Source organism: Papio anubis, chromosome 3 (genome assembly GCF_008728515.1).
Source record: "Papio anubis isolate 15944 chromosome 3, Panubis1.0, whole genome shotgun sequence".
Lineage (NCBI taxonomy): Eukaryota > Metazoa > Chordata > Mammalia > Primates > Cercopithecidae > Papio > Papio anubis.
In genome coordinates this window covers 25056749-26210181 of record NC_044978.1, presented here as the reverse complement: position 1 = coordinate 26210181, position 1153433 = coordinate 25056749, and the positions used below count along the sequence as shown (strand labels likewise).

General features: G+C 35.8%; 6 protein-coding genes, 1 long non-coding RNA gene and 3 pseudogenes across 15 annotated transcripts; 5 read left to right on the top strand and 5 right to left on the bottom strand.

Moving 5' to 3' along the window:
• Positions 1-39043: 39043 nt before the first annotated feature.
• Positions 39044-41173, bottom strand: LOC101008503 (annotated as a pseudogene).
• Positions 41174-98581: 57408 nt separating this feature from the next.
• On the bottom strand, positions 98582-119889 carry NPY1R (neuropeptide Y receptor Y1). 2 transcript variants are annotated; one of them, XM_003899329.5, is made up of 3 exons: positions 107389-108897; positions 100473-101322; positions 98582-100371 (listed from the first exon to the last, which is right to left on the bottom strand). In XM_003899329.5, the coding sequence occupies exons 2-3, from the start codon at positions 101169-101171 to the stop codon at positions 99919-99921; spliced, it is 1152 nt and encodes a 383-aa protein (XP_003899378.1). In that variant the 5' UTR covers positions 101172-101322; positions 107389-108897; the 3' UTR covers positions 98582-99918. The 2 variants fall into 2 exon arrangements, with proteins under 2 accessions (XP_003899378.1, XP_009206053.1); XM_009207789.4 differs by lacking the exon at positions 107389-108897 and adding an exon at positions 119294-119889 and having other exon boundaries at positions 99639-100371.
• Positions 118874-127231, top strand: NPY5R (neuropeptide Y receptor Y5). Of its 4 annotated transcripts, none has more exons than XM_031664188.1 (5): positions 118874-118987; positions 120725-120764; positions 122271-122398; positions 122490-122562; positions 124966-127231. In XM_031664188.1, exon 5 carries the CDS (start codon positions 124978-124980, stop codon positions 126313-126315), a length of 1338 nt encoding a protein of 445 aa, XP_031520048.1. In that variant the 5' UTR covers positions 118874-118987; positions 120725-120764; positions 122271-122398; positions 122490-122562; positions 124966-124977; the 3' UTR covers positions 126316-127231. The 4 variants fall into 4 exon arrangements, with proteins under 4 accessions (XP_031520048.1, XP_031520047.1, XP_031520046.1 ...); XM_031664187.1 differs by having other exon boundaries at positions 122271-122402; XM_031664186.1 differs by having other exon boundaries at positions 118876-118987; positions 124969-127231.
• Positions 123645-152372, top strand: LOC108586142. Its single transcript, XR_002522287.2, has 4 exons — positions 123645-124573; positions 147442-147496; positions 149501-149591; positions 152156-152372. It is a non-coding gene; the product is annotated as an uncharacterized LOC108586142 (long non-coding RNA).
• Positions 152373-246805: 94433 nt separating this feature from the next.
• Positions 246806-249675, bottom strand: TKTL2 (transketolase like 2). Its single transcript, XM_003899331.4, has one exon. It carries the CDS (start codon positions 249444-249446, stop codon positions 247569-247571), a length of 1878 nt encoding a protein of 625 aa, XP_003899380.2. The 5' UTR covers positions 249447-249675; the 3' UTR covers positions 246806-247568.
• Positions 249676-269155: 19480 nt separating this feature from the next.
• TMA16 (translation machinery associated 16 homolog) lies at positions 269156-295357 on the top strand. Of its 2 annotated transcripts, XM_017959166.3 has the most exons (8): positions 269156-269569; positions 277175-277272; positions 281464-281576; positions 287584-287621; positions 288831-288915; positions 290075-290223; positions 292228-292270; positions 294138-295357. In XM_017959166.3, exons 2-8 carry the CDS (start codon positions 277240-277242, stop codon positions 294316-294318), a joined length of 642 nt encoding a protein of 213 aa, XP_017814655.2. In that variant the 5' UTR covers positions 269156-269569; positions 277175-277239; the 3' UTR covers positions 294319-295357. The 2 variants fall into 2 exon arrangements, with proteins under 2 accessions (XP_017814655.2, XP_003899381.2); XM_003899332.4 differs by lacking the exon at positions 277175-277272 and having other exon boundaries at positions 269168-269569.
• Positions 295358-299538: 4181 nt separating this feature from the next.
• On the bottom strand, positions 299539-1120258 carry MARCHF1 (membrane associated ring-CH-type finger 1). 3 transcript variants are annotated; one of them, XM_017959171.3, is made up of 8 exons: positions 1120174-1120258; positions 859610-859684; positions 611660-611808; positions 466867-466917; positions 388999-389078; positions 360216-360396; positions 321332-321479; positions 299539-303804 (listed from the first exon to the last, which is right to left on the bottom strand). In XM_017959171.3, the coding sequence occupies exons 3-8, from the start codon at positions 611768-611770 to the stop codon at positions 303506-303508; spliced, it is 870 nt and encodes a 289-aa protein (XP_017814660.1). In that variant the 5' UTR covers positions 611771-611808; positions 859610-859684; positions 1120174-1120258; the 3' UTR covers positions 299539-303505. The 3 variants fall into 3 exon arrangements, with proteins under 3 accessions (XP_017814660.1, XP_021793821.1, XP_021793822.1); XM_021938129.2 differs by lacking the exons at positions 859610-859684; positions 1120174-1120258 and adding exons at positions 387955-388722; positions 618769-618789; XM_021938130.2 differs by lacking the exons at positions 466867-466917; positions 611660-611808; positions 859610-859684; positions 1120174-1120258 and adding exons at positions 387955-388722; positions 389265-390174.
• On the top strand, positions 683345-688546 carry LOC101009857 (annotated as a pseudogene).
• LOC101010220 lies at positions 931723-935284 on the top strand (annotated as a pseudogene). The gene is made up of 2 exons (XR_004182584.1): positions 931723-931770; positions 933201-935284. The product of XR_004182584.1 is annotated as an endoplasmic reticulum chaperone BiP pseudogene (transcript).
• LOC101010583 (acidic leucine-rich nuclear phosphoprotein 32 family member A) lies at positions 942302-948013 on the bottom strand. The gene is given in 2 exon segments (XM_021938131.2): positions 942302-942707; positions 942710-948013. Coding segments are annotated over 2 exon segments (939 nt in total). The 5' UTR covers positions 943404-948013; the 3' UTR covers positions 942302-942462.
• Positions 1120259-1153433: the final 33175 nt, after the last annotated feature.

Sequence of the window (1153433 nt, the reverse complement as noted above, 5' to 3'; positions counted from 1 at the left end):
CTACAGGCACCTGCCACCACGCCTGGCTAATTTTTTGTATTTTTAGTTGAGACGGAGTTTCACTATGTTAGCCAGGATGGTCTCAATCTCCTGACTTCAGGCTCTCCACCCGCCTTGGCCTTCCAAAGTCGTGGGATTACAGGCATGAGCCACCATGCCCAACCGTCAGGCTTTTTTTATATCTAGAAGCTGCAGATACACAAGTGAGTAAAAAATCTTGGCTCTTACTAAAAAAATCAATTAAATTAGCAAAAAATTGAATGCCTAATTACAAACTGAATGATATGGTTTGTCTCTGTGTCCCCACCCAAATCTCATGTTGAATTGTAATTCCCAGTGTTGGAGGAGTGGCCTAATGGGAGGTGATTGGATCATGAGGTCAGATTTCCCCCTTGCTGTTCTCATGATAGTGAGTTCTTATGAGATCTGATTGTTTGAAAGTGTGTAGCACTTCCTCCTTCACTCTCTGTCTTTCTGGTCCAGTCACGTAAGATGTGCAAGCTTTGCCTTCAACTTCCACTATGATTGTAAGTTTTCTGAGGCCTCCCCAGCTATGCTTCCTGTATAGCTGGTGGAACTGGGAGTCAATTAAACCTCTTTTCTTTGTAAATTACCCAGTCTCAGGTAGTTCTTTACAGCAGTGTGAGAAGAGACTAATACACTGAACTAAATGCTAAGAAGCAAGAGAAGCTGAAACAGAGTTTGCAAAGGGACCTGATTGATTCTGGGAATGAGATTAAGAAAATTTACCTGAGGGGGAGAAACTTGAGTTGAAACCCGCTTGAATAAGAATGAATAAAGGAGAGAATGGAGAGGATGGAAAGGAAAGACAGGGAAGGGAAAAGAAGAGAAAGGAAGTTTAGGTTAAAAAAAAAAAAAGTAAGGGAGATAGTAAAGAATAAAAATAAGAGATTTATTTATTTATTTATTTATTTATTTATTTATTTATTTATTTATTTATCTAGAGCCAGAGTCTCACTCTGTTGCCCAGGCTGGAGTGCAGTGGTGTGATCACAGCTCACTGCAGCCTCAACCTCCCAGGCTCAGGCAATCCGCCTGCCTCAGCCTCCAGACTATCTGGAACTACAGGGAAATGCCACTGGCAAGAAGCCCCAGCAGGATTGAAGCTGCTCCTCTGAATTTGCTGCTCCTTTGAATTTGAAGCTGCTCCTTTGAATTTCATGAAATTCATCATGAAAATATCACCTCAGGGCTGATAACAAGTGGCTTCAACCTCTGTCTTTAAATTTACAGTTTAACCACACCTGGCTAATTTTTTTGCATTTTGTAGAGACAGGGTTTTGCCATGTTGCCCAGGCTGGTCTCTAACTCCTGAGTTCAAATTATCCACCTGCCTCAGCCTCCCAAAGTGCTAGGATTACATTACAGATGTCAGCCACCATGCCCAGCCCAAACGGAGAGTTTTAGGTAGTAAAGAAAGGCTTTCCAGGTGGAACCAATAACACCTGAAAGATATGAGTTCAGGAAAATACATGTTGTGTTTGTGAGATTGAAAAAAAAGTACCATTTCTGAAGTGTGGTAAACTTTCAGAAGAGGAAAAATGGGGCTAAAACCTGGGAGTTTATCAAAAAAAGTAGTGGGAAACTACTAAAAAGAGTTAGGGAATGGAGTGATATAATTAAATGCTTATTTTTGCTACATTATGTATGGGTGGGTCTTATAAAACAGACTCTGATGTCCATCAGAGTATTATCACAAAGATTAATTCCGTTCCTGAGCAAGGACTCATAGAAATGACTAAAACTGTATCTTAAACTAAAATTGGATTGCCCATAAATCTTTGAATTCATTTTAGTAGTACATTTGTTCCAGTTTCTATAAAATAAGCATGTATATGATACACAATGATCAAGGTATTACAAATTACATTAAAGAATAGATTTTTAGTCCAGGTGCTGGAGCTCACACCTTTCATCCCAGAAGTTTCGGAGGCCAAGGCAGGCAGATCACCTAAGGTCAGGAATTCGAGACCAGCCTGGCCAACATGGCGCAACCCCATCTCTACTAAAAATACAATTAGCCTGGCATGGTGGCACATGCCTGTAGTCCCAGCTACTTGGGAGGCTGAGGGCAGGAGAATCACTTGAACCTGGGAGGTGGAGGTTGCAGTGAGCTGAGATCGTGCCGCTGCTCTCTCACCTGGGTGACAGAGAGAGATTCCGAGAAAGAAAGAGAGAAAGGGAGAAAGAGAGAAAGGGAGGGAAGGAAGGAAGGAAGGAAGGAAGGGAGGGAGGGAGGGACGGACGGAGGGAGGGACGGAGGGAGGAGAAAGAAAGAGAAAGAAGAAAAAAATAGATTTTTTAAAAGATAAAATTATGACTCTCATACAAATGTAACACATGTCAAATATTTTAACCCATTAACTAATGTTGAAATTAGTAAGATGCTACAATCAGTTTTAAACATATGTAGGCAAAGAGAAAATGCTGAAATACATTTACAAATAGAGGAGGAATGGGTCTGTTCGCAAGCTATAATCAGTTCCATTTTACCTATCACAGTTAACTTATGTTTCTGTGGGGAAGAATCTTTGCATTGTTATTAGTTACCCACATGTATATGGTTGTAAAATACCAAAAGCACATTGAAAGCATGAGAAAACCTAAAATGCTATGCTAGGGAGAAATATTTTTTGTCAATTTCAAAGTCTTTCAGAACTTTTTTCCTCCAGCTATATATACACACACACACACACATAATTAATGTACAGAGTACACATATAAAATATGTATATATATATAATTTATATATATATACACACACACACATTTTATGGTCTATAAAAAGGTTATTCTAATACTGTTCTAAAAAAATGCTGCTCTACCTTATGATAGATTTGACCTAAAATGAATGCCCTTATTTCTGGCAAAGCTCTATGGAGAAGTTCTTTAATCTTGACGGAGGTCATCATCAGAACCTGTGATTCTAGACAGATTTTAGTCTTTTGAGACCCTGGGCAGGGAATCCAGTCATGCCACACAGGCCTTCTGACCGATGGTAAATGTAAAATAAAAAAGCTGCTAAGTTTGTGGTAGATTTCTACACAGAATAATAAACCAATAATACATGTTGTGTGATTTCATTTGTATAGAGGTCTAATCCAGGCAAAATTGAGCTATGTTGTTAGATGTTAAGTTAGTGACTACATCTGGCAAGTAGGAAGAGAGTAAAAATTGGGTAGGGCTATGAGGAGGTTTCTAAAATCTGACAATGCTTTATTTGTTGATCTAGGCAGGTGTGCTCACTTTGTGGAAATTCATTAAGCTCTTAGGATTTGGGTATTTACCTGCATGTATAGTTCAATAAAATATTGTTGATAAAAGATAGTTTTGCTCTCATATGAGTTTATATTTCTGATTCCACTGTCAAAAATACATCTAATAATATCAACAGATGTTGAGTCTTTATTATTTGTCAGGCATGGTTCTGAGGGCTTCATGTGAATTAACATGCTTTTATATTTTAATTTTTGATTTTAGCACTTTTTTATTATAGAACGTTGTTAATTTGATATAGTCAAATGTAAAAATATTTGCCCTTTGGGGTATACTGTACCTTGCCTAAGAAATCTTTCTCTACCTTGTTACGCTTTTATTATTGTTTTTAATGTTCCCTCCAATATCTTATTTTTATTTTTTATTTCCATAAGTTTCTGGGGAACAGGTGGTGTTTGGTTACATAAGTAAGTTCTTTAGTGGTGATGTATGAGATTTGGTACACCTATCACCCAAGCAGTATACACTGTACCCAATTTGTAGTCTTTTATCTATCCCTCTCCCGTGTGCTTCCGCCATCAAAGTCCCCAAAGTCCATTGTATCATTCTTATGCCTTTGTGTCCTCATAGCTTAGCTCCCACTTATGTGTGAGAACATACAATCTTTGGTTTTCCATTCCTGAGTTACTTAGAATAATGATCTGTGATTCCATCCAGGTTGCTGCAAATGCCATTATTTCATTCCTTTTTACGGCTGAGTAGTATTCCATGGTAATTTTTTTTATCTACTTCTTGATTGATGGGCACTTGGGCTGGTTCCATAGTTTTTCAATTTTGAACTGTGCTGCTATAAACATGTGTGTGCAAGTATCTTTTTCATATAGTGACTTCTTTTCCTCTGGGTAGATACCCAGTTGTTACTGCATCATGCTTTTAAAGTTAAATCAACACCAAATTGATTAAACTGCTTTCAGGTACAAGTAAAGTGTTTCCTACACATAATGATTAATTTAATATACTCTATTTTTAATAGATTAGTGCAGTCTTTGAAGTGTGTGAAAAACAGTTTCTTCTTTCAGAAAGAAACTCATAAGCAAAGAACGTTTTATTAATTATACTGAGCCTGTTTTCTCCATTCATTTTTGATAAGCGACACCACTTCTCAGTCCTAACATATAAGGATTCCACTTTAAGACTAATGTTGGCTATAAGAAAAATGGAACATTTTCTTATTAGAATTTTAAAACTCTAGGCTATATAGAGAAATTGTATTCACAGTTCTCTAACAAGCCTCACGTATAAACTCATGATTCCTTAGGCCAACCATTCATGCTATGTGGCTCCAACTTATACTAAAATAAAAACAAAAACTGACTTATACTTTAAAAATTATTCAGTAATATAGTCCTGAAATTATCTTTAAACAATCACTTGTAAGTGCATAGTGCATAATAAACAAAACATAAAGTGGTGATTTCTGAATGAACTCTGACGTTGAGCTCTATAATAATTTATTTCTTATTCATAAATACCTTAAAATCAAGTCATTCTTAATTATATGGTACAGAAAGAATGGAGATGTTTAAGAAAAAACTCTTACGCATAGACAATGTGCGTCAACTTTCACTAATAAAATGTTAATGTCGTTTAAATATAACAATAAACTATTTAAGAATTGTATAGTAATAATGAAGTATATGACCATTCCCAAAGATGTTTTGAAGACTGTTCCTACTGTAGAACAAGGAAGAGAAAATAAATCTATAAACATAAAAGGAAGAAATGCTTTTATTTATTATAGTTTCCATGTAAACATGTTAAAAGTTTTTATTTTCCTGTGAGACCATTTTACAATCTGTAAGTCTTTCTTTGCATGAATGACAAATATTTGTTCTAGGTAGTTGTTATTGTTTACCTAAAAGGAAGAAGCCAAGGCAAAATTAATAGGTATAGCATTTATTTGGGCCAAGGCTGAGGATCACAACCTGGAAGCACAGATTTAAGTTGCCCTTAATATACACTCTGGTTAATAGCAGTTACAAGTAGATTTTTAAAAGGAAACAAAAGGAGGGGATGAGTAGTGGGCTGATACAAAATTCTTTGTCAAAAATTATCATTGGTTTATAGAAATAGCATTGATGACTGATTGGCTATCCATTGTTAAATTGCAGGGTATGGGTTATAGTATCCCAGTATGGCATTATTAGGTTACTTTATAGGTACTTGTAGCAATAGCAAGACTCTTGGGGAGATGAATGCATAGCTCAAAATGGGGAGTATGGTGTGATAACTGTCTCATTTTAATGAGTCTCTGGGTCTAATAACTTGAAAGGGCTCACATTCCTCAGATGAAAGTTATTTTCTTTCCTCATTATTTTCTTGTTATGGTCTTAGTTTAAATCTCTCTCCTTTGCTATTTCAAAAATATTTAGTTATGTTTACTTATGTTTTGAGTCAATAATATATATTTTCCAAAATTCAAATACTATAAAAGTGAATACAAGAAAAATATAGCTATAAGAAGTAGAATATTACTTCTGTGTCTTAGACCTCAATTCTCTTCCCTGCAAACAATAGAGTTTCATTTTCTTGTCTATCTTTACAGAAATATTTTATGCATATACAAGTAAATATATACAAATTATATTTACAGATATGTATGTGCATATACATATGTGTATGCCTGTATATAGATATGTGTGTGTGTATTTATACTTTTACTCAGAAATGATCAGGCCATTTTTAACACTTACAGACAAGTTCCTTAAGATGAGAGTGCCTGTCTGATTCATCTGTGTGATCTCCCAACATGTATATACATACACACACACACACACACTTGTATAAATACATATATATATACACACTTGTATAAATATATATGTACATATTCTGTACTATATTTTGTTTTAGGGTTTTGGTTTTACTTTTTACATAACAGCATTTCTTGTAGTAAATTTCACATCAGTACATAAAACACTTTCTTATCTTCTTTTATGGTGCTTTAAAATTTCTTCATGTATATATGGCATAGTTTTTTCAACCAATCTTCTCTAGATGCATATTTAAGTTGTTTTCAATAGCTTGCTATTATAATGTACAGGTGACTATCAAAAATATTTCATAATCTTTCGTTCATTTATTAATAACTAACTTCAAATGAGTACTTAGTATAATTTCAGCCCCATGTTGAGAGCTTTATATACATTATCTCATTCAATTTTCAAACTAAACGTGAGAGTTTTTTTTTAAATTTTAGTGTTGTTTTTTATTTAGTGCTTTTTTAATTCCCTTTTTACAGATGAAGAAAATCTATTTGCCTAAACAGAAAAAATAAATATGTGGAAGATTCAGAATCTGATTTCTGATCTGTATGTCTCTAAAACTCTTATAACAGAAACTAATTACATAAGTATTTATTGACAATCTATATAGGTGTAATGTGCTGGTGAGATCACAGATGAGTCACACACAGACACTCACCTTAAGGAGCTTATTGTCTGTAAGTGTTAAAAGCTTACTCTTTTCTGAGTAAGTCAATTAATTATAGCAGATTTCAATAAAGTGACTGACAGGTCAGTAACAAAGATATATTCTATGTATACAAAAATAATAGTTTAAAACCATATTCTCAAGTTCAAGTTTTATAATTTAACTAAAGAGTACCAGATTTACAAAGAAGTAATTACCACACTTAATAAAACTCCAAATCTGCTTCTGAATGTGACCACAGTAGGGTATAATTTTGAGAGTTAAATTTCAAAGATGACCACTTTTTAGAAATGAGCTAGGAAACCTTTCTATATTATTAATTACAGCTAGAAATAAATCTTTCAACAGAGGAGAATTTGCAATAAATGTTGATAAATAAAATCAATGGCTTAGGAAGAATTCTGAAAATTGCTAGCCTGTTCCTAAGACAGTAGTTAAATTTGATTACTGGATTTTGAAAATTTCCATGTTTTTTCACTGCCAATTTCCATCAGGGACAAAAATGAAAAGTATCAAAAATAACATGAAACAGACATTTCTTCCAAATGTTGGGGTTTGAGTAGGGATGAAAAATGTTATGAAGAAAACTGCTTTCAAATTTTTAGCCTAGTTTGGAATATTAAAAAAGAAAAAAACTACAGTTGTAGTAAGAAAAGAAAACACAGTTTGTAGGGAGCCATTTATATCCAAAATGTAGTCTTAGAAGTTAAATTACTCCTCTCACTCTAGTTCTGAAGTTGCCCTTGAATTTACTCAAGACTTCACAGTTTGGCCATCATATTTCTCATCTAATACTCCTATAATTTGCCTACATTAAATAAAAAACTAAGAATTAGCACACAGAAGTATTTTTAATTTTTGACTTTGAACTGGCAACTGAATCAACAGATATGACTATTAAAATACAGAGTTCTTAGCCTCAATCCTGATATTTTGAAGCAAAGAACCCCCAAATCTACATTTTAGTAATTCTTATATACTCAAGTTTAGAACCACTGCAATGACAGGAAGGAAGGTATGGGGATTATATTATGACTTCTCTCTTTCTTCACAAGCTCAGAGACAAAAAAAAATGTGATAGAAGGTACACTACTTTAAGGCTGCAAAAGTGTGTTCTACACCTGGGCTTGCAAATTCCTAGCAGACTAACTGTATTAGTCCATTTTCACGCTGCTGATAAAGACATATCTGAAACTGAGAGAAAAAAAAGAGATTTAATTGGACTTACAGTTCCACATGGCTGAGGAGGCCTCAAAATTATGGCAGGAGGTGAAAGGCATTTCTTACGTGGAGGCAGCAAGAGAAAATGAGGAAGAAGCAAAAGGAGAAACCCCTAATAAACCCATCAAATCTCATGAGACTTATTCACTGTCATGAGAATAGCATAGGAAAAACCGCCCCCATAATTCAATTACCTCCCCCTGGGTCCCTCCCACAACATGTTGAAATTCTGGGAAATACAATTCAGTTTGAGATTTGGTGGGGACACAGCCAGACCATATCATTCCACTCCTGGCCCCTCCAAATCTCATGTCCTCACATTTCAAAACCTACCATGCCTTTCTAATAGTCCCCCAAAATCTTAACTAATTTCAGCATTAACCCAAAAGTTCACAGTACAAAGTTTCACCTAAGGCAAGTCAAGTCCTTTCTGCCTATGCAAAAATCAAAAGCAAGCTAGTTATTTCCTAGATAAAATGAGGGTACAGCTTTTGGGTATTTGGTAAATACAGTCATTCCAAATGGGAGAAATTGGCAAAAACAGAAAGATTACAAGGTCCATGTAAGTCTGATATCCAGTGGAGCAGTCAAACTTTAAAGCTCCAAAATGATCTCCTTTGACTCCAGGCCTTACACCCAGGTCATGCTGATGCAAGAGGTGGGTTCCCATGATCTTGGGCAGCTCTGCCTCTGTGGCTTTGCAGGGTACAGCCTCCCTCCTGGCTGTTTTCATAGGCTGTCGTTGAGTGTCTGCAGCTTTTCCAGGTACAAGGTTCAACCTGTCAGCAGATCTACCATTCTGGGATCTGGAGGATGGTAGTCCGCTTCTCACAACTCTACTAGTCAGTGCCCGAGGACTCTGTGTGGGGGCTCAGACCCCACATTTCCCTTCTGCACTACCCTAGCAGAGGTTCTCCATGAGCACCCCACCCTTGCAGCAAACTTTTTCTTTGGCATTTAGGTGTTTCCATACATCTTCTGCAATCTAGACAGAGGTTCCCAAACCTCAGTTCTTGACTTCTGTGCACCTGAAGATTCAACACCACATGGAAGCTGCCAAGGCTTGGGGTTTCTGCCATCTGAAGCCACAGCCTGAACTCTACATTGGCCCCTTTCAGCCACAGCTGGAGTGGTTGGGACACAGAGCACCAAGTCCCTAGGCTGTACAAACCACAGGGACCCTGGGTCTGGCAAATGAAGCCACTTTTTCCTCCTAGGCTTCCAAGCCTGTGATGGGAGAGGCTGCCATGAAGGTCTCTGACATGGCCTGGAAATTTTTCCCCATGGTCTTGGGAATTAATATTAGACTCCTTGCTACTTCTGCAAATTTCTGCAGCCTGTTTGAATTTCTCCCCAGAAAATTGGTTTTTCTTTTCTATCATGTAATTGGGCACCATATTTTCTGAACTTTTATACTGTTTCCCTTTTAAAACTGAATGCCTTTAACAGTACCCAAGTCACCTCCCAAATGCTCTGCTGCTTAGAAATTGTTTCTGCCAGATACCATAAATCATCTCTCTCAAGTTCAGATTTCTACAAATCTCTAGGGCAGGGGCAAAATGCCACCAGTCTCTTTGCTAAAACATAACAAGAGTCACGTTTGCTCCAGTTCCCAACAAGTTCCTCATCTCCATCTGCGACCACCTCAGCCTGGATTTTATTGTTCATATCGGTATCAGCATTTTGGATAAAGCCATTCAACAAGCCTCTAGGAAGTTCCAAACTTTCTCACATTTTCCTGTATTCTTATGAGTCCTTCAAACTGTTCCAGTCTCTGCCTGTTACCCAGTTCCAAAGTTGCTTCCACATTTTCAGGTATCTTTTCAGCAACACCCCACTCCTGGTACCAGTTTATTGTATTAGTCCGTTTTCATGCTGCTAATAAAGACATACCTGAAGGAAAAGAGGTTTAATTGGGCTTACAGTTCCACATGGCTGGGGAGGCCTCAGAATCATGGAGGGAGGAAAAAGGCACTTCTTACATGGTGGCAGCAAGAGAAAATGAGGAAGAAGCAAAAGTGGAAACCCCTGATAAACCCATCAGATCTCATGAGACGTATTCACTATCATGAGAATAACATGAGAAAGACTGGCCCCCATGATTCAATTATCTCCCCCTGGGTCCCTTCCACAACACTTGGGAATTCTGGGAAATATAATTCAAGTTGAGATCTGGTGAGTACACAGCAATACCATGTCACTGATCTTATGTAAGTCATTGACAGTCCTTGAATCCTGGGTTCTGCCTGTGCCATCAGGTTATTGCGGGGTTAAGATAACACATGCAGATTATTTATCGCCTGCCATAAAGATCCATGGCATTAATAGTATTGATCTCAAACTCTCAGAGTAGGTTAAAGAGTATTGTATTTTTAAAAAAATATATCAATTTCTATTTCCAACAGAAAGAGGATTGAATAAAACCAAGGAAGGGAACAATTACTATTTATAAATTTATGGCAGTATTAAATACCAATTTTTTCATATTATTGTGATTCTTAATTTAATAGTTATTGTGTTACTTTTTAAAGTAGAAACAAAAAATCCAAAAAACCTTATTCAGCTTTGCTTTCATTGATTAAAAAACGCACAAGTTTCATGATACAAAACATTGACTACTTTTTGGTATAATTGAATTGCCACCAAGTCCCTGAAAATTTTTTTTTGTTATTGAAGCATGTATGCCTTGGAGATTATAGTAGCTCTTGCTTTTTGTTCTAGAAAAAAAGCAGAACTTAATTTGAAATGTGTGACTAATATAATTAGGGAATTAATATAATTCCCAACCCCTGGGGAATTAAGTGGTTTTCTAGAGACATCCCTAAAGGATACTCACTGAAACAACTCCTGTCTGACATACAAATTGCTCTATAAACCAAGACTACAAACTGTCAGAGTGAACAAATAATAAGATGATTATCTTTAGCTAGTTGCTTAAACTCGTCAAATCATTGAATTTGACAAGTCTGCAGATTGCATAAGCTTCTTACCATTTTGGGACCTCAAAGATCCTCATGAAATACTAAGAAACAGGATCAGATGATAAAGGCACCATCTAGATAGAATCAGAGTTCTGTGACGTGTCTGATATCAACATGACCTAAAAATAGGGATGCTTCAACCAACAATCAAAGGTTGAGAGGAAAAATAGAAAACTCTAAAACGATAAAGAAATGAAAGAAAATTATATAGCCAAAGTACTGCATATTGCTAAAACTGGAGGGAGGGAGAGAGAGAGAGAGAGAGAAATGTAGCATGCAGTGGGTATAGTTTAAGGGCAGAAGAGTCTAGTGCTGATAAACCTGATGGCTTCAGTGTCAGATTGCCTCTATTAGAGTCCAACTTTCATTCCTAGCCTTTTGGCCTGAGGCAAGTGACTTAACCACTCTGTGTTTCAGTTTTATTATCTGTAAAATGGTAATAGCTCCAGACACCACTTGCCACATAAAAGCACTCAAATGTTAATTATTGTTAATATTATTAAATGGATCATACAGTTGATGTTCAAAGTGATCCCTGAACAGTATCCAACATAATGGGTACTTGACAAATAATCATTGAAATTAATTAGTGAGTGATTGAATGAATCAATGTATCTACTACAAACTTTGAAAATAAATTTATAGGCCTGGCGCGGTGGCTCAAGCCTGTAATCCCAGCACTTTGGGAGGCCGAGACGGGTGGATCACGAGGTCAGGAGATTGAGACCATCCTGGCTAACATGGTGAAACCTCGTCTCTACTAAAAAATACAAAAAACTAGCCGGTCGAGGTGGCGGGCGCCTGTAGTCCCAGCTACTCGGGAGGCTGAGGCAGGAGAATGGCCTAAACCTGGGAGGCAGAGTTTGCAGTGAGCTGAGATCTGGCCACTGCACTCCAGCCTGGGCGACAGAGCGAGACTCTGTCTCAAAAAAAAAAAAAAAAGAAAGAAAGAAAAAGAAAATAAATTTATATTTGAATTTTTAACACATCTATAATAAGACAAAAGACAAAATGTATTTTGTATTTCTTTTGTTGATCTATTTTACTCTTAGAATTAAATTATGCATCTATTTCAATATAATTGCTCTTTACCTTATTCTAGGATTGTGTAAATAAAAATTAAAAGATATCAAATAAGTATTTTAAAATTTTGATGGGTTGATTTTTATTTGGGTTTTTATTTTATTTGGCTTTTTAAGGTTAAGCTCATAACTCAAAGACCTTTTGGTGAATCTATGACATTTAAAAAGTAGCTAATCAATCAATGTAGAGTGGTTACCACAGACTGAGGAGATGGAAAGGAGAGGTGGGGAGGGAGTCAATAAGTACGAAGGTACAGTCAGATAGGAGATATAAGTTCTGGTGTTCATTTGCCCAGTAGGGTGCCTATGGGTACCAGTAAAGTATTATACATTGCAGAATAGCCGGAAAGAGGATTTTGAATGTTCTCACCATAAGAAATGATGAGGTCATGAGCTGATGGATTAGCTAACTCTCCTAATTTGATCATGATATAACATACACATGTCAAAATATCACATGGTACCCCATAAATTTGTACAATTACAATGTCAATTAAAACATGTTAAAAAGAAAATGAAGAAATTAATTAGTCAATGGCGGGTATGTAGACTCATGATTAACCAGGGAGGTTTAAATAATAAATAAATGAGACTAAGTTTCATTTTACTTTTGAGACAGGGTCTCCCTCTGTCATTAGGCTGAAATGCAACACAAACATAGCTCAAGCTTCTGGGTTCAAACAGTCTTCCTGCCTCAGTCTCCAGAGCAACTGGTGCTACTGGTGCGCACCACCGTACCTGGTTAATTAAAAAAAATTTTTTTTTTGTAGAAATGGGGTCTTACTTTTTTGCCCTGGGTGATCTCAAGCTCCTGTGCTCAAGCGATCCTCCTGCCTTGGCCTCCCAAAGTGTTGGGATTACAGGTGTGAGCCACTGTGCCTAACCTGAGACTTTAAGTCTTACATTTCAGTCTAGATAATTTTGCAACTGAAATACATTGGTATTGAAGTATATAATCAATCTGATTCATTTTGGGACATTTTAATGGAACCCCAGGAGAGGGTTGACTATAACCATGTTGCTGCTTGTGGTTTCATTGTATAGATATCTGTGCAATTCAGAAGAGAAGCAAGGAAAAATAGAGCTTGCTGCCATCACATTTTTAGTAGCCTGGCCACCATTGTGTGAACACTGCAGTAACTCTATCATTATATGTCGCAGTATTATTTAATGAGTATGGACTGAATACATTTAGTATTAAGGGATAAGACTGACAAGGATTCAAAATATGATCTATTTGGCATTAACAGAATACCAAAAGAACATTGGCATGGCACCTACTACTCCTTTCCAAGGACATAATCAAGAGATAGTTGGAGAACCCACACCACCCACAGTTCCCAGGTGGCTGAAAAAATAAATGGATCATTATAGCCTAGCAGAGTTTTATGATGTTTGAAACAAACTGTCCATGACTATTTTTTTCAAGTACAGAAACATCTAGGAAATCATTTTTTGACATTTAAAAAAGAGATTTGGTAAGTTATTTTCAAAGGAAGAAAGTAATACAATGGGAAATAGAGGCAAAACAATTTCTATTGTTTTTTGCTGCTGCTTCTGCTATTATTATTATTATTATTTTTTTTTTTTTTTTGAGACGGAGTCTCGCTCTGTCGCCCAGGCTGGAGTGCTGTGGCCGGATCTCAGCTCACTGCAAGCTCCGCCTCCCGGGTTCCCGCCATTCTCCTGCCTCAGCCTCCTGAGTAGCTGGGACTACAGGCGCCTGCCACCTCACCCGGCTAGTTTTTTGTATTTTTTAGTAGAGACGAGGTTTCACCGTGTTAGCCAGGATGGTCTTGATCTCCTGACCTTGTGATCCGCCCGTCTCGGCCTCCCAAAGTGCTGGGATTACAGGCTTGAGCCACCGCGCCCGGCCTGCTATTATTTTTTACTTTGACTAGACAAAGCAAATGCTTTTACTTGGAAATTTAGTTACAGTACCCTTACTTTATGTCAGAAGTTATGTAATTTGGTTACTATACATCTATGTTTAGCAAAATAGTGGTTCCAATAATTAATAGAAACTTGTTGCACTCTTTGTTAATGTATTTTAGTCAGTTTGCATATATATTTCATCATGGTTTGACAATTTTGACGGGCATAACTGATTTTGATATAACCAAAGTAAGAGAATGAATATATTTATTTATTTTGAAATCACTTTGGCATAATTACATGGGCGAACATGTTTGAAATAATCTGCAATGGATAAACGTGTGGCAGTTTAAAAGTGAAAAAGCATACAGTTTTCAGCAAAAAAAACCCATTTTCTGCATAGATATAAAAGTTTCCTTTTCTCTTTAGATCTATTCTATATTCTAGAGTTTAATTATTTTTCAAATAATAGATTTATTAAAATGTCATTCACATTCCATAACATTTATTAGATTTTTGAACAGGCATGTGTTTCCATTCTCTTGGCATATATCTAGGAGTGGGTGTTGCTGGATCTTATCAAATGTTAAACACTATGTTTATAAGATTTGAAGTGATTGATGAATTGAGAGATAAAGTGATTGATTGATTGATTGATATTTAAGAATTTGTGGATTGTTGTTAATTCTTTCAATGTTTGGTAGAATTCACTTGTGAAGTCATCTAGTCCTGGGCTTTTCTTTGTGGAAAATTTTGTATTATTAATTCAATTTCTTTCCATAAGGCTATTAAGATTTACATTTCTTTTTGATTTAGTTGTGTTAGTTTTTGTCTTCCTAGGAAGTCGTCCATTTCACTTAAGATATCTAATTTTTCCCATAATATTGTTCATACTATTCCACTTTTTATTTCTGCAAGGTTGGTAGTGATGTTTTGCCTTTTATTCCTAATTTTAGCAATTTGAGAGCTTTTTTTTGGCAGGCTAGCAAGAGGTTTGTCAAATTTGTTGATCTTTTCAAGGAACCAAATTTTAGTTCTGTTAATTTTCTTTATTGTTTTTCTTGTCTCTATTTTATTTTCTTTACCTTGAATCTTTATCATTTTCTCTTGGCTTTCTTTTGGTTTAGATTTCTCTACTTTCTTTAGTTATTTAAAGTACAAAGTTAAGTTATTGATTTAACATTTTTTTCTTCTTTTTTTTTTTTTAACAGAGTCACTTACAGCTATACATTTATTTCTAAGCACTGTTTGAGCTGTGTCCCACAAGTGTTGTGTTTTGTTTATGTTTATTTTAGAGGGTTTTCTAGCTTCTTATGTGAGTTCTTTTTTCACATGTTGATTATTTAAGACTATTGTTTAATTTTACATATTTATGAATTTTGAAAATTTCCTCTGTTACTGACTTTGTCTGTTTGTTTGAGACACAGTCTTGCTCTGTCATTCAGGATAGAGTGCAGTGTGATCATGGCTCACTGCAACCTCAAACTCCTGGGCTCAAGAGATCCTTCACTTCAGCCTCCTGAATAGCTAGGACTATAAGTGCACACCACCATCCCCAGCTAATTAAAAAACATTTATTTTTGTTTGTAGACACAAATTATTGCTGTTTCCCAGGCTCGTCTTAAACTCCTGTCATCATGTGGTCCTCGTGCCTCAGCCTCCCAATACATTGGGATTACAGGTGGGAGCCACTGTTCCTGGTTTCTGATTTTTAGTTTCATTATATTATGTTTATAAAGCATACTTTCTCTGATTTTGATCCTTTTAAATATATTTAACCTTTTTTTCTGTCCTAACATAGATTATTTCATGGAGAATAACCCATAGCCCTTCGTAAAAGTGCATTATCCTGTTGTGTGCAGTAGTGTATGCATGTCTGTTAGGTCTAGTTTGTTTATACTGTTTTTCAAGTCTCATATTTTCTTCTATGTTAGCTATCATGTGCTAAATGTAAAAAAAAAAAAGACACAAGACTCACTCTATAGATATAGTGACTATTACTAAAGATGATTTAAAATAAGATTCTTCTAAAACAAAAAAGATACTATATTCAGCAGCAGCTTGGGCAGTCCCTATAAATAACTTGGTTGTGAATTTGTTCACATTATCAAGCTAAAGAGTTTGGGTGGCAATTCAGAGGACAGGTTAAAAAAAAAAAAAAAAAGAGGCAAAGTCCACTATAAGCTTGGACTTTCTTACCATTTGATCCTGGTCTCTCCTTAAATCTCCTTAAATCCACTGAGTTAAGTTTCCTATACCCAATGATAACCGATTTTACATATTCTTCCCCAAATAACCTGTTTCACCTATCTTTTCTCCCAGAGATAAGCAAACATCTTTCACTTCACTCTTTTCTATTACTTTTCCTACTTTTTATCCCTTTTCCCTGTTGTGCATTCTGATTGAAACTGTGATAGATTGCCTCTTCCCTCTATTTTGATGACTCTTCTTATAGAAAAATAGATTTCTTACCAACAATTACTTCTTGAACTTATTAGAGAAGATAATGGAAAGATTCATTTCTTATTTGACCCTAACTCTGTTTTTACAAGAAGTCTCTGTCAGAAACGTGCTACCATATGGAGAGATCTACATGGCAAGGAACTGAAAGAGTGAAAGAGGACCGCTTCTAATAGCTAGCAAGAGGCTGATTCCCTCAGCCTAATAACCTGTAAGGAACTAAATCCTGTCAACAACCATGTGTCTTGAAAATGGATCCTTCCACAGTCTAGCCTCAGATAAGAGTGTACCCCGAACAATAGCTTGGTTGCAACCTTGTGAAGACACTGAAGCAGAGAACCCAGTTAAGTCATACCCAGATTTCTGACCCAGAGAAATTGTGAGATAATGAACATACCTGTTTTAAGCTGCTAATTTTGCGGGAATTAGTTACACAGCAATAGAGAACTAAAAAAATTGCTCAAGGTAATGGAAATAATAAGTTGATGAGTAAGAATGTGAAACTTGACAGTCTGACTCTGATTTAGGAAGTTTATGCTAACAGCTGCAATTTTACATTTTTACATTGGGACATTTTTATTTTTTATGTTTCAGTAGTAATTGTTCTAGTACCAGTTTTAGTTATGAAAGGTAGCATGATAAAAATCAAAATTAATTGGTTACTTGAGAGTAAGATGTTTCTATCTAATAGAGTTCTTGGGTATCTACTTGCGTCTGTTGAGAAATAAAGATTTGGAAAGTATTCCGAGTGAGGGCAAGATTTGAACTTTGCCCATAACGGGCATTCAGATAAAGACAAGTTTGATAAAGACCCTAGCAGTGGTCATACACATGGGAGATAATGGGGTTTCTGATATTGAATTTCTGTGAGAGAGGATTGCATCTAGCACAATCATCTCCACTTCAAATGAGGCTCTAGAGTCAAAGAAAAATGATTGCTCAGAGCACAGCTTGGCGGCAGTTACCAGTTCTAATGACATCTCAGTGCTCTGTTCAGAAGAGGACTGTGTGGGAATTGAAAGAGATGTTTCTTTTGACTCTGAAACTCTGACACTGAAGCAAAGTCACTGTGGGACCCAATTAATTGAGTGTAAGACAGAGGATAACATTTCTGTCACTTGGCAAGTATGGTGAGAGAGCCCCAGCTCAACAATTCCAAGGCGCAAATAATTTTGTCACCAGTGACATCTTTATTGGGCAGCGGGAACAGAGGTCCATTTGTCTGTGGACCTGTCTGTTCTTGAGGCATGGGAGCCCAGCCCAGTGAGTTGTGGGAAGGACAGCAAGCAGGACTCATATATATTTGGGTGGAGATAAGGATAGGGAACTCTGCAGTCAAGCAGAGGAGGGTTTACACATAGAGTGTTAATGTAGGTGTCATGATATTTCATGTGTAGGCTGATGATGCCAGAACATTAAGTTATATAAAGATTAAAGAAAATAAATAAGCTATGAAATTCCACAGCCCAATCACTCACATGTCTGTGCAAAATATCTCTTGTGTAAAATTGGTGATTACATTCTGAAGAAACTTGTTTCTGAATATTTTATGCTGCCATAGTTATTTGAAACTTGGCAGTCTGAACATTTATGCTGCCATAGAGTTATTTGAAAATACAAAGTAAAATTATTTAAATCATTCTTGAAAATGAATGTGTTCATTAAGTCAATGTACAGCCACTACTAATTAGGTGCCTCTTTGTAGGGGAGAGAGAGAGAGATATACTACTGAAGCCTGAATAGATATGAAAATATCTCCATTAAGAAGTTTCAAACCCACTGAACCAGACTGAAACTGATGACTTGATCGTGATATTTGTCAAGTTAATATCTAAAGACTTTCGTCTGGTAAAGATAGTGAAACAGATATGCAAATTTATGCATAAAAATAAAAATCCCATATGTGCCTAGAGGGAGAGGTTTCCAGCCAAAATGCTAATGATATGACATAATAATACTTAACATTTCTATAGATTTTAATTCAAAGAGCTCAAAATGTACTACAAATAGCTGCTAAATGAAAATAAACCATATTGTCTTCCTGTGTTATACATTTCAAGAGTGACTACATTTTAATTGAACAAAAATATATGCATAATAACAAAATCTTCAAAGTGAAAACACCAGGAAATGGCTAAATAAACTGTTTAAGATTTTAAAACATGTCACTGATCCCATTGAATGAAATGTATGATCAAAACTGCATGCAAATTTGGACATCTGAAACACTTTAAAGATGATTCTATTCCACAGGCATTTATGTTTTTACTATATGAGCTATCATAAAATGTTTTGAACTAGTGTGAATTCCAGGTTATATGAACAAAACATGACTGCTGTCTAAAGGAGTTTACAAACTAATGGGGGAAATAAAACAAATGAGTGGATCTAATGTTAATTGGATGTTATGTGCTAAGGAGCTTTAAAGAAGGCTCTATGAGGAAACAGAAGGAGTAAGTGTCTGTGATTGGCACTGGAGAGGGCAATTGAGACAGATATTGGAGTAACATAGGACTTCCCACACTTGTATTGGAGGAAGTAAATTTGAGGCATAATAAAATAATGTTCACGGAAGCCAAAACTAATGAAAGGGATCAGGATATGCCACTCCAAAACATGCCACGTTGACATAAGCATTATTTGGAGCTGAAGGCGTTTGAATTCCTGAAGTCCCTTATCTGCCTAAAAGCAGAGGCTCTCAAAAGAAGTCAGAAGAACTCAATTATCATAAATCCCCTCCCTGGGAGCAACTCTAATCTCTTCTCAGAGTCAAAATGTTGAGAAATTGGCACCACAACCAAATAGACTATTGTCACAATGTCATATATCATAGACATTGTCACATTATCATTTCTCCTATTTATTCTCCTAAGAGCCCATTGACCTTTCCAAAAAGTCATTTGCTTTTCTGTAAGTGCCCTTCTCCCCACTCTATTGTGCTAAGTTAGGTGTATAGATGCCAAATTCTAACCGCCCTTTTGAGTTACTCATCACTGAGCACTTTCCTGTGTGTGCACTGTGCACACATTCATAAACATCTGTTTGTTTGTGATCTGTCTTTTGTCAATCTCATTTACAGCCTCCCCAGCCAATAAATCCAAGATGGTCAGAGGAAATAAAAAAATGTTCTCCCCTACACTGACAAACTGATAGAGTGTGATGTGCAGTTAAAGGGAATGATGGAGAGTAGCCTGAAAAGGCAAGTGATGCCAGACTGAGGAAGAATTATTTTCTTCAGATAATGAGAAACAACTGAAGTGCTTTGAACATGACAGTGACAAAATTATGTTTGATTTTTGAATCTGTTCTCATAGCTCTAATGTTATAAGTCTGAGATAGAAAAGACAGAAATAGAAACAGTTTGGAGAGGGAAAATGGTAATTTTAGTTTTAGACATGGAATCATAAACTGTTAGTACAAAGTCTTAGAAGCTATTTCCTTAACCTACAGCCCCTAATTGCCCAACCCTGCTTTTTTTTTGTTTTTTTGTTTTGTTTTTTGTTTTTGTTTTTTTTTAAACACAAGAAACAGAGAACCCCAGATATAACTTATTTAACATGCTTAAATCCATGCAGTAACTCAGTGGTGCTTTAAGGCGCTGATGGTATATTTCAATGGAGACATCTAGTAGGAGATTGGAAATGTAAATATAGATTTCATAAAAGAGTTGCAAGTTAGACCTGTAGATTTGGGATTCTTTCTTATAAAATTTAAAAGAGCATTCAGCTGGGGGTGGGTGGACAGGCAAGAATAAGGAATAAGAATGAAGGATAAATTATTCAATGAAAGGTAGACATAAGAAAGCATGCTTCTAATCATTTGAAAGCTACTTTGGCATAAAAGACCTGAGGCTAGATTGGAGAGCCCAACTTTGAACTCAAATGCTTAATTTTTCCTGCAGTTTATTGCCTGGGAGTGTTGAGACGAATAAGTTTTAATTTAGGGTTTTTCTAAGAGCATTACATGCATTTTCTCCTTTAATTATCACAAAGTCCATGAGGCAGGTAGTTTTATTATTCCCATTTTATAGATGAGTAAACAGAGGGAGAGAAAGTTTACAGAGCTTGCCTAAAACATTAAAGTCAGTGAATGGAATATCTGGGATTGCAGTCCATTTATTCTTATTCTTAGGATCTATCCTCTTAAATACAAGTATGCCTTCCCGTCACTGCCTTTGTTCTTCCGTTTTTCTTCTGGTATTCACTATATTTATGCTTATACCAAGACACAGGAATGTGAAAGGTAGACGAAAACAATGTCACTGAATAAAACATATTTTGTTATCTTTTTCCTATGGAGAAAAAGAAAACATTCAGTGGATCTGTTTTTCTTTTATGTAAAGAACAAAATCCACAAAACATTGATTATATTTTAAAAATTAATAAAGTTTTATTTTTGTATCATGAGTAGAAAACTGAATAGGAATACAACAAAGAAAAGCAGCATGAAGAAAAAGCATGAAGAGAATTAGAAAAATAAAAGCAAAAAAACCAATTGAGAGAGAGAAAAAACCAGACATAAGAGGAAATCTGGAAAATAAAATTGATTAAGTGGGCTATGTATCACTGCTCATGGTGGCAGTGTTGATTGGTTTCCCACTTAGACCAACCCCTGTGTTCCCTGCTCTCATGGCTCATCCCCTAGGATAGAGATAAAAATTGCCAGATACTAACCTTTGTAGATACCCTGGCAGTTAGGGCATGGGCATATGCACCAATATTGGCTGGAAAGTCAAGACATACAGAGATATCTGAGATAAACTCAGTCTTCCTGCTTGGCAGCAATGATGTGGAAGATTGAACCTAGCATTTTGGCAGTCATCTTGCGTGACTGTTCAAGTCTAAGGATGAAACAATCTGAAAAGAACTATGAAAAAGCCTCACTTCCTCATGACACTCTGTAGCCACTAAATTAACCAACCTTATAGTTATCCAACCTTTGGTTTCTTGCATACACACACACACACACACACACACACACACACACACACACATTCATTGCTTTAGCCTTTTTTTTTTTTTTTTTTTTTTTTTTTTTTTTTTTTTGCCTTGCTCTGTCACCCAGGCTGGAGTGCAGTGGTTTGATCTCCACTCACTGCAACCTCCTCCTCCTGGGTTCAAGCAATTCTCCTGCCTCAGCCTCTCAAATAGCTGGGATTACAGGTACCCACCACCATGCCCAGCTAACTTTTATATTTTTAGTAGAGGCGGGGTTTCACCATGTTGGCCAGGCTGGTCTCGAACTCCTGACCTCAGGTGATCCCCCCACCTCGGCCTCCCAAACTGCTGGAATTACAGGCATGAGCCTCCACACCCAACCTGCTTTAACCTCTTTTAATTAAGTATTCTGTTAGTTGCAATGGAACAACTCATTTTCCCTGTTTTTTTTTGTTGTTGTTGTTTTGTTTTGTTTTGTTTTGTTTTAATTTTTTTTATTTTTATTTTTTGGGATGCAGTATTGCTCTGTCACTCAGGCTGGAGTACAGTGGCACGATCTGGATTCACTGCAGCCTCCACCTCCCAGGTCCAAACGATCCTCCCACCTCAGCCTCTTGGGTAGCTGGAACTACAGGTGTGCACTACCACGCCCAACTAATTTTTTTGTATTTCTTGTAGAGACAGGGTTTTCCCATGTCACCTAGGCTGGTCTTGAACTCCTGGGCTCGAATGATTCGCCTACCTCAACCTCCCAAAGTGCTGAGATTACAGGCATGAGCCACCACACCCAGACGGAAAGAAATTTTAATGAATACACATATTCACAGCAAATCTACAAGGTAGATATCATCATCACATTTTATATTTAAGAAAATTCAGGCTCAGCAAGGTTAAATTTCCAAAGGTATACAATTAGTAAATGGCTAAATATGGCTATGAGCCTCTAACTCAATATCTGCAGAATTTATGTTCATCTTATACCGGGCTGTCGTATTAAAAGCAACAAAGACATTGAGAGACAGAGAAATGGAAAGAGGCTCAATGGATTTGAAATGAGGATAGTTCAAGATGATATGGTTAGGTTGTATGCTTCAGAACCTTAACAGTTATTATTAAATATTGTTTAGCCATTATTCAAAGCTCTGTACATTAATAATTTTCTAATGCTTACTTAAAATAATGCAACAAGTGCAGTTTAGCAGCAGACATTATTCTCTGAGCTTCCTGTTAGTTAGAGGAGTATTACCCAGTCTGTACAAAATCAGATGAAGGGAAAGGCCAGAACTTTCTGTAGCAAGTTCTCCACCACTGCTGTTAAAATATTTTCAATAATGTCTTTGACTTCAGCAGCACTTATAATGTCTAAAATGCTTTCACCTAAATTACCTGTCTTAATGATCACTGAATAATAAGAGTGAAAAAAAATAAGGCACCAAGAGGTTAAACCCCAGGGCTGTGAAGCAAAGTCAGTGCATACAGGGACTCCCAGTGGCCTTTCCATGTGACAAGTATTTTAGAGTTGTACCAAATGTCATGTCCAAAATGGAAAATGTTTTGAATCATAATAATCAGTTGAATAAAGGATGGCAAAAAGGAGGAGGAGGAAAAGAAAGAAGTTCAAGACTGATGAAATATAAAAGACGATAAAGAGGAAATAGGCATCAGGTAGTCATTGGCACAGAAATGTGGTCGAAGTTGGTGGTAGGGAAAGGCACTCTAGAAAGATCGTTAAGGTCAGGAGGAGTTGATGAGAGACAAATCTGGATAGGCTTGGAAGCATATTTCCTTTCCTCTTTTGGTAGTTTAGCCAAGACTTGGTTCAGCTGCCATGTATAAAGAGATGAGGCTTGGGATGATGTCAGCATCCCTGGCAGGCAAGGTTGTTCCCAGAGCTTTTGGTGGGCAGACCTTGGCCCTTGGTATACATATTGCTTTGTGCTATTTCTGGACATCCCTTGATATCTTTCTTGTTGCTTAGAGAAACTAGATGTTCCCAAGTCCTACTTAGGTAATCTATAAATAGGCAACACAGTGTTTGAGGTGGACTCATTCTCACTGGTGAAAGTGCTCCCCATGGTGTGTTCAGCTTTCTGTCAAGCCTGCTGATCACAGCAAGCGCCTCTCTGCTTGCACCTTGTCCATGGTACATGCAATATATCTAACCCCAGTCTATACTATGGAACAGAAGGGGTTGTTCCATAGCATAGAGGGGGTTGCATGCACTCTGCTACTTCCCTGCTTGTAAGTTTTGGCCCAATAAACCCTATGGTATCCCTGCAACATGTGATCCTAGTGTGCATGTCTGTGATCCCCTTGCATGATAGAAATAGTGACAAATAATAGATGACACCCTTAATATAACATGACAGAAAAACAGAAAAATCTGAAAGCTAGCAAAATGGTCCACATGAGCCTATTGCCTACACTGACAAGTGAAGATTGATAATTGAGAGAAAGTTGACAGAGGATATTGTATTAGTCCATTTTCATGCTGCTGATAAAGACATACCTGATACTGGGCAATTTACAAAAGAGAGAGGTTTAATGGACTTACCGTTTCACAGGGCTGGAGAGGCTTCACAATCATGGCAGAAGGCAAGGAGGAGTAAGTCACATCTTATGTGGATGGCAGCAGGCAAAGAGAGAGAGAGCTTGTGCAGGGAAACTCTGCCTTATAAAGTCATCAGATCTCATGAGACTTATTCACTGTCACAAGAACAGAATGGGAAAGACCTGCCCCCATAATTTAATTGCCTCCCACCAGGTCTGTCTCACAACATGTGGGAATTCAAGATGATATTTAGGTGGGGACACAGCCAAACCATATCAGATATATGTGTATATATATACACACACACACATATACACACACATATACATACACATATACATATACATACACATACATATATACACACACACATTGTGTGTGTGTGTATATATATATCTGATACTGGGAATAGAAACGTTTAGGGGGTTGCATGCACTCTGCATGCATATGTGTATATATATATATATAGATCTATCTATCTATTTATATCTGTGTGTGTGTGTGTATATATATATATATCTTATATAACTTTAAAAAACCAATCCATCACATGTAACTTCAATTATGTAGTCTATGGTAAAATTAATGTCTCTCTATTTTTATCATAAATTTGAGGAGCTTTACCCTGGTCATTGATAACCCCCATGAATGAAGAAAAGAAATATTACTTTAATAGATATCTCACTATTTCTGTGATCTACAAAAATTCACATGTCAAATTTTTTGTCATCTTTTTGAATACAAGTTTGTTGACAATCTCTAAAGCCCTAATCAGGCCTGTCCTGGTGCAAGAGTGAGATTCTGCTTAAATAAATTAAGATCAGAGTAACTCTTTCTTTCTTTCCTCAGAGTGACACAGTCACTGTCCTCAGGAGGCACATATCCTGGTAGAGAAGACAGACATTAAAAATCAAAACCATCTCTAAAGGCCAGAAGTACAAACCATTACCACAAAATTATGCCAATAGAACATTTCCTTAATTTGGAACTCAGAGAATGGTGCAGGGTGGTATTTTATTTTCCTCATAGTTTATTCGACATCACAAAATCCACCTTAGATGTGTATTGAGGAGTCTTTTCTTGTTAATTTACTTAATCTTCTTCCTGGGTCTTTAAGCTCTTCGATCTCCCTCAGGATCTTGGATTGTAGTCAATTATTTCTATACTTTTCCCCTCTAGTTGATCTTTGGGAAGAGTAGGTGGATCTTTGGGAAGAGTAGGTCCTTCAAGTCTCTCAGGAGGAAATATCTGAAAGAAAAAAATTCTTTCTAATGTGAACTGCCTCTTGTTGCATAACTCTCTTATATCTGTTAACACAACCTTTGTCTTTTTGCTTTTGTATCAGAGGAAGGAATTTATGGTAGGAGAGGAGATCACTTACCCAATATAAGCAAATATTTCATTAAAAATGAAATAAATGTCATGAGGGCAAATACTGCAGAGACCTGACCTAGTGTAGTGGATACTGTAGTGTGGTATCCAGTTACTCTTTCAGGATGGAAGCCCTGGTTCTCCCAGTGCTGAGAATGCTGCTTCATTTGAAGTTGCTATGAGCGCTTTGCTACTTCTCCACAGGGGGAGCAAGAGAGGAATATGATTGGCATTGAGGCAACTCACTTAAGACCGTCTTGCTAATCTTTGACCCAATTTTGATAAACAGTGAAACAGTCACAGCCTGAGAAGGACACAGACCCCACAAGGATGAGTATATGTGTCACAATAGATGCCTCACCGTGAGATAGCCTGGGGTGAGGGAATGTCAAATAAATTGTAGAGGAGGGAGACAATGAATATCAGATGCAATCCTGAGACCTGCTGCAGCAGTAGGGACTGTAGTTTGTCACTCTTATCAATTTACTCCAGGAAAAGAGGCCCAACAGAACCTGTATATTAACAAGTGGATGAGATTGACCCAAGAAGTGGTCTGCAGTGAATGCTTCAGTGAGCTGCATTCTTACAGCTCAGTGTTTCCTTTTGCCCAATTCTGCTTCGTTACCTTCTCTTATTGTTGGTGAATAAGAATAAACCAAGGCGCTAGAGAAGAAGGGACTAGAATAGTTCAGTGTAAGGCAATGGTTCTGAAGAGAAGTAATCCTCTCATTCCCCCATGGGGACATTTGGCAGTTTTTGGTTGTTAAAACTGATTGCTATTGGCATTTAGTTGAGTGGAGGCCAGTATTGCTGCTAAACATCTTATGGTGCACCGAACAGCCATCCACAAAAAAGAACTACAGGCCAAAATATCAATAATGCTGAAGTCAAGAAAACTTGGCCTAAGGGAATGATTTATGGAGAGGGCTCTGAAGTGGGAAGGAGCCTGGAACATTTGAGGAATTAGAAGCAGCCAAGTGTATCCGGAATAGAGTATTCCATGAGAATGGAGGGCTGGAAAAAAAAGGTGCAAACTAGGTAGTGTAAAAGGAAGTTGATTTTTATGTTACTGGAAAGCTGTTGAAAGTTTCTACTCTAGTAAGCAATATAATCAGATTTATGTTTTTAAGAAATAACTGGTAATGAGTGATGGACTAGAGAGAGGAGAAGAGAGTGTGAAAATATCATGTGAAACATGGTGGTTTGGTTAGCCTGATGGCAGGGGAGATGGAGAAAAGCAAAAGGATTTGAATGATTTATGAGGAACAAGTAACAAACTTAATTATAGATTGGCGAGGTAGCATGTTATCACATTTAAGTGAACAGGCTCTGGAGCCAGAGAACATGGGTTCAAATTCCAACTTTGCCATTTACTAGTTCTTCAACTTTGAACAGTTATATTTGTTGTCTTCGTGTCCTGGATTTTGACCTGTTGCTATGACTATGACATGAGTTAATTTTTGTAAAGTGCCTATGAGTACCTAGAGCATGGTTTGTGCTATATAAGTCTCTCAAATTAATCGAATAAATCAGGATGAGAGATGAGACTCTTGTTTTTGTTTTTTTCTTGGGGCCCAGAGGGACGAGCAGGGTCATAAGAGAGGCCTCTGTTACAGAAACATTAGGAAAATTTAGTTGTTAACATGGTCAAAGCTGCTGAGATGTCAAGAAAGATGAGAACAGAATTAGACAATAGTTTTTATAAGTAAATCTTGACTATATTCTTAAAAATTGAGGTCTGTACTAACAAATTGAGTTACTTTACTATAAACCAGGAACTACTAGTAAATATCGCTCCCTAACCTTATGTTGCAGTGACTAAGATGTTCTAGGCTTGATTTGTCTTCTTCCCAAGAGGTAATTAAGTGGTGAGCTAATATTAATTCAATTATCTTTTGCCACTTTGTGACATTAATTATTACTTGTCTGTGTCATCAAACAATCTAAAGAAATTCTACCAATAACATTTTAAGAATTCTATGAATCTGAAGACAGTTTTAAGTCTCTATGTTAATTATCTTTTTCTTACTAATAAACAATTGTTTTAATTTTTCCTTTCCTTCAGATGTATAACCACCTTATGTCACAGGATCCTTGGGGTGTTGCTTTTCCAGCCAGAAGCCTCTGTGGCCAGTGGTATCTTTGCCCAAGTTTTGCTCAGGCCCACTGGGCTTATTCTGCTTACTTGGCCTGGTAGGCTGCACTTGGCTTTTGCTACTGACCTGGATCCCATGTCTTCCAAGGATGAGGCACAGAGTAATGAGGGGTGTCTGAGAGAGCAAGAGCAGGGTCCAACCACTGCACATAGCCAGACATGCCAGCTGCTATGGCTGGACCGGCAGCTCCAGGAACTGGCTTCATGCAAGCATGCAGGTGGATCTGATGCTTTGCAAGCAGCTTCCACTATGGGCACCCACGTCTGGACAAGGGGAATGTGGAGGCACCTGGAAGCTTGGAGATGCCAAAAACTGCAAAGCCCCAAATAGAATGTCAAAACCCTGGCTTGGGAAGCCCCTATGTCTGGGCTTCTGGAAGAGACATAGCTCTTCTCTCCTTCTAGTCACCCGCAATGTAGCGAGCAAGGGGGGTGTATTTCAGCCCTGTTTGTATTATAGCTCTTTTAGTCCCCCCATTCAGCAGGTCCCAAGTTCTTGTTCCACTTCCAAGAAGAATGAGGTATGCAGACAACTGGAGGGTGAGCAAGGTGAAGAGGTGCTTTATTGAGCAACAACACAGCTCTCTGGAGACCCAAAGTGGGTAGTTCCTTTCTGCAGGCAGGTTGTCTCAACAAGAGCATCCCTCAGTGGAGAGGAGACATGGAATGGGTAGTGCCTATCTGCAGGCAGGTTGTCCCAACATCTCTGTGAGTCTGGCTGGGGCTGGGGTTTTTGTGGGCTTCAGAAGGGAAGAAGTACATGGTGATTGGTCCATGGGCAACCATGGGTGGGCCTGTAAAAAGCAACATAAATTCTCACTCTGGGCAGTGGACTCCACCCAGAACTGGCAGCCCCAGCCGCTATCCTTCAGGCTGTCCCTGGATTAAAAGAAGGGTTTCACCAAGGACCCACTCCTTTCCACTCAGAAACCTGTCTGCCTCCTGCTGCTAATCAACATGTAGTCTCCAGAACTTCAGCTGTCCATGCTGAGAGGCACTGCAGGCCCACACCCAGCCACCCTCGGAGCCCCCTTGGCCTCCCTCCCATGCTCATTGGTGCCCAAAGTTCAGAAGGGGTTGAGGCAGCAGGGAACTAGAATGTCAGTGCCATGCTGAGCACATGCACACCTGGCCAGGTCAAGATAGCACCCGGGCTCAGCCACAACTTTGCTCTGAAATCAGAGTGGGCAGGTGCCAGGAGCAGGGAGAGGCCAGGGAGCAGGAGCAGGCACTTCCGAACCTGAGGGAAAGGGGGACTTTCTGATCCCTCAAGAGTGCAGGGATGCCAGGGTCCGCAGCCTGGGAGGGTGGGGCTCCTGCACTTCCAACTCAGAAAGGGGCAGGCTCCCTCCTGTTCCCAGCTCCTGCATGTTTCCAGCTCCAGTCAGCTCCATGGAGTGTGCAGCCCCATCCATACCTCCCCAGCTGCAGCTGGCATCTTCACAGTGGCCACTCCACAGGGTTTGCAGTGGCCATCACTTATACTCTGCAAAACCAGAGTATAATTGTAACCAGTGTATAATAATTGAGTTATACTTATATATAAGATATACTTATATATTATAGTTCTGTTTTAGTCCATTTTCACACTGCTCTAAGGAACTGCCTGAGACTGGGTAATGTATAAAGTAAAAAGGTTTAATTGACTCACAGTTCTGCATGGCTGGGGGGGCCTCAGGAAACTCACAATCATGGCAGAAGGGGAAATAGGCATGTCTTACATGGTGGCAGGTGAGAGAGAGTGTGTGAAAGAGGAACTGTCAAACAATTCTAATACCATCAGATCTCATGATAACTCACTATGATGAGAACATCGTGGGGAAAACCGCCCCCATGATCCAATCACCATGAACCAGGCCTTTTCCTTGACTTATAGGGATTATGGGGATTACAGTTCCAGATGAGATTTGGGTGGGGACACAAAGCCAATTCATATCAACTTCTAATATATTTTTTGAAGTATAATTATATTAAGTTATACACATATTATGTATAAGTTATATATAACATATACATGATACAAAAATATTAAGTTATACATGTATTATGAATAAGTTATATATAACATATCATATGTGATACAAAAGTATTTATTGCATTATTTTAGCACAGTACGTTTTAAAAAATTGTGAATCTTTCACCCGGGTGCTTGGAAGCAAATCTAAATGTGCAAAGGTGTCTATCTATGGAGACATAAAACAAAGATAAATTCGAGGAGCAATTATCAAAAATTATAATGCTAAGAACTACTTAAGTAGCCTAATTTCACTTGAAATTTCTTAGCACAAAGAGTTAATAATCCTTATGATTTCCAACTGTTTATTTGGAACATGGTTTTTCAAAGCAAGGTAAAAGATTTATAGGAGCATTGTCTCTAGCTATTTCTTTACTTCAACAAACGCATTTGGTTGATTGCATGAACCATGGAAGTTTTTGTTTGTTTGTTTGTTTTGTTTGTTTGTTTTTAAAGAAAGCCATCAAGGGCTTGGAAAGCTTGTTTTATGTACCACAGCCCTAGAATAGAAAGAAAGAAAGCCCAATGATAAATTTGAAGTGTTAATTGGGTAGAGAAAAATAGAAATTGTTTTGCTTGTATCAGGAATGTAATTCTGGAATTTTGTAAATTTGCACTAGTGAGAAAAAGAAAATCACTTTTAATATCCCCTGAGTCTAAAGAGGTTCATCATAGCACAGGCTACTCATATGTTGATTTTGCATAGATTTTATAGCTTAACAAATGTTTTCATAAATATTATCTTAGTTCTCAAAAGAAACCAATGTTGCACATACAAGTCATTATAGCTACTTTACAGATGTAGTAACCAAGAATCACATGTGAAAGTCACATAGTTTAGTACATATTTGAATTCATTTTAATTTTAGTCCCTTGACTCCAGGGCCAGAGTTACTTCACTCCATTCTGATTCTCATTGTTTGTGTTTTCTTCATTTGATTCAAAAAGCTTGAACCTTCTAAATGAAGCCCAGTGACCTGATTAGGTCACCATCACCAATTCTCCTTATGTTTTTGGAAACATCTCAGAACTAAATGTACTAATCCAAGGCCAGTTTAAATTCATGTCCTTGTGATTCTATTTTCAGATAATTTTTGTTTTCCCAAGTGGCAAAGATACTGTTTACATTTTAATTCATCTTCCAGAAAGAGATATCTACATTGTATATGGGCAACATTTAGCCTGTGATGCAGTACATGAGACATGGTGGCAAAATGTTTCCTTACCAATTGCATGGATTGAAAAACCTATGTCTCAGTCGTGGGCAGGTGACAGACTTGCCACTTATACACAAAAGTCCCGGGAGTGAGATAATGATTATGCAAGACTAAAGTGACTCTTATTTTTAGGGTCATTTGAAAACCTGCCTACAGAGGACAGGGCCATATCTCCTTTAACATTGCATATCTAAGCTAATACAGTGCCTGGGACAAAATGCATGCTTAGTAAATTCTTGTTGAACAATTGAATAAATGGTTTTAATCAGTCTCAGCAGGCCTCCAGCACTCATAAAAGACTACATAGCCTTTAACATCCAATTCAGCAATCATTCATTCAGCCAGTCAACAAATATGTAATGAGTACCTTTATGTTCCATACTGATACAGGAAGGCTGGGCTCCTGGCCAAATCCCACCCTTAAGCCTGGAACTGTGGTCCTATGTGAAAATAGCTGATCCTGCTTTTCTGCCCAAATGTTGCTTTTTTGGCCTACCATGCCCCAATGCTGTGCCCATAAAAAGACTTCAATTTGCATCCATGACTGCACGCATCAGCGACTTGTGTTGCTCTGTCCGCTGAAGTTTTTTTATGGGCACAGGATGGATGAAAAAGGATTGTTCCCTTGAACTTGACCCCTTCATGGGCAGGAACTGGAGTAGCTCATTTCACTCAGCCTGCCGGTGGCCACACCTCACAAGAGGGATTGTGCAAACAAGAGAGTGCAAGAACCAGAGGGAAGGAATGCTGAAAGTGGCTGGTCACTCTTTTCTGGTGGAAGCAGGGTCTATGTGAGCCCTGCCGCAGCATCCAAGCCCCTACCCTCTGGGAACCTGGGTTCTTGTCTGGCATCCAAGAAGAATCGGGTCACATGAACGGATTGAAGGGTAGTGTATGTGAAGGATTTTACTGGGCAACGGATGTGACTCTCAGCCGAATGGAGAGTCGGAAAGGCGTTGGTGTGGGAAACAGGTAACCTTTCCCTGAAACTGCACCATCTGAAGTTAGCCATGTCTATCCATAGTCTCCGGTGCACAGCTGCTTATTTCCCCAATGTTCACCAGCTTGTATCCTCGATGTTAAGCAGCTTGCATCCCCAACCACTTGCATCAGCCACTTGTGGGGCTCTGTCAGCTGCAGTCTTTTTATGGGGACAGGACAGGGGTGGCAGTCCAAAAGAGTGGCGTTTGGGTGGAAAAACAATGTCAACTGTTTCACTTAGGGTCATAGTTCCAGGCTGAAGGGTGGGATTTAGCCAGAAGCCCAGCCATTCTGTATTAATAGTACTTTAGGTGTGGAATAAATACATGAAAAATAACTCATTGAATTTATATTGTAGTGGCAAGAGGCAGAAATGAATAAGACAAAAACAAAATATTTAAAATATTAGATGATGAAACAAGATAAGGACAAAATAAGTCAAAAGATGGAGATAAAAGGGTTGGTTTACAAGTGATGGGCAGAGTAGCCAAGAGCATCTTTAATTTGTGAAAACTATTATTATCTTCATTTCATATTTTTAACTACCAAACAGGGTATCTTAAAATTCACATATATTTCTATTCCATTTTATAGGCTTATAATTGAATGCTGATTTTTAATAGTACCATATACATACATAAATGTCATAGGATTTGTCATCTACGAACTTCCATTTCAAGGGCTACCCTCTAACAACAGTGAAGGATTTGTAGGACACACATGATACACATTAGACAGACTCTTGATGTTGGGATGGTGTTCAGATTAAAGCTTCAGAAGCTCACAGACCCAAAGAGACAAACCAAACCCTCTGAAAATAAATAAAAGTGGTTTACAGACTTTACAGAAAGTGTTTCAAACATAGAAAATCAAGTCATATAAATGTATCAGATAAAATTTATTTTCTAATTGAAAATCTTGAGCTTCCAAACAACTGCAAAAATAAAATAAAATGAGGTTTTACCTAGTAGTTATTTAGAGCATAGCAATGATTTGGCTGAATATTTCTACAACACCAGCAATCAAACTGTATGAATCTACTTGTTGAATCATTGTAACCAGCAAAAATTGGTTTTGTAAGGCAAGTTTAGAAAATAGGACTTGAAAGAGAAACTTACACAATACAGAAAGAACTATATGAAAATATCAATTAGAATAATCAATAAAACAATACTTCTGAGAAGTAGATTTTAAGATATAATATAGCCAGGATCAAAAGGGAGGAAAAACAGATGCCTTTTTTCTTTAAGCATTTCTTACTTTCATTTTTTGGTAGGCAAGCAGAGTTGAAGACATTTACTTTACAAATTGGCGAGACAAAGGTTCTTCAAAGTTCTCAACACCTTTATTTATTGACTTAAAAGATTTAAGTGTTTATCTCTCTGTACAAACATTTACTGAATCTTTTCATATACATTAGGTTGAATCATATGAAATAGCTGATATGCAAAAAAGGCTATTTTATACAGGCCTATCCCATACTTTTGTAACATGAACATTATAGATTTTTTTAAAAGAACGTGGTAAAAAATGAATATAATGGGCAGTTGTTTGTGCATTCCAATGAATAGTCTTTCGAACTGTATGGGTTCCTTTAGAGTTCAGTGTACTGGACTACAAAGCTTCAAACACAGTATAGGGTAGCAAAAACAAATAGTCCAGGTAAGTGAAGTCAAGTGAACTTCCTGGGTTTTTACTCATCCTTTTTTATGTCTACACATCCTTTGCTATTCACTTCACATATATTGCCTATTGAAAAACTTCTTTGCTAATTAAAGAATCCTTCCTAGGTTAGATACATCTGCACTTTCCTCTCTACCCTCACATTTTGTTTTGAGAGAGAGGGGAAAGATCGTGTTCTGTCCGTTACAGCTTTCACCTTTATATCACACTTTTGAAAATAACTTAGATTTGGTCGGGCACGATGGCTCATGTCTGTAATCCTAGCACTTTGGGAGGCTGAGGCGGGTGGATCACGAGGTCAGGAGATCGAGACCATCCTGGCTAACATGGTGAAACCCTGTCTCTACTAAAAATACAAAATATTAGCCGGGTGTGGTGGCAAACACCTGCCGTCCCAGCTACTCAGGAGGCTGAGGCAGGAGAATGGCATGAATCCGGGGGGAGGAGCTTGCAGTAAGCTGAGATTGCAACACTGCACTCCAGCCTGGGCCACACAGCGAGTTTCTCTCTCTCAAAAAAAAAAAAAAAAAAAGAAAGAAAGAAAATAACTTAGAGTTTAATTTTGAACAATTTGTTTAATCATTTTGAGGAATTAAAAGTCTTGTAAAAGAATCCAGAACTTGGACCGGCACAGTGGCTTCACACCTGTAATCCCAGCACTTTGGGAAGCTGAGGCGGGTGGATTGCTTGAGCCCAGGAGTTTGAGATCAGCCTGGGCAACATGACAAAACTCCATCATTATAAAAAAATCCAAAAAAACCCACGAAAGTTGTGCATCGTGGCATGTGCCTGTGGTCCCAGCTGCTTTGGAGGCTGAGGTGGGAGGACTGCTTGAGTCTGGGAGGTAAAAGCTGTAGTGAGCTGTGATCACACCACTGCACTCCAGCCTGGGAAACAGAGCCAGACCCTGCCTCAATTAAAAAAAAAAAAAAAAAAAAAAAAGGATTCAGAATTTAAATTTTAAAGTTCTGTCTTCACTATTCTGTTCATGGTTATTATTTACTTTATTGTTTCCCTTAATAAACTCACTTTGATTAGCATTCGTGGTCATAATATATAAAATATACAAGAAATTTCAAATGTGTAGGGAAAATTTTGATCATATTATTTTTACAAAGAATGCATACAAATATTATTCTAGGCCAAATATTATTCTAAGCACTTGGGTTATATGTCTAAACAAAGCAGAAGTTTCTTATGGGATTTCCAGGCCCTCATGGAATGTACATTTCAGCAGGTAATATTTTCAAATAGATTTTAGTAATCCAAATATTTAATGCCAGATGATATTTTCGTTTATTGTATTGGAGACCTGCTTGATAACAATTTTTAAAATACAGCAAAAAAGAAAAATCACCTTGCAAAAAGTCAGGTTTTACTAAAAATACCATGCAAGATATAATGGCAAGATAAAGGAAAATCTACTAAATATCAAAAATCATGTCAATAGGGTTTCAACACAATAAACTAGGTTTATGGAGCTACAAGTATAAAAAAGAAAAAGTATTCTTTAGTGTAGAGGCTCTTCCCAAAAGGCACAAAGAGGATTACAGATTTGGTAGAGATATGAAACAAGCAGGAATTAAATATTACCTTTAAAAATCACTGGACAATTCTAAGAATAACAATGAAGTAGCAAGGGAACCTTTAAAATACAATTTATCAGGGATTAGAAACATTCAAAATGCTTATTTTATTATGTCGCAATGATTAAAACTAAGGCATTCAATCTGAGGGGAGCAAAATTAGAAAGAATAAATTTTTTAAGAAAAGAAAACTTTCCTTAAACTCACGTTGTGTCACTAATAATTACATAGCATTTAACAAATAATAATTGGTAAAAACATATAGTAAATGCCATAACGTTGTACCAATTTAATTTCTAAACATGGCTGATTAAATAAGAGGGAAATGACCACTTTTGTCAAATGTGTCCTTTGATAGTAATGTGATATAAAATTTAGGAGTTCACCAGAGAAACAGCCCTATCTCTCTACTGGAAGATCCCTTTCCTGGAAGATCTTATCCTAAATGTCTGAAAATCTAACTGCTCTGAAGACCCATAGCATCCGGATCAACCGCTTCCGCCAGCAGACGGACAGACGGGTTGGACGGGTGGACGGGCGGACGGGCGGGCGGGCCAGACCGTTGAACAGACGGACGGGCCAGTTGGACGGGCCAGACCGGAATGGGCGAACGCAGAAAGAAAGAAAGAAAGAAAGAAAGAAAGAAAGAAGAAAGAAAGAGAAAGAAAGAAAGAAAGAAAGGGCATACAGCATCCTTTAAGTAACTTTTCTGAGACTTGCCCTGCAGCCCCAAAATCTCCCTCTGCTTCAATACTATCAATACTATCCAAATATATCTAACACAGACACTCCTTTGATAAACCTATGGTAAGTTGGAAATATCATAAGTTGAAAATGCATTTATTTTATTTTCATTTTTATATATTTCTGAGATAGGATCTCACTCTTTCACCCAGACTGGAGTGCAGTGGTGTCATCTTGCCTCACTGCAGCCTCTGCCTCCCTTGCTCAATCGATCCTCCTGCCTCAGCCTCCCGAGTAGCCACTGCACCTGGCTAATTTTTGTAGAGACTGAGTTTCATCATGCTGCACAGGCTGGTCTCAATCCCCTAGGCTCAAGTCATCCTCCCACCTTGGCCCCGCAAAGTGCTGGGATTATAGGCGTGAGCCACCACATCCTGCTGAAAATGCATTTAATACATCTAACCTATTAAACATCATAGCTTAGCCTAGCCTGCTTCAAAGGTGCTCACAACACTTACATTAGCCTATAGTTGGACAAAATCATCCAACACAAGGGCTATTTTATTATGAAGTGTTTAATATCTCATGTAATTTATTGAATACCATACTGAAAATGAAATACAGAATGGGTGTGTGGGTATCCGTAGTATAGTTTCCACTAACTGTGCATTCCTTTTGCACTATTGTAAAGTTCAAAAATCATAAGTTGAACAATTTTTAAGTCGGGACCATCTGTACTTGACCAGCAGTATTGCAAACTGTGAAGCACATGTTTTCATGTTTTACTGTTTTCACATTAAAGAGAACTGTAGGGATGGTGGTATTTATCTCCTACAATTCCAGCTTGTACCAAATGATTGTCTTATTTTATTTGCAGGTTATTAATCTGCCCTTTTTTTCAACTCAGAGCATTTTGTACTTAGAGTAAATATTATAGGGCCTATAACTTTTCATTCTTGAGGGAATTTTTAAAAAATGTTTCATTTCATTGCCTCAATATCTTTTAAATCTTCAAACATCACTCACAGTGCTTACAGTTCATATTCTGAATAGGATTTTTTTTAAAAGCAAAACTTAGAGCCTGCCATATTTATTTGGTATTTTTTCAATTACATATTTTAAAATAAAATTTAAATTTCAAATGTGGAATGATTGGAACTTATTGTCAAATGGAATTTATTTACCTCTGAAACCATTTCTTTTCTTTCTAAAAAAAGTTTGTATATGTTTATTGAATTTATAGATGGAGTCCCACTCTGTTGCCCAGATGGGAGTACAGTGGCACTATCATAGCTCACTACAGTCTTGAACTCCTGAATTCAAGGGATCCTTTACTTTAGCCTCCTGAGTATCTGGGATTACAGGCACATGACACTATACTCAGCTATTTATTTATTTATTGAGAAGAGGTGTCTCTATATCACCAAGGCTGGTCTTGAACTTCTGGCCTCAAGTGATCCTCCTGTCTCAGCCTCACGAGTCACTGGTATTACAGGCATGAGCCACTATGCCCACCCCACTTCTTTAGCATCAGTTTATTTTAAAAATAAGAATTCAAATATAAAAATTATGTTGCACAAAGGTTAATTCAACTCTATCTTTTAAAAAGTTCCCTTGGAAATTAGCGAAAAGGAAAGTCATAGCTTCTAATTTATCTATTAGTCAATTGCAGTATATTTTCTAGTGAACACATATTTCAATCTCAGATCATGATGAACAGACAGAGAATTATGAATGAATTAATGAAAAGAATGCACTAAAGAAAAAGTTGTACTTATTGAACACTGAATTTTATACGAAAACTTCAGCCAGGATGGTACCCAGATTGCTTTTAACATATTAGAGGACATTTGGCTCTGTTAGAAGTGATGTATCCTCTGGTGGTGTTAGAACTACATCCAATAATGACTTGTTTGTTATGGTTCAAAAGAAACAGTAGAGTGCTTTTGATTGTGCTTTCATAAATTTATTTTGGGTTTACTTCTAGTAGCACTGCCTTAAATTTTATTTAGATCATCACAGACCTTATATATCTTAAATTAAATTATTTTACTTCTAAATATCACCCATGCCTTTTTACTCTGTAAGGTGTTACTAAAACTGCAAACTAGTCACTTAGGAGGAGTAGGATGACTTCATTTAATTCTATTGAGATCCATGCTTTCTAAACTCCTTTTACATTTTTTTTCCCCTCAAATTTTGTTGGTTTATGTTTACAAAGAATTCCTCTCGATTCTCATTTCTAAAACTAATAAAGCTAATTCACAAACACTAGAAATACTTGGGTGACTGATGGAGTTTAATTATACCAAAGGAGCAAAAAAAAAAACCACCTGAAGCAACAGTGGTTGATAACTGGTGAAGAACAGTGCTAGCTGGAGCAGGCAGAGTCTGGGACTTGCTGATTCAGCCATGTGAGGAACAGCAGGCATGCTAAGCAGGGAGAAGGAGCACAGCTGCAAAGAGCAATGGTGCTGACAACGGATGATTTCAGGGTCTGTGCTGTGTAGAGGAAAAGTTGCTGGCGGTCCAGGAAACCCTTGTTCCCACACGGCAGCAATTCCAATCTTCAGGATTATTTCTTGATTAAAATATAAAGCAGTGAAAAGGTAAAAGACATGCAAATTTATTTTTATTTACTCTCTAGTCAATAATAGCTTTTTACCCTGGAGAAAATAAATGTTGACTTTTTTTCTTTGTTTTTAAAGAAAATGGGGAGACAGCACCTTCTACACTGATCACTTTTAGATCCGTATTTTGTGATATTCATCAATGTACCCTCATGAGAGCATCTGCTACTCTGTGGAAAGTTATAAATAGAGTAGTCAATTTCCAGTACAAATATTGCAGGCCATTCTAAGGCGATTTTTTTTTTTTTTTCAGATGGAGTCTCACTCTGTCGCCCAGGCTGGAGTGCAGTGGTATGATCTCGGCTCACTGCAGCCTCCACCTCCTGGGTTCAAGCAATTCTCCTGTCTCAGCCTCCCAAGAAGCTGGAATAACAGGTGCCTGCCACCATGCCTGGCTAATGTTTGTATTTTTAGTAGAGATAGGGTTTCACCATGTTGGCCAGGCTGGTCTTGAACTCCTGACCACAGGCTATCCACCTGCCTTGGCCTCCCAAAGTGCTGAGATTACAGGCATGAGCCACCTCGCCCGGCCTCTAAGGTGATCTTATCCTATAAACTAATCTCCAGCATTTAACAAAATAGAACAATACTGCTGTATTACTTCATTCTCATGTTGCTATAAAGAACTGCATGAGACTGGATAATTTATAAAGAAAAAGGTTTAATTGACTCAGTTCAGTAGGGCTGGGAGGCCTCGGGAAACTTACAATCATGGCGGAAGAGGAAGCAAACATACTTCACATGGCAGCAGGAAGGAGAAAAATGAGAGCTGAGCCAAGGGGGAAGCCCCTTATAAAACCATCAGATCTCAGGAGAACTTACTCATTATCACAAGAATAGTATGGAGAAACTGCCCTCATGATTCAATTACCTCCCATGAGGTCCCTCTCCCAACACGTGGGGATTACAATTCAGATTACAATTCAAGATGAGATTTGGGTGGGGGCACAGAGCCAGATTATATCAACCGGCAAAGTATGGCCTCCAAAATAAAATTCCTAAACTTTAACCATGTCCCATTATTTCCATTTTCTTATATTTTCATATTCTTATTTAAACATCAACTCAAATGGTTCTTCCTCCTTGTAGTCCTCTCTAAACTCCCAAGTCAGCATTATTGCTATCCCCGAAGTGTTCCTGAAGCTTAGTTTGCATTTCTATTATAATATTTATTTAATTCTGTCTGTATTATATTATGAAAAATCGACTCTTACAAAGGAACAAATTACTGGTCTTTGTCAATACCTAAGGTCATTTTCACGCTTGTCTAACTCAAGGATGTTTTCTCAGGATCTGATTTTATTTATCACCTTTGCTCTATATCTGTACTCAACAAAGGCATGTTGGTAATAAATTGTTTTAGCAACCATTATGTGGTAGTAAAATAAAGGATTGATTTCTTTAAAGCCATAATTATTTATTTATAAACAGTTTAGAGGTTAAACTTTACTCAAACAAACAAAAAACCAGGTGACATTCTGGGGTGTGAGGGGCTGAGTCTCTCCTAGGTGCTGGGTAACACCAGGCACTGGCTGCACAAGGCCAGAGAGGTTACATGGCGGCTCTCTAGAAACCCGACCGCACAGAGCTGCTACAATCCCTGTAGAGCATTCACTTCTTCCAAGTCCAGTTTTATATGTGGAACCTCATCACCTGGTTCCTTTTTCAAGGTCCCCCTGGGAAGGCAACCATGATAGGCAGAGGGCCACATTCCTCTGGGAATTCCACAATGTGGAAGCCCTTCTTACCTGCCAGCTGTTGATGGGTTTCCTAAGAACCCATGGAAGAGGCCCCAGGTGAGGGGGAGCATACTGATGGACCCAGAGACCTTGGCATACATGTCTTTGATGCCAGCGAGCTGGCATATGGTGATGATGGCCCTGTGGCAGCAGACATCATAACATCTGGGTTGTTTCTTCATCTTGATATGTCTCCTTTTAAATCTTAATGAAATATCATGGAATACTGTATGGTCTTCATATCGTTCTATATAACACAAATAGTGAATTGCTCTATTCTTTGCTTTTCTGAAAGCATCTATCCATTTAGTGGCTTTCCCAACAGCAAAACTTGAAGCTCCTTGTCCATTCCCCACAGCATCCAGGACACTTACCAATCTCTTTCTTCCCTCTTTTGCTGTCCTATTGAAAACATTTCCTACCTCAAGTATCCTGGCATCATAATTATCATATTTTTCTGTGTTGGGACCAGGGTCGGGGGGCTAAGACTGATGCCTCCGCACAAGTTTCCACTGCATCCTTGCTCTCATTTAATCTTCATCTTCCTCTTCCAGTCACATTCTTCTCTCTGCTGGGTCATGTTGGCCTCCTCCTTCTGTTCTTCCTTACTTTTTTGGGCAATGATCTGTACTGCTCCATTTTTAATAAGAGGGACATTCAGACCAGGCCACAGAAACCATAAAGCCCTTCACTAATGATCTGACCCCTGTTCACATCCTTTCTTCTCTTCTTTTTAGTTCTGTTGCCTCTTCCTTTTCTTGCTCCAGCACCAGTCTCTGCTAAAACACCTTTCCACAGCTCATGTGCAGTGGAATTTCCTAGACAGTCACCTAAAAAGTGCAGCAACTACAATATCAATATCAAATTCCTGAGGAACTGAATTGAAAACTCAAATAAAACTGGTCAGCAAACAATTATCTGCTCTGTTACGAACAAAAGAAAGAAAGAAAAAAGACTGTGATAAAAGACAGCACTTCCAAATCTTCTCATCAGTGTATAATGTTAGTAAAACCACGAAAGCTGATTGTTCATGTTGGAAGTAAGTCTCTAATCCTTGGAGGCAGCACTGACCCAGAAAGACATTTTTGAGAAGATAGCGAGAGAATAAGAAGAAAGAAAAACTTTTGATATTGTTCCAATTGGTGCAGATATTGACTAAAAGGAAGGTTCTTATTTGTTTTGAAAATACATTTCTAATGCATATCACCATGAATATTATAGATAATAGTTTTATATTTTGGCAACAATGGCGTCATCTGGAAATGATGGCGCTCCATAGTCAAGTAATCTGTATGTGATTACAACTAAGTGATTTGCAGAAGTACCATCGTGACAGCTATCACATCCCTATGCATCTTATTATTCTTTCTTCAAATGTTTATTGGTTCCCTTGTATCTAAAAACTGAGGGCACAGGGTGCAAACAGACTGATAAATATATATGCTCCTAGGAGAAGTTGCAGATGTAATCGATTTTGCTTCTAGAGATAGAGGAAAGGCTGGGAAAAGTAGGAGCAGCCTAATCTAGTTTCACGAAAGATTACAGTTTAATGAGTAGGTGGAGATGGGTGGGGAATGAGAGATTTTCCAGACAGAAGAATGAGTGCAAAGGACTGAGGAATGTAAACATCGGTAAGGTCAGACCTACTGAATTTGCTGAAGATCAATGGTGGGAATTGCAGCTCGGATAAGTATGAAGATGTATCCAAATGTGGAGGGCCTTGTATTTGAAGCTAAGCAATGGGACTTTAACCTGCTGGCTGGTGTATCTCTTTAGTGGGTATAAGAATGAACTAAAGCTTGTTAAAATGCCCAATTCTGAAAAATTCTCATTCAGTAGGTCTAGGATGAGGTTCAGAAAATCATTTTTAGCAAAAATGCTGGGTGACATTTTTTAAGATAGTCTTTGTTCAAAAATTAGCTGGGCGTGGTGGCCGGCGCCTGCAGTTCCAGCTACTCAGGAGACTGAGGCAGGAGAATGGCATGAATCTGGGAGGCGGAGCTTGCAGTGAGCCGAGATCGCTCCACTGCACTCCAGCCTGGGCGCAAAACAAAAACAAACAAGCAAACAAACACACAAAAAGACAGTCTGTTCGTACCTTAAGGAAACAGCAATTGTGGGATGTTGAGGCATTCTAACCAGAAGCACAACACTCTGCAAGATCATTTGGGGTGAGGAAAAGAAGGAAATTGGAAACACTTGTTTTGATTTGAAAGAACAGTTTTTTTGTAAAACCCACGGTCTGGGATGAAGGAGACCTGGATTCCTGCTTTGCCTCCTTCACTGATGAGTTCTGTTTCTTAAGAGCTGTTGTCCAACTTATTTGACTCTCATTTGCACTTTCTTTCTAAGTAGATAAGTATTAAGGGTAAAGATGCTTTAAAAATATTTATGCTACTCAAATGGAGGCTTTATAAACAATGCAAATGTTACAGGCTGACCAGATCTAGGATGTGACCCAAATTAGAAAATACAAAGTATTAGTGGATGCCATGATTTGTGAGACAGCCACTGGAGTGTCCTTCATAGCAGAGCTTGATGTTTGGAATTTGAATATAGGTTCTCAGACCAAAAGAAGAAAGATATGGTTAGAACTTACCCTTGGTGTTCTCTCAATGACTTACTTACTATTACAAATGAAAAGAGTTAACGTGTACGTAAGAGCTCTTTGCCAGGAACTGTTAAAGCATTTTACATAAATTATCTCGTTTAATTATCCCATAGCCCTGTACATATAAATATATCTTAATTTTTTAGTTGAAAGTACCGGCATGAGAGATGCCAGTACTATCCCAAGGAAGCATTAGTAGTTAGAAACTAGAGCTGGGATTCAAACTGATGCTGTCCGACTCTAAAAGCAGCACTTTTAACAACACCTCGCTAAACTAGATGAGTCTACCTTAATTTGGACATACACAAAAAATAGATTTGTCATAGATCACAGACAGTCACTTAGATTTTGGTCTAATGTGTAATTCTCAGTTTCAATGATCTCTGCAAAGGTAATATTAGTAATTTGTAAGTTATGCAAATTGAAAATATAATCTATCTCTTGTACAAAAATAAAAGCTTTGTCAAATTTATATTCACACATGTTGAAACAATGCATTCAGAGAACAATGCATTCATTTTATGTGGGAATTTAAATAGGTCCATGTGGAATAAAGATTAGACCGGTGTTCTCATGCACAAATTACTAGAGTAACTGGACTAAAGTCAAGACACCTGATTTCTCACACTAGCTCTGCCACTAAACACCTGTTGTTGTTCTGAGGTAGCAAGTTATCCTTTCTTTTATTTTGCTTTTTTTTTTTTTTAACTCCCTTGTAATATCACAGGACTAGACTAGGGAGCCTCCAATATCCCTTTCAGTTCTAAAATTTTATGCTTCGATAATTATGAATAAACATGTTGCCCATCCCTTGAGTTAAACATGAATGATGAATCATCTCAAGTCTGAAAAATATGGCTTTAATCTTATGTGACACCTCTGGCTCACGGTATCTCAGGAAAGCCCTACCAATCACATTTGGCTGCTTTGCTTATGTAGTTTATGACCAGAATTGGTTTGCTTTAGATAACACACTCTTGTGCTGTGCCACTGTTGCTAAGATACAGTTTTGTAAATAAATGTTATTTTAAACATACATCCTGGTGTAGGGAGAAAGAAATGTGGAAAGCAGTTGGCCAAAGATGTAAGCTAACTTTCGAGAGGACTGAGACAATGCTTTAGATAAACCTTTACAGGATCCACTTTTCACCTCATCCTAAAATTATTTTGCTTTACCCTGAAACTAGGTGAAGGGAGGTTAAACATTTGGGGGAAAGAGTGACCAAGTCTAAGGTTACTAACAACGATGAGTTGTTTTGTAACCCTAGTGATCTGTCCAGTTTGAAACGACACTGTTACTGTTGCTGCAGGGCTCTGTGAGCATATATTTTTTTTTTTCCTCAACATTTCTGTCACAACCTGTCCATTGAAAATAAATAAATGAGAGAAACAGAAAGAAAGAGAGAGAATTTGATTGTTATCACTTACAATAGATTTTAAAAGTCCCCATTTTAGGAACCAGTATTGAAGGCTGAAGGGATTCCAACCGGGCGCCCCTGCTCCAAAGAACAGTTGGCATGCAGGCTGCCTAATAAAGACAACAAAGTAAGTCGTTCCCCATGTGCTGAGCTCTAAGGGGGGCAGAAAAGCCTGTCACTCCCTGATAACTCCTCCACCACTCCCTGAAAACCCACCATTAGACACCCACGTCTTAAAGCCCCCATGACTCCTTGCTTAGGAGCCACTGCTGAAATGTGAGCACCTCCAGAGGAAAGAGGAAGGCATAACCAAGCTCCAGCTGACGTTTCAGACGGGGGTTTTCTGGGCAACTAGCTGTCAATAGAAGAGAAGGGTGGTGAGAGAAGAGAGGTCTGGAGGGTAGCTTGCTCGCCAGGCAAGGGAGAAAAAGAGCTGGAAGTGTACCGTGGGGTTCCAAAGTCATGTTTTGTCTGCCTCGACCATTTTGTCAAGGCCAGCCTAGCTGGCTTAATTCGTATTTGGTTTTGTAAATGAAGCCAGATCCATTTGCCTGTTTCATGTCGCTTTTATGACTCTAGACAAGATTCTTATTAGCCACATTCAATGACTGTACCTCTTTGGTTCATTTCCCAAAACCGAGCCAACTGTCCTATCTCTCAGCCTATGTATACTCAGGAAATAGAACTTAATTTTATGGTTATTAATTATAAGTCCTTAAGCATCTGATAAGCTTCTGTGAGGACACTTAAAGTGTTGCCCTTACTGCAAAAGCCTTGATATGTCTTTGTAACTCTGACTAATTCAGAAGGGCCACACTGAGAAAATGTTCATCATCCGCTCACTCACTGACAGCAGCTCACTCTTCAGGAACTCTTCCACAAACAGCTCTTCTCCTTGCGCTCCTGGGGGTCACTGCCTTCTATTCCATGTCCAACTTCTTCACCAGGCTTTAGGTGTCTGAGTCACAGGCTGGACTTCAACGTTTTAGTGTCACCTCCCCACCTTCCCCGTCCCAGACATCCCCTGGTTTGGTCCCAGTCTGTCCCTTTTCTTCTTGCCCTTTCCACTGACTCAGGATCACTTTGTTTTCCTGTTTGTCTCCCTTCTCCAGGTTAGCAAAAGAGAACAGTAAAGAAATTACCCTGCTGGCAGATAAAAATTTAACTTGGAAATTACTGACATCTGGACTGCCTGGTTACTATAAGGACACACAAACCATGTACTTTGCCTGTATGTGTCCTGGGGAAAATGCTGAAAGAGAGTATTGGGTTTGATTGAGATTGTTTTAGAGAAATGGAAGTAAAAACAAAACAAATGACCAGACTATGAGGAATAGAAAGCTTGCCAAAAAGAGACACTAAAAAAACAGGTGAACATAATAATGACAACAAACTCAGGAGTTCAAGGTGTACTGTCTTCAAATAGTCCTATAATTCTGAAGATTAGAGTACGTTATGTGTAGCCATTTCTTAGAATTTTCAATAATCCATATTTTATGGCTATGCAAATTTTAAAGACAATGGTTTGATGTCAGACAAATCTATGGTGGAAATGTTGCTCCATAATTTACTAGTTTTTGTGATTTGGGGATTTTGAGCTCTCTGAACCTTATTTTCCTTATCAAGAAAATCAAAATCAACTTCAAATAGTTATTACGAAGAATGAAAGAAATGAGAATGCAGAGATTAGCACATGCCTGGCACCTAATGAGTAGGCAATAAAGGATAGCTGTTTTACGTGCAATGTAATTAAATGCATATTGAGCCCTTTAAGTGCCAGGCACCATCCTAGTCATTACATATGTATTGCCTCATTTAATATTCATATTACCTTATGAGGTAGAGACAATCATTTGTACATTTCTTTTTCAGATGAGATGGTGGAGAAATATAAAGTTAAGTCATTCACCCAAGGTTACACAGATGGTAAGTGGGAGAACTGGGATCTAAGCCCAGGCAATGGGCTCAAGAACCCACACTCTTAACTACTATTCTTTAAATAAATATGATTGCAAAATCTTAGAAATGAAAGACACTGGAAATAGTTCAGTACAACCGATCATTTACAGATGAGGGACATGGGCTTCAGAGAGTGAGTCTGAGTCATTAGTGAGTGGCAGACCCAGGAGGAGCCACTCTCCTGTCTCTTGTGTCCTTGCCTGTGGCCTCCCTCTGCACTGAGAGAGCTTTCCCCACACATGATAGACACTCATTGGGTTGTCCAAGCATTTTCAAGAGTGCGAACAAAAGAGTATTTATTTTAAGAAAAGGTTTTCATATGATTTAGATAGTTTATATAAACTGATGAAATAAACCTGACCTGTGGGAATTTCATCTGTAGCATTAGGAAAAAAAAAAAAAAAAGAATCAACAAAACAGAAGGAAATGGAGAAGAGAGGAAGTTAACAGAATTCAAGCTAATTTTGATTTTTCACCATGTCTCCAAATATGGGAAGGTATGGCCATTGGATTTTCATCCTCAGTCTATCACTTACTAGGACTTCATCTATATAAAGACAAAAGAGAGGGTACAGGAATGTTTACATTTTGGGACTCATTTTACCTACATGTAATTTGGGGGATGTGTGTTCAGTTCCCTTAGTTAGTCTCCAGTTGGCTATGTAATAAGACTGCAAGGGGTCTTTTATAAGAGTAGCTCTGAACCGTTCACATTGTGTAATTTATTCTTGATAACCATCCTGTGAAAGATGCAGTGGAGATTAAATTATCTCCTTTTGTTGGAGAGGAAAGTGAGGCTCAGAAAGGGTAAGTGGTATACATGCCAAGTCCCTAAATTGACATTTTCATCTCATACTTTTGGAGGATAGTTTCACTGATCACAACCGCTTTCTCTTTCTCTCAAGCATAGTGGCCTATGCCCCAGGAATGTAGCATAATATCTATTTACATCTATCTCTACATAGGCAGGTGTAGATTAAATTGCTATACAATTGTCACAGCATTTGTCTCCATCTTAATTATAATAAAGATGGAAAACTAATAAAGATGAGAGATTTTTTTCTTCTAAAAAAGACTTTTAAAGTTATGGAATTAGAACATATAGTTACTGTAGACCCAATCACCACAAGTGCTAGCAATTGTCCATGTATATACAGAGACTTAAAGGCAAATTGAGAGGCAAGCAGTTAATTATTTAAATGCTGTAGAGCTATGTAGCAGCCCAGAGACAAAGGTTAAAAGGAAAGTTTTCAATCACAACTTTATTATGTATGTATACACCATAAGCTACACTTAGACATAATCCACCTTCAGACCTCTGAGCAGCAAGTTATATGGGGAAAGAAGGAAGACACAAGTTTGAATGATATCAGCCCAGCAAGCTAGACAGATTCTCTTGGTAAAGTATCATAGATTCAAATTTCAGATCAGTCTTTCTTTTCCTCCAGAGTTCTGAACAATTTTTGACAGAATTGCCCTATTTACTAGTTGCTTAGTTACAGGTAAATAGTTGCTATCTGAGACATCGAGTAACATTCAAGATTGTTTGGGACCCTTAAAATAGTCTTGTTTTAGTATGACAAATTATTTACTTATTATTATTATTATAATTATTAAAATTATATAGTATGTATTATTATTATATCATTATATATAATTAATAATTATTTAATTTTTATGGCATTTGCATTAGTTAGGTTACAGGCTACATTGTTTTACTATGAATACCTTAAAATGCTTAAAACATTTTCTTATGTCACAGATACTATGGGTCAGGAATTCAGGTGGGAGACAGAGGGGATGACTTACCTTGTTTCAAGATCTCTGGGGCCTCAGTTGAGAAAGCTTGTATGTCTGAGGGTGAGTCCAATGTTGTGGGGCAACCTGGAGGTTTCTCTACTGACATAGTTGTACAGTCTGAGAGGACCGAGGCTTGGTTCAGTTGGAATTGTCAACCAAGCATCTTTATGTGGCCTTGGACATAACACAACAGGGCAGCTGAGTTCCAGTGGGGAGCATCGTGGGGATGAGCATTCTGAGAAAACCAAGTAGAAGTCACAAGGCCTCTTCCGGCCAAGCTATGAAAGTCACATAGCATCACTCTGCTATCCTCCGTTGTATAAGAAGTCACAAAGCTTTTGAAAAAAGAAGACATAGACTACATAGACTTCACCTTTTGATTCCATGTTTTCAAACTTTCACAGGGTCGTTAAACAAATAAACACTTCAGTGGTGAGCATTCCAGGCCTGTGAGTGGTCTTCTATCTTCATCCTATGGTTTCTTCCACTGTCAGTATTTTTCAGGCATCAGAAAGCGGAGAGTGCAGAGTAAGCATCCATAAAGAGATGACCAGGAAACTGCATACTTCAGATTCTTTCATACTTCATCAGCTTTAGTCCACATGGGCTCACATCACTAGAAAAGTGCCTAGGAGAATAGTATGTAGCCTGCGGGGAGTAAAGGTGTACATGTTCCCTTCTGTTACTAAAAGTAAGAAGGAGAGAAGAAATACTGGAAGCAGGAAGCCTCCATCTGCCCCTCTGACTTCTCTCTTCTCCCGAATTCCACACACACACACACCATTTTTTTCTATGTATACAACACACTCTCCCTTTCCCACCAGTAGAGACAACTCAAAATTTCATCCTGTTTCTCCATGCAGCACAAAGTCAGAATTTCTGAGTGATATTCCATCGTCTTCATCAGATCTGGCTCTGGCTTCTTTTATCTGGCAGACTACAAACAAAAACCAAGCAAAATGTGCTGATGGCAGAGCCTCATATTTGGCTCTAAGCAACTCACTTGTGGCTTTTATAGACCCTTACATGACTCCAGGTAGGTTTAGGGAAAGGGTCACTGGAATTAGGTTTTATATGGGAACTCTTGATTCACGAATACATTTCTAAATATTTTTTCAGTGTTGTTTCAATTTTTGAAATGACAACCACTTCTGGCTATTACACAATAGAGAAATAAACTACATTTTAAAAATCCAATACTGTTGTATGGGTGTTTTAGTTTTTTCTTTTTCTTTTGGTTTCTGTTACAGCAGCTTAGCTTTTACCCAAATCAATACAGTATGTATCACAAAATTACTTGAATTTTCTACATGTATTTTAGTTTTAAATTTGAAGATGACTTCTTAAACAAGAATATATATTTGAGCAATTTAGGATTCAGTGAAGCAGAGTCTATTTTGCTTATTCTCACTTATCTTGTTCAATGATCTCAACAGACGCTACAATACAAGCACAAAGAGAAGAGCAGATGGCCTGGAAAAAGAATCAAAGCAAATTTGGCATTCATTGTTACTGTAATTGCCACTTCTTTTTCTTTAAAATGAGAAAGATTATTATAGTTAAGTTTTGGAAATTTTCCTACAGACCCAGTGAAATCCAGGGGTGTTCCAAGACAGAGATTAGAAGAAAATCCTCTCGTCCTTGCCCACTCTTTGTCCCACTAACTAATGAAGCCACCTGAAATTGCCTGTGGAATAATTAGGTGAGGACTTTGTATTCATGAACTAGCTTCTACAGCCTTTAATCCACCCCTGACTCTCTAGGAACAATCCAGACATTGGCAACATGTGACTGGCTTAGGTTTATTTTTTGAAAGTATTTAAGAATTTTTTTTTTTTTTTTGATTCTTTCTTTCTAAAGTCTTCTTAGGTTTATTTTAAATTCTAGGATCAGAATGATATAGTAATACCTCAGTTAGCCGTATTATCTGGGTAAAGGATAGTCCTGTTAACTGGAGGTGTTTTTGTTTTGTTTGTTTTTTTGTTTGTTTCTTTTTGAGGCAGAGTCTCGCTCTGTCACTCAGACTGGAGTGCAGTGGGATGATCTCAGCTCCCTGCAACCTCCGCCTCCCAGGTTTAGGCAATTCTCCTGCCTCAGCCTCCTGAGTAGCTGGGATTACAGGCGTGTCCCTCATCGCCCAGCTGATTTTTTTATTTTTAGTAGAGATGGAGTTTCAACATGTTGGCCAGGCTGGTCTCAAACTCCTGACCTCAAGTGATCTGTCCACCTCAGCCTCCCAAAGTGCTGAGATTACAGGTGTGAGCCACCACACCCAGCCTGGAGTTTAATAAAATGAAACAGGTTATTTTCATTTCAAAAAGTGTCACTGAAAAAATGTTTAGAAATTCATTAGTGAATCAAGGGTTCCCGTATGAAACCTAATTTCAGTAGCTTGCCGTGGGTAAGCTTTCTGTCTCTACTGATGCCTTTTGGTGGCATAGGCATCTTTGTTCTGAGCAAGATGCTATTAATGCTGAGAGTACTAATGCTCAATTTTCCCCACTTCTACAGGACTGTCATTAAAACCAACCTAGAGTAGCCTTACCCTAAACCTACCTAGAGTAGTATATGGGTCTGTCGCTAGCGTGGTTACGTAAAGCGCCAAGGTTTCTCATGATAAGCAATTTATTCTAAGAAAAAAAAAAGGGTATCAAGAAGCATAGTTCAAGTTCTGAAAAGAAGGGTGTTTCTAAACACAGTTCTCAGATTGTCCTTTAATTTGGTCTCCATGAACACACACATGAGTCCACAACAAGGCGATTGCAATAAAAATAGGAGAAGAAAGAAAGAAAGAAGACCTGGACAGTGTGGAGCACGTGTTTGGATTTCAAACATGAGACGATGCCAACACCACAGACATTAGCACCCTTCACACTGGCCACCTGCAGCTGCTGCCTGGGCATCAGTGGACATTAGTGTCAGGTTTAGAGGATTTGTGACTAAAAATATTAGGAGCATTTTCTCACATGGAAATTTAAAAAATAGTAATTCCAAACTGCTAAATACATGTAAGTAAATTTAAATAGAAATTCTGATTTTTGCCATAAAAACTATAATCATATTTTTAAAATAATTAGCATCAAATTATTTACAGAAATTTTTCTGATGCCTATTTTTTTTAGTTTCCTAAGCATGTGTTTTCCTTCCTATTTGCTAGTCTAGGTTGGCTTTAATGGTAGTCCTGTAGAAGCAGGGAAAGTTGAGCATTAGTACTCACAGCATTAATAGCATCTTGCTCAGAACAAAGATGCCTATACCACCAAAAGGCATCAATAGAGACAGAAAGCTTAGACAGGGCAAGCTACAGCAGGAGAAGAGAAGCTTAGCAGGCACCACAGGTCGTCAGGAGTACTAGTTTATCTAGCATGCTTGGGAACCTCTCTGCAGTCTATAAGAACTATTCAGGAGGATTTTGTGAGGAGTCTAGAGTTTCTGTAGAGCAGTTGAGAAAAGAGAGAAAAATGGATTTTTAAATAAGAATTGTGAGTATTTTTACTTTCAGGTTGCTGTGATTGGGGGGCATCTATATAAATCTGCATAAGATATGTGTGTGCAATAGAAGATAAAGTATGTATTGCAAATAATTGAGTCCTGGTGATTGAAAATCTTGAGATATCGTAATCAGAAACCGTTGAACATTGCTTGTATTATAAATTAGCCTCAATGTATAAAAAGAATGCAGAGGTGATTGTATTTAATGTGCAACCTGCCATAATGTTCTGAAAGCTATTTTCTCTTATATTCAATTTTCCATCATTGTGTTTTTGTCCTTGTTGTTTAAGGCTGCCAAGAATATTTCTGGTTAACATTTCAATTCAGTTCAATAAGCATGTATTAAGCACGTACAATGTGTCAGTCAAAATTCAAGGTTTTGGTATGTAGATATGAATAACAAATAGTCTTTATGTTCTAAAGCCTCACAATGAAAATATACACATAAAAAAATGACTAGAGACAGTATAACTAAGTTTAGCATATATAAACTGAACAAGTTGAAGTAGCCACAATAAAGTAGCAGCAAATAGAAAGAATACTTACTTTACTTGAGAGATGTGGGGTTTCAATGAGAAACTATTTCTAAATGTAGGTATTGATTGATCTGTCCTGGGTGAAGAATAGAAGTCAGCCAGGCAATTAAGTAGGGGGTGGGATCCATGAGATTGTGAACAAAGTGATAAGGGTGTAAGAACATTTGGCCAATTGAGAAACTCAGTGTGCCTAGGTGTCATTGATGCGCAGGATGTGTGGACATTTTGGGAGGTAAGCTTGAAAGGGTAAGCAGAGAGTTTAAAATAATCCTGAACATATGAGAAGCTGCTCATATTAGTAGCATATTAGGATTTGTATGTGAGGTATTCCACCTTGCAGTTGTTTGGAAGGTAGATTTTAAATGATAACGAAGACACCATCACAGAAGTCTAATCAAGAAATGACAGGCAGGGCGCAGTGGCTCACGCCTGTAATCCCAGCATTTTGGGAGGCCGAGGCAGGTGGATCACGAGGTCAGGAGATCGAGAGCATCCTGGCTAACACAGTGAAACCCTGTCTCTACTAAAAATACAAAAAATTAGCCAGGCGTGGTGGCGGTGCCTGTAGTTCCAGCTACTCCGGAGGCTGAGTCAGGAGAATGGCGTGAACCCGGGAGGCGGAGCTTGCAGTGAGCCGAGATCGCACCACTGTACTCCAGCCTGGGCGACTGAGCGAGACTCCGTCTCAAAACAAACAAGCAAACAAACAAAAAGAAATGACAAACCATTGCAAGTATGGCCTTGGCACTAAGGTAGAAAGAAAAGAAAGAATTAAAGTATTTCAGAGGTAATGCTTGGGGAAAAGGAGAAAGAAAAGTAATTCTCATTTTTTTTCCTGGCAAGTGATGGTTCTACCAAGGGAAAATAGAAAAGCTAAGTGGAAAAGCAGATTTGGGTTTGTATGCAGGGAAAGGCTGGTGGTGGCTGACATGGAAGGCAGATTTGCAAAGCTTGTGAGAAGTCTATGTGGAGATGTCAGAGTCATCAAGGAATGAGCATTTAAAGAGAAGTCTAGGAAGGAGAGCGATGTGTTATTATTGATCTTATTGCATTTCATGTGGATCATCTTACATACTATGGTCTTCTGTTATCAAAATGTAAAATTTCCTTACTCCATGGTCTATTGAGTATGAAACACTATATCATGCTTTTGTAATATGCGTGAGAACTAAGTAAATGGTATCATAATGAAAAAGTTTGTTTTGGAAGTCAAAAATGAAAAGACAATGGCTGCTAATGGATTCTCCAATAGCCATATTTAAACGTACTATTTCCTTAAAAGTGATATTTTCAATTATTCTATGCAGTCTTTTCATTGCTGAAAAGCAATGTTGGATTGCGATTAAGGATATGTTTTCTAGAATGAGCTGTATGTTTTATTCTTAGTTCAGCCTCTTTCTAGTTGTGTGATCTTGAGCAATTCATGTAAGCTCTTTGTGGGTCAGCGACCTCGTATGCAAAATGATGTTAATTAGTGGATACACACAGGATTTTTGTAAGAATTAAATGAGATATTTCAGGTTAAACATTTAAAAGAGGTGTTGGCTTGTTCAAAGTGTTCAATAAGCATTATCTTAAATGATCAGTGGTTTTTGTTGTTATTCTGACGTGAACTCCCAGAATGATCTCAGAATTTTTTCTATCTACAGCAAGTGAACCGAAAGTTGGTACATGACCTAAGTAGAAACTGCATTCATTTCAAGAGAAGCTTATGGAAGATGAATATGTACATTTTTTTTCTTCTGGATAAATACAGATCTTTTCCAGTGTTAAGAAAAGTAAAAAAGTATATTCAATATTTTTTAAAGTATATTAAGTTAGGGGGAAATTTAACTGTTTGGTATTACGTTGTACGTAATGCCAGCCTGTGATCTGAGTTTTTTCCTGCAATGTTGATGCAATTCTAGTCTCACCACACCACTTATGTGAAGGATAAAAGGGAGAGATCAGAAAATCTGAAAAAAGAAACATTTCTAACTTCAATGCAACTAATAAGCCTTAATTGCAAGAAACTGAGGAAGGCATTTGTTCTTTGGACTTTCTTGTGATGCATTCCTAAGCAGAGCAAATTAGCCTGGAGAGTCAGCTCACCATACGCAGGAGAGGATATGGGCAGAAACCTGCAGAGTAGAGGAAGGGAAGGGGAAATTCAGAAAATAAGAGGATTACATAACAAAAAACATGAAATCAAAAGTTTCAAGTCAAAAACAGAGAAATAAGGCCAGGCACAGTAGTGCATGCTGGAATCCCAGCACTTTGGGAGGCCGAGGCAGGAAGATCACTTGAGCCCAGGAGTTCAAGACCAGCCTGAGCAACATGGTGAAACCCCGTCTCTACAAAAAAAAATTTTAAAAATCTAACAGGGCATGATGGCACTTGCCTGTAGTCCCAGCTGCTTGGGAGGCTGAGTTGGGAGGATCACTTGAGCATAGAAGTGCAAGGCTTCAGAGAGCCGTGATCATGCCACTGCACTCCACCGTGGCTGACAGAGCAAGACCCATTCTCAAACAAACAAACAAATAAACAAAGAAAAAGAGAAGAATAGTATCCCAACCCTTTCCCTCTCTTCACTTTCCAAAAATCCCTATTAGTGTATCTTGTGTTAAAAGAAAGAAATGAGAATTGTGAGAAAATAATTTAAGAGAAGTATCACCCCTGCTGTGTGATTCTCAGTGCAGCTTCTGGACAGTAAAAAAGACCCACTCCCTCTTAATATTTTTAGATATTTATGTGCCTTCTTCTGAATAGTCAACAATTCTTTCTTAAAGCTTTGTTTATGTCTTATAATTGTGTTAAAATAAGCACTGTTTAATATTACATATATATGTGTATATATACATACATATATATATATATAAAATACAACAAAGCAGCCACTCACATCATTTTCCTTTCTACATACACATATAGTATGTGTTCAATAGATTTATACCTGATTGAAACTTTACTAGAAAGATATGAAAGATAAAAGTGACAAGGTACAATGTGAAAGGGCAAAAATATAAGAGGACTCTAAAGGCCCATTTCAATCTCTTTAATATAACTTTCTACATAATACAGAACAATCAGATACATATTTTAGAGAAAACAGCATACAAAGCAAGGAAAAGAAAACACCATATTGCACATTTTGCTCCCGGGAAACCACCCACACTCTTAGAATTAAAAATACGCCCTTAGGGCATTTTTGCCAAAAATAATTTATCTTTCTCCATGTTTACATGTTGAAAGAAATATTTCTACTATTTCCCTCTACTTTTGACTTTTGACACAAATTTATTATGCAACCTAACCTAATCTAGCCTCTGTTCTAATGCATTTTTTTTTTTTTTTTGGGTTGGCAAAATACAAACTTAATATTTATTGTCTGTGGTCTCACAGAAAATTGGTCTAAGTGGAGTCAGGGTGTGTTGGCTAAAGATAACATCCACACAGTGACAGCTTTGGCTGCCAGGTAGTTATGTCCTCAGGTTGACTAACATGTCCTTATTCTGATTCCACACTCCTCGGAGAGACCGTAGGATGGGAAGAGCTAAGGTCACGCTTTGGATCCATCCACTTACAGTCAGGGTTGGAGTTGGAGTGGGAAGCATAAGGGGACACACTCAGGACTTGGCAGCCTTCAGAAAGTGTGGCTATGAGCTGAGCCACACCTCCAGATTATCTACTACAAGCTCTAGCCAGGGTTTATTTATCAACAAGACAAAAAAGGATTCAGGGAAGGAAACTGTTTAAAGAGATATTGTTGGGATGTTATTTTTTAAAAGAGTCGTGGCATTGCTTTACAGGTTCAAGGACATGGTATTGGGACAGTGACAAAACAGAAAATCCAAAGGTATCTTATCGCAGCTACAGGCTAGATTATACTTTATCACAGGTCAAGGAAAGCCAGGCTTAGCTTGGATGATGTTAGTCCTCTCACAAGACTCCTGCAATATAAAACAGAAAACAATAGTTTTGAATAACTAGGTTCTTCTATCACATTTCACTGTGCTTTTCTGAGCATGACGTAGGCAAATGTGGCCAAAACAAGATACCATGATTACTCTTTTCTGTATCCAATCTTTCTCAAATAAGCAGCACTGGATAGAAGATGCTACCAAAATTTTACATGCCTCCAAATGCTTCATTCTTACTAGCAGATCAATAGTAATGGTAGCACAAATTTAGTTTTTAATAAAAGTAATTACTGTAGTCTTAGTTGCAGTATTGTATTCTATTGAGTGATGATAACTATAGAAGAGAAGAAATGGAGTATTTTATGCTTAACTATTACTTTTAAATAAACATTCCCAGCATATAAAAATCTATAATAGTGCGAACAAGCTTACTCTAAAATTTATATAGAAAATTATAGGCCTAGAATAGATCATTCAATCTTGAAAAAGAAGAATAAAGTGGAGGAATCACTCTACTTTATATTAAACTTTAGCATATTACTACAACTTATTTTATGAATAGATTCATAAGCAATTCAGTAGAGGAAGGACAGTCTTTGAAAAAATGAGTGCTGGAACTATTGAACCTCCATAAGTAAAACAAAAACAAAACAAACATTGACCAAACCTCACACTTTAAACAAAACTAACTCCAAAATAGATCACAGAAATAAATGTAATACATGAAACTATAATTTTTTTAAAAGTTAGAAGAAATTCTTCAACTTGTTTTTTATCATTTAACAATTTTATTTTCTAACTGTGAAAATATATGGACATACAATTGGTATTGTATGACTCTGGCATATTGACCTAGCAATATTTATCAATTTACTTATTAATTCTCCATGTAGATTCTTTGGAAATGTCTGTACGTAGCAATCATATGGTCTGTGAATAATGACAGTTTATTTATTTCAAATTTTCATGCCTTTTATTTCTTTTTGTTTTATCATCCTGGCTAAGATATTCAGTACATTGTTGAATGGAAGGGATGTTAGCTGACATCCTTATCTTATTTAAGATCTCAAAGTGCAAGATTTTAATATGTATTATTATTTTTTATTTATTTCAACAGATTTTTTGGGAACTAGTGATGTTTGGTTACATGAATAAGTTCTTTACTGGTGATTTCTGACATTTTTGTGTACTCATCACCTAAGCAGTGTACACTGTATCCAATGTTAGTCTTTTATCACTTATCCCCCTCTCACCCTTTCCCCTAAGTCCTCAAAGTCCGTGGTATCATTCTTATGCCTTTGCATCCTCATAGCTTAGCTCCCACTGATGAAGAGATGATGTTTGGTTTTCCATTCCTGAGTTACTTCACTTAGAATAATGATCTCCAATTCCATTCAGGTTGCTGAAAATGCCGTTATTTCGTTCCTTTTTATGGCTGAGTAGTATTCCATACCACTCATTGATTGATGGGCATTTGAGCTGGTTTCATATTTTTTCAGTTGCAAATTGTGCTGCTATAAACATGCATGTGCAAGTTATCTATTTCGTATAATGACTTCTTTTCCTCTGGGCAAAAGGAGTAGGATCTAAAGATCTACTTTTAGCTCTTTAAGAAATCTCCACACTGTTTTCCATCGTGGTTCTACTAGTTTACATTCCCACCAACAGTGTAAAAGTGTTTCCTTTTCACCAAATCCACACCAACATCTATTAATTTTTGATTTTTTTATTAGGGCCATTTTTTCAGGAGTGAGGTGGTATCCCACTGTGATTCTGATTTGCATTTCCCTGATCATTAGTGATGTTGGGTGTTTTTTGATATGTTTACAGGCCATTTGTATATCTTCTTTGAAGATTGTCTATTCATGTTCTTAGCCCACTTTTTGATGGGATTGTTTGACGGGATTGTTTGATTTGTTTGAGTTCCTTGTGGATTCTGGATATCAATCCTTTGTCAGGTGTATAGATTGAGAAGATTTTCTCCCTCTCTGTGGACCGTCTGTTGACTCTGCTGATTATTTCTTTTGCTGTGCAGAAGCTTTTTAGTTGAATTGAGTTCCATCTATTTATCTTCGTTTTTGTTTCATTTGCTTTTGGGTTCTTGGTCATGAAGTCTTTGCTAAGCCAATGTCTAGAAGGGTTTTTCCAAAGTTATCTTCTAGAATTTTTATGGTTTCAGCTCTTAGATTTAAGTTTCTGATCCATCTTAAACCAATTTTTGTATAAGGTGACAGATGAGGATCCAGTTTCATTCTTCTACATGTGGCTTGCCAATTGTCCCAGTGTCATTTGTTGAATAGGATGTCCTTTCCCCACTTTATATTTTTGTTTGCTTTATTGAAGATCAGTTGGCTGTAAGTGTTTGGCTTTATGTCTGGGTTCTCTGTTCTGTTCCATTGGTCTATATGCCTTTTTTTATACCAGTGCCATGCTGTTTTGCTGACTATGGCCTTAGAGTATAGTTTGAAGTCAGGTAATGTGATGCCTCCAGATTTGTTCTTTTTGCTTAATCTTGCTTTGAGGGCTCTTTTTTGGTTCCATATGAATTTTAGGATTTCTTTTTTCTTGTTCTGTGAAGAATGATGGTTGTATTTCGATGGGAATTGCATTGAAATTTGTAGATTGCTTTTGGCAGTATGATCATTTTTACAATACTGATTTTACCCATCCATGAGCATGGGATGTGTTTCCATTTGTTTGTATCATCTATGATTTCTTTCAGCAGTGTTTTGTAGTTTTCCTTGTGTAGGTCTTTCACCTCTTTGGTTAAGTATAGTCCTAATTTTTTTTTTTTTTTTTTTGCAGCTACTGTAAAAGGAGTTGAATTCATGATTTGATTCTCAGCTTTGTTGCTATTCATGTATAGCAGGGCTACTTATTTGTGTACATTAATTTTTTATCCTTAAACTTTGCTGAATTCATTTACCAGTTCTAGGAACTTTTGGTTGAGTCTTTAGGGTTTTCTAGGTATACGATCATATCATCAGCAAACAGTGGTGGTTTGACTTCTTCTTTACTGATTTGGATGCCCTTTATTTCTTTCTCTTGTGTGACTGCTCTGGCTAGGACTTCCAATACCATGTTGAAGAGGAGTGATGAGCGTAGGCACCCTTATCTTGTTCTAGTTCACCGGGGAAATGCTTTCAACTTTTTCTCATTCAGTATAATGTTGTTGGCTGTGGGTTTGTCACAGATGGTTTTTATTACCTTAAGGCATATCCCTTCTATGTGGATTTTGCTGAGGATTTTAATCATGAAGGGATGCTGGATTTTGTCAAATACTTTTTATGTGTTTTGAGATGATCATGTGATTTTTATTTTTAATTCTGTTTATGTTGTATATCACATTTATTGACTTGTGTATGTTAAAGCATCCCTGCATCCCTGATATGAAACCCACTTGATCATGGTAGATTATCTTTTTAACATGTGGTTGGATTCGGTTAGCTAGTATTTTATTGAGGATTTTTGCATCTAGGTTAATCAGTGATATTGGTCTCTAGTTTTCTTTTTTTGTTATTTCCTTTCCTGGTTTTGACATTACGGTGATACTGGCTTCATTGAATGATTTAGGGAGTATTTTCTCTTTCTCTGTCTTTTGCAATAGTGTAACTAGGATTGGTACCAATTCTTCTTTGAATGTCTGATAGAATTCAGCTGTGAATCCGTCTGGTCCTGGACTTATTTTTGTTTGGTAACATTTTAATTACTATTTCAGTCTCACTACTTGTTATTGGTCGGTTCACAGTTTATTTCTTCCTGGTTTAATCTAGGAGGGTTGTATCTTTCCAGGAATTTACACATCTCCTCTACGTTTTCTAGTTTATGTGCATAAAGATGTTGATAGTAGCCTTGAGTGATCTTTTGTATTTCTGTGGTAACAGTTGTAATATCTCCCATTTCATTTCCAATTGAGCTTATTTGGATCTTCTCTTTTTTTCTTGGTTAATCTTGCTAATGGTCTATCAATATTGTTAATCTTTTCAAATAACCAGCTTTTTGTTTTATTTATCTTTTTCATATTTTTTGTTTCAGTTTCATTGAGTTCTGCTCTGATCTTGGCTATTTCTTTTTTTCTGCTGGGCTTGGGTTTGGTTTATTCTTGTTTCTTTAGCTTCTTGGGGTGTGACCTTAGATTGTCTATTTGTGCTCTTTCAGACTTTTAGATGTAGGTATTTAATGCTATGAAGTTGCTATTTATATAGGTATTTAATGCTATGAGATTCTATTCTGCTGTATTTCGAGGATTTGTTTCAAAATTTAGAGCTTCTTGTAGCAGTTCTTGTAGTGCTCAGTATTTGTCTGAAAAAGACTATCTTTCCTTCATTTACGAACCTTAGTTTCACTGGATACAAAATTCTTGGCTGATATTTGTTTGACTTAAAGGCTACAGATAGGACCCCAATCCCTTTGTCTTTGCTGTGTCTCAGAGGTTTTGATAGGTTGTGTCACTATTATTGCTCAGTTGAAAGAATTTTAAAATTTCTATTCTGATTTCATTGTTCATCCAATGATTTTTTCAGGAGCAGTTTGTTTAATTTTGATGTATTTGCATGGTTTTGAAGGTTTCTTTTGGGGTTGATTTCCAATCTTATTCCACTGTGATCTGAGATAGTAGTTGATATAATTTTGATTTTCTTAAATTTGTTGAGACTTGTTCTGTGGCCTGTTATATATGTTCTGTATTGGAGAATGTTCCATGTGCTGATGAATAGAATGTATGTTTTGCATTTGCTGGATAGAATGTTTTCCACATATCTATAAAGGGTGTAGTTTAAGTACATTGTTTCTTTGTTGACTTTCTGTCTTGATGATCTGTCTAGTGCTGTCAGTGGAGTACTGAAGTCCCCCACTATTGCTGTGTTGCCTATCTCATTTCTTGGGTGTTGCAGTAATTGTTATATAAATTTGGGAGCTCCAGTATTAGGCACTTATATGTTGAGGATTGTGATAGTTTCCTATTGGACTAGTCCTTTTATCATTATATAATGTCCCTCTTTGTGTTTTTTAACAACTGTTGCTTTAAAGTTTGTTTTGTCTGATACAAGAATAGTTATTCCTGTTTGCTTTTGGTGTCCATTTGCATGGGATATATTTTTCTACCCCTTTACCTTAAGTTTATGTGAGTCCTTATGTATTAGGTGAATCTGTTGAAGACAGTGGATACTTGGTTAGTGAATTCTTATCCATTCTGCCATTCTGTATCTTTTAAGTGGAGCATTTAGGCCATTTACAGTCAGTGTTAGTATTCACATACTAACACTAACACTGATGTGAGGTACTATTCTATTTATCATGATATTTGTTGTCTGAATACCTTGGTTTTTTTAAATCATTGCATTTTAGATTAAAATGTTGTTTTATAGATCCTGTGAGATTTATACTTTAAGGAGATTCTATTCTGGTATATTTCGAGGATTTGTTTCAAGATTTAGAGCTCCTTTTAGCAGTTCTTGTAGTGCAGGCTTGGTAGTAGTGAATTTTCTCAGTATTTGTCTGAAAAAGACTGTATCTTTCCTTCATTTATGAAGCTTAGTTTCACTGGATACAAAATTCTTGGCTGAGATTTGTTTGGTTTAAAGGCTACAGACAGGACCCCAATCCCTTCTAGCTTGTGAGGTTTCTGCTGAGAAATATGTTGTTAAGCTGATAAGTTTTCCTTTATTGGTTACCTGATGCTTTTGCCTCACAGCTCTTAAGATTCTTTCCTTCATCTTGACTTTACATAACCTGATGGCTATGTGCCTAGATAATGATCTTTTTGCAATGTATTTCCCAGGTGTTCTTTGGGCTTCTTGCATTTGGATGTCTAGATTTCTAGCAAAGCTGAGGAAATTTTCCTTGTTATTTCCTCAAATATGTTTCCCAAACTTTTAGATTTCTCTTCTTCCTTGGAAACATCGATTATTCTTAGGTTTGATTGTTTAACATAATCCCAAACTGCTTGTAGGCTTTGTTAATTTTTTTAAATTCTATTTTCTTTGTCTTTGTCAAATTGGGTTAATTCAAAAGCCTTGTCTTCAAGTTCTGAAGTTCTTTCTTCTGCTTGTTTGATTCTATTGCTGAGACTTTCCAGTGCATTTTGCAATTCACTAAGAGTGTCCTTCATTTCCAGAAATTGTGATTATTTTTTATATGTGCTATCTATTTCACTGGAGATTTTTTCATTCATATACTGCATCACTTTTTTTATTTCTTTAAGTTGGACTTCACCTTTCTCTGGTGCCACCTTGATTGGCTTAATAGTTAACCTTCTGAATTGTTTTTCTGGAAATTCAGAAATTTAATCTTGGTTTGAATCCATTGCTTATGAGCTAGTGTGATCTTTTGGGGATGTTAAAGAACCTTGTTTTGTCATATTACCACAATTGTTTTTCTGGTTCCTTCTCATTTGGGTAGACAGGCAAAATTCTTCAAGCTTTAGGCAAAGGTTTCTTAGACTTCACACCAAAAAGCACAATCCATAAAAGGAAAAACTGATACATTCGACCTCATCAAAATGGAAAATTTGTACTCTGTCTGCAAAGGCATTCTTAAGAAGATGAAAAAACAGGTTACAGATTGGGAGAAAATATTTGCAGATCTGACAAAGGACTAGATTTCAGAATATATAAGGAACACTCAAAACTCAACAGTAAATAAACCAAGTAATCTAATTAGAAAGTGAGCAAAAGAGATGAACAGACATTTCACTTAAGAAGATATACACATGGCAAATAAGCCAACTTATGTGAAATGATTTTTAATTTCATTAGCCATTAAAGAAATGTAAACTAAATGTAAACATTAAGGAAATGTAAACTAAAACCACAATGGGTTATCTCTGCAAGTCTATCAGAATGACTAAAATAAAAAATAATGCCAACACCAAATGGTAGTAAGGTGAAAATGAATCATTTTACAGAGAAATAATCATATGTTTGGTCATACAAATGATCAATACAGGGAAAATGGGATCATTCATACAATGTTGGTGTGAATGTAACATGGTACAACCAAAATGACAGTTTGGCAGTTTCTTATAAAACTAAATATGCAATTACTGTACTACTCACTAATTGCACTCTTGAGCATTTGCTCCAGAAAAAATATAATTTATGTTCACATGAAAAACTTATACACAAATGTTCATAGCAGCTTCGTCTATACTAACCCAAAGTAGGATACAATGCAGATATCCTAAAATAGGTGAACGGTTAAACAAACTGTGGCACATCCATATCAGAAAATGTTGCTTGATAATAAAAAAGAATGAAATATCAATACACACAACTCCCTGAATGAATCTCCAGGAAATTATGCCGAGTGAAAAAAAAGTCCAAACAGTTATATATTATATGCTTTCATTTCTATAATATTCTAGGAAATAAAAAAAATAGAAATGAAGACTAGGTTAGTGGTTGTCAGTGGCTAGGGATGGGGTAAGGGAGAGTGGGAGGGACATGGCTGAAGTTATAAAAAGGCTACATAAGATATGATTGTGTCATGGAACTGTCCTGTATCTTGACAGTGGCAATGGTCACAAGAATCTACACATGTGTTAAAATACACACACTGGTGAAGTGTGAATATGATTGATGGATTTTCAATGTCAATTTCCTGGTTGTGGTATTGTACTATAGTTATGGTAGATGTTACCGTAGGGGAAATTAGACAAAGGTTATGTGGGATATCTCTGTATCATTTCTTATAACTGCATATGAATCTCAATTATCTCAAAAAATCTTTTAAAAAAGAATAAAACACATTTCCTCAGGGGAACATCTATAGCAATGTTCTACCAAAAGAACACAGAAAGTACTTAAATTGCAGTTATACAATATAAGGTACATTTATATAATAACCAGTATACTTTGATAAACTGGGTGCCTTGTATCTAAAGTAAAAGAAAACTCTATTTTTGAAGATATGTAAGTTTTATTTTAATTAGTAATCTTCCTGGTCAAATAGTGAATTCTGTCTCCATCAGTCATTACCGCTTGTTCTTTCCACAATAAGTGGACAGAAAGTTTGGATACTAGTAGTCACTCAGAGATTCAGAACCTCACACCAAATAAGAGAGTTGGCAATGGAATTATTTGTTCATCGATGGACCTGCCTCTTCATGTGCCCAGGTTCTAACTGGTGATGGGCCAGATGGTTTGTAATTTTTACTTTTCTTTCAGATCCTGGAGCATTTTATTAAAAGTCTCCAAAGTTGGTGCATCTCACAAAGCTCATTCCTAATTATTAGAAAATTATTTTCATCTAGGATGGGGCAGGAGGGAGGAAACTGTCTTAAAACTTACAACTCTTTGTTTGAAAAGTGAATCAAGAATAATAAATGGAGATTTCAAAGCTCAAGGCAGATATTAATTTATTTAAGTATTCTGTATTAGAAACTGAGGAAACTATAGGAATGAACACTCAAGGAATTGAAGTATTCCAGTGCGTGTTTGTGTCGGGAGAGCAGAGGAGACAGTGAAAGGAGTGACCAGATCATGTTGAGCATGAATTTATTCCAGAGCAATGCAATTATATTGCAGGGCTTTGATCAGGGATTTGCACTATTAAATTTGTATTTTAGTTGTACATATTTTTAAAAGATCACTTTGTCCAAAGTTTGGATAATGAATGGAAGAAAGCCAAGAGTGGATGTGGAGGTTTTTGCTGTAATCCTAGGAACAAAATGATGACAGAAATAAAGTGAGCTAGGCTTCTCTACAGTGCTTAAGAACTTAGAGGCATTAAACAATAATATAACTGAACTTCAGTGTTAATACTCAGATAAAAACAAACTCTTTTACTTCTTTTAAGATTTTTGCAGACTAATGTGGTGATCCTTTTGTTTGTCCCTGCTTTATAGAATTGTGCTTACACGGTGCATCTGGCTTTATTTTAAAGGCACTTAAAATAAGCAGTATTTCGCTTTTTATTTTTTACTTTGTAGAGATAGGGTCTCATGTTGCCCAGGCAGGTCTGGAGCTCCTGGCCTCAAGCAATCCTCCCACCTTGGCTTCTCACAATACTGGGATTACAGGCATAAACCACTGCACCCAGCCTGGGCAGTATTTTAGAACATTATGCTAAAAAACAGTGTTTGTGAAATACTTTTGAAGCATGCAGATTTCATTTGTTACTGTAGGTAATCTTTATTTTATCCCTGACACCTGACCAAAAAAGAAATGTATGCCTGAACCGTAAGATTAAAAGCATTTGTAAAACTGTCCTCATTTACTTATGCTTTTGCTAATGTTCTATATTGAGGAACATGGTAAGAAACAATTTTATGAAGCTCATTGATGAACTTATTTTAAAGATGTTCCTGGAATTGTTGTTTCTTAAAATATGCAGCATCCTTCTTGAGGAGGATGTATTAGTCTGTTCTCACACTGCTATAAAGATACTACCCGAGACTGGGTAATTTATAAATAAACGAGGTTTAATTGACTCACAGTTCTACATGGCTGGTTAGGCTTCAGGAAACTTACAATCATGGCGGAAGGGGAAGAGACGCATCTTACATAGCAGCAGACTAGAGGGAGTCGTGCGTGACAGCTCCGGAAAAACTACCATTTACAAACCATCAGATCTCATGAGAATTCACTCGCTATCACAAGAACAGCATGAAGGAAACCACCCCCCATAATCCAATCACTTCCTTCCCTCCACACGTGGGAATTATAATTAGAGATGAGATTTTGGTGGGGACACAGCGTCAAGCCATATCAGAGGACCTTGAGAGAAATTGTTCACTTTTCTTAGTACGATAAATGAATTTCTCCTAAAAAGTGGTTGCTTTTATTTTATAAACTCTAAATCATAATCTATTTTTACTGCTGGAGATTTTCATGTCTCTTCTATCAAATATACAGAAACTTAAGGAACAATTACAATAATTATACTACTTTCTACTAAGGAAGTGAGCTTGAGTCTGTTTGGGCAGGGATTCCTGAGTCCTGTGTGCCCAGAAAGTAGTACAAAAGAAGGGGCATGAGCAGGGTGTGGTGGCTCATGCCTGTAATCCCAGCACTTTGGGAGGCCAAGGTGGGAGGATTGCTTGAGCCCAGGAGTTCCAGACAAGCCTGGGTAACATAGAGACACCTCTTTTCTACAAAAAAATAAAAAAATAGTTGGATGTGGTGGTGCATGCCTGTAGTCCCAGTTATGTGGGAGGCTGAGGCAGGAGAATTGCTGGGGCTTGGGAATTCAAGGCTGCAGTGACCTATGATTGTGCCCTGCACTCCAGCCTGGGTGACAGAGGGAGACCTGATCTGTTAAAATAAAGAAAGGAATGAAAAGAAAGAAAAGAAGGGAAGGGGAGGGGAGGGGAGGGGAAGAGAGGGGAGGGGAGGAGAAGAGAAAGGAGGAGGAGAAGGAAGAGGAAAAGAAAGATAGAAAAGAAAGGCAGGCTTGGACTCCATGTGGGCATATTATTTCAGCCTTTGGACTCCTTGCAGCACGAGAGGAGCATGGCTAAAAGAGTTTCCTTTATCCAGGGAAAGGCCTGTTAGCAGCAATGTTCCAGCAGCTAAACGGAATGAGTGCTCCAGTCTTGTAGGAGAGACCGTCTGACTGGCATACCAGAGCATGCACTACAGAAACAGATCAACACCAAAATTTCCAAAACATGTCGTCAGTGACAGAGAAAACAGACTTTCTGGACTAATATCCACACCTATGAAAACCATGGCAAGATAACATTACTGGTTCAAATCCTTAGTGGAAAATAAACAATGCCTGAAAATCTACGGGACTTTGACAGACTTCCTAATAGAAATCTGAAGCACTTCACTTCTTTGTTTAGAAACCTATTACTTGGATCCATTGGTCTAGGTATTAGGAAAGTAATCTGGATGTAAGGTTAAAAGGCATGCCCTTTAAGAGGTCATTCGTGTTAGAAGTTTGGAACACAATTTATAAATCTCATAATAAGCCCAAGTGGATGCTGGTTTAAAAGGATGAGTGGGTGTATTTAATCCACTTAATGTGAAGGCTTAGCCTTAGGTGCATAAGGTAAGTTCGGTGAGAAGGAGAAAAATAGTCCCTCATGCGTGAAAAAGAATAATATAGGCCAGGCATAGTGGCTTATGACTGGAGGCTGAGGCAGGAGAATCGCTTGAACACAGGAGGCGGAGGTTGCAGTGAGCCGAAATCGTGCCATTGCACTCCAGCCTGGGCATAAAGAGGAAGACTCCATCTTAAAATAAAAGAAGAATGAATATAAATGATGTGCAGTAGGTCTGTGTTCTGGAGGTGTTCTTTAGAAATGTAAACTAATTTGGGTAATGTCCTACTCCACCATATAATTCAGACAAAGCAGGAAAAGCTAAGGCCATGGATATTTCTACGTAGCCCCAGAAAAGAAAACTAGGGTCAAACAAACCAGCCTCCTTAAAATTTTGAAATAAGGCTGGGCGCGGTGGCTCACACTTGTAATTCCAGCACTTTGGGAGGCTGAGACGGGTGGATCATGCAGTCAGGAGATCAAGACCATCCTGGCTAACACAGTGAAACCCCATCTCTACTAAAAATACAAAAATAAAAATACAAAAGTAACTGGGCGTGGTGGTGGGCGCCTGTAGTCCCAGCTACTTGGGAGTCTGAGGCAGGAGAATCTCTGGAACCCGGGAGGCGGAGGTTGCAGTGAGACAAGATCGCGCCACTGCATTCCAGCCTGGGCCATAGAGTGAGACTCCCTCTCAAGGGGGAAAAAAAAAATTGAAATTAGAGGCGCCCTTGAGATTTCTCATAAAAACCCAGGATTCTCCCTTGAAAAATACACAAGATGTTTATATACACATTCAGGGACTGCTACCTCCCTGGAGCTATTTCCAGGAACTCTAGCATTCCAAGGAGTCCAGTTTGGAGCCTCTGATCATCCATTATCTTTCATTTCGAGTATTACCATCATAATTCAAGCCAATCTTAAAACTCTCCTCATCAATATTATCCTCTCCTAATCTCTTCTGTTGTGTTTATACTTCCTGATGAACATGCCAGTATCCAGCTTAACGTTTTAAACACTTTTCCCTTTCCTACTTACTTAACAAAGTGCAAACTCCTTAGCCCATTGTCTTATCTCCCTATAAAGCCCACTTTCCTATCTGCTTTATATCTTGGATATACATAATAGAACTTCTCCATCTCCATGCTTGTACTTAAGTTGTTTCTGCTTTCAAACCCTTCCTTTCCATTTCTGCCTATTGAGCTGAAGGCTCAATTCAAACACCCACTACTCTTTAAATTTGCCTTCATATCTTTTTCATCACTCTCTCTATGCTTCATGGATTGAGTTTATGTTTTTCACATAGTTTGTGGTATATATTTATTTATACTGTAGTCATTAATACACATGATTTATATCCTTTTAAGACAGGCCAGGCGTGGTGGTTCACACTTGTAATCCCAGCACTTTGGGAGGCCAAGGCAGGTGGATCACGAGGTCAACAGATCGGTACCATCCTGGCCAGTTTGGTGAAGCCCTGTCTCTAGTAAAAATACAAAAATTAGCTGGGCGTGGTGGTGCATGCCTATAACCCCAGCTATTTGGGAGGCTGAGGCAGGAGAATCGCTTGAACCTAGGAGGCAGAGGTTGCAGTGAGCCAAGATCGCACCACTGCACTCCAGCCTGGTGACAGAGCAAGATTCCATTAAAAAAAAAGAAGAAGAAGAAGAAAAGGAAGGAAGGAAGGAAGGAAGGAAGGAAGGAAGAAGGAAGGAAGGAAGGAAGGAAGAAGGAAGGAAGGAAGGAAGAAAGGAGGGAGGGAGGGAGGGAGGAGGAAAAAAAAGATAGTCAATGCATTGTGTTTGGAATGTATTCTTACCATTTATTTAATTAATAAAATTTGATTGATACCAATCATGTTCATGGTATAAAGTTATTAGCAAACTGTACATGGTCCTTGCTATCATAGAATGTACAGCTCAACAGACAATAAATTAGCAAATAAATAAATACAAAATGTAAAATGTCATGAAATAAAGAAACAGGTTAGTTAAAAAAATAACAGAAGAAGAACCCACTTAGAATGATCAAGAAATATATCCCTAAGTAAGAGACGTTGAACCAAGAGCTGCAGGATGAGAGGAAAGCTGCTATACAGAGCTTAGAGAAGAACATTCCATACAGGAGGAACTGCATCAGCAGAAACCCTGAAATAAGTAAAGAAAACTCTCAAAATGTTCTAGGAATGTAATTAGGACCCAAGTGGCTAAAGCGTAGCCAGTGAGAGGATAAATTGTACCAGATATTGCAGAGATAAACAAGGGCCAGATTACTTAAGGTTTTACAGTCCATGAGAGGAATTTTTAATTTTATGCTACCTGTGGGGAGCCCAGGGAGACATAATTCAATTTGTAGGTAAAAGCTCAAGGAGGCTCCTATGTGGAGAATGAACTGAAGATGCCATATACAACAGAGAACCAGGAGAACTAGTTATAAAGCTAATGCTCCATGAAGTAGTAGAGATACAGCGGCAGCAATGAAGAAAGTGCAGAGTTTTCAGTGGAGGTAAAATTCACAGGGCATGGGAATGGATTTGAAGTGGGGAAGGAGAGAAAGAGGAGAACCCATTATGATTTCTAGAAGCTAGATGATTAGTGATTAACTCCACCTCTGGAAGATAAATGGGCTTGAGGAATTAATAATTCTGTTCTTGGCTTTTAAAAAAGTCACCAGAAGTTTCTAAGAAGATTATGGCTTTAAGATGACTGTCGATGTACTCTGCCTACCTGGGTTCAGCTGCTAAGTGACAGCCTCACAGGGGCAGCTGCTAGAACCTTAGGACAGGAAGGCTGGAGAGTGAGAGTCTGTCCAGGCCCTGCTAAGATCCCAGTTGAGAGTGTTGGTACAGACTTGTTCCCCTCCAGATAGGACAAAATCCTTGTGTCTGGAAATTCTTGGAGAAGATCAAAATGCTGGGATAAAACTATGAACCAAAGCAAGGGGAAGATTTTTTTCTGAGGGTACCTGTGAGTCTCCCTGGCATCTGGGGAGAGAAGAAGAATGTTGGGCAGAGTCCCGTCTACCTGCGAGCGTGGAAGAAGAGGAGTGGATGTGAGATACACAAACTGTAGTGTCTACTATGGCAATGAATCTTGCAATACACATATTCAATTTTTAAGTAAGAATGTTATATGATAAATAATGGTTTTTAAAATAGAAAAGGCATGTAAGGGGAAAGATTGACAAAATCAAGACTATGTAGAATTACAAGTATAAAATCACCTCAATTAAAATCTAGGTCATCTAGAATTAAAAGTATCCAACCACCTTAGCAAGACCTCAGCAACTGCACTACTAGTATCTCCATGTTACAGATACAGAAGCTGAGGGGTAGAGAGAGTAGATAACTCGCCTAAAGACACATAGCTACTGCATGATGAAGCTGGTTCTTAAATTCAAGCAGACAAAACTTGGGTACAAATTGTTTGCAGTGATAAAGATGCCCCAGGTTTTTCCGTTATAACTGGTAGCTTTAGAAGGGAAGTCATTTGATCTTGCGAAGCCTCAGGTACATCACCTAGAAAGTGTGGCATGGAGATTAGATGATCCTTTGGTCTCTTCCTACTTCAACATTTATTTCATGGGAAGCACTTATTTATGTCCTTATGTAAATCAACACTTTGTTAAGAATCATGATCCATTTAGGGTAGATTCAATAAAATTCGCATTTCTTAAATTGGGCTTTTTGCCTTCGAATTAAAAACAAAAATTTAGTCACAATCTATAGCATTGAAAAGGATTTGATCAACATTGACAATCTTTAAATGAACCATAACATGTAGAAGTTTTTCTTTTGTGGCTTGAGACTAATGTACTTTTTAAAAAATAAATATCAGGCAAAGTAAAATGTGAACCACTATAAAGGTATAGGTACCTAAATTCATTAAACTGATACCTACATGTACGAATAATGGCCTAAATCAATGGAAAAATATACTTAGTATTTAGTGAAATTCTTGTGATGCTGATAGTGGAAATGAATGTACCTTGGCTTTCTGATAGTACTTTACTTAGGCTAAAAAATAGCACATAAAACAGAAGAAAAACACCAGCTGCACACTAATAGGAACAATTGATCATGATATTAGGCCATAAAATAACCTGCAATGTATGTGCATTATTTTTACTTAATTAACTTCTTCAAGTGTTAGCTTTTAAAAACTATTTGGAAATAATTATAGTTTCATAGGATGTTGCCTTTTAACAAGTCTTCTCCAGTGTTTACATCATGTATAATTATTATACTATATCAAAATTAGGAATTTGACATTGGTATAATGTGTGTGTATTATTCTATGTCTTACGAGTTTGTCTTAAACCTTAGAAAAATACACCATCGATTCTTTATAAGATGCCTTTCCACATATGCTTTTGGCTGAAATTTTCACTTTGAGCTAAAATTTTATAAAGATAAAGCCTGTGCTTGAATAATGGGCTTACTTCATGCTCTTGTTGCCATATTTAGGACTTGCTTGAGATATTTTGAGGATTAGCTAAATTATATCCTCATTTGTTCAACAGCCAGAAATTTATTCTATTTTTATAGATAAAGTTGCTACAAAGAAAAGAAGTATTTGACAAGTCCATTAAAACATTAGAAAAAAATAGTACTTGAGAATGCACCTACTAAAATCAGAACAAGTGTTTCAGGCCGGGCATGGTGGCTCACACCTGTAATCCCAGCACTTTGAGAGTCCAGGTGGGCATATCAGCTGAGGTCAGGAGTTCAACATTAGCCTGGCCAACATGATGAAACCCCATCTCTACTAAACATACAAAAAATTAGCCAAGCAAGCATGGTGGCACGTGACTGTAGTCCCAGCTACTTGGGAGGCTGAGGCAGGGGAACAACTTTAACCTGGGAGGCAGAGGTTTCAGCGAGCCGAGATCGCGCCACTGTACTCCAGCCTGGGCAACAGAGCAAGACCCTGTCTAAAAAATAAATAAAAAAAAAAATAGGTGTTTCAAATGCTAAATACTCTGATTTTAATTTTTTCCCCTCTAGCTGCTCTTTGATGTTGTCTGCTTTACCATTGTTTTAAACACTTCCTCTGGACACCCTAGTTTCATGACAAGTTGATTAAGCTTATTTTATTATGTTTAGTCTCTCGCTCTGGTAGAAGAGACAATGTCTGAGTTCTCTTCAACATGCAGAGAGGATTGCTGACCTTAAGGTCCCTCCATGGTGTGGTTTGGAAGGACCACAGGCATACTTCAGATCTATCACAGGTTCCTTTCCAGACCACCACAATAAAGTAAACATGACGATAAAATAAGTTGCACAAATTTTTTTAGTTTCCAAGTGCACATAAAAATTATAACACACGGCCGGTGCGGTGACTTATGCCTGTATTCCCAACACTTTGGGAGGCTGAGGCAGGTGAATCACCTGAGGTCGGGAGTTCGAGACCAGCCTGACCAACACGGAGAAACCCCGTCTCTACTAAAAATACAGAGTTAGCCCGGCGTGGTGGTACACGCCTGTGATCCCAGCTACTCGGGAGGCTGAGGCGGAAGAATCGCTTGAACCTGGGAGGTGGAGGTTGCAGTGAGCCAAGATCGCGTCACTGCACTCCAGCCTAGATGACAGAGTGATACTTTGTCTCAAAAAAAATTTATAATACACTGCATTAAGTGTGCAGTAGCTGGCCGGGCGCGGTGGCTCAAGCCTGTAATCCCAGCACTTTGGGAGGCCGAGACGGGCGGATCACGAGGTCAGGAGATCGAGACCATCCTGGCTAACACGGTGAAACCCCGTCTCTACTAAAAATACAAAAAACTAGCCGGGCGAGGTGGCGGGCGCTTGTAGTCCCAGCTACTCGGGAGGCTGAGGCGGGAGAATGGCACAAACCCGGGAGGCGGAGCTTGCAGTGAGCTGAGATCCGGCCACTGCACTCCAGCCCGGGCTACAGAGCAAAGACTCCGTCTCAAAAAAAAAAAAAAAAAAAAAAAAAAAAAAAAAAGTGTGCAGTAGCTAAAAAACAATGTATATACCCTAATTTAAAAATACGGTATTGCTAAAAAATGCTGACAATCAACTTAGCCTTCAGCAAGTTGTCAGCTTTTCCACTGGTGGAGGGTCTTGCCTTGATGTTGATGGCTGCTGACTGATTAGAGTGCTGGCTGCTAAAAGTGGGAGTGGCAGTGGCAATTTCTTAAAATAACACAACAATGAAATTTGACACCTTCATTGAATCTCTTTTTCATGAAATATTTCTCTGTAGCATGTGACGCTGTAAGTTGCATTTTACCCTCAACAGAACTTTCAAAATTGGAGCTAATCCTCTCAAATCCTGCCACTTCTTTATTAACTAAGTTTATGTAATATTCTAAATTTTTTGATATCAATTAAACAATGTTCACATCTTCACCAAGAGTAGATTCCATCTCAAATAACCATTTTCTTTGCTCATCCATTCAAGTTTTGTTTGTTTGTTTGTTTTTTGAGATGGAGTCTCGCTCTGTCCTGGTGCAATCTTGGCCCGCTGCAACCTCTGCCTCCTGGGCTCAAGCAATTCTCCTTCCGCAGCCTCCTAAGTAGCTGGGATTACAGACGTTCACCACTATGCTCGTCTGATTTTTGTATATTTAGTAGAGACAGGGTTTCACCATGTTGGCCAGGCCGGTCTCAAACTCCTGACCTCAGGTGATCCATCTGCCTCTGCCTCCCAAAGTGCTGGGATTACAGGCATGAGCCACCACACCCAGCCCTCGTTCAAATTTTCTCATGAACTTGTAGCAATTCAGTCACATCATCAGGCTCCACTTCTAATTCTAGTTCTCTTCTTATTTCCAACACATCTGCAGTTACTTCCTTCACTAAAGTCTTGAATCCTCAAAATATTCTGTTTACATGCTGTAAACAGAGGTGCTGTCATCCAAGCTTTCTTGTTTTATTTATAGAGCACAGGCAGAATAGATTTAGGATGATTCTGAAGAGGCCTAAAATTTTTGGAATTGTAAATGAACAGTGACTTTAAGTTAAGGTCACCAGTGCATTAGCCCCTAATGAGTGAGTCAGCCTGACCTTTAAAGCTTTGAAGCCAGGTATTGACTTCTCCTCTGTAGCTATGAAAGTCCTAGCTGGCCTTTTTTTTCAATAGAAGATTGTTTGCCTCCACTGAAAATGATTTTTAGTGTTGCCATGTTTATCAATTGTCTTAGCTAGATCTTCTGGATCACTTGCTGCAGCTTCTACATCTGCACTTGCTACAGCACCTTGCACTTTTATGTAATGGAGATGCCTCCCTTCCTTAAACTTCATGAACCAACCTCTGCTAGCTTTCAACTTTTCTTCAGCAGCTTCCTCACCTCTCTGTCATCATACAGGAGATAGAGGGTCTTGCTCTGGATTAGCCTTTGACTTAAGGGAATGTTGTGGCTGGTGTGATCTTTTATCCAGACCATGCAAACTTACTTCATATTGGCAAAAAGACTGTTTTGCTTTCTTCTCATTTATGTGTTCACTGGAGTAGCACTTTTAATTTCCTTCAAGAACTTTTCCTTTCCATTCCCAGCTTGACTGTTTGGCACAAGAGGACTAGCCTTCAGCCTATCTCAGCTGTTGACATATCTTCCTAAGTTTAATCATATCTAGCTTTTGATTTAAAGTGACAGAAGTGCAACTCTTCCTTTCACTCGAACACTTAGTGGCCACTTAGTGGAAATTAATTGGCTTAATTTCAATACTGCTGCATGCCAGAGAACAGGGAGGCCCAAGGAAAGGGAGAGAGACAGGGGAATAGCCAGTTAGTGGAGCAGTCAGAACATGTACAAAATTAAGTGGTTTAGTTTGCCATCTTATGTGAGAGTGATTTCTAGTGCCTGAAAACAATTACAATGGTGACATCAAAGATCACTGACCACAGATCATCATGAAGGATATAATAAGAATAAAGTTTAAAATATTATAAGAATTACATGACAGACACCAAGTGTTCACATGCTGTTGAAAAAAATGGTGCTGATAGACTTGTATGAGGCAAGGTTGCAACAAACCTTCAACTTGCAAAACATGCATTGTCTGTGAAGTCCAATAAAGCAAAGCATGATAAAATAATCTATCCCTTTATATTGGAGAAAAGGCTCAGACTGAAGCTCTAATTCCAACATTAGTATCAGTTCATACTGTGCTACTTGGGCTTTGCTGAGCCTCCATTTCCCATCTTTAAAAATGTAACTTATACATTCAAGGGTTTCTAAGATATGTTCTACTTTCAATTCAATAATTCTGTGATTCTCCAATTTAGCTGGGACATGAAAATTTAATCCTGTAGCCAACAATCCCTAGTGTAGGATGTTATCAGCAGAAGCACAGTTTCATTTATTTGAAAGGATTCAACTGATATGCTCCAGGCATCAATGCTAGCCTGGATGATTGGCAAGAGAATCTTTTCAGCTATGACCATCTGGCTTAGCCATGTCCCTGACCTTTGCACACTCCAGGCTAAGCAGTCTTTGCTAGGCTATGAGCTATGTCAGGACATGAACAACAACAAATTATAATTCCACTGCTCAGTTGTGAAAAATCTAGGATAATGGATGATGTGACATGCAATGGGAACATGAGACTTGGAGTCAGACGTTGGTTTAAATCCTGACCCACCTCTTACTAGCTTATGTTTATAAATAGATAAGTGGATCTGGACAGAAGGAGAACCAGGGTAGATGAACTCTGAACAGAGTTCTAAGAACAGACACAGAGATGGTTTTACTCTCTGCTCCATTTTAAACTTCCTGGACAGAGGTGCTCCTGGACCAAGAGGGGTGATTTCCAGCCAACAAGAAGCCAGAGGCCTGAGAGCAAATCCTACCCTTAAAAAGTGAAGTCAAGAGAGGATAGGATGACCTCACAGAAGCTGAGTACAAGCAATTAGCACAAATGAGCGTCAGAATCATAGACCTTCAGATTTGGTAGAAAACTAACAGATGTAATTCTCAATATCCTACAATATCCTGACCAGTGATGGTCTATTCTCTGCTTCAGTATGCCCAGTGGTGGATAATTCATCCTCTCCCAGGAAAAAAACAAACAAACAAACAAAAAAACCTTTGATTTTTTTTTGCCTTCTGAAATGCATTATTTTCTGAGGACTGTTTAACTTTCATATATTTTTCTTGTGCCAGGGTTTGAGTAGGAAGTATAAGAAAGAACAGAAGAAAAAAAACAATAGCATCTCTTGCTGAAACTTGGCCTGACGGCTTAATAGTATCACAGTTTCCTGTGTTTTATTTTCAGGAATAATTTAACCTTAGAATGCATGAATTGCTATGGAGAAGCGAATCTTTGCGAACATTTTCTTTGAACTTATTTTGAATTTCATCACTTTAGAGAGAACTATTTTATATTGCTTAAAAATTCACATTATTGTGACCAAGTTTTGGAAAAATGCCAGAAAAAATGGTTTCTTTTTTGTATCTATTTCAAATACATAGTTCAATGTTTTCTCTAAGCTCCTGCTTAAAGTGTGAAATTGTTCCCGCAGCTCTGGTAATGCTTCTTAAATGTCTTATTAAAAACAAAATGCAGAAATATATTGTATGGAAAAAAAACTACCTTTAATAAAAATAGCTAATCTTAGATAGAATCAGACCTACAGTGTCTATATAATATTTGCAACTTTCCAGAATAGTTAATGGGAATCATTTTCATTTTTCCTCAAACTGGAGTGCTCTTTAGTATTATTTTCTCTTTTCTTAAACACATAGGACTTATATTTGAGGGCAATTAGAACTATTAGAAATGCAGTAACTGTATTTCATAGGAATAATTTGTGCTCTCTACAACCTGATTGCCACTATATTTTAATATCTAACATACAGTCAATAGAAACTTGCTTTCACTATTCAATTATTCAGTTTTATATCCCAGAAAGAGGAAACACTATTAATTCTCCATGTATGCAGTTACAAAACAGGGTTATAATGAGGTTGAAGGGTCTTACTCTTTTTTTTTTTTTTTTTTAAGTTGAAGCCTCACTCTGTTGCCCAGGCTGTAGTGCAGTGGCACAATCTTGGCTCACTGCAACCTCCGCCTCCCGGCTTCAAGATATTCTTCTGCCTCAGCCTCCCAAGTAGCTGGGACTACGGTGCATGCCACCATGCCTGGCTAATTTTTGTAGTTTTAGTAGAGACAGGGTTTCACCATATCAGCCAGGCTGGTCTCGAACTCCTGACCTCGTGATCTGCCCACCTCAGCCTCCCAAAGTGCTGGGATTACAGGTGTGAGCCACTGTGCCCAGCCAGTTCTGACTCTTAAGGAATCAGCCATCCAGGAAATTAAAAATATTTCAAGAGGAATATTTATGGATACCAGTCTAAACAGTGCTGTTTATCATCGAGTCACACAAAAACCTACCATTTGAATCTGACTAATTTTTTCTAACAAAAGTGATGAATGTTAAGACAGGAAAACAGAGCAGTGTAGTGTTTGAGAGGGCAGACTCTGGAGCCAGATGGCTCTGAATTTGGATTTTGTCTTCATTACAACTACCTACGTGACTATGAGCAAGCTATTTGGATTTAAACCTAAGCATTTAATTATACACTTAAAGATAAGCCTAGTAACAGTTTTTAACCTCATTAAGTTCTTGTGAAGAATAAATAAGATAATAGACACAAAATATCTTCTACGACACCTAACACAGAGTAGATGCAATAAATATTAAGTGCTGCATTTGTCTATTCTTATGCTGCTAATAAAGATACACATAAGACTGGGTAATTTATAAAGGAAAGAGGTTTAATTGACTCTGTTCTGCAGCACTGGAGAGGCCTCAGGAAACTTACAATCATGGATGAAGGGGAAGCAAACACGTCCTTCTTCAAGGGGCGGCAGGACAAAGAAGTGCCGAGAAAAAGGGGGAAAGCCCCTTATAAAACCATCAGATCTCAGATCTCATGAGAACTCACTCACTGTCATGAGAACAGCATGAAGGTAACTGCCTCCAGGATTAAATTACCTCTCACCGGGTTCTTCTCATGACCCTTGGGGATTATGGGAACTATTATACAATACAAGATGAGATTTGGGTGGGGACACAGCCAAATCATACCAGTGCTATTATGTGATTGTTTAATACTGCATTCTAGAACTATATATTGTGATTGCTATATTCCAGGCCTTGTGAAAGTACTGGGGATATGAATATTCAAAATTCCTGGTTTTATTGGTTCTCAAAATCTAGAAGAGATGAAAGAAACATAAACAAACAGCAGTATAATGGGAAAAATGCAATGGCAAAGGGACATGAGTACACTGCCTTGGGGAACCGAGAGAGACATCACACATAAGACAGTGTTAAGATGCAGAATTTTATAAACATTTCTGATCCTTTTCTAGCTACGACAGAGGCTCTATGGATAAGATTTCTGGGAATAAATCATATGCTTCTAAAATCTACTGTAATTTCTTCAGGCTTTTAAGGATGCTGTCCAGGCATTATTCCAGTGATTATCATCAAAGCAGATGATTCACAGCAATTCCAGAAGTGTCAGGAAATTCTATAGAATCTCTTGAGTCCCTTAGCTGATGGGAAGATATATGTCATCTCACATGATGTAGTGGGTTAAGTGTGGTCTCTGGAATCAGGCTCCTGGAGTTGAATTTTGACTCTTCCACAAGTACCAGTTTGCTGTATGCAAAATACTGAGCTTCTCTACACCTCAGTTTCTTCCTCTGTAAAATGGGGAAGCAGAATAACAATTTTATAAAATTTTGTGAGGATTGAAGAATACAGGTAAGTCACTTTCAGATGTTAAGTGATAAATGGATGCTAGCTTTTATTGCATATGATTAAAGAGCTAAAAACTACTCTCATTTCAGAAAAGTTTTCATTTTTTGTTTGGTTTGGTTGGACCATGACCCACTAATCAGAATAAAAAGATGCAACTCCTGGTGAAAAGGAAAAATCTAGAGGTGCTAGAAGGAACATCTCTATTTGTTATTCTGTTCTTTCCTATTTCCCTAGATGGTGAAGGGTGAAGGGTTCTGTAAGTGTCAAACAAGATAAGGGGCTAGTTTCCATTTACATTGTTGTGATAGCTCTATTTTCTGTGTGCTCGTTCATAATGTTCTTATTTAATGTGTCAATATGTTTTAGTCCTGACATAGTGTGCTCTTGGTTTTATGACCAAATCTGTAGCCATGCTGTCCATAGTTTTATTTTTCATATTTTAATAAGGATCCACTGGTTTATCCTTTCATTAGGCTCTTCTTGTGAAAAGATTTATGTAAGAATCAGTCAGAGCTAAACAAACAACCCCCTAGCTACCCAAGTCAATTAAAAAACAAAGGAGCAAGGTCTTAGAAAGGAAGATATGTCATCCATAGAAATATTAATAATAAACTCTGAACACAGGAAGTGGTGGGAGTGTAATTCATACTAAAATAAACATGCTGATTAATTAAAATCTCAGTCACCATGCCCTGCCTGCAGGCACTTCATTGTTAGTGTTACCAGGAGCAAAGCTGTATTGTTATTCTCTGATTTCTAGAGATTATTGTAAGGGATGTCTTACTATAATTGGAAAAGCAGCTCCAGAATCACCAACTGCTCCACACCACATGACAATGAACACACACACAAACATAGTTGATGCGTACTAACAATTTTATATAAATATAAATTATATATAATAGATATAAATTATATATATTAATTATATTATATAATAATTATAATATAATTATTATATTATATGATATAATAACATAATAATAATATAATATATATTTATATACAAATTATATATAATATTAATTTCATATATATTATAATATGGTATATATTATATATAAATATATATGTAAATATATATAATATATTATATATACCATTTTATATTTATATACCAATTTTATGTATATATACCATTTCAGCAGTAGACCAAACATATTTCATTTATCCTTTTTATTTCTTAACCCTAAATATTTACTATACTCAAATTTGATAGCAATAAACATTTCACAGGAGGTTTTCTGCTCAAGCAGGCTTTTTAAAACCTGTTCAATATTTTGAGATATAACACAAATACAAAAAAAGTATAAAGCATGGTTGAAGAATGTCATGAAAATTATAAACAGAACATCCAATATGAGAAATAAAATATTGCTACATTCATAGAGGTTTTCTATATCACTGTGTGTCTCTTCCCAGATTCGATTCTTCCTTTCTTTCCCACTTGAGACAATTGGCTTGATTTTACAGCAACCATTTTCTCTATAGTTTCCCAACTATGTGCACATCCCTAGTAATGTAGTTTAATTTTGCATTAAAAAAAATTAATTTGGGCCGTGCGCGGTGGCTCACACCTGGTATCCCAGCACTTTGGGAGGCTGAGGCGGGCGGATCACGAGGTCAGGAGATCGAGACCATCCTAGCTAACACGGTGAAACCCCGTCTCTACTAAAAAAACAAGAAATTAGCTGGGCGTGATGATGGGCGTCTGTAGTCCCAGCTACTCGGGAGACTGAGGCAGGAGAATGGCGTGAACCCAGGAGGCAGAGCTTGCCTTGAGCTGAGATAGCGCCACTGCACTCCAGCCTGGGCGACAGAGCAAGACTCCATCTCAAAACAAACAAACAAACAAAAAACAAACAAAAATATTAATTTGAGTGGATACATACAAAATATATTCTTATATGTTCTGGTTTCGTTTATTCAATATCATCTTGGAAGATTTTAGAATACGGCCAGGGTTTATTTTATTTTATTGCTATAAAAGTTCCAATCTATGAATATATAATATTATTTAATGATTCTACTGTCTTTGGACATTTGGATTGTTTCCAGTTCAGGATAATTAGAAGAAATGATGCTATAGACATTCTTTTACATGTCATATATTCTGGTCCACATAGGAGGAGACTGTATGAGTTTTATTCCAGGGTTTGAAATTGTAGGATGATAAGATATGCATATCTTCAGTTTCACTAGCTAATTCCAAACTAAGATACAGGATAGATGTGTATTTTGAGAACGCTGCATAGGTGATTCCAATCATTATTCTTGTTGATAATTACTCCAAAGAGTAACTTTCTGACAATGTTAATTTTAAGTGCCAAATCTACCACACATTAGTTTATGACTTTGAAGATGTTATAGAAACGTTTAGTTTTCTCAACTCAGCTGGTTTATACCTTAAATGTCAGTTGAATGAACCTGAACTGATACCTGAACAGGAATGAATGACACCTACCTAAAAGGGTTTATGAAGACTGGTAGGCATCACTAAATCTCTCATCCTCCTTTAATCTGGGTTTTCTGGTCTGTAAAATTGAGCTAATAATTACTTAGTACAAAGAGTGGCCGAAAATATCTAAATAAAGCAAACCATATGGAAGCAGTTAAAGAATTGCAACATATTATTTAAATATAAGTTATTTTCCTCTAAAGAGCTATCAGGTCAAGGAAAAGCTGGGAGCAAGAGATAGTGAATTATTTAGTACAAGGAGTGAATGCAAACTTTGAGGGACTTAGTGTTAGTTTCTATGAGAAACTGAAAATGGCATCCAGTGCACCTTCTGAGGCACCATCTTCTTGTCAATGTAGCCATTTGTCAGGTAATATAAATAGCAGCAGGAGACATGGGCATGTTATTTTCTTTTCTTTTCTCTTTTCTTTTCTTTCCTTTTCTTTTCTATTCTGAGATACGATGTCACTCTGTCATCCAGGCTAGAGTGCAGTGGCATGATCTGTCCTCACTGCAACCTTCACCTCCCAGGTTCAAGAGATCCTCCCACCTCAGCCTCCTGAGTAGCTAAGACTACATACAGGTAGGTGCATGCTACCGTGCCCAGCCAATTTCTTTTTCTTCTTCTTATTTTTATTTTTGTAAAGATAGGGTTTCACCATGTTGCCCAGGCTGGTCTCGAACTCCTGGGCTCAAGTGATCTGCCTGTCTTGGCCTCCCAAAGTGCTGAGATTACAGGTGTGAGCCACTGAGCCAGGCCATGATATTCCTTTAGCCCTAACACCAAGTCAACCATTCTATTGGTCTCCCCAGTGCAACTAACTTATAGTGTCTGCCCACTTGAACTTCATCTAGTTTACTTGGTTATTATTTAGCAAACAAAGTGTCTTGGACAGCAAATTGGAATGGAAAAAACTTGTTGAGCAAAGTTAGGTGCAAGTCAAGATTGTTAGAAAAAATAACCAGCTTCTTACTGACCCAAGAGAGCCTCTTCATTCTGACTAATAAACTGGCATCTGTTTTCAAGGATGATTGTTTGCATAAAAAAGAATTTCTGCTTGAAGAAAATGAAAGCGTACTTGGGTATGACATGTACCTCACCTTCAAATATCTAACTTACACAATAGACACCCGTAATAATACATCTTCCTCAATCAACCTAAATGTATGTAACTGGAGTTTCCAGCACTGTCCTAGGTGTTATTCATGTGCCAATAGCTGTATTGAAAGAAGAAACAGTCCTTAAATAATTGAACTTAGAACCAAAAAGCTAAAAAAAACATGATTCTTAAATGTGGTAATTATTTTTCTAGCACTATGAATATTAGCCAACATTTTGTTTACACTTATCTTTGATTAATGTTAGTTCCTTCCTTAGCTAAAATGTTTCTAGTTTTATTGTGTTTAAAAATAACTTTTGATGTGAATGCATAAACTATGTATAACATAGGCAAAGAAAAAACAAGCAAAAGACTAATAATTTTGTTGTATGTTATATGAACTGGACAGATTAAGGTTCTCTATAATTTTTTCTGTCAGGTAGTTGTAATTCTACCTCGTTTTTGAGGTTTGGTTCAGGTGTTTTCAAGAAGCTTCCTTCAGTCCTGTCTGAGCTAAGTACCTCTGAGAACACCATGAATATACATTTAGGGTTATGTTCAACATATGCTACATGAGAAATGATATATTTCTGTAAATTTCCCCCATTGAATTTAGTGTCTGTCCAAAGTAAGGACAGTCTCATTTCACTGCCATCATCTTCCACAGAACTTGGCACCAGCTGGTTTATACCTTAAATGTTAGTTGAATGAACCTGAACTGATACTACCTCTTGCTGTAATCCATTTTTCTGCTTCAGAAAAACTGAGAGTGAGATGAACATATTCTACTAAATAAAGATGGGATGAGAATTCTTAACTTCATACTTTGCTGTTTTTCCCTTACCGACCCTCCAGCCAAGAATACTGTGTTAAACTGTTCAGAAACCCAGCAAAGCTGGCTGGAAAGAGAACATTATGTCCAAACCTCAGGAAGCATGAAAAGGAAATAAAAGAATTTCTCTAGAAGTATAAAGTTGGAAGTGTTAAGATGCCTTGGAAGCCAGGAACAATTGAAATATTTTCAAAGCACAAAGTTTCTGATTTCCTCAAAAGGAAAATATTTGAGTAAGACTTAACTATATTCTAACTTCTAATATATTAGCTTACTTTATTTTCACCCTGTATTTGGCTGACTTAGTTGCAGACATTCTAGTAATAATGAGATATTGAGAGTATTATCATGGCTATTTAATTATACTTTGTATTTTCTCTCAAGATGTGACTTTTTAAAGTTTTTATACAGTGCTTAGTCATATTTAGGCACACGTTTTCCCCTAAAGAAATACTCACATAAAAATTTTTCAGAAAAACTTGCACTTTTTTCCAAAATTATTTTGTGTTCTTTATTTAGTGTTAAATATAGGCTAACCACAGTATCTTGAGATTGAATATTTAAAAAATAGACTAGCATTATGGATGTGCTCAAGCGGAAAGCTACGTATGCAACTTCAAAACTTTCATTTGGCTGTCATTGGAAAGGGTAATATTTTAGTTTTCAAGTAGACATGCTTTGGAGTCACCCAGATGTGGGACTAAATTCAACTTCTGCAGATTAATAACTGAGACTTTAGGGATTCTATGTACTCTCTTTGAGATGTACCTTTCTCACCTGTAAAATAATAACACTGTATACATATGGCTTGTTTTGATGTTTTAAATTCTCAGTTGGTAGCTATTCATATACCCTCTATGAAATTGTTTTTGTTTTTGTTTTACTATTCACTTGATGTTAAGGGATTTATTTGTCCATAGGATTTCTTTGTCTGCTTTCAAATTGGATATTTTCTAATTTCCAACCTATTATAGGAAAGAGAGATCACTGTCTTCATTTCACTAACTGTCTTACTAACTGCCATGTTTTCAGTTTCCTTCCACCTCACCACAAACTCCTGGCCTCTGTGATTCCATGCATAGTATAATCATTGAATGTGAATTTCACCTTGCGTATAGAGTCTGTTTGGGTAATTTGCTTTCCTCTCCTCTACTTCATTCATATCCATATACATTTATGAACATCATGTTCTCTTTCCAATTGCAAAATGTCCTTTATATGGCCTTTAAATGCATTGTCCATTTTGAAAATTAGGTGCACTTTCCTAGGCAGCTCCTCCATACTCTCCACTCCTTCCAGCCTGACTCAGTCTTACATATGTTCAGCTGGACTTGGTTCTCTTTGGCCACAATTTCACCTTCTCCATTTTCCCCAGTCTGTCCTTGTATATGTCACAGAGTTCTTCTTACTTTGCTATAACATGCCTTTATATGTTTATTATTTATTTATTTTTGAGACAGTGTCTCACTCTGTGACCCAGGCTGGAATGCAGTGGTGCAATCTAGGCTCACTGCAACCTCCACCTCCTGTGTTCAAGTGAGTATTGTGCCTTAGCCACCCGAGTAGCTGGAATGACAGGCGTATGTCACCATGCCTGGCTAATTTTTGTATTTTTAGTAGAGACGGGCTTTCACCATGTTGTCCAGGCTGGTCTCAAACTCCAGACCTCAAGTGATCCGCCTGCCTCGGCCTTCCAAAGTGCAAGCATTATAGCTGTGAGCCACTGCACCCCGGCCTTTGTCTTTATTTTTCAGGACACTTTCTCATATACGATTTGTTGTAGGTAGAACATTTTATCTGCATAGAGTCCCTGACCAGGTCTCCCCTTTCTGTTAACCCAAGAGTCTTACAAATTATAAAATTTTGGAGCTGATGTCTATCTTAGATGTCATTTAGTTTAATTTCCTCATTTTGCAAATGAGGATGCTGAAGCCTAGAGATGTGCATAACAAACATTGTCTATCCTTTCTTTCTAATTACAATCACTCCTTGAAGGCAAAGACTACATTTTATGCATATCCCCATGTGTCTGCAAAATCTAAATATGCTTTGGTGTTGAGAAAATAATAACTACTATGAAAGGTTTTGATATCATTGTAGAGTCAAAATACCAAAACACTGTGTCTGTAATGCTTAAAACCAACAGCAGAGAGGACGTAGAACTTTTGCCTCTACCATATTTCTGTTTGTGCCCTGCCATCTGTTAGGCCCTTGGATAAACTCAGTCCCCGTAAAGGACAGTGTGTGTTGTATGTGGCAAAGAGACCCTGGGCTCTGAGGCTGGACAGATCTGGATTGAATTCTACCACTTTGCCAGCTTGTGGCCTTGGTTAACTAACTTAACCTCTCTGGGCTTTAACAAGGACCATAAGGCAAATTTGAAGTGAGAATCAGATACAAATTAGAAAGGCATCTACCACATATGTGCTGCATAACAGTCAGCTATTATTATTAAAGTCTATTTGATATAACTAGGGGAAATACATGCATAGGATAGATACAACAATCTCCAAACTTGTCTTCCTAAGGGAAATAAGCAGTACAACAAAATGAATGGAACTAGAGAAACTTACTTATTTCATTAATCTTTTGAAGAGCCATAAAATATTAGGGCTCAAGATAAAAATAAAATAAAGGAGGTGGGGTTGGGGGCCCAAAGGTGATGCTATGCCAAAACAACAGAAAAGTTCAGTTATAGAAAGCACTTTTCTTCTTTTTTATTTTGCTATTTGGACAAAGCAAAAATATTTTGCATGATTGCCTTTACTCATTTTTTTTCACTAGTAGTTTTGTTTATGTGGAGCATAGACAAAAATAAATCAACTATATGATGTCATTCAATTGCTCACTGATGTAGAGGTATAGAAGAGAAATCCATGGAATTTGCAGTCACATGGACCTAGGTTCCAATCATCACTTCTTATTTGGAATATTATGAGATAGTGTAGAAATAAAAGCATCTGGCAAAAGAACTTAAGTCAGATACATATTTTACTGCAATTTTCAAAAGATACTTAAATCAACAAAGGCTTCTCTTCTGTTTCCTTTAGGAGTGTAAGATGCAAATGCAAAATCTAACATGGATACAAGTCTGTAGATCTGTGACATTTTCTCCAGGGGGTATTTAGTGCATGCCCAGTAAATGCATGAGGCATTAATACAGCAGCTTTCACTGGAAGCATGGAAGCATTGCACAGAATTTCTTATTAATTTTCTTTTGATCAAGTTTAGGGAAGTTTAGAAAATAAGAGAGGAAATCTGGTACACTAGAAGTGGCACAAGACTTAGAGTCAAACACATGCAATTCAATTCCTGCTTTGCTTTTTATGAACTCAGTGAGTTTGGAATGCTGTTTAATCTATCCAAAACTGTTCCCTTATCTTTGAAATTAAGATAGTGACTTTACAGATGTTTCATAAGGATCAAATGAGATGACATACATGAAATTTTCGGCACATAGTAGGTGCTCAAATTTTAGTAGTTTTCTGGCCTTCTGTATCTTTTTCTCCCCTGTAGAAATAATTGTGAAAATAAAGTTCATTTTTATGATAATTAAAATACCTCTTACATAAGTTTCCCTCCATGAAACTTATATTTTAAAATTAAATAATAAGAGGCAACCCAAAGAACAAGAGAAAATATGTGCAAAGCACATGTCTAATGAAAGACTAGTATCCAAAATATACAAAGAACCCTAGAACACAAAAGTATCAAGAAAAATAACCCTATTAAAAAATGGGCAAAGGACTTTAATAGATGTTTCTCCAAAGAAGATATATAAATGTTCATTAAGCATGTGAAACTACGCTCGATGACATTAGTCACTAGGGAGATGAAAATTAACATCATGCTGAGGTGATAACCACTTCACACCCACAGGGATGAGCATAATCAAAATGACAGACAATAGTGGAGAAATTGGAACCCTCATGCATTGCTGGTAGGAATGTAAAATGTGCAGCTGCTTTGTAAAACGGTTTGGCAGTTCTTCAAAAATCTAAACATAGAGTTAGCAGACAACCTGGCAATTTCACTTCTAGGTATATATCCAAGAGAAGGGAAAACATATGTCCACAAAAAAAAGTATGTAAGAAGGTTCATAGCACCCTTATTCATAATAGCTGAAAAAGTGGCAACAATCCAAATGTCCATCAACGTACGAATGGTTAAACAAAATATGGTGTATCTATACATAGAAATACTATTTGTAATAAAAAAAGGAATGAAATATTGATATGTGTTACCACATGGATGAACCTTGTGAATATTATGCTAAGCAAAGTGAGGTAAGTTACAAAAGATCACATATTATATTATTTCATTTAAAAGGAAATGTTTAGAATAGGCAAATGCATAGAGACGGAAATAGGACTACTGGTTGCCAGGGAGTGGAGGGGAAAAGGAACCAGAAGCCATTGCTAGTGGATATATTATTGTTTGTTGGTTTTTTAAATAGATTTTTTTTCTTTTTTACTTATTTTACTGTTTTTGATTTTTTTGTTTTTTATAGACAGGATCTCACTGTATTGCCCTGGCTGTTCTGAACTCCTGGCTTCAAGCAATCCTCCTGTCCCAGCCTCCCAAAGTGCTGGGATTACAGGCATGAGCCACCACACTTGGCCTAGACTATTTTTTAGTGCAGGTTTAAGTTCACAGCAAAATGGAGTACAAAGTACAGAAATTTCCCATTTACCCCTTGCTGCCCCATACGCACAGTTTTCCCACTATCAAAATCCCACACCAGAGTGAAACATTTGTTACAATTGATGAAACTACATTAACATATCATTATCACCCAAAGTCCATAGTGTACATCACAGTTCACTCTTTTGGTGCACATTCTATGAGTCTTGACAAATGTATAGTGACTTGTATCCACCATCGTAGTATCTTACAGAGTAGTTTCATTGCCCTAAAAATACTCTGCACTCTGCCTATTTGTCCCTCATTCCCTTTACCACTGGAAAACACTGAATTTTTTCCAGTCTCCATTATTTTGCTTTCTTTACAGTGTCATATAGTTGGAATCATACAGTATAAAGCTTTTTCAGATTGGCTTTTTTCAATTAGGAAAATGAATTTAAGGTTTCTTCACATCTTTTCATGGTTTGATAGCTCATTTCTTTTTAGCACTAAATAATATTCTATTGTCTAGCTATATCACCATTTATTCATTCACCTTCTGAAGGGCATCTGGTTGCTTCCAAGTTTTGGCAAGGAGGAGTAAAGCTGCTATAAACATCCATGTGCAAGCTTTGTGTAGACATAAGTTTTTAACTCTTTTGGGTAAATACCAAGGAGTGTGATTGTTGGATCATATGGTAAGAATATGTTCAGTATTATAAGAACTTCCAAACTATCTTCCAGTGTGACTGTACCCTTTTGAATTCCCACTAGAAATGAATGAGAGTTCCTGTTGCTCCCCATCCTTGCCAGCATTTGGTGTTGTTAGTCTTTTGGCCATTCTAATGGTATATGGTAGTATCTCTTTGTTATTTTAATTTTCAATTCTCTAATGACATATGATATTGAGCGACTTTTCATATGCTTATTTAACTTCTGTGTAACTTTTTTTGGTGAAATATCTGTTCAAGTATTATACATTTTTACATTGAGCTATTACTTTTCTTGTTGAGTTTTCAAAGTTCTTTGTATGTTTTTGATTACAGCCTCTTATCAGATATGTCTTTTTTTTAAATTTTATTTTAAGTCCTGGGATCCATGTGCAGGATGTGCAGGTTTGTTACATAGGTAAACATGTGCCAAGGTGGTTTGCTGCACCTATCAACCCATCACCTAGGTATTAAGCCCAACATGCATTAGCTATTTATCCTGATTCTCTCCCTCCCCTGACTCCCTGCCAACAGGCCCCAGTGTGTGTTGTTCCCCTCCCTGTGTCCATGTGTTCTCATTGTTCAACTCCCACTTGTGAGTGAGAAGATATAGCGTTTGGGTTTTTGTTCCTGTATTAGTTTGCTGAGGATAATGGCTTCCAGCTCCATCCATGTCCCTGCAAAAGACATGATCTCATTCCTTTTTATGGCTGCATAGTATTCCATGGCATACATGCACCACATATTCTTAATTCAGGCTATCATTGATGGGCATTTGCATTGATTCCATGTCTATGCTATTGTGAAGAGTGTTGCAATAAACATACATGTGCATGTATCTTTATAATAGAATGATTTATATTCCTTGGCTGTATACCCAGTAATGGGATTGCTGGGTCAAATGGTATTTCAAAGTGGGCAAAGAACATGAACAGGCACTTCTCAAAAGAAGACATTTATGCAGCCAACAAACATATGAAAAAATGCTCAACATCACTGATCATTAGAGAAATGCAAATCAAAACCACAATGAGATACCATCTCATGCCAGTCAGAATGGTGATTATTAAAAAGTCAAGAATCAAGAGAAACTGGTGAGACTGTAGAGAAATAGGAACACTTTTACACGTTGGTGGGAATGTAAATTAGTTCAATGATTATAGAAAACAGTATGGCGATTCCTCAAGGATCTAGAACCAGATAAGTCTTTTGAAAATATTTTCTCCTAGGTCTGTGGCTTCTCTTCTCATTCTCTCTTTGCTTTTGCTACTTTTATTTTAGGTTCAGGGAGTACATGTGCAGGTTTGTTACATGGGCAAATTGCATGTTGCTGAGGCTTGGTGTATGAATGATCCCATCACCCAGGTAGCAAATGTAGTATAAGTAGCCTTCCAACCCATGCCTCCTTCCCATCCTCCCCCATGAAGCAGTCCCCAGTGTTTGTTGTTCCTATCTTTTTGTCTATATGTATTCAATATTTAGCCTCCACTTCTAAGTGAGAACATGTGGTATTTGATATTGTGTTCCTCTATTAGTCGGCTTTGCTGAGAGTTTTTATTATAAATGGATGCTAGATTTTTTCAAATGTTTTTTCTGCATCCATTAACATGATCATGTGATTTTTTAGCCTGTTGATGTGATAAATTACGTTAATTGATATTCAGTTGATATTCAATTATACCCAGTTAATTGATGGTGCTGTTGAGTTCAACTATGCCCTTACTGATTTTCTGACTGCTGTATCTGTCCATTTCTAATTGAGGGATGTTGAAATCTTCAACTATAATAGTGGATTCATTTCTTTCTCCTTGTAGTTAAATCAGTTTTTACCTCACATACTATGCTACTCTTTTGTTAGTCATATAAATGTTAATGTTTTTTATGTCTTCTTGGAGAACTGACATTTATCATTATATAATGGCCCATTTTATGTGCAATAACTTTCCTTCCTTTGAATGCTGTTCTGTCTGAAATTAACATAGCTACTCCTGCTTTACTTTGATTAATATTAGCATTGTATATCATTCTCTATCCATGTACTTTTCATCTATGTATCTTTATATTTAAAATGGGTTTCTTATAGACAACAAATAGTTGGATCTTGTTTTTTGCCCACTCTAACAATCTCCATACTTAACTGGTGCATTTAGATCATTGATGTTCAAAGTGATTCTTGATATTGTTGGATTAATGTTTGTCATAGTTGCTATTATTTTCAGCTTGTTGCCCTTATACTTTGTCCCAATTTTTCCACTTTTTTTTTTTTTTTTGCCTTTGTGGTTTTAATTGTTTATTTTATATACCATTTTATCCTCTCTCAGTATGTCAGTTATGATATTTTAATTGTTTTAGTGGGTTTTTAAAACTATTTTTAGTACTGTAGTCTTTTTTTACTATTACAATATTTTTTCTAGAATTTATAGTACACATTTACAACTAATCTAAGCCCACTTTCAGAAACACTATACCACTTGTATTAGTCCATTCTTGCACTGCTATAAAGAAGTACCCAAGGCTAGGTAATTTATAAAGAGAAGAGTTTTAATTGGGCCACAATTTTACATACTGTACAGGAAGCATAATGACTTCTGCTTCTGGGGAAGCCTCAGGAAGCTTTATACATGGCAGGAGGCAAAAGGGGAGTGATGCACTTCTTACACAGCAAGAGCAGGACTTGTGGGGGAAAAGTGTTCCACACTTTTAAACAATCAAATCTTCGAATAACTCACTTACTATCACAAGAAGAGCACCAAGATGATGGTGCTAAACCATTAATGAGAACTACACCCACATAATCCAATCACTTCCTCCCAGTGCCCACCTCCAACACTGGGGATTACAATTCAACATGAGATTTGAGTAGAGACACAGATTAAAACCAGGTGATTCCACCCCAGCACCTCCCAAATCTCATGTCCTCCTCACATTGCAAAATACAGTCATGCCTTCCCAACAGTCCCTCAAAATCTTAACTTATTCTAGCATTAACTCAAAAGTTCAAAGTCCAAAGTCTTGTCTAAGACAAGGTTAGTTCCTTCCACCTATGAGCCTGTAAAATCAAAAACAAGTTAGCTACATTCAACATACAATGGGGGTATAGGCATTGGGTATACATTGCCATTCCAAAAGGGAGATATCAGCCGAAAGAAAGGGACTATAGGACCCAAGCAAGTCCAAAACCCAGCAGAACACTTATTGAATCTTAAAGCTCCAAAATAATCCCTTTTGACTCTATGTCTCACATCTAGGGCATACTAATGCAAACAGGGGGCTCCCAAAGCCTTAAGCAGCTCTGCCCCTGTGGCTTTGCAGGATCCAGTCCCAGTGGCTGCTCTCAAAGACTGAAGTTGAGTGTCTGCAACTTTTCCAGGCACAGAGTGCAAGCTGCTAGGGGACCTACTATTCTGGGATCTGAAGAATAGTGGCCTCTTTCTCACAGCTCCACTAGGGAGTGCCCCAGTGGGGACTCTGTGCAGGGGCTCCAACCCCACGTTTCCCCTCTGCACTGCACTAGTAGAGGTTCTCCATGAGGACTCTGTCCCTGCAGCAGGCTTCTGCTTGGACATCCAGGTATTTCCATCCATCCTCTGAAATCTAGGAGAGGCTTCCAAGCCTCAACTCTTCTTACATTCTGCACACCTACAGGCTTAATGCCACATGGAAGCAGCCAAGGCTTATGGCTTACATCTTCTGAAGAAGTGGTCTGAGATGTACGTGGGCCCCTTTGAGCCACAGCTGGAGCTGAAGCAGGTGGAATGCAGAAAGCAGTGTCTAGAGGTGGCGCAGGGCAGTGGGGTCCTGGTTCTGGCCCACAAAACCACTGTCTTCCTAAGCCTCTGGGTCTGTGATGGGAAGGGCTACTGTGAAAATCTCTGAAATGTCTTAGAGGCCTTTTCCCTATTGTCTTGCATATTAGCACTTGCCTTCCTTTTAGTTATGCAAATTTATGCAGCTTGCTTGAATTCCTCTTCTGTAAATGGGCTTTCCTTTTCTACCACATGACTAAGCTGCAAATTTTCCAAACTTTTAGGCAGTGCTTCCCCTTTAAATATAAGTTCCAGTTTCAGGTTATTTCTTTGCTCATGCATATGAGCTTAGCTGTCCAAAGCAGCCAGGTCACATCTTAAATACTTTGCTACTTAGAAATTTCTTGTGCCAGATACCCTAAATCATTATTCTTAAGTTTAAAGTTCCACAGATCCCTAGAACCGAAGCACAAGTTCTTTGCTAAAGCATAACCAAAGTGACCTTTGTTCCACTTCCCAATAAGTTCCTCATTTCCATCTGAGACCTCATCAGCCTGGACTTCATTGTCTATATCACTATCAGCATTTTGATCACAATTTAACAAGTCTCTAGGAAGTTTCAAATTTCTCTTCATCTTCCTTTCTTCTTCTGAGCCCTCCACAGTCTTACAACCTCTGCCTGTTACCCAATTCCAAAGCTGCTTTCACATTTTCAGGTATCTTTATAGCAATGCTCCACTTCTCAGTACCAATTTTCTGTATTAGTTAATTATTGCACTGCCATAAAGAAATATCTGAGACTACATAACTTACAAAGAAAATAGGTTTAATTGGCTCACAGTTTTGCACACTGTACAGGAAGCATATTGGCTTCTGCCTCTCGGGAGGCCTTGGGAAGCTGTTACTCATAGAAGAAGGCAAAGGGGGAGTGAGGTACTTCTTACATGGCAGGAGCAGAACTCTAGGGGGGTGGGGGGAAGTGCTACAGACTTTTAAACAACCAGATCTTGCAATAACTCACTCACTCACTATCACAAGAAGAGCACCAAGAGGATGGTGCTAAACCATGAATGAGAACTACACCCACATAATCCAATCACCTCCCACCAAGCCCCACCTCCAATGCTGGGGATTACAATTCGACATGGGATTTGGGCGAGAACAGAGATTTAACCATATTACCACTTCACAGGTAATGTATCTTGTAATAACAAAATAATTTGAATTATTTCCTCCCATCCCTCGTATCATGGCTGTCATTCATTTTACTTGTATATAAGCATACATAAGCATATATATTATATATATATACAGAAATTATATATATATAAAATCAAATAAATTTTTGCTATTACTATTTTGAGCAAACTGTTATCTGTTAGTCAATTGGGAATACAAAAAAATAAAATTTTACTTTACCCTAACTTATTCTTTCTTTGATGTTCTTCCTGTCTTTATGTAGATTTGAGTTTCTGACTTGTAATATTTTCCTTCTCTCTAAAGAATTCCTTTTAACATTTTTTGTTTAAGGCCTATTTTGATTTCTGATGATTTCTCTGTTTGCCTGAGAAAGTATTTATTTCTCATTCACTTTTAAAGGATAATTTTAAAGGATACAGAATTCTAGCTTGGTAGGTAATTTTTTCTTCTCAAGATTTTAAATATTTTGCTCCACTCTATTCCTGCTTATATGGTTTCTGAGAAGTCAGATATAATTCTTATCTTTGCTCCTCTATAGGTAACATGTTTTTCCTCTGGTTTCTTTCAGAATGTTTTGCTTATCTTTGATTTTCTAAAATGTGAAATGATATGTCTATATATAGCTTTTTAAATATTTATCTTGTGTTCTCTGAGTTTCTGGGTCTATGGTTTGGTATCTGTTATTAATTTGAGAAATTCCTTATTGTTATTGCTTCAAATATTTCTTCTGTTCTTTACTCTCTTTTCCTTCTCATATTCCCATTTTGCTTATGTTATACTTTTTATAGGTGAACTGCAGTTCTTAGATATTTGTTCTTTTCACAATTTTCTTTCTCTTTGCTTTCCTTTTAGGTATTTCCATGCCATATGTCCAAGCTCAGATACTCTTTCTCAGCCATGTCCATTCCACCAATGAGCATGAAAAGAATTCTTCATGTCTGTTTGTGTTTTTGCTCTCTAGTATTTCTTTTTTATTCTTAGAATTTTCATCTGTCTGCTTGCATTGTCCATCTGTTCTTGCATGCTATCCACTTTATCCATCTGAGCCCTTAGCATGTGAATTATAGTTGTTTCAAAGTATTGGTCTGACAGTTCCAATATCCCTACCATATCTTAGTCTGGTTCTGATGCTTGCTGTCTCCTCAAACTGTGCTTTTCTGTCTTTTAGTATGCCTTGTAATTTTTCCTTGATGGCTGGATATGAGGTGCTGGGGAATAGACTTGCTACAGAAAGGCTTTTAGTAATGTAGTGGGAAGGTATTGAGGATGGGAAAGCATTCTATAGAACTAAGATTTGTCCTCAGTCTTTTAGTAAGCCTTTGAACTGAGAATTTCAGAAGCGCTTCTCAGTTTTCTCTCTCACAAAGTGAAACAGGATGACTACAGGAGGCAGGAATTGAATATTTCTCTTCTGCCAGGTCACTTAAGTGCTAATAAAACTGTAACAGCTTACACTATAGTAAAATAGTGTCTCTAGAGGGCAGACCTGTTAGGAAGAGCAGAATGCTTTGGTCTATTTCAGAGAATTGGTTTCTTTTCTCCTCTCCCTGCCAGAAGCCCATGGAATTTTTCTCCAATATCCATTGTGATAATGTAGTTGAACTCCTAGGGGTAAAACTCACAAAAGTGGGGGGATCTCCCTATGACTGATTTCCCTGGGAGTTTTTAATGCTCACACTTGTCCTATTGTAGGAACCACTCAGGTCTCCTACTCAGGCACTGGTTGGTTCCAATGGAGGTTTCTTCTTAGGGATTTCTGCTACAGTGAATTGTGATTTTTTTTTTTTTTTTATATTGGTCTGTCTCTCTAATTTTGGGGGCAGCAGATTTTCCTTCTGACCTCACTTTTCTGAAAGATCTAAGAAGGGTTGTTGATTTTTCAGTTTGTTCAGGTTTTTGCTTGTTAGGATAAAGTGACAACTTCCAAGCCCCTTACATATGAGACCAGAAATCAAAACTTGGAATTTTTTTTTGGAGTAGTGAAAATTCTCTGGAGCTAGATAGGGATGATGATTTAACAACTCTGTTAATATTCTAAAAACTACTGAATTATATACTTTTAAAAAGTAAATGTATGTCACTTTTTAGTATGCCAATTGAATCTCAATAATAAAATCATAGAACAGATTAGCCAGAAATACAAATAACATTCACAATTTTCACTCCCGATGACAAAATAAAAAGATGCTTGAGAAATGCTATTTAGGACAAAAGTAGTCCTATAATAAAATGTATTTAAATGCTATGTCAAAGAGCATTTAAATAATGCTGTTAGGTGACAGGGCCATAGTGTCATTTCATCAATTACTTTGCTTCAGTATGTTTTTTGACCATTAGTCAACAATTTCAACTGATAGCCCTTTATGTTATCTCCCAGCTAATATTCAATATTTAGAAGTCAGATAGGCAGCAATGTTTATTCTAAAACTGAATTCATAGATGTTTTTCTAGTCTGTGGGCTAGAATATGGGCCCATGTAAAGTGATACTCTAGACTCCAAAGGAGAGAAAGTTGATCAAAACTAGTCAGGTTTCAAAGCCCCAGCCATTTACTGGGAAAATGCTCCCAGAAGATGACTCTGGCATTGACTTGGAAACTAGAAGAATAAGGATGTGTAAACCAAAATGACAGAGAAAATAAAGACCTGCAGCTTTGCAGTGATAATTTTTGGATGGAACAGATTTGTGTCTCAATTCTGCAACTATGTCTAAACAACCATGATTAGAAGTTTGTCTTAGATCTCAGAGGGTGACCTTAAAAACATCTCTTATTTTTTTGAAATTATTAAGGCTCAGAACAAACCTGGCCTGCAGATGGGGTCATATGTGGATCCAGTAATGGAAAGATATGAGACGCAGAGGTTGAGGAATTCAGGCAGAGGCTGGCGTGTGGGGAAGAGTTTTAGTGTGTGCTGGTTAAAAACTTATTGTTATATTAAGACTCAGGAACCAAACTGCCTGGATTTGAATCCTAGTCCTATCATTTACTAGCTGAGTGACACTGGGCAAGTTATATAATCTCTCATGCCTGAATTTCCTTATCTGTGAAATGAGAAAAACAAAAGTACTACTTCGTAGGGTAGTTTGTGATAAGCACTACAGATATAATAACTTTGATAAGAGATCAAGAAATGAAGAGCAATGAAAACAAACTCACTGTAGAATTATATAGGCCATATATCTATATATACAAATATATATATTCTTAGCCACATAATGTGCGGCCTGTGCACACACATGTACACAAAAATATATTAATAAACGAATCATGGAATAAACACAATTTGAGAAATCTTGCCCTGGTAAGTCATGTTCTCATTCTCACCAGCTGCTCTCACCTGCTCAGACACTTAAGTCCAACATGTTGTTTGATGGACCATGGCAATAAGTAGACAAAGAAAATATGGAGACTATCAAAGAATTCAAGACTCATTGAGAAACTACCTTAATTCCAGCACAATCCTTAATTGCTGAGGAAAGCAACCCTGGTGTGATCAAACACTTAGCAGTGCCCATAAACTCTGAATTGCAGTAACGACACAAGGCCAGACATTCCTGAAGCCCCAGCTTAAACTGCCTCTTTCCACCACTATTATTGTGTAGATATTTAAATTGTCAAAGTCTCTATTTGACTGTCAACATTTGAAATTACAGTATGTATTTATATTTCCTTGAGAATTTGTGGGATAAATTTCAGTATAATATGTACTTACACTTTCTTGGAATATGTAAAACGAAATAAGAGAATAAAGTTAACAGTACAGAAATAAAATTAATGCGAATAACGAAATTCTATTTTTAAGCAGGATTGTTTAATTCAGAAAGGGAGATAATGGGTACATATAATCAAAATGACCATTTTCTCTCAACTCTTCTACTTCACTCCATTCCTTCTGCAGCTAAAATCAGAAAGAAGGTAGATGGCAGTGTTACGCCCTAAGATTGTAACTTGTAAAGAGAGAAGAAAATTATTTTCTAAACTGTTGCAGGTATAGTTCAGTCATTAGTTTAGTAGCATTGGACAGACCTGGGTTTGATTCCTGCTCTACCTATTATTCAATGTGTGTCTCATACAGATATTTCAACTGGAGCTTCAGTCTCTTCTTATGTGAAGTGGCAATAACATTAGTCCTCACAGGTACTTAAGTACCTGACACAGTACTTGGCACATAATAGTTTAAATATTCTAGCTATTATCAATTTACTTAAAATTCATATAAGCCATGTTATAATTATACTCTTCTACTAACTTAATTTTTTTTGTTCTTGGGTTTAAGAAAACCTAGTGGTTCGTTCCACAGTTCATGTTTAATATGGCCTTTTTTTTTTTCTTCTTGAACTGCAATGCATCTGTTGCTGACCCTTGACTTTACTAGTAGCTCATCAATATATTTGGACAAAAGAAGAATTTGATGTTTGGTTCATTATTTATGTGAACTCAAGGAGTCGGCAGCATACACAGCTGACTGAGAATTCTAGAAATGGCCTTTTCAGCAAATGTATGACAAAGAAGCATTTACTTATTAAGATTCTTCCCAAGTAACAACTTGTTCCCATATTACCTAGAGAGAGAAAGAAATAAATTCCCATTTGTCCCCAAAAGCAGAAAAAATCATCAAGTCGTTCAAAAATTCAGGCTTGGGTAAGGAAAAATTATATTTTCTAATAAGTATTAAAAGGTAATTTTATAATTTTATTTTCTTGAGATGGAGTCTCACTCTGTTGCCCAAGCTGGAGTGTAGTGGCATGATCTCAGCTCACTGCAACCTCTGCCTCCTGGGTTCAAGTGATTCTCCTGCCTCAGCCTCCCTAGTAGCTGGGACTACAGGCATACGCCACTACACCCGGCCAAATTTTGTATTTTTAGTAGAGACATGTTTTCACCATATTGGACAGGGTGGTCTTGAACTCCTGACTTCTTGATCCACCCGTCTCAGCCTCCCAAAGTGCTGGGATTACAGGTGTGAGCCACTGTGCCCAGCCGAATTTTTTTTTTTTTTAATTTGGTTAACTAAAGGACATTCTTAGGCTATAATTTGATTTCATATTACCATTCAATACAAAAAGTGTGATATTTGTTTGAGTTAAAGGACTGATAATGCAAATTTCTAAAATCTAAAATGCCCTTTTGCTCAGTTTAGAAATGAAAATAATACAATAAAGAGAAAACATCTTCTTGGTAAAGATTAACTTAGGAGGAAGGATCCAAGAACACTGCAGGACGTGAGTTCAATATGATTATCAACAAGAAGGAAGAAAATTTGGTCATTAATCATTTGTTTTGGAAATATATTTTGAAAATGCTTCTAAGTCTTTGCACTGTGCTACATGCACTGGGGACAGTCACGTTAAACAACTCTTGCTTTAAAGAAGCTTACGATCTAGCAAGAGAGGGAGACTAAGCCATTAATGGCTATACTACATCAATGGTTATAACCATCGATGGCTATACCACAGCCATCGATGGTTATATCACATCAGTGGTTACGTTTCATTAGCAAGCAGATACAGGATGCTTTGGGAACATCATGGGAGGGAAGTCATGGGATGAGAAAAAATGAAACTGAAAGAGACTCCTCAGAAAAAGCAAAAACAATATTGATTTTAATAAAATGTCCGCCCTTTTAAAATCAAACACATTTAATACTTTATCTGTATAATACATTGAAGTATGTCTTGTTCTTTAAAATATAGTTTCTCCAAATGATTCTGAGGCTCAATCATGATTACAAGATACATGAAATTAGGCACATTAACATAACACAACTATCAGTAATCTTTACAGTGCATTATTTATAAGACGCCACAAGTCACACAGTTTATACATGTTAAAATGGGCTATATGAAGTATTCTCAGTTTTTGTGTATTTTTTCCCTGCTAGGTGAAGTGAATATTCTTTTAACATTGTACTTGGTGTTATCTCCTTTGAAAGATGGACATTGAAAGTTAAAAATCAATCACTATATAGGCACTGCTGTAAGGAAAACACCTTTTGTGTTTCTATATATTGTAAGTGGAAATGCCTTTTGAGTACATATTTATGCCAGAAAGCTTGACAAACACTGAACAGTCTGTTAAAAAAAAGGAAAATCTCTTGACCATCAATTCAAATGAATATAATTTAACTATTTGCAGTAATACTAATTTACTTTATTAATTACTCTGAAATGCTCTTGTTGTCAGGTACCAAAATAGTTTTGAAGTTAGGGAGCTGCTTTCTCTCTTCATTCTTGTGGGTGCCCCAATTCCCTGTAATATTTGCAGCCGAGAAGTATGTATTTTTATTCATTTTTAAATTTTCATTTAAGTGACAATCAATTGGGAGCAAATTAAATCCTCCCTTAAGGTGAAAAAAAAAAAAAAAACCACAAAAAACAAAAAAAACACCAAAAATCAGAAACCTCAAACCACTTCTGACTGACTTCAGACCCTCCTTTGGCTCCTGAATGCTGCTTTTGCATACTGTTCCTACTGTAACACACTAAAATGATGCCTATCTTAAAATAAGGACGGCCCAATCTATTGACAGTCTAATCTAATCTAATCAAGATGACCCAATCTAATGACAGTATTGGATGGCAAGTACTTCTGAAGTCGGTTAATAGTAATACTTTAAAGAAATTTCATTCCAATAAGTACAATATAAAAGTCTTTATAATATATGCATAAATTCACAAAAAGCACTTCAAAGATGTCTAGTCAAAACTATTTCCAGAAGACCCCAAAGCCCACACCTTTTGTTCCAAATGTAATTATGACAACTACAACAAAAGCAGTAAAAAGCAAGACAAGAAAATCTTAGTCATTTTCAAATGATTTCAACCCCATTCCTTGGGAGAACAGGTAGTCAAAGTATGTTGCAGGTTGTGCTTGTTTTTAAACAGACGTCATCTGGGACCATAGGCTATACGTAGTTTCAGATTCTTTCATTATCATCATTGTTGATTTTTTTAAATGCGACTGGGCTTGCTTGCTTCAAAGAAGTCTTGGAAACATCCGTGTGCATGGTGGACATGGCTATTGTTTCATAATCATCATCCCGAGACCGGAAATCACAAAAGTTAAAGAAGAACTGCAAGTCTCTCTGGAAGTTTTTGTTCAGGAATCCATAAAATATGGGGTTGACACAAGTGGATATCATTGCTGTAAGGTGGCAGAGCAGGAATAACAGATTGTGGTTGCAGGTAGCAATGATCTGATGATTCCAATCAAACACAGTGTTAAAGATGGTAAGAGGTAGCCAGCAGACTGCAAATGCTACCACAATGGAGAGCAGCATGATATTGATTCTTTTGGTTTCACTGGACCTGTACTTATTGTCTCTCATCTTGTCCATCATGTTGTTTCTCCTTTTTAAGCGTATATATATCTACGGAAGAAAAACAAATTTAAATAGAAACACTCATTTGATGAGGAATTCTGTGTAAAGAAGGTAAAAAATGAAAATGATAGAAAAAAAAGTTTTCTTACCTTGAAGTAGCAAATAAATATAAAACAAAGTGGACCAAAATACTGCAGCACCAAGAGGAGAGTGGTATAAGACAACCTATGAGAGTCCGATGGAAATTGATCAAAGCACACGTATTTGTCTTTGTACGCATCAAGTGTTACATTTTGGAACGGCTCATCAGTCATTACTTGGTAGATCAGGAAAGGCAGAGAAGAAGCCACAGCAAGGACCCAAATCACAGCAATACCTACATAAGCATGTCTATTATTTGGTCTCCACCCTCGAGGGTTGATTATCAGCTGATGTCGTTCCACAGCAATGAGAACCAGAGAGAAAATGGACACAGTGATTGAAACACATTGCACAAAAGGATTCAACTTACACATTGCCTCACCAAAGACCCAGTGGTCCATTAATGTGTAGACAAATGTAAAGGGGAGACACATGATGGCGACAAGCAAGTCTGAGAAGGAAAGGTTCACAATCAGGATGTTGGTAACGTTTCTCATCTCCTTTTGTTTCAGGATGATTATGATCAAGGCCAGGTTTCCAGAGACACCAAGAATGATCACAGCTCCATAAGCAAGAGCTAAGGTAAATATCATGGCCAAGGGCAGATGACAATCATCATTTTCAAAAGCCAAAAGCTGGGCATTCTTCTCTGAGAAATTAGAGTGGACTGAATGGTTTTCAACCTGGGAAAATAATGTTGAATTCATTTTGATTGGTTTGGTTGTTATGGATTATTTTAGACAAATGGACAGTATGTTTCTTCAAAGCAGGTCAACTGTTCAGCTTATTCTTATTCCCCATATTGGAATCCATTTACCAAAATTATTCTGAATTCTTCATTCCCTTGAACTGAACAATCTGTAAAGAGAAAATGACCAATTGCATTACTAATTTTATTGAGGGCAGTCAAAATGAATTCTGACTCACAGAACTCTTTAAAGTGAAAACACTGAAATAAACAAAATGTAATCTTGTAAACATCTTTCTAAAATAGCAGAAATAGTGAAAACACACTGAATAAAGAAAAAATAAAATTTTTAATTGGACTTGCTTACAGAACAAGTCTTAGTAAAACATAGTGGTCTATAAGTCAGTGAGGAATATATAAATCTTATGCCCCAAGTCTTACATAAACAGTAATAACAGCACATTCCTAAACATTGTAAGAATATGAATGTATAAAAACCACTTAATGCACAGATTAAAACATAAGAAAAATAAACAAAGCAAAACAAAATAAATTACCTAATTCTTCCACATGCTATAGAAATGGAAAAATTAGTGTCAAGGTCAAGTTGTAGCAATAGCTCCACCATACATACACTGGACTGCTTTTTAGGGCAGATGCTATTCAGCACAAGTATATTCAACAAAAGATGATCAATACAGTGAAACATCAAAAAACTTTGCAATGAATGACTATTGAGAGACTACACAATGTTTAATCTGGAAAATACTTAGTAGGAATGGTATAGATGTCTTCTCGTATTTTAATGGGTACCACGTAGAACACAGCGTTGAGCTTAGAATGTTACATCTAATTATATGTACAAGTTAAAATTAGGGCCAAGAGGTGTACATTATTTTTTTAAATCACATCATTATGAGGAACAAAAGTTTAATAAAATGGAATTACATGCCTGGATATCTAGCAAGTGTTCCATATACAAAAGTTTATAACCACCATATGAAAGACCATTTCAGACAGTTCCTGTACTGTGTAGGAGATTCTAACTTTAAGAGTCTGTTATTTTATTAATACGTTAGAAGCTTTCAAGGATTTCTAAGGTATTATTTATGTAAGTATCTTTCCTACCCACCAGACTATATGTGTGTCCAGTGCAAAGACCTAGGTTTTAGTTGTAATTTTGATTTTTCACAGTATTTTGTGATATATTTTTCTCTTATTAACACAAATCACAGACTTGCAGAGTTTTAAAAAGTTTGACATTATTTTAAAAACTCCTTTCAAAAATAAGTCTGATGTTCCCTAGATTACTAATATGTGAGACAGGGTTTCTTATGTTAATTAACAGGCCATCATGCTGGCCGGGCGCGGTGGCTCAAGCCTGTAATCCCAGCACTTTGGGAGGCCGAGATGGGCGGATCACGAGGTCAGGAGATCAAGACCATCCTGGCTAACACGGTGAAACCCCGTCTCTACTAAGAAATACAAAAAATAGCCGGGCGAGGTGGCAGCGCCTGTAGTCCCAGCTACTCGGGAGGCTGAGGCCGGAGAATGGCGTGAACCCGGGAGGCGGAGCTTGCAGTGAGCTGAGATCCAGCCACTGCACTCCAGCCTGGGTGACAGCGCGAGACTCCATCTCAAAAAAAAAAAAAAAAAAAAAAGAAACTGAATTTCATTCTTTTCTTTCTCAAATAAGACCAATAAAGAAAATCGTGCAGAGTTACTTCCATTGAAAGAAAGAAAATAAACCTAATAAGCCAGAAATGCATTTGCCTTTTACTTAATGCCTCTAATGAACCTTTCCTTTAATTTTTTTGCTTTCTAGAACATGTTTGTTTTTTTTTTTAAATATTATGAAACCATGATTTGGCCTTATAAAACTTAAGAAGAATAAAGTAAGGGTTGCTATAATGAAATCAGAATGAAAATATTAAAGAATGGTAATGGAATGATTTCAGGTATGAATGTGATTAGAAACGTGGCTCTCTCTTCCTCTATGCATCAACCTGTAATGACTCCCTAATACTTATGTGATAACCACACTTTTTCTTTCAAGAATTCCAAAGGCAGAGAGAATGATCAGTGATTGTCAGAGTTTGAAAACAATCTCAAAGGAGCAGTAATAACTTCAAATTATTTGGAAATCTCTTATTTTAAAAATTCAAGAAAATTTAGCATCATATTTCCTATTTAAGTTACTAAAGAGATATTAAACATGACTTATGAATTAATTATAAGTTTCCCTTCATTATTTAAAGTAAAACTAGCAGAGCAGGGAAAAGCTTTTTATCCTTGTCACCAAGTACCAACAGGTGAATGAGGACCCTGGTTTGAGACACATGAGAGAGAGAATACTAAGTACATTCCGCAGCCTGACACATTAAGACCTCTGCATTATACCTTTTCCACACTTTACTCTAATAACCCCAATGTGAATGTGAATACACTGTTCTAGGCAGGTGAGTCTGTTCACAGTCTACCAAATATAGCTCTGCATCTTGCCATTTTTATTGCTGGGTGTTATCTCTCTCCCACCATCAATACAAACTCTACCCATCTTTCAAAGCACCATTTAGTTCCTAGAATCCTTAATTGGCTCCTCTCATTTTTAATATAACATCTTTGATGTAGGCATTGTGCATACTTCATAGCACCTTGCATGTATAAGATTTAAAATAAAACTGTGTTGACTGATATAACTGATGCATGGTTGGAATAGTAGGTTCTTGGGTAAATTAATCCTAACATCAATAGCTCAATTCCATCATAGTCCTTGAACATGCAAAATGTATGCTAATCACAACAGCCGTGCTCCTAGGTCATGTATATAGGGGAAAATATTACCCTTTATGTAAAAAAATTATTTCTGAAAGAAAATTTATTCATTCAACAAATATTAATTAAACATTTATTTCATGTTAGGCATGGTTTTACTGGAGAGAATGTAACCTTTTCACTGAGTTTCTAGTCTTATGGGCAGAGAAAGACAAGAAGAAAATTAGTAAAAAATATAGTATGCTAGATGATAATAAGTATTATGAAGTAAAACAAAGCAAGAAAGAGAGACTGGGGCTGGGTGAGGTGGTTAACACCTGTAATCCCAGCATTTTAGGAGGCCGAGGCGGATCGCCTAAAGTCAAGAGTTTGAGATCAGCCTGGCCAACATGGTGAAACTTCGTCTCTACTAAAAATACAAAAATTAGCCAGGCGGGGTGGAGCACAGCTGTAGTCCCAGCTACTCCGGAGGCTGTGGCAGGAGAATTGCTTGAACCTAGGAGGCAGAGGTTGCACTGAGCCAAGATCAGGCCACTGCACTCCAGCCTGGGCGACAGAGCAAGACTCCATCTCAAAAAAAAAAAAAAAAAAAAAGAGAAACTGGGATTTGGGGGAGCTGCAATTTATTACTTGACTGTAAAAGATGGCCTCTGACTGTCTGAGAAGAAGGCATGTAAGTTAAGACCTGAGAGGAGTGGTGAGTAGGGAAGCCACACAAGTATCTCGGGGATTGCATCCCATATGGAAAGAAGAAACATCCCTAAGGCCTGTGTGTAACTGGTGTGCTAAGTAGCAAGGAGAAGTGGGATAAATAAGGGAGGGACCCTTAGGAAATTAATTGGGAAGGCTAAAGAGGCGGGTACAGACTGCAGGGCCTTTTTTTTTTTTTTAATGATCTTTGCCTATAATCCTGGGAGAGCTGGGGAGCCTCTGGTGAGTCTTTGGCAAAGGTGTGAAGTTATATGACTTTGGATTTAAAATTATTATTCTAGCTGCTGTTTTCAACACATTTAAGGAAAGAGAAGAAAAGAGGAGATTCATTAGAAAGTTAGTGCAATAATTTGGCAAGAAATAATAGAGACAGAGACCAAGATGTATACCATGGAGAGAAAGAAACAGAAATATTCTACCCACTGACTGATTTGGGCAAAAATGAATACATATAAGAATTCACACAGACATTAAATTATTGCAAAGTACAGGCTACAAACATAGCTTTCTTACAGATGAGTTCAGGTAAATGTACTGAAGCTCTAGTCTGACACTTTTGAAACGGTATTTAATAGGCATGCCCAATGAGGAAGCATTTTTCTTACTAGGTAGAAGTTAATTTAGCTATAGAGAAAATGAAAACTTCATTTTTTTTAAGGTGTTTTCAAGCCTGTTTTACTAATTGTACATTTAGTAGTTATTCCAGTGTGTAAACCAATTCTGCATTGGATAAAATGTGTATTTTCAGTGTACCTTAGTATAATTTCAAGAAAGAATAACTGTCAGAAAATAACAATACTAAGAGATAATTTACATACCTTATCTTTGCAAAATAAAATAATTTGGTATTTACTATTGTAATATAATTTGTAAAATAAGCTATGCAGCTACAGAAACTGCAAAAATTAAAGACTGTTAAGTCTCACTGAAGCTGCCATGTGCATATAGAGACAAAACAGAGACATTACATACATCACCAATTGGCAAATTAGCCCCCTGCAGAGGGAAATTTCCTCTTCTTTCTTTCCAATTAGAATGCTGGCCTTTCATTGCTTGCTCTTCGCAGGGCTGTTACTACTTGAAAATACAGCTCCCTGATCATAACCTGCTGCAGACAAATTTTTTGAAATACTCAGGATTGGCTGTTCACCTCACTTGTGTTGGAAAAGAAATGTCAGCCTTGTGACATACAGCCTCCCAAAGTTACTGGTAGCTTATCTAAATGAGTTACATAATTCTCTGCTCCTTCCTTGCTGGGGAGGGCTTGTTCAACAGACTGCTGCCTGAAGACAATAAAGACTAATAAAGTAGTAGTCACCCAAGAGCACTCAGTTTTTAGTCCTAGGTGGGGAACCGGGTCGGGTTAGCTTCCCGCTGCCTCGCTTGCTTCGCCAGAGAGCCTGCCCAGGGTCGAGGACTAACAGCGACTGCTTTTCTGTTGCAGACCTGACAGACAAGCTCCACATGTCCCCTGCCTGTGCCATCCCGCCAGTCATGCCCTCTTATAGGATGGGGAGTGTGGGAAGCAATGCGTGCTCTAATATGTGTGTGTGTGTGTGTGTGTTAGTGTGTGTACATGGAAACACTCTCTTCTGCTCCTCTCCTCTAGGTTTTTCCTGTGCTCCAGAAGTTATCAAACAACGAAATGGGAAATGGGACATGTTCAGTCAAAATTCCTGTTGGCACGCTTACCCACCCACCTTTTTCATATTGTGTAACTAGGTGAATCGCCCGAAATTTACTCCATTCCTGACTCCCTACTACTCTCTCTCTCTCTTTCTCTCTCTCTCATCAGGAAACCTTTCTACTAGTGATAAGAGCCTGGCAAAAGAGAAAAGATACAAACAACCAAAAACAAGCAGATCCCAAACCCTACTCAATTCTGTCTTTGGCCCAGTATCAGACCTTAAAACATTCGCATCTCTCCAGTCTACCTGAGAACCAACGGCACACCCTGTCAAGTCACCTCCACCTCCTGTGCATTCCCAATCTCCTAACCCAGCCATGTTCCATCATTACTTTTCTAAAAGAAAGAGCTAAAGAGTTCCCCGATTAGAACTCCGATGATTAAAATCTTCGGGTGTCCACCCGGGCGCAGCTCCACACTCGAAGCGCTCAGTATTGGGGAGCGCGGCTCCACTGCAGCCCAGACGCGCGGAATCCGCAAGTGGGGGTGGGCTTGCGCTCTGGGGTCCGCGCCGAGGGCTCCTCCCACCTCCGTCCGCTCCCAGCCCGACGCCTGCCGCGGGACCCGGGCGACGGCGGGCGACGGCGGGCGACGCACCAAGCCCACCCTTCTCCGGCTCATCCCAGCCAGTTACTCCGCGAAAACTCCGGTGCGGCTAGAGCCAGCGCCTCCAGTCAGTTCAAGACACATACGGAAGATGAGCGGGTGCGGGATAGACGAACTCGGGCACCTCCCCAGTGCCTTGACCTTTTAAAGAGAACCTGGGTAGAGGAAAACTTGGATCCCCATCCAGAAATTCCCCGGGAGCCGGTGGTGGGAAAGCCCGAACTCCGCGTAGGGGACCCTCTCCTTTCACCCGCGTCGACCCCATACCCTTCGGCAGGAGCCCGCGAACGGTCCGGTGATTTGGAGCAACCTGCGACCTGCTTGCACTGGAGACCACACCTCGGTCCCCCAGAGCCAGTTTCGGACCCTGGCGTCGTTTTTCTTCCCCGCTCATCCTTCACCTTGTCAATGAAAGATTTCGCAAAAGTCTCTGGAAAGGCATAAACTCGCAACTTACCCTCTTTGGAATTTGTCTTGTTCGCTCCTGCTTATTGAAGAAGGAAGGGTGGGAATGGAAGGGAGCAGAGAGGGGAAGATCCGCTGGTATCTCTCCTGCTCAGATCCTAAAGATTGATGAAGCTAGGAAGAGACGCCCCCTTAAAGCCGAACTCCACCTCATCCCGGATCACATGACGGCGTCCCGCGAGTAGCGCCTGAAGCTCCCCCCGCCCCACAAACACCTCACAAAGGTGCACACCTTGGGGAAGCGCTGCCTAGGAATTTTGGAAAGAAAAGCAATCCAACAGAAGCCACACATTATTCGACACAGACGCCCCGCGCAGGGGAAAGGAAACCCTAATCCCCACAGTCCTTGACTCCGGGGAAGGGGGAAGGCAGGGCAGTTTCCCAAGGCTTGAAAAAGTCGGTGCCACTGTGGTTTTCTTTGTTTGCAGGTCAGTGCCATCTTGTGGCCGAAGTCATACCCGGTTGGAGAGCTCGAGCGCCAGCCCAAACCAGGAATCAAAAGGCTCGCTGGGAAACATGAAATTCGCCACAATAATGGCACTAATATTTTATTTTGTGACGCTCAAATAACTCTCACGCCAGTGCCGAGAATTTGTTTTCCTCAGTTTATACGTGAATAAAGAGAAGAGCTTTAAAAAATCAAGGCAGACAATCGGCCCTCCTTTCTTTGGCCCACTGAGAAAATGCATTAAGTCAGATTTGTTCCCAGCGCTTAGTAGCTTTTTAGTTTTTTTAGGGGAGAACCATGAACTGAATATTTCCCTGGTGGTCGAAAAGAGTCAATGCAATTTTCTCGGTGATTAGTACTACAGTACTGAACATTATGTAGAAAAAAATAGAATGTACACCGAGTACGTTGAAGGCGGCCAACCCCATCATGGTGCCCGATGATTCAGGCCAGTTACTGACACACTGATCTGAGATGTTTTACCTGATTCTATTCTAGTTTCAAAAGTCAACGTTGTAAAACGCACACACACACACACACACACACACACACACACACACACACACATTATGTAGACGATGGACTACTGCAAATGAGTAGAACTTCTTCCAAATAAAAGTGTTAAAAATAAGAAGTCTTTCTAATAGAGGGCACTGCCCAGAGAATTTATAAAGATTTCATTACAAAACAGTAATGAAATGGCAGTCTTTCTTCTAATTAAAATCAAAATAAAATGCCAAGACAAATGGACTCACCTGAACTTTATACTGTTAAAAAAAATTTTCTTTTTCTGATTGTTATGCTGAATAAACATATTTAAGGTTCAGTATAAGCTCATTTATATAGATAGTGATGAACACAATCTCTGGATGTTTTTCCAAGAAAACTTTCTAAAATATGTGTCACTAGACATATTTTTATATAGTTGGAAAGGGATTGTAATCAAGAATTAAAATATCATGATTATGTAATGACTGTACTATTAGTGTATAACAACAGATAGAAGCATACATATAAAAATCTCTAATAGTTAAGCAGAGTAAAATGACAACAGATTCATTTATACACACACACACGCAAATATATATATATATATATATATATATAAAAACACATACACACATACTTTTTTTTTTTTTTTAACCAAGGATGAAAACATAAGGCCCAATTTAGGAATTTCAACTCTTTCAGGGAACAATATTCATTCAGGTTTCTATGCATCCTCTGTCTACTCTATTGCCTGAAGTCACATTCTGTTCTCAGAAGGAAGTTTTCCCCATGGTTTTGATCACCAAATCGGCTATCTTTAGCCTGCTGTAAGAATTACAAATGACGTAATTTAATTCTCTACTAAGAATATATTTTTATGTAGAAACTTTTATTATGTCAGCAAATATTTTGGACTTGAGAATATAATTTGGACTCAGGTGCTATGCTTTCTCTATTTCCCAAGAATACTAATGAAGGCATGTCTGTAAGAGGTCTAAACTATTATGGCCATTGTATTTTATCATTTTATTAACTCAATTTTTATGAAGTGTTCTCCCTAAGGAAAATCTGTGAAACTGCATTCTTGAGTTATTAATATCAAATACCAATCTTTGAAAGATCACTGATCTCAAAGATTCTTTTCTATGACAACTTTATGGTACAAAGAGAAGTTCTGAAATGCTCAACAGCAGCCGGGGGCAGTGTCTCATGCCTGTAATCCAAGCACTTTGGGAGGCCAATGCAGGCAGGCAGATCATGAGGTCAGGAGTTCGAGACCAGCCTGGCCAACAAAGTGAAACCCCATCTCTATTAAAAATACAAAAATTAGCTGGGTGTGGTGGTGCGCATCTGTTATCCCAGCTACTTAGGAGGCTGAGGCAGGAGAATTGCTTGAACCCGAGAGGCAGAAGTTGCAATAAGCTGAGATCGTGCCACTGCACTCCAGCCCAGGCAACAGAGCAAGACTCTGTTTTGGGAAAAAAAAAAAAAAAGAAATGCTCAATGGCAAAATTATATAATTCTTTAGAGATATCATGTACTAGGATTCTTTCCAATGTGAAAAATAGAGAAATTAGGCATAGTCCAATGGCCAAATGCAACATAAAATTCTCCAATAATGTGGTCTTATAGAAGATTCAAAATATGCAAAGTAGTTTGAATTTCTTAGAAAATATTTTTTAAAGACTTTCCTCATTCCAATTTTAAGATCATTTATTTTTCTACTCTTAAGTGAATAATCAGCTGCATACTTTCCTATCTGGGATTCAAATTAGATAAAACTTCATCTTTGCTAGGGAGAATTTTTTCTTCAATCCTGTATATTTCTTTCTGTAGTTTCATAACAGCCTGACCTATAAACCAAGGGGAATGATATTAATGACCTATTCTCATGTTCTCTTGGACAACAGTCTGGCTCTGTCATATAAACTGAGGGATAGGATCTACTCATTAAATTTCTGTAAATCTGAGTTTTATATTCGAAATAGTGGAACAATATTATGGCCTGGCTCAGCCTTTAAATTCCATGATTCAGTAACTGTTTAAATAAAAGTATGACAATATGCTTGCTACTGGAATTGAAACACACTAATTACTTTATTTGTCTTCTGAGGAATTTCTGCTACAAGGGTTAAAGTTTCTGAAATGCTATCAGGCCTTGATACAGGTAAATTATCATGAATTGTCACTCAGAAGAAGCTTAATAGGCATAAATACTACACATGAAAACTAAAATGTAGATGACATTGATAAGGGGGAAATTCCATGGGGGTAGAACTATGATGAAGCATGTCAGTGAATCAGTTCATGTTCTATGAATTGATTGTATGTCTGGATTTTCCTTCTTTCTGTGACTTACCTGCTGCATTTCTTTGGATCTTTGATGCCCAAGAATGTAAGGAGCAATTTTATTGTATGGACCACCAAGAAAAAAAAATGTTTTCAGTAAAGCAATGGCATACTATTAATAGCAAATGAATATTAAAATGCTTTTTAAGCCCACATCTTAAAGCCAATGAAATACAGTTGGTAAAGAGTTTTGACTTAATCAGCACAATCAAATAGTCAGTACAATCATTTTATTCATCCGACTTTTGGAGAGCATAAACTAGCAGGAAAAAAAATGATGATTGATTTAGTTAAAAATGTTAGTATATAAGTGCACAGACAATTCAATGATCTCCTTTGTGCAGAAAACACGCAATACTCTTTGTGGATTTTCTCTTGATCTTGATTTGAAATGCGAATGCCTTTCAGTAAAGTTCTCATTTCATTACCTGGGCTGCATATTTCGGGGCATTTTTAAAAACTCTGTCACAATGAGGCTCTAGACAAGTAGGATCTTAAAATTTAGTAAATAGCCAAATCTTTTTCTGCATGCCTCATATGGTCTGATACCCTTTAGACATTCAAAAAAATGTGTAATGTTATATTACAAAACCATAACATTATGTTTTTACTATATGAGATAATGAAAGGAGCTTTGCCACTGTTACTATTACGGTTTTTAGTAATTATTATTAATATTCGTTTCATATCTTTTTTTGAAGAGACAAAATAAAAATAGCTGGTAAAAAGAATAAGTATGAATGCCACCACCACAGCTCTCATCATCTGTGACAAACATCTCTAACTGTTCCTCCTGCCCCTGACTCCCACTCCCCAAAATCTCAAGCTTGGTATTAGGCTTTCTCACAGCACAACATTTCAGATGGCCAATATCAATAGATCAGACTTGGCCTATGAAGAAAAGCTATGAAGGTATAATTTTTTCTAAAGAAAGGAGAAAATTAGGCTGGGTGCAGTGGCTCACGCCTGTAATCCCAGCACTTTGGGAGGCCAAGGCGGGCAGATCACCTGAGATCAGGATTTTGAGACCAACCTGGCCAACATGGTGAAACCCCATCTCTATTAAAACTATAAAAATTAGCCAGGCGTGGTGGCAGGCACCTGTAATTCCAGCTACTTGGGAGGCTGAGGCAGGAGAATCACTTGAACCCGGGAGGCGAAGGCTGCAGTGAGCTGAGATTGTGCCACTGCATTCCAGCTTGGGCGACAGAGTGATACTCCATCTCTAAATAAATAAATAAATAAATAAGGGAAAGTATTTGTTTGTTTTTTGGTACACCTACATAATAGCACAAGCAGGTGCATGCAAAAGTGGTATGAAATGTTCTGAGGCATCATTTTGCTAAGGTAAGTATCCTCCTTTCATTCCTTTGTTTAAGGTCTAGCTATTGCTTCCTTTGCCAAGACACAAATACATCTAGTAAGAGTACACATATCTAAGGATGGTCAGTGGTATAATATGACCCATCTGATCTTATGAGATTGTTTAGCTGCCACTGTCCACTAGCATAGCATGTAGGTTAAATCTCAACTGTGCAGATTATTGCAACTGCAAATTCAAAACCTCATTAAGCCTTAAATATTACCTGGAAATGTGTTGGCTTGGGTGATTACCAATCTCTCTCCTCTTAGAAGCTATTTTGAAATTCCAACCCTCTCCTAGGCTCCTACTTCATACCTTCAGTCTCAATGGATTCCTTCTTTTTGGGATAATTTAAAGGCCATAGGGTATTTACCCCCTAACTTTCAAGTCCCTCCTTTTGGCAATAGATTCTCCAACCCAGCTGTTTCAACCCCAGACTTTGAGTCAACCTATCCCACTGAGGTTTCTTAGTTGAGACCCTAAGCACCATGTGACAGACAAGCTATCTCACTGCGCCCTTCTGAGCTGCTGTCCCACCAACGCAGTCCATGAGCATAAAATCCATGAGTTGTATTCCATTAAGTTTGAGGAAGGTTTGTTAAACAGCAATAAAATAACTATAATACCTGTTTAGTCAGTAATTCACTTTTCTTAGCTTAGGATTAAAAGAAAGACCAAAACAAAATCGCTCATCTCTTTCTCATAGTAACTCCCTCACTGGAGTCACATCTTCCCTAGCTGCTTCTCTTTCCTGGCAAGCTTCTTTGAGGATAAGGTACATATACTGTCACCTCATTTTTTCCTCAAATATGACGCACCTGAAACTGCTTCTGCCCAGGACACTAATAATCAAAGCCAGTGAACACGATTCAGATTTTCTTATATTTATTCTTTATGTAGCAGTGGACTCAACTGAGCATCCACTGTTTCTGGAATCTTTTTTTCCTTTGACTTCATCAACTCCACACTTCAGGCTTTTCTTCATTGGCTATTGCTCAATCATCTCTCTCAAGATCTACTATTTCCGTCTACTTCTTAGGCGTTTTTCTCCCTAGGATCCTGTTATGTAGATGGGCCAGAGATGACCCGTGGGTGATAACCTAACACGGTCCGCATACTGTTTGATTCTTCACAGCAGGTTAAGGCCCTTAGTCCAAAGTCTGCCAGCACCACTTCAAAATCTCACACATCTAATGGTTCTAAATATAGTCAAAAATAAATTAATTTTAGCCCATTTAGAGCCTACCTTCTTAAATGCCCCCATGAAACTCCACCCAACATCTGCTAATGATAGATAAGACAAATCTTGTAGCTGTGAAAGACACCAAACCACAGCTCCCTTCAGAGGCCTCTGACTCAGAGACTCCCCACCTTGTGGCTGAGTGACATCACCCAGACCTGTAAGTCTCCTCTCTACTTCCCCCTTCTGCCCCTTCTAGGTGGTAGCCCCACATCATTGTCTCTAGAAGTTCTCTTGCTAGGAGGGGCTACTCCTGTCATGCAACCTCCTGCAAGTGCCACCCAAATAAACCTGTGTTTTTAGCGGTCCTGTTTCTTCCTTCACCAACCCCCAAATTACCAGAATTCACCAGAGATCTCTATTTGAATCTACTCCTTTTTTCATTCTTACCACACAGATATACCCTCTGCCATCAATGACATGCTTGCATGTACATAACCCTCAATCTTCACCAAAAGTACAGCTCCCTCTCAGGTTTCCTTGGACAGTATGCTTCTCTTGTGCTTCTCTGCTCATGGATCTGATCAGCAGTGTCATTCTTCTCCCTCAAGCCAGAACCTAAGAATCGTCCCACGATTCCCCCTCTCTCTCACTCTCACTCACACTCACAAATCCAGCTGGTCTCAGGTTGCCGGTGATTTTATCTCCTAAATCTCTCTCACGTGTGTTCTTTCACCTCTATCAAGCTCTACTTATTTCTCTGTTAAATGGTCTAAATCTATCAGCTTCTTTCACAGCCCTCCAGTCATATCAACTTCCCATCTTAAATCTTTTAGCTGCTTTCCATCCAGATGTCTCAAGTGAAGGACCAAAGACATCCTTTTTAATCAACATTTTCAGTATCATCCTCCACCCTATACACTGCAGTCATACGAAACCATTTGCATGATTCTGAATGCCACACACTCTCTCACCTTCATGCTGTTACAACATTTCTCGCTTCTCCATCCCCTCCATCTGCCTATTTAGCTCTTACCAACCCTTCACATTTTAGTTCAAGTGTCTTCTCAGCTATAAAACCCTCTGTCACATCCCCTGTTTACTTTTAAGAACGAATTACCTAGGAATATAAATAAGAAATCAACCTAGAGTTTATTTCAGTTGCAGAACTTATCACATTGTATTGCCATTAATTATGTAGTTGCACATATCTATGACTATACTCTGATCTCTTACTGACAGTAACTGTTCTTGTTTTTTTTTTTTTTTTTTCCATCTCTTAAACTTAGGAGACTGGAAGGGTATCTAACACATCATAGGATACTGAAGAAGTTTTGTTGAAAGATTGAAAAACTAGGAATAGGGTAGGACTACAAAAATTTTGAATATCACAAATCAAGCCCATTTGTTCATCTCAAGCATTAAAAAAGTGTCTTCAGCATTTGCAGCTATGATGGGTGATTGCTACTTTATGCATATACATTTTATGCATAGTTTGCTTACTAATACACTCCTTCTGATGATCTGCCTCATATTTTTGGATATTCTTATGTGTTAGCTCTGCATCATCTATTAGGTATAAACTTGAATATGGACTCTACTTCCTTTGAAACTGCTTATAATGTCTACTTGAGGAACGGTCTCATATTTTTTCTACCTGTTCAATAACATATTTTAATAGCTGTATTACCTGTGAGAATGGTAAGACTAAGAATGTGGTAACATACATTTTGAAGAGCATATAATTCAACTTTTGATCCTGGGCTTATGCTTTGAACAGTTCTGTAAACATTCTTTTTAAAGACTAAAACAAACCAACATACCAAAAATAAATAAATAAACTTTTTCCCTTTCATTTCCACTTAAATATAGTAAAGCTATATTTAGACTTATAACTAGATTTAAAATATTAACTACAAAAAATAGATAGGAAATGGAAACATTTTTAAAAATATTACAGGATACTTATCTTTTCTCAGAGGAGTTTTGAACTACAAAAAGAAATAATCGTATGGCCTATATATGGATTTACATAATAAAATGTTATATTGTCAAAGGAATCCATGCTGTCTTCTTCTTGTATATATATTTGTGCTGCAAAACTGAAAAACAATATAATTAAAGAATGAAGTACTGATATGTAAGACAGCCATAACTTTTTGAAATGAATAAATAAAATATAGTTAATAGTAGCTGCAGGGAAGAGAATGTGCCAATAATAATGGAAAACTTTAACATCAGTATTTTCTTTGTAAATTTTAATGTAAAGGGAAAATAAACAATGTCTGTGGCTATCAAATATTTCTGAAGATCTAAAAAGATGGTTTTTCTACACATATGTTTGTAATGCATGCTCATTAATGGCATACAGTCGTAAGTAGTCAGGTCTCAATGGGGACTCCAGATCTTCGATTCAAAATATTTCATTTACAGACAAAGAAAATGAAGACTGAAAAATCAAGTGCCTGTCTAAAGCCACACCACTGATTTGAGATCAAGCCTGGCTACAACTCAGTTATTCTGATAAGTGTCTATTGTAAAAATATGTATGTGACATATGAACATATAAAATACATTTGTATCACATCTATGTGTGTATGTATTTTTAACATGGATATTTGCTAGTAAAAAGAATTATACATTCTTTCTGCAAATCAGTCACTGCTTTAAGGTCAAATCATTAGAGCATCAAAAGGATAAATAAAGTGTTGCTTAAGGAGCACAGTATTTATCAGAAGTCAATAAAATGTTAATGATGCCCCTGTAGGACCTCAAAATTGTCGTTAAGTTTTCTGGGAAATGGACTCAATGTACACAATACTTTGGGCAAAACTTTTTTTCAATAGTTTTTGTTCCCTGAAAATAATAATAAAAAAATCATGTATTTTAAGTTCTAAATATTGATTTGTATGACAAATCATTACTATTTCAAAGAAATCAATGCAGCATAGAGCATCATAAAATATTTTGATAACACATCTTTTAAGCATTAAGGATTTAAATTTACCATGATAGGAAAAGTGGATGAAGAAACATTTACTCTTAAGGAGTACAACGAAATCCTCAGAGAAATAAATGCATGAAGTAAAATAATACTGTTTTCTCTAGTTTATTTACCCATACTTCTTCTATAACTAATATATCAAAATCAAATATCATTGGAGATTATACCAAAGCACTTTAGTCATTGCTTTCCACAAATGGTAGCTGTTATTAAAATGCAACAGTAGCTTTGACAAAAACCACAGTCATGTTCCTCAGCAAAATGTTACCCCAGGAATTGTTGGGCGACTGTTTTATTGTTCAATAATTTGTCTTAGGAGTCCCAAGTGACCTTTAACTTTTACCTTTCTTTCGTAACTGATAATTAACTGTAATAACAGGGCAATAGCCAGTTTAATTTTGTAACATGCACAAAATCCAACTTAATTTCCCAAATGAGCATTTTATAAATAGTGAGTAGGAAAAATACATAAAATAGAGGTGGACATTACTATTTCTGTTCTGATATTCCCCTCCGCTTAAATGTTACTCCATAAAATAAAAACAAAATTATTATGTTCTACAAAGAGTAACGATGATCAGTCTCGAATCCCTCCTGGGAAATTTAAAGGTAAAAGCACCCTCATCTTCATATCTTTCTCTTTATGTAGCATATTGCCTAAATTTATACATTGATAATGTCCTCAAAACAAAAATCTCTTCATAACTTGTCCACTCCAGATGTCCTTACTACTGTGTATTGTCACATGTATTTAAAGAAGAAATGCCAGCTCCCTTTTTGAGACTTGTTTGTGGGTGCAGTGGGAAGGGAAAGTGGTCAGGTTAATTACAATCTTTGTGTCAATGGCACGTGGCCTTTTATTTTCAATACTCTAATAACAGTGGCTTCACCCTAAAGGTTCATATCATCAAAATAGAAAACAAAGTTGTGGAAAAGAAAAAATAAGATTTGTTTTATACTTTTAATATGCAAAAGCCTGTAGCATAGACTAGTGTTTTGAAAGACAGTCACAATGGGGTTCACTTGGAAGTTGTTTTAAAGACAATGTGTATTTGAAGTGTACATGTTATGACTGTGCAAGAGATGGAAGGATAGAAATTTATGTGGCAATTTGTACTGCATTAACCGCAGAGACGGTGGAATTAAGAAAGTCTAAAAAACAAGCCTTATTTTCTCAAGGTTATTCCTTCTTGACACTTTCATCCCCTGCTCCCTACTGCAGAATCCCAGGTGCCTGCTCAGAAGGCCTATTCTGTTAAGCTTTTGGGGAGAATATATTAATATTTCAGAAATAACACACAGAAGAATAAAACAGGAACTGTGTTTACTTGAGTTCTTTAAAAGCTCTTGGATGGCTCTTTGACTGATGAAATGGCAATCTATATAGATCCCCTGAGTATTGAATGCTAAAATTCAGCAGAAAGGGCGCACAAAACATTTTCTTTGACCTCTGGTATAACACTGATGGCTGCCCCAGATGTGAGAATTACAAGTCACAGTGCTCCCAAGGGGTACAGTTCTCTTCGGTTTATAAAGAGGTAGTCCCACAGGACTCTCTACTCAGCAGGAGATGCTGTCTGTTACATAATAGTTCTCAGTATTAAAGGGTACAATAACTACACCCTTTCTCATGGTAAAGCTATGTCCAAAGACACACGGACCTCTACCCAATCTCTCTTTTCTCCTTTCTCTCTCTTTCTCTCTCTCTCTCTCTCTCTCTCACACACACACACACACACACAGAGAGAGAGAGAGAGAGAGAGAGAGGGAGAGAGAGAGAGACGCGCGCGCGCGCACCTAAAGTACCTGCCAACTAATGATTAGCTAAAAATAAAGCAAACCTGCGCAATACAGATTTGGAAACATTAGAGATGGAAATCATGTTGAGAAGGAACAGAAGGATAGGGTTTTTTCTTCTTCTTTTGTGTGGGCTTTTTTTCCCGTCTTTTTTTTTTTTTCTTTTAACCTATGACAATTCATTTTTAGCCCTTCGTCTTCTCTTTGCTATTGAATATAGTCTTGAGCAGCGTTGATTTCATTTCAGCTTCACTCCCCTGCTCTTGCCACTTGCCCACACCCACAGCTGCCACTCCTTGGAGTGGGGAAACTTCCCTTGTATTCTGCTGGGCGCATCCCCGCAGACTCCCTTGCCTCTCCTGGACATTGGATGAGCCTCCCCACCGCCACTCTTCCTTACTTCAAAAAGGTGCAAAGGAAGAGCAGTGTTCTGTTTTTCTTTTTTTCTTTCTTTCTCCCCACCCCGCCCCCGACAATGATAAAACCTGAGACTCGAAGCTTGTTCTCAGGCATACTAAGCACTTAGGGGCACAGCCATCCTCACACCAGTTCAAGACTTCTCAGAGTTCACTACACAGAGCTGGGGGCTGGACTGGCAAAACTCAATTTGCCCATCAAGTTAACTTGGTCGGCCTGGGACCCGAGGCCAGGGTGAAAGGGCGACATCCCGGGGCCCTGTGGCTTCTCCCTAGAGCGCCCAAACAGCGGCGTAGGTCTGGGATGCCCCCGGCCCCCGGATTTGGAAGAGGCTGGCGCGGAGCAGGCGCCCTGGAGCAGGGTCTCGGGGGGTCCCCGGAACAGTCACGTGTTCTCGAGACGCCGTTAAACCCCCGCCCCCTCTTCCCCACCGCCGCCTCCAGGTCCTGCTCCTGCTGTTGCCGCCGCCGCTGGGGTACAGGAGCGATCGCGCTGGGCCGCGCTCCCGGGAGCCCAGGGCCTGCAGCGGCCGGGGCGCCCCGAGGTACGGGCTCCCGCCCCTCCCTGCCATCCCCTTTCGCGCCGGGTAGGCCTGCACCCAGGGACCGTGGCGGGTCCCCGCGCGGGCTGCGAGTCTGCGCTGGTCCCTGGGAGCCCGCACCCCTGTCTCTGGTGCCAGGGCGTTGTCGGGGGTCCTAAGAGGGCGGGGTGGAGAAGGTGAAGGGAGTGCGGCTGGAAAAATGGGGATTAGGGTGTCGGAACAGACACTTGTCAGGAGTGAAGAGACAGCGCAGAGGGTACTGGGCTGAATTCTTTCCTACCGAGCAGGTCCCTCCAGTTCCCAACTCACCCGAGTGGAGCAGGCGCGGGCCGAACCCGGGAAGAGAGTGTCGGGGATCTGCGAAGGAGCCTCCTGGGGAAGGGGAGGGGAATGGACAAAGCGCTGCCCCAGGCTAGACGCACTCTTGCTGCAGCCCGGCTGGTCTGGAGCTGGGAACGGCAGCCCGCGGGGTGCCCGGGTCAGGGCTCAGCTCTAGCGGGTCTCTGGCGAGGCCAGGGGCGCAGCCCGCGAGGCGCCACTCAAGCCGTCCAGCTGCCGCGCAGTCCAGCGCTGACCTGAGCCCGGGAGGCAGCTGCGCTCCAAGGTTTGCGCTCCTATTTGCGAGGTGTCTTCCTATGACAAATGCGAGAATAGCAAACATCCATAGAACTCGAATTCCAGAAACGGGAATTCTTTTTTCCAAGTTCACAGCCCTTTAGTTAATCTTTTAAAGGAACTGAGGCGTTGTGTTGGACCAAAGCCAAAACGGTTTTACCATAGACCATGGAAAATAGCCTAAGGCTCTTTCAGAAGAATCTTGCAGTTCGAATGCAATTTTAGATTTCAGATTTCTCAAGGGAAGAGAAACTCTGCTGTTAGAATTTGGAAGGGAGGGTGGTGCATGCCTGTGTGTTTGTCAGCTGAGCAGAGCTGTATTTATCTTTCCAATTCAAATTGTGCCAGATTCTGGCTTTAAGAACAAACCATGGGAATATTTGAGAACATGGAATCATGCTGCTGTTCCATGAGCACAGCAAAATAGACAATAGTTGATATTGTATCATTGCAGGAGGAAAAGAATTACATATATTTTATTCTTTTGTGTGATTGTCATCCTTTGTGAGAGTGATGTATATTTTCATAAGGCAAGAAATTATTCAAACAAATAAACCTTATTTAAATGTACAAGTCAGATTTTTAATATCCTTTGAATTCCCTGAAGTTCCTCCTATTATTCTTAAGAACACTTTCTTAAAATACTTTCTTAAAATACTTAAAATCTATTCAGAAGGTTTCATTTGTCTAGGTGTCAGATATAGAAGAGTTTATAAGAAAATGCCAGTAAACCTCTGAAAAGACATTATTTTTTATAAGTTGCCATAGTTTAATAAAGAACTTTTATTTTTCACACTTTTTACTCAGAAATTAAAGTTCTGTGTTTCAGCCTGGAAATTCTGATGGTGGGAGATACAACTATTATAAAAGAGAATGAGTAAATATAGTAATTAGGTATGACAAAAATTTCATGCTGTCGATATCAGATTTCTTGTCAAATAATATTCCATGTTAAAATATTCTTTCTCTGGCTACATTTCATAATTTCTGTAGCAATCTGAGAAGATTCACACATATCATTACTTTTGTAATGGATAAAATATATTGCATAAGAATGTACAGCACTCATAATAACACTTGTTGAGAAGTAGAGGGTTGTTAAACATATTTGCATTTCCATTGTAGGTCTGCTGACTGTGTTTTTCAGGAAAAAGGAAGGGAAAAGGTAAGTTTAAGGAGAGAAATCTTGCTTTTTTGTTTGTTTGTGTTTTCATTTTAAGAGCGTTCCTGTACCTTAGATTTTCGACTTAAATCTGATAGGACAAAATTTTCCTAATGTTTAAATTATCCCCTGGCTACCAGGAGGCACTTAAAAAAAACTACATATCCACCACCACCCCTCCCCCACCCCTCCTCCGCGCCTCCAGCGTTTGCAGTATTCATCATTTAGTTGTAAGAAAAAATTCTTCCTTCTTTGGAACAAAGATTCACAAACATGCTCATTTTGTGCAGACTATATATTAGGTATTGTATGTGTGTATGTTTATGTGGTAGATGGTGTGGGGTGGGGCTAGAGGGAGAGCAGGAGAAAGTTGACTACAGTCGCACCAAAATAAAATGAATAAATGAATGTGGAATGAATGAATGAATGCTAAAAGAGAATTTTTTTTTTTAATTTGCTAATCAGTCTATCAGTAGCTACATAAAGTATTCATTATATTCGGCAATAATACAAGTGTCCATGCTATAGTGAAATAATATACTACTGTCAGTCAGGAGAATGCCATTCATTTATTAATTCATTCATCATCCAATTTGAGGCCTTTTACATCTTAGCAATCTACAGTTACTCAGGGTGTGAGCTTGAATTAATCCATCATAGAATATTCTTGGCATAGCACCTTGCATTACTCATCTTTATGCTTAGAGCAGAGCAGAGCACCTAGCAAAATATATGTTCAGTAAATACTTCTTGAATGAATAAAAGAAGGAACAACTAATCATTCTTAGCTATTCATTAATAGAAGGAGTCTACCCTTTAAAATTATATACAAATTATGTACTTTCTTAAAATACTCAAATATTTTAGGGAATGAAAGAAGCATCCTCAGTTTTTTCTCCAGTGTTCAATGAATACTCAAGATGGCATTTATTTCATCTTCCTACTAAGGAGATGTGGTTTTATAATTTAATGCATTCAATATTTTATGTGCATGTATTTAAAATAAAAGTTTTAATAGCAGACTGCACAGTCGTGGAAGCAGATATACTTCTTTTTTCGTTTACATTGTTTAAATGTTTTGTCAATATATCTTGCAGTTTTAGTTTCATGTTGCTTGTGTGATAGCCTTTATCGATGAAGATATCCAAATGAAAATTTAAAGTGCTAAACTCTCTTTGTTGTCTATCTAGGTATCTCCTCCTCATTACATTTTGGGGCCATTTAAAACATCTATAATTTCAATGGTTCTCTATAAATGTATATATAAAGATACATATACACACATATGTATGTACACACAAATTTATAGTCATACTCTATCCTGAATTTTCCCACATTGCCAGGATGATTCATTTCTGTTATTTTAAAGCAAGGGAAGTTAAATTGCTTTTCTAAAATGATTGGTAATGAATATTTACTTTAGCATCCACTATGTGTAACATGCTTTATTAAACATTATTTCTAGAATGAAAAATAATTAAGACTTTTATCTCCATTCGAATATAATAGAGAGATCTAACCACATGGATTGGAGAAAAATCTGAATTTTACACTCAAAACTATGTTGTTTCTATTACCACAAATTGTGCTGCATCTTCTCTTTCTTCAAAAAATTTTGGACAGCAATTTTACACTAAGTAAGTAAGTATCATCCACAGTTCCATGATCCAAAAAGGCACAAAGCCACTGTAGAAGGGGCCATCTAATTTCTCTCTTGTTCTTGCTTAGGAAGTACAAGGAAAGGCTATCAGTAACAACTGACCTACCATAAAGTTAGAAGAAAAGGATTGATTCAAGAAAGGTAAGTCAAGGGAAGAACAACTAAGCAAGATTGCAGTTACAAGCAGCCTGTACACATTATAAATATAAATAGGATCATGAATAAGCTGAATTGAGCCAGGGGGTCATCAGAACTCAGGAAATTAGGCAAAAGCACCAGTCAAAGCTGTTTTGATTATAAGCTTGCTGACCTATCCAGAGTAGGTGCTGAGAGGCTATTGACTGGGAATATGATGAATAATATGATTCAGTAGGTCATGCGAGTCACTTTTGTACCAGGTGTTCTTTTTCACTAAGGCAATATCAATGTAAATTGTTGGCTAGGGTCTAAGAATGAATGAATACAATCCTCAGTCTTTGAATTAACTTATCCTTTAAAAGGATGTAGTTAGCTTCCAGAAAATAATTTGGTCAACATAGAATCACTTGTAGAAGTTGTGAAAAACTTATAACTTTTCTCATAGCACAAGGATGACTCTGTCATCCTGTTTGAAACTTGCTATATATAGAACTGAAGTTAAACTTGTAATGAATGTATGTACACAGTAGTATTTGCCATTTGGAAATTTATTGAACTAAGACCTATAGGTCCCTCATAAATTAAAGATAACAGTTTTTACTATTAATTTAAATAAATGTATTTTTATAGTTTTAGTATAATTATTCAATTATAGATCTAGAAATAAGTAGATCAACATATATTAATAGGTAACAAAAGTGTTTTTTAAACTATGTGTATATCACAATCTCTATGACAGTGTATTTATTGGAATTAATTTGCTTGCTGGTTTGTGTTTTCTGTAGGAAATTCTTGTTTAAAAAAAAAAAACTTAAAGTGGCCAGGCACACAGTGACTCATGCCTATAATCCCAACACTTTGGGAGGCCAAGGTGGGAGGATTACTTGAGGCCAGGAGTTTGACACCAGCCTGGGCAACATAGGCAGACCCCATCTCCACAAAAAAAATAGAAAGATTAGCCATATGTAGTGGCATGTACCTGTAGTCCTAGCTGCTTGGGAGGCTGAGATGAGAGGATTGCTTGAGTCCAGGTGTTCAAGGTTACAATGAGCTGTGATCACACTACTGCACTCCAGCCTGGGCAACAGAATGAGACCCTATTTCTAAGAAAAAAAAAAAGTGTTTTTTTTTTTTTAAATGAGAGGAAGGGGTCCTTTTGCCTCTTACTGGTAAGTTATGGGCAATTTAGTGCTTCATCAGGCAGTAGCATCAAAAGTCTAATATGTAGAGGTAAACATGTAATGCCATTGAGGTATGACATTAATTTAATTTGAAATGAAAAAACTTATTACTGGAAGTTATATTAATATCACTTCTACATTTACGTTTAAGGTATAATGTTTTCCTTGAACAATGAATTCATTGACTCATTCATAAGGCAAAATCTATACACAGTTTTTAAATTAATAAGCAAGTGAAATTTGTTTGTTTGTTTGTTTAAAAAAAAAAACACCAACAGCACTGCTAGTCCATCAGTGGTTGTCCTAATCAGAGATAATCTGGCATGTCCCAAACGATTGAGGATTGGTCACAGAAAGATGTCATCATTCAGCATTGTATCTACACAGTCAACAGTACAGCTTGACAAACAGATTTAATGAGTGCCTACTATATGCACCTAGGTCATGAGATAGTAATCCTATTCTCAAGGCGCTTAAATTTGAACGTTGTATGAGCTAGGTGATATTTGTTACTAGAGTTTTGTTTGAATATTTTATTCTCTCATAAACATTTACTTAATACCTGCAGTGGTAAAATTACTCTGCCATGTATTGGGATGGATTCCAAAGTGAGTAAGAGAGAGTTTCTGCTTTCCCATTGCTTGTAAATAAACAAGGTAGACGGCTAGGCATTATAATGCAATGAGAGCAGATAATGATATGTAGCATCAGACAACTGTAAACAGAATGTTAACAGGAGTTCTGAAGAGGAGATCATGTCCAGCTGAGTTGACCAGGACAGGTGACTTTTAAGTTTGGCCTAGACTGAGATAGGAATGAATAGAATTTTTATGGTAAGATTATGTGACTATACTATGTACCAGGTATATTGACTTGGAGAATAATATTAATCAGTGATTGTAAAGCATATATCTTGAAGTTCTTGTCTACATTTGCTTTTTCTTTCCTTATGTTATTTACTACACAAATTTTAAAAATACAATCTATTATCTCAACATAAGTTAATACATCTTGGAAGTAATGATAAAATTAAACTTAACTATAATCATTATTGGCTGATATTTGCACTGCACTTGGAACGAGTTAAAGATTTCATAAACTTTCTTAGGAGATTAATAAGGTCATGGGAGCCAATTGTAAAATTTAGTTTCCGTCTGAATAGATTAATTTAAAGTAGTCATGTATTTTTTTTTTAGGTTGATGACAAATGTCTTTTTATTCTAAGCAGGACTATAATATGGATTTAGAGCTCGATGAATATTATAACAAGACACTTGCCACAGAGAATAATACTGCTGCCACTCGGAATTCTGATTTCCCAGTCTGGGATGACTATAAAAGCAGTGTAGATGACTTACAGTATTTTCTGATTGGGCTCTATACATTTGTAAGTCTTCTTGGCTTTATGGGGAATTTACTTATTTTAATGGCTCTCATGAAAAAGCGTAATCAGAAGACTACGGTAAACTTCCTTATAGGAAATCTGGCCTTTTCTGATATCTTGGTTGTGCTGTTTTGCTCACCTTTCACACTGACATCTGTCTTGCTGGATCAGTGGATGTTTGGCAAAGTCATGTGCCATATTATGCCTTTTCTGCAATGTGTGTCAGTTTTGGTTTCAACTTTAATTTTAATATCAATTGCCATTGTCAGGTATCATATGATAAAACATCCCATCTCTAATAATTTAACAGCAAACCATGGCTACTTTCTGATAGCTACTGTCTGGACACTAGGTTTTGCCATCTGTTCTCCCCTTCCAGTGTTTCACAGTCTTGTGGAACTTCAAGAAACATTTGGTTCAGCGTTGCTGAGCAGCAGGTATTTATGTGTTGAGTCATGGCCATCTGATTCATACAGAATTGCCTTTACTATCTCTTTATTGCTAGTTCAGTATATTCTGCCCTTAGTTTGTCTTACTGTAAGTCATACAAGTGTCTGCAGAAGCATAAGTTGTGGATTGTCCAACAAAGAAAACAGACTTGAAGAAAATGAGATGATCAACTTAACTCTTCATCCATCCAGAAAGACTGGGCCTCAGGTGAAACTCTCTGGCAGCCATAAATGGAATTATTCATTCATCAAAAAACACAGAAGGAGATATAGCAAGAAGACAGCATGTGTGTTACCTGCTCCAGAAAGACCTTCTCAAGAGAACCACTCCAGAATACTTCCAGAAAACTTTGGCTCTGTAAGAAGTCAGCTCTCTTCATCCAGTAAGTTCATACCAGGGGTCCCCACTTGCTTTGAAATAAAACCTGAAGAAAATTCAGATGTTCATGAATTGAGAGTAAAACGTTCTGTTACAAGAATAAAAAAGAGATCTCGAAGTGTTTTCTACAGGCTGACCATACTGATATTAGTATTTGCTGTTAGTTGGATGCCACTACACCTTTTCCATGTGGTAACTGATTTTAATGACAATCTTATTTCAAATAGGCATTTCAAGTTAGTGTATTGCATTTGTCATTTGTTGGGCATGATGTCCTGTTGTCTTAATCCAATTCTGTATGGATTTCTTAATAATGGGATTAAAGCTGATTTAATGTCCCTTATACACTGTCTTCATATGTAATAATTCTCACTGTTTACCAAGGAAAGATCAAATGTGGGGTCATATAAAATATATTTATGATAACTATTTATGTATAATAAATAGAAATTTTGTTAACATGAAATTTAATTTATGTGAAAGATTTCTGGATTTGAATGTCAGTTCATAATATATGGAAGATAATTTTATGTGTTATAGTAGGATTAATTTATTTAGTTGTGTAGTCAGTGTCAATCCAATCTGTAATTTCATTTTAGAAAGTTGTATTATCTTCCACTTCCATGTTGTCTTATAAACAAATGAATTGTATTTTTTGTTGAAACTAAAAGTTATGTGTAACCAACTCAGTACTTTTGTCCAAAAATATAATAAGAAAAAATTTTTCTTGAGGAACTTTTAATTTCAAACTTGAAGAATATCTACCAGCTATCTATATTGATTTCTACTCTACAGGCTTCTTAATGTTCAGTTTGTGAAGTACAGAAAAAATTTAATATGCCTAGAAAATCATAACTAAATGACAACTCTATGCCCAAATTATGATTATAATCTTCAACATTAAGTACGGTTTTGAAAGTCCTGTAGGAAAATGCTATTGCCTATTGAGAATTGGTCAAATTGTCAATTTAACACCACTGTCCTAGTAATACACGAGTAATTTACCACATAAAGAATTTTAAATCCTTTCCAGACTCATTATACAACATTAAACACTACCAATAAAGTTGTTTTCATATACATCTTTTCTATTCTAAAATGTGAAGTCTAAATGGTAACTGTATTTCCAATTATTAAATAATTTTAAAGAATATTTTAAATGTGCACAGATAATTAATTTTTTGGCCAACATATAGAATGATTAACATCCTTTATACTATTTCAATACTGTAGTTTCATATGCTGTCTTATTAAATTGAGGTCAGTCTTTTCAATCGTTGAAACTTTGTGTTAGCCTAGTCTTTTAAAGAACCAAGTCTCTGAAAAACAATAGCATATTTGCATATATGATTCAGATGTGCATAATAACATTGATGTCTTCAGTTCCTATAACTGATTTAAACCTTTTCCGTATTGATTCCTGTTCATAATAAGGGAAAACAATGAAAGAAAACAAATACAAAAGCTCTAAGTTTGTAAGTAATAAGCCATGCTGGTAAGTATTTAATTAATTAAAAATCCAAAATGTCTATGGGGCATTCTTTATGCCCTCCTTCTTCCCTGGATGATATGTACATATGGGAAATTGATGTGATTTCTTGCCATGCGGGAAATAGTGCTGGTCCACAAAATATCCTCTACTGGTTCCTGTTGAACTCCAGTTGAGGCACAATAATCTTGCCTTGTCTCTGTGTTACATCAGGCTCTGATGTACCATGTATGCTCTGTTCTCAACAAGGTTAAGGCCTGAGAGTCCAGCTCCAGAATCCCCAACCCCGGCTGACATGGTAGGATTGCTACTCTCATTGACTTAAACTGTCATTACTTGAGTGTCAGCCACATCCTCTGTTTTGTTCAAAGGTTAGGCTGTCTACTCTGTGGAGTCTTGCTATGCAGTCAATGACATTGCCCCTTGCCAAACGTGGAAACTATTGGAGAACTTTACATTCATCACTGGAACTCTGCAGGAACTTATGAAACACTGCTCCTCACACAGATAACAAAGAACGGAGGCAACTTGGGCTTACTGAGGCCTTCTCTCTACTCAGATGTGATAAGCTGCCCTATCAGCTCTCTTGTGTCCACTCCACGTTGGTACAATAGCACTCTGCTTCTCAGTCCTTCTTTAGACTTTCAGATATAGATCTGGTCACAAGCCCCCTCTGCTTTTAGCTTCCCTCGAATCTTTCTGGTGCTATGTGAGTGCCTTTCCCAGGTTTTTATATTATAGCAGATGGAAAAGATGAAAAAACTTGGTTCACCTTTGCTTTTCTCTGTTTTCCTCTTTACTTTTTATTCTAAGGGATTCTCCTTTTTTCTGCCTAGTAAGAATGTTCCTCACTAATATCATCCCTTTTCTCTGCACTGTGACATAGTAGAGCTATGTTAATCAAAGTTTGCTTTTGGAAGGGAAGATTTTATGATTAAAACTTTTTTCTTCTCTCAGTCTCACCATGGACAAAAGAAGAAGGGGAAGGGGAGTAATCTGGAGACTAATCTCATTTAAAAGCAATTGGTATTTGCACTTTCACTAGCACAATTAATTTCAAGATTTGATGTTAGTGGCCGAAGGGAGAAAAATCTCACTGATAAGGGCTAATATAAATGCATAGGGAGGTGTTTTATCCTGTTAGAAAAACTTACATTAGCAAGTACACAATAACTGTCAAACTTCCCAGGTTTTATGGCTGTTGATAGATGAGTTTAGTTAAGCTGGATAAACTAATTTGGGGCTCTTAAACTATTGAACTCGAAGCAAGAAATTTTTCTTTCCTAAACAGAAATAACTGAATGTTCTTAATAATTGAAAGTTGAGAACTGTGGATGGGTTGGTGGACAGAAGTCATTAAGATTTGGATTAATGGTTTTAGAAGATTATTATGAATAATGATTTATTTCATAGACACTTGCTTAGTGAGTTAAACAATTTATGTTCACTCAAGTCTCCATTGCTCAAAGGCTGATTATCTTTTTCCTGTTCTCTCCTGGTGTCTGACTTGATTACTTGTTCAATAGCTTCTTCACAAAAGCATGGCTAGGGGAAATGAGATGAAATTATAAACAGTTACCCTCTTTACTTTTTTGCAATTATTTAGTAATATTTAATTCAGGAAGAGATATTAAATTGGGCATTAGTGGTTATTTAAATTATTCCTGACCAGACATGGTGGCTCACACCTATAATCCCAGCATTTTAGGAGGCCAGCGTGGGAGAATTGCTTGAGCCCAGGAGTTCAAGACTAGCCTGGGCAACATTGGGAATCTTGTCTCTACAAACATTTTAAAAGTTAACTGGGTGTGGTGGCTCATGCCTGTAGTCCTAGCTGCTCAGGAGGCTTAGTTGGAAAGATCGCTTGAGCCCAGGAGTTGGAGGCTGCAGTGAGCCATCATCATGCCACCGTACTCCAACTTGGGGAGCAAAACAAGACCCTGTCTCCAATAATATATATACGTGTGTGTGTGTGTGTGTGTGTGTGTGTATATCCCTGCCAGCTATGTTGCCCATTACTGTGAATAATAAAACACTAGATTAAAAAAATAAAAAGCTGGCAAAAGCACAAAAAGCAATTCAATTAAATGATGAAGAAATATATATGAGGATTATTTTAACCAACAGATATCTATTGAGTATCTAGTGTGTACTAGGGATTCTTTTACATAACAGACCAAAAAGATCCCTACTCATTTGATGTTGGCCTTCTGGAAGGCGGGGAGTCAGTGGCAGGAGGTGAACAAGCAATAGCAGTAAGAACAATAAAATGAGATATATAGTAATGATACACTATATAGATACATGTATTGTTTGCAAAGGCTACCAAAACAAAGCACAGCAACATGGGTGACTTAAAACAACAGATGTTTATTGTCTCACAGTTTTAGAGACTAGAAGCCTGAAATCAGTGTGTCTGTGGGACCATGCTCCATCCGAAACCTGAAGGAGAACCCTTCCTTGCCCCTTTCTGGCTTCTGTGGCTAGCTGGCAATCTTTGGTGTTCCTTGCAGCTGCATAACTCCAACCTCTGCCTTGTCATATGATGTTCTCCCTGTGTCTCTGTGTTCCAGTCTCTCTCTTCTTATGAAGACACCAGTCATATTGGATTGCCCCCCAACCCATCCACACTTTAGTAGAACATCATCTTAGTTGAAATACTTACATCTACCATGTCTTTATTTTCAAATAAGGTCCCATTCTGAGATATTGGAGACTACTATTTCAGTATGTTTTTAGGCAGGAGGACAATTCAACCCAATGACAGTGTATTAGTAGTAATGATTAGAACCTTAATACAATACAGAGAAGGGTCAGAAGTCATGTGCTTGTGGCATGAGGGAAAAAAGAGATGGATGCAATTTCAAATGGGATGGTTGCATACTTTCATTGAGAAGATGACTTTTGTGCAAAGACGTGAAAGGGGTGAGGAAGTGAGCTGTATGACTATTGGGGAAAAGAGGACTGCAGGCAGGAGGTAAAGCCAGCGCAAAGACTTTGAAGCAGGAGCACACTTTGAGTGTCAAATGAACAGGAAGGATTCACTGTAGCAGAAGTGCAACAGACAGAAATGAAACAAGGAGCCGATTCAAGGACAGATGTTACAGGTCCTTGTAGGTATTTGTAAGGATGCTGAATTTCACTTTTGGTGAAATGAGGAGTTATTGTGGATATTGATCAGAGAGAAGACATAATCTGACTTACACTAAAAAGATAGCTCTAGTTATGGAAATAGACTGTGTTCCTCTGACTTCATTTGTGATATTCACCACCATGGATGCTTAATGCTGGTTAGTTCACGGGGGGTTGCTAAAATGGTGACGTTTTAATTCTATTATTTCTTTCACGTTTATTAGATTAAATACATGAATGAAAAGATACATTCTTGTATCTATTATTTGGTTATGCAATGGTACAGTTCTTTTAGGAAAGACGGAATAAAAGTTTGATACTATCTCTTTATTTACTAATTGTTAGAAAGTGATCAACTCATGGGTGTAAACACATTTCATTGGCTTTAATGCATTGCCTTTATTAGCATTATTGAAGCTCAAATAGTTCCAACTTTGGCTGGTAGGAGCCCCTTCAAGTTACCTCCAGGTCATTACATTTTTTTGGTTCAGTATTTATAATGTTTACCTGTGGAACAGTCGGATACAGTAGAAGCTACTTAATCATGACAGAAGAAGGAGTCCATTATGTGCATTCTAAACCATAAATGATAATGGGAAAATTTGAAAGAACGAGAGTTTCTCAACTATGGGATTTTAGGTTTCTCTCTTTTTCTCTCAATAGGTTTCCTAAAGGGGTTGAACAGAGCTAGTCAGCATAATATTGAACCTGGATAATCCTGAACACTTTTAGTAATTTTATTATACTCCATATAATTTGCTTTAAAGTCAGGCTAATGCAACAGATGCAGTTCAATGTAAATTAGACACGTTCTCAAAAGTGTTAAAAGCTAGGACTGTTTAGTAGTGGATAATAACTTTTACAGGTGAGATGGTGGCCAGTCTGGCACTAGCTACTCTCAAATTCACTGTAGAAGTGTTTGTGAGGATGGTGATAGAAAGGATGACAAGATCGATATTACAATTATATTCTTTTACATTTTCCATGAAAATTCTTGTTCCTAGTATTACATCCTAAATACAGGTTTATAATCCTTTATAAATCATTACTGATCTCGCCTGAACTCATAAGAAGCTAATTATGGTCTTTATTTATCCCACTTGGCAGGTATTGTCATGCATTTTGCTATAGAAACATTAATATTTTTGATTACTGACAGCTACCCCAGACCATGCCGGGGGTAGTAAATAATATGTAGCATATGTATCCATATTATATTTATATCCAATATGAAGTTATATTAGTATTTTTCTAAATATGCCTCATCTCAGAATTTTAGATACAGGGTTATGGATATACAATCTATATATCTACTGCTTACTTAATCCCCATCAACTACACTTTAGTAATTACTTTCTTTGGACTTTTTTATTCCTTATGTATGTAGGTAGGTATGTATTTTTAAAAAGTGTCAGTAGATCTGTCATATAAGTCTAAATTTTCTAGTTCCAAAGTTCATACCATTTTCTTAGATGCTAGCTTGGAAAACCTTCCATCTAAATTCCCTAATCCTTGAGATAAGAGGTCTAGAAGAGCAACAATTTTTGGCAGGCATGGCAACTCTGATTAGTCTTGGGTGCTTGGATACCAGGTAGCAGGGACTGTAGAGGCCTCTGTGGTCTCTGCAGGTGGAGGTGATATGAATGATGTTCAGTGCCTCCCTGAAATGATGTTCTTTGCCTCTCTGGAGGCAAAGAAGCAAAATCAGAGCAGCACTGGTGTGGACCTTGCTTCAGCCCATATTCCCATCTAATCCAGGAACAGTATCTAGTCTTCCTCTTTTCAGCAAGTGAATTGAAGCCTAACAATTAGAAAACATTATAATGATTATTGGTATGATACAAATATGAAGTGTTATTTTATCATCATCGCTGTTGTTGTCATCACTGTCATCATCAACAATGGAAGCTTATTATTTGCCAGACACACTGAAGGCACTTTATGTGAGTGATCTCATTTGCACCCCTGCCTTCAAGGGCAGTGTCATTGGTGCTGATATGGGTCAGTGTTTCCTTAGTGTGTTCTTCAGAACTTCGGGTAGCCCATGGAAGTATTTTGGGCCATTAAAGTCACTAAAGGCACCAATAGGTGCTATTTAAATATCCACTAAAATAATATTTATTTAATCTCCCTTCTTTTAACAGAACAGTTTTGAGAGTTCCCATGTGCACATTGAGTGGAAGTTAGGATGGTTAATATAGCCTAGAGAGCCTGCTGGTGACACAGTAACTCAGCTGATAAAGCACTTGGCAGAATGCTGTAAACCACAGTGGTACTTTTGACCATTATACAGTTGGTAATTATTTTAAGACTTAGGCTTAGGTTGTTTAACCTGGACCTCTGTTGAATAGGAAACACCGGGAACTTATTATGAAACTATATTAACTTATTAAACTATAAGTTAATAAAGAGGATGATTGTGTTGACAAATCTGCAAATCTGTCTCAAGATGCTGTACAACAGCTTTAGAAATTCCATTATCTAATTTAAATGTTTATATAGCATATTAAGATACTTCTATACCTAAAAAAAATCATTAAATGAGAAAATAATTGGGCCTATTTGGTATTTGATTTATTGGGAAAAAAAGATTATCCAAATCCACAGTAAAACTTTGAAGAGAAGCACTAAACTGCTAAAATATTGAATCATTTAGAATCGAAATGCAAAAATATTATAAAGTTGAATTTATGAAGTACAAAATGAAACAACCACAAACGTCAGATTGTGAAAGTAGGTTTTTGAGGGTGTTTTTTTTGGTATATTATTAACTTCATCAATACTTAGGTTCATCAGAATCTATAGTTTAAAATACATCTACCATCAAAAGATACTATTTTTATTTGGGAATTTGTGAAGTTATTTCAATTTATTTTAAAGTAAGTTAAGTATCATGTGTATGTGCAAAAAAAAATAAAAATAAAAATCTCTCTCTCTCCCTACAGATATAGTGAATATTGTTAAAGGTAAATGAAAATAAGATCTTTCCCCCTAAAATTAAAAAAAAAAGAGAATAAAGAGAATATATGAAACAGCAGCTTGGGCAGTCTCTATAGACACCTTTGTTGTATGTTTGTACATAGTGTAGAGCCAAGAGTTTGGTGGCAATTCAGGAGAGAGAAAAGAAATAGGCAAAAGGGGTTCACTCTGATCTCGGACTTTATAATTATTTGTTCTTGGTCTTTGTTCAAGTCTGCTGACAGCCTTCCCACACTCAATGCTAACCAATTTGCAGTCCTCTTCTCCAATTAGCCGGTCTCACCTCTCTTTTTTCCTAGAGTTAACCAAGCATCTTTCACTGAATTTGTTTTTCTATCACTTTTTGTGCACATTTTCCTTTTTTTCTATTGTGTATCCTGATTAAAATGGTGACAGATTATCTCCTACCCTAACTTTAATGATTTTTTTTTTAAAGGACAGTTTGGTTCTTATTAGAGTTTTCTTTTTTGACTTATTAGAACATGATGGTGGAAAGATTTGTTTCTTGTTTGAACCTAACTCTGTTATCATAACAGGTCTCTGTCAGAAGCTTTGCCACTTTTCAGATCACTGTATTTGTCTTCCCGGGGTGTAGCCAGCAGATGCCTAAATTTAGATTCTTCTTTCAATTCCTGAGTCCTTTAAGTTATATATGTCCACTTTTTCTGCCTCTGTTTTACCAAAACCCAAGTTTTTTTGTTTCTTGTCCTCCCACAAGACAGACAATTTCAGATGCTTATATGTAGCTGTAATTTTCTAATCCTGACATGTAATCAAAAGAAATAGAAATGGGAGAGGGAGGGATGTCACAGGTAATTCAACAAAAATATTTAGCTGACTTTGCTATGCCTTTTTCACTTTGGAAAATTTACTTTTTTTGTTATCATATTCACTTAAGTTCTTGATAAAACAGGTGTTTACTACCCTGAATACACACTATTCCAGGATTATAGTGATAAGTGGCAAAGAAATGGTTTCCTAATCACTTAGGTGGGTGATGAAGGGTTTATGGTGGTCAATAAAATAAACTGGTATTTTCACCGTATCAATTTCAGGTGGCCACAGAAAGCTTTGAAGTGCCTGATTTTTAAAAAAGTCATTTCCATTATTCTCATTGTACTCTTATTCCAGCAACCAGGTGAAGATCTATTTTTTATAACAGCTTTATTGAGACATAAGTAATATACTGTAAAATTCACACTTTTAAAGTGGTTAATATATAGTCACAGAGTTTTGCAATTAATACCCCTCTCTGACTTCAGGTCATTTTCATCACCCCAAATGTCCCTGTGTCCATTGGCAGCCACTCCTCATTTTCTCCCTCTCCCTTCCCCTGGCAACCACTAATCTAGTTGCTATTTCTATGAATTTTTATTTTGTGGACATTTTATATAAATGGAGTCATATAATATGTAGATTTTTATGATTGGTTTCATTCAATAGTATATATTCAAGTTTAATTCATGTGGTAAAATGAATAGTACTTCATTCATTTTTATTGTCACTTACTATTTTATTGCATTGATGCACCACATTTTATCCATTTTCTGCTGATGGACATTTGGGTCATTGGCATGAAGTGGTACCGTCTGTAGTTTTGATTTGCATTAAAACTTTTTTTTTTTTTTTTTTTTTTTGAGACAAGGTCTCACTCTGTCACCCAGGCTGGAGTGCAGTGGTGCAATCTCAACTCACTGCAACCTCCGCCTCCCAGGTTCAAATGACTCTCATGCCTCAGTCTCCTGAGTAGCTTGGATTACAGGTGTGTGCCACCAGGCCAGGTTCTATTTTTTTGTTTTTTGTTTTTTTTTGTATTTTTAGTAGAGATGGGGTTTCACCATGTTGGCCAGGCTGGTCTTGAACTCCTGACTTCAAATGATCCCTTACGCCTCAGCCTCCCAAAATGCTGAGATTACAGGCATGAGCCACCACACCCGGACTGATTTTCATTTCTCTAATGACCTGTGATGTTGAACATCTCTTCATATGCCTATCAGACATTTGCATATCTGCTTTAGAGAAATGTCCATTTACCTTTCCATCGTTGAGTTGTAAGAGTTCTTTCCATATTCTGGATAAAAGTCCTCATCAGACAGAGGATTTGCCAGTGCTCTCTCTCATCCTGTAGGTTGTCCTCACTTTCTCAACGGTATTCTTCAAAGCTCAAAATTTTCTAATTTTGATGAAGTACAGTTTAGCTAGTTTCTTTAGCTAGTTTCTCTTTTCACTTGGGCTTTGGGTATCATGTCTAAGATGCCATTGCCTAACCCAAAGTCACAAATTTATTTCTAAGTTTTTTTCTAGAATTTTAGTAGTTTTAGGTCTTACATTTCTATCTATGATTCAATTTGAGATACTTTTTGTGTATTGTTTGGCAGAGGTCCAGCTTCATTATCTTGCATGTTGCTATACAGTTGTCTCAACAACATTTTTAAAAAAGACTTCTTTCCCTATGGAATTCTCTTGGTACTGCTGTCAAATATTAATTAATTATCAATGTAAGGATTTATTTCTGGACTTGGAATTCTACTCCATTGATCAGCATTTCTACCCTATGTCAGTACCACACCATCTTGATTACTGTAGCTTTGTAGTTAAATTTTGAAACCAGGAAATAAGTCATACAACTTTGTGCTGTTTCAAGATTGTTTTGGGTACTTCTATTTGCATATCAATTTCTTGCTCTCTTCTCTCATTCTGGAACTCCTATTATGCCTATATTGATCTCATAGTAAAATGAGTTTGTTTTTGAAAATTCTCTATATTTTAATATATTTGTTATTTTCCCAAGGTCATTTTTATCTTACTATGAAACGATAATATTCTTTAATTCTAATGCTTTTAAGTATTGTCACTTTTAAAGTCTTTTGAATATTTCCTTTGATTTGTGTGTTAGATAAGCTAGGTGTTACAGAAGCATATCATTTTCTCTTTTCTGGTAATCACAAATAATTGTCATAATCATTTCCTGCTCAAGCCCAACTTGCTGGTATGATGACAACAACAAAAGTAGCAAACTAAATAATAGGCTCTCAACTGTGGGTAACTTGTGTAGAATTCTTTTCTTTTACTAGGAAAATTAGCCTCTGCTTTTCCCGTACCACAGGAAGCTGTGGTATGGGTAAACACCAGCAACTACTACATCATAAAACAGATGAAGTAACAGGAACTTCCCTGAACTGACCGGAGAACCCGTGAAAATTCTCCAGGACCCAGAAATACATGTTTAGATTTATTTTTTTGTTGTTGTTATTGTTGTTCCTGTTTTACCTCCAACTTTCTTTTATGTTTTTTCTACTACCCATGGTAGAAATAGTGCTTCCTATTTCAATGCTAAAATGTACATGTATAGATCCACTATTTTAAGGTGATGCCATTAAATATAGGGAGTAGCAGAAATCACCAAAGCCAGTTTACTTCCTTCTAAGTATGAACAAACCATATATTCAAAGAGATGGATGTATATTTTCAGTATTCTGTAGAAACCAGTTGGAACTGTTACACTGACACCACTTATTCTTTACTCTCCTTGTAATTTTTTTAGTGCTAATCTTTTCCTCTAAGATCAGGTTAATATTTGTAAAATGCTATTTGAACATACTTATATATTATATATTATAGTGTCAGTTTTCATTCATGTCACTTTACTCCCTAATATTAGGAATTTCTGATTTCACAGTCTTTCCTTACAAAAGAGTTTGTTTCAAGTGATTTTTACATTCGTTTAGGTGTTTTGATTATTTAGACATAAGTATGTAATTCTAACAAAAATCAATTTTCATTTCAACAGAAGGTTTAAAGAAAACTTTTCTTCTTATAGTAATCTGTGGATATAAAGGAAAATATGTAAAGTCTAACCATATAAAACTGCCATTAATCAATCATTTTAACCTACAAAAAATGATCATAAGCTTCAACCTATAAATAAAAGCCTGGAAGGTGTCCAACACTGGTAAGTTGTAGAGGCTTAAGACTATTCTGGGAAGGAGATTTATTTTCTTCTACTTCTTTATATTTGTATAATGTTTCATTTATGTTTATTGGTTATAAAAAAAACTTAAGCTATATTAAAATACTATAGCATTCACTTTAAGAATATGTGTGACAAGAGAGAGCTATGGAATCTCTTGAGAGCATTCCACTAAAATGTAATCCCCATGAAGGCAGAGACTTGTCTAAATTATTCATCAGTATATCCTCAGTGTCTATTCTGGTGCTTGGCTAAGCGAGTGATAAATAATTAAGTGTTGTAAGATCAAATCTACGAAGAGACATATAACAAGCTTTCTCAAGAATTAAGTACATTTTTAGAATCAAGAGGTTTCATGAAGCACTGGGGTCTCAGTCATAAGACATTATGAATCTTCAATGTTGGGTTCTGCCACTGAGGTGATTTAATTATTGTCCATGTATCTGCTTTTCTTCTGAGTAACTATCAGCTCTTTATTAATTCGGTTTTCTCTATATATTATTCTCTCCTGTTTCCCTATTTTCTCCACTTGCTATGACACTCCTCCCTTCTCAACATCAATTTTATCTCAGGATCCTAAATTTAATATCTGGCATTTCTTAATTGCACCCCCTTTACTTTGTTTATATTGCTAACTGCTTCATTTTGTCACAATTGGGACTAAGCATAGTACCTGCCTAGATAAATGGTATTTTTAGACGCTGTGGGAAGTAAAAATGGTCACACACAAGAATGATGTATCAGACAGTTTTTATGGCCATTGGTCTAGAGATAGGAAGTCCAAAGTGTAAATCCAGGGATGAAGAGAGAAAAAGCTGCCTAGTGGAAAAGTCCCTGTGGCAAGGAAGAAACTTTGGAATAATGATTACACTGCATGGTATTTAGTTTTCTACTGGTAACTATGCTGTGCTATAATGTTGCACTCCTCCTCAATATCACCTATCCCATTTTCTCCAGAAAATCTACAATACTTAATAGTCTTGCTTAAGTGGCTGTTTTAGGGGATGAATGAAGTGGGATGGAGAAGGGGTAGCAACTAGAGGAGCCCAGAAAAACGGTGAGAAGACAGACAAACCTGGGAAGCAATCCTCAGCACATCTTCACTTAGGAGCAGACGTGATGTGCGGGAGAAACACTTCCCCCGACCTGTGAGATGAGAGTGGGCCTTGAAAGAGTTACACTTAGGATTTAGTGCTCCCTGTGTTTATTATCTCTGAAGGTGACACAATTGTACTCACTCCTATGTCCTATTTTGCTTCCACTTGCCCAATTCCTTCTCATTCCTGATGTTCTCATTGGGGAAAATAAAAATAAAATTTTCTGCCAGTCCACTGAATTCTCTCCACAAAGGTAGAAAATAAGCAATTTCATTATTAGATAAACATTAAACCACATTGTAACGCACATCACAGGCAATTTGCTAAAGCAATTGTAAGAACAGAAAGAAGTCACCATTTATAAAAATAGGCAGATGCTGCCGGGCGCAGGGGCTCACGCCTGTAATCCCAGCACTTTGGAATGCCGAGGCGGGCAGATCACGAGGTCAGGAGATCGAGAGCATCCTGGCTAACACGGTGAAACCCCGTCTCTACTAAAAATACAAAAAATTAGCCTGGTGTGGTGGTAGGCGCCTGTAGTCCAAGCTACATGGGAGGCTGAGGCAGAAGAATGGCATGAACCCGGGAGGCGGAGCTTGCAGTGAGCCAAGATCGCTGCCACTGCACTCCAGCCTGGGCAACAGAGTGAGACGAACAAAAAAAAAGGGCAGATGCAACCCATTGCATGTATGTTCTCAAGACAAAGGACAACTTGCCCACTGGTAAGAGGACTTGACAGAACCATTTGCTCTACATAGTTTATCCTAAATTTGCTTGGTACTGTGTGGACATCTGTGTTGGCTGATTGTCTTTGTCCAAAATGTCTTATTCTGCTATGCTATGCTATGCTATGCTATGCTATGCTATGCTATGCTATTACGACTGAGAGCCAGGAACCTAGTTAAACTCCTATAGACAGAAATATAGGGGTACCATCTTCCCTATGTGTACAATTCAAAGACAGGGGTCCAAGTTTCTTCAGGAAAAACACTGGAGTAATAAAACTGTTAGGATGCTTTTAGCTTTTTGGAAGATTTACATCCAAATAAAAAAGACAGAGAAAGAATTTGCAATTACTTGTTTTTAAAGAAAATGATGTAAGAGAAAAGAAGGGATATCTTTCTTTTTGGCACCAAAAAAATCATGTTTGTTGTGTTTTTGTTTTTAGATTTGTTTTCTCCCTTACACTGTACAACATTGGTTTACAGAAGGAAGCAATTTTGCTCCCTAGGGGTGACTCGACAGTGTTGGGAGATATTTTTGGTTGTCATAACTGGGAGACGGGAGGCTACCAGCATCTAGTGTGTAGAGGTCAGGGATGCTGTTAACACATCTTACAGTGCCTAGGACAGTCCCTTGCAACAAAGAAATATCCAATCCAATATGTCAACAGTGCTAGGATATACTTATATAACTCTTTCAAGGGCCACTAGCATCTCATATGTGAGAGGAACTATTTCTCCCCCACATCACATCTGCTCCTAAGTGAATATGTGCTGAGGATTGCCTCCCAACATGGTCTGTTTTCTGACCATTGTTCTGGGCTCCCCCAGCCGCTACACTCTCTCCATTCCACTTCATTCATCCCCCAAAACAGCAAATACACTTATATTTTTGTTCCAGTCTAATTATTAACAGCACCCACTTTATATATATTTATATATGTTTGCTGTATAAAATATATATATATTTGCTGTCCCAATGTAATTATTTTATATATATGTACTATATATATAATATAGTATAGTCATCTTGTCTATAAGCCAATTGCCAATAATTTTACTGTCAAGAATTATCCTCAGAACACTTATGCCATTAACAGAGCCTCTCAGAATGTTCTGGTGAACATTTAAAAAGTTACTTTCTGCAGGAGGGTGGGAATGCCCTGACTTGGAGTGCTCGTGATTTATGTAATATACATACTTCCAACATGGTCAATTTCAGGCTGTCATTTAAAGTTCAGAGGATTTGAAAACAGGGCTAGTGGTGGCTCTGTTTAAAGATCTCAGAGACCCATTTTCTGCTTTGTTGTTCTGCCATCTCGAGGTGTGGCATTGAGCCTTCGTCTCATGAGCAAAGATGACAACTAGAACTATAGTCATCACTGGGGCAAAGAGCATGAGCCAGATAGCTTTTAAAGAAGACTGACCCATAAGACTTTTACTTAGGTTTTGTGGTAGGTTAGATTGTTGGGCAGCAAATATTCATTACCCATCTCTCTTCATGGGAGGAGTTTATTCCCTTTTCTATTGATGTTGTGCTTGGCCATGTGATATGGTTTGGCTGTGTCCCCACCCAAATCTCGTCTTGAATTGTAATCTCCATAGTCTCCACGTGTCAAGGGAGGCACACAGTGGAAGGTGATCGGATCATAGTGTGGTTTCCCCCATGCTGTTCTCATGATAGTGAGTGAGGTCTCACGAGATCTGGTGGTTTTATAAAGCAGTTTTCCCTGCTCCGGCATGCTTCTCCTCTCTCCTGCCGCCTTGTGAAGAGGTGCCTTCTGCCATGATTATAAGTTTCTTGAGGCCTCCCCAGGCATGCAGAATTGTGAGTCAGTTAAACCTCTTTTCTTTATAAATTACCCAGTCTTGGGCAGTTCTTTACTGCAGTGCTGAAATGTACTAATACACCATGTAACTTGCTTTGGCTTCATAGCAGACAGAAAATATTTCTCTCCTCCTTGACTTTAGATTTGACCATATGACTTGCTTTGGCCAGTGAAATATTAGTGAATGTAATATGAACAGAAGCTTGAACAGTGCCTGTGTAATTGGGTTTGTTCTCTGTCTTTTGTCATGAGAAGAACATGCCTTAGAGAACTGCTGGTTCAGGATAAGAGACACAGGCAGCTGACCTGAACCCTATCCATAGCTTATAGCCAGGCCCGGAAGTTCTAAATCAGTTCTATATTAGTTGAATTCCAGGTGACTTCACAGATATGTGAGTAAGAAATGTATGCTTATACTTGTAACCATGGAATTTTAGAGGAGCTTGTTACACAACACTGTTTTGGCAATACCTGACTAATCCTGTTTGCCACATTCAGTCTAATGATTACTCCTATCTACTAGAGAGGCTGTTAAGTGGAAACTTTTCTCTGTCATACACTCTTAACAAAAAAATCCGAGTTTTAAAAAATTACTAAAGGAGGAGGGTAATGGATATTTAGGGCAACTAACGATGTCTATTACAATTTTAGACTTTGCCTTTTTAGTAAGCATCTATCCTCCTCATTATTGAGATTCGCAAAGTGGTCAGAACAGTCTTTTATAGGAGCAAGTGTGTCTGTCTTCCTTGGTATTTTTAATTCCTGAGTAATCTGTTTATTGTCACAATCATGTCTGAAACATCTCTTTAAACTGCTAGTTCCTGGGTTATTCATTTAGTCAAATGATAGAAATAAAATCATTGGATTTAACATTGTTTCCAAAGGGACCTATTAAATCTGCCAGCTTAGAGACAGGAAGAGGCTGCAAACAAGAATGACACACAAGCTGGCATTTGACTCATGGTGCTTGGTTTAATTGTAAGTGTGTATGTGGCAACTGGAGAACACAATAAAGTCATTATACTTTTTTATTGCAGCTCTCTACCAAAGCAGGGAACTGGGGAAATCTGGTTTAGAGTAGACAAAATAAATACAAACTGTACAACCTACCTCCTTGCTCCAGCAGATCCCCAGGTCACCTGCAATAAGCTGTATACTTTCACAACCCACCTTGGATGGACTTCCCTAATGCTAATCCCGTTGAAGAATGGACTGAGAAGAAAACAGTGAAATGGAAAATGTGGAATTCAGAAGTGGAGTTGGAGTAAGAGGAGAAGATTGGGGTCAGTAGTCTGATTATGACAACTAGAAAGCTGAACTCCTGATTAGACAAAGGGCATAAAATAGATTAAAGATTGCAGCTAGTTTGGCAAAAAAATGAGACTATATCTTACAAAAAAAAATTTAAAAACTAGTCATGCACAGTGGAGCTTACCTGTAGTCCTAGCTACTTGGAGGCTGAGACAGGAGGCTCACTTAAGTCCAGGAATTCAAGGCTGCAGTAAGCTCTGATCACCCCACTGCACTCTAGGCTAAACAAAAGAGAGAGATCTCATCTGTAAAAAATAGATAAATAAGCAAATAAATTTTAAAAATTAAAAAAAATGTCAGCTGCCCAAAGAAGCTAAGCTTTCTTACTCTAAGAGACCTGAAATATGCCAGCACCAAAATCACTTAGTTTATCTAGTTACATAATCCATTTTTAAATTTAGTACACTATGTTTTCCTAATTATCCTTTATTATCAAGAATTTTCTATGGGAAAATCCTCAATAAAACACTGCTAAACTGAATCCAGCAGCACATCAAAAAGCTTATCCACCACGATCAAGTCAACTTCATCCCTGGGATGCAAGCCTGGTTCAACATATGCAAATCAATAAACGTAATCCATCACGTAAACAGAACCAATGACAAAACCCACATGATTATCTCAATAGATGCAGAAAAGACCTTTGACAAAATTCAACATCCCTTCTTGCTAAAAATTTTCAATAAACTAGGCATTGATGGAATGTATCTCAAAATAATAAGAGCCATTTATGACATACTGAATGGGCAAAAACTGGAAGCATTTCCTCTGAAAACCAGTACAAGGCAAGGATGCCCTCTCTCACCACTCGTATTCAACATAGTATTGGAAGTTCTTGCCAGGGCAATCAAGCAAGAGAAAGAAATAAAGGGTATTCAGTTAGGAAAAGAGGAAGTCAAATTGTCTCTGTTTGCAGATGACATTATTGTATATTTAGAAAACCCCATAATCTCAGCCCAAAATCTTCTTAAGCTGATAAGCAACTTCAGCAGTCTCAGCATACAAAATCAATGTACAAAAATCACAAGCATTCCTATACACCAATAACAGAAACACAGAGCCAAATCATGAGTGAACTCCCATTCACAATTGTTACAAAGAGAATAAAATACCTAGGAATACAACTTACAAAGGATGTGAAGGACCTCTTCAAGGAGAACTACAAACCATTGCTCAAGGAAATCAGAGAGGACACAAACAAATGGAAAAACATTCCATGCTCATGGATGGGAAGAATCAATATTGTGAAAATGGCCATATTGCCCAAAGTAATGTATAGATTCAATGCTATCTCCATCAAGCTACCATTGACTTTCTTCACAGAATTGGAAAAAACTACTTTAAATTTCATATGGAACCAAAAAAGAGCCCTCATAGCCAAGACAATCCTAAGAACAAAGCTGGAGGCATCATGCTACCTGACTTCAAACTATACTACAAGGCTACAGTAACCAAAACAGCATGGTACTGGTACCAAAACAGACATGTAGTCCAATGGAACAGAACACAGACCTCAGAAATACCACTACACATCTACAACCGTCTGATCTTTGACAAATCTGACAAAAACAAACAATGGGGAAAAGATTCCCTCTTTAATAAATGGTGCTGGGAAAACTGGCTAGCCACATGCAGAAAGCTGAAATTGGATGCCTTCCCTACACCTTATACAAAAATTACCTCAAGATGGGTTAAAGACTTAAATGTAAGATCTGAAACCATGAAAACCCTAGAAGAAAACCTAGGCAATACCATTCAGGACATAGGCTTAGGCAAAGACTTCATGACTAAAACACAAAAAGCAATGGCAATAAAAGCCAAAATAGACAAATGGGATCTGATTAAAATAAAGAGCTTCTGCACAGCAAAAGAAACTATCATCAGAGTGAACAGGCAACCTACAGAATGGGAGAAAAATTTTGCAATCTATCCATAAGACAAAGACAGGAGGTCAGACACACCTCATAATAACTCCCCTCCCTTTTATGGTTCAGATGCAACAACTGACCAGCATTAATGTTAAAACAGAGATCATAAGATTCACAGAGTAGACTCTTTATGGCAATGAAAAACAAGTTATAAATAGGACCTAATGCCATGCCAAGCAAGGGTTAAGTCACACACTCCTACACTTAAATAATAAACTATGTTCTGACTGCCGCAAGATTTTTCTTTTTCTCTAGAAGTTAAACATGCACTGGCCTCGTGATCAGCAACATTAAAACAATTACAACTCATCCAGTCACAGACACTGACAAACTGTAACCCCTGTTTCATCAGTCATAACTATAGCTTACTTTGGACAGGAGACTGACTTCAGTCACTTTCTCCTGACCATGGATTGTTTTTTATAAGAAATAAAGTCTTCTTTTCCAAATGTATAAATTGTGGGTGTTTTTTTTTTGTTTTTTTTTTTTTGTTTTTTTTGTAAGTTGACATACATCAGCGCAGCTTGGTGATTTCACAACTAATATGACTGTCTTATGGATGTTAGAGATTTAACTAACACTTATTTCAACATGACAGTAGGTGTCTGTATACTTGTTTGGAAAAAACACAAGCCACTTTTTTGCTTCGCTTTCACACCACCACCACAACAATCATCAACACCGAAGACTTCTGTGACCCATTGTGTGGGGTTCTCTGCAACACCAAGTAAGCAACCAATTCTGCAGCAGAAATCAGCTGGGTGGGCCGGGCGCGGTGGCTCAAGCCTGTAATCCCAGTACTTTGGGAGGCCGAGACGGGCGGATCATGAGGTCAGGAGATCGAGACCATCCTGGCGAACACCGTGAAACCCTGTCTCTACTAAAAAAATACAAAAAACTAGCCAGGCGAGGTGGCTGGCGCCTGTGGTCCCAGCTACTCGGGAGGATGAGACAGGAGAATGGCGTAAACCCGGGAGGCGGAGCTTGCAGTGAGCTGAGATCCAGCCACTGCACTCCAGCCTGGGCGACAGAGCGAGACTCCGTCTCAAAAAAAAAAAAAAAAAAAAAAAAAGAAATCAGCTGGGTGTCCTCCAATTCAATTCTGATTCTATCTACCTGGTGATAGCATCAGATCTGGCAAGTGAGGGCTCAGTCCTTGAGACTGCATCCCACCCCTTCAGACACCAGTCACAAGTCTGGGCTTCCAGAACTTCTGACCCACCAGCTTCCAAGATGGGGTTCCCATAACTCCCTCTTTAGGTTTGATTAATTTGCTAGAATGGCTCACCAAACTCAGGGAAACACTCGCTTACACTTACTAGTTTATTATAAGGAGTATTATAAAGGACACAGTGCATAGCCGGAAGGGCTGAGAGCTTCCATGCCCTCCCTGGGTGCGCCACCCTCCAGGAACCTCCATGTGTTCAGCTGTCTGGAAACTCTCTTAGCACTGCCCTCTTGAGTTTTTATGGTAGCTTTTTCACTTAGGCATGATTGAAACATACAACCATAGGGAAATATGATTGGATAAAAGGGTACCAACTAAACCCAGTAATGCCTGTCGGTGCAGATTCTTTTTGGCCTCTCTGTGCAGCATTTTTTTCTTCTGGGATATGGGGCAGGACACTGTCTGGCAGGTGAAAGGAGGATAGGAGAGCATCTTTCTATTGTAATAAGGGTTATGAGAATTAATAAGTGTCTAGTATAATGTCTGATATGAGCAGGCCCCAAATAAAAATTAACTACTATTAATGGCATCAGCAATAATAAGACATGTCTAAATCATGTAATAGCAAATAATGATGAAAACCTGGCTCAGGCTGTATAATCATCTAGATGTGTATTTAAATCTTAGCTACACCAATTACAAACTATGTAAACACATAGAATATATTCACACCTATGGCAAGTTACTTAACACCTCTGAAAATAAGTTCCCACATCCATGTTGTAGAAAATAATACAAACTTTATCAAGTTAAGATGAAAGTTAAATAAGATTCTGTGTATAAGGAATTTAGCCCAGTTTCTAGCATATGAAAAGCCCACAATTGATGATAACAACTATTGTATTATGACTGTTGTTAGACATTGTAAAGGCTAAGTAAGCTAGGGTATAGAAAGCTCTTAAAAGGATACCTTAGGTAGTAAGTGCTAACATTGCAGCAATCGACACTTATCACCACAAATATAATTACCATCACTACCACCTCTACTACCAATATTATTAAAGATTGACTTAGCAATTCCAAACTTCTAAACATCAGCATTGAACAGATGATTACAATGAGTGGTGGATATGTATAACACAAAAGTATTCCCCAAAATTTCTAGTCTCTGCACACTCACCTTCATCCTGTAGACTAACTTCTCATTGACAAATGAATCTTCCCTAAATGCTATTTGTTTTAAGTCCAGATACAGAAACAAGATTTCATATGTTGATCATCTAAAAAATAGTACTTGGACTTTTCTACAAAAAGTTCAAACCTAGCTAAGCAGGTGTTCTTCCCCAAACCCAGCAAGACTGTGATGATTACTATTCAGAAATTCGAAAGCCCACACATCTTTTTTTTTCTTCTTCTTCTTCTTTTCAGTATCTTTAACCTGATGGTGGTCATATTCTCTGGACTTCAGTAAGCTTCCCTGCCTCTTATTGAATAATCTAGGACCTTCACTTCCTGAATAGTAGTAGAAACACATCCATTAACTTCACTCATCAAGAAACACTGAATTATTTTCCTTAGAAGCAGCTAGATTCAGTATCTGAGAGAAATACAGAAGACTTTTTCCTTTTTCATGCTGTGAAACTAAATTCAGTCTTCATGACCAGGAAGTTAGAAAAGGACTCACTCTTGCGAGTGACTGAAGGGGAATATAGCATCCTTTGAAAGAAATAACATATCCCAGAGGACACAGAAATAGTTTGAGAGGTGGGAGATGTAGTTTATTTTTCTGGATCCTACATGATCATCTGTATAATCTGATTTAAATTCTGCACTGTTGATATATGTCATATTATTTTCTTACCAGTGTACTGGGATTAATCAGAAACATGAAGAAAGAGACAAAGGTGAAGATGAACTAGGTAATTTAACATTTGTTTGCTGTAGTTAATTGCCATAACAACTTAATGAAGAGTTATCTTCATTTTAGAGATAGGGAAACAGTGGCTTATAGGACTAAATTACTCACATATATCAACATCTGGATAGCAGCAGAGACATAATTTGAGACTCTGTTGTCTGAGGTCAAGGTCACTATTCTTTTTGTTCCATGCTATACTGTCTTAAAACAACAACAATAAAATAACAAAAACAACAAAAGACCTTTGTTCCTCTTGCTCTAAATAAAATAACTGACTTTATCCACCTTTGCCTCTATATACACAAATATTCTTTAGTGACTCTTGCTACTGTTTTTTTTTTAAACTTTTATTGTAGGTTCAGGGGTACAAGCACAGGTTTGTTAGATAGGTAAACTCATGTTACAGGGGTTTGTTGTACAGATTATTTTGTCACCCAGGTACTAAGCCTAGTACTCAATAGTTATTATTTCTGATCCTCTCCCTCCTTCCACCCTCTATTCTCAAAACTTGATAAATGGTATCTAACTAAACTAAGAACTTCTGCACTGCAAAAGAAACTATCAATATAGTAAACAGACAACCTACAAAATGGGAGAAAATATTTGCAATCTATGCATCTGACAAAGGTCGAATATCCAGCATCTATAAGGAACTTAGACAAATTTACAAGAGAAAAAGAAATAACCCCATTAAAAAGTGGGCAAATGACATGAAGAGACACTTTTCACAAGAAGACATATAAATATAATTCATTTCCTTAAGGTTTACAAACAGGTGGTAAATAATCCAAGACCACCCTACCCCACTCAACCCCACCACACATGCCAGGGTTACACTATTGGAGAAAAACCCATTGAAACAAATGTAACATCCAGGCCAAAGAGGCCCAACTCAAGCTCCATTTTGTAAGGGCTGTAGTTTAGCTGAGTTGCTAATTCCTGGGCATGAGAATCTTTATTGTTATTATCACTTGAAGCCTGTGTCTGTTTGTAATACCTGGAGGGGTTCCTTATTTTGCAATTTTATGCTATCAACAGAAAAGATTTATTGAGAGAAGCTGTGTGAACCAGACTATAAATTCAGATCCTATTGCTCTACTTTTATTTGATACTCACACAGACAGAAGGCCCTTTCTTAAGCTGAAAACCTATAACGGAAGTTTATTACCCTGTGGGCCAGATAAAATGCACAAGAATACGTCTGGTTTAGACATCATCTTTTATATACCTATCTTTTATATATGAGGACATTCTTTTTAAAAATCCTTTTATTATTAATGAAACATAGTTAAATGTATTACATAGAAAGAATGGTGTTCTCCCTAGGGTGTTCAATTATAATGTTATCTAGGAAATGGTTTTTAATATTTGTATCAGTTAGTAGGTAATAAGACTTGTGGTAATTTTTTTACTTCTTTTTTTATATTATTTGAATTCTTTAGAATGAGCATGTATTATATATTATTTTCACACAATCCATACGAAGTATTCTATTATAACAATATATATGGGGCACACAAAATTCTGTCTCTTAAAATGTGTTATGCTATTAAAACAGTAAGTAGAAATATTATTATCAATTAGATTGCCATGTTATAACTGTATAATAGTAAAATTTATAGGGTACTTGAATGACCTTACATTGAACTGAGAAAGTCCCATTCCAAAAAAATAACGAAGCAGTTGCTTCCAAACAACCCCTCATACATTAGTTTCCTCCCATTTGGGCATGGCTGCTGGATAAATGATGCATGCCTACTGACAGTCACATAGCATCCAAACTCACGTTACAGCAAAGCATGATATTAAAGTGTTTGACTGTATTTATCATGTTAAAATAATAATTTTGTTCAAATGGTTGAGGAGTAATGATGTGTATTAATTTATCTGACAGACTGCCTCCTCCACCCCATACCTCTAGCTCAGGTCTTTATTAACTCACATATGTGCCCCAATCCCTACATCAAGTAGTAGTATTTATTTACCTACTTTTTGTATGAAGCAGAACCCGTACAATGAAGAGAGCTGAGAGGCCGAGTTTATCTACACAATAAAGGGTTGACATGGAGGGAGAAGAAAGACAGAAAACCATACAGGTGGGTTTAAATGAATATTTGGAGAGCATCTGAAAGACGCTGTCTTCATATACATATTACATGTATATGATATATATTTACATATGTAATAATATATATAAATATTACAAAGTACCTGTAAAACATATCTAAACTCAGAGTGGAAACGAATGAGTTTTGGAAGTATTGTTAACTATCAATTTGTTGCCTTTTTTTTAATATCAAGCTTTTATCAAATAAGTGTTAATATTTGTTTCTAATTATTTTTGGCTTTCTGGCCTGTGCCTTTTCGAATACTATTCTATGTAAAGACTGAGTCATATGGACTCCAAACATATCTAGCTTCAAATTCAATATAAACGAAAAAGTTTTGTGGTATCAGTAATAGATCTATTTAAAAAGAGAAAGGGGGCTGGGCATGGTGGCTCACACCTGTAATCCCAGCACTCTGTGAGGCCAAGGCGGGCAAATCAGCTGAGGTCAGGAGTTCGAGACTAGCCTGGCCAACATGGTGAAACCCTGCCTCTACTAAAAATACAAAAATTAGCCGGGCGTGGTGGCACGTGCCTATAATCCCAGCTACTTGGGAGGCTGAGACGGGAGAATGGCTTGAACCCGGGAGGCGGAAGTTGCAGTGAGTAGGGATCATGCCACTGCACTCTACCCTGGATGACAGAGCAAGACTCTGTCTAAAAAAAAAAAAAAAAAAAAAAAAAAAAGAGAGAGAGAGAAAGGGTAACATGATTAGTAGTGCATAATACCTTTATTTTGGTGCCCTTTAGTCCCTCTTCTTCATTCATCTACTTTGCTAATATTCTATGATGACTACAATACTCCATGAGAACAGTCACCTTGATTTTTGGCTAATTTCAGAGGCTCTAAAATTTCTCTGTTTATCTCTTATAGTAGAAAATATTCACAAGCCGTTCTTCTGTAGTTCAAAATATTGTTCATAATTTTCTGCTACAATGCTCAGTTTAAGACCAAGAAGGCCAAAAACCTTGTGATTGACAATAATAGTCATTACCAGCCTGGACTAAGAAAGTACTGCGTTTTCAAAGCACAAGGACTAGCGCTTATATCAGCACAGAGGTACCATGACAGGGCTTCCCTAACAGTTTACATTGAAAAGAGAAATAAATTATTTGCTTCTTGTTCTTTTTTAAAAAGTTCTCTCAATGCTGTTTATAGTCATGAACTTTTTTCTCCAATTAATTTCTGCATGGTACCATGCGGAAATCTGTTGATAGTACTCATAGCTAACAACACTTCCAAAACTCATTCGTTTCCATACTGAGTTTAGATGCGCTTTACAGGAACTCTGTAGCTGAAAATCTGTGTTTGGGTTTGGACTTTATCAATTTTTGAAAAGAAAAGAGTATACATAGCCATTTCAATAGCTGTTTCTTTCTGTAAGAAATACATAATATAAAGATGTATTGAATTCTGCTGTTTTCTTAAAACCTTGACTTGGAGAATAGGTACTTTTCACAGAAAAAAGGAAAAATACATTTCTCCCTTCCTTTACTATTGTTTTCAGGTGATTTTCTCCAGCGATAAACTTTAAGGTTTCATAAAATAAATATTAAATCATACTAATTGCATTATTTTCATTATTTTTCTTTTGAGGCAAATGAATTACCAATAGGGTTTTCAAAGTGCATTCCACAGATGAGTAATATGTCTAACATTTCAATTAAACATATTATGGTTGAAAAATTAAGTATCTAGTTCAAAAGTTCAACAGAACATAGATAAATCAGTTGCTTACCATGAGACTTGTTGCTAAGTGAGGATGTTTTGTCAATTTGGAAAAAGAGAGCATCAACTATTACTCTATTAGAGTTTTCTTGGTTTTCTTGAACCTTTCATCTCAAATTATTCTTGTGCTTTCACTCTTTTAAAAACAGTCCTGCTGGCTTTAGTTCACTTTTTTGGCTTCACAGCTTCAAGGAAGATTTTAAAGACAGAGGTCACATATCACCCTAGCAACCTGGTTGGAGAGAAGCGATGTTTCCTAAAATATTATAAAGCAAATCAAGCATCTGGCTGATTTATTAGATAGAGCTAGCCACTTGTTCTTAGCTGGTCATGTTGTCCTGGTGAAAAGTGAACAATGCCAGGTCTTAAAGGTGTTAAATGTGTTTCCTAAAAGCATTATGTGCAATGGCAAGATCAGCTCTTTATTCTCAAAAGAGTACATTAGCAAATAACTATTAACTTAATATGAACTATTTGTGTGTGTGTGTGTGTGTGTAAGCAGCGTTTGGCAAAAATCAAGTAACTGGCAAAATACTCAGGCCGAATGTGAATTGGCACTGTTTGAGAATACGTAAAACATGTAACCTGGTAAAAAGTTGCAAATTGAATAATTATGTTGCAGTCTCAATATGGACACATACTTTCTTTTTTCATTATTAAAGAAAACAAACAGTCACCTAAGGTGGCTACATACAGGCATACTCACTACTAATAAAGAGATACCATGTTTTCCTCTCTCCTGCCATGTGTGGGTTTTCCTGTCAGTGAGGGCTTCCAATCCTGGATTAATACTTTTCTTTTCATCTTTCTTCCGCAATTTCTAGATCAACACTGGAACCAAAAATTTTGCACACTTCTATACCAACTTACCAGAAAATGAGAAACACTAAGCACAGTTATTGAAAAGTAAGCACATTTCCCAATGTTGTATATTGTTCTTACTCCTATCTTTTTTTCTCTTTATTATAAAATTTCGGCTTGGTCCAAGAGAAAGAAGTAAATAAACAAAATTCCAAGGCCAGGCTCGGAGGCTCATACCTGTAATCCCGGCACTTTGGGAGGCCTAGGCGGATAGATCACGAGGTCAGGAGTTCAAGACCAGCCTGACTAATATGGTGAAACCCCGTCTTTACTAAAAATACAAAAATTAGCTGGGCATAGTGGTGAGCACCTGTAGTACCAGCTGCTCAGGATGCTGAAGCAGGAGAATCACTTGAACCCGGGAGATGGAGGCTGCAGTGAGCTGAGATCTCACTATTGCACTCCAACCTGGATGACAGAGCAAGAGTCTGTCTCAAAAAAAAAAAAAAAAGAAGAAGAAAAGAAAATAAAATTCCAGATAGATGACAGAGGGGTTTGGGGCTTGTGACAGCCATATTATTGCAAAGCTATCCGACACCAGCTCTCTGGTAGCTCTCTGTGCAAATCATTCCAAAGTGATAATTGTCAAAATTTTCCCCCACTCTAAGGGAAGCATTATGTTAGAGCATAATCTCCACTGAATTCCAACAGCAACTCACTTTTGCCCAAAAGCCAAATGGACTCTTAACCACCATCTTATCTAAATAGCTTCATTACTGATAGAACATGTTAGAAAAGAGGACAATGAGAGACCCACAGAATTTAGCTTATTAATAGTAAAATTTAAGAACGAGTGCCCATGCCCTTGCTTTGTAACTGAATGCAGGTTCAGCCGCTCACTGCTTGAGAAGTCAAATAACAAGGACGAGATTCCACAGAAAGGAAGTGACTTTATTTGCCAAAGCTAGCAATGGGTAACTGGTTCAGGCTCCTGCCTTAATGGAATTGCTTCAAACTTGGGGCAGAAAGGAAGAGCTTAAAAAGGGAAGTTTGGCATGAGGGAGATGCAGAAGGGGGCGAGGCAGTACAGGTCTATGTGACTGGTTCTGATGACGTATCTTGAGTTATCGCCCCATCCGCTGAATGGGTTGGTGCCATGGCGGGCACAGCCAGGTTGTAAATTAACCACAACCTTGAAGTGATCTCCTGATGGGGGAGAATTTCATAGGCACCTGGGTTGTTTTAAGATCTCCTCTCTGAAACTTTGAAGGAAACATATAGTTACATAAGCTAGGGGTGTAAGGAGTGCCTGGTGCACAAGGAGCAAAGGTTATAATCACATTCCTGAGAGCTAAGGTGTGAGTACGCGTGAAAAACAAGAAAAGGAGAAAAAGGAAACAACTATTTTTAAGAAAAAAGGGTACTTGGTTATATTTCTTGGTAATTACAATGTGATTGTTATGATGTTGCTGGTGAGAATGTTAGAAGAAAGATTTTAACAAGAATTCAAGAACATAATAAAATTGTAAACAGCATATAGAGCCTATTTTCTCTGTAATCTAAAGACCAATTGCATGATCTGTTGGACTAAGGCTCCAGTACTCATTTTCTGTCCCTACCCACCTCCCACAACTCAATTTTTTTTTCTCCCATATGTTGGTGTTTTTTTCTGTGACTGATTCTACAAACCCATAAAAATATTAAGTGATGGTTTAAATATTGTCTGATAACTCTCATGCACTTCTCAAAGGACTGTAATACCACAGCCTTGTAGTAGTATAATTTGGCACTATGTTTCAAAAGACTTTAAAAAATTCATTCTCTTTGACCTAGAAATTTTACTTCAAGGAATTTTCTAGTAGGGAAACAATCAGGAATGTGCACAAAATCAGCTATAGGATATCAACTGTACATGATTTTAAAAGTGTAAATGATCAAAATGTCCATCAATAAGAGATTGCTAAAATTAACTCTGATATATTAATACAGTGAAATAATATGCAGACAATAAAAATATATTGTAACAATATAAGGTTATCTCATATTATTGCATGAACAAAACGAGTCATAGAAAAAATACAAAGTATGATTTTTTAGAAATAATTTTTAAAAATCTGCTCTCCCTGCCATCTTGGAACCTGTGGCAGTCTGCTGGAAACAGGACTTTTAAAACATTTCTGGAAAGCTATAGTCCAATGCCAAGGCCAGTTTTCTTGACTATAAATAGGGGTTCCAAAACCAAAGGGAGAACACAGCTCTTCTTAAAACTGCAGGTGGTTGTGCCTGAGATGAAACTGAATTCTACTTGGGCAAGAGATGTGCTTATGTATACAGAGCGAATCACAACACAGTGACGTCGGTGGTAAACCAAACCAAACAAAAGTAATCTGGGAAAAGGTAACTTGTGTCCATGGAAACAGTGGCATGATTTGTGCCAAATTCTGAAGCAATCTGCCTATTAAGGGCACTGGACACAGAATTCACGTGAAGCTGTACCCCTAAAGGTTTTAAACTGGTGAAAAGTAAATCAAAATCCATAAAGGGGGGATTTGTGCTCTGGTATTTTTGTTAGGTGGCTTTTAAAAAGTATTGCTCTGAATTGAGTTGTTGTATGCTTAAAATGGTGAAGATTGTTCAGCATTTTCAGAGTATAAGGAAGTCAGAGCTATATGAACTATATGAATGATGATTCAAGGGTGATTACAGAGATTTAGACAATAACGAGGGTTTTAATGTACCTTAGTATAAGGCCTTATTACATGGATTTGGGGGGATAAGTAAGCTTTGCGGAAAGTGCAAAGGGGAGCATCTTCCTCATTATAATGAGAGTTAGTGAAAGAAGCTTAAAAGTATCTCTTAAATTACCTTGTAAGAGTATGTACTTGTTCAATATAGTTTGATTGGGAAACTGAAAAGCAAAAATGGAAATTAGAAATAATTTTAATGGAGATTATGTTGATGGTTTTGGCAGCTCATTTGGATAGGCTAGGGCAAGATATCCTTGGAATTTGTGACTGGACAAAGAATTCCAGTATATAACACTTGACTTGGAATAAGTAATGCATAAACTGAAATATCAAAATAAAACCATATAATTTCATCTCAAAAAATGTACGCACATAAATGCAAATCAAAGCAGCAATAACTAGAAGAATACACATTCAAAGGCCAATAGCAAGCAAAGATTTGGTGAGATTATGGTTGAGATAGATAGCTAGATATGTCATATGCTGTTCTTTAATTTTCCTGACTGAAAAAGCGTTACTTAAGTAATCAAATAGGACATTCAGTTGCTTGAGATTTTATGAGATGGGGTCTCACTTTGTCACCCAGGCTGGAGTGCAGTAGTATGATCTTGGCTCACTGCAATCTCCACCTTCCAGACTCCAGTGATCCTCCAACCTCAGCCTCCCAGCCCTAGTTGGGACCACAGGCAATGCCACCATGTCTGGCTAATTTTTTTGTAGAGATGGGGTTTTGCCATATTGGCCAGGTTGGTCTCGAACTCCTGAGCTCAAGTGATCCATCTGCCTCAGCTTCCCAAAGTGCTGAGAGTACAGGTGTGAGCCACTGTACCCGACCACTAACTTGCTGTTTTTAAATTAGCTAATAAACATAAGTTATACTTCTCGTAGGTATTTACATTTGAAAAGTTTTGTCACCAACACATTACTAGTCCTTGACTAAAAAAGAAAGCAATTATCAAAAGAGGTCAAATTCCATCCTATTCACCCTTTGCCTCAGGAAATAAAAAATGAGAAATATGACCTACCAGACTAGTTCAGAAAAGTTGCCAAATCTTGTTATGGGACATATAGATGAAATATACTGTATGCTAAGCTAAGGATAAGATTTGTTCCATCCTTGTCAATATACTAGTGTCAGAAAATGTAGTTACCTATCTTTTTATTTACTTATGTTCAGGCTAAGATAGTTATATTTGAAGAGAGAGGGGAAAAAAAGGCTCAAATAGAGAGAGAAAAAAAAAGAAAGCTCAAACCTGGGTAATCAAACTTTGTCTATTCCTAAGAGGCAAATGCAGAATGCCAGGGAAACAAATTATAGAAATATAGGAAGTGATACCACTAAACACTATTAGAATGACCAAAATCTAGAACACTGACAACAGCAAATGTTGGCAAGGATATGGAGTAACAGGAACATTTGTTCACTGTTGGTGAGAACGTGAAATGATACAGCAACTTTGAAAGACAGTTTGACATTTTCCTACAAAACTAAACATATTATTATTATATGATTCAGCAATTGTACTCCTTAGCATTTATTCAAATTAGTTGAAAACTTATGGCACATAAAGACCTGCATACTGATGTACCTAGATGTCCTTCAGTAGGTGAATGCATAAATAAATTGTGGTGTATTCAGACAATAAATCATTATTTGGCACTAAAAAGATATAGTGCCAAATATACGTTATCATCATGAAAAAACTTGGGGGAACCTTAAATGCATGTGACTAAGTAAAAGAAAGCAATCTGAAAGGGCTACAGACTATATGAATCCAACTATATGACACTGGAAAAGGCATGGAGACAGTGAAAATACGGTGACAGAAAAAAGATAAGTGGTTGCCAAGGGTTAGAGAGGAGGGAGGGATGAACAGGTGGAGCAGAGAGGATTTTTAGGGAAGTGAAACTATTCTATATGATGTTATAACAATGAACACATATCATTATACATTTGTCAACACACATCGAATGTATAACACCAAGAATAAACGTCGATATGAACCACGGACTTTGGGTGATAATGATGTCTTAAATGTAGTCCTGTGATTGTAACAAATGTACCACTGTGGTATGGGATTTTGATAGCAGAGAAACTATGTATATGTGAGTAAAAGGAGTATATAAGGAATTGCTGTACCTTGCATTCAATTTCGCTGTCAGTCTAAAACTGTTCTGAAAAAAATCTATTGTATTTTAAAAATACGTATATATAAGGAATATTTTACAATGCTGACAGCACGATTTTAATTCTTCAAGTATAAAATAAACAACATAATAAAAAAGAGAAAAGAGATGAGAAAAAATTGAGTTGGAATTTTTCTCCTAAGGATAGATGGTTTCATAACTGATTGTTATCAAATATTTATTTGTTCTCCGAGGCCATGCGTATGTTTGTCTTTGGTGGATTTTATGTTGCCAGATTGCTTCTTACTCATTGACTCATCTTCTTTCATGTTCTTTTGTAGTTTTCCATGTATTCATGCTGCTTTTAGCTTGGCTTGTCTGATTTCTATGTACTTTCATTACCGCTATTCTTCAATATAAAACAAATTGTAAACACAAACTCTGAGACCCGAAGACTTGGGGCATGTGGCTTCCTGGAATAAATGTCTCATTATAAAGCGCTCATAAAAAATCTTCCGTCCAAAATCAACTATAGCTTTAGGTTTTCCAGCACATAGAAAAATACAGAAAACCAACATTACACTCAAACTAAAAACGACAGTAGTAGTAGTTCCGGCATAAAAATATTTGCTGATGCCTACTGTATTTGTCTCAATGGAAAGTTCAATTCATTTAGCAGGCTATTCTTTTTTAGAAAGCACTAACATGTCAGCTAAACAGAGACTATGATAGTATCAGAGGTGTTTGGCAGAGCGACTCCATCTTGAATATGAGCTGCGTAAAATAAGGCTGAGACCTGCTGGGCTGCATTCCCAGGAGGTTAGGCATTCTTAGTCACAGGATGAGATAGGAGGTTGGCACAAAGTAAGGTCACAAAGACCTTGCTGATAAGAGGATGTGCTAAAGAAGTTGGCCAAAACTTACCAAAACCAAGGTGTTGACAAAAGTGACCTCTGGTCATCCTCACTGCTCATTATCTGCTAATTATAATGCATTAGTATGCTAAAAGATGCTCCCCCCTCCCCACTCCCTACCGTGCCATAACAGTTCAGAAATGTCGTAGCAACATCAGCAAGTTACCCTGTATGGTCAAAAAGAGGAGGAACCCTCAGTTCCAGGAATTGCTCACCCCTTTCCCAGAAAACTCATGAATAATTCACCCCTTGTTTGGCATATAATCAAGAAGTAACTATAAGTATACTTTGTTGAGCAGTCCATGCCACTGCTCTGCCTCTCGAGTTGCCATTCTCATGTTCCTTTACTTTCTTAATAAACTTGTTTTCACTTTACTCTATGGACTCACCCCAAATTCTTTCTTGCACGAGGTCCAAAAACCCTCTCTTGGGGTCTGCATCCATATCCCTTTCAGGTAGCAATATGATGCTATTTATTATACATATAGGAATAACTGACTTATTTCCTCTTTGTCTAAAAAGATTTTTAAAAAACCCCAAAGATTTGACATTCTAGACTATTTCACAAAAATTGTCAAATCCTATTATAAGATACATAGATGGGATATAATAACAACTTGGCTATGGATGATAGTTGTTATATCCTTGCCAGTGTGCTCCCATACGTTTGGTATTTGTAGAATATTCAGTGTAATGGTGCACACTCCATCTTTCTGGCTCCCTCTGCCTGTCTTGTGACAGCATCTGCAGAAAGTAAGTAGGCACGTTAAAACGAAGGAATGATCATCAGCACTGAGTGGAGTGAGAGTTGCTATGGACCTTCCTAATACTTTAGAGACCGGCAGAATAACTCAATAAACCCCATGCCAGCCAGTTAACTGTAGACCAAGGGAAGAATCGGAAACAGTCAAAACAGGCAGTATAAACCACTTTATTGAGAAGCTTTAATCTAAAGGACAGTGGAGAGATGAGGCATGCCAAAGGATTATATGGGACCAGAAGAGAATTTTTTCAAAGACGAGAAAAATTACAGCAAATTGGCATGATGATGGGTATAATTCAGTCAGAGAGGGGAAATCACGTAGAAGAAAGTTGAAAGAATTGTTGAAGCAATGTCTTTGAGCAGATTAGAGTAAATGGAATATAGTGCCTAAGTGGTGAGGTTAGCCTTAGATAAAGACTCATCTGTAGAAACAACAGATAAATGACAGAGCCTATACAGGACAGACTGAGGCTGGCTACATACTTTGTGATCCAAATACAAAATGAAAATGTAGGGCCCTGGCTAAGGGAAGTCAATCTATTTTCCTCAGGAGCTGGCTGTCCCAACTACAGTGGATGGGCATATTAGTTAAGGTTCTCCAGAGAAGCAGAACCAGTAAATGTACGTGTATGTGTGTGTGTGTGTGTGTGTGTGTGTGTGTGTGTGTGTGTGTGAAATTATGGAGCATAGACAGTCCAAAATCTTCCTTCCCAGGCTGGAAACCTGGAAAGAACTGATTCTGCAGTTCAAGTCCAAAGGTAATCTGCTGGCAGAATCCCCTCTCACTTGTGGTGAGTCAGTCTTTTGTGGTATCGAAGCCTTCAACTGATTGGAAGAGATACACACATGCACATTATGGCAGGCAACCTGCTTTAAAAATCTACCAATTTAAATGCTAACTGCATCAAAAACACTCTTATAGAAACGTTCAGAATGATGTTTGACCACATATCTGGGCATTTTGGTCCCACCAAGTTGACATATAAAATTAACCTTCAGAATGGGTAACCCCTGAAGAGACCACATCTTTTCCCCAAGATGTGCTCAGGACTTGGATTAGGAGTGGGCGAGAGGCCCCTGCCTAGGTGACTGTTGCATGAACTGTCCAGTTGCCATACCAGCTTTTCCTTTGCCCCAAGATGCCCACAGGGATGTGCCTGACCCTGACCCACCCTGCACTAGGGCCCAGGTCTTCTTCCTGGCATGGAGGGTGACAGCAGAATTCAGACCATCAGTCCAACCGAACCTGCAGCCCTATGTGGAGGTTGTCAGGGGACGGGAAGGCTGGGGCAGAGATTGAGTGAACAAGAACCCATTTGGGCGAGGCAGAGCAGCAGTACGAGGCAGGACCTGTGAGCTGTTTCCAAGTCCCTCAAGGGTGCTCTGTTGTCATATTGGACTTCACACAAAACACAAATTCAAAGGCAAAAGTATTAAGAATTGTTATTTTAAGATGGGATCCACAGAAGATTAAACCCTGAACATAGTGCCTTCTGAGTCTGGGTCCCTATCAGATTGCACTGGTCCCACAGCCATAAAGTGAGTGCAGTCCCTTCTGATTATTGGTCCATAGGTGATTGTGCTGGTCCCACAGTCATAAAGTGTAACCCAGGCCAGATGGAGATAGGTAGTGTCTTAGGGAAGCTTGTGGAATTTTTGATTACTTTTATTTTCTCAATAAAAAGAGATGATCAACTAAAGAAAGAATTGGTGGTGGTGCTCTTAGAAGACAAAAAGAAATTAAATTATTTAGGAATAGTAGAAGAGAGAGGAAATGAACTAGAGAGAACAGTTCAAGGGCCCTATGTGTATTTAAGTCATGAATTTAAAAAAAGACCAAGCCACAAGATGGTGTGATTTTCTCCAGCTACATTCAGATGTGTAGGTGCAGCAGAGAGGGGTATGTAAAGAGTTGGATTTAACTGGAATTGGAATTTTTTTCCCAGGAAAACATGATGAAGGAAAAGAGAGCTAAAGAGTTGAGCTTGTATATAAAGAAGTGATTACAATGTCAGAACATGGCCAAAAATAACCCAAAACCAAAACAAAAAAAAGAAACAAAATCATAGATTTCTTAGTAAATTTCAGACACTTTGTTCCAGATAGATTATCTTCTATCATTATATCATTGATATCATTCATTATATCATTAATCTTCAAAACATTATTTGATATTGTATTCATTCATTTCACTGAACAAATATTTGTTGAGTACCTATTAGGTGGCAAGGACTTCAGCTTCAGCTGTTGCTCATTCACAGAGGTTTGGACTTTAATGGGGCAGGAAAATCACAATAACCACAAATAAATAAGTAGGAAAATTTCAGGAAGTCCTTCAAGGACAATGTAACTGAGTAAGAAATTACAGACTGAATGAGGTTGGAAAGGATACTAAATCAAGTGTTTAGAAAAAGTCTTTCTGAGATGACAACTGAGCTGAAACAAGGATGAGAAAATACACACTCTCCAACACATACAAAGTTAATTTGAGCAGAGGATGATGAGATAAGGCTTACATTCATAACAGCAGCTGAAATACAGTGAAGCAGATGGGGGTCATTCACTATACAGTCTGTGCCTAGCACAGTCTATGTGAATGGCGCCCTTCAGAGATTTGCAGTGCACAACCTGCACATAGGATCCTAAATTAAGGGAACTTAATGTTCAAGTGGGTGTTATATAGCAAATCCTCTGCTGAATTATCTCATCCAATTGCAAACACATAATTAATGTACACGTAGGAATCGCTACTCTCAGCCGGGTGCGGTGGCTCACGCCTGTAACCCAGCACTTTGGGAGGCAGAGGCGGGCGGATCACGAGGTCAGGAGATCGAGACCAGGGTAAAACCCCGTCTCTACCAAAAATACAAAACATTAGCCAGGCCTGGTGGTGGTCACCTGTAGTCCCAGCTACTCGGGAGGCTGAGGCAGGAGAATAGCGAGAACCCAGGAGGCGGAGCTTGCAGTGAGCCAAGATTGCACCACTGCACTCCTGCGCTCCAGCCTGTGCAACAGAGGGAGACTCCGTCACACACACACACACACACACACACACACACACACACACAAACACACACACACACAAAAGAAATCACTGCTTTCTCTGTATACGTAATATATATGATATATATGATATGCTAAATGTAAGTATATACTGAATATCATATATATTTAAATTACCAACAGATGTGGATTTCCATTCTTCAGGAATTGGAGAACTTCTTAACCCCGTGAGGTTAACCTGTTTGTTTCTGTTTCTATCTGGTGCCTATTTTTCTCTTCTTTTGTTGCTGCTGCTGATTTGTGTACGTGTTCTCCACTGTTCTGTCACACATGTCTGTGCTTGAATGCCATTTACTTTTAGCAGAAAGCTTATTTAACACTCTGTAAAAAATACCTGGTTTCTACTTCTACAATTACACAAGGTTCATTTTAAAAGAGAGTCTGTGGGGCTCTGATTTTCTTCCCTGTGCTCTGCAAAATACCTGTCACCAGTTTTATGTACGAACACTCTGCTTGGTGGTCTCTACTCTGAGTGATGTCTGTTCTTTCACCAGATGCCCCAGTGTTCTCTGGTCTTTCAGCACTGCTTCCCTGGGAAGAAATTTTATCCTCTGTTTCATGATGACAAAGTATAATTTTCTGATTGGATATCGACTGAAAAGGAATCTCCATTGGGCAAAAACATGAATATCATAACAGTTATAATACAATGTAATTATTCATATTCTAAATCATATATTCTCATGGATTTGCCTGTTTAGTTCCTTAATGACCATCGTATCACAAAATGAAAAGAACCATAGACTAGGAATCGGAAGGTCTGTGTTCTAGAATTGTTGCTGATGCTTATTACTAAGCTACTAAACATTGTTGATTATTATTTTTTCTCTTTAAACAGGTGTGACGATCCAGATGTAGCCTACCGTGTTCTTCTGAAGACCAAAGAGATAATGTGGGTACAGATGGTTTGTACACCAAAAATAAATAAATAAACAAAACCACTTTGTAGACCTAAGGCATCATTATACAGGTAATTTTTCTGATAGTGTCTCTGTAATACATTTATTTTAAGATCATAATTAAGAAAAGTTATAAAAGGATACAAGTGAAATGATAGCTCTGGCCAAAGATAATTATATGGAATATTCAAACATAACACTATCACACAAAAGCAAAAGATTTTGCCACGGAAAACCTTGCCCTTGCTGTCCAGGAGATGGGGTTAAAGATATTAACAGTAATTGATCTTTTTGTGAATATGAGTCATGAGAAATTGAACTGTCCTAATGTACTAATGACTTAAAAGCTTATGAACTGACCAAAATACATTCTTACACATAGACAGAACATTGTGGCCTTACAAAGTACTGAGGTTATGTAGCTACCTTAAAAGACACCCAAGCGGAAGAAGCCTTACTGTCTTGTTTAACCCTTGTTTATTGAAGAAAGGAAGTTTCATTAACAAATTGTTACTAAAATAAAAAAACTTCAATAAAAAATTAATATGGAGAAAGGGATTTGGAAGGATCACGGAGATGACAGGAATTCAAAAGGTAAATAAATGAGTAAGAATAGCTCATTTTAGAAGTGAAGTGATCCCATTAAATAAAATGAATCTAAGAACTTCCATCAGTTGGCATTGATTGGAGAATCAGCAGATAGAAAGGGGTTGCTGTATTCATTGTTACCAATTCTGTCTCCTTGGTTTTTACTTCTATCTAGGATTCTCTATTTTTCCTACTGCCATTAATATGCTGGTCCCCAAGGCTTCCCCTTAGTATACAAACAGCCCTGTCTTGATTCCTTTAGCCTAAATCCGAGTCTATGAAGCCTTAGTCTAAACTGAAACCAGTGTTAAATTTGGACTCTCAGAAATGTCACTCCCACCAGATTTCGTGTTCTTGACACCGTAGGTCACAATCCAAGCACAAGCTCCTAATTTCTCCTCTGACCCATCTGTCATTTCCACTCTGCCTAACAGATCATTCATTTACATGCTAACCCTCTTCACAGGATACTACCTTTACTATCTAGATTTCGTAGGAAACATCTCTCTCCAAAAACACCACATTCCCTGTAGCCATCTAAGCAGAAAATGTCCTTCCTCCCAATCTACCAAATCTACCAAAATATCAAAATGTGGAGAATTTTTAGTCTGAATAAATTAGAAGCCAGAGGGTTTTTAACAGAGAAGTGATATGGTCTATTAAACGTTTTGAAAGAGCCACTCTGAGTGACATAAGTGAGTAAACACAAAAAGGAATATATTTCAATAATCCAAGTGATTGATAATGGTCAGTTGGACTAGCATGTTAGTGATTAGAGGTGCTTAAAACATGGTGAGGCCCTGAATATTTTTAAAGGTAGAACTGTCAACATTTGATGTTGAATTGGAAGGGGATGTAAGAAAAGAAGAGGCAAATATATTTTGTGTGTATGCACACGTGAGTGTGTGTTTATTTCCTAATCAGGAGGGTGAAAGAGGGTGTCATATTAGGCTGGAGAAGACGAGGGAGGGAAGAGGATTATTTAGTAGGAGTGGTGGTAAAGAAGTTCAAAAGTTCTGCTTTGGACATGTGAGTTTAAAATGCTGATTTGATATTTATGAAGATGTTAAAAGGAAAGAGAGAGACTGAATTGTCAAATCTGGGATTAAGGGAAGAGTTTGGAGCTGGATACATAAATTTAGAAGTTTTCTGAACAGAGGTGGTATTTAAAGGCTTGAGACTGGAGATTATTCAGAGAATAAATACACCTAGAGAAGATTAGCAACGCAAATACTGTACACACAAATGTAGAGAGGATGTGGTAGAATGACAAAGGATACCAAGAAGGAGCAACAAAGGAAGCAGAGAGAATCAAGAGAGAAAGGCATTTTGAGAACAAGTGAAAAAAAGCTTCTCAAGCAGGAGGAAACCATCAGTTGATGCTGACAAGTCCAAATGAAGATAAAAGGACAAATATTTCCAGGAAATAGTTCTTTGGATTTAGGAGTTCTTGGGGTGGGCAGTTCATTTCCTGCATTTAATTGAGGATCTTTAGAAAGCCCTGTCACCAGAGAAAATCAATGTTTTCCAAATTTCCAAAGAACCCATGTTAGATGAAAATCTGAATATGAACAATAGTCAGCCATAACAACGACAGCAAAGATAGATAACATAATTAGGAATAAACAAAATAAGAAAAGTATAGGATCTGAATGAAAATAAAAGCTTTACTGTGGGAAGAATAAGGGCCCTCCAAAGATGTCTATGTTATAATTCCTGAAACCTGTGAACAAATTACCTTGCTTGGCAAAGAGGACTTTGCAGATCATATTTAAGGATCTTGAGATAAAGAGATTATTCTACATTATCTGGGTAGTCCCAAAGTAATCACTACAGTCTTTAAAAGAGGAAGGCAGGAGGATCAGAGTCAGAGGACATGTGACTCCTCTGAAAGAGGGCAGAGGGATATGGGGCTACTCAGAAGGAATGCAGTCAGCCTCTAGAAGCTGAAAAAGATAAAGAAATTTTTCTCCTAGAAAGCTCTGCCAACTCATTTTAGACCTCTGACTTCAAGAACTTCATGGTAATACATTTGTTTATTCTTTAAGCCACTGTACTTGTAATTTCTTGCAATCAACAACAGGAAATTGATACAGATTTTGAAAGACTTGAACCAATAGTAAGAAATCCCTTATCATTCATAGAGAGATATCTGTATATGCCTGGAAAGGTTTTTGGAAAGACTCCCAATTGGGTAGTAAGATTTGGAACAGCCTTAGGGAAGAACATTTTACTTCATCTTTCATCCTCCTGTGCTGTTAGAATCTTTTTTTAAAAAATTAGCCATCTGTATGTATCACTTTTTATACATTTTTTGAACATGCCTCCAATGGGATGAAACTTAAACCAATTCATTTCTAGTCACTGCACTAGGTAGTTTCACTCACCATTAGTGAATCAGAATGCTTCTGCCACTGTGAAGGACAAGAAGGTTTTGAGAAAGAAATGTGTGAACAGTTGGTTTGTCCTGCTGCCCTTAAATGTAAGCAGTCATGTTTTATACCTTAGTATAGAAACATACAAAACCTAGAATCATAGAAAAAATGTAGCTACTCTGCCATCCAAATAATAACCAATCATCAAATGATAGTATTTTCTTATATTTAGAAATTATAATAGCTTTGAGGCAAATTTTTTATATCTACCTGTTATTATTCATTTCCTCCTAGAAAAATGATTTAAATCAGGGAGGAGAAAAGAATGATAGACCAGCTCATGAATAATAGCTCAAGGTTTAGATAAATTAGGATTTTGGTAGAGAACTGCTGTTATTCAGTATATGGTATTTTACTTGAATAATAACTGGGTAATGTGTGAAAAGGCATAAATGTGACTGTTTAGCAAGCAGCATGTTTTACTTAATGCAAATCACTAAGTTGCAAATCCCTTTTGCAAACCCTCAGCATGTCTGCTTCATTATAAAATGATGCCACCGACGATGATCAAAGCAATAACTGTGTGTATGACTGAGAAGAACAAGATGCAATCAACAGGGCTTTCCTATTTGGGGACATTTACAAAACTAATATTTGCTTATTGTGGTAGACAGTTGTTTCTTGCTTTTTCAACCACAAACTATTCGGATTGCTGCACATTCACTATTAGGCTACATATTGCTGTTCTTTCTCAGAAGGCCACACATGATATCATTTGCTGTCATACTTTCATGTTTCCTCAGGTTACCACACTTTGGTTCTATATAACAAATTACATAGGATGGTACAAGACTTCAGTCTTATTCAAGAATATCATAAATTTAACCAATTCACCTACTATTATCTATATTCCCTAATAACTGTTTTTAAAATTCCAGAGCCTAACAAATTATTTCTAATAAATACAGTTTTGGCATTCTATCCTTACACACTAAAATGAACATTTTCTTTCTACATAAAGAAGCTTTATAATATTTTATAAAATTGGCCTAAAATAATAGACATGCTCATTTTTAAAAATGAGAATTTCACTTGAATAGAAAGTACCATGTGCTTCACTACTCTTTCAGAGAATTTAAACACAAAAATGTAAGCTCCTTGGAAACTTAGCAACTATTGCAACCAAAGAATGTCTTAACTTTTTCCTGTTAATATTAATATTTTTCATGTTCCCATAAGTATTCATTTCTAGCTAAGAAATTCAAATGCTGTAAAGTAGGATTTAAAGGTTATTAGATAATAATGGAACCTGAAATGTGAATTCAGAAGATAACTACTACATAAAGGTAGTGATTTGGCCCTTAAGTGATTGTAGTTTCTTCTTCTTTTTTTTTTTTTTTTTTACACTTTAATTCTGAGAGAGTAAATAAAGAAACTGGTGCCATGTTCACTCGACAGGGATTTTCAATGATGTTCATTTGACTTTATGAATTTGGGTTTGCAAAACAAGCACTTAGTACTTTACCTGTAATTAACAGGTATTGTCATCAGGAAAATCAAGGCTGTGCCACTGATAGCATTTACTATAAAAATTCTACAACTTTATGACCTTAGTTAATAGTAGTGTATAGTAGTCCTCTCTTATTTGTGGGGAATACATTCCAAGACCCCCAATGGATTTCTGAAATTGCAGAGAGTACCAAACCCTGTATATGCTATGTATTTTTTCTTATGCATACACACCTATGATAAGGTTTAATTTAAACATTAGGCAGAGTAAGAGATTAGCAATTATTAATATTAACAAAACAATAATAATACATATGCTGTAATAAAAGTTATGTGAATGTGGTCTCTCTCTTTTTCTAAAAATATCTTAGTGTTCTGAACACATGCTTTTTCTTGTAATGACGTGAGATGATACAATGCTCTACGTGATATCATGAAGTGAGGTGAATGATATAGGCATGGTGACCTAGCATTAGACTACTATTGAGCTTCTGATCATTCTTCAGGAACAAAATCATCTGCTTTGGATGATTCTGGATCATGAAGCCATGATGATGTTGATGGTTGAATGTCAGATGCAGATGATGTTGGTGGCTAACTAGAGGGTAGTGTATATAGGAAGGATTCACTTCCTGGGCAGGACGGAATGGGATGGCACAAAATTTCATCACACTGCTCAGAACAAAACAGAATTTAAAACTCATGAATTGTTTATTTCTGGAATTTTCCACTTAATATTTTCAGACTGCAGCTGACCCTGGGAAACTGAAACCATGGGAAAGTGAAACCATAGATAAGGGATGACTACTGAATTTTATTTGCAATTTTTGCTAAATGAGTAGATTACAGCTGTTCCTGCCATAAAAAAACTATGTAACTATGTAAGATAAAGATAAGGAATCATCATGATGTTATGAAATACAAAGAGACAAGAAAAAGATGCAAACTAGTATGCATCACTAACCTTTTTCCTATCTGTTTGTATTCCATAACATCATGTTTTGTATCTTAAGTATATACAATAAAATTTATTTTAGAGAAGAATTTATATGTTCTCCATTCACCAGTATTAATGAAAACAGGACATTTAACAATTGCCAAATATATCATTTGTCACAAAATGATACTGAAATGTGGAAGGTTTTAAACAAACATGGTTTCAAATGTAATTTTTTCTTAACATTATTATTGCTAATGTGATAGTTAATTATTGTTAATGCAACATTCTATGAAGGTGTTACTTTCTTTCTCTGCTCACTTGAAACAACAAAATATTGATGACAACAGCCATTTAGGCTTCTCGTCATCAAGGTATTTATGAAATGTGAGCCCTATGCTATGCATAGTATAATTCACTAAGCATAATTGAATAGTGAATGATATAGAGAGGGGCTGACAGTTTAGAGTCCTCCATGTTAAGGAAACGGTGAAAACTCCACTGGATGTCATGGCTTCCACTCTCACCTTTCATTTCTGTTTGTCTTCAATTTTCCCGGCCTCCAGTGTTGGAGGATGCGATGAGGTATTATCTGCTCTTTTTGCTTAAAAGTCATTTGGCAACTCCCAGTCTAAAGAGACAGCAGGTGTTACAGTGTCCAAGGCCTACTCAGTCAGTTTTCTGGGATGGTGAGCTGTCTTTCAAAGTGAAAAAGAGAGAAAAATAAGTCTTGTGATAAAGCTCCAAATATGTAATCCTGAATGAAGCATGTTGTATTTCTAATCAGAGGGAAACTTTGAAGCTACTTGGCCATTCGTTTAAACTTTAGATCTTTGTCTTTGAAGCTTAAAAGGAAGGTAGTTTCTAATCTATGATGTATTATCCACTTTATTAAACACAAAATTTTACTATATTTCAGTCTTTTAATCAAAATTTTAATCATGTTGATATTTATCAATGTATTCATTCATGCATCCTATCAACAGACATTTATTTAATGTCTGCCACATGGAAAATATTGTAATAGGCACTAAGGATACAGAGTATAACACAGACCTGGGTCCTACTCTTATTAAGCTTTTCATTTTACTCAATTATAGATATTAAACAATTCTGTTTTGCTAGACATAATATTTCTCTTTGCTAGAATCTGCCTTGAACTCTTGAGATGCTGAATCTTTATGACTAGAGGGCAAAACACTTGTTTTCGTTTTTTACTTTTGTTTATTGTAGATGTAGGATCTTGCTCTGTCGCTCAGGATGAAGTGCTGCTATGTGACCTTAGTTAACTGCAGCCTCAGACTCCTAGGCTCAAACTATCCTCCTGCCTCAGCCTCCCAAGTAGCTGGGATTATAGGTGCACACCACTATGCCTGGCTTTTTTCTTTTCTTTTTGTGTGTGTGTGTGTGAGACGAGGGCTCACTATGTTGGCCAGGCTGGTCTCAAATTCCTGGGCTCAAAGTGATCCTTCTGCCTCAGCCTTCCAAAGTGTTAGGATTATGTCAGCCACTGTGACTGACCATAGTTTTCTTTATTAAAAGGGTCCCAAAGTAGGGTTGCTTGGGCCATGATGTGTTATAAAATTTAGCTAAGCAGATATTTCAGTACAGACAATCTGTTTGATGGTTCTGAATGCATACATTTCAGTTATTATGGTTTAGTTAAACATTACTAATTTCTATCAACACAGTTCATATTTCAGTTACCATGGGATATTAACTGTAATTGCATAAAGCACCAGCTTCACCGCTAGCTCTTTAGTCTACATATCTCTACCGAAATAACAGATGTACATCATGATCAGTGGCAAAACACACCACTCTCAAAGTCTGTTGGTGATTGGTTATGGCACATCTGTTATTTGGTTCGTGTTCAGATAGCGAGGCAAGTAGTTTCATTCCTTCCTTATTTTTCAGTGATAAACACACATGATATTTTACAAAAAAAAAAAAAAAAAAAGAATGATTGAAAAAGGGAATGGGCCAATAAAGACACAGGTGCAGCAAAGAAACAAAAAGTGATAATACTGGGAATGAAATTCAAATCAAACATAAGTGCAGTCATAGAAGAATTAGCTAATTATAGAAATATTGGCACTGATGCAGTTTGAAAGACTCTAGCTATGTAGCCAGAGGAACTTAGTAAGGTAAATGTATCAACATAAATGAGGAAGGTGGTATGGTGACATGTCCCAGTGGATGGGACACTTGCAACAAACTTTTCATTAAAGAATCTTCCAGAGATAGAAAGCATAAAGAATAGAACGTTGGAAGTTGATTCAAATTTAGAAGGAAGTATGACAATTTGCAAAGGCATAGAAAAGATGCTGGCTTTCTGTCATTATACAAAAAGAAGGCAAGCACATTTCAAACTGCTCTTGCTAAGTTTTTTACAAAGAACTAAAACCCATTACTTCCCAACATTTCTAATGTTTTAAATTATAGTGTATTAAAAAATAATAAATATTAGTTTTACTGTGTTTTTCTTACATATCTGTAACTGACAGTAAAAAAGCATCTTTTAAATGTTTTGATAAAAAGCTTTCAAGAGCAAGGCTTCTGCTTGAAGTTATTTTCACGCTCCTGCATGACTCTGTAAAGCAGAGATTGCCGGTACGGTACATACTATATCGCACTATCTTCACAAAATCTATACTGCATGCAGGGGTTGGTCCAAGAATGGTTTAATTACTGGCAACCAAACTCAGAACCCATTTTCCTCTTCAATGACTAAGCACCAATTATGCTTCTCAGTCCTTCTGCAAAGACAGGCAACTTCACCATTTTAGTAGGCATGACAAAATATGTCTGAACCATAGAAATGAATACAGTTTAATTGGTTTTCCAGGCAATTCCTCAGCTCCTGTGTACAGATAATTAAACAATCTCAGCCGGTCTCTCAACATTTCCAGTCACAGGTAATAGGAAAAGGACACTGCCCCAGCTGAGATCCTTGGTTTTTAAGAAAAGCTAGCAGAAAGAAGAAAGTTTTCAAATAACACAAAAGTGTGATAGATTGCCAGCTATCATTGCAGAAAAGTTCTAATAATATTTAGAGAACAGCAGAAAAATATATTTATTTCTAGGTCCTAAGGCAAAACTATCTTGATTTTTTTAATGTAGTGTAATTAAATAAAAGGAAAACCTAGGCAATACTATTGAAGACTTAGGCATTAGCAAAGACTTCATGATTAAAACACCAAAAGCAATTGCAACAAAAGCCAAAATTGACAAATGGGATCTAATTAAACTAAAGAGCCTCTGCACAGCGAAAGAAACTAACATCAGAGTCAACAGGCAACCTACAGAATGGGAGAAAAATTTTGCAATCTATCCATCTGACCAAGGGCTAATATACAGAATCTACAAGGAACTTAAACAAATTTACAAGAAAAAACAACCCCATCAAAGGATATGAACAGACAATTCTCAAAAGAAGACATTTATGCAGCCAATAAACATATTTTTAAAAAGCTCAGTATCACTGGTCATTAGAGAAATGCAAATAAAAACCACAATAAGATACCATCTCACACCAGCCAGAATGGCAATTGTTAAAAAGTGAGAAAACAATAGATGCTGGTGAGGCTGTGGAGAAATAGGAACACGTTTACACTGTTGGTAAGACCGTAAATTAGTTCAACCATTGTGGAAGATAGTGTGGTGATTCCTCAAGGATCTAGAACCAGATATACTATTTGACCCAGCAATCCCATTATTGGGTATATACCCAAAGGATTATAAATCATTCTACTATAAAGATACATGCACATGTATGTTTATTGCAGCACTATTCACAATAGCGAGGACTTGGAACCAACCCAAATGCCCATCGATGATAGACTGGATAAAGAAAATGTGGCACATATACACTATGAAATACTATGCAGCCATAAAAAAGAATGAAATCATGTTCTTTGCAGGGACATGGATGAAGCTGGAAGCCATCAGTCTTGGCAATCTAATACAGGAATAGAAAACCAAACACCACATGTTCTCACTCATAAGTGAGAGTTGAACAATGAGAACACACAGGGAGAGGAACAACGCAAGGGTTGGGGGGCAATGGGAAGGACAGCATTAGGACTAATACCTAATGCATGAGGTGCTTAAAACCTAGATGATGAGTTGATAGGTGCAGCAAACCACCATGGCACATGTATACCTATGTAACAAACCTGTACATTCTGCACATGTATCACAGAACTTAAAATTTTTCTAAAAAAAGAAAGTCAGCTAAAAAAAAGTCTCTTAGAAGACATACTCTATTCATAATTTATCATGACTTGAATGCATATTTTGGGGCTCAGAAAATGATATCCCAAAGTATGGTGCTTTGACATGCTGAGTATTTGAACAAAAGGATATCAGAAGACCCCTGAAGCAGCTTCAGAGTCAAGGCTTCTCTGAACATCTGCCGTCTCTCACCCTTCATTCTCCCATAAAGTGAGTCAGAGAAATAAGACTTTCTCTTCCTCAAGGCAGGTCATAGAAACTAGAACCCTTTTTCCCCAAAACAAGCCATAAAACCTAGAAACATTACTCTAAGTTTTCCCTGCCTTTCTGTTTAGGAGCTAGCCATAAAGGAATTCTCTGACTTACCCTTGTCTGATAGTTGTTAATAAGACCCTCATTCCGGGGGTCCTGCCCCATACCCAGGAGGGAGGAATGCTACAATAGAGAGGCTAAGAAAAATCTGAACAGACAGGCCTTGTTGAGTTTCCCTCCTTAGTCTGTTAGCATTAGGTCATACCCATTTGTCCAAACACATTTCTACATGGTTGTCCATGTTTCATGGAACCAAATCATAAAAATAGACAGTTTTCCCTGAGTCTTTGTGCCTTCATTTCCAAAACCTCCATGTTATGTAAAACTGTGATTAAATAAATCTGTTATGCTTTCCTTTTGTTATTTAGTCTTTTGTTCTACAAATGTCAGTTGTGATCCTTATGATAAATAAACCCGGAATATGAAAGTAGAAAACACTAATATCTTTTAATTTACATTTCTTTTGGTTAATTCTTCATAAAATGGAGTAAAAGCAATATATTTCTATTCTCTATCTAAAAGACATTCACACAATTCAACTTCTGACATTTCCAAAGATATATCACTTAAAATGGTAGTAAAAACACCATTTTATTGAAACAGTTGCATTTATTTGCCTGATTTTGAATGTGCATTTGGATGTGCAGCCTTGAAAAAGATTATATACAAAACAATTTCCAATAGTGATTTGATGGTGGAGGTCACATATTTTAACTTATGAGGCATGTGGCTCATTGCTATACTTTGAGAGGCCTGGAAATGAGTTGTACTAGATGATGGTTGCATACGTAAATAAACAAGGCCAGAGCAGTTCAGCACAGCATCAAATCACCAGTGAACGGATACTAAAAACCTTTAATCACGCAGCTCCAATTTTTCAAAAGCAGCAGCTGGAACGAGCACAAGGCCTCAGGTTTGCTCTCATTTAATATGGAGTAAAGAAGTCTTTTTTTTTTAATAGTAAGTATTCTTACACTGCATCTTAGGTAATAAAATACAAATCCAAGTAAGTGAGCTATACTTTTGAAACTCCTTTTAATGCTAGTATTCTTTCAGAACTGAAGAGTAAAGAAGCATTTGGGATTAAATTATTAAACATCAGCGCAAGTGCAAAAATGTTTTTCAGAATATAACATTTATAGGCTATACGTATTAAACAAATTCTTGTTTTTATAAATAAAAATTAAGTTAAAATATGTCAAAGTCCTTGTTTATACTAGCCAAATTCATTACAATTTGAAACTCCCTTTGTTAACAACAGTAGGTAGCTTAAATAAGAAGGACTGTAGGAAACAGGAGCAACAAGAAGACCCAAACTACCTTTGCCACTAATTCAATTTCTTGAAAAAACAAACAAACAGGAATATTTTTCACTAAGGACTTACTTTATGTCAAGCACTGTCAGGCCCTTTGTCCGTACATTCATCTGGTCCTCACAATAATCCTGTGAGACAGCATCTTTTTCTATATATGACAACTAACAATCAGCATCTCAGGGCTTCCCAAAGCATGCAGACAGGGAGTAAGCAGGTACCCAATATTACAATCAAGATGTGTCGTACCAAAGCAAAACCAGACCTGAGCAGCAGATAAGTAGTAAAAACAGATATTATTTAAGACTATTACAATAGGGGGAAAGAGACTTCAGTATGAAACTGGGCTCAACTCTGACTACAGCATGGGCATGTGGGAATATATAGTCAAGGAGCAGGGTGGAGGTGACTGGATGAAAAATTACTAGGAGGTAACATCAAGAATAAGGAGAATTCTGTCTAAAACAATCTAACAGGATTCTTGGTAAAGATTAGCTTGGGTATTCAGGATATCACCCAGGGAATGATGAAGGATGAAGACCCTGATCAGATATTGAGGATGATCAGCTATCAAGGGCGGGAGGTTCTTGCTAAACTGACAAAGAAAGGTTCTTGCTAAAACTGGATTTTGTAAGGAAGTATACAGATGGGCCTAGGGGAAGGCTCAGAAGCCTAGCTACAGTTGGTTCAGGCAAAGAAGCTTTGTCAATGGCACTCTAAATACTGTGGCCTTCCCCATATGCTAAACTTTGTTCCTACTCCAATAATCCAAAACACAATGGTTTTTTTCCCTATCAAATCAATTGTAAATACAAAGCCACAATTTCCCTTTTGTCACTGAAAAAGCTCTCATTTCTCACCCATGTTCTTTCTAACACTTCATGCTACTATCACTATTTTATGATATTAGTTAAACATCTATATCATTGCCTTTTGTATTTCTAGGTTACCCTAAGGGTATTTTGTTATCATTTTCTGAGTATTAATAAGGCCAATTGAGATAATCAGGATACAAGTGTTTTGAAAATTTAAAGGTAGTAGATGAGCTGGGGTCATAATTATGCTTCCAGTACAGAAAAACAATTTCCTTAACAAATTTTGAAACTACTTTAGAAGAGTGTGTAGCCATGTCCTTCATTCTGTATCAAGAAAATCTATTGTAAAGAAACTATCTGTACACTAATCATCAGGAGATCATCTGCTAAGAGCGTAAGGGCAAATGCAAATGAAAAATAAGAGCCTTAATTCCTCCAGGTTGAAAATAAGAAAAGACATGATTTTTCTCACTTTTCTTAAAGCATTTACTTTAGAAAACTTATCATTGAAACTATATGTAAATTGTTTTAAAGCTAATTAAGCCTCTTGTCAGGTTTATTACTCAGAAATATCTACCTCCAAGACCTGGAAATCATCTCTTTAACATACAATCATCAAGAAAGATTGTGGCCCTATCTCCCTGTTTCTGGGATGGGTGGGAGCTTTATACTTCTACAGGCACTACAGTCTGAGTTGCAAAACTCCCTTGCCATAAAGATATGAGACTTTTACTTTTTTCTTTGCATAAAGCCAATTAGCTAACACAGATGATCACCCCAATTAACAAGTAAATATAGGATTAACTGTGTGTGACAAATGGTGCTGTCAAGTCCTCTTGCTTGAGGAATAGTTATGTTTATTTTGAGAACACGTATGTATGGGTTGTATCTGCTTGGCTATATACGAGTGAGATTTCTTTCTATCTTGGCAATCTCTTTGATGATTGCCTAGGATATGCATCGCACTCTGGTTTAATGTTTATTCAATATTACAATTGTATTCTTTCTCTTTCACCATTATGTAGAGGTTTCCAGAGTTAGAAAGAGATTTTGTTTTCAATTATATTTTTCCAATAAGAGAAAATATATCCTTCTAAAACTTGAGTTTTGAGCACACAGAATGAAGACCATAAAGACAATGAACATTTCACCAATGGAAATTTTAAAAGATGGGTGTAACTTACTTGTTACAGGAATTCATGGTGAATTATTCTTTTTGGTATGAAAGAGGTGTGCTTTGTGCCTTTTCAGAAGAATATCAGTTCAATTTTTCCATAAAGCATTTAAATTGCATGAATGGATGTATTGGTGTGGGGTTATGAAGGGTTACATGTTTAAATACAAAATAGTGGAAAAAAAACTGGTGATTGACAGGATATAATAAACTAGGGCAGTGTTCATGAATGTTCATTTTCTAGACTCCTAACCCATAGGGTGTTCTGTTAAAACACATGGGGGAGAGGAGGCAAAGAAGTTTTGGAGACTGCATGTCATACCCTATTTTAAAGGTTCACATTATTAACATATTTCTTGCAGTGGAGGTATTTGTCTCACTTTGTTTGATCTAATTTTCTCTAAATTTATTTTACCTTTGAGAATATTTTTATAAACTATTTCTTAATACCCCCTGATGCTAATGTTATTCCATAGAACATAGCCCTACGCTGTGAGGAGTCACTGAAGGTTTTTTTAAATATTAAAACCCATTACATCATTGGAACATATTTTGGGAAATGCCGATGTAAGGCCAAAACTGAAAGTTCAGATTTTCCCAATCCCATTTAAGAGTATGGAGAAAAAAGGAACATTTGATCAGTTTGCTTCAGAGTTTAGTGTATGGCAACAGAGCAATTCAAGGTTTTTGGTTAATGAGGATTAACAAACACAGCTGGAAAGCCTCTGTTAATCATTAAGAAAAAGTAATCTGTAAAAACAGTTTTAAAAGTGCTTTTCTTTCCCTGAATTTTTGAATTGTGACTATTCTAAGGAAAATGAATTTAACATTAATCCTTGGTGAGTAAAATTGCCATAATCCTTTTCTATAATTAAGTGAATTATTTTTAAACACATCTACAGCTTATGCAAGCATTTTCCCAAGCTAAATAGTAAAACATAAAATCCCTTTATGCCAAGGTAAGTTGTTTCCCTGAAAGTTTATAGTCTTCAGAATGAGAGCCGAAGCCCTCTACCCCTATATTCAACCTGGACACTAAGAACTGGATCTACGACCTTATGAACACTTACAATAACATGAGTTTGCTATTTCCTTGTTTTTGTTGGCGTTACTTTATTTTTCCTGGAGTCTCTTGCTTAAGCAAAAGATTTTGTTCATGACAGGAAGTTCCAGTGCAACAATCAATTTCTGTTTAAGCTTCCCAGTTTGTGGTATTTTGCTACAGCGGCAGCCCTATCAGAAAAAATATGCCTTCCCCACTCCGCAATACTGCCAGCGTTCTGTGGCATTGGTGCTCTTTCCTGCAGTAAGCAATAAACTCAGCCTTTTCTTAATGATAACTCATGCAACTTATATTGGAGATGCCAGCATTCAGCAGGAGCCCACTGGATTTGCCACTCTTTAAAAATTGTCAAGAAGAACTTTTGAATAAGATACTATGCCGTGATTTTTTAGTAACGAGAGAAATGTGCATGATTCTTGGAAATGCCCACCAGTTACCAGAAACATCCAGAAATGAGGCCCAAGAAATGGTTGGCAGCCAAATATCTGATAGGCTTGAGCCATACTGTGCAGTCTGAAATTTACCCTGAAAGCAATGAGAAATAATTAAAGGATTTAAACCAGAAAAGCAAACAAACAAACTAAAAAAATCCTTCAATTCTATTATAGCTGCCATTAATTTCATTTGGAAACTTTTTATAGTATACCATATGCCTACATATATGAAAAAAAAAGTTTGCCTAAACTCTTTTCTCAGAAAAATTAAATTGTCATATCTATCTATGTCTCTATCTATCATCTTACAACTCAGGCAAAGTAAAAATGAGTCCCAGGTATATTAGATGATTCAAAATACAGCTCTAGTGAAAATGAGGACACTAAAGTCAGAGATGCATGCGAACAATATGAAAAAATTGCTTTGTAAGATGTGAGACTGAAAAAAAGAATTTAGAAATTTATATTACATTATATAAAAATGTGTTCAAACATATATGAATAAATTAATAAATTATATCAAATAGTAATATATTTGAGTATTTTAAGTATTTTATCTATATCTGGACAATAGATATAGATAAAATTTACCTATCAATTTTCAACGTTTCTGGTCAACACTTAAGGCTGGCCAAAAATTTACTTGGAGGGATCTTATCTTTGGGAACATAGGGGATCAGAGTATCACCTTAATTACAGGCTTATGCTATTGGTGGGTAGATACATAGAGAGATAGACAGATATTAATCACAAATTCTAGCAGATTCACAAATGTACTTACTCTATAGGTCGGGTCCTTTATTTCTTTATATCACAAGTGATTCTTCTCTTCCAAATACTGAGTACCAGGAAAATAAGTGAAATTTAATCCAATCTACCTGAAGATCAGTCTATTTAGATTTAACTTCCTTTCTTCAGAGTAACTGCCAAACCTTCCTCATTTTCTACCCTCACCCTCTTGCTCCTCCCCAAAATGGAGTCTCATGTTTCTTTCCGCAGGAATGCACATTGACACTACGCCACTGAGGGAGAGGAAGACCTCAGCTTTCTGCTAATCTTCCAGGGCACACTGGCTGGTATCTCTAGAAGCACAAGTGGCTCAATCCTCTCCCTGAGTGTTCTGCTAGAATCTATTAATCATACAATTAATGGTCTACACTTCCTCAGGTTGGTTATTTCCCTCTGACCCTTCTTTAATATTTGGCCTCACTTTCAATGTTTCTAACATTGAAGATATATGGTGAACATAAGTGCCCTGGGATATCATTGAACCAAGAGTTAAGAAATCTTTTTTATCTAATAAACAATGAAATAGCCAAAAGATGGGCACAAAGAGAAAGAGCCTGGGTTTAAAAATAAAACATATTTAATTATACTTTACATTTCATAATAATAAAACATTCCCTCTCAATATATTTTTTAAAGCATACTTTTAGTAAGTGGAATAATAGTATGGAATAACCAAAGTGGATCTTTTCATAAAGGAAAATTCACATTACCAAAAGCCCAATGAGAATCATACTATGGAAAGAGGGCAGCGTTAGAAAACTAGTAGGTAATATCTCATGAACTGTGATGAATATATTTCAAATAAAATTAGCTTTCAAAATTCTGCTGAAGTGCTACTTCCCAGAATATGGAGTGACTGTAATCTTGTTTATTACTATGTGGTTTACTCAGGAATATACGTAGGACTGCATCACCTTGACCACTGATAACTACATGGTTGTTTATATGGTTGCTTGAGACTCTTGCAGAGTTGTGCCTTTTAAAACTAAAGAGTTGTTAGTTTCATTTAAAAGAAAAAAAAGAAATTATGTGCAACTCAAAAAGATTTGGAGCAAATATCAAGTAAAATATAATGAGGGTCTTTCCTCCATTCCAGGAAATTTAAGAACATTTTTATATTCTGTGGTGAGGTCTTCTGAAACTGGAGCCTATAAAGCATTATTTCTAAAGTAGTATATTTCAATAGATGACTTTCTTAGATAATCTGTTTTTGTTTCCTTAATTTTCTCAGTGTTTCAGTACATAAAATACTACTAAATTTATATTCTGGGAAGCTTTCAAAAGTATTTCAAAACATCTTTGACAATTTTTAATGTGAACGATGTTATTTCCTAATGATATAGAAAGTCCTGTTGACCTTGTGATGTGAAAGCACATTATTAGGTTCCAAATTAGTGATCTGTTTAAACTTGATACTCTTGAAGTAGATGAGAGTCTGGTTTTAGCAGGGGCTCAAACTGAGGGATAAAACTTTACAAATGAGGCTCAACATTAGACTATCCTGGTCTACATAATCCAGTTTAAACTTCTTTAAATTATGGCTTTTCTACATTTCCCCCAAAATCCCTAGGCATATTTCTTCACTTTTAGGTAATGTAAGCATAAAGTAAGGAGAAAATGATATCTTTGGTGAATGTAATTAGGAGGTGAAAAGTCCACCAATGTGTTAAGATTTGAAACAACCTTTATCCAATACATATTTTCCACATTTTGATATTTTAGAACCTAAAATTCACAAGTAGACACTTGGCAAGAAGAAAGTGACAACATACACTTCCTACCCTAATACTTGGGTATGTAATACATCTTTTGTGCCTTGTACATAATAGGTGCACAATAGATGTTTCTTGAATGAATGAATGAATAAATGAATGAAAACATTGTCTATGTAGGTTTATCCTAACTTGTAGAAAGCATACACTAATGAATTCTACCCTTTCTAGGCATAGTTATATCTCTTACTATGATCTTAGGATCATATCCTTTAAGTGAAATTGCTTTTCTAAATCTAACACAGTTATGATATCAAGTGATCAACAATGAGATCTTTTGTTTTTAATTCCATGACAAAATAATACTTATTTGATAAGGAAATAATTACTGATCCTTAATCAAAAAGAAAGAGAATTCTGATTTGGTGAGTTTTCAATAAAACTTATTAAGTCTACAAGGAAACATGAAGTTGGTGAAAGCTAGAAATTGGAATCTACAGTCAGTTGCCAAAGAGCTTATTTTATCTCTTCATTTCAGTAAAAGAAATGAAGCTGGCAAAGCCAATATTAAACTTGTTATTGAGTCCAAAAATTACTATACAGTGTTCATGAGGAGACTACAGCAATGCTTCCAGACTCAAACTGCTCTTACATCAAATTTCACTGAAGACAGATTCAACCTAATTCACGAGTATATTGAATTAGCATGACTACATGCTTTATTCAGGTCCCTGAGGAGACTGAATTTATCTGCTTAGTGGGAAGGTCAACTGGATGGGAATTAATTAAGGAGTACTGGAAATGAATTACATTGTAAGCTTCCATATAGAATATAGAAGAAAATTAAGACCCAAAAGGTAAACATCAATAGGTAAGAGAAAAGGTTCACCAGGTTCGCATGGATTAAAGGTAAATTTTAGTGAAAGAGAACAAATACATTTTCTGAGGAAAAAAGGAAATGGAAGTAAATTAAAGTACTTATGAACTTTAGCTAGTCATAAGAAAGATAGGCTCTTGTCTAACGTTTAACCCCATCAGTCTTAGCAACTGCCTGAACACATGAAACTTTACAAAAAAACTTCCATTTCCTAATTTTGGGAACTTGGCTATTATACGTTTTGGCGAATATGATTTGAGACTAGTATTTTAAAATTATTCTTTTTCTAATCTTTATGCCTCTAAGACCAACTATTAATAAACAAATATTACAAACTTAAACAGCTAGTCAAGCCTCTAAAAGCACATATAATATTATTCAAAATAAAAGTATTGAAGAATGAAGCCTGAGCAACAAGGCATAAGGAGCTAATTTAAAATTAAGATTTGGCATCTATGTATAACTTTTGACAGTTTTGTTGTTGTTCTTATTTTTTCTATTAAATACAGTACTCTCTTCCTTCTTTTTTTTTTTTTTTAGACGGCGTCGTGCTCTGTCACCCAGGCTGGTGTACAGTGGCGTGATCTCGGTTCACTGCAAGCTCCACCTCCCGAGTTCTCACCATTCTCCTGCCTCAGCCTCCCGAGTAGCTGGGACTACAGCTGCCCACCACCACACCTGTCTAATATTTTTGTTTTTTTAGTAGAGATAGGGTTTCACAGTGTTAGCCAGGATGGTCTCTATCTCCTTGACCTCATGATCTACCCGCCTCGGCCCCCCAAAGTGCTGGGATCTCTTCCTTCTTTTTAATAAAAAATGGAAATTAGTAAAAAGGGGTAGATTTAGAAATAATCCAAATTTATGAAGAAGCTGAATGTTTGAAATATTTTGGAGTTAATTTCGCAGTTAGAAAGGAAATTCAAAGAATAGTTTATAAAACTCAAACCACATTATAGCATAGACTTTAGAATCAAACAGAAATAGCTTTACATTCTCGCTTCATTACTTAATGACTGGGAAAATTTGTACAATTTACATATTCTCAGTGAGCCCCGGTTTTAAATGGGATATCTTATTGTGTTGTTGGGTAAATTAATATGGGGAAAGTGTATTTAATATCATCATATAAAAGTAGCCCCTAGTAAGTATTATATTATATGGGGCATCTTGTTTCTGTATTTAATAGAAAGAAAGCTTTAGTTATTTTTAAAACAACTGAACTCCAACAAATTTACAAAAATAACCAAAGGAGGAAAGAATATTGCATACCTTAAATCATAAAATTATTTTAGAGCCCTGTTTTACAATTTTTATGTGTATTAATAGTCTTTTGTGAAATATTAAAATCTCCAAAAAGAATTTTCCATTTTTAAAACAACACTTATTAACATCTTATGGAACTTCAGAATGCCCAAAAATGCAGTTTAAGTAAAGCGAATTTTGAACATTTGGAATTCTGCTTGCCAAATGTTACAAAAATACTTAATTTTTAAAATACATATTTAAATTATATAACTATTCCATTGGTGCTTCAGTCACACCCCTGGGAGGAAAAAGATTATGGATAAAAGCAAGGTACTTGAGGATGTTTGAGACTATTAGAGTTAGAGTACATTCAAATGAGTCCAATGAGTGGACTTTTTTACAAAGACATGAGGAAGCTTTAGAGAAATCAGTTAGAGAGGAGTCAGTACCCCACGGCTAGCAATAGCAAAGAGCTATTACCACACCCAGGCTTGAAAGTGCAAGGAGAGGAAGTAGACCCTTATGAACAGAACTAACCTAAGATTACTGAAGGGGAGCCTTTGGTGGAGGAACAAAACCAACCTACAGCAGTCTTAAAGGGAAAGAACCACAGCAATAAGTACCTAAACTGTAATAGCTTCGAACCTGACAGTATCATTCATTGTGTGTTATTGGTTTAACCCGACTAGAAGCCAGACAGTGAAAGACTCCACTGATGCAATCCTTAAGAGTCAATGTCCTAGATGCTAAGCAAGGTGCAAATAATAATAATAATAATAATAATAATGTAGAATGGATCTATAAAGGCATGAACAACATCACCTCTAATTGTAACATTTCTGTTTTATAGGATATAAAGTTTTGTTTGATGGCAGGGCACAACCCAAATGAACTTGAATAGATGAAAGCCAGAATTTTTTGTTATAGCCCTAAGTGAGAGAAGACTGCCTGGCAAGGCCACATGGGAGTTTGCACCTGGAGAAAGATAACAGCAAGTTGGAGTCGTAGGGTGCAATTTATGTAGGGTAAGTAGGGTGGCATTAGCTAAGCTCCTGTGGATTGTTTAATTTGAATTATTCCATGGGCTTCAGGGTAGAGGGGTTGTCCATAGTCATGTGGTAATTTTCAAAAATATTTTGAATAATTTGTTATTTATATACTCATCTACTCTGTAAAAATAGATCGAAATGACTAAAATGCAATATAGCGGATCATGAATAAAAATCCATATTTTTCTAGCACTTATAAGTTTATATTTGGAATTTTTAAAGCACTTCAATCACTATAGAATTGATTTGTAGACTTTTTAACTTGTAAATTATAAACATTTATCTGTAGCATTAAAATGCTTCCAGAAATATTTAATAGTTGTACATATTATTTTATATGACTTCCTTCTAATTTATTTAATAAATCACCTTATTAAAACATTTAATTTAAGTTATTCCTACTTCCTTTGTTTAAAAATATATATATAATGCCATGGTGATGCTCTTTATATGTGAATCTATTTGAATATCTTTGATTTTTTATAATACATTTCTATAAGTTACCATTTTGGGTGCTCTTTATTCATTTCAGTATGTCTGTATTTCCACCTTCCATCATTTTCTTTTTGCCTTAAGAATTTCCCTTGACATTTTTTATAGTGTAGGTCTGCTAGTGATGAAGTCTTTTAACTTTTGTATGTCTGAGAAGGACTTTATTTCACCTTCATTGTGGCTGGGTATAGTATTCTAGGTTAACAGGATTTTTTTTTCTTTCAGTTTTTAGGAAATGTCATCTCACTAGTAGCATTTCTGACAAGAAATCTGCTGTAACCTCTATCTTTGTTTCTTCATACACAGCATGTTGTTTTTTGTCTGGCTGTTTTTATTATTTTCTCTTTGTCATTATTTTCTAACAATTTAAAATGAGTCCTGATGAAATTTTCTTTGTATTTCTTGTAAACAGGTTTCATTGTTCTTGAATTTGTAGATTCACAGTTTTTATTAGATTTAGAAAAATTTTGGGCCGGGCACGGTGGCTCAAGCCTGTAATCCCAGCACTTTGGGAGGCCTAGACGGGCGGATCACGAGGTCAAGAGATCGAGACCATCCTGGCTAACACGGTGAAACCCCGTCTCTACTAAAAAATACAAAAAACTAGCTGGGCGAGGTGGCGGGCGCCTCTAGTCCCAGCTACACAGGAGGCTGAGGCAAGAGAATGGCATGAACCCGGGAGGCGGAGCTTGCAGTGAGCTGAGATCCGGCCACTGTACTCCAGCCCGGGCGACAGAGCAAGACTCCGTCTCAAAAAAAAAAAAAGAAAAAGAAAAATTTTGGTCATTACTTTCTCCATTTGTTTTTCTTTCTCTTGCTTGTACTCTTTCTTTTCTCCTTCAGGCACTTTGATTACATGTGTATATTCAGTTGCTTATTTTCTATAGCAATGTAGTTTTTCTTTAGATCATATTATATTGGGGGCAAATGATTCATTTTTAACTTAGAACTATCATGTGGAATCATTCTGCTTCAGTTATAAATTCTGCTTTGGGATGCTTACGTCTTGAATACACTCTCTGAGTGAATAGCAACACTGCAAACTAGGAACACAGGAGAGTTTATAGAATCAAAGCACATTTCCTCCTAGTCACTCAAATTTGATTCTGCTGATGGAGCCCCCAGTCATCTTTGTGTTAATCAAGCCAATAAACTAGAGTCAAGAGTATGTCAGTCTTACCATTTGCAAGAAGCTGGAGAACCAGTATCAAAGAGGAAAAAATAAAATCACTTCTTTAATGCTCTGAAAATAGAATTCTCACTGTGAAATTTCCACCAACTTAAGGCACAGTCTGAAGGTGAGGCTGAGGAGTAATGTATCTAGTTATTTTTGTGGGGAAAGGGGGTGGGCAGTGATTATTAATAAATATTTGTGAATTATGTTTTCAAAGAAAGAATTTCCTATTCAGAAAAATGTTAATCCTATTTTGTAGCAACCAGAAAACCGGATTTGTAAAGTGTTAGTGATTGATATTTAAGTTAATTCTAAAGCATACCTTTAAGATTCCAGCTAGGTATTTTACCTAAACTTCAAGCTTTCTTGATTTCAACTCTAAGCAGCTGATGGTTATTTATAGTTAATGATTAGTTTGCAAAACTGAGAACAACATTCTTTTGACAGTATTCCTTTATTTACAATTGCCTTCTTCAGGATCATTAAGAAATAATGATTTTAAAATGATATGTTCCTGGGTCTCAATCCATATCATGGCAGTGGGGAGGGGAGGTGGAGGAGGACTAAAATCTTTATTGTTTTAAAAAGAACCACAAATTATTTTTATTCACCTTAAGTTTTGAGAATTTATTCCTGAGTTTTTGAGATTGCACATATATTAATTTTCTTAGAGAAACATACATTTTAAATCATTTTAAAAGCCAAATAAGAACTATTTCTTACAGTAAATTAGATAACAATAAATTCAACACTGTTTACTCAATTCAGATAAAGACATAACTGTTTCCAATTTTGAAATCTTTTCTCAGAAAGTAAATTACTGAGTTTCTAAAGCTCAAAAATCAACATTGAATATATTCACTAATAAGAATTTGTTTCTCCAGTCTATCCCTAATTAAATAGATTAACTTAGCCATTCTCTAAATTTATCTATCTCTCTTCTTTCTTTTAGAAAACATCACTGTCAGCCTGAGGCTCTCTCGGTAACATTCATCATACTCATCCACTTTGGCTAATAAAATAGGCTTAAATAAAGATCCTCTCAAAAGCCTATGAATACATATTTTTTTTTCAATTACACAGTTTAATAATTATCAGTAGCACAGCTTTTCATTTGAAAAATAAAATAAATTTGTTCTGTCAAGCATGAATCATTTTCTTAGGAGTGAAAAAAGTGATTTTAAAGTTAACTTGATGAATTTTCATTATACTAATTTGAAAACTTCTCATAACTTAAAATAAGTTTCTTCTTACCAAACCTTTTAAAGATGAGCTCCACTCCCATCTTTATAACAAGTAAAATTTGTGTTTCTAGGCAACCTGCTCGAGCTGTCTGGCTCACTTTGTTCACTTCCATTTGGGGACAAAAGAATTTTCCATTTTAGTGGACTCTGTGTTATACATTCCCACTTTCCTTCAAGATGTCCCCTCTTCATGTCCAAGGCATTCATTCCTGAGCCACTGGGGACATTGACTGCTGAGGGTTCATAGTTCAGTCTTTTTTAAGAAATCATTCTTAACCATCCTATGTTACACTCCTACCCAAGGTCAGCACTCATTCAATGACTGGGTCATGTGAAGTACAAAGTCCCCACTCCCCTTTCTTGACCGAGGACAAAACTGAAGGGCAACCAGTGTCCATGTCATGTGGACTGCACTGCCGCTTAATTTTTCTCTTATCTGCCCCACCGTCTGTCATCATTCACATTCAGGTATTGTTTCTGAGAGCACATCCCCATAAACCTACGGCACACAATTTTTTTTCCTCTGTTTTCTGGCAAATCTAACCTAAAAACAGATATCTTGTGATATGTGTAAAGATTTTCAAAATAATTATGCCATTTGTTAGTTGATAATTTTAAACACTAAAATGTCATATTTATAACTGAAAATGGATCATAGACCTAAATTTAAAATCTAAAATTTTTAAAGTGTTAGAAGAAAATCTTTGTAATCATGAGTTTTACAAATATTTCTTAGATACAACACCAAAAATATAATGCATAAAAGAACAAATTAATAAATTAGTCTTCATCACATTTTAAAACTTCTGCTCTTCAAAAGAAACCGTTAAGAAAATGAAAAGATAAGCTCCAGACTGGAAAATAATCTTTTGCAAGGCAAACATCTGATAAAACTCTTGTACCCAGAATACATGAAGAACTCTGAAAACTCAATAAAAAGAAAATAAAGAATTGTATTAAAAAGTGGACAGAAGATTTGGACAGACATTTCACCAAAGAAGGTATACTACAAATGGCAAATAAGCACTCAAGAGGATATTTAACATCATTACCACTAAGGAAACAAAAATTAAATATTTAATGAGATATCACTGCACATTTATTAAAATGGCTAAAATTAAAATGACTGGCCATAACAAGTGTTGGTGAGAATTTAGAGGAACTGGAACTCTCATACACTACTGGTAGGAATATAAAACGGTACAAACACTTTGTAAAACAATTAGGCAGTTTCTTGATAAGTTAAACATATGCCTACCATATCATTTAGCAATTCTACTCTAGGTGCCTACTTAAAAGACAAAGAAAATATGTCTGCATAAATACTTCTGCATTTGTATTTACAGCATTTTTATTTGTAATGGCCAAAAGCTGGAAACAACTCAAATGTTCATCAACAGATAACTGGCTAAACAAATTGTGATATATCCATAAAGTAAATCCATATTACTCAGCAATAAAAGCAATCAGTTATTGATACATACAACATGGATGAATATCAAATTAAATAAGCTGAGTGAAAGAAGGCAGTCAAAATATGTATATTTTAGGATTCTATTTATATAAAATTCTGTAAAATGCAAACAAATCTATAGTGACAGAAAACAAATCAGTTTTTTTACTGGCACTTGGGGGGCAGCTGCAGGAGAGGAATTGCAAAGGGACACAAATACTTTTTTTGTCTAATGAATATCTTTATTCTTTTGGTTAGGCTGATAGTTTCATGGGTATATACAAAGCTTATCAAATTATACAATTTAAATATGTACAGCTTATTCTATGTAAATTTTACTTCAGTAAAGCTGTTTTTTTAAAGACCATATTTAGCCCTGTGGTCTGCTCCCTGAAGTGTATAATGAATGCTGAAAAAACGTGAGGGAAAAATTCTGCAGTTCTGTGTACTGTTATACTGGAAGAAGTTGAGAGATGCAATTTGCAGTGACAGGTTCAACAAATATTAGAACAGCATGAAATGAGAAATTATGTGGTGAGCAAAAATTGTGTTTAATAACATAGTGCATTAAGAATGGTGAAAATGTTTTAGCCTAGAAAAATATTGACAGATAAAATAAGTTATGGAATCAAAATGTTCCTTCAAAATGTGATCTCAACCCTTTGATAAAGGATTACTGAAACTTGTAACACATTAATTTAGAGTGTCTTACATAAAAGAAATCAAACACTATTACTTTTAAGGTTTAAAAGTAATAAAGGATACATATAATCTATGATTCCCTTCCCAGAACAACATGGCTAGAAGTGAATATAGTGGACTTGGCCTCAAAGCTTGATTCTGGCCATTGGTAGCTGTATAAATACGAGCCAGTCAGACTCACTATAAACCACAGTTTTCTCATCTATATAAAATATGAGATTAATAAAACCTAACTCAAGGTTGTTGTAAATGTGTGTCTTTCTGTATATAGACGTTTTGTTTCATAGTAGGCATAAACAAATGAAATAATCCCAGTGCACCCTTTTAGCTGGAAAAGTAAATATGTGGTGTGATTTTTATAGAGTGTTAATTTTTTCCTAAATATGTGTTCGTCAATGTAATTAATGTTTAGCTTTGCTACAGTCAGCCAATAAGTCTTGGATCTTGGTAACTTAAAGGAAGCAACATTTATTTTACAAAGTCTTATGCAAACACTTTGAGGGATCCAGGCTGCATCCATCTTGTGATGACTAATATAATTTAAAAAAAAATTTTTTTTAATTTTTAAAATTGGTCTCATGGAGGTGGTGAATAGAATATCTTAACATCTGTCCTCTAAGGCCTCTCCAGCTGGGAAGAAGGAAGGTAAAGGTAGAGAGTACATTAAAATGTTCAGCTTGAAAGGAATTTGTATTCGTTTCTCTCACATTTTATTGGTCAGAATTAGTCACATGTCCTGACTAACTGTAGGAGGCTGGCAAATGGTTTCCTTGCATGTGTTCAAGAAGGAAAGAACTGGGTTAGCTGGGTACTAATAGTTTTGATCACAGTATAACACTGGGTTTATTTTTAAATGCCTGGAATGCCATTTCTAAAAACCATGCTTATTGGTGTAATGGTAATATGTACACGTCCTGATGCATACAGCAATACGCCAAGACACCAAGTTGCAGCAGAGAAAGAGTGACAATCACAGGACCACCTAACTAGGAGATGGGACGTGATATGGTTTTGTTCTGTGTCCCCACCCAATCTCATCTTGAATTCCACTCCCATAATCCCCATGTGTTGTGAGAGGGAACCAGTGGGAGATAACTTGAATCATGGGGGTGGTTTACCCCATACTGTTCTCCGGGTAGTGAATAAGTCTCATGAGATCTTATTCACTACCATGAGGTGGTTTTATCAGGAGTTTCCACTTTTGCATTTTCCTCATTTTCTCTTGCCACCACCATGTAAGAAGTGCTTTTCATCTCCTGCCATGATTTTGAGGCCTCCCCAGCCATGTGGAACTGTAAGTCCAATTAAACCTCTTTTTCTTCCCTGTATGAAGTATGTCTTTATCAGCAGCGTAAAAACAGACTAATACAGTAAATTGGCACCAGTAGAGTAGGGTGTTGCTGAAAAGATACCCGAAAATGTGGAAGCAACTTTGGAACTGGGTAACAGGCAGAGGTTGGAACAGTTTGGAGGGCTCAGAAGAAGACAGGAAAATGTGGGAAAGTTTGGAACCTCCTAGAGACTTGTTGAATGGCTTTGACAAAAATGCTGATAGTGATATGAACAATAAGGTCCAGGTTGAGGGAGTCTCAGATGGAGATGAGAACTTGTTGGGAACTGAAACAAAGGTGACTCTTGTTATGTTTTAGCAAAAAGACTGGTGATCTGTGGAACTTTGAACTTGAGAGAGATGATTTAGGGTATCTTGGTGGAAGAAATTTCTAAGCAGCAAAGCATTCAAAAGGTGACTTGGGTGCTGTTAAAAGTTTTCCATTTTAAAAGGGAAACAGCATAAAAGTTCAGAAAGTTTGCAGCCTGACAATGCAATAGAAAAGAAAACCCCATTTTCTGAGGAGAAATTCAAGCTGGCTACAGAAATTTGCATAAGTAAGGAGGAGCTGAATGTTAATTCCCAAGACAATGGGGAAAATGTCTCCAGGGCATGTCAGAGGTCTTCAAGGCAGCCCCTCCCAGCACAGGCCCAGAGGCCTATGAGAAAATGGTTTCACTGGCCAGGCCCAGGGTCCCCATTCTGTGTGCAGCCTAGGGAATTGGTCCACTACATCCCAGCCACTACAGACATGGCTGAAATGTGCCAATGCAGAGCTCAGGCCATGCCTTCAGAGGGTATAAAAGCCTCAAGCCTTGACAGCTTCCATGTGGTGTTGAGCCTGTGAGTGCACAGAAGTCAAGAATTGGGGTTCGAGAACCTCTGCCTAGATTTTGGAAGATGCATGGAAACTCCTGAATGCCCAGTCAGAAGTTCCCTGCAGGGGCAGGGCACTTATGCAGAACCTTTGCTAGGGCAGTGCAGAAGGGAAATGTAGGGTCGGAGGCCCCACACAGAGTCCCTACTGAGGCACAGCCTACTGGAGCTATGAGAAGAGGGCCACTGTCTTCCAGACCTCAGAATGGTAGATCCACTAACAGCTTGCACCGTTTGCCCAGAAAAGCCACAGACACTCAACGCCAGCCCGTGAAAGCAGGCAGGGGGGAGTCTGTACCCTGCCAAACCACAGAGACAGAGCTGCCCAAGACCATGGGAACCCACCTCTTGCATCAGCGAGATCTGGACGTGAGACCTGGAGTCAAAGGAGATCATTTTGGTGCTCTAAAATTTGACAACCCTCCTGGATTTTGGACTCGCATGGGACCTGTAACCTCTTCGTTTTGTCCAATTTCTCCCATTTGGAATGGCTATATTTACCCAATGGCTGTACCCCCATTGTATTTAGGAAGTAACTAGTTTGCTTTCAATTTTACGAGCTCATAGGTGGAAGGGACTTGCCTTGTCTCAGATGAGACCTTGGGCTGTGGACTTTTGGGTTAATGCTGAAATGAGTTAAGATTCTCGGGGACTGTTGGGAAGGCATGATTGGTTTTGAAATGTGAGGACATGAGATTTGGAGGGGCCAGAGGCAGAATGATATAGTTTGGTTCTGTGTCCCCACCCAAATTTCATCTTGACTTGTACACCCATAATTCCCACGTGTTGTGAGAGGGACCTGGTGGGAGAGAATTTGAATCATGGGAGCGATTTCCCCCATACTGATCTCGTGATAATGAAAAAGTCTCACGATATCTGATAGTTTCATCAGGGGTTTCCGTTTTTGCATCTTCCTCATCTTCTCTTGTGGCTGCCATGTAAGAAGTGCGTTTTGCCTCCCACCATAGTTCTGAGACTTCCCCAGCCATGTGGAATTGTAAGTCCAATTAAACCTCTTTTTCTTCCCAGTCTTGGGTATGTCTTTATCAGCTGTGTGAAAACGGGTTGATACAGGAGGTAACCTCAAATGTGTCTCCCCAGGGAGTTTGGGGCTAGGGTTTAAAGGATTTTGGAGGGGATTGAAATGTGGAGATTGTTAATTGGTCAAAGAATGCAGAGTGAAGTCATGGGACAGGAAGATGAAGAAGTTATATTCTCGTGCTGATTCCGTACCTCTGTAAGTCTTTAAACTGGTTGGCATCAGCTATTTTGCTGAAATTTGGGATCCACAAAAACACCTTCAGCAACCCATAAACAAAATCTTATGATTCTAATGTCAAAGATCCTGTCTATAAGTACAATGTGAATGCAAATCAATTCTTAAACGGTTTTATGATCCTATTGCCAGCAATCCTACCTATGGGAACAATCAGTATCTAGTGCTACGTGACTTCAGCAAGAAGGAAGTGGGCGAAAGTGCAGTCTGATTAATGTTTCATTATACCTATATTTCTGTCCAGAACCTGGTGTGCAACTCCTGTCAACCCTGTAAGGATTAATTGGCATGAAACAAAGTGTACATGGCTTACGTTCTCTAACTCCTAATAAATCATTGCATTTTTTAAAAAAATTGTTGCTTGCTTAAAATATGAATTTAATCTGTGTCTGGCAGAAAGAGATGCTGCTTTACTTTGCCATTACTGTATTTGCTTGAGTATATCCGGCTATCTTTCAGGGAACACATGGATATATCTACTTCTTACTGTCTCCATGGCTAATACTTAAGTCCATGAAATCTCCATTATGTCTCATTAGGAAGTCGGTAAATGTAACCGAACTAACTATCCCACTTTAACTTTTGTCCCCCAAAGTGCATATGCACAGCAGCCATGGTGACCTTTTATAAACCTAAATTGGGTCATGTCACTTCTCTGCTCAAAACTCTCCAGTTCCATCATACTCAGATTAAAATTCAAACTATTTACTTCAGCCTATAGAATCCTACATATATTTCAACCACATCATTGTGTAAACCTGCCAAGTCCTCTTGCAACTTTCTACCTGATACATGTGTGCTTATATTTGCATACATGAATTCATACATAAATACACACATACTCCTCAAAAATCAGTTATTAGTCACAGTTCAAGATACAGAAATTAGAAAATAAATGATTAGATATCTAAAATGGTTTTGTGGTCTTAGAAACTTTAGCAAGAGAGAATTCTCAAATAATAACATTTTATTGTAACTGTGTATTTAGTTTGTCTCTCCCAATAGACTGAAAGCTTCCAGAAGTCAAGAACTATGTCTTAGTTGGGCGCGGTGGCTCACGCCTGTAATCCCAGCACTTTGGGAGGCCAAGGCAGGCGGATCACAAGGTCAGGAGATTGAGACCATCCTGTTTAACATGGTGAAGCCCCGTCTCTACTAAAAATACAAAAACTTAGCCAGGAGTGGTGGCACGTGCCTATAGTCCCAGCTACTCAGGAGACTGAGGCAGGAGAATAGCTTGAACCTGGGAGGCGGAGGTTGCAATGAGCTGAGATCGTGCAACTGCACTCCAGCCTGGGCGACAGAGGGAGACTCCGTCTCAAAAAGAAAAGAAAAAGAACTATGTCTTATTAGAGGTTGTATAGTGCTTAGCTGAATACTTAAACATGATGGGTGACTAAGGTGAATGATTTAACAAGTAACAAGATATACATTAAAAAACAAGATATACATAATAAAACAAGATATACATTGAAAAACTGGAATTCTACATGCCATTGGCAATGGTAACATAAAGACTATAAGGTCTATATCTTTTCTATGACAGGTCTCAACAACCTTTCCTTCCTTCAACATCTGATGAGCAACTTCTGTCTATTCACTTAGTGATTTATTTTTAATTAACTCTTTGTGGTCTAGAGTCCTTAATAGACTGTAAATTTGGGGGAAGAGGAATCTTACATTGTCTTTGTTTGTATCTTGTAAAGCAACCTCCTCTAATGAACATTATATATAATTGCATTTCAATATCAATAAATATCAGGTAATTGCTAGGTTGAATGGGCACTAACCATGCAAACCTGATTCAGGACAAAGTGTAGTCTCAGATAGAGTTTAGAGAGTAGCAAGAAAGCAAATGGGCAGCTATTACAGCTTTTACTAGAAACATCTCCTGAAAATAGAGAACTAAGGCCATTTTCAACAGCATTCAAGGTTCAAACCCCATGGCCAGTGAATTAGCTAGAAAATTTCAGCCTAAATTCAGATGCTCCTTTAATGTATTGATTTATTTTATTTGCAGGCTTAGATTTATTGAGGAAAAAATATGGGTGTGTAAACAGTGAAATGACTTGATCTGTTATTTATTGCATATAATTGCATACCATTCACTAAAAACACAATACCAAAAGTGCAGTAAAGGAGTTAAAGTCAGGAAAACATTTGTTTTTAAAAATGAACATGAAAACCTAAGAAAATTATTACTGGTATGAGTCACGTTTTTGAAGTACAGATTTTTGTCCCATGAAAAGCTGATTCATTTCCATTACCATGATGAGCTAAAGGGAACATGAAATTGCCATGGGTTGATGGTTTCATTTAGGGGTCAATTTTGAAACTAATAGACGTAATGTTCCTTTGTCCTTACTCTTGTTAACATTTACCAGTGAACTTACATCAAGTTTTGGGATATATTGCCTCATATTTTATCAGGAAATGACATGTCCATGAAACTGAAACAGAACAAATTGTATGCCTTTGACATATTTCCCAAAAGTAACTAGTGAATAAAGAGACCATTTCAACTAAACAGGCTTGCCTTCCTATTGAAAAATGTGGCAGAGGCTGCTGGAAGTTTGTTAAAATCCATTGTCTTCTTTCTTGGCACCAAACAAGATTATTTCACTGCACTCGGATTTGGCTGTGTGAATTGGGTTCTACCCAATGCAATGTCATCAAAGGTTAATTAGTCACATTCATTGAAGGCTCATAAAGTCTCCTACATTTGCCCCTTCATATTCTCTTCCCCTTCCAGCTAATAGGATGGCAATACCCTGGGTGACCTTGGATGCAACATGTCAGTGATGGCGGAGAAGCTGCCAGCCTTGTCAGTGAATAATTTCGTGAAGGAAAGGCTCTGACTTTGATACCTGCCTTGTACTGGTATAGGAGAAAGAAATAATCTTCTTGTTCTTGAAATTACTAACTTTTGGAGGTCTATTTTTATTGCAGCTTAGCCTACCCTAACTAATATTAACCTTGGACTTGGTATACAGATAAATGTATGCATGTGTGTGTGCACACACACGGGCCTATCTTGTATCAGTTACAATTATGAATTGAGAAGAAATGTAATTATTAAGAACTTGAATTGTGAGATCCAAAGAAGAAAATGATGCATCTTCACAAATGACTTCAACTTCTCAAGGGATAGCATCAAGAATAATTTTTTAAAAATGTGTTTTATGCATATATCTTTTGGTTGGCATAAACTAATATAACTTACTTCTAAATATAAGGACTTTAGGAATTTAATGATAAATACTTTAGTAAACTGTATCTATACATTTTCTTGAAATTAAGGGTTCCTTTCTCATTAAGTTCTCTATTTTCTTACTAATGTGGATCCATTAAATTGTGGCAACCCATAAATATTTGATTACCACAAGTGTCAAGGCTCAAATAACACCACTTTGATATACTAACAATCCCAAAAGAATAACCTTGCTATTACATAATAATAACAGTAATAGCGATATGTTAAAAGTAGGTGTCATAGCACTTGCTACTTACACAAGATATAAATTTACTTTAATCTTCATACTAAGTTGAAGCTTGATATTTTTATTCACATTTTTCAGATGAAAAACAAAGGCTCAGACAGAGTTAAGTAACTTGTCCAAAGCCATACAAAAAGTAAGTGGTGGAACTGGGATTTGGAACCAGACTTTGACTCCGAAGTTTATGCTTTTAGTTCCCCACTATACCATCTCAGAAAGTGAAGTACTCAGAACAATCACTTTGTCAATTTTCCTTGGATGTTATGTTTTATAGATGATTCCATGTTCTATCATGGCACTAATACAACTTTGTATTGCTATGCCATAACTGGACCCTTAAATTCCTAGCTTTATATAAATCTCTTTTAAATCAAGAAAAGAATAGAATAATATAATTGCTTAATGATGGAGAAAAATTGCCTTTAAAGCTAAGATAATTACACCTTTCAAAATGTTAGAACTGTAAGCTGAAATTCTTGGTTCTTCTACATCTACCATGGAAACCCCATGTAATATTATATCCATTTATATTTCTACAACAATAATCTGAATCTTTATCTTCAACTCCTACTTTTAACCTTGGTTTCATAACATAATTCTCAATATTTTCATGAGTTCCCTCTCGAATTTATATTAAAATATTTAACTCAACAGCTCTTTTATTATTTAACTTTTACTTTAAATTCAAAAGTACATGTGCAGGTTTGTTATACAACTAAACTTGTGTCATGGGGGTTTGTTGTACAGATTATTTCATGATCCAGGTATTAAGCCTAGTACCCATTAGTTATTTTTCATGATCCTCTCTCTCCTCCCATCCTCTGATAGGCCCCAGTATGTGTTGTTTCCCTCTATGTGTCCATGTGTTCTCATCATTTAGCTCCCACTTATAAATGAGAACATGTGGTATTTGGCTTTCTGATCCTGCATTAGTTTCCTAAGGATAATGGCCTCCAGCTTCATCCATGTTCCTGAAAAGGACATAATCTCATTCTTTTATGGTTGCAAAGTATTCCATGGTGTATGTGCACCACATTTTCTTTATCTAGTCCACCACTGATAGGCATTTAGGTTAATCCCATGTCTTTGCTATTGTGAATAGTGCGGCAATGAACATAGATGAACTCAACAGCTCTTAAAACACACAATTCCTCTAAGAAAATGATTACCCATCCTGACATTTATGTCTCCAATGAAGGTATTGATTTATTTGTTCCTTCTTGTTACTTAGTTTGTATTTTACATATACTAGTTATCAAAATTTGTAAATTCTAACTTATTTTTATGCATGATCCACCTCTCCTAGTCACATAAACTATTTTATGGGTGTATTATTTGTTTAGGAGGAATTAATTTTAAAAATTCAAAATTCAGTGATTTGTTTATTAAACCACAAATATACTTTAAGAGATAACATTCTCTCAGCTAGGTAGGAACCATAGCTCCATATTCATTTTTTATGCTTCCAAAAAGATCTGGTGCAATGACCCAAATTTAACTGGGTCATGACAAATATCTGTCAAGTAATAAATTGCACATAAATCCATTAATAAAGAACGCTAGTACTAATAGAAAAGATAAATTCTGAAACAAGAAAGGGCAATTATGTGAAAAACCCGAAGTGTGCATTAATCAAACCCAGTGGCAAGAAGTAGGTAAAATCCATCTTAAATTATGATTTGGAGAAAATTTTACTGATAATGTTAAGGTGATGAATAATCATCTACCAAAAATATAGCTAATGCACCAAATGATGCACTCTTGGGAACTCTAACATTTTGCAAACATGAGATTGTATGATAACAGGAGTTTCGGAGACAAATAAAGAATAGCGAAAATGAAAAGCATTGAATAAGTATTTGTCAGTGTTTATCCAGAAGGATGCAGATGACAGACACTCTTTACTTATTTGACAGACAAGAGTATTAAAGTCATTTTTAGAAAAATGTTCTCAGTGAAGAGCAAAGGCAGTTCTCTAGGCTTAATCAGGTAAGATTATTCATCCTCCCATGCTCAACTTTCTGATATCTTCTTTCATTTATCAGGTACCTTAATGCTGACAATTAGGTACTGTAACTATTGGATTTGAATATTGGGATCACTGGAAGAATTATAGGTATCACCTTCTGTTGTAATACGTTTATTAGTATACAAACAGGTAGTTTAGTGTGGCATGTGCTGTGGAGTCCATTTATGTGAAATTCTGATTTTATTATTAAGAAACTATGAAATCTTAAACAACTTACTTAATCTCTCTGATTTCCACTTTCTTCATTTACAAAATGAAGAAATGGGATTGATGTCTTAAATTTACAGGCTTCCAATAATTGTTTTTATAGAAAGGACTGCATTATTAAGCAGGACTGTCACCCTGACCGGTCAAGATCTTCTCTGACAGGCCACATCTTTACTGTGATGTGGCTATTCAAAGGGAAAACTAAACATTTCTTAGGAGGAATATGTTTTTAAATGGTTTAAACTCATTTATTTCTTGTTTACAAGTATTTAATTTGATGCTTATAGTTAAGGAACACATTTCTTAAAATTAAGTTTTTATTCGAAATAGTAACCTGGACTGGCACGATGGCTCATGCCTGCAATTCCAGCACTTTGGGAGGCCGAGGCAGGGGGATCACCTGAAGTCAGGAGTTTGAGACCAGCCTGACCAACATGGAGAAACCCCGTCTCTACTATTAGCCTGGCGTGGTAGTGCATGCCTGTAATCCCAGCTACTCGGGAGGCTGAGGCAGGAGAATTGCTTGAACCCAGCAGGCGGAGGTTGTAGTGAGCCGAGATCGCGCCATTGTAATCCAGCCTGGGCAACAAGAGTCAAACTCCGTCTCGAAAAAAAAAAAAGAAATAGTAACCTGTAGGGAAAAGAAAGAGAGATCATACTGTTACTGTGCCTGTGTAGAAAGGGAAGACATAAGAAATTCCATTTTGACCTGTACCGTGAACAATTGCTTTGCTGAGATGCTGTTAATTTGTAACTTTGCCCCACCACTTTACCCCAGCCACTTTGCCCCAACTTTGAGCTCACAAAAACATGTGCTGTATGGAATCAAGGTTTAAAGGATCTAGGTCTGTGCGGGACATGCCTTGTTAACAAAATGTTTACAAACAGTATGCTTGATAGAAGTCATCGCCATTCTCTAGTCTCAATAAACCAGGGGCACAATGTACTGCCAAAAACCGCAGGGACCTCTGCCTTGTAAAGCCAGGTATTGTCCAAGGTTTCTCCCCATGTGATAGTCTGAAATATGGCCTCGTGGGATGAGAAAGACCTGACCATCCCCCAGCCCGACACCTGTAAGGGGTCTGTGCTGAGGTGGATTAGTAAAAGAGGAAAGTCTCTTGCAGTTGAGATAGACGAAGGTCACAGTCTCCTGCCTGCCCCTGGGAACTGAATGTCTTGGTATAAAACCTGATTGTACATTTGTTCAGTTCTGAGATAGGAGAAAAACCGCCCTATGGTGGGAGGCGAGACATGCTGGCAGCAATGCTGCTTTGTTATTCTTTACTCCACTGACATGTTTGGGCTGAGAGAAACATAAATCTGGCCTACGTGCACATCCAGGCATAATACCTTCCCTTGAACTTAATTATGACATAGATTCTTTTGCTCACATGTTTTCTTGCTGACCTTCTCCTTATTATCACCCTGCTCTCCTACCACATTCCTCTTGCTGAGATAATGAAAATAATAATCAATAAAAACTGAGGGAACTCAGAGACTGGTGCTGGGGCAGGTCCTTGCTATGCTGAGTGCTGGTCTCCTGGATCCACTGCTATTTCTCTATACTATGTCTCTGTGTCTTATTTCTTTTCTAAGTCTCTCATCCCACCTGACGAGATATACCCACAGGTGTGGAGGGGCAGGCCACCCCTTCAGTTATCTATCCTGCGGTTACTAGATTGATACGTCTTCTAATAATAGCAAATGTCCACCTCATTTTCAAGCACAAATGATCATTGTAAGAAACTGTGACAGCTGCCACAATTGTGCTATTGTCTTCCTTTCATAACTTCTTTTGAAAACAAATAAGAAGGATCTCATTCGTTTTGAACAGAAAAAAGAAATTTGGTTCTGGATTTGACTTAGCTGAAACCCAGCTCTATTCCAGTATTTTCCTTGAGTTTAGGTGAACTCTAGGGTCAATATTACAAGCTTTGACTCTATCATGCTCTAGAATAAACCTAAATTTTTAGGGATTTTCAAACTAAGAACCAAATGAAATTAAGTACATTGCATAAATTTTCTCCTTCCCAACAAGATGTGGATGAAATAGATGTTATATCTGAATAGTTCATTTCACTAGGCTATAAAATCAATTATCAGGATAAAACAAGAAACAGAAGAAGATAGGAAACTGAAATATAAACAAAGGGTAAGTTCAAGACATGTATAAACAACCTCCCAAAAGTTCTTTAAAGAGGAGACTTCCTAATAAATGGTTTATTTTTGCTTATTTATTTATTTTATTTTGAGATGGAGTCTTGCTCTGTCTCCCAGGCTGGAGTGCAGTGGCGCGATATGAGTTCACTGCAATCTCCGCCTCCCAGCTCAAGCAATTCTCCTGCCTCAGTCTCCTGAGTAACTTGGATTACAGGCTCCCACCACCAAACCCAGCTAATTTTGTATTTTTAGTAGAGACAGGGTTTCACTATGTGGGCCAGGCTTCTCTCAAACTCCTGACCTCAAGTGATTCGCCCGCCTCAGCCTAAAGGGCTGACATTACAGGCATGAGCCATTGTGCCCGGCCCAAATAGTTTATTTTTGATGGGCAAAGTCAATTTGACTACATTCGTAACGATTATAACTAACAAGCAGACTCCTGCTTCGTCTATTTTTGGCTGAGATCCACATTATTTTTCATGCTAGTTTACCCCCGAATATAATACATTATACATTTCACCACTTTAGGCCAGGCATGGTGGCTCACACCTGTAATCCCAGCAGTTTGAGAGACTGAGAATCGCTTGAGCTCAGAAGTTTGAGACCAGCCTGGGCAATATAGTGAAACCCCATCTCTGTTTTTTCTTTTTTTTTTTTTAATGAAAAAATTGTTATTATTTTTGAGACGGAGTCTCGCTGTGTCGCACAGGCTGGAGTGCAGTGGCCGGATCTCAGCTCACTGCAAGCTCTGCCTCCCAGGTTCATGCCATTCTCCTGTCTCAGCCTTCCAAGTAGCTGGGACTACAGGCGCCCACCACCACGCCCGGCTAATTTTTTGTATTTTTTTAAGTAGAGACGGGGTTTCACCATGTTAGCCCGGAAGGTCTGGATCTCCAGACCTCATGATCCGCCTGCCTCGGCCCCCAAAGTGCTGGGATTCCAGGCGTTAGCCATCACACCCAGTCGAAAAAACTATTAAAGAAAAATAAATTTAAATAAATTTAAAAATTAAAAACACAACATTGTATAATTTTAAACAATGCTATTGTTTAAACAGTTTTAAACTTCCACTGTAGTGGCAGTAGACACTCTCCTATTCTATAGCATCTCAATAATTAGCTAGAGGGTTGCTTTTGTGACTTCTATATATTTTGTTTAAATTTTCGAAAAACGTTTGCCCATCCCTGTGATTGCATCCCTTATTTCTTTACATATTTCCAACAAAACTATTCTGTATTCCTGTATTCTATGCCAGACTATCTCAAATCTGTATTCTATCTCTGAAAATTTCCACATCATTAGTTTATATCCATTGTTTCTGGCTTTGTTGACTTTAACTCTGATAAGCTTGTCTTACCCTCTGTCTAGTAATGATTTATTTTAACCTGAAGCAGTCCAACTGGCCATTGTTCCTTCAAAAGTGAACTTAATCCCTCTTTTGCCTCTGGGGAGACTGTAATATGACTTTTCTCAGTGACCATAATTTTGTCTCCTTTTTGTAGAATTTTTTCAATAAATATACATATATCTCAAATCAATCTCATTTATGCGGCCTTTCTCTCATTATTGTCCCCCTTGCTTGTCTCAGAAAATATCACCTTACAAGTCCCATCTATGTACACTTTCTGTATTCATATCTCATCACAGCAACTCAAAAGCAGAGAATCAGAATCTGGTCCCTGAAGGACTGGAGCCCCTCTGAATATGTTTGGCCCCTAATGAGATTGTTGCTTATATATTACTTTTCTTTTCCAGTTTCACCTAAGATCTTCAGTTTCCCAAAACATTCAATATCCGCAATCTAAACATTTAACAAGTAATACAGATTATATAAATAAAATCTATAAAGAACTAATGCTATTAAGATTAACTTAGATGATTCTAGGGTAAGGAGAGCAGAGAGCTGACTGTCTTGTACAGCGCCTCATTAAGATTGGCCTCCCAATCAAGAGAAAATGTAGGCCTGAAAGGTGTTTTTCAAATGTGCAAAATTTCTGGGTATCAAAAAAGATTTGCAAACTTTATTTGTTCCATTCCCATCTCCAGCATAGTGGAGTTTCATTTAAAATTGCTTACATATGGGCTAAGCATGGTGGCTCACACCTGTAATCCCAGCACTTTAGGGGGCTGAGGCAGGTAGATCAGGAGGTCAAGAGATCAAGACAATTCTGGTCAATCAACATGGTGAAACCCCATCTCCACTAAAAATACAAAAATTAGCTGGGCATAGTGGCACACGCCTGTAGTTCCAGCTACTTGGGAGGCTGAGGCAGGAGAATTGCTTGAACCCGGGAGGCAGTTGCAATGAGCCGAGATTGCACGACTGCACTCCAGCCCAGGTGACAGAGTGAGACTCCATCTCAAAAAAGTAATAAATAAATAAATAAATAAATAAATAAATATTACTTATATATGTCAAACTTGTGTTTAATATCAGAAACATTATGATCATATAATTCCAAACAATATAGAAATTAAGGTTATAATGGTCTTTAGTTTAACCCCTACTATTAAACATGTTGAAGTGTACATGTATACTTCATTGTTAATATATTTTTATTAATGTGTTTTTGAACAGCATAAACCCTACACTTGAAAAGAAATTTGGAAATTATAATAGCAGAGATGCCTTGGGATAAAGGGTCTTGACTATGCTGCTCATCCAGGGGAATATAACTTGCTTTTGAGAAACAAGGTGCCCCCTCGTCCATGTCCACTATGCTGAGGCAATCACTGGAAGGCACACTGCCCTAGAGGACAAAGTTTCTCTGGGCCAGAAGCTCCCAACCAGATGATCCATCAACAGGACCGAGGGTGCCCAGGGCAGGCACCAGCTCATGTCATCACCCTCACTGAGTCCCAGGTACATTTAACCATTGAGGGCCAGGAAATTGACTTCCTTCTGGACGCTGGCACGACTTTCTCAGTGTTAATCTCCTGTCCCGGACAGCTGTCCTCAAGGTCCGTTACCATCCGAGGAATCCTGGGATGGCCTGTAACCAGGTATTTCTCCCACCTCCTCAGTTGTAATTGGGAGACTTTCCTCTTTTCACATACCTTTCTTGTTATGCCTGAAAGTTCCACACCCTTATTAGGGAGGGACATATTAGCCAAAGCTGGAGCTATTATCTACATGAACATGGGGAGCAAGTTACCCATTTGTTGTCCCCTACTTGAGAAGGGAATCAACTCTGAATTCTGGGCATTGGAAGGAACAAACTCAAGCTCCAGCCTTAAGACTTCCCACAGGACAAAACTTCTCTTTATACGTCACAGAGAGAGCAGGGATAGCTCTTGGAGTCCTTACTCAGACTCGTGGGACAACCCCACAACCAGCGGCATACCTAAGTAAGGAAATTGATGTAGTAGCTAAAGGCTGGCCTCACTGTTTATGGGCAGTTGTGGCAGTGGCCATCTTAGTGTCAGAGGCTATCAAAATAATACAAGGAAAGGATCTCACTGTCTGGACTACTCATGAGGTAAATGGCACACTAGGTGCCAAAGGAAGTTTATGGCTATTAGACAATCACCTGCTTAGACACCGGGCATTACTCCTTGAGGGACCAGTGCTTCAAATACACACGTGTGCAGCCCTCAACCCTTCTTCCACTTTTCTCCCAGAAGGTGGTGAACCAGTCCAGCATGACTGCCACCAAATTATGGTCCAGACTTAGGCCGCCCAAGAGGATCTCTTAGAAGTCCCCTTAGTTAATCCTGACCTTAACCTATATACTGATGAAAGTTCATTGGAGAATCTGATACAAAGGGCAGGTTATGCCATAGTTAGTAACAGTACTTGCAAGTAAGCCTCTTCCCCCAGGGACCAGCACCCAGTTAGCAGAACTAGTGACACTTACCTGAGTCTTAGAACTGGGAAAGGGAAGAAAAATAAATGTGTATACAGATAGTAAGTATGCTTATCTAATCCTACATATCCATGCTGCAATATGGAAAGAAAGGGAGTTCCTAACCTCTGGGGGAACCCCCATTAAATACCACAAGGAAATCATGGAGTTACTCCACGAAGTGCAAAAACCCAAGGAGGTGGCAGTCTTACACTGCCGAAACCATCAAAACGGGGAAGGAGAGAGAACAGCAGCATAAGCAGCTGGCAGAGGCAGGGAAAGACCAGCAGAAAGGAAAGAGAGAAAGAGGCAGAAAGTCAGAGAGAGACTGAGAGAGAAAGAGACATACAGAAAGTCAAAGAGAGAAGGAAAGAGATGAAGAGACAAAGAAGGAATCAAAGAGAGAGAAAGAGATAGAAATAGTAAAGAAAAAGCAGTGTAGCCTATTCCTTTAAAAGCCAGGGTAAATTTCTGTCTACCCAGCCAAGGCATATTCTTCTTATGTGGAACTTCGACCTATATCTGCCTCTCAGACAGTTTGCAAGAAATAACGAGCTCTATCCTTACTCTACAATCCCAAATAGACTCTTTGGCAGCAGTGATTCTCTAAAACTACCAAGGCCTAGACCTCCTCACTGTTGAGAACGGAGGACTCTGCACCTTCTTAGGGGAAGAGTGTTGTTTTTACACTAACCAGTCAGGGATAGTACAAGATGCCACCCAGCATTTACAGAAAAAGGCTTCTGAAATCAGATAATGCCTTTCAAACTTTTATACCAACCTCTGTGGTTGGGTAACATGGCTTCTCCCCCTTTCTAGGCCCCATGACAGCCATCTTACTATTACTCGTCTTCAGGCCCTGTATTTTTAACTTCCTTGTCAAATTTGTTTCCTCTAGGATGGAGGCCTTCAACCTACAGATGGTCTTTTAAATGGAACCCCAAATGAGCCCAACTAACAACTTCTACCAAGGACCCCCTGGACTGACCCACTGGCCCTTTCACTGGCCTAAAGAATTCCCCTCTGGAGGACACTACAACTGCATGGCCCCTTCTTCGCCCCTATCCCCAGCAGGAAGTAGCTACAGTGGTCATAGGTCAAATTCCCAACAGCAGTTGGGGTGTCCTGTTTAGAGGAGGGATTGAGAGGTGAAGCCAGCTGGACTTCTGGGTCAGGTGGGGACTTGGAGAACTTTTCTGTCTAGCCAAAGGATTGTAAATGCACCAGCCAGCAATCTGTAAAAACGTACCAATCAGCACTCTGTGTCTAGCTAGAGGATTGTAAAACACCAATCAGTGCTCAATGTCTAGCTAAAGGATTGTAAATGCACCAATCAGCACTATATAAAAATGCACCAATCAGAACTGTGTCTAGCTAAAGTATTGTAAATGCACAAATCATCGCTCTGTAAAATGGACCAATCAGTGCTCTGTAAAATGGACCAATCAGCACTCTGTAAAACGGACCAATCAGCAGGATGTGGGTGGGGCCAAATAAGAGAACAAAAGCTGGCCACTCGAGCCAGCAGTGGCAACCTGCTGGGTTCCTGTTCTACGCTGTGGAATCTTTTTTCTTTTGCTCTTCACAATAAATGTTGCTGCTGCTCACTCTTTGGGTCTGCACTGCCTTTACGAGGTGTAACACACACCAGGAGGTCTGCAGCTTCATTCCTGAAGTCAGCGAGACCACAAACCCACTGGGAGGAACAAACAACTCCAGATGCACCACCTTTAAGAGCTGTAACACTCACTGTGAAGGTCTGTGGCTTCACTGCTGAAGTCAGCGAGACCACGAACCCACCGAAAGGAAGAAACTCTGGACACATGTGAACATCTGAAGGAACAAACTCTGGACACACCACCTTTAAGAGCTGTAACACTCACAACGAGGGTCCGCGTCTTCATTCTTGAAGTCAGCAAGACCAAGAACCCACCGGAAGGAATAAATTCCGGATGCACTTTGACTCACAGTCCTTTAAAGAATCTGAAAAGATGGACCTATTCTTCTCCTTAATGAGTATCACTTGCAAACAATCCACACATATTTTCAAATGAGCTTTAACTAACATAAAGGCTTTAAAAATTAGAGTGTAAATGAAGTGCCAGGTAATCTTACACTGCCCCATGGTCTTCAGAGGCTGCAGCAAGACTTCCTCCCACTAAGTCATGATTACCAGCAAGAGAGTTGCGTGGCTCAGGAAGCACCCTTCAAAAATCTGGCCTGGTTTCCACCCCTAATTCCCATCTGGCTCTGGATACTTCCTGACTCTTCACTGTTTACAAAGAGACTTTGAAGTGTTTTCTTTTAGTAGTGCTTTCTCTTCCAGAGTACACTTAAATCAGTGGCTCTCAGCCTTTATTGTGCATAGAGATCACCCTAGGAAGGTTTTCCCTAGTACATTTTTTTAAAAAAGGAGACAAGCAAACAAACACTTCAAAAAGGAAAGGTAAAATATTACTGCACTTGTGTTCTCCACTCTTACATCTGTTTTCCTTCAAAAACAAACCCACACACTCTCCTTCCTTACTCTGCTACCTGATTCCCAGACATTCCTGATGACATTGATAGTTGCTTTAAGGCTTACAAACTGCACACTTTTAGGACTCTTGTGTTATTCTGTTTTTGCATTGCTACAAAGAAATACACAAGACTGGGTAATTTACAAAGAAAAGAGGTTTAATTGGCTCATGGTTATGCAGGCTATACAGGAATCATGGTGCCAGCATCTGCTCAGCTTCTGGGGAGGCCTCATGGAGCTTTTACTCATGGCCGAAGGTGAAGCGGGAGCAGGCATATCACATGGTGACAGCAGAAGCAAGAGACAGAGAAGCAAGAGAGAGATGCCACACACATTTGAAAACCAGATCTCAGGAGAACTCACACACTATCAAGGAAGGCACTAGGCCATTCATGAATGATTCACCTCTATGAGCCAAACACCTTGGGTGCTCTTACCAGGCCCCCCTCCAACACTGGGGATTATATTATGTTTGGATATGGTGGGGACACATATCTAAATTACATCAACTCTGCTTCACATTCTGCTCACAAATGGAAGGGACATAAAGATGCGCATGAATTTTCCTTTAGAGTCACACCATTTTGCAGGTCACACATGATAAACACACTCAAAACCCACTCTTTGCTGCTCACTTCTTTAATGTGGACCTAAGCTCTGGTGTAAAGATGAACGTAGGGCCTACTTCAGATAGGACCACTGTGGGTCAGGTCTGGTTCTCATGCTATCATTTTCCAAAAAATTAGTTTATCCCCTACTATTTTCCAAAAAAATGATACCAGGAGGACCAAACCTGACCCACAGTGGTCCTAAGTGAGTACTTAAGTACTCACCCACTCCAAGTTTCAGTAATATTACTGAACTGATACTCTGACCACAGCATGATTTACCTGCATTCCAATTTATTTATTTTGAATGGAGAAGTTAACATTATCTTGGTCTAATAATTGGAGCCAATTATCTGAAGAGGCTAACCCTTTCCTGATGATTCTGGAAAACTTACAGAAAAATGTTGCTTATTGAGCTAAGTATTATAACCCACAAGGTGAGATATTACAAAGGAGCATCTCTCAAGCTCTAATACTCTCATAAATTGATTTTCTTTATATTAGAGATAGTTATATCTAAGCAAACGGGACCAACAGTTTTGAATCAGAACACCTCTCCATCACCACAGACCAATTTCCATTCTTCACACTGCCTTTTTGATATTTCTTATCAGTTGATAAGTCAGTGTAATACTATCTCATGAACAGATTAGAGTTCCCAAGATTTTATTTTATATACCTTAGTTTTCAGGATCTGTGTTTTCCTGACTTGTAATTTAATCAATCAATTAGCTCACAAGCATGATCCAAGATGAGTTATTTCTGAAAAGTTTCCTAAAAGTAATTCAACCTATTTGTAGTTTGTTGGCTCTGGTACATTTTATTGAGAGCACAACTTATTTTTGAAAATTTTATTCATTTAATGCTGCCTCCATCTACGTGTTTAGCCAATCCTTTGGACTTTTTCAACAGAATACAAAAGTAGATAAGTTCATAAGTATGATTGTATAGAATGAAATAACAATGTGATTATCCACCATTAGGGATTTTTGACATTAGAATCTGATATAAGAAAATACAAAGCTTTTTCTACAGTACTAGCAAAATAATTATTTTTAGGAGTAAAATAATATTTGCAGGTCAGTATTATTTGAATGAAAGACAAACCTGGTTTTCTTTGAAAGTTTCTATATTACATTCTTTCTTACATAGCTCAGTTTTTCCCAAATTGAAAATATTATCAAAATATTCTTGATAATAATTGAATGGCTATTATTTCTATATAATAAACAGTATAGAAAATACAGGAAAAGAAGCAAATGTATTAACCTGAGGTACCAATGTCCTCCATACTACATTGGGAAAAAGTACTTCTTGACTGTATCATACTGTCTAATACAGTTTTTTAAGTTGGATAATATTAAGAATAAGGAACTCTGGTATCTAGAACTGATCAGAGGCTTTGAAATCAGAATATGCTGTCTTCCAATAATTATGTATTGGATAGACTTGAGCAATTTATTGTATCTCTTTGATTCACAATTTCTGTATCTATTAGAAGTAGCTGTTTTGGTTGTGATAAGTTGTTTAGAGATGGTAGAACATGTTTGTAAAATGATGAAATAATTCTCATGTCTTTGGCGTTTTATGAGATTTTTATGACATTTTGTAATAATGTCTACTGTCTTATGGGTATTTAATCGGTAGTGTGGGTCATTATTACGAGATAATGTTGAGACTTACACTGTCCAGGGGAAAAAAAATATCTTTCAGAAGTTAAAGGCTTTTCATGTCTGTGTTATTCTCAAATTTAAAAAATCAAAATATAGATAGATTCAGCAGCAGTCACGGAATGATTCTTTTATTTAAATAACTCTACTAAGAGATATGCAGAATAAATAAATACAAAACCGGCATGATTTCCACCTTAGGAAACTTGAGCCATAGAAGACAGAACTCATCAACAGAAATAACTGTTATGAGGTAGAACATTAAATGTCATAAAAGAATATATAAAGGACTACTTAAGATGAAAAAGTTTTTTGGGGCCAAGATCAGCAAATCAAAAGTTTCTTATAAGTAGACCCTGAAGTTTGGATAGAATTGCAACAGGTACATATTATTGGAAGAAGCATAGCCAGAAGTTAATACCACATTGCAAAGTCATCATTAGAAAGATGATGTTAACATAGGTATCATGCATTGTCCAGATTGGTGATCAACTCAACCAATACCTGGTGAGTTAGGAGAGCTACGAGTCATGAAACAAGGTGGGAAAGGTAAATTAGAGTCAGATTTTGCCAGACATTGTTAGTGAGCTGAGTTAGAAATATTTCCTAAACACAATTGGTCTTTATTCCCACCGAATAGAGAAAAACCTAAATGATATTATGGTAAGTACTCTCCTTCTGCCTTACCTGAATTGCACCTACTCTGTAGTGAAGAAATAGATTATAAGTAGAAGTTCTCTATCCTGCCCATAGCTGAGCCACACTCACAATTGTTAATGCTTTCAGGCATTCACTGTCAGTAGGCTCTCTGGAAACTTCCTCATTTCTATAGCACATTGCTCTGGACAGAGTATTAGAGATTTATGTCAAATCTTGAAATCATCTTTTAATTTGGTCCTAATTATTTTCTATGGCACAGACATTATTTAGGATATTCATATGAAATTATAGTTGTTCCCTAACTTCAATGTAGAAGAAGTTTCTCTTCCAGTTTTTTATTTTGGGAATTTTTTTTGTTTTATTTGATTAGTCTTAGTTTTATTTATTTACTTCCATATGGACTTTTTTCTTCCACTTAAAGTTTTGGTAGTGAGGTTGAACAAATGCACTACTTTGCCATTTTAAATGGAAGTCAAATTTCTTCCTCTTTAAATCTATAGGAGATTTGGAAACATGCTTAGTAAGCTTATGGCTGAGTTTTTATTTTATCAACTCCAAAGCATAAAAGAGAATTTTTCTTTCAGTGTGTTACTTTTTATGAAATGAAGCATTCTCAGAGTTTCTAAGTTAAATTAAGTCAAACTTTCTTTTCTCCCTCTGCATCGGGTCAAAGGTTTTTAATAGATTGCTTAATTAGTCTGGGAAGGAATTATTCCAACAGTTACAAAGATCAGTCCAATATCCGAAGTGATCTAGCTTTTACCATATCCCAACTTACCTGTGGAACACCCTAATTTCCATAGGAAGTACAGGTCTCAACACATCTCACTTCAGGATAGCACTCTCTCCTCTAAAGAAAAAGAAGTTCTGTTTTATTAAACCTGATAACATTTTCCGTGGTTTTTAGGATTTTCCCAGTGTGCAAACCTCTTGGTAGCAACTTTGGTAACTGGGTAAAGAGAAAATATTATGATTAATCTAAGACTCTTCAAGTAAACCTCTCCTTGGGGTAGACTCCTGGCACCATTGCTAAAACTGTATGGAGCTATATGGGAAACCCTAAAGTGCTATAGCTTAGAGGGGTTTTACATATAACCAACCAGTTACAGTTTGTGTGTGTGTGTGTGTGTAACTTAAATCAGGGAAATTAAATCACCTGGTCAAGATGGGCAATGGCTAATTATTGAAGTGACAAGACTAAAATCCAGGCTTCTGTGCCTGTTTTCATTTCATCACTCACCACTCATAAGAGTAAAATATTGCACCCACCATTTTAGCTATCTTTTCCCTGGTGAATTCCCACAAAGAGATTAAACATCCTTTTTTTTTTTTAAGCCAGACATTTTTAAATGTTTGAAATATCTCTAAAAACCATGTGAGCAATTTGGAGCTGGTAACACTGGTTGCTTCTAAAGAAGGGACCTGGTTGACTGGAACAGGAAGAGATAGGTGGAAAATTTACTTTTGCTGTATATCATCAGCCTTCCATATCCATGGGTTCTGCATCCATGAATTCAACCAACCACAGATCAAAAATGTTTGAAAGTAAAACAATAAAATAATAGCAATACCAGTCCAGATGCGGTGGCTCATACCTTTGATCTCAGTGCTTTGGGAAGCCAAGGTGGGAGGATCACTTGAGACCATGAGTTCAAGACCAGCCTGGATAATGTAGTGAGATTCAGTCTCTACAAAAATAAAAAAAACAGAAAATATAACAATTAAAAAAAAAAAACATAGTATAAGAATGATTTTCACAGCATTTAGATTGTATTAGGTATTATAAGTTATCTAGAGATGATTTAAAGTATATGGGAGGATGCATGGAAGTCATATGTCAGTATTACACCATTTTACATAAGAGACTTAAGCATCTTTGAAATTTGGTATTGGGGGTGGGTGTTTGGGTACCAATCCCTCAAGGATACTAAAGAACAACTGTACTCATTTCATATTTTTTGAATTTTGTGAAGTAGTTCTTCACTAACGGGCCGGTCGCGGTGGCTCACGCCTGTAATCCCAGCACTTTGGGAGGCCAAGGTGGGCGGATCACGAGGTCAGGAGATTGAGACCATTCTGGCTAACACTGTGAAACTCCTTCTCTACTGAAAATACAAAAAAAATTAGCCGGGCGTAGTGGCGGGCGCCTGTAGACCCAGCTACTCCGGAGGCTGAGGCAGGAGAAAGGCGTGAACGCGGGAGGCGGAGCTTGTAGTGCGCAGAGATTGCGCCACTGCACTCCAGCCTGGGCCACAGAGGGAGACTCCATCTCAAAAAAAAAGTAGTTCTTCACCAACATAGACACGTTAAAACTGATACAGAATATGTGTTTATGTGTGTGTGTATATACATATGTATATAAATAAATATATATAAAAATAATAAATCTATCTATATATATATGTATACACACACACACATAAATGGAGAGAAAGGGAGAGTAAAATCCGATCTTGCTTAGCAATGTGCCGGGTACGTTGTATGCATTACCTCCTTTGATCCCCGCAGTGACACTGGAAGATTTGCATGTGTTGTGATGTGGAAGAGGTTAGGGCACTGGTCTGTGATCCTTTCCTCTTTTGCCCTAATTGACTGGGGGACACCCCTGGGGAAATGAAAAAGGGCAGCTGACCCTGTATAATCTCCTTGTCAACACGTTAACAGAACCTCTGAGTAAAAAAATTCTGAGTTAATAGTATTGGCCAGGAGGAGGATGTTTATCTATGGAATGTTTTTAACAGGATGTTTCTGGTTAAGTAAAACATGGTAAATAAACCCCAAATCTATAGGCCTGGTCTATGGAAAATGTCACATAAACTGGAATATAAAAATGGAGATGTGCTGTTTGTGGTAAACCCACAGTACTCTACTTTGAATTCTCATATATTATTAGGCATCAGAGAATATGTGTCTGATGCAGGAAGCAAAAACTTGGGGAGTCAATGTGAATATCACAGAATTCTCCCTGTGTTGACTTAAATCTTTCTGCCTACAGGCCCCTTCTCGCTTCAGGGTCTCTCAAGGAAACTTATTAACCACTAGACAGCTCTCGTATGAGGATTTGCAAGTAGATATTAGAGAGAACCATCTGGAATGGGCACTCCTCTAATTTTTAGTGAAAAAGAACAACAAAAAGGGTAGTACAAATGGGTGAGAAATGACAGAAACTACATAAATAAGCACCTAGTGAAAGCTGACCATTCACATCATATGACAAAGGATACTATTTGGTATTTCAAAATATAAAAAGACAATATTTATTTGTGCATGGCTTGTGAAATCCAAATGTTGAATTAAGATGGATATATCATCATCATTATTGCTGCAGCTTATTAAATTCTTGCTTGAGAGGTTGTAGAACATAACAAATATGAGCTTAGCCCCTGGAGCCAGACTGACTGAATTGGAAAACCTACTCTGCTACTGATTAGCTGTAAACTTGGTCAGGCTACTTAGCTTTTCTGTGCCTCATTTTTCTCATTAGAAATGTGGAAACAGTATCAGTAGTACTTAGTTCAAAGGGTTGCTGTAAAGATTAAATGAGATAATATATGTGAAGGACTTTGAAACAATGCCTGGTACATAGTGCTTTATAGGCATCAGCTATCATTATTCTAAGTGTTACAGCTGAGGTTCAAGAAGAGAAACATCTTGTAAGAACTTGGTCAGTGAGAGTCAGAATTCCAATCCTGCTTTTTTTCCAAAATAATATGTTGCTATAAAATATAATTGTATATTGAAAGATTTAGGAAATATTTTAAAATTAGAACTATGCTTTACTCTCTGATCCCAGAGAGAATTTTACATGTATCTTTATTCCACTTTTGGAATATACTGTGGCTTGGTTTTGTTTTATTTTTCTTTTTTTTTTCTTTTTTTTTTTTTTTTTGAGACTGAGTCTGGCTCTGTCGCCCAGGCTGGAGTGCAGTGGCCGGATCTCAGCTCACTGCAAGCTCCGCCTCCCGGGTTTACGCCATTCTCCTGCCTCAGCCTCCCGAGTAGCTGGGACCACAGGCGCCCGCCACTTCGCCCGGCTAGTTTTTTGTATTTTTTAGTAGAGACGGGGTTTCACCGTGTTAGCCAGGATGGTCTCGATCTCCTGACCTCGTGATCCACCCGTCTCGGCCTCCCAAAGTGCTGGGATTACAGGCTTGAGCCACCGCGCCCGGCCCTTGTTTTATTTTTCAATTTTCTCTACCCAAACTGTGATTTCAGAGAAGAATTGTAGTACATTCATCTTTGTGTTACCAATGCCTAGCATAGTGAATGTTAAGAAGTGGTTCTAAATAAACTGCTAAATAAACACTAAGGGTGGCAAATAATAATAAAAATGTACTGTTAAGTCTATAATTTTTCTAATGCTTCAAATCATATTACTCGAATTTTTATATTTTAATATGTGTGTCACACTTTAGCATGTCTTTGATAGAACATTGCCAAACATTTTAATGATATTTAGTGGCAAATACAAAAGACATTTCTTGAGTTGTACTTCCTTCAATCTAACCATAACATTCCTCTTAGCAAATGTCACTTATGACTCCTAAGACACTTACTCAGATTTATCTCTTTGATTGATCAAAGAAACATGTTATCTAATGTCTAATAAGCATATCTTCCCAGCAACTGAGATTTTGAATTCCTCAGCTCTATTATGGTAATTTAACCAAGGCTGCAACTCTCCTCAAAAATAAAGAAATGAAAATAAACATGGAGATTCCTTTCTTTACAGAAAATGTTCTCATGAAAAGAAAAAAATAGAATATTAATATAGCAGGTTTTATTCGTGTTATTCAAATCTCAAACTAGTCATGGCAGCTTTCTGTTTTATGTAAATTGTATAGGCACATATACAAGACAGATATCCCTGAAAATGTATAGCATTTCAAACTACTAAAAATGGGAGAGTACTGACTCCCTGGTGAAAACAGGAAAACATGGAGGAATTAGATGGCAACTATGTTGGTAAGGACAAGCTAATATGAAATGCTTCGGCATCACAGTTCAACATTCCTCTTACTATTGCAGAGCACTTTAATTCCACAAATCACTTACCTTTTCCACAAATCCAGTAAAGCTCTAATAGTGTTTAGGGGCCTTGATGTACAAAATCCACTCTTATTTGACTCTTATGCCTATAAATCGACTTTCCTGGTTAAACAATTTCCCATAACCTACAATTTCCCATTAACCAGAAAGATGTGCTTATTGGATAATCAAAATATAAGCAAAATCTCTGATTAGAAAGTGTAAGCAGACTCCATGACTAAGTGGAACACACTGATTATTTTAAAGTGAGACAAAAAAAGAACTTTTAAAAGCTCTACAAATCCAATCCTCAAATGTCCCCATATTAAGCCCAACTTGGGCATCAAAGTATTATATTTTGGCCTTAATTTCTGTGTTTTCAGGTGTTAGAAGTATTAAAACATAGTTCAATCTTTCTCTAGTTAGTCATATATATTTAGTGTATGTATCTAGCTATATAAAATTAATCATGTTATACCTGCTTATCAGGGCTTATTGAAGATGGGCTATTCAGGAATAAAGTCAAGTAAAAAATAAAGAACTTCTACTTTACTGGGTCAACACTTTGGGTATGAAAATATTTTTGAAAGGTAAACTTTCAGCCACCTATAAGCCTTTATAGCATATAAGCTATTTATTTTGTTTTGGATTGCAAAGACATAAGCTTGCTTACTGTATATAAATGTAAAGAAAATTTCAGCAAATAAAAACAACAAATGATTAAGCCACTATTTCTCCAAAATGCTTTTAGATAGTTTTTGTGCAATAGAATATGTACATCTTATTACTTTAAATCAAATGGAAGCTCCTAGACAAATGTTATATTATGAATCTATAGAAAGCCTAACGTTCAGTAAGTATTAAAATTAATCAGACAGGACAATATATTTTAATTTAAAAACAGGCAGAAAGACTTGTCACATGTTTAAGAATATCTTACCATCTAATGCTGAGCAGAATGAGTATCTCGTAAAACATGTATACTTTTCTGATAAACAATGTCCACAATCTAGTTTATTTTACTTTTCAGTTAGCTGAATGATAGGAAAAAGTGAATGCAATGAAGAGTTATAGAATAATAACAGGTTCCTTGGCTCATACTGATCAATTGGAATTACAATCAAAACAAAACACCACACCATTAGCAGTACAATTGAAAGCAGATATTTTCATATCACATAACAGGTATGGCAAATATTATTTATGCCCTTAACTGCCTTGACATTATTATGGCTACTATTAGCCATTGCAATGATTATTTAATGCAGTACTTTGAAAAGCATACATTTATTTTAAAATATTTTTATTACTATATTTCAATATTTTAGGTTTTAAACATGATTCTGAGAAGAAAACCACAGGTTTCACCAGACTGCAAAGGGTTCCATGAGTGAAAGAAAAATAGCCCTTCAAAAATATCCATGTCTTAATTCCTGGAACCTGTGGATCTGTTACCTTATATGGCAAAAGGAACTTTGCACATATGATTAAGTTAAGGATATTGAGATGGGAGGAGTGTCCTGGATTAGTTATCCCAGTGAGCCCAATGTAATCACAAGACCTTAAGAGAGGCAAAAGTGTAAAAGTCAGAAAAATAGATATAATAATGGAAGCTGAGGTTGGGGTGATGGACTTTGAAGATGAAGTAAAGGGCCATAAGCCAGGGACTTGGGGCAGGTCTAAGAGCTGGAAAAGGCAAGGAAACACACACTTTTTTAGAGTATGCAGAAGGAATGCAGCACCTTGATTTTGGCTCAATGAAACCCATTTTCAACTTCTGACCTTAAGAACTGTAAGATAATATACTTGTGTTGTCTTGACCACTTAGTTTTTGGTAATTTGTAATAGCTGCAGTAGGAAACTAATATATCATGGTGTCAAAGAGTCAAGAACACCCAAGTGATTTTGCTCGATGCTGAAGGGTAATATCAATTCTCCCATAACTTAGAAGAAGCAATTCAATATTTTCATGCAGGAAGATAGCCTTGGTTAAATAGAATAATACTAAGAACAAATGCTTTGTTTTCTTGGAACCATTTTAGTACCAAAACATCTTTAAGGTTTTAGTAGTTTATATAGACCTCACACCAAAAATAAAAGAGTAGATATATTTTCTAATATTTGGGAAAAAAGATCACCATTTAGATCTCAAACTGGATAGATCTAATACCTAGCATTTACACAAATGACATTCTTTACTCAAATGCAATTGTTTTTCCTAGAAAACAATTTTAAAACCTTGATAATCATTTGAATATAATTACAACGATTTTTGGCAGCTGGAAAAATTCTACAGTGATTTGATGCTTTATCTATGCTCATTCGGAATTAAAATAATAACTTATGAAATGCAAAGTCTATGACCTGAACTGCCCTTGTCACTCTTTCAAGTACATTGACTAATACATATATAGCTACTTACTTAATACAAACCTGCAGGCACCACTTTGGAATAACATATTACTTGCCCTCACTATGGTAATGTACACATTATAAATCTATATTGGTTGATAAAATTGACATATTGCTAAGAATATTATTTGTATTTTAGATTACTTTGCATAAAAGTATACTGTCATTTTATCCAGTTGGTAATATAAAATAAAATCATCAATTGCTTTTACAAAAGCAGCTTGAAGAAATAGTGTAATTTTGATAATGGAAAAGTCCTTGTTTTATAAGCTAGTGTAGCTCTTTATGGAAACAATTCAAAAGTAACTCAATTCTTTGTAAACATCTTCATAAGGCTAGAGCTACTGTTGCAATTTAAATCACTTCAAATCACACTGTTTTGATAACTGGTTCCTGGTAGCCAAATATTTTTTTTTAGTTCAAAATCTAGAAAGGGAATTACTCTTTAATGACACGGGTTAACAGTATGTGTGTAGACTTTGAAGTCATTCCAATTAATCACAGGATCCAATTGGCCTAGTCATGTAAGCCTTTTTGTATTCAAGGTAATTCAATAGACCCCAAGTGCACTGTATGGATTCTACTTAGATAAAAGTTTAATTACACCCTTGCGTGGTTTTGTGTCAATGTGAGAAATCTGGTGGCTTTGGAAAATGTTTGTATTCATAGCCAGACTTCTTAGTTAGCCATTAGTGCTTGAGCAAAAGCCTTATTATCAATTTTTATATGATTGTATTTGATCCTCGGTGCCCAGGAATGCATCAGCGCTCTTTATGCAAATTATGAAAACTCTATTAGCAAGGTCAAGCATGGGACACATCAGTCTGAATCATGGAGTATTGATATCAAAAGTAATGTCAGCGATCAACTGATGTTTTCATTCTTACAGATTAGGAAACAAATGCACAGAGGTTAAGAGGCTTCTGTATATGAAACTAGTTAACACAGGCAAAGTTAGAAAGCAGAGTTTGGCCGGGGGTGGTGGTGGCTCTCACCTATAATCCTAACACTTTGGAAGGGGGACTGAGGTGGGCAGATCTCTTGAGCCTAAGAGTCTGAGACCATCCTGGGAAACAAGGTAAACCATGTCTCTATAAAAACTAGCTGGGTGTGGTGGCGTGCACCTGTAGTCCCAGCTACTTGAGAGGCTGAGTTGGGAGGATCACCTAAACCCACGGAGATGGAGGCTGCAGCAAGCCATGGTCATGCCACTGAACTCCAGCCTGGGAGACAGAGTGAGACCTCATCTCAAAAAACAAACAAAAAACACAAAAAGCAGAGTTTTCTGCTTGTGATCACATATTCATTCCATTAGATAACATTAGCTTATCTATAAATCAACTCAGTACAATTTATTTGGTTCAGTATAATCACACACTATTAATATTACTGTATTCATCATTACTCAAACACTGAATGATGGAAACAAAAGAATAAAAGATATTACAAACTCTAAGGAGAAAGAAATATGTACATAAATAAATTGTATTTATTTGAGATCAGTGCCATGATAAAAGTATTGAGGGTTCAAAGAGGAAGCAATCAGCTCAATTCAGGCAGGTCAGTGATAGCATCACAGAAAAGTCAATTCCTGAATGGAGTTTGAGGAGAGATCTGTTATTTGTCAAACCCAATGGGAGAGTATTTCTATCAGAGAGAAAAAAGAAAGAGCATCCACTTCAAATTGTTTTTCTCCCTTAATGAGAATATTTTAACAATTCATCACTAAATATGATGTTTGCTGTCATTTTTTCATACATACCTTTAAGAAAATTAAGAAAAATTATTTCTATGTTACTAGTAATTTTTCTTACAAATAGCCATTATTTGATTAACCTGTCAATATGCCAAGGTTGAGAACCCCTGACCTAGCATAAGATCTAAAAGCGAAAAAGCAAAAAAGAACATATCCTTTTCTGTGAACTTCTCCTGGCTCCCGTACCTCCAATAGCAGAAATTAAAGAGGAAAGCCAGGAACATCTTATACACCAGGTAAATCATCCCTTCTCCTGGCCTCCATGACATAATTGGCAGGAATCAAGTGGGTGTCGCAGAGCCTCTTATAGAAGGGAGACCCAAAGATACAAGACTTTTGAGAAGACTGGCTTCTACCTCACTGATAGAGGCTGTGGAAAAGGGGGCCCATGCTCAGCATGCTCCTAGTAAAAGGGACCCATCCCCAAATCTCATAACCCCAGTACCGCATTCTACTTGAGACAGAGTTGATCATTTCATAAATGTTATGTGACTACCTAAGTCACTACAAGAAGCCCAAGACTTCTGAACCAATCCTCATCCCTTAGGTTCTCATCCTCATGGAGTTCTTTACATCCCCCTCTGGAGCTCATTATGAGCTCACAGAAAAGCCTTTATCAAATGTACCATAGCTAAGTTACACTATGCTGCCGTACAGCTTTTGAAAGATACTTCTGTCTCCAGTGTGAGAGTGCCAAGTCAAGACCCACAGGTTGAGTAGTGGGGTCTAGGTTGGATTTCAGCCTCCCAGTGCCCTCTTGCATAACACCTTTGGGCAGAGCACAACCCCTCAAACGTATGTGAGGCTTGCATCCTCAGTCATTGTATTAGTCCATTGTCATGCTGCTCTGAAGAAATACCTGAGACTGAGTAATTTTAGAAAGAAAAGAGCGTATTTTAAAAAAGGTTTTATTAATTTTTTGAGATAGTCTCACTCTGTCTCCCAGGCTGGAGTGCAGTGGCACAATCTCAGCTCACTGCAACTTCTGCCTCCTGGCTTCAAGCGATTCTTGTGCCTCAGCCTCTCAAGTAGCTGGGACTACAGGAGCTCATGACGATGCCTGGCTAATTTTTGTATTTTTAGTAGAGACGGGGTTTTCCCTTGTTGGCCAGGCTGGTCTCAAACTCCTGGCCTCAGGTGTTCTGCCTACCTCGACCTCCCAGAGTGCTAGGATTAGAGGTGTGAGACACTATGCCCAGCCAGGAAAGAAGTTTAATTGGTTCGCAGTTCTTCGGGGCTGGAGAGGCCTCAGAAAACTTACAATCACGGCAGAAGGGGAAGCAAACATGTTCTTCTTCATATGGCAGCAGGAAGAAAAAGAATGAAAGAAGTGCAGAGCAAAGTGGGGAAAAACTCACAAAACCATCAGGTCTAGTGAGAACCCACTCACTATCAGGAGAACAGCCTGGGGAAACTGCTCCCGTGATTCAGTCACCTCCTAGGAGGTCCCTCCCTTAACACGTGGGGATTACAATTTGGATTATAATTCAAGATGAGATTTGGGTGTGGACACAGAGCCAGACCATATCAGTCATTTTTCTGAATCTTACCTCACCTTCTCACTTTAAGTGACACCTACTGAGGATATTGCTTCTCCTGCAGTTTTTTGAGTGCCTGATTTCCTCTCCCTTACTTTTTGAATAATGCTTAATATTTGCAATAAAGTAGTGTAGATGCTCACCAACTGAAGACCACAAAATCACAAGAATCAAACAAATTGGGTTTATTACTTGTTGCAACAGGAGAGACCATAAAATTTGGGGAAACAATGGGATGTGTCATTAAAAGGATATTAGGAGGAGATTGTTATAACATTTGGGCTAGAGTGGGACCAAGCAGGTTTACCTCTGAAACGGGTATTATAAGAAAATGGAGGTTATTGTACAATTGTGTATCTTAATATTTATCTAGGAAGTAAGTGAAATGAAATTAGGCTAAGGCTGTAATTTTTTTAAAAAAATTAGCAGTTGCTCATTTAGCATGCAGCGGGGCATGCTTAGTTATTTTTGTGGTTTGCTCAGTGTTCTTATTTTTTCTGTGCTCAGACATGATTAAGAAATAGTCTTGTTTTTCTCCCTCAATCACAGTCATTCACAGTGACCTTGTCTGATATGAGTATTCCATGCAATTGTTTATGTTAATGAAGAAACACCATAGCCTTGCTGTGAGTGTCAGATCATCAACCTAATAGTTGTCAGAATTGCTTATTTTCTTTCTCAATAGGCATCCTTGTCAGTTTTTTCTCCCTTAATGAGACTATTTTAACAATTCATCACTACGTATAATGTTTGCTATCCTTTTTTTTATAGATACCTTTAACAAAATTAAGAAAATTTGTTTATATCTTACAAATATTTTTTATTACAAATGTCTATTATTTGATTCAACCTGTCAATATGCCAAGGTTGAGAACCCCTGACCTTATATTTCACATAAGATGTAAAATATCTCTACCCAAAAATACCTGTAAGACTGAACAGAGAAAAACTTGAACAGACCGAAATATGTGGAAAGCTCTACCAGTTCATGGACTGTTGTGATGCATATTCTCTCTAAATTGACTTATAGATTCAACAAAATCCCTGTTAAAACTGTCATTAAAAACATTTTAAAGAAATAGACAAGTTCATCATAAAAATGTTATAGAATCATAAAAGATCTACAGTAGCTAAAACAATTTTGAAAAAGGAGAGCTCTTATAGTGCCAGATATCCAGATTCAAGACTTACCATAAAGCTGTAGGATAGGGTAATGCCAGGCAAATAAGCGTTCGATCATTTGAGCAGAATGGAGAGGTCAATGAACAAAGAAACCCCTTTTTAGGATATGTTACTTTGTTGCAGCTGGAAATCTGTATGGGGAAAGTAAAACAAAGCAAAACAAAACAGAAAACACTAGAAAAGACCCCACTCATCTACTTTTTCATATTAAACATAAAAATTACTTTGATATGGATAATAGACCTAAAGATTCAACCCAGAACCATACATCTTCTAGAAGAAAACAGATTATCTTGGAAACTTAGATTTGGCAAAAATTTCTTGGGCAGGACACAATCAGCATTAAACAAATAATTTAAATTAATTAATTAAATTCCTTAAAAAACTAAAACGTCTGCTCTGCAAAGCACACCATTATAAAAATGAATGGACAAGCCACAGACTAAGGAAAAAGTTTTGTAACACATATGACAAAGAACTTGCACATAAAGAACACCTACAAATCAACAGTAAAAGGATGACCATCCCAGTTTTTAAAAGAAGTTGAAGATTTGCACACTTTACCATAGAAGAGGTATTAATGCTCTATAAACACATGAAAGGTTAGATATTCAATATATTAAGGTGCTATATTTGGGGATAGCATGTCCTCAACCTCATCTGGTACTTGACATCTTTAGTCATAGGAATCTGTAAGTTAAAACCACAATAAGGTACCATTTCATACTCAGTAGATTAGCTAAAGTCAAAAGGAGTGACTCCACTGCCTATTGGTAAAAATATGGAACAATTAGTAATGGCATCTCAGATTTCCTTGGAAACTATTTCCCTGTACTCTCAGACCATGTGTATCTGGTAGAGTGGAATCTAACGGAAGACTTCTGCAATAGAGTGAAGACTTGGGCCTGACCTATTAGAATAACAGTAACAGATTAAGAAATATTACTTAATGCAAGCTGGCTCAAAGTCAGTACAATCAGCTCTGAGCCTTTGTAATACTTGGGAAAGAAATGCAGGGATTTTTTGTTTGTTTTTTGTTTTTTTTTTTGTATTGGCACCTAAACTGGTAAATGTAAACCTAGAGCAATTGGTGGTTATTGTGATCACCACCCTGGAAAAGTACTTATAAAAAGAAACTTAGCCAGGTACAGCAGCTCATGCAGCATTTTGGGAGGCTGAGGTGGGAAGATCACTTGAGCCAGAAGTTGGAGACCAGCCTGGGCAACATAGGAATACCCCAGTCTCTACAATACTAAAAAAAATTAGCTGGGCTTGGGGTCATGCACCTGTGGTCCCAGCTACTTGGGAGGCTGAGGTGGGAAGATTGCTTGAGCCCAGGAGGTAGAGGCTACAACGAGCCATGATTAAGCCACTGCACTCCAGCCTGGGTGACAGAGTGAAACCCTGTCTTAAAAAAAGGAAGGAAAGAAGGAAGGAAGGAAGGAAGGGAGGGAGGGAGGAAGGGAGGGAGAGAGAAAGAAAGCTATCTCAGAGTTACATGGCACCAAAAGATGGAAAGACACAGAAAATTTTGGCCCTGAATCCAGCAGTACATTAGCTTGCTATACCCATGTACTCATCAGTTAGGAAAGTCAAAAATTCCCCTTTTCTTCAAGCCAGTTTGAATTTCAGTTTTATTTAGAACTAAAAGAATCTTAGTTAAAACAGAAGTAACCAGATTCTATTTTTACTTTGCCAGTAAATGACAACAAAAAGTCTAGGATTATGTTGGAACCAATCTGTATACTATATTCTTTTTTTGATGCAAGACTTGAGGGGGCAGGTATTAATTGCTTTCTGCTTTATAAGTTAAATATTTCAAAAGTTTCTTCCTAAAAGATATGAGCTAAACAATTATATTTTAACATTCAGTATATCAAATTAAAATAGTCAAATACAACTTTCAGAGCTAAAGTATGATGTTATCCTTGGAGTAAACTAAAAGAACTAAAGTATAATAAATAATAAATAATCAATGATGTTGTCTTTGTAGTAAATTAAAAGAACACATTGGGCTGAATTTTTAATATTAGAACACAATAGTCTTTTAGTTCATTATACATATCCTTTAATAATCTGATACTTCTTTTAAGTTCTAAATCAGGCATACAGGCCCATCTCAGATAAGAAAATATCTTTTAATAGACTATAACAATAATAGCTGCATTTGTTGAAAGTTTATTATTTTTAAACATTTATTCTCTTTAAATGCATTATTACGTTTAATCCTTACAATAATCCCATGTTATAGATTCATTTCATTGAGGTCATTGTAAATATGAGGAAACTAAGAATTACGAAAGTTGTATAAATTCCTTGTCACATGCTAAATACCATACATACATGGACTTTGGCTTATCTGACTTCAGATTTTGAGCTCCTAATCATTTCCCATATATAAGTCAAACTTGCAAAAAGAAAAAAAAGAAAAAAAAATGAAATAAATCTAGGCCCTAAGAGTAAAGTAAAAGATTCCTAAATTTAGGAACTACAGAAATAAAGATACACTGGATGAAAGAAAGCCCAGTTCCCAATTTCTGTAGCTGGCTTTGTTCAGTTTTAACAGATATCTCTCTTAGAGCACATAATATGCAAACATAAAATCTTTTAAAATATCAAGTGATTATATTTTTTGTAAACTCATTGGAAGAAGCAAAGTTCAATTCTCACTTTAAACAATAATTTTAAAAATCTAAATTAAGGTTTGTTATAAAAAACATCTAACTATTGAAGAGAGTTTTGGAAAATATTTGTACGGTCTTCGATTTAGCAAAACGTGGGGAAAGGTAGACTTTCTAAAACAAAACAGCCCACCCAGAAGTCATACAGTACAAAATAGACATATTTGATTATATTAAAATGTTCAACCACATTTATTATTTCTTTTCCTTTTTTTTTTTTTTGAGATGGAGTCTCACTCTGATGCCATGCAGTAGTGCAGTGGCGCGATCTTGGCTTACCTCAACCTCTGCCTCCCAGGTTCAAGCGATTCTCCCGGGTCAGCCTCCTGAGTAGCTGGGACTACAGGCACGCACCACCAAACTTGGCTAATTTTTTGTATTTTTAGTAGACACGGGGTTTCACCCTGTTAGCCAGGATTGTCTGCATCTCCTGACCTCGTGATCTGCCCGCCTCGGCCTCCCGAGCAGCTGGGATTATAGGCATGGGCCACAGTGCCCAGCCAGCATTTGTTTTTTCTGATTACGCATCGCTGCTAATGCTTTTACTATCATCTGCACTATAAATGTTTTCCAGCTCTATTGTTTGTCTTTTAAATGTGTTTCAATATTTTTAATATACAGAGAGCCTATAAATTAATAATACAAATAGAAAAAGAGAAGCAAAGGATTCACAAAATACTTCAACAGACAAGTCAAGGAAGATAAAATCCAAACATCAACACACATAAAATGTTTTTCAATTCTCTGGTAGTAAGAAAAACACAAAATAAACTGTAATGACATAATATTTTTAACTTATCAGATTGGCAAAAATTAGAAAATGGAAAACATTTTCTTCTGGCAATGGGTCAGAAAACAAGCACTGGGAGAGGGAGTTGCTAAAATCATTTTGGAAAGTAATCTGCCAGCAACTGTTAATATATGAAAAGACAAGCAGCTTTTGATTCAGTAGCCCCATTTTTCCTAATTTCAGTTACAGAAATACAAAACACCTTTATATGAATATATTCATTTTATATATATATACATATTTTGTATATGTATAAATATATTTATATATAAGTATATGTGTATATGTATATACACACAAAGGTTTTTTTTTTTTTTTGGAGATGGAGTCTTGCTCTGTCACCCAGGCTGGAGTGCAGTGGTGTGACCTTGGCTCACTGCAACCTCCGCCTCCCAGGTTCAAGCAATTCTCCTGCCTCAGCCTCCCGAGTAGTTGGGACTACAGGCACACCCCACCATGCCTGGCTAATTTTTTGTATTTTAGTAGAGATGGCATTTCACCGTGTTCCCAGGCTGGTCTTCAACTCCTGAGCTGGTCTTCAATCTGCCCGCCTAGGCAAAGATGTTTTTTGTAGCATGAAAGCACTTGAAAGTTTACCAGTTGGAAAATGCTAAATAGATTATGTTATACCCATGCCTTGGAATATCTTGAAACTATGATAAAAAAGCACAAGTTATACTGTATCCATAGCCACTGACTTCAAGAGATGTTTGTAGTATATTGTTTTAAAACAAAACCAAATTAAATTTCATGTATTATATACTAAATAAGAATATCTTGTGAAAAGGCCATTTGTCTGACTATGGAGAAGAACTTGAAAGGAGTAAAAGGCAGTTAACATTGGTTATTACAGAGGGATGAGCTAAAGAAAGGTTGTGATGTGTAAGATCATGAATCTTTTACTAATAAAATTCTGTATGATTTTTGTCATTTTAAAATCTAATATAGAAAGGCAAAAAAAAAAAAAAAAGCTGTAGTAGTGACATAAGGTCGATTTTAATGCTGAAAATGTCAACCTGACATGTAGCTACTGCATAGTGAGTACAGTGTTGTATGTGACTACAGAATGAGTCATACAAGTGGCTCCAGGGACCCTGCCGATTTTGCACTGTGAGTGGGCCTGTGGCAACTGCAAAGCATTCAGATTCGAAAATTGTGGAACACTGTGTCAGCTCACCTCCAGCTTTCACTCTGAGACCTCCTCGTAAGGAAATGAGTGTTGATATCTTTAGGGACAGAGAATGAATGGGGAAGAGGGAAAACTGATGAAGCAAAGATGTAGCAAGTAAGTCAGGAGATGATTTGATCAGATGAGGCAGTTCCTAAGGGAAGAGTCTTTAAAAGGGGGAGGGCTGGCTCTTCTTCAGCAATGCAAGTTAGGATGAGGCTCTTCGGTCTACCTTTCAACAACAATAACTGACACATGCTGCTTACTTTTTGGCAGACACAGTTCTGAGAGCTTTATACATGTGACTCATTTAATCCTCCAACAAGCATATTAAATTGGTCTTATCACCTCTGTTTTACAGATAAAGTAACAGTGAGACAGATGAGAGAGAGAACTTAACAGTTTTATAGTCTCAAAGCTGAATATTCTTAATATAGTCTTAATTACATAAAAGTATACCTCAAATATATTGCAGGTTTAGTTCCGTACCACCACAATAAAGTGAGTATCACAATGAAGCAAGTCACATAAATGTTTGGTTTCCCAATACATATAAAAGTTATGTTTACACTATAGTGTAGTCTTTTAAGAGTGAAATAGCATTATGTTTAAAAATACTATGTAAATACCCTAATTAAAAAATACTGTATTGCTAAAATACACTAATCATCATCTGTGCCTTCATCTTTTTTCCTGATGGATGGTCTTGCCTCAATGTTGACTGCTGCTGATTGATCAGGGTGGTGGTTGCTGTAGGCTGAGGTGGCTGTGGAAATTTTTTAAAATAAGACAGCAATGAAGTTTGCCACATTAATTAATTATTCCTTCTATGGAAGATTCCTCCGTGGCATGTGATGCTGTTGATAGCATCATACCCACAGTGGAACTTCTTTCAAAATTGGGGTCAATCTCCTTAATTCCTGCTTCTGCTGCTTTGTTAACTAAGTTTATGGAATATTTTAAATTCTCTCTTGTCGTTTCAACAATATTCACAGCACCTTACACAGGAACAGATTCCATCTCAATAAACCACTTTATTTGCTCATTCATACGAAGCAACTTCTTATTCATCCAAGTTTTATTATGAGATTACAGCAACTCAGTCACATCTTCAGGCTCCACTTCTAATTCTGATTTTCTTATTTTCACCACATCTGCAGTTACTTCCTCCCATGAAGTCTTAAACCTCTCAAAGTCATCCCGGATGGTTGGAATCAACTTCTTTCAACTCTGTTAATGTTGATATTTTGTCCTTGTCTCATAAATCACTAACATTCTTAATGGCATCTAGAATGGTGAATCCTTTCCAGAAGGTTTATAATGTATATTGTCCAGACCCAACAGAGGAATCACTGTCTATGCCAGCTATAGTTTTACAAAATGTATTTCTTTTTTCTTTTTTCTTTTTTTTTTTTTTTTTTTGAGACAGAGTCTCACTCTGTCGCCCAGGCTGGAGTGCAGTGGAGCCATGTCTGCTCACTGCAAGCTCCGCCTCCCGGGTTCACGCCATCCTCCTGGCCTCAGCCTCCAGAGTAGCTGAGATTACAGGTGTTCGCCACCATGCCGGGCTAATTTTTGGTATTTTTAGTAAAGACGGGGTTTCACCGTGTTAGCCAGGATGGTCTCCATCTCCTGACCTTATGATCTGCCTGCCTTGGCCTCCCAAAGTGCTGGGATTACAGGCGTGAGCCACCGCGCCTGGCATACAAAATGTATTTCTTAAATGATTTGACTTAAAGTCCAAACGACCCCTTGATTCATGGGCTGCAGAATGGATGTTGTGTCAACAGGCATGAAAACATCGTGAATCTCCCTGTGCATGTCCATCAGAGTTTCCTGATGACCAGGTATGTTGTCAGTGAGCAGTAATATTTTGAAAGAAATATTTTTTTCTGAGCAATTGGTCTTAATAATGGACTTAAAATATTCAGTAAACCATGCTATCAATACATGTGCTGTCATCCAGGCTTTGTTGTTCCATTTCTAGAGCTGAACAATAATAATGACACAATCTATCAAAACATCTGGGATATAGCAAAGGCACTGCTATGAGAAAAGTTCATGCCTACATCAAAAAGTCTGAGAGAGCACAAATAGACAACCTAAGGTCACACCTCGAGGAACTAGAGAAACAAGAACAAACCAGACCGGAACCCAGCAGAAGAAAAGAAATAACCAAGATCAGAGCAGAAGTAAGTGAAATTGAAACAAACAGGAAGAGATAAATGAAACAAAAAGCTGGTTCTTTGAAAAGATAAACAAAATTGATATGCTGTTAGCAAGATTAACCAAGAAAAGAAGAGAGGATCTAATTAAGCTCAGCTGGAAATGAAATGGGAGATATTGTAACTGACACCACAGAAATACAAAAGATTACTCAGGGCTACTGCTACGAACACCTTTACGTGTCCAAACTAGGAAACCTAGAGGAGATGGATAAATTCCTGGAAATATGCAACCTCCTAGATTAAACCAGGAAGAAATAGAAACTCTGAACAGATCAATAACAAGCAGTGAGATTGAAACGGTAATTTTAAAAGTCCAGGACCAGATGGATTCACAGCTGAATTCTATGAAACATTCAGAGAAGAATTGGTACCGATCCTATTGAAACTATTCCAAAAGATAAAGAGGGAATCATTTTATGAAGTCAGTGTCACTCTAATACTAAAACCAGGAAATGACATAATAAAGAAAGAAAACTACAAACCAATGTCCCTGACGAACATAGATGCAAAAACCCTCAACAAAATACTAACTGAATACAACAGCATATCAAAAATAGAATAATAATCCACCATGATCAAGTGGGTTTCTTCCAGGGATGCAGGGATGGTTTAATATATGCAAGTCAATAAATGTGATCCACCACATAAACAGAATTTAAAACAAAAATCATATGGTCATCTCAATAGATGCAAGAAAACCAATTGACAAAATCCAGCATGGCTTTATGTGTAAAACCCTCGGCAAAACTGGCATAGACTGTACATACCTTAAGCTAATCAATGCCACCTATGACAAACTTACAGCCGACATTATACTGAACCAGGAAATGTTGAAAGCATTCCCTCTGAGAACTAGAACAAGAGAAAAATGCCCATTTTCCCCACTTCTATTCGACATAGTTCTGGAAGTCATAGCCAGAGCAATCAGGCAAGAGAAAGAAATAAAAGACATCCAGATTGGTAAAGAGGAAGCCAAACTGTCACTGTTCACTGATTATATGATCATATACCTAGAAAACCCTAAAGACTCCTCCAAAAAGCTCTGAGATCTTATAAATGAATTCAATAGAGTTTCAGGATACAAAATCAACTTACACAAATCAGTAAGACTGCTATACACCAACAGTAACCAAGCTGAGAATCAAATCAAAAGCTCAACCCCTTTTATAATAGCTGCAAAAAATTAAAATAAAACAAAATACTTAGAAATATAACTAACCAAGGAGGTGAAAGACCTCTACAAAGAAAACTACAAAATGCTGCCAGGAGAAATCACAGACAGTATTAGCTAGATTTTCCGAATGATCTGCTGCAGCTTCTATATTAGCACTTGTTGTTTCACCTTGCATATTTTTTTTATTATTATTATACTTTAAGTTCTAGGGTACATGTGCATAACGTGCAGGTTTGTTACATATGTATACTTGTGCCATGTTGCTGTGCTGCACCCATCAACTCGTCAGCACCCATCAACTCGTCATTTACATCAGGTATAACTCCCATTGCAATCCCTCCCCCCTCCCCCCTCCCCATGATAGGCCCCGGTGTGTGATGTTCCCCTTCCCGAGTCCAAGTGATCTCATTGTTCAGTTCCCACCTATGAGTGAGAACATGCGGTGTTTGGTTTTCTGTTCTTGTGATAGTTTGCTAAGAATGATGGTTTCCAGCTGCATCCATGTCCCTACAAAGGACACAAACTCATCCTTTTTTATGGCTGCATAGTATTCCATGGTGTATATGTGCCACATTTTCTTAATCCAGTCTGTCACTGATGGACATTTGGGTTGATTCCAAGTCTTTGCTATTGTGAATAATGCCACAATAAACATACGTGTGCATGTGTCTTTATAGCAGCATGATTTATAATCCTTTGGGTATATACCCAGTAATGGGATGGCTGGGTCATATGGTACATCTAGTTCTAGATCCTTGAGGAATCGCCATACTGTTTTCCATAATGGTTGAACTAGTTTGCAGTCCCACCAACAGTGTAAAATTGTTCCTATTTCTCCACATCCTCTCCAGCACCTGTTGTTTCCTGACTTTTTAATGATCGCCATTCTAACTGGTGTGAGATGGTATCTCATTGTGGTTTCGATTTGCATTTTTTTTTTGAGATGAGTGTCACTTTATGGCCAGGCTGTAGTGCAGTGGCACGATCTCAGCTCACTGCAATATCCGTCTCCTGGGTTTGAGCAATTTTCCTGCCTCAGCCTCCCAAGCAGCTGGGACTACAGGCGTGTTTCACCCCACCCAGCTAACTTTTGTAGTTTTAGTAGAGACAGGGTTTCACCATGTTGGCCAGGATGGTCTTGATTTCTTGACCAGGTGATCCGCCTGACTCGGCCTCCCAAAGTTACCTTGCACTTTTATATCATAGAGATGGCTCCCTTCCTTGAACCTCATGAATCAATCTCTGCTAGCTTCACAGTTTTTTTCTGCAGCTTCCTCACCTCTTTCAGCCTTCGTAGAATTGAAGAGCATTAGGGCCTTGCTCTGGATTGGATTTTGGCTTACAGAATTGTTGTGGTTGGTTTAATCTTCTATCCAAACCACCCAAAGTCTTTCCATATCAGCAATAAGGCTGTTTCACTTTCTTATGAACCCTGTGTCCACTGGAGTAGCACTTTTAATCTCCTTCAAGAGCTTTTCCTTTGCATTCCCAACTTGACTGCTTGGTGTAAGAAGCCTAACCTTTGGCTTATTTTGGCTTTTGAAGTCCCTTCCTCACTAAGCTTAATTATTCCTTGTGTTTTATTTAAAGTGAGAGATGTGAAACTCTTCCTTTTACTTGAACACTTGGAGGCCTTTGTAGGATTACTTATTGGCCTAATTTCAATATTTTTGTGTCTCGGGATAGAGGCCCAAGGAGAGGGAGAGAGATAGAGAAATGGTTGGTATGTGGAGCAATCTGAACCCATAAAACATTAATTGATTAAGTTCACCATCTTATATGGGCATGGTTTGTGGTGCCCCCAAACAATTACAATAGTAACATCAAAGATCACTGATCACAGATCACTATAATAGATATAATAATAATAAAGTTTAAAATACTGTGATAATTACCAAAATGTGACACAGAGGCACAAAGTGGGCACATGCTGTTGGAAAAATTGCACCAACAGTCTTGCTCAATACAGAGTTGCCACAAACCTTCAATTTGAAAAACAAAAAACAACAACAAAGTATCTGTGAAGTGCAGTGAAGCAAAGTGCAATAAAATGATGTATGCCTGTATATATATATATATACACATATATATATATGACGTAATATAATATGATAAATTATATATAGCCTTAATTATAGTCTTAGTCTTATAGCTCATAAGCAGTAGAGTAAATTTTACACCCAGATTGTCTGGCTAGCTCTCTCAACAGCTACATGCTTCTTATACTTCCTAGAATATGTTACTTTATGCCTCCGAATCTAAAAGATTTTTGCTTTGTATAGAATATACTTTTTCCCTCATCTAAAATTATCATATTCTTTCTCAATCTTTTTACTGCCTGATTAACATTCATTTCCTGACATTTTTCACAATACCTTAAGCAAAGCTTCCAATATACTACAGCATGTTATAGTCTTAGGCTAAACCACAATAATATGCAATATTTGACTAATTTTGGCCAACAAAAATGGAAATTTTATGTTTTGATTTAATATTTCTTTGTGTTTTACAGATGTTACCATAAATGTATGGTTCCTCCTGAAGTGAGTTCTACCTCAGTGCCCAAATCTTTTTTTTTTTTTAATCTCTCTATCTCTAAAGCCAACAGGGTATTTTGTACATAGTACATGTATTCATCAGATGATTGCAGAGTGTAAAAGTAAATGAATATATGGAGAAATTCTGAAGTCAAGAGGCAGATAAGGTGATAAAAAGGAGGTGTTAAAACACTTTATTTGAGGGTATAAAAATTAAAGGTACAGCTATAAGTGTATAATTTAGCTAAATCCCAAAAAACAGGTGTCAACATTGGTCATAAAGCATATTTTGCTATTGCTCTCTTATGATTAATGGTAAACCCATCTGTTGATTGCTAAGGGATATATTTTCTATTTCTATTCCAAAATAGCCATGCTGAAGGACACAAATCCAGAAGGAACAGCAATTCTAAATGGTTAGGAAATATGTTATACAATCTAATTCAAGTCATTATTTGAAAATGGAAAATGATACGAGTCTTAGTCTTATGGATGCTTAGAAAGTGCACTTAAGATCAAAGCGAGGACAGTGAAAGGAAAGCTTTTAGGAGAAGGCTTTAAGATTGAAGACAATACTGTAGAGCTGTGTTCCATCTTCCACTGAATACATGTATGGCTGAGAAATAGTCTTTAAAAATATTGGATGTGGCTTACCTAAGAAGGAGTTTTAAAGATAAACGTAAGCCAGCACCAACAGCTATATTCCCTTTATTTTATGAGGGAAGAAATAGATTTTTAAGATATAAGTGCAAAGTTGGAAAGGGTCAAGAATGAAGATGACTGATATAATGGGCATAAGTGACATTTGGAGATCTTAGATTGTGATTTGTAAACTCTACAGTTTATGAACAAATCTGTAGAGTATGTCACCGCTGCTTCGTGGATAACCTGGAGTCTTACACATTTCCTTATCAATACTTCCTCAGTATCCTTTCTATACCTTCCTATTCAACTTTCCTCTGTAAATTTAAATATCATTATTATTTATCTTGTCGCTATCTCAAAGCTTCTATGATGTTAATCCTTTTCTTTCTTAACTCAAAGCCACTCCTTCTTTCAATGCCTTCATCTCTAGAAATTTTATAGCATTCTCTCACCATTGATTTCTAAGCCTGTACCATGCCTCTGCCTCCGCTAATCTTAAAAAGCCATTTTCATAAGCCTATTACTTTTTACGGGATCTTCTTAGTAGAAAAAATTCTCAAAAGTCTTGTCATATGTTATTGGCTTAATTTTCTCTTCACTTCCTTCATCCTTAGCTATTGTATCTGAATTCTACCTTCCTTTTGCTATTGGATCTGTTCTCTTGAAGGTTCTAGAAAAAGGAAGGGATAGTTAATGGAGTAAGGTCCCAAGAACATAAAAAGTAATAGAAGCACACACACATACACAAAAATTAGATAGAAGTAAGCCTTGAAAAGGAGAAAGGGAGAAAGTACTGCTGAAATTATGGGATGTCCCTCAGAGAACAGAATGAAGATAAGATGTTGGCCAAGCTATGTCCAGATCAGAATATTGCCAGTCAATATGCAATGATGCCATATTGGGCAGTAGTACCACAGTATCTGATCTCTGTGGACCCAGCAAAAAGAAGCCCAAACAGCAAATGTCTTGACTGGAAATTCATGAACTTTATATTACACAACAAAGAGAAGCTATTATCGCTGCAACTGAATTTTTTTTTTTTTTGAGACGGAGTCCAGCTCTGTTACTAGGCTGGAGTGGAATGGCGTGATCTCAGCTTACTGCAACCTCCACCTCCCAGGTTCAAGCAATTCTCCTGCCTCAGCCTCCTGAGTACCTTGGACTACAGATGCATATGCTACCAAGCCCGGCTAATTTTTTTTTTTTTTTTTTGACCTCCCAAAGTGCTGGAATTACCCGGCCAGGAGTGGTATGTTGTATACATATGATACAGGACATGTCTTTACGGTATTAATTTCAAGTATTCTGATTGTGTAGAGTGTGGAAGAAAGAATAAAAGAAAGGATAAGAAATGCATGCAGTGTTTAAATTGTAGATGAGAGATATTAGACTGAAGGCTCCCAGTGTGTGAAAGCCTCTATTATTTGCTGTCCTGAAGCTAGGAACACAAGTCCAAAATCTCTTTCTGCCAGTTTTCACCATAGTAGCTAAGAACAGGGATGGATATTTTTTTTCTTAAGGACTGTAAATTTATTAAGGTTTCTTGCCTTTCTTTCCACCTGTACCAAGCCAGTTTGCCTGGGAGGACTCCATAGGCATTGGTCCCACAGGAACATTGATCTTTGTTCTTTAAAATATCTGTACTTTAACATACCTGACTTGATAATCACCATTCTCAGATATGATACTCCATATTGGAGTGGATGCATAACTGATTTGTCCAATTATTACTTGGTAAGAAGGAGGACAGTTTCTTACCAAATATATGCAACTAATCACCATAAGGTAACTTACCACAAAAAAATGAGATCTACTTCAATTTTCCAATTCTAGCAGGAGAGGGTGTCATGAGAATCAGATATTATTTCTAAAATGTTTCACTGGAATTTGTAAAATCAGTGTTGATTAGATAGCTTAAGAAGAAACAGAAGTAGCTTCCTTATATATCTAAAAAAAAATTGTAAAAACAAAATAAACAATACTCCAAACAGATAACCATAATACATTTTCCCCCATTAGTTCATTTAGTCATTAATTGTTGTCCTGAGGGATCATGAATTAGCAGTTACATTATATCATCTACTTCTTGTCTAGAATTGAGTTCTGAGTATCCTGATTCAGTCCACTGATATGTTTGAAAGTTGTCTAAACAATATCTACTCAGAAGTCTGTCTTCAAGAGTCTGTTATCTGGATAGTCAGTAGTTTAAGTACCTAATAGAGTCCCTTACTTAAGTCTCTAAAAGTATTTTTCTTGTTGAAGAAAATATCTCTGACTTTTAGGTTTTGGAGGAGACTTCAGGCAAGCATCAGGTTCAAATGAAAACTGTCTGTGGATGATGGATATTTAAAATGGCTGTAGTTAATTTATTCCTAATAACAGTTAAATTTGAGAGGTCGAATGAGGGTTCAAAACAAGAATAATGCAAGTGACAAAAAAATTGTTTCCGAGACGTACAAAACAAACAACAGCACTCTCCCAAGATCATAGTTAGACAAAAATATTCCTAAGGTCGATAATTAAGCCTATTTTCAAGCCATCGAATATCTCATCCGCTTTACACAAATGTATGAACATGATTTTTATTAAGAGAAAAATTCAAGATATGTGATAGAGTGATTCCAAGACTTAATTTTATAGATCAAGGATGTAAAGCAAAAAAGATTCAATAAGTCCAGAGTAGGGCCTAGACATCTGTATTTCTCTCTAACTCCAAGGGTAAGTCTGATATGTATGCTCAATGGAGAAAATTGAGAACTACTGTCTAGAAGATGTTATATTTGAATTAAAAAAAATTACCATCAATTGACATTTTAAATAATAACTGAAATTATGACTACTATTTATTATCAAATATCGGGCAAAACAGGAAACTGTAAGCTATACAAAGACTGGACAAATATTCCAAAGAGTTTTGATAACTGTTTCTCTTGAGGTTGAAACATATTGTGGACAGTGAGGACATTAACAACTCTCTCTAACCTTCCAGAAAGCATGCAATTTCTTAAATATTGATATTAATAATATTTCACCTATACAAAGTTAGGTCAATGAAGGCTGAGAATCAGTAACTATTCCCATGCAACTGTTACCATAGTAACATATCAAACAAACCAAATGCTTTCCAGTACTTCTATTTATAAGGTGAAAAAAAAATTATTTTCCAGGTGCTCTTTGGGCTATCTCAAAATATTTTCAGGTATAAAAGATATCCTGACAATTGCATTTATTTTTTATGTATTTAGAATCTGATTTGAGGAATGCAGGAAAGAAAATAGAAGAGGAGATTTAGACACTTGATTAAGATATGGTCTGATAAACAATACTTGGTTACATATTTAATAAAAGTTATAATAAAATGCTTTTTAAAAAATGGGCTCCACAATTAAAAAGAATATTAGTTCTTTTATAATTGAAAATATTTTCATACTGTGGACAAAGGTGTTAATCTATAGCCCAAGGAAGAAGCAAGGCTATAAAAATTGAGCAAACTTTGTAAAATTTTAACACATTTTACAGACTTTTATTCAGTCTCAGGTATGATAAATCAAGGGGAATAAAATTTACTTTCCAAGTTTTCTTATTATGTTTTGCTATCATTGTTTTATTTAAAAAATATATATCTAATGATTATGTATTAATTAACACAACTTTATATCAATGAGGTTTTAAGTTACCTAAAGGTCTTAGAAATTATTTTTACACTGACATATGACAAAATATGATTAGTCTTGAAACAATGTTTATCAGAATAATAATACAATTAAGGTGCATAAAAACTTACATTTTCATAATCAAGTAAGCCTATTTAAGTTTATGAAAAACAAACTCAAAGGTAATAAAATATAAGTTGGTCTTAAACTTAACATCGATTAACCAGAAGACAGTTTTTTAGTTAAATCAAAATTGTTAGACTGGGCTTATTTGCTTACAGATTAATCTTAAGTTAACTTAGCTTGAATCCTTAAAACATTTCTAAGATAGTTTTTGTAAGAAAATAAATTTTAGACCTAAAATTTTTTATAAGTTTAATATCTTTGTTTTCTTGAAACTTTAGGAATATTTGATTTATATAAGCACTGATTTATCTCTATAAGCCCATTGAAATACAATTCCTTTAGTTAAAGTTACTTATAATCTAAGTTATTAATATTCTCATACATAGGAGAATTTTGGCCATAGGTCAAGAGACACAAGAGACAGAGAAACAATGGGATTCACTGATTCAGATATCAAAAAGCTGTTATTTTTCCTGTTGAAGCCCAATTTCTTAATTTATTTGAGATTAAACTAGGCAAACAAAAAGCACACAAAAGAATTGTGAACTAGTCATCATAGTCTCTAACAAAACAGTGAACATATCTCTATATGTCCATTAATCCATTTGTAGATCTCACCGAATGGTCATATCCATGACCAGCTTCATCCGCGTGCAACCTGTGCAGTAGTGCAGACTTCTACACTAGGTGTAATTCTCTGCTCTTGCTGACTTGAAATTCTTAATATATTTAACAAAGGGTTTTGTATTTTTATTTTGCATTAGGCCCCTCAAATTATGTAGTTAGTACTATTATTTTTCTTTTTCAAAATGTCTTGGCAATGTTCAGGCATTTATTTTATTACAAAAACTTTAGAACCAATCTATTTTCTCCTCATCCTTACCACCCTAATACACCTTACCCACTCCCCACACATCCTTTTGGTATTTTATCTGACTCATTCATTTGAGAAGAATTGGCATTTTTATTATTTTGAGACTTTCCATCCTAGAAGTAGTTTATTTTGACATCTACTCAGATCTTGTTTTCTGTGTGCTTCAGTAAAATATTATACTTTCTTACAAATAGAGTTTGTACTTTGTTAAAGAAGCTATTTACTCTTTTTTTTCATTATACTTTAAGTTCTGGGATACAAGTGCAGAACGTGCAGGTTTGTTACATAGCTATACATGTGCCATGGAGGTTTGCTGCATCCACTAACCCATAATCTACATTCGGTATTCCTCCTAATGCTACCTCTCCCCTTGCCCCCAATCCCCTGACAGGTCCCAGTGTGTGATGTTCCCCTGCCTGTGCCCCTATGTTCTCATTGTTCAACTCCCACTTATGAGTGAGACAGATGCTGGAGAGGATGTGGAGAAATAGGAACGCTTTTACACTGCTGGTGGGAGTGTAAATTAGTTTAACCATTGTGGAAGACAGTGTGGTGATTCCTCAAGGATCTGGAACCAGAAATACCATTTGACTCAGCAATCCCATTACTGGGTATATACCCAAAGGATTATAAATCATTCTTCTATAAAGACACATGCACATGTGTGTTTATTGCAGCACTATTCACAATAGCAAAGACTTGGAACCAACCCAAATGCCCATCAATGCTATTTACTCATTATCCATACAATCTCCTTACAAATTGACACTTGAATAGAAAAATAAATGCTTGATTCAGGAGCCGGGCACAAAAAAGTTTGTGAAACAGATTTAAGAAAGTAGGGAGGGAGAATGGAGAGGAAGCAAAGGAAATCAATTTTCTATAGTTGTTTCAGTACAAATTCAATGTTCGAAAAAATAAAGAAAAGCCTTGTTGCTGAAATAGGATGACTTTTATGGGCTGGATTCATTTCCCAAGCCAGCAATTTGTCATCTCTACTGGTACAAATGAGCCCCAATAAACTAAACCTGTGGAATTAAAATTTTTCTCCTCACATACTCCCAGAAACTTTAAGGTTACATTTAATTTTTAATTATTATTTTAAGGATGTAGCTTTGGTCATATTACTAATGTTTCCTTTTATGATTCAGTTGTTAAACGTATTTTATTACATCCAATAAAATTAAAATGGCATATCACATCTGAAAGGGATAAATTAATTCTGACTAAAAGAAGTAGGTTTTCTAAAGTCCAGGGCACTCTGCCCTAGACTGTCCTAGATTGCAATAGCAGTACATTTTGTCCAGTACATGCACTTAAGATTTCTACTATTAAGAGAGCAGTTTTTTACCTAATTTATGGAAATTAACATTAAAAAATAGGAGGGGATATTGGACTGAAAGTAAATATAAGAATTAAAACAAGTATATTGATTGTTATCTTTTAAATGCTCTATACAGTATAATCCACAATATACGGAAGTTAGGTTAATGTAAATCTAGTAAGTTCATGGAACAAATGCACACCATGAGAGATAACCAGGAATGTTACTGATAAATAAACAAAGCTGTGGTGTATCAGTGACAAGTGGGAATCTTATACCCACATGAAAAAATGTACATAGCTGTACATTATCCAGGAATTTTGTCACAAATCAAGAAACAGATGTCTCCTGTGAATCTAAATAAATAGTAGGCAAAAAAGAAAACAATCTACTGGTCTTTCAGACATACATAGCAAATTTTAACTTCCTCTGTCTTATCATATAAAGTAAAATTTCATACCATAGACACAAATGAATGAGAGTCTTTTTTTTGAGACGGAGTCTTGCTGTCACCCAGGCTGGAGTGCAGTGGCAGGATCTTGACCCACTGCATCTTTCACCTCCCGAGTTCAAGCGATTCTCCTGCCTCAGCCTCCTGAGTAGCTGGGGTTACAGGCGCCCGCCACCATGCCCGGCTAATTTTTGTATTTTTAGTACAGACGGTGTCTCACCATGTTGGTCAGGATGGTCTCGAACTCCTGACCTCATGATCTGCCCGCCTCGGCCTCCCAAAGTGCTAGGATTACAGGCGTGAACCACCAAGCCCGGCCGAAGGAGAGTCTTTACCAGATTTCTTCTCCTTAGTAAGACTGAAAATGCCTTTCCTAAGTCTTGAATATTCCGTTTCTACAATTCATAGACAGATAAAGCATAGAGACTTGTCAGAACTTGTAGACTGCATGAATCAGGTGCTACCATCTTCAGTATTCCTTGCTGTTGTTCCTGGCTTTGCTCCCCTGAGATACTCAGCAACAATGGTTTGACAATAGTTGAGTGACGGGAGAACAGACTTTACTAAACAAAAATTGTGATCATTGCCACCATTCCAATCTGTATGTAGAATTCATAATATGTTTTTATGGGTTAAAGTAACTTAATAATTACAGGATTCATTTTTAACCAATATTAGGAGTAAAACAAGGAAAAACACTATGATTTACTGCTGGTTCATAGCGACTTCATTTAAGGAGATTTTGCCAGAACCAATATTTTGAAGTATTGGTTGGCACTGTGACAATTTCACAACTGGCAGTGAATGATAACATTAAGAATGGTAAGAAGTATGCCTTTATTTTGAAAAGTAGAAAGGGGGTAATTATGAAAGACAATATTGGGAATGATGACAGGGGTATTCGCAAACAGATCAATTTTAGAAACGAAAACATAGACTTCAGGACCTGGAAAGAGATGCACTTAAAATCTTCCATGCCAACATACCAAGATTCTTCCAAAGTAGACCTACCTCAGTTTGAAGACAGTGAACTTCACTTACTAGAAGCCCTTTAATGAGATCTCTTTAGTTTAACTTCCTATAGGACTTTTAATAATATGATCTCTTTAAATGGAAGATTAAAAAGAACTATAATCCAGATGTAACAGCATCAAGATGCAACTGAATTTTTGTGGAAATTGTCAGTCTGGTTTTAACATTTATATGAAAATTAAAAGACCAGCAATAGCCAAGGCAATCTTGAAAAAGAAGAACAAAAAGTAAAGGAAATGGAGAGCTTAACTGCTGAGTATTAAAACTTATTATAAAGCAATGATAACTAAAACAGTATAATATGGGCATCAGAATAGGCAAATAGACCAATAGGACGGAAAGAGATCTACACATGCACAGTCCTTGATTTGTGAGAAAAATAACACTGTGGTGCACTGAGTGAAGGGATGGTATTTTCTTTAAATAGTGCTATGCAGTTGTGTCAATATGAAAAAAAAATTGCGTCTTGACCCCAACTTCACACCCCACACAATGATCAATTCCAGATGAATTGTAGATTTGTATGTAAAAGATAAAAATATAACATTTGCAGAGGAAAACATAAGAAAATATATTCAATAACCTTGGAGAAGGCAAAGATGTTTTAAACAGAATACAAACAGTGCAAACCAAAGAGAGAAAAATGATAAATAGGACATCAAAATTAACTCTTCTGTTCATCAGAAGAAGCTCTTAACAGAGTAAAATGGAGATACGCATAGTGAGAGAAGATATTTGAAATACCTATATTCCAATAAAGGGTGTATATCCAACATATATATTCATAAAAATTAACAATATACAAACAACCTATAGGGAAAAGACAAAAACCAAATGTTGTGGAGACTGAGTTGTCACCTGAGCTTTTCTTTTCTTATTTTTTGTTATTTATTTATTTATTTATTTATTTATTTATTTTTGAGACAGAGCCTTGCTCTGTCACCCAGGCTAGAGTGTAGTAGTGCAATCTCGGCTCACTGCAAGCTCCGCCTCCCAGGTTCACGCCATTCTCCTGCCTCAGCGTGCTGAGTAGCTGGAACTACAGGCGCCCACCACCATGCCCAGCTAATTTTTTTGTATTCTTGGTAGAGACAGGGTTTCACCGTGTGAGCCAGGATGGTCTCTATCTGACCTCATGATCCGCCCACCTTGGCCTCCCAAAGTGCTGGGATTACAGGCGTAAGCCACCGCTTTTCTTTCTTTGTTTTTTTTTCTTTTTTTTTTTTTTTTGAAATGGAGTCTCCACCTGTCATCCAGGCTGGAGTGTAGTGGCAAGATCTCGGCTCACTGCAACCTCCGCCTCCCAGGTTCAAGAGATTCTCCTGTCTCAGACTCCTGAGTAGCTGAGATTACAGGAACGTGCCACCACACCGAGCTAATTTTTGTATTTTTAGTAGAGACAGGGTTGCACCATGTTGGTCAGGCTGGTCTCGAACCCCTGACCTCAGTTGATCCACCCGCCTCGGCATCCCAAAGTGCTGAGATTACAGATGTGAGCCACTGCACCCAGCCTATTTTCTGACATGAGAGTATAAATTAGCATAATGACTATGGAGAAGTTTGAAAGAGTAGCAAATAAAAATAGAGTACCCATTTATGTAAAAACATTTGGCAGTATATCCTAAAGATGAATATATGTATAGCCAATGAAAGTAATTCTCCTTGATTTATATAACCAATAAAAATAAGTTAATGTGTTCCCCAAAATACTGGTACAATAATGTTCATAGTAGCACTACCTGTAATAGCCCCCAAATAAATATACCCACATGTTCATCAACAATTTAAATAAATACACCGTGGCATATTCATCATCTGAAATACTATACAGAAGAGAATGTAATGAACATCAAATATAGGTTACAATATGGAAAATTCCATAAACACTATATTGAGCAAATGAAGCCAGACATAAAATAGCATACACTGCATTATTCCACTTACATAAAGTTCAAAGCCAGGCAAAGATAGTCTATAGAGTTAGAAGTTTAAATAATGGTTATCTTTGAGGAGGAAGGAGGAGGTAATCCACGGAAGGGGGCAAGAAAGTGACTTCCAGAGTGCTGTAATGTCATAATTCTTCAGGCAGGTATGAGCTAGATAAATGTATTCACTTGTTGAAAATTCACTGAGCTGTGCACAAATGATTTGTGTATTTTATTGTTTGAATGCTAGACATCAAAACAGTTTATTAGTTTTTTAAATTCAAAAATACATGAAAAGATTTAATGTATATGAAAACAACACCATTTCTGTGAGGGCGGTTCGGTCAAAGTTAAAGGATTCCAGCATCTTTGCATTTGTCCAGAAAGAAGGTAAAAGTACCAATTAACCAAATCAGCAAACTTCCAATAAATACATTTTAGTTCTAATAAATAAAATTCACTTGTAGCTGGTTGAATTAGATTTGTAATATAATGAACACCTAACACATATTTGACATTAATTCCTTACCTAGAGAGTAGTTGCAGAGGTTGGGTATGTGTGCATAGACTTGACCCATGCCAAGGCACTAGAATAAATTTGCATTTGTTCCCTTCCTTTTCCTGTTCTTCCAGAAACTGGTCGCACTGGTAAAGCTGGAGCCACACTGTTGCTATTTTGTAACAGTTTGTCTTTATAAAATTAGTATTTATACTGCATAAAAAATCTACTTAAATAGAAAACACAATTCAGGGGGAAAATCAAATATGTGGAGGCAAAGAGGTATAGTGGAATTGAAAAATAAATTTTAGGAACAAATAGACAAGTAACATTTTCTTTCTGAGAGTAAGTTTTCTCATATGTGATGATGGGGATGATAATGAAATACATATTTCAAAATTATCGTTACAAATATATGAGATACATAACTTTAAATTCAGGCTCTACAACTTGCCAGCTATGTGACCTTGGGGAAGTTTTGAATACATAATTTATCTGCACTTTGGCTTCCTCATCTCTAAAATGACAGTACAGTACCATTTACTATTCATTTAGTTATTTTCTTTGAAACACTTAAGTATAAGAAGTGTGATAGGCCAGGCTCAGTGGCTCACGCCTGTAATCCCAGCACTTTGGGAGGCCAAGGCGAGCAGATCACTTGAGGTCAGGAGTTCGAGACCAGCCAGGCCAACGTGGCAAAACCCCATCTCTACTAAAATTATAAAAATTAACAGGATTAACACATATGTGAATGAATGTCTGTGTGTATGCTAGTTTTCATACACATGCTTACGATACTTAGTTTACTTTTGAAATTACTAATCTGTAATTCATAATATAGATTTTTGTTAATCAGCATATTAAAATAATTTTTAATTGGGAAAATACATTGTGTCCATGATATTGGTTTGACCTGAAATTGTATGCATATCACTCGCCATTTGAAGCCATGAGATATAAGAATCTGGACATCTAAAATAAAGCAGTCTTATTTTAGAGAATCCATACTCCAAGTCTAGAGCTCTGTGTGGTCATGCGTCTTCAGGGAAGGAAAACATCCTTTCAGGCCGGGAGATTTCCCATTAGGTCCGCACCCATTCTAATGGTAGGTTCCCATGCCATAGTGGCTGCTGCATAATTTCGAATTTTACAAAATCGACTCATGCCCCTCTTGGAGCAAAGATTTATCCAGGGTGTTGTGCCCCTCTTGGAGCAAACATTTATCCAGGGTGTTGGTCAAAGTGCCTCACCATAGAGAGTGGCAACTTACCTGAGCTTACAATGCATTGCATGGCTGCTTTCCTGTCTTCTTGCAAATAAATATTTGTATATCTGTCAGATTTGCTTCTAACCATTTGCATTCATTCTAATGTATGACATAGTGATGAGGTTCTCTAAATTTCAGAAATACTTGCATATGCAAAATACAGATATAAGTACAATGATGCACCAGCTTTAACCATGTTCAAAACTCAAGGAACATATAGTCTTCCAGCCAAATGAGAGTGATTTCTCCTCTTTCCTCTGCCCCTACCAACCCTTTTCTGGTCTACAACTACAGCTAGCAAGTTGTAGCGGTTTGGAGAAAGGAAGGGAATAGGAAACTGAAGGCTACAACACATCCTTTCCTGAGGTTCAGCAGCTGCTAACCATAGCTCTTTACTCAGGTGAAGTAAAGCAAAAGTCTTAATATTAGTCAGGACAAGCATTGCTTAATATGTTAAGCTGGACACATTGTAATCACTGAATCCAGATTGGATTTTTGTGACGTAAAGTAGCTATAGCACTTTCTACTACCTAAGAGCAAATGGGAAAGTCACAGGATCTCTCCAACTTTCCATTCAGAACCACAGTAAGTTTACCCACGTTAAATTCCCTTTAAAGGGATAGAGGGAAACAAAAATAAAGTTTTGTTTTAATCTTATCATAAATCATTTTTATGAACTTATTACAAAAATATTTCAATATTACAAATATTAAATTTATAATAGGTAAATATATTGTGCAAAGAATTATGTTTCTTCTTAGGATAACCAGTTTGATTGCAGTTACTCAACTCTGGTATACACAATCACAAAATAGTTTTATTTTTACATTAACCTCTATCATCTGTATTCTGTTGAAACTTCCCATATCCCACCCATTATATATAAATTACCTTTAATGTTGTCTATAATTTCATAACAGTTTCAGTCATTTTCAGTAATTAAAACAGCTTTATTGTATTAAAATTTAACTATACACCTTTTAAATCTACAATCTCAGTTTTCCCTCTCTCCCCCGTTGTTATGACAGTGAGAGTTGAAGAGAGTTTTCTCACAACTTTTCTCCATCTTTCTTTCCAATAGTTTCTATAGTTTCTCCAAATAGATTACTGCCCACTCTCTGTTAAACAACCCTGTGAATCTATGTAAAAACTCAGGAAGGTTTAAAGCCAGCTGATCCCAACTGAAGGGTTTAAGAGTAAGTAGATACTCTTTAACAGTTGGTGGTCCTTTTCTGGGGGACCCTTTTCTATTGTTCCCAAATTGCAGGCATCACACAGAATTTCTAAGGCATGTACCTCTCTACTCTTAGTGTGGTGATCTCTGACAAGCCTGCAACGTCCAATTTTATTAACACTCTCTAGTCAAATATAGAGGTGGCCTTGAGGCCTGGGCCTCAAGGGATGAGCCCTTATCCCCTCCACATGTCTATACTGTCACCCTCATCTCTCCCCAGTGCTCTCCCCCAGGGTTTGCAAACCTTTACTCTAAAAAGTCAGGTTGTAAATATTTTAGGCTATGCAGACTATATGGTGACTATTATTACTACTCAACTCTGTCACTGTAGCTCCAAAGCAGCCACAGACAATACTCAATTGGATGAGCATGACTATGTTTCAATAAAACTTTATTCATGGACACTGAAATCTGAATTTCATATGTCATGAAATAGTACTTCTCTTCTAATTGTTTCTACCATTTCAAATGTAAAAACCATTCTTACCTTACAGTTATATAAAAACAGGTGGTGACAGATTTTTCCTACGGTCAGTGTTTGCTAGCCTGTTCTGCTCTAACCCAGTAGTTCTATCTATTGTCAGGAAACCAAACCCATGTCTAAATCAACATCCAACCTTGCAACGAAATACCTATCTCCCCTTCTTGGTGTTAATGCCAAACCTCGTGAGCAATTCTTTTATAGAAACTCTCCCCTACCAATGTCAGTAAAGGGAATTGGTTCAGTGCCTCCTCCCCTCTCTTATGGGAGGATGGAGAAGATAGTTTTCCTCTAAGAACAGTACACTCTTCCATTCTACCACAAAAATGTGGCAGGACCTTTCTTCCACATCATGATAGTAAAGGCCACCAAAACAGTTCAATACTTCTCAACTTCTCAAATCAACCCCTTTCTGATTGGACTTTGGAGAATTTGGTGATTCCTGTAAAGTCCAACAAACTGAGATAACTAAGACTCAGTGAGTATTTCACATTACTCTTACATAATTTTAAAATCAGAAATATTGTGTCTCACTTTTTAAAAAATTATATTTTTTCCCAAATAGGGCTCTCCATTGAATTTCCATGTAGCTTAAGATCCATTGATATATTTAAATAAGGTAACATAAAATGAAAGTTCAGTGTACTGATTCCTTCTTTTGCTATCTCTGAGGGTCATAGATATCAGGAAATGACCAGGGAGCCATTCACCATGTAAATGATCAGTGTCACTCTCAGATAACTGCAGCCTTTAGAACTGTAAACACAAGCAAGGCAGCTGCCGGTGTCAACAGCTGTCCCTGGAATATCACCAGGTTATTGATAATTTAATAGACCTTCACAGCAAAAACAATGAATACAAGGCCAGAGTTAAACCAGTGATCATGTTGTTCATCAAAACTACATCTTCATAAACTTTAGCAGTCAAGGGTTAGCATCTGTCAGGATGATTCTCTCCTAAGATTCCCATGGACACTTAAAAAGATTTCAGGACAGATTCAAAGCTAGAGAACATTCAATATAACAAAACCGGATATGATTCTTACTTGAAGAATTGTGGACATAAGACTCACCTGCTATTTCTTCTCTCTGGAGCTCATAGCCTATGGTTGATAACCCGTGAAACAGAGTCTTTTCAGGAGAGATTGCTAAGGGCTTCCCCACCCTGCTACAAAAAGTATATATAATTTCTGGTGGTGTCTGAGATTCCATTAGACATAAAGAACCTGATACACTGTCATTATTAAAGGTGTGCTTATGCATGTTTGGTTGCAAACAGATCATTTTACATGCCCACTTTCATAGCATGTACAGAACACATGCCAGTAAATACAATTAAATGGATTTTTTGTGTGTGAAATGTGGGGTAAACATATTTTACTTATTTGCATTTTCTAAATTTCTATAATGATTTTATATCAACTTTTTATTTCTACAAAGTAATTTTTAAATCTTATGAAAAACAGAGCAATTTTCACAATCATTTTACAAAAGAGGAAATCAGCTTAGAGAAAACAGGTAGTAGTAGATGAGGAGAGCCTGGTTTCTCTAATTCCCAGGTTAGTATTAATATTTTTGACTCTATTATTCCTCCTAAGAGAATGATTGCTGAGACAAATTTGTTATGCCCCCAAAGAACTTAATGAGGGTAATAAAAATAAGGAAATAATTACTTGCAATAGACACAGAGTAATTTTAATTTAGTGAGGAAACTTGGGTCCATCTGTGATTTGCCTGGACTGATACTTTCTTGTACTCCAAGCATATATTTACACACTCACAGCCAACAGTCAGAAGTCTGCTTAAGGGATGGCTTTTTAGTCCATACAATCTTCTCTAGTGACTTATCTCCAGCTTCAACCTTTTTCCAGGTTTGCTTCTGGGGGACATGACTCTCTCTGCTTCTCATTTAGACACAAGTTCTCCCTTATTTAGGATTTCATCAGGAAGAAATCAAATCTCACATACACAGCACAGACTAAGTATCTGATTTTTTAAATGCTTTATTACATTGACTTTAGTATCATTAGTAGATGAATATAATCAGATTAATAATCTGGTTTGGCCAGAAGGAAAAAACAAAACATTTCTGAAGCTTCACAAAACTATGTGTGTAGTGTGCAAACTAGAACCAGTTATACTTTCATCTCTTCACAGAACACCACAAGCAGTGTGGTGCATCATAAGAGCTTTCACTGCTGCACCATCACCTCCAAACTGTAGAGGGGAGATGAAGGCAAACTTTGGAGGAATTTCCAAGGCAACTGCAGTCAAATATTATTTGTAAAACTGCAGGTATAGGATGGCATTATACAAAAGCTCAAACAGCCTTCAAAACTTTTGACTATTGAAGTCTAAAATTAAATTTCAATTTTTTTAACTTACAAGGAAATCACACTCATTTAAGATATAGTTACCTCTACCTTAATCCTCAACTCAATCAGATATTTGTAGTCTTATCAGAAATATTTGTATTAGATAGTTGTTTTATTTCCTATTCTATTGCTTACAATTTTAAAATCCACATTAATAACTCAGAGTAACATTTATACATAGATTAACAGAAAGGTAAACTTTAATTTCCAAATTAGGAATGAAGAAAGATATTAAATGGCTTTGCTTTAAAAGAAACAGTACAACTGTATAGGTATAAATAATGGTTTTGTAACAATAAGCATGAATTTAATACAAAGATACCAGTGCTTTTGGACCAAAGCCAATAGACTTGACTTTTTAGAAATAAGCTTAGTTTACTTCATTAAAATAAGTGTTACGGCTGCTATAATGTGTCTGGTACTGATTCCAAACATATCCAGCAATTCACTAGTTTTCCCATGTTGAGGCACTCCTGACACTGCCAGCTGATGAACAAGGACATCAGGCTCCCTGGAGACAGCTGCACAAACAGCTTCTCCAATGCCACCTTCCCTGTAGTGATCCTCCACTGTGATAACTCGGCCGCCTGTGGCTTTTGCACTGGAGATGATGGTGGCGGCATCCAGGGGTTTAATGGTAAATGGGTCGATGACACGGACAGAAATACCTTGTTGAGAAAGATGGTCAGCAGCTGCTAAGGCTTCATGGAGAGTAACTCCAGCTCCAATTACTGTGACTTTATCATTGACACTGTGGCGGACCACCTTGGCCTGGCCAATCTCAAAATTTTCTTGTGGGGTATAAATAACTGCAGTTTCTGGTTGGCTGGTTCGAATGAAGCACATTCCTTTGGTATTGGCGGCTAGATAAACAGCATGCTCTGTTGAGATGGCATCACTTGGATAGAAAACAGTGCAATTAGGAATGCTTCGGAACATGGCTAGATCCTCCAGGGCCATTTGGGAGGGTCCATCTTCTCCAGAGGATACCCCACAGTGGGAACCAATAAGGTTGATATTGGCTTGAGAAATGGCTCCCATTCGGAGCTGATCAAATGCTCTAGTAAAAAAGGCAGCAAAAGCACTAGCAAAAGCAATGGTTCGACCACGTGTGGCACAGCCTAGTGCCACACTTACCATGTTTTGCTCAGCAATAACACACTCTATGAAACGCTCAGGGTGTTCCTTCCTGAATATCTCAGAAAAGGTGGAGTTCATTGTGTCACCACTCAGAACAATAACTCTTTCATTTGCACGGCCCAGTTTAGCCAGAGCCAAACCATATGTTTTCTGAGTAGCTATCTTGTCACCAACTTTGTAAGCAGGTGGGGAGGTCATTTTTATATCTGTGATGATGATTTGAGGTGAGTCTTCCACAGGCGGTTTTGGTCTGGGATTCTCATTGGTCTGTATCTGACTCTCAATTAATTTGACAATTGCATCTGCTCTTTCTTTTGGCACTGGCTTTCCATGCCAATTTTCTGCATCCTCAATATTTGGAATACCCCGACCTTTGAAGGTCTTGGCAACTATAGCAGTAGGTTTGTTCTTCACTTGACTTGCTTGCCAAAATACTTGGCACAAGGCTTCCACATCATGGCCATCCACTAAGTAAGTATTCCATCCAAAGGCTTCACAGCAATTCTGGTAGATGTCTGCGCCATGTTCAAGGGGTGCAGGGCCACTTTGTCCCAAGCGGTTCACGTCGAAGACCGCCACGAGATTGTCCAAGTTGTAGTGGGAGGCAAAAGCGAAAGCCTCCCACACAGAGCCTTCTGAGGATTCGCCATCTCCCATAAGGCAGAACACCCGGTAACTGGCCTTGTCAAGGTACTTGCCAGTATAAGCCATTCCACATGCAGCACCTAATCCCTGCCCTAGGGACCCTGTTGCCATGTCAACAAACGGCAGTCGGGGAGTAGGGTGTCCCTCCAAGTCACTGTGAAGTTTCCTCAGGTTCAGCAAGTCAGATTCACCGATGTCACCCACCTCCACCCAAGCAGCATAGAGGATGGGAGTAGCATGTCCCTTGGAGAGGATGAACCGGTCATTGTCCGGATGTTCTGGGTCTGTCTGTTTATACTTCATCGTGTGGAAGAAGAGGACAGACACGACCTCTGCTGCACTGCAGCATGACGTGAGGTGGCCAGAACCAGAGGCACACGTGGCCCTGATGGAATGGATCCGCAGGCGGTTGGCGGCGTCCCGCAGCACCTGCACAGTCTTCACGTCGGGCTTGGCGTCGTTGGCCATGATCTCTCTTTTGTCGGTTTGGCAAAGCAAATGGCGCCGCAGCACTCCCACAACCCACCGGAGCAGTGCTGTCACGTGACCGCCCCGCCCTCGCCTCGCCTCTGCCTCTGCCTCTGCCTGGAGGCCTGAGCTCAGTCACCAGCGGGGGCGCCCGCAACGCAGCTTCCCGCGAGACCCAGGAAGCGGAAACGTCGCGGTCGTCTGCCCCCTCTGATGTGCACCGTTCCCCCTCTCTGTCCAAGCCCAGCTGAATGGATTTTTAGTATTTACTTTGTCACTTGCATGTTCAACATTAGTAAGCATAATTAAATTTCTTTTTACCTTTCCCTGTGTTATAAATTCAAAACTGGACATTTTTCTGTGTATTATAGGAAGCTATTTGTGAGGCTGTACTTTTTTAATGCATTAACACTATATCTGAGACATCACTCTTTTACATCAGAACATTAACAGAAAGAATCCAAAGTCACTTTCAGTCTGACCAGCATGGCAATGCTGTCTCAACAGAGACTTTCTCAGAGAAACTAAGTATCTGAATCTCAGACTTATGGAAAGAAATACAATGACTAATTTGACCAAAATGTACAGGAAGAACAAATCTGAAACCACCCAATGGCAGAATAGAATTGCAACTCCAGTGTGCCCTAAAGTACTATTTCTGTGTTGAAATAATTAGAAGGCCAGTAGGCTGAGGTAGCTTCAACTCACTGAATTCTTACCTAAGAAAAGGAAACCCAAATCAGTGTAAATGATAAAAAGGAAATTTAAGCTTAATCAATCAGAAACTGCCAGCTAACTTCTAACTAGGGACTTTCCACTGGGATGACCTAAATAAGGCTAGTAACTCCGCTTTAACCAATTAAATATCTTTCCCTTGTTTCCAAATTCACCCTATAAAAGCCTTCTCCTTGGCTTCTTCATCAGGAGCTACCAGATTCGTGAATCACTGAATGGTTAAATAAATGCTTTAAAATTTTAATGTGCCTCTGTTTATCTTTTAACGACTGTTACTACAAATCATTTTTAAAACAAAGTTGCTTTAAAAAACTAAATTTGTGGGCCAGGCACTGTGGCTTACGCCTGTAATCCCTGCACTTTCGGAGGCCAAGGTGGGTGGATCACAAGGTCAGGAAATTGAGACCATCCTGGCACAGACAAGGCCAGTAGCTGGCCTTGTCAAAGTCCTTGCCAGTACAAGCCATTCCACATGCAGCACCCCTACAGACCCTGTTGCCATGTCAACAAATGGCAGTCGGGGGGTAGGGTGTCCCTCCAAGTTGCTGTGAAGTTTCCTCAGGTTCAGCAAGTCAGATTCACTGATGTCACCCACCTCCACCCAAACAGCATAGAGGATGGGAGTAGTAACAAATCATGTAGTAACAAATCATAGAGGATGGGGTTTAGTGAAACTCCGTGTCTACTAAAAACACAAAAAAAATAGCTGGACGTGGTGATGGGTGCCTGTAGTCCCAGCTACTCCGGAGGCTGAGGCAGGAGAATGGCGTGAACCTGGGAGTTGGAGCTTGCAGTGAGCTCAGATTGTGCCACTGCACTCCAGGCTGGGCGACATAGCAAGACTCCGTCTAAAAAAAAATAAATGAGTAAAAAACTGAATTTGTGCCATTGAACTCTTCTAGCAGGCCAAGGTTATGGTTTGTCATCAAAAAAACAACAATTAAAAAAAAAAAAACCACAATGATAATATATCATACCTTCCCATATTGTGATGTTAAACCTCTTGGTTTCTTGAGCAATAATTCTTACCTTAACTTCACATTAAAATCAGGGCACACAAGAAAAACAATGCCTGGTTCCATCCCAGAAAAAAAGAATTTGAATTTCTGGACCTGGAGTCTGGGAAGCTATGTTTCTAAAATACACCCATTGATTCTAATGTGTAGTCAAGGTTAATAACATAATCTGGATATAGTCTGAGACCAGTGGTTCTCAACATTAGTTGTAGTTTAGATTATCTGGGGAGTTTTAAAAACATCTCACGTCCATGCTGCACTCCAGACCAATTATATCAGAATTTCAAGGCAATAGATCTAGGCATCAGTAATTTCAAAATCTTCCCCAGGCAATTTCAATGTTCAGTCAGGGTTGTAAACAACTAACTCAGGGGGTGTTGTTATCTTTATACTTATTATCCCTTGCATTATATCTCAGAAAAATATTTCAAATGTTATTTGCTATTTCAACTAGTTCTATCATTTTAACTGTTAAGGACACATATTAGAATAAATGGTAATAATATGAAACTAACAAGATTTTAAGATTTGTTGCAGGAATGTTGGCATTGGACAAGTTCTTAAGAGGTCATCGTGTATTCATAGCTCCCCACGCGCTTTGCAAATTAAAGCTTGTTTATCTTTTTAGACAAATAAAGGAGGAGAAAATACAAGCAGACTAGAACTAGTAGTAAAGAAGATGAGAATTAGAGAAAGAATAATAACCACAGTAACATAATAGCAAACTACTACAGGCTGACAGGAAAGTAGTTATTATAAACATGGGTAGCTCACTATTATTCTGGCCAAAAAGAACTCGAATAAATCCACACAATTAGTAAACACGATAGCATAAAATGATTTATGAGGCAATGTTCACATGAATAAAAACGTGGGAATGCTTAACATTTCTTTCCAAGTTCCCACAATCTTTCATTCATTTAAAACATTGCACAGTTATTTCCTAAAGTATCAAATAAAAAAATTTTAACATTAGCAAAGGTCAATTTTATTAAGAGGAGAATGTAGTCTTGGGGATTTAATACCCTAGATAGTATGTGTAAATTTCCTTCTATCATTCTGTGAGACTGTGTGAATTTTTTATACTATATAGAAAATAATATTTTATAAATTATGTGTAAAATACTTATATTCTGAGGTTTTATAAAAGCAATTCTGGAAAGATATAGATATACATATGCTTTTATATATGTATATATATAAAACATATCAATATATGTAACATATATTAATTTTATATAAAATTAATTTTATATTAATATATAAATAACATATATAAGCTGTTAAAATTATTTTCTTTAAGCCTTTTAGTCTTTTAAATTTAAAATATATTTTAAAATATACAATTGAAAATAACTATATAAATACAGGTAGAGCATCCCAAATTTGAAAATCTGATGTTTGAAATGCTCCAAAATCTGAAACATTTTGAGCACCGACATGTTACTCAGGGGAATTGCTCACAGAACATTTTGGATTTGGGATTTTTCTGATTTGGAATGTTCAGCTGCTAAGTATAATGCATATATTCCAATTTTTTTAATTGAAATCCAAAACAGTTCTGGTCTTAAGCAAATAATTTAAAATAAAGAATACTCAACTTATTTGAAGTATGCACAGTTTCATAATGCAAAATTACCCAATATGGCTGGGAATACAACTTCATCAAATAAATCAAAGACCTGATACCACCTTCTCCCCTATTTAGAAGAGGCTTTCACCGACAAAAGGTCAGCCAAAAACTTTTAAACCAGCATGCCAAAAATGTAGTTGTCTTGGAGAAAAGTTCATTATTCATTTTAGAGATCATTTTGGAAGCCAGTCGAAAATGTTCTGCAAATAGGAAAACATTATTCATTTATTATTAATCTTGGTTTATCCAGACAAAGCAGAGATTGGCAAATTCAAGTGCCTACTGAGATAACGAGTTACCATGAGTGCTTGGATGTCAGCTACAAGAGGGTTAGAGGGGCCTGCGTCAAACTGAAGAATACAAGACCATCTAAAGGGATTTAAAATTGAAAAACATGTAAACATTTTGTTGAAAAAATAAAATACACCTTCAGGCTGCTACTTTTTACCCCAACTTAAAGTCTGTTTAAACGCAACAATTATTTTTGTTTTATCTTTGTTTAAATTTTTCACTTAATTTTCTTCTCATAGTATCTAAAAGTATTCATTATAGTGTGTACTTCACATGAAAACAAAACCTAGCAGGATTACCAATACAAGTGGCTATGAAGGAAAAACATAAATAGTAGCAATTGATAAGTGTAATTTCTACTGGGCTGCAGCAGAGAAAACAGAGCACATAATTACTGATTACTGTGTAGGTCTACACCTATTTGTGAAAATATACGTTTTGCCATGTGAGGGTGAGTAATATTTAGGAGTTGGGAAAGCTGAAATTTTACTTAAATCTTATTTAAACTGTTAAGTTTTGTTAAAATGGAATTATATAAAATACATAAATGCTGAATTCATCTTTTGTTTCTACTGTTTAAATCTGGTTGGCTTTGGAAGCTAAAGTATGGAGCAAATGAGAATAAGATTCTTGTGTAAGGCAGTAAGTTCCCTGGAAAGAAAAATGTGCTTTATCTTCCTGGATTATTGCTTTGAAAATTTTAACAGATGCTATTATGATGCATCTGTAGAATGCTATCCCACTTTTTCCATAGTTACAAGTCCTTATTTTGGGGCGGGGAGAGAAGGGGCGGAAGAGAGAGGTGGCAACAAATTTAAGAAACTTGGCCCACCTCCCAGTCCCAGGAGAAAATCATAATTAATCTAGGACCAGCATCACAATGCCATTCCCTTTGGCTAGTAATGGGGGTCAGCACGTGTCCCAGTTCTGGCCAATAAGATGTAGGCAGAAGTCTGCTTTGGGTGTAATAATTCTTGTTTCTTTCATTTAGAGATGGGTTCTTGCTATGCTGCTCAGGCTGGTTTTGAACTCCTGGCCTCAAGTGATCCTCCTGCCTTGGCCTCCCAGCTGGGAATATTTTCTATTAAAGATTTTCTTCCTGGTAAACAGGAGAGAGTACAAGAAGAACTGTGATCTATTCTTTTTTTTTTTTTTTTTTTTTTGAGATGGAATTTTGCTCTTGTTGCTCTGTCGTTTAGTAGACAGTGTTTCTCCATGTTGACTAGGCTGGTCTTGACTCCTGACCTCAGGTGATCCGCCCACCTCCGCCTCCCAAAGCGCTGGGATTACAGGCATGAGACACCATGCCCAGCGATTCTTTTCAACCCCTCTACCACCACCACCAGAGGATGTGTTGGAGCTACAGCAGCCAAAAGCCTAAGGATAAGGCCGGGTGCTGTGGCTCACGCCTGTAGATCAATTGTTAACCATTTTTCCTGTAAACCTAAAAGAAATTAAAATAAATAGTGCAGGCCAGGCACAGTGGCTCATGCCCAGCGCTTTGGGAGACTGAGGCGGGCGGATTGCCTGAAGGCAGGAATTTGAGACCAGCCTGGCCAACATAGTGAAACCCTGTCTCTACTAAGAATACAAAAATTAGCTGGGCAACATGGTGCACACAAGTAATCCCAGCTACTTGGGAGGCTGAGGCACGAGAATCGCTTAAATGTGGGAGGTGGAGGTTGCAGAGAGCTGAGGCCATGCCATTGCACTCCAGCCTGGGTGATAGAGCAAGACTTCATGATTAAAAAAAAAAGAAAGAAAAGAAAAAGCCTACAGATAAAAGTTAATATGTTTGGTGTGGTAGACTGGAAAAATAAATGTATGAGTTCTTCATAACTTTGTGGATCCACAAGCCTTGGGACTATCTTCTTCTAGACTCCTTGTTAAGAAAAAAATTAAATATTCCCACTTTATGAATGAGTTTCTATTGTCTTCAACTGAAAACATTTCTGAGAGATACAAAAATAGATCTAAACAAGCTCCTAAAGTCTAGTAATCAGGGGGAAAAAACAATCAAGAGGGCTCACAGTAGAAGAGAAGGGGCTCTAGAAAATGTAGTTTACTTAGTATTTTTATTCTCGGTGCCTGGTCCCACCCACACACCTACAACTTTGGTCTTTTTTGTATAATTACTATTGCTATGTTGTTGTTGTTATTACATTGACTATCTCTTCAAAAACTAGGATTTTTAAACTTGGTACATGGGCTTTATGTATAGAAAACACTCAAATGCTTTATCATATTCATTTGCTAGGTGGTTGGGTATGATGGAAATGTGAAAGTGATATAGCTGGATTTATTCTCATATAGACTAGCTATATTTTGTGGAGAAAATGCTTTTGCTTCCATCCAGATAATAACCTTGAAGTCGATTACAACCAAATCTCTTACTTTTGAAAACTAAAATATAATAACAAATGATAGCAATAGTAATTTTTTAAAATCCAAGGTATTAGACTTATATTTCTGATTGTAAATCAGCATGATCAACTTTAAATATATGAGAGGAATTTAATTCATTCTATAAACCATTTTTATTAGATACCACTATTGTATGCATTAAATAGTGGATTAGTACTTGTGCCATGTCCCACCTAACTCCTTCCCATCCTCAGGTCAAATTTAGCCCTTTGTTGAGATTTTATTTTGTCTAGAATATTTTAGCAAATGTATTGAGCCACAAGTAACAAACAATAACATTAATAACATTAATCCATTTAACCAACAAATTAATGAATTTTGGCAAATATTTATTTCTATTTAGCTATCATAACAATCAAAATATAACCTCAATATTTCTATCATCCCCCAAACATTCCCATATTCTTTTGCATTCAGTTATTCTTCACCCTAGGCCCCACCGATTTGCTTTCTGTCTCTGAGGTCCTGTTCCTTTTTGTTTTTTATTCCTTCCCCTTCTGAACTTCAGTTTGGATAGTTTCTATTGCAGTGTCTTAAAGTTCACTGAATTTTTCTTCGGCAGTGTCTAATCTGCTCTGAAACCCATCCATTGAATTTTTTATTTCAAATATTATACTTTTTATCATTAGAAGTTCCATTTGGTTCTTCTTTATATCTTGCTCTCCTCATAATGTTAATCTCCTTTTAATTCTTCTAGCATATATATATATATATATTTCTTTTCTTTTCTTTTTTTTCTTTTTTTGAGAGAGTTTCACTCATGTCACCCAGGCTGGAGTGCAATGGAGCAATCTTGGCTCACTGCAACCTCCGCCTCTCGGGTTCAGATGATTCTCCTGCCTCAGCCTCCCCAGTTGCTGGGACTACAGGCGTGCATCACTACACACGACTAATTTTTTGTATTTTTAGTAGAAACAGGTTTCGCCATGTTGGCCAGACAGGTCTCGAACTCCTGATCTCAGGTGATCTGCCTGCCTCTGACTCCCAAAGTTGCTGGTATTACATGCGTGAGCCACTATGCCTGGCCCTTCTAGCATATTTTAAAAAGATTTTTTTAAGTCCTTGCTTACTAAGCTTATTATTTTGTCTCTCTGTTTCCATTAACTAATTTTTCTTCTGATAATGTGTTACACTGTCCAGTTTTATGACATATCTAGTTTTTTAATTAAATGCTTGACATTATTTGGGGAGGTTGGATTTTATCTTGTATATTTTTAGAGTGTTGGACTTTGTTCTGACAAGCCACTTGTTCCTTTTGAATATTTTAAGTCTGTTAAGGCAAATGTAGGGTATACTTTGCTCTAGTGTTAGTTTAGCTCCCCTACAAAAGCGTAATCTCTCCAGGGTTTCCACCGAATGCCCCAGTGTGTTCAATCCGGCTCCTCCACTCTGACTGGCTAGGACTCAAATGTGGCTTAGCCCTCTGTGAGTTCTGGGAACTGTTTGGTTATTACCTTTCCCAAGTTGTCATTTTCCTGGCCATGTAAGATGTAAGCTTTATGCAAAGGTACTCTAAAGATTTCTGGAGATCTTTGTGCAGTTTTCTCCTTATAATCATTCTGCTTTCAAAATGCTAGCCAACATAGGCTTCCTGAGCTCTAATCTCTGTTCCCTTATTTGCCATGCTGTGTGTCAGATGCCCTTCCCTGTAGCACTGTCTGGAAAGGGCTTCTAGGAAGAAAGCCGGAAAGATAGTGTTTTGTCTCTTTCATAGACCACGATCCTGTGCTGCCTGTTTTCCAATATATGAAACTTTGTCTACTTATAAACTTTATCTAGTTTTCTAGTTGTTTATGGCTGGAGGGTAGATCTATTGCAGTTACTTCATCATAGCCTCAGAACAGCATTTAAAATGTTTTGAATGTTAATACTTTATACTGGGCATATATTCTCCAGAAAACGATATCCCAACTCGCGCTACTCCTTATGTCTAGCACCCCTCTGATTCACACATTTATATTACTTCTTGACCCCAGAAGACTTCGGAATTTCCAATTACACCAATTATTACTAACCTTTATGGAGTAATTTTAAAAAGATGTCCCTCAAAGCATGGTCTAATGAAATTTTAATTGTTAAGAACTATCAAAAAAATTTCACTGTTATGGTTAGTTAAATTTTCCAGAGAGATTTAGTACTGCTCTGATAAACCCCAAAACCCTTTGCATTTGATTGATTTTAAATTAAATTATCTAAAACATATCAAATAACTGTCCTTCTTCTTATAAAGGGAATATGGAGCATTAACCTTTTCTTTGATGACTAATGGTCATCATTATGAACACTGGCTATTAAACTTTACTGAAATTCAATCAGATAAATCAAAATTACTATTGAGGATGGTGCTTAAGGAAGGTTATTCAAGCATCTTTGTTCAGAATAAATGTTCAATTTTTATTACTCTACTGTAGTGTATTTTTCAGGGTATGTAGCTGTGGTAACAAAATAACAAAAAAAAAGGAAGTAGCTCAACCAAGGTTTAAGTTTATTTTTCCTTCACATAAACGCTCAGAGTATGCTTGGAAGTCAGGCAGCTCTGCTCAAGTGGGTTTTACAGGGTCCTAGATTGTTTTCATTGCTGCCTAGTCATTGATTCACGTGTTGGCGTCATCTGCAAAACTGAAGCCAGAAACCACTTGGGCCACCACAGAATAGAACAAAAAGATAAAACAAGGGGACAATCTATTTCTTTTTCAGGAAGCAACCCAGAAATTGTAAATTTCACTTCTCATTCTCTGTTGGTGAGAACTTACTTGCCTAGCCACACCCAACATAAAGGGAGTTTGTGAAATGAAGCAATCTGGCCACTGCTCTGCTGAAACTTAGGAGGTTATAATACTAAGACAAAAGGAAGAACCAATACTGTTGGACAAGTTATAATCTCCACCACTTATTATTTTAACTTTTAACTTTTGGTTGTGCTTTGTAGACAAATAACCACGTAACATTGTTTATTTATAGCATTTACAAGTTAAAACAGTTTATCTTCAAGGCAATGCTCTAAAGTAGAGCTCTAAAGCTCTACATGCTTTAGAACCACAGCAGATTTTTTCACTGAATAGTGAAAATTTATTCATTTCTTTATTGCATACTTGATAGATAATAACCTTATGTAATGCTCTACGGAGGAGTTGAAGATGGTTCTTGCTCTCCAGATACTGGACTTTAATAGGGAAGACAAGGTAGGCACAACACATGATTACAGTAGATGCCAATAGGTGCTAAATGTTATACCAGGGCAGAGAAACAAGTGCTTACTCTCAGATAGTGACCTGGAAAATGTCATTGAAAAGGTAATACTTCCACTGAAGATGAGTACAGTTGTAGAATGAGTACAATTTTTGTTAAATATGAGAAGTCAATGCAAAGTTATGAGAATAAAAATAATTTCTAATCTGAAAGGAAGGAAACATTCATCCTGAGAACAGTAGAGAAAGCAGGAAGATCAATTTTGAAAAGGCCTTGAAACACAGCCAAGTAAGTTGTTTTGCTATGTTCTCTTGCTTTTGGGGTGAGGGTGAAGTACCATGGAAATGTTTTTATCATTTGAGTGTCTTGATCATAGTAGTGTTTTTTAAAATTGTTTTGGTAGTGTTAGGAAAGATAGGTCTAGTTGAGAAAAAAAAGGGAAGATAATTTTATTGCAAAAACACATAAGTCAGATAATAAAAGACTAAAGTAGGGGGTTCTTTGTCTTGTAAGTTCCATAAGATTTTTTAAATGATAGTACTGAACATCAAATTTAATGCAAGCAAGTGGAATTACTTGACAAGACTGAGAAGAAGGAGTGAGGAAGGTAGTGGATGTGCTCTGATGAATGTATTGGTTTGCTAGGTCTGCTACAACAAAGTGTCACAAGTTGGATGACTTAAATAACAGAAACTTACTGTCTCACAGATCTGGAGGCCAGAAGTCAAAATTCAGTGTATCAACTGGGTTGGTTCTTTCTGAGGGCTGAGAGACAGAGATCTGTTCTTGATCCCTCTTCCTGACTTTGGATGGCTACCTTCTCCCTATGTCTTCACATCATCTTCCCTCTATGCATATCTCTGTGTCTAAATTTCCCCTTTTCATAAGAACATCAGCCATATTGGATTAGGGTACACCCTAATACCCTCATTTTTACCTTGATAACCTCTGTAAAGACCCTAAAAAGACCTCTGTAAAGACCTCCAGATAGAGTCACATTGTAAGATACTAGTGGTTAGGACTTCAACATATCTTTTGCGGGGATGCAATTCAATCCATAACACTTGGCTTGTAGCGGCATAACTGCGACGTTTACATGGGGTTCTCCCTGTGTACATGTGTGAGTCCAAATTTCTTTTCATAAGGACACCAGTCATATTGGATTAGTGGCCTACACTTCTGCATTATGACTTCAACTAATTATATCTGCAATGACCCTGTAAGGCTCTTTGTGACCCAAATAATGTCATATTCTGAGGTACTGTGGGTTAAGACTTCAATATATTAATTTAGTGGGAGAGGTGGGGGAGGCACAATTCAACCTACAACAATGAAGATTCACCTAAAGTATTCATTACTCTAAAAAACTCAATACATTTTAGGAAAATATATCACTTATTCATGTACTCATAATGATATGTGACTTATAACTCCTTTTAAATATGACAATGAGAGAACAAAAAATTATCAAACTCAATTTTTATTGATTCTGCTACTATGTATATGTGGTTAAGACAAGCTATCCTAAAACAAAATTTAATAAAAAGGTCTTAACAAGAATAACCAAAATTTCCTTCTTTCTACTTCAAAGCTTCCTTTCATTAACATCGCTCTTAAAAGAGAAATAACACTTGCAGCCTGATCTCAATGATCAACCCGTATATTTTGGTTTGCATCAACACATCTCTAATACACCACTTTATTGGTGCATTATTGTCACTGTACTCATTAAATTCAGCTTTTCTCAGTCCTCCTCCTTTTAATTGGAAAAAAGCTAAAAAATATATTGTTTTGAAAAATTCAAACACTGTAGAAGAATACAATGAAAGGTCCTTTCCCGAGCTCCCTACCTCAATCCTAATCTCGTAAACTGCAAACAGCATGTTGTAACTCCATCCAGATGTTTTCTGTGCATGAATGGGCATATATATTTCTTCATTCCACATTTTATTGTAAATGGGATTTTGCACATTGTTTCATGACTCATTTTTTTCTACCCAACAATTCTAGAGCATTTTTCCACACAGGTACATATCAATCTAACTTACTTCTTTAAAACAGCAGCAGATAATTCTTTGTAACATATTTAACTTGTGTAAGGAGTTAAACATGTTGCCAAGGGGATTTGATAGCTGAGCAAGGAAAAAGATACGACCACCAGATGGCACTAGCACACAGTTTATTTGAGCAGAGACTGACAGATTTGACTGGGGGTGAGGGTGGGAGTTGGGGTGAGGACAGGGCCATTTTCTCAGTGATAGCATGATACCTTCCAAAAGAAAGGGTGCAAAGGCGACTTTCCAGAAGGGACATAGAGGAAGGTCTGAGGGGAAGTGTTTAGAGGGGGTTATGTGTCTAGGTGATGTCACTCAGCAGCATGGTGGGAGTCCCTGGGCAAAGAACTCTGAGAGAAGCCGTGGCCCCAGCGTGTATCTAATCTATGGGACCTATGGCTAGCAGATGTTGGGTGCAGTTTCTCAGGATGTGCAAAGCAGGCAGGCTCTGAATGGCTAACAATCTGCTTTTGGGGGCTATATTTTAAAACGACTGGATGTGTAGAAATGTAAGTTTGGCAGTAGCAGGCTTTTGAGTTAACAAGTCCCTGCCTGCTGTGAAGAAGTAAACAACACAGAGCCAGGGGCCATCTTTAACTCATTTTTGCAACAACTAGCTCCCTATTGAGAGGCACTTTACGATTTTTCCCCAGCCAAAATAAAAAAGAAAAGAAAATAAGAGTCACAAACAGGTCAAAAGAAAAATTACGAATTTATTTATGACAAAAGTCTAATTTTATAAGTATAATCAGGACTCATAGAAATAAGAAAAATGATAAATTAGCACAGCTGTCTCCAAAATCAACCTTGAAAACTACAGAAACAGGAAGAAATTGGCTGCTGGAAGTAAAATGAAGATTGCGAAAAACCCCTGGGAAGAAGGGAACTAGTGACTAGAAGGGTGGGAGGCAGCCAAAGACCACAGCAGTCGCATGGGGAGGAGGATGTCCCTGGAAGCTTGGGAGGCTCTAGAGAGGTTGTGTATAATTTTAGCTCTTGTCTCCTGTACTTCACCTGAGAAATGGGAACCTTTGCTGGCCTCCCAGTGTTGTGAAGCACTACCAGAGGAGCACAAGGCCAGGCTAATAAGAAGCTGATAGAAACAGGACTAGGATGAATTGTACCCTGGAATGTTCAGGCCTCCAACTCCTGTCAGCAGAGGTTACTGCTCCCTGGAGCTCTCTCCTCTGAAACTTAACCCTTCTGCTTTCCTCAAATTCTCAAAAAAGGATTCAGTTGAGAATGTGTCTTTGAGCACTTCCCTAATACACAACACAGAGCAGTATAGCTGATTTCATCAGTAAATTAATGTGGTGCTACAGGTCCAAAGAAACTAGGTACCTATATTAGTCCATTTTCACACTGCTATAAAGATACTACCTGAAACTGGGTAATTTATAAACAAAAGTTTAATTGACTCACAGTTCTGCATGGCTGAAGGAGCCTCAGGAAATTTATGATCATGGCAGAAGGTGAAGGGAAGCAAGGCACATCTTACATGGTGGCAGGAGAGAGAGAGAGAGCGCAAGCACAGAAAATGCCAGACACTTATCAAACAACCATGTCTCATGAGAACTCCTTCACTATCACAAGAACAACATAGGGGAAACTGCCCCCATGATCCAATTTCCTCCCAACAGGTCCCTCCCTCAACATGTGGGGATTACAATTTGAGATTAGATTTGGGTGGGGACACAGAGCCAAATGATAACATTCCACCCCAGCCCCTCCCAAATCTCATGTTATTTTCACATTTCAAAACCAATTATGCTTTCCAAACATTTCCCTGAAAACTTAACTTATTCCAGCATAATCTCAAAAATCCAAGTCCAAAGTCTCATCTGAGACTAAGCAAGTCCTTTCTGCCTATGAGCCTGTAAAATCAAAAGCAAGTTAGTTACTTCCAATATAAAATGGGGCTACAGGCATTGGGTAAATCTTCTCATTCCAAATGGGAGAAATTGGCCAAAATAGAGAGGCTACAGGCCCCTTGCAAGTCTGATACTCTGATACCCAGCTGGGCAGTCATTAAATCTTAAAGCTCCAAAATCTCCTTTGAATAAAGAGATGGAAAATACAAAACAAAAATACAAAATATAAAACATGATGCAAGGCAGTGTACAGCTTCTGTGGCTGTTTTCACGAGCTAGTGTTGAGTGCCTGCAGCTTTTCCAGGAGCACAGTGCAAGCTGTCAGTGGTAGCAGGAGCACAGTGCAAGCTGTCAGTGGATCTACCTCTCTGGGATCTGGAGGATGGTGACCCTCTTCTCACAGCTCCACTAAGCAGTGCCCCAGTGTGGAAACTGTGTGGAGGCTCCAATTCCACATTTCCCTTCTGCATTGCTCTAGCAGAGGTTCTCCATGAGGGTTCTACACCCACAGCAGACTTCTGCCTGGACATCTAGGCATTTCCACACATCCTCTGAAATCTAGGCGGAGGTTCCCAAACCTCAACTCTTGTCTTCTGAGTACCCACAGACCCAACACCACATGGAAGCTACCAAAGCTAAGGGCTTGCACCCTCTAAAGCAATGGTCCAAGCTCTACCTTGGCCCCTTTTAGCCGTGGCTACAACTGAAGCAGCTGAGATGCAGGGCACCATGTCCTGAAGCTGCACAGAGCAGAGGAGTCCTGGGCCAGGCCCACAAAGCCATTTTCCCCTTCTCACCTTCTGGGCCTGTGACACAGAGCCAAACTATATCTGTACCTGAGGAGAATAGTTACAATGAAAGAAACTTAAAACAAATTGAATAACACATACCACATGAAGCAGATTTATTGAAAGAGATGGACCAATAAGCAAGTACCATATATATCTGCAAGAGTAAGGAAGGATATTGATGATAGAATAAAGAAATAAGAAATTACTTTTAAAAATTATAAGTATTTATTTTAAAAATGAGATAGTTAAAATGTAGATGACAATAAGTGGGATATACAGCAAGATGATTACATCAAATAAGAAAATAGTAAATCAGAAGATCAATAGAAAGTCTCCCTAGGGCAGCAGAAATAAATAGATGGAAAATACAAAACATAAAAATGAAAAGGGGGCACTAAAAGTTAGGGAGGATAGTATTATCAATGCCCAGATAGTATAAATTGCAAAAGCAAATTGAAAGAGCCACAGATTACTAAAGATGTAACAAAATACCAATACCTAGAAATATAAAGTAAAACTGAAGAAGAGCAAAGACAGAAGGTATTATTAAACAATTCCACAAAGCTAAATCACTCACAAAGGAATGAAATTTAAAATGCAACTTCACAATAGGAGTATTGAACTCATATTCTCCAAGAGAATATGAACTAATATATTTGTGGTTAAAAAAATTTAACATATTGTATTGTGAAGTATGGCATATAGACATAAAAGTGCACAAAATGGAAATGTGTAAAACAGGAATTATAAAGCAAACACCAAGGTAACTACCACAGAGGTGAAGAAATATTGCTGGCCACCTATAAAAGTATCTGTAAAAAATGTAATGTAATCCATTTTGCCTGATTTTAAATTTTATATAAATGAGACTATACTGTGCATATTTTTGTGCACTGCTTCCTTTACATTATGATAAAAATTTATCCAATCTGTTCAGTGTACTTGTACTTTGGGCATTTCATTGCTATCTAAAATTTACCACACAACACTGTTATTATAAATAACACTACTGCTATTCTTGTATATGTACCCTGAGAGAAGTGTGCCAGAGTTAGTCTAGGGTATGTACCCAGGAATGACATTGTTGCCTTAGAAAATGTACACATTTTAACTTTTAGATAATGCCTAACTGGTTTCTAAAATTGTTAAACAAAAGTTTGCTCTTTGAAGTCAGGAATAAGACAATGTTGCCTGCCCTCCCTCCCTTCCGTTTCTTCTCTGTCTCCTTCCTTCCTTCCTTCCTTCCTTCCTTCCTTCCTTCCTTCCTTCCTTCCTTCCTTCCTTCCTTCCTTCCTTCCTTCCTTCCTTCCTCCCTCCCTCCCTCCCTCTCTCTCTTTCTCTCTCTCTCCTTCTCTCTCTCTCTTTCTTTCTCTTTCTTCTCTCTCTCTCTCTCTCTCTCTTTTCTTTCTTTTGAGATGGAGTCACTCTCTTACCCAGGCTGGAGTTCAGTGGCAGGATCTTGGCTCACTGCAACCTCTGCCTCCCAGTTCAAGCAAATCCTCCCACCTCAACCTCCCAAGTAGCTGGGATTACAAGCATGCAGCACCATGCCTATCTGATTCTTGTATTTTTAGGAGAGACAGGGTTTCACCATGATGGCCAGGCTGGTCTCACACTCTGAACTCCTGACCTCAAGTGATCCGCCTACCCTGGCCTCCCAAAGTGCTAGGATTACAGGCGTGAGCTACTGCACCCGGTGTATTTCACAAATCTAAAAAAAACTAGGCTTGTAATTTTAACATAGGAAAATATTTTATAATTTTCAAAAAATTAAAAAAAATAAAAAAAAAACACCACACCTTTGGCTCTCCTGGTCCTCAATTATGTAGGTTTTTGTTCTTGTTTCAATAGTTTATGCTTTTTATTCTATTCTACCTTCTTTTTTGACCTTATTTTGTTTTCTTTTCCCCTAACCCCTTGACATAAGGATGGCTATGTCAGGGGTTTTCAGCTTTTCTTCTTTTCTAATATTTATACTGAAGTCTTGAATATTTATAAGAATGGAGCTAATTATTACTTTAGGTGCATCCCACTAGTTTGGGTATTTATTACTTTTGTTATTATTCAGCCCAAACTATTTTCTAATTCCCATTATGATTTCTTTTTTAGTTCCTGACTTATTTCGAAGTATAATTTTTAAATTTCTCAATATATGACAATTCTCTAGTTGTCTCCTTGTTATTGGTTTCTAGTTTAATTATGAAGTGGTCAGAGAACATATTCTATAGATTTAAATCCTTTCAGATTTGTTTAGACTTGCTTTCTGACCCAATGTATGATCAATGTTGTTAACTATACCACACATATTTAAGAACACATGTATTCTTGTAAGAACTGGAAGCACTATTCTGTGTAGATTTGTTGGGTCAAATTTTGTTGCGGTCAAGTCTTTTCAGTCACTGGTGATTGTTTATCTGCTTGTTCTATTATTTACTGAAAAATGGCACGCTAAGATTTCCACCAAGGCTGTTGGTTTTTCAACTTGAAACTACATCGGATTTTCCATTATATATTTCTGGGCTATATTACTAGATGCACACGAATTTAAAATGGAAACTTTTTATCATTATTAAGTGATATTTTATATCCACCATATTACTTTTTGACCTAAAGTCTATTTCGTATAACATTGATATATGTATACCAGAATTCTTTCAGTTAGCATTCACCTAGCATAGCTCTTTCTAATTATTTTTCTATTTTCGTGTATCTTAGATGTGTCTTATAAACAGCATACAGTTGGATGTTTTCAATACAATCTGATTTTTTTTTTAGTTGGGGCAGTTATTTCATAATTACTACTTTATGGATTTAAATCTACTGCCATTTTTAAAAATCTTCCTTACTGTCTTTTATTTCATTTTTTCTCCTTTATTTTCTTAGTTCGAATTACCTGAGTATATTTTAATCATTCCATTTATTTTATTTTCTCTACTTGTGTGTAACCTGTACAAAGTACCCTATTTCTTTTAGTGGTTACCCTAGAATTATGCATTTGTACTTATTGTATCAACACCTAATGTTAATCAATACTTAATCCTTACACATACATACAGCACATACATACACACACACCTCAGTATATTTGTTAAAGTACAGGAAAATACCTCTAAAGATGTCTCCAAATCATCTACAGTGGTTATTGCATGGGGCAAGGGGGAAGTTGGAGGGGAAAAGTGGGAGGATTCATTTTGCTTATCACAGTGGTACATATACATATTAAATAACAAAAAATTAGCCATCATTTTTATCTTTATTCTTACTCTGTATAATTCATGTTTGCATTTGCTACAGTGTATTTTGAACATATACAGTATATTTTTAACATGTCTACAATCAATGTTATTTAGGGGTTGAATCTGAATGAGGAAAATAATGAAGATTTATTTTCAAAACCCAACTAAAAATAAAAAATAAAAGTTTCAAATATATGGCTTATTGAGTTGTTGGCATTTTGAAGTTTAGGAATGGGATAGGAGTAGGTAGGAATTTTATGATCACTAGAGCAATCAGTTACAGCTAAAATAGCCAGAAGGAACATTTAATATTTAAAAGATTTGCAGTAACATAGAACTTAGGAGGGTGATCGCCACAGGGCCAGACTAAGGGAATGGGGTAGGGTGGGTGAAAGATGGCTTCACAGGAAGTGGCTAAAGTATGGAGCTAGGGTGTAAATATTCTAGATTAATTGGAGTCTTTCACAGAGTACAGTCATGTGCATGTAACAATGTTTTGGTCATGGACTGCATTACAATGGTGATCCCATGAAATTATATCCTATTTTTACTGTACATTTCTTATGTTTAGATACACAAGTACTTACCATGGTGTTACAATTGCCTACAGTATTCACTAGAGTAACATGCTGCACAGGTTTGTAGTCTAGGAGCAATAGGCTATACCATATAGCTTAGGTGTGTAGTAAGCTATACCATGCAGGCTTGTGTAAGTGTGCTCTATGATATTCACATGACAAAAAACAAACAGCAAAACCCCCATTGAAACATTTCTCAGAAAGTATCCCTGACCTTAAGTGATGCATGAATGTGCTGCCTCTACAGTATATATTCAAAGGTGACCTTCATTGTGTAGATTCACATGAATGGACTTTCACCCACTTAAAAAAGTCGTGTGAAAATATCTTGCCCCTAGATTCAGGTATCTTCTGGACACACTCTTGTTTACAATTTAAACTATTTCAAAACATTGATACATCTGTTGATTAAATACAAGTATTTGTGCGGCAGGAGAATAGGGTCTGTAAGCAGGGAACCTAGGACTGATTTGTGCTGACGGGATATGCATAACGGGGTATCAGTTGAAAGGCTACTCCTCTGTCAACCCCTCCCTTTTCTGCGTGGCAGTTGCTGCCTGGCAGTTCCAACTCTTCCTTTTCTGTGTGGCAGTTGAAAAATGAAAGTGCTTCAGACTGGTCCTCTCCCTCAACCAATCACACTTGTGGCAGACCAATGGGAAACCTCTAGAAGGTATTTAAACCCCAGAAAATTCTGTAACCCGTGCTTTTGAGCAGCTTGCTACAGCCCGCTCCCACCCAGTGGAGTGTACTTTCATTTAAAATAAATCTCTGCTTTCGCTGCCCTGCTTTATTTGTGCGTTTTGTTCAATTATTTGTTCAAAACTCTAAGTACCCAGACAACTACCCTCAACAGGTAACAGCTGCACACACGTATCAAGGCACACCAGCTTCACCCTGCCTGGAGCTTCTTCCCATGTCTAGTTTTCTCTTACCATTCCGGTCTCTGCTAAATTATCACTTCTAAAAGAGGACTTTATAGAGACCACCATGTGTAAAACAGCTTTTCTACGTGCCCCACCAGCTAATTTTTATTAGAGTATTTATATTATTTGAAATAATATTATTTTTACATGCCCCCCTCCCCTGGAAAATGAGCTGAGTGAGGAATACTGTTGGAGTATCCCCAATACCAGGCACACAGTAGGCATTCAATAAATAGTTTTTGAATGATTGCATTGTCTACGGAATTCTAACATGTATGAGTGAAACAAAGACTCTCAAAGAAAACAAAAACTGGGTTGGCAGAGGCCTTGAATATGAGGAAGTGGCCTTTCCGGATAAAGAAACTAAGACCTGGCAGGGCGTGGTGTCTCACGCCTGTAATCCCAGCACTTTGGGAGGCCAAGGCGGGCAGATCATCTGAGGTATGGAGTTCGAGACCAGCCTGGCCAACATGGCCAAACCCCGTCTCTACGAAAAATACAAAAAAAAAAAAAAAAAAAAAGAAAAAGAAAATAATAATTAAAAAAATTAGCCAGGTGTGGTGGCGGACGCCTGTAATCCCAGCTACTCGGGAGGCTGAGGCGGGAGAATCGCTTGACCCCGGGAAGAAGGAAGGAAGAAAGAAAGGAGGAGAGAAGGAAGGAAGGAAAGAAGCAAAGAAGGAAAGAAAGAAGAAAAGAAAAGAAAAAAGAAACGAAGAGAAAAGACAAAACAAGAAGAGGGGCAGGGCAGGGCAGGGCAGGGCAGGGCAAAGAAAGACTCAATGGGGGAAAGGACTTGCCCAAGGTAATCTAGTACCTGGAAAAGCGGAAGGCAGGAGCCTGTGCCGCACAAGAGCAAGGGGGAGCCAACACCCAGCAGCCCTTTTGAGAGGGTCCCAGCCCCTAAGATGCGGGACGCCGCAAGAAGGAACCTCTTGTCTGAAGAGGCAGCTGCGCTCTGGAGTCCTGCTCTGGGACAGATGGGCGAGCTCCGCTCTTGGGGCCGGAATGCGATGGGCCGGAAGCCTGGAGCGTCTGCCACCCGGGTTCCAAGCCCCAGGCTCGCAGTCAGCTGCAGGCCGAGTTCAGCCTACCGCCGCAAGCTCCCTCCCGCCGTTCCCCACGAGCACGCAGGTGCCGCTGGCCTTTGGGCTAGGGCTTAAAAGCCCAACACGGGCGAAAAAGATGCGGTCTCAGTTGACGGGGACGCTTTAGAGAAACGGACTCGCCTCTCCTGTTCCGGTTGGATCTGCGCCGGCTTCTCAGGCCCCACGTGGGATTCGACCCGGGTGCTCTTGTGAGCTGCTGCTCCTGCGGTCGGTGAGATTACCTGGGTCTAGAGTACGGAGCTGCTCCGTGGCCACGAGGACGTCACCATGGTGGGCCCCCTCCTGCTCCCCCGAACCGCTCGGTTGGTTCCCCGGAAGGATCTTGTTGAGCAGGCACAGAGGGAGGGTGCAGTTTCGAGAACCTAGGAGAGAGGAGGATTCAAAGTGTTTATTTGAGAGAGTGTGCGGGGTAGGGGCGAAGCCTCTGTGAGACGAGTCCCAGGCCCAACGCCTGGACCTTAGAGTTCCGCGTCCGAGTGCTGAAGTGCCCAGATGTCGCCTTGCTCCTCTTTGCCTCGTGCTTAACTTCTCGCTAGTCATTGCCTCCTCGGGGGAAACCCGGCACCTTTCCACTGAAACGCATCGGGGAGTTTGGCGAAACTCCGGAGGTCACTGGCCCCACACCCCTCTGCCCCTCTGGCCTAGGTAGACTCAGTGTGGGCTTAGTCGCCTCTTCCTCGGCGTCCTTTCACCTCCCGTTAGTGACCCATTCCTGCCCTTAATTCCGCCTTTACGCCCGCATTCCCTCCAGAGCTCTGAAGCAGTTTTGTTGTTTTCGTTAAAAATTGAGTAGATACAAAAGAGTGTTTCTAAGACACATTTCAAGTGTAAAGATTAGTAGTTTCAGGAAGTCTCGTTTACCCATTATGTAGTTTTAAGAAATAAAACATAGCCTTTGAAAGCCCTGTGTTACCTTCTTTGAACCTGTAACTTTCAGAACCTTAAGAAGCAAACATTATCTAAGTTTTGTAATTATAATTTCACTGCTTTTCTTTATATTTGTATTCTGAAACAGTATGTTGTTTCTTCTTGCCTGTATTTTACTTAATCGTTGTGTTCTTGAGAATAATTCTTGCATAGAAACAGGCTTTATAAATATTTTTAAATTAATTTGTAATAAAAGCAAAATTTAAAACGTTTATAATCTGGTCAAAGGTTATGATACTGTGCCCACAATGTGACCTCTTTCTTTTCATTTTTTCTCTTTTCATTGTATGCCAGTCATTTTTGTCTTACAGTTTGGGTCTTTCGTTGTTTGTTTCGCGAGTTTTTTGTGCTTTATCTATTTATTTTGATGCACCACTGAGGCATATTTTGTATTTTATTTAGATTGTACACATTTGTGTAAATTCAGTGTTTGCTTGTCACTTTGCTTGTGGAATTTCCAACTCTTTATAGTGTTAGTTTTTTTCCCCTTTTCAGAGTGGAATGTGAAAGCAATTACATCTCATTGTGTTTGAGGGGCTGGGGAGGTTGATTGGTATTTGTAGTTGTCCTTGACTATCAGAGCTTCACCTTTTTATCAGGCTGTATAGTAGAAGTATGTTGCTTTGGCATAGAAGTCAAAAGAGTGGCATATAAACCTGTTTTCATTGGCTCATTTCTGGCTCTGTCATTTTTTTTTGATACAACCTCATTAGTGGTTCTGCTGCATCCTCTTTAAGTACAGCTCAGAATGTGGTCCCAGAGGACAGAGATGGGCACCTGGTTTTCCCTGAGTTGCCATCTTGGCAAAATTACTTAACCTCCCGTCTGTCTAATTGGGATAACAGTAGTACCTACCTCACAGAATTGTTGTGGAAATTAAATGTAAAGTGCTTAGTCTAGTGCCTGGCACTTAGTAAATGTTATTGTTGTTAACTTTAGTTATGTAAATATATAGTAACAGTACAGCTTATAGTTTTCCACCCTTGTTACTTTGCTCATTAATGTTCTCTTATTGTAAATCTTTGCTGGAGCTCAGCAAGTTCATATCTTTTTTATATCAAAATTTACTTTATTATACTTAAAGAATCTTTTCAAATTAATCCATCCCACTCAACACTTCTTTATGCTGCATTAAAAAGGTTTTTAGTGTTTATTATTATTATTATTTTTGAGATGGAGTTTCACTCTTGTTGCCCAGGCTGGATTGCAGTGGCACAATCTCTGCTCATTGCAACTTCTGCCTCATTGCAACTTGCGCCTCCTGGATTCAAGTGATTCTCCTGCCTCAGCCTCCCGAGTAGCTAGGGTTACAGGCGCCAGCCACCACACCCAGCTAATTTTTGTATGTTTAGTAGAGACAGGGTTTCACCACATTGGCCAGGCTGGCCTCGATCTCCTGACCTCAAATGATCTGCCCGCGTTGGCCTCCCAAAGTGCTGGGATTACAGGTGTGGGCCACTGCGCCCAGCCAGGATTTTAGTATTTTTAAGTATGGCTCATACTATACTTAACTAGGCCCTGATTGGTATACTCCTTTTTGTATAAACCTGTCATACAGCTTGTGTGTGCTGCTTTTCCTCCCTAGCTAGACTATATACCGTTGAAAAGTGTGCCATCATCCTCCCAGCATTTATCCATGCACATTACTGTGGGGCATTAACTGTTACTGACTACCTTAATGGTAGAGATTGTGTGTTTTGGAGCCTACATCTATAAATATGAGCTACAACAATAAATCAGCTTAATAAATCTCATAGAGATTATCTGTTAGTGAAAACTTGCTCCTGAAAGTTAGTAAAACTAAAGAAAAACATTAATGGAAATCTACCTAGTATACCAAACTTGTTGAGACAATATTGCTTGTACATGGTTTAAAAAACTAAGAAATGATTGCTCATTAAAATTTTATTAGTTTCATATTAACTGCTATAGTAAAGTGATATGTATTTAGTGGCTTAAAGCAACACATTCATTTCCTGAAACCTCTGGAGGTCAGAAGTCCAAAGATGAGTCTTCACTGAGATAAAATTAAGGTGTTTTTCAGGGCTGTCTTTCTTTAAGGGGCTCTAATGAATTTTTTCCATTTCTTGAGGTCATCTACATTCTTTGGCTCCTTCCCTCCTCAAATCCAGCAGCATAGCATCTTTAAATTTTCCTCTAGAGGGGGTTACATTTTCTCTGACAGTGATCCTCCTGCCTTCCTCTTACACGGACCTTTAGGATTATATTGGGCCCACCTGGATGATTTTCCCCATCTCAAGATCTTAATCAGATCTGCAAGTCCTTTTTGTCATATACGGTAATATATTCCCAGGTTCTGGGGAAATCAGGGCATGGATATCTTTTGGTCGGGGGAGGGCAGAGCATTATTTCATCTGCCACAAAAAGACTTTCTCCAACTCTCTTGCCTAATGCCCTGGTTCTGTTGAGAAACAGCCACTATTAACAGTTTCTTAGCTATTGATTCAGATATTTTATATGTATGTACCAGCATATATGTATGTTCCCTAACCTCTCTTTTTACATAAATGGTATACTAGACACCTTAGTCCCTTGCTTTTTTGTCTTACCTGATCTTACAGATCTATGTAAGTACATATAGATCTACTTCTTGCTTTTTAAATAGTGAACATTCCATTGTTTGCTTCTGTAACTTATTTAACCCGATCTGTGATGGACCTTTAAATTGTGTACACTATTTTGCTGCCACAGACATTGCAGTACTGCTGCATTGATTATTTGTCCTCCCTTTGGTACATGTGTAAGTATGTCTATAGAATAAATTAATAGAATAAATTAATAGAAATAGAATTTCTTGGTCAAAGTTGACCAAGAAATTGACCAAGAAATTCTATTTTTGTCTTGATGGGTACTCTCTTTATTTTTATTTTATGTTATTAAGAAACTGTTTTTAGAGATGGAGTCTCACTCTGTCACCTAGCCTGGCATGTAGTGGCATATTCATAGCTAGCTCACTGCAGCCTCAAACTCTTGGGCTCACACCTCAGTCTCCCCAGTGGCCAAGATTACAGAGGTACACTGCCTCACTTGGCTAATTTTCTAGATTTTTTTGTAGAGACGGTGTCTCACTATGTTGTCCAGGCTGGTCTCAAACTTCTGGCTTCAAATGAGCCACCCATCTTTGCCTCCCAAAAGTGTTGAGATAAGGGCTATGAGCCACTGTGTTTAGCCCTGATGGGTACTATGAAATTGCCTTCCAGAAGACTGTGCTGGCTTGCACCCCCTTGAACTATGAGATTACAAATACACTGACACCTCCACTCATGCAATGTGAATTATTTTTTATCTTTGTTAGTATTACACACTAGTAATTCTATTTCATTGAAGTTTTCATTTTTAAAGTTTTTCCAGCTTTTAAATAACACTTGTTTTTACTCTTCTTGTAAAGAGTGATATACCAAATTTTTTAAAGATTACTATGCTTTTTACAGTTGTCCCTTGGTATCAAGGGATATTAGTTCAGGACACACTCGAATACCCAAATCCATGGATGCTCAGGTCCCTTGTATAAAATGGTGTACTTTTTGCATGTAGTATACTTTAAGTCACACTTAACCATACCTATTACAGTGTAAATGCTGTATAGTGATTATATTGTTTTTTAAATTTGTATTATTTTTATTGTTATATTGTTATTTTTTATTTATTTTTCTGAACATTTCTGTCCTCAGTTGAATACCCAGATGTGAAACCTGGAGGGCCAACTGAATTTATTTACATTTTTTGAGTGCTTGAAATAGTTAATGCTAATCTGAAACTTGAACACAGCAAATGTTACAAATAAATAAGGAGCTCAGTTAAGCTTTTGTGACCTAAAGGATAAATTACTACCAAATGTTATTTTTTGTCTTACTTTGTTACATAATATACACTTTAAGAAATTTTCTTTTTTTGTGTGTGTGACATCTGCTTTATGTTCAGCACTTGGAACCTAGGCTTGCTAAGAAGTCACTATTTTCTAAATCACTACTAAATCTAATCCAAAAGTACATTTGGAGATCACAAAACTGACTTATGAAGGCTTATGAATGAAACATCCTAATTTAAATACTTAAGAAATGTATATAATTTATTTATCCATTCTTTCTCTCTGGTTTTTTTTTTTTTTTTTTTTGAGTGGGAGTCTTGCTCTGTTGCCCAGGCTGGAGTATGGTGGTGCTATCTCAACTCACTGAAACCTCTGCCTGCAACGTTCAAGAGATTCTCCAGCCTCAGCCTCCCGAATAACTGGGATTACAGGCATGCACCACGCCTGGCTAATTTTTGTATTTTTAGTAGAGATGGGATTTCACCATGTTGGCCAGGCTGGTCTTGAACTCTTGACCGCAAGCAATCCGCCTGCCTCAGCTTCCCAAAGTACTGGGATGACAGGCTGGAGCCACCGTGCCCGGCCCCATTATTTATTACTTGATAAGGGTTTTTGAAAGCTGTAGGTCTGTTGGGGTGGTCATGGTGGTTGGTGAATTGACTCAAACAAGACAGTGCCTTCTTTCTTGCTGTATAACTTTGTCAGTGAAAAGAGTGCCTCTGACAGGGACTGGCACAGAGTTTGTGTTCATCTCAGTGTGTAGGTAGTCTACTCGCCTGTTCCTGTTCAGAGCCAGGCCAACAAGAGAGTCTGTTTCTCCCAGGAGCAATTAATTTAGGTAGAAATACAGTAAACCTGTCAAACTGATTTGAGCTACGATCTTGTTTTTCACTTCTTACAAAAGACCCAGAAGGATAAACATGAATATGTGCTAGAATTCCAGTGGCTGTATGCCTGTACCTTGTTATAGAAAAGATAGAAGGCAAATACTATTGCATTTAAGTTGGAAAAACTGATGTATTTTCTGTGTGACCTAGCAAAAGTTTTTCAAAGTGCTTTTGTTTCAAAGTTTTCTTCAGTCAGAAGGAAATTTTAAATGAGGTAAACATTTTTATTTTTATTGTAGAATTGTATCACTAAAATGGATCAGGCCAATCACCTTTATTTCTTTATTGCCTCCCATCTGAATATCCTTGGGAGACTCTACACTTACCTTTATCTCTGGAAAGAACTTGTCCTTCCTTGATAGTTACATCTTTGTTTCATTATGATCCCAAATATGATATTCTGGTCTTTGATAGAAGTCTCACTTAGTGACATATTAATTTCCTATGTTATTATTCCAGGTAGACCTAAATGGGGTTGCATGTGAGAGGAGTTTAAACCACACTACTTCTTCCTTCTTACTACGTTTATTGTCTGCTTTTACAGGAGTAAAACAATTATAATGTGTGACATCGTCTCTTTAAACTCTTCTTTCAAACTTTGGTTGGGCCATTCTTAGTGAAGTTAAAGATAATTAAAACCAGTCTATGTGTCTCTTTCTACAGCTTATTTTAATGCTTCTTTTTTCATATGTTATTTAGGTTTGCTAGTTCTCACCATTTTGCCATTAAAAAATACCAGTATGCAAGGCAATCATTTTTCAACTTGTTGATTTTAGATGTTCATTGTTTTGTTGCGAAAAGTGTTTGATTATCTGTATCCAGAGATATACAGTGATGCAAGTATTTGTTGATATTGGATCAAAATCTGTACTGAACGGTATTATTTCATATTGTCTCTTTTGTTCTGGGAACAAGGAAGATATTTTGATTTGATTTTGTGATTTAAACATTAACTTCCATATTAATTAGGTGGTAGATTTATTTTGTAGCCGGGAAATTGAGAAACGTTTAATAAATTTCTTGATTTTTAAGTTACTTTCTCAGGGAGGCCTTTCCTGACTTCCCAGAGTGAGTCAGGACCCTGTGCTTTCGATCCATTTTCTAGCCAGCACTTACTAAGTTAGCTATTCCTGAGAAAACTACATTGTAAACCCCATGAAGGCAAATTCATGTCAGTTTTTGATCTGGAAGCCTCAGTGCTTTTCCTAGTACATGGTATATTTAGTGTGTGCTCAGTAATTAAAAAAATATATACATAACAAATACTATTGTGAGGTTGAGGTGTAAAGAGTGGCAGTAGAGAATGTGGGAGAAGTAGTTTATTCTGACTAGATGTTAGTAGGTAAGTTTGGAATAACATAAGTTGAGCTAGATGTTAGAATCTAAAATGAAGATAAAATTGAAGTCTGCATTAGATAATTATTAACATATTCTTTTAATGTTAAGGAAAGCACTATCATGAGAAATTTTATAAATTACTTTTATATTTTATACCTCACACTATTTTAAAGAACATACTTCATATTTTTAGTTCATAGTAGCCCATTGTACAGTACAAAGTGGATGCCCAGTAAATGCTCACTGAAGGCAGCATCCCACTTTCTTTTACTCTCAAACTGTGGTTTGCAATCTCAGGACATATTTGCAGTCTCAAATGAGCTGCTATTAAGGAAATAACACAGAAATGTACAGTTAATGCTGGGCAGTGCAGTACGTTATTAGGTGCTGAATAGTAAATGCTACCAAGAGGGAAGGACTACTGAGATATGAAATTATTCTTGGAACCCTTCAAGGAACAGTTGAACTTGACCTTTAAGTGGTCTTTGAAGATTGGGTGGGGTTTAGAAAGACTTATATATGGAACCATTAAAGTCTTCTTGGAAGCACTAATTATTTGTCATTGACACCTGTCATTGCATCATATCTATCTGTTAAAGAAGGAAAATGCTCACTAGTGCATTTCACTACTATCTTTGCAGTGAAGATTCACTGCAAACAAAATGTGTAGATTTGCTTAGTCCATCCCATTTCCATCATGTCACTGGTGTAAAATTGGTACATCATTTACTGTAATTTACAGTCATTCACGGCATAATGACATTTTGGTCATCAGTGGGCCACATATATGATGGTGGTCCCATAAGATTATAATACCGTATTTTCACTTTACCTTTTCTGTTTAGACATGTTTAGATACACAAATACTAACCTTTGTGTTATACTCGCCTACAGTCTCAGTACAGTAACATTCCGGACAGGTTTATAGCCTGGGAGCAATAAGCTGTGCCATAGAGCCTATGTGTGTAGTAGGCTACACCATCTCGGTTTGTGTAAGTACACTTTCTATTTGCATAAAAAGAAAATCACCTACTGACTCATTTCCCAGAAAGTATCCCTGTTAAGTGAGGCATGCCTGTATTTGTATGTTTAAGGGTATATGGTGTTTACAGTATTGCACTATAAGCTTTCTCAGTTGTAGGCATGGGTTTGGTCTTACACTTTAAAAAAAATGTATCTATGTACACTTTGTGTCCCTCAAGTGTGTTTTGTGAAATGATCACTCTTTTATGTCTCTCCTTTCACTGAGTAGTCTAAATGGCATTTCTGTCTCTGGTTGAGCCTAGACTATTGCTCAACTTGATGGTCTTTTAGGCAAAGTTCTTTTTTGCTACTTATTATTTTAACAGGAATATTTAAAGTATATTGCCCCTAAAATGACTCTGCTATATTGTTTTGAATAAACTATTTATGTGTTTTTTTGTTACTTCTAGTTATGAATCCAAAGAACAGACTTTCAGACTAAAATTTTTTAAGCAGTCACTAAAGATTATAGGGAAGAGATACTTTTAATGCAGGTTTTCCGACTGGACTATTTCTGTGGTGCCAGAGCCTTTTTATAGGCGTAGGTATTCAAAGCAGTCTGTTAATTATTTTATGATAGAGTTTTACTTTAGTTTTTCCCTGTTGAAACATTTTTTTCCAAATTTTAATGTATTGAAAAATATGAAAGTGTTTTGAAATATAGTAAATTTTATTGTATATATTTGTGTCTCATTATATATTCATATCCTGCCTTGAGGCAACCTTTTCCTCAAGGTTCCTCAAGAATGCATTATTATAAGGAATCATAACTTACAGTTGAGTCAAAAATAAGTTCATTTCTTTATACCTTCTTTTTTTTTTTTTTTTCTGAGACGAAGTCTCCCTGTGTCGCCCCCGCCCCGGCTGGAGTGCAGTAGCAGGATCTCTGCTCACTGCAAGCTCCGCCTCCCGGGTTCACGCCATTCTCCTGCCTCAGCCTCCGGAGTAGCTGAGACTACAGGCGCCCGCCACCACGCCCGGCTAATTTTTTATATTTTTAGTAGAGATGGGGTTTCACCATGTCAGCCAGGATGGTCTCGATGTCCTGACCTCGTGATCCACCCGCCTCGGCCTCTCAAAGTGCTGGGATTACAGGTGTGAGCCACCGCGCCCGATCCTATACCTTCTTTGTACTAAGTCTTGAAGGTTCTTTAGTCAAGATCATCTAAAGCTATGAGGGCATTTTTCTATTCAAGGGATATCAAACTTTTTTTCCCTAAAGGAAGTTTTTGAGTTTTTAAAGGAAATTTTTTGCAGTTTTGAACATATTGCTGGAACTTCATGGCTATGTATTTTCAGTTTTAGCAGCTTCAGAGAGTTTCTATTTTCTTCCTCGGGATTTTCGTGAATTTTTTTCATATTTTTAAGCATTTTTAAAAAATGATATGTGGGATCAGATCTCTTTTACAGGATGCATCTTTGCTTTCGATTTTTGGTTGTGCATTAGTTATTTATTCCTTTGTAAAAAGTTACCCTAAAATTTAATGGCTTAAACCAGTATTTATGATCTCACTGTTTCTTTGAGTCAGGAATCAGGCATGGCTTACTGGGCTCCTCTCCCTCAAAGTTTCTCACAAGGTTGCAGGTGAAAGTATCAGTTGGGAGTGTGGTTTCAAGGCACAGCTGGGGAGAGTCTACTTCTTTTTGTTGTTTTTGTTTTGTTTTGAGGTAGGGTCTGACCCTGTTGCCCAGACTAGAGTGCAGGGGTGCCATCTACACTCACTGCAGTCTCCACCTCCTGAGTTCAAGCTATCCTCCCACCTCAGCCTCTCGAATAGATGGGATTACAGGCACATGTCACCACACTCAGCTAAGTTTTATATTTTTAGTAGAGATGGGGTCTTGCTATGTTGGCCAGGCTGGTCTTTAACAGGTGATCCCACCTGGCTCGGCCTTCCAAAGTGCTGGGATTATAGGCATGAGCCACCACGCTTGGCTGAGGATCTACCTCTAAGCTTGCTCTTGGTAGGATTGGTAAGATTGTTCTTGGTAGGATTCAGCTCCTCGTGGACTGTTGAACTGCAGGCCTCACTTCTTCACTAGCTGTTGTCTGGAGGCCTCCCTCAGTTATTTGTCATGTGGCCCCTCCATATGGCAGGTCACTACATGACAGCTGGTTTCCATGAGAGGGAGAAAGATGGAAGCCAGAGTTACTTGATAACCTAATCTCAGAATTGACATTTCATTGCTTTTGCTAAATTCTCTTCATTAAAAGTGAGTCAGTAGGTCCAGCCCACATTCAAAGGGAGGGGATTCCGTTAACGGAGGCGTGAGAATCAGGAGGTGGGGTTTATTGGGTCCATCTTAGAGGCAGCCTGCCAAATGTCCTGAAAGGTTTTACTTGATTCATGTTTGCTAGGTTCTTTAATCTCAAAAATTTCTCATTACACCTCCCTTTCTCCTCTGCACCTTCCATGTGAGCAGAGAAATACATAAGAGTACATATACTCTGTTACATGATGGTTCTACTTATTTTCCTATACCTGTAACCAACTTCCAGTGATAACCCTAAGATTCAGATGTGGATATATCTTCTTTTATCAGAAAGTGAGCAGAGCACTCAATGAATGTTGAAAGAATGAATACATTTGTGAATGAGGAATTTGCGGTTATTTTAAATAGTTCTGCCTAGAAAGTTATACAAAGGAAGTAATTTTGAGCTGCATCTTATCAAAGGGCAAGTAAAGTATTTTGCAGGCAGATGTAATAACAAACTCAGTCTCAAGAAGTTATGAAACAGCTTGGTATGTTCCAGAATGGTGAGAAGTTCAGTAAGAATGGGATGAAGAATCTTTTATAGAGGAGCATAGGAAATAGTGGTGGAGAAGCAGGTTGGGGCTAGATTGTTTCTGTGCTAAAGACTTGGGACCTAACTGTGAGCTAGTGGAGCACTTTAAGCAGGGGAGAGGGACTTTACTATGTTAGTGTTTTATGAAGACAGACTCTGTAGCTTTGCTGAAAAAAGGACTAGTGGGGAGAATCTAAAGACCATCCTGATTATGAAAGATTCTGAGGACTGAATTAAGCAATTGGCAGTAGTTTTGAAGAAGATTGTAGAGCCACTTGGCCTTTTTCTGGACTAGGTATGTTGGAGACTGCCAGCTGTCCCCTAATGTATTCTTTCTGTTTTTCTATATGAATGGTTCTTTTTCTCACAGAATAAGGATTATATTACTACTCTCCCTTATGTAACACTGTGAATAAATTTTGGTCAGTGGGATGTGAGCAAAAGGATCTGTGACTTCCCAGGTCACATGCTTAAAAAAAGGGGATGTACCTTCAGATTTTTCTTTTCCTACTTCATACTGGCTTGAGTGTAGACCTGGTATTAGGCTGTAGGTATAGCCTGAGGCTAGTAGACAAAAAAATGGAAGGATCCTGAATCCCTAAGGGCTTTGTGGAACAGAACCTTCAGCTCCTACTTTTAACAATAAAGAACCAAACTTGATCTGGGTTATGCCATTATTTGGGGTTTTTTATTACAGAGAGCCAAATCTGATTCCCAAATCATTATAGGTGGGGTAAGATACAGGATTATGTAGGAATAAAAAAAACCTGAGATGTCTAGTTTGGAGGACCTAATGAATTGTGATCTGATTAACTGGCATAGAGCTTCAGCGGGAAAATGATACGTTTTCCCTTTTGGATATACTAATTCTGAGATGGCTTCTATTATTTTCTGTATTCCTAATTTGTACAGGCAATGAGCCCAACTTTGATTTTACATGATTCATTGCCCGCTTTGTTCCATGTAAAACATCTACAGTCAAATCTCTACTAGTAATCCAAGTCCCTTCTACCCCCTTAATTTTCTTAACTGTAACATTTCTGGCTGTGAGTCTCCTCACTATATGTATTCCCTGTATCTTCTTTGAAGATGGAATATGTTGTTGAAGAGCTGAGTTTATTGACTCCTTCTGTGCCTTTCTTCTGTCATTGGAGAGCACCTCTGAATATATCATTTCTGTCATTACCATGGCAACAGATTATTAGAATTACTTAATCAATCTGGCTTATCTCCTGATTTTTCTTGTAATGTTTTTGGCTTACTGTATTTCTGTCATATTACTGTTTTTGAAATTTATTTGTAAAGAAGATTTTTGTGACTGGAGGCACTTACATATCTGACTATATGTGTCATGTGTTTTCTTACATTTTAGCCTAAAGCACCAAAGGGAAAAAGTGCAGGACGGGAAAAAAAAGTCATCCATCCATATAGTAGAAAAGCAGCTCAAATTACGAGAGAGGCCCACAAACAAGAAAAAAAGGAAAAGTAAGTATCTTTTCATCATTTGTATTACTCATTGTTAAAAAGCCCCTTTATACATTTATCTTTCTTTTTTTTTTTTTTTTTTTTTTTTTGAGAGGGAGTTTCCTTTTTTTCCCCAGGCTGGAGTGCAGTGGCGCGATCTCGGCTCACTGCAAGCTCCGCCCCCCGGGTTCACGCCATTCTCCCGCCTCAGCCTCCCAAGTAGCTGGGACTACAGGCGCCCGCTACCGCGCCCGGCTAGTTTTTTGTATTTTTAGTAGAGACGGGGTTTCACCATGTTAGCCAGGATAGTCTCGATCTCCTGACCTTGTGATCCACCCGCCTCGGCCTCCCAAAGTGCTGGGATTACAGGCTTGAGCCACCGCGCCCGGCCACATTTATCTTTCAAACGTGTCCTTTCGCAATATTGTCTCCCTTTCATAAGTATTTATTGAATGTGTTCTGTATGCAGAGGGTAAAACTGAACGAGGACTCTACTCTTTTAGAGCTTACCTAAAACAGAGAAGTAATTTACGTAGCAGTAGGTGATGAGTGCCATGTAAAATTTAAAAAGTTATGAGATGGAGAGTGAGGGAGAAGTTCTGTTTTACATGGGATAGTCATGGAAGCCTTCTCTGAAGAAGTTATGTTTGAACAGAGTTGAAAAATGTGAGGTCTATATATAAGGCATATAGGTTAAAGTGTCCATGAGACATATAAGAGGAGGTATGGAATGGATAGTTAGATATATTTAGTCTAGTATTCAGAGAATAGGTTAGGGGTATTGACACAAATGTGGTAGCGATCAGCATCCATGTGGGATTTCAAGCCATGAGATTGGATAAGATCAGTTCACCTAAGGAGTAACTGTTGACAGGGAAGAGAAGTGAGCCAATTACTGAGTCCAGTGGCACTCTACCGTTTAGGGGTTAGGAAAAGAAGGAGCATTCCACAAGTGAGACTGAGAAGGAAGAAAAGAAGGCTGTTTCTGAGATTCCTTAAAATGAAGTGAAGTTCAAATAAAAATCATCATTTTGACTATTTTAGAATAGCCTTGCCATTTTCATGAATGTTAGATACATTTGCATACTAGATAATGGAAACCAGTATATTTTTAAATGTTGATTCTTTGCTTAAGATAAGCCTTATATAGTAAAGGTTAGCTGTTTCACAGTGATTTGACTAGAAGGAATTAAGTGTTATGATAGCAGAGTCAAATTTTCTTTATTTTCTGGGGGGGTAGTTTTTTGTTTGTTTGTTTGTTTAACAAATATTTACTATGATGATAGCAGTTTTGCTTTAGCACAGTAGTTTTCAAACTTCAGCTATTTGTGCATCACTTTTATGATTTTTACTGTATCTTTTTAACATGATTTATTAGTACTGTGATTTTACAGTTTCTGCAATCATATATATCAGTATTTTGCAAACTTAAGTACATGAAATACATCTGTAGAGCGTATTAAAACTGTTTGTTCCAATCCCTAGAACTTTCTATTCTGAAGGTTTGAGTTTCTGGCTTAAGGGTTTCCATTTCCAACAAGTCTCCAGGTAATGCTGGTGCTGTTGCTGCTGGTTTAGGGACCACACTGTGAGAATCACTAACCTATACTATTATTTATTTTCCCTTAAATACCATTTTTTTAAAAAGGAGATTTTTTTCTCTCTTAAAGTCAAGTAGGTACTATTACCTGCTGTAAATGGTCTGAGTCTGAGACATGACTTTTGTATATGTTTGGTGAAAAGATCTGGTGAAGGTTGGAAGACTGGTAAAATAAACCCATACTTTTGTCCTTAATGTAAAGTGAAAGGATCAAAATAAAATGGAGAGGGGGGAAGTAACTTGCTTACCATTTTATTAAAGATTGTTTAATTCTGTGTCTATGAACTGCTTACCTTACATACAGTACCAGTGATATAATGTGCAATATTTTAGCAAGTAACTGCTTTAGAATATGATTAAGTACTTGGTTCACTGTCATTGTGACCGTGAGCCTAGAATGTTTGTATGTTGTCAAGTATATTCAGCATGTTGTGTATTGATTTACAGAATTAGCATTATAGAAAAATTGTGGAAGAATAAAACAGAACAACATGCTCATCTCATATATATATTGTCCTAAGAAAATTCTGTTTATTGGCCAAGATTTTTCTTTTAGTAATGCAAAGTAGAAAAACATCAGTTAATTTTTCTGCTTGGACAGTGTTCTAAACAGATCGGATTTTTTCCCTTTTTAAAATTTATTTTCAAAAAGTCACTCTCTTAATAGTGAGTGGCTCTAGAACCAAATACACAATTTTAATAGTACTTAACATTATTTATGTTATGAAATCATAGGCTTAGGCCACCATAAATGTCAGTTTTTTGAGTAGCAGCATCAGTAACCACGAGTGGGAATGTGGTCACAAAAGGCATGTTGAAATGCTGTTGATTCCCTGTCCCATTTCAAAAGATGATTGGTGACAGGATACCCAGATGGTCGGGACAACTTTAAGCAAGGTGATTGAAGAAGGTACCAACAAGACAACTTGAAGTTGGGTACCTGTGGCTTCTTAGAAATGAATAGCAGTTACCAGATGTTGTTTTAGTAACTGTGCTGCGTAAGAAATTCTGCTACAATTTTGCAGCTTAAAACAAACACAGTTTCTGGATTAGGTAGGAATCCCATTGCCACTTAACTGGATGTTTCTGACTCAGCGTCTTTCACAAGGCTGCAGCTAAGCTGTTGTCTGGGACTGCATTCATCTCAGAGCCTGCTAGGGAGAAGTTCTGCTTCCAAGCTTCCTCACATGGCTGTTGGCAGACCTCAGAAAAGATACTGTAGGAGTGGATAACAATGCTAGAGTAAAAGTTCAAGCATATTCTTTATCTTCAACATTTGAAAAGCTCTGATTTAGGACTGTATGACAGGAGCTAGGATGGTTTGAAGACTAGCACATTCTGAACAATAAACAATTTACAAGCAGCAAGTGGCTCTTTGATATGATGTGATTTTTGTTTTATGATTTTTCAGTATAGCAACATTTTGGCAAATAATTCTAGATAGCAAATGAAAATGACTCCTAATGAAAGATTAACAAAGGAAACTAAGCATGATGGGTAAGAATCTCAGAAACAACTACCTTTGAGAATTAATCTTACTGAGTCTTGAAAAATCATGTTTACACATTGTCTTAAGAATTTTTTCATATTTACATGCAAGTATCATTTTAAATCTCAAATCTCTACTTTTCTTCATTGCAACTGATACCACTGTAAGTTCAGGTTCCCACTGAGTCCATTCAGAATTATTGCAACTTGACTTCTAACTAGATTCTTCCCTCCAGCCTTATTTAAAAGCAGCAAATTCCTCTCAGAAGCATTCTCCAACTTTTTATGAAGTGTTCTTTGTTTTTTAAAATCGACTTTGAGGTATAATTCATATATAATAAAGCAAACACATTTTAAGTGTAGTTTTTGGGTTTTGACAATTGTATACATTGGCGTAGCCACCCTGATCAGTATATAGTACAATTTCATCTTCCTAGAAAATTCCCTTGTGCATCTTCCCAGTCAGTCCTCACCCTCTACCCCTAGCCTCAGACAGCCACTAATTTGCTCTTTATTTTGATAGGTGAGATTTATCTTTCTAATGTTTAGTATAAATGGAATCACGCTGTATGTGGTCTTTTGTGCCAGTGTCTTTCACATAGCATAATGTTTGTGATACTTATCCATGTCATTGTATGTATTAGTTGTTCTTTCCTTTTATTGGGAATATTATTCCATCCTCAGGCAATTTATTTATATCCATTCACTGGATATGCAACTTGTTCATCCATTCACTGTCTATGTTCGTTTGGATATATTTTAGATTTCGGCTATTATCAGGGGTCTGCAAGCTAAGGCATTAGCCACCTGTTACTATGAAAAGTTTTGTTGGAAAAATCAATGCTGGTTCTTTCTGTGTTTTCTATAGCTGCGTTCATGCTGTGGTGGCAGAGCTGAGTAATTGTGACAGGTACACGGCCCCCAAAGCCTAAAATGTGACTACTTGACCGTTGAAGAAAATATTTGTCAACCTCTGCTATTAGGAATAAAGTTCATTCCTGTAGAACATTCATGTACAGGTGTTTGTCTGGACATATGTTTTCATTTTTCTTTTACTTCCTAGAACTGTAGTTGTTGGGTAGATGTTTGAGTTTATAAGAAATTCAGTTTATAAAACGTTTGGTTAACATACTTAAGATGTTTGCTTAAGTATATGAGAAATTGGGTTTATAAGAATTGCTGGATCATATAATGTATTTTTAAGTATATACGAAATTACTTTTCTCAAAGTGATAGTACCATTTTACATTTTCACCACTGGAGTATGAGTTCTATTTGCTATATATCCTCTCTAACATGTTATATTGCAGGGTTTTTTTTGTTGTTGTTGTTATTGTTGTTCTCTCTTTAATTTTAAGCAATCTAGTAGGTGTGCAGTGGTATTTCAGTGTGGTTTTAATTTTCATTTCTTGATAACTAATGATGGTGAGCATCATTTTAGGTTCTTTTTGGTCATTTGTGTTTTCTTGATGGAGAATCTGTCCAAATCTTTTGCCTTTTTGGTACTGGGTTATCTGTTAAGTAGTAAGGACTGTTTATATATTCTAGATACAAGTCCTTTGTTATTTGTGTTATGGATATTTTCTCCTATTCTGTAACTTACAAATTTTATATAGAAAAGGTTTTGGCCTGGTATTGTGGCTTATCCTTGTAATCCCAGTGATTTGAGAGGCCAAGGTGGGAGGATTGCTTGAGGCCAGGAATTTGAGACGAGCCTGGGTGACATAGTGAGACTCTGTCTCTACAAAATAAAAGTAAAAAAAAGAAGAAATTAGCCAGGCATGGTGGTGTATAACAATAGTCCTAACTACTTGGGAGGCTGAGGCAGGATGATTGCTTGAGCCCAGGAGTTTGAGGCTGCGGTGAACAATGATAGTGCTACTGCCCGAGCTACACAGTGAGGCCCTGTCTCTAAAAATAAGAAGAAGAACAAAAGATTTCATTTTATTTCTCCAGTTTTCTAGTTGAGTAAAATGGGAGGATAAATCTGGTTTGCTTACTTCTTTGTGGATAAAAGCCATGTATACTTCCTGCTTTATACTAAGCCTTCTCTCATGGCTAACATTTTTCTTTTACCATTCCTGTAGTCCCTATCCTTTTTATTTATTTTTATTTTTATTTATTTGTTTATTTTTTAATCCTGAAAAACTTCTCTGCATGTTCAGGTCTCAGCTTAAAGTTTACTTCTCTGGAAAACCTTCCCAAATCCTAAAACATGTGGTAGGTGCTTTTTAAATATGCTTTTATAGCTCTGTATGCTTCTCTGTGTTTTTATTGCCCTTAGATTGTAAGGTTTTTTAGGACAGGGACAGTGGATTTTTTGTTCATGGCTGTATCCCTTGGGGCTATCAGAAACTAAAGTCTGGCAAAGACTTGGTATCCAGAGGTCTGCTGAATGAATAAGTCTTTAGAATATCAGTAATAGGAGGCATATATTACCTATACACTCACTTTCTGAGAATAAATGAAATTTTCGTTTGTTGTAATTCTTTTCAAATACATTGAAAGTAACCATTCTGTTTTGTTCTTATTGAAGTTTAAAAGATGATAGTAGGGCCTTTTAGTCTTAGTGGCAGCACTCAGTCTTCCAGAAGGTTCACATTACTCTTGTGCTCAAGTATTCTGCATATTACAGAACCCATCTGAACGTTCATAATTCAGAAAAGCTTTCAGTTGTGTTTTCAAAACCAGCTTGTTCTATAGGCTTCCTTTAGACATTGAGGTGCTTAAAAAACATTTCTGATAAAAATTTTATTCTGGTGATTCAAAAGAGAAGCATGGTATTTAATGTTTCTATTAACAAAATTATTTTCAAATTTGTAAAGAATGATCTTTTAATTAGAGTTCTTTAGGCAGTTTTTCTTTTTGTTGTTATTGTCAGAGTTTTAAAACTTGCTTTGGAAATTTTCTAACACATATTTATATACCTTTCCTTCAAAGATTGAAGAATGAAAAGGCCTTGCGTCTCAACCTTATTGGTAAGTGGGTTTACTTATTTGAAACTCTGGCTAGAGTATAGGGCATTTCTGCCCTATACTTATTTTTGTTTTTACTCTTTTAGTGAAATACTGTTTTTATCGGAGTGAATTTGATCAGACTTGATCTAAACAAAGCAAATCAGTCATTAAACTTTTGGAATAAACAGTGTTAATGATTTCTAGCTCAGTTTTCCAGAAACTGTTAGTTTATATTTATCTACCTACCTATCTGTCTACACATACATTCATATCCATCTGTCCATCTATCTGAAGTTTAACTCTACCTCCCTAACCATTAGAATTATGAAGGATTATGGCCTAGGTAGAAACAACAATTCTTGTTTATTTAATGATGTAGACGTACACATCTTCAGTTTGTATCTCAGTGTCATGTCACTGTTTTTTTGGTCAGATTGATTGCTAATCATTTGTTACTCACAAGTCTGAGATTTAAATACTGACTGTTAGGCTTTTTGTATTAAAATGAAAGGTATTTGAACCCCCATCAGTGCTTCATCAGGTAACAGAATAGTATTTTTAAATGGGATCTCAGTATACTGGGCAAAGTGATTTTTTTTGATCTGTAATCTTGAGAAATCTCACTGAAAGTGACCCTGATGGTCAGGTTTACTCATAAGGATGAATTTTGTTGGCTCTTTGGTAATATATATCAATTACTCTACACAATACCTGGTAGCTCTTGTGTGCTTAATGTAGGTGCTAGCTTTGGGGCCCTGGACAGGTCATTTAACATCTCTCATCCACAAATGGGGGTAATAATAGTACTAATTCTCATGTGATTATAAAGCTGTTTACATAGTGCCTACAGCTTATTAAATACTCAGGAAATATCATTCTCATCATTAATGGAGTTCTCATTATTTATGACAAGCTATCCTTTGCTTTTAAATACTTAGAAGTTCAGGCTTGAGTAAATAATTACTTTCCTTTTTTGCATCCATATTGGATAAGAAATCTATACAGAAGAGCATCCATCTCACTCCTCTCTCTTCTCTAAATTGAAATCTGACAGTTTAATTTGTGACAGATTGGTTTAATTAGCTTTGAGCCCAAACAAGGGTTTATGTTTAACATTGACATAAATTTTGGTTCTGTTTTAAACACATTAATATTGAGAATGATAATGAATATTTACTTGCTTAAATGATGACTTGTGGGGTAAACTGTCTTGGTACTTATTGTTTATAGGTGAAAAACTGCAATGGTTTCAAAACCATCTTGATCCCCAAAAGAACAGATATTCAAAGAAAGATGCTTGTCAACTAATTGAAAGGTAAACACTGGGCATATTATGAGCAAAGGGTCAGAAAAGGCAATTCTCCAGCCTGTTTCTTTAAGACACAGAGCTCTGTTATGGATTTTCAGGAGAGCAAATGGGCTTTGTTATCAGGAAGACTTTGGATTCATTTCCTGTCTTAGTCACTATAGGAGGTTCGTAACCTATTTGGGTCTCAGAGTGGTAGTTAGGCCACTTTCTTGGGATCAGGATGGGCTTCCTGAAGAAGTGTCATCTAAACTGGCAACTGAAAAGTGGGGTTAGCAGATCGAGGCAAGGTAGTTTGAAGAACCCCTAGCCAGAAAGAAGAGTAAAATGCCCAGAAGTGAGAATAAAGATAACATATTTAGTGATCTGCCAGACATTTAATATGACTAAAATAAATTCAAGGAGGGAAGTGTGGCAGGTACAATAAGTGATAACTAGCTCATGAAAGACCTCAGATGTCAGTCTAAAAGTTGGGACCTTATCCAAGGACATTAGGAACCATAGGAGGCTTTTACAGCAAGCAGCTGAAATAATCCTACTTAACATTAGAAAGGGCACTTTGAGAATGAAGAAAACAGACTGAGAGGTTCATGACTCTGGCCAGGAAACCGTTGAAAGGTTGATGTAACAATCTAGGCAAGAAATGATGGTGGCCTTGACTTGGCTCATAGCATGATAAAGAGAAGTAAAAGATTCCAAAGATATTAAGAAGGTAGAAGTGTCAGTGTTTAGTGAAAACTTAGGATGTGTAATAAAAGGGATAGAGAGCAGTCAAGGAAGTAATCAGATTCCTTGTCTGGAGAACTATTTCCTTGGATAGGGAACCCAGGAGATGAAGGGGGTTTAGTGGGGGGTAGGTGGGGACAGGGTGATGGCAAGTTCAGTTTTGATGTGCTAACGGTGAAGCCACTAGGGGACATCCAGATGGAGATGGTGGTTGAATGTGAGGGTCTGCAGTTTGATAGAAGGCTGCGATTTGGTCACTGAAGTTAAAGAAATGGTCGTGTTATCCAGGGAATGGGTAAAAGAGGTTTGAGGACCTGAGGAACTTAGAGAAACATAAACATTTAAAGGCCACACGAAGGCTGGATACTTAGTTTTCCGTTAAGTCATATAAGCCCAATACATAGACTTTGTATGTAACACAAATCATTTTCTTATTTTTCAGGTACTTGAATCGATTCAGCAGTGAGCTGGAGCAGATTGAGTTACATAACAGTATCAGGGACAGGCAGGGGAGGCGGCACTGTTCCCGGGAGACCGTCATCAAGCAGACCATGGAGCGGGAGCGACAGCAGTATGAAGGATATGGCCTTGGTGTGCTCACTGATTTTTTAGTTTGCTTTTACATGACATAGCAGTATCAATTTGTGATTGATTTCAAAGGTTTATTTTAGCTCTTGTTTATTTCGTTTGATTTTCTTTCTTTGATGTCTTTTTCTTTGTGAGGGTTTAGAAAAAATTTGGATTCTTTTTTTTTTTCCTCTACATTCCCAACAAAACTACCAAGTTTGTGACAGTGACATCATGTCTTTTTACTGTGATAGTAATATTGATTACTTTCACATTTATCTTATCAACCCTAACTTGTCTCCAGAACTCCAGATTTGCAGTATCACATATGGATTTCTCAAGCTCTCTACTTGCATATCTTTTGGGCATCTCAGACTTGACATGTCATGAAACAAAGGCCAGCTTTTCTCCTAAAACTTGCAGGTTTCTTATTCCTGTCAGTGGCATCACCACCTGCCCAGTTACTCAGATCAGAAACACTTTCATAGTCCACATCCAGCCCTTCAGCAAAGTGTTTAGAATCTGATGACTTTGATGACTACTACCACCTCCCACTTCCTTGGTTCAGGCCATTATCATCTCACCTGTACCATGGTAATAGCCTCCCAGTTGCTCTCCGTGCCTCCACTCTTCCCCGCTAAAGTCTGTTCAACATGTAGCAGCCAGATGAGTTGGCAGTATTTATCAGAGCACATCCAAAGTAAACCATTTGTTGGTGATACAGCTAGAACTGAAACTCAGATCTGCTATGCTGCTGTGCTTTTCCCAGAATCAGGGGATGGGTCTGGTGAACAGACTCTGATGAGTTTGCAGGTGTCAATTTCCCTGTAGGGAAATTGTCACCAAATTCTGTTTTGATAAGATTTTGAGAAGACTAGATATAACCATCCCCTCTCCCCTCCTCATGTGATGTAACTATTTCTGATTCATTAAGGTTCCTTTAAAAACTTTTTTTGTGCTTATTTATACCTTTTAACACCTAGCCTCTCATACCGTTATTCTCTGAAACTATTGTAAAAGTCAATATACAGTTGTAGCAAACATGCTTATTTTATCTTCTTTATTACTTGATACTGCATTTCATTTAACATTGTATTGAATTGGCCAGATATTTGCGGCAGCCTTCCAATTTTTGTTGTTCATGCCTCTTGTATTTCACCAATTTAAGTGTGATCATGCATATTGGGTTATGATGAACTTTTGAAATATGGTAAGGAACTACCATATACCTGGTTTTTATTAAAAATGGGTTTAATGGCTCACGCCTGTAATCCCAGCACTTTGGGAGGCCGAGGCGGGCGGATCACAAGGTCAGGAGATCGAGACCACGGTGAAACTCCGTCTCTACTAAAAATACAAAAAATTAGCTGGGCGTGGTGACGGGCACCTGTAGTCCCAGCTACTCAGGAGGCTGAGGCAGGAGAATAGCGTGAACTCGGGAGGCGGAGCTTGCAGTGAGCCGAGATCACGCCACTGCACTCCAGCCTAGGCGACAGAGCGAGACTCTGTCTCAAAAAGAAAAAAAATGGGTTTAAGTTTTATTGAACTTCTTTAAGCAAAATTTCTTTTTTTAATTTAAAACAGTATTTTTTTCACATTTGGAAAAGTGTGATTTTTTTTAAACATTAATTCTTGCATTCCTGAGATAAATTCTACCTTGTGAAGGTAGATTATATGTTTGAAAACATGGTACTTTTCACCAAGAAAAAATATACAACCTGTCATATTATTTTAGTGAATTGATAGTTATACTTTGCCAGGTACCTTTTATTGTTAAAAAAGGACAGGGTTTATTTTGTTAATAGCTTTGTTTTATTTCATGGATTTTATGCTAGAATTTATCATTTAATAGGATTTTTCTTAAGTCATCTTCAACTAACCCCGTTTGCAAATTTTTCATGTTAATTGCAGCAATACTTTGAAATTTTGTTTTCTTTTGGATATTCTTGCTAAAAATTATTATTTGTTGTATATAAAATTATGTGATTTAGAAAACATTGCCTCATGGAGATAAATTATCTTTTCCAGAGATTCCTGACATCCTAAATGCAAGTAATCTGAAAACGTTCAGGTGAGTCTGTCTTGTATTGTTCCCTTGAAGCTGTGTGTAAAGTACTTGACAGTTGAACTTTCTTCCTAGGAGTCTAGACGGTAAAACTAAAAGAAAATCAGGAGTTTCTTTTAACCTTTTCTTTTTTATCAGACCAAGTAAGAATTTTCTGAAGTTGGGCTTACAAACAGTTGATCTGCACCGACCAGATAGTGACCTGGTGTGCTTTTTGTTTTACGAAAATGGTTTAAGATACATTGTTATAGTACCTCAAAGTATGTGATCTCACTATTCCTCCCCAGTTCTTATTTTCTTAGAAAAAGAAATAGCAGCAACAGATGTGATGGCTCAGAGTCACATCCCAAGGCTGTTCTGTAGCAGCCTCTTTTGCAGAGAAGATGGTTATAGGAATGACTCCAGGGAACTGGTTAAGTCATCAAGACCCGCTTTGTCCAGTGGTTTCTAGTTGTACTCTTTTGTAAACTGGGAAACTACTGAGTAGGATTTCAGTTTTGTAGGTTTTTTTTTTTCTTTTTTCAACTTTGATTTTAAATTCAGAGGTACATGTGCAAGTTTGTTACAAAGGCATATTGTATAATGTTGAGGATTGGAGTAAGAATGAATCCATTACCCAGGTAGTGAGCATAGCACCCAGTACGTGGTGTTTTTACCTCTTACCCCTTTCGCTCCCTTCGTTTGTATTCCCCAGTGTCTATTGTTCCCTTGTTTATGACCTTGTGTACCCAGTATTTAGCTCCTACTTATAAGTGAGAACATGTAGTATTTGGTTTTGTGTTTCTGTGTTAGTTCACTTAGGATAATCTGTAAAAATCCTAGAAGAAAACCTAGTAAATACCCTTCTTGATAGCACCCTGGACAAAGAATTTATGGCTAAGTCCTCAAGCAATTGCAATAAAAACAAAGATTGACAAATGGGACCTAATTTCTGCATAGCAGGAGAAACTGTCAAGGGAATAAACAACCTATAGAATGGGAGAAAATATTCTCAAATTGTTTGCATTCAACAAAGTTCTAATATCTGAAATCTATAAGAAGCAAATGAATCAACAAGGAGTTTTTTAGTTTGTAAACATAGATTCTGTTTTATTAATCATTTTGGTCTTAACTAGACCATGTCAAAGGGTCTTATATTTAATGCTAATTGAAATTAGGTAAATTTAAATCCAGTCATTGTCTATACTTTTGAATTCGTTGAAACTAAATTAGCTTTAATAGAATTCATCTATCATGTTTAAGGTGCAGTTCACTTTTGAGCCTATGTATAGCATGTATTTACAATTTAAGTATATGGAGTTTAAGATTCTTTTTATACATTAATTTTATTTTGAGTGTAATCTTAAATATATAAATATGCTCTTTATTTCTAAAACAACATATCTTCTACCTCCTCCAAAGAGAGAAACAAGAAAAGAGATGAGTATAGCCTTCTAGTTAGAGTTCAGTTCCCAAAACAATATTCACATTACTTCTAAAGTAATTAATAAAATACTGAGGTTGAAAAACTGAAAATTCTCCATTATAAGAGTAACAGTTGATTACTGAAACTTAACTGGGATGTACTTGTGTGTGTGAAAAGGACCTCTTCTGACTGTATTTTGGAGATTTGTCAGGTATGATACAGTTCCTACTTTTGATTGCAATTCTTGATCTGGGTAGCCTGAGAGAAGGAGATACTCAGGTTAGAGAGGATGAAAGAATAGAAGAGCTTTCTAGTAATTTGCGCCTAATATTTTCCTTTAATGCTTTTGAAGTTTTGAATATGTAGGATCCTTAGAGTTTCGAAAATTTATTATCTCCTGTTTTTCCACATTAACTCTTACCAACACTCTGTACCCCCCCCCCTCTTTTTTTTTCACTTTTTGTCTAGGGAATGGGACTTTGATCTGAAGAAATTACCGAACATTAAAATGAGAAAAATTGGCGCTAATGATGCAATTCCCAAGAAGTGCAAGAGGAAAACTATTATAACTGTAGACCAAGATTTAGGGGAATTGGAACTAAACGATGAATCAAGTGATTCAGATGAGGAAATGACTGCAGTGGCCTAATTGTCTTCACTTGAATTGAAAATAAATAATTTGAGAGCTTCAAATTATATTCATTGATTATGGTACCTAATTGTCAAGATACAAGATTTTGATACTGACATTCTCTTATATAATGAGAGTTTCATTTGCAGTTTCAAAAATGGTGTTACGATATTTATTTTAAAATGAAGACTGCTTTTCATTTACATTAAGTTGTTAAAATAGATAGATGTGATCTGCAGAAGTTGTTTAATCTTTTTCATCTGAATTTCGGGCCGGGAGGGAGCAATATAACTAAGGACAAAAAATGTTTTGTTTTTCTTGTGTATTTATGACCACCTACTTTTATGTTTTGTGAAATGGACAGTAACCTGTTTCCTAAAAGATTCCTGTGGGTACTTTTTGAGTTGTGATAATAGCAAAATTGCCTTTCAGTAATAATATCACACTAATGCTTCTTTTAAACATTAAACGTATTTTCCTTTTTTACAAAATAAGGGAAAGTGTGATAAGAAGTTTGTCTACACTGCCGGATTATAGATTATTATTTTTCTTTTGAACCAGAGTTAAATGGTAAAAGAAAAAAAAATCAGTGATGATTGTTGTGTTGATCTCCCACAATTAATTTATCTTTTGACAAAGGGGATAAAGAGTTTCAGTTTACCTCCTTTTAATTGTATATTATTTTTTGCTTTTTTATTGTGAAAAGTGATAGGTTTTATTTGTGGAGAGAGAATTAAAGATTAGAGAGCCAGTGATTTTAATTATGCTACTTTTTCTTAGAGATAAGTTGACATATAATTCAGTATTTTCAGTGTCATGAAAAACATGAATGTTGTACAATTTTCTTCCTCAAAAAACTTGTTAAATGCAAGTATCCTTGGTATGTTTTTAAAAGAGCACAATGCAGGTGTATTTGAGTATTTTCAAGAGAAGAATAAAAACATTAATGCTGTATTAGGTTAACCAGATATCAACTAAGCCTTGTTAACAGTTAAAGTATTATAACTACTTTTTTTACTTCTGAAAATTAAAAATAAAATTTATTTCTGCAATTTCACTTCTTACAGTCCTAATTATTTTTTTTAGTGATGTAACTTATGTTGATTAGTTAGTAATCTGTGTAAAAGTATGTTTTTAGGATTACATGAGTAGTTAATGTCTCTTTAATCATTGAAAAGTTTCCTCCTCTCTTGCTTTTGGCTCATAGTCTTAAAATGGTTGTAAAAACTGAGTCATAAGTTGCATTAAAGAGAATAAGAACTGCTTTATCTGGACTGACACTTAAAAGTCCCTACTGTTAGATGAATAACTTGTGAAAAATGACAGATTGTCCTCCTCCTTAAACATTTGTTTCTAGTTTCCCCTGTGTTGTCAAAGCAAAGATTACAATTAACAAGCTACACTGCTGGGAAACTAGGATAGGTAAGTATTCGTTGAATGAATACATTTACCATTTAGGACCATAATAATCATGTCACTCCTAGTTGGATCAAAGCAGCCTCAGAGATAACTTGTCTTTAGAGTGATGCTTAAGATGTCCTTACTCCTTGCCTGTTGAACATGTTCTTTCTGGGGTGATAACTTATGCTCCTTTCATCTAGACCACTTTTAAGTCAGTGGCATCTTTCTGTAAGACAACGTCTACAGTTCATGGCCATGGAACAAAGTAAAGGTAACTTATTTTTGTAAACTAGGGACTGGCAAACTTTTTCTTTATAAAAGACCAGAAAGTAAATATTTAATATATTAGGCATTATAGGCCAAATGTAGTTTCTGTTGCATTTTCGTGTACATATGCGTGTTGTTTGCTGCCTTTTAAAAATATAAAAACCGGCTGGGTGCGGTGGCTCATGCCTGCAATCCCAGCACTTTGGGAGGCCGAGGTAGGTGGATCACTTGAGGTCAGGAATTTGAGACCAGCCTGGCCAACATGGTGAAACCCCATCTCTACTAAAACTATAAAAATTTGCCGGGTGTGGTAGCACACTGTTATCCCAGCTACTGGGGAGGCTGAGGCGGGAGAATTGCTTGAAGCCGGGAGTCAGAGGCTGCAGTGAGCTGAGATTGTGCCACTGCACTCCAACCTGGGTGACAGAGTGAGACCCTGTCTCAAAAAATAAATAAGTAAATAAGTAAAATAATAATAATATAAAAACCATTCTTAGTTAATGGCCATACAAAATAGGCCGGGGGATTGACTTGCTTGTCATAATTAGCTGACCCCTTGTCTAAACCAATGAACTGAACTTCCATGGACATAAGTTAGTGATACATTTCCAAGTTCAGAGCAGCTGACTCACATCTGTGGTCTTTTCCCCTAATATCCTAGTTGCTTCCTTGCCATGATTACTGACAGAGGTGTCCCTTTAGGACCTTGCTTACCTCAAATAGAAGCTTTTTCTATTCTTATTTTCCGTGTGCTTCAGGGGCAGGAGATTGGGTAGGTGTCCTTTTTGCTCTACTGCCACTTCAGAATAATTTCTCCCTTAAGTTTTTGAAGTTCTATTCTTGCCTCCTTTCCTTACTATCTTACCTCCCAGAAGAACCTTCTGCCCATTCATAGAATGCTTTAGCTCGTGACCAAGTTTTCTTCTCCCCTGTAGCAATCATTTTAGTGATTCCTTGTGGATAACAAATAGTGGCTGGCAAATATAACAACACTGTGAGTTTTAAGTTTTCCGGTCTTTTTCTCCATCCCATCAGAGGCCTCTCAATGGTCACACCTGGATCCTTATCAGCACCTCCACTCTGTAGACCTGATTTTGAGTATTCCACTCTTCATTCACTGTCACCACCCGTCTTCATTGCTGAAGTTCTGCACTTTGACCTCACTCTCATGCATCATCTATCTTGTTGAGCTCAGCTTCAAGTTCATAGTTGCTTCCCTGCATATACCCTCAATTCCTTTGCCCCTGACTCTGTAACAGAGTTATTTCTCTTTCAGAACCCAAACCAAGTAATAGCTACGTTTCCTTCATGCCTGTTCTCAAGCAGCTCAACATCGCTGAAGAATATCAAACAGACCATTTTCATACTGATGTTTGCAAATCTCAAGTGAATTCTCAGTACTGCTTAGTGATCTTATTATGTTCCCCAACTAAGTTCATTTTCTAACTTTGAGATAATTATTTTACTACTTTCTTTAATTTTTTTTCTAGCTTGACTTGAATACTAGCCTTCTCAATGTTCGACCTTTTTATACATCTTTGAGAAAATACGAATTACCACTTTCTTTTGATTTAATGGATATATCTTTTTTTTCCTTTCACAGGCAAATACTCCTACTTACGTTCTGTTTCCCACTCCTTATTTTCTCAGAAACCTGTTTTTTCTAAGTTTTTTCACACAATTTCTCAAGCCAGAAATCTGCCTGTAAAATCATCCTTGATGCCTTCCCGCAATATAATTTAATTAGCGAGTATTTGTGATTCCACTTCCAAAATGAAAATCAAATTGGCCCTTGTCAGGCAGCCTCTACTTTTCATCCTTACCAAAGTCACCATGTCTTGCCTGTCCTATGTGCAGTAGCTTCTTAACTGGCCTTCTTGCCACTGTTCTTGCTCCTGTCGCCAGCACCCGGATGGCCTTGTGTATGTTCACTTGATCCAAGCTGGGCAGGGTTTTGCCGCGGATGACCTGACTGAGCCTTGGAAGACTGTCCTGTATCTTCCCAGAACACGGAGATATGGAGGATATCATTTGCCTCCCGATCTGGGAAGAAGATAGTGAGACAATTTGTCATCACCTGAGTTCTGATGACCTCTGAGACTCCACCTCGAGACACTGTAGCATAGAGCTGCAGCCTATAAAACTAATGACTCAAGATTGGTGCAAAAGTAATTGCCGTTTTTGTCTTTTTTTTTTTTTTTTAAGTAATTTTAATGGCAAAACTGCAATTACTTTTGCACCAGTCTAATATAATACTTAGCTGCAAAATGGACTCAGCATCTCAGCAACAGAGTGCCCTTCCCCTTATGTACCATTATCAGGTCATCTGGCCCCTTTTCTGTTTGTGTCTTTCTGTAGGACAAGACATATGGGAAGGCCACACCTTTGCATTTTACTGCCTCTGTAAGTACAGTTGACCCTTCCTATCTAAGGGTTCCTCATCCTTGGATCCAACCAACCACAGATGAAAAATAGTCTGAAAAAAAAAGTATGTACTGAACATGCAGACTTGTTTCATGTCGTTATTCTTTAAACAATACATTGTAACAACTATTTCCATGGTATTAGGTATTATAAGTAATCCGGAAATGATTTTAAGTATACAAGAGGATATACATAGGTTATATGCAAATACTACACCATTTTTATATCAGGGATTTGAGCATCCATGAATTCTGGTATTCAAAGGAGGTCCTGGGACCAGTCCTCCACACATACTGAGGGATGACTGTAATAGAGTCTTACAAGGGCTTGTTTCCCTACTGGCCGAATCCATCAGCCTTGCTTGACATTTCCCATTCAGGATTTTGGTACTTATCATTCCCTCTGCCTGTGTTGCCATTCTCTGAGCTTTCGCAAGGCCAACAATAAATGATTGTTCTCTCTTCCTTTAGGTCTGAGCTTAAAAGTGTCCTCTCTATCTAAAGCATCTCTACTCCCACACACTTGCTACGCTTGGTAATCTCTATCACAGCACCCAGTTTAGGATCATTGAACACATAATGGCAGTGGTTAATGATCTAGGAATGTTTGCTATAATTTCTGGTGGTGAGGGAGGGTGTTAAGTTCAGATTTCCAGTTTGGGTGGAAGAGTTGGCTCGTATAGTTAGCAGACTGGTAGAAAGCCCTGTAGGTCCTTATAAGTTGGACATTTGGAGAGTGCTTTGTGTTTTGCTATCACCAAGCCTCTTAGATTGTAATATCTTGCTTTTAATGTTTATTATCCATGCAATTATCTGAATCCACTATTAGCTCTTAATAGAAAAATGCTGTTATATTCTTATTTGTCTATATCCAAGACTTATTCTTGAGAAAATCCCTCTAGATTACACTGTGATTTCTCTTAAACCTTTTTTTAAAGCAGGTTTGAAAGTCCACATTGTTTATTTTCATTGGTTTCCCTCTGTGTATTTATTTCTTTGTACCATGTCATGAGTTAGTCAATGTAGGTTTGCTTTAAAATAATATATGTTCAGACCCTTGTAAAATCTTAAATCAAAAACATGTGTGTTTGGACGTTGCAAATACAAATAGTCTGTTAGGCAAAAAGTGTGGAAACCACAACCAAGGTTTGCATCACTTGTTTAATATACAAAGTCTTTCACAGATAGTTATTTTCTTTTTCTTAATTTGCTTTAGTACACATGATTCACAAAACAGTAAATTGTTAATGCAAGAGAATTATGTAAAACCAAAATAGTACAAATGCCTAATTTCAAAAACTGCACACAGTTAAAATAATTTTTCCTTCTTTGTTTTAATGCAGTATCCAATTTCAAAATGGGCTTTCTTTAGATGTGGAGGAAACACTGCAGCCCAAAATAACAGTACTTCCTTTCAACTGTGTTGATATGTAAAATAGCACCATTGGGCTGACTTAGGAAAGAAAAAAGGTTTTCATCTTTCTTAATTAAAGTATTATGTAACAACTATAATAATAATGATATTAGTAACTTTTAAGAGCTGTACTCTGTTCCAAAAGATTCATTTTCAAGGCAAGGAAGGGTAAACTATATGGGGCAGATGGAAGAATCTTCCCACCTCAGCCCCAGGGCCCTTATAATTTCCCTTAATGCTGTCATTGCTCTAATGAGCTAATTTTCCTGCCAAAGAATAGATGTTTTAAAGAGTACCCAAGGACCTTTTGTAAAACAAGATAAAATATAACTATGAGGTCGTCTCTCTGGGACTATAATCGCGTGTAGAAGCAGCGCAGAGTGAGATTGACTGCTGGGGTGTTTTGAAAGACTCCTTCAGTCTGTACCTATCTTCCTGCAGGTTACACATTGCTGTATCAGGTTGTTGGGCTCACTTTAGTTTAGATTGTGTTCATTTTTATTTTGGTTTTGTACTTAAGCTTGCCTTTTGGGCTTTACTTTTAAAAAAATTGGAATTTCTTTCTTTTACAGTGTAATCTTTGCTCCTGTACGATAAGAGTGATCGTTCTTTAAAAAACTAACAGCATCAGTGTCTGCTTTATGGTATTGATAATACTGAAGATTCATGATTATAAAGAGCCAAGGTTTTTAACACAATGGTAATTTCATTCTTCAATTTTAGTCCTGTTTTTTCAGTTCCATTTTATTTCTTCCATGAGCAGGTAAACATGCCTCAAAATTGGCATTCTGTAGAGCAGTTTTCCTTTTTGAAGGGTATAGTCAGTCCACAAAAAAAGCACTGCCACGAAGCTAAATCGTTTTATTGTTTGAAAGGGCAAATGTTCCATTGCCACACAGAATGTAAAAATAAAATAATCAACATTAGATTTTAAATGCAGGTAGTTATTTCAGATGTTTGAACCATAAACAACCATTGCTGAAAAGCTTCTTAAAAGCTTGAAATTCAGAACTTCAGGGTTTCAAAAAGTCAGAAGAAGAGCAAAATCAAGTGTTGACTTTTAACCTGCCAGGAAGCTATATTATTTTCTCATTTCAACAATGTCCAAGCCCATAAAAGTTAATTTCAAGAATTTAGATATAGTTTTAAAATCCCATGTCCTCTTTTACTATTAATACAATAATGCTTATCTTTGCTTTTCATTCTAGAAATGTTTTCTTAGTGTTAAGTGTAGCCCTTAATAGATGAGGCTTTATTTTAGCCAATCATCCTCCACTGTGAAATCAACCCTGCAACCTATCTTGTTTAGGTTCGTACAGAATTTAAACAATATTTTCCATATTAATTAAGGTAAATGACTATTTTACTTTCAGAGCAAACAAAAGAGAAATCAACATTTCTTTGTTTGCTGATATCTAGATGTTTTTCTGTAGATAACATATCTGTAAACAGCATGTTGCCATTACTAACCCACAGGGAAAATGGATTAGTAAGAAGCTTGGGACAATTAACATGAAAATTGCATTAAGGTTAATCCCTTGGATGTGGTGCCGTGGTTAAATCACCCACAGATTTGTTATTCATAAATATATTTATCTTAAATATTTAAAATGGGAATTTAAGAGGAATTTAATATACAGTTTAATTTGTTTAAGGTCCACATGTTTTTTAAAACATTACTTATATCCTTATTTATACAGAATTTTTGGTTAAGTTACCTCGACTTTGTTTTCCCTATGCTTATAACAAGTTTTAAGAAAGATGAGTTTTAAATCTTGTGTTTCCTGACTGAATACCTTAACGTTTTCCCCGCATATATACATGAATACACACACGCCATACACACACACAAAATTGACATTGTTTACCTTTTGTTTATTTCTAGGAATCAAGACTATTTGGACTCAATGTCAGCCACTACTAATATTCATACCATCTTTCTCCTCATTTAAAGGTTTGTTTTTTTTTTCCTTTTTCCTATGATCTGTGAAGAACAAGCACACTGATAATTACAAAGTGCATCCATGTGATACCCAGATTTGTGCAATGTAATACTCATGCTTTGGTTCTTATGGCCATCATTGCCTTTTCATGTTAATAAATAATGACAGCTAACATAATATGACACCTTTTTTAATGTAGGACGTCTTTCTTTGACAGGCTACTATATCTATAATCATTAACTCACTGTAATGCCATTCACACATCAGTTTTACATGAATATGCAAAGAACACAATAATCAACTGTCAAACCTAAACAATTAATTACTTATCACAGAATCTGTTGACTATTTTTGCTTTCTAACTGAGCAAGGGAAATCCTGTCAGCTTTTATAAGTAAGGTCTAGATTCTTAGTCATAATTACTCATCTGTCAAGTTGACACCTCATATGGATGAAATAAGCCTTACACATTTGATTCAATAACAAAAATAGGTAATTTTATTCCCCTATCGTAAGTACTTCATAGTAACAAACAAATTAATTTCACAACTTTGCTACAGGCAGTTTATTTTATCTTTCTATACTTTTGGATTTTTACCCTTTAGAGATGTGAACTTCATCTGACTTTAAAATGAGGATACTTAACTTAATTTAGTGCTTTTAAAAATCATAACTTTTATGAGACTTTGAAATAAAAGAAAGAATGAAACTTTTTTGAAATATTCAACTGTTAAATAAAACAGAAGCTTAGTCTCTAATTTTACGGCTGTGCTATCCAATATAGTTAATTCAAGTTGAAGTGTGCTTTTAAATTACAAACTGGATTTTGAAAACTTGATTCAAGAAACGGATGTAAACTATCTCAATTTTTTATATTGATGACATGTTGAAATAACATATATAGTGTTAAATTTTAAAAAAATCAAAATTCACTTTTACATTTATTTTTACTTTTTAAAATGGGGCTACTGGGAAATTAAAAATTCACATATGTGGCCTGCATTTGTGGTTATTGTGTTTCCATTGGACAGCACTGTATTAGAGGAATCAGAAAAAAATATAAGACCTGATAACTGAGTTCTGTGGGTATTTAACAGAGGTAATTATATCTGAACATTTTCCGAAAATCTTTTGTTCATGACTTAAACATAATTCCAAATATCAATGTCTTCAAGTGTATATTGCATCTATTTTAAAAACATGCATCTGTCAAAATAACCGGACTCCACTATAACCATAAAAATCTGTTAGCTGTCAAAACATATCAAAATACGCATCCTCCAAGTTCGCTTCCAATGTGACTTAGGGATAATGCAGACAATTTCAGGCTTAAAACCAAATATGTTTGTTATTTCCAGATGAGACAGTTAACATTACAAGGCCCTAGAAATAATACACATTGCAATTCAAGTCTGTATTCTTGAACTTTTCCCCTGTTACTTTGAAGAGTATCATGGGTCCATTTAATCTTTGATTACTGCCTAAAAGCATTCATTGCCCCAGTAGTTCTTAATTGTCTTAGAAATCATTCTCTGGCAAACTTCACATTTCCATATCATACTTCACGCTATACTTCATGGGATCCTGGGCATTTGGTGTGTTTTCCTCCTTTCCTCTTTGAACAAAGTCAGGAAAAATGTGTCAGTAGGAGAAAGGAGGAGCTGAAGAGAGTAAATAATTCAAGATCACTTCTGTCATTTGTAGTGGCTGAGGGCTAGAAAGATATTCTTCGGTGAAGGAACTCCCAACAGGTTCCATCAAACTGATACAACTTCAGGGGGGCCACCCTCTGCAGATGGCAGTGAATTTGTACCTGTTTGTGATACAGGCACTACCACAGCATCCTTGATGTCTGTGTTTACATTGCATGAGAAGTTCTTCTCCAGTTTTTTGGCAGTGTCTGGGCAATTTTGTACAAAGATCACACGGTTGTAGGCCTTCAGCCTGCGCCACAACTGAACGTAGACTTTACACTGGACGTACATGAAGACAAGACCTCCTGTGAAGCCAATGGCTACCACAACCAGTTTTGTCCAAAATGGCCATTCAAGGACACCTTTGAAATAAAAAAGAGAGAATGTTATCACCAAGTTTTCCTCAGTGGATTTGGTCATTTTTTTTCTATGCCCCTTCAAAAGCCCATGCCTGCCTGCTAGATTATGTTAACAAGGAATATATTGTTAATAACTAGAAAGAATTATAACGTGAATTGCCTTAATTCCTTTTGAGTATCCTACATGTACTGTCAAAATTGTATATCAGGAAATTTTCTCACTGTCAAATCTCTTATTTCTCCTAGCATCAAGTACCTATCATAATTATGAGATAATATGTTAGATTTTGGACATTTGGACACTGACATTTATTCCTTATAGCTAAACCTTTAAGGAAGACTGGTGAACATAATGGAAGAATCAGAGTTTAAAATCCTTTTAAGAAGATGAGGGATGGGTACATGCATGGGTTTGTATGTATAGGTCTTTCCACTCTCATTTCTTTTAAAATTTAAAAGGAAGGAATGGAAGAAGGGAGATGGGGAGGAGTGAAAGGGAGGGAAAGGAAAAAGCTGCCACATTTCATCAGAGAGAGAATTCCTGAGTACAAACGTGCAAAATATTTAGGATTTTAGCCATTTGTTTCATAAATCATATTTTATCATTGAGAACCATCACACTTTTATAGATGCTATATTTTCTCTTAATTTCCATCATCATTACTAGAAATAGGCTTTCTTTTGTAAATATACAGTTTTTAAAATTATTTCACAGGTGTTTCAATGACTACAACAGTGAGTATTTAGGCAACACATAATTATGAATGTTAAATATATGAGGGTCAAGAGTGTTAAATATATGAGGGACAAGTGGTCTTCTTGCCCACACTACGATAGTGTGGGGGACAATAGCTGTCTTCCCGTAAGTGAAAAGTTGTGAAGGAGAAAAATATAGCTCAGTATGGCTCAATACGGTGCACTAGGAATGGATGGTAGAAATGTGTAAAAACCACGGTAATTGAGAGTCTATGATTTGACTTTGGATTTTTATGTACTTATAACAGTGAATAGAGTTATAAGAAATATCGTATCTATATTTTGTAGTAGTGACATTGCTTTATGCTTCTAGAAGCAAAGCAGAAGTCATGCCCTGTTTCTGTCATGATGAAGCACTTTGTACCCTAAGATTAACCAAAAAGAACAGGGTTACCTTGTCAATTTCTGGTCCCAAAATAATGAAACATTGAGTATTTCTTATATCCCCAGACCCCGACAAAGACCATTTTATTCTTGACTTTTATTTAGCTCATGTTGCAAGATCTTTCTGGATATGATCATCATGTGATAAGATTTTGTTTTTTCTCCATGAACAAATTAATGCAAACTTAGTAATCATGGTAATCTTCTTTATATTTTTCTTTAAATACCTGTTATGTTTTTCACTTCCTTATCCAGCTTTTCTGAAGTCTGACTCTCTTGAACCTTTGCAAGTAAACTCTCTTTCTTTTCAAAATGCTTTGGCTCTGACTCTTCCTTTGAAATTTTTTGGGAAAAAAATGTTCTCTGATCTTAAAAGGGATTGTAAGAAAACATGAAAAGCCTCTCACTGTTGTTGATGTTTCATTAATTTGTTGCTCTGTTTGGCATTGTCAGTTTAAAATAAATTTCTATGCCTCTTTGAGTAATCAAATCTGAACTTAGTTTTCCAGTAGATTAAATATATGCAATCAAATGTATTAGAACCTTTACCGGTAGCAAAGGTAATTTTTTTTCTAACTCCTAATATGCAAGGACTTCTTTATGACTTGAATAATTCATAATAGTCATCATCTTGAATATTTACTTAATCCTAATGGAAATAATACTTCAAAATATCATTGGCCAAAGCTCACACAGGAGAAATAAGAGATCATTACAGTGGCAGGTGTAATTAATAGTCAGATAATCTAAATATCCCTAGATCTATTAAAGAAATTAAATCAACAATAACCTGTCAGAGCAGAAAGCACCAAGCTCAGATAATTTTACTAGTGTATTCTACCAAACATTTAAAGAAGAAATGACATCAATGTTCTATAGTCTTTTCCAGAAAATAGAAGAGATAATACTTCCTAACTAATCAGGTGAGACCAGCATTAACCAATACTAAATTCAGCAAAGACAATTACTATGAAGAAAAGTTATAGGCCAGTATCTCTCATGAACAGATACAAAAATTCTCAACAAAATGTTAACAAATTGAATTCAACAATGTATAAAAACAATTATACACTACAGCCAATAGAGATTTATTCTAGGTATGCAAAGTTGGTTCAACATTCAGAAATCAATGTAAACACATCAATTAGCTAAAGAAAAATGTGAATATATCAATAAATGCAGAAAACACATTTGACAAAATCCAACACTCAATCATGATAAAAACTAGGAATGGAATGGAATTTCCTTAATGGGATAAAGAACATAGAAAACCTATAGCTGACATCATAATGGTGAGAAACTAGATGCTTTTCCCCTAAGATCAGGAACAAGACAAGGATGTTCCTTCTTACCATGCCTATTCAGCATCGCACTGGAAGTCCTAGCTAATGCAATAAAACAAGAATAATAAAAGATGATTGGGAAAGAATGAATAAAACTATGTTCACAAATGATATGATTGTCTACGTATAAAATCTGAAAGAATTGATAAAGTTTTGTTTTTTTAAATAGGTGATTATGACAACATTGCAGGATACAAAGTTTTACAAAAGTCAATTGCTTTCCTATATATAGCAACAAACAACCAGAATCTGAAATTAAAAACACAAGCTAATTTACATTTGTGCCAACAAAACAATGACAACAACAAAAACCTTAGGTGTAAACCTAACAAAATATGTACAAGATTTATGTGAGGAAAACTATAAAGCTACGATGAAGGAAATAAAAGAATATCTGAATGAAATAAGATGTTCCACATTTATGGGTAGGGAGACTTAATATTATTAAGATAACTATTCTTCCCAATTTGATCTACAGATTCAATACTATCCCATTCAAAATTCCAGCAAGGTATTTTATGGATATTGACAAACTGATTGTAAAGTGTATATGGAGAGCAAAAGACCAGAATAGCCAACACAATGTCGAAGTAGAAGAACAGGGTTTTTGAAAACTGACACTATCCTTGATTACTACCACTACGGTGATCAAGACAGTGTGGTATCAATGAAAGAATAAAGAAATAAATCAGTGAAACAGAATAGCCCAGAAATAGACTGATACAAATATAGAAAACTGATCTTTAACAGAGGAGCAAAGGCAATTCAGTGGAGAAGGGATAGTCTTTTTAACAAATGGGTGCTAGTATAACTAAATATCTGCATGCAAATAAATGAGTCTGTAAACAGACCTTACCTTTTTCACAAAAATTAACTCAAAATGGATTATAGACCTAAATGTAAATTGTGAAACTATACAACTTCTAAAAGATAAGAAAATTTAGGTGACCAAAGTATGATCTATGAAAAGAAAAATTGATCAATTGGACTTTATTAAAACTAAAACCTTTTGCTCTGAGGAAGTCACTGTTAAGAGAATGAAAAGCCACAGGAAAAAATATTTGCAAAACACATTCTGAAAAAAGGATTTGTATCCAAAATATACAAATAACTGTTAACATTCAATAAGAAAATAACCTAATTACAAAATGAACAAAAGATCTGAAGAGGTATGTCATCAATGAAGATAAACAGATGGTAAGATTATCGATATATGTGATCAGAGAATTGCAAATTAAAACAAGATATCATTATATACCTATTAGAATGGCTAAAGTTTAAAAACAGAACACTGAAAACAATGTTGGAAAGGATGTGGAACGACAAGCAGGAATTCTCATTCGTTGCTGATAGGCATGCAAAATGGTACAGTCACTTTGGAAGATAGTCTGGCCGTTTTTTACAATGGTAACCACAAGCTTTTCAAATGATACAACATTATACTTACTCAAATGAACGAAAACTTATGTCCACACAAAAACCTGCACACAAATGTTTGTAGCAGCTTTATACATATTTGTTCAAAGCTGGATAAAGCAAGTTGTCTTTCAATCTGTGAATGAATAAACTGTGATACATCCATACAATGGAGTATTTCTTAGTGATTCAAAAGAAATGAGCTATCAAGCTACAAAAGGATACAAAGGAACCTTAAATGCATACTGCTAAATGAAAGAGGTCAGTCTGCAAAAGCTACATACTGTGTGATACCAACTATATGACATTCTAGAAAAGGCAAAACTGGAGATAGCAGAATCGGTGTTTGCCAACAGTTTAGGGGCAGAAAGGAAGGGATGAATAGGTGGAACACAGGGACTTTTTAAGGCAGGGACACCATTCTGTATGATTCTGTAATGGTGGACACAGGACATTATGCGTTTGTCAAAACTCATAGGACTGTGCACCAAAAGAGTGAACCCCAGTGTAACTGGACTTTAATAATAATGTATGAATATTGGCTCCTCACTGGTAACAAATGTACCATGTTGAGGCAAGATGTTAATAACAGGAGAAACCTTGTGTATGTGCAGGGTGGTATGTGGGAACTCTCTCTTTATCTTCTTTGTAATTTTTCTGTAAGCCTAAATCTGCTCTAAAAATAGTATTTTATATGTAATATATTTATATATATATTTTTATATATTAGCTCCTTACTTGAGATTAGTTCCATGAATTCATCTCTGTGTCTAGGTCAGATGATAGGATTTCTTCGAGTAAGAGATGGGTTTGTGAGCATTTAAATATTTGGAAATTGGTAATGTATGCATGATATATTTATGGAAACTTTATTGCACAAAAACATTCCATTTCTTTTTAACCATGCCCAAGGGAGTTTATTGTGCCTAAAATTTGCTGCAGCCCTGCACAATAAATGCTCATGACCTATACCTCTATTTATTTTATCGTCATCCTCAGCTTCCTGATTTCTCTCATCCAGTGCCTTGCTTAGTACACTTTTTCCAAAGTCCTATCTGGGTAGCTGTTTTCCAAACACTGCACGCCCTAATACAGGTTCAAGCTTTAGCACATGCTATTTCCTCTGTCTAGAGTGCCGCCCTCTTTACAATAAACTTCTACTAATCTTTGAGAACCCACTCCAGGGAGAAAAGGGTGCAGTCTGTCATGAGGTTGGCAAACACAGCATTCGTGCCCTAATTACTGCCAACGCTCTTTCCTGCTAATCCCTATGACAGATTTACGGTTCCTAACACCACAATCTAGGTCAACTTCTGGAGTTGGCATGAGAAAAAATCTTTTTGCCATCTGGCCCAGAGGAAGAAGATGCTTTTTTACAATATTGCAAATTCCCTACATCGTAGTCCAGGAGAAACCTTATTAATGTTAACTAATTAAATACTGTTGTTTGGAGTAAAATAGAGTAACTCTGAACTTAGTAAAACTAGGAGAAAGACTGATGGTTTCATGTCTCTCCCTACCCTAGTCACTATTTAAAAAAATTAATTAGTGTACCATGGAGTTAACGTCTTTGAAGGAACAGATTCAATTATCAATAAACACTTAAGAGAAGATGTTAAAAGATGTTAGAAAACAAATCGTCAAGAAAACAGACCTTTGATTTTAGAAACTTTAGAGTACAAAAATGGACTATACCAGGCATTTATCATTAATCAGTGTCTGTTAGTTATATACAAATGTTTCCGTGGTCCCTTTCTCCTATAGACTTCTTTGATCTGAAGGATAGGAATTTAAAAAATAAAAGTATGCTACCTGGATTTGATTTATTTATACAGATGTATTTGCAACCAACACATGTTCGATAACTGTTGTTATCTAGTGATAATAGTGGTTTTTGTATTATGTATTATAATACTCTCCAGAAACATGTTCACTTTAGGATAAAAAATACAGAAATAATTACATAGAATTATGAGATGAATTGCTTTATACTTATTATAAATTTCCCAAGTAACTTATAGACAATCAAATATAATACTTTAAGGTAGTAATTTTTGACCATTAGTGCAAGTTTTAAAAAATGTTGTTTTACTTTGGCAGCACTAGTTCCTCATCTAAAAATTTGACAGTGTTGTTCATAATGAAACATATATTCCATACTTTTAACATATTCTGCGTATTCCTACATATATTATTCATTTTTGGAAAAAAGTTGAGGGGCAGTATATAAAAGAATCATTTTTCTTATAAAAAAGTTTTTAAAGAAAATATCAGGCTGATAGAATAAAAATTGTTTTATTCTTGATTTTTCTGGTGTTCCAGCAAAATAACTGAACTAAAAATTCAGAGTTCAAAGACCTTTAAAGACCATCTATTTCGATTCTCCCTTCTTCTCCCCATTTTGCTATTTCATGCCAAAGGTGAGATTATTACCCAATGATCTTGACCTAGTAATCTCTGATAGTGTTGAAATTTGATTTGTGTATTGCATGGAAATAGCAGTTACCTTGCTATTTTTGTTTAAAAATACTCCAAGGCAAAGTCTTTATAAGTGATTTAAGGAGTTCTGAAGAATAATCAGGAATATGTGATGATTCTAATAGTCCCAGATAAGTGGCAGCACCTATTTATACATGGCTGGACTCCTGTGTCCATTTTTCCTGTATGCTAAGTAAAACAGCAGTATCGAATGGTAGTTAGAAATAAAAAGAGCTAAATTATTCTCTACACAGAGAGTCCATGCATTTGAAATATAGAAGGGCTTTTTTTTTTTTTCTTCTTCCTACTTAGCTGTCTTCATCTACGCAAGAACAATCATCTGAAACACTGACTCAGTGTAGACCACAGGTTCACCACTGGGGACAATTTTGTTCTCTGGGGGACTTTTAGCAGTGTCTAGAGACATTGTTGATTGTTGTACCTGGAGTTGGGTGCTGCTGACTTTTATTAGAGGCCAGGGATGCTGCTAGACATCCTACAATGCACAGGACAGCACCTTCCAACAAAGAATTATTCAGTCCATAATGTCCATAGTGCTCAGGCTGAGAATCCCTGCTGTGGAAGACAATAACTTACGTCTCTTTATTGGGAAATTTGCAGAAAGGATTTGGAATATGAGCAAGATATCTTGCAGTTCTCCAAATTCAAAAAGGATTTCTGCTGTAAGCTATTATATTAAGCAGTAATTTCAATGTGTTTAGAAAGCTTTAACCACAGACAGGCTGGAGATGAAATGTGCTGTATTTCCCATTTTTAGGGAAATTCTCATGGACTACATCCAGCTTTCTCCTCTGCTTAACCAAACTAGCAGCTGTTCCTCATACAAGCCTGGAGGTTTCTCATTTCTGAGCCTTTGTCTACGATCTTCTTTCTTTCTGTGTTTTGCTTCCCTACTTCTCTGTGTCTACCTGTCCGACAAAACCCATCTTAGAGGTCATTTCCAGCTGGAAATAAATTTTCCCACTGTTCCAATTCATGTTATTTCTCCACGTGCAGTATGAGCTCACTTTCTAACATAAGCATTTTTACTTTGTCATGCTATAATCTTGACGAGCACAGAATCTGTCTGAGCTGGACTTTGTTTTCCATAGTTCCTTGCTCAGTAGATATTTCAAGGACTAATGAAAGCTCTTACAACCCCTCTTCACTGTCAGTAAAACTATGCTTTAGATGGTGGACAATCTAAAGTCAAGTCCACTCACGTTTCACCTCTCTTTCCAGAAACAGTGACCAAAGCACATAATATACCTGGGAATCTGGGCCAGGGGGAAACAGTTGCCATTTTCTCTGCCCTTTTTGGGAGACTCAGCCTGATCCCTCCACTTTCCTTCACAAGGTATCTCTGAATCAGTTTCCCCTGCCCACGCCATCCTTTACTATGTTCCTGGGAAGTCAAATCTCCCACAAAACCCCTCCATTAAGTTTAGAGTGCAGAGCACCCCAACCCCCACATACAAAAGCCATTTTGAGTACAAACTCACTGTCCAAATGACCATCTCTAACAGACAGCCTGCTCTTCCTCTTGCCTTCAACTAAGTGGACACAATTTTTGTTTTCTATGAAATAAATTACTGTTGAGTGGTTATAAGGATTGTATCTTGGAAAACTCACTTTAAGGACATCTTGAGAGGAGATGCTAAAATGGGGCTAAATGGATTTTTCAAGAATGTTTTCATCAGGAAATGTACTTGCCTCCTTTTATTGAGACACAGCCAATTGTCTTCTGACATTCTGTTAGACTAATCAGTTTCTATGCTGTCGTTAGCAAAGACAAAAGAATGTACACTACAAAAAAGGACAATGGTAGAGAAAGGAAGGCACTAAATCTTTTCCCTGGGCATCCTATGTGCAATTCAAGGTATCTTTCTTCTCAGTCATATATAAAGCTGTATCTTGCACTTCAAAATGCCAGGAGCACAAAGTTGTTTCTATTTGCCGATTTTGCAAAGGAATTTGGAAAATCTAACTTAGGCAATTCAAGCATCTGCTCATTTCTCTCGGGCCCAAGAACCCATCTCTACTGCTCTTTGTGTCTGGAATCCTTCTGCAGGAGTTTCTGTAGGTTTAGTAATAAACTCTCTGCCCATCTTTACCTCTCAAGCATTAAGGGGAAACATTTCTTGGAAATTCTTGGACAGCAATTAAAAGAGCAGGCATTCTCTCTACCACCATTTTCTGAGGAAATTTTAGAAAGCTACTCTAGTCTCTCATATTAACTTTGATTCATTCACATTCTATATTATCATGTTAATCCCACAAGGATGAGCAGTAAGTTCTCAGTCTCAATATTGTTGTTGATTTAATGATTATTAAAGTAAATTCTTCCAGGGCTCCTTTTTACAGTTGCATCTATGTGATCTGGTACTTGCAGGCTGCAGCATCCTCCAGGCCATTCCAAAACAATCAACATGTGAATAGGTTTTCCAGGAAAGGCTTAAGATAGTTTGTAGTCTTGCCCTTCAATGTGATATTGAAAAGTTCACAAATTAGAGTTAAAGGGATCAAAATGCTGCAGCCTTAAAGTCTGATGCCACCAGAACCAGAAATTTCAGTCCACAGTTTGTAGGGAAATTTATATTTAAAGAGTGAGTGAAAACACTTTAGACAAAGAAAAGCAGATGGATTTCACAACTCATTCTAGACTCTTGGGAGTCTGACTCTGGACAAGATTATTTTTAGCAAGGCAGAGAAGGATACTGGGATCTCCAGGTTAAAAGTGACAGTATGTAAAAAACTTGAATGAAAAGGCAAAAATAAATAAAAAAGTAAAATTTATAATTTTTTTTTTCACACACACACAAAAATTCCTCACATCTTCTTAATCTTGTACTCTATTGGAGTCGGGTCAGGAGACACGGATTGGGTTATCCAAGAACATTTCCCCACCAGGAACCTGAGAATTAAGTATTAGTTATAAACAGGACCTCTGCAATGGACTGACTTGTTCATCTCTTTCCTGGCTAAGGAATAGCCAAATCCCCAAATGATTCAGACTTCTGGTTAATTTCTTTGCAGCCCATGCCCTAAGAGGATTTCCCTTATTATGGTTAATGACTTCTCAAGAGTGGTTTTCCTGTGCAAAATCTCCAATTGTTTTTGAGGGTTATGGATTTTATTCTGAAGAACCCTATTCCTAAGAATCTGCTTCAGTCTTTACATCTTTATCCACCTAAACTCAGATAGCTGTTTCATTTCCTTGAGGTATTAGGCCTGCTCTGTTATTTTCTTTGGTCTCAATTTCTTTATCTTTGATAGCTTGTTTCAATAATAGCCCCTGATTGGCTCATGCCTCCCTGTAATCCTGTCCTGGGGTATCCCATTCCCTATTGACGCTGGTCTTGGTTATATGAACTGCTTTAGCCAATAGGACAATAGGAAACACAACTCAATCGGAAACTTTAAATGTGTTTGCAGATGGTGGTTTCATGCTCTCCTGATGCTTTCTTTGTTGAGACAGTCTCACTTTGTCACCCAAGCTGGAGTGCAGTGGTGCGATCTCAGCTCACTGCAACCTTTGCCTCCTGGGTTCAAGAGATTTCCTGGCCTCAGACTCCTGAGCAGCTGGGACTACAGGTGTGCACCACCATGCCCAGCTAAATTTTGCATTTTTAGTAGAGGCAGGGTTTCATCATGTTGGCCAGGCTTGTCTTGCACTCCTGATCTTAAGTGATCTGCCCTCCTCAACCTCCCAGAGTGCTGGGATTACAGGTTTCAACCAACAAACCCAGCCTGGGATGGTTTGTTATATAGCTAAAGCCAACTGATACATTACTTAAAATTGGAGGTAATAGTATCTACCAATTTCATAGGGCTGTTAGTGTGGATTAAACAAATTAACAGTGCCTGACACATAGAAGGTGTAAATGTAAGTTTTCGTTATTGTTATTATCTGTGTGATTTGAAGGCTACACACCTTCGGCTGATTCAGCTGTAGGTTAAGAGCGGAGCTTTCACAGGTGTCTACCAGTGAGATCTTTCTAACTTCACTGTGTTGTGAGTTTAGGGTGTCCCAGCTTGACTGAAGGTAAGCTTCCCTCCAGAATCACAGAGGGAAGAAGTCTAGTTAGTTGTCAGCCAGGCCACTGGCGTTTAGTAATAGTGTGTCTCTGGGCATCTCTTGCAGTTACAATTCCCTTCGTCAGGAGAAATGCTCAGAAATCCCATCAAAAAATAAACTAAAACATCCTTAAATGCTTAAGGAGCAATTATGTATACTGCATTTGTTAGGAAATATTTCTGCCAACCTTGCAGACCACAGTGACAATGGCTTATCAGCAGGGTTTTATCTACCAGACCCTTTTAGACTCATTGACTTTCCAGAAATACTGTTGCTCTGAAAATATATTTCCTTTTGGTAATGGGTTCCCATTCCTCTCCCCTGAAGGCACAGGAGCATACCGGTAACATCTCACTTTTCTATTTTCTCTTTAAGTCAAATTGGGTAAAGCAGAAGCTCCCGGGTGGGCATTCACAATACAGCTGGAGATCAGGCAAATCGCTTATTTCCTCATCTATAAACAGTGATCTCTAAGGTCTCTTCCAGCTTTGAAATTTGATTTCTCACAGTATTCTGCATATGTTATATAGGAGATCATGCGACTGGAGACACCTGGAGAATGTCTAAAAGCTTTTTTAAATCACCAAGCAGCAGAAGAGAACCTGGTTCACTTAATAGCGACAGTGGCAGTGTGTGTTTGCAGAAAGCATCTCACCGTAAGTTGGACTATTTTGGCTGGGTGCTTAGGGTATGCAGAACTACAAAGTGTGTGTATAAGGAAGGGTGTGTGTGAGTGGCTGTTGGGGCCTTGGGGTCTGCAGCGGGGAACTGGTTTTCTTCTTCACTTTTATCCTGGTTGCTTCTCTCCAGTTGGGTAGATTATTAAACAACAACAACAAAATTGTTTCCCATATTTATAACCTTTTTCTTAACTTGTTTTAATGACAATATTCACCGTGAGTAATTATGTGTCATATATGTACATTATTTATATAGACACGTTTCAATCTGTTTGATGCAAGGTAAAGTTCATGTTGTCTGAATAATAAATCATAGAAAGAACTTTTAGCAGCTACTCACTCTAACCTTGGTAGTTTTGCAAATGAAAAAAACTGAGCTTCAGAGTGATTAATCATTTAATTGAAGATAACTAGGCTGGGCACGGTGGCTCATGCCTATAATCCCAGCACTTTGGGAGGCTGAGGCGGGCAAATCGCTTGAGCCCAGGTGTTCAGGACCAGCCTGGGCAACATGATGAAACCTTGTCTCTACAAAAAATACAAAAATTAGCTGGGCGCAGTGATGCCCACCTGTAGTCCCAGCAACTTGGGAGGCTAAGGCAGGAGAATCGCTTGAGCCCAGGGAGGGGGACTGAGGGGAGGATGTTACAGTGAGCCAAGATCGCACCACTGCACTCCAGCCTGGGTGGGAGGAGTGAAATCCTGTCTCAAAGGAAAAAAAAAAATAAAATAAATAACTAGTCAATGACCAAGGGAGAGCTAGAACCCTGGCCTTCTGACAACTAAGTCAATCCAGCCTCTATTCTTTTTGGGTTGTTCTCGTCTGCAGGAGTCAGTCACAGCCAGTGAACATTTTTTGAGCCTCTACTAACACCAAGTATTTTCTAAATAAGGAGGCAAGGTCTCTGCCCTGGAGGAACTTGGAGGCCTGGAAGTGAGTCAGCCATGAAAACAAAGTCAATTTGTTATGCTAGTCCCTTACGTATACATGGAAACACTTCTGGGGCAACTTTACTATCTACATCTACAGTCTCTTTAATATTGTAAATTGTTGTAGCTGTTTTTAGTTTGTATTTTTGTTGTTTATACACGGATAATATACTGAAGAATTCTTCTAGACTATGCAAAGATAAGGCAAGAATAACAACTGTTGCCCAAATTAAACTTAGTGATAGGCTTATTTAGGGTGTTAAAGCTCCAAGTACCATATATTTGCTATTGTTTCTTTTCCTGTCATCACAGGAGAAAGAGAGGTGAGGGCTCTCTGTGGCATCATGCCTATTTAATCTACAAGAACAACCATTTATAGACATATGAGGAATTTTTTTTCTTTCCAGGATCGTCATTACAGTTCAAAAGATTTTGCTGTTTTATATTCAACCTCAATTCTGGCTGAAAAAGGACAATTTGTTTCTTTTCAAATATTGTAAATGTTTTTCAAGATGGATTTAAAATATGTCGACTTAAATTATGCAGTTTTTCCCTACAACTTTACAAGTAAATTCAGGATCAGCACTCACAGTCCAATGCCACAGGAAGATTAAAGAAATAACAATTTATACAGATGCCCACACTCCCCTTCAATATGCACATTGGAAAGCAGGTTTAAATATAATTTGACAGGACATAGGCATGGGCAAGGACTTCATGTCTAAAACACCAAAAGCAACGGCAACAGAAGCCAAAATTGACAAATGGGATCTAATTAAACTAAAGAGTTTCTGCACAGTAAGAGAAACTACCATCAGAGTGAACAGGCAACCTACAGAATGGGAGAAAATTTTTGCAATCTACTCATCTGACAAAGGGCTAATATCCAGAACCTACAAAGAACTCAAACAAATTTACAAGAAAAAAACAACCCCATCAAAAAGTGGGCAAAGGATATGAACAGACACTTCTCAAAAGAAGACATTCATATAGGCAACAGACATATGAAAAAATGCTCATCATCACTGGCCATCAGAGAAATGCAGATCAAAACCACAATGAAATACCATCTCACACCAGTTAGAATGGCAATCACTAAAAAGTCAGGAAACAACAGGTGCTGGAGAGGATGCGGAGAAACAGGAACAGTTTTACACTGTTGATGGGAGTGTAAACTAGTTCAACCATTGTGGAAAACAGTGTGGCAATTCCTCAAGGATCCAGAACTAGAAATACCATTTGACCCAGCCATCCCATTACTGGATATATACCCAAAGGATTATAAATAATGCTGCTATAAAGACACATGCACATGTATGTTTATTGCGGCACTATTCACAATAGCAAAGACTTGGAATCAACCCAAATGTCCATCAGTGACAGACTGGATTAAGAAAATGTGGCACATATATACCATGGAATACTATGCAGCCATAAAAAAGGATGAGTTCGCGTCTTTTGTAGGGACATGGATGCAGCTGGAAACCGTCATTCTCAGCAAACTATCACAAGAACAGAAAACCAAACACCATATGTTCTCACTCATAGGTGGGAACTGAACAATGAGACCACTTGGACACAGGAAGGGGAACATCACACACCGGGGCCTATTGTGGGGAGGGGGGAGTGGGGACGGAGAGCATTAGGAGATATACCTAATGTAAATGATGAGTTAATGGGTGCAGCACACCAACATAGCACATGTATACATATGTAACAAACCTGTACATTGTGCACATGTACCCTAGAACTTAAAGTATAATAAAACAAACAATAAATAAATAAATATAACTTAAACATAAATACAAATGATTCCCTTTATGAAAGTCACTATGGTTTCCATTTGAAATTACCCAAGTTTTAGAGCTGTACCGCTGGCAAGCGGCTCTACAGGAATTACCACGGACACTGCTGCTTGATAAATATCTTGCTTTCTATTTTGCTTTGGCTCTAAATGCCAAATATAAAGATCATGTCATTTGCAGTTTCCTTTAAGAAATGGACCCTTGATTGTCGTTAAGAGTCCACTGGAGGTTACTGTCCGGAATCCCGCACCCACCCACAGCTGAGAAAGAAAAAAATATTTTGAAAACAATTCTAAAAGAAAAATAAGAGGCGGAAAAGCTTATGTACTAGACATTCACACTTCATCATTCCTAGTACAACGTTGACCGGACTACCTGCCTGGTCCCAGACACAGTGTTCAGCACCGGGGAGATGGCTTGGTGAGCCCCCACCTGCTTTGAGCAGGTGAAGGAAGACAGACAATTAAATGAGCAATTGCAATGGCATGTGGTAAGTTTCACTGTCAGGCAGAGCTTCCCTAGCTGCATGATAGAATCATCTAAGGGGTGACTAAGTATAAACCTCTGGGGATAAAGTGCAGCTTTGCAGCATTAGGAACATGACACAGGTAATCTACCATGCAGTAAATGTGGAGAAGCCCTGGGGAGGGTAAATGCAGGATGCTATGTGACCATATGGTAGGGCAGTGACTCTCCATCCTTAGCCGGCATCAGAATAACCTGTCGGCTTCTTCAGTACAAACTGCCGTCCTCCACCATCAGGGTTTCATAGGTCTAGGGAGGTAGGAGGTAAAAATATGCATTTCTAGCTAATGCCCGGGGGATACTGATGTTGCTGGTCCCAGGACCATACTCTGAGAACCACTGTGGTAGGAATAGTGATCCCACTTCAGGGAACTGAAGTGAGTTTCCCAGAGGAAGTGATGTTCAAGGTAAACTGCAAAGGCTGAGTTGGGATTAGGAAGGTATGTGAGAATATATGAGTGTTTAAGAGTGTGTGTGGTGGCGGTGGACAAGAGAAGCTGGAAGCAAATGTTTTACACAGACAGGAAAGCTGAGCAAGGGCCTGGAAGTAGATTTGAGGAGCTGAACAAATGTTCGGCCTAGTTGGCTTCAGCTAGGTCACGGGGGCAGCATAGTCCCACTGAGGAATTTGGGTTACTTTTTAATGGTTAAGTGGGAATAGGATGTGATTAGATTTGTGTTTCTGTAAATCTGCTGGGATTACATTATTGAGAATGGGTTGGGTTGAAGTTGGGCAAAACTGGAGAAAGTCTAGTCAAGAAGCTTCTGCAGTTTTCATGTTAAAAATACGATAGTTTCCACATGGATGGTAGCCATAGGGAAGGAAAGAAATGGACAGATTCCAGAGGTATGCGAGACAGAGTAAACAGGATTTGGTGGTTGATTTAAGGTAGAAGAAGGAGGAAATCAGAGTGAAAGCTGGATATCTGGGTTTGGCTACTGGGTGTTCGTGGTGCCTTTTCCACAGGTGTTAGTGAGAAGTGGTAGGGGATTACGCATTGCGATACGCTAAGACTTTCAAACAGAATCGTTCAGAAGATCAGTGGATGTATGGGACTGGAGTACAGTGGGAGCTGGAGATGAATTTGGGAACTTACAGCATTGACATGGCAGCTGAAGATAAAATCCAGGGGGCCTACAGAATGAGCAAAGAGACAGAGAAAAATGGAAGAAAGCATAGAGCCATGAGTTTCGGAGATATTTTTATGGCTGAAGTTGAGACCATCATGTTCATTGTAGGGTAAATGATTGCTATTCAGTCACATGCCTTAGAAATGTGGTTGGATAAAATAAATGTAAGAGAGGGGTTTTCTTATGAGTGTCTATGAGGGTCTATGTATAGATGACATGAGATTGCTTCCTCTTCTTACATCTACAAGAGGGGCTCTTAATTTTCTTTCCTTCCATGTGGCTCGAGAAGAGTCTGCAGTTTACTACAAAGAGACCAAGTGAGGGTGACCACTGGGAGAGCGGAGAGACTACATTACCTGGAAGAAATTTGTGGTTCTCAAATGCTGAGCTCTAAATGTGTCATCTAATCTAAGGGTATCGTGTCTGCCCTTGATTGCTAGGAAAACACTAGAGTTCTAGGGTAAGACACTGGGTGAAGCGAGGTGGGGATGCCTCTTTGTTTTTCCATCCATATGTGATTGCAGTATTTACATTTACAGCACACTGTTTTTTACTTGGCTTGGACCAATATCTATATCAAGAGAGGACATAGGATTTAAAAAAGAAAAACAAAGTTCTACCCTCAGGGAACTTATTTAATAAGGATGTAATGTAACATTTTAAAATCAAGACTCTCTGAAACAGTACATTATGTAGTTGCAAACAATGTAGTTTGATATTAATGGTATGTAAATGAGTTAATATGGAATACATAAACACATAAAAACAAGCCACAAAACCCCACCCTACCTGTTTTTCTAGCATTTAGACTCGATACGGTAGTGCTTTCATTTTCTTCCAGAAAAGGACAGTGGCACCTGAAACGCTGTCACCATCCCCTCTCTGACACACATAAACCCCATGCACAATTCCTATCGTGGCTCCTGGCCTTCCCTTTATCCCCCGCAGCCGCATTCAGCTTTTTGCAATGCTCAGAACGGTGCACACTGGCGTGTGCTGCTGCCACCTAGAGGGCGAATGTGAGAATGGAGCCTCCCCTTCTGTGTTTATGAATCCACACACAGAAATACAGAAGTAATCAACCTTTCTGTGTTTTAATCTCTTTCTTATTTTTTTTTCTTACCTCTTCTCATTTTTTTGTTCTTTCATTTTCTTCCATTTTTTTTTTTTTGCGGGGTGGAGGGATGTGCAAACATTTTTCACAACATTACGAACTCAAAATGTTACCATCTGAACAATGTCCTTTCTAGAGGCATCAGTGGTTTAATACTGTTTCCTGCCGGGGTGTGGGGATGGTTCTCACTGTTTTACCACTATGATTTGGGCTGGATAAGGTATGAAAACTTACAGGCGCAGTGAGAAACAGAACTGGGTCCTTTCACACATGAAAATAATATTTTATAGACATTGTGCTTTCTCTTTTAAGTGGCCTATCCATTATGAGAATATGCCTTACTGATTTTGAAACATTTTTCTTTGCAGACTTGACACCATCCTTCACAATCAAACTTTGCATGGCTAAAATGTCAAAACATGGTGCTAACCCACTCTATCAAACTATATAGTACTAACTAAAGAGCTATAAAACATTCTCTACTAGCATGCCATCTCCTTCATGCTTTAAAGGAGAGATGACTAGAGTGAATTAAATAAAATGAGAAACCCTTCATTTTCACAGCCATTTGCCTTTTCAGATCTGGCAGAACTTGATCCTTATTCAGCTCCCAAAAAGCCCGAAGTGGTGTTTGCCATTTGTATGTAACTGCCACTAAGTTTTATATGGATTTGATGAATTTCACATCTCAGCTTGGGACTACATATAGTTAATGCTTTTTAATCAGAGTATTAATCAATAACATGATTAGGGAAGGATCAATGGCAAATACCAGCTTTTCTAGTGTATCATACATGTTGAAGGCCTAACCCGGGGAACGACTGCCTATCCACCTCTGAGAATTGCCTTTAGGATCCAAGAGAGTAAGAAAGAAGAAGATGTGCTCTTACCATTGTCATTGCCTTGCTTGATTTCCTCTGCTGTTCGATCTATCAATACATACAAAGACCAAACCACACAGGTGATCGCGATTACGTGGAATGTGACAGAGCAGAATATTTTCCTCCTTTCACTTGTGGTCATCTGTAGTTTCTCCCACTGCAATCAGAAACCAAGGACACAAAACTGAATTGCAAACTGAAATTTGCTCTACTTTATTTCCCCTGAACGCAGATCATGGAAACCCGGAAGAAAAGTAGTAATTATCACGGTTTTCGGTTGGCATATAATATTCAAATGGAGTCTTCCAGGTTTGAGATGTAATTATAACCTAGAGGTTACATAAGCTTACATTCATGCATGTATTGTGTGGCCGCTGTGTGGCGTGGCCCATATATATGTGTGTGTATACATGTATATATGTATATATATATATATATATATATATATTCTTTTTGAGACAGGGTCTCACTCTGTTGTCCAGGCTAGGGTGCGGTGGCACAATCTCGGTTCACTGCAACCTCTGTCTCCTAGGCTCAAGAGAACCTCCTGCCTCAGCCCCCAGAGTAGCTGGGACTATGGGTATGTAACACCATGCCTGGCTAATTTTTGTACGTGTTTGTAGATATGGAAGTCTCACCATGTAGCCTAGGCTAGTCTCAAACTCCTGGGCTCAAGTGATCTGCCCACCTTGTCCTCCCAAAGTGCTGGGATTATAGGCATGAGTCACTGTGCCCGGCCTAACTTAAATACATATTAATTTACAAACAAAAATAATTTTCTATTCTCCAAATGAATTAAATCAAGTCATTTCTGTTTTGCAAGCCTATAGTTTCCTCCTCTGTACCAAGAATGAGATAGCTTTAATACTGAACAATTAAAAAATTTCTTTTCAGGATTCTGCCTATCACTTCCTTGTGGTACTAGGTAATACGTAGTAATAAGTAACACTGTCTTCTTGGATTATCACACAACTGGACATAGTGTTACATTCTTGAATGTATAAATTTAATAAGTATTTGAATGGCTGAATGATATCTGCAAGAGAAAGTCAACATTTTCTGTTCACAACTAGTCTAGAAAAACAAATATTATCACTTAGGTGATACAAGAAAATCTGCTGCAGCCTCTTTTAGAGCCACCTTACTTGCTGCTACCGTAAGTGTTGTAACTACTGTGGTGACCGCTGTCCTTTAATCACACTCCTGAGAAAGCTGAGGGCTGCCCCCTCAGTCTGGGAGAGGAAGAAGGCCACAAGGTTTATTGAAGTTATGGTCTATATAAGGGAATATCTCTCATATTTACTTTGAAGAAATAGCCTCTCAAAATATATTTTAATGTCTTTGTAGCAACAATATTACTTCATTATTATGTTAGGAATTGTATTTTTATTTTTCTTTGCATTCTTTCCATAAAAAATTACAGTAATGTTATTAGAAGTGAGCTAACATGCCAAGCTTTTAATAATCTAGGATTCTTTATGTTATTATGCCCTCACTAAAGCAAAATCTTTAGAACTTCAGAAGACCCCATTCCTTTCCCACCCGACCATCACATATGTAGAATTCAATGCGCAACTCAAAAGCAAGATGGTGTACATTGTGGTACATAAAATGCTACCCCTGCCACCAGCTTTGAGATGTGGATAAAATCACACACTCTCTCTGGGCCTCACTGCCTCATCTTCATGAGGAGCAGATTTTGACAGAGGCTGTGACACAGAGGTGGAGAAGAGTTATTCTTCACTTCTTTTGTTAACAAACTAATTTCATTAGGGTTGTCATCATGCCCAGCTTAAAGCTGCCTTTCCAACCTTTCTTGGCACAGGTGGACATTGATTATTTTCCAGCAATGAGATGTAAGCCGATATCTAGTGGGACAGTAAGTTTTTGCCTTTTTAATGTAGGTATTGTCCTTTGATCTTTTCTTTCATTTTCTGTTCTTTGCTAACTGGAATTCATAATTAAGTGGGAGAGTGTCAACAGTCATCTTGCAATCTTGAGGAAAAGTCTTGAGAATTAGAGATTTCTCAGCCCAATCAGCAGCTTGCCTTTGGACATCCTGTTGTCTTCCTGATTAAGCCATTATTTCCCAGGTCTCTGCCACTTGCCGTCAAATGCAATTATTGCTAAAAGAATTAAATAGATACTTCCTAGCTTCTCTTCCAGTCTAAGGAGTAAGAGCCTATAATTTCATTTGTAAGAGAGCACAATACTTGAATTCTGACCTTGATGCTCTAGAGCAGTTTAAACATTTTAGAGAAAGATATATTTTATTTACAAACACTATCCCTTCCTCTCCTCCTACTGGCCAGTCATCACATAATTTTCCTTGCAGGAGTTTGCCAATTACAAATTCATACTTTATCTTGTACTTTGTTTTTTATCAAACTATATTTATATATTATTCCAAGCATAACAATGGGTAAATATTAATGTGATTAGGGAATAAACAGATGTTTCAATTTAGACTGTATTTTGAATTAATCAATCTTGAACTGAGGAGATTTTAATGTTAATTGAGTTTTATCAAAACCTCATATCTGTGCAAAACTGATTTTTTAAAAATCCTGTTTTAGCTTTGGTTTATTGTAATATTAATCTGAATAACACATATAATCATAGAATATTATTATTAGGCAATAGCATTTTGCAATTTAATAAATATTCCTTGAATTACTTCAGTATTTAATACAGACAGATAAAAAGTGGAAGATGGTGCAGAAAAACAGCTTCACATTTTTAAAGTTTCTGCGTTCCAAGTGGATAGAAAACTTGCAGTAACAAAATATTCATATCAAATCAACCCTCAACTATAAAGTTGACTTAAAATACTCTTAAAATTGGGACTTCTTCTATCTATGGAGCAATTTAATTAAATGGCTGGAACACATTATTAAAAAGTAAGGCTCCTCAAATAGAAAAATGTCAGTGGAGCTGACAAGAATGGACCAAATCATTCGTAAAGATTCTTCTAGTTCCAGACAATAGAAGCTCTGAAGTCGTCACTTCTAAATCTCCGTACCATTCTAAGGAGAAGTGAAGTGTAAGGGAACCATCCACATTTTCCACTTTATAAATCCTTACAGGAACCATTTAGAGATTCGCTAGACAGCACACAAGTAAATGTAATGCCACAGCGCCCTCTTCCTAATGACTACATTACTGCATACAATATTCAGTAAACAGGGCTGGCAGAAATCAGTGTACATTATAAACCTTTCCCTTCATATTGTCTTTTCAGGTTTGTTTACAAAATTTCAGTATATTTTGCAAGCCTTACTAAGAATGAGAAATGGAGAAGATAAGGATAGAAATCTTAACAAAGCTGTCATGAAAGTGCCTTCGTTTAATATTTGTGATGCTGAAATTCAGTAGCAGTTCACAAGATTTCCTGATAGGCAAGTGATAACCTGTGAAACTTTCCATAGCATTTCTACTCCCCTGTCCTGCTTTAGCAAATAACGTGTGACTTATGACCCCGTTACCAGGAGTATATTGTTACCAGGAGTTATACTGTTACCATGGTTACACCTCTAGAGAAGGTTGTTCCTGAGAAGATCTTCTTCAGGTCTCCAAAGTGTGGTCCCTGGTCAGCCTCAGCAGTGCCAGCCTCACTCAGGCACACTGCAGGAGCCCGCCACCACGCCCGGCTAATTTTTTGTAAATTCTTGAGCTCCACCTTGGCGATGACTCTATGTTAGGTTTTCCCACAGGACCCTCAGAAAATACAAACTATTGGCTTGTCAGTGATGAAGTAAAGTTTCTTTTGCTTATGGCTTGGGCCTGAGTCGAATATTTTATCCTCAAGTCTCTCGGTGTTGAGAAGACGTGTCTCTCCAAGTGGTCTCGAGAAGGCTGGTGGAAATGGTAAGACGGCAGCTCCCTTTCCCGTTTCCCAAAGGTCAGGGAGAGGGAATGCACGACAACACACACACCATCATACTTTTCACAAATGTTTACACTGCCGACTCCGATCTGCCCTTCCTTAGTCTTCAAGTTCTGCTTTATACCTTGAAGATGGAGGATGAGCTAAGATTGGACAAAAGTAGTTTCACAACATCTTAGCACCTCCCGCATAGGTAGTCCTGAACCTCGCTTTGGACCTTACAGCCCCTGGGTCTTTGGTATTTGTTTTACTGTTCTTGCTTTTGATTTTTTTTTTTTTTTTTTCGGAAGCGCCTAAACAATAGAAATCCAACAGAACTCTAGTATTCACTTAGTAAAATATGACTATGTGTTTTTTCTGAATTGTAGTATAACTTGATGCAAACATTGTTTCTGTGAAATTGTCTATGTGATGAGCTAAATCAAACTGCATGACAGGGGCAGGTTTTCTAAATCAAATTACCTGCATTATATTCTGTCCTAAAATATACATTTACAAGTACTGCCCAAAGAAAAGTGTCGTTTAAATCTTTGTACCAGTGAAGAATAAAGGCAGTTTATCTGTAACATAAAATGCAGGCCGGGCGCAGTGGCTCACGCCTGTAATCCCAGCACTTTGGGAGACCGAGGCTTGCGGATTGCCTGAGCTCAAGAGTTCGCCACCAACCTGGGCAACACGGTGAAACCCCGTCTCTGTTAGAATACAATAAATTAGCCAGGCGTGGTGGCAGAGAGAGAGAGAGAGAGAGAGAGAGAGAGAGAGAGAGAGAGAGACAGGCAGGAAAGACACTTTGCCAAATCCATTTCGTCTTTTTTTTTTTTTTTGACAGTTCAGCTAGGGGTTCCGCTTCGGTAACAGTCACGTGACCTAGAGTGCTTCCCTCTATAGAGTGACTGACCAAAAAATCACCACCAGGTGGCGCAAAGCTAGTACAGTAGCTTTTTCTTTTTCTTTTTTTTTGCTTTTTTTGGTACCGCCAGACCCAGGAGCTCCCAGCCGGCCTAGTGTGCAGGTTCTTCCTGTCATTTTGCATAAATGCCAAGCAACATTTTAATTGTTTACATTTTTCTGGCCCTGCCTGTCATATTGGATTTTGCTGCAGACGAGCGAAAATAATACCTGGAACCGCAAGTGTAAAGGTTATCACATTATTCACACGCCTTAGTAAGATATGCTGTGCTAGAGGATAATAAGTAAACCTTTTACAAGTCCTTGGACTTGCTATGCTGGAGAAATTTCTAGAGGACCCAATCATATGAAGCAGTGGTTCTCAGTGTTTCCAGTAGCAGATGCAGCACAGCAGATGCAGCAGCAATCAGGAAACTTGTTAGAAATCCAGTATTTTGAGCCCCACACCAAACTAACTAAATCAGAAACTCTGGCGATGGGGACCCTGTAATGTGCTTTAACAAGCCCTCAGGTGATTCCGATGCAAGCTAAAGTTAGAGAACCACCTGCCTAAAGAATGACACTTAGCAGAGTTGCACAGTGACCTCAGTGGAGTTTCTATTAGAAGTAGTACTTGTCACTCCCTGTCATGAACTAATTAGCAGTCCAGGAAAGGGTAGTCAACAAATGAATTTGGTTTTCTGGCTGTGATTTAAATATTTCAGGTTGACTGAAACCAAATTACATAATCAATTCATTTATTTGAACTGAAACGATTCAGAGTTAGCTCATTAATCACTAAAGCAAACTTTCATTTTTTGTTTTACTTTTCAAATTAGTGTTTAGGTAACATAAAAGCCTATTAAAATCTAATTATATTAGTAACAATTCCAAATACTCTGGGAGAGAACTAAACAACAGACTCTTAATTATGAGGAGTAACTCTTGAACCTTAATAAATCTTTAAGTTCAGAAGTATGCCTATGGTAAACAATTTCCTTCTTAAAAATGTACTTTAAAAGACCAGCAGAAAAATTTGACCTCTGTAGACCTTTAGTGAAATTTGCTACAAAACTGATGATAGGGAGGAAACAACAAAGCCAGGTAGGTGGTAGGCAGCTGGTAAAGTTCACTAGTTAAGGCACTCAGTATTGGACACAAATCAGGAAGTGTACCCAGGTGCAAACTTGTTCCTTCCTCAGAACTACAGTGATATAGTGGCCGTGTCCCCACCTAAATCTCATGTTGAATTGTAGCTCCCATAATTCCCAAATGTTATGAGAAGGACCTGGTGGGAGATAATTGAATCAGGGGGATGGCTTCCCCCATACTGTTCTTGTGGTAGTGAATAAGTCTCACGACATCTGATGGTTTTAGATCCTGAGGTCTCTCTCTTGCTTCCTGCCATGTAAGACATGCCTTTGACCATCTGCCATGATTGTGAGGCCTCCCCAGGCATGTGGAACTATGAGTCCATTAAACCCCTCTTTCTTTACAAATTACCCAGTCTTGGGTGTGTCTTTATGAGCAGTGCGGAAAGGACTAATACATACAGATAAGCATGTACATGGAGGCTTTCTTACTAAGGGTCAAAACCTCAGATATAATAACCATACATTCTCTATGAGTCTATCATTTCCTTAAAAAATATATTTTCCCCCTAGTTCTCTTCCATGATAGGTCCACCAGTGATAATCATTTGACAGCTTTTGTACATGGCCCAATGTGAGGGGACACTCTATTTTCTGGTAAAGTGCAGCTCCTCTGTCTCTCCTGATAATAGTACAAGAGGAAAGGTCTTGTACTGCACCGAAGATTAGGGTCTGCAATCCAAAGGAACTGCAAGTAGAAACAGTGAGGAATGGGCCATGTGTCCAGATGAACCTGGGAGATCAACAACCCAAATATAAACAGCAAATTAACAGCTACCGTCTTGGGACAGTGTGTGCACATTCTGGTTTAGAATTGGGGGAAGTAGTTACTGAGACTCAGGTTTGGGTAAAGATACCACTGCAAGCAAGTGGCAGTCTTACTGAAAACTTGTAATAAACAGTTCCACAAAGAGGCATATCTAAGACCCTGAAATCAACGGCTTCATTTTGCTGCCACTCAGTTTGAGTCTCCTTTTGCTTTCTGAACTGACGGGTAGTGGGAATCTTTTCTAACTAGAAGTGGTTTTCAGTGTTAGCTGTCTCACAGAATCATTAGGGGCATCAAGTTCTCAATAGACACACTCAGGCCTGGTTGAATCCATCACTGAGGAGTGAACCGTGCAGATGTGCGGTGTATTCTGTCTGTGATTCCACAAGTGATTCAGAACGAGGGCTCTGGGGGCCGGGCGCGGTGGCTCACGCCTGTAATCCCAGCACTTTGGGAGGCTGAGGCGGGTGGATCTCGAGGTCAGGAGATGGAGGTCATCCTGGCTAACACGGTGAAACCCCGTCTCTACTAAAAATGCAAAAAATTAGCCGGGCGTGGTGGCGGGCACCTGTAGTTGCAGCTACTTGGGAGGCTGAGGCAGGAGAATGGCGTGAGCCCCGGAGGCGGACCTTGCAGTGATGGGAGATTGTGCCACTGCACTCCAGCCTGGGCGACAGAGCCAGACTCCGTCTCAAAAAAGAAAGAAAGAAAGAAAAAGAATGAGGGCTCTGGGTTCAAATTCTAGCTCTGCTACTAAGTACTATGTGGCCTTGGGTGAGTTATTTTAATTCTCTGTGCCTCCATTTCTTTATCTGTAAAATGGTGATTAGAATAGCACCTACTTTGCAGGGTAAAGTCTAAGCAACTTAATACATGTAAATGCAGAACACTATCAGGCACTTAAAATGAATTCAATAAATGTTAGCAGTTATCACAACCTGGAGCTTGCAGCACCACATCCAATTAGACTTCAGTTGTCCTTACTGTCTACATTAATGCATCATGTTGATAACATCTCTGAGGAATGAAGATGAGATTTGTTCAGGCAGAATTAAGTCAGCGAAAGCACCCGTTCCCCACATCTATTTTCTAATTACAAATATATTTTTTGGAATATTGAGTCTCATATCAGGAAAATACAATCTGTTTTTATTAACTATGTGAACAAAGATAAGAAGGGTTATTACAAAAGTTACTTTGCATATACTAGGTAGAAACAGCTAAAAGACGGCATAATGATAGCTTCATTTCTGTAAGAAATGGAACAAATATCATTATAGGTTTTAATATATGACCCAGTAACTTATCATTCTTTTTGTCAAATTTAAAATGATATCTTAAGGTTTCATGTTTCCCAAAGACATACTGCTCTGGGTGACAGATTTCACAAAAGGTTAAAGGAACTCAAACATTCCAAATAAACTGAAAGCATGAATATGGGTGTGCGGCTTGGAATTATGTCTTCCATGGGTATTGCAGGACATGAGAAGCAATCTGACTAGAAACGTCCTGAGACTGCCCCAGGGATGCTATTCTGACAACCTTAGTGACTGCAAAATCCAAGAAGCTACCCAAGAATGGATACATGAAAAAAATTGCTCTTTTCCTCAAAAGCGAATTTACTTGGATCTCTACACATGAAGACTCTTACTTTTCAAAAACATTTTTGAGGTTAGCTGATATAGTATTTTATCAAGAAGAGCTCACATTGCTTTGCAGTATTTAGACTAGTACTTGAGACACACCAGTTGAGTAAAAAATAGAGGTGTGATAGTAGGGAAAATGCAACTTATAACATAAATCCAAGCATTGTTGAAATATCATTTTTAAGACTTTAGAAAAAGGTGCATTTACTTAAAGTAACAGTAAGAGATATATATTGTACTGATATGCTTGTCACGTTAGTTTACAATGTGAGGAATATGCTAAGAATTGTGACTCAGTGGTGCTGCTGGATGCATGAGAGAGGTGTTAACAACTGCCAGATGAGAAATTGTCCAAATGCAAAGGTATTAGTAGAGTCAGAGGCCAAGGGAGCATAGAAGATGTTGGAAAGAGCAATGGAGAGCAGAGAGAACTGGGGTAGGAGCAGGAGGCCTGGGATGGTGGGGAGGGAAAGGAGTGCAATGTGGTAGTTAGGTCAAACAGGCTAGAAGCCGCATGGGCAGAGAGGCATTGGAGCGAAGCGACTAAGAACTCAGACTCCTGGGTTAGGGAGACTTGGATCAAAGACCCCCGTCTGACTTGGGTCAAGTAACCTAATCTCCTAATGCCTGTTTTCTCATTGGTAAAATTAGGGATGACAATAGTGTCTCTTGTATAGAGTTTGCTGGAATTATATGGGATAATCTAGATAGTACATAGTAAGCAGACAAGTAAACCAGGCATAAATATTCTAAAAATAGTGTGGTCAGTAAATTCAAAGCTACCAAATTATTTTTATAAAACAGGTAAGCCATTTTATATTCAGTCAACTAAATTATGATTAAGAATTTCTCTACAAAATATATGTGTATTACATGTTACATGCATATATAAATATATATGAGCCTGACGTTAGATTACCAAAATAATTTTTCTTATAAACCTTGTCTTGATCTCTCACTGGTTTCTTTCAAGATTTTCACCACGGATGGGATTTCCTAAAAGTTTCAAGCAAGGTATTTGTAATATAGAAAAAAAGGTGCTGAGTAAAATCGTCCACTAGAGGGAGTAATGATATCACACATAACGATGATTTGAATGGAAAAAAGAGAAATGGAAAAATGTTTATTTTATATATCTGTCCTGAGGGTAGATATAATATGTGGGATTTAGGCACGTTTGCAGTGAAACTGTTGGGATAAAAGTTAAAATTGCAAATTCCTAAGCTTTGTCCCAGATCTATATCTGGGGGTGTGGCCTACGAATCTGCATTCCTGGCAGGCACTCCGAGAGATGTTTATGTATGCTGAAGTTTGACAATTACTTCCCTAAGGAAGGAAAAGTTCAGGGACATATTTTAGAGTGGCATTCTAATATCTGACGGTTTTTCACAGAGTGAATATACTTTCACCTCCTTCCATATCCCCCCCAAAACTCACCTAAATCTGAGTTGATTAATATTGCCATGTAAGAACACAAATTACTTGAAAATTTAATTAATAGATGCATTTAAACAAAGTTCCTTTAAAAATATTGAATCAATACTTGGTTGTCTGCTTTCTCTTGGAGGTTATGGTGAAAGATATTTTATCACACACTCTGAAAGAGAAGTCAATATATTACTGCTTCAGGCATGTTGAACCAGCAGAAAATCTACTGAGCTTTGTCCACGAGGATACTTAATTATGGATTGTGGCTTCATAAAGAAAACAAAAGGAGTAATTGGGTTATATTTCACAGTGGCATAGTCCCTCCTCCCTAGAGATTGAAACCCTTGCCAAGCGGACTCTTGGATGACACTGCCGTTCATGATGCTCTCCCTGGAAGCCCATTTCTGTTGTGGGCTCTTCCCCTCTTTCCTCTTCAGTGAACAGCTGTCGCACATGTGGAATCTGCACAGGTCTGTGGTCACTCTCTGTGCCTAAACGGATCATAGCCTTGCCGTTTAGGAGACAGTGCTCATGTACTAAACAGAAGCACAGACGCTGGGAAGATTAAAAGAGAAAAGCTTTCTAAAAGACGAAATTTTACCCCGTCATTTTCTAGTTGAAGAAACTGAGACCCAGAGCACTGAGCTGATTTACCCAGTGAAATACACGAAATTATTAGATTTTTTTTCCATTCAGGAGCTAATTATTAAAGCATCACAATGTATCGGACATTGTTGTAGGATGCTGGGGAAGAAGATAGCCAAGATTTCTGCTTTGATGAAGCTTATATTAGGGTCACAATTGTGGAATTTTGTGTAGTTGTTAAGATAGGGAACTGCGTAATTTTCCATCAGTAAGAGATAATAGGTTTTGATTTCATAAGTGCTTCTGTCCCTTTCTCAATTCTCTGTTGTGTGTGTTTAGAAATGTCTTTCTAGAATATTCCTTTGGGTGGCAGCAAATAAAAAGAGGATCTTTTTGGAACCCTCTATTTGTATCTACCCACAGTAAGCTCATCTACTGACAATCCATTGTCGATGCTTATTCTCATGGGTCAAAAAAATTCTTACACCCTATTTCCACCCTTTAATAGCAGTGTCACATCTGAACACTGTATTTAATGTAACTGGGTTGATTTTTTTTTTTTTTTTACTCTTGAGAGTCTCTTAGTCACATATACACTCGAAATAAATCATATACATATGATTTATATATAAATAAAACAGAGAATATGTATTTTTATATATATATATATATTCTACTCCAGTTTAAATGAGAGCCAGTGAAACTTTAAGTATTGGTTCCAGTTTTGGATATAATAGTCCTTTAAAAAATAGTGTTTTAGTTACTATATCTAAAAATCCATTTTATCAGTACTTTGATATCAAGCATGATTAATTGGCTCAATATATTACATTTGAATTTGTTTTTGGCATCATATTGACTCAGTGTTTGTTAAGAATTTTGTCCTAAAACTGAAGATTTTTTTTAAAAGAGAAGATTTTTTGGGGTATATAAATTCCTTAAATTGGTTACAAAATATTGTGTGCATTTTTTTTTTTTCCTGGGGAAAGATCCATGATTTTCAATGGATTCTCAAAGAAATCGGAGACATCCAAGTTAAAATCCTTGCTTTAAACTGCTCTCCCTTGAATTGATTGAATAGTGATAGCGCTGGGTCAGGGAAGGGTTGGAGGTATACATAATCTCCACAGGCAGGAAATGAAACTTGTGGTGCAGGGACTTGATATGTTTGGAAATCAAAAAATGACTTTGCAACCACAACTGGCCAAATTTCCTTATTTACAGCATTTAGGATGAAATCCCAAATGTTGATTCTCATCCTCCTGGGTGATGGGAGAAAGTGTAAACTGCTTATTCGTGTTTACATGGCAATGTTCAATTTTGTTTCATTATTTTGCTGTATAAGCTGTCCTATCCTATCATCTCCAAATACAGTTTTCCTCTAATTAGAGAGCAGTTGGTTTGAACCAAAGAAAGCTTCAGGGGGACTAAGCATCTCATTTAGTTCCAAGGATACCAGAATAATTTGTCTGGGTCTTTGGGAGCCCATGCCAAGCGGGTCCGTTTGTTGTAATGATTCCTGAGGCCCTTATGCTCTCTACGTGAAATTTCTTGAGACATAGGTGATAATTTTTCACATTCTAGAACAGATCCCATTTTTCTTCCTAAAGCTTAAGAGTGAGAACAGAACATGAAAGGAACTCATTTAAAAGTTCTTTAATAGCCTGTCGGTTTTCTTCCTCTCTCTTTGGAAACCTAATAAAAATGGGTTAGCCTTACTTTTTTTTTTTTTCCCTACATCCTTCATTCCCACTTATTTACTATTATGATTATTATTTATAAATCTTTATGTTGAATACTCTTTCACTGCAGATTTCTCTGGTATTATTGGATCACAGCAAGGGGTAGAAATTAAATGTTAAACCAATCTAATATTATTCTAGTAATTTGTTCTTACAAAAAGCAAGGAGGTAAGGTTCAGCATCCACACTGAAAATGGAATAGGAAGGTTTAATATTCCCATTTAAACATCTCCTTTCTATTGAAGAACATAAAATTCTTCTGATACTTGAGCTGACCATGACAAAGAGGGGTAAAAAGGAAAAATTTGGGTTCTGTGAAAATACATGGAGTTGCACTGAATAGAGATTTGTCTGAGGAAACTGAGATGACTGTCTGAGCATGAGGTGGAAGGGCACAGGTGAGGGGGGAAGAGTGGGTGGGACCAGATGATGAGGACCCCTGATTACCATCCGGAGCAGGGAAACATGGGGTGTGGAGCAGGCGTGAATGGTTCAATGTGCAGGCAGAAGGAGAAACTGTTCTTCCCAGATTTCCTTCATGAAATTCTTTCAAAAGGAATAATTTCTTTATGACTATTTGGGGTAGAAAGCATGATTACAAGGGACACAAATGTAAGCTGAACTCTTTGGTGTGAGGCAATAGGAAGAGTTTTTCTGTTCTGAGGAGATGCTTGAGCAAGTGGAAGAGATGCTTCAGAGAAGATAGAAGGTTCTCTGGCTTCAGGATGGGTCTTCTGCTACTCAACTTGGTCAATGCTGAAGTGAGTAGATTTAGGGACAAAAATCTATGAAGTAACTGATCTTTGAACTCAGGTTTACATGAACAACTGAAGGACAGCCTGTATAGACAGAGTCTGCAGAAACAGGACGATGAGCTGCAGGCACTTGCAGAGAGCACGTGACGGGTGTGGATTGGCTCAGGCCATGGTTTTGAAATGTAGGCTACGTTTAAGCAGATCTCTAAGGAGTAAGGTAAACAGGCTATTCAGTTGCCAGGGTTTCAAGAAAGGCTGTTCTTGCGCTGTGTGGAGAGTGCACGAGACAGAGGGTGAGCAGCTAGGGTCTACAGACCAGAGAATAAAAAAACTGCTATCTTGACAGTCAGTCTTATTAAACATGACTTCTACTTCAGAGAACATTGATCCTCTCACAGATAAACTCCCTTAACTTCCTGTCCTCAGAATAGATGCATTTATAACTGCATCACACCCTTTTCACTTCCTCCTCTCTTATTTATGAGGACAAAATGTCCCTGTACAGTCCAAATTCATCATTCTCCATGACCCGTGATCCTTTGATTATATTTTTTCATTTATATTTAATTTCTTTCTAGCCCTATAGCCCCCTTCTCTTCAGCATTAAAACCTATTTCTATGTCTTTTTCCACTTTTACAATAGCTTATTTTTTATTAATTGCATGTTCACTGTAGAAAATTTCTAAAACATAGAAAACTAAAACAGAAATAAAATTATTCATAATCTCATTTGCAATGTATGTCCTCAATCTTTTAGTCTTTAAGTATACATACAAATGTATTGGAATGTAAATAGTCAAACCTTTTTAAAATGAAACTTTAGTTTTTGTATATTTTCATTTCTTTGGGGCACTAGCAGAATGCAATGCAGAAATACAGGGAGTGGTTGGTGATTCGGAAAGTAGAAAGGAAGGTTCATTTTGAACTAAGAAGAAGTCAAAGGATGGAGGAAGAAGAAAAAACCACATCCATGCTGGGAGCCTGGATGATGACAATGAGAAGCTGCCCTAGCAGACTGAGGTCACATTGCTCAGGAAGAACTCGGAGAAGAGATCTAACAAAGAACCACTTTGAGAAACATAGTTTAAATGACAGGAACCACCACTGGATTTGAGTCACCTCTTAAAGACTGTCCTTTATTTCAGAACCTCTGATTATCTGCACTTGTGTCCTATGTCTATTATTCCTCACATCAGTGGGGTCCAAGAGGACTTGAATTTATCTCCATCTGTCACTTCAGTCTCTGGCTGCCAAGCCGGGGAGTGTCCCCTTCCTTGCCATAGTGTCTCTCTCAGTATTAATCTGAATAACCAGTGTGGACAATGCCTTCTACAATGCCCCATGACATTTGTACAGATAGGAAGAGTGTCAACCCTGGAAATCTAGTGACATGTCTGTTAAAATATCTTGCCCATTTTTCTTTGTTACATAGTGTTTTCTTATTGTTGAGTTCTCAGATTTCTTTATTTATATGGAATATAAATTCTTTATCAGACATATGATATGAAAATATTATTTTCCAATATGTGGCTTGTCAATTTATTATCTTAAAAGTAACTTTTGAAAAGGAGATGTTTTTAATTATGACATAATTTAATATATCAATTTGTTCTCTTATGTTTCTTGCTTTTGGTGTCATATCCAAATATCTTTACCTCACCCAAAGTCATAAAAGTTTTCTCCTTTGTTTTCTTGTAGAAGTGTTTCTGTTCTAGGTTTTATATTTATAGGATACCTTTTGAGTTAATTTTTGTATATGGTGTGAGATATAGATAATTTTTTTTACATTTATTAAAAAGACCTTCCTTTCCCTACTGAATTGCTTTATCAAAAATCAGTTGACTGTGTATGTGTGGCTCTATTGCTGGATTGTCTATTATGGCCCATCAATTTACTTGTCAGTCTTAACAACTATACTACCCTGCCTTGACTTTGGTAGCTGTATGGTATGTCTTTAAATCAGGTATTATTCCTTCAATTTTGTCCTTTTTCAAAGTTGACTTGGCTATTCTAGTTCTTTTGCATTCCATTTGAATTTTATAATTAGCTTGGCAATTTATGTTAAAAATTCATGCTGTGAATTTTATTGGTATGGTAGATGGGGTAGAGAAATCCTGTCTCTACTAAAAATACAAAAATCAGCCAGGCATGGTGGTGCATGCTTGTAATCCCAGCTACTCCAGAGGCTGAGGTAGGAGAATCACTGGAACCCAGGAAGTGGAGGTTGCAGTGAGCAGAGATCCCGTCACTGCACTCCAGCCTTGCATCAAAGCCAGACACTGTCTCAAAAACAAAACAAAACAAAACCCAACACTCCACTGTAACTGCTCTTGCCAAAATTACCAATGACATCCTAAATGTATATTTACTGTCAGTCCTGTCTGCAGCACCTGACACTATTGCCTATTCCCGTGTTTTTTATATTTTGATTCAAGAGTGTTAGTCTCTATTTGTTCTTTGCACCTCTCTGACGGCTGCTGCTTCTCATTCTCTTTTGCTCCTCTTGTCTACTTGCCCCTGCCTCTCAGTTCCCAGGCCTTCACCTTCATCCCTAGTCTCATCATACTCTCCCACTCTTTCTCATTGCTCTCTTGCTGAATCTTCTGAGCCTGAGGCTTCCAGAGACATCCTGATGACTTCTTTTCTCACACTTCTCAGTCCAGACTCAACCTTTCTCAGATTTACCACTCATCTGGTTGGCTCACAGTCATCCCAAACCCATGTGTCCTGATGGGACTTTTTATGTTATTTCTCCAGATTTGCACACTTCTATGTTCTTCCCCAGTTAATAATTAAACCCTTCACCCCATCACTCAGGTCAGAAAGCTGAATATCATAAACCACTTCCTCCAGCACATCCTTCATCTTCGGCCCTGGCAGTAACTAAACTTTAGCTCAGAAACTAAACCCTGCCAAGGGCTTTTACTCTGTCATCTCAGCTGCTACTTAATTGAGTCCATCTCCTTTTCTAGCTTGCATGTTGTGCCTGGCTCACTCACCTGGACACTCCGTTCTCCACACATTGCTGTGGAGTGATGTTTGAAAACTACAAATACATTAATTCCTTATCTAACACCTGTAACTGTCTTTCCATTTCCTTCTGGATAAAGTTGAAATTCTTTAGCAAAGCTTCCTATATAATCTGATCCTTGCTTTCTATTTAACCTTTAATGTTATCTGTCTTAATAATATTAATGTTAATGGTTTTATATTGTTTACTTAATTCTCACAACCTTTCTGTGACGGACATCCTATTATTACCTCCGTTTAGATAAGAAAAGGGTAGCTAAGAAACTTGCCTGCGGTCATCCTTCTCTCTGGCAAAGCCAGCTATTTTGAATTTGTGAATGGTTTATCCTCTGCGTGTTTAAATGTACTATTTTCTTTCCTAGGATGGCTTCAACTCTCTCTATATCACTGGGAAACATCTAGTCACCATCCAAAACCAGTTTCAACTCCTCCTCCCCGGGAAGCATTTTCTAATACACCCAGGTAGAAATTACCCCTCCCTACCCTGAACTACAATGGCAGCATAGGATCGTGTTTACAACTGTAGACTTGGACATCACATTGATTTGAAACTCATTCAGCTCCACCAGGTGAAAGCTGAGACCTCAGAAGATTTATTTGGTCTGTCTAAGCCTCAGTTTTCTCATTTGTGACACTATGATAAGAATACCTATTTCATGTTTCCCGGCAGGATTAAATGGGGCTACGTATGTAACAATGCACATACCACAATGCTTGGCACTAGTAAGCCATGTGTGAATTCTGGCCGAATACTGTAGTCATTAACATAGTGGATCTTAGAATATAGTTGTCACAGTAAATCTGTGCCTTTATCAAATTTACTTAATCATAACCCAGAAGGCAAATTTCCCTAGGCTCTCAGTGACCTGATATCCTCTGTATTTGCCAAAACATTTCTATGGATATACTATAAATCATTTAATTGACCAAGTTTCTGTCTTTGCTTTGACTGTGAAATGTTTTAGAAGCAAATTATCTTCCCACCTAACTATATACAGGACCTGTAGTACACATTGTCCTTATGTTTGCCTTATGAGTTCACTTCACTCTTTTTACCACAACCTCCTTAACCATTCACCTTACTGTTTGGTATGTATTTCTTTTTTTTTTTTGAAACGGAGTCTGGCTCTGTTGCCCAGGCTGGAGTGCAGTGGCCGGATCTCAGCTCACTGCAAGCCCCGCCTCCCGGGTTCACGCCATTCTCCTGCCTCAGCCTCCCGAGTAGCTGGGAGTACAGGCGCTCGCCACCTCGCCCGGCTAATTTTTTTTGTATTTTAGTAGAGACGGGGTTTCACCGTGTTAGCCAGGATGGTCTCGATCTCCTGAACTCGTGATCCGCCCGTCTCGGCCTCCCAAAGTGCTGGGATTACAGGCTTGAGCCACCGCGCCCGGCCTGGTATGTATTTCTATAAACATGCTGAAATCTTTTGTGCGTTGTGATGGAGTGCTAGTAATTTTTGGAGGTTATGACAAGAGAGTGCTGAACTCGGCAACCTAAAAGCCTTTGTTGACTGACTGACGTTTGAATGCCTGATCTGTCAAATCACAATAATGGAAAGAAAATAATGCCAATTCCTCAATAATGGATATGATAATTTGTACTATTTTATATGGATAAAATTCTTTGATTTATTGAAATAAGAAAAGCAGCTGAAAGGAGCTGGAGTATGTTTTATCTAAACATATAGAAAGACCCATAAAGAAACTTCATTTAAGGCCACGTACTTGTGTTCTCAAATCTTTAGGAATCATGAAATGAAACGCGGCTACCTTTTATGTGATCAGTTTCTGAACAAAAAGTTAAAAGAAAAAAAAGTCTTGTAAATATTTTAAAAACTATCTGAAAACCCAGACCAATGGGTGAGTGACTAAGAATTACTTCAAATTACCATGTAAGTTAAATGTAGCCCGCAAGGTGCATTGCCAGCATTAGGTTTTAAAAAGCTCTTTCAATCTTCAAACTTCAATAAGGATCTTAAGGAAGCCCAGTTTTCTTGCTAATAGTGAGCCAGCAAAAAAGAGTCTGATGTTTGTTACTATCCTGTCATTGGGATTTTCCTTTAAATCAACCACTCAGCAGTACAGATCTCTGGGGAAAAACTTTTTTTTTTCATGATATCTATTTCTGAATTCAAGTGTGATACTGTCATAGAGTCTCACAGAATTTTGAAGTGACCCCACTTCCATGGAAAGAACTCCCAAAACTGGGCCTTGACTCTTAAAAAGAAGAAAAATATACAAGTGGGTGATATTAATCTCAGAAAATACTTTGTCTTTCCAGTGATTTAATTCCTCAAACCATGAGAAAGCTGTTGATTGCAATCAATTTACATAGAAATTTGTCAAACTATGCCAACATTACGACTGCAGCTTCAAAATATATAGCTACCTGGAGTAAGCAGCCCCAAATCTCCTGCGAATGCAGAGGCGGGCCATCAATGCTATGGGGTTCTTTTAACTTTAATGTTTTAATATACACATCCCTCATGCCAAATTCTTTCACTGTAATGACATGATATCTTACAAAAAAGTAACAGGTTTGTGCATACAGGAGACATATTTCACCCCGTGTGTTTTAAAAGATGATTGTGACTTAAGGTTTGCAAAAGTGGAAATGGTTTTCTAGCGGGGAGACATCAGCGAGGTGGGTTGCCTTGACAACGTGGGTTAGCTGCATCAAGAAATCCATGGCAATACAGGACCTTCTTCTGTTATGTCAGGATTGCAAACAATCTACCACATTAGGTTAAAAGAAAAGGAATTCCACAGCAAGGCAGTATTATCTGACCTATGAAATATTAGTTCTCACTTTTTATCAGGAACCTTGTTAGAAAAGATGAAAAAATCTAGGTGGGCAAGACAGTCAGGAGAGCAGGAGTAAAGTGGGTTTCACTCAAAAGTCTGCTCTCCTCTCCTCTAAACCGCTTCATCCCCAAAAGAATTCCAGGAGTTCTTGCATATTCTCCGAAAGTCGATCCTGCTAAGAAAAAATGTATCTTACCCCGATTCTGTTGATTTCCCCAGCAGTCGACACAAAGCTTCTCTCTGGGGATTATCCCTTGGTCCTATTGCATATTCTTAAATAATGAGCATAACTAAGGATTGCCACAACAAAGCTAGTTATTAGTTAAATAGAAAACAAAACCTGTTAACATATGAGCCCTGTAGTCCAATTATCCTGGCGGGGCTGAGGAAAGATTTATCTATAAAGCATCAAGCCTCAGAGATGAAGCCTGTTATTGAAAACCTACATTATTGAACATGCTTGTTTCCTTCCCCCAGCAAGCACCCCTTTGTGGCACTGTTCAAAGTTCACAATTTTGATACTCTGCTTCTAAACATCACCATAAAGCAATTTTGAATGAGAGCTTAGATTTTTCTTTTATAAAGGATTCTTTTAAGGAAATCAGAGCAATGCTTTTCTTTGGCTTAAACTGCAGTATGAGTTTCATTTTCAACACTGTCACATGCTGTGATCCATCAGATATTATCAGAGGTGGTCCCCAGTGCAGGAGACATACTGTGTGTCTGGGCTGCCCTTCGCTTTTGTCTTTCCCGGCTTGAAGATTGTGGAAGTGAATTGGGACTGGAGGGACACATATTAGGAGCAAAGGAACTGCCTCTGTAACAACCAAGTTGAGAAGCACCAGGGCAAAGTCCCATGAGTTCAGATAGTATGAATCTGCACACGATGATGGCTCCAACCTGTGCAGGGCCAAGGTAACCTAACTGACTGTGGTGTTGACTATGAAAGCTAAGAACAAAGAGAGTCTTTGTTCTAACTGGCATTTATTTTCTTTCTCCTGGGTGATAGGATGTCTAATAGATGGACCCACCATCTATAATAAAGGCCAGTGTTACTCATCAGATTTTATCTCTAGTGGAAGCACAAACCATCACTCTAAGCCTATGAATACTTTAAAGGGTACCAGTGGTTGAATGAAAGCCTTGTTTGCTAGAAGTATCTTTAGAAATGATGAGTGAACACACATAGCATCAACAATGGCTCACTGACTATATACCAGGCAGAAAAATAAGCTTATTTGGGAAATTTGCCAAAGAAATAATCATGTACAGCTTTTGGTTCAGTCCTAAATATTAGCATTTCCCATTAAATCAATAAGAATGCAGAAAATCAACACAAGTATAAAGCCATAATTTGTGCTTTACTACATTCTTTTACCTTACAAGTTAATAGGTTCACAACACACCTTGCATACAAACACTCTTAGGGACAACATGAACCAGGAATTTAATCTAAGAAAATAGAACCCATCTTGATGGGTGCAGCAAACCACCATGGCACATGTATATGCATGTAACAAATCTGTATTTTCTGCACATGTATCTCAGAACTTAAAGTATAATAGTAAAAAATTCTAGCTACAGCATATTCAGTGAAGAATAAAATCTCTTCCACAAATAAATAATAGGGAAGTAAGAAATGAAGTGTGGCAGCATAATTCCATATAAAAACAAAGAACCATTTTTATGCCAATGACGTCTAGCATCTAACTGAGACTTTCTTCTTGATATTTTCAGAATGACTGAAAAATGTATTATTAATCATTCTCTCCCTGAGTCAATGCTACAAAACACGGTCCTGTGCTGGCACCACTGGGAACACGGTAGAAATGCAGAATCTTGTGCCCCACCTTATGCGTACTGAACCAAGATGATATGGTTTGCCTGTGTCCTCACCCAAATCTCATCTTGAATTGTAGCTCCCATAATTCCCGCATGTTTTGGGAGGTACCCAGTGGGAGGTAATTGAATCATGGGGGTGGGTATTTCCTGTGCTATTCTTGTGATAGTGAATAAGTCTCATGAGATCTAATGGTTTTATAAAGGGGAGTTTCCCTGCACAAGTTCTCTTGCCTGCCACCATGTGAGATGTGCCTTTCACCTTACACAATGATTGTGAGACCTTCCCAGTCGTGTAGAACTGTGAGTCCATTAAGCCTCTTTCTTTTGTAAATTGCCCAGTCTTTATCAGCAGCATATAAACAGACTAATACACAAGACACACAAGACTTGATTCTTTTTTTATTTCTATTTTTTGAGATGTATGCCATGTACCTAGAGGAAAAGTATCATTTTAACAACCACATAGAATTTCACTGTATGACAATCTCTTGCTCTATTCCTCTGCACGCTTCTTTTCCATTATCTCAAGATAATCATTTTCAAGTATGTTAAACAATGCTCCCAATATTTACCTCCATCTTTTTATATAATGGTCTTCTATTGCTATTGACAGCTCACTAATATTACAGCTTTTCTCTTGATCTCATTATTGTTGATGACTTAATGCTTAGCCATACCATTTCTCACTCCCATTTCCCATAACATCCCAATATAAGTGTATGGCTACACTGGTTATATCAATATAAGAAATTATAACTATATAAAATGGCATTCATTAAGTAAATTAACTGTTACTCTAGAGCAGTGCTTTTGAAAGTGTCATCTAGGGACCCTGAGACCCTTTCAAGGGATCTATGCAGTCAAAACTAATAATAATTCTTTGATTTTTATTTTAACAAAATTTGGTTAAATTTGGTTGGAGTGTTTCATTGAAATCAACTTAAGCTGGGGTCTTAGTTTCTACTATTTCTCCAAGGTCACCTGATAAGGCCTGTGATTCAGAAATGTGGATGAGGAGGCACTCTACGGAAGACTGAAAATATAGGCTATGTGGAAACGAGGAGATTATTTTTCTTACAGAAATAAATTCCTGAGCTTAGACTTCTTCAAAAGACTCGAGCCTACCCATTAAAGGTGTCTGGAAATATTTTTATGACAATGAGTCTTTGGAGCACACACCTTCTTCAGGAGCTGAGTGGCTGAAGTCATACTGAAAATCAGGGGCAGCCAGCCCTTTTAGGCCAGCGTACCTTGGGAAAGGAATACTTATCTAGCTGCAGGGATTATCTTCCACATTTAAGGCATACAGTTGCACAAATTGGTCTGTGGCTGTCACAGGGAGCTGTGATCCAAGGAGGACCAGAGACTCCTAGACATTTCTTTTGGGCCTGAAGCTAAGAATCCCACAGTGAACTCCAAACAGAAGCTGCAGTTGTTCAAGGTTGCTCAGTGCCGGAAAACTAAGGTGAATCAGGTGCATCGGGCATCTAAATTTCAGGACTGAAAAGGCAGTGTCTCTAGCAGTTGGGGCCAAGTAGGTTTCTCCTCCTTCACTGAAATGGTATGCTTTGGTGCTCCTGGTGTCAGTCACTGCTGAGTTTTTCACTTCTGCTTCTTCCATTTCACGGTTCTTGAACCAAATAGTTATCAGTGGATCATCAAGGTGGAGGGTTGATACTGCATAGCAATCTGTGTACATGGTCTTTTGGAACACACATTTAAACACTCTAAGCTCTTCCAGGGTAAAAACTGGATGACCTCAATGTGCACAGCTTGGTTTTGCTGACATGAGGTTGTTTGGGAATGCTATAGTTCAATCAGCCGGGTCACGATAGCCACACTGTAGTGTCTCTGTCTACTCTGTGTCCTTTTAGTTTTTTATATATTTGAATTCTAAATAAGATTATATTTTGAAGTGGGAGGGGGATTCTACTACCTTAAACAGCTTTGAAAACCACTTGTAATCTCAAAGACACGAACAAAAATTCTAGAACTATCAAAAATGCTAAAAAGCTGAAATTAACTTATAGTTTAGACATACTGATAGTTAATATTTATTCTCACCATGTTCCAGATATGATGCTAAGTGTTTTGCATGCATTATCTTATTTAGCTCTTCTATGAACCATCTAAGGGGGTACATATTCTTATTATCCCCATTTACACATGAGGAAATAGAAGCATGGAGAAATTAAATAGCTTATCTAAGGTTATAAAGCTACAATGACTACTTTTAAGAACCCAAACCTTAGCCGCTGACTCTAGAGCTCAAGATTTAATCATTACATTGGTCATGCAGTAGATTAAAATTATGGGCTATTGGATTACTTTGTAAGATAAGTCTTTAAGGTAAATATTTTAATGCATATATACAATGATTTGTTAGTTTATCAGGTACACTTACACAAATGACTGCCTGGAACAATTAGTACAGCCCTTTAGAAAGTAAGCATAAGATAAATATTGTTCAAATATGTCAGACAAGGCTACCTGTTTTTATTAACTTTTAAAAATGAACTCCTGAAGAGGTTTTGGTTTAACTATTTTTCTATCTTAATCGTGCTCACTTTATTAATTTGCTCAGCAAATTCTTTATAGATAATCTAGATTGTAAACTTAAGCCAGCATAACCCTTATCTGGATGGCCATACATTCTGATGACTGATATGCAAATTAATCAATGCATTGAACACCCACAATCATCTAGTGCTTGAGAAATAGCTCTTTTAAAATGTGCATGCTACCTTCTTGTTGGCCTTAAAGTGGATTCAATGCTAAATATTGATTTTGTAAGAATAAAAGAATGAATCCGCTACAGTGTTGATGATGGAGGGATGGGAGAGACAATAATACCATTATTTTCTAGGACTCTACAAAGTACTTTTACTGACATCATTTTATTTGACAGAATCCCCCAAAGTTGAAAAACTAGGTATTATTGCCAACCCTCTACCTCCTTTCCCTGTCTTGAAATAAAACTGTCTTAAGTCACAGGACTCACCGAAAGCTAGCAAACAACTACATGGTGGGGAAGGTGAATCCAGTTCTTCCACACGCTAAATCTAGATTCTTTCCACTGTATTTTACTGTATTCCAATAGGAAAATATTTGCAGAGTTATACGAACATTTCTACCTCACAGAGATTATACATTCTTGGCCTGGGGACTGAATCTAGCCTTCAGACCTCTTTTCTTTTGCTGAAGAGTTTTTGAATTTGAATTACTTACTATTATTTTAAAAATGGTAAGAGATTAAATCTGGGACTTTCACTTCATTTGCAAAAGAGTTTTGGTAACAGTCAACTAGAATTTAGTAGGGACATCCCCCGTGAGAGTAGGCACATCTATTTCAGAATGCTACAGACCTCACCACTCCTTACCGTATCCCTCAGTTCTGTTATCTGCTATTTTTCATCATAAAACCAGATCTCTTCATTCATTTTTATTACCTGTCTGGTTCCTGATATAAAGTAAATTGCCTGTGGACTAAGCAGATCTCTACAGACACTGTTAGTAATTTTCCTCATCCAACTTGGGCAGGGTAATCTTTATGCATCTTTCTAGCCCTGGTTCCCTACAGTCAACAACCTTTTTATCTTAATTTTCTTCATTAAATTGTTTCCCTAATGGAACAGAGAGGCAGCTTTGAAATTGAAGATTTCTTCAGCTAAAAATTCCCACAAATTTCCCTTGTGTCATACTTTAATAGTTGGAATTAGCCCTGTCTGGAATTACTAGAATCATTCCCCATACCATTTTCAAGTCTGTTTCAAATTATTTTGACTAACTCATTTTCCAACTCCCACCCTCCATCTCTGTCCTGCCAGAATGTAAATTATCTGAGGTCAGAAGATTCTTATCTTGCCCATCACTAAAATCTTAGGGCCAGGTACAATGACTGGCCACATGGCAGGTGCTCAGTAAATATTTGTTTACTGAATGAAGAAGGTAAAAATGATGAATCACAAGTGGATGATACTGGAGCCCTCTCAGTGTGGTCTTTCAGACCTAGTTGCCTGTTGTGTGGTCTTCTATATGAACAGAGTCCTCTCTGCTCAGCAATCTTTTAGGAAATAATTCATTTCCTAGATGCAGAAAAGGATCTAGCTCCTAAATTTCTTAACTTTTTTTATTGATAAAAATACTCCTTCAAAATATCAGTTTTTGTATTGAACTAACATTTACAGAAAACGTAGCCTTTAAGAAAACAGAGTTATCTTTCTTAGGTTAACTAAACTGATTTGCTTAGATTTTAAATCTATACTGGGTTTAGTCTGTTTGTTTGTTTTTTCACTGTGCCAAGTTGAAAATTGCTTTCAGCCCATCCAGCCTCTTTTCTTGGGGTCAAAAATCTTTCATGTATGTCTCAGGGCTGCAGAAGAGCTTTGCTGTCACTTGGTTTTGCTTTATTGTGACCTTTACTCACTAGCCAACAACTTAAAAGGAAAAAAGAAAGTGTAGCGAAGGTACTTACACCTGGCTTGTAGTCACTTTTCGGGATGCCTCCTAAATGCTAATGGCCTCAAACATTTTCCTTCTCTCTCTTCTCTTCTTTCTTCTTCCTTGTTTTAACTCGACTATTTTAATTCTACCTTTTAAATTTTAAAAAATAGAGAGATAGTTTTTCTTGCTTTTCTCACCATGGTTTGCTTTAAAGGGTAATGAGAGATTAAGACACAGGCTGTTTCTTTGTCACTCAGATCTTGGACTCCCCTCTTACACAGCATCCTATCCTGCACCACTAAGCTACTGTAGACATGAAGCATTTTCTCTATATCTTTTACAAATTCTTCTGAACATTTAAAATGCATTTGAATGTGAGGTCTCTTTCTTCCTTTTTTTTTTTAAAAAAATAAATTGATTCTTCACTTTGCTTTTCACAAAATCACAGGATTTTAAGTTGGAAGAAACTTTAAAGATACCCTACCAGTCTCCTTGTTTTACAGATGAAGAAACTGAGACAAGACTCAAAGCAGTTAAGTGCAGAACCAGAATTAAAACCCAACCTTCTGACTCCTAGTCAGAAGTACTCTTTCCTTTAGTGTTGAAATTATTTCTTCTTTTTATTAAGCTATGCTCCTTATATTTTAGTTAAAAGATGATTTAAAACTATTTATCATTCCCTAAGTGTAGGGCTGTTTGCGCCATGGGAAGGGAGTACAAAGTCCTTGGGAGGAAATTCCCTATAGTAGAAGCACTGTTGTGTTCTAGGTAAACCTATTTTTACTTTGTTTCATATTTCCATGTGGAGGGATCTCTGTCAGAATGACAAAGTTAGCCCATCACTCACTTCTTCACCATCAAGAATGAGGAAAAAATACTGGGTATGCATTCCTCAGCATCTGTCTACCTCCTGCCCTGCTTTTCCCACATATTTTATAATCTCTCATGCTATATATTTCACAGTTCTCCTCTGTGGCTGTCTAGTTTGAAACACTCATGTGAAAGATAACAACATTGGAATAATTAGGCTATGAGTAGTATGTTCATGTGGGAAACAACAGAAGTGAAGCCACTGATGGTGCCATTCAGAGAAAAATACGGACCAGAAGGAGGCTTACTTGGGAGAGATTAATTATCTTTTAGCATGAAATCTTTCAGCCATCTGCCTCATTTTAATGTTGATAATCTCACACTTGCATGTTGATGCATGTACAAAGAAGCTAGGCACCATCCGTCCAGACAGATACTATCAAAGTATTTCTTATTTCTCACATACTTATCAATCCAATAGGAATTTGGTTCAATCTAAAATATTATCTTCAGAAAAGCCATGTTGATTTCCACCATCTTACATTTCAAAAAATTAAACTAAGAAGTTAGAGAAAATGTCTTTTGGTATTTGATGTTAAGACTTGAGAAATTAGAAATGTTACTTATTTTGGTACACTGATTTTGTATCCTGAAACTTTACTGAAGTTGTTTATCAGTTCCAGGAGGCCTTTTGAAAGTCATTAGAGTTTTCTAGGTCTAGAATCATTTTGACAGCAAAGAGAGATAGTTTGACTTCTTCCTCTCCTATTTGGATGCCTTTTATTTCTTTATCTTGCCTGGTTGCTGTGGCTAGCACTTCCAGTACTATGTTGCATAGGAGTGGTGAGACTAAGCAGCCTTTTCTTGTTCCAGTTCTCAAATGAACTGCGTCTAGCTTTTGTCCATTCAGTATGATGTTGGTTGTGGGTTTGCAGGGCTCTTTAGATGTAGATGGCTCTTATTATTTTGAGATATGTCCCTTTTAAGACTAGTTTGTTGAGGGTTTTTGTCATGAAGGGATGTTGGACTTCACTGAAAGCTTTTTATGCATCTATTGAGATGATGGTTTTGGTTTTGGTTTTTAACTTTGTCTATGTGGTGAATCAAATTTACTGATTTGCATATGTTGAACCAACCTTGCATCCTAGAAATAAAGTCTCCTTGATAATAGTGAATTAGGTTTTTGATATGCTGTTGCATTTCGTTTGCTAATGTTTTTGAGGATTTTTGCATCTATGTTCATCAAGGATGCTGGGCTATCGTTTTCTTTTTTGTTGCGTCTTAGCCAGGGTTTTTATCAGAGTGATAATATTATCATAGAATGAGTTAGAGAGGAGTTCCTCCTCGATTTTCGGGAATATTTTCAGTTGAATTGGGATCAGCTCTTCTTTGTATAGCTGGTATTATTTGGCTGTAAATCCATCTGGTTTGGGGCTTTTAAATTTATTTTTATTTTTTTATTACTGATTCAATTTCATAACTTGATATTGATCTGTTCAGGGTTTCCATTTCTTTCTGATTCAGTCTTTGGAGATTGCAGGTTTCCAGAAATTTATCTTTTACCTCTAGATTTTATAGTTTGTGTGCACAGAGGTGTTCATAATAGTCTTTGGACATCTTTTGTATTTCTGTGGGATTGGTTGTAATGTCACCTTTGTTGTTTCTGATTGTGCTTATTTGGATCTCTGTTTTCCTTTGTTAATCTAGTTAGCGACCTGTTGATCTTGTTTATCTTTTGAAAGAACAAACTTTCAGTTGCACTGATTTTTTTGTATGCTCTTTTGGTTCTTAATTTCATTTAGCTCTGCTCTGATTTTAGTTCTTTTTTTTCTTCTTCTAGCTTTAAGGTTAGTTTGTTGTTGTTTTTCTATTTTCTCTATGTGTGATGTTAGATTGTTAATTTGAGATTTTCCTAATTTTTTGAAGTAGGTGTTTAGCACTATAAACTTTCCTTTTAACACTGCCTTCACTGCATCCCAGAGATTAAGATATGTTGTGTCTCTGTTTTCATTTATTTCAAAGAACTTTTGATTTCTACCTTAATGTAATTGTTTACACAAAAGTCATTTAGGATTAGGTTGTTTAATTTCCATGTAATTGTTTGGTTTTGAGACATCTTCTTGATATAGATTTCTATTTTTATTTTACCATGGTTCAAGAGTAGGCTTGGTATGATTTAGATTTTTTTTTTTTTTAAGTTTATTGAGACTTCTGCTTTATGGGTCAGCATGTAGTTGATCTTGGAGTATGTTCTGTGTGTACATGACAAGAAGTGTGTATTCTGTAGTTGATGGACAGAGTGCTCTGTAGATGTCTATTTGGTCCAATTGGTCAAGTGTCAAATGTAAGTCCAGAATTTGTTAATCTTCTGCCTCAATTAACTGTCAGTGGGGTGTTGAAGTTCCCTACTATTACTGTGTGGCTAAGTTTTTGTCTTGGATCTATAAGTACTTGTCTTATGAATCTGGGTACTTCAATGTTGGGAGTGTTTATATTTAGGATAGTTAAATCTTGTTGTTGAATTGAACTCTTTATTATTATGTAATATCTGTCTTTGTCTATTTGTACTGTTTTTTAAAAACTATTGGTTTAAAATCTGCTTTATCTGATATAAAAATAGTGACCCATAATCTTTTCTGTTTTCCATTTGCATGGTAGATAATTTTCCAGCCATTTATTTTGAGCCTATGTGTGTCGTTACATGTGAGATGGGTCTGTTGAAGAAAGCAGACAAATGAGTGTGTTTTCTTTTTTCTTGTTTTAAATACAACTTGCCTTCTAAATTGGGCATTTAGACCATTTACATTCAGGGTTAATGTTGATTTGTGAGGTTTTGATCCTATCATGAGATGGTTAGCTGGTTGCTTTGTAGTTTCTATTGTGTGGTTGCTTTATAGGGTCTGTTTTATAGGGCTGCTTTGTAGGACTATGGACTTAGGTGTGGCTTTGTGGTATCAGGTATTGTTCTTCTGTTTCCATGTTTAAAAGAAACTACCATCAGAGTGAACAGGCAACCTACAGAATGGGAGAACATTTTTGCGATCTACTCATCTGACAAAGGGCTAATATCCAGAACCTACAAAGAACTCAAACAAATTTACAAGAAAAAAAACAAACAACCCCATCAAAAAGTGGGCAAAGGATATGAACAGACATTTCTCAAAAGAAGACATGCATGCAGCCAATAGACACATGAAAAAATGCTCGTCATCACTGGCCATCAGAGAAATGCAAATCAAAACCACAATGAGATACCATCTCACACCAGTTAGAATGGCAATCATTAAAAAGTCAGGAAACAACAGGTGCTAGAGAGGATGTGGAGAAACAGGAACACTTTTATACTGTTGGTGGGATTGTAAACTAGTTCAACCATTGTGGAAAACAGTATGGCGATTCCTCAAGGATCTAGAAGTGGAAATACCATATGACCCAGCCATCCCATTACTGGATATATACCCAAAGGATTATAAATCATGCTGCTATAAAGACATATGCACACATATGTTTATTGCGGCACTATTCACAATAGCGAAGACTTGGAATCAACCCAAATGTCCATCAGTTACAGACTGGATTAAGAAAATATGTCATATATACACCATGGAATACTATGCAGCCATAAAAAGGGATGAGTTTGTATCCTTTGTAGGGACATGGATGCAGCTGGAAACCATCATTCTCAGCAAACTATTGCAAGAACAGAAAACCAAACACCACATGTTCCCACTCATAGGTGGAAATCGAACAATGAGAACACTTGGACTTGGGAAGGGGAACATCACACACCGGGGCCTATTATGGGGAGGGGGGAGGGGGAAAGGATGGCATTGGGAGTTATATCTGATGTAAATGACGAGTTGATGGGTGCTGACGAGTTGATGGGTGCAGCACACCAACATGGCACAAGTATATATATGTAACAAACCTGCACGTTGTGTGTTTAAATAAATTAAAAAAAAAAATAGAACTCCCTTAAGGATCACTTATAAGACTGGTCTAGTGGTAACAAATTCTCTTAGTGCTTGCTTGTTTGGAAAATATTTTATTTGTCCTTTGCTTGTGAAGTTAATATGGTGGGATATAAACTTCTTGACTGAAATTTCTTTTCTTTAAGAATGCTGAAAATAGGCCTCTGATACCCCCTTGCTTGTAGGATTCCTTCTGAGAAGTCCATTGTTAGCCTTATGGAGTTATCTTTTGTATGTAATATGACCTTTTTCTCTGTTTGCCTTTAAGATTTTTAATTTCATGTTGACTTTGGACAGTCTGGTGACTACATGCCTTGGTGATATTCATTTTATATAGTATCTTGCAGATGTTCTCTGGATTTCTTGTATCTGGATGTCTACCCCTCTAGCAAGATTAGGGAAATTTTCTTGAATTATTCCCTAAATTATGTTGTCTAGGTTGTTTACGTCCCTCCTTCTCTCTCAGGAATGCCACCAATTTGTAGGTTTGGTTGCTTTATATAATTTTATATTTCATGAACACTTTGTTCATTTTTACAAATTTTTTTCTCTATTTTCATCTAACTGGGTGAGTTCAAAAGACCAGTATTCAAGCTCTGAAATTCTTTCTTCTGCTTGGTTATTAATATAGCTTTCAATTGCATTTTGAACTTCCTCAAATTAAGAAAAACATCTCCACAGCTGAGAGAGAAATATATTTAACTTAATAAAAATTTAAATGTAAAATTAATTTAAAACTCAATCATAAGATGATGCTTTGGGGAAATCTTTAGTTGTAATTGTGTGTGTGTGTGTGTGTGTGTGTGTGTGTCTGTGTCTGTGTATGCTTCTGACTTCTGCACACTCTAACTTGATGCTTTTTGTGCTTTCCATATAGATCATTGGAATATTGACTTCATCATTTTAAACATAGTTTATGTTTCAAAAACCAGAATAAAAGAAGCTCCATTTTGTGTATTGTTAGTTCTTGTGTATTCTTAGTTCTCGTTAAAATAAAAAACGAATTTTTCTCAGAAGTGGATCTGTATCCTTTATTCTTAGCAAACTATCACAAGAACAGAAAACCAAACACCGTATGTTCTCACTCATAGGTGGGAACTGAACAATGAGATCACTTGGACTCAGGAAGGGGAACATCACACACCGGGGCCTATCATGGGGAGGGGGGAGGGGGGAGGGATTGCATTGGGAGTTATACCTGATGTAAATGACGAGTTGAGGGGTGCAGCACACCAACAAGGCACAAGTATACATATGTAACAAACCTGCACATTATGCACATGTACCCTACAACTTACAGTATAATAATAATAAATAAATTAAAATAAATAAATAAATAAATAAATAAATAAAAAAGAATTTACTTTCATATCTGTAATAGTAACACAGAGTGACATTCTTACTAAGCAAGTGAGGTTGTGTTTTCCCAGCAATAGTTTTCAAAGAAAGAAACAATTAACAGAATTAAAGTAGTGTATCAATCTACTAATAAGGAAGTACTAAAAATAAGTTCCATTTAATCTATCCAGTCAACAATTATTATTCAGCAGTTGTTTATTTAAGGCTACTTTGTGACAGCCTGTATCAAATCCTGCTCTGTATTCCCAATTCTCTCCCCAGTAGTGTCCTGGATATTTAACTGCTAAATAACACTTTTTGATTAGTCCTGGTTTTGTGAAGCACAGAGAAGAAAAGAGAGAGACATTAAATTTTCTATGTGTTTATAACATTTTTGGCTTTATTTTTGCTTTGCATATCTTTCGCTATGAATTGTCTTACAAAGACCAAGCATATGATTGTGTACAACTCTCTCTTTGAATTGCCTGTACCATTTCCTACACAGTTACAGAAAATTCTTTCATCTTGTTCCATCCTTCTGCAGTAGACTATATGCTCCCTGAGGGTAGGGTTTTATTCTATCTTGTTCACTACTGAACATGACTGGCATATAGTAGATAATACAGTAAGTTGAGAGAATTAATAAACTGGGCATGATTGGAGGTCTCTCAGAACAATCATTCAGAACATAGTTTGCTGGCAATGTGAACTGAACTCTGACTAGAGGGAGAACTATGTTTACGGATGGATGGTTCCCAAAAGAATAAGCTCTTTTGCTGCCCAGAGAAGAATATTTCTATCTGAACAAGCTACTCTATAATACCAATCTCAGGTGAATTTCTTTGAAATTTCAAAAGACGAATTGACCTACTAGTATTTTATTTAAAGGCAAAAGATACAATCCATGTGATAAATCCCAAGTTCTATTACAGTAAATCATGAGACACCTGTATTTTTCATCTCCTAATTATTTGATACATGTTGGCATTGTAATCTATTCACACTGGAATATTATCTTAGTTGAAATACCAATTGTACTTCTAAGAGCAAGAATTGTCCTTCTAAGAGTTAAGGAAATAAAACAAATAAAAACAACAAAACAAAGACAAAAAATTAGTAATATGATTAATGCTCCAATCAAGTTGAAATACTTTTCTTTTAATAATTTTTTTGTTATTTTGTAGTCTACTTATTTTGTCTTTTTCATAGCAAACAGCTTAAGCAGCCTACTGGACTCTTCTTTTTTAACGAATGAAGCAGTGAGAAAGTAAAGGGAGGGGCGTTTGACTGTAGACAATACCACCACTGGACAGTGAGAAATTTGTTGTGGAAAACTTATCTGGCTGATTTGAAGAATATAGGTTTGAAAACAAAATCATTTCCCTAGAAATGTTCCCTAGAGTATTCTCAGTCATTTAGACTTCCCTTAGGCATCATATAATAATAGAATAGAAATGAATATGCATTGTGAATTGTATGAATTTTTTTTTTGCAAGCATTGCAGGAAAGCTTTTTTTAAGCTATATTACGGCAGAAATTTTCATTGCTTTCAGGCTTATATATTTGTGAATAAATGGAATAGCAAATCTGCTCCACAGAATTGGGTTCCTATGATAGGGAAATAGCCTGAAGACATCAAAACTTCATTGCTCAGGGCTTTCTTATCATGTAATCCCAAGTACTTTAAGTAAAATTGAGAATTAATTAAAAAGAATGCCAAAGATAACTCAAAGAACCATAGAATGATTTCAGAATGTCCATGCACACTGAAACTCTTGCCAATGATCAAAAGAACAGAAGTTCATCCAGAATTGTCTTTTGTAGACCCTTATTTATTTATGTATTTGAGACTTAGTCTTGCTCTGTCGCCCAGGCTGGAGTGCAACGGCATGATCTTGGCTCACTGCAACCTCTGCCTCCCAGGTTCAACCGATTCTCCTGCCTCAGCCTCCCAAGTAGCTGGGATTACAGGCACTCGCCACCACACCCGGGCAATTTTTTTGTATTTTTAGTAGAGATGGGGTTTCACCATGTTGGCCAGGCTGGTCTCGAACTTCTGACCTCGTGATCCACCTGCCTCGGCCTCCCAAAGTGCTGGGATTACAGGTGTGAGCCACCGCACCTGGCCCTGTAGACCCATTTTTGTAAGCCCTAACTCTTGGTGTCAACGTTGTTTAAAGCAGAAAAGGAGTAGCTACATTAAATGTTGAATAAGGACTATTGGAGAAACAGAAATGACAGCTGATGCTCCGAGAACAGAGAAGAAAGAGAAACAACAAACCCAGATAGAAAGGCTTTTAAAACATAGCAGGATGTAGAAAATAGAATGAAGTTAAACAGCCTTATATGTATTTCTTTTTTTTTTTGAGATGGAGTCTCGCTCTGTCGCCCAGGCTGGAGTGCAGTGGCCAGATCTCAGCTCACTGCAAGCTCCGCCTCCTGAGTTCACGCCATTCTCCTGCCTCAGCCTCCCGAGTAGCTGGGACTACAGGCGCCCACCACCTCGCCTGGCTAGTTTTTTGTATTTTTTAGTAGAGACGGGGTTTCACCGGGTTAGCCAGGATGGTCTCGATCTCCTGACCTCGTGATCCGTCCGTCTCGGCCTCCCAAAGTGCTGGGATTACAGGCTTGAGCCACCGTGCCCGGCCCCTTATATGTATTTCAAGATATAGAAGTCGTTAGTGTTTTCAACTTGAAAAATAATTGGTGTGAATACAATGATATACTTGAGATATGAGGAAAATACATTGGGTAAAATATTCTTGTTTAAGAAAGACGACTTCAGAAAAAAATTTTTTTAGAATGATTTGTTTTAAAAGACTTCTACCAGGAATGATTTAAGTAAGAATTAAAATTTTGATGTTTAAAGAGAGAATGTCTCAGCTATTTGGTGGTAGAGTAGCACAGTGCAATGAGAACATGCTTTAGAATCAGGGAGCTTTGAGTTGTGTGATATTGAGCGAGTTTGATATGATATTTTATTTTTCTCCTCCGTAAAAGGGTCTTGATATGCCTACATAAAATAGGATTGTAATGAAAACCGAATTAGTTAAATGATATATGCTAAATATTTGGCCCATAGAAGGAATTCAGTATGTGGTGGTCATATCAGTCAAATAGCAAATTCCCCTTAATGGTAAGAAAATTATGCATTTTGAATTTATTTTTGTCATTAGGCAACATCATTCAAAGGGTGCAGGAAGATTCTAGCTAGGAATCTGGTCTTATCCCTTTTTCTGTTCAATTTTAAGGTTATTAATGATAAGACATCATTAATAATAATCATCAAATAATCAATAACAAATTTGGGGCAGTTAACCTGCTATGGTAACTTGCACCAGCGCTTGGCTCTTTTGAAAGACGAATGCTACATCAAATTAAGGCAAGGAAGGAATTAACAGTGTTTGTTAAAGATAGTTCTTCATTTTTAAAAATAGGCATGTCAACTACAGCACTGTAAATAATTATAGTGGAAAAGTAGAAATACCAAGATGACTACTTTTTTTATTTGACATAGTTAATTCACACAGAACTTATATTCTATGAACTTTCCAATTTTCAACTATTTTTGATCTACAAAAATGGTTAGTGTATATGGCTCAACATAAGCATTACTAAAGCAAAGATAATTTATTCATTATCTTATTTTATTTCTACAAATGAGACGAGATAAAAAGATGCATGGAGTTACATATCCTGTATTGTACATTTGCCAAATAGTTTCTATATAGAAAATAGAAAAAATATATTTGGGGAGATAGAAAGCTATCAGTAGTATTTGCTATCCTCATAAACTTGGTTTCATATTTAACATTTGGTTTCGCCCAGTCAGGAGTAACTCAAATATGAACTCCATGCAATTCTTCAGCTTCAGAATAGGAAATTAGTTTATGCTTCCTAGTTGATCTTGAGTGCATTTTCCAGTTGCACTGAGTGGTCACTATGCTTTCTTTGTGTGTGACATTTTGACTTTTCTGAGCCCTCAGAATTATTTCTGACCCTGGATAACTTAGCAGATTAATGAGACTTTTATTGAGTGTTAGAAAAGTAGCTGGGCTACTGACTTAAAGATGATGAAGATTGCTTTTCCTTGAATAAGCACTTGATTTTATTTTCACTTTAAAGATTGTCTTCTGGAAACATTAAAATACCTTGATGAATTTACTAACTAGATTTTGGTGGAGTAAGAGTTGCAATTAATGAGTTAACATTTTGCTGATATCTTTAGAAACTAACCATTAAGCCCCAAGGTTTGCCTATGAAGATTTGCACCTTTCTATGCAGAATTGCACCTTTCTACTTTAAGAAGTCATTTCATCTAAACAGAATCTCCTGCCTGCATTGGCTAATGGCAGAAATTCAACATCATTAGCTAAATTAATTGTTTCATGTGGGTTGTTCTTTAGAATGTTATAAACTGTAATAGAATTACCAAGTTGAAGGCAATTAATTGGATGTACTTCAAATATATTCTAACCAAATGCTATACCTAGCATTCTCTGTAACTGTTTAGAAACTACCAAAAGAAAACTGTTGATGAATCTTAGTGCCATCAAAATAGCCCAACTAGAACAGTTTTAAAACGCCTCATATCTGTATGGTTTGTATCACCTCAGAATGTGATGACTCAGGTTGATGACTGAGAAGGTCATTACTATGATTACTGCCTCTTAAGTATTGGCCAGTGCCTCATATTTTTAAAGGAGAAAGTGAGACGTTGGAATACTTTCTCTAGGTTTTTAAAGCCTATGCATCATGGAGGGAGGAATAGAAGGCATGTTCCTCATGTCTAGGACTCATGTGTTAGAAAAGAAGTTGAAGATTCAGATCCCTACACAAGTGCCACAGAGGTACACAGATGAGTGGAGATGGCACACGGTCTCAGGATCAGAAAGAGCGGGAAGGCTGAGAACTGTGAAGAATTTGAAAGCAAGTCCCTTTTTAAAGGGGCTAGACACCACTTGACTCCACTGGTTGTTGTCATATGGGAATGTGATTCCAGTAAAGCCAGATACTGTGATTTTTCAAATAAATTCACATATATGGAATTGCACATGAAATAATTACGTGCTTAAACATTGGTAACTAACCCATGGCTCAAATAAAATACATCTGTGGGTGCTGGGGAAGCAACCTTTGGATCAGATTCTAACACCCCTATACATATACAAGTGCTATTAAAAACAATGTTGAAATGCTGTCCTTCATCAATGCTTAATATATTGATATATTAATAATCAATAAAAGAAAATTATTCAATTTAATTATTCAAATTAATCAAAGAGGATTTTTTTAGAAGAAACTAAGATAGCTGGGCACGGTGGCTCAAGCCTGTAATCCCAGCACTCTGGGAGGCCGAGGCGGGCGGATCACGAGGTCAGGAGATCGAGACCATCCTGGCTAACACGGTGAAACCTCATCTCTACTAAAAAAATACAAAACTAGCCAGGCGAGGTGGCGGTGTTTCCAGTCCCAGGGTGCCATTCGGGAGGCTGAGGCAGGAGAATGGCGTGAAACCCGGAGGCCGAGCTTGCAGTGAGCTGAGATCCGCCACTGCACTCCAGCCCGGCTATGAGCGAGACTCCGGCCTCAAAAAAAAAAAAAAAAAAAAAAAAGAAACTAAGATATTAATCAACAGATAGTAGGTACATAGGTGCCCACTAGATTGCTGTGACACATTCATTATCATGAATTGTTTTTTTTTTTTTTTTGAGACAAGGTGTGGCTCCATCACCCAGGCTTGAGTGCAAGTGCTGCAATCATAGCTCATAGCTCACCACAACCTTGAAACCCTAGGCTCAAGGGATCCTCTTTCCTCAGCCTCCTGAGTAGCTGGAACTATAGGTGTGTGCTACCATGCCAGGTTAATTTTTTTTTAATTTTTTTTTTTTTTTTTTTTTTGGTAGAGACAGGATTTCACTTTTTTTTGCCCAGGTTGGTCTCAAACTCCTGGGCTCAAGGGATACTCCTGCCTCAGCCTCCCAAAGTGCTGGGATTCTAGGTGTAAGCCACTGTGCCTGGTCCATTATCATGAATTTTAAAAAGATAGAAATATTTGCTGCCTTTCTCTGGTTTATTAGTGTGTTTGTTGAGGGAAAAAAAAAGATTTCCTGAGAGAGTCGTAAATTATTAGGAATGGAATATTAATAAAGGATGAAAGTTATATTGAAAGGGTATACTAGATACTACAAAAGCTGGCAATGTAATAAAAAGACTTTTCAAGTTTCTTCTCAGCATCATGTTTTTTAATTAAACAAAAAATGAGTAGTGGTGATAGATACAGTAAAGAAGAGAAAATTAGAATATGTTATTATCCTAGATTGTGGCCCTCAAATTAAAAGAGTGTATTTGACAAAGTTGAAATGAAAATTTCATGTAAATTTAAGATGGGAAAAAATGAAGAAATATATAGATTCTATGAAATAATTTGTAGTTCCCTGAGGACTAAGAAAAGACATTTAGAAAATCATGGAGTACAATGTGTCATTTAACTACCGCAGACAGTGTTCAGCATCTGTCCAGCGGACGAAGCAAAGGGCAAGGAATCAAGGTCCATTTCTATTTCTGGCATTGACACCTCTGGGCCCTAGAAAAACAGTGTTACCCTGCAGCACTCAGGCCACTCCATTGTTAAGAAAAGACCATGCATATCCTAAATGAATTCTATGCGTTATTTTCGATGGCTATAAACCATTTGTAGATTTTAAAAACTGAGGCTACCACAAAAGCAAGGAATGTGATTCTCTCTATATACAATTTACAGAATTAATGAAGAATTGCAATGGTTAGCCAGCAATCAGGTATGTACTAGAATATTCTTGTTTGCATTTCAACTCTGCTCATTCTGGAACCCATTGTGTTTCTTTCCAGGCAATGTCCTATAACTTTTGCTTTGCATTCAATTTAAATAAAAAAAGCAGCTCTAGGATGATTCATTATTTAAACTGTGGTCTTAATATTCTCCCTTGGAAACGGAGGCAGCCATATATGTAAGGCTACAGTTAGGCAAGAAGATAAATAAGTTACATGCTAAAATCCAGAAGTCCAGCTATCAAACATGAATTATATAAAGTTCATCGTCCTAGTTTGTATTGTTTACAAGTTGTTCTTCAGTGGCTTTGAGTGAGACACTAACTTTGTATCTCACTTACAGTCTTACCTTTTTTCTTTAGAAAAATATAACACAAATGAGGAATTTGAAGACAAACATTATAGATACAAAATACACTTACCTCTCTCTTACAGCCTGATGCACAATATGGAAAATAGTATCTTTTATTTCTACCTACTCTAATTACACATGAGGCATTAAACCAATTCCCAAATAAAAGCAAAGATAAATAGTATACACTTTATAGAAGAAATCATTTTCTTCTATTACCTAATAAATAACTTGTAAGAAATCTGATGAGTTGATGTTGCTTAAGGCAATGTATCACATAACCTTCTTGGGAATTGGCTTCCGTAAGCACAATACTATCATAGTTCTCATCAATTCAATTACATCGAATTACAAGTACATTTTGCATGCATATACATATATACATCTATTATGTACGCACACTTTTAAAAAAGCATTGAAGGTAATATATCAATCAGAAGCTCTAGAATATAAAACATAGAAGAAAGAAAGGATTATCTGCAAACCCTTGGATGAATTTTGTGCAATGAGCTCAACACAAGACACGTACCCTTAATGCATATTAGCATATTAGAAGACTCTTACTGGCAAAGGGAATAGATTTCTAAAACAAGTCTGCTTTGCAAATGGTCCCTCCCAAACCAATTCCTATTGATACTGTACCTTCCGGAGGGGTTTGAGCTTGGTCTCCATTATGAAGTCATACTTGCAGAGCTCACAGCAACGTGTATCTGAGCTCTTTATCCACTGGTGGAGGCAGGACTGGTGGACAAAGCGCAGTGTCCCAGTGCAGCGACAGGGTGTGATGAGGGGGCTCTCTTCATCCCCTTCGCAGTGACAGATTCTGTGGAAAGACACAGCAGCCAGCATGAGATTTCCCAGAGAACATTTCTCACCTGTGTTGTTTCTGCCCTTGCTTATACCAGGGCTGTTAGAAACAGCAACCTAAGATTCAGAACACTTGGACATTTCACTCCAACTTTAATGCTGGAACCAAATCTATGACCAATACAGATTAAGCATTCCTAACCTAAAAATCCTTAATCTGAAATGCTCCCAAATCCAAAACTTTTTGAGCACCAACACAATGCCGTAAGTAGAAAATTCCATTTAGTCAAAGCATAGGTGCACAACCCAAAGTTTATTCACTACTCCGAAGGAAAAAGTAAAATTACCTTCAGGCTATGTGTACAAGGTATATATGAAACATAAATGAATTCTGTGTTTAGACTTGGGTTGCATCCCCAGGATATCTCATTATGTATGTGCAAATATTGCCAAATCAAAAAAAAAAAAAAAAAATCCCCAATCCAACACACTTCTAGTCCTACCCAAAATATCTCATTACATACATGCAAATATTCCAAAACCCCCCAAAACTGAAATTGGAGACACTTCCAGCTCCAACCATTTTGGAAAAAGAATACTCAACCTGTATTAATTGACTTTTACTTTTATGGTCATTGCTGGACTCAAATCATGTAATAAGTTGTGCATTACACACCAGCACATCAACAATGCACTGTCATTTCATTCATACATGGAAGTCAATTTTAATAGCACCACTATTGTGCTATTTCCCCAATTTAATCTATTTAATAGGATACTATCTATGCGCTTTCATATATAAAAGTTACGAGTTTTAAGTATTCTAAGGAATATTATAGTTTGGTAAACTTTATTGTGTTACTTCAATAATATCAGACCGTGGCATAAAATTTATTAAATATGGTATCTTATCAATGTGGAAAAGTTCTCAAAAAATTTTAAGGTATAATGAAGGAATGAAGTTAATACAAGATGTCTTAGCTTGAAAATATTACAGATATGTTCTTAGGAAGATGCACACCTATTTGGTTACAACAAATGTTCTAAACTGTCAATAATCATCATTGTCTAAAAAAATCACAAAAATCACTGATCACACAAAATTTGAGTACAGCAAATCTTATTGTTTAAAAATGCTAATAAATACATCTACCAATGAATTGAGCTGAATCAGTTTCTGAACTACTATGAATTCTAGTTTCACGGATTTGCAGTCTAAAATCATTTTATCTCACATTCAGATTTTAAAAAGTAATTTATTTTTCTCTTTGGATAAGACAAGTCTCCCATAACTTTAGCTGATGAATTCAAATCTCAGCCCTTTAATAATCTGAATGATGTAACCAGCAGTTAGACATTGTTAATAACTTTCATTAGAAATGTTGCTTTAAATTTGTTAAACATAGACACTCATATGTTTACTGTAGCACTATTCACCATAGCAAAGACATAGAATCAATCCAGATGCCCATCAGTGGTGGACTGCATAAAGAAAATGTGGCACATTTACACCATGGAATACTATGCAGCCATAAAAAAATGAAATCATGTCTCTTGCAGAAACATGGATACAGCTGGAGGCCCTTATCCTAAGTGAATTAACACAGAAGCAGAAAAACAAATACTGCATACGCTCATTTATAAGTAGGAGCTAAATATTGCATACGCAGGGACACAAAGATGGAAACTATAAACACTGGATATTGTTAAAGTGGGGGAGGGTGGTGGGAAGTAAAGTTTGAAAAACTACCTATGATGTACTATGTTCACTACTTAGGTGAAGGAAACATTAGAAGACCAAACTTCAGCAGCATGCAATACACCCATGTAACAAACCTGCACAGGTAGCCCCTAAATCTAAAACAAGATTTTACAAAATGCAACATGAATGTTCAATGTAACATTTAAACTTAAAAAAAAAATCTACATAATTACTTTTTTGACCTAAGTCACAATGGCAGGCTGGAAGAATGTATGAATCACTGCTACTGTTCTTTCCTTTACAGTGTATAAAGTGTGTATAGATATAGATATATCAGCTCTCTCCCCAGGGGAAATGAAATGGCTGCTCACTCAGATAGTGCAGAAAGATACAGGAACTGAAACCCAACACTCCCCGAGACCTCAAAGTAAAACAGTATGACAGAGTACACCAGGATTTTGAATGAATTTCTTAAGTAAAAATAAAGTGAGCAAAAAGGAACACTGCCATCTAAAGTTCTGGGGTGGAAGTGCTGGGATGAGAACACAGGGAAAGTCAATATTAATGTCCTCTTCCCCCTGAACTAACTTAGGAAGCAGCCGCGTTGGGTGTAGCACTACATATGAAAGGCCAATGTGTTAAGGGAAAATTAAAAATTATCTGAGTGCCTATTTTTAATATAAAAACCTGAAATAGCTTCTCTCCAAACCTAGGCCTCAGAAACTGGACTTGTTACACTTTGTATCATGCTTGTTGCCAGTTTAGTGTCATAGCATAGACGTTCAGTAGATGTAAATTGAATAGAATTGAATTCAGTCAACAAAATGACTTACTACAAAAGCAGTCAGTAAAAGTAAATAGAGGCGTCTCCAACACTTAAGTTGTAATATTTACTTTTGGAGCCACTAAAATCTAATGAATTATACACAATAAGAGTTTGATATTTCTTAACTCCTTGGACATCCATCTCCTGCCTCCACAGAAAGAAAATCTCTTCAACCAGGGGTCAGTAAACTATGACCCAATTCTGTCCACTGAATATTTTTAATCAATAAAGTCTTATGGGAACACAGCCTTACCCACTGGTTTATGTATTGTTTAGAGCTGTGTTTGCAGAGTAACAGCAGAGTTGAGTAGTTGCTGCAGAGACCATCTGGCTGTAGAAACTAAAACATTTACTATCTGGCAAATGATTCAATTCAATATTTACAATCTGACCCTTTCAGAAAATGTTCACAGATCTCTGCCTTAAAGTATACATGTGATTCTGAGTTAAAGACAATGTATTAATATTATTGACAATAATAAAAACAAATTTTACAAAATGAATCACTCTAACCTCTGCAATTAACAATAAAACTCAAGTAAAGGTACATAGAGAAACACACAATAAAAATGAAAACTCTGCTTGGCCTGGCATTAATTCCTGTTGCTTCCATGAACAAAATTTCTTATTTGAAAAAAAAAACAAAACAAAACTGCAGTTAATGCTATCAGATAAGTTCATCACTAAAAGAAGATTGTGTCAAATGCTCTATAGGTACGAAAAATATTTTGCAGTTCTGATTTTTTCATTGACTTTGAAAAAGTAATTTATTCATAAACTGCTTTAAACAAAGACCCCGCTGATTACTGAGTTCAAACTGACCTGACCAGTTTACTTTCATCCAGCTTCTTATGTCTCATAAAGTTGTTTTTAAAAATTTCTGCTAAAACTACTACCTGAAGCACCACTAACAATATCATTTTGTCATAAAATTAAGGTTATTTCCCATAGGGGAAATAAAAAACTTGGTTCATTTTTCATTCCCATTTCACATGATTTATTTTTACATATTTTTAGCATTTTGAAATTTTTCCAAATTATCTGGCTCAAGTTGAACCCCAGGAGTCTTTTCAAACCATGTTGAGATTGTTCTAAATGAATTTAAAAGCTAAATATCAACTTCAAATATCTACTAGAAATAAAAATAATGTGATAGTGCCATTAAAGAGAGAATTAAATAATTCCTAAATTGATATACTTCACAAAAATCACAATCACTGAATTATAAGTGAAAACACAGTAATGAAAACATAAACACGCTTTTCCAACAGAATAATTGTGTAGAAAAGCTGATTTCAATAATGTAATAAAATTTCATTGCGAAATATTCATAATTTTGGTACATTTTTACCTGATGGGAAGTTGGGGCTTGGGAATTGAATGATTCTATAAAATTATTGGTGATCTACATTGGTATCTGTCACCTAGTGACAGTTACAAGCTGAATTCACAGATTTTACTGGCATTTTAGTATTTTACCAGTCTGCTTGCAATCTAATTAGCATATGTTGAGACTTTCACCATTTATGACTGAATAAACTCTTACTTTTACATAATTTCTAGCTATCTGTGAATAGCAGACCACATAATGCTATGCAGCAAATTAAATTTTAGATTGGTGTGTGTGTATGTGTGTGTGTGTGTGTGTGTGTGTGTATGCTTCACATCTCTTGCCTTAATGTTTCAGTTTTAAGAAAAGTAGGGTTTTTTTTTTGGTGTTACATATCTTCAAATGGTCTTTAGTATTCCCTGTCCCCATCCTTTGCCAAGGTTTCCTGACACTGGTAGAATCATATTTTTTTCTTCATAAGTTTTTTTTAAAATTCATCACTTAAAAAAAAAAATCTTTGTGAGGGCCATAGTATTATGCAACTCTGGAATTGTTAAATTCTTTCACTCAATAGTCATTTCATTCACACACATTTTCTTGGTTCTTGCTATATGCCAAGAAAATCAGACACCTCAGTGTCTTTCATATCTTCTTCCTTTTCTTCCCCACAACTATGTCTTAGTGACTTTGAATTGTCAACAGAGACACAAAGTATCTTTAAGACTGTTTCCTTCCATTAGGAAATCATTCTTAAGATATGCAGTTATTTAGATCCTCTTAATATACTGCCACTCTTCAAGAACTCTATCACCAATCATATAAACCCAAACTGCTTCACCTTCTTTTCATATGAGCTTGTACAATTTGAGTTTACCTTACCTATGCAGGCATATTTTCCACGAGTCTCTGACATACAACCACAGTAGCATGGTACAGAGTTTAACAGCTAATAAGCTGTGGGTTTTGCCACAAATAAGTTACTGCTGTGCCAAGATCTTGATTCCTGTCAGCTTAAAGAGCAGTTTTGAGGTCTTGGTGTGTTGTCCGTTCACCCTGGTTGACTCACAAATGTTATCATGTTTTGCATGTTTTAAAAAATGTTGGGAGACACTGGTGTGGCTATTGAAAATACAATTAGCATTATATTTGTTGTTCCGCCCATCTATACGTGTTAAATTACTTAATCTCTGTGTTTCAAGTTCATCATCAGTAAAATGGGAGAATAGTGGTCACAGACTGTTAGTAAGAATTAAAGTAAATGATCAATTAAGTGATAATTATTAATAATCAATTATTTCATATGATTATTAAGTGTTGTCATTTAATTGATCACTTAATTTAATCCCTATTAATAGTCTATGACCACTCTTGTCCCATTTTATAGCATAATAGTCTACTAAAAGCAGTATTTTTTAAAATTAATGGTCAGATGATTATTTCCTGAGTGTATTGTATTCTCTATATTAAAGTCTGTCTCTGAGAATTTCCTCAAGTATGTTCTTCATACCTTTGATATTTTCCCTCCTTTAATAACACCTCATCTAAATTAAGACTCATCTAAATTTCAGACTCACATCCCCAATTAAACAGCCCCTAGTTTTTCCTTCTCTATAATGCTCTCTCCTATTTCTTGAGCTGCCATTTCTCTTAAAGCATATACCACACATATAAACAGTCTCTGTTGTTTGTTAACTGTTTCATTCATGCAAGTTCTGGAATTATGAGCTGAATAAATTCATGTTTAATAATTTTGTGGAGGCAGGATCTTTCTGTGGATTTGTATTGATATTCAGAGTAATTTAAGTTATGAGAATGTTAAGAAGTCAGGATAAAGATGGCAAAGCACTAGACCATAATGGACTGGCTTTCATTAAGCTTCTATTTAAACATTTACAGAACATAGACCAAAAAAAGCCAGCTTAGTCAGAGGATATGGCAATTCTCAGAAGTTGTTACCAATGACCAGTGTTTTGTTTATGTTTGGGGAAAATTCACTTATAGTGAAAGTGAGAAATATGTGATCCTTTTATATACCATGAACTCTTTAATTTGCATTTAAGGAACTAAACTGAGGTGTAACAATTTTATACCCTATCTGAGCAACAGAGGAAGTCAAGCAAACTGATCTGCAGTAGAAAGGAGAAGTAACATACTTCATAAACAGAGAACAAGATGGACAGTAGTTAATATCATTCCGACTAACAGCTGTTTCCAGCTACTCTTACTGACATGGAGCCAGCATGCATTTTTGTACTTAACTTAAAACAAAAAGGTATTATAAGCCAGATTTCTAAGGTTTCCTTAACAAAAATGAAGATAGATATCCTAGGCCATCATTCAGCCTGAGATTTAAAATACCTTGAAAACTCAAGTTAAAAATACATTTATGATATAAGAATAAAAATATTTTACTAACAGATAATATTATTTTTGTAATCATAAGTTTCATCATTCTGAATATGTACTCTTTTTTTACATCTGCAGATGAGTGACAGTTCTTCATATATATGAGATTTTTAAAAAGTGTTTTGTTTTCTCAAAGGAATATTTTCAACTCAAAAAAGCTGCTACATAGCATGACTTCCTGAGTTTAATTTCATGCCCTAATTTGTCACCATTGACTTGGTCAAAACCTCAGACCATCTGCACAGAGCTGTAGGGAATGATCAACAACAAAGACAATGACATGGCAATGTCCCTAGCTTTCCTAACTATTTCTGGAGCTGATCCAAGAGTCGCAAGTAATCAGCCACATTTTTTTTTCCCCCACCAGACATCACAGTGATGGAAAACAGCGGAGAAAAAGATAATGATCACCTTGCTTGGTCAATAATGAAAGCAGAGGAGGCCAAGTCTTATTTGAATTCATAGACATTGAATTCTGAAATGGATTGGGAAGGTGCTATTGGAATTGCTTCCCCTGGGTGTCTCATCCCCTCTGGAGATGGTTCGATGCCACTGATACTAGGATTTTAAATTCTGCTTGGGACTGAGGATTCCCACTGAGATTCTATTCTCATCTAGCCTAGTGGTTCAGTCTTATAGTGGGCCAGAGGCTCTTTGAAGACTTTCTGAGAGGTCTCCATGGGCTCTTGAAACACATTAGATTCCCCCATTCCCTCTATTGACGTGTGTAGCCCTAGGAGTCCCAGTCAGTGTATCTAGCAATAGAATAGATCTTTCTTATTTATCTCAAGATCAGTTCAGACTGTCCAAATCCTCCAAATCAGGAGAAATTAAAAGCTGGATTGTGTCTTTTAGGATAATCCCTTCCCTGTTAACCATCGCTTTACTGCCCTCTCTATACTCATTGGTTAGCTCAGAGGACCATGTATTTCTGCATAAAGGAAATGAGTTTCCCCAGTGCCATTTATCTTTCCAGATCCTACCTTACTATTTTGATGACTTGTAGATAAGTAAATAGATAATATATATTGAATGAATATCCGAAGGTTATGATTTTCTCTACATTTGCATATGTCATAAATATTCATTTTATATCAGCTTTGAGATCTTTTGAGGTATATTTGTAAGACTGACAAAATTAAACTAGAGATACTTCTAAGCAAGTGTGCTTAAAGTTATTAGGCTAAATTTTTGTTAGCTGCATACGTTGAAGTAAAATGGCAAACAAAGGGACAGATAATAAAAACTCATTTGGCTTTAATATGTAGATATAATCAAAGAAATATATGTGGTCAGATACAGAAGAAGGCTTTCATATATATATAATAACAGAGCTATCAGAAAAATTATGCAGTTATAACCTTTTACTCTTTTTCTTTTCTGCATGTGGCAGAAATTCTTAATTCAAACTGATTTTCTGATCTTTTTTCTTTTGTGATGGCTAAGTCTTTGAATTTTTGTAAGCTCATCCTCAACCATGACTTCCTTTCAATTTTGTCCACTCATTAATCTTATCTGGCTGAGCATTACATCAAAGAAAGTCTCAAGTTGCCATGGATAATTGACAAAGCAGGCACTTTATTTACAGATAACCAAAAATGCATTGAATTAGAAATACGCCTTTGCATATGAATTCTTCTACAAAGGCAAGTAAGTGAAAAACACTGATGTTTTACAGCAGTTCCAACCACATTGAGTGAAGAATGATCAATTTTTATTCATTTATTCACTCATTCATTCATTCAGTCAACAAATAATTTGTTGCATATGTATATATGCAAGGTTTTATAAGGTTCTATGATAAATATAAAGATGAATTAGTTTCAGTCTTTTTCCTTTAAGAAGTTTATACTATGACAGTTTATGCATCAGACAACTGCAAAATTAGGCAGGATACATTTAAAATGGGATGTGTGCCATATCAAGTGCTGTTATATGCAAAGGAGAGAAAGATCATCTCAGATCTGGGGTCAGGGGAGGGTGGTTAAAGTTTAATGGAAGGTGTGGCATGGGAATTGGAATTGAATTCAGGGTAGAATCATGGCAGATGGAGAAGGATGTTGGTAGAATACACTAGGCATAGAAGATGTTTTCAGCCAACACTTAGAAGTAGGATTGACTGGGTAATTTGGTAACATTATGTGGCCAAGTATGAAAAGAACATGAAAGTTCTTACTCCAACTAAATACAATATTTAGTACATATTTCGTATATTTATTTATTATATACAATGGATACCACATTATTATATAATAATATAATTAATAATAGAATTTTAATAGTGAGATATCATGCTGAAAAATAAAGATTACACAGAGTCTTGTATTTCCCTCAGCCAGTGCCAACACACACACACACAAACACACACACAAACTAACTTTAATTGTATTTGCTTGGAGTAGGAACCTAACACACAATTTGAATAAAAAATTAAGATTACATTAAAAAAATGGGCAAAGGAACTGAAAAGACATTTCTCTAAAGAAGACATACAAATGGTCAACAGCTATATGGAAAGGTGTTCAAAATCACTAATCATCAGAGAAATGCAAATCAGAGTCACAGTGAAATGTCACCTCACACCCATCAGAATGGCTATCATCAAAACACACACACACACACACACACACACACCCACCCAAACCCAAACAAAAATGCTCCTGAGAATGTGGAGAAGTTGGAACCCTTGGACACTGTTAGGAATAAAAACGTGCAGAAGCTCTCTAGTTTAATTAGATCCCATTTGTCAATTTTGGCTTTTGCTGCAAAGAAACTACCATCAGAGTCAACAGGCAACCTACAGAATGGGAGAAAATTTTTGCAATCTACTCATCTGACAAAGGGCTAATATCCAGAACCTACAAAGAACTCAAACAAATTTACAAGAAAAAAACAAACAATCCCATCAAAAAGTGGGCAAAGGATATGAACAGACATTTCTCAAAAGAAGACATGCATGCAGCCAACAGACACATGAAAAAATGCTCATCATCACTGGCCATCAGAGAAATGCAAATCAAAACCACAATGAGATACCATCTCACACCAGTTAGAATGGTGATCATTAAAAAGTCAGGAAACAACAGGTGCTGGAGAGGATGTGGAGAAATAGGAACACCTTTACACAGTTGGTGGGATTGTAAACTAGTTCAACCATTATGGAAAACAGTATGGCGATTCCTCAAGGATCTAGAACTAGATGTACCATATGACCCAGCCATCCCATTACTGGGGATATACCCAAAGGATTATAAATCATGCTGCTATAAAGACACATGCACACGTATGTTTACTGCGGCACTATTCACAATAGTGAAGACTTGGAATCAACCCAAATGTCCATCAGTGACAGACTGGATTAAGAAAATGTGGCACATATACACCATGGAATACTATGCAGCCATCAAAAAGGATGAGTTTGTGTCCTTTGTAGGGACATGGATGCAGCTGGAAACCATCATTCTTAGCAGACTATCACAAGAACAGAAAACCAAACACCGCATGTTCTCACTCATAGATGGGAACTGAACAATGAGATCACTTGGACACAGGAAGGGGAACATCACACACCGGGGCCTATCATGGAGGGGGGGAGTGGGGAGGGATTGCATTGGGAGTTATACCTGATGTAAATGACGAGTTGATGGGTGCTGACGAGTTGATGGGTTCAGCACACCAACATGGCACAAGTATACATATGTAACAAACCTGCACGTTATGCACATGTACCCTAGAACTTAAAGTATAATAATAAATAAATAAATAAATAAATAAATAAATAAATAAATAAAAGGAATAAAAACGGTGCAGCTGCTATGGAAAACAGCATGGAGGTTTTTCAAAGAATTAAAAATAGAAATACCATATGAGCAAGCAATCCCACTTCTAAGTATCCAGAAGAATTGAAATCAGGACCTCAGATAGGTATCTGAACTCCCATGTTCATTGCAGCATTATTGACAAGAGTGAAGCTATGGAAACAACCTAAATGTCCATCAATTTATCAATAGAGAAAGAAAATGTGGTATAAGCCGGGCGAGTGATTCATGCCTGTAAACTCAGCGTTTTGGAAGGCCGAGGCAGGAGGATTGCTTGACCTCAGTTTGAGACCGACCTGGGTAACACAGTGAGACCCTGTCCTCACTAAAAGTAAAAAATAAAATAAAATTAGTGGAGTGTGGTGTCATGTGCCTGTAGTCCCAGCTACTTGGGAGTCCAGCGAGGCAGCAAGGTTGCCTAAACCCGAAAGATTGCAGTTGCAGTGAGCTTTGATCATGCCACCGCACTCCATCCTGGGCAACATAGTAAGACCCTGTCTCCAAAAAATGTGGTATATATACACAATGAAATATTATTCAGCCTTAAATAAAGAAGGAAATACTGACATTTGCTACAGGATTGGCTGTTCATTGGATGAAACTTGAGGAAATTATGCTAAATGAAATAAACCACTCACAGAAGGATAAATATCACATAATACAATTTATATGAAATGTATAAAATAGTCAAACACAAAGAAACAGGGAGTAGAATAGTGGCTGCCAAAGGCTGGGGAGAGGGGAAAATGGGAAGTTGTTATTCCATGGGAGTAATTTTTGATTACGCAAGACGACGATTCAGTTCTAGAGATCTGCTGTACAACACTGTGCCTATAGTTAACAGTAAATACCGTACTCCACACTTAAATTTATTAAAAGGGTAAATCTCCTGTTAAGTGTTTTTTTAGCCACAATAAAGATAAATAAAGTATTTGCCCATAAAAAGTAAAATTATTAGAAGGATTAATTTGGCATGTTAGATTAGAAAGAAAAGGGAAAACAGGGAGAGACTATTACAATAGTCAAAGTCAATAACAATGAGAACAAAAGCAAGTGTCATAGTGTGAGAATGAAACGGAAAAAGAGAACAGATATTTTATAAACTTAGAGTTGGTAGAACTTAGGCATCAATTTGGGAAAAGGAAAGGGGACGAGCTATGGAGGAAGAGAGCAAAGGATGGACCAAGCTGACTTTAGGCTTTCAATTAAGCTCCTGGGGATAGATGCTCAAGAGTCATCTATTGGCTGGGTGCTGATGGCTCACACCTGAAATCTCAGCACTTTGGGAGGCCGAGGTAGGGAGATCACAAGGTCAAGAGATTAAGACCAGCCTGGCCAACACTGTGAAACCCCATCTCTACTAAAAATACAAAAATTAGCCAGGAGAGGTGGCACGTGCCTGTAATCCCAGCTGCTCGGGAGGCTGAGGCAGGAGAATCACTTGAACCCAGGAGGCGGAGGTTGCAGGGAGCTGAAATTGCATGACTGCACTCCAGCCTGGGTGACAGTGTGAGACTCTGTCTCAAAAAAAAAAAAAAAAAAAAAAAAAAAAAGAAAAGTCATCTATTTACAGGGCCTCTGAGCATTTGTTTGCCCCCGCAATTACCACTTGAAAACAATCATGCTCATAATTTGATTTTTGACTTAGTTACTCAGCGTGGAGACAGTAGTCTTGAAAAGAATAAGGAAGTAGTCCAGACTTTCTCAGAGCTGCTACTCTGTTGGGTTTGAGATAGTTCAATGAATGACCATATTTAAAAGATATTTCTCAAAATAGCAGTAAAATTACAAACATATAATTTGTTAGGTTGGTGCAAAAATAATTGCAGTTTTGCCATTACTTTTGCACCAATCTAATAAAATGTGGTTCCTTCCTCTTTCTAATTTACATTTTCCCAGTGTGTAGGGAATCCAGAATGATTCTGACATAACTTAATTACCCCAATTATTATTATTATTATTTGAGATGGAGTCTTGCTCTGTCGCCTAGGCTGGAGTGCAGTGGTGCAATCTCGGCTCACTGCAATCTCTGCCTCATGGGTTCAAAGGATTCTCCTGTCTCAGTTTCCGGAGTAGCTGGGATTACAGGTATGCGCCACCAGACCCGGGTAATTTTTGTATTTTCTTTGTAGAGATGGGGTTTCACCATGTTGGCCAGGCTGGTCTCAAACTCTTGACCTCAGGTGATTCGCCCTTCTTGGCTTTCCAAAGCGCCGGTATTAGAGGCATAAGCCACCACGCCTGGCCCTTTCCCAATTATTTACCTTTCAAATAGGACAAAATATAATTTTCTGGAACCAAATGAAAATGCCTTACAAAAATAAAATTACAAAAGCTTATTTATTCAGAATCCTGACAGAATGGAATTTCCAGTTAGGCAAAACCACTGAGACTTTTTTCTGATACCTTTCATTCTCCAAAAGCTGTGTATGAAGTGTAAACTCTGTCATTGAGTGATATAATGCAAAACACAGTATAATCTTAATTTAAAAATTACATTCATGGAAAAAGGTTACAAGGAAACATCAAAATGGAAATAGTGACGCTGCAGTTAAGTTTATATTAAAATAGTAGTTTTCTCTATTTTTAAATTTTATTTCTAGTAAATACAAACTAATAATCAATACAAATATTAAAATACAAAGATTATATTTTTCTAATTCTACTTCACTTTTTTCTCATTCTTTAATTAATAGATTCATGAATAAATTTGATAGAGTTATATATCTGAACGATTTGGAAACATGCCATGAGTTATCAGTAGATACTGAGTTGGGTCTAGTTCCCTTCCTGTCCAGCTTCCAGAGTAACTTCTGTAGCATTTTGTTTCCATAGTAACCAAAAGACTTCTACATACTGTCATTTATGTTTTTACAGAAATATAAACTTGCAGGTGCCAACCCTACAATTAATTTTATATCCCAATATACTTAGTCATTGCAGGGACAGAAAAGTATTTTCTGCTCCCCTCCTCCTTCAGATACACTGATATTCTAGGAATATATTGTATTATCTGAATTTTAAGTATATAAAACATATTTCATGTCAGCTATGGTATACATCTATACTCTATGCAAGTGTGTGTATTTAGACATTCTATTTAGGTATGTGAGATTCTGCTACAGTTTCCCAGAAGATAAAACTGGTTTACCTTATCATCTGCCATTGAAAGCCAAGATTGCACCTCTGCACTCCAGCTTAGGTGACAGAGCAAGACTCTGTCTCAAATAATAATAATAATAATTGGGGTAATTAAATGATGTAAGAATCATTCTGGATTCCCTACACACTGGGAAAATGTAAATTAGAGGAAGGAACCACATTTTATTTGATTGGTGCAAAAGTAATGGCAAAACTGCATCATTTGCATTTTCAAATCCCTGCATTTGTAGGTTTGTTTGACTTTTCTCAACACTCTTCACTGTCTGTTGAGCCTTTTGCAATGCCTGTCCTTCATTTTGTCTCCTTATCCTTTAATTATCTTTTGACCTTTATCCTTCTTGGTCAAAATTTTTCATTATGAAGTACAGTCATGCCATGCATCCCTTAATGACAGGGATATGTTCTGAGAAATGCCTCGTTAGAAATTCCATCATTGTGTGAACATCACAGAGTGAACATACACAAACCTGATGGTGTAGCCTACTCCACACCTAGTCTACCTGGTAGCCTGTTGGTCCCAAGCTACAAACCTGTACCACATGTTGCTGTACTGAATACTGTGGACAGCTGTAACACAACAATAAGTATTTGAGCAACTAAACATAGAAAAGGTACAATAATGACAAGTGTAATAAGCAGTATACCTGTATAGTGCACTTACCATGAAAGGAGCTTACAGAACTGGAAGTTGTTCTGGATGAGTCAGTGAGTGATGGGTGAGTGGCTGTGAAGGTCTAGGACCTTACTATACACTACTTTAGACTTTATAAACACTGTACACTTGGATACACTCAATTTATAAAAAATATTTTTCTTCTTTCAATAATAAGTTCACCTTAGCTTACTTTACCTTTTTTATTTTATAAACTTTTTAATGTTTTTAAACTTTTTGACTCTTTTGTCATAACACTTAGCTTAAAACAGAAATAAATTGTTTAGCTGTTGAAAAAATTTACTTTCTTTCTATTCCTATTTTACAAGCTTTTTCTATTTAAAAACTTTTTGGCTGGGCGTGGTGGCTCATGCCTGTAATCCCAGCACTTTGGGAGGCTGAGGTGGGTGGATCGCCTGAGGTCAGGAGTTCAGGACCAGCCTGGTCCACATGACGAAACCCCGTCTCTACTAAAAATACAAGAAATTAGCTGGGCGTGGTGGCGGGCGCCTGTAACCCCAGCTACTTGCGAGGCTGAAGCAGGGAGAATCACTAGAACCCAGGAGGTGGAGGTTGCAGTGAGCTGAGACCGCGCCACTGTACTCCAGCCTGGGCAACAGAGCAAGACTCTGTCTCAAAAAAATTATATATATATATATATATTTTAATTTTACTTTTTAAGCTTTTAAAATTAAAAACAAAGACAAAAACATACACATTAGCCTAGGCCTACACATATATGCAGTCTGTCCTTGATGAAAACACACATACATGCACACACAATATACACATATACACACAAACACATATGTGCGTATTTAGTATGTCAAATAATTTTTAACAGAAGCTCAGCAAACAAATGCTCACCTCCTTTATTCTGCTTTGTGTTTTTACTGTCCTTTCACAGATTTGTTAGGTTCCTTTTCCCTAAAGCCCTCTACCTATCCCCATGCACAGTGAACACACTCTATTGCTATTGATTGTTTTATTATCTATATTCTCTACTTCAGTGGTTTCCAAACTTTACCATGCATCAGACTCACATGGAGGGTCAGTTAAAACCTAGATGGCTAGGTTCCACACCCAGCATTTCTGATTCAATAGGTCTGGATTGGGGCCTCATAATTTGCATGTTTAAAAACTTCCGAGGTGATTTTGATGCTACTAGTCCAGGGACTCTACTTACAGAATCATGGATTTAGAGCTTCCCCCGCAAAGTGTCATTTGAAAATGAATTGCAATTTTCCATACCAATGAGAAATTTGAGGTCATTCCAAGATGAAGGCTGTTGAAAGCTACTGTATTTTCTACTTCCATCAATAAGTGTGTCAAGTTTGAGAACCATTGTCCTATATTTTAGATGGCTTCAGGAGCTGAAGGAAAATAAATTTGTACCAGTTGCTAGCCCCCAGCTTTCTTTTTTGGTGTGTCTAAATTATAAGAGACACACTCAAGGAGACCTCCTGTTCCATATATATTTTTGCTATACACACACGCGCGCGCACACACACACACACACACACATATCTTCTGGGCATCAATTTGTTCACCTCAGATTAGGCTAGAAATCAGTGGTTCTCAGCTTTCGGTTGCTCATTAAAATTATCTGGCATGCTTCTAAAAATGTACGCATGCTGAAGCACCACTTCCAAGCCATCTGGAGGGAATCCTGGCAGCATTAAGAAAAAATTCCCAGATGAGTGTAACACGCAGCCTAGGTTGAGAACCACTTGGTGAGGTGATGTCTCTGGGCTTTTCTAGCTCTAACTGGTGGAGTTTTGAGACTGTGGGATGCTGATTGGAACAAGGAGTCCTCTGATATGCGGGGCATTTTGACAGTATATATGGCTTCTATTTCATTCTGGTTATGATTTTTTTTTCCTTATTCCTCTTTTTTTTTTTCTCCATTGTGACCCTCTTACTGTGTGGCAAAACATTTTAATTTGGTTACACCCCCAGAGAGTCATGATCTAATTTAGATAAAAGAGTTTCTTTTTTTTTTTTTTTTTTTTTTGAGAAGGAGTCTCGCTCTGCCGCCCAGGCTGGAGTGCAGTGGCCGGATCTCAGCTCACTGCAAGCTCCGCCTCCCGGGTTCACGCCATTCTCCTGCCTCAGCCTCCCGAGTAGCTGGGACTACAGGCGCCCGCCACTGCGCCCGGCTAGTTTTTTGTATTTTTTAGTAGAGACGGGGTTTCACCGTGTTAGCCAGGATGGTCTCGATCTCCTGACCTTGTGATCCGCCCGTCTCGGCCTCCCAAAGTGCTGGGATTACAGGCTTGAGCCACCGCGCCCGGCCTAAAAGAGTTTCTAAAATAAAGACATCAGAATTTGTTAAAGTGGACCTCAGAGGGGCCGAATAAGAACAAGCTGGTAAAAATCAGGCAGAACATGGAGAGGTTTTGATTAGCACTTGTTGGGTAACCTTCAGGGAAAGAAGAAAGTTCTCAGTTTAACGTCGACACTAAAATCTATCTCCAAACACAGACACTTCTGAATTATGACATCTTCAGTTCTGCATAAACCTGAAAGTGAATGAAGGAGAACTAATATGCTCCTGGAGTGCTTGTATCTGACAGAGGTGGGAAGGAGGATACTGTGCTGTGTGTAGGGCTGTCAGGGTGCTAAGAGCAAAAGACAACTCGTCGAGGCCTCTGCAGGGGCATTTTAATTTCTGAACCTAATTAGATACCGGTATTTAAATTTACCTACTTAAATACCAACTGCAGAAGATCTGAAATAAATATACAACTACTCTGCAATAGTTATAGGGAAGATGATAACCTAACTGTGGTAATTAGAAATGGAGAAAATGTTCAAGCTACATATAAATTCTCAGCTATATATCCTGATTTGGTAGCAACAAACACTGTACCCAGTATTCATGTTTATACACACAATGTTTATTTTCTGTTTGTATAAATGTATAGGGGATCTAAATTTAATGCACACACAATAGTTTTAAAAATGAATTGTATGTGTGAGAAAAGAGAGAAGGTGTTTCTTTTTTTTTTTTTTTAAGACAGAGGAGGAATTTCATATTGCTAAACAGATACAAATTCATTAAAGGAAGCACATAGTTCAATGTAACTATAATTCTGAACACATATTGTTCTTAAATTAAGAAGTAGATAAACTCTATCTAATTCATAATCCTTCCTCTTCAATATTTCGCACTTCTATATGATTGGATATTCAACAAACTAGAAATTATCAAGGAAAAGATAAATGTAGCAAAATATAGCCTCATAACATGTAAATACTGACCCATATCTGAATGAGCATCATACTTCTATTTTTGCTAGAAATTTTCTGAGATTAGAAAATTCCTGGTTGATATTCAAATCTACTTTAATATGGTTTTTTAAGCAAGGGAATGTCTATTTTTCTTAGTTTCTATCTAACGGCACCACTTGTTAAATAATTGGCCTTCAGAATACAAGCTATTTCTAAAAATTAGAGTGACATGTTTAGCTAAATTAGAAACTAATTAATCAATCCATTTGGTTTTGGTCATGTAAGATAATTTGCCAGTCAAGATAATCAGTATTATTGATGATACTGTCATTTCATCCCTGGAAAGATTATCTCCCAAACTGAAAACAATCAGAAAAAAAAAACCTGCTAAGAACAAGGCATATTTTTAAAATATATAAAGAAAAGACAAAATGCCATTTCTACAATTTTTTCAAGTTATTTTTCATAAGTTGTGTGTGTGTCAGTGTCTTAATTCATTTTTTATCCATTCAAAGTACAAATTACTGAGCTAAAATGCTGTATAAAATAATACTAAACATTTATAACATAAAATGTGGCATCATAAACAATTTTTCTTCTCTTTGTTGGAGAAATGCTTACTCTGTAAAGCACAGTAGCATAGGGTATATCTGAATATCTACTGACAACTGCAGTGATAAAAAGTATTCATATCAAGGAAATAAATTAGTTTGAAAACATTGAATTATGCTAGTAATGTATTCATTTGCAAAGAACATACCATTTTTCTCATTTTATGATCCTATAAATAAAGAGAGAGCCATTTTACCTTTTTCAAGTCTGACCACTCCAAGTAGAAAGAAAAGTTGGAAGCAAGATGTCCTGACTCTACGTTGAGTAGTCCCAAGGAACTCAGCTTTGGCAGGTTACCAACAAAGTTCACACCTATATTTCCTACCAACTCAGATTTTATTAAAATCAACAGGAGAATGGTTGGTCTTTGTTCTGACAAGACTTAGCAAAACAAAGGCAAAAACATAAGAGAATAAATCTGAACTTTCTTAAGAGTCTGTTACCTCTTAGAAATGAATGCTTCATTCGGTTGCTTAGTGTAACCTTTCTCACCTGAATACTGAAGACTGAACAGCTTATCTTTCACCTGTAGAACAGACTTTGACAATAGAATGTCAGTCTCATTTTTGTACAGAAAAAATAATAGGGAGAAGTAACTGAATAAGTAACAAAAGCTGAAAAAAAAATCTATTACTGAGTGAATATAAATCTAGGACCAACAGGTAGAAAACATGAGTCTGACTGATTAAATATTGGATATTAAATATTAAATGTGACAAAGAACTTTCTCACATTTAGAGACTCTGAAAAGAAAAAGGCTGCCCCAGGAAACACTATGTTCAAGGATGTGATAGATGATAACGTGTGCTACTGTTCCAAAGGTTTGCCAAGAGCCAATGGGAAAGTGACCTAGACGATATAAACTCAGTCTTCCCAATGACTAAATTGTCTGAAAGATTAAGGTGAAGGGAAGTGTAATTTTTTTCTCTAAATAAATGTTGAGAGCAAAGCTACTCATTAAAATATAATTTTACTCAAAAACTTTATTTATATTATAATGCACATTTTTCTTTGTTATGAAATTTCAGGTTCATCTGAAGATACACACATGAAACTGGGGAAACAGGAAATCTAAATGTTTTATGATACCACTCCCCTAGATTCATGTTCAGCTGCCTTGCTTGGTTGTATCTGCATTTGAATGATGTATTGCAGAGGTAAATTACACTTCTTGCAGTTTGTGCTTCCATAAACCCTTAGTTACCAACCTCGACAGGGCTTTCACCCATGTTTATCTATCTTACTATGTTTAGCATTGCTGGACTTAGCAAAAACATACAGGATGTCCAGCCTAGTTAAATTTGAATTTCAGATAAACAATGAATACTTCTTTAGCATGAGTACATCCCAATGAAAAATTCTTTGTAGTTTATTTGAAACTTCACTGGATGTTTGATCTTGCAACCAACTCCCTTACTCTGAACAGATGACCTTAGAAGGCCATCAAATGGAAACATTTAAAATCTATAGACCTGCATATATCCACATTTTAAATTTTTCTCTTTTACTTCTATTGCAAAAAAAGTCATACCTATTTTCCCTTCCATGGCCAATCTTTCCACTTTAGGTCCTATACCTTCCTACCTTCTCTGTGGGAATTTAATAAAGAACTGAGCCTCTCAATTTTCCAAATCTTCAACGGCTCTCTGTTTGACTCAAGGGTCCCCTAAATTAAAAACAAAAACAAAAAAGTCCTCTGAATTTACCTCTCCCTCCACTTTTCATACTCTCTCTTTTCTTTACAGACTCTTCAGTTTCTGTCTGCCTTTTTGGCTGTTCTGTTCCTTCCCTCCGTTGGCTTCTTTCCCCTTCCCGGGGAATATTAAACGCTGCTAGTCACAGAGTTCTTCAAGACCACATCTCAGTTTACAGAATTCCCATGGGGGATCTTGACAGTCACCACCTAGCTACTCAAGACTTCCTCATCTTAATCTAAATCAAGATCTCACCTCTGAACTCTAGACCTTGCCTATATCTCCCTCCTGAATATCTCTCTTTGGATACTTGTCTTGCACCTCAAACTCTCACGTCCCAAACTGAACTCATCCTCCCTTTTTAAATCTCTCTCTCAAACAATGTTCACTCTTGATAGTACATGATGTGGTTACCTACCCAGTGTTCTAAATCAGAAACCTGAGAGTCGATTATGTGTATGTAATTTGTGACCAAATCTTGCTTGATTTAGTTTCAAAAATTTTTAAAAATTCATCCACCTCTTTTTATTCTCATAGCCACTGTCCTCTCTTCCTTGGGACACAGCCATGGCTTTCTAATTGATTGCTTTTGTCTTTTGTCTTGCGTCCACCAATCTATTTTCCAAGAGCAGCCTAAGTGATTTTCCAAAACACAAGTCTGATAGTGTCATCCTTTTGCTTTAAAGGCCTGCAGAAACTTTATTTTTGTTGTTAGAACAAAGTCCAAATTCCTAACTATGGTTGATAAGGAAATCCATGATTTGATTCCCCCACCTGCACTCCCTGGCTCTCTACTAGGCTACAATGAAATCCTCGTATACCATATCTCACTCATCTCTGGGTGTTCAGACATGCCATATCATTTTCCTGGAACAGGTTACCCCTTCCTCTTTGCTTGGCTTACTCTTACTTCTCATTTGGATTTCTCCGTAGTTATTACTTCCTCAGGGAAATGCCCTAGTAGATGAAAGTTGTTCCTTTAGTTTCATTCACAGATTTTTTTTTTTAACTTTTACCTGTTTAATTACTTGTGTTAGCAACTGAAATATAAGTTCATAAAGGATGACACCATTACTGTCTATTTCCAGCTTCTAAGACATTGTCTTGACACAGAACGAATTAAAAAATAAATAGTTATTTGCCATATAAATGGATAAATAAATGAAAACACAGATATGATGACAGAGCTAGAAGGGTTTGCTTTAGGCACAATTTCTTAATTAAAAAATGAGCTAATATCCAGAATCTACAAAGAACTTAAGCAAATTTACAAGAACAAACAAACAATCCTATCAAAAAGTGGGTGAAGGATATAAACAGACACTTCTCAAAATAAGAGATTTATGCAGCCAACAAACATGAAAAAAAGCTCATAATCACTGGTCATTAAAGAAATGCAAATCAAAACCACAATGAGATACCATCTCACACCAGTTAGAATGGCGATCATTAAAAAGTCAGGAAACAACAGATGCTGGAGAGGATGTGGAGAAATAGAAACGCTTTTACACTGTTGGTGGGAGTGTAAATTAGTTCAAACATTGTGGAAGACAGTGTGGAGATTCTTCAAGGATTTAGAACCAGAAATATCATTTGACCCAGCAATCCCATTACTGGGTATATACCCAAAGGATTATAAATCATTCTACTATCAAGACACATGAACATGTATGTTTATTGTAGCACTGTTCACAATAGCAAAGAGTTGGAACCAACCCAAATGCCCATCAATGAGAGACTGGGAAAAGAAAACGTGGCCCATATGCGCCATGGAATATTATGAAGCCATAAAAAAGGATGAGTTCATGTCCTTAGTAGGGACATGGATGAAGCTGGAAACCATCATTCTCAGCAAACTAACACAGGAACAGAAAACTAAACACCACATGTTCTCACTCATAAGTGGGAGTTGAACAATTAGAACACAAGGATAGAGAGGGGAACATCACACACCAGGGCCTGTTGCAGGGTGGGGGGCTAGGGGAGGGATGGCATTAGAAGAAATACCTAATGTAGATGACAGGTTGATGGGTGCAGCAAACCACCATGGCACGTGTACACCTACGTAACAAACCTGCACGTTCTGCACATGTATCCCGGAACTTAAAGTATAATTAAAAAAACGAGAATATGCATAACATATATGAAAGCTATAGCATAATGGTACAAAGCATAACCTCAAATTCACCATCCAACCCAAGTTGGAGCTAGAACATTCCCAGGAGTTATCACTTACCTTTGGGCTCTTCCTCTTTTAAAGAAACCATTAGTGGAATTCAATGTTCCTTACTTGTTTTACCCTGTAACACCAAATTCCCATTATTGTCTCCATGGTTTCTGCAAGTCTACTCTGTTAGCATTCACTGATTAGGAAGCTGTCCCAAAAGGTCTGTTTGAGCACTTCCTGAATTGTTCTGAGTATTGTGGAGGGCACAAAACAGATGTAAGACAGGACTCCTGTGCTCAAGGAACTTTTTCTATAGGGAAAAGAGAGCTAACACACATAAAAGTAGAGAATATATGACACTGACTGGAAGAATTATGAGATTTCCAAGAAAGAAAAGATCACTGTGGACCAGACTAGCTTAGAAAACCTTTATAAAGGAGGATAAAAATGAAGTGCATATTGAAGCATGCCTAAATATGAGCATTTGGAGACGAAGAGTGAGACATTTAAGAGGGAAAGAACTACATTTGGTGGTGGTGTAGTTGAGCATTACTGTTTTGTTTCACTTATTTTTCTTGCTCATAATTCTTTTTTCACTTCTTCTGGTACTACTGCAGTTCTTTTTGCTGTTGAAATTTCCTTTTCCCAATTCATAAGATTTAGAGGGGTTGCCGATGGCTACATTTTAAATCCAGCCTTCCTATTCAAGGACTTGGTCCAAGCACAAAATCCCATGCTCCTGGTGACAGTGATTGACTCAAAGATGGGTATGTGACCCAGGGCAGGCTAATTTTATGCCTTCCCTGGGATTTCATGTATAAGTGCTTGAAAAGAACATTTCTCTTTTCTGTTAGGCCACTGCTGATAAAATGTAAGCCTGAAGCTACGTCTGGCCAGACTATCTCTTCCCTCTTCTAAATATAGGAAATTTGCCTGCAGTTGGAGGAAATGACTCCTCACAGAGAAGGAGAGAGAGTGAGAGAACCATATTGTTTCTGGAGTTCCCGAAGCGATCTGTATACTTCGTTTTACTGTTCGTGTGGTTAACATACCCCTTTCTTGTTTAAGCTCATTTGAATTGATTTCTGTTGATTTTATCCCATTAGAAAAGTACTTAACAAAACAGCTAGTGGGCTAAAAAGTGGATGTGGTGGAGATGGAAAGTGTAGAGAAGGACTGGAATGGAACACTGGAATTGAGAAAGAAAGCACAGATCAGACACCAATATCCGGAGGAAGAAATGACAGTACTTTGTTGGAGACTGGACACATCCCATATGGAAGGAATAAGATCAAAAATGGAAAATCCAGGAAACTTGTGGACTCACTGATAGAAATGGAAGTAGTTGAAATGAGGAAGTGGATTTGAATGGCAGCAATAACCAAACCATGACATTTGAGTTCCTGGCAGAGGTGGGACTTTGCCAGACTATGGTTTTGGTGACATAACCCATCCTATATTGGTCCAACAATGTGAAGTACAGGAATGGAACCTAGTCATGCTCTGTGTCATCATTCAAGGGAATATGATAAAAGACTACAGATATTTGGCTTTTCAAATACATTCTTTAGATTCTTTTCTCTCCTTTCTCTTCCTATCTAAAGCATGGGAATGATTTGTAGCCTAGATTAGTGTTTCTCAAAGTGTGGTTCCTGCATCAGAAGCTTCAGAATCACCTGGGAACATCTTAAAAATACAAGTTCATGAGCCTCACCCCAGAGTAAGGGCATCAGAAACTCTAAGGGTGGGTCCAGGAATCTGCATTTTAACAAGCCCTGCAGTTGACACTGATGTTCACTAAAGTTTTAGAACTGCTGGTGTAGAGTATTCTTTCCGTGTTGGCTCTACAGCAGGTGAGGCAATCCAACATACAGTGCTATGATTTTGCATCCTAAGAATTATTCCCTTAGAAAAGTACATTTTCCCTAAAGCTATTCATTCAGAAACTATGTGTTGAGAATGTGCTATCTGCCAGGCATTGTTCCAGGTACTGTGGATTTTGCAGTGAACAAATTTGACACCGTTAATAATAATAATGCCTATCTTTTAGCAATTAAAAGTTATGCTATGGAAGTGACTGCCAGGGGACCTGAGTGGTGGTTAGGAGGTCAGGAAGCTGTTCGTAAAGAAATGGCATTTAAACTGAGAAAGAATAGGAATTTCTCTGGAGAAGAGCCGAGGAGGTAAGGTAAAGCCGCTCTAGGTCCTGAAAGGGGTATGCCTGAATGCTTTCAGGGAATTGGAAACAGACCAACATGAAAAGGTCATGGTTAATCATGGGTGGTGGAGCTAGAGAGGCAGATCTGATAGAGTGATCAACAGGGACTTGTAAATATTAAAGATTTTGCACCTTCTACTGAGGGCAATTTACAGGCCACAAAACAGTTTCAATCATGGGCTAACGTGATCTGATTCATGCTTGTTTACCTTTTTAATTAAATGCAATTCCTTTTTTAAAAAAGCAAATACTTTTCCACTGTACTGTGGAAATAACTGTGGGCATAATAGTATGATGAGTTAAATTCCCTCTAAGATATAATGGGCTGATAGAGATACTTTCTCTGAAAAAGGCTGTGATGAAGGAGGGAAACAGAATAGAGTGTGCCTATGGGGACCAGGTGCCAGGAACAGAAAAGGAAGGCTTACGAACTTCTTTCTTTTTGTGGTTGTGGCTGAGACTGCTCCTGCTAGTCAGACATAAGACTGCATGCCTGAGAGTGCGAGTTCACAGGCAATTGCTGCTTCTCTCAGGGGTTATTGCTTTGCCTACATAGAAGACCCTGGTGCTCAGGCTGTATCCATTTCTAGAGATCATATGTATCTTTTCTCCTACACAAGATCTTTTATAGTGATTAAATTCACTTTCCAGGCACCACTGCTACCTCCTTGAGAATAATTCCCAAATCTGTATATCCTTCCTGACCTTGAATAGATTTTCAATGTTTAATATCTTTAGTATCCTGTGCTAACACATTGTGTTAAAAAAATGCACACATGCCATTGTTTAGTGTCAGGCTGTGTAGAGTTCACTAATTATTGAAAAATTATACATGCCCGACTCTGACTGCTCTTCTGCAGTTCAAGAGCATGTCTCATATTGTCTGCTGGAGAGCTGACCTTGGAATGCCATTGTAACCACAAATAGCTTGCCTGTAATTGAACTATGTCTTTCCTAAATCAACTTGCCTCTGTCTTCTGCCTCTTTTCATTAACATCAACATTTACTGTCGTCCCAAGTTCCAAGATTTGGAGTCATCCTTGACTCCTCTCTATCTTAGGCTCTCACCAAATCCAAACTCTGAGATTGTCCCCATTCACTTGGTGGAATGCTAAATTGCCATTTGTTCTTCCCTTTCCTTATCCATTATTGTTCGAGTATTCTACTCAACATACAGGATACTTCCATCTCCTAAATCTAGGTTCCTTTATCAGAGACACTGGTGACTATACTGTATGTGTGACTTCATTAAGCCTATTTTATTTAGAAAAGGTCTTTCTGTATATACACACACACACATACATACATATATATACACACACACACACACATATATATATATACACACACATACATATATATATGTATGAATAAACAGCTCTGAATATGTAAGTTTTCTTCAAAATGTCTTATTTTAAAGAATTTTTTTATCAATGTATGCAAACTTTCCAATCTAGTCATATAAGTTCATGTAGAATTCATACATTCAGGTGTCAGTATTCCATCCCTGTGGTGCTAATGGTATTTCCCCCGCCTTGAGTTCTAATGTAAATTCTATTTTTCTCAGCCCCAGTCCCTCTTTAGGGGTTTTCTAGATCATCCCAGATCTCAGCAAATCTTCTTTCTTCAAATCCTGCAGTATTCCTCTTCTTACATTCATCCTGTACTATCTTATACACTTTTTTTTTTTTTGAGTATGTGTTCAACCTCTGCCACTTAGATAATAAGCCACTTAAGGGAAGAATCAGGTCTTTTGCTACTTTGTATCCTCAGCATCTACTATAATATGCTGCCTGTAGCATTCGCTTAGTTGATATATTTTGATGGTAATCTTTAGCAGGCAATAATACCTATAGACTCATCTATCTCACTTTCATTAATAGAAGTCTAAGTTAAACATCCTGTCTGAAAATGTTTCTTCAGAGTAGTGCTTTTAAGTTAGGAGAACCAGTCATTATCACTTTAATTGCAAGCATTATTTTTCTCTCCAATTACCATTAATCCTACAACTAGCTTCTTTGACTGTCTTTCATTAGATTATGTTGGAAGCTAGATTTAGGGAATGACAACAGACGGTTGCAAGTGGGAAATTTTCCATTCAGACTAGAAAGAATGGTTTAGTCCATCCCCTAACTTTTCAGCAAAGATACATATAAATCATAATCAAAAGATTATAAGAAATTTACATTTATAGATAAATTACATGGTGACAGTTTCTTTGTAAATTTCCTTTAAGTCCTTCAGCACATTTCACATAGCCCTGTACAGTTGAGCCCTCTCCACTTCTCCATCCTTCTCTCTACCACCCATCCCCCCATTCACCACAACCTAGCTGCAACAGCAAGCTTTATATTCCCTGAATTGCCAAGCTCCTTCCCACCGGCAGTGGCAGCCCCTGTTTGGATGGTCTTTCCTGCTTATTTCCTGATCAGTTCCCATCATCCTTTGAGCCTTAGCCTGCTTGTCACTTACAAAAACTGGGAGTTTTTGTCTCATCTCCCACAGTAGGTTAAGTTCCCTTGCTATGTGCTTTCATAGTTCTTATCATGATGATAATTATATATCAACTGTAAATTAATTTGTTTTGGGTCTCTGTTCCACATTAAACTACAAGCTGCAAGATGTTAGAGACTACACGAATCTTACTCACTAAAATATTTTCAACCTCTAGAATAAAAGCCCAATGCATAATAGATGCTTGAATACATAAATGAATGAGGATTTTATGAATGACTATCCAATAAAACGTTCAGAGAAACAAACCATTCTTATATTATTCACATGTAGCATTTAATTCTTCTCATTCCTTCCCTGAATGGACATGAGCCGACTTCTCTGGGTCATGTAATTCACATGAACATGCATATATATTTTATGAAGTAACTTCTGCTTTTATGAAAACAAAGCAAAACATACCAAGTATTGCACAGTGAAAATCTTCATTTGCTCCCTTACAGAATCTAAACAGCTTAAATGGTTAGGTATCATATGAAAATGTAAAAATATATTGTTTTGTTTGAAATTGTTTCATTTATGCACACTACCATGGATATTCCTGTAATTCTTTTTATGTAAGGTTATTTTGAAAATGTATGCTGTTGGGTTAAAAAGAGCAAGAAAACTGTCTCATAGCTAAAAAATATCCACATGCTGAAACCTTTCAGTATATGTTTATCAGTAAAGTTAATGTGGTCCCCTTCCCTGCAGGCTCTTACAACCCCACTGATATGTCCCTGACCTGTTTCTGTGTCCTTTGAGTCTTCAATTACCCTGCTGAGTCAGACAATTGGAGAACAAATTAAAGCCAACTGCAGAGAAGATTATTTTCTGATACAAAAATCTGACCTTAAAGAACTCAAGCCTTGAATATCTTTCTGTCAGGATGCCAGCAGTTCACCAAATTTGCATTGAAAAGTCTAACATTTCACACAGTCTCACTCTTAATTCCCCCACTATTACTGTCCTAACTAGAATGAGTGCAAGACTCACCTGAGTCGGCCCCCTTACCAGGATAAATCATTATTCAGTTAAAAGGAAGGGGATATCTAATTGCACTTGGTAACAGCTTTCAAACCCATGTTTGTATCTGCATTATTCTTTTCATACCCACTTTTTCTCCTTTTATATCCAATCAGAAAAAGAACAGTGTAAATAAATGTTAAAGTTTTGAGGGTAGGTGTCAAACATGCACCTAACTCAATGCAAAAAGAACCATATTTGGATGACATCAAGTCTTTCTCTACAGTGACTGACCTGCATACTTCTAAATTATCAGACCCATCGTCATAGGTGGCAGGAGGCTTCCGAACAGGGTTATTCACCTGGAGCCCTGCATCATTCATGTCCTTGCTGCCTTCTGGAACTCCCAGCATTTCAGTGCTGGAATCTGTTTCGGAAAATGTCTTCTTTATTATTTCATTTTTCCTAAGACTTTGCAAGAGCTGAGGATCTCTGTGGTGATATCTACCTTTGCTCTTCTCATGATTCCTTGAGGATCTCTTAATTTCAGAGGATCCTTGAGTCAGAGAAGTGCTGCATTCTTGGCACCTTGTACCTTTTCCTCTGCGGAGACTTAAAGAGCAGCTCTCACATTCGATCAGCTCTTGTTGCTCTTTACCTTTGGATCCCAGATCAACAAGCTCAATTCCATTAGGAGTGGAAGACCCAGCTAAGTTTTCACATGGCTTATTATTATTTCTCCTCCTTCTTCTTGACAGTCTGAATTTAACCTGGGCTCTTCTTTTTGCCTGAATCCAACGACTCTCATCTGTGGAAGATGAATCTGAAGAATCTGTGTAAAGCTCCCTCCATCTGGGGCTTGAGATTTGAAGGTGAAAGTCATTTTTTCTTCCTCTTATTTGTTCTTCTGCAGCATGCTCATATCTCTCAGAGGCTTTTCTCCTCCTCCTAGGTCTTTGTTTTACTGATTTCTTACCAAACTCCTTCCTAGCAGGGCTCAGCACCACGACAGGGGTGCAATACTCAAATGACTCTTCTGACATGTCATGCAAGATGGCAGATCTAGACAGAGCAGCAGGCAAAGGATGGGAAATGGGAATGGAGAGGAAAACCATGGAAAAACAGAGAGAGAGAATGATGAAAATGACAGCATGGACCAGAAGTAGATAAATAAAGAACAATTGAAGAAAATGAACTAAATGGAAAAAAAATAGCCAGTATAAATTTTCTATGGACCATGTAAAGCAGAAGCAAGAGACACACATTCTCAGAACAAAAATCAAGAATACAAATACTGATCCAAAGAATATTGATTAAGATAATTTGTTCAGCACTTACCTGCAGATGTCCTGAGTGGATGGACAGACAGACAACCTTGACTGGCTCCTGGGAGCTGTCCCTGTTGTTGGGCTGCTTGCCTGGAGAAACAAGTTAGATAATTTGGCATCTTGGTTAAGGTAATACATGGTTGATATCTTGCTTTTTTTCCACATATTTAAAAAATTACAACAAACGTGGCTGCTGGTCATGTTGCTTATAATGCAGAACAGAGAATATAGGAAGTTAGAGGTTCGTTTTGCAAAAGTAAAACTTATTTGAGGAACCTGGAACAGCTGAGACGCTGTGCTATTTCGTTGTTACTTCATTTACGAGAGAGGAAGATGATTCCACAAGTTTCTATTCTATTTACTGTAATCATTTGAGTGAAATAGCTCAATTTGCTTTGGAAACAAATGAATGATACTTGAAGACCCTATGACATAAGGACTAAAGAACGATTCTGTGACAAGGATATTAACAGTCTGAGGAGTCTAATCCAATAGCTATTAGGTTGTTAGATACTTTCTGAAGCTAACATCAAGGCCCCATGAGATAAGATATTTGAAAATACTTTGTAACATTTAAAAGCCTGAATTTATTGCTATTAAAATTTCATTAATGAAACTAATAAAATATATCCCTTGCAACACTACTGACCTTTCATATCTTTAACCCTATAACCACACTAAGTCTGAGAGTAAGAATGCCTGAAACATCAGATTATTAGCATAAAGTTGAGTGCATTTCACTAAAGTCCTACCTTTGAAACACAATATTTTCTTCATTCTATTTGACTTTAACCTGTTGTGTTTAACATAGATCATGATGATAAATAAAAACCTAGAATGTAGGGATAATTTTCTGTGTTCCAGACGTTGTGCTGTAACTTTATTTACTGTCTCTTTAATCCTACAATAGTCTCACAAGTGGAAAGTAATAATAACTAACAGTTTTGAGTGGATAATATGTGCTTATCACTGTTCCAAGTCATTTCCATATATTCATTAATACTCACAATAAATCTTTGTAGTAAATACTATCACTACATACATGTTACAGTTGAAGAAACTGAAAAATTGGTGCTGCTTCTTACTAATAGGTGGTAAAGCTGAGATCTGGACCCCGTATTTGGTTCCACTATCTGTGGAGATCTGGGTCCAGATTCAGGCCTGCTTGACTGCATAGACGAAACGCACAATTTCATCACCAAGAAAATAACAGTAAAGGTAGAAACATTACCCCAATTTCAAAGTCATTCTAAAAATTCTCATATTAGAAATACATACTCACTATTCTGAAATCCAGAGAATGAGGAACAAATGCTAACTCAAGAGATCAGATAATATTTGAAGAGAAGGTATAGTAGGCTAAATAATGGTCCCCCAAAGATCTCAACATCCTAATCTTTGGATAGTAAATATTTTACCTGTTATGGTAAAAGGGACTCTGCAGATGTGATTAAGTTAACTATCTTGAGTTAAGGAGATTTATGCAAATTATACTGGTAAACCCAATGCAATCATTAGGATCCTTATGAGAGGGAGGCAGTAGAGTTAAGGTCAGAGAGAGAAGATGAAGAATATGAATAGAGGTAAGAAAGGAGGGAAGATACTACACTGATGGCTTTCAAGGTAAAAAAAGGGAACCCCGAGGAAGGCGGCATGGGGAAGCTTAAAAAGGCTAGAAAATGAGTTCTAGAGTTTCCAGAAGGAATTCAGCCCTACTAACATGTTGATTTTAGCCCAGTGGGATCCCTATTTGGTTTCTAACCTCTAGAACTTAAGATGACAAAGCCCCAGGGAAATGCAGATGCAGAGACTACTGGGTCCCAGGTCATGATGTATTCTGGTAGTGGCTCTGCTCTCAAAATGGTGCCATGTTGCAGCAGATTAGGTCCCAGGAGGTGGGAGGGGGGATCCCTATGACACTAGTTACAGGAAATTAATAAGGAGGTAACGATTCAGCTAATCTTAAGAGGCAAATAGGAATTATTTAAAAAGATTAAAAATATTCAAGGTAGAGGAAACCATTTGTTAAGAGACCTAAAGACACCACCAAAAAAACTCTTGGAACTGATAAACAGATTGAGTAAATTTGCAGGATACACATCAACATACAAAAGTCAATAGTATTTCCAAACCCCGCTGAAACAAAGTAGATGAGAAAGAAATCAAAAAAGAAATCACATTTATAATGGTGACCAAAAAAAACCCCACTTAGGAATAAATTTAACTAAGAAGGTGAAAGATCTCTACAACGAAAACTACAAAACAGTAATGAAATAAATTGAAGAGGAATTAAAAAATGAAAAGATTCTGTGCTCATAGAATGGAAGAATTAATATTGTTGAAATGACCATACTATCCAAAGCCATTTACAGTTTCAATGCAAACTCTACCAAAATATCAAGGAAATTATCCGAAGAAATAGAAAAAACAATACCCAAATTCACACAGAACCACAAAAGAGCCAAAATAACCAAAGCGATGTTGAGCAAAAAGAACTAAGCTAGAGGCATCATACTACTTGACTTCAAAATGTACTACAAAGTCATAGTAATCAAAAGAGCATGGCATTGGTATAAAAACAGACACACAGAGCCATGGAACATAACAGGGAATTCAGAAATTATCCATGTATTTATAGCCAACTGATTTTCAACAAAGGTGCCAAGAACTCACATTGGAAAAAGGACATCTTCTTCAGTAAACAATGCTTAGTAAACTTGATATCCATATATAGAAGAATGAAATTAGACTTCTATCTTTCACTATATATAAAAATCAACTCAAAATGAATTAAAGACTTAAATATAGACCCAAAACTAAAAGACTATTAGAATAAACATGGAGAAATTGTTTCAGGACATTGATCTTTTAGAAAAGATTTTGTGGGAAAGACTTCAAAAGCACAGACAACAAAAAACAAAATAGACAAATGTGACTACATCAAACTAAAAAGCAAAGCTTTCTCCTTGCTTGTGCAAATGATTGTTTCCTCTGCACAACAAAGAAAACAATCAATGTAGTGAAGAGACAGTCTGTAGAATGGGAGAAAATATTTGCAAACCATACATCCAATGAGGAACTAATATACAGAATATACAAGGAACCTAAACAGCTTAACAGCAATAATAATAAGAATCTGATTGTAAAATGGGAAAATGATTTGAATAGACATTTCTCAAAATAAGACATACAAATGACCAATACATATATGAAAAAGTGCTCAATATCACTATAATTAGAGAACTGCAAATCAAAGCCACAGTGAGCTATTATCTCACTATCCTTAGGATGTCTATTATCAAAAATATAGCAAATGGGCATGGTGGTGAATGCTTGTAGTCTGAGCTACTTGGGAGGATGTGGTGGAGGCTTCCTTGAGCCAAGGTGTTTGAAGCTAGCCTAGGCAACATAGGGAGACCCCTGTCTTAAAACACACACACACACACACACACACAAAAGTAACAAAACAAAATTCACCAGAATTTGTGAGGATGAAAACAAATGGAAACTCATACAGTCTGGTGTAACCTGATAGTGCCCAATAATGGGGTTCTGATGAAGAAAGCACATCTAACGTAGAGTAGAACAGGGATTTAATGTCAGCTTGCCAGAGAAGGAGACGCCTGTCCAACACAAGGTGAGTGTGAGTCAAGTGGGGGATGGCAGTCCAGGCAAGGACAAGGATGTGTCAAAAGACACAGTAGAGAGAAGACGTCTTGGTATGGGATCTACAGAAAGTTTGTAATGACTGGGAGAAAGGTGTTGAGTGAGGTAAGAAGTGGTACATAGTCAAGATGAAAAAGTAGATGGAGGTTTTGAATGTTACGTTGACATGTTGGGTTGCATCCTGAAAAGAATGAAAAGTTACTGCAAGTATTCAGCAGCAAATAGAACTGATTAAATCTGGGTACTAGAAAGCTCACTTTGGCAGCTGAGAATTGGAAGGTTCAGGGTTGGCTGAAAGCAAAGAGCAGAGTTAGGATTCCATATATTCAGGATGCAGTGAGGATAGAGAAAAGGGATAGTTTGAGCAATCGAATCCCAACAGGTTGTTTTATTTTAAAATATGGTAAAAATACTTTGAAAGATCAACTGAAAAAGTGACACAGGAGAAAAGATCCAGGAAAATTATTTAATAAAACTCAGTAGGTTCCAGAAATGAGAGTACTTTTACCAGACATCTAAATGTAGTATGATTCTAGAAATTAACAGAATATGAATGTGGCACAGGGAAAGACACATCATTAGAACAGAACTGAGAGGCTAGGAATCTATCTGTCTATATGTATCTTTCTGTTTCTCGGTACAGACAAAGTTGCATTTCTAGTCAGTGGGAAAAGGTAGGTTATTAAAAAAATGGTGTTGAAAAAATGACTAGTCATTTGGAGGAATGCAAACCTGAGTCTACTGCTTACAGTAAAGTTTAGGCAAATGCAAGATTTAAATATAGAAAAAAAACCCATCAAAGTATGAAAAAAATTTATATTTAATTAATGCTTATAATATGGCAGAAAAATTCCTTTACTTATGATGATGTAAAACAAAATGTAATATAGGAAAACACAGATAAATATGATGATTAAAAAAATAAAAACTTCTAATTTATAAAAAGGAAACACACACACCCATATACCAAAACCATCCTGGACAAACCAGAATTCATAAATAATGCCATATTTTATTACCTATATGATAGCCAAATAGCTAATTTCTCTAGTATTTCGAGGTCTTTCACAGATCAAGAAGGAAAAGTTGATCAGTTTTACAGAAAAATGAGCAAAACAGGTAAGTAGTTCACAGCAAGGGAATTATATATGGCCAAAAGCCCTGTGTAAAAAGATGATCAATCTCAATAAACAGATAAATGTAAATTCAATTAACAATGGTTTCCATGTTAACTTATCAGATCAGCACATTTTAAAGAGATTGATAATACCCAGTGTAACCGAGGTGGGGAAGCCATGCATTGCTATATATTGTTGAAGTAACTGTAAATTGGTACAACTTATTTGGAGAGATATTTGATAAAGTCTATTAAAATAAAAAAAGTGCTGTAATCCCAGCACTTTGGGAGGGCAAGGCAGGTGAATCACGAGGTCAGGAGTTTGAGACCAGCCCAACCAACATGGTGAAACACCGTGTCTACTAAAAATACAAAAATTAGCTGGTCGTGGTGACACACACCTGTAATCCCAGCTACTCAGGAGGCTGAGGCAGGAGAATTGCTTGAATCCAGGAGGCGGAGGCTGCAATGAGCTGAGATTGCACCACGGCACTCCAGCCTGGGTGACAGAGCAAGACTCTGTCTCAAAAAAAAAAAAAAATTATATGCCATTAAAGTTGGAAATTCTACTTATGGGAATTAATTTTGCTGAAACATTTTTACAATTGTACAAAGATGTATTTACAAGATTGTTCATTACAGCATTATCTGTAATAGCAAGAGGTTGGAAACTACCCGTGTTAATTAATTATTTACAATGAAATACATAAGCCATAAAAAGAATGAGGTACACCACACACACACACACAGACACAGACACACACACACACACTTATAGAATATATTTTTAGGAGAAAAATCAAGTTTCAAAATTGTATATAGTGTCATCTTGTTAGGGTAAATAGTGCTTTATTGATAACTGTTTGTGTATGCACAGAAAAAATTTGGAATGGTACACATCTAGCCATTAGCAGTGATTATGTCTGTGAGGTGGGATCATTGGAAATCTTTATTTCTCAGGCTATATATTTCGTAATGTTTAAAATTTCTTATTTAATAATGAGAAAAGTAAGTCCTTGGTTATGTTGATGATGTCATAAATGACAACTACTAACATCAAGAAACAAGATTTGTGTTTTGTTCTCCATTATTTAAGTGATAAACTCTTTGCTTAAAGTCTTTGAGTTCCACTTCACCTTTCAATTAAAGGTAGTCAATAATAACATCAACATAAAAGGATTGTGAGGATAATAGCATGAAATCATTGATCTGATAACTGTTTTGTAGAGTGTCTAAGAGTTGTAATAGGACACTATTCTTGAAATACTATAATTCTTTTTACTAATTCTCAGTAAGTCATTTTTTCTCCCCACACATGAACTCAATGGTATTCTGTTCAGAAGGAAGACATATAACAGTCTCAGACCAGTAACTCTCAATCCTGGCTAAAAATCAGAATTGCTGGGAAGTTTTTAAAAAATACCTTTGCCCAGGTTGATCCTCAAATCTCTGAGGATTGGACCTGCGGCACAGCACCTGGATGTTAGTATCCTTAAAAGCTGCTCCAGTGACTGTGACGTCCATCCAGAGTTAGGAACCACCGGTTTAGTTAGATTAAAGGAGATCCTATCCTACTTAGAATTTTGTATTAGGTTTTTATCCCCTGAGATTTCAGTGAGAGAATATTTGTGAAAGCTTGATTTTTTTAAACAAAGAAAACTATGTTTTCTAAATTCTCAATTTTTGCTTTATATTTCTATAAAAGATCTTGGAGTTCTGGGTATAATTTTACTACAATCTATAGCAAAAGGAGACAGAAGGCATGACTGAAGAAAAATTTGCAGCATACAGGAAGACTGGGTCTCTGCTTACCACCACTTGCTGCTGAAGAGCAGGACAGGAGGAGAAAAACAAAGAGTGAAATTCCACTGCCTTTAGTCTCCATTTATCCACTCTGGGTTGAATGTGGTTTGGGCAGAGGGTGTCAGCGTAGAGAAAGGTATCAGGAAGACTCACCAGGATATTTCTGGGGGGAAAACTAAGAGCATGACTCTTGTTCCTTCCTTCCTGGGAGGACTATGTGCCTTTCAGGCCAGCTTCTCAGCCAGCATGGGCAGTGCCTATTGTGGCACCAGTGTTTTAGGGTAGGAGTGACTGAGGCAGATGGACCTGAGATAGTTCCCCCCGTCCCCCAGCCTGATGGGGGTTTAGAAAATCTAGACATTTTCTTCTGCCTTTCTGGGTTGTGTAAAAGGCAGCTGAGATTGCTTGCCTGGGAAAGTAACCAGGGGTCACCAGAGTTAAAGTTAATGTGACTTTATAACAGAAAGCCACAGAAAACACTACCCGGCCAAGACACTTGGCATTGTCAGTGACAGATGAAATGCGCTGGAAGGCCAGGACCTAGCTTGACTATGACAAGAGAGCTGGCCACCAGGTCCGCCAGCCAGGAGCACCCTAGCAACAGGTCTGGGAAAAACCTGGAGGGCAGAACTCTAAACAGAAGTCGCTGCTCCAGTGTGTCAGAAAATGGAAGGGGAATGAGAAGAAATCCTAAAATACTGAACGTGATTAGCTTCTAAACTGGTGGAAACGGATCTTTTGAAAAAAAAAAAATCAAGCATTTCCCACATCTACAGTAATAGGAGCTCAATAAGAAAAGACAGATCACTTTTAGAAAATCACATGCTTTCCTTCCTTATGTTGTGCAAAGTTTACCACACTACCCACTGAGGGTCATGTAACATTCCTAAGTAATTCCATGTAGCAGACATCTGCACTGTGGGCTGACTAAAATATTTAGTTGTAGGAGAAAGTTATCTTGATGCCGAGTCTATAATTTTAAAGGAAGACTCAGGCTAGACAGCTAAACGTGAAAGAGGGCGGCACGGCAAGTCACCTAATGCTCCTTTTGGCACACCAGAGTTTGGAAGGAACTGAACATCTTCTCAAAAAGGGGAAGCCAAGTCTTCCTTTGACAATTCACACCATTAGGGGAGTGGCTTAGAGCAAGGCTAGGCCCTTTTAGCAGGTCAAATAGGGAAGATGCAACTAAAAATGCAGAATCTAGCCTGTCTTGAGAGGCCCTAGAAAGCCAACAAGTGGCGCTACACTGGTGTGCAGAGGACAAGCTCAGCCAGGAGACATTTCCTGTTGAAACATACAGTTGGAAACAGAGTTGGAATAATGACTGTCATCAGGGAGGGCGAGGCAGGAAATCCGGTTTGAAGTAGCAGCCCATGTCACCTCCCATTTTTCAACAGAAATTGCCATGCATTCCTAGTAATATAGACAAGATCCAAGAGAAGTTTTGTCAGCAGTGCAGACTGAAGCACTGGGATCAGGAGATGATAAAGCTAGTTCTGAGAGCAAGGACCATCTCCCTGGGTAATGATTAGGGACCATTACGTAAAGGAGGTGAGGATACATTATAGTACTCAGGCTTCCTAGTAAAATGTAGGCATTCTGGCAGCTAGAGAAACAGATTCAGGCAGTTGTCTCTGGCACCCTGGGTCACATCTTCTCAGTCCACTTCTTGTATCAGCTGCAGCACTAGTGAATAGTTCTTTGTAAGTGTCAAATAATGTTATGGTGACAATGTCCTACATTGTATGAGTGCCACTTATCTTCTACTTTTTATTCCTGATTCCATGAGAATCCACGTGTCTTGCACAAGCCTAAATGGGAGGGCGTTAACACTTCTAGGGACAACTCTCAATAATGGGGTCTGAGAGCTTGTGGATAAGAGATCCATCTCATTGACTTTCAGGTGGAAAATTCTGAGAGATACTTTGGATATTTCTCAGGCTTCCCTTTGGAATCAATTAACTTCACTAGTTACAATGGAAGTAACTGATTACTAAACTCCTTACTAATTTCATTACTGTCTTGAAAATGAACCCTTAAATTAACTTTTTTCCTCATCCTTGTCTCCTTTTCCCTACCCATTCATTTATAATCCCAGGGCTAGTTCCTAAATCCCCTACCTGCACCAACAGTCTTGTCACAAGTAATGCTTTGAGGAGAACCCAAACTGGACAGAGAGGCAGTTGATACCAGAAATAGTGCCAGAAAGCAGATCCACAAGACAGAATTTAGGAGCTAGATCACTCATGGTCAGGCATACCAGGAACCCTTTGCTGTTGGTGAATGGGGTGGTGATAATGCCTCGTGAACTGTAACATCACAGTTACTGGGTTGGACGAGGTACAAGTGGGTGGGGAAGCACGCAGTAGCCCAAAAATATGTGTAGGAAGGGCCAATGGTAATTATAAGGCTGTTCAGTTGTTAACTGTTCCAAGGCTTTGGTTAACTGCCTTGGAAACGTCTATGAAAGAGAATGGCAAGTTCAGCTGCGCCAACTATCAACCAAGAATGCTCCATGAAACCCTGTGTACAAGTGTAGCCCCAAGTGGAGAGGTGTAATTCCCAGGCAATCCTCAACCAAGAAAGGTCAGGCATTGGAGGATAAATGCGCCAACACATTCCTTCAAGTGGTCAATTCTTGGAGACCTTCTTTACATTTCTTAGAAGATTCTGCTCAATCAAGCCCTGTTGCCACATCAGTGACTGCTGCACTATACCCTTTTATTGACTTCTCCTCCTTTACTGTCTCACTGCTTTTTCTCTCTCACTCCTACTGCCTAGAAAACATGTCCCAAATAAACTACTTGTAAAAGTTTTTGTCCCAGGTTCTGCTTCTGTGAGCACATAAACTTAGACACTAGAGGATTAGGGTGAGATGAGGTCCTCAGGTCCACAGGGCAGGGCTTGTGCTGTACATTTGGAATATAAATTGGTTGACTGTTGCCATCACACCTAATGGCCTGGACTATCTGCTGTGCTCTTGAAGCTTTATGTATTCCCCATTACCTGAGTGTCCTAGTTGTAGGTCTAGTGTCCAACCTCAGTCTCACTGCAAACAGATCCAGCTCCAGAACCTGGCCCTTCTTTCAATTCAATGCATTTAATTGTTGAGAAATAGGAAAATATTATTCTCACAGTTCTCATTGCCTTCAACTTTTCTCCTTTTTTATCTGTACTGAAGATCTCAGAGCTTTGAGATTCATCCTCTGAAGTTACAACCCCAGTCATTTCCTTTCCTTTGTCAAAAGGCTTCAGTGGTTTCTCCTTATCTAACAAATTAAATACAAAAAGACCAGTTTGGGATTTTAGAGCCTCTATATTCTGGATCCCATCTACTTTTCTGGTATTAACTTCAGCAATTCTTTCAAATTCCAGGATTCCAGCAAAACCTAGCTCATTTTCTATTCTGAAACATACCCCTTCTTTTATTTTTATGCCTTTACTCTATAGAGAAAACAGTAAGAGCATACTCTTGGAATTTCTCTCAAGGTCCAGTGATGCTTCCTAGCTTTATGTATACCCATTTTTCTTTAACTCCATGGGCCCTTTTCAACTTCTACTATGGTGTTAATTTTGCTCTAGCACTTATTTTATCACCTGTATTACTGTCTAACCATTTCCAAATTGCCACAATGTTTTATAGTTAATCTTCTTTTGTGCTTCATTACCACTTTGAGAAAAAAAGGCCACAGTCATACTCATTTTGGAAATCTTCCTAGTGTCTTATGTGTAGCAGGTAGCTAAGAAAGACTTGTGCGGTTGAATGGAGTGTGGTAATAGCAGAATTGAGTTGAACTGAACTTGGTAATAGTTGAACCAAGTTGAACTGACCTTGGTAAATCCTATCCTGATTGCAGTAGAGATAGAGACAACAATCGCATCACAGCGAACGAAAAAGAAAGGGCTCCACTCTCCTCTGTAGAAGTCGCAATTCTACACTGTAACAAAACAAATGAACTCAGTCCAAAGTTTTATATAAGTCATGAGGCTCTTTCTTTGGACTTCAGAGTCAAAAACCACATCAAACGAAAGTTGTATCTTCAGCTTTCTTGGTAAAATACGAATTTCTATTTAGGAAATACCATACTTTTATTATGTGGAGAAGAGTATATCCTTTAACAATTTTGAAGCTGCAAGGGTCTGTTTAAAAAGAAAACACTGTAATTGAGGACAAAATGAATTAGTGTCTTTTAAATACATGGCCCTATTCAGCAGCAATGTATTGTTTTAATTCACTAGTTGGTACATTACGAGAGTTTGGTAATTTGTTCATCCCTTTAATAGGTGTGAGATTGAAATGGGGCTGGGAAGGGAAAAATAACAATTGGCTGGATGAGCAGGATAATATGTTCTTTGAAATGAAGCATTCTTTGTAATGGATGTTTATTTCAGATGATTACATTGTACAGTGCATTCAAATGGGAAAAACAAACAGGAGGCCAGCTGCACTAATTTTATCAAAGTTATTTATATCAGCAGTATAATTAAAGGCAGTAATTTCAAATTAGGTTTTCTGAGAATCCATTTATAGACAACACAAGGCAACTTGTCTTAGTGGCATCTAGGCCATGATTGTGCTCTAGGGGCAGTGTTAACTATTGCCAATTGGCCTTGGCATTTTGAAAATTAATTATGGTTTCAAAAGATTCTAAAGTGGTGGCTGCCTGGTGCCCTGACCAGTTTAGATCCAATCCACTAGGAGAACCCAATATATAATTTATGAGTGTGACAAAGAATAATCATGCATAATCATTTACAAATGGCTTCTCTTATTTAGTAATACATTAATTATACTCTATGAAGAATGATTTTAGAACTTCAGATGGGAAATGCTGCTGCAGAAGCTTCTTTTTTTAAAGCCCCATTAATATCTGTGATAGTTCATGAGTAACAGGTTCAAGAATTAGGTATTAAAAGAAATATTAAAACTAGTTCTGTGGCACTGTGGTTCATGCCTGTAATTCCAGCACTTTGGGAGGCTGAAGCGGGTGGATCTTGAGGTCGGGAGATCGAGACCATTCTGGCCAACACGGTGAAACCCCATCTCTACTAAAATACAAAAAATTACCCTGGTGTGGTGGTGTGCACCTGTAGTCTCAGCTACTCGGGAGGGTGAGGCAGGGGAATTGCTTGAACCTGGGAGGTGGAGGTTGTAGTGAGCGAGATCATGCCACTGCACTTCATCTTGGCAACAGAACGTGACTCCATCTCAAACCAAACCAAACCAAACCAAACTTAGTTCTAGGGAACAGAAATAGGCCAAAAATGATCTGAAAGAGGCTTTTTGGTTGTGAAAAATATATTTAATGACTAAAAAAGATAAATTTTTAGCATGTACTTATGCAATCTCAGGACTAGATGGAAGTTTATAAAGATGACCTGGTCTAAACCTCATCTGATACTATTATTCCATTTATAATTATACTATTATCTCATTTATAATATTTTCAATAAGTGGTCATTTGGCCTCTGCTTGAGGCCAATGACAGGAAATTCACTATCATCTGAGAACATCTCTTGCATTTTTAGAATGCTCCTAGTATTTTACTGAAGTCAGTATTTTATCATCCTAGTATTTTATTGGACTCAATTTCTTTGTGGTTTCTTGCACTACTCCTAGTTTGATCTCCAAAGTCACACAGAATCTGCTTAATGTCTAAACTCTTTCTTCTATAGCATAGCCCTTTACTGCTTATTAATTCACATATATACCCTATTCTTGCACCCCACACTTGACCCTCTTTCTACCTTATATTAGTTTAGAGTATACATTTGGAGCAGCGAGTAAGTAATTTTATCAGAAACAAAGAATGTGTGTGACAAATTGGTTAAGAAAGATTTTAGAAAATGCTGGGCCTTAGATGTCAGGTTAAGTATTGTTCAACCTTATTTGATATGTAATCAGTGAAGGGTTCTGACTTGGAGATAAAGATGATGACAAGTGTTCTTTAAAAAGAGTAGTCTATAGGAAAAAAAAAAAAACCCTAAAAATTTAATTTATAATAGCACTAAAACCATAAAATACATACTAACTCAGCAGTGGGAGAATAGAGTGTCCAGAAATAGATCCACACAATTATGGTCAATTAATTACTACAAAGCTGAAAGACAATTTAATGGGGAAAGGAACATTCCTTTTTTTAAAGATGGTGCTAGAATAAACACATAGCCACATGCAAGAAAATGAATCTCAACCCTCACCTTGCCAGATGTTAAAAATTTACTTGAAATGATTCATAAACTAAACACAAAAGCTAAAACTAAAAAACTTCTAGAAGAAAACACAGGAAAAATCTTTGTGATCTTGGAGTAGAAAAGATTTTCTAGATGAGACACAAAGAGCACAAATGATAAAATAAACCATTGATAAATTAGGCAATATAAAAATTTAAAAAATTGTTCTTTGAAAGATACTATAAAGGAGAAAATGCAAAGTGCACATTAAATAAATACTTTGTACCCAAAATATAGAAATAACTCTTACACACTTATAATTCAATAATAAACAGACAACCTAATAAAAATGCTCTAAAGATTTGAGTATCCATTTAAATATATATGTAATCCATCACATAAACAGAACCAACAACAAAAATCACATGATTATCCCAACAGAGGCAGAAAAGGCCTTCGATAAAATTCAACACCCCTTCATGCTAAAAACTCTCAATAAACTAGGCATTGATGGAACGTATCTCAAAATAATAAGAGCTATTTATGACAAACCCACAGCCGATATCATACTGAATGGGCAAAAGCTGGAAGCATTCTCTTTGAAAACCAGTACAAGACAAGGATGCCCTCTCTTACCACTCCTATTCAACATAGTATTGGAAGCTCTGGCCATGGCCATCAGGCAAGAGAAAGAAATAAAGGTATTCAGTTAGGAAAAGAGGAAGTCAAATTGTCTCTGTTTGCAGATGACATTGTTGTATATTTAGAAAACCCCATAATCTCAGCCCAAAATCTTCTTAAGCTGATAAGCAACTTCAGCAAAGTCTCAGGATACAAAATCAATGTGCAAAAATCACAAGCATTCTAATACACCAGTAACAGACAGAGAGCCAAATCATGAGTGAACTCCCATTCACAACTGCTATGAAGAGAATAAAATACCTAGGAATACAACTTACAAGGGATGTAAAGGACCTCTTCGAGGATAACTACAAACCACTACTCAAGGAAATCAGAGAGGACACAAACAAATGGAAAAATATTCCATGCTTATGGGTAGGAAGAATCAATATTGTGAAAATGGCCATACTGCCCAAAGTAATTTATAGATTCAGTGCTATCTCCATCAACCTACCAATGACTTTCTTCACAGAATTAGAAAAAGAAAACTACTTTAAGTTTCATATGAAACCAAAAAAGAGCCCATGTAGACAATCCTAAGCAAAAGAACAAAGCTGGAGGCATCATGTTACTTGACTTCAAACTATACTACAAGGCTACAGTAACCAAAACAGCATGATACTGGTACTAAAACAGGTATATAGACCAATGGAACAGAATAGAGGCCTCAGAAATAATGCCACACATCTACAACAATTTGATCTTTGGCAAACCTGACAAAAACAAGCAATGGGGAAAGGTTTTCCTATGTAATAAATGGTGTTGGGAAAACTAGTTAGCCATATGCTGAAAGCTGAAATCAGATCCCTTTTTCATATCTTATACAAAAATTAACTCAAGATGAATTAAGATTTAAATGTAAGACCTAAAACCATAAAAATCCTAGAAGAAAACTTAGGCAATACCATTCAGGACATAGGCATGTGCAAAGACTTCATGACTAAAATACCAAAAGCAATGGCAACAAAAGCCAAAATAGACAAATGGGATCTAATTAAACTAAAGAGTCTCTGCACAGCAGAATAAACTATCATCAGAGTGAACAGGCAACCTACAGAATGGGAGAAAATTTTTGCAACCTATCTATCTGACAAAGGGCTAATATCCAGAATCTGAGGGGACTAGGGGAGGGATAACATTAGGTGAAATACCTAACGTGGGTGATGGATTGATGGGTGCAGCAAACCACCATGGCACATATATAGCTCTGTAACAAATCTGCACGCTCTGCACATGTATCCCAGAACTTAAAATATAATTAAAAAATGCATTTCTAATGAGTATATAAAAAGTGCCTCAAGTAATTAATCATCAGTGAAATGCAAATTACAGCCACAATGACATACCAGTATATAACCATTAGAAGAGCTACAATTAAAATCATGGCAATATCAAGTACTGGAAAGGATGCAGAGCAACTGAAAGTTTTGTACATTGTTGGAGGAAATAATTTCGCAGTTTCATATAAAGTTAAATACACCTACCATAGAACCTAATCATTCTTTTATATACTTACCTAAGAAAAATTATATTGTATGTCTACCCACACCACGATTCATACGTGAATGTTCATAGATGGCAGTTTATTTACAATAGGCCCAAACTATAAATAACCAAGATCTTCAACAGTAAATTGATAAAACAAAATGTGGTATATTCACACAATAAAATACTACTCAACAATAAAAAAAAGACTATTGAGATATGCAAAAACATAGAAGAATATCAAAATAATTATGCTAAGTGAAAGAAGCCAGTTACAAGAGTATATACAGCATCATTCTATTTATGAAATTCAAACAATCTAGAGTGCCATGAAGCAGATTAACAGTTGCTGAGGGCAGAGGTGGAAAGAGAGATGGATAGATTCCGTAAGGTTCCAGAGAATTTTGGGGCAGTTGATAGAAATGTTCTGTGTCTTAATTGTGGCAGAGTTTTAATCAAAACTCATTGGCTTGAGTGATTTAAAGGGAAATGGTCTATTGTCCTATCCATTCTACTTAAAATACTTTAAATTTCTCCTAAATAAATTTGATAAGAATAAAGTTTAATTTGGCTACAGTGTGCAAAATGGATTGTGGTGAGCAAAAACAGACTGGAAGCTATAGAAGCAAAACATATTTCTATGTTCAAAGTGAGATATTATTAGTATCTGTTGTAGAGTATGATACAGGAAACGTTAAAAATTAGAAGAACAAAAGAAAAAGGGAGAGAAGAGAGAAATGAAGAGAAAGATGAATACAAAAAAGAACAAAATTGGTAGTGGAGAAAAAGCTGTAAAGAAAAAAAGTTGAGACGGCCAGAAGAAAAGCAAGGAAAGAGGAAAAGAAAGAAGGAAAATGGAAGAATAGAAAAGAGAGAAGGAAAGGGAGAAAAAAGAAAAATGATATTTTTATCCATACATGTTGTATGTTGTGGAGAGAAATGTAGGTGTCTGTGGTTTTGAAACATTATGTGCTACAGGAGTGATTCCCAGTTTCATAGAATATCAAATGATTTAACTTAGCTACTTTGCTAAGTTGTTTTTCAAAGCTGAACTTTCTGAAACATGAAACTTATTAGGTATATCTTAAACTAGAATAAAATATATTTATGAAGATTTAAATATGCCACATAAAATAAGTTGCAGGACTTTTTTTTTTTTTTTTTTGAGATGGAGTCTCTGTCTCCCAGGCTGGAGTGCGGTGGTGCGATCTCAGCTCTGCAACCTGCGCCTCACAGGTTCAAGTGACTCTCCTGCCTCAGCCTCCCAAGTAGCTTGGATTACAGGCGCCTGCCACCACACCTAGCTAATGTCTTTATTTTTAGTAGGGATGGGGTTTCACCATGTTGGCCAGGCTGGTCTTGAATTCCTGACCTCAGGTGATCTTTCTGCCTCGGCCTCCCAAAGTGCTAGGATTACAGGTATGAGCCACAGCGCCAGGCCAAGACATTCTTATAATGTGACAAGATTGTCTACTGGTTTGAGTATTTCAGGAACAGTGCCAAAAAATAGATAATTTAGAAAACCTATCTGTATACCTATTCTGAATTTTGCCTAAGAATAAGTTTCAGGGAATATACAACTTACATAAATATAAACAATACACAGACACAAACAATACAAGACAAAGTTTAATTAACAATATATTTAAGAAACTCCTAGAAGAAAACATAAGGAAAAACTGTATGACATTGGATTTGGCAATGATTTCTTACATGTGATACCAAAAGCATGGGCAGCACAGGTAAAGAGATCAACCAGACTATATCAAAATTTTTAAAAACTGTGCATCAAAGGATACAACAGGATGAAAAGCCAACCTACATAAATAGAAAATATTTACAAATTATGTTAATTATTGCAAATGGCCAAAGGACCGTATAGACATTTCTCCAAAGAAGATACACAAATGGCCAAAAACACATGAAAAGATGTTGAACATCACTAACAATTAGGGAAATGCAAATCAAAACCACAATGAGATATCTCACACCCATTAAGATGGCTACTATCAAGAAAGCAGAAAATAACAAGTCTTGGTGAGGATGTGGAGAAATTGGAACCCTTGTGCACTGTTGGTGGGAATGTATGGTGTGGTTACTCTGGAAAATATAGGTAGAATTACTCTATGATATGGTTTGAATATTTGTCCACTACAAATCTCATGTTGAAATGTAATCCCAGTGTTGGAGGTGGGGCTGGTGAAAGGTGTATGGATCATGGAGGGGATTCCTCATGAATGGCTTAGTCCCATCGTCTTGATGATGAGTGAGTTGTTTAAAAGTGTGTGGCAGCTACCCTCCCTCTCTCTTTTGCTCCAGCTCTCACCATGTGAGTACTAATGCCTGCTTTGCCTACTGTTATGATTGAAAGTTTCCTGAGGCCCTCGACAGAAGCTGAGAACATGCTGGTGTCATGCTTCCTGTACAGGTATGTTTAAAAGTGTGTGGCAGCTAGAGAACCAAGAGTCAATCAAATTACTTTTCTTTTAAATTACCCAGCCTCAGATATTTCCACATAGCAACACAAGAAAGGAAAATAATTCCACTTCTGAGTAATTCCACTCCAAAAGAATTAAAAGCAGGATTTCTAACAGATATTTGTACATTCATGTTCATTGCAACGTCATTCACAATAGCCAAAAGGTGAAAGCAACCCATTGTCCGTCGAAGGATGAATGGATGAACAAAATGAGGTATGTGTACGTATATGTGTATCTGTATCATCTATACACACATAATATAATATTTATTAGTCTTAAAAAGAATAGAAATCTTGTTACATGCATCAACATTGTTGAAACTTCAAGGCATTATGATAAACAAAATAAGCCATTCACAAAAAGTCACATATAAGGCTATGATAATACTTATATAAGATACCTAGTGTAACTGAATTTATATATAGAGAAAATGAGAGTTCCCAGAGACTGGAGGGCAGTGGGGGATGGGGAGTTTAATGGGTATAGAGTTTCAGTTTTTCAAGAGGAGAAGTGTTCTGGAATTTGATTGCACAACAATGTGAATGTACTTACTACTTAACTGTAACTGGTTAAGATGGTAAATTTTACTTTATGTGTATTTAACCACAAATGGGACACAGAAAATCAGAGCAGGAAAGATGAGATTTATTTCTTTGAGTACATAGCTGAAACAGTAATCCATATTAGGTTCTAATTTTTATAGTCCTTGATACAAATAATTATGTGAGTTGAACTGTCCATAATATAAAAACAAGCTGGATAATTAGAAGAAGCACATTGCTGGTACTGTGACCAGAGAGAAGTTTTATCTTTGTGTGATTCTTTGAGAGAAACAGTGATAAACATTTGTGTTCAACATGATTTTTATAATGTGTAAAGCAAGGAGTTTCCAACACATGTCCATTATTATATTTTGAAGGCATAATATCAAAATAAAATTCAGTGTAACAGAAAAATTTTTACTTTGACATTATGCCTTCAGAAAATAGTAATGAACATGTGTGTTGGAATGTTTTTGTTCTGTTCATTATAAATTATGCTTAGCTCCCTTCCCCACCTCTTTTAAAAAATCTTCCCTGCTTGTCTACCAGGTCTTTGTTATACTATTTGGTTTTTCAGACAGAGTATACTACGGGAAGAAAGAGAGGTGGAATACATTTCTCTACAAATGAAAAGTTTGAAAAGAAAGTAAGATCTAATAAGGAGAAGAAATATGGACAGAGTGAGACTGGTAGCTGTGATCAGTTTTCAGAGTTTTGTGGATGCAACAAAGACGAACAGCTATTGTGTTGGTGAAGAGTTAGGGGATGGAGATGAGAAAAGTGTATCTTTAGGAATTCTTATGCCATGTTCTTTGGCCTTGATTCCAACTTCATCTTCATCCCTGCCCTCATCTCACAGACCACTCCAAGAAAACCTTCATCAAAGAGTTTGCCAGTGCTTTCAGAATAGGAATTGCATTTTTAAAATGAGACTCTGGGTTGAGATTGGACTTAAATTGGAAGCAAGACGACCTGGATTTACTAGGTTAGATGATTACACATTAAAAAGCAGCCAAACAGGAGAACAAACTGTGGGATCTAGAGTTCTCTTTGCTATCTAGCTTAATTCAGGAATCAATTTTAGAGTACAGCAGAAAAAGCTGGACATCAGATAATATACTATAAATACTGTGTCTCTCAACAGGATTGTCAATAAGGAGTTAAATGAGTTCAGAGTTTTATATGCCCAGTAATATGCTTCCATGAAGTTATATCCATGTGACTAGTTAAGTGTGGAGTTAAAGTCAGACAACTTCTTATGCATAGTGAAGATTCTATCAAAAATGTGCGGTGGCAAATCATGATAAGGAAGTTGGATAAAGATATACACATAGTCAGGGCTAAGAGCTATCAGAAGAAACTTCTAAGGTCCACACAAGTGCAAAGATAAAAGGACAGTTAAGATATCAAATTTCAGGTCAGGCGCGGTGGCTCATGCCTGCAATCCCAGCATTTTGGGAGGCCGAGACAGGTGGATCACGAGGTCAGGAGATCGAGACCATCCTGGCTAACACGGTGAAACCCCGCCCACGCTAAAAATACAAAAAATTAGCCGGGCCTGGTGACGGGCGCCTGTAGTCCCAGCTACTCGGGAGGCTGAGGCAAGAGAATGGCATGAACCCGGGAGGGGGAGCTTGCAGTGAGCTGAGATCGGGCCACTGCACTCCAGCCTGGACGACAGAGCGAGACTCCATCTCGGAAAAAAAAAAAAAAAAAAAGATAACAAATTTCAATACTATGGACGATAGCCATGGATACTTTTAGCTTGGAAAAATTTTAAAGTACACCCAATCATATTTCTATCATGTCATACAAAAAAAAAAAAAAATCAGCAAACCAACTACATCTTATTTACCAGTCTGATCCGTTCTATTATGTCCACCAAGTTAGATGAATTGCCAACTTCATGCCTAAGTGACTGCATAAATTGGATTCTTATACAGTATTATTGACACTTTAAGTCATAGCAAAGTTTTAATTTTAGATTAGTTAATGTATTTATCTTTAGGGTAATAATTTAAAGTTGGGCCAGTTATTGGTTAAGGCCACCTTTTGGTTATTGAAATATTATCTATCGCAAAGAGAATATTTATTTTCCATTTCAAACACCAAGGGGTTAAAAATGGGCAATGAGATAAAGAATTAAAAAAAGACTTCATAATATTAGTCTCAGTTTTCACACTTCCTTCACTTCTAAATTCTGTTTTTTTATGATTTTAACATAAAACTTCATTTTCATGTCAACCTATAAGTGCAGTCTCTGTTGTCTCTAAAGTCATTTTTAACATCTGGCAAATATAATACATTTACTTAATGTTACAATATGTCATTCTTACATTTCTTACATGCTAGTTTCTAAATAGTGTCTGCTATCAGAAGCTAAAGAACATTTAATACCAAAGTTGTTACTTTATAAAATCTGTCACTTTTCCAGAATAAAATGACAGTTTGATTTTGATTGACAGAACATAGGGAGATCAAATAAGAATACTATATGAGGGAAAAAAGAACTAAAGTTAGTACACTTCCTGTAATTTAGTTATTGTGACTAATAATAGTATAAAAAATTATGGCTATTTTCAGGGAAAAAAATAAGTTTCTAAGGGAAATGAACTCTTGTGATATTCAGAATATCTTGGGATGTATTTGTTCTGAAAATCAAGCATCTACTCTGTAATTACCACATATAAGACCAGAAGTAGGAAGTTACAAAGAAGATATTAATTCCTGTGTTTATACAGGAGTTAATAAATATATTTAAGTTCAATGCAAAGCAAATATTTATATGCGAGGAACAGAATGTTCCTTTCTGAAGTTCTAAGAGGAGTAGAACATTTGTTAAGGAACACAAATCTGATGGATATATTTAGCAGTACTAAAGAGTTACAAAAGGCAACTTTCTATGTTAGTCTTGTTCTCTTTGATTTCCATTTATCTCATTTCTTCTTATTGTTAGGTTTTATCTTCTTCAGACTGGTGCTAGAGATTAATGAGACAAAGAAGAAAGTTGGTTTATCTATGTTGGAGTTAAATATTAGTCAGACTTTCCTAATTTCTTTGTTTTGATGGGCACTGGGTATAACTTCTCAGGATGTTGAACTGAAGGTCAATGTAACACGTATGTCTTCTGTCCACCAATGGAGACGTTGTGTTACTATTTTTGTGGACATCTCACAAACCTCCATCTCCACTCCTACAATGCTAATGCTGCCTCATTCTTCAGTGATTGTATGGTTAGGCAAAATTCCTGATCTCTGAGCCAAGATGACAAACAATTAGTAACGTGACTTTGTATTTGGATACATTACTCAACACATTTAACTGAGCTTAAGTACGCAGGTGCTCATAAATATGTGGGAGTGCCAGTGACTGGACTTATTTCTGCCTTTCTCTGGAAGGTAATTTGAGACCTGATTTTAGGTTTCTGTTGCTCTCCAGGGGAAAAGACAGACTTACACATTCTTTTTTTTTCTTTTAATACAGATAATAAAGAGTTGGTTCTTTTTTTATTAACGTTCATTTTCTTTAAGTTCCCCCCAATTTTAATAGTCAGTGTTGATATTTTCTGAAGAGTAGTAGATTACCTGAATTTACTTTCCAATTAATATGTATAATTGTCACTGTTTGCTTAAAAATGTGTGTTTAAAAGTCACTTCAATTCTGGGTGAATCTTTCTCATTGAATTTATAAACCAATGGCTTGCATTCTAGTTGGATTGATTGTATATTTGTCTTTTCATTAAGGAGACAAGTTTGCTAGATTTTTTTTTTTTGTAAACTTCTTACCACAATAACTATTACAATTAGATTGTTTTGTATGTTCTAAAATGAAGGGATGGGTGATTAATGAAGCTTAGAGGATATACTATTTATCCTTCTGGTTTGTTGCTCCAGAACTCCAGATTTCCTAAACATGTTTTGGAGAGCTAAGGTACTATGTCTCTATGAGTCTGTCAAAATAATCTTCCTAAAAACACCTGTATCTATGGAGTGCTACAATAAAAATTACTTGACTACAATGAATGGAATTATTTATTATAATTATTAGGCAATAGACTGAAAGGATTTAGATTAAAATAAGGAAATAAAATCCCCTTAATATGGGATAAGCACTAACTGAAATATTGTATTATCCCTATAAATACATATACATATGTGTATGTGTCTGTGTACATATACACACACACATATATATGTATATATATGTTAAGAGTCAGGGTTGGCCGGGCACAGAGGCTCACGCCTGTAATCCCAGCACTTTGGGAGGCCAAGGTGGGTGGATCATTTGAGATCAGGCATTCGAGACCAGCCTGATCAACATGGTAAAACCCCGTATCTACTACAATTACAAAAAAATAAAATTATTCAGGTGGTAGTGGTGCACGTCTGTAATCCCAGCTACTCAGGAGACTGAGGCAGGAGAATTTCTTGAGCCTGGGAGGCGGAGGTTGCAGTGAGCCAAGATGGTACCACTGCACTCCAGTACGAGTGACAGAGTGAGACCCTGTCTTAAAAATAAAAAAGAAAATAAAAAGAAAAATATTCAGGGTCTTGCTATGTTGCCTAGGCTAGTCTCAAACTCCTGGCTTCCATGATCCTCCTGCCTTAGCTTCCCAAGTAGCTGAGGTTATAGACATAGGCCACTGCATAACAGTTCCCTACATTTTAATATTTTTTTCTTAAAAATATTAAATTTAACATTTTGTTTTTCCCCTTATTGTTAAAAATGGAGATGTCAGGGTACAAGAAAGAAACACATTTGTATAATTAAATAATTCCCAAATATCAACTTTGAAATAGTCAGTTAAAAGTGAAAACGGCTATTGTTCCTCTTTTTGTAATTTCCTAGGGGATGTTTTGAATAATTAGCAATGACTTCTATTATTTACATTTCTTTAAACATTCTTTCCTTTATTTGAGGAGGAAGAATAAGCAAAATTTTTGATTTTTCAAAGCATGTTTTAGGTTTTTTTGTTACAACAAAAAGAAAATGACTAAAGAAAACATATGGAAGAAAATTATATATATTAGTAATAGAGGGAATGGAATGGAGATAGGAGTAATGAAGAAAGGAATGTAAGAGTACAAATGACAATATTATTGTGTAATTGTTTTCCTATGCTTTCTTAAACTTCAAATGTATTTTTCTTACTTCAGTAGTGCTCTTATAATGCCCATGCTTCTTCAAAATTTTTTTTAATTATAAAATTAATAACCTTTAGGTAAAGCTAATGTTTTTACATATTTGTTCATGCCACGTTTTTCTAGGCATGTTTTAACCATTTTAGGTAAAATATTGTTTTCTCAAAACCTATATTATTTGAGAAGGATGTTAGAATAGAAGGTCCCCCACTCATTTTCCCTCATAGCAACAATAATTTCCCAGCCATCCTTGGCAAAAAGTACCTTTGTGGGAGCCTTGGAATTCAAGTAGGAGTTTGTGAAACCCCTGTGGAGACCAAGACCTAGGAGGGTCATTTTGAGGGGGTGGATTCATACTTAGGCACCAGATTTTCCTAAAGTGAGACAGGCTTACCCACTTTGGTTTTGACTATGGACACTTTAATGACCCACTAAACCAGCTCCAGCTCCTCTCAGCTATGGTCTGAGATCAGTTCTGCTAACGCAAGGACCTAGAGGGAAACACACCCATCTGAGTCCCTGGGTCAGACTTGCCAACCCTGGTCCCACAGCAGATCCTGAAACTGAATTCAAGCCCCAGACCCTCTCTGCTATGGTCAGAGAGCAGTTCTACCTGTTCAGGGATCCGGAGGGAAGCATAGCCTCCATGTTCCCACAGGAAGGCCAGCTAACTTAGGTTACACAGCAGATCCTGAAAAAACCCAGAAAGTCAGCTATAGTTCATCTCAACTGTGGCTTGACAGCAGTTCTGTCCACGAAGGGACCTGAAAGGTCTATAGATGGTTCCAGTGTCCATCATTGCTCCTGTAAGCTGGCCTGCTTAACTTTGGTCCCACTGTGCATCTTCAAAAGTCCCTATAATTCAGGTCCAGTCCCTGTAAACTGTGGGATAAGAGTAGACTTACCTTCACAGTGACCTCCTAAGAGACATACCCCAGAGATAGGCTGAATGACTTTGGTCTCAGCTGTAGACCCTGAAGCAGCTCTGTGATCTGGTTCCAATCCCTCTCAGTTACAACCAAGGCAGTACTGCTTGCCCAGGGACCCACCAAGTGACATAGCAGAAGCCCTCCCAGGAATGTGGAGGAAGCCACATTTATCCATAAACCTGGTAATAGTCCCATTGTCTTCAGACTCTAAAGTGGACCCTCATTCCAGTACCAGCCCTACAGACCAAGGTCCTGAAGATAGTTCAGTCCACCTAGGAACCATATAGATAGGACCCATCCATGTCCACCAGAACACTGCTAACAGGTCTGCCAACAACAGTCTCCATTGCAGACTCAGTAGCAACCATGTGACCTGGCTCCAGCCCCATACAACTGCAGTCCTAGAGGCAATCCCATCACACCTGGAACCTAATAGGAGAAAGCCTTAACCTGCCAAAACATGTCTGTAAAGACTAGAAAAGGGTCTTGCTCCTTTAAATGGAGACTGCAACAAAAGAGTCTACAGATAACGAAGAACCAAGCAAACATGACACCACCAAAAGAAACACATAAAGTTCCAGCAACCAAGTCCAAAGAAATGGTGATCTATAAATTGCCTGAAAGATAATTCAAAATAATCATCTTAATGAAGCTCAATGAGGTGCAAGAAAACAGGCAACTAAATGAGATCAGAAAAGCAATGCACGAACACAATGAGAATTAATAAAGGTAAATAAATATATAAATATATAAAGCTGAAGAATACAAAGACAGAAGTAAAAACTCAATAGAGAGCTTCAGCAGCAGACTCAATGATGGAGAAGAAATAATTAAAAAGCTTGAAGACAGATCATTTGAAATTTGCCAATTCAAGGAACAAAAGAATAAAGATAAAAAGAGTCAAGAAAACATAAGGGTCCTCTGGAGCACAATCAATCATATTAATATACTGCTTTTAATGTTAATTACTTTTGCACCAACCTAATACAAATAATAGATGCTCCAGAAGGAGAAGAGAACAAAAAAGGAGCAAAAATATTATTTAAAGAAATACTGTCTGAAAACTTTCTAAATCTTGGAGGAATATGTAAATCCAAATTCCTAAGCTCAAAGGAGTCTAAAGTTCAATCCAAAGAAAAATACTCTGAGGCATCTTGCAATCAAACATCAAAAGTTCTCATAGAGAGAATCTTGAAAGCAAAAGGAGATAAGAGACTGGTCACGTTCAAGGGAACCTCCATTAGGTTATCAGAGGACTTCTCAACAGAAACTTGCAATCCAGGAGGGAATGAGATGTTATATTCAAGAGGCTGAAATGAAATTTAAAAAAAAACCCAGAAACCTGGCAACCAAGCACACTATACTCAGCAAAGCTCTCCTTTGGAAATGAAGGAGAGATAAAGACTTTCCTAGACAAAGCTGAGAGTGTTTATTACCATTATATTTGTCTCATCAAAAATGCCAAAGGAAGTTCTTCAAGTAAAAAGAAAAATATGCTAATTAATAATATGAAAACATATGAAAGTTAAAAAGACTCAGTAAAGACAAATATATAGTCAACCTCAGATTACCTCAATATTGGAGTTGTGGTGTGTAAATTACTTATATCTCTAATATAAAGATTAAAAGACAAAACAATTAAAAATAACTATAGCTGTAAGAATTTGTTAAGGAATACACAATATAAAAATGTATATATTGTGATATCAAAAACCATAAAATATTCGTATACAGGGAGTAAAAATGTAGTTTTTTATGTGATTGAAATTAAGTTATAAGCTTAATATAACCTGTTGTTAAAGATGTTTTATGAAGTATCATGAAAACAACACATTTAAAACCTATAGCAGATACACAAAAGATAAAGGAACCAAAACATGCCACTGCAAAAAATTATTGTACCACAAAGGAAGATAGCAAGAGAGGAAGAAAAGGAAAAAAGATCCACAAAAAATCTGAAAACAATTACTAAAATGGCAGTAGTTAAGTCTGTGTCTATCAATAATTACCTTGAATGTAAATACATTAAATTATCTGATGAAAAGACATAGTGGCTAAATAAATAAAAGAATAAGACCCTATTCTATGCTGCCTCCAAGAGACTCATTTCAGCTTTAAGGACACACATAGACTGAAAGTGAAGGGATGTGAAAAGATATTCCATGCAAACGGAAATGAAGACAGCAGGGGTAGCTTTACTTGTATCAGAAAAAATAAACCTTAAGTCAAAAAATGTAAAAGTAGACAAAGAAGGTGACTATATAATGATAAAGGGGTTAATTCATCAAAAGCATATTACACTTGTAAATGTATAATATATGCACAATATTGAAGCACCTAAACATAGAAAGCAAATATTAATAGATCTGGAGGGAGAGACAGACAGCAATATAATAATAGTAGGGGACTGTAATACTCCACTTTCAACAATGGATAGGTCATCCAGACAGAAAATCAGTAAGAAACATTGGACTTGAACTACACTTTAGGTGAAATGGACCTAACAGATATATAGAGAACTTTCTATCTAGCAGCATGAGAATACACATTTCTTTTCAAGCACACACAAAATAATCTCCACGATAAATCATATAGCAGGCCAGTAAACAAGTCTTAACAAATTTAAAAAGACTAAAATTGTATGTAGTATCTTTACTGACCACAACAGTACAAAACTAGGAAATTATAATAGAAAGAAATTTGGAAAATTGGCAAATTTGTAGAAATTAAACATACTTCTGAACAACCAATGAGTGAAGGAAGAAATAAAAAGAAAAATAAAAAAGAGTCTTGAGACAAATTAAAATAGAAACACAACATACAAAAAACTATAGGATATAGCCAAAGCAATTCTGTGACAAAAGTTTATAGTAATAAATAACTACATTTAAGAAAAATCTCAAATAAATAACCTATGTTTCATCTCAAGACACTAGAAAAAGAAGAACAAAATAAGTCCAAAGTTAATAGAAAGAAGGAAATAATGAAGATCAGAGAAAAATAAATAAAATAAATATTGGAAAAAAATAGAAAATATAATTAAAATATAAGAGTTGGTTTTTTAAAAAAGACAAAATTGACAAACCTTTAGCTAAAGTAATAAAAAAATAGAAGGTCCAAACTTCTGTTGTCCACAAGAAAGGGAGCAAATTCAGAAAAGCATTCAATAAGTTTTGATCTACAGGAAAGAATATTACCTAATAAAGTTTTTCTATTAACATAAAAATAAAACTTGGGATTTTTCTTCTTTCTATTAGGGATTCAACTTTTTGAAATTTATCATTTAGTTAATAAAAATGTTTCCAGGCTAACTATAAAGAAAAATTATATTTCTTGCTTAAAATATAGGAAAATAAGAGTAAGTAGAAATGTACCTTCATATAGTTCCTAGTTTCAAGATATTAGGCTTGATTGTTAGACAATTAGTGAGACTAATTTTAGACATGTACAGAACACTGTCTAAGGATTAGAAGTTCTGTGTTCAATTTATTAATATTCTGAATGTTGGTGAGTCAGCAATTTTAAGACATTGATTGTTTCTGAAACATTTGAATGAATTTGATGCCTAAAACTAGGCAGGTTAAGCATTTTTGCATCTCTTCTAGTTAATTGTGAAGACTTTATTCACTTTGCCATTCTATAGCCTAGTAATAGTACCCACCTTCTATAGCAGCTGTAGACAATTATAGCCCATGAGCTAAAAAAAGAAAACTGGAGAGGAAAGAAAATATTGTTGGGGGAAAAAAAACCCAAAAAACAAGGAGCTGAAAATTGTCATGGAGAAGAAGAAGGAGAAGAAATATATAAAATAACAGAGCATATATAAAATTATAACTCTAGTATTAAATAGCAGTTCAAAGAAGAATGGATATAAGATCAAAAAATAACGTGGGATTTGGATATTTGAAAAAACTAAAGGTAAACATGCAAACGCACAATGACAACAATTTTTAAAATTGCTTTCTGTCCTTCCCTGTTATGCCTCCAAGGTATTGCTACAGACACAATCTTTGGGGAAAAAAAAATCTTAAAGGGGCAAGGAGTTCACTGTAAACTATTTTCCCAATATGATAATATTTTTTGCTTTTCTAAAAATAATCATGGTTGTTGAAGGCAAGCTACTATTTAATTTGAATGCACAGCTTGAGATCCAAGGCTTATGTGATGTATTTATTTTTTCTAGAATATGCTGAACTTAACTTCATTTCTGGTAAATTATGTACCTGATTCAGCACATTCCTGAGAATGAGTTTTTCTTTGAGCACAATATGCTCCATTAAACTGGATATTCCATTAAAATGAATAGATTCTCTGCACTGAAATAGGCTACTCAAGCCCTCACATTGACTTATATTATACTAAAAGGACATTTTCCTGGAGTATTTTTGGAATCTAGCTACTCTAAGTTTACCGTCTTTTAAACCCACTGGAATGCCTAATGCTACACTGAAAGAGCAATTCATAGGCAGAGAGTTGTAAATCAAAACACATTGTACAAAAGAAAGGCTATTGGAAAAAATAATTGGTGATTTCTATGTGTTTTGTTTCCAAATCTATGAACCAGAGAGATTGATCTGGTGAAATTTTAAACAGATTTTAGGACATAAATAGTATCTGCACTGTAGACTCTCAGCCTTGCTTGCCTCCAGTAGCTGAGACTGTAGGTCCATCTGCAGAAGGACCCCAAAAGCACTTCATCACTTCTTAGTCTGATAGTTTTAATGAATAACAATGAAAGAACAAATAAGCAAAACACACACACAAAAAAACCACATGGGACTTTTTCTCAAGTGCAGCTAATTGACCCCTGCCCCCACTACCTTCCATGATGCCCTGTGGAGTCTCTCCTTGTTCATGCCTCATTCTGTCATTGTGTGCTTGATACAATTGCTGAAAGGCTAAAATCTAGTTTCCACCTCAAGAAACCTAGAGAGGACCCAAGTGAGGGTAAGGGCAAAGTGAGCAGCTGAATAAGCACAACCCACTTCCTGATTATTAGGGACAAAAATATGTACTACCATTTACATTTATGAGAAGGTGATTTCTGACTCAGAAGTCCTTTCATAAAGAAGATAAATAAATAGTCCTTGGTAGATCTTTAGGATGTAAGCTCTGATTAATGACAAGGTATGGGTAGGTGTTAAAGTTACTATGTTACAGTACAATGAGTAAACAGAATATTTTAGAAAAGGTCATGGCACGTGGTGTTTATAAACACACGTACTTTTTGAGGTCACACTGAGAAGTGTGAAGGTGTTATTTAAAAAGCTGTATGGAAATCTCTATAACTAAACATAATCAAGCATTTATGTCTTTTAAAAGTAGTTATTAAACTCATAAACCTAATACAACTAATAAAAAGGATAAAAACAGAAAACAAAGTCACTTTATAAGTTAAATGTTAGAAGAAGTAAATACTTATACAATGAAAAATACTAAGGTATTCAAAAAATATGAGACTTTGTGGTATGGACTTTGGAGTCTGACAAACCTGTTTGAATTCCTGCTCTTCCATTCACTAGTACTATGGCTCTCAAGACTCCTGAAAGTTACTGAATTTTACTGAGGCTTAGTTTCTTTGTCTGTAAAATAAAGATAATACTGCCTGCATTATATGTGATGATGAAGCTTATATTAAATAAGGTGTAAAGTATCATAGTACATGTACTATGTTAGTTCTCTTCTTAAGATTGTTGCTGAAAATTAAATTCCACAGAAAAATAATACAATGCCAATTAAAACCTTTTCATTCAGTTAATTATTTATTTAATCTGAAAACTGTTACCTAAAAATTTCATAATAGGTAATTCATTGTCTTCATAGCATTTATCACTGTCTAAGATTACCATGTGTATTTGTTAGTCTTTGGTCAATTTGTCTGTCTTTCACCCTAGAATCCCTGAAACTGCCTATTTCCTGCCTTTAATCTCAGAGTCTGAAACAATTGGATATGTTGTAGTTGTAGAAGGGAACACTAATGTTGTGCTTATTGTATGCCACGAGCTTAAAATATTAATTTGATTTTCATAATGACTAGATGAGGTGAATATGCCTATATTCCTATTTTACAAAAGGGAAACTGAAGTAAAAAGAAGTGCCATGTCCTTCTAAAGCCACACAGGAAACAGTATCCCAGTCTGATACTTATCAGAGTAGGAACTGAAGAAGTTTAGTTTCAAAATCAGTGATGTAATCATCACATTATATTACTCTAATATGTTTTTGATGAACAAATGGACAAATGAATGAATGGTTTGTTTTGGGTGCCATTTGAGACCAGGTGGAAGTGGTCCTTGGAGTTCATTGTTATGTTTTTGGATTGTTGTTTGCTAGTCTGTGTACTTAAAAAAATTGCTGTCACTATATTCTATATATTTGTGGAATTTTCTCTTAGAACATGCAAACAATATGATCTGAGGGTTTAACTGCTTCTAAAACAGATTTTCAACCAGTCCTAGTACTTTCTGTTTCACATTTTCTCCTGGTTCCAAAGATCCATCCTTTTACCTTCTGGGAATTCCTTGTAAGCTGAGTGTTTGTTTTCCTATTGCCACCTTAGGTGTCTGCTTTCTCCACTGCTTCTTTAATTCCTGAAGCTCTGTCTTTCAAGTACCATAACTTTTTAAAAAAATTTTTTTTACTGCAATAGTCTTTCTTATTCTTTTTTTTTTTTTTTTAAAGTGTTTTATACCTAAAAGTTCATTTAGTCACACTTTAGTGGCATTTTAAAGGAAAGTGGAGATAAGTAGATGGGGTCAGTCCCACCATTGTGAACAAAAAAATCTAGATTTTATTATTGATGTCTTTCCCTTTACACTATCTTTACATCTAAGCCATAATTAAGTTTTGTTACTTTTTCCTCCTTAGTCTCATAGTCTATTCACATTGTCCATTTCCACTTTTGTTTTTTTTAAAGTTAGTCCAAGGCATTATTTTTGGACCATGTGACATCAACAGTTTCCTAACTGGATTATTTTCAATGTTACTCCATTTCCCTAAAGACAACGTCATGGCCTTTCACTGTGGCCAACTAGGCTCTATGATCTGGCCCCTGGTCATGCAGCCTCTTCCCTTTTTCTCTTAGATACTATGCCTCACTCATTCTGAACTATTTTTAGTCTCCTGATTTCTTACTATGGGGCTTTTGCACATGCTCCCTCTTTTTAGAATGTTCTGCCATCATCTGCAGATGGATAATGCCTATTTACCTTTCAGACGCCATCTCATCTAGGAAGGCTTCTCTGAGTCTCTTGGGCTTTTTTAGATGCCTCTCAAGTTGCTCCCATAATATTCTGCGTTTACTTCTAATTCAGTGCTTTTCACAACAAACTGACATTATCTGAACAGATGTTGTTGTCTTCCCTAACTAAAACACTTCTATAGCTCCCCATTTTATTTAGAATAACATTCAAACTCTTTACCGCGGCTGGCAAAGATACATGAGATACGTCTTTGTGATGTCATCGATGATTCTCCCTGTATTCACCATCCGCTAGCCATACTCGCTTCTTTTCTGTTCCTTCAACACACTGAGACCTCTCCTGGAAAAGTGACTTTGCATTTACTCTTTTTTTTCTGACTGTGCTGTCTCTGCTCCAGCTCTTGGCAGAGTAGCTTCCTTTTACTCATCAATTAACTTCATCTCAAGCCCTTGTTATTTGCTCTATCTAAAAGTCCCCGTTTCCAGTAACACTGTGACATATAACCTTGCTTGTGTGCTCTATAGTACTTATTCTCAATTTCTTACATGGGGTCAGGAACCTTGACTGTATCTTTCAACGTACCTTTTATTTATTCTAAATGTTCCATAAGAATTTAGAGATGTTTCACTCTTTAATTAAAGGGGAAGACACCGGGTGATGTCATTTGTATGCACATTTCCAAGTAATATTTTCTCATCCAACTTTTAATGTGCACCAGTTGCCCACCTAAAGTCCAAATGTGTTAATTCAGCAAACACTACAGACATATTTATTGAGCTCCAGTTATGTTCCTGGTGTTATTCTAGGTATTAGGGATATAACAGTAAATAAAAAGGAGTTCCTTCCCTCATGGAGTTCATGTATTATCAAAGTGGGGAAGGTTGGACACAGGAAATTTAAAAAATAGAAACAAGAAAATACATCAGGTAGTGCTAAGTACTATTAGGGAAAATTAATCAAGATAAGGGGACGGAGAGTCATTGGTGATGGAGGTCACTATTAAACAGAGTGGCTAAGGAAGTCCCCTCTGAAGAGGCAACTGAAGTCAGGGAGTGATTCATGCATTGGAAAGAGCACTCTAGGCAGAGAGAACAGTGAGTGCTCTTGTAAGTAGACATGAACCAGCTAAGAAGACATGAACATGCTCTGATATGATTGGAGCAGAGCAGGAGAGAGACAGAGTGAGAAGAAAACTGTTCGGAGAAATGCCAGGGGCCAGGTTATGTATATCTTGTAGCATGTGGTAAGAATGTTGGACTATTTTCCTGAGTTTGATGGAAACCCATTGAAGAGCTTTGAGCATGGTAGTGACATGATCGGATTTATATTTGAAAATTTTCCCAATTGTGTAGAGAATAGAGTTTATGAAGGTAGAAGTGGAAATGGGAGACTAGTTATGAGATTTTTGCAACTGTAGCATGAGATATAGGAGCTGCATCTACGGTGATAGTGATAGAGGAGGTGAAAAGTGGTTGGATTTAGGACATATGTTGAAGGACAAGTTTATGTAATTTGCTGGCCAACTGATTATGGGACAGTTTGAATGTCAGATAGGAGAAAAAGAAAGGAAAAAAGGTAGACATCAAGGTTTGGTTCCGAGGAACTAGATGAGTGGATTTAAAGATGAGGAGGACTCAAAGCTAAATGAGGATTTTCTTTGGACATATGAGTGTGAATATTAGAGTTTGGGTTTGGAAATATAAGTTTGAGATGGCTATTCGAAATCCAAGTAAAGATGATGGGTATGTAGCTGGATATATAATATTGGAGTTCTAAATTTTGGAATCACATTATATAAATGGTGTTTTAAACCACAGAATTGATATGACAACCTAGGAATTGAGTATAGATAGGAAAGAGAGGCAAAGATACATCCCAATGCACTCTGATTTTGGAGTTCAGAAAGGTAAAGATAAATCATTAAGAACCACCATGAAGAGAAATCGGTCTGGTGGGAGGAAAGTCAACAGTGTGAGGCCTTGGAAGTCAGGTGACAAAGACAAGGCACTTGGAAGAAAGAGAGAACCATTATGTTAAATATGTGGTGACATAAACACTAATAACTGTTTGGCAATGTGGAATTCATTGTTAACCTTGATCATTGAAACATTATGGTAGAAAGCCTGACTAGAGGATGTTTGAAACATAATTGAAATAGAAATCATGTCAGCAGCTAAAGAGAGTTCTTTCCAGGGAAATCAAAATGGAAAAGTGCAAGAAAAAAGGAAAATTTGGGGCAGACGAAGTTTGTGTGATGTTTTAAAGTTCTGCTTTTGAAGCAGTTCAGAGATTGTAAAATCTACTCAAGAACATTAAATTCTCTCATTTTTAAATTATAAAATATATTAGGTATACAACAGGACAGAGGCCTCTATTCCTCTATTTCTTCCTGAAATTTTGATAACTTTTACTCTATATTTTTTAAGACTAGGTTATTGGTGCATACAACTTAAGTATTAAGAGATCTTTTGGGTGAATTGTTCTCATTCTATAGTGTTCCTCTTCATCTTTGATAATTATTCCTGCCATAAAGTCAATTTTGTCTGATATTAGTATATCAACTCTAACTTTCTTTTGCCATTTATTGACCTGTTATTTATTTCTTCCATCTATTTACTTTTGATCATCAGTGTCTTTCTTAGACTTTAGGTAAGTCGCTTGTAAAATCTATACAACTGAATTTTGCTTTCTTGAGTCACTTTTACAATCTGTCAATTTAATCTCTGTTTAATGACAACCCATTATTAAACACTGAGTTTGATTTGTATACTTAAACTGTGATTAGTCATATAGATTTCTATTTATTTCTATTATCTTTTTATGTTCTTCTTATTGGCCATAAGAAGAATGGCCTCTTTTTTTTGCCTCTTTTCTCTTTCTGCTTTCTACTATCTTGACCAAATTTAATTTATGTATGTCTCTCCTTGTCACCCTCCCTCCCATTCACATGCATTTGGAAGTTATATATTCTATTTTTATGATTTTAAGGCTACTCTTTACATTTCTAAAGGCATTCACTGATTTCTTGCTGAATGCTTATCATTTCAAATCACTTATTATTTTTGCTACTGTCTTATAATAGATGATTTATTTTTAGCTTTACTCTTTTGTTTAAATTATTCATTCATAATTTCTTTTTGTATTTCATGACATTTTGTACTTACTTTTCTTCTTGAATAAACTTTTAAATTATTTTAGTGATAATCTATGTAGTAAATGCCTTCAGAATTCATTTTATTTTCTCTCTTGAAAAATAATTTAACTGAACTATCCTAAACACAGGAGCACCCAGATTCATGAAACAAGTTCTTAGAGACCTACAAAGAAACGTAGACTCCCACACAATAATAGTGGGAGACTTTAATACCCCACTGTCAATATTAGATGGATCATCAAGACAGAAAATTAACAAAGATATTTAGGACTTGAACTCAGCCCTGGATCAAGTGGACCTGATAGATATCTATAGGACTCTCCACCAAAAACAACAGAATATACATTTTTCTTGGTGTTACATGGAACTTACTCTAAAATTGATCACCTTATTGGAAGTAAAACACTCCTTAGCAAATGCAGAAGAACTGAAATCATAACAAACACTCTCTGAGACCATAGTGCAATCAAATTAGAACTCACGATTAAGAAACTCACTCAAAATCACACAACTACATGGAAATTCAACAACCTGCTTCTGAATGACTCCTGAGTAAATAATGAAATTAAGGCAGATATCAAGAAATTCTTTGAAACTAATGAAAACAAAGAGAAAACATACCAGGATCTCTGGAATGCAGGTAAAGCAGTGTTAAAAGAGAAATTTACAGCACTAAATGAACACATCAGAAAGCTGGGAGGATCTCAAGCCAACATTCTGTCATCACAACTGAAAAAACTAGAGAACCAAGAGCAAACAAACCCCAAAGCTAGCAGAAGAAAAGAAATAATGAAGCTCAAAGCAGAACTGAAGGAGATAGAGACACACACACACAAAAAACATTCAAAAAACCAATAAATCCAGGAGCTGTTTTTTTTTTATTTGAAAAAATAATAAAATAGACCACTAGCTAGACAAATGAAGAAGAAAAGAAATAAAAATCAAATAGACATAATAAAAAATGATAAAGAGGATATCACCACTGACACCACAAACTACAGACAACCATCAGGGAATATTATAAATACCTCTATCCAAATAAACAAGAAAATCTAGAAGAAATAAATAAATTCCTAGACACATATACCCTTCCAAGACTGAACCAGGAGGAAGTTGACTCCCTGAATAGACCAATAACAAGTTCTGAAATTGAGGCAGTAATTAATAGCCTACCAACCAAAAAAAGCCCAGGACCAGACAGATTCATAGCCAAATTCTACCAGAGTTACAAAGAGGAGATAGTACAATTTCTTCTGAAACTATTCCAAACAATTGAAAAGGAGGAACTCCTCCTTAACTCATTTTATGAGGCCAGCATCATCCTGATACCAAAACCTGGCAGAGACACAACAACAACAACAAAAACTTCAGGCCAATATCCTTGATGAACATCAATGCAGAAATTCTCAGTAAAATACTAGCAAATAGAATCCAGCAGCACATAAAAATCTTATTCACCATGATCAAGTTGCCTTCATCCCCAGGATGCAAGGCTGGTTCAACATACACAAATCAATAAATGTAATTAATCACATAAACAGAACTAAAGACAAAAACCACATGATTATCTTAATAGAGATGTAGAAAAACTTTAGATAAAATTCAATATCCCTTCATGTTAAAAACACTCAATAAACTAGGTATTGAAGGAACACACCTCAAAATAATAAGAGGCATTTATGGCATACCCACAGCCAATATCATATTGAATGGGCAAATGCTGGAAGCATTCCATTTGAAAACTGGCACAAGACAAGGATGCCCTCCCTCACCTCTTCTATTCAAAATAGTATTGGAAGTTCTAGCCAGGGCAATCAGGCAAGATAAATAAATAAATAAAGGGTATTCAAACAGGAAGAGAGGAAGTCAAGTTGTCTTTGCCGATGACATGATCATATACCTAGAAAACCCCATTGTCTCAGTCAAAGGCTTCTGAAGCTGACAAACAACTTCAGCAAAGTTTATTCATACAAAATAAATGTGCAAAAGTCACACCCATTACTATACACGAACAACAGGCAAGCAGAGAGTCAATCATGAATGAACTCCCATTCACAATTGCTATAAACAGAAGAAAATTCCTAAGAATACAGCTAAGAAGGGAAGTGAAGGACCTCTTCAAGGAGAACTACAAACCACTGCTCAAGGAAATAAGAGAGGATACAAACAAATGGAAAAACATTCCATGCTCGTGGATAGAAAGAATCAATATCATTAAAATGGCCATACTGCCCAAAGTAATTTATAGTTTCAATGCTATTCCCATTAAACTACCATGGGCATTCTTCACAGAATTAGAAAAAAGCTATTTTAAAATTCATATAGAACCAAAAAGGAGCTCATGTAGCCAAGACAATCCTAGGCAAAAAGAACAAAGCTGGAGGTATCATGCTTCTGGACTTCAAACTATACTACAAGGCAACAGTAACCAAAACAGCATGGTACTGGTACAAAAATTGACACATAGACCAATGGAACAGAATAGAGAGCTCAGAAATAAGACTACACATCTACAGCCATCTGATTTTCAACAAACCTTACAAAAACAAGCAATGAGGAAAGGATTCCCTATTTAATAAATGGTGCTGGGAGAACTGGCTAGTTATATGCAGAAAATTGAACCCTGGACCCCTCCTTTACATGTTATACAAAAACTAACCCAAGATGGATTAAAGACTTAAATGTAAAACCCAAAACTGTAAAAACCCTAGAAGAAAATCTAGGCAATACCATTCAGGACATAGGCACGGGCAAATATTTCATGACAAAATCACCAAAAGCAATTGCAGCAAAAGCTAAAATTGATCCAATTAAACCAAATAGCTTATGCATAGCAAAATAAACTATCATCAGAGCAAACAGGCAACCTACAGAGTAGGAGAAAATTTTTGCAATCTATCCATCTGACAAAGGTATAACAGCCAGAATCTACAAAGAACTTGAACAAATTTACAAAAAAAAAAAATCATTAAAAAGTGAACAAAGGATATCAACAGACACTTCTCAAAAGAAGACATTCATGCAGCCAATAAACATGTGAAAAAAAGTTCAATATCATAAAAGATCATTAGAGAAATGCAAATCGCAATGAGATACTATCTCACACCAGTCAGAATGGTGATTATTATAAAGTCAAGAAATAACAGATGCTGGTGAGGTTGCAGAGAAATAGGAACACTTTTACACTATGAGTGGGAATGTAAATTAGTTCAGCCATTGTGGAAGACAGTGTGGCGATTCCTCAAAGATGTAGAACCAGAAATAACATTTGACTCAGCAATCCCATTACTGGGTATATAACCAAAGGAATATAAATCATTCTACTATCAAGACCATGGAATAATGTACAGCCATAAAAAGGAATGAGATGTCCTTTGCAGAGACATGGATGGAGCTGGAATCCATTACCCTCAGCAAACTAATGCAGGAAGAGAAAACCAAACACCGCATGTTCTCACTTATAAGTAGGTACTGAACAATGAGAACTCATGGACACAGGGAGGGGAGCAACACACACTGGGGTCTGACGGTGGGGGGAATGTGGGAGGAGGGAGAATCTTAGGAAAAATAACTAATGCGTGCTAGGCTTAATACCTAGGTGATGGGTTGATAGGTGCAGCAAACCACTATGGCACACGTTTACCTATGTAACAAACCTGCACATCTTGCACATGTACCCTGGAACTTAAAAAAAAAAAGTATCAAGAAAAGAAAAAAAATGATTTAGCTGGATATTTCATTTTATATTAACAATTTGTAAAATCTTTTCATAATAGTATGCTGTTGTCCTCTGGATTTTATTGTTTTCATTGAAAAATATGGTATTAGTTTATTTAGAGTCAGCCATCCTTCTTCTGTTTTGCTCTTCCTCATTGTCTTTTGTGTACTGCATTCACTACATTTCTCTAGTCTAGATTTTTACTCAGAAGGTAGAGATATTCCTAAATCTAAGGATTCATGATTTTCATGAATTTTATTAAACACTGTTATCTTAAAAGTGCACATCTGATCTTTGACAAACCTGACAAAAACAAGCAATGGGGAAAGGATTCCCTATTTAATAAATGGTGCTGGGAAAACTGGCTAGCCATATGCAGAAAACTGAAACTGGACCTCTTCCTTACACCTTATATAAAAATTAATTCAAGATGGATCGAATACTTAAATGTAAAATCTAAAACCATTAAAACCCTAGAAGAAAACTTAGGCAATACCAGTCAGGACATAGGCATGGGCAAAGACTTCATGACTAAAACAACAAAAGCAATTGCAACAAAAGCCAAAACTGACAAATGGGATCTAATTAAATTAAAGAGCTTCTGCATAGCAAAGGAAACTATCATGAGACTGAACAGGCAATCTACAGAATGGGTGAAAATTTTTGCAATCTACCCATCTGATAAAGGTCTAATATCCAGAATCTATAAGGAATTTAAACAAATTTACAATAAAAAACAGCCTCATCAAAAAGTGGGCAATGGATATGAACAGACACTTCTCAAAAGAAGACATTTATGCAGCCAACAAACATACAAAGAAAAGCTGACCACCACTGGTCATTTGAGAAATGCAAATGAAAACCACAATGAAATACCATATCACACCAGTCAGAATGGCGATTATTGAAAAGTCAGGAAACAACAACAGATGCTGGAGAGCATGTGGAGAAATAGGAACGCTTTTACACTGTTGGTGGGACTGTAAATTAGTCCAACCATTGTAGAAGACAGTGAGGCATTTCCTCAAGGATTTAGAACCAGAAATACCATTTGACACAACAATCTCATTACTGGGTATATACCCAAAGAATTATAAATCATTCTACTAGAAAGACACATGTACACATGTTTATTGCAGCACTATTTACAATAGTAAAGACTTGGAACCAACCCAAATGCCCATTAACGATAGACTGGATAAAGAAAATGTGGCATATATATACAAAGGAATACTATGCAGTCATAAAAAATAATGAATTCATGTCCTTTGCAGGGACATGGATGAAGGTGGAAGCCATCATTCTCAGCAAACTAACACAGGAACAGAAAACCAAACACCGCATGTTCTCATTCATAAGTGGGAGTTGAACAATGAGAACACATGGACACAAGGAGGGGAACATCACACACCGGGGCCGGGTCGGTGGGTGGGGGTCAAGGGGAGGGAGAGCATTAGGACAAATACCTAATGCATGAGGGGCTTAAAACCTAGATGACAGGTTGATAGGTGCAGCAGTCCACCAAGGCATATGTATACCTATGTAACAAACCTGCACGTTCTGCATATATATCCCAGAACTTAAAGTAAAACTTAAAAAAAAAAAAATGTAATTGTTTGACTTTCAAAAAGTTGCTTTGTAATGAGAAACTAGTTTATGATCACTTGGAAGATTTGTATAGTTTTATGAAACTCAATTAAAATGTCTGTTTCAATGACCTGTATTTTGCCAGACTTAATCACAGATGGATATTAAACTTGTCAGAATTTCTTCAATTCTCATTCAAGCCTGTGAATAAACACCCTGTATGATACTTATTTTGAGCCTATTAAAGAATCCAAATTCAAAAAAAATTCCCATTTTTCTCTGACTCGTGTTTCTCCATTCTTTCTCAACTATTGTGTAATTTCAAGTAGACCTAGGTTATAATTTTTCACTCTGATTCTTCCTCTGTAGACACATCACCTTCAGTTCATTGAGGTATTATATTTCTTTTGGTATTTACACTTTGTATTTCTAAATATATGATAATCTTGGTTGTATTATCACTATTTTTTAAATTGGATGCTGTTTCTTGACTTGTTACTGGGGAAATTAATTTAGTTTTCTTTCTGATTCTTCCTGAACTCTTCCCTTGCCCATCCATCCCTTTCTTCTGTTCTCCAAATAAGATTGTATAATAATTTTGGCTACACGAATATTAAGTCACCTACTATGCTAACTTTTTGCTATTAGCTGTCTTTTTTTTTTTTTGCTTAATTTTCTATGATTTTTCCTGAAATTCATCCCTCATCTTTCTAGAAGTTATATTTCCTCTCCACATTTGATTACATCAGAAAATCTATTAATTTTATTTTTTTCACAGTACTTTCCTCTGGAGTCTTCTGTTCTTCTGTGATCTGAAATTTTGGCTTTTTAGGCGTGATTTCAAGCTGTTGCTTTGCCCTGACAACTTTCTTTGCCATCATTCTGGGGATTTCCTCTGTGTCTCTCCTATTTTGGAAGCCCTTTTTCCTGAATCCAGTATCTTCATTTTTCTAGATGCTTTTCTTTGTTTTTAAAAAATACAGCTGTCAGTATCAGAGAACGGGATGCAAAATTTTGATATTTTAAAAAGTTTTTAATAGCTTTATTGATGTATAATTGACATGCAATAAACAACATATTTAAAGCATACAATTTAATAGGTTTTGAGAAATGTGTAGATGTTTGAAACCATCCACACAGTCAAGTGAGTGAGCATGTCAATCACCCACAAGTATTCTCTTGCCCATGCAGTGTATCTTCCTTTCTCTCCCTTTTCCCCTTGCAACTGCTGATTTCTTCCTGTTACTTAATACTACAGATTAGTTTGGATTTTCTAGAGTTTTATACAAATCTAATTATATAGCATAGGACAGACTTTAATTTTTGAAAATAATTTTATGCTACCCTGTCATTCAATTGATTGTTGATTGGATATAGAATTCTGGATTAGAAATAACTTTATTTTAAAAATGTGAAGTAATTCCTCCTTTTAAAAAAACAATTCCAGGGTTATGAGAAGTTAGGAGCCATCCCCTGATTCTTGATTCTTGGAATAAAACTTTTATTTTTTTTCTTTTTTGGTATGTGTAAGATGTAGCATTTGTTTCCACTGTTCATTTTGCTAGGTACACAGTTGGTCCATGCAATCTGGAAATTATGTCTTTAAGTTTTTGGATATTTTCTTCAATTATTTCCTTGATAATTTCAAATCATGAAATTTCACATATTGTTTTCTTTGTTCTCTCATCCTGGAACCCTTACTATTTCCAGTACTGTTTTTATTTCTCATTTTTATTCATCTTATTTCAAGTATTGATTTCTTTATTCTTTCATCCTGGAACTCTTATTATTTGGATGCTTAAACTCCTGAATTAATTCTTAAATTTTCTAACTCTTTCTCTTCTGTTTTCTTTTTGTCATACTTTCTGGAAGTTTTCTTTTACTTTTTTTCCCCAAAACTTCCAAATTACTTTTTATTTCTGCTCTCATATTTGTAATATCTAAGCACACTCCTTTCTAGTCCCAGAATCTTCCCTTTCAACCCACTGTGACTTTAGTTATCTCTCCTTGCTCTAAGTCCATCTGCTACGATCTCTCTCTGTCCCTGATAGAAATTTTCCTCAAATATCTGTTGATCTCTGGATATTAGTTGTATTACAAATGAGTCATTCAAAAGCTGATTAGGTCTATGTGCATCTTGGACTAGTGATGGCTTTCCCTCTAGGGTACTCAGGCCGGATTGTTTTTGGGGAAAATGTTCTCAATTCTAAATTTCTGCTGTTATTCTCTCTGTTTTGTCAGTTCACAAAAAAAAAAAAAAAAAAAAAAATCCTACAGTCTCTTGTGTGGAGGCACACAGCTCTAAGGCCGGCATTCTGAGGCGAATATGGGAAAGAGGATTCAGGGTCTCATCACCACTAAGGATGAGGACTCTCTGCACTACAGTAACCTCACCCCTTCTTCAGAGGGATTGTGTTTGTTTGCCATGGGTTATTATTGGCCTGGGAAAAAAAAAAAAGTTTCTTCACTAGGGGATTCCCAGGTCATGCAGACAATACAAATTTAACCTCCTAACTGGAATGTAATATAAGTCTGTGATTACATTACTCAGATAATTTGTTTTTTCTTATATACACAGAATTCAGGCCAAAATAAAAAGTCAAGCTTCTTTTAATCTCTGTGTGGATAGTTGGATTTTTTTTCCTAGTGGATACTTACACAGAGACGATAGTATTTTAAATCATTTGTTTTTTAAGTTGAGGGGTGTTCAAGTATACATCCCACTAAGGCCCATTGCTTTATCTTCTGTTGCTGCCTGCGCACTGACATCCATGCCGTTGGACGATCACAATTGACCACCCCCCAGGCAGCCACACTCAGCTCTCAGGCCAGTTTCTCTGGCTTATGTTTCTCTCTTCCTTTCTGACTCCTGGAGATTTTTCTCTTCTTTTTCCTAGCACAGCTGAGCACGAATAAGGGCATTTGTTATATTTTTATCTAGCATTTCTATGTTTTTATATTCTGAATGATTTTGGATCATCTCGTCTGCAACACTGCTAGTCTCTAATTGTCTTATTTTCATCTTTGCAATCATGGGTTTTACTGGCAAGGGAGCTGAAGCTTGTGGAGGATAAATGACTGACCCAAGAGTGAGAAATAGGTGGCAGGGCCAGGACCACCTCTCTCCTGGCCTGGTGTTCTCTCCAACATGCTGTGTCCCCAGATCTCTTCTATGTCTGAAACTTTCTGATTTCAACATAGACTAATATGTATTAGCTCATACTAATATCTATGATCACATATTCAGAAGTGAGAAACAAGTATATAAAAACTGATAGAAGCTAAAAATCTTTAGACTTTAATATTAACCTCTTACTACTAGATTGTTTATCAGAACTTTGAGCCATTAACACAGTTAGGTCAAAGCTTTCATGTACTTGACAAAATGGGGTAGCTAAAAAAAAGAAAAAAAGAAAAACAAAACCTGAAAAAAACACCAAAAAGCTGACAAATGCAATCAGCTGTGATACACGAATTTGCATTGTCTAACTGGAGGTTGGACACTGAAAAATAAACCAACAGAGTACTCTCACTACCCTATTTTTCATAGGCAATAGAATCTAAAGCCACTTTAAATGCTATAAAAGCCTGACAAAATGTTTAAGAAAACAAACAAGAAGAAGTTTAAAGCAAAGAACATGTGTAAGGCCATCTCTATGTGCCTTTTCCTGAGAAAATAATAAATGTACTCCTGCATGTAATTTTCACAGCATATATAATGATTTTGCTGAGAACAGATTCCTCAGTACATTCCCAGATGTATACAGAAGATCAAGTTAATGAAAAGATACTTTGAAATACAGTAACTGGATACTATTTTAAAATAAATACTATTTTAAAATAAAATTTAAAAATTCATATTAATGATTTCCAAAAAAGTTTCTAAGGCAGAGAGACTCCTTTTTCCAAATTAAACATTACAAAGAATGCTTAAATATAAAACAGATGAAAGTTAAAATGTTTTCTTTGAAGAAGTGGAGGAGACTTCCCCATCACCTTAGCCAGTCAGTGCCCCACCTACAGAGAACTCAGTTGTCTTCAGACCTACTTATGAACAAGCCAGATTCTGTACGGAGGTGATTTGAATCTAAAAATCATGTTTTAAGTTCCCAACATGCTAGAATAAAGACGTTGTATCTGCAGGGTCAATTTATCTAGTGGGCACATTATATACAGGGCTTAGAACAGGATAAATCAGTGTTAAAAATAAACTCTCAAAGATCCTTCCCATTTTATTATAATTTGTCTATAAACATATTAAATTACTTTTTAATAACTATAGGCTAGAATAAAGACATTCTATCTGCAGGGTCAATTTATCTAATGGGAACAGTATGTATAGAGCTTAGGGCCTATGATATTTTCAAAGGCCTAATAAAGTATTTCAATTTTAATTTCTTTTAAAAATTAGAAAAATTAATATAATAAAAATGAACATATAATAATGAACCCAGATCAGATTATATTTAGCTATATGTTAAACTCGTCATAAAATAAAATTTTAATATTGTTTTTTGGAGGAGGGGTCTACCAAGGTAAAAGTGTCTAAGGCACACAAAGGTTGTAATTCCCACTGTGTCTATCTTAATGTTGGTTACTGGACACAATGCTATGGCTCTGATTACAGCAATTTCAGAACAGTCCACAGAATTAAGGCAAATTGATTCTGTCTCTGAATTTTAGTATACAGAAAAATTCCCATGTCACTCTTGATGTCATAATATTTAGTAATGTAGACTAAAATAACTATACAAATGCAAATTACAATGTTTTTTAATTACATAAAAGGATCTTTCAAGGATATAATTGAAGAGAGATGCTGAAAATGCTGCTGAAAATGGTATCTTGCTTTGGGTGAGAACTTCATTAGCTACAGCCTACGAGTTCAGATGTTCTTACAGCAGGATGACTTAGAGGATCTGTCTAGTCCTTCCATCTGAAAAAAAGATTTTTTTCAATGTGCATTTTTAGGCATTAAAGATGACTGATGATGTTCTTCCACTAACACTATAATTTACTTTTGTTACAACAATTTTTACACGTGATAATATTTAGTGTTCATGTGAAGATATTGATGGAGCATGTATAGCACTTAAGAAAATAAAAACCTGTTAAGGTCAACTGTGAACTAGTCCCTTTTATTCATCCTCTTCCCTTCTGTTGTGAAATTTTGTTTACTTTCATAACAAAGAATAGTGAAACCCTAAGTAGAAATCTGACCACTGGTCTCAGTCAGAATAAACCAGTGTTATAAACTCTCAAAGATACTTCCCATTTTATTATAAATTTGTCTAAAAACATGTTAAATTACTTTTGAATAACTACAGGCTATTAGTTTTACTACTCCATTGGGTAAACCAAGATAATATCTCAGAGGTTAGAGTTTTTGGATGAATGTTGAGGAGGATACTGTAACCAGTGGGTTAAAATGTGTAACACTTCTATGCCCCTTCAGGCAATCACTAACGTTCATGCCACATGCAGATATGCTAACTAAAATCTCCTGTGGGAAGTTGAAAATGTCTTCTTTAATTACTGTTAAGCATTTTATATACATCATCACTCTAAATATGGAGAACAAGCCTCAATAGAAGGCCCAAGTCATTAATATCATTCCTTCTGTCTAGTTTTAAAGTACTCGGTTAACCAGAGCATCTGAACCATTTGTTCACGAGTCTTCTGGAAACCATAACATGTGTCATTTGATATTCACATGGTTTGATAAAGTTTTGACCTTGATAACATACAGCTTTATAATAATATATATATATATTTTTCCCATTACATGAGCTTCATCTTGTAGGTGATTCTGAAACTGATTTTGAAGGAGTATTTGAGCAGTAAAAAAGTGCATTTTATTTTATTGCTCCTAAGCAATTGTTCCACTTTTTAGTTACATCCAACCCCCTCAAAAGTTCCCAGTGTCAGTGCTGTTTAAATATTGCAGCAAGAGGGATTATTTCATGCACTTATTATCAAGAATTTTTTAAGGAAGTACATGTTCAAACAGACCATTTACATCTCCATACATTTAAAACAATCATTTTAAATAGCAATAGCTCATTCTTCTTGACTGCTGTATTTACTCTCAAGGAATGGATAGAACATTTATCATGGTCTTCATTGTCCAGTTTATTTTCAGGGAACAGTGGGATCAGACAGAAGATGTCTTGTCACAAGAAATTTTCAGATTTTTTTTTTTTTCTGGCCTATTTTCAGGAGACTTCAAGGTTCTGCTTTACACTTCCTGTTTCTAACCACAGTTATATGTTCCCATTTTAAAATGTAATTTAAAAACAGTTTAGAATTCTAGCTTAACGAAGGTAAATAGAAATGACACTAAAACTGACAAAACCTTGCGTTTTTGATGTTTTTGTGTTACACGTGGACTTTGAGGACTTTAATCTTTTTGAGAGAAGGGACCATTTTAATCTTGTATCTATACCCTGCTTTGTTGTTTAATTAATATTTGGTGGCTAAAATAATATGGGAGAAATTTTATCAGCAAGAAATTTGTTCAAGAGCATTTTCTTTTAAAGCTAGTAGTTTGTTGGATACAAAATATTTTCTAAGAAATCCAGCAGTGTGACTGCTCACGGATATTCTGATAAGGCACATCATAAAGTTCTTTTTTAAAAAAATTATTTATAATTTCAACTTTTATTTTAGATTCAGGTGAAAGGTGAAGTTCTTGAACTCCAGGTGGCAAAAAGAAGTTGTCCTGGAGAGTGGCATTATCATGAATGACTCAAGCTGCATTCTTGGCTGAAACTGCAAGGCTAGAATCACATGACCCACCAACACGTGAAAAGTATCACATTTTTAAATCACTAACTACATTTGATTCTTTTCCTTTACAGTGATGGCTTTGACAACAACAAAAATACCATATATATTAGAAGATGTTGAAAATAGTGTTCTACAGATTGAACATGTGGATCATAAAACCTTTTATCGACATCAAAATAAATACATTTATTTTCCTTAATCCTCAGTTAAGATTGGAATTATGTGAGAAGTCTCTGGAATAATGGAATGTTCTGGGGGAGATCTCTGTCAGTTTTAGGGAATTTTACCTGGTTATACCATTGCATAATGTCCATTATTATACAAACTTTTTTTTTTTTTTTTTTTTTTTTTTTGAGATGGAGTCTTCCTCTATTACCCAGGCTGGAGTACAGTGGCATGATCTCAGCTCACTGCAACCTCCATCTCCTGGGTTCAAGCTATTCCCCTGCCTCAGCCTCCTGAGTAACTGGAATTACAGGTGTGTGCCACCACACCTGGCTAATTTTTTGTAATTTTAGTAGAGACAGGTTTTCGCCATGTTGGCCAGGGTAGTCTCGAACTCCTGAGCTCAAGTGATTCACCCACCTTGGCCTCCCAAAGTCCTGGGATTACAGCCACAGCTCCTGGCTGCCAGACTTTTAAATTTAATAAAAAGTATGATTTTTGTGGTCCTGCTTTTGAAAAAGCAAATTTGGAAAGATATGTGTTAGAGTGAATGTGTGCATGGCCCCTATCACAATCTGCCAGCTATTTCTGGTTAGAAACAATATTGGCACTTAGAGATTGAAATATGCTGTTTATTTGACATCAACATATGACCAACTGATCATGATACAGTTATATGACTCTCTATGATTTAGACTACCATTCTTTGGGGAAACTTTACTGCAGTTTTGTGGGCATAGTCCAAACATCCAGTTTCACAAACTTCACTGCCAAGCTGGCAATGAATTAGTGAATTTCATTCAAGAGAACTGCTGGGATCCTAACCTCAGTGAGGCAGAGAGCTAAGTGCTAATAACAGAATATGAGTAAGAAAGACATAGTAAGTACCTGCCCTCAAGAATGGTCTTATATGTGAAGTGGATATATAAACAATTAATGAAAAAATACTATTTCATAATAAATCAATAGGATCATTGCACATATATGATAGAGACTAACACAAAAGAATGACTCATTCTAAGAAGGAAGAGGAGGAGATGGAGGTAGAATGGGCAAGGAAAAGTTAGAGTATATAACAAGTGGCGTGGTCTTTAGGAAAGATCAGGACCTTACCAGATACATGTGGGATGGAAACTGTATTGATGACAGATAAACAGCAGAGCATGTTAATTATTCTTGAATCACAGCATCAGTAAAGAGCTGGGTGGTGGGACTACAGCAGGCTAATCACAAATAAGGTAAGTTGAAAGCATAAGTATGGCTTGGGGTAGTGTCTCCAAAAGGCAAATCCAAATATAACAGAATCCAAGAAAAGGAGCCAAGGACCACAGTTATCAAAATTCCCTTTCCTACCTACTGCTAACTGAGAGACCTCTGGGAGTGATTTGGGAGGTAGAAGAGTCAAAGAAGTCATTATTCTCCAGAGGCATTTGTAGCTAGATGTGTGGGCCAACCAGAGATTCACAGTGGTTTTCTGGCAAGTCCTTGAGATCCATCCATTTCAGTTCTGCACTTCATGGAGTTTCTGAGAACTTCTGGCAAATTACAGCTGCTTTTAGAAGCCTTTGAGAAGCCCTTCTTTGGTGCTTCAAACTGAGTGCAGTAATATTCAGCGGAAGCTTCTCAGATTTTCATTCCTGTGGATCTTCCAGGGTTGACATAAGCCTCAAGTTCTTGCATTAAATACTTTATACCTGGAATACGTACATTGGTCTTTCTTTTTCTGAGTGAACGCTGACTTGGCTCTGGTTTTATTGTCTTGTCTCATTGTATTCCTAGTTATCTTTTATCATTTGACCTTTTGTTAGTAAGAGTGCTTCTCAGAAATAATTTGAGGCAAAGTGAGAATTTAGGCTTGCTCAAGCCAAACAACTAGTACCACTATTAATTCGGAATCTTGTTAATTCTATTCTAGGTATTGAAATAATTTGAAATTTGAAATGTTCTGCAAGTGATGTGAGGCACCAATATTTCCTGCTAACACTTAATCCTTGGGCTTAGGCTGGAAGAAACATTGAAAGCAGGGTATATTTTCCAGGACTCTGAGAGGGCAAGTCCTGAACTCTTACTTCAAAAATTGGTAAATACCTCTAGGGAAAAGTAGACCCAAATGCCAAGGTCCTCTTTTGAGATGTTTACTTTATTTTATTTATTTATTTATTTATTTATTTATTTATTTATTGAGATGGAGTCTCGCTCTGTCGTCCAGTCCGGAGTGCAATGGCGCAATCTGGGCTCACTGCAACCTCTGCCTTCCCGGTTCAAGCAATTCTCCTACCTACGTCTCTCAAGTAGATGGAATTACAGGCACCCGCCACTACACCCGGCTAATTTTTGTATTTTTAGTAGAGATGGGGTTTCACCACGTTGGCCAGGGTGGTCTTGAACTTCTGAGCTCAAGTGATCCGCCTGCCTCGGCCTCCCAAAGTGCTCAGATTACAGATGTGAGCTACCACTCCTGGCCTGAGATGTTTATCTTCTTATGGATCATTGTCTACTATTTTCTCACCATCTTACTAATTCTCCAAAGCCTACAAAGATATTATTTTTATAATTTTTCAGCTTTTAAGTTGTCTTTGGAAGGAATCATGATCCAAATTGCGTAGTCTGTAATTACAAGCCACCATCAGTGACTTCTTACAAAGTGTATCTCTTTAATATCATTTATTAAGCACAAATTGCTCATCAGACATAATAATAAATTTCAGTTAGGTTAAAAAGAATAAAATTTAAAATATGATATAAAATTAGTGAAAATTAAAGATATTTTTAGTTTGATAAGCGTTTTTCTAAGTCAGGCATAAAAACTAGAAACCAGGAAGAAGGGGCCATGGGGAGAGAGAGATTTTTTTATATAATAATTAAATATTTCTGTTTATTAAAAAATAACATGAAGTCAAAAGACAAATTATAGACCTAGAGTAAATTTATATATATATGGAAAATATATATGGAAAGATTATTTTATATATATATGGAAAATTTTATCTATATTCATCATCTATTAATCCCTCAATTGCACTTTTATTTTTTGTATTTTCTTACTTTGTACATTTTTTTCATTTCTTTCTCTTTCCTTTCTGTTTTTTTCTTTCTTGCTTGCCTTCTTGCTTTCTTTTCTTTTCTCTCTTTCTCTGTATATATATATATATATATATTGGTCTAAGTTTATACTTTCTATAGCCTTACATTCATGCTTTATGGATTCAAAGACTTCTTGCCACCTACTGAGGATATGGAATCATTTTCTGAAAGATTATTCACTAATTCAATGCATATTTATTGAATGCTTACCATCTGTCATACAAAGGTTTTAGGAGCCAGGAATATAATGGTTATCGAGAAACATGAATGTTTTTATTTTGGTAGTAAATCACTGTAAGGGTTCCATTTTTTTTTTTTTTTTCTTTCTGAATCTTCAAGTATTTCCTTTTTAGCTTCTGATAGTGCCTAGCAATGGTGAATTTGTTTTTATTTATGTTTATTAATCTTTGACCATGAGGATAGCTAGGCTGACCTAGGAAGTGGTAATGGAAAGACCATGAAATTCATCGATTTCACCTCCTCTGAGTTCATTTGCTTGCTGCTTCAGCCCTTTCCCTTGCATTTGACTGGATAGTTGATGGAGGATGTAGCTCCTTGTCCAGTTCCCTGCTTTAGCAGTTGGATGCAGAGGGTATCTTCTCTTAGATCTAATACCTAGACTCATAAATGGATGAGATGAATGAAAAAAAAAAAAAAACTATTACAATTTATTGTTACAGAGGTCTTGTGCCTTATCTCTTTCTATGGCTACAGCCATTTCTCTGTAAATCTGCCTTTTATTTTCTGGAAAATATAATTACTAGCAAGATGTGCAAAGGCTGAGCTGGATTAAGTTGAGTGAATCAGCACTCCGTCTACTTCAAAAGCAGAACACTTGTAGTAGAGGAAGAGCTGCCAAAATTTTGCTTTAGTAGAGATTTATAATTCGAACAAGGGATCTGGTAAAGGCCGAGTATAATAGTTATCCCACTTACTTTCAGAAAGAGCACAATGCAAGTGTCTTACTAATTGCATTTTTTTAAAAAGTATGATGTTATTCTGATAGATTTTTGTGTCTTTGTAGATACTTTCCTTGTAAGTAGTGATGGAGTGGGTCATATAAATGGCTAACCAGGTGCCATTTTCCCCTTAGGGTTAATTTTTAATTTCTTATGCTATATTTTCTTATATGTGTTTTCATTGGTATTTGTAAGTAAATGTATTGGTATTTAAGTATGCATGTATTAAATTTGCAAAACTCTGAATGGTATGTAATCAAGCAGGTCATGGCATAATTTTGTTCCCAGACAATTACATATTTACTTAAAATCCGCATAGCAATCTAGTTTGAAAGACGAAAGGTACTATTTTTTTCTAAAAATAAAATGAGAACAGGCAGTATTTTCTAAAGATTATCTCAACAGTCTTTTAAAACTTTTATTTTCTGTTCTTTTTAAACATTTATTTATTCTGTATTTTAGACGTAATCAAAGATTATTGTTCAGATAAAGAAAAGAAGAAAATAAAACTCACCTATTTTGTACTGTGTAATACGTTTGATTTGTTTACTCCAGGGTTGTTTATACAAAGAGGACCAAGAGTGCAGGCTCAGGGCTCTGATACCCTAGTTTCAAATGTGTCACACTAACCATGTGATCTTGGGCATGCATTTTAACCTCTCAGTTCTATAATTACTTTATCTGTAAAATTGGGATTATATTATTCACTCCATAGAAACAGTTAATTGAGATAAGACGTGTGAAGATCTTTGTTCCCTGTAAACTATGCATTTTTTATTTTAATTTTTTATTTGTAGCTTTTATCTTAGGTTTTGGGGTACATGTGAAGGTTTGTTACATAGGTGAACACATGTCATGGCGGGGGGTAAAAGGGATTCCCCAGCACAGCACAGCTTGGTATGAAGCTCTTTAAAAGTTCCTGGCACACAAGAAGCACTTAATAAATACCAGCTCTTCTTATTTATCATTTCCTTCTTAAAAATAAGTTATGTAACATTTTGTTTCATAAGACTCCTTTTTACTTAATAAAATAGTATAGATACCTTATATAGTAAAATGCTGTTTTACAACATAATTTTAATGGATGCATAATACATATTGTTTTGGTCTATCTCATTTTATTTAATAAACTCTTGTAGTTGATTTGTTTTTAACTACCATTAAAGACTATATTAGTTTCCTATTACTGCTTTCACAAATTACCACAAACATAGTGGCTTATAACAACAGACATTTATCACCTCAAAATTCTGGAAGTCGGAAGTCTAAAATAAAAGTGTGGGCAGGGCTGTCTTCTCTCTGGAGGCTGGAATCCAGCTCCCTGTCTTTTCCAGCGTCTTGATGTTTCCTGCATTCCTTGATTCACGCCCCTTCCTCTTCAAACTGCATCACTCCAAGCTCTGGGTCTTTTTGTCACACGTACTTTTTCAGACTTTGATGCTCTGGTCTCCCTCTTCTGTTGACTCTTGTCATTACATTGTCCCTGCCCCTCCACTGCCTGCCTTCCTCCCCATAACACAGGACAATCTTCTCATCTCAAGATTCTTAATCATATCTGCAAAATCTCTTTTGCTATGGAAGGCAACATAGTCAGAGGTTCTAGGGAGTAGGAAGTGGCTATCTTTGGAGGGCTATAATTCAGCCAACCACATATATCAAACTGAAATAAATATCTTTAGAGAAACTAATTTGCATGTACTCCATTATTTCTAAGAATATATTTCTGGATAGAGAGATACTGATTAAATAACTGCCATTGGGCCGGGCGCGGTGGCTCAAGCCTGTAATCCCAGCACTTTGGGAGGCCGAGATGGGCGGATCACGAGGTCAGGAGATCGAGACCATGCTGGCTAACACGGTGAAACCCCGTCTCTACTAAAAAATACAAAAAATTAGCCGGGCGAGGTGGCCGGCGCCTGTAGTTCCAGCTTCTAGGGAGGCTGAGGCAGGAGAATGGCGTGAACCCGGGAGGCAGAGCTTGCAGTGAGCTGAGATCTGGCCACTGCACTCCAGTCTGGGTGACAGAGCGAGACGCTCCATCTCAAAAAAAAAAAAAAAGAACTGCCATTGATTTTTACTCAATATTAGCCTGTTAAACATTTAGCAAAAGCCTAATTAAGCAAGTATTATCTAATTAAATCTAAGGATGTTGACCAGGATTTTAACGCAGATGCATTTTAATTTAATGTTAAACAGTTTGGAATCTCCAGACCTTTTAATCCGCTTAACACTAGGCTTTTATTTTGTTGTTCTTTTTCTTTTTTGGCTTTTTATTCGTTTAGCCATGTTCCAATAACAAAAACAGAAGAACAACTTTAGTTTTTTATACTCAAACAAAACACTAACAGAAGAAAGAATCCTATTAAATAAGATTTGTTTTTATATTAACCCTAAAATGACCATTTTAGGAAATGCAGGTGACAAAATAGGTGAGATGTTGTAACATCTAAATAAAGAAGAAGTAAAGCTGTGATTTTCTACATAAATTAATAAGTTGCTTATCATAGGAGGCAAGAGTTTTCTTAAAGTACTTGCCATATACCACAGACTTGATGTACAAAATACTAATTTTGGAATCTGTCTGAATATAATTCATGAATTGGAGTTGCAGAATACGAACAGTATTGTTTCAAATCAAAGAAACATGAGGAAAAAAAAAAACCCCAAAATCAAAACTCCCAGTCCTTTTATGATGATAAACTAGCATGGGTTTGTAGCCACCTCCTTCAAAATCAAACTTGCAAAAATCAAAGAAAGGAGTAGGAACATGAATTCCACGAGTTAACAGAAATAACAAACAACAACCCAACTTGGTCTACCCTGGGTAACTCCCCAGGCCTTGAACTGGTGAATCTGGTAGGTGGTAGAGGGAGGCCCCTCGTGATCTTTAAAATCCCTTCAAGCTCCTCCTCTTCACCGCCTTCAGACAATCCTTACTTTCCCTTTCACCATGAAAATCACCACCAACACCTGCAATATAGTTATTTATGAACAATCGGGGCTATAAAAACATAACAAAGCAAAATGCAAACAACAAGGGAACAAAAATGGGTAAGTTATTCAGGTGATGGATATCCTAAAAGCCCTGACTTCAACACTATGCAATCTACCCGTGTAACAAAACTTCACTAGTACCCCACAAATTTATACAAATTTTAAAAAAAGAAAAAAAAAAAGTGATGGGCTGAGAAGTTGATGAAGACAAGTGGAGCTGACCAAACTGCAGCAGGTATCCTGGAGCTTGCAGCCCCTTCCTTGGCCCATTAGATTAGTATCAAAGAAGACAATCTCCTCAGTCAGCTCTTTCTTCAAAGTGGAGGTGAAAAGGACCAGTGAGTTTGCCTGGGGAGTGGCAGCAAACCGGGGTTATCCACAGTGGTTGGGGGATTGGAGCTTTCTGCCTTGGTGCTCTTCTCCACCCCTAGTGCCAGTGACTGCACAGAGTAACTGACACCTCCAAGGAAACAGGGGCTCACAAATCAGACACTAGATACCCCCTGAGTAATGCCACTATTGGTTAAACTGAACAATATACACATCTGAAGCACAATAATTAGACTTACAATTTAAATAAGATTAATATGTGTATTTATGCTTAGGCAGGAAAGATTAAGATTCCAGCAATATGAAATCAGGAACTTAAATCATATAATTGGTAATATTAAACATTAATATGTTATGGTTGAAATAAAGAACATAATAGAAGGAAAAATACCAGCCTGGATATACTTGAAGAATACGTTAGTAATTCGCAAGATAATGTTGAAGAAATCTTCTAGATGAGAGCTCTAAAGATATAGAAAATATACACAAAATTTAATAAAAATAAACTTAACAAACGACAGAAGGCTCCTCAAGTCGGATGAGTTGACAGATGCTAAATAAGAGGAAAACAGGAAAACCCTTACCTAGCACATTTAACGAAATTTAAGAATATCAAAGACAGTGAGAATATTCCAAAAGCTTTCAGAGGGAAATTACAAATCTGTATAAAAACAAGAATCAGATTGCCAAACATTTTGACAGTAGCAGGATGTAAGAATAATGAAGTAATAATGTTAAAGTATTGAAGAATACCCAGCTGGATAATTCCTCAATTCGAAGGCATAAAATATTCTTAGGCATTTACGATTTCAGAATTTTTGTTAAGCTCACATAATAAAATTACTCTTGCAGTAGGTATTCAAGTAAGTGAAAAATAAATAAATAAATCCCAAAGGCACTACAAATATCAGGGGACCATGGGGTAGCCAAATGCTTCAGCAACATGTTGTGGAGGAGAGCGAGCGAAAGAACAAGCACAAAATTGCTAGGACCTGATTAAACTAGAAAGTTCATTAATAGCAACCGAAAATTAAGTTCTTAAGTTCTAGAAAATATTAACAAAATTGGAACTGGGTAATAACAAAGGGATATGTCTGTGCTAAGGTAGTGGTCTTATCATAGGGAATGTGTAGACAGATATTAGTAAATTAGGAAATTTAAGTAAATTCGGTCATGATTTGTTCCCATCTTATTTCATTCCTCTCTGTCCCTTTATATATCACATTTTCACCAAACTGGCTTTCCATGGTACCAGCTTGGAAGACACCAAGCTCCTTCTCGCCTTGGAATCTTGGAGTTTACTGTTCCCTGCTACAACAGCTTTCACCATGTTTAGTGCTTTTGTAAGCAATAAGCACATTTCTCTTTAAAATATCTCCTCCCTAGAGAAGTCTTGTCGATTCATGCTATATTTAATACAAACGAACAAACAAGTAAACAAAGATGCCTATTTTTCCCAGTATCTATCTGTGCCAACATTTGATTTTTCAGCAACACTTTACATCATGTGATATTATTTGGTTTATATTTCTACTCATCTATGTCAGAAATGAGAAGATTGGCCGGGTGTGGTGGTTCATGTCTGAAATCTCAGCACTTTGGGAGGCCGAGGTGGGTGGATCACCTGAGTCAGGAGTTCTGGACCAGCCTGACCAAAATGGTGAAACCCCATCTCTACTAAAAATAAAAATAAAAATAAAAAAAAAATTAGTTGGGCATGGTGGCAGGCACCTGTAATCCCAGGTACTAGGGAGGCTGAGGCAGGAGAATCCCTTGAATGCAGGAGGCAGATGTTGCAGTGAGCTGAGGTCGCGCCATTGCACTCCAGCCTGGGCAACAAGAGCAAAACTCCATCTCAAAAAAAAAAAAAAAAAAAAAAAGAAGAAAGAAAGAAAAATCAGAAGATTAAGTAAATATACTATAGTTCTTCAGCTGACATCAAGCAGCATAGCAGCAATAAGATAATTGTATAGTTTTAAAGTCATAAGAGGCTGTGCATAGTAGGTAATGCCTGTAATCCAAGCACTTTGGGAGGCTAAAGCAAGAGGATTGCTAGACGCCAAGAGTTCAAGGCCAGCTGCAGCAACATAGCAAGACCTTATTTCTACAAAATAAATAAATAATTAAAAAATTAGGAGGGCATGGTGGCAAATTAGTGCAGTCCCAGCTGCTTGGGAGGCTGAGGCTGGAGGATGGCTCGAGCCCAGGAATTTGAGGTTACGATGACCTATGCTGGATCACTGCACTCCCTAGGTGACAAGGTGAGACCCTGTCCCAAAAAGAAATAAATAAGTAAATAAACAAAATGAGAACTAAACTAGGTCTACTGAAGGAAAGAAAATAAAAGAAAAGCGAGAGAAAAGATTAAGTTCATATATAATTAAATAAAACAGATATAGACACTCAGATTGTATTAAAAAAGATTTGACAATAAAAAAGGAAAACATTAACCACAAAAAAGCCAGGGTAGCAATTTTAAAATCGAACAAAATAGAATTTAAGGCAAAATATCACATGAGAAAACACTGATGTTATATACTGAAAAAAGAAAAAATAGAATAAGAAGGCATGACATTATAAGAATTTATGTGCCTATAATACAAGCTCAAAACATATAAATCAAAACCTTTCAGGGAGAAATAAGTAAGTTAACAATTGTCATTTGAGATTTTATACACTCCTGTCAGAAACTGTGATCAAGCAGACAAAAAATAAGCAATTTATTCTCCACATAGAAACTAGAGCAAAAATTTAAAGATGTAAATTAGATCATGTCATTTTCCTATGGAAATTCTATAGCTTCCCCCCGTTATCAGAATAAAATCCAGAAGGTTCTGCAAGTCTCTGTGTGATCTGGTCATGATTTATTCCCATCTTACTTCATTCCTCTCTCTCTCTTTATATATCACATTTTCACCAAACTGGCTTTCCATGGTACCAGCTTGGAAGACACCAAGCTCCTTCTCGCCTTGGAATCTTGGAGTTTACTGTTCCCTGCTACAACAGCTTTCACCATGTTTAGTGCTTTTGTAGGCAATAAGCACATTTCTCTCTAAAATATCTCTTCCCTAGAGAAGTCTTGTCAATTCATGCTATATTTAATACAAACAAAGACGCCTATTTTTCCCAATACTTCTCTGTGCCAACATTTGATTTTTCAGCAACACTTTACATCATGTGATATTATTTTGTTTATATCTTTACTCGTCTATATCAGTCTCTCCCACTAGTGTAAAAGCTCTATTGAGGACTATGACTTTCTATCTTTTGCACATTTAAACTCCAGCAGAGTGCTAGACACACACTGGACATGTCAACATATTACTAAATTAGGCAGCATGGCAGAGGAAAAGATGTAGCTTTAGAATCCCAGATTTCCAACTTGCCAGCTGTGTAATTTTACAACTCTTCTGGCCTCAGATGACTCATCTGTAAAAGTACAGTTTCTCAACAACTTAGCAAGGTTGGAAGGATGAATTCATTAATGAGTGAATTCATATGAAAAATTCCAAGAATAGTGCCTAGAATTTAGCAGATAAATTGATGATAGTAATGAAGAAGATTGGGTTCTGGACTCTTCCTCCTTAGTTCAATTGCCCTTGATACAGAATTATCAGTGCAACTGTAAGCTAAAACTGTCACAGATGGAATTCCTTGGTTCTCTGTTCTTCCCTAAGTCTTATACTAAAACATGGGTGTTAGATTCAGGTCAGGAAGACACTTGAACTTCATTTTGATTATTATGACAATGTTATCAGCCTGCCAGATTAAAGCAATCGCCATCTCAGTGTTGTTGCTATGCCCAGGAAAGTGGATGGTATACATTATGATTAAATAACACAGAATCTGTTCTGCCTCTTGCATAGAATTAATTTTGGTATAGCTTCCATTTCATTAGAGGAGCACTTTAAAACAGGTCAAGTGTAACCAAGACTAAATTGAAAATGCATTATTCTATTTTGGTAGGCCCTCTAAGCTGATACATATTTAATGTAATTTTATAAGGAAGTTCAAATGTCAGGCAGACTCCTTTAAGGAAACAAATGTCTTAAGTCTCACACTAGGTAATTTTAGAATAAACATTCAGTATATCTCCTCTACTATCCTGGAGCATTTTCTGGACAGAAAATAAGCTATTTGTGTGAGTTATGTGGCATAAAGCTGATAGTAGTACATTGAATACTGTTCTCTTCATTGCCTGTGTCTCTTGGGGATTTACTTTATGCTTTCAGGAATACCTTGTATTTTTCAACATTTTCTTTCTCAGTATTGGATTCTTGGAATTATGGAGGTTTAATAAAATTTAAGTTCCTTGGCCGGACGCGGTGGCTCACGCCTGTAATCCCAGCACTTTGGAGGCCCGGTAGTGGGATCCGCGAGGTCAGGGTAGAACCATCCCACAGCTGCCGCAGTGAAACCTGGTCTCCACTAAAAAAAATGCAAAAATTAGCTAGCAGGCTGGCCGGTGACCTGAGTCCCAGCCTTCACCGAGGAGGCTGAGGCAGGAGAATGGCGTGAACGGAAGGAGCTTGCAGTGAAGCCGAGATCGGCGCCACGCCAACCTGGGCGACTAAGCGAGACTGTCTCAAAAAAAAAAAAAAAAAAAGTTCCTGCCTCACTGTTTATCCACATATTAACAGTTTCATTTATCAAGTTGTTCAGTCAGCTAGACAACCACAGTAATTTTTCACCAGGTGTAATAGCAACTTCTTGTAGATAAAAGAATTTTATTGGATGGTTTTAACAAATATTTCATTTCCATGAATGTCCTGATTTCCCAAAAATGAATGCATGAACTACTGTGCTGTATACTTTGGGCATTTGCATTTGTCACCATGGTGTGGAATTTGGGCAAGTGGGATGAAGCATCCAGTGGAGTTGTAAGTTGTGGCCATTAATCATTATTTGCAGTGTTTGGCTCTCAAAACATTCAAATCAGTTGAAAGAAGAGAGGCTGAAATTGTTTCCTTTTCTGGTAGAGTGTTTTGGGAGAATCCAAAATGGGAATTTCTGGACCTCATGTTTGAACTGGTGTTGTGGATCTCAGCAGATCACTAGATTTTTCAGGAATATTTTACCAGATAGGAAGACACCTCTGTTTGATTCTTTTCCAGAAGAAAATCTCTGAATATGTTCTGCGTTCATTTTTTTCCTATTGCCAGATCACCCTGTCTAGAGCCTACTGCCACTTACTCTTTTTAGCAGCAGATGGCAGCACGTGGCCCCACATCTTCATCCTGGTAATAAAGACAGAAATCTGAACATCATCTTAGTCCTCTCTCTTGTCTACCCCTCAAACTCCAGAGTCTTCAACTCCTTACATGAGTGACCTTTTAAAGCAGGGGTCCCTTACCTCTGAATCACAGACTGACAAAGATAAAAGGTTGGGGACTGCTGTTTTAAAGAATATCTCATATTTATCTCCACTTCTTAAACTTCCATGATTCACTTGGGCCAACTGCAATTGCCTGTTAACTATCTCTTGCTTTTTATCTTTTTTTTTTCCCCCCTAAATTGACTAACTACAGGGCTCTTACTAAAACTCAAGTCTTTTCACATTGCTTTCTTGTTTTACATCTTTTAATGTTCCCAATAACTTTCATAGTAAAGTTCTCCTCTTTAATTTAGTTCAAGTATCTTATGTGATATGGTCTGTACTCATTTCAGGGTTCCCTCTCTGTTACTTTTCCAGATGCAACCGTTTGATCCAACTACCAGCAGTTCCAGAACATCATGCTCTTTTGTTTCTCTATAGCTTTGCTACATTTCTTGTTTTAAATCTAATATTAATTTATTTTTTAAAACTCAACTTAGGCTTAACCCACCCAGAAACCCTTTTGCGGTGCCACAGCCCAATTTGGATCCCTCTTCTTTGTGACACTGTAATATCTTCCTTGTGTCTTTTAAAAACATTCAGTACTATTTCTTTGAAGTTGTAGGTAACTAGTACTTGTGTCTTTGTCAAACCTAATAATCTTTCTCAGTATGACGCCTCCCTAAGCCTTCTGGGGAATTCTGCTCCCTGGAACACCAGCTCTTGTTGAAACATACTCTCTTTGGTATTCTGTGGTTCATCACTCTCCAGATTTGCTCATCTCTCTCTTGCCACTTCTGAATTCTTCCAGGCTCCTTGTCATCCTTCCTCTGTGGAAGGAGTGTTTCTTGCCATTCTATCTTTAGACTTCTGAACTTTTTTCCTACATACTCTACCTGGAATATCATTTCTTATATTTAGAACCACCACTTCTAAGGGATAAATCCTGTATCTTCATTTTTAATCCATGTTTGTGTTACATGATGCTTCACTATGACTTAAAACACTTTCACAACACTTACTGAAGTTCACCATTATGTATTTCTATAATTTATTATTGCCTGAATGACTCATTACACTGTAAATCATATGGCTCACCATTGTATTCTAGTTGCCTAGCACTGTGTCTAATACATACATACATATATATTATTGAGCAACTAATAATATATGTAATACATTATTACATAATATTAACGTATTTAATAAATATGTTAGATATTATTTATATATAATAAATATGGTGCATTAGGTGCTCATTAGATGAACGCTAACCAGATATTAAAGGGAACTAACTCATTTGTGAACAGCATCTGTAAATAGGTAAACAGTATCTCCATATTTTAAAGGGCTTTGCTATCACATGTATATAGGAATTGCTAAGATATCTCCTTTTTCCTGACTAGTTTTCTGACTTTTTTATACCATTAACCATTTTCAGGCTATATAAAGAAGGAAAGATTGATAGAAAAAAGGGGCTATAACGTGTGGTTGGGAGAATGTTTCTATCTATCTCAAGCTAAGTAAGGGAAGCTTTCAGAAAACCTTGAGCAGAGTTTTCAGAACTGACATGTACAGTTACACAGGTAGTATACTGCATCCTAGGGGTGATATTCACATCACAGACTGACATAGTTTGGCTATGTTCCCCCCAAAATCTCACCTTGAATTGTAGTTCCCAAAATCCTTATGTGTCATGGGAAGGACCCGGTGGGAGGTAACTGAACTATGGGGGATGGTTACCCCCATGCTGCTGTTCTCATGATAGTGAGTACTCATGAGACCTGATGGTTTTATAAGGGGCTTTTCCTCTTTTGCTTGGCACTTCTCTTCCTACCGGCATGTGAAGAAGGATGTGTTTGCTTCTTCTTCCACCATGATTGTAAGTTTCCTGAGGCTTGCCCAGCCATGCTGAACTATGAGTCAATTAAACCTCTTTCCTTTATAAATCACCCAGTCTCAGGTACTTCTTCATAGTAGTGTGAGAACAGACTAATACAGTAAATTGGTAGCAGTAGAGTGGGATGCTGCTGTAAGGATACCAGAAAATGTGGAAGCAACTTTGGAACTGGGTAATAGGCAGAGGCTGGAATAGTTTGAAGGACTCAGATGACAGGAAAATGTGGGAAAGTTTGGAACCTCCTAGAGACTTGGTGAGCTCAAAAGACAGAAAGATGTGGGAAAGTTTAGAACCTCTTACAGAGACTTGTTGAATGTTTTTTACAAAAATGCTGATAGTGATATGGACAATGAAATCCAGGCTAAGCTGGTCTCAGATGGAGATGAGGAACTTGTTGGGAACTGGAATAAAAGTGGTTCTTACTAGGCTCTAACAATGAGACTGGCAGCATTTTGCCCTTGCCCTAGAGATATGTGAAACTTTGAACTTGAGAGAGAGATCATTTAGGGTGTCTGGTGGAAGACATTTCTAAGCAGCAAAGCATTCAAGAGGAAACAGAGCATGAAACTTTGGAAAAATTGCAGCCTGACAATGTGATAGAAAAGAAAAACCCATTTTCTGGGGAGAAATTCAAGCCGGCTCCAGAAATTTGTGTAAGTAATGAGGGGCCGAATGTTAATCACCAAGAGACAATGGGAAAAATGTCTCTAGGGCAAGTCAGAGACCTTCATGGCAGCCCCTCCCATCACAGGCCTAGAGGCCTGGAGTAGGGGAAAATGGTCTATAGTTGAGTAACACATTATTCCAAAACTTGGCGGCTTAAAGTGATGACAGTTTATTTTGCTCACAACTCTGCAATCTGGACATGACTCAGTAAAGATAACCCTTGGGGCTCTGCTTGGTATCAGCTAAAAATGATTGAAGGCTCAAGGCAGACATCATGTGGAGGCTGGCTCACTCACTCGCTCAGTCACTCACACGTCTACCCGCTGGGCTGGGGCTGAAACAGCTGACGCTCCTTGGGCATCTCTCTCTCTCTGGAAACTGTGTGATTTCTCCAGCATGTGGGCTTCAGGGCAGCCAGCATAGACTTTATGGCTCTCAAGGTATGTACCATGAAAGGTAAGAGTTGTATGACCTTTTGTGACCTCCTTGGGAGCAACATAGTATCTCTTAAGCCACCTTCAGTTGGTCAAGGAAGTAGCAAAGGTTCACCTAGTTTCAAGGAGAAGGGAACAAGGGCCCTCCACTTAATAGAAGAGTGTCAATGTCCCACTGTAGGAAGAACATGGGGCAGGGTTATATGTTGGTGTAGCAAGTAAAAGGAGCTCTAGAAGGATCATGAAATATCAAGTGGAATGTATGTTGCCCATGTCAGAAAGAATTCCAGTTTGGACAGTCTCAAGAAAAAAACAAAAAATGAAATAAACAAACAAACAAACAAACAAACAAATAAAACTGCTACAGAAGTGCCTCAAAAGAAAGCCAGCATTTGGCTACATGTCATGCTAACTCCTCAACACCAGATTTTGAGAGGACTACCATTTGTTCTTTTTACTAGGCTAGAATTTTCTTCACAAGATTCATCTCTATTTCATTTATTTCAGTGCCTCTGGGCATTACTCTCTTCCCTTTGCTCCTCCAATCTATCCTATATATTGCTACCAATGAATCTACTTTTTTCTAGTATTTTATGAAATTTTCAAATAAAGTTGAAAGAATTACACAGTAAACAACAGTATATTCAACATCCAAATTTCTGAAACTTTTCTGTTTTATCACATATTTATTCAGCTATTCATCCCTTTATCCATTCATGAATGTATCTTGTTTCCATGATGCATATCAAAGTAAGCTGCACACAAAAGTACACCTCATTCCTAAATAATTCAGAATGCATATCATTAACTATTAAACAGCACTGAATATTTGTGTACATTTCTTTTGTTAGATAAAATTTACATATACATTAAGTCCTGCTTAACATTGTGAATAGGTTCTTGGAAACTGACTTTAAGAAAAATGATGGACAGTAGGTCCTCAAAAAACTCCCTTCATTAAACATCATTTTGTTACAACATTTGCGACAAAAATATCTGGTTTTATTATACATTTTTTTTTTTTCATAAAGTTGCAGTTTCCAAGAACATTTTGACGGCAGTTAAGTGAAGACTTAATGTAGTGAAATGCATAAATCTTAACCGTGTGACAAGTTTACAATGCCTCATATTATTAAGTTCCGTTTTAATTATCCTATTCCCCTTCTCAAGAAACCCAAATAGTTTACTATTGACTAGCAAAATAAGCCTCCCAATCTTTTCTTAATACAACTGCATTCATTCTCCAATTGTTTATTTTTGTTTTTATTTTTTTAGACAGAGTCTCACTCTGTCACCCAGGCTTGGAGTGCAGTAGTGTGAACTCGGCTCACTGCAACCTCCGCCTCCTGGGTTCAAATGATTCTCAAGTCTCAGCCTTCCAAGTAACTGGGATTACAGGAGTGAGCCACCACACCCAGTCAATTTTCCAATTATTTTTAAAATCACGGCCCCATTTTTTTCGATAGTATTGGTCCTACATAATCTGTGATGCCAATTTACACTTCTGCGTGTGTCACACTGAAGAAAAGTCAGAGAGGATTGTGGAGGTGGTTTGGCATGTTGAACTATGGACAAGTAACTCTGGGAGTACAGCACCTGGTTACATATGCAGGCTCTTCCACTAACTTGTTTTGGGACTGAGAGTAAATTACTTAGTATAAGTATTAATTTCATAATCTTCAAACTCTAAAACTGTCTAGAGGGATTCTTGTCAGGTTTAATGATAACACGCATACAGTACCTACTGGAATGCTTAACACATAGTAAGTGCTTAATAAATGATATATAACAGATGCTTACTGAGTGATCTTATTAATATTAGTGAGACATAACAAAGTTCTACACTCCAGAAATTTTAAATCCAATTTCTTGTTGGGTTAATAACAAAATAATTTTCAATATCAAATAATGTTTTTACCTCAGATATAATAAAAAATAATTTTATTATGCATTAAGCAGCAAACAAAGCTTCTTGTTATATTTGGGCAAAAAAGATCTATCTACAAATTATATGTTGCTCTGTTTCTTCATTTGGGTTCACATGGGAGTGAATAAACATAATAGGGAATAAGATAAGGGGGAAGTTGGATGGAGGGACCAAATTTCTGTTATTAGCTTGGTGCAAAAGTAATTGCAGGTTTTACCACTGAAAGAAATGGCAAAACTCACAATTACTTTTGCACCAACCTAATAACATTTTTCTTCAAATCTCCTTTAACTACCTTAAATATATACTTACCAAACTATTTTTATAATAAGCTCTAATTTCTAAATATCTAATTTGAAAAATTTCATCTCCTAGCTAAAATGTTAAACTCAGTACTTGACAAATAGTATTAAAAAAACATTAAATATTATTACTGATATCATGTATTTTTCCATTAAAAATACAAGTCAAAGAAAAGACTCAACTGACATAAGAAAAATGTTCTTTTATACAGTGTAGGCCCATGCAGAAAATGAGTGTGATATTAAAATTAACTTTGCAAAACTTAGAAATACGATAATCCAATGAAATATTTGTAGAGTCATTAAATAATTGCAATAATTTTTGTTATTTGTAGTCATCTTGTTAAGTTCTCAGAAAAGGTAAGTTTTTGCAAAAGAGATCTCTTCTATTAGAAGTCTCTCCAAACCATGTAGCATTTACCTTGCAGTGCATAGATTAGTGATTTTCAAATTGTTTTTGGGCTTTTCAGCAAATGTGTTTTATCTAATTTTGTAGATGGGCAGCCACAAAGAGAAATTTTTGTCTTTCATTTTTTCTTACTTTAAACAAAATCATTTAAAAATATTGGAAATATCAAGTTGGGGAATCAAGAAAGCTCTTAAATATGCAACTGTGATCATTGAGTTACCTGTCTAACCCACCAAGTTCAATGAAAATTCCAAGAGGTAAGAAGTCAGATCCCAGATCCCTTTTTTTTTTTTTTTTTTTTTTTTGAGACGGAGTCTTGCTCTATCACCCAGGCTGGAGTGCAGTGGCGCTATCGTGACTCACTGCAAACTCCACCTCCCTGGTTCAAGGGATTCTCCCACCTCAGCCTCTCAAATAGCTGGGACTACAGGCCCCCGCCACCACACCTGGCTAATTTTTGTATTTTTAGTAGAGACAGGTTTCACCATGTTGGCCAGGATGGTCAGAAGTCATATTCTTTTAATGTAGCACAAACCAAGTATAAAAGATCTTTGTTGAAAAAATAAATAATTTATTAAAGATTGGTTTTCTCACTCATAGGTGGGAATTGAACAATGAGAACACTTGGACACAGGAAGGGGAATGTCACACACTGGGGCCTGTTGTGGGGTCAGGGGAGGGGGGAGGAATAGCATTAGGAGATATACCTAATGTAAATGAAGAGTTAATGGGTGCAGCACACCAACATGGCACATGTATACACGTAACAAACCTGCATGTTGTGCACATGTACCCTAGAACATAAAGTAAAATAATAATAAAAAAGAAAGCCTCTAATAGTTATTTCCTATTAGTGTAACTGAAGGATTTTTCTTCTATAACTTCCAAACTATATAGAATAAATATGTATTGATTTTATAATTTAATAAAGTTTTTATAAGAATGGAAAAAAATAAAGATTGGTTAATTTTTTTCTGGTAGATTAAAGACCTGTGATGAACCAAAAAGTAATTAATTCCTATATTTTCATTTTCTAAAAGTAAAACTAAACAGCCATTCAGTCTGTGAATTTCAATCTGCTGTGAGGAAGTTATCTTTACAGGTTTTAGGTAGAGTGGATACAGAGTTCTCCTAGTTCCTCCTGTCTCTGGTGAGAGGAGGAAGGATGCATTCTGATAACTTTCCCTTTCTTATTTCAGTAGAAAGACACTAAGGGAAACAATGCACATGGTTATTGAATTCCAATTGGTCTATTTATCTGTATCTATTTGTCACTATTTCTTCATATAGTTTTGGTTGTAAATTTTAATTAAATGAGAATTGAATGAGGGAATATATGATGTGACTCTGCAGTAATTAGTGCAATAGAGATTTGACAATTATCCAGTTAATCTGATCAACAAAGACGGCCCAATTGGGTAGTTAATGTCTCAAAGTGGATTTATTTGGCCTAGTCAATCCAAATAGACTATGCACATTAATTATATTAACAACACAGCTGCCAACATTATCCTCACTGTAGGACACATGGAAACAGCTCAAAACTGGGGGGTGATCAACCACACACAAAATAAATATTGGATGATAGTGAGAGCCTCCAAAAGAAGCAAAAAAGCAGGACTCAATTGTAACAACAAAGAAAAAAAAAAGCTGAAGTTATAAAAAATTAAAGTCCATCATTAGTACTTAATAATATAAGAAATAAAATGAGATAATAAGAAGAGATGGTGTAATCTCATGAAGACCATATCAACATATCATCTTTTGTTTAAATGGATTAAAGATGATTTTAAAAACCTGACTTCGTTACTTTTAACAACTCAAACACGCATCTTTAATTTACTTGAGGTATTTGAATTAAAATATGTCCAAGCCTTTGACTGATCAATCTTTGTTGATGATAGATCTAAATGTGGCTTATTGTCATAGTTACAATACCTGCAAAATAAAATTATTTATTAAAATGATAGGTGAAAAACTCAAAGATACAACCTCCAAACTACTATGTTAGATAATATGAGTTTAAAGAATGTTTGTATAGTTCATCAGCCTCACAGATTTTTTTTTTTTTTTTTTTTTTAAGATACACCAATTTGGCCTCAGAACAACTTTTCTTGAACGGAGTTTTTAATTCAGAAAATCCAGAAGGAGAAAGTAATGATTGCTAAAAGTATCAGTAGATAGCATTCATTCCTCTCTGAGTACTGTCTCCTATTCCACCTCCCAAAATCCTAGAAAACTATTAATGATGGATAGATAGACTTTGAATGTATGCTCTTATTTCATCAGAGATTCATTATACTGAATTATTGAATATCTGCAAAAATTAGAAATAAATGAAATGGAATCAGTCTCATTTAAAATAAATTCCTTCCGTTGGAAAAGCAACTGCAATAGCAAAGTTGTTTCAGTTTCTGCTTGGGATAATGGCAAGGAATGAGTTCCATCCCTAGCACCACAAAACCATGTTATTCAATACTTTTGAGTTATTATGAAATCCAAATACTGACCCACATTAGCTTTATTGCTGGTCTGGAAAAACAACTTCCAACATTACCACAATACTACAGTCACAACAATTAGAAATGTTTCTTTAATTCTCTGGGGACCATTTATGGTCAATAGTTTTTAATCTTCAGTATTTCTTGTTAAGAAAAAAATTACCTTAATTCAAGCAAAGCTGAATGTCAAGTATTAGGATGTAAGAACTTGAAAGCATCATCACATATTGTCCAGATTTGGGTTATTTTTCTAGCTGTATTGAAAATATTTAGGCACCATTCACTTCTTCCTAGAGAAAAGTTTAACATATTTTCTAGAGAAGTAGTGTCTGTCTGATAGAACTTTCTGTGATGATAGAAATACTCTATAGCTATATCGTCCAATACGGAAATCACTAAACACTTCTAGCTACTGAACTGTTGAAATGTGGCCAGCACAATTGAAGAACTGATTTTTTAAATTTTATATAATTGCAACTAGTTTGAATTTAAATAGCCACCTGTGGCTAATGGCTACCATACTAGATAGTGCAGTTCTAGAGTCAATAACTAACTACTTGTTACTGTAAATTCACCTGCATGGAATTTTTTTTTTTTGCCATCCATCTCCTAAGGCAAATTCTTTTTCATCTTGACCTTCGGGGAGCAGACTCTTGGAAAAAGACTTGTCCCATCATGTACGGGATGAGTAAGAATTATTCACATCATCTGGCATGTTTAAAAGACACGAGATCCTAAATTCATGTCATAAGTCTACTAGTTTATATTATAGTAAAAAAGGAAATTACAAAACATATTAAAGTGCCCTATGGAAGAGTTTAAATTAACATGGTCCATTTTATATGTCGAGATTGCCCCTGCCAGTGTTTCTTACTATCTTGGCTCTAAGCTCCTGCTCTGCCTGTCCTCACCCAGTATGTGGTTGGCATGACCCCTTTTTCCGAGGTTTTTGGGAGGCTGTCCTTGGCTGGGGATTGTGTCAAGAGATCTGAGCTGTCTACACTCCTGGTGATAGGCCAGAGTTCTTCAGCTAAGAAGACACAGAGCATGAAGACTACATGCCAACAGAAATCCCATGTCCCATTGTGTTTGATTTGTGAGCCAAACTGCAGCCTCGTTTCTGAATTTCAACTCCACAAGTGTAGTTTTTCAACAAAAAGTATTTTCAATTAAAATTGCTTTGACCTTGGACTTCCCTCAAAAAAGAGTCTTCCTCTTGTTAAGAGATATTCACAGTGTCAATAGAATGCAAACTTATTAAACATTCAAAGAAGTCTATATTTGTCTGTTACAGTGCTGGAGGAGATAAAATGTTATTGATCCTAGCTTCTTCGTGGACATTCTGTTCAGGGCTTTAGTCACTGACAATAATTAAAGGTGGAGTGAAAAGAAGTCCTTAGAAACCGTGAAGCCAAATGTCGTTGTTTGAGAGATGGAGCCCTTCCTCACCAGCCATCCAAACATTGTTCACACAAAAGTACATTAAAAAGTGGTTCCCATTCTTCCAGTTACTACTGAAAGGTTGAAGAAGCTGAATGTGGACTAATGCTGAAAGAAACCAGCAAATAAATAAAGATTACACAATTTAAGGACCATCTTACTGAAGAAAAAAGGAGGGACTATATTTCATACCCTCCTGTCCCTATCACGGCCAGAATATAACAGGAAGCCTTAAACATAATTTAACAGGCTAACCAAAGCTAGCTAGGATGGTAACAGATTGCTTAACTTGCTAGGCTCCTATCATAAGAAGCTTGAAACGCCAGGCAGCAATCAAAGCTTTAGGTTTATTGGACTCTTATTCTGTTCTCATTTGGGAGTGTTACATCTCCTTCTGTGAACCAGAAGTTATAAACCTGCAGAGCCCAAAGTGCTGGCTGTGGGAAGCACAGATTCCCCAGGGGGACCACTGGGAGTGGTGATAAGCAGGGTAGCTTTTATCTGTTAGTTCTTGGGCCCAAGTATTATAGGTATATAAGGCAAAGCATCAATTTATGGCTGTGGATTCAAAAAATATGCTGCATCCTGAGGGATTTAGCTCCATTTTCCCAGGGTATCTTTTACAAGCTGAGGCCTCTCAAGCATCTTCAAAAGGCTATAGAATTGTTGTGTCAGGCTGGCAGCATCTGGCTTGTAAGGTATGTGCTAATCCCAGTAAATGCCATGATCATATATTCACTGCCACACCAGGTTTTGCTATAAAGTGAATCCCTGGGTTAGAGACCATGTTAGGCAGAATCCTGTCCCATGTTAGTAGATCAGATACTGAGACCTCAGATATTGGTGCTGGATGTGACAGCATGAGAAAATCTGCCACATAATGGTGACAGGAGAAACACATATGTCCCTCAAGAGATATACTAGGACATCTCTTTCCCTCGCACTAGTGTGGCTGTGAATGGACAAACATAGCAATTATGGTCTGAGAAGGGAATGGCAGCCAGGGACTCAGATTTCTCAGGTAAGCTACTTAGAGCAGCATAAGTGCTGGGAAAGGTGAAAGTCATCTAAAATGAATGGGCGAAGACAATGGTGAGTATCAGGTATGACCTGTGAACCAAATGCAACAATGAGGGCTGTGTTTCATTCCACTTAACCTCTTTTTATACGTTTCCTACAAACTGTAAATAACCAAAATCCTAGAGAAGCTATGTTGAGGTGAAACAATGTGATACTTAAGTGGATCTCAGTGGTCCAAGCAGTCATCAATGGTGGAGGTTTTTCCCCAAGCAGATGTTTACTACTGGCCAGTGTCCCCATTACCCAGCTGCTGTGTGGCTGATGATCATAGCTGCCCCCTTCTCTGTAGAATCACCTTTGGCCTAACAGCAACTTTCTCAGCCAAAAGTCTGCACACTCTCCCACACCAATAGGCCAATAGTTGCTTGATAGAGATGGGGAGACTGACTGCTTTTCCTCAAGAGAGGGTTAACATGTGGTGCAATTTGTCTGGCAGAGCTTCCCTATAGGATCAGCTGAGCTTGTGTGTATTGTAACATGTTCATGGACTGGCATGGCCCAAGGATCATTGCTCATAGTCCACAGATCCCATGTTAAGAACTTATGCATTATAAGTTAACAGAACAAAGCAGGCTCTATTCATTCATTCGACATATATTTGTTGAATGTGTCCTACTTATCAGTCACTTTTCTGAGACTGAGGAAGCAGCATTGAATGAAGAAATAGTTATTGCCCTCATATAGGTTAAACTAATTAAAAATATATAATACTGCAGATTATGATAAAATTTTTAAAGAAAAATAAGTAGCAAAGGAGATAGGTCCTCACTGATAAAGTGATATTTCAGTAGAAATGTAACAGAAACAAGGAAACCGATCATGGTGCTGTGTGGGGAATGAGCATTCTGGGCAGCAGGAGCATGTTGGGCAAATGCCCTGAAAACAAAACCTATGCTTGAGGAACAACAAGAAATCAGTGTGTCTGGAGATGAGTTATTAAGAGGAAGAGTGAGAAGAAAATTAGCAAGATACCGCAAGGCTGGATTATGGCTCCTTGGCCCATGAAAGAATTTATGTTTTATTTCGAGTAATATAGAAAACCATTAGAGGTTTTGAAAAGCACCAAGATATTACCTAACTGATATTTGGAAAGGATCATTTTGGCTGTTGTATGAAAAATAGACTTACAAAATATAAGAATGATTCTTTCTGCCATATCACCATTTAACTTCTCGGTCTGTTCCCCGCAGAAAACTGGTAGGTCAGGCAAATGACAGTAGACCACGGCAAATGTAACCAAGTAGAAGCACTAACTGAAGCTGCTGTGTACTGTATGTAATATCTTTACTACAGCCGAACAACACAGTATCTGGCATGTGGTATGAGGCTATTAATCTACTAATGTGTTATTTTCAATATTTATCATAAATGTGGATCAAAAGCAGTTTGTATTCATCTGGCATAGACATTAGTATACAATCATGGTCTTGCTCCAGGGATATTTTACAAAACAGATTGGAGGTAGATTCAAATGTCCAGTGGTTGTCAAATATCAGAACAGTCCACTGTATTGACGATATCATCAGGTACAATAAGGTCTAATGAGCAGGAGGGGCCAATACTCTAAATGCTTTGTTAGAATATCTGTATCACAGAGAGTAGGAAATAAAATGAACATATCTTCAGGAGCTGGACAAATCAGTGAAATTTTTAGAAATTCTGTAGTCTGCTGCATGCTAGTGCATTTCTTCCAGAGTTAAGACCAAATTTTGCATTTTACTTCACTATCAAGAAGGACCCAGAGTGTTTGGTAGAACTTTTTGAATTTTAAACACAGCATAAACCACATTTCGGAATGATGTCCTTTTATTAGATGACTCAGAAAGCTGCAGTTTTGAGTGGGGCCTAGAATGATAGAAGGTTATGCAGCAATATCAGCTGCAATACAAGCACCCCTGATGCCAGAGCAATAATAAATGGCAATACTACTAGAGGTACCATGATAAATAAAAATGCAATGTGGGCTCTCTGACAAGCTTTGAATGCACAACTGCAGTGAAAAGCCTAGTGTTCTGGATCAAGGCCATGCTATTGCAGCATAGTTCTTTCACCATTTGGAAAGCAGCTCCTGACAAGCTACCTGGCCATAGTAAGACTGAAGGCCTTTCTGTGGACATCAGTTGACCATATGACTGGAACGATCCCTCATGAGCTTAATAACACATGTTATATTGTCCAGTAGGCAGAGCAGCAATTTACTGAACAATGGAACTTTCTCTTTATTAGAAAGTAGGGTTCCTACTACTTGGGAAAGCAAAAAATATTTTGAAATTTGGGGGAATCCACTGTTGCATATTTTCATTTACCACACCCAGGTTTAACTTCAAATAAGTGATTACAGCAACTACAGAATGATCAGGTTCAAAGGACAGAGATACTTCACCAGTAAGCCACTTAGACTAACAGAAGTGATCATCAAGAATGAAGGATATTTGGAATGAGTCAGAAGAAGGATATGATGAATCAGATATAACTTTGCAGCTGCAAGCAGTGACAGCCCATTCGGCTAATCAATGTCTTTAAGTTTCTCCTCAGAAACAGTGGCCAATCATCATCTATACGAATCCATGACAGGATGAAACGAGTTCATATGGATCTGGGTGGCTCAAAGGATGGACGATAGCAGGTGCTGTGAGTATTCCACCAAAATCCATTTGGGTCCCTCTCAGTACACATCTCCTTTGACTTCTGTGCGCTTTTGTTTCTAAAGTCCTACTACTGCAATTCTCTTTGGAAAACTGCCCTTTGGCTTCTTGGACAGTTTACCTGCATGTAAGGAGAATCAAAGTGGCTGGGAGTTTTTCTCACCTTGAATGACCCTGAGCCAGTGAATGGCAAACACTGGAGGATGAAAACCTTGCTCCCTTGCCTCAAGAGGGGACAAAGTGAAGTGCATTTTACATTCCAGCATCCCCATGCAGGAGCAGAGAACTTCTGACTTCTTTCTCTTCCCTTGGTTGCCTTTCTTACTCCTTGGAAGTCTTCTCCTAGGAATATTCTCATAGTGAGTCATTGCAAAAAATTCTCATCTCAGGATCTGCTGTGAGAAACCTGACCTAAGACAGATTCCTATTATTTATTTTTGTGGGAAATTTGATTACCATTTTGAGTCTGGAATTCATGGCAGAGATTTGAGCTAAAAATATCTACTTGATAGTTGTTGGGCTATTGATTATATATAAAGTTATGAAGCTAAATGAGATCACCCAAGGAGTGAGTGTATATAAATAACATGCCTTAGGACCTAAGAAGGTCTCAGACTTTCTTATCTTCTCCCACCCAGACTTCAATAATTAAACTAAATTTATACCCATTTCCTCAACTTTGGTCTCAGGACAGACCTTAACTCAGGCTCTCTGAAAGTTCCCAAATTAGTCCACCTCATTCCTAGTTATTTCCTAATTATATATCCTACTTTACTTCATCAACCTATTAAACTTACCCTCTAAAGGTATGTAGTCTGAAGGGACAGATGATTTATAGGTCCATTGCGTTAGCAAACCAAAATGGATCTCTCAATAAATCAGAACATTAAACACCTGTTCAGAGGTGCAAACACTTGGCTCAGGTTTTTAGCTGAAAAGAATTCTCAGTACATTTTACATATAAGAAACACTTTCACCTTGACCTTGCTGGAAAATACCTTGGGATCTTAAAGACAAATCTGGAAAAATATGGAGAGATGAAGATTAACAGAAGTAAAATTGAAGTATATATTGGATCAGAAGAAAACACCTGTTTAAAATGCTGTGAACCATATAATACCTTATACACAGTACATCATCAAAAAATATTTGTTGAGTAAATTGTACCGACTATCCCATGCATCTTTATTTATTTCAGAATTAACTGGTGTGCACATTTTATAAACTTTACCTTAACAATGTGTAAGACATTTTAAGGTAGAGACTAACTGAAGAATTGAAATGACTCTCTGTCATGTAAATGAAGTCTAGTGAATGTAATAGGAAATGATGGAAACTAAGTGAAATATCATTTTGTTAAGGTAGTGGCTTTTGAATATCTTCTCATAAACAGATTAGATTTTGTGAGCTGCTTCCTACACACACCAAAAAGCAAAGGATTTTATTTAAAAGAAAATTCTGTTGACTTGACTTGGAAGTACAAGCCGTTCTTTCCTTTTGACAGTTGGTTTTTGAAAGGTTTTTCTTGTGAGATACATATTATATTGTTGCTAGTTAAATCTAATGATCCTTCACCCTAGAAGAAATAAAAGGCCAGATTCTTCTTGAGGAGCCTATTTGTGAGTAATATGTGTGTTAAAAAGCAGTAACAAGCACTAATATGAAAAAGTATTAAAAAATTAAGTGATGGATAAATGAAATCTGCCTTTTTCACATCCAAAATATTTTGACAATCTCACGTATACTGTATTAAACCTATATAACTTCTCTGTAGCTTTTGGATCAACTGTAACATATCCAAGGCACATCAACCTTACTTGAATTAAAAAAAAAGAGAAAGAAAGAGAGAATTATAGGTGTAACTGTCTTATATTTACTAAGACAAACTAGAAATATAAATTAATAAAAAAGTAAATGTTGCAAGGACAATAAAACTCAAAGTATAATTGCTATTGGATAATATATGGTACAAAGATCCAGAGGTAAAAATTTAGGATATATAATGTTTGATGTTCACTAACAATTGCACATTTATTATTTATCCCATGTTTGGAATTTTTTACTTTCACAGTAGCAAGATCATGTTTATAAGACACAATCCTGAATGACAAAAATAATCATGTTCCATTTTATACACACTCACCAAGAAAAGTCTCAAGGACCTTGATGGGTTCTAGATCAGTTTCTCTATTTCAAAGCCAGATAACACTTCAATGACTGGTGTTGAACACCAAGACTCTCATGAACTTCCCTGGTAGGTGACACTTCTTCACATGTGCTGTCAAACTCACTGAGCTTGACAATCTCACACAGATTGAGGTTGTATGACTTCTATGAGTAGACTGAAGATAATGCATTCTATTAAGATTCCATCTCAAAAACCCTTACAAAGTATTTTATATAACGTCCTCCTTATGATCTATGTTTTCTAGCTCCCATGCCTTGGACTTATAACCCTTTAAACAGCCTTCCTTGACAGTTGATCAATTCACACCCATTCTTCAAGTGCCTTTTTACATACCATTCTTCTAAGAAACTTTCTCTGCTGCTACCCTGTCCCAGTTAGATGGAGGTGATGGCTCTCTGAATTCCCATAGCTTCTGTCTCTACTTCTTTTTTAAATAGCGTATTAGGGGTTCCATTCACCAGGCCCAGGCTCAGTGACTTTCTGAGAGAACTCAAGACAGAATATATTCATACTTACGACTGTGATTTATTACTATGAAAGGATACAAGGCAAAATCAGCAAAGGGAAAAGGCACAGGGAGTGATGGAGTGAAGTCCAGAGGAAACCAGGAGCAAGTTTCCAAAAGTCCATCCCAGTGGGGAGTGCTGGGATGTGCTCAATGAATTTGACGACACATGTGAAGAAGTGTTGCCACCAGGGGAGATTGTAAGAGACTCAGTGCTCAAAGTTTTTATTGGGGGCTGAGTGTGTAGGCAACCACATGTACCAAGACTCCAGACTCCCAGAAGGAAGGCATGTGCTTAGGATAGCTATGTTGTTTGCAGTTCAGGCACAGTGAATCATCCTTAACAGGGAGGGTGAAGCACTACTTATGGAATCTAAGTTTGCAGATGTCAGCCAAGGGCTAATCTTGCTGCAGGCTATTCTCAGGATAGGAGCCTCACACCTGTTATGTGAACTCTTCTGTGCACTGTTAGTTACCCAGTTTCACTGTAAGCTCACTGAGGAATGGGAAAGGAATTTTTAAAATTATTACTCCATAATTCCCAGTATAGAACAAGATTTTCGATATGTGACACTCAACAAATATGGATGATGAGAAAGTCTGATTCATTAAAGAACTGCAAGAAATAGGCAGGAAAGGAGACTTAGAAATATAAAAGAGAATTTTGCAATTGCATTCTAGACGGAGTCCTCTGTACTCTCTGTGATTTTTCTGTGTCTAAGGACAGTAGATGGCATAAGCAGATAAAAGGTAAGGAAGACACCCATTATGAGTAATACTATTACTGACTTAAGACAATCTATTATTTATTGTTAAATATATGCACGCTTTTTATGGAAATAGGAATATGCATTTTTTCAAGGAAATAACTTCAGATTATTAACATCTTCCTTAATCCTGTCTACTCTGCATTTTGTTATTATTACACCTAGAAAACATTGCATATATTATAGACCATGTTCCAATTTACTGGCTTAAGAAGATATTTATTGAGCACTTGCTTGAAGCCATCACTGATAAAGAAATATTAAGAACCCCATACTAAAAATAGCTAATACACAGGGAAAACACTGTTCTAAGCACCACTGTAAGAGGTAGATACTAATATATATACTCCTTTTACAGACAAACTTATTAGGGATGTTAAATAACCTTCCTAAGAGTGACTCTGCTATCCATCCAATCACTCCATTATACTGACTCTCACACTCTAAAAATGTTCACAGTCTTCAACACAAGTAATTATTTTGACAAAATTAAGGAAAAAATCTTTGCTCCAATGTTAAAGTTTTCCATTCCAATACTTTACAAATTAAAGAACTTCAGTATTTCTAGATTTGGCCACTTCATAATTGATAAATTATGTAGTCAATGAATAGTTTTTCACTTATCAATTTATGAAAAAGTAGTGAGGATTCAACAACATATTTAGCATTGTGACTCATTCTGAACATAAAAGGAAAGTTAAATTGGTTTAAATAGGTAAACTCATGTGCACTGAAATCTGTTTATCCTACCACTGTTCGATGGTTGAATGTTTGTGGTTCGATTTAAGTGATGTTTAAGAGAAGAGTTTTTCATTTCTCTCCAAATGAGATGCAGTTTTATAATTAATTGTCTCCCACACAGAAGTACAATTAATACATACCAGACCCTGAAGAAGAACTCATAGAAGGGAAACTAGACTCTTGATTTTTCTATTTCTTAAAACATTAAAGACTAAAACATGATAAACAAGCTGGATTAAGTAAAACTCAAAGAGCAGTTTAGAAATGCAGATATAATTTCACCCCTAGATCATGAAAAAGTATTTGGTGTGACAAAGGTGTTGTCAGTACTGTTTACAAGTTTTTTGGTCATTACTTATTCAACATTAGTATTCAAGTTGAGACAGATGACAGAGTGCTTTGGTTCGGGCAAAGCTCTTCATTGTGAAACTAGAGTGATAGATATTTGAAAGGCCTTGTTTTAATTTATAACCACTTCAGAAAACCTCCTTCAGGTGACTGATATTATCATTGCCCCTATGTCATAAAAGAGGCAACTGTGTCTCAGGAAGGTAAAGTGAACATCTCAGGGTCATGTAAGCAGGAAGTGACAGAGCAGTCACTTACAGTCAGATCCTTACTTTCCAGAGTTAGTGCTCTTAACCAGCATGGAAAAAAAAGAAAAAGAAAAAGAAAGACAAGAAAGAAAGAAAAGAAAGGAAAGAAAGGAGGGAAGGAAAGAGAAGGAAGGAAGGAAGGAAGGAAGGAAGGAAGGAAGGAAGGAAGGAAGGAAAGGAAGGAAGGAAGGAAGGAAAGGAGAGAGGGAGGGAGGAAGGAAAAGGAAGGGAAGGAGGGAAGGAAGGGGAGGAGGGGAGGGAAGGGGAGAGGAAGGGAAGGGAAGGAAGGAAGGGAAGGAAGAGAAGGGAAGGAAGAAGAATGACGAAGACATAGTATGGAAGAAAGAATGAACGGAACACACAAAGATAGTGAAGAAAGAATGAAATGGATGAAATAGATAATAATATAAAGAAATATGGAATCATGGTGGAATCAATAAAATAAGGAATTCACCTACTCTTTTGAAATGTTACTTGATCGACTTGCAGATCGCCCTGGGGATTTTTCATTCTGAAAAATAAAATTGGAAACATTAATTAAAAGCAGGTATGGCACTTTCACCATACTGGACCACTGAGAAGAGAAACCACAGCATAGGGAAATTTGTGAATGCTCTCTACATTGTTTTGACTAATACACATACTAATCGCTTACACAGAATGCTTTTTTCTTTTATGAAATCATATTTCTCTAATATATATTAGTGTACTTTTAAAAATGCTTCAATTAATATCTGAGTATTAATCAGGTTACAAGTATTTGTTTCCAGGAAATAATTATTTCTCCAGAAAAATTTGTGAAATTCTTTGAAACTAAAATTAGACAGTAAAAGTGTAGTCTACTATTTCCCCTTTTGCTCTTGCAACTAGGCAATTCTGAGTAAATTCTGGTTTTCAACATCATTAAATATTCTGTGCTGGGTATATGGTATATACATCCACCTTGTATTCTTCTAAACTGCATTTTATTTATTTTTTGTTATTTTACATACTTTGAAATTAAAACATTTACTTTTTAAAATTTAAGATGCTTCTGGTTATATATTTTCAAATTAAAACTTAAAACTTTTATAAATATTTATATCCTCAGTTCTTTCCTCTGAAAGAATTTTTATTTAGCAGAAAAGAGGCATGAAAAAAGCTTTTGAAGAAATGTTTTTTAAAAGGTCATATAATTTTAAAGTAGAAATGAACCTTAAGTAGTTAGGCCCTCCCATTTGAAGTCCAGAGACATTGTGTTCCTGAAAATTATATAGCTACTTTTTCTACTGTGCCAATTATGGTGGATAATCAACTGGAAAAAACAGAGTTTATAAGCATTATGCATTTTACATGTAGAAAGAGATCAAAGATCAAAGTACATCTCTACTTCTGTAGGGAAAATGTTAGAAGAGTCAATTCTGAATACTAAACGTTTATAAAGGATCTGACATAACATTGTCGTTGAAATAATTTACCAATGTAAGAATTCCATTTCTTTCCTTTTTTTTTAACTTCTGGACTCAGCCCCAAAGTGGGCCTGAGTAAGCAACTGCAGTGCAACTTGACATAGGCCATTTTTGAGAACTAAGTTGTTATAACAACCCTTGGGGCCGAAATTGCCCATGATGACTACTTGAGACAGTTTTAGAGACACAGTGATGACAGGATATGGCAGATGTGTTATTGCAGAAAAACAGTGGCTGCATTCACTGCAAACTGTCACTGTGTCATGTGCAGACTTACAGATATTCCAGCTGAACAGTACTTTTTCCTTTACATGCAACATCCATCTCATACAACCACTGATGTCACTGTGAAGCATGTTATTACAGACCGAGATGAGTCACAACGATATGGTTAGTTACACCTCATAACAGCTCCATGCTCCAGCTGGAGATTAATGTGTACGCTACCGCAGACATTTTTCCCTGATTAGCTCCACTGGTGATGGAGAGAGGCACTATTCTACTGACATCTCAACTCCTCTTCTAGAGACTAGAAAACAAAATCAATCCATCTTTCCTTCTCAGTGAAATTTAGGATTTTGACACATTATTGTGTAGGACAGAGTCACATAATATAATAGGCTTTGGGAGATAGTGGTAGCAGTAGTTATTTTGTTATGTTTTCTATATTTACATGACATTTGAGAACATGATTAAGAACTAGAATTGAAAGGTGCTGCCACAGGAATCATGCAAAATAGGAAATTTAATTTTGCACAGGATTACTTAATTTTTCAAACTAAGTGGGACTTCATGGTGTTTTGAGATAAAACAAGAAAGGCCAGATTCACTTTACAATTGTGTGAGTTCACCACAGAGATATAATAAGAATATTCTTTCCACACTCTCTGCCAGCATCCACCAATCTAATGGGGGGAAAGCATCTGACTGATTATTTGATACCTCAAAGGATCTTTTAACTTGAAATGGATTGGCTTTATTTTCTCCCAATATAAGGTCAGGCATTGAAATAAACAAACTTAGGCAAAGGTTAACATTTTTGCCATGGCTACGTTCTCTATTGTTTCTATACCAGTACATGGAAGAGGAAAGGGCATCAGAAAAGTTAACATGTGGGAGGACAGTGGTGTACACTGTGCTGTGCCGGCAGTGATGTCAACTGAGAGACTGTCTTGCAATGAGACCTCTGGTGATGTGCTAGCTCTGGCAGGAGTATATTGTTTGACATTCCTGGACTTCAATTTCCTTATTGTAAAATGGGGGGATAATATCTTAGAAATCTGTGTAAGGAACAAATGAGTTATAAATGAAAACATTTTATGAGTTGTGAAGGTATGACATTTCCACTATAATTCAGATGTATAAGAAACACTGAATGAGCTTTCTTTAAAAATCATGGTGATCAACATAGGTCACTATACACTTCTTTTTTTTTTTTTTTTTTTTTTACATAAACATCTTAGTTTCTATATCTTTCAATTCTGCCTCTGATTCTGGCACATAAAATTTAAAAATTAAAAATTAAATCATTCTCTGCCCAGGGGGTTTAAGAAAGTTGGTTTGCCTTGCTTTTGACGCAAAGCACCAGAAGCACTTCCTCTCTTGGAAAACGTCCAAAGCAATCTGTCCAATTTGCTACTAATTAATTGGGTGGCTTGTCCCATTGCTATTGCAATGTCATAGTCTTCTTTGCAGATTAGTCAATATGGTTGTCATACCTCATTACAATCAGTTTAACTACTTTACCTTAGATTAAATACGAGCTGTCTCAGAATCTCAAAATCTAACATAACTTACTGGCACCCAAATTATAGTGACCTTGTAGGTCAATCAAAGTTGGAAGCAACAAGAGTTCCTAACAAGTCTGCGTGGAATGGACGGGATCATTAAGCAGTAATGTTGGATTTCATCACGTCATTCACAGTATACAGACAGGGAGAGAGACTTCCAGTTTCGTAAGTTTTATTGAAAATATTTTAATATTTTCAAGAAGTTTCTAATCATCGGTTTGCTATGAATATGTCTGATATTAATAGTTCTGTTTTGTGATTATTATTGTTTTTCAAAGTTTATCCTACTAAACATGGTTGGATTCGTTTTACTAGCAAGGAAAAACGATTACCAAATGAGAAAATCATTACCAAGTTTTGTTTTAATGAATTTTTGATGTTATACTCTAAGGAAAGTGACACAGTTCCTTTAAAACGAAGTGGTCTTGGCTGGGCGCGGTGGCTCAGGCCTGTAATCCCAGCACTTTGGGAGGCCGAGGTGGGTGGATCATGAGGTCAGGAGATCGAGATCATCCTGGCTAACACCGTGAAACCTGTCTCTACTAAAAATACAAAAAACTAGCCGGGCATGGTGGCGGGTGCCTGTAGTCCTAGCTACTCGGGAGGCTGAGGCAGGAGAATGGCGTGAACCCGGGAGGCGGAGCTTGCAGTGAGCTGAGATCGCACCACTACACTCTAGCCTGGGCAACACAGCAAGACTGTCTCAAAAAACAAACAAACAAACAAACAAACACCGAAGTAATCGGTCCTAAGAATATACAACATGACTGGACATGTATGAATCTAGGTATAAATTTTCTGTGTACTATGTCATTGACTGAGGGACATAATGGACATAATAAAGTTTAAAAAAGTTTTTTTTAATGTAACCAGGAAAAAAAAAATTTCTGCAGAAAAAAAACACACTAAGACATTCCTACAGGGACCACTAATCTGATATTATTCTGCAATTTTATTTCCCCCTTTTTTTCAGGTTAAAAATCCCAAGTATTTGAAAGGAGAAAATAAGGTAATTTGGAGGGTCATCTGAAAACTTTTAAGTAGACAGTAGAGCAATTTTTGCTAGGGTAATTATAACTTGGAATAGAAGAAAAGTCTTAAACAATGTTGTTTGTAAATGAAAAATAAGCAAGGACATGGGGAAATTGAATACTGCAATAAAATTTGATTAAAATATATATAAAACATCTCATGCCTATTAAGTGATAAACATTTAATGTCTATGAAACATTTAAAAATTATTTGATCTTAAATAATACTTTAACAAATATTTCCAAGTAGAGATTTTACAGAGTATTTTTTTTCAATATTGAGCCAATACAATTAGAAATCCAATTTTGAAAAGTGACTCATAAGTCTTAATCACCTTAAGATACTTTTATATAATACTTGGTCCAAAGGAATGAAAACTGAAATAGAGCCAGAAGCTATAGAATATATAATATTAAAACCTATAGAATGTTGCAAAAGCTGTATCCAGATAAAAGTTTATAAATGTTTTCATTATTAAAGAACACAAGAATGTAATAAAAGAAACATAAAAGCTAAAACTAATTAAATTGATTTAAGTTAGAGAAAGGATAAAAAGATTTTCTTAAAGAAAGTCTTTGAAAATAATTGCAAAATAGATGAACTTCCTATAAGACTTATTAAGGGAAAGAGAGAAAAAAATATGACATGAGAAATGATACATAATCACAGGCACAAAAAACTATATAAAAAGAATGCTACATGTAACATTATTGTAACAAATATGAAAACCTAGATGAAATACATTATATTTCAGTAAAGCAAAAACTCCCAGAATTTGTTCAAGAAAAAGAGAAAAACATAAGGTAGTTAATCAAGGAAATATTCAAAAAGTAAATAAAAGTCTATATGCTTCTAAAATGAATAAGGACGTTCTGATTTTACAACTAAGCTGTATTTTACTTTAAAGAACACATAATTCCAATATTATGTATACTATTATTGTCACAGAAACATAAATTTCCCTAATCCATATTATTAACATGGCATATATGAAACTTCAGATGTGTTAAGATAGTACTCCCTACCCAGCCAAAAAAAAAAAAACCAGTAGGAAAAAAAAAGCGGGGGGGCGGGGAGAAAAAGAAAATTGTGCTCCAATCTCATTTGGAACTACAGATGCAGAAAACCTTTAAAAATAATGTATATTTCAATAGTAGCATATATCTTTGATACATGAGCAGTGTATCACTAAAACTACCAAAGAATAGAATAAATAGAATTTATCTATTTCAGGTTTTAAAAACTCAGGACACCTGTCAACATAATCTATTAGATTAATACATTGAAAGAGACAAACATTATGATTTTATAACTAAATTCTGAAAAGATATTTGACAAACTCTGGCAGTCTTATTCTAACGTAAGCTCTAAGTAAAAAAAGAATTGAAGGAAACCCCTTGTAGTAACAAAGACAATATTCTAAAAAAATACAAAATATAATTCTAATTGTTAAAATACAGAAACTATAAAAATTGAAGAACATCTGTTAGAGGTTCTTGCTATTATTATTCAACTTGTCTTAGAATTTTTAGCAAATACAACAAGGAAATGGAAAACTTTGTGGAAAAAGTATTGAAAAAGAAGCAATAAAACAATCCTTTCTTATTAATGACATAATATCTTAGAAATCCCAAGTGTCTCTGGTTAAGAATCAAAACTGCTACAGTTAATTAGGCTTTAGTAGAGTAGTTAGATATAGGACAATTATACCATGGCAGAGTCTACTAGGTTTCCTAAAATCCATTGTCTTTTGCTTATGCATTAATGGAATAATAACTGAATATACGCCTTCACAGTGGCATTATATCTCCCAGCCTTCCTTTGGTTGTAGGTTGCCTAAGGTCAAATTCCTTCCAATGAGATGTGACCAGAACTAACAACTGTCAATTTCCTGCCTGTCACATGAATCTCCCATACAATTTCTTACATGCTTTTTTCCTACTGCTCTATGCTGGGATGGACACTATCAGGGCAAGGCAGGAAGCCACATATCAAAGAAGGTAGAGCTGAATTCTTGTGGGTCTTTGAGTGACCACATAATGAAAAGCCTTCTGCCAACTTGGAGTATATACTCTAAACCGTCATCAGAGAGAAAAAAATAGTGTATTTCTTGTGAGCCATTACATTTTTGATTTATTTATTATAATACTGTGTCTACCCTAATGGAAACACTATAAAATCAACAACTTTCTCTTAGCAATAAATATCTAGAAATGTAATAACAAAAACAAAAACTATAAAACACTTAGGAAAACTTAACAAGGACATGAAATTTTATTCGAAAATATATTCTACAAAATATTACTGAAGAGTATAAATTGTGATCTGAACAAATAAAGTACTATACTTTGATGGGAAGATAATTTTCTAATATATAAACCCACTACAAATTGACATATGAATAGAATGTAGCTACAATTAAATTTCCAATAGAATTTATTTCTTGTTTTCTGGAGAAGAATGGAGATAGATAAAATTACCTTAAAGAAGAATGATCTTAAAGAACATATACATAAAAAAATACCTGAGAAGAGCCAAGAAAATAATGAAAAAAAAGGAGAGCTTCTTATGCTAGGCATTGCAAATATTAAAAGTCACTATCATTAAGTCAATATGGTATTGGCATAGAAATTAAGCAAAAGATCAGTGTAATCAAGAATAGAAAATCCAGAAATATATGTAAGAATCTCACATATAAAAAATATTTCTAGTCAGTATTGAGGATAGTTGATATAGTAAATGTTGCTGGACAACTGGCTACCTCTGTGGAAGAAAAAATCAGACCTCTATCACTTAGCATGTATAATCATGGAGTCCTGATGGAACAATGTCTTAAATGTTAAAGATAAAAAAACAAAACAAAACAAAACAAAAACAACTTCGAAATAAGTCTAAATTATGAATTCAATCTTGGGATGGGCAAGATTTACATAGCTAAGACACGAACCGGAAACTATATGTCATTGGTATATTTGATTATCCTCTGTCCAGAAATATACAAAAAATTAAAGTGAGTAAACAATTGCATTAGTAAACCATGAAACACAAATGACTGATAAAGTTTAATTTCTAGAATATGCAGTGGTTTTGTCTATTCACAAAAGAGGCAACAGAAAGGAACCCAATAGAAAAAATAAATGAGCAGAGATAGAAACAGAAATTCACAAAAAAGGAACTACAGATTGTCAATAAATGTATGGCAAGATGCTCAAAATCATGAGCAGTCAGAAAAATGTAAATTAAAGTAGCAACAAGACTTCACTTTTTACTCATCACTCTGAAAAAATTTAAGAGTTATAGCTTCTGTTGCTGATGGCAATAGGAAGAATGAATACTGTCAAAAAATGCTAGTAGAAATGTGATTTTCTTCTGCAATATCATTGAAAAAACATCTGGCAACATATATTGAATTAAAAATATTACTTCATGCAATAATTTCACCCTTGGGAATCTTTCAGAGAAATACAAGCACTAGTACATAAAAATATGTGAATGAGGACACTTAATACAACTTTGTTTTGAACTAAAAAAAGAAAAAAAAAAAAAAAAAAAGAGAATCCCAGCAATAAAGATGGGACAGTTGTTAATTTAATGTCTCAAAGCTTTAAACCCACCCTTCTAGCTTCTGTTCTGGGCTAGGACTCCACAAACCACTTTTCTGTTGTGTCATGTGACTCTGTTCTAAGCTCTGCTTATTGGGGAGTGGGGGTTGAGGGGGGTCACAGGGAAACTAGAAGGCTAGAAAACGAAAACAGAATTTGCTCCATCTATTTGATTTCTATAGGCTTCTTGTGTTTGCATCATCCTAGAAATGCTTCTTCACCCTGGGAGTTAGTTGCAATCCCCTCCTGTAGCAGCAGCTGGCAGCTAGATACACGGTTTCTAACACCCCAGAAACAGGCTCATTGCACTCCTTTGAAGACCAGCTGTTGGATTCTTAGAATTCCAAGAGGTTTGAGTTCCAGTTCCATGGGGCCCTCCTCCAAGCTTTTAATAATTTTAATTTCCTTCCCCTGTTCACTCAGACCTAGGGAGGATGGCTGCTTCCTACAACTCCTGCCTTTGCAACGTCTTGGTGTCCTTATTTTTTTTCTTTCAGTTACCTAGTTAATGATTTTTTACAGCCAGGGAATATATCTTTATACTAAATTATCTGTGTTAAAACAAAAGGCGTCATTTCTCCCTCTTGACTAACAGAATAAACAATGCTCATCAATAAAGAATGGTTAAGTAATTTATAGTAGAGCCAAACATTGAAAATATCATGCAGTCATACAAAATGAATTGGATCTCCGGCATTTGAGAGATTTCCATAAGATAACTTCAAGAGTGGAAAGTAAAATAAGAAGTGATAAAATACGATTCTTTGTAAAACATACCAGGATAGAACCTCTATAAGTATATATGCATGCACAGGTTTGTGTTTAGACATGCAGTAGTATATGACTATATAAGCATGGAAAAAGTCATGGAAAGTTATGCAAAAACTATATTAATATAAGTTATTGGGTAGAGAGGTGGGAGGAAGGAAGAGAGTCCAGCAGGAGGGGAATGAAGAAAAGAGAGGAGACGGGGGTCAGGGAATCTTAAAAAGCAAAAGAGAATGTTAAGAGATCTGTGTAAAATTATATATGGGTATGATGTGCATACAGAAATTATAATGCAAATATGAGGTTATATATACCATTGGCAAATGGTAATGTTCATGATATATTGTTAAGGTAATCAAGTTATAGAACAACATATAGAGGACAATTCCATTTCTTTCAAATAGATTATGTATAGAGAGTAATTCCCTTTCTTTAAAAACAAACAGAACTCCTATATATTTCTACATATTTACAGATGTATGTTTGAGCAGAAATATGTTAATCCAATCTTGGCTATTAACACAGCAATCTATGTACAATGGTTACCTTTAGTCCTTAGCATGGTGGGATTGAAGGGAAGCAGGCAGGTCCATGGAAATTGTCTAGCTTTTTCTTTAAACAACTTTGTGTATAAAGTTTTAGTTGTTTTAGGCCAGGCAAGCTGGCTCATACCTGTAATCCCAGCACTTTGAGAGGCCAAGATGGGAGGATAGCTTGAGCCTAGGAGTTCAAGACCAGCCTGGGCAACATAGTAAGACCTCATTTCTAATTTTAGAAAACAAAAATAAATTAAATTTTAAAAGTTTACTTCTTTTTTATAATCTTTTAAACAATAAAACATCTAATTAAGAAACTCTGAAAAACAAAAATGGCAAAATTAACCTTACTCAACAGAGTATATATCATAAAGGTGTATCTATGTGTGTTGTATGTATGTGTATGTAATAAAAAAGAACTGCAAGAAAGAGTTAATGTTTATATTCTACAAGACGATACAGGACCTGGAATATAAAGGCACAAATTATTTATTTAGTCAAGTGGGATCGGTGGAAAAATCACAAGATTTGTAGTTACAACACTTGCATTAGAATTGCAGCTTCATAACTAACCATGTGATAGGAAGAAAATCACGGGCCTTCTCTACCTCTAACTTGCTGAACTTGCAAAATGAGTATAAAGACCCTTGCATGTTTACCTCATAGAATTTCTGTTGGAGCAAACATGGTAAACTTTGGAAAAGTATATTTCAAATTGTAAAGCACTGTATAAATATAAACTAGGGTTATTACATTTAGATGTGCTAGAAAGATAAGGACAATCGCTTGTAAGTTGCCGCATTTATTATTAAATTTTGCGCTACATAGAATTTTCTACAAACACTCCAAATTGTCTTAAAAATGAACATGTCATTCCCTAAATATAAAATTTAATGGGTAAACTTGCTAATCTCTTTATCTAACTTCAGGATCACTATGAAAAGTCTAGCAATTGTGACCAGAAGGCTATTTTAAACACCCCTTAGGACTTTTCCCTAAGTACAAGGCCAATACTTTGAGAAGTGGTAACCATTAAAAGACTATCTTGTAAAAAGAAGACAGATATCACAAAAAGCCATCTGAATTTTGGTACAGATATTAAGCTGGTGCAAAATAATTTCTGTTTTTGCCATTACAATGGCAAAACTGCAATTCCTTTTGCACCAACATAATGTATTATGCACTTACATATTTATTAATCATGAACATGAATACAAGTTGTATTTATAACTGGGCAGCCCAAACAATTGTATTGGCTAGGAAATAATATAAAAACTATCTAAAGAAGAGCTCCCTTTTCTCCCTAAAAAATATCATTCAAAAGCATGTCCTTGCTCTACACACTTATAAAAGACTCTCTACTGATAAATGAGTTGCCATTCTGAACAAGTTAGTAATTGTAATCCCTAGCAGGAGAACCAAAGACTTTTTTTTTTGTAAGTTTGCACATTCTTGTACTGAAAATGTTTCAAATGGACTCTAATTTGGGTGAAAAGAAAAAGAATATAGTAAAATGATCATTGGCTAAATTGTCAAAGTACCATAGAAAAAGCCTTGAGGAGTGAATTAACACATCTTTGTAGTTATGAAAGGACAGAAAATAGGCACATTCAATGATTTCTAAAATGCAGAAGGTGATGATTTTACTTCAATTGTTTGTGTGAAAGGATGATTACTTTTTTTAAAGTAATATATAAAGTCAGGTTGGCATAAGCTTTTAGTGTAACACTTGTTGAACCTTTATAAAGGATGGTATACGAGCAGGTTTATTTTTTTCCCAAAATTCTGTTTTATATGACTATGTTCACATGAGACCAAAAAGCTTGCCACACCTCTGGTTGACCAGATGTGTGGCAAACTTAGATGACCAGAGGTGTGGCAAACTTCCTAATTAATAAGACAAACAGAAGTTTTGTAAATGACATGTATAATTTTTTGTAAATTACACATGTAATTTACAAAATCCTTCTTTCACAGTAGTCTTCTTACTTAAGATCACTCAAACTAAAATCTGCCAGTAGTTTTCATTCCGTAAATTTAATTTTCCAAAACAAAATGGAAAGACCCATTGCTTATTAATTAATTGACTGTTCCTTCCTATAAGTGCTTAACATTCCACTGAGTTTTAAGATCTTTATTTTTTCTGTTGGAAATCCCAGTTTCAGTAATAATTAAAGTATCATGTTCATATGCATTTCAAATGTTATTTTCACAGGTGTGCTAGATATCTCTTCCACTAGTCCGTGTAGATCCATGTCCCACTGTTCCCCACCCTGCTCTGTGCCCAGGAGGCACACCAGGTTGGATCTCACCAAGGCTCCTTTGCTCCTGGCTTTCAGTTTCATTACACCAATAAGAATTAATCCAGAGTCCCGGTAGGAGATTACAGGAATGGAAGAGGGTGAGTTTAGAGTAATTATCCCTTCCTTGAGGGATCACCACAAGCTGACTTTGTCCCACAAATGAAGGTCTCAGTATTTGTCAGGTAGCTTTCTGCAAAAATGCCTCTCTTTCTCTGGGTTCTGGAAAATGCTCCTTCTCCTTGCTTTTTCAAGACTATGGGTGATAATCACCCACTGCTGTTTCCACCCATGGGGTATACAACTTTCCCTTATATTTTCAATATATTTTGCTCATACTCATTGCAAATTGACTATTAACTCTCCCCAAATTATTCAATTTGGAAATGCCATCTGTTTCTTTCTAGACCCTGATGGATAAAAGTCATCTTCAGTATTGTGTAGTCTTATTGTTATTATTATTTTTTGCTATTTTTGTCACATTAATATCTTAGAAAGTTACTCTGGAGGTATAGTTGTATTTTATCAATCAGACTCTGCGGTGACTTAAAAATCTATCAAGTAGGTTTCAAACCACTTTCTGCATAAGAGGTATATTGTTTCCTTCTGTGGGTTTAAGATTGGAGACATATTTGTAAAACAGACCACACATTATAGACCGACCATGTAAAATCCACTGCATGGTGGAATGTTTTCATTAGTATTTTTCATCCTCCATGCTATTAAAAGCACTTTAATGGCCATATTTTTTTTTAAGACTGTCAGGGAATTTGCAAGCTAGGTTTTTTACTAAATTCTGGAATCGGATAAAACTTCTAAAACTTTCATGGGTCACACACACAAGTGTGTGCATATGTGCAATGGCTTTCTTATGAAAAAATAAAAAGTTGTGTCTCGGTGCCTATCTAGACAATACATCTGTTACCTGGAGGCATAAAATTTAAAAATACTAGATGCTTTGTGATTCAAACAAAATAAATGTTTAGGCAAATTTATGATTCCCATAAAGGGTGGTAATTCATCCTTCATGTAGAAGTGCTTCACTCACTTGTGAGGTTGTTACTTCAAGCCTTTTTGTTCCAGTCTCTTACCTGAATTCTCTTCTTGCTTCTCACTCCATTATTCAACTCTTTGTTATTCCTCCCTTATGTCAGTAATATGTAAATAAATGAGATGAAATTTTAATCTTTGGATGTATACATTCTGGTTCTATAAAACAGCTGAGGATACATATGAGAATTTCCTGGTTGAACAAATAGACACAAGGACTTAAATACGGATCAGAACGAAGTGCCAGGAAAGCTGATATTGCCTGTGTTTCAGGTTTTGCCCTCAGTGTCACTCACTTATGGTTGGTCCATTTCTGACAATCCCTTGTTATATAATAATATTGGCCTACCAGGAAGTCTGGAGTCACAAGTCTTAAGACAACATTTAATGGAGCTCTTCTAAGAGCCAGAAAAGCAACCTTAGTTTGCATGAATGCGAATTTCATGCATCATAAAAAATCAACACAGCTGAATTGTTTCTAAATTACGAATCCTATTATTTCGACAGCAGCTTCGACTCATCTCCTTTCCTTTTATCATTTTCTGCCTCTTTTCATTATTTAGAGTATTCCCTTATTAAGCTAATTTTAAAAACAAAAAATCAAATTTAACTTGCACCCTAGATAAGAATTTTAGAATTCTTGTCCATTATTATTGGATTAATTATTGGACAAATAGTAGAAGGTAGGAAAATAAGTCGCCACTTAAGGGCCTAAAGAAACATCAAATTTAATCTTTTTACATATCTGCTCTCTTAGATCCAAGAGGAAATAAATAGGAATGTCACTGGAGAATTATTATTTCATATAGTATTTTACTAATAAATAAAAAATTTGCCAAAATGCCTGGGTCCAAATCCCATCTATACCACTTGTGGTACAACCCCAGGCAAGTTACTTATCCACTCATAACTTCTGTTTATGCATCTGTAGAATCCTGATAATAATACAGTCCTCTCAACGTTGCTGTAAGAATTAAGTAAGTAAATGGGATTAAGTGGTTAGCATGGAACATAATGTGCTAAACAAATGGTAGCATAACTAATCTTGTATTTTATGTGAGCTTTACATCTTACCTATATACAGCCTGTATGCCATTACATTAAAGGCATAGCTGTTAGAAACAGAAGTTCTGAAGGCATTTCTTCTAAATGTAAAAAAATTAGTTTCAGAAATATGCTATAAAATATTTATTAATAAAATTAAAACCACCCCCTTTAGATCTCACCTATGGATAGTGAGAGAGGTGTGAGACCCCAGTAGGAATAACGGCAGTGTGGAACAGGATGTCTGCCTCAGACTTTCACCTGGATGATACAACCAAAGGTTCAGTGAACCTTGGTCACTTCTAGAAAAGTCTTTATAAGTTGGCAATATATAATGAAAATATGTGTCTATTGTAAACAGGTGGGAGGAAATGAAGACATCAAAGAGCAACACATAAGCTTATAATAACAAATAAGCATAACAAAAAATTTGCAGTAAGATTGTACATAGTTGAAATTATAAATCAGTTCACCACCCACAGTCTATGAAATCTTGGGCCAGTTGATTTATATTTCAGTGTCTCATGTTATTCTTTCATTGGGTTTTTAATATTTAGAAATATTATACATACAGGGTTCAGTAGGATTTCTGGCACATATTTCTGTAAAGAGCAATAGTTACAAGAAGTGGCTTGGAAAGGGAATATTTAACCATTCAACATCCAAGAACCCAATTCTCCATTACACACATAGAGGCCATTCCAAATATATATGCAATGAAGTTTAAAACGCTGTGTGTGCTATGCAAATTGCTATGCAAATACTCTAGCTCCAATTCTATCTATCTTACTGCACTCAAACTTCTTTTAAATAGAAATCCTGGCTACTCATTGTCCATAAATAGCTATTACTGCTAATGAAATCAGCTTGGGGTAAGTTTATATGTATTATTCTACCACCATTACTTAGTAAACTATTTCTCAATGGAAGAGCCTATATTTCAATTACATTTATTCTCTTTAACACAATACCTGCCTGGAATATCACAGAAGTCTCATAAATTAAGTAGGACTATAATTCTATATGTTGGTTTCAGAGACATATTAGCATAGTCATTCTTGAGAATAGTAGGCAGGAAGCATATGACAATTCACATGCTATTTTCTTTTTCTTTTTCTTTTTTCTTTTTTTCTTTTTTTTTCTAAGACAGGGTCTTGCTCTGTCACCCAGGCTGAGTGCAGTGCATGGTTCACTGCAGTCACCACCTCCAGGTTGAAGTGATCCTCCCACCTTAGCCTCACAAGTAGCTAGGACTGCAGGCACATGCCACCTTGCCTGGCTAACTTTTTAAAAAACCTTTTTGTTTTTTGTGGAGGCAAGGTTTCACTGTGTTGCCCAGGCTGGTCTTGAACTCCTGGTCTCAAATAATTTTCCTGCCTCAGCCTCCCAAAGTGCTGGGATTATACGCATGAGCCACTGCACCCAGCCTACACACTGCTTTATTCACAAATAATTTATTTGATTTTATTTTTCTTGAAAAAAGTCATATCTGTTTTTTTAATTGTCTAATTTAGAAGCCACAAAGATAAAACACCATGGGATGGATTTTGGTCATAGTATATTATAATTTGGATTTAACATACAATATTATCAACTCTTCCATGCGGTGCTATTTATGAATGTTTGACAACAGTATTGGATTAATCAGAGGCAGTCATACCTTGACCTAGGATGATAAACTGAAATTTTATTTTATTTTATTTTGAGACGGAATCTCGCTCTGTCACCCAGGCTGGAGTGCAGTGGCACTATCTCAGCTCACTGCAAGCTCCGCCTCCTGGGTTCACACCATTCTCCTGCCTCAGCCTCCCGAGTAGCTATCAGCTGGGACTACAAGCACACGCCACTAGATGAGCTGAAATTTTTAAAAGAGGTTGCAAGAACAGTGGCCTGACATGCTCTCAAAGTGTTACCTGAACTTCTAGTATTGTAAGCTATACTGAGTCTGTATTAGTTGACTCTCCCCAGGCAAAGGTATTTTCTTTTGTATATTTGTGCTTCTTTGGGTTTATAAAGTGTTTCTATGATTTCTACCACCCAGATGCAAAAATCTGAAGGAGCTGAATTTTAATCTCAGTGGAAATTACTGAGATCCAATATATGTACACACTATAATAAAAAATTATGAACTAATGACTATTCAAGACATCTGAATTTCTCGTAATAGAAATACTCACTAGGGATAAAATAAAATAAATAAGACTAGCATATCTGCTGAAAATGCTCTGCTTCAATCTCAAAAATATAAAGGCATTAAGGCCTTTGACCACAAGCAGATTTTTAAAACATGTAACGAATTTTCAAACACCGCTCTACGGGATGAATTAAAATCAACACTTCCTAGATATCTAGATATAATAATATAGTCCAGGAAGCAACTAACTTTCTAAAATCTTTGACAAACATAAAAAACGTAAAGTACAGAATTTTCATCAAGATAATGCAAGAAGATGGATATATGTGCTGTCATCAAAATATTGGTGGTCCAATATAAAGCAGTGTAAGTAAATTATTGTTTATTACCGGGAAAATCCATATACTTATATAACTAGCTTTCTGAAACTCCTAATGGAAGAACAAAATGGAACTTTTATGATGGTTCTTTACTTGGCAACATGTTCCAGGAGGCATCTTAAATCTGGTAAATGTAATTCAATTTATGTAAAAAAAAAAAAAAAAAAAAAAACAACAACAAAACAAGTATTCAATGTGTATGATAATTCAGATTTAGTCCTAATTTTAAAAATAAGTTTCAGAATACAAAATGCACAATATTATGTTTATTTGTACCGAGTAACTTGCAAATTGTTTCTTGAGTATATGCAAGGGTTATTTCATGACTTTCCAGATGAAAATATTGACATTCTTAGATGTTGATGCTAGACAGAATTACAGTTAAGTTAAAATTAGGCATCCCGCAAACCTGACAAATTCATTATTCCTATGAAAACACAAGCAGAAGCTCAACTTATAAACAGGTATAGAGAATTAATACTGTTAAATTATTATTGATATGCTCCTTTTGCCGAGGAGTACAGAGGACATACTGTGGTGTTTGTTATTGTAGTGGTTTTGACTCATTTATACTATAGTAACTCCACACCCACGACTGGTGCTTCAGGGGCCAGTGCAAAAATCACCTGCGGGCAGCTGGCAGGGTTGGGAGGCAGCCATCTGCAAAAGAGGGTCACCTAACAATCAAAAAGCACACAGAACTGTCAAAGTTTGAGTTGGTTGTTGAACAGCAACTCTAGTTCCACAAACTATTACAAATCTAGAAAGATTTTATTTGTTGTTATTCCAAATAGGCAAATTAGCAATCTTCTTGTTAATTGTTACATAAGAATAAATATTTTAGGTTAATAATATATATTAATTTATAAGGTCTCTAGAAAATCTTAAGTGTTCTAGAGTGGCATAACATTACAGTTTATTTCAGTGAGAAGTTCAGATTTCAAGAATTATAAAAACAGGTGATAAAAATAGTGGCACAGCCCGGGCAACATGGCGAAACCCCATCTCCACAAAAAATATGAAAAAGTTAACTGTGTGTGGTGGCATGTGCCTGTAGTCCTAGCTACTCAGGAGGCTAAGGTGGGAGGTTTGCTTGAGCCCAGGAGGTGGAGGCTGAAGTGAGCTGTGATTGTGCCACTGCACTCCAGCTTGGGCGACAGGGTGAGACACTGTCTCAAAAAAAAAAAAAAAAAAAAAAAAAAGTAATAATAATAATAATGACATAAAAAGAAAATATGAACAAAACAGTATGGTAATATAGAAAGTAATGAATTCAAGTGATAATGAATTATACATTTTCCATTCAATAAGTGCTTTAAAATTAATTTAAAAATAAACTCTGTAGCTTTTCATAGTCTATGCTTGTAAGTCAGTATAGAACAGCATGTCAGGGCACAGAATCTCAAGTCAGAAAGTCCGCAGCTGTAGTGTTGGATCTATTATTTGTCAATTAGTTCTGCAATCTTGGAAAACTTACTTAACCTTCCTCTGCCTGTGTGTCATTAGATACCTGCTTTGAAATTGTTAAATGAGATATTTTATGTAAAAGTTTTTAGTCTAACATACAGTGAGTGTCCGTTTTTGTTAATTTTTACTAAACTATGTTTAGGATGACATCTTATGATTTCCAATCATTTTCTAATAATGCAAAGTTGTAATAAATTGATGATAAATATAAGCTACTACTTATCTTTACCATTTTTTCTTTTTAGTCTTTTTTAGAACAGTCTTAGGTATACAGATTTCTCTTATATCCCCCATCCCTACATATATACAGCCTCCCCACTATCAAAATCCTGTCCCATTTGTTACAATTCATGAATGCACGCTGACACACCATTATCACCCGAAGTCTCTGGAGTTCACTTGTGGTGTTGTATATTCCATGGACTTTGACAAATGTATAACAGGTATCCATCATTGTAGTATTATATGTTAACAGTTTCACTTTCCTAAAAATCTTCTGTGCTCTGTCTATTCATCCCTCTCTCCCCAGCCTCTGGCAACCACTGATTCTTTTACTGTATTCATAGTTTTGCCTTTTCCAGAATGTCATATAATTGAAATAATAAAGGATGCAGTCTTTTCAGATTGATTTCTTTCACTTAGTAATAGGCACTGAATTTTTCTACATATCTTTTCACGGCTCACCAGATCTTTTTTAGGTACTTAATATTCCATTGTCTGGATGTGCTACATTTATTTATTTATTCACCTACTGAAAGACATCTTGTTGTTCTTAAAGCTTTGGCAATTATGAACAAAGCTGCTATACACATTCATGTGTAGGTTTTTGTGAGGGCATACATTTTCAACTCATTTGGGTGAATCCAAAGAAGCACAATTACTGGACTGTATAAGAGTATGTTTAGTTTAGTAAGAAACTCACAAACTATCTTCTAAATTGGTGGTGCCATTTTGCATTCCCACTAGCAATAAATGAGCATTCATGTTACTCCACATTCTGCTACATTTGGTGTCGTTAGTGTTTTGGGTCTGGTCATTCTATTAGATGTGTAGTGGGATTGTCGTTTTAATTTGCAATTTCTTAACGACATGAAATGTCAAACGTCTCTTCATATGCTTATTTGCCATCTGTTCATATCTTTGGCCCATTTTTTGTGAATTTGTTCACTTTCTTATTGTTGAGTTTTAAGAGTTCTTTGTGCATTTTGGGTCACAGTCCTTTACTAGTTATTTATCTTGCAAGTATTTTCTCCCAGGTTGTGGCCTGTCTTTTCATTATCTTGACAGTGTCTTTTGCAGAGAAGTTTTAAATTTTAATGAAGTCCAGTTTGTGTTTTCATCTTTCATGAATCAGGCTTTTGGTATTGTATCTAGAAAGTCATAACCAAACCCAAGGTCATTTATATTTTCTTCCATTTTATCCTGTAAAAATAGTGGCTGCAATTATCCTGTAAAAAATAATTTTACGGTTTTGTGTTTTACATTTAGGTCTTTGATCCATTTTGAGCAAATTTTCTTGAGAGGTGTAGGGTTTCTGTCTAAATTAATTTTTTTTTTTTTTTTTTTTTGCCATGAAGATTTACAGTGATGCTTGAACCATTTGTTGAAAAGGTGTTTTCTTTCTTTTTTTTTTTTCTTTGAGGGAGGGTCTCACTCTGTTGCCCAGGCTGGAGTGCAGTGGCACAATCATGGCTCATCGCAACCTCAACCTCCTTGACTCAAGTGATCCTCCCACTTCAACTTCCCAAGTATCTGAGACTACAGGTGCATGCCACCATGCCCAGCTATTTTTATTTTTTTACTTTTATATAGAGATAAGGCTTCACCATGTTATCCAGACTACTCTTAAAACTCCTGGGTTCAAGTGATCCTCCCTCCTGGGCCTCCCAAAGTGCTGGGATTACAAGCGAGAAAAGACTACTTTTATTCCATTTTATTCCCTTTGCTCCTTTGTCAAATATCTGCAGCCTATATTTATGTGGATCTACTTCTGGGCTGTCTGTTCTGTTTCATTGATCTATTTGTCTACATTTTCACAATACCACACTGTAGCTGGGACTGCAGGCACATGCCACCACACCCAGTTAACGTTTTTGTATTTTTTGTGGAGATGGGGTTTCACCATGTTGCCCAGGCTGTGCCACTATTTTTATCACCCCCTTTTTTTTATTACTGTCTTGATTGCTGTAGCTGTAATAGGAAGCCCCAATGTCAGGTAGTGTTAGTGCTCTGAATCAATATTTTGTTGAATATTCTTAGAATCAGTTTGTTGATATCCAAAAAATAACTTTCCGGGATGGTGATTGGAGTATATTTAAGCTATAGATCAATCAGGGAAAAACTAACATCTTAACAATATTTTCTCATAATGAACATGGACTATCTCTCTATTTAGTTCCTCTTTGATATCTTTTCAGAGTTTTGGGGTTTTTTTAATATTGATTCCCCCCTTACTTTTGTTATATTTACACCTAAGTCTTTTATTATTTTGGGTGCTAATATAAAAGGTGTTGTGGTTTCAACTTCAAATTTAACTTGTTAATTATTGGTATATAGGAAAATAATTGACTTATATATATTAACCTTGTATCCTAAAACCTCACAATAATCACTTCTTAGCTCCAGCCTTTTTGGTTTTGTTGATCCTTTCAGATTTTCTACATAGACAATCATGTTTTATGAATAGAGACAGCTTTATTTCTTGCTTCCTGATTACATAATTTTTTTTCCTTTTCTTGTCTTATTGCATTAGCTAGGGCTTTCAGTATAATGCTGAAAACCAATGGTGAGAGTGACATCCTTGCCTTGTTCCTAATCTTAGCAAGAAAGCTCTGAATTTCTCACCATTAAGTATGAGGTTAGTTTTATCCCACTGAGGAAGTTTTCTTCTATTCCTAGTTTTCTGGGAATTTTTATCATGAATGACTATTAGATTTTGTCAGTTTTCTTCTGTATCTATTGATATGATCATACAATTTATATTTTTTAACCTGTTGTGGATTATATCAATTAATTTTTTGAATGTTTAATCAGCCTTGCATACCTGGGATAAATCCCACTGGTCAAGACATATAATTCTTTGTATACATTATTGGATTCAATCTGCTTATATTTTGTTGAAGGTTCCTCCATCTATGTTCCTGGTTTGTAGTTTTCTTTTTTTGCTTCAATGCCTTTGTCTGACTTTGGTTTTAGGGTAATGCTGGCCTCATGAAATGAGTTAGGAAGTATACTCTCTACTTCTATCTCCTGGAAGAGATTGTACAGAATTCGTATAATTTCTTCTTTAAATGTACATTTCACCAGTTCACTCATCTGCTTCTGGTGCTTTCTGTCTTGGAAGATTATTTATTATTTATTTACTTTATCTAATAGATATAAGCCTAGATTTTTTGTGTAATGTCTTAGAAAGTTATTAACTATTGACTCCACTTATTTAATAGATATGCCTACTCAATTTTTTTTTATTTCTTCTTAAGTAAATTTTGATAGATTTTTTTCTTTAAAGAAATTGATTCATTCCATCAAGGTTACAAGTTTGTGGGTGGGCATAGAGTTGTTTATAATATTCCTTTATTAACTTTTTGACATCTATAAGATATGCACTGATGTCCCCTCTTTCATCTGATTTTAGTACTTTGTGTCTTCTCTCAGACATTTTGGCATTTGGGCCACCAAAATTTCTGATGAGAAATCTGCTGATAACCTTACTGAGGATTCCTTACATGTGAGAAATTGGTTCTGTCTGATTGTCTTTAAAATTCTCTCTTTGTCTTTGTCTTTAGAAAGTTTGATTATAATGTGACTCAGTTATTAGTTGCTGTGAGTTCATTCTACTTAGAGTTCATTTAACATCTTAGATCTTTATATTAATGCCTTTCATTAAATTTGGGAATTTTGGGCCATTATTTTTTCCAGTTTTCTCTGTGCTCTTTTTCTTGATAGTGTCCTAGTTATCCCTTAGTCTCTGTTTACTTTTCTTCAATATTTTCTTTCTGTTTTTCAGACTCGATAATTTTCATGGTCTTATCTTCAAGTTTGCTGATTCTTTCTTCTGTTTGCTCAAAACTGTCTTTGAATCTCTCTAGCAATTTTTTGTTTGTTTATTTTAGTTCTTGTACTTTTCATCTACAGAATCCATTTTTCGTGTTGTGTCAGATTGCTTAGCTCCATATTGCTATTTCTATTTTGTTTGTACATTGTTTTCTTGACTTTTTCCATTTCTCCCTTTAACTCTTTGAGCATCTTTAAGATAGCTCTTTTAAAGTCTTTGTCTGGCAGATCTACCATTAAGATTTTCTCAGAAACAGTTTCTTATGGTTTGTTTTTTCTTTAGAATGAGTTGTACTTTTTCATTTATTTTTATGCATTCTGATTGTTTTGTTGAAAAGCAGACATATGAGTGTAATTGTGTGGTAACTCTGGAAATACAATTCTACCTTTTACTCAAGATTTGCTTTTTTTGTTTTTATTTTTTGATTGTTGTAAGTTGCCTCTGTGTTGATGATCAGCCTGAAGAGTAAGCTAAAGGTCTTCTCAGGTCTTTTAAAAGCCTGTTTATTTTTTCTTCCACATACAAAACATACAAAAATTCATTTCAAAGAACAAATGAATTTGTTCTACTAATTGTGGTTCAGTGAGTTCTTAGCATCACAGACCAATAAAAGTCAATTATGTGTTATTGCTTCTCCCTCTCCCAATGCCATCCCCTATTTTCACTAACCATTGTAATAGTCTTCTTTGCTAAATTATTCTCCTTTTTCAGATTTCTAAAACTTACAGTACCCCAGGGATTAGCTCTTAGATTTATTATCTTCTCTATGTATACTCATTTGTGGAATGATCTCTTCCAGTTAAATGACTTAAGGATAAACAATAGGATAAACATTTCTTAATTCATAACTCTGATAAACATTATTTTCAGTAAAAAAGAGTAAAGTAAAGCCCCCTATGACCAAGCACATCCCTCTACATATCCAATTCATTCTCTTCATAGTAGCTGGAATCATTTTTTAAAAGTAATTCAGGCCACTGAAAAACAGAAAGCCTTATTAGCATTAGCAACTGTAACATTGCGTAGTCAGCATTAATTGGAAATGACATCTATTGTTGACAACAATACAGCAACACAGGCCAGATTTATCTTCCCATATGGAACAGCTGAAAAAACCAACAAAATATAAGGAACAATGGCTTTCAAGACAGTGTACAACAAAGGACATTGATTCTGACAGATGATAGACAAATAAAGTGAGGCCTACAATTATCCCATCTTGCTGCCTGGAGAAAGTTTCCAGGGCATGGCATAGTGAGGGAAAACCCAGGCAGTGATTAGCAGGTTCCCTCAGCTGAGAAGATAATTTTGAGAGTGTGACAAAACCAAGGAGGCTAGATGTCACAGAGGTTAGTACCACAGAGGACAGTATGGCTCAGTGAGGGAGCTCCAGAGATCTGCAGGGGATCTTCAAATATTTAGCTGAGTATTAATCATCACATATATGTGAAGAAACTACCTAAAGGAATCACTCAAAAGGATTGTAGACACAGTGCCTAGATATCACACAAAACCAGGAATAGTGTCTGCTATTAATCACCTGAATGGGTAATCTTATAATTCAGAAGGAATTGGCTGAAGTATTAAGTTTTTCCTAGTAATGGAGTAAAATGACCCATGAATAAATGCTACCCTGATATGACCTAACAAATACTAAAAGCAAGACCTGAAAGGATTAAACTGTTTTCAACTAACAGCAAAATCCCAGGACAAAGCTCAACAACATTTTTAGGAATATAAAAATATCTAATATCCAACTAGGTAAAATTCACATTGTTTGGTATCAAATAAATAATCACTAGGTATGCAAAGAAACAGGAAATATGTCCTATGACCTATACTGAGAAGGAAAATCAATCATTCGAAACTTATATATAAATGACACAGATGATAGAATTAATATATGATTAGTTATTAATCATATAATAATATTAATATATAAAACTAGAGATATGAAGGAGATAAAAAGAGCCTCACCAAACTTCTAAAGATGAAATCTACAATACATAAGGTAAAAAATGTACTGAATGGTAGCAACAGTAAGATTAGATGTTCAGGGAAAATAATCAGTGAACTTGAAGACATAGTAAAAAACACTGAAAGTGAAACACAGACAGAAAAAAGATGGAAAAAAGAACATTGGTAAACTGGAGGATAACTCTAAGCTGCCAATTACATATGTAATTGGAATCCTTAGTGAAGAACAGAGTGGAGGTAAAGAAAATTATTTTTCAAATTTGATGATAATTATAAATACATTGATACAAGACAGTCAATTAACTCTAAGCACAAAAACATGAAGAAAATATACCAAGGCATATCATAATTAAATTGTCTCAACCTACTAATAAAGAGAAAATATTTAGACATCCAGAGGACAAAAGACACATTATATACAGAGGAGCAAAACTAATATTGTCAGCAGACTTCTCATTGGAAATAATGTAACCTAGAAAACAGTGGAGCAACACTTTTACAGTAATAAAAGAAAAAAAAATCTTTCAGCTATATTTTTACCCAGTAAAAAATATCTTTTAAATATTAAGCAAAATAAAGGCATATTCAGACATACAATAGCTGAAAGAATTCACCCCAGCAGACTTACACTATAAGAAATGTTAAAGAAGCCAGGTACGGTGGCTGCTGCCTGTAATCCCAGCAATTTGGGAGGCCGAGGCGTGTGGATCACCTGAGGTCAGGAGTTCGAGACCAGCCTGGCCAACATGAGGAAGCCCCGTTTCTACTAAAAATACAAAAATTATTCGGGCATGGTGGCAGATGCCTGTAATCCCAGCTACTCTGGAGGCTGAATAGCTTGAGGTAGGAGAATCTCTTGAACCCGGGATGCAGAGGTTGCAGTGAGCCAAGATTGCATCATTGCACTCTAGCCTGGATAACAGAGCAAGACTCCATCTCTCTCTCTCTCCAAATCTCTCTCTCTCTCTCTCTCTCTCTCTCTCTCTCGAGATGGAGTCTTATATGAAAATCTTCCAAGTAGAAGGAAAATAATACGAGATGGAAATCTGGATCTATACGAAAGAAAAAAAAGCACTGGAAATTGTTACTATTTTTAAGGAAAAAAAAATCCCCAAAACTTCAATCTAGCCTTCATTTTCTGTTCACGAATTAACTCATAATGAATGATTGCTATAAATGTAAAATCTAAAACTACACAACTTCTAAAAGAAAACAGAAGAAATCTTTGTAACCTTGCGTTGGGCAGAGATTTGTTAGGTGAAATACAAAAAGAGTAATTCATAAAAGAAAACAATAATAAGCAAATGGCCTTTATCAAAATAAAGACTTGATCTTCAAATGACACTAGTAAAAGTACTAAAACACTGAGCAAAAATGTATGCAAATCACATATCAGATCAAGAAATTTTGTCTAGAATATACAACGAAATTTTAAAACTCAATAATAAGAAAACAAACAACTCAATTTAAAGATGTACAAATATTTGAACAAACTCTTCACCAAGAAGACATATGGATGTCTAATAAGCACATGCAAAGATGTTCAACATCATTAGCTAGGAGGAAAATGAAAATTAAATCCACAGTGAGATACCACTATATACCCAGTGAAATGGCTAAAAGTAGAACAAACAAGGAAAGAAACAAAAAGACCTGACCATTAAAGTGTTGGCAAGATAGGAAGAAATAGGAATCCTCACATACTGTTGGTGAGAATGTATAAAGAGACAGCTACTTTGGAAAATAGTTTTGCAACTTCTAAAAAGTTAAAGGTATATCTACCATATGATTCATTCATTCTATTCTTAGGTACTTATCCAGTGAAAATTAGAGCATATGTGCAGACAGACTTGTACACAAATTAGCCCAGTAGCCTTCTTTATAACAGCAAAGCACTGGGGCAAAAACTAAATACCTGTGACATTTCTACACAATGACGCCTTATTCATCAGCAAAAATGAATTAACTGCTGACACACAAAATAGCATTGATGATTCTCGAAATAATCATGCTGAGTAAGAAAGCTAGACCAAAAAAGTGCATGCTTTTTGTAATGTTCCAATTCTAGGGTAGGATGGTCAAATTCAGAACACTCAAACTAGTCTACAATGATAGAAAGTAGATCAATAATTGCCTGGGGATAAAGGCAGTGGGGAGGGGAAGGGTAGAGGAATTGTATAGGGAATGGAGGAAAGTTTCTAGGGGAAGACTATGCTCATTATATTGATTGCAGTAATGGTTTCACAGGCTTATACGTATGTTAAAATGTATCATATTGTATACTTTAAACATTCGCAATTTGCAGTATGTCAGTTGTACTTCAATAAAATTATAAAAATAAAACAAATCACTCTTCTGCTCATAGCCCTATAATGTTTTTCCATTTGTTTTAGAATAACATTTAATGTTCCTAGTATGAGTTAAAAGATTCTACATGACCTGGCTCTTTGCTAGTGTTTTATACTTTTTACTATTAACTTCATCTAGTCTTCCTTTTGACACTGAACATAAGCATGTTCCTGGTTAAAAACACTTGTTATTCTCTCAGCTGCATAAACCTTCCCTACAGATATTTACATCTTGCTTACTCATTTTCTTTAATTCTTTAATACAATGCTACCGCCTCAGAGAAGGCTTCCCTGGCCACACTGTTGACAGTAGTCCTCACACACTCAGGACACATCAGTCTTCATCCTTTTACCCCAATCCATCTATCTCCCTGCATCTTAGCACCACCTGGTATTACATTAAATCGTTTTTTATTTATTATTCATTTCCCCATTAGAATGTGAGAGCTACGGTTATGGAGAACTTTTCTGTTTTGTTCAGTGCTATAACTCCATCAACTGGAACAGTTTCTAACATATTATACAGTCAATAAAGATTTATTGATACAAATATCTAGACACAGGCTGTCTTAGTTGGTTTGTGCTGCTACAACAGAGTAGCTAAGACTAGGTAATTCATAAAGAACAAAAACTTATTTCTCACAGTTAAAGAGGCTAGGAAGTCCAAGATTAATGTGCTGACATCTGGTGAGGACATTTTTGCTATATCCTGACATGTGTGAAGTTTCTTGTATAAGAACCTTAATTCCATTAATAAGGGAGGAGCCCTTATGGCTTAATCACCTCTTAAAGGCCCCACCCCTTAAAACTATCAGATTGGCAAAACCTGAATTTCAGGGGGCCGCATTCAAACCACAGCAAGTGCTAACCCTTGCTTCTTGTACACTACTGTACTGGAACAGTCCTTGTTACCATTTTTAAATTTTTCCTTCCATTTTTTTCTTGAGATATGTTGATATATGTGTTAGGATTGGAGTCTTAAACTATTGATACAGGGGTCCCACCTTCATAGGGGATACATTCCAAGATAGTGGATGCCTTTAACTACAGGGAATACCAAATCCTATATACATCATGTTTTCTCCTATATGTACGTACTTATGATAAAGTTAATTTATAAATTGGGCAGAATAAAATATGAATAACGGTAACAATAAAATAGAACAATTATAAAAATATGCTGTTCACAATTTCATGGATAGAAGATTTATTCTTACCATAAATCTTAGCAACCTCCATATATATATATTTTAAATTTTCCTATTAAGTAGAGAACTTTCATCATTTTACTATAAGGAATTACTTTATGAATTCTTTTTGGCATATCCTAATTGCCAGTATCATTACCCTTAGTTTTGGAGGCATTATTAAGTAAAATAAGGGTTACTTGAACACAAGTACTGCATACTATGTCAGCTAATCTGATAGCCAAGAAAGCTACTAAGTGACTAAGGGGCAGGTGGCATTGACAGCATGGATATGCTAGGAAAAGTGATGATTCACGTCGCAGGTGGGATGGAGCAGGACACTGAGATTTCATGTCGCTACTCAGAACTGCAGGCAATTTAAAACTTATACATTATTTATTTCTGGAATTTTCCATTTGATATTTTTGGATCTCAATTGACTTCTGGTAGCTGAAACTCTTGATACTGAAACTGTAGATGGGGGGGGGGGGGGGGGGGGTATTGCATTATCTCCAGCCTAACTTTTTCCAGAGTGCAAAGAATCACACTGAAATGGGTAGTGATACCTAAATCCAGTAGAATATTATGATGCCTAAGACATATAGGGCTAAAGTCCTAAGATAGTTTAAAGAAACTAAGAGCTGTAAAATAAATGTAGATGACATGAAATTATATCACATGTAAGAAATACAATAAAAAGTTATAAAGTATTCACCAGTATGTTTTTATTCTAATATAGTCAACAGATAGTTATTTTATACCTGTGAGTCAGAAATTATTTTTCATTAAAAATAAAGTCTTGCATAAAATATAATTTACTTTCTTCATACTTTTTAAATTCCATATCATTTTTTAGTTTTCTCCCTTAATACCCTAAAGTGAAAAGCCTAATAAATTTATGATGGTCCTAACACATTCAGGTTCTCTGGTGGAAAGTTCTACCATCAATTGAGACTGATTAAGCAAAGCCAGAGATGCGTCAGGGAAAGCTCATTTGTTTGCCAGGCCTCAAAGTAGAGACCTGGTGTCTAAGTGTCCTTTAATTAGGTGACTCCTATGGCTATGCTCATTTATTTAAGTCACTTCTCAGCACTCGCAGCTTTTTTCAATTGCTTCTGGAAGCAGTTTAGGCTTCCTGGTGGTCTGGATGTTGGATGCATTGAAGAGGACATGGTAGGGTTATATGCTCTTCTGAAATCGGCAGGCTGCCTTGTAGGTCTGGCCCTAACAAACATGTTTCAGTTCTCCTTCTTGTTGCTTCAGAAAGGGCTAGAGGAAAGTCTTTTCAAATTGGCTTCAATTAGTGTGGGCAACAGAAAAATGTAGAGGATACATTTTAATCTATTTTCAGGCACTTGGAGTAAACATTAGTTTTTCTCAGTTTATGGTGGAAGTTTCCATCGAAGAACCAAAACCTTCTTTGGGGTCATTTGAATTACTTGTCAGAACAAAGATGAGTACTTATGGGTTTGGGGCTCTGTTTCCCTCACGCTTTATTAAATCTTAATACATATATTTAGCAACAGAGAGCTTTTGCTATTTTGTGAGAATATTTTCATTATTATTGCCTCTTAGGTGATACTACACATGAGAGCCTACATTTTATGTAATAAAACTTCTACAAATTGAGGAGTAATGTATTATCAGTCACCTGGTACACTCACATTAAATACCAAAATATGCCCGCAATGTCTTTATGTGCCTAATAAAGGGCTATTTTTCTTATTCAAAATTGTGTTTTAAGCAATACTTTATGCTGGGTGATTAACATGTTCCCAAATAGCAGTTTTCACTAATGCAAAGCAGAACAGAATTTCATTCTTCTGTTCAGGATTTAGACTGAGTAAAAATACTTCACTGTCATAAAGACAAAAGCCACAGCTGGATAGATGGCAGAAAAGCACTCATTAAACTTTAACACCTAAAGCATATTTTAAACTACAAATTACTTCAAACATCATAAATATCCTAAATTCTTAGGCGAGCCACTAACCTCTACTTCCTTCCTACATTGTTTTTAAATGAGTGGCAGCTGCTGCCCAGAAAAGCAAGACTGAAAAGAAGGGAAAAAAATTCCTTCAATCGATGGTTAAAGTTTTAGAAGATTTTATTCTTTTTGTCAAATTCTCTTCAAAAGTTAGCAATATTTGTCTTATGAAAGAAAATATTATTCTGTTATGGAAACCAAACACCTCAATACAATACTCAAGGAAGTATAATTTTATAGCATTTTGGCTTTCATTTATTTACCTAAAAATTTTACACATGGAATACATATTTGTTCATATCTTTGAAATATTTCACAACCTTTTCAACACATTGAATGGTGAAGGGATTTTATACTCTTCCTCTCAAGTGGTATATTACAGAGACTCCTCACAGAGTTGCCAATGAATCAGACAATCCCAGTGAAATACAGAATCACTGGACAAGTCACAAAAGGACATAATAAACTAGTTCAATGTCATTATGCAACAAGTTATTATTCACAAATTATGAAGGCTGATTATTATATACTAGAAAATTCGGTATGATGAAAAGGACATCCCTGCTCTTGACATTTATGTCAGGAAGAATGGTAAAATTGTATGTGTGGTAAGGGTTATAGAACAGTAATTTCAAAGTATGCCATATCTTTAATAAAAGAACACTAAACTGAAATGTCATGAACTCAAAAATACCCTCCTCTTAAAAGTTTTAAAGAACACTCTTCAGTATTTAGCAACTAAAATAGTATAAGAGATAATCATGTAAAATTCGTTAACATTCAGAATAAATTCTGAGGAGGAAATAATTTTAGGAAAAGTTTTCAGTTATATTTAATCCCTCGAACTTCTTTTATATGCTAATTTTCAGAAATAATCTTTACTTCACCGTTTTATGTTAAGATCAAGGTACATTTTATTTAAAATATAACAACAATCATCACTTGAGAACTTCACAAAATCTTGTCCTATTGTAAAAAAACTATTTTTCTCATTATACACCTTTCAATGGAGTAAAATTCTCTTTGAGAGGGTATTCTACCTGTAAGTCAAAATACTTGAATGGTGGTAAAAGAAAGTGACAAACTGTGGTCCATTTTTTTTCTTGTGGCAACCACTTTTTGCCATTTACTTACCAATATGTAAATTACCTGATCATTATAGGCACACTGCATGATTGAACTAAACTTGGTTCACAGTTATTTAAAATGAGAGACTTGATGATTATGCCAGCTGAGTGAGCACAGTTTTAGCTCTTGATAAGACAAATGGCACTGTAAAACTACCTGTCTCCATCCCCTGTCCTCCTAATTCCCCAACCTCCCACTAACTTACTGCTCTAACCTGAACTCATTCAGTGCAGGACACTTGTTATTCACCATTATATGCTTTAGTCCCAGTACAAGTCTTAGCTTATATCATCCTTTCTGCTCTCAAGAACTGTGAACGTAGTGAGATTTTACCTTACTTGCAAGTTATCAAGTTAGTCTGCCAGTTTCACTGATGGGGGCAGAGGACACAAGACTCATGGGTCAGAGATAAGGTCAGTTTATTACCTATAGCAATAGCAGTAGCCTGAGTATCACATTGTGCTGGTTCTTCATGGCCCAATCCCCACTGAGCAATGGGTACAGGGCCAGGTGATGTCTATACATTAAGTGGGTTGTGTAACTGGGGGGAAGTCTTGAGTTTAGGGAACCAAGTTAATTACAATGGCCAGTAAGTATGCCTGCCCTTTACTGTATACTATGTCTCCCTTCCAAGGATCTTCACTATATAAATATTCTTACAAAGGTAGTATGGAGCACAAACAGATAGCACTATGTTAGCAAGATTTGCAGGATGTAAATCTTGTAAAAAATGTAAAAGATTCACAGAGAACTATATTTCAACATAGTTCCATGCAAGGTAATGCATTTGAGTTGTTTTTACTGAGTAGGTGAATAGTAGAATGAAGAAACTCTAGAGCTCACAGTTCACATAAAGGTATTCACCTTGCTACTCAAGGGCTATCAGAGGATACATAGTGGCAACCAGATGAAAGGAGATTTTTATGTCATCTGCTGCAAAGAAGAGCCCTTGCCATTTTTAATAAATAATATCTGTCAATATGGACCTCTCCTTTCTTCCACTTATACTCTTCAGGTTGCATGTTGTCCTTCTGTGATATCCTCTCTATTGTCTCCTTATTGTCTATGTGGCTCTTTTATCTACTTGGTCTTCATAGCACAGAGTGTGACGTAAAAATACATAGCTTTTGAGGTCAGAAAACTGGGTTTTAAACTCAATTCTTTTCTACTAGTTATGCAACCTTGGGTAAATAATTCGAAATCACTATCAATTTTCTTATATGTAAAATTAGGGGGCTAAATTTGGAACACTGTTCTGTTACCCCTATTATTCTTTTACTTGTGCTTTTATGGTTTAATTGATTAGGAGTGTTATTGATGTGTTAGTACCTGTATGTGTACAGGCCGGGTGCGGTGGCTCAAGTCTCGTAATCTCAGCACTTTGGGAGGCCGAGGAGGTCAGGAGTTCAAGACCACTCTGGCCAACATGATGAAACCCCATCTCTACGAAAAATACAAAAATTAGCCAGGTGTGGTGGCACACGCCTGTAATCCTAGCTACTCGGGAAGCTGAGGCAGAAGAATTGCTTGAGCCCAGGAGACGGAGGTTGCAGTGAGCAGAGATTGTGCCACTGCACTCTAGTCTGGGCGACAGATGAGACTGTATCTCAAAATAAAAAAAAAAAAAAAAGAGAAGAAAAGGAAAAAAAAAATTGGAAACCTAACATCAGCGTGTTTAAGCAACTGCGTGTTTGTTTACCCAAGACCACAAAGCTGATAACACATATTGGTTTCCTTCCAGTGTCACAGACATTTCCCTCACAGGAAATTCTGTCTCACAGGAGATCTGGCCTGAAATAGAGAGGATAAGGAATGTGCTGTCCTTTTTATGTTATCTATGTTCTCTCTTCTTTAAGCTTCTCTGATATCTCCAGCCAAGTCACAAGGTTCACTAGCCATTGTGAACTGAGGCAATATTATTTCTACTTATTTCTAACACATTTTAATGTTTTCTATTATAGCAATATAGATTTATATAAAACAATTTGTTGTTTTAATTTCCTTCACAAAGTTGTGCAACCTCTACTAATTTGTTTAGTCTCATCATCTGAAGTTTTCATTTTTGTGTATGCCTTACAATGTATAGAATAAAGTAGTACAGCAGCATATGCATTTTTAAATGCTCTTTTAAAATATAGGCACATTGGGGGGTATGTCTGCAATTTTTTTTTTACGATGGTGCGTAACCAAAAATCATGGGGACCACTGGCTTAGGGAAATACTCTGTGATCTTCTACCAAATCCACCAGTTGATCTGTGTTCTTCAGTTGTGCTCGCTTTCTTCTAATTCCTCTTCCTCAGACTGAGTGATGTCAAACAAACATGACAGTCAATTATTGACTAGAACTAAAAGGGATTAACTCTTCTCCTTTCCCTTTCTCTCCCTCCCTTTCCCTCCTTCCCTCCATCCCTCCTTCCTTCTTTCCTTCCTTCCTTCCTTCTTTCTTCTTTCTCTCTTCTTTTCTTTTCCTTTTTCCTTTCCTTTCCTTTTTTTTTCTCTTTTCTCCTTTCCCTTTCCCTTTCCCCTTCCCCTTCTCCTTCCCCTTCTCCTTCTCCTTCCCCTTCCCCTTCCCCTTCCTTTCCTCTCATTTCTTTTCCTTTCCTTTCCTTTCCTTTTTTTCTTGAGACAGGGTATCATTCCATCACCTAAGCTAGAATTCAGTAGCATGATCGTGGCTTACTGCAGCCTCAACTTCCTGGGCTCAAGCCATCCTCTTGCCTCAGCCTCCTGAGTAGCTTGGACCCCAGGTGCACACCACCATGCCTGCCTAAATTTTTTAATTTTTTGTAGAGACAGGGTCTCATTATACTGTCCAGGTTGGTCTCAAACTCCTAGGCTCAAGTGATCCTCCCACCTGGCCTCCCAGTGTGTTGGGATTATGGGGATGCCCAGTGCTGGAATACCAAAGATTCTGAATCTAAGATGGGAGATCTAAGATAGCACCTACAAATCTGTATTTTAATCTGTCTCCCAGATGATTTTTTTAGGGGCCAAATGTGGACTGGTTTTTAATTAAAGAATATGTAGATGGGACAAAATACCATTTTCAAGTTGGGAATAATTTCTTCGTATTGTGTGGAATTGGATTCTTTGAATGGTTGAAACTAGAAAATTGACATTTGAATAGTCAAACTATTTTTGAATTTTAACATGGAATTTGAACCTTTTAAGTGAAATTAATATAAGAAAAGTATATACTCATTGTAAATGAACAATGTCTACATTTGTTAAGTAATAAAATATCATATCAATTAAATTTTTGCTATATAGTCTGTTTAGTAATATAAATTAAACATGTCTGTGGACTATAGAGTAGTCCTCACATAATTAGAACTATGTTTAGCCTAAATATAGATTCTTACTAGCCTCTCATGCCCCACTTTTTGAGATTGAACCATCTAGACATCAAGACATGTATTGTTAGCTCTAGTGACTTTGGAGGAAATCAGACGACTCCACGCATGTGGAACGAGTGCTGGGATAGGACAGGGGTTTTGCCCAGAGGGAAGTGGATGCCCCATCCATCTATAATGCTGGAGCAGGAATGACTGTGCCTTGTGCTAGTTCAGAAAAATCCCTCTCCTCTGTCTCATGTTAAGTGGAGAGTTGGACTTTGTACCCTGAGGAGAGTACATGGGCAAGGAGAATTGCAATTAATGGATGTCAACCGAGGAGTGATGAGGTTCAAAAATTTGAAAAGGAGAGCTTTATTTCTCACATAACTTGTAGCATGGTCTTTCTGATAGCCAGGAGTTGGAAACAGATACTTGGGAGGAGGGAAAGGGAATAAAAATTTATGCTGATTGGGGTGGCCAAATATACATATTCAATAAATTATGTGAGAAGTCATGATATTTATGAAAGGGAAACATATACATTCACATTTAAGCTTCATGCCCCTTCCTGGATCCCATGTTCAAAAAATGATGGCATTAGCATGATCTGAGGGTGGAGTTTTCAGCCCTTTGACATCAAAAGTGAAGCGGAGGACATGAAAACTCTTACTGTGCATTCTCCTCCGTAAATTGGCCAGAACCATTCCATGGTTGGTGGTCTCTTCTAAAGCAGAAATGAAGGGTAGCTCCACATAGCTGGTTGTCAGTGGTGGAGTCTTTGAAAGAGCTGGTTTCTGTTTAGCTCTTAGGGAAGAAAGTTGAACTGTGGTTAGTGAGGGAGGGGATATAACAAAGCATGTCTCATCCTCTATCCTGTCATAGCCAAGAATTCAGTTTTCAAGGTTACACTGGACTCCCTTTGGCAAAGAGATAGTCTGTTCAGTCAGTTGGGGGGCTCAAATTTATTTTTAGTTTACATGGGAGAAAAATTGACCCTTGAAACATGGCAGCAAGCTGGGGACAATGGAGAGAGATAGTTTCACCTCTGGAAGGACATGGCCAATGGGCTCTAGAAAAAAAATATGTGATCTTCACTTTAAAGTTGTATCATTTCTTTCTCCCCTGATACTAACTATTGCCAAGCTCTCAGCAATAAGTGCTATAGCCCAGTGTTGGCTCTGCTTTGAGGAAATAGTAGAAGGACCTATTTCTTTTCAGTGGCTGAAGCAGACTGAGAACTGCAGCCTAATCACGAGTCAGCAAATGATCTCCACTCCCATGCCTTTCTTGTTGCCGCACTCCACAACCTCATTGTCCTACTGACCATTTTCAGTAACATCTTTAGGACTGTTAATGTAGGCATTAGCTCCACAGGGATCCCTTATGAGAAATTCTCATTCATTCCTATGTTCCTGGTGGGCAATTGCACTGTACTTAAGGAAACAGATGGAAACAGTTTGAGTTGGATAGCTCAGCTAGTAAAGATTCAGGACTAATAAAGTCAAGGTCAGGAGATTGTTTTCTATAGTAATCAGGGAGCAATTAACTTAGAAAGAGGAATAATTTTCCAAGGGCAGTGATTAAAGCTGCACCTTGGCCAATGACCGCTGTCATCATGAAGCCCAGGTGAGAGAAGGGAGGTGCTTAATGTGTCCATCAGCAGATCTATTAGTGATAAATGACTTCTTAATGCCTGTGGGGGCCTCTGACAGGCTTAGACAAGAAAAGAAGGAAAGAATTAAGGGCAGGAAAAGGAGCAGAAGAAAAAAGAGAAGATAATGAAAGAATCTCAACATGTATGTTTGTGGGAATGCAAAGCTATAATTGACAAGACAATTTGCAATTGACAAGACATTGAAGGAAAAGTACTTCCGGAATTCCTCAATGCTATCAGTGTTGTGGTAACCTATTATCACTCAGAATGGAGCAGAGAAACAATCATATCCAGATGAAGGTATCTTGACAGTGACATTCACTCCTAGGCAGGCATGTCATAGGTTCAGCTCAAGCTAAAAGGGGATTTCTGGAGGAGAAGCCTGAGCAGTATTCAGAAGCAGAAAGTTAAATATGTGAATCAAAGCTAAAATTATCTCCCTCTTTCTCTGTGTGTAATTACTTAAAAATTACAAACAGACTTTTAATGAAGGAAGAATGTGAAAGAATATAATTGTTTACGTCCATGGTTTAGATCAGTAGTGTGCAGAGTCAGAAGGACTGAGTCAACCACCTGATCTGCATGAGACAGCAGGAGCTATTCCTGGAAGATGAATCAGAAGGGTGAGACCCTTTGCTTACTTAAAGATTTCTTACGTATGTATCTCTAGTTCTTCTATTTTCAGTAGTACTTCCTCTGATAAGCTTTCGTTGTGAAGAAAACTAGCCCCATGAAGTAGATGCTATGGGTGATATAACGGTACTTTCATTTGGATATATCCTGTGATTCCTTCTCTTCTACATAACCATTTGCACGCATGACACACAAATACCTGATCAGTTAAAGACATATTACTCTTTTTGTTGGTTTTTGTTGTTGTTGTTGTTTTTTGAGACAGGGTCTCTGTCACCCAGGCTGGACTGCAGTGCTGTGGTCATATCTCACTGCAACCTCAAACTTCTGGGCTCAGGGGATTCTCCCATCTCAGACTCCCAAGCAACCGGGACTACAGGTACGCACCAGTGTATGGGGCTAATTAATTTTTTTTTTTTTTTTTTGTAAAGATGGGGTCTCACTTTGTTGTCCAAGCTGGTCTTGAACTCCGGTGCACCCATCCTGGGCTCCCAAAGTGCTGGGATTACAGACATGAGTCACCGTGCCTGGCCAACATGTATGACTTAAGCAGACATTACAGTAAAGTGATTCTGGTACTTCAACCCCAAAAAGAAAAGTACGATGATAACCACCTTATTAAGCTCACCAATTGCTATTTTAAGTACAGCTTTAAGCACTTGTTTCTGCAAAGCTTATCTGCTCTTAATTATGAAAAATTAAAGCATTTGCTTTAAACAATATCCTCGATTCCAATTTTAGAAGGGTTACTGGGGGAAGAGGACAGAGGTGAAGGACAATCTTGAATCTGGAAGGAAACAACAGTAAAGTCTGGAATGTTGACTAACATTGGATATTCACTACAGGGTCAAAACAAAGATTATAAAATTATCTGATGTGGCACTAAAACTGCCAGGACAGTTCCACTGCTCTTACTCATTCTCAGCTCTCATATACTCGCTACAGATAAACAGATGAGAAGAGTGGTATGAGGCAGAATTTCCAAGCATCTAAAGATTGTTTTCAGGTTAAACACAATGAACAGTGGCAACCCAGTAAGATGTTCTATGACAGAAATATAATGTTGAGCATTTTACCACCGTACCTGATTATGGTAAAGTTAATGTAAAAAGTGGACACTAATTACCCACACCTAATTTGCTTCTCTGTTTAAGCAAATTCAATTAAATTAATAAGCAATGGAAAGATGACACACCATCTTTTTTTTTTTTTTTTTTTTGAGACAGAGTCTTGCTCTGTCGCCCAGGCTGGAGTGCAGTGGCACCATCTCGGCTCACTGAAAGCTCCGCCTCCCGGGTTCACACCATTCTCCTGCCTCAGCCTCCAGAGTAGCTGGGACTACAGGCGCCCGCCACCATGCCCGGCTAATTTTTTGAATTTTTAGTAGAGATGGGGTTTCACTGTGTTAGCTAGGAGATACACCATCTTTTGCAATGTAGAGCTAAATAATTTGCTGAAATTAGTAATCTTAGATTTTAAAAAATAAATACCCAGAAATTGGCACTGAAATAGACATTTTGTATCACAACTTATACACTCAATTGTATGACAATACAGTTTGGCTATAGCTCCAGCATTGGTTAAGTGTTTGCAATAAATCACCTCAGTTTTAGTGAGAGTACTTCAAATGTAGTTTTTCCATAAAATATTAATCTAAATTTGGAAATTGACCCCTATTTTCAAATCAGTTTCTATTTCATTAGCAGGTGCTAGAGGAGTTTTCAAAGTGACTGTATTCAACTTACTCGTAGGGACAGTGATCAATTTATTACCATATGCATTTATTTTGCCAAGACAAGAGGATTCCAAGGACCCACTGGATGAATTTTCACAGCATTTTATTTGCATTTTCAAACGATTTTTTTTTTTTTTTTTTTAGGGAAAAGTCTCAGGGTGAGGTTTTTCATATTTTATTTCCATATTTTAGGTGCAGAGTTGTATTAGAAGTCCACACATCCGTGAAAGGCATGGAAAAATAGCAAGTTATTCATCAGATTGCAATGAACCTCTTATATAGTATCTCGTCATTTCCTTGTCTAGGTATCTGAGTCAGCACCATGTATTAGTATAAGTCTGTATTTTTGAGTCGATCGGAATTTGCAGTTACTTAAGCCCTCTGATCTTCAGTGACTTGTCTATAAAATGGAAAAAAAAATACTTAATTTGTTGGCAAATAGTGTGTAAGGCTCAAATAAATATAAGTGTCCAGAATAATACCTGTCAAATAAGGGCACAATATTTACAGAGCACTTTTTTCTTGATTGTGCATTGCTTACATTATAAATTGGAAGAGAGTGAAGTCAGATTTTACAAGAAAAGGTTACACCTTTTTTTGTAAAAAAATAATTATCCTTTTACATATATGTGTATATATCCTTTTATGTATGTGCCTCATTTCACAAAAGATTGAGTCAAGCTGTAAAAATATTTTAAATACAGTAAAGTTGAAAATAAAATAGAACCAGAAAATATATTGACTAAAGACATAAAAGAGAGAATATGATATAGAAATTATGAAAAATAGACCTTAAGTCCATATACTTTTTTCCCTACTAAATACGCCTAAAAATTAGGCTCTGTGCTCCCAAGGGACCAAAAGCAAAAAGGAAAACAAAACCAGTACCAAACTATAGCTTACTTATTTTAAACAGCTTAGCAATCACACACCAGAAATGAAACTTTTCATGAAGTGTTGCATGCCTGTATTTTCTCTTTCTTTCTTTCTTTTTTTTTTTGAGACAGAGTTTCACTCTGTTGCCCAGGCTGTAGTGCGGTGGCATGATCTCGGCTCATGGCAACCTCTGCCTCTCAGGTTCAAGCCATTCTCTGTCTCAGCCTCCCGAGTAGCTGGGATTACAGGCGCCCACTACCACACCCGGCTAATTTTTTTTGTATTTTTAGTAGAGACGGAGTTTCATCATCTTGTCCAGGCTTATCTTGAACTCCCGACCTCGTGATCCACCTGCCTCAGCCTCCCAAAGTGCTGGAATTACAGGCGTGAGCCACCACGCCCAGCCTCCATGCTTTTTTTTTAAGGGACACGTAGTAGGTAACATACTTGACCCCGTTGATACAAACACACAAGGGAAGATCTCTGAATGAGGCCATCATGCTGGAGGAGTGCCAGGGACACACTCCAGCTGGCAGGTGAGTGTACTGAGTCCTGAGCAGCAGCTCTCAAATAGCTCAATACAGATCCCTCTTATCTCCTCACATTTTACCCTCGGACAGTAAAACATCTAATCAAAATTTACATTCTCAAATTGCTCATCCAACAACATGCCATGAGATAACTCCCAGGAGCTAGCAATGTAAAAGCAAGTGAGCATCCTGTATGGATGGCATTGTTGCTTTCCTCTGAGGAGTTTAGGAATTTCTTTTCACCTTGCAGAAGCTGGGTTGTTTGGAAGCTGGTCAGTTGAGTAATGCATAATCTTATAGCTTTAAAAGAAAACAAGATTTTATTTTTTAGAGCCATTTTAGGTTCACAGCAAAATTGAAGGGAAAGCACACAGATTTCCCATATTCCTCTTACTGCCACAAATGCATAGCCTCCTCCACTATAAACACCCCCCAACAGAGTGGTACATTTGTCACATCAGTGAATGTATACTGACATATCACCCAAAGTCTATACTTTACATTATAGTTTATTCTTGGTGTTGTTCATTCTATGGGTTTGGACAAAGTATAGTGACATAGATCCATCTTTACAGTATCATACACAGCAGTTTCACTGCCCTAAAAATTCTCGTGCTCTGCCTATTCTTTCTTCCCTTCCTCTTAATCCCTGGACACCATGGATCTTTTCACTTTTGTCTAGTTTTGCGTTTTCTAGAATAGGTATAGTTGAACTCAAACAGTACATAGCCTTTTCAAATTGTCTTTTTTACTTAGTGACGTGCATTTAAGTTTCCTCTATGTCATTTTATGGCTTGAGAGCTCATTCTTTTTGGTGCTGAATAATATCCCATTGTCTGGATGTACCACAGCTTATCTATCTATTCACCCAGCAAAGGACATTTGGCGGCTTCTAAGTTTTGACAATTATGCATAAAGCTGACACAAACATTTATGTGAAGGATTTTGTGTGTGTGTATGTGGAAGTAAGTTTTCAGCTCATGAGGGTAAATACCAACGAATAGATTTCTGGATGGTGTGATAACAGTTATATTTAGTTTTGTAACAAACTGCCAAAGTGACTTTCGTGATGGCTGTACCATTTTGCATTCCCGCAGTATCCTGTTTGTACACTCTGGCTTTTTGCTCTCCCTTTTCCCATGCCTGCACTTTCTTTTTCATGATTTTTTTTTTTGAAACATACTCTGATAATATATCAGCATGTAATATTGACTGAGGCTTTGTTTTCTTAGAAATATGGGCTAATGTGACTGACATGTATATCGTGCTACCTCTAAGCTGATGGAATCACTTCACCTCATGAGCCATCATCCTCATCATTGTGCATCAGCGGTGGGGGAGTTTTGGGGATTGAGGCTCCTTCCTCAGAGGCCAAAAACTAAATGAAAGCACAAATCCAGAGACATAAGTTGACCACCGAAGCTTGTCTTTGACCTTGAGCACATTTTCAAAGCTGGGTGGACTTGATCAACAGTTTCTAGTACAACACTTTGCTGAGTGAGGTAAAGGGAACAAAGTTCAGGGTCTGCCAATGGTACCGCCAAATAGGAGAGAAATGTATAATCTGCAACATTAAAAGGCTGCACTGCCAGTGTCATGACCGAAAAGAAGTATTTCATGTCCTTTCATGGCACTATAAAACTGTCTTTCACAAACCATGACACTTAGATGAAGGGAAAAATACTCTCCTTTGAGAATTTGTAACTATTTCCAGCCTGAATCTACATTAGCTGACTGGACCAAAATACCTCAAGCTGAGAATTTATTGTAAAGTGATCCCAAGCTGGTAGTGCCCCAAGGTACTGGCAGAAACAAATATAAATTTTCTCTGATGGGACCCCCTTTTAGGTCTCAAAATAATTCCCACAGGCACGTTCCAAGATATATAAGCTCACAGTCAAAACTCAAAATTCACCAGAAAACAAGCTATCATATAAGACCCAGTGAATTTACTGACAGTTGAATTTGACATGCAAAGCCTTTGAAATCTGGTAGTGTGAGACAAGCCATATGCTCAAAATGTTTAATAACATAAATGAGGGGATTGAATATATAAGTCAAGAAGGAAAAATTATCAGGCAGATTCCTAGAAAAATGGAACAAGAAGACCAAACTGAACTTCTAGAGCTAAAATAGCATAACAGTATAACAACTGAAATTTAAAAACCCATATCACAATAAATTAGATGCCACTAAGAGAATTAGTTAGCTGAAAGATATACAGCGAAATAATTTACATAAAATACAGAAAACAGAAAGAAATATAAGAAAGACATTTAGAGACCTGGACGACTGTTGGGTCTGTCCCACAGACCCTGGCCAACGGATGAAACAAGTACTCTGATACAGGTATGTGATGTAAGAGCAGCTAGGTGATTGTCTGACTCTAGTGGCCAGAGAGCAGGCCCGAGAAGCTGGAGATGCTTGCTTTTATGCAGTGCAGCTACAATGTCAAAAACCTGGAGCCCATGCAACCTGTAGGTAATTAACGTTTATTGTTCCCCTTTCAGGGAACATCATGTGCCTGGATGGTCAAAGGTCATTTCCTGGTCAACATAAGTAAACAAGCCTGTTAAGGATAAATTCCTCCACATCCCCTGGTACTTACTCCTGGTCCTCTGCCTCAGGGTTATAGAACAGCTACCTTCAGCTATTCTCCCCCTGTGGCTCTGCAGAACCTTCTGACCTTTCAGAAGGTTTGTGTCCTTTCCCTGTAGTTTTTCCCACCACTCTGTCCAATCCCCCATAGACGACTCAGTGAGGACATCTAACAAATATCTAACTAGACAAAAGAATTAGGTAAAGGCTATATTTAACTATTCTAGATCTTTCATCTTTTTATATATATTTTAGAATTAGCTTGCTAATTTCTACCAACAAAAAACCCATGAGCTTGCTGGCATAATTAAAGGTATTGCATTGAAACTATAGTCATACTAGGGATAGCTGGTATTGATTCACTGTTCCTCAGGTGATCAGGCTGCATGTCAACAGAGAAGAGATTACTGCATCATTCTGAGTTGCTGAAAACAGACAATGTGCCTGCCAGGCTCAAGTAATACAGCATTTATGTACTGAAAGAGCAAGAGAGAGAAAGGTTACTAGATCTGGCCAGTTGCCAGGTGATCCATCCCTCAGGGCCAGGGATCACCTTTCAAGCCTACGTGAGCAGTGTGGCTGCACACATCCTACTTCCTGCTGTCACAAAAAGATCTGGTTCCCTCCCTGGTGGAAACAGATATAGCAGCGGGGTGGCACAGGCCCCCCCATTGACACATATGCTTGAGCAGAACAAAGAAGTACATATTAAGACTAAAATAACAAATACATCACCAAATAAAGAGATATGCTCCACATAGGTTGTGAGGGCTCTTCATCTCTTTGCAAGGAAATGTTTCAGGCTTGTAGCCATTCATGTGAATGTGTAAGGGTCAAGAGCTACATAGGATTGCCTTTTCCAACAGGTGTTGGTAATATTGCTTTTCTTTAGTCTATAAATGTGGTATATCTTTTTATATTTATTTAAATCTTTTTTTCCCTGTAGTTGCACATTGTTTTCAGTATACTGATCTTGTATCTTTTTATTAAACTTATTCCTGAGAATTTTATATTTTAAGGTTATTGTAAATGGTATTGATTTTACAATTTCATTTTAAGTTATTTTATTCTGAGGGTATGAACAGATAACTTTTTTGTTTTTTTTTTTTTTAGACAGAGTCTCACTCTGTCACCCAGGCTAGAGTGCAGTGGCACGATCTTGGCTCACTGCAACTTCCGCCTCCCTGGTTCAAGTGATTCTCCTGCCTCAGCCTCCCAAGTAGCTGGGATTATAGGCGCGCGTCACCACACCCGGCTAAGTTTTGTACTTTTAGTAGAGACGGGGTGTCATCATATTGGTCAGGCTGATCTCAGACTCCTGACCTCGTGATATGCCCGCCTTGGTCTCCCAGAGTTTTTGGATTACAGGCGTGAGCCATCTCGCCTCGCCTCTTAATTAACTTTTTTTGTACACTAACATCATTACTGACCTTTCTAAATTCACTTATTGTTTCTCATATTCATTATTATTATTATTATATTATTATTATTTTATTCCTTGGAATACCCTTGCAAACAATCAGGTCATCTAAAAATAAAATCAGGTCAGCTTCTTGTTTTCCAATTTTTATGGCTTTTCTTTTTTTATCGCATTCTTGCCTTGGAAATCCAGTAAAATACTGAATATTAATAGAAGTGATGAGGGCGATCATCTTTGCCTTTTCTATACCTTATGCAGTTTGCCTTTACCACCATGCACAACATCAGCTGTAACTATTTGTAGATGGTCTTCATCAAACAGGGGGAATATCTCTTTTCTATTCCAAGTTTGCTGATAATTTTTGTCATAAATAGTTATTAAATTTTATCAAGAGTATTTTCTGAATCTATTGAGTTGATAATATGATGTGGTTATACAGCTCCTGAGAGCCTATTTTGTGGAATCAGCCAAGCAGAAGCACTTAACAGTGGCTATCTCAGTAAGATGTTCAAATATTAGGCCAGGTGCAGTGGCTCACACCTGTAATCCCAACACTTTGGGAGGCTGAGGCAGGCAGATCATTTGAGGTGAGGAGTTCGAGACCAGCCAGACTGACATTGTGAAACCCTGTCTCTGTTAAAAAAAAAAAATAGCCCGGCATGGTGGTGCATGCCTGTAGTCCCAGCTAATCAGGAGGCTGAGGTAGAAGAATTACTTGAACCTGGGAGGCAAAGGTTGTAGTGAGCTGAGATCGTGCCATTGCACTCCAGCCTGGGTGACAGAGTGAGACTGTTTTGGGAAAAAAAAAAAAAATCTCTTCCTCTTTCTCTATTTAATTCTTCCTGTCCCTCACTCCTCATTTTTGGGAATGAATTGTCTCAGCCTATTCTGTTCCCTAGGAATCCTAGACCAAAACACTTTTTAACCATCAGAGACACTGAATCAATAAATATACTTGACAGGGCCGGGCATGGTGGCTCACACTTGTAATCCCAGCACTTTGGGAGGCTGAGGCGGGCAGATCACAAGGTCAGGAGACTGAGACCATCTTGGCTAAAATGGTGAATCCTTGTCTCTAATAAAAATATAAAAAATTAGCCGGCTGTGGTGGCAGGCGCCTGTAGTCCCAGTTACTCAGGAGGCTGGGGCAGGAGAATCGCTTGAACTCAGGAGGCGGAGGTTGCAGTGAGCTGAGATCGCACCACTGCACTCCAGCCTGGGCGACAGAGTGAGACTCTGTCTCAAACAAACAAACAAACAAACGTATCAGACAAATAGAACATAAGGCCCAGATGGCTTTGCCATTGAGTTCTTCCAAACTTATATGGGCAAATAATTCTAAGCACACACAAACTCCTCCAGAGAATAACAAAGAACCAGTTTGTCTCATTTTATGAGTTAGCATAACCTTGATACCCACAGTAGAAGATTTAGGGGAGAAAAATTAAAGGACAACCTAATTCTCGAACAAAGGAACAAAATCATAAACACAGTAGTGGCAAACCAAATCCACTATCATAGAAGATAATAAAATTGACCATTCTGTACTTCTCGCTGGTATGTAAGATTAAATTAAATTTTTAAAAATGTATGTTTTACCACATTAACAAATTCAAGAATAAAATAATGTACTAAAAGATGTAAAGGAAAAAAAATTGTTGAATTTTAGCATCAATTCATGATAAAAATTATTTTCAAAATAGAAAGATAATAAAATGTGCTTAACTGATGGAAGAATGACCACAAAAAGAGCATATTTATCTCATAATTAATGGTGTAATACTAAAAACACTCCCTTCAAGATTAAGAACAAGACAGAGGTGTCAGCTATTACCACTTTGTGTGTGTGTGTGTGTGTGTGTGTGTGTGTGTTTGAGACAGAGTCCCTCTATGTTGGCCATGCTGGAGAGTGCAGTGACTACAGATGTGATCATAGCTCATTATAGCCTCAAACTGCTGGCCTCAAGCAAATCTCCTGCCTTAGCATCCTAGGTAGCTGGGACTACAAGCATTGTGCTAGGCTCTATTACCACTTCTATGTAACGTCATCCTGGAGTCTGAGCTATGCAATAACACATGAAAAAAACAAATAAAAGGCGTAAGAATTGGATAGGAAGGGAATCAAATCACCATCTTTTTTTATCTGTAGAGAATGCAATTTTATACAGAAGAAAATAAAAAGATTATGAAGGAAAATTAATATAATTGATTTTAAAAAATTTAGAAAGTTTATGCATACAAAATCAACATACTGTAATAAAACAAAATTTTATACATTACCAAAAATTATAATATATGACCTAGAAAATATTAAACAATAACTTAATGAAAAAATTGTAAAAATGAACTTGTAAAGTTTTATCGAAAGACAGTAAAGACAGACTTAAACAAATAGAGACATGCACTTAACATTCCTGACTGAAAGATACAATATTGAAGGATATCATTTCTTCTCAAGTAGGTATTTAGATTTAATGTAATTCCAATAAAATATCCCAACACACATGTGCACGTGTGTGTGTGTGTGTGTGTGTGTGTGTGTGTGTACAATGAGGAAATTCCCCAGCTGTTTGCAGGATGTGGATGGAAGAAATAAAGACAAAGAAGAGTCAAGGCCATCTTAAAGAAGAGAAACTAGATGGGAGGACTTGCCTTACTGAATGGCAATAACTGTCTTCAAACAGTAGTAATTAAAGCTAGCTGAAATTTGCACAATATAAAAAAATTTCCTTTGGAAGTGAATAGGTAGTTGAGAAATATCTGGACACATGACGAGAAAAAACTCACAATAGGGACTTATAACTCATAGTGGAACTTTTCTGTGAAGACGGTTGTAATAATGTGTCATTTATTTACAAAAAAATTCAACATTGGACTGCTATCTTATACGATATTCAAAAATCAATCCAAAGTAAATGCAACACCTAAATGCAATAGAAAACAACTATAAAATGTTTAGAAGGTAACATAAGAAAATAATTTTATGATTCTAAATGGGGAAGGATTTTTAAAATTAACTTACAAATGTGAAACCTATGGAGAAAAGAGTTCAACTTGGATGACATTATTCTAATAATTTCTGTCGAACAAGAAATATCACAACACCACCATAGGAAAACAGTGTGATATAGAACACAAGCACATAGATTTTGAAGCCAGCCTACTTGGCTTTAATTTTTCATTTCACTGTTTAGTAGTTGTGTGACTTTAGCCTGTTTCTTTGTTCTCAAGCATTTTAAAAATTGTGATAAGTGCTATATAAGCATTAAGCCTTATTATTATAAAAAGAAGAGACAAGTCACAAATAGATACAGTGTTTGCAGAATATATAACCAACATAGGATTAGTATACAGGATATTCATAAGTACTCCCAGAATTTTCTGAATGACAAAAACACAGTCTGGAAAAATTGGCACAATAGTCTAAATAAGTATTCAAAGAAGAAAAATCACAAGTGTTTGATAAATGTTTGAAGCTATTCAACTTCATTTGTTATTATAAAATAGAATCCAAATGCATAGCTGCCATCTTATTCCCAGTAAGTTGGTGAAAACTAGAGTTTGACAACATCAAATCTTGGCAAGAATGTATTGCTATCACTAGTACCCTGCTAGGGAAAATTTAAATTTTTACAACTACTTTGCAAAATAAATTTTCACTGCCAATAACACTGAAGCTAATCACACTTAGTGGCAATGTTCTTCAACACAATGGTATATGAGGCTTTGTTACCATGCATTCTTTTGAATACACACATATACCCATATTTCATGTATATTCTTCTGTATCTACTCATTTTTAAATAGAAGAACAAAATAAAATAAAATGACTTATTTGAACCAGATGATCCCTCAGGTTTCTTCCTGGATTAGGATACTATGAGGTTTTAAAAATTTCAAATTTAGCATTTTAGTTATTTAATGTTTCAGGAAATGCCTTTTCCTGAACCTACTATTGCTGTTTTTTTCTATTATTATTACCTTTTTTTGCTTCATGAAAAATATTTTATGAGAAAAGATGATTCCAAATGGTTTTACTATAAGGAACAATTAATAAAGATAATAAATATGTATCTTAAACAACGTTGAAAGTACTATTATGCCCGATTTTAGTGTCTGCTTTTTGAAGAACAATGTACTATTTATTCTTTTTTTTTTTTTTTCCATTTTTTAAATCACCACAGCTGCATTGTCATGGAAAGTTGTTGTCTGTAGGAGAGAAGATATTGTCATAAATACCCTGATACAGCTGGGATGGGGGTGAGAGAAAGCCTAGACAAGATCAAACCCTTAAACTCTGAGCCTTACTAGTTCATGTTTAAATATCATGGCTGGACCTAAAGACGGGAGGTGAAAGAAGTATTTTTATTAGGGTCCCCGTAAGAAGAAGAAACACTGTTTTTATATTCAGAAGACCATTTGTGACAATAGACAAAGAGCAAGCAAGGTAGTTTTCTTCTTATTCTATTATAGTTATGACACACCAAGACTCTAGAGAAGACAATGTTGTTAGGACAGGTGTTTGCTGGCTTGGGAACACTGAGTAATATCACCCTTGGCATAAACATTGGCATTATTGTGTCAATTCAAGAATGAACAGCAATGGCAGCAGAAGAGCAGACATCACTTAGGGCACCTGGAGCATAGGAAAAGATTATTTGTGAGCAAACAAGATATACCTCGAAGGACTACCAGAAATACTAACTGTTTCAGTTGAGTAAGACTCTTGGTTGCAAGGGATGAAAAAGAATTCATTGAATCGTGACTGAAAGGCCCAGTGTTGGGTTGCTTCTGGAAGGTCAACATTGTCATCAGGAATAGATGACCCTCCTTGTTGCTAAGCTTTGTTCTCTTCCATGTGTGATTTCACTCTTAGATTCCACATAACTGCAATAGCTCCAAATTTATATTATTCTTGGTTCAAGCCCAGCAAGAACAGAAGCTTTCCTCTATCCCTATAAGCCAAAGTCTCCACTCTTATTGGACTGTATCCATGTTGTGGGCATCACACCTTCAGCTAGAAGGGGATTCTCCCTTTTCAGATCGCCTGAACCAATAATGGAAGAGGAGTTTATTCAAAATGAAATCTGTAGCTAATATTGGAAGATAATAGAATAAAAAGTGGAAGGGAAAACAACAAATACCTATTACATAGGGTGAAATTTGCAAGAACAGACATCCTGGATTCTTCAGATGGGATCATATGTCAGTGAATAAATTTGTTATTACTGATAATATGACCTCCTTAATAATGAAAAGCTGATAAGATGTAGATTACTCAGATTACTGGATGCATTCTAGAGATTTTTTGGGGAGAAAGTTAAATCAATCTTTTTTTGTACCATCCATTCTTCCCATCACCTAAATCCAAGACCATGCAAAGCCTCAACACCTAAAATTCCACAATTAGAATTTTATTGCTTTGATTTAAACCTGTTAAAAACTTTTTTTAAGATAAAGTGCAAAAATATCACTTTATACTTACACAGGAACAAGAATTCAAAAGCATCGAGGTTAGGTTTTAATAACAGAAGGACAGACAAAGTAAGTTAAAACATGGGACCCTGAAGGCAAATAGAAAAGGAAGCAGTCTTGAGGGGAGAATGAGAAGGGGAAAAGGAAGCAGAAAGGGGACAGCAGAAGGAAGCAGAAAGAGTCCACAGATAAACTGCAATTTTGCCTCTAGTCTCACTATCTATTTAAGTTTTAGACTAATGATTTTCCTAGGCATGATTTTGCCCCCAAGGGGACATTGGCAATGTCTGAAGACATTTTTAGTTTTCCCATCTTAGTAGGGGTGTGGTGGTGGTGCCACCTAGTTGGCAGAGGCAGGAGTTACTGCTAAATATCTTCAATGCAAAGATAGCCCCTCACAGCAAAGAATTACCTTGTCCAATATGTCAATAGTGTTGCTATTAAGAAAGGTACAGACATTTCTCAAACAGTTTAGATGTCTAACCAAATTTCCAAGCCAATAAAACATGTACACGGAGATTGCTGCCCCTACTGATTAGTTTATAGCAGACAGGAAGTCATATATCACAGCTAATAAAGTTTTTGTTCTTCTTTTAAGTATACCACATCATGAGGCTGGTGATAGAGATTTCTCATGGCAGGTAAAGCCTCCTCCACCAGCCTACCTAAAACATTATAGTTGGTAAACATCAACTTAAGAGATGTTGTATGTTGAATCCCTAACAATACCAGGGCTCTTAATTTTCTCTGTAAATTTAATTTCAAATTTAACCCCAGCACTGAAGACAACTGTCTTGCTGGGTATGACACTAACATTTTGAACAGATCATAGAGAACAAGATAAAAAGTAAACCATAGGGCAAAGATCCTTTCTTTTTTTTTTTCCTGAAGGAAAAAGACCCAAAGTTGAACCTTGAGCTACTGGACATCTGAAAAGAAAAAGAAAATCACCAAAATAAGTATGGAAGCCATGCTGTATTTCTGTTATAATAAGAGAGGTAGCAAAGAATCTAAATTTTTGACAGAAAACTGAGCAAGCTCAATAACACTGGTGCTGAATGAGAGATCCCCGGGAAGATATAGACAACTATGTAAAGGTATACATGAGCTTTGTCTTCCTAGCGAAGTAAGTGATATTACCAATGTTGAATTATCAGTTTAATTCAAATTACTGGGCTTTATCTACAATTCATAGATTTACTGGTGCCTATCTCACCCCCTCTAAGAAGCAGTGAAATATATTTTCTTCTGTTATATAATTTGACCTTGCTCTGTGTATGTAGCAATTGCCTAAGCCTTCTAAATGCTTGTCATTTTAAGGATATTTGTGACTTTTTCAAAGCAACTCAAATACTACTTAACAGACATAGTAATAATACTTTCACCTACAGTTTCTTTCAGACCATCACAGAAGCCCATGTACAAGGTTGAACATTGAGACTCAACGTAGAAACATACTTTGTCCAAAGTTATAGAGCTGAAGCCCAAACTGAATCCTATTTGCTTAATTCTTACCCCAGGGCGCTATCTACTACACCAGTATAGAGAGGTCATGGGTACAGAAGGAAGTCAGTTAAGAAAATGAGCAGGAGGCCAGGCACGGTGGCTCACGCCTGCAATCCCAGCACTTTGGGAGGCTGAGGTGGGCTGATCATGAGGTCAGGAGATCGAGACTATCCTGGCCAACATAGTGAAACCCTGTCTCTATTAAAAAAAAAAAAAAAAAAAAATTAGCCTGGCGTGGTGGTGCGTGCCTGTAGTACCAGCTACTAGGGATGCTGAGGCAGGAGAATCACTTGAACTGGGAGTTGGAGGTTGCAGTGAGCCGAGATAGCGCCACTGTACTCCAACCTAGGTGACAGAGTGAGACTGTCTCAAAAAAAAGAAAAGAAAAGAAAAGAAAAAGAAAAAGAAAATGAGCAGGAAAAAAAATATTTGGGACTCTAATTCTAACTTTCATGTGTTCTGAGAATAATAAAGTAAAATTTGAATAAAATGTTTTATATTCCAGTGTCTAGTATAAGCATCGTTTATATTCAAATTCCTAAGATAAATTTGTTTAGAATTCTGGTATTTTGTGATATGTCTAAAAAAAAAAGCAGAAATATCTCAATTGAAAGAAAGCCAGGATATGAGAAAAAAAGAAATGGACATATTTTTTCAAAAGGCTTTAAATTTATTTCTTCAGAAACTTGCTGGCCATACACAAGAGGATGGAGAAGAAATGGGCTGCCCATCTTTGTTGTATGGAAGACTTACATGGATTTAAGAATCACACTTAAAATGAAAATGGAAATTGCAATATTTTTTCCTTAAACTCAACTCTTCCTACATCAAAATCTTTGTTAAATCAGTAACATTTGCAACATTTAGTCCCTGGGAAGAAGATCATTGTGTAAACTGGCAAACACAAACTCATTCTCAACATTCTTTCTGGAATTAGAGAGGTCATATGTGTGCAACCTTGAGTTTCCATGGTTGCTTCTCCCATGTCCTGGCATTTTGTTGGTGTCTCCATGTGAAGGGACTTGAAGAACCGTGAAACTAGGAAAAAATCAGGGACCTCACCCAAACACTAATTTGTGTTATTGTACAGTTTCTGCGAGTGAATTTCTGAATAAGCCTCAGGGAAAATGTGGACATCTTGAACATTAGCAATACTGATTGGGCTGTATCCAGCTTGTTATTCAGATCCTCTGCCCATCCCTATTTTGAGTCCATAATAATGATGTGATTTTTTATATCCTAAGAATGCCTGTTTAGGGAAAGCTGAAGAGAATATTGCCTAAGAAGATAAGTAATTTTTTTGTTTCTTGCTAAAAGCTCAGGAACAGCAAACATGGAAAAGAAAAATAGTTGTTTGAAAAAAAATAGAAACGCCACAGAAACACAAAATTAGTCCAATCTTGCTTTCATAGCTTGAGAGCAACTATTATAAATGAATTTAAGGGTTCTATTGACCTATATGATGGTAAATTTTTAAGAATTTATTTCATATTTGTTTGACTAAATGGTCTTTGAATTAAATAGCCATTTTGGCTTCATGACAAAAGAATGGCTGAGTTACACTAAGGACTGGAGCATTAGCATGCCTCATTGTGCTAAGATGTCATTCGTTCACAGGGAGCTTGAGTTCAGCCTATTAATAGGGTCAAAATGATATTTCAGGGTAATCATGTCCATGTAAAAGTTAATTTATTTAGTTCATGACTTAATTTTTCTGTTTATGTATAGTAAAAAATGCATGATGAGATTTTTAGAGATGGAAACGATAAAATAGGAGTTATTAAAGCTAGAAGCTTTATTCATTTTTTAATCCAGTATTTTCCTTTTCTACAAACTGTTTTCTTTTTCATTATTTTTCTCTTTCTAGAATATTTTAATTCTAAAACAAATATTTTCATAGTCAGATTTCCTGGGCCAGTCACTTGGCTGAGGGATGAGAGAGTCTGGAAGGCAGAAGGACCCAGCTGGCGGTGCCATTGCTGCTGTCTTGATAATTCCAAAACGTTACATTCAGACAAAGCAGCTGGACCAGGCTGGGCTGGAGGCACAGTGATTTCCAATCTCACCTCTTAGGCATTTCAGGGGAAGACCAAGACAATGTGAGTGGGGTCCAGGTTCCTCATCCCAGCTCCAGTTCAATCAAGGACATTCAACCATTGTCAGCTTTAAGAACTAGACAGTCATATGTGATATTTTATTTTAAAAAGGGGTTAAGATATTAATTAAAACTAAAAAAATTCTTCATTTCTCTGAAAAATAAACTGAGATCCAGAGTGTTTAGGTGTCTTTTCCATGGTTACTCACAGTACTGTAAAAAGAATCCCAATATTCTTGAAGGACAGAAGCCTAAATTGCAATTTCAATTCAGTCAGTGAACATTTCATGCCTAGGTTAATACACATGCTGTAACTTTTATGAGTAAAGATGAAATGAATAATGAAATGCTGTCCATCTTGACACCTTAAAAGATACACTAAATAATGTGGGCTTGGTTCTGACCTCCTAAAATGCCTGCCTTGTATTTTCTCACAGCCTAAAAGTTTTCAAAGACAGATGCCTCTTGTTTTTTTTCCCTGATATTGAATATATTATTGTAACTCAATAACTGATAATATAAATATTTTACAAATTGATATTCACCTATAAAATTTAGAATAAGCAAATAAAATGTTTTTAAATATTGGGAAAGACTTATTACTAGTGTTATTAGTTACTAGAGTTCTAGATACTAGAGTTCTCGTTACATCTTGAAAAGAACTGAATCACCAAAGTAATAAGTTTTATAATATAAAGTTTCATCCTTTCTATGTAATTTCAATTATCCTTTATAGCTCATTAATATTCACTTAATTTCTTCTACTTAAGGATAAATTATTCATGCTGGTTTCTTTTTCAGTGTGTAAGGGTTTGGAAAGTAGAGACCTTAAGTGTTTTTTTTTTTTTTTTTAAAGGATATATTGGTTTATTATTTTATTAATGTATGGAAGTTTAAATTCAGAATCCATGTGACTCTTTTGGAAGTCAATAATATAATACACACATACCAACTATTACTTTATTGTAAAAATATTTATCTTCCAAAAAGTACACGATAATGTGCCTTAGATGTATTCAATACTGGTTTATAAGCTTTTTTTCATTTGGTCAATAAATGATTAAGAGCATTTTAAAGTTAATGATCTCATGATGTGATCAATCATTCTAAGTTATAATCTGCCACCAGGGTTTCTCATTTTGCTGAAAGCAAATGATTTCTTGATAATGATCACAAGAAGCACATCTGTATGCTGGTTGAAAAGTTAATTAAAATGTGATTCCATCTGGTGGTCCAGTTGGGAATGTCACTATTCGATTTAATCTACATTGAGCTGAAATGAACTTTGCATAATCAAAGGATATAATGCAGTGGGGGACGTGGAGATGTAAGTTATTGTTGCACATGTTAATTTTTTTTCTTCTTTTTTAAAAGACTTTTTAAAAATTTTATCAAAGCTAGAAGCCTGGGAATACAGAATTTCCTTATGATTTTCTCAGCATGGGAACATTTTCCTTTATGTGAATTTCATCTAACTGACATTTATTCCTATTTTCTCTCTTCACTTTCGGTAGGGTTGATAAAGCTGATGAGCACACAAACATTCTTTGAAAGCTGCTGACTTCAATCACTCATTTTGTTCTGATATCATGTGTTTTAGGTTTCTATTACTGTTAAAACATTTACAAGCAACTTGGTGCATTAAAACAACACAAGTTTATTATCCTACAATTCTGGAGGTGGAAGGTCTGAAATGTGTGTCACTGGCTAAAATCCAGGTATCTGCAAGATTGTGTTTCTTCAAAAGGCTGTAAGGGGGAATCAGTTTCCTTTCCTATTCTAGCTTCAGGAGACTGCCCACATTCTTTGGCCTGTGTTTCCCTTCCATCTTCACGGCCAGCAGCCAGCATGGCTGATCTGCTCCTTCCCGTGATGCCCTCTCTGGTTCTGACTCTTCTGCTTTCCTCTTCTCATTTAAGGACCCCCGCAATCACAGTGAGCCCATCCAGATTATCCATAACAATCTCCTTATTTTAAAATCAGCTGATTAGTCATCTTAATTCCATTTGCAATTTTAATTCTCTATTGTCATAAGATAACACAGTCACAAGTTTTATGGATGAGGATGCAGGCATCTTTGAGGGCCATTATTCTGTCTTCCACATATAACTAGTTTATTCTATTCCTTACACCTGAGTAGAGAGTGATACCTTTACTTTCTTCTTGAAGTAATTGAGAGAGTTTTTCCTTTTTGGTTTGGCTAATATTTACCAGTTTGCACACATGCTGACAGTATTTTCTAGTCATAGATTGATAATACAACAAGAGTTTTCCCTAAGGGATGCAGAACTGTAGATACAATTTGCATTAAAAGGCGATTCCCTTGAGTATCATTATAATGTACAATTGAGTACATATAAATTTCCATTTCTTTGCATGAAAAAGCAGTATTTTTTTTTATACTAACTCAGAAATTCCCTGCGCTCTTATTTTATGGTGTACCTACTTTTTTTTTTTTAATTGAGACGGAGTCTCGCTCTGTCGCCCAGGCTGGAGTACAGGGGTGCGATCTCGGCTCACTGTAAGCTCCGCCTCCCGGATTCACACCATTCTCCTGCCTCAGCCTCCTGAACAGCTGAGACTACAGGCGCCGGCCACCACACCTGGCTAATTTTTTGTATTTTTAGTAGAAACGGGGTTTCACCGCGTTGGCCAGGATGGTCTCGATCTCCTGACCTCGTGATCCGCCCGCCTCAGCCTCCCAAAGTGCTGGGATTACAGGGGTGAGCCATCGCGCCCGGCGGTGTACCTACTTTTTTAAACTTCTCATTTACTTATTATGGGTTGGCCAATATTTCATCTTATAAATTTACTCTGTTCATTTTTCTATTTAAAGTGAAAACTGTTTTTCAACTGGTAAACATATTTCTGCTTAACTTAAATGGGTATGAAGTTACATTTTGCTTGTTGAGATTGTAACATCACGATTATTGGCCCAACTCCAAGTTCCAGACTCCACGGAAAACGTTTAACAATGTGAGTGAAGACTTCTGCAAATAAGAATATACCCAATGAGATACACATAAAATATGACTCTTAGAATAGTGACAATGAAAGTAAAATATTACTTGTATTTGTGGGACAGTTCTTTTTTTTTTTTTTTTTTTTTTTTTGAGACGGAGTCTCGCTCTGCCGCCCAGGCTGGAGTGCAGTGGCCGGATCTCAGCTCACTGCAAGCTCCGCCTCCCGGGTTCACGCCATTCTCCTGCCTCAGCCTCCCGAGTAGCTGGGACTACAGGCGCCCGCCATCTCGTCCGGCTAGTTTTTTGTATTTTTTAGTAGAGACGGGGTTTCACCGTGTTCGCCAGGATGGTCTTGATCTCCTGACCTCGTGATCCACCCGTCTCGGCCTCCCAAAGTGCTGGGATTACAGGCTTGAGCCACCGCGCCCGGCCGGGACAGTTATTTCAAAATGAGAAAAATATAAGAATTTCTAGTGTTGATGTTTATCAGTCATAATGTAATCATATAAGAACTGCTAGAATATATACTTGTATATGAAGGGACTTGTTATATAAATTTGATGTTATACAATTGTGAGAGATGGTTAAGTGGTTTCTGTTGTCTTTCTTCAAGCTTTGGTGGAACTTAAAGTCTGCAGGGCAGAAAGTAGAGAAGGGAAGATGGATATAAAATAGTAGAGAGCAAGGATGAACTCCCAAGCATGAGTTTGAGCCCACGAGAACAGATCACAACCCATATCATCTCTTGCTGCCTGTGACCTTGAAGGCATTGGTGTCCTGTAGAAGCTGAGATCCACTGTCCTTGAGCCTAGGAGTCATAGAAGCTGAAGAAGGATAATTGAATATTAAGTGGAAGAAGAAGTTGTAGGTCTGGGTGAAGCCTCACTCCAATGAGATCAGCCAGCAAGTAATTGCCAGAATGTATGAATGATAGAATAGTTGCTGCTTCACTGCTGCCCTTCATGAGCCCCACAGTAATCTTCCTTGTTGCCCACCCTAACTGGAAACACACAGTGAAGGGAATTCTGGGAAATGTTCTTCAGCCTAGCCAACTTGACACACTACAAAGTCACCACATGGTATGAGAACATTTATGATCTAATAAAATATTTCTCTCCAGTGACTCTCCAACCATCAAATACAACACATCATCTTGCTCTCCTCCTTTCCCTTCTTCACATTCGATTTGAGAACTGAATACATTTGTTTGCTGAAATAGAAGTCACATAATTTTTCTTTGAGATAAAAAACAATAACTGATAAAGCCTTTATGTCTCTCATTTTTATTTCTCAATATATTGTCAGATGTCATCAGCCTTTTCAGGCCAAATAGTATTTTATTTTATTTAAGTAATGGAAATTAAAGCAATAGGATAGGAATTAAGCACCCTCCTTTATAGAAATGCTATACTCTTAACTAACTAAATGAGCTAGAATATTGAAGTGATTCTCTGTATAATTCCAGGTTTCTTTGTTTTTTAAGGAAAACCTCTCTTCCTTAAATTGTATTTCTCAAAATAGGGTTTCTTACTTTAAATTATTCACATATTTCAATTTATTCATTATTTTATTTCCCATTTGTATGTGTGATAGGTACGATTAATACACAGGCATTTTATGAAATCAACTTTCATTATATTGGTTCTAACAATTGGTGAAGTGTTACTTATATTTTGGTTTAGGAAACAGGCAAAAATCATTATAAATATGTCTATACAGAAATAAGAGAAAAATGCAACAATTACCTTGAATATGTATAAAGAAAAATTATGTGTTTTTAGTTGGATATTTAAGGCAAAAATTGCATTACTTGTGCTACTTTTCCCCAAAAAATTGTCCTGATTGTCCAAATTCCTTTATGTACACAAAGAGTTACGTATTTCAAAGTAAATCTAAACATAAATGAAAGATTTTTGTATTCCAGAAATTTTTAGAAGAAATTGCATCTTTAGTACCATTTCTTTAACCATTGTAAACAATGTTATAATTACTTAAAATTATACAAATAGCACACTTACCTTAATTAGTAATCAAAAATGTACACAATGTATCTATGATGCATTTGCTGAACATATGAAATCTTGGTACACTGTTTGACTGTTTTAAAGTTAAGTTTCTTACTGCATACTTCCCTGATGGTTATTACGAATATGATAATAAGAGTAGGGATATAATAAGAACATAAATGGCCATTTTAAAAGCTTACACTAGCTTTCTGTTCATTATGTGCATCTTCCTACTGCACATAAGGTTCTAATTATATTGAAATGTTCAGAGGACAATATAAACCACAGAGGCAAAATACAAGTGGTGTGTTAGTGTCATTGGAATCCTCAATGTTCTTATAGCATTCTGAGCACAATTTTACCATTTACTTTTTATACGTGTAGTAAAAGAGAAACCTTAAATGAGAACACTTTATAGTTCCTATTTCACTATAAATCAGTCAGGATGCAATTATTTTCTGGGATCTGAACCACAGATCTTTACAGTTCACTCTATCCTTAATGAAATCTAAGAACAGATATCAAGGAGGGGTCCTAGCAAATCCCCTGGGGAGGTAAACGTGATCATGACCTGTACTCTGTCCTTACTTCTATACCTATTCAGATGTCATTCTCATTCACTGAGCAGGAACATGCTTATTCTCAGGCTAGGACAGTCTTGTCTTGTCCAAGGATTGAATTAACCCTCCCCTGATTTAATGTTGATTAATTTTATTTACCAAGGTTTGCCCAAACTCAGTTTCTCTGGAGCATTGATTTTTAATCTGTAGACTGAAAAACTTCTTGAAATCTCATGTAAAATTGTGTGCTATATGCAGATACTCATTTTTATACTCATTTTTCTCAGAAGTATCCAAGACTTTATATGTTTATAACTGGGACTATGACAAACAAAAATGTAAGAATTACTGCTTTAGAGGGGTTTCTGAATGACTTTCCCCCCTTACGAACTTCTAAGAAAACCCCAAACAGTTAAAAAGAGAAATATTTCAGCACACGCTGCGTATCATTTGACAGTAGTATCTTGTTTGGAAATGTTATGTACTGTATAGCAATGAAGGCTGTGGTAGTAAGAACTCTGATAGCTCTGCTTTCAAATTAATGGGTCATACGGTCATGTTGGCAGTAAATTATTTAGTCCCAAATGTCACTCATTCTATTCTAGTGTGTATTAAGTAAATAGGTAAATTAAATCAAAGAAACAACATTAAAATCTCTTTGTGAATTTTTTTTTTTGATGATACAACTACAAGGCTAAATGTATCAGTCACAAAACACGCATTTTCCCATATTTTTTGAGATTTCTTATTTTAAATTTTTCTTGTAGAACTAAATACCATTCCAATTCTACACCACTGCAGGCAGCTAAAATGAAAAATGTAAACCTTCTCTTTTGCCACAAGGTCTAGACTAATTGACCTTCTTCTATTCATCTGTGCCTAAGTCAACTTACTGAATGATATATTCATTGAGGGTTTAGTAGGCCTAGGCATTGTTCCAGCATCTTGGATTCAATGAGACTTAGGAAGAAAAAAGACCAGGTCTTAGTAACTTCCAAATTGTGAAGAATGAAGGAAAAAGAGGAAATTAGTATGACCTCAACGCTTCTTTTGTAGATAACTAGTAGACAGAAGAGCAATTTAATAAGATAAATAATATGAAAAATAATATGTAAGTGTAAGAAAGTGTATCCAGAAGCTTGTTGGAGTATTTTCAGTGGCTAAAATGACTATTTCTTTGCATGAAAAGCTGACATTATCTAGCACAGAGGAAAAATGTGTAAGGTTGCTAGATTTGCTAATTCTTTGGAGAAATAGTGACATACATGCACATCAAAGAACACGATAAAACTTAATAAATAGACAGTTTTTACGTTAAGAAAATTTGTCTTTGTTATGAAAATTATTCACCCACTGGGATTAGAGAAGTTTACAGAAATATCCTTGTCTGAATATTATGTGTCTTCAAGGTTTCAAGTTTCCTGGTAACGACTGCAGTGACCATGTAAATGTATTAATAGAAAACCCAAGAGAGATGATAAGGTTAACTGAACTAGACATAAAGGTGAGTCAGCAAGGGAGTATGACTAGTTTCAACCATTTCCCACTTCCATTATTGAGGGTTGTCACTATGATACCATAACCTGAGACCAGTGGCATGCTGGAGCTAGCTTCTACCAGTTCATGAGAGCCAATGGTTAAACCTTGAATATCGTGACTAGTTGTTTGTTAAACACAGCCAATACTCAGAATTCATATGATATAAACTTATAATATATTATATGGAAAACAAAATAAATATTCAAGCTCATTACTTAATTATTTAGTACATTTTAATGTTATCTGAGCTCTTGAGGTTTTTTCATGTTTATTGTACCTGTATGGTGGAATTATTATAAATCAGTGAGCATCCTTACCAACGCTGCATCTAATGAGGTTACATGGGTTCCCTAATGTCAGTCAAAGTGAAAGTCTTTACACCACTGAAATTGGCAAATTCTACAAATTTAGGCTTGGTTTATTATTTCATTGATTGTTAGAATTAAGATAGTAGAGAAAATATTAATAATGAAGATTAAACTTAAAAGCGTGAAGCTGTATTTGATGTATAGTCATTATATTATAAATACCATAAAAATTGGGAATATAGTCTTCTGATATTCAAAGACGATTATCAATTTACAAAAGAAAACACTCATCACTGACTACTGATGACCAAATAACATTCCAATGTACATTTTCAGTGACTCACATTCATCTTACTGTTAACTAAACAAAACCACCTATCATTACAACACTAATCTGTCAATTGTAGCCATAGGCTAATTTCAACTATATTACATAAATTAAAGCATTTTGTGAAAATTAATGATACAAAATTTACCATAAACATATTTTTTTAGTATTTATAAATTGTGTGCTATACATTCTTGACATCAGTAGTTTATAAATAAATATATAGAGAAATGTGTATGCAGACCTTATTTTTTCAGTAAGCACCTGTTAAACACCACTGCCTCAGACATGGAACCAATAGTTTACCACTTTCATGGTGTCTAAGTGTGACATTTTGGGGCTAGCTGACTGTGTCCTGAAATAACATATTTATGGAATATTTCCTAGCTCTTCATCTTAAACTGATATACCAGATCATTTTATATATACATATATATATAAAAAATATATAATTTAGGCATTTTATTTGCTTCTAATATATCAGTTTAAGATATATGTAATTTATTATATAATACATATTTAATATAATATATAATATAGATGGCATTTCATTTGCTTCCAATATATCGGTTTGATATATTGCTTCCAATATATCGGTTTAAGATATATTGGAAGCAAATGAAATGTTTAATTAAAACTTAGAATGTGATATTTTTATTTTTATTTTTTGAGACGGAGTCTTGTTCTTTCACCCAGGCTAGAATGCAGTGGCGCCATCTTGGCTCATGAAACCTCCACCTCCTGGTTCAAGTGATTCTCCTGCCTTAGTCTCACGAATAGCTGGGTTACAGGCGTGTGCCACCACGCCTGGCTAATTTTTATGTATTTTTAGTAGAGATGGAGTTTCACCATGTTGGCCAGGCTGGTCTCAAACTCCTGGCCTCAAGTGATCCGCCTGCCTCAGCTTCTCAAAGTGCTGGGATTACAGGCGTGAGCCACTGTGACCAGCCCAAACTGATATTGTTTACATGGCATTTTATTGATTTTGTTTGTTCTATTGTGTTGTATAAAGTTTTCTCAAGTCTAATTTACTTTTAAGAGAGGAGGCTAGAAGAAATATATTTATATGGCAATTCAGTTTTCATATATTTCCACATACCATCTCTTTGATTCACATAAAGTTTGTGAATAGATAGCAAAGACATTCTTAGAGATACAGACACAAGTATTATTAATTATTAGTCATAACAAAAAGTATTATTATTTTAGAGGATTTTGGGTCTTGCAGAAATGGCTTTTGTTCAATATTGCACTGCTATTCCCTATCATAGCTGAGAACTGAACTTAGGTCTTTCAGTGGACCTACTATTAAAGACAGCCACTACCTCTTCAAATCAATTCTCCTTTATATTGTAACTGCTGACTGTATGCTTAAAGACTTTTTTTTTTTTTAACTCTCCCAGGTAAGAGAAATATAATGGAGTAAAATGGAAAATAACAAATAACAGTGGTGAAGGGAAATCTGCAGTGTATTTCAGTGAAGAATTTTTTTCCCTCCTCTGTGTTCTGAATCCTGAATGACAGGTTTAAGATTGCTTTTTGCCTTAATTTATGTTGTGAGTTTCTTTCTATGATTATCAATGAATTCTCACATGAGTATGCAAGCATAATAAGAGTCAAACTCCAGCAATTTCCTGACAAGTTATAAAATAATAAAATACTCCTAAATGGTATATCACAGAAGATGATATTTTTACACCAGAGGTGTGGTGACACCTATAAATCATCTCAGCGCTTCTTTTAAAATTTCTATTCTCACTGGCAGAAACTGAAGGAAAAATGAATAGGGTAAGTGTCATCCAGAGCAAACCAATATAACTTTGGGGGAAAATAAAAGATCCAGAAGTCCTATAATGCTTATGTAAATTAGAGAAGAGAATGCTTCACTCCCTCAATTCTCCTCTCATATTTACCTTTTACCTACATTTCTAAAGGTCTGAGAACTTAGCACATAATATTAAAAATAAAATATAAAGGCTGAATATGGCTTTGGAAGAAATATCTTTATTCAAATATACAGCCTTGGTACAGGCCCAATATATTTGTTCAGACTCTGTTCTACTCCCTAGGATGGCAATAACATTCCATTGGCAGACATGCTATAACATACTGTGGCTACAGATAAAAATGCCTCTTTCAAAATAAGGGAGGAGTTTGTTTTCCTTACAGGTTAATAGATAATAACCCTTCAATCAATCACAGAAAACACAACACAAAATAAACTACACACCTGATATCAGGAAATTTCCTCAAAGAGACAAACATTTGCTTCATTTTGTAGAGCTAGTGGATTATTTATCTTTTGATAACCAAAAGACACCCTTTGGTATTATAGAACATTTCCAAGCCATAATTTTATGAAGAGCTTTCTTTATCATTTTGCATCTACTGCAAAAATGTTGCAACTTTTACTCATATGTAAAAAATAGTTTCCTCAGGTTTTTAAACATTATAGAACTCCAGTCAATACATATATTGTTAATATTGGTGGTAAAAATAATTATTACTATAGACCAAGCATTAGGACATTTTTTTTCATTATCTCATTTAAGTCCCATAAAAATCTTCAGTGTACATGCTGCTGTCTTTTTTTCAGATAAGGATATGGCGATGTAAAAAAAAAATAATTTCTTATCCAAGGATATAAAAGCCTGTAGGTGTTAGAGATCTGCTTGACTCTACGGTCTTTTTAGAGATTTCACTCATTCCCATGGGAAGAAAAGGCAATCCAGACAGAAAAACTTCTTTTTTTTTTTTTTTTTAATAACCTGTGAAAATCTGATTAATTTGGTTTCTGCCTAGTTATCAATACATAACACACATTGCACTGACTTCAAAACCAAAATTGTCTTTTTTTTTTTTTTTTGAAAGGAGTCTCACTCTGTCACCCAGGCTGGAGTGCAGTGGTGTGATCTTGGCTCACTGCAAGCTCCGCCTCCTGGATTCACTCCATTCTCCTGCCTCAGCCTCCCGAGTAGCTGGGACTACAGGCGCCCGCCACCACACCTGGCTAATTTTTTGTATTTTTAGTAGAGACGGGGTTTCACCATGTTAGCCAGGATGTTCTCGATCTCCTGACCTCGTGATCCGCTCAACCTTGGCCTCCCAAAGTGCTGGGATTACAGGCGTGAGCCACCGCGCCCAGACAATATTGCCATTTTTGACCCTCAGAGACGCCAAAGTTGATGCTGGCTTTTTCCGCCTTACGTTCTGATTTACCCTCATCTGTAGATTGAGAGATTTTATTTGTTCCCTCAAGTTAACTTTATAAAATTTGCTTTACTTTTTTTTATTGCATTTTGTACTACTATCCTTTGAAACAGCCTTTTCTTTAAAATAAAAAAAGAAAATTTAAATAGTTTAATTTTCTGCACATTTGTAATTTTTTTTAAACTTACAAATATTACCACCAATGACTCTAGCCGTACATTGCTATCATCCAAATTTATCAAGTAAGAAATTTAGTTTTTTTTTCCTGTATGGTTTAAAGTTTTAGCTTGAGGGTCTCTGTAAAGAGATGGCCAAGTTTATTTAGAAACAATGCATTTTTATATATATATCTTTTTCTTTGAAATGGCTTAAAATGACCTGCCATCTTTATTAAAATGTTTAAGAAATTTTTAAAAATTGAATTTTGAGGTTTGATTTCTTTAGTAGGTCCAAACTGAACTAAATGTTCTCTAAATTTTCTAGGAGCTTACAGAATCTATGATAATTCTGCCTTGAAGCATTTAGCTTTCAGTTTAACTTCTCCTCCCCAGTTGGAGATCCTCACTCTGATTTTTCAACTGACATATATTCTCAGATTAAAAAGAAACCAGAATTGTCATTATAAAGGGTTTACTTCCTCTCATTGAAAAGAACACTAACATACAACTTCAGTGAGTTATGGACAGAAACATTAATACTTTAAGTTGCCTTATTACAAAGTTATGATCATATTAAAAATAGAATTTAAATTAGTTAGAAGGACAGGTAGTTTTATTCCCATTTTGGCATGGGGAGAAACTAAAAATGTTCTGTCAAACATGAAGATTATTCAGTTGCCCTGAATGAAAAGTCATGAACAAAAAGTTTGAAATATTTTATTAAAATCACGCTACAGCAGTTTCTTATTTTTTTCTTAGGAAATGAATACGTAATTATTGTTTTGCAAGAGCTTGAATATATTTCAAAGACTGAATGAGTCATCTACAATACTGTGCTTATTAGAAATTTATTGAGTGTAACTTTTTGCACTTTGTAATATGTTTCTGAAAACTAATCTCTCTGTAAGACCAAATTGAATCTCATTTTTTGTTTGAGTTCTGGCAGATAGTTAGCAAAGTAAGAACTGTAAGTCAATAGTCATTCAACATAGGAGAAAAGGATTAAATTTCCTATACTTTCTCTTTCTTTAAGCCAGTAGCTGTTGAATTGATGTTCAACCATTATATGTCAAATATCTGGACTTTTTGGTGGCTACAATAATGCTGGAAATATTTAATATGAATCTCTTAAAATGTACACCATGTGAATAAGTCCAGCTAATAATAAGGCCTGTTATTCCTTAGTTAGCAAAGACTATTACAGAGAGAGGTCTCTGCTGTGCTTTTTAAAAAGCAGACCTAAATACTGTAATAAGTGAGTTATGACTATAAATTTCTGTTACCTATATATTAATATAAACAGGCAAACACATTTCTGATATAGACATGCCTATATGCCTGCAAAAGATTAAGAAAAACAATTATTTTAGTAGAAATAATTTACCAAACAGGGTTGTAATAGTTCTGTTAAATTTGGCCAGAACACTGCTCATTCATTTTCATGGTAATCACTTAGCTATATGTATGTAAGTGACAGACAATATATTAGTTATCTCTTAGATTAGAACTAATATGACAGATACTATAAAATTGAATGTTTTCCATGGGTCTAGCCCTGAGCTAAGCATTTTACATATATTAACTTATTTAATCTTAACAAGAAATCTATAAGGTAGGTTCATACAGTTTTGTGAAGAAATTAAGATTTAGAGAATTCAAGGTGCCACATAGCTAGAATCAAATCCATGTCTGTCCCATTCTAAAGACCATGTTGTCACATCATTGTGTGATATTACCACCTTGAATAAAAGCTACGTGACAACTATGAAAGTGAATAAACAGTGTTCTAGCCAACTTTAACAGAACTACTTTAACCTTGTTCAGTAAATCATTTCTTTTAGAATGGTCTGTGAATTGGAAATATTAGCAGTAGCTGGACACAATTAATTACAAATGAGTTATTGCACCATAATCACTTAGAATGGTACATACAATACAAACTGGGTTATCAGCTACTAGAGATCAATGGTCAGGGAGTGAATGTGTATACAGTTGACCCTTGAGCCACAAAGGTATGAACTACGTGGATCCACTTATATGTGCATTTTTTCCGCCTCTGCCACCCCTGAGATAGCAAGACTAACCCGCGCTTTTCCTTGTTCTCCTCAGCCTACTCAACATGAAGACAATGAGAATAAAGACCTTTATGATGATTCACTTCCATTGAATGAACAGGAGACATATTTTCTCTTCCCTATGATTTCCTTGGTAATATTGGCTTTTCTCTAGCTTATTTTAAAAATATGGTATAAAATAATAATCACATACAAAATAAATGTTAATTGACTACGTTGTCAGTAAGGGTTATGGTCAACAATAGGCTATTGGTAGACAAGTTTTTGGGTAGTCAAAGCTTATACAGAAATTTTTGACTGCACAGGGGCAGCCGTGCCCCAACTTCCATATTGTTCAAGAGTCAAGTGTATATTTAAAATCCTCCCTTAAGTGATTTGAAGCTGGAACTTGTCTTTAAATGGTCAGATGGAAAAGAAAGGATTGTGTCTAGTAAATAAAATGATTAATTGAAGATACCCACAGATACACACTTGCTTTTTTGCTAGACTGCCTTAAGAATAAACTTCAGTATAAAATATAAGCTCAAAGGAAAATTAGTACTGCTACATAACATAGAAGCAGAGTTGTTAGAATACATTTTCCTTCACTGAACACATACACACACACACACATATACATACACACAAACACACCCACATGCACTCACATATTAATGATGGGGATTTATACAGACTCAGAGAGAGTTTCAAAATCAGGTCTTTTTTATCTGTCTTACTTGTGGAGAATAAAGAGTGGTATGCTATTCAGTAGATATTTGCTAGTTTAAGAAAAGAACTAATAAACTGGATGGCAAAAAGGTTGAGAGGGGTTGGGAAGAAAAAGTTCTTCAATGCTCATGAGATGAGAAAGGTTAAGAAGACAAAAGAAAGTTATTTTTCTTTATAGCTCCTATCAGACAGTTATGATCTTTTAAAATGCAAAAGAAATACTCAGCCTTATATGGGCATGAGTGTTAACAAACAGTAAGTATTGCAAAATTAAAACTTAATTCAGCAGTGATTGAAAAAAAGCTTCACTTAAATAAGATAGACTCTACTTATATATTTTTAATTAAACAAACTAAATCATGTTATAACTTTCATAGCTTTTTTATGGATGTACATTTATTCCATTATATTTTTATAGAAAAATAGTGACCAAATTTTGTGCTAACATATGTACTTTTAGTTATTTCTTTCCTAATTAAAGCCTCATTAAGTATCCTTGAATTTAAGAGTAGTCGTTTTTAATTAGGAGCCATTTTGTGGTGTCACCTCTCGGGGCAGCGCTATTGGCATCTAGTGAGCAGAGGCCAGGGGTGCTACTAACATTCTACAATGTATGGGACACAGCTTCCCATAACAAAAAGTTCTTTGGTCCAAAATGTCAATCATGCTGAGGCTGAGAAAGCGGCTTTCCAGTAACCTAAGATTCTCCTGGGGAGCTGTTTTAGTCCATTCAGGCTGCTTTATCAAAATACCATCAACTGGTAGCTCATAAACAACAAGAATTTCTCATGGTTCTGGAGGCGGGAAGGTGCAAGATTAGTGTCTGATGAGGGCCTACTCCCTAATTCACACACGACACCATCTTTTTGCTGTATCTTCACATAGTAGAAAGACAAATGAGCTCCCTTGGGCCTTTTCTGTGAGGGTGCTGCTGATATCATTTACTAGGGTTCTTCTCTCATGGCCTAATCACCTCCCAAAAGGCCCCATGTTCTAATATCATCACCTTGGGAGATAGGATTTCAGCACATGAATTTTAGGAAGATACACACATTTAGATCATGCAAGAGCTTATTAAAAATACAAGTTTCTGAGCAGTGCTCCAGCAATTCTGATCTCAAGGGTGGAGGTGGAATTCAGGACAGTACCCAGTTTATTATTTTCCTTAGGTTACGTTTTCCTCCTTTCAGGTTCTATTTTGAGAAACATCAAACAAAGTACTCAGATACTTCAATCAAAGTCAAGTCATTACCCATTGATGATCACTATCTAACGTAGAAATGGTGACCAAAAGGAGTTACCCATTTCAATAGGGCAAGTTATGCAACTAGAAATTCTAGTTGAATTTCATGAATTATAAACATATTTACAAATGTAGCTTTAGATCAGGAGCAGAGGCATCACCTGGGAGTTTGTTAGAATCTCGGGCTCCAATTCAGACCTACAGACTCACAATCTGCATATTCACATCTCTGGCTATTTTACGATTGTACAGCTTTAAATGAAATAAAATATCTAAGTATAGTACCCAGCCTATTCAATTCCTATAAGAAGTGGTGGTGATTATCATTAGTAATAATGGTAATGATGACAGTATAAATAGAGCAATAACGAAAGGCTGAAGATAGGGAATAATGTAATGAAAAGATTCCTTAGAAAAGAAAAGATTCCTTAGAAAAGATATAACCCAGGGTATATTAGTTTTCTATTTCTGTGTAACAAATTGCCACAAACTTAACAGCCTCAAACACCAATTTATTAAGTCACTGTTGTGTAGACATGACTGGGTTTCTGCCCAGGACATGACCAGGATGAAATAAGATGTCAGCTAGCTTGTCTGGAGGCTCTGGAGAAAAATCCACTGCCCATCTAATTCTTCATGCAGGCAGAATTCAGTCCCTTGTGGTTGCAGAACTGAAATTCCAGTTCCTAGACTGCTGTCAGCAGGGGGTCACTCTCAGCTTCTAGAGAATGCCCACAATCTTTGCCATGTGGCACCCTCCATCTTCAAGTCAGCAATAGTTCATTGAATCCTTCTCATGCTTTAGATCTTAGTCTTTCCCGTCTGCACTAGCCAAAGAAAAGCCCCACTTTAAAGGGGCTCATTTGATTAGGCTAGGGCATTCAAATAATCTCCTTTTCTTTTAAAATCAATTGTTCCATACTATCAACTCACCAAGAAAGCAAAACATTCACATCTCTTAGGATTATGTGGAGGAGAGGCAGGAAATCTTGGAGAGCATCTTAAAATTCTGCCTGCCACACACTGCCACTGAACTGATGAGCCTCAATGGAAGGGAAATCCCTGTAGTATACTAAAGGAGAAGGAGGTGGGGATATGTGCTGGTCAATTAATAAATCTGGCTGTGGAGGATTTTATTTGTCAAGTAAGTGTTTAGTTTGCTGAAAATGAATGGAAAGTACCTGTCTCAAAGTTCGAAGGCGAGTAAAACAGTTTTGAAACACTTGCTAGAGGCAATGGGGGAGAGAGTTTCACAGAAAAGAATGAAAGGACTGTTGTTGGGAAGTGCAGAGTCCAGCAGGAGACAGGCTGCGCCCCAGAAGAGCATAGGTGTGTTATACAAGGTGGAGCAGTCACAGACTGGAAGTTATCTGACAGAAATGGGGAGAGGAGGAAGGGGCAGGCCCTGCTTTTGAGGTCTATCCAGGAATCGGTCTCCTCCAAAGGGAGCCCGGTTACCACCCGGCTCAGCCCAATACCTGGAAGAGAAATGTGCTAAATTTTTCTTTCTTTTTTACTGTGAAATGAATATGAACTAAAGAGGATCACATATCCTTTGAGCTACAGGATTTTAAATAGATGGATGATACCACTGAATTAATTTCTTTCAGGGACTTTTATAAGCCACAGGAAGACAGTTTTATCATCTTCCATGGGCTATAAGGCAAATGCTGTGGTTACTTTGCTAATAGTGAAGACTCTCTTGAGAGATTCTTGATAATGATGCTCAAACAATATAGCACAGAGGGACAGTTATATTATCTTCTCTCACATTTTATTACAGATAAGAGATTGTGAAGTATGAGACTGACAAAAGCAGTGGGTGACACCTCATTTTTCACATACCTCACAGGGACAACAGCCTTGAAGGGATGTTCTTTGTCCTTCACACTTTTTACCCTGGTGCACATAGCGTCATGGAAAAGTGAGCGGGAAAGCTCTCTGGCCCACACCCCACACCTTGCTTCAGAGACTCTGTACATTGATGGTATGCTGTTTCAGTCTGGGTTTAGGTTGATGTTCTGCTTTTACTCACTGAATAGTAATTTTAGAAAATGCCAGATTCTTATTATATAAATGTATTATTAAATCTAATCTAAAAACTTCATGTTTGAGTTAAAAAAAAAAAAAGGTGAATTTAAAGCACGAAGGTATATAATGGTTTTATACACAATGATCTTCTCCCTTAGGCTCAGATTTCTAAGATATTCTTAAGAGTGGTTTTAAGAAATTTCACATAATATTTTGAATAAAAGGCTATCATTTGAGAATTAATCAGTGAGGAAGACGAAGTTCCTACATATCTGTTTCCTTTAAGATAAGTTCATAAACATTTTTACAATAAAAATATATATAATGCCATGAATGGTGCCATTCAAGCCAAATAAAACAAGTCTAATCGTCATTCAAAGAAGTTAGAATCATATCTGTTTTTTATGCTCTTTCTTAAATGCAAATTATTTTCAGTTCTGCCTAACTAGCTTAAGAATGCACATACAATTGTCTCTCTGTATCTGTAGGGGATTGGTTTCAGGATACCCAGCAGATACTAAAATCCACAGATGCTCAACTTACTTATATAAAATGGCACAGTATTTGCATATGATCTGTGCATATTCTCTTGTATATTTAAATCATCTCCAGATTACTTAAAATATCTAAACAATGGAAGTGCTATGTCAACAATTGTTATACTGAATTGTCTAGGGAATAGTAAAATAAAAACATTTGTATATGTTTTAATCAAATATTTTCAATCCACTGTTGGTAGACTCCACTGATGTGGAATCCATGGACACAGAGATCCAGCTGCATAAAGCATAACGAAGTGATTATCTTTGGAATGTATCAAAAGTTTCCATGGTCACTTACATGTGATCTCAAGAAAAATAATAGAGAAAGTTAAGAGTTGATATTGACAAATGCAGATAAAATTATGTTTAGTGCACTCAAGTGTTAGGTTGTTGTTGCTTTTTTTTTTTTTTCCAGACAGAGTGTCACTCTGTTGCCCAGGCTGGAGTGCAATGGTGCGAGCTCAGCTGACTGCAACCTCTGTCTTCTGGGTTCAAGCTATTCTGCCTCCCAAGTAACTGGGATTATAGGCTTGTGCCAGCATGCCCAGCTAATTTTTTTCTATTTTTAGTAGAGACGAGGTTTCATCATGTTGGCCAGGCTGGTCTTGAACTTCTGACCTCAAGTGATTCACCCACCTCAGCCTCCTAAAATGCTGGGATTACAGGTGTGAGCGACCACGCCCAGTCATGTTAGGCATTTCGATAACTCTTTATTTCATTATCTCAATTTGACATGACTGTTATTATTATCCCTATCTTCTAAAGGAGGAAATTGGGCCTCCAATATGTTGGATTACTTCAGCAGGATCCAGTAGGAGATTTTCAATTTATATTCAAAGGCTGCTTCAAGATTCCCCCTAAAGAGAAGTCATGTCGTGTCACTTCTCTGTCTAAAAACCTAATGGATTCTCCCCTCTCTCAAAGACATCCCAAATCATCAGTATTTCATTCAAGGTAAGTCTTCAGCTAACTCTTTCTTCAGCTCAACACTGAACTTTCCCCTGACTCACTCAGGTCTAGCCACTCTCAAGCAAACTCTAGCTTGTTTTGTTGCAAAAGCAAGCAAATGACTTTTGCATTGCTGTTCTCTTCTTACTGAATTATCTTTCCACAGATATCATCTTGCTTTGCTTGCTTACTTCTTTCCTATTTTTACTCATATGCCACTTTATCGGATAGGATTCTAATCATTCTCCCTTAATATTGTATTATATTTCCTCATAGTATTTACTTACAAATATTTCTTTACTTGTCATCTGTATGTCTCTCTTTTCTCTCTGCAGAATAGGACTTTTTGCTTGGTACCATGTCCCCTATGCTTAGAACAAAGCCTGTCAGGTAGTAGTTATTTCAATATTGTTGAGTGACTATATGAATTCTTAACTTTTTGCTTGGTACCATGTCCCCTGTGCTTAGAACAAAGCCTGTCAGGTAGTAGTTACTTCAATATTGTTGAGTGAATATATGAATTCTTAACGTTTTTATACATGGAGAAAGAATATGCATTGTGTGACTGGGTCCTGATACTCTCAAATTCAGTTCAGGAAGATACAAGAGGAATTTACTGACAAATTCCTAAGTCAGGGAAGGATGAATAGAGCAGATATTGTTTTCAGGGATGGATTAAAGGGCCTGATTCCCTGATTCTAAGATAAAGATAAGAAGGCTAGGAGTAGGACAAATATTAGCAAAAGTGCTTAGTTTTGGATGAAGAATGTCTTCAAGGAGAAAACAGTGAGCAAATTGATCTGAGTTGAGTGGATAAAAAAGGGGGGAAAAAAGAGCAGACCAGAAATGTGAGGTCATTTAGAGCAGCCAGTGTTGGATGGTCAAGAAGAGGGAGAGGATTTTGTATAGGACCTGAAGTGTTATGAGCATCTACAGGTGATCAAGCTAGAAGATGCAGTGACCCAGTGAAAGTGACAGGTGAGACACCTAGCTGGCAATAGTCCTAAAAACTTGATGGCAAGGGTGCAGCTTTAGGTTATATTTCTGGCAAGAAGATTCTGATAGACCATGGATTTGAAATCCTATAAGGAGAAGGAGAGAAAAATAGAACCTAGCAATTTGTTTAGATCCTACTACATCTCAGATACTTTCTGAACCCTTGCATACACTGTCTTTAAATTACTACAGATACCCATAAGATGTTACTTGACATCATTATGTAAGTTTTATAAAGAAGAAAATTAGGGCTTAGAAAAAATTAAGGAACTTACTTACAGTCAATTAGTTACTAAGCTTCAGGCTTTGTGTTCAATTCCAGACCTGTAACTTTTCAGTATCTGTTCTCTCTCTCTGTCTGTCTCTCTCTCTCTCTGCATGTCTCTTTCTCTCTTTCTCTCTCTGTCTCTCTCTGTCTATATATAAATTTATGAATAATAAATGATATACATATATCATTTAATTTGTTGTTGCAGTTTACATAATTAAAATTTACCAGAGTAACATAATGGTGAAAGAAGAAATTTCATAAAATGTTCATCCAAGATAAAGCACAATTTTCCAATAGTGTTTAGCTTTTACTTTCATTTAAATATGTAGTGCATTTTGCCTTTGGTAATACACTTGGCTGGTCTCATGTTTTGATTGATGTATGAGATAGTAATACTTAATTGTTTTCATGTTCTCACTATCCATCCATTGGGGGCTGACTGTTTTTCACATATCTCCGTATCTCCAACACTCAGCACATTGTTTTATACACAGAAGACACTCAAGTTATTTTCTGTGGAAAATAATTAAAATTGTATAAGCAAGACAATATATGAAAGTATCTTGTAAGTATCATCACTGCTGTAGAAATGATTAGTCTTGGCTGGGCGCAGTGGCTCACGCCTATAATCCCAGCACTATGGGAGGCCGAGGCGGGCAGATCAAGAAGTCAGGAGATCGAGACCATCCTGGCTAACACGGTGAAACCCCGTCTCTACTAAAAATACAAAAAAATTAGCTGAGCGTGGTGGTGGGCACCTGTAGTCCCCACTACTCGGGAGGCTGAGGCAGGAGAATAGCATGAACCCAGGAGGTGGAGCTTGTAGTGAGTTGAGATAGTGCCACTGCACTCCAGTCTTGGGTATGGAATTTAGAACACCTAAAAATATTTGATTTGAAATATTCAAATTAACAGGTAGATTAAAAAGGTAATTGTGAGAGTATAGAAAAACTTGTGGCATTATTTTCTACCCTTAAGATACAATGCCTTTGTACTCCCTTTACACATTTTTTTTAATCTAACCTGTTTTGCTTTTTAATTCAACTCTTTTGCAAAGAAAATCATTTGTAATTCATATTTAAAGAGAAAAGACACAGACTTTCAATCCACGTGATTCAAGTCCGAAAATGTTTTATGATTATCTGCATCTGGGTCAGGACACTGTCTTCTCAGAAGTGTTGGTCAATGAATCATGTTTAAGTTGCATGCTAATCTGCATGATGATAAGGTCATGCCTTCTCTAAAGATGAATGGGTCTTTCGAACAGTAGCTCTGCATTTGGGAATTTTCTGAGAATTTAAATTCCACAAAAAGCGATTTTGCTAACGATGGACCATTTCACTCATTCTTTTTTTGTGATGAATCGTGTATCCATAAATGTAAAACATAGCATAACGTTACATATCTATTTTTCTCTCAGATGTCTGCACTGGAACATTTTAAAGTCCCTTGTGACTTTTGCAGATATTTTGGATTATGCTTCAGGACTTCTAATGTAAGGCATTACATGTTAACTGCAAAAAATTGTATAAAAAAATAGTCAATTGATTCTTTACAAAACTAATTTCTTAGTAACACAGTGACAATCACTGAAAAAATGAGTTTGGGACCAGCAGATAGACTTTCAGTTTTATTTGGGAATTACATGCTTATTTGTTTTGACAGGTGTGTATTTTCATTTTCCGAAAAAATTTTAGGGGTATAAAGATATCAGGTACAAGAGGCAACCGTACCCAAATAAATAATAATACTTTTACTTAATGTTTACCTCCTTCATATTTTGTACTGCTTTCCTGTAAGTTTTATTAAGGTATAATTTACATACAATAAAATTGAGCAATTTGGAACATACAATTTGATGAGTTTTGACAAATGTATACGGTTGACTAATCACCAACACAATAATGATTCAGAAAAATTTCTTCATCCCAAAAAGTTCCCTGGGGTTTCTTTGCAGTCAATCCCCTCCTGACACCCCAAAATTAGTGGCCATTGGCAACCAATGAACTGTTTTCTATGGCCATTGTTTTGCCTTTTTCCAGAATGCAACGTCAGTGAATCATAAAGTATACACTCTTGTTCTTCCAATTAACATAGTATTTTTGAGAATCATTCATGTTGTTGCATTTATCAATAATTTGCAACTATTTATTGCTAAGCAGCATTTGATTACATGGGTATACCACTATTTTCTTATCTATTTAGCAGTTGATGGACACTTTGGTTGTTTCATGAATTGGGTACTATAAATAAAGATGTTACAATTATTTAAGTACATGCTTATGTACACACATATTTTTATTTCACTTGGGTAAATACCTAGGAGACAAATTGCTGCATTGTGTATTAAATATACGTTTGACTTCATGAGAAACTGCAAAATTGTTGCTTCACATGTTGACTAATGTCTGGCATTGTCAGCCTTTTGAATTTTAGTCATTCTAGTGGTATGTAGTACCATCTCATTGTGGTTTATTCTGTATTGCTATACTGAATAATGAAGTTAAGTGAGCATCTTTTAATGTCTTTATTTGTCATCTATACATTTGCTCTGCTAAGTGTCTGTTCAAATCTTTCGCCCATTTCTGGAAACTATTTGCCTTCTTACACTATTTGTTTTAAAAGCATGAATGGAATCAACCTAAATGTCCATCAATGGGTGACTAGATAAGGACAATGTGGTATACATAGACAATGGAATACTACTCAGCCATTAAAAATAAAATTATGTATTTTTATTGTATCATGGATGGAAGAGGAGGCCATTATCTTAAGCAAAACAAGTCAGACACAGAAAGACAAATACCACATGTTCTCACAAGTGGGAGCTAAATAATGTGTGCATGCAGATGTACAGTGTGGAGTAATAGACAATCGAGACTAGAATGAGTGAGAGGGTAGGAGGAGGGTATGTGATGAGAGATTATGTAATGAGTACAATGAGTAAAAGCCCTGACTCCACCACTATGAAATCTAGGCAAGCAACAAAATTATACTTGTATGCCATACATTTATACAAATAAAAACAATAAATAGAAGCATGTAGCATTTCCATAAATTTTTTCATCTCCTCTTTTCAAAAATGTATTGTCTTTACATTAAAGTTGGTTGCCTGTCATTATGTAAGTTTTTATGAACCAGAATATGAAATATGCCATGTGGAGAGAAATGAACTCAACTATGCCTGTACTTTTTACTAACATGAGTAAAAAAAAATCTCTCCTTCTGTCTTTTTTCCTTAACTAGCTTTTTGTCTTAGCTAATTTGAGTGATATTTTATTCACATAGAATCACACAATGATATAAAAAATTGGAGTGTTATAAGTAATAGTTAAATATATGAAAGATAAGTCAAGACAGAGTAGAGGCATAGAAAAGCTTCATCCCAGCTGGGAAATTGGAAGTCTTTTTTACTTAGTAGCAAAGTTATAGGTTTAATTACTGTCTCTTGTACTTAGGACTTAGATTGTATACATAAGGAGGCTTGAACTTCTGTAGAAAAAAATGTTAGCATTTCAGAACAAGTTTGCCACTTCTTATGGTTTTCCATAAACACCTGACAAAAAAGACAAGCCTAAATCTAAGGTAGCTTGAACATAAATGAGAAAGGAAAGAGACATTGCCTAAGACAGGATGTTTGTGCCATAACCCACAGTACAGGAAAAAAAAAAAAAAGTGATGGGCTTCATAGAACTTAGGAGGTCAATTTATTTGCTCTAAACTGAAGTTATTATGAAACAGGGAGCAAAGAGGGAGATACTCTTGGGATGTAGAAGAAACCAAAGAACTGAAAGGAGAGATTCATTTTCTAAAATCTACCGTAATGTTCTCTGTCATCCACTGCCTACTTGAAAAAAGAAGAAAAAAAAATACTTATTATGCAGATCCATCCCCTGGGCAAAACCTCTGATTGAGAGGCAATTAATATTTCATAATTAACACAGCCCTTTGTGTTGTTGGCATACACTACTGTGAAAGCAGTGCAGCTGAGGGTGAGCTAGTTGGGCAGTGCATCAAGGACACTGCTGAGAAGTGAGGACACTTCGGGAATGAACTCAAGGACCAGGCTTGGACCATACGGATTTGTTTATGAGCCCACTGAGTCGACAAAATGGAGAACAGTCAAAAGTTTACAGATATTATTTTTTCCTAAAGACAGGCGAAAAGGGGCCTATAGTTGTTTAACACTTACGGGAAATCTCAGAATTCCAAACCCGCATCTTCAAAAAGTAGAATGCAGAGCCCCAAGAAGGGGAATATTCCTGAATGCCTTTCTCATATGTGGCTGTGACAACAGAAAGAAAAGGTGTTCCTGAAGTTTGGTATGGAAAGCTGTCAAATTAGCTTATCAAGAGAATCACTCTTTGCCAGGACAGGAATCCTTATCTTTGTCCAGTGGAATATGTTATATTTTGATTCCTCTTCATTTGCTTTCAAATGTGAAATTTTAAAATTTATATTATCCTCTTTAATACTTTCATCAGTATATTTTGGTCATTGCTACCCATAGTTTGGGTACTAGATAGCTCTATAGGTTCTCTACTCCTGAGGAGACATTCTGGGCTTGTCAAATAGAAGGTGTCATTATTTGGTGGTCTGGAGCATAACATTGAAGGTCGTAAGAAAAAAAAAAAAAAAAGAATTTCCTTTGAAAGTGGGAATTATGGCTTTGATTTTACCAGGAAAAGGTGGTGTATTTGAAGGGATAGTTTAAGAAAATCATATTTGGAAAAAAGTGTGCATAGATATTCGGTGATCAGTGAGTGAAAGGTTGTTTCTGTTTTTCAAATAAACTTTTCTCCTAATAGCAGAACCGTCTCTTCTGTGAGAAAATCATTCTCTGTGCATTTGGCAGAGTTGCCTGCACATGCCCACAGTAGTGTCTGTATGACCCAGGCCCGGGGAAAAAGAGTGCTACCTCACACCTCATTGACTGTTGAGCTTGTTGTGAAAAGGGCAAGTGACTGAAGTTAGGTAAGTAAAACTCCTCCTTGATAATTTTCCATCAGAGCCCATTGAGATGCCTTTTACTACAGGGATCAACATGCTGATAGAATGTAAGTCTTGAGTGTTGAAAGACACAAGGAAAGGACAATTAAAAAGAATAGAGGCTGGGCACAGTGGCTCATGCCTGTAATCCCAGCACTTTGGGAGGCCAAGGTGGGTGGATCACTTGAGATCGGGAGTTCGAGACCAGCCTGGCCAACATGGTAAAACTCCGTCTCTACTAAAAATACAAAAATTAGTCAGGCGTGGTGGTAGGTGGCTGTAATCCCAGCTACTCAGGAGACTGAGGCAGGAGAATTGCTTGAACCTGGAAGGCGGAGGTTGAAGTGAGCCAAGATTCTGCCACTGCACTCAGCCTGGGCAACACTGTGAGACTCCATCTCAAAAAAAGAACAGAGAGAAAACTATTGACCTAGATTGTTTCAGACTTGGAGCCAGATATGGCCATTTTCTGTACCTGAGCCCAATTGGTAGTGGAGGGGAGCCTTTAGCTTACCAATGGAATCACTCTTGATAAGTGATTTGGGATTATTTGGTATTATTCATTGGAAATAATTAATTTGGAATTATTTAAATGTCCTGACTAATCATGTGAGGAAAGAGGAAGGATAAAAACTAATTGCCAAGAAGTTAAGCTGAAAAGCAGGATTCAAAGTTAGCAAGTGATTTGTGTTTGCTAAAACAGTAGGGAAAATAAATATTAAGCAGAAATTGTGTTGGGTGCAGTGAATTCCTGCATATCATTTTGTAAAGGTTCAGCATTTTCTGCAACGGGAATAAGGAGAAAACATAGAAAAGAGAAGGAATAATTTAAAAATGAAAACATTTTCTGTAAGAGGGCCACAGGCAAAATGAGTCAAAGTTTGGAAAAATCATATGTGAGTTTTGGCTACTTAGGTTGAACTTTAGTTAGAGATTGCCTTTACAAAGATAATGTGTTAGTATCATCATTAATCTAAGAAAACTGCCTGAGGCACTTTTTAAAAAGCTCTTACATAGGTGAAGTCAGATAAGGTCAGTGCTTTGTTCAGTCTTACATACGATACATCTTTCCATCTGAGCTACTGTGTATAATAGTCACCTTAAGATCAAACCACTATCAGTAACAGGTTCCCTCATACCAAAGTACAGTTTCTTGAGGGACATATTTAACTGCCCAGAAAAAATATATATATTAAATGGCTTTTCCCCCAAAATCAGGACAGAATAGCTTTAGTATTATACCCATCCTTGAAGAGATGGGAATTGGATAGGAAGAAGCACAAGCATTCTGATTCAAAGATATAATAAACTCTCTGGGAGGAGACAGATGTTCAAGGTGTATCTACCTCTAAACAATAGAAAAAGTCACAAAGCAGATTGACATTACCCAGCAATATGGCAATAGGCAATATACATAATCACGACAGAGTCCTTATTGAAAGGTCCAGCAGGCCGGGTGTGGTGGCTCATGCCTGTAATCCCAACATTTTGGCAGGCCGAGGTGGGCAGATCACTTGAGGTCAGGAGTTCGAGACAGGCCTGGCCAACATAGTGAAACCCCATCTCCACTAAAGATACAAAAATGCTGATTGAACATTTTTGGAAATCTAGGACAAGTTTGTCATGGAGCACCAGGACAATTTATCCAAGTCAGAGACTAAAAATTCAGCAGATCTGTTTCTACCTATGCCACTGACATATATAATATGATAATTCACTTTTTGTTGGCCTGTATATTTCTGGAAAAATAAGAACTGGAAGACAGTGACATTTCATAGGAACTGCTGAAAACAGTAATCATTAAATGCTTGTAATTGCCTAGCAAACAAAATATATAACAATCAATATGTATGCTCCCCTAGTAATTAATTTTTAAATGAAGGATTTTTCCATGCAACTTTCCACAGAAAAATCTGATTCCCACAAAAACATATTCCGCTTTATATATTCTTGACTTACATGTCTCCCAAACACTCTCTGAGAAATTCAAATCCCACATACAAAGATTTCTATCTGATCTTTAGGTCTCTCAACCTCTTTCTTGTAAAACACTGCCTGTTCTCAATCGATATTCTTTTGTACCAGCAAAGGTATTGACTGCAGAATGGAAAAATATGTTTATAGCCACTGTGGCAAGAGAAATGCTAGAGAGATAATTAATCTTAAATAATGTACACTAAAGTAGTTACCTTTAATTTCATTGAGTACATAAGGTCTAGGGCTGCTAGAAATCAGAATCGCAGATTTTAGAACTTAACGTGGTTAAAATGTAAGTGCTCCAATTTGAAGATCTCCAGTCACAAAGAAAAAAATGACACAAATTGCACTGATCCCCCAATTATATTAATTTTGCAATTTGAAATTTTCTCCATTGTTTTTCATACCAATGTTCACAGTTTACTCGTTCATTTGTACAACTTGCTCGATTGAAAGTGTGTCACAACCTAAAGAAGCTGGTAGTTCACACCCTGACACACTTAGCCTTTCCTAATATAGATGTTGTTGAATATGAATTTCAAATTATGGCTCTATTGTTCCCATGTAACCAGAATCAAAATAAAATCAAGACAATGACTTTTTTTCCTCTTCACTTTCAAGAAAACTTTACTAATGAAACATTTCAAGAAAAATTTACTAATGTGGGAATATGTAGGAGAACAATATCTAGTGGTTGTTAATGGCTATTAACTGAGGAATAAAAGATTCCACTTTTTTACACATTGTTAGAATAATAAATAATAGTGAATATATTCCCATAGTACCCTTCAAATGATTAAAAGTAACAGTCAAATTTAATGAATGACACAGAAAAAAAAAGTCACTGTGATAGAATAATGGCCACCTAAAAAATGTCCACATCCAAATTCCCATGTACATATTCATTGCACTTGTGAATATGTTACCATAAATGGCAAAAAGTCTTTGCACATGTGATTAAATTAAGGATTCTGGGATGGTGAAAAGATTCTGGATTATTTTGGTGGGCCCAATATATACTCAAAAAGAGGAAGGCAGGAGGGACAGGGTCAGGGAAGATGATATGAGGAAGAAGAGGTCAGAAAGAGAGGTGTGCACGTGCTATGATACTGACTTTGAGGATGAAGGAAGAAATCTGGAGGTAGGAAATGTGGGTAGCCTTAAAAGCTGAAAAATGCTGGGAAATGAGCTCTACCTTAGAATCTCCAGTTGGAATTCAGTCTTTCTGATACCTTGATATTAGGACTCCTGACCTCCAGAAATGTAAGATAATAAACTTGTGTTTTTTTAAGCCACTAAATTGTGTTAATTTGTTATAACACTAAGAGGAAATTAATGCATTCACTCTATGACTCTATTACTTTTTCAAATTTGACATTTTGAAGCATATGAATTAAAATTAAATTGTGTAATCATGTTAACATTTCAACTGGATTTGGCATAGATTTGAGGTATACAGGCACTGAAAATTATTTCTGAAAAATAATCTCAAACTGGTAAGAGAAAACAAGTGCACCTTTTCTCTCTCTCTTTCTCCCTCTAAGTAATGCAGAATAATAAATAATGAAGAATAAGAAAATAATAATGTACATTATTAAACTTGCTTGTAAAACATTGGCAGTAATAAGACATTATAGTAAATATATCAAATGGAAATAGCAAATACATATTTGGTGTTCATAAAATCATGAGCTGCACCAATATTCCTGGAAAACTAAATGTTAAAACTTACATATAAAAAAAAAGTTTAGTTGGATGCCACAGTACTCATAGCAATCCACAGATTCAATGCAATCCCTATCAAAATCCCAACAATTTTTCTTTCAGAAATAGAAAAATCATCCTAAAATTTAGATGGAATCTCAAAGGACCCTAAATAGCCAAAACAATCTTGAAAAGAAAGAATAAAATTGGCGGTCTCACACTTCCTGATTTCAGAATATACTACAAAGCACCAGGAATCCACACAGTGTGGTACTGGCATAAACACAGATATACAGACCACTGGAACAGAATAGAAAGTTCATAAGTAAACCTTTGAGAAATTATTTTTGACAAGGATGCCAATGCTACATATAGGAAAGTCGCTAGAGTAGATGGTGATGGAAAAACTGAATATCCATTTACAAAAGAGTGAAGTTGGACACTTACCTTATACTATATACAAAAATTAACAAACTGGTTAACAGATATAAACCAAAGATCTAAAACTATAAAACTTCTAGAATTAAAAAAAGGAGAAAAGATTTCAGATATTATCTTTGGCAATGATTTCTTGAATATAACATTGAAGCAAAGACAACAAAAGAAAAATGGACAAATGAGACTCCATCAAACTTAAATCCTTCTGAGCATCAAAATGGACAATCAACAAAGTGAAAAGGCAATGTGAAAAAGGGACGAAATATTTGGAAAACATATGACACATAAGGGGTTACTATCCAAAATATATAAAGAACCTCTAAACTCAACAATAAAAAAAAAAACCTGATTAAAAAATTGGCAAAGGATCTGAATAGACCTCTCTTCAGGAAAGACATACACATAGTCAACAAGCACTTGAAAAGATGCTTGACACCACTAATTCTTTGGAAAATGCAAATCAAAACCACGGTGACATATTATCTCATACCCATTAGGATGGCTACTATTTTTTAAAAAAGAAATAACAAGTCTTATCAAGAATGTGGAGAAACTGACACCCTTGTACACTTTTATTAGGAATGTAAAATGGTGCAGTCACTATGGAAAATGGTATGAGAGTCCCTTAAAAATATTAAAACAGAAAATTACTATATGATCCAGCAATCCCACATGCAGGTACATATCCAAAATAATTCAAAACATGATCTTAAAGAAATATCTGCACACCTTGTTCATTGAAGCATTATTCACAATTGCCAAGAGATGTAAGCAATCCAAATGTCTACAACCGATGAATGGATAATGAAAACATGGCATATACAAGCAATGGGATAGTATACAACCTTAAAAAGAAGAAAAACCTGTCACATGCTACAACATGAATGACCCTCAAAGACAATTATGCTGAACGAAATAAGCCAATCACAAAAGGACAAATATTGTATACTTTGAAGTATCTAAAGTAGCAAAAATTATGCAAACAGAAAAGTAGAAAGTGATTGTCAAGGGATAGGGGAACAGGGAGAGGAAATTAGAGTTTAATGGAAATAGATTTTCAGATTTGCATGATGGAAAAATTTAGAGATCTGCTGCACAAAAAAGTGGATATACTTAATATTACTGAGCTGTACATTAAAAAATGATTAGGAGACAAATTTAATATATGTTTTACCACAATGAAAATAACCACCTTGTTTCGGTTTGAACTAATTTTAGGTTTATAGAAGTTACAAAGATAATACAGAGAATTCTCACTCTAATAACAGCATTTTACCTATGAATAATTTAAGTGAATAAATTAACATTGGTGTCATATTAAGTAAACTACAGACTTTATTCAGATTTCAGTAGTTTTTCCACTAATGTCTTTTTCTGTTCAGGATCCAATCAGGAAGACAACATTGTATTTCTTCATCAAGTCTCCTTAGTCTTCTCTGATCTAGAGAGTTTTTTAGTATTTCCCTGGTTTTTGTGACCTGACATTTTTGAAGAGTTCTGGCCAGGTATTTTATAGACTGTCTATCAATTTGAGTTTGTCTTATTTTTTTCTCATTATTAGATTGGGGTTATGAATTTTGTAAAGAACCCCACATAGGTGAAGGCCCTTTCTCACTGCATCACATCAGGAGGTACATGCTATCAATAAGCGTATTAGGGGTGCTATTAACCTTGGTCATTTGGTAAGGTGGCATCTGACAGTTTTTTGCTTAGTCTTCCCTTTCCATACTCTGATAGAAGTGAGCCACTAAATCCAGCCTATGATCCAGGGGTAGGGACATAAGTTCACCTTTAGCAGAAAGCAATCTCAACGGATTTGTGGAAACATGCTAGAAGCATCACATGATTAATAAATATTTTAGAGAAAATACTTTGAGGCAATGCAAATATTCTGCTTCTCCTTAAAGTTTTTTTCCACTTATTTTAGCATTCATCACAAATCTTGCCTGCCAAAATTATTACTGAGAGGTTCTAATGGTGATTTGTTTTTATTTCTCTCATTCTTTCTACATTTTTTGTTTGAAAATTTTCTGCAAGAAAGATTTTTTCTTTTTCATGTGTGTATTTATTTAAACATTTATTAGTCTCATTATAGATTTGTGGATATTTATTTTATTCCTTGAGTTATACACCAAAATTGTCATTTTTATTTTGTTGCTCATTAATTTCATATTTTAAAACATGCAAATACTGCAGGATAGAAATACAAGTGACTTAAAGATCATTTTTGCAAAGTATTTAAAATAACCGGGAAGTTTTACAAACACATGGACATGTAGAAGGGAACAGCACACACTGGGGTCTTCAGGAGGGTGGAGGATTGGGGAGGGAGAGGATCAGGAGAAACAACTAATGGGTACTAACTGCTTAATACCTTGGGATGAAATAATCTGTATAACAAACCCAATGACACACATTTACCTATGTAAGAAACCTGCACTTGTACCCCTAAACTTAGAAGTTTTTTTTTAAAAAAGAAAATATTTCATTTGTATGTATTGTCCTGTGATTAATGGACCAGTGAATAATGATTGTGAATTGTTGGGATTGTCTTACTAGCCTCATTTGGCAAATTTTGATTATCCCTTGTCCATTAAACACATTCCACCTTTTTTTTATTAAAGGAAAAACTACTCTTGATGTAAAGATGTTTAATTTTTGCTAATAATGAGTTGGTATTAATACCTAAGTACATAAACTTTACCATGGAGTAAAAAAATAAATAAATAAAATAAAAATTTTAATAAAGTCTTTTCACATTTAACATATATTAGAGTCATCTGAGGAGCTAGAAAAAGGAGTTGATTCTTGGCTCTATTATGATTTAGAAAGTCTGTGGTGGGGCATACATTTAGCATTTTAACAAATATATCAGATTATTTTGATACATGCCCATGAAAAAGTTTGAGATGTATTGCTTGAAGTAAACATCACTCACTATTGTTTAATATGTGGGAAAATATAGCACTTGGAGTTTGTTTTTTATTATTTGTGAATAAATGGATCTGTAGAAACCTGATTGGATAACCTTAAGGAGAAATGTTTGAAAATGTTCATGTATTAAGTAGAAGTTTCAGAATGCCATAGTTCAATATTATATATTCTATTTATCATTAATGATGCAAGTAAAAGTATAAATATTGTGTCTGTCAAATTTGACAATAATATAACATTAAAGTGTTCTAAGAGCACCAGTTCAGTAAGTAAAACTTACTTAACTCAAGTAGGTTCATGATAAATAGCTAAGATGAGGATAATTTTCATCTTTTCAAATATTTAATTGATTATCATCCATTTTATAGATTTATTTGTAGCACAAGGGATGACTGAAAGGGGCAGTCATATGAGAAATAAATGTATACTAATTATTTGTTCACTGTGTTTAATGAGAACATTTAAAAAGAAGTATGAAGCTTAATAGTGCTTTATTTTCCTACTGCTGTAATCTTTCCCAAAAAGTAACGTAAGCCTTTTTTGTTCTTATTTATGAAATCAAATGTTCTTAGCCCAGAAAAGACAAATGGTAGTGCCTCTTTTAAATTACTCAATTACGTGGACAGAAACTAACCACTTGATAGAAGAAAAATGCTGAAATGACAAAAATCTATGACTCCCATCTGATGTAATTATATAGGGCAGATTTTCATAAGGTCTCAGAAGGCAGAATATTTCATTTGTCTATGCAAATTTCACTTAGGTGCTAATAAGGTCTCTTAAGCTATGCAAAGACCTGAAATAAAAGTCACCTGCATTTCACAGTAAAATCAGATTCATCTTTTCCTGGAAACTAATAGCTGAAAGAAGAGTTCCTAGAAAACAAATCCAGAAAAATTATGCATCTTGACTTTGTATCTGCAGTATAAGCATAATTTTTCCACACTTTAATAGCCCAGATGAACTTAAACTAAACCAAAAATGCTGGGGTCTGGAGGTGAACATGGTGGAGTAGCGTCTTCTTAGGCATAAGTGGAATGAGAAGTGTGGAAATAAAAACATGGAGCTACATGCTCAGCAGTGGCATGAGGGATAAAAACAGAATTCCTATAGCTGCAAGGTGACCTGGTTGAAGGGGTTGTTAGCATGCAAGGAATGTAATTAAGGGGCAAGTATTTATGTCAGGAAGAGTTTCTCATTAAATGCCTCCCTGCAATAATGCGCTTACCATGTTTTCAGTTTCCTTTGACATATTTTTGAAAAAAGAGTAACAAAATGACTCATCGACTCCTATTTGGTTTAACATGGGAGGCTATTCCAACAATGAGTTTAGAATGGGAATGTAAAAACCCTAGCACCTTAAGAGTTCCAAGGGCACAGTAAAGAAAATTATATGGCAGGAGCACATTTACTCACTACCAGAACTAAGGCATATAAGAACGTGTTTACTTCTTCTAACTGAAAGTGTACCACACATGATTTAGAAACTTATGATAGGTATGTGGATATGTAGCCATGATTGTATTTTTACAGGCTACTATTACATTTATTCTATTACATATGGGTTTTCATTGTACGCTCGTATAAAGTCACACAAATATAGTGTTACTAAAATCTAAAAGAATGTGACTGTGAAATTACTTTCATGACTATAGTTTCATTTAAAGGTAATTATGTATGAGATTCATAATGTTTTAGCAGTTCTGTGCTCTGCATATTATACATATTCATATTAACCTTTCAAAATAATTTGTCAATCAAAAATGAAATATTTTTATGCAAGAATATGGCATCATACCAATTCAAAACCACCTCTGATTGACAAGGGTGGATACTATAGGACTGCAGAATGAGAGTTGAGGCACTGGTTCCTGAAGAAACTACCAGTCCTTTGTTTACAAAAACAAACGTACTCACCCAGGCATTGCTCCCTTCCTCCCTTGAGCTTACATAACTTTTCCAACTCAATATCACATCTTCAGTTTGTTTCCTTCCTCTGATTTCTAATTACCTATAAACAAATTAGATTCTATGTCCAACAAAGACTCTTCCTTGTACCCTGCTGCACTTCTCTCTCTCATCATTCCTAAACTTCAGGTAAGTATTCCATGTATTTTGCTTACATAGCCCGCTAGTCCATAATAGCTTCCTAGCCGCCTTTTGCCCTTATTACATCCATAGAATGGTCTTTCCTTCAAGTGCTAAGATCCCTCAAACTGCCCAAACAGTAACTGTTTCTGAGACCTTTTTTTGCTGGAATTAAGAGGGAAAAAGGAATGGATCTGGTGCTAAAGTCATAATGTCACTATTTTTATAATATCAAAATACTTCCTTTCACTTGCTGCTTCATAAATACATCAACAAACATAATTTTTACTTTTTTCATTCCTGCAATTGCCACCAAGGCCATTAACAACATATCGTTATGCCATAACAATTTAAATGCCTCATAAAGTCTATCACAAAGGAATTCTGTCTTTATACATTTGTCTTCACATTATTTTATTGGAGAGAAAATCCTAATAGTAAAATATAAAGGGAGTAAGAGCTACTTTTTAATAAACAGAATATTTAGAATTGAAGAACTGAATGGTCATCTTAATTTTGTTTCAATGGATTGTAAATATAATTCATGCTTGTTCTTTTGCTTTTTCTGAGTAACATATCCCACACATAATCCATACAGATATCTCTTTATGTTCAACAAATACTTGCTGATCTTCATAGTCCAATATTTGCAATTCATATTTAATATTCTATATCTGTAAATTTGAATTATATATAATTCTTTTATAGTGACATAACTAAATCTCCATCATATGTACAGCTAAATCCTAACTACTTAATTGGTATCATCTTCTGAAGCACATGGTATGCAATTAAAGCATTTGAATAACTATTTTAACTGAAGAGTAAAACATAATCAGTCAATCCTGATTTAGATGTAATTTTCTATATATGGAAATTAGAATTAAACATTAAGAACCATAACACTTAAAAACTACATATTGCAGTGTACTTACTGGTATTTCACAAGGTGGTTGTCAGTTTTAAGGGAAAGTTAGACTAGGAACCCAGGGAGGAAATAAACCCTGTAGGAGGAAGTGTGATGCAGTGAAAAAGCACCGGCCTGGGAACCAGGGTCACCAAGCTCTGAACAGACCCTGGCTCTATTGCTTTATAACTTTTTGAACTTAGGCACAGATACGTGCTGAAATTTCTCTGTCTCCTCTGTAAAGTGAATCTTCCTTTCCAGAGTCCTTAGAGGACTAAATGCAGTGGTGGATATAAACAACTTAACTACATGTCTGACATATAACAGATGTTAAATAACTTTCAGTTTCTCTCCCTCTCTATACACACTCAACTATTCTTTAAGTTAAAATGCAATAAAAATGTTATTCTTCAATGAAAAGTAGAAATAAACAGGCAAAAATGTCATCTCACTCTAGAGATACAAGTTGCCATGGCAATGCAAATATCATACTACTATTCTCTCTAGTTAGGTAGTAACAGGAATATGTTTTACCTACTGAAAACAGCATTTAGAAAAGTCTCAGCGTTACTAGCATTGGTGGATTTGTATAAATTCACTCGTTGGGAACTGGATCCAGCCCAAGGCCTGTAATTCTCTTCTGCTGGGAAACAAAGATAGGGCCTCAAAGGAAGGATTCCTCAAATTGTGAGAGATTTTCCTTACTCTCCCTTGAAACACTAATCAGGATATTTCCTGGCTTCAAAGATAAATTTCATTTTTGTGATAGATTGAAAGAAGTGGGTACAAAGTGTTTGGTCAGACTCAGGGAGGAGACCACCCCTCATATTGTCTTATGCCCAATTTCTGCCTCCAAAGAAAGAAGAAGTAAAAACTAAAAGGCAGAAATGAAATCCACAGCAGAAACAGTCTGGCACCACACCCTGGCCCTGGTAGTTAAAGATCGACCCCTGACCTAATCAGTTATGTTATCTATAGATACCAGACATCGTACAGAAAAGCACTGTGAAAATCCCTGTCCTGTTCTGTTCCGTCCTAATTACCGGTGTGTGTAGTCCCCAGTCACGTACCCCCTGCTTGCTCAATCGATCATGACCCTCTCACACGGACCCCCTTAGAGTTGTGAGCCCTTAAAAGGGACAGGAATTGCTCACTCCGGGAACTCGGTTGTTGGAGATGTGAGTCTTGCTGAAGCTCCCGGCCAAATAAAGCCCTTCCTTCTTTAACTTGGTGTCTGAAGGGTTTTTTTTGTCTGCGGTTTGTCCTGCTACAATACTATTAAGTTCAGCATTATATTTTCTTTCTAAGTACTTTTTGAAATAAGTGTGTCACTTATGCAAACTGTTGAGAACAGTCTCTGTGAGGGAACTGCTTAAGGACAACCATTTGTACTACATTTTAATAACTAATAAATCAACTGAGTAGCAGATGTGGTACAGTGTATTGTGATTCCGACTGACATCAGTGTATGAGATGTGTATTTCCTTCTCCTGTTTTCAGATTACTGAAATTATGTATGTTCCCTACATAGTCTACATTCTCCTGTCAATATAATCCCTCTTGGCTGAATTCTCAAGTTTTATTTTCTAAAATATTGCTATTTTCTGAAAGAATTGCTTGAGCCAGTATATAATTTTCAACTGTGCCTTTTCGTAATAAAAATCTGGTGGTTCTGCAAAGTTCCTAACACATTAAATAATACATTTGTATTGTCAAATAAAAAAGTATAACACAATCTTGTTACATAATAGGACAGTAATTCTCTAAAAACTTACAAATACACAAGCACACATATATGAGTATAGATAAGATCAGAATGTATGTGACAACATTCACAGTGGCTGAAATTGATGGTGGGGGTTGCAGGGATTTTTATTCATTTCTGCCTATTTCCTGTATTTTCCAAATTTTCTGCATTAAACATACATTACATCTTATGTTAAAATGTATTTTATTGTTAAACAGTGAATAACTATCAGTACAAATTCTATACATATAATTATAAAACATCCTGGGTTTTACTTAGAGCCTCAAATTTATACAATGTGAGGTTTCTAAAAAATTTCATTGTGAAAAAGAACACATGAACATAAAATGCATATAAATATATTTCTGGATTAAAAATAACAAAACAAACATTTTTAAATCCCCCACCAAAATTGAGAAATAGAACATCCAATCAGTACTTAGACTCCTGTCTCCCCACCATGTTCTGTTTCCAATCTGTCTTGACTATTCTTCACCTATTTTCTTTCTATACACATTTTAGATTCAGTTTATCATTTTTAAGGAAAGTCTCTGCTGATTGGAATTGAATTCTACCTATAAATCAAATTCATAAAAATGTCAATTTGTGAAATTGATTTATCCTAATCAATCACATTTAATCTTCTTTCAGTGTCTTTCAACACAAGTTTATAACATACTGCATAGATGCTGCATATCTTTGGTTGGATTAATTCCCAGACATCTTAATGATATTTTCTTATCTTTTTTTTTTTTTTTTTTTTTTGAGACAAAGTCTCACTCTTGTTGCCCAGACTGGAGTGCAATGGTGCAATCTCGGCTCACTGCAACCTCCACCTCCCAGGTTCAAGAGATTCTCCTGCCTCAGCCTCCTGAGTAGCTGGGATTACAGGAGCATACCACCATGCCCAGCTAATTTTTGTATTTTTAGTAGAGACGGGGTTTCACCATGTTGGCCAGGCTGGTCTCGAACTCCCAACCTCAGGAGCTCCACCTGCCTTGGCCTCCCAATGTGCTGGGATTACAGGCATGCGCCACCATGCCTGGCATCTTAATGATATTTTCTAACTATTTTTTACTTGTACGGAAATGCAACTTTTGTTACAGTGTTTGTACTTCTGTAACTATTTTTTCTCTTGAAATGTCTGTCATTTCCTGGCAGAAATGTTTTAAATATTTTCCACTATGATGGGGATTTATAAATTACTCCATATGATAATGTCTAATTTTGAAAGTTATTTAATGTACTGTTGACCTTTGAACAATGCGACAGTTGGGGCACTGGCTACCACATGCAGTCAAAAATTTATGTATAGCTTTTGACTCCCCAAAAACCTAACAACTAATAGCCTACTGTTGACTGGAAGCCTTACAAATAACATAAACAGTTGATTAAAACATATTTTGCACATTATATGTATTATATATGGTATCTTACAATAAAGTAAGCTAGGGAAAATTAAATGCTATTAAGAAAATCCCAAGAAAGAGGGAATATATTTACTATTCATTAAATGGAAGTGAATCATTATAAACATCTTTATTCTCATCTCACATTGAGTAGGCAGAGGAGGGGCAGCAAAAAGAGGGGTTGGTTTTGCTGTCTCAGGAGTAGCAGAAGCAGAAGAAAATCTGCATTTAAGTGAATCCAGGAAGTTCCAACTTGTGTTGTTCAAGAGTCAATTGCATATAAATATGTAAATATGTAACTATATACTTCTAGAAAAGTGAAACTCTTTTTTGAGACAGAACCTGGCTCTGTCACCCAGGCTGGAGTGCAGTGGCACGATCACAGCTCACTGCAACTTCCGCCTCCCAGGTTCAAGTGATTCTCCTGCATCAGCCTCCCGAGTAGGTGGGACTACAGGTGTGCACCGCCATGCTCGGCTAATTTTTTTGTAGAAAATTGCAACTTTTATAAGTATGTAGTCAGGCTTTCCCTCTAGCAATACATTTTGGCTTAATGTCTAATTTGTGTGTTATTATTGTAGACACATCAGTTTGATTCGTTTTTTTTTTTTTTTTTTTTTCCAGGAGCAGAGGAAGAATAGAGGGGTAGTATTTGCTTTACATACTTAAAAAAGCACGACTCTATACTTATTTTTTCACACAGCCTGGCATTTTTTTCTCTTTTAATTGTTGAGTATAATGCATTCATATCAATTATGATATTTTGGATTTCTCCCAATCATTGTTCTGGGATTATTTTGAATTGTTCTTTCCTCTATTCTAATGTTTTCTTTTCACTATTTTGGTAATTATATTCATCAGTCTTATTTTTAGTAATTATATAGCTTTTAACCTTCATACTTAATAACATATGCAGTATGCCAATATACTTACCCTTGTCCTAAGTTATAAATGTCCTAAGAGTGCTTTAGATCTGACTGCATCTTACAATTTTTATGCCAGCTTTGCCTAATATGTTGGATCTACTTATTCTTAACTCCACACACACAAAAAAATTGATATCATTATTTCAATTTTTACTAATTTCTTGTATCTCAAACCTTCTACTTAGAATTAATTTTCAATAACCAGAGACCTACCTTATAATTTTTTTCAGAATGGTCTGTTGGTAATTAATTCTGGTAATAAATTAATTTGGCAATAAAAATTTCCAATCTTTTTTTTTCTTTTTCTCTTTAATTCATTTTATTTTTGAGCTGCATTTCACATTTGCTGAGTTGCATGAGATTTTTCTCTTGATATATTGAGTATATATTTATATTGCTTTCAGGCTTCTGTTCTTGCTATCAAGAAGTTGGTAGTCCTTTCTAAGTGATCTGTCTTTTTTCTGTGGATACTTTTAAAGATTTTTCTGTCTTTGGTATTATGTACTCTCAGTGTGATATGGTGTGTATTTATGTGTGTGTATGTATGTGTGTGTGTGTGTGTGTGTGTGTACTTATTCCATGTGAGTTTTTTTGGGCTTCCTGATATGGAGTTGGTATTTTCAACAATTCTTGAAGCTGCCAAATATTATCTCTTCAAGTATTGCCAGATTTCTTTTCTCTCTGCTATTTCCTTCTAGAACTCAAGATAATTGGTATATGTTAGACATGTTCATGTTATTCTTAGTTTTAATTAACATCTCTTTTATCATTTACATTAATTTTGCTCTGTGCTACATTTCAGATATTTGGTTTGATACTCCAGTTCACTAACTTTGAGCTGCATTTAATCTGTTCTTTAACTTGTCTATTTTAAAATTTCATTTATTAGTTTTACTTATTTCTAGAGTTTCATTTGATTCTTTCCAAGTGTGTTGGTCTTTTAGAAAATCCATTCTTATTTATCCACAATTTATATTTTCTATTTTTATAATATATTATTGTTATTCAGTATTCTATGCCCAATAATTTCAACGTTTAAGTATTTTTGAGTCTAAGTCTGCTGTTTCTTTTCTCTTGTTTTCTGCTCACACTCATATTAGAGCTTGTGTATTTGTGTTTCTATATCTGTAATTTTCAAATCTAAGCTCACATTTCTTAGAACTTCAATTCAGAAGTTTTTGAAGGCCATTGTTAAAGGTACAGTCTTCAAGACAGGATACGTATTTGCACTTCGGTGGTGCTATGGACTGAACTGTGTCTTCTTCACATTCCTATGTCAAAACGCTAATCACCAATGTGGCTGTATTTGGATATAAGGCTTTAGGGAAATAATTAAGGTTAAATGAGATCATAAGTATGGAACCTGATCCAATAGGAACACTGGCCTTATACAAAGAGAAAGAAAGAGAAATGTCTCTCTCTCTCTTCCTTCCGGTGTACAGAGGAAGGGCCATTGTGAGGACAAAGCAAGAAAACAACAGCCTGCAAGCCAGGAGTGGAACCTTTATCAGAAAGCAACTGTGCCAGAACCCTGATTTTAGATTTTGTAGTCTTCAGAAAAGAAACAAAAATTATTTTTGTTTAAGCTACCCAACTTACGGTATTTTGTTATGGAAGTCTTAGCAGACGAAGACAGACAGCATTATCAACATAATGTCTTTTTAAATTTGATTCTCATTTTGAAAGATTTTTTCAGACCCGGGTTATATTTACAAGTTTTCAGGGCAAATGTAATAAGTCTCCATTAGGTACCAAATTCTAATCAAGCAAGTTCATTCCCAAGTCATAGTCACACTCAAGATAGAGCATTCTGGGAAAGAGAAGTAATTGTTGAGTAGCCCTTCCCATCATGAATGGAAACAGAAAACAAAAGAGTTGAAAATAGAAATAAAAGTAAGAAATAAAGTGCAGTGGATGGAATATTTAGTGAAACAAAGAAAAAGAGTGACAGGAAGGAAAGAGAAAGAATTCTAAATGGAGATCATAACAAGGGAATGGAAAAAAGGCTATAAAAAGTAGTACAGAAATTTGGCACATCCCTAAGAGAGTCAGTAATGGGTACACATTGAGCTACAAGAAGAAAAGGAAGGAAAGTTACTTATGTACAGGTTCTAGATCATGCCCAGCACCGTCTATGCGTATTATCAATGTTAGCTCATTTAGTCTTCTCAGTGGTGTTGTCAGGTAGATATTTTCGTCTTCACAATAGCCCACTACTTGACATTTTCTGAATCTAAAGTACACTGTTAAAAATGATAACGACTAGCCACGCATGGCTATTTAAATGAATAAAAATTAAATACAATGAAATTTAGAAAAATTAGAAAAATTTAGTTTCTTATCTATACTAGCTACATTTCAAGTGTTCAGTAGCTGCATGTGGCTGGCAGCTCCCTATCGGGATAGTGCAGACTGAGAGCATTTTCATTATCACAGAGACTAGCAGGCCAGCATTCATCTAATGTGATTCTTCAAATAAATTCTTAATAAATAATTTCTTATAATTCTGGCAAGCTATTGTATCTAGATGTTCTTTAATTTGCAAGTTTTATGCATAGAAGAATATACATTTTATAGCAAGCTTGCAAAAAGTGTTTAGCGTGCTATTTAAAAAGTTAATATACTGTCTTAAAATACTTGAAAGGCATGAATAATTTAAATAAATTTAATATTTTTCTAAATCAGGCAAGTGTGAACTAACATGTAAAAAGTCATATAAGTTTAAGTCATCTGAGACAGTAATAAAAAACAGATACACACATAAACACACCTACAAATATTTGACAGTTCTCAACCAGATTCCGGAGAAAAGGTAATTTCTTCAAAACGTACAATATCTTTGTAGGGCTTAAAAATAAGACAGTAACCATTATTTGTTTCTTTAATGATGAAGAATTCAATAAAGAAAAGTAATATATCCAGTCATAGGATTTCTCGGCTGAATGGTCCAGACTGCTTTCCACAATGGCTGAACTAATTTACATACGTACCCAAAAGAAAACAAATCATTCAACCAAAAAGACTCATGCATTCCTACGTTCATCACAGCACTATTCACTACAGCAAAAACATGAAGTCAACCTAGCTGCCCATAAATGGTGAACTGGATAGACAAAATGTGGTACATAGATACCATGGAATAGTATGCAGCCATAAAAAGAATGAAATAATGTTCTTTGCAGTAATACATATGCAGCTGGAGGCCATTATGCTAAGTGAATTAATGTAGGAACAGAAAACCAAAAACTGCATATTCTCATGTATAAGTAGAAGCTAAACAATGAGTACTCATGGACATAGAAGATGGCAACAATAGAAACTGGGAATTACCATGGTTGGGAACAAGGGGTGAAAAACTAGCTCTTGGGTACTATGATTATACTTGGGTGATGAAATTATTTGTACAACAAATTTCAGCATCACACAATATACCCAAACCTATTCATGTACTCCTTGAATCTAAAATAAAAATCAGAAAAAGGAAACGTAATAGTTTTAACCTGAATTTTTTATTATTTTTATTTTAAACATTGAATTATATATTATTAATTATAACCAATATTTTTCCTCATTTAAGTGAGACGTGTTGTCCTTTCAACATCTTTTTGCTTTGCTACTCTATGATATTAAAATATCTAATGCATAATTCCAAAGAATATTTTCTCTTTACCATAATACCTTAAATCAAAGTTAAGAGATTTTAAGGGATACTTAAAGTAGCTCCCTCCCATCTCCTCTCCGTATATTTAAACACAGAGAATTCTGATGACAATAAAAAGATACATAAACATAATTGTATGGTATTTTCTATGATGAAATATATTTGACTTCCTTTTCACCATATTTAAGCAAGAAACTACAAAGTATCATCTGGTACAGAGGCTTTAGAAAATTATTGTGTCACACTTTACTTTTCAAACTGATTGTTCAAAAAGAAAGTCTTCAGACTGTACAGAACATCAAGAATCATTACAAGAAGAAATTGCAAACCTTTTAAAGGAAAAAATCATTGTAAACTTCCATCAGGGGAAAGATACTGGGCAAGATGTTGTTAGCGTCTCTAAACTCCAGAGGACAAGGCCAACTCTCATATCAGCAAATAAACAGATAATAACTGAAAAGTTCAAGGTGTCTCTAAAATCATTATTTTCCTCTTAAATCCTGTCGATTATCTTAAATCCTACAGACTACAACGAACTGAAATACTCATGGGAAAGAACATCAAGTACTAAATCTGTTCATGTCTGTAACTGGCATTCACAGAAAACTATCTCTAACTTTATTCTTTGTTTTGGCAATTCTTAAAGAATTTGTGATATCATCATGACAGCACTTGGGAATTGGAGGAAGAACAAAGATGGTGCTTTGTTGCTTAACAACACCATTCCTCTACCCATCCAAACCCAAAACTATATGTCTTAGCTCTTCTTTTTACCAAGAACTTATAAAGGATGAATCCTAAATTTTCTGGTTTTAGTCATAGAAAATCTGTAAATTTATTACCATAGTAGGATCTCAAATATACTGTTGTAAATCATCCAAATGCCAATGTAAGGACAGACTGTAATACTTTATGCACCAGTTCTTGAAAATACAATATCCCTAGACATCTACCTACATGTTTTCTGAAATTCTTTAAGTAAACTCTGATTTTGGTTCTATTTAGAAAATGCTATATCTAAATACTCCAGAATGCTACGGAAATACTTTGAATTCCACACAGTGATTTGTTTTCACTTTATTTTTATTAAGGTGTATCATAACATCAGCAATGTGTACTAATCTTAAGTATAAAGCACAATGAAATTTTACATTTATCATCTGGGCACCCAGATTAAAATATGCAACATTTTCCATACCCTAATATGATTTATATTTACCCTTCCCAGCCAATTCCTCTTTCTAAGAGGTAACTACAAGTGAGACTTCCATCACCTTCCATTAATTTCACTTGTTTTAAAATTTCACAAATAGAATAACAATAAACACACTTTTTGTATCTGGCTTGTTTCACGCAATCTTAGGTTTTGAGTTTCATCCACGTTGTTGCCTATGTAAGTTCTTTTTAAAATTTCTGGTAAGTATTGAGTATATTGTTTATCAGTTGGGGTGTTTATTTTTTTCACCCAAGAGATACATTTTTACTTTTAAAATTTCAGTTGTTTTGTTGGGGGGATGCTACATGTTTTTGATTAGACCTCTGATTCAGGAAATCTCACAGACTTGCAGATTTGACAATCCTATTTCAGGCAACTGTTGAAGCACCAATGATAGCTCTTTGCAGAGTTTTGATAGACTTCTCATTCAGTTTAACATGTCACCTTCAAGTTTCTCAAAACTTTTCCTTTGAATCCATCCCTCAAAAAGTTAAGAATGTCACCATTCTTAACTAGTAGAAATGCATCCTCAACATGCCAGAGTCTCTCTGGTATCAAAGCTATGACACATTGTTGCTTTATCTGTGTTTTTTCCCCACTAAACCAAAAAGGTGGGCCTATATATTTTTTCAATTTAAATTGCTAGTGTGGAGATCTCTGCTAGGTACAAAGCAGACACTCACAAATATTAAAGTGATATGGTAATAAAAATCAAACACATTTCAAAAGACTGTAATTTACTTCATATTATCTTAATTCATTAATTAATATGTTGAATGGTTGTATTTTTGGATTACTAAGGCTATTTGTGTATTTTACAGAAGTAACCATTTCCTTTTGAATCCTCAAACAGCTTTTGTTATAACTGCAATGTTTTTTACAGGAGGATTTTTAAGAGGCTTTCTGTATCAGAGAGAATATATGAAATTGGAAAGCAAAGGTAACTTTGAATATACATTAGACATATTCGATCCTTGAGAGAAAACCATCAACCAAAATTTCACTTGATTGGCCCAGGGCTTATACTCTGCAACTTTGTACATATTGCTACCAGGGCCTTATTGCATTTATAAAAGAAAGATAGATAACAAAATGTTGTTCTTTCCTGTGGCGAGAATGCTAAGCATAGATCAGTTAAGGTATCTAGGTGCTTTGTTCTAATCACAGTGAATGTTATGTTACAGAGAGTTATTATCCTGACTATTCTAATAGTGATTTAGAACTTTTCTTTCACATAGCAGAAATGACTTCTGATGGCACACTCAAGTGATAAAGGAGGTACTCATTCACTATCTGACTCACGTTTATCAAGCCTCATCTTAAAGAGTTTCTTCTGACTCCCTATATATTTAAATCTGTTGAATTCTTGCTGAAATACACTGGTTGCAATTTCTGGAAGGAGTTGTTCACATGGTTACACACATCATTGGGAAGTTATTTGTGACTATTTAAAAATAATATTGTCTCAATGTAAAACATATTATTATTATTATTATTGTTTTTTGAGATAGAGTTTCACTGTTTGTGTCCAGTCTGGAGTGTAATGGCCTGATCTCAGCTCACTACAACCTCTGCCTCCTGGGTTCAAGTGATTCTCCTGCCTCAACCTTTCGAGTAGCTGGGATTACAGGCGTGCACCACCACACCTGGCTAATTTTGTATTTTTAGTAGAGACGGGGTTTCACCATGTTGGCCCGGCTGATCTTGAACTCTTGAGCTCATATGATCCACACACCGGGGCCTCCCAAAGTGCTGGGATTACAGGCGTGAACCACTGTCCGGCTGTAAAACGTATTATTAAAGAATATACTCATTCACTATCCTGAATCCATAGGTATCTTTAAACTTTGCATTTTAATTAAATGCTTTCGCTTTGCAAGCATATTCTCTTTCATGTGATACTATGTACATAGCTCAAGCATAGTGTCCCCTTGAGATTATAATAGTAATAATAAAAAGTAGTAGGGATTTTTACCTACAGCTAAAGTCAATTATTTTTTTCTCTCACTGTAATGGTCTTTTGCATCTTTCGATTTCAATTCCATGTGGATTTGGAGAAGGAAAACAAAAAGAAAAGAAAATACAGTGTTTGATCCCAATAGCAAGTCAAGAGTATACTTTGGCAAAATATTTCTATATAGGTATATTCTTAAAGTTACACAAATATAAGACCATCTTAGAAGAATTGCTTGAAATCACTTGTAAACCAAGCACTGAATTTCTGACTTCTGCAGCTGAAACAACAGCTGCTTCAAAGAGCATGCTCTTAAGACATGTGACATGGCAGACATGTTTTTATTTATTTATTTTTCCCAGTATACCCTTTCTTTTCTAGACAAGTTAATGTTTAAGGTTCACTCTTGACTGAGAAAAAAATAATTCTTGAGATGCAGCTCTTGAGTCAAATAGATCATAGTGAAATGATCTGTTAAAGAACTGTCATTATAGAACTACAAGAGTACTCATAGACATCTTCACTTGCTAATAAAACCATATTCCCACAAGTCTCTCACATTTTCACAATAAGCAGCCACCATCTAGAGACATGGTTCACTTTAGAACCCAAAACAGAAACTTTCAAAAAGCAAGCACATCAAATACCTCCATTTTCGAGCCACAGCCAATTTCCTACAGCACTGGCTTTCTAAGTGTGGTTCTCAAACCAGCATTAATATAATCTGGGAACTTCACAGAAATGCAAATTCCCAGGCTCCATCCCAGACCTACTAAAAGATTCACAGGCTGGGGACAAATGATACTTTTAAACAAGCTCACCGGGGGATTCTGATGCACACAAAAGTTTGTAAACCACTGTTCCATAGAAATATTGAACTAAAAGAATATGAAAATATCTGGAAGAAGAGTCAGTGGTCTATAAGTAAACCCTATATTAAGCGGAATCACCAGATTAAATGAATGTATTTAAAACTTTCCTGTTTGTCACCTCTTGTGAGAAAAATAAAGGACCAAATATGAAAAGTTTTATTTCTGAGAGAACTACAGCTGTAATGAAATGACATTCTATGCACAGCTGAATCAATCATCCATAGAATAGAGAGCCAAAATGTATGCAAATGCCTACTAGGGGTGCATTAAAACCATAAAAATGTAGAAATGACTTCACTTGCACCTCACCATTTTTCAAGGCATTCCCTTTTAGACATCTCTCTATCTTGTCCTCATTTGCATCTGCATGTACAGCTCTCATTGTTCTTAGTCTCCTGTGTTTCACATTCCTCACTTAAAAGACAGAACCCTTTGGAAAATTTCAATGATTACAATCTTGAAATGAGACTACAATAAAGTTATGTACTCGTAAGATGCTTTTAAATAGCTTATTTTTTCATCTTTGGATAGTGGCTCAGATACGTTAGCTACTTACATAATCCATGAACGCAAGATAGAAATCTGTATATATGATACATATACGTATGTACCCACATGTTTTAAGATTCAAGTGTTTGGAAAATTAGAAGCTTCTCCTTAACCTGTATTGATATTGACTATAATTATTTTCTAAAATTAAGAGCCCTATACCTACCTGTAAATCTTTTCACCTATCATTTAAACTTTGTATTATTAGTGTTGATTTATAGTTTAGTTATTAATTTTTCTTCATAAGAATGTCATAATTGTGCATGCCTTTATGTTTCTCAGGAAAGGGTGTGTTTGGATGAAAGTAAAAGAAAAATAAAATCTTTCACTGTCTCTAAAAAAAAAAGAAAGATTCAACAAGTTTATAGTTGATACAAGATTAAAAAATGGGCTTTAAAAGACATGAATGCAAAAAACTTTAAACTCAAAACCAAAGTGGTAGCAAACCAAAATTTGGCATGGCACTTTTGAGACCCAAACATTAAATTTAGAAGTGACAGTATGAAGTGGCAACATGAAAAACAACAAGTGTTAAATGTTAAATCTTAATTTGATTTTCCTAAATGAAAGTAACCATGTGAGAACATCAGGCTCCAAAGATATGTCATTAGGCTCCAAATTTTCCTTATGTTGTAGAAGACACAGATTTGAAGTCATTGTACCATATTGCCCCTTTAAAAACGCAGATGTTGGTGTATTCCATGCCACCACATTAGTTGCTGTGACATGATAAAATGATAATGATCATTGCTGTGTATTTAAATGGTCACAGTATCTACACAAACACTAGGCTCAGCTGCAGAATCCCCCCTCCTCTTGCTTTTCTCTTACCTCGCCAAAATACTCTACCCCAATTTTTTGTGAAGACTCAAGGATTCATCTTTTGTCAACACATTAGATATTCTCCAGAGATCTTAATTCTAGTTTCATTCTACCCGCTATCTCAGGAAAGATGTCCTCTACACTTGGATCTGCCGGTTCTTGAGAGGATGCTTGGATTTTCTGTTAGTTCATGTACTAAGCTTATCAAGGAGTTCTGTTCTTACTAGGTGCAGGCCTGAAGCATGAAGGTGTAGGTTTAATTTAGAAGTTTCACAATAAGAACTCAATTGTTGGGAAATAAACATGCTGTTTTCTCCCAAACAACATTATAAGCAATACAATCAATGTGCTAATCACCATCTGTCTGATGTCCTTCTTTTATTTCTCAGTTGGCTCCAAATTCTGGGTAAGAGGGACTAATGGGAGGAATGGGAGTGTGATTAGGAACCCTCATAAATCTCAAACAAGGAAACAAAGTCAAAGTGAACACTGAAGGAAAGTCTCATTTGAAAGGCTCTCATCTCAGCGCCAATGCCTTTCTTTCCATTCAACTTCTTTTCTTTTCTTGTTAATTGTGGGAATCTTACCCTTTTGGATAAATTACTTCCCTCCCCCTTGAGCCATGTGGTTCCAGTGGGGGCTGCTAATACTGGTACCCATCTCTCACCTTGGACACGGGGGTTAAGTAAACCGTGCTGTGACAACTGACATCCTTTATTAATAATATTTTATTGGGGAGGGGTTTACTTTCAGGTGGCAAAGCTGTGAAAATATGAATGGCTGGTCACCACTTCCCAAGCTCAAGGAGAAAAATAAGCTAGCATGCAAGAAAAAGTGATGGGAAAAGCATCCTGGGTGGCATCCGGTCCCAGCTACTTTTATCCCCAGTTACAAGGTTTCCATTCTCATTTTTATGGATTAATAAATGTGCCCACTTTAGTCCAAAACAGTGTGATCACTCATGATAGAAAAAAATTCCTGACTAATGAAACACTGCTCAACGAATTACATTTATCCACATTTAGAGAGATAAATGTGAAAAAAAAAAAAAGCACTACAAAATGCAGTAGAAAGAAAAAACGTATACTTAACAAACCTCAGAATCAAAGAAAATTTTCTAAGCTTAAAATTAGAAGATGCCACAAGAGAGTATCAGATAAAATATGCAAAATAAATAGCAGAAACTTCAGTTTGTCAAAAATCCCAAACAAAATAATAATTGGATAAAAACATAGCACAACATTTGCTGAAGTTTTCACAAAGGGGATACTTTGTAAAATGTTTATAAAATTGGTGAAGAAGAGCACAGAAGTCTCCAGTAGTAAAATGGGTCAATATATAAATAATTTACTAAGAGGAAAAAATAAAATGACTAAAAAACAGTTTAAAAATTTATCACTGATAAAAAGAAATGCAAAATGAATTATAACCTTTAGTCAAACGTTTTTATTCTTTGTATATAGACATACATTTGAAATGAATACCTATACTCTTTCTATGAATATGTAAATTGCTGTTTTGGAAGCAGCTTAACACTTTTTTTGAAGAGGCTTTTACAATCTTTATCACATTTACTGTCTTATAATTTCAGTTTTAGAAATTTAGTTTAAGAAAATAATTCAGAATAACCAGAAGAATTCATATGGCCAAATATGTCTGTAAAAGTGACAAACTAGAGGTAATTCAAATATATTACAATAAACGGCATTGTTAAATAAAATTTGGCACGTCCATTTAATAAGTATGTTTTTCTATTAAAATAATGCTAACGAAAGTTTTTAATGAACTTATAAATATGCTTCTGTTTCAATGTAAAGAAGAAAAGTATAATACTTCACATATAAAATTATTTTTACTAAATAAAATTGCACATATAACAAATAATGAAGCTAAATATACCCCCAAATATAGTGGTACATAATTAACTCTGGGTAGTGAAATCATAGGTTGTTTTGTTTGTTTGCTTGTTTCTTTTGCCTCTTATACTTTTCTTTTTCTCCAAGAAGTGTTAATTACCTGTATTATAAAATTGTTATTTGTAAAGGTTTAACACTTTGCTAACACTGTTTTTTAGACTTGCTCCTGAATTACAGAATTGGCTCTTTAGCGATTGATCACAGTGATCTGGGTAATCACAGTACATGTCAGGCTCTGCCTTTATATTCTCTTGCCTCACTCCTACACATATTTCATGCACTGCTACCTTTCTGTTGTGCTATTTTGTGACACAATATTTTGAGACAAAACCATTACTTACACGCAGATACTAAGTGACATTAGTTTATCTCCAACTGGGCAATGTAATTGCAACAAAACCCCCAGCTAACCAAAAAGGAATAATAACTTCTGCTCACATATAATGAAATGTCCATTTCACTAATCACATGCTGTCTGGAACCTCTGTTCTCCATGGTAACTACCTGGCTTTCCTAGATAAGCATTTCTGATTCAAGAACACAATTGGCAGGCCTGCCTCAGCTTAATTGACCTAGTTTGGTGAAAGTTCTGCAGCCTGAATGTGACATGTCACTGCTAAAATAAAATTTCAAATGTAAGTATCAATTAAAATGCCTTTTCAATGAATGTTTTTTAATTTTAATATTGGTTAACATGTTTTTTTTAGAGTCAGAAAAAGCATAGATAAAATGAGTACAAAGGAGGCCTGGGCTCTAGAAATAGTAATGTCAGGAGAGAGACACATGGAAATGCATTGTATTTTATTTTTATTTTATTTTTTGAGACAGAGTCTCCCTTTGTCGCCCAGTCTGGAGTGCAGTGGCACGATCTCAGCTCACTGCAACCTCTACCTCCTGGGTTCAACCAATTCTCCTGCCTCAGCCTCCCGAGTAGCTGGGACTACAGGCGCTTGCCACCACGCCTGGCTAATTTTTGTATTTTTAGTAGAGGCTGGGTTTCACCACGTTATCCAGGCTGGTCTTGAACTCCTGAGCTCAAGTGATCTGCTCACCTTGGCCTCCCAAAGTGCTGGGATTACAGGCATGAGCCCCCGCACCTGGCCTGGAAATGCATTTTAAGTCCATGTTAGTATTCTAGGAGAAAATAAGATATGTTGCTTGAGTGGTCATCAGATGAGACTGTCTCATCTATTTCATACAGAGTTGGGGTTTCAAACACCAGCACCACCTCTACCACCTCATCTCAAACAGCAGGTCCTCTCTTTCCTCCTTTTACCTTTCCTCACCTCTTGCATCTTTGCAATTGATTCCCGGCTTTCAATCCACCTTCCCTCTCTTATTTTATCTAATCCTACCCTGTAAATAACAATCAACAACACATGATTTTAAACTTTAAAATGCTTTGGTATTAAGTCAATTAATAAATATTCTCTGGGAAATTTTAAACAAGGGTCATCATTTGTGTAAGACTAGCATAGCTATGGGTTATGCAAAGTGGCTTACTAATAGTAAGAAGAAAAACAGTTTACCAGAATTTATCTTTACAAAGCAAGAGGTTTCAGAAAAATCCAGCTGAGACCTCAACTTCTAATCCACTCTGCTGTGACATTTGCATTTTATAATGGCATCTATAATATTTCACACTTCTATTTATTTCAAAATAGCATCTTAGTCATAAATACCATTTCTGCTCATCTCTTTGCTAAGAGAAAATTCCCACAAGAATTGAAAATGTTAAATTGCTATTTGGTTCACGCTCTACTATTATGAAGTCCTCCATGATTTCAGAATAAGTCAGAGGAAAAGGTCACAATTTGTATTAAAAGCCAGAACTGCATGAGGCAAATAGTATCTGCTGAGGATATTATTGTGTGCAAAAGATAGAATTTCTTTTGTCTACTTTCCTTTTTTCTAACATATATCATGTATATTATATACATATACACATATTTACACATACATATAAAAGTCAAGTATGCACACGAATATATTTATGTGGCCAGTTTTTAGTCAAACTAAAAATATTTTTAAACAAATACAAAATTTAAAATGTTAAGAACTGAGTTGTATCATCTAAATAACGAAGAAATACAAAGAAGAAATATTATAGATTTTTAATGAGGTTTATCATCTTATACTTTCAGATTCAGTAACTACCACAATACATTTTTTCCCCTGTCTCAGAATTTTCTTTGGTACTGTATCTTGTAAACAGTGCCATTTGAAAAGTTCTAAGCAAATGTTATCAGATAGAGAGACACTGACAGTTGGAATTCTTGACCATCAAGATACAACTGGGAAAGACCAATACAAGGGGCCTGACAATAAACAAGCCTCTAGGATTGCCCTCGTAAATTTGGACTCTATCCGTGGTGTAGATAACTGATACTGCCATTGCACAAAATAAAGTGAAAGAGGAGGAAAATGAGGAAAGTTCCATGTATAAATCCATGGATGCCTACACTCTGGTCTGATTTAAGTTCTTCAGCAATGTTAAGCTCAGAATGATAATGGTGTTTTCCACAACATGTAACTGAATAATTTTTTTAAAATTATTAATCACAGATAAATTTTAGATTGGCCAACATTCATAACTTTCCCATGATGTCTGTTTTTACCTTCTTTTACAAAGTAGCAAATACAAACTTCTATCTAAAAATAATCAGGTTCTACTGCCTCACTGGGACCTAAGCAAGAATGTCTGTGGGTGAATCTATCTCTTCCTCTCTAGCCAGCAGTTTCTTGGGGTAACAATTGCTAGTTGCTTCCTGAAATTCTTCCACACTTCATTCATATGACAATAATTTCCATGACGATGTGACAAATTTGTTAAGTTAAACTTATAATTGAAGTCCTCACCCTAAAAAAAAAAAAAAAAAAAAATTGAGAATGCTGTTAAATTAAGAAAACCTAAGTAAAATTTTGATTGTTTTATTTTTGTAAATGTGAAGTGTTAATGTTTTAATAGAACATCTTTAATACTTTCTGCTACTTTAGTAGAATATAACTACTAAATAATTAATGAGAATTTTAATGTAACTTCATCCATGGTCAAAAAGTCACTTTGAAGCCATTCTCTTCCACTCACCTTCCACAAAGCTGACTAACAAACCATTAAATCTGCTGGAATAAACCTTTAAGCAATAGTGACTCAGGTGCTTCCGTCAACGCCAGGGAGTGGTGGGTGGTAAATATTGCTGTTTGTGAGAGGTACTTTTTGTTGTTGTTAAACTGGGGTTAGCTTAAGAAGTTTCACTACAGCAAAAGTTGATCATAATGGAAACCTGTCAGGTTTTGCCTGTTTTTCTTCCCCAGGACACTACAGATGAGACCTTGAGCTTTTCATTTGTTCATATCTGGAGCTGCTTTTTTTCTTGACTTTTTAGAACTCTCAGGATGTGTTTTGTCTAATTTTACAAACTCTGTTTTTATTTTGTAAACTCTAATTTGTTCCGATTTTATAAACTGTTGATATCTGAAGTGTAAATGATAACATTATCATTTATGTAACTAATACATTAACATTATCATTTATACTTCAGATAGGTCCAGTTTTTAAGACTTTTAGTGCCACTAAACATTCTATTTTGGTGATACCTTAACTGCCAAAATAAAAGTTACTAAATATTTTTTCTTAAGAAAACCAAAACAGCTGGGTGGACACTGTAGTGTTCACCTATAGTCCCAGCTACTTGGCAGGCTGAGGAGGGAGGATTGCTTGAACCCAGGAGTCCAAGGCCAGCAACATAGTGAGAAGGAAAAGAAAGGAAAGACAGAGAGAGAAGGAAGGAAAGAAAGAAAGATGCCAAAATAGAGAAACAGAGAGCAGGAGGGAAATAAGGAATGGTAGAATCAAATTTCCGATGCCTTGGCTGAAAAGGGAGGAAAAGGGAATTTCACTGAATTACAGATAAAATAAAGCTTAGACAATTTTATTAGAAAAAAGTAGGCAGGCCTGATATTGAGAAAGCTTTACTATAATAGTAATGATTCAGATTTATTTAATGCTTACTGTTTACTAGACACTGTGAGTTACATGGATTGTATCATTTTATATTCACAACAACTTAGTAGCTCTGTGTGACATTCATTTTATGTGTCCACTTGACTGGGCCATGGGATGCCTTGATAGTCAGTTAAACATTATTTTTGAGTGTGTCTGCAAAGGGATTTCCAGAAGACAACAGCATTTGAATTGCTGGACTGAGTATAGCAAATGACTCTCCCCAATGTGGGTGGACATCATTTAATCTGTTGAGGGTCTAAATAGAATAAAAAGGTGTAGGAGAGCTGAATTTGCTCTGCCTGAATACTTGAGCTCACATAGTGATCTTCTGTCTTTGGTGCTCTTAGTTCTCAAGCCATCAGACCCTGGTGTGAATCTACATCATTAATATGGGCTTTCTTGGGTCCCCAGCTTGCAGTTCACAGATCCTGGGACTTCTCAGCCTCCATAATAGCATTAACCGATATCTTAAACTAAAACTCTTCATTCATATATCTATATAATATGTAGTTATATATTATATATAAATAGCATATATTACATATATAATACATAGCTTTCTATATATACACATATATACATGTATATATACATATTGATTCTATTTCTCTGGAGAAACCCTGACTAATACATTCAGGTAGTTTTGGAAGCAGAGGCTGACATATGTTAGGTATAAGTCCACAGTGCCTGATTCAAAACTTTTGAAACCAACTAGACACGGTGGCTTATACCTGTAATCCTAGCACTTTGGGAAGTCGAGGTGGGTGGATCACCCGAGGTCAGGAGTTCGAGACAAGCCTGGCCAATATGGTGAAACCCTGTCTCTTGTGAAAATACAAAAATTAGTCAGGCGTGGTGGCGCACACCTGTAATTCCAGCTATTTGGGAGACTGATGTAGGAGAATCACCTGAACCTGGGAGGCGGGGGTTGCAGTAAGCAAAGACCATGCCACTACACTCCAGCCTGGGAGACACAGCGAGACTTCATCTCAAAATGACAACAACAACAAACAAACAAACAAAAAACTAAACTTTTGAAACCAAATGAGCCTTGGAAGTCAAAATTTTTGTTTTTCCAGAGTGGAAAATAACCCTCATACTACCTATCACAGAGGTAATGGGTTGAGGAGTTACAATTCAAACCCATATTTGTCTCAACTCAAAAATACTGACTCAACTCTCAGACTTTGATTTCAATTTCTTTGCTTGTTAGTCAATGTCTTGCCTCAATTCTGCCAAACTATTTTATTATCCTGGTTGGTTCTCTCTAAATAATAATTACTCAGACTCTCCTTCCGCCCTCAGATTTCCTCAGGACAACGCACAGCATGAATATTTGGGTAACACAACCAGAATGCTGTATTAGAATATTATATACGTCTGAATTCTACAAAGCTTCCTGTCATCAATTGTATTTAAGAGGAAATTAAAGAACAAAAATGAATTATATCTACTCATATTTGAATACATAAATTACCTTCATTTACTTAATTTTTAATATACAGGATCCTAAATATTAAGCAGTATCAGTCAAAAATAAAACTATAAAGTGAAGAAATGAGTTGCAAATACTATACAGCCTAGACACCAATAAGTAACATAGTTTAAAAAACATTTCTAGCATGACTCTAAAATTGTTTGCAGCCAATATGGTGTTGAGAGAAGCTGAGTGGTGGGAGAAGCTGAGGCAGGGCTTGCATGCCTGACATAATGTAAAAGAGTGTTGGAAAATGTCCGGGGCCAGGGTCTAAAACCTCTCGTGGCCTTTAGAACATGAAGCTCTATGCCAAAGGGTGGAAGGCTGTGCTGATGCACCAAAATCTAAACCCAGGGCATAAAACCCCTTGTGGCTTGGAGAGAATCCAGGGCTCAAGGCATAAAACCCCTCACGGCCTCTGGAATGTGTCTAGACTTGCTGGATCCTTGCTCCTTGCTCTCCCAGGATCAATTGCATCTTAAGTTAAAAGAACCTGCTCTCCATTATCTCAAGTAGCAGAATATGTTCCATATGCTTCAAAGGAAATGCTAAACTGTCACAGCTGTAAATCATGCACTTGCCCTTTCCAGCCCCACATTGTCACCACCTGTTTCTTAGCTTGATCACCAATAAATAGTCTGGGCTTCTGGAGCTCAGCGCCTTCACAGCCTCCATACTTGCATTGACCCCCTGGACCCACTTTCTCCTTCAAACTATCTTTTCTCATTCCTTTGACTCTCCTGATTTCATTGCCCCCACGACCTGGTGTTGAGTCTGATCACCCCAACACATTCTGAAACCTTATCTCTACTAAAAATACAAAAAAATCAGCCGGTTGTGGTGGTGCATGCCTGTAATCCCAGCTACGCAGGAGGCTGAGGCAGGAGTATCGCTTGCACCCAGGAGGCAGAGGTTGCAGTTAGCTGAGATCGTGCCATTGCACTCTAGCCTGGGTGACACAGTGAAACTCCATCTCAAAAAATAAAAAATAAAAAAATTGTTTGCTGTGGTTATGTATGATTTAGGGTGAAGAAACTTTGCCACATAATGCAACAGAAATTGAGATGGACTAAAAGGCAGAATATGAAATCCCTTTGTTTCCATTTGTGGTTCCAACACTTACATATCATGTGGCCTTGGATAAATCATTTATTTTCTCGCTAGTTTTCTTGTTTAAGAAACAACCATCAGCAATAGAACTATCAATGTTACAGGATTCTGAGATGTTGAAAATAATAAACAAATCAAGAAATTAATAATATCATAAAATGTATCTCATTTTAGAATTTCATTACTTATTATAATAAATACGGCAAATGTGTATAAGCTGAATTTTTTCTAGCATTACTTAAAAAATGAAAATGAAATGAAAAGGCCACAAATGCCGACTTCAGACATATTCATGAGTAAAGAAAATATGCTTGGTGTGTTTATCTAGGAAGTAAAATAGTAATGGCACCATTACTATACCATACAAGTTGACATTCTACCTTAAATCTTACATGAGCACATTCTTCAATACAGTAATAAGAAAAAGTTTAGGTATTTCACTTTTATCATAACATCTCCTCACAATGACTTTTCCATTTAAATTGAGACTTAAAAACTCCCTAAAATCCTAGTGATAATCAATGTGCATAATATAAATGTAGTTTTATTTAAAACTGCCATGCTGCAAATTTTTGAACAAAATTTCTTTTGAAGCAGATCGAGAAAATTGCCAAATAAAGCTACATGCTATATTTTCTTGTTGATAAAGAAAGGCAGAAATGTTGGCTATGCATCTATTATGAGTAATGCACTGTACTGGTTGCTTAATCCTCATTGATTGCATTAAATCATCACAACAGGATTTGATGAATTTTATCGGTGCTACTGTTAAAAGTAAAGAGGCTCAGAGAGGAAATTCCTCCATGAGGATTACATGGCTATCTCCTGGAGTGGCTAGGATTCCAACCCTGATATACTAGGTCCCCAAACACAATTTCTTTGCATTCTGCTAACAGTGATTTTTTGCATGTGCTTATTGTTCCACCCAGTAAGACCTTTTTCTTCAAAGGTGTCAAAAGATTTAGGGATAGCTAAGTCTTCCAAGAATTTTAATAATTTTTAATGCTTGTTCTATATAGATGCTATAAGATACCAGAATATTGTAAGATATTAAAGAAAAGCATTTCTTACTTCAGAGAAAAATCATGGGAGCTACCTGCTTAATAATTAATACAGGAACAGGAAAATGAACCAACCATATGAACATAAAAATGGCATACATCTTTTCCAATAATCTTAACTTCTTTCACTTCCCCTTTTTATGGCTGGAAAAAAGTAAATACTATCTCCAAGTAATATGTTCAAGGGAAATGCACATGTATTTACCAAGAACAAAGTAGTAAACATTGTCTCTATGGGTTACCAGAAATTACTTATTTCACGGCAACCATATTGCACTCAGAGTTGCCTCATTTCTACTAAATGAACAATAAAATCACACTTCTAAAAAGAACGTCTGGAGCTTGAGCAATAACTGTAAAATTAAGGAGACTTCAGTGGGACCAGATGTTTGTAATTACATTTAAACTGCTGCGAAGGCATTGAAAAATTGGCTGAGGGAAGGAAATAAAACCTGAGGCTGATCAATAGTCAGGAGATTACTCTTCATACAGTCCAATGTGAACTTTTTGGCAGATCATTATCATAAATTACATTGATCTTCAAAAAAGCACTTAGATCATATTAGATGAGTGAAATAGTACCTTCTTGTGATTTTTTTATAAATAGTATTCGGGTTCAACTAAAACTGTTTACCTTCATACATATTCCTCTCTTGACTGGGTACCCTAACAAAACATCTTTAATGATACTACTACTAATAATCTCTTATTAGTAATACTATTTTATAATTAATACTATAAATTAAATTTTTCCAAATAAATATTTATTGGATATAAATGAATGTGTCAGCTAGGACTATGCATCAGGCTGTGTTCTAAGAGGCATATATTTATCTGATTCTGACCACAGCCTTTTGAGATAAGTGGTGCGATTATCTCCCTTACAGAGGCAAGCTCTGAATCCCAAGACAGATGAACAACTGCAGAGCTGGGATCTGAACCCAGAAGTCTGGTTTCCAAGCCCATGCTCAGTGATTACACTGCACCCCACCACTGCCAGCAATCCTCCCAATAGCTATGATGATCTTTATTTTACAAATGAGGAAAATGAGGTTCAGCCTAATTTGCTTGGTGAAGGCCCACAGCCAAGAGGTGGTGAATATGGACTCTGTCTCTGCTCTTTCAGATCCCAATTTTATTCACTATCGACCATGCTCTGGCTTTGTCAGTTACTTTCTCAGCAATTTTACGTAAGTTGCATGATATCACATGCCAGGGTATTTTGGAAACATCCATAAGATGAAAAACAATGCTAGACATGTCCTTCCTAATTACACCTCACTCAAAATTATCATATGAGATCTCCCCAATTTTACCACTGCTTGTTTTGGTACCTTTCAGCTCTGGTTGCTCTTCTAACCACACAGCTACATATATGTGTGTATACACACACACACACACATTCATCATGTTTCAGTAAGCACATCATCTTTCTTTGGTGTACAATTGTTTCTACACTATGTTTCTTTATGGTTTAATGAGATCTACTTTCACACAATTATAAACCACATTTCACAATCTGTTGCACTCAAACGTATTTTCAATGGGACAGCACCCAAATTGAATGTATGTACACTCAGTTAAATTAAAAATCAAATTTACACATAAATTAGGATTTGATAGCATTTCTATTAAGGGTTTACGTATGTTTTGAAAGCCACTTAGAAAGATAGTTATAATGAAATGATTATTTAGATATTTTAGTTTGTTCTAAGTTGCTTCATTTACTAATACTTTATTTCTTTATATTTCCTTATTAAGCATGTCTTAATGTTTTCTTTTTCTATTATTTTATTATTTTTTTAAATTCCAGGGTATACCTACAGGATGCACCGATTTGCTGCATAGATAAACGTGTTCCGTGGTGGTTTGCTGCACCTATCAACCCATCACCTAGGTATTAAGCCCAGCATCCATTAATAAGATTCTGTCCCTTGTTGATTCTGCAGAATTTTGTACACTATATTTTTTTGTCCAACTCTCGTGAATCCTGATAGATATAAGGCATGTATGCCATGACATTCATTTTATATTGTCGAAATTGTGGTGAAATAATTCTTTTCTGATCTCTTTATCATTTCAAAACAAGCTTATCATTCCCACATTGCTCTGGCCACCCTTGCCCCGAACCCAGCCTTTTATCTCTCCCTCATTTCCCACACCCTTGCATGTTATCCTCTGGAACTGCCACTCCAAAACCTGCAAATCCCCCATATCCTCAGGCTCTTCTCAAAATATTCATTTTCTACAGGTTTTAATTGACCTCTCGTTCGTCTCTAAAAGACTCCAGTCTCTCAAGTTGTGGTTATTTTCTCACCATCTTATGAACTTCATGGTCAAGACAGTAAATTGCCATTGAGCTTGCTCTCCTTTAAAGTTCCCATATGGTCACTTCTCTTTTTGAAGCATACATCATTACATTTACCACCTTCTCATTGTTAGCAGCAACTGACATCCTGCTCCCTTGTTTTTCTCTGAAGATTATGGCAGAATATTTCATTTGTCTATGCAAATTTCACTTAGGTGCTAATAATGTCTCTTAAGCTATGCAGAGACCTGAAATAAAAGCCACCTGCATTTCACAGTAAAATCAGATTCATCTTATCCTAGAAACTAATAGTTGAAAGAAGAGTTCTTAGCAAATAGATCCAGAAAAATAATGCATCTTGACTTTGCATCTGCTGTATAAGCATAATTTTTTCACACTTTAATAGCCCAGATGAACTTAAACTAAACTAAGATTATGGCACCAGTTTCACAGTCTTCTTTTCTAACCCAAACCATGATATTTGTCTGTCCAGTGACAATATTCATCTTAATGATCCATCATCAACATGGCCTCCATATGTCCAATGCTCTTCTTGCCTTTTCCACTTCAACCATCCACCCAGCAGTCACAGCTTGGAGTTGCCATTTTCTCTAACGACCACACTGCCAAATCCACCTCTATTACCCAACTACATACTCTACACCATTTTTAAGACACACTTGTTCTTCCCAGTCCTTTGTTCTCTCTACTGTTTCCTGATGCATAAGCCTTTTGCTTACTTTGCTTCACTTCTTATCAAGCTGATCATCCATGGGTTTTACCTTTAATAACATACTTTGTGATGTCCCTGCTTCTGTTTTTCTCATTCCATTTGGATGGCTGAACCAAAAGCCTGAATGAAACCGTTGCACATCTGAATTCTGTTTCTTTTCCAGAGTAGCAGAGCTCTGCATAAGAAAGTGTCACACCAGGTAACGTTCATTCGATTATAAATTAGTAATTCCCAAACTTAAAAAAGCCCTAAAATACTTTTTGTAAGCCTTACTTTGTCTCTTTGAAAAACTCTCCAATTTGCCACAACCATGTGAAAACTTTTCAAGTCTCATCAAACTTCTGACACCCTCCTACCTCTCCAAATCCCTCTCCGAATCCAAATCTCCATATTCAGCAGATGATATCACCTCCTGCTTTACAAAGAAAATAGAGGCTCCCAGATGGAAATGTCTTTATCATCCTAATGCTCTCTCCAATATTCATACAAACCATCTTACAAAACAACTTGCATAGGCACCTACAGTTTCTTTCATCTCTTCTACTACAATAAAGAGGTTGTCCCATGCCTAGGTAAAGCCATGCCCACCACCTGAACTACAGCTTTCATCTCATCCTGCATCCTGGACATCATAAACTAGATGATTCCTTTGCTGAATTACATATTCAACCTCTTCCTTTTACATGATTCCTTCCCATAGTATTTTAAACATTCACAAGTCTGTGCAATCAACATATGAAAACAAATCTAAATCAATATTTTTTTTAAAATACCGATCCTGTGTTCTCCTCCAGCTAATGCCTTGTCTCCTCCACAGCCCAGTTTTGTAAAGGAGTTATCTATACTCATTGTCTTTATTTTCTTTCCTCTAGAGTATGCTAATCTGGCTTCAATTCGTAATAGTCCACTGAAATAGTTTTTTTGTGAGGACAGTGCTGACTTTACATCACCGAATCCAATGCACATTTTTTTTACTCTTCTTACCTGACCTCTCATCAGCACTCTGTAATGCTGACTCAGTTATACTTTTGAAGTAATCTCTTTTATAAACTTCCATGTCACAGCCCTCTCTAGTGTTCTCATTCTCCAGCTGATTGTTCTCTGCCTGTTGTAGAGGTCTAGCCTATCCTTCACTACTTGGCCATTCAAATTTGAAATCCCTAGACTTTATTCTAGGCCTTTTTTTGTTTTATCCTTTTTCACTGGGAAAAAATCATTCATGCTTACAGATTCAATGATGTACTCATATGTATCTTCAACCCAGACAATTCTTCAAGTTGCAAATCATTTATTCGAAGTCTAGTTACATCTTACTTAGGATATTCAAAAGGTACAGTTTTATTATCTTTCTCACATTCTTTCCAAACTTAATTCCAGACTACTGTTCTTTATTTCTAATAATAATAACCCATTCATCAAAATCTACTAGTTGGAAAGCTATGGTGGTTTTAGAGCCCTCTCTCCCTCTCATTTTACATCCAATCCATCACTAAATCTTGTAAGGTTGACTTTAAAAATTTCATATGCAAATACTTTTTTTTTCCTATCCCTAAACACCATTCCCATGAATTCTAGTCCATGTTATCATCATCTTGCTACCTATCTGCTTAAAATTCCTTACTGCTCTTAAGATAAAAAGTAAGCTGGTTAACTTCCTCTACACTGTCCCGCATGGTCCTGCCTCCACCTCTCTAACTTCACCTTGCACTGCATTTGACCAACTTATTCTGTTCCAGTCTCCCTGGCCCTCTAGGCTTTTATACATACTTTAATCTTTGCTTATAGTATGCATACCCTTGCACATGATTTCCTCTTTCTGGGGCACACTTCCCTCCCTCCATTGCTCAACTAACTCTTACCCTTCAAATCTCAACACAAGTGGCCACTTCTTCAAGATAGCCTTATTTTCTAATTGTATTCACTTTTGGCCCAACTACCTCTCCTCTGTAGGATACACTGCAATTTCAATTTTATACTTTGTGTGTGTTTGATTATTTAATGAATGGCCATCTCTCCAATTAGACCATGACATCAATAACCATGTATGGTTATTGCCTGCTAGAGGATTTTCAATAGTAGGCATTCAGTAAACATTTGTAAAATACTAAAGACAAATTTCAGTCATCCAGGTTGATACATTTATGAAAAGTAAAATCACTAACACTATGAGGCAAGTTAAAATATCCTATGAGACAAAATTAAAAAGTTCAAAGGACATAAACAAAAAATTATTCATAAAAATTTTGTTAGCAGGATTAGAAAGTGACTGCTTTAATTAGTTTTTAGGTTCTAATTTTTTATTTTCCAATTTCATTTAGAAATGATTAATTTCACAAATTAATGAAAAGCTGTGTTTTGTAGACTAAAAGACCATGAAGGTGGAAAATTGCAGCTTCAATTCTTAATCTCTTACGTATTGACAATGCCCTGGGAAAAGAGGTTTTTTTTTTTTTCTTTTTGTTGTTGCTGCTGTTGTTGTAAAAGAGAGCTCAGAGAAAATCAGAGAAAACAGACTACTCAATATAATCACACTTCCATGGGAAAATTCTATCTGTTGATTTGGTGTCACAAAACACAAACTCTTTTGACAAAAAAAGCACAGGGTAGGTTTTCCTCTGTAACTTCACCTATACCCCTGGAAGCAGATTTAAATGGAAATTCATGGTTTTATGAGATAGTGTAATAAGACAAAATTAATAAAAGCATAACTTTTCATGATTTTATTAAGTTTTGCCAAAACTTTTAATTACTTTTTATTTGTCCTGTTTTTAAACCATGACCTTAACTTTGAATTTCTTAGAGACACATAATTTGCCATTTGATTTCTAAGTTGAGAATCTAAAGGGAGCTGTAACAAATGAGACAAAAGGTTTGTATTCTTTTTTTTTTTTATGAACATTCACTCTGCACACTGGATCACATAATTCCTTTATTACACAGAAGACTCTAAAAGCTGCCTGCTCTGTAATTATTTCTACTTTGTGCAACATTCATACACAAATAAGAAAATGCAAGAGCAATTGTTAAAAACACCACTGCAATCTATGTATTTGCCAATTATATGAATAGTTATGCAAAAAAGAAGTACTAAATTTTAAGTCAGTCATTTAAGGTATAGAGGTCATAAGTGTCATTGAGAATATAATAAAATGTGACTCCTTCCTCTGGAAAAGTACACTTGACATACGATTCTTTTTTTAAAAAAAAAATTGGGACTATTTTAATGTTTGATCATTCAACATTTGATTCTGTACTGCCCGTTACATGAAAAATTTATTTTAAAAATTAATTTTGTTTTTTATTGGTGCATATTCGATGTGCATATTTTAAGGTAATGTAATAATTTGATACATTCATATAATCAAGTAGGGGTCAGTGGGCTATCCATCACCTTAATTATTTATCTTTATGCTAGAAACATTCAAACCCTTTTCTTTTAGCTGTTTTGAAGTGTACAATCAATTTATGTTAACTATACTCACCCTACTGATCTATCGGAAAACCAGGGGGTCTTGTTTCACGTATATATTTGTGCCCATTTACATACAATTCTACAAAAAATGTTAGGTGATTTGTAGCACTCTAAATTCCACTCATAGATATGGGTAAAGAAACCCAGTTATAAACTGCAGACTCTAAGACCATAGCAGCTCCTTAGAGTCCTCCTCTCTCTTTCACGCACCGTTAAATCCATTGTGCTAATAACACAAATAGGCTTACTTCATTTGATTTTGTCTCATACCACCCATATCAACATCACTTACAAAACTAATACAATTTTGGCCTACCAAAATTGGGAGAGTTAGGGATGAATGAAGAATTTTCTTTACATTTCCACATTAACTTAGATGTCCGTAAGTATTCTGATATCTGACATTTGTGTCAGAAAAACAATAGTTACAATTCTAATTGCTTTTCCAGGTATGTTGTATGGACTACCTCACAGCTACCCTAGTAGGGAAGCTATAGATGCTATAGGTGAAAAAACTAAATATAAGAGAATATAAAACAACTTGGCATGGATTAGGTAGTTGATATGTGACAGAATCAGAATTTGTAACTCTAATCTAATAAACTCAAAACACTTTGCTCAAATCAAATCTAATAAAATCTGATCAAATCTAATCAACTCTAAATACCTTGCCTTGTCCACTACTTGAATTTTATCTAATGAAAGACAGAAGGTATGTTTAGAATATCAGAGATTTAAAAGAACTATTACTGTATAATTTGACAAGAAAACCAATTTTCGAATCAAATTCGGGTTATCATAGTGTATAAACCATTATTGTTTTAAAAATCACATTTGTGGCTATTACATTATTCTTAGATGATTAACTGAGTTCATAATGTTCTATCCTGGTTTACCCATTTTATCACTTTCATTGCTAAAGCATAAACATTTACAAAGTAGAATGATCAAAAGCAGTAATTAATGTATGTTAAAATAAACTAACCTACAGAAAATTATTAAGAATAATCAAATAATGTTAAGCCTCCAAGATAATTATGTTTTGTTTTTCTAAGTTTAATAAAACCACAATCAATGTACTTTGAGACGAAATCGATTTAAAATTAAGTTATTTTAAAGATCAGTAATAGAAATTGAGAAAAAATTTATAGCCAGTTTAAAGAATATATTACCTTTTTATAAGAATTTAATAATTACAAATCCCCTATATATCACTCAAGTCTTTAATTAAAAGATGGGGGTGCAATATCACAATATCTAGAAAAGTAGAAATAAAGCCAAGTAGCAACTTGAGGGGATGGAATTACAAAAAAAAAAAAAAAAAAAAATCATATAAAAATGATCAAATTAGACAATGAGTGCATATAATCTGTTTTTGATAATTCCAATATACACTTTAATGCCATCTTTCAAAGCTCATATTTATGGTTATTTAAAATTAAGGTTTGAAAATATATATACATAAATTAAGTCCTAGGCTTATTTTATTTTTTATACCAAATCTATCAAAATACCACTTTTTTGATCTTCTCTCTCTTCCCACATTGTACCCTCAAGTAGTCCTCCGGGTCTGTTGTTCTCATCTCTGTATCCATATGTAATACACTTACAAGTGAGAACATACTGCATTTGGTTTTCTGTTCCTGTGTTAGTTCACTTGGGATAATAGCCTCCAGCTCTAACCATGTTGCTGCAAAGAACATGATCTTGTTCCTTTTAATGGCTGCATAGTATTCCATGGTGTATATGTACCCCATTTTCTTTAACCAGTCTAACATTGATGGGCATCTTGGTTGATTCCATAGCTTTGCTATTGTGAATTGTGCTGTCATGAACATACACATACATGTGTCTTTATGGTAGAATGATTTATATTCCTTTGGTTATATACCCAGTAATGAGATTGTTGGGTCAAATGGTAATTCCTTTTTAAGTTTTTTCAGTAATTGCCAAACTGCTTTCCACAATGGCTGAACTAATTTACATTTCCACCAGTAGGGTATAAGCATTCCCTTTATTCCACAACCTTGCCAGCGTCTGCTACTTTTTTACCTTTTAATAATAGCCATTCTGACTGGTGTAAGATGGTATCTCAATATGGTTTGTGTTTGTATTTTTCTAATGATTAGTTATGTTGAGCATTTTTTCATATAATGTTGGCTGCATTTACACAATTATTAATCATTTTAATTATTTCTCACCCAATTTTTTTTTCTTAAGAATGTTTACTCATTTTAGAATTTCAGTGAAATGGTAAGATAAATCAGCTACTAGCAATTCATTTTTCACCTCTCCTTATATGAAAACAGACTTGATAGAGCTAATTATTCATGGCTATCCAGATATTGAATGTACTCTCTTATACCTACCCCCTACACCCAGTGCAGAGCAGGGAAGTAAATTGGCTATTTTACAATATGAGTAAAATATTTTTAGTCAGTTATTGAACCCGTCCTCTGTATCACTGTTAGACGCTTAGTTTATCATGCAACTTTTAAGACCTCACATACTGATAAATAAACTTGCTGATAAATAACATTGTTTTAGGAGTTGTTAAAAATAACCAATGAAATATTTTATTGTCTAGTTAATGTACTTACCTATTTACCTAGTGTAATCTATTTAGATTATTTTTTAGTAATTTAACAATTTTTGTAGAGTAATTTGTAATGTTTAGTGCAATCTGATGTTGGCAATTTATTTGCCCACTGTAAATCCAACAGTTATTAAGATAACCTTTGGAGAGTTTAAGCGGTCAGCAAGTATGAATAAAGACATTTCTTCCCTTTGGTTTAGAAAGAAGTCAATGTAAGAAGAAAAACTGAAAATAATTATGTTTAAAATTCACTTAAAAAATTTTACTTTGCATAAAGTGACTTCCAAAATTCATAGTTATGAATATAAATATCCTAAAGCTGTCCATGAATAGGTTTTATTGAACTACAGAATATTAAATTTATTTTACTAACTTAATAAATATTTATTGAGGCTCTAAACATGCACTGTATTAAGCCCTACAGACAGTATTTAGCAAAACCAACATAGACTGTACTTCATAATGTTCATAGAGGAAACAGACAAAATAAAAGTAGATATGTATATGAATTAAATAGTTATAAAATATGAAAAGTGCTATAAGGGAACAACAAGTGTTGAAGTACAGAATAATAAGAGAGGACTTGCTTTGAAAGGGTAGAAGGTGACTACACAGATATAACATTTATGCTCATCTCTGTATATTCATGGAAAATTCTGGCAGGGGCTAGAAAGTATATAGGGTTATCCTCAGCAGAAATAAAAATTTGGTAAAATAAGGCACAACAGAGAAATAATATTAGCAAATCTGACTCACAAACAACAATACTGAGGTATTTTCCACAATTTCCACAGAGAAAAAAGCTGGGTTAAGTTTATGGTTTCCTTAAACTTATCTCTGCACAATTAATGACTACAAAATATTGTACAGCCTAAAAGTATATGAACTTATTGTTCCCTTTGCATAGACCAGCAGTTTCCTTTTTAAAATAAAATTAAAAAAATTCAGTAATGCAAACATCTTACTTTTATGTGTGTGGCAGGTAGTAATGTCTCCTTTTATCTTCGACTGAAAATAAGATTTGTAGTGATATAGAACTGTTTACTCTTTTTTTTGTTTGTTTGTTTGTTTTGAGACAGAGTCTTGCTCTGTCACCCAGCCACCCACTGCAAGCTCCGCCTCCCGGGTTCACGCCATTCTCCTGCCTCAGCCTCCCAAGTAGCTGGGACTACAGGCGCCGCCACCTCGCCCCGCTAATTTTTTGTATTTTTAGTAGAGACGGGGTTTCACTGTGTTAGCCAGGATGGTCTCGATCTCCTGACCTCGTGATCCACCCACCTCGGCCTCCGAAAGTGCTGGGATTACAGGCGTGAGCCACCGCGCCCGGCCAGAACTGTTTACATTTGCACCTCTCTGAAACATATTGATGTTTATGGAGCTTTAGTTGTCTTTCAATCATCAGATATTTGACCAAACATACTGACTTTTCCTCCATTAGGAGAGTCAGCGATAAAGAACGAACCATTTCAAAGACTGAAATCAAGCTGAAGGCTACAGCACATGAGACTTCTGTAGGAGATTATTCTAACCAATGACATTATGAAAATAAAATCTTAGGTCAAATGATGATTTCTTTAAATGGCTGGATTAAATTTCTGTTTTAATTGACATAAGATATAAATTTGCTGAATAAATACGTTTCACAAAATAAGTGATTAATGTATTATTTCTGAGATTGAATAAAATGTTTCCTTTTAGACTGTAAGTTCCTTTAAAAAGCAGAGCACCCCTCTGTGTCACTTAGCCCAATGCCTGTCACATGGTTAGCATCAATAAGACATGGCTGAACAGAAAAAATCCTTTCCACGTATTGCAGTCAATGAAGTTAATCCTAGATATACTCCAGGGATGCTTTGTAAGTTACAGATAATATTATTAATTCTTTGTACACTATGTATACACTGAACGTTATTTTGCAATTTTGCAAAACTGAAGTTGAATGGACCATGCAATTTGACATGCTGCCAGTGAAAACAAGACCTTTCTTTTTCTTGATGGGAAACTTTTAAACCAATATAGCTAAGGAAGCGAAAATCTAAAGTAAAATCAGGTTTCAGTGTAAATGTGTTCATGGACTGCATGTTATGCATGCTGATTCAGTGGATTTAAGATGATGGACAGATATGAACATCCTACCTCCAAACGCGCGCGCGCGCGCGCACACACACACACACACACACACACACACACACACACACACTCTATCATTCTCCTCCTCCTCAGCAGTTCTGATGTTCATCCTGGTTGAAAACATATGCTTTTGGTTTACTTTAAAAATGTTCTTTAACACCTGGTCCTAACTTATAGAAGCATCTTGAATGATACTGTTAGATTGGTGCAAAAGTAATTGAGGTTTTTGCCATTACTTCTAATGGCAAAGTACTTTTAATTGCTTTTGGACCAACCTATAGATGCGTGAAATGAAGCATGAAAAATAACTGTGTTTCAACTGATTTTCATAACTACTTTTACCTTTTACATCATTCTTTCTTTCCTCATTTTTTGATGAAACTTAATGCTTCAGTCTTTATAGACTTTTGTTCTGTGGTTATCTTTCTTACATGCACAAAACTTCTAAGTAATGTAGCTGGATGGAGGGCACATTTCAAAGGACTAATGCTAATATTTTAAAGAAGTTAAAGTAAAAACATAGTCATTAATGTGTTAAGAGTTCTTTTCGGAAAGTAAGTCATACTGATACCAAAAAAAGGAAGAAATAAGGAGGTATTTACATTAAAAATAGAAATAAATATGATTTCAAGTTTCACACACACATACACAAAAAGCCTCAAAATAACTTAAAAGGAAAAAAATGTTGATTGGCAAAGCAACCCACTGTGGACCATAAAACAATATTTAAATTTCATTGTCAACCTGAACATTGGGTATTCTGGCCATGTAAGTCTGTGTTGTGTAACAGTAGAATGTGAGAAAAAGCAAGTTCAATGGACTCTAGACATTTTTTGAAGGTAAATTGATTAAAAACAATTATAACTTTCACCTTTTGAATCTTGTGCTAAATGAAAGCAGTCTACAGGTTCTAGACAAAGGTATAGAGCTGTTTGTCCCCTTGATTGAAGGTCTCTGTTGCTGGTAAGGTCATTCTCTTCAAATTAACATGCAGGTTCAGGAGAGATTCATGAGGGGCAGAGTTAGGGAAGGGCACTTGGCCAGCCAGGCTGAGCATCTGAACCAACCCTGTCAAGTCAGGGCGGTGATGAATATCACAGCCAGAAATCCTTCACACCCAAAAAGGCAAGGGGAAAGAAAACTCAAAAATAAATATATATCTTTAATCAGTGTGATTTGTGAGCATTAGGTATATACTTTGTCACTAGCTCAACATGGTTTGTGGAACACCACCATATCTTGAAAAGGGTTGGATGGTAAGAACATGTCCATGTCTATTCTGCCATATAGAGACATAGAAAGACTGGAGGTACTGTTTTAGTTAACATGAAAACCAAAATTCAAGGTGCTTGACTATTCTCTCATAAAACCTATTATAGACACCCTCTATCACTAGCATATTTATGACTATCCTGTTTTGATTTACACACTTTAATATACGCCAATTTAAGTCACCCACAGAGCAAGAAATGTCAAAATTCAGGAGTTGCCAAATCTCCTTACTGCTCTTTGAGTACCACACAGTATCCCTCTCCCTGAATTTCTATGGAAGTGCATGTAGGCTCAGGGTAAAAGGAAGAAAGTATTAAAGACTGCTTTCCCCCTGGACTGGATGACATGTATGCAAATATTTAAAAAAATAAATAACACTTAAATTTGTAAACACTGTTTCTGCCAGCATTACTTTTGGCAATGCAAATGTATATTATGAATTTAGATTTTTCTTCACTGTTCTGTACTGAAGGGAATGTGAACAGCTATGTTTATGTGTAAATTAATTAGGCAAACAATTGGACCGCAGGCCCCACTGTACACAGGAGATAAGCTTCTCACCTTTCCCAGCAGACAGGTTAATAACTTGGCCTTGCCTGACTTCCTAAGTTTCTGAAACAAATTTTTCAAATAGCAGATAGATATTATCTGGCCAGTCCAGTGTTTGGTTTAGTTTCTATAACATATTGTGTATAATCTGGAGCAATGTTGAAATCTCAGGATTTTGTGGGTAAATTGCTGTGAACAGTTTAATTAAAGCCTCCAAAAACTTAACTTAAATGTTCAAAAAGTTCTGGAATAGGATTCATCTTACATTTAGCTTTAGTCTCTTATCTGCTTTAGCATTTGAAGAATAAATGCAGACTAGATCCAACAGCAGCTAGTATACTTGAAATTTTTCATAGATTTCCCAGGAATATTTCATCTCTCTTTTTACACTGCTTTTTTCTTAAATATATATTAAACATATAATTGTATAATTACATAAAATATATGTACATTTATGTATTTTATAAATATATATTGAAGATATATACACGTACCAGCACCATCATAGTACGTTGATGGTTCAAATTGGACTAAAGGAGGCAACTCTCTACCTGAAATAAAGAAAATATGGAGAGGAGAGGAAAGAAATGTTGGAGCTCTCAGAGAAGTAGCACAGGAGCTGGGGTGGACAGGATGCTGAGGCCTCTGCACTGGCTCACTCATCCTCTATTCCTTCCTCCTTCTAGATTTGAAAAGATAAAACTGCTTTTCTCAGATTTCCTTGTAGCTAGGGTTCTAGATGCAAACTCAGTCCTATTAATTATATGCTCTCCAGCTGGCTGCAGTGGCTCATGTCTGTAATCCCAGCACTTTGAGAGGCTGAGGCGGGAGGATCACTTGAGCCAGGACTTCAAGACCAGCCTGGGCAACAGAGTGATACCCTAGTCTCTAAAAAAAGAAACAACAACAACAACAAAAAGAAAAATAAAAAAAAATTACTAAAAACAAAGTGTATGCTCTCCTGAGATTTGAAAAAGCTGAGATGAGTTGAAATGAAGAATTCCTTCTGTTGCTGTGTGGTAGCTGCTACTGGAAACCAAAGCTATGAAAAGATAAGGACGCCCAGCAGCAACACTGAAGCATGTTATCCAATCTTTTAGATTCTGAGATGCAGTTTTGGTGGTATTGGTGGGGGCTCTTGTTTCAAGCATCATCCTAGTAATGTTCTCAGAGTTAATACTTCCCTTGGTGGGTCAGTGGGTATAGTTCTGGGAGTCTTCACAAAAAGCTCAGCCAAAAATTTCTTCTGCCTTTCCTATGGCTAAATTCCCTTCATAACTGACTCCTGGTGTAGTTTCTGTTTTCTGAAGTGAACCCTGAGTGACAAAGGGTGTGGGGGCCAGGTGTCTCTGAACTGAATTTTCTCTCTTTGGAACCAAGGAAATTGTCCAGGTGCAGCCCTCAAACAATCACCAGGTTAGAACCAAGTCTGAAGTCCAAGATTGGACAGACACAGTGGCTGACGCCTATAATCCCAGCACTTTGGGAAATGGAGGTGGAAGGGAAACTCGAGGCCAGGACTTCAAGATCAGCCTGGGCAACATAGTAAGACCTCATGTCTACAAAAATAAGAATAAAAATAAATTATCTGTGCACGATGGTATGTGCCTGTGGTCCCAGCTCCTCGGGAGTCTGAGGTGGGGGGATTGCTTGAATCCGGGAGTTGGTGGCTGCAGTGAACTTTCATTGCGCCACTGTACTCCAGCCTGGGCAACAGAGTAAAGCTCCGTCTGTTAAAATTAATTAATTAAATTTTTAAAAATAAAAATAAAGTCCAAGGTTGGGATAGTCACTAAATCCAAATCCAAACAGAAGTAAAGGAAAATCAAAAGCCAAACTGCCAAATCAGATGTTTGAGGAAAAAGGAAAGGCAATTCATGACAATATTGGAAGACAATAGAAATGGGTACAGAGAAATTTGCCAGCTGAAATCCAGCATTTCTAATGTAATTTTTGCAGTGTATGTGGTAATTCTTTGCTGTGGCAGAGCTTGAACCACTTAAGGGATTCATGACTAGTGGATATAGAGCTTGAGTGAGAAGGTCCTCATTCATGCACCACACGTAACAAGCTTGGAGTTTGTGTTATAGACAATGGCAGGGCTATTGATGGTTCTAGAGTGCTGGGTTCCATGTATGATTTGGAAAGAAAACTTTCAAGCAAAGCTCAAAACAGGTTAGAACTAGTAAGACTTCGAAGGAGACAAACAAATTAGGAAGCCATTACAATGAAGGCATGACTGAAGTCCAGAAAGATTGAAAAGGTATATGAGGCAGAGTTCACAAGGCAATGAGTAGGAGATTGGAGGTACATGACAAAAGGAGATGTTGTTTCTAATTGGGGAAACCAGCTAAATTGTGATGCCCTCTATAGAGATATAGTATATATGCAGATTCATGGGAATAATGAACAAATTAGGACTCAGCAAGGTCAAAAGCCAGGAATACATGACTGCAATGCTGGTCTTTTCCACATGAGTTTTGCGACCCATCTTAAATCCCTTCATCTTCAAGCTTCTATTGTTTGTATAATGGAGGTAATAGTATCTATTCTCCACAATGCATGTAATAGGGATGAATATAAAATGAGCTACTGGGACAGTGACATGACAAATTAAGTTGCTTTTGATTGTTATTATAACTCATTATAACTCATTTGGCAAAACTAGAAAGGTCTAGTAAAAACTCAAAAACCTTGACAAATTAGATTAGTTTCTTTCATCTAGCTCAGTTAAAAGTTGAATCTAAAATATTATTTATTGTTTTTGCCCCCGAGTAGGTGCTCTGGGCTGCTTTTGTGTGAAAAAAGGAATAACGTGGTGTGGGGCATGTCATTTTATTTAGAAAGACAATTGAATAAAGTGGATGTAATTCAGAGATCACAATGGAAATGGGGGCAATTTCTGTAGAATAATGTGTTTCAGTTTATTGTGCACACCCTTGTGTAACATCAATCAAAGCTTTTCTGAGGCAATTAGAAGAAAGGAGAACAGAGTGAACTACAATTTCATCATCAGGTCCATGTCTACAACTGAGCAGCAGGGCCAGTGGAGAATCCTGTCTTTATTTTTCAGCCATTCTGACAAGCAAAAAGCCATTTTATGTGTTGTCTTGTTATATTTAAAAAACAAATGCAGTTGCAACATGGTTTTGTTGCAAGGAGAAAGAGACAATGTGTTCTCTAACAAAAACAAAACGAGAAAAAATTGTACTTGTAAATCAGCACCTGAACTAATTTCATGTTTGACACAGAAATAAAAGCCTGTGAAAAATCATCTTGTTTTGTAGTACTTTGAAGTTGTAACTTTAGGAGAATAGCAGCAGGAATTGGGTGCCTGATAAAAACCTGCCAAGAAAACCTTCCTAATTGAGAAATTGTGTAGAATGCTCTTTGTCCTTCCAAATGATTTGGTGGTATTTATAATTAGAAAAGGACATACATAACTTACTATGTTTTCTCAATCTCTATAAAGTGTTATAAGAAAATAAAGCTATTTTTCACATATTGGCTCTTAAGTCAGTCCCTTTATAATTATACTCAGATCAGTGCAGCTTCCTGGCTGACCTATGTTATTATTACAGATGCACATAATTATTTATTTAATCTTCTTCTTATTTTTTTAGAGATGGGGTCTTGTTCTGTTGGTCAGGCTGGAGTGCATTGGTGCGATCATAGCTCACTATAACCTTGAATTCCTGGGTTCAAGCTATCCTCTTACCTCAACCACACTAGGAGCTAGGACTAAAAGCACATGCTTCCATGCCTGGCTAATTTTTAAATTTATTGTAGAAATGGGGTCTTGCTGTGTTGTCCAGGCTGATCTCAAATTCCTGGCCTCAAGTGATCCTTCCACTCAGTCTCCCCCAAGTGCTGAGATTAATGGTATAAACCACTATGCCAGGGCTATGTAACTATATTAATTATATTTCTGGGATTAAATTCTATCATAACTACTAGGATAGCATTCTTCTTATCATTTATAATAAATATATAGAGATGGATAAGACCACATTCGGAGTTCTTAACATCCCAGTCAGACATCTTTTTAAACAGGCAGTAAGATGAGTTTTAAATCAAGCTTAGCTTAAAGCTGCCTCCTTACAAATTTTAAGTTTGGTCTAAAAGTTTTCTGTACAATGTGAACCATAATAAGCGGAGGTGTAGACAGACAGTTGCCTGAACTTGTGCCAATCTCCAGGTTTTGGCCAATAAAATGTAGCCAATAGTTCGAATGTGTTCAAATAAGGCAAGCTCCAAACTGTAACCCATCCAGCTGTTTCTGTACCTCACTTTCATTTTCTATATGTCACTTTCCTTTTTCTATCCATAAATCTTCTTCCACCGTGCAGCTGTACTGCAGTTTCAGAGCTTACTCTGGCTCCGGAGGCTGCGAAATTCACGAATCGTTCATTGTTCAATTAAACTTTACATTTAATTCGGCCAAATATTTTCTTTTATCATGAGGAATGCACTCATATATAGATTTTGGCTATGTGTATATCAATTTTGAGAATTTCACATGCATTTTACAAAAGTACATACAACCCTTTTATACAGAGAGTTAACATAGTATAATTAGAAATGGTTGTTTTTTCTTTATTTATTATTACCTGGTTTGGTGACGAGAAAATAATTTGCTTGAAATGTCTTCCATCTCAGCTTCTCCAGCTGTAGATAAGGAAAATAATATAACAAAGGGCCCCTTGGAAGAGAAAATGAACCGGATTTAGCGTGGCACACTTCCTCCTGGCCTAGGCTGGTGATGGGCAACCTAGGATGGTAATAGGCAAGATTGAATGAAGTATGTACTTCCTTTAAAAATGCCAAGAATTGTCATGAAGACCTCTAGAATAAACATCTTTCCATGTAATTGGAAGGAACTGGCCTTATAGTGACCTATCTTCAGATCCTTACCTACAGGGTAGTTGTAATTTATTTTTTGATACATATTTACTCTACCTTATATTTCAGGGCTTGCTAAAAGATGCCTCCTAGTCTCTCTGCTATGAGGAATAAAGTTCTACCTTTAGAATAAAGTAGGCAAAATAAGGAAATAGAGGGTCCATCTGGCCAAAGCTAACTGAGTAATAGAAGCTGTACTCATCTGCAGAGGTAAGTGTGACCCCCAATAAACGGAGATACCAAGTGCACCATAGGCAGCAAAGAGCACTGAGTCTGCTTAATGACAGGACTACAACAGAAGCATTGTTCCTGATCTCATGTGAATTAGCCCCCTGGAAGCCTCACAGAGTAACTGGAGAAAAATTTGAGGAGGTCTAATTTTAAGTGACCAAGTTGAGGCAGAAGCCATTCTAATGTGTATTTTAATAATTGCTCTGTATATAATATAGGACTGAATTAGAGAAATAGAAATGCATTTTTTTGTGAAAATTAAAAATACCATAAGCAAAAGACAGTTATCATATTTGTATAATCATAAGAAAGTTAAGTGCCTAACATAAATAAAGACACACCACTAATTATTGGTAGATTCAGAATCAAACATACCATTGTCATGAATCACAATTAAGGGAAGCAATATGAGTCGGAAGGACAGAATTTTAGATCCAGTGCTAACAGACTTGGTGAAGTTATTTCAACACTGTAAATCTTACTTGTCTATGGTCACACAAGTAGAAAGTGTCAAAGCTATGTTCAAACTGAAGTAATGGGAACAAAAAAGCAGTTGCAATACAAAAAAAAAAAAAAGTAAGATAGTAGACTTAAACACCAATATTAAAAGTCATTATATAAACTCAAACTCAAATAAAAGGCAAATAGTTTCAGTGCAAATTTAAAATGTACGACTATTTATAAGCTGCATATAAGAGATACAACTTCAATATAATGACAGAGAAAAATGTGTTAACAACATGAAAATACATCTCAAACAAAAACTTGATTCAAAAAGTGACTTGATGCAGCTAAACTACATCAAGGTAGACTTTAAGGAAAGAAACAAAACTATTAAAGAAGAACATTTTATAATGATAAAACAGTCAATACACAAAAGAATATATAAATATAATTTTATGCAACTAATATATAGCTTCAAAATATAAAGAAAACAAATTAACAAAATTAAAAAGAAAAGCCAACAATCATAATTGAAAACACTAACATGTCTCTATAACTACTAAAACATGCAAACAAAAAATCAATAAGTGCGCATGATATCAAAAACATGATTGCCAAATTTTAGCTAATTGACTTCTATAAAACACTGCACCTAATAACTGCAAAACGCATTTTCAATTACACATGGAAAATTTACCAAAATTACCATTTTGTGTTACATGAAACAATTGTAACAAATTTCAAAGGATTAAAATCAGTAATAAAATGACAACTAAAAACATTCTTCAAAGTTTAAAAGATAAGAAATATCCTTCTAAGATGGGTCAAAAAATCTTAATGGAAGTACAAGACTATTTGGAACCAAATAATAATTTTAAAACAGTGTATTTCCTGGTCAAATCAGTGATATAGGGAAAGCTATACTTTGATGAAAATTTATAGCCTTAAAATGCACATATAGCCATCCCCACGTATCTGTGAGAGATTGGTTCCAGGAACTCCTGAAAATACCAAAATCTGTGGATACTCGGGTCCCTGATGTAAAATGGTTTAGTATTTGCATATATCATATGCACATCCTCCCATGTACTTTAAATCATCTCTAGATTAATTACAGTTTCTAATACAATGTAAACCCTATGGAAATAGTTGTTATACCACATTTTTTAGGGAGTAATGGCAAGAAAAAAGGAGTCTGTACATGTTCAGTATAGACACAATATTTTTTCTATTTTGGCTCCAACATTGGCTGAATCCGGGAATGTGGAGTCCACATAAATGGAACCCATGGATATGGAAAGAACACTGTTTTAGAAAATAAATGGCTATTTAATGATATAAGTATATTTATCAAGAAATTTGAAAATAAGCAAGTTTAACCCAAAGCAAATGGCAGAAAGAAAACAATAACTCAAAAGAACAAAATAACTAAATTAAAAACAAATGTACAAGGGCCAAGATAATTGAACTGAATTGTCTTCCAAGTTAGTGGCAGATGTTGCTATGATAACTGTATTCATGAAAAAGAATAAATTTGGATCTCTACTTCACACCATGCACAATTAATTCAAAGTGTATCATAGACCTAAATGTGAGAGTTGAAGCTACAAAACTCTTATAGGAAAACACAGGAGTAAATCTTTGTGATCTTTGGTTATGTTACAGTTTCTTAGATATAACACTAACAGCACCAGCAATAAAAGAGAAGACTGGTAAGTTGGATTTCATCAAAGTGAAAAACTTTTATGCTTTAAAGGACACCATTAATAAAGTGAAAAGACAACCCATAAACTAAAAGAAAATATTTGTAAATCTTGTATCTAATAGGGGACTTGTATGTAGAATACAAAAATAACTCTGACAACGTAATAATAAAAAGTTCAATAGGCATTTCTTGAAAGAAGATATATGGATAGCTAATAAACACAGGAAAAGATCACCATTATTAGTTAGTAGAGAAATCAAAATCAAAATCATGATAAAGTACTACTTCATATCAGTTAGGATGGCTATAAGAAAAAAGACAGACAATAACAAGTGTTGGAAAAAAAGAATAGAAATGGAAATTCTCATAAATTCCTAGTAGGAATTTAAAATAGTATAGCCACTATGGAAAACATTTTTTCAGTACCTGAAATTGTTAAACACTGAGTTACCATAAGTGTTTAACACTGAGTTACCATAAGACCAATCAATTCCACTCCTAAGCATCTAACCAAGAAAATAAAAATATAGGTTCATATAAAAACTTGCATTTTGAATGATCACAGCAGCATTATTCACAATTGCCAAGAAGTGAAAACAGCCCAAATAAACTGATGGACAGATAATAAAATGTGCTGTATTCATACAATGCAATATTATTGACAATAAAATGAAGTGAAGTTTTGACACATGCTACAACAGGGATGAACCTCAAAAACATGCTAAATAAAAGATGTCAGTCAAGAAAGACTACATATTGCATGATTCAATTTATGTGAGATGTCTAGATTAGACCCATCTACAGAGACAAAGTAGATCATAGTTGCCCAGTTGGAGGAGGCAAATACTGGTTGGGAATGGAGGAAGGGCTGGTGAGTAACCGCTAATGCATACAAGTTTCTTTTGGAATACTGAAAACGTTCCAGAATTAGATTATACTGATGGTTGCACAACTCTGCAAATATATTAAAACCACTGAATTGTGTGCTTTAAATGAATCAACTTAATGATATGTAAAATATATCTCACTTGAGCTGTAAAGAAAAAAACAAACGTACAATAGAGAAGATTGAAAAAGCCTAAAGTCTGTTCTTTGGCAAACATTGGTCATAACTAGCAAGAAATATCACAAAAAAGAGACTAAGCAAAATATCAATATTTGAACAGAAAAAATGACATCACTGTAGATTTTACAGACATTAAGTGAATAGGACCCACTTTATGTTAATAAATTTGACAATCTAATTATCATTTGGATGAAACAGAGATGGCTCTAGAAAAACATGACATCACACTTGATACAGAAATGAAATAAATTATGCCTTTTACATTTCTGAAATTCACTGAAATCTTTATTCACTGTAATGTTTTTTTTCCTTTTTGTGTTTTTATACAATCCTTTTTTTGGAGGTCCCTAGGAAGGGAACAGGGCGTGTTCAATCTACCCCTCTGAAAGGAAAGCAGACATTTGTGTAGAAAGTAAGTAGAAAAAGGCAGATGATTTGAATGAAACACTTTTACTTTTACTTATTTCTATAAATTCAACTTTTATTTGATTTGGGGGTACCTGTGCAAGTTTGTTTCATGGGTATATTGTGTGATGTTGAAGTTTGGGGTACAGTTGATCCCATCACTCAGGTAGTGAGCATAGTACCCAATAGTTTAACGTGATTAGAAGAAAACATCACTTTGTCCCTTGAAAATGAGGAGGTAGAATAAAAGTATGATCTCACTTACATATGGAATCTAAAAAGTTGAACTTACAAAAGCAGAGTAGAATGACGGTTCCCAGGGGTTGGGAGGTGGGGGAAAAGGGGAGATGCTCGTGAAAATATACAAAGATTCAGTAATCTAATGTAAGCATGGTGACTCTAGTTAATAATGCTGCAATGTATACTTGAAATTTCCTAAGAATTGACCTTAAGTGTTCTCACCCCTGCCCTCTGGCCACACAGAGATAAATATGCATAACTATGTTAAGTAATGAATATGTTAATGATTTTGGTAATCATTTTACAATGTATACGTATAAAAAGACATCATGGTATACATCTTAAATAGGTATATATGACTTTTTGCTTTGCAAATATACATCAATAAATCTGGAAAAAAAACATTTTTTTATGAATAAAAAGTTTTTTAAAGTCTCTGTACTGCATTACCTTTGTATAGCAAACTCAACGTATTGTAGTAACTCAAAGATTAGCACACACTGTATTAAGATTAGGTAAAAGAATGTAATTCTTTCAGTAAAAAAATTAATACACGGGGGCTAGGGAGGAGGGAGGGATGAAGAGATGGAGCAGAGGATTTTTAGGGCAGTGAAACTACTCTTTATACTACTATCATGGTGGAAACATATGATTATAAATTTGTCCAAACCCATAGAATGTACAACACTAAGAGTAAACTCCAATATAAACTATGGACTTTGAGTTATTATGACACGCGAATGCAGGTTCATCAACTGTAACAAATGGACCACTTTGGGGATGTTAACAGTTGGGGAGACTATGCTTGTGTAGGGGCTGAAGTATATGAAAAATTTCTACACCTTTTGCTCAGTATTGCTAAGAACATAAAATTGCTATATAAAATACAATCTATTTTTTTCAAAAAAAGAATTAATGTGAGCGAGTAGCAGTGGAACCTAAATATAAGAAATTACAGAAAGTATAGTTAGTGATATGTTTCTAGGCTTTGATAATGCAGTTATGCATATAGTTGCACTAATTTTTAAATTTATTCTCACATAGTAAGAGGCAATAACGACATCAGCAATGTTATGCCCATTGGATAGTTCTAGTTTGTCTAATTTCCATAGGTGAAATTACTCAACCCATGAAAACAAGATAACCAATTTTTATTTTCAGTCTCATTGCAGTATGTGTAATAAAATTTGGTTGGTATGACAATGTGTCTGTGGAAGTTGACAACTTGGTAACTGCAGTGTGAAAAGCTATTTCATTTTTTATCTTTAAAGAATTACTGGATTGTTAAATTAAATTTTATTCCTGTAGGCTGCATCAAACACACAGAAACCAGGTGTTTAAGTTCTCATATCAGCATTTGAGTTGCTGGTTTCTTAATGTGCAATCACAAAGCTGTACTTACGTATTATTTCACCTAATAATTACAGTTGACAATTACTATGGTGATAGAAAAATAATTTAACGGGCCATCAACTAAGAGGTGGCTTTTGGCTTTTAACCTAAGGAATTGTCTTCTAATGTTGAATACTTTCCTGAATGACATTATGCTAAAAAGTTAAAACAAATTAAACCTAAAAAAGAGAATCTATCAAATAACTTTACCTCTTCCTCCAGAAATGTAGTAGATAATTATATGTACCCATGAGGATAATCAGTCAGGCATATCAGGTATATCTGATATCTATCTATCTATCCAATCTTAATGTGTCACCTTGGGCAAGATGTTTAACCAAAATTCTAGATTCCCATCTGTGAAATGGGGAACACAGTATCTACATTAGAGGCCTATTTTGAGAATCATGTATCTCTAAGATATATCTGTATATATACGTATTAGAGAATATTACATATATATGTAAAATAAGTGTTTAGTAACGGTTAGTTAAGCATGAATTTAAATGAAGCTTTTTTTTTTAATGAAGTCACTATTTGTATCTTTACCTGAGCATATTTTTTTGCAGCACAGAAGAGTGTCTTAGAGCATGAATCCTAAACTTTGATTTACTTGCAGGGTAAACTTTGACAAATTACTTACCTTTTTCCTCTACAAAATGAGGAGTTTGTACATTTCTTATAATGCTGTGGTGGGGATTATGTGAGTTGTTAACATGTCAGGGGCTCATGGCACGTAGTATGTATTCAATAAAGGTTAGCAATATTTGCTTTTGTCGTGTTATTTTTCTACCCTGTGTTTTGTCAAGTGAGCGAATACAAATACACTTACATGTTCTTGTTTCATTCCCAAAGAATTTGTTTGACACACGCTTCTCTTCACTGTTCACTGGGAATACCCATTGTGTCTGTTTTTTCTTTTGCCCCTTCTCTCTTAACTTTTATTTCAGGTTCAGGGGAGGCATGTGCAGGTGTGTTCCATGGGTAAATTGTGTGCCATTGATGTGTGGTGTATGAATGATCCCCTCACCCAGTTAGTGAGCACAGGGTGCAATAGGTAGTTTTTCAACTTATGTCCCCTTGCCCTCCTCCCTCTTCAAGAAGTCCCCAGTGTTTATTGCTTCCCCTCTTCGTGCCCATGTGTATTCAGTGTTTAGCTGCTGCTTATATGTGTGAACATGCAGTAGTTGGTTTTGTGTTCTTGGGTTAGTTCACTTAGGATAATGGCCTCCAGTGTCATTCATGTTGCTGCAAAGGACATGATTTTATTCTTTATTCTTTTTTTGTTGTTGTTGGCTGCATAGTATTTCATGGTGGAAATGTGCCATATTTTCCTTATTCAGTCCACCATTGATGGGTATCTGGGTTGATTCCCTGTCTTTGCTATTGTGAATAGTGCTGCACCGAACATGCGAGTGCATGTGTTTTTTTGGTAGTACACCGTATTTTTCTTTGGGTATATACCTAGTAATGAGATTGCTGGGTTGAATGGCAGGTTTGTTTTAAGTCCTTTGAGGAATCTCCACACTGCTTACCACAGTGGCTGAACTAATGTACATTTCCACCAGCAGTGTATCAGAGTTTGCTTTTCTCTGCAACCTTGCCAACATCTGTTTTTATTTTATTTTATATTTTAAGTTCCAGGGTACATGCGCAGTATGTGCAGGTTTTTTACATAGGTAAGCATGTGCCATGGTGGTTTGCTGGATCTATCAACCCACCACCTAGGCACTAAGCCCAGCCTGCATTAGCTCTTTTCCCTAATGCTCTCCTCCTGCCACCTAACCCCGACAGGACCCAGTGTGTGTTCTTCTTCTCCTTGGGTCCATGTATTCTCATTGTTCAGCTCCTACTTATAAGTGAGAATATGTATTGTCATTTAATTTTTTAATAATAGCCATTCTGGAGTGGTGTGAGATGGTTGCCATTGTGGTTTTGATCTGCATTTATCTAATGATAAGTGATGATGAGTATTGTTCCATATGTTTGTTAGATGCCTGTATGTCTTCTTCTGAGAAGTGTTGGTTCATGCCCCTTGCCCATTTTTTTTTCCAATTTGTTTTATTCTTTAAAAAATTTTTCTTTTAAGTTCAGGGCTATAAGTACAGTTTTGTTACATAGATATACTTGTATCATGAGGGTTTGTTGTACATATTATTTCATTACCCAAGTATTAAGCCTAGTACCCATTATTTTTCCTGATCCTCTCGCTCCCCATACCTTCCACTCTCCGAAGGCCCCAGCATGTGTTTCCCACAATACATCCCTGTGTTCTCATCATTTAGCTCCCACTTATAAGTGAGAGCATGTGGTATGTGGTTTTCTGTTCCTGTGTTAGTTTTTGCCCATGTTTTAATGGTGTTCTTTGTTTTCTGTTTGTTGAATTGTTTAAGTTTTTAAGAGATTCTGGATATTAGACTTTTGTTGGATGCATAGCTTGTAAATGTTTTCTCCCATGCTGTAGGCTGTCTGTCTATTCTGTTGATAGTTTCTTTTGCTGTGCAGAGCTCTTTAATTTAATTAGTTCCTGCTTAACAATTTTTGTTTTTGTTGCGATTGCTTTTTGAGATTTAGTTATAAATTATTTGCCAAGGCCAATGTGATTAGGTAAATGAGGATAAGGATTGTGCCTTTAAAAAACAAACTGCATATTGGTTGCGTAGGATAGCGTTTGGTATACAACTGATTCAATATAGAGTAGCCAGGTAAATTAATGAAGACATTTTCCAACTGAGTGATTACTGTGATTCAAATATTTCTGAATGAGAATATAGCCAATCATTCATTTTCTCTGTGATTCATATATTCCTATTCTGTTCCATGATAAACAGCTATGGAGCCCAAAATTGCAACTTAATGATGTACAATGCCGAATACTAAACAATTCATAAATTAGATAGTACAATCTGTAATGGACCTGGTGGTTGATAGTGGACTTACGAAGCTTGTGTGTTACAGATGGAGAATCAGCAGAGTAATTGTGCCAGGTTAAGAACCGTCATGCTATATCATGTAACTGTCTATCAAATATGTACATGAACAAAACATTCTCTGTGAAGCAGCATAAAGGACTGGGAAGATATAGGACTCTGGATTCCTGTTCCACCACTTTTCTAATCTTTCTGGATCTTAATTTCTCTCTCTGTATAAGGAGAAGGGTTATTACCTACTTTCATAGTTACTGCGAACTTTTAGAGTATACATCCAAATTCTTTGGGTTAGAAAAAGCATTAAAATATTATGATTGTATTATTAATTATTGTGCCTTGATATATAAATGTCTTTGAGAATTATAATTTATTTATTTCACTTGTCTTTTACATGGAAACAGCTCTGGATAGTTAAGTCCTATTCTAACAGGTCCCATTTATTTCCAGTTACAATTTTTATTCTGAGGCAAAACCAAGCTGACTCAACAACGATCAGGCTAATCTGTCCTGCCTGCTCCCTTTTTATAAAACATAAAAGCATTCCCACAAAAGCAAAGACAAAGAAGAAACCTTTGGCACCTTTGTTATCTGTGAATGGGGAGAAACAATGTACCTCAGTTACACACACACACACACACACACAAACACACACATATATACACACATAGGGCCTCTCCTATTTGAGTGTCCACCCACTGATCCTCTGATAACGAAATTAAGATATTAAAAAACTAAAGTGTTCTAAACACTATACACATAGCAGAATTAAACAACCACTAAGAATTAAACACCTTTCAGAGGAACTAACAATGTCATTTATATCTAAATTAAACAGATAGACATGACACATTTTGATAAAGAGCAGCTGTGAACATGATCTCACGACTTTACTCCTTAGAGGAAATGATTTATTCATGTAAGGAGCATTTTTAGATCAATTATTACTACTGTGAATAATCATGTTTTGACATTGTTCAGTAACTATACAATTAAAGTTAATACGATACTTTAAGCTGCACAGCTAATGTAATTTTTTCCTCACGGTGTGAAGTTTAAAGCATCAGTCTCCCCTTTGCATTCTTCAATTCAATCTGTTTCCATAACAACCATTGGGATAATTTTTAACGATTTTACTTTCCTACAAAAATCAAAGTTCTTAAAAGGCATTGCGTCTTTAGCTTAATTTCTCTCATTTGTTTGTGATGGTTATTCTAATAAAAATTTAGATTTCATTCACCATTGCCTTCGGCAGTACTTAGCAAAGGCTTTGTAATAGCAGTTGGAAACAATAACTGATACATGATTGAATAAGAAAGAATTAAAAGGAGGGAGAAAAATGAGGAAAAAAAACACAGCTGAAAACTCTATCTGCTCTGACCTGATTTCTTTTCAGAATGCATTAAGGCCACTGTATAATAAACTGGCCCACTTGCACAGAGACTAAAAGAAATGAGGGTGAGTCTGTTGGAAATAAGGCAATAGGTTTACTGAGAAATTTAATATACTCAACCTCCTCTTTCTGTTTACCATTTATTTGGATTCCAACAGAGGCTATGTTTGCGGGGCAATTCTGGTCCGTTTGCTGTAGGTGGATGTATGATTTCCTTTAACCTTGTAATCGACTAAGAGTAGAAGATGGGAATAACTTGGAAGAGAGTCAGGAGGATGTCACTGGTAAATATTAACCGGTAAATTTGGTTTCTTTGTAAGGACAAATTTACTTTTCATTGTCATATGCATTGGAGAAACTGCAATATTCAAGATTCTTACTGAAGGCAGAATTTTAGTATAACAGAATGTAATTTTATAATTTTAGTTTCTGAAACTTTTACGATGTTTTTTGATCACAGAAACCATCTCGGACTTGTTTGATTTTTATGATTAGTTCTTCCATATTTTAAGGCATATGCCATTTCTAATAGGCAGAAAAGGTTTAATATACAAGATATTGTGCTTAACAGAGTTTTGTAAGAAAAACACAATCCCACTTTTGCTCAGTTCATGCGCTGTACTCAAGGAATATAATAAAAACTTAATAAAATTCGTGGAATGCATAAACAGCTTGAGCAGAGCACAAAGAACTGAGTGAAAGCCAGATCGTTTTCTGTACGATAGCCAGAGAATGACAGTGTTTATTAAATAATAAAGAATGGGATTCTAAAAGAAAAAAAAATCTCAAGTCTAGGGGCTGCTTTCATCCTAGTATTGAAACACCCAAGTGGGCTGGTTTAGCTTAAAACAAAGGATAATTGAATGGCCTATAAGTAACAAGAACTAGAACAACAATAAGCTGATAATGATAAGATTACTCAATTAAAACATAAAATTCATTTACACACTTCTTAAAGTCAAAATAAAAGTACGTAATTTTCATTCTTGATCTTTCATAAGTTTCATAAGTTTGAAACTTTCAACACATCTACTCTGAAAACAAAAGATTATGACAAAATTAAACTTGATTATTTTTAGCTGCTTGTTTTATTAATACTGAGGCTGTGTAAGAAGGTATTTGATTCAGTAGCTGAAAATTTGACTTGCAAAACATGTATTATCAGTAAATTTGTTTTATTTCTAGAGATTTTTTATGTTAAATTAGAAAAATCTCGGCATTTAAAATCTGACAGAACCCAAGCTCACCAATCCTCCCTTCTTACCTGCTACTACCTTTTTTCTTTATTTGACCTTTTCAAATTACAGTTTTTCTTTTTTCTTTTTCTTTTCTTTTTTTTTTTTTTTTTTTTTTTTTTGAGATGGAGTCTCGCTCTGTCACCCAGGCTGGAGTGCAGTGGTGAGATCTCGGCTTACTGCAACCTCTGCCTCCTGGGTTCAAGCGATTCACCTGCCTCAGTCTCCCAAGTAGCTGGGATTACAGGCAGCCGCCACCACGCCTGGCTAACTTTTTGTATTTTAATTAGAGACGGGGTTTTACCATGTTGGCCAGGCTACTCTTGAACTCCAGGCCTCAAATGATCCTCCTGCCTCAGCCTCCCAAAGTGCTGGGACTACAGGCATGAGCCACTGCACCCGAGTTATAGTCTTTCCACTGGTGTTGTGCAAACAACAGGATCAACTTCTCATAATGGGTGTTGTGTATAAATAACCTAAAAATTAGAAGATCTAAATTCTTATGATTTGGAGTATATTGCCTAAACTTTTAACAGTCCTATTTCATTATCTGTTTGAATAATTAAATCTGCATTGTACCTGAGTACAATGGGTTGTAGCTGTAATGAAACGATGGACATAAAGACTGCTTTGAAAAGTTTTATAAATATATGTCTGATTACAAGTCATTTTTCATTTTAATTTCATATATGTGTATTACATACTTCTCCTTGAGAGTTTCTTATCTAGTTTCTCTTCTTTAATTTTTTTCTAGAAGAAGAAGCATCTCATCCTGGAATATAATACACAGGTTAGCAAGTGTGCTCTGATCTGATGAATATATGTTTGAAAGTGGCAACTCACCTCTATCAGACACATAGAATGACACTTTGTTCTCTTTTTTTTGTAACTACAGTCTATTTGGAGCCTCAAAAAATCATCATTGATTATAGGAGTGTAATTTTCTCTGGAGTCGTTGCTGACCATCTAAAATGACACTTTTTTAATCTTCTTGTTTTGACTTCCATGGATTTTTCAACTGTAATCCTCATAAAATGTTTCACCTTCTTACTTCTGATTCTTATGATCTCCTTTGCTCTCATTTTAAATTTAATATTGAAACTCTGATTTGATTCAGTAAATTCCTTAAGGGTATAGTCGGTATAAGATGTTTTTGTTTTTAAAGAGTAAAATCATGTTACGCTAAATTTAAAAGAGAGAGGTTTCTCCCCTGGCTATCATACAAGATGAGGCCACATCCCACCCTTAGGTTACAATTGTGAGGATATGTGCTTAATAAGCATAATCTTCTAAACCCCTCAAGGTTATTATTCACTATGAAAGATTTTAAGCTCAATAAATATTTTCTGAATTTAAAATGCGGGTAGTATGAATTGCTCTACAGATTAAAAAAAAAAAAACTACTCTTTTCAATCAGGTCAGTTATAGAGAATTGTATGTGGAAAACGACTATGAGACTAGCTATAAGTCAGTCAATGCAGAGCAGAAAATAATCTAGTAGATATGCATAATCTTAGATTATAAAGGAAATATCCTATTTGTCTTTATGCCACAGTGCAATGAATTGTTATCTCATTTATAATCTTTGTGTTTAGCCAAATATGTACAATCCAAATAATGACTGTCTTCTTCCCCTTAACCTGAGAAAGGCGTGATAGAGTGGCCCTCTAGATTGAGACTGATTGGACTGTTGGATTCCCATTTTCACAAGTTATTACCTAAGTTATCTTGGACGGTTTTAAAATTTCTCTATACCTCAGTTTCTTTATTTATAAAATGGGGGTAATTATCACACTTGCCATACCGAATTATAGTTAAGTATTAAAAATAAGATTATTTGTAAAACACTTAGAAAAGTTCTTGGAACATAATAATCAGCCACCATCATTATTATAGTCATCTTTAGATGGGGTATAATTTGTACTGGAAAGCCTCAACTGCTCTGGATGACAGCAAAATAGTAATAATAAAAGCATGGGTATATAAAATGGAAATGTAGGATAAGCAGGCTACTTACCAAAGAAGGAATGCATTTGTGATATAGGCTGGCTAAATGCTTTCAATTTCCCTATTCAGGTTATATAGGAAGACTGTATTTTTTATCATTCCTAAAGATCCATTTGTCTATGTCACTGGTTTCCCACCAAAGGTATCAGGGTAGAAGTGATACATATCACTTCCAAACCTAAACCATATATCTCCATGATTACCCACTCCCACTGTTTCTCTTCTCTGATAAATTCGAAAGCCATATTTTTAATATAATAGCAGCAGGAGAACTCTGTATTTTTTTTGTTGGAGTGTCATATTATCTGTATCAGACTGACTGGTGAGCAAAAGCAAACCTTTGTCACATTAAGTCTGAAATGTCTGAGTTTATTTATTAAAGCTCCTATCCTTAACTTTCTATACTGTTGCCTCCTGACCCTAAAGCCATTTTTCTATATTCTACCTCAAGATCCTAAAGCTGGGAGACTTCAAACCAGATTTCTTCTTTGCCACTATGCTTTTGGTTGGGTTCTGCCAATGGTAGTCCGGAAGACAACTAGAAGTCAGGAGGAGAAAGGACTCATTCTTGTTTATTCTGTTTCTGTCAGTGTCACTCCAGCAATGCTTCTTTAGATCAGTAATGGATGTTGGGTCCAGTTTCTAAGTTTATTTTACACTTGCTGAACTATCCTTATTGCACCACCACCACCCCAAATGTATAAAAATAGAGAAGTGCATCCTCTTCAGGGATATGGGTCCTAGATCCACAGGATCCCACCTCTGAACTCCTGAGGTACCTGTATCTGGGGAGATGCACTCCTCCTCAGAGGACCAAGACACAGTTTTGAGGGGCTTGTCCTCTAGTCTTTCAGGTTCTAACAATTCCAGCCTCCTCCCTTTGTTACTCTTCTGTATGAGGGGTTGTTATTTCTTCAGATATTAAACTTGTGAAACTTTTTGACATGTTAGCTTTCCAATACCAGATTAAATACTTTTGCATATTATATTCTCTTTGTTAAAATTGCTGGTTTTCTTCCTGTTTTCCTGACTGTACTCCAATTTTTATACGATTGAAATACAGAAATTTGAAGACAAAGCCACCATAGCACAATTCTAAAATATATAGTATCTCTTTAATGGTTGGGCAACGGGTAGAAAGAAAAGTGATTCAAAAGTAGAAAGCCTTCTAGTTGCATAATGTTTTGTCAAAACTCTTGGCAAAACTGCTGCTTGAATTAACTAGAGAGGCAGACAGCGAGTCTGCTGGGCTGGCAATACTCAAAAGAGATTGGAAAACAAAAGTTTAGTAGTGTATGTTGACTATTACTGGCTACATTTGGCGGGATATTACAAGAGAAACATGAGTGGCTAGTGTGAAGGCAGATACATAGAAAAACAGAATACAGAGGTTTCCAGGACTTATTGAGCAAAATGGCTGGTTTCTTCTAAAGCCCAAATGGTGGAACATGACATTGATGAAGGCATTGAACAACAAAGGCCCACTGAAAAGTTCCATTTGTGTAGCAGACTCAAGGCAAACCCTACTGAGATCTCAGGGTATTGTAGTAGTGAAATCCCATGATTCCGGAATACAACACTTAAATGTTTAAAACTTAAAATAACTCTAGGTCCCATTATCTTCCCCAAACAGGAAAAAAAATAAGGTAATATAGCTCTCAATAGGCACTTCAAATACGGTTAAACAGGACAATGGAAAAAGAGAAACATCTGAGAAGTCATAGCCAGAGGCTACAGGGAACTATGGACAAGGAGGATATCCCAGGGAAGTGTTCAGACCCTATTGCTGACCTCTAGATTGGGAGACTTTATAATGTCTTTCCAGCAGGATTGTGCCTGTGATTGACATGTGTACCTGATTCTTTCTTTATCTAAGTATCACAATTTATTGTGGTTTCCCTTTTCCTATGCTTCTCTTTTATATTAGGTGCATGGGAAGTGGATTGCAAAATGCAGGTAACTTGTTCATGGGTGATTCATTTTCATCATTTGATGAGGACAATGGCTAACCAGAGATCATGAATTTGTGCTGAAATTAGTGACTGAAAGAATTTTAATTGTCACTCGTGAAGAGTAATCATCTCTTTTCAGGAGATAATGGAACATGACATGAATATCTGGTGACCAGTAAGATGGACTGTGGCAGAGATGGGTTATATTCCCATTAATTCCATCTCCTTTTCCTGACCACATAGAAAGGCAGCCAGCCTCCCTTGCAGTTCTGTTGGGCCTGAAATGGAAGGATGTCCATGCATTCAAGGCTGCTCCATAATGGCCCATGCTTGATGTTCCACACAATCTCTTCCATTTCCCCTGTGACCATGTGCTTACAAAGGCAGCATCAAAAGATGGAAGGAGTCTGGATCTTTAAATCATGACTTGGCAGTGAACCTCCAAGGAGAGCTGGCCAACACACATCAGCCCATAACACAAGGAAGAAACCTCTTATTTTATATGTTAAGAAACTGAGATTTGGGGGTTATATGTTAAAGTGTATAGAGGTTACCCCTGTAACACAGCATTAGATTTAATTACTGGATTTCATTCCATTGGTAACTTGATATATTTTTCTTTATATTAAAATTAATTGAATGTGAAGAAAATGTCATCAAGAAACTGAGATTATGAGGTGTAGCAGAAAAAGCATTGTTTTGAGAAGTCCCATTCCTAGTAACCCTTTTATTATTTACTAGATAAGTGGCACTGGGAAAGTCAATTAATTTTCGTGGGCCCCAGTGCATATCTGTAAAATGAAGCTGTTATTAGGTTTATTATTAGGTTACCCAATTATAGGCAGAAAGCCAGTCCAAAAATTTGCTCACAGTTTTTACGGTTTTTGTTCTATGATTCCATGAAATAGGAGGTACACACTAAAGCACAGGAGCAGTAATTTTTTCTTACTTAAAAATGCTTGGTTATAGTATGGTACCTGATAAAGTACAGCTGTACGCATACCTATTACGTAATACAATGTTTTAGTAGTGTTAACTCATGCCCCACAGTTTTATGCTATCCAAATATAATACATAAGTCATTTCAGAGTGAGACGAGACAATGCAGATGACAATTTCAAAAGGAAACCATTCCCTAAAACTTTGAATACCCAGTAGTTCTGCACACATCTCTCCATATCTTCAGCCCTCCCCTTACAATCTAAGGATGGGATTTAAGCAAGCTCCTCACTTCTCTTTCTATGTTTTATCAAGTGAAAGTCTGTTCCTTCAGATGGTTTCTCTTAATATCAACTCACTAAGGTTAATTCAAGGTTGTCATTTCTATGTGACTGCTAAGGTCTGAATACTTGTATCCTCCCAAAATTCATGTCAAAATCCTAACCCCCAAGGTGATGATATTAGGAGGTAGAGCCTTTGGGAGGTGATTAAGTCATGAGAGTGGGGCCCTCATAAACGGTATTAGTGCCATTATAGAAGAATCCTGAGGGAGCTCATTTGCCCCTTCCACCATGTAGAGACACAGTGAGAAGGCACCATCTACGAATCAGAAAAGCAGGCCCTCACCAGACACCAAAACAGCCAGCACCTTAACCTTGGACCTCAGACTTTAGAACCGTGGGAAATAAATTTCTGTTGTTCATAAGTTACCAGTTTATGGTATTTTGTAATAGCAGCCCAAACGTACTAAGATAGTCAAATAATATAAATTGTAAAATAAAACAAAATAAACAGTAAAAAAAAAAAAATCTAAATGGTTCTTTGTTCATATTTAATTGTATGTTCAACTGCTAATAAATCAGGCTAATCAAAACACTTTCATTCTTATAAAAAGGTAAAACAATAATTAAAATATATCTAATATTAGTTTAAAACCTGGAGACCGAATGGAATTTTCCTCCTTTAAATTAAAATGAAGAATGTTACAGCCAAATCTAAACAAAGACATTTAAAACTCTTCCTAATGAATGCTTTGTCCTAATCCCTGGAAAATGATGGCTAGTTAAAGCCCAGCATTTAAACTTATCGCAGCAAATAAAACATGAAGGACCACATTCTTGAATTGGTCTTCAGATTATTTTTGCAACTGTGTTAATTCACAATTTGTTGTGAAAATTATAATTTTTGATTTTATTATGGAGACAGTTTTAGAAAAAATATAGAAAAATACAGAAAGTAGGATTCTGATTTTCTTTAAATCATCTTTAGATGACTGCATACTTACTTTTCTTCAACTGATTTCATCATGCAGTATAGAATCCAAGAACATAAACTTTAATTTAAATATTTTAAAGTCACTAACATAATAAATGGATGATGTCCAAACTAATAATAAGAAAAACAACTGTTTAATTGGAATTAAACTCTAATATTATATGTCACGAAGGTGTTTGTGTTAGTTTACTAACCAAATCTATATGAACATATTATATAATACAAATGCAAATACTGTTGTAAACAAGGATAACATTTAGTTATAAGGTCATCCTCCCCACATTTCTTTAGCATTCTATTTACATACAAGCCAATTTGAGGTAAAATAACTTTCCACTCACCAATGTGGAGGTTTGTGAGGTGTCAGCCAAATCCCCTGAGATCTCGGGTGTTCGCGTGTTGTTTGGAATTCTGTGAGGGTTACGGGCTATCGCTTCACACCAGCCCAGCATTTTCTCCTTCCTCTTATCCCTTTTCAATTTCTGAAATTCTGAAAATAATTTACATTCCCTGAAACAGGTCACTTATTTTAGCTGTGTTTTGGAAAATATATATAATCAAAATTAAATCAACAATATAACAAAACACTAATGGAGACTTTTTTTTTAAAACCAGGGGTTATAAGGAGGAAAAGAAGAATATGCTGATTATTAATAATATCCTAGAGTCACAGGAGAATAGAATGAGTATACATCTTTTCAAAGGACCTAACATCTTTTATATCTCTCTTTGTGGCACTAGTAGACAATGAGAATTCCTTGTGCCAGGTTCTAAGTGTTATTATCAGAGATCAGCTTATAACAGTAAGTTCTTACCTCGAGAAATAAGAACAGACCTGGTTCCTGATAATATCTACATATTTCAATGACATCTAAAATTTGGCATAACTTTTCAGCTAAATGTCCTACAGAAGCCAAATAAATCGAATACAGGCCAGTGATAAGTATTACTCATTCTGGCAGTGGCATGATTTTCTCTCTCATAAAGTTCTGCCATCTGAAAAAAATTATTGCAAGTATAATAAATTTAGCATATGACATCTATCACCAGTACAATCTATCCAAAGCAATAATTAAAAAAAATCCTTACTACGTCATGAGTAGAAATATTCCACAACTCTTTCTAGATTTCTAGAACTTCTTATTTGGGGGAATGTTGTGTCTCTGAAAAAGTCATATCAACAATGACTTCTAACATAATGGAGAAACATGGTTTCCCTTGTAAAGTTTTACAGCCTACTTTTCCACTCCACCACCCTCAGTAATTAGAAATAGTTTATTGCAGGTCTTTAGTTAAACGCATTACACTGTCAATTAAATATCAAAAATAATGTGCAGTAATTATTTTTCACAGCATCCAAAGCAATTAGCAATCTGGTCGTTTGTAACATTTCAGAGATTCGAAACTGCACATTTCAAAGCACTAAGAAAAGTAACATAAAGAACGGTGCGCTAACAGATTGATGAGTTATTATTCTAAATGACAAAATACTCAAGTTAATGCATCTGAACAATGTAAATAGGAAAGTGATAAAAAAGATCTTTTATTAAAAATGTCTAAGATACTCAACAGAATGGATTTCTTAATAAGACCAGCAATCTAATATGAGTGACTCATTCAATTGAGGTACAGAGAAATGATAAAGGGAACTTGGAAACAATTGTTTGAATGATGTTGAATTATTAGTGCTTGGCCTTTCAAACACATTGCTTCAGAGTTATGTAAAATTGTGATCTATTGAATACAAAATCTGCATACTTAATTTGCACTCTACAGAAAGTAAATATTTCCTCATTCCCAGTAACACTATCTTGGTTACTCATCAGCTTTTAATTGCATTTCTTGAAGTGTGCTAAGAGTAAATGAAAATGAGGATCTTTATTCAAAGGCAAGGAGTGAAATGATACCTAATGACCAAAACAGTTTAATCAAGTATAAACAAATGTTCTACTTCTAAATCATTTACCATTTTTTTCAATTTTAACTCTATAATTAAATATCACTTTAGTACTTATAATAAAATGCTAAATTCATTTATGAATGAAGAACATAATCGTGTGGCCCACAAAATTATGACACCATCAGTATCTATTCTGAGATGTGTTTGTAAAGGTAGCCAACTTCTTATTTCCCATTCAGATTCTTTTTGATGCTGTGGTGGTAGTAGCTTTGTCATTCCTTATTCAGTCAATATTAATCCATAAATATTTATGGAGCCCCTACTATATTTTAGGTACTGAAGCAGGAATAGTTGTCATAAGAAGAGGATAACTTTCATTTTTGATGTGATTTGGGTTCAGTGCAACGATCTATTCTAGAGAATTTTAAAGTCCAGGGACCACTGGGATCTTTCTGATCTCTAATTTTTAGATTTGTATGCTTACTTGCACAACTCTAAGGTGATTGCCTGCTCCCCCTCATCATGTCTTCCTTGAAGCTGGCCTGTGCAAATCATCTTTTTGAACTGTTTTGTTGGACAGCTGTCAACAAATCATCATGACAAAAGCTGTAAACTTTTGGCTACACCTGCTGAAGTATTATAACAAAATGCCAACTGCATTCTAGTTTTCTATTGCATATAACTGTCATTATCTTATTTTAGGATTATTAGCTAGGCTAAATAATTCAGAAAGTTAAAATACATACTTTTAATATAAATAATATGTTAATAATAATCATTAAATACTATCCATGGACAGCGTACAGACTATTTTAAGAAAGCAGACCAGAAACAAGATACATTGCTATGGACTGGGAAGTTTATAATTTAGTTTGAACTTATAGGAATGTTTATAAAGACAGTTAAGTGTGTGAAATGAGAGACAGCAATCTAACTACACAGCTTCACTTCAGTTTTTTATTATATTAATGTAGAATCTATGAAAACAATAAAAATGTCTGTGATGGTTGCATTTCTATATCTGGACATTCATTTCACGTCCAAGAGATAAATTTTGTTTAATGATTTACTTTAAATAATATGCATTTTCTGAGTTGTCAGCTACGTTAGAATCACAGCATCATCTCCTTGAAGAAGTCAATGTTTGAATAACCTCAAAAGGGGCTGGGCACCATGGTTCATGTCTGTAATCCCAGCACTTTGGGAGGCCGAGGTGGGTGGATCACTTGAGCTCAAGGGTTTGAGACCAGACTGGTCAACATGGTGAAACCCTGTGTCTACTAAAAATACAAAAAATTAGCCAGGCGTGGTGGCGTGTGTCTTCTATAGTCTCAGTTAGTACTCAGGAGGCTGGGGCAGGAGAATTGCTTGAACCTGGGAGGCGGAGGTTGTAGTGAGCTGAGATGGCACCACTGACTCCAGCCTGGGTGACAGAACAGGACTCTGTCTCAATAAACAAACAAACAAACAAACAAACAAGTAGCCTCAAAAGAAGCAGCATGAGTATAGGTGTAAATCAGAAGGGAGAGAGAGAGAGAGAGAAACAAGGAGAGACCATTGCGTTACCCCTTAAATTCCTGTTGGTAAGGGAGTGTTACAATTGCCCAATAACAATATGTTCTTTTCTGTTATCACGAAACACTTAAAGTTTGGATCACATTTCAAAAATATTTTCTTTTTTGCATTACTGATGCTAAAATACAGATTCTAAAAAGAGTTTAGGTGAGTTGAGAGAACTGAAGAATTGAAATGTTGATTGCTGAGCCTCTGTAGACCAGCCTTCTTCCTACACAGGTCTGGAATACTCATCATATTTTTAGGTGTAAGAATGTGCTGTCAGTCAGAAGGGTAGGCAAATTATAAGCATTTATAATTAACCCCAAAGCACTTTAAAATGTAAGTATCATTAGTAATATATCAAAATAGGAAAGTGGTCATTAAGCACTCATGTTAATTGCTGTCTAGTCATTGAACCAAGCTAATACGAGATGCAGCAATGAGCAACTTATATAATGATCACAGGAAATTGAGATTTAACTAAGCTTAATTTTTAATATGCTACTTGAAGCAGATATTTAATTTAATAAATAGTAGCATAGTGCATTCTCTGTGAACTACACTGACAACAAATTAATATTAGGAAAAAATTCAAAGCAATTGGGTATATCTTATGGATAATAATTTACTTTTAATTCAGGAAACATCTAGTGAACATTTTCTTTGTGCCAGACACCGTGCTTGGAACCTTTGGTACAGAGAGAGAAAAGACCCAGAGCTTACAATTAGGAAGGGAAACAGAGAAGAAACCCAATTTTTATAAGACGGTGTGATAACAGCTATGATAGCAGTACACTGAGCACTATGAAAACGCTGAGAAAAGACATTTAACTTAGCATGAGATGCAGGGAATGGCTGATTTTGGAAGACTTTCCAAAGAAAGTAACAATTACAAGTAATTTACATGAAAGTTAAAATTGTTACTATTCTAAAGGCTTCTGTCACTACAAGCTGTTTTGCACAACTCCAGCAGGGGCATCATCCACATTGCAATCCATGTAAATGACACTGTACTCCAAGGAATGCTTTTCACATTAAACACCATGAGAATGGTACGCCTAGAATTGTGCAACCTGGCAGCCCTGCTGGACTGATTTCTCTAAGTGAAGCTTATTATACTCACTTTATTTTACCCCAAGGCTAATGTAATTTAATCTTAAACTCAGAGATTTGTTTGCCACAGGAAAATGCAGTTGCCTAACTCTATTTATCTCTCTGTCTCCTCAACTACTTCCTTCCTCAAATTTGCCCATTCCATATCGTATCTAGTTGTGCAGTTACGACTGAGCTAAATGCTCCCTCTCTTCACCACATGCATAGAACTGAGAAAGTGCCCACCTTCCCCATTCTCAAATTTGAGACTTGAGAATGGTCTTGTCTAAGAATGTCAAGGGCTTTTAAATGGAACATTTTAGAGATTTTGTGTATTTGTTTAGCTAATGTGTCATTAAGAAACATAAGTATCAACTATTAGCCCGTCACCTAAATAATAATAAAGTTCAATTTCCATTATGAAAGGAACAACTTGCAATTAAGAGAAGTGAAAATGTGTGAGCCTGTGTGTGTTCCAATAGTGACTCAGTATATATTGAGAAAACTCTCACATTCATGCCTGTCACTCACATTTGCTGCTGCTGTGGACCTCTAAGTAGATGTTTTCACGTGCTCAAACACAGTCCTCACACGTGAATTGTTCCTAACGACTTGGGGTGCCAATGAACACTAAGAACTTCTTCTCGGGTTGAATTCTGCAAGAACAGATTACTGTATATGATAAATTTATTGCTATGTAATGGAGATGTGTCCTGGAGGTCTTTTTAATTTCTGCGAGTAGGATGTTAAGTTTCTCAAATGGAGGGAGAGGTTCATAGTTGTATTCTAAGATGTGGAAGAGCAACTGAAATAGAATCCAATAAGTAATTGTTGATCATACAATGAATGAGAAGGTAAAGAGTTCTTTTCTGAATAATCATGACTTGTAGTGAAGGCTTAAATTCTTTGGTGCTTTTAGCTTAGACTATTTGAAATATATATTTGGTATAGAGAATTCTTTTAAAAAATTTTGTCTCTACCTTGCAATTACTTTTAAAACCACTAACCTTTCTATGAAGTCAGATAAGCTACCCTCACCTTGCAAGGTGGCATGATAGTGACTGAAGAAATGGCACAATACAAGGAAGTAAGGCTCTCATTCTCTCCTCTATTGAGGCAATGCAGAGGGAAAAGCTTTTTTTTTTTTGAAATGGAGTTCTTGTTCCTCAGGTTGAGTGCAATGCCACGATCTCAGCTCACTGCAACCTCTGCCTCCCAGGTTCAAGCGATTCTCCTGCCTCAGCCTCCCAAATTGCTGGGATTACAGGTGTCTGCCACCACACCCAGTTAATTTTTTGGATTTTTAGTAGAGATAGGGTTTCCCCATGTTGGCCAGGCTGGTCTTGAACTCCTAACCTCAGATGATCTACCTGCCTTGGCCTCCCAAAGTGCTGGGATTACAGGTGTAAGCCACCATGCCCTGACAAGAAAAGCTTTTTGAAAAGACAGTACTGGTAGCAATATAAGCCATTGTCCTAGAGATCCTCAGGAACAGGAAGGAGAGGTTTCTAGGTAGGTAACTTTGGAGAAACTATAACAATAGTGACTCCTCCAATTCTAATTATACTAAGAGATGTAAGTGATCCCAAAGAGAGAATGAAGCTCCCACATAAATAGTTACACCCAGAGATGGGGCAGTTGGTGTTTTTTAGTGATGACTGAAAACCTTCCTTATGGAATTGAGTGTGTTAATGTGGAACTCAGCACACAGCTTGGGCCAATCTTGTAGACATAAAAATAAAATGTAGAGACTTCCAGTTTAAGCTCTGACATGTAAAGAGTTTGGAAGTCATAACTCCCATTCTTTTAAAATGAGAAAGCTGCATAAAAACTGAAAATAATTTTTCTTAGACCTATTAGAGAATTGAAGTTGCAGAACAAACGGAAAATATAGAGAATTATGGTCGATTTCAGAATACATGGGGGGAAGTTGATGGAGCCCTAACCGGGTGGAAATTCTTAAGATGTATCTTCAATATATTATTGGAGACAGTGGGGATTAGGTTGAAAGTGAGAACTTCCAGGAGGTTGCACTCTACACTTTCCTGGGTTTTACTGCTAGGCAACTTATCTATATTTCATGAGAATATCTGAGAAAGATACAATGGTGGCACTAGCAGGGGAAAAGGACAAGTAAACACCTTGAAATACCCCCAAAGGTCTTATAAAAAAGGTTTATTCTCCAGGGGAAAATATCTTGCCGAGGTTTACTAACCCACCAGAATAAGGGTCATTTCATCCACTCCAGGCTTTTCTACTCTTTCTGCCCTGCCTATGGTGGGGAGGGAAGCTAAGAAACACTTGTGAAGGCCACAGCGCAGAAATACAGGCTCACTAAAAGACTTTGATTGAATCATAAAGTTACAGAACACTTCCCCTCTACTGTACCTTACCATGATACCAACAAGGCTTAAGGTAAAACAGCGATGTGTAGCTTAAAGAACTGCAGGATGCATGCTCTTTGTGGAGGAGTACTTTGGGAGCCCAAAGGCAACAGGATAGACAAATACTAGGGCACTACAAGAATTCTATAGCTAGAGTAAATATTAAATACAGCCCAACTTCTAGCTGGAATAACACAGAAACTCCCATTACCTCAGTTTCTGTTGCCTGATGTATCATGCTTAGCTTTCTACGACGACAAAAAAACTACAAAGCGTGCTGGAAAGCAGGCAAAAACAGTGAAAAGATATATTAAAAAAGCACTAGAACCAAATCAAATATGACACAGATAATAGCTCAAGGTATTTAAAATATATATGATTAACATGTTAATAGCTATATAGGAAAAAGGAGACAACATCAGGAACAAATGGAGAATGTTAGCTGAGAGAAGGAAGCTCTAGGAAAGTATCCACAAATGGCTAGAAACCAAAACATTGTAACGATAATGAAGAATACCTTTGGTGGGCTCATCAGTAGTCTGGAAGTGCCCAAGAAAGGTGTCAATGATCTTGATGACAGAGAAACTTCAGAACTGAAATGCAAAGAAAAACAAAGAATGGAAAAAAGAAAACACAGAACATCCAAGAATTGTGATATAATTTTTAAATTTGTAACATATGTATAACCAGAATACCAGAAGAAGAAAAAAGAGATAATAGAGCAAAAGAAATGTTTTAGGATACAAGGTTAATATAGAAAATCAACTGCTTTCCTGTATACCTTTCCTTATACCTATATACAATCAATGCACAATTAAAATTTGAAATTAATAAATTAATACTTTTTAACAGCATCAAATATTATCTAGGTATAAATATAATTTTACAGGATTTACATAAAAAACTGTAAAACTCTGATTTAAAAAATCAAAGAAAATCTAAATAATAGCAGAGACATACTGTTCATGGATGGGAAGACTCAACTTTGTTAACACATTAATTCTTCCCAATTTTAGCTGTATACTTCATGCAATCTGAATCAAAATCTGAGGAAGATATTTTATAGATAGTGATACACTTCTTCTAAAGTTTACGGAGAAAGGCAAAATACCTACACTAGTCCACACAATACTGAAGAAAAACAAAGTTGGAGAACTCACACTACACAGTTCCAAATTTACTATAAAGTTACAGTAATCAAGACAGTGTGGTATTGGAAAAAGAGTAAATATATAGGACAATAAAATGTAATAGAAATTTTAGAAATAGACTCATGAATAGAGTCAACTCATCTTTGACGAAGGACCAGAATCAATTCAAGAGAAAGACTAACCTTTTCAATCAATGATTCTGGAACAATTGGACATCCATGTGCAAAAAAAAGACTCTAGACACAGATCTTATACTTTTCACAAAAGTTAACTAAAAATGAATTATAAACTTAAATGTAAATGCAAAACTGTAAACCTCTACAAGGAAACAGAAAATGTGGGTGACCTTGGGTTTCGTAATGAGGTGGTAGATGTAACACTAAAATCATGATTCACGAAATAAAAAATGTTGATAAGTTGGAATTTATTACTATTATCAACGTATACTTTATAAAAGACTCTTAAGAGAATTAAAAGACAAGCCACAGACTGGAAAAAATATTTGCAAAATGCATATTGAATAAAGGACTTGTATTCCAAACATACAAAGAACTCTTAAAGCGCAACAATTAGAAAGTGAAGTACCCAGTAAAAATAAGCAAATGATCTGAATAGACGTTTCAAAAAAGAAGATGTACAGATGGATACCAAGCATACGAAAAGATGCTCAACATTATATGTCATTAAGGAATTGCAAATTAAAACAACAATGAGATGCCACTACATACCTATTAAAGTGGATAAAATGCAACAGACTGATAATACCAAATACTGACAAGGATGCCAAGCAACAGGTATTCTTTTCCATTGCTTGTGGGAATACAAAATAGTACAGCCATCTTAGAAGACAATTTGGTAAGTTAAACATAATCTTATCATACAATCCAGCAACTGCACTTATAGCTATTTACCCAACTGATTTTTAAAACGCATGTCTCACAAAAACATGCACACATATGTTTATAGCAGTTTTATTCATAATCACCAAAAACTGGAAGCAACAAACATGCTCTTCAATAGGTGAATGAATAACTAAATTGTGGTACATTCATGCAATATCATATTATTCAGTAATTAAAGGAAATTACCTATCAAACCATTAAAAAGGCATGGATGAATATTAAATGCATATTGCTAAATTTAAAAAACCAAACTGAACAGGGCTACTTTCTGTATGATTCCAATTATATAGCATTCTAAAAAAGATAATGCTAGAGCAGCAGTAAAATGATTAGTGGAGGGCAGTGAGACTATTTAGTATGATGCTTTAGTGGTGGATATGTTACCCTACACATTTGTGAAAATCTCATAGAACCTCACAGCACAAAGAGTAAACCTTAATGTATGAAAATTAAAACATATCACTTCGGAGTTCAGGGATCCCAGGATGGAAAGCCGGCTGTGAAAAATACAATCTACATATATTACAAATTATAGAACCATCTCACTGAAGATGGTGAGGAAAAATGTGCTGACTGAAGCTAAGTACCTTTAGAAAGGAGTGCAGTCTGAAAGGTTAAAGGCAAAATACATTGTACATAAGCACTGTGCTCTAGTTCATAACATGGTCCCCTGTGGAGGTATGACTTAGCAACGCTGACAGTGCTATAAATGCATATGAGAACTGAACAATTAGATAGAGGTTTGGCAGATAGTAGATGACCAGGTTTTTGATTGTTGGGGTGGGAGTTTGCAGATAAGCAAGTGGAAAAGTATATGCCATGTAATAATGGGTCGGAGTTGGAGACATTAATATGAACTCATGTTTAGTTTAATATGGATAAATGTGATTACATAATATGTGTACACACTTAGGTTAGTATACATTCATATATCTTACTACTCTGTCACTTGATAGGTCCTGGAAACAATGATACCCTAGTGGCAACAAATATGCCGAGTGCCCCGATTTTGGTTTTTAATGTTATTCTCCAGTAAAAGGAACCAGGAGTTGCTTTAATAAATGGCTGATTCTGGGGCTAGGGTAGGAAAAACAAGAGATGAGCCTGGAGAAACTTGCAGCGCTGGAAAGTAAGGAAATGCTTAAAAACAAGACAAAACAAGACACAAACCAAACACAATTTGGGAATGTATTAAAGAGACACAGTAGCCAAACAAAATAGCTCCACAATGACCAAAGCTGACACAATTTGAGCAACGAAATAAAGTAGTAACAGAGTATGACCCAAAGTATAACATAAACATCCACAAGTCTACACTGATACAATGAATGATTGAATAAAGAAATAAATGCTCAAGCCTGTAATCCCAGCACTTTGGGAGGCCGAGACGGGCGGATCATGAGGTCAGGAGATCGAGACCATCTTGGCTAACACAGTGAAACCCCGTCTCTACTAAAAAATACAAAAAAAAAAACTAGCTGGGCGGAGAGGTATGGCACCGTGTCCCGGCGCCTACCCGGGAGGCTGAGGGCAGGAATGGCGCGAACCCGGGAGGCGGATGGCAGGAGCTGAGATCCGGCCACTGCACTCCAGCCCGGCGATGAAGCGAGACTCACTCCCCAAAAAAAAAAAAAAAAGAAATAAATGGAGGAGAAAGATAGTCTCTTGTGCAGAATTGTCATTTCCAAACCAAAAGTGGATGAAGGAATCATAACTCACAGATTGTGAACTGTACATAGAAACTTCCTTCAGAAGAGTACAATATGAAAAGACAGAAAAGTAACTTTATAGTAGAGAAACCTGAAAAACATACCTTAGCCAGGTGATCAAAATGATATATTGACTTAAGATGTGTTGGAAATGGTACTTTACCTCTATGATTTCCCTCTTAAAAACACATAACTCCAGTCTAATCAGCAGAAAAAAAAATCAGAACAATCTCAATTGAGGAACATTCTACAACAAACCTGATCAATAATCCTCAAAACTGTCAAGGACATGAAAAACAAGGAAAGTCTAAGAAACTGTTACATACAGCTCAGTGGAACCCAAGGAGACCTGAAAACTAAATGTAATGCAACCTACATAGGATGCTGGTAAAAATTGGATAAAATGAAGAAAACATGGATGAAGTTTGCACTTTGGTTAATAATAACATATTAATGTCAATTCACTAATTGTAATAAATGTGCCACATCACAGTAAGCTGTTAGTAATAGGAGAAATTGGGTGTAGAGTATATGGGAACTCCTTGTAATAGGTTTGCAATTTTCTAAAATTGTTCTAAAATTTAAAAAATATTATTTTAAAATGTTAATTATATTTTCAGGTCTGTGAAAACTACATATTTCAATATAGAGCTCTAAGCAATAACCTGTAGAAGAGTTTGTGTGTCTAAAGGCTAACTGATGATTTAATAACACTAAAACATTGTTCCAAATTACATGGTTCAGGCATTTATTGTAAGGAAACGTAACAGATAAAGTTAGAAATTTTGAGTGGAGTTATTTTTTTACCTTCTTAAGAAAAATAAATAAATAACTATAGGAGACTGGAAGAAAAACATGCATCACTGATTTAGGACGGAAAAGTGAAATAAAAGTTGTTTCATTTCTCAAAAGTAATCACCTCTGGACTTAAAATAAGCCAGCTTGCACTCCCATCTCTCTTTAAATGAGGGAATTTGGTATGAAAATAAAAGTCATAGAATTTAAAGCAATGCCTTAAGAATATGTTTTGCTATGTGTATCAGACATACATACTTTCTCACGATTCCATTTCTCAAAGGCACGAAACTATGAGTGTATAAGAAGGGTAAAGAAAAAGAAGCTTGGGTTTCTTGAGTAGCTCTTTATGAACACACTTAACGGTGTCTGAATAAAATATGGGTTTACAGGTTTTTCCAGTGTGAAACATCTTTTGAATATAACAAGTTTAGCAAAGACACTTGACATAATAGTAAGTTTACTTTTTCACATAGATTTCTTAAGAAACTGTGTTGCCATGTGGATTTAAGTTCTGATTGTAATAACTTTGTAATCCATCCCAGGGATTTATGGCCTGCATCTTAAAAGCCATTGGAATGACTAGATAGTTTGCAGAAAAATTTCTAATATACAGTTTTTACTAGCCACATGGAGTCTGAAAAAAATGACTTCCAGCAAGATCAGTTTTATGTCTGTCATGTTGTCTGAGTTGATTTCAAGAAGATCGCATCACTCATTACCTATAAAATGTGTATGAAAGATCTATGCCTTTATAACAGATAGGCATGACTGATATTTAATATAAATATTTTACATACATTTTATTGTTTCACTTAAAAGCACAACAGCTGGGGCAGGGGCATTTTATTATTTAATATAATATAACATCTAAATAGTTAACATATGAAAATATAAATAAATACTTGCCTTAATGTCTAGGTTTATTTTGGGGATTTCAATCATTTATATGAATACAGTTTTTTTCTGGTAAATTTTGCAAAACTCTAAAGATTAAAAAATGTCATGTACAATTTTTCCTTCTGTTTCTGCCCATGTTAAGGTAATATGGATCTCCATTTCTTTCCTTTCCCATATTAACAGCTGAAATTTCTAATAAATTTCTTAGAACCAAAGAGATATTTTTATCTCTTGACACTGTAACTCTTCTAAAAGAGTTATATATTTTCTTCTTGACTTTGGTCTCTAGGGAACTCAGAAATCAATTAACAACATCATTTAATGTTTTTTTTTTTAATGTTTCTAGCATTTATGTTTACTTAATGTAATCTTGAGCAAGTTTTAAAGTCTGAACATCATTAGCCATTGGCATTCATCTTTTTTACCTATTTTTAACTATTCCAAAAACCTATATAGTTCTCTCAAAATTATTTTGCAAATGATAAAAACTACACTCAGATAAATACATTTCTAAACTGTATTATATACCAAGAGTCAAAGAATTCTTTTTTATGTAAAACAGTAATTTATTTCAGGTTTCCAAATATACATGTGGAATGAAAATACAGAAAAAATAGCATACAAGTTGGGAAAAAGAGACTATATGGAATTAGGTGTTCTGATTATAACACCTATATTATGAATTATATATTATTCAAATATCGATTATATAACAGTAGGTAAATCAAGACATATCTAGGTAACCATTTACCCAGAGGTAGTCAAACTAAAAATTAAGGGCAAAATTCTCACCTTCACTTTAAATACCAGCCAGAAGCCCAGAAGTCCACATGGTCACACTCACTTCTAACCAACTGGCTATAAAATTGGGGTTCTCACAGCACTCTCAGTTTTAATAATTCACTAGACCAAGTCATAGAACTCAGGAAAGCACAGTACTTTAAATTACAGTTTTATTATAGCAAAAGGAATCAAGTTAGAACTATCCAAAGAAAAGACATAAGGAGAAGTCTAGAAGCCTTTCAAAAGTGAAACTACTATAGTCCTTGAGGACATGTTACTCTGCCAATAATAAAATAACACAATGACCAAAAAGTACTGCCAGCCAGGGAAGCTCACCTGAGTTCTGGGACCTATATTTTTATTGGGGCTTTCTTACCTAGACATGATTGAGTCATTGCCCACATGACTCAGTCTCCAGGTCCCCCTAAATTGCCTGGAGATTAGGCTGATATCACATGACTCAAATTTCTAATCACATGGTTAGTCTTTCTGGCACAGCCAGACTTTATCCTAAGTCATATCATTAGTGTAAACCATTTAGGGATTCGCCATGAGTCACCTCATAAGCATAAACTATCAGTTGTGGTCTGAGACACCCAACATAAAATCCCCTTCTTCCTGCTTCATCTATTTTTTAAACCATAATATTTACATAAAATGAAGACAAAAAGAGATAAAGTACTAATGCATTATCAGTTACTCTTGCCATCTAATTTCTTTGTTGGATAACTGGTGATAGTCGTGATAATGACAATAAATATAAATTTTGTGAAAATAAATATAAATTTTTTAAATACTAAATATATGGAGGCCTATTTGTGGATTTCCTTCCATATATGAAGTTAATTGAACACACATATCCATAATATAGTAGAATTTAATTATTTTAATAATAAACTTATTGTATATAGTCTAACTAGAATTAATTCCAGTGGTAGAAATACAACGAACATGCCATTGTATACCCGGTCCCCTTTCTTCAGGGACACTTTACCTGAATAATGACTCAGATATTGACTACCAAGACTTTCTTTTTTTGCAGTAGGCTAATTTGCCACACACAATTCTTTGCCATTCCCAGAAATTACTTTGTTCAAATTCCAAAAATACTGATATAGATATTCACTAGTATCTAAGTTTAAAATATCACAATTTAATTGATTATAAACAAACATCCAAAATTCAAAGTGATAATAGCTATATCAACTTTCATCTATTTCCTTTTTTTTTTTTTTCCTGAGAAGCTTATTCTACTGGTGAGTAGTCTCCTCTTCTGTATTCATTTCTTCATTTCCCTGTAATTTCTCTCCCTGCCTCACACTCTCACACTTGTGGACATGCTGTCTACACTGGAATACTTCATCAGTAGTTCAGCAATATCTTGCCTGGTTACTTACCTGTTTCCCCATCTATGTGAACTTGGTAGTTTGTTTATTCCATCACCAGAGGGCCTTTTGCATTGCATTACTATTAGTTGTTAATTGTCTACTGCCCCATCTGCACTGAGAGTACTCCAAGAAATGGATGGGGGTAATTTCAAATAGGTCTGTTATATCTCCAAGACCAGGAACAGATCATAGCACTCAATAGTGTTCAACATTCAAATATCAAATGTCAATATCAAAATAGAAAGGAAAAGTAAACAGTATCAAAATAAAGAAAATATTGTTTCACAAATTAATGAGAAAAATTTATGACCCAATGATGAACACTATTTTGCTGTCTACATGAAAAATATATAAGAATACTATAAAATATAAATTAAAGTGAAAATCATACAGAGAGAAGTTCATTTGTGAGGATATGACAAAAACTGCAAATTTCTTTAAATACAAATAGAACGTTGGCACCAAACTAGTAAATATAAGATATGTTATGGAAAATATTCAACAGTTGATTCTAAAAGAGAAAAATAAAACATAATTTGAATATATCAAACATTAGGAGCTTTAAAAGAGTTCTAATTTCACTGTGTAATTTCGTCAGTTCACAAATATATGTATTTGTGTACATATATCTATTATATACGCATACATACAAATGTGTACTTTGGAGCCGATCCCATGAGACCTAAATTTGGATATATGAATAGTAACTTTTAAAACAGCATCTGTGAAGATCCATCTGAAGATAAGTTTGACATTTAAAATATGTTCTGCTTCACTGTGGAGACTAAAGTTGAACTGGTGATTAAAAATAAAAAAACTTTGTTTTTTGACACGATAAAATAAAAAGAGACTTTGCTGGGTTTTATATCATTCCAAAGACTGCCTGTGTGGTGACAAGCAAGTAGTGTACAACTTCAGAAAATTTTTTTTCAAAAAAGATTAATAAGGCCATGTGAAATAGGCAGGAAGTTATAACATGATACATGTTTTCCTGCCATATTCCTGATGGCACTATTTTCACTAATATTTAATAGACCATTTACAATGTGTCTAACAGTCTCTTTAAATTTAATTCATAATACACATCAAAAGTATGAACCTTCAAACAATAACCTAGAATGAGCAAGGTTCTACTAGACACCCTTCCCCCAGCCCCCCAGAAAAAGATCTCTAGAGAAGCAAGAGAAAGCCAGGAATACATATGTAGTTCAAAGATTACTTGAGTGAGTTTGGTAACATTTAGGTATCATGCTTTATTTTCCCATGCATAATCTATATCTGTGATAACTTGGACATTTATACAAGTTTAACTATGGCTTCTTAGAAGCTAGGTAGAAACAGAAGGCTGTTCTTTAGGAAATTTGTTACAGAGATGCTCCATGACTTTTGGCAGTGGTAAATTCCAATAACAAGGGCAATCCAACAGATTTGCTGATGTGATGAGCGGACTCAATTTTGCACATCCAGTAGGCTGCATAAATGAAGCCCGGACCTGAGAGACTGCAATTCCAGAACAGGTGTAAAATCTGCCTCAGAGCCATTAATGTCTTGCTTTTTTTGACCTCAGAATTCACAATCAAATAAAAACACAAATTATATGTTGCTACTGTTGAAAATTCCTTCTATATTATCTGTCAGACAACCCAATGGAAATAGAAAAATGCTGAAACAAGAGAACCTTTCCAAGCAGTTTACCTCTTAAGGTACATTATAAAAGTCTACTTTTATTAAGACTAGAAAACACTAAGGCAATTAAATAATATTAAACCAATGACTATTTTATATTACATGGAGTCTATAGCTATATTTATGAATCACCTCACAACTTAGGTCAAATTTATATAATAGTTTGACCACATTTCATACTACCAAAAATGGACACTCTCTTGCCATTAATATATTGTCCATGACCCTGTGTGCATCAAAATCTCAAGCTTATATCTAAGTCAACATGTAAGTGGATTGGTGGAAATAATATTGAAAATTGGCATCTTTCAAAATAGTGAACTGTCCTGAGACTGCCTTTGAATATGAGAGAAATATAAAGCCTAAGAAATGAACATAGTTAAATACTGGTCTTTTCTAAAATTCTGACACCTAATTACAAAGTCAAAACTCCAATATGTAACACTTCACAAAGTTTAATGGCCGATTCTGGCTAAACAGGATTTCTGTGTACTTCAAGTACAATAATGTAAAGGAAAAAAATAACTCAGAAAAAATATTTTTCAATTCTCTACATTAATTTTTTTAAAAATTCTGTATTATGTTTGAAGTGTCTAATTGTGCTAAATGACTATCATTCAGATGTGTCTGAAAAATATTTTCCATTTCAAAAGGCTTATCTTTCAAACTGACCCCATTTTTCCATTACTCTCATTTTTGTCCAAATACATGTAAGATATGGACCAAAAAAAGGAAAGATATAGCATTTCTGCCAAATACACATGTTTTTTCTTTGGTTTGGTTTGGTTTGTTGGCATATTATGAATTATGTTTTATATATCACAGAAAAGACCCATTATTTAAAATTAATGTACATAAAAAAGATTCTGGAGTGCACATTTCTTTCCTAATTGCTATCACATTTACCTGACGTGATTGTAAAGCAAATGGGATGAATTCAGGGAAACTGTCAGTCTAGAGATGATGCTTTTTCTGTTGTAGCTTAGAGAAAGATTAGGATGGCTTAAAAAAGAATAAAATCCTGTCATTCGCAAAAACACGGATGAGCCTGGAGGACATTATGTTAAGTGAAATAAGCCAGCATGGAAAGACAAATACCACATGTTCTCACTCATATGTGAAAGCTAAAAAAGTTGATCTCATAGAAAGAGAGAGCAGAATAGTGATTGCCAGAGGCAGGGAAGTGTAGAGGGAAGAGCATTGCCAGACATTGGTTAATGAATACAAAATTACAGCTAGATTAAGGAATCAGTTTTAGTGCTCTATAGCGCTAGAGAGTGACTATAATTTATAATAATTTATCATATATTTTCAAGTGCCTATAAAGAACAAATTTTTTATGCTCCCAACAGCAAGAAATGATAAATATTCGAGATGATGAATATAATAATTATCCTGATTTGATTATTATACAGTGTACACAGGTATCAAAATATTCTGTACACTATTAATATGTACAATCATTATGTGTCAAATAAAAATAATAATAAAAACAAAACTAAGATAAAAACAGCTAGAAACCAAGAAAGCAGTAAATAAAACATAAATCATCATCTTTCATATGTGAGAGCCAGAGAAGGTATTTTTCTTTTGTGTTATGATATGGTACTCATTCACAATCATATCTGAAGAGTCAGCACAAAACAGCATTGCTTTTTACATGGTCTGGCACAGTTAAGGTGTTTAATGTAAGGTCTAATTGGGGATATAACCTAATTGGGGAAATAATCCAAGAGTCTCAGTATAGTGCAACACTGAGATTAACATTTAGCTTATGTTATGCCTAATACCATCTATACCAATATCAAAACTCCACTTATAAAGTACCCTCTCACTAAGGGTGCTCTGTGGGGTTCACTTAGAGAACTTTATACACAAGTCTTTGCCTTCATAATAAAAAGTACAGAAAAGTGAAAGGTAGAATATAAGACAGAATTCACTTGCAGAAAGACCCACAAATCTTAAAATAAATACATCGCATCTTGTTTATTATATTAAAATATATGTATGTGACTCTATGACACCAGACATAAAAAAGAATGGTTACAGGATATACATCTGATAACTGTACTTATGGCATATGAAAATTATATGTTTATTATTTTATTATGTAAATATATGCTTATTATCTTATTAGGCAATTAAGAAGATTAAAATACATATTCATTTGTTAACATTTCATGCCAGGGATTCCTAGTTAATGAGTAATCCAAAATCAAATGCCAAGAAAATTTGTTTTAGATTCCTTATTATAATTAATAATTTCATGACCTATAATGTCCAAAACAATTGAGTTTTATTTGTCAGTGAAAGATATTTTATACTGGAGTTTGTTATGTAGTTAGTCAAGATGTAGCTTCAAGTATTTAAATTGAAGAAGCTTAAGAGAAAAAATTAAAACTACTAATACAATAAATCAGCCAGTAGATAGAGCTGAATATTTTACTACACACAGTTAGTGGAACTAAATTCTACATATGTGAGTATAAGTGACATTTAATTCTAATTCAAAATAATCAGAGGTAGCCTGCATTGCATTGGCCAGCCCTTTTGTCTATGTAATGTGCATACGTTCTGGGGCTATCTGAGCATGTGTATCACCCTGAAGTGAAACTAAGTAGATTGCCTGCCCAAAAGGAAGGCAAAGACTACACTTAAATAGGACAGCATGCCAAAGAACACTTAACTTTTTCATTTAAATCTACACAGTGAACCTTTGAAAAATAGTCAATCTGTACCCACAAAAGAAGATGAAAGTATATTCTTTGGAGAGTTGAAGCTAAAAGCTCTCAGCAAAGGATGGTCTCATGTGAGAAATTCAAAAATCACACTTATCTTTTCTACAATAAATAAGTGGTGTGATAGGTAACATCTTTTGCTTTGGAAGAGATTATTTTGTAGAAATGCTGTATCTTAAAATAAAAGATAAACATAGTCAACTATGAGTTACCTACATTCAAAGAGAAGTGTTTTTACCAAACCAAAAATCCATATTTTACTTTCAAGGTGTTCTATGTCAGAATACTAGCGTGTGCGCATGTGTGTATGTGTGTGTATGTATGTGTATAGTCATGTATTGTGATTTTTTGACATTTATTTAAAGATAATAAAAATGATAAAGTCATACTTTTGTTACAAACTGGAAAAATAATCAATTTCTTAAGGTTCTTCTTCAGCTAATGAACAATCTCTCTCTTTCCATCAGACTGGTAAAATTGGAGCCTAAGTAGTTTCTCTTTAAGCTTCCGCTCTAGCTAGTTTACACCTCAGTGTACTGGCACTGTTGATTAGACTGTGGGGAGAGAGGACCAAGTTTAAGTATTTAAAATGGAAAGTCTTGTAGAAACTGTACTGGTTCTCATTTATCTGCCATTCCAGACTTCCTTAGCCCCTGAACCTTGGCCATTTGCTCTTATCAGAGCCCTCTGGTTTCCCCTGCTGTTGCCTCATTTCCTAATGCCTCTGTTTATCTTAGCCTCTTTTAAGAGTCAAGCTTTTGACAGAGCTGGACTCTGCATGGTATCCACAAGGTTCCTGACGGTGGGAGATGCAGCCACTCAGACAGCCCTGTGTTACCTGATGGTAAATTTACAGGAGCTCTGGCTCCCCCAGCATCTGCTTTTAGTGGTTTGGTTACACAATCCAGAAGTGTGTGGAGATTAATGCCCAGTGTGGAAAACCAAGATCAGTGAGAGATAGAAAGTAAAAAACAATATGATAAAAAATTCATTTCCCTTCCTTCCTGTTCTTGGACTGTTCTGAGGCATAGCAGCTCTATATGTTTTCCCTGGAGACATCTTTTTGTCCAGGCCAACTGCTCATGTCTTCTTGTGAACATGTAAGCAGAAAGGTAATGCACTACTTTCATGTGTTTACCCTCATGTGTGCTACTCTGGAATCGCACCCCTAAGAAAATGTTGGCATGTAGCCCTTGCCTCAGCCTTGTGTTCTATAGGCTAGCTGGGCTAAGACAGTAATGAAACCCTGATAGTAGTTCAACTCTTATTTTTAAAGAATTTAAAAGAAGTAAATTTAATTTAACAAGCATTATCCTCTAAGATATTGGAAGGCTGTAAACATAAATATAGTCTAGGCTGAGTTCTCATAGAGGTATTAGTCTAGCAAAAGAGATAGATAGAGGCACTAAAGCAATAGTTACCAACCGGGATGGTATCCCAAATATTTAACAATCGGCGGGGCATGGGAACTCACAAACTGCAACAGATATTAGTCTTTTAGTTGTTGGATTATTAGAGATGTTTGGGCAGCCACGTGGCAGAAGTACACTCAGAAGGTTAAGGTCTGTGATAATTTGCCAACTGGAGAATAACTGGAATATATTACCTGTAAAATCAGATATGGTAGTTCCAGTGTGTAGCAGCTCAATATCAGCTCTACACACCAAATACTGTAAGACCCAAAGAGTCAGGAACAAAGGGATACGCAAGTGACTGAGATTTGTATTAGTGGGGCACCAAGCTAGAATATTATATCATGGATTCCTCCCACACTTGATTATTTTGTAAGTCTACTTAGATAGCCTGCTAGCTATCAAGGTAACATATTTTCATAGCAAGAGAAAATCAAGCTTAAGAATTAAATCAACACTATTCATATTAAAATTGTGTGGCTACAGGCATATACCAGACATGAACTCATGTTCAGAAAATATTCAGTGACAAATGTGTTATTTAATAAAATAGTCATTGGGAATTTTGTTCATTACGGGCTAAGCTATATTTTCTGTGCAATTTTATATATTTGGGGTACTTAAGCTTAGTTTTCAAAAGTTTATGAAAAGATACATTTTTAGACAAATGGAAGCACTGAATTACTAAAATGCCCAGAAAACTTCTGGACTTTATTTACTTGCCTTTGGGATATTTTGTCCTCTTTCAGGCAAAGGTTGGTACCTATTTCCTTTGAAATAAATAAAAAAAAATAGGGAAAAAAACACATTTTGCACACACTCTCACTCTGAGGTTTGCTCTTCAACCACAAAGATTTGAGTACTTTTTATGTGCAATGAAATGTCTGAATCTCTGAAAATTTTGACTTCATGTTTATAAAATGTCCCTATAATTCCCTATTTTCTTTAATTCTGGTCAGTTCAGGATAATTTATGATTGTGGAATTAGCTCAATTTTTCATTTGCTTTAGCTCAACACACACGTTGAACTTTAGTTTGATGCCTGCATTTCTTTAAACACATCAGTAGTACTTTTTTTGAAAAAAAAATTCTTCAATTTATCTTCCTTTAAGTGTGTTCAGATAATTTTATGACTTAAGCAAGTGATTCCCTGGGAGGCCAGTGATTTTTAGATTTTTAAAAACTCTTTAATTCCAAAAGGTCATTGATGTGAAAAGGCAACTCAGCAAGTCTCAGCAGTAAAATATACCAAATCTTAATAATCTGTCACAATTTCTTTCAGAAATAACTTTAAATTGGTGATGATTAAAATCTCAATAGGAAAGAAAATCCACTCCCTTAATTACATTCCTTGCCACAACATGCTATGAGAAGAACTCACAAATTCCACAACTTGCCCTATCTTGCTCGGTGACAGAATGGAAAGCAGACTCATGAACTTTCTCTTCTGCTTTGCATAAAAGGTTGGAATCTTTGTTTTTTCCCTTTACCATTGGTACTAATGCATGAAAAGTGAATCAATTTTTCCGTGTTTAAACCAAACTATACAAAATCTTTACTGATGTGAACTGCCTAATTCGTATTTTGCAAATTAAGACTCTCATGCAACAATACAACAAGGTCAGGTTAACTCCATTTGTTCAATACACAGTTTGAAGAAAATTGCTCTGGTTAGAGAGGAATGATTAACTGATTCTGATCAGAGGTACCAAAGAGAGAAAATGTAGCAAACCTTTGAAGGCTGAATAATAAATTGATACTTTTAAAAAGGAAGAAAGTAGATTTAAGGCAGAGAAAATGACAGAACTGGAGAACACAGAACCGTAAGGACATACATATTGAAGAGATAAAGTAAATATTAGAGTTGGAATAAAAAATCCTTATTTGATTTGTAGATACAATCTCTTTACTTTAAAAATAAATATTCAGAGAAATTATATCATGACAAATCCTAGAAAGTAAAAATTGATATTTGAATCCTGCATTTTAAAATGTAGCCTTAACTGTCACCAAATTCAGACTTTATTTTCAACAGCCAACTGCAACTATATCCACCTCAATATACTGTACAAATTGTAGATCTACTATATCTAAAATACAACTTCTCTTCAGAACTTGTTCTGTCATCTAAAACTTCCATTTATTCTTTAGACTTCCCATCCCCTCAGATTCCTAAAACAGAGACTTGGATATCATTCAGTTGATGTCTTCCTAATACTACTAGTGAGCCATGAGATTATAAAGATTGACTTCAGAATGTGTCTCAAATCCTGTTTCTTCCCTCCATCTACTTCCACTACTGACTTAATTCAGTCTTCAACTCTCATTTGGATTACTAAAACAACTGCCTGTTTTCCCTGTAAAGTATGTAGAATGTGACATGCCACTAAATTTTCCATACAAATATGCTTACATGGCAGTTTAAAATATTCTTATGAAACAGGATCAAGGTAAGGGATACAGTTACAAATTTGGTAAGCATCAGGATAGAAGCAATATTAGAGATCATGGAAATAGATGGTCTTACCCAAAATAAGGAGGATGAAAAAGGAAAAAGGGTATGAAATAACCAAATGAAGCAATGTGTTTTTCTTTTTGACAGTCTACTGCTGATGATTTTCTACAACCTTGCATATGTATGTAGAATATACTTTTATTAATTTACTAGGTAAGTCAGGAAATTAACTAGCCTGATTCTCCAAATGACCATAAGAAGAAATATTGGTAGTTGAGAAGGCTGTGTAGAGAAAATGTTAAGCTAATAATAATGATAGTTAATAGGGTATAATAAAAAAGATAACCTTATGGATTCAATCATAAATGTAATTATATTACAACAGTATTTAATTAGTCCTAATTTTTGGAAATTTCATAAAGTGGAAAGGAGTCCCAAAATCTTAAATCTCCACAGATTTCTGAATAATAGCTATTACCCACACTTAACTATATGGAAACTGTTCAGAATTGTACTGCATAAATGATAATGACAGCATTATGTTGTAAGCTTCTTTGATCTGTCATCACTTGTGATACCAAGATCGTTATTTTCATCCCTACTGAAAAGTTCTTGATTAAATGTCTAAGTGACAGAGGTACCAGTGATTTAATCTCAATATGTTCACCATTTATCTTTTTCTTTGTACATGTCCAGGGTTTGGTCTTCTCTCTTTTCGACAATGTTTCTTAACCCTCATTGCACATCAGAATTAACTAAAGAGCTCTGAAAAAATTATCACTGCCTCAGTCCCACCCTTGACATTTTTATCCAATTAGTTTGCACTTGGGTGTCAGAAGTTTTTTTTTGTTTGTTTGTTTGTTTGTTTTTTCTAATGAACAGAAAGATAGGATTGAGAATCACTGATCTACACTTTCCCCGTCTGAAAAATCACAGATACTCTGAAATTTTATCACCCTAATCTCTTTACTTTCCTTATCTATAGATTAATATCTCCAAATCTCCATTCAACATCTCCACTTACTATCTCCAAAAATAAACTCTTGACGTCTCCTCTCTGAATCTTGCTTCTACCCAATTTACTACCCTCCTGCTTACATGCAAAATATGTAACAACTCGGACATGTCTCACCTTCACAGCTACCATCTTGGATCTCCTTGCCCATACTCCGGTCCTCCTATAGTATATCCTTCACAGAGTGATCACAAAGACTTTTTAAAAGTGTAAATCGAGTAATGTCTGCTGAACACCTTCCAGTGACTTGGTCACACTAAGAATGAAGCCAGATCTCTTCCCATGGCCTTTATGTGGGGGTACAAGGATGCAAACATGGACATGAAAGCAGAGGATAGAGAGAGGGGAAAACAAACACATGCTTTCAAACACGGATTCATGAGACAATTTTCAAGCTATCTGAAGGTTTTCTTTTCTATTTTTCTCACTTTCCCCTTCCAGCCACTTTGCCAGGAAACAAGGAGCCCTCTGCTCCCTTGACTTGCACTGCTTCTTCTTAACTTCCTTTGGAGGAATTATTCCAAGAGCCTTGTAGTTACACACACTTTTGACAGACACTTTCCAAATACTGGCTTGCTTCTCTATAACAGTAGCTTTTTTAGTCTGGTGGGCAGTCAAAAAGGGTAGGTAAGTAGCAGTGGAGGTAAGCAACAGGAGAACATGGCGTTGCTATGAAAAAAAGGATATTTACTCATGTATATGAATCTGTCATTGTTCTGATTTTGATCTGTGCATAGACAGTCAGTAGACTGAATCTGTGCCCTGCTAGTCCATCAAAGAGGTATTGCTTCTGGGTTGTCTGACTTGTAGGGATTTGAAAGACTCTTGAAGAAGTGCAACATCTTGTCCTGCTATCCTGCCAGAAAGGCTTTTCTAACTTAGGATTTGGGAAACACTCAGTTCCTTCCCAGATGTAACGCTGCCTCATCTCTTTGTTCTTTTGGAGTTTAGGCTAAAACTGAGTGCATGACCTTGAATCCAGCAGCGCTAGTATATGTGAGTCATTTATCTCTTGGATGGTGAGAAGGAATGTAGGGGACTATCCCTTAACCTAGTTGAAGGACTCTTTCCCTAAGCCATCAAAATAAACCATTTTCAGTAGTTTGTGGTTCATGTAGAATTAAAAACTAAATTATGGGTACCGTTATCTGTGTATCATCCAAAGTCAGTTTTCTGTACCAGCAATTACAGTGTAATTATTTTCTACCAGCAATTGCAGAGTAATTAGGTAAGTTTATTCTGAATGCTACCTGGAGGCCCATTCTCCACTCATGAAATGTTCAGGACTAGGCCTGGATATGAGTGTGAGAAGCTTCATTTGTGTAGCACTGAGTAATACAGGGACATCTATATATCTGTCCTCTGAGAAATTACAACCAGCAAAGGGCAACCAGCTCCCACAGCAAAACAATATTAAGTATTGAATCATTAATTAAATAATTAACAGTAAAGAATTTTAGACTTCTTGAATTTTAGAAGGAAAACTCATCTTTAAGGCAGTCACGAAAGAGATACTATGAAGAGAAAGGTTTCTTAAGATTTTGTGTAACTTGTATACATTGGAAAAGAGTCCTAGAGATTGCTTATTGGGCGGAAGCATGTGGTATCCTGGGGAACGGAGTGGGGCAACTGAGGTAGTAAGAGGGAATTCTTGGGTTTGGGGGTGCTCAGAACATCAGCATGGCTGTCAACTAGTGTAGCTGTCCCTATTAACACAAGCTAACTTTATATAACATTTACATAACTATAGCTTTCAGGGCAAAATTACTTATAAAATAACTTTTAAAGTAATATAAATATAATTTTTATTATTTTATGTTTACTTTAGGAAACATTCTTATGATAATAGATTTTAATTTTCTATATTTCTAATATAATTATATATTGTACTTTCAATCCTTTAAATTATTACTATTACTAGATAAAAATTATGCAATATATCAATTGTAACTAAATATTTTGCTGAAGTGAAAGAAAGAAAATAGCTTTTCTTGAATAAATATATAATAATATATGAAGTAGGAAGGTTTTATTGCATGATTCTGCCAACTATTGTTGGTCCATTATTAAGATATAGATATGAACAGCAGTAATTAAATTAATATATCCATAATTTTTATCAACTTATACTTAAAAACATAGCTATATACTTTCTAAAAATAATTTATTGCATAAAGTTATATTTTTTCAATGAAAGCATATGGAGCATATTTATTTAAAAATGTATGGGCTTTTTAAAAAATTAAATATTTGACATATATCTCATGGGTTTCCACCTGAACTCCTGCCCCAGGGATTGTGTTCATACCCATGTCAGTGGGTACCCATTATTCCACATGCAGGGAATCACCTAAGGAAGACAGAAGTACTTTTAAAGAGGATTAAATTAGGAATAGAGATAAAAGTCTGAGGAGATTGGTAAACCAGCATCATTACAAATGACAGTATAGGACAGATATGGGAGCTGGAAGTTACCATAGCTCCATCCATTCATGATCTCATCACATCCAAGTGCACATTTAAACACAGAATTCAATTCACATTGTCAAGTACAGGGAATAAAATCATCCAACAAGGCCGGGCACAGTGGCTCACGCCTGTAATCCGAGCACTTTGGGAGGCCGAGGCGGGCGGATTACCTGAGTTTAGGAGTTCGAGACTAGCCTGGCCAACACAGCAAAACCCTGTCTCCACTAAAAGAACAAAAATTAGCTGGGCATGGTGGTGGGCACCTGTAATCCCAGCTACTCAGGAGGCTGAGACAGGAGAATCGCTTGAACCTGGGAGGCAGAGGTTGCAGTGAGCCGAGATAGCGCCATTGCACTCCAGCTTGGGCAACAAGAGTGAGACTCCATCTCAAAAAAAAAAAAAAAAAAAAAAAATTATCCAACAAATGTAGATTTGGCACCCACTCCATATGAGGCCCTTTGCCATGCACTGGAGGAGAAGAAATTATGACATGTTTCCAGCCCTTAAGGTAGTTCATCTACAAAATAATTGAATGTATAACAGTGGAAAGAGGAAGAGAGGTAATAACCTGGTTGGGATTGGGCTAGAGAAAAGATAAGAAATATATGGAATGTAGGAAATACTATCTAGGAATGTATGGACAGATTCAATAACAGAAACATACCCTATGAACTTTACTTGGGCCCATAACCTTAATAATAACAAAGTCATGTAGATGAGTACTATTTATTAAATCTGACAGCAGCCTGAATTCTACCTGTTGTACATGAGCAGACATGGTAGTCTGATGTTTCTTAACTGTCATTCCTTCAAGAAGAAAGTGCTATGAAGATAAAATATTTTGATTATGAGGCTACCCTAGCGAAAACCATAAATAAAATCATAAAGTTCTTTGTCACTTTATGAAGAAAGCTACATAAATAGTGAATGGTAGCTAGTGTCTGCAGCATCAGCTTCTACTTACTGATTTATTTTCCTTTTCTAAAGGGCAAGAGACTCACTTCTCATTTTAATTTGGAGAAATACAGTACTTCATAGAGCAGAGATGAATGGAAATTTTTGGATGTCTTATTTTGAAAGTCCTTTTAAAAAGTTCACAATCACAAAAAGCATTTGTCACAGAAATAAACACAGGATTGTGTCTCTGGGATCTGGGGTTAATGATTGGGCCAGTGAATTAGCTTAACCTCTTTTTGCCAAAGCAAAGATGACATAGAAATTCTAACTTACATTATGGAAAGTTACCATAAAGTCTTTAGACAGCCTCAAAGCTCCAGGGTCCAGGGAAGATAGAACCTTAGAAGCTACTGAATCTAAATGCCTGCCTTCAGGCAAAGGTGTACCACTTGAGTCAGGCAGGCAGCTACGATATCAGGAGAGGGATTACAAATGTTAAAATAATTTCCCCTATATTTAAGTTTCATAATTCTGTGAAATTATTTAAATGTTGTCTTTTTATTTAGACATTCCTCAGAACCTCTCACAGAGCCTATTGAAGAGCACTGTTGGCTCACTTTTTCTCATGGCTTTTTTTTTTCCTGTCATTATGATAGCAGATGTCCAATGTTGACACCACAATAAAATTTTCCCAAATTATTAGCTGGGGACAGTGGCTTACACCTGTAATCCCAGCATTTTGGGAGGCTGAGGTGGGTGGATTGCTAGAGCCTAGGAGTTGGAGACTAGCCTGGGCAACATGGTGAAACCTCATCTCTACAAAAAATACAAAAAATTATCGGGGCGTGGTGGTGCATGTCTGTAGTCCCAGCTACTCAGGAGGCTGAGGTAGGAGGATCACCTGAGCCCACAAGGTCAAGGCTACAGTGAGTCATTATCAGGCCACTGCACTCCAACCTGGATGACAGAGTGAGACCTTGTTTCAAAAAATATACTTATTTCATACATGCAGTCTTACATTTCAGAGGAGATGAAATATATGTAACAGCACCTAGGAGACAGATGTGCAGAAAAAAGGCCACGGCACTTGTGTCTCATACTGTGGCTTATGAGCCAGATGCACGGGAGTTGCTCCCTTCGTTATCATTTGTTCCTACCTATACAGTTTCTCACCATTGGAAATAAACTAATACAACTAATAATTTATTTATAACTATTATATATATATATATATAGAGAGAGAGAGATTACATTTAACTCAATTATTATTGATCCATATTAAACAAGCAAGAATTATATACAGATTTTTTTTTTTTTTTTGCCCTTTACGTATGAAGAAACAAGGGCTCATAATTACTAGCCATTTAGGGTTCTTAATTGCATTCTTTATTGTCTTTTAAGTTGAAAAGTTCCATTAGGAGACCCATCTCTTTATTAAGGAGTTTTAATAATTGCTACGAAAAACTGATCAGATATTGCACAATGTGAGAAGAGTGCTGAGTGCCAGCACTAGAGATTTTAGAAGGATATTATGGTTACGATATATTTTTCCTGAAGCATACAGATAGGACGGCCAGATAAAATACAAGATGCCTAGTTAAATTTAACTTTCAAAGAAATTTTTTTAGTGTAAGTATGCCTCAAATGTTGCATGGGGCATATTTGTTCTAAAAATTATTTATTGTTTATCTGATACTCAAATGTAACTGGGTGTCTTGTATTTTCTTTTCTGACTCTAACAACACAATCACAGATCACTGATGATAAATATTCAGACAATATACCACCACTTTGAGCCCATTTCTTGCCCTAGCCTGCATCAAATCTAAGGGAATTCAATAAATCTATCACAAAATAGTAAATTGGTATTCATAGATCTTTGCTTGGTGCATGAAGTGACAAACGTGTTTGAATCACACACACTGTGATTACTGACCATCTCCCCAGGATATTAAAATAGTGGGATAAGAAAATAGCTCCTCACATGGTCTAAGATAAAGAAATTTCTTATTTACTAGGCTTTATAAATTGTGTCTGGAAAAGGAGTTGATTGTTGATTGTTAGAGGTGCTAAAACCATCAGTGGCGTAGCTCAGGGAACTAAGTTTTTAGAATGATCCAGCTTAAGTGGCCTTCGGAGAGACCACCCCAGGAGTAACTCATGCCCTGGGACCTGAAGACCAAATTCCTGTTAAATTTTTTTCTAGAAAGAAAGGGGAAAGGAGTCTGATATTAAGCAAATACAATAATTATAAAATAAATATATCTCTAGTGTCACATAAATATAAGCTGTTTCCTTTTTTATCTTAAAATCTATTATAATTTATTACTATATTTGGCCATTTCTTTATTTGTCTTCATAGTCAAAATAAATTAACTTTTAAAACGGAAGTGTCCCCAGCCTCTCTTGCCTCTGAGAGGTCCTGGAAACAAAGGTAAAACAGGAACACTGTCACTGGCTTCTCCTCCCCCTTGTTCCTAATAACATTTAATGAAAGGTCCCATGTCCCTACTTCAAAGTCTCTTGAGACCTAGTCAGGTCACAGATTTTGTTGGGTTCACCAAGTCTTCAAAAACGATCATCACAGAGCTGCTTACTTTCAAATATCCTGAACACATTCAATGAGATCTCTTTTATCTTTGGTCCAAATTGTCCTTCAACTTGGTTTCAAGCTTAAATGACAAGGAAATGCCAGGAGGCAGCCCAAGCCAGAGGACAGACATGGCAACCATTTTAGAAATGGTTAGTAACTGAAACCAGTACTTTAAAAACTGATAAATGAATGGATACCAAAGCTGTTTCACTTTTAACGACATAACAAAAATACTTCAAAAGAAAGTTTAGAGACTAAAGAGGGAAATTTAAAGTTAATTGTCCACCATTCAGGAACATGCATTTCTTCCCTCTGCGGATGGTGACATTTTAGGATAAATTGTGAAAAGTATCCCATTTAAATTAGTGGTCTCTAAAATAGAATAAGCAAATGAGGCAGTGTGAAAGACTTAGAAGGAAAAAACAACATGTGTATTTACATACATGTAACTATAAGGAAACTAAGCTTAACTAAACTTTGGTATGCAATGGCTGGCGCCAGCATCCTCGATATAGAGATAGATAGGTATAGATAGATATATACGTAGAGGTAGATAGATATATAGATATATCTCTTAATAGACATAGATAGATAGATACATAGATTGATATAGACAGATAGAGATACCTGGGGGGGGGGGGGGCGGCGGTGGGCAGGGAGATGAATGTGTGGCAATTGCCTTAAACTAATAAAGCATCTCAACCAAAAAATTGTGTAACTAGCATGAGGCAGTTTGTAAAAAAAAATACCGGTGCAGCATTAACAACAAAAAACAGCTACCAAAATCCTAGGATTAGGTAAGTGCAATAGAATAACCAGAGAAGAGGAGAGGATGGAGACTTCTGTTAATGTAGAAAAAAAAGTACAGAAAATGCAAATGTAATTGAAGGAAGACAGAAAGACCTTTTGTGTTTGGGGGGAACTGCTATAGAGTTCTCACTTCCAAAGTAAAAAGGTATACTGCATTTTTCCTTGGTGAGATAAGGAAAGATGGACTTTCAGAAGCAGAATACCTAAAAGATCCTTGATAATAAAGTCAAAGCCAAGAGCAACACCAGGTTTCATGCATGAGGAACACTTTTTCTAAAGATGAAGGGGTATTTTTGAAAAATAGAATGAAAATGTCAGATGTTCCCTACGCTTTTGTCCTTCATCCTCTTATCTTCCTACCCAAATTCTCATGGCTAGAATTTTCTATTTCAACATCTTCAAATGTTATACCTTCTAACCCAGAAATCTCTCTTGATCTCTGGACCCCCATTTCCAACTTTCACTTGTGTTTTTTTAACCTTGATTTATTATTTAATCAACATACATTTATTGAATGGAATTATCAAAAGTGATATGTTCTCTACCTTTAGAAACTGACATTTTAGTAGGAAACAGACAATAATTACATAATCATATAAATAAAAATATTACACATTGTGATAATGACTGAAAAAATAAAGAGGTAGATATGATTGAGAGTAATTAATAGGTGTATGATTGGGGAGGAGAGGGGATATTTTAGATGAGATCAAAAAAGGAAGTGTTTATGGGAACTTTCTATTGAAATCTAGAATGAGATGGAGCCAAGCACTCGAAGAAACTGGGAAAACATACTCCAGATATGCAGAATTGCTAGAGTCAATGTCCTGAACTGGCAAATAATTTTGTTTCTAAAGAAAAGAAAAGAGGAAAGTATCCCAGAGTTTGTTACTCAGACGGTGTTCAGGGGCCAGCGGCAGCAGCAAAAGTATCTCCCAGAGCCTGTTAGAGACATAGACTTTCAGATCCTATTCCTATCCTGCTGAATCAGAATTTGCATTTTAACAAGACGCCCAAGTGATGCACATGAACATTAAAGTTTGAGAAGTATTGTCCTAGAACATGTACTTACGAAGAGAGTGCTACAAGAAGAGGCGGGAGAATTGTATTCCAAGGTCTGTAGAAAACCCTTATGTACACCAAGAAAAGCAATCTGGCTGTTTTACCAAAATGTGGATATAAACACTAAATTTTGAAGTCAACATCTTTAGTCCTTTATTTTCTTCTTCTACACTGTGCTCTTTCTTTAGTGAGACTCCAAATTTTATAACACTTCCCTTATTTGGTCATACATTCAAATAGGTACAGACTCTTGTCAAGTCAATCTTCTTAGGGGCTCAAGTATCTATCCCTTCTTTTACTTCCATTTACTGTTCCTTTGCCTATTGGTCTCTTATTTCATAAAGATATTAAAGTGTGTTTTGTTCCTTCTACAAGAATCAATGCTTATTCTTGGCTGATGTTACAAAAGGACTATAGGAAAGCATTGACTTAAAATTGTGAAAATAGGATGCCTGTGCTTTAAAACTATTAACCTATGTTGGGTGCAGCAAACCCCATGGCACGTGTATACCTGTGTAACAAATCTGCATGTTCTGCAGATCTATCCTGGAACTTGAAGTACAATAATAAAAAAATTATCATCGTATGCACAATGGAGTAAAGATGAAATGGCCCTCAGAGCCATAGGATTGAAGGTAACCTGATTAAATAAGTGAATATACTAAAGAAAAGAAGTCTAATGAAACACAGGCACAGGATAGAGAAGGAATAGAGGCTTATTAGACATGGAAACAAAATAGAAAGCAAATCTCAAAGGCAACCCTTATAGAATTCTGGTGTGATTGGCAAATCCATCACTACTTTGAGGAAAATATAATCTCAACACATTTTAGACAACTTAATGCCCCTGCTTTGAGCTCCATATTCCCAAAGCAATGTTCTGGCACCTTTTTATTCCTTCTGCACATTTGTCTTTAGTGAAAGAAAATACTGATTATTTGCATTTTGAGTATTCTTATTTGCACAAGAGTTATTTCTCACTGTTAACTGATAAATTGCAGTGAGGTTTCCTACATCTGTTTAATGAGGTTGGAGTCTCCTCCTGAGAAGGAGATCAACTTGATGTGCCAGACAAATCATTTTCTAAGCTGATAAGGCTAAGAATCAGAAAAACATTTGGAAATTTATCAAGACAAGCACTCTGAAGGTTTTTTGGTTGGCAGCCAGAGGTCCTCTTCTTGGAGATCATAGCATCTCTCCTATGTCCCTATTATTTTGTGTGCAACAAGCACTGTTTTGTTGTTGTTCTTTAATTTCTGCACTAGATGCCAGACACTTTACTAGATGCTGAGGATTCAAATACATTCAATACAATCCCTGTGAGTGGTAAGCCTGTGTCTAAGTAAATCAATGTGTACAATAAATTGTATAAATTATTATTATATGGTAGGTATACAAGAGCTCTTTGAGCTTTGGGTTGACTTTTGAGCTGAATTTCAATAACAAACTAGAATTAAATGAGTAGTCAGGGAATAGCATATAGAAAGAAGGAAAACAGAACTTAAATGAAATGTCAAGTTCTAGGGACCACAGTAGTTTATCACATATATTACATTAAAATAACAAGTCACCACATTTACAGAGTCCTCACCATGTGCCAGGCACTGTATTGGGTAGTTTGTTAAGTATCAAACCATTTAATCCATTAACAATCCTACAAAGTAGATACTCTTTTTCACCTCCACTCTTGAGATGAGGAAACTGAAAGCTTAATATCTTATTTAGGGTCACACATGTCATAGTCCTGGAGCCAGGACTTAAACCCAGGCAGTGGGAGTCCACAAGTCTCATCTTTGATGACTATGTAATACGATGATTTTAAAAGCATTTTTACTAAATTTTAAATGCAATGAGAGCAGGGAAAATTTCGTATTCTTTGGTGTAGTCCCATCACCATGTAGTACAGCCAAACATATTCAATAAATATATCTTACATGGGGGGAGAAAAGAAGTAAAGACAATAGATGCGATTGAGAAAAAAAGGGATTCTGATTAAATTTCTCAGATTATAGTCTCAGGATTGCCTGAGCATCTCCTGCTTAAGTGGTTTGTTCTTCTGTCACAAGCAATGAGAATCATGACTCGATCCTATTTCCCTTTTCTGATATACTTTACAGACTAGAAGCCATTTACTCCTTAGCTGTTGGCTCTGACCTCTGTTACAACCTCTTAATCCACCTCAGCATATATTTTTCTAGCAAATGTTCCCAAGTGATCTGCCAAATCACTACCTGCAGATAAAAAATAAATCTCAATAATAAATGCATATACTATTTATGTTAAACTTTAAATGGAGGAGTGTATGCTCTAATTTCTGATGTTTTGTTCCAAAATTAATAAGTAAAATTCATTTCCTTTGTTTATTTCACAAAATATTCCAGGCAGCTTTGAAATATTTAAATGGACTCTCTCTCTCTCATTTTATTTTTTCTTCCTGTTAGTTTGTTACTTGAAGGACAATAAAATGCCAGCAAATATATAGTGTGGACTTTAGAGCTAGACTGACTCAGATCAAACCTTCATTCTTGCTCTCCATTAACTGTGTGACTTTGGGCAAATAACTTAATCAATCTATGCCTTAGTTTGCTCACCTATAAAATGAAAGATAACTATACACCTGTTTCATTATGCTGCTAGAAAGCTCAAATGGGTGAATACAGGTTGACAATCCCTTATCCAAAATGCTTGGGACCAGAAATGTTTCAGACTTATATATATATATATATTTTTTGATTTGGGAGTATTTGCATTACATATTTTTGTTTTTATAATAATTGTGTATAATTACTTTAATTACTTTTGGAATAACGATCTGCCCGCCTTGGCCTCCCAAAGTGCTGGGATTATAGGTGTGAGTCACCACACCCAGTCTCCCCAATGAGAGTCTGGAAACTTTATTAATCTGGTACAAGTCAGCTTCAGGGGTAAAATTTCTGCTAGATTTCAAACCTTTTTTTTTTTTTTTTTTTTTTTTTTTTGCTTCCTAGTATAACAAACTAGTGCCTAAAAAAAGGCATAAATATTCAGAAAATTATGCCAGGCTAGTCGGAAATATACTGCTGTTATTCATATTCATTTTATTTTTCTGACTTAACCCTACTTAATATAATTAACCTAAATCTCAAAAACCAGAGGCAAAAGCAAGCTTTAGAGCCCAGGGGACATTATGTGAGGAGAGGAAAGGTCACCAAAATCTTGTCAGGTCGTAATTTTGAGATCTCTATTGTATATGTTTTTGTAATAATTATTGCCATGCTTTTATCTTGGCAGCATACAAACAGTAATTATATTTTCACTCTGAGAAGGTGAGTAATTATCTTCCTGATTTCTTACTTAGGTCCCATGGAGATAAATAACCTCACTAGCTCATAATGGTGAATAATTTTAATACTTGAATTTGTAGAGGAAAATCCAGAATAAAAGGTGTTAACTAAAAAACACATAACTGAGATTTCCAATTAAATTATTTACACAACACTTCATGTTCTGTTTTCTCATTTTAACAGGTTAACATAAACTTCCAACGGATATAAAGCTACAACCTTTTTTTTCCGAATTATGTTTCACAGAGGAGCACTTTTGCCTATGGAAGTTTATGAACTCTCTCAACTCACCAAAATGAAACAACAACCAAAAAAAGCTTAAAAAGCTGTCACCATTGCACACAGCAAAAGGAGCTTTCCGATGGGTTCCCATCATAGACTTCACTTTGCCCTAAGGATCTGTATCTCTTTCCCCCTGAATTGAGCAGGACTGTGAAGTAGCAGAGCGTTGATTCCTTTTATCATCTAAGGCTAATCCAAACAGAGCTAAAGCAGGTTACTGCAGAAAGCAAAACAAAAAAACAACAGATTGACCTGGACTTTTCTTTTCATTCTTTTTTTTTTTTTAAATACATAATCCTTGATGCTCATCTTTCTCGAGGCAATTAATAACGTAAATGATGGATCTTTCTTTTATTAGCACATGCTTTTGCTACAAGATTGTGTCTTGCTATGCATCCCACAATCATCAACTAACACTATGTGGCATTAACTTGTTCCTTTTTAACGAGGCACTAAAAAGTGTCAATAGATTCAATAGATTTTTTTAAAAAAACAAAGAACAAATTAAAAACCTCAGCTCATTGACATTGTAACAATTGAATTTTAAATATGTAGAAAATAAAACATAATTATGTCCAAATAGCTTAATTTAGTCAACTAGATTCACATTTCAAGTTAACAAAGGTGAAGGAAAATAAAGCACAAACACCTTACCAGTTAACTGTTTCTCTACTAGTCTACAAATCCTTTAGATATATAATCTAGTGCAGTGCTTTAAACATTATGTTTATGTATCATTTTATTAATTCATTTCTGTTTTCATTTATTTATTGCCTAAAACTTTAGGCAGACCTGTAATATTCAGAACATCTAACAGTGGAGCTGCTATGTTTGAAATGGAAGAAGCAAACCCTTCAAGTTTGTCACAATCCCACTGAATGACCCATCCCGTAGAGCTTAGTTTAAAAACCACTCCTTAGGAAATGCTGCTTGAGTTAGAGAGAAAGATTCTAGAGTTGTCATCGGGTACTCAATACTCTGTCATAAAAATACAGATATAAGAAAAATAATGTTTGGTGGTTTATTTTTAAAGAGTTATCAATTTATGTATTTATGTTTGCCATAAGGAAGATGATACAGAAGAACAGCCATTTAAACAGACATTATGTCAAGAGCTGGTAAGTGTCTGAAGGTTCATCTGACTTGCAAGCTAGTAGGAACGTGCTAGTTATAGATGCTGACATAGACAAGAGGCTCCAGGGTTAGAGACAAATGGTTTTATTACTCATGGAAACAGCAGTAGCCAGAGGATTCATATTTGTGCCAGTTCCTTAAACACATATTTCCACAAGGTAATGCAAAGAGGACAAGGTGATGCCTGCCTGCATAGTGGATAGCATTATAGCAAAATGACCCTGAGCTTAGGGAAAACGGAACTTTTATAAAGCACAGTAAGTCAGTTTGACCTTTGCCCCAGAAAGATTTTTTTTTTTTCTTTTAATCTGGACAGTAAACAAACCTCCCGCCACTCCAGAGGGAGACACAACCTTATATACATTTTTATTTTATTTTATTTTGAGATGGAGTCTTACTCTGTCACCCAGGCTGGGATGCAGTAGGGGGATCTCAGCTCACTGCAACCTCTGCCTTCCTGATTCAAGCGATTCTACCACCTCAGTCTCCTGAGTAGCTGGGATTACAGGCGCCCACCACCACACCTGGCTAATTTTTGTATTTTTAGTAGAGACGGGGTTTCACCATGTTGGCCAGAATGGTCTCGAACTCCTGACCTCGAGTGATCTGCCCACCTCTGCCTCCCAAAGTGTCGGGATTACAGGCGTGAGGCACCACGCCCTGCCTGTCTTTTAAGGCTGTTTGCCATACAATCATCCTTGCAAAGATAGTTGAGAACAAAGGCAGTCTGTGTCTCCACTCATAAGATGTGCAGAAATGCAGGATGGCCATGGAACATAATTTTCTGACACATAAAGTATACGAACGGAAAGGGAACTCAAGTAAATGATTATTAAAAATTTAAATATCTTCCCCATTTTTTGAATAGATAATTACTATTGCTGAAATGTATGTGAGAAAACATTTTAAAATGTATTGAGCCTTTGACACATACATGAAGCTTAAAAAGTGTCTTTTGAATAAATGCATAAATTAATAATAATTTTTTTTTTTTAAGTCAAGATGAAGAGACATTTAGTAACATCCCTAAAACATTCATGGAAGCCTCATTACAGCCTGCAAGAGTAAGCCACAAAGCCACCATAGGTCAGGCAGCTAGAAACCAATACCATCAAAGAAGCGCCCACAGGTAGCACGAAGGACTCAGCCAGATAAGAAACTGGTTACCTACTCAAAATTTGATCACTGGTGAAATAGCATAGGAACACTGGATGTTCCTCAATAAGTTGAATTCAAGCTAACTTTATGATACAATTGAATTGCTTATCCATTTCCTCATTTTCCTTGTGTAATCCCAGAAAATGAAGCAGCATAAAATGATGATTCAGAATTACAAGGCCACTGAAGTCTTAGGGACAAAGTAATATTATTTTCTATTAGGGACAGTGACCTAACTTGTGTCTTCCTTGAGAGCTCAGCTAACTGTAAGAAGAAACCTTCCTTCAAGGCAGGATTGGTTTGGCAATTTTCCTGTTATTACAGCATCCTGATTTAAGCATTTTGCTCTTTATATTGTAGTGGTCTATTTACTTGCATACATCAGCACATGGGGATATAAGAAAATATAGAACAAAAATTGAGCCATAAATCATAGCTACATACCCAATATGCTTAGTACAAAGCTATATAGATTTGTAATAATTACATGTACAATGAGTGAATGAAAGATTAATAAAGAGATAAACTTCAATGCCAGCCTCTGTAAGCATAAAGATGACAGAGTTATATACAGAAGTCACTGTAAAATAATTTTGCTGAAAGATAAGAAATCTACTCCTACACACATGCATATATATATATATATATATATGCATTCTACAAGCATGCATATAATACCCATGTAAGACATATATGTGTAAAACAATGCACTTGCAATGGCTGGAGTGTTGGCAACTTTTGCTAGGAAGTTTTCAGCAGTTTAAATGATTAAGATGTCTATTTACTCAATTAGGACAATAGTTACTTGGAATTATTTAGCTTCATTATGCCCTCACTTCTTCAAAATGCCAATTAAACCCCCCTCTGAACAGGAATAAATCATTTTAGCTGCTTTCCTGAGATAGCTACACTTCCTGGATGCTTGATGAACTGGCTGAAAGGATGATGTTTGGCAGATGATAAGCACCATATCTGTTATGGGAAGGCAACTATCTAAACCGCAGCATCACACTCTGCGACCCAAACCAGAAGTAAGGCAGAGCATATTTCTCCACAGTGAATTGTTCATGTGGTAAGCCACTGCTCTTCCCACCTCTGAGGGGCATAGTGTGGGTGGAGGCAGAAAGGACGGATAATGCAGAGGAGAGCTTCCTTCTCTAAGGCTGCCTGCACCACAAACTTAGCGAGGTCTGTTTATGCTGTGAAAGAGGATGTTCTGTTTTGATCAGGTTTCATAGGGAAGCTGTGGGCATATTTGCTGTTAATCTTCTGATTTATAAGTAGAGGCTGTAATTGTCTACCTTGCCACTGGGTGTGCTCAGTGAGGGCCTGAGCTGTCACTGTGACATGGGTAATGCACAAACAGTGTCCCTCAGCCTCCTCAGCACTTACTCATGACTCTCTCATTTGCTCAGTCATGCAGTAAGCATGACCCCCCACTGCCCAACAATAAACACAGATACAACTGCAAAATGGCAAATAAAGGATCCTAGCAAAAGTGGCTCAATTACTTCATTGTGAGAAGCATTGATAGACACGTTTAAATCACTGTTTTGTAAAACAAAAATGATATTCTAAAACCAATCATAAAATACTATGCGTAGCCATTTCCCTCTGATTATACTTTCATTTTTTTTCACTGTGTTCTCTTGCCTTCTGTTGAATTTATGCTAAATATATATTGTGCCAAAAAAGAATAAAAATAATTTTCTGTTTTATTCAAGCTCAGGTTTATTAGCATGCAATTAATTATAAAAACAATAATAGAAATGATGAAATCAAGAAGAACAGAATCTACAGGATTCAGTGGGGATTTGGCTGTTTTCTTTCACCTCTGTAGCACTGCCTGGAAGTGAGGAAGTGAGGAATTTTGATTCCAGATCTATCAGGTTGTACTCAGTCATGTGATTTTGATTAATCATTTTATTTCTTTGTGTTTAGTTACCTGGTTTGTGTCTGGTCAAAATAAGGCATTATCTCCTTACTGTTTTTAGGGATTTCTGAGAATTTAATGATACTCCCTTCTTGAAATTCCTTTTTTTCATAGTCTTTTTCTTGGTTTTTCTCTAATTGTCCCTCTATGACACTTCTTCTTTTCAAATGCTTACGATTTCTCACCTGGACTTGTATAATAGCATTATTCTTGGCCTCTCTCTCCGCTGATTCTAATCTGTTTGAAACGTAGTTGGCAGATAAGTTTTCCTGACCTCTATCTCTTATCCTGGCAATATCCTGGTCAAAAATAGTTACTTTCCTCAAGTCCTGTAAACGACAATTGAAAAAAAAAGGGAAATCACCTATTTTACAGGTGAAATGATGAGCCTCTTCTTCTCAAAGCTCTTGTACCACAGAATTGGGAGGTGAGAGTCATCCATGTTCCTAAAGCTATTTCTAAATAGTTCTCCCTCTTCCTCTCTAAAGCTCATCACTTTTAAAATGCATGTCCCCAAACCACAGTATCTATATTAATTCAACTGTGGCTCATTCAGCACCAGTCAACCCTGCTTCATTTCTTGAATATTTGAGCTCTTATCTCATTACTCATTCTCTCTACTACTCGTGAATAATTCTTTATAATTTTAATATCCACATGGATACATATTCCAACACAGTGGCCTATAAATCTCTTGATCTTCATCCAACTATGGCCAATTTTTATGGAGTAACACTACACACCTTGTCATTACCAGCAACTGCATTACATATTTAATCTCAAGATCAAGCGCCCAACTCATTGTCCAGCATTTCATAACTTTTCAGCTTATTACCTCAAATATCTGATGTCAACAAATTCTTCAACCTCATTGGGATATACAATTTACTGAACTCATCATCTTTTTCTGCTGCTTGCCTAACATATTCTCACCCCTATCTCTGTCTAACTTAAATGATAGAGCCCATCATTATAATAATTTTCTTTCTCTTACCCTCACATTTCTTACATTCTCAGGATTTTTCCTAAGCAAAAAGAACAAATTCAGAGGTATCACACTCTCTGACTTCAAATTACACTACAAGGCCATAATAACTAAAACAGCATGGTACAGGTACAAAAATAGACACATAGGTACATGGAACAGAATAGAGAACCCAGAAATAAAGCCACATACCTACAACCAATTGAACATCAACACAGTTGACAAAAATAAAGAATGGGGAAAGAACACACTATTCAATAAAAGGTGCTGGGAAAAGTGGCTAACCATATGCAGACAAATGGAAATGGACCCCTATCTCTCACCGTATAAAAAGGTTAACTCAAGATGAATTAAAGATTTAAATGTGAGACGTGGATCCATAAAAGTCCTTCAAGAAAACCTAGAAAAAACTGTTATGGACATAGGTCTAGGCAAATAATTTATGGTAAAGGCCCCAAAAGCAAATACAACCGAAACAAAAATAGACAAATGAGACGTAATGAAACTAAAAAGCTCTGCACAGCAAAAGGAATAATCAACAAAGAAAACAAGCAACCTACAGAATGGGAGAAAATATTTATAAATTATGCCTCTGACAAAGGACTAATATCCAGAATCTGCAAGGAACTCAAACAACAACAACAACAAAACAAACACCACCTAAAAACTGGGCAAATTACATGAACAGACATTTCTCAATAGAAGAAATACAAGTAGTCAACAAGCATGTGAAAAAATGCTCAACATCAATAAGCATCAGAGAAATTAAAACCACAATGAGATGTCATCTTACACGACTCAGAATAGCTATTATTAAAAAGTCAAAGAACAACAGATGTTGGTGAGGATGCAGAGAAAAGGGAATGCTTAGATTTGATTTAATGAATATACATCTGCACTTGTATGTTCATTGTAGCACTACTGACAATACCAAAGTCATGGAACTAACCTATGTGTCTGTCAACCATTGACTGGATAAAGAAAATGTGGCATATATATAACTTGGAGTATTATGTAACCATAAAAAGAGTACAATCATGTTCTTTGCAGCAATATAGGTGGAGCTGGAGTCTTTTATCCTAGGTGAACTAACCAGAAAGAAGAAAATCAAATGATGAGATGCTAAGATGAGATGTCATCTTATACCACTCAGAATAGCTATTATTAAAAAGTCAAAGAACAACAGATGTTGGTGAGGATGCAGAGAAAAGGGAATGCTTAAATACTGTTGGTGTGAATGTAAATTAGTTCAACCTCTCTGGAAAACAGTGTGAAGATTTCTCAAAGAACTAAAACTAGAAGTAGCATTCAACCTATAGCAATCTCACTACTGAGTATCTACCCAATGGAAAATAAATCATTACTTTAAAAAGACATCTGCACTTGTATATTCATTGTAGCACTACTGACAATACCAAAGTCATGGAACTAACCTATGTGTCTGTCAACCATTGACTAGATAAATAAAATGTGGCATATATATAACTTGGAGTATTATGTAACCATAAAACGAATACAATCATGTTCTTTGCAGAAATATAGGTGGAGCTGGAGTCTTTTATCCTAGGTGAACCAACCAGAAAGCAGAAAATCAAATACCACTTGTTCTCACTTGTAAGTGGTAGCTAAACAATGTGTCCACGTGGACACAAAGATGGAAATAATAGACACGAGGAACTCCAAAAGTGGAAGGGGTTGAAAAATTTCCTTTGGGTACAATGTTCTGTATTTGGGTGATGGCTACACTAGAAGCCATATCCCCACCGGTATGTAATATACTCATCTAACAAACATGCATATATACCCTCTGAATCTAAAACAAAATACAAAATGTTTAAATAAAAAGTTGTCCATACTCCCTTTTTTCAAATTTGTTCCCCCTCCTTATTTCGATATCTAACTCCCATTAGACTTTTACTTGTACCATTTCATTAAAACATCTTTTTCCAAGGTCACTAATGACACCACATTGTTAACTTTAGTGGTTGGTTGTTCATTTTTACTTTATCAGCAGCACTGTATATGATAGACTATTCCCTGTCTCATCGAAGACTTTCTTCTTTGGCTTCTAGGACACAGTATGCTCCTCCTTTCCCTCCTACTTCTGTGTGTCCTATTTCCATCTCCCTTGCCAATTCTACTTCAGTTTTCTTTAAAAACATAAGAATAGTCCATGACTGTGTCCTCAGATCTCTTCTTTATACAGACATACTTCTTGGCTGATATCAACAGTGTCATTGCTTTAACCATCTAAATGATGATGACTCTCAAATGTCCATATCCTGGGCCTCTCTCTCCTGACCTGACCTTCATATCTATATTTACTATTGTATCTTGACATCTCCACTGGGATGTCTAATAAATAGCCCAAACATAACATATTCATAAACAGACTCCCAGTCTCATCCACTACACACACACATACACACACACACACACACACACAGACTCCTCAGTTTCTGCCACAGTTTTTTCTTTCTTAGCAAGAGAGTACTTGTAGTACTCCAAGCTATGTCTTTCTTTCTTTTTTTTTTTTTTTAAACAGCCCACGCATGTTGCCAAGTTAGGCCTTGGCAATGGTCTTTCCTTAGCCTTAAAGTATTTTTCATAATATCAACATAGCTTGCTCCCTCAGGTCCTTTGTCTTTGCTAAAATGTCACATTCTCAGGAGAACTTCAGTGGTCCCATCCCCAGGAACTCTTGCTTCCCCTTTTTATTTCTATCCATTGTCTTCATCAAGATTTTATTTATAATCTTTTACCACTAATATTTATTGCTTATCCATTCTCACTGGAATGCGAACTCAGTGAAGGTTTGTTCCCCGAAAAACCTCACATTCAGAATACTGACTGATACAGCAGTCTCCCAATACATATTTGTGAATGAATGAATTTTGACTGGTACTCCGTCAAATTAAAAAAATATTCAAGAAGAAGTGGCAAGCAGACATCACTATGTTCCGACTCACAGAGTATAGGTCCTGTTTAAAAAAAAAAAAAAAAAAAAAATCTCCAATGTTTACACATGGTGAACTTTCTTGTCTTATAATTGATCTTGAATCTTGAATCTGTGTCCCAGAAAATGCAAAATCCTTATATAGTTTCAGGCCTAAAAAACAGTACCTAGGGACTTGTCCTATAGTTGCTAAGTCTAAGAAGGTAAATGGCAAGGAAAGTGTTAAAGATATTTCTTCAATCCAGTCTAACTACTACTGATGTAAACCTACTATGGAAAAATATTTTTGATACCATGATTATCTATTTCTTGTAGAGAGTTAACCAAGAATCGTTGTGTGATATCATAATCAACATTGTTGCCACCGGCATGGATGAGTCTCATTTCAGATATCTTGTCTTTAATTCGGTTTGGTCTAACAGCATATATTAGGAAGCTTTCTTGTACTTGGTATTGTGGTAGGCACCGAGGAAATATTGACATGCTAGCTCTTACAGTACTTTCAAAAAAAAGGTAGCCATATAATAAACATGTATATTAAGGGACTAATGACATAAATATTAATATATCATTTAACAGTTAACATTTTATATTAAGAATGGTTCCAGGATGACATTAGTAAAACTATTGGCAAAATGTCCGATATTTATGGCAGACCCTGGTCTGTCTACCGCAAAACAAACTAGACACCACGTTGCCATAGTTTTGTTCACCACATCATTTTATGCACATTGGTGAGAACCGTTCCATTGTATATTTTATATTTATTGATTGTAAGTGATGCATACTGTAGAAGCACTAGAGTAGTAAAGAGACAACATGGGTTTAGATTCAGCTTTAAGGATAAACTAACTGAGGAACCTTTGTTGAGTAAACATGCCCTGAGAATCTCACCTTTTTTTCTCTGTCAACAGATGATTACAATATCTCACGGAGCTATAGCAATGTTTTAATAAATTATGGTAAATAAATAGTTTAGTACACAGAGGATTTCAATAGTAGTTGTTAGTAGCAGGGCTAGCATATGTCTTGTCCCTGCTGTAATACAGCTCAGTAACCTAATGGCAAACTTTTCATTCAGCCTATGTTATGAATGCAGTTGTCTTCATTCATACTTGGTCACCTGTCTTATAGGCACAGTCCTTTTTATTTCCCTGTGGCTCTCATTAGATTTACTGCCCCTAGGGGTAGGACCAGGCTTCTCTCTTTCTGAAGCTCTATGGAGCACCCAAGGCAGCGGACTTACTGCACACAGAGAGTTTTAATAAGTTTTCAGCCCTGGGGATATTTTGTCAGAGTTAAAATTGTTATAGAAAAGCATAGACTGACAAATGGGTTGTGAAGGCCTGGGCAGTAAAGATTTACAGCAGGAATGACATTTCTCTTCCCAGTAGAGCAATTGTTGTGTTCCACTGCAGATATTCAAGAGTTTTTGCAAAATTTATGGGAACAACCAAGGCATCTATAATCTCCCCTTTTATCCTATCTACTGAAGCACTCATTTCAGGAACTTCTGAATCAACAACAGTACAAATGTGGCTCTGCCTCAAGTGTTTGGCTTCCTTTGTCTTCCTGTCTAAAAGCCCTGGCTCTTTAAAATTAATATGAAATAAACTCCAAGTATTGTGAATAATGGAATTATACCACAGCACTTAAGAAATTCTCCTATAATAACTGCTGGATGAACAAGAAAACAGTGCCTGTGAGGATCAAACTGCTTATTTTTCATTTCCCCAAATACCTCCTCAAAAGATGGGCAGTGAAAAATCTATAAGGACGGGGGGTAACACAAGTCAGAAGCACTGTTTGAGATACTTGACAATATTCTACAATAAGACATTAGTGAAGTGACATCAAAACAGATCACCACAGCTAATGTCAAGCATACCTTTAGATCCCACAGGGGTCTCTCAATTAGCTGTAGCAGCTGTAATATGCCTGCATTACCATCAGAGAATGCTAATTTTTAAAATCTAATTAAATATTAAGAAGGCAATACACATCCTTTCTAGTGATTTGATACCATAATTAGAGACAGTTGATCACACAGACCAAGAGAATGCTATCTCTGGCTCACAGAGTATCTTAAGTGGCACTAATACGGCGAATGTATCAACCTGCAGACATGAAGTGTTTTATACTTACTGATGTTGGCCCCTTTTTTAATGAGAAAATCTTTGAGACACAATTTACATCAGAATGTAATTTGCATGCATTTGTTAAAACCACCTATTGCATCTTTAATGACTTTTTCCTCCCCTAAACAAAGAGCTTCAGGTAAGAAATTCTCACAGTACTGTCCTAGAAAAGCCCAAACTGGCACATCCCAGATTCCCTGACAGGGAGAAAGTAACTGCAGCTTAGTCTTTCTATCAAAAGGAAATAATCATAATTTCATCTTTGTTTCTAGAAAGCTTCCAATTGCCAGTCCCAATGAACAAATACATATCATTACTACTGCTGCAAATACATGCTTTTTTAAGCCTCCAAACATTATATGTCTTAATTCCTTAAACATTGTATGTCTAAATTCTCCAAAACTACAGCTGACTCCATCACTCCTGTTATATAGCTCCATGGACTATTGTCTTCGTTCTCCAATGTCTGCCCCTTACCCTTCTGTTGAGAGGCACGTGATCTTCTCCTACCTACACCCACCATACTTGCACTTCCAAATGCACCTCTTTCCTTCACACTCTACAGACTGTTCCTAACAACCTCCATTTCTAAAATCATTCCTAATAACTACCTGTTCTTTAAAATTGACTAAAGACTCAAAAGACTCAGCTTACTGTCAATACAGACAAATCACATAATCTTGTAAATTTACTTTATATCTGAAAAAAAAGTCCAAAATACTGAACTTTTGTGTGGGAAGTGTAACTTTTGGATTTTAATTTATCGCTTATCTTCCTTCCCTTGTGTGTGTGTATATGCGTATATATTTGTATGTATACATTGGTTGTGCTTCAAAAAGTTCTAGTTCAGCCTTGGAAACTCTACTGCAGCTTATCTCAAGCTATTTCTATTTAACCTGGGAATTAGAAATGGTTTAGTTTGTGATTTCAGAAATGCCTGTTTAACTCGTTCAAATAAAAGGAGATAAGCATAGAGATTTTCTGTTGCAGTTGAAAAGAGGTCACTATTTTAAATAGATGACTTGTATCTTTTAAATCTAAAACTTCCAAATACTAGTGCTAAACATAAAGTTTTACATAGAATAACAAATGTTTAATCTACATCAACTTTTTTTTATTCTCCATAAATTTTCTTTTTTCTTTCTTTTTTTTTTTTTTTTTGAGACAGAATTTCACTCCTGTTGCCCAGACTGGAGTGCAATGGTGCAATCTCCGTTCACTGCAACTTCTGCATCCCAGGCTCAAGTGATTTTCCTGCCTCAGCCCCATAAGTAGCTGGGACTACAGGCACCTGCACCACTATGCCAGCTAATTTTTTTGTATTTTTTGTAGAGATATAGTTGACAAGACTGTTGCCCAGGCTGGTCTCAAACTCCTGAGCTCAAGTGATCTGCCTGCCTTGGCCTCCCAAAGTGCTAGTATTACAGGTATGAGCCACCTCACCTAGCCATAAACTTAAATTGTGTTCTAACTGTGTAATAGTTTAAATAAAAGCTACCTAACTAGTGTTTATAATTATTGTACTGAAAACAAGCTGATTCTATTTAAAATGTCCAACTATAGGTAATCTGAATGGCAGATTAGACACACTTATTTTTCATTTAGTGTTTGTCATAAGAATTACTTAACTGTGGCTAATAATATTCCATTTGGCTAAGATTTTCTGTCTAAAATTATATGAAAAATATAGCTTTGAGGCAAATCCCTATAGATGTAACCCATTTAAAATTAAGGCCTGAAGTCATAAAATAAACACAGAATCCCCAAAAAAGAAAAGCTGAACATCTTCCAGTTAACCTGCAATTAACTAAATGCTCGAAGATTCCATTAAATTAGAATGCTCCCTGCAACTTAGCTTCTGAGAGTAACTGTGATACTGGGTTATACTAGGGCAGTATTAGTTTTTAAAGTTTAAGATCCTTGGAAGTAGATAGGGAATTTTAATGGGACAGGTGCTGAGTGTTAAATGAAATTCACCCAAAAGGGACAACAGCCAGTGGGTGCCTCAAATACAAAACCTGCAGCCATCAGGAAGATCTAACCAGAGCAATGGATGGTTTTCTAGGAAACTGAGCACAGTGAGAGAAAATCCATACTTAGAGATTCAGCCCTTGGCACAGTAGACATTAGGGAAAGTCTGTTATCAGGTAGCAAGCCTCTATTCTAAAGTAGGAAATATTTAGTTACCATTTCTATGAATAGGTCTCACTCTCTAGGTCTTTTACTTGAAGGAGTTTATATTTTATTCTTTCAGTATGGTTTCCGAGAGAGAGAGAGAGAGAGAGAGAGAGAGAGAGAGAGAGAGAGAATATGAATGAATGAATGTGTTTGCATGCACTTATAAAATAATTGTGAATCTCCTAATTCTGGAATTATTCATTGGATCATTACATCCGATTCTAACTTGTATTTTACTTTGCTTAAGGAAAACAGTAACTAAAGCTGGTTCTGTTACAAAAGCAAAAATACTGTTGTGATTATGCTTCATTAAAACCTTTTACAATATTTTATTTAAGATATATCATTAATAAAAATTATGTTCTATGTTTTAGAACAAAGGCATCAAGTATGGTGGATAATGATCCATAAAGGTCTTACTTTGATACCTTGGCAGAGTTGCAATCATTCATTAGAGGAGGCAGGTGTTTCTAACACTACAGATGAAGAAACTGGGGCATAATGAACAGTATTATACTTTAATTTTGAGACAAAAAGTGAAGAAAAGTATAAAACAATCCTAAATGTCAAGCCTCCTATAATTTTCAATTCCATTCAACAAATATTTATTGAGTGCCCAATATGAACATTCATGAACATAGATAATGACCTATTTGAGCCACATAATGAATCTAGAACAAACGTAATATGCTCTGTTAATGATTACTCTCCAGACTATTTATCTACAGCTTAGAGATTTAAACTTCTGAAATAGAACACAGCTATTCCAATATTGAGCTAATTTCAATCTCAAGTTCATTTTGCATGTATTTTCAAGGATATATATCTTAGGTCATATCACAGAAAAAGAGGAAATAAAGCATTGAAAGAAAGAGTTTCTGCTGAAAGCAGGGGAAAGAACAGTTCTGCTACGTAAAGGCCAAGGATCCAAATCCTTGAAGACATTGCTATGGAGGTCCTTTGAGATGCTATAAACCAGATTTAGGCAACCTGTACTATTGTTTTATCTTTGAGCATCTTCTGATGTTAATGATGAGGTGCAGGAAGACTAAGATGATTGTCAGACTCTTAAGATAATCCTTCAGGTAGGAAAGTACCCATATACCAATTCTTCTTCACCTGATCTCTAGAAGAGCAACCTGATAATAATATGGCTGAATGTACTTCTCCCACTGACAATGTATTCCAGTCATACAGTCAGTTTAACTAGTTACTATAAAAAATTCATTTATTCGATCTTCTAAGTCACATAGAAAGTTCAAAAATGTTTCCATACATTTCTCTGTTAACATATGTGATTTAATAATTCAGACTAACTTCATGTCTGTCAGACAAAATAAGATATCAGGATACCAAATTTCTGGTATTCTACAGAAAGCTTAAAATTTACCCAATGGATACATGGAGAAATATTATTATACTTTGCCTTTAAAACACTCAAATGATGGCTAGTTTACTTAGTACGGAAGTGTTAATAAATAAGTAGTCACAAATTGTTCCCTCTTCCACAGGAGGATTAAGAAATTAAAACATAACGTTTAACAATCCTTGCTGATTACTGGCTTTTACTCATCTCCTCTCATTTTTCTCTACTCACAGAAAATTAAGCATTTCCCCAGGCCTTAATATGTAACTGAAGAAATAAATGGGGTATTGAGGAAGAATATGGGAAATGTCCAGGCTCATTAGAATTGACCTTGGGGCTGCTGTAATACCGCTGAGGTTGAAGGGGAAGAAAAGACTAGAATCTGGAAAAGAAGATGTAGATGAAAGAATAGAAAGTTTGTTAGGTATCTGACTATAATTCAAATAATATTTTTTTTCAAATTCAACATTTTTTATTTAAATTTCTGACTTACACAAAGCTGTACACAATTAATGTATACAACTACATGAGTCTGGAGATAAATATATACCCATGAAACCATCACCACAATCTATGCCATAAACCTATTTATCACCTTCTTTTATCAGCTATGTTGCAAGTTTGCATCTTTTTGCATTTTAGTTCAAGGACAAGAAGCTTAATTTTAAATTGACTACTCTCAAAGTCCTATGAAAGTCTTAGACAAATAAAAAAGAAAAAACTGATATTATTTGATAAAGACAATTTAAGAAAAACAGTATCTCTTGTCGTATAGAGACCAGGTTTCTAAGATTTGATTTTGATACACACACACACACACACACACACACACACACACACACACACACAATAACCACCATATTTTATTCAGTGCTAAAGTTATTGCATGCTTTTGATATTCATTGAAAATCAATAAAATATTTTTATGAATATGTTTTGCATCTTTTACAAATCCATTGTCCGTATATTACCATTTATTGTGTTTAATATGTGTGAACAAATATGATGCATTTCTTTTTAAACCTTAGTGTCAGAGATGATGGTATTTCTTCAGTAACATGTATTTTATATCATCTGATAATCCAAATTATACAGAAGTCCTTTTTCCATACTTTCCTTGTATTCAGAAGCTCAGAAGTAAATTTTATGCTCAATCACATTAACTGTATTTTCTTATATATTTACATTTCCTAGTTTATATAAATTGTACCCTATATTTCTATTGTAAGGTCTTTGTTTTATAGCTTTCTTCACAAAACAGACTGCAAATGAATGAAATTTTTTTTATGTCTCAGTAAAAGGTTGTTGGTTTTACGTGTTTGTGTAATTTTATCTTGATTGTTTTAAGAAATTGTAGGTAGGAAACAGATGACAAATGAGTGGCAAGAGTAGTCATAGGTCACAATATAAAAAACCAGTCATGTATTGAAGGAAAATACAGGTTAGAAGATGGCACCTACCTCATTACTTCCTTTGTCTGTTACTGGCCCCATATAAACAAAGTAGCCAAGTCACAGCAGAATAAAACATTTCATTCTAAACCAGTCATCCACATATTTGTCTAGGGTTTTCAGTTCAAAACATTCTACAATAAGTTGAATTTTTAATCAAATAAGATAATAATAATGCATGAGAAAAGGAAAGTTTAGATGAGTCAACTAGCTGGAATGAATTGGAACTGCAATTTCTTCTTTGATATGGACAGCCTGCCTTGTCCATTGTGATTCATTTCTCCTATCTAGACACTAGATCAAGCTGAACTATATCAGTTACTAAGAAAGCCTGATTCCTTTATAACTTCACCAAGATATATTACTTTAGGATGATATATGTGGAAAGTTCATGCAAGAGTTCCTAGCACATGACTCCCCCATTATATTTCACCACAAACAGAAATAAAGTTGCTTGAAAATCAGACCAGAAACCTGAAGACTGGTGCTAGAATACATTATTGCACCCCTCTAAAAGTCTCAACTCAATTAGCTACATATAGCATGCTTCATCCTCAAGACACTTATTTTAACAGTAATACAAGTGATGCCTGCACTTGGCACGCATATGAGAAGACATGCAGTATGATGGCTCATCTCACAGGATTAATTCCGCAATATAGGTTGGTAATATCCAGATAAAGAAGGTTAAAACTCAACTACATCCTATCCACACAAAAGATTTTAATCAGCAGCTAACATAAAACCTGCAACTATCTTCTGCATACATCAAAATGAAAATTTACCTTGCTGTAGATACAAGGTTTCAGTCAACAATATTAATCATGTACCTATGACATGCAAAATGTTTGCTTCATGCATTTACTTAATGATATCTAGACACTATCAGAGATACAGAGAGAGAGAGAGGAGAAAACGAGAGGAGATTTTAGGCTGATTCATATTTTCAGAGCTACAAACTTATAAGCTGGTTAAGAAGAATGCATTAGACCTAAAATATACGTTAATAGAGAAAATATCAATACAATTCCAAGTACATTAAATGCTGAATGAATTGTGATCTATGCTGAATGAGTTGTGATCTATGTAGCTATATCCTGTAGGTGGACAGGTTTGTGCTGGATTTTGAAGGAGGGTAAGAATGTAGATTAGATGCTGGGAATTCTAGAAAGATAGAGTCCCATGTGCTAAATCACTTCAAAACCAAGAAGTCCTATAAAGTCCTATCCAGAATTCAGGATTTCTCCATTAAGGCAATTAGAGGACCAATGGTAGCCCCAGGAGTCTCGGCTAAGGGCTAAAAAGTAATCCTGCAAGCATCTCCCCACCATGACACAAAATATTACAAGTTAAGACTGGATCACTGTCCAGAAATGTTTGGATTCCAATGAGGTATATTTAACACAACGATTCTCTAGTGTAGATGTGCAAGATTAGATACATAAATAATGTAAGATCTGTCACAATAGTATCTACTGGGGACCAATAGGATTCTCAGAATATAGGACTTTCGGTAATAAAATCAAGAGCCCCAAGCAGACCAAAGGGCAAAAAATAATCTAATAGGCATCCTTCTATATAATCTTTGTATTTATAATCCTAGAAGCAGAATTAATAGTTTTAAAGGCGATAGATTTTTTTTTTCTTAAATTGTTGCACTAAACTATATTAAGCAAATATATAACAGTTTATAGGGAACATAGAAAATATAAAACCAGTGGATCAATAAAGTTTATCTCATTCTGCCAGAATATAACATTAAGAAAAGAAAATCAATAACACAACTTCATTATTTTTCTAACATTACATTTTTCCCAATAATACAGTTCTTGTGGAACTTTTAGGATTAAAAATTATTTTTAATGTGTTAATTGATACACTGGAGTATAATATCCTTCTTTAAACAGCCCATCCTGGATTAACTTAATTTAATTTAAATTTTTGAATAATGTAATTAAATTATGTTCACACAGTGGTTACCATGGAAAACCACCAGCAATAATAGAAACAGTAAGTGTTTGAATGTGAGATGATAATAAACTCTTGTAGCACTCCAGGATTCTGATTTCAGAAGCTTACCATTATCTTTTATATGCATGAACATAAGCATTTCTGTCATTGCAAGCCCATAAATTGTGTCCTACTGTGGTAAATATAAATGACACTTACAATCATGTTTAATCCATACTCATATTATAATTACCATGCAATGCTACAAAATATTTTCAAGGGAAAGAAAAACTTTGATGTCTGTAATTAAAAAGGTTTGCCTTCTATGAGGGGTTCAATAGTCCAGTGGGAGGAGTATGCTTTGCAGCACAATGCTAAATCTTATTCTTTTTTCGTTAAGCAGCTATCAAAAGTTTTATTCAGATGTCTGAGATAAAAATAGAGGCTTATCTTCCATAATCTAATACATCATACTATTGACGGAACTCTAAATAAATTTTAAAGAATTAAAGAACCTTAATTTCATATAAAATACAATTGGGTAATCCAGCTTAAATTACTTGAGTTCATATTTTTTAATCAATCAGTAGAAAACAGTCAGGCTATGTGCATAAATATATTTAAAAGACAGACATCTTAGAGTTTGCTTGTATGTGATATCAATTGAAATGAGACATGCTAGTGAACAGCTATCCTAAACAATCAGTACACTGAGAAAACACTTCATTAAATACTAGCTACCCAGCTGAATCAACTTTTTAAAACATTTATCAACAAATTTGTTCTCATTAGAGTACACTGGAAATAAAATTATTTAATTGTATTTCACCTAGGACAATGGTTCTTAGCCTAGGTGAGGAGATATTTTACAATATTTGAAGCATAGTCAAACATCTTACATATAAGAACAAAATCCTCAGCTTGTGAAGAAATGTAGAATTCATTAGTTTATATCTGAGTTAATCCTTCCTAATTTTCTATGAATAACTAAATTATATATAAATATATAGTACATATTTTAGGATTGGTGGGCAATTTGATCTCTGTCATAATGATTCCACTTCGTTGTTTTAACATAAACAACAACCATAGACACTACATAAACAATGTGTTGCAGTAAAACTATTTGCCAACGTGAGGCTTATGCCAACAAATAAACTAAATCCAAGTGGCTTCAACATTTTCTCAAAGCTATGTTCTCTTCTCTATGCACTGTGACCTATTGCTATAGTATGACATTCAGGTGTCCCCAGTTTCTCTAAGCTTCCCAAATAGTAATTTATTTTATTTTTTAAAATTTTTATTTATTTATTTATTTATTTGAGATGGAGTTTTGCTCTTGTCATCCAGGCTGGGGTGCAATGCCGCGATCTCGGCTCACTGCAACCTCAGCCTCTCGGGTTCAAGCAATTCTCCTGCCTTAGCCTAATGAGTAGCTGGGATTACTGGCACCCGCCACCACCCAGCTAATTTTTTCGTATTTTTAGTAGAGACTGGGTTTCACCATGTTTGCCGGGTTGGTCTCAAACTCCTCACCTCAGGGGATCCGACCGCCTCAGCCTCCCAAAGTGTAGGGATTACAGGTGTGAGCCACCACGCCCAGCCCAAATAGTAATCTTCTAAAGTTCCTGGTGAAAAGTCTCTCCTACAAAAGACAGTTTGAGTTATCACCAATAATTTTAATAAATTGATTTGCTACATGTTCGAGTCCTGACTTGCAATAAGTAATCAGTCCTTAACAGTAAGTTAAATGCAAAAATAACATGAATGAATATCAGTAATAGTAGGCCCATGAAAGGTAGTTGATTCAGCATTACTGTGGGGGAAAATGTCATTTTCCCTTACTTCATGTTTTCATGTGGAGAATTTTTTAAATTCTGTTTTTTTCTTCAACTTTTATTTTAGATTTAGGGGGTACATATATAGGTTTGTTATGTGTATTGCATGACGCTGTGGTTTGGGCTACAGATGAGAATTTTTAATTAGAGTAACACCCTATGTTTTACCATCTATCTTTATCACTTTTCTTCAGAGGATGAGGTGATTAAGTAATTTGATTGTTAGGTTTGGAACAAGAAACTGCACACATATGGTATTGCATCTTCCAAGTCCTATCTCTTTGTTGGAACACACAGCACACTTTATGTTCTGTTCTCTTCTCTGCAATAATAAACTTAGTAAGACAGGCTTTCCCTATCAGAGGGGAGGTGTGTGCCCGAGTTTAGCTGGGAAGTCAGTATTACTGAAGAGAAAAGTTCTACAAGGCCTGAAGTGTCCACATATCTAAGCCAGATAATCTGATCATCTACTTTTCACTAGTAATTATAGCATTTGAACATCCCCTATGTTGTATCCAAAAGGAATATATTCTGGTACAGATTAACAAACAATAAGCATGCTATGGGCTGAATTGTGTCACTCCAAAATTCTTATGTTGAAGTCCTAATTGCCAGTACCTCAGAATGTGACTGTATTTTGAGAAAAAACCTTTAAAAGATTAATAAAGGTAAAAGGATGTCCTATGGGTGTCATATTTCTTCCTTCTCATAAAAGGAAGAAACCAGCACACTGATATGCAGAGAGGAAAGGCTTTGAAAACAGAAGAAGAAAATGGTCATCTATTCTACTATGCAAGGGGAGAGATTTCAGGAGAAATCAGTCTTGCTGACACCTCAGTCTCAGACTTGTAGCCCCCAGAACTATGAGAAAATAAAGTTCTGTTGTTTAAGCCACCCATTTGTGGTACTATGTTAGGGTAGCCCTAGTAAACAAATAGAATAATTTGATCAAGAGAGATATTTCTTCTCTCAGAAGAAAAGAAATCCTTAGTCTAGGCTGGTAGACCAGTATTATTAAGTCATCAGGAAAGGAGGTTTTTTGTTTTTGTTTTTGTTTTTTTCTCCCATATTTTGGTTCTAGACATCACATCTGCAATCCAGCCAGCAGGGAAAAAAATGAGAGAGAGATGAGGGCTCCCTTTTTGTGTGACCATTTTTGCTTACACAATCATTGTCAGAATTTAGATATCAGCCATACCTAGTTGCTGTGAGGAAGGCTGGATAATGTAATTAGTATTTTGTGCTCTGCTAAAAACTTAAGCTTCCCTTACTGAAGGAGAAAGAGAGAATAGACATTGGCAGACAAGGAGCTGCCTTTCAATGGGATCTGAGCCAAGGAAAATTAAAAAAAGTGTTATATAATTACTCCCTAAAGAACCAGCAATTTTTAAACACAGATTTATTCAGAGCACTATAGGTAGCTCCATGGAACGGGAAGGAAGGGACACTTGGGATTGCCTTTAAAAACAGGTATGAGTGAAAAAATACATTTGTATACAAGAAATTATCCTTGAAATCTACAAGAGTTGATTTTTGAGTTGGATTTCAGCATAGCTGATTTGATTGTTTTCACCATTTTCCTGCTTATTACCATTTCCTAGCTTCTACTCAATTATGTGGTGATCAACATTGATCATTTAAGACAGTTAACATTTCTTCCTCTTGTTTGTGATAATGGAAGAAGCAAAGCAGATCAAAACAAAACAATCATATACCGTGGCTGCATAAGAGTGACATTTTCAAGATTGTCTACTGGCCTTAACTCCAGTCTGACAACCACAGAAACCAAAATGTATTGCTGTGGAAATAAGAGAAAATTATTTAGGGAGTTACTATGAATAATTTCACATGAAATAAAACTACTTTAAAAAATATGAAGAGCTTCATAAATTGAAAGATAAATTCTTGTAAAGCAAGTTGCACGTTAATTTAAAACATGTCACAGAAAGGCTCTTCCTAGGTAAACGACACATTATAAAAGTTAAAATGTTCTATTATGATTTGCGATCAAATATGTTTTCTTTGTGGAATTCAACCTGTTGGTCAATAGTATCTGAGGAGATTTTTGAGACATTTAAAGTGTACGGCCTTTTACAAAAATTACAAAATTATAGAAACATGGCAGGTCTTATGACTTATGTCATTCTCCTTACCTAGTCAAAGTGCATCAGAATGGCAAAAGCCTCGTTATGTGTCTGCATTTTGTGTGAGCACACATGCATGATGAACTTGAACACTGGCCTGAGGGCTTGATGTCAAATTCTCTAGTTTTGGTGATTATAGAGTTATTGATTAATTTTCTGTGCCCCCAAAGAGGGATCTGCTTCTGTTTTAGTTTGTAATAAAACTACCCGGGCTTTTAATTTTAGTTGTTACTCAGAATAGCCTTTTCTGGTGCCCTATCATAAAAATGTTAGCAATGTTTTTTTTTAGTGCTCTAGTCTCATGTTTAGAACCCTCTTCCTTTATCAAAGAAAGTCTCTATTTTCCCTACATCCCACTACCTCTGTGGAATCCTACATTACTAATGGGAAAATATCAGGAAATTCCCCTCACCCTCATCCATAATTTGAACTAAAATGATGGTATTTAAGCCTGTGTAACTTGATAGTCAATGTTTAATATGTTTTGTGTAAAGAGGAAGATAACTAAGGAGAATGAGCCTTCCTCTGGATGGGCACTCTTGTTATCAAACACATGAAGCTGGCAAAACCCCAATCTACTGCTTTCTGGACACTGGTACTCCAGTATCTTTCCTTCTGACATTTCCTACTGTCACCAATTGTAACTGCCATCACGGTCTGCATGCACAAACCTAGCATATCTTGGGCATTAATAAACGTTCATTGATCAGACTCTTGGCTTTCATTTGGTCCTGAATGATATGTGTCATTAACATTCGCACAGTGGGAGCGGCAGACCACAAAGCAGATGTGAGTCTGACTTACGTCAGGGATGTGACAGCACAGGGATTTCTATTCTTTGTTTTTTTTTTCTTTGTGTATTCATAGAAATAAATGATCTTTTCTGACAGTTATTATTCAAACTCTAAATAATTTAGATGACGTGGAAAAATTGTGATTCTTTCTCCATATAGAGAGCATAGCCTCAAAAAATCATGAATGATGAATAGCATTCAGCTTTGTACCTTATACAAAGTATACTTCAAGCACATGCCAAATATTCATTGAAAAATCACTCGGATATCAAACCACTGACAATAAAATAAAAATAGAGGTTTATACTACATTTAAGAAGCTTTTTCTTTAAAAATTTTACTTAAAGAGAATGCAAAAATTATTAACATACATTATTTAGAAAATTATGACATTGAAAAACTAAACTTAAGGGAAGTTATCGAGCTTCATTTAGAGGCAAATTTGTCTCCTTAAAAGTTTTTCATTTTCGAATGTGTAAGAATGTAAACCAATTAATTAAATATATATTTCAATAAACTAGGAGCAAGTATAACAGACATGAGAAGAGAAAGATTAAAACTTGAAAGCAAAATTAACAAATTAAAAAGAGAAACATTTTACTTTTGTTTAAACACAATAAAAGTAAAATTGATAAATATGTCAGATGGCTAGTTTTTGGAGTACAAGAATTAAATAGACAATATTCTGCCAAGTACAATAAAAAATGTCAAATATTTCCAAATTATTTTATAAATATACTGTAATTCTAATAAAAATACCAGCAGTGTGTTTTTGTTTTTATTTTAAGAAATGATAAGTGTCTAAAGCTCATGTGAAAAACAAGTAGCTATCCAGTTGGCAGCTTCTGTCATTTTTTTCCCTGTAGGTTTCTATTACGGATTATCTGGAGATTGAATGTACACTGGGTATTATTAGTGTACATACCTTTACCTATTATTGCATAATAACTGTGTTGAATACTCCGAGCTGCCGTGTTTTATAACCAGCATGGCTGGGCATACTGGGGCAGGGATAGCGGTCAAAATAAGGCTGAAGAAATAGGCAGGGGACAGGGCATTGCAAACTAAGGTGATGTCTTTGGGTATTTTATTCCAAGAACAATATAATGTATTGGGGGGGGGGGTTAAACAGGAGCATATCCTGTTTTATTTTTAAAAACTACATCTTGCTCTTATGTAAAGATTAGAATGTGAGAAAGCAAGATTGGAAATGAGTAGAGAAAGACAAAGGAACTTTGTAAAAATCTTAAGTTGTTTTGAAATCCAAAAGATAGAAAGAATGAAAGAAAGAGAGAGAGAGAGAGAAACGAAGAAAAAAATTCTCTCTCAATATGATATGACAAAAATGGCACTTTACCTTGCCTCTGTGATCTCCCCACTCGAAAACCATTACCCCACCTTAATCATGAGAAAAATATAAAAACTCCAGTAGACAGGCATCCTAACAGTAATCCTCAAAACTGTCAAGACTGTGAAAAACTGAGAAACTGAGAAATTATCACAACCAAGAAAAGCAAATGGAGACATGATAACTAAATGTAATATGGTATCCTGGATGAAATCCTGGAACAGAAAAATAACTTTAGGCAAAAACTAAAAAATTTGAATAAACTATGGACTTTAGTTAATAATAATGTATCAATATAATTCCATTACCTGTACTAAATATATCATATTAATGTTAGATTTTAACCACAGGGTGAATTTTGTGGGTGAGGGGTATATGGCAATCTTCTGTACTATCTGCTCAATTTTTCTATAAACCTAAAACAATTCTAACAATACAGTCTAATTATAAAGAATGAATATGTGTTTATTGATCCATATTTATGGAAATGGGTGTTGTTAGAGCAGTCTTGGGGCCCTTCAATAGTCAGGTAGTAAGATCCATCAGCCTTGGCCTGGATCTGAGAGCTCACTGTTTTCTAGTATGTAAGAGCTTTGCTTGATTTCCTACTTGACCAGTGGCTTGATCCAAAAACCTTCCCATTTAAGAACCTGAATATAGAGATTTTAATTCTAGTACCAAATTCGGTAGTTTCTGAAGGATGGCAATTAATTCTGCCTGCTATTAGACAGTTTGGGTCTTCTCATTGAACTCAGTAAGAACCTGATTTGAATCTGCTGTAAACTGCCTCTGCGTGGCCAGTGCATGAAACTTGGAGCCTGAGTGAATGCCAGGGATGAGGCAGGTTGATCTGCGTCTCTGGAAAATGTATGGATCGGTACATGTAACTGAAGTAGACTAGTGCAGGCAGAAAGCAACAATCACCTTTGTAATATAATGCTAGTTTCCCTCAGTCTTTTGAAACAGGGATCTCCACAATTTGTTACACAGGCTAATGTTTGCCCCAGAGCCAGGGACCTTTTTAATTCAATGCCTAGATATCAGAGTGACAAAAACTGGCATCAAAATTGGGTGTCCTCCCACTCTACTACAATAGAAGTCATTCTAAGAATCATGGCAGGCCAGAATCTGAGAGGAGATAGCAGGTGCACAGGTGTGTGAGGGTCTGAGAGGAGCCAGCAGGTGCACAGGTGTGTGAAGTTCTGAGAAGAGGAGGCAGCAGGTGCACAGGTGTGTGAGGGTCTGAGAGGGGAAAGGCACAAGTAGAAGGGATTAAGAGAAAGGTGATTATGAAGATGTGCCTGTGAATAGCCAGGGATATGATCACTGCCTCCCTGGTGATCTCGTGAGTCACTGAAATTATATTCCTAGGCTCTGAGAAACACACCAACTGGGCTACTTCCCTTTGGCATTATCAGAGAAATAGTGCCACATGTATCTTCCTTGTGCTTTGCATATATTTTATCAGACTTTATTTTATAGAGCTGTTTTAGGTTCATAGCACAACTGAGCGGAAGATACAGAAATTTTCCATATTCTCCCTACCCCCACACATGTACAGCCACTGACACTATCAATACCTCATACGAGAGTGCTACATGAATTTGTTACAATTGATGAAAAAACACTGACACATCATTATTACCCTAAGTCTGTGGTTTCTATCAAGGTTCACTCTTGGTGTTGTGTCCTCTATGGGTTTTGACAAATGTATAATAATATGTATCTACCAGTATAGGATCACACAGAGTAATTTTCATTGCCCTAAAAATCCTCTATTCTCCTCCTATTCATCTCGTCCCCACAACTCCTGACAACCACTGATCCTTTTGCTATCTCCATAGTTTTGCTGTTTCCAGAATGTTCTATAGGTGGAGTCATACAGTATATAGTCTTTTCCGATTTCCTTCTTTCATTTAGTAATATGCGCTTAGAGTTCTTCCATGACTTTTCATTGCTTGATGATTTATTTTTAGCAATAATGAATAAACCCATTATAAACAACTGTTTGCAGGGTTTTGTTAGGATATAAGTTTTCAACTCCTTTGGGCAAGAAGCTTGTGGTTTATTTTACGGTGAAGTACATTTGGTTTTCTAAGAAACTGTTAAACTGTCTTCCAACACAGTACTATTTTGTCTTCCAACAATGTACCGTTTTGTATTCCAATAGCAATGAATGGGGGTTTCTGTTCCACATCTTCTTTGGCATTTGTTCTTATCAGTGTTCCAGATTTTGGCCTTTCTGATAGGTGTGTAGTGGTATCTCATTGTTGTTTTAATTTGCAATTCCCTAACCACATAAAATGTTGAACATCTTTCCATATGTTTATTTGCCATCTTCTTTGGTGAGGTGTCTGTTCAGGTCTTTGGGCCATTTTTTTTCCTGATATTAAATTTATTTATTTTTTCTTCAACTTTTAAGTTCCAGGCTACATGTGCAGGATGTGCAGGTTTGTTACATAGGTAAACATGTGCCATGGTGGTTTGCTGCACAGATCAACCCATCACCTAGGTGTTAAGACCCCAGCATCCATTAGCTATTCTTTCTGATACTTTCTCTCTCACCACTTGTAGATTCTAGACATTAGACCTTTTTCAGAAGGATAAATTGCAAAAATTTTCTCCCACTCTTTAGGTTGCCTGTTGGCTCTGATGAAAGTTTCTTTTGCTGTGCAGAAGCTCTTTGGTTTAATTAGATTAATTTTAGCTTTTGTTGCAATTGCTTTTGGTGACTTCGTCATGAAATCTTTGTCCGCACCTATGTCCTAAATAGTATTGCCTCCATTTTCTTCCAGGGTTTTTTATAGTTTGGGGTTTTACATTTAAGTCTTTAATCCATCTTGAGTTTATTTTTGTATAAGGTGTAAGGAACGGGTTCAGTTTCAATTTTGTGCATATGGCTAGCCAGTTCTCCCAGTATCATCTAGAAAATAGGGAATGTTTTCACCATTGTTTGTTTTTGTTAGGTTTGTGAAGATCACATGGTTATAGATATGTGGTCTTATTTCTGAGTTCTGCACCATGGACCATTTTTAATAGGTTTTTGCATTTTCTTCTTTTGAGTTGCAAAGAGTTGCCTGTATATTTTGGATGCAAGTTCTTTATTAGATAGATGTTTTGTGAATAGTTTCTCCCCGACCTTTGTTTGTTTTCTCATGCTCTTGACCATGTTGTATTTTTTATGGTGTCTACTCTAAGAGCACACACAGTTAGGGAGAGAAATATATGGAGGCATTTCCATTGGATTAAAAGGTATTAAGGTAAGAGCCCAAAATGTGAAAAGAAGCATTAATTGTGGAAATGTAGCCTATCTGATTATGGGGAAAATCCAGCAGTAGGGATTAAGTGATGAGAAAACAAAGTGTGTATCTTCAGGAACATACAACTTCACTTTATAATTACAAGCATTTTTTTTTTTTTTTTTTTGAGACGGAGTCTGGCTCTGTTGCCCAGGCTGGAGTGCAGTGGCCGGATCTCAGCTCACTGCAAGCCCCACCTCCCGGGTTCACGCCATTCTCCTGCCTCAGCCTCCCGAGTAGCTGGGACTACAGGCGCCTGCCACCTCGCCCGGCTAATTTTTTTTTTTGTATTTTAGTAGAGACGGGGTTTCACTGTGTTAGCCAGGATGGTCTCGATCTCCTGAACTCGTGATCCGCCCGTCTCGGCCTCCCAAAGTGCTGGGATTACAGGCTTGAGCCACCGTGCCCGGCCTACAAGCATTTTTGTTCATTGAAATGCGTGTAATGTTTTCTTCTTTCAGGTTATAGTTACAAATAAATTTATATCTGAAGTCATTTTATTTATTTTTATATAGATAGTTATTTACTGATTTGTTGTGTTTATTTTTGCTAATGTATGGATTAACTGATAATTAATTGGTAGAAATCAGCAGTTAGGAGCAAAAAAAATGCATTATTTTTTCAATGTAAGCTCTGTGAGAAAAACAAAAATGTTTCTGCATCAATTTAATACGTTTGCTCATCACTGTGGAACTTATGTAGGGATTTATATATCAGTCTGGTCTTCGTAGATACTCTTTTCCTCCTGTAGCCTGAACATATGCGAAACTAAGAGAAATATAAATTTTTATTTGTTTTTAGTTTTCTCCTATACTTTGAAATACTCTGACAAGACCATAAGAGTTTCTAAAGCTAAAGTTTGTTTCTCTTTTATTTATGAAACTATATTGACACACAATCTATGATTGATATTGATTTCTTCTGAAGATTGTAAGCAGGAAACCAGAGAGGTACCATTGACTAACAAATGTTATTATGAGTTTAATTTTATTTGAAAAGCAAATGTTAAAAAATTGTTTTGTTTCCTTAAAGTTCATTGTGAAAATATTGGAGAAAGGTGTTAAACCTAGCTAGAGTTGCTGGGAGAAGAGAAAAGATATTTCAATAAGAATGAAAATAAGACAATAACTATTTTCATTATGAAAAAGATTAACAATAGGAAAATGAATACAAATAAATAATTCATGAAAAGGGAAGTAAAAATGAAACACTTGAAATATTGCACGGAAAATTATAAATTAACAAAAAGTCAAATTTGTATCTATATTAGGAGGGACAAAAGAATTACAATGTCCTACACTGATGGAGTTTATATGTTTCTTTCTTTCTCTATATATTACTGTATTTTCCCTTGTTTGTGAAATTAGCATCTATATTATTTATAGCTGCAAATAGAGTAACAAATTTTAAGAATTTTAAAAAGACACATGTTAAAGCACTTCCATTTTTCCTATGATTATACTCAATTATGTAGCTCACATTACTGAATTGTACATAATAGGAGCATGAACTCTGTTATCTCAATGTATCACTTTTCAAAAGAGGTTACAAAAATGTTTTAATAATTCAAAATATCCAGAGATATTTTAACATTATCTCAGACTAAAAAACATATTTCAGCACTATGTCTTAAGAACACTTTTGTTTTAATAGCATTTTTCTATTTTAGTCATAAGTGGTCAACATTAGATCTACCATTCTACAAGAAAGTATATGTCCTGCATCCTATTCATGAATAAAAAGAGCATAACCCAATTTGAATCTGGCTACTCCTCCTCATTAGAGTGTAATCTTCGTAGGTAATAAAGTCTTCTTGATTGCATTTCCTTACATTAAAATGAGAATAGTATGTAATATTTCATGGGTGTCTTATAAAGACTATTAGAATAATTAATTTAGAATGAGGTAACCACGTGAAAATGTCCTATGTAGGATTTGACTCAGAAATGATATCCAAAGAATAGAAGCACTTAGTGGCTTCCTGGCCATGTATGAAATGGTAAATGGTAAGGTTAGAAATGATCTGAGGTCAAGCTCTGCTTTCATTCCTCACCATAAACACGGTAAATCCCCTATTCCAGCTGGAAACATAGACTTAATATTGTTAATGTGTAAGAACCCAGATAACCAAGAAATTGTTCACCTTCTTGCAAGAATTAATCATATAAAACTCTCTTGGTTGGTCAAAGATTCTAGACTTGGTATTGCCATCGATTGATGCTGATTCCTTGTAGTTTTTCCTATCAGTATTATGCTTTGCTTTCACCTTCAACGACATGTTAACCTTCTAACGCCTGCTTTACTTTGCTGTACTTACTCCAGACTTTGCCAATTTCTGTAGAATGAAGTTATGCCCTAGACAGCTTCTCTGGAGACAGACTGCTGGCCGTATGCTCCTATAGCTCTGGTGTTCCTCTTTGTTTGGTCCAGGGAGAACTCCTGTGCACTATGCTCTCAGTATGCTCTGGGATCCTGCCCTCTGAGCTCAACCTGCATTCCCTGCCTCCAGAGGATGAACTGACAGAGATAGATGGGCCAAGAGCTCAAGAGCTGGGAAGGATTTTTGCTATAATTTTGTATTTTAATAGAAATTTTGGAAATATATTAAGCGAAATCAGTTATTGAATCTTCCTGGTAAAATAAATCTGAAAAATAACTATGTCTCTAAGTTTTAGAGTTGAATTTCCAGAACCTAACTATTTTAAGTACTGTAATCTGAACAATGTAAGAACCTCTTACAAACAGAAACTCAGAAAAAAGTAAAAAGCATCCAAGCAAAAGATTGTAGCCAAACTGGCTACAATTCAGAAAATAAAACTTGTAAAGCTTTAGCAATGTAAAATTTGGAAAAACGTACAACTTGAGAGATTTAGCAGGTTCAAATTGAATTATATCAACGCATGTTTTTCCAAAGAAACTGATACTAAATGTTTGTGTTTCTACAGAGAGCAAACTAAGGCTAAATAAGTATAAAATGTCAGATAAGAAAATTAAATGAGAAGAAGTAAAGATGGCCTGATGGAAATGTTCTTTCTTAAACACACATGATGCTATCAATTCGTTATAGGATCTAATTCCCCTGTAGATCTTTGGAAATAGAGGAAACTTCTATTAATTTGGAGTTGTTTAATCATGCCTAAAGATAAGACTAAAAATCTTCTCAGGATGTCATACTTCGATTTTTATGAGCCTATATCAGGAATGATTTAAATCATCACTTCCAAAAAAAAAGAGAAGGTATATCTAGAAGCTTATATTCATATTACATGCTTGCCCTTAATCCAATGGTAATGTGTCATAGATTCTAAGAAAATAAAAATTATTGTGGACTTCGGTGTTTGCAAACAATTTGACTATTACTATGAATCAAAACTTGAAGAGAGTACAGTAAGACAAAATAATTTCTAGTAAGCTAGCAATAGTACACACATACTTTAGGAATTCTTCATTGGTTATATATATTTTTCTCACATTATTACAGCTGTGTTGGATTTAAAATGGCTATGATAAAGGTGATACCATAATAAAGAAATCAATTTATAATTAGAACTGTTTAATTCTCAGGAAATCTAGAATTAAATTTTTGGACGAAAAAGTGATTGTTGCTTCTTTTATGATTATAGGTTAGTTAATAAACTTTAAAGTTGGGAAAAATTCTCAGGAATCTTGGAAATTGACAAAGGTATTTTGTACCTCTATAACGTATTTAAACAAGAACAGAAAACCAAACACCGCATGTTCTCACTCATAGGTGGGAACTGAACAATGAGATCACTTGGACTCGGGAAGGGGAACATCACACACCAGGGCCTATCATGGGGAGGGGGGAGGGGGGAGGGATTTCATTGGGAGTTACACCTGATGTAAATGCCGAGTTGATGGGTGCAGCACACCAACATGGCACAAGTATACATATGTAACAAACCTGCATGTTATGCACATGTACCCTAGAACTTAAAGTATAATAATAATAATAATAATAATAAAATCAACATCGTTGAGGTTTTTCATGTTAGGTCACTTTTCTGTACTAAACAGGAAATAATTTTCCTTTGTCTATTGTACAGTGAATCACATAGGCCTGTTGTACTCTACCAAAATATCTCTGGCAGGAAGGCTTCCTGTAATATACAGAAAGGCTGCTGAACACATTTAATTCATCCATCTGTTACTCACATACAGCCATTGTAATTTACAATTCTGTGAACAATGTGATTACTTAGGTGTTGAATCAGTGGTGTTTGCTTTTATATCATTTGAATTTCAAATATGTCTATCTAATGTATTTTCATAGCTACATTAGATATTTCTGCTAAATAAAGCAAGTTCACTAAGAGCAACTAATTCTCCCTTAAATGCCAAATGACACACGTCAATAGATCTTCTTCACTGAACAAACAACTCCTTTATTTCCATTTGATTAATATAGGGTTGTTTCTTTCAACAGATATATAAAAAATCAAATGCATTTTTCTTCCAAAACAATTTTAATGCTATTTTAAATTTTTAGAAAAAAGAATCACCAATAAAGTAAGATTTAACTCAACCAAATAATCATAAGAAAATTTTATCCTAAGCAAAGCTATAGAGGTAGAGAAAAAATTGTCAAAGAATTAAAGAGTTCTCTAAATGAACAAATGTCACGTATGTATAACTCTCACAAGACTTGAAAAAAGTCCTGCTGGAAAAAGGTGTTAAAATATGTGTTTGAAGAGCACACCAATGGTGATCCAGGGTTGCTAAACTTCACAAGGTAGAAAAATACTTAATGTAATTTCTTGGAAATACATTTTGAAAGATCAATGAAACTCACTTCTAATTGTTTTCTGAAATGACAAACACTTTCCCTTCAAAAAATCAAAATACTTATGCATTATTCCTTTATATATGTACTGTTATGAAATCCATTTTCAAAATGAATCATTAAAAATCGTTCTGAAGATGAGTACCACCTCCTTCTTTTTCAGCTCCCTGTAAGTATTTCTTCATTTCTCTCTACAGGATTTTCCCTTCTACATGTTAACAGCAAGTTAAAAATAAACTTTGTTTTCTATAATTAAGACTTCTGTATGGAAAATATAGTTTCTTTTAAGATTTCTTATGAAAAACTGCCCAAGCTGAACATTACAGTTTTTATTACATGCCAGTTACTATACTTAGGATAAGCAAGGAAGAAGGATACTATCCTATATGCTGTCTCACTCCAGTGAGCCTAGGATCAATATGCTTTAAATTGGAAAGTAAATCTATCTAACATAAAATCAAACTTTCAAAGATGGCAGTTGCATTTCTTATATTTCTAGGCTAAAATAATTGTATTTAAAATATGCCTTTATGCTACAATATTATGTCTTTATGATTTTAAAGGTGATAGAATTGTAAAAACATTTTCCAAAAAAGTAAAAGAAAACTTAAATCATCTGCATTTTATAATGCAGACATAAATACTGTCAACATCTAGAAAGTTTTTTTCAGTCATTTTGTGATAGGTGATGATAGACAGACAAAAAATACATGGATACTTTATTTTTAAAAATTGTAATCATATGGCTTACAGTTTTATATCATCTAATATTTTATCATGACTATTTTGGCCTGCCAATAAATATTCTTAGAACATCTGATTTTTAAGATCAATGTATTTTGTGTTAAAATGTATTTAAATTGAGCATTCATTAATCTATGCAAAGAACTGTGCTTGATGCATAGAGTGTAGAAAGGTTTGCACAACATTTCCAAAGACTTATATTATAGTCTAGGATATGAAATGCCATATTCATGCTGTTGACACAGAGGAAAATTACTTAACACTGCAAAAGGACAGCATGCTTTACAATTTCAGAGGAGGAAAAAATTAAGATCCTCTTTTAGAAAGTAATCAAAGGAGTCAATACATTGAGCTAAGTTGTCAAGGCTGGCTGGACTTTTGACATGTGAAGATGAGAAGAACAGACTTTATAAGTGAAGAGAAAGCATGAGCTAAGGAAAAGAGGCAGATGTGTGTGTAAAATGTGGACAAAACATCTCGGAAAGTGTGGCATAATACATCAGGTTCATGGACATAGAAGCCTTATAGAACAAGGAACAGTGAAAGAAAAGAATATAGCAACAAAGATAAAGACTATGTCAGTGGTTGAGCTGCAGGTGATTTTCTCTTTTACTTACTTGCTTTCCAAATTTGTGATTTTATTAAAAAATATGTATAGTGACAAGAATTTATCTTATGACCTTACAAACATAAATAACCTTACTCATTTGATCATTTTGACAATACTATGAGGTGGGTGTAAATACTGCAGATGAGAAAATAGGCATAGAGAGGATAAGAAATGTAATCAAGGGTGCACATCTAGTAGATACCGAAGCTAGATATTGAGCCTAGAAAGGCTTAATCCAAAGTCCAAGCTCTTCGCCAAATTTGCTCTACTGTCTCTCTTTCCTTTCTGTTTATAATTAATAATTATAATATCAGGAAAAATAAATTAAGCAGCAACATGGTACATGATTATACAAACTTTATTTGTATAGATACTCCATTTCCATGAACCAATTTATCTTTGATCCAGCCCTATGGATACAGGAATAAAATAACATCAGAATGGCTTTTCTCATGAGCAAAACTGCAGAATCTGTAGTTTAAAAGAGATTTTTAAGATCCCAAAGTAACTGTTGATTTCTAATGGTTCTGAATTTGGTCTCCTTAAGAAAAACTGTAACCATTGATAAACTTCTTTTAGACCTTGTTACAGGAAGTGAGTGAGGTTGGCCAAAGGCTGGCATTTTTGAAATTTGTTTTTCTATTTATCTGAAAATAGTTTTTGCCATACTAATTATTTCCAAGAGAGGGAAGGAAAGATTAATAAGAAAAAAATAACATTATATTCATACATGAAGCTATTCAGAGCAGAACCCCAGATATACCATATTTGTTTGGAACTCAGGAGTCAAAAATTAACCTCATTTTATAAAATGGTCCATTCCTCAGACATCCCAACTCAATATCTGAATGTTCTATGTACTCCCAAGTGGAAATGCTCTCTAATTAGTGTCTCTAGCTTTAATTACTATTATGCAATAGTTATCTAACAATGGAAATAATTCTTTTAAATCAACCCATTGTTACATTACTACTTGTATTCAGCACAAATGAATGATACTTAAAATAGGTCAAGGAAGATATATTCACAATTTTGTTCAAAAGAAAGAATTGTCTATGAAAATCCTCACGTGCTACCAGTTAAAAGAAGCTTAATGTAAACTAAGAAACATCTAATAATTTTGGTACGAAAATAGAATATAAATACTTAAGTAGAACATAAGAATGAGAAGGGTCAGATTAAAATTTAAGTAGGACTGACCTTTACTGAACCAACTCTCTTTAGAGAAACTGCTCATTTTGGGTGTTGTAGTTGAATTATTAGCTAACAACATACTATTTACTCTTAAAATATGTGGACAGAAATGTTGACATAATATATGTATCCTGTTAATAAAGAAAAAATTCTGGTATAAAAAATGAAAGTTAATAATTAAAATTTATAAATACTTATCCAAAGTTACCCTCCTTCCAAGAAGTATTGCCAAACATTCTGAGGTTTTTGTTTTTTTTTTTTTTTACTTTCTTCGGATGTCACTATGCAAGTAATTAAGTTACATATAAATATATTTTAATACTTTTAAATTGAGGTATTACATTTATGAAGGGGAAAATCTTAATTGTATATACCTTGTTACATATAATGAATTAGCATAACTATATAATTACCATCTAAGTCAAAATACAGAACACCCAGTTAACAGCCGTCTTTGCCCCACAAAGGTAGCCATTATTCTGACTTCAGAAAACCATCGGCTAGTTTTGGTTGTTTTTGAACTTCATACAAATGAAATCATACATCATAGATGTTAGTGACTGGCTGCTTTCACTTAATGTACTGTACTATTCATCTACATTTTTGCAGTCAGTTGGAGTTTTTCAAAAACTTTCTGCATTATATGACTATACTATATTATATTTATCCATTGACTGTTATTGGACATTTGGATTTTTTTTAGTAAAATAACATGACTAATAGTGTTGCTAGGAACATTCTTGTATAGGTCTTTTAGTGAACATATACTCTTAACTGTTGGGCCAATACATAGTAATGGAATTTCCAGGAAAAAAAGCATAGAATTAGATTTAGTAATTATGTCTAATCCTTCTCCAAAATGGTTTTATCAATTTACACTCCCAACATACCATATGAAAATTTCAGTTACTCTACATCCTCACAAACAGTTAGAATTATCAGTAATTTAAAAAATGTCACATATTTTGGTGTATGTATTAGTAGTAGAAACTCATTTGAGATTTAGTTTGCATTTCTCTAATACTAACACATTTATATTTTAAAGAGTTTTAAAGAAGGAAAAAGAGGAATAGTTTACTATTCCTAATCCACAATTTGATCAGGTATCAAGATAAACTATGATAATCCATGAAAATGTCTCCTAAGGAACATAGTTAACTTTATTAATTCAGAGAATGCTAGCAAAATTAAAACAAACAAAATTCTAAAATAGAATACATATGTCATAGAACAGCTAAATATTAATAGAAGTAAAAATATTAGTTTTTATTATTTTGTGGTATAATCAATGCTGATTTTAAGCTATCAAAATGCTACATACGCTTCCAATCACTCCCAAATTAAGACAAGAAATTTGATTTGGGAAAAATATTTCAAATATCACAATTTTGTTGTATTTGAGACAGACTTAAATGTTTGTATTTTCTTTCCTTTTTACAATGAAACTTCACACTTTTGACATGTAAAATGGAACAGTGTAACTTGATGTGATTAGTGTTCCTTTCTTAGACTATGTCATTCCTACTACTGGTTAGATTTGTATTTCAGATGACTACAAATAAGACAAGCCTAACAAGACTCATAATTTTGGTCTTGCAGCTGAAAAAGTTTCAATTTTAAATAAACTGCTGGCACTATCCTTGTAAAGAACTGGCAAAAACAGTTACTTTCATTGAAACTAAAGTTTAAGTGTGAATTTTGCATATTATATTCAGCCAACAAACACTTTCCTGTGAGGAAAAAAGGGGGAAAGGGTTGTTTTATAACAATGAATTTATGCAAATTTTAAGTCATAGAGGTGCTTCCTTTATATTTTCAGTGCGTAGGAAGTTTTTATGTATGACTTCTTGATTCTGATATTCATTTTAAACTTGTTACATTCAAGAAATAACTTTTCCAGAACTAAAATGAAACAGGTTGCCTGGTTAGCTTGCAGAATAATTTTAGAGTAAGCTATATACATCGTTAAAACAAATGTTATAGAAATTGTCCTTAATAAAGAAAGATAGAATGTCTATGGACTCTTTTACCTTTTACCTGCTGAGTAAAAGGTAAAATGCACCCAGGAGTTAATGTGTATCCATTTTATAAAAATTCTAAGATGATAGATGAGATCAAGTCTAACTTTTAAATTAGCATACTATTTGAATATTGAACATGTACACTCACACAAGCAGAGCTTCATGAGCAAATGGATCTTTGTATGAAGATTTAAATATTTTTTCTCTCTTCCAAATGAAGTATAATAAATGAAGGAATGAAGTTTGTACATTTTCTTTCTGTTAATTTGTTATCCAAGTTCTCCTCTTTTTTTAATGATTGCCCACTTCTGAATTAGGCATTTGTTGTTGAATGGGGTATACATAGTTTACTCCTGTTAGAAAAGCTTCAGTTAGATGTTCAAGCTCTTGAGAAATTCTCTATGTAATTCTTCTATGTAATTGTCTACAGTAGAAAAAATTGAAAGGATTCTTTTATCAACTTCACTCACTCATTTTCACTGATGTACTCTTTCCCTTCATAAAAATTTACTTAGTATTATCTATATACCAATTATTCTGCTGGGCCAAAGGGATTAAAATAAAACAACACATCAACATACTGCCTTTGATTGGAGATGCTAACCTCCAAGTAGCTAGTCAAAACAAAAATGTAAGATAAAGCAGAACAACAAGCGCAAGAGGACAAGCAATCAGACAATGGATAGGGAAGAAGAGCTAGGCATGGTGGCAGAGGACTCTTTTTGGCATTTAGGTGGACTTTACAATTATTACAACTCTAGGGTAGTTGGTATTGTGACTTGCACTTTATGGATGAGGAATCTAGGACAAAGAGAATGTAACTGACTTGAGGCAATCTTAATTGCACTATCACAGTGACAGAAAGGTGAGTTGCTATATTCTTTTTTGATTGAAAACTCTGGACAGAAATGATATTTCAATCAAGTTTGCAGCAGCCTTTGAACAAAAACATTAAAATTCTGATTTAATTTATATATCAATATTATAAAGACTAAATGTAAAAAAGTAATTCGTAAAGTAAAAATCAAGGAAAACTGGACACACAGAGAGTGGTAAAAAGTCTACTTTAAGGACTAACTTTTTAATTTCTTTTCACTGGGTTTTAAATTTTTAACCACAATGAAATTAAAATATATTATTTTCTTAATATAACTTTTGAAATCTCACTGTTCTATTGTTTTCTATACTGTAGTCCTCAAGATACCAATGGGACAAAGGGGAAAAAATGAGACCTATATATGCTTCTATTTAAGAAGCTTTGTAACTTTTAAATAGAAAGAACACATAACACATTGTTTATACCAAAACATATTTGATATTTAAAATAGGCATAATTCTGAAAAGGAATCATCCAAATATTTTAATAGAGCTTAAGTAGAATACTTTCTCTCATCAAACTTTCATTGTAACTTTATTTCTTCTATATCCAGCTACATTAATCTTGATATTTAAAATTATGGTACAGAAGTTATGAAATTAGACAACTAGGTACATTTCTTAGGATCACTGCTTCCTTGCTGCACATATTCAAACAAATTATTTTACCCTCCTAAGTCTTTCATCAGTAAAATGGTAGCAATAATAATGGCTGCCTCATAGAATTATTATAGGCAAAGCACTTAAAGCAGTGCCTGTACAGAGAAAAAAAAAATCAATGAAGGTCACCTACTAATTTTTATCTACAGTTTTATGTACTTAAAATTATCATATATATTTATCCTTCTCTGCTGCAATAATTCTGGTGCTATAGTGATCAGATTGACTTAACAATTTTTTCAGAAAAGCTCTTACAGTTCATTCTTGCTGATTAAGTATTTTTTCCCCTTCGTCAGAACACTGCTTAAAAATCATGCCATCTGTGGCACCTTCTAATGCCAACCAGGTATATATTTATCAATATCTCAATGATAACACATTTAAGCATATATAGGTAAATTGTATGACAGTATCACAGATGATGAAATTAGAGTTTAGGACCTATAATAAGTGGTAGAAATAATCATCTACTCCTTAGGTTAAGTGATTTGTTCCAGGCCACATGACATTTTTTGCAGGGCAGGACTAGATCCCATATATTCTGATTTCTACTACATGGTTGGTTTTTTTTTAGCATGGTAATATATTGTTTAACTAAGACACTTTTGTGAAAGAGGGCGCTGTAAAAAACACATTGGAAATAGAGATGATAGACAGATAGATAGATAGATAGATAGATAGATAGATAGATAGATAGATAGATAGATAGATTTGTTGTCTCAGGCAAACCAGGATTATGGCATACCAGTCATGAATTAAAAGATAAAATAGAAACTTTGTCAAGTATTTTAATGTGGAGAATTTAACATGCGGTATTTTTAAGGTATACTGAAATGAAAAAGGAAACAGGGAATACTAAGTTAGACAGTAACTGTAAGAATCAACCCGCATTTCTTAGGGTGGGAAAGCAAAAATAAAGACATTGATATTTTCAGAACTTAAAAGTTCAGAGGAGGACACCAGAGACCTAGAATTAAAATCGTTTGGGGAATGGGTACCAACTGGTCATTGCTGATACCTCAGAAATTCAACAGAGGACCCCAGGAGAGTTGGGACTCAGACCTTTGGGGAAGGCATGAGTTCCAGGTGATGATGCTACTTTAGGAGTCTGGAAAAAGGACTTGTGGTTTGGGCCTTTGAAAATGGTGTGTTTTTTGTTGTTGTTGTTGTTGTTTTCCTTGTGTGATGATTAATTTTATGTATCACTATAGCTGGGCCATAGTGCCCAGATACTCAGTCAAACTTTATTCTAAATGATTCTGGAAGTGTTTACCTATCCAATGCCTGTTCCACGATATTTTGAAAACACAGTCTGTATTTACAAGTGTATAGCTGGAGAGGAATTCTGCCTTAGATAAATCACAGGTTTTGGTTCACTAGGTACATTGTCAAAGAGCATTGTGACTCATCCATGTATGATTTAGATGATATTTTTGATAATTTTGATAATTTGATAATTTTGAGGATTTTTTGCATGAGACTTTGGACTTTAAAGTTGATGCTGGATAAGTTAAGACTTTTGGGGCTATTGAGATGAAATGAATGTACTTTGCATGAGATAGGGACGTAAGATTTTTGGGGGAGTGGCAGGGGCATAATGTGGACTAAATTGTGCCATGCCCTCAAATGCATATGCAGAAGCCTGAACCCCCAATGTGACTGTATCTAGAGATAAGGACTTTAGGAGGTAACAAAGGTTAAATGAGGTCAAAAAAGTAAGGCTCTAATCCCATAGGTTTGGTGGCTTTCTAACAAGAAGAAAAGAGAAATATCTTTGTCTCGCCATGTGAGGACACAGCAAGAAGGCTAATATCTGCAAGCAAGGAAGACAGCCCTCACCAGAAACTGCATTGGTTGGAACCTCAATCTTGGACTTCTAGCCTCCAGAACTGTGAGAAAATAAATTCTGTTGTTTAAGCCACCCTGTCTATGGTATTTTTGTTATGCTAGCCTGAGCTGACTGTTTTTTGGGTAATATTAACATTTAAATTGGTGCTGTAATTGAATGCATGTACCTGCCCCAAATTCAAATGTTCAAAGTGTTAACTCCCAAAGTGATGGCATTAGTATGTGGGGCTTTTTGGAAGGTATTTAGGTCCTGAGGGTAGAGCCCTGATGAAAGGGATTAGTGCCTTCATAAAAAAAGGTCTCAGGAGGTGTGTTTTCTCCTTCCACCATGAGAAGTTACACCAAGAATATGGTTATCTTTGAGAAAATGGGGCCTCATCAGACACTGAATATACTAGTCCCTAAATCTTGGACTTCTCAGCTTCCAGAAAGAAATACATTTCCATTGTTTATAACGGAATACCATATACTGAGTCTATGGTATTTGTAGCAGCCCAAAAGGCTAACACAACGGTAAGTAAAACAGATTACTTTCCCTAATGTGGGGGTGGGGTTTATCCAATCAGTTGAAGGCTTAAATAGACCAAAGACATATGTTTCCCAAAAAAGAATTTTTCCAGGAAGACACACTTGCAACTTGAACTAAAACTTCTCCCTCAGTCTACAGCACACTGGCCTACCCCATCAATTTTGGACTTACCAAATCTCCATAATTGTATCAGCGAATTCCTTGAAATAAATCTTTCTGTATATAAAGGCATACCACAGAGATATTTTAAGTTCAATTCCAGGCCATAACAATAAAGCTAATATTGCAGTAAAGCGAGTCACTTTTTGTTTTGTTTCCCAATGCATATAAAAGTTATGTTTATACTACCTTGTAGTCTATTAAGTGCACTAGGCATTATATCAACAAAACAATGTACATACCTTAATTTTTTAAAAAAAGAAAACCTTATTGCTAAAATAAAGCTAATGATTGTCTTATCCTTCAATGAGTGATGACCTTTTGGCTGGTAAGGGCTCTTGCCTTGATTTGTTTCTTTCTTTTTTTTTTTTTTTTTTGAGATGGAGTCTTGCTCTGTCACCCAGGCTGGAGTGCAGTGGCGCGATCTCAGCTCACTGCAACCTCCGCCTCCTGGGTTCACGCCATTCTGTCTCAGCCTTCCAAGTAGCTGGGACTACAGGTGCCTGCCAGCATGTTCAGCTGATTTCTTGTATTTTTAGTAGAAACAGGGTTTCACCATGTTAGCCAGGATGGTCTCAATCTCCTGACCTGGTGATCCACCCACCTTGGTGTCCCAAAGTGCTGGGATTACAGACATGAGCCACCCACCGCGCCCAGCCTCTTGCCTTGATTTTGATGGCTATTGACTAACTATGGTGGTGTTTGCCAAAGTTTGGGTGTCTATGGCAATTACTTGAAATAACACAATGAGATTTGCCACATTGATTGACCCTTTCTTTCACAAAATATTTCACTATAGCTTGCTACACTATTTGATAGCATTTTACCCACAGTAGAATATTTTTCAAAACTGGAGTAAATCCTTTCAAACTCTGCTGCTGCTTTATCAACTAAGTTTATGTAATATTCTAAATCCTTTGTTTTCATTTCAACAATGTTCACAGCACCTTCACCAGGAGCAAATTCCATCTCAATAAACTACTTTCACCCACACGCCTGCCACAGAGAAGATGGAGCTGATCCAGAAGGCCAAGTTGCCCAAGTGCTGTGATGATATGGCTATCTGCATAAAGGCCATGACCATGCAGGGCACCAAGCTGTCCAAGGAGAAGTGCCACCTGCTTTCCGTGGCCTACAAGAATATGGCTGGGGACTGCAGGTTTGCCTGCAGGGTCATCTCAAGCATCAAGCAGAAGACAGACACCTCTGACAAGAAGTTGCAGCTGATTAAGGACTATTGGCAGAAAGTGGAGTCCGAGCTGAGATCGATCTGCACCACAGCCCTGGAATTATTGGATAAATATTTGATAGCCAATGCAACTAGTCCAGAGACTGGTGTCTTCTATCTGAAAATGAAGGGTGGTTACTTCCAGTACCTTGCTGAAGTTGCATGTGGTGAGAATCAAAAACAAATGACAGATAATTTCCAAGGAGCTTACCAAGAGGCATTTGATATAAGCAAGAAAGAGATACAATCCACTCATCCAATCTGCCTGGGGCTTGCTGTTAACTTTTCGGTATTTTACTATGAGATTCATAATCACCCAGAGCTTGCCTGCACGCTGGCTAAAATGGCTTTTGATGAGGCCATTGCAGAACTTGATACACTGAATGAAGAGTCATACAAAGACAGCACCCTCATTATGCAGTTGCTTAGAGACAACCTAACACTATGGACCTCAGACAGTGAAAGAGAAGAATGTGATGTAGCAGAAGAGGCTGAAACTAAACCCATGGTGTCATCCTTCTTCCCTTCAATAAACCTTTTTACACATCTCCATTCCTTATTCCACTTGGATTTCCTATAGCAAAGAAACCCATTTATGCATATGGAATCACCTGTTTATAGTCTTTTCACACTGCAGCATTAGGAAAACTTCATTCCTTGATTTGTCTTGGCCTTCCTGGTGTGCAGTTACTGCTGTAGTCTTAATACCTTCATTTCATATAAACATAAGCAACTTCCAAACACTTAGGTAGAGGACGAAAAATGTATCTGGTATTTAAGTAATCTGAACCAGTTCTGCAAGTGACTGTGTTTTGTATTACTGTGAAGATATGAAAATGTAGTTACTTACACTTTAAAGAGTGTTCCACATAACTTCTTAATTTCTACATTCCCTCTCATACTCTTTGGGGTTTCCTTTCAACAAGCAACTTTTCCATGCTCCTAATATATTCCTTTTTAGTAGGAATCCAGAAGTATTAGATTGAATGGAAAAGCACTTGCCATTTCTGGCTGGAGGTCACAAATTGAAATGCCTCCTATATCACATATTATGGAGGTGTGGCAAGAGGGACTTTCCTTATTCACTCTTTATTTGCTGCTGTTTATGTTGACAACCTCCCTTCCAAATAAAAATTCACTTACACCTCCTGCCTTTGTAGTTCTGGTATTCACTTTGCTGTGTAATAGAATTAGCATGTTGCTGCCAGAATACAAGAATTGCTTTTGGGAATTAAAGTGCATGATATTTCTTAATACACTACAAAGGGGAAATAAATAAAAGTACTCAAGTCCAAGTCTACAACTTTAGTACTCTCCCATGCAGATATGTGCATATGTGAGGGGGAGTCCAGTTTGTCTAGCATTGTTATTTAGAGATTTGGACCACTATTGTGCATTGCTAACCATTGACCATTGTCCCAAAAAAGCCTTGTGAAAATGATATGTCCTATGTAACAGCAGAGTAACGTAAAATACAATTACGTTTTATAAACAACAACAACAACAACAAAACCCACTACATTATTTGGTTACCCATAAGAAGCAACTCCTGGCTGAGGCAGGAGGATTGCTTGAGGCCAGTAGTTTGAGACAAACGTGGGCAACATAGCAATACCCCATCCTGCAATTTTTTTTTTTAATTAGCCAGGTGTGGTGGTATGCATCTGTAGTCTCAGCTACTCAGGAGGCTGAGGTAGGAGGACTGGTTGAGCCCAAGATTTCAATGCTGCAATGAGCCATGATCATGCCATGGCACCCCAGCCTGGGTGACAGAGCAAGAACCCATCTCTAAAAAAATCTTTTTAAGTAAAAAAAGAAAAAAAGAAAAAAAAAAAAAAAAGAAGCAACTCCTTGTGTGTTCAAGTTTGATCACGAAATCGTAACAATTCAATCATATCTTCAGGCTCTACTTCTACTTCTTTCTAGTTCTCTTGCCAATTTGTAGTAACTTCCTCTTGTGAAGTGTTGAACCACGCAAAGTCATCTGTTAGTACTGGAATCAACTTCTCCTAAATTCCTGTTAATGTTGATATGTTGATCTCCTCCCATGAATCACGAATACTCTTAATGACATCTACAATGATGAATCCTTTCCAGAGGTTTTCAATTTACTTTGCCGAGATTCAATCAAAGGAATCACTATCTATGGCAGCTACAGTACAGCCTTAAAAACTGTGTTTCTTAAATAATACCTGAAAGTTTGAAATTACCTCTTTATCTATGGCTGCAGAATAGCTGTTGTGTTAATAGACATACAAACAACATTCATCTCCTTGTATATCTCCATCAGAGCTCTGGAGTCATCTAGGATTTGTTGTTTACTCTAAAGTGTACAAGCAGAGTAGATTTAACATAATTCTTAAGGGCCATACAATTTTCTAAATGGTAAATAAGCCTTGGCTTCAATTTAAAGTTACCAGCTGCATTATTCCCTAACAAAAGAGTCAGCCTGTCTTTTGAAGCTTTGAAGTCAGGCATCGACCTCTCTTCCCTAGCTATGAAAGTCCTAGGTGGTGTCTTCTTCCAAGAAAAGGATGTTTTCAACTACATTGAAAATCTGTTTTTAAAGGTAGACAACTTAATTTATTATCTTCGCTAGATTTTCTGGATAACTTGCTGAAGCTTCTCCTTGCTCTTTATATTATGGAAATGACTTCTTTCCTTAAGCCTCATAAACCAGCCTCTGCTGGATTCCATCCTTTTTTCTGTAGCTTCCTCAGTCTCTCAGCCTTCACAGAGAGTTGGGACCTTGCTCTGATTAGTCTTTGACTTAAGAGAATGTTGTAAATGATTGATCTTCTAACCAGACCACTAAAGCTTTCTCCATATCAACAATAAGGCTGTTTTGCTTTCTTATCATTCATGGATTCACTAGAGTAGAACTTTAATTTCCTTTAAGAACTTTACATTTGCATGAACAACTTGGCTAACTGGTAGAAGAGGCTTAGCTTTTAGCCTATCTCAACTTTCAACATGCACTCCTCACTAAGCTTAATTATTTCTAGTCTTTGATTTAAATTGAGAAATGTGACTTTTTCTTTTGCTTGCACACTTAGTGGCTATCGTAGGGTAATTAGTTGGCCTAATTTTAGTTTTGTGGTGTATCAGAGAATAGGAAGGTCCGAGGAGAGGGAGAGAGACAGGGGAAGGGCCCGATGATGGAGCAGTCAGAACACACACAACAGTCTTGTGTAGGCATGATTCAGGGTGTCCCAAAACAATTCCAATGGTAACATCAAAGATCACTGATCACAGATCACCATACCAAATATAATAACCATGAAAAATTTTTAAAATTATGAGGATTACCAAAATGTAACAGAGACTTGAAGTGAGCACAAGTTATTGAAGAAACAGTGCAGATAGACTTGCTCAACACAGGGTTGCCACAAACCTTCAGTGTGTAAAAATAACAAAATTGCATTGTGAAACACAATAAAAGTGAAGCTCAACAAAATGAGGTGTGCTTGCATATATACCATTGCTTCTATTTCTCTTGAGAACCCAAATATATTTGACTAATTCTTGTACCTGAGAAATTCAGAGAAGAGCACACTAGGAACTGAGGCTCAAATCTCTGAGGCTGGTGTGATGCTTGGCTAATGATGGTACTTCAAGCTTGTGGAGATTGGACATTGTGACCTGGGACTGAGGCCTCTGGGGAGCAGGCACTACCCATCTGCTTTTGGTATCTGTGTGTATGCACATCAAGGCTGGTTCTGAAAATGACTATATCAGCTTGAGATGTAAACCAACTGCAGTTGATTGTGTGAAACACCATCTGCTAGAATGATGTTGATCTAAACAAAATTTTTCTCCCCGCCTTCTCATTTTCCTCAGTGTCCCCAATTAGGTAAAACTAACAGCTGAAAAGTAAAGGTAGTTCTCAGAGCCTCAGGCTCAGCCTCTCCAAGAAGAGTACATAAGAGTGGCTTTGGGAAACAGTTCATCCTTGGTAGTCATGTATACGCACTTGAACTTCCATTCAAAACAATACCAGTTTTATGCTTCCATACAAGTTACACGTATAGTTGTATAAATGAAATCACTCTCACCTTCTCCCTAACAAGAGTGGTATAAAAGCTAAACTCTCACATATTCATCTCTAAGTGACCATAATTTATACTTGTCTAGTGATGTTCAGTAGTCCTCTACTTCAGTGACAATCCCACTGGAATACTCTGCAACTTCAAGACTAAATCCTACAGTAAGCCACCACCAACAAGCCTTACATAAAATAATAAATGAAATGAGGGACGAGAAAAAGAAATTAGCCAATATATACATATACATACAAACATATATATACACATATATATTCTTAATTACCCAAATATATGATAAAAATATGCATAGTTTTTATTATATGGTTAATAACAAAAGGTATAGTTGAATTTTTAACTTATTTATTTTATTATCAATGTTATATGCCTTTTGTCTTTGGTAGAAAGGAATGAACTCAAATCTTTACTCCTAGGATATCTGAATTCTCAGTGGTTTTACATATATAAATATATAACATATATAAATACAACATAAATATATACATATATAACACATGCATGCACCTGTGTGTGCGTGCACGCACACACACATATAATTTTCCATTAACCTTTGCAGTTGGACTTGGAGGCATCCTAAATAATCTTTTGGGTTTGCTGACATATTTGGAGTAGTGACCTAATTTTTCCTTGTAATCAGGATCAATCAAGCCAGCCAGTGCAATAACCTGCGTGTTGGTTCAATGGCAAGAAAGCACAAATTGGCCAAGTGGCCATTTCAACTTATAATTCACTAAAAGTATTATTATGTCTTATGCTGAAAGCACTTTTTCCTTAGGAGGTAAAAAATTGAAACTAGCAGAGTCTAAATTACAGGAAATAAAGCAAAAAAATTTTAAATGGATTATTAAGAAAAATAGCAAGAGATGTGACTCCATCCACCACCCCTTGATTCCCAGACCCATATATCCTGGCGATAGGACACATAACAGAACATATCGGTCAATGGCTCAAAACATATTTTCCATTATATAAGATAAAATCTATCTTGTTTTAAAACAGGAGATGATCTCCAAATTGCACTGGAATTAAGTTTTCAATAGACCATTCCACCATACTCTCAGGCCACCTGCTTTACAGTGATAAAGTCCATGAATAAAATCATATAATTCTCTGAGTATGAAACCACTTGGCACACTTCTTTTAGTGTGACATGAGGATCTTGGTCTTAGGAAATGTTATATGAAATAAAATGGAGGTAAATAAGGCCACAGATATTTGTGCTAATATAAAGATTTGAGGCACAAAAAGCAAATGTATATCCACAATACAATCTTGATCTAATGATGACAAATTACTATCTCCTCCCCATTGTAAGGCGTGCAATCACTCAGCAATGAGGTGACTGGCTGGCCCTCATTAGGAGGGTGCCTTTGAGGGTTTTATACTGATTTCTGTTCTTAAAAGTGTTAGGCATTCAGTAGTGATAGCAGCCAGATATGCGTTGGTAAGGAAAAGTGTACACTGTGGAGCTAACTATGTAGCCTCCAGCTCTGCCACCATGACTACATTGTACCATGGCACACTGAACAACTACCTGGATTGCTGGGTGAAAAGAAAGATCCACTTACTCTTTTAACCTGAATGACGCACCTGTATTAGTCCGCTTTCATGCTGTTATGAAGAAATATCCAAGAGTGTGTAATTTATAAAGGAAGGAGGTTGAATTAAGTCACACTTTCACAGGGCTGGGGAGGCCTCAGGAAACTTACAATCGTGGTGGAATGGAAAACAAACACATCCGTCTTGACACAGCGGCAGCAAGGAGAAGTGCAGAGTGAAGCAGGAAGCAGGGAACTCCTTATAAATAAAACCATCAGATCTCGTGAGAACTCACTCACTACCATGAGAACAGAATAGAGGAAACCTGCTCCATGATTCAATTATCTCCACCTGGCACTGCCCTTGACATGTGGGGATTATTACAATTCAAGGTGAGATTTTGGGTGGGGACACAGACAAACCATATCAGCACTTAAGGTAAGAAAAAATGCAGATGACCTGGTGCAATCTCCTTTCTTACTAACCCTCTGGTAAATTAGACTGATTATATTTGCTAGTAGGTAGAGACTTTATATTTGAAATGCCCTGAGGAGTATATATCTGGCTAAAGATGACTTACAGTAAATGGAATTCTCAGTCTTTGAGGCATAGCTCCAGGCACAGTTGGAAAATTCTCTGGGATATAAAACACAGATGTGTTTTGTAATTTAAATGTGCCCACTATGTGAGCTGATCCCACAACCTCATGTAGAGACCTCATCTGTTATTCTTCAGCCTTTTGACTTCCTGTATCCTTGATAATTATTTAATAAAGCTTGATACTGGGTAAGATCCTTGATGCAGATGACTCATTTGACAATCCAATTGGGCATGTTAGCTCACTAGGGAAAAGTCTGACTGGTATCCGCAGGACATATTTTCTTGTTATCTCGTTATTCAAAGTGTCCTCTGTAGTGGGTGATCTGTGATAATCATTCTTCACACTCTATGCTCATTTTGAAAGGCTCATCCACATAGCTCTTCTCCATTGCTCCTTGTTATCAGTTTACAAATTCTGATATTTTTCCATACACCTGACCATCAAACCAACTGTTAGCAACTAATGACAAATATGTTTATCTCTTTTTTGGGGGGTGTATCTTAAGTCAGACAAAAAAGCCAACAATATACTTAGAATATACTATTCCAAGTTCTGCCCAATTGAAAGACGGCCTTTTGACACTGCTTTTCAAGGACATTTGTGGTTGGGATTTTAATTATGCAGCATTTTTCAGCTGATGTCAGCATAACATGCAGCACTATTAATCCTAAGGAACTGCTTATCATACCACATGTTTGAACTGATTAGAGAATTCAATGCAGAAGAGACAGGTGTTATAGGACTGTTATGGACTGAATGTTTATGTCTCTCCAGAACTGATACGTTGAAATCCCAAATCCTCTAAATGTGATGGTATTCAGAGGTAAGAGTTTTGGAGATAATAAGGTCATGAAGGTGACACCCTCATGAACAGAGTTAGTGCCCTTATAAGAAGAAACAGGAAAGAATTTTCTTCCTCTCTCCACTCTCCACCATGTGATGATACAATGAGAAGATGGCCATCTGCAAATGAAGAAGAGTGCCCTTACTAGACACCAAATCAACTAGTGTCTTGATTTGAAAGTTCCAGACTAAAAAACAAAGAAATAAATTTCTGTTGTTTAGCCACTAAGTTTATGATATTCTATTATATAATGGCAGTTTGCAAATGACTAAGAAAAGGAGTTCAAGCCACCTGTCCATGCATTTGTGCCTTCCGTCTTATTTAAATATTCTATTTTTACTGCACTAGTGTTGATATATACATGTATATATTTATCTATTTCTGTAAATATATCTAAATATACCAGAAAGAGGCAGAAGATGTACCTGCTTATACATAAATATGTATGCATATACTAGTTAAATACATGAAGAGTGTAATAAGTTGTGTGTGTGTGTTTGTGTGTGTGTGTTTCATATGTGTCTCCTCTATGCCCACCATTGGATCTTTGCACACTATGGGAAATGCATCAGGTATAACACCAAAAGTTCAAAAAGTACTCTGTTCACAGAAAACACAAACCATACAGCTGTTTACTGGGATTCTCTTTAGTTTTATACAATATTTGTGTGTCTTAGTAAAATTATAAAATAAATATTGAACTTATGAATCAGCATTGAAGAATAAATCAAGAATTAAAAAGGACGTAGTTTATATACATTTGACTGATTATCTCTTAAAGGATTTTTCCTCATTTGGAAAACAGGAGTGATAAGAATTCCTACCTCACAATGTTGCTAAACGTTGCTAAAGGAATAACAGGAGATAAATATATAAAGTTTGGATCAGAGTAAACTCTCAATAAATACTTGTTTTCACAATATTTGTTATTTTTTATGTCAAGCATTATGGTAGTAAATTTGGGGAGACATAGAGGTATAAGGTGTGATATTTTCTTCCTCGGAGTTTCCAACCTAGCTAAAGACAAAATAATACAAGGGTTAAATAGCACCCTGCTTAAATTTAGAAGTCTTATGCTTGAATCCTACTCTGCTAAGCAGGTTATGTATCCTTGAGAGGGTAACTTGTTTTTTTCTGAAAGTCTATGACTTTATCTCAAATAGAAATAATCATGGATATTTCAAAGATTTAAGTAGTGATCTGCATGACACAAACACTGTAAGTTTTAAGAGTGAAAAGAAGGGCAAACTCAGTCTTAGCTGTGGTTGTCAAGAAAAGCTTCACGAAGGTGTTAGGATTGAGCTAGGCACTGAACGGACTTGAATAAGTTAAAGAGAAGAAAAGAACATTCCAAGAAACCATGAAATTGAAAGAACATGAGTAAATGTTGAGGCAGGGATAAACATGACAGATGTGGCACCAGTTGGAAAACGTAGGTATTGGATTAGAATTAGTTATGTAGGTTAAATAGAAGTAAAGGATAAATGCTTCGATTCTGGATGAGTCTCCCTGCTTTCATATCCTTGCCTTGCTGTTTACTTTGTGTGACCTTTCTGGGTCCTTCTCAGTCCATAGGTAACAAACAACAAAATATGCTATTCCAAGTTCTGCCCAACAGATGGACTTCCCTTTACCCCGGTCCTTCAGAGACATTCCTCCATTTTCTGGTTTGTCCCTAAATAACAGTATGCCTAGGTACCCAAGTTTTCCCATTTTGAAAAGGAGATAAGAGAGTTTATATCACAGAGTTGTTGCAGTGGTTAAAGGATTCAATATATGGAAAGTACTTAAAATGGCATATAGTAAGTGCTATAAAATGCTTTAAAATTACTCTTTAAATTTATGTTTCAATTTTAAAGAGTGTTAACTTACACTTAGAAAATAAAGTTAAATAAAATAATCCTGTCTCTTTCCATATTTTGTTTCCCAAGCCAAAAGAACTTTCTTCTCTGTGTTTACTTTTAAGTCCAAGTCAAATATTTGATACATGAAATTGAGTGTGAAGAGGTGGTTAAAGATAAAACACTTTCTCAATAAAAACTGTTGTATTTGGTTTCATGAACAATAAAACAGCATGCTAAAATATTTATTTTCTATTGCTTTATATTGCATCTTTCATAAGTGACAGCCTGATTTTGTAAAATATCTGTGAAGCTGTAAGGTTTCACATCATCATTTCCCTGGAAAAGTGACCAAATCCACCATGCCCAATTGGGAAGTTATTCGCAAAGTACATCAGGTAGCATAAAGTGAAGCAAAGATGTTAGTCATGGATTTCGACTCTCCCTTTCATACACAGTTCTTTTAGAAGCATACCCTTCTGGATAAGAACACAGATATTTTTCTGTCTAATTAGAGCTCTTGTCAAGTCTTACACCATGATGATAGGGAGAATTGTTCAATAAGCCCCTTGGACAGCTTCCTGAATTTATGCTACATATGTTAACAAGCCAGTGCTCCTAAGAACCCAAACTGATGAAATAGGTGACTGGTTATATGGGCACAGAGAATCATAAAAGTTCATGTTTAAAAGGATGGTTTTCCACCTTGAATACACTTCTGCCTAATTTCCATATATAATGTCCATGCCAAGTAATTTTACAGTGATGACAATACCATGATAAGAAAAGTGAAGGGATATGTGTCTTCACAATAGCCCTGAACGTAAAATGTTTTTTCCCTATTTGTTCTTCCCCATAGGGACTTACAGGAAAGAACTAATTACCTCCCCAGATCTTTTTAGGACAGTTCTGTTTGACCAAAAAGTCTCCCTTATAATAAATTGAAACCATTTCCTCTCAACCTTAGCTTTCTCCTTTCTCTTACTCATTATTTTCTTCATATTCGAGACCATCAACCAACATCCCTCCTTCAATGTGAAACTGTACTTATTTGGAGAAAAACCTCTCTTCCAAAAAAAAAAAAAAAAAGAACAAAATGGATACACTAGTTTTTTGTTGTTGTTTTTGGCCAGATGTGTGTCTTCTTTTGAAAAGTGTGTGTTCATATCCTTTACTCACTTTTTAATGGGGTTGTTTTTTCTTGTAAATTGGTTTAAGTTCCTTATAGATGCTGGACATTAGACCTTTGTCAAATGAATAGTTTGCAAAAAATTTTTCCCATTCTGTAGTTTATATGTTTACTCTGTTAATAGTATCTTTTGCTGTGCAGCAGTTCTTTAGTTTAGTTAGATCCCATTTGTCAATTTTTGCTTTGGTTGCAATTACTTTTGGTGTCTTTGTCATGAAAGCTTTGCCAGTTCTTATGTCCAGAATGGCATAGCCTAGGTTGTCTTCCAGGAATTTTGTGGTTTTGGGTTTTACGTTTATGTTTTTAATCTATGTTGAGTTAATTTTTGTGTATAGTGTAATGAAGGAGTCCAGTACCAATCTTCTGTGTATGGCTAGCCAGTTATCCCAGCAACATCTATTGAATAGGGAGTCCTTTCCCCATTGTGACCTTTGTTGAAGGTCAGACAAGTGTAAGTGTGCAGCCTTATTTCTGGGCTACAGTGTTCCATTGGCCTATGTGTATGTTTTTGTACTGGTATACCATGCTGTTTTGGTTACTGTACCTGTAGGGTGGAAGTTGGGAGGAGGGAGAGGATCAGGAAAAATAACTAATGAGTAATAGACTTAATACCTGAGTCACACAATAATCTGTAAAACAAACCCCCATGACGGAAGTTTACCTACGTAACAAATCTGCACATGTGCTTCTGAACTTAAAATAGAAGTTGAAAAAAAAAGACCACACTTCCATCCTTGGGCTGTTTGTAGAGTCTTCCAAGGAATTTAAACTAGGGCTTAAGGTGGCTACAAACAAGATTCACAGAATGTTAAATGTTATATACCATCCTATTGTTCACACTCTACCATTAATTCAACCCTTTACTACAATGCACCATTTACTGACTCAGGATGGAAACATATAAATATGCTGTCTTTTAAGGAGGGAGTTGTCTAGCTGCAGTGAGTGTGGTCAGTAGACAGCCTCTAGCTGTTACCTCCTTTAGATTTGATTCAGCTGTAGAGAGCCGCTTCACCTGATGTCACACCTTTTGTGAGAAAGTCCACAACCAGTGACCGAGTGAGCAAGGCAACAGGATAAAAGTCCAGCCGCTTGAGCCAGTTTTTGGGTAACTCTGATGTGCCACATTCTTCCTTGAGCTTTCATCCTGGTTGGCCAAGGCTGTGTTGGATCTGAACTGCATTTCAACTTTTCCTCTACTCCATCCCACTTCCTCCCATTTTCTTTCCCAAGTATTAATCTCTAAGAAATATCCTAAAGCCCCAATTCATCTTAACATCTACTCTAGAAAACGCAACTTGCAGTTCTTGGAAACTGAGATAAGAGTAGAAATGTAATAGTCTAAAAATCATGTTAATTACAGGCAGGCATTTCGTTAGGACATGAATCTTTTAACCAGAAAACCAGTTTTCTACTTTTCCATTCAGCCCCATGTCCACAGACATCCATGACACTTTGGTTAATTTGAGTTTTGCAAGCGTAATATCAATTTAAAGTAATTAGATGTAGACATTGGATGAAAACCATAAAGTCACCTGTATCCATTGACTATTCATATTCCTAGGACCTAAGAACTTCAAGCACAGGTTGCTGGTTCATCCTTCAATATCCATAAGTCAGCTAATTGCTGGTACAGTCCTAAGGGTACAGGTAAAATACAAACTGATATTGTCTCACACACATGAGCAATACCCACAAAAGCTACATCTCAGGCATATGAGATGCTCCAATAATTCCTACGCTAGCCTCTACTCCCAAATATTTTGAGAAAATAGTGTCACATATATTATCTATTTCTTTACAAAAATGTCTGGTTTTCTCCTAATTTTCTCTGAAATCCTGCTTGTAGGCTAGACATGGTGTTTTTTTTTTTTTTTTTTTTTTTTCTTTCTGGGGATCCTTTTCATAAAACCTTACAAATTATTTAACTATCTAATTGGAGACTAGATGGGTCAATACTACAAGGAGAAAATAAGGTAATCAAACATTTCTGCTGTCTTATAAAATGAGACATTTTATAGTAAGTATATATCTTCATAGTTGTCAGTCTGTTTGGGGTTGATTATGTGAGCAGGTGCAAGTAGAGTAATTTTCAAATGGTATCTAAAATCACCACTAATACTATTTCTAAATTAGTGTATCTAACAGTTAAGTGAGTAAAGAAAAACAGCCTAGGTCTTTCTGAATTATTGAACTCAGTTCCAGCAATGCAACAAGTACAGATCTTTAAAGGAGTTGCATAATTCATTATCTCCATAAACTAGCTTATTATTTGCAACTCAATATGTTGCATATTAATTTAATGGAAAATTGCATTTCCTCTGTGCACACCTAATTCATTCCTTGAGTAATCTTGATATTTCAATGGATAAAACATTACAAATACAAAATGGATACACTCAGAGGTTTACCACAGAAGACGGTTAAAATACTCCGCTTTTTGGTCAGGTTAAGAAATAAGCTTTCATTTGAAAAGGGTTCTACTGCCTTGAAGTGTCTAAGGATGGTTCAGCTTTAGAGAAAAGCCTGAACCAAGTCAACCTTCTAATGCTGAATGGAGACTCTAAAGTCTCACAGGTTCCCTACGTTTTAGATCTCTGTTATGGAAAATATCAAACCCAGCTTCTCAACCTGTATTTTTAGTACATTTTTTAAAAAAAAACTTAATTCCATATAGCACCAAATTGATGTTATATCATTTATAGTAAAACATTAATTTTAAAGTTGATTTGCTGCAAAAATATATGGAAAATAATTCATTCAATAAATACATATCTGGCATCACTCTGGGCACTTGGTATATCAGTGAAAATAAAAGAAAGACAAAAATCTCCAACAATTTCTCTCAACATTGCAAATATATTTTCTACTGTGTGCCTGAGGTAGAGAGAGAGCTTTACACGCCAGGGTTTTGTTTGTTTGGCTGATTGATTTTTAAATATCCTTGTATTATCAAGCCCAAACTTCTCCACTTGTCCTTAAATGAAGAGTCATTTAACCTGACCCCATAATATCTATCCAAAATAGATCCCATAATATCATCTCTCTATAGTCCTGATTTTCTCTATTCACCCTAATCTTTTTAAAAATCAATTTTATACCTTGGTCCATTGTATTTTTGCACCTATCCAACGCACCTGTATGGATCAATGTAAGAATAATATCTCCCAGGAACGTGTGTTGACTCTTCTAGTCCAAGACAGTTATTTTCATCTCCCAATTTCTAACGAAATTAGTTTATGTGACTATTTCCCTAATCTCCCCCAAATAGATTGGTAGACAAGACCATGCATACATTCATTTGATGTTCCCCTAGAGGCTTCAGATTATGCTGAGCGCAAGTGAATAATAAGGTATTTTTCAGTAATCTTGCTAACTTTACACGATTGTGGCCATGCTTTTAAAGGCACAGTGGCATCTCAATGGTCTCCCTCAGCAATTAAAAAGTGATTCAATTTCTCATTATCTATTTTCCATGGATGGACTAGATTATTTATAAGAATGCACCTGAAATATCACTGCAACAATTTGTTAAGATGTTATCGCTACACCATTAGAATACCCTATCAAATTCTATAAAGACATTCCAGATCTGTATTTAAATAAAGAATTCTTGTTTACAGATTTTTTTAAAGTAGGCAGCATTTACCTTTTACTTTTTATACATTTACCTTTTAAACAGATTTTTATATTAAATCTGTTTACAGATTTTTTATAAAGTAGGCAGCATTTACCTTTAAAGTAGGCAGCACTTACCTTTTATACAAGCTTGTGGAATACGAATGAACATAGCATATTCAGCAAATAATGAAAAATTATTTGAATATTTTTGACTCAGCAAGTGTACATAGAAATAGTGTAAATGAGAAGCAATATAATAGAAAATTGTATTTCATGGCAATTTTCAATTTGAATTCACTTATAGGAAGGCTTTTCACTTTATATGATAATAACTCAGTTACAAATATATTGTCTAAAAATACTAGATTTTTAATTTTTTGTTATTTTTCCCAGGTCCTTAGAGTAGGAGGATAATGGGCTATGGACCTAATAATCTTAGTAGCTATGGTAGCCAGAATAACGTTCCCCACTGTTGCCCATGTCCTGATTCCTGAAATTTGTGAATATTATTCTCTTATGTGGTCAAAAGGATTTTGAAAATATAATGAAATTAAAGATCTTGAGATGGGGAGATTATTTTGGATTATGCAGGTGGATCCAATATAATCACAGGGCCCACATAAGAGGGAGGCAGAAGTGTCAGAGTCAGAGAAGACTAAGTAACACTGGACACAGAGATGAGAGTGATGGTGGCCACAAGCCAAGAAATGAACACAGCCTCTAGAAGATAGAAGAGGTAAATAAACAACTCCTATCCAAGAGCCGCTTGAAGAAATAAGCTCTGCTGACCAATTTTAGATTTCTGAACTTCATAACTATATAATAAAATGTGTGGTGTGTTAGGTTACTAAATGTGTGGTAGAAGTAGGAAACTAGTAGAGTGGTCTATATTGTCTAGCAGCCATCTGACTTTGAGGTAACATAGCTTCCTCTTGTGTATGATCTGAGCTACCTTTAGTTTATAATAATTTACCATAGTTTTTCATTTCATGTCTAAGTAATAAAAACTGCTTTGTAGTTATTTTAGTTTCTTAGGAGAAAAATAACTATGTGATGTAACATTTCCATTTCTATTGGCTATTAGCAAAATTCTAAAGGTATGCAATAATATTCCCCAAAGTAGATTTCTCTACTTTTAATCATCAGCCGCTACTACTCCCTCTTGATTACATGATTTGCCTTCTCACCAATCTACCTTGTTTCTTTGCCATGTTGTGTCTTCTACTATAGCACATTACAAATCTAAGTACAAAACAAAGATCTAGTTGATGACAATAAGGTCACAAAACATGCAATGGCATTTTAAACTAAATAATCGATGTCCTAAAATGGCATCACATGGTATACTTTATGTTTTAATGGTTCATTAACAATAATATTCTCCAATCAGGTAATATCATTAGCTAGACTTTTTTCATATTAAGAAGCAAATTCTTAGAGGTTAAACTAATTGTAGATGTCCCGATATAGTAAAAGGAGCACATTTATTCTCATTAGGAGAGAGCAGCCTTTTTAGGAAGAGTAATCTTCTAAGAATTTACTACATGTCCAGTACTAAGACTTTAAACTTTAATTCTTTACATATGTGACGTTTACAATCGGTTTGGGAAATAGCACAAGCAAGTTAAAAAAAGTAGTATATGATTAGTCATCAGGTATTTCAGTCAATATGATCTGTACAAAGAAAATTAAAGACTGATCAAGGACAGGTTGTTGCTCAGAAAAGCCTATATGTAGACAGGACATGATCTGGGCTTATAATTATGTGCAGGATGCAGTTAAATAGAGGACAGGAGAGAAGCCATTCTAAATGAAACAAATAACAAGAAAAAAAGACAAGAAGAAAACCTAAGTGGAACATTTCAATTATTACATAAAATGGAGGAACTATGGAAAATAAGAATAAACAGGAAGGAAAGTCTAATTTAATAGAACAATCAGCAACAGCTTGGAAATACCATGTTAGCTTTAACAATAAAGTGAATAAAAGCTTTAAAAAGACAATGATTACCATAACAAGTTGAAGGGTGAGAAAGCCACAAATTAGAAACACCAAGTCTAGGGGATTGTGAATGGAGAACAAGATTTTAATCCAGGAGCCATCTGACCCAGGAGTACTGTCACAGGATCCTTTGGGTGTCACCTTTCCAGTCGGAAACCTCTGGGGCCAGCGGCAGCTTTGCCTGTGCTTTGCTTGGGTCCACTGGGCTCATTCTGCTCACTTGGCCTGGCAGTCTGCACTCAACTCTCACTACTGGCCTGGATCCCTTGCCTGCTAAGGGCAAGCCGGGTGCGGAGTGGTGAAGGGTATGTGAGTGAGTGAGCATGGGATCCAGCCACTGCACACAGGCAAGCATGCCTGCTGCAGTGGGGCAGGCAGTTCCAGGCACCTGCACAGGTGCCAGCTCCCTGCGAGGCTGCAGTTGGACGAGGAGAACTGCAAAAGGCTTCCATGGCTGATACTGGGGAACAGAGTGCCACCTAGAAGCTTGGAGATGACAAGAAGCACAAAGCTCCAAAGAGGGTGTCACAGCCCTGGTTTGTGAAGCTCTAGGGCTGGGTGCTCCAAAGGGCTGAAGCTCATCTATCCTCTTTTCTTCTCATGATCCACAATGTGGTGAGCAAGGGGCGTGTGTCAGCTCTGTTTGTGTTACAGCACTTTCAGTCCTGCCATTCAGCAGGTCCCAAGTTCTTGTCCCGTATCCAGGAAGAACAAGTTACACAGACAAGTGGAGGGTAAGCAAGATGAAGTGGAGCTTTACTGAGCAACAGAATAACTCAGAGGAGACCCACAGTGGGTAGCTCCTCTGTCCAGGCAGGTTGTCCTGATAAGTGCTCAGCTCTCAGCAGAGAGGAGACCCACAGTGGGTAGCTCCTCTTTGCAGGCAGGTTGTCCTGTCCTCTGCTCAGCTCTCAGCAGACAGGAAACCCACTTTGGGTAGCTCTTCTAGGCAGGCAGGCTCTCCTGTTGTCTGTTCAGCTCTCAGTAGAGAGAAGACCCAACGTGGGTAGCTCCTCTCCATAGGCAGGTCGTCCCACTGCTGGAGTCTGGCTGAGTCCAGGGTTTTTACGAACTATAGAGGGGAGGATGTGCGAACTGATTGGTCCATGGGTGGTCATGGGCAGGCTCAGGAAAAGCACCATAAGTTCTCACTCTGGCAGCCTGGCTCCCAGGGCACAGGTCAGGCCCAGCCTGAATGTGGGGTCTCACTGGGGACCCACCCCTTTCTGCCTGGGAGCCTGTCTGCCTTCTGCCGCCATTAACTTGTCATTCACAGTGCCCACAGCACCCAAGCTGTGCTGAGGGGTGCCTGCAGGCTTGCTTTGAGCCACCCTTAGCCCCACCCTTGGACTCCCTCCTATGCTTGTCAGCATCCAAAGTCCAGAGGGGGCCAAGGTGGCAGGGGACTGGCATGTCAGTGCTGCCTCAAGTGTATGCACACCTGGACAGGTCATGACAGCATCCGGACTATGACACAAATTTGTTCTGAAATTGGAGTAGGTACTCAGAATGGGGAGAGGCCAGGTAGCAGGAGCAGGCACTTCTGAGCCTGCAGGGGTCGGGGGCTTCCTGGCCCCAGAGAATGTAGAAACATCTGGGTCTGCAGCCCTGGCTAGGCAGCTGCAACTGTGTCCAGGATGGTGGGACTCCTGCCCCTCCAACTTGGAAGGGGGCACAGCTTCTTCCTATTCCCAGTTCCAGCTGGCTCCATGGAGCATGTAGCCCCAACCACACCTGCCTCACTGCGACCAGCATCATGGCAGCGGCTGCTCCAGATGGGCTTCTATATGTGATACTATAAAGTTCTGAGTCCACATTGTGATGCTTAAATAGTATAAATGTTAACTTAGGGAGATCAAACATGCTAATTTATAAGATTATTTGTATTTGAGAATGTAAATTTATGAAAAGTACATATTCGAGAAATCGATCTAAAGAAATCCATTGTTCCTTGACGTTAGAAGAAATATCAACTTGACATGAGCTCCACAGAACATTGTCCAGGGCCGTAATGAGCAAAGCAACTTAATAATTTAGAGACCACTACAGTTATTGCCAAAGTATAAAATGTCATAGTATCAGAGAGAGTCAAGTCATGTAAACTGAACAGAGTATCTACCAAAAAATGAGAGCACACAAAAATATCACTTCACTTATTTTGATGTTAGGCTGAAAAATAAGTTAAACTTCAACAAAAACAACATTACATGAAATGAGAAAAACTGATACTAACAGAAGCAAAATAAATTGGAGGGAAAAAGGTTTATTACATCTGGAAATAGCCAGATATATTTGCACTTATCCATAAACGTATCTGTAACTTTATCTTTAGGTCTATTGATCAAAATTCCTGGCTCTTTTTTTCACTGTTAACCCTTGTCCTTAACTCTCATCTATGAAGTAGATTCGCTATCTAGATGCATGTAAGTACAAACACAGGTGTAAGCCTGCAGTAAAGTTAGGGATAGTAGAGTTTGAAAAAAAAAATATGCCTATTTAAGTGAGCAGGAGGATTCCTTCCTGGTAGAGGATACACAGGCAAAGCCAAAACCAAAGCTAAAACTAAAAGGAAAACGAAGTCTGGGCAATTAAGAGAAACGAGAGAAAAGGTCAGAATGATTGGTGGAAGCTATCCCTGAAATGAAGCCTCCAAGGGAGCAAGGACCACAATCTGAGAAACAAGGAAGATTAAGAGAAATATCAGAAAGGTAAAGCAGGAAGGGGACCGCGTGATTGTCAAAGGCAAGTGCTGTGATACAGTTCACAGCTGGTTTTCAGAGGCCTTTCTAGAAAGGTCTTGTGGATAAGTCAGTTGACTTTAAAGATCTAGGGATAGCTTAGACTAGCTGAAAGTACACTTTAGAAAGTAAGAGTTATGCTCCTGGTTATAGCTTCTCAAATATTTGTTATCTCAATAAGCTATATCTGAAGGTACCTTAGAATGATATTATCAGAAGCAGACAGTCCCCAGATTACCATTTCAAATATGCTACATACTGTGAATTATAGAGGTCAACATTTTTATAAAATTATGGAAGCATCTGTGCTTCCTTGTTTTTCATTTTGTGATGTAACTTAGCATTATAAAGAAGAGAATATTTCTTAAATCTTGAGAAATAGTTATTAGTGGCAACAAAAATTCTATTGATCTCCTACCCCTTTAAGACTCCATGAAAATTGCTTGTTTTTCCCCAAGTCAGCATTAGGCCATGAGAAATATATATTTGAGTTTGATCTTGCAAACATACAGACATATCTTCCATTTCCTAAATCAAAGTTGAACACTGTTTAATATAGTAGATTTTATCTATGAGCGATTCTTTCACACATTCTTTTATTCTTTCTTTATCCTATATAATGATACACACTGTAGAAAATGCTAAACCAGAGACATGTGAAATCTCTGTTAGGGTATAACTTCTCTCATATCATTTTTATAAAATTTACTGTACACTCTAGTGCAAAGCTTCTGTACTAATATTTTCAATGTCTTACCCCATCTCTTTTGGCTATAAGGGATTCCTAAAAAGAAAATAATTAAAGCGCTTAATTGTTAAGCATGCTATAAAATATGAGACTGGGTCATTAAGAGAAAATTGTGGATTGTGTTTCTCAGCATGCATACCATACAACAGAAAGAGGGTCTGCATGAGGTGCCTATTTGTATTAATGAGACATTCACCACTCCATCTATGTAGTAATTATGATCCAGCTCAAATACTGTGACCACATATAATTTGCATATCATCTAAATAGCTATGTGGCTGTAATCTGCTTTGAGAAAGTACAAAAGTCAATGGTATATGAAAGACACAACCCCTACCAGCTATCTCCCTTGTCTTTTATCACTGCACACTGCCAAGCACAATTAGTCAAAAGGCTTATATGGCAATCACCAAAGAAAAAAAATCTTCTTCTGAAATTTTTCCTAGGGACTCAGAAATGCCAGGTAAGAAGCTCTGAGGTTATCTTTTGAAAATCTGGGCCAAGAACAAAAACAGATAAGTAAAAGGAAGAACGTGAGCCAATCCATTTTCATTAGGCTAGAAAGGCTAACAGTTGTAGAAGCAAAGAAAGATAAAGTCAAGAGGAATGAAATGAAAGACAATGTTATGTCCACTGGAAATTCAGAAGCAGTCATTCACCTGCCATTTTTCGACCTCCATATTCTCTTTAGCTTTACACCCCTATATGTGGATGTCTTTCTCCAACCTCCAGCTACCTTTCAGAATTCCATCTCGAATTTCCAAACAAATATTGCATTATTTGTGATGGTCTCCCTCACTTTCCTATAAAAATAAATATTTTTAGTACCTAGCACGCATCCGATTGGGTGAGGCATGGTGGCTACTGTGATACAATGCAAAATATTTCAGGATTTGGGGTCAGACTTGGATTATTTCTGCCACTTTCTTGCTGTATGACTTTGAAAAGTTATTTAAGGCTTGATTTTTCTCATGTGTAAAATGGTTGTCATGAAGCCATTCATGGGGCTGTCATGAAGTTTAAACAAGATTAAATATACAAAATGCTGAACACGTAGTAGTTTAATACATGGTAGATTCACAATGACTTTTAGTTCTCTTTGCTTCTCTCTCTTTTGGCCTCTGTTTTTCTTCTCAGATCTACATATACAGTGTCAATATTATAGATACAAGAAATTAGTCAAGTTTCTAATAAACCCAGAGTCAATAGTAATCCACTGTTAACATACATTCACATACTCAGTGTCTTATAGCAGATATCAGCAAACTATAGCCTGGAGTCCAAATCCATCCTGCTGCATATTTTGCACAGCCTATGGTTAAGAACGGTTTTTACACGTTTAAGGGGTTAAAAAAATCAAAAGAATAATAAAATCATGTGAAATTGAAATTTCAGTGCTCATGTAGTTTTATCGGAATACATACATGGTCATTTGTTTATGTATTGGCTATGGCTACTTTTTTCTTACAATGGCAGAGTTGAGTAGATAAGAGAATGAATGAGACTCAAAACCTAAAATATTTATTATCTGGCCTTTTACAGAAAAGGTCCACTAATGCTTGTCTTCCATTAATACCAATAAAAAACTATGCCAGAATTATTAATGAGCAGGCTACTGTCCCAGACTTTGGCGCTAATTTCCTGATAATAAAAATGGCTGCAACCTAACAATAGTTTGTGTACAGTAAGCTCAAAATAGACATTTTTTAATATGTAAGGAAATAATTAGGTAAAAGACATAGGTCCTGTGAAAGGTAAAACGATTCTTTCACGTATTAAAATTTCCCTTAAAATAAGGTAGGAAATTATAGTTCTCATAAAAATCACATGGAATATTAAGAGAGCATCACTAATTCCCAGGAAATTCAGACTTTGAAAAAGTCATGTTTTTGTTTAGCATACATCCAAATATTTATATGTTATGTAAAATAGTTGGCATTTAAACTCCATGTCTAAAACTTTCTTGGATGATTAATATAGCAAATTTCATTTACTCATTAAAAATACATAATCAGTAGAAGTGAAATATAATGAGATGACATTTAGAGATGCATAAAAACAATTTTCTCATTTGTCCCTTGGATACTGTTAGGTAAAAATAAGATGCGCATTTTAAAAGATTTATAATCATACGCGATGTTCTTTCCTTTATAGAATTTTCACATGTTCATGTTGTCTTGACATGATTTCTTCATTTAAAAACAAATTATAGCCATGATTTTATTTATGGCTATCTCATACTTCTTCATAAAGTGTTTAAAATCTAATAAGCAAGGTCTTAAATTAGTGCTTCTAAAATGTAAATGTGTTTACAAATCACCTGGGGATCTTGTTACAAATTCAAATAACTCCCTGGTGATGCTGACATCACATTCAGTGGCAATGTGTAAAGAAGACTGAATTCTCGCACAGAGACGCAAAATCAAGTAGCCATGCTTTAAGAGTTATAATTTTGCCCTTTGCACCTTGTATAAACTCAGAATAAAATTGCTTCATTTGATACTTGCTTGGAGACTTCCACAAACTATAGACTGTTTGAAATTTTTAAATGTTAATCTTCTTAGAAAAGTATTACATTGGTTTGCCTTCGGGAAACCAATTCTAGATTTTAGCCACATTCTTTGTGTTCCTCTACAGTCTGTGGTTCCATCCGTGCCCATCCTTCTTATTTTTAAGAAATACAGGAATTTGGAACAATGGAGGTGGAATGTATGTTTTCATGCTTTATACTAAAATTTACTTTTGGGGAGGGATAACTAAAAACTAAAATTGTTTATGAATGACACCTTTAGTTCTAATGGCTTTCCTAATCCTTATTGAACATTAAAAAAAAAGAAAAAAAAAAAAAGAAACATAGTGTTCTGGATAAAAGTCTAATAGTCCGGAGTAATTCTCCAGAATGATTTAATGATCTTATAGCAAGCTCTCACTTAATAGAGGGTAGGATCTGCTTTGAGGGGAAAAAAAAAAACAAACACTTTAATGGCTTTCACTATCTGTGACATGAAGTCCACGCTTTTCAGCAGAACACACAAGCCTTTTAGAATCTGACACTCCCTGGCCATTGTATTCTCTCACAACTCATGCACTCACTCCACAGGCCCGTCCTGTCTGTGATTGTGCTGTGCTTCTCAGGCCTGTGCCCCTGCGTGTGGTGTTCCCTGATCTGAAGTACTCTGATTTGCCTGTCTCACTCACTCACTCTTCTTGAAGAGCTCATCTGGCCGGGCGCGGTGGCTCACCCCTGTAATCCCAGCACTTTGGGAGGCCGAGGCGGGTGGATCACAAGGTCAGGAGATCGAGACCATCGTGGCTAACACGGTGAAACCCCGTCTCTACTAAAAATACAAAAAAAATTAGCCGGGCGTGGTGGCGGGCACCTGTAGTCCCAGCTACTCGGGAGGCTGAGGCAGGAGAATGGCGTGAACCCGGGAGGCAGAGTTTGCAGTGAGCGGAGATTGCGCCACTGCACTCTAGCCTGGGCGACAGAGCGAGACTCCATCTCAAAAAAATAAAATAAAAAAAATAAAAGAAGAGCTCATCTAACATGTCCAGTCAGAATCTGGGGCTTTCCTTTATATCTTCCCACTCCTCTGTTATAGCACTTAGGTCATGGCTGAAATTCTTTGCTTGCAATAGACTGTGACCCTCTCTAGGATAAGCATATTCCAGTCATGTCAATATTCCAGGGCCAAGTGCAGTGTATTGTGATAGATATTTGATGAATGTCCAGTGAATTGACAAATAAATGAATTTTATTTCCATAGAATATATATATTAGAAACTATAAACATGTATTTTGAACATAGATGCTAAAAACCTGCTCAAAAATTGTCACAAATAGAAAGGGATGGGAGACATGACAAGTAAATGCAATATGGATCCTGAACTCGATCCTGGAATAGAAAATAGAGGTGAGTTAAAAACTGGTGGAATCCAAGAAAAAAAGGTTTGTTGTTAATAGCATTGTACCAATGTTAATTTCTTAGTTTTGACAAAAGTAATATGAAAAATTACAATTATGTAAGATGTTAACATCAGGAGAAGCTGGGTAATGAGTGTATCAGAACGCTCTGTACTATCTTCATAATATTTATGTAAATCTAAAATTGTTCCACAATAGAAAGTTAAAAGAAAGTCTGCTCAAATCATAGTTTCAAGCTAGATTTCCTAAGTCATTTAGTCATTCAATAAATATTTACTGAAAATGTCTAACATATAGTAAGTGTTCAAAAATATTTCTTGAATGAACCACTGCTACATGAATAATAGGACATATGATGACTTTCTTTCTTAGACATGCCATTGTTAATGTCACTAGTAAATTAGCTAACAAAGGAAGCCAGTACTGTTGTCAGAATGTCACAATTTCAGTGAGGGGATCAGATAGCATTCTTTAGCCCACTAGTTAATTAGTACTAAGATTTTCATGCTACTTAACAGTTTCTTTAAGCAACAAATAAAGATGATACTGGGGGAACATTTTCTTTAAGGGCAACAAAATAGGAAAGATATCAGTGAAATAGACCATATTATATGCAAAATTGTAATAGGAAGTGCAAAATTATTTTAAGTAAACAACACAGTTTATGTGTTGAGATAACAAATAAGTTGTTTGGGGGACAATGAACAAATAACAAATACAGAGTGGTAACATGGCTCTCGATACTAAGTATCTGCATTAGCAATTAAATAGTATGTTTATCAATTTCAAATAATAACACCTACAAATTTGTATCTTCATCAAAAGACTACAAAGCAAAACTTACTGTGATAGTTATACATTCAATCAAAAGAAGTAAGTGTTCAACCAGCAAGAGTCCCTATCGCTAACCCATTCTCACTTAACCCAGAAGATTTATTCACTTTATATATGTATTATTAGAATCTTCAGAAAATGATTTTTATTTTTCCTCCAAATATAGAGACTCTATGTGACTTTTATTACATTAATTACTATTTTTAACTGCTAAATAATTACATAAAGGTAAACAATAGAATCTGTGTATTCTAATACATTTTATTTGAATTTACTAACAGAAATTTTCTAGTTACAGCTGACAATAACCTTTTCTTTGAAAAATGTTATAGCTGCTTAAACTGTGATACTACATTCTAAATCATGCATTAAATTCTACCATCATCAATGTAATGTGACAAATGTATTTTCAAAATTATGTGTATATGTGTAGTAACTATAATAAAAAATTAACCTTAACAGTAGTTCTAAGGTTTCTTAAGGTTAAGTCCATGCAGCAGAACCAAACTAGTATAAAACATAGTACATGGCCTTGTGTTGCTCAGGAAACTATATCATCCACTGATTTGAAATTTGCTTTGAGTCCACAAAAGTTCTTATCAAGAATGCTCTGTTTTGCTGTCAAAAGCTTAGCTTTTTTAAAACAGTTTTTTAAAAATGTGGTTTAGTCCCCAAAAAAGTAATGAAGAAGGGAAGTGAGATATCAAATTGAGTGAGCATCTACTTTAATAGGTGGCAGATATGTACATGTAAACTGAACTCTTGGTCTCCTTTATTCTGAAACTTAACTCTGTTCCATTGTCTCCTGTTAAGGAAATAGCTCTATTTGTCAGTCATGGAATTTCTCACGCTAAAACAATTTAAGTCATTGTTGACAATTTATAGCCTTTACACCCAACTTTCACCCCACAAGTGGATCTACTCTACTTACATTGTATATCATGAATCTAACCAGCTCTCTGTACATCCGTAATTACCATCCAGGTCCTGATCTACACTTGTCTCTTCACAGGCTCCTGCAATAGCCTCCTAATGAACTCCCTGCTCAATTCATATTTCTCTAAACTTTATTTTCCATGTTGCATTCAGAAAGTCTTTTAAAAATTGGATATTTCCAATCACACTTAGAATAAAAAACAGAGCCTTACAATAAGAGCCCAAAAGACTCTTGATATCTGATCCCTGGACACTTCTCAACTCCCTTTTTTCCCTCACTTCTGCTTCAGCCATTCTTGCTAGAACATTTATAACATTCCTATCTGACGGCCTTTGCACAGGATCATCTTTACCTTCAGATGTTCAAATTTTACCTTCTCTGACAGCTATAATTTGACCTTTTTAAAATAGCAAACTTTTGCTTTCCCAAATGACTTACAATCAAGTGTGTATTTGTGGGTGTTTGGTCATTTCATTTATTATCATCTGACTTAATACATAAATATTTATTATCCATCTCTTTCCACTAGAAAATTAGATATGATGACTGTTGTTACAAAGTTATGGACTTTGTTCATTTCTCAATGGATATTCAGTGTCCAGAAGCTTAACACATACAAAGTAGCAGGCATTTAATAATGATTAGTTTTGTAAATGAACAAATGAATTCATCTTTTTTTGTTGTTTCTTATAACAAAGAACATTGTCATACATTGTTTCCTTATGTGAAATTATACATGTAAGATGTATGATTTCCTTATACATGTAAGATGTTGACTACTTTACATATTGAGGGAAAACCTGGGGTTACACAACATATAACATAAAATTTAGTCTTTGTTAAGTGCAAGATTTAGTCAATTTGAACAATTTGAAGAATATTTTATTCATTCTATTTTCTTACTTGATTTTTTTTATATTGCTTAGTTACCTTGGCTGGTGTTTTAAGATCTACTGTAATTCAAAAATACACCTGAAATTATTTTAAAAGAATAGAGATCATTCTTGATAATTTTTTCATTGTATGATGCACAAAATCTCACAGTTGGGATGAAATTGGGAATAATTTATTTTAACCAATAGAAAATAAGAAAAATGACATTCTGGGACTTCTGAATCCAAGCTTTAAAAGGATTTATAGCCTCCACTTTCACAAAGAGGGAACTCATCTACCATGGAAAGCTGTCTAGACCATCTGCTCTCACTGAAGAATTAGAGACATTTAGATAAATGAAGGCAATTTGAAGAAAAACTGAGGCTCCTCAGGCAAATGCCAGCTAGGGACCCCAGAAATGTGTGTGAGGTTATCTGGGAATCTGTTCCCCAAGTTGATCTACCCTACACAGTACCACATGGAGCAGAGAAGAGCTGTTTCTGCTGAACTGTACACAAATACCTGACTCAGAATTGTGAGCAAATACAATTATGGGTGTTTTAAGCGACTAAAATTCAGAGTGGTTCATTAAGCAGCTGTGCTAGTCTGCTCAGGGTGCAATTTTAAAATTCATATGAAACCAAAAAAGAGCCCAAATAGCCAAAGCAATCCTAAGGCGGGGGGGGGGGGGGGAAGCAAAACAAAACAACAAAACAAAAACAAAAAAGCTGGAGGCATAGTGACACCCATCTTCAAACTATACTACAGGGCTACAGTAACCAAGACAGTATGGTACTGTTATAAAAACAGTCACATAGACCAATGGAGCACAATAGAGAGCCCAGAAATAAAACCACATGCCCATGATCTGATCTTTGACAAAGCTGATGAAAACAAGCAATGGAGAAAAGACTCCCTAGTCAATAAATGGTGTTAGGATAACTGGCTAGCCACGCACAGAAGATCGAAACTGGACCCCTCCCTTGTGCCATATTAAAAAATCAACTTAAGAGAGATTATGGACTTAAATGTAAAATCTAAAAATATAAAAACCTTGGAAGACAACCTAGGCAATACCATCCTGAACATAGGAATGGGAACAGATTCCATAATGAAAACACCAAAAGTAATTGCAACAAATGCAATAAAATTGACTAATGGAATCTAATGAAACTGAGAGTTTCTGCACAGCAAAAGAAACTCTCAACAGAGTAAACAGACAACCTACACAATGGGAGAAAATATTTGTAACTATGCACCTGACAAAGGTCTAACATCCAACATGTATAAGGAACAAATTTACAAGAGAAAAACAACCCCATTAAAAAGTGGGCAAAGGACATGAAGAGACACTTTTCAAAAGATGACATACATGTGACCAACAAGCATATGGAAGAAAGCTCAATATCACTGATCGTTAGAGAAACGCACATCAAAACCACAATGAGATACTATCTCACACCAGTCAGAATGTCTACTATGAAAAAGTCAAAAACAACAGATGTTGGTGAGGTTGTAGAAGAAAGGGAACACTCATACGGTGTTGGTGGGAATGTAAATTATTTCAACTATTGTGGAAAGCAGTATAGAGATTCCTCAATCAGCTAAAAGCAGAACTAACATTAGACCCAGCAATCCCATTACTGGCTATATAACCAGAGGAATATAAATCATTCTGTCACAAAGACACACGAAGACAAATGTTCATTGCAGCAATATTCACAACAGCAAAGACATGGAATCAACCTAAATGTCCATCAATGACACATTAGATAAAGAAAACATGGTACATTTACATTGTGGAATACTATGTAGCCATAAAAGGAATGAGCTTGTGCCTTTTGAGGGAACACGGGTGGAACTAGAGGCTATTATCCTTAGCAAACTAACGCAGGAACAGAAAACAAAATACCGCATATCCTCACTTGTAAGTGGGAGCCAAATGATGGCACTCATAAACACCAAGAAGGGAACAACAGACACTGGAGTCTACTTGAGCGTGGAGGGTGGGAGAAGGGAGAGGAGCAAGAAAAATAACTGTTGAGTACCAGGCTTAATACCTGGGTGATGAAATAATCTGTACAACAAACCTCTGTGACATGTGTTTACCTATATAACAAACCTTCATATGTACCCTTGAAACTAAAATAAAAATCTTTTAAAAAGTACCACAGACTGGGTATCTTAAATAACAGAAATTTATTTCTCACGGTTCTAGGGACTAGAAGTCCAAAATCAAGGTGCTGTCAGGGCTGGTTTCTGGTGAGGCCTTGTTTTCTAGTTTATAGGCAGCTGCCCTGTCACTCTCTCCTCTCTCTCCTCACATGGGTTTTCCTCTGTGTGCATGTGGAGAGTTCCCTGATCTCTCTCGATATTTCTCTCTCTCTCTCTCTCTCTCTCTCTCTCCATATAAGGACCCAATCCTGTTGGATTAGGGTCCCATCTTTATTTAACCTTAATTTTCTCCCTAAATAACCTATCTCCAAAGATAGTCACATTAGGGGTTATGGAACCAACGGTTTCTATTCATAGGCCTCAGTCTGTGAATTTTGGGAGGGACACAGTTCAGTCCACAACAGCAGCAATGACTTACACATTCATCTATAGAATAGCTACCAATAACCATTACTCAATTCCGTATTGACCTTCCATGTAATAAAGGTGCTTGTGATCTCTACGGAGCATTAATAGTCCTAGAGAAAATTAACACATATGACATTGCTCTTTCTTACATTTAAAATGAGTCCTAATGCTGTCATTGAAAATAATAAAAGTCAAATATACTTCCTTTACTGTTAATCTGTGAAAGTGGCTGAGTCCTGTTGAATTTAAAAAAGAGTTAATTGACTTAAGTGGAAGCAAAAAATAATAAGGAAGAGTCACATGAGATGGTGTCACTATGCCATTCATTTAAACCTTTTCATGTGCTACCCTTCTCCACAAGCCTCTTGTCCTATCTCGGTTTGCCATGAGCTGAAGCAGCATTATATGATCAAAGGGACACTCAACTGTCATGGTTGACAGACTTGCTTATTATTCTTTCTTAGTAAATGCCTTTGATATTCTCTGATCTAAAATTTTATGTAACTTCTCTTTGACGCCTTTTCCCCAAAGTTAAAAATAAGATTAAAAATACTTTCCTCTGAAACACAGTGAGGCTAAAGGCACTGATGCTCTGAGGATAACTGCACTAATTTTCATGATTATACTTGGAAATCCAGGAAGAAAGGTTATAAGTAGAAGAGCATATTATTATTTTGTAGAAGAGTTTCATTGTGCTGTAATGTTTTCCATTTGTTTCATTTACTGTATATGGCTCCGTTTTCTGGGGACAAAGTGGACGATTTTAACATTTGTTTTTATTTTAAAATTAAGAAACAGTTGTCTGTTAAAATGTTTAAAACAGGACTTACTATAACTTGCAAAAATAGAGCTTTTAATAGTTAATGCTAAATGAAAATTGCTGGCATTTCTGTTGAATTTTATTTCTAAAAATGTTTTCTAATATTTTCCCCCAACCCAAAAGCCAGTAGCCTAAATCTTGGGAAATTTTCCATTGGAAGCAACTGCAATTAACAAACTAATAGACTTATCCATAATCTAGGTGCTCTTAGACACCAAAAGTGCAAGCTGACATCATTTGGGACCAGAAACAAGTATTTATTGGATATCTTCATTACCCTAGACCCTGTGCTAGGTTCTGGTAAACAATAAGTCAGGAGAGGGGCGGAGGTGTGGAATTGGGGGTGGGGCCAAAGAAAGTTTTAAGGTGGAAGTAGCTAGATAAGAAAAAGGAAGCAAAATCACAAAATGTAGAAGTCTATAGTTCTTATTTTTCTTATTTAAATTGTGTAGGGAATGATTTTAAAATATGTTATGATTATGACCTAAATTTGAAAAGCAGGTAGTTTATTGTATCCATATTGTACACTACAACTGTGAAGGAAATAAACGTTCTGCTTAGACATTCAAATCTGAATAATACAGTTAGAAACTGTTTAAGGCATAAAATGGAAGCTTTTCTATTCTCCTTAATTTTAAAACTTTAGATACCATAGTAATATATTTACAAAAATATGTTTTTGGCATTCTAGTAAAAAATAGTTTCATAATGAATTTAGTAAAAATTCAAATATTCTTAAAATCCTATACTACTTTTTTTAAAATAAGCTTTTTAAAGTGATTTTTAAACGATTTAGAGCCTAGAATTTTACTTTGCTTCTTTGGTAAAACTTTAATGACTTTTATATAAGGACATGACATCTGACTTGATCCCATAAGGTAAGTACTCTGAATAACACAGCCTCTATATTCAATACATTCTAAAAATATCCACATTTATTGCCACTCAACAGGTTTTCCTAGAGGGCACTGCATTTCTCTACAGAACTTTGTATTTCAAAACATCTGGGTCAGAATAAAATCATTATGTTCTTAAGGAATAATCATTTTAATAAAATAAACCTTCCCAAAATCCACTAAAATAAATTTACAAGATACGACAGATTTTTTAAAACTTGCATACACAAATGCACTGATTATACATCAGCCCTTTAAAACATTGTGACACAATTAGTGTACTTTGATTGTAGAGATCAAATTAACACAAAAATGCTTCATCAATATAAGGTCTATATTTTTCTCAGAGGTTTCTAGTGACTTCATAACCTCCAAAAAATTCTTGTTGGTTTTTCTTTTTTGGCAGACCATATTGCTAACCAGTTGATAACAAAATGACATAGGAATTGAAAACCAATGATACTGAGTTAAGATACATTTTACTATTCTCCTTAGTGAATTACAGTTTATAAAGGGAAGTTTTATGGATTATTGAAAGGTGAAGCTAATGTAAGATTACTCCAGAGAGCATTAAGGCCAAATATAACATTTTCAAGAGATTGTCAGTGGCGTGTAGTAGCTAGTCGTCAAAGATGGCCCTATAATAAACCATGCTTCCAAGTACTCACACCCACAATTCCCTTCCCTTAAATCAGGACTTGATTTGTGATTAATCTGACAAATAAAATATGGTAGAACTGATGCTATGCTAATTCCAGGTCTTTCAGAAGACCTTTTCTCTCTCTGAAGCAACCTCCATCATGCAATGAAGCACCTACCATAAGACTATTATCCTATTAAAAACTCAAGTCATATAGAGAGGCCCTGAAGGATGAAATACTGAGCACAGAAAGAAAGTGAGTGAAGAAACAGTCATGGATATCCAGCCTAGTCAAACTTTTGGAGATCTCTAGCTCCAGCTACAATCCCACTGCAACAGTAAGAGACCTTATGCAAGAAACTGAGCCCAGTAAACCCTCAGAACTATGAGGAATACTAATAAATTGTTGGTTGTTTTACTTTGGGGTAATTTGTTACTTGGTAATCATTAAGCTAAAAGGTTTTCTGGGACCACAGAGCTCGAACAGGGTAATAACCTATTTCCTAATCATTTTCACAATCACCCGCACCTGTGCTTACCATCACTTTCTCTAAATATCTATAACATTTATTATACAAATAATAATTTGATATTTAGCAAATTTTACTGCTGTATTTTAGCTGTTAATTTATGTCTTCTTTGCCACTAATGAGAGAGTAGAAAATAGCTTTTAAAAAAAATCTTCACTACTAGTAGAAACACATAACTTAGTATTTAGTGATAACGATGATGTTTTGAAAATTAAGATTCATTACTATTTACTTAATAAACTCAATGTGAGTAATTACTATGAACAGTGTGGGTTAGATTATGACAGTTTTTTCCACCTGGAGGGCTTGTTAATACTACACTGCTGGGCTTCATCTTCCAGAGTTTTTGATTCAGAAGACCTAAAATAAGGCCCAAGAATTTACATTTCTAACAACTTCCCAAGTGATGCTGACACTGTAGGTCAAGGAACACACTTTGGGAACCCTGGCTTAAGATAATGCCAAAACTCTCTTTTCTAGGACTGTTGGTCAAAAATCTTGTAAATCAGGTTAAATAAATTTGTCTGCTCTGCTTTTCACTTTCTTATCCTCTGCTTCTCTCTTTTTTGATTCATTGTTTCTATAACCCTTTTTCCATGGCAGTTTTCACAGCCATTTCTGCCTTCCCAGAGCCACTCCATCTAAAATATCTCACAGCTAGGACATCCTCCAAGCACACAGAACATGCTAAAATTTTCCAGTGCCTCAATTCAGATTCAGAAATATTGCATTAAATGATCATCTTTGAGCTTGTCCTGGATTGGACTGAGATTGTGCTGATATTACTCTTCCATCAGCAGTGCCCAACACCGTGCCTGAAATAAATAGTTGGTACCCCCAAATTTTTAAATAAAATTAAAGTCAATCTAAAGTGTATATTATTGATAGTTTTGCTATGACAATACATGGCAAGGGTTCTACACAAGCTTCAGAATTATGTCTGTAAATTGAAAACAAATGAAACACCAGTGTTATATTTTTAAGAGGTTCAAAAAACTAAGATCTTAGGAGATGTTTATTAAGCACCTATGTTAACTTGAACTGGGAATAATGATAAATAGGACACAATTATAACACTCCAAGTACTCACAAACAGGTGGACGACCAGTGGAAAGGGTGAGATTTTGTTTCAAAATATGGAGATTCTAAGGACTCCATTCAAATGAGGGAAGGATCTCTCTTGTTAGGGATTGAGGCATCAAGACGTAGGCTTGTCACTGTGCCAGACGTCCACTACTCTGAGCTCTTTATGTAAATCAACTCACTGAATCCTCATGCATGCTCTACACAGTAGGACTATTATTTTCAGCATCCCTATTTTATAGATGAGGAAACTAATATATATGACTGATATAAGACAGAGAACAAGTGTACCAATGGATTTCAACTCAGGCAGTTCAGAGTCTGGGTTCCTTATGGACTAAACTGCATTTCTCTCATTTCTCTCATTTCTCTCTTACAGTGGGATGGTAGGAACTCCTAAAGGCAGCATCAAGGACCCAGACTAATCTCTGTCTTATCTCCAGTACTACTGTACATGACATTTTTATCAAAATAGTTGATATGTTCACTTCTCAAATGGCACTGCATTTATATCTGCACTGTATGACTGAAAAGATTATAACACTGTATAGTTAAACCAAGTTGATCTATGTCAATTTTTCCCAAATAAACAGAATCCTACAACTGAAAAACTACATAACTGGAGCATATAATGTGCATGCTTTGCTACTGAATCTCATGAGTGTGTAACACAGATAGTGATAGGTTCAATCAGTATGCCCCATATTTGATACCTAAGAATAGGTGCATTATCTCTATGAGGGAAAGGACATACTTTCATTTGTGCCTCTCACAATTTTTAGTGAAATTTATGATATACCCCGAGATTGAGAGATGATAGATACAATAACATAAAAATTATAAAATTTAAGTATATTTGGTATCTGATGCTATGGGTCATTACAAACAGCTACTGTTATAGAGGGAACTCTTACAAATATTGATTTTGTTTCAAAGAACTGAGGTTATTAATATTTCAATTTATGTCTAATTATACTAAAATGTGCTATATTACACTATTACCAAAATATGTAATCTTACCATTTATAAATTGATGCTCCCAATGTAATTTAATAATCTGTTGTCTTTACAAACATAGTTATTTTGCATATAAGGGAGACATTATTTCATTGTAATTAGGTTATTTAAATTCCCCACCATTAAAATAAAACAGCTTTAGGGTATTAAGTATGTTTTTCATAGCTATAGCCTGTAAATTTTTACCTAATAAATAGAATGAAAACTGAGCATCCAATTTCACAGTGTTTAAGCCTAATGACCAAAGTAATTCTAACATCAGGAAACATATAATGAACATCTATGTAACATTTATTGAGCTAGATGCTCAGCATTAAAAAATGAATGAGAATACAATAATAGTAAGGGTGGTGACAATAAACAATGCCTCCCACGTAACAGGCAGTCAATACATATTTCTTGAGGAGGCAATCTATAAATGAATTGAAGCTAATATATTAGGGCTTTTTCCATATGTCAAGCACTGTCCTAAACACTTTTATGTATTAAAGCATTCCATTTTCCTCATATTCCTATTAGCATCACAATTTTACAGATAAGGAAATGAGGCTTTAGTGAGAGAATAACTTGTCCAGCACCACACAGCTATCCAGTAGCACAGCTGAGTTTCTATTGACAGGTTTGTTTACTTTAGAGCTCCAGCAGGAAAGTCACACTTGCAAATCTACCAAAAACTAGCGTGATTGTGTGATTGCAGACATGTAAAACAAGCCGCCTGACCGCACAAAGGAGGGAATTATTCTGATTCTATAAGATGAAAAATATTTTACAGCTGAGTTCCCTTTTTAGTTGGGCTTTTAAAAAACCAAACACCAAAGAACAGGAAACTCACATTCCAGGGGGAGGGAAAATATGCCAGTATAGTTGTATATTCAGGCAGTGATGAGTAGATCAACTTCTACTGCACTCAGAGAATAACAGGACCCTAGAGACACTTGGAAGCAGAAATGTCTTGTGGAATCAGATCATTATGAGACTTTGTATACCACGACAAGGAAATTAAATTTACCAATAAGGCAGTGGGAAGTAATCAAAGTCACTTAAGCAGAGGAGTGATATTGTCAAATTATCTTTCACTAATATAACTTGTTGACAGAGGTAAGGTCGCTTCTTGATAGTGATCAGTCAGGAGCAGTGATCAGGGGGAATGAAGGGAAGGGGAAATAAGTGATCAGAGGCTGATACTTGATCTCACTGTGCTGCTGCATGTCTTGCAGTCCACGTATTTTTAACTTTGAAGATATGTTTTAAGAAAGGCAAATCACTTTGGCAATTTGCATAACTAGCCCAGTCAAAACATTACAAGAGCAGTTTTTAAATCCGCAGCTGTCAATGCCTTTCCTGCTTTCTTACTTTCTGTCTCATTACTCAGCCAGCTTCTCGGGTTCCCTTTACTTCTATTAGCACATCATGGAGGATCATTCATAGACAGTGGATGACTGTCTTAATCAAGGCTCTCCAGAGCAACAGAAATAATCGGACTTCTGTCTACTATTGACCCATCTATCTATATCAATATCTATTGATATGTACATACAGAGAGAGTGAATTTGTTATAAAAGATTGGCTCATGTGATTTTGGAGACTAAGAAGCCTAAAATACGCAATGCGGACTCGCAGGCTCAAGGCCCAGGAGAGTTGATGGTGTAAACTCCAAACCCAGTCTGCTGGCAAATTATCTCTTGGCGTGGGGAGGCTGCTGTATTTAGGCCTTCACCTGATTGGATGAGACCCACTCACAGTATGAGTGCAATCTGCTTTACTCAAAATTCACTGACTTAAATGTTAATCTCATCCAAAACCATCTTCTAAGTTGATAAAGTTAACCATTACTGTGGTCATTCCTAGATAAAGTTTCAACTTGATGAGATATTAATTAAGAATTCACAAAAATGTCCCCCTCATTGCTGGCAATCTTTCATCCAGTAACAAGAAAACCCTTCTCAGTTGCTGCAGGCATGTTTCAGACACAAGGTCAAAGTCAGGAATTTTTGTATCCATCTCCGTGAGAACCTTGACTGGCAGATAGTCTCTTGTTTGCTCATTGAACCCTATTTGCTATACCTAAAGCACCTAGGAAAAAATGAAATCCTTGACTTGGTTTTTTGCAAAACATTTTAAAAACTCACTTAAAGGCACTCATGCTCCATAGGCAGGGCAAAATAAATAAATAAAATAAAGTGAGAGGAAAATTTAGACTGAGATTTCTATGTGGCCAATTTCTAAAATCAGCATTTGGAAATGCATTTCACTACTTGTTGCAAAGACAATAATAACACACATCATGTCTTTCTCGAAAACTCAGAAAAATCTCATTTATTTTGCACACATTACTGCCATCGAATAATATTTACAGCTTTTAATGAGCATTAATCAAAAACACCATTATACCTTACCACTGTTTGTTGAGCTCCTACTCTATGCTGAGCACTTTATACACACTTTCTGCTTTCCTATGGTTCTGGGTACCTCTTCCCAGTTGGGCACATCATACTATTTGCACTTAAAAGAACCATGGGATTGTAGATGCAGACACCCATATCCTAATACTTGGCCACCATTTCCTTCCTCACTCAGCACCATTCCTCTTCCATCTGCCCTTCATCTAACAAACAGCTCTGAAGTGCAATCCGCCGTGAAAAATAAAATGCAACAAAATAAAGAGTAGACTTCCTGGCTCAGAAATTGTTTATCCAAAATCATTGTGTCTAGACAAAGTGCATTAATTAGGAGGGCTAAGCTTAATTGCTCCCCCAGGCTTATGTAAAGCAGGGAGGAAAACAGGACTTAGAGGTCCTAGAAATATCCTGGATTGCAGAGCTCGTAAAGAAGCCACAGCTAAGCCTTGCAGCTAGCCATAGGAACGTGGCTGGGAGGTTTTTCAGCAGATACACAGTAGGGTGAGTTTGGGCAGGAGCTCTCTAGAGTGACCAACTGCTTCTCTTGACAAAAAAGAGGCAGAAAGGCATTTCTAGGAGCAAACTGTAGCTCACACACTGCCAGAGAAAGGAAGATCACATTTTCCCTCTTCATATACACAGCTGGTAAACTCTATTTGCATTTCCATATTTTGTGCTAAGCTCAATATTTAAGAGTACCATTTCAAGCAAGAAAAATGTAAAAGCAGTATCGTGAAATTCTGTATGTTCCCTATGGCATTTTCTACAAGTTAAAGCAAATTTTTGCTGGAATGAGGATGCTTTAAAATGTGTTCAAAGAGATCTTTGTCAGTGTGGTGATATATTTCAGGGAAGATGTCATTCTTTTGGAGGTATTGATTCTTGCCAATACAGTTGGAACATGACAGAACAACAGGAATATTTTTTAACATGGTTTCCTGCTTTTACAGAAAACTAAATTAGATTTAATGTAAAAGTAAAAATGATTTTTCTCAGACTGTATGTTCATCCTTCCATTATTTACCTCCAGTGATAAACGTAGCATATGTTGTAGTCCATCTGGATGGGCAACAGATCAAAATAAATGACATGAAACAGAAATATATGCTACATGCAACATGCTTCTACGATCCAATTTTCTTAAACTTGATGTCATGTAGCTTATTAATCAATGCATTTATCATTCAAAAAGTATATTACAGTAGAAATATGAAATGGTATAAGAAATGATGCTACTCAATGTAGTAACATTATTTATTCCATAACACATGTTTTGGGGGAAACCGTAAGGGGAATGACAGCAAACAGAGTCTCAAAATGATCTAAAGTGTGGAAAAAAATCATTATTTAAATAAGCAGGATTTCTATTCAAAGAAACATATTTTTCATGGAATCATCAAAATGACACTTGGCAAGAAGGAAGGCAGGAGGATGATAATAGGGCAAAGCAGGAGCTAAAGCCAGTAGATCTCACATATTCAGAGGGCCCGAGAGAGATACAGCCTCCAATACAAGACACAGTGACAGTCTACTGTCACACATGAGAACTTTCAAGATTCTGTTCATGACATTTCTTTATAGCGTTAGGCACATGGCAGGTGTTTTAAAATATTTGTTTAGAGGTAGTCAACTAGTTTGAAAAGTAGTATGTTGTAAACTTCTATTTTTACAATAATCTGACTGAAAACAGGGACCCGGCAGTGCTTCAAGTCAAGCAACCTGAGTAAAGAATCTTCAATTTTCCCATCCTCCCATGGGTCCTAAAGTGCCTTGGGGCCACGCAGGCCACCTGGGAAATATGCTGAGTCATCCATTAACTCTTTCAAAACAGATTAGTCATGAATACAGATAGTAACTACTCAATAAATGTTTGATGGAAGAATGGATACATGGATGGATGGGCAGATGGATGGATACATAGATGAATGGATAGATGAACAAACCTTTCAAGTGTTTGAGAAAACAGTAATGTTAAGTGGAAAGGAAGACAAATACAGTATAAAGAACAATGCACTAGAAATAAAGAAGTCTAGATTTCAGTTTTACTCCCACATATCAAGATCTCTAACATTTTGGGTCATATTTGTATATTAAAAAGTCAGGAGTTTATTTCTATTTACCTGAAAAAGAGGAGTTTGATTACTATTAACCTAACTTATCATCAGACTCTTAACACTGAATATTCCCCCAGGTCAGCTTTCCAATCATCTCAACAAATTTTGATTTTATATATAATCTTTATTCTCTAAGACATACCAATATATGCTCCAAAAACAGATTTTTATGAAAACAAATATTTCAAGTCTCTTCACCTACCTTGGTGGCCCATTTCTTAGAAAATTTTAGTTGCCAACCGTGCTCTTAAAATGCAACAATTGGAACTAGGCACAATATCCCTGGCAATTTCTGAACATTACAGACTACAGTGAGACTCTCAATTTCACTAGTTCTAAATAAGATTTCCTCATTCTATAAATATTTACAGCAGGGCTGCAATGTGTCAACACTGCTCTGAGTACTGTGCTGTAACCAAGAAGAGAAACAACACACTTCTCTCTCGTACCCTATTATTTGCAAGTAGGAATAAACGGAGTAGGCAATTTCAGATAGTGATCCATATTAATGAAGCAAATAAAACCAAGCAGTGGGATACAGTGCAAGGCAGGATGCTGCAGTATTATTTCAGATAAATTCAGACAAATGGTAGAGCCATCCACATGAAGACTCAGGAGAAAATCATGAATAGGTAAGTAAAAACAGTAATTTTTAACCTCTGAGGCAGAAGTTAGCTCACCTTGCCTCAAACTGAAGAACAGTCCATGGTTATTGCCCATAGAAAACTAAGGAAACAGTTGTGTTATGTATAACTTAACTGTAGTGTTTTAGAGTGGACTAATTCAAGTCATGCTAGATTTGCTAGTCAGGTTTGTTCTATTAGTGAGGGTTCTAAGAAACCAAAGTTAATGGAAAGACTGAAGTGGGAATGGAGCAAGTATTTGAGGCTGACACACTAGGCAAATGTGGCCAAATGGCTTGTCAAACATGGACGCTGGACCAGAGTGGAGTTACAGAAACTAAAACTCAATAAATGCAATTAGAAAGCCAGGGAGTGGTGGAATGGACCAAGTAAATACAATAACACAGAACCTTTGCTCCTGTGTTTAAAATAAATATGTCTCCGTGGTAAGATATATTGGAGAGCTACTAATGTTTAAAGGCCCAAGGTTAGATGAGAAGACTGTCTCTGAAGATATCATCCAAAATTATTAAGCCTTCCAAATACAAGGCTACATACTTAAGAAGTATGGAAGACCCACATGCACATGTATGTTTATTGTGGCACTGTTCACAATAGCAAAGACTTGGAACCAACCCAAATGCCCATCAATAATAGACTAGATAAAGAAAACGTGGCACATATACACCATGGAATACTATGCAACAATAAAAAAGGATGAGTTCATGTCCTTTGCAGGGACTTGGATGAAGCTGGAAACCATCATCCTCAGCAAACGAACACAGGAACAGAAAACCAAACACTGCATGTTCTTACTCATAAATGGGAGTTGAACAATGAGAACACATGGACACAGGGAGGGGAACATCACACACTGGGGCCTCTCAGGGGATGGGGAGCTCGGGGAGGGATAACATTAGGAGAAATACCTAATGTAGATGACAGGTTGATGGGTGCAGCAAACCACCATGGCACATTATACCTATGTCACAAACCTGCATGTTCTGCACATGTATCCCAGAGCTTAAAGTATAATAAAAAAATTTTTAAAATTGATCAAAATAGTGAAATATGAATTAGACAAGGGAAAGAATGCTGCCAAAAGGATTTTACAGTTTGTATTAGAAATTGCTCAAGTTTTAAAAGTTCAAGTACAATGCACTATTAAGTACTATATTTATTTATATGCAAGGTATATTTGTAATAAAAAGTTTTAATGTATATGTTTAAAAGCTCTATTAGGTATAGAAATCTAAGGCGTTCAATTTAGAAGAATCAGAATTAGTTACTAACAGTGTAATGGCTATGGTTGTAAAGTTAATTTAGCAGTTGAAATTAATCAATCTAGCAATGGCAAAGATGATTTCTATATGTAAATGTGGTATTAAAATAGATTGTCGTATCCTTTCAAAAAACAGTGTTGCAAGCATAAAATCTGAATTTAACTTCTTCAAAGATTATAATAACCAGTTGTACAAATTTACCAAGTATAAAGTCATACTCTATAACAGAGGAAAGAAGCATATATTTTAAAGACCACTGTATCAGATTTCTGTTGCTACATAACAAACATAGTGACTTTCAACAACTTGCATTGTATTTAGCTCATGATACTTTTGGATTGTTTACATCAGCCTCAAATAATCTCAGCCAGACTTGTTCATATAACTGCCATCAGCTGGGAGCTGATTGTTCTTAGCTCGCTCAACTGTCTGGTGACTGGCTGTTAGCTGGGAGCAACAGAAATGGCTGGGCTACAGGTCCCTCATTATCCAAAAGCTACTCTGGCCTTATCCAATTTTCAAGAAAAGCAAAAGGGCAAATGCTAATTCACAAGTATTTTTTAAGGCTCAGCTTGCATTAGTTTTTAGCTCTCCCATTGGCCAAAGGAAGTCACATATCCATGCCCAGAAATGGTGCTGGAGGGCACTACCAAAGGACTTCAATACAGCGAGATGGAAACAAATAGGAGTTGTTCCAGTAATTAACCTACCATAGCCACACAGAATAAATCCAAGGCTAAATTAAATCTTAATACTAATAAATGGAAGAAACATTGCAAGAAATGACATCAGAATTCTCAGAAACGTAATGATAAACTAGATTTTATGTTACACTAAGAAAAAGACAAAGTCCTGTCCCTCTTGTTCACCAACATATTCTGAGTAACAAGCCCAATGCTTGGCTCTTGTTGGCACAAATGTTTGTTGAATAAATAAATAATTTAATGAAGTGAATTTCCCTCTTCAAGGACTAGGATGCTAAAACACACCTCTGTATAGCACAGCAGGAAAAAATAAGGTAATACAGTAATTTTTGAATATGGCCTCTGAAATCAGACTGCCTGAGTTTACATCCTGGCATTGCTTCTTATTAAATGTGTGTTGTTGGAGAAAGCACCACACTTTCTGTGCCTTAAATTCCTGAGTTGTAAAATGAAAATAATGAGAGTACCTGTGTGTGGTGGTTTTAGACATGGCTCCCAAATCATTTGACATCACTCCCTTTAAAAGGTAGGGTCTGTGACCCCTAATTTTGAACGGGGTGAGCTTGTAACTGTTTCAATCAATAGAGGATGGTGGAAATAAGACTGCACGACTTCCAAGACTTGGTCATAAAAGGTGATACAGCTTAGCCTTGATTGGTGAAGCACTCACTCTTGAAGTGCTGAGCTTCCATTAGGAAATTAGACTATTCTAAGATCACCATGCTGTAAGGAAGCCAATGACACGAACAGCCATGTGTAGGTGTTTCAGCTGGCAGTCCTATTCTTAGACTCTTTGTAGCCCACATACCAGAAATGCAGGTGAACAAACCAGATGATTCCAACTGTTGAGTTACTCTCCAACCTTTGAATCTTTCCAGCTGAAGCCCAGGAATCAGGGAATAGTGAAAAACCATACCTGCTATACTCTGTTTGAATTTCTAATGCACACAATTCATAAGCATAGGAGTATTTGTTTTAAGCTACTCAGTTTTAAAGTCATTTGTATATAGTAAAAGAAATTATAATAGATATATGGTGCCTGAAAAAGTGCTATCATAAAAGCCCAAAACATCTGCCTTGGCTTTGGGAGCAGGTATCAGGCAGAAGCCAGAAAGACCTGGTGATAGTGTTTATGTGTCAACTTGACTGAGTCACTGGGTAAGCAGATATTTGACCAGAGTTATTCTGGGTATGTGTCTGAGGGAGTTTTTAAATGAGATTAACAATTAAATTGGTAAACTGAGTAAAGCAAATTCCCTTCACAGATATAAGTGGCCCTCATCCAATTAATTCAAGTCCTGAATTTAAAAATAAAAGGCTAAGCAAGAATTCCTCCTGCCTGACTGCTTGATCTGGGACATAGGATTTTTTCTGCCTTTAGATTCAAACTACAAAACTGGCTCTTCTTGAGTCTCAATCTTGCCAGCTTTTGAAATGAACTCATACCACCAACTTTCCTTGTTCTCCAGCTTGCCAATCTTGGGACTTCTCAGCCTCCATAATTACATAAGCCAATTTCTCATAATAAATCTCTCTCTCTCTCTCTCTCTCACACACACACACACACACACACACACTCTTTCTATTGTTTCTGCTTTTCTTTCAACTCTGACTAATGCAGACCTTGAGAAGAAATTATTATCAAAGGCTTAACAAAGAGTGAGCATTGTTAATGGGAGAAAGTTTAGAACACTCTCACTTGTGATGGACAAAATAGCTAACTGGATTTCCGGGTTGCATATAAGACACAAATGGAGAGACAAACTGAAAGAAAATTTCAGTTTTCAATCAAAATTTAGATAAACTATAAGACAGCCTTGACTTGCTGGGTTTAAAAGTAGAAGTATTTAACTTCCTTAGTTGTTACCAGCAGAATAATTTCAAATTAGAAAAAAATGCCTCAAGTCAAATATCAAATCACAGCTCTTTTTAGGTAAGCATCCCAGGATTAAGATGAAATCAAGGGATTGGCTTTACAGCCCTTCAGTAAGAGCTTAGAAAGATTGGAAGTGATGCCTTATAAACCCTTTCAAAGAAACAAAGCCTTCTAAGGATCTTAAGAGCATCTCTGATTGGCCTCCTCTATTGAACAATATGGATTCTGAGAATCATAAGGACCTTAGGTCCAGCAGCCTCACAAGAGGCCAAAATAGAAAAGAGTTTATCCCAAAGAGACTTTGGGTATTACTTTTTTCTAACAAACTGGATTATAAATTGATATACAGGAAGCCCATACAATGTTTAAAAATATTGGTCGATTTGGATTGGATGGAGTCAGTACAAAATGAAAGATACCTTTGGAATTGCCACCATTTTGAGCACAAAGCAATATTAAGAGGGCATCTTATTTGAAATGCACGCCATACCTATTAAAAAAAAATGCATTAAAGAGAGGAACCAAGAACATGAGAAAACTGTTTGGGGGAGATAAAAGTAGATCCTAGTTGAAGAGCTAGCAACAAGTGCCCGGCTGGATTTCAGAATTGCTATGGACAAGTGACTGCTGTGTGTCTCTTATTTTTCTTTCTTTTTGAACAGGAGAAGCACTGGTGGTCATCTAACAGGGCAAGTGTGTAGAGGACAGATAAGCTGTCTCTTTATTTTAGAGGTCTTCAGAATGAAAGCAACTATACTAGAATTGTTCCTAAGGAAACTCATCTGCAGCTGGAAAATTTAGACATAAAGGTCCTAGACTTGTGTTTGATGACAAAATGAGGTGATACTTTAGAGGTCTTGGCAAAGGATATAATAGTATTTTGTACCCTAGAATACAAAGGAAGAAATATAAATAATTGTGGCCACAAGGCAAATTATGGTGATTTTAAAGCAAGGGCCCAAAATTATTTGACCCAACTTCCATCAAAAAGTAGGATCCATATCCACTCCCTTTGCATCTGAGTAGTTATGTGAGGAATTGTTTTAACCAATAGGCTACTGCCTAAATGATGTTTGGTGATTTCTGAGACTGGGTTGTCAAAACGCAGTGCAACTTCTGATTTGTTTGCTGTAAAACTCACACTTAGAACAATGAGTCCAATTGAAGCCTGACTTCTCTAAAGTACCATGATGTGAAGAAGCAAAATCACGGGAGTAGGTCACATGGATGTTTTCTGGTTGGCAGCCTTATTCTTCTAAACATCTCAAATCACGTGTCTGACATCTGAGTCAATGAGGGTTCAGATATTTCTATGCACCGCATTTCAGTCACCGTAGAGTAACAGACTTGGAGTTATAGCCAAACACAGTTAAGCATCGCACTGTGCACTGTTCAAATTTCTGACCCACTGAATTCACGGGCGTTAAAAAAGAGTTGTGTTAAGTCATTAAGTTTTGGGGCAATTTATTACAGAGAAATAGCAACTGAAATACCATTTCATAGAACAGTTGTGAGTTTGATGAAATGTAAAACAGTGGTTATTGAACACTTCTTCATCAGTGTTCAATAATTATCAGCTAGAACCATAGTGATTATTATAATTATATAAAATATATAATTGTTATTAATATTAGTGTCAGGATTAGAGAAAAGCCACTTTTTACTGTCATAATGCATTAGTTTAACAAGTCAGTCAGGGAAATTATCTGTCAATGCTGTTTGACAAGAATGTATAAGAATAAATTCCAGAAGAGAAGAAAACCTGATCAGTAGCTACATTCAGGGCTGTTATAACTAGGATTTCCACAGCTTAAGGTACCTGGGGGGAAATGATCACCTCCCTTGTTGACATCAAAAAAAGGGACAGTGACTGTTTCCTCTTAGCCATCACCTAAGTGTTAACCAGTCCATATACATAAGCCCCTCAATTATCCTATTTTGTTATCCTAATTCAAATTCAGTTAAAAGGGTTTTTCTTAGGCCATTTCTATTCTCCAAAAGTCATTTTGTGGATGTTACAAGCATTGATATTCCCAAAGATTATCAAAAGGAAAAAAAAAAAAAAAAAACTTCACAGAGCAATTCACGTAGAAATGAATCAGGCCAGGATCTCAGCTAAATGTTGTTAGTACAACAATTTAATGAAGTCATCATTGTGCAGTCGAAGAACATTTTCAGTGCTTTTCAGCATCATTCTTTTTTAAGAAAAGTTTTGATGCGATTTAGAAAAATGAAAAAAGTTACCATTTCTCTAAGCACTCAGAGATATTCACAAAACAATCCTATAAATATAAACTTTCAACAAACTTTTTCATTCATTATTATTAGCTATTTTAGCTTTCCACGGCATGGCCTGTTCTTTATAAAACCTAGCAAACAATAAAATAAATGACAATCAAGAGCATTACTACCATAAAAGTGAACAAGTAAAAATAATTACCAAAATAACAAATATTTAAAATGTTCAAAAGTCCATGAAATGTTGAAAAAAATAGCATAAAATAAGGATTAGCATGTATTTCGTTATAAATTCTTGATTCCAGAAAATTCATGGCTCAGCAATTCTGAGATTGACACCAAGTCAGCAAAGAAAAGCCGTTAAGGTTAGATTTCCCTTATCTAAAGCAAACAAACATGGTCTGTTTAAGTAGAGGTCAGGCCATTGGCACACTTCAAATACCAATGTGTTGGTCTTTTTATTATCATTAATTTTATCATAATTACCATAAAAGGCACAATCTCTGGAGCCATGCAACCTTAAATATTTTCTCATCACAATAGAACATATTAATTAATGAGCCATATTCACTAAGAATAATAAAATATGTTGATGAAAAATATAGTCAACATAGGGAATTGACTCCTTTAGCACTTTTATTTATCAAGCACTTAATGGTGTTTATTTTATCCCAGTAAATCTTAGAACCTTAGAGATATTAACTTATTTGAAGTCTCATAACTTTATGAGGTAGTTCTCATATTTGTCATTATTTTATATATGAGAAACTGAGGCACAGAGATGGAAAGTGACCTGAGTTTCCACAGCTGCAAAGCAGCATAGCCCAAATTTCAACCCAGTCAGTCTTCTTCCAGATACATGCTTTTAACCACCTCACTCTGTTGCCCATCGAAATAGTCATATAACATATAAGTGATTCCTTGCGATTTTTTGTTTGTATTTTTTACTTTTCTGTTCTTGTTGTTGTTATTGTTGTTGTTTTATTCTTAGAGACAAGATCGCACTCTGTCACCCAGGCTGGAGGACAGTGGCTCATTGTAGCCTCCAACTCCTGGCTCAAGCAATGCTCCAACCTCAGACTCCCAAGTAGATAGGACTGCAGGCATGTGACACCATGCATGGATAAGTTTTGTTTTTAATATTTTATATAGACAGGGTACCATTATGTTGCTGATGATGCTGGTCTTGAACTCCTGGCCTCAAGTGATCCTTACATCTTGGCTTTCCAGAATACTGGGATTTGGGGCCCTTTCATTCTAAAGCATGAAGTTCTCTTACAATCTCATGGGGCCACAAAGAGTGCCTGAGTCAGATGGTAAAACTAACAGTCAAAGATGAGTCCTTCACTGTATAATCAGCGAAGTGTATGCAGTAATCACTTCTTCCAAAATCTAAATGAACCCTAGTAGTAGTTTCACATAGTAAATTATCATACAGAAAGTAGTTTTAGGTTAAAATAAAACAGATTGCTCTATTGGAATTTTTGAAGGTTTGTAAAATTTGCAATGACAAATCTCTAACATTTGTAAGTTTTGATCATTAATTTTGAATAAAATTAGAAAGTAAAACTGTGCTACAGATCTAAGTCTGTACATATTAAACATAACAACTTTCAGCCACTAAGCATTCGTAGGCATAGACCACTGTACGGAGCTCGCTTAGAAATAAATCTATTTAGGTTTACAGGTAAGGATAATTACTATAGAATCTGACCATGTGTGAAACTGTATAGCTGGTGCCTCATTTAAATGTTTTACTCTGTATCTCACACATGAGCTTCATTATCTGTGCCCTGCAGCGTTGTGCATCCAGTGGTTTCCTGGTGCCAGAATTGTTTTTCTTCCTAAGAAACTCCCTTTTATTCATGTTGGCATCAAAAGTACAATCCTAAAGAATGCACCATGTTGCTTTGTAGCAGAAAATGTGCAATCTTTGGTTGAGTGAAAGTAAGCCCACTTCATTTGCCTGCTTCACTTTCATTATCCAGATTTGCACAATTTGATGAATGGGATAGTCAAGGTGAAAGATGACAGGCTGAAAGCCAAAAGTCAGACACCCAGCACCTAGAAGCACTTTGTCCTTTTCTTCAGTCTCCTTTTCACTCTTTTAAGAGCAGAATGCTATCACCAGCTCTACCCTCGTGTCATGCCTCTTTCAATTATTTAACAGGGTCGCAGAGACAAGGAAGAGAATGAGAATCGAATAGATGTCATTTCTCATCCTCACCTGGAGGTTATGAAGGCTGCTGCAAGTGGCTCAGGGTGATATTCCTGGGAATGAGCTGGGGGGAAAGCAATGCTCTCAGTCTGTGATCTTCCCACTTCAGCAGTATCTCAAATTGAGGGATTCTAAATCCATGCTGGCATTGTCAGTGCTCCCTTTGTGCTACAAAGAATTGAGCTAAATGTTGGCTAATCAGCGAGTTTTAAAAATCCTGATTAATAAAACATGCAGAGCTACACCTGCTCCTCCAATGCTCCAAGACTCTTCCACATGAAGTTTTTGTTCAACAATCTTTCAAACACAATGACCACATGGAGTCTCATTAAATCAGCTAAAAATTCATAATAAAAAATTGTAAAGTTCTACACCAGGGAGGAGTTTCAACAATCTACCTGCCTAATTGAGGCCACAATTAAAAAAATACTGACCAGGGTGTGACAGCAATTACTAATTGTTTTCATTTAATAGTCTATAAAATGTGTTATTCAGTCTTACTTATTAATGCAATTATCCACAACATCTGTTTTAAACAAGAAAAATTAACGTGAATTATGCTAATTTCATTGCTCAAAGCAAACAATAATATGGAAATTTCCTGATTTTCATTATATAAAATTATTTTCACACTATTAGCATACTCAGTGGAATTCACTCTAAGCACATGGGACTCTAATACTCAATTTAGACTTAGGCAAGTAGTTGGAAAGTGCTTTTCTGAAGAAATGAAAAAGAGAATTAGCCTTTCTACCCCTTGGCATTCACCCTGTAGTGTCAGATTCACACCTGCTAAAAATGCATTTCATTTGGTTAATATAGAGCATTAACCTGTATGCTCTGGGTAAATGCGCTCTCAGCACAGGCTATTCAAAAATTAACGTTTGTGATTGCTTTCCCCAGATCCCAGCTATTTCCCATCTCATAAGCCAGTTGCTGCACAGGTAACAAAGCAGGAAATTATTGCAACTGCCCTTTGGCAAAGTATCATTTAGAGTCCTTAATGTTGTAAGTGTCATAACATTCTACCAAAAATACAGCTTAAACAATAAAGGACATATATCAAATCACTTCATTGGAAAACTGTTTGGTTTTTAACAAGGATTGGTTTTAAAGAAGGACTGATCCACTAGCCCAAACAATATTACCCAGAATGTATTTTTTTTTCTCTCTCTCTTTTCTGCCTATTTCCAAGTCAGCTTCAGCATTGGGAGCATCTGTGGTCCCTTTGAAGCTCCAGCCTTTTCCCTCAGTATATCTCACATGTCCTTATATAAGCCACCCATTAGAAGAAAGCAAGTTTACTTCAGAAGTCTTCAGGACCAAAAGATGTCTCTTCCCAAAAACCATTTTAAAGGTTCAGTGTGTGTCACTGATTCGATGGAATCAAGTATCCATTCCTGAACCAGTTACCATGACAGAGTATTGTGATACACTGATTACTTTAAGCCAATGAAGGCCTATCCCAAACGACATGACTGCGAATGGGGAGGGTTGGTTCTTTGAACACGGTTACCAGAAGTAAATGTGGATGATGCACAGTAATCACAACAGATGTCCATTAGAGGTGAGTCCTCACTACTCAGGCCTATCTTGCCTGAGACAAATATGCATTTGAAGACAAACATGGCCTTTGTGTGCCAAAGTGAAGCATGGCCACATGATCATTTTCAAGGGATAACAGAAGAAAATGAAATCTTATTTTCAAAATGAGATCTAGTGAAAATGTACTTTTTTCTCAAGGAGACAAACTTGAAAGGCTAAGTGAGTTATTTACTCAAGGTTAAGAGGCCTTGATGAAGCCAGGATTCTATTTCAAATATTCTGAATTGTGTCCCAGTATCCTCCCTATTAAATTACTTTGCCCATTATTATTTAATTTTTTCCATATTTTCTGAATTTGAATAAAATGAATTCTAGTTATATTTTAAAATAGCACCCACTGTATATTCCATCTGATCTTACGAGTCATGGGCAGACACCGTAACAAAGAGAAATCAAAACTCCCTTCACTTACAGGTTAGCAGGTTTGGGGGTTACATGAACTCTTCGGGGGTAATAACTTGGTGTCTGAAAAAAAGATTGCTAAATGTAGTGGTGATAGAAAGAGCAGTAGACTGGTAGTCAATGGCCTGAATTTTTGTCCCAAATTCAGCATTAACTAGTTATTGACATTGGCAAACTCTTTATTCTCTATGGACTTCATTGGTGGAATGTAAATTAAAATGAATATTTTATAAGGAACTTTCTGATTTTGGGATCCTTTGCTTCTACGAATTTTGCTTGAGTAATGTGAAAAGATTAAGTTATCTTAACTGTAAAGAAATAATGTAAGACTTGAGCCCAGAGTAGCCTGAATACTAATCTCAGCTCTGGCCCTGAGACTAAATATGTTTTTTTAACTTTTTAATTTTTTTACTAAAAATGAGAATAAATAAATCAGTAACTTGTCCATTATTTTCACAATGAAAAATATATAGTAAAAAGCCATATTTTTCCAGGTTACTGGAATCTGTACCAAAAGAGATTCTCTAGTAACAGATCTCCAGCTACTTTGAAAACAAGAGATGGCCCATGAGATATCATTGGAAAGACAAGTAGAAGATCTTAAAAGGGATATCTTAGGAAGAAAAACTAAATATCCTTTTTGGAAAAAAATGTAAAAACTGAGGTAGAGATCACAAAATAATGGCAACAGTGAAAGAAAATCTACATATAAACAAAGCGGTTTGGTTTTTGTTTTCCTCCTAAATCTTTCTAAAGGATGATAACCATGTGTGGTCAGCTTGAAAGTAAGAAGGATCAGAAGCAAAGAACTCACATCTTATTTTTCCCTCTTAGTTCCCTCCCATGATCTACGGTATAGACTCAGTGGGTTGAAAAAGAATATAGCAGCATGCAGTGCAGGTGGTGCCAAAAACAGCTTTGGCCTCATCCATGCTGTATCTCTACACTTACAACTCACAGATGCATTTGCTTACAAATCCCAGGGAAGTATAAGGAATATGTGACAATATTTAGTCAACTAAATACTGGAATTTGTACAATTATTATAATTTCCAGATCTAGAGTAGGAATTTAAGTTACACCTAGAGGGCTAAGAATTTGATTAATCAAATTTACTGCCCTTGGAAGAGACAGATGTCTTTTAGACCCAAATCTCTAATGTGAATTATTTACAGCGTAGTAAGTGGTGTGGACATATCTAAAAAAGAAGAATGAATTATAGAAGAAATGATCTATTTATAAAAGTAGGTAAATAAGAGGCTAAACTGTCAAACTGACATTCAAACAGAAAAGAAAAAGAAATCTGGAACTATGAACCATTTTGAAGAGGTATCTTCTCCCAAAGCTTTCCCAAGAATGTGGTTTTCCCAAGGTGTAGGTGAATCTAAACCATTTTATTTCCTTTATCGATTCCATTTACCAAGGAACATCTGATTAGTAATTTCCTTCCAGAACTCTCCTGGAGCTAGCACTCAAACATTCCATCACATATATACAGTCTCCAAGTGTAAATTAATTCTTTTGACTACTGTATTATGCTAAATTTTCTGTAGCTTCATAATGGACCAATATCTACTCACTTCATAAGAAGTGAAGTGGTTGTAGTAACCACTCTGGTTGTGCTAATAAAATCTTGTGCCAGGAATGCAAATCTAAGGCACTTCATTTTAAGTGCCTAATCAACCTCCAGAGCTGGTGCCTCTGAAAGGTAAACCTATATCCCTTCTCTAACCCTTAATATCAACTGTATTCAAACTGCACATAATATATTATTTTGTGTTTTGTACTTCCAGGGTTATTAACCAAATAGAGATGATTATAATATTATGGCATGCAAAATATATTTTCATTATAAAGCTAGAGGTAGGAATTTTTTTTTTAAATCTTAAAATATAGAAGACCTATGCTGTTAAAAAATCAACAAAAGAATTTTTAGAAATCTTTTTGTGATATTCTTAACAGGATGGATCTTCTGTATTTCAACTATGATTGACAGTTTTCCTATTTTTTTTCTTCATATGGCATAAGAAATATGATATCAAGCTAATACATTAGTTAGGAGTCACTAAGTTTTGAATGAAGAGAAGTTAAGTTGCATTAAATTCAAATTAGTTTTTAATTTAATTTACTAACTTAAATTAATTACAACTAAATCCTTAATTTTGAAATTAGATCATTTGCCCAATGCACATATGCATGCTTTGGATAACTTTAGGACAAGAAAAAACATTACAGAAACTTCAGGAAAGGATGTTTTTCATTTGCTCATCAGGAAATGTCCATATATGTACAAGATGTATTACTTTTCTTTAGAAAGCATCGCCACTTGGAATTACAGAAATCACTGATTCTTCTTGCTGTCCAACACACAGGTGTATGCTGTTTAATTTATCCACCTTAAAGGCATTTACAATTCTTTTAGACTATTTATTTAGCTTATCAAAACAAGTTATTCAATAGCCTACAAGATTGACTAATATGTTTTAAACATACTTTTAAAAGGAAACTTTTAACTACATCCTATAGAAAACCAAGAAGCATTTGAAACATTATAAGTGCTTCCCTTTCTGACATTCAGAACTGTATCTCTTTTTAGGAATTATACGAAGGCTCACAGTTTCTTCTGTTTTTCTCCCAATTAACCTCTTCTTTCCTTAAAAATGCCCACTAACTCCCATTGTGACACATGAGAGTGGTTTTTGACCCTGAAAGAAACAAAGCCATACATGTTTTAATAATTCAAGATATTTGTGAAGATGTTTAAAGATGTGGATTAATATCCATATCTGGATAACGACTGTGGCTATTTTTACTTGACATAGAATAATTTCACCATTATTTCTAACATAAAAAATATTTATTTGTTCTTTAAAAATTATGTAAGCCATCTCAATTTATGCCAAGTAGACATCTACAGAAACAGATTTCTGGCAAAGAACTGGAATTGACACAGTGTTTCATTTTCCTAATATTATTCAGATGCTGACCATTCCAGATACCAAACAAATTTGCCACCCGATATCTTCACATAAAGTTTTCTTCAACATTATCTTAAATTTATCCAGAAATTTTACTGTGGGTAAGCAATGTATAACTTTTATGAATCTTGCTTTTGGCATTTCTATACCTATTTGCAGAATTCATCAGTGTACCCCACCTTCTCCACCTAACACCAACAAAATTAAGAGAAACCTGTTTCATATTCTAATAATCACATTTCCAAGTCGAAGGAAAGAGACACTCTAGAGAATGTGCCTGAGCATTCTGGACTGCTGAAGTTTCTTTACAGGATGCTTAGCTCTCAGAAATTCCAGAAATATTTGATGTGTTTATCATGAGGCAATTACTAATGTAAAAGTATCTCTTGTACTAACTTAGAAAAATCTCCCAAGGTTATCTACAAATTCTAGCCACATCAAGAACTCATTGCCATTGAATGACATTTTCAAAATCAGTTCAAATAAAGTAGAAAGAGGCTGCAAATACATTTTCTCATTTGAATGTGTATTCAAATTTATTAGTCTTTTCTTTTTAGACACTCCTTGACGCTCCACTCCCATTTCCTTTATTTTATTTGCTTTATTTTTTGTTTGCTGCTCCCTCTGTCTCCAGCACCTATTCTTGATTAAAAGAAAAACATTAACATGTAGAACTGGAGGTAGACAAAGTCCATCTCCTACAAAGCTAAGGACACCTGAGGACTAGAAAGTAGTCATGTTAAAGGGACAAGAGGATTACAGTTTTTGGCATTCTGTCTCAAGCTCCCTTTTAGGGGAACACAACAACATTTATGACATTTCCACTCAATATCCTTGACTGTGTTCAGTTCAATCCCTTTCTTAAAAACCTTTGAAATAAGTTTCCAGCATATGATCTTTCAAGCAGGTGAACTTAGAACAACTGCTGCTAAATTTCCCTGCAAAATAAAGACTCAATGTAAGAAGTCGAAAATTTATAACCTGTGTGAAGTTTCAAAAGAAGCCTTTCTTCAGAAGATAAAATATAAATGTACAGATATCAAACAACAGTCATACACAACCATGCACTGCCAATGAATGAAGAGCAAATAGATCCTATGAGGCACTAATTCATGTTATGTATTAGTCATGTTATGTATGTGTCATAACTGGCTTCTCTGTCCCTTTGTTAAGACAGTTGTCTTCAAATATCCTAGCTTAATGGGCAGTGAGCAGAATTAGCAAGCATAACCAGTTCCACTGTGTGAAAATGTACCACAGCAATGTCCAGAGCCAACCCAGAACAGCCGGTTGTAACCCACAAGACATAAAAGTCAAAAGTGACTCTGTAGATCGTTTAGAAAAAGAGGCAAAAGTTTCCATCTGTCAAGTAGGAAGTGTCCTTATGGATCTGGCTCCTCTCTTCATTCACAAAATAGAGGTGAAGTTTAAAATGCCCCTGTCAATTACAAGTAATTCTCTTCCAATCTACTGTTACACACCGAGAGCTGGGATCTAGCTGCTCTGAAGCCCTTGCTATGTCCCACGGTGCAGAGAGCAGTGTTGGCAACAGTGGCTTGGCTCTCTGATGTTATTAAATTAAACCTCCTCTTACCTCGACTTCCTTGTTCTTCTCTTTGTTTCTGCCCATTGAATTTCTCCCATTGCTGGCAGTCTCCCGTGCTGGGATTACGGAAATCTGGTGGAGGGGCATATTGGCAGGGCTGCAGGTGGCCAATCCCTGATTGGATGCCTTATCTCTTCACTCGCCCTGAGTAGCCCACCTGCACAATTGTTCATATCCTTGCTTTGCCAAGCTCAGGTCTAAACAAAAAGGGGAAAAATAGTGTTTGAGACACTGTGCAGCAGAGGCCAGAGTCTTCTGGTCAAAATGTTAAACACATTGAAAGGGGAGTTACAAGAAATGCAAGAGCAAATAATCCAGAGAGTACTGCATTCTCCAAAGGACGATTTACTGCAAGTCATAATGGAACTGCTTTGTCACTGGAGCACCCCCTCTCCCCTAAGAGCATTGTGGGAGACAATTCAATTTCTATGGTACCTAATAACTGTCATGGAAACCAAGGAAACCTAGGTCTCACAGGCCCTTATTAGCAACTGCTTCCTTTAATGGCACAGACTCCCAGATTTGCAGCGGCTGCCACTTCTGCTTTTGTTTCTCCTCTGATTCCCCAGGAGTCCACTAAGCACCCAGAGACACTGCATCTTGCTGACTAGGTAAATAAGCAGACGGCTGAAAAGCTTAGTGTCCTATTTGGAGCCAAATCTCTTCCTTGAGAAGCGCGGTTAGCTGGCTGTGTCCTTCATGCATCTACAATAATCTGCTTAGGTCAAAGGATCTGCCTTCAAGTGAAGAGCATCGCATGAGATCGAATGAGGTGTTGAGAGAGAGAGACAGACAGAAGAGGAGACCTGGAGCAATTGCAGATGTCTTTTTCTGGATGGTTGTAAAGAGGGTTAACCATTCACTGCACCTTTCTTACTGAAACATCAGCAACAGGAGTCAAAAGACATCAGGTAGTCTGAAGCACAGAGCTCTATACTACTCATTTCAGCTTTATTGCAACTTCTGTGCTCCCTGAAATATATGTTAGAATTAGTAGCAGCTTCTCCTTGCCTTTCCAGAAAGGAAGCAGACTTTACTATTACTGTCCTCTCAATAGTTACACAGTTTGGAAGAAGTAAATGGTTAATCAGAACTTCTGCTTTGTAAATTTTTAAAAAATTCCTTTTAAAACATTCTACTGTCTCGGTGAAGTAAATTCTTAAATTACATGAACTTTGTAAAAATAACTTTCCCGCATGATTATTCCCTCTTTTTCAGGGTGTTTGGCACTCTGTCTTTAAAAGAACAGAATTTTCTCTTCTCATTTTGATATGTACATTGTACATTTTCTGGATATTGTGAATAGATCAGATCTCCCACCATTTTTTGTGTTTGTTCACTCTAAATGAAGCATAATTCAGAAAGTTCCTTGTTTTTATACACTCAAGTACTGCTTATAAGTTAGAATTTGTCCCTAATCACAGAGATCTTCAAAGTGATTTCTAATTGCAATTCATTTCTACCTGTCTTTGTTGTATACAGCAATAAAACCATTTCCATTATGACATTACAATTTGTTTCAACTCAGGATAGAAATAAAATGTGGAAAAAGATCTGTACTGTTGTTGGCAATAAAGCCATAAGCAATATGGGTAAAGATTGAATTAACATCTTCAACTTAAATATTCACACTGAAATAAACACTTCAATGTATTTATAAGTTTGGTCCAAATATGTTTTCATTTCAACCTAAATTAGCCACCTGCCCATGGTTCTAACCCCTACCATCCATCAAGATCATCTGGGGAGATTTTATAATGCATAGATCCCTCATAGATACATTTTCAGGAGGGCTGCAGTGGAGACAAGAAGACTACAGTTCTGAAGGGGACAGTTAAAAAAAAATTGCAGATGTTTCTGATACAAACCAATTTTGAGAACCATTCCAGTGTATCACTAAAATAAGCTCAGCACAACAATTTCATTAAAGTTCATATAGAGGCAAATCTCTTGCTTCAAATAGTTAAAAAAAAATAGATGCCTCAAACCTGGCATTTGTTCATCATCACACTTAAGCTTACAGAATGTATTTGTGACATACAAGAGCTTTAATGAAAAGACTAAAAAGCCAACCTTTGCCACAAATGCCGTGTCTACAGTTAAAATTAAGAATTCTTAAATTTTCTGTGGCTTAATGTTCACATCTGTGACCTGTGTGAGAAGTTCCTTACTTTAATAATTTTTAATCCCTCTATCTAGAATGACTGTCTTAATTAAGAGAATGCTGGAAATAGAAGTCTGTAAATCTAACGATGTGTGACAAATACTAAAATTCAAATTATGAAGCTCTTTAGACAAGTAATATTGTCAGTGTTTACATCCATGGAAAGTTCCCTGAAAAGCCAAGGCAGCTTTCCAGATAAATTCAGACTTCGGTAGTTTTGCTTAAAATATTCATTAAAGTTATAGGAAAGAAGATTTTTAGCTTGAATTAACTAAATGGCTGTCTTAATCCTTTACCTCATTATGCATATGAGGTTATTCTTTGTTTGCTATGAGATTTTTCAGAAATCAGATTTTAATTTTGAGTTAATTTGATGTATGTGGTTGAGTTATTTCAGTTAGCTTTCTCTTATCCTAAAATTTAAAATATAAATTAAATTTCTGGAAAAGTGTATTTATTTCTTAGAGTATTTTACACAGTAAACAAGAAGAGGTTTGTTATATCGTTTTAAGCAAATGTTTTAGCAATAACTTAAGAAAAATTAATAGTCAATCTGTTTAACAAATATTTACCTAATATTGTATTAGGTATTGCCACAAATTGAACTTCTAAAATTTTCCAACTGTATCAGGGGAAAAACATGCTTTTAATACTTTGTACATTCTAATACTTTGCTGCCTTGGAACACTGAATACACATCAGCTAATGTCAGTGTTTTGCATTTACCTAATACCTTTCCTCAATCAGATTCCATAGTGCTCTGCCAACTGGAAACAATCAGAAGTCTCTGCCGTGACTCATTACGTAACAAACCCAAACTAAGAAAACTGTTGCGGAATGCATTTCTCCTATGGGAGCACAGTCCATCTTGTGTAGTAATTAAACCCTGTGGAGTCACAAGGAGCAATGGACCCAGCAACTGGGCACGGACAGACATTGGCCAGAATAATCGTGGATTCAGGAATCATTCAGCTCATCTGCTTCTACATATGTGATCACATTACGTGATCCAGATTTTTAAACTTGATTTTTGTGGAAACCAGGGACTATAATTAATGTTGAACTCATCCTGGAATATTTGCTTTTCACTGAATACTTTTTCCATATACATGTCTAAATTGTATTTGTTTTGTTTCCACATTCTGGCTTCCAGCCCTCAGCTCTGGGGACAGTTTCCTCATTCCTGCCTCTGGCTCCAAAATTTGGCATTTTTATTTATTAACTCTAATACTCAGACCTCAGTTTTCCCCCAAGAGATTCTGATTTGGTGCTGTTCCTTATTCTCAGTGGCCTACATTGTCTCTAGTTTAAAAGGTAAACGAGGCAAAATATGCAACTCTGGTAGCATAAGACCAGCTCGATCTTTGCCAGCTGCAACAACAACAACGACAAAAAATAGGCCTCCAAAGCATTTATTTTGATTGCAATTAATCAAGAAAGGAAACCCAGTGTTAGGCCAAGACAAGGAACCGAGTAAACATCTGCTAACACATTAAATGGACAGACTGAAAATTCAATTCGATAAACATTTATTAAGCATCTTCTGTGTTATCTGAACCATGCTAGGAATTAATGGGCAGCAGGTAATGTATAAAATTATGTGGCACAATATCTGTAATCAAAGAGTTTGTTGTGTCATTAGGGAAATAAGATTTAAGGAGGTAAGTCAATTAAAAAAATATGCAGCATATGGCAATTAATATTTGAAAGATAATATAGAATACCGAAAGTAAATATCAAAGAAAGTTTGAGCAACAATAAATAATATTAGATCTAAATACATAAAGAAAGTCTTAAGGAGGAATTGAGGCCTCTATTGGGCTTGGCAGACATAAAGTGATTAAATCATTTCAAGGCACAGAGATGGTGTGAGATTGGCATATGAGAGTTCAGGATGCTATTTTAAATAACATAGAAAATTTGTTTAAGATTATTAATTGGTTTAAGCCATACACAGTTATGAGGATCACCACTTGAAGGGAGAGAGGAAGGAAACCAGACCGCGGACTTGGCAGAAAGAAAAAGCCTGTAAGCAATATAAAATTATATTAATTATAAAATATAAAATCATATTAATTATAAAATATAAAATTATATTTTATATTTATATTTTTAAAATTATAAATACATTGATACAAGACAGAAAGGTAATAAAGATAAGAACTTTAAGTTATTTCTGAAAATAGAAACAAGGTACACTGAGTTGGCAAACGAATATTTCATTACAAATCCCTGGTGAAAGGGAGGAAACCTGGTTTGAGTGGGTTTTCAAAGCGTCATTGCAAAGGGTGTCAAATGGCCACTGTCAAAGATTACTGGGAAGAACATATGGATAAGCTATCAGGGCACAAAGAATTTACGTTATGTTGTAAAGGAGAGGGAGAAGGAACTTGAATTTAAAGGTATTGTTACTAGGGAAATTCTGAAGTATACAGTTACGTATTAATTGGAGAGTTAGGGAACAACGCAAGCTAGCAAAACAAGCTTAGTGGAAATAATGAGTGGGAGTATAAAACAGAAAAATAATTAAAATTTCTGGTTATGTGTTTATTAAAAAATCTGCAATGTAATAAAGCATTTCTAAAATGCTTGTATGTTTTTTATGGATTTTGTCTGATTATTGGAACCCAATTGTGATTACATTTAGTATGTGCAAGTGTCTTCTGTAATTACAACATCTTTTTAATGTAAGTATTCTGTCTCTGAAGACCTTTCAGAAGCAGCAGGATGATCAGCTTTCAATACCAAATATAGTATAATGGATCAGATGAACCCTTGAGATCTTTGATTCTATTCTCTTGAAATTATTTTTCCTAATTTTGACCACATATATTTTCTGAAGTTGATGCAGATTACAACATAGCCAAGACATTCATTTCAGTCTGTTGGAGAATCCATAGCAATCACCACAATCACATAATATATGTGATAATTACAGCATGCCCTGAAGAGTCAGTTATACTAGTTTATATGATTTATTTTATGCTCGTGACAAAAGAATATCATCACAAACTGAGTCTCTCAAATAACACCATGGGACTGATTTTTGCTCCTTTCTAATTTTTGAGAGAGTAAAAAGAATCATTTTATTAAATCCTCTTTTTAAAAAGGTAACATGTTAGAAGTAATCAAAATACCTAAGGAAGGTACATGGGTATTAATAATTAGCTTGTGAAAATAATTTAGGGTTAAAATCAAATTTCTATATTCTGTTTTACTTTGTTGAAAAGACATATGGAATTAAAATTTTGTTTAAAAACAAGATTTATTTTGGCAAATAAAGTTAGACTCAGCCTTACTCTCCAAGTAAATAAATGTACAAGCTAATCTTTGTTAATGTTCTCTGTAGCTTTCAAAATATTAATAAATCTAGCTGAACAAGGAGCAAAAATGAAAAAAACAGTTTCAGACCGCCAATATGTATTTCTTCACTTATCTTCAGAAAATGTGAAGCAGTCATCCCAAAAGGGGGAACTGGAATCATGGCAGAAGGTCTTTAATTACTGCTTGCCTCAGAACCTCTCCACTCTTATTGCTGAAGAATAAGAGAGAAAATGTGTGTGTGTGCGTGTGTGTGCATGTGTGTGTCTGTGTGTGTCTGTGTGTGTCTGTGTGTGGTGGGGAGGAAGCATTCTCACACATAGCTGTAAGGCTCCTTCCCCTTCCATATTCTGGAACTTCACTGTCAGTATCTCTGGGGTCCTCATAGACCCTGGTATTCTCAAGCCTAGTGGCACAGTTTCTTTTTTTTTTTTTTTTTTTTTTGAGACGGAGTCTCGCTGTGTCTCCCAGGCTGGAGTGCGGTGGCGCGATCTCGGCTCACTGCAAGCTCCGCCTCCTGGGTTCACGCCATTCTCCCACCTCAGCCTCCGAGTAGCTGGGACTACAGGCGCCTGCCACCACGCCCGGCTAATTTTTTGTATTTTTAGTAGAGACGGGGTTTCACCGTGTTAGCCAGGATGGTCTCGATCTCCTGACCTCGTGATCCGCCCGTCTCGGCCTCCCAAAGTGCTGGGATTACAGGCTTGAGCCACCGCGCCCGGCCTAGTGGCACAGTTTCTCTAAGCCATTTCATGACTTAAAGATGGAAGTAGTAGTTTCCTCTTATAAGTGTCGAAATTCTAACTTAATGCATCAGAGAATTAAAAACTAAATTTAACAAAGCACTTCCTGTATGATATTAAGGTTCAAGCAAAGGAGACCTGGACCTAACATTCCTAATCTAGTGCGCGCACACACACACACACACACACCCCAAATGACATTATTTTGGATTCCTAAAGTTTGTCTAGATGTAGAGATATATGTTTCTGCTCAAATATTATTTTTATTCCTTATAATGAAATATCTTACTAGTTTTTCAAGGCAAAACACCCTCAAACTGTGATTTTCTATTTTACACAGAAGACTTCTGTGACTAAATGTGCAGGGCTTCCCCCCCCGCCCCTCCACATACCAAACAAACAAGCAATTCTGCAGCAGACACCAGCTGGGTGTCACCCAAATTCAGTTCTACCTGGAGATAGTATCAGATCCCACAGGTTCAGGGCTCAGTCTCACCAGACTGTCCCCCAACCTTCAGACACTAGTCACAAGTCCAGGCTCCTGGCACTTCTGACTTCAAATTGGGGTTCCCGCAACTTCCCCCTTAGGTTCAATGAGTTTGCTAGAGTGGCTCACAGAATTCAGGGAAATATTCAGGTGTATGAGTTTACTACGGAGGATACAGATGAAGAGGTGCACAGGGCAAAGCATGTGAGAAGGGGTGCTGAGTTTACAAGTCACCCCCAGCCAGGAACCTCCACATGTTCAGCCATCATAAAAACCCAAAAGGTCCTTCTGAGTTTTTACGATATGATTGATTAAACCATTAGCTGATGTAATCATTTTAACTTTCGCTCTCTCCCTCCTCCTTGGAGGAGGGGTTGTGCTAAAAAGTCTCAACCCTCTATAGTCCTGCTTGGTCTCTCTGAGTGACCAGCCTTCATCCTGAAGCTACCTAGGGGATACCGGTCATCAGTCAACTCATTAGTATACAAAAAAGACATCACTTTGGCAGTTCTAAGGATTTTAGGAGTTGTATGCTAGGAAAGGGGTCAAAGACCAAATATGTATTTCACAATATCGCAAGTCTTCATTTAGTTTAAGGGGAAAATGGCATCATGGAATTTTATATTTCAAAGGCAAATTATAAAGCACCCTACCATTTGACGACCAGTTTAAGTCCTGCGAGACTGAATGTTTTGATATCATTGAAGGCTAGTAGATGGCAGAAACAATGTAGAAAAATTTCCTGATCCAGAGACCCCTGCTCTTTTGTCAATTTCTGACCCAATTTGATGAGTATAAAGCATAGGTATGTTTTAAGTAAAAACCAACAATCTAACAAGTACATTTGTTTACATGTTGTTTAGTTACTTTTTACTACTGGGAATAGTTCTGAAAGGAATATATTTTATAATATAATTCTGAATTACATGCATAGCCTCTTTGGAAACTATATTTTACTAAGTTTTTTATATCTGATTCAATTTTTTATTATTCAAGGAATAATAAAGTTTGAGGGCTGACTTTTTTTCATCATATTTTTATTCTCATGGTCCACTGACTATGAAAAATGGTAGGAAAAATTAACCTAACATTAGTAATGTTATTATTTTTTGGAATGAGTGATACTTATGACGAATAATTTTTATAATATAATTAGTAACTTGGAAAGTGCTACAGGAAATAATGGGTCAAATTCAGAAAGTCAATGTATATATTCTTCTTTCTATAGTTGGTGGATTTTAATAATGAAAGAAGTATTGCTATAAAATTATAATTTGTATTTTCTGCTGTTGAATATGCTATATTCCTAAAGTTCCAAAACAACCAGCAGACTTATGAAATTTGGTTAAAATAATTGTCCTGGTAACTACGTATGGGCATAGCCAAATGTCATTATTTGTGTTCTTGGAAGAATAAAGATGTAATTAGTTGACTATAGAAATATTGATTTTTATTTGTTGTTTATAGATATGTATTCGTATATTTTTAGCCAAATCTGATTCAACCTAAAAATGGCATCAACCTTCCCCACCAATTCCTACACAAACTCCTATAGATATTATCTTCAATTTAGAATGGTCTTAAGAGGTCTACATATGTCTATGGTATTTCACCCAGAACTCTTCTCAGTCAAATGTAAAAGTTATTAGAGTATTTGTTAAATTGGGAAATTTAACAAACATACATGCACACATGGAGAACATGATGTGAAGACTGGAGTTACTCTCCCACAAGCCAAGGAACTACCAGAAGCTAGGTCCTAAAAGATGCTTCCCTAGTGCTTTCAGAGTGAGCTTGGCTGTATCAGCACTTTGATCTGGACTTCTAGCCTCCAGAACCATGACAATATATTTCTACTGGTTTTGGTACTTTGTTACAGCAGTCTTAGGAAGCTAAAACACTTCCATAGACAGGTCTATTGATTCACTGTTACTGTTAACCCTCTGCATAACATTCAGATGATACCAATAGGCATCAAATCCAAGGGAAACAGCCAAGATAGAAAGAAAAGACAGAGGATGACATAGTGAGGGCCAAGAGCAGAGAAAAGCAAAGCCTCAAAGTAGTTGAGAATAAAGAATATGTACCAGTGTTTGTATTTTATAAGTGTTACCCTGCATGTTGGTTACAGGGGGCTTGAAGGAGCCATTTGAGGCTAAAAAACAGTATGGGAGCAGGTGGTAAATAATCAAAGGCAAATGGTAATCCAGGTGTATTTTGAAACACTAGAACATATATTCCCTAACTCTTGAACATAGTCCAACAGTTAGAGGTCCATCTGAGTCAGTATAAGAAAGGTAATTATGACAATTTTAGCTCTGTGAAAATAAACAAGGGCTGCTCTTGTAGTACCAAACTTTAATGTTCAAGTAGGAGATATACAACCACTTATTGGGACAATTAATAAACTAATTCAAAAGTCTTTTTAAAGACTGGGTTCGATAATTTCTGAAGTACCCTTTAATTTGCGGTTTCTGTGACATTACATATTGTGCTTACTCTTTGTACATAGGTTGTTTGTTGTAAAGAAATGGTTCCTTATATAGAGAAACCTTGTACAGTAATATATTTTACTAAAGAGAACTCTATATAAATAGACAAGGAGAATGCTGTTGTCGATGGTTTACCATAAAGAAAAGCAGAAACACTGAAGAAAAAGGTAAAGGAGATAATAGGTGTCCAATCTTATCAAAGAAAAAGACTTAAATAATCAGCTTCTGACAAAAAAAAAAAATGTAAGATATAATGGTCTAGTTATTGACTATTTGATTTTCCATTACACATTTGTTATCTATAATTTTAAGTGATTGCCTTAAATACACACACACACACACACACACATAGATTCTACATGTAAAATGTCTAAAAAAAGATGTAAGTAACAAAAGAGATTCCTAATAGGTACTAAAAATTGTTTTATTACCCTAAGAAAATTTCACAGAGAAAAAAACATTCAATAAAAAGGTGAGAGGGCATAAAATAAATTATAAAATATAATAAAATATTTGAAAATAAGTTATTGAATATTTAAAAGTAAGTACCATTACAACTACTCTATAAGAAAAAAAATCTGAAGATTTATCAGATATTATATCATTTTTATAGACTATTCTCTATCTATACTCGGCCTCTAAAGTCTCCTACATTAGAGCATTGTAACAGTCATTCAGATTTTTAAAAACTTTGAACAAGATTAATAATCATGTAGATCTTTCAATACTCTAAAGCAGTAAAGTTCTGGTGTGTTCATATTATTTTATAAAAATAGCATTAATAGTCATGTTAATTAATATTAGCACAGGAGTACTATGTTAATATTTTGATTAAATACATGAGATAATGACTATTGAGCTAATTAGCATATTTATTACCTCATGCTAATTTGTTGTAAGGAAAATTATAATCTACTCTCAGCAATTTTCAAGAATACAACATATTGTTATTAACTATAGACACCATCGTGTACAAAATAGATCTCTTCAATCTAACTAAAATATGATATCCTTTGACCAACATCTCCACAACTTTATCCCCCTACCCTCGGTAACCATCATTCTACTCTCTGCTTCTATGAGTTTAACTTTGTTAGATTTCACATACAAGTGAGATTATGCATCATTTATCTTAATGTTCTTCAGCTTCATCTGTGATGTTGCAAACGACAGGATTTTTTTCTTTTTTCAAAGGCTGAATCATTATTCCGTTGTCTATATTTACCACATTTTCTTTATCTATTCATGCACTGATGGACACTTAGGTTGATTTCATATCTTAACTTTTGTGAGTAGTGCTGTAATAAACATGGGAGTGCAGATATCTCTTAGACATAGTGATTTCATTTCCTTTGGAGATAAAACAGATAGATTGCTAGATCATATGGTAGTTACACTTTTAAATTTTTAAGGACTATTCATCCTGTTTTTCCTAGGACTGCACTAATTTACATTCCCAGCAACAGTATACAAGGGTTCCCTTTTCTGAATATCTTCTCCAACATGTGTATTCCTTCATCTTTTTGGTAATTATCATTCTAAAAGACATGAGGTGATCTCCCATTAGCCATTACCCAATTTATATATATTTCAAAACACGTTGTACTTTATAAATAGATATTATTTTGGTAAAAAAAAAAAACACACACACACAAGAAATGAAAATAATGCATGTAAACTCCTTGGTACATGGCTTGTCAAAGAAAAAGTGCTAATAGTTAACCACTCATATTTGAAGCTTAAAATTACCTAATAAGGGCTTTAATCATTTTAAAAGTACTTATCTTGCAAAAAAAGATGGATATTAAATATTTTAAAAATAACAATTGAGTATATTTCTTGACACTCTACTTAAGAGTATTCAAACACAAAGTAAAACTCAGTATCTTTTTTTTTTTCATTAGTATAAAACTATTTATAGTATTACTTTTTTTTAAATTTTTTTTATTATACTTTAAGTTCTAGGGTACATGTGGATAACGTGCAGGTTTGTTACATATGTATACTTGTGCCATGTTGGCGTGCTGCACCCATCATCTCGTCAGCACCCATCAACTCGTCATTTACATCAGGTATAACTCCCAATGCAATCCCTCCCCCCTCCTCCCTCCCCGTGATAGGCCCCAGTGTGTGATGTTCCCCTTCCCGAGTCCAAGTGATCTCATTGTTCAGTTCCCACCTATGAGTGAGAACATGCGGTGTTTGGTTTTCTGTTCTTGTGATAGTTTGCTGAGAATGATGGTTTCCAGCTGCATCCATGTCCCTACAAAGGACACGGACTCATCCTTTTTTATGGCTACATAGTATTCCATGGTGTATATGTGCCACATTTTCTTAATCCAGTCTGTCACTGATGGACATTTGGATTGATTCCAAGTCTTTGCTATTGTGAATAGTGCCGCAATAAACATATGTGTGCATGTGTCGTTATAGCAGCATGATTTATAATCCTTTGGGTATATACCCAGTAATAGGATGGCTGGGTCATATGGTACTTCTAGTTCTAGATCCTTGAGGAATCGCCATACTGTTTTCCATAATGGTTGAACTAGTTTACAATCCCACCAACAGTGTAAAAGTGTTCCTATTTCTCCACATCCTCTCCAGCACCTGTTGTTTCCTGACTTTTTAATGATCGCCATTCTAACTGGTGTGAGATGATTTCTCATTGTGGTTTTGATTTGCATTTCTCTGATGGCCAGTGATGATGAGCATTTTTTCATGTGTCTGTTGGCTGTATGAATGTCTTCTTTTGAGAACTGTCTGTTCATATCCTTTGCCCACTTTTTGATGGGGTTGTTTGTTTTTTTCTTGTAAATTTGTTTGAGTTCTTTGTAGGTTCTGGATATTAGCCCTTTGTCAGATGAGTAGATTGCAAAAATGTTCTCCCATTCTGTAGGTTGCCTGTTCACTCTGATGGTAGTTTCTTTTGCTCTGCAGAAGCTCTTTAGTTTAATTAGATCCCATTTGCAATTTTGGCTTTTGTTGCCATTGCTTTTGGTGTTTTAGACATGAAGTCCTTGCCCATGCCTATGTCCTGAATGGTATTACCTAGGTTTTCTTCTACAGTTTTTATGGTATTAGGTCTAACATTTAAGTCTCTAATCCATCTTGAATTAATTTTCATATAAGGAGTAAGGAAAGCATGAAGGGCTGTTGAATTTTGTCAAAAGCCTTTTCTGCATCTATTGAGATAATCATGTGGTTCTTGTCTTTGGTTCTGTTTATATGCTGGATTATGTTTATTGATTTGCGAATGTTGAACCAGCCTTGCATCCCAGGGATGAAGCCCACTTGATCATGGTGGATAAGCTTTTTGATGTGCTGTTGAATCCGGTTTGCCAGAATTTTATTGAGGATTTTTGCATCGATGTTCATCAGGGATATTGGTCTAAAATTCTCTTTTTTTGTTGTGTCTCTGCCAGGCTTTGGTATCAGGATGATGTTGGCCTCATAAAATGAGTTAGGGAGGATTCCCTCTTTTTCTATTGATTGGAATAGTTTCAGAAGGAATGGTACCAGCTCCTCCTTGTACCTCTGGTAGAATTCAGCTGTGAATCCATCTGGTCCTGGACCTTTTTTCATTGGTAGGCTATTAATTATTGCCTCAATTTCAGAGCCTGCTATTGGTCTATTCAGGAATTCAGCTTCTTCCTGGTTTAGTCTTGGGAGAGTGTAAGTGTCCAGGAAATTATCCATTTCTTCTAGATTTTCTAGTTTATTTGCGTAGAGGTGTTTATGGTATTCTCTGATGGTAGTTTGTATTTCTGTGGGGTCAGTGCTGATAACCCCTTTATCATTTTTTATTGCGTCTATTTGATTCTTCTCTATTTTCTTCTTTATTAGTCTTGTTAGCGGTCTGTCAATTTTGTTGATCTTTTCAAAAAACCAACTCCTGGATTCATTGATTTTTTGGAGGGTTTTTTGTGTCTCTATCTCCTTCAGTTCTGCTCTGATCTTAGTTATTTCTTGCCTTCTGCTAGTTTTTGAATGTGTTTGCTCTTGCTTCTCTAGTTATTTTAGTTGTGATGTTAAAGTGTCAATTTTAGATCTTTCCAGCTTTCTCTTGTGGGCATTTAGTGCTATAAATTTACCTCTACACACTGCTTTAAATGTGTCCCAGAGATTCTGGTATGTTGTATCTTTGTTCTCATTGGTTTCAAAGAACATCTTTATTTCTGCCTTCATTTCGTTATGTACCCAGTAGTCATTCAGGAGCAGGTTGTTCAGTTTCCATGTAGTTGAGCGGTTTTGATTGAGTTTCTTAGTCCTGAGTTCTAGTTTGATTGCACTGTGGTCTGAGAGACAGTTTGTTATAATTTCTGTTCTTGTACATTTGCTGAGGAGTGCTTTACTTCCAATTATGTGGTCAATTTTGGAATAAGTGTGATGTGGTGCTGAGAAGAATGTATATTCTGTTGATTTTGGGTGGAGAGTTCTGTAGATGTCTATTAGGTCCGCTTGCTGCAGAGATGAGTTCAATTCCTGGATATCCTTGTTAACTTTCTGTCTCGTTGATCTGTCTAATGTTGACAGTGGGGAGTTGAAGTCTCCCATTATTATTGTATGGAAGTCTAAGTCTCTTTGTAAGTCTTTAAGGACTTGCTTTATGAATCTGGGTGCTCCTGTATTGGGTGCATATATATTTAGGATAGTTAGCTCTTCCTGTTGAATTGATCCCTTTACCATTATGTAATGGCCTTCTTTGTCTCTTTTGATCTTTGATGGTTTAAAGTCTGTTTTATCAGAGACTAGTATTGCAACACCTGCTTTTTTTTGCTCTCCATTTGCTTGGTAGACCTTCCTCCATCCCTTTATTTTGAGTCTATGTATGTCTCTGCATGTGAGATGGGTCTCCTGAATACAGCAAACTGATGGGTCTTGACTCTTTATCCAGTTTGCCAGTCTGTGTCTTTTAATTGGAGCATGTAGTCCATTTACATTTAAGGTTAAAATTGTTATGTGTGAACTTGATCCTGCCATTATGATAGTAACTGGTTATTTTGCTCATTAGTTGATGCAGTTTCTTCCTCGCCTCGATGGTCTTTACATTTTGGCATGTTTTTGCAATGGCTGGTACCGGTTGTTCCTTTCCATGTTGAGTGCTTCCTTCAGGGTCTCTTGTAAGGCAGGCCTGGTGGTGACAAAATCTCTAAGCATTTGCTTATCTGTAAAGGATTTTATTTCTCCTTCACTTATGAAACTTAGTTTGGCTGGATATGAAATTCTGGGTTTAAAATTCTTTTCTTTAAGAATGTTGAATATTGGCCCCCACTCTCTTCTGGCTTGTAGAGTTTCTGCCGAGAGATCTGCTGTTAGTCTGATGGGCTTCCCTTTGTGGGTAACCCGACCTTTCTCTCTGGCTGCCCTTAACATTTTTTCCTTCATTTCAACTTTGGTGAATCTGGCAATTTTGTGTCTTGGAGTTGCTCTTCTCGAGGAGTATCTTTGTGGCGTTCTCTGTATTTCCTGAATTTGAATGTTGGCCTGCCCTACTAGGTTGGGGAAGTTCTCCTGGATGATATCCTGAAGAGTGTTTTCCAACTTGGTTCCATTTTCCCCCTCACTTTCAGGCACCCCAATCAGATGCAGATTTGGTCTTTTTACATAATCCCATACTTCTTGCAGGCTTTGTTCATTTCTTTTTCTTCTTTTTTCTTTTGGTTTCTCTTTTCGCTTCATTTCATTCATTTGATCCTCAATCGCTGATACACTTTCTTCCAGTTGATCGAGTTGGTTACTGAAGCTTGTGCATTTGTCACATATTTCTCGTGTCATGGTTTTCATCTCTGTCCATTCGTTTATGGCCTTCTCTGCATTAATTATTCTAGTTATCAATTCTTCCACTTTTTTTTCAAGATTTTTAGTTTCTTTGCACTGGGTACGTAATTCCTCCTTTAGCTCTGAGAATTTTGATGGACTGGAGCCTTCTTCTCTCATCTTGTCAAAGTCATTCTCCGTCCAGCTTTGATCCGTTGCTGGCGATGAGCTGCGTTACTTTGCAGGGGGCGATGCACTCTTATTTTTTGAATTTCCAGCTTTTCTGCCCTGCTTTTTCCCCATCTTTGTGGTTTTATCTGCCTCTGGTCTTTGATGATGGTGACGTACTGATGGGGTTTTGGTGTGGGTGTCCTTCCTGTTTGTTAGTTTTCCTTCTAACAGTCAGGACCCTCAGCTGTAGGTCTGTTGGAGATTGCTTGAGGTCCACTCCAGACCCTGTTTGCCTGGGTATCAGCAGCAGAGGCTGCAGAAGATAGAATATTGCTGAACAGCGAGTGTACCTGTCTGATTCTTGCTATGGAAGCTTCCTTTCAGGGGTGTACTCCACCGTGTGAGGTGTGGGGTGTCTGTCTGCCTCTAGTGGGGGATGTCTCCCAGTTAGGCTACTCAGGGGTCAGGGACTCACTTGAGCAGGGAGTCTGTCCGTTCTCAGATCTCAACCTCCGTGTTGGGAGATCCACTGCTCACTTCAAAGCTGTCAGACAGAGTCGTTTGCGTCTGCAGAGGTTTCAGCTGCTTTTTGTTGTTGTTGTTGTTGTTTAGCTGTGCCCTGTCCCCAGAGGTGGAGTCTACAGAGACAGGCAGGACTCCTTGAGCTGCTGTGAGCTCCACCCAGTTCGAGCTTCCCAGTTGCTTTATCTACTTAAGCCTCAGCAATGGCGGGCGCCCCTCCCCCAGCCTCGCTGCTGCCTTGCCACGAGATCACAGACTGCTGTGCTAGCAATGAGGGAGGCTCCGTGGGTGTGGGACCCTCCCGGCTAGGTGTGAGATATAGTCTCCTGGTGTGCCCGTTTGCTAAGATCCTTGGTAGAGCGCAGTATTGGGGTGGGAGTTACCCAATTTTCCAGGTGTTGTGTGTTTCAGTTCCCCTGGCTAGGAAAAGGGATTCCCTTTCCCCTTGCGCTTCCCAGGTGAGGCGATGCCTCGCCCTGCTTCAGCTCTCCCTGGTCGGGCTGCAGCAGCTGACCAGCACTGATTGTCAGGCACTCCCCAGTGAGATGAACCCAGTACCTCAGTTGAAAATGCAGAAATCACCTTTCTTCTGTGTCGCTCGCGCTGGGAGTTGGAGACTGGAGCTGTTCCTATTCGGCCATAAAACTCAGTATCTTTTATGTAAAGAGAATTATTTCCACTAGTTGATTAAATATAGAGACACACATCAAATAGCACTTTTCAAAAAGATAGGAGTTATAAAAAAGCTAAATACCTCACATCAAAACTATAGTTTAAAAGATGCAATTTTTCATAAATGGAGTGTTATAGTATCATTATAAATTTGAATTATTGTATTGAAGAAAATAATAATGGCAACAGCAGTTGCTACTTATTGAACTTATTGAACCAACTACTTGGTTCAATAACTACTTGGTTCAACAGGAACTTATTGAACCAAGCTACTTATTGAACCAAGTCATATCTGCCAAATAATGCATTATGCATTTTATATATATACATATATAATTATAATATAATTATGTATAATATATATTATATAATATATAAATATATATATATAATTTAATTTGTTCCCCAACACAATCTTCCTAGGCATGTTTATTATCTCCATTTAACAGAGAAGCAAACTGAAGCTCTGAGAGTTACATAACTCACCCAAGGTCCCACATATAGTAAATGACTGATTGATATAAGATTACATTTAACTCTGTCTGATACCAAACAATTTCCTAACAACGTGTTAATAAAGAGTTCTGATGTATAGAATGCAGATCAAATATGATATTAATTGTGTGAGGTGATAATCAGATTGATCCTGGATCCCTGATTACGCTGTCCTTGAAATCCATGCCACAAAGCCAAGCGGGCAATGTATGTGGTATTATTAGAATGTTCTTCTGGTTTTGATAACAATAACACCCAGATCAAGGCACTCTGTAGTAGTTTTTGCTTTCATGGAATTGGGCAAAATAAGTACACCTATCATAAGTTTCTATACTATTTGGCCATTTTCCCAAGAATAAGTAGTCAGTAGAGTACTAATAGGTCAAAAATATAAAACACTAACTTTAAAATAATTGAAAAAAAAATGAAACATAGATATGCTACATAATATTTTAGGCCATATTATGATTTCTTGAAAGTCTTCATAGATGGCAGTTGCCAGGGATGTCAGAAAACAAAATTAATTTACTACCCTCAAATCTTTGTAGGTTTTGGATGGAAAATTCAATAAAATATTCAGTAAATACAAATATATGAGAAAAGAGAAAGATTTAGAGAAAGAACAAGAGAGAGACTGAGAAACTGCAAACTTTAAGATACTTAAAAAGAATAAGCTGGATTATTTGGGTTAGAACATTTGCTGATACAATTACTGAGTTGGATAGAATGTAATTTTTTTTAAGTCACTGTGGAGGTTACATTAAAGAAGAAGGAACACTTGAGCAAAGTACTAAGAAGTACTTATCCACACAATGGAAAATATCTATACTTGGTTTGAAAATAAATTCTGAACTATGACTCTATTGTGAATATTTTACATAATTTTTAATTTGACAGCTTTAAACTACCTAATAAAATGTTTACTATTACATGGAATAGAAACAATGATTACTGTTGTTTCTAATAAAGCAATGAAAACATAGACCTCTGTTTAGAATTTTTAATTATTTGGTGATGTTTAATCATTAAGAAAGACTGCAATTATCCAAGGATCATTTTTCTAAAAGTAGCTACTATTAGCAAATGAATAAGAAATTTTAAAAAGTGATGGACATTTAGACAATATTAAAATTATTATATAAAGCTTTCTACTTCAGAACAGATAATTTAATGTAGCCACAATCATATTATCCAATAGTCTACTTTTCCTTTTTAAAAAGAGGTTAACATATAATTTACCCTTTAAATTAATTCCAAATAAAGAAAACCATCCATTAGATGGTGTCTGTAGGGGAATAATTACTAGAAAAATACTTACTAACTTCACTTGTGGCCTATATATCAATAATTTAAAAGCATGTGGTTAGATTAGATAAGTGTAAAGCACATAGATACATCATGACTCCTACTAGGCACTCAAAAACGTTAGGTTACAAACACCTAGGAACAGAATGGAAATCATAAAATCAGATAATAATACAAGAGACAAGATAAATACCACAGAAAAGGAAGCCGTAGGAGGTTAAAAATTAAGGTTGGAAGATTTGTTCCTCTATTATTTTCAGGCTTTTTCACACTGTATGCAACTGTAGTTATAAAGTACTATAAAACTAGACAAATTATATGAAACAAATGTTTTTAGGCATTGGACAATAGGCAGCACAGACACATGATTCCTGAAAGGGGGAAACAAGAAGGTAATTCCTACAATATTCCAGCTTTCTGCCTAGAGGCAATTACTTGACTTGTTGCAGAGAAGGAGTCAAAAAGCAGTGCCTGGTTGTCTGTTTCATTAAGGAGATAAAGATTAAGGTGGAGAGTAATAGAGATGGATGGAATTCACACAGCAAAGAACCAGAGAGAAAGGAGCTATAGATAGAAAGCTCCTGAAATCCCTATAACTGTCCTGTTGAGTCTTTGCCTGCACGCTAATTTGCATGGTTATGACAGGAAACTCCACAAATAAAGAAGGAAAAAAATAACTACTTGAGAGTTTCAGACAAAACAAACCTCGGAGTTTACACAGACTTCACGTTTTAGCAAATGAGAGAGAAGATAACTTATAGAATCAAAAGATATTCAGCAGAGATCCCCAGAACACTCATGCCTTATAATAAATGATCTTCTAGACCCTCCCTAAATAAAAATTAAAGCAAGTCTCTAAAGGAAGACATTAAACCTCAAGTAAACTGGCTGTTTACCAAAACAACTTACACTTTATAAGGAAAGATAACAAAATCCAGATTCTCAACAACAGAATATTCACAATATTTGGCATTGAATAAAACATGACTAGATATATAAAGAAGAAGAAAATGTAATTCTAACCTTAATCACGATTAAGGTCAGTGATGTCATAGAGTCCAAAAATAGAGATGATTAAATTAGCAGACAAGCAACTATAACAGCTATTATATTTAAAAAATTAACTTAAAAATCAATTTATGGAAAAAAATAAATGGAAAATATAAAAAAGAACATGGAACTTTTGACATTAAAAAATACCGTATTTGAAATAAAAATTCACTAAGTGAATGTAAAATCAAATTAGATGTTACAGAAAAAGATAAGTGAACTTGAAAACATAACAATAGATAATGTCCAAACTATAGCACAAAAAAAAAAACCTTAAAAAAAAAGTGAATGAGTAACACGTGGGGAAAATCATGATGTTAAACATACATATAACTGGAGTACAAGAAGTAGACAAAAGAGAGGAAGGAATAGGAAAATACATTGAAAAAATAGTGTTGGAAAATTTTCTAAAATGTATGATAATTAAATCCGCTGATCCAAGAATCCCATTAAATCCCGAACTTAAGAAACATAAAGAAAATCAGATACAGGTATACCAAATTCAAATTTCTAGAAATGTTTAACTAAAAGAAAATCTTAAATAATGCTGGTGAGAAAAAGGCCTGTTTCATAGAAGAGAAGAAAAATAAGAATCCCACCAACTTATCTTCAGTACATCTGAAAGAAAAAAGCCTGTCAGATATGAATTAAACACGAATGAAAACATTCTTCAAAAATGAAACCAAAATTAACTCTATTAACACATGTAATAATACCAAATTTATGTTAGCATTCCTGAACTACAAAAAATGTTCAAGGAAATTATTCAGGCAGAAGGCAAGAATGAGAGGAGAAATAAGGAAAAATCCCAATGTAAAGGTCTTAGATGTAAAATAGCATGATGTATACTATCTGTGCAATATGGTATAAAGACAGAGGGCAATCAGTTAAATATTAATAATTAAATAATGTAAATCACCGTAAAAAATTAAAAAGATATTGCTAATAAGCCAAAGATGGCAATACAACTAAATCCTAAAAAAAATCCAAAATAAGTCATAAAGAAGTGGAAAACAAAAACAAAAAGAACAAGTAAAAAATACAGCAGGATAACAGATTTCATATCAAAAGTCTTACATTTATGTTAAATGTAAACAGTATAAACACACCAATTCAAGGCAGAAATTGTCAGATTGTATAAATAAAGCAGAAGCAAACTATATGTAGTCAACAAAAAAGTACTTCAAATGTAAGTACACACATAAGTAAAATGTAAAATTATTACAGAGAAATATCATGTAAACACTATTCAAAACAAACTAGAATTCAGAAAAACAAATAGTACTAGAAACAAAGAAGGAAATGTTAAAATAATGAGGTACCATCTCACCAGTCTGAATGGCAATTATTAAAAAGTCAAGAAACAATGAATGCTGGTGAGACTATGGAGAAACAGGAACACTTTTACACTGCTAGTAGGAATGTAAATTAGTTCAACCATTGTGGAAGACAGTGTGGTGATGCCCCAAGGATCTGGAACCAGAGATACCATTCAGCAATCCCATTACTAGGTATATAATGAAAGGAATATAAATCATTCTATTATGAAGATACATACATGTGTATGTTTATCACAGCACTATTCACAATAGCAAAGACATGGAATCAACCCAAATGCCCATCAATGATAAACTGGATAAAGAAAATGTGGTATATATACACCATGGAATACTATGCAGCCATAAAAAGGAATGAGATCATGTCCTTTGCAGGGACATGGATGGAGGTGGAAGCCATTATTCTCAGCAAACTAACACAGGAACAGAAAACCAAACACTGCATGTGTTCACTCATAATTGGGAGCTGAACAATGAGAAAATATAGACACAGGAAGGGGAACAACACACATTGGGGCCTGTCGAGGACTGTGGGGAGAGAATATCAGGATAAATAGCTAATGCATGTGAAGCTTAAAACCTAAGTGATGGGTTCATAGGTTTAGCAAACCACCATGTCACACGTTTGCATATATGTGTGTGTGTGTGTGTGTTGGTGTGTATATACATACACACACATATATATGCATATACATATATACATATACATGTATATATGTGTGTGTGTGTATGTATATACACACGTATCTTAGATCACAAATAGAAAAATAGAAAGAAACCAGGGCAAACACACAAACACACACACACGCGCACACACACAGAGAACTGAAAGAAGTGAACAAATCTATAGTTACAGTTCACTATTTCAAAACTTAACTTTCTGGAATTGATGGAGAAAGCAAAAACAAGGATAATCTATAAAACCCACAAGTAAAATCAAGCACTCAGACAAACCCAGAATATCCTACTACTGTAATTGTGGTGTGCAATCCACTCATAATTCTAGCATGAAGCCCATACGTAAATCTATCAAAAACAATAATAGCTATAGCAACAAGTAAAGAGATAGATAATATACAAATATGTAAGTTGAGACAAGCAAAAGTCAAAACGTGGAGGAGATAAAGTTAACATGTAGAATTTCTTTCTGTGTGTGTGTGTGTGTGTGCGCGCGCGCGCATGTTTGCCCTGCTTTCTTTCTATTTTTCTATTTGTGATCTAAGATAAGTTGTCATCTCTTTAAAATAACTTGCTATATCTATAGAATTATTTTTGTAAGCCTTATGGTAACCACAGCACAAAAACTTATAATGGATTCACTAAAAATAAAAAGCAACAAATTATACTACAAGAAAAAAATCACTTATCCACAAAGGAAGAGAGTAAGAAGGAGGAAAAACAGAGTCGCATAACAGCCAGAAAACAGGATACAAAACGGCAGAAGTACTCACTCTATCAATAACACTTATCAATAATAACTCTGAATGTAAATAGTCTCGATTCTCCAATCGAAAGGCATATAGTGGCTGAATGAATTTTAAAAAACAGGACCCAACTACATGCTTCATTCAAGAAACACACTTTACCTATAAAGATGCATATAGGTTGAAAGTAAAGGAGTAATACAAGATATTCCATGCAACTGGAAACCAATAAAGAGCAGAAGTAGTTATACTAATATCAGATAAAACAGACTATAAATCTAAGTTTATAAAAAGAGGAGAATAAGTTCATTACATAATCATAAAGGGGTCAATTCAACAACAGAATATAACAGTCATAAATATGTGTGCACTCAACACCAAAGGTCACAAGTATGCAAAGTAAACAGGAACAGATCTAAAGGGAGAAATAGAATGCAAAACAATAATAGGAGGCAACTTTAACACCACACTCTCAGTAATGGACAAGTCATCTAGACAGAAAATAAAAAGATAAACAGTGGGATAAAACTACATGCTAGATAAAATAGACCTAATTGGCATTTACATAACACTTCAGCCAACTGCTACAGAATATTAATTATTTTCATCACTACATGGATCAATCTCCTGAACAGACCATATCTTAGGCAAAAATACAAGTCTGAACAAATACAAAAAAGCAGAAATCATATCAAGTATCTTTTCTGACCACAATGGAATAAAACTAGAAATCAATAATAAGAGGAACTCGGGAAATAGACAAACATACAAAATTTAAACAACATACTTCTGAAGAACCAACAAGTCAATCGAGAAGTTAAGAAGTACATTTAAACATTTCTTGAAACAAATGAAAAGGAATATAACATACCAAAATATATGGGATATGGCAAAAACAGTATGAAGAGAGATTATAGCAAGAAACACCTGTATCAAAAAAGTTGAACAATTTCAAATAAACTACTTAACGATGTACCTCAAGGAAAAAAAGCAAATTAGTAGAAGTAAAGAAGTAATACATACTCTATAGAGAAGAAATAAATGAAATTGAGACCAAAAAGTACAAAAGCCAAATGAAACATAAACACGGTGTTTGGAAAAAATTTAAAAAGTGGTGAGCCTTCAGCTAGACTAAGAATAAAGGATAGAAGACTCAAATAAATAATATCAAAAACAAAAAAGAATATGTAAAAACTGAGACCTCAGTAACACAAATAATCATTAGATACTATTAAGAGCAACAACACACCAATAATTTAGAAAACCTAAAATAAATAAATTCCTGTACACATACGACCTATGAAGATTTAATCATGAAAAAAGAGAAAACTTCAATCAATTAAGAAATAATAAAATTGAGCCACAATAACATGTCTCTCATCAAATAAAAGTCCAGGACCTGATAACTTCCCTGCTGAATTTTACCAAGCATTTAAAAAATTAATGCAAATTCTACTCAAACTCTTTTTAAAAATTAAAGAGGAGGAAATATTTCTAAGCTCATCTCACAAGGCCAACATTACACTGATACCAGAAGCAGATGAAGATACAATGAAGAAGTAAAACTAAGGGCCAATATCACTGATTAACATAGATGCAAAGTTCTCAACCAAATACTACCAAACTGAAATCAACAACATGTTAAAAAATCATTCACTATGATCAAGTGGGATTCATCCAGAAATGCAAGGATGGTTTAACTTACACAAATCCATAAACATGATATATCACATTAACAGAATCAAGAAAAATCAAACCATGTGATTATTGCAATAGATGCTGAAAAGCATTTGACAAAATTCAACATCCCTTAATGACAAAAAAAAAAAAAAGCCCTCATCACAATGGGTATGGAAGAAATATACCCCAAAATCAGAAAGTCCATATATAACAGCTACCATCATACTGAATGGAGAAAAACTGAAAGACTTCATTTTAAGGTTTGGAACAATACAAGGATGCCTACCTTTACCACTTCTGTTCAACAAATACTGAAAGTACTGGACAGAGCAATTACGCAAGAGAAAAAAAATAATGAACATCTGCATTTGAAAGAAGTCAAATTATCCTTGTTTGAATATATTATTTTAGCTTTAGAAAAACCTAAAAACTCCATCAAAAAACTTTTTTTTTTTGAGACGGAGTCTTGCTCTGTCATGCAGGCTGGAGTGCAGTGGCGCAATCTCGGCCCACTGTAACCTCTGCCTCCCGGGTTCAAGCGATTCTCCCGCCTCAGCCTCCCAAGTAGCTGGGACTACAGGAGCGTGCTACCATGCCCAGCTTTTTTTTTTTTTTTTTTTTTTTTTTGTATTTTTAGTAGAGATGGGGTTTCTCCATGTTAGTCAGAATGGTCTCAGTCTCTTGACCTCATGATCCACTGGCCTCAGCCTCCCAAAGTACCAGATTACAAGCCTGAGCTAAAAACTCATGCCAAAAACTCTGTGGCAGCCAAAAGCTCTTAAAACTGATAAACAAATTCAGTAAAGTTGCAGGATACAAAATAAACAATAAAATCAGAAACATTTCTATGTTGTAGTAGCAATCAATCAGGAAAAGATATATATATCCCATTTATATTACCTACAGAAAAAATAAAATACCTAGGAATAAACTTAAAGTAATGAAAGACCTATATAAGGAAAACTATAAAACATTAATGAAAGAAACTTAAGACACAAAAATATGAAAAGATATTTCATGTTCATGATTTAGAAGAATTAATATTTTTAAAATAATAATACTACCCAAAGCAATCTACAGATTAAATGCAATCCCTAGTCTAATACCAATGTTATCATTCACAGAAATAGAAAAAATAATCCTAAAATTTATATGAAGCACAAAAGACATCAAATAGCCAAAGCAATCCAGAGCAAAAAGAACAAACTTGGAAACATCATACTATCTGCCTTCAAAATTTACTACAAAGCTGTAGTAACCACAACATGGTATTTGCATAAAAACAGACACATAGACCAATGGACCAGAATGAAAAACCCAGATATAAATCCACAAATTTATAGCCAACTCATTTTTAACAAAGTTGCCAAAAATACACAATGGTGAAAGAAAAGTCTTTTCAATAAATGATGCTAATAAAAACCTGGATAATGACATGCAGAAGAATAAAACTAGACCCCTATTCTCAAACCATGCCCCAAATTCAAATAAAAATGGATGGAAGATTTAAATCTAAAATCCGAAACTATGAAGCTACTACAAAAAAAAAAATATTTGGGAACAGAGTCCTAGACATTGGTGTGGGCAAAGATTTTTTGTGTAAGACCTCAAAAGCACAGTCAATAAAACCAAAAATTGACAAATGAAATCATATCAAGCTAAAAATCTTCTGCACAGCAAAGGATACAATCAACAAACTGAAGAGACAACCCACAGATGGTGAGAAAATGTTTGCAAACTATATACCTGACAAGTTGTTAATAACCAGAATATATGAAAAGCTCAAACAACTCAATAGAAAAAAAAGTAACTCAATTAAAAACTGGGCAAAAGACCTGAACACACATTTCTGCAAAAGAAACATATACATGGCCAATAGGTATCTTTAAAAATGCTCAATGTCAATAACCATCAGAGAAACACAAGTGAGCATGAAAATGAGATACAATATATCAAAATGAGATACAAATATCATCTCATCCCAGTTACAATGGCTTATATCAAAGAGACAGTTAATAACAGATGCTGACAGGTTGTGAGGAATGGAAATCACTTGTACACTGTTGGTGAGAATGTAAATTAGTACAGCTATTACAGAGTCAGTATGAAGGTTCCCCCAAAAAACTAAAAATAGCACCTTCAATAGGAACCAGAAAGTCATGTGAGGTATCACAGTACCTGGTTTGAACATAATATCGAGGAGAGAGGTACTAAAGTTATAGGGGCTATAGGATTGGCTTGAAACCAGTTTTAGGGGGTTCGACTCCCTCCTTTTTCGTTTAGTTTGATGTAGGTTGGTTCTTCAAATGTATGGTGAGGTGGAGGGCAGCCATTTAATCAAATTACTGAAGAGAGTGGGTAAGACACTCTTGCAATGCCTACACCACACCTACCCTAACTCTAGGCCACACAGATGGAGAGAAAATGTGTGTTTTGAGGGGAGGGAGAGCAAAGTGAGTGTGGAGCACTACATTGAAACTCACTGCTGCCTTGTCACAGCAGAACACAGCACAGGGCCAAATTCTGATAGCGCTCATGGCGGGAGCACATCTGGACCAGCCCTGGGCCAGAGGGAAATTTCTTACACCAGCAGGAAAAACCTGAGTCCTAGCTAGCTTCACCACTAGCTGATGAAATTGGCCTGGGTCCCAGAATAAATGTAAGTGGCAGTCAGGACACAAGGATCACAGTCCTAAGGCAAGTCCTGTTGCTGCACTGGTTTTGTAGGCAGGGGATTTGGGGTGCAACACCAACTGTGGTGTCCAAATGAATGCCTGTGTCACCCCTCCCACAACTCCAGGCACTGCAGCCTCAGTAAAGATTCCTTCTGCTTGACAGAAGGTGAGGGCAGAGTACAGAAGACTGCATCTTGCAACTTGGGTGCCACCTGAGCCAAAGTAAAATGAAGCATCAGGAAGATTCTTGAAACCCCAGATTCCAGGTCTTTGCTCCTGGATGGTGCTTATAGATCCACCTCTGGTCAGGAGGGATTCCACTGCCTTGATAATAAGGACTCAGCTGAATTAACCAACTGCTGACTAAAGTGGTCTTGGGCTTTGGCTAAATAGAAGCAGCAGCAGCAGCCAGGCAATTGTGGCCACAGGCTTTGAGTGAGTCCCAGTATTTTGTGCTCTATAAAAATCTGGGTGTGACCCTGAACAGTGCCAGTTATGGTGGACATGAGCGTGCCCATATCACCCTTTTCCCAATTTCAGATAGCTCAGGGCCAAGAGAGACTCCTTTTGATTGGGGAAAAGACAGTGAGAGACTTTGTCTTGTGACACAGGGAATTCTCCCTTATCTTACCCAAGTTCACCAAGGCAGTGTCTATAGAAGGCTGCAGGATTTGCACCATTCATGAGCTTATGGAGCCCCCTAGTGCTGAAACGTTGCAGTGACCACAGGCTTTGGTCACAACACTCACTCCCCTTGGAATTTGTAAAAAGCCCTCTCAAGGGTACAAACAAGTCCAGACTGTGAAGATAAGTTTAAATATATAAGTCTTCCATGCCCAGACATCAGTGAATGCCCTCAAGCACTAAGATCATCCAGGAAAATATGATCTCACTAAATACACAAAATAAGGCACTAGCAACCGATAATGAAGTGATGGAGATATGTGACCTTTCAGACAGGGGATTCAAAATTGTTGTATTAAGGAAGTTCAATAAATGTTAAGATAACGCAGGAATGAATTCAAAATTCTATCACAAAAATTTAACAAAGGATTGAAATAATTTAAAACTTCAAGCAGGCATTCTGGAGTTTAGAAATACAATTGAGAAACATAAAAATGCATCAGAGTCTCAACTGCAGCACTGATAAAGCAAGAAAGAATTACTGAGCTCAAAGATAGGTTATATCAATATAGACAATTAGAGGAGAAAAAAGAAAAAAGGATAAAGGAGAATAAAGAATGCCTAAAAAAATCTAGAAAATAGCCTCAAAAGGACAAATATAGGAGTTATTGGCCTTAAGGAGAATGGAAAGGGAGAGAAAGTTTATCCAAAGAAATAATAACAGAAAATCTTCTAAAACTTGGGAAAGATGTGAATATTCAAGTACAAGAAGATTTTAAAAATCCAATAAATTTAACCCAGATAAGATTACCTCAAGACATGTAATAAACTCTCAAAGGTCAAAGATACAGAAAGGATCCTAAAAGTAGCAAAGAGGGGGAGGGGGAGGGGGGAGGGGGAGAAGAAGAAGAAGAAGAAAACATATAAAGGAGTTCTGATGTGTCTAGCAGCAGAAACTGTACAGGTCACGAGGAAGTGGGATGACAAAGTCAAAGTGCTGATGGAAAAAAAAGTCTTTCAACCTAGAATATTACATTAATCAAAGTTATCCTTCAAACACAAACTAGAAAGAAAGACTTTCCTAGACAAACAAAACCTGAGAAATTTGTCAACACCAGACTTGCCTTAAAAGACATGCTAACGGGAGGCCAGGCATGGTGGCTCACACCTGTAATCCCAGCATTTCAGGAGGCCAAGGCAGGTAGATCACGAGGTCAAGAGATCAAAACCATCTTGGCCAAAATGGTGAAACCCCATCTCTACTAAAAATACAAAAAAAAAAATTGCTGGGCATGGTGGTGTGCCTCTGTAGTCCCAGCTACTCGGGAGGCTGAGGGAGGAGAATTGCTGTAACCTGGGTGGCAGAGGTTGCAGTGAGCCAAGATCGCACCACTGCACTCCAGCCTGAAGACAGAGTGAGACTCCATCTCAAAAAAAAAAAAAAAAAAAAAAAAAAAAAGGGGAGAGAAAACAAAAAGTCAAAAACATGAGGACAGGGTGGAATAAAAAAGTGTAGAAGTTTTTAATTTTCTCTTTGTTTTTTTGTTTGCTTTTTTCCCTTTCTTTGTAACTAGAGTTAAGCTGTCATTGGTTCAAACTAATTTGTATAAAATGTTATTTGCAAGGCTTATGGTAACCACAAAACAAAAACTTATAACAGATACATAAAAATAAAAAGCAAGAAATAACATACTAGAGGAGAAAAACACTTTTACAAAAAAGAAGACAGGAAGGAAGAAAGGACCACCCAAACAACCACAAAACAGATAACAGAATGGCAGTAGTAGTAAGTCTTTACCTATCAGTAATAACAATGAATGTAAATGGACTAAATTATTCAAAAGACATAGTGAGGTGGAACCAATAAAAAACATGACCCAAATATATGATGCTTACAAGAAACTTACCTCACCTATAAAAACACATATAGATTGAAATTCAAAGAATGGAAAAATATACATTCCATGGAAATGTAAACTAAAAAGAGCAGGAGTAGCTATAATTACATCAGATAAAATATATTTCAAGAAAAAAACTGAAAATGGTCTTTATGTAATGATAAAGGGATTGATACAGCAAGGTAATATAACAGTTATAAATATACATGCATCCAATGCTGGAGCACTCAGATATATAAAGCAAATATTATTAGAGCTAAAGAGAGAGAGAGAGATCTCAATACCATAATAGATTGAGGCTTCAACATCCATTTTCAGCATTGGACAGATCATCTTGACAGAAAATCAACAAAGAGACATCAGACTTAAGATTTACTACAGACCAAATGGACCTAGTAGACATGATCTGATTTCAAAGCATACTACAAAGCTATAGTAAACAAAACAATATGGTACTAGAATAAAAACAGATGCCTCAAACAATGGAACAGAATAGATAATACAGTTATAAATCTATCCATTATGGTTGTCTCATTTTTGACAAAGGTGCCAAGGACATACAATGGGTAAAGCACAGTATCTCCAATAAATAGTGCTAGAAAAAATTGGATATCCATATGCAGAACAATGAAACTAGACCCTTATCTCTCACCATGTATAAAAATCAAGTAAAAATGGATTAAAGACTTACATCTAAAAATTGTAACTATAAAACTACCAGAAGAAAACATTGGGGTAACACTCCAGGAGATTGATGTGGGCAAACATTTGTTGAGTAAGACCTCAAAAACACAGCCAACTAAATCAAAAATAGACACATGAAATCACATCAAGCTAAAAAACCTTCTGCACAGCAAATAAAGCAACTTTTCACAAACTGAAAATACAGCTTACAGAATGTGAGAAAGTGTTTGCAAACTTCCAATCTAACAAGGGATTGATATCCAGAATAAATAAGGATCTCAAACAACTCAATGGCAAAACAAACAAAACAAATAATCTTATTTAAAAATGGACAAAAGATCTGAAAACATATTTCTGCAAAGAAGACACACAAATGACCAAAAGTATATGAAAAAAAAAATGCTCAGCATCACAGATTATCAGAGAAATGCATTACAATGAGATATTATTTCATTTCAGTTAAAAAGGCTTATATCTGAAAGGCAAGCGATAACAAATGTGGAGAAAGAGGAGCCTTTATATACTGTTGGTAAGAACAGAAGTTACCAACATACAGCAACTATGGAAAACAGTATAAAGCTTCTCCCAAAAAACTAAAAACAGAACTACCATGTGATCCAGCAATCCCACTGCTAGGTATATGTCCGTAAGAAAGGCAATCAATATATCAAAAATATATTTGCACTCCCATGTATTACAGCAGTACCCACAACAGCTAAGATATGGAACCAACCTCAGTATCCATTAATGGATGAATAGACAAAGTAAATATTATACGTATTGTATTAGTCTGTTTTCAGACTGCTATAAAGAACTTCCCTGAGACTGGGTAATGTATAAAGTAAAGAGGTTTAATTGACTCACAGTTCTACATGGCTGGGGAGGCCTCAGGAAACTTACAATCATGGCAGAAAGGGAAGCAGGCACATCTTACATGGCAGCACGTGAGGAGTGTGTCAAGGAAGCGAAGGGGGAAGAGACCCTTATAAAGCCATCAGATCTCTTGAGAACTCATTATCACAAGAACAGCATGGGAGAAACTGCTCCCATGATCGATCCAATCATCTCACATTAGGTCTCCCCCTCAAAACATGTGGATTACAATTCAAGATGAGATTTGGGTGGGGACACAAAACCTAACCATATCACATATACACAATGAAACATTATTAAGTCATAAAAAAGAATGCAATAATATGGATGCAACTGGGGGACATTTTAAGTGAAATAAGCCAGGAAGAGAAAGACAAATATCACATGTGTTCACTAATATGTAGGAGCTAAAGAGAAAGAACTCATGGAGATAAGGAGTACAACGGTGGTAAGTAGAGGCTGGGAAGGATGCTGTGGAGGGGAGAATAAAAAGAGATGGTTAATGGGTACAAAAATACGGTTAGATAAAATGAATAAGATCTAATGCTCAGTAGCACAATACAGAAACTAAAGCTAACAATAATTTATTGTACATTTCAAAATAACTAAAAGAGTGGAATTGGAATGTTTCAAACACAAAGAAATGATAAATAATTGCGATAGATATGCCATTTACCCTGATTTGATCATTATACATAGTATGCTTGTATCAAAACATCACATGTACCCTATAAATACGTACAATAGTTATGTATCCGTTATAATTAAAAATTAAAAATTGAAGAAAATCGCCCATGAACCTAAAGTACAAAATATTTCCAATAATTTTAATAAGATGTATCTAACAATACTTGAAAATCATAATACATCATGATAAATGGAACTTCTTCCAAATAAGCAAAGTTGGTTTAACAATTTAAAAAATTAATGTATTCCTTTATACTAAGGACATTAAAAAAAGGATTAAAGATAGGGCACTCTCTCAACTTGATACAGGACATTTATGAAAAACTTATATCTAACATCACACTTAATGATAAACAAACTGAGTGCTTTCCCTGCAACATCAGGATTGTTCAATCACATTATTTCTAGTTAATATTGAATTAGGGTTCTAGCCAATTCAATAGGGCAAGAAAGGAAGTAAAAACTACGCTGAATGTTAAAAGAAAAGCAAAACAAAATTGACTTTATTCTAAAAACATAATCAGTTATATAGAAAAGCCTAATGAATCTCACAGAAAGCAATTACAATTAATTGAATTAAGACAAACTACACAATTGAAAGCCAATATGCATGTCAATTGTATTTATATATTCTGACCACAAACAGTAAGCTATAATTTTCCAAAACACCATTTACAATAGCATCTAAACCAATAATACTTAAAGATAAATTAAAGTATATGTAAGACCTAGTCACTGAAAACTACAAAACATTGCTGAAATAAAATAAAGATACTTAAATATATTATTGTATGTTTATTTCAGTATCAATATAATTATGTGAATTCTTCCTAAATATATTTATAGATTCAACGCAGTAACAAGCAAAGTCTTAGTACCCTTTGTATAAAATTTTATACTCTAATTGTAAAGTTTATATGGAAATGCAAAGAACCTAAATCAGCAAAAAGAAAAAGTTGAAAAAGATCAAAGTTGAGGAACATGCGTTATCAGGTTTCAAGATTTTATAAAAAGCCACAGGAATTAAAACTCTGTGGTGCTGGCATGTGGATGGACAAATGGATCAAGAGAAATAAATAGAAAGTTTCTGAGTATACTCACACTTATGCAGTCAATTGATGTGTCTACAAATCTGCCAGGATAATTCATCAAAAATAATTATGTATTTTTTAAACAAATGGTCTACTAATATCTGTGTATATATTTGGAAATAAATAAAAATTGAACTTTGCTTCACACCATATACAAAATTTCACTCAAATTAGAGCAAATATCAAAATGTAAGATTCAAGACTATAAAACTTCTAAAAGGAAACATACGATAAATTTTTTTGGCTAAGGAAATTTGTTTTTTTTTTTACTAAAAGAAATTCAGATCATACATAAAAATTGATAAATTTTATTCAAATAACAACTACCATGTCTTTGAAAGACACTGTTAAAGAAATGAAAAGGCAAGTTATGACATGGAAAGACATACTTAACATATATGGCAACATATATATGATTATAAATATCTATATATTTATACCTTAACCTCTATATATCTGTCTATTTAAACATAGTTATATATTACAAACATGGAAAAAAGCTGTTATCACTCAATAATAGGAAGACAATCTAATATAAAATTGGCAAATTATTTTAATGAATGTTTCATCAAAGAAGATATATAATTGATAAATAAGCATATCAAAAATGCCCAATATAATAAATAACCTGGGAAATGCAAATTAAACCATAGATACCACTACATAACCCATTAGTAAAACATATTTTAAAAAGTTATATTATTATGCTTGTGTTTATTATATTCACATACTATTGTATAATTGACATAACTTCCTAATAAATTAAACTTTCCGCCTTTTACTGCTACTTTTGCTAATCATAATAATGCACTGGACTCATCACAGAATGTGATATGGTGGTTTTCAAGTCAACAATTTCCATATGAAGGACAAAGTGCTATTGGATGGCACTTAGGTTATTTTGCAATAACCATCTACTAAGTTAGTTCCTCTAAGTTTTACCTTCAATATCCATAATCCACAAGAGAGGTTACTATATTGGCCCTTCTTAAATTGCCTGTGATTTTCTGAAAGTGTTTATGATTTCCTGATCTCTCTTCTATTCTGCTCAACTCTGTATCCTGAGGCTGATCACCATAGACTACATCTTGGTCTTCTGCCTTTGGTTGGGTTTGGTAAGTGGGACGCATCAGCAAAGGAACGAAGAGTGTGAGGTTAGTGAGGTTAGGGTATTAGTCTTCCAATTCTCTGTTTCTTACATTTCCAACAGTACTTGCTTTCCTATAACACCTGTTGAGTGGGTCTTCAATTGCGCTAGGTCTCTCCAGGTGCACTGCATTTTCTTTGCTGTTCCCTGCAGGATTTCCACTACTATAATTATTCACGAAGTGCCTCACTATCCCTTTTTGGTTCACTTAACTCTTCCTTCTTTAAATTATTTTTAGTAAAACCATTTTGAGTATGCCATCTGTTTTCCGCCACAGACTTAAATGATACAATAACTGGTATCATGAGTGAGATTCTGGGATGGGTTTGCTCTCTTATCTGTGAGCAGATGGAAAACCCCATTGTTGAGGGAAATAGAACACTGCAATCTGTGACAAAGTAGCATCACAATTTTCAGTTTCTCACTAGAATGATGTGAAATGAATTATTGATTGAGCACAAAGCACTGGGCAATCAATTGTCTTTGACACTTAGTGGATATGGTAAAAATGGTGATTGCAAAATTTACAGAAGGAGGCAAAACTGCTTCTGACAATTCTGGAGAATTTACACAAAGATAAATATATACTTAAAACACTGAGCGCCCAATTCATGTCACAGGTGGAAATCCAGAATACCTTAACAGCAGTTTTAAAACAATCCCTTATTTGGGATCGTATAGGGCAGACACGGCTGAAGACAAAGCCTGAGGCATAATTGTAAGAGTGTAGAGTTGCAATGTTAGTGAAATGTGCAACTTGACAAATTGTTTATGCTAAGAAAAGTTGTTGAGAAAGAACAATGAGATTAGGGCAAAAACAGGCCAAACTGAAAATTTTAATTCAAAAGCCCTCCCATATTGTTTTTGGCAGTGGAAGCAGTTCATCTCCTTTATTTCAGAGAACCAATCTTCCTTGCAAAGAACTGTTTTAGTGACTTCACTTTGTGTGCAGTTGGCTCAAAAATAGTATGCTGATTTTACTCAGGATTTAACTTCACCATCTTTTATTGCCTCCAGTTTCTTCATCAGAGTTTACTAGAGAGGAAAGCGAAAAGTCTCTTTCCAATAAATAAATAAATTGTATATACTGAGGTATTTGTAGGACCTTCACCAATTTCATTTGTCTAGATCTGGCAGGGGAGTTTTGGGAAATGATCTAGTGATGTTATACCAAGAAAGAGGAATTATGACATTGGACTATGCTTAAGCTCAATATAGGAATGTCAAGCAAGGATTATGGATAAAATATGAGATGAAGTATCTATGTTTGGCAGGGATATATCTGAATCAAGTTCCCACTGAAGTTTCACACTCCTTAGTCTGGTCCTAGACCTATATCAGTTTACACACCTGCAGTACATTAACTGAGAAGTCTGCTTACTTTGAAAACTTTGTAACATGGCAACAAGTCTACAGAGTATATCTTCCCCACGCCTTCTCCAGATGGAGTTTTTGCCACTTATCAGGGTGAATAAGCTCTGGAAAAGAGTGAAATACCTAGACGTTCTGTACAACATATGATCCAGGTAGGGCTGGGTGCCATGGCTCTGCCTGTAATCCCAGCACTTTGTGAGGCAAGGCAGGCAGATTGCTGGAACCCAGGAGTTTGAAAGCAGCCTGGGTAACACAGAGAAACCCCATCTCTTCAAAAAATACAAAACTTAGCCATGCATGGTTGCACACACCTGTAGTCCCAGCTACAGGGGAGGCTGAGGTGGGAGGATCGCTTGAGTCCAGGAGGTTAAGGCTGCAGCGAACAGTGATCGTGCTACTGCACTCCAACCTGGGTGATAAAGACCATAGTGACTATGGTTATGACTTTGTATTTTGTCCGTGTAGGAAGTGCTCATTTGTTGTTGTTGTTTTGTTTGTTTTAATTAAGGAAAGGACAAAAATAGAAGCTGAGTGTAAAGACAGCGGAATTTGAGGGATATTCCCTCCCATCCATTTCTGTCCCCCCTCCCTTTTCTTTTTCTTTTAGTGAACACTTGAGAGGCTGACTTCTATGGACCATATTGCCCAAAGCAGTTGGAAAGCAAAAGCCAGGTAAATTATCTGCCTCTAACAACCTTATTAGAGGTTGTTGTTAGAAGGTTGTTAGAAGCAGATAATTTATTTCTTGGGCTAACTACTGCCTAATTGTGGTCTAGCCAGTGGCTGCTTTCCTCATCAAATGAAACTTCTCTTAGGCAATATCTCTCTTCCAGGATTTTATCTCTTACTGGATCATGGTAATATCATTTAATTCTCTTGCTCCATCAACTCTGTGGATAAAATGGTGTCCTGCTGATATTAGTCTCAGAGTGCTTCACCATCCCATTTTTTATTTATGTAACCCCATAAATATTTATATTTGTTTTCCCTTGAGCCTTTGAAATTAAGGCTTTGTGAATTAAAAAATTAATTTCTATCAAGTCCTTGATAGAATTTTTTTTTCTTTTCTGAGCTTTGCTTTTTGTATTATATCCCAAAACTCTTTGCCTAACACAAAGACAAAAGATTTCTCCTACAGTTTCTTATAGAAGTTTTATCATTTTACATTTTATATTTGAAAATGTGGTCCATTTTTGATGAGCCTGGCCAACATGGTGAAACCCTGTCTCTACTAAAAATACCAAAAATTTAGCCGGGCTTAGTGGCAGATGCCTGCAATCCCAGCTAGTCAGGAGATGGGGACAGGAGAATCTTTTGAACCTGGGAGGCGGCGGTTGCACTGAGCCGAGATCGCTCTATTGCATTCCACCCTGGGCAACAAGAGTGAACCTCCATCTCAAAAAAAATATATATATACACATATGGTCCATTTTTAGTTAGTTTTACATAAGGTGTGAAATACACATCCAGGTTAATTTTATTGTCTATGGAAATCCAAATGTTCAGCAACATCTGTTGAAAAAATATTTTATATGATATTTTGGTAGAGTAAAAGACTTCTATCAATTCCAATTATTCCCTCGTATTCTTTGTGCATTTTTTGTTATATATTTTACTTTTACATATGTTATACAAGTACAATGTATTGTCGTTATTTTTTCATTAGTCAAACCCTATTGATTGTGCTATGTCTCTTGCCAAGAGCCACTGATACATTGTCCCAAGACTTCCTCTTCTTTATAACTGTACTGTCCAATACATAAGCTACTAGCCAAGTATGACTAATTAAATTAACTTAAAAATCACTTTCAATTGAAGACAAGAAGGATGACTGGATGGATGACCAGATCCAGGAAGCACTGCTTCCAATGAGACAGACCAAAATATAGAGTAAACCAACATACTTTGGCAGATCTTTGGACAGAGAACATTGACAGTCAACGGAGTGCTGACACAGAAACGAGGGCGGAAGAGAGAGAAAGCTGAAAACCATATGCGGGGTACACAAATGCTAGGGCTACCTGAATGGCTCCCGGGAAACAGGTGAGTTAAGGGAAGGATGGACAGCCCATTCCTGCCACGGACCTCTGGGATCCTAGCTAAAGGTGACCCTGTATCTACCATGAACATTCAAACTGGCAAAGAGATCATCCTAGAGAGTGGGCAGAGATAGGGCTTCAGCCAGCCTGAAGCCCAGGAGCTTTTGTGCATGAAGCTGCTGCAGCGGAGTGCGGCCACAGCTTCCAAAGCCCCACTCATGGTTCCCCATCTCCGTCCAAGTATTTCTAGTCCCAGCTAACAGCTGGTCCAGGAGAGAGTGAGGCTGACTTTTCTTCAGGACTGGGCACATCCGTTGCCTAGACCTTCCTGCTCACCAGCCCCTCCTAGGGCCCCTGCCTGGCCACCCCACAGAAAGGGGTGCACAGCACAGCCTCCACTGCCTAGCCTGGGTATTTTGCTCTACTCGAGGACTTTTCTGGAATCCTGGGAGCACTTTTTGGCAGGTAGAGCATCATTCACAGGGTCCAGAGGACAGAAGTGTGGCCTGGTTCCAGCACCCCAGGGCTGCAGCATGCACCTCAGGAATATTGAGTCAAGATCTGTGGACAGCACTTGAGTTGGGAAAAAGGCCCCACTCTCAGAGCACAGAGAGGCGTGAGACACATGGGTTCACTGGCCAGCATGGGAGCAGGGCATCCCTCCCAATGCAGGGCCAATGCAGGGCCAGTAATGAAAAGGTGTGTTCTGTCTCCTTGCTGAGACCTCTTCCCTGGAGAGCCAAGCAATCTGGAACACCTAACAAAAGAAATATGACTGTGTCACCATTGATTGAAGGGGGCTCCCCCAAGGCCCAGAAGTAGACCAGGTAAGGGTGTCATTTGTCTTCCCTGCACACTACAGAGCACTGCTTGCAACACAAGGAAATACAAAAGCGTTGCTAAAAGAAGTAAGAACCCATCTGTCAGCCATTACTCTTAAGCACCATCTACTGGATCATAGCCCAAACTACAATGCTAAAAATATTCTGCCAATATAGACCCATGTGATACAAAGAGCAAGAATCTATAAATAAATAAATAAAATCCTAGACAGAGGGCTGGCCCTCTGAAAATACTTAAAATAAAGATAATTGGCTATATTCAGCTTACAATACAATTAAAAAACAAAACAAAACAAAAAAACACCAGCTCTCTCAAATGAGAAAGAATCAGCTTAGGACGTCTGGCAATTCAAAAAGCCAGTATCCCTTTACCTTCAAATGAGTCCACTAGCTTCCCAGAAATAGTTCTTAAACAGACTGAAATGACTGAAATGACAGACATAGAATTCAAAATCCGGATGACAAGAAAGCTTATTGAGATCCAAGAGAAAGTTGAAACCCAATCTAAAAAATCCAAGTAATCTAATAGAACAACCCAAAAGCTGAAAAATGAACTAGCCATTTTAAGAAAGAACCAAACTAAATTCTGGAACTGAAAAATTCACTACAAGAATATCAAAATACAATTTGAAGTATTATTAGCAGAATAAACCAAGATGAGGAAAGAATTTCATAGCTTAAAAATCACTTTAAATCAAATCAGAATAAAAATACAGAAAAAAGAATTTTTGGAAATGAACAAAACCTCTGAGAAATATGGGATTATGTGAAGAGACTAAACCTATGACTCACTGGCATTCTTAAGAGGGAAGGAGAAAGAATAAGCAACTTGTTAAATATTTTTGAAGGCATAGTCCGTGAACATTTTTCTGATCTCACTACAGAGCTTGACATACAAATCCAAGAAATATAAAGGACCCCTGCTAGATATCATACAAGCTGACCACCCCTCAAGTACAGTTATCAGATTCTCCAAGGTCAACATGAAAGAAAAAATGTCTTAAAGGCAGCTAGAGAGAAGAGTCAAGTTATATACCAAGGGAATCCCCACCAGGCTAGCGGCAGATCTCTCAACAGAAACCTTACAAGACAGAAGATATTGGTGGCCTATTTTCAGCATTCTTAAAGAAAAAAAAAATTACAGCCAAGAATTTTATATCCTGCCAAACTAAGTTTCATAAGTGAAGGAGAAATAAAATCTTTCTCAGACAAGCAAACACTAAAGGAATTCATTAAAACTAGACAAGGTTTACAAGAAGTCCTTAAGAGAGTGCTCAATATAGACATGAAAGAATGACACATACTAACACAAAACACACTTAAGTACATACCCCACAGACACTATAAAGCAACTACATAATCAAGTCTACAAAACAACCAGCTAACAATAAGATGACAGGATCAAAATCTCTAATGTCAGTCCTAACCCTAAATGTAAATGGTCTAAATACCCCACTTAAAAGACAGAGTTGCATACTGGATAAATAGTCAAGACCCACCCATCTTCTGTCTTCAACAGACCCATCTCACATGTAGTGATAACCACAGGCTCAAAGTAAAGGGATATAACAAGATCTACCATGCAAATGGAAAACAAAAGAACAGCAGGAGTCACTATTCTTATATCAGATAAAATATATATTAAACCAACAGCAATTAAGTAGGACAAAGAAGGGCATTACATGATAAAGGCTACAATTCAACAAGAAGACTTAACTATACTAAATATATTTGCACCCACTGGAGCACCCAGATTAAAAACAAAACAAACAAAAAGACAAGCTCTTCTTAAAATATGAAAATACTTAGCCACAAAATAATAGTAAGAAATTTCAAGACTCCACGGATAGCATTACACAGTTAATTGAGGCAAAAAAGTAACAAAAAAATTTTGGACTTAAATGTGACATTCAATCAATTGAACCTGATAGACATCTACAGAACAATCCACCCAAAGATCACAGAATATACATTCTTCTCATCTGCACACAGAACATATTCTTTAAAATGGACCAAATATTGCCATAAAGCTAGGATCAATAAATTCAATAAAACAAAATCATACCAACCACACTCTCAGAACACAGTAAAATAAAAACAGAAATTACTATCAAGAAGGTCTCCCAAAACTACAGAAGCACACAGAAATTAAACAACTTGCTTCTGAATAATTCCTGAATGACCAACAAAATTAAGGCAAAAAAAAATTATTAGAAATTAATAAAATTTGGGACACAGCTTGCCAAAATTTCTGGGATGCAGATTAAGCATGTTAAGAGAAAAGTTTATAGCACTAAATTCTTTCATCAATAAGTTAGAAACAAATTAACAATCTAACTTTGCACCTCAAGAAACTAGAAAACAACAGCAAATCAACCAACCCCAAAGCTATATATAAAAAAGGGAAGGAACTAAAATTAGAGAGGAACTGAATTAACTTGAGAGGTGAAAATCCATGCAAAACATCAGTGAAACCAAGAATTTGTTTCTCAAAAGAATAAGAAAGATTGATAGATTACTAGCTAGATTAACAAAGAAAAAAAGAATATTTAAATAAGTGCAATGAAAAATGGCAAGGACGGTATTACTCCCAATCCCACAGAAATATAAAAGATTATCAGAAACTATTATGAATAACTCTAGGCACAAAAATTAGAAAATATAGAGGATATGGATAAATTCCTGGAAAGACACAACCTCCCAAGATTGAACCAGGAAGAAGGTGAACCTGAAAAGAACAACAAGAAGTTCCAAAAATTGAATCAGCAATAAAAAGAAACCTAATAACAACAACAACAACAAAAAATCCCTGGTCAAGATGGATTCACAGCCAAATTCCACAGGACATATAAAGAAGACCTGGTACCAATTCTGCTGAAACTATTCCAAAAAACTGAGAAGTAGGGGTTACTCCCTAACTCACCCTACAATGCCAGCATCAGCTTGATAACAAAGTCTGGCAGAGATACAGTGAAAAAGAAAACTTCAGATCAATATCCCTGATGAATGTAGATTCATAATCCCTCAAGAAAATATTAGCAAACAAAACTCAGTGGCACATTGAAAAGTTAATACACCACAATCAGGTAAGCTTGCTTCCTGGGATGCAAGACTTGTTCAACAAATACAAATAAATAAATGTTATTCACTACATAAACAGAATTAAAAGCAAAAATCATATAATCATCTCAATAGACACACACAAAAAATCTTTCAAAAAAATCCACCATCCCTTCATCATAAAAACCCTCAGCAGATTAGGCATCAAAGGAACTGCTCAAAATAATAAGAGCCATCTATGGCAAACGAACAGCCAATCTCATACTGAGTGGACAAAAGCTGGAATCATTCTCCTCGAAAACTGGAACAAGACAAGGATGCCCAGTCTCACAAATACTATTCAACACAGTACTGGAGGTCCTAGCCAGAGCAATCAGGCAAGTGAAAGAAATAAAAGTCATTTAAATAGGAAAAAAAAAAAGTAGTAAGACTCTGTCTTCATAGATGATATGATTACATACCTAGAATACCTCCACAGTCTCTGCCCAAATGCTCCTAGAATAAAATAAATAACATCAGTAAAGTTTCAGGACGCGGTGGCTCAAGCCTGTAATCCCAGCACTTTGGGAGGCCGAGGCGGGTGGATCATGAGGTCAGGAGATCGAGACTATCCTGGCTAACATGGTGAAACCCCGTCTCTACTAGAAATACAAAAAACTAGCCGGGCTTGGTGGCGGGAGCCTGTAGTCTCAGCTACTTGGGAGGCTGAGGCGGGAGAATGGCGTGAACCTGGGAGGCGGAGCTTGCAGTGAGCCGAGATCAGGCCACTGCACTCCAGCCTGGGCGACAGAGCGAGACTCCGTCTCAAAAAAAAAAAAAAAAAAAAAGTTTCAGGATACAAAAATCAATGTACAAAAATCAGTACCATTTCTATACACTAATCATGCTCAAGCTGAGAGTCAAATCAAGAATATAATCCCATTTGCAATAGCCACGAAAAATGAAACACCTAGAAATATGTCTACAGGAAGTGAAAGATCTCTATAAAGAGAACTAAAAAACACTGCTGAAAGAAGCCAGAAATGACACAAATAAACAGGAAAACATTCCATCCTAATGGATTGGAAAAATCAATATTGTTAAAATGACCATACTGACCAAAGCAATTTACAGATTCAATGCTATTCCAATCACACTGCCAGCATCATTTTTCACAGAATTATACAAAAGTATTTAGAATTACATTTGTAAGCAAAAACAGAGCCCCAACAGTCAAAGCAATCCTAAGCATAAAGGACAAAGCTGGAGGCATCACAATACCTGTCTTTAAGCCTACAGTACCAAAACAGCATGCTACAGGTAAAAAAAAATAGATATATAGATCAATGGATCTATATCCACAGTAGGAAAACCTAGAAATAATCCTGCTCACCTACAACCATCTGATCTTCTACAAAGCTGACAAAACAAGCAATGGGAAATGATTCCTTATTTAATAAATGGTGCTGGGAAAACTGGCTAGCCATATGCAGAAGAATCAAACCGTACCCTTATCTTTTACCATATATAAAAATTAACTCAAGATGGATTCAAGATTTAAATGTAAGACGACAAATTATAAAAATCCTAGAAGAAAATCTAGGAAGTACCATTCTCAATATCAGCCTTGGCAAATAATATTTGGCTAAGTTCCCAAGAGCAATTGCAACAAAAACAAAAATTGGTCAGTGGAATCTATAAAGAGCTTCTGCACTACAAAATAAATTATCAACAGAGTAAACAGGCAACCTACAGAATGAGAGAAAATATTCACAAACTATGCATCTGACAAAGGTGAAATGTCCAGAATCCATAAAGAACTTATCAACAAGCAAAAATTAAATAATCTCACTAAAAAATGGGCAGAGAAGCTAAACAAACACTTCTTTAAAAAAAAACATACAAGTGGCCAACAAACATGTGAGAAAATGCTCATCATTATTAGTCATCAGAGAAATGGAAGTTAAAACCACAATATCTCATACTAGTCAAAATGGCTATTATTAAAAAGCCAAAAATAATAGATGCTGGTTAGACTATGGAGAGAAGGGAATGCTTATGCAGTGTTGGTGGGAATGTCAATTATTTCAGCCATTGTAGAAAGCAGTTTGGAGATCTGTCAAAGAATTTAAAACAGAGCTACCATTTGACCTAGAATTCCCATTATTGGGTATATACCCAAAGGAAAATAAATCAGTCTTCCAAAAAGACACATGCACTTGTCTGTTCACCACAGTGCTATTCACAATAGCAAAGACATAGGATCAACCTTTATGCTCATCAGTGGTGGATTGGATAAAGAAATACTTCACACCCATAAAAATGGATGAAATCATATTCTTTTCAGCAACACGAATGCTGCTAGAGGCCAAAATCTTCATTGAGTTAATGAAGAAACAGGAAACTAAATACCACATGTTTTCATTTATAAATGACAGCTAAACAATGGTCACACATGGACGTAAAGATGGGAACAACAGACACTGCAAACTACTAGAAGGGGTGGGGAAACTAGGAGGGAGAATGGATTGAAAAACTTCCTGTTGGGTACTATGCTCACTACCTGGGTGATGTGATCCATACCCCTAACCTCAACATCATACAATATATCCATGTAACAAACTTGCACAGGTACCTCTTGAATCTAAAATAAAAGTTGAAATGGAAAAAAAAAAAAAAAGAAAACTTTCTCAGTTTACATTTAGCTATTATAAGCTACATTTACATTTAGCTTACAATAGTTATATTTCACATGTATCTACTAGCTACATTTCCAGTACTCAGTAGATACATGTGATAGTGATCATCTCACCACACACTGCAGAATGAATGGAGTATTTCTATTGTCTCAGAAAGTGTTGTTGAGCAGCCTCATTGTAAAAACAGTTTGTGGTCATACATACTTCAGTATAATAAGCCTTATTGAATTTTACCTTATTTGTATTGATTTGTAGTAACTTTACAAAGTGATATATTTATTTATTGTTGTTTAAATGTGATACTTGAGGTGATTTTCTTAGTATAATTTAGGATTTGTACATAGCAACCATTAATCTCCTATGAGAAACGCATAAGAAATATCACGGTTGCAAATTCCATTTTTAAAATCTACTGATTTTATATTAGTCAGTTCACCCACTGCTATATAAAAAAATAACGGACACTTTGTAATTTATTTAAAAAAGAGGTTTGATTGGCCCACACTTCCACAGGCTATACAGGAAGCACATAACGGCATCAGCTTCTGGGGAGGCCTCCGGGAATTTACAATCTTGGAGGAAGGTACACAGGAGTGAGGAACTTCATATGGCCAGAGCAAGAGGGAGAGAGAGAGCAGGAAGGTGGCCAGAGCAAGAGGGAGAGAGAGAGCAGGAAGGTGCTACACAATTTTAAATGACCAGATGTCACGAGAGCCCACTCATTGTCATGAAGATAGTACGAAGGGAGAAATCTGCCCCCATGATCCAATCACCCCCTACAGGCCCTACCTCCCACACTGGAATTACAATAACTCATGTGAGATTTGGGCAGAGAAACAGATCCACACCATATCAAGATTTAGTAAAATGCTTTATTTTTCACTGATGTGAGATTAAATATATATATATATACACACACACACACACACACATACACATACACATACACACACACACACATATAGACAGACATATATATGTCATTTTTAACTTTTTTTTCTTTTTTCTTTTTAAGATGCAGTTTTGCTCTGTCATTTTTAGTAGAGACAGGGTTTCACCATGTTGGCCAGGCTGGTCTCAAACTTCTGATCTCAGGTGATCCACCTGCCTTGGCCTCCCAAAGTGCTGGCATTACAGGCATGAACCATCACACTCAGCCCAGGATTTTAGCTTTTTAAACTTTGTATTCTATGGAGAAATTTTTGAATGCTTCCTTTCCCCTTTGGGGATTATATCATTCATAGATAATTTGCAAGTAAAAAATTGACAACAGTTAGTAACAAAAACACCAGATAAAGAGAAAACCAATTAGTGGACAGCTATATTTCTTGAAAAGCAATATGTAATGAATACATATCTGTAAATGTTTCTTCTATTTATAAATAATATTTATCAATACTTTAAATCATCATTTACAAAGGGTTCATATATTTAAAATTTTGATAAGAATATAATTTTAGTATAAAATCATAATAAATAAAAACATTTTATAAAACAAAGAGAGTTTAAAAACACCAAAAGATGTATTTTTTGGAAAAAAATTAAAATATAGCTATATATTTTAAAAATTTAGAAAAATAACTCATATACCATTTCCATTGTCTTTTAAAATTCAAAAATGAAGAAGCATTTTTAATATTCTTCTTAAAAATGAAGTTTAACCTTATCGTAAATTCTGTCAGGACAGATGAAAAGCTACTCTAAAAAGATAACCTTAGATAATAATTTGCTATCCACTTTAGCATTCTGCTTCAAGATCAAACTCATTGTTCATATGAATATTTTCTGTGAAAGATTTACCTTAACACAAAAGATTCACTCTAACCATAAATGACATATATGAGGGTGATCACTTTTAATAACAATAAAACAACTTTGTGCTATATCTACAGAATGTCCAGAATGTTATTAGGCACTGTCAGGTATGCAGGAAGCACTGAGGAAATAGCTTTGTGGCAGAGTTAAGACTTATAAAACAGGTTCTATTTAGCAATTAGAATAATACAATATCACACATAAATGTGTGACATAGATAATAACTTCAACATAATGTTCAGCATGAATGAATCAGTATATTTTGGGGAGGAAATTTTTATTGGGAAGGTGAGATTAGAGTGGTGGATTGAAAATGCACAGGAGTTCATTCATGATTTGGCTCTCTGCTTGTCTATTGTTGGTGTATAGGAATGCTTGTGATTTTTGCACATTGATTTTGTATCCTGAGACTGCTGAAGTTGCTTATCAGCTTAAGGAGTGGGCTGAGATGATGGGGTTTTCTAAATATACAATCATGTCGTCTGCAAACAGAGACAATTTGACTTCCTCTTTTCCTATCCTAATACCCCTTATTTCGTTCTCTTGCCTGATTGCCCTGGCCAGAACTTTCAATGCTATGCTGAATAAGAGTGATGAGAGAAGGCATCCTTATCTTGTGCCAGTTTTCAAAGGAAATGCTTCAAGCTTTTGCCCATTCGGTATGATATTGGCTGTGAGATTGTCATAGACAGCTCTTATCATTTTGAAATATGTTCCAGGAATACCTATTTTATTGACAGCTTTTAGCATGAAGGGATATTGAATGTTATCAAAGGTCTTTTCTGCACCTATTGAGATAATGATGTGATTTTTGTCATTGGTTCTGTTTATGTGATGGATTATGTCTATTGATTTGCTTGCGTTGAACCAGCCTTGCAGAGATGAAGCCAACTTGATCGTGGTGGATAAGCTTTTTGATGTGCTGCTGGATTCGGTTTGCCAGTATTTTATTGAGGATTTTTGCATCGATGTTCATCAGGGATATTGGTCTAAAATTCTCTTTTTTTGTTGTGTCTCTGCCAGGTTTTGGTATCATGATGATGCTGGCCTCATAAAATGAGTTAGATAGGAGTCCTTCCTTTTCAATTGTTTGGAAAAATTTCAGAAGGAATGGTACTAGCTCCTCTTTGAAACTCTGGTAGAATGTGACTGTGAATCCACCTGGTCTTGGGTTGTTTTTGGTTGGTAGGCTATTTAGTACCTCAATTTCAGAACTTTTTATTGGACTATTCAGGAACTCAACTTCTTCCCTGTTTAGTCTTGGGAAGGTATATGTGTCCAGAAATTTATCCAGTTCTTCTAGATTTTCTAGTTTATTTGCATAGTGGTGTTTATTGTATTCTCTGATGGTAGTGTGTATTTCTGTGGGGTCAGTGGTGATATCCCCTTTATCATTTCTTATTGTGTCTATTTGATTCTTCTCTCTTTTCTTCTTTATTAGTCTAGCTAGTGAGGTATCTATTATATTATTTTTTTCAAAAAACCAGCTCCTGGATTGATTGATTTTTGAAGAGTTTTTTATGTTACTATCTCCTTCATTTCCAATCTGATCTTAGTTATTTCTTGTCCACAGCTAGGTTTTAGATTTCCTTGCCCTTGCTTCTCTAGTTCTTTTAATTGTGATGTTAGGGTGTCAGTGTGAGATCTTTATAGCTTTCTGATGTGGGCATTTAGTGCTATAAATTTTCCACTTAATACAGCTTTAGCTGTCTCCCAGAGATTCTGGTATGTTGTCTCTTTGATTCATTGATTTCAAAGAACTTCTTGATTTCTGCCTTAATTTCATTATTTACCCAGGAGTCATTCAGAAACATGTTGTTCAATTTCCATATAGTTGTGTGGTTTTGAGTGAGTTTCTTAATCCTGAGTTCTAATTTGATTGCACTGTGGTCTGAGAGACTGATTTTAGGATTTCAGTTCTTTTGTATTTGCTGAGGAGTGTTTTATTTCCAATTATGTGGTTGGTTTTAGAGTGTCATGTGGCACAGAGAATAACTACTTTAAATTTATATGGGACCGAAAAAGAGCCTGCAAAGCCAAGACAATCCTAAGCAAAAAGAACAAAGCTTGAGGCATCATGCTACCTGACTTCAAACTATACTACAAGGCTACAGTAATGAAAACAGCATGGTATTGGTACCAAAACAGACACATAGACCAATGCAACAGAATAGAGACCTCAGAAATAACACCACACATCTACAACCATCTGATCTTCAACATACCTGACAAAAACAAGCAATGGGGAAACGATTCCCTATTTAATAAATGATGCTGAAGTCATTTGAACCCGGGAGGCGGAGGTTACAATGAGCCGAGATCATGCCACTGCACTCCAGCCTGGGTGACAAAGCAAGACTCCATTTCACAAAAAAAAAAAAAAAAGGTGCTGGGAAAACTGGCTAGTCATATGCAGAAAACTGAAACTGGACCCCTTCCTCATACTTTATAAAAAATTAACCCAAAATGGATTAAAGACTTAAATGTAAAACCCAAAACCATAAAAACGCCAGAAGAAAACCTAGGCAATACCATTCAAGACATAGGCATGGGCAAAGCTTTTATGAAGAAATCACCTAAAGCAATTGCAACAAAAGCCAAAACTGACAAATGGGATCTAATTAAACTAAAGAGCTTCTGCACAGCAAAAGAAACTATCATCAGACCTAACATGCTACCTACGGAATGGGAGAAAATTTTGCAATCTATCCATCTGACAAAGGTTTAACATCCAGAATTTACAAGGAACTTAAAGAAATTTACACACACACACAAAAAACAATCCCATCAAAAAGTAGGCAAAGTATATGAACAGGCACTTCTCAAAGTGATACATTTATGCAGCCAACAAACATATGAAAAAAAGCTCAACATCACTGATCATTAGAGAAATGCAAATCAAAACCACAATGAGATACCATCTCATGCCAGTCATAATGGCAATTATTAAAAAGTCAAAAGACAACAGATGCTGGTGAGGCTGTGGAGAAACAGTAACACTTTTACATTGCTGGTGGGAATGTAAGTTAGTTCAACCATTGTGGAAGACATTGTGATGATTTCCTAAGGATCTAGAACCAGAAATACCATTTGACCCAGTAATGAGATTACTGGGTATATACCCAAAGGAATATAAATCATTCTGTTATCAAGATACATGCATGTATATGTTTTCTGCAGCACTATTCACAATAGCAAAGGCATGGAACTAACCCAAATGCCCATCAATGATAGGCTGGATAAAGAAACTGTGATACACACACACACACACACACACACACACCCCACACATCATGGAATACTGTGCAGCCACGCAGCCACAAAAAGCAATGAGATCATGTGCTTTGCAGGGACATGGATGAAGCTGGAAGCCATCATCCTCAGGAAACTAACATGGGAACAGAAAACCAAATACCACATGTTCTCACTCATAAGTGGAAGTTGAACGATGAAAACACATGGACACAGGGAGGGGAACAACACATGCTGGGGCCAGTTGGCAAGGCCTCTGAGGAAAGGGAATGCTTACACGCAGTTGGTGGGAATGTATATTAGTACAGTCTCTATGGAAAACAGTATGGAGATTGCTCAAAGAACTAAAAACGTAACCATCATTCAACCCAGCAATCCCACTAATAGGTATGTACTCAAAGGAAAATAAATCATTATGTCAAAAAGATACATGCAACTGTATTGGAGCATTTATGATTTCAAATTTTGATTAGGGATGTTCAACCTGTATTGTCACTATTTTCACTCAAAAGATGAGCAAATAATATACATACATACCTATATATATATACACACACACACACACATATATGATTACCTGAGCAAATAATATACACACATATACATATAATGATTACCTGATAATAGCTTTATTATTTAGATTTTGGAAATAACAGTTCGTTATAGTAAATATCATGTAACACAAAAAAACTTTATTTTAAAAAAGAAAAATGGCATAGCCCAATATGTGTTTTCTTAATTTTACTTTACCAAGCATTTTGTATGTAGTATTTTTTACTTCTCTAAGTGACTGTGTTATTAGCCCGGTGTTACAGAAAGGATGTTAAAAATCAGACGAAATTTTTACTTTTATGAAGTTTCTCAGATGATAGACAATAAAGCTGGGATTCCCCTATAGGTCTCTTGCTCTCAAATCGAGAGAATTTAAGAAAAATACGTGTTATAAATTGACTTCCACAAATATACTGCTAGACACATGTAATGTATCACATTATAAAGGAGATATCAAAGAGAAAATGCCACTAATATCCATTACTTTTAAGTATGTGGATATATTTTCATATTTTAATCAACATTTTTGACCAATGAAAATTTACTTATATAATTTTTATATATTACTTGAACACATAACATTTTATGTCTAATCAAAGAGTTTTATATATCTTAGTGAAATCATATGTTTAAAAGCTTTTCCAATGTTGTTCTAAATGTCTTCAGAAACATATAACATCACTGTATACCTATAGTAACAAAATAATTCAGTGACAACCAGGTAATCATGAATTAAATCTGTAATTCCTCTGTAGATTAGTTATGTTTTTCATAAATAAAATTTAAGGGGTTCTCCATAGGTTTGAAAGAATCACAGTCACTACCCAAACCCTAATTATGAAATTAAAAAGCCAGTTCTTTGGATTATCTCAGTGAATCAACAACTTCTTATAGCTTTTAGGAAAAAAAAAAAACTATGTACACTTTTCAGTGTAAAGTATACACATATTCCTTATATAGTATATTGTCTCTCTTCTTTTTCATTGATTAGAAACTCATGCTTAAACCTTTTAGAGAAGAAAATATTTGTATTTTCATGTAAGTAAACTACCAGAGATAAAGAATACAAGAACAAAATCAGAAACAAAAAATAGAACCATTGACACAGGCAAAAAAATAAATGTTTTTAATGAGGGTACTGAAATCAAACATAGTAGATTTCCTGGTTCCAAGTAAACTTTACATGGATTAAAAACAAACTTAAACCATAACTAATTAATAGTATTTTGACCGGGTGCAGTAGCTCACGCCTGTAATCCCAGCACTTTGGGAGGTCGAGGAGGGTGGAACACCTGAGGTCAGGAGTTCTAGACCAGCCTGGCCAATATGGTGAAACCTCGTCTATATTAAAACTAAAACTAAAAAAAAAAAAAAAAAAAAAAAATTAGCCAGGCATGGTGTTGTACACCTGTAATACCAGCTACTCAGGAGGCTGAGGCAGGATAATTGATTGAACATGGGAGGCAGGGGTTGCAGTGAGTCATGACTGTGCCACTACACTCCAGCCTGGGTGACAGAGTGAGACTCCGTCTCAAAAAAAAAAAAAAAAAATTTTTTTTTTATTAACAAAAAAGGAGTTGCTAAAAATGAGTGTGTGAAATGCCATACGTTTTAGTTTGATTTAACAGTAATGAAGTTCTGGGAGTGTAGACATCTACCTCACCCATAAGTAATCCCCTTTAATTATGGTTTCTAAACAATTTATCAGAAACCAATGGCTTATTGACATCTTTTTCTATACTACAATTGGAGATAGAGATTGAATAACTGAAGCAAGCTGCTAGGAGGATCTATGTTTTATGACACAAACAGATAAAGAAAAGTGACTACTGTAATTGAGTTGGGAAGGTGTAAAACTAACCTATACAATTATCCTCTAGTGATTCAAATGCTGTCTGAAAATATGTGAAATATAAATATGTGGAATACAAAAATTGATGTTTTACTTGTAATAAAAATTCAAGGTCTGCAAGAATGAAAATGCACACAATTTGCTTTGTTGTATTTTCAAGTGTTGTTTAAAAGATAAAAGAAAATACAATATATTTATTTTTATTTAATAATTCTCAACATGTGATGCAATTACAGATAATTCATGAAAAAGCTAGACTAATGGTAAGGAGATAAAAATGTTCCACCTCAGTGATCCGAGAACACAAATTAAAATCTCAATGTCATACCACCACATACTCAATAAAAGGGCTAGAATTTAAAAGGCTGTTGGTGAGAATATGGAACAAGGAAAATATTCATACATTTCTGTGGTGGGGGCAAAAAAAAAGGCATTATCTAATGGTGAATATATGCATACCAAATGACTCAGTATTTTTATCTCTAGTAAACAGATATCTCAGACCAGCGTGTCAGCAATAAGTTGATTATAAGTGATTAGATTTCGGATATATTTAAAGATACAGACAACAGGATTTCATGATTAATTTAATATCAGGGGAATGAGAAAAGAGCAAAACATCATTCTAAGATTTGGGACTTGAACAACTGGACAGATGATATGTTCATCTAAGATAGTGAAGGGTACAGGTTGAGCAGTTCTGAGGGTGGAAAAGACATGTTGAATTTATGATGTCTATTGGATATTCAAGCAGAGATGCTCGGTAGGCTGTTGGATATGCAAGTCTGAATTCAGAAGAGGGGTTTGGACTGGAGATGGAAATTTGGAGATGTTGGCATATAGGTGATATTTAAAGTCATGCCACTAGCTTAGGTCATCAAGGAAGCAGATGTAATTAGAGACAAAAAGTGATGAAAATCAATCTCTGATTACAATTATAGTTAATGTTAAGAAGTATGAATATATTACAAAAATGAAAAGGTGAACTGATAAGCAATATATTTTAGTCACCTTCCAACTACTATTTTGGATCTCCTTACCAGCAGCCATAGATAAAATAAATTTCCATAAATTCATACTCATATAAATAAATGATTAACCAAACTAATAAATGAGGAAGATGATCAAATCTCTCATGCAGGAAAATTCTAAGTAATTTTTGCAGAAACTCCACCCTCAAAGAGATGGAGCATTATACACCACTCTTTAAGTGTGGGCTGTGCTTGGAGACTTCAATCCAATGAGTACCGTATGTAAATGGGTACTTTACATTGGAGGAGTCTGAAAAACACTATCTCCAGCCGGATGATCAAGGTCAACATCAATAGTGATATGTCATGTTGATAGTATGTACCCTTGATGTGATGTGATGACAATAACCGATACTTGCAACAACTTTAATGACTCTTCATAGAACAACACTGTGTGAACAAAAGCCAATCCCCAAAAGTTACATATTGCATGATTCCATTTATATAATATTCTTGAAGTGATGAAATTCCTGAAGTGGAGAAAAATGAGTTATTGTCAGGGTTTAAGGAGGGGATGGTGATGGGAAAGAAATGGGTGTGGCCATGAAACTGCACTATGAGGGAGCTTTGTTGTGATGCAAATGTTCTGTGTCTTGATGGTATCAGTGTCAATATCATGGTTGTGATATGGTACTAGAGTTTGCAATATGTTACCATTGCAGCTGCGTAAAGAGTATACTGGATCACTCTGTGCATTTTCTTACAACTGCATGCAAATTCACAATTATCTTAAACTAAAAGCTTAATTAAAAAATAAAATATAAATACAAATCTAACCTCATGAACTACCTTATTAAAATTTGTGCAGGTGCTCTATAGGCTAGAGGTATATATCCCATGGGTGGTCCGTGGTCCTCTTTTTCTTCCAAGACCAATAGAATATAGTCTATCCCTTGTAAACTTTGAGTGTGGACTGACTGTATTTGGCAAATTCCAACTGATCTCTTTATGTCTGTCTTATATCCACTGTGTCAGCTCCATCCTATGTCTAGAGAACTATGTGCTAATTTATAAGTGGTACATTTATTAACACTATAATTGATTTTATGTTACAAATAATTTCTTATGATCTGAGATTATTAAACCTTACTTTTATTACCAAATTTATTATCTTCCATTATAAGGTTTCAAGTGGAACCCTCTCAATAATTTATATAATTGATGATGAATAATCAAATACAAAATAAAAGGAAAATAAAATGTGATGACAGGAGACCATAAAGCTGAATAAGATAAACACTTAAAGAAAACTCATTAATTTAATGCATGTTTTCAAGAGTGTGGTCAATATAAGCTTCTAAAATATGAAATTTGAACATGTAGAACCAATACATGCACCCACGTGTGTAATAGATTAGGGAGTAAAATAATCCATTAGTACCTAGTTCCTAATTTGGAGAAATGAAAAAAGCTCTGTATATTTGTTTCACTTTTAAAATTCCACATGCAGTAACATTTACTAATCCAGTTTTTAAATATGTTTCAAAAACAGTAATAGGAACCACAGGCTTGGTGTAGAACTTGACTCTCCTTGTGGAACTCCTTGCCTCAGAGTAGCAACATATATTGATTTTGACACCCCAATAAAGTTACACAGAAAGAACTTGGGTTGAAATTGCATTTTCCATGTAACAGTAAAAACTTATGCAACAAAATTAAGTGAAAAGTGCGGATGTCCTTAATTCAAGGAATCCTTTCTATGTGCTATTACCACCACTGCCACAAGGCTCATGCAATTACAGTTAAGAACAAAATGTCTCACCCTTTCCAGTTTATACTGTCCAAGGGACCTGTTCACTGGAATTTGCATTATCAGGAAGAACTGTGAAGAGAAGGCACTCTGAGGTATGAAATTTCATCCATTATTCACTAGAAAAACATAATCTTTTTCTTAAGACATTGTATCTCTCCACATACAGATTAAAAAAAAAAAAGCATAGACATGTCAACTTTCTATTGTAGTACAACGCTGCTTGACAATAGAGTTTTATGAAATAATAAATGAATACTTTGAGAATTCTTGAAGTGGTTTCAGAAAATGAAAGTGGTCTTTACTGGAGATCATTAGAATAGGTAGATTTTTACCATGCTGAGTACTTATAAACATCAGTTCTACCTTGTAACATTTCACACTTACAGAAACAACTAACTAAAATAGTCTAAGAAAATGCATATTCATCTTGGATAAAATACATTTCACCTCATGAAATTTCATGTATATATAAACTACATATGCTTGCATATATAATATACAACTACAATTTATATATGTAAGTAAAATTTATATATACAAATTATATATTAGTATATATAATTTATATACAAAGTATATATATGCATATATACACATATATAAGTATATTTTTAATTATATAAAGGTATTTTAAAAATATTTTATATCCATACTTTTATATAAACGTATAACTATATAAATATATGAATATATATTATAAATATATTCTATATATATTTATACTATATGTACACATGTATATACTTATATATAAGTGTATGTAATTATATATACACTTGTGTGTATATAGACACAAGTATCTATAAGTACATATATTTATAAATATGTATAAATACTTATATAAGTATAATACTTATATACTTAGTTCTTATACTTACTACTTAAATACTTATATATTCTATATAAGTATTTCTATATAAATTTATATATAAGTATATATACTTGTATATGTAAATATACAGGTATATCCTTGTATATTTATATATATTTATAAATGTATACAAAATCATAGATATAAAAATATTTTTAAAATATATAGAATTTAAAAAGTTAAAGTGTTTTTGAATTTTGAATTAAAAAATAGGCTTCTGAAAGGACATGAATGTGTGTTGATGGTTAATAAGTAGATTTTTGGAAGGCATGCAGGATAAATATATTTTAAACATAAACATAGGTTTAGATTTTGCACTAAATATATACATGGCAATGTTTTCCTGTTTCTTCCTTAATATTCAAAATAAAATTTTGTTCAACACCAGCAAATGTTTGTTGTTACTTACTTTGTTTCTGTATTTAAAAGAGTATCTTTATTTTGTGCTTGGAGAGCTTCCAGTATAAAAATCAAATTTAGAAAATAAGGTTGGCCATTTTCTAAGCTACAGATTATAGAATATACTGTGAAATTCTGAATTGTTTAATCTAATATAAATCCCATGTTTTATGCTGAAAAGCTACTGAGCTAAAACTGTGTGCATATTTTAGTGAAATGTATGTTCACTATTACCTTTCCTGAATGTGTGTAACTTTACTAGCTCTCGGATAATACACTGAATTTAAATTCTTATATGTAATTATAAAGACAGTTTTAATGGAATCATAATACAACAAAACTGTTACCACATACTGCATTATTAAACTGAAGCCAACCAACCCCACCTCTCAGTATATGGCAAACATATCTAGATATTTGTCACTTAAGCAGATCGAGAATTGCATGGCATGAACAAACAAAGTATTTTTTATAGGTCAACAAGAATATTTAGCTATGAAGCTGAGAGGCCTATCCTACTCACCAGAACTTCCATACCCTATCAGGTTCTATCAGAAATATCTCCCTCTTTCAACCACCATAGCACTATATTTAGACTTTTTATTATGGCATTAGCATTTCTTTCAGAAATCATTGTCCTATCTCAAACAGCCTAGAAGCTCTTTGTGGATAAGATTCACACCTTCCTCATTAATTGATCTACCCAAAATACTAACGTAGTGATTCCTTGGTGATGATGTGCCCTGAGCAATTATTTGTTGAGAGGATGAAGACATTAATTACAGAGCCAAATCAGTACCTATCTTATAACAAAAACCATTATATTTTAGATGAAAATATTTAAATGCGTGTTAGCTTCCATTCCCCCAATTAGTTAGAGCTGTAGTTCTTAATGTGTGGTTCTAGCACCAGTAGCATCAACATCAATGGGAAAATAATTATAAATGCTAACTGTTGTGCCCCACCATAGATATGCCCAATCAGAAACTCTGCAGGTAAGGCCTAGAAATCTGTTTGCAGAAAACCTCCTTATGATTCTGATGTAGGGTGCTTGAGAAGTATTGATCTAAAGATGCATGGTATGCTTATAATCTTTCACTTGCTCTTATCTTTGTAGCTATCATCGAACACTAAGTAATCTCATTTCTTAAAATTACCATGAGTATTTTAGGGGAAAAATGATCCCTTATTTAAATGATCAATCCAGACTTGGAAAAGGACACTCGCTTTTCCCTATTCACGAGAGTTATAATGCCACTTATTGTCCCAGCTCCCAAGAAATGCCAATACTGTTACAAAATGCCATTGCCAACAATATTCAATTTATTTCTCTATATTAATATTATTTTCTAAAAGACTGAATATGTTTACCATTGTCTTTTATCTTTTGTCCTCAGAAGCTGCTCATCCTGGGCCAGGATCCGAGAATGAGACCTCTCCAGCTTGAGTCTCTCCAGGCTGAACAAGTAGGGATTCATTTCTGCATTAGTCTGTTCTCACACTGGTATAAAGAATTACTTGACACTGAGTAATTTACGAAAAAAGAGGTTTAACTGACTTACAGTTCCATAGGCTTAACAGGAAGCATAATTAGGAGACCTCAAGAAACATACAGTCATGGTGCAAGGGAAAGGGAAAGAAAGCACCTTCTCATGGCAGCAAAAGGGAGAGACAGCAAAGAGGGGGAGGTGCCACAAAGTTTTACACAAACAGATCTCATAAGAATGCACTCACTATCATGAGAACAGCATGGGGAAAATCCCCACTATGATCCAATCACCTCCCACTAAGCCCCTTCTCCAATTCAACATGAGATTTAGGAGGGGACACAAATCCAAACCATATATTCTACCCCTGACCCCTCCAAAATCTCATGTCTTCTTCACATTGCAAAATACAATTATACTTGTCAACAGTCCCCAGTCTTAATTCATTTCAGCATTAACTCAAAAGTCCCAAGTCCAAAGTCTCATCTAAGACAAGGTAATTCTCTTCTACCTATAAACCTGTAAAATCAAAAACTAGTTAGTTACTTCCAAGATACAAGGGGGCACAGGCATTGGGTGAATACTCCCATTTCAAATGGTAGAAATTGTCCAAAACAGAGGGTTACAGGTCCCCTGCAAGTCCAAAACCCAGCAGGGCAGTCATTCACTATTAAAGTTCCAAAACAATTTCCTTTGACTCTGTTTCTCACACCCAGGGCATGCCAATGCAAGGAGGGGGCTCCTAAGGCCTTGAGAAGCTCTGCTCCCATAGCTCTGTAAGGTACAGTCCCTGTGGCTGTTTTCATGGGCTGGCCTTGAGTGTCAGTGCTTTTCCAGGCACGTAGTGCAAGCCGTCAATGGATCTACCTTTCTGGGGTGTGGAGGATGATGGCCCTCTTCTCAAAGCTTGAGCAGACAGTGCCCCAGTAGGGACTCTGTTGGGGGCTCCAACACCATATTTGCCCTCCATGCTGTCATAGTAAAGGTTCTCCATGAGGGTTCCATCCCTGCAGCAGACTTCTGCCTGGATATCCGGGCATTTCCATACATCCTCTGAAATCTAAGTGGAGGTTCCAAAACCTAAACTCTTGCCTTATGTGCACTTGCAGGCCCAATACCACAAGGAAGCTGCCAAGGCTTGGGACTTGCAGCCTCTGAAGAAATGGCCCAAGCTGTACCTTTACCACTTTTATCCACAACTGGAGCTGGAGGAGCTGTGACAAAGCAGGACAACATGTCCTGAGGCTGAACAGAGCAGCTGGGCCCTCGGCCTGGTCCACAAACCATTTTTCCTTCCTAGGTCTCTAAATCTGTGATGAGAGGGGCTGCTGTGAAGGTGCTTGAATTCCCTGGAGACATTTTCCCCATTGTCTTGGCTATTAACATGTAGGTCTTTGTCACTTATGCAAATTTCTACAACCAGTTTGAATGTCTCCCCAGAAAATGGCCACATGGTCAGGCCACAAATTTTCCAAACTTTTATGCTCCCCTTCCCTTTTAAAAATAAGTTCCAATTTCAGATCATTTATTTCTCCATGCATATAAGCATAGACTTTTAGAAACATCCAGATCCCATTTTGAATACTTTGCTCCTTAGAAATTTCTTTCACCAGATGCCCTAAATCATCTCTCTTGAGTTCAAAGTTTCACAGATTTCTAGGGCAGGAGCCAGTCTCTTTGCTAAAGCATAGCAAGAGTCACCTTTACTCCAGTTCCCAATAAGTTGCTCATCTCCATCTGAGACTACCTCAGCCTGCACTTCATTGTCCATATCACTATCAGTATTTTGCTCAAAAACATTCAACAACTCTCCTGGAAGTTGCAAACCTCCCCACATATTCCTGTATTCATCTGAGCCCTCCAAGCTGTTTCAAACTCTGCCTGTTACCCAGTTGCAAAGTTGCTTCCACATTTTCAGGTATCTTTATAGCTGTGCCCCACACATAATACCAATTTTCTGTATTAGTCTGTTCTCACACTGCTATAAAGACTCGGTACCGAGGACTCAGTAGTTTATTATAAAAATGGGTTTGACTCACAGTTCCACAGGCTTAACAGGAAGCATAATTAGGAGGCCTTACAAACCATGGCAGAAGATCAAAGGGGAAAGATAGCATGTCCTCACATGGTGGCAGGAGAGACAGAGAGAACGAAGGGGGAAGTGCCACAAACTTTTAAACAACCATATTTAAACTCACCCATTATCACAAGAGCATAGGGGAAATCCGCCCCCCATGATCCAAAAACCTCCTACCAGGCCCTTCTTCCAATTTGACATGAGATTTGGGTGTGTACACAAATCCAAACCATATCAATATCATAATTAAAATAAATCATTCCAGGGGAGAAGTTTGACTTTGAGGGAGTAGGTGGTGGATGACTGGAATTAATCCTAAGAACCTCAGTACTTGCTTTCTATCTCTCTCAAGTCATCCTATCATGACACTACATATAGTGAGTCGACAGTGTTTATATATATATGTGTGGACACTATAGACTCTCTAGTCTAAAGGCACTATAGATTCTCTACATAAGGACACTATATATGGACACTATAGACTCTCTCTATATATCTATATATATAGACATTTCTCTCCCCCAGTTCTAAAATAACTACCATGGTGTCATCTGCTAGAAGCAGACAGGTGATGTAACTGAGACTCTAAGGCTCAGTAAACATAAGAAAGATTATATTTCCAGTAACTCAGAACAATCAAAATTGGAGTAAGAACCTTCTAAGAGTTTTGGGGACAATGAAACTAATGTAGCTCTGGTTAGATATATTAAAAGTCATACAACTATACATTAGAAGAAAAAATCAATACTATGGCACAATAACTAAAAAAATTAAGATATTTCTAAAATCTCAAACAAAAAAACAAAAAATTAACAACAATAAAAAAGGGCCCTCTAAAAATTTTAAACTTTCTAAATGAGTATAAATTTCATTCATTTTAAATGAACATTTTATGGCCAGGCATGGTAGCTCACGTCTGTAACACTTGCACTTTGGTAGGATGAAGTGGATGGCTCACTTGAGGTCAGGAGTTTGAGACCAGCCTGGCCAAAATGGTGAAACCCTGTCTCTACCAAAAATACAAAACTTAGCTGGGCATGGTGGCAGTTGCCTGTAATCCCACCTACTTGGGAGGCTGAGGCAGGAGAATCACTTGAACCTGGGAGGTAGTGGTTGCAGTGAGCCAAGATTGTGACACTGCACTCCAGCCTGGATGACAGAGTGAGACTCCATCTTAAAATAAATAAATAAATAAAACAGTTTTTAAACTAAATTTTAAGGACTATGTGCTTCAGGTTTAGTTTAGCTTAGGTTTTTGTTTGTTTGTTTATTGGAGAAATCATGGCAATATAGTCAGGAAATTATTCTGGTTTAGTAAAAAAAAAAATAGCAAAATATACTGTTTTAATAGAAAAAACAAACTGGTCATGTAATACACTTCCTCCTCCTGATTTTCTTCTGGCATTCTCACCTCAAACAAATGCATCTCAAAATGCCTTTAACTATTTAATAGCTACATGAGGACAAGGATATAATTTATTTCAGTTTTTATATATAGCAAGATACCTAAAAATATGATGTCAAGAACTGCAGAAGATCTGAGATTTTACCCTGCTCTCAAGCAAATAAGCTAGCCTGCTGTCAGTTCATGGAAGCTGGCAGAAGACACAAGATTCCTAAATCAGAAGCAAAAGAGTTTCTTACTCATAGCAATAAGAGTAGCCTGAGTAGGATCATTTTCTTACTTCAATTCTCTAATTTCTAAATTAAAGCCCCAGTTTCCATAGAGCGAAACAATATGAGACAGGTGACAGCTGGGCATGCAGTGGGTTGCATTACGAGAGGAACTTCAAGCTTAATATCAAATGTTTGGTAATGGGTCTTTGCCCAAGAGGAACATATTATCTTTATCCTATTGGACTGTCAACAAATCTACCTTTTTTCCCAGAGGGAGGCACTATTTCCATCTTCCAAGTCTTTTGCTCTATACATATTCTTAAACAGATACTCCAGAACAAAAGCTGTCAGTGTCTCTTCTCACAATATGAGCAGAAACACAAAAGACTCATGAAGTATTGTCTCTAATACATAATAGGTGCATACGTCCAGCTTTTGATGAATTGATAAAAATGAAAACTATTCCAATGATAACCATTATTTTACAGTATTATCTGACACTAATTATTGGTATTCTCTTAAATAACCAATGTGAATGTAATAATCATCATCCGTTTTATTCTTAATAACTCATTAAATGCTTAATCTGTCTTTTCTCTATACTTGAAATTATAGCTTATTCCTTGCCCTGTAATGAGTTTTTAATCTAAGATAAGAAATATTAATCAAAACACAAATACATCAGTCCTAAAATACTTGAATGAACATAAAGAACATTATTTTCAGGACATCACTGCATTCTATAAATGAGAAGAAAGTCTAATTACATAATTAGAACGAGGTTTAGTAAAAGCAACTGTAGAAATATGATCACCTAGGACAAGGTGAAGGAAAGCAGCAAGTTATTGGATAAGAACTCAGAGGAGAAGTTTCATGGAAAAAGGATTACTTTCAAATCTGTTTAAGAGAAAGGAACAACGTAGTGGAGAGTTGAGAAATGCATATTAAAGATAGATTAATCTTTTAATAAAAAGGTTAAAAAAAGAATACTAGTGTTTAAACCATAGGACAAAGATCACTGCCACAAACTTGACACACCAAATAAATGGACGTTCCTCAAGAAAATGTAAGCTTGTATAAGTGTTATTATGTATAAATACATATGTTTGAAATAAAGAAAATTTGCTAAGAATATCTCTAAATACACTTTTCTAAAACACTAGTTTGATCATTCTGCTCCTAATCCCAGTAACATCCATAGAAAAGAATTCCTAGCTCAGGCAATGCTTCTGAAAGCTGGGAATGACTTCAGCTGACAAGCAGCAAGAAAAAAGACACTTCAGTCCTATGATCACATGGAAATGAGAATTCCTACAATCATGTAAAGGGACCTAGGAGTGGACTTTCCTCCAGGCCTCAGATAAGAGCCCAGACCAGCCAACATCTTGATTGAAGTCTCCGGAAACTTAAGAGCAGAGAAACCAGCCAAATTCACGTGGAATTCTGACCCACTGATCTGTGGATTGTAGATGGATGTTGTTTAATCTATTAAATTTGTGGTAATTTAATAGCAACAGAAAACCAACGCAGTGACCTCCTGTAATGCATCCCAACTTAATTTTGCAGGTTTCCCCACCTCCTCCCATATTTGACCATATAGATATCTAATGTGTTCTTACTTTTTTGTTTTCTAAACATACATATGTTCTTTCACCACTATTAGTTTTGTCTTAAGTTCTCAAGAAAGACCCTTGTGTGTTATTTCTGCTAAATAAGATCATATCCATCCTTCAAGGTTCAGCCTAAATCCAGAGTAAAATGACTCGAGCATGTAGGCTTAAAGAAATTTCTAGTTTGATAAACTTACGTTCATATTATGCAATTGTTTGTGGTTAAATAATTAATATCTTGTATTTGTAATTACATTTTCTCATTTCTTTTCTGCATTTCCCAATTTTGATTTGTAGCTCCATGAGAAATATTATTTTATCCTTCTATGTAACCAACATTTTTCCCAAAAAGCAGCATTAGCATGTTCAAAATTCTCTCAGAAGTTTATGGTGATTAATATATATTATTTTTTCTGTTAAAAAATTTAAAGCAAAAGTCAAACCAAAACAAAAGCTCAATACATATATATATATATATAAAAACATGTTAATAATAAAATTAAATTATAAGTAAAATAGTCCCTAATTTTCTATTGGATATCATATTCCCTTATCACGTGAACAATATATTACTTTTCAATTCTGATTTTATAAATAGATATTTTTTAATCAGCTTAAACAAATCAGTATTTTTATTATTGTTTTACACTTTAATCATTTCTTCTAGTTTAGAAAACAAAGCGTAGCTCACTACATCACTCATTTAATTTTGCGTAAACAGGCTCTTGAGGCTGAAGCAAATCGGACTGATTTTCAATGTGAAAATAAAACATAAAAACTGTCATTCGAGTTATTTATAAATAGAACATCAGAATCATCTGAATCATCAGAATTGTCTATTTTAGAAAAATCAGATTCATCAAATGAATCTTCAGCCAACAACTGCTCGAGAACAATGTTAATATCACATGTGACGTTTTCTAGAATTGGACATTTTCAGCGATTGGGAATTACTATATTTTGTAAATGGAAATACCACTATTAAAAAGAGAATGCTATAAAAGGAATAATGTCTTTGTTTCCAAAGTTGATATACTAGAGTGATACAAAAACAAAAATAAAAGCAAGATATTTTGTGGCAACGTTTTCTCAGGGTAAACTCTGCAGCTACAAGTGCCACTGGTGAGTATTCCTGGGGCAAACAGGAAAAGGGTTAAATCTACTAGGCTGACACTCCTTTTGAATTCAAAGCTTAATTTCATATATTTTAATGTGCAATATTGTTAATAACTCCAATCTAACCCATAAAGTACATTACTGCACCTTACAAAATTAAAATTTAAGAATATTTTATATAAAATAATTTACACAGAAAAAAAGCTAAAATGAATAGCAGATATTCTAACAGATGATGGATGGTAACTTTAGAAAGAGTTTAAATTCAAAACCAAAAAAATTATCTAAATCACAACATTTATATTACCTGCCAGCTACATTTTTGAGCATCTTCCATAAAATTACAAGAGCTGAGAGGCAGCCAGAGGTTTGTTTTTTTAAAATAATGACATAAGGGATCAGAGAAGTTAATTAATAGGCAGACTTTTGTTGCACATCTAGTCACTATGCCCTGGACAGATAGTTTGTCTTCAGTATGTGTTTGTGTTTTAACATTGTTTCAAAAACAATACAGTACACAACTAACTTGCATGATTTTAAAAAATTACTATATCTCCAATTTTCTCTTGACATATGTTATCATTATATTTATGGACCATTAAAGTTTCATTTTCTTTTTTACTTCATTTTTTCTTATCTCATTTCCACCTTAGTGATTTTACCTATTACTCTTAAAAAATTTGCAAATCTCAATTTATCTGGTTTAGTATCTTGCTCTGATTGTGTCACAAAATTGTTTTAAAACTTCCAATTTCCTTGGAACTTTTGTTCTCAGTTATTTTCCCACCAGAATATTTCAATCAATATCAAAAATCCATTCAAAATTTCTTCCTAAAATTAATTGGGAGAGTAAATTTTTTCATCTTCTTTTACTCAAATATGTTAAATCTCATTATCTTATAGCTGCTTTCATAAAAGATTTTGCATACCTCTATTTGTCATCTAATCTGCCTTTACTTATAAAGGGAAAAAAGCACCAAAAATCAGTTTTATATAATTATCTTACATAAAGCTTTCTAAGCTAGATAATAACTATGCTGATTATTAGAGGTCAATTTAACACTAATAGATGGCAAGAACCTAATATATAAAATATTAGTGATTACTTTAAAAACACTTTCAGGTTTAGTCCTGTATTAGTTCATTCTCATACTGCTATAAAGATACCACCTGAGAATGAGTAATTTATAAAGAAAATAAGTTTAATTGATTTACAGTTCTGCATGGCTGAGAAGGCCTCAGGAAACTTACAATCATGGCAGAAGGGGAAGCAGGCATATCTTACATGGTGGCAGGCAAGAGAGAGACAGCAAGGAAGTGCCACACTTAAAACCATCGGCTTGCAGGAGAACTCCCTCACTATCACGAGAACAGCATGAGGGAAACCACCCCCATGATTCAATCACCTGCCACCAGGTCCCTCCCTTGACACATGGGGATTACAATTCAAGATGAGATTTGGGTGGGGACACAAAGCCAAACCATATCAATTTATCTCAAAAATCTCGGGCAACAGATATTATACTCTATATTTTAAAAATAATGATACTGGAGATCCGAGAGGTTAATGACTAAATTTATATACCTGTTAAAAATTAGAACAGGTTTCTAATTCAATACATAATTTATTAACCTCTACAATGTACCACACTGATTTCCTGATGACACACTGAAAACATACCCTTGGATACATATGTTTGTCCTTTTTCTAAATAAAATTGACAAAAAAAACTAAGAATTATCTGCATCATTTTATCTTATAAATTTTATCTGAGAAATTAAAATGCAGCATGAAAGGAAATGTCACCGTATAATTAATAAATTATGTATTGAATTAGAAACCTGTTCTAATTTTTAACAGGTATATAAATTTAGTCATTAACCTCTCGGATCTCCAGTATCATTATTTTTAAAATATAGAGTATAATATCTGTTGTCATATATACTATGCACATGTTTACACACACATTTGAGAAACCTAGTGAAATTATAGTTTTATTTTCACTGTTTCCTTGCATTTTATCAGGCAGGCACATATTTATAGTATGATAAAAACTCAAATGTATATATCTGTCCTAGACCTCTTTCCTGAACCCTGGATTTACATTGTCAAATGTTACTCAGCAGTTCCATCTGGATGCCTAACATTGGCATCTTATGTTTGACATAGAAAATGAAGCCCTAGGTCAGGAGCAGTGGCTCACACCTGTAATCCCAGCACTTTGAGAGGCCATCATTTCCACTTCTTCAATAGCACATATCAAAGGCCTCAAATATTTAAATCACTCTTCTTTCAGTCTTTCACCAGATCTTGTGAGTTTTACCTTCAAAATATATCAGACATCTATACTTCCATTGCTAAGCTCTGATCTAATCCACCATGATCTCTCATTACCATTGCTAGAACAGTCCTCTAACTTTCTGCTACTCAAAACATGCTTTGCAGACCAGCAGGCAGCATCAGCATCACCTGGGAGATTGCTGGACATGTGGCATGTCAGGACCACAGCAAACCTACTGAATTAAAATCTGCATTTTAATAATATCAGCGAGTCGGGAGGCCAAAGCGGGCAGATCACCTGAGGTCAGGAGTTCGAGACCAGCCTGACCAACATGGAAAAACCCCGTCTCTACTAAAAATACAAAAATTAGCTGGGCGTGGTGGCACATGTCTGTAATCCTAGATACTCGGGAGGCTGGGGCAGGGGAATCACTTGAACCCGGGAGGCAGAGGTTGCAGTGAGCCGAGATTGCACCAATGCACTCCAGCCTGGGCAACAAGAGAAAAACTCTGTCTCAATAATAATAATAATAATAATAATAACAACAACAACAACAATAATATCTGGAGATCACAGGCACATTAAAGCTGAGAAGTACTACTATTCTAATTAGCATTCCTACTATTTCTACCTAAATAATTATCTTGAAATGAGAGATTACATCCCTCCTGTGCACACCACAAATTGGAGGACAATTTGGCACAATGTTTCAAAATATTTTAAGATACTTACTCCCTTTAACCTTCCAATTGAATTCCCAGATTTTTATCTTATATATAATGGTGTTCATCTCAAAGGTTTACAGAAAATATATGCAAATTTATGTATGGAAACAGACTAAATATCTGTTAGTAGAATTATAATATATCTACATGATGTAATAATGCATAGCCACTGAAATGCATGTTTTTATAGAATATTTAGCCAACTTGATAAATGCACATAATGTACTTTTAAAAGGGAACACTTTAGAATATATTACATACAATATGCTTTGTGTGTGTCTCTGTGTGTGTATTTATATGTTCATGTAGCAAATAAACCAAAATAGTAACTATGATTTGTACCTGGTGGAAGAATCCTATTTATGCTGCTTTTCTATCTTTTCCAAATTTGTATTCTTATAGCAACAGGTAACATTTTGCATGTAACAATCTACTAGACACTATTAAATCTTACAATTTGATGAGATAAGTATTAATATTTTTTCCTTACTTTAAGAGGTGTCTATGACTTGCAGAAGGTAGGTAACTTTCCCAAGAACTTGTAACTAATAAGTAGCAGAACCAGAATTTATCCTAGGTCTAATTGATTCCATTGTCCAGATACTTAATCACCATGTGATTCTGTTATGTACGAAGGAAAGGAAGAAGACAATGCATTGGCACTACAGAACTATTTAGAGTTAGAACAGAATTTATAGAGATTTAACTCGATTCCTTTAAAATAATGGAGAATTTTAGAATTCTATACTTTAGAGGACATCATTTCTACTTGCTCCCACACAGCCCCCTCAAAATGCAAAAGAATTTTCATTTGCAGCTACCTAAAATGAATATTGCTACAAGGAGATTTCAGACACTGAATATATTCATCTATCTATCTGACTTCCAAACAATAAACAGCGAAAGTCAAATGACAATATTTGCTATCTTATTTCTACTTAAAAAAAAAAAAAAGTACCAACATTCTGAGACAATTCTGAGGCATTTCTACACATCTTCTGGAAGATTTTTTTTTTTTTTCGTATTTTAAAAATATATATATTTGCAGAGCAAACAGCCTGGAAGTTAGAGATTATGCCTCTCAAATCAGAATAATAGAGATAATGTGGCTGGGCGTGGTGGCTCACACCTGTAATCCCAGCACTTTGCGAGGCTGAGGTGGGCAGATCATCTGAGGTCAGTAGTTCGAGACCAGCCTGGCCAACATGGTAAAACAACATCTCTACTAAAAATACAAAAATTAGCTGGGCATGGTGGCAGGTGCCTGTAATCCCACCTACTCAGGAGGATGAGGCAGGAGAATCACTTGAACCCAGGAGGCTGAGGTTGCAGTGAGCCAAGACTCTGGCACCGCACTCCTGCCTGGGTGACAGAGTGACTTCGTCTCAAAAAAAAAAAAAGCCTTCCTCCTGGGTAAAGAAAACACAGTTTTGTTAGAAGTCCCCTATAAAACTAAGGATTTTCTAAGCTCAAGGCTACTTGACTCTGACACAGGCATACTGTTTGCACAGCACCCACCTGTATTGCCCTACATCACCCCCATGGAACAGGGAAGAAGAACTGATGCAATTTGAGCTCATTCACCAGCTGTCTCATAAATGATAAAGTCCTTAAAAGTCAGGTAAAAGCTCAAGACTGATGCCACTTCCTGACACCAGGATTAGAAATCATAGTGATACTAATCATGGCTAAAAAGTAATTAGGAGACTTAGAATCGAGGTATTTATACCTCGATTATCTTAGAGTAGAACTATGAAAGAGTTCAACTCAACATAGAACTATCCTCCCAAAACATGGTGTTTACATCCAGATGGCTTATTTTCTTTCAGTAACTGTCTCATATAATTTCTTCATTTTTTCTACTTTTAGAGTTTCTTCAAAAGAATATATAATTAAGTCTGATTTGACAGTCAACAACTCAAGTTTTTTTAATAATCAAAGAATATTAAATTCTTCAAAATATGTAGTTAGTTATTGAGGGAGCATATTGATTTAGAGAACATTTTGTGATTTATAACACACATAGTACAGTGAAAAGCTCTTTTAAAACTGCTTGAGAAAAGTGTATTTTAATGCATAAAAATTAGGTATCCTGAAGTTTTTTTTAAAAAGTTACCAATGACCATTTCTCATGGTTTTAAACTACATGAAATCATTGATATTTGAGCATTTTTGACCTACAATGTCGTTTCATATGTGTCAACCCCAAACATAGGAATTGAGAAAGAAAATTAGGAGTCTAACATTTCTCATTCTAAGACGCCATGTTTAAACATAGAAAAAGCCCTCATACAGCTTGTGATGCTAATACACATGAAGGCAACAGTGATGCTTGGTTGGGCAACATTTGCTTATGATTGAGAAGGTTAAAGTATAATCAATCTCTCGGTGTAGTACAGCTTTTACCGTGCTTTCCACAGGCTTCTTCCATTAACCCAAATTAGCCCTATTTCAGCCCATATAGAAACAGTTCAAGTACCTCATCAACCTTCTTTATTTCATATTTCTCTTTCTTGCTTTACTATTTTTTTTGTTTACATTCCCAAAGATAAAAATGATTTTTAAGGACATTTCATTCAACCTCCTTTTCTAATGCAGGAATCATTTCTTCAACATACAAAACAAACCATTAGCCAGAGTCTGTTTGACAAAGTGCAGCAATGAAGAGTTCATAATGTTCTGAAGAAGACTATATTGATCTGAAACAGTTCTAATTGTCAGAAAATTATTATTTACACTGTCATGCAATGTGAAGGTGGCAAGTGGTTTTCGTGTTATCTAATTCAATTATCTATTTAATCTGTTGGGGGATATGTAAGCAGGGGTAAAAGAATAAATAACTAAGCAAATAAATGAAAAAGATACAGTAAATCAGTGAAAACAACAATGATGGTAACAAGCATGAATAATGTAATAAAGAAATTAGGGATGGGGACCAGGTGAGGTGGCTCATGCTCTAATCCCAGCACTTTGGGAAACTGAGGTAGTGGATTGCTTGAGTCCAGGAGTTCAGGGCCAGCCCGGGCAACATGCTGAAAACCCATCTGTACCAAAAATACAAAAATTAACTGGGCATGATGGCACATGTCTATGATCCCAGCTACTCTGGAGGCTGAGGTGGGAGGATTGCTTGAACCTGGAGGGCAGAGGTTGCAGTGAGCCAAGGTTGCGCCACTGCACTCTAGCCTGGATGACAGAGTGAGGTCCTGTCTCAAAAAAAAAAAAAAAAAAAAGAAAAAGAAAAAAAAAATAGGAATAGAGAAATCTCTTTGGATTGGACAATCAAGGAGGTCCTGACTGAGCCTTTCTCTCCCTGAAAATACGGACTAGGTGCTAACTAAATATTTATTATATGGATAAATAAAGTAAAAAGAATAGCCATCATAAATAAAGGCATATTTATACCAACCTTTCAATGAAAACATTTCTCTTTTTGACTTAAAATATATTAAGTAGCATGGATTAGGAAAAGGAATACAGTCCTCAGAGTAAAGGTCCTCTGGGGACCATTGCTTGATTAAATTAATAGTTGTTCTACAGTAAAATGCCTACATATATATGCACACAATACTTTTCATCCTCTTTATTTTATATCCTCATTATCAATTTTGCCAGGTGTGGCTCATAAAAAGAAGGACCTGAGATCTTGAAGATCTTTGTTAGATCATTGCTTTTTGTTTAGATCACTTTGTTCTTCTTTAGTCAAGTCTGTTTTAGTGATGCTGTTCATCTTTGTCACTAAGGAAAGGAGCAAATATCCACCTTGCAGAAATAACTTTCAAAGAGCTTTGCAATGTTTCTAAGTGTCTATAAATATTTGCAGGAAAAAAAATCCTACTATAGGCTGCAGGAGTCCTTTAGCTTTGGACAGTTACTGTACACATTAATTGGCGCTTGGGTCACATTCTCCTAGTTCTCTTTACCGTTTCCTAGTGCAATGATGCTCTGGCTCTGTGTGCTCTGTCTCCCATAACCAGCACCTACATCTATTTGTCAAAAGGCTCCCTCCAGGCTGCCCAGGCTCACTTTCTCTGTGTGCCGCTGTGAGAACAGAAAGTGCCCGGGAATTTATGTCCTCAAGGGTCATTCCTTAACACCGAAAGGTGTGGAGGTATAAAAATATTCCAGCACTCCTGCTGTCTGATAAGGACAACTCAAAAGTGTGACCTACACTGGCTCAAGAAATCTCCTGAGCATTTGAGACAAAGTTGCCATGAGAACTTTTAGATTCTCACTTGGGTTCCTTTACTTCCTGCGCCACTCCCCCATTCTCCTGCCCTGCTTTTCTTGGAAGACTTCCTAATGAATCACTTTCACAGGAACATTCATGTAAGAGTCTGTTTCTGGGAAGTCCAGCCTAAAAATGTTAGTATTGTTATCCATTTCCGACTTGTTCATTTAGATTAATAGATTGGGTAGAAGAACTCATACCCAGGCCTGACTTTAGGGATTGTGACCAGCGATGTCACTCAGGGATTCATGTTCAGAAGGAGACCTCACTTGTGTGGCATTTGGGCATTGTCTGTGCCTGCCATCTTGACATTCTTAATAATTTTATATTTGAATTGGTCTTAGCTAGTGAAGCCTATGGGACAACAGAGTAAATGCCAAGGGCCTGGAGCTGTGGATCACATGTGGCCCTGCATCCTGCCACCTCCCGTCTCCCTAGGACAGGCAGGTTCTCAGCCTCTCACTCTCACACTGACCCAGCAACTGCAGCCATTCTTCTCCCAGAAGAGGCTGGAATGTGGGCTCTGGGAAGGTTACATGGCATTGTAGGGCAGGGATCCGGGCACGGGAGTTCCTGTCTCACCCCAGAAAGATCGGTAACACTAAACAGCAAATTAAAAACACTGTGACACATAAAGAAAAAGACCACAAAATAAAACAAAAGAGCATTTTTCTTGCTCTTTAAACCAGGAGCTTTATATTTTCACACTGCAGAAGGTCCCACAAATAATGTAGCTGGTCTTGCTCATACTTTTTTATAATAATCATAACAAATACTGCAGCACCTAGAATGAAAATTATTCCCATATTCATTCCATAAGAATATCCATCAATTAAGCCAAGCTAAGAAGAAATACCCAACTAAGTTTTTCTGAGCTAATGTGGAAGAAGTTTTAATAAAATTTCAATTTCTTCCTCTTATTCTTGGTAACATATACTTAATTATTTTTCTAGACACATTATTTCATATAATTCAGATTAGATTTTCCAATCTCCTTCATGTCTGGATATGGTCATACAACTAAATTCTGGCTGATAACATATAAGAGTATATGTTTTGTGGAACTTTCATGAAAGCTGCCCCAAAACGGTGGCAGATGTTTTTCTCATTTGTCTTTCATTCTTTTTAGAAGATGCAATTTATGCAACTCAGACACAAAGCATGAGGCAACTATATTGGGTCAAGAGGTAACTTTGAAGATAGAAAGCATGGGCTAAGGCAGTAAAACAGAATCTGAGATCCCTGTTGAAGATACCATACTTCCCTGAATTGTCAACAGCCCCAAACTCCTTTAAGAGGAAAATATAAACTTCTATCTTAATAAGGCACTGTAATTTTTTTCTGTTATGTATAGGCAAACTTACCCTTAGCTGACAAAAGAGGTAATCATTTTTTCTCAAAAAGGATGTTGAAAATTTAATCAATCTCTAGACTGGATTAAGAATTTGTGGCACATATATACCACGGAATACTACATAGCTATAAAAAGGACGAGTTAATGTCCTCTTCAGAGACATGGATGAAGCTGGAAATCATCATTCTCAGCAAACTATCACAAGATCAGAAAACCAAACACCACATGTTCTCACTCGTAAGTGGGAATTGAACAATGAGAACACATGGACACAGGGAGGGGAATATCACACACCAGGGTCTGCAGGGAGTGGGGGGCTAGGGGAGGGATAACATTAGGAGAAATACCTAATGTAGGTGATGGGTTGATGGGTGCAGCAAACCACCATGGCATGTGTATACCTATGGAACAAATCTGCATGTTCTGCGTAAGTAACCCAGAACTTAAAGTATAATAAAAAAGAAAATAAAAGAAAATCTAACCAATCTCTTTGCAACATATCCTCTGAAAGCCAATGCCCACTGATGTAGTGGAAAGTTTCTTCAAATTTTATTACATTACTTGCTTTTGAAAAGTTAATTATTCAATATATTGGGCAGAAGAACTCATACCCAGCTCTGGCTTTAGGGATTGTGACCAGTGAAGTCACTCTGCGATTCATGCTCAGGAGACCTCACTTGTGTGGCATTCAGGCATTGTCTGTGTCTGCCATCTTGAAATTCTTAATAATTTTATATTTGAATTTGTCTTTTGCTAGTGAAGCCTATGGGGGAAGTAAATGCCAATGGCTTGGAGGTGTGGATCACACGTGACCCTGCATTCTGTCACCTCCCCATCTCCATAGGACAGACAGGTTCTCAGCCTCTCACACTGACCCAGAAACTGACCCAGCACCTGACCCAGCACACCTCTGTCACTGGTGAAATTGACAACTTTCACAAGGGGAAAAGATTTTGTGGAAAACCATGGTGGAAAACCATGTTGGAAAGGGGTAGTGGAAAATATTTTGGGGGGAATGGTTGGTAAAGTCTCTGATGCCAGTCTTCACAGATATAGAAACCAATGAGTCACAATGATGCCTGTTGAACATCTTTGTTCCCTAAAATTGCATATTCAGAGACATTGCCAAAAACTGCAGGTGCTCCATCTATGCAGAGTAACAAGATTATTTTTCCAGTTAAAGTCTGGCTTGGCATAGACATTTTTTACTATCTGAAATACCAACAGCCTTAACAGCTTGCAAAAAGGGCTCATAGGATAAGAATTCTTTGTTGATGTTTGGTGCATGCACATATGAGCTGGTGGTACTGAAAGAACAGCAGCAGATTCATCTAGTTGTATGCAGAAGGGAAATATAAGCTGCCAATTCCTCCAGGATCTGCTTCAAAATATTAAAAGAAATATCAGTGAGTCCAGAGTAAATGATGTCCTGTTATAGAGGCATTGATTCAGTTTGCTTTCTCATAAAGTGACTTGATATTTCCAAGACATATTTCCAGGCATTAATTCAGTTTGCTTCACCAAGAGCGTTCCAATGTGTATAGATTCTTTCTCTTAGCAACGTGATATGCAATTTGGTAGAATGCTTCAAAACAAGGCTTTTGGTTGAGGTAAATCTAAGTTTTGATAAAGTTCTAGTCTTTTAAAATTAAGAGCGCTCATTAAAAATTCCATAAAACTGACATGTTTTCAAGATGAATAAATAAAACATGCTTCTTTAGTTTATTGGCATTATATGAATTTATTGGCAGAAAACTCTTACCCATATAGGAGGCATTGCAGCTTTTGTGTATCATCAAACTTAGCAATGAAAATAAAATTAAACAACATGCACTATGGTTATGCTTTCCAAATAAAAATTAACCTGATGCAAATAAATACAGATTTCCATAATCATGATGCTGGATATTTAAAAAAAAATTCTTATTATAGGAATTCTGAGTATCATACTATGTGACGCAGACAATTTTTCATCTGATAATTTATAATACTCCATGACATTTTATACTTGTTTGAAATGAATAAATATTTGATTAGATTTCACCTTAATATGTTTCATAAAGGTAGATAAAATTGAGAAAACAAAATATTTTTGCAAACCATCTGCAGTTTGAGTAAGTAAATAACTCATTTATTTGATTTAGGCCCTGCTGCTTAATATTGATATAAACAAGGTCAAGTTGTTTTTACTTTGTGTCTCAGTTTTCTCGTTTGTAAACATTTTGTCTCAATTAAATGAGATAACTTAGTATACAAATCAATATATATCCAAATTATTTCAGCTTTCTTTCTGAGTCACAGTCTTCCAAATTGTTGTTTTGTACAAGCAAATGATAATTTTAACAACTAAGTATGGCTCTTTTTTTTTTCTAAAATATCCATATTTTCTCAAATTCGTATACCATGTTGAGAAGCAGAATGTGAAATTATAAGATTCCAGCTGAGGACTGGCACTTTAAACTGAGTACAGGCTGCAGAAACTGTGATTACATATGTAATTATAATATATGTAGGACATACGTACACAAACATGTAAAAGACATATTGGAGAATTTAATAGATATTAATATCATTGGAGAAAGACTTTCTAATGTGCTTTCAAACTATATTAATAGAAAATAGTTCATCAAATAAAGAGAAGATTATAATAACACACTATTCTTCTTCCATCAGATCATATTTCCTATTTGCAGGCCTGTAGTGAAACATTATGAAGTGTATACAAATATTTTATGACTAACAGGTAATAATGTCATTTGATAAATAATTGAGTAAGATAAGGATATTTCCAGAACAAAATGGAAACAATTATCCAATTTTCCAAAAATTGAATAGCTTTTAGTTAGAAAAAACATTCAGCATTCTTTATAGTCCCCTAGGAATAGAACTTGGAAAAATAAGTAAAAATTACAAGGAGACATATTTTCAGTCAATGTAAATAAAAACTTTCCAATAGCTGCAATTAATCAAAGATTAAATGGACTCTAATAAGCAACAATGAAGCTGTTCCTTTCTACATTTCTTCTATACCATGCATTATGATTGTTTTCATTCAGGCATCACATTAAGATTTGCTGAATGTGTAAGTAACCTCCCCATACAATTACTAATAAAAATGATGAAGATATAAGTGATATAAGGCTAGAGGGTCGTCTTCGAAGTAACATCAATTTATTAATTAATACTCTGACAATTGTTGTGCCATCACTTAGAATATTTGTCCAACTAACCTATCATTTTGCTCTTTTTTATCCATACTATTTGTAAGGTCATAATAAGAGACTATTGCAGTCTTTCTACATCTACAACAGTCCAGTAAATCATGAGTTGAATACAACAACAAAAGACCAAGAGGGCCTAATTCATCACAGATCATTCACATTAAAACCTTGTTGGGTCCACTCACAATGTAATTATATCTGTCAGTTCAGAAACTATTTTAAAAATAATTTATCTTATGAATAGTCATGTTATCTGAGTACTTTGCTTCTGAATTACAGCTTTCCCCACTTTGATTATTCTTGTCTTTCATCAATTCTTTGATTCATAATTTTTCCCCAAATTTTGGCATACCTTGGAGACATTGTAGGTTCAATTCCTAGCCACCAAGAAAAAGTAAGTCACACAATTTTTTTGGTTTCTCAGTGCATACAAAAGTTATATTAACATTATACTATAGTCTATTAAGAGTGCAATAGAATTTTATCTAAAAATGTACATGCTTTAATTTAAAAACACTTGATTGATAAAAATACTAATGATTATCTAAGCCTTCAGTGAGTTTCAATCTTTTTGCTGGTGGACAATCTAGCCCTGATATTAATAGATGCTGACTGATCAGGCTAGTGGTTGTTGCAGACTGGGATGACTATGGCAGTTTCTTAAAATAAGACAACAATGAAGTTTTCCACATTAATTGACTCTTCCTTTCATGAAAGATTACTCTGTAGTATGTGTTTGATAGCATTTTACCCACAGAACTTCTTTCAAAATTCTGATCAAACCTCTTAAGCCCTTCTGCTGCTTTATCAACTAAGTTTTTGTAATATTCTAAATCCTTTATTGTTGTTTCAACAAAGTTCATAATATTTTCACCAGAAATATATTCCATCTCGGAGAATCACTTTCTTTGCTCATCCATAAGAAACAACTTTTCATTCATTTAAATTTTATCATGAGATGGCAGTAATTCAGTCACATTGACAGGCTTTGCTTCTAACTCTAGTACTCTCGCTATCTCTAACACCACTATAGTTACTTCTTCCATTGAAATTTTGAATTCCTCAAGGTAATCCACGAGGCTTAAAATTAACTTCTTTGAAATTCCTGTTAATGTTCATATTTTGACCTCCTTTATGAGTTAATAATGTTCTTCATGGCATCTAGAATGGTGACTCCTTTCCAGAAGGTTTTCAATTGACTTTGTCCAGATCCATCAGAGAAATCACTATATATGGATACTATAACATTACAAAATTTATATTTTCTTAAAATTTTTATTTATTTATTTATTTTTTGGAGACAGAGTCTCACTCTATTGCCCAGGCTGGAGTGCAGTGGCGCGATCTCAGCTCACTGCAACCTCTGCCTCCTGGGTTCTAGCTATTCTCCTGCCTCAGCCTCCTGGGTAGCTGGGACTACAAGCACCCACCACCATGCCCAGCTAATTCTGTATTTTTAGTAGAGATGGGGTTTCACCACGTTAGCCAGGCTAGTCTCCAACTCCTGACCTCAGGTGATCCGCCCGCCTCAGCCTCCCAAAGTGCTGGGATTACAGGCATGAGTCACCTTGCCCAGCCCAGGCATTATTTCTTAAATAATAATACCTGAAAGTAAAAATTATTCCCTGATCTATGGGGCACAGAATGAATGTTATGTTAGCAGTCATAAAAACATTAATTTCTTGTACATTTTCATCAGAGCTCTTGTATGACCAGGTGCATTGTTAATGATCAGTAATGTTTTAGAAGAAGTCTTTGTGGTTTTTGCTTGTTTGTTTTCTGAGCAGTTCTCAACATAGGGGTTAAAACATTCAGTAACCCAGGCTAAAAACAGATGTGCGGCCATCCAGCTTTGTGGTTCCATTTATAGAACACAGGCAGAGTATACTTAGTGTAATTCTTAAGGGCCCTACGGTTTTCAGAATGGCAAATAAGCATTGGCTTCAGTTTAAGGTTACCAGCTGCATTAGCCCCTAATAACAGAACCAGACTGTCCTTTGAAGCTTTGAGTCCTGGCATTGACATCTCTCCAGGTATGAAAGTCCTAAATGGCATCTTCTTCCAATAGAAAGCTGTTTCATGTACATTAAATATCTGATCTTAGCTAGATCTGAATAACTTGCTGCAGCTTCTCCATCAACACTTGCAGCTTCACCTTGCACTTTTATGTTATGAAGATGGTGTCTTTTCTTAAATCCCATGGATCAACCTCTGCAAGCATCAAACTGCTTAAATTCATACAGAAACATTTAAATTGAGGTATTCTAAATGGGAAAATTTGTAAGTAAATTTAGTCTCAAGTAGCTCAATTTGTCATCTGCAAACATTATATTATCTACCCCTATGAAGTGGGCCTAGCCCCTATTTCTCTCAACTTCAACGAAAGTAAGAGAGACATTTTCATTGTGCTTGAAATTTTAGCCTTTTATATTCCAAATATTATTCTTGACATTTCAAATAACACTTATGCATTCTATATAAGGAGTATAGTCAGATAAACTGTGTTATAGCAAATATTTTTTTCAAAACATGTAGAATAATTGTCTTTTTTTAAAAGTTTCTGTATGTGGTATAAGAAAGGGGTCCAGTTTCAATCTTCTGCATATGGCTAGCCAGTTATCCAAGCACCATTGATTTAATAGGGAATTCTTTCCCCATTGCTTGTTTTTGTCAGGATGCTTGAAGATCAGATAGTTGTATGTGTGTGGTCTCATTCCTGGGTTCTCTATTCTGTTCCATTGGTCTATGTGTCTGCTCTTGTACCAGCACCATGCTGTTTTGGTTACTGTAGTCCTGTAGTATAGTTAGAAGTCAGTTAGTGTGATGCCTCCAGGTTTGTTCTTTTTTCTTAGGATTGTCTTGGCTATTCATGCTCATTTTTTTGGTTCCATATGAATTGTAAAATAGTTTTCTCTAGTTCTGTGAATCATGCCAATTGTAATTTAATAGGAATAGCATTGAATCTATAAATTGTTTTGGGCAGTATGGCCATTTTAATGACATTGATTTGTTCTATCCATGAGCATGGAGTGTTCTTCCATTTGTTTGTATCATCTCTCATTTCTTTGGGCAGTGGTTTATAGTTCTCCTTGTAGAGATCCTTCACCTATATTTCTAGATATTTTATTCTTTCTGTGGCAATTGTGAAAGGGAGTTCACTACTGATTTGGCTCTTGGCTTGACTGTTGTTGGTTTATAGGAATGCTAGTGATTTTTGCACGTTGATTTTGTATCCTTAGACTTTGCTGAAGTTGCTTATCAACTTAAGAAGCTTTTGGGCTTAGAAAATGGGATTTTGCAGATATAGAATCATGTCATCTGAAAACAGAGGTAGTTTGAACTCCTCTCTTCCTATTTGGATGCCCTTTATTTTTTTCTGTTGCCTGATCTCCCTGACCAGAACTTCCAATACTTTGTTGAATAGGAGTGGTGAGAGAAGGAATCCTTATCTTGTGCTGATTTTCAAGTGGAATGCTTCCAGCTTTTTCCCATTCAGTATGATGTTGGCTGTGAGTTTGTCATATATGGCTCTTATTATTTTGAGGTATGTTTCTTTAATACCTAGTTTATTGAGAGTTTTAAAATAAAGGGATATTGGATTTTATTGAAGGCCTTTTCTGCATCCCTATTGAGATAGTCATGTGGTTTTTGTCTTTAGTTCTGTTTATGTGATTAATTACATTTATTGATCTGCACATGTTGAACCAACCTTGCATCCCAGGGATAAAGCCAGCTCGATCGTAGTGGATGAGCTTTTTGATATGTTGCTGGATTCGGTTTGCCAGTATTTTGTTGAGAACCTTCGCATCAACATTCATCAAGAATATTGACCTGAAGTTTTCTTTTATTGTTGTATCTCTGCCTTGTTTTGGTATCAGGATGATGCTGGCCTCATAGAATTAAGGAGAACTCCCTCCTTTTCAATTGTTTGAAATAGTTTCAGAAGAAATGGTACTAGCTCCTCTTTGTACCCCTGGTAGAATTCAGCTATGAATCTGTCTGGTCTAAAAATTAACTCAAGATGAATTAAAGACTTAAATGTAAAACCCAAAACTATAAAAATCCTGAAGGACAACCTAGGCAATACCATACAGACATAGGCATGAGCAAAGATTTCATGGCAAAGGCATCAAAAGCAATTGCAACTAAAGCAAAAATTGACAAATGAGTTCTAATTAAACTAAAAAGCTTCCACACAGTGAAATAAACTATCAACAGAGTAAACAGGTGACCTACAGAATGGAGGAGGATTTTTGCAAAATATGTGTACCAGTCAGGGTTCTCCAGAGGAACAGAACTAATAGGATATATGTATATACGAAAAGGAGTTTATTAGGCAGAATTGACTCTCATGATCACAAGGTGAAGTCCTATGATAGACTATCTGTAAGCTGAGGAAGGAAGAAGCCACTAGTGGCTCCATTTGAGTTCAAAGGCCTCAAAAGCAGGGAAACCGGCAGTGCAGCCTTCACTCTGTGGCTGAAGGCTTGAGAGCCACGGGCAAACCACTGGTGTAACAGTCCAAGAGTTCAAAAGCCAAAGAACCAGGTGTCTGATGTCCAGGGGCAGGAAAAATGGAACGAAGCATCCAGTGTGGGAAAAAAATAAGAGCCAGAAGACTCAGCAAGCCAGCTTATTCCACCTTCTTCCACCTGCTTTGTTCTAGGAGCTGACAGCCAATTGGATGGTGTGCACCCACACTGAGGGTGGATCTTCCTCTCCCAGTCCACTGACTCAAATATCAATCTCCTCTGGAAACACCCTCACAGACACACCCAGAAACAATACTTTACCAGCTATCTAGGCATCCTTCAATCCAATCAAGTTGACACCTAATATCAACCATCACAGCATGCATCAAACAAAGGTCTAATATCCAGCATCCATAAGCAACATAAACAAATTTGCAAGAAAAAAAAAGTCCATTAAAAAGTGGACAAATGACATAAACACCTTTTAAAAGAAGACATATATGCAGCCAAGAAGCACATGAAAAAAAGATCAACATCACTGATCATTAGAAAAAGGCAAATCAAAACCACAACATGATACCATCTAACACCAGTCAGAAAGGCTATTATTAAAAAGTCAAAAAATAATATGCTGGTGAGGTTGTGGAGAAAAAGGAATGTTTTTACACTGTTGGTGGAAGTGTAAATTAATTCAACCATTGTGGAAGACAGTGTGGCATTTCCTCAGAGACCTAAAGACAGAAATACCATTCAACCCAGAAATCTAATTACTGGGTATACACCCAAAGGAATATAAACAATTCTATTATAAAGACACATGTATGTGCATGTTCATTGAAGTACTATTCACAATAGCAAAGAAATAAAATCAACCTAAATGCCCTTCAATGATAGGCTGGATAAAGAAAATGTGGTACACATACACCATGAAATACAATGCAGCCATAGGAAAAAAAAAAATGAGATCATGTATTTTATAGGGATATGGATGGAGCTAGAGGCCATTACCCTTAGCAAAGTAACACAGGAACAGAAAACCAACTGCTGCATGTTCTCATTTATAAGTAGGAGCCAAATGATGAGAACACACGGACACATAGAGGGAAAGAACATACACTGGGGTCCTTTGAAGGGTGGAAGGTGAGAAGAGGGAGAGGATCAGGAAAAAAAAATTAATGGGTACTAAGCTTAATATCTGGGTGATAAAATAATCGGTACAACAACCCCGATGACGTAAGTTTGCTTATGTGACAAACCTGCACTTGTACCTCTGAATTTAAAAGCTAAAAAAAAAAGTCTGATGATGGCTTTTAGTGCTTTTTACTTTCCTCTTGATACTGCTTTTGCTGCATCCCCCAGAGGTTTTGGTATGTTGTGTCCCTATTTTCATTAATTCCAAAACATTATTTAATCATTACAATGTCCATACGGCCCAAAGAAATTCACAGATTCAACACTATTCCCATTAAACTACCAATGTCATTCTACATAGAATCAGAAAAAAAGTATTCTGAAATGACTTGGAACCAAAGAGGAGCCCAAATAGCCAAAATAATTCTAGGCAAAGCTGGAGGCAGCACACTACCTGACTTCAAACTATACTATAAGGCTAGAGTAAACAAAACAGCATGGTACTGCTACAGAAACACATATGTAAACCAATGGAACAGAATAGAAAACTCAGAAATAAAGGAGTATAACTGCATCTGATCTTCAACAAGGCCAACAAAAACAAGCAATGAGAAAAGGACTCCTTATTCAATAAATGGTGCTGAGATAACTGGCTAGCCATATGCAGAAGAATGAAACTAGATCCTTACCTTTCACCATATATAAAAATTAACTCAAATGGATTAAAGATTTAAATGTAAGACCTCAAACTATAAATATGTTAGAAGAAAACCTAGGAAATACCCTTTTTGACATTGGCCTTGGCAAAGAATTTTTGGCTAACTCCCCAAAAACAAATGCAAAGAAACCCAAAAATTAATAAATGGTCCTAATTAAAGAGCTCCTACACAGCAATGAAACTATCAATAAACAAATAATCCACAAAATGGGAGAAAATATTCTTAAACTATGCATCCGATAAAGGTCTAATATCCAGAATCTATAAGGAACTTGAACAAATCAACAAGCAAAAATGAAGTAACCACATTAAAAATGGGCAAACCATATGAACAGATACTTCTCAAAAGAAGACATATGAGCAGCAGAAAAACATATGAAAAAATGCTTATTATCACTAATCAGAGACATGCAAATAAAACCACAATGAAAACCATCTCACACCAGTCAGAATGGTCATTACTAAAAAGTAAAAAAATAACAGATGCTAGTGAGCTTGTGGAGAAGAGGGAACACTTACACACTATTGGTGAGAATGTAAATTAGTTCAGCCACTGTGGAAAGCAGTATGTAGATTTCCCAAAGGACCTAAAACAGTGCTACCATTTGATCTAGCAATCCCATTACTGGGCATATACCCAGAGGAAAATAAATCATTATCCAAAAAAGACACATGCACTTGTATGTTTATCACCATGAAATTTATAATAGAGAAGACTTGGAATTAACCTAGGTGGCTATCAATGGTTTACTGGATTGAAAAATGTGGTACATATACACTACAGAATACTATGCTGCTGTAAAAAAGCATAAAATCATATCCTTTGCAGAAAAATGGAGAGAGCTTGAGGCCATAGTCCTAAGAGAACTAATGCAGGAACAGAAAACCAAATACTGCATATTCTCATTTATAAATGGGAACTAAACATGGAGCATACATTGACATTAATATGGGAACAATAGACACTGTGGACTACTAAAGTGGGGAGGAAGAGAGAAGGGTGTGGATTGAAAAACTATCTTTCAGGTACTAAACTCCCTGTCTGGGTGCAATATACCCATGCAACAAACCTAAATATACACCCCCTATATCTAAAATAAAAGTTTAAATTAAGAAAATAATTTCCTGTCATGACACAATCTTAAATGTGAGAAATAAGTGATACATACAGGCCTTCAATAAAATCACTGTTAAAGTACCCTGTAAAAATTGTACAGACCCCCACCCCAAGAGATTTGAGATAGTCAGGAATTCAAAAGGATCCTTACCTAGAATTTTACTGGAACATATATACGTATATGCAACAAAGATTGGGATCATTTTAAAAACTGGCTACTTGGGGATGTGGGAAAAGATTCAATGTGCATTGTTTGTAGAATGACTACATATTCTGATTCACACCAGCTGTCTCACCATCACATCTGGTTAGTTCTCCTTTCCCTCTGAAAAGTATCCCAGCTTAGATGACAAATTATATGCTCAACCTATAATTCTATAGGTTATTCATTTTGGAAGGATTTTTAAGGGGTATGAAGTGAATTCTCTTGCTACATATTAATAAACAATTAAAGGCCTTCAAGGCAGGCAGAGTTACACAGTCTATTTCTATCAGGCTAAATGCTTCAATCCATTCTATTAAAATATTCAAATATGTAATTGATATAGTTTGGCTGTGTCCCAAGGAAAATCTCAACTGAATTGTATCTCCAGGAATTCCCACGAGTTGTGGGAGGGACCTTTGGGGGTTTCTGTTTTTGCTTCTTTGTCATTTTCTCTTGCCACTGCCATGTAAAAAGAGCCTTTCACCTCCTGCCATGATTCTGAGGCCTCCCAGCCATGTGGAACTGTAAATCCAACTAAACCTTTTTTGTTCCCAGTTTCGAGTATGTCTTTATCAGTAGCAAGAAAACAAACTAATACAGTAATACAAAAATCTGGTTTGACCTTTTTCAAATGTAAAAAATAGTAAGTAAGCAGCATTTTATCTCCTTTTCAAAGTAAAACATGTTCGTTCAGTTGTATATGGTAATTTTAGTTTATAAAAAAAATGACCATCAATCACTATTCTTGAAAGTGTTGGCATTATTTCTCAAACCTAAAAGAAATAGGAAACAAAAGAAAGAATAATTTTTCACTAGTAGTTGAGTTTTTTTGCATGGTCTATATTAGTTTTCACGAAACTTAAGTGAAAATTTATATTTTATTTATATTTCATTTTGAAACAAAAATAAATAGTGATTAAAATATGATACTATCAAATATTAAGAAAATGTTACAAACTAGATTTATCCTTAAGAAATACAGCTATATTAATCTTGCATTTAATCAAAATATGTATTCATTTTATATAATACATATTTTTAAGTTAATAGTCATAAAGAAAATATAATGACAGTTTCCCAATTACTCCAGCTTGTCGTAATGAATACTTAAAATTCTGTTTTGTTCCTTTGAGATGTTTTGCTGATCTTAGTTCTTTTTATAAGATGTATCTTTATGTTGTCACTGACAACCCATAGCTTCCTAGTGGTAAACTTTGCTTTTAAAATTTCTCACCCTGCTTTGTGTTTCTGGCTCCTCCTGTAAGTATACACAATATGAAATAACAATTAACATTTTCCTTTCAAAATTCTGCACTCTGGTCCAAAAGAGAAGTGTTTCAATGCATTTTTTAATGAATTTTTTAGTGCAGCAAGAAAGTAGAAATCATATCAAGTAGGTAAACCAAATGTCAATAATAAGACCATGCATCTGTAGATATTTTTTAACACAAAAACCAAAAAAAAAAAAAAAAAAAAGGAAGAAGCAATAAAAGCACTTGTGCTCTGCACTTTTAGCTAGTCAAAATGACAATGAGTCATTTCTGACACGCAAAAGTCATGGCTCCTTTGCCATTTGACACATCAAAGGAGACATGCAGTGGGAGTAACACAGAAACTGCTGATACTAGGCCATAATTTGTTTTCTTATAACAAATATTAAAAACATCATAATTTCCCATCGTTTATTCATGTTTTCTAATCAGTGTCGTTTAGTACATAATGTCTTCTCTGCAAACAAGACTAGGTGCAATGGCTCATGCCTGTAATGCTAGTACTTATGGAGGCAGAGGCAGATTCGAGACCAGTTTTGGCACCACGGTGAAACTGTCTCTACAAAAAGTACAAAAATTAACTGGGTGTGGTGGTGTGTGTCTGCGGTACCAGCTACTCAGGAGGCTGAGGCAGGAGGATCACCTGAGTCCAGGAGTTTAAGGCTGCAGTGAGCCAGGATTATGCCACCACACTCCAGCCTGGGTGGCAGAGTGAGACTCTGTCTCACAGAATAAAATAAAATAAAAATAGAAACAGATAGAACTTTAAATGTTCCCATTATTTTCATTTCTCTAAAAGAAAATTTAAAGCATTATCCCCTTTTCAAAAATGACAGCACTAAAATCCTCAAGAAATTTTCTCTAGTGAAAAAAAAAAAAAAACTACATCAGTGTTTTTTTAATATTCTAGATTTCATAGGAAAACACTGATGGATGAAGACATGTGTATTGAGTACCTATTAATAAAGGTTATTAGGTTATATTAGGCAACAGGGAAGATATAAAGATGTGTGAGAAATGTTTGCACCTGCCTGTATTTGAACTGGTCATATAAGACAACAGGAACAATTAGCATATGATGTCAAATTAGTAGTAGTGATATCAAGTGCAATACAATTTCAGAGGAGAGAGCCTCATGGTAACTGGTTTTAACATAGAGGATGAAAATGAGTGAGTTTTAAAAAATTGTAGGAAAAAAAATGATAGAATTCACATAGTCAGAAGGAGAGAAGAAATTCCAGAAGAGGGGAAAAATAATGTTAACAAAGTCAGGAACAAAGTTTTCTTGAAGTACAGTGACATGTACAGACATTATAAATAAGTTGTAATTCATGAGCCGAGTTAATGAACAGACAGATGAGTATTGGAAGTGTGTGTTCATTGTGGCACTGTTTGCAATAGCAAAGACTTAGAACCAACCCAAATTCCCATCAATGATAGACTGGATAAAGAAAATGTGGCACATATACACCATGGAATACTATACAGCCATAAAAAGGATGAGTTCATGTCCTTTGCGAGGACATGGATGAAGCATCATTCTCAGCAAACTAACACAAGAACAGAAAACCAAACACCGAATGTTCTCACTCATAAGTAGGAGTTGAACAAAGAGAACACATGGACACAGGGAGGGGAACATCACACAGTGGGGCCTGTTGGCGGGGCAGGCGGTGGGGGTCAAGGGGAGAGATAGCATTAGGAGAAATACCCAATGCAGATGACAGGTTGATAGGTGCAGCAAACCACCATGGCACATGGATACCTGTGTAACAAACCTGCACATGTACCCCAGAACTTAAAGTTTAATAAAAATAAACAAACAAATAAATAAATAAATAAGCAAACAAACAGAATATAAAGGCCTCTGAATACCAGCTAAAGGTGTTCACATCATCCTGCAGGTAATTAAACACCACTAAATTTTGATAAATGGTAATATGCTGAATACATTATTTTAGAAAGCTTTTGTTGTTGTTGTTGTTTGGTTTGGTTTGGTTTTTGAGACAGAGTCTTGCTGTGTCGCCAGGCTGGAGAGCAGTGGTGCAATTTTGGCTCACTGCAACCTCTGACTCCCTGGTTCAAGTGATTCTCCTGCCTTAGCCCCTTAGCTAGGATTACAGGCACGTGCCACCACGTCCAGCTAATTTTCATATTTTTAGTAGAGATGGGGTTTCACCATGTTTGTCAGATGGTCTCAATCTCTTGCCCTAATAATAAGCAGTATTCCCTGAGATCTTGCTATATATCAATTGTTTTGCTAGGAACTTTCCATAAGTATTTCATTTTGAAAGTAATTTTTGAAATAAATAACCACAATGCAAATTAGTTAGCATGCTTCCAACCTTCCCATGCCAATAACCTGTAATCGGGTACCTGAAGCCTTCCCTTTCCTTCACTACAAAGCTTTTCCACTGCCTTTAAGTCTCTGACTGTCTTTGAGCCTCTGCCGAAAGCAAGGGATGGTGGTTATTCTCTTGCTGCAAGTTCTGAATAAGTATCCCGTGTTTGCTCTCATTCAAGAGGTTGGTTGTCCATTTCCAGAGTATGTAACAGGTACACCGTTTTAGAGTAAACAACAACAAAAACAACAACAACAACAAAAACTGTATCATATCCTTGAAAATGGGAATAAATGTTCATTGATTCACTCTAATTCAGGAAATTTATCCCCAGGAAATTAATATAAATAGCCTAAAAACTAATCTAAATACTTTTTGTTTCATTATTTATAATGTTGAAAAATTAAAGCCAACATATCTAAAAATAGGTAGTTGGTTAAACAAATTGTGGTAATAAATAAAATGAAATATCATGTAGTCATTTAAAAGTATGCAGTAAAGGAGTATTTATAGACATGGAAAAGTTTGTTACATTTTGAAAAGAAATGAAAACAGGTTATGTACGCATGCTAACAAACGGGACCATTATTAGTTTTAAATCGATCTTTAGTGGTTTCTTCTAAATGGCTTTGGTTAGATAAAATTCATGTTTTCTTCATTTTGTAAATATATATACTATATATAAATTCATAAAAAACCATTTTATCTGAATATAATTTCTTATAAAATATATTTTATAATTATAAAATAATTTCTTATAAAAATGTCACCCTGGACTGTACTTATGTTTGGTCCAACCAGTTTCCTGGTTTGTAATGCTGACACTATGTGCACATTATATTTGAAAACATCTGCCTAAAATGATAAAACAGATCGGTAATTATATAACTGTCTTTAAAACACGAAATCCAGGAAAGCAGCCTCTGTTATCTCAGGCTTTTTTATTTGAATCATCTATACCAAAGGAAACAGCAAAAGTGTTAGGAAGTTAGAAACAATAAATTTAATAGCATCACAGAACTGACAAGATAGTAAGAAATTACTGAGCTTCATTCAATTGGAAAAATACTTCCATTCTTCAACCTAAACTATATCCACACCCTTTTGTCATGTAGTGACCTCCTGCTCTAGTTCTGGTTTCACTATGCAGCTTGCTTCAGGCCAATGGGATATTAGCAAACATGTTGTAAACAATATCTTGAAGGGTACTTGTATGATTGGCTTTGCTCACTCATGTCCTCTATAATCACCAAGAGAGGGATTCATCCAGGCTAGTCCTATGGAGCCCCAGGGTGGGGATGACAGCCATAAGGAGCACAGTCAGATCACCATCATATCAGCTGAGGCCATCCTCACCTGACATCAGACATATGTGCAATATATGCTTAATGTTGTACATCATTAAGGTACCATGGTTATTTGTTATATGGCATTGCTATGGTAATAGATAACTGATACCTAGGTCAAAGTCTAAGTGATAGTTGAAATCCTGATGTTAATTGAATCTCTGAGCTCTATTTGGTCTTTAGGACATTTGCCAAACTGAATTAACGTATGCTTTTGTTTTAATATGCCCAAGGTAGGGTTGTAGTCTAAGATGCCATCTCCCCTTAGACCTAAAGCCCCAAAAGTTATGTGCTGAGGCTGAAATGAACTCATGTCATGAACTGAACCTATCTCCCTCTAGACACGTATGCATATAGGAGCCTATAAGAAAAAGTTACTTAAGTGATAAGCAGCATAGATACAGCCACTGACTGTATATCATATAGATTTGAACCCAAATTCATGTCAACAGGATGCAATTAACTTGTAGCCATGAATGCAGTTAAAAGTGTTTCCTGAAACTAGTGATATAGGTTTTTGGTAGGTGCTTAATAGAAGTGCTTGGTCAAATTCCTCTTTGAAAAAAGACAACTTTTGTTCTAGGACGCAAAGATTTCAAACAAATAATTTTCTAACAACAACAATAATAAGCAGCCCATCAGAAAAAACAAACAAATTGGAATCAAGTACATTAGAAAATAAGGAAGAACGAGCAAAAAATAAAACATTAAAGTGTGTAAGAAGACTTTGAAAAACACAAAATATTAGAGCTCAATGAATCAGATTGAAGAAAAGGTCTTCGATCAAATTCAACACCCCTTCCTGCTAAAAACTGTCAATAAACTAGTAAATGGAACATATCTCAAAATAATAAGAGCCATTTATGACAAATCCACAGCCAATATCATATTTAATGGGCAAAAATTGGAAGCATTCCCTTTGAAAACTCCGTAAGACTAGGATGCCCTCTCTCACCACTCCTGTTCAACATGGTATTGGAAGTTCTGGCCAGGGCAATCAGGCAAGAGAAAGAAATAAAAGGTATTCAAACAGGAAGAGAGGAAGTCAAATTGTCTCTGTTTGCAGAGGACATGGTTATATATTTAGAAAACCCCACTGCCTCAGCCCCAAATCTCCTTAAGTTGATAAGAAACTTCAGCAAAGTCTCAGGATACAAAACCAATGTGCAAAAATCACAAGCATTCCTATACACCAATAACAGACAGACAGCCAAATCATGAGTGAACTCCCATTCACAATTGCTACAAAGAGAATTAAATACCTAGGAATACAACTTACTAGGGATGTGAATGACTTCTTCAAGGAGAACTACAAATCACTGCTAAAGGAAATGAGAGGACACAAACAAATGGAAAAACATTCCATGCTCATGGATAGGAAGAATCAATATTGTGAAAATGGCCATACTTCCCAAAGTAATTTATAGATTCAATAATATCCCCATCAAGCCACCACTGATTTTCCTCACAGAATTAGAGCAAACTACTTTCAATTTCATATGGAACCAAAAAAGAACCTGTAAAACCCAGACAATCCTAAGCAAAAAGAACAAAGTTAGAGACATCATGCTACCTGACTTCAAACTATACTACAAATTTACAATAACCCAAAGAGCATGGCACTGGTACCAAAACAGATATATAGACCAATGGAACAGAACAGAGTCCTCAGAAATGATGCCACATATCTGCAACCATCTGATCTTTGACAAACCTGACAAAAACAAGCAATGGGGAAAAGATTCCCTGTTTAATAAATGGTGTTGGCAAAACTAGCTAGCCATATGCAGAAAACTGAAACTGGACCCCTTCCTTACACCTTATACAAAAATTAACTGAAGATAGATTAAAGACTTAAACATAAGACCTAAAACCATAAAAACCCTAGAATAATACCTAGGCAATACCATTCAGGACATAGGCATGGGCAAAGACTTCACGACTAAAACAACAAAAGCAATGGCAATGAAAGCCAAAATTGACAGATGGGATCTAATTAAACTAAAGAGTTTCTGCAGAGCAAAAGAAACTAGCATCAGAGTGAACAGGCAACCTAAAGAATGGGAGAAAATTTTTGCAATCTATTCATCTGACAAAGGGCTAATATCTAGAATCCACAAAGAACTTAAACAAATTTACAAGAAAAAAAAAAACCCATCAAAAAGTGGGTGAAGGATATGAACAGACACATCTCAAAAGAAGACTTCTATGCAGCAAACAAACATATGAGAAAAAGTTCATCATCTCTGGTCATTAGAGAAATGCAAATCAAAACCACAATGAGATACCATCTCACACCAGTTAGAATGGCAATCATTAAAAAGTCGGGAAAAAACAGGTGCTAGAGAGGATGTGGAGAAATAGGAACACTTTTACACTGTTGGTGGTACTGTAAACTAGTTCAACCATTGTGGAAGACAGTGTGGCAATTCCTCAAGGACCTAGAACCAGAAATACCATTTGACCTAGCCATCCCATTACTGGGTATATACCCAAAGGATTATAAATCATTCCACTATAAAGACACAAGCACACATATGTTTATTGCAGCACTGTTCACAATAGCAAAGACTTGGAAACAATCTAAATGCCCATCAATGATAGACTGGATAAAGAAAATGTGGCACATATACACCATGGAATACTATGCAGCCATAAGAAAAGGATGAGTTCATGTCCTTAGCAAGGACATGAAACTAGAAATCATCATTCTCAGCAAACTAACACAAGAACAGAAAACCAAACACTACATGTTCTCACTCATAAATGGGAGTTGAACAATGAGAACACATGGACACAGAGAGGGGACCATCACACAGCAGGGCCTGTTGTGGGTGGGGGCAGGGGGAAGGATAGCATTAGGATAAATACCTAATGTAGATGACGGGTTGATGGGTGCAACAGACTACCGTGGCACGTGTATACATATGTAACAAACCTGCACGCTCTTCACATGTACCCCAGAACTTAAAGTTTAATAAATAAATAATTTTTTTAAAAAAAAGAACAACTATGTTTGCTGTGTTCAACAAAGTAAAAGATTTAAAATGTTATCAGTTAACAGGAAACTATAAAAAATAACCTAAGAGTTTGTAAAAGAACTATATAGAACTTCTAGAAATACTAGAACTGAAGTTAAAATTTCAAGAACTGGCCTAACAGCAAAGTAGACATGACTATTTAACCTTGTTTATTAAGAGATGTTTTTGATATATTTCGGAGCATAAAATCCTGTATTGGATTTTAGAAATCACATTTATAATCCCGCCAACAATACATGAGCCTGCTTTCTCAAAACTCTTAACAATCTGATGGATGGTAAATGGTATCCTATTACTACTTTACTTTGCATTTTCTTATTTTTATGAAGGTTCAGCATCTTTTTCTCCATCTATGGCCTTTTGCATTTCTTTCCCTGTATATCGCTTGTTCATATTTTTTCCTCTGTGTTCCTACTGAATTATTATCTACTTCTTATTCCATTGTAAAGTAGATTTTATACTATGATATTAGCACTGTGTGTTGTTACTTATGGTAAATATTTTCTCAATGTGTGTTCTTTGTCGAGAAATATGGTTATACTATTTCTGGAAGACCAATATTTTAAGAAACACAGGGAAGTAGTCACTGAACAAAAATGAAAAAGTTTGTATTTTTAGCCAAACTGAAAAATGAAAATGGAAATCAGATGATCACAATAAGTAAATTTAACAAAAAGTAATAAACAAGTGTAGTGATTGCTGAATCGAGTACTTTTATAGAAACCCTACCCTTACAATGTTAATATGTTCATTTTCTTTATTATTGTAATGTATTTATCGAGACAACATCTCTTCTTATTTAATAGAGTTCACATACAATTGATACCTAAAAAAATACTAGAAAATATGATTAAGGACTTATATAACTCCTAACTTCTAACTGCTGAATAGAATATACCAGTTCAATGAATAATATAGTCTACAGGTTTTCCTAGGTATTTACACTCATCTTAAAATGATTTGTGTGATATTTTATTTTTGGTCAATTTTATCTACTTGTCTATTTCTATTTATCTACCTTTTAGTAGTCATAATTTGACCATTATCAAAATAAAATGAAATTTCAAAACACATATATTCTAAAAGATGTAGTTATTTGCATTTTAAGTAGCATAATGTTCTGTAATATTAATATTACTAATTTATTACAGAAAGAATGAATAATGCTATGAACAAAATACATTAATATCAGTGTGACAGCCTACTACACGGTTAGCTCCCAATAAACCATACCTCACTATTCATGCCCCAGTGTAATCTAATTCCCTTGATTCTGGGCTGTCCTGTGGCTCACTTTAATTAATACAATACAGTTAAATTGACGATGTGCCTATTCTACACCTAAGCCTTAAAAAGACCAGGAAGCTTCTACTTTTGTGCTTACATCAGGTAAGCACTCTGGCTATCTGGCTGAAAAGACCATGTGGATAAGTCACATGTAGAACAACAGATCCTGAGATCATATAGAATAGAAAAGATTCCCAGCCTTTCAAGATCTGAGCTGACACTAGGCTTTAGCTAACCTATGAATTGGCTACCGTCTTATGGCTGACTGCTGGCGAGACCAGCAGAAGCAGCATCTGAGCCCTGCCCAAGTTGCAAAATAATGAACAAATAAAATAGTTAATTTATTTAAGCCACTAACATTTTGGGGTGTTTAGTTATACATTAATAGATCATCTTTATTGTACTTCCAAATATTCATGTATCTAGTTATGTATCTTTATTATATTTCCATTATTATATAGATGGGGATGGGCAGGTAAGAGGAAAAAAATAGAGCATGGACTTTCACTATAAAAAATTCTTGAGTCATAAATTAAGCATATTCACAGAATCTCTTCCTTAATTATTTTTGGTATACTACAAATTTCTTATAAAATTTGTTTTTTATTATCTTACATGAATTTCAAAGAAATCTAATAGTATTCTATTGTGTGTGTGCGTATATATATCCTTGCAAAAAATTCACTGAAAAGCCAAAAGTAAAAAATATATTTTAAAAATGTAAAAAGCATAAAAGTCCCTAAATCCTCAGATGATTATATATAAAATTCTTAAGTTACTTTCAGGGGGAAAAATAGACAAAGTCAATCCAGTTATTCTTGGTAAATTTTGCACATGATGATTTAAGAGGGCTAAACTAGATAAATATCTTGAGATTAAGAAATGTTATTTGCATATTAAATTACCAAAATCAGAAACGTTCATGTTTCAAAATACCACACAATATAATTATGTCAGCGGATCTTGTTCATTGGTTCTATTTCAACTTGCTATGGGAAATAATACTGTTGTAATAAACACTTTTTGGAATAACTTAGCAAAAAACCAGATGTTTGTAAAACAATTTTTCTGACAAAGCCCTACATAAAAATAGTACCTATTTCTCTTCCTTGCTCAAAGGTACAAAAGAAGCCCGGTAAAGAAGAGGACATTCTCTGAAGCCTGGGAACTCCTGGGGAGAGAGGAAGCTACGCCCTATGAGTGCTCCTGTTTCTTCACCCAGTAGCATGACACAGGGCCTTTCCTGAGCTGTGTGACAAAAGGAAAAAATGACTTTTGTGTAGCTAAGTTCTCCTAACTTGGTTTGGGAATTATGGGGAAAACATGCACATTTGCATGCATACACACACACACACACACACACACACACACACACACACACACACAAATACAGAAATCAGATCATTGGTCCTTGTGAGCTCTTGGGAAATTTGTTCACTAGACCTTTAGCTACCTAAGTGTTTTGCCTTTGGCTTCTCCCTATATGGGCACATTTTATCCAGGACTCCACTATAGCCATTCTACACTAATAGTCATGTTGACTAAGAAGACTAATACAGACATCATCTAAGGACACTGTGCTAACAAACTGTCTCGCACCATCTGGCTGGCAAACGTACACAGGCCTGTTCTGTGCATGTAATCCTGTCTACCTTGCCAACTCAGCCAGGCAACTTACTCATGTATTAGTGTTTTCCAGATTGCAAAAACAGCCAGCCCCAGGAGGCTACTTTCCCCAAAGCCTTCTCCTGCCCAAAAATGCAAATGCATATTCACTGCAAATACCAAATTCTCTCAAGAGCACACAGGTTTGTTTTTCTCCAGTGAAGCCTGTCTTCTTATTTCACCTTTAGTAGTCAACAGTTTCTCTCATTTCAATAAGGCATAAAATTATCTATCAGTGAAGCAAACTGTCCTCAAGAACACTAGGGACGGATGCTTCATTTCTTACTGTCATCAGCTTAGATACATCAATTTACAGGCCCCATTACACCTTTTACCAAAAAATCTGCATAATAAGAAATGATGCAACAGATGAAAGATCTTTACAGTAATTCTTATCCCAACCTGAGGTCGTCAACATGGCTTTGAGCTAGTTTATAATTTAGAAGATGCCAACTTCACAAGAAATAAAAAAGAAAAATAAACGGAGAGAGTAAAAATTTCATTTCATTAAAGATTTACACATTTTCTGGAAAGCATATATACAAATGTTATCTGTATTTTAACTTAGTAAATTATTTTGAGGCCTCTCCACAAAAGACATCAAGTAATTGGGCATCATATTCTTTTCAGAGAAATGGCAAAAAATGTATGTGCTAAAAACAGACCAATTCATAAATTGTGTCTTACTTTCAAACCCACGAAGCAAGCAATGTGATCATTCCTGAAATTAACCTTTTTTAGTGCCTTCATCCTCACTTGCAATCCATTTTAAGCAGAGGAGAAACCAGATTTTAATGAAGCACATCTTCACAAATCACTGCTACAAATCAGCACCATCCATGTGGAATATTGAAATTTGAATCAACATTAAAAACTCATGTTTCAATTATTATTCTCTGGATCTCAAACCTCAAACCCCTTCTCACATGTTGGAATGTTTTCTCTTCTAAATTATTTGTTAAAATCTGTACCACCCAATGTTGCTACAAAATAAATGTAAATGGTGGTTTTGACAGGGAAGGTCTACCCACTTACCACTCTTCCTTTCTTTCTCTTTCTTAGGGCACATGACATTTTAGCTATATCATAAGGAAACGAAAGTAGTTGCCAAGGTGATGCCTCTTCTCTGAAAACTAAAAAGGATCTCAGATGGGTAAGAGGTGAGAAAGTCTTGTCTATGGTCTCTGCGGGGTAGTGAAATAAAGTCAGACGAGGGTGGATATAGACAACATTTAAAAGTTACTGAAAGGTTTTTTCATTTTTTATTTTTTAATAATCATCTGGCTTTCTCTCAGACCAAGTATCATACAAAATTAAACAAATATATGGATGACTCATCTTGTTACATGTTTTCTAAAGAAGCATTTCAAAGGTGAGTGCTGGTGTGATGGCTCCATTCCTGGCTCATAAGGAGACAACAAGGAATTGGTACCAAAGGCTTAGTCCCAATCTTTTTTTTTTTCCATGTTGGAAAGGAAAATATCCAAAGAACGTACGTTTCCTTTACGCAGAAAACAAGGTAGATTCAATAGCTAGAAAGATTTTTCCAAAAAGAACATACTTTAAAAAATGAAATAGAATGGTGTATTTCACAGCATTCCCTCCAAATCTATGCTGCCTCTTGATCAGATCTTTGAAGACACAACCAGCATTAGGAAATGTTTTGTATGATCTCAGTGCTGAATTCTAACACTACCCAATTCTGCCTCAGTCACGTTTTCAAAAATCTGATTCCACACTTCACAGAAGAATAAACCTAAATTGACTCAATAGTAACTTCCAACACTACAATATTATACCTGATGGCACGAAAACAGAGGGAAAAATAGAAATCATGTGTAGTGTATATACTTCCTATTTTCATTAGCCATACTTCTTGCAAACTATTTTAACCTAGAGATGTAATTTTTGTTTTTGTTCTTGTTTTCAACCTATTTTAGTTTCTATGATATAAAAACTCTCTAACTTAGTGGCAAGGTCCCTAAAAATCACTAAGCATTTGATTCAGTATGCTTATCCCATTGCATAATCATTGTAATGAATATGTGATTTATCCCATTTCATAGGCAGGATTATGAAAACTAGGATATTTTAATAACTTAGGTCTCACAGCTAATAACAGAAGCTGGGATTACGGTTTTTCTCCCATCAAATTTTTCATAATAAAGAATTTCTCTCTTAAGAATGCTAAATTTGGAGTAGTAACTTATTTAGTATAATTTGTTTGACTAATGAAACCATAGATTATTATTTATTACTTTCCCCAGCTGTACTAATTCATTTCTTGAATATAAAGGTATATAATAAATATTTGGTGAATTAAATAGAATTGCATTTTCATGTTTTAAATGAGGTATATTTTAGATACCTAACCTTTACTTTTATATAAGGCATTTGAATAAGAAAAGTATATGAATTTCCACATTTTCCGTGTTTTAGATTAAAAAACTTTTTATTTGTAGAATAATGTCATTATATAAATGTAATAAGCATTGCATAAACAGTAAAATAAGCAATTATAATTTGCTAATCTAAGCTACTATTTTATATAAATTCTAAATTTGCCAACTCCCACTGTGAAGTAAATGCTTATAATTTGCTATTTTAATGCCTCTATGAATCATACATTTGCAGACTTCCAAAATTCAAGTAAGAAATACTACAAAGTAAGCAATGTTTTTTCAGTGTTCTAGTTCGGAGACATATGTTTCTATTTCATGGCTCTTTATTGTGAGATTGAACTTCTTCAGCCATATTGCTTGAACCACTATTAATGTCAAAGGAACAAACCACATTGATGATTTTATCACAATATATAAAACAACAGTGTTGTTATGTAAGTGGAAAAGCTGAGTTTTAAAAAAGTAATGAAATAAAATAAAACAATAGTCATCTGTTTATATTTTATTAAATAAATTGACTTTTAAACCCACAAAGCCCATAAAAAATATTTATTATATCACTTTCTATGTTCTATAGCTTGATTTCATAATCTCAACCAGTCCATTTAATAAGTTTTCTCTTCACTTCCTCTTTCGGTATATTTCTTTCATTTACGTAATCTAAGTTGACATATATCCCAAAGTACAGGATTGGTTTTCAAACAATTGAAAGGCTTTCTGTGTAGTGGATCTATTATTTGAATTACAGCAAAATTCATATTTAACAATTCTATTTATAAATCTTCATATCAATCTCAGATTTATTTTGATTTATAATTTATTTTAAATCCCTAGATAAGCCAAAAATATTAGTTTTATGAGACTTTGCAAGCAAAATGAATTGCAAATATTTAGCCCAAGTTAAATTTGCTTTTACCTAAAATGAGATTTTCAGCACTTCAAAAAACATGCACTTAAGGGAAATGTCTTATTTTCCTCACTATATAAAGTGCCATAATGAAACTAAAGATAAAAATTAAGGTTCTGAACACTTAGATAGAAGAAAATTATTTTCTCCAACACAATAACACAAAGTAGTAATAATGCCAAGTCATATTATGTTCTCAACAATAGCACATTCTCTTATTGGCATTTCATTTGCCAAATGCCCACTGACATTAAGGCACGGACTGAAGAAATAATATGCAATTTAAGAGTTTTTGTGCATTATAAATAATGCATGGTTATCACAAATAAAACCTTTAAGTACTTAAAGAGAAGTCTCAAGGGCAAATATCGATAATCATTGTAATGGTTTTTCACAATATGTCTGCAACAATTGTGTAGCGGAATTCTAAGTACTGTCTTGGTGCATAAAAATAATTTATATTATGATTACGTATTCTGTACTACTTTTCTGAATAGGCATGAGAGAAGATAGAATACTTATTGGAGAAAGTACAATTTGAATTATGAAAAATTAAATCTTGGCAAACTTCCTGTTTTTTTCAGTTATAGAAATTTTTGTACAGAAATTGGGGGTTATAAGAATTTATTACTTTGGTTAATAAAAATAACTATAAAAAAGAAAAGGCTGTTAAAAACAAATGGTATACATTCTGGAAATCAAATCTTCCCAAATAATGTTTTGCTGGCTGATTTTAAATCTTGGAATTTATAACATTATTGAGAGATAAACATCATTAGCACTGAGGAAAAACAAAATAGTTTTTTCCCTCTAAGTAGGCTTTTGTTTTTCAAGTGTTGGTTCAGTTCAATATACCAGAGTACATTTTTATTTCCTATATCAAAAACCACTACACAAACTTCATAAATACTGGTTAAAAATATACATTGCCATGGAGATGTATCATTAATCTTTTCAAATGATTATCATTAGAAAAACACTGTGTCTTATAATTTGAGGAAAACTTTTATTTCAAAAATATAAAACAATTTAATGATATATAAATTGCTAATAGCAACTAAGATCCTTCATTCATATAATATATTTCATGTTTCATCATGAAAAGTTCAGTATGTTTCACCACTGTATATACCAGTTATTATGAGTGATATTTATTGAACATTATTAATTGTGAATCATCTCACTGAACTCTTTGTTCTACCCATCTTCCATATTAAGGACTTAAATGTTTAGATTAGTAGGACCACATATCCAAAATTGGTAGAGTTAATATTTAAGCCTAGAAAAATTCACACTCTGTGTTTTTAATCAATAAACCACACTCCACTTAATTTTAAGAAATTAATGGACATCAAGTGAAAACGGTACTTAGGGGTGTCGGTTATTCCCAAGAACTCACACATAATCTCTGTAAACAATTTCTCATTATGAATGTGGACAGAATTAATTTTATGTAATTTTGAGAAGATAGATGGTGTCTTGAGAGGAAGAAAACATCTGTCAAGTGAATGACAGGAAATATCATAACAATAATTTCAAAATGAAAGATATTAAAATCAAATAAAAGCTAACCTTAAAAACATCTTTAGTAACTTTCATTTTAATGAGGCACCTAATACAATGCCTGGAGCACAGTATGTGTTTAATAAGTGTGTATTTAACACACGCAGGAGTAATTGAATATGTTTTTGTAATCCTAGGGAACAGACCAGTGCCTTGCGGGTGTTGCCACATGACTTTGCCTCAGAGATGAAGCACAGTTAATTCAACCAACTGAATTTTGATGTTTTGGTCAATTTACTGAAATTTTTATTTTATCTTTCTAAAGACTTAAGGATGCTGAAAAAGAGACACTAACTATTCAGGCAACACATTTTATGATTGCAGGAATCATTTCTTCAAGAGGGCTGAATAAATGATTCCTTTAATCATACAAATGTATTGTCTAGAACTATCCCTTATAGTGTGTACAATATTATTCACAAATATTTCAATGTGATATTGAATGATCAATGTCCATAGTGAAATTGTTAATAAGAAAAATTTTTAGTCTTTTCAACAAGCAGTTATAATTGTTATGAGCAAAAACACGAAGACATAGAAACACAGATGGACAAAGTACAATATATAAAACATAAAATAGATAGTCAGGAAAACAGATTAGTGTAGACTCTCAGAGTAGCGATAAGTTAAGTTTTATCCGAGGATTAAAGTTAAATAAACACATGGAATCAATTGAAATTATGTAAGATGAATGTGCTCTGTTCACAAACAAATTAATCCTTTGCCAATTCCATCTTCATCCCAGGTTTCCAGCTAAATACACACTAGGCTAGACTAATTTAATTGTCTATACTACAAATCTAAGAGATACTAGACAAACAGCCCTCTGTTCTCATCAAGGAACTCAACAAATCCTCATTGTATTCCCTAATTGATAACATTTTTCTGTGTTTTTCTTTTTGGTTCCTGATAGCATTTTTCTGTGCATTTCCAAGCTAAAATATATAAAACCCAGCTGGAATCTGTCATGCTTTGTCTGCATCACTTCAATAATTCCAGAGTTGCTGCTACACTTGAAGGAAAGGATGACTGACATTGAAATAGAGCAGAAATTTCAGTAGAGACATTAAATTGAGATATGACCTAAAAACGGTCTTCAAACATATGAATGAGTATTAGACAGATGAAAAGTATTTTCCTCCCTGAGAACCATAAATCATGAATAAGAAGTAGAGTTAATTTAGACATTTGAAAATGACAATATAGTGAAATAACGTTAAAAATGGGTTTGTGTGTTTCTCCTCACGGATTTACTCTCTAAGATAGATACTGGAGGTTTTTCAGAATTCATTATTTATACACTTATCACAAAAATAGAGGTATTACTCTAATTTGAGATTAATTGACATTCAAAGGTTCCCTTGAGAGTAAAGGTTTGGTAATTCTACAGTTAGGTTGAGAAGCTTACATACAAATTTTATAATTTGATGCCTTCCTTAGTCAAGAGTATTCTATAAGTGTTTAACACAAATATTATTCATAATTTAGGGTGAAGGCTCAGAAAGCATCTGCTTAAAGTCTATAAATCCAGTGGCCAGGTGTGGCAGTTCACGCCAGTAGTCCTAGTGCTTTGAGAGGTCAAGATGGGCAGATTGCTTGAGCCCAGGAGTCCGAGACCAGCCTGGGCAATATGGCAAAACTCTGTCTCTACAGAAAATACGAAATTTGGGCTGGCATGGTGGCGTGTGCTTGTAGTTCCAGCTACTAGGGAGACTGAGGTGAGAGAATCACCTGAGCCCCAGGAAGCTGAAGCTGCAGTAAGCCCAGATCACACCACTGCACTCTGGCCTGGGAGACAGAATCAGTATCTATCTCAGAAAATTTAAAATAAAATAAAACAAAATAAGTAAGCAAATAACTGAATAAATCCAAAAGACAACTTAATAAGATAATCATAAAACCAGAACAATAGTTTTTCAGGACAAAGAAGCATATTTTATACAATAGGGATTATTTTGTTTTAAATTATATGTAAGCTGTATATGCTAAAATTGAAACCAGTTTGACTTACAAACATATGGATAATTCTTATTTTAGACTCGATGTCACAGACAAAGTTTTAAGCTTCATGAAAACATGTATCTAACCTAGAATGATCCTTCACATGCTCCTAAGATTTAGCTGAGAGCTTTACATTTCTTACAGTCACTTAAATTGTACTTAACTATAAAATGTATTCTCTAAGGCAATATCATCCTTTACTTGTAAAAGGCAAATAGCATTCATTAAAAAGTATTTTTCTCTTGAGAAAGAATAAACTAAATAACAAAATATGACATTGAATATTGTCATGAAAATAAATGTTTTTAATATTTTTTGGTGTACATCTCCAACAGTATGAAAGAGTTTTAGAAATAAAATATAAATTGGATTTGTCTTCATATCTGTACTCGTGGAAGATGAACACATACCAATTAAATATAATTTCTAATAAAAATTGTGCACTTCAAAATTTGTTGAGGTTATTAGATCTCATGTTCAATGTTCTTCCCTCAAAACAGAAACAAAAACAAAGGAACACAAGAAAATGTTTGAAAGTGTTGTATATGTCTATTACCTTGACTGAGGTGATGGTATTTAAAATGGCCGCATATGTCCAAACTCATTAAATTATACACACTAAATATGTGCAGTTCTTGGTTTAAAATAAAGAATATTCTAGAGTTGATGCTATAGAAACTTAAAGGAACTAATATTTACTAATCTACTAATCTACTAATATTTCATTTACCATATGGTTACAGTGAATGAAAAACAGAAGAACCACATCTTCAAGATCCAAGAAAAGCTATTTTGATTCAGGAACCATAATAATTGTGAAAGGGTTCATCCTCAGAGTTATCTAGAAATATAAGTAAGTAGTTATGACTCTTTAAAGGTTTGGAGGAATTCACTTGTGAAATCATCTCAGCAAGCTTGCTGTATTTTGAAGGATGTCTCTTTATCAAGCTTTTTTACTTCTTATTAGATTTTCTCTGCCTCCTTGAGTAAATTTTAGTAAATTATATTTGCTTAGAAAATTTTAAAATATATATATTTCTGCAGAAATATAATAAAATAATGTCTTAGAATTTATATTGAACTGGAATATTTATTGATAAGACATATTCTAAAAAGGCAACAAATAGGCAAAGCATGTACACATAATTCACCAAGTAGAAACACAATGAACTAACAAAATGTGAAGAAAGTACAAAAATCACTAACCAATTAAATACATGTAAATTAAATTAATGAAGTATCACTTTTGCCTTGCAATTGGGGAAAATCTAATTTAAATAAAAATTTCAATACAGCTTTGAAACAAGGACTCTCAAGTGATATTGATATAAGTATAAAGTGATTCAAGCTATTTGGAAATAACATATATTAAAGGCTCAAAAATGTTCATACCCAATTACTCAGTCATTCTACTTCTGTGAATTATTCTAAAATAATTTAAAATAGGGATTTCTAAAAATGTTTTTATTGTATTTGTGATGATTAAATTTTGAAACAACACTATTCAAACAATAAGTGAAGGGTATATCTATAAGACATTGTAGTATATATCCATAGAATTGTTGTTTGTAGATTTTTGGTTGGAAAGATCATCTGTTATCTTCTGAATCTCTTTGTATAGCTTTGCAATAACATTATAAAAATATTAAAAATGCAAAAATTCATAACAGAAAAAATACATTATAACAAAGTAGTGAAAATCTGGGTAAAATTTAAGTAATCTCAAGGTTAATAGGATAAGATTAAGAGATCTTATTGAGATAAGAAATCTTATCATCAGTGGCCCACACATCAATAGGCATTCAAACAGCAAGACAGACACCAAGGTGGCAAAACTAAGAGAAAAACTAATCAGAAAGTTTATGAGGCTTAGGAAAAGCTGGTAGAGGAGGAAATAACTGCATTTGAACACCAGGAGTAAAACACCAGACTTAAGGGCGGAGAGAGATCCTGAAGAAAAGGTGAAGGCTATTGCCTCCAGGAAACGCCTTTGATTGAAGTGAATCAAAGAAATCACCTCATTTCAAACAACAGAGCAACCTTGAAAATGACTGTTGAACGAGAAGCTAGGAGAATCTCTGCCCTCAATCTGTACTTGTTCTCAAATTTTAGAAGCTAATTTAACTGGTACCTAAATGGACTGTGAAAGAAATAAGGTCACACCAAATACCAATCTGGTGGCATATATCAGCTCTTGATAGAATGGGAAATTTTAACACATCTCTCTCTCTGTCATTGACAGATCCTGTGGATTAAAAATTTAAAAATAAAATACAGAAAGTGTTGAGTGATATCTTCTTGAATTAATAATTATGCATTAGGTTATATATTCCATAACACACGCATATCATTTTTAATATTGTTAAATATTTGAAACATAGTTAAGGTCTTTTAAAAACCTTTTTATAGTGAAAAATTACAAACATGTAAAAATAGGGAGAACAGGGGATAATTTTCACCAAGTTTTTTATATATATATTACATATATATATATAAAATGAATTGCACATAGTTAATGTGTACAATGTGTGCACTCGGAAACACAAATCACTTGAAAATTAAGAATACATAGTTTCCTAACAGGTGAGTTAAAGAAAAATGCAAATATTAAGTCAGAACTACTTGCAATCATTGTCAGCAAATATTGGCTTGAAATACTATGTCTCAAATACAGGTTACAAACTGGAGATTCAGAAATAAATAAAAGATCACCTCTATAAGTAGTTTGTAGTCAAATTGGAAATTATGTTCAAGAGGCAATTGTAATATTGTGTTAGAAATGTTGTAGTATGACGAAATACTGGATATGTAACAAAAAACAGCATTTAACTAATTTTTGAAATTTCAGGGAAATTTGACTAAAGGAAATATCTAAGCAGAGTAATGATGTGCTAGTGAAGTGGGAAGTATGTGTATACTTTTGTGTGTGTGTGTGTCTGTGTATGTTAGTTTATATGGAGGATCCCAACAATTAGGTTTAAAAAAAGACCCAAAATGTGCATGTCTGGCATCTTTTTTCCATACTTGACTCCAAGGTACAATGGGTACAAAGTCGTCATGTTGCCAGGGATAGATGCAAACAATCAACAACAAGGTCTCTTCTCACCGAGGCTTACTTGGCTACTGCTGTTGTTGCATATCTAACCTGCCTACAACAGGACAAGTAATGAAGCCTCAATGATTGTACCAGTAGTCAGCTGGGGGAACCAGCCAGCCACTTGGCAGCAGGTTATTTACCTTAAGTCCCTCCCATCATGATATGAACAGAGAGTTGTACTTATTCTGTATTCACAGAATAAGTGAATAGACACTTATTCTGGATATGCATGTGTCTTCCCTGACAAAAATGTTTCTGCAAGCCTTAACATCTGTGGACTCAGGTAAGGCCATATTCACTATCATGTATCCCACACAACACTGGTTTCAACCAAAGAACAACATGTACCCCAACACTCAGTGGCAGCTAATCTGACAGAAGGTTGGGGAGCTGACTGAGGGCTCAGTTAAGGCATTCTGTGAAGTTGGAGTCTAGTTCAATGGGATGTGATATATAGAGATTAAACAGGTTTATAATGCTGCCTATTCTATATCCAGAATACTTGGGTCAAGCATACAAGGGTGTAGTGGAAGTTGTTCCTCTCTCTATTAGGCACAATAACCCACTTACAGAATTTTACTTCCATTTACCAAAATGTTTGTCTTCAGTAGTTCAGAGTTCTTCATTCCCAAGAGTGTAATGTTTTCTCCAAGAGATGAAAATACTGTTTTAATTTAATTGGATATTGAAATTGCCACCAATCTACTATTGTGTTCTCATCTTATTGAACCAGTGGGTAAAGAAGAAAGTTACTTTACTGGTTAGGTTGATTGATCTCAATGATCAGAAGTAAATTGGTTTCTTGATCTACACTGGAGCAGAAAAGATTATGTCTAGAACACAGGGGATTTTCTAAAACTTCTCTTATTGTTCCACAACCAATGGTAAGAATTAAGGAAAACTTAGATCAACCCTATGAATAGAAGACCACAGAATTTAAAACCCTCTGTTAATGAAAGTTTGGGTCACTCCACAAGTAAAGAACATTGGTAATTTGAAGGTCTGGCTAATAACAGGGTAAGACGGAATGCATGCTAGAACAATGAAGTAATATTCAAACAGAAGTGAGGCCATTAGCAGATTTATATAATTTCTTCCTTATTTATCTGCTTATATTAACTTACTTTTTCCTCTTACTTTCTCCTATTGTTTTACAGTAGAAGTACTGGAGATAGTATACCTTAAAATGTGGTTTTTAAATTACAGTAGACCCAATTGGATATTACTAAAACACAGGAGGAATTACCATCCCTAGAAATTAATATGGGGACTGATGGAACATTTTTCTTCCTTTTGGAGAAGAGAGTAAGATCCTCTTCATTTTTATAAAAATGGATTTTATCATACTAAGTAGAAATGTCAAACACAACCAATACCATTGTTGTGTAGAATTTACACATGGACAGAAAGTTGCAAATAGACACTGAGAAATGAAAAGTAATAACCAGATTAATCTCTCGTATCTTTGCTCTCAGCCTCCATTCTCACTCTTCTGTGCTCTGTTACAAAGAGTCTATGACACCACAAACTATATTTCCCAGATTCTCTTGGTTAAGTTTTCAACGGGGGTTGAATATTAGAACCCAGGAGAAATGGAATAGTGACTCCCTTCATTTCAGGTTTCTGGCAGCGTCTCTCACAGGACAGTTCAGTAGAATTTTTAGCACTGAAGGGGAGGACAGTGGCAGTGAGGATCCTGGTGGTTCCTTCAGGCTAGCATAAATTCCTGGGCATCTGTGTTCCAGCAACAGAAGCCTTCTTAGCACAGCGCCCTTAGTGTATGGGTAAAGTTCATACATCTCCAGCCCAGAAGAGAAAAACCAGTAATGAACTCTTGAGTTGCTTTATCTTTTCTTCTCTTTTGCCCCTTACATTTCTCTTTTGTTCCTCCAGCTCTTCTGACACTGTTGTAATCAATATAATATTAATATCATATGTTTTTTGTTTGAAATAACTAGAGTTATTTTTGTTATCTGTTTAGCACATGTCCAAATTTCACCTCTCTAGGTTTCAGTACAAACAAGAGTGGCCCTAATACTTAAGAGAAATATGTAAAATAGAGAATTTCATTTCAGATCAACATTTCTTTGGGTCTGTCTTCTGTCTGCTGTGCAGGACATTCCTGTAAGAAGAGGACGGACATGCCAGCAAAATAAAAAGGGCTGAACTGTACGGTCATAAAAAGAAGAGGAAATAATTTAAATTCTAATCCGCTCTCAGTTACTAAAGGTACGCACACTGATTTTGAAGCCAGCAGCCTGCCATGAGCCCGGGTTAGTAAAGGGAGGATAATGCTGTAGCGCAATACAGGTACAGGTCAACTAAACTAAGACTGAAACGGCAAGGACAATACTGAATTACATTATGCCCTCTAGTTCAAGGAGCAGCCAAGTTGGCCCAAAAAGAGGCGCTAGTCTCCACCAAAGTCCGGAAAGAACGGAGTAAGATTTGAGCAGCGGATGTCAGTGGCCATGGACCTGCCTCCATTGCCTTAAGGTTATGTAAGCCCTGTTTTCGTATCACTCTTACCCGAGCAAGAAAATAGGAATGCAAGTGCATTTACAAGTATCCCCAAAGACTGAAAGTTATCTAATATGATTGTGATATAAAAACCTGACAAATATTACACAAATATAAAGATAGTTTAAGAATATGAAACCAAATATTCAAAGCAAACTTCAGGAAAATTGAATTCAGAAACATGACTAGGTGTTGTTTGCCACTGGACTGCAATTTTTTTTTTTTTTTTTTTTGAGACAGAGTCTCGCTCTGTCGCCCAGGCTGGAGTGCAGTGGCGCGATCTCGGCTCACTGCAAGCTCTGCCTCCCGGGTTCACACCATTCTCCTGCCTCAGCCTCCCAAGTAGCTGGGACTACAGGTGCCCACCCCCGAGCCCGGCTAATTTTTTGTATTTTTAGTAGAGCCAGGGTTTCACCGTGTTAGCCAGGGTGGTCTTGGTCTCCTGACCTCGTGATCCGCCCGTCTCGGCCTCCCAAAGTGCTGGGATTACAGGCATGAGCCACCGCGCCCGGCCTGGATTGCAACTTTAAAAAACACAATGATTAATCGATTGGATGCTTATCAAAAAATATACCTTCAATTCAAAGAAAAGAACAACTGTGATCATCTGACTGCTAAAAGTAATTTAACTGTATTTAAATATTTCTGAGAAACTAAGTTAAATAGAAATATAAGAACACATCTTTACATTATGAAAAATAGCTGTATCGTAACAATAAAAATACCATCCAAAAACCTATTAACAGTAAGCAAACCAAAAGCAATCCCATTAAAGTCTGAAGTTGCCCATTATCATCACTAATAGTTAACAATGCTTAACAATGGCCTAAATATTTTAGCTGATGCAACAAAATGCTAACCACAAATAATACCTATAGTTGTTAGAAGGGAGAAAACAGAATTATGAGAGGTCTCCTTGAGTATAGAGAGCTCAGACTTCAAGCCCAGAACAGCCTGGATTATACTCCAGGGCCTATTGCTCACTAGCCGCCACTCCATAGCATCAGAACTTCAGATAGTTACTTAACCTTAGTACCTCAGTTTACTCATTTGTAAAATTAGCATAGTAATAGTACATATGACTAGTGTGATTGTGAGGATAAATGAGGTAATACAGTTGAAAAAAGAAACAAATGCCTGAGAAGTGGTAAATGTGTTTGCTATATTTGACACAAACACACACACCCCCCACACACACAACCTTAGTTAAGTCATTTTCACTCATTTTGATTGATGATTTTTGTCCATAAAATGAAAATTACCTTCTCAGCATTTATGGTGTCAAGAGTATGAAATAAAATGACGTATATTTAAGTGATTTTTGATGCTATTGCATAATATAATTATAATAAACCATAATCACTAATTATAGTTTCATTACGAACTGTATCTGTTACTGTAAAAAGAAAAACAAATTTTCATATGTATGTCTGAAAGTATTCTAAAAGTGTAAAGCAAAACCAAAACTCAACTAAAAAATTTAAACTTTTAAAATTTAAAATTTGTGCCTCAAGGACATGAACAGACACTTCTCAAAAGAAGACATACAAGCAGCCAACAAACATAAAAAAAAAAATCAACATCACTAATCATCAGAGAAATGTAAATTGAAACCACAATGACATACCATGTCACACAGTCAGAATAGCTATGATTAAGAAGTCAAAAAGTAACAGATACTGATGAGACTGAGGAGAAAGGGGAACACTCATACAGTGCTGCTGGGAAAGTGTCTTATGTTAATACACTGCGGAAGGTGGTATGAAAATTTCTTAAAAAACAAAAAATAGAACTACCATTTAACCCAGCAATCCCATTACTGGGTATATAGCCAAAGGGAAATAAATCGTTCTACCAAAAAGACACTTGCACTCATATGTTCATTGCTGCACTATTCACAATAGCAAAGACATGGAATCATTAATTGGTGCCCATCAATGGTGGATTACCTAAAGAAAATGTGACACATATATATTGTGGAATACTATGCAGCCTTAATGAAATCATATCCTCTGCAGCAATATGGATGCAGCCAGAAGTCATTATCCTAAGCAAACTAACACAGAAATTGAAAACCAAATATTGCAAATTCCCACTTATAAATGGAAGCTAAATCTTGGGTTCCTGTGGACATAAAATTGGGAACCATAGACACTGAAGTCTCCAAAAGAAGGAAGAGAGGAAGGAGGGAGAGGGCTGAAAAACTTCCTATTGGGTACTATGTTCATTATCTGGGTGATGGAATCAATAAAAACCCAAACCTCAGCACTATGAAACACACCCTTGTAACAGACCTGCACAAGTATTTCCTGTATCTAAAATAAAAAAATAAATAAATAAAGTGTGCCTCCAGAGTCCTTCTCTTTGCAAGGAATACGCAAGAACAAAGAAGGTGAGCATAAAGTAAAAGGAACCAAAGTTAGAGAAAACACAAAAACAGAATGTAATAGAAATGTGTTATTCTATACTAACATTTAAGATTAATTCACCTTGTACCCATATGACAATATCCATTTAATAAACTGTGCATTATCATTTTTTAGGCATAAGTATCATATAAATTGAAAGAAATTTATTTGAAAACATTTAGTGACTGATGCTCAGAAGCTTAAATGGTGCTGTTTTACTAAACCATGAAGAAATCACTGAAGCCTTTACAGCAAGAGGGAAAACGCCAGGGAGCCTACTAACAATTTAGCACTGCCAATTCTTTTGGTAATGTTCATTTTACTTTTCATAGAGAAGTACAGAAAAGCTGTTCACTATAATTAAGACTTTAAAAACTGTAGACATGTAAAAAAATAATGTAAGGCTTGGTATACTATAGACATCATTTAGTACGTAATGCAAGTCTCACAACACAGCATCTAGGCCTCATGTTTTTTGAACTTACTGCCTAAAATAAGCATATTTTAAAGATCTTGGTAAATATATTTCACTAAGAAAGACTGTGACACCAAGGGAGAGCTTCTATCCTGGGATTTACAGATCCTATCTATGGGTTCCATGAATAGAATTCAGATGATGTCATTAATCTCTAACTGAAACTGATCATCTCTTGAATCCTTAAATTATGACTAGTCAGCAAACCACAATAATATTAGCAATATCTTTGAAATTTTCAGTTGAGAAATTATTTCATATCATATTTTGGATATTATAGATATCATAAACTATGATTTATACTCATTAGAGTTTCAAAATTACTATTATTATTAAAACATATGCCTAGACCTTCTTAAGTTTACCTATTATTATGGCACAAATTTGATTTCTCATGTTTTTGATCTCTATTTCACAATAATTGATTTCTTGGGTAATGCTCTATATTTAAGAATATGTATTAAAAATATTAACAAACATTCTGAGAGGGAATGTATAAACTTCACCAGACTTCCAAATGGACTTATGGCACTATGGTGATTCTTTAATGGGTCAACTGGGCTAGGATCAATTACATTTTCCAGAATCTTCTTCCCTGTCTGATTCAGGCAGGTTGGGCCACATATATTTTGTGAAATTTGAGGGAACAAGTGAAGCAACATCCATATTCCCTTTTATTTGGAAGGCTGGGCAGGGTCAACCACTGCCTGTGTAGGTCATACCTTCGCAGTTTATCTTCTGGCTGGCTTCATGGAGTGACAGAACCTGGACTTGCCACTATTACACCATTTCCTGTGACCCCTTCAGCTTCTCCTGGCTAGACAAGTGTTTAGCTCTGTGATCATGGGCACTAGATTCTACCGTGGGACAGCTCTATAATCAAGGTAGAAAGCAGTGATAAGTGAGAGCTGACATGAGTTACAACCCATTTGGTTCATTTCAGCTCATGCTTGCAGCTTACCACTTGCTCTTTCCCACTTCACTCCCATCTAAAACAAAATTTCAGATTATCATAATACTAATCATAAGGCCATGACATTAGCTAATGTTTATTCTAGGTTTATTCTAATTTTTAAAGTAATTGTTGGCTGGTATTTTCTGGTTATGTAAATATATGTAGATTACCTTCACTATATTTGTTTAGCTTTTCCTAAATCTAATGGTTCCAGGACAGGTATGTTAGGAAGACAACCCTGAAATAGAGAACAAAAAATTCAACATCACTGGAAAGTGTTCACTTCGAAAGACAAGAGGAATTATTGAAGAGGTGCCCTAAAATGTCATGATTCAATTCAAGGAGATAGTTTAATTCTACTCTAGTTGAGTTCATGGTGTACTTCAGTCTTGTTTCATGCTGTGACATTCAGCCTTACACTTCAGTCTTATTCTAGGATTGGTATTTTAAAAACTCTGTGTGATTTGTGTGTCACAGTGCAAGTGATACAGCAGCATCACCAATAAATTGGTATGTATTCCCAACTATTTTAAGAAAGAATGAAGATCTTTTCATGATCTATTTAGTCACAGAAGAGAGATGTGCTCAGATCAAGGAGCCCTGAATGTGATGTGAAAGTTATTTTGGCCGTCTTTATGCAATGGTTAAAGGGCCGATCATCTATATTCATAACTCTTGTCTGACCAACAACATGACTGGTAATGCATTTAGACACATGAGTGTCTCGCCTTTAGATTAAAAATACGGAGGAACTGCTCATGCTAATTTAGAAAAGGGCCATGTAAATGCTCCAATTTTTCCCCCATTGGCTCTGAAAAACATATAATTTTTGTTACCATTGCAAAGCAGAAAAGATTACCTTTTGCAGATTTATTATTTCAAATACAGTTAATGTTGAATTTGTGTGGAAAATCATTGAACCTCAGTTAAATGCATGTGTATGTTATCACCAAAATGTTTTGATTCACAATCTCTGCAAAATTTAACAGGATGATTGAAATCGGTTTTCTCAGCTGCATAAATAAACAGTCTGACTTGTATGGGGTGCTTAATCCACAGGAGACACAGAGAATGTCAAAAATGGGATACAATCTGGAAAAGTCAGGATATTTCAGCAGATTGATATTTATGTGCAATCATGCTACCATGTAAAGTTGTGAGAGTTATTTTCACTTATTTAATAAGAGCAGGTTAGAATGTTAGCACTTTCAATGTTACAGAGATTAAGGTTATGTGGAAAAATACTATGTCTATCTATATACTTTTTCATTTTCTATAATTGTACAGATTTCTTTGTCAAAACATCTTCCATTATATTCATAATGACCTCACTGAAATAAAAATCAGTTTGAGATAAACTCTATTTCCTAGAAAAGTCTCCTTTGTTGCCTCAGATAAGTATTATATAAGCTACTGTAACAGGACTGATTACCTGAGGCATATTAGAAAGCAATGAAGCATAAAACTTCTTTTCAATATCAAATTCAAAGCATGACAAAAGGTGAATTCACTAGTGCAAATGTTAAAACAAATGAAATAGAAAGTCACAGTTGTTAATTATGCTGGAAAAACAAATGAGAGTTCGTCACCTTTATAAAAACCTTTTAAAATATATTATTAAAAAGAAAATTTTGTTAATATTGTTCTCTGAGGTCATAATATCAAAAATACATGTATAAATGCTTTTAAAAGCTGTGAAAATTGAGAACCTAATACTTTTAATTTTGTTATATTTTCTATTACAGGTGCAAAAGTTGCAAGTGATAATAATTATGAACAAGGAAGAAGAAATAAGTGTATCTCTTCTAATCAGGAAAGAAAACTGCCACAGTTCATGAGAAGGAATAAATAACATTCTGTCATTTTGGTAACTGATGGTCTCTGTATTGATCTCTATTCCATACATGAATGTCTCTAACTGAAAAGAAACTGAATTTTCCTTTTAAAGACTTCTAATTTTTACACTTATTCATTCAAACTCATGTTATATAACAAACATTTCCTCTTTAGAGGGGTTAAGAGCTTTATTCCAAATAACGAAACTTTCATAACTACCTAGTGTAGAACATAGGTTAAAACAGTAGCAAGAGAAATGTGCACATTTTGCATAAATCTATTTAGTAACCATGTTCACCTGGCAGATTAATTACAATGAAGTATCAAACTAATTAAGAGAGTCAACTCAAGGTTTTACTTCTGATGGTATGCGGTATATCTCCAAGACCTGTCCAAATCTTCTTATAGACATATCCAACTTTTAGATAGCCTTTTAGCATTCATTTAAACATTTAGAGTTCCTTCCTGACAAAAACAAATTTAATCCTGCACACAGGTACCTCAACTTCTTGTGATAAGTAGAATTACCAGCAATCCAGGCTAAATAAGAATACGTGTTGCCTAAATGAACAAAGGCATAGCCTTCAACTTTCACAATGAAATGGCTTTGTTTTCAACATGGTTGATATCTAACGAATAGAGGTGCTTTTTCAGTCATGAATGAAAAATGCTTGCCTTTCACATTCTCATTAAAACCTCATTTATGAGTTGTCTGCCCTAAAACTCCTATTTTAAGCCTGCTGGAGGCAGTTGATATTCAAGATAATTGTCTAAGGAATAAGCTGCCAACCATTTACTCCTTAAGACTCTTCAGACTTTTTCCCTGTGTTTTCAGATAATCAGAATGCTGTCATAATCACTTCGGTTCCCAGAGTAATTGCATTTAAATTTTGTTCAAGGTGTCTATCAAAGGCTGATACAAGAAACAACCATATGCAGAGGACCATTCCTATAGTTTACAAAGTTGTATTGAGAATACAGGCTATCATGTTGTTTAAATGCATCAGCATCTTCATAAAACCTAAGGGAAAAAAGTATTTCTCTTGATGAACTGCTATCCTTTCTTTTAGACAAGGAGAGTATAACAAATACAAAGCTATGTGCTGAAATGCTATAGCTCTCTCCAACATGTTTGCTTTATTTTGATAGAACAATTATCTAATTTTGTACTTCCCAAGTTAGTGCCATTTGTCACATATCAGTGGTTTTTGACTCACAGTATACATTTTTGTTATCAATCACCACAATTTTAAAATTGAATATTTAACAACATTAAACATATATAATGATATATTGAAAAGACATAATGGTAAAATAGGTCTAAAATAGGTTATGGGATATTAATTTCTTTTCTTATTAACTTTTAAGACAGAGTCTCACTCTGTTGTTCAGATTATAGTGCAGTAGTTTAATCTTGTCTCACTGCAAACTCTGCATCTTGGGCTCAAGCAGTCCTCCCCAGTCTGCATCCCAAGCAGCTGAAACTACAGGCAAGTACCACCATGCTCTGCTAATTTTTGTATCTTTAGTAGAAAAAGGGTTTCACCACGTTGCCCAGGCTGATATCGAATTCCTGGGCTCAAATAATCCACCCATCTCTGTCCCTCAAAGTGCTCTGTTTATAGGCATGAGTCACCATGCCTGGCCTGAGATATTAATTTCTATTTCTCTCAACATTCCAAGACTCCTGTTTATTCACCTAAAAATTCACTTTTAGATAATCTAGAAGTGCAGTAACAGTATAAAAAGAAAAAGAATACAAATGAACCATTTGTTTTACTACCAAAATGTCAATAATACAAAAAAAGAGAATAGGTTTGAGATTAAAAGTTGTAAAATGGGAAGCCATGGAAAATAAGTTCAGGATATTTCAAAAATTGGAAAATATCACTCCATGATTCATTCACACAAACTACCCCCTCCACCTCCTCCATCCTCTTTCTTAATTTTTATATTTCCATGCATCAGTTCACTACATATTTTTCCAGTTATTCAGAGTCTGAAGTTTGACATAATCTTTGATTTCTCTTACCATTTTTTCTTACATCAATTTATCAGAAAGTGACAGAATACCATTTCATCGAACTCTCTTGTTACTATCCCTACCACTGAACAAAGTGTAGGCTGCCTAACATGGAATTAAGACTTTTTGTGGCTTAAAGCAACCTTATCTCCTTAGCATTGCTCCCCACTATTAATAAAATTCTCTCTGATGAGGATTTAAATACCTTTAAAACAGATATGTAACATTATATACAAAGTTGTTGTGGAAGTCAGGGACCCGGAACAAAGGGACCAGCTGGAGCCACAGCAGAGAAACATAAATTGTGAAGATTTCATGGACATTTATCAGTTCCCAAAATTAATACTTTTATAATTTCTTATGCCTGTCTTTACTGCAATTCTGAACATAAATTGTGAAGATTACATTTTAATATGGACATTTATCAGTTCCCAAAATTAATACTTTTATAATTTCTTATGCCTGTCTTTACTTTAATCTCTTAATCCTGTTATCTACGTAAGCTGAGAATGTACGTCACCTCAGGACCACTATTGTACAAATTGATTGTGAAACGTTTATTTGAACAATATGAAATCAGTGCACATTGAAAAAGAACAGAATAACAGCAATTTTCAGGGAACAAGGGAAGACAACCATGAGGTCTGACTGCCTGTGGAGTCGGGCAGAATAGAGCCATATTTTTATTCTTGCAGAAAGCCTATAAACGGACGTGGAAGTAAGGAAGATATCGCTGAATTCTTTTCCCAGCAAGGAATATTAATAATTAATACCCTGGGGAAGGAATGCATTCCTTGGTGGGAGGTATACAAACAGCTGCTCTGGGAGTGTCTGTCTTATGAGGTTGAGATAAGAACTGAAATATGCCCCTGTCTCCTGCAGTACCCTCAGGCTTATTAGGGTGGGGAAAAAAACCCACCCTGGTGAATTTGAGGTCAGACCGTTTCTCTGCTCTCGAATCCTGTTTTCTGTGGTTTAAGATGTTTATCAAGACAATATGTGCACAGCTGAACACAGACACTTATCAGGAGTTTTTGATTTTGCCCTTTGCCTTGTGATCTTTGCTTTGCCCTTTGCCGTGTGACCTTTATTGGCCTCAGAAACATGTGATCTTTTTTCTTCTTTTTTGCCCTTTGAAGCATGTGATTTTTGTGACCTACTCCCTGTTCGTACACCCCATCCCCTTTTCAAGTCCTTAATAAAAACCTGCTGGTTTTGCAGCTCAGGTGAGCATCACGGTACTACCGATATGTGATGTCACCCCCAGAGGCCCAGTTGTAAAATTCCTCTCTCTGTACTCTTTCTATTTCTCAGCTGGCTGACACTTAGGGAAAATAGAAAGAACCTACGTTGAAATATTGGGGGCAGATTCCCCCAATACTAAGTAAATTCCTAAGTCAAGCCTGCTGTTTTTATTTTATTCTATTTGTAATAACAATTTTTTACTAAGTTTTATCTGTATGTTATGTTCAAAATTTAATCGCATTATTCTCTGAATGACTGCAGCATTTCATTCATTCATTGATTTTTTTTTTCTACATTCCTTTGAATAAACACATGACATGCAAAGGATCAGTTTAAGGTGTTGTGAAAGAGCAAGACTTATAACATAGTCTGCACTTATAACTAACTGCAATCCCACGTTTAATTTTTATATAAATGAATTTTCTCCACAATGAGATTACAACAATTTAGAAGCAGTGGTCATATTTTGCACTTCTATTCCTCACAGTTTTTGGCAGAAATATTCATTTGATTGAATTTCTTAAATTAAAAAAAAACTTGGAAAAATATAATGTTAATTTTATCTCTACAAAGTTTCTGAAAAAACAAAGTCTATAAAATAACTAGCATTATCACCAGAAAGTAGAATTATTTCTAAGCTAAAATTGCTTATTTAAAATACAAGAAAAATAGTCTCTTTTTATAGGTATTACCTTATGAAGTATAATCCTCTCTTAAGAGAATGGAAATAATGGGCTGCATAAGATAGCTGTGATTTTTAAAACGTGTTTGTTAAAACATGTGTTTAAATCTATTCTAGCCAGAGGAAATTAGTTGAGCTCCCAGAGCAATTCCCATTCCAAAAGCAGGGGGTCTATTTTGATCATCTCTTAAACCTTTAGAGAGAACTGTACTAATTCTCCATTGAAAACTGGACAATTATTCGACTGGGACCATTGTGGAGGGTGAGATGCTTTGTTAAACCAGTTACTCTCTCCTCTGTATGGTTCCAGAAAAGCAAAGCCACTGTTGATTGAAGGGATAAAAATGACCTATTTACAGAATGTGAAACAGTAACTAATTTCTGATCATATAATCCTAGGTGTAAAAGATTTCATGTTGGATTAATGAGCACTTTCATCCCCCAGACAGTCCAAGATAAGATCTATTTTACTTTAAAAGTTTCTCAAAAGAAGGGATTTTCAAAGTGCTATCTTCAGTTATTCCTGTGCTTAAAAACTCTCACAGCTTGAAAATCTACACTAATAACAGTCCAGGTTTACTATACATTTTAAAAAATAATTACAAAATAAAGAATTGGCCACCTTTTCTATAAGATCTCTTCATATACAGTACATGAAGAATAATAATTATCTCACTATGTTTTCCTTTTCAAATGCAAGTATTCTATTTCCTTAAATTTTTTATCAGAGACATGAATACTGAGAATTCTTCACCATAATTTGTATTTATCCTTGCACCTTTCCCACATATTCCAGATTCTTCATTAACTGACACAACCACAAGCATTCAGAGTAATCAAGAAGAGCATGACCAAAGCAAGAAAACACTTCTTCTTGACTTTTAAAAATCGTTCCTGGATTTTACTAATCTAAGCTCTAATAACACCTCCATGATACCAACTTGGGTTTCTCAGACCTGTAGAGAGTGAATGCAGTAAAGAAGAAACAGAAGACTTGTTGTGAAATCCTAATGATCTATACAACAAATCCCTGTGACAAGAGTTTCCCTACATAACAAATCTTCACACCTACCCCTGAACCTAAAGTAAAAGCAAAAAAAAAAAAGAAAAAGAAAAAGAAAATGTAAATTCACCCCTGATAGAACTGCACAGGTCATATGCAACACCAAATCTCTTTGCCATTGTTCACACTTAGGAGCTGATATATGGACACATTCAACAGAAGTTTCCTATTAATGTAAAATTGTTGAAAGTTTTAATGTTATTTGAAAATTTAAAAAAACCTATTGGAATTGAAGAGATACATACATAGGTAGCTAAATGATTACTTATTTTAAAAATTGAGAATTGATTATTTTTATTAAATGAGGTTTCTTTTAGGGGAAAAACTCGATTATTTCCTTGGGGAAAAATAATAATGTAAATGGTAGAATTTGAAACAAAATGAAACCACTGGGGCACCATTTAAGTTTAAGATTATTATTATTATTATTATTATTTGGAATGGAGTCTCACTCTGTGGCCCAGACTGGAGTGCCGTGGCGCAATCTTGGCTCACTGCAAGCTCCGCCTCCCGGGTTCACACCATTCTCCTTCCTCAGCCTCCTGAGTTAATTTTTTGTATTTTTAGTAGAGCTGGGGTTTCACCGTGTTAGCCAGGATGGTCTCGATCTCCTGACCTCGTGATCCACCCGCCTTGGCTTCCCAAAGTGCTGGGATTACAGGCGTGAGCCACTGTGCTCAGCCAAGATAATTATTTTTTGTAAGTCTCCTATATAATCTTTATTTTTGCTTCACAATATATGTTAAAATTTGTCTTTCCAAAGTTTTCCCTTTTTATGTGATTTCTTCACCAATTTCAAGATATTTTTGAACTAATTTATGCCCTTGGAATTACTGGAAAAGTTTCTAAAATCTGTTCTAACTCTTAAGTATGTTCTTTATGTTACCATACGCAGCACTTAAGTTGTTCAAAATACTAGGATAATAAAAATTCCCTGATGAAGGGCACTTGTAATGACTATTATGCCACTGAATTCAGAAATTTAGACCCTTTTTTCCATCTAGTTGATCCCTCCATTCATTTACTATAAGGGGATACAGCCATGATTTTTTCTGGTGTGAAAAAAATCTGCTTGAAGGAAAAGCCAAAAAAAAAAAAAAAAAAAAAAGCTGCAAGTGTCTAAATAAATAACCTGTAATACAGGTCTCTTAACCTACTGTGTCTGTCATAGAAAACTACTTATGGGCAAAGGGACTATTTTATCTCAATATCAGAAGGCAGTTTGTAAAGGAGGGGAAAATCTATTTGCTTTATATTGTGTTTCAGAAACTGAAATAGCAAAATTTCAACTTTGAGATACTGAGAAGGATTATGAATTTGAACGTTTAGGAAACATTCAATTTAATGTCATTCATGATTTTCTACACAATAGCCTTTGGTTGCTCTGGGTCATGCGAAATAAATAAGTGTTATATTCTAATCCATCTAAATCATATAGTGCAAAAAAAAGTTATATCCTAATACATCAAAATCATATAGTGCATATCTCATCATGATGAATATGATAATCCTTGAATGTATAATCTAAGTATTAGTAACAAGATAAAATTACTCTGTATCCTAAAGATGGGCAGTATTTAGCTACTTTCATAAAACCTGGTAAAACCAAATGTATTTGTTCACTGAAATGGAGGTACTAAAATTACCAATATATTTGCCAAGGTCAAGTCAGCATTACTGATAGCACTGCCCTTTTACCAAATGATAAGATTCGTATCACAAGCCATTAAAATATTACCCAATAGATACAAGGAAACAGAATTAATCTAAAAAAGAAATGTCTTTTCATTATTCATTGAAACTGAATAAAACTAAGATAAAACAAAGTTTGAAAAAAATAAAATCAATTAAGCCTTCCATTAAAACAAAATTAGACTCTAATTCCAAATGAGAAAAGGGATTTTCTGCAGCAGAAAGTGTTCTTTATTTAAAGAATAAAGATAAAAATAGATGAACTTACAAAATACAGCAGTCTTGTTTAATCACAGCAGGACAGTTGAGTATATTCTCTCAGAGTTCTTTTGGGGTACATTTCCTGAAAACAAAAATTAATGTTAAGGCCAAGCTTAAAAATAACCATAAGGAAACTATGGTTTTTTAATGGAAAGATGACACAAATGTTGTAGAAATTTGGGGCCTATATAAGTAGTCTTTAAAATATAATATAATACTGTTCTTAATTTCATTTCTGCCAATATTCAGATCATGTGAAAGAATTTATATAGATTTCTATATGGTTACAAAATATCTACATACTTCATAATAAGAAATAAACTGAAGTTTTATTTTCTAATAGAGAATTTCAAAATAATCTCTTCTGGCATAAGATAAGAAGGGTTGTTTGTGCCATTTATGTGCTGCCAAACAATGTAGGACACTCAGGAACCTCTCCAAAGACAGAGGCAAAATTTTAAAAGTCAAACTAGAATATCTGGTTTCAACTTGATCCAGTTGTTTGATAAAATACAGTCTGAATTTGCCTCAATGTTTTGAACATAATGAGGATGAATAAAAGGATGCGGTGATTGAAGGATCAGCAACAGTTTCACTTTTGGATCCTTATGAAATCTAAGCAGTACATCGGGGGAAATATCCGCAAGTCATGTACTTCACTACCTCTATTATCCATCTGTATAAAACAACGCCAACTATTTTATCTCTTGTTTTAGGATCCACTCCAATAGAAGACATACGTGGCTACAATACTAAATTGCCTTTGTTTAGTTGAAAGGGTTAAGGATACAATTGTGTGTATAATGAGCTGGCATCTATATCTTATAATCTCTCTATATTCTTTTTTTTTGTATGTAGGATGATCACAAGAAGGTATCTTAACAAACTAAAGTAATAGGGGATATTATTGATCATTTTTTCAAAGAATGTATATAGTAGCATTGTAGTTGCAGAGAAAAATGACATTTTCATATCAGAGTTGTATCTGTTTATGAAGTCAATGTACATAGCATTAAAGCAGAAATTATATAATAGTTATTTAAAATGAGCTTGCTTATAGAATTAATAACTTGATATATAAAAGTCAACTGCTGACACTGGGAACACACTGTAACCACATAAGGTAAGAAAACTAAATTCAAACTGTATACAACACATTAAAAATCAGATCAGTTAGAGAAACAACAAAAACAACAAAATATTTCTACAAGAAAAGAATACATTGCATAGAACCTTAAAAATTTCCATTAATTTTTAGATGATTATCAACTCAATTTTTTAAATGGGTCATTGTTATTATTTCCATTTCCACTGTTTTTTAATAAATTATGTATTATAATTTTTGAACAAATTATGCATTTTCAAATTCTGAAAATAAGATATTACCAATCAAATACCCATTAAACAATTGCAAATAAATTTGACAAATTAAAGAATGATATATTTCCTTGGCTCAGGATAGAGAGGCCACTGTCTTCCAGCTTTAACTGTGGCTACCTGCAGTTTTGCTTATTTAAGCTGAATAACTTGGAACATTCTCTATTGCAATGGATTTTATTTTTACATATTATATAGTTTAATGAAATTTATATATTAAAATCCAAGTTCCAAATACAAAGTATTATGAAATATCATTGGGTGCATTAGCATAATGAAAACAAACAGGAACAACAAACTCCAAACATTATGTTGTCATTGGTTGGATGAAAGAGATTAGGATTATGTATTCTACTGCTTCATGATTTTAGGCTCCCCACATGGCCTTTTGAAAGCTTAATAACTTGATGCTTTCTCTCTACATAGGTACCTTTCTAACATTTACGTCCTTTTGTGTAATATGGCATGAAAGACAATAAAGAAAGAGAGAAAGAAAGGAAAAGAGAGAGGGAAGGAGAGATAAAGAGAAAAAAAAGATGCATACTTATGTATATGGGGAAAGGAGGGACCTCTAAACTGTGGTCAGCACTGGCATTCTTACATATTTGGGCATTTGGTGAGATAGGCGCCACAAACCTCTTTGTATGAATGACTTAGGTGAATCATGAGAAAAATCTAATAAATAATTGTATAGGTACATCTATCCCAGAAATAAATTATTCAGGGAGGGGTAGGGGGGATGTCAAAATTTAAGCAACAGATGGTGCATAACCATTAGACATGAGATTTATCTTTCAACACAATCTCCCTTGACTCATTGCATATTCTTTTGGAAAGAACAAGATTGTAAGTAAAAAGTGAAATACTGGACTGCTCTGGTTATTCAAATCGAGCATAACACTTCTCAGGGTGACCCACTCATTTTAAACATCATTTTAATTTTTATATAAAAACCATAACTGTTTAACCCCAAAGTAGGAGACTTGCATATTTATTAAAACAAACTTTCCAGTAGAGGGGATAAAGCATTCCATTATAATAGGGTCATTATACATTATTCCGCTGGGGCTTATAAAGGAGGGACAAGTTGGTAAACTAAATATTTGTGAATCGAAAACCAGTGTTGATTTAATAACATATATGATAACCTTGGCTTCTGAACAAGTAGCTGAGCTTCAAAAAATATGTTTATCTACCTGGCAGTCAATTTATCTATCCATATATCAATAAATCAAATGATTAACCAATCAACCAATCTGTTGTTATATGTATGTACACATATATGTATATATAGTCATAAAAATAAAAACATCTCTCATTGAACTTAATGCACTGGTTATATTTAATATATTTTTATTGCAATTCACATTATTTTCTTATTGTTTATTGTAACATTAAGGTTTTTCTGAGTTCCCTGTTTAAGTAAAAGATGCTTTCCAGTATGATACAAATTACATAAATGCAATTAGCAATTACCCATTAATAATTCAAAACTAAGTATTAATGAAGGCTTAACGATTTTTATATAATGATCCATTCTTTAAATGACAGGAATTGTTAATATTTAGCGCAGAAATTTAATCAGTATAAAATTAAATGCTGTGCTAAAATTTGCTTTTTCCCAGTATAAAAGTATTATGTGTTATTATGTTATATTTTGCTATTTTTCCTAAGTACTATAAGTGCAATGAGATTTACAATGAAACTGTCAGAAGATAATTATTGAAACAGCTTATTTTATTATGATAAATAGTATTGAGACAAAAAAAATGGTAAACTACACACACACAATAAAACGTTTGGAACATTGCAAAAATTTTGGAGAATTCAGAGTGAATTACCAAAAAAAAAAAAAAAAAGGCAAAGGAAAAGACTTCAGAGCTATTAACTTTAGCAGAATATAGTACAAATCGTCACTGATGGAATGGCACATGAAATTATCTCCCACTGCCATGTCAACGACTACTGACCTTCAAGAAAATCTAGCAGACAAAAACAAATTCTGAAGAATCATCAAATGAAATGCGTTCCCTTACAATCTCAGAAGGTGGACATATTTTTAAATATTCAGCAATGAGCCACTTTTGCTGAAAATTTTGCAACTTACATAAGAAAGTTTCAATTTACGAAAGACAGAGCAAGAAGGAAGTCTGAGGGTAGTTATTTTATTCTGATATTTTTTAGATAAAAAAACTCATATGTACTGGTTTCTACATGCAAAGGGTCTCATATTTCTTTTCAGTTTCTTCAGGGATAAAAAACATCAACCATTACTTAAGAATGGACAATAATCAGTCATGAGCAATGAGGAAACATGAATAAAATAAACGGGACAGCAATCACAGTGTTAGATATTTGTAATGAAAATCTAATTTGGAAAAATCAGTAACTACTTTTGTTGAAGAATAGAGACTAAATGAAGATATGGCATGTTGTTGTTGAATATATAATATACATAATTTTGATTTTGGCAAGGCAAATGTGTTCAGAAGATCATCCAAGAAAGTTTATGAGAGTGATAATGGAAATTTTCTGCATTTGGCAGAGACCATAGTAAAACTTGATAATATTGTGAAAGAATATTTATTCAGACTACAAACATTGGCATCAAGTAATATGACACATCATTTAAGAAACTATATACAAAACTGAAGAGACATTGCAGAAATGAATCAAGTCATTTTCAATAAAAGAAATGCTAAATGTTATTCAAATTATTTTGGATACAGTTCATGGAGTAAGTTTGGCATAACAAATTATAAATATTGTGAATTTGATAACTCAAAATTTTCAATACCTTAAAATAAATATTTCTGAGAAAATTTTCCAGGAGATGAAACAATAAGATACAATTTTTATGATTCTTAAAATTCAAAATCTAGGAATAAAATAATTCTAAGATTTGGAAGATGCCATAGTTTCCACAGATATACACAGAAAGCAAAAGATTTCAGTAGAAGGTACATAAAAGACAATTCTAAGGAATTCCACATTGGAAAATTTGCTCTCCCATCTCTTTTTTTTTTTTTTTTTTTTTGAGACGGAGTCTCGCTCTTTCGCCCAGGCTGGAGTGCAGTGGCCGGATCTCAGCTCACTGCAAGCTCCGCCTCCCGGGTTCACGCCATTCTCCCGCCTCAGCCTCCCGAGTAGCTGGGACTACAGGCGCCCGCCACCTCGCGCGGCCGTGTTAGCCAGGATGGTCTCGATCTCCTGACCTCGTGACCTCGTGATCCGCCCGTCTCGCTCTCCCATCTCTAATTACGAATACTTTAAAATAGAGAAAAACTTTCTTTGGCTATCACTGATCTTTTCTTGTAAGGTTTAAAATCTAAATAATGTATCTTTACTTCATCAAACTTTAGATGATATTGATAATTTATCAACCATAAACATGAAATAAAGCATTATCAATAGTTAATGGGAAAGTTAAATTAAGGCCTTCATATCTCCAAAATCTCAAAACTGTCATGTAAAATGTTTACAAATTTCTTAATAGTAACCCATCATCATAATAAATGTATAAATTCTAGAATGCTAGAAAATAGCATACTTTCCAAAATATCTGCTTTTAAATTTATTTCCTAACTATGCATGCTGTACTAAATAAAATTAACATTTTAGGACAGGAGTCTGCAAACTTTTTCATAGAGGGCAAAAAACTATTTTAGGATTTGTGGGCCACTCCATTGCACTCAATATTCTTTTTCATTTGCATGTGTTTATGTGCACAAGTGTGTGCTTGTGTGTGTGTGTGTGTTTACAATCCTTTAAAAACAGAAAAATCATTGTTAGCTCAAGGGCCATATAAAAGCAGGCCATAGTCTCTAGTCTCTGTTACAAGAGTTTTGTTGTCTATTACAGTAGCCACTAGTCACATGTAAATTTAAATTTAAGTAGTTAAAATTAAATCAAAGTTTAAATTCTCAACTTCTTAATAATTACAAGTACTCAGTCACATGTGGCTAGTAGCTATCATCCTGAATGCCATACATAGAAAGCATTTCCAGAAAGTGCTATCAGACAACACTGTTGTAGAGAAAAATATACATGAGAACCAAAAGTGTGTGTATGTATGCATACCCTTTAAATTTATTAGGAAAAATAAAAGCAAGAATGGGCTAGATCTCTTGATATTGATGCTAACTTATTCCAAGTAGAAAATGCCAAAACTAAGAAGACGTAATTGACTATGAATTCCGTTGTTACCATCTTTTATACAAAGTTAAAATCCATATAAATATGCCAAATCAATGTCTCTTTTAAATAATAGAATAGGCTGAGCATGCTGGCTCACGCTTGTAATGCCAGCACTTTGGGAGGCCAAGGCGGGTGGATCACTTGAGGTCAGGGGTTCAAAAACAGCCTGGCCAACAGGGTGAAACCTCATCTCTACTAAAAATACACAAATTAGCCAGGCATGGTGGCACATGCCTGTAATCCCAGCTACTTGGGAGGCTGAGACAGGAGAATCACTTGAAGCTGGATGGCAGAGGTTGCAGTGAGCCAAGCTCGCACCACTGCGTTCCAGCCTGGGTGATAGAGTGAGACACAATCTTAAAAAAATAAATAAATAAAATAAATAAGTAAATAAACAATAGAATAATTTCTGCTTTAATATAAATTTTTGTAATAATAAAACATAACTTTCTTCTTATTTTAGGTCAAGGCTTATCCCTTTTTAATGGAAATACAAGTTATCTAGGAACATTTTAAAAGGTGGATTTGGCTTCATTCGATCTGAATTGGGCTGTAAATTCTGCATTTCTACTAAGTTTCTAGGTGATGCCAAAACTTCTGTCTATAGACACAGTACGCATAGCAAGTTTCAGGATGATGCATTCAATTTGGTGAGTATAAAGGAAGCTATGTAAAACACCCAATTGATATTTACTAAAGTTTATAAAAATATGTATTAATGAGAAATCAGCCAATCAGGAACTAAAAACATTAAGTGATTTTTTAAAATCTAGCATGACACTTACTGAAGTTCTGTAAAATATTTACAGTAGTAATTTACCAAATACTTCAAAAGTGTTTCTCAGAATGTACTCAAATGTCTTCAATATCACTTGCCAAATATAATGTACGTTCTCAATACTGAAATTATGAGAAACAGCTGTCTGTAAAAAGACTATCAAATGTATCAACCTTTAATGTAGAAAATTCAATCTAGAACATGTAAGCATTGAGGCTGTCATAAATAATTGAGTTACAGATTTCTGATTTCCATAAGAAAATTTCAGTGACTTAAACCTGAATCTCTTTCCAATGAACAAAGATCAATAAGAATATAAAATAAAACCATCCATATTCCATAGCATAATTGTGAGACAATTATTATAAAACATTCAATAACATGTGAATGAAAATGTAAATAAACGTTTAAAATCAACACTGAAGCCAGGCGCAGTGGCTCACATCTGTAACCCCAGCACTTTGGGAGGCCGAGGCAGGCGGATCACTGGAGGCCAGGAGTTCAAAACTAGCCTGGCCAATGTGGAGAAACTCCATCTCTACTAAAAATACAAAAACTAGGTGGACATGGTGGTGGGCACCTGTAATCTCAGCTACTCAGGAGGCTGAGGCAGGAGAATCACTTCAACCTGGGAGGTAGAGGTTGCAGTGAGATGAGATCCACCACTGCCCTCCAGCCTGGGTGACAGAGCAAGACTCCATGTCAAAAAAACAAATAAAAAAATCAGCATTGATAGTTATAAGTCTATTCAGAGGTAAATTTAAAAACATATAAGTGAAATCAGTGAAGTGATTTTTATTAATGATAGAAAATGGATAGCATCAACTAGTGCTCATAATTGTAAGTACAGGAAAAGAAAGTTTAAGCAAAAAGATAAAAAGGAACAAACAACCCAAAATGAATATAATCGAAGTCACTCAAAAAGTCACTAACAAAAAAACAAACAACAGAAAAGACATAATATTTTAAATAAATAGTTCAGTCAAATATTCCAGAAACTAAAAACAAATTCTTTTTATATGGAAAACATCAACTTGTACTTGGGAAAACAGTAAACCCCAAGACAGAACTTAATATTCTATTAAAATCATTAGATTTTGAGGATTACAAAAAAACTTATGGGCATACAGCAAAAAGAAATGATTAACAAAAAATTAAAACTGATCACAGATTTCCTGATAGAAACATACAAAGTTAAAAGAAAGTGGAAAAGATATAAATATATATTTATAAAGATATTATGTATATAAACATATAAATAAACTGCAAAATTCGGTAAATTTTATCAAATTTTATCAAAAGAAATACAAAATAGAGCAAGGGGAAAATCTAATATAGAAAACAGTAATATGTAATATAATACATTCATTTACACTTATAAGACAAAGCTCAGACCAAATATATCATATCCATCAAATAAATGTCGAGTTTAATATATCTTTTTTCACAAAATAAAATTCAATTCTACTCTGAACACAAGAGACATAGCTAAACAATATTAAGAAAAGCAAAATATAAATATGTATGAAGGTATTACAATAAATGCAAATCAAATTAAATGCCAAACAAATATAGTAGCTTTAAATTGTGAAATAAGAAAGTAAAATTCAGGTCCAAAAACAGTAAAACAGGTAACAAACAACCACTTACAAAGCTAAAAGAAAAAGTCACAATAAAGATAAAAGAGTTACAAGTATCCAAATAATATAACACCACAACTACCAATAAAAATTACAAACTCAAGTAGATATGAGAATAAATTGACTGAAAAAATATAATACAGGACTCTCCCACCAAGACACAAGTGGGAAAAATGTATTAAAATATATAAGGATAAAGATAACCTAAATAACATCATTAAGGTTTTTTGCATGCCAAAAATAGAAGTTACATCTTCTTCAAATAAATAAGAATTGATTACACATTAGACCCTGAAAAACCCTTAGTAAATATCCTAAAGTATGAATGACACACAGTATTCGCCAGTCACAATGCAATAAAACTAAAACTTAATACAAAGCTTTTTAAAGTTTCTTTCTTCCCCAAATTTTAAAAATTTCTTTTGTACAATTCTAGATTTGAAGGGATAATTAAAATCAAAATTAAAATGTCTCAAAAATAATGATAATGAAAATTTAGACTGTTAGAATCTATAGGATTATAGTATAAGCAATAATCAACAGAAATACATATATTTCAATACAAAGATCAATATAAATGAAAAAAATCAAAATAAATGAGTCAAATATTAAATCAAAATTTAGGAGATATAGTAAACCAAAATAAAGCAAAAGAAAAAGTAAAGATAACACAAAAATTGAGGTTAAAAATTTTTTAAAGTAATAATTATGTTTAGTGACAATTAATAAAAACATGAGCCAAACTAATAAATAAAATAAACCAAAATGACACCAACTGAGAATTAACGAAAGTGGAATAACCTTTGAATCTTTGAAACTAATAATGTTTTTAAAATCCTAAGACTTTTTGAACAAGTTTATACAAATAAATTTGAAACTTAGGCTGAAGTAGGTAATTTTATAGAAAAATACAATTTACAAAAGCTGTCCCTAGCAGAGAAAAAAGCTTAAAATGGGTCAATTTTCAAAAAGAAAATATAAAAAGTTATCAAATAAATACCACATACAAAAGAATAAGACTCAGATTTTTTCACAAATGAAATCAATCAATTATTCATAGACCTAATAATGTCAATGATATTTAAATTTTCCCTGATAACACATAAAAGATCACTTATACGTTATTTTTATGAAGTGAATATATAACAGATAACTAAATTTGATTCAACTGCACTAATAAAAAAACTACAAATCAACCTGATATGTATTCATTTATGAAAAATCATAAATAAAATATTATCAAATAGAATTTAACTCACACATAGCTGAAAATAAAGGGATAAAGATGTTCTATGCCAATGGAAACCAAAAGAGAGCAGGAGTCGCTACACTTAGACAGAACAGATTTCATGACAAAACCGTAAGAAGAGACAAAAAAGGTCACTATGTAATGACAAAGTGGTCAAGTCAGCAAGGGAATACAACAATTTTCAATATATACGCACCCAACACTGGAGTACCCAGATATATAAAGGAAATATTATTAGAGCTAAAGAGAGAGATAGGGCCTAATACATTAATAGCTGCCAACTTCAACAATCCACTTTCAGCATTGAACAGATCTTCCAGATAGAAAACCAACAGAGAAACCTCAGATTTAATCTGCACTATAGACTAAATGGATCTAATAGATATTTACAGAACATTTCATCCAAGAACTGCAGAATACACATTCTTTTCCTCAGCACGTGGATCATTCTTAAGGACTGACTACACATTAAGTCACAAAACAAGTCTTAAAACATACCAAAAAAAAAAAAAAAAAATGGAAATAATATCAAGCATCCTCTTTTACCACAGTCAAATAAAACTAGAAATTAATAACAGGAAGAATTTAGAAAACGATGCAAATACATGGAAAGTAAACAATGTGCTCCTGAATGACCAGTGGGTCAGCAAAGATATTAAGAAGGAAACAAAAAATTTTCTTAAAACAAGCGATAATGAAAACACAACATACAAAAACCTACGGGATACAGCAAAAGCAGTACTAAGAGGGAAGTTGATAGCTATAAGTGCCTAGATCAAAAAAGAGAAAAAAACTTTAAATAATCTAATGATGCATCTTGAATAACTAGAAAACAAGAGCAAATCAAACCCAAAATTAGTACAAGAAAAGAAATAATGAAGATCAGAACAGAAATAAATAAGTTTGAAATAAAAGAAATAAAAAATATCAAGGAAACAAAAAGTTGTTTTTATGAAGAGCTAAAAAAAAATTTCCAAACGTTTAGCCAGATGAAGAAAAAAGAGACAAGATAGAAATAAAATTAGAAATAAAAAAGGAGATATTACAAGTGATACTGCAGAAGCTCAAAGGATCATTTGTGTCTACTATAAGCAGTTATCTGCCAAAAATTGGAAACTCTAGAAGAAATGGACAAATTCCTAGATGCATACAACCTACCAAGATTGAACCAGGAAAAAATCCAAAATCTGAACAGACCTGTACTCTCCATTCTCACGCTGCGTTAAAGAACTGCCCAAGACTGGGTAATTTATAAAGGAGAGAGGTTTAATTGACTAATAGTTCTGCATGGCTAAAGAGGACTCAGGAAACTTACAACCATGGTGGAAGGGGAAGAAAACACGTCCTTCTTCACAAGGCAGCAGGAGAGAGATGTGCTGAGCAAAGGGGGAAAAACCCCTTACAAAACCATCAGATCTCATGAGAACTCACTCTCTATCATAAGAGTGGGGGAATCAGCCCTTATGATTCAATTACCTCCCAATAGGTCCCTCCCATGACATGTGAGGATTTGGGGAACCACAATTAAAGATGAGATTCAGGTAGAGACACAGCTAAACCATATCATGCCAGTAACAAGTAACAAGATCAAAACTCTAGTGAAAAGTCTCCTAGAAAGAAAAGCGCAGGATCTGTTCTCCTCACTGTTGAATTCCATCAAAAATTCAAAGAACTAATATCAACCCCACTACAGCTATTCAAAAACTAGAGGAGAGATTACTTCCAAATTCATTCTATGACATCAGTATTATCCTGATACCAAAACTAGACAAAGACGCATTAAAAGAAAAAAAAAAAAGAAAAAAGAAAGGAACTACAGGTCAATATCTCTGATGAATATTGATGCAAAAATCATTAACAAAATACTAGCAAACTGAAATCACCAATACGTTAGGAAGATATTCATCATGACCAAGTGGGATTTATCCCAGGGATGCAAGTATGGTTCAACATACACAAATCAATCAATGTGATATATCATGCCAACAGAATGAAGGACAAAAGCCATATGATTATTTCAATTGATGCTGAAAAAGCATTTAATAAAATTCAACATCTCTTCATAATAAGAATGCTAAAAAAACTGGGGATAAAAGGAATATGCCTCAGCATAAAAAAAGTTATTTATGACAGTGATACAAGAGTTAAGAAAAAAACACTTAGACATATAGTGAGGATATGGAAGTCCTCAGTAAGATTTTCCTTTTAATGAAAAGCAGCCCAACTTATTTTCCTTTCTAACGAAGAGTGGCCTGTAAATTCAAGCTGCAGACATAGATACTGGCATTTGGGCCAATAATGTTCAAGATGGCGTCTCCATCTTTCCTTCTGTCAGCCACATGTATTGTAAAGAGCAGACAAGGTAGTGCCGATCAACTGGAAAGTTCATTTGCATAATAAGATTAGGGCGGGGCGGGCAGCCTTCCCGCATGCTATGTAAACATCATAACTGATAGAACCAATCTATGAGCCCTATATAAATCAGACACTGCTTCCTCAAACCTGACTACAAAACCTGTCGCATCCGCCCGCCAGTCTTTTCTACTCGGAGACCCCTCCTTCTCTACAGAGAGAGCCCTTTCTCTTTCTCTTCACTTCTGCCGATTTAATCTCTGCTCCTAAACTTCTTGCGTATGTTTGTGTCCTAAATTTTCCTGGCGCGAGACGATGAACCCCAGGGCATATACCAGAGACAACATAGCCTCTTCAACAGACCTACAGCAAGTATGGTACTGAACAGGGAAAAGCTGAAAGCCTTTCCTCCAACATCTGGCACATGGCAAGGATGCCAGCTGTCACCACTGTTATTCATCATAGTACTGGAAGTCCTAGCAAGAGGAATCAGACAAGAAAGCAATTCAAGAAATTCAAGAATTTCAAGAAAGAAATAAAGGGCATCCAAACTGGAAAGGAAGAAGTCAAATTATCCCTGTTTTCAGATGATATGATCTTATATTTGGGAAAACCTAAAGACTCCACAAGAAAACTATCAGAACTCGTAAGCAAATTCAGTAAAGTTGCAGGATACAAAATCAACATAGAAAAACCAATAGCCTTTCTAAATGCCAACAGTGAATACTGTGAAAATGAAATTTTAAAAAGTAATCCAATTTACAACAGTCACACATAAAATTAATTACCTAGGAATTAATCAAATAAGTAGAAGACCTCTATAATGAAACCTGTAAAACACTGAGGAAAGAAGTTGAAGAGGACCCCAAAAGATGGAAAAATATTCCATGTGTATGGATTAGAAAAATAAATATTTTTAAAATGCCCGTACTACCCAAAGCAATCTACAGATTCAATGCAGAAATAAAATTTAAAAATACTAAAATTTATATGCAACCACAAAAGACCCAGAATACCCAAAGCTATCCTAAGCAAAAAGAACAAAACTGGTTTAATCACATTACCTGATTTGAAATTGTACTGCAAAGCTATAGTAACCAAACGACATGGTGCTAGCATAAAAACAGACATACAGACCAATGGAACAGAGTAAGGCATACAGAAACAAATTTACACACCACCACGAACTTGTTTTTGACAAAGTTGTCAAGAACATACACTGAGGAAAAGACAATCTCTTTAATAAGCGGTGCTGGAAAAACCGGATATTCATATGCAGAAGAACAAAACTAGACCCTTAGCTTTCGCCATACACAAAAAATCAAATCATAGTTTCCCTATTGGGGAAAATCTCAAGGACATTGATCTGGGCAAAGATTTCTTGAGCAATACCTCACTAGCGTAGGCAACCAAAGCAAAAATAGACAAATGGGGTCACATCAAGTTAAAAAGCTTCCACATTGCAAAGGAAACAATCAACAAAGTGAAGAGACAATCCATAGAATGGGAGGAAATATTTGCAAACTATGTATCTGACAAAGGATTAATAACCAGAATATACAAGGAACTCAATCAACTCTATAGGAAAACATTTGTAATAATCTGATCAAAACTGGCCAAAGATTGGACTAGATATGTCTCAAAAGAACACATACAAATGACAGGCATATGAAAAAGTGCTCAACATCACTGATCACAAGAGAAGTGCAAATCAAAATTACAATGAAATATAATTTCACCCCACTTAAAATGGCTTATATCCAAAGACAGTCAATAACAAATGCTGGTGAGGATGTGGAGTAAAGGGAACCCTGGCACACTGTTGGTGGGAATGTATATTAGTACACCACTCTGGAGAACACTTTGGATATTCCTCAAAAAACTAAAAATTGAGCTGCTATAGGATCCAGAAATCCCACTGCTCGGTATATACCCAAAAGAAAGAAAATCAGTATGTGGAAGAGATATCTGCACTCTTATGTTTGCTGCAGCAGTGTTTATAATAGCTAAGATTCCAAAGCAACGTAAGTGTCCATCAACAGACAAACGGATAAAGAAAATGTGTTACATATACACAATGGAGTACTATTCTGCCATAAAAATGAGATCCAGTCATTTACAACAACATGGTTGGAACTGGAGATCATTATGTTAAGTGAAATAAGCCAGGCACAAAAAGGCAAGCATTGCATGTTCTCACTTGTTTGTGGGATCTGAAAATCAAAACAATTGAACTCATGGACACAGACAGTAGAAGGATGGTTACTAGAGGCTAGGAAGGATAGTGTAGGGTGAAGGATAAGTGGGGATGATTAGTGTGTACCAAAAAAAGAGAATATATACAAGAATGAATAAGACCTACTATTTGATAGCACAATAGGGTGACTATAGTCAATAACATAATTATATATTTTAAAATAACTTAAAGAACGTAATTGGATTGTTTGTAACTCAAAGGACAAATGCTTGAGGGGGATGGATACACCATTCTCCATGATGTGCTTATTTCATATTGCATGCCTGTATTACATGTGCCCCATAAATATATAGACCTGCTATGTACTCACCCACAAAAATTAAAAATAAAAATAAATTTTAAAATAGAATTCAACTGAATGATAAAAAACTGAAAACATCATTACAAACATGGGAGTTTATTCCAGTAAAGTGAGAGAGTGTCTCAGTATCAGGAAATTGACTACAAAATTTATTAGGTAAATATACTTATGGAGAAAACTTTCATGATCATCTCCATAAGTTCTGAAAATTTTTGCCATTTAACATTCATTCTTAATAAAAATATTATGAATAGGACTCAGTGAATAAATACTCAACATAATAAAATACATTTGAGGGGCCGAGGCGGGCAGATCACGAGGTCAGGAGATGGGACACCATCCTGGCTAACACAGTGAAACCCCGTCTCTACTAAAAATACAAAAAAATAGCCAGGCATGGTGGCAGGCGCCTGTAGTCCCAGCTACTCGGGAGGTTGAGGCAGGAGAATGGTGTGAACCTGGGAGGCGGAGTTTACAGTGAGCCGAGATTGTACCACTGCACTCCAGCCTAGGTGACAGAGCGAGATTCTGTCTCAAAAAAAAAAAAAAAAATATATATATATATATATACACACACACACACACACACACACACACACACACACACACACATATTTTATATATATATATATATATATATATTTCACCCAAAACTCATTGCACCTCCCACTCTGCGTTGGAAGTTTGGAATGGCAATCAAGCACATGAGACAATATACTTCATTCAGGACCAAGTTTAAGTTAAGAAAGAATGTAAAATAGGAAGCCCAAAATGTACATCAAGAGGTCTTATGAATCTCAAGCCACAACTTCTGATATCCAAAATCACTCCTGAAATGATTATTGTTTACATATATACAGTTCCAGCTACCTGGTACAAAGTGTTCAACTCAGTACATAGTAATCTTATTATAAGCTCACATTTGTGTTGGATCTACCATCCCAGCAGTCCCCAGCCCCTAGGCTGTGAACCAGTACCAACCTGTGGGCCTGTTATGAACTGAGCTGCACAGCAGGAAGTGAGCAGCAGACAAGGCAGCATTACTGTCTGAGTTCTGCCTCCTGTCAGATCAGCAGGGCATTAGATTCTCATAGGAGCACAAACCCTGCTGTGAACTGCATATGCAAGGGATCTAGGTTGTGCAATCCTTATGAGAATCTAATACCTGGTGATCTGAAGTGAAACAGTTTCATCCCGAAACCATCCCTGACCCCATTCTGTGGAAAAACTGTCTTCCACGAAACCGATCCCTGGTGTCAAAAAGTTTGAAGACCACTGTATTATACACCTATGTTCCGTGAGTTAATGTTGTAAGTTTGAACAAGGTCAAGTCTCAGTAATTCCTGGGGTCAAATGTCTAAGGTTCCAGTCTTCATCCTTTAATTCTAAGCAACATCATAGTCAATAATGCTATAGTCTGAAGGCTTTTGTCCTTCCAAAATTTGTACATTGAAATCTAATTACCAATGTGATGGTATTAGAGAATGAGACATTTGGGAGGTGATTAGATCCTGAGGGCAGAGCCCTCGTGAATGAGATTAATGATGTTATAAAATAGACCCAAGGGAGTTCTTTCTTCCCTTCCACCACGTGAGGACACAGTGAGAGAGAAACATTTATGAACCAGAAAGTAGGTCCTCATCAGACACTGAATCTTCCAGTGCTCAATATTGGATGTCCCAGTCTCCAGAACTGTGAGAAAAAAAAATTCCTTTTGTTAATAAGTCACTCACTTCATGGTATTTAGTTAAAGCAACCCAAATGAACACAAACAGAAAAATTGGTATGGAGGAATGGAAGTGCTACTGTAACAAATGGCTGAAAATGTGGAAATGACTTTGGAACTGGCTAATGGGTAGAAATTAGAAGAGTTTTGAAATACATTGTAAAAAAACCCTACCTTGCTATGAACGGATTAAGGGTGGTACTGGTGAGGGCTCAGAAGGAGAAGAGGATTTCTGTAGAGAAGTCTTCAGTCTTCTGGAAAAAGGCTTGAGTAATGCTGAGCAAAATGTTGGTAGCAATGTGGATGGTAAATGCCATTCTAATGAGGTCTCAGAAGGAAATGAGGACGGCGCGCGGTGGCTTACGTTTGTAATCCCAACACTTTGGGAGGCCGAGGCAGGTGCATCAGTTGAGGTCAGGAGTGCAAGACCAGCCTGACCAATATGGTGAAACGCCAGCTCTACAAAAATACAAAAATTAGCCCACCGTGTTGGTGGGTGACTGTAATCCCAGCTACTTGGGAGGCTGAGGCGGGAGAATTGCTTGAACCCAGGTGGCGGAGGTTGCAGCGAGCCGAGATAGTGCCACTGCAATCCAGCCTGGGAGACAGGGTGAAACTTCGCCTCCAAAAAAAAAAAAAAAAAAAAAAAAGAGGAACATATTAAACATATTATTGGAAACTGACCTGGAGGAACAGTTATCCTTGGTTATCCTTGTTATAAAGCAGCCAAAAACTTGGCTGAATTGAGTTTCTATCCTCGTGTTTTGTGGAAAGTAGAACTTGTGAGTGATGAAATCGGTATCCAGCTGGTATTTACCTGAAGCTACATCTGAGCAAAGTTTTGAAGATGTGGCTTGTCTTCTCTTAAAAGCATATAGTAAAATGCAAGAAGAGAGAAAAAATTTAGACAGTTCTTTTTTCTTTTTTTTTTAATCAAATGAGAAGTAGAACTTAAAATTTTAGAAAATGCTCACCCTGTCCATGTTGAAGGAAATAAGAGCAAGGCAGTGGTTTTCCCTATGCTCACTTGTGTTAGATTTATTAGTCAAAGCAGTCACATAAGAGAAAAGAATTAGATATGTGAGCATTGAAAAAAGGGGAAAATTATATTTCCAGATGATAAAATGTATTACATGGCATATTCAAGAGCTGAAACAATGCGGAACCAAATATTAAACCAAAAACTGTAGCAAACTAGAAAAATAAAAAATTGACATTCAAGAATTGAAGATATATCATGAGGGGGAATAACTCACCTATTATAGAAGCAATGAGAACAATAAAATGATCAAAGAATTAGGAATAAATTTATCAAAAAAATAAAATAATTTATGTGAAGAAAGCTTAAAAATACTTATGAAAGATGCAAAGTAAACAATAAACATAAAACAATAATTGTAATCCAAGGTAAGACATAAATTTTAAATTATTCCCTCAACATGCTAAAGTCTTTTCTTCTAAACTCTAACAGATTGACACTAAAGTACAAGTGGCAGAATCAACAATGGAGAATTAGCGAGCACCTCCTGGGAAAAAAAAAAAAAAAAAAAATGAAGCGGGCTTAGCCCCAGCAAACAGTAAAACATAATATGAAGCCTCTGTAGATAAAATAGAATAGTACTGGCTCATGAATAGACATAGAGTAGAAATTGAAGAATTAGACTCATCAATATAATTCTGAAGAATATGAATTTTCAAAATAAAAATGTGAGGATAAATGTGTAGCTATTTGGAAATCAATTAAAATTGGATCTAACAACACAGACCAGAATTACTTTAAGAACATCAGACATCAAATCTAAAAAATAAGAGAATGAATACACAAGAAGAAAACATGGATTAATTCCTTATAATATGGAGGTAGCAATAAAAGAAAATGCACACATAATCATCTATATATATTTAAAATACAGATTTTATCACATTTTTTAAAATGACAAAAATACAACATGCAAATTCAAAAGATGAAACTCAAAAACTCTCAGAAAATAGTTATTAATATTCACAACGCTCTTAAAAATTAAGGATTAAAAAAACCTTAAAATCCCACAGAAATAGCCAAATATATGAACAGAGAATTCATAACAGAAGATATACAAATGATCCTTATATATATGAAATGATGCTCATGAACTCATAATGAAAAAAAGTAACAACACCTTGAGATACTATTTCTCATCTATCAGGTTGGCAAAATTTTTTAAATATTGAGAAGAAATATTGGCAAGTTTTATGTTGTAAGGAAACAATGGTTACATATACATACATTGCTGGTGAGAATCTCCAACATTATTAGTGGATTTACCCATTGACTCAGCACTCCCACTCTATGCTGAAGATGTCCCTCTGCAACCATGAAATAACATGAACAATCTGCTATAATCTGCTTCTCCGTGTGGTCTTCTCATTCTACTGGGCACCAAAACCCAGTACTGGAGTATCTGCTTTACAAAACCACACTGGTCATCTCACTCAGACTCCAATACCTCCTACCAAGCCAACACCTCAGCAGGTAGGCTCCCTCTTTACTCTTCTTGAGTTCTATTTAACAACTGTTTCATTGTCTGGCAGCTCCAACTCCCTTCCCTACCACCCATACAAGTGTCTATGTTGCTCATCCCACCTAATGGCTTCTGAACCAGTTTGCTTATGAAAGTGAAGTCAGGGAAGAAGATAAAGAGTACAGATTTTGATTTGTAAATACCTCTCCTTGGAGAAATGATTGAGAAGCCGAAAGTGTTATTTTAGCAAAAGATAAGTTCATCTAGAACTGTGGATTTTTTTGTGGCTTTTCTCCTGTTGCAGAATAATGATTAAGATGGAAGAAGAAGGAACTTTCATCACCTCAAATGCAATTTGTCATTTGGAAATATGATCTCATAATTATAAATCTAATTTATTTTAGAACTTATTAAGGCAATTTTATAGTGGCTTGGTAATAATCTTTAAGAAAATGTTTAATTTGAAGAACTGATTAAGAAAATTGAATTAACATAATATTTTATTCATATGAATTTGTATTTTCCTATTCTATGTGGTTACAGTTAAGCAAAAACAGAAAATTATTTGAGACCTTCCTTCCAATTTTAATGCTAGAATCAATTATTTGAGAATAAATTATCAAAAGGGATAGCATAGTCTCAGAGAATTAGTCATTAAAGTATATTGCTAAGCATTTCAAGCTACATATTTTTTTTGAATTAGTAGATTATATGATTTGCTCATGTAAAACAAAAAGTATTGTCTCAGTGTAGATTGTTTCCCATAGTTTATTCCATATCAATAAGTACAATCAAGTGTGGAATTTTTTTAGTAACACTGTTCTAAATAAATTTTGCTGAACAATATGGACACATGCCAGGGAACAACATACACTGGGGCCTGTCGTGGTTGGGGGAGGGAAAGCATCAAAAAGAATAGCTAATGGATCCTGGGCTTAATACTGAGGGAATGGGTTGATCTGTGCAGCAAACCACCATGGCACACATTTACCTATGTAACAAACCTGCACATCCTACACATATAACCCAGAACTTAAAAGTTGAACAAGAAAATTGTCCTAAACAATCACATTCACTTTTTGAAAATAAATCCTATGTTCTGAATTTTCATCAAGAATATCTGTAATTTATGACTCAGATTTTGTAAAAGTATCTGCAATAAAATAAAATGGTTTGAATAAAATTCCTTAGAATGTATAAAAACCACACTACTTTATAAATATTATTATTCTAAACTTAAGAAACAATGATTACACCCAGAAAGAGAAATGGAATATTTTAAAGATACACATAAGCACATATGGATTTTAGTTTCTTCATAGTGGTTTATTATAATGTTAACACATTTTTCAAAATAATTATGCTTTGAAAATGGTTTTAAAAGTGTGGATGTGTATTAAAAGGTATAAAAGCAATTTTAAATTGAGATACTGAATGTTAGGGAATAGAGTGCTTTGATTTCTGAAGAAAGGACAGATTATTCAGAAAGCAGTTTACTGTTTCTTTTTCGCTCCTCAAGATTCTAACGGTATCATTTCATTGTTTCAAATAAATGTACTTAAAGCTGCAATATCATTATATTTTCATTGTGTATAGATGACACTCGCAATAAAATACCAATTTAAAGAGTATAATAACAAACCCTGCGCTAAACAGTACTCTGTCCTTAACAAAGTGTTTTTATAAGAATCTCATATTATCTTCACAACACCCTGAGAGGCTTCACCCAGTTTCTGATCTGGAAAATTGGGTCTTACAGAGATTAAATGACTGCTCTAAATATTATGGCCATCAGTGGCCACACCTTGTGAACAGATCCCAGCTCTGCTGGTTTTGGTTCACTGCTCTGTCCAGTATATCACATTTTCCCCAGCATAAATTAATACATTGATTGATGTTGTTATGTGTTACAAATCTGAAGTACATGCATGTACCTGAATTTTTCTCTTCCCATTACATGTTTAAACATTATAAGCTTTATTTCAAGTAACTTTATAGTATACAAGACATCTTTTACGTTGATAAAAATGATTATCTGCCATTTCTTTGTGATTTTGTAAAATAACTTGACTCATTCCTCTCTTTGGGATTTAAACATGATTCACAAACCACGTGAAAAATCAAGTATTTTCTTGGACGCATAAAGAAATGTGTATGTAACATATATATCCTATCACAGAAATTGTGGAGAGAATTCTACCAAACCAAACTCCCTCCAAATTAATGAAAAACGAGCTTTACTTGAGGTGCTAAGGTGGTTTCCCTAGGAGAGATGAGCTCAGTTGGGAGACGTGGAGCTAAAATGCCACTGGGGGTTGCCATGGGATACAGTTTTATAAAAGCATGTGCAGAGCAGATGGAAGGAGGCTAAATAACGTATATGCAGGTATGAAATGAGAAGTTTTCTGTTTAATTTTCCATAAACAATAGAAGAACTTGAAATGTTTGTCTATGTGAAAAAATCCCTTCTGTCAGAGCAAATTACATGTGGCATTTGGAAATACAATCCCATAATTGTAGACCTAATTTGTTTTAAAACTTGAGAGAGCAGTTTTTATAATAGCATTGTAATGTGCTTAAAGGAAATAGTTTTTGAGAACTATTGAGAAAAACAAATTAATATCATATTTAAATAATATAAATTTATACCTCTTCTTTTGTATGATTATAGGCAAACAGAAATAGGAAACAATTTGTGACTATCCCAGGATCTAAAGCTTTATTAAAGGGAAGAGAAAATCTTTTAAAATTCTAGTGCTGACGGCCCTTTTTGCAAACTTGTTTCTTTTACCTGCTGCTCTAAGTAACTTACAGATATATTATGAAACAGCCACCACATTAAATAAATTAACTCCTGAGAAGTCTTCAGTGAATTCATTAGCTTTACATAGAAATGCAATTTATTATATGACGTCTGTGTATTGAATACATATGATACATGTCATGTAAATTTCTATTAAAAAGGCAAATATATTTTACAGAAATACATTGACATACTAGTCCTCTCCAGAAATTACTTGAGAATATTAATGTATGAATTCTACATATAAATAAAAACTTGAATTACTACTTGAAAAGTATTGATTCTTAACAGTAAGAATGGAGAACACAGAACAGCCAATGGAACAACGTAAAGCAAAATAAACAAAAACCTGTAGCTGCCTGTTAGCTAGTAATAAAAATGTTTCACACTTCAAGAGAGACAAGTTGTTGTAGTAAGAAAAATAATGACAAAATAATCCTTTCTTTGCTCCCTTTCTTCCTCCCTCCCCCTCTTCCTTCCTCTTTCTTCCTTTCACTAGGATCTTATCAAGGCTTATACATTGCATTTGTTTGCTTTTAGCCTCTTCTTCTTAATTTTTTTAAACAATCACTTTTTTTTTTTGACAAAAGAGTCCTGTCCTGTTTTTTTTTTTCTTGTAGAATGCCTCCCATTCCAAATTTGTGATTTTTAACACTTGGGATCATTTAACCTTTCCTCTGTCTTCTATATTCTCTTTAATTAAATGTAGATGTTTGATTAGATTATGGTTGACATTGTTGGCAAGAATACATTAGAGGTGATTTTCTTCATATTGCATCACTGCAAAAAGTAAAAAATTACCACCTTGTCCCACCATTAGTGATCATCAACTATAAATGTAGTTATTTAGTTAAGATGGAGACTGCAAGTTCTGGCTATTTTAAGTGTACATGTTTCCCCCTTGCAATCTGTGTTGGATTCCTTTGCCAACATTTGAATATCTTGTTCTCCACTGACCATCGACATAATGGCTTTAGTGTTTACCGATGACACTTAACCTGAATTAATTACAAATGTTAAATTTCCAGTCTTATCATTCTATATATCTTTATAATCTAGTGCATCTTGCATAAGAAAAGTGTTTTTCTTCTTTCTCATTTTCATATTTGTGTATCTATATATGTATGTGTGTATATATATATATTTATTTATTTTTAAATTATCATTAGGGTCCATGGATTTTTTAATATATATATTATAATCAATTCTAGACAGTATTTTGTTTTCATGCTCACTGTGTCATAAATTTATCCAGCAAGAACATCTTCAAGCTGGGTTATTTTTCCTTTTGACATGATTCCATTAGTCTTTAGCTTCCTTGCTCTCTGACGGAATAAAGTATCCCAGACACAATTTGTACTATAGTTGCCCCACAGCTGAAATCAACTTTCTAAGGAGGAAAGGGAGTAAATTATCTGACTGGTGTATTTGGGAGAAAAAAACAGACAAAATGTGGCTCAGTCTCTTTAGGGGTCTTACTCTTTATAAGGATAGCTCAGCAGAATGCACATATTCTAGAGTGCTCTCAGACAGGCAGTAAAGGACCTGCCCCTGTGGGGAAAACGTGTGGTTGCCCAGCTGCTCTAAAGACTGAGTGGAAAAGTTTACCTAGTTTAAAATTGAAGGGCATGTCCATTATTACTGCACATTGAAGCCATGTACTCCAATCTAGCTTTTATCAAGAATAAAACTCACATTTTGATCTTCTGTCATTGCGATTCCTCTCTCTCTCTCTGAATTGGTTGTGAACTTGCACAAGAAAAATAGATTATCGTATTATTGAATTCAAAACCATTATAAAATTTATTTGAAGAAAAGTCTCATCACATTAAAATATAAGCACAAATATAAACACAAATCTACAGTGCAACAGAGAATGAAATCTTACCTAAAGAGAAATTATATATTTGCACCGACATGAATTCTAATGACCAAAGACTAGTTATTGGTAACTTTACCAAAAATAAATTACTAACCGAGGCTGTTGGTAAGTGCTGATAGAAGCACAGCCCAAAAAGAGAGCTAAACCTCTTAAAATGTGGTATGTGTTAGCAGAGCATCTGGCTGATCTCAGTAGTGAGCATTGCCCATCTACCTGCTAACTGCTAGCAGTCCCATTAACCTAGATGACCTACTGCACTTTGCAAAAAAGACAAAGAGTAGCATAAGTCTGAAGAGAATCTGATTTACAGAGTCCACTTAATTCTGTCTCATTTTCTAAATAGATAGTGTATTAGATGAAGATTATACTCTTTGCGTATATGTCATTTCTTAATTATACTGAAAATTTCTCAAAGTTATTTTATAACCCTAGCATAGTATCTTATAAGTAGTAGGTATTCAATAAAGTTTTGTTTTCAAAGTCATTCTTACTTAATAATTAGTTACAACTTTTGCCCTTTTGGTGCCATTATATATTTTTTAATCTTTCTAAAAATCTTTTTAGTCACGTATTACAAAGAAATTTCATAAATAGGTCAAAGAAAGCAATTTCTCCATTTACCTCCAAATTGTTTTCCAAACACATTCCTACAAGAGGGTAGTCATTGATCTTGCTTTGCAAGAACAATTGATTGGTTGCCAGTGTTTCTACAATCCCAAGGGTTATTTTAAAACTCAGATAATTTTCATTATGCTAAAATGCATTATCATTTAAATTTCTGTTGGCTGCTGAAAGCAGTACTTGTTAAGAAAAATTTCATTTATTTTTCCTCAGAGAATACATGCATACTCGAAGAATATATTACATTTTCTCTGGTATCTAAGTCATTCTCTGGTGGTAAAAATGCTGCTTAGTAATATTAACTCATTTAGGTTACTAAGACATTCTTTAGTGCATGTCTCCTGCTAATTTGAAACCAAGGGCATTTCCTGACCTGCATTTATTTATATTCCTTCTCACATCACACTTACCCTCACTCCACAATATTCAATATACTCTGGAAATACACTTAAGAAATAGACACGCCTGATAGCATTTGCTTCCAAGGGGAAGAACCCAAGGACTGTGTTTTGGTATAAAAGAGAGAATTACTTTTGTTTTTCTCTCCTTTTTTTAACTCCTTGAGCTTCTTTTAGCATATGTTACCAACTTAAAAAAAAAAAAACATAGGACATTCAAAGCACGAAAACAAGTATTATGGAGTCGTCAGAGAATCAGTCTTAGTAAAAAAAAAAAAAAAAAAAAAATTGTTTTTTTTTGCTTAAGTTTCATTGAGCAACTATATCACTAACCAAGTAAAGTATGGAGAAAGTTGACCTGCATCTGGACAATATCGTCAAAATTAGGCAGGATAATGGGTATCCATGATACTTCCTTTACATTTTATTTTGTCCTTTGAAGACTTTGCTTTGATCATTGCCTTTAAGATCCTCTTATTTAAATAAAAAGACATAGTCCTCCTCGTTGCTGGAACTTCTTTACTGGACTCATACACTCCCACAAAGGCACTCTTGTCCTGGGTGATTGTCCAAATTGGTGCACTGTGTCTTCTTTCTTACTTCTATTTTATGCAGAGCCTCCTTAGCTCCATGTAAATCAGAAATACTGGAGAGGCACTATGATTCAGTTAAAACTATAGAGTTCTTCCATTTGGAAACACTACAGCAATAGAGTACAGTATACACAGAAGAATTAGAGAGCACTGCCTTTTAAAAATATTTGATGCTGTTTTAGCATGACAGCCAATCTATAATTCAGTGAAGGATTTGCTTAAATTGTTAAAGCCATTGTATTAGTCCATTCTTGTGCTGATATGAAGAAATACCCAAGACTGGGTAATTTATTTAAAAAAGAGGTTTAATTAACTCACAGTTCCACAGGGTTGGGGAGGCCTCAGAAAACTCACAATCATGGTGGAGGGGGAAGCAAACACATCCTTCTTCACATGGCAACAAGAAGGAGAAGACGCATGAGAGAAGTGCAGAGGGAAGGGTGGAAAAGTCTGTCACATAACTACCAGATCTCGTGAGAACTCACTCACTCTCATGAGAACGTGGGGAAAACGCCCCCATGATTCAATCACCTCCCACAAGGTCCCTTCCCCAACCCGTGGGGATTACAATTCAAGATGAGAATTGGATAGGGACATAGAGTCAGACTGTATCAGCCATCAACAAAAATAAGTTACTTAATGCATAACTGCATTTGATACTGATGGAGATAATTACCATTTAAAATATTCAAAGATGTGGTCTAAGAAATATCCACACCAGGATTATTGGAATTCCTTTTGAAAATGCAGAAACTTAAGTTTTTCCTCAACTCAATAAATGAGAATGTTCAGGGGCCACTTCAGGGATCCAGATTCTTCTAAAGGCCCAAAGGTAAATCTGTTTTATACTTAAGCCATAGAACAATAACTTTAGAAACTAAGAAAGACTACATCAATTCCTAGATAGAAAAATGATAAGATATAGAGAAAAGATATACACATATTTTTTTCAGTGATCAAATTTCCTTTTTTTTTTTTTTTTTTTCCTGTGCAGATCAGCATCAGTTTAAATATATCCTAACTGGGAGAGTGATGTTGGCATGATGGCAGAATAGTTTACTATCTTCTCACAGTGCACCGATTTGGACAATCACCCACGACAAGAGTACATTTATGGGAGTCTAAGAGTCCAATAAAGAACATCCAGCAAACAGTTGAAGTAGAAAAAAATAAAAGGCAAGAATAGATGCATTGAAGAGGTAAGAAAAACAGTTTCACTTCACTTACATTATGTCTCCTGCAGAGGGCCCAGCTAAGTGCCAACAGATATCCCTTGTCCTGAAACTCCTTCCACAAGGGAAAGTCAGAGCAGAGTGAGTGAGTAACCTGGCTTCCCCAGATATGTAGAACACTGCTCAAGAGCCACCTCTTTCTTGCCCCACCAGAATCCTCAGGGGCTCAGCATAGCAGTTTGGCTGAGAGCAGAGAAGAGAGTGGGGTACTGAAAGCACTTAGGCCTCCTGGAACTTAACAAAGGGCTGTGTATCTTACTGAGCACTTCAGGAACTCCATCAGAAGGCTGTTTGGGACACCTCAACCATGGAGCCTTTCAACTGGCCCACCAGAGGCTGCAATGCTCCATGTCACCTGGTGCCCCCACAAGGCTGGCTTCCCGTGAACACACCTGGGATGTGAAGTTGAGAGTTTGCGGACAGAGCATGAGCAGTCAACCAACTCATGTTACCTGGGACTGTTAAAGTTATGTGTTTCTCTGACTGTAATTATTCCCAAAGAATCAATGTGGTATGGAAGAGAAGAGGGGTAGGAAGAATGCAGTTTTGTGGCATAGGGGTAGATATATCAAAAAAATTACACCAGTTCAAAGCTTAGGAACACAGATGCAGACTTTTGACACATCCCTTTCCCATGTTTGAAAAAAGGATATTTTAAAGTTTTGTTAGACCCCAAAGGATTGAAAGAAATGAATTGTCTAAACAATTCATATCTAAAGGGAAAAAAAAAACAGTATTTTGAAATTTGAACATGATAAGCTTTACCTTAGTCAAAAATATTGCTACTTTAATGTTGTCTTTCTATTCAATTCAAATTCACTGCTCTTATTATTTGCCTAATAATTATTATAGTTTTTTGTCATTGGTATCTATCTTATATTAATTCTGAAGCATTTTCTAACTTTAAAATTGTCAGGACTTTCCTAAAGACTTTTCTTCTCCTTAATAGACAGCCTTGTTGCTTACTGAAACTCTAGAATATGTCAAAAGGAGAACTAATCTTAGTAAAATAATTATGTTAATATATTTCTATGATAGTAGGATAATAGAACATGACAGATAAAACTTGATGATAAAATATATGGTAACATATTTCATGCAACATCAATAGAGTGATTTTTTTTTTAATAGCAGCAAGGAAAATTCAGCTATCAACCTGTTTTCACAATATTAGTGGAAAATGCATTTCAGATTTTTCAGCCAAATGCTATGGATTAGGTTTATCAGGTTAACATCTAATAATAAAAACTCTTTATGCTTTTTCAGGATATATGAGAATATGTTTTCCTGGTAAAACATGTCATATACAAAAAAGAAACACATTAACATCTTAATTTGGGGAATTACATTTAATAAAGTACACCATTAATAAAACGGTAAATTCCAGTATTGTATCTAATCATTATAGAGTTTCCAGATTTCTGGGGAATATTTTCCCTTGTTATGATAGAATTAAAATCTTTAAGCCACCAAAACAAGAAAAAATAAAATACACATAGAAATGATAAAAAGTTGGTAAGAAGAACTGACAGCAACAGATTTATTGTGAGGTTCTTTTGAGCAAGTTGACCTGAAACGAGCACAAAGTAAGGGGCATGAAACCACATTGTTCCCTGGTGGTAATTTCTGAAATTTATTCCCTCCTTTACTCCTTGGCTGTTACGTCCTTCCAGGTGTGTCTCACTGTAGTAATGACAAAGCCAAGGAAAGCTGTTTAGGGTCAAATGATCACAGTGGCCCCAGCAGCCAGTGAGCTGTCCGGAGCAGTGAGAGTGTTTATGTTTACAACAGGACTTATGGGGCCAAATAAGACATTTTCATTTATTAAGTACTTTTTCATCTGGTTTATTTTTTTACTGATCTCTAGCACTATCTGTTTTTTTTTTTTTTTTTTTTTGCAATTTTTACCTTAAGTTTTTTTTTTTTTTTTTTTTTTTTTTTTTTAATCCTGGAAAATAGAAAACTTCTAAGACTGTGTCAGCTCATTCTGCGGGCTACTTAAGTTTGGCAGTATACATACCACAAAACTAAATTTTCATTAGCATTGGCTAGATAGTATAAATTTTTGGTATATTTAGTTCTCCTTTGGCTTGACTTAAAGAGATATTGGTCTTTCAAATTACTAAGATAATGTTAATAATAAGAGCTAACCTTTCCTGAATATGAACCATGTGTCAGACACTGTTCTAAAAGCTTTACATAAATTAATTTCAAATAATTTTCATAAGACACTATTAGGAAGGTCCCATTAGGAACCTCATTTCATGGATGAGAAAACTGATTCAGGGAGTGAAGTAACTTGCTCAGCATCTGCCTCTAACCTTTTACACACATGACAACATTGCCTCGGCGCCTCTTTATCAGGGATCACGAGCATTAAAGGTAATATTCCAACAGCTTTAAGAGTCTATGAATATGTTTTCTATAGGAGCCATACAAACTAAATTAAAACATAATGCAAGACCCTTACTCTTAAGAAACAATGACACAAAAGGACATGTTGGGTAGTGTATTAACCAAGCATGGAAAGGAACACAGAGATGAAAATGATCTTTGTCTCCATCCTCACAGTTTACAATATGGTATAAAAACCAAGGTACCTAAATGATTAAAAAGCTAGCAGCACAAGAAGAGAGACAAAGTGTTGTACAGAATGTCTAGGAAAGAGGAGATTATTTCTGAACGAAGAGATTGGAAAAGTCTATATCCCTCCTAACAGCTAAATTAAAAAACACACACATAAAATATAAGTGGGTAAGATACTTAATTTGTTGTTTGTTTGGGTAGTGAGTTGCTAACCTTGAAGAGAAGAACCTGTAGAGGAGCATTATTTTTTCAAGAGATGAGATGTAGCTATGTTGCCAGGCTGGTCTCGAACACCTGACATCAAGCAGTCCTCTCATCTGAGCCTCCCTAAGTACTGGGATTACAGACATGAGTCACCATGCCCAGCCACATGATTTTCAAATTGTAAGTAGTTTGGGTTATACTTTTGGTTGGCTCTGTGAAATTAGTCTCTTCTTTAGATCTGGAAAAATAATTTGAAAAGGCTCTTTATTATCTAAATATAAAGAGAGTCATCTGCCATTTTTCCTGGAGAAAGCATTAACCTGACTAACCTGAATGCTTCTTTGAGAGAAGTCCTTATCAGTTCTGTATTATCTTAATATTTGATTATTGCTTCTGTGTGTGTGTGTGTCTGTTGAGAGGTTACACCGAAAATCCTAAACTGAGCCCCCTTAGACTTTAGACAGATGTTCAGAAAGATATTTGTCAAAAGAAAGATATTTGGGATTGTAAACTAGTTCAACCATTATGGAAAACAGTATGGCGATTCCTCAAGGATCTAGAACTAGAAATACCATATGACCCAGCCATCCCATTACTGGGTATGTACCCAAACGATTATAAATCATGCTGCTATAAAGACACATGCACACGTATGTTCATTGCAGCACTATTCACAATAGCAAAGACTTGGAATTAACCCAAATGTCCATCAGTGACAGACTGGATTAAGAAAATGTGGCACATATACACCATGGAACACTATGCAGCCATAAAAAAGGATGAGTTTGTGTCCTTTGTAGGGACATGGATGCAGCTGGAAACCATCATTCTCAGCAAACTATCGCAAGAACAGAAAACCAAACACCGCATGTTCTCACTCATAGGTAGGAACTGAACAATGAGATCACTTGGACTCGGGAAGGGGAACATCACACACCAGGGCCTATTATGGGGAGGGGGCAGGGGAGAGGGATTGCATTGGGAGTTATATCTGATGTAAATGACGAGTTGATGGGTGCTGACGAGTTGATGGGTGCAGCACACCAACATGGCACAAGTATACATACGTAACAAACCTGCACGTTGTGCACATGTACCCTAGAACTTAAAGTATAATAATAAAAAATAAAATAAAAAATAAATAAAAATGGTCTGGGCTTGGGTAAGACCAATCAGCACTATAAAATTATTGTCGTATATATGGCCCTGTTTAAGACTGCTCAACTACATTTTGGAAAATGTGTTGATGTGACATAGACATGTACATATACGTCAATGTTACATTAACATAATACACGAAGACATTCTTATAGGAGACATAAAGGGTTTCAAGTGTTTGTGAGCCAAAGAAGAGTGAGATCCTGTGACCAGAAGTAGGAGCAAGGCAGCTAGGCCTGACGTTGGACTTTGAGATCACTTCCAAGAAGTAGGGCCTGGACTTTGAGATATAGGTGTTCTTGAAGGACTTGCAGTAGTAGCAGGTTTTGAGCACTTACCAAATGGGAATATACCAGGAGCAAATTAAGGAATGGGTATGGACACAACTCAGATGAAATGGTATGGACAGTACAGTGCAGAGTGTTAATGCCAGTAGAAGCAAGCATCAGTCATTATCACTCCTCTGCTTGCCTTGGTGATCTCATGAGGGCTAAGAACTGAAGAGGGAGATTTCATCACCTTATGTGGAGGCTTGTCCAGAGTACATTAAGTGATAGCTCCTTGCTAGAAGAGGTTTTCAGCAATGAGTAAGACTATCTCAGAGAGATTAAATTTTTGTATAGGCAATTAGGTATTTGAAAGCTATCAGGGCTAAACAATTTGATTTTAAAAAGTATTCTGAAATACTGGGTTGGTAAGGCATGGACTCAGCCATGACGAAATTGCTATTATAACAAAAATAAGCTAGAATTTATTTTTTAGTTATCTCATTGTAACTACTCACTTGGCTTTTTTGAAATTGAATTTTGCATATGTAAAATGTGTATTAAAGCAATAATTTTGTTTTGGTCTCGTACATGAAACATACTCAAGAGTTCTGTGAAAGTATAAAGTTCTGTGGTAAGATGAGTACAATATTTTGCAAAATTTGGAAACTTAGCTGGTTAATAACACAGAAAATCTCAGAGAACCTGACAATATTTAATAATAAACACATACGAACATCATCATGTACCAGACGAAATGCAGGGTTCTTTACTTTAAAAAAAAATCTTGAAGGATACCAGCAAAGTGCCCAAACTTAAGTAGAAAGCTCTGACCTTTAAAAGGTTTTCAAAATCTCATATTCATTAACCCTGTCCTTTTCATGTAAGAAATGTTGACAGTCCAACAGTTAGTGACTTCCTGTATCAAAAGAAACAAACAAACAAAACCATGAAATGCTGATTGGCAGCAGCAGCTGAATTACCTAAAGTCAAAAAAAAAAAAAAAAAAAAAAAAAAAAAGGGAAGGGAAGGTAGGGAAGGGGAGGGGAGGGGGAAAGGACATCCTTCTGTCAGCAAGGGGCTGGGAAAGTAAAGTTATGTGGTAGAGTGAAAGAAATGACCTGTAGTATTTATATGAGAGAAACCCAGATCTGAGAGGAGGAGCTGCTCATCCCTGCTTTAAGAGTTGCTTACTCAGCACAGAAGTAGAAAATGTCTTTAGTTTGAAAGTTCAAAGACACTTTAAGCAGAATGGAAAACCAATGCTAAAGAACACAAATTTAAAGAACACTATATACAAACATGTATATTTAATGGCTATTATAAATGCTAAAAATAGTGTTTAATACTATTTATATCATGAACTATGTCAACCATTAGGAAAATAGAGATAGTAAATTAGATTTTGACTCACTCAAATTTCTGGGCAATTGATGACATCTTTTACTTCATTTTTCTCTCCCAACCCCCAATAATAAAGGCTTGTTAATTGATCTATTTTTTCAGGTATAATCTATGTAATAAATCTAAGGAAAAGTTAACAAATTAAGACCGCTATTTCTGGATTAAACCTTTTAACAGGTTTTTGGGATTCTAATAGCACCAGTATTTCTCTCTATATATGAGGTAAAACATACCCTTAGATACTAAAGATACATAGGCACACACAGACACACATGCACACACACACACCATGTTATGTATACACACACACTATATATATGTGAAACTGACCCAATTGTCCTATAGAATTGATGTTTATCATTTCTTTTGAATAAACAAAACAAATCAACCCTCAAAGCCTTGGGACTTGAGAAATTCACATTTGTCTTACCTGAGTTCCTTTCTCAGGAAACCAACCAGTAGGCCTCCCAGATAGTATCAAGGAGCTGAAACTGACCAGATCACTGCATTTGGACAATAAGATGCCAGACCCTTCACCCACAGATTGCCTAACGAACTACCTGCTTCCTGTTGACTAACTCCTCTTTCTTACCCCTCACTAATTCCTGTTTTTCTGCATGTAGGTACATTTCTGCTATATAAACCCCTAATTGTAGTCAGAGAGATGGATTTCAGACTGATCTACCATCTCCTCGGCTGCAGCACCCAACTAAAGTCTTCTTCCTTGGCAATACTTGTCTCCCTCATTTCCTTTCTGTGCGGCAAGCAGCAGGACCTAGGTGGAACCCCCAGTGTTTTGGCAACATACACACACAATACATACACACACACACACACATATATACATACATGCACACACACACACACACACGCTGAACTCAGTTGTCAAGAGTGACTCATGCTACACCTGCATGCCTGTACTCTTATCCACAAAGGACATCTCTAACTAATCATAACATCCTTACTCAAGTAACCTGTACATGACCTCCTAAATTTCCTCAAGACAGTGCTGCAAGAGGTCTCTAATAATCAATGAGGGTTAGCGTAAGAATGGAAACCTATTTTCTACCCCAAGTGTTGAGAGGTTCTCTGAATAATAGCACCCTATTTTCCTATCATCTGATGGTATATTCTCAATGGCAGCTTCTGAAATTGGCTTCTAACAGTAGATTACTTGGTGAGTTTAAGTGGAAAGAGAAAACTGGGGAGAACTGATCAGCAGCTGCTTCTCCTGGTTGTAGCAGCAGGCATCAGTGACTTCCTTATCCTTCCTTTGTGGCAAATGTATGCCACTACTGATATTTTCTAAGGATGGGGGCTTCTAGAACTTTTTCTGTCAGCTAATATTTTAAGATCACCTTGGGTCTCTGACATAGATATTGATTTCTTTTTTATGTAATCAACCAATGTCGACTTCTATTTGCTTCATCTAAAACCCAGTTCCAGCAGGTTTCTTTTTAGCTGTCTTTAGACAACTACTTACAAAGAAGAGTCACATACTAAAACTTAAAGACAACGTCCTCCCATCATTTCTATTAAAATTAACAAGTCTGTTCCACACCAAATCAGGCTCTTAACTATTCCTTGGTCTATCTTTGGTCATATTTTTATGACTTGCACCTTACAACAAGATTAACACTCTAACTGAAAAAAGAAGACATGCACCGCTACAAGTTGCGACATAGAGCCCATGATTTCACCTGGCAGTGTGTAAGCTTTGGGGAAAATGGCAACTTGGTAAAAGTATAAATTCTTCACATACCCTCTTAAAGGTACTGTGCAGAAATAACTGTTGAAAATCGCCTTAATAAAAACCCTGGTGCCCCAAATAATTACTCAAAGAGTGCAAACTATATTTTAAAAGTCAGTTAAAATTACACATGTTAATCAGCTTGATTTAGCCTTTCCATTAAAAGTCTTTCTGGATTTTAGATACATACAGTGAAGTATAATCTATAGAATATTCAAATTTGCTAAAATTTGATAAAGCAAAATACATTCATATTTTATTTTAATATCCAAATTCAGATATTAGGAGTCTAGTACTCAGTCCTTTTCATTTCATATTTCCAAAAATACATTATGGCAATAGCTATCCAGTTGTGATGATCATGAACCTTGGTTTAAAAAAATAACACACACACACACACACACACACACACACACACACAAATGTAACCAAGAAACTCTATGTAACAGAGGACCAAAAAGATATTGGAACTACAATTACTAGTAGGGGATGTTGACATGATGCCAGTTCACAAGATTTTGCTCAATTCTTGAATACAATTCCAAAATCAATCAGTGTCAAAATAAACACAAATGACATCTGATAATTCAGACTCTTAAAGAAAATATCATATCTAAAAATCCTGGTTAAGTAATCCTTTACTGTTAATGATGGCTGGCCATGTTCTCTTAATTAATCTTTACCCCATTCTACCATTTCTTTATCCTTTTCCTAGTTTCTTTATTCGTACTTTGCTTTCCCTATAAATTTTCAGTCTGTAAAAATCTGTAGGTGAGCACAGTTTCTTCTATTTTGCTTCTATTTAAGCCATTGACTGAAAGTGAAGTTCCTATAGCAATGAAGGTCCTCAAATTAAAAAAAAAAAAAAAAAAACATTTATTGTTATAAGAAAAATTCTGTTTATCAAGCTATTGTTAAGCATGTGCCAAGTCCTTTAGAAAATTCTGGCTAATTGACCACTGTGCCATTATAAATATTACTTTTTTAAAAAAGATTAATTCCTATAAGTAATTCTAGAAGATTCTAGCAAATGTTGCTTATTCTGCCTTCAAACCACCCATAACAATTAACATGGACAAAGACACTAACATGTCTCACAAGTGCTGTCTACTAACATGATATTTAATTTCCTGTAGGCAAGGATATTGTTATAGTTCAGATGTTTTGTCCCCTACAAATCTCATGTTGAAAGATAACCTCCAATGTTGGAGGTGGGCCTAATGGGAGGTGTTGAGATCTGGCGGGGACAGGTCTTTCATGGATGGGTTGGTGCTGCCATTGTGGTAATGAGTGACTTTTTACTCTATGTGAAATCTGATTGTTTAAAGAACTTGGCATCTCTCCTGCTCCCTCTTGTCATGTGATATGCCAGTTCCCCTTTTGCCTTCTTCAATGACCATAAATTTCCTGAGGCCTCATCAGAAGCTCAGCAGATGCTGGTGCCATGTTTATACATCCTGCAGAACTGTGAGCCAAATAAACCTCTTTGGGTTACCCAGTCAGTCATTCCTTTATAGCAATGCAAAATGGACTAACTCAGATATATTTAGTATGGCCTATGAACTCTAGCTCTTGTCTAAGATCTTTGCATTTGAAATGTAAATTCTTATTAAATCCAACAGATAACACTTCAGAAATCATCAGAACATGGAATATATTGTTCAGAGAGTGGAGTAAGATGTTTATATGGCACAACAACCAGGGAATAGACAAAAGCCTAGAAAAGCTTATCATAACATATCAGCTTTCTCGAGAAATGACTGCCTTTCAGAGGTTTTCTTCTTTTTAATCAATACATTTTTATTAAACGTTGTCTTTGTTTTCCAAAGCTTGTTCCTTAGCAACATCTTCAAGGACTCCTTCAGTAAAAACAGACATTTTTAGATTTGGGTCAGTAGTAAAAATTCCTGGTTTTGGTCAAGAATGCCATGAATCCACACAATTTTGGATATACTTAAAGGGAGATAAATGAGAAGATTCTAGAACATAGATGTTGGATGAATGATGTAAAGAAACTTAAATGGTTTGTTTGAGGTGTATATTAACTTATGAATGTCTGGATATTTAATAAATTTATGTTGAATTTTCAAACTTCTGACATTCAAACGTCATTAATCATGACATTTATTGCAGCCATTAGTGTCTCACTCAGGGCTGGCCCACATGAAAAGTAATCTGATTTCCTGATTTATTGATGAAAATCTCTTTGTTATTCGATAGGATAAATTATTTGTGCTCTGAGTGTTTCTATTTAGACACTATATTATTGCCTCATAAAACGATGTGATGGAACAGTTCCTGCCAAAAACAGTATAAAATAAGCAACTGTTAGGTTTTATGTGCACACAATTAGAAAGTGAAATTCCATTACAAGTTAATTACAGAGATAAATTCCAATTTAGAATCTGTCACAGAGGTCAAATACATACATTTTATTATTAGAGTTTACCTGGAGAGATAATAATGAATTTCAAGTAATTTGTTACGAACTTTATTTTTAAAAACTGTGGGAGTGCCTGAAGTGTTGTGTGCTTTGCAAAAGTAAAGCACTAATTTCAAGTTTTTCCCAGGGTATAAATGCTTCCACTAACCACAGGGATTGTACCAAAAGTCACTGCATATAAACCCCTCTTTGAAACTTCTGTGTCTGCAAATAGGTCGTTACATATCACAAGCAACGTCATTGCTTTCTTCTCGTGGAGAACAGATATTCTTCAAAAGAGCAGCAGAGTCTAATTGGAAAAAATAAATTTCAGCTGTGAGTGTTCTGACCTTGCCCTACTCTGGTGGTCTTGAGCTTAGTCCTCTTTAAGCTTGACTCTGCTCTGGGTACACCCTGACCTTGGTTCTTTTTGAGGAATAAACTGACCAGGAGTAAACAAGAGTGTTGATTATTTTCTACTCTAGACTTGGACCATTTCAACAAGACGTGAAAATAGAATAGTTCATTTCTTGAAATACATGTTTATAAAAACCACACATTTTCATAAAGAAAATATATCTGTAGACAAGTAGCTATCTCCAAAAGATGTTCACGTTCTAATGCCCAGAATCTAGAAATATGTTACTTAGCAAAGGAGAATTAGGGTAGCAAATAGAATTATGGTTGTTAATCAGCTGATATCCTGGACCATCTGAGTGGGCCCAAAGTAATCACAAGTGTCCTTGAATGGGAATAGGAGGTCAAAAGTGTCAGTGGTGGAGTGCTGTGATGTGAGAAAGACTTGACCAGCCATTGCTGGCTTGGAAGATGAAAGAAAATCACAATCCAAGGATCTTTCAAAACTGGAAAAGGAAAGGAGATAGATTCTTCTTAGAGCCTCCAGAAAGAATATGATGCTGACATTTGATTTGAGCCCAAGGAGATCCACTTTGGACTTTTGCCCTCCAGAACTGTAAGAAAATAAATGTGAATTATTTTAAGACAATGTGTGCAATAATTTGTAGTAACAGCAATAGAAACTAAGTCAGTGATGAATAGGAGAGCTAAGATAGTTCTAAGGAGAAAAAAACACTACAGAAGCTCCTCTATTTGAATTTTGAAAGACTGGTTGCAAGTTCATTTGTTCTTTAAGTTCAAAATTACAATATGAAAACTACCACCAGTGCCACCAGTTGTGTGGTGACAGGGGTGATATCCTTTGTTCTCAGACAGAAATTATTCTTATCTATGAAATTTTATAAACTGAAAGATTGAAAATAGAGGTACTTTTTAATGTTACAAACAATAGTCCTTTCCTGGAGCAATACTTCCTATGCTGTACTTGTCTCAGACTAAAGAAATTGTGCTCAGAATTGGGCATATTCTTTATCTCCATTTCTGGGCTTGCAATGCTCACAGGATTTGACTCTGAAAACAGCTCCATCATATTCCCCAAGGGCTCATCCAAGCACAAGAGCAAGCCTCTCCTACTCCACTGAAGCCACTACATGCAAAGGAGGCACTGAGTGCTGGCCGAAATGCTTTTCAGGTTATTTCATGTTGTGACTTTATTTAAAATAGGAAAATAAAATTAAAAGTATCTCTTTCTAACTCATTCCCCCCCCCCATAAAAATATTGGCCAACGTCCTAATTCCCTAGCCTCTAAACACTTTAAGCTTTTACTTCATGTGTTTATAGAACTGCAGCTTTCTTGGCGTTTCCAATTATTCAGTTTTTATTGACCTTTGTCCTTCACAATCTTACTAAGAATTTCTTGGTTGGGCAGCTCTTGTTAGCTTCTATAATTCTAACCATATCTATACACTCATTCATTCTATATATTTAGTGCCTACTGTTTGCCAAGCATTATTCTGAGTCCTGCAGTTGCAATATGAATAAGAATGATAAAATCCTTGCCCTTATGGAATGTTTATGTTCTAATGGAAACGGGGGAAGATAGAAAATAAACAAATAAACATGTACCTACATATATACATACATTAAGGATTGTGATTTCAGGTAGTGATACTTGGTGTAAGTCAAATTAAACCATGGGAACCAGAGTGATGTAGAGGAGATTGCTTTAGCTAAGATGGTATCATAATTATTCTGAATTTTAAAAATATATATTTTATTTTGTCATTTTTAACTTTCTGCTGTCCCATATTTCCAGATAATCACAAATGAGGACTAAGCTCTTATTTTTTATCTTACCCAAATTCCTACCTAAGGGGTCTAGAGAGTCATGTTCTACAAACCAGGAATTCTCATCAGATGGGTTTTATTTGATCCTATATATTGTGACATACTTTTCAGTCTGACTATGGCATAACATTATGAGACAAGGAAAAAACTATTTAACCCCAAAATACATTTCCTTGACATACCTTGAAATTGCCCTTTAAAGTCTCTTGTGGGAAAAATCCATGTTCTATAGAGAATCCTCTTCCCCCTTTGTTTCCCTTCTTTCCTTCTCAGATCCAGGAGATAATCAACTAAGAGCCAGGCACCCTTTCAAGTTCGATAAAAACAATTTACAAACTGCTCTCTCAAAAGTCTGCTATCTAAGAGCTTATCTGCACGATAAAACTTGGTCTCCACAATCCTTTATGTTTAACCTGAACATTCCTTTCTATTGATCCTAGGCCTTTAGACAAACTCAACCAATTGTCAACCAGAAAATGTTTAAATTTACCTATAGCCTGGAAGACCATCCCTACCCCCTCCACCCAGTTTGAGTTGTTCCACCTTCCTAAACCAAACCAATGGATTTCTTAATAGTATTTTATTGATGTCTCTTGCCTTCCTAAAATATATAAAACCAAGCTGTACCCCACACCTTGGGCACATGCTCTCAGAACCTCCCGAAAGCTGTGTCATGGGCCATGATCACGTATATTTAGCGCAGAATAAATCTCTTCAAATATTTTATAGAGTTTGACTCTTTTCATCAACAGAAAATATATATAAACTGGCATTTTAGGTGAAAATAATGATTACATTGCATATACTAATGCACACAAACAGAAACACACAAATCTTCACTAACCATCAACCACTAAAGCAGTCACTTAGACTACCTTAGATTTACAAATCTGTTAATTTTATTACACCTATTTTCTTTTTATTGACTTAAAAACCATCCCTACCCTTTCAAACAATAAAACTTTCTAACACATCTTATAGAAGGAATAACTCGAACTCAAGTACCCATCCAGGTGGAAAAATAAAGAACCATTGAGATAAAATCAAAATATATAAACACAAGTTGTTAAATTAAATTTGAAATGTTGAAATTAGTTAGACTATTACTCACACAATAGCACTTGTATGAGAATATAATAATAATTTAATAAAGAAAATCCACCCACATGGGAAAAGTAATTTGGCCAACTTTGATTAAAAATGGATTAACTTTTTACAAATTAGCACTTAGGAATAAATGATACTTTTATGCAAAAGGGTTCTCCATAGACAAACTATGCTGATTTATACATCATACAAATAACCAAAATTAAAAATTAAAAAGAAAAATTCATCACAGATTAAAAAGCTATCTCTTCTTGTGCATTTAAAATATAATTTGACTTTTTAAATCTTAATTTATGCTTTTAAAACAAATATGCTATTAACAAAAATCAGAAAAAACAACATGTATGATATATACATATATAACAATATATACAAAGTATGATACATTAAAATATTAAGGACTTTTCTTTGAAGTCTTAAGTTTATTGTTAATGACAGATTCAGAAATAGCTTTCTAAACTGTAAACAGCCAGAGAAGTGTGATTACTCTATTTACCTGTTCTATATTGTCTTTTCTGCCACTCAAGAGCTAGCCTAAATGTAAATTGGGTACATTGCACACATTTTGGGTTATATATGTGAAATATTTTTAAACAAATATTATTTCAAAAGACAATATAATTAAACACATGTACTTATGTGTGTTTTATGAAGTAAATATTAACAATAATAGGCTTCATAGATAGCTATTTAAATGTGAAAAATATCTTGCCATTTGCCATCAGGTCATTTAAAAGGAAAAGAAAAAATTTCTACTCATGCTGTAAAATTTGGGCATGGATGCCTTGAAAATCCCTAAGGTAGAATTAGATCTTTTAGAAATGGAACAAATTCTAAAACTCATTTAGCCTCTATCCACATTATATAGATGAGGAAACTGGTTTACAGATATGTTAAGGGTTTTGATTCAAGTAATTCAAGTAATTAGTGACACCGTGTGATTAACTTCATGACCCAAACTCTGAGCCTGGGTCTTTTCCAACTTCGTCATATTTTGCCGTACTCATTGTGAAACAGGAGAGTTCCCTGACCCCCACCTTGCAGGTCATACAACAGGGGTGTGGCTCTCTGTTCAGCCACCACAAGCTCAAACCCCTTACGGGATGGGAAGCATGCAGATGGGCAGGTGCTGGAACTGAGGGGAGCTCTTCTGGGCTCTGGCCCCACAGCAGCCTCTAAGGGTAGGTGTCTGAGACTCCCAAAGCCCAAGTGGGTGTGTGTTACAGTGAACTCTTTTAGCCTTGCCATCCATGGATGCCTTAAGGATTAACCAGCTCAGTGGACCCTCCGCCTTTTTGCAAGGGCAGGGGGCCATTGTGCCAGTTGCTGTATCCCAAGATCTTGTCCAGCCTCCCAGAAGACTCGGGTCACACATGGACTTGAAGGATGAATGTGGGGGTTTTATTGAGTGGTGGAAGTGGCTCTCAGCAGGCTGGATGGGGAGCTGGACAGGGAATGGAGCGGGAAGATGATCTTCCCCTAGAGTTTGGCCATCCAGCAGCTGATTCTCCGACTGTCCCCAGCCAAATTCCTCCCAACATTCCTTTGCTTCTCATCCTCTCTGCCACACCATTCTGTCATTTGTCTGTTTGTCTCCTCGTCAGCTTCTGGAGCCTGGGGTGTGGGGTTTATATGGGCATAAGATGGGGGTGTGGTGGGCCAAAAGGCAACTTTTTGGCTGTGACAAGAGAAATGCCTGTTCTTACTTAGGGCTGTGGGTATCTAGGCTTAAGGGTGGGGCTTTTGCTGGGGAACCACTCTCTTCTTCCCAGTATTTCCCTGTCTCCTGTCCATATCAATTGGAAATCTCTTACGTGTTCATTATAATTTATCAAACTAAACTTTCAAAAAAACAAAAAGAAGTGCATTTTTAATTTTTCATATAGTTAGCATTACTCAACATTTCAAGAATACCAATAATTTATTAAAATTCCACTAACTTTACTGAAGAGCTAATAATGTGATTTAATTTTCTGAGTTCAAAGAAAGATTTTGATGCAGCAAAATATACGTTCTCTAGCCTTGGTTCTCTACACAATTAACAGTTCTTGTTAGGGCTATGGATTTAGGAATTTCTATTACAAGAATTTTTTCAAGGAAAATCGAATACCACATGTTCTCATTTAAAAGTGGAAGCTAAATAATGTGTATACATTGACATAGAGGATGGAATAATAGATGTGGAGACTTGGTGGGGGGAAGGGATGAGAAATTACTTAATGGGTATAATGTACACTATTCGGGTGATGGTTATAGACTTCACCACTGTACAATGTATTCATGTAATAAAACTGAACTTGTACCCCTTAAATTTATGCAAAAATTTTTAAAGAGATTTTTGTGTAAAGCAAATCTTATTATCTATAACCTGTTTCTCTTCATCTTACTTTCTCCCTCAAAAGGATTTCCATCTTTCAGTTGTGACACAAAGTAACATATATTAGTGGTAATAAATCATAATTTGGGGGGAAAGTATCTATTTCTGTAATGAAAAATTATCAAAAGACTTAATGGACTGTTTCAATCAGCTTTAGGTCATTAAAATCAGAGATTTTTTCAAAGATGGTTTATAGACTATTTACTCCAGAATTACCTAGGGCTCTTGTTGAAATGGGAAATCTGGGTCCAATTTTAACCCTACTGAATTTAACTTTTAGAGGTGAGGCCCCCAGTTCTACATTTTTAACAAGAACTCCAAAAATTTTTCTTGCACAAAACTATTGAAGTTTTTGAAGACAATGACAGCTTCATATTTGTCTTAGATCTTCATTGTTTATTAAAAAAAAAGTCTAGTACGTAGTCCCAAACTAGTATTTAATTAATTAAACAAAATTAACTCTGACTTCAGTAGGAAAATGGGGGAGGAACGGAGTCCATAGAGAAATGGGGAAGATAAAACTCAAATTCTTGGGTTTTTTTATTTTTATTTTTGGAGACAGGGCCTCACTCTGTTGCTCAGGCTGGAATGCAGTGGCACCATCTCTGCTCACTGCAACCTCTGCCTTCTGGGCTCAAGCCATCCTCCCATCTCAGCCTCCTATGTAGCTAGGACCACAGGCACACACCACCACATCTGGCTAATTTTTGTATTTTTTAAAGAAGGAGTTTCACCATGTTGCCCAGGTCGGTCTCGAACTCCTGAGCTCAAGCAATCCACTCACTTTGGCCTCCCAAAGTGCTGGGATTACAGGTGTGAGTCACCATGGCCCGGCCTTAATTCTTGTCATTTTATGGGAGATGAATAATGTCACATATATCCCATCCTAATTCAGGAGTTCTCCATACTATGCCCATGTATCTGTTTATAGGCCCATTTTGAGTACCTATGATATGGAAAAACTCCACCAGCTGGAGACATGCTGCTCATTTGATCTTCAAAGCATCTCACCACTATACTAGTTTTTTCAAATGAAATAATTGAGGTTTGTTCATGCATTAAAGGACTCGATTACATTCTGCACCTAAACAATTATGCTAAGACTAGAAATCAATTATATTTGAACTTCAGTTTAAGTATTTTTCCTCTAACTTTGCTACTTCTCTCACTCTTGTAAATTGCTTTTTGTATTTCTGATATATATGCACATTTAAATGTATTTATTTCTCCATAGGTGGAAAATCTTAAGAACTAGAATTTATAAATGTAAATATTTACAATATTAAAAGATATTATGGTATATATTAACATGTTTTCATATATTTATATAATTCATATTTATTTTCAATAAACCTAAAATTAGCACATTAGAAAATATAGTTCTTTAAATTGATGTTAAGGTAGCTATATTAACATCTTTAAAGACAACTTCTGGGCACAACATTATTCAGGATTAAACAAAATATTTTTCCTTAAAAAACTAAAAGGAGGCTTCATAGTTTGTGAAAATAATGCATATTGCTCTGTGTTGAAAAACTGTTCCATACATCTTATTACTTTGCATACTGTATTAGTTTCCTAGGGCTACAATAATAAAATACCACAAACTGAGTAGATTAAAACAACAGAAACATACTGTTTCACAGTTCTGGAAGCTTGAAATCAAGGTGTCAGCAGGGCCATGCTTGCTCTGAAATCTGCAGGGGAGTCCTTTGTCTCTGTCTAGCGTCTGGGTATTTCTTGACTTGGATCTGTGTAACTCCAGACTCTGTCTTCATCCCGGCATGGTGCTCTCCTTGTGTGTGTTTGTGTGTTCCCATGATCCTCTTCTTAAAAAGACACCAATATACAGGATTAGGAGCCCACCCTATTCCACTATGACCTCATCTTAACTAATTACAAATTTCCAAATAGGGACACATTCTGAGGTACTTGAAGTTGTGATTACAACATATATTTTTCTTTTCTGAGAGAGGGATTACAAGTCAACCCAAAATACATATGAAAAAACAGCTACAACAGCAGCAACTTCAATGGCAATTCCAGCAATGGTTTTCCAAAGCTGTTTTTGATGATTCTTCAGAAACATGTTTTAGTCATTACTATTCTTAGTAATTGCTTCTACTTTCACTTGGCTAAATTCATCAGTAGCACACTGGGAAAGTATTTGCATGCACTTGATGCTATATTTGAAATAAAACAGAAATGACAAGTTCTTACGTTAAAAAAAAAAATTCTGTTTAATCAGTGGCATGCTTAGATATAAGTCAATGTTTTAATTAGCTAAAAAAGACTCTTCCTATTATATTTCAACACCTAATCAAATAAGTACTGCACTTCATGGCCAAGAACTATAAGTACAATTTTCATGAGGACAAATTCATTTTTAAAGTGATAATGCCTATGCATTTTTCCTTTAATAAAGGAAATTTGAACCAAATATGTGAATATGAAGAGTGAAAAAAGGTCCAGTGTGGTGGCTTATGCCTGTATCTCAGCACTTTGGGAGGCCAAGGCAGGTGGATCACCTGAGGTCAGGAGTTGGAGACCAGCCTGACCAATATGATGAAAGTCCGTCTCCACTAAAAATACAAAAGTCAGCCAAGTGTGGTGGGGGGGCACCTGTAATCCCAGCTACTTAGGAGGCTAAGACAGGCGAATCACTTGAACCAGGGAGGTAGAGGTTGCAGTGATCTGCAACTCCAGGCTGGGTAACAGAGTGAGACTCCATCTCAAAATAATAATAATAAATTAAAAATAAATGAATAAAAAGTGAAAGAATTGCTTTAATTCTAATCATCTCATTTAACTGTTCCACAATCCTCTCCCCAGCCAGACTGACCTGTGTGTTGCCATATTTGCTATTTCTATTACCACATCTGTTTCCAACTATGCTCCACCAAAAATGTACTTTTTAGCCTCCATTCCCTCTATTCTTCCTATTCTTCAAGGCGCAGTTTAAATGACATCTTCAGCATGGACATGTCTACTTCTGAGAATCATTCTCCTCCTAAACATTCATCACAATAATAGTCACAGTAGTTAGAAATGGTACATGTATATTTCTAGAAATACTTATGCTTTTTCATGCCAAGGTTTAGTGTGCTTGAGATTCCAATAACAGCACTGTGGTTAAGAACACAGGCTCTGCAATCAGACAAACTTTTCTATTTCACGATTGACTAGTGTGGCAATGGCCAAATTACTTAATCTCTTCAAGTTGGTTTTTCTCTTGTACAAAATGGAGATAATAAAGTAATTAATCTTGTAAGACTAATATAACAAATACTGCACATGCTGTTGCTGCTAAAACACGTTAACTTGAAACTGTTGAGCATTAGCAATTATACACAGTCATACAAATATTAGGTTGGTGCAAAGGTAATCGTGGATTTTGCTTTTGTACCAACCTAATATTTATTTCATCTCCGTTAAATAATTGCACAAACTATTAATATCATATATAATTTTCTTTACCACAAAACGTCTATGTTAAAAAATTACAAATTTAATTTATTTTCATTTGTTCTTTGAATAAATGTTTCTCTCCTTTTTAATAAACCAATGGGTAAAAGACACAATTGAGGAAGAATTGAAAAATGAATGAATTCACTAGAATTTTGTTACTGTACTTTACTTGACAATAGGTTTTCTTAAGTGTTGGAAATGAAGAGGAAAGTAATGTTAATAGGATTTTCCTCATGTAGCAGATCATTGCAGCACGTTCTCAATATGAGCTTCTGCATTAGTCCAGGTGATACTTGTAAATTTGTGCGGAAACGTTTTTAATATTAGTGTAAAGGAGCTATAAAGGAAATATTTATGAAACATTTCTGGGGAAAATTATTAGCGATGGAAGGAATGTAAGCTAGCAGGAAATCTAGTATAGTGGAAAGAGAAGTGAATTTAGACTCAGCATTGGAGCTAAACTGCCACTTAAGAGCTGCCTGACTCCAGTAAATTGTATCTCTTCTCTGGACCTCATTCTTCATCTGTAACACTAAATTTAATCACCATGGTAAATATATGACAGTCAGTGTTTTGACCTATAAAATGGCTTTAAAAATCACCACTTATGCCTTTTAACACCTTTCCTACTGAACCAGGACCTAGCTTTAGCATTTTTTTAAACATACTTAAGACACACTCTATTTTTTTATTATTGTTAGATGCTACAAAGTGTTAATTTTATTAGCTGCCCTAATCATGGATAAATTATAAAGGTTCTATTACTTTTCAAATTCCATATTTTTATTAGAAATACAGCCATGTGTCACTTAACGATGGGGATATGTTCTGAGAAACACATCCTTGGGTGATTTCCTCATCTTGTGAATATCAGAGTGCACTTCCACAAACCTAGGTGGTATAATCTACTACACACCTAGGCTAAATGGGATAGCCTAGTCCTCCTAGGTTACAAACCTGTATAGCATGTGACTCTACTGAATGCTGTAGGCAATTGGAACACAACGGTATTTGTGTATTTAAGCATATCTAAACATAGAAAAGGTAAAGTAAAAATATGGTATTATAATTTTATTGGACCACAGTCACATATGTGGTATGTTGTTGACCATAGGTCATCATGTGGCACATGAATATATGCTAAAATTGCACTATTATAATATGACTTTAGATTTCTTGTGTGAATATTGGCTTTATAAAATGTTTTACATTAAAAAATCCATAAAATATCCATTATCAGAAAATAACTTTGGATATAATTTTTATGTGCTACTTTTAAAATAAGAGGTACAGCATGATACAATATTAATGTATGAATTCAACCACTGACAGTAGTGCTTTCTCTTTCTCTCATTACAAAACTCCAACTGACAGGTACACTTTCATCACAACTCAGCTTAAGCTATAACTTCTCCATGAAGCTTTTAAAGATTAAGCCAAGTAAAAAATTTTAAAGATCAGAAAGCATGTAATAAGATAACAGAAGACAGACCACACAGTTAGAAGACATGAAATCTCAGATTCAATAAGAGTAAACTTAACTCTATGCTCTTTACAAAAGACATACCTAATACAAAAAAATGACAAACATATAAGAATAACATGATAGTTTTTGATACCAGCACTTTGGCTGACAAGGTATATTAAGTGATTATTTAACTGAACCCACTTACCAATTGATATACTTTGGATGTGTGTCCCCTCCAAATCTCATATTGAAATATAAACCTTAGTGTTGGAGGTGAGGCCTGGTGGGACGTGATTGAATCATGGGGGCAGATTTCTCATGAAGAGCTTAGCATCATCCCCTTTGGTACTGTCCTCATGATAGGGAGTGAGTTCTTCTACGATCTGTTTGTTTAAAAATATGTAAAACCTCCCTGCTCACTCTATTGCTTCTGCTCCAGCCATGCGATGTGTCTGCTCCCCCTTCACCTTCTGCAATGATTGTAAGTTTTCTGAGGCCTCCCCAGAAGCCAAATAGATGCTGGCATCATGCTTCCTATACAGCCTGCAGAACTATGAGCCAATTAAACCTCTTTTCTTTATAAATTACCCAGCCTCACGTATTTTTAATAGCAATGTGAGAACAGACTAATATGCCATGTTGGATACAATTTAGGAAAGCATATCTTTAAATCTTTCCATGTGATGTTAAAATCATCATCATCATCATCATCAGACCAAAACCTAAGTGAAGTTGAAACCAAGAATGAAGCACTGATTACAAGGTTCATCTTTAGGGTAATTGTTAAACCTCATAAACTTAAATTTATATCTTCATAGTCTTATGCAACTTAAATTTATGTCTTCATAGTCTTGTGTAACTCCTGCAAAATCAGGAGTCTTCTTCCAGAAGAAATCCATCTTGCAACTCTAGGCTCCCAATTGCCTAAACATACTGTAAATATGAATTAGATACAGCCACCTTGCTGCTATGAAACAGTAATAATTATTAGCCATCCATTATGTAGTCCAAATTCCAATATGTTATTATTTATAGTGATCCTTGATACATAGTTCACTGAGGGACCTGGCAGAGGAAAACCTAATTATTTGGAGAAACCCATGTTTATTCCAGGATTTAGAAAATTCCCATAAATGAAACTCCAAGGCATATAATCTCACATTCATAAAAGCACAGAACACTAAAAGAAATCGAAAAAAAGACAACAAAAACAGCTATTTGCAGACTAGAGGCATGAAGACTTCAGATACAATCACTATCAGACAGCATATAAAAGAAATATGTTTTGTATGTTTAAAGACACAAAATAAGCAGATAAAATATAAAATAAAAACTCAGAGTATAATAAATTACAAAACAGATTTGATAAAGAGCCAAATAGAACTTCTAGACTCCAGAAATGCAAAACAAATCATTACAACTATAGAAAGAAATTCTGAACTGGAAGATATTACATAGAGTATAACACAGATGGACATGGAGACACTAAATATGAAAGGCAGGTTAAGTGTCATGGAAGATCCAGTGAGAAGGTTTATAGGCCTAGGAAGAATAGGAAAGGGAATATGACAGAATCCAGAGAGGGCAGCTGTGAGGAAAGAGCTGCCTGACAGGAGCTGTGACCTTCAGTAAATGACCAATCAGCCTGGCAAAGAGGGATTAATGGAAATCAGTGCCCAAACTCACTGTCTCATATTATTTGAACATATTTGGAAACCAGAGGACAATAGAGGTCACTGACACAGTCCCTACATGTCATCCTTTTAGGGAAAAAGTAAATGAAGAGGATTCAAAAAATGATATCCAGAACAATATACAACAGAGGTTCCAGAAGAAAATAAGGAAGACAATGAGGCAGGAGAAAAAGTAAAAGAGAGAATTATTGAGAATTTTTCAAAATAGATGAAAGATTCAATTATCTAATACAAGAGCCCAGGAAATTCAAAGCAGACTAAATAAGAAGAAAACAATATTTAGTGAAATTATGAAAAAAAGAGCAGGACATACATGAAAACAAGTATGATTTAAGGGAAGCTAGTCAGGAAAATACATCATCTTTAAATAAGCAACAGATTTACTGACAGCTAACTTCTCAAGAGCAACACTGGAAGCCAGAAAATGGTGGAACACAATCTTCTATCGCCTGCAAAAAAATAAAAGTCAACCTGGAATTCTACACTCAGTGAAAATATCATACATGAAGGAAGACAAATTAAGAAATTTCAGAAAAAGACAGAGATTTTGCCATCAATAGAATTACTCAATTAAAATAGTAAAGAATGCACTTCAGGCAAAAAATAAAATTATCCCAGATAGAAGATCCTAAATACAGGAAGAACTAAAATGCAAGCAAACTGTTATATATTTGGTGATATTTCAATAAAAATAAGACTATAAAATTATCATCATAATATTTCAGGAATTAAAAACTAAGATAAAACTAAAATACAAAATAAAGATAGCATACAAGTAAGATACAAAATAATTGGAGATAAAGTGATTGAAATTTCACTGCAATGTTTGGAAGAAAGCTTGAAACCCTGAAGAACTTGCTCTTGATATTTGAGTTTAAATTTGACATATTAAACGTTTAGAGTAAATGCTAAAATAATGGTACCAGGGTGTATAACTTTCAAACTAGTAGAGGAAAATATCAGATTAGAAAACCAATCAATTAATACAAAAAAGTAAGAAAACAAGAGATAATTAATATAAAAAAGAGAGGACAAATTGAAAATTTCAACATTCATAAAGCAAAACATATGACTGGAAGAAGTAACAGAAATCTAGAATTACATTTAAGGATTTTAATACCTTATTTGAATAAATGACAGAACAAATAATTAGAAAATTAGTGGAACACGAAAGCAACAATATCAACCAACTTAAAGTAATTGACATTTATAGAGTAATCCACTAATTAATACCAAACTATATATTTCTTTCAAAAGAATATGTAATATTTACCAAGATAGACTATATTCTGGATCACAAAATAAATCTTAAAAGATTGACAATAATACAAAGTATATTCTCAGATTATGATGAAATTATATTAAAAATCGATAGTACAAAGATTTCTAAAAATCACAACCATTTGAAAATTAAATGACAGAATTCTAAATAACACATGGGTCGAAGAAGAAAGTCAAAAGGGAAAATCGAGTATATGTTCAACTAAAAGAAAATGAAAACAAAACATTACAAAATTTTGGAGAATCCTACTAAAGCAGTTCTTAAGAAAGATTAATGCACTAAACATCTATATTAGAAAAGGGGGAAAAAGGTCTCAAGTAAAATATTTCAACTTCTTCCTTAAGATATTAGAAAAAGAAAGGCAAATGAATCCCAATGTAAGCAGAATAAAAGTAATAATAAATTATTAGAGGAGAAATCAATGAAATAGATAATTGATTTAAAATTCATTAAAAGCCATAGACCAAAAGTTAGTGCTTTAAAAATATCAACAATATAGATAAACCTTTGTCCAACTTGTTCAGGAAAAAAAAAATTGACAGAAGACACACATATCAATATCAGGAATGACAAAATGGGATAACAGACACTACATATATTTAAAAGATGAGAATTTTATGAACATTATGAAATCTATTAAGATCTATGAATAAATATTCAGACCCAGCAAGTAAAGGAAAACCCTGATAACTTCTAGCCATATTCAGAAACGATATAAATAAGTTAGCTACATAACAAAAAAATGCTGAATGTGTGCACAATTAGGTGACTGTAATTGGTGAGTTGTACACGTTACAATGTCTACGCAAATAATTTGTTTCAAGTATGTGCCATTATGCTGGTGTAAGAAAACAGTGTTTCAATGACTCTTTAATTTGGTGGTAGAGAACCTTCATGGATTGTGATAACAATCAAAGCTTTGAATGCATATGAACATGGGTTTGAATAATAACTCCACATACATACATATCTGGAAGCGATTAACCTCATGTATAGGTAACTCTATCATGGTGAATTTATAAAATAAAATGAAATAAAACAACAATGAGCCAAGTAAGACCCTCCTCAATTCCTTTTCTCCCTGACCCACTCAACCACTAGAGGAAAGCATCTAGGATCATAAAATAATCAGCATAAGGAAAAGAAGCTCAACTTCAGCAAGAATTGGATTCACCTATTTCGGTGCAATGTAGAGAAGGCAGAAAATTACCTACAGAAGGGGATCAGATATCCATAAGTGCAAAGAGCACATGTCAGATAGCCCAAGCGTTCTGTGAATAAGAGGGAGAGAATCTCTGAGCTGTGGTTCTGCCTATTTTTCTAGTAAAAGCTTTGACCCAGAGACAATATTGTATCTATTGTTGTGGACTGAATAGTTGTGACATAAGTTGAAGTCCCAACCCCCAATGTGACTATATTTGGAGATAGGGCCTTTACAAGAAGTAAATAAGTTTAAACGAAGTCATGAGGGTGGGTCCCTAATTTGATAAAAATTAATGTTTTTATAGGAAGAAACACAAGCATGTTTTTTCTCTCTCTCTCTATCTCTGTCTCTGTCTCTGTTTCTCTCTGCCACATGAGGATACAAAGAGAAGATAACTTCCTGCAAGACAGGAAGAAGGCTCTCAACACAACCAGACCATGCTGGCACCTTGATCTCACAATTATACCCTACAAAATTATGAGAAAATAAATTTCTGTTATGTAAGCCACCCAGTCAATGGCATTTTGTTATGGTCATTTGAGCTGACTAAGATATGTTTTTATTATAAAGTTTTTATTTTCATTCAATTAAGTAGTTGGTGCCTGGTGAAGGTAGATTACATATTGAAGGCCTCTTGTAGAGCAAAAACACAAAAGGTACATTCACTGAAGATTAGATTAATACAGAGGCTGCATTTTAGATTAATACAGAGGTGGGCATTGAGGGGATGTGTGTTGAACTTGCTGATGACCTTAAATTCTGCTTCTATCATTTTTTAAGATTATAATTTAAGCTGCAGTGTTTCTCCCTCTTAATTCTCTTCTTTCTCTTGCCTCTCCTAATCTGATACAACAAGTAGTCAGTGGGTCACCAGAGTAATTGTGGACAGTGGAGAGCAAAGTGAAAGAGGAGTGAAATGCCATTTCAGTTGCTTTTTTTTTCATTTCATGTTTGCTTTAATCTAATATAAAAGTATAGAGGCTGAATATGCTCAGCAAATGATGTAGCAACTCATTTTCAGAAAACTTTTAAAAATTAATTTATGCCAGGAACAGAGACTGATAGGCTCAGCTTTTAACAAGATACACTCCCACTGGAATTTGGGATAAGAAATTCAAATAACTTTATGCCTATCAAAAATCAACCTGGGGATAGAATTCCATCAGCCTAATCAGGCTTCTTGCCTTTGAAGTGCTCCTTTTGTTTCTTCATGCCTTTTCCTCTGGCACCCTTATTTCATGCACAAGATGATAAATATATAGGCATGTTCAGTGACCTTGTTCAGTCTAATAAAATTATATCAAAGTCCAAATGAAGTGTGAAGCTAGTTAAAGGCTTTTCATTATTTCTTTACTTACATAATGAAGTTATCCAAAAAATCTTACATTAAAATGCTGAGGGTTTTTAGAAGACTTTGTATTTGACAAAGTGCAGCATCCTTTCTTGATAAAAACTCTTAACACTTTAGCTCTAGAAGGAAAATATCCCAACATATTAAAGTTTATTTATTAAAATCCCATGATTAACATTATAATCAGTGGAGAACAACTGAAAGCTTTTCCACTAAGATCTAGTACAACACAGGGATGCCCACTCTCACCAATTCTATTTAGTATAGTACTGGAAGTACTAGCAGGAGCAATCAGGCAAGAAAAAGAAATAAAAAGCATTCGAATAAGAATGGAAGAAGTAAAATTATTTCTATTTACAGATGACATGATCTTATATGTAGAAAACCCCAAAGATCTACCAAAAGCTGTTAGATGTAATAAATGAATTCAGTGAATTTTCAGGATATTTCAATCTACACAAATCAGTAGTATTTCTATACACAAATAATGATCTAACTGATAAATAAATCAAGAAAAAACTTATTTTTGGTAAAGTAAAAAAAAAAAAAAATCAATGAATAAATTTGACCAAAAATGTAAAGATTTATAAATGTATTATACATTGATGAAAGAAATTGAAGAAGATACAAATAAATGGAAGGGTATATTATATTTGTGGATGGGAAGAATTATTAATATCGTTAAAATGTCCTCCCTACCCAAAGCAACATGCAGAATTAACACAATTCCTATCAAAATTCTAATGATGTCCTTCACAAAAATAGAGAAACAAATCCTAAAATTCATACACAATCACAAAAACCTGAAATAGACAAACTAATACTGAGAAAGAAAAGCAAAGTTGGAGACATCACACTTCCTGATTCCAAATTATATTACAAAGCTATAGTAATTTAAAAAGTATAGTATTGTCAAAAAAGAGGCACAAAGGCCAATAGAACAGAACAAAAAGTCTAGAAATAGATTCAAACATATAAGGGCAACTAATTTTCAATAATGTCACCAGGAGGACACAGTAGGGAATAATAATCTCTTCAATAAATGGTCTTGGAAAACTGGATTTCCACCTGCAAAAGAATAAAAGAGGACCCTTAGCTTATATCACACAAAAATCAACTCAAAATTGATAAAAGACCTAAATATAAGACTGAAACTATAAAACTCCTGGAAGAGAACATAGAATTGCTTCTTGATGTTGGCCTTGACAATGATTTTCTGGATGTCACATTAAAAGCTCAGGCTACAAAAGCAAAAATAAATAAATGGAACTACATCAGACTAAAAAGCTTTTGTACAGCAAAGGAAATACTCAAAAAATGAAAAGCCAATCTAGGTACTGGGAAAAAATATTTACAAAACAAACATCTTGTAAGGAGTTAATATTTAAAATTTATAAAGTACTTTTACTACTTGATAGCAAAAAAACAAACTGATTGAAAAATGGGCAAAGCATCTGAACAGCCATTTCTCCAAAGAAGACATAAACATGGTCAACATGTATATGAAAATGTACCTAACATGACTAATAATCAAGGAAATACAAGTAAAAACCACTATGAGATATCACTTCACACCTGTAAGGACAACTGTTATAAAAAAGATAAGAGATAGAAAATGTTGGTGTGGGTGTGGAGAAAACAGAACCTTAGTATATTGTTGGTAGGAATGTAGATTGAAACAGTCCTTAATTAAAAATAGAGCTACCATACAACCCAGTAATACTTTTTCTGGGTATACACCCAAAGGAGATGCAATCACCACCTTGTAAATATATCTGCACTCTCATATTCATTAAAGCATATTCACAATAGCCAAGATCAGGAAAAAATTTTAATGTCATATCTGTGCGCATACATATATATACAGTTTGTGTATACACACACAATAAAATTTTATGCTATTTGCCACATCAATGATGGACCTGCAGAACATTATGCTAAGTGAAGTAAATCAGACACAGAAATAAAAATCTTGCATGATCTCACTTTTATGTGGAATACACACACACACACACACACAAACACATGCACACTCCTACAGTTGACCCTTGAGCAATGTGAGGGTTAGGGGTGCCAACCTCATACACAGTCGAAAATCTGTGTATAACTTTTTACTTCCTGAAACCTTTACTACTGAAAGTTTACTGTTAACTGGAATCCAGTAATATAAAGTTGATTGTGACATCTTTTTTATGTTATATGTGCTGTACAAAGAACTTAAATACAGAGAGATAGAAAATTTAACAGTGGTTACCATTACCACAGGGTGGGGAGGCACGGTCAACAGACATAGGTCAAACAATAAAAAGCAGCAGCTATGTAGGATGAGCCAGTTTAGAGATCTAATGTACAATATGAAGATGAAGTTAATAAAACTGTTTTGTATTAAGGATTTTTGCTAGATAAGTAGATTTTAGCTGCCCTTGTCACAAAAAAGTAACTATGTGAGATGATAGATATGTTAATCTGCTTCATAATAAACATTTTACTATCCCATATCATCATATTGTAAACCTCAAACATAAACAATACAATTTCTTTAAAAAATTAAACTTAAAACATCAACCTGGGGTTAGAGTTCCATCAGCCTATTCTAGACCCTTGCCTTTGAGGTGCTCCTTTTGTCTTTTCCTGTATTTCTCCTGACACCATTATTTCATGCACAGGATGATAAATATATAGGCATGTTAGGTGAGCTTGTTCAGTCTAATCCATCACAGTCTAAATGAAGTGTGAAGCCAGTTAAAGGCTTTTCATCATTTCCTCACTTATATAATAAAGTTATCCAAAAAAATCTTGCATCAAAATGCTGAGGGTTTTCAAAAGACAGACCATAGATTACCAAGAAAATAACTAGTTTCTAAATGTAGTCTTATTTTAAAATGTGTTCTTTTGGGATAATGGCAATTCATAAACCCCCAAAAGAGAAATACATACTTTTTTGAAGTATGTAATATTAAATAGTTATAGAAGCAGAGAGCTTTCAACATATTAAAAGCTCTCTATAATTTAATGGTTTTAAATTATTTAAAGTTGAAAGTTATACAAAACCATGACCACTCAGGACTGTGGACACTGGTGCCATATTGCTGAACCATAAGTAACTTGACCTTTCCTGGTTACCATCTTTACTTGAGAGAATGACTCACTCACTTTATACCTTATATATCATCTTCAGCCAGAAAACACAACCACGAGATTTAAATCCACTTGGTGAATTAAAAATGTATCACTTTTGCAAAATATCCATTTACCCTTCATTTAACAGCAGTAACTCATGCCGTTTTCTGGCCAGTTTTTCTTACTGCTCTCTGTACTTCCAGTCTGCTTAATTGGACTCAGGTGTATTTTGAAAGCCAAAATTCTCAGCTATCTTCCCACAAAGGCAGATGTACAGGGAAACCAACAAAAAAATAAAATAAAATAAAATGGAAGGATGACACCTTAGGTCCTATGAATATGATCTAGCTCTTAGAATGAAAATATAAATTTTCCAAAAATTTGATGAAAATAGTAAACACATCTCAAAAAAATTTAGTGTGCCATTCTAAGAGCATAATGAGTTGAACTACTCTGATGGACACAGAGCTTTATCATATTTTGCAAAGGTCTACTTTTTCATGACGCTTAACACGTATTAACTGCCTTTAATGAACATATCTTTAGAGTTTGTGATAAATGGGCGGTAGACTTCAAAACTTGTTTTAGCTTATATACTCTCAGACTTATGAGGGACATTATTATTGTCACCAATAATATTATGAATAAGTATTTATTGAGCCTGCATCAATATAATGAGATCGCATTATCTTTTACAATCACCATGGTTGTAAAGATTAAATGAGACAATATATGTGACAATGCCAGGCACTGAATAAATGTTTACTAAACATTAGCTTACTTAGGGTTCCTTCCCTCAAAAAGCAAACAGTCTGTTAGGGTTGCCCAATAAATTCTTGACCATAGTGAGATATTTCTATGATTTTGGTGGGAGAAGCATTCCCAATGATGCTATGGGAGTAGGGAAGGGCAGAGTCTTTTAAATCCAATTAGAAGAAATTATACTTAAAATAAGTTTTGAAGGACATATAAGAGTTAAATAGTACAAAAAAATTTATTCAAAACTAATGAATGAAATCCCTGTGGAGGTGAGAAGAAATGTGATCAGAACACGGGAGAGAAAGCCATTATAATATCTGGTTGGCATGTTACTCATGTTCACAGGTCACAAATACTCATGGGTAATTATGACGGCTCCTATGTATGTTAATAAAGGCATCAAAGAAAAGCTGACAAAATTAATTTAAAATGGAATAACTAGTTACCGTTGGTTACTTATGGAGACCCCACATTGGAAAAAACATGTTTTTCATTTTATAGTAACCAACATATTTAAATGTTCATTTTTTGTCATCCAATAAATATTGCAATTAATTAAATGCTAAGTATAGACTACCAGAAAAATGTCTTATGCATGTATTTGCACTTAATAGTACTTTTGTCCTTTTATAAACATCTTTATTTTACTATTTATTCAAATAATTCCTTTCCAATGTGAATACGGAAAGCCTGTAAATTCCATCATCATAAGTGATACAAAGAACATGTGATTATTCATGAGCTTGAGTGTTTCCATTACTATAAGTTACTGTTAACTTAGAAAAATGACTATATCACTAAGCAACATTAACAATAATAATATAGAGTAGTAATATAATATATATTTTTTGTGTCTACCCACTTGATTTGAAAGTGTATGGCTCTGTGCCATTAAATTATCAAATGTTTATATTACTATGTAATATTAAGTGAAATAAGTGATTAGAAGATTATAGGAATGATTATTTCTCAAATAATGGTTAAAATTTTAAAAATCAAAGCTATTACACCATTAAAAGAAAAAAGTAGGAATACATTATTTTTTCCAAAGGTTATTAAGGAAGGCACACAAATTACTAGAGTACCAAGCCTAAAATGAATTTAAGTACACTTTTTAGGAATAATAAACTAAAAAAATAAAACTTATCATCAAGGTCCTCAGTATACTGACTTTTCTTGTCATCCAAATGCCTCATCACATTGGAAACTGGGCTGGGGAAGAAAAGGCATTCAGCCTTTTAAACTTTGGTTCAGGAGATTTCTCAACAAATACTGAAATCTAAAGTTAAGGAAACAATAGTGATATAGCAAATCCTATATTTCTTTCATTTTTCAATTAACCTATTAAGAATGACATTCTGATTTGACCAAGTTTAGTCCATTCTGTTGGGTAAAATTTATAGTGGGTGCTGTCCATCTGGCCGGTACCTGATCACTATGTCATAGCCCGTCTCTCCAACAGTCTTCAGGCTCCCATGGGGTAGAATTAAGATGTCAAACCACAACCTCTGTGGCCCAATATGGAGTCTTTACCCTAATCATGTCTATTTACCCATCCCCAGATGCTCCTTTCTTGTCTACTCCTCATTTTCTCTAGTCTATAAGAGTGGAAACTATGACATCATCTATGTGGTTTCATTATTTCCCTAGTGCCTAGAACGAAGAAGATGAGTAAATGTGTTTAATAACATAAAATGAAACCCTATAAACAAATTAAATTCTTGTTTTTGAGATTATAATCACTTTATAGGTGGTAAACAAGGTATACCTTTTCTCATAAACAAGAATTTGCTTATAAGCTTCAATTTTATTTTATTAACTGAATTTCCTTATCTTACCTTCTTTATTCTAAGCACCAGGGAAACAATGAAGCCACTAGACGATGCTATAGAATATTGAATTATAGACAGAAAGATCTTTGCAAGTTACAAGTTACATAAGTCTCCCCTTTTTAGTTACATACACAGAGATACACAAATTCATTATCTTGATTCCCACACAGGAATTTTTTTAAAGAAAAAGGATAAAAATCAAGGTAAAATATACGTAAATAAATATCTTAAAGGGATTTTAGGAAGTTTAAAAGAATGTGTGTGGGGGTGTGTGTGTGTGTGTCAGGTTATTATAAAAGGACACTTTTAAAAAGTTACCATACGCTGGGGGCGGTGGCTCACGCCTGTAATCTCAGCACTTTGGGAGGCACAGGCGGGCGGATCACAAGGTCAGGAGACCAAGACCATCCTGGCTAACATGGTGAAACCCCGTCTCTACTAAAAATACAAAAAATTAGCCGGGCGTGGTGACGGGCGCCTGTAGTCCCAGCTACTTGGGAGGCTGAGGCAGGAGAATGGCGTGAACCCGGGAGGCGGACCTTGCAGTGAGCCGAGATCGTGCCACTGCACTCCAGCCTGGGCGACAAGAGAGACTCCACCTCAAAAAAAAAAAAAAAAAAAGGCACTATAATTACTTCACAGAATCACAGAATTTTTAAAACTGAAATCTAATGGAGTAAAAATCTGATACACTACAATGTGCAAGTTTTGAGTACAAAAGAAACCAAATACATATTTCCAAATATTTAAGTTTTGTATTTAAATCAAAACTTAGACAAAACTATGTGTAGGGTATTCCTTTCCTTTCTGAGTTTTATTCTTTCTAGAACAATTAAACACACATTCCAGAACAGATTTTTTATCCTGGAAAATAATTTATTCTTGAACACTGATGGCAAATATAATTTATTTAAAAGATGATCAATAAAATTAACAATTGGTTATAATTTGGGCAAACCAATTTTATTTGCTTCAAAATGCATATGATGACTATTTTTCCCAATTATAACTTTCAAACCAGATGGGCGAGGTTGACTACTTGTGCTGAATGTCATAAGTACAGATTACTTTTACAATAGCAAATCAGACAAATTGTTAGAATAAAATAATAATGGCAGATGCAATTTAGTATTGTTTGGATGTGTTTCCCCTCCAAATCCCATGTTGAAATGTAATCTGCAATGTTAGAGGTAGGGCCTGGTGGGAGACGATTGGGTCATGGGGGTAGATGACTCATAAATGGCTTGGTGCCATCCTCTCAGTAATGGATGAGTTCTTGATTTATGAGATCATGTGAGAGCCGGTTGTTTAAATGAACCTTGCACATCCTCCCCTTTCTCTTGCTCCCTCTCTTGCCATGTGACATGTCTGCTCCCACTTTGCCTTCTGACATGAGTGGAAGCTTCCTGAGGTCCTCACTAGAAGAAGATGCCAGAGCCACACTTCCTGTACAGCCTGCAGAATCGTGAGCCAAAATAAACCTCTTTTCTTTATAAATTACTCAGTCTCAGGTATTTCTCTAGAGCGGTGCAAGAGCAGACTAACACACAATTCCTTTCCTTTCTCATTCTTAAAACACGTTTCCCAATTTTATAACAAGTGCCATTCTATTGTTAGAAAGTATAGTCAGGGAGGTTTTTTTTTTGTTTTTTTGTTTGTTTGTTTGTTTTGTTTTTTAAAAAAGGGTAATTACTCAGTAGAAATTGTTTCACATTATAAGGTCAACAAACCTTCTAAAACGTGTCCATTAGAAAACACTAGTCAATATTTCCTTCTGACTTAAAATAAGAAATTTCAAAGATAATAAATGTATTCTTCATGGCTCAGGACATGCTGAGATTCAATGTGCAATCTTGGGCTTTATGTGTGACTAGTCCATAGTGGGAGATGGGAAAAAAACAATAAAGAAAAAGAAATAATCACCTGCATCAAAATTGACAAGTTTCACCATAACCTCTCAGCTTTTTGGTTGCCAATTACACAAGTAAAAGAGTGTTATATAAGTAATGGGATTGATTGAGGTGAAGTAAATACAGAGCTAAAAGTGAGCATTTCTAGAAAATATTGTTTCCTTCCTAGCTTCCTTCCTTCTGACCTTTCTAAAATTATTTATTAAGCACTGTGCACCAGATGTGTTATTCGGCATTAGAAATACAACTGTGATATTGTTCAGAAAACAGAAAAGACTGCAGAGTGATTGTGGAGTACAAGTGAGGAGTGATATGAGATTAGGAAGGCTGGAGAGCAGTGCAACCTGACAGTTGTATCTATTGAGATTGTTTCTCCCGGTTTTCTTTCTCCAGGTGCTAGAAAACCTCAGTAGTCAAGCGTTTTGATTAAGCTTATAGGGATTCATTTTTTCTACTTGGTTAAAGGTGCAAGGGAACGTAATCTTATGTTGTTCTAATGTATTTCTCTTAAAATAGATACATTATTTAACAGTAGCAGATAGTTGTCTAGTTGTGTCTAATACCTATATAAACCTCTTAAAAAATACTGACCACAAAAACTAATTCTGGTAAATTATTAAGATAAAAGAGTCATGCTTTTTATAAGCCATTACTAATTAGCTAATTGTTCATCATTTGGGGAAGAGAGATTTTTTTTCATAAAAATTGGCTATGAGATATCTTGGGTTCATCCAGATGGTGTATGTAAGGACGAAAACTGTAAAATCTTCCATTTAGGATATATTTCGAACTGTGAGAAGAGCAAAAAATCATTAAAACATACAGTAATTATCCTAGTTCTACTTCTTACTATCGCTGTAACCCTACACAAACCTCAACCTATTTAAGCATTAATTTTCTCATCTTTATAGTAAAGATAATATGTGTCTAGATTTGTGCAAATGAAATAACAAATGTGGATTACTTGATATAATGGCTAGTAATTAATTCGCTGCAATTATGATTTTTTATTACAAAATTATCCACAATTGAATTAGCCACAATTGATTTATGCATCTATAAAGCTAAGAAAATTTAAGCCTTCAGGGTATAAGTCTAGATATAAATATCCACAACTTTGGCCCCTATTTTCCCGTAGGTGCTCACATTTGTTCTAATGGTAAAATTTAGGTCTTCTCAATACTATTTACTTTACTTTTTTTCCCAAGGCAACATAATTTCTATGTAAAATTAATGTATGATAAGACTCCATTATGATGCTTAATTCTATGTATCAAGTTGGCTAGGCTACGGTACTCAGTTGTTCTGTCAAATCCCAGTCAGCTGTTGCTGTGAAGGTACTTTGTAGATGTTATTCACATTTAAATCAGAAGACTCTAAAGTAAAGCAGATTATTCTCCATAATGTAAGCAGACTTAATCTCATAGGTTGAAGGCCTTAGGAGAAAAGACTGAGGTCCGTAGATGATAAAGGAATTCTGCTTCCAGACTGTCTTCAGCCTGAAGACTGCAGCACTGACTCCTGCCAGAACTTGCAGCCCACCACCCTGCCCTGCAGTTTGGGGCTTGTTAGCCCCAGTAACCACCTGAGCCAATTCCTTACAATCGTTCTCTTTCTCTTTCATCCCCCTACTCCCCAACACATATGCATTATCTTGGTTCCATTTCTCTGGAGAACCCTAACACACCCCTGTAATCTTTTCTAAACTGTTTCTATTTGGGCCTCAATAATCTAGCACTATTCCAAAATTTAGCAGTCAGTCCTCATCAAGTCAATCATCAAAAAAAGGAACCTATATTTGCTGGAATATGGGGATAAAAATGATTTTAAATATCAATCTATTGATAAAGAAATAAACTCAAGACCTAAAAGTTTCAAAAGACCTTTGAATATCAGAAAGTATTACTAGTGTGGCCTGAAAATCCCTCGTAACATCTCACTTACCTCAAACTTTTACAGTTACTAAGGCAAACCTGACTAAATACAATCATTGTGACAGAAATGCCAAGGGTCGCATGCAAGAGAGGTAATCATTTTATACTTGGTCTTCACTAATGTAGTGTTAATTATAATATAGTCATTGGTGCTTGCCACATGCACAGACATAGAAGCAAAATAGTGTCAAATATTTAGCATCATACAGCGCTACCAAAATGTATCAACATATTTGCTATGGATTTTTTTTCTGTTCAGACTGATGCATATCACAAGGGAAAAAAATAGTCATCCCATTTTTAAATGACTTCAGGTAATCCCAAACCCCTTAGCAATCCTAATATTTAATTGGCCTAAAATTAACTCCCTAGTGACAAAAAAGATACAGGAGTACAGAATTATGAAATCAGAGAACCAAATAATTATCAGAATTAATATGCTCCTGCCCTAAGAATTTGGGAATCTAAGATGCAGCTTTTCTGAGAAGGATAGAGATAGCTCGTTTTTGTTCTGCTAATTTTATTTTTTTTTCACACAGCTGCCTCGTGGAAATATCACCATTAGATCCACTAGCAAGGGCTTTAATTTTATAGTCCTTCTATGACACTAAATAACCAAGCGATAAGTTTCTCAGGAAACACACTGAGTGTCTGAAACAACTTACTCTGTGAATAGCCATCAGGCCTTCTGATTCCTTAATTTTATTCTTAGATTTTTCTTGATTTTTTTCTTAAACTCAGTTTGATACTTATCTGAGTACCTTGTGCTCTCTCTATATATATATGAATGATAGAAATAAGCATGTTTCTTATTCCCAATGGAAACAACAGCTTAATTAAATGATTTACACAGCCTTTTCTGATATTTTCCTTAATATAGCCCTTAATAGTTTCAAGTGTACTGCAGTGAAGCTAGAAGGGAGTAGGACATTTGTGTTCTTTTGTGCTGTACCTCTGGCATCTGGAACAATACTGGCACATAGAAATGACCCATAAATCCTTATCAAGTGATTTGATCAATGAATAATCTCACATGCACTATTTTATACAAGTAACTTTCTTATGGCCAAAAGAGAAATCCTTTTTTAAATAATAATACCAAGATTTAAAGAAGTAATTTACCAAAATCACACAATAAATAAGGGACAGAACTGAACATCAAATCAAGGTTCTTTGATTTCTCAGCTGGTGCAATTACCATGCACGGAGAATTGCATGGCTTGTAAATGACAAAGGAGATTATTGTGGAATGAAGTCAATGTCATCTACTCTTTCAGAGACTCAATATAGATTTTTTTTTTTTTTCTGCTTTTAAGGTAAAACTAAGGACAAGTTCTTTTTCGTCTAACAAGGTAGGTTTTTTAATGGAGAATGCAGACTTACCGGATATGAGTTAAACAAAAGCAAGCCTTAATATTGATAGTAGTAAGTGACATACTTAAGAAGAAAAATGGATGGTCCCAAACCCAGGGAAAACTAAGGGTTACAACTTTCATAATTTCAGGTAAAATGTCATGCAAACATGCATGCAGATTTCTCTCTCTCATCTCTCCCTCTCTCTCAATCTCAGTGTGTGTGTGAAAGAGAAACACACACACACACACACACAGAGAGACAAAGAAAGACAGAGATAGAAACAGAGAAAGAATGTAGCTAAAAGTGTACTTCTGCATCTGTCAGATCACAAGAAGCACTGCATCTGCTTTGGTCTGAGAGAGACAGTAACTCCACCATCATGAACTTAGGTATAACAATCTGCCAATCTGTCCTACACAGAATGTCACTGAAACGTGCTCTTTTATTGATCTATAACAGAGTACTGATGTGCAGTGATGGTCTTATTTTACACATAAGACCTCAGGTTTCTGAAAATACATCCTTGAACCCAATCACATTCCTAATTCAAAAAACAGTACATATATCTAAATTCAAATAACTTCAATATAATAAAGTTACATCATCTTGCCGGTAGCTTTGGACCTATTGGTGTCAATGACTGTGTATTGTCGTGTTAGGAAAGGGATAAAGTCTTTGTACCAAGTAACTTTAGTTTGGAGATGCCTAACTCCCCACCTGCTCAACCTTGTGCAGCCAGAAGAGACAGAAAAGCCTCTGGACAGAGGTGACTCTTAAACAGAGGCCTGACTGAGGGATAGATAAACACAAGGAGAAAGTGCAGGAGCAAAATTATGTGTCCAGTAAAGATCTGGGCTCTTTGGAGGAATATGGAAAAGTCAGTCTGGTTGCAGGAAAGAGTGCAAGTTGGATATAATGTAAGTGAGGTTTCTTCACCTCCCTTAACAATTTTAGTTAATGAGGTAACAGAGAAACAATTATAATTGGGTCTGTACTTTCCATCAGACCTAAGGAGTCCAAGCTCCTAGATTACATCACCGAGTACTGATGGTACCATTGGTATATGAATACTTAAATATCACTACAGTGTTAATTACTATGCTATATTTGGATGGGTTCATGTTTTCTCTGTTAAAATGGAGCTTAACATCTAATAATAATAAAATTTTGACTTATTTCAAACATGCTGGTATATTTTACTATAGTAATTAAATTAAAAATATGGCTTGAGGTTAAAAATAAAAATATAAGAAGAAGATAATCATACAAAGGCCTAGGGAAAATGAAAATTACCAAAAAAAGGAGAAGCCTTTCTCCCATGAGTTGAAAAACCTGGCATCACAGCCGCTGATCTTTCTTCACCTGGAACCACCACAACCCCGAGATGAAATGATACTACCTAGAGAAAAAGTTCAGGGCTGCAGTTTGTAGAGAACACCATGTGGCACGCAGACTCTCCCTGTGTTGGCGGGCAGCGTGGTTGTGGGATGAGATTATGTTCTCCTCCTGATACTGTTGCTGGGAGTCTTCTGGTTCTATAAATGGTTTATCAATGAGCACTGAGTTTGCCAGGGGCATAATCCCAGGGAGCAGAAGGAGCTAGTAATGAGATAGAGGGAGATTATTTTTTTCCACCTTTTTAATGGAACTATGAAAAGGAGAGGCTGTGATTTCCTCTCTACACCAGTACGGGATTCTGCACATAGTAAACTCTTATTAAGCTAAAATTATTGAAAAATAATAGACACCATTTGTCACTAGCTCTGTATTGTGATTTCATTTGGAATTTCTTATAGTCATATTCTTATGACAAAGCATGTAATACCTGAACAAAGAAAGGAAAATAGTAGTAAGTTTATATGGATTAGTAAATAATATACTAATACAATAATATTGAATAGTTTCAGAAACACAGTATGTTCCCAAAGTGCTACAGAAACCACTGGAAATACAATTTTCCTAATTAATGTCAGTTGATGTAATAAACATCACTTCAAAAAATTAATTACTTGGATTTAAAATACACATGCACATACTTATAGAGGCTGGAAAGGGTACTTTAATGAGAAAACTTTGCACGTTCATCCTTTCTTATAGGCTAATATGACAAATATCCTTTTTATAAGATACTATTAATATGTCTTCTCATTTGTAGTTAATTATTCTCCATCTGGCAAAGTCTCCTTTTTAAAAAAAACAAAATGTTGATTTGCATAAAAACAATTAGATGACCTATAACCTATAGTAATACTAAACAAGTCAGAAAAAATACTGAGAAGAAAATTTTGCTCAGTCTAAGAATATTTTAATAATTTCCAGAGGGAGAATTTGAATACTGGCCAAATGTTTATGGCAAGAATATACTAGGAAAAAATTAACTCCATACTAGATGGTAAAACTTCTGATGTTGGACATTTAGGTTCATTCACCACTGACTCTCTGGCAGTGACTTATCTTTGTACTTTGCAAATGCTGATTAACTGTTTCTTGATTGAAATTACAGGACATTAATAAAAGTCATATCCTTTAGTAGTAAAAGCACTGAATTAAAAAGACAAAATTTTCCCAATGTTTAATTGTGAAAAAATTTCATGATTAGGCACAGAGTTATATATTTTTTAATGCAGGAATTTATATTTAATTATGGCTTCTGTGCTGATAATTTTACTGGATATAATAAATATAGAGTTATTAGATAAATTCAGCATGTGCTGAATTTAAAGAATTTTATGTCACTTGAACTTTTGCATAAGTGTTTGTAAAATACTCTTGCCTAAGATGGAAGATTAGTGCAACTAACCTTTCAAGAAGGTCAATTATATAAAATTGCTACCTAATAGTATTCTAGCTGTCCATTTAATATTCATCTAATAACTTTAAAATTTATTTCAGAGTTGCATTGACTGAAAATTATATGGAGCTTGGTAACGATAAAATATTTCAAGGCTTAAGTTGTATTAAAATACGAGAACTGGCATGGTGCTCCTTTATTTTTTATAAAGGGAGGGATTACGCAGCAGAGGAGACAGTGATATATCATCTTTAAGCAGATAATGTTTTATTTATGTCAAGACAGCTGAATATGAGTCTGGGCATCCAAAATTCACCCTAATCCTCAGAGACATTTATGTTAATAATCTCTTGCAAGGCACTCTAACTCTTACCATTTTGTAAGATTTAGTAAGTAATAAGTAATACAGTTTAGACCAATGTAGAATTTAGTGTTTAAGGAGAAAATGTCATTAGAACTGCTACGTCCACTTGCCATCTTTATCTCCATTGCTCTAGTCCAACCTGCCATCTCTCACCTGAATCATGCAACAGCCTTCTCACTAGGCTACTTAATATCCATTCTAAACAACATTTACCTTCCTAAAACTTGTTTTCAATTCTGCAACCAGAGAAATCTTCTCAAAGTAAAAGTCTCATCATCTCATTTCCTTATTTAAAATCCTATTTTACTGGAGTCCCACTGCTCATAGGACAAAAACAAAATCTTAGTCTGTCTTGCAAGCTCGCAGTGTGGGGTCCCCGTAGCCTCTCCCACTTTAGCCACCTAAGCCTTCTTTAGCTCCTCACACCCACCAAGCTTCTCCCCTCCACAAAACATTTGTATGAATACGTCTTCTGCCTAAATACATTGACCTCCTTTGACTAATTAACTCCTACTCTCCCTTTAATTTTAGCTCCCAAATTAGATACAATTTTTCTTTTTAAGGCTTTCATGGTCTTGTATATCTTTTTGTATCTCATATACAATGTGTGTATCACATATATGTGCATACATATACACAAGACACACACAATCATATATATATATACACAAAAGCGTACTATATACACAATGTATATCTAATTTTTAGCACACACTAAGGCATAACAAGTTATATTAACTATGTTCAAGAACTATAACTAATTTCATGCTAGGGAATAGAGAAAGAAGGTCTCGAATTTGAAGACACAGAAGAGGCATTCTAATAAAATTCTAAAATCTTACAAAATAAAACCCCCCAAAATAGTACCATTCCAAGTTATTTATTTCCATGACAGTTTTTTGATAACTTTTCTATAATGAACAGTGCTAAATTATGATGCTTCTTGGGGAAGGTGATTATATTTTTAGTACCATCAAATAGATGTGTTAAGTGCTGCTTAGAACATGACAATATAGTCCTAGCTCAAAGATTTTCTATAAATAATTCTTCCTTAGATTTATGATCTTCTTTTTATATTGTGGCAACACAGTCCATGAACTACTGTTATTTTTAAATTTGGTTTCAAGTTAATGTATTTTAGCTAAGGACTATGCCACAGTTGCTTGAAATTCTATTTTTAGTATCACATTATAAATTCTCTGAATGTAGACAAAATTAAATCATTTGCCAGTGTCAGCTTTTTCTTTTGGGACTCAATCATGCATACAACCTGTAATAGACAATTCATGCTGTACAATTAGAACTTCAGGTAAAAAGTATTTTTTCTCTTCATTTTCTCTGAAATACATTAACATAAACTAACGAATGAAATACACAGATAAACATTACATTGACAAACAATTAATAGCTATGAAACACTAATAGGTTTTTCATAAAGACATTAATATGTAGACATAATCTGGCTCCCTCTATACCTCCGTGCACTTCTCTAGACCACATAGTGTAATGGGAGCCTGCTGCAGATCAATACAGTGAATAAAGATAGAATAATTTAGAAAATATTTAAATATATAATCACTAAACTTGACTAATAAATATATAGCAATTTTTAAATATTTCTATAAAATATTTTCAAAAATAAAACTGACCTTGTTAAGGTTAAAAAGCAAGAGTTGTACAGAATGTGTTTTCTAAGTTAGGTATATAGGTATCAGAGAAAGCAAGGCATATTAGTAAGTGAAAAAAGCAACTTGCAGAGAAATATAAGTTCATTTTTTTCAAAGAATATCATCTCTCTCCTTCCTTCCTTCCTTCCTTCCTTCTATACATGTATTGATAACATATAATATATACACATTTTTAGTGTTTACATGTACATTTATAAAAGCATCTGATGTATGTGCAAGAAAAAAACAGTTAAAATACTGTTACACATATTTTACAATTGTATATTTTAAATTAAATAAATAATTCTAAATTAAACAAAGAGGCTCCCAAAGTCAGCTACATAGCGATGCTCAATATATGCAAGTGAAGACTCCCGTTATTAGAAATTAGTAATTTGATATTCTTTATAGTTTTCCAACCTCATATTTTTCCTCTGAAAATTTAAGTTCACATTTTTGTGCTATTCTTAATGGAGATAGAAAATATCTAGACATAAGACTTCTTATTTTAAAAAAATCATTCATGTCAAATGATGGAGTCTCAGAATGTGAAGTGACCAAGAGATCAAAGTGTGAATCCCTTATTTTTAAGCTGAAGCATTTAAGCTTAAAGACTATTACCAATTTAGCCTTAACTTCGCTCAGCCTAATATTTAAAAGTTCTAGTTCTTATACTTGCCTCGTATTTTATATTTTTACAACTGTTAACTTTTTCCATTCTCCAATTGTTTGATCACTAAATTTTAACAGGTTATATGACTTCAGGATTCAAAAAGTAAAATGTTAAAAAGCAATGTACATTAAAAACTCACCTCAAGTCTCTATTCCCACCTACCCAATCCAATTCAATTCACTCTACACAGTCACACTGATTATTGTCAAATGAATGTATAATTGATCTTTTAACTTTCCCAAGGTAATGCATCAAAAATGGTATTTGAGAATTATCTGTTCAAATCTTTACTTTTGATCCACTGAGTATTTGGTCTATTTCTTTATCATCTTTAGTTTGTGATAAGAGTAGAAAATCTTTTCCCCATTTTGTCATTTGCCTTTTGACTTCGTGAGATCTCTTGCTATGTAAAAGCTTCTAATTTTTATGTGGTCAAAAGCATCAATCTTTTCTTTCAATTTTCTTAATCTTGAATGCCAGAAAAGCCTTCTCACTCTGTGGTTATAAATAAATATCCTACGTTTTCTTCCAGAAGTTTTATTGCTTTGTTTAAACGTACATTTTTAACTTTTGGAGCCAAAATTATTCCAGGCTGATACCAGATACCACGCATAGTGCTGGGTGATGCAGCATTGATGAGATAAGCAGGTAACCACCATCATGGAATGTAAAATACAGCAGAGGAAGAAGCCAACCATAACCCTGATTCAAATAAAGTGCAATGGAATTCATGAGACAAAAAGGTCAGGATTTTATGGGAGCATATAACAGGGACATTTAATCAAGTCTAGGAGAGACGAAAAGAAAAACATCATCATAGGAAAGTGACATTTAGGAAGAGGTAGGAAAGAAAACTACTGGCCCTTAGTCCACTGAAGGAGGAAGCAGAGGAAAGAGGCAAGAAGAATGAAAGTGCTCCAGGAAGAGGTTTCCCTTTAGAACATGCCAGCCTCTTGGATTAGAATCTTCATTGGAGTATGAAATCTATAATTCCTTGGCGGGAGGGAGGCAATAATGGGAAATCACAAGAAATTTTTTTAAAACCCCGAGGTTCAGATATAGGTATTCTCAATACAACAGTGGCAGAAACTCATAAAGTGTAAAACTGGTTTGCTCAACACCGCAATATGAGATTTTACAACTTTTTCCCTATATAAGTCTTCAGTTTTCCATTTACAGTTTCTATCCCTTCACTCACCCCATTGATTATAGGTACAAATTTACAGTATTTGATTTGAAATAAACTGACAAAACAGTACCTCCCTCAAATATTATAGATATGCTTTTGCCACATACCTCTTTTCAACCTTTCCATATCACCTATTTGGTGAATAGTTATCCACTTTTAGCTTCCACATTGAAGAGAAAGTAATTATTTCTACCAAAAGAATTACATGTCCATTGTTTCACACACAAAACACAAAAGGATACACTCTGCACTGATGGACATGGATTGTGCCTGAAATAGAAAGGGTTACACCAGTTAAATAGTAGCAAGAAGTTTGCCTAGCCTATTGGTAGAAAACAAACCTCCATAGAAATTAGTTGATAAAGACTCATACAGAATGATATACTTAAACAATAACATAATCAAACATGAAATCCCTTGGTGGTATGACCCCTAAAGTAATGATCAACTCCCAATGTTGACCTGACCATTTGAGATACGCAGGAAAGGCCCAAGCCTCATCAGACCTGTCCGTGTAGTCTCAGTTAGCCATAATGCCTAAATGTAATTCCAAGATTCTTAGTGATTATAAATAGATACTAATACCCACACCTACATAGAGTATGTTGTCTAAAAATATTGGTACAGCAAAATGAAAAGAGTTCTTTGGATGGCTGGTAGTGATAGTGGCACAACTAAGTGAATGTACTTAATGTCACTGAACTATGAAAAATGATTAAGATGGTAAATTTCTTATTGTTTATATTTAATCACAATTTTAACGAGACATAAGGATTTAAAAAGCAAAACAAAATTTTAAAAATGTGCATTAATGATATAAAGTAGGTCATTCTAGACAAATCCATTTTATTTTCCTCACAGAACTCTTGAAGAATTACATTTTGATGCCCAGGATGGGTGTTGGGAATGGGCAAAAATATCAGTAAACCTCAACTCTAATGGTTATTTCTGTATTTGCTGTATGTTGCGTTAGCATACTACATTAGTTTTAGTTAAGACTCTAATACTAACATTTTCAGATAAACATTATAGCACACATAAGGCATCTGAGTGAATGGTTATATTTGATTGAATTTAGCTTTTATTTAAAAGACAAAAATATTGCCGTCACTATTTCCAATAACTTCATTAGGAAAATTCCTTTCCACACTTAACCAATCTTGGGTCCTGTACATGTCCAATAAGTTTTATCTGATATGTTACCATACACTAGTAAAACAGATTTTATTATAGGATAATATATACTGCCAGACAACATTAAGTACTTACAGACATAAGGATTGTTGAAGAGCAATATATTTCTATGATTAAACTTCATGTTTGTTTTCATGACATCTGAGGCTCAGTTGATCTAAAGGAAGAGCTATTAACTAAAATATTTGCTGCAAACTCTGGAGCGTTTAAAAGAAAGACTTTTTTTTCCTCATTGAGATAAGAAGATACCTATATGATCTATACAAAATAAATTACTTATTTTCAGAAAAAAATAAACACTAAAATTCCTTCTAAATTGTAGAAGATATTAAAACTAGTCACACACACACACACACACACACACACACACACACACACACACATTTCAAGCCAATATTTAAAGTTCTTTGCAAGAGTCTATTATTGTATTGAGGGTTTAATAAGACAAATGCCGATTTCTGGTTTGTTTTGTTTTGAGATGGAGTCTTGCTCTTGTTTCCTAGGCTGGAGTGCAGTGGTGTGATCTTGACTCACTGCAACCGCTGCCTCCAGGTTCAAGTGATTTTCCTGCCTCAGCGTTCAGAGTAGCTGAGACTACAGGCACCTGCCACCACAACCAGCTAATTTTTGTATTTTTAGTAGAGACGGGGTTTTGCCATGTTGGCCAGGCTGGTCTCCAACTCCTGACCTCAGGTGATCTGCCAGCCTCAGCCTCCCAAAGTGCTGGGATTACAGGCGTAAGCCACTGTGCCCAGCCAATTTCTGGTTTTAATAATCTTTGAAAATGCAGTAATTCTGAAGCCCTATAGTCACCAATGTGAATAATGTGTTAAATTCAGGATCTCCTTGAAGGTAGAAAAATTGCTTCAATTAATCATTACTTTGGTGTATGGCTCTCCTTTTTAAAAAACCTGTCATCCTCAAAGAATTGATATCATTTAGCCATGCTCTATGTGATTCTATTTTGTAAAAAATTGAGAACCAATACACTGCTCACTTCTAACTTCCTACTACTGACTTTTATTCAAGCAGCGATGCCCTCTATGAGCCAGTGCAATCTTTTTGGCTTCTATTTGGAAGGGTGTCTTTTGTGTTATCTGACCCTACTGTTCCATTCTTAAAAGCAGAAACGGTATGATCTGAGGTGAAGAGGAAAAGCTCTTCCACTCTTAGTTAAAAATTCAGATTTGCTCAGATCTGTCTTTCTTTACTTTCTTAGTGACAGAAGCTCACATGAATAAATGCCTCAGGGCAATGTTGCGCTATTTGAGAACTCTTTAAGTTTTGAGCTAAATTAAAGACCCCTGAAGAGTTCTTATTCTTATCTCCTACCATTTAATTAGCTAAATATTATCAGGTTCTTTATAATATAAGGGCTATTCTTAAGTATGCTACCTGTGGACAGAGCCTTGAAGGTGTGTGACTAAATCCCAGAACTAGAGAGGAATGTATCCAAAGGCTCTAGGCTAGAGCAAGGATGTCTAAGGTGTCGAAAGTAGTTTCCATGTTTGTGAATCAATTATTTGTAAGTATTATTATTATTAACAACAATATGACTTGAGATGGTATCAATTGCCTTCAACTATGGCTGAAGCAATCTTTTTTTTTTTTTTTTTTTTGCATGAAATGCACATAATCTTCTGATCTTGCTCAACCCTCAAAGCCATTTATGGGCACTGGGTACACTTGTGTGTTGGGGAGATAGTCTCTAAGGATTTGATATTTCTGCCCATCCTCTAAGTAAAAAACTTTGACAGCTTTGTTCATGGAAATCTACAAAGCTGCTGTGGGGGCTGGGAGCAGATTTGCTTATGCACCAGGGTCATAAAACTAGGTCTCCCTCCTCTCCTGGAGATGTTTCAGGGTGATAGAGAAAGTGTTTCCCTCTGGATCAGAGGGCAGATTGGTTTCCCGACCAATAAAATATGAATAATGTCTCTCTCTAAAGTGGAGGATGAGCAGGTTTGCTTGAAGTCCCCTTATAAGTCGGGATTTCGAAGACTCCTCAGTTGTGGCACAGACCCACCATGTGTATAGTGTCTACCCAGGCTTCCTCCACATCGCCCCCATGGGACCCGGGAGGATGGGGATTTGATGTGAACTTGAAGCTCATGCTGTCTGCTGTGCTGTGAGTAATAAACAGCTACATCATTCGGGTGTGTTGTCTCCTCACTGGCTCAACCAATGGAAGCTTGGCAAGGACCACCTGCACCTGCAATATTTGCTGCTGCTTAGGATCAGCTTGAGCACTTGACAACACGGACCCCAGTTGTAGGTAAATGAAGAGAAATCAATACAATGTTTTTAGTAATAAAAATAAAGTATAGCCTTTAAAAGTGACTAGTCACAATTGTTTCATGCAATGATAGGAATTATATTATTTATAACTATTTTCACCAACATAGGTCTATTCAGCCTTGATGGCAGATAGCTTGTTTTGTATGTTATTTTCCCCATCTTTTTTGACTCTTTATATCTCAATTTAGAAAATCTAGTAAACCTATAAATTGTTGTAAATGGCAATTATTTCTAACACTGTGAAGCCCTTCGGAATACTCAGATTGAACATGGGCTCAGAAATTCTGAGTGTTTTCTTATAATTTTCCATTAAGGGCCATTTCTAGCACTCGTTCAAATGCCAAGTCAGTGAGCAGGGCACAGTTAAAACTTGAAAGCTGAGGGCAACACAGAGAATCCAAGTCTGACTTTTGACTGCCTACAGTCCCAGGAAATTATTTCTCTCTGCTTTTGCCACATTTGGTTGTGGTTTTTACACACGATCAAGTACATATACAAAAATACTTTCTCAACCCTGGCCAAGATAGCACAGACAGAAGACCGATTGGGGTGTTTCGCAAATGTGAGAGGTGGGTAACCACACTGCACTCCTGTGCTGCGGCCCGTGGCTGCATTGCCTGCAACGCCCTGCCTGCTGCTGCCTAACTGGTTGGCAAGACGAAGCTCTCCCTGGTGGCCGCGTTGCTGCTGCTGCTTGGTGCGGCACGTTTGAGGAGAAGGAAAAGAAGGGGGACGTGGGCACGTTGGTCTGCGTCAATCTGGGGACCACCTAGTCCTGCGTCTGCGCGTGGAGATCATCGCCAACAATCAGAGCAACCGCAACACGCCGTCCTATGTGGCCTTCACTCTTGAAGGGGAGCATCTGATCGGCGATGCCGCCAAGAACCAGCTCACCTCCAACCCCGAGAACACGGTCTTTGACGCCAAGCGGCTCATCGGCCGCACCTGGAACGACCTGTCTGTGCAGCAGGACATCAAGTTCTTGCCGTTCAAGGTAGTTGAAAAGAAAACTAAACCGTACATTTGAGTTGATATTGGAGGTGGGCAAACAAAGACATTTGCTCCTGAAGAAATTTCTGCCATGGTTCTCACTAAAATGAAATGAACCACTGAGGCTTATTTGAGAAAGAAGGTTACCCATGCAGTTGTTACCATACCAGCCTATTTCAATGATGCCCAATGCCAAGCAACTAAAGACATTGGAACTATTGCTGAGCTAAACATTATGAGGATCATCAATGAGCCTATGGCAGCTGCTATTGCTTATGGCCTGGATAAGAGGGAGGGGGAGAAGGCATCCTGGTGTTCCACCTGGGTAGCAGAACCTTCAATGTGTCTCTTCTCACCATTGATAATAGCGTCTTCAAAGTCATGGCCACTAATGGAGATACTCATCTGGGTGGAGAAGACTTTGACCAGTGTGTCATGGAACACTTCATCAAGCTGTACACAAACAACACTGGCAAAGATGTCAGGAAAGACAACAGAGCTGTGCAGAAACTCCAGAGAGAGGTAGAAAAGGCCGGACAGGCCCTGTCTTCTCAACATCAAGCAAGAATTGAAATTGACTCCTTCTGTGAAGGAGAAGACTTTTCTGAGACCCTGACTCCAGCCAAATTTGAAGAGCTCAACATGGATCTGTTCCAATCTACTATGAAGCCCATCCAGAAAGTGTTGGAATATTCTGATTTGAAGAAGTCTGATGTTGATGAACTCGTTCTTCTTGGTGGCTCTACTTGAATTCCCAAGATTCAGCAACTGGTTAAAGAGTTCTTCAATAGCAAGGAACCATCCAGTGGCATAAACCCAGATGAAGCTGCAGTGCATTGTGCTGCTGTCCAGGCTGGTGTGCTCGCTGGTGATCAAGATACAGGTAACATGGTGCTGCTTGATGTATGTCCCCTTACACTTGGTATTGAAACTGTGGGAGGTGTCATGACCAAACTGATTCCAAGGAACACAGTGGTGTCTACCAAGAAGTCTCAGATCTTTTCTACAGTTTCTGATAATCAACCATTACAATCAATGTCTGTGAAGGTGAATGACCCCTGATAAAAGACAATCATCTTCTGGGTACGTTTGATCTGACTGGAATTCCTCCTGCTCCTCATGGGGTCCCACAGATTGAAGTTACCTTTGAGATAGATGTGAATGGTATTCTTTGAGTCACAGCGGAAGACAAGGGTATAGGGAACAAAAATAAGATCACAATTACCAATGACCAGAATCCCCTGACACCTGAAGAAATCAAAAGGATGGTTAATGATGCTGAGAAGTTTGCTGAGGAAGACAAAAAGTTTAAGGAGTGCATTGATACTAGAAATGAGTTGGAAAGCTATGCCTATTCTGTAAAGAATCAGATTGAAGAGATAGAAAAGCTGGGAGGTAAACCTTCCTCTGAAGATAAGGAGACCATGGAAAAAGCTGTAGAAGAAAAGACTGAATGGCTGGAAAGCCATCAAGCTGCTGACATTGAAGGCTTCAAAGCTAAGAAGAAGGATCTGGAAGAAATTATTCAGCCAATTATCAGCAAACTCTATGGAAGTGCAGGCCCTCCCCCAGTAGCAAAGAGGATACAGCAGAAAAAGATGAGTTGTAGACACAGATCTGCTAGTGCTGTAGTATTGTAAATACTGGACTCAGGAACTTTCCTTAGAAAAAAATTGAGAGAAGTTAAGTCTAAAATGTAATTGGAATCGTCACCTCAGAGTGGAGTCAAAAATGCTATAGCCCAAGTGGCTGTTTACGGCTTTTCTTTTTTTTTGTTTGTTTGTTTGGTTTTGTTTTTTTAAATTTATTTATTATTATTATACTTTAAGTTGTAGGGTACATGTGCATAACGTGCAGGTTTGTTACATATGTATACTTGTGCCATGTTGGTCTGCTGCACCCATCAATAAGTCATTACATCAGGTATAACTCCCAATGCAATCCTCCCCCCTCCCCCCTCCCCATGATAGGCCCTGGTGTGTGATGTTCCCCTTTACAAATGCACGACCCAGCCATCCCATTAATAATTATATACCCAAAGTTATAAATTATGCTGCTATAAAGACACTACGATATGTTTATTGCGGCACTATTCCTAATAACAAAGAACTTGGAATCAACCCAAATGTCCATCAGTGACAGATTGGATTAAGAAAATGTGGCACATATACACCATGGAATACTATGCAGCCATAAAAGGATGAGTTTGTGTCCTTTGTGAGGACATGGATACAGCCAAGAACTCATCATTCTTAGCAAAACTATCCACAGAACCAGAAACCAAACACACATGTTCTCCTCATAGGTGGGAACTGAACAATGAGATCACTTGTTTACGGCTTTTCATTAGCAGATGTCACATGCCTTTGGGTTGGGGGCAGAAGAATGGCCATCTTAAAAAGCGGGTAAAAAACCTAGATTATGGCATGTGTTCACCTCAAAATTTTCTATTTAACGATTGGGCCATGTGCATCCGGTGTAGGAAGTTTCTTCTGCCCTAAGTGACACCAATAAATTTTAGTTATTTACACTGGTCTAAAAATACTTTCTCAAAGGAAAAATTTTTAGAAAGAGTATCCGAGAATGTCCAACTTTTGACTGTTGAGTTTAATCTTCATATGAAATCCTGTTATATTTGCATGATAGGAAGTTTTTCTCCTTCAGCCTTGAGGCAATAGTTTCAGACTTTTTAGGACAGAGGACACATTACCGAGCTAGCCACTTGGGCATGTCCCTTGAAATCATGGTACTCCTTTTTGTGTTTTTAGTATCAAGAAGCAATTGTTTTTATTGTTGTTTCTTTGTTGTTATTGTTGTTTGTTTGTTTCATTTCAAACACTCAGGAAATTGTCATTCCCTAAATGGTCAGCTGACCTCAGGATAGATAAACAGAACTCTGTAAATCTCTTTGCATACTGAAAAGAATGGCATTGTCTGATAGTGATTGGATCATAATCATAATTTTCATCATTTTCTTCAATATGCAATGTAAACAATACTCAGACTATGGATTGAAAGTCAATGCAAAGTCCTTTTAATTAAAGTAAATTTGTTCTTTCTTAATCCTCATATAGCTGAAGTTGAATCACCATTGCATACCTCCCTCATGCTGTGTTTGCACAAATGCAAAGAGCAAATTCATACTCTGCACATTAATACAGCTATAAAATAAAGTATCTGTTAGAATATATATTAGAAAGTAATTACTTTTACAGAATATGTCATTAATTTAGTGTGTCATCACGCATTGTTATTTAACAAAGAAATGTTGCAAATAACTCATTTTGTTTTCTCTCTGGGTATAATATTTGTAATTATCTCTGCAATTATTTCTACAAAATTTTTGGAAATAGTATTATTTATTCTTCTTTTTGCTTTGAGAAATGCAATTTTGAATGATGACCCTAAGTTGTGTGCCTTCTCCACAGACAATTGTAGAGTTAATCAAGTTTGTACAGGGAAATGTAATTTTGCACTTATTCTGAAAAATCACAATTTGGAAGTTTTATAAGTAATATGTTAAAAACTAGAGGCAAATGGATTTTTGGAATCCAATATAGTCTAGTTTTCTGAGAGTCATATTTCTTATTTGCCCCATTTTTAAATGGATTTCTTTGAAATCTCTACAATAACACTTGCTGACAGATACATATTCACATCCTATATTTTTACTCAAATTCTATTCATGATAAATATTTACTATATCCTGTGTTGTTACATTGTGTTTCTATTCTTATCATTGTAATTATGACTCAGGAATTGCTTTTAGGTAATTAGTTTATTTGGAGAAACTAGTAATAGAACACAACCAATGGTAAAATATGACAACTAAAAATTTGATAAGCCTACATAAACCAATGACAAGAAAAATCTCAAGAACAATTATACCTCTAAAGTAAATATTAGGGAGAAAACTGACATTGCAGTACATTCCTAACAAGTAAGAGCATAGTCATTACTAAAAACAGAACAGAATTTCTGTAAAGATTATCTTAATTTGTAAATTGCTACGTATAGGATTATATTTATTCATATTTTACTCTAAAAGTTCATAATGTCTGTAACCAGGAATTTGTGGACTATATTTTAAAACAATATTCTTTTAAATTCATACATCTTTGGTTTATTTTTACCTTAGGATTTACTGTTTACTTATATAAGTTTAGGAGAATTTAGCTTTTAAAACCACAAACTGAATGATTAATTATGTTCAGCTTCAAAGTAAATATTACGATGCAAAGTCTTCCATCATGAGCCCTCATTAGAGAGTCAATCATTCAGGTAGCCAATACTAGCAAAGTAAAAAGTTAGCTATCTTTGACTTTCTTGTTTCCATCATTCAACAAGTATTAACTGCGACTTTTTGGACAGTGTAGAATAAAGTGGGTTCTACTTGTCCAAATGTTTCAAGTGGAAAGTTACAAGTTATAATACTGGAAATTACAAGAAGGAATTAAAAACACTTCAGTCACTCTTGAAGCACCTGGGGCTACTTCTGCTGGATTCTTTCCCCCTAAACAAGATAATAAAACAATAAATCATAAAATTTGAAAGTATGAAACATTTATAAAATTTTTAGCGGTACATTCAAGTTAGGCATGCCAGAAAGTCCTCTTCCCCTTAAGAAATTACTCAGAACACTGTACTGGGAACTTGTAGCTGCTATGCCAATGACCTTTGTCTTCTACTAGGCACTTTTTGGAAGAACATTCCTTATGAAAAGTTCTAGGCACAATTTGAGTTTCTGAGACTAGTTAGAGGGAGGATACTGTTACCCACTGCAGTGCCTATGTGACTTATCTGTATCCCTACCTGGCTCTTGTTGCCAAATACCTACGCCTGTGTGACATAGCTAAATTCTTACTCAGCTCTAACTCTGCTTATTTTTAGGAGACAGGATGTCTGTGGTCAGAGGCTATCTCTTAGGCAGCTTATTTGACCTCTGAAGGACTCTAGCTTCATTATTATCCAATTTTCACACTAAATGACACTCCCACTGGTGCCATGACACTTGACAATCACTGTTAATCACCTCTTTTGGAAGATGCCAAAAAAGGTCAAAAAAGAGGGCTGGCCTTGATTTCAAGCAAATCTCTGTCCCCTTCCAAGAAAAAGCATGACTATTCTTCTGCTTGTTCTTAATGCCCCACACCTTCATTAAGGATACCCTATATCTGTAAATTCCCAGTTCTCAGGAGCCATGAAGTTGATTTGCGAGCTATGCTCCCACTTCTCCAATTCCGAAGCCATTGGACTAAAGCCTGCACTGCTGAACTCTCACTTTTGGTTTTATGTATTGGCTTCATGACACAGAACATGAAAGAGCTTCTTCTGGAATAATGAGGATCTTCAGTAACAGTGACTCCTTCACTTGGATTTGTTCAATTGAGTAAGTGGAATACACTTCACATGTCAATGTGGCTGCTGGCTGCCCGGGCATTGACAATCCAGTGCATGTTCTATGAGGGCAGTTTCCTAGTCTGCTCATTATTTCATCTTCGGTGCTAGAATAATTATTATGACATAAGAAACATTTAAAAAATGAATGGGTAAATGAACAAATGCTGTCCAAAATCACCCTGCATCTGTCAACTAGAATGCTGCAAAGATCTATAAATTTCAGACCAGTAGTCCAATGTTTGTCACATAATTTCCAAAGACTCTTGTAGTAAACAAGGTGCCTCCATAAGAAGCAATTGGCTTTTGTTAACTTACCCTAAGAAGTTTCATTTCTGTGGTTAGAAGTTATTAGTAAGTGGCTTTAATGTTCTAGGGCTTTTAGCACATTCTAGTCTAAAACTCATTTTAAAGGTCTTGATGACTATGGTTCAAGATTAGCAAAAATGAGCTATCTCTCTCAAAAGTGGGTAATGTCGACCAGAATCATCACCACATAAGAATATCAGGAAACTGAGGTAGAGACACAATAAGGTATAATACTCCCACTGCATTATAGTGAATCATAAATTAAAATTTTGTCCTCATGACTACATTACACACAAGCTCCATTTCTTTTTCTGTGAAAAGAGAGAAAGGTAAGAAACATAATTTTAATTTTAATTGTGTGGATTTTTTTCTTTTAGCTTTTTCTGCCTATAGTGCCAACAAAGTATTAAACTTTAATGCCGCAGCAGTATTCTAATTTCTAAAATTACTTTAAGAAACAGATTAAGGGCACGGCAGGTGGGAAAGGCACGATGACTTCACTGGGAGCATAATGCGAGAACAATCATGATGGACGAACAAATCCAGCTAATGGAAAACATCCCATTTCACATTTCTTACCATCGTAATATAAAATAAAACATAATTAATTTTTTTTCAAAAAACTATTTTCATTTTAGTGTTTAATTACCTGGTGTCTGTCAAAATCTTGCAGTTAATTAACTTTTCACACTCACAGCCTGCATCTCTTAATTGTACGCTGTCATTTTACAATAAAATTTAGCAGGATAGCACTGACTAATATCAAAATGTTAAGGTCAAGTTCTATGATGCATTTAATGGGTTTTCAAAAGCGAGAAAAGCATGATGTTAACTATTTGATATAAAATAATAACATTCAAAAATTTAATATTTCAGAAATTCTAAAATTAATTGTGTTATGCTAACTTCTAACACATCATTATAGACACCTGAAAACTTCACTTAGTATGAAAAGTAAAATTATTATTATTTTTATTATACTTTAAGTTCTGGGGTACATGTACAGAAAGTGCAGGTTTGTTACATAGGTATACATGTGCCATGGAGGTTTGCTGCACCCATCAACCCATCATCTACATTAGGTATTTCTACTAATGCTAAGCTTCTCCTAGTCCCCTATCCCCCAACAGGCCCAAGTGTGTGATGTTCCCCTCCCTGTGTCCATGTGTTCTCATGTTTCAACTCCTACTTATGAGTGAGCACATGTGATGTGTTTGGTTTTCTGTCCTTGTGTTGGTCTGCTGAGAATGATGGTTTCCAGCATCATCCATGTCTTTTATTTTTATTTTATAGTCACTCATTAGCTCTAAGTTCTTTGAGGACATGATTTATTCTTTACCAAATCTTTGTATTCCCTCTAAAAGACCTAGAAATTTTTTTTTTCTTGTAACCAGCATTCATATGTTTACCAAATAAACAAAAGGAGAATATTTTTTCAAATGAAATTTCACATGTAAGATCTCAGAATTCTATGGTACTATAAAAAAGGATTAAAAAGAGAAAATTTATTTTTTACGTTAATGGGAAGTGTGATATTAGGATATTATAAATATTTTAAACAAAGCTATTGGGTAAAATATAATCAAACTAAGTAAGATATATACCTCAAATTCTCTAGAATCTTTTTATACCAACAATTTCTCAGACAAATGAAAACAGAAAGTTATTCTCACGTTGCGCATTAGAAGGGACCTGCACGTTGTGCACATGTACCCTAGAACATAAAGTATAACAATAAAAAACAATAATAATAAAATAAATTAAATAAATAAATAAAGAAGGCACCCTGGATTACTGTCTGTGCCCTCATTCTAGCTCTATGACTCCCTGGATTGTGCTTGGGACCTAGAATTGAAACCCTGATAGTCTCACTTTCATGATCTATAAAATAAGGGAATTTCTAACTAAAACAGACCAGGAAGATCATACAGACCAGCAATAAAGTTCTACAAAGGTAAGCCATTGACACTTCATATATGGTCCCTAGCTTGTTGGACACCTTAGAGTTTACTCTTCCTGGGTTTTGAATTAATCTAAAATTATAAATCATTTTTTGTCTTTACTGAAATTCTATATGCTTTTATTTTTATACATGGTATTAGTTAAGAAAGTTATTAGAACTAAAAAAGTGATACTAATAACTACTTTATCACTATAATGTATTGAGGTCTCCAAATCTATGCTAAAAACAAAGACCACAATTAATGCTAAAAATTCAACATAAATATACTTGAAATGCTGCAGTTTTCTAGCAATCATTATATTCATGAATGCCTTGACTGATAAAGGTATTATTGATGATAGCATTTAATCACTGCTCTTTATTAGTTTTTAATTATGTTACTATTAGTTTCATTCCGGTTATTTGAATTATCGCTGGTTGTATCTTTCAATGTACAATGATAGTTATTTGTCTCAATGCATTTTTACTCAGCTTTTAAATAAAAAATTTATAGATTCACAGTCTCTAAGGTACAATATATATTTTTCAAACTGTTTTACCAAAGTAACTACATTCATAATGTCCCGAGGTATGCTTTATTATTTATTTGCAATGATTTTGCATGATTTAAATAATTTGCAACATGCTATTAAAATAAAGTTCTGAGATATTTGAAGCTTATACATCATTGTTTAATATATAAAATCAAAGTATAAAGTGCATTATTATTTTTCCAAAAATTTGCTTTAGCAACAAATTATTTTCTTAGTAATAAATTTAAAAAACAGAATTTGCTTTAACAATACATTTACTGTAATCTGTTTTAAATTTTTAGCAACATTTTCGTTGTAAATATTTTCTTTCCCCTCTTTCTTTTAATCATGGAGCTTATTTTACTTGAACATAGTAGCAAGCATTAATAAGCGGATTGTAGTGTCTTTTCCTTGGACTGAAAGGACTATACTTAAGAGAATGTGTAAAAAAAAAAAAAAAAAAAAAAAGAGAGAGAATAATTAATAGAAATCATTCTACAAAGCTAGTATCCCAGTTAATATTTACAAATATTGTTATTTTTTTTGGCAGTAAAAACAGTATTTTAGTCCACCCCCTCCTGCCCTCCCTCTCCTCACAACCCCCAGTACACTTTTCCCCTCTTGTTCCCACAGCAACGTTACAATCAGAAAAAAATAAGTTTCAGGGCACAGGATTGGATGGGGGGGAGGGGATATGAGTAAAAACAGGCAAATCACAATAGGAATTTTTCAGAATAGGTTATTCTACTTAGTCATCATCTTCTCCCTCATCTTCAGGTTCTCGTTTTCGCTTCTGACCCCTTTCTTCTTCACCAAACTCTTCTTCATCTTCCTCGTCATCTCTCTCTCCATCGTTATAACCTTCTTCATCCTCCTCCTCCTCTCCACTCACGTCCTCCTCTTCACCTTCCTCCTCCTCATCCTTGTCCTCCTCATCTTCCACTACCTGAGCATCTTCATCATACTCCTCCTCATCCTCCTCCTCCTCCTCACATCCAGGCCTTCCACGTAGCCCTCAGCATCCGAGTCAGGGGCCTCCTTGTCGTCCCGGTCATAGTCGTGGAGATACGTGAGTTGTGAGAGGAGCTTGAACACGTTTTCTCGGGAATCGTTCAGGTTGGTTACCTCGCAATTGAAAAGGTCTAAGCTCTTGAGGTTTTCTAACTTTTTCAGTGGCTTTATTGTGCTGAGGTCTTTAATTTTGTTGCCACTTAAATTTAGATATGTGAGGTTTGGACACTTTTCTGCCAATACTTCCAGGCCCCCCGAGACTCTTAGTTCAAGCTTCTTAAGTTAGTTTAACTTTGGTAAGTTTGAGATTGAGGCGAGGCCTACGTTGATTGTACTTAAGAATTCCAGTTCTTCAAAGTCATTTGTGAGGCCTTCGAGTTTGCCTTCATTCGACCAACTGCTGTCCAGGACAAGTTATTTCACATCAGAGGGCGCCCTGTTGCGCAGCGCTAAATGAATCCTTCTGCCTATCTCCAATGTCTCGCGCTCTCTCTCTGCAGAGGCTCCTGCGCCGGCGGAATTCAATCCATAAACCCCGAACCCATGGTCACACGTTTTAGGGCTTTGAAGGCTCAACCAGCTCCGCTCGGTTCTCGAGCCCCAATACTTACAAATATTATAATAAAGGGATTGATAAGTAACTTGGGTCAAGCAGAACAATTTTTCAAGTATGTACATCTTCCTAGTAAGAAGGTAGGTGTGTGTGACTAAAGGAAATCTTATCTGATTCTCTGGTTGATAATTTGTGAATACACAAGGCACTCCTCTCTACACTACTAATTGTGAATCAGCCTTCACAAGTACCCATTTTTCTTTTTACTTTTAGAGACCTGACACAGGATATCTTTGAATCTATAGATTAGGTTTAAAGTAACCTGAGAATATGCATCACAGATAGTAAATAACACAGTGAACCATGAAAGACATATTTGGTGAGAGTTCCCCTCAAATGAAAGAATAAAATGCCAAAAAGAAAAAAATCCTGTAAAAAGCTGAATCTATCTTTTATTGGTATCATAATGAATTATTAATTTTCCACTTCTGACTCACAATGTGATCTTGGTTGTATCTGTTCTATCAGATTATAACTAAAACCAAAGTATCTAACTAGGTTCAGATATGGCAAATGGTAGAGGAATAAAATTTGAATGGCATGTATGTTTATTTAGAGAGGAATAATTTTCTACTTTCTGAGACATTTATATTTTTAGTGAGCAAGGAAAATAATATGTCTAGTGTTAATTAGTTCTTACACAAGGATCACGAGATGGTTTTCAGCAGGTACTAGTCCTATATCCTACATTGACTAAATATGGTATATTAAAAAATAATATTTCCCTAAAACAATCTTTTCACAGGCTATAGAATTTGTGGGAAAACACTCAGGAAGAAATGAAAATATAGCAGCTCTGCTGGAATTTGCAACTTATAGGGAAGAAAAACATGCAAAAAAATATGCTATTGTTTATGAGAATTACATAAGAAGAAGTTTCAGTATGGGAGCCAAGGAGCTTAGGGAGTTGACCTTGATTTGGAGATCAGGAAAGCCTGCCCAAGAAAACGTCGTTACATTTGGATAATTTGAAGGATGAACAGGCATTGTCTAAGCTAAGGAGATGGTGGAGGGAGAGTTCCAGTCAGAGGACGTAATCTACACCAAAACCCAAAAGTGAGAGAATGCAGTAGATATTATGAACTATAAAATGTTCCATATGACTGTATCTTAGAGTGTAAGGGGCAAAAGTGGTGTGAAATATGGTTGCAGAGGCAGGAAGAAGTTATGGAGTATATTGGTAAGGAAATAAAACACTTAAAGCAGAAGAGTGGTATAAAATAATTTGTATTTTTAAAAGACTAGAATGTGTAAAATGTTAATTTTCAAAAAAAAAATCCTCATCAGGCAGATTTTGTTATTATCCCCATTATAAATGTTAGAAAATCAAAGCTTAGGCTGTTTCAGAAACCTGTTCAAGGCATAGCTAGTACTCAAACCAGGATTTAAGTCAAATTTGACTTGATTAAAGTCCATGCTTTTCCATTACACCTCGCTGCTTTATAATTTGTTAGTTCTTTCCAATGTATCTACACAATGGTAGTCATAGTTCTAGATTAGTTCCTACTATTTGCTCATGCCATTTCATAAAACATAAAAGCATCCTTCAAGATACTGGAAACATGAATTTACTTCTCAAGTTATAGTAACTGTAGTGGAACAATATTTTGATGTAGTCAATGTAATGTTTATTTTTTTAGTTCCTTTTGACCTATATCCATCCACCATTAAACCAAAATGGTGAAACACATACAAATGTACACACACACACACAGATAGAGAGAGAGAGGGAGAGAGAGAGAATAAGAGAGTATATTGAGTTTCTGATTTTGGAGTTGTTCGCCCCCTCTCTCTCCTTGATACAGACAATAGTAATGAAAGCCCTGGATTTCAGTGCCTAGAATCAGACACCCACTGGGGTTTTATGGGATTTTTAGAGCTTTATTGTAAAAATCGCGTTTTAAACATTGGCAGACTCAAACAAACAGCTTATATTAACCACAGGGAAGGAAGGATGTATAATAATGGAGCAGTTTTATTGGACATTTAGGAAAGAGAAAGAAGGGGAGAGAGGGATGGGGAGAGGTCTGTGGCTGTGTGTGAGAGAGAGAAAGAGAGAGAGACAGAGAGAAGGAGAAACTTATTTTGCTAATTTGGCTCATTCTAGTGTGGAGGATTGGTAAATCAAAATATAATGGGGTTGCCTGGCAGCCTGGAGACTCAGCAAAGAGTTGCAGTGCAAGTCTAAAGGCTGTCTCTTGGTCTTGTTGGTTCTTACTCAATGGAAGTAGGAATAATCTTTTGTTCGATTCCATGGAAGACAGTCTTTTGTTCGATTGCAGTCTTGAACTGATTGAATGAAGCCCACCTACATTAAGGAGGTTAATCTGCTTTACTCAAAGTCCGGCTGTTTCAATGTTAATTTTACCACCCTACCCTGGGCCAAAAAACAAAACAAATACAACTTCATAGAAACATCCAGAATAATGTTTGACCAAATATGGGCACCATGACCCAGCCAAGTTGACACATAATATATCCATCACTGAAGGACTTTGAAAATAGTAGAGATTTGCCTGACTTTCAATCTGGAGTGTAGGGAAAACACCCTCACTTGAGAGTAGGCATCATTGTGAAGTAACCTCAAGAAGAAAATAAAAGAAACAAAAAAGCTGAGACTGAACTAAAAATGGGAAGTAACTGGGTTACAATTGTAAAGTGTGTTTTGTTCTACTATCATGTTTAAATACAGATCTACAGAAAAGTTAACTTCGATGATAAGGAATAAAAATATGTATTTACACAACTGATTTACATTTATAATTCTAAAACTGTGACTTCATTGTAGTGTTCTGGGCATCACTCTACTAGTACCCAGTCCCTCTATTAGAATTGTTTGGATGTGATTTCTTTTTTCCCTACTATATATGAGAAACAGGCTTGATTATGTTTACGTGTCTAAGCATGGTTGGTTGATAGATGCTAAATTGAAGTATGTGGCATGAAGTCTCATCAAACGTCAAAAATTCTCAGATTTAATATCATCTCATCAAACTAAAAAACAGCAAACTGATAGTTCACCATTTTGAACATGGTTAAAAGTAGAACAAATATTAGAAATTGACATATAAGAGCAGTCAAATCAAAAAAACTGTTTTTCACTTACAAAAATTGTTTTGGATGAGTAATGTTTTCCTTCAAATTTTAGACATGTACCTCCACAAAAGAATCCATTTTTTAAAAAAATCACGACTTTAGCTTTTGGTCTTTGAGACAGCCAGGCAAAGGGAGAATAATATGAGCTTTTTACATTGTGTAAGTCACATTTTACTGTAAGTACAGAACATATTTTGCCAGTGAAAAATGACATTAAATGTGTCATTCCTTGCTCAGTAGCAATGACCCAGTTACAGCTAACCATTTTGTGTTAAAAACTTTGTGCCTAATGAAATATGCAGGAAGCTTGTCTGATTCAGAAACCCTGGAATCCTGAAAATGCATACTATGACAGGCATCAGGAAGCTGGTAATGGTTGAGGCTGTGAAAAGAATGTCAAAGGTAATGCTGAAGGTGTCAAAAAACAATTCAGAGCCAAGTACTGAGAATTTTCTCTTCAGTGACACTTCCAGCCTTATTCAGTTTCATCAGAAGGTAATTTCTTCAAGGCCTTGTAAACTTAAATGGGAGCATTAAATATTTAATTTTACAATTACAACATGAAATTCTCTTGCCATTTCAGCATTTTCATGTCTCTGTACAATCAAGAAACCTAATTTCTTTTAGTATAAACAGTTAAATAAAATAGTATTCAATTATTTTTAAACTGAAATGATCCAAATGCAGTGAACATTTTCTTTGAGAAAATGTCTTAATTTTTATGTAGTGTTTTACTGTATCCATTCCTTTGATTTACTGACTTTAAATCTACTATTCTTATTTTAATTCTATATAAACACTTTATTCTTAATCCTATATAAAAGATTGATACCTAAGAATTAATTGCATTGTTAGTAATTGACAGAAAAGAAAACCATCTACGTATAATGATTACATTCTGCCACTAAGTAACGATGAGAGCTTGCTTATGTTTACTGAGCAGTCAATATGTCCTCAAACTGTGCAAAGGACTTTACTTGATTATTTACTGTTTATAAAACACAAAAGTATAGGCACTATTGACACTTGTATTTGAAAAGCTAAAATAAGGCTTTTGTAGGATAAGTTCCCCAGAGTCATATTGTGGAACCTGGGTTTGAACTCTGGAAACTCCAGTGCAAACTCGCTACTATAAACAGTTTTGCTGGGGAATAAACTGACAGGAAACAGGCATGTCCATAGTCTTCAACTGATTGCATAAGAAAAAGACAGATTTTAAAGTTTCCTATTTAATTTAAAATAATCAAAATTGTTCTAAATGAGTAATCAACATAGGTTCTATCCTATCTGCCGATTATCAATTTAGTGATAGTATGAAGATATAATTTTCGTTTGTTTTCTTTGAAATACTTGCTAGAAATTTGAAACATTTCTGTTATTTCTTTGCTCTTACTACCCAACGTTGAGCCACAGTTCTCTGCTTTAAAAAAAAAAAAAATCTCTCTAACTATTCTGGAATTTAATTTAACCTAGAGTACCATATCTCTACAACCATAAAAAATAGTGAAAAATAATCTGTAAGGTAGCCAAAGAAAGGAAAATCTAACTGAACTACACAATTTGATAAAATTTTTCAGAATGAAATACTTCACAGTAATATCTTCTGATCAGTATACAATTAAACTCAAACTTCATTGACAATGACCATTAATAATAGGCTCAGCTTTAATAATATGAAACAAAAACTACATTCAAAAAATACTTGAAACTGTAAATGACCCACTCTATTAATCTATTCTATTCTATTTGGTATTCTTAGATTTCTACTTCTAAAGACTAAAAGTAACATGACATCCCATCCTCCACTTATCTTTGTTAAAAAGTGAAAATGAAAAATAATAAATCTTATTTTGGCCAGGCGCAGTGGCTCACATTTGCAATCCCAGCACTTTGGGAGGCTGAGGCGGGCAGATCACTTGAGGTCAGGAGTTCGAGACCAGCCTGGCCAACATGGCAAAACTTGGTCTCCACTAAAAATACAAAAATTAGCCAGGCACGACAGCGGTTGCCTGTAATCTCAGCTACTCAGGAGGCTGAGGCAGGAGAATCACTGGAACCCAGGAGGCGGAGGTTGCAGTGAGCCAAGATCATGCCATTGTACTCCAGCCTGGGCAACAACAGTGAAACTCAGTCACAAACAAATAAATAAATAAATAAATTATATTTCATAATACACAAACCGAACTAAAGCTTTTTACTATTTTTTTTAATTGAATGGGCCAGAGTTGTTCCAGAAAACTTGTTCATTAAAACACAAATTAAAAGAAGCTTCAGTTTCTAAAATTTGAAAGTGCTTTGTTACATCAGACCTCAAACTAAGCATTAGAAATGTAAAAGAGGAAAAAAATTCTATCCATTGACTTACTGTAATACAGTCTCTACATTCACCTTTGTTTCAAGTATAAAAGGAAGAATATTTCATTTTCAAAGACTATAAACCTGACTTTGAATTGGGGCCTCATTCCTTTGACAATTCCTTATTACTAATGATTAGGCTAAACTTTTTTATACAAGTAACTCTAAGATATTCAAATATATATTGGGAATTAGTCACTATATACTTTTATTTAATAATTGTTCAAGCTAAATATAAATCAATAACAGGAAAAAACTCTGTAAACAGTAGAGAAAAGCCAAGTTTTGAATTATCATTAACAAGTATGATAATACCAAATAAAAATTGTATTAATTTGATCATAAAATTTACCATGAATACTAAATAAAAATGATGATATAATAGTAACAGGGGATATTGACTGAGAATTAACTAGGATGTAGGCCATGTTCTAAGCATTTATTGTATAAACTCTTTTAACAATAGAAAGTTATTTTCCTCATTGATTTTTTTTGCAAGTGAGGAAGGGGTAATAGAAGCCATTATTAAGAAGTGAAGAGTAGTAATATATACAAAGATAAGTCTTCATTATTTTGTGTTTTACAATGCATAAAAATATTATTTCCTGATATGTCTGTATAACATGATCTCCTGGTTACAGCCCTGTCAATTTGGAAATGTTTAATCTATTGTGGGCCAATAAATTCAATAGGTTTTTCAATTTTTATTTTAAGTTTATTTATTTATTCATTTGACAAGTATTTCTTGGAGGCCTACTATGTTACAGGCACTGGCAATGAATCCAGATGGGAAGAAAACAGGCAGTATTCAACCAGTTACCACAGCAATAAATTTATAAATACAAATTGTGATCGTTTCAATAAAGGTAAAGCATATTTTATTAAGAAAACATTAAAGAGAAACCAGTTTTGACTGAGTCAGAAATAGATAAAACCTCACTGAAGGTTGGGAGTCTACTGTGCTGGGGGGACTGAGGTGAGGCAGCCGCAGCCTAGAGCTAGCAGATGAAAGGGTGCCTGCCTCCCTGCTGGTGCTCACCACAGCAGCGGAGTCAAGGCACTTATAGGGGGAACGGGGGTCCCCTGCTGAAGACTGTGTGCAGTGTTGCACTGGAGTTGGTTTGGGACCAGGTATGGAAGTTAAATGATGAGAACACATGGTCACAGAGAGGAGAACAACACACACGGAGGCCTTTCGGAGAGTGGAGAGTGGGAGGAGGGAGAGGATCACGAAAAATAACTAATGGATACTAGGCTTAATAACCCTGTGATGAAATAATCTGTACAACAGATCCCCGTGGCACAAGTTCACCTATGTAACAAACCTGCACCTGTACCCCTGAACTTAAAATAAAAGTTGAAAAAACAAAACAAAACAAAAAACCTCACTGAATGAGGGATATTTAAGCAGAGCTTTGAGGATAGGAACTGCCAGGCAAAGGTTTCAGGGAGAAGTTTTCTAGGCAAGGGGGATTGTGTATGAATCCCTGATGTCAAAGAGCTCTGTATCTTCAAGGGATTAACTCATCAATGTTGCTGGAACAAAATAAAGGAAGCTTGAGAAGGGACTGGAGAGGCAGGAAAGGGCCCAGGCCTGCTAGGTCATATCAAGACTGTGGAAAGCAACTCAGGTACAATGGAAAGGTATTTGAAGGGTTTGATGGAAGAGAGTGACAGAATTTAAATTGCATCTAGAAAAGATCCTCTCTGCTGACACTCTGGGCTGGATTCTTTCTTCCTGCCTCCCCTACCTCCCTTATAAACTGGGAAGTATGAACTTTATGTAATGCACGGCCCTAAGCATCTAAAGTGAGTTTAACCCAACGCTGAGTATTTGTAGACAAACTGCAGAAGTTTGACATTTTCCTGAGTCTTCCCCGATGCTATCTAAAGTTATTTCCCAAAAAGAAGTAGTAACCTTTGCCTCCTTACTTGGATTTGTCTATAGAAGGAATAAGTGTCATTCCTCTCAACGTGGATAAATGATCAAGCAAGAGAGAAAAGAAGATTCTTTACAAGTAGTGTCAGACAAAGACAGGGCTATTTCAAGAGAAGAAAATGAGTGAGAGCTCTGGATATTGAAATGGGCATTTAAAAGCTGCATTGTGGGAAACTGGTTAAGCTCTGGGGTTCAAGAACAGCCTGGGCAACATGCTGAAATCCCATCTCTAAAAAAAAAAAAAAAAAAAAAAAATTAGGTGTGTGTGGTGGTGTGAGCCTGTAAGTCCCAGCTTGCTGGGAGGCTGAGGTGGAAGAATCACTTGACCCCAGGAGGTTCAGGTGGCAGTGAGCTGAGATTATACTACTCTAGCCGAGGCAACAGAGTGATACACTGTTTCTCTGTCTCTGTCTGTCTCTCTCTCACTTTCTCTCTCTCTCTCTCTATATATATATAATATATATACACACATATATATACATTTACATATGTAAAATGTTTATCTGTATAAAATAAAAGTTCCCTTGTATTCTAAACATTAATTGAAAAAGCCAGTGAAACTAGTTGTCATTGTTTTGCATTACATTAGTTAAAACAATGCTCTTGACAGATAAAGAGGAAAAAATCTCAGTGGCTTAACATATTAGTTTCTCTGCTCAATCAAGAACAAAATGTGATGCCTGATCAGAAGACTCTCCTCCAAACAGTAATTCAGGAATGATTTTCTTCCAATTTATAGGTCTACCACTTGGACAATGTATCTTCCAAGATCTCCATCCTCATCTATACTGTATCCAACTTTGGGAGGAGCATGAGTTTCATGCCAGGGAGGTTCTTATGGCCCAGGGCTGGAATCTTCTCATAGTGCACTGGCCAGAACTTAGTCATACTTAACTACAAGTCAATCTGGAGCACCCAACAAGAGGAGGAGATGGATTGATTAGAAGCTAGATAGTCTCTGAAACTATAGGGTGCCATATGACATATGTGTTCAAAAATCCTGCATTGCAAAGCAAATAACATGATAGCAGAGAGATCCAGATTTATGGAGAAAAAAGAATGGCCAAAAAGCAAAACAAAACAGGAAATATTTAATATTGTGCTTTTATACATTAAATAATGTTGTCCTCATTGTATAAAACAGTGTTACAAATTGCCTTTCCCTTACTTGAACCACCGGCTTTTCTCATAAAATCAGTCCTCTTCATTTAACATGCATTTGTATAATTGGAATATTTTACTAATAGGATAAAAATCTCTTAATTAATTTTACTAAGTGGCCTCTAGAAGAAAATTTAGATTTCATGGAAATTGTGTGTACTTTATAATTAATGATGAGAAAAAGCCCAACATTAAAGGAAGAAAAAAAAATTTTAATGCAGTGAAAAGGGGTAAATAATTAGGCCTTATTGGCTAATGAGTTATTTGAATAAACATCTTGGTTAGGCAGTTACATATAATTAAATGTTTTCTACCTTTTTAATGAAATTATTCTTATTGAACAGTACAAAAGAAAGTTCTGCTATATTATTCTAGTTTTCAGTTATAAATGAAAAAGCATTTAAACACAAACAAACATCACTCTGATTACAGTATGGAATATTAATTGGAAAGAGGCAAGAGTGTGAATAAACTGATTGATAAGAAAACTATGACATTTTCCTAGGTATGAGAGACTTTGGATCATTTATCAGCATCTGTGAAGATGAGAAAAAGCTGACGGCTTAAAGCTGAAGAACATTTTAGAGGTAAAATTGACACAGCTTCATGGCAGATTATATAGAGAAGATGCAGAAGAGAGAGATATCAAAGATAATTACTCAGTGTCTAGCATGAGCAACTCAAATGAAAATTCAATTAACCAAGAGAGGGAAAATCAGAAGATAAATAGATATGGAAGAAAGGTCAGGAGTTCAGTTTGAGGCATATTGAATTTGAGATACCTGTATGTTACCCAGCTGGGGAAGTCAAGAAGACTGTCGTAGATGCGGGCCAGAGCTCTGAGGATCTGAGTCATCTGGACGTATAAATATTGGCATTCCTTGGCATATAGATAGTGTTTCATGTTATGATATTATATGAATGAAGCTAAGAAATGAGTGGATAAGTTCAGTTAAGGATCTCAATATGTAGCAGTTATATTAAGAATTGGAGCCAACAAAGTTGACTGAGATGCAGTCAGAAAGGCAGGAGGAATCTGACTCCCATATTCATTTCTACATTATTGGCAATAGCCAAGACAAAGCAATCTAAGTGTCCATCAAAGGACAATGGATAAAGAAAATGTGGCATATATACACAATGGAAAACTAGTCTGCCTTTATAAGGAAAGAAATACTATCATTTATAACAACATGAATGAATCTGGAGGACATTATGCTAAGTGAAATAAGCCAGGTATAGAAAGACAATCACTGCAAGATCTCATTTATACGTGGAATCTAAAAAAAGTAAAATTCATAAAAACAGAGAGTAGAACAGTAGTTACCAGAGGCTAGGAACATAGGTAGTATGGGGAGAGGGGAGAGGTTGGTCAAAGGGTACAAAGTTCCTCTTAGACACGAGAGGTCAGTTTTAGTGATTTATCATGGAGAATGATGATCATAGTAATAATTCACTGTATATTTCAAAAGTTGCTAAAATATTAGATTTTAAACATTCTTACTCCCAAAATAATAAGTAGTTGAGGTGGTAGATATGTTAATAAGCTTGATTTAATCTTTGTGTGTGTGTGTGTGTGTGTGTGTGTATACCACATTGCAACCCATAACTGCATGCAATTATTATTTGTCAATAAAAATAACATGAAAAGAACATCAAATGTGGTTTGGCAAAAGTCAAAGACCCAGTTAAGAGACTGTTTTAAAAATAGGAAATAATGCTAGAAGTTCTTATGAGAAAAAGACAGAAAATTGTATCCATTCATTCAACAAATATTTATAGACTGTTTGGCAACACAAGGCATATCCTGGGTACTAAAACTGTAGGAGGAAACAAAAACTCTTTGCCCTCATGGTCTTATATTGGCCTTATAGAAACTTGACAATGGTTAAAGACCTTAGAAGAATCAGTGTGGGTAAAGTAGTAGGTATGGATACCATCTGGGAATGAGTTGAAGTGGAAAGAAGCAAGCAGAAATGACATGTTTAGACAACTATTTTGAGAGAGTTTGCATTGAAACATACAGGGATAGAGCAGTAGCCAGAGGGAGAAGTAAATTTAAATGAATATTTTTAAAATATGGAGGATGCTCCAACATGTTTGAATGCTTATAGGAAAGAATTATTGAAAAGGGAGAGATAAAGAAAACATTGTGAAAAGTCATGGAACAAAGTCCCTGAGAAGAAAGAATACTATTATGGGGTCATGTAGCATATTATTTCCTTTGAAAGAAACTAATAATTTACTCTCAAAGTGATAATGATGATGAAGATGATAATAATAAAAAGTGGAAGAGGAGGAGGAAGAAGAAAAGAAGAGGAGGAGGAGAAAGAGGAGAAGGAATAGAAACAACAACAAAAACAATAACAACTATTTAATACAACAACCATCAACATTCATCAAACATTTGCTCTGTCCTAAGCATTATGCAAAGCTCTTGGCACACATTTCTCTCATTTAATCGTCATGATAGCCATAAGAGATGACATTATTTTCCCCACTTTTCAAGAGAGAAAAATGAGGCACACCAAGTTATCTTGTTTATGCAATCATCCAGCCAGTAAGCGATGAGTCAGACTTTCAAGGTGCCAGTGTTTCTGTCTTCAGAGCTTAGGCTCTGAATTATTTAAAGACATTTTTCTATTTTGCTATCTTTCCATGGATGTTAACAGACTTAAAAATTTTTTAAGTATATTTTCTGTTTTTTCATGTGTTTGAGAATAGGAGAGAAAACAAAGACACATGTGTTTGTTTTAACATCTTATTTCATACTCCACGTATTATTTTTTACTCAGAAAAAAAAATATGTATGTATATGATCAGCTTTCAATATCCATGGGAGATTGGTTCCAGGTCCTTAGAAGATAAGAGAGCAAGATCCACTGACATTCAAGTCCCTTAAGTCAGTCCTATGTATCCATGGGTTCGGTATCCCTAGAAATTTCCTCCAAGGTTGGTTGAATCCAAGATGCTAAGAATTCTCCCATTTAATCATCATGCTAGCCATATGAGGTGCCATTATTCTCCCCGTTTTACAAGAGAGAAAAATGAGAAACACCAAGGCATTGTGTTTATGCAATCATGCCACCGGTAAGTTGTGAGTCAGACTTTGAAAGTGCCAGTGTTTCTGTCTTCAGGGCCTCCAGGGCATAAAGATTGACTGTATACACATACTTTTATATCGGTGTTTTGAAAGAAAGGTCATAACAGCAAAGGGCAAAAATGTAACTAAAGCAAATGGGTAAATGACAAACCAGCATATATATTACATATATATAGATGTGTGCTTATGTTATATATGTATTTTTATGTCACATAACAGTGCCTATTGTAAGTAATTCATTTCCTAAATTTTCAATAATGCTTTTAATTACTTTTCTCTGGGCTTTTATTTTCATTTTATTATTATTATTATTATTATTATTTGAGACGGAGTCTCGCTCTGTGGCCCAGGCTGGAGTGCAGTGGCGCAAGCTCTGCTCACTGCAAGCTCCGCCTCCTGGGTTCATGTCATTCTCCTGCCTCAGTCTCCCCAGTAGGTGGGACTACAGTTGCCCGCCACCACACCTGGCTATTTTTTTTTTTTTTTTGTATTTTTTTTTTTTAGTAGAGCCGGGGTTTCACCGTGTTAGCCAGGATGGTCTCGATCTCCTGACCTCGTGATCTGCCCGTCTTGGCCTCCCAAAGTGCTGGGATTACAAGCGTGAGCCACCACACCCGGCCTGGTATTTTACTTTTAAAACTTCTACATAACACATTGACTATAGACAACAAAAAATGAATATTAATAAAATAGGTATATGCTAATAGAATTAGGTCATCAATATTTTTAAAAAATTAAAACTAAAATGAATTTTTAAAAATTTAAAATGTATCTATTATACATGAGATGTCCTTTAGACGATATAATAAAGTATAATATCTTGAAATGTTATTTTTTTGTCTATTATATAAATGAAAGTACATTTAGAAATTTAAATATATAAATGAACAATAAAAATCTTATTAAAATCTAATTTAGGGTTTTGGAGTTTGAAACTTCAGGCAAAATGTTAATAATCTTCATCTTAATAAGGAGTTACATTATACTACATTTTAAAACAACTAAAAGAGTATAATTGGATTCTAACGCAAAGAAAAGATAAATGCTTGAGGTGATAGTTATACCGTTTGCTCTGATGTAATTGTGATGCATTGTATGTTTATATAAAAATAACTCATGTATATGTTTATGGGTAGATATATACACCTACTATGTACCCATAAAAATAAAAAAACCAAACATAGTCCTTGTAAATATATATTTTTCTGTATTCATGACACATATAATGATATTTTAAGTAAATAACTAATGAAAAAGTAAAAAAAATTATATTAAAAAAAGAATTGTGTATTTTATGTTGTTTTCATATATTTTTGAGTGGTGGTCACTCAGCTTTCTGACCTACAGAACTGTGAGACAGTAAATGAGTATTAAGTTATTACATTTATGATAATTTGTTATATAAATTCCTAACTGCTTCCTATCTGGTTAACATGAAACCATGTTGTGATTGCAAGTCTACAATCCATTTGTCACTATAAGTTGGTTCTAAAACACATCTTTGTTTATGTTACAAAGTTTATATAACTTCACTTCATTGAATCCCCATTATTCTAAAAAAAAAAAAAAAAAAAAAAAAGCCTCCACTTTGTAAATGTCTAATATGACATGATAATATATTATCAGGCTAAGATCAAAGATTGTGTAAATAGTAGACATAGATCCAAATCATAGCTTATTATGTCATTGGACAAGGTACTTAAAATTCTGATCTTCAGAATCTCTGTCAGTTTAGAAGCCAGCTCACAAATTGGCAGATTTTTGGGTGACTGTGGTCAAGGGTCTTTGGTAAGCAAAATATTTTTGTATATTTAAAAAATTATAATTCCTTTTAAATTATAATTCATTAATGTCTACAATGTGGGGCACACATTTTACGGTTTACCACAATCCCCACCATTTCCCTTCTGTCTTAACTTCTCATCACATCCCCATTACTATCTGACACTTGAAATTGAAACGGGAAAAGTTCCCTTGTTCCCCCTTGCAGGGCGTGCGATGGGGCTGTGGCTCGCTTCAGTGCCCCCGCTGCTCAAACCTCACATGGGCGGGCTGTGGGGCTCTGACCCCATGGTAGTGGCTAGGGATGAATGTTGACAGCTGAAGCCCCAGTCGGCATATGTTACAGGGTGCTCCTTTAGTTTAACTCTCCATAGAGTTTAGCCTTCCATAGTCGGCTTGTGTTCATCAGCTCCATTAGACCCTTCCTTATCACAGACGGCTTTCTGTATCCTGGGGTTCTTGCCTTAGTTTACCGGAAGAATTGGATGACATGTGGGCTTGGAGAATGAGTGCAAGGTTTTACTGTGTGGAAGTAGCTCTCAGCAGATGGGGGATCAGAAGGGAGATGGTTTTCCCCTGGAGCATTCGCCAAACCCCGCCTCCTTCCGCAGGTGGATAGCCTGCCAGCATTCTGGCGTCTGTTGTGCTCTTCTGCTGGCGTGCTCCCCTTGACGTCCAGCTGCTTGTCTTCTTCCAGCGATGCGTTCCTCTCCATGTCCAACTGCTTGTGTATCTGTCTGCTAGAGTCTTGGGGTTTTTATAGGCACAGGATGGGGATGTGACAGGCCAGAGTGGTCTTGGGAAATGCAACATTTGGGCAGGAAAACAAAAATGCTCGTGTTCACCTAGTCTGTGGGCTCAGGCCCCGGGGTGGAGCCCTAGCCAGGGACCATGCCCTTCTCCCTTCCAGATCATTTAAAGGGACCATGCCCTTCCCTTCCCAGCACATCTGTATCAAAATCACGTCATTGCTTCAAGAACTTCAAGCAACAAAATTAAGTAAGGTTGAGAAAGAATTTGAAATTTGAAAGATTTAGGAGGGGGAGATGAGGCCAAGGTAGAATAGCCAGAGCACAAGGACGAAAGCCAAGCAGGTTGACAACAGTCCTGAAGAACTATATAACATTCCCAGTGATGATTTGTGAGGTTGAAATATACTTTTCTATATTAACAACAGTAAAAACAATTTTCCATTAAGCATGCTAGAGAAAATTCGGACCTATCTTATTGTTTTATTTAAAAAGATAAAATTCTTTAAATATAATCAGAAGTGACCAAAGAATATACAAAGAAAAAAGTAGGGAAAATATTATTTCTGTATTTAAGTAGGTTCTCACATAATGCCTATATAATTCTTGAGGACACCTGGCCTTCAATTTTCCTTAGAGTCAGAGACATAGGAAATGTTTCCCAATAATAGAACAAACCTAAACTGCATTGAAAGTCTCTGTGAAACAAACAAACAAACAAAATCTGTCAGTAATGAGACCAGCATTTGAACTCATGAATGTATTTCCCTTTATGGTTTGGCCATTTCTTTGCCCTTAACCTTTATCCAAGAAAACACCATGAGTATAAATGCTGGCAGTTGATTCATTTGTTTAGAAATGAAAATGTCTTTTAGGAGAAACTGTCAGGTAGTCAAAGTATAAATAATGTGCAGTTACAGCTCTTTATTCTAAATGTCTTGGAAAATAATATTGTTAAACATTATTTTAAATCTGCAAGTCTCATTAGTACTTCATTAAATCTCTGAATTTAAGGTGAAAGGGTATGTGTGCTAATAAGGAAAGAGAAGAAAAAATATGCTTTACAAGGAATAGCAGTAGATTGAAAAACTAATTATGTGAAAATGTAATTAGTTGGAACCCAATCGCAAACAAAGAAATGATTTAGTTAATTTTTCTATTAATAAAGCAAAGTCATTTCTTGGATTAGATTAATTACTGATGAAGAAAAATATTTAAATTTTCATTATCCTGAGCCTCATGATAGAATACAGAGTTCATACTCTATGCTTTTACCAATTTGAAAAACAAAGGAGTTATCTATGGCCTACAGCTGTCTCATTCCTTGAGAAAACCATGTGAGAGCAGGGCTCTACTGGAGTCTTTGTTACTGCAGAGAACATTCCTGACTTTACAAACATAATAATATTTCCATCGTTCTCTGTTATCTGCAAAGGTCAGTATGTACTGTAACCCAAGAATACTTTAACTATTAAATTTTAAATACAGCTGATTACAATTCACCAAATTTACTGATGTAAATAATCCAGGAAAGTAGGATATTTTACCTTAACCAGTGGCATGAAAACAAATATAGCTGGAGTACAAATGTAGAATTAGAACTGTTAGGACAAAAAGAAATTTAAAAACCTATATAGCAATCACCTCTCACTCTTATTTACTAGAGATGATAATTTGACAATGTTTCAGCTGCTTGCTAGTGATTTTATCCTGCTGTTGACCATAATGCAGCTCTCTTTAAAGTATTATTACTAAATTACCATTCACTTATGAGTAACCTATTTTTCTAGACATTTTCATTCAACTAGACCAAACAATTTCCCCAAACAATTTTGAAACAAGTGTCACGTGGCTATATCCAACTAGCTAGGATTCTTATGGAGGCTTAAATTGATTTAGACTGGGGTAAAATAAGACTTCGATTAAAGGTAAAAGTTTTGAGACATTGTTAAACAAACAAACAAAACAAAATGATTCTGTGTATTCATTCATTCATTCATTCATTCATTCATCAAAAGCTAAAAAATTCTATATAAGCCTTTGGGAAATGTGCCTGTTAGTATTATTAAGGATTGAGGATGGCCTATCAGGAGGGGAAGATAATTTTTACCCCAAACCAGTCATTTTAATCACAATGACATAAATAAAGGCCATGCTCCCACAAATGACTTATGTTGTGACACCTTGGATGATAAAGACTCTTTGTCAGATGCTGGCACTGATGGGCAATTCCTGTCCCAGGAGCACATTCTGCCCCCAACCATTTATAAGGTCTATTAAACTAGAACTCAAGAGGGAAGGGTAGACTCCTGTGCTCCAGAACATGGGCATCCCCAGAAAGCCAAACTGAAGCCTAAAAGATGCTCCCCACTCATCAGTCTCCCTGTTCTTTTTGCCTATATGGTAAGAAAACAATTACAGAATAGGCTGGGGAATTGCCCTCGCCCTGAGTATAAGAAGGGTTTTTAGTGGAGGTATTATTATAACAAAAAGAGAGAGTGAGGAAAAAATTTTTTTCAAAAAAAAGATGACCTAACTTCTGCTATTTTGTGAAAGGGAACTATTTCATCATAGAGGTCTTAGACATTCTTTAAAATATTTTTAAGGAGTTTTTTTTATTTAAAAAGGCAAGGCTCACTGGACAAAGACTATGAGAAACATTTAGACAATGTGCTAAATTTCACTGCATAATAAGGTAAAACTATAACTCTTGGGGTAGGAGGTCAGAAAGAGGGAAATAAGTATTTGGCATTAAAATAAAATAAAATTATAGAGAAGTATCAGGAGGTAATGGAGAGACCTTACTGGAAATACCTAGTAGAAAATTACTCTTCTATAACAAGGAGGGGACATAAAAGCCTAAGAATTGTAGTGTTGAGTATTCAAACTTAAGTGGCATTTTTGTTCTTTTTCATTATGGAAATGGTCTTACTCCTAAACTTTCATGAATAGTATTAAATTCATAGTGTTGCATTAATGAGGTTAGAGAATAAAAGAAGGGGAAGCGGTGACAGGACAGTAACCACAGGAAATGAAGCAATGAGCCAGAGAAAGGAGTAGGTAAAGAAGTAACAGTAGATAAGGAGCCTTTGGGAAATCCTTGCAAGAAAATTGGGCATGAACCATTTTATATAGCAATTAATGTAAAAAGTATCCCCAGGAGGCTGAAATACCCAAGGATATATAGATGATATTGATGTAGGTTACCACAACAATTACTTTATTCCATTATTTCCTATGACTTAGTTCTTTCTTGAGAAATACAAACTTAGCTTTGTTTTGCAAGAGTTGTGCATTTTTGTGAAGAAGGCTACACATGAGTGTTCCTAGCAGCTGCCTCGGTTTGGGCATTCGTCAAGGAAGATTACAGTGGTGCTGAAGTCTATTGTTATTATTAATCATGTGGAAGACATATTAAAATTAAATATTTAGTTATATAGTGATCATTATTAGTGTCTTAAGAACAACAATAAGATTTTTCAAAAACAACGGATTCATTAATAAACAAAATGTATCCGCTTTCCACACTCACTAGTTGCTTCTTACCCAATTTTCAAAATTCAGTTTTAAACTTCAGATGTTATTTTTCATCTCAGGTAAAACCAATGATCTTCAAATGAACCTTTCTTCAAAGTGGTAATATATGGGTATAGGGAACATACATCATTTGAATCATAACAATGAAGAATCAATTATAATATAAAACTTGAAATTCCAGTGTGTTTTACATTTATGTCAATCCAGCTTTTCTCTTTACAAACTTCAGAGATATGAATCCTTCAATATTTCAAACCAATCTCACTGATGAAATGTTAACACAGAGTAGAAGAGTATATCTAGTTATGCCTTCATAACACTAAAATGATTTTAAACACAAGAGCTGTCAAGCCTGGAAGGGAGCGATTTAAAAAGTCGGTTCCTCTATACATTTCTAAAGTTATTAAATGTCCAATGACTCTGATCAGCTCTCTTAAAATTTAATCAAAATTTATAAAAAGGATAAAAAAATGATGGGCAATATGACTTTTCAATGCTACGCTAGGACATTATTTAACAAACCCACACCGGAATTACTTGTCTCTAAGAGAACATACATGTGTTTGACTTTGTCATTTACTGTTTATTTATAGCCCTGGCCCCAGACACGGTGAAGTTACATATCAATTTACAGATTTCTGTCCTGTAGATATTATATCCCCAAAGTTTATGGTTTTATTGCCTTGTAAGACAATAGGTCACTTTGTATGTATCTAAACTAGCAATCTTATTCTAACATTTTTAAAGCCTTTACAAATGGACTATCTAAAGCCCTCCTTCCCAAATGCACTCAAAATCACATTTATCTTATCTGTCTCTATGTAATTAAACATTTGAATGAAATAGCTATCATCATGTATTTGTGTGAGATTCATATATATATATAGTCCTATATATGTGTATATATTCCCATATATATACACACATACATATATATAGGAATGGAATTCCTATATATGAATTTTATTATATGTATGAATTCCTAGATATATATATTCTCATATATATTCCATTCCTATATACACAGAAATTCATATTATATTTTTGGAAATAATACTTTCTGAAAAGTATTAAAAACTTTTAGAAAATTGTACTGTCATTCCTACACATCAGTTATCATAAATAAAATACATTTATTCAAAAAAAACAGTAGTAGACATTGAATAATGTATTTTAGGGGCATTTTAAGCAAAAATGCCTCAAATCATTTTTGTTTGTTCTGATCTTCATCCTAGTGAAGTCTGAAAAACATGTGGAAAAGAAAGAAGAACATAATCTCCCATTCCTTTCAGAATTGATTTTAACCTTCAAAACATGTATCCCATAATGTTTATACACAGTAATGAGCATTGTCACATTTTGTGCACTAAATTTAGGCTGTTTAAAAATAGTCTGTGAATTTGCTGAAGAATTGTTGACAATAAGGGCATCACTTCTACAGTGAAACCATTCTTGAGAACATGTTGGAAGTAACCTGTGTACTATTGTTTCAAATGCATAAGTTAAAGCAAACATTATGGGATAGTGTCCCAGTGTTCACAACATTAGAGAAATCAGATATCTAGTGGATAAACCAGACATTAAATAAGAAATTACACAAATAAAATAAAAATTACAAAATGTATAAGGAGAAATACACACAATAGTGGAAGAACTAAATACTCAGAAAAAGCAACTGAGATCTAAAGAAAGAGTAGAAAATAAAATTCATTAAAAAATTAATGTAACAAATCCACATAAAAGATAAATAAAAAATATAGCATCCACATAAAAGATAAATAAAAAATATAGCATCAACTTTGCATTCATTAGAAATTATTTGGCCAGGCACGGTGGCTCAAGCCTGTAATCTCAGCACTTTAGGAAGCCAAGACGGGCAGATCACGAGGTCAGGAGATTGAGACCATCCTGGCTAACACGGTGAAACCCCAACTCTACTAAAAAATACAAAAAAAAAAAAAAAAAAAAAAAAAAAAACTAGCTGGGCGAGGAGGCGGGCACCCGTAGTCCCAGCTACTCAGGAGGCTGAGGCGGGAGAATGGCGGAAACCAGGGAGGCAGAGTTTGCAGTGAACTGAGATCCGGCCACTGCACTCCAGCCTGGGCGACAGAGCGAGACCCCGTCTTAAAAAAAAAAAAAAAAAGAAATTATTTTAGCTAAAAAAAAAAAAAAAAGAACTAAATGTAGTAAATTAAACAAATAAGTTTCTTTTTTAACATAGACATTTGGAGCTAGAAATTCAGTAATGCCTTCCGAAATATAGGATCTTTTTATCTTTCTCCTTCACCATCAATATTTTGATGATTTTTATACTCTTCCCTGTTGCCTCATGGTCACAAGACAGCTGCTGCTGCACCTGGGAACATCAGTGTTCCCAGTGGAAAGAAGAAAGGGTAAAGGGTTATGCTAGCCAGCTGACTGGTTACATTCTGTCAGTCAGCAATGAGTCATATGTCCACTCCAGACTAATCACTGGCCCAGCAGAGTGAGCTTACCATGCCTAGTTTGAATCAATTATAATCATTTCCTGAACCACTTTTCTTAGGTTCAAGGGATAACTGCCAGTACCTAAAGGAATCAGGGTTCAGGTCGTGAAGAAAAAAATTGCACCTGGTGTGACAAGATGATGGGAAGATTACATCTGGTGCCTGCCATGTATGTCCTTCAGAAATTAACCCTATAATTTAATAAGAAAGAAGAATGGAAATTTTATGTAGGTGCCTTTCAAATTAATTCAATCTACTAGGTAGGTACACTTTCTTTAGCAGCATAAACGTAAATTGTTTTCTTGTCATTTTAGTATAAAAACATATAACACCACCTGTCAACATCGTGGGTTTTTTTTAAGAATAACTGTTGATATTTTTAGGGTCAACATGCGTCTCTTTATACTTCTGTCTTCCTGTTCATTTTGATTATGTTTCTTATGTTTTAGGCATATAAAGAAATTAATTTATGGGAAATATTTCAAAAATACATCACAGAAATTATAATTTCATATATATAAAAGAAATATGTTTTGTGTATATTAGAAAGGAAAGGAGCCTGGATCTACGTAAAATAATTTTGTAAAGGGAAAAATGGCTTATTAGTGTAGACTTGTAAAAATGATAAGCCCTGTTAACACATGCTAGCAAGATACACCATTTTGCCCAGATTTTCATAAGTGTTTCCCATAGGCAGTTCTACAGAGTCGGCCAAATAGTGAAAATGGAAAGAGAAAGGAAAGGAGAGAGAAAAAGGATGGAGAGAGGGAACCAGCAAGAGATAGAGAGAAAGAGCTCATTTGTAACAAATGTCTAAGACTATTCAAAAACAGGAAGGATAGATTATATATTTTGATGGTGGTTTTAGAAATAATGAGTAATGATATCTCAGTGTTTATATGTATTATTAGATAGAAGACATGAACTATGTATCTGATAACACAGAAGGAATAAAGAATGTCAGTATATTAGTCTGTTCTCACACTGCTAATAAAGACAAACCCAAGACTGGGTAATTTATAAAGGAAGGAAGTTTAATGGACTCAAAGTTCCACATGGCTGGGGAGGCCTCACAATCATGGCAGAAGATGAAGGAAGAGCAAAGGAACTTCTTACATGGCAGCAGGCAAGGGAGCCTGTGCAGGGGAACTACCATTTATAAAACCATCAGATTCTTGTGAGACTTATTCACTACCACAGGAACAGTATAGGGGACACAGCCCCCATGATTCAATTATCTTATCCTGCCCCACCCTTGACACCTGAGGATTATTACAATTCAAGGTGAGATTTGGGTGGGGACACAGCCAAACCATATCAGTGAGAATATTTGAAGGAAAACTTCAAATGAAATGTTGTAGAGTTGAACCAATCATGAAGTTTTAGAAACTTAAACTGACAGCAAAAGATTATATATAATTTTATTGTTTTATTCCAAATTAACCAAAACTGCGAGGGAAGAAACTAGAAGCTGTCATGCAAACAAATATATATATAAGTTTGAATAATGAGTACAATAACAAACTTATTGGAGAAGCAAGTGAAAAATATCGATTGCCTTCATTCTTCAAGCAATGGATATTTATGTATTCTAAGTCCAATGTTTTAGGCAGAAGATCAAAAGAGAAAAAATTTCACTATTTATTGTAAATGTTGGCAGATAGGTTCTCATTTCACAATGCCTTCATGCACTATTAGATATAAACTACTAATGTTCTCACCAGTGATTTTCATGCCCATCAAACTGAATTCAAATTCCTTAGTAATCAAATCCTTACTGTCTTTGCCTACCAGTTTTCAAAGTGTGTTTCCTGAAATACTAATGCTGCTCTTTTAAAAAGTGTTCCTTAGTACAATACACATAGGAAACCCTACATATTGTAGTATCTTCTTAGACAATAGTCATTCACATTAACATATTAACGGCTTTGAAAATTCTTCTAAAAACCTGTTTAATTTGTTCAATTGTTACATTTTAAAATTTATTTATACCCAGAGCACCATCTAGTATGACCTGTTAGCACCTAAAGAAACTAATATTCCAGGAAATTTTAGTCTTACCTCAGTATACATTTCTAGGATTCTCTTTTACAGCGTCTTTCCGTATACTCTACCCTCTAGTCCAAGCTTGTCTAACCATAATCCACAGGCCGCATGTAGCCCAGGACAGCTTTGAATGAGGCCCAACACAAATTCGTATTGGGCGACATTCATATTTTACACCATTCTATTTTGTGTCTGCAGCAGTATCCACCATAATGTATTTTATAAAGTATACGTTTAAAGTATCATGAGATTTTTTTTGCGATTTTTTAGCTCATCATCTATCATTAGCATTAGTGTATATTATGTGTGGCCCAAGACAATTCTTCTTCCAATGTGGCCAAGGGAAGCCAAAAAATTGGACACCCCTGACATCAAAATGGAGTTTTATACACTCTCCATGTGTGTCCTAGATTTCTTACCTGCCTTACTATTTGAATTTAACTCTTTTCTTTTTTAAAAAAATCTCTACCCAAACTCCTACCTTGTCTTTCATCCATCTACCTACATCTCGCTAGCATGAAAACTGTTCACAATCTCTGATCTAGTAGTCTATGTCCTAATAATCTATTCTAAAAGAATGTAAATTACAGAAAAGTGCTTTTACATGAAAGCATTTTCTGTTTGTAACTTATAATAGCAAAACAGAAGACATTACCTAAATGCTTTATAGAAGAGGGCTGGCTCAGCATTTAGGGTATGTAGAATGCTAGAATAAACAGTTAAGGTTGTAAATTTTTTAATATAGTGCAATTCTTAGTCATTTATTTATTTAAATAATATCGCATTAACTTTAGAAAGCAACATATAAAGTTATATGCATATTATTTTCTCAAATATATGAAGGAATACAGAAAAAGGTGAAAGAGAAACACGCTTCAATGCTGAGTTTTTCTTTGTGTGGTAAAAGTTTAGTTTTTTTTTTAAGCATCTGGATTTTTAAAACATTAATTTTATGACTAAAAATCAAAACAAAACAGACAGACACACATGCATTCTTCAGGGCTGAATTGGTTTCTCTGTTGTCACTAAGACTTCCCTAATCTCCCTAACAGATGTCATTGCTTCTGCTTCCCAACTCCAGGGCTCTATGGTGTACGCCTCTCATGGTACATTTCACAATCTACTTTGGACCAGAGATAATTGTATAATTGCTTTATCCTGCACGTACCAAATTACATTCTATTTTGTGTCTGCATCAGTGCTTAACATAATGTATTCTATAAAGTAGATATTTAAGAAACATTTGTGCAATGAATAGGTTTTTTGTCTCAAGTATATCCTCTTTTGTCTAACGTTTTTATAAAAAAAAATTTATAAAATAAAATGGTGTATAATTATACAAATTCAAGTAACTCCTCTAACTGCCTATTTCTATTTTCCCACAATGTCGAAACTACCTGTGACAAGACTGATATCCTCTAAAGGAGGATTTTTTTTGTGTGTGGGGGAGGGGTGGTTGGTGGGAGATAACTGAAATTGAAGGTAGTAAACATGGAAAGAACTTGGAAAAATGCACTTCAATAACTTAGACCTAATTATTCCTTTTAGGTCATCCTACAGTGCATTAAAGATCAAATGGCAAAGTGCACCTTAACTGAATAGGAACAAGTCCTACTCACTTTTTGTGAGTTATTCACATTTTTGTATTTTCCACTACACTCATACTAGAATGGCTGAAAATTTCAAAAATTAAAAGCTGACAAACGAAGTGCTAGTGAGAATGTGAAATACCTGGAACTCTCATATATTATTATTGGGAATGCAAAATAGTACAACCATGTTGAAAAACAGTTTGGCAGTTTCTTTTTTCTCTCTCTCTTTTTATTTTATTATATTTTATTTTATTATTTATTTATTTATTTATTTTGAGATGGAGTCTTGCTCTGTTGCCCAGGCTGGAATGCATTGGCGCGATCTCAGCTCACTGTAAGCTCCATCTCCTGGGTTCATGCCATTCTCCTGCCTCAGTCTCCTGAGTACCTGGGACTACAGGCACCTGCCACCACACCCGGCTAATTTTTTGTATTTTTAGTAGGGACAGGGCTTCACCGTGTTAGCTAGGATGGGCTCGATCTCCCGACCTCGTGATCCTCCCGCCTCGGCCTCCCAAAGTGCTGGGATTACAGGTGTAAGCCACCGCACCCTGCCTGGCAGTTTCTTTTTAATTAAACATCAAATTATTCACCAAGTTTATCAGGCTTAAGTACTCATTTAAAAGATTTCCTACTTGTTTTAATGTCTTTCATAAATGTAAATCACAACTATTGTTTTCTATTTTAAATGTTTTCTTAACCTGTTCAAATTTCAGTCATTCCAATTTGCAGAGAAGTAACTGATGGCAATATTATTAGTATATCAAGAAATGGGAACTGCAGGATTACACAATCAACTGCTGCAGGAAGAATTTTACACAATCAACTCACCTTCACCATTTATGATCTTCCAGTTATTTTATTTTTTTCTCATATTCTCCTTGGAGAACATCTGATTGGATGTTCTCAATCACCAAAAAGTTGATGAAAATTAACATTAAGAATAAAAGAAGCCTCACTAACCCATTTACACGAACAGCCAAATTTCACAAACAGACTAATTAATTACTGAAAAATAAAGTGGACAAATGAAGCAGAAAATAAATAAATGTAATAGATATTCTCAGAGATATTCCAAGGGGTATCACCTCCATATATCAGCAACAATAAATTATTATGAGGGAAAAATAAGCTATTAGAGTTGTTGGAGGGGATTGTTTACACAGACAAAAATAAGTAAATGAACAAACAAAATAGATTGGATAGTAGACCAAAGACAACTGAAAATCACAAATAGTGAGATGAAAGATTGACACAAGGAAACCTCACAAAATGCAGGAAAAAAAAAACCGAAATAAATGAAAAGTGGGAGAAAATAGATACAACACATAGAAAACAGCATATGAAACTTTGTAAAATATGTCTAATAAAACATATATCTATATACTTTTATATACATGTTTGTATGTGTATGCATAAATATTTGTGTATGTTTGTGTATATATATAAAATATTATATAAAACTTCGCACTAAATGTATAGAGAGTATAGATACATTGCAAACAACCATGGCCCATTTCAAATAACAGTATGTTCTTCCCTTGCCATGGCTCATCCCCATTTCTCTCATTATCTTGCTTCCTAGTGAAAGGTTTTTACCCATAACAGCTGAATCAAAGTGTAACCAAGGAGCCAAGGAGATCTACTGATGAAAATACCAAACTGCAGGTTTTATTTCAACACCAAGGAATTGGTGGATTAAACCAAAAGTAATTAGATTATTAGCAAACAGAGATTTGGGGGTGGTTTTTATTTTATTCCACATTTTTACAGCATCTTACAACTGAAGAGTACTGAATAATAAATTTGCTAATAGTGATCCAAAAACTATGGTCAAGAAGGTTGAATTAGTCCAGTCTCACACTGCTATGAAGAAATGCCAGAGTCTGAGTAACTCATAAAGAAAAGAGATTTAATTGACTCACAATTCCACATGACTGGGAAAGCCTTAGGAAACTTACAATCACGGTGGAAGGCACCTCTTCACAGGGCAACAGGAGAGAGAATGAGTTCAAGCAGAAGAAATGCCAGACACTTATAAAACCATCGTATCTCATGAAGCTCACTCATTATCACAAGAACAGCATGGGGGAACCACCCCCACAATTCAGTTACCTCCACTGGTCCCACCCTTGACACATGGGGATCATGGGGATCACAAATCAAGGTGAAATTTGGGTGGGGACACATAGCCAAAACATATCAAAGGCCATGACATTAAAGGGTTTGAAGAATATGGCATTTGCTGGTATTGGATGACAGAGGCACTCATCATATTGACTATGCTAAAGTTTGGGGGTGGAGACAAAGGCAGGAATGTTGACAAATATCTTGAAACTAGCAAACGTCTTTCTATTTACCTCAGTGTTATTTTATCAAAAATTTTAAACAACAGTGTGGGAAAGGAGGACAAGAGGAGCACCCTTGTAATCTCACATATTTCCCACCATGTGCTTCTTGTACCTACTCAAGGTTGTTAATTTAAAAAAAAAAAAAAAAAAAAAAAAAAAAAAAACTACATGTTTACACTCAACTATTTTAGGACTCCCTTTGCCAAAGGTTTTAGAAGAGATATATTTCATTACATTGTGATGAATTGTAGAGGCAGTATAGCTGGTAAAGTCAATGTCATCCATGGGGGAAGCACTGTAATATAACCAGAGGATGATGATATTTTCTATGTGATTAATAACATAGAAAATCCTAGATTTTATTTCCCTTTATTGCTTCTCAGAAATGTAACCTTGGACAACAAGTCACATAATCTCTCTATGACCCAGGATTCTCATTTGCGAAATTGAAATATTAAGAGGAATTATTTCATAGATATTTTATGGTTAAATTACAGAATGTAAGCAAGGTATTACGCATCTAATAAGTTCTCAATAAATGTGAACTGATAACGATGATGATACTGACGATATTGGTGGCAACATAAGCACCTGGGGGGAAGCACCGCCTCAGTTTACTAAATTGTGTAGTCAAGATACTACAAAGTTTCCAGCTAAGGTTAGAAGTACAGACTCTCCCCTAGATGACAGTGGGTTAAATTTGCTTTGCTCTCACCATAATTTATTTATTTGTCCCATTAACTTAAAAATTCCTAAGTCTGTTAGAGAACACCTATAGATTGAATTAAACACGAGTTGCCCTAATTGAATTAAATGGAATATTATAATAAGTAGCTTTATTCTTGGTTGATTATTATGGTTAAAAGCCTTTACTTTGAAAAGTTCTTTTTAGTAGTTAATCTGCAAGTGGAACCCTTTGGTGTACCATGGAGGTTCCTCCAAAACAGCATAAGATTTAATGACGATAAAATGCATAATGTTGAGAAAAACATATTTTTCTAAATTAAGGATAAACCCAACTGTATATCTGACTTTTTAAAATCTTGGTGATCATGAAAATAAGAATATATGAGGGAATTCATAGCCCTTTACAATTTACTTACCCTCAAACATTAAATTGAAGGGAGGTACATTTTTGTTTTCTAACCCCTTTGTCCAGGATTTCTTGACAAAGTTTAGCTCATGTGAACAAATGGGTGAAAATCTATTGGTTTTCTTGATAAGGGAAATCAAACAAATGTTTCTAGGACCAGTGGACCAAATCCTAGTCGTAATAGAGGGAGGAGAAGAAGACAAAGTAAGCCCAAATAATGATCACATTATAGTCTATAATGAAATCAACAGATAAAGAAAATTCGGTATTTAAATCAGGACTGTAAAAGAAACAAAGGGAAAGGGAAAGCATAGCTTTGTGAGTATATGCTAAGGCAGGGCATCTGTATCAGGGAAAATTGGATGTTAAAAGAGAAGTTACATAGACCTAACTTTGTGCCCAAAAAGAAGGATCTCAAATATATAGAAAGTTGTCACTACATGGCAGCTATTATGAACAGAAGTGTTACCTTGTAGTTTTAAATATCAACAAATTCTTTGATACATCTCCCTTCAAGAAGCAAAGCCTGATTACCCTCCTTTTGCGTGTGGACTAGACTTAGTGTATTGTTTTTAATGATGAATAGGATAAGGTGGAAGTGCTGGCTGCAATTTCAGAGGCGCGGTTACAAAAGCAGCTTTGTGCCTTCCTTTGTGTGCTCTCTCTTTGGATCGCTCATTCTAAGGAAAGTTAACTGCCCTCTCATAAGCAACACTGTGGAAAGGTCTGTGAGACCAGGGCTTGAGGCCAGCTGCCAATAGCCAATGGGGGACTGAGGCCCTTTGGCCAATAGTCATGAGAGTGGTACTTCTTGAAAGAGGAACTCCCAGACCAAGTTTGAAACAGGGTCTCAGTCTGTCACTCAAGCTGGAGTGCAGTGACACAATCATGGCCACTGCAGTTGAATTAGTCCATTCTCACATTGCTATAAAGAAACACCTGAGAATGAGTAATGAAAGAAAAGAGGTTTAATTGACTCATCATTCTGCAGGTTGCATAGGAAGCATGATACTGTCATCTGGTTGGCTTCTGGGGAGGCCTCATGAAACATACAGTCATGGCAGAAGGCAAAGGGGGAGTACAGAATTCACATGGCCCAAGTAAGAGCAAGAAGGAGAGCAAGGGGGTAGTTGCTACACACTTTTAAACAAGCAGATATCATGAGAACTCATTCACTCTCGAGAGAACAGCACCAGGTGATGATGCTAAACTATTCATGAGAAACACCTCCATGATCATGATCCAATCGCCCCACACTAAACTCCACCTCCAACATGGAAGATTACAATTCCACATAAGATTTGTGCAGGGACACAGATCCAAACCATATCATCAGCCTTGACTTTCTGGGTTCAAGCAATCTTCCTACTTCAGCCTCTGACGTAGCTGGGACTACAGGTGTGTGCCACTGTGCCCAGTCCCAAGTTAAGCATCCTTTTAAAAACATTGATATAAGGCTGGGTGTGGTGGCTCACGCCTGTAATCCCAGCACTTTGGGAGGCTGAGGCAGGTGAATTACTTGAGATCAGGAGTTTGAGACCAGCCTGACCAATATGATGAAACCCCACCTCTACGAAAAATATAAAAATTAGCTGGGCATAGTACATGCACCTGTAATCCCAGCTACTCAGTAGGCTGAGACAGATCACTTGAACCCAGGAGGCAGAGGTTGCAGTGAGCCAAGTTCGCGCCATTGTACTCCAGCCTGGGCAATAAGAGCGAAACTCCATCTCAAAAAAAATAAAGAAAGAAAGAAAGAAAAAGAAAAAGAAAAAAATTAATATAACATAGTTATATATATTTGGGGGGAACATGTAACATTTTGATTGATGTATATAATATGTGATGATCAAATCAGAATAATTGGGGTAACCATCACCTCAATTATTTATCTTTTCTTTGTGTTGAGAACATTACAATTCTTCTTTACTAGCTATTTTCACATATATAATAAATTATTATTAACTATAATCTCCCTACTCTACTACCAAATATTAACACTTATTTCTTCTATCTAAGCCTCTGGTAGTCACCATTCTACTATCTACCTACAGGCTGACATCTGGACCACAACTGCATTAGAGGCTCTTAGCCAGAACCACCCAGTTAAGCCACTCCTGAGTTGTTTTGAGTTACTAAATTTGGAAGGAATTTGTTATGCAGCAGTGAATAACTACTACATGTCACTATTATTATTATTATTGGTAAAGGGTTAGAATGTGTATTTGCTTTTATTGTGCAGTGTACTGATTTCTGAGACAATAATTGGAATTTCATAATCCCCAGAATGTCAAAATGATCCTGTTCCTGAAAACACTGCCGCCTAGAAATTCTGGGAACAATAGATATGTAAAAAGTAGAACACAAATGCTCAGTAAATCCTTTCACCTTGCAACTAGCAGAATCCTCTCTTATTAAATAGGATGCGGATGGATATAAAGGTCTAGGACTTAAAGTGAGGAGTGAAAAGAACTGATGTATTTTCTTCAGTTCATCAAATTCTGTCTCTACCAATAACTCTATATTGTTTTGGTGAAGAAAGAAAAGGATAAAAATATTTTTAACAAAGAATAAAAATATAATAGTAAAATGTTTTGAGGTGAAATAAAAGCACATGTCACCCAATCTGACCTCCCACACAAATTTCTTTCACAGTATTTGTTCCTGACAATCAAAATATGGTTTCTTTCATATTTCTATGGATAGAGAAATGGCCAATTTATTTTTTTACAGCATGCTAAAATTTAGAAATGCCAATTGTTATATTCTTGATAGGTTATAATCTTCTTTTCCCCTTGGACATATTTCTGCAATCTGGATCAAAACAGAACAAATCTAGCGTGTAAAATTGTTCATATTTTGAAACGGTTAACATGACATCTTTTAATTTTAGCAGAGATGTGTGAAAAGAACACTCAGAAGTGCTTGACACACACATTACTAAGTGAGAAAACAGAACGAAAGAGTTAGAAATGAGTATAGACATTTTGATATGCAGTGGAGAACTAAGAGCTCAGAATCAAACCTCATGGCTTCAGAACGAAGGGTCCTATCTTTTGCTCTAGTCTTTCAGCCCAAATTATACATAAATAACCAACAATAAAGTATCCAAAGAATGCATTCTTTCTATATACTTTTCTCTGAACCTCTACTATCATAAGAAAGATTCATAATGGTAAGTAATAAATTCTGACAGAAAAATATAAGTTCTTAAATCTATAACCATTTCTACTTTCAGGCCCTAATGACTAATTATGGACAACTTACATGCTTTGACACTATAATTGCAATTAAAATGATTGAATTACCCCTAGTCATATCACAAACAAATTCCTTGAGTTAATGCCTACAAAGATATTATAAAATATTTAATAGGGTGATTGGCCAGTAAGAAATTTTGCAATTAAGCCACTGTATTATTTCATTTGCATACAATCTTTTCTAAAGAAAAGAAGGCAGTCACTCACATGACAAGCTTGATTAGTTCACAAAGAACAAAGTCAGTACTAATTTTAGTAAAACCTAATTTTAATCAAGCAACATCATTTTCATTCATCATTTCTTGGTTCTAATCACTGCCAAACAAAAGGGATTGATAATTTTTGAAGGTTAATATAGTTATCACATTACATTTATGCCTATTACTAGAAAACACTGTAAATCCCTCACAATGAATAAATATTATTCCTGGGACTATCACTGGATGTTCTTAGGTGTCTTTGTGTTTATAAAGTTGTATCACACACACAGATAGACATAATGACCAAAGAGTATCTGAAGTCAAGGGAGCATAGCATGCCTTATATTAAGTACATAAGACACTGAACACTAAGAGCAATGAATGATAACCAATAATCAAAAACACAAACACCTGTCTCCCTATCCTGAAGATTAGAACTACTATTTCTAAACTATAAACTCATCCTTGGCCAATATGCAGTCACCAACTGATTTACAGCTTCTTTGGTAATAATATATTTCACATGTGGTTATTCCTTTTAATCATGAATAATATGCTTAATGTCATACATTAAAACTCTATGCATCATATCAAAAATGCTTCCTAATATGTTATATTGAATTGTGACCGTAAAATAAATTATCTTTTGCTTGGCTGGTTAGAGTATTTAAATTAGAGAAATCATATATACATACAACTCTGTATCTTCAATTTCAGTGTAAGACGCAATAGTACTTACACAACTACAGATGCCACACACAGAAACACACAGACACATGTTGTATTTTTGTCCATTTTATAAAACTTCTTCAACAGTGAACATGAGTTTTTTTCAACACTGTAACTACCTGTATAAAACCGCCTACACAAAACTAGCTACAACCCTTACCTGTGCAAAACTTCTCCTGGAACCCCATCTGCAGGCTCAGCTGTTTTAGAAGTAATTTCAGCACCATATAAGAGGCTTTTAAGCATCTAAAAAGTAATACTCTTGGACTCAGAATTATAACACAGGATTTGGTAATTAATAGTACCCCTATATGTATTTGTTGGATAAATAAATAAATCCTATCAGCAGGTTTACTCTCTTAACTCTTACTTTGTAGTCCAACTCTTATAACTGGGTTTCTGTTTATTTCATAAAAACATTACTCTGCTGTTCAAAGTTACTGATAATCAGATCCTGGTGTTATATATTTTTCTGGAATTTCTGTCTTATTAACCTGCCCAATGACATAATTGTTTTGAGTATAAGGCCCTGCCATTTTTCTCAATGCCCCGAATCCCCAGAGCTTGGCTTTAGTTAAAATTCAGGGTCTAAGATATTACCACTGACTAAAATTTGTCTTCATGACTGACTTCTTGACTTCTCTATTCATCTCCCCTCTTACACCCCTCAGAGCCTTGGTCTGTTTATCTCTCATGACAAACCATTATCCTGGACTGAACTACTCTAGGCCAACCACAGGACAGGACTGGTGGCTGTGGATGATATCCATGCCTTTAAAACCATGGCTTGAGTAGATTGTCTCCCCACTAGGTTCCAAATTGTAGGTCCTGTCCTCCAAGATGGCCCATTTTCTCTGCAACTAGCCTAGGCAAGAAGGATAGTCAATGAGTTATTACTTTTATGGTCAGTGCAAACTGTTAAAAAATGAAGGTCTCTTTCATGTTTGTAAATTGAATCATGTAAATATTTTGGCAAAATTTAAAGGATATACCAACACCATCATCACTACCAAGAAAGAAAATAGTGACATGAAATCTAAATGTATTTCTATAAGGTCGCTTTAAAATATTTCAGTTTACAAGAAAACCAAGTTTTTCTTATAATTTAGATGCCACATGAGTATTATCAATTAAAGTTCAAATCAAATAGCAAATTATTTCTGAAGCATTTTTAAATAAGAATTTATGTTTATCCATCATTTACTTCTGAATTGTCTCTATCAATTGCGGTCTATTTTGACATTTTGAATTAAGATGAAATAGAGAACCTCTGGGAAAGTCACAGTGGAATTGCTACCTATCTAAAATTACTATGAAGGATAATTACCTTCTGGATGCAGAATGATTTAACAAGCTACGGTTATTAATATCCAGGTAAACAATTGAAAAATATTTAATTTGACAATCTTCTGAAAACTCTTTCAAAAAGGCTTATAGATTCATGTATGATATGCTGAATAATTGCTATACAATAACTATGTATGGTCATGGCTAGAAAGGTATAATGCAATGCCTACTTATCTTTTCTATGATTTATTTAAACATTTTTTAATAAGACATGGCCATAAAACAACCATAAAACCTTTAATATATAAATATTATATAATTATAATTTATAAATTATGTTATAATGTATAATACATAATATAATTATAGATTATAATATAAATATAATATATAATAAAACCTTGTTTTATTCAGTGAAATTAATTTACTGATACTCCTATGATAGAATAAATGATCAATACAGGGTTTCAGCCTACTTGTTCCCATTATTCTTTACAAAAGTCATTACTGTAACACATTTCTAAAGGAAACATTAAAAGATAAATGTGATGAAATCTTATAATGGATTGACTTGGGATCCTTTTTCAAGCTTTTTCAAGTTACACCCTGTTATCAGAACTAATTCGCCTTAATCTCTTAAATCCACAGAAATGTACAATGAAAATGAGGTGATTTTGAGGCATCTTAACATCTTAAATCAAAGGCAGATATAAAACTTTTTAAAAGATTTTCAGTCTCAGCAGACAAGATGAAAAAGGGTTTCAGTTAAACTACCCTAACTAGAATCCATATTTACTTCAGCACCTGAATTTCTACTCAGCGGTGCTATTGATTTACACAGATTCTGATAATCTTTGTTGGGGCCTGATGAAAAGAAACAAAGTGATTTCACACCAAAATAAGTTTTATTACAACTTCAATCAGGCTAAGGTATCCATACTTTTGTCACAGTTTATTTTGTTTCTCCTGCTACAATTTAGTTCCAATTTCCCTTCCTTTATGTCTCTTTCTCCTCACATGCGTTAAAGAAGGGTGTTCTCTAAACGTTTCCCCAGGCCTCTTCTTTATTTCTTCCAAATCATTCACTTCTCATACGTAATTATCAACTTTTCAAGAAAACATTCTTGATTTTATCCAGCTTAGTTTCTGTAGTTACACACAAGGACTATGGGAATAGTCCCCATTTCCCTGTATCTCAAATTTCAAATTCTAAATGGTGCTAAATAACAACAATATACAAAATTATCTACTTATTCTTTAGAATATTAAATGTTTTCTTCATGTTAGATCTAAAGTGTTTGAACCATTATAAAAATCAATATGTTTCAAAAAATTATTGAACTCAAACTGAAATTTGAGTTCTGTTGTTTTAGTCCTGTTGTTTTTCCCTTTCTATAAGTGCTGAGGATTCAGAACATTCTCAGATAAAGTTGAAGTTGTCATTTACTTCTTAAGTTCTAGTTTAATTTCTCTTCTACTCTTCTTTCTCCAAAAAAAAAAAAAAAAAAAAATCAGGAACTATTAGTGAAGAGCCTGGTTATATGCAGAAATTGGCATGGCAGCAACTTGGATGGAGCTGGAGACCATTATTCTAAGTGAAGTACCACGGGAGTGGAAAACCAAAGACTGTATGTGCTCACTTATAAGTGGGAGCTAAGCTATGAGTATGCAAAGGCATACAGAGTGATACAGTGGACTTTAGAGACTCAGAAGGGGAAGAGTGGGAGGAGCCCTGGGGATACAAAACTACTACACATTAGGTACAATGTATACTACTCAGATGATGGGTGCACCAAAATCTCAGAATTCACCACTAAATAATTCATCTATGTAACAAAAGACCACTTGTACCCTAAAAGCTATTGAAATAAAAAGTAATAAAAACTATGAAAGTTCTTTTGGCCTCCTTTCCCCTAGTTCACATCCTTGACTTTTATACAAGGAGAGGCCACATTGCTTAGGTGTTTGTGTGCTATTTTCAATGTATGTACTGTCTCCTGATATGTCGGAAGCAATACGCTCAAGAATAGAATCTTCCTGATGTCCTAAGGATTCTAATTTTTTAGTACCAAGCTTATTTTAATCACATTTCACAAATCACAATGAACAATAAAAGACAGAAATTTTGTCAATCCCACTAGTTTATGCTCTATAAAGCCACTGTCAACACTAAATTAGCAAACATTGAACCATTGCTTCTAGGGCGAATACTGGGTTAGGTTTCCACAGCAGCTGGTTGCAACATTTCCATTAATAAATCAATATATAACCTTGTTTTATTCATGCTTTTGTTGAAACACACCTTATATAAAATATGCTGCTGACTCATTAACACTGAACTCATAGGCAACAGGACTCATGCTTGTCCAATACACATATTTTTTTCTGTAAGACACATCGCAGCCTTCTTGCACTTAGGAAAACTAGACAGCACTTTGGCCCTATGATGGGGCCATTTTAAACAGTGAAATCACCAACAAAAAGCACTAAAATGGGAAAAAAAACATGCCACTAAATAGGCTGCCAAAAATATGCTTGTTCACATCATGAGATCTGAAATAAGAGGGCAAAGCATTGTCTTGTTTAACCTCAGGTGGGAACATGTGCATTGAACATCTCAAAGTTTTTGCCACACTGCACGTATCTGCAAATGACCACACAAGTGCCAAGGGGTTTTGGGGTTACAAAGAATTTAGCAAGTAGTCAAACTCACAAATAAAGAAGTTGAGAATAATGAAGACTGATTTTATGTAACCCAAATGATTAATAATGCTCTATTTGGAACACCTTTCAAATAGCAGCTTTGAAATCTAAAAAATATAATTTCTCTCTGACCCCTAAAAACTGTGAAATTTATATATTTCTAACAATGCTTCCTCTGATTTGAGCCTTCTTCCACTTCTCTGCTCATTGTCTATTTCTGGTAACTGCACAACAGTAAAATCCACCTTTGCTTTCAGCAACACAGGACTTGACTCTACCTTTATATCTATCGTTTGGTTCTTCAGATTTTCAAATCCAACCACCTCTTTCAAATACACCCAATTTTCTACCATTTTGCACACTTTTCCTTGACCATGCCATGTCTTTAAATACTATTCATTTTCTTTCTGTTTTATTTGGAAATCTTTGAATAAATCACTTACACCTGATGACATAATTATTTCCCTATCAGTCCCAATTCTTTAAAAAATCTGGCTGTTACATACAACACCCAAGTAACATTGCATGCTTCACTAACACCAGAAACCGTTTTTTCTGTCAAGTCTGATGGCTTTGTCTAAGATCTCAGTTAAACAAGAGGCACTTACTGCTATTTCATTTGATATTTTTGCCCATTCTGTGTATCATGCTTTTCTTCTTTGTTTGACATTGTTCTATGCTGCTGCTTCTTTCTCTCTGCTAACATTGTCCTTTCTCACTTACCTATTATGTGTAGGCATTTTTAAAAGACCGGGAACATTCAAACACTTGGACCACAACCCACAATAAGAAATACATTTTATATTATGACTTAGTACATGCACATATACACACACAGACAGAAATATGAACATATCGGAAATAAAATTTACAAAATAATTATATTTATTGATTGCAAAACACTCTGATATTGCTTTTTATTCTATGGAATTCATTTTCTTTTTAAATATTAATGCTGCTCAGAAAGTGCTTCTTTCTGAACTTAAACTATCCCTCCAAAATGCAGCGTAGTTCTTTGTGTTTGACCTAGAGAGGGGTTTTAAAGTTGAAATGAAAACATAAATTTCAGGCATGAAGTTTTTTATCATCATTAAAATGAGGAAATTAAGAATATGCATTCTTAAACAGACTGGATACAACCTAGTATCTGTATTAACAAATTGCTAAAAAACACTTGGGAAAGAACAATTGATTCATGTGACATATTTTAATGAATATTCAAGAAATTTAAAAATTATTGATTTATCTATACCTGGGAGGATGTTATTTCTACTTTAAAATTAAAAACAATTAACCTAATATAATTCAATGATTCTGGAAAACCACTAAAAGGAAATACTCCATTATGAGCTTTAAGTAGAAATCCATATAGAATAAATGTATTTTAAATTATGTAAACACTGGTAATTTCCCAATTTTTAGAGAAGAGCTTTCATTACCTTTTCTTGAAAGTTATTTCCACTGACTGCATAACTGTCAGTTTAGTTCAAAAGCAAATTTAGAAACCCTGGGCACTTGGGAACCCATTCGTCTCTATCATAGCGGTGAAGTAAATATTAGAATAGACAAAGAGAATCTACAGAGAAAAAACAATAGTAAATCCATTAGAAAGTTGAATCAACAATTGACTGGGCTTATTCATACTGACATTTTCCAGATTTTGCATACCAAATATTCTGCAAAATTCAATTTGCATGACTTTACAAGGAAAGAACTGAGTCCTCCATAACTGTACATCCTTTGAAGGTCTTATATTTTAATCACTAATGTAGTAAATTTACATTTGTTTATTTCTTTAACCTTCCTTGGAGGGTAGATTTTAAGTTAAATATTATCTAAAAAGAGATTTAAAAAGTCCATTATTCCATTTTATGTTTTTAACAAATTATGGTTAAGATATTTTTATAGTAGCTATTTAACATTGAATCCAGAAAAGAGTTACTGAGTTTCCTACAATAGAAGAAATTATGTTTAATGAATAATATGTATTTATAAATATATGAAATAAAACCCTAATTAACCAAATTCTTGTCAATTTTGCTACTTATTTTTCTGGTTAAATAAATTTTCTATGAATATAAAACCTCTTTTTAATCAGGTCATTTTGGATGAAACTATTTTTAAAATGTCTTATGTATTTCTATAAGGTCTTATGAATAGAAATAATATACTTGACTTTATTTGGATAATTGGAGACCCTGATAAGGAAACCTTATATTCTGTTTTACTTAGAGTTAGGATCTCAAGGTTCACAGTTTCTTTGGGCTTTTCACCTGTATAGTGAATGCCTATGGACCACCATTGTCTTTCAGGTGATTATAGGGGTATTTCATTCTTCTCAGCTTCTTGATATGTTACATTTTATCTATTATTTGATCACTTCATATATATATACATACACACATATATATGTGTATATATACACGTGTATATATACGTGTATGTATATGTGTTTATATACACATATGTGTATATATACACGTGTATATATATATAAAGTTTTCCAGCATCCTTCATAATTGGTGGCCTTAGGTCCTATTGAAATTGTGTATCAAAGAAAAGTGAATAGTCTCTGAGTGAGGGACAAAATAGATGTGTCATTATCAAAGTATAGTATATTCACTTTACAAGAACTCTGAAGCATCCATTATCACTGAATAAAGGTCTAAGTTTACTTATTTGATAGTTCCTACCTGTATGGCAGACACTTGAACTATCATTATAGTTTTAAAATTTTTTAAATAATTTACCTATAGATAATTTTTATTAAGAGACGTTTAGTATTTGGTAATTTTTTAAAACTTTAGTATCCCTAGAGATCTTCCTAATCATGTGGTTTGACATTATTATAGACACACAGTCCTTGACAACTTTGATTTTCCTGCTGGATTATACAGTATTCAGACTGCTTTGTCAGGGAGCCCTACAGTATGAGTAGTTCAAACATACTTTGAGCACAAGTAAGTGTTTTGACAAAATTTGAAAATGTCTCGTACTTAGGAACTTTGCTTACCGACCCCACCTAAATGATGGGCGCATCAACATTTCCAGCAATTAAACCATGACACCTTAAGTAAGCATTGATGTTAAACTTGATCATCTCTCAAAAACTTGAATCCCCAAAAATAATTTTTAAAAGAGGATATGTATATGTCATATTCTTCTTTTCATTTCTTTGACTTCCTCAGCAATTTTACAGAACATAGTGTTGATTTTATACTTATGAAAATCTTTCTGACAGCAAGAAACCATTTTTAATGTAATACTATGATTATTTTATAGAAAATATGTTCTTCTATTTCTTGCATTGATAAGTACATGTTTAAGTAGAAAAAGAGAGCATCTTGCTTTAAACTTTCACAGTGTGGTCACAGCCATTTATTAATTCAATAAACAGTCATTACACATTTTCTAGGTGCTAAGCATTGACATAAACTGGACTTACAGGACAAATGAAATAGACTTGTTCATCTCAAGATCTGTATGACTTCAAGGGACATGTAAATAAGAACCAGGAGACCTGGATTCCAGTTCTAATGAGCCATGAGACTGGAATGTTCCTTTATTCTTGTTTTGTCAATAAGCCTCTTCAAGTTCACTTTCAGTTCACAAATTCTAGAATTTTTCTATTAGCCTATTAGTAACAAACAATCCATTAGAGGTGATCACAAAGTACCAGCACGTGGGAGGGGCTTGACTACGTTTTATTTGGCTTCACTTTGAAATAACCTTAGCCATCTTTTAGAGATTGCTTTCTGCAATGTATATTGGTGTTTGGATAAGCTTCCAGGACCAACTCCAATGGAGACTCCTCATTCCTCATCTTGCTGTATGTCTGCATCATTGGACCTCTGCTCCCAGATTGTTACTCCCACCTGGGTGTCTCCCACCATTCCAACTAATCCTTTACCATAAAAGCGGTCTCTTCTTCCTCTGCTTGTCCCTTAAGTCCTCTGAAAATAAGTGGTCCTCAGGCATTCTTATCTTAGGTCCCACCAACTGAAACCGCCTTTGCAAAAATTGTAACAGTGAGAGAATTCAGACATAACTGACTCTATCTTGCTTCTAACCTCACAAGCTAACTGCCTTGGCTCATTCCTGAGCATGGGCCAAACTGACTATGGGAGAAATTTAGTTTACAGTTTAAACTTAAAGCAAGGATTTCAGTAGCTATCATCCCATTCTTTGTTGGGGGAAATTACCTCCATTCCTTGTTCGGGGACTGAAACCACAATTGTAAAACTAATAAAAAGCCACAGGGTTAGAATTATGAGAGAGGGCTGGATTCTGTTAAGGCCTATGCGTATTTAGGCAATAACCAGCCATTCTTCCCTAGCTTGCTTACTGCTCAGGACTCATTTAGCCAGAGGTCACAAGATTGGGGACTTTTTCCCAATTACTCCTATAGATAAGATCGCTTTTGTAAAACCTAAGATTGGTCTTTCAGAGATTTTTTTTAGACTTTTACATCAAGGCAATCTTATCTGACCTCACTGGGATCCATGAATCGTATGAAGGAACTGACTCAATTGGTCCTGTGACCCCCTTACCCAGAAACTGACTCAGCCTGCGAAGACCATTTGGACAGTCCTATAATTTCATCCCCAACCAATCAGCAGTATCCATTCCCTAGGACCCTGAGATTATTTTTAAAAACCCTAGCCTCAGAACTCTTGAGGAAGTGGATTTGAGAAATACCTCCAGTCCTTCCACTCAGCTGCCTTGCAATAATTAAGCTAGATCTTTGCTGTAACACCACTGCAGTTTTGCTACTTTGGCCTAGCAATCACTCAGCACACATCGTTGTCCTGAGTGCCTAGATTTATTAATATTTTAATTTTTTTGACAATAGTTTGCTTTCCCTTCCCAGTATACAGTGATAAGTCTTTGTGGCTTTGTCAAGAGGCCTAAAATCAAGAAATTTCTCCTTTCTGTGTATATTATAATGCACTTCCCAGAAAGCAGAACAGACACATATGCTATTATATAAAGAAATGCAATCCCAGGCAATAGGAAAGAAGGACAAGAGGAATGAAATATGGCAGCAGAGATATTATGTCACTGTTTTTTTCAAACTGATCATGGCTAAATGTAACTGAGATCTTATGCAACTGTCTTCTGCATAGCCAGATAAACTCCATCCTGGAGCATTCCATCTAGCGTGGGAAAGGAGATATTTGCATCTATCATCTGCCAGTCTAAATTTCAGGGGAGCAGAATTAGGCTTCCCTTTCTGACGAGGAATTGGTCAAGTCGCATTGCTTAAGAGCTTGAGAATGTGAGATGTTGTTACAGCCATATTGGAAAATACAATCTACCACATTGTCTCATAATACTCTACACTTAGTAAACATGGGAAGCCATTGGGGAACAACATCACATTCTTGAAGATTATAAAATTGAAGTTATTTTCTTACAACCACACAAAAGTCAGAACCTAGAGAAAATCGGGACCTATACTATACCTGAAGTACTGCTCCAAGTCTCAAATTGCAACATACAACTTTTTAATTAAACACTGACACAACAATAAAGTTATTTAGTGACCAATATACTAGAGCTAGTCATGTGGTTTCATGAGTTCTTTCCGTAACTCTGTTATTAATTTGTGACTTGGGGTAAGTCTCTTAGCAGCTGAATTTAATTAAAAAATCAAAATATATGCACCAATCCCAAGGTGCATTGTGAGAGTAAACGTCCCATTGTTAAAGCCTTTTAGATATCTGCCTAGTAATGGCTACAAGATTATTATAATGGGGATGGTGACAGTGATTCTTGGAGAGAAAAGGATTATAACGATTCTCTTAGAAATTTATTTTTGTACCTCTCACAGTTTTCCTCCATGTTATCAAAGGTTTCAACATATTCTCAAGCAGCTTCTGAAACAACCTAAATTTTCATATCCACAAGGATTATTTTATATATTCAGAGGAATGTAAACAGGATGAGAATAAATGAATAATGTTTTAAAGAAGTTCAGTAATATATTCTCCATTGTGTTCTAGGGATAAGTTGTTCAATGTTTAGCACTGACCACGTAAAATTAGGAAAACAATTGTAAAACACAAAAGAGGAAAATAGTAGTGGCAACATCTCATCCTTAATTATTTCTCATTTCTTTATATTTATTTCTTCATATAATCAGAAGGATTCAAGACAAAAGATCATAAAAACAATATACTGCTTCATATAAGGGCCAGGAAATTTTAAATTTCATAATTCATTCACCGGAATATGTAAATAAACCAAACATGAACCTCTAAAGCGATGCTTTATATTTACCAAGTGTTGCTAGAATTTCTGCTTACCAAAACTTTCCCCCAAGTGTTGCCAGCATTTCATTTATATCTATTTATTTATTCAACAAATAGTTATAAAGTTCTAAATGAAACTATTTATTTACAATCCCTGGGTAGATACCAATATGAAGAAGATAAAGGTTCTGCCATCAAGGCTCTTAAAGATTAACAGAGCAAGAAGACATGTAATTAAGGCAGAAGGTAGTGAAACATACAAGTAAAGTGGGAAGTTAGGTGAAGAAATGATTGGATCACTTGAAGTGACTTGAAGTCACTGGAAGAAAGGAAGGCTCTGAGCTGCACCTTTAAAATATAGGTTTGATTTTTGATGTATGGGAATGGGAAAGACATTCTGAGGCCCTGAGGCAGAGAGGAGCATAAATAAAGACTGAGAAATGAAAATACGTGATGTATATGTGCAATCAAAGCAGTTTAATGTAGGGAGCAGGGGAAGTTTCCAAAGAGTAGACAAGAAAGAAAAAGAGAGATGCCTAGATTCCCCATTACTAAGGGTCCTAAATCTAAAACATTGTAAGTTGAATTTTATTTTGTAGATATTGGGGAATCCCTTGAAAATTTATTAGTAGAGGAAGGACACAATAGGACTACATTTCAAGAAGTTTTTTTCCTAGCAGTGTATAAGAATGAATTAAGAAAAAAAGTGCCAGGGGTCAGGGAGAACAATAAAAGCCAGCTAAAAAACATGACCCATGCAATTAGATTCCAACCTAGAACACAGACGGTTAGGATTTAAAAAAAAAAAAAAAAAAAAAAAAAGTCTTAAGAGAGTTCATACATTTGATGTGGGAAGCAAGGAAAAGAACAAACTGGAAAATGATTATTTGATGATTAGATAGAGCTTCCCTTGACAGAAATGGAAAATACAAATAGAAAACTTTGAGAGAGGAATTCAGGGACAGAAGAGTTGGAAGAGCAAACAATTACTGAGCATCTCCATACACATTTCTATGCATATTGCCAGTTTTATCCTATTTAACCTCATGATAGATGGTGGCACTGAGGTAGTTGAAGCTATCTGTCCAAGATCACAGATAGTAGCAGGTCTAGAGAAGACAATCAGTTCAGTTTGTATCATGCTAAGTTAGAGGAAGAGGTGGAAAACCTGAGTGACCACATGCAGCACTGATTGGAGCTCCAGAAACAGAGCAGATCCTCCAAGATAGATTTGGGGTGAGTTATGTGCATGGTTAAAGTCATGATGTTTCAGAATGTCAGTGGAGAGAATATGGCATTAAAACAATGTCAATGGAGAGAATATGGCATTAAAACAAAGAGGCAGGAGAGATGGTCAAAGAAAATAGAAGGCAACACTTTTTCAGTGTAGATATTCAAATTAACTGTTACATCTCAAGGATTTTCATTTGTCACCAGATTTTAGAATGTTCCCCCACAAAGCCAACATAGAAGATGCTCTGAATGTGGACACTGTGGAATATAAACCTTGAAATTGCATGGTATAGGCCAAATACTTTCACAGTACTATTTTGATCTTATTGTGTAAACTGGGAGATATAACTATAATATAATTAAAAAAAGATTTTTAATTTTCCACTTCAATATTTCTTAATTAATAAAGTTAACATCACATATATTATACTAATAAATGATGTGGCATTTTAATTATATTTTGGGAAGTTATTTCTCATCCCAGGTTGATTAAATAAATAATTGATAATTGATCATAAATCTCATAAAACATGATAAATTGGAGTTTGGATCTGTTACAACTAAAGCAATTTAAATTTTCTTAAATTACTAGAAGCTATAAAAATAAGATGATAAGTTATTTTAACAACATCACCTAGAACAAGAAAAGGATACAAATATAATGGAAAATGGAAATCAAGAAGAGGAAGCCTCCATTAAACCCTTCAAATCTATCAACCAGAAATATCTGAATGTATGCTCTTGTTGCTACTTTTCAAATTGGACTAAATTACTCCCCGCCTCTTTTTGGTTTTTGATTTTGGTTTTGGTTTTCATTTGGGTCAGGCAGTATTGAAAATACTTGAGTAATGTCCTTTCTTCCTGATATTTAATAGACCCACAACAATAATAAAGAAACATATTACTATGAACGATTATTATTAGCAGAATGATTTAACATACATAATCATCACCAATGTGCTAGCCATTATGTAAGATTAAATATTTGGTATAAACCTTATGTTCTTTCCTCTGAGTTATTCATTTCTGAAATATATTTCCCTAACAAAACCTCTTTGAATTTGCTCTTTCCTTAACATGGCATAAAAAGTCACTTTTTCTATTGTTCAAAGGCATAATACCATTTCACACACAGAACATATAATTATACTGAGCAGATTCAAAGTCACAATGTTTTACTTTTATTTCATGAGATGGTAAGTAAGCCATGAGGTTGAGAACATTTGATAATGCTTGTGTGTAATGAAATATAATGTTTGCCATGGCAGCCTTTCTTCTTTGGCACTTCTAGTAAAATCCTGTATAGCTCCACAGATGCCAAATTTTAGCCTCAGGCCAAATAGAAATTCACATGGAAACAATGATCCCTTTAATACTTCAAATTTTGTTTTTACAAAGTATGTAAACGAATGTGGTTTTGCACTCTAGGTACTAGGATGATGGTAAAGGCAAATTACTTCATGTATTGATAAAACAAAACTTTTTTATTGCTGCCTCCTTTATAATTCACAGTGATTTTGAAAATTCAAGGCCTGGCTTAAGGGGAACGATTTCTTCATTACTTTATTAACCCTTCCAGCAGAATCCTCAACAGAGAGAACACATCACATCATAGCTGCATGCTAATAACTAAAATCTCGATGGGTGAAAATAAAACTAGAACAAAAAAGATACATTTCAAAATTAACACCATAATAAACTGACGATTCAAATTTAAGAAAGATTAAAGGAAAAGTGTAAAAAATAAGTAATTGTATACAAAAAGAGCACATAGCACCAATAGATTTTAAAAATAATTTTTATTTGATTATTTAAGAAAATAATTTTCATCTTAGATAAATCACAAAATAAAGGCTAAGGGAGAAAAACTCTCAAATTACTTTCAGAAATAATATTACTAAACTAAAATGCATTAGAATTTTTAAAAATCTGCCTATATATGAGTATTTTAAGAAGTCCTAAAAGAGATGATTAGCCTCTATAACTTGAGCCATACAATTAAAAGGAGAATTTACTATATTGCCAAGTATAGCTTAAGCCAGTGTTACTGTGAATATATCTAAATATTTGGCTTATTTAAAAAATGAGGCATATGCTCAAATCTTCCCCTCCTGCATCAAACCAAAGAATAGGTAGAGCAGATATTTTTAAAAATGTATAACTATATGTCTCTCTCCACCACCAAAAAAAAAAAAAAAAAAAAAAAGGAAAGAAATCACTAGAGGAATGGGAGAAGACACAGAAAGCTTCACACAAGACAGGAAGCCCTGGAAGCTGCTTCCCAATATAGCCTCCTTCTAAAGTTCCTCCATCCCCACAGCTGTGCCTCATGCTCAGCACCCTCATCAGTAACAAAAAGCAGCCACAGCTCAGGGAGTTCAGCCTCAAAACAAAGCCATTTGGGAAGCCAAAGCTGAGAAACACTAATACCATAAAAAAGAATCAATGAATTTTACATAGTAAAATCCTTAGACATGGTAAGATGAATCAATCAATCAATCATTTACTTTAACAACTTAATATCCTCAGAGAAAGGAGGAAAATGTTATCAATCTGAAATAAATGTAAATGGTAATATAACAAAAATCTAATAGTAATAAACATGATTATAAATAAAAATGTAAATATTATCAGACAAACTCAAAAAGTGGCAGCGGAGAGTGATGAGGAATATAGATTCGGAAGTTCTAAGATCTATTTCTTAGCAGTCCTAGAGTGGACAAGAGAGATAATGTCAGTGATAATGTAAATTAATCTATATTTGAAGAAATAATGCCTGAGAATTTTCCAAAGCCAGGAGTGGGTGAAGAGAGGACAGCCAAATTCTCCAGCTGAAAAAGTCCAGTGTATCATGAAAAGGATTAAAATAAAACAACAGGGGTATAACAATAAATTAAAAATAAAACTTGAAAATAATAGACATGAAGAAACACTCAAAAACATTCAAATAGAAATTATAGATTACCCCCAAATGAAGGAAATATAATACTTCAATCTTGTTATTTACAAAATGAAATACAAAAATGATTGTAAAAATGTCTTGAAAATACTGTGTGAGAAGAATTTAAATCGAGAAATCTTGAAATAGTTCAACTTCCACTCAAAAGAGATGAGCTCAATAAAGGCATTTTCAGACATTTGAGGACTTAGAAAGTGGACTACTCAACCTTTTTGAAGTAAAACTATATTCCACTGAGAAGAAAAACTTCAGAAGGAAATGAGCTGTAAAATAAAGTAAGCTCAATGAATTAATAAAATCTATTGTAACATTTAAATAAGTAATGATTTTAAAATGCTTTTAATAACAAGTCAGAACTAAAATAACAGACAATAGGAGGGTAGCAGTGGATTACAGCAAAAATACAGTCTGTTTAGTATACTCAGTTTATTGATTTGCTTGGGGGAAAAATAAATATTGATTAAAGCTAAGCTTTGTGTATATATCTATATATTCTTATATTTGTTTATTTAATTTTGTGTTAAAATGTTAAGTATATACGTGGGCATTGACTCTAGAGACATGAAAACTTACATTCACATGAAAATGTATACACAAATGTTTATAACTGGTTTATTTGTTATAAACCAGTTATTTGTTATAAATCAGTTTATTTGTTTATAACCAGTTATAAACATTCTAGCCTGAAACTAGAAACAACCCAAATGTCTTTCAAGGAATAAATGGATAAAGAAAATCTGACACATCCATATAATGAAATACTACCCAGCATGAAAATGAAACAAATTACAGAACACACAAAGTTTAGATGCCAAGGGGGAAAAAAGCAATCTCAAAAGTTTGCATACTGCATGATTCTATCTATATAACATTTTAGTAGTCACATTACTATAGAGATAGAAATCAGATTAGTAGTTGTCGTGGAAGGTATGGAAGGTAGTGCTACTGAAAAGAGGTTGTGTGAATGAGTTCCTTTGTGGACAGAGCAGTTCTGTATCTTGACTGCTGTATTGATCATACAAATTTATATTTGTTATTAATTTTTTTTTAGAGAGTCTCGTTCTGTTGCCCAGGCTAGAGTGCAGTGGCATGATCTCGGCTCTGAGTAGCTGGCGTTACAGGTGTGTGCCACCGTGCCTGGCTAGTTTTTATATTTTTAGTAGAGATGGGATTTCTCTATGAAGGCCAGGTTGGTCTCTGTATTAGTCAGGTTTCTCTTAGAGGGACAGAATAGGATGTATATATCCTATATATATAGGGTATTATATATATATAAACTCCCCTTTATATATATAGTTAATACTTAATAAATTCCTATATATAATATATGTAGCTATACATACGGTTAATAATTATATATGGGAGTTTATTGTTAACTTTATATATATGTATAAAGGGGAGTTTATATATATATTATATATGGGAGTTTATTAAGTATTAACTATATACATACACAAACACATATAGTGTGTGTATATATATGTGTATACATATATAGTTAATATTTAATAAATTTCCATATATATGAAGTTTATTAAGTATTAATATATATCTATAAAGGAGAGTTTATTAAGTATTAACTTATACGACTACAAGGTCCTACAATAGACCGTCTGCAAGCTGAGGAGCAAGGAGAGCTGGTCCAAATCACAAAACTGAAGAACTTGGAGTCCGATGTTCAAGGGCAGGAAGCACCCAGCATGGCAGAAAGATGGAGCCTGGGAAGCTGGTAGGCCCATCTCTCCCTTTCATGTTTTTCTGCCTGCTTTATATTTGCTGGAAGCTGATTAGGTTGTGCCCGCCAGATTAAGGGTGGATTTGCAGTCCCCAGCCCAATGACTCAAATGTTAGTCTCTTTTGGCAACGTCCACACAGACATACCCAGGATTAATACTTTGTATTCCTAAATTCAATCAAGCTGACACTCAGTATTAACCATCACAATCTTAAACTTCTGACCTCAGGTTATCCACTCACCTCAGCCTCCCAAAGTGGTGGGATTACAGGTGTGAACCCCCACGCCTAGCCATGAATGTTATAGAACTATATACATACACATATGTAAATGAGTCATGCCAAAACGGGTGAAACTGTAGCCTATCTAATTCTATATAACAATACCAATTTGAAGATTTTTGATAATGTGGTGTAGTTATGTAAATGTTGCCATCAGGGAAAGCTGGATGATGGATACATAAATATCTCTGTTCTCATATTGCAGCTTACATGAGTCTCTAATTATTTCAATATATGAAGTTTAAAAAATAAAGAACAGAAACAAAAAATAAAGAATTGCCCCTAAAACAACAGAAATTATAACTGCCCAACCAGTGAAGGGCAAAATACAATGATCAATGAAAAGACAAGAAAGATGAAAAATAAAAATCAATGAATGAACAAAAAAAAGTAGAAAAGAAAAAAGTAATATGGTAAGAATAGGTCCAAATTCTTCAACAACACCATGCATGAAAATGAGATACTTACCAATTTAAAAGATGGAGAATATCAGAGATAACAAGATCCAACTTACGCTTTACAACAGATCCACCTAAAATCAAGTGGCACAGTAATGTTGAAAAGAACAAAAAAAAAAGGAAAAAGTAATATCAGACAAAATGTAATAGTTGTTGAATTTTTAAAATAAAAAAGAGAAAGTTTTCAAATGAACAAAAAAAGTCAAATGACATAACAATTGGGAGTCTTTATGTACCTTGTAGAACAGCCTTAAAATATATAAAGAAAAAGTGATGCAATTTCAAGAAAAAGCCAACAAACTATAAATCATATTTGATACTTTGAGATAACCCTAAGAAATTAATAGACCAAATACCTAAAAAATAAGAAATGTATTGAGGTTATGAACAACATAATTAATAAACTTAATTGCTTTGACTCAAATAAAGAATAAATCTTCTAATCAAACATTGAAGGAATATTTATAAAATCTGACCACCTAGTAGATCACAAAGGCATTCACCCACACAAAAAAAATGTTGGCCTGGCATGGTGGCTCATGCCTGTCCCCCTAGAGCTTTGGGAGGCTGAGGTGAGAGGACTTCATGAGGCTAGAAATTGGTGACCAGCCGGGCCAATATAGTGATACCCTCTCTCTACAAAAATAAAAAATAAAAATAAAAGAAAAATATGTTTAAATTGTATCATAAAAGTCACTAAGCACTGATCACAATGCAATAAAATTAGAAAACAACAAGTCAAAAATCTAAGTATCTGAAAATTTTATATATTAGACGTTAAATAAAAGAGAACTGTGAACTACCTCGAACTGAATAGAAATGGTATCATTCTTTTCCAAACTCCAGGAAATCTCCACAGTGGTGCTCAAAATAAAATTTATAGCCCTGAATGTATTTGGGTGAAAACAAAAAAACTAAAAATGTGAACTAACTTGTAGCACAAGAAGCTAAACAAAAAAAAACAATAAAAACCAAAAAAAAACAAAAAAAAAAAGAAAGAAAGAAAGAAAAGAAAAAGAAAAAGAAAAAGAAAGATTATAATGAAGACAGTGAACTAACAAAATAAAAAGCATTGGCTTTTTCCAAAGAATTAATTGAATAGACAAGATTTTTTTTTTTTTAAAAGAAAGGAAAAATAAGCAAAGTATTATCAATGAAAAGGAGACATGAATACAGACAGAAAACTTTTAAGCATCACAGGAGAATATCAAGAAAAATATTATGAAAATAATTTTGACAGTTTAGTTTCTATGAACAGCTTAAGAATGTGTACAAGAATAAGTTGAAAACATGACTAGACTAACTACTATAAAATAAATCAAAAGGAGGCTTTAGTAGCTATGCCCAAAAGCATATACTTACAGCTAGGAACATAAATTGGTAGTCAGTTTGGTGTGTATTCTGGTCATTTTTTTAATATAATACCATATCACTGATTAATTCTATTTCCAAGAATACTTTATTTAAAAAGGAAATAATACTCTAAGATGGTGAAGCTGTGGGGAAGCTGTTATACTCATGAAGAAATTATAGTAGTGTAATTGTCACAATTCTGTAGACAGTCATTTGATGATACATTTCAAGAACCAAATCTTTCCATAACCATGAAATTTATCCTTATGAAGAACTCAAAAAGAAAGAAAAGCTATAAATAAACTGTTCATCACATAATATATACAAAATTGCAAACATTAAAATTGATGGTTAGTTAATTCTTAAAATTAAAATGCAGTTACTCAGTAAAACTTTGAAATGTGATGCAGCAGCAAAAGGGTGCCTGTTCAGAATGTAAACACAAACATATCTACACCTAGGCTCATCTATGTATCTGTTTTGCCTTTAATTTTATCTTAATTTTTAAAAAATAATTGGATAATTTTTCTTGTTTCTCTTATGAATACAATACATTTTGTAAGTTAGATTTTTCTTTTTAGTGTGACTCCAAAACCTTAGAGATATATTGGAGGCCAAACCATATAAAAAATAATAGGTTAGGTAGTATGATAAATTGTCAGTTTTGTTTCATCCTTTTTTTCTAACACATTTGTTTTGTATTTAATTAGGCTAAATTACATTCTGATCTACTAACTAGCTGTAAGATAAATTTCTTTGAAAAACCATGAGATAGTGATAAAATATATATATATGAAAAATATAAAATATATAACATATGATATATAATGTATATTTTTTAATGTTTAATAAAACATGAAATAAAAACCATAATAAAATCAATAGTGTGGCCAGGCGTGGCAGCTCCCGCCTGTAATCCAAGCACATTGGGAGGCCAAGGTGGGAGCATCACTTGAGGTCAGAAGTTCATGACCAGCTTGGCCAATATGGCAAAACCCTCTCTCTACTAAAAATACAAAATATTAGTGGGGCATGGTGGCAGGTGCCTGTAGTCCCAGCTGCTCTGGGGGCTGAGGCAGGAAAATCGCTTGAACCCATTACTGGGTATATACCCAAAGGAATATAAGTCATTCTGTTATAAAGACACATACACACTTATGTTCATTGCAACACTGTTCACAATAGCAAAGACTTGGAACCAACCCAAATGCCCATCAGTGATAGACTGGATAAAGAAAATGTGGCACATATACACCATGGAATACTATGCAGCCATAAGAAAGGATGAGTTCATGTCCTTTGCAGGGACATGGATGAAGCTGGAAACCATCATTCTCAGCAAACACGAGAATAGAAAACCAAACATTGCATGTTCTCACTCATAAATGGGAATTGAACAATGAGAACACATGGAAACAGGGAGGGGAACATCACACACAGGGCCTGCAGCGGGGTGGAGGAACAGGGGAGAAATAGTATTAGGAGAAATACCTAATGTAGATGACCAGTTGATGGGTGCAGCAAACCACCATGGCACGTGTATACCCATGTAACAAACCTTCACATTCTGCACATGTATCCCAGAACTTAAAGTATAATAATAATAATAACAAAGGACAAAACAATAGAAAAAAATCTGTGTCTTAGTTTCTGTTTCACATTTAATTATGGGTGTGGCACCCTCTTCCTCATTCAGAGCCTTATTTTCTATCTTAGGGATTGTAGGTCATTTTACCTTTCAGTCTTGGAGTTCTTTTCCCAGTGAATGTAATTGTTAAAATTAGTTTCTGCCATGTGTAAAGAATCACAATATCAAAGAAATGTACTTCAAGGTTCATTTTTTGATCATTTTATGCAGACATTTTATGATACATTTTCATCTTGGGCATCAAAATAAAGTGTATCTCTTTGATTATACATACGTATTCAAAGAATACTTGAATTTTTTATCATTCTCATTGCTCACTTTAGTAGCTCTAGTTTGATTATTCTGGGGAATTTTTATCTTTAGAGTCTAAGGTGTGTTTTAATGATGAAAAACAATGACATGTCAGAATTATAGAAATAAATACTTTTGGGAACCACATTCAGTATTTATGTGTCAACAAAATGAGATTATAAAATCAAACATATATTATAGTAACTGAAAGTCTGTTAATAGTTTATATCAATTGGCTAATTCATTTTAAAAAACACATAAAAACTTCTGAGAACCTATTTTACTATAGGCATGATGTTTATAATATTTAGAGATAAAACAAGTATTTTTTCAGTAAAAGATTTTGCAGTAAGCAATAAATCTGTATTACACTGAATTCACTGAACCTCATTTTCTATGATGAAGAGGCAGATCACACGCCTCCTAAATTCATTCCATCCCTATGTATCACCTACCCATCAATACAGTTATTCTGTTATGATTAATTCAGAAGTATAGCCACAACTGGTTCGGGCACAGTGGCTCACTCCTGTAATCCCAGCACTTTAGGAGGCCAAGGTGGGTAGATCCTTTAAGGTCAGGAGTTCAAGACCAACCTGGTCAACATGGTGAAACCCCATCTGTACTAAAAATACAAAAATTAGCCAGGAGGTAGTGGTGTGCACCTATAATCCCAGCTACTCAGGAGACTGAGGCAGGAGAATCGCTTGAGCCTGGGACGCAGAGGTTGCGGTGAGCTGAGATCACACTACTGTACTCCAGTCTGGGCAATAAAGTGGAATCCCATCTCAAAAAAAAAAAAAAGAAAAAAGAAAAAAGAAAAAAATAAGAAGTGTAGCCACAATAAATATTAGGCAGACAGCAATTCAGCAGTTTATACTATTAAGCTGTTGTTTGGGGGAATGGCAAACCGATGTGACCCTTGAGGTAGGTATATACAGGTAAATTCTATGTGTCCCTTGAAATAGGTGTATGACACAACTTCTGACATCTACATGGATTTGGTTACTCTAAAGTAGCCATGAGGATTAAGATAGTTCAGCTTTTTGGGGATAAGCTAAACCATTTGCAGTTGTCTTTCTACAATTTGCATATCCAACAGCTATCACTGTTATTACTGAATGGCACAGAGAAAAATTCTGGTCTAAAGTGGTTCTCAAACCTGGTTGCTGGAGGGCCACCCTCAGTGATGATGATTTAATCTGTAGAAGGGTAGAACATTGATAGTTTTTATATATCTCCAGGTAATTTTAATATATAGCTGGGGTGAGAATCATTGACCTAGTTGTAAGAAGGTAATATTCAAGAAATGTGGAGATAAATAATTTTCTTCTTGACATTAAAAAAATCTAATAAAAAGTTTATTCTTTTCTCCTAACTCAGGGTCATCAGCCTTCAAGCTTCAGTCTCTGTGTGTTCATAGGTGCTGTAAACACACACACCACTACCAATATCCCACTTCAGTGCTATTGCTGCTCCCAACACTCTAGGTATTTTTAACCTTATAAACCTTCAGAATAATGAGACCACTGGGTTCAGTAAATTGCTTTGTTTTGAAGCAGTGTTAGACAAAGTAGGAGACTAGAAGATAAATCTGCCAATGACATGTCCTTTAAGACTACTTAGATTTTGCTGAATTTGTGGATCATTCCTTACTTGAGCAAATGGTAAATTAACTCTCTCTTTTCTCTCTCTCTGGCGGGCACACTTTTTCCAGTAGACGTGCTACTTGGTGTGCTTACTTATCAACTGTCCTCCAGGGGCCTCACATTAGATGTTTCTCTTGACTAACCAAACATGACACACAGCTGAAGTTGGAAAAACCAGACTGATAATTTCACTCAAGCTATTTTCCTTCATTCTGACAATTTACTGGAGTACACAATTGTGACTATTTTTAGCCATAGGAACTCCTAGAAAAATTAACTTCATTAGACCTACAAAATCGAATTGTGTAACCGTATATGCAGTATGTGTATGAATAAAAAGCATTTCTCAAATATGCAGTACTGGATTTTGCAAAAACATCTTACCCTTAGCTATAAAGGAGTGGAAAACACAAAGATGAGTATCTGTACCTTTAAAAAGACTAGAGCTATTCCAATAATACAACGGTGTAAAGAAATAATGATGAGATGACATAGTCTGAGTGTTTTCTATTTGGAAGCTATGTTGTTGAATTATTTATGTATATAATTTCATGCAATCTTCATGTTATGGGGGTGTTCTAATCCAGTATGACTGTGTCCTTAAATAAAAGGGAGATTTGGACATAGAGACAGGCATACGGAGAGGATGCCATATGAGAATTCACACTGTGCTGCCACAAGCCAACAAACTACTGGAAGCAGAGAAAGAGGACTGGAACAGTTCCTTCCTTAGCACCTTCTCAGGGAGCCTAGCCCTGCCAGCTTCTTGATCTTGGACTTCTCACCTCTAGAACTGTGAGGCAATAAATTTCTGTTGCTTAAGTTACCCAGTTTGTGGTACTTTATTACAGGAGCCCTAGGAAAATAATTCATTATATAATCTGCTAAGGTAGATATGATCATTGTCTCCAATTTCCATATGAAGAAACTATGCCTCAGGCATTGTGTCAATTGTCCAAAATCATACATTCCTGACTCACTTCAATGAATTCTTCATTCAGCAAAATTTTTAAGGTACCTTAAAAAATATTTTAAGGTATCACAAATTATGTTAACTCTTAGGTCCTTGCTTTAAAGCTTCAATAGGCTTTTATTTTCCAAAGAATAAAATCCAAATACTTATGCATAGCTCTAAATGATCTCTTTCCTGGCTATGTCTCTGACACCCTCTTGTACCACGCTCCTTCTTAATCATCCTGAGGTTACACTTTAAATCCTTTCTCCTTGCCATTCCCACTACTTGGAATGTTTTACCATCAACTCTTCAAAGAACTGGCTCCTTTAAGTATTTGGTCTCAGTTCAAATGTCACTTCCCTGTAAAAGCTTCCTGTCCGTCAAGACTTCTTTACACGCTCTATTTTACTTTTTCATGGTTCCTATAACAACTGAATATAGTCTCAATTGATTAACTGTTTTGATGACTACTCCCTTCCATAAGAATGGAAAGAAAATGTGGCCAGGTGCACTGGCTCACACCTGTAATCCCACAGGAGGCTGAGGCAACATGGCAAAACCTCTTCTCTTCAAAATTTTTTTTAAAAGTTATCTGGACGTTGTAGATGTGTGTGTGTGGTCCCAGCTACTCAGGAGGCTGAGGCAAGAGAATCACTTGAATCCAGGAGGTCAAGGCTGCAGTGAGTCATGTTTGCACTGCTGCACTCTAGCCTGGGTGGCAGAGCTAGTCCCTATCTAAAAAAAAAAAAAAAAAAAAAAAAAAAAAAACCGGAGAGAATGCTACATGAGAGAAAGGATCTTATTTATCATGTTCACCTCCCAAGAGGTGAACATATCCCCCAAAGCCTGATACAGAGAAGATGCTTATTAATATTTAATGCATGACTATGTGCAGACTTGGGAGGAAAAATATGCCTCAGTCTATCAAAATTGGATCCTTAATAAACAAAGGTGCTTTCTCATCATTTCCCCACAACACCAAACAAGTGTGGCTCACTTTGGATGTTTAAGCAAATGCATTGTTCTTCCAGTTATACATCTGGTAGAGATGAGGTCACTGATAGGAATGGGAAGCAAATCTCCTTTTATTTTGATGACCCAGCATGGCTGAACACTCAGTGACTGCCACTACACTTTATTGTACTTTGAGCATTAGGGATGCCAGCCCTATAGGATATAAAACAGGAACATCTAGTCCTCAATTATATTCAGAATTATTGAAGTCTTAGAAGTACCACTTGTCTTTTTGCAAGGGAGAGAAATGCTCAAGTGATGGGCTGAAGTGAAGGGAGGGAGTCAGTCACTCAAACGGTTCCCTTAGGCTGTGTGGATGAAAACAGCGTTAGATTCTGATGCTGACAGTGGGAAATGCACTGGAGACGATGATTGGCAAAGCTCTCCTTTTCTCCCCATCCACTTTAGATACTGACACCAAAGAGTTTGTCACAATGACAACTATACACTCCCAATATCACAGAAGAAGGAGGAATAAGTGGGTATATTATGAGTGACTGAAGTTTAGAATAAATCAATAAATACTGTGTCCCTCATCCATGGAAACCACAAAGGTCCAGTAATGCTACGGATATAACAAGAAGATAACATGAAAATTTGCTTCCCCTTCCTAGTGTAATAGAGTAAGTTACAAACGGCTTCAGGAAGGGAAGACAGGAGGAAGAAGAATGGATGAGATACATAAGAGTTCCTCAGGGCTAATTTTATGAAAGCTTTGGGCAGTTTTAAGAAAAAGAAAAGCTATTTTTCAAGGTACGTGTGTGTATGTGTGCGTGTGTGTGGTGTGTGTGCGTGCGTGTGTGTGTGTGTGTATGTATGAAAGACAGGAGAAAGAGGGAGACCTAGGAAGACTATGAGACACTAACAGAAAAGTTAGGTAAAAAAGACACACACTTAGAAAAACCCACATAGCAATGGACACGAGGGAGGAGGTTAAGACATTTTACTATGTGCTGTGAATGGAAACTATAAAACATATTTGATAAATGCAATATATATACACATACACACACATAAACATATATATTTAAAGATTTAAATTACATTTTCTCTTTTTAGAGATGTGGTTTTGCTATGTTGCTCTGCCCAGGCTGCAGTACAGTGGTTGTTCACAGTCATGATCATAGCACATTATAGCCTTCAACTCCTGGCCTCAAGCAATCCTCCTATATTAGTCTCCCCAGTAGCTGGGATTACTGGCACATGCCACCATGTCCACCCTTATGCTTTTTAAAGTGAAAAACTAGGCTAAGAATGAGGCAGCTCAACTTAATAATAAAAACATTTCGAATGTAAAGAAATTTACAAGAGAAAAACAATCAACCCCATTAAAATTGGGCAAAGGCAATGAACAGACACTTTTCAAAAGAATACATACATGCATCCAACAAACATATGGAAAAAAAGTTCAACATCACTGATCATTAGAGAAGTGCCAATCAAAACCATAATAAGATACCATTTCACACCAATCAGAATGGCTATCATTAAAAAGTTAAAAAACAACAGATGCTGGTGAGGTTGTGGAGAAAAGGGAATGCTTACACACTATTGGGTGTGCAAATCAGTTCAACCATTGTGAAAAGTATAGTGATTCCTCAAAGAACTAAAAGCAGAGCTACCATTCTACCCAGTAATCCCACTACTGGGTATATACCCAGATGAATATAAATCATTCTACCATAAAGACACATGCATACAATTGTTAATTGCAGCACTGTTCACAATAGCAAACGTATAGGATCAACCTAAATCCCCATCAATGACAGACTGGATAAAGAAAATGTGGTACATATACACCATGGAATACTATGCTGCCATTAAAAATGATACGTCTTTTGCAGGAATATGGATAGACCTGCTATTATCCTTAGCAAACTAATGCAGGAACAGAAAACCAAATACAGCATACTCTCACTTATAAGCAGGAGCTAAATGATGAGAACTCACGAACACAAAGAATAAAACAGACACTAGGGTCTACTTGAGGGTGAAGGGTGAGAAAAGGAAGAGAAGCAGAAAAGATAACTATTGAGTACTAGGCTTAATACCTGGGTGATGAAATAATCTGTACAATAACCCCCTGTGACACCAGTTTACCTATGTAACAAATACCCCTAAACTTAAAATAAAAGTTAAAAAGAAAATTTAAATCTCCTTATCATCTACCTGGTAATATAAAAAACACATATCTCTCATTCATTCCTTTCAAGTGATGAGGAAACCAAGGCATTGGGAGTTAGTAAAAGCCCAAATTGAGATATAAGACCCACTACTGGCTGGGTGTGGTGGCTCATGCCTGTAATCCCATTACTTTGGGAGGCTGATGCTGGAGGATCACCTAAGGTCAGGAGTTCGGGACCAGGCTGGCCAACATGGTGAAACCCCATCTCTACTAAAAATACAAAAATTAGCTGGGTGTGGTGGCAGGCACCTGTAATACCAACTACTAGGGAGGCTGAGGCAGGAGAATCACTTGAATCCAGGAGCCAAAATCACACCATTGCACTCCAGCCTGGGCAACAAGAGCAAGACTCCGTCTCAAAAACAAACAAACAAACAAACAACAACAAAAAAAACCACCATCATTTTGCAAGTGTCACCATTGTTGTGGAGCTCAGAATTGCTCTTAAACTCAGTTAATATTGTAGAAGTATTCCTAATTATGATTTCTCTGTATTCCTAATTGTAATAGGTTTGTATTTGAAAAATGATTGATTCATACTCTATATGTTATTTTGTATGCAATGACAACAGAATATATTATCATGCTCCTTTTGTGAATCTAATTCATAACATAAAGTATAAATTTGTGATTTTGCTTTAATTTGAAATATTAATTTCAAATATGTCATCCTAATTTGACACAGACTATTGACAATAAATCTATATATTATGTAATGTCTTAGTAGGTATTGGGAAAATTTGAAAATAGTAACATGGAGGACTATTGTCATTGCTTATTTCAAAGCCAATTAAAATTCTGCAAAGCCGTGTAAATAAAAATAATTTCAAGAAATTTATAAAATGCCAAGATTATAGTGTATAATCTTTAGATTCTTTGTTTAGGAAATTCTGCCAGTTTGGAATATATGCTTCATTCAAAGTAGCTAAGGGCTGTACTTGGCTAATGGTAGGCACCTAATATTTGTTGAAAAGGAATACTGAATATATTTAACCTGTATTTATAAAATTACTGTTTAGAGATAAACATTTGATGGAATCATGCTTTTACTTTCTGCTTATGACTCAATTGTTTGCACTGACATTAACATCCCAAATCCTTAGCATGACCTACAGGGCCCTGAGCAATGCGGCACCTGCTGAAGCCTGCTGCCTCATTTAATAACTCTTTGTCTCTTTCTCAGATCCAGCCACTCTGACATTTTTTAGTTCCTGGACCAAGACAAGCTCTTCCCAGACCCTGACCTTTGTACCTTCTTTATTCCTGGAGTATTTTTCCCCTGACAAATTACTTATCATCTGTCATAATTCAGCTTAAATGACACTGACTCAGGGAAGGCTTCCATAACTGCCTCCCTCCTCCAACCAAATCAGGAACAATTATATGGCCATGTAGTATCAAATCAAATTTATAATTTTAAAATAATTGGGAGATTTTTTTGTTTAACACTTGTTTTCACTATAAGACTGTAATTACACGCAAGTAAGAACCATGCCTGTTTGTTTACTACTGCCACAGTCAGAATAGTGCCTGGAATATGCAGTAAGGGCTGAACAAAAACTAAATAAATGAACAAGTGAACAAATGGATATAGTCTCGTTTTTAGAACAGAGCACTAAATGGATCATGAACACTATCCGATATGTCACGTAGGTCATTTACAAGAGATACAATTTCCGTTCAGGTTTACCTTTTCCTGGATACAGGTCTTGATAGGTCTCTTGATGTCATTTCACTTCAGATTCTTCTTTAAAAAACTTGGACAATAGCATTTGCTGTCTTGTCTAAATTGTTATTAAGAATCAAGAGAGATATCTGACACGAAATGACATTGGAAATTACATTAAACACGATTGAAATAATGCTAGCCAATAAGGTTATTATTAGAAACCAATTACATTTTCAACCTAAAAATAGTAATACTCATTGCAGACTCAAATGTGCTTATTCTAAAACAAGTAAATGTTTGCCTGTGGTCTCTGAGATTCTAATCCACGGAGTTCTTAGGACCCACATTCATCACTAACATGTACCAGTGGGCCTCATAACCCACCTAGCCCTGTGACTTTTCAGGTTCACTTTTCTAAATTTGTGAATTAAATATTTATTTTCTTAGTTCAGAAGAAGAAACAAAACTCCTGTAATTGTTGCCCATTTCAGGAGAAACTGTGTGTATGAAAACAAGAGATAAATATACAAAAATGAGATCTGTGGTTTAAACAAAATCTTGAGAATGTTGTTTGCCCTTGTACATTTGTGTTTTAGTATAACAAAATAATATAGACAAAGGTAACTTTTAATAGAACCAGTCACTAAATTAAAGAAATGACAAATTCTTCTGCTTAGCTAAGCAACGGAGAAGGTAAAATACTAATTCAATTCATCAATTCAAGCAATACTCATTAAGAGCCAAGTATGTGCTTACTGAATAAGCTGCTACGGTTTGGTGGTTACACAGGGTCGGTTGAAATGATGTGTACATCACAGACCAATATTCACAGAGTTTAGAAACCTACCAAGAATCAAGACAGACACAAATATCTAACATAAACATTTGTATGTGGTAAGACAGCCAGAGTACAATTTAGGAGAAGAATTGTATGGAAGGAAGGGTCATTTCCATTAGACCAGAAAAGACAGCACATTTGAAGGCCTGAATAAGAAATATTCTGGATAAGATATGGTGGCTGTTACCAGAACAGCTCTTGATGATCTCTACCTCTTGGTATTTACACCATTATATAATCTCTTCCCTATAGTATGAGCTGTCCCAGGTACTTGTCTCTATTGAATACAATAGAACAAAAGTAACGAGATGCCACTTCTGAGATTAGGTTATAAGATACTGTGAAATTCATCTTGTGCTCTCTCCCTCTCTCTCTTTCCCTTGTCCTCTCACTTGAATGAAGCCAACTGGCATGTTGTCAGTGGCCCAGCGTAAGTCCTGTTACAAGAAATTGATGATTGCCTGTAGCCAACCCTAAGTGAAGAACTGAGGTCCTCAGTCCTACAAACAGAGAGAAACTGAATCTAGTTAAGAACCATGTGAGTGAGCTTGGAAGAAGATCCACCCTCAGTTGAAATTTAAGATGATCATAGCAGCAGCAGACATATTGAGTCACACTGAAAGCAAGAGAGCAGGAGGAAACAAAGCCAGGGTCATACAAAGAACACAATTGATTCTGAGATTCTCACATAAGTACTATACCTTCAGTGAGCGTATGTACTAGAAATTAAAAAAATAAATAAATAAATCTGCAAAGAGAGCCAGCAAATAAATTTCCCTATGGTCTCAGTTCTGAGTAGAGAGAGAATATGTTCCCTGTAGAGTTTATAGCCAGAATTCAGCTCTCAAACAGGTTTCAGCCTGAACTCACACAATCTGTGTGGCTTCCAAATTTGCAGGCTGAGAATTTAATTCAAAGTGGTCTCAGGTTGATAGCAGTCCAAAATGCTGGGTAGAAAAAAAAAAAATCCTCTCTGGACAAATACACCATCAAAGCAAACTCATAAGATCAGGTTTCAAAGGTCATGAGCTTCTAACACACACACACAAATCACACACACAAAATGGGGGTAGCCACAACATGGGTAGCATATTCAAACTTGAAAAGACTTTAAATATTTTTATTATTAGATATAGATTATGAAACAAACATTTTAATGTGGTTTTTTTTTAAGGAATCAAAACTACGAGAAAAGATCGAGAAAATTGTGCTGGATGGCCAACTTCCACCATGGCTCCCCTCCTATTTAAGTCTGGGTACTGTGTCACCCAAAGTCTTCAGACATATTGTTCCAGGTTTGAGTTTGCCTGTGAAAGAAACTCATGAGAGCTGGAAGTGAGGAGTGAAGAGGAGGTCTTTATATAAAGCAGGCTTAAGGATTAGACATAGCAGGTTTGACAGATGTGATGGCTTGCAGAATTCTTTATGAGCTCCCACTGTCCATCTGGATAAGATTTACAGACCCTTCAGAAATTCCTACAAGCTTGAGTTCTGTGCCCACACTCTAGACTGTCAGGCTAAGATCTCTGATATAAAGCATACCTCTTCTGATCTTGTCTAGCTGCTTTTCTAATATCTATTTACCTAGCTCTTCCAATAATAGTGTAAGGCCCTAATTAATATTAAACCTTTATCATTGTAATACATAGGATGTCTTCTGCTTTCCTGATCAAATCCTGACTACTGTTAAAATATAAAGAATTGTCCAGAAAGATATAAAAAAGAATCACACGTTGATCTTCTTTAAATTAAAATATAACAATTGTATGGACTAGGATGATTACAGTTGTTCAATTCTCACTGTTATTTGAAGAATAAAGCAATAAGAAGCCTCAACAACTTAACAGAAGGAGCTGCCATTTACTAGGAGAAAAGATTGTGGATGAGAGTATAGCAAAGGTCAGAAATCTGTGAAGCTTGAGGTGCCTATTATAATGAATTATCTTTTATACTCATTACAATTTCCTAACAATTTGGGGGTTTATATTTTTTAAAGAGACATACCTTTAATTTTCTTTCTTTGTACTATTCTTAGGTAACTTTAATGTGCAGATTATACTACAGTGAAAGTTGCCAATGATAAGGCAAAGTCACTTACATCAGACCAGAAGCAAAGTGGAGCTGGGTCACGAAAAAGAGGATCTTGTGTGTATACAAGATAAGCACTATCACAAGGACTTTCTATAAACTCACAAGAAATTTGCCTACCCAGCACACTCTGTTTGTCCAGCTCATCCTGTAGGTGTATCTAAAATAGGACCTATCATAAAAAATTCCTCAAGACTGCAGCATTTTAGATAAGCCACCCTCACAAGAACACTTGCCTAGCAATGGCTGTTTCTGCCATTAAGTTAACACCAGCTCCCGCATCAGGCCCTATGACCAGTGATGTTTGTTTCAAAACAGCTCGCATAGACTTCTTTTTGTCTTTAAATGTTTTCCTTACCTCAACCTCTTGGGATGCACCTATGATTCATCATAGCACAAATATCTCAGATTATAATCCTTGTTTATTTCCAAATAAATTTATTTCTTTGGAGATCCACTTTTTCTGTTATTATACATTGACATTGTTATCATGAAATTAGTTGGGTGATGTGTCTTATTTTCTTGTCTCCAGAAGAGTTTCTGTAACAGTGCAATTAAACATTCTTGGCATATTTGCTAGAACTCGCCTGTAAAATTGTCTGAGCAACCAAAACCTGATTTTTGTGTTTAGTTTTTCTTTTGTGATTGGGAAGGGGGATTTATCGTACTGATTCAAGATGCAAAGGTAACATTATTTTGATTTTCTACATGTTCTTCAGTCCATTTAAGCACGTTACATAGCGTTATTTGTTTGTTCTTTTCATGATATTCTTTACAGCAGCCTCCTAAATGTTTCCTCTGCTTCTGCTATGGGCCCCTACAATCTATTTTCAACTCAGAAGCTATAGAATTTGTTTAAAATATATGATGCCTCCTTTCTTTCTGTAAAACATCTCATGGTTTCTCATAGTATTTATAGTAAAAGTGAAATCTTTATGATGACTTGAGAAACTTTTCCCATCAGATATCCAAGTGCTGGACTGGTCTGATCTTCTCATCTTCCCTTGGCTGATTCTGCGGCAGTCACACTGGCCCCCTTGCTGCTCCACAAAAACTCCAGCATGCTCCTACTTCAGTATATTTGCCATTGTTACTGCATCCACCTGGAACCTTTTCTCCCATATAAACATAGCGATTGCTCTTGCATGTCCTTCAAGTCTATTCTTAAATGTCCCATTCTCTGTGAATCTTTCCTGCCCACCCTATTTAAATTACAGACTTCACTCCGAATTCCCCACCTACTTTAAGAGTCTTCATTTATCATTCCTTGACAAACTGTAAATATACATGTTCACTTTTTTATCATCTGTCTCCAAATACTGGAATGTTAAGTTCTGTTATGTCAGATATTTCGGTCTGTTTGGTTCACTGGTATATTCTTAAAGCATGTTACATACTGGGTATACTCAATGAATATTTGTTGACTAAATATCACATTGGGCTTATCCCAGAAATTCAAGCTTGTTTCAATAGTTAGAGCAATCTACAAATGTAATTCATTACATGAACTAATTAAAGGAGCTAAATCACATCACCACCACAATGGCAGAAGAAAACATTTGATAAAGCTCAATATTCGTGCTTGACTAACAAACATCTCATGATACTAGGAAAAGAGGAAGGGATATATTATTTTCATGTATTAAACACTAACCATTGTAGCAATGCCAATATACCCAAAATTCAATGAAATTCCTATCAAAATCGTAGCATTCCTCTTAGTCCTTAACAAAGCATTTCTAAAATGCTTTGTATTTTAGAATACAAATGTATAGAAGACTAAAGGGCCAAAATAGTCAACTTCTGAAGAAGTAGAAAAAGAAAGTTGAGGAAATCTTAAAACATGTTATTGAGTTTAAATTTGCAAAAATAAACTCATGTACCATAATTCATGAGTAGAAAAATAAACTAATGGAATAAAATAAAAATTAAAAACAATGCTTATATAAAATGTTGATAACTGATTGGGATGTCATTAGAAATCAGTAAGTAAATAGATGGACCATGTAATAAAAGATGCTAGGCAAATAATGTTGTAGGGAGAATAATAGCCCTCAAAGACGCCCATGCCTAACCCTGGAACCTGTGAATATATTACACTGCATGTCAAGAAGGGCTTATCAGATATGATGAAGGATGCAGACTGAGATGGAGAGATCTTCCAGGATTATCCAGATGGGCCCAGTCTAATCACATGAGTTCTTAAAAATGGAGAACCTTTCGAAGCTGAGTCCAGAAAGAGATGTGACAATCAAAGAATGGTCTGAGAAATGTGACATTGCCAGCTTTAAAAAGAGAGAGGAGAGGCAATGAGACAAGTAATGCTAATGTGCTCTAGAAGATAGAAAAGGCCGAGATATGGATTCTACCCTAGCCACCAGGAAGAAGCATGTCTGTCGACAACTTGATTTTAGTTCACTAAAATTGATGCTTGCTTTCTCACTTGTGTGGATTGTAAGATGATAAGCTTGTGTTATTTTAGGTCACTTAGTTTGTAGAAATTTGTTACAGCAGTAATAGAACAAGTGAGGCATATGAGGCAAATTAGATTGGATACCTATCTCCAATAGAAATCAATTCAAGGTGAACTCCAGGAAAATACTTAAAACATTTAGATTAAAAATAAATGAGAAATTTTGTTACCTTTGGTAGGTCATAAAACCAAGAAAAACAAACATTAAAGAGGAAAAATGAACATATGACTAGATCAAAATATAAAGCTTCTATATTTGGATGATATCACAAGGTGACGAGACAATTCATAAACTGTAATACTTGTAACATACATATGAGTGAATAAATGTATATTTAGAATATATAATATATGAACTCCCAAAAATCAACAGGAAAAATAAGACATAGAAAAAGCAAAATGCATAAACAAAAGAAGGCAAAACAAAAATAACGACTCACAATTATATGAAAAGAAGCTCATCTTCATAGATGAGCAGATAAATGCAAATTAAAACTACCCTGAGATGCTTTTTATGTCCATGAGCCCGATAAAAGTTAGAGTCTAAAAGTAATAATTAACAAAGATGGGAAGTAACAGAAAATCTTGTCCATTACTGGTTAAAGTATAAACTGATACAGCTACTTTATAGAATATTGCATTATACAGTGAAATTGTGATTATGTATATGCAGTAACTCAGCAGCTTCATTGCTAGTTTGCACTGAAGAGAAACTCACAGGAGTGGACCAGGAAGTAAATACAAAATGATTACAACATTGTTTGTGATATCAAAAAATAAAAAAAAAAAACCACCCAGTTTTCCAGCAAAAAAAAAAAAAAAAAAAATAAGTAAAAATAAATCCTGGTCTATTCTAACAATGGAATGATATATAGCCATTAAAATAAATCAATTATTACTGTACATATGAATGTAAGTATCAGCAAAACATATTGTTTAGTGAAAAAGTAAGAAGCTGAAGAAGAATATATACAACATGGTTACATTTATATGAAGTCCAAAAACTTGCAAAATAAAGAAATGTATTTAGAAATAGACTCACATATGAGAAAACTAGAAGAAAATTAATGAAAGGATAAAAGGGGTATCAGTAATTCTGAGTAGCTGAGGGTATTTCAATTGGAAAAAAAATAGTATTGTATTCTTTAAGTCAGGTAGTGGGTATTAGCATTTATTTTACCATCGTTCTTTATTCCTATAACTACATTATGTATTTTCTATGTATTGAATGTATTTTTGCATAATCATACAATAAAAAGGAGAAAATAAAAAGTAGAAAATGATAAATAACACATAATAAAGAAATGGAGAAAAAATTATAATCTAGTTGAGTAATAGCATATTGCATAGCTATTTTCTTAAGTAGATGTAAGTACATGATGTATGCAAGATTGTACATACATGTTCTTAATTATATATAAATGTATATACACATATTTCTAATATAAAATACTAAACAAAGTACACCAAAATATTAGCTCCTATATTAGTGAGGTAATGTTTTGACATTTTTGTATTTTAAGTTTTATATAGTCGGTGTATTTGTCTGTTTCCACACTGTTATAAAGAACTGCCCAAGACTGGGTAATTTACAAAGGAAAGAAGTTTAATTGACTTATAGTTCAGTATAGCTTGGGGGGCCTCAGGAAACTGAAAATCATGGCGGAAGACAAAAAGAAAGCAAGGCAGCTTCTTCACAAGGCAGCATGAAGGAGAAGTGCTGAGCAAAGGGGAAAGAATCCCTTATAAAACCATCAGATCTCATGAGAACTCACTATCACAAGAACAGCATGGGGGAAACTGCCCCCATGATTCAATTGCCTCCACCTGGTCTCTCCCTTGACATGTGGGGATTATGGGAGCTATGGGGATTACAATTCAAGATGAGATTTAGATGGGGATACAAAGTCTAACCATATCAGTAGGCATGTGTTGAATTTTAAACTCAGAGAAAAATACTAGTGTTTTTATAGGATTCTTACTAAAGAAAAACCAGAAAGTAATAAACCATCTATGCTAAGACATAAAATTCAGTTGTTTAGTTACAAGATAGAATATGGCCTTCTAAGAAAGCAAATTGACTTCTAACATACAAAGCCATAGAGAAGATTCAAGTGACTGACAGATCTTAAACAGAGCTATTATTACAACTCAAACTGCAGTAAAATATCCTCAGCAACGTAGATGTATGTGTTTCACTAGTCAGAGCAATACAAATTTAATGAAGCTCCATTGGTGGTGTTTTTAATCAGACAATTTCTGAAGATGTCCTGGCTTATTCAAAGATGCAAGCCAAATCTCTGTAGGAGTACCATAATAAGAAAAAAAGAATACAGGCAAATGAGAGCTCTTCCAAAGTTCAGGGAGTTTTTGTAAGGAATTAATAAATAAAAATGTTCTTGAAAGAGAGAAATTAATATTCAGTTCATACTACCAGAATTGCAGGCAATTTATCAAAGGCCCCTAACCCTCCAAAATCACTGTATTTTTTGACACACACTTTACAGTACAGAAGAAAATGTCTCCGGTAATAAATCACAAAGTTAAAATTACCTAGTCTACAATTAACTAGACAGTGATGGTAAATCATTTTCTACCAAAAGAAAGAAATGTCTTGTTTATTCAGGTTCTGCTCTACTTAAAAGTTTTCCTTGTTGGTGAGCAAGTGGTTAGAAAATCATACTTTGTACACACGCGCAGCTTAACTATCATTCAGCTCAGGAAGGTAACTCAGGTCTTATCCATACCTTCAGGTTTGCTCTTAGCAAGTAATTGTTTCAGGATCTATATCAAAAATGGCGTAAGCCTGCAACAAGTTTCTGAATGATTAACAAGGTGATACTCAGTTCTTCATTGACTCCTGGATGGTTTATTTTTCTTAATAAGAGGAATTCATATGAATCAGCCAGGAAAAAAAATGATTAAGAGGAAAATCACCTTGAAAATTATTGTATATTAGATGCGAGATCATTTCCAAATTCCCCAGTGTTCATATTTGTTAGTGCAAGTAAAGAGCCCTGGTGCTGATTAGGTTTGAGGTATCACCATCTGGCCAGAATTTATGCACTCTACATGTTGCTTGATGTGTGCTTCAGGGTACACTTTTAAGCAGAGACACTACTTTGAAGGTCATAAAAGACATAATAAGAGATAAGGCTAATTCCCTTTAATAAAATAATAATAAATTCCTTTAATAAAAACATAAAGGAGTAATATAATAATTTTCTTTAATAAAATAAAAGATAAGGCTAATTTCCTTTAATAAAATATAGTAACTACATGCCAACACAGCATTCCAAAAAAAGAAATGGAGAGGAAGGGAGCGTGGGTCATTAATCTTGTCAAAAATACAAAATTATATAAGACGAATTGGGAATGATTTTCCTAGAAACTGTTTTCCTCATCTGCGGCCATTGTGCTGCTGCTACAGAGACTACTACCACAAGCAGCCCTTCACACCCTCCTCCCAGTACAAAGCTAATTGACTTGTGAGAAATGTTAAGCTTGGAAAAACCAGTATCGCTGCACATATTTTTTATTCTGCTCTGACATTAGAATAATCCTTGAGTAGGGGAAAGGTTAAAAACCCTTCTGGATAAGTGTTACTAATTAATGATGATTGTTCTAAACAATGTTTGGGTAATTTTTCCTTGTCCCTTGACATAAACTTGATAAATAACTGAGAAGTGAGAAGGAGATTAGTGGGTTGATTAAATTCCATTCAGGTACTTAAAGTTAGCTCCAAAAATTTAGCTATTTATAAATTGTCATGCATTGTTAATGTATAAGAGATGTAGATTTCATTTATCTTTCGTGGAGCGAGATGAAGCAGTGAATCACTGAAGCCAAATACTAAACTGAAAGAAAGTAAAAGGCCTTTTCCCTTTTCCTTAAGAAGAAGCATCATTAGTTTAAAATATATTAGCTGATACCAAAGAACTATATTTAAAGGGACAGCAATAAGCAAATTGATTACTCTGGTGACTATTGGAGTGACATTGCCTTTTAGTTGTACTTCCACAAAAATTCACAATATTTGCCCAAATCAACTTATCCATCACACTATTATTAATTTGTCATTCTTTTGTTTATATAGTCAATACCTCTATCTCAATTGGATCTATCTCAACTGCTTCTAAACATGCCACCATAGTCTCTCTCATTTCAACAGTCTCTTCCAAGTACTATTTCTTCTTTTCACATTTTTGAAAACTTTTGAAAAACTACCTATTTTCCTCCTCCATTTCTTGTTCATTCCATTCTAGTGGACATGGAATCTGTTCCTCCTCCAAAACAGAATTTAGTAACCCTTAAATTACTAAGCCCAAAATAATATGTTGAAGTTTTTATCTTGACCTCTTAGTGGCATTTAATGATAAGACCACTACCTTCTTCTCTTTTACCCTTCTTTATTGAATTCAGTCAAACAACATACTTACATTTTTCATCTGATTCCCCATCTTAGAAACCACCTCAGCTTTCTCCATTCAGCCATAAAATTGTGCTTTTCCTCAAAGATTAATCTGCCTCTCTTCTCACTCTATACTATCTCTGTTAGCTAATTTTATTTTTGCACATTGCTTAGATTACTGTGCATTATATACACACGTGCATGTGTGTACATGTGCACACACACTATATATATGGACATGTATATATGTGTGTGTATGTACAGTATATGTATAAATTACAATGATACAACATAATGGTGGCATGTTAAATTAGTGGAAATTACCCTGATTTGATCACTGCACGTTGTATACATGTAAAGAAATATCACTCTGTATCCCAAGAATACGTACAATTATGATTTGTCAAATGAAAAAGTTCATAAATTGAAAAAAACTACAATTGCTTCATCATGCCTGCTTGCAATTAAAGGGATTTTGAACCATTTGTTCACTCCTTGGATTTCCTCATTTTTTTCAGATTCTTGCTTAGAAGTCACTGCTCTATGGACCTCCTCTGACGTATTAAACATTGCAGTCCATTATAAGCTGCAAGAGGACAGGGATTTTTGCCTGTTTTATTCCCTACTGTATCACCAGGGGCTACAGCAGTATCTGACAAACAGTGGGCATGTAATGAATATTTGTTAAGTGAAGTAATAGATTCAATAAAATCACATCACCTGTTTAAAGCACTTCATTAGCTTCACAGTGCACTTAGAATAAAGAGAAATTCTTTTTATACAATGTAAGTTCCTGCAGAATGCAGACACTTTCTACTTCTCCAGCCTCTTTTCAACTCCTCTCCTACTAGCTTCTGTATTTAAGCCACATTAGACCTTTCTTCAGTTTTTTTATACAGACTTTGTTGCATCACATCTCAGAGCTTCTGTACATGTTCTTCCTCCTGCCTAGAAAGGATCATCCCTCCACTTTCGCCAGCTAATCCCTGCTCAACTTTTAATCTCAGCAGGAGGCCCATTCTCTCTGGCAATTCTCTGGCCTCTAGACCATTTATTATATGCTCACATGTCAACATGTACTTTGTACAGCATGTAACACAATTGCACTTTTATATTTTAACAAATTATATTTCCCATATTGAACTGTACGTCTCCTGAAAGGAGGAATTTTGTTCTTGCTCATCATCAATTTTTTCAACATCCAGTGCACCATTTAGAATTTATAGTCAATACAGTGTTGTAGAATGATAGAGGAAAAGAAAGAATTAATAATGTTCCTTTAAATTAGGATGGCAAAGATCATATATAGAAAATTGGCTAAGTTGTGGTCCACTCATGTTTGCTCCCAATTAAGGAGCACAGCTATGAAAAGGAAGGCTTCAAATTAATAACCAATAGATTTTTTTAAAGAAGAAAACTGGCCAGGTGCTGTGGCTCATGTCTGTAATATCAGCATGTTGAGAGGCCAAGGCAGGATTACTTGAGCCCAGAAACTCAAGACCAGTCTGAGAACATGGCAAAACTCTATCTCTACAAAAAATACAAAAATTAGCCAAGTTTGGTGGCATGCGCCTGTAGTACCAGCTACCTGGGAGGCTGAGGTGGAAGTATAGCTTGAGTCTGGGAGGTCAAGGCTGCAAAGAGCTGTGATTGCATCACTGCACTCAAGCATGGGTGGTAGAGCAAGACCCTGTCTCAACAAAAAAGAAAAATCACTAAGCAAACTAAGACATGTGAAGGGTCATGTTAAAGGTAGGAAAAATTAGGGCAACATTAAAAGCTTTCTTCCCAAGCCACTAAATCAACTTGACTAACAAAATTACAACTTGATTTAGCATTCAGAAAATTACATTACATGTCAAACATATACCCATTAATCAAATACTGAAGTAATTTCTGAGTTAAATGGTATGATGTTAGTTTATGCCAGAGTTGATCTTGAAAGATTGTTCAAATATGGCTCAGTGTGATTGAAAGTTCTGTGTGAATACGTTTTTGTAAAGATTCAACAGCAACACCTTAGTGTATGTTTTTGAAATAAAATGTATCTGAGTAGCAGCAAAGTTATTCTTAAATTTCAATTTTATAGCCAGAAATGTTATACCCTAACATATATGATAGGATCCAATATAGATTAATCCCTTTTAGAAGTCAATCAGGAAGAGGAGGACAGTTAAAACAGTTGCTTGGCTTACAAACATTAGGACAACTTTCTTATTCACACCATCTGATTATTGTATTTCATTTTTTCCCCAAGATTTAGACTATGCAATGAGTTAAGAATGATAAAAATAAGCTCACCAATACACTATGTACATATTTACCAAAATCTGTGCATGTCTATGCATATAAAAAAGCTGATAATTTATTAGACTCATTTGTACTTTTTGTCACTATAGACCAGTTTTTTATTTACATTGAAGATTAAGAAATGCCCTAAATTTCTAATCTGACAAAAATTCACGCAAGATTTAAATATTTTAATGGAAAATAAAACAGAAGTAATCATTGAAGAAGTTATAGAAAGGAAACAAAATAAACAGATTATATGGAAGGATTTTTAGAAGATAAGTAAATAAATTAATATACCAGGAAAAAACAAGGGAAATATAATTGATAAATACAGATGAGAGTTCTTTTGAAATAATGATAAAATAGAAAATCTCTGTCAAAACTAAAATGAAAGATGCATAAATATATAAATAAATGATAAATGTTGTTGCATATATATATGACATTTTTCAGAATCAAAAAAATTTAAACTTCTGTAATAATAAAATTTAAATGTTTATAAATTTTAAAAACTAGAAGAAAGAATGTTGAATGTTCACAATACAAAGAAATGACAAATATTTGAGGTGATGGATATGATAATTATCCTGATTTGATCATCAGACATTGTATAAATGTATCAAAATATCACTCTGTATCCATGAATATGTACAATTATTTGTCAAATTAAAAAATTTCATAAATTGAAAATTTTTAGATAAGTATTAAACTGTCTCTGAAACTGTAACTGTGAAATGTAACTGTAAAATGTTAAAAAAGTAGCTACTACATTGTTTAACTATTTCTAACTAGAAGAATATGAAACCTCTCCCTAATCATTATGTGTAATTTAATTACAATTACCTAATACTAAATATGGCAAAAGATACAAATCAAAATTATAAATAGAATATTATCAAATTAAGACCAGCTTTGTATAATATGAATGAAATACCCAACTAAGTATGTATTATTCTGGAAATTTTAAAAAACATTCATTTTTAGAGAATTCATTAAAATATTTTATCACATCAATAACTTAAAGGGTAGAATTATGTATTATTTTCAATACATGGCAAGAGCATATTTGATTAATTTTCAAATTCTAACCCTATTTTATAAAGGTTAAAAACCTCTACTGGTTATATTAAGTGACATATTTTATATGAATTATTTCAGTTAATACTCTTAATAATCCTATGAGAAGGATATATTGTCAACTTTAATTTATTATTGTTCCTATTTTAGTAATAGGTTTACAGAGATCTTTTCTCAAAGTCATGAATACAGCATAAAGCAGAATTGAAATGTCAACCTAAGTCTATACATCTTCAAACACTGAACTTTTAACAACAAATTGCATATTCCAACACAATAATAGAAAAATCAGTGAAATTGCATAGAAAGAGTAGCAATAGACCTAGTTAAATAAATTACAATGGTATAACGTAATGGTGGCATTTTAAATTAGTGGAAAGAAATGAATTATTCAAGAAAAGGTGTTGAAACAACTGGCTAACCATTTGGAAAAAGAATAACATTGATTCCTACCTTGTGACATAAACCAAAATAAACTCCAGATGGATTATAGATTTATGTTCAAATATTGAAACCAAATTTATTCCACATGCCAACTAAACCCAGAAAATAGAAGGCTGGTTGGTTTTCACAAACTTAGGTACATTTCAGGAACAAATATGAGGCACTTTAAAAATGGAAACTTCCATTTTCCACTTCAAATTTTGGGAAATTCTTTTTCTAATATTATTAGACCTTTTATATTAAGAGGCTAGATAGTGAGAATGCCACTGGATAAAACTAGAACACATATTTCTATTTTCCTATTCTTGACCTCACACCTTCCAGGTAGGTAGATATTAATTGTAATTGTATAGTCCTAAAAATTTGGCTGATTCTATTAGAATAAACATTTCTGGTTACAAAGAGAATGATTGAGCAATTGTACAATACTTTAGGGAATGAAGAGAGGACTGAATGGAATGTCTTCTAATTTCCTCCATAAAATATGGAAAAATCCCATATTGTTTACAATCAACCTGAATACTCAAAAAATTTTTGATTCAAATATTTCTCAGTGTTTCAGTTATATTCTTGTAACTGTTAGGGTGCATGATCTTCAGGTATGTAGGCATCATTTATTGTTCTGCAAAAATAGATGCATGACAGAATCATGCGATCAATCACCTGAAATAGTCGAGCAAAAGTTTGATTGTGTCATGAACATTTTAATTTGTTCAGTTCATTCATGCTACAAATATATATTGAATAACTATCAAATGCCTCTCTTCTAGGGCTGGATATAGAAGTCATACTGCCTTCCATCAAAGGGCTTACATTGAAAGTCAAAGAGAATGAATGTAGTATATTAGGCACTCTGATAGGAGTAAAATACATTGCATGAGCACCTGTGGATGGGCAACATTGATAACAATACTGATGAGTAAAATGTTTTCCTGGGGGGCTGATATTAAAGTTGAATCATGAGTGAAAACTCTAAGTGTTATCCAAAAACAGAGGGGGCTGGAATGAGAAGAAAAGACATTATCAAGTAGGAGAAAAATATGTGTACAGACCAGAGGCAAGAGAGACTATGGAGAATTATAGGGGAACTAAGAGTGGCTTGGTAGGGCTGCAATGCTGAGAAGTGGCAAGCAAGAAAGCTAAAGGGTCTGGGTCTTGAAGAACCTGAATAACACATTAAATTCAAAACTTTATCATCAGGGCGACATGAAGCAGTTGACATGAGACCATTGTGGAGCCATCGCCTATAAAAGAGAGCACTAGTGTCTACCATTAAGGCAGCCCGTCATACACACCTTACTGCAAGCTGCAGAGCCAGTCAGCATGTCCACCTTCTTCTAACAAATGACTTGAACTCGTTATAAAATGTCCGTCTGCAAAACTCAGTCATATCCTTTAGGCTAGGATTTTCTGGCTTTCAATCCCCACACCAGTCGCATGCATCCCTCATCTGGCCCAATGTCATATTTAGGCTTCATTCCATTCACCGTTTCACTCTACCCTATAGACCTCTAGTATCGACCTTATAAACTTGCATAAATCATTATATTATCTGAATATGAAGCTTGCTTTTTTATATTAACTGAATCCCATTTACATGGAGTTTGCTTCTTCTCCCTCACATCACACATCTCATGGCAATATATTCCCTGCCCTCAACTACCACTTCTGTATCATTTGACTCCTTTCCATATCATTTGACTCCTTCAAGCCCTACCATCTCCAACACTCAAACCATCTAACTTTACCACTGCCTTCACCAGTATTATCTCCAGATTTTTAATTTACAAACAACTGTGACTTTGCTCAAAACTTTCAACTTTATCAACCTACACCTGGACCCTCAGTTCCTTGAACGCCTCACCTGTATCCACCTCAGCCACCCACTGGCATGATCAAACATGCAACCTTATTATCACCAACAGTTGCACCATCTCCAATACCTCAGTACTGCCACCTCATCCACTGTTCCAATACATTTACCTATACTACTTTCTCACCATTCATCACCACTGTCTTGCTTCACTTGCCATTATAAATACTCCCTTACCACACACTCTCAACTCCCTTGCCCCTATTTTACTCAAAAATACTCCATTGGTCTTTTCGTCAGAATGCTTTTTGTTACAGGTGGAACGATTTTACCCACTTGAACAAAAAGGAAACTTTTCTTGTTCCTCATAATTTGGAAATCTGAGAGACCAGAACATCTGAATTCAGAGGTTCAAACATGCTCAACAGGCTCTGCCTGTCCAACTCTTCGTTCTATTTCCTTCCGTGTGATCATTATTTCTAGGCAGGTATGATAACTCCCTAATAATAGACTTAAGTAATCTTTAAAACCAATGACCTTAGAAGAAAGGAGATCCAGAATCTCTAACCGAGCACTTATAAACGACTCTGACCCTACTTGCAGTATATACCTGCCTCTGCATCTATCACTGTGGACGCGTAAATGGGGTAAACTTGTTTCCCTTTTTAAGATTCAGGACTTCACTTATGGTGAAAGAAATGAGGCAACAGTATTAACTTGATAGCTCCACCAGATTCACACGATAGAGTAGTTTTCATTTTTCTTTTCTTTTTTTTTTTTTTTTTTGAGACGGAGTCTTGCTCTGTCCCCCCGGCTGGAGTGCAGTGGCGCTATCTCGGCTCACTGCAAGCTCCGCCTCCCGGGTTCACGCCATTCTCCTGCCTCAGCCTCCCGAGTAGCTGGGACTACAGGAGCCCACCACACCCGGCTAATGTTTTTGTATTTTTTAGTGGAAATGGAGTTTCACTGGGTTAGCCAGGATGGTCTCGATCTCCTGACCTCGTGATCCGCCCGTCTCGGCCTCCCAAAGTGCTGGGATTACAGGCGTGAGCCACCGCGCCTGGCCAGATAGTGTAGTTTTCAATGAACAAAAATACCAATCCTTACTACATCCCCACTGAATACAAATCTTATTCAGGTTTGTATACACAAACTTCTGAACTTAGAGAGAAAAATCACTTAACCTTGCTTAGTGATTTCCATTTAAAATCAGCAACATAAAAATTCCAATGGATATTCACTGTTGTCCAACAAGCCTACTTCTCCTCTTTAGTAATTTTATTCACCCACTCCCTGGGTTCAGTATGTCATTCTTTTCCTCCCTTCTCAATATTAAACACACCTCCCCCACCACATTCACAGCATATATAAGCCACTGTAGAGTAATTTCTTACCTGTTCATCACAAAATATATGTGTTCCTAGCCTGCCTCAAGAAAGATGCCTGAAAAAACTGAAAAAAGACAGTAATATTCACTAACAAATAGAACACTGGAAAAGTACAAGAGGGAGGTCTGGGGAACAACCATGATGAATCCCCTTTGAGACATTTTGAGTATCCAAGTGAGAATTCCTGGCAGTGCTACAAGCTCAGGAAAGTCCTAGAAACTCATCAATATGTGTGTACTCATTAAAGGCACTGTGGTTGCCAGTTAGATCAACCAAAGAGCTTGTATACAATAAGAAAATAGCAGAATGGAGTCCAAAATTACCAACAGAGTCATTAAACAATCTCGCCAAAGAAAACCAACATAATAGAATGAAGATGGAAGAAAATTCAGGAGGGAGTGCATGCAGAGAGTGGTGAAGAAGGGGACATCATGGTAACCCAAGGCAGAGGAATTTTCAATTCTGCTCTGGTCTAATGTATTCTATTTATCCACATGAGGTAATTTTATTATCATGAGAAATATCAATAAGCACTTTCAGTTCAGAGAGAATTATTAAATGTCAAATGGTACTTGTGGTTAAGAGAATGATTTTAAAAAGACAACTGTATTTAACAATCAAGGTTAATTTCTGACATTTTAAGGTCAATTCCATTGGAGCAATTTAAGCAATGAATTGGAGGTAAAAGATACTGAAACTGAGAAAGCTTAGGTCCTGAGATGCTGAGGTTTGCTATTCAAATCACTTAATGGGTAGGCGGAAAATACATATTTTTAGTTTGAATGTGATACTGGATTGTTTTTGATAATGTATTAATTTGAGGATTCCTTGGATATGTAAGTATAGGCCAAATGAAAAGGTATTTAGGAGGTGGCTCAACTTGTTTTTAATCCAGTCCTTAAGCTAAAGAAAGTGAGAGAGTGAGAGAGAGAGAGAGGGGGAGAGAGAGAGAGAGAGAGAGCAAGAACAAGCTAGTCTGGCTCAGTTCTCCAGAGTAGAAAAATTATACAGGAAATAAGATGCCCTATAGTGTTTTAGTGCACATATGCCTTTATAACGTATTGTGGCAATTAGGTAAGTAAGGATTTGAATATTCAGGTTCTAGCTACATATCTTTAAAGAAGCAATCAACTTGAAAAAGCTGAAAAACTACTTTGCATAAACACTTTTAATTAGTTTTAAATAGCTCCTACAGTCTTGTAAAGACACAAAACTAAGAACAGACTGGTCTTAGTCTTGATTTCTAGGTTGTTCTTTATTGCTAGTCTCTTCCCCTCACAGATGCCTAATTAGCTACCAGAATTTACCTTATATGTTGAAAGACAACGGGTTCAAAATCACAAAGGTATTTCTCCATTGCAACTATCTCTTTTTGACACACATTGAGAAGTAGCAAGTACTTCAATACTGTATATGTTTAGCACATATTTTCAATACAACATGAAAAAAAATTAGATACAAAATAACCCAAATATGGTTGAGGTTTTTTAACTTCCAAAGAATTAGGTTTCTCCCAGGAAACTTAGCTAAAGTACACATGCCTTTATAGTGGTTGATTTTGTTTTTCTTTCATGAACTGATCACATAGTAATAAATTAAATGTCAGCCTCTTCAGCAATGGTTTATTTTACAAAAGTAGGTTGACTACTGTAGGTGTCAGTGTAGAAATATTTTAGAATAAGAAACTACCTGACTCTGCTGAACAATTACATACCTATCTAGTATTGTAAATTTTAAGAATTGTGATCACTTTAGAACAAAGACAGTTATAATAAGACATGTCACTGGAAACTGTTATTTTCAATATAACAAAAGATCCTAAAAATTAAACTACAATTGACTATTGAAGATATTTGGTCTGAAGCAGTGGTACGTGTCTGTAGCCTCACTACTTAGAAGGCTAAGGCAGGATGATCGCTTGAGCCCAAGGGTTCAAGGCTACAGTACATTATGATTCAGCCTGCAAATAGCCACTGCACTCCAGCCTGGGCAACATAACAAGATCCCATCTCTAAAAATAAAATAAAACAAAAATGTTTAATTTTATTTTTTAAGTTGAATATCCTAATAAAAAACTACCTTCTCTGTAGTTTTTTTTTTAAATAGCCTAAACTGAAGCCACAAATTGTATGAAATAAAAATTAATGATAACTAATGCCATATATATTTCTCCCAGCAGAACTTCTCATAAAAAATTATGATCTGGACTACCTCGGGTCTCATCTTACCCCTTTAGCATGCCTGGGAGTGAGTAAAGAGTAAGCACACAGGTAAAATAATGACATAGCAACAGAAAAATCAAGATTTACCTGATAGGATCAATAAAGAAAATACTCCACAAACCAAAATAGCTCCAACAAAATGGCTATAGAACATCTTTTAGTATTTAGCATAGTAGTCTACTTGTGCTCAACTCTCAAAAGATAAAGGGAAATTTTAGTTACATACCCTGGTGGAGTGATTTTTATGAAACTTATATTTAGACCGGCAACTTTACACAGGAGATCAGCATAAAACATTCCATAGACCTGTTTTTAAAGTCAAATGTTTCCTGCTCTGTATGAGGATTGAAAAATTGAATACAACAATCAATGAACTGTATCATACTTTTAAATCAATTCTCAACATTTTTAAAAATAACTATAAATCTATTTTTAAACTGCTCATAAATCTATTAACATATTTTGGCAATGGTTCATGCTAATTAATGTATAATTACTGAATCATTCATTCCAATTATTTTCACAAAATACTATGTTTCTTCAGAAAAAAATATAAAGTTATAGGAGCAAACAGAAAATTGACTCAGGTTCCTTGATACTACAAAAGCATGGAAATGTGTGCTTAGAAAACACATATTTTCTTAGAAGCCATGGGAATATCTGCTAAAAATATGTACTCTGTGTGTGTGTGTGTGTGTGTGTGTATATATATATATATATATATGTATACATAGAAGGTAGGAGATGAATGAGCTTCTGATAGTGCTTAGGAAAAAGAAAAGACTTTCTTGTTCAAACCATTATATATATAAAATATAAAATATAATAATTTCATATTTTTATGTAATAAATCAATAAGCAGAGAATCAGAACATACTGAAATGACTTAGGTTAACATAAATTGTTTTATGACTTAGGTTAACGTAAACTGGCCAGGAAACATACATATGATTTAAACTAAGGCTGCTATAGGAAGTTTATGAGGATTTAAAAAGGAAATTTTTTGTGGGTATAGGGAGCAAACAGAAATGTTACAGGCAAAGATTACACCCATGTTGCATGTGGTTGAAAATCCTGGGTTGCAGTTCTCAAGGAAAGAGACTCAATGCTGAGGTCTGAGTATTCCTAGGGTTCAGATGTAGCCAGTGACACTGTGCAAAGGATTGAGAAAAAAGCAGAAGAAAAAAATAATTTTATATTAAATATTTATTTTAAAAAATAATATAATTTTATATTATATAAATATGTAAACATATTTATATATAACTATAGAATTTTATATTTATATATATATATAAAATAAATGAAGTCTGAATTAAAGGTCATTTGTCTCTCAGGTCAAGGGTTCTACAAAGTCCATTGTCATTAATAGTCAAATTTGGGTTTTCATGGAGTGGAAAGAAGAGGAAAACAACTCATCCTCAGAGAAGGTGAACTTGTCACGGACTGCCTGTCACTGTTTTTGCTATTATGTTCCTTGCCTGTCACTCCAAAGGACAGCCTCCAGGATAAATTAATGGCAATATAGTTTAAAACAGTTGCCATGTTGTAAGATATCGCTCAGTTTCACGACAGTGAAGATGTCATGGAACATCTTGATTAAAAAGCTGTACTACAAGGCATTCCTTAGAATCACTAAGCTGAATTTTAAAAAAGTCACCAAGACTTTATCGCTCTTCCTAATTACTTTGTGTGCAACCCCAGTAGGATTTAAATGAAAAGTAACCCTTCCTTCAAACTGAGATCTTCACAATATCTCTTACTTCAGGAGGTGCAAAAGAAAATCATCTGTTTCATCACTGTGGTAGAAGCAGTGCTGGGATGACAAACTAATATCTTTGTCTTCATAAGAGATTCTGGAAGAATAATTTAGAATAGAATAGTTGTTTAGAATATTCTCTAGAACTGAATAGTTATTCTTTAGAATAGAATATCTATTCTTTAGAATAGTTAATGCCTGATCATATAATTACATAAAGTTTTGCAAGTGGAAATAAAATTTCTTAGATATTCATTTAGAAAACCATTAGATTACAGTAATTGATTTCTCAGAGAATCAGAACATACTGAAATGAATTATATGACTTAGGTTAACATAAGCTGGCCCAGAAACATAAAGATACAATTTAAACTAAGGCTGCTATGGGTAGTTTATGAGTATTTAAAAAGGAAATGTTTTGTGGGTGTGGGGAGCATACAAAAATGTTACAGGCAGATTACATCCATGATCCATGTGGTTCAAAATCCTAGGTTGCAATTCTCAAGGTAAGAGAATTAATGCTGAGGTCTGGGTATTCATAAGGTTTAGAAATAGCCAGTGATACTGTGCAAAGGATTAAGAAAAGAGTAGAAGAACAAAATCTTACCGCAAAAGTTATAGCTACTTGGAAAACTTTAAAGTACATTAAAAGTCAGAATTGTGATCTTGAAATTAATATTCTTAGTAAGGGTTGGAAAAGGGAATCCATTGAAATTAATTGCAAGAATGAAGTGAAAAAAGAAAGGAATGGTGGCTAGGGCTATTAGTGATAGACACATGAATCTCAAAGATTTATCTAAATGATGGAGATTCAATTCTGTTACTGTGTTGTATTCATAGGGAAAGAATAGCTAAACGAACAAAAACTAAAAAAAGGAAATCAGCAGTATGAGAATTTCTATTAATAGGTATGAAAGCAAAATTAATGAAAAACTAATTGTGAGAGAAAATGGGAAAAATTGAAAGTCCTCAAGCTAGATTAAATGCCATACTAGTAGATAATATAATAAATAAAATAGAGATTTCCCTCAAATACAACAATTATAATTATCTCCCCATGGTTATATATTATTATGTAAATGCCAGCCAAATGTTCATTTTTCACCACATTTCTAGAGACCTACTCGACACATGAGTGGGAGTCCTTTTGAAACATGGGGAAAAAATTCTGAGGTGAGAGTTTTCTGACTTTAATCTCTCAGAAATCTTTGGCATTTGCTATTGACTCTCAGCAAGGTATATACGTTTAGTTTCTCAATCAATTAAAACTTGTAAACAAATTTTATTACTGGGAATTCTCTTTTATTCCTTGTCTTTCCAAATGGTTTAATTATACTTGCTAGAATTGACTATGTAAAAATTCCTTAAATCTTGAAAGCTTGAGCTTTGGAGTGTTTCAGATAAAATATTTTCTCTTTTCCTGGTATTTGCTACACTCATTTTTCCTTCAACAAATTTAGTAAGTTTCAAGTTATCCTAAGTAAGCTGGTGTTCTCATTAGTTTACCATAGATATTTTCTGGCTAGATGTATAAATGTTCATTATAAAACAAACACTTGTGTCTATGGCATTATGTATTAGAGTCTAATGATAAATGAAAAGTGGTTTCCACTTTTGATGCTGTATGATATCAATCCTAGGAAGATTGTGAACCTCCGTTTGTGGCTTTGATCACTGATATAGTCTTAGCAGTAATTTCTAGTGTAGTTTAGTATTCTGTGACTTTATAGATGGTTTTAGATTTTATTGATATCTGGATTTTGAAGGTAATGAAACTAAACCTGAAATACATTAATCATCATATGGATTTTCATAAACATTATGAAACAGATTTTTTAAAGTTGAATTTGACTTGCAAATATATTTTGTTGATGTGGCCACTTTTCTGTGAATTAGAGGAGGTGAGTTGTCACAGCAGGTAGGAGTGAATGAGCTGCTAGAAATGCTTAGAGAGAAAAAAGAAAAAGAAACCTGTTCAAACCATCATTCCCCAGATATAAGCAACAGCGGTTATACTTGGCTGGTCCAGCTCCCTTCCCTCACATCTAATCAAACCCTCACAGGCTATGAGTTACTAGTCTCTAGTCTACCATCCCACCTTCAATCAAGGATTTTTCAAAAATCTGATCATACCATACATTGTTTTCTTTTGGTTTATCAAAGTGGCTTTGATCAAAGATCAAAATATTCAGCTCTTTATGCTCTAATCCCAGTCTATCTTTCAAGCTTCATCTCTACCACTTCAGTCCTACTTCTGTCTACACTTCAGCCATGTCTACTCATTGCTTCTTAATTATTCTATGCCTTCATGTATTCCCCTAAAGCTTCTCCTACTTCACCTCCTTCTCTGAAATTGTTTTTAAATCTCCAGTGCGCGCACACACACACACACACACACACAGACATTTCTTTTCCTGTGCCCTGACACATCTCATATATGTCTGTATAATAGCATTCAACACTGAGTTGTAACTATCTATCTTCGTATCTATTTTACCACTAGAAATGTACTCTTTCCAGTCAGAGACTGTATCTTATTCATCTTGTATCCTTGGCACTTTCAATAGTCCCCACAGCTTGCCAGTAACTCAGTACAAGTTTGATGAATGGATGAATAATGATGTTTCCATAATTATACTAAAAAATCAAAGAGACCTGTTCATTAATTATCATATTGTTTGAAATTTCATCAATTGAAACAAACAAAAAGACATTTCATTATAAGAATGTTATATAAACAGTTGAGGTTTACTAACTTATTGCTTTGTGAAAGGCAGGCACTTGTATTCAGAAGCATTCCTAAAATTCAAAAACCGATACCCTCCATTTCACAACTTTGGTGATGTCACTAAATTAGAATCATGAATGGAAAAAAAGAAAAAAATTATTTCAAAAGAAATTAAGCACAGAAGAACATCCCCTTCCAAATATTCTTAATTACTTACCTAATTCATTTTTGCTAATAATATATTAGGTGGGAATTTCAATTATGTGGTTTAAAGATAAAATAAATGAATATTTAATTTATACTTAATTCAAAGAGGGAAATACTTTCAAATAGTAAAAATCATTTGAAAAGTGTTCATACTTTAATGAAAGATAAGAATTTATTTTATGCTAAATAGTTCAAACTGTCATATAAATAGTCTGTGAAGGAAAGATCATGGAAAAGCTATCCTTGAAATCTATTTGCGTTTAACTTCTAGAAATAGACAAATTTCTCCAAGCAAGGACAAAGAAAATCCAAGTAACTATAGTTACAAATATACTACTACTATCTTATTTAAAATCTTTCAATCTTTTAACTTTTCTTAATTTATTCAATTTTAAGTAAAGATGTTTTTTAAATTATGATGCTTACCTGTATGTAGTATTATAACTGTTTATTATCTTTAAGTTGAAATTTCAAAAAAACTTCACACTACCCCAGAGACTATGACTAGAGGTCAAACTCTGCAGATGACAAAGCATATCATCAGATTACAAATTTAAAGTACTTGATAATTTTTGAAAATTTGGGTATAGTTTTTCTATTTGATTTTATAATTTGACATTATAAAGCAGCATTTTTGATTACTCAAACAAATTTGGATTGAGTAATAGGAGTCTTTTTTTGGAAAGGACATAATGTGATTGATTTTTAGCTATATTCAATTAAAACCATTTATTGCATGTCATTTCTAGTGCTATGAATTTAAATGCAATAAATTTTCCTTAAACTAACAGTTTGCAGAATGGCTAATTTAGTAACAAAATTATCTCATTTATAGAGAGTGATGTCTGGACTAACATTTCACATGCCATAAGACATAATTATCATTTATTTGAACTTTATTCAGTACAGTCATATGCCACTTAATAATGAGGATATATTCTAAGAAATGTGCCATTTGATTATTTCATCATTGTACAACCATCAAAGAGTATGTGCATTTCCACAAACCTGGATGGTATCGCCTACTCCACACCCAGGATATATGGTGTAGCCTATCACTCCTAGGCTACAAACCTGTACAGCATATTTCTGTACTGAATACAGTTGACATGTATCAAAGACACAGACAACTGTCATACAGTGGTAGGTATTTTTGTATCTAAACATAGAAAAGGTATGGTAAAAATGTGGTATTATACTCTTATGGGACCATCCTTGTATATGGAGTTAGTTGTTGACAGAGGCATCATTATGTAGGCCATGACTATATTTCCTTAATGACTCAGAGGTGCTTTTAAAGTGTTATATTCTCTCAGGAATTTAATATTATTTATAATTACTGCAATATATTCATTCATTCATTCATTCATTCAACAAATATTATCGATGTTGTCATACATTTTGCTAAAGTCACAATTAATTAATTTTGGTTTTCATGTTGTCAGCCAACAGAGATTTTTTCATACTTTATTGAATATACAATGCTATCAATTATAAATGTTGCATTATTTTATGTACCACTAAAGGAAAACAACACATTTGCTATTTAAAACTCTGACACTGTGATTTCTTACCACTTAGAACACATATTTATAAAAAGGGCTCTTTTAGATTTATTTATATGTAGATTTTTACCAACTCATCTTGAAAAATTTATGCAAAATAGATTAAGTGTATCGCTAAAACGTTTTTCATAATTAGAGTCTAACTTCTATGAAACACTTCACAATTCAAAGTGATAAATGTTTATGCATTTCTTTTTTTCATACAGAATTTTCTTCCAGGCCACCAAGCAAATTGGTGAAGCAGCATTTCTCAAAAGAGAGTTCCAAGCTTCCTATACCTATACGGCAGGTTTTGAAGCTGATGCTTTCTTGATCTCACAGATGTTAATAAACAGTTTTCAGATAACATGTAAAAATCATATTCCCATTCCCCCGGCTGGGTGCAGTGGCTCACGCCTCTAATCCCAGCACTTTGGGAGGCCGAGGCGGGTGGATCACGAGGTCAGGAGATCTAGACCATCCTGGCTAACACGGTGAAACCCCGTCTCTACTAAAAATACAAAAAATTAGCCGGGTGTGGTGGTGGGCACCTGTAGTTCCAGCTACTCGGGAGGCTGAGGCAGGAGAATGGCGTGAACCCAGGAGGCGGAGCTTGCAGTGAGCCGAGATCGTGCCACTGCACTCCAGCCTGGGCGACAGAGCGAGACCCTGTCTCAAAAAAAAAAAAAAAAAAAAAATCATATTCCCCCTTATGTGGTTTTCTCATGGTTTGTTTACAGAACTACCATAGTGTTGCAGGTTTACTGTCATGCCACAAGGATTAACAACAAAATCTCTTCATGTGAATGCAATACATAGTGTCTCAACTACCACCTGGACAATAGCAAACATAATTTACCACCATCTGCAAATTGCATATCAATTTCAGAAATGTTAAAATGTATAAAATAAGTGCATCTTACAATCAATGAAAAACAGTAGCCATAAATTCACATTAATATTGGTAACTGACTTTTATTTTAATATATTTTGTTAAGTCATAAAATCAAGATTATGTGAATTTTGTAATCATTTAAAATTTCCTTAACAAGATTGCCTTCCCTGCAGGTTGGTATATCAACGTGATTCCTCCCTAAAATATTCTACTAATGCTATAGATTTCAGGATACTATATGCCACTTGCTTCTTCTAACCAATCATTTGACTATCCAGTCATTTTTCTTTAACAACACCCATGAAAATCACATTGGTTCATAAAGTGTCTTCTTGTTCTTCTTACCAATGATTTTTATTGTTTCTGAGTATAAGAGAGTATTCGAACATGAAAAACAAAATTGTAAATTGCTATATAATAGTAATTGTTAAATTAAATTTAGCCTAAAACTTGAATTCCTGCATAGCTTGTATCTTGAATTCCTGCATAGCAAACTGCAATCTAACTTAGTATGTGGAAAAAAAAAAAAAAATCCCTGCAACTTAAGTGTATATTCTTGTAACAAATAGCAGTGTCAGCCAATCACAAGCAGCCAAGCTTCAGCCAATCACAAGTTGTCAACTATTCAGACCATCTCTATGTAAGGCAAATGTCTCACAAATCCATTCCCAAATAAGGCAAATGCCAGGCTATAACCAATCAAACTGTTTCTGTACAACACTCTATTTTTCTGTCGATAAATACTGTCTCCCAATGTTGCTGGATGAAACTCTCGAAAGTTCTCCTGGCTCTGAGTACAGCCTGACTCATGAATCATTCTTGCTCAAATAAACTCTGCTAAATGTAATTTGTCGAAAGTTTTTCTTTTAATACGATGATATTTTAGTGTTCATTGACTGAGAAAGTCTGTACTAACAAGTAACTACTATGCATGTAATAATTTTAGATTTTTTTCTGATTAAGAATCGCAATAGCTAGTACATACACTTAAAATTGCTAGCACATAGAATTGAGTGACTCTTTGTTATAAAATAAAAAGACTACATGTCGTGCCTATAGGCATGAAGGCTTCCACGCATTAGTTCCTCTGCTCTATGCCTATGCAGCATTACGAATCGTGGTAGTTAATACTGAGTGTCAAGTTGATTAGATTGAAGGATGCAAAGTTTCATTCCTGAGAGTGTTGCCGAAGGAGATTAATATTTGAGTCAGTGGACTGGGAGAGGCAGACCCACCCTCAATCTGGGTGGGCACCATCTAATCAGTTGCAGTGTGGCTAGAATAAAGCAGGCAGAGGAAGGTGGAAAGAGTAGACTTGCTGAGTCTTCCAAGCTTCATTTTTCTCCCACGCTGTATACTTCCTGCCCTCAACATTGGACTCCACTTTCTTCAGCTTTTGGACTCTTGGACTCACACACCAGTGGTTTGCCAGGGGCTCTTAGGCCTTCGGCCACAGACTGAAGGCTGTACTCTTGGCTTCCCTAATTTGAGGTTTGGGGACTCAGACTGGTTTTCTTGCTCCTCAGCTTGCAGACAGCCCACTGTGGCACTTCACCTTGTAATCATGTGTCAATACCCCTTAATAATATTCATTTTAATTCATAATACCCCTTCAAATATACATTCACCTTATACTTCTAGAGAACCCTGACTAATACACAAATCAATTGTATCTCTCTTTCCTTCTGAGTCCAGCCATGGATTCAGGGACTTCTCACACATAGCTCCAGCCACACCAATGGACTGGAGTGTATGCTACAAGTAAAACCTATTTGCTATCCCAGCTCTAGAATATATTTTTTCACATGCTGCAAAAACCACCTGCTCCCTATTTCTCTCTTTCACTCCTTTACAACCATTTTCTTTTTCTCCTGCCTCTATGAAATCTTGTCAATCAAGAAGATTTTTGCCATATTCATATTGTCAATTAAGATATAAACATTGTACATATTATACATTATAATTTAATGTTTATTGAACTTCTACTTGAAATGCACAGCACTGTCATAGAAACTGTGAATACTAATAAAATATTGCAATGCTTCTTGGCCTTAAAACATTTACAAACAAGTAGGGAAGGCATTAATGACTATAAGCAATTGCAATATATTATAATTTATTTATAGGTGTCACTTCTGAAATATACCCTATTGTGACCATACAGAGGACACTAAACCTCAGTCTAGTTGAAAGAAAATGGTTCTCCAAACTGACCAGTATTTTAATGGATGCCACTTTACCTCTACCTAGGGTCTCTGGCTGGGCCTGAGAATTAATTTGGCATAGGTAGATTAACAGGAGAAATACACGCGTTTACGTAAGTTTTACATAACATGGGAGCCTTCATAAGGAAATAAATATCCAAAGAATTGGCAAAACCTAAGTGTGCTTTATATTAGGTTGAACAACGAGATGCAATTGTAGAAAAATAACTAAACTATGGGGGAGAATAAAGGAAGATAAGAATCATCTTAACAAAATCTGTTTGTGTACAATTCTCTTGGCTGTGACTCCCTGTAGAAGAATGTTTTTCTCCTGGCACAGGAAGGGTATCTTTCACATGGGAGTTTTTATCTCCTGTTTTCAGAAAGAAAGGGGGAGATTAGAATGCCCTTCTTACATCTGCTGGTTTTCAAGGGCTTTGGGCTCAAAATAATTCTTACAACTAAAGTGATATATGTTGGGGTGATATGTTTTGAACTTCAACACACACACACACACACACACACACACACACAATGTACATTCTGACTACAGAAGTAAGCCATTTCCCACAAGGAAACTCTATGTGAAGAGTCACGGAAAAATTAAATCACAAGATTTTGTTTGAACTAAAGTAAGTTTAATGTGGGAGTATAATATTCAGGAGGGCAATGGCTGCAATTAACGTAGAACTATTAAATAGGCTTCAAATTTTTAAGCAACTTGGGCATATATCTTTGCCTCTCAATTCTGCATATAAGATGGCACTGGAATTTGTAAGCACAAATGTCACATCATGATGGTGTTTCCCATAGGAGAAAAGAGAAAGAATGAAAGTAAGAAGACCAGGTAAACTGCTGCATTTGTTAAAGTAATGGAAGAAGATGACCTAAACTAAAACAAGAGGGGTGAAGGAAGGCGGTTATACTTGAGAGTTAGTTACACTAATAAGACTTGTTAATTTAGTACATAGAGTATGAGAGTATGAAGAGGAATTAATGGTGAATCTAAAAGCAAAAATAGAATAATACACACACACACACAAACCATCAATTAAGGAAGAGAAATTTGTCTGGCATTTCAAAACAAAATAGGAATCTCTTAAACGGAAATTCCCAACCTTGTTTCTGTATAGATTCTCAATAATTGTCTCAAGAATAATTTTGAAACTTTCAAATAAAAAAATTTTACCTTAATTTAAAAAGTAGTAATAACACTAGTTTATTTTTTCTATGGCTCAAAACCAGTGTCACCAAATCAATCAAACAAACATATGTTAGTTCACTCAACAGGCTGAGGGCCACTGGCTTTGTGAAGATGGGTCATATTTCTCCTACATCTGTCATAGCTGTTGCTTTTTTTAACTCATTGGATAAATATTCCATTGACAATCAAAGAAGTTTTAACTGTTAGAAGTACTCAACTTATTTAATTAATTAATTTTTCTGGAGACAGAGTCTCGCTCTGTCACCCAGGATGGAGTGCAGTGGCATGATCTTGACTCATTGCAACCTCCAGCTCCCGGGTTCAAGCAATTCTTCTGCCTCAGCTTCCCGAGTAGGTGGGATTACAGGCAGATCCCACTATGCCCACCTAATTTTTATATTTTCAGTAGAGACAGGGTTTCATCATATTGGCCAGGCTAGTCTTGAACTCCTGACCTCAAGTAATCCGCCCGCCTTAGCCTCCTAAAGTGCTGGGATTACAGACATGAGCCACCATGTCCAGCCCAAACTCTTTAATTTAACACTGATGCCCTTGTACATAATTACTCTGTCATCCTCAGATCCAACATCTACCTTATATATGAATGCATATCACTTGTAATATGGTTTCCAGAAAAGGTGAATTTTCAGGTTACATATGTTCATGCCCCAAACATGCACCTTTTAATTAAGATGGAACCAAGAAGCCAGGAAAAAGAGTATGTGAAAATTTCTCACCAGCAAATTTGATAAGGTTTGGGATGTCTATTAAGGAGGCAGTAGAACCTAATAGTTAAAAGCAAGTGCTCTAGCACCCAGCAGACTTGGATTCACACCCTTGCTCTGTGTGACAATGGTCAAGTTGCTTAATCTCTGACACAGTTTCCACGTCTTTAAAATAAAATAATAATTTTTATCTCATAGATTTATAGTATTAAGAAAAATGATTGATATATCATGTTTAGTACAGTAGACTGACTATAGAAAGCATACAAAAATGGTAAGTACTATTAAAATTCTCAATGCAAACAATAAGAAAAATTCATCCACATATTTCCTAATTCATTAAAAATGGAGATGGAGCCTCACATGGTCAGCAGGACTTAATGACTCATTTTCAAAGAATAGAGTATGAGAAAGTCTGAGAAAGGCAACTTCATAGCGGAGAAATCTGGCAAACAGTACCCAGTCTAGGTGATTGAGATTAACCTTATTGGCAATAAATCATGTTGAGAGCATGGACCCCTGATGTGGGCCTATGAGAAGAGCAAGTCAGTCTCTAGTATTCTTCCTCATCTAATCATGAGGAAAACATCAGGCAAACCCCAAATGGGAGATACGCTATGAATAGCTGATCAGTACTCCTCAAAGCTGTAAAGGTTGTGAAAAACAAGGAAAGAGTGAGAAATTCACAAACCAGAGGAAACTAAGGAAAAGATGACTAGACATGGCATAATATTCTAGGTGGGACTGTGGATTAGAAAAACGGTATTAGTGAAAAAAGCCGTGAACTACGAACAAAGCCTGCAGTTTAACTAGTAGTAATGCAGCAAGAATTAATGGTTTCTTAGTTTTGATAAATATACCGTGCTTATGACTGAATGAATACAATACATGAATTGTACTACTGTTGCAATTTTTCCATAAACCTAAATTTAAAACTATTCAAAAATAAAAAGCGTTTTAAAAGTTGGAAGGTAAGGGGGAGAAGAAAGTCAACAAATGTAAAAGCCATAAGACTCAATTTACCTAAAATAGACTTACTTAAGTATTAAATAGATATCATGAATCTCCTCAATTTAAAACCTTATGATTTTTTATTGTGATATAGCTTCACAAGACAAGTCACATCTTAATCCACACCTATCTAATCTAGTTATATATCTTAACACAACACCAAATGTTCAGGGTGAAAAACAAAATACCCAAAAAGAGTTTTAAAAGACCCTGAGCATAATCGCAATTTTTACTCATAAGTAAAAGCGCTTGGATATTTCAGCAGAAATGTACTTTTTCTTTACAAACTGCCCACTACTAAATAGTATTTTTATAGCAAATTCAAATATGGAACAAGTACATAAAAAGAGTTTTCAAAACTAAAACAGATTAAAATAAAAGGCTCCTGCATAACTGTTCTACAATGCTAAAAAGAGAATAAATATATAGAACAAATTAATTAACCTTAAGTAGCACTTCTCTTCCTAGGATGTAGGTTACAACAAAAAACCCTATGGCCCTAAAATCTTTCCATAACAGATACTTTCTACAAAGTCTGAGCAGGGAGTACTCATGTAAAGTAACCCATTACAAACCTAATTTATAGCCCAGAATGTGGACAATTCCCTTTTATATATTTTAAACAATTTTCATATTTTGCATCACATAATGTGATGCAATAACTTTACATGGATTTACAGTTATCTTTTTAATATTAAGAATTGGTCTCTCTATAGGCCTTTCAGATTTGTTTTCTACAAGGGTACACTCAAATCCTACCAGAGATTAAAATAAGGTTTTCTTTTAGGATGATATAAGTCTAAGGTTATGGACAATATATACTGTTTCCATGGACAAATGGCACTCTGGTTATTGGAAATAACTGCTCTTCTGAGAGTGTCTCTAGAAAGATTATATTTTATTATTCTATAAGTTAATCTACTACAAAGATTGATACAAAGTGAGGTACTTTGATATGGTTAGAGGAAATTAAGTGATAGATAGATAATTCACTTCCTTTTCATGTGTACTCTGTAGGGTAGTATGATTAATTATTTTTCAGGACAAAAAAAAGGTCTAAATAAAATAGAGGTGTATAAAAAGTACGTTTCCAGTGTATTTTCTTTAAAAATCATTATATTTTAAACAAAATACATTTTAAAGTATGCAGTCATACTATCTCAAAACATATTCTCCTCACATATACATACTAATCAAATACCTGCTCAAAATTAATATTTTAGAAAACATTAAGCTCTTACTCATCTGACAAGTATTTATCAGGTGCCTACTATGTTCTGGGCTTTGCACAAGGAGGTAGTATTATGTTCTTTCCATTAGAGCTTTCTTCTCTCCATTAAAACAGGCTCCTAGACTTAATCTCTTAAATGTCCACATTAACTTGTAGTTCTAAAAATCTTTGTTTTAATGGAGGAAAAAAAAAACCTAGCACTAAAAGTCCTGACAACTTTGACACATTAAGTGGAAATCTTAGAAATACTGTAATGGAAGGAAATCATTGAATCCAAAAGCAGCAGGCCTTTAAAGAATAAGATGAAAATTGAGAGATTGCCTTTATTCTTGAAATGGGGTATTTGATTCATTTAAGGAAAATGAATCAAGTAATCAAAAGTACATAAGGCACAATTTTTGAAGGTTAAGGAAGTTGGATTTTTTCCCACCAAATTAAATCTGACAAATTTGGCCACAGCAATCCAATTGAAGTTGCACAGACCTTATCTGCACAGAGGAGAGTTATTCTATTTGGTACAACTGAAACTACCCAGACCATAAATATTGTTTCAACCTATGTTCCATGATGTTCTAAAGTCAGTCAACAGTTGAATGGAGTGGGTTCTGACTGGGCTCTGACTCTATGCAATGCTACATTCAACTCTTACAGAGGAAATTATCTTAGAGAGGTGGCACTAATACAAAAACAGGTAACTTTTATGTTACTTAGTTTTCTAAAACAAAGGTAAGCATGATTATGGATTCTTTTCTATAAATTAAATTACATTTTAAAAACCCAAGAATACTTGTTCAATATGAAATATTTCAATTTGCAGTAGAATTCACTAATTATCTAGCAGAATTCTATTAGCAAATGTGTTCAGTTAGAAGAAAATTACATCAATCAAACAAATATAAACCCCACATAGAGCCCTGGGACCTGTAAATAATAGTAACCAAAGCCAAAATTTAAGACATCTAAACCTATTCTAGAACCAGAACACTTCTAAAACAATAGGCACTCAATTCAATTCTAAAGTCTATTCCTCTCCGTCCTCCCTACTTCCATCACTGTAGAACATCATTATCATCATTATTGCTGAGACTAATGACCACTCTTAGCTCTCTGCCACAATAAATACCCCAGCTGAAGCAATTTCTCAGACAATAAATCATACACGTGGCTGACTAGAGCCAATTGGTATATACTTATGGCAGTTTATTTCTGGTCACAGTGAGCTTTTAAGATACCCATAGATCCTACAACCTATGCCTAGGATTCCGATCTAGCCATGACTATCTCAATATAACCTAAAATTCCAAAACTGTACCCTAAACCTCCCCTATAGACCCTTTCCAATGTTTTGAACAATTTCTACCACTGAATTCATATTTTGCAACTGATGAAGGAAGACATGCGTGAAATCAACAGTAATACTAGTTAGTTGTTTGTTTGTTTGTTTGTTTAGATGGTCTCACTCTGGCACCCAAGCTAGAGTAGAGTGATCTCAGCTCACTGAAGCCATGACCTCCTGGGCTCAAGCAATTCTCCTACCTCATCCTCCGACTAGCTGGGCCTACATGTGTGTGCCACCACATCCAGCTAATTTTTGTATTTTATCTAGAGATGGGGTTTTGCCATGTTGTCCTGGCTGGTTTGGAATGCCTGAGCTAAACCTCCCAAGTGATACTAGTTTGAATGCAACAAGTATGTCAATGCACCAAATACTTACACGCAAATAGTAAAGAGGGAGAATTTACCCATTTGCCCAGTCTCATTCAGGGTGGCACCAAAAAAGGAGGTGACACTTAAACTGATCATTACAGGATAAGGAAGATCTGAGTAGATGGAGGAAGAGAAGAAAAAGCTGAAACACAGAAACACAAACACACGTCGTGTTTAGGTTGCCTAGCCTAGGATCTTCGGAAAGATGTTATTTTTTTTAAAGACACTATGAATTAAGATAACACCAGATCTTAAAGTGCCCTTATGCATAATTAATGTATTTAATATGGTGAAAACGAGAGACATGTAAGTTTTACAGAGGAGTAATAGCTACCATGACCATGTGAAAAAATTCTAAAGGAGAAAATGCGTTAGAGATCGGAGTACCAGATACGATAGCAGAAGCTATGGGAACGGCTAAGTAGCAACTGAAAGGTAGAGATGGAAAAATAAACTATTTTGAAGATATAATTGCTAGGAATTGACAAATGAGGAAAATAAAATGAGGTCCTACCTATTTGTTTTCTAACGCGGGTTAAAGAAGCCATCAGTTTACACAAGGGACACAGGCTAATTGTAAAGCTGTCTTAAGAATGCAGGTCTGGATCTAGCCACACTGAATTTTACAGGAAAAAAAGAGGTTGAAATATCTACCAAATAGAAAAAGAGTTCACTTTTTGCCCAGGTGCCCAGGAGAGTGGATAGGGCTGGATTTGTACATTCGGGAATCATGAGCACAAAACTGTTAGCTAAACCTTGGGAGTATGCAAACTTACCCAAGAACAAAACGCTGAGCCAATAAAAAAGGCCAAGGTCAGAAATTTATTGAATTCATATATTTAGGGAGTGAGCAGATAAAGTGTCAAAAAATAAAACTGACAGAAAAATAAAAAAGAATGTCAATGGTTCATATCATATACAGCAAACGGAATAAGAGTGTACCAAAGTGGATGAAAAACCATTCTAAAAGGACTGAATGCTGGAAATGGTCATGAATTTGGCTGACTTTGACAGAAAAATCAAAGCAAAGTATGGAAGAGAAAAGTTAATTGCCAGAGGAAGGCCATGAGGAAGGGGGAAAGACAGAGGGTGCCCTAAGAGAGAAGACAAATGATTGGCTAGGACTGTGGAGGAGACAAAAGCAGAGGGCATTGAGAACAGGTTAGTCCAGGAGAGGAGTATGGACTTACCAGTCTCTGAATTAGGAGACAGATACTGCTGACATAAGCAGGAGCACGTCCTGTTTAACCGATGGGGCATTCAGAACTTAAACGGCTCTTTTGGAAAGCAGTGATGGCAAATCTAGCCACACATATATAATTGAGACTGATGATGCTTCAAATGAGCACTGCAGAATAGAAAATTCCTCTTTTCCCTTTCTGAAGAGCTTATCAAAGACCCTCTGGGAACCCCAAAACATTGGGTTTCTTATGGGCTATTGTCTTTCATACCTGATTCATTAAACACTTTACATAAATACATTGTTCCAACACATGACAAGTAAAACTTACAAATGACATACTGGAATTTTAACATGTCTTGATTTAAAAATATAACTTAGTAGTTTAAAAATCTTAAAACACATTTTAATTTTTCAGACCTCTTTTTTAAGAAAAGGGTAAGCTTTACTAATCCCGGGGTCATGACTAAAAGGTTGAGAAAGGTTGAGAATTTTAGTTACAGAACATAAGGCTGGGGAAAGAAAGCCTAATAACACATTTCAAATGTTTGTAAATTCTATTATAAAGAATAATTTGGGCCAGGCACTGTGGCTCACACCTGCAATCCCAGCATGTTGGGAGGTTGTGGTAGGTGGATAACTTGAGGCCAGGAGTTCAAGATCAACCTGGCAAACATGGCAAAACTCCATCTCTACAAAAAGTAGCTGGGCATGGTGGCCCACACCTGTAATCCCAGTTACTTAGGAGGCTGAGGCATGAAATCACTTGAACATGGGAGGTGGAGGTTGCAATGAATCGAGATCATGTCACTGCACTCCTGGGTGACAGAGTGAGAGAGTGTCTCAAAAAAAAAAAAAAAAGATATCCTATTTCGCATGCTATTAAAGCCTAGAGAAATAATAAACTCTATCTGCAGGATGAGAGAGTTCAGATAGACATAATTGCAAGTATATTTTCATGTTTACAATTATAAGGCTTCCAAAACAGATCTTTAAAAAAATCACTAATAGATGTTCCTCTTTCTGGAGTGGTTGGACACCATTACTTCCACAGGCTCATACTGGGGTCTGTAATTTTATTTCTGCTCCTTGGGATGGTTCATGGTTTCCCTCTAGTGTGGAATAAGTCATGCAAATATGTGAACATCCACAGTTTCTGCTACTCAGCTCAATTTTGTTTTCCTTCTTCTAATCTTATGACCCATGGAACATGGAAGGCTTCTTTCTGATTTATAATTTGTGACCAAACTTGATGACTTATTCCAGTGTAATAAAGGCAAGAAACTTGATTTTTCTCATAAGAGTGCATATTTCCCTGTCAAGAAATGAAAAACTCATTTGTGGTGGGGAAGAACACTTAGCAAAAGTACCAAAAGGAAAGGAAGCTAAACTATTGGACCAGCTTGGACAAGTGATTTAACATTTTGGAGCTTAGTTTCCTCCTCCTTGTCTTTGATACTTCAAGGATTAAATGAGGAATGAATGAGATTGTGTGCATAGAATATCTTTCATTGTGCTGGCACAGAGTAGATACTTAACAAATTAACATTCGTTTCTACATGAAATTATACTCATGCCATTATTGTGTCACCTTGTAATGACTAATATTAACTAGCCATATAGCTCATGGGGTTTAACTTATTCTACCATATTCTTCCCACCATGACCACTGCACCCATACACCCCAAACCCCATCCCCTCCCCACCAACACATACACACACGCGTGCACACACAAACACTAACACGTACACACACCTTTCAGCTCAGGGATCTTAAGTGAAACTTCATGAGAGACAAAATAAATAGACATTTTATTTTCTTATTTGTTTTTAGGAAAGAGAAAAGTTATAGCCCCTATGGGCATTACTGGGTAATCAACACCCCCAGTAATGAATCCAAATAAAAGCTTCCCTATCCCTATTCACTGCATGCATTTAAGATATCAAGCTGATACTCTATGCAATCCCTTCCAAATAGACTACTGCAAGCTATTTCTTTCTAAAACACATTCTTGAAAACAATCAAATTATAAATTAATCCTTAAAGATTGGAAGACTACAAGCCATGAAATAATACAGAAGCTTGCAATTAAGATCATAAGCAGGAGATTGCCGAAGAGATGCCAGAAACTATGTTACATGATTAGCTATAACCAAAGGGAGAAAAACAAGTATATATGTCCCTGAAGGTAATCCATGAACACAGAACAAGTTACAGGGGCAAAATGCAAACTGTGAGGCCTCTAGCAACAGTCTATTAAATGCTAAAGAAGCAAATCAATCCAATAATGTAAAGTGGATATTACTAACTAGTAAGCTAAGAGCTTTTACATTCACTACAAGTGCATTTTGCAATAAATGAGAAATCATGTACAGCCCCTGGTGTATTTCCCTCCCATTCCTTCATATTTGCACTCATTTTGAAACTATTTAGAGTAAGAATATAGCACTACAGCAGTGGTCAGATCTGGCACAGAATTCTTTAATGATAATTTCTAAGAATGTACAGTATATACATTTTTAGAGTTACCTAGCCTGAATTTTAAGTGTTGAGTTGCTCTGGCAGAAATACCTTATTTTGAAATAGATTGTGGCAAGACATGTAACAAGAAATAAGTTATTTCCCCAAATAACACTAAAAACACCTTTGATCCTTAACCTCTGAATGCTTTCTGGTAACTAAAATGTTTACACGAAAATTTTGCATTACCGATGTATCCATTGTGTTCACATGCTACACTTTTATAAATGCCCATAAATACCAGGGCTGTGTTTTTCACTACAGGGTCCACAGGAGGTTTTTACATTTGTTCGTTTTGTCTTTGTTTGTGGGAAGAAGGAAGCAAAGTATAGTAAATAAACCATTCAAGTTTTATTTATTTTTTAGAACAGTTGCTTTTAGATTTTCAGATATTTCATGAATCTGAATGTTTTCATCAAATAAATTTATGAGCAAGACATACTCTAAGTTTCTGACATCATTTGTAGAAACCACAAACACATTGCTTTGGCCATAGTGGACCCACTCACTCATCTAGTCACACCTTAATTTACTCATTGCAAATAAATGCATTGTACCATGTGTCAGACACCATACTAGGCACTGTGAAATGGGAGCGTGACCCCCAAAATGGCAAAATCCCCAACTTATAATGAATTGCATCCTGGTTGGAAAGACAAATACTAACCAAATAAATGCAACATACATATAGATACAAAATTACAAATTATTAAGTACTATAAAATAAAAGTGCAGAATATTTTGAGAAAGATTAACTGTTGAGTGGTGAGTTCAAGATAAAAGGCATTTAAGCTTAAATCTAACTTCTAAAGAAGTAGGAGTGGGGTAAAAGATTAGATGCAGGAGAGAATTGAAAGATGAACTGGAGTGAATTATATAATCAGCAAAGTGCTATTTTAGAAATCAGAACACCAGAGTCCTAATTAACAGCGTGAACAAATGAGGAGATTAAGAGTGAGGCATTGTCTTATTCTAAAACTCTCAAATTTTTGCAAGTATTCTTCTCTTCAAAGATTGGTAAATTGGTGTTTTTTTAAAAAAATAAAATATCATTTATTTGAAATATTTATTTTGTATAGACTATATTTAATATTTTTACTTACCATGACTAATAGTGAAAACTTCTGCATATTTTACACATGCAGCTAGAATTTTATAATAACAACACACAATATTTTGAAAAAGCTAGAAGAGAAGATTTTGAATGATCACAACGTAAAGAAATGACAAATGTTTCAGGTGACAAATATGATAATTAGCTTGATTTGATCATTACACATTGTACCCATGTATTGACATATCACTCTGTGTCCCCAAAATATGTAAAATTATTATATGTCAACTAAAAATTAAAGGGAAAAGTCACACAAAAGAATAGTACCCTGGCATGTTAAATAATAAACTCACTTCAAATCATTGATAATACCTTGAACTTTTAAGATGTTACTGATTGTTACAAATAATTCTCACTAACACATATATGTCTTATTTACAAATAACTATATTAAAGTGAAATTATATTGTCTTTATACATGAAATAAATCTGTGAATAAAATTTTAAAAAATAGCTAAGAACGTTAATTCCCCAGAATTTGTCATTGTCAGGAAACCTCTCATTCTCAAGGATGATAGTGCACAGATTTGTTCACCTTTCCTTAACATGTCAGAAAAATTATAATCATTAAAAAGTAAGTCAACTTATCAATATCAATACATTTTTCTTCAGTTGAAATTCTTTACCTTTTATTAGAATTATATAATTCTATGAAATATTGAGAAATTATCCGCTAAAATCAAACCAGCCTCATTTCTATCAAGGACACACTCTGAGTTAGGAACAGGTCAAAGCTTGTTGTGTTGTTGCTAAACTCTTCCCCATATTTGCCATATCATAATCATCAACCTCTTGCACAAAACTCAACTTCAAATCATTTTTTCCTCACTGCAATAAAATGATTTGTTTCGAAAAAATTATTAGTAGTCATTTGTGTTCAGGCTACCTCCTAGGCCCTCCTCTAATATTCCTTAATCTTAGATCATAATCTATGTCTGCTGTAACAAAAGGCAAGATATTCCTTCTAAAACTAAGATAAACAAACAAGATGGAGAAAAGATAAATGAGAGTCTTAATGTGATTCAGTACACATATAGAACATTTGCATTTTTTGAAAAAACTAGCTCTTTTGTGTTTATTTATCCCTGATCTGGAAAAGAGAGCCCATATTTAATTTATATCAAAAAGGCGATATAAATTTAGCCTCTTAAACAAAAGATGTTAATTAAAAGGTAGGTATTCAACATGCCATAAACTAATCGTCATCAATGACATCTATTCCTTATATATTTCATTTTAAATGCTTAATTACATATTTGGAACTATTACACGCATATTTTCTATATTTTTTACATTGTGGCATTCTAGCTTGTAATGATTTCCTTCTCATTTTTTAGCTATATAAAGTTAAAATTTACTTTTAAACTTTTAACATTAGGCCTGGAAAAATACAACTCTTGCTTGAACAAAAGATCTAAGATTAGGGGGAACACAGGAGAAGCAGAAACTAGACTTCCTCGCCACCCACACCTCATTTCTTGCCCAACTAGATACAGATTTCCTGCACAAAGGACAGGACCCTCAGATACATTTGATATATCTAAAGAATAGGGGAAAACAGACTTATGCTAGGGAATTTGGAAAACCTCAGTATTTACCTACAAAGCTTTACAGTTTCTTACAGCCCAGCATAGTAAGGGAGTAGCCAAATTATTTCTGATGCATTAAAGAGGATGGAGCTGATGGAACTTTGAGGACAAGAATGAAGGACCAAACAGCAGCAACCTGTTTACTCTTCCGAGGCTGAAATAAAACAATGGATGTGTCAATAGCTGATAGGTGGAGATGTGGCCAGTAAAACCCAAAGTTCGTCTCTTCCCAACCCATGTAATCCTTGTGCTATCTCAGCTTACCTCTCACATCCCTGCTCCCTGGGCAAAAGGAAGAGAAAGCCTGAATTCAATGCCATTTCATTTTTGCCATGCCAAAGAACAGAGACCCCAATTACAAATAATTCAACAACAACAAAAATAATCCTCCTGTGGATTGTCACCCTCTACATAAGAGACTTTGCCAAATGCTAAAGGTACAGATAAATTTAAGGAATAATTTATGCCTTAAATTCGTGTTACAGTTTGTTAGGAGACAGAGTACAGGTACAACAAAAGTAAACAAAATTATAATGCAAGTTGTGCAATGTAACAAGACCAGGTAAGCCATAAGATGGCCATAGTCCCCTATTTTACCTCCTTTCCAGAAGAATAATGAGCTTAATGTTTAAGTCTTCAAAACTGTGGTGCTGTAAATGCTTTCAAATCATGTCTCTTCATTCACATTATTGACCCCTTGAGCCTACTAAACACGTCAAATCTTAAAGTTGTCTTATAGTTACATTGAGTCTTTCATATCTGCCAGACAGCATAACTATACACTAAAGAATATAGACCAGTGTATGGGAGAGGCTGGAATGATAAACTAGAAAATTTGCCTTTTTACCCAGAGCCATGAGATCAAGCATTCTTTCAAAAACCACTAAACTTGATGTGATATATTTCGTTCTAATTAGGAAAAAAAATCACAACACTTATGATTTGTACATAATTCAGAGGTTCTTGATATTTCATTAAAACCTAGCATTGAATGTGAGACATATCAGCAAACATTACCTTAGAAATTATATTGAACTAAAAACAAACATTTGTAGGAAATAACCTATCTACTATTTTCTTCTCTGGATTCCAGGACAAAGAAATCATTAACTGATAATAATCATATTGTTGGTGGGATCTATTGATTTTAAATCACACTCACTGGAGATATGATCTGTAAACAAGATCATTTTCCTTTTTTTTAATCATCAGTAAGATAATTTTCTTAGAAAATCAGCTCACTTTGCACTCCTTGCACTTCTCTACTTACTTAAGCTCCAGAACACCACAACTAATTGTGTGAGTTTATTACAAATACTATTTGTAAAAAATATCAAAATTAAAAATAATTTATAGAATTAAAAACTTTAAAAAATTAGAACTTGAAAACCTCTTAAAATGTTCACACAGGACAAGAAATGTTAGAGAAAAATGAGGGTATATGCATACTCTCACTTATAAGTGGGAGCTAAATGATGAGAATTCATGGACACAAAGAGGGGAATGACAGATACTCAAACCTACTTGAGGGTAGAGAGTGGGAGGAGGGAGAAGAGCAGAAAAAATAACTATTGAGTACTAGGCTTAGTACCTGGTTGACGAAATAATCTGTACAACAAAGCCCTGTAACACAAGTTTACCTAAATAACAAGCCTGTCCATGTACTCCTGAACCTAAAATAAAAGCTAAAAAAAAAAAAAGATAAAGGAGGACATAGCTCAGTGTAACATAAAATTTTGCATCAGTAAAAAATAGATAGAGGATAGGTACATAGGTAGATTAGATAGATGATAGATAGATAGATAGATAGATAGATAGATAGATAGATAGATAGATAGATAGAATCCATATTGTGCAAAGAGAGTGCTAGGTATGGAGAAAAATTAAGCTGCAAGAATAACTAAATATGCAAACAGTTTAAAAATATAGAATTACTTGCTCTGGATATTTAAAAATAAAGTCTATTTTACCATTTGTGTATGTGGCCAAAAAGAAAAAAAAAAAAAAGGAATCCTTTTCAGCACTATAACTCCAGGTAACTCCCAAGTGTTGATTAATTTCTAACCAGGATGTGTGTGTGTGTGTGTTATTGTGGCTTTCTGCTTTTGTCTGCATGTCTGCTTTGTCCTCCCTGCCACATTTCAGAAAGAGGCGATGATAATGATGCCCAACTGACAGAACCCTTCCTGTGAGTCCCTCCAGAATTACTGGCAAGACCACAGATGGAATATTGCTGGTCAAATGCTCATCTCAGGATCTAGTACAACTAGCAGAGCATTCCCAGTCACGGGGCTGAGTGCAAGACAGTATTATTTAGATTAGAAGAAGTGACTGTGGTGGCATCATGATTTTTATTAATCACTGAAAGATGATTTCTACTTTTAATTATAAATGTCCTAAGTACAGGGGCAATTCAAGCCTTTCTGTTTTCTTCCATTTCTATATTCTGTTTATCACAGTTCAAGAATATAGAAACCAACAAATAATTAGTTGTGGAATTGAATCATGGTCAATGGAATAAGACATTTTAATCTAAGATTAATATCCTAAAATATTAAAAGCAAAAGGACTAAACTAGACAATTGAAATTGCTATACAATTACCAAGTAGTAGTAATGCTATTTTTTAAAAAATAACTTAATGATATGTCAGAAATAGCAGTTATATTACGTGTTCTTTTTCTGATGCCTCAGAGTTTCCCTATCAAAAATGATGTGTGAAACCAAGCCCACGTAATGCAGGAATTGTCTTTCATGACAAATCATGTTTTGTTTTGTTTTGTTTTACTTTAAAAAAAATCTGTAGGTACACAGAAAGTGTATGTATTTATGGGGTACATGAGATTTATTTTATTTTTATTTATTTGTTTATTTATTGAGACGGAGTCTTGCTCTGTCGCCAGACTGGAGAGCAATGGCACCCTCTCGTCTCACTGCAATCTCCACCTCCCAGGTTCAAATGATTCTCCTGCCTCAGCCTTCCGAGTAGCTGGGACTACAGGCGTGTACCACCATGCCCAACTAATTTTTGTATTTTTAGTACAGACAAGGTTTCACCATATTGGTCAGGATGGTCTTGATCTCTTGACCTCATGATCCGCCCATCTTGTGCTCCCAAAGGGCTGGAATTACAGGCATGAGCCACTGTGCCCAGCCGCATGAGATGTTTTGATAGAGGCATTCAGTGTGAAATAATCACATTTTTATTCAAAGAAACAAACACATAAAATAATGTTCCTTTTAAATCATTTTCCAAATCTTTAGGAAAAATGGTATTTGAGTTTTATTGAACTACTAGGAGAAAAAAATCATTTTTATACAGGACATGTAGATTCAAGAAACTATTAAAACCATTCTGTTTACGAAAATGTGTTTTTATGTTCAACGCAAAGTTGAAATTTATTTCTAGTAGTGAATAATAATATTTATGATTTCACAGTGTTTCATCCTTTGCTGTGCATAACAATTTGCTCTGGGAGAAATCACATAGCTGCTTAAAGCCACTACTCATAGCTCCTTAATTTAAATCATTATAAAACAACAGAAATACAGTTTCATAAGGAAACTGAGAGATCAAATAAGATAACTTGAAAAATATAAAAACAATTTATTATACACAGTTTAGAATTTTTCTAATAATGATAGTAGAGGATAAATATTGATTTTTCTTCTCCATTTAGTGATTAGTGGGTCAATATTAAAAATTGAAACAAGCTCAATGTAGAAAACCCAGTTCTTAGATTATGTGCTCCAATTTGCCACTAAAAACATTTTCCTTCTTATGATGCTCTTAGAATTCATCATAAAGAATTCCAAGGAAAATAAAAAATGGAACCATTCTAATAGCATTGTAAATGCTGAATTTGCCTCCAGAAATAAAGTAGTTGCTTTTTAAGGTTTATTTAGTATGCTAACAGGTGAGTGCACTTGAAACAGTATTCTTTTTAGTTGACTGTGCTCTATACTGAATTGCAGACAGATATGTACTGATCTATTGTTATGAGGATTATTACTCATAATACCCAAGGTTTTCTTAAATAACTCTCAGTTGTTCTCCAGGGTAATACTGGGGGAAGAAAAGGAAAATAACTATGAAGCTCAGTTACAGAAACATCTTCTTTAGTTTTATGACTTACCATGAAAATAAAGTTAAACATACTGGGTTTAGTTCCAAAATGAGATATGCAATTAGCTGATGCCTCTGCTATGCAAATTTTGAGGAAAAATACATTTTCTTAAAGATTACTATTCACTGAACAATTCTATAAGAAACCTTTCCACTGACCATCTGTCCAAACTGTGTGTTGAAGTTCTGAAAAGCAATAAGACATTTAAAAAGAAATCTGTGTAGTTAGTTCCTGGTTGCTACGAAACTAAGAAAAAAAAATATGGTTCTAAATATCATCTTGAGTCTTATTAATCTTGGTGATTATCTTTTTTTGTGTGAACATTTTTTCCATAATCAAATTAGATAGTATTTGTGAAGAACTTGAAATCCCATTATTCTATTCACAAAGTATTATTGGTGTCAGGTTTGTTTCACATAAGACTTAATTATTTGCATGGAGACCAAAAATTAGGTTGTAACATTGCATATGCATCAAATAATAAAGATACAAAATAATCTTATTATTTATGCCATGAAATTCTTCCTGTGATAGAGGAAAGATTTATGGCTTTCTATTTAATGTTTTGAACAATGATTTTCTCTCTTCTCTTAAATTTGGGCTAATTTTCTTTTTCATTTTGCTTCCCTTTGATCCCCAAGTTTCAAAGACGACCATAATGACTACATATTACTCATTACTCTCTATGCATGTCAAAAAGTCCTTTTTTATATGTGGCACTACCTTTGCCAGAACAGAAGATGGTATTAATTTTCTTGCTACCCCAGACTCAGGTGAATGAACTCTCGTAGCTTGCAATAATTCTCATGTATTTTCAATCTTCTAGAAATGGCAAATTCAAATTACAGAATACAGATATCCCAGAAGCTTCATGACAATGAATAGGTCGCATATGGGATGTTTTGCTAGAATTACACGTAAAGCAACTGTACTTTAGATACTAAAAGCAAATGAAGCACCTGTGAATTATTCTCTTTACACTAATCTTAACTATCTAAAATTGGGGGAAGAATCTGTGATTTACATAAAACTCACAGAGGTTCTTAGTCTCATACCGCTCACAGTGTTTCTTCGTATGGAAGGAAAAAAATATATATATCAATAGATTTTAATAACCTTCTTAAAACTGAATTCAAGATGCTTGTTAAAGAGGAAGATGTTTTACACAAGAAAAGTAGTAATTGACATATGGGGTCAGCCTGCATGAGCCCTGTGTCAGCACTACGGATCCACAAACTTCCAAGTTTGCATTAGAACAATAAAGCAACTGTAGAACAAGCCAGGACTTCTCTGAAGGTCAGTACTTACACTCTCAATGCTAAGGATGTTGGCACTAGATGTCTTGTCTTTGTCTGAAAAAAATCAAGAAAAATAGTTCTTTAAAAATGTGTAGGCCGGGCGCGGTGGCTCACGCCTGTAATCCCAGCACTTTGGGAAGCCCAGGTGGGAGGGTTACGAGGTCAGGAAATCGAGACCATCCTAGCTAATACAGTGAAACCCTGTCTCTACTGAAAATACAAAAAAAAAAAAAAAATTAGTCGGGCGTGATGGCGGGTGCCTGTAGTCCCAGCTACTCATGAGGCTGAGCAGGAGAATGGCGTGAACCCGGGAGGCGGAGCATGAAGTGAGCTGAGATAGCGCCACTGCACTCCAGCCTGGGCGGCAGAGAAAGACCCCGCCTCAAACAAACAAACAAACAAACAAACAAAAAGTGTAGATTTGCAGTGATCCCCTTTTGATCAACTGACTCCTTAAACAGCAGAACTTTCCATAATGACCCCCCAATATCTAAGCTTATCGATAGAGCAGGGCCAAAGCCTAGATCATCTGCAGGGTAAAGACACACTGCTTAGATATATTTTAGAAATACAGGAACGAAGGCTGAGACATGCCAGGCAGAGCAGTGAAGTGGGTATGGTCTCTGCCAGGGCTCCAGCTCCCTCTCTCTCTTCTTTCTTCTTCCCTAAATAACAATATTAGCAGTTTTAAATAGTTACTAAAGCTTAATGAATTTCCTTTCCAAAATCATGTGCATTTAATAAAAAAAAAATCTCCAAATAAGTGAATGCATCATCTTCCCAAAATACCCCTCTCCCTAGATTTCCTAACTCAGTGGATGAAAATTAAATCTACCCAGTCACCTATACTAGCAACCTGAGGGTCAGTCTGAGCCTCCTTCCTCTCCCACATTCAATTCATTACCAAGCCCTGACGGGATTTTGCTCATAAATAATTCTCAAATCCATGACTTCTATATCCCAGCTAATCTGCTCTAGTTCCTATCTTCATTATCTGCCTAAAAGAGAACAGTCTCCCAGCTTCAGCTGCATCTCTTTTACTACATTTCTATTCAGATGCCAAAGGGAGTGCTCCAATAAATAAATCACATTCTGAGACTCTCCTGCTTAAAATCCTTTATTGTTTCAAAGGTAGAGCTAAATTCCTTCAGCTTTTGCAGAAGCCCCTTCATTTATGCCCATTCAGCATGTTCTGCTGATTGTCTTCTCTATCTCAAATTGCTCTATGGAATTCTCTGCTTTGTGTCCGAATGGATCGCTTCTTTCATCATGACTTCTGTAAAGAGTAGAGAAAGTACACTTTCTGTCTATATTTAATTACTCAAGTTCAGACTTTAAGACGGAGTGTTCGTCACAGCTTGTTACTTATCTTTTATCTTAATTGCTAGCAAGAGAGATCCATATAATGCTGGAACCAATTAAATGAATCTCGTGCGTCACACTTCTCTAGGGAAAGACACCTGGGAATAGCTGCTCTCTCTTCTTACCACCCAAGGTCCAATGTGAAGGCTTTCACTGTTAATTTTACCTTAAAAATTTTCTCAGTTCCACATAAGTCATTGACTCTTAATAATTCCTCCTGTTTTACTTACAAATATCACCTTTACCACAGGCAACGTGAGTTTTACCAGTCAGTACTCCCACAGGCATACACTTGAAAGTGAGCCAGATTTTAACCCTGGAAAAATCCAAACTAAACCAAAACCAAACTAAAATACTCAGATATGTTAAAAAAATTTTTACCATATTCTTGAGAATACAAAATATACCATTTCTCAGTCATATAAAATTTTAAATAAATATTTGTTAGGAATTTATTAATGTGGCTCTTGCCTTTCATCACCACTAACTCCTATTATTTCTTAGTTGTATATTTAACATGTATCAAATCTCTACTGTATGTCAGATACTATGTTCACTAAGTTTATAATGTGATGACTTTTATTTTAATATATTAAGTAAAATAAAACCTCCAGGTCCTATTCTTTTTGTTCAACCAAGAAAATATCAGAAAATGTATATCATTTGATTACGTTCGCTGAAAACTCTTATCTGTAACAGTGACAATCCAACAACATTATGAAATGATTTTTAAAGTCACTTGCCAGGTGAATGTCAAACAGAGTAGATTAGTAAAACAGAAAAGAGTTATGCTATAGTTTACTGGAGTATGGCAGAATACTAAGGAAGATAACCAAGCTACGTTTTACGCATGAAGCACCAAACTTGTTTATGCTCCATAAAACACTTCGGATCTCATTAAAACCAAGTGAACAATGCCAATAAGAGTAGCTAAGGCCAACTTTAGATTTCTTTTGTATTGGGTTAATTTGACCAAAAAAAAAAAGAATTCCACAGACCTTTAACTTTCAATTACAATGCCATCTTGTGGAAAATGCAGAAGCAATGAAAAGACTCACAAACATCTTGATGCAATAGTTAGCAAACCACTATGGAAACATGGCAGATCAATGAAAACTTAATACACCAATAGACAATATTTGTATCAAAGTTTTCTAATTCTGCAAGGTAAAAATCACTTCAATATGCAGACTATATTCCATATTGTAAGGATCCAGCCAACTACAGTATCATAAGAAAGGGAGGTAGACGTACCCTGTATCACTATCAGATGGAAGCAGGAAAGAAAACATATGGAGGCAAAGTTATCTACTGTCTAAATTAATAGTCCATTTTGTGAATGATTTAGAACTTGCTTTAGCTGCCCCAGGCCAGCTGATAACCTCTATCAGGAAGCTGAAGGTTTTCAGTCGCCTCAAGAAATTCTGTTTTTCACAAAGCATCTGGCTAGAGCATTGAGAGGTATTGGGAGACTGTTAGTTATATGAGATCCCTATGGATCATAACTAGGTCATATATAATAATAATAATCTATTTACACTATGTTAATCATAGACTCTTAAATATATCAAAAGAATTGACTAAACATCAACCTTATTTTAGAGATAAGTAATTGGTATATAACGGTTATATAACTTAAGGTACAGAGTAGAGGTTATGAGTGCAAGATCTGCAGGTAGACAGGCTGAGTTTTAAGTCTAGCTTAACTGTAATACCTTGGACGAATAACTTAATCTCTATCTAAAATTCCTTATTTGTAAACTGGAAGTGATAACAAATACTCTTCTCAATGGGTTATTGTGTTGACAAATGAGCTAATATATACAAAGTGATAAGACAAGCATCTGCCATATAGTAAGGAGTGAAAAATGTTAGTGCCTATTATTACTCAAGGTTATTCAACTCATTAGTAACAGAATCAGAACTGCAAGTCAGGTTTACCCACTCCCAAACCAACTAACCTCCCAAACCTAGCATGCCATATCAAAAGTCGCAATGACTTCTGTGTTTTGAGGAGAGGGATTTGGTAAAAATAAGCATGAATAAGTCATACTAGCAACTACTTTTTAGAGCAATGAAAGGCAGATTCTGCTTATCAGCTAGTAAGTATTCAGATCTCAGCTGACTCATTTTAAGAGGGCAACAAATTCATTAGGGGAGATGGGAAAGGGTAGAAATGAAAGTTTTGTTTAGATATCGGTGCTAACATTGTGCTTTTTATAAAAAGGATAAGAAAAAAGATGAATAAAAAGACACAATAACAAAAGTCTACCTAAAATATTTTTAAATATCCAAATCCTATGCTTGTCCATTGAAGCAGCAACGACAACACATTTTCCTTAAAAAGTGAGGTACCAATTTTTAAGAGAACCAAAGAATATATTTTTGTTTAAAAAATACTTTTATGCTAAGAGTGATATGGTTTGGATTTGTGTCCCCTCCCAAATCCCATGTCGAATTATAATCCCCAGAGTTGGAGAAGAGGTCAGTTGGAAGGAGATTGGAATGTGGGGGCGGATTTCTCCTTGCTATTCTCCTGTTAGTGAGTGAGTTCTCACATGATCTGGTTGTTTAAAAGTAAATAGCACCTTCCTCTTTGCTCTCTTCCTCCTACTCCAGCCACATAAGATGTGCCTGTTTCCCTTACTGAAACGACTATAAGTTTCCTGAGTCCTCCCCAGAAGCAGATGCCTGTATAGCCTGCAAAACCGTGAGCCAATTAAACCTCTTTCCTTCATAAATTGCCAAGTCTCAAGTAATTCTTTATAGCAGTGTGAGAATGAACTAATACAAAAAGTTATTCTGTTATTGCCTTGATCATTATACTTACTAGCAGATAATGTTTTGAAGATGTGAAAAGTGACATAAGTAAATACATTTGTATTTCAAAATAAGCAACTAACTGTATGTACTCTAAATTATATTATGTCCAAATTATTATTAACCAGCTTACCTGATTTGGTATTGTCCTTTAGTTCAAAACCCTTCTACTTAGAGTATGTGTCAGTTAACTTCAGCTGTAAAATACAACATCTAAAATAACAGTTGCTTAAACAAGACAGAAGTTTAATTCTCTTATATTTAAGAGAAGCCTGGAAGTAAGCTGGTAGAGTAGCACCTCAAAGTTGTACTCAGATTCAGGTTCTCTCCAGGTCACCTCACAGTTGTCCCTGGAGGACAACTGTCTTCATGGTCTGTGCTAGTGCCTACACATACAACTGTAACATCACATCCACTACCTAAGCAAGAGGGTGAAAAAGGAGACTAAACCCCTTTTTAAAAGGGATTCCCTAGATACACATCTGCCCTTGTCTCATTGACAGGAACTCAGTCACCGAGTCATTCCTAAGAGGGAGAGAGGCTGAAAACTACATTGGCTGAACAGCACTTTTACTCAAGAAAGAGGAGTGAGTATTGGGAGACAACTAGCCATCTCTGCCTGAAAAATAAATCAAAGAATAGAATAGAGTAGAATAGCCTGTTGCGAGTGGGCAAGTTTTTTGTTGTATTGGCTGTGAGTTGGTGGGTAAACTGTGGATGAATGGAGGAGTAGCTTTGTACAGGCTGAGGGCCTACTAAATATGTGGAGATACCAGCCCACGTATTTGTTATACTCAATGTAAATTAGGTCAATTGTGTTTCAATCCTCTGTTTATTTGTTCCTTCCTGGTGAGGCACTTTTATCCAGGCTAAAAACAATTTTCAGGATTTGGTAACCAGTGCAGACTTGAGATCCTGATTGCTTGGATCTCAATCCTGGTTACTCTTTTAACTAAACGTATGAATTGGACAAATTGTTTAATTTCTCTCTACCTCAGGCTCCTCATCTATAAAAATGAGGAAAATAACAAAATCTACTTCATAGAGTTGGTGTAAGGATTAAATGAATTGATAGAGGTAAAGCATTCATAACAAGTCTTTGCACAGGGTAATTGTTCAAAAAATGTTAGCTGTTATCAACTGCAGACTTGTGTTCTAGAAAAAGACAGTGGACTACAACCAGCAATCATACAGGTGATAGCCAAAAAGTAAAATCCACAGTAAGGAAATGTTTGATGTTAACATGAGAAGTAAGGGGGTTGGTTTTGTTATACTAGATTTGGAATCAATTCTCCCTTCTGTAGAGAGAAGTTCTGTAAAACGTTCATACTGCCACACATAATTCAGAAATGGTCAAGTGAAAGTGACTGACTATAATGGCGAAGGACACAGATTTAGATGTCACAGAGTAAAAGCACCCTACAAAGAGAGAGAAAACATTATAGCACAAAAGAGGTGGCAGGCGTTTTAAGAATTGGTAAATACAGAAGGAATTGCTTCAAGTCTCATGCAATGAAAAAGAAGGATAACTGGTCTATAGAAATGAATGTGAATGATGACTGCCTAAAGTACTCTTGAGTACTTTCACAGACTGTGGATTCTATGTGGCTATTATTAAATGCCTTGAAGCAGAATGAAATGTGTGTAATGTAGGACAAAGACAAGGTTCATCAACCCTGACCTGGATTATGAAGGACTAGCCTTACTTCACTTAGCCACAAAAGTACTTTTTATTTTAAAAAATGAATTTAATATGAGAATGCTAATCTATATCATTTGTAATATGTTTATATATAAAACACACATATATTTCTATTTAAATTAATCATGTAATTTTCAGTTCATTCTGTGACTTGATAATACTCAGCTTATCTGGTTGTCCTTATAAAGTACAGAGTTAAAGAACCTCTTCAGGTTTTGTTCTGGATATCTGAATTGGGTGGACCCCCAAAGACAATCACAGTTGGCTCTCTGTATCCATGGGTTCCACATCCATGAATTCAACCAACCACATATTGAAAATATTAGAAAGAAAATGGATAGTTGTGCCTGTATTGAACATGTACAGACATTTTTTCTTGTCATTATTCCCTAAACGATATAACATAGCAACTCTTTACATAGCATTTAACTTATACTAGGTATTATAAGTAATCTAAAGATTATTTAATGTACACAGGAGGATGTGTATAGGTTATTTACAAATATTACACCATTTTATATTAGGAACATAAGCATTCATGGATTTTGGTATCCACAGGAGTTCTGTAACCAATTCCCCATGGATACCAAAGAATGACTGTACACTGACCTGGTACCCACGGCAAGCAAGACGAGCAGCATCCCAAACAGAATGCTGCCTTTACCTGACTAATTCACCCCAAACTGTGCTGCATGTAATATTTCTTCAATGAAGAAGCAAGAACCATATTTTAATTAAAAATGTCCTATTTTAATAAGCCCATGTGGGGTAAAAAGGTCTTTAAAATTGTCATTGATAAGGAAAGAATGTGAAAAAATGTCAGACCCCAATACTGTATCTCATGTTTCAATTACTTTTCCTCTTTATTTCAGATAATTTATTTAGTTAGTTCAGTTTAATTTAGTTCAGATAACCAGATAGATCCTTTATTTTAAAGGGGAAAACAAAGATGTATTTGACGTAGTGGTCTTTGTGAATGACTTACACATACCTGGGGGCCCTGCTGGTCGTATTTATATCCTAGAATGAGAACAGCAAAGCAATATGCAAAAATGTATGCATATTTTTAAAATAACCACAGAGAATGGCAGAGAACAAATGTAAGATGAGCAATATAATAAACTTTTAAGCCCAAGTAGTTTATGCTACATTTCTCTAGACATTTTAAGATTAACATATGTATAATTTCTTATACTGTAAAAGGGATAATATAAACACAATTTTATGCTTTATGCAGATAAGAACAATCTCTGTCATGTTTTTCACACATCCATGCATCTAATTGTATTATTAAATCCAATTTTCTATTCAAAAAACATTTGCCAGCATCTGCTATGTGCCAGGCACTATTTTAGGTGCTGGAGAAATGATGGAAAATAAAACAATATTTCTATCTTCCTGGAATTATGCATTCTACTTAATTTGCCCAGCAATCATGAAAATTTTCTAATAAGGTAGAATTCATTCATTAGGGAATTAAGTCCAAAATCCTCTGCCAGGTGATGGTTCCCAAGGTAAACATTATTATCCAAAATCTTTCACGAGAGGGGAGCCCTTGCAAAACACCAGAAGTAGGAGAAGTTGGAGAACTAAGGAATTACTGCTCCTCAAATGATAAGAAACAGTGGGCAAGGCGACTAAAGTCACAGAAGTGGCAGCTCTGGAAGGAAAGGGACAACTGTTTCTCACTTGCCAGTCTCCATACACAAGCTGAGAGACACAACAAGAAAACACAGGCTTCCTCTCTACTGTGCATTTCATTTTACCACGCCTACAAATGTATAGCCTTTGCCATCCCAGATAAACATGTACATCATACTTATAAGCAAACACACAGAGAAGACTGAAAACAGAAAACCCGTCAATTAACTATAACATGGGATGACCTAGGAATTCATATCCTTAAAAGAAATCCAGATGCTTGTAACTGGTGACCCCTCCAAAACAAAAGCTTCCCTTAAGTAAAACTATAGATATGTCCTTAAAATGTGATAAAAATGTGTGTGTGGGGAGCAAGGCTGGGGGGTTGTAGGTTGGGAACTGAAAATTCTGGGGAGGTGACCTCTGCTCCACTGTTCCAAGCTCCCATCTCTCCGTCTTTCCCAAGTCAAAGACCAGAAAAGTGTCAGCAAAGCATTGGCTAGAGTCTCGGAATGGAGATCTGATACGGCTTTTCTCAATTACAGATGGACTGAGAGCCTGAGACAAGCATCAGAGAGTGATCTGGTGAATACAGAGGATCTGATACTTGTGACACAATGGCCACTAGGGCTACAGGCTACTCCAACAGAGATGATTTTTAAAGTAATATAACAGAGATGATTTTTAAACCAATCACTGACAGAGAGAGAGACAGAAAGTCAAAACAAACACATGCTGGTGATAGAAAACCTCTGTAGAAGATAGCTGATGATTTAAGTAAAAATATATCATCAGAATACCTGAAGCAATTACAAGTCCAACAAAAAGAAAGGACTTTCCGGAGTAAACAGCATTAAACAAAGTAATTTTAAAAATTAGGATTTGCAAAGTAAATGACTCAGTGGATGAATTTAAAGAGTGCTTGGATTCTGTTGAGGTCTCCTATAGTAGATTGAAAAATCAAGTAGAAGAAATATTTTAATAATGGAGAAAAGATACAAGGAGATAATAAACATCATACATCCTGGCAACATGCCTCAACACCAAGGATTAAAAAACAACAACAACAACAAAAACCTATTCCACATACAAGGAGTACATTATGTGAAAAGGAGAAAGTTATCAGACTTACATGTAATTTCTCACCTGCAACACCAGATGAAAGAATTTAATGGAAAAACATCTAGAAGATCCCTGAAATTCAAGGACTGCAACCCAAGAACCTAGAACCATGATAAGGTGTCATTCATCTTTTAGTGTTAAAGGAAGACTTTTGAGAACATGCAGAGTCTGAGGGTATACTACCCATGTACCCAACTTTTTAAAAGATAGCACAAAAGATCTAAAGACAGGGAAGATAAAGAGGAAAATAAATAATGGCGATCAACGCCTCTTATATTTACTAGCAGATAAATGTACTAGCGTAATCTAATAATAATTAATTATAATAATCATAGAAATTAATACCTACTGTGGATTCTATGTGGCTACTGACTGCTTATATATCAAAGCAATGCTTTAAGCATTTTTCATTTAATCCTCATGAGAAAGTCATAGCTATTATTACAGTGACTTCAAAACTCAAAGTTTTGAGTGAAGGAAATAAAGAGTAAAATGTCTCAGCCTAGGAATACAAAGAAAAGCACAAATATTGTAAATTTCTTTCAGATGAATGTTGGGGGAGAAGAAACACTTACGGAAGGACAGTTTCTTTTAGAGAAAATGGTATCTATGAAAACAATAAAACTGAATATATTAGTCATTTACTAAATTATTGATTAGATGTTAAAAACTGAATTAAAAACCAAAACTGTAGCCAAGGAGTAGTGTTGGGTAAAAATACAAAACGAAAAAGAAAAAAACTCAGCTACACACTATTTAAGAAACTACTGAAATCAAAGTGATAAAGAAAGACAATATATACTAATTTCCTTTCTTTTGAGTATATACCCAACAGTGTGATTGCTGGATCACATGGTAGCTCAATTTTTAGTTTTTTGAAGAAAGTAGTGGGACGCTGGGAGGAGGTGGGGATGGTTAATTGGTACCAAAAAAACAGAAAGAATGAATAAGACCTACTATTTGATAGCACAGGAGGGTGACTACGGTCAGTAATAACAGCTTAATTGTAAATTTTTAAATAAGGAATTTAATTGGATTGTTTGTAAATCAAAGGATAAATGCTAGAAGGGATGGATACTCCATTCTTCATGATGTGTTTATTTTACATTGCATGCCTGTATCAAAACATCTCATGTATCCCATAAGTATATACATCTACTATGTATTCACAAAAATAAAAAAATTAAAAAGACAACATAAAAGGATTAGCAAGGCAAAATGTATAAATGAAAACAGAAAGAATGCAAGAATATCAATAATATTATCAGCTCAAGTGGAACTTTACCTACACAGGTAAAGTCATATTAGGTAATTATAATTTATGAGTAGATATTATGTCCACAAACTTGAAGATACCTAAATATGATTGCTAAATGTGTAAAGTAAAAACTGTTAGAAATCAAAGAAGAAGTTGATAATTAAAAAAAATAAATTATAAATGGCTGTCAAAGATACATAGAATTTCACTTAAAAAATAAATCAAATTAATTTAATAGCTATATATAGAACCTCACATTTCTCCATTAGAAAATTTACATTTTTTGGTACTTTTATGAAACACCAACAAAAATAAATCATATACTTGCCCTCTAAGAAACCTTGTGTTGTTGTTTCTTTTTAAGATCTTACAGGTTAGCTATTCTAATCATATTATAATAAATTTAGAAAATGTGTGCCATTAGACCCAGCCATCCCATTACTGGGTATATACCCAAAGGATTATAAATCATGCTGCTATAAAGATACATGCATACGTATGTTTATTGCAGCACTATTCACAATAGCAAAGACTTGGAATCAACCCAAATGTCCATCCGTGACAGACTGGATTAAGAAAATGTGGCACATATACACCATGGAATACTATGCAGCCATAAAAAAGGATGAGTTCATGTCCTTTGTAGGGTCATGGATGCAGCTGGAAACCATCATTCTTAGCAAACTATCACAAGAACAGAAAACCAAACACTGCATGTTCTCACTCATAGGTAGGAATGGAACAATGAGATCACTTGGACACAGGAATGGGAACATCATACATTGGGGCCTATTGTGGGGAAGGGGGAGGCGGGAGGGATAGCATTAGGAGATATACCTAAAGTAAATGACGAGTTAATGGGTGCAGCACACCAACATGGCACATGTATACATATACAACAAACCTACAAGTTGTGCACATGTACCCTAGAACTTAAAGTATAATAAAAAAAAAAAGAAAAAGAAAACGTTTGATAATCGTAGCCTATTTCAACTTAATAAACATACTTTTAAAATAATCCCTAATCAAAGAGGAAAGCAAAACTGAAGTATAAACTATATAAAAAGCATATATAAGAAAAAACTATCATCTGAGAGTAATTGAAACATGGCAAAAGCTGTACTTAGGAAAATATACAGTCTATAGTGCCTATAATATTAAAGATTAATGCATATCTTTAAAAATAGTCCTCATAAGAAAACAGAAATAATTTCAATTACACTTATTTTAACAATTGGAAGATGAAATTAATGTAAAATATCAAAGCAGAAATTATATAAAATTAATGAATATAAGTTAAAAACTTCTATGAAGATACCAATGAAGCAAATAAGCCACTGATTAAGGAGAGGATTAGTAGCAAAAAAAAAAAAAATGCAGCATTACTACTGAGAAGAGGGGCACATCATTTATAGAAGACATTAAATTTAAAAAATTATATTTGAAATGGAAAAATTATAATTGAAATTATGGCAGTATATTTTACAGTGACAGGCAATAACATACTTCTTAGCAAAATCGGAATTACCAAACTGGACCTAAGACATGGAAAATTAGTACTATATCAATTAGCTAAAAAGAGATCGGAAATGTGATGAAAGATATACTATTTGAAAAATAACCTGAATTAGGGGGATTCAGAGCAAATTCTATCTAGCCTCTAACTTTTAAGGAACACGTATTTTCAAAGTTATTTAAAATAGTCAACAATGTAAAAGCTAAAATGACATGGAAAATTCTTCGGTTGATTTTAGGAAGACAGCATAACTTTCGTGTCAAAACCTAATAAAGATCAAACAAAAATAAAGACCAATTTTAATTATTTCAATGAAAACTTTAAAGTAAAATATGAATAAATAGAACGTAGTTCTGTGTAATAAGATTAATACCCCATGACCCAAGTCTATTTCAGGAAACCTGATAACATAATCAATTACACAAACAAACAGAGGAAGAAAATCATACGATTATAACATTAGAAGTCGGAAAGGCATTTGACACATTTCATACATTCCTAAAAGAAACTCTGAATAAAATAGAAAAAGTAAAACACTGCTGACATATATTGGCAATTACTTAAAAATCAGCTAATGTTAACCCAAATATTGAAACACAAAAACCATTACAGTTACAATTGGAAATCGCACAGGGAAACACACTATTATTGAACATTGATGTGAAGATTCTAGTAAATATAATCAAAGAAAAATATAAAATTGTATAAATAACAAAAAAGAATATATAAAACTTCCTTTGATGAACGTATTATACAATTTTATACTTTGAAAACTCAAGAGACTCTAAGTTTAAAAATCTCTATACTCAATGTAATAATTCAATAAAGTTCTGAATGTAAGAAGCTAGAAGAAATCAATATTTAGCCTCTGTTTTAGCAATGAGTGAAAAACTTCTGCTTACAATAAGGAAGAAATAAATATTTATTCTCTATGTTAGCAATAAGTAATTTAAAAAGAAAATAACAAAAGATATTTGCAAGAGCAACAAAACATAAAATCTTTAGAAATAAATTTAACAAGAAAGTCTCAGATCTATATAAAGAAAACAAATGATTGAGGAAGAGATCAAAAGAAGTTGTAATGAAAGGGAATACATTCTATTTTCTTGGATGATTTATATAATCAAAATAGAAAGTCTTAAAAATTTAACAATAAATGCAATTATAACTAAAATACCAATAATTTTAATTTAATAAAATGATATGGAAGTTCATATGAAAAAAATAAATTTCCAAATATAACCAAGAATAGTACAATAAAGGAAAAAAAAGAATATCGAGTGGACAACATTTATTTGCCTTATAAGATATTATGAGATAAGTAATCATATTGATATTTTATTAGCATAGGAATAGTAGACAAATAGATCATTGGAAATAAATAAGTCTATATTAAATGTATATGTGTGCATACTGCATATAAGTAATAATCAAAGATACAGGTAATAATGAAAGATGCAGGTAATAATCAAAACAATAAGAGAATACATGACTCTAAAGATAGTTGCTAGCAAAATTGTGGCTACTGGACAGTGAAGAACGCTGTACAAGAGAAATGGACAAGGACCAGTGAGTTGGTAGACAGAAATAAAAATATATATGTGTGTGTGTGTGTATATATATATATAATTTGCACAGACATTTGTGAGAAAACTACATGATAGTCCAATACAGTTTTTTAAAAGATGAATTGTTTAGAAATAATACTGAAATAACTTGCTACATACCTTAGAGTATTAAGTTGGAACCCTTTTTTACTTCATATACAAACATTAGTTTCAGATGATTTAAACACACTTATTTAAAGAAAAGGTAAAACAAAACTTACAAAACCAATATAAGAAAACTCATACTAAAACCTGAGATTACAAATACAAATAAGACTTTAGTGATTCGAGAGTCTGAGGCAGGAGAATCGCTTGAACCCGGGAGGTGGAAGTTGCAGGGAGCAAAGAGCACACCACTGTACTCCAGCCTGGGCAATACAGCGAGACTCCTTCTCAAAAAAATAAAAATAAAAAAGACCTCAGTGCTCAAGAAAGAAAACCCAAAATGTACAGAAATATGATAGAAACATTTCACTATGTTAAAATTTTATAATAGGCAAAGATACCATGCATGAAATAATTGATGCCCAGAGGCAAGGGGAAAAATAAAAATAAAAATGAAAATAAATTTAAAATAACATTGTGCATTAAAAACATAATACATGAAGCAGTGGCTATAACAGACACTCAAGCTGCAGCTCACTATTGTACATTTTTATGTCGATTCCAAAACTTTCAATTTTAATAAGTGCTTTAAAACATTTCTTAATAGTAAAATATTCTTTATGTTTTTCATTCTAAACTCCCAAACCAGCAGCATATTGTCTCATCAAGGAGTAAAGAAAGTTTGTTATTATTTCAATTTTCCTACTTTTTAAAAAAATCTTGTCTTTACTAGAATTGCAGCTCTCCACTGAGGACATAATGATCGAAATAGCAAGTTACCAAATGGGGTTAAAAGGAATGTAAAAGCAGCATGGGTGTGGTGCCAGTTGCCAGACAATGAGATGCAAAATGACTAGTTCTTAAGATCCACATCATCTTCTGATCTAGGCATCCAGCGGTCTACATCATATTCAAAAGGAAATTAAATTTTAATGAACGAAAAGTTGTAATATCAAAGATATTCTTCCAAGAATAAGGATTAATTGGATGCCAAGAGAGATACAGGTAATCATCAAAACAGGAAGAGAACACATGACTCTAAAGATAGTTGCTAGCAAAACTGTGGCTACTGGACAGTGAAGAACATTGTACAAGGGAAATGGACAAGGACCAGTGAGTTGGTAGACAGAAATGAAATCAGGAATATAGCAAAGTCACTATAGAAAGCGAGTATTTGCTGCTATGTAGAGCAGAACTATATCCATCTGACAAACTCAAAGTGCTGTTAATGAAGCTGTATTTATATAAACTAGATTTAGCAATCAAATAACTAAAACTTTTCTGAGGCAACTAATATGTTTTCAATTAAACTACAAACCTTACTTATTCACGGATAGTAGCTAAGAGCATAGATTCTGGAGCCAAACTAAAGTCTTCCTGTAGCCTAATTTCAGATTTTCTGCTTATTTGTTGTGACCCTAGGCATTTTTCTTAACTTGATTATGCCTCACTTTTCTTATCGGTTCAATAGGGGGTTAATAATAGTACCTACCTCATAGGTTTGTTGTGAGGATTGTGTGTATATATAAACATACAGGACTTAGAACAATCCCTGGCAACATATAAGTACTAGTAGGTATTAGCTATTATTATCTTCTATTCAGTCAGCAAAATATATTTATTGAGTGTCCACTATACTCCAGATGCTATATTAGCACTTAGAACAAAAGTAGTCATCAGAAATATAGTCTTAACTTCAAGTAGTTCAATAAGGAGATGAACAAGTTACCAACAATTTCAAGTCATTGTAAAACAGCTCCGATGAGATATATGCAATCTCCTGAGGAAACAGAGGGAGCAGCGTTGCTCAATGAAACTAAAAAGTCAACACAAACCCAATTCTAGATATGACTATTGAGATGACTGTTAAAGAATGGAGGAAAAGTGAAGAGCACAGCTTGTGCAACTGATGAGAGAATGAAGCATTATTATGTTAAAAGGAGAATTACAACTCCTTTTTGCAACAGTTGGAGCTAAAGTCGGGGCAAGGGAGAGGAATGTGGTGAGGTGATTGTGGTCAGATCAGTGAAATGACACGGGAAAGAGATTTTAAAAAATATTGTATGCTTGGGAATTTGAACATGACCCTAAAAGGCTTTTAAGTCAGGGAGTGACATGCTCAGTCACCCCTGCACTCCAAGTCCAGGTTGGCCTGGGAAGAGTGACACTGGAGGCTGAGAGGCCACTTTCGATGCCATCACAGTAATTCAGGAAGAACTGATGATAGCCTATTCTAAAGCAATGTCAGGAAGGAGAAGGAAAAACACACAGCAATGAAGGAAATCAATCTTTAATACTTGGTTTCTAATTTGGTGTAGGAATCTGGGGAAACAAAGGAATTTACAATAACATTCCAGCTTGTGTAGTTTCCAGCCCCTGCAGCTGGAAAGCTGGTGCAGCTATTCTTTAAAATAGAAACAAGAACAGATTGGGAGGAAAGTCCAGCATGAGGTATATCATATGTAGGTTGTCTGTGGGACATCCAAGAAAACATTTTTAGTATGCAGCTAGGCATCGCACCTGAGTCTCAGGAGAGATATCTGGGCTAGGCATACAAAACTGTGTGCCATCACAACCTGGGCTATATATTATCCTATACCCTCAGGGAGAGTACACAAAATCAAAAGAGCAGAGGGCTAACTGTGGATCATGAATTTTTTTTTACTTTAAAAATATCTGTGGAGAAAATTCTAAAGTTAGATTTAGACCAATATTTTAGCACATGACGTATTTTCTCATATCTAAATAAGTAAAGAAAAGCATTAGGGCAACAAATTAGGTGTGTTCTGAAAGATGCTGAAACATTAACATGGCAAATATTTACTTTTTGACATGCAAACAGCAGAGTAATCTTTAGATGTATGATTTTGATTTATTTATACAGTTCTACAACTATATATCAAAAATAAGGAGATTATATAAAATTTTAAAGCGAGAATGTATTTACCAATTCAAACATGAAAACTGTTTCAGTGTCAGTCTGTATTTCTCAAATCAGTCAAATACTAAATATAATGTGCAACTAAAGAGCAGAGACCAAGTGGATAGTTGAATCAGTGTATCGAGTCATATGAATTTTTTTTTTTTTTTTGAGACCGAGTTTTGCTTTGTTGCCCAGGTTGGAGTGTAATGGCGCAATCTAGGCTCACTGCAACCTCTGCCTCCTGGGTTCAAGCAATTCTCCTGCCTCAGCCTCCCCAGTAGCTGGAACTACAGGCGTGCATGCACCAGCATGCTCAGCTAATTTTTGTATTTTCAGTAGAGATGGAGTTTCACCATGTTGCCCAGGCCTGCCTTGAACTCCCGACCACAGGTGATCCACCCACCTCAGCCCCCTAAAGTGCTGGGATTACAGGCATGAGCCACCACCCCCGGCCATATGAAATATTTTTAAACAAATTAAATGTGACTTTATATATTTCACAGGATAACATGGGTGGAGGCATACTAAATTACAAAAGATTCCTAGTTTAAGCATTCTCACCACAGAATCAACTTTCAGTTAAGACTTTTTTCCCTGGGAGAACCACTAATATATTTCAAATAGATCACCAACCTAAGTATACATGTAATGCATTGTATAAATTAATGATTTACTCAATATTCTACATCTCATTACTGGAGAAGGAACTTTTCACCCCAAACAATATTCAATTATTTGACACTTGGAAGAAGATTAAAAACTGCCAGAAACAAACACAATCCACATTATCATCAGAAACTAACAGATGGCACTTTGGCAAAAGTAAACTGTCCCTTGACCTCCATGACAACCTTTTTCTTATGGAAACTGTGACATCTGGTTCCTTTATAATTCATCACCCTCTTCTGCTTAAAGTGTTACAATAATATATATTTACATTACAATAGAAGAAAGTAGTCAATGTGCTCCACATTTCACCAGCATGTGATTTAAAAATGAAAAGGAAGAAAAAAAGAAAAAGGAGAAAGAATGAATAAATGAAAAGATGGAGGAAAAAAAGATCATGCTTATATCAATGCTCAAATTACAAGGGCTGAGCCCCATCTACTCACCATATTTCCATCACTTATTCAGAGGGTGTATTAGGCCATTCTTGCATTGCTATAAATAAATACCTGAGACTGGGTAATTTATAAGAAAAGACGTTTAATTGGCTCACAGTTTTACAAGCTATGCAGGAAGCACGGCAGCATCTGCTTATGGGGAGGCCTCAGGAAGCTTCCAATCATGACAGAAGGCAAAACAAGAGCAGGCACATCACATGGCGAAAGAAGGAGCAAGACAGGGAGAGAATGGACAGGGAGGTGCCACACACTTTTAAATGACCAGATCTCACTAGAACTCAGAGTGATAGCTCACTTAACACCAAGGAGATGGCCCAAGACATTTACCAGGGATCCACCCCCATGATCCAAACACCTCCTACCAGGCCCCGCCTCCAACAATAGGGATTACAATTTAACATGAGATTTAGGCATGATATGCAAACCATATCAGAGGTTCTCTGTGTTTCTTCAAGCCCTCATAGGGATGTCTCACTTTGCTCACAAACCAATCTGCCAACTGCAGTTACCAGATAGCATCTGTTCACTTTTCCTCTTTTGCTCACTATCTCCCTTTGGGTGACTATAGCAAAATACTCATTGTAAGAATGCCAAGTCCATGCCAAGGGCATTCTCACCTTCTGCTTCTAAAGCCATCTGACCAAATTCAGCTTCTGTGAAAGAAGGTTAGAAAAAAACAAAAAGGCCTTTTCACCTGCAAACCTTATTTCATCACCTAGACAACACAGCAGTGTTGTGTCTGCTCAGAGCCCACACAGTCTTTACAGAAAATCAGTTTATTAGGTTGCTGTCTCACTACTCTCTTCCTATAGGCAACCAAACCCCATTTACAGGGTGGGGTTAGGAAGAAATTCTGAAGTTTGTCATGTTTTCCCCTCCATCACTTGATCTCTTGAAGCTGCCACTGCTGCCAAGAGCCCGGTGCACACACACAGACATATGTCCATAAAACCCACCTTTAACCACAAAATGAAAGCTTCATATGCTTCAAACTGTGCAACTTGCAAACTTTGGGATTATTAAGTGTGTCATTTAGAAAATAAAACAGATTATTACAATTTCCCTTGAAAATACATGAATAGACAAAGCCAAACATGACGATGTACTAAAGCTGCTGCAAGAACATGCCGAGGAACATGCACATAGCTGGTCCTCTGCATGAAGGCAGTAGGGGGCCTTCAAAAATGCAAGGCTAACTGATACAGGATAGGATTATATTGTGCAAAATACCAAAATCCTACCCAGCACCAAATTTCTTATATTAAAGATTACAGAACAGCACTTGAGATTTTACCACATTTTTGGAAATGAAGCTGTTAACCATTCATGCTACACGTATATTTATTGAAAAATATAAATCACAGGTTTTTCAGGGGTAGACCTAGATATAATGATGCTCCAGTTCTGTAAAAGTGATTTTGAATGGTACCTACAAACACATAAAAGCACATCCATTCCTGAATTAAAGCTTTACATTTTTTTGTGTCAGTAGATAATTAAGTTGCCTGAAAGCCTGAAATATTTAGCCATTAATACCATCCTGATGAAAACAGTTGTCAAGTAATTTCATTAATCCTTTTTATATTATTAGTTAATATTTCTCTTATCTCCTTTTATTTAAAAATAATAATAAGACTTTCTCTCCTAAGTGAATAGCATTACCTTTTATAATCTTAGAGCTTTATTAAAGGCGGAGACAGAGGAAATAGAAAAGTAAACAGTGGCTCATTCAAAATAAGTTACGTTAAAAGGAAAGTATGAAATGCAAGAATTAATTATGATACTGAATAACTAAGGTCTTGTATGAGAAAGAAAAGAAAAATGGTGGCGAGTTAAAGCATTTTTTCAAATGCTTTACAAAGCAAGCTGTTAAGACAGAATGTTTTGAAGAGAAAGAATGTAAGTGTACTTCTTTGATTCTAGACTCCGCATTTGTATATAAATGTTGGCATTTTAATTTTTCTTGTTCAGCCTTTCATGTTTGTATGCATACATGCATGTGCATTTTAGGTAATAATATAAGGCTATTAAAATGCTAGCAGAGTTCACTTCTTTCTCTTTAAAATTGTGTATCTTAACAGGTTGTTTTATAAGATATTTATAAGAATGCTTTAATTTATCCCATTTTCCTTCCTTTTTGCTCACATTTATATATAGTAGAGTATGTGTGTATATAAATACATCTACATATCTATAATAATTCTCAAGATAAATTTTATGTATGTTGATAAAAAAATCTCTGAATACTGCTCAGTCTTAAGAAGCTCATTTTCATCTCTTTTATTTACAGTCTAGCTTATCTTCATCTTTATGTAAAATTTCAAATATATACAATAACAGAGAAGACAATAAAAGAACTTCCATGTGTTTGTCATTTAGAAATCATTTTAATAACTACATGGATAGTCCTAGTCCCAACGGTTTTGTTCATTAGAAATATGTCAGGATCCCACATAGTTCAATGCTCCACAGAGCATTCATCTCCCTTCTCGTTTCCCTCTTACCTCTGTCTTTCTTTCTACCTTATATTCTTCCCTTACTACTTAGTTTTTCTCTGATGTTGTCTGTTCCTATTAAAGTTAAGACCAAAACGTAATAATAAGTATGCAAATAGAAAGAGAAAAAGACAGAATAATGGGCTAGAACTTGTCTCCATCAGGTCTTTCTTATTTGTTACTTTCAGCACACCCAGAGCTTACCTATCACCCAGATACACAAGTGACTGTTGTTGCAGCTTCCATCTCCTCTGACCTTCCTGTTTTATCTGCCAGAGTCTGTTATTAAAAATAATGCCATGGTTGCTTTTACAAAAAATGAGTATTTCAGATTCACGGATATTAGACATAATATTCACAAACATAAATTAGTATGAGTTGCTCTTCTACTAAAATTTAGCTCAGGAAATGGAGCTTTGAGAGAACAGAAGATTGTATTGCTGATGGCAGTCAGGATTAAAACTAGGTGGTGTGGTAGCTGGCAGCACTGTGGAGCAGGGGAAGATGCTGGGTTCTATGTCCTTTTGTGAGTTCTAAGGGCAACATTCATGAGACAGCTGAGTTCCTGAGAACAGGGTGCAGAAAAGAAGATCAGCTTTACTGTATTTCAAAATTTACTTTAGGGCTGGCCTTGAGCAGAGAAAAGGAGAGCCCTGATTTAAGCACCTAGAACTCAATGCAACTGGTGTTAAACCTTAACTGTATCATGATTAACTGGGTATCTATGATATAGTCTAAATGCCAAATCAGCAACATAAGATTATAATTGTGGGTGAAAAGTTCTGCAAGAAGACTTAGAAAAAAACACATTAACATAATTAAATGTTTAAAAGCTGCCTATATTAAATATACTTTCATTATTGCTAAATTTTAGGGAATATTATGGTATTGTTCAATTGTTCTTATATTTAACAATATATACTCAAAGATTTATGAATGATGTGAAATGTCTGGGATTTATTTCAATATAATCAGAGAAAATGAGAGGAGTGTGAAAAAAAAAAAGAAATAAGAATGCCATGAGTTGGTCATTGTCAAAGTTGAGTGACAGAAACATGAGAATTCATTTCATTGTCCTCTCCACATGTGTTTCAGACTTTACATAATAAAGATGAAATATAAATAATAGATTACAAAATTGTATATGTATATAAATATGCATATATTTTCCATATGTACACAGATGTAACTCATTTTATTATACTTCACTTTACTGCACTTTACAGAAACTGTTTTTTACAGATTAAAAGTTTGTGACAGCCCTGTGCTGAGCAAGTCTATCAGCGCCATTTTTCTAAAAGTAGGTACTCACTTTGTATCTCTTTACCACATTATGGTAATTCTCACAATATTTTACATGATTTCATTATTATTATATCTGTTATGGTGACTTGTGACTAGAAATTTTTGATGTAACAATTGTAGTCATTTGGGGGCACCATGAACTGTGCCCACATAAGATGGTGAACTTAATCAATGAAGGACATGTCTATTCTGATTGCTCTGACCATTCCTCCATCTCCATCCCTCTCCTCGGACTTCTCTGTTCCCTGAGATACAACAATATTGAAATTAGTCCAATTAATAAGCCTACAATGGCCTCTTAAGTGTTTAAGAGAAAGGGTCACTGTCTCTCACTTGTAGTCAAAAGCTACAAACAATCAAGCTTAGTGAGAAAGGCATGTTGAAAGCCAAGAGGCCAAATGCTAGGCATATTGTGCCAAACAGCTAAACAAGTTGTGAATGCAAAGGAAAAGTTCTTGAAGGGAATTAAAAGTGCTACTCCAGTGAACACATGAATGATAAGAAGGTAAAACAGACTTATTTGAGTGGTTTGAATAGAAGATCAAACCAGCCACAATATTCCTTTAAGCCAAAGCATAATCCAGAGAATGCCCCTGATTCTCTCCGATTCATGAAGGTAGAGAGGTGTGAGAAAGCTGCAGAAGAAAAGTTGGAAGCCAGCAGAGATGAGTTCTTAAGGTTTAAGGAAAGAAGCCATCTCCGTGACATGAAAGTGCAAGGTGAAGCACCAAGTACTGATATGGAAGCTGCAGCAAGTCATCCAGAATATCTAGCTAAGATAACTGATGAAGGTAGCTACACTAAACAACAGATTCTCAATGTAGATGAAACTGCCTTGTACTGGAAGGAGATGCCATTAGGAGTTTCATAGCTAGAGAGAGAGGTCAATCAATGCCTGGCTTCAAAGCTTCAAAGGACAGGCTGACTCTTTTGTTAGGGGCTAATGCAGCTGTGACATTATATGGAAGCCAACACTCATTTACCATTTTAAAAATCTAGGGTGCTTAAGAATTATACTAAATCTACTCTGCTTGTGCTCTATAAATAGAACCAGAAAAAGCCATAATGACATAATGACAGCACATCTGTTTACAGAATGGTTTACTAAATATTTTAAGCCCACTGTTGAGACCTACTTCTCAGGGAAAAAAAAAAAATCCTTTCAAAAGTTACTGCCCATTGACAATATACCTGATCACCAAGAACTCTGATGGAGATGTACTAGGAGATTTATGTTGTTTTCATATCTGCTAAGACAATATCCAGTCTACAATCCATAGATCAAGGAATAATTTTGATTTCAAGTCTTATTATTTAAAAAATACATTTCTTAAGGCTATAACTTTCATAACTGGTGATTCCTCTTATTGATCTGGGCAAAGTAAATTGAAAACTTTCTGGAAAGGATTTGCCATTCTATATGCCATTAAGAACATTTATGATTTATGGGAGGAGGTCAAAATATCAACATTAACACGAGTTTGGGAGAAGTTGATTCCAACCTTCACGGACTATTTTGCTGAGATCAAGACCTCAGAGGAGCAAGTAACTGCAGAGGTGGTAGAAATAGTAAGAGAACTAGAATTGGAGCCTGAAGATGCGACTGAATTTCTGCAATCTGATGATAAAACTTAAACAAATGAAAATTTGCTTCTTATTGATGAACAAAGAAAGTAGTTTCTTGAAGTAAAATCTATTCCTGGTGAAGATTCTGTGAACATTGTTGAAATGACAGCAAAGGATTTAGATTATTACATAAACTTAGATGAAAAGGCAGTGGCAGGGTTTGAGAGGGTTGACTTCAATTTTGAAAGTTCTCCTTTGGTTAAAAGCTATCAAAAAACAACACATACTACAGAGAAATATTTCACAAAATGAAGAGTCAATTGATGAAAAAAAAAAATTCATTGTCTTATTTTAAGAATTTGCCTCAACCACTCCAACTTCCAGCAACCAACACCCTGATAGGTCAGCAGCCGCCAACATCGAAGCAGGACCCTCCAGTCACAAAGAGAATTATGACTTGCTGAAGGCCCAGATGATCATGAGCATTTTTCAGCAGTAAAGTAGTTTTAAATTAAAATAGGCATATTTTTGGATGTAATGCTATAAATATAGCATAAACATAACTTTTGTATTCCCTGGGATGCCAAAAAACTTGTGTGACTCACTTTATTGGGACATTTGCTTTAATACGGTGTTCTAGAACAATATATATACTGAATATATGTACTCTTTCAGTAATCAATCAGGCAAGCTTAGTATGTTATCTAGTATTTCCAACAGAAATATTTCTCTTTTTTTCACCAAAAATAAGTAGCTGTGGAAAGAACAGAAATGTCTGATAGGAGTTAATGAACTTGCATTTACTGTACCAAGAGACAACATTAGTATCAAACCCACGAATATAAAATGCTGAAGCAGAAGGTTCACAGCTGTGAAAACGAAACTTTTCTAACCAGACCACCAAAGGGGAAAAATTGCTGTCTTCTTGATAGATGAGAGATGAAACAACCAAATTGGCTATTCTGAACACTACCAATATTCCTGAAAGGCAGCCCATGTCAGATAAACATCCTTAGTAAACATTAGGAAGTGGTGTTATGGTGGTAAAGGAACATTGGTATTTGGTTAAGACAAAAAAAAGGAATAAAGGAAATATTAACCAGATAGAATTTTTCCTTTTGGACTATGTACAAAATATGCAATATCCATTGAAGAAAGATTTACCAGCCTCAAAGAACTCAGAGGTCCCTAGCATCATTTTATGCAAATCAGTTTCTTTGCTCCATTTATTTTACAATACATTACAAAAGTTACACGCTTTTTCTATTGAAGCAAATATTCATATTTTTAAAAATGCATCTTGGAATCAGTAACCAGTGTATTGAAAAAATACCTTCTTTCACAGTAGGAGTTGCTTATACTTATGTTGAGGATAAATTTTCTTTAAGAATAAAAATTAGGAATATTATCTATATAAGCATTGCTTTTATTCTCACCCTATTTTGTAGGTGTGGCAGGCAACAATTCAAAGGTTACTACCAGGTTGTAAATCTTTGTTCTTTAGTTCTTGTTAGTATTAACAGAAAAAGACCTGTTTCATCACATGAAAGAAATACGAATAAGGCTGGCATGTACAAAAACCTTTCTCTCCTACAAGTTAGCAACAAATTTATATACACTGGCATTTTAATGACTGTGGAAAATTTTATCCATCAATCTTTCAAAACCTAGTGAGGATATAATAATCTTCTAACTTCCAACAGGAATTAGCTGTATCTAAAAGAAGGAAGGAAAGAAGAAAAGAAAGGTAGGAAGAGAGGGAGGGAGGGAGAGGGGAAAGGAGGGTGAGGAGAGAAAGGAAAAGAGGAAAAGAAAGGAAAAAAGTAAACCTGTGGAAGTGTAAGTTTTAGAGTACTTGGCACTGAATACATTAATAGTAAGCTATTCAGTCGAATTAACAAGAGGGTAAAATGGGAGTTTTCTGCCATCATCACCCTGCAAAAGTATCAATTTCAACTACCAGCTGTAGATGAGAGTAACTGTGGGATTTGGGTGACCAGCAAAGAAGTTCCACCAGACTGCTGGAGCACAAAAATCTGAAAATAGATGCATTTAAAAAGGTTAAAAAAATTCACTTTACCTGCGGCACCTTACCCCAAGGCAGCATGGCTCAATGCCAAGAGAACCTCCCCTGGGCTCTGCTCACAGGGAAAAGTGACAATGTAATGAATGAGCACCTGGTTCCCTCAGCTATGCAGAATGCTGCCCAGGAGATCCATTATCTTTCTCACTCGCCCAAAATACTAAGATGATCAGCATGTATGAGTGAATGGCTAAGAGAATCTGGGAGCAGGAAAAAGTGGTCACGGTCCTTACTAACCAATCTGTGGACAACCACCCAAAACCACTTGGGATATCTGGCATGTGTACACCTCCTAACTGGCCTACAGACACCCTCAATGGTCCAGACACCTTACACCCCTAACTCATAGCCTGCTCTCCACATAATACTCAGGTGGTGAGTATGAGTCTTGCAGGCAGTTTATGACCACATGCAGCCAGCTGGCTTAACTCTGTGGATCAGAAGAAGGCATACAAACTCAAGCATGTCGATGTATTGAGTTTCCCTGGGGGAAAAAAAATGAAAGACTATCAGCACTTGACTTGGCTTTCTTGGATCAAGAAAAGGCACAGAATCTTAACAATTCCCCCCTCGCCTAAAGAAAGCACAAGAGGAGTTGAATAGGCACTTTCATAGAAAATGCCAAAGTACCTCAGAATCCCTATCCTGGCTAACTAATATGTTGCTCTCACAGAACTCTAATATGAAGGATAAAAACAAAAGTATTTAAAAATAACTGTAAGTATAATAATTTGTTAAAAAATTCATGATATTAAGGGATATAAATTTTGACATTGAAAATCTAAACTGAGGGAGTTTAAAAGTGTAGTTTCATATGCAATTAAAATTATGTTATCACCTAAAACTATAAGACTCTTATAACTTATAGACTGCTATAATGATAAAGTATTTTACAAAATCCTCATGGAAATTACAAAGCAAAAATTATCATAGATACACAAAGATAAAGAGAAAAGAATCAAAGCATACCATTACAGAAAATTATAAAATCACGAAGGCAGCAAAAATGGTTTAAAAGAAAACAAAGAATATGTAACTTAACCATAAAAATAATCAATAAAATGATTATAGTACATCCTTGCCCATCAATGATTACCGTGAATGTATTGCATCAAATTCTCAAAAGACAGGGTGGCATAACGGATTTTTTAAAAAAGAAACAACTATATGTTGCCTATAAGATACTTCAGCTTTAAAAAAAAAACATAAAGTGAAGCAATGAAATTTCATTCAAATGGAAACAAAAAAAGAGCAGGGGTAATTATATAAGACAAAACAGACTTTAAGTCAGAAACTGTACCAAGTGATGAAGAAGGTCATTATATAAGAATAAAGAAGTAAATTCAGGCAGGGTGCAGTGGCTCACGCCTGTAATCCAAGCACTTTGGGAAGCTGAGGTGGGTGGATCACCAGAGGTTGAGAGTTTAAGACCAGCCTGATCACCATGGAGAAACCCCATCTCTACTAAAAACACAAAATTAGCCAGGCATGGTGCTACATGCCTGTATTCCCAGCTGCTTGGGAGGCTGAGGCAGGAGAATCACTTGAACCTGGGAGGCAGAGTTTGCAGTGAGCCAAGATCGCACCATTGCACTCCAGCCTGAGCAACAAAAGCAAAACTCTGTCTCAAAAAAAAAAAAAAGTAAATTTATCACTAGAATAAAGCATTGTAAATATATATATACACCCAATATTATAGCACCTAAATATATAAATCAAATATTAACAAAACTGAAGGGAGAAATGAACAGCAATACAATATTAGTAGGAAACATTAATTCCTCACTTTCAACAATGGATAGATCATCCAGACAGAAAATCAGTAAGGAAACATTAGACTTGAACTACACTTTAAACCAAGTGGACCTCACAGACATATACAGAATATTCCATCCAACAGCCGCAGAATGCACCTTGTTTTCAAGCACATGCTAAACATTCTCAAAGACAGATAATATATGTTGGGCCACAAAACAAACCTTAACAAATTTAAGAAAGTTAGAATAATAATTATCTTTTCCAACCACAATAATGTGAAACTAGAAATCAATACCAAGAAGAAAACTGGAAAACTCACAAATATTTAGAAATTAAACAACATACCCCTGAACAACCAATGATTCAAAACTAAATTTTTAAAAATGTTAAAATGTGTTGAGGCAAAAAAAAATTAAAAACAACATAACAAAACTTATGAGATGCAGCAAAAGCAGTTCTAAGAGGGACGTTTACAGGGATAAATGCCTACATGAATGAAAAAGAAAGATCTCAAATAAACAACCTAACTTTACACCTTCAGGACTTTTTAAAAAATAAACTAAGAATAGAGTTTGTATAAAGTAGGAAACAGCACAGATCAGAACAGAAATAAATAGACACTAGAAAACAATTTTAAAAAACGATCAATGAAACTGAGATTGGTTTTTGGAAAAAAATAAACAAAATCAACAAATATTTAGCCAGACTAAGAAAATAGGAGATAAGACTCAAATAAAGGATAAAATCAGAACTCAAAGATGAAACATGACAACAGGTACCACAGAAATACAAATAATCAGAATATTATTAACAATAACATGCCAACAAATTGGATAAGCTAGAGGAAATGGATAACTTCCTAGATATACACAATCTACCAAGACTAAATCATGAATAGTAAAACGGACCAAACCAATAATGAATAAGGATATTGAATAAGCAAACCAATAATGAGTAAGGAGATTGAATCAGTAATCAAAAACCTCCCAAAAAAGAAAAAGCCAGGATCCGATAGCTTCACTGGTGAAGTCTACAAAATATTTAAGGAAGAATTAACATCAACCATTCTCCAGCTCTTCTAAGCAATCAAAGAGGAGGGAATACTTCCAAACTCATTTTTCTTTTTTCTTTTTCCTTTGAGACAGGATCTCGCTCTGTCACCCAGGCTGGAGTGCAGTGGCATGATCTCAGCTTACTGCAACTTCTGCTTCCTGGGCTGAAGCTATCTTCCCACCTCAGCTTCCCAAGTAGCTGAGACTACAAGCACAAGTCACCAGGCCTTGCTAATTTACTTTTTCTTTTCTTTTCTTTTCTTTTTTCTTTTTCTTTTCTTTTTTTTTTTTTTTTTTTTTTTTTTTTTTTTTTCTCTCTATCACCCAGGATGGAGTGCAGTGGCACAATCTCGGCTCACTGCAACCTCCACCTCCCGGGTTCAAACGATTCTCCTGCCTCAGTCTCTCAAAAAGCTGGGACCAACCCACACCATGCCTGCCTAATTTTTGTATTTTTAGGAGAAACAGGGTTTTACCACATTGGCCAGGCTGGTCTCAAAAACTCCTGACCTCAGGCAATCTGCCCACCTCGGCCTTTCAAAGTGCTGGCATTACAGGCATGAGCGAGCATACTTGGCCATTTTTTCATATTTTTAATCAAGACGGGTTTCATCATGTTTCCCAGGGTGGTCTCAAACTCCTAGGCTCAAGCAATCTGCCTGCCTCAACTTCCCAAAGTACTAGGATTATAGGTGTGAGCCACTGTGCTGGGCCCAAATTCATTTTTCTAAGGCCAACATTACCTTGATACCAAAGACAGTTGAGGGCACTACAAAAAAAAAAAAAAGTAACAGGTCAATATCCCTGATGAATCTAGATGCAAAACTCCTCAATAGAATACTAGCAAACTGAATGCAACAGCACATTATAAGTATAATACACCTTCAGCAAGTAGAATTTATCCCTGGGATGCAAGAATGGTGCATTTGTATATCTCTAAATGTGATACACCACATTAAAAGAATTAATAATACAAATCATTGATCATCTCAAAAGATGCAGAGAAAGTATTTGACGAAGTTCAACATTTTTTCATAATACAAACTCAACCAATTAGGAATAGAAGTAATGTACCTTAGTACAAGAAATGCCATATATGGACCCGGAGCAAGATGGCCGAATAGGAACAGCTCCAGTCTCTAGCTCCCAGCGCGAGTGACACAGAAGACGGGTGATTTCTGTATTTTCAACTGAGGTACCAGGTTCATCTCACAGGGGAGTGCCAGACAATCAGTGCTGGTCAGCTGGTGCAGCCCAACCAGCGAGAGCTGAAGCAGGGCGAGGCATCGCCTCACCTGGGAAGCGCAAGGGGGAAGGGAATCCCTTTTCCTAGCCAGGGAAACTGAGACACACAACACCTGGAAAATCGGGTAACTCCGACCCTAATACTGAGCTTTACCAAGGGTCTTAGCAAATGGCACACCAGGAGACTATATCCCACCCCTGGCCGGGAGGGTCCCAAGCCCATGGAGCCTCCCTCATTGCTAGCACAGCAGTCTGAAATCTAACTGCAAGGCAGCAGTGAGGCTGGGGAAGGGCGCCCACCATTGCTGAGGCTTAAGTAGGTAAAAAAAGCCACTAGGAAGCTCAAACTGGGTGGAGCCCACAGCAGCTCAAGGAGGCCTGCCTGTCTCTGTAGACTCCACCTCTGGGGACAGGGCATTGCTAAACATAAAGCAACAGAAACCTCTGCAGATGTAAATGAGCCTGTCTGACAGCTCTAAAGAGAGCAGTGGATCTCCCACCATGGAGGTTGAGATCTGAGAACAAACAGACTGCCTGCACAAGTGGGTCCCTGACCCCTGAGTAGCCTAACTGGGAGACATCCCCGACTAGGGGCAGACTGACATCCCACACCTCACACGGTGGGGTACACCCCTGAGACGAAGCTTCCAGAGCAAGAATCAGACAGGAACACTCACTGTTCAGCAATATTCTATCTTCTGCAAACTCTGCTGCTAATACCCAGGCAAACAGGGTCTGGAGTGGACCTCAAGCAATCTCCAACAGACCTACAGCTGAGGGTCCTGACTGTTAGAAGGAAAATTAACAAACAGAAAGGACACCCACACTAAAACCCTATCAGTACATCACCATCATCACAGACCAAAGGCAGATAAAACCACAAAGATGGGGAAAAAGCAGTGCATGCAGAAAAGCTGGAAATTCAAAAAATAAGAGCGCATCTGCCCTCAAAAGGAACACAGCTAATCATCAGCAATGGATCAAAAGTTGGATGGAGAATGACTTTCATGAGTTGAGAGAAGGCTTCAGTCCATCGAACTTCTCAGAGCTACAGGAGGAATTACATAACCAGCACAAAGAAACTAAAAATCTTGAAAAAAGAATGGAAGAATGGATAACTAGAATAATCAATGCAGAGAAGGCCATAAACGAACTGACAGAGATAAAAACCATGACATGAGAAATACGTGACAAATGCACAAGCTTCAGTAACCGACTCGATCAACTGGAAGAAAGAGTATCAGCGACTGAGGATCAAATGAATGAAATGAAGCAAGAAGAGAAATCTTAAGAAAAAAGAGGAAAAGGAAATGAACAAAGCCTTCAAGAAGTATGGGATTATGTGAAAAGACCAAATCTATGTCTGATTGGGGTGCCTGAAAGTGATGAGGAAAATGGACCAAGTTGGAAAACACTCTGCAGGATATCATCCAGGAGAACTTCCCCAACCTAGAAAGGCAGGCCAACATTCAAATTCAGGAAATACAGAGAACACCACAAAGATACTCCTCGAGAAGAGCAACTCCAAGACACATACTTGGCAGATTCACCAAAGTAGAAATGAAGGAAAAAATGTTAAGGGCAGCCAGAGAGAAAGGTTGGGTTACCCACAAAGGGAGGCCCTAACAGCAGATCTCTCGGCAGAAACTCTCCAAGCCAGAAGAGAGTGGGGGCCAATATTCAACATTCTTAAAGAAAAGAATTTTCAACCCAGAATTTCATATCCAGCCAAACTAAGTGTCAACAGTGAAGGAGAAATAAAATGCTTTACAGACAAGCAAATGCTTAGAGATTTTGTCACCACGAGACCTACCCTACAAGAGATCCTGAAGGAAGCACTAAACATGCAAAGGAACACCGGCACCAGCTATTGCAAAAACATGCCAAAATGTAAAGACCATTGATGCTAGGAAGAAACTGCATCAAGTAACGAGCAAAATAACCAGCTAATATCACAATGACATGATCAAGTTCACACATAACAATATTAACATTAAATGTAAATGGACTAAATGGTCCAAGTAAAAGACACAGACTGGCAAATTGGATAAAGAGTCAAGACCCATCAGTTTGCTGTACTCAGGAGACCCATCTCACATGCAGAGACACACATAGCGTCAAAATAAGGGGATGGAGGAAGATCTACCAAGCAAATGGACAACAAAAACAAGCAGAGGTTGCAATCCTAGTCTCTGATAAAACAGACTTTAAACCATCAAAGATCAAAAGAGACAAAGAAGGCCATTACATAATGGTAAAGGGATCAATTCATCAGGAAGAGCTAACTATGCTAAATATACATGCACCCAATACAAGAGCACCCAGATTCATAAAGCAAGTCTTTAGACATTTACAAAGAGACCTACACTCCCATACAATAATAATGGGAGACTTCAACACCCCACTGTAAACATTAGACAGATCAACGAGACAGAAAGTTAACAAGGATATCCAGGAATTGAACCCAACTCTGCAGCAAGCAGACCTAATAGACATCTACAGAACTCCTCACCCCAAATCAACAGAAAATACATTCTTCTCAGCATCTCTTCGCACTTATTCCAAAATTGACCACATAATTGGAAGTAAAGCACCCCTCCTCAACTGTAAAAGAACAGAAATTATAACAAACTGTCTCTCAGACCACAGTGCAATCAAACTAGAACTCAGGACTAAAAAACTCAATCAAAACTGCTCAGCTACATGGAAACTGAACAACCTGCTCCTCAATGACTACTGGGTACATAACGAAATGAAGGCAGAAATAAAGATGTTCTTTGAAACCAATGAGAACAAAGATACAACATACCAGAATCTCTGGGACACATTTAGAGCAGTGTGTAGAGAGAAATTTGTAGCACTAAATGCTCACAAGAGAAAGCTGGAAAGATCAAAAATTGACACTTTAACATCACAATTAAAAGAATTAGAGAAGCAAGAGCAAGCACATTCAAAAGCTAGCAGAAGGCAAGAAATAACTAAGATCAGAGCAGAACTGAAGGAGATAGAGACACAAAAAACTCTCCAAAAAATAAATGAATCCAGAAGCTGGTTTTTTGAAAAGATCAACAAAATTGGTAGACCGCTAGCAAGACTAATAAAGAAGAAAAGAGAGAAGAATCAAATAGATGCAATAAAAAATGATAAAGGGGATATCACCACCAACCCCACAGAAATACAAACTACCATCAGAGAATACCACAAACACCTCTACGCAAATAAACTAGAAAATCTGGAAGAAATGGATAATTTCCTGGACACTTATACTCTCCCAAGACTACACCAGGAAGAAGTTGAATCCCTGAATAGACCAATAGCAAGCTCTGAAATTGAGGCAATAATTAATGGCCTACCAACCAAAAAAAGTCCAGGACCAGATGGATTCACAGCCGAATTCTACCAGAGGTACAAGGAGGAGCTGGTACCATTCCTTCTGAAACTATTCCAATCAATAGAAAAAGAGGGAATCCTCCCTAACTCATTTTATGAGGCCAACATCATCCTGATACCAAAGCCTGGCAGAGACACAACAAAAAAAGAGAATTTTAGACCAATATCCCTGATGAACATCGATGCAAAAATCCTCAATAAAATACTGGCAAACCAAATCCAGCAGCACATCAAAAAGCTTATCCACCATGATCAAGTGGGCTTCATCTCTGGGATGCAAGGCTGGTTCAATATTCACAATTCAATAAACGTAATCCAGCATATAAACAGAACCAAAGACAAAAACCACATGATTATCTCAATAGATGCAGAAAAGGCCTTTGACAAAATTCAACAGCCCTTCATGCTAAAAACTCTCAATAAATTTGGTATTGATGGAACATATCTCAAAATAATAAGAGCTATTTATGACAAACCCACAGCCAATATCATCCTGAATGGGCAAAAACTGGAAGCATTCCGTTTGAAAACTGGCACAAGACAGGGATGCCCTCTCTCACCACTCCTATTCAACATAGTGTTGGAAGTTCTGGCTAGGGCAATCAGGCAAGAGAAAGAAATCAAGGGCATTCAGTTAGGAAAAGAAGAAGTCAAATTGTCCCTGTTTGCAGATAACATGATTTTATATTTAGAAAACCCCATCATCTCAGCCCAAAATCTCCTTAAGCTGATAAGCAACTTCAGCAAAGTCTCAGGATACAAAATTAATGTGCAAAAATCACAAGCATTCCTATACACCAGTAACAGACAAACAGAGAGCCAAATCATGAATGAACTTCCATTCACAATAGCTTCAAAGAGAATAAAATACCTAGGAATCCAACTTACAAGGGATGTAAAGGACCTCTTCAAGGAGAACTATAAATCACTGCTCAGTGAAATAAAAGAAGATACACACAAATGGAAGAACATAACATGCTTATGGATAGGAAGAATCAATATCGTGAAAATGGCCATACTGCCCAAGGTAATTTATAGATTCAATGCCATCCCCATCAAGCTACCAATGAGTTTCTTCACAGAATTGGAAAAAACTGCTTTAAAGTTCATATGGAACCAAAAAAGAGCCCGCATTGCCAAGACAATCCTAAGTCAAAAGAACAAAGCTGGAGGCATCACGCTACCTAACTTCAAACTATCCTACAAGGCTACAGTAACCAAAACAGCATGGTACTGCTACCAAAACAGAGATATAGACCAATGGAACAGAACAGAGCCCTCAGAAATAATACCACACATCTACAGCCATCTGATCTTTGACAAACCTGACAAAAACAAGATTTGGGGAAAGGATTCCCTATTTAATAAATGGTGCTGGAAAAATTGGCTAGCCATAAGTAGAAAGCTGAAACTGGATCCTTTCCTTACTCCTTATATGAAAATTAATTCAAGATGGATTAGAGACTTACATGTTAGACCTAATACCATAAAAATCCTAGAAGAAAACCTAAGCAATACCATTCAGGACATAGGCATGGGTAAGGACTTCATGTCTAAAACACCAAAAGCAATGGCAACAGAAGCCAAAATTGACAAACGGGATCTCATTAAACTAAAGAGCTTCTGCACAGCAAAAGAAACTACCATCACAGTGAACACGCAACCTACAGAATGGGAGGAAGTTTTTGCAATCTACTCATCAGATAAAGGGCTAATATCCAGAACCTACAAAGAACTCAAACAAATTTACAAGAAAAAAACAAACAACCCCATCAAAAAGTGGGCAAAGGATATGAACAGACATTTCTCAAAAGAAGACATTCATACAGCCAACAGACACATGAAAAAATGCTCATCATCACTGGCCATCAGAGAAATGCAAATCAAAACCACAATGAGATACCATCTCACACCAGTTAGAATGGCGATCATTAAAAAGTCAGGAAACAATAGGTGCTGGAGAGGATGTGGAGAAATAGGAACACTTTTACACTGTTGGTGGGACTGTTTCAACCATTGTGGAAAACAGTATGGAGATTCCTCAAGGATCTAGAACTAGAAATACCATATGACCCAGCCATCCCATTACTGGGTGTATACCCAAAGGATTATAAATCATGCTGCTATAAAGACACATACATACGTATGTTTATTATGGCACTATTCACAATAGCAAAGACTTGGAATCAACCCAAATGTCCATCCGTGACAGACTGGATTAAGAAAATGTGGCACATATACACCATGGAATACTATGCAGCCATAAAAAGGGATGAGTTTGTGTCCTTTGTAGGGACATGGATGCAGCTGGAAACCATCATCCTCAGCAAACTATCACAAGAACAGAAAACCAAACACCGCATGTTCTCACTCATAGGTGAGAATTGAACAATGAGATCACTTGGACTTGGGAAGGGGAACATCATACCCCGGCGCCTATTATGGCTTGGGGGGAGGGGGAGGGATGGCATTGGGAGTTATACCTGATGTAAATGACGAGTTGATGGGTGCTGATGAGTTGATGGGTGCAGCACACCAACATGGCACAAGTATACATATGTAACAAACCTGCACATTGTGCACATGTACCCTAGAACTTAAAGTATAATAAAAAATAATTAATTAATTAATTAATTAAAAAAAAAAGAAATGCCATATATGACAAAGCACCAGCTTACATCAAAAGTAAAAAAAAAAAAAAAAACAGCAGAGTGAAGAGAAAAAAGCTGAAAGCTTTTCTTCTAAGATCAGGAATGAGACAAGAATGTCCCCTCTACCACTTGTTTTCAACATGGCACTAGAAGTCCTAGCCAGAGTAATTAGACAAGAAAAATAAATAAAAGGCTTCCAAATAAAAAAAATAAGTAAAATTATCTCTGCATGTTAGTCCATTTGGGTTGTTAAAACAAAATATTATAAATTCAGTAGCTTAAAAACAGTAGAAGTTTATGTTGCACAGTTCTGGAGACTGGAAAGTCCAAGATCAAGGCAGATTTTTGTCACTCGTGAGAGTCAGCTTCCTCATAAATGGCATCATGTTGCTGTGTCATCATGTGGTGAAAGGGTTGAAGGGTCTCTTTAGGGCCTCTTTAATAAGGGTACTAGTGCCATTAATGAGGGCTCTGTCCCCATGACCTAATTAGTCCTTTAAGGCCACATCCTAATACCGTCATGCTGAGGTGAGGATTTCAATATATAAGCTATGAGGTCACATAAACATTCACACTATAGCATCCGGTTTGCAAATGACATCATCTCACATAAAGTAAACTCTGAAACAAATTCAGTAAAGTTGAAGGCCACAAAATCAACATTCAAAAAATTTGTTGCATTCGATACACTAATGTCCCAAAAAGAAATTAAGGGAAGAGTCACATTTACATTAGCATCAAAAAGAATAAAACAAGAATTTAATCAAGGAGGTAAAAGATTTGTACACTGAAAATGTTTGCAAACCCCATATCCAATAAAAGTTTAACATCTACAATATATAAGAAAATCACAAAATTCAAAGCAAAAAAAGACATATAACCAGATCAGAAAATGGACCAAAGACCAGAATAAACATTTTCCCAAAGAATACATATGAATAGCTAACAGGTAAATTAAAAGATATTCAACATCACTAATCATCAAGGAAATGTAAATCAAAACAACAATGATATATATTACCTCACACCTGTTAAGATGGCTTTCATTAAAAAGTCAAAAGATAACAAGCATGGGTTAGGGTCTAGGGAAAAAGAAACTCTTACACACTATTGGTAGAAAGGTATAAGCTCATACAGCTCTCATGGAAAACATGGAGGTTCCTCAAATAATTAAAAAATAAAACTACAATATAATCCATCATTTTTACTTCTGGGTATATATCTAAAGGAAGTAAGATCACTATCTTGAAGAGATATCTGAACTCCTGTGTTCATTGCAGCATTATTCCTAACTGCCAACATACGGGAAAAAAAACAAAGTGTCTCTTGATGCATGGATAAAGAAAATATGGTATTTGTATATATATAAACACACACACACAAACACACACAATGGAATATTACTTAGCCTTAACAAAGAAGGAAATGTTGCAATGTGTGACAACATGGATGAATCTGGAGGAAATTATGCTAAGTGAAATAAGCCAGGAACAGAAAGACAAATGACGCATGATCTTACTTATATGTGGAATCTAAAAAAGTGAAATTCACAGAAATAGAGAAGGATGGTTACCAGGGATTGGAGATGGGGATAACGAGGGAGAGGCTGATCAAAGGATATAAATTTTCAGTTATAAAATAAGTAAGTCCTGGAGATCTAATATACAACTTGATGTTAATAATAATGTATTTTTTAGTTGCAATTTGCTAAGAGAGTAGCCCTTATGTATTCTCAGTACACACATTGAAAAAACTGGTAACTATATGATGTGATGAATGTTAATTGGCTTGACTGTGGTAATCATTTCACAATGTATACATATATCAAAACACTACTTTGTACACCTTAAATATATACAATGTTTACTTGTCAATCATACCTCCACAAAGCTGAGGAAATTTTTTTAAATAGTCTGTTCACCAAAAGCAATTGCAACAAAAATAAAAATTGACAAATGGGACTTAATTAAAGAGTTTCTTCAGAGTAAAAGAAACTGTCAACAGAGTAAACTATCAACAGACAACCTACAGAATGCGAGAAAATATTTGTAAACTATGCATTCAACAAAGATCTGGTGTTCAGAATCTGTAAGGGACTTAAACAAATTAGCAAGCAAAAAATGAATAACTCCACAAAAAAGTGGGCAAAGGACATAAATAGACTTTTCATGTCTCCTTTTCAAAAGGAAACATACAAGCAGCTAACAGCCATATGAAAAATTGCTCAATATCACTAATCATTAGAGAAATGCAAATAAAAACCACAATGAGATACCATCTCTCACCAGTCAGAATGGTTATTATTAAAAAGTCAAAAAATAACAGATGCTGATGAGGTTGCCAAGAAATGGAAACAGTTATACATTGCTGATGGAAATGTAAATTAGTTCAGTGATTGTGGAAAGCAGCATGGTGATTTCTCAAAGAACTCAAAACAGAGTTACTGTTGGACCCAGCAGTCACATTATTGGGTATGCACTCAAAGGAATATAAACCGTTCTACCATAAAGACACATACACACATATCTTTATCACAGCATTATTCACAATCACAAAGTCATGGAATCAACCTAAATGTCTATCAACAGTAGACCAGATAAAGAAAATGTAGTACATATATACCATGGAATACTATGCAGCCATAAGAAAGAACAAGAGCATGTCCCTTGCACAGCATGGATAGTGCTGGAAGCCACAATCCTAAGCAAATGAACACAAGAACAGAAAACCAAATACCACATGTTCTCACTTATAAGTGGGAGCTAAGCACTAAGTACATATGGACACAAAGAAGGGAACAGCAGACACCAGGATCTACTTGAGGGCGGAGGGAAGTAGGAGGGAGATCAAAAAACAGTGTATCTGGTACTATGCTTATTAGTGGAGTGAAAAAATAATCTGTACACTAAACCTCTGTGACACAGGTTTACTTATGTAACAAACCTCCATGTATACCCCTGAACCTAAAATAAAAGTTTAAAAAAAGTCTGTTTATTGATCAGTCTTTCCTTCAGAAAATAAGAATATGTGTGTTTGTGCTCATGCACGTGTGTGTGTGTGTGTGTGTGTGTGTTTTGGTCAGCACTTTTGAAAACTAAAGTGAAGACTTTATTTTCACTGATAAAATATGATTTATTTTTTATATTTAATTTTCTGTGTCAACACTCTGCTGTGTTACTTTGGTAAGTGAAACCAAGTAATAAAAGTTTAAATTTACTGAGGATCTAGAAAGGCAACTATCCTGAAAGGACTAGCATTCAGAAATTAACTTGGAGCTTGTGAACTACTTTTTGTCTTGTTAATGCTACTTAACTATTAACTTTGGCAAAACTTAACCTCTCTGTCCATCCATTAACATACACACATCAGTGACAGACTGGATTAAGAAAATGTGGCACATATACACCATGGAATACTATGCAGCCATAAAAAAGGATGAGTTTGTGTCCTTTGTAGGGACATGAATGCAGCTGGAAACCATCATTCTCAGCAAACTACCGCAAGAACAGAAAACCAAACACCGCTTGTTCTCACTCAGGTGGGAACTGAACAATGAGATCACTTGGACTCGGGAAAGGGAACATCACACACTGGGGCCTATCATGGGGAGGGGGGAGAGGGGAGGGATTGCATTGGGAATTATACCTGATGCAAATGACGAGTTGATGGGTGCTGACGAGTTGATGAGTGCAGCACACCAACATGGCACAAGTATACGTATGTAACAAACCTGCACGTTATGCACATGTACCCTAGAACTTAAAGTATAATAATAATAATAATAAAACATACACACAAAGAAATAAAACTAAAAATAGCAAGCAACGCCCCCATCCTGAACCAACCTACCCAGCATTACAAATTAAAGAAACTGAAGATTAGACTAAAGACGTCTTTTGCTCTTTGTATCTAAAAAGTCTTATTCTTCATAACCAAAATCAGTTCATTCATAGGCTCATTAATGAAATTTTCTCTTTGGCAAATTGTAATTAAACATTTCACACATGCTAAGCCACCATGATAGTCATTAAATCTACAATTAGTAGGCCAAAATGTTACAGCTAAATAGGAAAAATAAGTTCTGGTGCTCTATACCATTGTAGGATAACTGTAGTTAATAATAATATATATTTTCAAATCGCTAGAAGGAGGATATTAAACATTCCTAACACAAATGAATAATAAACGTTTGAGATGATGGCTATGTTAATAACCCTGATCTGTTCACCACACATTATGTGTCTTAAAACATTACTATGTACTCCATGAATATGTACAATTATTGTTGGTTAAAAAAAATAAAATGTATGGCTGGGCACAGTGGTTCAGTCCTGTAATCCTTGCTCTGTGGAACATCAAGGCCAAAGGATCGCTTGAGTCCAGCAGTTCAAGACCAGCCTGGGGAATGTGGTGAATCCCTGTCCTGTCTCTACTAAAAACACAAAAATTAGCTGGGCGTAGTGGCGCATGATTGTAATTCCAGCTACTTGGGAGGCTGAGACATTAAAATCACTTCAACCCAGAGGCGGAGGTTGCAGTGAGCCAAGATGGCGCCACTGCACTCCATCCTGGGCAACTGAGCAAGAATCTGTCTCAAACAATAATAATAATAATAATAATAATAATAATAAATTTAAAAGAATAAAACTTAAAACTTTAAAGTTTTTCTGTAACTAACACATCATGCAAATTTGACTTTGCTTAATACCTTACCGTGAACTCTTGTCAATGTTAAATACTGTTGTTGGACCTTGGCTTCCCTACTAGATATAGTTGTGGTATTTTATCATCTGCTGCTGGTTTGTTTTCAAAGTTGTTTATTTTTTTTCTAATTTTTGTCAACACTTAAGCACTCCTGAATTCCATAACTTCATAATGCATTGTAAATACTGGAAGCTTTCTGAAGAATTTAATAAGAGATATACTAAAGCCCATTTTAATGACTCATAATAAAATCATTCATAATGCCTTTATTAGTAATTGACTAAACAAGATCAGGCATTTACATAAAGTACATTTTTAACAATAAAATGAATGTTTTTCAGGCCAATGGTTTGATTGCTACTAAAACAAGTTCACCACTCTGGTTAAGAGCTGAGATGGCAAATGTGCAGCTTGTGACCACATATTTCTTTGGGTATCAGAACTGAGACTTTGTTCTCATTAGCTCTGAGTAAACGAGTTAAACAGAACTAAACAGATAATGCCCTAGGTATATCAGGATATAGAAAATGAGTCTCTTAGGAGTTGAGTTCAAGTAATAAAGAGACAAAGGACATACTGGAATAACTAGAATTTTACGTTCTATAAATGTACAGAAGTCAAATGTTATTAAACAGGTAGAACCACTGACATGGTAAAAATAAAAACCCCTATGCTTTAAGAAACTGTGATTTGATAATTCTCTACAATCCACTATTTATTGAAGAGCAGATAAATCTGAGTTGCACTGGTTGCATATATTTAATATTTAAAGAATACACCACAATTGCTAGACTGAAAGGCCCTGGAGGCCAGGTCTTCATCTTTTGCCTCGTGGTATCTGTAGTACCAAACCCAGTAATGAATGGACCCGACAAATGCTGATGTCCTCAAACCTGTATGTATATGTCCATATGCTTATTTATAAACACTAAAACATGAAAAAATGCTTATTCTTTTCATTTCAGAGATGCTGCTGAATTAAACAATGGCTTTATTGTGCAACACCTAGCATGAGCATCAGTAGTACAGTTATAATTTGTTGAATGAATGAATGAATGCAGATTTGCAGAGAGCCATATACTTTATAGTGATTTTCATCATACCTAAATGAGTCAGGAGTATCCCTCTTTAAACAAGTTTAGGAAAAAATGTAAATGTAAATACAATATATTTGAATTCTTTAATTTAGAAAATTCCCTGTTTTTTAAGATTCATATATCAGCCTTCTCATTTCCAGACTAGATTTTTAAAATTCATTGTATCCTGGCATTCACAACTGGGACTCCCCTCCAAGTGAGTGTGTGCTGGGAAGAAATGGACCCGTGCTTATACACTGATGCTTCCCAAACACATTGAACTGAATCTGGCCATAGTTGGTACTCCACGTTTGTCAAATAAAGAAAGAATATGTGAAAAAAAAATTGTGAGGAACAACTTGAATTTGCACTAAGCTGAATAAAGAAGTGATGTGCTCTTCTAGAAAACCTCTTTTGAATATCCTTATTTTTATTTAATCCATCATTTTTCATTGTCAGAGGTACCAGATTTTATTTCTATGTGTCCTTCCAAACGCTGCTGAACTAGGACTGCCTCTGGTGACTTGTATGGCTGAAAAATGGCCTGCAGAGCAGGAACAATGAACAATCAGGTAAATTCTCTTCTTTGCCAGAAACAAGTATCTCTTTTAGATAAAGGGGCCAGGTGTTCTCCTCTATTATCCCACTCAGTCAAGGGGCTTGACGTACCCTCTGCATCATGTTAAATTCAATGTTTATTTCCTTTGACTGTTCTTAGCTATTTTTATTTTCTTTTAAGTTATCATCTTGCTAAAAGCCAACTTATTCCATTTCCCAAACTGGGCTAATTATTTAGTTCTAAGATATCCACTGTGCTGCCATTTTTTAGAATAATCAAAACATTCCTAATCTTAGTTCTCAAAATAAAACATCAGTTAAAACTCTTAATAGCTCTTTAGTGGAGAAGAGTACTGAGGAAAAATTGTTATTTGTGAGTTCTGCAGTCACTAAGAGGTTTTATACTTCACGGACATTAATTCAGGGATTGTAGGGTAAATTGGAAACAAAAACCAAGAGGCTCAAAGAAACAAAATGAAAAATATCTATTTTAGAGCTATTTAAAATGAATAGAAAATGTTTGTTTTCATGGTGTTTAATGCCATTTATTATATATATTCATTTTGTCAGTACATAGCATTTAAGAAGTGTATCAGTACGTAACATTTAAGAAGTTAACCTTTTCCTAATCCTATCAGACTTTAAAAATTTAGTTGAGAAGCGAGGGCAGGCAGAATTAAATGATAAGCATAAATCAAACGAAAAAGAATTGAACACTTGCTTGGGGAGGTGGTGGCAATCTGACATTTTCGCAATTTTCTAGAAGCAGGTGAAAAAGGGAGAGATAAAATCTAGACATGTTTCTCAATAATTGGCATCAAAAGAGTATGCTTCATTTTTTTTTTTGTAGAAGATCAGTCTTACTTAAAAGCACAGAGTTTGCTCAGCAGCCCATAGTGCATTTTAGCCAATATTGATTTATAAACTTTCTTTTGGGAGGAAGGAAGAAAGAAAGAGGAAAGATTCATCCTGATTTGCTTCAAAAAGAAATGAGGAATAGAGATACAATATTTATTGAATTTTTATGAACATGATTCTTTCACTTCTACATTAATGTTGGAATTTATCTAATTCAAACTTCTTTTGACTCTCACAGTTTGTTCCCCTGACCTGGAAGTGCCAAAGACATAGATATGACATAGCTTGTTTGTAAGTAGATGTTGCTCTCCTTGGTGCTACATGCCAAATGACAGAGAACATACTGATATTCTTTCTAAGAAGGCTTAGAGACAGATCTTGAGAAACATAGGGCTCTAAAGTCCATGGGAAGTTAATATCAATATCATTTCTAAATAGACATAAAACTATGGACAGAGAATGAATTAATAATAACAAGTAAGCGTTATGGAAAAACAGCAAAGGAAACAGGAGATACCATTCTTGCCTAGAAACATGGTCTCCTGGACTTCAGTCATTAAGTGACCATGGCAGGGGATGTCTGGTCAATTCATCCATACACACTCAGCGATTATTTATTGAAACACTACTCTTCCAGATACAGGAGATACCACAAAGAATTAGCCAGATAAGCTCCCTGATTTAGAGTGTCTCATACTCTAGTGAAGACAGTTAATTCATAATCAACAAAACCTGCTTTGAGGTTCTAAGGGTAAACAATGCTTTTGTATACCCAAAGAATCTCCTCTATCTGGGAAGGCTTTACTTTTCCCACCAGAGATGGTACTGATGCACGTAGAACAGTATCAGGTAATGGTGGAGAAGGGAAAACTAGCCCTTCTCCCTACCAGATCTGTGGAATCCATTCTGTCTATCAACTTTTCAGTTACCAAAATAGATCTGCACCGACTCATAAGTTCATGTTTAGTTTCATGGTATATAATGTATATCCTCTTAAAATGACACAAATGAATTGAAAGTTAATTCTACTTCTCAAAGTGCTATGAACTCCACGAATGTTTTCTGCTCCATGTCCTGAATAGAAGTTAAATCTAAAAAAAGTTACAATACCTCTGCATTTTTATTCCTCTCATCTCCAACAGTATTGTTAAAATAAAACATAAATATCAAACCATCATCTACTCAACATCTCTCAATTTTTAAGTATTTTTTTATAACAATCCCATTCAGAACTATCAATCTTTATATAAAAAGACTGGTGGTATTTTTTTCTAGTATATATCCTTTTCAAAGTGCAGTACTTATTTTCTAGTATTTGTCCAATATTATAGTTTTCATGTCCTTTTATGGGAATGCTTCTGGAATTAATAAAATTTTGGGGAGTAAAAGTTTTCATAAGACTTCAAGTACTCTATAATTTATAGGACTTGAATATCATAATCAAAATCACTATACTTACAAGGATATTTATCAGCACATAGCAGTTACCTATAAAAGAATGTAATATAAAGAAAGAAATAAGGAGGAAGACGGAAAAATATTTCTTCAGCACTTGAGGTAAAACAGGAAAGTCACATGAAATGATAGCATTTAAACTTATCTACTCAAAGTGTTCAAAAGTTGTCAAGAGATTTCAAACATACAGAAGACAATACAACATAGTGGTTTTTAAAAATTTGACTTCTGAAGTCAGAAACATGAAAGCTGGAATTTCAACTCTATCACTTATGATTGTATGATTTTGGTCAACTAAACCTCAGTTTCTCCAGTAAAAAATTGAGGTCATAGCACATATTTTGCATAGTTGTGAAGATTAGTTTGTAATGTTCATAATGCACATAAAACATATTCCAGTGCATAAGAAGCATACACATTTAAACAAACATACATATTTTTAATAATCCAAGAAAAGAAAAATGTGCTTTACTCTCATAATCATGGTATTGTATACTGATGTGTATGTATATGTATATGTATGCTGACTCACTGTTCAAAACGTCTACGTTTAAAATCAGGTGTGCCATCAGAAAAATAAATACTATACTTTCTTACTCTTATGTAGGAGCCAAAAAAACTTGAGTTCACACAAGTTCAGAGTAGAATTGAGGTTAGTAGAGTGGGAAGGGTTTGGGGGAAGGGAGGATAGGGAGAGGTTTGTTAATGGATATAAAATCATAGCTAGATAAGAGGAATATGTTCTAGTGTTCTATGACACAATAGGATGAATATATTTAATAATAATTTATTGTATATTTCCAAAAAGCTAAAAGAGAGGATTTTGAATCTTCCCAACTCAAAAAAATAATAAATGTTTGAGGTGATGGATACGCTAATTACTGATTTGATCTCTACACACTGTATACATGTATCAAAATATCACTCTGTATCCCATAAATATGTACAACTATTTCTTGTCAACTGAAAGAAAAAGAGAAAACAACGTGTGCCGATCTAGCTTCATATACCAAAGCGTAGTAAAATGTTAACAATAGTTAACAAATAGTTACTATGTGTTAACAACAGTATTGTTAACAATTATGCCCACTGTATTAGTTCTCTATTACTGCACAAATTAGAAAAAAAAATAGTGGTTTGTCATACTCTCACTTATAAGTGGGAGCTAAATGATGAGAACACATGGACACATAGAGAACAACAGACACTGAGGCCTACTTGAGAGTGGAGACTAGGAGGCGGGAGAGGATCAGGAACGATAACTAATGGGTACTAGGCTTAATACCTGGGTGACAAGATAATCTGTACAACAAACCCCCACAAATTTACCTATATAACAAATCTGCATATGTATACCTGAACTTAAGTTTTTTTAAAAAGAAAAAAATAGATAAATAAAAATGTAGTGGTTTAAAACAACACAAATGCATTATCTTACAAGTCTAGCAGGTCAGAAGTCCCAAATCAGTTTCAGCAAGCTAAAACGTGACCGGGGCTCATTCATTTTTGAGACTGTGAGGGGAGAATCTGTATCTTTGTCTTTTCAGCTTCTAGTGGCCACTTAGAGTTCTTGGCTTGTGGCTCCTTCCTCTATCTCCAAAGCTCATCACTTCATTGTCTTTCTGCCATCACATCTCTTTTTCTGAGTTGGGTTCCTCCGGATTCCTTCTTATAAAGACCTTTGTGTTACAGTTTGCCACATCCAGAATCATCTCCCCATCTCAAGATCCTCAATTTAATCATATCTGCAAAGTCACTTTAGTTAAATAAAGTAATTTTCATTAAATAAAGTAACATGCACAGGTTCAGCGCATATGAGATGAAAGTTTTAAATTAGGAGGGTACTATTCAGTCTGCCACACCCATTTAAGATAATAAGAAATGCTAATTTTAAAACATTGTAATGCAATAGAATACACTTAAGAGAATAATTCTGAGTATAATCAATTTTCAGGGTAGAAGAAAATCAGAATCTTATAATGATGAAGGCATTGTAAAAATGAATATTATTTTATAATGAGTACTGAAGTGTCAATTGAGAACAACTAAAACAGCTTCTTTCCGTCCTCCCCAATACCGACAACATCAAACCTTTAGCTAGGTATTGAGTTTGTACAAAACAGATTTTTAAGAAATAATTTTTCCCCAAAACCTCAGGAGAAAAGGAAAACATCCATTTTCTAGAAAGATATATCATCAGAAAGAGTTTCAGATTATCCCACAGAGCTGCAGATTTTCAGTGATCAGGTGACAGATAACAAGGAGAGAAACGCAAGAGAGGGAAAGTCTGTAGAAATGATATACTGTGGCTATTTTTTCCTAATAAATACAAGATGAATCACTCTTTAGGAAGGTGAGAAAATTCCCTCCACAAAAACTTGGAGATTACCTTCATCAGTCCACATTATGGAACCAGAGCCCAGCGTGAGTCAGAGGAGACTTTGTAAAGCCTCTTCTGCTAGGTAAGGTTTGCTCTCAGACTGACCCCAGGGGGTAATGAAGATTTAGATGTGTACTAGGAGGCCACAGCATTTTCTTGGAATGCCTAGAAATGATAGAGGTCATAAAGGGGAAGCCTTGAACTTGCCAATGTCACTGGGGGACATAAACGCTACAAAGAAAGTCACTAGTCAACTTAATTTGAATATGAGCCATCCAGGGAAGTTTTCTTTGCACCAGAGAAAGAATTAAAAGACAGAAGAAACTTTGGCTCAGTTTAAGAAAAAAAAAAAAAAAAAACTGAGATAAGAAACAGAATAGCAAGAATTTCAAAATGAAACGTACTAAACAGGATATCTGAAATTCGTTTTACAGAAATAAATGACATTTTCAACATGAATTTTGCTTTGGTGACATACACAGAATGAAAAGCAAGTGAAAGGAGATATTACTCTGGGTAAATGGTAGTTGATAGACCTGGTTCACTTAAGTAGTTTATTATTTAAGTAGCTATCTTTAAAGAAGGAAGTCAGTGAATAAAATCATCAGGTTGTAATTGGATTAATATTATCAATAGTATCCTAAGAAAATGAAATGTGGTTTCTATTAAACCAAGTTCAGAATAGTTCATGGAAGAGAAATGTTATAGGGTAACATTTATTATTTTAAGAACTGGTTTTTTCTGACTACTGATAATATTGGACATCAAGCAACTGGATTTAAAAAAAAAATGAAAACATAAAAATGTAAAAGGAAGCTCCAAAGGTCATCATTTTTTCATGTATTTTTATAGCAATGATGTTTTTCTTTAAAATATGTGGAGAAAAATATGAAAATCTATTGTGATATCTCCATCCATTTAATAAAGGTCTTTCTCTTATTACTCCGAAAAAATTAACAAATTACAAAAACAAAAAATTTTGTTTTATTCTGGGGATTCAGAGTAAACATTTCTCTTGCAATAGATATATGTAATAGGAAAGCAATTCTGTTGCTGTGCACCAAGCAGTTAGAGAATGTTGGGAAGATGTGGCCATTCACATCATGCTTTAAGCACTCTATTAACGCCAGTGATGTGTGTCATTGCCTGTGTGTGGTGGTTCTGAGAGATAGTACTCTATTCATGAAAGAATGTTTGGGGAAGAATTTGTTCTTTCTCTCATTTGCCACTGTTTTCAGCATTGTTGTCTGATGCACTTAAAAGTTCTGAACAAACTTCAGCAGATCTGTCTGAAGTGAAATCCTTCCATCAAGCTACTATTTCTGCTACACTTCAAGATAAATCCCTGAGCTGCTTCCTCTATTGAGAAGAAAGACACATTTTCTATGGTATGATGCTTAGTTAAGCTCATCTGAAGTCCTTACTTCTGATATGCTGTATGTACCTTATGGAATTTCATCATCTGTACTCTATATAGGAAAGTGAATATACATTGTAATCAACTACAACAGAATATTCAAATTGTTTTTATGCTGCCATCTCAATGTGCTAGCTTTAATAAAGTAACTAAGGCATCCTCCAGAGCTTAACTATTTATTGTTATTATAGTAAGTTCTCTGCTGTACCAATGTCTATTTTTAATGTCCTTATAAATACTGACAGTGCTGTAACATATGTGCTTACATTTTAGCTACCACCTGTAAGTCCGTCTCTCCGGTAAACACAAGTCTCTAGGAAAATGACAGGCTGTGTTCTCATTTAAACTGTCAGAACCTCTGGGAGTAGGGCCCAGAAATCTGATTTTTAGCAGTTCTAAAGGAGACTGTGATTCACACAAAAATCTGAGAACCACAGATAGAAACTTTTTAAATTAAAAAATGACATTATTCCAGAGAGTGTCACATTCTAGTAGGTCGTGTGAACACCACCCCCCGGAACACTCCATGCAATCAGCATGCCGGGCAGGTACTGCGCACCTATTACTGCAACACTTACCCCAGCTTATCTCATTCATTGTCCTTGTGTAATCACTAACAAGAGCATCACAATAATGCTGAAACCCAGCAGAGCCACTGGCTTTTCTCCCACCAGGTTTGTCTGCAAGATAAAAGCTTCCAGCTGGATCCACTGGCAAAAAAAGAAAAAAAAAAATCCAGATTTTGCAAATATTTGATACTGTAGGTAGCTATCTTGTGATGTTTCCCAGGTACAGTGGTCTCTTAGGCATCTGACTCCCTGTTGAATGAAGAATGGAAATTCTAGGTCTCCAAAAAATCCATAACAGGCATTCCTACTATTTGTAGATTCTTATGTCTCTATTATTTTTTTTTTCACTTTAAAATAGTTAGAGGAAGAAGTGGCTGAAGAAAACTAAGAAAATAAAAAACAATTCCTACTGCATGGCCATGGTATGTGTTCATATTCGAACAGGAATAAGCTTTATTCCAACAGTGTTCTATGATGTTGTAGTTTGTTGTACATACGCATCACCCAGAGAGTTAAGTGTTGATTTTTCAGCCCCACCCAAAGAGTTCTTCTGAGATGGGGCTCCACATTTTCATAGCCCTTCTAAAAGATTCTTACTCAGGTAGTCCATGGATATGCTTGGAGAAACACTACAGTAAGTGGCCTGCAGCACTGTTCTCTCTGCTACGGTCTCCAAAATTTCTATTGCTATTGTCATTTTCATATATCAATTTATAATAATAGCTAAAAAGATTCTTTAACTCAGAATTTTATAGTAAAAGAAATAATCAGTGGAGAATACCTGAACCCGTAATTGGTAGTAAACTATTTCTATACTATTTCTAAATTATCTTAGGCAAATACACATAAAATGAACCTACTGATATGCATGAGTTCTGTGTGCAGAATTTTAAAATTACATACACTGCACTGTACCATAATGACCCTAGAGCCCTTGAGAGTCTAGAGCACTCGATGGTCTAGGGTCATTATAGTACGGTGTACGGTGCTGTGTACCATAACACTGGTCTTGATGATAGTTCATCCACATGAAGGACTGGTGAAACACTCGGCTAAGCAGGACCAAAGCATATCAATTTTAAACACGACTGTACTCTTTTCCTCTTCTGATGCTTTATTAGTTAATTCTCTCCTCTGCCCTGCTATCTTTTAAGTTTCACACTTGCATTTAAAAATAGACATTTCCTTTTATCAAACTTTTATATTAATTACAAGAATTCTTATTCTTTTTGCCTATAGTTATTCAAAGTTCAAATTAAATTAGACCCTTCAGTAACCGCCATCCTCCTACAACTGCAACTGTTGTCACACTTCCTAATTTGCTAATGTATGAATCAGTACAATATAAATCTATAAAGAAATCGGATGTCATTCCATTATGGGCCTTACCAAAGACCTGCAGTATCTACTGAAACTGCTGTTTATCTAGAAACAGAACAGTTTCCTGGCCCCTCCACCTTCTCATCTAGACTCTGCCTCTGTGGTTTTTCTCTCATTTTTGTATATATTCATGCAACTCTGAGCTTCGCCTGTCTTTTACTACCACTGTAGAAAGCTGTTTTTGATATGAGTGATAAAGTATGCCAAAAGAATCCTTCACTATGAGAATTTATTGTAGCATAATCAATATACTACATGCTTTTCTGAGGTTTTCATTTTAAACATGTACACTTTTAAATGATAACTTACTAAGGAAGGACTTAATAAATGTGTAAGTATACAAACTTCTGGAATAGATTTTGAAATTACATTTATAACACTGTACCATAATGACCATAGAGCACATGATTTAATTTACATTTCATTTACAGAAATGAATGCAAACCATTTTAATCATGTATTTCTATCTAGCTGGCCCAAGTATTACAAATCGAGTGTTTGGGGATACACTTAAGCTACAAATTATGTATTTGTAGATTTCAAGGTTGACTCTTCATATTTTTCCCTTAGTAGACACCAAATTGTTTTATCAACAAAAAATGTAGTTTAAATTTAAGTATGACTGGGGTATGGGAGTAAGAGATGTAGTAAGTGAACAAATAAAGAAACTGGCTTGTATAGAAAATATTTTCTATAATGATTAATATCACTATAGACATTTGTGTGTGATTATATCTAAGACAGGGACACATACTTTAAAAAAATTAATCTTTCAAACTTGTGAATAATTCTGTTTTGTTTTAAAATGTCCAACTTTCTATTACTTGTACTGTTAGAGGGAAATAGTGATGTATCCCAAACCAGAAAAATCTAGATGATGAACAATGATTTTTATTAGTGAAAATGTCTGGGAGACATGAGTGCAGGGGGTACATGATTATGTGGGTGAAGATCAGGGCCATACAGGGAGCTAGAGGAAGCTCTGCCTTGACTAGGGGCCTTGTACCCCATTTACTGACACACAGATGCCCAAGGCTAACTGGACTAGAAACTAGCCACGCTTTACTATCAAGAAGTGGTCAGGAATTTTCTCTCATAAAACAAACTCATCACTGAGGTTCAAATGGTACACACTTTTGTTACTAGCTAAAATTTAAATAGTGATCTATGACTTAGACAAGCGAAGAAAATAACCAATACAAAATCACAAGGAATTTGCATAACAATTTTTAACATAATTTAGTGAGGGACAAAAACATAAATTTTTGCCATGGCTAGAAAACTCATTTACAAATAGTATCATCTATAAATAGTTGTTCCTCTGTTCCAATTTCTCATTTTGATATTTTATGATGATCCTCCTAAACTGCCTTATTTGTCTTTCAATTGTTTTTCTGGAAAACTATTTCTCTGTAATATATAATTGTTAAGATCATTTCTCACAATGTCTAAAAAAATACTAATTAGAATACATAAGCTCTTGTTGCATACATAATTGCCATAGTCTGCAACAATCTAACAACCCAGAAGGTAAAAGGCTTATTAACAATAAACCCACAAGAAAACAATTTAGTATACCTAAAACGTACATATGTTCTACTCTGTTTCAAACTTCAACACGGCAGACTTTTATAGAATCAATAAATGGTATAAGAAAAGATATATCCATAGGATATAAAATAAAAATGTATAATTACAGACTGAATCTGAGAAAAAAAAAAATAAGGGCAGAAACTGGGTAGACTAAGAAAGGCCAATTTTCTTTCTCTGAAGAAGTAAGAAAATGTGAATATTTAAATATTTAACCAACAGTTGAAACCAAACTATAAACTCCTTCTTATCTTTGTGAGAGAATTCCAGGGTACCAAAACTGTAACTGGCAGATTTTCTCTGAATAGCTAGAAATAGAACAGAGGCCACTAGAGATGTGGATAGTGTCAATTGACTAAAAGGCATCCACAGGACCCTACGAGTAGAAAAGCCAAAAAAGTTCATCCAGATAGCTCCTGGCCATACATTGTTTTGGGGAAAAAGAACAAAACAGAAATAGGGCTACTCAAGAAGTAAAGAGTTTAAGGGGATCAACTGTTTCCTTCTGAACCAGCAAATCTGCTGTAAACAAAACTGTCATTCAATGTAAATGCCCTGCATTGTATTACTTAACATTACATTATTAACAAGAGTTGTGTGTGTGTGTGTGTGTGTGAGAATGTGTGTTTTCTTACATACTATGGATCTACATCACATGCCACCTCATTAGTTCTCCTATTGAGTAGAGAATATAGGGGTCTTCTGGTGTTATCAGTAATGTACAAATCAGCAAGCACAATGATAGGGCTTCTAATACAAAAGAATGCTTTCCTTTGTATTAGAAACTCTAATCATAATAAAAATATACAAAAAGAATGAATATTTTCCTTTTGTAACAATTTTCTGTGGTTCATTATTTAGATTTTATCTTTATTGTATTGTATAAACCTCTAGAAAAATTAGGAAATGTAGCCGTCTTGTTTATCAAAGGAGGGAAGGGAGAGACCAGACACCTTAAATCAAAAATTAGAAATGATTTTAGAACAACCGTTTTTAATCATCTTTAGTCAGAGAAAAATTCTAGTATTTCTTGAAAACAATATGTTTGTGCACTAGACCATTTCATTTGGATTACAGACAGACTATGTGCAAGTTCATATAGTCAGTAAAAACGTGAGTAAAGGACTAAAGGTTCCTACCACAGCCCTCGAATATCTGATTTATTTCTGAAATTTAGAGATCACTTCTGAATTTAGCAAATCTTAAAAATACATTCATTTTGTGAGCTGTAATGGTAAAGTAAGCATCTGAACCAAGATACAAATAAAAACCATTATCTATCACAAAAGAAATTGTTTAACTCTACATTTTAATGACGAATCTACTCATTTATTTTTATGCTCACATTTCACATTGAACATACCTTTTACAACTCTCCATATTCAATTTGCCACCCCCTTGTTCTGATTTTTCTTCATTTTAATGTTTCCTTGAGAGGTTTCCCATTTATTCTTAGAGTTAAATTTTTCAATTTCAAATTTTTTTAATGTCTCTGTAACCTTGTCTTGAACAATTTTCCTTTTTTTTTTTTAATAAAAATTCCTTCTTTTCTCTTAATCCTTGTATTCACCGTTTGATGTAGGTAGTTTAACCCATGTGGGGTTTTTCTTTCACATATTTCCCTCACCATTTTTTCCTTTATCTTTTCTAGCCATTTTTTATTTTTGTAATTCTATAACCTGTAGAGTCTCTATTTATCTTTTCACAGCTGTTCCTCAGGGCAGAGTAACACACAAAATGTTCAATAAAATCATTCAGTTAATGAAACCCAATAAAACTGAAGATTCATACCACAAAATTTAGAACATATGAAAGGTATTTTTTATCCCTCAAAATTGATAATTATGGAATTATTATTAAAAAGGAAGTGGAGTTGACATTCGGTTAACCAGACTGATTACTATGTCTTTGTTACTCCCTGCAACAAATAGAGTAACAGATTCTTGGACTGCATGCAATCACTGATACTTCCTAAATGTATAAAATAATTGCACCTTAAAAAAAAGAAATGCCTTAGAAATGCTCACATGAGAAATATCTATCTGGACTCATATAAAAAGTGAATTAGAGAAAAATGCAAGTATTTAGTGAAAAAAAGCTTGATTCAGATTGGTTTTCACGATGCATCATTTCCGTTCTAATTCCATTCGACTGTTTTAAATTTTATTTGGCATTAACAAGACTTTGCTTCCTTAAGTAGAAATTGATACATGTTGGCTAGATCTTTCTTGTTTCATAAGACAGAGAAAAATCATAAGGTAACAGAAAATAAACATAACTGTAGATTGTCTTAAGAAAAACCAAGCTTCTACTTAATCTCCGAAAAACAAAATTTAGCACAGATGTGAAGGAAAATAAATGATAACTATAATAAGAACAGTTAACAATGACTAAACACTTATGTATCAGGCCTTTGTAAGCACTAGTTTATTTAATATAGCAATCTCATTTACTTAGATATTATCATTCATACTTTACCAATGAGAAATTTGAGGATTAGAAGAATTAAACTATGTCCCCAATGTCAGAGGCTAATGAAAAGTTGAACTAGATTTGAACTCCTGTTTGCTGATTTCAGTTTGTGCATCAAATCATCACATTTTGACAGGTCTCATTAACTAGGGAAAATCTTTCTATTAACAAGTATATACTCTAATATTATTTTGTATGAATGTTATGAAAGACTTTGAGAAGAAAAATATAAGGCGTCTAATCTTGATCTCCCCCTCCTCCTGTCCTTCACTTCATCATGATGCCTTCCCAGGATCCTAAAGTTTTGATCACCTCTCTCCCCTCTGAAACGCACACGTTGCATACATTTGTTTTGAACAAGAAGTTGTAAGATTCTCTGTGTATTTTCTATTGTTATAATAATTTGGCAAATTATTACCAGAAAAAAAAAGATGATATCATAAATAGAACTATGAATATAAAATCAGAAAAGTTGTGTTAAAATCCTGACAATATTTAATGGGACAAAATCATTAACCTTCCAATATAAGTTTCTCATTCAAGGGCATATAAATAATACTTCTGCATATTTCATGGGGCTTGTCCATTCCAATAAACAGACCAATGGGCATACACATAGCAATGAATTGTGGCTAGGCTATGCAGATACAAACATAGTCCTGGCTCTTACAAAGCTTATACTCCAGGAGAAGGGCCAGCATAGAAAAGACTGTAGTGATAACTGAATTGAATAATGTATGTGCATATAATCTTTTGTAAAATTAAAGAATAATATAAATATAAGTTAATATTGTATTATTTTCTTTTTCTGTGTTGCATACATTCAAGTTCCTAGGAGGCAGTGGCTTGTCTTATACTGGCAGGTTAAGACCCTGACCCTTCTACATAGACATACAACAAATACTATAATTTTTAAAGCATTTTGTTGAAAATATGATTTAACAATATTAAATATATTTTTTGAAAAAGGAAAAATATCAGCATAATTTTATCATTTTGACAAAACTGTTGCATTTTTCCCTCATTTTTTCCAGTGAGCTATATAATTTTATTTATTGTATATGCATTTTAGTATGTTTCAGCATATTAAATTTTTATATTATACCATTTTTTATTATAAAAGTTTTATACATGTTTATTTATATGTACCTGTTACCTACATTTACAGTAAAAATTAGGGTAATTTTCTTATTTCTACGTGTTTCAGAACAGTTTAATTCAAAATAATTTACTCATTATTTATGTCATTACTAAATACCAACCTCAGAGCATTTTTACCTTAATTCAAACCACTGCAATATTGCAAATTTGCATCATTTAGTTCATAACACAAGGCCTAAGTTTCTTCCATTCTTTTAAGTACAGTGTAGTTACCAAAGGGAGAAAATCTTGTTACAAAAGTGACATGTGTTCAGAGGGCCCAAGCACCAGAGAGAGGGAATTTTTTCATAGAAACCACTACCATACAAGTATAGTCATATTTCAAATATTGACAGACTTGCCTACTCATGTCCAAATTTCTCCTTATTACATTTTCTTAGCTTGTAATGGGCACTTCCAGAAAAAATACTAAATAGTAATGGTGATCATGGAGAGTCTTCTATTATTCCTAATCTTATACAGACAGCATACTGAAATTGTTACTCTAAGCATCAGGTTAAATATGTATTTATCCATGCTAAGGAAAATTCCTTCTATTGCTTTACTAATGTGTTTAAATCAGAAATGTATTTGTATATTATCAAAAATCACTTGAACATCTATTGAAAATATCTAGTAATATATACCCTTAAAATATTAATTGGATGAAATATATTAATAGGTCTTCTAAAGTTAGAAAGTTATTCCAAGAAATAACTTCGTTTTTATCCTTTATTGTTTTAATATAGTTCCATATTCCTTTTCTTGATATTTTCTCTGGAATTTTGACACCAATATTCACTTGGTAGGAATGACTTAGATTTAAAGTTCTTCCTTTTCCCCTTCTTTTTTACTTTTATTTTCTTTTTCTATTTTTCTACAACATTTGTGTTTACATTATGCATATTTCTTAAAAATTAGAATGTTTTTATTTTTCAGTATTCTAAAACAATTGAAATTGAAATTTCATTATCTTTTCTTAAAGTTTTAAATAAATTCACCTGTGAAATTGCATGAGTCCAGTGCAGGAAGATGTAAATTAACCTTCTTAGAGTCATTTTGCTTTTGTTTAGTATCTTTTGTATCTCCATCATCTCTTAAGTCCAATATTCAAACACTATATGTATATCAAAATTTGGCGACATAGCTAAATTAGTATATAGTGTGAAAATACACCCCTTGAAGTACACATCAGAAAAGATAAAAATGTTAATGAGCTAAGAATTCAACACCAAAAAAAGTAAAAAAAAGACAATAAAAGATTAAACCCAAGAAATTAGAAAGCAGAAAAAAATCAGTGAATGAACTAGAAAAAAAAATACAAAGAAATGGTTTTCTTTAAAAAACCGATTTTTCTTATACATGTTTAAAAAACAGCCAAATCCTAGATGAAAAAAATCTTTGGTAATAAAAATAATATCATATAATTCTAGATGAATTCGAGATTTTTTTTAAACCTAAAGATATATTATGTGGAATAATTTAAGAACAAATGAAAAATGAAATAATTTTCTTAAAAAACATAATAAAAATATAATTCAAAATAAATAGAAAACATCAGGAGACTTATAATGATTATTATCTTGAATTAGTAACTTAAAATGCACTAATACTAGAAAGTTTTATAGGCACGTGTTGCTGAACATTCAAGAAAAAGGTATCTCTCCAATCACACAAGTTTTCCATGGAAAAATTCACTTTTATAGCTAATATAACCTTATTATCAAAGCTAGACAACACAAAAAAGGAAAAATACGAGATTTCATTTCTTGATACAGCTACAACAATCCTAAAAAATACATTTCAAACCAAATTCAGCAATATGTGCACATAATGACCAACCAGGATTTATCCTAAATATGCAGAGACTGTTTATTATTAGAAATTCACCATATGAACAGATTAGAAGCTAAAAAATTATATTCATAACACTTGAACATCAGCTCACAAGAAAATAAATATGACTTCCACAGTAAGGAGAAAAAGAAACCTATTTAAATTGTGAAATATTAGAAGTTGTTTACTTTAAAGCAAGGAAAAGGCTATGAAACCAACCTTGCAACCTTACTGCAGGTTGGGGTCTCTACAAGCAGATGCTGTGAACAGTCATGGTACAAAATGTCTGTTAGACACGGACACTTTAGAAAGCACAGGAGTTCTGACTGGACAGCAGGAGAAGCTGAACTGTGCTGCAGGCTAGCAAAGTCTCATTCCATCCATCCAGAGCAAGGGTCCATCAGAGTTGTCCTATGACTGAACGTTTATATCAGCTCCCTCTCTCTGAGGTAAGTGGGCTGCTCCAGGGATGAGGGGGGTGGTTTAACCAGGGTCTAGGTGGCTCTTGGCAGCTGAGACAGACCCAGAGAGGCTCACAGCCAGAACCTTCCCACAGAAAGCATTCCCTTCAGCTGGGCAACAATCCTTGAAGGGGGATTGGGTGGTTCTCTGTGTCTACATTAATCCCTTTACTACAACTTTGTATATGAGTTCCCACAACTGTGCTATGGACAGAAAAATAGGCATAAAGATTTCAAAAGATAAGACAATTTCAAAATTGGACACCATGATTTCAAGAGCATCAAAGTGAACACACGAGTTCCAATCCTGCACCTGCCACTTACTAACTCTATGGTTTTCGTCAGATTGGTTCATATTTCTGTGGTTAGATTTTCTTATATAGTATATGAAATAGTAATAACTGCCAACTGCATGCTGTATTGCCTTTATCAAGTTGCTATAATCACTGTACCTCTGGGAACCCTTCTTCGAAAAAAAGTACATATATACATATGTACATATGTACTTACATACTAATATATGTACTTACATACGTACTTATGTACTATAAGGTACCTATAAAGTACTAATGTTCTCTAATGTACTTATGTACTATAATAGTACCTCTACCATAAGATTGATTTGAAGATTAAATAAACTACCCCATTTAAAGCATGTCTTTCAAAAAGTAAGTTCTAAATGTTATACACACACAACATGATTATCTATCTAGCCTATACAATAGAACCTCAAAAGCAAACTGTGAGAAGAAATCAAATAGTTTAGTAAGGTTGCTGGATGAAAAATCAAGATGTAAAAATCAATACGCATCACCAATAAACATTTAGAACATGTATCTTTTTAAATATTTTATTCATAATTACAACAAAAACAATAATAATCCTGGGAATAAATCTCAAAAACCTAAGCAAGATTTTCACAGAAGACATTAATTATATCATCATTGCAGCACATTCAAGAAGAGTTAGATAAATGGAGTTATGTAACAAATATATGGACAGGAAACTTCTATCATAAAAATGACAGCTGTCTCAAATTGAATAATAAACCTAATTCCTTCCAGTCTCAACAGAGTATATGTCAGAAGCCTTGGAGGAAAGAGATATCACATCCAAAGGGACTAAGACAGAAATGTGGTCAGGGTGAAAAGAAGAAAGTAATTATGTCTACCACCCCTACTACAACCACCACAACCTCTCAGGCCTGCTGGGGGAAAGGGAAGAAACAGTATTATGGAAATCCAAATTGAACTGGAACTTTGAAATAGAGGAGCCGTGGCCATCATCGTATGCATTCACTTCTACACCTGCTAAGAGGCAGCGAGGGACCAGAGGAATGAATTCCCTTACCATTCTCTCTCACCACAGTCTCCTGGTAGTGTCTCACATTAGCCAAATCCAACTAGAAGTTAGAAGCCAAAGAAGTACAGGAGTTGCAGCTCCATGGAGAAAGGCTCTAAATAAGCAACGAAAGAATATCGATCACATAGACTACTTCATGGAATTTAAAAAGCAAATTCTGGCTGGGCACAGTGGCTCATGCCTGCAATCCCAGCACTTTGGGAAGCCGAGGCGAGCAGACCACCTGAGGTCAGGAGTTGGAGACCAGCTTGGCCAACGTGGCAAAACTCGGTCTTTACTAAAATACAAAATTAGTCGGGCGTGATAGCGTGCCCCTGTAGTCCCAGGTACTTGGGAGACTGACACAGGAGAATCTCTTGAGCCCAGGAGGTGGAGGTTGCATTGAGCAGAGATCTTGCCACTACCCTGTAGCCTGGGCGACAGTGTGAGACTCCATCTCAAAAATTAATAAATAAATAAATAATATAAATATAAAAAGCAGACTCTAAGAAAAAATGGCAAAGTTTGTGAGAACAGCCAAGAAAATTTTAAAAAATGAGAATGAGGAGAATTCATCTTAATAAAGTTGGTGTGTAATGTTAAAAAGATTGAAGAATCAAGTATTAAATTGGAAAAGGATTAGACAAATCAATGGAACATAATAGAGAACCAAGAACGAGATATAAATATATGTCACCTAGATATGCCAGAGTTAGCCTCACAAATCAGTAGGAAAAATTAAACTGGAACAATTGGCTGTACATTTTGTGGTGGGGGGATAGGTTAATCCCTATTTCCATAACAACCACAAAAATGAAATCCAACTGGGCCAAAGACCATAATGCTCAACATGTTAAAGCTTTAGTAGAAAACTGAGTGAAGATTTTTACAATCTCTAAGTAAGAAAAGACTACTTAAACAAGAAATACTAAATTTGTAAAGGAAAAGAATGATAAAGCTGAACATAATAAAATTTCAAAATCTCTATACAAAAAGACATAGTAACATAACTTAAAAACAAGGGACAGAATGCAAGAAAATATTTCAATGCATGTAAATGACAAAAAGTTAGTACTTAGAGTAGACAAAAAATCTTAAAAATTCATTTTAAAAATTCAAACCAATGAGGAAAAATTAACAGAATTTAAGACAATCTGCAAAAGAGAAGATTTAAGTGAAGTCTTATATACATGAAAAGATGCTCAATAGCACCAATAAGTGAAAAAATCAATAAGACATTTAAATATATGCATGGAAAACCAAAAATCTGATAATATGTTATACATTACTGATGGACATGTAAATTGCTATAACCAATATGGAAAGATAGACAGATCTGTAAAGATTTGCTGAAGATAGAAACTGCTCTCTTAATACCACTACAACATTTTCACAATTTGATTCTTATTTAAGTACCTATAACTAATTTAGAGAATTACTTTTTGTTTATAATATTTGTAAAAGTGATGTATCATTTATACATTACAATTATCCTTTGTAACTTTTTTCGCTCAAATTATATTTTAAAGCCTCCTCCTGGAGGCTGTGCCAGGAGGATCACTTGAGCCAGGAGGTCGAGGCTGCCAGTGATGGCACCACGGCATTCCAGCCTGGGTGACAGAGGCAGGCCCTTTCTCAAGAAAAATAAATTTAAAAAAAGAAATTATAATTATATTTCACTCAAATGATGATCAATGTTGACATGTGAATTTTAGTTCATTTTAACTTCTGTATAGTATTCAATTGCATCAAAATATCATAATTAATGATTATCTAGAATCTTTAAATTAATGCGAATGACATTGCCATAAATACATGTCTCTTTGGGGCTACATACAAAAAGTTTTTCTAGAAATAAATTGCTGATCACCTCCAGAAATTTAATACTGCACAGTAAGTAGACTGTATTGACGTGAAAAAGACAATAGAGACTCCAAAAAGTTAACACACAGCATATTACATATTTATTGAAATGTTATAGTCTAATATATACTAGCATAAATATATATTTTGGATAAATCTCTGGAAATAAATCAATATTCTTTAATTGGGAGAGAATGGAAGGGGAACATTCACTTTTCAGTCTTAATATTTCTATATTAATTTTTTATAATAAACAGATTTTACTTCAGTTTTACAGCTATAAACCATTGAAAAAAATCCACATTTTGTTATTTTATCCTGTGTTGTGTTTATTATCCTACTATAATATGGTAAAAACACCCTCAGCTATCAGAGTGAATGTTTGTGTTGTACATGACTCATAAACAAATAATTATACAATTAACTTATTTTTGAAATAAAGTTTCCTTTATATTACCATTATTAAAGTGATAGGATCTCAGTACTGAAAATTTTAAAAATATAGGAAGAGAAAAAGGAAAAATAAAACACTCACTACAAAATGATACTAGTCATTAATATTATTTATTCATTAATTGATTCATTTATTTATTTATTCAGTTGGTAGCAGTGGTAGTGGTGGCCACCTTTCCTTAGTTTCTTAAGCAAATAAATCTTCGCGTTTCCTTCGTGTCTAAAAAGTAGCAAGATAACTAAATAAAACTCTACATTTCCTTCATGTCTAAAAAGTAGCAAGATAACTAAAATCTTAAAATGTATAGCATATATCTTATAAAAATGAAACCATGCCTGAGAATTTAAAGAATATGTATATTTGCTTTAATGATGGTATGAACCCATTACTTACTATTTATTAGGGAATTTTCTTACTACCTTTAATCCTCAAAACAACCTTGCTACTGAGAAAATACTATTATCTGCATTTTGCAGATAAGGAAACCGACATTGTAACAGGTTAAGCAATTCAACCAGTGTCATCTCACTACTGAGTGGAGATTTCAACACAGCTGAATATGGCATGGAGTTTGAGCTTCTCCAACTATCACTTGTCTGTCATTCTTCCAACAGAGAAACTGAATCTTCCCATTAAAAATTAATGTGCAAAACTGCTTTATTTGTTTTTGTGTTGTTTTGTTTTCGGTGGTTTTGGGGTTTTTTGTTTGTTTGTTTGTTGTTTGTTTGTTTGCTTGTTTGTTTGAGACGAGTCTCACTCTAACCCAGGCTAGAGTACAGTGGTGCAATCTTGGCTCACTGCAACCTCCACCTCCCAGGTTCAAGCGATTCTCCTGCCTCAGCCCCCCCAGTAGCTGGGATTAAAGGTGTGCACCACCATGCCCAGCTAATTTTTGTATTTTTAGTAGAGATGGGGTTTCACCATGTTGGCCTGGCCTCTGGTGACCTGCCTGCTTCGCCTCCCAAAGCACTAGGATTACAGGCGTGAGCCACCATGCCAGGCCCAAAAATTTTATATAACAAAAAAAAAATCCTAAGGAAATTATGATAATTTTCTGGAATCCAGAAAGATCCACCATAAAAATATTATGTCTCTAAAGGCATGCATCTCCCAGTAGCCATGTGGTGATTACACCACACTCACTGCTAAATAAATAGGAGCCCAAGAGAGAATGAGTAGCTTGTCAGTTCACAGCCCATAATCTGCTGAACTGTTCCCACCATGAAAAAAATGGGAGGTAAAAATGTAGATTACTCATTCATCACCGTGAAAACACACAAAAGTAAAATTTAGCTATATGAACCATGAAACTGTTCTCTGTGTTGTTTATAAAAAGAATTTAGTTCTAATAGTTGATAATCAACAATTTCTTTAAAACAATTTATCAGCATATGTTCTCTCTTACACTGTTTTGAGGGAAATTTTTCAAATAAATTTTCACATTAGGTGTGTTGCCACAGAATATAAATTAGCATGAAACAGAGGATTATTTTCACATCATTTTTTCCTCTACATATAATTTTTTATTACGAATAAATATACACTCAGAAAACTATTTTTTAAATCCACAAGAAAACTAATTAGATTTAACAGAAGTCAACATTTTTAAGTTTTGCTTTAATATTCATCTTTCAATTCAATAATTATTTAAATTGTTATGATAATAATTCAGTCTTATTGTTATTAAAAGTATTGGGGAAATAAAAAAAGCAGGACAAAAAGCTAACTATAGTCCTATGACAACTATTAACAGTTGAAAATTCTTCCTATTTGTAAAATAAACATTTCCTTTATTTTTGACATTACTGGGTAATGTATGTTTAAAAAAATTAAAGCCTTCTGCATCATTTTTAACAATTTCTGAACATTGACAACTATGGCTCATCCTCATAACAAAAGCTATAGAAATAGCATCTATTATCACTTCTGAAGACTCATCTTCTCTACAATGAATGTCATAAGGAACAAGCCAAAAAGTCTCAGACTTTTCCTTTTATATTATACTTGTCACTTAATATCTTAATAATCTGTCAAATTGTCCCCCATCTCTTTAATTCTCTGCCATTGTTCATGGCACAGAATCTTTCTTTCATGTGGTAGTTACTTAATAAATACTTGTTTGTCCATTTATTTAGTAAAGGTTTCTAAAATAAGACTTATTCATGAGGTTAAAAGATTTCATAAAAGATTAAGTTTAAATGTAAGCTATAAATAAACTAAGTTATCTTATTAAAAGGAAAGGTAGCTGGCAAGGACTTATTATATACATTATGCTAAATATTAAAGGGTCATTTCACAGGGTGCCTGGGACATGACTTTGGGTTCCATGTAAACAAAATTGCTAAGGAATATTAAAGGAAATAGAGCTCTAAGTGGAAAATAATTTGTCTCTAATTGATTGAATTTCAAATTTGGGAGAAATTAGCAGAACCAAAATCCAAACTCATGTGAGTATAGAGGCAATTTAACTTCATTAAAAACCTAAATACAAAAGCTGATTCCAGAATGAATAATTAAATGTGACTATGGGCCATGCTTCAGTAACATCTAAGTAACATAAAGACCTTTGTGTGTTACACTATTAAAATAAATCTTGAGGAAAATTTTAATTGAAATGTTATACTTCTAAAAGAAAAAATCTACCCATAATTCTGCCACTCTAAAAATCAATAGATAACTAGCAAAAATACATAAATGTTATAACTATTTAAAAACTACTTAGTTATATGGAACTTCAAAACTTTGGAGGTAGTCCTTAAAGTATCATCACCATGAGCTAGAACAAATACAGTGAGCAATAAATAAATAAATAGCTCATTCTCCTTTCTTTCAACTCTATTTCTTTAGAAGTTCTCTAACTTTAAATGATAATTCAAAATACAAATTTTATTTGATTCAAATGTTCATAACTCTTAATATTTGCTAGGCTGCATATTTGATACAGCATTCTTCGCAGATTCAAACATTTCTTTTTTGCCAGTAGATGGTCTGTATTTGTTAGCACCTTTTTACTTCTCCCCTACTGCATGCACATACACACGCGCACACACCTGCACAATTCATTCCTTAATATGGAAAATATTTTGTGACAGTCCCTTATGTTTGGTACATCTCTTCAGCCCACTTCACACTCCCTCTGACTGTGAGTCTTTCACGCTTCCCCCAACAATAGGAGCTTGAACACACTTCATTTATCCCTTTTATCTTTTCTCTCCACCTAATTAACTCTTCCTTCCTTCAGATGTCAGCTAAATTGTCGCTTCCTCAAGGAGGTTTGTCCAGACCTCCCTGGCTGAGTCAAACTCCCCTCTAATAGGCTTCCCCATTACTGTGCATCTGGCCTTCATTATACTCACTTTGGCGTATGTGCACTGGCTTGTGTGAGTATTTAATTAATTTCATAGAAATAAAAAGCTCCAAAGAGGCAGGAATCATGCCACATTTTTCACTCATCATTACATTACCAGGACCTAGCTGAGTGTTGAGCATAGAGTAGACTGTCAATAAATACATATTAAAGGACAGTAAAAAAGGAAGAAGGAAGAGATGGAAATTAATCATTATGTCAACAGATGACCTCATAGTTACTAGAGAAATTATTTAAATGGTCTCACTTGTGACCTGAAAGATGACAGATTTGTAAATAAAATACCTCTGAAAATACATATTTTGTCTTCTTTCTTATTTTCTCTCATTGTAATGGATGTAGCTTATGATTTAGTCCTGCTTCTTTTTCTTTCTCTTATTCATTTTTCTCTAGAGAAGGAAAGTCATAAATCTTAGGCCAGACTCTCTTCAAAAGCAGAGTCTGAACTAAAAAATTATGTGCAAATAATACAAGGTGATCCCGGAAAGTAGGAGTGAGACACTGGGTAAAGTGAACCAGGGAGAGAGTAAAGGCTAATACAGGTGCATGCAGTTGGGTCACTTCATGGCCGGTTGAGGCTCCTTCTCACCTGGACCTCATGAGGAGCTACAGAGTGCATCTCGGAACTATCCACCCATTCCCACTGACTGCGAGGCTCCATGGTGGTGTTAGCTCCTCCTCACTTCCAGGCTGCATGGACCACGGTCAGAAGCAGGGGGAAAGATAAGATATGCTAGTAAAGTCACAGAGAAGAAAATGAAAGATACTCAGCGCAAGCTTCAGATGGGAAATGGCACAACTGAGTCAAAGGCTGCCTACAATGATTGCCCGAGCCAGAGCCAGAAGCAGATGTGAGGCTGACAGGACATCCGGCAGGGCCCAAAAAGCATGCGATATACTTCATGAGAATCAGATCACTGCTCACCACAGTCAGCCCCAAACAATGAGCCTCAGTGTCAATACCTAATTTATCACTCTCACCAAGCTTCCATTTATCTCCTAATGTGCCTTAGGACACTGAATTGAAGGCAGGCAGAAGAATCTATTTCAGGCATTCTCCGACTTCCAATCATTGTGTCCCAAATAGTCAGTGATTTCTGGAATATGTTATCTGGAATATGTTACCTGGAATATACAATTCACTCAAAAATAACATTACATATAATAGTTCAACATTAGTATCCATCCATCACTAGGCAGACTTAACAAAAATTCTAGGTCAATCCACAAAGCACAGTTAATTTAAATCATATATCTCTAACAATCTACTTCAGGTATAACCTGAATTAACTATATTTCCGTGAACTGGTCTAGAAATACATTCTGAGTTTTATCCATATACCGATAAGAAAAAGATCAACATAGTACTAGCTTGTTAACACTATTATCTGTATATCACAAGAAATCAGTCTCTATCAGTTGCTTTTCAGAGCAACAGTTGGGAAAATAGGACAGTTGTTTCTAAGAAGAGGGAGATTCCAGACTTCACACATTTTTCACTCCATAAATGTAGTGCTTATTTGTAAGTTAGAATGACTCATTAACCACGGAGTTCTTGTGTTCAGAAAGGAGCCTTACTTTTTCATACACACACACACACACACACACATATATATACACACGTGTCTGTGTCTGTACTTTTGGGTGTGTATTAGTCCTAAAAGAAACAAAAGTTTTACCAATTTCTTATGTTGAGTTACCAATGACTTGAATCTATTGGCTATTTCAATCACTGGTCTTAAAGATTTACCTCAAAATTTAAAACATAGACAAACCGTCTGAATATAAAATGGCACATAGTATATTAATGGCTGTTTAACAGAATCTGGCTTCTTTTTATATCACTTTTAAAAATATGTTTGGAGTTAGCTGTATTGCCTAGGAGGCTGTGGGATGGGACTACTGACTCCAATTTTACCACCAAGAAATGATCTTTGATCCCTGTACATCTATGCTTATTATCAGTTAAAAATAATTACCCATTTCAGCTGATGATTTTGGTCAACAATAACTAGAAATGCCAGATATAAGGACAAAATTCTGATAAAACCTGGTGGAGAGCTTCAGAAGAGGTCAAGACTAGAAGCTTCAAGATTCCAGATGGTAGAGGTACCAAAGATGTAAGGTGACTTTTCAGAATGTGTTTTTCCCCCCCGGGATGAAGAGTAGGGGGCAACTGCCAATCTGAAAAGACAGTGAGAGACTAAGAATATGGGCTTTGCCTGAGCAGAGGACCACCGATGTGAGACAAAGAATCTAGCAGAGATTTTGGCAGTCTTGAGGGGCTGGAGAGACAAAATTAGATATGAGGGGCCAAGAGCCCAGTGAGAAATAAAAGGTGTAACACTCAGCTTGACACATACTTGATTTTACCTACATGAGATTTACTAAAGCCTGAAGTTACACATATGTGTGGAGGCTAAGGCACTGAGAAGGAAGCTTCTGGAAAGAAGAGCAGGATTCTCAGGAATCTTGTCCTGGCTTCTGTTGAGGGCCTGTGAATGCACCAGTAGAGGTTTAAGACATCTACGCCTTGGCATCTGGGAGCCCAGAAATCTAACAACTCACGACTCAGCTCAGTCACTGGGTGGATTACAACTATTGGCTATCACCCATCGTCTCTGTCTAGCAGAGGAAATGTTGACACTTTTTTGGAGATGTATAGATCATCTGGAGCCTTTATAAGTTTGTTTTTTCTTTTTTGAGACAGGGTCTCACTCTGTCGACCAGGCTAGAGTGCCGTGGCATGATCTTAGCTCGCTGCAACCTCTGCCTCCCAGGTTCTAGTGATTCTCCTGCCTCAGTCTCCCAAGTAGCTGGGATTACAGGTGCCCGCCACCACACCCTGCTAATTTTTTGTATTTTTAGTAGAGATGGGGTTTCACCATGTTGGCCAGGCTGGTCTCGAACTCCTGACTTCAGGTGATCCACCCACCTCGGCCTCCCAAAGTGCTGGGATTACAGGCAAGAGCCACTGCACCTGGCCGAGTCTTTATAATTTTTACATACAATAACTAAAATTAAGAGTAAAGATATGCTGAAAAGAGGCTTACAGCAATACAGTTGACATTAACAGACTTTAACCTTAGAATAAGTTTAATATGCTCAAAGTCATAGAAGAAAAGATGGAGAAAACAGATAAATTGGAATCTATAGAAAAAATCAAATGTACACTTGGAAATTAAAACAAATAATTACAGTAATAACCTGTGGATGAGCTTGGCAGTATAACAGGCATAGTGTAGAAGAAGGTTAGTAAACTGAAGAGAAGATCAAAAGAATACTCAAACAAGCACAGAGAGAAAAAAAGTAGAAAATAGTAAAACAAGTACAGGGGGCATGTTGGGTACAGAGAAATCATCTATTAAACATGTAACTCAGATCTTAGGAAAAGAAAACAGACACAGTAAAGTAGAGCTATATATAAGAAAATAATAGTCAAGAATTCACCAATAAATTTCACCTGATGAAAGATAACAATCCACAAATTCAAGAAGCTCTGAAAACATGAAGGAGGATAAATCCAAAAAACCTATACCTAGCAATATCATAGAAAACTAAAGAAAATAATGGCAAATGAAAAATCATAAAATCACCCAGAGACAAAGACACATTTACCCTCACAGCAACAATACGACTGACAGGTTTGATGGAAGTGAGAAGTCAAAAGAATAACAAATGTTGGCTGGGCACAGTGGCTTATGCCTGTAATCTCAGCACTTTGGGAGGCTGAAGCGGGCAGATTGCTTGAGTCCAGGAGTTTGAGACCAGCTTGGCCAACATGGTGAAACCCCATCTATGCTCAAAATACAAAAATTAGCCAGGCATGGGTGCTAGTCAGGAGGCTGAGGAACGAGAACCACTTGAGCCTGTGAGGCAGAGGTTTCAGTGAGCAGTGATTGTGCCACTGCACTCCAACCTGGGTAACAGAATGAGGCTCTGTCTCAAAAATAAATAAATAAAAATAGCATGTTGGGAAAAAAAAAAAACCTGCCAAACAAAAATGCTATACTCAGCTTTAAAAATTACATCTATTTAAAAATATTTTCAGACATACAAAAAATGAGTGAATTTGTTGCCAGCACGCTTTCAATAAAAATACATAACCACTAACTTCATAATTTTTATGAATAAATTATAATGAATGAATTGGCAAAAATGCCACAAATTTAACATACCAGATATGCTAAAACCACAATTACTTTTGCAACAACCTAATAAAACAGAAATCACATATTAGATTCACCTCTATCAATTTACTTCTTTAACTGAAACTAATTAGAAATTTAAAAGTGATTAAGTTCACTAATACATAATATTTGTCAGACAGTTCCTCCTATATTTTCCAAGTCATTTTTGTACACTAGTTCATTTGCTATGCACTGTCCCTCATGAGAAAGGCAAGGCAGATATTGTCATCTTTATTTTATGTAAAATGAAACTAATGTTTACAGACTCTGACCCTTGTCCTCAAGTACAAGACAAAGTCAAAAGCAGAACATGTATTTCCTACCACTGTTCATCACTGAAACACTAGGAGGTAGAAATGAATTAATAGTATCATAGGGAAGTCATAAATTGCAAAATGAACCCAATATATAGCAAAGGGATAATCGTGGCTTCAGAGAATTTGTCTCAATTTTTTAAATTTTATTTTTAAAACTACATTAACAGCATTATTTTAACCCTCTAAATATTAGAACATCACGCTCCTAAATATTTTCAGCAACACTATAACCGTTGACTTTCACTGTTGTATTTCCAGAAAAAGTTAGGATGCAAAAACCTTTCAGCCAAGGTTTTACTGACCAATTTCCATATCAAAGGCCTACAGGAAAGTGAAAGCAACAATGTTTTGTGATCCATAAAACATCCTTAAGCAAGAATTTGAATTACACCATGAAAAAGCCCAGAAGACAACGTCCTGATTGAGTTCAAGACACAATTTTGCCTCAAGGAGGGTAAAGGAGTTTTGCTCTATCATAGAGGTCCTAAAGTATCTGTTAAATCACACAACTGGAACAATGAAAGCAAGAGGTCATCAAATAGCATAAACTTATTCTTCACACAGGATATTTCCATGGATACTTCCCAGTGTCCTGACATCACGTTTTTTTCGGTGACCTTGGAACATCACTATTGCCTGCCCTGGGCTTTGTGCAATGGCTTTATTTTTGTCCTATAATACAACTTCCTCCTCTTTCTCACCTTGCCCAGTTAAGAGCCCTTGTGCAACAAAATAGGCAAAGTATTTGTGAAATACATTAAAGAACATTAGAAGAATACTCTCTAGTTCAAGGACACTATTTTACTTCATGTGGTTTTAAAAATAATATTGTACTGGCTATCAAATAAATCAAATTATATCTATTTATAATATGCTTATACATTCTGAGAACTTTTCTCAGTATTCTAGTGGAATGTGGAGTGAAGAATCTGTGTACTTTTGACCTTCTTGAATAAAATATTTTTGAAATAAAATTAAAGATTTCATATATAAAGTATAATCTGTTCTCCTCAATATACATTTTTATTTACTATGTAAAGGAGGTAAAACATCTTATCACTAAAGGTAATATCATTTGCCAAAAACCATGAGCCAAACACCACAGTACCTCCTGTTGATCATTGCCAGCTGACTACCCGATGAGAGTTATACACATATTGTATGTAAATGTAGATTTCTATGTAGCGTACACCCCATCATGTAAGCACGTCAGAAGCTCGTACGTTCACAAGTCTATTTCACAAAGAGCTTTTGCTATTCCAATACTTGAGGAAAGTAGTCAACATGAGCAACAGGTTCCCTAAGAACCTTAAAGTAAAACCCCATACACTTTATTATAAAAACATGGTATAACAAAGTTAGAAAGAAGACTTTGGATAAAGCAGGTGGAGCCTATTGTGACAATTAGTCAAGAAACAATGAAATAAAATATTCTGTATCACAGAAGAAAACGTTGCTGATAACCCCATAAGTCCTAGATTAAAACAAGCTCTTTGCTCATAACATTGGTCTCTCAACATAGCGTGGCATAATCAGCCATATAATTATGCACTTCCCAGGAGAGACAAGCATGTAAAAGCTACAATGAGCTTTTCCAAAATCAAAACTGACACAGCACCTTCTGATAGTCCCACCATTCATATTTAGTAAAGCCTCCCTGTATTATCTCACCCAGTTTCTTTTTTACTTCCACCACATTGATTATTCCAATAATTTTCTATCATATCTGTTCTGAAAAGACTCAAACTTTATCAAAAGACCAATCTCTGAGAAAAATTATTTTAATCCTGTTTTAGAAAAGCTTCATTAGAATCATCTATCTTTAAAGAAAAAAAAAAAAGACCATCTGAAAAAAAATTAGCCTCTTTCAAGAAAAATAAAATAACTCTTTGAATTATCATTGTGATTATAATTACTTTTGGTATATTATACTTTTAGTATAATTATAGTTACTTTCTTATGCCATAGCATTATGTTAGATGCTGAGATACCAAACTTGTATACCAAGAATCTCCTTAATGTTCAAGGATTATTTACATTTAATATACATTAAATTCATAAATTCAAAATGACTATCTAAAGTTTAAACATTTTCGATTATAGCGGATGGCAAAAAAAAAAAAAAAAAAAAAAGAAAGGAACTGAAACCCAAAGTAGCCAACTTTTGCTTCTTTCCTTCTTTTTCACAAGATATTTCTTCTGTAAACACATTGACATTAGAAACAGATGTTCTGATAGGTACCACCGCTTCCTTGTGATCTGAAAATTGAACCTTCTAAACAAGGAATTCATCAATAAAACGTGTGTCCGCCAAGCAAAAGGCCAGGGGGGTGGGTGTTGGCATGTTGACTATATAGCACTTATAGGCGAGACAACTCTAAACTAAGGTACCTGAGCAGGTTCAGAATCTTTTTTCGTTAAACCTACAGAGCTCTATAATAGAAAACATTTTGATCTCAAAAATGTTTAGCAGCAAATCCTTTCTGGAACTACTAAATAACAAAAAGAATTGCCAGGAAAATGTGAGGCTCTCTAACTACATATTGGCCATGCCTCTGACTCCATCCACCTGTCACAAATCTCCAAATTCAGCACTTCAGAAACCAGAGAAAAGAGCGAGAATGAGTCTCCCTAACTTTGCCATTTCCCTCACACCACTTGGGGATAAAACTTGGGCGTCTCTCAGCCTCGACTGGCCACTCCACTTCCTGGAGCTCCAGAAGCTCCCTCGGCACCTGGATAACTGCGACACTCACCCGTGAGCGCAGGACCCTCCTGGCGTCTTAAGTCCCAGCTCTCAGTCCCGCTGGCCGCAGGAACACAATGACATCCCTCGCCCAGGAGGGCGGTTGCAGGGAACCAGAATCGGACCCAACAGTTGCAGTCAACCTGACTCAGGGTTGAGCGCATCAGCGCTAAACCCAAGACAAAGGCTGCCCTGTGTCTTCCGTAGTGAGCGCTCTCCTTTGGTAATCTGTCCCTGTCCCCTTCAAGCCCACCCTGAGAGCGCGTGAGCCTGTGAAGTGGCTGTCATCGATTCCGCGCTTTGCGAGGGGTGCGGCTGGGTGACTAGTACCACGCCGGTGTAAACAGCGTGCAACGCACTGGGGATCCGCCAGAAACGGCGCGCGCGCAGAACGGGCGCAGGGGGCCAATAGTAGCAACTACCCCAGGCAGCGGGCTGGAGCCGCCTCTACTCACCAGAGAGGCGCCTATCGGGCTAGCCCGCCGCCAGCAGGTTGGGTGGCAGCACCCGCCGCGAACCCCCAACCACGCTCCCCAGTGGACCCACCAGGCAAAAGCACCTGCTGCCTGCCCTCCGGGGCTGATGCTGTGCCAAGCCCCGCTCGGGGTCAGGGACAAGCTGCCCAGGACTACCAACCGGAGAGAGGGGACTCCCAGTAAGGCTGATTGAATGAATGATGTTTTCAGTCACTTACCGGCGGAGGGCGAAGTGGCTCAGGCGGCCGCCAGGCTGCGCGCGGCCGGCATCCCGGGGCGCGGGCATTCTCCCATCCTTTGTCAGATGCGGGTGGAGAGCTCCTCCCCAGCTAGCGGACGAGCAGCCGGGTGGCAGGCAGCCCGGCTCTGGCTCCGCTCCCCAGTGCTCTCCCCTCCTCTGCTCCCCCTCCCCTTCTCCGTCCCCCTCTCTGAGCCGGCATTCACTGGGCTCCCATGATGTCATCCGGTGGAAATCTGCCATGCTCAAAGACTGGAATAATCCAGCGCTCACGCGGGGAACGCAGAGCAGGCGGAGGCGGCAGCAGAGCCTCTAGGAGTTCCCAGAACTAGCATCTCCAGGTTAACTGGAGTCAAGGACAGGACAGAGGGGTAGTCTGCGGAAAGGTGGCTCCGAGGGTGTATGTGGGCTGGGTGGGCGCAGTGGGGATGGGGCCGGGGATGAAGAGCCTCTTCTTTGCCGTAGATTCCTAAATCAGTAGTTAGACTGATGGCAGATGCCAAGGGTAAGGAGAAAGTTTTTTCTGGCTGCTTAGTAGTTCAGGTGTCCCATCTCGGTGATGGACACCTACACTGCAGCCAGGATAATAATTAGAACCCCTGGAAACCTCGGAGCCCTAGTCACAATGAGAAAGTTTAGGATGTCTGACCAATGACAGCTTCAGTGATGAGCAGCTAAAGTGAGGGAGAAAGATGTGTACTGTTTACAGGCGGGAGTCTGAGGCAAAACATTAACGAAGGGACCTCGACAATCTACGACCTGAACATGAACCGCTGGTCTGAGGCAAGAAGGCACCAGCAGGAATTCACTCCTAGCCTTAGTACTGACTTCCTGTCCTCCTACCATATGCTAATGGACACTCGAGAAGTGACTCCCTTGTGGCCTCACCCAAAGACTGTCATCAATGATGAAACTATGTAAATCACAAGGTTTATTGAAACTCATAAAAGGTTCAATGCCAAATGTTTTGCTCAAGATTCTATGTAATATCAATAGAAGTTTTATTAGAGGAATAGACAAACAGCCTGAGTATTTTTGAAGATTATGCTGTTTTCATGGAAACAGGCAGATACACCAGATCTGAGATCCAGCCCTACAGCAATCTAGAGCAGTTTCATGTCAAAAACTCTCCTGCTCAGGGACCAGATTTCAATAGCTCATGGTTTGTGCTCTAATCAGTTCAAGCTTCAAGGAGGCTCTTGAGTTCCCAGGATTACCTACCACCTGTCATTCCTGGAAGAGACTAAGCTTGCAGAGAAAAGTACCAGCAGCCAGGGCTGATTAGGCAGTCTTCAGCTAGAGTGCTAGGTGGGAACGTGCAGCCTCTGCCACTGCATTCATCACCATTATCCTTTAGAAGTGTGAAGACTAAGAATAACATTTATTACAAGTGTTGATACGGTTAGAAACTCCTTAATCTTTGTAAATACAAAGAGAAGTACTCAATATAATAATAACAACGACAACAATTTAAAGGCTACTCACTATCAGACAGGCTTCTTACTGTATTGTGAAATTGTGAAATCCGATGGGACTTTTCTGAGGAAAAATAATAAGTATGAAAAAGCAGCATCAGAAATTATTTTTAAAAATAAACTATCAGTGTAATGGATAAAGAAAATGTGGCACATATACACAATGGAGTAATATTCAGCCATAAAAGAGAATAAGATCCTGTCATTTGCAACAACATGAAGGGACTGGAGGGCATTACCTTATGCAAAATAAGCTGAGCACAAAAAAGGACAAACTTTACATGTTCTCACTCATTTGTGGGAGCTAAACATTAAAACACTTGATTCACAGAGATAGCCATTCAAGTGATGGTTACCAGAGCCTGGGAAGAGTAGTGGAGGGTGGGGCAGGGAACTGACATAGTTAATAGGTACAAAAATATAGATAGAATGAATAAGATCTAGTATTTGATAGCACAACAGTGACTACAGTCAACAACAATTTATTGTACATTTAAAAATAACTGAAAGAGTACAATTGAAATGCTTATAACACAAATGATAAATTCTTGAGGCAATGATACCCCATTTTCCCTGATGTGAATATTACATACGGTATGCCTGTATCAAAGTATTTCCTGTACCCCATAAATATATATACCTACTATGTACCTACAAAAATTAAAAACTAATAAAATAGAGTATAGAAAAATTGTGATGCATATACTTGGAAATAATGTGTGAAATCTGTAAGTGTTCACTTTCATTTATTTTCAAATTAAAATATTTTAGGTATCACTAGTATTTATATCATTATATAATAAGCAAAAAATAACGTCAAATCATTGAACAAATTTTAGAAACAAATATTTTTAAATACCAAAATAATAAAGATTTTTTTAAATCAGGCCAAATGGGAAGTAAGCTAGGAGAAAAGGTAACAATTTGGAAATGTAAGTAATGGCAGTCTTTGAGAATAGGAAAACAATCTAATGGCTTGAAAAAAGTAATTAGTACTGCTAATGATACTGTTCTAAGTGCATCAGAAGGTCAAGTTGTAAACCTTCCCTCCGAGATTGGTTCTTTGATGCCCCGTCTATCTTCTTTGCCTCTGTTTATCTTCCTGTTCTTCAGCATTCTCTGGACTAATTCATAAGAATGGAGACAAGAAGAAGGTCATGGTTAGCAGATACGTGGAATTTATAATAGTAGCCATAAAGATCAGAAAATGCATCCTTCAGCTTTGTTTTCTTTTTCATCACTGCTCTAAGGAATTAAAGCAAAACCTAAATCTCTTACTTTAAAAAAAAATACATTCATACATGATAATGTATTTGGTTCTATAAAAATGTCTTCAGTGTGTGATTTGGGACTTTTTTGGGAATTAAAAATACTGTGCTGTGGCAATCACTCAGGACCTTGATCTTACTTAGCAAAGTGAATTTACTATATCTCTACAGTAACTTCTTTCCTAATGTGTCCCAACCTACTAATACCTTTGCCTGTGCCAATGACATTTTCCACTACTACTGCATGCTTTTTTATTTATTTGTAATTCTTAAAATGTGGTGTTTGAATATTTCAAAATATTTTATCCAAATGGATAGCTATAAATAACTAAAATAAAACATCTAATTGTTATATGAAAATGTAAAAGTATCATAAATCTTAGCCAAAAAAAGTCTGAAATCATATTTTACAAACCTAACTTACATTTGAATCATATTTAAATGGTGAATATATTAAACTTTGGAATTGAAGACTTAGAGTAGATATATTATTTCTGCCTCAATTATTGATGCTCTACTGTACCATTTTCATACTGATACATGAGTCTCTTCACAAAAGCAGCAAGTGCTTTGGTGGGAAAAAACAGACATATTTTAATATGTTTTCTTTCCAAATTCCACAGAATATAAACTTTTTATACTGTGGTTTCATTTAAATTGATAGATTCATTTATAGCTAGTGACTTTTATTTTTATTCTTATTATTTATTTATTTATTTATTTATTTATTTATTGAGTCAGAGTCTTGCTCTGTCACTCAGGATGGAGTGTATTGGCATGATCTCACTCACTGCAACCTCTGCCTCCTGGGTTCAAGCGATTCTCCTGCCTCAGCCTCCCAAGTAGCTGGGATCACAGGCGTGTGCCACTACACCCAGCTAATTTTTTTTGTATTTTTAGTAGAGACAGAGTTTCTCCATGTCGGCCAGGCTGATTTCAAACTCCAGAGCTCAAGTGATCTGCCCACCTTGGCCTCCCAGAGTGCTGGGATTACAGACCTGAGCCGCTGCGCCCGATCTTGACTTTTAAAAACAAGTTTTCCTACACACTAATTTGTTAATTGTTGATACATAATACACAGAAATAATATTAATAAGCCTGTATCATGTGCCAAACACTGTGCTAAGTTATTATATGTTACTCCATCTGCTCTTCAAGTCACCCCATGATATTAACTGTATTAAACTCTCTTGAAGATGAGGAAACAGAGACCTACAGAGGTTACAAAAATTGTCCAGGCAACTAAACTAGTAATAAATCAAATTTAAAATTTGATTCTATCAGCCTAAACATATAAAGTCTGTCCTCATAACAACATACTTGCAACTTTTAGGCATTTTTTCACTGAAAAAAATGAAATATGAAAAAATAAAATGCTATATACATACATACATTATATATACATATATATACACACATATATATTCTATCTGATGAAGTAAATAATATGATTTTGTGAACTTTTCCATCAGGTAACAAATTCATCACTAATTTTATTTCCATTATCCCTGCTAATGAAATGCTTTCAAAGTTATTTATGAAGAAAAAGAATCTCAGACTACCAAATAAATTTTGGTTTTGGATTTATCCTTAAACAGTTTCATAAATAAAGCAAGGTACAGTGATTTTTGAACTTGAAGACAGATCATTGCAAAATGAAATAAAAAAGAAAAAGAGCCATAAACCATTCATTTAAATAAAGATAAAGACTACCTCAGCAACTATTTTCTCTGTACAGTTAATCCATTAGTAGCCCTGGGAGAGAAAACTACATCACCCATCCAAATGAAGGCTTTTTTTCCTACTGTGAATATTAACAAGGAAAATAGATCACTTTACTTATTGGACCTCAAAGGCCCAGTATGTTTTTTATCATAGAAAGTAATATTACCTGAGCCCAGATATATAACCAAAGCTTCTTTAAACAGAAAGGTTTAGTATAAACTTTTTCAAAGTCTTTTTTAAAATTTTATCTTGTTTCATAATTGCTGATGTTTGGCAACTCTGTTAATAAGGGTTATTTGAGAGAATGTGTGAAAGGGTTAAAAGGTACACATAACAACATATCATTTTTTCAAAGTATGCTGCTAACTTGACTTTTTGAACTACTCATTTATGATATAAACCATTTTAAAAAACAAGGGCTCTCTTTGTAGTCATTAGATATGTTAGCAGGTACAAATTTATTTATTGCATAGTTGTGATCTAAATATTAGTGTTATTTTGACTTTAGTTCCAGTATGTTCTTCTATCATTAAATATCTTTATTTGACAGGACAGGGGACACATCCCATGGCTTTAGTTAATTTTCCAGCTGCTTTGTCAGTTATGCTGGTCATTGGCATGAACATGACATGGAAGAGGTTCTTATATTAATTGCTTTTGTTTAAAGGTAGAGGAAAGCAGGGTGTCCAAGATGGCTGAATAGGAACAGCTCCAGCCTCCAGCTCCCAGCATGTGTGACACAGAAGATGGGTGATTTCTGCATTTTCAACTGAGGTACTGGATTCATCTCACTGGGGTGCATGGGACAGTCGGTGCTGGTCAGCGGGTGCAGCCCGACCAGTGAGAGTTGGGAGCAGGTGAGTGCACACCACCTGGGAAGCCCAAGGGGGAAGGGAATTCTTCCTAGCCAAGGAAACTGAGACACACAACACTTGGAAAATCGAGTAACCCCAATCTCTAATACTGCACTTTACCAAGGGTCTTAGCAAACGGCACACCAGGAGATTATATTCCACACCTGGCCCAGAGGGCCCCATGCCCATGGGAGAGCCTCCTCATTGCTAAAGGCACAGCAGTTCAAGTCTTAACTCTGCAAGGCAGCAGTGAGGTTGGGAGGGCGCCCGCCATTGCTGAGAGGTAGCTTAAGTAGGGTAAACAAAGCCACTGGGAAGCCTGAATTGGATGGAGCCCACAGCAGCTCAAGGAGTCCGCCTGCCTCTGTGTAGACTGCACCTCTGTATTGTAAGTATGCTAAACAAAGCAGCAGAAACCTCTGCAGATGTAAATGTCCCTGTCTGACAGTTTTGAAGAGAGCAGGGTTCCCAGCACGGAGGTTGAGATCTGAGAACAGACAGACTGCCTGCTCAAGTGGGTCCCGACCCCTGAGTAGCCTAACTGGGAGACATCCCCACTAGGTGCAGACCAACACCTCACACCTCACACAGCAGGGTACACCCCTGAGACGAAGCTTCCAGAGCAAGAAACAGACAGCAACACTGCTGTTCAGCAATATTCCATCTTCTTCATTCTGCTGCTGATACCCAGGCAAACAGGGTCTGGAGGACCTCAAGCAACTCCAATGAATTGCAGCTGAGGTCCTGACTGTTAGAAGCAAAAGTAACAAACAGAAAGGAAAACCCACACCAAAACCCTCCCATCAGTACGTCACCATCATCAAAGACCAAAGGCAGATAAAACCACAAAGACAGGGTAAAAGCAGTGCAGAAAAGCTGGAAATTCAAAAAATCAGAGAGCATCTCCCCCTAAAAAATGAACACAGCTCATCACCAGCAACAGAACAAAGCTGGATAGAGAATGACTTTGACGAGTTGAGAGAAGAAGGTTTCAGTCTATCAAACTTCTTAGAGCTAAAGGAGGAACTACGTACCCAGCGCAAAGAAACTAAAAACCCTGAAAAAAGAATGGATGAATGGATAACTCAAATAATCAATGCAGAGAAGACCATAAAAGAACTTATAGAGATGAAAACCATGACACAAGAACTACAAGACAAATGCACAAGCTTCAGTAATCGACTCGATCAACTGGAAGAAAGAGTATCAATGATTGAAGATCTAATGAATGAAATGAAGTGAGAAGAGAAGACTAGAGAAAAAAGAGTAAAAAGAAATGAACAAAGCATCCAAGAAACATGGGATTATGTGAAAAGACCAAACCTACGTCTGATTAGTGTGCCTGAAAGTGACGGGGAAAATGGAACCAAGTTGGAAAACACTCTGCAGGATATAATCCAGGAGAACTTCCCCAACCTAGTAAGGCAGGCCAACATTCAAATTCAGGAAATACAGAGAACACCACAAAGATACTCCTCCAGAAGAGCAACTCCAAGACACATAATTGCCAGATTCACCAAAGTAGAAATGAAGGAAAAAATCTTAAGGGCAGCCAGAGGGAAAGGTCGGGTTACCCACAAAGGGAAGCCCATCAGACTAACAGCAGATCTCTCAGCAGAAACTCTACAAGCCAGAAGAGAGTGGGGGCCAATATTCAACATTCTTAAACAAAAAAATTTTCAACCCAGAATTTCATATCCAGCCAACCTAAGTTTCATAAGTGAAGGAGAAATAAAATCCTTTACAGACAAGCAAATGCTTAGAGATTTCGTCACCACCAGGCCTGCCCTACAAGAGATCCTGAAAGAAGCACTACACGTGGAAAGGAACAACCAGTACCAGCCATTGCAAAAACATGCCAAAATGCAAAGACCATTGATACTAGGAAGAAACTGCATCAACTAACGAGCAAAATTACCAGCTAATATCATAATGACAGGAACAAGTTCACACATAACAATATTAACGTTAAATGTAAATGGAATAAGTGGTCCAATTAAAAGACACAGACTGGCAAATTGGATCAAGACTCAAGACCAATTAGTTTACTCAGGACCCACCACACATGCAGAGACACTCATAGGCTCAAAATAAAGGGATGGAGGAAGACCTACCAAGCAAATGGAAAACAAAAACAAGCAGAGTTTGCAATCCTAGTCTCTGACAAAACAGACTTTAAACCATCAAAGATCAAAAGAGACAAAGAAGGCCATTACATAATGGTAAAGGGATCAACTCATCAGGAAGAGCTAACTATCCTAAATATATATGCACCCATTACAGGAGCACCCAGATTCATAAAGCGAGTCCTTAGAGACTTACAAAGAGACTTAGACTCCCATACAATAATAATGGGAGACTTTAACACCCCACTAACATTAGACAGAAATCAACGAGACAGAAAAGTTAACAACTTATATCCAGGAATTGAACTCATCTCTGCACCAAGCGGACCTAATAGACATCTACAGAACTCTCTCTCCACCCCAAATCAACAGTCATACATTCTTCTCAGCACCTCATCGCACTTATTCCAAAAATAGACCACATAATTGGAAGTAAAGCACCTCAGCAAATATAAAAGAATAGAAATTATAACAAACTGTCTCTCTCAGACCACATGCAATCAAACTAGAACTCAGAACTAAGAAACTCAATCAAAACCGCTCAACTACATGGAAACTGAACAAACTGCTCCTGAATGACTACTGCGCACATCACGAAATGAAGGCAGAAATAAAGATGTTCTTTTGAAACCAATGAGAAATGTGACAACATACCAGAATCTCTGGGACACATTTAAAAGCAGTGTAGAGGGAAATTTATAGCACTAAATGCCCACAAAAGAAAGAAGGAAAAGATCTAAAACTGACACCCTAACATCACAACAGCAACTAGAGAAGCAAGAGCAAACACATTCAAAACTAGCAGGAAGGCAAGAAATAACTAAGACTGAGCAGAACTGAAGGAGATAGAGACACAAAAACCCTCCAAACATCAATGAATCCAGGAGCTGTTTTTTTGAAAAAGATCAACAAAATTGATAGACCGCTAGCAAGACTAATAAGCAGAAAGAGAGAAGAATCAAATAGACACAATAAATATGATAAAGAGGGTATCAGCACTGATCCCACAGAAATACAAACTACCATCAGAGAATACTATAAACACTTCTATGCAAATAAACTAGAAAAATCTAGAAGAAATGATAACTTCCTGACATTTACACTCTCCCAAGACTAACCAGGGAAGAAGTTGAATCGCTGAATAGACCAATAGCAGGCTCTGAAATTGAGGCAATAATTAATAACCTTCCAACCAAAAAAAGTCCAGGACCAGACGATTCATACGAATTTCACAGAGGTACAAGGAGAAGCTGGTACCATTCTTCTGCGAAACTATTCCAATCAATAGAAAAAGAGGGAATCCTCCCTAACTCATTTTATGAAGCCAACATCATCCTGATACCAGCCTGGCAGAGACAATAAAAAGAGAATTTAGACCAACATCCCTGATGAACATCGACGCAAAACTCAATAAAATACTGGCAAACGGAACCAGCAGCACATCAAAAAGCTTATCCACCATGATCATGGGCTTCATCCCTGATGCAAGGCTGGTCTCAACATACCAAAGTCAATAACGTAATCCAGCACATAAACAGAACCAAAGACAAAAACTACGATTATCTCAATATTTGCGAAAAGGCCTTTGACAACTAACAGCCTTTCATGCTAAAAACGCTCAATAAATCTGGTATTGATGTGGGAATCTCAAACGTACCCTCAAAATCATAAGAGCTATTTATGACAACCCACAGTCAATATCATACTGAATGGGCAAAACTGGAAAAATTCCCTTTGGAAAACTTAAGTACACATTGTGATGCCCTCTCTCACCCCACCCTATCTCAACACATAGTGTTGGAAGTTCTGGCTAGGGCAATCAGCCAAGAGAAAGAAAATCAAGGGTATTCCAGTTAGAAAAAGAAGAAGTCACACCTGTCCCTGGGTTTCTTGCAGGATGACATGATTGTATATATAGGAAATCCCCATCGTCTCAGCCCAAAATCTCCTTAAGCTGATAAGCAATCTCAGCAAAGTCTCTTTCAGGGATATGAAATTAATGAACCCAAAAATCACAAGCATTCTTATATACCAGTAAATTGGTGACAAACAGAGAGCCAAATCATGAATGAACTTCCATTCTCAATAGCTTCAAAGAGAATAAAATACCTAGGGAATCCAACTTCTTACAAGGGATGCTGACCTCTTCAAGGAGAACTACAAATCACTGCTCAGTGAAATAAAAGAGGACACAAACAAATGGAACATACCATGCTCATGGATAGGAAGAATCACATCGTGAAAATGACCATGCAATGCCCAAGGTAATTTATAGATTCAATGCCATCAGCATCAGTTACCAAAGAGTTTCTTCAAGAGAATGGGGAAAAACTGCTTTAAAGTTCATATGGAACTAAGAAAGAGCCCGCATTGCCAAGACAATCCTAAGGCAAAAGAACAAAAGCTGGAGGCATCATGCTACCTGACTTCTAATCCATACTACAAGGCTATAACCAAACAGCATGGTACTGTTCAAAACAGAGATATAGACCAATGGAACAGAACAGAACCCTCAGAAATAATACCACTCATCTACAGCCATCTGATCTTTGACAAACTGACAAACAAGAAATGGGAAAAGATTCCCATTTAATAAATGGTGCTGGAAAAATTGGCTAGCCATAAGTAGAAAGCTGAACTGATCCTTTCCCTTACCCTCTATAATGAAAAATTAATTCAAGATGGATTAGAGACTAATGTTAGGACCTAATACCATAAAACCCTAGAGGAAAACCTAAGTAATGGGCCCATTCAGGACATAGGCATGGGCAAGGACTTCACATCTAAACAATGCCAAATGGCAACAAAAGCCAAAATTGACAAATGGGATCTAATTAAACTAAAGAGCTTCTGCACAGCAAAAGAAACTACCATCAGAGTGAACAGGCAACCTACAGAATGGGAGAAAATTTTGCAATCTACTCATCTGACAAAGGGCTAATATCCAGAACTCAAAGAACTCGCAATCAAATTTACAAGAAAAAAAAAAACAACAACCCTTACTGCAAGTGGGCAAGGGATATGAACAGACACTTCTCAAAAGAAGACATTCATACAGCCAACAGACACATGAAAAATGCTCATCATCACCACCATCAGGAGAAATGCAAATCAAAACTACAATGAGATACCATCTCACACCAGTTAGAATGGCAACTACAAAAAGTCAGGAAACAACAGGTGCTGGAGAAGATGTGGGAGAAATAGGAACACTTTTACACTGTTGGTGGACTGTAAACTAGTTCAACCATTGTGGAAAACACAGTGCATGCATTCATCAGCCATCTACAACTAGAAATACCATTTGACCCAGTCATCCCATTACTGCATATATACCCAAAGGATTATAAAATCATGCTATACCGACACATGCACACATATGTTTATTGCAGCACTATTCACAACAGCAAAGACTTGGAATCAACCCAAATGTCCATTAGTAACAGACTGATTAAGAAATGTGGCACATATACACCATGGAATACTATGCAGCCATAAAAGGATTAGTTTGTGTCCTCTTAGGGACATGGATGCAGCTGGAAACCATCATCTTCCCGGGCAACCATCGCAAGAACAGAAACCAAACACCGCATGCGTTCTCACCTTCATAGGTGGGAATTGAACAATGAGATCACTGGGACTTGGGAAGGGGAACATCACACACCGGGCCTATCATGGGAGAGGGGAGGCGGGAAGGATAGCATTAGGAGACATTCCCACGTAAATGATGAGTTAATGGGCAGCACACAAACATGGCACACATGTATTATTACGTAACAAACCTGCAGGTTGTGCACATGTACCCTAGAACTTAAAGTATAATAAAAATTTAAAAAAAAAAAAAAAAAGTAAAAGTAGAGGAAAAAATGAGGAGATTTTTTTTAGAAGGAGAAACTTATTGCAGAATGGACATACTGCTTGCGGAAAGCAAAGGAATCTCTTTGTATGTAGACACATTCCTTCACAGCCTAATGCTATGAAGGAACATGTATATATACAATTTTCTCCTAAAATAAAAGTATTTGAAAAGTAAGGATGCAGATTTATCCTCTTAGACTGGGATTTTTCTTAACAAAATGTTCATATTATTCAGCTGTAACAGTAGTATTAGTGATCTGCTTTCATTATTTCCACCCTGATCCTGTGGCCATATATATTTCCTCAAATTGCTTCAGTTACCTTGGTTGACCCCATTTATAGGTATAGAATTAAAGATAACACAGAACCAACTACTCCCAACAGAAAGATAATTTTCTGATTTTTTAGTCATAGTTCTTAATCTTTATAGCATGTGTTTTTCCCACAACTGTATCTTCTTAACTATCATGGGGGAAAACCCTGACAAATACATTTTCCAAGGAAAGACTCTAATAGACTTTCCTTATTTTCCAAGTCAACTTTAATTTCTGAAGTATCCTGAGAGTCAAATGGAAGAGCTCAGAGTACTATAACCTTGCTTCTGAATCTAGTTCTCTTAATGATGTTTTTTATGACTTAAGTAATTCATTTCACCTAGCCACCTTACCTTCTTCGTTTGGAAAAGGAAATTAATGATATCTGCCTTATGTATCTCTCACTTCAGAGAGTTTTATGAGTAAAGAAAGTAGAGTGGAAGTGTGATACAAAGGGAGTGTAATAGTTCTACAGATCTAAAGGCAGTCTTCTGAGCTACATCCCGTTCAGTCGTACAGGACACTCAATTATGTATAGCTGATTGTGGTGGCTAGAACAAGAAGGGAGGAGAAAGAAGAGGAAGAGTGGGGGAAAAAAAGATCTATTCTGTTGGGGGTCTTTTTTATTTTTTATTCATTTAGACATAAAAATGGAACACTGGAAAGTGCGGCCTCTGAAAATTTTGAAGCCCCGCTTACCATTTATTGTAACTTAATTAATATATTTTAATGTCTCTGAACCTCACTTGCTCCTCTAAAATACAGTTAAAGTTATTTTTTCCTTAGTTTATTTTAATGTTTTGAAAATCAAGGTATGTGTTCATCCACAGTGTGCTTTTAAGGTAGTACTACTTTTCATCTCTGCCAAAGTTATTTTATTACTTGTAACAAGGAGTAGTAATGTAGACTTAAGGAAATACGATGCTATCTCAAAGAGGGAAGGAGAAATTAATATGTTTTGTTACTAATATAACCAAGACACTTTAAATGGTTCCTGGAAAATATTGGTTGAATAAATGAATGTATGATTGGATCATTGTGATGATTGAGTAAAATAATGGAATATAGACAACATCTAGTGCTATGGTCTAAATATTTATGTCCCTGCAAAATTTGTATGCTGAAACCTAATCATAAAACGTATGGTATTAGGAGTTAGGGCCTTTGGCGGTGATTAGATCATGAGAGCAAAGCCTTCATGAATGTGATTAGTGTCCTTTTAAAAGAAGCCTGAGAGAGCTTCCTTGCCCCTTCCACCACATGAGAACACAGCAAGAAGTTTCAATCTATGAACCAAGAAGTGGGCCCTCACCAGACTCTAAATTTGCGAGCATCTTGATTTTACACTTCCCAAGCTTCAAAACTGTGAGAAATATGTTAACATTGTTTATAAGCCACTTACTTTAGAGTATTTTGTCAGAGTAGCCTGAATAGACTAAGACACCTAAGATAATACCTATCAATTGGCAGCTGATCAATAACTAATACAACTTGAAATCCTGGATTCAGGGCCAAATTGCATTCCAAAGGTTTTCATTCATTGGTTTTTTAAAAAGGGGAATATAAGGTGTGTACTGCATTTGTGTAGTATCCCACTGTTGTTTGGGGCAGCATCATAAAATCAAACATAGTGATACATCTGCAGTGAAATATATATTCATGCTGAGTGTGATAAAATGAGATAGGATTTCATGTCAGTTTTCTGCCAAATGAGTTGTGAAAATTTTTTTTTTATTTTTTAGATATTTCTAGACATTAGAACAAGAACATTTATTGAACATCTACTATATGTCAGGCACTGTTCTAAGCACTTTACATGTATTAATTTAAGCCTCATGCAATGTTCTAAGGTAGGTAATCTTATTTCCATTTCATATTATAGTAGAGAAAACATGCTCAGAAAGGTTAAACAACTTGCTTTATTTGGGTTATAAAGTAAAGGAAAATGAGTCTGGAAATATTTGTGTTAAACATTATGAAACTAAAAATAAACTTAAAATTAGAAAGAACATAAAGATAGATATTTATGACAGAAAGAAAGGAATTTCTAAATTACAAGCAATGAAATAAATTACAGATAAAATAGTAATATATTTTATTAAATATCATATAAAGTTTCAGAACACCAAAAATATTACATATAAATTTAAAGTTTAATAAACTAGAATAAATTTTTGCAACAGATATATTTGGTATATTCAATATATATGCAAATCAATAAAGTACTAAGACCTCAGTAGATTTCTTAAAAAGATACAAAGAAATCACACAAAAAAGAACCACTGGCAGAAAAGAACTAACATTGAAGTTTAAAATTCAAGTTTAGCCTGTAATCCCAGCACTTTGGGAGGCTGAGACGGGCGGATCACGAAGTCAGGAGATCGAGACCATCCTGGCTAACATGGTGAAACCCCGTCTCTACTAAAAAATACAAAAAACTAGCCGGGCGTGGTGACGGGCGCCTGTAGTCCCAGCTACTCCGGAAGCTGAGGCAGGAGAGTGGCGTGAACCCGGGAGGCGGAGCTTGCAGTGAGCTGAGATCCGGCCACTGCCCTCCAGCCTGGGCGACAGAGCGAGACTCCGTCTCAAAAAAAAAAAAAAAAAAAAAAAAAAATTCAAGTTTAAAAAATCTGAGATACAATTTGTCAAGTATCAAGTAAAGATTTTTATAACTTGTAATACTTTCTTCAGGCAAAGGAAGAGTTGTATATATTGTAGATATAAACATATGTTCGTTCAAGCTTTCTAGAAAACATTGGCAGCACATGCCAAATGCTTTAAGGCTTCCTATAGCCTTTGAGGTAGTGATTAAATTTCTTTGGGTTCTACCATAGAGAAATAACCAGAGATACAGGGAAAATGTATTTATCCACAAAAACGTTCAGTAGAGAGTAATTCATAATATTATTTGTAAAAGGAAACCAGTGCTTTTAAGGACATGTATATAAAACAACTTCAAATAAATGAAGTAGGAAAAATTGTTTGAACTGACCAATACACCACTTTTCAATACACTGCTGAGCCTAACAGAATATGTGATGTTGTAAATTCATAGCTTAGTTTCCCAATGTCACATGAAAAAGCCCTCTAGAGTTGTCGCCAGGGAACCTGAGACTCTGAAGCCATATATATAGGCAGGAGAGTTTCTCTATGGCTGTCTTCATCCAGGTAAGAGGGTGATTTTCACTGCAAAGATATTTTTTCCACAATGAGTGATGACAACTTGTGAAATTGTTATGCTCCACTGTGGACCCGTATGCTCTCCCTTTCTCTGAATCAGTTGTTAATACTATAACTTTAGGGCAGTATTAATTTTTAAGCCTCTGGGAACCAGATTAACCCAACTAGAGTCAAATAAAATAGTCATTTTAGCCACTAAAGGTGAACCTCATGCAACTTATTGACTTCTTTTTTCTTAACTCCAGCTCCAGCTCTTCTTCCTCCCTGCTGTTTTGTAATCATTTTCTTGGTAAATATTTCCAGCATTCAATCAGGTTTCCAAACAAGAAATCTAAATATTACTGGAAGATATTTCCTCTCACTTGCACCCCATTTGAATAATCAATATTTCATATACTACTACTATACCACATACAACTATTTCTAATTATTTTATTTTGATTAATTAAATATTAGATTTAAAAAAAATGAGTGGCATCATTTTGGTGGTGACATTGTCACGAAGACCTTTGCATAAAAATATCTTGAGTTGTTCCCTTGTCCATATTCATTGCAATTGTACTCATTTAGACCCTTTTCACCTTGTGCTGGCCTATTATCTTTAGCCACCTTAAATTACACTCCAACCTGGGTGACACAGAGAGAGACTCCATCTCAAAAAAAAAAAAAAAAAAAAAAAAAATTACCCTATACCCTTCTTTCTCTTTCTCTATACCCTAAAGAATCGTCCTCTTTGGAGTTTTCCTTGCCCTTTGACTTCTGGTTGGGTTCTATTTGGAGACACCAGAAGGATTTAGAGGGTGAGAAGAAGGAGAGCTGGGTTTGTATTTCCTCAATTTCCTCCATGCTTCAGTGTGGTTCTAAAAGATGCTACTTTGCTTCATCATAATAGATTCTTCCATGTTTTCAGCCATCAGCCAGGCTTTCTTGGGACCTCAAGCTTAGTAAGGTTTAAGGGTAACCATGGCTTCCCACTCTTGATAGTTCTAATCTGTTTTGTTGTTGTTGTTGTTGTTTTCTTTTGTTTTGTTTTTTAACCCTACTCACATATAAGTATTTTCTTTACTAAAATGTACTTCATTAAAAAGTCAGGAAACAACAGGTGCTAGAGAGGATGTGGAGAAATAGGAACATTTTTACACTGTTGGTGGGATTGTAAACTAGTTCAACCATTGTGGAAGACAGTGTGGCGATTCCTCAAGGATCTAGAACTAGAAATACCATTTGACCCAGCCATCATATTACTGGGCATATACCCAAAGGATTATAAATCATGCTGCTATACCAACACATGCACACGTATGTTTATTGTGGCACTATTCACAATAGCAAACACTTGGAACCAACCCAAATGTCCATCAATGATAGGGTGGATTAAGAAAATGTGGCACATATACACCATGGAATACTATGTAGCAATAAAAAAGGATGAGTTTATGTACTTTGTAGGGACATGGATGAAGTTGGAAACCATCATTCTGAGCAAACTGTCACAAGGACAGACAACCACTGCATGTTCTCACTCATAGGTGGGAATTGAACAATGAGAACACTTGGACACTGGGTGGGGAACATCACACACCAGGGATAGCATTAGGAGACATACCTAATGTACATGAGGAATTAATGGGTGCAGCACACCAATGTGGCACATGTATACATGTGTAACAAACCTGCACATTGTGCACATGTATCCTAGAACTTAAAGTATAACAGAAAAATTAAAACAATAAAAAAGAAATTCCAGTATATTGTGCTATCTCTTTTCTGTTAAGATTCAGAGTGGTACACACTCCTTTTCCCTATCACTGAAATGACCTCTATTGATTTCATGCCTATAGTCTTACCCTCACCACACATTCTGTGTAAAACCTCCTTCAGCCATTGACAGAATATCCTTTCTCAAATGCAAACCTGATAGTGCCATTCTATCCTCAGCACACTCCTCAGTGTTCCCCATTGTCATCGGCAGTAGTTTCCAACTAGAGAGTTGTTGCTAAAAATCCTCATCACCCAAGGATTTTCCATGAAATAATCAAAGTCTTGTATTTGTATATACTACTATTTTTAAGAACTATGCTACTGTGACTAATTAAATGCCTGCTCATTTAAAACATGACATGCTTCATACTAACTTTATCATTACATGTTTCTGCAGGTAATCAAATATTCCATTGTATATATCAAAATAATCTTTATATGCAAAAGATAAAATCTAGATTTCAATTTTCCAGTTTATTCTTCTATTACTCACCCACATGCACTCTCTGCATCTTCACTTTCATTAATCTTTTTCCTATTTCTGAAAGGTACTCATCCATACTCAATAACCCTTTCACGGCAAATTCTTCTCATATTGTTAATAGAGATATTATATTGAATGTCAATCGACTAGATTTTTATTTAAGTATTTTATGTGCATTATCTCATTTAATACTCTTTATAATTACTGAGGTGAAGTTTAGGAGGTTTGTACAGGTTTACAAATGATAAAGTGTAAAATTAAGACTTGAAATCAGACCTGATTTCATATCCACACCTTAAAATGTAAGACATATTTTCCAATAAGATGCTAATCCAGAAGATAAAAAGATTACATGCTCTGAAAACTCTCTTACATGGCCACTCTCATTTTAATGCCCGTGCCACTTTGGACATATTTCCCCATACTATACTGCCATTATATGTTTGCTTATCTTTCCCACTATGCTATGAGATCTTCAAAGATGAAAACTTTTTCTTGCATTCTGTTTGTTCGTCTGTTGTTTTACTTTGCTTCCAGAACTTAACAGGGTATCTGGGTATCAAATATACAATAATGTGTCAATAATATTAATGTTTTATAAAGGAATTATACTACTTTTAATACTAAAATGAAGCAATGTTTATTAGGAATTATTGCACTGCAACATTTCTAAAGTGCCCATTTAGTTTATATCCTTGATCCAATACCAGATAGATATGTACATAGTGTGGCATCTGACTATCTCATTGTGACAATTGTGTACTTTATTCTGGTTTCTTTATCATCTAAGTTACCCAACAATGATTAATTGACCATATGTGTCAAGAAACACCAATTATTCTGTTAACTTGAATTGACTTGTTACTTGTATGAGTGCTGATAGTAGTTACTTTTTTGTCACCAATACTATACATTTTAAATTATCTGCACAGGGAAAAACACTGTTTACCTTGATGTCTTCACTTGTAATGTTTGTTGTTTCTAATTTACTCAACTATATAGACCAAATTTAGAAGATACATATAGGAAACAGAAAAGCAGTCAAACCTTTATATTTCAACCATAAAATCAATACATAAGAAAAAAATAAATATTTAAACATTGTTGTTTAGCTTCAGAATATTTTGTGAAAGATAATAAAGTTTATGACAAATCTAATTGCAATCTAATTAATTCCATGAAAACATGCAATAATGATAACTAATATTTATTGGGGTTTGTTAAATGCAAGGCATTGTCTGAGTGATTTACATGCATTAACTCACTTAATCCTCACAACAACTATGTGCAACAGACATTGTTATTTTCCTCATTTTATAGGTACAAAAATTGAAGTGAAACAAAGAAAAGCAACTGGCAAAGGCTATGCAATGATGTCCCAAGTGGTATTTAGAACTCAGGTAGTCTAACCTCTAAGATTGCTTAATTACTATGCAATACTACCTTTATTAAACAAACTACTAACTGAATTATTATTATGGAATACAAAAAAAAAATTGCATTAGAAATCAGGGAGTCCCTTTGCCCATTTTCTTGCCCTGACTGGTTCTACTTCTACTATAGTAAAAATGAGCTCAACGAACCATCATAATTAATTGCCATTAAGCATAAAACCATATCAATAATTTTTCTTTACTGTAACCTTACAAGGTAACCTCTGCATATAATTTGATTTCCCATGTAGCAGGAATATATTGTAGTAATTGAAAGCATACTTACTAGAGCCAGTTGGCCTTAGTTTGAAGTTTGGTTCCACCATTTTCTAGTTGTTTATTTCAATTTCTTCACCTAGAAAATTAGATCAATAAGAGTATTGATTTTATAGGGTTGATGTGATGATCGCATTACTTCATATATATGAGGCACTTTCAACAGTGCCTGGCACAGACTCAGTGGTTAGTTATTACTATTTTCTTACTAAAAGTAGATTATTTATATGTTTGTTGATAATTCATTAGGTAGTGCTATGTGGAAATTAATAAGCCATTATTCCAATATATAGATTAGTCTATTGTGTCCTTTATTCACAGGAATTCCCTTTAACAGGTTCTGAAGCCCATGTAAGGCTGAGACACATCATTAGACTTGCGTTGACTAATAGTTTTTAATTTGAGAACCATCTGTAAGGAATTGATAGTGGTTGCTTGGGTAAGCAGTTGAGATTCTTGAGATCACATAAGTACTCAGCAGGAGTGTTTTTATTGGATTAATGGTTATTCTGTGCACTTGGGTCAGTAAGCTTGAGTTCAGCACCCTGGACAGCACTTTGCCCATCAATGATCAGATAGCAGCAGTAGGAGCAGACTGTGTAAACAGATATGTTGGGACCAGGCACTATTTAGAAATTGGAGTAAATATACACACATGTGTATGTAACTCAATTTATCTCTTACATTCATAGAAGAATTTAATTGTTCTATTCACAAAAAAATCAAGATTATTATGGTAGCTAAATATGTCAAGCAAAGTAGAGAAAAAGAATAGCTAAAATTTCATCAAGGCTATATTGTTCCTGTCCTTCTCGCTGCAAAAGAATGCATATTGCTATTTTCCTAAGTTTTCTAAATCGTTACTTAATTTATTTTTATTCAATTGACGCTTATGGGACCTAAAGTGTTGGAATTTGTAAGATTGGTAAATGTTGGCAATGATGTTTATAAGTCCTATTTTATTTAATAGAAACTTATGCACTGCAAGGGAATTGTATTTAAATAAAATATTTTAAGAATACATAAGTGGTTTTTCTCCCTGGAGGATAATTCCAGTGTCAATATATACTTTCTTCTCAAAACATATTAGTACTATGTTTTTCAATATTTTACCATAGAATTATAAATTCTCAGTGTGCTTCTACTATCGTGGCAGAATTAAGTTTAATTCTGTTTCCCTGCAGTTAAAAATAAGGCAAATTAACTTCTGAATTGACCTTAATACTTAGTAACTTCTCTTCAAGGCACTAAGTTCCCATAGCAGGCAGTTGGCTTTCCTTGGCAAAATTTTTATCTTCACACATGTCTTCTATTTCTAAATTCATTAAGCCCTTCAAAATTCCTTTTTTTTTCCTTTTTTTTTTCTTAGTAGTTGTCTCATACAAAACTTATTCACCATAGAATACTAGGCAGCTATAAAAATGTATGAGTTCATGTCTTTTGCAGGGACATGGATGAAGCTGGAAGCCATCATCTCTGCAAACTAACACGGGAACAGAAAAACTAAACACCGCATGTTCTCACTCATAAGTGGAAGGTGAATATGAGAACTCATGGACACAGGGAGGGGAACATCACACACCAGGGCCTGTCGGGTGGTGGGGGGAAAAGGGAAGGAGAGCATTAGGACAAAAATATAATGCATGTAGGGCTTAAAACCTAGATGACAGGTTAATAGGTGCAGCAAACTACCATGACACATGTACACCTAGGTAACAAACTTGCGTGTTCAGCACATGTATCTCAGAACTTAAAGTAAAATAAAAATTTAAAAATTTAAAAAACTTATTGTTTTAGCTTTTAAAATACTGTTTATTTTTAAGTTACTTGATTAGGACATTTATTTTCAGATTTTTTAGGAATGCATTTTACAGAAAAAGATGTAGATTTTCAAGAAAAAGATTCCAACAAAATAAAAATATTGTTAAGTGGTGGCTCGTGGAAAGCGAAGAGGAAGTAGACCCTCCTAGAATTTGATAAAGATGCATCCTTTCCACTAATGGTAACTCAAACCTTCTGAAGGACAATTGATTGCCCTGTGCTTGATGGAACAAGGAAGAGTCAGGCTCTGCCAGATTCACACAACTCGTTCTAAGCCCCAAAGTTTAGTTTCTCTTTCTATGGCAAACTGTTGCCTGGAAGAAACCTAATTTTTTTTTCAAATATTTACTTTTATTTCTTTTGTATAACTGAAACACTGTACCCTATGACCAACACATCTCCATTCTAACCACTGTCCTCCGGCGTCTAATAACAATCATTCTATTCTCTGCCTCTGTGAATGTTTTAGATTTTACTTATAAGTGAGAATATGAGATATTTGTCTTTCTGTGCCTGGCTTATTTCACTTAGCACAATATCCTCCAGGTTCATCCATGCTGTTGCAAATGACACATTATCCCTCTTCTTAAAGGCTGAATAGTATTTCACTTTGTGTACATACTATTTCACATTTTATTTATTCATTCATCTGTTGATGTACACTTAGGTTGATTCCGTACCTTGGCTATTGTGAATAGTGCTGCAATAAACACGAAGTGCAAATATTTTCTTCAAATACTATTTTTATATCCTTTAGACAACAAAGCAGAATTGCTCGATCATGTGGTAATTCTAGTTTTTGAGAAATCTCCATGAAGTTTTCCATAAGGGCTATATTAATTGACATTCCTACCAACAGTGCACAAGGATTCCTTTTCCTACACATCTTCACCAACACTCATTATCCTCCATTTTTTATGTTAGTCATCCTGACAGTTGTAAAGTGATATCTCATTGTGATTTTAATTTTCATTTTTCTGACGATTAGTGAGATTGACCATTTTTCATGTATCTCTTGGCCATTTGTATGTCTCCTTTTAAGAAATCTCTTTTTGGGTCCTTTGCCTATTCTTTAAATTGGTTATTTATTTTCTTATTATTGAGTTGAGTTCCTTACATATTTTGTATACAAACCCCTTATCATCAGATGTATGGTTTGCAAATATTTTTTCCCAATCCACAGGTTGTCCATATTACTCTGTTAATTGTTTCCTTTTCTGTGCAGAAATTTTTAGTGTGAAGTAATCCCATTTGTCTATTTTTGTTTTTGTTGCCTGAGCTATAGAGGTCAAATCCAAAAACCCATTGCCAAGACAAATGTCATAAAGTTTTTTCTCCTGTTTTCCTCTAGTGGTTTTACAGTTTCACATCTTTACATTTAAGCCTTTAATCCATTTTGGGTTGACTTTTAAATGTAGTGTGAGTTAAGAACGCAGTTTCTGTTTTCTCTCTCTCTCTCTTTTTTCTGAGCCGAGTCTCGCCCTGTCATCCAGGCTGGAATGCAATGGTGCGATCTCGGCTCACTGCAACCTCCACCTCCCGGGTTCAAGCAATTCTTCTGCCTCAGCCTCCCAAGTTGCTAGAATTACAGGCACATGCCATCATGCCAGTTTCATTCTTCTGCATGTGGATATCCAGTTTTTCCAACACTTTTCATTAAAGAGAACTTCCTTTTCACATTTTGTGTTCTTAGCACCTCTATCAAAAATCAATAGACTATAAATATGTGGGTTTATTTGGGGCCTGTTTGGTTTCATTGGTTAATGTGTCTATTTTTATGCTATTCTCATGCTGTTTTAATTGCTATAGCTTTGTAGTGTCGCTTAAAATAAGATAGTGTGATGGCTCTAACTTTATTCTTTTTGCTGATTTCTTTGACTATTTGGGGTTAAAATTCCTTTTTTTTCTTGTTGCCATCTCTCACTCTCTTTGATCCCTCCTCTAGATTCCTATAGCACTGTATTGCTGCCTTTTTGTACCTTTTACATTTTTTGCACTTCATATAAACATTTCTTACTCTATTACACATCAGCTCCTTGAAGACAAAGATTATATCTTCTTCACATTTGTAATTTTAACATCATTTAACATATTACACATGACGGGCCCTTAAGGAAAGTTTATGAAAGAATTCTCAAATATTTTGGATATCAACTTGTTTAAAGGAGCCTGGACTGGAGGGTGCTTTGTGGTAGGCAGAACATTCTTCTTTTGATAACTTTTAAGAAAAATAAAAAATTATGAATTTTACAAATAATTTTCAAAAAAGCTCAAGGAGCAGAGCAGAAGGACTTTTATCAGTTTAGGAAAAAATACCATGAAATATGCAGAAATATTTGGCATATAGAAATATGAATTTTACCTTCAAGGACAATAGTCACATTGTTCACCATAGTCAGGTGTCCATAAGCCTATCTTTAGTATGTTTTTTTAGCAAATGTTTGCCCACTCTGATGACTTAAAGAGCAGTAGTTGAATTCTCTGTTGAGGCAGCAATAGTCACTTAAGTTTATTTATCACATGAGTGCACTATCAACATAAAACTATAGGGTGACAGTTTTCTGAGATCTTATAGGAGTAATTTAAAGGAAAAGAAAGAATCAGTATCATTGTGCTCCCTCTGCTAGGATTTTATTCACACTAACTAGATTTTCAGAGTTATCAAGAAAATAGGTACAACTGCACTCCTCAGTGGATTCTAATTAGAATTTTCATGACTAACAGATCTCTTTTTTACATTAACCTTTTTCTGTGTACATTTACCCATTTTTTTGACTATGCTGAAATGTAAAACTGCTCTCATCAAATTAGACTAAAGAGATAAGAATGATAATTTTTTGAGCTATATCAAACTATGGAAAATGCAAAAAAAGTAGATACTTCTCTTCCAGGTACAGTCTTACCACAGAAAAAGTACTGATCATAGAGATAAATCTCTAAAACTTGCAGAAAGCAACATTTTCTTGTTTGTACATTTCACAGACTGGGTAGCACGATTAATAATCATCAAATATAACAGCTCAACTAGTTTTGCTATGTCCATTAGTCCTGCTTTAAAACATTTTCCATTATTAAGAAACCTATCACAAGGTAAATACTTTGATGCAATAATATCCTCCGAATACACTGGCAGGCAAAGTCCCAAAGGCCACAGAGCAAAAAGGTTCACAGAGCAAACTAAGATATTCAATTAATTGATGTATATAATTAATTAAAATGTACAGTGAGCTACAAGTGGGATAAGATGACATAGTTGGCACACTTGAGATATTATGCGAGTGGAGTGGAAAACCATACTGCCTCAGTTCCAGACTGTGCAAAGCTCATGTTCATATCTCTCTTCTCTCCCTTCATCTTTCTCTCCATCTCCATCTCCACCTTGGTCTCCCTCTTTCTCTTCTGAACCATACTATCTTACTAATGGTATGGCTGCAAGCACCAGAATTGATGTTTCAGTAAATAACCCCAATAGCACAAGAGACCTGGGACCAGCACACACAATTGCTTTACCAGAGAGATGCAAGGCAAATAGATCAATTGCTGTATGCACCAATTAGCCCTATGGGAAGTTATAAATTTTATTTGTATTTCTTGAGTAGGAGACATATGGGGCCAGAATTAATGTTACCAGTGAGTAACTACATGAAAACTTTAGAAACACCTAATGGCTTATATATATTTAGTGCTTCATGAGTAGTATGTGTAGTATGTGTTTCGTATATATTCAGTGTATCATTACTATTAGATGTCTTGATGTCTCTATCTTTTTATAGCTATGTTCAACTTATACCCTGCTGACTACCTCAGTTATCTTTAGTGAGCATCTTAAAGATTCTGTCTACATCTTACAAGCTCTTTGTTTCTACTGTGTATATAGTTAACACATGAGTTTTGCCTATATATTACCCTTCTATTGTACACTCAAATATTTTAAAATCATTTATAACAAAACCTTTGTAGCAATGTTAAAATTGTGCCACTAGGTTAAAAATGTATGACACATTTAAAACATTCAAGTAAAATAGAAAAATTAGCATATGTGGCAAGATATATATATATATAAGTATATATAGATGCTAGTATATATATACTAACATTAGCATCTATATATATATATACACACACACACACACATATATATACACACATGACTTGCAGTAAGCCATATTAGTAAAAGATAAAAATTCTTTCAATTGAATGAACTAGCACTTGAAGGGATTGGGGTTATATAGACAAGAAAGTTCAATAAATTCAGAGATAAATTTATTTGCTATAATGGTCTGAATAGGCTAAGTTATGTTGTCTTTATAAAACCCTCAAAATCTCAACCTTAAAATTACAAAGGCTCATTTCTCATGCATTCTTTATGTTTGACCCAGGTTCAGAAATGGGCGTATTATAATAATGCCACCAGTGCAGTACAAGGTTTTATGGTTTATCATGGCAAGAAATAAGTGAATGAGGAAACTGCACTAGTTTTTATGTGCTTCCATTCAGAAGTGCTTCATTCACATTTTATTGCCCAAAGCCAGTCACTTTGTCACACATAGTTTCAAGGAGGTATGTAGCAAGAAAGGAAAACAGGAAGTATGGAAAGCACCAGTAAAGTCTTCTACAGTAACTATTAACATGAAAACAGCAGAACCTCACCAAATTGAGAGTTATCATTGAAGAGTGAAACCTGTATTTATGTGTGTGTGTGTGTGTGTGGTGTATATATATATATATATATGTACATATATACATTTGTACATAAATCATCAGGACGAACTGAATACAACTACATTCCTAATCAGCAGAAAGTTTGGAATCAAAAGAATTGGTATTAGAGTGGCTCCTCCCTTACTAGGTGGTTCAGACTCATTCATAGCTGGTCCTTGTAATATAAACATACAGCTTGTCCTTGTAATATAAACAGGCTCTGTAATTTTTCGAATGCTCCTTGGAACAAAGAGGTCAAGATGATTCATTCCAAGACAGAACAGTCCAAGTAACATTAATATATAAATGTTTTCCCCGTGCAATACTACCCTGTGCAGACTTTGAAAGAAAATTTATAATCACCTTGGCAAGACATCATGATTTTAGGAAACTTGTGAGGAGGGCAGCAGCAGCACTTGCTGAGGGAGTGCGGGATACTGAGCTAGCATGAGAAGGCCCACCAGCTCTAAAAAAAGAATCCACCCTGTTCTCCTAAGTACCAGGAATGAGTGATCAAAAAAGCTCCACTCAGCCTCCAGATTGAGGCTGAAATGCTTGAGTTAACAAGACTCAAAAGGGCACCTTTGTTCCAGGGAAAAGATGGAGAGGTAAGAGGGATGTTTGCCTTTTAATTATAAGAACTTTTCCCTTTGTAGAAAACAGGGAAATTTATTAGTACAGTCCACATACTTGGTTTATATTTTTGTATAATATAAATCTGGTCCTTCTAGAAAAGAACTGTCTATTTTGTTCTCAGGAAAGCTGTCCTCAAAAAAGATAGTGTTTGATCGCTGATCCTCTTGCAAGTGTTTTTTTTCTTTTTTTTTTCTTTTTTTTTTTTTTTTTTTTTTTTTTTTGAGATAAAGTCTCACTCTGTGGCCTAGCTCAATGCATCCTCTGCCTCCCAGGTTCAAGTGATTCTCCTGCCTCAGCCTCATGAGCAGCTGGGATTACAGGCACCCGCCATCATGCCCAGCTAATTTTTGTATTTTTAATAGAGATGGGGTTTCACCATGTTGGCTAGGCTGGTCTCGAACTCCCGACCTCAGGTGATCCACCTGCCTTGTACGCCCAAGTGCTGGGATTACACGCATGAGCCACCACACCCGGCCCCTCTTGCAAGTTTTTAAGCAAGATGAAACTGAAAGACCTCTAAGCCCTTCAACCCCATCTTTGAGGACCGTGAATGAAGCTACCATCATTGACCAGCAACTGCAGACTACCGTAGACCTACACATGACTCATATAGCTTCAGTGATACTAAGACTGAATCTCCTGCTTTTAACATTCCCCCTCACACACATAGAGTCCATGTAAACACTAGAGAATTGGGGCAAGGGAGGGGTAACTAATACATCTGCATTACTTGTAGAGCCTTAAAAAAAATGGCTCTCTCACATTTTCTCATCTGTAAAACAGAATGGTAATATCTGCACTGTTTTCTTTACTCTTAAAGTGTGAAGATCAAATGAGTAAGTGCATATGAAAAGCCTCTGAAAGTGTCAATAGCTAGTTTGTCATTAATAATCTGTTTATAGTGAGTATTTACATCAGGTAGTCTTAATTTCTATAGACACTGTTCTTTTCAAAACAAGTCATTTTCTAGTGAAAGAATGTTTCATCTGATATTTGGATTATGTATTTAATTCTAAAGGTGAACATATCTCCTGGAAGCACACTTATTTCAGATCTCCTTTTATAGCAAGGTATCCCACCTGTAGATTTAAAAGTAATGAGAGGGTTTATTTTAAAAATTAAATCATCTAAATCAACTTAAGAGAAAACATAATACTAACATTTTAGTGGTCAACACATCAGTTATTAAACAAATCTCAGCTGATAAATGTTTATACTTTATTATTACAGCTAGTAACAACACAACCTGTACAAAACTGTAATAACCCTGTTATCTATTGTTTATTAAAAAATTTTGGACATGACTTGATAATTTTATAGAATTTTAGGATATTAAACTCAAAAGGTTCTTATAAATCATTTCAACCATGTCTGGATTAAAGAAACCAAGGCCAAGAAAAGTTACATTGCTTTTATAAGATTCTATAGTTTACCATTGGCAGGATTGTAACTTTAACTTACAGTCACATTACCAAATAATGAATTTTTACAACCTTTACAAAGAAACCATCTTCATTTTACATAGTAGAGAGAATATATACTGCAGTGATTAATGAATAAAAAGAAAAGTTTTTCTTCAAAACTAATAAATTAAATACAAACATATATACCTATAATTAGTCAAATGGTGTCCCACTGGGCATTAAATATGAATTAATTCCACAATGTACCAAAAAAAAACCACAATTTTAAAAATAAGCATGCAGTATACACAGTGTATTAAACAGTACCTAAATTATTTGAATTTAGTTTTAATTCAAATACTAATTCTAAAAGAGAATTAATGAAAATTATCTAATAACGGATTCTAAGACCTCCAGAAAGTATCAATTATGTGTCTGTGTATTCTGTAAAATATCTGAGTCTTTACAATTTGGTATATACCATGAAATACTATGCAGCCATGAAAAAGGATGAGTTCATGTCCTTTGCAGGGACATGGATGAAGCTGGAAATCATCATTCTCAGCAAACTAGCACAAGAACAGAAAACCAAACACCACATGTTCTCACTCCTAAGAGGGAGCTGAACAATGAGAACACATGGACACAGGGAGGAGAACATCACACAATGGGGCCTCTCAGGGATTGGAGGCTAGGGGAGGGATAGCATTAGGAGAAATACCTGGTGTAGATGATGGGTTGATGGGTGCAGGAAACCACCATGGCACGTGTATACCTATGTAACAATCCTACACATTCTGCACATGTACTCCAGAACTTAAAGTATAATAATCTAAAAAAGAACAAAAAATCTGAGTCAACCTAAGCTATGTCTAAGGTTTCTTTGAAATGAAAACTATACTACACTTATGAAAATAACTTTTAAACATGGTACTTTACAATTTAAAATGTGACTATATTTTAAGCTACTAGATTTCTAGGACAAATTCTTATTTCTTAACCTGACTCTATATGTGTTCAATGCTTTCAATAGAGTAATTTTTTTTCTTCCTTTAGATAATCATCATTAATTTGCCACAAAATCATGTTGATGGAAAAAGAAGGATACTAGATGATTCAATAAAAGCAGTTATAATCTTAACAAGATTCAAGTTCAATGGCACTAAAATAGGAATTGGGCATTCTATGTAGTAAATTACACAGGATAAAGACTGAATAATATATATCGCAGGAAAAGAAATTTGTTTTCAATTTTTATTCCTTGGTATAAAATAAATAGGAAAACCTCTCTTAGGAGAAATTCACAAAATGTGAATCAATTTTATGATGTTGATCTAAGAGGTCATAAAATACTGAGTTGAAATTTATCATCAAATTCTACTATGTAGGGAGGTCAGCATTCAGCACTACATTTATTGACAAAGAAATAGGAAATTATATGAGTTCTATTATCCCCTTTGAGGGACTGGTGTGAGTGGCATCAAGGGGACCTCAACCTCTTAGACTAAATAAAGGCACATGATAAAGCTACGGCAATGCCCAATACCTTATATGCCTGGGGGGGTGCCATGCCATGACTGGTATCATAGGATGACTGGATCATGTTGGGCTTCTGTCCTGTTAGTCATCTAAAACACCAGGCTTTGATGTAATCAGGAGTGTAAAATATCTGTACTCGGTAGCTCCCATAGGATTTGAACAGAAATTGAATGAGCACCAACATCTGTACAAAACTCATTTAAGGTACTTGATATTTGAAAGCTGTTTCATAATGGTTGTGTTTATTACTCACTTAATAGAAAGGTGCCATGTTCTGACCTTGCTTTGAGCTTGACCATCAGGAACAAAGTTTCTATACAACTTTATCTCCACTTCTCACAGAATTGCCTTTGCTTGGTTTTAATTCAGTGTCAAACTCTCTATTTTTATGGAGGATTAATTACAAAAATGAATTGTACAGGCTTTCCTTACTGATTATAAAACTGTGCTTAAAGATACTGTACCTTCTGTTGCTTAATGTCCTCTATCTGAGGACACACATGATCAATTTGTGCTTTAGTTTAGTTCAACAACAACAAAAAAATCATCTTTGTAAATGGATGTGCATACTTTCAGTTGTCAGGAGATGAAGGCCATGTTTCTTTATTTTTTTTTCTTTTTAAATCTTAGCCAAATGAAAACACAGCATCAAATTATTTACCAAATACTGTAATTCAATTCTGGTCCTGAAAACATTTCACTTTTTCTCCTAACTGTATACTTTCAATCGACAGTTTTGAACTCTTTTTAAATCAGTAAACTTCCTTAAAACTCTCTTTTCAATCCTGGCTGCTTCTGCTCCTTTTATTTGCCATTCTCTTTGCCTTTAATTTGGAGGCCAATCCCATGCAGACATCGAGTCTAAAGTGACCAGGAGAATGAATACATTGGGAAGCCTCACCTAATGAGAATTTCTGGTCTGAGACAAGATGATGCAGTATTCTGTGAGCTGGGATGGATCACGGATATCTGAATCCCCACTTACAGCAGGTTTATCTTCTTCATCTTTTTTTTCTTATTGTGAATCCAGTCTGGAAAACTGTGTTTTTGCCTAAGTGTCAAAATAAGCATACCATGTTCCTTTCTTAAGATGGAGTCTTACTCTAGACACAACTGACTTTGTTAGAATTCTGATAACAAGTGTAATAGACAATCTATGTTCATACAAGGAAGATTCTGAGGTCTGTATCCCCAGGTGATGACCGATATCCTCCAAATCAGAAAATTACTGAGGAAACTAACGTAGCTATTTACTCAAGCTTAAATTTGATTGCCACTAAGACACCACAGCTGCCAGATTCCTCACCTGCTATACTGAATATACTTGTTTATTGATGGCTCAAGTGTATGATTTGTCATTTCTTTTTCAGGCCATTCCAATCCAAGTAAACTTTTATTACTGCCTATAATCCTAGTACATTTCCTTAGTCAACTCATTCTCTGACTTCCTCAGGCAATTATTTCCTATCTTCTATTCTTTCCTGAACCGCTGAATGTCCTCTCCCACTTTCCATGCACATGCAGACATTCTCATTAGATAGCATCTTCAACTTCACAAAATATATCATAGTAAACCTGTTTTTACTAAGATATCACCTCCACTTGCACCTTAGATCCCATTTCTCCTCCTGCCAAGGTCATTCCCTCTTCAAGTATTCTCTCTTTACTGGATCTTGTTGTAAGCACACAAATATGCTGTTGCTTCTTCCATCTTAAAAAATATTCTTTTGAGATCATTTCCTTATTTTTCTCTTCTCTTTTAAAGAAAAACTTCAATTGCCCACACTTCCTGATTCTATTTTCACACTCACTGGCTCTGTCTGGAACTCACTTCTACCCAGGATTTCATCTCAGTCACTTTACTAAAACAGCTCTTGTCGAGTTAATCAATGACCTCCACATTACTTCTAATGTTTCATTTTTCATGTCTTCATATTATTTGACTTCCTGGAACCTTCTAGACATTCATTTGCTTTTTCTTGCATTGCCTCAGTTGGTCATTGGTTTCTGGAGCACCACACTTCCCTAGTTTTTCTCATACCAGACCATTCTCTATCTCCTGTGATGAATGCCATTCCTTCCCCAACGTATAAATATGGAAGGACCCTGGGACTTACGCCTAGTAACTTGTCTTTATCTCTGTTAACTCCTTAGATGACCCCATCCAGTTTCACTGGCTTTAAATACAATCTTTATGCTGAAGACTAAAATTTTACTTCAGACTCAACTTCTCCCATAAACTTCAGACCTATATGCAAAGGTCTTCACTTGAGTGAGCTTCTTTAAACAAAATCATTACAACCATTTCTCCCTTAGGCTTACCCATTTTAGTAAAGAGCACTGGCATGTGTGCACATTGTTCTTAGTGTCTCACTATATATCACATCCCACGTTAAGTCCATCAAGAAGTTTTGTTATCAAATAGTAAGTCTTATTCATTCTTTCTATTTCTTTGTACCCATTAACCCACAAAAATTAAAAAGAAAAAATAAGTTTTGTTAAAGCAGCACATAAATTCTACCACTTCTGGTTTCCTCCTCTGTTATTGCCCCATTCCACACCACCATCATTCCCTAGAACAAGGTCACAGCATGCTAAATGGTTTCCTGCTTGTACTCTGGTCATTTCTTCATGGAGCAACGATAGCAATCCCTTTAAGACATTGAAGATAATTATTCTCTGCTTAATACCCTTCTGGATCTTCCCATGACACTTAGAAAAATATCCAAAGTCTTTTTTCTAAATGTACAGAGTTCTACAATTACTTGGGCTAGCCTAGACTAACTCTCCATCTGCATCACTTATCACCTTCACTCTGATTCACTAATTCCAGCTACCTTGTCCTCTGGCTATTTCTGTCATCAACAAGCATACCCTTATCTCAAAGCCTTTGCACTGGAGGTTTCCTCTTCCTGGAATGTTCTCTCTTTAGGTATCTGCTCCTTGACTTTATTCGGACTTCAATTCAAATGTCACTTCCTTCAAGATGCCTTCGGACATAGAATATATTCAACATTACCTCAAAACTCTCTGTAGAAGACATTAGGTGAAAATGTTCTAAAATACAGTATGCAAAACTCACAGTAGTGTTACCTGGGAAACTGGCAGATAGTTGTCAGAGAGAACAAGGGTGTGCCTCTCACATATGTTAACATATAACTAATAGTATTCTCAGATGCTAAATATCTCATTCCAGATATACTCACCCCACTGACATTATTTGGAGACTATTTGTTGGAAATTCTTGCATTTCATGGTTGAACTCATAAACAACTTCAACAGCATATCAAAATGTTCATATCCTTTTGCTCTTGAGATGGGTGTTACAGAATAATATGTGGGGTCCAAATACCATTTATAGTGTCTGTGATCATGAGTGACTTGTTCAATGCTATATCCTCAATGACTTCATCGTTAAAAAGGAAAAAATATACCTAATAAAATTGTCTGAAAACTAGAAATTTACTAGTAACCTAAGATGAATCTTGACAAATTTGATACCATGTTTGTCGGGTACAAATAATGACATACAACTGTCAACAACTATTTAGGCACAGGTCATATATCAGTTACTTTACTACAATATAACACTATAGAATTCTGGAAGGGTTAATATATTCATCAAGTTCTTACTTTACTACCATATAGGAAAGAAATAATTTTAAAAAGAAAGAACTGTTTCATATTCAAAGAATATAAGCTGTTATAATAAAATAAATCTATATGGTTATTTATTGGCATAAAACTTTCCTTGAAGTAATTTTAAAATTCTGATATTCATGTAGCAGTTACATCAAGCTAATTCCAAACTAGTAAGCAAATAATTCTTGTTTCACATTATTTCATTGTTTCGTTACTTATAGTCCAGTTAATGCCTGTCAATTTTTATAAGTTACATGATAAATCAATGATAGACTAAAAATAAAAAGAAAGAAAATAATTACAACTCAAACATAAGTATCAAGACTGATTTAATTTCTCAATCACTTTTAATGCTAATATTCTGTTTAAATGTTTTTATAAAATGAGTGTATTTAAGTGTTCTTCTAATCTTGAATTATTTATAAAAAGATTTTAAATGACCCCAGTTAGTACATTCTATTTAATTACCTGAGAAGTAGCAAAATCATCTTATTGCTGAAAGAAAATGGATAAAATGTTAAGAACTACTAAACGTAATATTAATTCTTGGAGTATACCATCACAAAGCCAGCATAGATGTGGTTAACAAGAGAAATCCTTACCTTCTAGAATGGCTCATTCAAGTGTCCAGTGGCACAAATGGCATAGTACACCATCTGTGAGACGACACCCAAGGATTCTCGGATCTAGAAGAAACCCCTTCCTGTTTTTCTCTCAAGGGCTTTCCTTATCGTGGACTATAAG

Coding starts and splice junctions, on each gene's coding strand:
- NPY5R (XM_031664188.1), top strand. CDS start 124,978: ATGGATTTAGAGCTCGATGAATATTATAACAAGACACTTGCCACAGAG.
- NPY1R (XM_009207789.4), bottom strand. CDS start 101,171: ATGAATTCAACATTATTTTCCCAGGTTGAAAACCATTCAGTCCACTCT. Junction 100,372..100,472: donor TATTTATTTGCTACTTCAAG/GTAAGAAAACTT, acceptor TTTCTTCCGTAG/ATATATATACGCTTAAAAAG.
- TMA16 (XM_017959166.3), top strand. CDS start 277,240: ATGTGTGTAGTAGGCTACACCATCTCGGTTTGT. Junction 281,577..287,583: donor AAACAAGAAAAAAAGGAAAA/GTAAGTATCTTT, acceptor TTTCCTTCAAAG/ATTGAAGAATGAAAAGGCCT. Junction 287,622..288,830: donor CTTGCGTCTCAACCTTATTG/GTAAGTGGGTTT, acceptor TATTGTTTATAG/GTGAAAAACTGCAATGGTTT.
- MARCHF1 (XM_021938129.2), bottom strand. CDS start 611,770: ATGCTGGGCTGGTGTGAAGCGATAGCCCGTAACCCTCACAGAATTCCA. Junction 388,723..388,998: donor TCCACTCAGGACATCTGCAG/GTAAGTGCTGAA, acceptor TGCTCTGTCTAG/ATCTGCCATCTTGCATGACA. Junction 303,805..321,331: donor CAAGCAAGGCAATGACAATG/GTAAGAGCACAT, acceptor TTTATTTCAAAG/GTGTCCTTGAATGGCCATTT.
- TKTL2 (XM_003899331.4), bottom strand. CDS start 249,446: ATGGCCAACGACGCCAAGCCCGACGTGAAGACTGTGCAGGTGCTGCGG.